The following is a 1,128,128-nucleotide window of genomic DNA, read 5'->3' as shown; positions in this document are numbered from 1 at the left end:
ATGGCCCAAAATGGATAATACAGAGGTTTGAAGTGTGGAAGTGCAAAACAACACTTCTGTTTCTCTAGCCTACACCAGACTATTTTCAACAGTTATATTTGTGTCTGAAAAATCAGAGACACGCTTTTTTTTGGGGGGGGGGGGACACACCAAAAGGTTAATAAGACGGGTATTTGTACAGTGTGAAGGAGGAAAAAAAAAGGAGGATTTAGATAAAAAAAAAAGGATTTTTCCTGGCCCCCGACACCTGGTGCTAAGTCCAGCAATTTCAGCAACAGGAGCACACAGGACTGTAATGCAGCGTTTGCTGGTATAACCACTGTGTCTCCTATACAGCCTGCCTGCCTGGTATCTGGGATGGATATTAGTCCTGAAAAGGACTGTTTGTTTGTTCTGGCAGCCTTTACAGACCCTACACTAACTATTTTGCAGTTTATATCTCTCCCTAAATCAGCAGCGCTGTCCCTACACTGTCTAATCCGGAGCGACTGTGTCCAAGATGGCAGCGCCCCGTTTTAAATACTCGAGGTGACGCTGTGCGGCCAGCCAATCACTGTAATGCCCACAACCAACATGGCTGCAGCATTACAGTGACTGGCTGGCAATCCCTGCATGTTCATTGGCTCTGTAAAGAGCGCCAAACATGCAGGGCGGAGACCCGAGCTCCCGCCCGAGTAACCCGGAAATGCTCGGTGCTCGCCGAACATCCCGAGTAGCGTGATGCTCGGGCGAGTACCGAGCAGTGTCGAGCATGTTCGCTCAACACTAATGGGTAACCAATGCAATGACTGGCACAGGGAAGAGGCATCGGTGTAGCGGTTGGCGAGGAATATGATCCTGGCTGCTGCGTTAAGGACGGATTGGAGTGGGGAGAGTTTAGTAAGAGGGAGCCCGATAAGTAGAGAGTTGCAGTAGTCCAAACGAGATTGAATAAGAGCGACAGTAAGAGTTTTTGCCGAGTCAAATGTGAGAAAAGTCCTGATTCTTGAGATGTTTTTGAGGTGTAGATGACATGAACGAGCAAGTGATTTGATGTGAGGAGTGAAGGAAAGATCTGAATCAAAAATGACCCCAAGACAGCGGGCTTGTTGCTGGGGAGTAATGGTTGAGCCACAAACGGAAATGGCAATAATAATATTAATTATGATGCATTTTGTACCAATAAAATTGAAATAAAAAAATAGAAAAGAAGGTCAGCTCATGGGGACTTGGGATGTTATGACATATCTATAAGGTTATGAATTATCACTTGATGTTTTTATATATTTTTTTTCAATAAATTAGTATTTTTATACGTATTTTATAGTATTTATATACACTGGATACTTCTACTTCTTAATAAAATGGGGAGTTGGTGATAATTCCCCCAAATGTATTCTAACCCATAACCCTCTTAATAAATCTGCTGCATGTGGAATTTTTTGACCATTTGAATTCTTTTTTTTTACGCCTTCTGTAAGTAGTTGCACATTTACACTAGTAGTTTGTACCTTTTTTTTACTTTTCCCTATAATAAATGAGACTATACAAATACAGTGACATATTGACCATGCCCATTCTCCTTGTTTTGTTTTTTTTAGCTTTTTCCAAGTTATAGCTCAAGAAGTCAAATATTGCAAATATTTTTACAACATTTTTTTTACAATTCTCGTGCAGTTTTAGATGTGACTTTTTAATCTGTGTAATGTCTGCCAAAATCAGGCGAAAACTGATTTATAAATATAGCACAATATGTTTTCTCCAACAAAGTGAAAAAAAACTCATAGTCCATATCCTGAAAAAATATATTTATTTCCAGGTTTGCCATAATGGGTACTATGTTGCTTTAAATAGGATGTGTCATCAGAAAATTACCCATTGTTTGAAATCAGGTTTTTACATTAATTTTTTTTTTTCTTTTAATTTTTGTCAATGTTTTTATTTTTTTCATGTCACAATCTTTATAAAAATTCAAAATAGATATCATGCAATTTTCCCGCTGGTCACTGATGTTTTTTTTTTTAACTAACTGCTTGTTGTTTCATAAAAATCAACATATACGATACAGCAATAAACAGTCTCTGACTATGTCTTTTGTATTGAAATATACCTACCGTATTTTGCGGATTATAAGACGCACCCCAAATTTTGGAGTGCAAAATAGGAAACAATGTTTTTTTAAAATAAAATGGTGCGCCTTATAATCTGTTTTACCTGAGGGGGGCGGCGGTGGTGGAGCAGGGGTCACAGGAGCCAGGGTCACAGATACAGGAGGTTGGCGGCAGCTGCGGCAGGAGTCGGGCGATGCTGCGGGCCCCGTCTTCTCAGAAGGGTCAATGATTCAGGAAGACTTGGGCAGTGGTGGCAGCAGGAGTGGGGATGCTGTGGGCCCCGTCTTCAGATCTCAATCTGTGCATGCTCCAGCGGCCATTTTCCCAAAGCCCACCGCAGGACTATGTACGGGAGAGGGAACCTCCGCTCACCGCCAAATTCTTTTGAGAGGACAGGGCCCGCAGCATCACCCGACTCCTGCTGCAGCCGCCGACGACCTCCTGTATCTCTGACCCCTCCCCTAGGTAAAATACAGTATCTTCGCACTATAAAACGCACCCCCTTTTTCCTCCCAAATTTGGGGATAAAAAAGCGGGTCTTATAATCCGAAAAATACGGTAATAACTATTGCACAGTACTGTATATACGAGTACTATACTGTATTTATTCGTATTAATAATCTCATGACTCTCATCAGGTTTATCTCTTGCAATCATTTCAGTTATTGTGTTGAATTGTAGATTGTAAATTGTATTTGCCCAATGCAAGTGAACTCTAAAGCTCATACAGTCCTGCTCACCATTATTGGCACCCCTTCATTTTTTTCATAGACTGTAGAATATCTTCAGAAATAAATGGAAATGTACCAAAGTTATATCCTCAGGATTTTTTAGTTGTCCAAAGTAATGCAACAATAGAACATTGTTTTTCAACTTCCATGTTACAATTTCAAAGAAAAAACAAAATAAACAGCATGTGCAGCAATAAAGACCCCTAATTAATACTTGGTTGCACACCCTTTGGCATTGCTGACAGCCTCCAAACATTTCTTGTAGCCATCTATAAGTTTCTTGTACTTCTCAGCTGGAATTTTCTCCCACTCTTCCTTTGTAGTTTGTTCAAGCTCTTGAATGTTTGCAGGATTCTTTTTCCCAGTGGCAAATTTCAGTTCACCCCAAAGATTTTCAATGGGATTGAGGTCAGGACTAGTGATGAGCGAGCGTGTAATGTTAACCCTTTCAGCGAGCGTGTATTGTTAACCCTTTCGGCATCCATGTTAGTGTCGCCGCGACTGCATGTGTCACGGCCGTTAGACAGCTGTGACACATGCAGGGATTGCCTAACAAACAGGCAATCCCTGCATGTGTCACAGCTGTGTAACAGCTGTGACACATGCAGCTGCGGCGACACTAACATAGATGCCGAGCACGCCGAAAATACTCGGCAAGCACCCGAGCTTGCTCGCCGAAAAGGTTAACAATACATGCTCGCTCATCACTAGTCAGGACTCATTGCTGGCCATTTTAAAACAGTCCATTTTTTCTTTTTCAACCATTCCTGTGTACTTTTGGATGTGTGCTTTGGGTCATTGTCTTGCTGGAGGACCCATGATCTTCGACTCAAACCAACTAAAATCTCTTGATGATTGTCTGATTTCATGATTCCTGTGATACGGTCAAGGCCTCCAGTGTCAGACGCAGCAACGCAACCTCACAGAATTATGGATCCTCCACCATTCTTAAACTGTTGGTAAGGTGTTCTTTTCCTTATAAGCTTAATTGAACCGTCTGTAAACAAACTGTTGCTTTGCATTGCCAAACAGCTCTATTTTTGTTTCATCTTTCCACAGAACATTTTCCCAGAAGGATTGTGGTTTGTCAAGGTACTCCTAGGCAAAGATCAGTCGTTTCTTTTTATGTTTTTTCTTCAGCAATGGTTTCTTCTTTGGCATTTGCCCATAAAGCTGTGCTTGGTTTAGTGTGCAGCGTATGGTACTTGTTGAAACCATGACCCCAGACTGTTCCAGGTTGGCCTTCAGGTCTTTGGATGTTTGATGTGGTGTTTTTTCCACCATTCACACCAACCTTCAAAGACATCTCTTGTCAATTTTCCTTTTTCCCCCACATCAATGGTGGTTCTTGACGGTTCCATGCTTGACAAACTCTTTAATAACATTGTGCACTGTTGAAACTGGGATACCAAGGTCTTTGGAGATGGCCGTATACCCTTTGGAAGTCTTGTGTTTGCTAATAATAGCAGTTCTGATGTCCTCAGACACCTCCGTAATCTTCACCATTGTGACAAAGGACCAGGGCCTATCATGTGGCTTTTTAAAACACTGAAGTCATCATTCATTGGATAATTCAAGTCACATGGGCCGACAATTAATCACAGATGAATCTCTTTTGTGATTTACCACAGGTGAGTCAAACTGTGTTTCCATACTAAATTTATGTAAAAGGTGCCAATACCAGTGACACAGTTTGGGTTTTTCTATTTTCCCTCTCATTGTATTTTGTTTACTATTATTGTTTATCATTTGCTCTTTTGTATTTAACACAAGTACTCTACAGAAAAAAACTTTCACTTGATTCATTTTTGTCTGGAGATATTCCACATTATGTACTTAAACTTCATAAATGCAAATAACCATGAGAAGGATTTTATCTACAGTATGTGTGCTCCTTAGATAAGATTTATGTACCTACACAAGCGAAGCACATAGTGTAAGACTTTAAAGGGGTTGTCAGGTCCAAATGAATATATTTGTAGTCACTCTGTGTGACTGCAGACTTATGAATCCCATATATCACTGACTTAGGTGGAACATAATAAAATATAACTTTTATTGAATATATAAAATAACAATACACCAAATCCATTGTGCTTGTGTGCAGTCTACCCTAGTGTGCCTGCATAGGCAGGACACACCATGGGTATTAATAGACCTAAAAATGACAAATGTCCAGCATCAGCTCATAATATATGGAGGTACGAGACGCACAGAGAATATTTCAAATCCCCAACTGATGAAAGAGGGCATAAAAAAACTAAACCAAGAAGGGAGACCCCCTTCATAAAGTGTAATTAGTTGTATATTGCACACTAGCCCAAATACTTGTCATAAAGCCCTATCACAGAGCTCCTTATTTCATAAAGTGCAATCAGTTGTATATTGCACAATAGCCCAATTGCCTGTCATAGAGCCTTGTCATAGAGCTCCTTATTATAACCCTCATTCACCCAGAGTTTACCACAGATAGCTCCCACAAATATTATGGTCTATAACACAGGTCACTGCCTAGAAATTGATTACTAGCTCCTTGATTTCACTGTATATATATATATATATATATATATATATATATATATATATATATATATATATACACAGTACAGACCAAAAGTCTCATCAAGAGAATGCCAAGAGTGTGCAAAGCAGTCATCAAAGCAAAAGGTGGCTACTTTGAAGAACCTAGAATATAAGACATATTTTCAGTTGTTTCACACCTTTTTGTTAAGTATATAATTCCACATGTGTTAATTCATAGTTTTGATGGCTTCAGTGTGAATGTACAATTTTCATAGTCATGAAAATACAGAAAAATCTTTAAATGAGGTGTGCCCAAACTTTTGGTCTGTACTATATATATATATATATATATATATATATATATATATATATATATATATATATATATATATATATATATATATATATATATATATATATATATATATATATATATATATATATATATATATATACATATATACACACACACACACACACACACACACACACACGGTCAAAATTGTTGGTACCCCTCGTTTAATGAAAGAAAAACCCACAATGGTCACAGAAATAACTTGAATCTGACAAAAGTAATAATAAATTAAAAATCTATGAAAATGAACAAATGAAAGTCAGACATTGCTTTTCAACCCTGCTTCTGCAGAATTTAAAAAAAATTAAATTCATGAAATAGACCTGGACTGAAATTATGGTACCCCTGAAAATGTTAAATTAAGTTTTGTCCACTAATTAGCATCACAGGTGTCTACAATCTTGCAATCAGTCAGTGGGCCTGTATATAGGGCTACAGGTACTCATTGTGCTGTTTGGTGACATGGTGTGTACTACACTCAACATGGACCAGAGGAAGTAAAGGAAAGAGTTGTCTCAGGAGAATAGAAAGAAAATTATAGACAAGCATGTTAAAGGTAAAGGTTATAAGACCATCTCCAAGCAGCTTGATGTTCCTGTGACTACAGTTACACATATTATTCAGAAATTTAATATCCATGGGACTGTAGCCAACCTCCCTGGACATGGTCGCAGAAGGAAAATTGATGACAAATCAAAGAGACGGATAATATGAATGGTAACAAAAGAGCCCAGGAAAACTTCTAAAGAGATTAAAGGTGAACTTAAAGCTCAAGGAACATCAGTGTCAGATCGCACCATCCGTCATTGTTTGATCCAAAGTGGACTTCATGGGAGACAACCAAGGAGAACACCATTGTTGAAAAAAAATCATAAAAAAGCCAGACTGGTATTTGCCAAACTACATGTTGACAAGCCACAAAGCTTCTGGGAGAATGTCCTATGGACAGATGAGACAAAAATGGAAGTTTTTGGCAAGGCACATCAGCTCTATGTTCACAGACGGAAAAATGAAGCATATCAAGAAAAGAACACTGTCCCTACTGTGAAACATGGAGGATGCTCTGCTATGTTCTGGGTCTGCTTTGCTGCATCTGGCACAGGGTGTCTTGAATCTGTGCAGGGTACAATGAAATCTCAAGACTATCAAGGGATTCTAGAGAGAAATGTGGTGCCCAGTGTCAGAAAGCTTGGTCTCAGTCGCAGGTCATGGGTCTTGCAACAGGATAATGACCCAAAACACACAGCTAAAAACACCTGAAGTGGCCTTCTATGATCCCTGACCTAAATCCTACTGAGCATCTTTGGAAAGAGCTGAAACATGCCGTCTGGAAAAGTCAACCTTCAAACACGAGACAACTGGAGCAGTTTGCTCATGAGGAGTGGGCCAAAATACCTGTCGAGAGGTGCAGAAGTCTCATTGACAGTTACAGGAATCGTTTGATTGCAGTGATTGCCTCAAAAGGTTGTTCAACAAAATATTAAGTTAAGAAGAACCATCATTTCTGTCCAGGCCTATTTCATGAGTTTAACTTTTTTTTTTTAAATTCTGTGGAAGCAGGGTTGAAAAGCAATGTCTGACTTTCATTTGTTCATTTTCAAAGATTTTTAATTTATTATTACTTTTGTCAGATTCAAGTTATTTCTGTGACCATTGTGGGTTTTTCTTTCATTAAACGAGGGGTACCAACAATTTTGACCACGTGTGTATACAGGGTGGTCCAAAAGTAGGTGGCCAGAAAATAATAACATTTATTTTGATTTATATATAAAATTATATTTACTAACACAAGCATAACATTGACAATTACATTTTATTCTGAACAATAATACAAAAGCCCTTACATTTTATCAACGCAGGTGCTTAAACTGTTTTCCATTACAATTTGCACAGCTTTGAAGTCTGCCTCTTACGCTTCGACAAACTTTTTTGCACAAGTCTCTTTGGGTATTCATTTCTTGAAATGCATCTCTTATGTAATTTTTCAAATCACTGACACTTTTTGGTTTTCGACTATAAACTTTGTCCTTGGGCCTCTTCGGCCAATCCATTTATTAGGAAATGTTTCATCAAGATACTCGCGGACTACTCTTGAATAATGTGAAGGGGCCCCATCTTGTTGGAAATAAAGGTCATTTGAATTAGGCTGTTGCTGTGACTGGGGAACAACTTGATTCATTAGAATTTCGAGATACTTATCTCCTATGACTGTTCCATCAAAAAATATTGGTCCCAAAACACCAAAACTTGAAATACCACCCCAAACATTGACACCAGGCTCATTTAGTTGTTGCTCTAATGTTAAATGCATGTTCTCATTATACCAGTAAATACAATTATGTCTGTTAATATGGCCGGATAATTTGAAAGAAGCTTCATCACGCCACATAATGTCATCTAAAATTACTGGATTTTCTTCAATTTCATTAAGCATAATCTCACTAAATTGCAGCCGCCTGTCTGGATCATCCTCCAATAAACCATGAATTAGACGTGGACGATAAGCTTTCCACCCAATAGATTTCAGGATTCGCATGATAGAAGCTCGTGAAATTCCCAATTCCAAAGAGGCTCTTCTGGTGGACTTTTTTGGACTCTGAACAAATGTTTCAGCAACAAGTTGTTTATTATCTTCTGTACAGATTGTTTTGGGTCGACCAGTTTTTGGAGCATTAAGGATTGAGCCAGTGGCATTGAATTTGTCACGAATGCGGTAAATGGTTTGTCTCTTTGGGGCTTGAGTACCAAATGTTTCAACCCAATTTGCTCTAGCGGTTTCAGCATTTTGAGATTTCCAATACTCTGTTAAAATCCATTTTCTTCGATCTGTATTTAAATTATTTGCCATTATGTGTTATCTGAAAGGAAAACAGATTTGGGGGATATCTATCTGTGAAACTGGCTGAGTTGCCCTTAGCAACCAATCAGATTCCACCTGTCATTTTCCAAAGAGTCTGTCAGGAATGAAAAGTGGAATCTGATTGGTTGCTAAGGGCAACTCAGCCAGTTTCACTTTACACCATGTTTGATAAATCTCCCCCTTCATAACCTTATTACACTTTCTGTCCACCTACTTTTGGACCACCCTGTATATATATATATATATATATATATATATATATTTTTTTTTTTTTTAACTCATAAACTAATGAGGTTGAATTCATTAGTAAGAGAAAGTGGGAAATTAACATTGGTAGAATGTGAGCGATACAATGGTGGAACGTATATAGAAATATTGTAAATGTTTCATTAAGTGAGAACCAAAAAATTGTACAGTTTAATATAGTTCACAGGGTGCACTACACCGCAAAGGCCCTAGTTCAAATGAAGAGAAGAGAAGGCAAATGTCCACGTTGCCAATTCTCAGGTGCGGATTTTATACATTTGATATGGAATTGTGACTCTCTTAGACAGTACTGGGATGAAATTTTCCAGCCAATCCAGCGGACAAGTGTTAAGCTCCCATATAATAATATTACAGCAATATTACATTGTTTCCTAGGTTGGAAGCTTTCTTGGGAAATTACTACTCTGATTACGAAGCTCCTTTTTTTAACTAGACTTAGCAACTGTGCGTTGGGAATTAAAGGAAGCACCTATAGTTACAGAATAGGGTAATGTTATACACTGGGTCATTAAATCTGAAAAATGTTATTATTCTGGCAGGGAACAAATTGGAAGTATGGAGGAATATATGGGATAAATGGAGTAGTCATAATTAGTTCTCAATGTCCAGCCTATCTTTACTTCCCACATCCTTTTTCTTTTTCCTTATCTGAATTTTTCTATTCTTTTGAAGGGAGTATGTCAGTAGGGTTTCACCACGACTGATGACGTATAGGTACATCCTCGGTTTTCATGATAGCCGAGACTCGTCTCTCACAGCCCGGAATGGTGGCCCCACCGCCCTGTCTGTCTTATCAATGATACCACAAGCGGAATGGCATAAAAGCACCCACAAAAAACAATCTCTGAGTTGTTGGTTGTTGTTCGTTCTGCCTCCCAAAATCAGAATAGAAAGTGATCAAAAAATGTTATGTGCCCGAAAACGGTACCAATTAGAAAGTTAACTTGTCCCGCAAAAATAAGCCCTTACATGACTCTGTCGTTAGAAATATAGAAAAATTATAGCTCTCAAAATGTGGCGATGCAAAAACTAGTTCCTGCAAAAAGAAAAAAAAAAAGTCTTTTAGTGTGTGACAGCAGCCAAGAATAAACAGCTATAAATCTGGTATCGCTGTAATCGCACTGACCAGAAGAATAAAGTCGTCTAATCACTTATACTGCAGGAGGAATTGTGTAAAAAATAAACAGAACAAATTCTTGTAAGCAGAAAAAAACTGACCAGCACATCCAAAACAAGAAATAGGTGTGCACAGGTGCTTACTAAGAGCAGCAATCTCCATATACAACTAACAAATAAAGTAGCACACTGCAACACTAAGTATGCAAACATGAAATATATGAAATTTGAATAGCATTACTGCTCTAGAAAATAGAAATAACTGAGAATTTCATATATTTCATATTTGCATTCTTAGCGCTAAAGAGTGCTACTTTATTTGTTAGTTATACAGTATATGGAGATGGCTGCTCCTAGTAAGCACCTGTACACACCAGCTTTCTGTTTTGGATGTGCCGGTCAGTTTTTTCATTTACTAGCTAGAGATGGGCTGCACTTTACCAAGACTGGAAAACACATATTTGGAAGTTGTCTTGCTACACTCATCAGGAGAGCTTTAAACTAGACTAGAACATTGTGGGAAAGAAAGCAAAAGCCCAGGGAAAGCCATAGAATGAACAAATACTATTGACAGCTCTGCTATTAGAAGTGGAAAGGAAGAACAAATAAAAAAAAAATCCTAATAATAAAAATATTGGAGGAAGAGAAATTGATCACAAACTAAGATGTTTCTATACTAATGCACAGAGCGTGGGCAACAAACAAGGAGAATTGGAGTTACTAACACAGGGAAAGAAATATGATATCTTTGGAATCACTGAAACTTGGTGGGACGATACACATGATTGGAATACAAGGCTAGAAGGATACAACTTATTTGCAAGAAATAGACTTAATAGATGGAGAGGTGGTGTCGCATTGTATGTTAGAAAAGCGTATATCTCCACAGAGATTGAAGCTTCGGAGACTGGGAATTCTGTGGAAACTGTTTGGGTAAGAATACAAGGAGAGAACAACGGAAAGGACACCATTGTAGGCATTTACTACAGGCCACCTGGGCAAGCTGAAGATATGGATGAACTCTTTATGCATCAGCTGGCCAAGTTATCAAAAAAATATGACTTCATGATCATGGGAGATTTCAACTATCCAGACATTTGTTGGGAATCTCTCTCAGGCAAAAGTAACAGGTCCAGCAAATTCTTATCCTCTCTTACTGACAACTTTATCTTCCAAAAGGTAGAAGACAGAACAAGGGGATCTGCTACCTTGGATCTAATTCTTACCAACAGGGAGGAAATGGTTGAGGCTGGGGCCCTAGGAGGCAGTGATCATGGTATCATAGAAATTTGGATAACTAGAGGAGAAAGACATATGAAGAGTCAGACTTCAAGGTTGGATTTCCGAAAGGCAGATTTTAAGGGGCTCAGATAAAAGATAGGAGGGATCCAATGTCTGGATGTTCTTAAGGACACAAATGTCCAGGAAGGATGGGGAATTTTGAAAAATGAGATTTTCAAAGCACAATAGTTAACAATCCCTTAAAGAGGGAAGAATGGGAGAATGGGAAGCATTTAGGGATACCAGGATGGATGAACATCAAACTTAAACACAGACTAAAAAGGAGGAAAGAAATGTTTATCAAATGGAAAGAGGGAGGCATATCTTAAGAAGAATATAATGCTGTCTGCAGAACCTGTAGGGCATGCATCAGATTAGCTAAAGCTGATAATGAATTAAGGCTTGCAAGAGATGTCAAAAGCAACAAGAAAGGATTTTGGGGGTATGTCAAAAGTAAAAGAAAAGTCAAAGATGCTATAGGATTTTTACAGGATGAAAATGGTAAAGTGGTAAAAAATGATGCCAAGAAGACAGAATTTTTAAATTCCTATTTTGCATCTGTTTTCTCTCAGAAAATACAGTGTGGCCAAAAGTATTGGTACCCATGCAATTCTGTCAGATAATACTCAGTTTCTTCCTGAAAATGATTGCAATCACAAATTCTTTGGTCTTATTATCTTCATTTAATTTGCTTGCAAGGAAAAAACACAAAAGAGAATGAAGCAAAAATCAAATCATTGATCATTTCACACAAAACTCCAAAAATGGGCCAGACAAAAGTATTGGCACCCTCAGCCTAATACTTGGTTGCACAACCTTTAGCCAAAATAACTGCGAACAACCGCTTCCGGTAACCATCAATGAGTTTCTTACAATGCTCTGCTGGAATTGTAGACCATTCTTCTTTTGCAAACTGCTCCAGGTCCCTGATATTTGAAGGGTGCCTTCTCCAAACTGCCATTTTGAGATCTCTCCACAGGTGTTCTATGGCATTCAGGTCTGGACTCATTGCTCACCACCTTAGAAGTCTCCAGTGCTTTTTCTCAAACCATTTTATAGTGCTTTTGGAAGTGTGTTCTGGGTCATTGTCTTGCTGGAAGACCCATGACCTCTGAGGGAGACCCAGCTTTCTCACACTGGGCCCTACATTATGCTGCAAAATTTGTTGGAAGTCTTCAGACTTCATAATGCCATGCACACGGTTAAGCAGTCCAGTGCCAGAGGCAGCAAAGCAACCCCAAAACATCAGGGAACCTCCGCCATGTTTGACTGTAGGGACTGTGTTCTTTTCTTTGAATGCCTCTTTTTTTTTCCTGTACACTCTATGTTGATACTTTTTCCCAAAAAGCTCTACTTTTGTCTCATCTGACCCGAGAACATTCTTCCAAAACGTTTTAGGCTTTCTCAGGTAAGTTTTGGCAAACTCCAGCCTGGCTTTTTTATGTCTCGGGGTAAGAAGTGGGGTCTTCCTGGGTATCCTACAATACAGTCCCTTTTCATTCAGACGCCGACGGATAGTATGGGTTGACACTGTTGTACCCTCGGACTGCAGGGCAGCTTGAACTTGTTTGGATGTTAGTCGAGGTTCTTTATCTACCATCCGCACAATCTTGCGTTGAAATCTCTCGTCAATTTTTCTTTTCCGTCCACATCTAGGGAGGTTAGCCACAGTGCCATGGGCTTTAAACTTCTTGATGACACTGCGCACGGAAGACACAGGAACATTCAGGTCTTTGGAGATGGACTTGTAGCCTTGAGATTGCTCATGCTTCCTCACAATTTGGTTTCTCAAGTCCTCAGACAGTTCTTTGGTCTTCTTTCTTTTCTCCATGCTCAATGTGGTACACACAAGGACACAGGACAGAGGTTGAGTCAACTTTAATCCATGTTAACTGGCTGCAAGTGTGATTTAGTTATTGCCAACACCTGTTAGGTGTCACAGGTAAGTTACAGGTGCTGTTAATTACACGAATTAGAGAAGCATCACATGATTTTTCAAACAGTGCCAATACTTTTGTCCACCCCCTTTTTTAGGTTTGGTGTGGAATTATATCCAATTTGGCTTTAGGACAATTCTTTTTGTGTTTTTTCATTGAAGACAAATTAAATGAAGATAATAATACCAAAGAATTTTTGATTGTAATCATTTGCAGGAAGAAACTGAGTATTATCTGACAGAATTGCAGGGGTGCCAATACTTTTGGCCACCACTGTAAATGTAAGATCAACTGAGCTTCACTGTACTATTGAAGGAATAAAATAATCCACACTATAAACAGAGAGATCGTGAGGGAACACTTAGCTAACATAAATTAATTCAAGTCTCCTGGTCCAGATGAATTACATCCTAGACTACTGAAGGAGATAGCAGACTAAATTATTGAACCGCTCTCCATAATCTTTGAAAATTATTGGAGAAAAGGAGAATTCCCAGAAGACTGGAGAAGAGCAGTCTTCAAAAAGGGGAAGAAGGTGGACCCAGGGAATTATAGGCCTGTGAGCCTTAGTTCTATACCAGGAAAGATCTTTGAATAAATTATTAAACAACATGTATGCAAGTACCTTTATGAGAATGAAGTGATTAACTAGAGCCAACATGGGTTTGTAACTAATAAGTCATGTCAGACTAACTTAATTTCCTTCTATGAGTCACTCACTGGATGGAACAGGGAAATGGGGTAGATATAGTATATCTTGACTACAGCAAAGCATTTGACAAAGTATCTCATACCATCCTTATTGAAAAAATGACCAACTATAAATGGACAAGGCAACTGTTAGGTGGATTCATAACTCGGTTAGTGATCGGACCCAAACAGTGGTCATAAATGGTTGAGTAGCGTCGGCGTCCCTGCCTCCTGCTAGGCAGGGACGCCGTTCCCCTCACCTCTCCGCTCCGTGCCCGGCGGCTTCCTACCGCTCTGCTGGCAGCGCGCGCTGCTTCCCGGCCTCTGTGCTTAGGGCGCGCGCGCGCGCTCCCCCTCTCTTAAAGGGGCCGCGCGCGCACGCTCCCCCTCTCTTAAAGGGGCCGCGCGCGTCGTCCTAAGGAGTCCTCGGCCAATGGCGGAGGACCTCACCATATATAAGGCACCTCCTCCAAAATGGAGGTGCCCGAGCAATGTTGTTGCAAAGCCTTTCAACTCTGCTTCAGCCCTCAGGACCCGTTACCAGATACCTGCCAGTTACCTGCCAGATCCCTGCTTGATACCTACCTGATTCCTGTCTATCTGCTTGCATACCTGCGGTCCGACAGTCTGCCTTCCAACACCTGTCAGTCTGTCTATGGATCTCCTTGCCCGCTGACCTGGGAGCGCTCACCTGCTACCTGCGTGCTAGCCTACCTGGAGGCTCTGTCGTCACTTGCCGTGACCACCTGCCTGTCCAGAGACTCTTGCCCGCTCACCTGGGAGCGCCTACCTGCTAGCTACCTGGAGGCTCTGCCGTCACTTGCCGTGACCACCTGCCTGTCCAGAGACTCTTGCCTGCTCACCTGGGAGCGCCTACCTGCTACCTGCCTGCTAGCCTACCTGGAGACTCTGCCATCACTTGCCGTGACCACCTGCCTGTCCAGAGACTCTTGCCCGCTCACCTGGGAGCGCCTACCTGCTACCTGCCTGCTAGCCTACCTGGAGGCTCTGCCGTCACTTGCCGTGACCACCTGCCTGTCCAGAGACTCTTGCCCGCTCACCTGGGAGCGCCTACCTGCTACCTGCCTGCTAGCCTACCTGGAGGCTCTGTCGTCACTTGCCGTGACCACCTGCCTGTCCAGAGACTCTTGCCCGCTCACCTGGGAGCGCCTACCTGCTACCTGCCTGCTAGCCTACCTGGAGGCTCTGCCGTCACTTGCCGTGACCACTTGCCTGTCCAGAGACTCTTGCCCGCTCACCTGGGAGCGCCTACCTGCTACCTGCCTGCTAGCCTACCTGAAGGCTCTGCCGTCACTTGCCGTGACCACCTGCCTGTCTAGATACTCTTGCCCGCTCACCTGGGAGCGCCTACCTGCTACCTGCCTGCTAGCCTACCTGGAGGCTCAGCCGTCACCTGCCGTGACCACCTGCCAGTCTAGAGACTCTTACCCTGCTGTCACTTGCCGTGACCAGCCGCCTGTCAAGAGACTGTCCCCGTCACTTGCGTGACCTCCTGCCCTTCTACCCAGAGACTGTCCCCGTCACTTGCCGTGACCTCCTGCCCTTCTACCCAGAGACTGTCCCTGTCACTTGCCGTGACTACCTACCCGCCTTCCCTGGGAGCCACCCGCTTCCTTACAAGGACTGCCCCTTTGTATAGTTGCTCTGAGGTTCCACCTCCCAGACCCGTTACAGGTTGTACATCCAGTTGGAAGAATGTCTCAAGTGAGGTACCACAAGGCTCTGTCCTGGGCCCTGTGTTGTTCAGGATCTTTAGCAAACATTTAGATGAAGGAATTGAGGGTAAACTGATTAAATTAGCTGATAACATAAAGCTAGGAGGGATAGCTAATACTAGAGAAGAGAGAGAGAGAGGATTCAGAAGGATCTAAACAAACTGGAACTGTGGGCAGCAACTAATAGAATGTTTTTTAATTAATCTGGGCAAGAAAAATGAAAAAAGCATATACAGAATGGGAGGAATAGGGCTAAGCAACAGCACATGTGAAAAAGACTTGGGTATACTAATAGATCACAGACTGCAACAGTGTGATGCAGCCGCCGCAAAAAAAGGCTAACACAATTCTGGGTTGCGTTAACAGAAGCATACAGTCTAGATCATGTGAAGTAATTATCCCCCTCTACTCCTCTTTGGTCAGACCTCATCTGGAATACTGTGTCCAGTTCTGGGCACCACATTTTAAAAAAGACATTGAAAAACTGGAGGAACTTCAGAGAAGAGCTACCAGGATGGTGAGTGGACTGCAAACTATGTCCTAGGAGGAACGGTTAGAGGATTTGGGAATGTTTAGCTTGCAAAAGAAAAGATTGAGAGGAGACTTAATAGCTGTCTACAAATATCTCAAGGGCTATCACTGTAGAGGGATCAGCTTTATTCTCATTTGCACATGGAAATACAAGAAGCAATGGGATGAAACTGAATGAGAGAACATACAGATTAGATATTAGAAAAAACTTTTTGACAGTGAGGGTGATCAATGAGTGGAACAGAAAAAAGAGAGGGGTCGCTCACTGGTCTATTCGGGTGCGCTGAAGAAAAAAGTAATCTCAATTGCAAAAAGAACTTCGGCACTCCATACATGAAAATATAAGAAATATTGTATCTGGACTAATGTCACTTTGAAAAATGAAGGTTTTTTGCGCATAATTTGGCCAATTTATGTGTGCCCATCAACCACGACAAGGTCACCTTCGTATGATGGGAAACTACGCTACACTACCACTGGATATGCCACTCTTGGGCTGTAAGCCTGTATGGACAATATGTCTCTGCTTGGGCTTTTAACCTACAATGTATGGGCTGGTAGAGCTAGTTAAAACCACCTGTGACTGAATGGGAGGGACACATGGTCAGAAAAAAGGCTGTCAAACTTCTAATAGTGTGAACACGTACCTGCTGCAATGCTCCAGGAGCGGGATCCCAAAAATGATTAATAGAAAAAAGAGAGGGGTCGCTCACTGGTCTATTCGGGTGCTCTGAAGAAAAAAGTAATCTCAATTGCAAAAAGAACTTCGGCACTCCATACATGAAAATATAAGAAATATTGTATCTGGACTAATGTCACTTTGAAAAATGAAGGTTTTTTGCGCATAATTTGGCCAATTTATGTGTGCCCATCAACCACGACAAGGTCACCTTCGTATGATGAGAAACTACGCTACACTACCACTGGATATGCCACTCTTGGGCTGTAAGCCTGTATGGACAATATGTCTCTGCTTGGGCTTTTAACCTACAATGTATGGGCTGGTAGAGCTAGTTAAAACCACCTGTGACTGAATGGGAGGGACACATGGTCAGAAAAAAGGCTGTCAAACTTCTAATAGTGTGAACACGTACCTGCTGCAATGCTCCAGGAGCGGGATCCCAAAAATGATTAATAGAAAAAAGAGAGGGGTCGCTCACTGGTCTATTCGGGTGCTCTGAAGAAAAAAGTAATTTCAATTGCAAAAAGAACTGTCAGAAAAAAGGCTGTCAAACTTCTAATAGTGTGAACACGTACCTGCTGCAATGCTCCAGGAGCAGGATCCCAAAAATGATTAATAGAAAAAAGAGAGGGGTCGCTCACTGGTCTATTCGGGTGCTCTGAAGAAAAAAGTAATCTCAATTGCAAAAAGAACTTCGGCACTCCATACATGAAAATATAAGAAATATTGTATCTGGACTAATGTCACTTTGAAAAATCAAGTTTTTTTGCGCATAATTTGGCCAATTTATGTGTGCCCATCAACCACGACAAGGTCACCTTCGTATGATGGGAAACTATGCTACACTACCACTGGATATGCCACTCTTGGGCTGTAAGCCTGTATGGACAATATGTCTCTGCTTGGGCTTTTAACCTACAATGTATGGGCTGGTAGAGCTAGTTAAAACCACCTGTGACTGAATGGGAGGGACACATGGTCAGAAAAAAGGCTGTCAAACTTCTAATAGTGTGAACACGTACCTGCTGCAATGCTCCAGGAGCGGGATCCCAAAAATGATTAATAGAAAAAAGAGAGGGGTCGCTCACTGAGAGTGGCATATAAATTGGCCAAATTATGCGCAAAAAACCTTCATTTTTCAAAGTGACATTAGTCCAGATACAATATTTCTTATATTTTCATGTATGGAGTGCCGAAGTTCTTTTTGCAATGAGTGGAACAGGCTGCCACAAGAGGTGGTGAGTTCTCCTTCAATGGAAGTCTTCAAACAGAGGCTGGACAGACATCTCTCTGAGATGGTTTAGTGAATCCTGCATTGAGCAGGTGATTGGACATGAAGACACTGGAAGTCCCTTCCAACGCTAACATTCTATGATTTTATGAGATTTGCACTGTGCTTAAAATTTGTTCCCGATTACATGTAGGGTATTGGCGCACTCAGGAGAAATTGAAGAACAACCGATAAGCTCCATTTTTTCCTATTAGCCCTTATAAAAATGATATAAAATTCTGTGAGGCACATGTGACGTCAACATACTCAATGCACCACTAGATGAATACATTGGGGGTGTAGTTTGTAAAATGGGGTCACTTATGGGGGCTCCACTGTTCTGGCACCTCAGGGGCTCTGCCAATGTGACATGGCACCCTCAAACCATTCCAGCAACATCTGAACTCCAATATGGCGCTTCTTACTTTCTGAACTTTGCACTGTGCCTCAAAAGTAGTTTTTGACCACATATGGGGTATTGCCGTACTCAAGAGAAATTGCCCAACACATTGTATGGTTCAATTTCTCCTAATATAGCTTTTGAAAGTGAAAAACTTGGGACCAATGCAACATTTTAGTGGAAAAAGTGGTAATTTTCCATTGATTTAGCCCAATGTTATACAATTCTGTGAATCCCCTGAGGCTTACAAAATGCTTTCTACACCCCTAGATGAATTCCTCAAACAGTGTAGTTTCTGTTGTTTTGGCATGTCAGGGGCTCTTCAAATGTGACATGGCATCTGCAAACTATTTGAGAATTCAATTGGTGCTCCTTCCCTTTCGAGCCCTGCCCTGTGCCCAAAGAGTCCGCCACATATGGAGTATTGGTGTACTTAGGAGAAATTGCACAACAAATTGAATGGTCCATTTTCTTCTGTTACCCTTGTGAAAATGAAAATGGGGCAAAAACAACATTTTTGTGGGATAAATTTATTTTTTCTTTTTCACGGCTCAACTTTAAAAAATTCTGTGAAGCACCTGTGGGTTCATGGTGCTCACCACAGTGCTAAATAAATTCCTTGTGGGGTGAAGCTTCCAAAATAAGGTCACATGTGTTTTTTTCACTGTTTAAGCACATCAGGGGCTCTGCAAACACTACATAACGTCCCCTAGCGATTCCAACCAATTTTGCGCTCCAAAAGTTAAATGGCGCTCTTTCCCTTCTGAGCCCTACTGTGCCCCCAAATAGTAGTTTTCAACCACATATAGAGTAAGGTCCATTTTCTCCTGTTACACTTGGGAAAATGCCAAATTAAGTAAAATTTTAATGTTTTCTTCCACATTGCTTTAATTCATGTGAAGAACCTGAAGGGTTAATAAACTTAATGAATGTGGTTTTGAGCAGTTTTTAAAATGGTGTCACTTTTGGGTACTTTCTGTCACATACGCCTCTCAAAGTCACTTCAAATGTGATGGTTTTGTAAATTTTGTGGGAAAAATTAGAAATTGCTGATAAACTTAACTCTTCTAACTTACTAACAAAAAAATTGTTAAAAAAATGACGGTGATGTAAAGTAGACATGCGGTAAATGTTATTTATTAACTATTTTGGGAAGTACAACTATCTGGTTTAAGGGCATAAAAATTGAAAGTTTGAAATATGTGAAACATTTTACATTTTTGCCAAAATGTCGATATTTTCACAAATAAACGCAAAAATGATAAACCAAAATGTATCACTACCGTAAAGTACAATATGGCACGAATAAACAGTCTCAGAATCACTCGGATTAATTGAAGCGTTCCAGAGTTATTACCTCATAAAGTGACACTGGTCAGAATTGTAAAATGTGGCCTGGTCAGGAAGGGAAGGTGAAAACAGGCTCGAAAGTTAAGGGGTTAATAATTTTTTTGGGATCTGTCAGTTGACATCATTTTTATTTGAGCTCAACTTAGAGATATACGGTACTGTGCAAAAGTTTTAGGCAGGTGTGTAAAAAAAGCTGCAAAGTTAGAATGTTTTAAAAAAAATAGAAATGTTAATCGTTTATTTTTCCCAGAGGTGATACACCATGGCAGGACACAGCAACATGACACAATGTAGTTATACTGCATCAGCAGGCTTTCTTTCATGAAAAGATTTCAAAGTAAACTTGGGTTTGAAGATGTGCTGCTCAAGTGCGGCCAATTACTTTCCTTTTGAAATCATAATATCTCCAGCAGTGCCATAAGCTCAAAACTAGCATCAGCCATTGAGACAAATCCACACCTATCTACTATTTGTAGAACTCTGACCATAAGTATATACAAGTAAAAAGTGAAGTAAAAAGTAAAAAATTAAAAGTATTATAAAAGAATTGCGGACAAAAAGTTGTGCCTTACGTTAGAGCTTACATGGTAAAGTGGAATCACGAAGCTGCAGGTCAGGGTCAGGACACATGGATCCAATGCATTGGAACAGCATGCATGTGGAGCAGAAAGGACCCGGACAACCGGCTTTGCACCAAATAAAGAAGCAAGGCAGGACACACCAGAACAACAAAACCAGAAGGGCGGATAAACAGGAAAGCGACAGGTCTGAAGCAGAACTTAGATGTGAATTGCAGAAATCACAGGAGTTTGCAGCATTGAAGAGACTTTAATAATAATTGCTCATGCTTATAGCAAAAGATCAGTTATCCAGCGGTCTGAAAAGCAGTAGATGCAAGTTGTGGAATCCACAGCAAATTGTAGCATAATGTGAACAGTCTGTGATAACAGTTCATAATGCCTGTAGCAAACGATGGGTTGACCAAGAGGTTTGAAATGTAGTAGATGCTAGTTGTACAATCTCCAACAGATTGTAGCATTACAGTGGCATGTAAAAGTTTGGGCACCCCTAGTCAAAATTACTGTTATTGTGAACAGTGAAGCAAGTTGAAGATTAAATGATCTCTGAAAGGCCTAAAGTTAAAGATGACACATTTCCTTTATATTTTAGGCAAACAAATATATATATATATATATATATATATATATATATATACATATTGTAATGGGTCTGGGAGGTGGAACCTCAGAGCAACTATACAAAGGGGCAGTCCTTGTAAGAAAGCGGGTGGCTCCCAGGGAAGGCGGGCAGGTAGTCACGGCAAGTGACAGGGACAGTCTCTGGGCAGAAGGGCAGGAGGTCACGGCAAGTGACGGGGACAGTCTCTGGGTAGAAGGGCAGGAGGTCACGGCAAGTGACGGGGACAGTCTCTTGACAGGCGGATGGTCATGGCAAGTGACAGCAGGGTAAGAGTCTCTAGACTGGCAGGTGGTCACGGCAGGTGACGGCTGAGCCTCCAGGTAGGCTAGCAGGCAGGTAGCAGGTAGGCGCTCCCAGGTGAGCGGCAAGAGTCTCTGGACAGGCAGGTGGTCACGGCAAGTGACGGCAGAGCCTCCAGGTAGGCTAGCAGGCAGGTAGCAGGTAGGCGCTCCCAGGTGAGTGGGCAAGAGTCTCAGGACAGGCAGGTGGTCACGGCAAGTGACGGCAGAGCCTCCAGGTAGGCTAGCAGGCAGGTAGCAGGTAGGCGCTCCCAGGTGAGCGGGCAAGAGTCTCTGGACAGGCAGGTGGTCACGGCAAGTGACGGCAGAGCCTCCAGGTAGGCTAGCAGGCAGGTAGCAGGTAGGCGCTCCCAGGTGAGCGGGCAAGAGTCTCTGGACAGGCAGGTGGTCACGGCAAGTGATGGCAGAGCCTCCAGGTAGGCTAGCAGGCAGGTAGCAGGTGAGCGCTCCCAGGTGAGCGGGCGGGCAGATCCATAGACAGACTGACAGGTGTTGGAAGGCAGACTGTCGGACCACAGGTATGCAAGCAGATAGACAGGAATCAGGTAGGTATCAAGCAGGGATCTGGCAGGTAACTGGCAGGAATCTGGTAACGGGACCTGAGGGCTGAAGCAGAGTTGAAAGGCTTTGCAACAACATTGCTCGGGCACCTCCATTTTGGAGGAGGTGCCTTATATATGGTGAGGGACTCCTTAGGACGACGCGCGCGGCCCCTTTAAGAGAGGGGGAGCGCGCGCGCGCCCTAAGCACAGAGGCCAGGAAGCAGCGCGCGCTGCCAGCAGAGCGGGAGGAAGCCGCCGGGCACGGAGCGGAGAGGTGAGGGGAACGGCGTCCCTGCCTACCAGGAGGCAGGGACGCCGACGCTACAGTACCCCCCCCCTTTAGGCCCCCCCTTTTTTAGGCCGGAGAGAAATTTATCAAGGATGAGAGGGGCATGGATGTTCTCCCGGGGCTCCCATGTTCTCTCCTCAGGACCAAACCCCTTCCAATCCACTAGAAAAAAGGATTTTCCTCTTACCCTTTTGGTGGCCAGAATGTTCTCTACCTCAAACTCGTTTTCAGTGGAAACCGGAGCAGGAGGCGTACCTGTAGACTTGGAAAAAGAGTTAAGTACCACGGGTTTGAGTAGAGATACATGGAAGGAGTTAGGAATCCGCAAATTGGCCAGGAGTTTCAATTTATAGGCCACCGGATTGATCTGTTTGATAACTTCCAGTGGGCCGATGAACCGAGGCCCTAACTTGTAGGAAGGAATCTTGAGCCGGACATATTTGGACGAGAGCCAGACCTTATCTCCAGGACGGAATTGTGGTGGATCCAGACGTCTTTTGTCAGCCTGTTTTTTCATCCGCTCGGATGACTGAAGAAGTGCGGATCTGGTACTTTCCCAAATGGAGGAAAATTCGTTAACGAGAGATTCCGCAGCCGGATTGTCCACCGAAGCGGAGACGGGAAACGGGATCCAAGGATGCTGAACGAAGACTACAAAAAACGGGGATTTGGAGGAAGATTCGCTCTCGTGATTATTGTAAGAAAATTCGACCCACGGTAAAAGATCCACCCAGTCAGAATGGTGAGCATTAACAAAGTGCCGGAGGTAACTGGTTAAAATTTGGTTGATCCGTTCTACTTGGCCATTGGACTGTGGGTGATAAGCAGAAGAAAAGTCCAAGGTGACCCCCAGCAGTTTACACATGGCTCGCCAAAAACGAGAGGTGAACTGAACCCCTCGGTCGGATACGATGTGGAGAGGAAGACCATGAAGACGGAAGACATGATGAATAAAGTCTTTAGCTAACTCTGATGCAGACGGGAGACCCGGCAGGGTAATATAGTGAGCCATTTTGGAAAAGCGGTCAGCGACCACCCATATGACCGTACAACCGGCAGAGACAGGGAGGTCCGTAATAAAGTCCATAGCTATATGCTGCCACGGGGCAGCAGGTACAGGAAGAGGAAGGAGACGGCCGGCTGGCAGATGTCTCGGAACCTTGTTGCGGGCGCAGGACACACAGGCTGAAACAAAGTCTATTACGTCCTTGTGCAGGGTAGGCCACCAGTAATGCCGGGAAATAAGCTGGAGGGTCTTTTTCTGACCAGCGTGGCCAGCTAGCTTGGACGAGTGTCCCCAGTGTAGAACCTTCTCACGATCAGGAACAGATACGAACGTCTTACCGGGTGGAAGACGATTTAGATTCACGGGGGCCACCTGCATTACTTTGGCGGGGTCGATGATGTGTTTAGGCTCCTCCTCAAGATCAGAGACCAAAAAGGATCGGGATAAAGCATCAGCTTTGATGTTTTTGTCAGCCGGGCGAAAATGAAGAATGAAATTAAAGCGGGCAAAGAACAAGGACCACCGGGCTTGGCGTGGGTTAAGTCTCTGGGCGCTCTGGAGGTAAGCCAAGTTCTTGTGGTCCGTGTAAATTATTACCGGGTGAAGAGCCCCCTCGAGCAGGTAACGCCACTCCTCCAGTGCCAGCTTAATGGCCAACAATTCTCGGTCTCCTATAGAATAATTGCGCTCAGAAGAAGAGAAGAGTTTGGAGAAGAAGCCGCAGGTTACCATTCTTCCGGAAGACGACTTTTGACTTACCCAAAAGTCGTCTTCCGGAAGAATGGTAACCTGCGGCTTCTTCTCCAAACTCGGCTCCGGAGGAGGAAACGTCGACTTCTAGAAAGAATTGTTTGTTGCCGTCTGGACGATGCAGCACAGGGGCGGAGGAAAAAGCTCGTTTCAAGGAAAGGAAGGCCTCCTCTGCTTCGGGCGGCCATTCTCTGGGATTAGCGCCCTTACGGGTGAGCGCCGAGATAGGGGCAGTCCGGGAAGAGAAGTGCGGAATGAAGAGGCGGTAGTAGTTGGCGAAGCCCAGGAACCGCTAAATAGCCTTCAACCCCTCTGGTCGGGGCCACTTCTGGATGGCAGACAGTTTCTCAGGGTCCATTTGTAGGCCGGTCTGAGAGATTATGTAGCCCAGAAATGGAAGCGAGGTCTGCTCAAAAAGGCACTTCTCATATTTAGCGTAGAGGTAGTTCTGCCTGAGCCTGAGCAGGACCTGACGAACATCCCTCCGGTGAGTGAGAAGATCCGGAGAGAAGACCAAGATGTCGTCCAGGTACACCACCACGCAGGAGTAGAGAAGGTCACGGAAGATGTCATTGACCAACTCTTGAAAGACGGCGGGAGCGTTACAGAGACCGAAGGGCATTACAAGGTATTCATAGTGGCCGTCCCGGGTGTTGAATGCCGTCTTCCATTCATCCCCCTGACGGATACGGACCAGATTATACGCCCCACGGAGGTCCAGCTTGGTGAAGATTCTAGCCCCCCTCAGACGGTCAAATAATTCAGGAATGAGCGGAAGGGGGTATTTATTCTTCACTGTGATCTGGTTAAGGCCTCTATAGTCTATACAGGGACGGAGTGAGCCGTCCTTCTTTTTGACGAAGAAGAAGCCTGCTCCCGCCGTGGAGGTAGATTTCTGGATAAATCCCCGGGCCAAATTCTCCTCAATATATTCAGACATGGACCGGGTCTCAGCAGCGGACAAAGGGTAAATACTCCCACGGGGAGGAGTAGCGCCGGGCATCAGGTCAATTGGGCAGTCGTATGAGGGGGTAATGTCTCTGCCTCTCTTTTATTAAAAACGTCCGCAAAAGACCAATAGGGAGCCGGTAGGCCGGGTAGATTGGCTGGGGTAGGAGAAGGACGAGCAGGATGAACGGGAACTAAACAAGTCTTATGGCAGTCCTGTCCCCAGCGAAGAACTTCTCCGGTCTGCCAATCAAGCACGGGTGCGTGTTTCTGGAGCCAAGGTAGGCCTAGCAAGAGGGAGTGAGAGAGTCCAGGCAGAACATGAAAGAAGATGCTCTCAGAGTGCAGCATTCCCACCTGCAAAGTTATGGATTCGGTGATGAGTTGGATGGGATGAGGTAAGAGGCCCCCATCCACGGCGGCGACAGATAAGGGTACAGCCAGAGGTTTGGTGGGAATGCGGTATTTCTCTACCAGGGACTGAGAAATGAGATTTCCGGCAGCTCCAGAGTCAAGTTGAGCCAGTTCAAAATAACGGTTCTCCCCGCAGATGATAGAGACCGACAGCATTAGAGATGGAGAGGGTTTATTTCTGTCTAGGGCGAACTCTCTGAGCGACCCTAGACACAGGCGTTTCCCGACCTCTCCGTGCAGGAACGGATCCGGTGCTCCTTACTGCCACAGTAGAAGCAGCTCCCCTCGGCACGGCGTAATTCTTGACGGGTCTTGACCATCTTGGTCTGGTCGACCTGCATAGGCTCGGGTGAGTGCGCTGGGGGAGTAACGGAGGAAGTGACGGGTCTCTGGAAGGTAGGGGCAAGGCGTGGAAACCTCCTCTCACGGGTGGCCTCTTTGGTGCGCTCCTGGAACCGGATGTCAATCTGGGTGGCAAGTGTAATTAAGTCGTCGAGAGTGGTAGGAATGTCCCGACCGGCGAGTTCATCTTTAATACGGCCGGACAGACCCTCCCAGAAGACGGACACCAGGGCGTCGTTATCCCAGGCAAGCTCAGAAGCAAGGGTACGGAACCGTATGGCATATTGACCCACGGTGAGACCTCCTTGGCGGAGGCGTAGCAGAGATGAGGCGGATGAGGTGAGGGGAACGGCGTCCCTGCCTAGCAGGAGGCAGGGATGCCGACGCTACACATATACACTGCTCAAAAAATCAAGGGGAACACTTAAACAACAGAATATACCTCCCAGTAAATCAAACTTCTGTTGTGAATTCAAACTGTCCACTTAGGAAGCAACACTGATTAACAATCAATTTCACATGCTGTTGTGCAAATGGAATAGACAATAGATGGAAAATATTGCCAATTATCAAGACACACTCAATAAAGGAGTGATTCTGCAGGTGGGGACCACAGACCACATCTCAGTACCAATGCTTTCTGGCTGATGTTTTGGTCACTTTTGAATGTTGGTTGTGCTTTCACACTCGTGGTAGCATGAGACGGACTCTACAACCCACAGAAGTTGCTCAGGTAGTGCAGCTCATCCAGGATGGCACATCAATGCGAGCTGTGGCAAGAAAGTTTGCTGTGTCTGTCAGCGTAGTGTCCAGAGGCTGGAGGCACTACCAGGAGACAGGCCAGTAAGCCAGGAGACGTGGAGGGGGCCGTAGGAGGGCAACAACCCAGCAGCAGGACCGCTACCTCCGCCTTTGTGCAAGGAGGAACAGGAAGAGCATTGCCAGTGCCCTGCAAAATGACCTCCAGCAGGCCACAAGTGTGCATGTGTCTGCACAAATGACTAGAAACCGACTCCATGTGGGTGGTATGAGGGCCCGACGTCCACAGAAGGGGGTTGTGCTCACAGCCCAACAGGACACTTGGCATTTGCCACAGTAGACTAGGATTGGAAAAGTCGCCACTGGCGTCCTGGGCTCTACACAGATGAAAGCAGGTTCACACTGAGCATGTGACAGACGTGAGAGAGTCTGGAGACGCCGTGGAGAGCGATCTGCTGCCTGCAACATCCTTCAGCATGACCGGTTTGGCAGGGGGTCAGTAATGGTGTGGGGTGGCATTTCTTTGGAGGGTGGCACAGCCCTCCATGTGCTCGCTAGAGGTAGCCTGACTGCCATTAGGTACCAAGATGAGATCGTCAGACCCCTTGTGGGACCATATGCTGGTGCGGTTGGCCCTGGGTTCCTCCTAATGCAGGACAATGCCAGACCTCATGTGGCTGGAGTGTGTCAGCAGTTCCTGCAAGATGAAGGCATTGAAGCTATGGACTAGCCCGCCCGTTCCCCAGACCTGAATTCGATTGAGCACATCTGGGACATCATGTCTCGCTCCATCCACCAGACTGTCCAGGAGTTGGCGGATGCTTTAGTTCAGGTCTGGGAGGAGATCCCACAGGTGACCATCCGCAACCTCATCAGGAGCATGCCCAGGCGTTGTAGGGAGGTCATACAGGCACGTGGAGGCCGCACACAATACTGAGCCTCATTTTGACTTGTTTTAAGGACATTACATCAAAGTTGGATCAGCCTTTAGTGTGTTTTTCCACTTTACTTTTGGGGGTGACTCCAATTCCAGGCCTCCATTGGTTAAGAAATTTGATTTCCATTGATGATTTTTGTGTGATTTTGTTGTCAGCACATTCAACTTTGTACAGAACAAAATATTCAATGAGAATATTTCATTCATTCAGATCTAGGATGTGTTATTTGAGTGTTCCCTTTATTTTTTTGAGCAGTGTATATATACACACACATATACAGTACAGACCAAAAGTTTGGACACACCTTCTCATTTAAAGATTTTTCTGTATTTTCATGACTATGAAAATTGTACATTCACACTGAAGGCATAAAAACTATGAATTAACACATGTGGAATTATATACTTAACAAAAAAAGTGTGAAACAACTGAAAATATGTCTTATATTCTAGGTTCTTCAAAGTAGACGCCTTTTGCTTTGATGACTGCTTTGCACACTCTTGGCATTCTCTTGATGAGCTTCAAGAGGTAGTCACCGGAAATGGTCTTCCAACAATCTCGAAGGAGTTCCCAGAGATGCTTAGCACTTGTTGGCCCTTTTGCCTTCACTCTGCGGTCCAGCTCACCCCAAACCATCTCGATTGGGTTCAGGTCTGGTGACTGTGGAGGCCAGGTCATCTGGCGTAGCATCCCATCACTCTCCTTCTTTGGCCAAATAGCCCTTACACAGCCTGAAGGTGTGTTTGGGGTCATTGTCCTGTTGAAAAATAAATGATGGTCCAACTAAACGCAAACCGGATGGAATAGCATGCTGCTGCAAGATGCTGTGGTAGCCATGCTGGTTTAGTATGCCTTCAATTTTGAATAAATCCCCAACAGTGTCACCAGCAAAGCATGCCCACACCATCACACCTCCTCCTCCATGCTTCACGGTGGGAACCAGGCATGTAGAGTCCATCCGTTCACCTTTTTTGCGTTGCACAAAGACACGGTGGTTGGAACCAAAGATCTCAAATTTGGACTCATCAGACCAAAGCACAGATTTCCACTGGTCTAATGTCCATTCCTTGTGTTCTTTATCCCAAACAAGTCTCTTCTGCTTGTTGCCTGTCCTTAGCAGTGGTTTCCTAGCAGCTATTTTACCATGAAGGCCTGCTGCACAAAGTCTCCTCTTAACAGTTGTTGTAGAGATGTGTCTGCTGCTAGAACTCTGTATGGCATTGACCTGGTCTCTAATCTGAGCTGCTGTTAACCTGCGATTTCAGAGGCTGGTGACTCGGATAAACTTATCCTCAGAAGCAGAGGTGACTCATGGTCTTCCTTCCCTGGGGCGGTCCTCATCTGAGCCAGTTTCTTTGTAGCGCTTGATGGTTTTTGCAACTGCACTTGGGGACACTTTCCAAGTTTTCCCAATTTTTCAGACTGACTGACCTTCATTTTTTAAAGTAATGATGGGCACTCATTTTTCTTTACTTAGGTGCTTTTTCTTGCCATAATACAAATTCTAACAGTCTATTCAGTAGGACTATCAGCTGTGTATCCACCAGACTTCTGCACAACACAACTGATGGTCCCAACCCCATTTATAAGGCAAGAAATCCCACTTATTAAACCTGACAGGGCACACCTGTGAAGTGAAAACCATTTCCGGTGACTACCTCTTGAAGCTCATCAAGAGAATGCCAAGAATGTGCAAAGCAGTCATCAAAGCAAAAGGGGGCTACTTTGAAGAACCTAGAATATAAGACATATTTTCAGTTGTTTCACATTTTTTTGATAAGTATATAATTCCACATGTGTTAATTCATAGTTTTGATGCCTTCAGTGTGAATGTACAATTTTCATAGTCATGAAAATACAGAAAAATCTTTAAATGAGAAGGTGTGTCCAAACTTTTGGTCTGTACTGTATATATATATTGTAGTTTTTTCATTTTAAAATTTACAAAGAGAAAAATCGGCCGATGCCAAAGTTTGGGCATACTTTGGAGATTTGTGTGCTCAGATAACTTTGACCAGGGTTTCAGACCTTAACTAGCCTGTTAGCATTATGGCTTGTTCACTATCATCGTTAGGAAAGGCCAGGTGATGCAAATTTCCCAGCTTTATAAAAACTCAGCTTCCTCTAACTCATCACCTTGTGCCAAAAAACTGCAGCCATGGGTTCTTCTAAGCAGCTGCCTAGCACTCTGAAAATGAAATTGGTGGAGGCCCACAAAGCAGGAGAAGGCTATAATAAGATTGCAAAGCGTTTTCAAGTTGCCTTTTACTCAATTTGAAATGTAATTAAGAAATGAAAGTAAACAGTAACAGTAGAGGTCAAGATAAGGTCTGGATAAGCTGCTAGTAGGATTGATAGAGAGGCAAATCAGAACTCCCGCTTGACTGCAAAAGACCTTCAGAAAGATTTAGCAGACTCTGGAATTGTGGTACATTGTTCTACTGTTCAGAGACACCTGCACTAATATGACCTTCATGGAAGAGCCATCAGAAAAAAACCTCTCCTGCGTCTTCACCACAAAATTCAATGTGTGAAGTATGCAAAAGAACATCTAAACAAGCAGAATGCATTTTGGAAACAAGTCCTGTGGACCGATGAAGTTAAAATAGAACTCATTGGCCACAATGATCTAAGGTATGTGTGGAGAAAAAGGGCGCAGAATTTCAGGAAAAGAATATTTCACCAACCATTAAGCATGGGGGTGGATCAATCATACTTTAGGGTTGTGTTACAGACAATGGCATGGGTAAGATTTCACAGGTAGAGGGAAGAATGGATTCAATTAAATTCCAACAAATTTTGGTGTAATCATAACACCATCTGAAAAAAAGCTGAAGTTGAAAAGAGGATGGCTTCTACAAATGGATAATGATCCTAAACACACATCAAAATCCACAAGACTACCTCAAAAGGCGCAAGTTGAAGGTTTTACAATGGCCCTCACGGTCCCCTGATCTGAACATCATTGAAAATCTGTGGCTAGACCTCAAAATAGCAGTGCATGCAAGATGACCCAGGAATCTCACAGAACTTGAAGAAGAATTTTCTAAGAAACAAAGGATGGAAATCAATCAAACAAGAATTTAAAGACTCATGGTTGGCTACAAAAAGCATTTACAAGCTGTGATACTTTCAAAAGGGGGTGCTACTAGGTACCAACCCTGCATGGTGTGCAAACTTTTGCATAGGCCCATTTTCCTTTTTGTAATTTTTAAAATGTAAAAGATGAAAATATTTTTTTTTGTCTAAAATACAAAACAAATGTGTCATCTTCAACTTTAGGCCTTTTAGAGATAATTTCATCTTCAACTTGCCTAACTGTTCACAATAACAGTAATTTTGACCAGGGGTGCCCAAACTCTTACATACCACTGTATGTGAAGTCTCTAATAATGGTTCATAATGCTTACAGCAAATAGTGGATTAACAAGCAGGTCATGGAAGCAGTAGATGCTATTGGTACAATCCACAGCAGATTGCAATGAAATGTGAACAGACTCTAATAACAAACAAAACCTACAAATGACAAAAAATATATCTCATACCCTACCATCATTATATATAAATGTAAAGCAAAGTTGCATATTAAATATAGGGTACTAAGTGAACTATTTTTGATCAAAAAAAGTATACAAGCCGTCCGTCCCACCAGCGACAAGGTGACCCTAAATTGGGATGGTACCTACACTGTCTATATTAAAAACCTTACTGTATATCAAAGTTGAAGTAATGCATATAAAAGGGTAGACAAATAGGACCGGGTCCCAACTTCAGACCACCTAGGCCCGTGGTAAGCTACATATATACTAATCAGCTCAACAAAGGGGATGCCACACCCTTAATTTGCACAGAATGCAAACAAGACAAAAAACCAAGCAATGTGAACTGAGGTCTAAGATGGTACACATGCAAGAAATAGGAGCAAAATATGGGATAACAAGCAGATCAAAGAAGAATATTACTGGGGCTGAACAGAAGAGTCTGCATTCACTCAATATGCACAGTGTCAGGATACCCCTCTATCTCCAGCATGGGTGGGCAGTCACGTGACTGTAAGTATGCAATTTCAATGCTTATGGTTATGAGACGATTTGATTAACTTGTACTTATGTCAACATTAAGAGAAGTGGATGAGAAGCTAGTCGGCACTGGATTGCAAGTATGTAAATCACATACTTGTGGTCACATGACTGCCCAGTCGAACTGGCTATAGTGAGGAATGCTGACACTGTGTGCATTACAAACTGCCATGTCTTTGGAGCCTGCAGTCATATACAAATGACTGCACACCTTTTTCTTCAGCTTTGATAACCCCTTTAAGGTTCCCTGCCTATGATAGAGTTGAGTACATTGAGTATGTATAGCAACCTTTTGGCTTTATATAATACAGCATTATGAAGAAATTCACTATGAAACAAAGCTACTGTACATCAAGTTCTATGGGTGTTGTATTGTGGCTCCATACAACTTGCAGTTTGTACTGAGATGTAATATTTGTATTATGCCCATTTTCTTGCTCTATTTTTGATAATTTAGGAGTAATTCTTTTGTGTCCACTGATATTTTTCCAAGGTATGCTATGTGTCTCTTTGTGATTTGAGTTGTAAAGTGAATTGTAGTGCATCAAATATTTTTGTGGTGTCTATGGTTTTTAACTCCGTTTTCCATATAAAAGAGTCTTTAGGATATAGAGCTCCCATGCATAGGAATACCCACCAAATGTGAATTGTATCCATCCATGTACAGTACAGACCAAAAGTTTGGAGACACCTTCTCATTTAAAGATTTTTCTGTATTTTCTTGACTATGAAAATTGTACATTCACACGGAAGGCATCAAAACTATGAATTAACACATGTGGAATTATAAACTTAACAAAAAAGTGTGAAACAACTGAAAATATGTCTTATATTCTAGGTTCTTCAAAGTAGCCACCTTTTGCTTTGATGACTGCTTTGCACACTCTTGGCATTCTCTTGATGAGCTTCAAAAGGTAGTCACCAGAAATGGTCTTCCAACAATCTTGAAGGAGTTCCCAGAGATGCTTAACACTTGTTGGCCCTTTTGCCTTCACTCTGCATTCCAGCTCACCCCAAACCATCTCGATTGGGTTCAGGTCTGGTGATTGTGGAGGCCAAGTCATCTGGCGTAGCACCCCATCACTCTTCTTCTTGGTCAAATATCCCTTACACAGCCTGGAGGTGTGTTAGGTCATTGTCCTGTTGAAAAATAAATGATGGTCCAACTAAACGCAAACCGGATGAAATAGCATGCCGCTGCAAGATGCTGTGGTAGCCATGCTGGTTCAGTATGCCTTCAATTTTGAATAAATCCCCAACAGTGTCACCAGCAAAGAACCCCCACACCATCACACCTCCTCCTCCATGCCTCACGGTGGGAACCAGGCATGTAGAGTCCATCCGTTCACCTTTTCTGCGTCGCACAAAGACACGGTGGTTGGAACCAAAGATCTCAAATTTGGACTCATCAGACCAAAGCACAGATTTCCACTGTACATTCCTTGTGTTCTTTAGCCCAAACAAGTCTCTTCTGCTTGTTGCCTGTCCTTAGCAGTGGTTTCCTAGCAGCTATTTTACCATGAAGGCCTGCTGCACAAAGTCTCCTCTTAACAGTTGTTGAAGAGATGTGTCTGCTGCTAGAACTCTGTGTGGCATTGACCTGGTCTCTAATCTGAGCTGCTGTTGACCTGTGATTTCTGAGGCTGGTGACTCAGATAAACTTATCCTCAGAAGCAGAGGTGACTCATGGTCTTCCTTTCCTGGGGCGGTCTTCATGTGAGCCAGTTTCTTTGTAGCGCTTGATGGTTTTTGCAACTGCACTTGGAGACACTTTCAAAGTTTTCCCAATTTTTCGCACTGACTGACCTTCATTTCTTAAAGTAATGATGGCCACTCGTTTTTCTTTACTTAGCTGCTTTTTTCTTGCCATAATACAAATTCTAACAGACTATTCAGTAGGACTATCAGCTGTGTATCCACCAGACTTCTGCACAACACAACTGATGGGCCCAACCCCATTTATAAGGCAAGAAATCCCACTTATTAAACCTGACAGGGCACACCTGTGAAGTGAAAACCATTTCTGGTGACTACCTCTTGAAGCTCATCAAGAGAATGCCAAGAGTATGCAAAGCAGTCATCAAAGCAAAAGGTGGCTATTTTGAAGAACCTAGAATATAAGACATATTTTCAGTTGTTTCACACTTTTTTGTTAAGTATATAATTCCACAGGTGTTAATTCATAGTTTTGATGCCTTCAGTGTGAATGTACAATTTTCATAGCCATGAAAATACAGAAAAATCTTTAAATGAGAAGGTGTGTCCAAACTTTTGGTTTGTACTGTATATGTTGCATATATATATATATATATATATATATATATATATATATATATACAGTGCCTACAAGTAGTATTCAACCCCCTGCAGATTTAGCTGGTTGACACATGCGGAATTAACTTGGCATTGTGACATTTGTACTGTAGATCAGCCTGGAAGTGGGAAATGCACTGCAGCAAATTTTGTTTTTGTTTTTTTTTTTTTGTTTTTTTTAAAAAAGTTAAAAGTTAATTCAGAGTGTCATTTATTATTCAACCCCTCAAACCACAAGAATTCTGTTTGGTCCCCCAAAAGTATTAAGAAGTAGTTCAGGCACCAAGAATAATGAGCTTCACATGTGTGGATTAAAGATCTCTTTTGCCAGCCTTTTCTGACTATTTAAGACCCTCCCCAAACTTGTGAACAGCACTCAGACATGGTCAACATGGGAAAGACAAAGGAGCATTCCAAGGCCATCAGAGACAAGATCGTGGAGGGTCACAAGGCTGGCAAGGGGTACAAAACCCTTTCCAAGGAGTTGGGCCTACCTGTCTCCACTGTTGGGAGCATCATCCGTAAGTGGAAGGCTTATGGAACTACTGTTAGCCTTCCACGGCCAGGACAGCCTTTGAAAGTGTCCTCCCGTGCCGAGGCCAGGCTTGTCCGAAGAGTCAAGGCTAACCCAAGGACAACAAGGAAGGAGCTCCGGGAAGATCTCATGGCAGTGGGGACATTGGTTTCAGTCAATACCATAAGTAACGTACTCCACCGCAATGGTCTCCGTTCCAGACGAGCCCGTAAGGTACCTTTACTTTCAAAGCGTCATGTCAAGGCTCGTCTACAGTTTGCTCATGATCACTTGGAGGACTCTGAGACAGACTGGTTCAAGGTTCTATGGTTTGATGAGACCAAGATCGAGATCTTTGGTGCCAACCACACACGTGACGTTTGGAGACTGGATGGCACTGCATACGACCCCAAGAATACCATCCCTACAGTCAAGCATGGTGGTGGCAGCATCATGCTGTGGGGCTGTTTCTCTGCCAAGGGGCCTGGCCATCTGGTCCGCATGGGAAGATGGATAGCACGGCCTACCTGGAGATTTTGGCCAAGAACCTCCGTTCCTCCATCAAGGATCTTAAGATGGGTCGTAATTTCATCTTCCAACAAGACAACGACCCAAAGCACACAGCCAAGAAAACCAAGGCCTGGTTCAAGAGGGAAAACATCAAGGTGTTGGAGTGGCCTAGTCAGTCTCCTGACCTTAACCCAATTGAAAACTTGTGGAAGGAGCTCAAGAATAAAGTCCACATGAGACACCCAAAGAACCTAGATAACTTGGAGAAGATCTGCATGGAGGAGTGGGCCAAGATAACTCCACAGACCTGTGCCGGCCTGATCAGGTCTTATAAAAGATGAATATTAGCTGTAATTGCAAACAAGGGTTATTCCACAAAATATTAAACATAGGGGTTGTATAATAATTGACCCACACTTTTATGTTTAAAATTTAATAAAATTCAACTGAGCAACATAACTTTTTGGTTTGTAAGATTTATGCTTCTGTTCATAAAACCTACTCTCGTTTGCAGTTTGAAGGCTCTAACTTATTTGCATCTTATCAAACCAGCTAAATCTGCAGTGGGTTGAATACTACTTGTAGGCACTGTATATATTTATATAGGGATACAGCCTATGCTGTAGTAATCTCTTATAACAGCAACAGGAACTGATCAATTTCTATCAATAGTCCACATTTCTCACATCATCCCCAGGATTGGCCTTTCATACTCTCAACTGCAGCTTTCTCAAGTGCCTACTTGCTTTGATTAAAATGTCTTTGCATTGACAAGCCTGGTCACTGATATTAGCGTTTCACTCGCATGTGTAGTGAAATTGTATGTCACTTTGAATACTTCTGTATCTCACAGTGGGATGATCAGTACGGCATAATATCCTGCTGGTTCAGGGCGTGTAAAAACATAAAACATCTGCAGGCTACATGAGATGAGTGAATATATTCAGTGTACGGTAGTATGAGCAACACTGGAGATAAAAATAGTATTTACATTCATCTTACTATTATTTATTTTACTACTATTACTAGTATACACTATTACTATATATACACTGCTCAAAAAATAAAGGGAACACTTAAACAACAGAATATAACTCCAAGTAAATCAAACTTCTGTTGTGAAATCAAACTGTCCACTCAGGAAGCAACACTGCTTGACAATCAATTTCATAAGTTGTGCAAATGGAATAGACAATAGATGGAAATTATTGGCAATTATCAAGACACCCTCAATAAAGGAGTGGTTCTGCAGGTGGGGACCACAGACCACATCTCAGTCCCAATGCTTTCTGGCTGATGTTTTGGTCACTTTTGAATGTTGGTTGTGCTTTCACACTCGTGGTAGCATGAGACGGACTCAACAACCCACAGAAGTTGCTCAGGTAGCGCAGCTCATCCAGAATGGCACATCAATGCGAGCTGTGGCAAGAAAGTTTGCTGTGTTTGTCAGCGTAGTGTCCAGTGGCTGGAGGCGCTACCAGGAGACAGGCCAGTACACCAGGAGACGTGGAGGGGGCCGTAGGAGGGCAACAACCCAGCAGCAGGACCGCTACCTCCGCCTTTGTGCAAGGAGGAACAGGAGGAGCACTGCCAGAGCCCTTCAAAATGACCTTCAGCAGGCCACAAATGTGCATGTGTCTGCACAAACGGTTAGAAACCGACTTCATGAGGGTGGCATGAGGGCCCGACGTCCACAGATGGGGGTTGTGCTCACAGCCCAACACCGTGCAGGACGCTTTGCATTTGCCACAGAACACCAGGATTGGCAAAGTCGCCACTGGCGCCCTGTGCTCTTCACAGATGAAAGCAGGTTCACACTGAGCACATGTGACAGAGGAGACAGAGTCTGGAGACGCCATGGAGAGCGATCTGCTGCCTGCAACATCCTTCAGCATGACCGGTTTGGCAGTGGGTCAGTGCTGGTGTGGAGTGGCATTTTTTTGGAGGGCCGCACAGCCCTCCATGTGCTCGCTAGAGGTATCCTGACTGCCATTAGGTACCAAGATGAGATCGTCAGACCCCTTGTGGGACCATATGCTGGTGCGGTTGGCCCTGGGTTCCTCCTAATGCAGGACAATGCCAGACCTCATGTGGCTGGAGTGTGTCAGCAGTTCCTGCAAGATGAAGGCATTGAAGCTATGGACTGGCCCACCCGTTCCCCAGACCTGAATCCAATTGAGCACATCTGGGACATCATGTCTCGCTCCATCCACCGTCAGTCACGTTGCACCACAGACTGTCCAGGAGTTGGCGGATGCTTTAATCCAGGTCTAGGAGGTGATCCCACAGGAGACCATCCGCAACCTCATCAGGAGCATGCCCAGGCGTTGAAGGGAGGACATACAGGCACGTGGAGGCCACACACAATACTGAGCCTCATTTTATTTTAAGGACATTACATCAAAGTTGGATCAGCCTGTAGTGTGTTTTTCCACTTTAATTTTGGGGGTGACTCCAAATCCAGGCCTCCATTGGTTAATAAATTTGATTTCCATTGATGATTTTTGTGTGATTTTGTTGTCAGCACATTCAACTTTGTACAGAACAAAGTATTCAATGAGAATATTTCATTCATTCAGATCTAGGATGTGTTATTTGAGTGTTCCCTTTATTTTTTTGAGCAGTGTATATACACACACGTGGTCAAAATTGTTGGTACCCCTCGTTTAATGAAAGAAAAACCCACAATGGTCACAGAAATAACTTGAATCTGACAAAAGTAATAATAAATTAAAAATCTATGAAAATGAACAAATGAAAGTCAGACATTGCTTTTGAACCCTGCTTCCACAAAATGTAAAAAAAAATTAAACTCATGAAATAGGCCTGGACAGAAATGATGGTTCTTCTTAACTTAATATTTTGTTGAACAACCTTTTGAGGCAATCACTGCAATCAAACGATTAGTGTAACTGTGAATGAGACTTCTGCACCTCTCGACAGGTATTTTGGCCCACTCTTCATGAGCAAACTGCTCCAGTTGTCTCGTGTTTGAAGGTTGCCTTTTCCAGACGGCATGTTTCAGCTCTTACCAAAGATGTTCAATAGGATTTAGGTCAGGGCTCATAGAAGGCCACTTCAGAATAGTCCAATGTTTTCTTCTTAGCCATTCTTGGGTGTTTTTAGCTGTGTGTTTTGGGTCATTATCCTGTTGCAAGACCAAGTGACTGAGACCAAGCTTTCTGACACTGGGCAGCACATTTCTCTCTAGAATCCCTTGATAGTCTTGAGATTTCATTGTACCCTGCACAGATTCAAGACACCCTGTGCCAGATACAGCAAAGCAGCCCCAGAACATAACAGTAGGGACAGTGTTCTTTTCTTGATATTCTTCATTTTTCCGTCTGTGAACATAGAGCTGATCTGCCTTGCCAAAAACTTCCATTTTTGTCTCATCTGTCCATAGGACATTCTCCCAGAAACGTTGTGGCTTGTCAACATGAAGTTTGGCAAATTCCAGTCTGGCTTTTTTATGATTTTTTTTCAACAATGGTGTTCTCCTTGGTCGTCTCCCGTGAAGTCCACTTTGGATCAAACAATGACGGATGGTGCGATCTGACACTGATGTTCCTTGAGCTTGAAGTTCACCTTTAATCTCTTTAGAAGTTATCCTGGGCTCTGTTGTTATCATTCGTATTATCCATCTCTTTGATTTGTCATCAATTTTCCTCCTGCGGCCACGTCCAAGGAGGTTGGCTACAGTCCCATGGATCTTAAATTTCTGAATAATATGTGCAACTGTAGTCACAAGAACATCGAGCTGCTTGGAGATGGTCTTATAACCGTTACCTTTAACATGCTTGTCTATAATTTTCTTTCTAATCTCCTGAGACAACTCTTTCCTTTGCTTCCACTGGTCCATGTTGAGTGTGGTACACACCATGTCACCAAACAGCACAGTGAGTATCTGTAGCCCTATATACAGGCCCACTGACTGATTACAAGATTGTAGACACCTGTGATGCTAATTAGTGGACACAACTTGATTTAACATGTCCTTTTTGTCACATTATTTTCAGGGGTACCATTTGTCCAGGCCTATTTCATGAGTTTAATTTTTTTTAAATTCTGTGGAAGCAGGGTTGAAAAGCAATGTCTGACTTTCATTTGTTCATTTTCATAGATTTTTAATTTATTATTACTTTTGTCAGATTCAAGCTATTTCTGTGACCATTGTGGGGTTTTCTTTCATTAAACGAGGGGTACCAACAATTTTGACCACATGTGTGTATATAAATGATGTGCATTTAAGTTAAAATGTGTGATTTTATAGCGCTATTTTTACTCCATATTATCATGATACTCTTTGAATAATATCAGCCATCTACTGGCTGAAAGTGGGAGTGCAGCAGCACAGATATTCTACTATTAAAGGAAATCTGTCAGTAGGATCAACCCGCCTAAGCCGTCCATACGAGCTGTGTTTTTCTTAAATCTCAATCCAAATCCCCTGCATTTTGACAATTTGATACAATTTTGTTTGCATGAAGCCACAACTACCGATGCCCTTCTGGTTGAAAGATTTTGTCATTTTCTTAATTTATGCATGTGTAAAAATGGCACATTTCTTTAAAACGGTTCATCAGCTCTCAGGAAATGTCTGTTTTAGTAAATATTTTGCATGAAATCTGAGACATAGGTTCTTAGATTTCTGTGTGGTAGTGTTTTTCTTTTAGTCTTCCCGGAATTGTCTAAATAAATTGACAAGTGGACTTTACTATCAGTCTTGTTAATAAGGACATGCTTCATCAACATAGAAAATGGCAACACAAAGTTGTGAATATATTCATACTTTTCTGGGAGGAATAATTGAACAAAATAATAAGTATTATAATATGTGACCCAAATGTTATTTCATAGGGAATACATGTATTTAATAAAATAGACGTCAGAAGAACCCGTCAGAAACTCTTTAATAAATTTGGTGATTTGGTGCTTTTACGACCCCCCTTAGCCACAACATTTTATTATTTACAGTCTTCATAACTGTACTTATAGATATTAAGTAAGGTCCTCTCTCTCAATGTCATCAAAGAAGGACGTGACAGATTGACTAACAGTCTTACATATTCCTATGACACTTGAGCTGGGCATTGTGGCCGTAAGTCAAACAAAGGTCTCTGCCTTCTGTTTTTTCACATACATGTTCTATCTGTGTGTTTCACGAATAAATCACATATCCATTATACACTATGGGACCGTTCACGTCTGTATTTTCTTATGGACCAAATGTCTGTAAAAAAAATAAAATGGAGACACTTGTTTTTGATTTGAGTTATTGATCAACATCGCCAATCCAAGTCGATAGGTCTGTGAAAATGATGACTAGCATATGGATGCCATCAGTGTGCAGTCTGTTTTTGTAATGTTTAATTGTTGGGAGACACTTGGAAACGATTTTTTTATTTTAAACAATAAAAACTGATGCCACAATGATGGTTAAAGTGGACACATCAGCCAATCACTGATGGAAATCATTTGGTTGATGTGTTCATTAGATTCCTTAGAACCATTCACTTTTAGGTAAAATTAATTAAAAACATCAAACAGAAAACTAAAATGAATTTTAAAATAACATCGATTGAAACTGTGGTCACAGATGGTAAGACTTGGTACACCTTTGGGTCATGCAGACAACTAATCTTGCTGGTAAAAACCCGGAACCACTTATAGAAAATGAAAAAAATCTACATTTAATCAATTAATAAGAATTATAAACTGATATTGGCATATTTAACAAAGTTCAAGTTTTTTCTAAGTATTCTTTATTTTTAAATATTGAATAACATATTAACATTTTGATCAAGCCATTATAGACATTGGTAACAGTTATAAAAAAAATAGAACAGAGAAATTAAAGGAGTTGTCCACTACTTTAACATTGATGCCCTATCCAAGTGGTAGTGGCCAGTGCTTGTTACTGCACATCTGACACCTATTCACTTGAATGGGAGGCGGATGTGTAGTACCCCGCTACGGCCACTGCAGATAGACGGTCAAGCACCGCAGGTAAGGACTTCCGGCCGCAGGCCCTGATAACAGCTGATCGGCAGGGGTGCAGCATGCGGGACCCCGGCCGATCACGCATTGATGCCCTATCCTATGGATAGGGCATCAATGTTAAAGTAGTGGACAACTCCTTTAACAGGGATTGGGAATAGTAGAAGGAAGGAGGAGGGGGGAGTATTGGGGGGATTGTGTGGGTAGAGCAAGGAGTCCAAAACGCCAGTTTTGTTTTAATTCTGGAAAGTGGTTAGTGCGCCCCCTGTTCAGTTGGCAGCAATGCAGTGTTTTTTTTTTCTCATTTATATAGTAATAATTGGACCTAAGCAGTAAAGTGAGAAAAATATCCAGGAAAAATTATTGAGGAAAGTCATGTCTTTACTTTCCAGCATATGAACTGGTCCTGAGGGTCAAATTGTTCAACTCCAACCCTTTGTAGGAAAATCCTACTCTACATCAACAAAGGCACAAAACTTAGGCAAGGATCAAGAAATTACACACAATGGCTTCAGCTTGTCCCACCAACACTTCTGCAAGAAAGGGGACTCTCCAAGTTTGGAAGAAACCTCTTTGTTTGTCTGAACTTTGTAAGGTCTGGAAATAAGCACAGAAGTTTAGGTGTGTTTATAGTCATTGGTGACTATAAAAGAGAGAGACCCCACAAGTAGCGTGCCTGGATAGCAACAAGTCTTTCTTTTTCAGTAGGTCAACTGGAAAGGAATATAAGGGGTATTGTAAAAACACACACAACAAAGGGAAGTCCTGATTTACGTTCTGCCACATGAGTGGTGAGTACACTAAACACCCTTTCAAGAATAAAGTAGAATATCCTATTAGATATTTGGGGCTTTTAATGGGATTATGTGACACCAAAAGCCGCATGCATTTTGAGTGATGGATACGGAATTAAATCATCAGTCTTTTGTATTCTTTATATACGATGTGTTAGGATACTTGATTTATAATACTTGATGTATAAAGTAACACTTTGTCCTCCTATTCTACCAGCAGCTTCCCAGCGTACTCTTCTGTGCTGTGACCTGTACTTACTTTCTCATACAATCCGAAATCTTGATTGCATGATCCATTGCAGCTCATCTTGGATATCACTGATAAACGTGAAGCAATATATTTTTATCCCTGACGTTCACCTTTCTATGTATACACACTCCTGCATGGATTACTTCTCTCATCTTGTTCTATAGTCATATAGAAAGATCCAATACTCTCCTTTCCAAGCACAACAATCAAGGATAACCCTCCAAGTGCCGTTGTTAAGATAAAGAAGACTGGTCAGACTGCGCTTTATTATATTCCTCTTATACTACAAAGATGCATAGAAAAGAACAGCCTATTGTGCTGCAGCTCTTGCCTGCAAAAAGGGACATTGGCCATCCAGGCAAAAGTGGGAGAATGAGAGCACTAATCGCTGATACAGCAGACAAATACGATTACGAGCTCGGAGCCCTGAGTCAGAAAGTCTCATAGACTTTAAGATGTTAATCCTCGGCATAATCCTTCCTTTGGCGTGTAGGAATAGTGCAGCCACAAGAGTTGTTTTGTTATTTATATTGGCGTTTAATAAAACTCAGCCAGTGGTGAATGGACTGCCCACTCACCAATGGTAATTAATTCCCCATTTCAGTGACCCAATTGTGCTGAGATAGAGCAGCGGGCCAGTGGCAGTGCTCCAATCCCCCTTTGTGCTCTTACACTGCTCTCGTGCTCCAACAGCTATGGAAACTCAATCTTTTCATGTCTTTCAGGTAGTTTTCCTTGGGCATCTACTAAACTTCAAGGATGCCTTTCTTTTCAAGGCATCACAGAAAAGCTGTGCTAGCTTGACCACCTCTGTTGAATTTAATGATTTGGCTGAAAGCCTTTTGGGGTTTGAGCTAGGAATGAAACGGGAAGGAGGGGATTTGTAGGCAGCCATCCAAGTTAGGCTACTCCTTACAAATAAATGCACATTAGTTGTCATTTAAAGACGGGCCTACAAAGCACTGTACATGCCACTCTACGGATTTATGTTACTACTCTTGCTAGGGCAAAGCTCAGGACCGAGACTGCGGAAAACATGACATTTACAGGGGAATGCCTATTCCATCTCACAATTACATCTGCTCTATACAGTGGCATGTAAAAGTTTGGGCACCCCTGGTCAAAATTACTGTTATTGTGAACAGTTAAGCAAGTTGAAGATTAAATAATCTCTAAAAGGCCTAAAGTTAAAAATGACACATTTCCTTTGCATTTTAGGCAAAAACAAATATATACAGTGGGGGAAATAAGTATTTGATACACTGATGATTTTGCAAGATTTCCCACCTACAAAGAATGGAGAGGTCTGTAATTTTTATCATAGGTACACTTCAACTGTGAGAGATAGAATTTAAAATGAAAAAACAGAAAATCACATTGTATGATTTTAAATAATTAAATTGCATGAAATAAGTATTTGATCACCTACCAACCAGCGAGAATTCTGGCTCTCACAGACTTGAGTTTTCTTTAAGAAGCCCTCCTACTCTGCACTCATTACCTGTATTACTTACATCTGTTTGAACTCATTACTAGTATAAAAGACACCTGTCCACACACCCAATAAATCACACTCCAACGTCTCCACCATGGCCAAGACCAAAGAGCTGTCTAAGGACACTAGGGACAAAATTGTAGACCTGCACAAGGCGAGGATGGACTACAGGCAAGCAGCTTGGTGAGAAGACAACTGTTGGCACAATTATTAGAAAATGGAAGAAACTCAAGATGACTGTCAATCTTCCTTGGTCTGCGGCTCCATGCAAGATCTCACCTTGTGGGGTAAGGATGATTCTGAGAAAGGTCAGGAACCAGCCCAGAACTACATGGGAGGACCTGGTCAATGACCTGAAGAGAGCTGGGACCACATTCTCAAACATTACCGTTAGTAACACACTACACCGTCATGGATTAAAATCCTGCAGGGCACACAAGGTTCCCCTGCTCACTTCAGCACATGTCCAGGCCCGTTTGAAGTTCTCCCATGACCATCTGGATGATTCAGAGAAGGCATGCAAGAAGGTCATAAGGTCATGTGGTCAGATGAGACCAAAATAAATCTTTTTGGTATAAACTCCACTCGCTGTGTTTGGAGGAAGAAGGAAGAGTACAACCCCAAGAACACCATCCCAACCGTGAAGCATGGTGGGGGAAACCTCATACTTTAGGGGTGCTTTTCTGCAAAGGACGACCACCATATTGAAGGGAGGATGGATGGGGTCAGGTATTGCAAGATTTTGGCCAACAACCTCCTTCCCTCAGTAAGAGCATTGAATATGGGTTGTGGCTGGGTCTTCCAGCATGATAATGACCCGAAACACACAGCCAGGGCAACTGAGTGGCTCCGTAAGAAGCATTTCAAGGTCCTGGAGTGGCCTAGCCAGTCACCAGACCTGAATCTAATAGAAAATATTTAGAGGGAGCTGAAAATCAATGTTGCCCAGCGACAGCCCTGAAACCTGAAAGATCTGGAGATCTGTATGGGCGAGTGGGCCAAAATCCCTGCTGCAGTGTGTGCAAACTTCGTCAAGAACTACAGGAAACGGCTGACCCCTGTCATTGCAAACAAATGTTTCTGTAAAAAAATATTAAGATGTTTTTCTATTGTATCAAATAATTAATCTGCATTTTTTGCATGAAACATGTAAAAATCATACAATGTGATTTTCTGGATTTTCTTTTTAGATTCTGTCTCACAGTTGAAGTGTACCTACGATAAAAATTACAGACCTCTCAATTTTTTGGAGCTCCCAGCTCTCTTCAGGTCATTGACCAGGCCCTCCTATGTAGTTCTGGGCTGATTCCTGACATTTCTCAGAATCATCCTTACCACAGGAGGCGAGATCGTGCATGGAGCCCCAGACCGAGGAAGACTGACAGTCATCTTGGGTTTCTTCCATTTTCTAATAATTGCGCCAACAGTTATTGCCTTCTCACCAAGCTGCTTGCCTATTGTCCTGTAGTCCACCCCAGCCTTGTGCAGGTCTACAATTTGGTCCCTGGTGTCCTTAGACAGCTCTTTGGTCTTGGCCATGGTGGAGAGGTTGGAGTGTGATTTATGGAGTGTGTGGACAGGTGTCTTTTATACAGGTAACGAGTTCAAACAGGTGCAATTCATACAGGTAATGAGTGCTGAGTAAGAGGGCTTCTTAAAGAAAAAAACTCACAGGTCTGTGAGCCAGAATTCTCGCTGGATGATCAAATACTTATTTCATACAATAAAATACAATTTAATTATGTAAAAATCATACAATGTGATTTTCTGGTTTTTATTTTTAGATTCTGTCTCTCACAGTTGAAGTGTACCCATGATAAAAATTACAGACCTCTAAATTGTACATGGAGGAAAAGGGGAATGATCTTTTTGTATGATGGTGAGCAATGTTAGAAGCCTGCCGTTATTCAGTTTGGTGGGCTGTATACCACAACGGTCATGCATTGAGAAATATAGCAGACTAGGCTACCAAGTACTACACAATTCAGTCAGCTTCATATGTAGCCACCAATGTGTCAGATACATTTTGATGCAACTGTTGAGTGACTGCTGCCGAAGTTACACCCATACAGAAGTGCACGTTGTGGCTGTTGGCTGATTTTTCACACTGACATCTATTGGAGTGTGACTGAAGCAGAAGTGTGGTGTAACATGAATAACACAAATATAACATCTCACATAAATTATGTACTTTAGTTCTATCCTTAGATCAATAAACAAAACTTTTCAGGAATATACTACGTATGCTGCTCTAGTTAGCATATTAAAGGGTATTCTCTACTTATACATAGGGAATATCCTGTGGATATGCCAAAAATGTGGATCTCACCTCTGGCTCTTTTCAGAACTCCCACAGAAGTGAATAATTTTATTGTAGGGACTTTCAAGACAATAAGGATCCTTGAAGATTAAGCATTTGCGTACTTTGTCCCAAATATCAACTAATACTTCCTTTTTAGGATCTCTTTTGCAGAATGTGGAGAGGTCTTGTGATATTGGGGGACAATGGGGTGCCAGTATTAGGCATGTACTTACCGAAGTGCTGGACAGTTGTAATCTAATAGTATGAGCATAACCAATAGTCTGTGTGCCAATTTGGTGCACTACTTGTACCTGTGTGACTGGCACCTTACACAATCATTGTTTATCCAATCACCGCCCTCGTGAATGGGACGTATGTGAGAGTAGGTTGTAATTTGCACTGTCTACATCCTGCAGTGACCTGGTACTAAACTTCTCCATCAGTAACATTTTATTTAAATACATTCAATTGTGGAAGTTATTATTATTCCAAGATCTATTGATTAAAATTAACTTTTGTTTGTGGGAAAACCCCTTTAACAATTCTCTCTGCTTAAAAAAGGAAAAGGACTGGCACCACCAAATAATTTAGGAATACTAAACAGGCACAAAAACCCTACCAAATCACCAGAAACCAAGATACTGAAAAATGTAAATATTTTATTGGACACAAAATTAACAGATAACATTAAGAACAAGAGATACATTGGTCTTCACAGGAAAATACATGTAGCGATCCAACCTTAATCCATATAAGCAAAACCAATCAAGGTAATAATAAAATTATAAGGGTAACCTGTGGAGACCAATACATCTCTCGTTTTTAATCTTACTCATTTTCATATCACTTCCAAAGTCAAATTTTCTGTAATAGCACTAGTTTTTGTTGAATAAAAGGAAAGGATTCACTTGTGTTCTTTTAACATGCAATCAATTTGGGTGTGTGTCTAAATGAGGTGGGGGGGGTTGTGCAAGAGCTGACACAGTCCCCTTAAGTGGTGCGAGCTTCTGTTCAAATGCCCATTAGCCCCCGTGACACTATCGCAGGGTGCCAACAGGTTCCACATAGTTGCTATCTTAGTACTCCTGAAGCCCGGCCACAGGCTGTTCCTCATAGGAGGCATTGTTTTTCACTATATACTATAATGTATGATCACTTGTTCTGTATGCTGACAAACAGTTGCAAGTTTAAAAAAAAAAGTGGAGAAGAAAAGTTTAACCATATTTTAAAAAAATTGCACTGAACTGAAGAATCATGTTACCAGATCATTTTTTTCTGTACAATAAATACCGTAAATCCCAAACTAAAAAAACAACTGCAGAAATGTTTTTTTTTTTTTTATAACCGTTTCACCGCATTTGGATTTTTCTTCCCATTCTTCAGTACAATATATGGTAAAATGCATGGTATAGTTCAAAACTAACAATTGTCCTTCAAAAAAAAAAAAAAAAGTTCTTATATGGCTACGTTGACAGAAAAAAAAATAAAGTTATGGTTTTTGGAAGAAATTCAGATAAAATGAATTTGCAAAAGCCAAAAATGCCAGCATCATTAAGGAGTTAACAGTAGAAAAATGCTTAAAAACACTAATAATAATAAAAAGCACATGCACATTTGAAAACAGGATAAAAAAGGAGGATACTGCGAATCTCTACTGAATCCGCCTAACAAAATATAGAGTGGACCATATGGCCATGGAAGCTCGCACGGCCTACATTTTCATCCCGCAGACAAAGAAGGGATTGAGAGTTGAAGGCAAAAAGAAAAAAAAGAAAAAAAAACAACTTTCTGGCTGATGAAGCTGTTGTCTGGATGCAATGATCCCACATCTCAAGGCTTTATTCCAGGCTCCGACTGAGACGTGATATGTCATATGATTAGCAACTTTCATATTTACAAGGGTAATAGAAGCTGCTAGGCTTTAGAAAAAGGCGAGAGAAAGTAGGGGCATATGCTAAAATGGATTTAGCATTTGAAAGAGGGAAAAGAGATTGGATAAATACACTTAAATGAGGATTTAGTTTTACTCCTGTTGAGCTCTAATGGATTGTTGATTGAGATTTTAAAGGGACTATATGGAGATGTCAGCAGTAATTTAAATAAGATAATTCAATGGTCCTAGATTTAGTTTTTATTAATTTCTAAGCCCCTTACGTCAAGATAATTGAACATTGTTAATACATTGAAGGAACTTTTCATAGAAAGAAATAAGCTATCCACCTCGTAATAATAAAAACACAACAGAAATTTGGAAGTGCCTGCCCAGTTATTATTAATTATATAAAAAAGATATATATTATTGACAAATAATAATATAATTTTTATTTCAACTTCCAAGTAAAAGCTATGAGAAAATAATAAAATAGCATTCTCCATGCAGTTATGGAGATGTTGCTAAAAAAAAAAAAAAAAAAAAAAATACACAAAACTAGCAGCACAGCTAAACACAAGGAATACTCTAACGCCACCTAGTGTTAAATATACAATTTATTAATTATATTGCATCCTGGTCTATACACATATAAACAATTCAAGTAACAGTTTAATACAATATCAGAATTCAATTCACAGACTCACTTCATAGGCAAGTTATTATTGTTTAAAAGATAACGATGTACCATAGATGTGGATCTTACCAACCATAAAAAAAAGAAAAACAATTAAATAAATTATAAAATATGTGACAATTTTCAGTTTTGATTAAAACTGGAGTCTGTGTGTTAATATGAACAAACATGCCAAAGATCAAAGCAGGCTGGATTATAATCACTTTCACTTAGATCCAGTGGTAGAAGATTAAAGAGCCTTCTTCTGGTTTCCGTTTATGTCTGGGGAAAAGATTTAATGGAAAACGTTATATATACTATATGAATATGTATGCTCAAACTGGAAGAATAGATTGGGTATTTACACCTTACTATCAGTATATGAATTATATCTGGCTTTTATTTATTGATAAGTACCATCATATGTATGGCAAACAATTACCTTAATCCCTCAGTGACAGAGCCAATTTTGATCTCCCTGACCAGGCTTATATATTGGAAACTCCCCAAAAGTGATACCATCTTAAAAACTGCACCCCTCAAATACTTCAAAACTGCAGTCAGGAAATTTTTCAGGTGCTACACAGGAATTAATGCAAAGTGGAATAGAAAAAAAAAATTGCAATTTTTCCTCTAAAATGTTGCTTTAGCCCCAATTTTCTCATTTTTACAAGGAATAGCATGAGGAAATGGACCCCACAATTTGTTACTCGGTTTCTCCTGAGCGCGCTGATACCCCGATGTGATCAAAAACCTCTATTTGGACCAACAGCAGGGCTCGGAAGGGAAGGAGCATCATTTAAATTTTGGAACACAAATTTGGCTGAACTAGATTGTGGGCACCATATCTTATTTGCAGGGTCCCTAAGGTACCTAAACAGCAGAAATCCCTCACAAGTGAACTCATTTTGGAAACTAAACCCCTTAAGGATTTTATCCAGGGGTATAGTGAGCATATTGTACCCACAGGTACTGCACAGAATTTGAGATTAAGTCGTCATATTGAAAATGTTAATTTTTTTCACAAAATTGTTGTTTTAGCTCCAAATTTTTCACTTTTGCAAGAGGTAACACGAAAAAGTGGATGCCAGTGTTTGTTACCAACTTTCTTCTAAGCGCGGCGATACCCCACATGTAGTCTAAAAGTTCTGTTTAGACATGCGGCAAAGATCGGACTGCATGTACAATGTGACAGGTTTAGCATTAAATTGTAGAAAGGCAGGAGGGAGATGAAGCTTTTCTCTGAAAACTACATACTGTGAGGGGGAGTGTAATAAAATTGGGGAGACACACAGCACTATGATAACACAATACCACAGACACTGGTGATTACAGGTGGCATCACATCTCCTATAGATCTGAAGTTACCTAAATGGTGATTATGATTTATTTTGTGACTGTCTGATATTTAGATGGATTAAAAAGGTCTGGTTTAGAAAACTCATTTTCAGTTCTATCACAAAGAAATTTTGAGCTAACCAAGGAGGAGTGGGGTCCTGCATTTGACACCCTTATGAATAAGCCGCCACCTTGCATGTTATCCAGACCACTGATTTTACACATTTCCCAAGCTGTGGTGCTGCAGAGATATGGAACATTTGCCCCTGGGTTTGCAGTGCAGATTGCTGCTGATGACTGTCGGCCCTAGTTGAAGGACCCTTCTGACAAAAACAAGGCAGAATACAGCTTTAATTAAGCCATTGCTATGAACACTATACACTTAATTCTGAGGGCCTTCTTTTGCTTTGCTTACCTTCCCAGCCTGTGTTCTAATATGTTTTGTCTGTGTACTTGATGCCTCCTCCTCTTCTTTCTTTTTTTGATAAAGTGTAAGTATAGCATTTAGTCTTTCATCCCACTGACTTACATGTTTTAAACCATCTTTATGCACTGAAACAAAAAAGCACTATATTAATTTATTTTTGTATGTTTTTTTCACATTTTAGTTACACCATATATCATGTAATATATAACCTAGCCTCAGCTTAAAGGGGCTGTCCACTGATGGACAACCTCGTATAGATGTCCCCAGAGTGCTTGCATAAAATAAAAAAGAAAAAAAATGTATTCATACATCCTGGATGGGCAAGCGCGCCTCGCTCTGAGTCCTTCGACCGTCTCTGACCAACTATATTGCATGATCACTGCGGCCAATGAGCGATCGCTGATTGGCTGCAGCCTTCATAATTTAGTCAGAGCTGATACATTATGTATATTCCGCTCTGATGGTGTATATAGATTTTTATTATTTCATGTAGCAGTCTGGAGTCATTAATAGGGGGCTATCTAGTAGTAGACAAGAGTTCTAACTATCCAAATATATTTGGGGTCATTGTGAAAGCAAATCACTAAATACAGACCATGCATGTTGGACATGTGAAACTGGCCTAAGGAGGAGACTGAGGGCTGAATCAACCCTAAACAAATGGAAAATTCAGTCTATATAGCTACTTCTATATTATTCTCAACATCAAAAATTGCTACTCTGAGAAATCTGTAATAGATTTTTCAGTGCAAATTGTCTGCCATTGTTCTCAGCAACACGAGTCCTATTTATATATAACTATGTGCTGCAGAGAATGAATCTTTTGTGCAGCAAAGAGAATTATTTCACCCAATGAACAAGCATTTTGCTTGTTTATTGGGTGATCGGCAGCATTTCTAGCTTGCAAAATTAATGAAAAACACTAAATTACTTACCGGTAATGTGATTTTCCTGAGCCCATGACAGCACCACAACGAAAGAGGGGATCCGCCCTTCCAGGACAGTAAACTAACATTAAAATGCCTTCACTCGAGAACATTTACACTGTAAGATTATCGTTCCTAGGAATGCTCTTTTTTCCTATCACCCATGACAGCACCACAACGAGAGAGGGGAGCCACCCTTCCAGGACAGGAAACCTACAGAATAAAAGGGCGGCGCCTCTCCACCACCTCAGTTGTTTACAGAGCAGGAGAGGACACTACTTAATAGTTATATATCCCATGATTTTTCCTTCTACACACCACATGAATCAAACACCACAAATGAAATGAAGTGATGAGCTTCTGCCAGTGACGGGAGGGACTATAAGGGTGCTGTCATGGGCTCAGGAAAATCACATTACTGGTAAGTAATTTAGTGTTTTCCTATCACCCTTGACAGCACCACAACGAGAGATTTACAGAGAAAAAAAAAACAGTTTTCCTAAAGGAAAGGACAGCAGAAGATCCCAGATCAAGCCTATAGTGTCTATAGAAGGTGCAAGGTGAAGACTGAATCACAACCTTACATAATGCTTGATGGGGACATCCGCTTTATTATTGTTCTGCCATGGATTCCCCGGATTAGCACAGAAAGTAGGGTGCCCAATTTCCTCACTTCTATGGAAATTGGAAGCCATCTTCGGAAGATAGGGTAGCTCCGGAACCGGCCCATCTTCTAGGATCTGTATAAACAGAGGATTAACCGACAAAGCTTGAATGTCACTAACTTACCATGCTGAAGTCAGGGCTACTGGGATAATAGTCTTTAATGTGAAGACCCTGAATCCATGGGTTCAAGCGAAGGCTTGTTAGAACCGTAAGCACTGGACAGGTCCCAGGGTGCCATCTTTGGACTGGAAATGGGCCTAGATCCAAAGCTCACTTTCACATTCCTTGCTTATTCAATGCAGGTTGGACACTGTTCCAGTAGTCTACAGCTAAAACATTCCACTTGCAATTCTCTTCCTCTTTATATGAGGTGCTGTTAAAGATAAAAGGCGAGACTTCGCCATCTGAACTGATTAGACAGTGTCATTAGGGATCTTGGCAGAGTTCCTCCGTAATGGTTTATGTAAGCTAAAGATACTCTGTTGTATGACAAGACCTTTACATGGTGACCATGTATAGATGAATGGAGCTCTCTTATATACTGCCTAAAGCTTCTTTAGGTTAGAGGAACCGGATCTTTAGAGGCAGCCCACGGGTGTGTACCTGTGACCATGCTACTACTAGAATGTAGGAGATTAGAGTTATTAACAGCAATATTGCCTTGTTCAGAGTTGTGGTCAGACTGCTTATTCATTTTGACATATAGCAGGACTCCTTATTCTACCTTGGGAGACCACAACTCTCACTCACTGCCCAGTGAGTTCTGCAGCGCTCGATGGATCTGCCCATAATCCCGAAATAGTTGAGGTAAACTATTGTCAATGCCTCTTCCTTCAATATGAGAGTTGTCCTAACTACTATAATCCTCCATAAAGCCTTAAGGCTCATTAACATCTGAAAAGCTGAAAGCCTAAATCCTCATTTTATACCAAGAACTAGTCTCAGGAAATTTGATGTTTCATGTGAATTGGAACCTGATTGTATACCTCCTTAAACGTCTATACTACTATATAGCAATCTGGAACTGCTGATTTAATAGCAAATCTTATAGAGTCCATTCCAATGATCTAACTCTCAGGAATCTGTACAGCCCGTTCGGGTTGTAGCAAACCCAGGTAGGCCTGGGTTAAATAATAGCTTTACAGGTCTTGATTATGGCATCTGGAGAGCTAAGCACCAGAGCAGGCTAGGCATTCACCTTAGTCAGACTGCAGGAAAGCAGAGCAGACGATATGTATGTGTCGTGAAGCTAATCAGAGACACAGGCCAGACTCCACCTGAGCGGAGTCTGCAAGTATCAGTGGTTGCCCTGGATAAATATTGTTTTGATTAAGCTGGGTTAGCTGAGCTGTATATGAATAGTCAGGGTATGTCCTATTTAGTCAGCGCTTGGACAAGACCAGAAATATTATGTTCATGACTTCTATGCAACCTGTAAAAAGCAATAAAACTGCGCTTGATTGGACCAAACCACAATGGCTGTATGAGCACTACGTGATGCCTTCTACCTTTAAGAGTGAAACCCTACAAGGTTTATTATTAACCTGCAAAAGTAAGGAAGCGCTCTTATTGTCACCTGCCTCTAACCGGCATTCCACCGAGCCAGCTGAGCACCAGCCAGGAATACTGCCACCATCTGTCTCAAAATAGAGGCTAGGATATTTTCCCCCCTGAATTCGATAAGCTTGCCATGCACAGTTTAGTCGTTGAACTTGGTTTTGTCAGACATAAACTTAGTTGTGCAACCAGTAACTTTACAAAGAGGGACTATGAGGCACAGGGACGCTACAAGGCACAGACACCCTATAAAGCACTACAAGGCATAGGGGCACCCTGAAGCACCGAGAGACACTATGAGGCCCCATGAGGTACTAACAGGCACTGTAAAGCGCTATGAGGCGCTATACGGCACTATGAATGCACCATAAGGCACTACGATATGCTATGAGTCACTATGATATGTTATGCTATGAGGCGCTATGAAGAGCAATAAGGCGCTATGAAGTGCTATGAGGCACTATGCCATTATGCGCCATGAGGCACTAAGAAGCACTATGAGAGGCTACACTGCACTATGATGTGCTATGAAATGCTATGAGACACTGAAGTGCTATGAGGCACTGTGAGGTGCTATAAGGCACTATGCTATGATGTGTTATGAGGCGCTATGAGGCACTGTGATGTGTATTATGAAGCACTATGCTATGAGGCACTATGAAGTGCCATGAGGCACTATGCTATGATGTGCTATGAAGCGCTATGCTATGTGGTACTAAGATGGGCTATGAGGCACTATGCTATGATGTGCCATGAGGCACTATGCTATGATGTGCCATGAGGCACTATGATGTGCTATGAAACGCTATGCTATGAGGCACTATGATGTGCCATGATGCGCTGTGAGGCACTATGATGCGCTATAAAGCACTATGATGTGCCATGAGGCACTATGCTATGATGTGCCATGAGGCACTATGATGTGCTATGAAACGCTATGCTATTAGGCACTATGATGTGCTATAAAGCGATATGCTATGAGGCACTATGATGTGATGCACTGTGAGGCACTATGATGCGCTATAAAGCACTATGATGTGCTCTTTGTGAAGCGCAATGAGGCTTTATGAGGCACTGCGCTCAGATTTTTATTTAAAAAGAGTAATCCATCTGAATGAAGGATAAACTTTCCTTTGGGTGGTAAATCTCAATGGTCAGACTAGCCCCACCCGAAGGAGCCAACTGATGAAACGCAGCTGGACAGCAGACTTTCACAGAGACCATGTGCTGTATTAACACCATGTACCGTCCTATGGATGGAGTAAACAGACCGGAGGACAACAGTAAAAACCTCTGAGCTCTGAGTGTTAGTTTAACATTTACGGAGCAGATTGAGGCTCATTTTTGTGGTAAACTGTGAAGCCCAATCATGAGGCTCTGTGCCGCCCAGACACGTGGCTAATAGTGTTGAGCGAGTATGTTCTGTCCGAGTATGCTCGGGCCGAGCTCCGAGTATTTATAGCTGCTCGGTGATATGCTTGAATCCCTCCCGTGTGCATGATGTGCAACTGTTTGGCAGCTTTATTACATGTGAGGAATGTGTAAGAAATAGACATTCCTCCCATTTAATAAAACTGTCAAACAGTTGCAGATCATGCACACGGGAGTGATTCAAGCACATCACCGAGCAGCTATAAATACTCGGTGCTCGGCCCGAGCGTACTCGGCGAAAGGGTTAACAGAACATACTCGCTCAACACTAGTGGCTAACTTTAGCCTAGAGGTCTGAGGTCCAGCTTCCGTCCTGAAGCCAAATTAAGCACGAGGCCCTTGGCCCAGATGGGTCTTACAGAGCGCACACACATCCATTTTTGCGCTAACTTCCTTTAGCGTTTCCTAGTAACCATAACAAGGAAAGGTCCCCATAAGCAAGGTGAACACTCACAAAGATCACTCACCACCAGCTGTACGGATTCGGAGGCTGGACCAAGTCACAGGCCTGTTCCTCTTCATCTGGTCGTGCCTGACCAATACTGAGGTGGCCAACCCCATGGCGCCGTTCTCCTCCAATAGAGCGCCGATCAAAGCTGGAGCTGCTGACCCCAGGCAGGGGCGCAGCTCCACAGGTGCTCCTGTTGATGTGCAGAGCTGGAGCTGCTGACCCCAGACAGGGGCACAGTTCCACAGCTGCTCTCTCACTGACGTGCAGAGCTGGAGCTGCTGACCCCAGGCAGGGGCGCCGCTCCACAGCAGCTTCTCTACTGACGCATGGAACTGGCGACCCCAGGCAGGGGCGCCACTCCACAGCAGCTTCTCTACTGACGCATGGAGCTGGCGACCCCAGGCAGGGGCGCCGCTCCACAGCAGCTTCTCTACTGACGCACGGAACTGGCGACCCCAGGCAGGGGCGCCGCTCAGTCGTGTCCGGATCTTCAACAGGTAAGCCTGTCTAAGGTTCCCCCATCAAGGACCTTCCAGTACGCTCGTCATCAAGGCCGCAGCCTGGTACAAAACGGTAGCCGGAAACATGTTAGAAGACTTGGGTCTCTGCTACTTCTTTTTTCACCGGCATGCGTCTTAGGGCGCGATTTCCTGGAGAGCGTCCTGCGCCTTTGCAACCAGGATGCGTGGCTGCCAGACCACCATAAGGTATTGTGCGGCTGCTGCTCGCACCCGTCCAACGGAACAGGCCCCCTTGGACCCACCACAGCGCTTCCAGGTCCCTGGCGCCGGCCGCAGCAGAGACCCTGTTGGAAACCGACCGGCCCAGGTCTGGGAATAATCTTCTCTTCTTTCTTCTGCCGCCGTTTAACAAGGTTCCCCCTCAAAGACAGGAAACCAACTGAGGTGGTGGAGAGGAGCCGCCCTTTTATTCTGTAGGTTTCCTAGAAGGGCGGATCCCCTCTTTCGTTGTGGTGCATTTTAATGTTACTGTTTACTGCTCGTTGCCTAGGTTACTGGCCACTATTATATTACAGTCTGGTAGTGGTTGATCTCCTAGGCAAGGAGCACAGCGCTTACAAGCGCTTTGTTACACAGCTAGTCAGTGCTGCTCAAACGCTTGCCAAAAAGCTGGATCCAGCCAGAGCTAAAATATATAATTAATTAGTAGGGGTGCAGAATAGTCAGATCGCCCCGATTATTAATTGATATAATATATTTGTAATATGTCAATGAGGAAAGGAATAACTCAATACTGCATGTTAGGACCCAACAGCTGTTAGTAATTTGTGTGTCTATAAATATAATAACCTAAAAAGGGGACACATCAAATGTATATGACATAAACTTTATATTTTATTACATAGATAATAAAACCAGGTAGGGAAAACAGGGTGAGGTGTCCAATAGAACAGAGAGGAAGCATAGGGGGTACAGAACGATGGTAATATACAACTCTGCTTATTGCAATAAAATTATCAGGGAGCACAGATATAATCAAAAACCTAATTAAATCACAGTGTATACCAGTATATCATAAACATGAATTGTAAAGTGCATAGTGCTATAAATATGTTTATAATGTCAGTGCTGTGACCTGTTAGAGTGAAAAGTTAGCCATAGAATAACTGGATGATGTGCAAAACCTGCAATGTAAAAGTGCCAAAGAAGATGGAGTAGATACTGCCCCCCAGAGCTGCCACCGCTCGTCCGACGTGCGTTTCGCCAATGCTTTAACAAGGACATGAAAGTGTGGCGGGTCAGGGGTTATATAGGGCCGACAACCAATCGGTTAGCATCTGTGCCCTGTATCTAAGGACGCCATGCATGGCATAGGTCGGCGTGGTCTCCCCTCCGGAAGCTGCGTCTCCTGGGAGCGCAGCATACAATGGGGATAAACCACGCCAGCGTGCGTGTCAGCCTGGAAAGCACAAAGGGAAACCGGAAGTGACGCGGTAAACGAATGACAGGGAGGCTTGGCATCTCTTGTACTGAAATATGCGTTCCATTGTGACGGAACTGGACAAATATGGCTCAGATTACGTGTAAAGAAGATTGTGTGTAAATAATGAGCAAATTAGTGATATGTGACAGAGTCAGTAATAAAATCATAATTTATAAATGTGACATATAAAATCATGAATAAAGTGCAAATCTGTGCAAATAAGCAATGCATAGAGAATAAATATTAAAATAATCAATGCATATAATAGTGCAGCAATAATAAAAAATATAAAAAAAATAAAAATATAATAATAAATAAAGAAAAAAAAAGGAAAAAAATATATAATAAAAAACAATAAATAAATATGAAATTAAAAAGGGGAGGGGGGAAGGGTGGAAAACAAAAAGGGGGGTTGAGGGGTTAAATAAATTCCCTATACAGTGGTGGCCAAAAGTATTGGCACCCCTGCAATTCTGTCAGATAATACTCAGTTTCTTCCTGAAAATGATTGCAATCACAAATTCTTTGGTATTATTATCTTCATTTAATTTGTCTTCAATGAAAAAACACAAAATGAATTGTCCTAAAGCCAAATTGGATACAATTCCACACCAAACCTAAAAAAGGGGCTGGACAAAAGTATTGGCACTGTTTGAAAAATCATGTGATGCTTCTCTAATTCGTGTAATTAACAGCACCTGTAACTAACCTGTGGCATCTAACAGGTGTTGGCAATAACTAAATCACACTTGCAGCCAGTTAACATGAATTAAAGTTGACTCAACCTCTGTCCTGTGTGGATAAAGAACCTTGACTAACATCCAAACAAGTTCAAGCTGCCCTGCAGTCCGAGGGTACAACAGTGTCAACCCATACTATCAGTCGGTGTCTGAATGAAAAGGGACTGTATTGTTAGGATACCCAGGAAGACCCCACTTCTTACCCAAAGACATAAAAAAGCCAGGCTGGAGTTTGCCAAAACTTACCTGAGATAGCCTAAAACGTTTTGGAAGAATGTTCTCTGGTCAGATGAGACAAAAGTAGAGCTTTTTGGGAAAAAGCAGCAACAGAGTGTACAGGAAAAAAAGAGGCATTCAATGAAAAGAACACGGTCCCTACAGTCAAACATGGCAGAGGTTCCCTGATGTTTTGGGGTTGCTTTGCTGCCTCTGGCACTGGACTGCTTGACCGTGTGCATGGCATTATGAAGTCTGAAGACTACCAACAAATTTTGCAGCATAATGTAGGGCCCAGTGTGAGAAAGCTGGGTCTCCCACAGAGGTCATGGGTCTTCCAGCAGGACAATGACCCAAAACACACTTCCAAAAGCACTATAAAATGGTTTGAGAGAAAGCACTGGAGACTTCTAAGGTGGCCAGCAATGAGTCCAGACCTGAATCCCATAGAACACCTGTGGAGAGATCTCAAAATGGCAGTTTGGAGAAGGCACCCTTCAAATATCAGGGACCTGGAGCAGTTTGCCAAAGAAGAATGGTCTACAATTCCAGCAGAGCATTGTAAGAAACTCATTGATGGTTACCGGAAGCGGCTGTTCGCAGTTATTTTGGCTAAAGATTGTGCAACCAAGTATTAGGCTGAGGGTGCCAATACTTTTGTCTGGCCCATTTTTGGAGTTTTGTGTGAAATGATCAATGATTTGATTTTTGCTTCATTCTCTTTTGTGTTTTTTCCTTGCAAGCAAATTAAATGAAGATAATAATACCAAAGAATTTGTGATTGCAATCATTTTCAGGAAGAAACTGAGTATTATCTGACAGAATTGCAGGGGTGCCAATACTTTTGGCCACCACTGTATAAGGCCAAATTTATATGACAAAAAATAAAGATCGATAAGTGCCAAAAACATGAGTCAATCTCCATAATAATGATGATGGTTAGTCCAAGAAAAGAAGAGAACCAAAATCTGTCCCAGGGAATGATGCAAAAAAACTCTCAAGCGCTCCGGTTCTTTCAACATGGCAGTCCAGGTCAGTGCGGAAGGTGAAGGGTCCATGAGTGCAATCTGGATAATCAAATGTACTGTCCAGAAGGATATGTGGGGACATGATGTTAAGACCCGCCTTCTCCACTTTAAGAGAGTTCATAACAGTGTCCCTTCAGAACATAAAGTTAGTGGTATAGATAGAGTGTACTTGGGGATCCGGGGGGGTGACTGGAAGAGGGCATTGGCACAAAAAGAGGTCCGCTGGATTACTGTTCTTAACACCATGTCCCCACATGGTTTAAATGAATCTAATAGTTTCGCACCTTTCTTATGATTGACATGATAGCACTTTTGAAATAACTGGTCGTGATATATATGTTTTTATTGCCTGTTTATTTATTTGTTTTTAATTCCCTGTTCTCCAATTATTCTAGTTCTTTCGCCTGTTTTATTCTACATCACATGTGCCTGGTTATCCTTCTGGACAATACATTTGATTATCCAGATCGCACTCATGGACCCTTCACCTTCCGCACGGACCTGGACTGCCATGTTGAAAGAACTGAAGCGCCTGAGAGTTTTTTGCATCATTCCTGGGACAGCTTTTGGTTCGCTTTTTTCTTGGACTAACCATCATTATTATTATGGACATTGACTCATGTTTTTGGCACTTATAGATCTTTATTTTTTTATTTAGTATTTTTTGTCAAATAAATTTGGCCTTCTATAGGGAATTTATTTAATCATTCAACCCCCCCCCCTTTTCCATCCTTCCCGCACCCTCCCTTTTTCATTTCATATTTTTTTTTTTTTGTATATTTTTTCATTTTTTTCATTTATTTGATTTTAATTATTTTTTTTTATATATTTTTATTATTGCTGCACTATTTGCATTGATTCTTTTAATATATTTAATATATTCACTATGCATTGCTTATTTGCATAGATTTGCACTTTATTCATGATTTTATGTCACGTTTATAAATTATGATTTTATTACTGACTCTGTCACATATCACTAATTCACTCATTATTTACACATAATCTGAGCCATATTTGTCCAGTTCCGGCACAATGGAACGCACATTTCAGTACAAAAGATACCAAGCCTCCCTGTCATTAGTTTACAGCGTCACTTCCGGTTTCCCTTTGTGCGTTCCAGGCTGACACGCACGCTGGCGTAGTTTATCCCCATTGTATGCTGCGCTCGCAGGAGACGCAGCTTCCAGAGGTGAGACCGCGCCGACCTATGTCATGCATGGCGTCCTTAGATACCTGGCACAGATGCTAACTGATTGGTTGCCGGCCCTATATAACCCCTGACCCGCCACACTTTCATATCTTTGTTAAAGCATTGGTGAAATGCGCATCGGCAGCGCTGGGGCTCATTATCTACTCCATCTTCTTTGGCACTTTTACATTGCAGGTTTTGCACATCATCCAGTTATTCTATGGCTAACTTTTCACTCTAACAGGTCACAGCACTGACATTATAAACATATTTATAGCACTATGCACTTTACAATTCATGTTTATGATATACTGGTATACACTGTGATTTAATTAGGTTTTTGATTATATCTGTGCTCCCTGATAATTTTATTGCAATAAGCAGAGTTGTATATTACCATCGTTCTGTACCCCCTATGCTTCCTCTCTGTTCTATTGGACACCTCACCCTGTTTTCCCTACCTGGTTTTATTATCTATGTAATAAACTTTATATTTTATGTCATATACATTTTATGTGTCCCCTTTTTAGGTTATTTTAATGAGGAAAGGAAGACAATCCATTTTCATTTTTTTTTTTACAGTATATGGAAATTGCTGATTAATATGTAGGAATAGTTCCCGATTTGCACATTTTTGAGCAAAGCATTTATGTCCCGATTCATCATTTGCAGGTTTTTTAAGTCACTTTCCTTTTTTAACTTGTGTTTTTTGCTGAATAAATCAAAATAGGGCACGTGATTCATACATTTCATCTATCAGTCTAAAAACATCTGGAAAAGCCCAATTGTAGTAAAAAAAAATCAGAAAACTAACTAAACCACAAAAAACTACTTGAAATAATGCGCAGATTGTTTAAAGAATTTGTGGTAAATCAAGAGTCACTAATTGGGAGGCATTCACTCCACAAAACTGGCAGAAATGTAACGATGAATCAGACCCTACATTACTGAAACAAATTTTAAATGGTATTTACTTCCCACAATTTTTTCATATGGGAGGGGGGAGGAGGCAACCTTCATTTTTCCATAATTATGATGACATTAGCAGGATCTTAAATGTGACTTTTCCCATTTCATTTAGAGGGACAGCTCCTTCAGCTCACAGCTTGGAGATTTTTATATAATTATAGGACCCTCTTTATAGGACCCCACCAATTCTAGAGTGCACACAATTCTGGGTAAACAGACACCTAAGCATTTTATAATTGCAATTTAATGTCAGAGATATAGTTACACACTAGCTTGACCAGATAGCATTTTCTTACGTACTTTCACAGTGATGGATGACCTGCTCCCATAGCTTGTTCTTTCTCAAGCAGGCGAGACTGCCAACAATTAATAAATGCCGCTTTCCTCTCGTCAGCGCAACATTCATCCTCTTTTCTGAGTCTATAAACCCAACCTGCTTCGTCCGGACACAAGACAGGATGATGATTTCCTTTTCAGCCCCTTGGAAGGCATCCACTGTGGACACCTGAACTGCTTTCATATCCAAGGGGTCACACACCGCGGCAGAGCCAAGCATGCAGCAAATCTGTATATGGGGAATATTCATTCTCGATTACATAACAAGATCTACTGTGCAACAGGCATATTAAGTCCTTACCCAACCATGGAAGTGAAGTTCACTTTATGACCAATGAAGTCAACTTCTGATTTTATCTGCAGCCGTCATTAATGACTTAATATTACAGATAAAAGCCAGCAGACATGCAACTAGTCTGTCTGTAGGTATAAAACAAATATGACGAACTACAGACTTTTTTCTCCTGACAATTTATACCAAGTTAAATGTAATCAGGGCAATCACTTTAATGCAAGAAACGCAAAAAAACGCTAGTAGATGAAAAAAACACCCAACAAACATTTTCTTTAAGCGTGTATCACACTAGGGGTGCATGTACACTGCACGATGATTCCTTGGAGCATTGGTCTCCTGATAAATGGGCAGTGAAAACACAGGCTGTCAATCAACTGACAAATGAGCAAAATGCTTGTTTATCAGGTGAAAATTGATCAATATTGGCAGTGCCTCGTCCTGTGTAAACAATGTATTCCCAATTGTTGTGCATCAGAAGCGCGGTCAGCTTGTCTAGACAGGTTATTAAATGACTGTAAGGCTGTGTGCCCACTATGCGTTTCTCAAGTGTTTTTGCCACGGAATTTCCGCAGCGAAAACGCTTAAGCTCTTAGTAATACGTGCCCCATGGTCCCCAATGATAATCCGCATGTGCTGTGCACATGCTGCGGAAATTTCCGCTGCTGATTATCATTGCGGAAAAATAAGAAGCATGTCCATTAATTTTGCGGACACGCAGCGTAATTGCCGCCATTGACTTGCATTGAATCACTTAATATCCGCATGACTCCATGTGCACATGTGGATATTAAGCGATTCAATGTGCGGATGGTACCCGGGTCTGGAGAAGAGGAGACTCTCCTCCAGACCCGGGACCATAGTACCTGTAAAAAAAAGAATTAAAAATAAAAAATAAACATATACTCACCTTCCGATGTCCACCGGTGTCCTGTATGATGCGTCCTGGCTCCCCGACGGCTCGTGATGGTCTAAAAGGACCTTCCATGACGTAATTTAGTCATGTGACAGGTCACGCGACCGCTGACGTCGGCGGTCGAGTGACCTGTCACATGACATGACATCATGAAAGGTCCTTTCACACCACCACGAGCTGTACAAGAGACCTGACGCAGCGGAGAAAAGACCGGGAGCCATCAGAGGTAAGTATAATGTTTTTTTGTTTTTTTAAATTTTTAATCTTTTTTTTCAACTATTAACTTGGTCACACTATATAAATCCATGCCGGTTGCTAAAATCGGTTGGAAAAGCGCTTGATAACCCACATGCAGAAATGCATGCAAAAACGCTTGACAAATGCTTCTACCTGGCAGGAAAAACGCATGTAAAATCTGCATGCGTTTTTTCCTGCTAGGAAGATGCAGAAAAAATCTGCAGCATTTCTGCATCGTGGGCACTTATCCTCAATTGGCAAATCTGAAGCAGATAGGTGGTTAATACTGCAAATTGGTTACAATAAACCCACCCTAAGGCTTAATTGACAAATAGATTTGTACACGTCAGAAGAATATGTCAGGAGCACTCTCTGATGTACAGTCATGCCGAAAGTGTTGGCACCCTTAAAATTGTTCCAGAAGATGAAGTATTTCTCCCAGAAAATTATTGCAATTACACGTTTATTTTCTTTGTGCATTGGAAAAACACAAAATTAACAGAAAAAAAGGCAAATTGGACATCATTTCACACAAAACCCCAAAAATGGTCCGGAAAAAACTGTTGGCACCTTTCCAAAATTGTGGGTAAACAACTTTGTTTCAAGCATGTGATGCTCGTTCAAACTCACCTGTGGCGAGTAACAGATGTGAGCAATATAAAATCACACCTAATACCAGATAAAAAGAGGAGAAGCTGACTCAATCTTTGCATTGTGTGTCTGTCTATGTGTGCCACACTAAGCGTGGAGAACAGAAGAAAGAGAAGAGAACTGACTTGAGAACCAAAATTGTTGAAAAATATAAACAAACAATCTCAAGGTTACAAGTCAATGTCCAGAGATCTTGATGTTCCTTTGTCCACGGTCCACAACATAATCAAGACGTTTACAACTCATGGCACTGTAGCTAATCTCCTTGGACGAGGACGGCGGAGAAAAATTGATGAAAGGTTGCAACGCAGGATAGTCTGGTTGGTGGATAAGCAGCCCCAATCAAGTTACAAAGAAATTCAAGCTGTCCTGCAGGCTCAGGGTGCATCAGTGTCAGCGTGAACTATCCGTTGACATTTGAATAAAATGAAACGCTATAACGCTATATAGACATAAAAGAGCTAGACTGCAGTTTGCCAAAATGTACGCGAGTAAGCCGAAATCCTTCTGGGAAAGTCTTATGCACAGGTGAAACCATGATAGAGCTTTTTGGTAAAGCACATCATTCTACAGTTTACTGAAAACAGAATGAGGCCTACAAAGAAAAGAACACAGTACCTACAGTCAAACATAGTGGAGGTTCAAAGATGTTTTGGGGTTGTTTTGCTGCCACTGTGTGCCCTGACTGTGTGCAAAGAATCATGAAATCTGAAGATTATCAAGGATTTTAGGTTGCAATTTAGTGCCCAGTGTCAGAAAGCTGAGTTTGCGTCCTGGGTCATGGGTTGAGAGACCTGGAGCAGTTTGCAAAATAAGAGTTGACCAAAATTCCAGCTGAGAGGTGGAAGAAGCTTGTTGATGGTTATAGGAAGCGACTGATTGCAGTTACTTATTCCAAAGGGTGTGCAACAATTTTTTCCAGGTACTTTTTTTTTGGGTTTTGTGTGAAATTATGTCTAATTTACCTTATTTTCTTTTGTGTTGTTACCATACTGGCAAAGGAAATGCCATATTTTTCGGACTACAAAACACATTTCTCCCTCCAAAATGTTATAATAAATAATATTATATATATACACATATACATACATACACACTCGCCACCCGGGCGTAGAATGGGCTCAATAGCTACATACATACACATAAGTGTGTGTATATTATATATATACAGTACAGACCAAAAGTTTGGACACACCTTCTCATTTTAATATTTTTCTGTGAAGTGAAGACCATTTCTGGTGACTACCTCTTGAAGCTCATCAAGAGAATGCCAAGAGTGTGCAAAGCAGTCATCAAAGCAAAAGGTGGCTACTTTGAAGAACCTAGAATATAAGACATATTTTCAGTTGTTTCACACTATTTTGTTAAGTATATAATTCCACATGTGTTAATTCATAGTTTTGATGCCTTCAGTGTGAATGTACAATTTTCATAGTCATGAAAATACAGAAAAATCTTTTAATGAGAAGGTGTGTCCAAACTTTTGGTCTGTACAATAAATATATATACATACACATACACACACACACACACACACACACACACACACACACACACATACAGTTAGGTCCATATATATTTGGACAGAGACAACATTTTTCTAATTTTGGTTCTAGACATTACCACAATGAATTTTAAACAAAACAATTCAGATGCAGTTGAAGTTCAGACTTTCAGCTTTCATTTGAGGGTATCCACATTAAAATTGGATGAAGGGTTTAGGAGTTTCAGCTCCTTAACATGTGCCACCCTGTTTTTTAAGGGACCAAAAGTAATTGGACAGATTATATAGCTGTAAATAAAATGTTCATTTCTAGTACTTGGTTGAAAACCCTTTGTTGGCAATGACTGCCTGAAGTCTTGAACTCATAGACATCACCAGACGCTGTGTTTCCTCCTTTCTGATGCTCTGCCAAGCCTTCACTGCGAGTATAATTTTTTTTGTGCGGCATAATGGGGATGGAGGTGCCATGCATACCAGGATGGGGATCAGGGGGTCCCATGCATACCAGGATGGGGATCAGGGGGTCCCCATGAACACCAGGATGGGGATCAGGGGGTCCCCATGCACACCAGGATGGAGATTCAGGGGGTGCCATACATACCAGGATGGGGATCAGGAGGTGCATGCCAGGATGGAGGGGTGCCATGCATACCAGGATGGGGATGAGGGGTGCCATACAAACCAGGATTGGGGGGATGAGGGTGTCATGCATACCAGGATTGGGGGATGAGGGGTGCCATGCATACCAGAATGGGGATGAGGGGTGACATGCATACCAGGATGGGGATGAGGGCCACGTATAACAGGAAGGAGGGGCCATATATACCAGGATGGGGATATTACCCCTATAAGTGTCAGCAGCAGACCCCCTCCTCCTTAACCGTGCATTATGACCACATTTTTTGCTTTTATTTTTTTTTTTATATTTTCCTCCTCTAAAACCTAGGTGCGTCTTATGGTCCGGTGAGTCTTATAGTCCGAAAAATAAGGTAAACATGTGTATAACTAAACATGTGTTTTTGCAATAATTTTTCTGGGAGAGATGCTTCATTTTCTGGAACAATTTCAAGGGTGCCAACTAGTGTTGCATGAACATGCTCAGATAACATATTATCCGAGCATGCTCGTGTGCTAACAGAGTGTCTTTGGCGAGTTGCGGCTGTCTGACAGCCGTGAGACATGCAGCCGCGGTGACGCGTACATATTTTTCGAGCACACCGAAGACACTCTGTTAGCACACAGGCATGCTTGGATAATATGTTATCCGAGCACGTTCGCTCAACACTAGTGCCAACAGTTTCGCCCATAAATGTATTCCTGACAAGTCCATAGGCACCCATGCACAGAGCTTATGCCAAAATCGTGATGTGAACTACGCTAAAAGGTGGGGAATTCATGAAGAATGGCTTTTTATACTGAAGTCTTGATCCTAGGTCTGCTAGAGTAAGATGCCATAAATTCACTAAGAGGCGGGAGCAGTTTAGGGCTCATTCTGACAGTGATTTTTCTCGTAGGCAAAAAAAGATTTTCAACAGTGTGTCAGTTTATCAAATTTCATCATTAAGCAAACATGAAAATCAGGCAGTACTAGAATGCAACTAACATGGCATCCTAGTGCTGTCCGATTGTTCAAAGACCCATAGACTTCCCTTGGTGAGTCTTATCATAGAATTAAATACAAACAGACGTCTCCAGTTTTTTTTTTTGTAGACCCATCACTCCCCAAAAAAACTCGAACATGACCATAAACTGTAATGAGTATGAGTTCTGTGAAAATCATAGATACCTAGGCGTCAGAGTAACAAATATACTCCAGTCATGAACTCATTAGACTAATGTTAGCCAAACCAAACAATATTGACTGGGTCGGCCGACACTCTAAAGAATATGGGAGCCCTGGACAGTTTATCGTTGGGGAAGATAGCAATCTGGCATGTTTGATTTCAGACTGCCAATTCATTTGTTCTACTGGAGAAAAAAGAATCCAGAATCAAATGGCCGATCGACAGGTTCTGTGTATAGGAAAGCCGGCCAAAATGGCTGTTGGTTGAAAGATCGGCCAAAGTGGGCCATTGTTTTAGAAGAATGAGACTTCCATGAAAAACGTATCAACACCCCAAAAAAATGTGCACATTACAATTAGAAAAAGTTAAAGAAACCTTGTTCATCTGAGCTCTGTAGAGTGTAATTACTCCAATCATGGATCCTTGTATGCCACTAGCAATCAGTGACTGAATAAGCTTCACTGTAAAGTTGGCTTCCTCCACATTATGGAAGCTGGTATTCCCCTCCACCTGCAAACACAATTGTAACTTCTATAAACCCAAGTATCCAGAACTGTCATTCTGAGCAACATCTCCTAGATATACAAACTATGTCCCTATATACTGTACATACAAATATATGCTAGCATGTGTTTTCTTTGTAAGACCCTTACCAGTTTATTAAGGTGTGACATACATAATCATATTTAAATTGATCTATAATGATAACCCTTCGATAACTGTATTAAACTGAATAAAGCTAACAAAGCAAACTCAAACTAGTCAGTACACATTGAGGTTAATAGTTGAAAAAGATGTTGGATTTGATGATCATCTCATTTCATTAAAGGGGTTTTCCACGTTTACTTTTTTTTTTTTCCTCTTTTAGCCCAAATGCTTGTTCTGTGTAAAAATGACAAGATCAGCCTTACGTACCCCACGCTGCTCTAGTGCGGTCAAAACTGTAGCACATGACCACTGCAGCCAATCATGAACGCTGAGCCCATTGATTGGCTGCAGTTGTCAAGTGCTGTAGTTATGATGTCACCACAGCGGCCATGTCCACAAAGAGCAGGGCAACAGAGTGGCAGCACTGTAGCAACAGGGTATAAGTAAGGCTGATTTTACATTTAGCAAGCCTTTAGATTAAAAAAGAGTAATTCCCGGAATTGAATGTTATCCCTATCTATAGGATAGAGGATAACTGACTGACTTTAGCTGGGGGTCCCAGCTGTTAGACCCCCAGTGATCAAAGAACTGGCTTTGCAGAGCCTTATGTAAATGGAGCGGAGATGTGAATGCTCCAACTCTGCTCTGTTCATGGTCTATGGGACTGCCATAGATAGCCGAGCGATGTACACAAATTGCTCTATCAGTCCCATAGACGTGCTCACCTCAGCACCATTTAAGACAGAACTCTACAATCAGTCCTGTTCTAATCCAGAGCAACATTCTTGAGATTGATGGGGATCCAACTGCTATCCTATTACTTGAGGATAACTTTCAAATAAACCCCTTTAATGAAAAGTTGAATGAAATGTCTTACTCAGATTATGGTACATTGAGGTATCTATGAATCTAAACTGTGTCTGAATTATGCTGATTTTTCAAAATATCGCCTACTAGTGGTTACAGGGGTCTCTAATGACCCCCTAAGGAACCCAACTTTCCAGCAAAAGTCAGGACCGAACTTCCAGGTTGTGCGATTTTGGCAAGCAGAGTGGGATCCCACAAGTCTCCTCAGCCCTCATCACTGGAAAAGTGTGAGATCTCAATGTATAAAGGGATTTTGCCGCTTGCACTAACCCAGCCCTGCCGCATACTTTACTAAGCAGTCACCAAACAGTAACTGCTCTAATGTTACCATTTCCGTAACCGCTTAGTAAGGAAGGCGGCAGCGCTGGGTCTGTGTAAAGAGCGACAACATGCAAGATCTCACTGTTTCATAGTGAGGAAAGGTTTGGAGGCTTGTGGGATCCCACTCTGCATGCCCAGATCCTACAATGCAAAAGTTTGAAACTGACTTTTCCTAGAAATTCAGGTTCTTTAGGGGGCATTAGGGACCACTTTGTTAATAGAGGCTATGGAGAAAAATCACCAGTCTAGGACCTACCACTCTTAAATGAAAAAGGCAGCTCCACGTCTGTGATGTGTATGAAGGGGGATTGCCATGTGGCCCATTTCAATAGCTAAGCCAGCCCCCTTCTCCATCTTCACATCAGCTGTGACAGAGGCTACTGAAAGGAGAAAGTCAGCCAACCCCCTCCACATAGACACAGGGAGAGGGTGGAAGCTTTCTCGTATGTCAAAACAAAGTTGGAAGTGAAGCTGCCAGGACTCAGCACTGGCTCTGATATTTTGGCTCATGGAAAATTTCTTAATTCCAGTATATTAGTAAATGTCATTTTTTTTTTTTTCACTGTACACGCATTAAAACAACCCCTAGAAAACTCCTTTAAATAACATCCAAGTATATTACTCAGCAGTAAATAAGCACACCTTTCCCTTTATGCATACCTGCTCTGAGCCATTTGCATTATAAAAGCATAGTGTGGGTAACCAGTCCAATAGGGGCTTTCTGTCTCCATCTGATATTCCATTGAGAAGAGTCCCTTCATAAAACAGTTCATTAGCTACAGCACTAATAGAGGGATGACAGCGATACTGTGTCCTCAGCATAACAGCTGCATGGCCCTGGAGATCAAGACAGCCAAGTGATGGGAAATTATACAGAATTTCATGATTTCCATTAATTCCAACATGAATATGGGAAAATAGGACAGATTTTCAGTTAAATCGCTTCAAATTACTGCAAAAACTAAAATCTCCCCCAAAATGAAACGCAACTTGGAAAACTAATGCTTTTATTATTAAAGTTTTTCAAAAGGATTCTCATTGCAACATAAAGAAGGTATGAAATGCAATGAACATTTGATTACAGTATATAAAACAGGTTATAGGGAATCAGTCACCAGGTTTTTGCCACCTAATTTGAGAGCATAATGTAGAGACAGAGACTCTGATTCCAGTGATGTGTCACTTACTGGGCAGCTTACAGTAGTTTTAATTAAATCACTAATTAATTAATTATTACTTAATATCAGTAGGAGATTATCATTAATCCTAAACCTACTACAACTACAGCCCAGTAAATGATCACAGGATTCAAGGTCTCTGCTCTTAGATGAGGGTAGCAAAAACCTGGTGACAGATTGCCGTTATGGCTATGTGCACATCACATCTTTTAGACCTGGACTTACCTGCACCGTTTTTGAGGCAGAAGATACTTCAGGAAAACGAAGGTGGTGTTTTTCCTAAAGTGTCTTCTTTGACGTTTTTTTTGTCATTTTCGCAGCAGCTTTACAGGCGACATCTTTTTTTAATCTTGCATATAGGACATTGTCGGCAAGTGAAAGCTGCCTGAAGAATGGTCAGGTCAACTGGCTGCTTCTTTCCAAAATCATCATCACACCTGTCCATAGGATGTGTCTGCTACTATATCGAGTCTATTAACGGGTTCTTGCAACAATTGTAATAATCGACCCAGTTAGGTCCGCAGGTCCATACGCAGCTCTGCAAGTATCGCGGACAAGTCTTGGAGCTGCCTGTGATTGGATGAATTGCTCTCATCCGTAAGACGGACAAGAATCGTACATACTGAGTTTTTTTTCACAAGGGCTAAGGGTAGGAGTGACAAATCACTTGTGTGCACTAGCACCTAGGCGAATATTAGTGAGTGTGCGGTCTGTATGTAGTCCCTTATGCTTAAATGAAGATGAGCTGCATCGTCACACACAACCTGAGGCTAGGCTGGTGCTGTTTTTGGAAGTAAGCAGCCATGTCATTTTCTATCAGAAAGACTTCCCCCAAGGAAATGTTAGATACATATCAGATGCCACTAAGTGGTATGTGTCACCTACAGGCTCCTACATTTAAAAATAAATAATATATGATGCACAACATACGCCGCTTACTTACAGTTTCATATATTACATTTATTATAAAAGGCGCTATATAATTCTTCATACTTCTGTAGCTGGACCCAGGAAGATCAGGAGTTATCTAGTGCACCTGAATTACAGGTGGTGCACTATGCCATGTATCACTATCCCCAGCCTTGTGTGAAGAACTTTTAACCATAAAGTAATTACCATATGAAAAGATCCTGTCCATTTATGCCTTGATGGGGGAATCCTGATTTGACAAATAATATTTTTTCTCTAATTAAAAGTTAAATTGCTTTTTTAAGATTGTAAGATCTCTTCTGGCAGCTATGCAATATAAACTTTATTTTTTTTGCTTCCACTGAATAAGAATCGGTCATACAGTGGATACACAGGTAATTTCACACTTACATCCTGCTCCTGTGCATGCCAAGAACAGGTCATTACAGTAGGGTATGGTCACACAACCTTATTTTCGGTCCAAGTGCTGTCTGTGAGAAAAAGTGGCCTCGCACAGACAACTCTCGGATCAAAAACATACATATGCCAGTTTTTTACAGATGCATTGTAATTTTTAACATAGGAAACTGTATTTGGTCTTTAAAATTTTATTGACTGCTGATGAATAAAAACAGATGCCGTACAGATGGAAAAAAAGGACATATGGACGACCTTACAGGAGAACCATCTGTTTTTATATGGATGAAAATTGGACACTTTTTTATACGCTCAGGAGAACTTAGCCTTATGGTGATATATGGTGATGTAACGACTATGTAATAAAATTTATTAAAAGAAAATCTGAGATTGCATGTTTATTTTTCCATTGTTATTTCATATATTTTATTACCATTTTTAACCCCGCAATGGGATCTTTACTATATTATAATGTTTTTACATAATATGGTATTTGCATATTTTGTTAGATCATGACAACGGGTGTATGATACAGTTGCTGTTCTGGTCTTGATGATGGGGACACAGGGGCAGCGCTCATAAGATTAGTGTGTCTTAATAGTACGCCACATGACAATACTATTACGGCAATAATTGCTAATGTAATAAAATCAGATCAATGACCAGTACGATCCGCGTATCTCACAATAAAATACAGCTAACGATCCCCAAGTGAGTTTCTATATAAACAACAATGCAGAGTAAGAGAAACAAATGCAGGTGAATAGAGCGGTCGGAGGAAACATACCATTAGGCAAAGACGATTGAAGAGAGTTTGTTCCAGCCCATACTCATGGGAAGCCTCAGAGCCTTGGAGGGTGGGAGAAAGCTGCTTTGGGTCGCCAACCAGGATCAGCTTTTCACACTGAAATCTGAACGTACAAGGAAGGGCTAAATCTACACAATGATACACAAGTATGTCGCTATACATTACATCTATAGCTTACATACAGCTGAGCTTAGCTTTACAGTCTCTGCCTGTTGGAGGCATGGAAATCTAAAGTTGATGGGCTTCCTCATTCTAGTGACTGGTAAGGTCCAAGATTTTTTACTGTTCATTTGCTTCCTAAATGCAAAGTTAAGCAACTTTTTAAATAGTCTTTATTAAAATTTTGCTGCCTTAGAGTGTCTGTAAATCCTTTATAGAGCCGATTAATCTGCAAAAATGTTTCAAATCTGGCAGAGCCCCTGCTCTTAATGGTTCTGTTTGCTTTCCCCTCCCTTCCAGTGTTAGAGACAATAGCAAGGAGGAGGTTGTATACAGATAGTCCCAATGAGGAAATGTGAGAGAGTATTTACATTCTCAGGGCAGAAAAAAAATATTTAGAGGAAGTGACCACAGGATAGAAGCTGTACTGATATATATGCTAATGAAAACAGCAGTATCCTGGATATACACAACCTTCACATCCAGCCTTTATTACTGAGACATTCCAACAAGATAAGAAAATTATAATTGGTACTGCATATCCGGGGTTTAAAAAAAAATGACAGAATCAATATGGCAGAATGAGGATTACAGTGTGAAACAGTCCAATATTATTAACTAAAGATAACTACTAACATATGTCAAAATAATTGTTCATAGCCTTCCAGATGAATATTAGGAAAGAATATGATAAGGCAATTCCTACACAGTGTAAATTTCCCTAAAGTCTGTTAATCAGAGATGCAAGTATGTGAAATTAACTCACAAGGTTTTATTGTATGTCTAATAGGGGCCACAAATGCAAATGCATATTGTAAATGCTTTACCAGTGCCCTGATTGCCACTATGAGATAATGTCTCTGGTAGATTATCATAAATGTGCTATACTGTGGCCATGTGTATGTTACCTGGCGATTGGAAGCAAAGATGATGGCTCGGTCATCTGACTGCATTCATCAAGAATCACAACTGGGAACTTCAGATTACTCAAGCAAGTGAAGGGGCACGCTGCACAAGTTGCACCAACCACACGGACCTGGTGAAATGCAGGAGGATTAAAAACATTGCAAATGCAATTACACGTTGATGAAAAGCATGTCAAGAATAAATGCAATTTGTAATGGATACCAAACACACTCAAAGAAGACCACCACATACCTGTCTAAGCAAATGCTTATTAGTGCCCAGTTTATGTAGCTCAATGCTTTTTCGAACATATGCCTTTTCTCCAGGGGTTAAGTCTTCCTTTAATAGTGCCTGGAGTTCTTTAAGTTGTTCACTTTCATTCTCAGACCCAGCGTGTAAGCTTCACATTGAGGAAATTGCAAAATCAATAGTATCAAAATATACATCCTTGTCATTTTCTAAAAATACATTTTGGGTGGAAAACCCCTTTATTCACGGTGTACAGTATGTATAATTCTCTATACTGCTCAATTAAGAAGGATATGGAGTAGATTTAATACATAGTAAAACATGTATCGGAAGATGATTAGACTAGAAACAAACTCAATCTTGTTGCACATAATAGTTATAAAACTATTGTTGTGGTATTTTTATAGTATGTATAGATATGTTTTTGCTATATTTTACTATTCTAGTAAAATCTAGGGTATTGTTAGGCAACGTAAGCTCTGCAGTCAATTATTGGCTATTGTGCTGCTGCGCACTCACTTCTGTGAGTAGCGGCTGTTGATTGGCTACGGGGCTCACATCGCATAGCAATACCATGAGAACCCTGACTCCGACATTTCTGGAGTAGCACCGGTGCTACAGGCAGGCTTGGACTGGCCCACAGGAGAAAAGGTGAATTCCCCGGTGGGCCTCTGTGCAGGAGTGGGCCACCACTCTCTTATATGAGCAGTACGTGGCACAAGATACTTGAATCACTATGTACAGACAAAGCGTTCTATTCACTTGGCAATCTACCCAATTAATTGTTCTCTAAATTTGTGAATGAGAATAATGTCACATATCGGTGAAAAGTGGGGCCCTGGAGTTGGTTACTGGTGGGCCCTTGGCACACCAGTCCAATACTGGTGTGAGGGGTGTGGGGAGATTGTCTACTACACTACCCTATAGAACTGCACTGTTTTAGTCGTCTGAAAATGTGTGTTATTTTCAGGTGTGGCCATTAAATGGCAGTGGAGATACTGTTTAAGATTGCATTACCCTTATGGTAGTCGGGGCACATAGAGCGTTAACTGGTTTGGGGCCCGCCCTTAGTGAGTGAGGGAGCACTGGGAGTTTAATTTCCGCCATTTTAGTTCAGTTGAGTGAGGGACAGTGATTAGTAAGGACGTGTCAGGAGGACACAGGAACCAGTGCAACAGAAGGGTGTGTGTGGGAGCCAGTGTAAAAGGAAGCAAGTGTTCTCAGCAAAACTACAGTGAGACAGTGTTCTCCGGACACAGGCGAGTTGGGGGACCTACAGTGAGGAAGAGACGTTTGAGGAACCTTTCTAAGAGAGGTGGTGGGAACGGTCCTAGTGCTGGATAGGCCCGAGAGCTGCAGTCAGATGGACGGAGACAGAGAGGTCTGGGCACGAATAAAAAGAAGCTAGTGGGAGAAGCTCCCTTACTTCTGTTCCCGAGGAAAGATTGGTCTGAGTACAGTTCCACGGCGAAACACATCGACCCGGGTGGCGCTGCATTAGCAATTTGAAGGTCCTCTGCCTGAACTGTGAATTGTAAAGTTTGCCACAAGTATAGTGCTGTAACTGGTCTCCTCCTTCAAAAAGCTAAAAAAGAGTCGGCACTCGGGACGGCGGGTCAGAAGTGAGTATGGAGGCTCCCTCCACAGAGTCATCACAGCACACACACCCAGGGATTCTCAGAGTCCCCATTGTCTGTCTGTAGCGGGCCAGGGTGAAGATCCAAACACTGAAACTGACATGCTACTCGCCACTGATAACCACCCTGCCCCCTGTTACACTGGCTAGAAGTGAATATATTGTTTGTTTCTTAAATTATTTTACAATGAAGGGCACTTTATATAAAAGTGGTTGGTCCAGATAGTGGACAGCCCCTTTAAAATTGGCAAAACGTCAATATTATGGCAACCATGAATAGAATTGCTCAAAGGCTATAGCTCACCTGTGCGGTAGGATGGGTTTTGCGATTTTTCTTATGCTTCCAACTCTAATAAACTGGTCAAACCCGAGATTTAGTAATCTGTAATAAAAAAAACAATGTGAAATGTGTATCTATATAAGCCAGGTAGGACGCTGCTGTTGATTTGCTAATTTGGATATAGGTTGTCATCAGAAGCTGTGGAGCCTCAAGTGTTCAGCTTTAACGGGAATATGTCAGCAGGATTTCACACACCAAACTATTTCTATATACATGTAGCGCTTTCAAAAACAAGTCCAGCAATGCCTTTACATGGCCAGTCCATTCCTCCAGTACGGAGAAATCAGAGTTTAAATTTATATGTAAATGGGACTGAAGGACTATTTGTAGATCTGAAGCCTCTGTCACTCCAGCTCTATTTTTTGGCCAGAGCCGCCTCCTACTGCTTGATTGACCGCTTCTTTGCCTGAAGTCACACAGTATAGAGGCTGTCAGTTAAGTAGGAGGTGGCGGCGCTGGGCGGAGAGTGGAGGTGGAATAGCAGAGGCTTCAGATCTACCATAGCCATTTTCATATCAATTCAAAAACAGATTTCTCAATAATGGACCCAACCTAATCCCTCTCCTCCTTTATGTGGTGTTTTAGATTAAGTAAGGCAATGTAGTGCCTTTGTGTAGTCTACTTTCACGCCTTTGTGCTACACAACAAACACTGGCATTTTCTAAACAAGAGATCTGAAAAAAAAAATCTAGAATCTTTACCTTTTAATATAAGTGAATATATTCCCATTAAACATTTTAATTGTTGCAGATAGTGACAAAATTATGATCAAAGTATATAATATTTAACAATTAAAGCATTATACAACAGTCTTTTTTATATAATTTATAACATATAGGACTAATGCTGCTATTTTAAGTCAATCATTATATAGTGTATATTTAGTAATAAATACATACATACATACACACACACACACACACAACTGTGATGCAGTGGAATGACACGTGATGCCTGGCGCCCAATCAGCAAACTAACAAAAAACACCAAAAAAACTTTAAACATGTTTTTTTTTTTTTTTTACGGAGATGCCAGTTGCCACACCATAGTTTAACCTACAGTGAACAATGGATGTTTTATGCTTTGCATTCTTAACATTTACACTTGTTCACTGGGAAACGATTGGAGATTTGTGGTTTTGCTGATAATGGTCATGCATCTATGATATCTTGTTATATTCAAAGTCAGGTCTGATGTGTGTGTTACACTTACTGAAGTGAACACGAGCTAACCATAATCATCAACTATTACCATTGAATAAATATGTTTTGTTAAAGGGAGGATTTGTCTAAATAATAATAAGCGTGTCTGTGTGGCACAATTCACAAATTTTACATACCCCAGAAGAACGCGATCAACTGCTACATTTGTGGATGAGGAGATGAGCAATTTCCAATGGACTGAACCGTGTTCTTCAGGAGGATTGTGGGTTTCAAAAAGATGAACCAAGAACAAAACCACCACGGCCAGCAAGTAACTTTTTCCAGCTCCAAAAACCCCTGTTTTACGATAAACATGTATAGATTATTTTATTATTCCATCATGCAGAATTGATTCAGGTAAAGGCTATCTTGTTGTAAATTTTGCTTTTCTGCTCTAGAAATAGGTAAGCAGAATTGTGACAAGATCTGTTGCACGACTGACACTAGCGGCACCCAAATGACCATCCATTTTTCTATACATGACAGCACTGCAGCACAGACAAACTTAAAGGGGTCATCACCATTCAGATAATCTTGGACCCCTGGCGCAGTTTATTATATAAATGTGGCACCCCTGAGGGTTCAGTCGCCACAGGGGTACTGCACCTCAGAACGAGGTGTGGTATCTCCTCTCCCAGGTAAGGATGGAGTACTACACAGGATCCCAACCACACTCAACACTACACCACTCCAGTTCTGAAGGGGGCCTAAAGCACCATAGTGCTGCCCCAGGCCTGAATGGAGGAGTTGGGGGGAACCAAAGTTAGGGGGAACCACGTAGTGAGTGAGAGTGGAGGAAGCATTTACCTAAGCACTTTATTAGAATTCTATATAACTGGAGGCCATTTTAATAACAAGGTCTTTGGTCGTGGGTCTTTGGGACGGCATGTCAGCACAAGGCTGCAGCTGGCTGAGGGTCCACGGTCCCCGGTCTCGAGACGGGGGGTCGGGGCAGAGTTATAACTGGCTCTGTCCCCGGTCAGGGTTCAAGCAAGAAGGGCCCAGGAGGGGAGCAGAGGAGATGGGCTCCACAGGCGAAAGGATCTCAGGGGGTGCGGACGGAGCGGAGTCGCCACCTGCATACCTTATTCTGGCCCAGCCAGAGAGACCCTGCCGCAAGAGGGGGTACCGGTCCCCGATTATCTGACTTTGCACTTTACGTCTCTGTCGGAAAAGTCCGGAGGCTTATGTGGATCCCAGGGGGATACGGACGGAGCGGAGTCGCCACCTGTATGCCCTAATCTGAGTTTATCCAGAGGGACCCGGCCTTACGCCACATTCTCACCACAAGTCACCAAAAAGGTCACCCAGTCGGTCCGGGAACTACACGTTACCCACAAGGGACATCGCAGTACCTGTACGGGACTCAGTGGGGGACACAAGGCGGGAGAAGTTGAACAAGAGAGGAACACACTAGAGCGGGGGTCCTGACAAGTGCTCCTGAACTACCTGGAGTGTGCTGAACCCCACCCTGGCGGCCGCAGCTCGCCGTGTGACAGCAGAGAGAAGCTCTGAGCTGACTACACACCAAAGTGAGTAAAGACTTGGATGACTTCAACTACCGCCTCTGTCTGTTCTTTCCTCCAGTGTAGAGTAGAGCCGACGCTCTACTCTACACTGCCCTGAGGCCCCGCTCCACCTGTGGGGAGTCGTTCCAACTAAGCTGCCTAAACACCGGCCTCAGAGGACTGTCGCAGCGCTGGTGATCCTCACCAGACACCACAGGTGGCGTCACAAACATTCCCTATCCCATATAACTTTTCCCCCCTTCTTTTAAGAGTGACTCCAGGGTACGGGCCCGGGAGCCGACCACCGCGACATCTCACAAGATCAGGCAACAACAAGGCCCGGGTGCCGAGTCGTCCCCCGTCCCCTGGGCGCGTCATAAATAAATAAAAGAAACAAAACTCACAGTCCCTGGGTCCAGCACCCAATGTTCTGTATTGGCTGCGACACGGACATCATGTTGAAAATGCTGCAGCCAATCAGTGAGGTAAGTGGCTCTGTCTACACGGGCAGAACCACTGAGCTCAATGGATTGACTGCCGCACTGCAGAGGTGATGTCAGCGCTGCAGCCAATACTGGACACTGGGAACAGTTGCGGACATTCAGCACTGGACCAGAGATGGTAAATAAAGTGCGATTTGTGTTTTTAATAACAAACAGCACCCGGGGACCAAGACTATTATGAAAAGTGACAACCTTTTATAGCATTTTTTTTTTTCTTAAAGATTAAATATTTTTATTTTTAATTACATTTTAGATTTTTTCCAGTGTGTTATAAAATGAATTATATAATATTATGTGGAGGCAGAATAATAAAGCAGAGAAGCACATCACACACAGGGAAGTTCTGCCTATAGGACAACAACTGCCATGATTGATTGTGTAAGTTCTGCACACCCTTACCTCCACCACAACATTTGAGTCCTACATGAGATATTGAGAATTCTCGGAGCCCATGGATTCACCAGAACGCAGTATGGGAAAACCTGATATAAGAATATGGGGGACTCTTTACTCCAGTCTTGATCACAAATGTGCTTAAGTAAGATGCACAAAACTCATTAAGAGCTTGCATGCTTAATGAATTTGACACATCTTTCAACTGTTGTGCACCACTGCCAGAAATGCAAAATTCTGCTAAAAGTTATACCACTTCTGCTTGGCCAGGCCCCTTCTGCTAAGCTTCACCCACTTCTCGAAAACAGCAAATATCATCCCATTTTTGTAAACGGATTGCTGCAATAAACTTGAACCTTTGTAATGCTAGTGAAGCAATTGCACCCACTAGATTGCCATTTACAGTTCTAGAACCAATTTTAAAAATGTATAAGTAGAAATGAATTCAAATTTATAACACACACTGTGCTTATAATAGCATCATACACAGACAGTGGATATAAGTGTATGTGCCAACCATGCGTACTAGCCTGTGGCCCCGACACTGCGGAATAGCAATTATGCAAATTAGTGGCGCCATATTTTTTTTCACCTGCAGACTTTCCTCATAGAGGTTAGTCTATAGGGAAAGTCCACAAGCAGACCCGCAAGAAAAATTGACATGCTGCAGGTCTGAAAGACGCGCCGCATGTTAGTTTCCTCGGGTGATCTGCCGGGTACACGGAGACGAATAGTGGACATGGGATTTCTAGAAATCCCATCCACTATGCTGTAACATCTGGATGCTGCGGGTTTGACGCTGCATAAGCACGCAGCGTCAAAGCCACAGCGGCTCTTAAACATGTGCACATACCCTAAAAAGTCTTCACACCCCTGTTAAAAAAAAAAAAAAATCATACCAAGAAGAATCGTTTCAGGACTTTTCCCACCTTTAATGTCATCCAAAATCTGTGGGGTGCATGCACGTGTCCTCTTCAGCAAAGTGTCCTATTCGACAAGTGTCTCTGACATTTCAATGGCAACTGACTAACGTCCATCCATCTCTTCTACCTTCACACAGGTATAACATCTCTGCTTACTGTATCTGTGTCATCTGCTGCATTCTCATCTTGAAACAAATTCATGGTATACTGTCTCTGTTTTGCTGTATTTCTGCTGTTATCTGTTGCATTTTATTCACTATTTACTGATATATGTCTGTCCTTCCATCATTGTAGACTTTATCAGATGGTGAAAGGTGTCAGGCCTAGTGTGTCAGGCCTAGTGTGTCAGGCCTAGTGTGTCAGGCCTAGTGTGTCAGGCCTAGTGTGTCAGGCCTAGTGTGTCAGGCCTAGTGTGTCAGGCCTAGTGTGTCAGGCCTAGTGTGTCAGGCCTAGTGTGTCAGGCCTAGTGTGTCAGGCCTAGTGTGTCAGGCCTAGTGTGTCAGGCCTAGTGTGTCAGGCCTAGTGTGTCAGGCCTGTGTCAGGCATAGTGTGTCAGGCCTGTGTCAGGCATAGTGTGTCAGGCCTGTGTCAGGCATAGTGTGTCAGGCCTGTGTCAGGCATAGTGTGTCAGGCCTGTGTCAGGCATAGTGTGTTAGGCCTGTGTCTTAGATCAGCTCTCCACCCCCAGGTGTGGTGACCAGCTGTTAATTTATCCACAAGCAGCTCCCACAATCCCTCTCACCTGATGCTATAATCCTCCCTATAAATCTAGATGCGTCATAAGGGGTGCATATGTGTGGGGTGCATGCATGTGTCCTCTTCAGCAAAGTGTCCTACTTGACAAGTGTCTCTGTCATTTCAATTGCAGTCATTCAGGGCAGGAGTCAGGTAACCCACACTTTGTACTGTCTTCTAACTATGTACTTTATTTCTGCGTCCATATTCCTGTGTGCTTTTTTCATCCACATTCACCGTCCCATCTGCCCTCCATCACCACTCATCCACATCTGCCCCTCTCTCCGTCCCTCTCCCATGTACAGCTCCGATGCTCTTTTTAATTTTCTGAAAAATCTCACTCCATTTTATCCAAAGACATTGCACAATAAACCATGTCACAAATCCAAAAACTAATTTGCTCTTGCTCTTTTTACTGCTACTAATTATTTCAGGGGATATCTCCCCTAATCCCAGTCCACCCTCCTCCAACTTCAATCCCTCTCCCACCTCATATCGAAACCCTGCTAACCTTATTAACATCAGTTGTACTCCTTCATCTCCCTCTTAATTGTGCACTGAGGAATCCACGGTCTGTATGCAACAAACTTCCTTTCCTGCACAATTACTTTCTGACCAACTCTCTCAATCTGCTGGCCCTCACTGAAACCTGGATTCAGGATTTTGACAATGTCTCCCCAGCCTTATGTCTCATGGCGGCTTGCATTTTTCCCATTCCCCCCCGAGACCTGCGAACAGACTTGTTGGTGGAGTTGGTTTATTCCTCTCCCCACAATGCTCTTTCCAGGTCATCTCCCCAGTTCCATCACTCTCATTCCCTTCTTTTGAGGTCCACACCATCAGGTTCTTCCATCCCCTCTCCCTCAGAGTAGCGGTCCCCCAGGCTCACCCACCCAGTTCATTGACCATTTTTCTGCCTGGCTGCCGCACTTCATGTCCTCAAATTTACCAACCCTTATCCTGGGAGACTTCAACATCCCCCACCTCCGAATCCACATCTATCTTTTACCACTTTCTTGGCCTCTCACAGCTTTCAATCTCTGAGACACACAAAGACGGAAACACCCTTGATCTGGTCTTTCTCTGGCTTTATTCAATCCCCTACCTAGATTACTCCCCTCTTCCCCTCTCTGATCATAACATTCTCTCCTTCACGTTCACAAATGCTCGCCCACCCCAGGACACTCCTACCTATCACACATTCAGAAATCTACAAGCTATTAACCCTCATACACTTACAGACTCCCTTCACTCATCACTGTCCCCAATATAGCTGTAAATCACTACAATGATACTCTCAGAAGCACCCTGGACAAAGAAGCGCCCCTCATCCTCAGAATCTCCAAACACAGCGTAAAACAGCCCTGGCTCACACTGCAAACCCGATCTCTCCTGCGATGCTCTAGGAGTGCGGAAAACTCTCACACTAGAAAACTTTATCCACTATAAATTTATGTTAAGAACCTATAACTCTGCCCTTAACCTAGCGAAATAGACTTACTTCACCACCCTGATCTCCTCACTATCCAATAACCCAAAAAAATACCTTTTCGACACCTTTCACTCCCTCCTCAGTTCTAAAGCCCAGGCCCCTATCACGGACATTTGTGCTGAAAACCTGGCCTCCTACTTCACAGAGAAAAGATCCTAGTTACTTACCGGTAACGGGATTTTACAGAGCCCATGACAGCACCACCTGAGAGAGGGTATCCGCCCACCAAGGACAGGAACCTACTGAATAAAAAGGCGGTACCTCTCCTCCGCATCAGTTTTGTTTCAGAGCATGAGAGGGCCTCCGAAGACAGGTTAATACATAACCACCACCTCAACATATGTACTAAACACCTTAAAAAAAGTGCACACCACAGTGATAAAGGGGAGGGAATTAATAGGGTGCTGTCATGGGCTCTGTAAAATCCCGTTACCGGTAAGTAACTAGGATCTTTTCCCCTTCTCCCATGACAGCACCACCTGAGAGATTTATAGAGATCAAATACCAGAGGGAGGGATCACCGCTTGCAACACCCTTCTACCAAAGGACAGATCAGTAGAAGAGGAAAGGTCAAGACGGTAATGTTTGTAAAATGTAGCGGGGGATGACCAAGTTGCCGCCTTACATATGATGTCGATGGGCACATCCGCCTTCTCAGCCCAGGAAGCAGCTACAGCTCTGGTGGAATGGGCCTTCAGGTTCTCAGGAACCGGCAGATTGCTAGAAGAGTAGGCTAAGGTAATAGTATCCCTGACCCATCTAGCTATGGTCCCCCTTGTAACCTTAAGTCCTTTCCTAGCCCCCTGAAAGGATATAAATAAAGCGTCACTCTTTCTCCAGGCTTTTGTCACTTCCAAATACTGGACTAACACCCTCCTAACATCTAAGGTGTGAAGCGTATGTTCCTCAGAATCCCTAGGATTAGGATAGAAGGAAGGGAGAGTGATTACTTGCGTCCTATGGAACTTGGAGGCTACCTTTGGAAGATAGGCCGGGTCTGGTCTTAAGATTACTCTATCCATACATACTTGAGTGAATGGATGGTTAACGGATAGTGCGTGTAAGTCACTGACTCTACGAGGTGATGTCAGGGCCACCAGTAGAGCAGTTAAAGTTAAGATTTTTTCTGAAACCTTCTCTAAGGGCTCGAAGGGAGGTTTGGTTAATGCTTCCAGAACTAAATTAAGGTCCCAAGGAGGCATTCTTGGAACAGGAATAGGTCTGGATCTATGACAGGCTTTAATAAATTTAATGATCCATCTATTTGCTGCCAAGTCATAATTATACAGTGCCCCCAGAGCTGATACCTGTACCTTAAGAGTACTGGTGGCTAGTCCCATGTTTAACTCCTTCTGGAGGAATTCTAGTATGGCCTCAATAGGAATCCTCCCTTTGGCGGACTGACCCGAGGTAGACAAGAACTTAGCCCAGGTTCTACCATAGATTCTAGTTGTTATCGGTTTTCTACTTGCTAGAAGGGTAGTAACAAGATCCGGAGAAAACCCCCTTTGCGTCAATAGCGACCCCTCAAAATCCAAGCTGTCAAATGCAGTCCCGCTCTTTGGGGATGACAGACTGGGCCCTGCCTGAGGAGATCCGGGATGTCCGGAAGAACCCATGGATCTGCTTGGGACATTCTCTTCATCCAAGTGAACCATGGTCTCTTGGGCCAGAACGGGGCGATCAATATAACCCTCGCCCGTTCCTCTCGGATCTTCCTCAGGATAGTAGGGATCAGTACTAAAGGGGGAAAGGCATAAGCTAGAGTGAAATCCCACGGAATCTGCAGCGCGTCCACCGCAAACGCCCCTTCTTTTGGATTCAGGGAGCAAAAGGTTTCGGTCTTCCGATTGTGTCTATTTGCAAATAGATCTATCTGGGGCTGTCCCCACCGATCCACAATCTGCTGAAAAACGGCTGGATTCAACTCCCACTCTCCTTGTTTCAGGATGTGACGACTCAAGAAATCGGCCTTTATGTTCTCTTCCCCTTTTATATGCAGTGCCGAGAGCGTAACCAGCCGACTCTCGGCAAACCTGAAGATCTGATCCGCTATTAACATCAGAGGGAGAGACCTGGTACCCCCCTGATGATTGATGTAGGCGACTGTTGATCTGTTGTCTGACATTATCCTGACGTGAGGACCCTGAAGAACAGAACTGAATTCTTTTAGAGCGTTTCTGGCTGCCAACAGCTCTTTCATGTTGGAAGAGAGACTTGTCTCGCTGTCCGACCAGAGGCCTTCTACAGAACGATCCCTTAGGTGAGCTCCCCAACCTTCCGCACTTGCGTCTGTTGTAATTGTATCCGACACCTGGGAGGTCCAAGGAACCCCCAAAGATAGGTTGACCGAAGATGTCCACCAGTCCAGGGAGTTGATCACGACATCTGGAAGAGATATTTTCCCATTCAGGCGACCTTTGAGCCGACTGTCCGCTGCCAGAATCTCCTGTTGAAGACATCTGGAATGGTGCTGGGCCCACTGAACCGCCGGGATGCAAGATGTCATTGTACCCAACAGAGACATCGCACTCCTCAGGGTCATGGTCGGATTGCTGACAACCTGAGATATTAGGGATCTGATCTTCAGCTTCTTTTCCTCTGGCAGAAGACAGGTTTGGTTTTCTGAGTCCAGAATGAGACCCAGGAAAGACTGAACCCTCTTTGGTTCCAGCCTTGACTTCTCCAGATTTAACAGCCAACCTAGGCATCTTAGACTGGCCATGATGTCCGCCAGGGCTAGAGCACAGAGTTGACTTGATCTGCTCACTACTAAGAAGTCGTCCAGATAAGGGATGACCAGAATATCTCTTTCCCTCAAGTGCGCCGTGACCTCCAGAATAATTTTTGTGAAGACTCTAGGCCCCATGGAAATGCCAAAGGGAAGAGCAGCGAACTGAAAATGCCTTACGTGCCTGCCGAATTGTACAGCTACTCTTAGAAACTGTTGATGATCTGGCAAAATCGGGACGTGGTAGTAAGCGTCCTTCAGATCGAGGACGCACATAAAACAGTCCGGAAATAACATCTTTATGGCCGATTTTATTGTTTCCATCTTGAACGGCCTGTAGATTAAATGGTCGTTCAGCCTCTTTAAGTTCGCAATGGTCCTGAAGGAGCCGTCCGGCTTCTTTATTAGGAAGAGAGTCGAATAGAATCCTCTTCCTTGCTCGGGTGCAGGTGTTTCCACCAGAACTCCTTTCATGAGCAGAGAGAGAACTTCCTGCTGTAAGGCTATCTGTTCCGCTAAACCTCTGGGGGCTGATATTTTGACAGTGTTCTTGGGCCTGCTTTTGAACTCTAATGTGAGCCCCCTCCTGATTATCCCTAAGATCCAAGAATTGGATGAAATTTCCTTCCAGGCAGGCAGGAAGTGGGACAATCTTCCTCCCACCTGGGGGGGAACTGTCACTTAGGGGCTTTCTTATTCTCGGAGGAGGGACCCCCGAACATGAAGCCTCTGTTATACGGCTTTCGGTCTTTCCAGTTACCTTGGTCTCTGGGAGCTTTACTGCGGCTGTATTTTCTCTTCCGAAAGGAACTGTTAAATCGGGAACCAGACACCGTGGGAAATCCATGTTTTTTGTCTGCGGCTTTATCTAGGATGTCATCTAGACCTTTGCCGAACAAGAAGTCCCCCTCACAAGGGATTGAGCACAGTTTAGACTTTGACTGCACATCCCCTGGCCAGCTCTTGAGCCATAGCGCCCTACGGGCTGCATTAGAGAGGTTTGCAGACTGGGCAGCCAGCCTAACTGAATCTGCCGATGCATCTGCCAGGAATGCAGCCGCTCCCTGCACAAGAGGAAGGTCGGATAGAATTTTCTCCCTGGACACATTCCCCCTGATCTGGTCTTCCAATTGTTGAAGCCAGATCATCATAGATCTAGCTGTGCAGGTCGCAGCTACTGCCGGTTTAAGGGCCCCTGCTGACGACTCCCAGGCTCGTTTAAGGAAGGACTCCGCTTTTTTATCCAGCGGGTCTTTTAAGGCTCCTAAATCCTCAAAGGGCAGAGTGGATTTTTTTGAAGATTTTGAAAATGCCACGTCAATCTTAGGGGTTTTTAGCCGCATCCTCATCCTCAAAGGGGTACCTCCGCTTGGAGGATGACGGCAGCTGACCCTTCCTCTCCGGTTTCTTCCATTCCCTTTCTATCAGAGATTTAATCCGGTCATTGACCGGGAATGAGCGTCTCCTCCTTTGGTCTAAGCCCCCGAACATAACATCCTGGACTGTTCTGGGCACCTTGGTATCGGTAATACCCATAGTCCCTCTGACGGCTTTAACTAGTTTCTCAGTATTATCAACCGAAAAACAAGGTCTGCCCCCCCCCATCATCATCCGAAGACTCCGATGACGATGAGGAGTGATTAGAGGAGGAAGGCAGTTCTCTCGTAAAACGGGACTCCACTGATTCCTCTGATTCTGAAGAAACTAGTTTTCGCTTCTTCTTTTTGAGTGAGGTTAAGCCTCTTAAAGACTCTCTGACCTCTGTCTGGATTAGATCCTTTAATTCTAAAGAAAACCTGGGGGACTCCTCTGCAATGGTTTTCTGAATACAGTCCGAGCAAAGGTTTTTGGCATAGGAGGTGGGAAGACCGATTTTGCATAAAGCACACTCCCTGTTTTTACTTTTAGCACTACACTTCTTCGCCTCCTGCCCCAAGAAATGAAAGGAGAAGAAGGAGGAAAAGAGAGAGAGAAGAGCACATTATTCAGGGTGAGACTTTCACGAAGATCACTCACCACACTGCCGTTCAGACTAGGGTACCGGAGGTGGTGGTTGCTGTTCACATGAGGGCTCCCATCTGGCGGAGGTGGACTGACGAAGTCTTTTCTGACCAGTCTTGCCGGAACTTGTACGCCCTCCACTGCTGTGACTTTGTCGATGGGAAGATTCTCGTTCCATTTGTCTAAGCTGCTAGCGCTGCTTTGATGGCTGTGGCTGCTGCTGTACTTCCTGTGGCGGTGACAGCTGCTGCCCAGGTGACTGCGGCTCCTCATCCATCATGGCGGGGATGCAGACACCGCCATCCTGATTGCTCCCCATCCTTAAAAAGCAGTAGGGCTCCACCTCCTTTAGGCTCCTCCCCTTCCGGCAGCGTGCTCATTTCAATCTCTCTTCTTTTTTTTTTTTTTTTTTTTTTTTTTAATTTTAGCCAGCTGGCGCGCTACCCGCAGATCCACTCGCTTCTGCGCGTGCGCAGCCCAGCGGCACCCGGCGCGCTTGCAGCGGGATGACAGCTTCCCACCCGCGCATGCGCAGACCCGGCTTCCGGCGCACTCCGTGATAGGGCGCGTCAGCACCCCGCGCGTGCACAGCTTGGACTTCCGGCGCGCTCCGTCACAGGGTGCGACGCGACCCCCACGTGCGCAGCCCGGAAGACCTGCCGGCCGGCGCGCTCAGTTCGTCTTTGCGAGGCGCAGACCCTGCCGCAGGCCCCGGCGCACGCGGGGAGGAATCCAAAAAAGCAGCACCTCCTCCCCACACGCAGACCCGGGCAGCAGCCAGACGGGCTGGGAACAGGGACCATCTGCTGCTTCCACGGCCTCCAGGCCGCACCGTCCATAATCCAGGTACGTGAGGTACCACCTGGTGAGGCTCCCATCAGGGACAGGAACCAAAAACTGATGCGGAGGAGAGGTACCGCCTTTTTATTCAGTAGGTTCCTGTCCTTGGTGGGCGGATACCCTCTCTCAGGTGGTGCTGTCATGGGAGAAGGGGAAAATAGAGAACATCCAACAAGAAATCAGCTCCCAGCCACCAAGTGCCGTGACTCCCTCCCCACATTTGACCCAGTCGCAGAAGAAGAAGTCTCCAGGCTCCTCTCTTCTTCTCATCCAACTACATGCACCACTGACCCCATTCCATCACACCTACTCCAGTCTCTCTCTTCAGTCGTCACTACTCATCTAACTAAAATATTCAACCTCTCCCTCTCTTCTGGTATCTTCCCCTCCTCCTTCATCACTCCATTACTCCATTAACAAAGCCCTCTCTTGACCCTTCCTGCACAAACAACTACAGACCAGTCTCCAATCTCCCCTTCATCTCTAAACTCTTGGAGCGCCTGGTCTACTCCCGCCTTACCAGTTACCTCTCCATTCACTCTCTTCTAGATCCATCACAGTCTGGCTTTCGCCCCCTACATTTAACAGAAACTGCAAAGTAACCAATGACCTTCTGACAGCAAAACATAATGGTGAATACTCTCTGCAGCTTTCGACACCATTGACCGCCACCTCCTACTCTGTATGCTTCACTCAATCGGCATAAAGGACACTGCTCTCTCCTGGTTCTTCTCTTACTTATCTGACCGCTCTTTCAGTGTATTGTTTGCTGGCTCCACTTCTTCCCCTCACTATTGGGGTCCTTCAGGGTTCAGTCCTTGGCCCTCTTCTCTCTCTACACAGCCCTAATTGGACAGACCATCAGCAATTTGGCTTTCAGTACCATCTTTAAGCTGATGACACACAACTATACACTTCATCCCCTGACCTTACCCCCACTGTAGTACAGAACACCAGAGACTGTCTGGCCGCAGTTTCCAACATCATGTCTGCTCTCTATCTAAAATACAACCTTTCCAAAACTGAACTACACTGCTCAAAAAAATAAAGGGAACACTCAAATAACACATCCTAGATCTGAATGAATGAAATATTCTCTTTGAATACTTTGTTCTGTACAAAGTTGAATGTGCTGACAACAAATTCACACAAAATTCATCAATGGAAATCAAATCCAGGCCTCCATTGGTTAATAAATTTGGAGTCACCCCCAAAATTAAAGCGGAAAAACACACTACAGGCTGATCCAACTTTGATGTAATGTCCTTAAAACAAGTCAAAATGAGGCTCAGTATTGGGTGTGGCCTCCACGTGCCTGTATGACCTCCCTACAACGCCTGGACATGCTCCTGATGAGGTTGCGGATGGTCTCCTGTGGGATCTCCTCCCAGATCTGGACTAAATCATCTGCCAACTCCTGGACAGTCTGAGGTGCAACGTGACGTTGGTGGATAGAGCGAGACATGATGTCCCAGATGTGCTCAATCAGATTCAGGTCTGGGGAACGGGCGGGCCAGTCCATAGCTTGAACGCCTTCATCTTGCAGGAACTGCTGACACACTCCAGCCACATGAGGTCTGGCATTGTCCTGCATTAGGAGGAACCCAGGGCCAACCGCACCAGCATATGGTCTCACAAGGGGTCTGAGGATCTCCTCTCGGTACCTAATGGCAGTCAGGCTACCTCTGGCGAGCACATGGGGGGCTGTGTGTCCCTCCAAATAAATGCCACCCCACATTATTACTGACCCACTGCCAAACCGGTCATGCTGAAGGATGTTGCAGGCAGCAGATCACTCTCCGCGGTGTCTCCAGACTCTGTCACGTCTGTCACATGTGCTAAGTGTCCCTGCTTTCATCCGTGAAGAGCACAGGGCGCCAGTGGCGCTTTGCCAATCCTGGTGTTCTGTGGCAAATGCCAAGCGTCCTGCACGGTGTTGGGCTGTGAGCACAACCCCAATCTGGACGTCGGGCCCACACACCACCCTCATGGAGTCGGTTTCTAACCGTTTATGCAGACACATGCACATTTGTGGCCTGCTGGAGGTCATTTTGCAGGGCTCTGGCAATGCTCCTCCTGTTCCTCCTTGCACAAAGGCGGAGGTAGCGGTCCTGCTGCTGGGTTGTTGCCCTCCTACGGCCCCCTCCACGTCTCCTGGTGTACTGGCCTGTCTCCTGGTAGCGCCTCCAGCCTCTGGACACTACGCTGACAGACACCGCAAACCTTCTTGCCACAGCTCGCATTGATGTGCCATCCTGGATGAGCTGCACTACCTGAGCAACTTCTGTGGGTTGTAGAGTCCGTCTCATGCTACCACGAGTGTGAAAGCACAACCAACATTCAAAAGTGACCAAAACATCAGCCAGAAAGCATTGGTACTGAGATGTGGTCTGTGGTCCCCACCTGCAGAACCATTCCTTTATTGAGGGTGTCTTGATAATTGCCAATAATTTCCATCTACTGTCTATTCCATTTGCACAACAGCATGTGAAATTGATTGTCAATCAGTGTTACTTCCTAAGTGGACAGTTTGATTTCACAGAAGTTTGATTTACTGGGAGTTATATTCTGTTGTTTAAGTGTTCCCTTTATTTTTTTGAGCAGTGTACTTCTGCTACCGCAGTCTACTCACCTCCCTAAATCTGACATCTCTCTCTCAGTGTGTGGCACTACAATAACACCTAGCCAGTAGGCTCACTGTCGGGGTGTTGTGTTTGACACCAATCTTTCCTTCAACTTCCATATACAATCTGCTGCCCACTCTTGTCGGTTGCACCTGAAGAACATCTCTAGAATCCGCCCCTTTCTCACCATGGAAACTGCAAAAACCCTCACTGTTGCCCTGATCCACTCCTGCCTGGACTAATGTAGCTCTCTATTAATTGGCCTCCCCCTCACTCGACTTTCCCCTCTCCATTCCATCCTTAATGCTGTAGCCAGGGTCATCTATCTGGTTAATTGTTACTCGGACACTTCTGCGCTATGCCAGTCATTGCACTGGCAGCCCATACATTATAGGATCCAATTTAAATTGCTTGTTCTCACCCACAAAGCTCTCCACAGTGGGGCACCCCCCTACATCTCCTCCCTCATTTCTGTTTATCGGCCTACCCGTTCTCTATGCTCGGCAAGCTACTTTTGACTAAGATCCACACTAATCCGTACCTCCCACTCCCGGCTCCAAGACTTCTCCCGAGCTGCACCTATTCTTTGGAATGCTTTACCCCAAGAAATCAGGATGAACCACAACTTACACAATTTTAGGCGCTCCCTAAAAACACATCTGTTTAGGGTGGCCTATCACGTTCCCTAATCGAAGTCATTTTAAATATTTATAGCTCATTCATTATTTCTCCAAACATAATTCTCCACTGAACTCTCCATCGCACCCAAAAGCACTACAAGTACTGGCTGGTGATTAGCTCATGCAGCCTTTATCTATCCCTCATCCCCTCAAGATGGCTGGACCATCATTATAACCAAGCCCCTGTACTTTGTGTCACCCCCACCTCATTGTAGATTGTAAGCTCTTAAGAGCAGGGTCGTCATTATTTTTGCTTTAATTATTGTATTATCTTTAGCTATGTTACTTATGACTGTTGTATATGAACCTCTGAATTGTAAAGCGCCGTGGAATATGTTGGCGCTATATAAATAAAGATTATTATTATTAATTAAAGATGAACTAAAATCTTTTCAGGTGGGAAAATAAAAATAAAGGACTTAAATAATGTGGTTGCATAAATATAATAAACATGGCACATCTAGAACTTGCAATCTTTGCCCACTCTTCCTTGCAGTAGTGCTCCAAATCTGTCAGATTGTGAGGACATCTCATGTGTACAGCGCCCTCTTTAGGTCAGTCCACACATTTTCAAATGGATTCAGGTCTGGGCTCTGGCTAAGCCATTTTCTTTTGTTGATTTGCAGGTATGCTTAGAGTTGTTGTCATGCGGAAAGGTGAAATTCCTCTTCATCTTTTTAGCAGAGGCCTAAAAATTTTGATGCAAAATTGAGCGATATTTGGAACAGTTGATCATTCCCTCTTGACTAAAGCCCAGTTCAAACTGCCGAAAAACAGCCCCAAAGCATAATAGTGCCTCCACCGTGGTTCACTGGGGGTACAATATTGTTTTGGTGATGCACAGAGTTGACTTTGTGCCAAACATACCTTTTGGAATTATGGTCAAAAAATTCAAATCTCAGTCTCAACAGACCATAACACGTTTTCCCACATGTGCCTTTGGCAGGCTTGATGCAGGTTTTGACAAAACATAGCTTGGCTTGGATGCTTCTCTTTCTAAGAAAGGGCTTCCATCTTGCCACTTTACACACAAGCCAGACATATGAAGAATACTGGAGATTGTGGTCACACAGAGTGCACAACCAGTACTTGCCAGAAATTTCAGCAGCTCCTTTAATTTTGCAGTAGGCCTCCTGGCAGCTCTCCTCACAATTTTTCTTCTTCCCTTTTCATAATTTTTGAGTAACATCCAGTTTTAGGTCCGGTTATTGTTGTGCCAAATTTAAGCCACTTCTTGAGGTGTCTTCACAGTGATCCAAGAAATATCTAACGCCTCGGAAATTTCTTTGTACCCTTTCTCGGACTGATATCTTTCAACAATGAGATCTCTTTGCTTTGTAGTAAGATGTTTACAGACCATGCCTTTTGCTGTAAAATGCAACTCAGAAAATGTCAGTAAACCCTAACCCTACTAGAATAGCTAAACTTTATATGGGGTTAATCAGAATCACTGTATATAATGGTAGCTGTGTACTGAGTACTATTTAACATGAGTTTAAATGGGATTTCATTATTTATATCCCCCCCTTTAAATAATTTCAGTTTTGTATCTCACTGGATTTATTCAGATTATCGGTGACATCAAAGGTGGAAAAAGTTCCAAAATTATACTTTTTATGTTTGTTTTTTTTACATGACAAAAAACTGTCATTTCAATACTAGTGTGTAGACGTTTTATATCCACTGTAAATAACTAGCAGCACAAGCTTTTTACATATGAATCTAGAAACTGCCTTTATGTCATTTTGGGCTGTAAGATGACACAAAGGCCACAATGTATCAGAACTATTAAGTGGAGTACATTTCTGTCATAATCTGCACCACTTTTGTGGCATGAATCATCATTAATTTGTTGGCCGTGGTCAACCACGCCCCTCCCCACTAAGCAATGCCAATTTTCAAAAAATTGTAAAAAGGTGCAGTAAAAATGGCAACTGTTTTTTTGCATAACTACAAGTTGCACAATAAATTTGTGACATTTCAAACAATTTTATGCTAGAATTGTAATGAAAACAGTTTGCTAAATCAGAGCCCAAGTCTATGGACATCAACCTTCTTGTGAAAGTATTATCAGAAAAAGACCTATTGTTTAAGCCGGGCTTTTGTGTTAAATGTATTATTTTTTGTCTTTTTTTTTTTTACATATCACAATCTGTATTCAAAATAATAAATAGAAATCATACAATTTTTACACTAGCCACTGAGGCTTTTTAAGATTCCAATTTAAATTTATTTCAGGAAACAACACATGTACATAGCCACAAGTTGAGATCCCGACCCTACATATATTTTTTATTAGGAGCATTTGCAAAGGTCATTGTATAAGAAGGGGGAGCAGCGTCAAGTGTAACATTGCCTATCGTAATTGGTTGATCCTGTTTTATCACCTGTCATTGTAATCCTGCCTCTGATAAGGAGCTTGCTGAAAACTCTTCATGAAAGACAGGAAATAAGAGTCTAAAAAAGCCCCAGTGGCTAGTGCGAAAATTGCAAGAATGTGAAAAAAAAACCCTGATGGCAACATTTTTTGAAAAATACATATAAACACAAAAACTTGATTTAAACAAAAGGTTATTTTCTCATAATAGCTTCTCCTTACATATTCCCAATACATAGGTCCTCCAAGAAGTGCAAAAAGATTGATGTATCCTGTTTGTATCTTTTTTACAATAAAGAGAGTGACTGAACAGAATAATAATTTTTCTCTTACCATGAATGATTGTGATGGGGGCAGGCCTGGAACCCTGGAATTCATCAGAGATAGCCATCATATGTGCTATTTGTAGCATTGCTGTGGTTTGGTCCTCATTCAATGAAAACTGTGTGATCATCTCCATTGCTAAATTCAACACCAACTTATGATCTGCAATATTACATTTGCTGGGGACTTTAGCAGTGACTGCAGGTGGGTTGAATTTCCCTCTAGGAATTTTTGTTGGTTTCTCATATTCAGAAGACCTGAAACTAGCGAGAGAGACAAATCATATAGCGATTTCTTGTAACATACTCTAGCTGTGCGGTTGTATGCAATTTACAGTGTGATTTGCAGGATGATAATCTGACTGGTAACTGCACTCTGTGTTACAGTGGGTACGGAAAGTATTCAGACCCCTTCAAATTTTTCACTCTTTGTTTCATTGCAGCCATTTGGTAAATTCTAAAAAGTTCATTTTTTTCTCATTAAAAGTACACTTTGCACCCCCATCTTGACTGAAAAAAACAGAAATGTAGAAATTTTTGCAAATTTATTAAAAAGGAAAACCAAAATATCACATGGTCATAAGTATTCAGACCCTTTGCTCAGTATTGAGTAGAAGCACCCTTTTGAGCTAGTACAGCCATGAGTCTTCTTGGGAATGAAGCAACAAGTTTTTCACACCTGGATTTGGGGATCCTCTGCCATTCTTCCTTGCAGATCCTCTCCAGTTCCGTCAGGTTGGATGGTGAACGTTGGTGGACAGCCATTTTCAGGTCTCTCCAGAGATGCTCAATTGGGTTTAGGTCAGGGCTCTGGCTGGGCCAGTCAAGAATGGTCACAGAGATGTTCTGAAGCCACTCTTGTTATTTTAGCTGTGTGCTTAGGGTCATTGTCTTGCTGAAAGGTGAACCTTCGGCCAAGTTTGAGGTCCAGAGCATTCTGGAAGAGGTTTTCATCCAGGATATCTCTGTAATTGGCCGCATTCATGTTTCCTTCAATTGCAACCAGTCGTCCTGTCCCTGCAGCTGAAAAACACTCCGATAGCATGATGCTGCCACCACCATGTTTCACTGTTGGGATTGTATTATCACCAAAAAGTTCTTTGTCTCATCAGACCAGAGAATCTTATTTCTCATAGTCTGGGAGTCCTTCATGGGTTTTTGAGCAAACTCTATGCGGGCTTTCATATGTCTTGCACTGAGGAGAGGCTTCCGTCGGGCCACTCTGCCATAAAGACCCGACTGGTGGAGGGGTGCAGTGATAGTTACCTTTGTGGAACTTTCTCCCATCTCCCTACTGCATCTCTGGAGCTCTGCCACAGTGATCTTGAGGTTCTTCTTTACCTCTCTCACCAAGGCTCTTCTCCCATGATTGCTCAGTTTGGCTGGACGGCCACGTCTAGGAAGACTTCTGGTAGTCCCAAACTTCATCCATTTAAGGATTATGGAGGCCACTGTGCTCTTAGGAACCTTGAGTAATGCAGAAATTCTTTTGTAACCTTGGCTTTTTACAATTAACCAAATGGCTGCAATGAAACAAAGAGTGAAAAATTTAAAAGGGGTCTGAATACTTTCCGTACCCACTGTACATTTCATACCAAGAATACGGATATAGTAAATATCACTGGGGAACATAATAGAGACAGGTATTTTACAAAGGCTACATTTATACATCAATTAGAAGTGGACCTTTATTTTCAGGAGTCATCATAGTGGCTTCCATTTTTTATTTCATTGAAGAGTTGTATTTGTCCCCAAGCCAATCAAAAGACATGTAGAAGGTCACATTTTTTATCAAATTTATCACTAAGAAAAAGTCTTCTGATTTGCATCAGTGTTTCACAAATCCCCATAGACTTGTACTTTAGAGTCTGATCTGCAAACACGGATGAGAATAAGACGTGCTCAGACTCTCACAGATCTCATCCTTGGATCAGTGACTTACACACATATGTGAAGAGATCCAGATTTAACTATGTATCTGTATAGGGTCCGATAAAAAAAAAAAAAAAAAAATCAGATGGCAAGCTGACATTTCACACAAATATAAGGCTGCATTCACACATATGTAGTGAAGTTAAAATCCTTCTTACCACGTGGGGATAGTCTTTCCATTAGAATAGCTTTACTTACATCATGAGGAGATGAGGCATAATCGGCAGAGAGGGCGGGTTAAAGTGCTCCTGTATGTTTCTCAAACATGTCAGTTCTGTACTTGCATTACAAACCAGTAATGCGTGGACAACCACTGTAAAAGAAACAGTACTTAAAAGGGTGGTCTTTGGACATTCCTTACTTGCTAGACGTGTCCCTGGCAGTGAGTTACTTTTCCCTGCAGCGCCACCACTGGAAAAACAAAATATTGCACAGTGCCATTTGAATTCAATAGGTTGTCGGTGTCATGCAAGACTATAGAGGGAGAGATGCTCTCAGTAATTACTCTTAACCATCAGATGAGGATCATAAACAGGGGACATCCCCCTCCCCCTATCAACTTAGAATTCCCTAACTGGTAAATATCATTAGTATTTTTAAACTGCACCATCCCTTCAAAAGGCAATCTGTCAGCAGATTTTTGCTTTGTAACATAGTTTTTAAGGTTGAAGGAAGACTAAGTCCATCTAGTTCAACCCATAGCCTAACATGTTGATCCAGAGGAAGGCAAAAAAAAACCCATGTGGCAAACACCAAGCGCCACATTGGGGAAAAAAATTCCTTCCTGACTCCACATATGACAATCAGACTAGTTCCCTGGATCAACGCCCTATCAAGGAATCTAGTATATATAACCTGTAATATTATACTTTTCAAGAAAGGCATCCATGCTCTTCTTAAATTTTAGTAGTGAATCACTCATTACATCATGCGGCAGAGAGTTCCATAGTCTCACTGCTCTTACAGTAAAGAATCCGCGTCTGTGATTAGGATTAAACCTTCTTTCCTCCAGACGTAGAAGATGCCCCCTTGTCCCCGTCTCAGGCCTCAGAGTAAAAAGATCAGTAGAAAGGTCTTTGTACTGTCCCCTCATATACTTGTACATGGTAATAAGATCACCCCTAAGCCTTCGTTTTTCCAAACTAAATAACCCCAAGTGTAATAACATGTCTTGTTATTGCAGACGCCCCAGTCCTCTAATAACCTTGGTCGCTCTTCTCTGCACCCGCAGAGACCGAACTTGGAAATTATAGGCCAGTAAGCTTAACCTCTACTGTGGGTAAAATCCTGGAGGGTTTCCTAGGAGATGCTATACTAGAGTATCTGAAGAAAAATAACCTCATGACCCAATATCAACATGGGTTTACGCGGGACCGTTCCTGTCAAACTAATCTGATCAGCTTTTATGAGGAGGCGAGTTCCGAACTGGACCAAAGAAATGCAGTGGATGTTGTGTATATGGAATTTTCAAAAGCTTTTGATACGGTTCCACATAAAAGGTTGATACATAAAATGAGAACAATGGGGATAGGGGAAAATACTGTATATGTACATACAGAGTAGTATTTCAATATTTACAGATGACACTAAACTCTGCGGGGTAATCAATACAGAGGATGACAATTTTATATTACAGGAGGATCTATGTAAACTAGAAGCTTGGGCTAATAAATGGCAAATGAGCTTTAATGGGAATAAATGTAAGGTAATGCACTTGGGTAGAAGAAATAAAATGTTTAATTTTTTGCTTAATTGTAAAACACTGGGCAAAACTGTCACTGAAAAAGACCTGGATATATTGGTGAACGACAAGCTTACGTTTGGTGGCCAGTGTCAGGCAGCTGCTGCAAAGGCAAATAAAATAATGGGATGCATTAAAAGAGGCATAGATGCTCATGAGGAGAACATAATTTTACCTCTATACAAGTCACTAGTGCGACCACACTTAAAATATTGTATACAGTTCTGGTCTCCGATGTATAAGAAAGACCTAGCCGAACTGCCCGGGGATTTGTCAACTCTAGTGATTTTTAGACGCCGCCGTACTTCCTGCTGGGTTAAGCAAGTGACATTTAATGGAGAATTTTTGTCATCACTGATCATGTTTTCGGTCATGCGATTTTCTTGTGTAAATACTGTTGAAAAAAAAATCATTTAGCATATTGGCTTTTTCCTCATCCTCATCCACCATTTCACCCAGACTAATTTTAAGGGGGCCAACACCATTATTTTTTAGTTTTTTACTATTTATGTAGTTAAAGAATATTTTGGGATTATTTTTACTTTCTCTGGCAATGATTCTCTCTGCCTCAATCTTTGCTGCCTTGATTTGGTTTTTACAGAATTTATTTAATTTTTTGTATTTATTTAATGCCTCATCACTACCTACTTGCTTTAGTTCTCTAAATGCTTTTTTTTTGTCACTTATTGCGCCCCTTACAGCTCTATTTAGCCATAGTGGTTTCCTCCTATTTCTAGCATGTTTATTCCCATAGGGTATATATTGTGCACAGGTCCTATTCAGGATGCTAATAAATGTCTCCCATTTGCTTTGTGTAGTTTTATGTCTCAGGAGATCGTCCAAGTTTATTGCACTAAGATCATCTCTCAACCGTTGGAAATTTGCCTTCCTGAAGTTTAGTGTCCTTGTAACCCCTCTACTACACATCTTATTAAAGGATACATGAAAACTTATTATTTTGTGATCACTATTACCCAAGTGACCCCCAACTCGTATATTTGATATGCGGTCTGGCCTGTTGGTTAATATTAGGTCTAGCAGTGCCCCCCTTCTTGTTGGGTCCTGAACTAGTTGTGAAAGGTAATGGTCTCTCAAAGTTGTCAAAAACCTATTACCTATGCTTGAACTACAGGTTTCTGTTCCCCAATGTATTTCAGGGTAGTTGAAGTCCCCCATAATAATGACTTCTCCTCGAGTCGCTGCTTCATCTATTTGCTTTATGAGGATATTCTCCGCTGCTTCCATTATTTTTGGAGACTTATAACAAACCCCTATCAGTAATTTATTATTTTTTTCCCCCTCCCCTTATCTCCACCCACAGGGACTCTACATTTTCATTAAATTCACATATATTCTCACGCAAGATGGGTTTTAAGGATGATTTTACATATAAACACCCTCCCCCTCGCTTGTTTGTACGGTCATTTCTGAACAGACTATAGCCCTGTAAATTAACTGCCCAGTCATGGCTCTCGGCCAGCCATGTCTCAGATATCCCTACCATGTCATAATTCTTTTCCAACAAAATTAATTCTAATTCCTCCATTTTGTTGGTGAGGCTTCTGGCATTAGTGCACATGCATTTTATGTATCTCTCTGTACCTCTATTCCTTCTTACTATATTGACTCTTCTAACCCCACCCCCAATTTCTTTATTTGTGCCCAGGTCACTATCTGCACTATCTTCCCCACCTATAAAATGAATCCCCCCCCCAATCCCTAGTTTAAACACTCCTCCAACCTTCTAGCCATTTTCTCCCCCAGCACAGCTGCACCCTCCCCATTGAGGTGCAGCCCTAGCGTAGAATCTGTAGCCAACTGAGAAGTCGGCCCAGTTCTCCAGGAACCCAAACTCCTCCTTCCTACACCAGTTCCTGAGCCACTTATTTATCTCTCTAATCTCCCGTTGCCTCTCTGGCGTGGCACGTGGTACAGGTAGTATTTCAGAGAATACCACCTTGGAGGTCCTTGCTTTAAGCTTGTAGCCTAATTCCCTGAAATCATCTTTAACCCCTTAAGCCCCGCGGGTGGTTTGCACGTTAATGACCGGGCCAATTTTTACAATTCTGACCACTGTCACTTTATGAGGTAATTACTCTGGAACGCTTCAACGGATCCCCCTGATTCTGAGATTGTTTTTTCGTGACATATTGTACTTCATGATTGTGGAAAAATTTCATCGATATCACTTGCGTTTATTTGTGAAAAAAACGGAAATTTGGCGAAAATTTTGAAAATTTTGCAATTTTCAAAATTTGAATTTTTAAGTCCTGAAATCAGAGCGATATGTCACACAAAAGAGTTAATAAATAACATTTCCCACATGTCTACTTTACATCAGCACAATTTTGGAACCAAAATTTTTTTTTGTTAGGGAGCTATAAGGGTTAAAAGTTGACCAGCGATTTCTCATTTTTCCAACAAAATTTACAAAACCATTTTTTTAGGGACCACATCACATTTGAAGTCACTTTGAGAGGTCTTTATGACAGAAAATACCCAAAAGTGACACCATTCTAAAAACTGCACCCCTCAAGGTGCTCAAAACCACATTCAAGAACTTTATTAACCCTTCAGGTGCTTCATAGGAATTTTTTGAATGTGGAAGAAAAAAATGAACATTTAACTTTTTTCACAAAAATGTTACTTTAGACCCAATTTTTTTTATTTTCACAGGGGTAACAAGAAAAAGTGGACCGCAAAATTTGTTGTGCAATTTCCCCTGGGCACGCAGATACCCAATATTTGGGGAAAAAACACTGTTTGGGCGCACTGTAGGGCTCGGAAGGGAAGGAGCGCCATTTGACTTTTTGATTGTAAAATTTGCTTGAATAATTAGCGGACACCACATTGCGTTTGGAAAGCCCCTCTGTGCCCAAACTTTGGAGCTCCCCCACAAGTGACCCCATTTTGGAAACTAGACCCCCCAAGGCACCTTTCTAGATGCATAGTGAGCACTTGGAACCCCCAGGTGCTTCACAAATTGATTCGTAATAATGAAAAAGTGAACAAAAAAAACACTTTTTCATTTTTACGAATCAATTTGTGAAGCACCTGGGGATTCCAAGTGCTCACTATGCATCTAGATAGGTGCCTTGGGGGGTCTAGTTTCCAAAATGGGGTCACTTGTGGGGGAGCTCCAATGTTTGGGCACACAGGGACTCTCCAAATGCAACATGATATCCGCTAACAAATTGTCGGCTCAAATTGTTAGCGGATATCATGTTGCATTTGGAGAGTCCCTGTGTGCCCAAACATTGGAGCTCCCCCACAAGTGACTCCATTTTGGAAACTAGACCCCCCAAGGCACCTATCTAGATGAATAGTGAGCACTTGGAACCCCAGGTGCTTCACAAATTGATTCATAAAAATGAAAAAGTGTTTTTTTTGTTCACTTTTTCATTATTACGAATCAATTTGTGAAGCACCTGGGGATTCCAAGTGCTCACTATGCATCTAGATAGGTGCCTTGGGGGGTCTAGTTTCCAAAATGGGGTCACTTGTGGGGGAGCTCCAATGTTTGGGCACACAGGGGCTCTCCAAACGCAACATGGCGTCCGCTAACAATTTGAGCCGATTTTCCATTCAATTTGTTAGCGGACACCATGTCGCGTTTGGAGAGCCCGTGATGTGCCGAAACAGTGGAGCTCCCCCACAAGTGTTCAAACTATACCCCTCAAGGATTTTATTAAGGTGTATAGTGAACATTTTGAACCCAGAGGTACGGCACAGAATTTGTTTACATTAGGTCATCATATTGAATAAGTTGTCATTATTCTTGAGCACAAGTGCTCGCTACTTGAGTTTGCATCGGGTACTCAGGTATGCACCATGTACAGCATGTGCTCGAGTGACATGCTCGAGTCCCTGCTCCGCATGTTTCACGGTTATTAGACACCCAAAAAAAAACATGCGGGGATCGCTCGTGCATGGCAGGCAATCCCCGTAAAGTTTTTTGGCCGCGAAGCATATGGGGCAGAGACTCGAGCATGTCACTCAAATACCCACGATACTCAATGCATACCAGAGCACCCGATGCAAACTCAAGTAGCGAGCACTTGCTCTCAACACTAGTCGCCATATCGTCATCTTTTTTGCTTACTTTTGAAAAAAATCCCAACCCCAGCCCTAACCCTAGCCCCAGCACAACCCTAGCCCCAGCACAACCCTAGCCCCAGCACAACCCTAGCCCAATCCTAACCCAAGAGTTTATTTTTGACGCCGTTCCTTGTGCGGTATAAGTGATTAGACGACTTTATTCTTCGGGTCGGTGTGATTACAGCAATGCCAGAATCATATGGGGTTTTTATGACTGACAGCTGTCACACACTAAAAGACGCATTTTTTGTAAAATCTAGTTTTTGCATCGCCATATTTTGAGAGCTATAATTTTTCCAGATTTTGGCAGACAGTCATGTGACGGCTCGTTTTTTGCGGGATGACTTGACGTGGTTATTGGTGCCATTTTCAGGCACGTGACATTTTTTGATCGCTTTCTATTCCGATTTTTGGGAGGCAGAATAAACAAAAACCAACAATTCAGGAATTGTTTTTTTTTTGTTTTTTTTTATTCTGTTCCGCGTGTGGTAAAATTGATGAGGTAGCTTTATTCTTCGGGTCAGTACGTTTACAGCGGTACCACATTTGTATCATTTTTCTATGTTTTGGCGCTTATACACAATAAAAGCTATTTTATAGAAAAAAATATTTTTTAGTATCGCTTTATTCTGAGAGCTATAACTTTTATTTTTCGGCTGATGGAGCTGTATGGCGGCTTGTTTTTTGCGGGACGAGATGACGTTTTCAGCGGTATCATTTTTATTTATATGCGTCTTTTTGATCGCGTGTTATTCCACTTTTTGTTTGGCGGTATGGTGATAAAGCATTGTTTTTTGCTTCGTTTTTTTTTTTTTACCGTGTTCACTGAAGGGGTTAACTAGTGGGACAGTTTTATAGGTCAGGTTGTTCCGGACGCGGCGATACCAAATATGTGTACTTTTATTGTTTTGTTTTTTTTTATAATAATATTTATTGATGGGTACATTATATTTTTATTTTTGGTGTATTTTTTTTATTTTTTTATAATATTTTTGCACATTTTTTTTTTTTTTTCCACTTTCACACAGTTTATACACTTTATTACTTTGTCCCACTCTGGGACTTTCACTTTTTTTTTTCTGATCGCCTGCATAGCATAGGAATGGAGCACCATCCCTATGCCATGAAGGCTGTCAGAAGTGCACAGTGTGAAGATTGCTTGGAGATGCACTGCGCATGTCCAAGCAATCTTCCTGCTCTCTGGTGACCCGGATGTTGTCATGACGACATCGGGTCGTCATGGCAACACCCGGGAAGCCTTTGCAGACTGCGCTGGAAGCCGGAAGAGGAGGTGAGTATCGGCGATCACCTCCCCTTGCCCCCGCAATGCCGCGATCGACTTCGATCGCAGCATCGCGGGGGTTAATGTGCTGGGAACGGTGCAGGACCGCTCCCTGCACATAGTACCGGGTGTCAGCTGTGACAATCAGCTGACACCCGGCGGCGATCGCGCCCGCACAGCCTGTGTGCGCGCGCGATCGCGATGACGTACTAATACGGGTCTGGCTCTTAAGTCCCAGGGCACAGACGCGTATTAGTACGTCAGATGTTATTAAGGTGTTAAGGACCTTCCACCTACCTCTAACTTTGTCATTTGTGCCAATGTGCACCATGACCTCACCAGCCCCTCCCAGTAATCTGTCAAACCGATCAGCGATGTGCCGGACTCGAGCGCCAGGTAGGCAGCACACTGTTCGACGATCCCTGTCTTTGTGACAGATTGCCCTATCTGTTCCCCTAATAATTGAGTCCCCCACTACCAGCACCTGCCTGGCCTGCCCTGCTCTCCTATTTCCCCCTTACTGGAGCTGACACTCCTCTGGCTTTCAGAGGACATGCCTTGCTGCAGCAGTGCTACCCCTGTACCGACACCCCCCTCATCTGCCAACTTTGCAAACTTATTGGGGTGTGCCAGATCAGGACTAGTCTCCCTGGCACTCTTCCCTCTACCCCCCCTTCTAACTGTCACCCAGCAAGCTGCCTCACTGTCCTGCAGCTCCCTACTACCACCCTCCCCCACATCTACCCCAGTGAGAAGCAGACTCCTTTCCATATTGTCAATGGAATCCGAGGACAGCATGAGGTATGGGTTAAAACACAGATTTCAATGATGTGTCACATGTCAGGCTGTGTTGTTGTGGTTTACTTACAGTGAAGGTTTTATCACCTGGTGATTATCATTGTCCGGACTACAGCAGCGTGTGCATGCTATTCCGACTCCACCCCGTCCTGTGATAAGCAGCTCACTGTCTGTAGACAATGTGCATAAAGAGCTGTAGTGTAGGTGGTGTTAGCCTTCTCATCTCTGCTGCATTGCTAAATCTAAAAAGGTCTGATTGTGTCAGAACTAGTGATGAGCGAGTATGTTCTGTTAATCTTTTCGGTGAGCATGCTCGGGCGAACATAGAGTATCTTCAGCGTGCTCGTGTGTTATGTTTCAGTCTCTCTGTGTGCATGATTAGCGACTGACAGCTTTAATACATGTGAGGAATGTCAAAGAAACAAACATTCCTCACAGAATACATTTATGAAAAAAAAATTATTTTTCCTATAAAATAGTATTTATTCTGTAAAAGCAGCAAAACAAACAAAAAAAAAAGATATAAATTTGATATCGCAGTAATTGTACTGACCTTAAGAATAAAGTTGTCTCATCACTTACCATATGAATAACGGCATAAAAAACAAAACAAAACACAATTCCTGAATTGCTGGTTCATTGTTCATTCTGCTTCCCAAAAATCGGAATAGAAAGCGATCAAAAAATGCTATGTGCCCGAAAATGGTACCAATAAAAACATCGTCAACTCTTCCCGCAAAAAAACAAGCCCTACATGACTCTGTCAGCAGATATATTAGAAAATTAGAGCTCTCAAAATATGTGATGCAAAAATTTGTTTTTTTGAAAAAAAAAAGTGTCTTTTAGTGTGTGACAGCTGCCAAACATGAAAAAAATATAAATCTGGTATCGCTGTAATTGCACCGACCCGAAGAAAAAGAAAGTCATCTAATCACTTATACAGCATGAGGAACGGCGTAAAAAATAAATGAAAACTATTTTTTACTTGCTGTTGATTTTTTTTATTCTGCCTCACAAAGACACAGTATGGCTCGGCTCACATTCACCCTGCGCTCTGCGCTTACCCCAGGGTTTCCATGTAAATCTCTGAAATACGTAATTCAGACGGAAACCCCGGCGGAAGATTCCCTATAATGAGGCAGATGGAGACACTCTGGATGCCGTCTGGCCTATGATCTGGAGGTATCCGTCTTTTTAAACTTGCATAAAAGTGCCGTCGGCCACAGTTTTGTGCACTTTTGAAAAGGACTCCGCTGAACAGAGGCCAAACGGAGTCCAGAGTAACTCTGCTGCCTCATTATAGTGAATGGATCCCTCGGGGGTTTCAACTGAATCAGGTCATTCAGACATTTAGATAGAAACCCAGATGTAAGTGCTGAGAGTAGAGAACAGGATAAATGTGAACCAAAATACAGTGTAAAATGTTTCCAATAAAAGCTTTAACTCAATCCATAAAAAAAAAGCTAGTACCCATTCAGGAAATGGAAAAATAGGGGTTTTCTATGTTACTGGTAGCACAAAGGCTCTGGAAAAGTGCTATGACTCCTCGCCCCCCAAAAGAAATCCATCGAATTCTGTGCTCCCAAATCCAAATGCGCCCCTCCCTTCTGAGCCCCAGTGTGCCTAAACCACATTTAGTGTCCACATGTTTGGCATTTCTGCAGTGATGAGAGCCCGCTTAATTTACGGGTGCGTGTCTCCAGAAGCACGAGCTGGGCACTACAATGTACTGGGCACTACAACGTACTGGGCACTACAACGGCAGATATGCAATTTTCATTCGGCAACATCCATACATTTTAGCTAAATTTACCACTAACATGAAGTACAATGTGTCATGAAAAAAAAAACAAAAACAAACAATCTCAGAGTCACTGGGATCCGATGAAGCGTTTCAGGGTTATTACCTCATCAAGTCACAATGGGCAGAATTGTAAAATTTGGCCTGGTCAGGTCGATGAACACAGGTTCGGGGGTGAAGGAGTTAATCATTTTTTACTAAGCTTGATTTGTTCCAGTGCAAAAATGGTGAAGTATAGTTTAATCCCTTCCCTCCAAAACCAGTTTTAGCCTTTATGACAAATCTTATTTTTCTTTTCACTTTTATTTTGTCGCATTCCATGAGCGATAACTTTTTTTTTTTTTTTTTTTTGTGGCAATATAGTTGTATGGAGGCAATTTTTTGTATATTATTTGGGGTACATACAAATTTATTAAACTTTTATTTAGGGAGGAATATGAACAAATTAGCAATTCAGCTGGTGGGTTTTAAATGTTATGCTATTTGTGCCTCGTAAGTAAAGTGTTAACTTTATTCAGTGGGTCTGTACGATTATGGTGATACAAAATTTATAGTCTTATTTATGGTTTATTATATTTGTACAATAAAACTATTTGAGCATTTTTTTCAGTCATTATATTCAGATACCCATTACTTTTTTTTTCTTCCCATAGATGGTGCTGTACGGCCAAGATGAAATGGTTACTGGTACCACCTATGATGACAATATCCCTTTAATGTGACATGTCTAAAATATTAAAATGAATGCCTGAAGCAAACAACTGGTCATTTTCATTTTTCACCCTCTAAACTTATAGCTGATATTTGATTCGCTGATAAGGTCAACTGCTTCACTTTTTCTGTAAGAGGCCAAGGGTCTGATTGGTAGGAAAAGACTAATTTCACTAGTAATCTCAATAGTATAGTCCTGCCTGTCTAATCTCCAGCAGTGCAACAGACACGTAATTTACTAGATCCCATCTTCTAGTCATAATGGGACAATCTTTCTGATTACATTTAGTCTCCACAAGGAGAAAAACAACATTTTTTTAAGCATTTTCGTATTTCACTGTACAAATTTACCATCCACATACTATTTATTGGCCAGTTGGATGGACTGTATCCTTTCAAAGGTAAAATCTCTATATCATTGTTAGCAGAGGGTCCAAAGAAAACACTGCAAGCAATAAATGTATCCTGTGGATCAAAGTTCAGGGTCCTTGAAACAATCCAGAGATCATCTGAAAAAGTGATAAAGTAGGTGATTATAAATAGTCCTGTAATATATAACCACTCAGTATGAGGATGACAAGGATTTACACACAATTAATGGGCAGGCTGCCGTTTGTCAGATCACTGCACTTTTAGGTTACCTACAAGGATGTGATAACAGCACTTCTTATGGAACAGTGAACATTTCCACCTATTCAATTAAAAATAATAACCTAAAGAGATGAACTGGAATAAAAGTTGGTGCGCACCGTTCACACTGGCCACTAAGCAGACAAAACCCAAGATAAAATACACAAAAATAAGCAAATAAATAGCAATAGTGCATAAAAATAATATAGTTCGCATAATTTTGATTAAAAAAAAAAATGTAAAAGTCATCCCACCACATCACTGTGACTATCTGGGAAAGTCCTAACCTTTAGTATTAAAACTCTATCATTTGTCAAATGACGTAAAATGTAAACAAGGGCTGAGAAGGACTGAAACCCGGCTAATGACACCCAGAAATGGGGAATTACATGAATGTAATGTCCAGCTCAAAGAAAAGGGAGGCCACGGCCTTATTTGCTTAGTGGCCAGTGTAAACATGCGCCTACATGCTGCGAACTTATATACCAGTTCATCTCTTTGGGTTCTTGCTTCAGGTTTGTTGCACTCCCTTTTCTTGGAGCTGGACATTACATTCATGTAGTTCCCCATGGCTGGGTGTCCATTAGCCGGGTCTCAGTCCTTCTCAGCCCTTATTCACATTTTACGTCACTTGACAGATGACAAGGTTTTACTACTAGAGGTTAGGACCATCCCAAATAGGGTCACCTTGACATGGTGGGATGTTTTTTTCCATCAAAATTATGTTAACCAAGTACCCTATATTATTTTCATGCACTATTGCTGTTTAATTTATTTACTGCAGGGGATTTGCTTACCGTATTTTTCAGACTATAAAGACACCTTTTTCCTCCAAAATTTTGAAGGAAAGTGGGGGGTGCATCTTATAGTCCAAAATATATATATATATATCGTGGCTGTGGGGGAGCGGCAGAGGTGGAGGAGCAGGCACAGGAGGCAGGAGCCACCTGCTGCAGCCTACACTGTGCCCGCTGCTAAAGAAAATGAATATTCACTGCTCCCCACACCCATTGGCGTGGGGAGCAATGAGCATTCATTTTCCTCAATAGCGCGCACACTGTACTCGCAGCTGCGGCTCTGCTGTCATGTGTGCTCACTATTAAAGACCATGAATACTCACTACAACCCACTCCCATGGGCGTGGGGAGTAGTGAATATTCATGCTCTTTAATAGCAGGCACACGAGACCACAGAGTAGCATCAGGAGCCGCGCTGCTGGTACAGTGTGCACGCTACTAAGAAGAGTCCCCGTGTGAGGAGCATTGACTATCCCAGCAAATTACCTCACAGTGTGAGGAAGCATGGCAGTGATGCCATGCGCGGCTCACACAGTGAGATCAGTGTCGGCAGCAGAGCAGGACGCAGCGCAGGTGCAGAGAGGAGGTGAGTAGAATTCTTTATTTTTTGTGTGCAGCGTGATCGGGATCAGGGGGTGCCAATCATACCAGGATGGAGGAAGCCAAGAATAGCAGGAAGAGGGGTGCCATGCATACCACAAAGAGGAATGAGGGGGGCCATACATACCAGGAAGAGGTTTACCATGCATACCAGGAGAAATGAAGGGTGCCATACATACCAGGAAGAGGGATGAGGGGTGCCATACATACCAGGATGAGGGATGAAGGATGCCATACATACCAGGATGAGGGATGAGGGGGGCCATGCATACCAGGAAGCAGGATGAGTGGGGCCATGCATACCAGGATGAGGGGTGCCATGCATACGAGGATGGGGGCCACGTATAACAGGGAGGGGCCATATATACCAGGATGGGTGATATTAACAGAATTGGAGGACATTACCCAGATAACAGTGTCAGCAGCAGACTCCCTCCCCCTTAACAGTGCATCATGACCACATTTTTTACTAAAAAAATTTTTTTCTATTTTCCTCCTCTAAAACCTAGGTACATCTTATGGTCCAGTGCGTCTTTTAGTCCGAAAAATATGATATTTTGTTTTATCTTGGGTTTTGTCAACTACAAATGTATGTCTCCTCTTTTACAATCTAAGGAAAGCTATGTCGTCTAGTACGAACAATTGTCTCTTTATGTTGTACGTACCACTATAAAATAATAAATGTGATATTTCAATCCTTTTCGCCTTTTTACGGCAGTTGCACAGCCACATTTTTCATTACCTTTGCTGTAAGCAGACGAATGATCCTTTCTATTCAACTTCAGATACAGTTTTGTTTTCGATTCACCACCAAATTCCGAATCAACACTGGCAAATTTAGTAAATTTACCATACTGCCTTTTTGGAAAGGTCGATATTTTTCTGTAAAACAATATGCAGAAAAATATTTAGAGATATTTAGGACCAAATGTAATTGGTTTTAAAAAATATGATGTAAAGTTATATTCATATTTAATTTATAATTTTCCTATCTTTTCCACGATTCATTTTAGCTGTAATGAAGAAAGAACAGAGCAACTTAAATTGGATTAACATAACAAATAAAAAAAATAAAAAAGTCACTATCCAGTTGAGCCAGTTTCTTCAGAGAAGAAACAAATAAAAAAAATATATATATATTATTTTATTGAAAAATTTAACGGTACGCATAGGCGGATTATAATGAGGGCAATCTTGGCTACCACTCGGGGCGCGAGGCTCCGGGGGGACCCATGGCCAGATTGCCCTCATTATAATCTGTGCGGCGCCGACGTGGCACACACCGGCAGGCAGAGGCGGGGGGCCCCCGGACCGCTCCCCCAGCCGCTGCGCAGGGCCCTTGCTTCTTATTCAGACGGGCCAGCACTGCACCTGTTAACTTCCCTGTGTGCTGGCCCGGCCGCGTCACAGCTAGGAGACACAGCCCTGTGCGCGGCCGTAACTGCTAGCATGACGTCACGCAGTGTGCGCCCTGCACTGCTGCTTACCACCGGAGAGGAGCTGGACGACTGGAGTGGAGCCGGGGGATGGTGAGTGACGTGTGTGTGTGTGTGTTTGTGTGTCACAGTGTGTTTGTGTGTGCAGATATCATTGTGTGATGTCTGTTTATATGTATTTTTGTGTTTCAAATGTGTTTGTGTGTATGTATATGTTTGTTTGTGTATGTGCGTGACTGCGTATGGTCTCCCGCTGTATCTGGGGGACGCAGTGCCTCCTCCCGCTGTATCTGGGGGGCGCCGTGCGGCCTCCCGCTGTGTATAGATGGGGCCGTGCGGCCTCCCGCTGTGTATAGATGGTGGCAAAGCAGTCATCAAAGCAAAAGGTGGCTACTTTGAAGAACCTAGAATATAAGACATATTTTCAGTTGTTTCACACTTTTTTGTTAAGTATATAATTCCACATGTGTTAATTCATAGTTTTGATGCCTTCAGTGTGAATGTACAATTTTCAAGTCATGAAAATACAGAAAAATTTTTAAATGAGGTGTGTCCAAACTTTTGGTCTGTACTGTAGATGGCTACGTGCGGCCTCCCGCTGTGTATAGATGTGGCTACGTGCGGCCTCCCGCTGTGTATAGATGGTGGCTACGTGCGGCCTCCCGCTGTGTATAGATGGTGGCTACGTGCGGCCTCCCGCTGTGTATAGATGGTGGCTACGTGCGGCCTCCCGCTGTGTATAGATGGTGGCTACGTGCGGCCTCCCGCTGTGTATAGATGGTGGCTACGTGCAGCCTCCCGCTGTGTATAGATGGTGGCTACGTGCAGCCTCCCGCTGTGTATAGATGGCGGCTACGTGCGGCCTCCCGCTGTGCATAGATGGTGGCTACATGAGGCCTCCCGCTGTGTATAGATGGCGGCTACGTGCGGCCTCCCGCTGTGCATAGATCACATGATCTATCAAAGGGAATCGTGTGTGTGTGTGTTTCCGTGTGTGTGTGTGTGTGTGTGTGTGTGTGTGTGTGTGTGTGTGTGTGTGTGTGTGTGTGTGTGTGTGTTCCCACGCTTTATAAACTGCCCGGGGCCCTTGCTACTCTTAATCCACCCCTGAAGGTAAGCATGTATTTTAAAAAAGTTCATGCTACAGTGATATTTTAGCATGAAAGCAGAGCATTTAAGTAGAAGCATGCATTGGTGATTTCCTCATCTGATTTCCTCATCTGAAACAGTTTCTTTAACCCTCCGTCACATACAATAGGCCTGACAGGCACATCTCTTTTACTTTCATTTCTCCTTCCTCACCAGATTGTGAGGAAATCCCCTCCCTCCAGGTAGTCTCCTGTCTCTAGCAGCTCTGTGAAACCTCATACCACAGTTGGATTGCGGAGCTTCAGGAGGACAGATATAACTGCGCTAATCTCTCCGGCTCATTGTATGTGAACACATCACACTCAATAAGGTTGGTATTTTATGTTTTTATTCATCACAATTGTTTATTTAGCTTGCTTTATGAATGTATAGCACAAAGTGTGAGGATATTTCACATTGTATGTGAACTCGTTAGAACAGATATTGTATGTGACGGAGGGTTAAACAACAGCCAACAGTGGTGGAAATACCCCGAAAAATGTCAATGTCTCAATAACTTGTCATGTGGCCTTGAGCATCAATTATAGCTTGACAAGGACGTCTCATGTTGTTCACAAGTCGAGTTATTGTCTGAGGCATGGCATCCCACTCTTCCTGAAGGGCGGTCCTCAGCTCATTGAGGTTCTGGGGTACAGAGTTAAGAGCCTCTACACAGCGACTCAGCTGATCCCATAGATTTTCTATGGGATTCAGATCTGGAGAAAGTGCAGGCCACTCTATTTGAGGTAACCCAGTCTCCAGCAGCCGATCCCTAATGATGCGACCTCGATGAGCTGGAGCATTGTCATCCATGAAGATGAAATTAAGCCTGTGTTGTTCATGCAGAGGCACAATGATCGGATTAGTGATGTTATTCAAGTAGTAGGGGCTTGTCACTATACCATTCACAAAGTGTAGGGCAGTTCTGTATTGACTAGACACACCTGTCCACACTACCACCACCACCACCAAAGGCTCGTCTGCTGACAGTGGCTGATGCATAGCGCTTTCCTTGACGTCTCTGACATCATTAGTTATGCGTGAATCGACTTTCATCAGTGAATAGCACTGAGGCCCACTGATCCATGGTCCAGCGTAGATGATGCATGGCCTGGCCGTGTGGTCAGGTGCCCTTGCAGGTCATCTAGCACACAGACCACGCTGATGTAAACGGTTTCGCATGGTCTGACATGACACTTGGGTGTCTCTCATCTCCCTTAAATGTGCCTGAAGTTGTGTGGCATTCATCATCCGGTTCAGAAGGGCACTGTTCACAATGAAGCCACTTCTCTGCCTTTCCATGACTCTTCCAGTCTCTCTGTAGCAACCTGGTCATGACACTCTAAGTTCATTGGCCACTTCCATCTGAGAACATCAAAATAGGTGATAACTTGCTGATCGATGGGTGTCTGACTGCTGAGACTACCACCAGTTGGCAAATTGGGGAATCTTTATTCCCGGTACAAATTGGCGCAGCTAGTAGAGCAAACAACCACTATGCTATTCATTCCTTATTTTACTGCTGGAAAACGCCAAGCACAGTACTCAGCAACCCGAAAGGGAATGAATGCGATGGTGGTCAAGCATTTGCACTGCAGCTCCATTCTAACGTGAATAAATGTTCTTTGTTCTGCAGATCGATGTGGGTCCTAGTGGTTGGATCCAAAGCAATCCACAAGTTATCTAACCAGCGGATAGGTGATATCTTGTTCTTACTAGACAACCGCTTTAAGTAATAAGTAGAACAGTAACTTCAGTGCCTAATACAAATATGAAATATGTTCTGCCAATTTTTAATATGCTAATGTGCACCTATAGTTGCTAAACAATAACTATTTTAGTACCATAGAATGTAATGCGAGTGTACAATGTTACCTTGGAGACAGCACAGACTATGGTCGATCTGTGCTGCTATTAAAGGGTTATTTCAGTCTTCTTATATGGGTATGTTTGCACAGTGCTTGTAAAAAATAAGCAATTTAGCAAATTGCCCTTGTTCTACCATTAGCTCAATTTTAATCAAATTGTATTCTTTACCATTTTTCACCACCTCTGTGTTCTAGTCATGGTTGCCAAATGTGCTGTGCTTACAAACTTCTGAACAGTAAGCTTGTAAGCACTGCAGTGAGATCGAGTGGGATTTCTGGAGCCTGCAACTCCTATTCCTGGCCACTTCTCTGCAGCCCCATCGCTAGACCATTGCTGCACAGGTAAGGCTGGGCAGTGATGCACTCCTGAAAAGGATAGATGAGAACAGCCCTTAAAAGTGTAAAATCACTAATGAAAGTGAATTAGAAAAATGATTTTAGTGCAGCTCCTAATCTTTTTTCTTTATAACTGAGGGAACACTTTAAAGTGGATCTTGAGGTTGGATCTTGACTGCTCGAATTTTTCTCTGGTTCACTCCACAGCCAGTGAAAAACTACAAAAGGGAAAAGCTCTTGCTATTAAGCGGTTCTGGGAAAGTTTAGGGAGGTAGGAAAGCTACAGAGTATCAGAGTCACACTGTCCATAGCATAAACACAAAGGTTTATACACAAAATGGGTTACGCATCACCCCCTTTAAAAGAAAAAAAAAAAAAAACACATGTGGCATATTTGCGATGTATTGAAATCTGTCAATCTTGAAATGTATTAGAATTATTTTAAATGATTTGCATATCTTATAACACCAAAATCTAAGCTTGTTTACGGCGCCATTTTTATGTAGATTGGGTACAGAGTATACATGAATGCGCTGACTGTTATCCGCACAGTTTAGAAAATATTTAAAATTGGTGATATAAATGTTATACATGAGAGGACGCATTATTATAAACACCATAAACATAACTGGTTAGATACTATGCTGGGTTGTACCATATGTTCTATAGGAGGAATTTGTTAAACAATTAACAAAGGTCTAAAAAATAAAAAGATCACTGTAACCCTCCTATATGCTAGAAGTTAAATAATATATGTTTATACAAGTCTAAAAGTATAGGTCTTAAAATATTTTACAATATTATTTTTTTATCTATAAGCGTTAATAGTTCTAAAGCCCAAATAGTGGATAATGTGTACAATAGTTAGCACATACCGAATAATGAGCTGGCTCTCCTCATACAAGTTTATATTCTGACATCTGACATAACTGGACAGACTCTTCATATCCGCCATGACCACTCTGGATTCAGGTTTGGCCCTCTCTTTATGTGTCCCTTTTACGTCATCCAGCCATTTAAAGAATTTACATTGTCTGGCTTTAGGAGCATCACAAGCAAAAAAGAAGCGCCCCTATTATAGACAGAAATGTGTGACAGAAATCATATGTGAAATTTTCTTCCTTGAAATGCAAATTTTACCAATGAAATAATTAGAAACACAAGAAAACAAGTGAAGCAGTTTCTCACAAACTTGTCTACAAAGAACATGCATATTCGGATGGGAGTTGAGGTTGCATATGTTTTTAGATGCTAAAGACTACTGCTACGTGTGAATAAACTCTTAAAGGGAAACGGTCACCAGGTTTTTGCCATATAATCTGAGAGCAACATAGTGGAGAAACTGATTCTGGTGATGTGTCGCTTACTGGGTTACTTAGTGTAGTTTTGCTAAAAATCACTGTTTTATCCGCAGGAGATTATCACTAGAGGACCAGTAACCCTGCTGCCAGGTAGTCCTCCATATTCATAAGCTCTGTATAACCCCGCCCCCACCACTGATTGGCAGCTTTCTGTGTACACTTCACATGGGCAGAGACCTGCCAATCAAAGGTGTGGGCAGCGTTATAGAGCCTCCACATTAAGATAACTGCTAGATCTGCAGAAGATAAAACCGTGATTTTATCAAAATGACAGCAAGCAGCTCAGTAAGTGACACATCCCAGTGATCAGGGTCTCTGCCTTTACATTATGCTGCTCTCAAATAGTGCAGCAAAAACCTGGCGGCAGATTCCCTTTAAGGGTAATGAAAACGCTTTTGTTTAGACCTCATTCAAACGTCCATTTTCACTTACGTGATCTTTGTTTTTCATGGACAGAACATGTACCCATAATAATCTGTGGAGCTCTTCAGATGTCTGTGTTTTTTCTGCGGACACCACCCCTTCTGTCCACAAAAAAAAAAAAATCACAGGGACTTTTTTGATCCAAGCCTTGGGTCAAAAACACCCATATAAGTCTATGGATCAATGAAAATCACAGACAGCACATGGATGGCATCTGTGTGTAATCTGTGTGCTGTCGGTGATTAACATTGTAATGTATAGGAGAAGCTTTGCAATTATTTATTTTTTCATTAAAAAAAGATCACTTATGGTAAAAAAGAAACACACTGACCAAACATTAATGAAAAAGGCCGCCATAGCAAGTACAGTAACAGTGTCCATACCCAGTATAAATCTTTTAATACAATTGTGAATTTGTTATGTATTTAATTAATATTTGTTTGTAGACTAACTCCATCACCTAATCTAAATGTATAGTACATGGAGAGGAAAAATTAACCTTGTTGGGGCCTTCTTTTCGGACCATTACAAGCTTAGCTCGTTGCTGATGAAGGCAAAAGGGAGAAGCATTATCTTTCCCATGTGTCTCGTCTCCACTTGAAGTATAGAAAGACATATCAACTTTGGAGAAGGCCTTGTGCAGTCTCTGTGACAGCTCGTACATTATTATATTTAAATGCTCTGCACAGAAAGAGGAAATGTGTTATAGTGACATTTGCTAAATGAATGAGATATTTCATAACTTATCATCTGCAACAATGGTGACACAAAACGCTTCAAATGTAAGAGCGACACCTGCAGGTCACAATGGGGTACTACAAATGTTCAAAGAGGAAAAAAACTTTCTACATTGCACTTAAAGGAAATCTGTCACCAGGTTTTTAGCACCAAATCTGAAAGCAGCATAATGTAGAGACAGAGACAATGATTCCAGTAATGTATCACTTACTGGGCTGCTTGCTGATTTGATAAAAATCACAGTTTTCTCAGCAGGAGATTATTATTAGAGGACTAGTAATCTACTGCCAGGTAGTAAAGCATATTCTTGAGCTCTGTATAACCCCGCCCACACTACCATACAACCCCACCTCTACCACTGATTGGCAGCAGTGGGGGCGGTTGCTCCGGGCCCCGCACTGAGGGGCCACCCAGAGTCACCACTACCCTGTCAGCTGTATCGGCATGCGCAGTTAAGCTGTGCGGTAGAGCAGGGAGACATGCTCTTCTTGCACTACCGCTCTTTCTGTAGTCCGCAGGCCACTTTATGCCTGCGGTCTATAGAACGACAGGGTGATGGAGTGACCGAGGCGCTGGCGCACAAACAAGAGGTCAGATTCCTGGAGCAGCGAGATTACGTCATTGTGCCGGGACTTTGACGTCCTGTGCGTGCACCAGCGCCTTGGCCACTCCGTCACCTGCAAGGCCCTCATCAGGATTCTGGATTAGTTGAGTATATGATGTTTTTTATCTTAATATAAATTTGTGGTGTGACAGTGGGGGCATCATAAGCAAAGAGGGATCCTCATACAGCGTGGAGGTACTGTGGGGGACCCTGAAACATTGTAGGGGGACCACCATAAATTGTAGAGACTACATCACATGATCTGGGCAAGTCCACTGGATGTAACTATGAAACACCTTGCTGTATGACAGCAAGTAGAGATCTTAAAAATATGAAAAACATATTCAAAAAGTTTAATGGACATATTTATAGTGTTTCCCTCATGGAAGAGCTTAATGTTCTGTAATAATAAGAATATTCTTAACACGACTTAATGAGAGATATATATATTGTAATGTAGCGACTTGCTGGCATTACGGTAATGGTCCAGGATGTGTTTTACCTGACCATGTACCTTCCTCCTCAGGTGACTGGTCACATGACTGTGACATAGCACAGGTCCTGCGCGCACAGAATGTCTGTCTGATCACATGACTGACATCAGAAAGGTCCTGTCTGTGTCTGTGTGCACGGGATGGATATATAAACCCTGCTTGATGGGAGACAGGTGTGTTCGGTGTGTTGGGCGTGAGGCCTGTTCCAGTGTGTGTGGGACACCGTGATACCGTGAAGACTGGCAGCCTGAAAGGTCGAGCCTGGATCTTGTGTAGATGCCAGTGGCCTTGGAAGGCAGCGGCTTGGTGAAGAGTCCGGAAAGGTGCAGACTGGATGTGTGTGAGTGAAACATTCCAGTAGCCTTAGACGGGAAGACCGCTAGAGACCCCCACCTGGGAAAGCCTTAAAGGCGGATTAAATGGACTGCAGCAACTAAACCCGGCAAAGGTAATACACTTTGTTATATGGACACTTATATAGACATTGCTATAGTGTTACCTTGCTGAAGGCTGTAACTTGGGCCAACTGGGCCTGTTTGCTACTTGAGAGACTTCGGGATGTGAAGTGTGTAAACATGCCGGTGATATACTAAGGAGGACTGTGTGATATGCGGTTTATGATAAGATAATAAACTGCTGTATTGAGAAAATACCAGAAGGACATTGCACGTGTGCCTAATTTACCCGTATATATACACACACACACACACACACACACACACACACACACACACACACACACAGTACAGACCAAAATTTTGGACACACCTTCTCATTTAAAGAAATTTCTGTATTTTCATGACTATGAAAATTGTACATTCACACTGAAGGCATCAAAACTATGAATTAACACATGTGGAATTATATACTTAACAAAAAAGAGTGAAACAACTGAAAATATGTCTTATATTCTAGGTTCTTCAAAGTAGCCACCTTTTGCTTTGATGACTGCTTTGCACACTCTTGGCATTCTCTTGATGAGCTTCAAGAGGTAGTCACTGGAAATGGTCTTCCAACAATCTTGAAGGAGTTCCCAGAGATGCTTAGCACTTGTTGGCCCTTTTGCCTTCACTCTGCGGTCCAGCTCACCCCAAACCATCTCGATTGGGTTCAGGTCTGGTGACTGTGGAGGCCAGGTCATCTGGCGTAGCACCCCATCACTCCCCTTTTTGGTCAAATAGCCCTTACACAGCCTGGAGGTGTGTTTGGGATCATTGTCCTGTTGAAAAATAAATGATGGTCCAACTAAACGCAAACCGGATGGAATAGCATGCAGCTGCAAGATGCTGTGGTAGCCATGCTGGTTCAGTATGCCTTCAATTTTGAATAAATCCCCAAAAGTGTCACCAGCAAAGCACCCCCACACCATCACACCTCCTCCTCCATGCTTCACGGTGGGAACCAGGCATGTAGAGTCCATCCGTTCACCTTTTCTGCGTCGCACAAAGACACGGTGGTTGGAACCAAAGATCTCAAATTTGGACTCATCAGACCAAAGCACAGATTTCTACTGGTCTAATGTCCATTCCTTGTGTTCTTTAGCCCAAACAAGTCTCTTCTGCTTGTTGCCTGTCCTTAGCAGTGGTTTCCTAGCAGCTATTTTACCATGAAGGCCTGCTGCACAAAGTCTCCTCTTAACAGTTGTTGAAGAGATGTGTCTGCTGCTAGAACTCTGTGTGCCATTGACCTGGTCTCTAATCTGAGATGCTGTTAACCTGCGATTTCTGAGGCTGGTGACTCGGATAAACTTATCCTCAGAAGCAGGGGTGACTCTTGGACTTCCTTTCCTGGGGGGGTCCTCATGTGAGCCAGTTTCTTTGTAGCGCTTGATGGTTTTTGCAACTGCACTTGGGGACACTTTCAAAGTTTTCCCAATTTTTCGCATTGACTGACCTTCATTTCTTAAAGTAATGATGGCCACTCGTTTTTCTTTACTTAGAATTTGTATTATGGCAAGAAAAAAGCAGCTAACAGTCGATTCAGTGGGACTATCAGCTGTGTATCCACCAGACTTCTGCACAACACAACTGATGGTCCCAACCCCGTTTATAAGGCAAGAAATCCCACTTATTACACCTGACAGGGCACACCTGTGAAGTGAAAACCATTTCCGGTGACTACTTCTTGAAGCTCATCAAGAGAATGCCAAGAGTGTGCAAAGCAGTCATCAAAGCAAAAGGTGGCTACTTTGAAGAACCTAGAATATAAGACATATTTTTAATTGTTTCACACTTTTTTGTTAAGTATATAACTCCACATGTGTTAATTCATAGTTTTGATGCCTTCAGTGTGAATGTACAATTTTCATAGTCCTGAAAACACAGAAAAATCTTTAAATGAGAAGGTGTGTCCAAACTTTTGGTCTGTACTGTGTGTGTGTGTGTGTGTGTGTGTGTGTGTGTGTGTGTGTGTGTGTGTGTGTGTGTGTGTGTGTGTGTATGTATGTGTATACACACACACACACACACACACACACATTCAGCTTCTACTCAGTTCTGAAAAATATATGAGACAACCCTTTCCCACCTGCAAGGCACGCACTGAAGACCTGCTTATAATGTGCCGGGGACTTGAATAAAGCTGGAATATGTATTTCTCTTTTAGGGACTGATGAAGACAGAACAATCTGCTTACATGGAAAGCCGAGTTCACCGGTCAGCATAATCTAGGGTTAATAAAATGGGATAGATGATCAGGATAGATAGAAATAACACCCACACATTAATCAATTGTTGCATATGAAAAGCAGCTATTACAATGAAACATACAAGACTAGTATTACCCATCAATATACATATAAATACACCCAACAGCCATAACAATAAAACCACTGACAGATTAAAGTACTATTTAATTTATTGTGATAATGGCACCTGTCAAGTGGTGGCATATAGTGATGATCGAGTATTTTTCATTAACCCTTTCCGGCGAGCACGCTCGGGTGCTCGCCGAGTATTTCGGAGTGCTCGGGATTACTTTTATTGTTGCCGCAGCTGCAAGTGTCACGGCTGTTAAACAGCTGTGACACATTCAGAGATCGACTGTCTCGATCACAAAATTAGAATATCATCAAAAAGTTAATTTATTTCAGTTCTTCAATACAGAAAGCGAAACTCATATTATATAAAGTCATTACAAACAGAGCGATCTATTTCAAGTGTTTATTTCTGTTAATGTTGATGATTATGGCTTACAACCAATGAAAACACAAAAGTCATTATCTCAGTAAATCAGAATAATTAACAAAAAACACCTGCAAAGGCTTCCTACGTGTTTAAAAAGGTCCCTTAGTCTGTTTCAGTAGGCTCCACAATCATGGAGAAGACTGCTGATTTGACAGATGTCCAGAAGGCAGTCATTGACACACTCCACAGGATCCCAGAGTTCCAATTTTCATTTGGAAGTCAAGGTCCCAGAGTCTGGAGGAAGAGTGGAGAGGCACACAATCCAAGCTGCTTGAGGTCTAGTGTGAAGTTTCCACAATCAGTGATGGTTTGGGGAGCCATGTCATCTGCTGGTGTAGGTCCACTGTTTTATCAAGACCAAAGTCAGCGCAGCCGTCTACCAGGAAATTTTAGAGCACTTCATGCTTCCCTGTGCCGACAAGCTTTTTGGAGAAGGAAAGGTCATTCTCCAGCAGGACTTGGCACCTGTCCACACTGCCAAAAGTACCAATACCTGGTTTAAAAACAACAGTATCACTGTGCTTGATTGGCCAGCAAACTCATCCGACCTTAACCCCATAGAGAATCTTTGTGGTATTGTCAAAAAAAAGATGAGAGACACCCAACCCAACAATGCAGACGAGCTGAAGGCTGCTATCAAAGCAACCTGGGCTTCCATAACACCTCCGCAGTGCCACAGGCTGATCGCCTCCATGCCACGCCGCATTGAAGCAGTAATTGATGCAAAAGGAGCCCCGACCAAGTATTGAGTGCATTTACTGAACATACATTTCAGTAGGCCAACATTTTGGATTTTAAAAACATTTTTCAAGCTGTTATAAAGTATTCCAATTTACTGAGATAATGACTTTTGTGTTTTCATTGGCTGCAAGCCATAATCATCAACATTAACAGAAATAAACACGTGAAATAGATCACTCTGTTTGTAATGACTCTACTGTATATAATATATGAGTTTCACTTTTTGTATTGAAGAGCTGAAATAAATTAACTTTTTGATGATATTCTATTTTAGTAAGAAGCACATATACATCTCTCTCTATCTATCCACACACACACATACACAGCAAGTATCATTGAACCAATGTTTTTATTCTCCTTAAGGCCAGTTTTGCATGTTAATATTTTTCTGATACATGAAAAACGTTCTCAGTGTGCTGGATTCACTTTTGATTCGTGTTGTTTTTTTTTTTTGTTTGTTTTTTTTTAATTTGTTGCATAAAAAAATTTTGGGCTTCTCTTATCAATTAAACAGTAAAATACAGAAAGCTCACAGATGTCATTTTTTATGGACAGATCAAAGAAGTTCTCTTTTTTTTTTTTCAGCTGACAAATGGTCCGCATAAAATAAAAAAAAAAAAAATGAATATGTGTAAAGACACAATCATTGTAATAGGTCCATGATCTGTGAGAGTAATGAAAAGCACATGTACCCAAAAAACGTATGTGTGAAGTAGCCCTAATAAGCAATGAGAATGCCAAGTGTTGCTACTTTATGGATCCATACCTGTTCATCTCCTGTGTTGTGTGAATGTAGACACTTCTTCTCTACAAGAGGCTGGAAACGATCAGATAGGGTATGGATTTGAGTGATAACCTCACCCCCTGATCCATTATCGCTATGATTATTGTAGCCAAGTCTACCCTTTAAGGGGGCAAGGCAAGGTGAAGCAGTTGGCGTCATATCATTATTCGGTATTTCGTCCGTTCTATCCTGGCTTCTGAATACACTTTGTGGATAGAAATCACTGTCCCCTTTGTCTACATTTTGTGCACTTTCAGGAGAAATGCTCTGATACACTGCCCATTTGCTTGACAGTATTTCTTGAGACACAATATTTCTGCTGTTTCTTAATGAGAAAGTACTGGGCATTAGCACTTTAGGGGTGTTGTAGGCAGCATCATCCACCTCATCATCTGGTACAGAGACATCTGTCAAATCCTTTATAAGACTGGACTGTACTTTAGTGGATTTCACAATATCTAAGTGAATAAAAAAATAAAATTATACATTATTAAATGGGTTTTCTACTATGGTATTGATGTCCTGTCACATGAATAGGAGCTAAGCTGCAGTACATGAGAGTGGCCACCAAACAATGTAGGGGGCGCTGGTGGTTCACTCCGTACACTGTTTAGAATTGTCCACTACCAGAGCTCGTATCAACTGATCAGTGAGGGTCCCAGGTGTCAGACCACTACTAATCGGATATTGGCGACCTATTTTATTGATAGGTCATCAATATCATAGTAGTGGAGAACTCCTTTATTTTACATATAACATGTGCATTTGGATATTTTGTAAGTATATAAAACTGTAGGCAACCTTTTCATGAATATATAGTACAGACCAAAAGTTTGGACACACCTTCTCATTTAAAGATTTTTCTGTATTTTCATGACTATGAAAATTGTACATTCACACTGAAGGCATCAAAACTATGAATTAACACATGTGGAATTATATACTTAACAAAAAAGTGTGAAACAACTGAAAATATGTCTTATATTCTAGGTTCTTCAAAGTAGCCACCTTTTGCTTTGATGACTGCTTTGCACACTCTTGGCATTCTCTTCATGAGCTTCAAGAGGTAGTCACCGGAAATGGTTTTCACTTCACAGGTGTGCCCTGTCAGGTTTAATAAGTGGGATTTCTTGCCATATAAATGGGGTTGGGACCATCAGTTGTGTTGTGCAGAAGTCTGGTGCATACACAGCTGATAGTCCTACTGAATAGACTGTTAGAATTTGTATTATGGCAAGAAAAAAGCAGCTAAGTAAAGAAAAACGAGTGGCCATCATTACTTTAAGAAATGAAGGTCAGTCAGTCCAAAAAATTGGGAAAACTTTGAAAGTGTCCCCAAGTACAGTTGCAAAAACCATCAAGCGCTACAAAGAAACTGGCTCACATGAGGTCCGCCCCAGTTAAGGAAGACCAAGAGTCACCTCTGCTTCTGAGGATAAGTTTATCCGAGTCACCAGCCTCAGAAATCTCAGGTTAACAGCAGCTCAGATTAGAGACCAGGTCAATGCCACACAGAGTTCTAGCAGCAGACACATCTCTTCAACAACTGTTAAGAGGAGACTTTGTGCAGCAGGCCTTCATGGTAAAATGGCTGCTAGGAAACCACTGCTAAGGACAGGCAACAAGCGAAGAGACTTGTTTGGGCTAAAGAACACAAGGAATGGACATTAGACCAGTGGAAATCTGTGCTTTGGTCTGAGGAGTCCAAATTTGAGATCTTTGGTTCCAACCACAGTGTCTTTGTGCGACGCAGAAAAGGTGAACGGATGGACTCTACATGCCTGGTTCCCACTGTGAAGCATGGAGGAGGAGGTGTGATGGTGCTTTGCTGGTGACACTGTTGGGGATTTATTCAACATTGAAGGCATACTGAACCAGCATGGCTACCACAGCATCTTGCAGCGGCATGCTATTCCATCCGGTTTGCGTTTAGCTGGACCATCATTTATTTTTCAACAGGACAATGACCCCAAACACACATCCAGGCTGTGTAAGGGCTATTTGACCAGGACAGAGAGTGATGGGGTGCTACGCCAGATGACCTGGCCTCCACAGTCACCAGACCTGAACCCAATCGAGATGGTTTGGGGTGAGCTGGACCGCAGAGTGAAGGCAAAAGGGCCAACAAGTGCTAAGCATCTCTGGGAACTCCTTCAAGATTGTTGGAAGTCCATTTCCGGTGACTACCTCTTGAAGCTCATCAAGAGAATGCCAAGAGTGTGCAAAGCAGTCATCAAAAGCAAAAGGTGGCTACTTTGAAGAACCTAGAATATAAGACATATTTTCAGTTGCTTCACACTTTTTTGATAAGTATATAATTCCACATGTGTTAATTCATAGTTTTGATGCCTTCAGGGTGAATGTACAATTTTCATAGTCATGAAAATACAAAAAAATCTTTAAATGAGGTGTGTCCAAACTTTTGGTCTGTACTGTATCTACAACATTCTGTGGCTCCCAAAAATATAATCCTCAAATCAAATTCCCAAACAATCTTTCTTGGGGTACTTTGTGTAACGGTATAGAAAACAAGTCATTTATTTTCTACATTTTAGTGATACAGTACACAGACCAGGATCAGCCACAACTTTAAAACAACTGACATAGGAAGTGAATAACTGATTTGTTACAATGGCGCCCTGTCAAGGGGTGGGATATATTAAGCAGTGAATGATAAGAGAGTTTCGATAAAATTTTAAATTTGATGTGTTGGAAGCAAGAAAAAAGATACATGGCTTTAACAAGGTCGATGGTGATTACAGTGGTTGTCACTACTTGGACAACCCCTTCTAAGTGCCTATGTTTCACCCCAGTAAAATAATAACACCTATACTCACCTTCAGTGCCATTCCAGCGGTTGTCCGTATTGGCTCTCCCGGGGCTTGCGTGACATTGTTATGTCATGAGATCCTTGTGGCAAATCAGCAGTCGCTTCACTCTCCTCTCCTACGGACATGTAATGGACATCCAGAAAATGTGAGAGCAGACGCAGCTCTGACTTCCTCCGGATGTCTTGAAGGCTCCGAAGGAGCAGAGAGTGAACCCAAATTGTCAGAGTAGTGGACAGCCCCTCCAGAATGGCAGGTCTTTGGGTTGTTGCCAGTATGCCGGTACCAGCGACAAGGCTTGGGGGCTCCCAAATGTATGTGAGGAGTAAAGACTAACCCCTGTGGTCCAATCCCATAGAAGAGTTACTGAAAAAGGTAATGCTAACCATGATAGAAAAGTGTCAGAATACACAAGTTATAGCACCTGGCTGAGCGTATGGCTGTGAAGCTTCATAGTACACCATATGAGGCAAGTGGTTTTCATTTAGTGGTTGATTGGTGCATTTACAAACTCATCAGACATGCTCCTTAGGAATTAAGAGATCACCAGCTTCTCCAAACAAACATTGTGTATAATAATCTCTTTATTGTTAAAATACATCTAAATTTTTTTTTTTTTTTTTTTAAATCAAGCAACTACAGAAATAGTGTTAAGAAATTTTAACCTAATTTGTGCGTCAAAAGTTCCTGTATAGACCACTATTCTCACAACAGACTAGAAACTCTGTGTAGCGGATATTCCTATCATGCTCCCACCAGTCCCAGGTGCTCGCAGATGGACATATGGCTGGCAATACGACTGCAGAATCAGACTACACAGGGATTGTTTGTAGTCTGTAACCTTGGAAACATATAGGTCTGCAGAGGACATCCAGATACTAAAGAGATTTTTAATTAAGACGATCTGTAAAGTTGCTTTTTATTCTAAAGACTTTGCAACAATGAAAACAAATTTGTGATAAAAAGATGGAATTGCATCAAGCTCTTACAGTTTTGTTGCAGTGAATCTGAAGAGTCCCGTAACTGTACTGGAGTGTTCTCAGCTACATACATGCCTAGATTTGGTCTTAGGAAAAAAGGACGGAATTTTTCAGATGAACTCTGTGTTGGTGTCTTCACCTGAACAGTAACCAGAATATATTATCAAGAACGTATATTATAAATAAAAAAACAAAAAAAAAAAAAAAACATCTGAACAGATCAACGCGAAGAAGATAAAATATGATGCAAATTTGAAAAATCTATCATCTTGGTATAAACAGAAACATCCCAAACAGTACAATGATATTTTACAGATACTATGTACGATAATTCACCAGTTAGTAGGCAAGTGATGTAAAGATATTTTGTAATTTACACATTGGATTCACGACATCAGTAAGTTGATACTGCGCAAAGCATACTGACCTTATTAGACTTGTTTGCCGAGTGCTGTGACAATTCCCAATCCCAGTCTGAACCTGGAGTTCCCACAGTCCACTCAGGGAGACGATTTTGCATGGCTGTAATAGTGAATAAGACAATATTAATGTTCAGAAAAGAAATGCTCTTCCATTACTGTTAAAAATCAATTACTTTATTATGCTTTGCTTATACAGCACCATCATATTCCACAGCGCTTTACAGACATTACCATCACTGTCCCCATTGGGGCTCACAATATAGATTCCCTATCAGTATGTGTTTGGAGTGTGTGAGGAAACCGGAGAACCCGGAGGAAACCCATGCAAACACGGGGAGAACATACAAACTCCTTGCAGATGTTGTCCCTAGTGAGATTTGAACGTAGGAGCCCAAAAAGACAGCGCTAATCACTGAGCCACTATGAGTGTCTGTTCTGACAAAAACGTCCAGAAATGATCTGCGTTATCTGGAGAGGTGTAAATGAATGTATGCCTCATTCTGAAAATGGATGGGGACTATAATTCACACTGGGTCATTACCAGCAATGAAAAAAAGTGTGGCGTTCCAATATCTACCTTGTGCAAAATGGGCTTTCGTTTAGTCTTCATCTTAAAGGGAATTTGTCACCAAGTTTTTGCTCCCCTAATATGAGAGCTGCATGATGTAGGGCAAACCCAGATTATAGACTTGTGTCACTTACTGGGCTGCTTATTGCATTTTTGATAAAAATCGCTGTTCTCTCTGCTGCAGAGCTACGGTACCAGTTCTCCAAATGTTTAGCTTTGTATATCCCTGCCCACAACACTGATTGACAGATGTGTGTACACTGTGCATAGGCAGAAAGCTGAAATCAGTGATGGGAGCAGTGTTATATAGAACTCATGAATATGGAGGACTACATTGCAGTAGGTTTTTTTCTAGCCCTCAAGTGATAATCTGCTGATAAAACTGTGATTTTGCAGCAAGCAGCTTAGTAAGTGACATATCGCTGCCTAGTTTATGCAGCAAAAACCTGGTGACAAATTCCCTTTAAATGTAAAAACTGCTAACGAATATCTATTTTTATAATTCAATAAGTTAGAGCATTACAGGCATACATAAAACAATTATAACCTTGTATCCACAATACGTTTAGTCTCTACAACATATTCCTCTGTAAATTACCATCATAGGGACCTGGAATGTGCCTGGATCCAGATTCAAAATGAACATTCCATGTAAAGGATGTTTCCACATTGGTAGTGTTACTGGAAACCTAATAAAAAGGGTGGTAAAAAGATAATCATTAATATTGATAGTCACCCGCACAGTGATAAAGGTCTTCTTTTAAAAAAAATGTGAACCAAGTCATTATACACTGAATGGCCATACCATAGAGTGTTTTCTATTCCGTGGTTCATGGCAGACTCAGTGGAACAGATCATGCTGCATATGAAGGCTAGCTGCCCAACATAAATGCCAAGTACAATTAGTGGTCATGAAAAGGCCTCACACACACCAAAAGAGAATATGGGGCACTCACCACTGATGTAAAATCAAGCGTTTTCCCCCCCTTATTGTAGTCTCACATTACATCAGGGAATAGAGACATATCAGCTAACAGCCATTTCATGTGCGAACCACACTTCCTCTAAGCCAAGTCACTTACCGCTTTAAATATGGCATACCAAAGCTTGTTAAAGGGATTGTCCGGGCATAGGTATTTTATGATCTATCTACAGCATAGGTCATCAATTGAAGATCGGTCCGATACCCTTGCCCATACCAAGCAGCTGTTTGGGTTTTTTTTTGCTCTTGAGGAAGTTGGATGTAAACACTTTGAACGGAGCAGCTGAGCCCAGCTTTGAGCACAGTGTAGCAGCCACTGCCTACTACTGCAGCACAGATTAAATGCAAAAGAATACTGCGCTGCAGCACTCGGCAGCGGCCGCTACACTGTGCTCAAGAGCTTCATTCAAAGGGTTTACATCTGGCCGCCTCAAAAAGCTGATCGGTGGGGGCACCGAATGTCATTGACCTTATTTATTAATAGTATTTATTTTACTTATATAACGCCATTAGTTCCACAATGCTTTACAGACATCATCATCACTGTCCCCATTGGGGCTCACAATCTAGATTCCTTATCAGTAGGTCTTTGGAGTGTGGGAGGAAAAGGGAGAACCCGGAGGAAACCCACGAAAACACGGGGAGAACATACAAACTCCTTGCAGATGTTGTCCTTGGTGGGATTTGAACCCAGGACCCCAGCGCTGCAAAGTAACAGTGCTAACCACTGAGCCACCGTGCTGCCTATAGAGTATACTGTAGATAGGTCAAATACCTAAGCTTCTTCAATTACAAAAGTATTAAAAAAAGATAGATACATAACATACTTAAAAAAAAACAAAAAACAAAGCCAAGTGTGCTCATTCCTATAAAAAATACCAGCATTAGAATACATTCATGAAGAAACAGACTGAGATCGTTATGGTCATTTAGACCTCCTGGAACTAATGCTTCTGTCCTTAATAGGAGCTCTGCTTGCTTTTTAATAGTAAATTATGTCTATTGCTCCCACTAATTCAATTTCTTTTGTTTTTTCCAATCCGATCATTTTTTATTGGGAAAGATATCAAGATACATTCACATTTTAATTTGTTTTTGGGACCAATCAAAACTAAATGAAAGAAAGACACAAATAAAAAAACATAAGTCCACCAAATACAAACCGGTTCATATAGCGTTCATCGTAGGTATTATTATATTATCATTCGCTTACTACAAATTACATATACGAATATAAATATAAATGAATACCATCTGACTGCTTGTGTATTGCATTAACATACAGATAATTACAGCATTTACATGTAATTATTTATGAGCCTTTTGTTTTCCAAGATGTAACACTTTGGGTGTGTAAGTTATGGACTTGAGATGAGTTAGGAGATTTTACAGGTTCATGACAAGGAGATGTACAGACAGTCTATCATAGTGTTTCTGAGAAGGCTTTCTGATGCAATCCCTGGAGTAGTTAACGACTGCTCCCATAGCTTTATAAAAGTTTTAAGGACGTTTCTTTTAATATATGTTCCCCCTTTCCATACATAAGACATTATTTAGTTTGGATTTTTTCTTCTATCGTTGGGGGGGGATTTTTCCATCCAGTGTAGTGCTAAAAGTTTTCTAGTTTGAAATAGTACTCGAGAGATGGCTATAGGCGAATCCGAATCCAGCCCCTCCTCCAACAGACCAAGTATGCAGATTTTAGGTTCCAACTGTATATGGATTCCAAACAAAGATTTTATTATGTCAAATACCCCCTTCCAATAGTTCCCAATGTTTACATACTCCCACATCACGTGCATTAAATGAGCGTCGTTTTTCCCACATCTTGGACACAGGTTGGCCACTCGTATACCAATTTTAAATAGGGTACTCCGGGTCTTATATACTCAATGATTTGGGACAGTCTTCACTACTTAAATTTCTGGAAGCCTAAAACGTACATGTGATGCAGATCACATCCATAAAAACTACGTATATGTTATACTGTATCAACCTAGCGAAACCCTTCCCTGATCACTAAAACGCCTATACATCAGTGGCATGGTTTGGATAGGAAACATTTACAGTCGTATATCACTGTACAGTGGTGTGAAAAAGTGTTTGCCCCCTTCCTGATTTCTTATTCTTTTGCATGTTTGTCAGACTTAAATGTTTCAGATCACAAAACAAATTTAAATATTAGACAAAGATAGAACACGTAAACTAAAAGATTGTCTAAAAGTCAATACCAAGTGTTTCTCCATGTTTACTATCTTTTTTCTCAACAGAAAATTTCTAACCCCAAAAATCACATGATTTTACATCAGTGGTGAGAGCCCGTTTTTTTTTTTCATTCACTTTTGCTTGTATTGGACCAATTTCACAAGGTTGAGCACCACATCAGATGTAATATAAGCTGCTGATTGATGTGCCAGACGACCCGGTCAGTGTCAGGGCCTACTTATGTTGTTCTCTTCTTAGAATAAAATATGCATATCATCCCACAATTCAGGACCATACTCCAGTCCATAAGGTTCAGTACTGTCTGTATTCCCCACTAGCAGGCAGGGCTGTGGAGTCAGAGTCGTGGAGTCAGAGTCGTGGAGTCTGTGTCCATTTTGGTGGAGTTGGAATCGGAGTTGGTATAAAATGGACCGACTACTAAAATATATAATAAATTGGGTACAGTAGTTCAATGCAGCTTGTGGGGAATATTTTTTCATAAGAATTTGTGAAAGTTATGAAATGTCCTATAAATGTCTGTCCTGTTCCTGATCTAAGGGTCTAGACTTTTAGCTGAGATGAATCTGTGCTACAGTAAATGTATCACTTAAACATGAGCCATGTATGAGGGAGTCGTGGTCATGGAAATTGAGGAGTCGGAGGTTTGGCTTACTGACTCCACAGCCCTGCTAGCAGGAGAAATGGGACAGACATACCATATCTGCCGGATCATGCTGTACACACTGTATACATACTATACAAGAACATGACGGTATTAATGTCTACTTAGGAATGCATTGCCACCATATTGAGAATCCATGACACACATCGTAAATATGCCAATATTCTTCAGGCCAAAGGTTATTTTTTTATTTCTCAAATTATTGATGCCTAATTGGCCAACTTTTATCTTGAAAAACTTCAATTTTAATCCAGTGCAAGTAAACTTATAACAATGTATAATTATGTAATTCTATTCCTCTGGATGTTTAAGGGAACCTATCAGGTCCACCAAACCGCCACCATTAGGTTACAAGGCAATTCCTGCAAAAAGTAGCGTTATTTTTCATATGCTAATTGGTTAGGACTAGTCTGCCTTTGTTATGATGCCCATGGGTGGAAGTGACGCCTTCCTCACTGTCCCCATCACTTCAGTGCTGGCATCAGACCCTGTAATCAGACCCCCTCAGTGTGATTGACTGATTATCCCCAGAGACCTCCTCAGTGCTGGACCTAGAGTCTATAATCACTTTCCCTCTGGCGTGACTGACAATTTCCTTACTGTCCTAGTCATCTCTTCAATGTAGGGTGGCATAAATTTTGCTACACTGATGAAATGACAGGGGCAGTGAGGAAGACTTCAATCATGCCGCGGTAGAACTATTCTGTGGGAGGTGATGCCTGCTGGACCAGTCCTAGCAAATTAACAAATGAAGAGTAACACATTAAAAGTTGATTTTGCAAAGGTATGAATGTTTATCTGGGATATCCCACAATGCAGGAATTGACCTATGTGTCTTGTTGATGGCGGTTTGGGGAACCTGATAAGTTCCCTTTAACCTATACGTAAAATACTTGTACCTGTGTGATGTCACCCAGAATGTATGTGGGTGATGGGAGAGAACTACTGGATGATGCAGCGCATTGACGTCTGTCTGGAGGGTTGTGGTGTCTAGTTATAACTGCACTAGATACCGATCCTTTCAGTTTGTGACTGTGAATCTCAACTGGCTTGATTATAAAAAAAAAAAAAAAAATGCCGTTACATTGAGACTATGTAGAACAGTAACTTTAAAAATACAACCCTTGGCAAAAATTATGGAATCACCAGGCTCGGAGGATGTTCATTCAGTTATTTAATGTTGTTGAAAAAAAAGAGATCACAGACGTGGCACAAAACTAAAGTCATTTCAAATGGCAACTTTAGGGCTTTAAGAAACACAAAGTAATCAAGATTAAAAATGTGGTACTCAGTAAGGGTAATTTTTTTCAGACCAAGCAGAGGGAAAAAATTATGGAATCACTCAATTCTGAGGAAAAAATTATGGAATCACCCTGTAAATTTTCATTTCCAAAACTAACACCTGCATCAAATTAGATCTGCTCGTTAGTCTGCATCTAAAAAGGAGTGATCACACCTTGGAGAGCTGTTGCACCAAGTGGACTGACATGAATCATGGCTACAACACGATAGATGTCAATTGAAACAAAGGAGAGGATTATCAAACTCTTAAAATAAGGTAAATCATCACGCAATGTTCCAAAAGATGTTGGTTGTTCACAGTCAGCTGTGGCTAAAATCTGGACCAAATACAAACAACATGGGAAGGTTGTTAAAGGCAAACATACTGGTAGACCAAGGAAGACATCAAAGCGTCAAGACCGGAAACTTAAAGCAATATATCTCCAAAACAGGAAATGCACAACAAAACAAATGAGGAACGAATGGGAGGAAACTGGAGTCAATGTCTGTGACCGAACTGTAAGAAACCGCCTAAAGGAAATGGGATTTACATACAGAAAAGCTAAACATAAGCCATCATTAACACCTAAACAGAAAACACAAGGTTACAATGGGCTAAGGAAAAGCAATCATGGACTGTGGATGACTGGATGAAAGTCATAATCGGTGATGAATCGCGAATCTGCATTGGGCAAGGTGATGATGCTGGAACTTTGGTTTTGTGCCTTTCCAATGAGATTTATATAGATGACTGCATGACGAGAACATGCAAATTTCCACAGTCATTGATGATATGGGGCTGCATGTCAGGTAAAGGCACTGGGGAGATGGCTGTCATTACATCTTCAATAAATGCCCAAGTTTACATTGATATTTTGGACAGTTTTCTTATCCCATCAATTGAAAGGATGTTTGGGGATGATGACATCATTTTTCAAGATGATAATGCATCCTGCCATAGAGCAAAAACTGTGAAAACATTCCTTGAAAGAAGACACATAAGGTCAATGTCATGGCCTGCAAATAGTCCGGATCTCAATCCAATTGAAAATCTTTGGTGGAAGTTGAACATGGTCCATGACAAGGCTCCAACCTGCAAAGCTGATCTGGCAACAGCAATCAGAGAAATTTGGAGCCAGATTGATGAAGAGTACTGTTTGTCACTCATTAAGTCCATGCCTCAGAGACTGCAAGCTGTTATTAAAGCCAGAGGTGGTGCAACAAAATACTAGTGATGTATTGGAGTGTTCTTTTGTGTGTTTGTTTTTCATGATTCCATAATTTTTTCCTCTGAATTGAGTGATTCCATAGTTTTTCCCTCTGCTTGGTCTGAAATAAATTACCCTTACTGAGTACCACATTTTTAATCTTGATTTCTTTTAGTGTTTCTTAAAGCCCTAAAGTTGCCATTTGAAATGACTTTAGTTTTGTGCCATGTCTGTGATCTGCTTTTTTTCAACAACATTAAACAACTGAATGAACATCCTCCGAGCCCGGTGATTCCATAATTTTTGCCAGGGGTTGTATAATGGTGAAAAAAGCATTTGACGCCCAAGGGCCTGTGCACACGTTGCAGATATACCGCATTTTTTTCTGCGCAGATTTGTCGCAAAATCTGATGCCAGCAAAGTGAATGAGAAACCTGAAGTGTCATGCACACGGAGTATTTTTGACTTGCAGATTTGGTGCAGAAAATTATCTGCAGCATTTCAATTCTCTGTGCGTTTTTCACCCATTGAATCCACTGAAAAAACACAGGTAAAAATGCAACATTTTTGAAGCTGCATTTTCCTGCCAAGAGAAGAAGAAATTGTGGAGAAATTTCTGCAATCAAATACTCAACCTGTGCACATACCCTAACGGTGGAAAAACAGATCGGTGCAGCACATTGTTGAAATGCTTGTACTGAATTAAACTTTTTAAAACATAACACTGCATAAAAAAAATTACATTGAGTGAGTAAATGTACTATATGAATGTTGGTGGGATCAGCCGAGCATCTAATACAGGGGTCGGGAACCTCAGGCCCATGGGCTGTTTACGGACCTCGATGACCTGTTATCCGGCCCCTGGGCAGATTCCCGGGGACTGTAATACTTGGGCCGGCAGCTGTATATTGCCGGCCCATTAATTTCTTCTTGCTCTATGTGCATGCACACGCAGCATTCACTGCTGAACGCTGAGGCGCGTGCAATGAAAGATTACGTCCTGACACCAGTGCCAGGATGTATTTTGTGGGCAGAGTAGGTGCACAATTTGTCCGGCCCTCGATGGATGGTATAAACATCCAAATGGCCCTTGGCAGAAAAGATTCCCCAACCAGATTTAATAAGTAAGGTGGACTCCTGACTCCCCCACCCCTTCCCCATACGTTGGGGACTAGGAGAGAAAGATCTGGCATGTTGGATTGGACCTGTTTAACATACACAATCTTTTTGTTCTGACATGAGATACTGTAAGTTGCCACCAGAGATGTCTAGCAGAGGCTTACTCACCTCTCTCTATTGAGAACACATGCACGCACAGATGAGCCGAGCGTGCGTGTGTATGGGGAGCTGGAAAAAAATAGCTTCACCCCCTTTATTCTACAGATCAGTGGGGATCTTAGGAGTGGCTCCACCAACAATAAAGTGATGCCATATCCTAGCTATATGAGATGGGAAAGCAACCATTAACATGAGTTCTGACTAAATCAGAACCATTGAGCCTATGTACAAGCATAAAACATTAGATAAGAAGACAATAGATCGGATAGGAACCTCTGTACAGGACAGCTAAACATATCCCCCAGAAGCAAGGTAAGAGTTATACAGTTAAATCCAAAAATATTTGGACAGTGACACAAGTTTTGGCTGTTTACCAAAACATATTCAAGTTACATAATCAATATGGGCTCAATATGGGCTGAAAGTGCAGCCTCTCCGCTTAAGGCCACGGTCACATGCTTAGTATTTCACATCAGTATTTGTAAGCCAAATCCAGGAGTGGGTGGAAATTCCAAAAGTGGTGATGTGTTTCTATTATACTTTTCCTATGATTGTGCCACTCCTGGTTTTTGCTTACAGATATGGATGTAAAATACTGAATAGTGAATGCGTGAACGTGGTTTATATATGAGGGTATTCACATCCTAATTGAATTAATGTTTAGGTATTACAACTCTTTAATATGTAGCTGCTTCTTTTTAAAGGGAACAAAAGTAATTGGACAATTATTTCAAAAGCTCTTTAATGGGCTATTCCTTTGTTAATCCATCATCAATTAAGCAGGTAAAGGGTCTAAAGCGAATTCCAGGTGTGGTATTTGCATTTGGAAGCTGTTGCTGTGAACCCACAACATGCGGTCAAAGGAGTTCGGTCAACAGTTTGGTACATTCTGCAAAGAAAGAATGCACTTGCGGGCTTGGCAACTCAAAAAGGCATGGAAGTCCACCGAAGACAACAATGGTGGAGGATTGCAGAATCCTTCCCATGGTAAAGAAAAATCGCTTCATAACATCCACCCAAGTGAAAAAACACTCTTACAGGAAGTAGGTGTCTCAGTATTTAAAGATGTATTACCATCTCCAAGATCCTATCCCAATATGTAGTAGGTGTAGTAGTAATAATAATAATAATAATAATAATAATAATAATAATAATAATAATAGCAAATATCTCCAATTAGAAATGTAGTATAGTTTTTTATGATTCGCTATGTCTCTTTCCTCATGTGCAGGCATTGCAGGACCTTAGGTATCCATGGTTATGACTACTAGCAACTAGCTAACTAAGTGTCACTACATCAGTAGCCGTAACCAAGGATACCTAAGCTACAGAAATGCCACCACATGAAGAAAGACAGCAAATCAGAAAAACTATACTACATTTCTAATTGGAGGTATTTGCTAATATTACTATTATTATACCTACTACATATTGGGATAGGAAAAACACTATTAATCTACAGATATGGGGTTAATCTGCAAGTTAACAGCATTCTAATGCTGGCCGGCACCTACATGTAGCCCAACGCTGCAGGGAGAAAATGAACTTTATTCTCCCTGGCAGCGTTCCCGTTTCAGTCACCGCTGTAAGAGAGCGGCGGCTGTAACCGTGCCCCCAGCCCTGACTGACAGCTGGCCTCAATGTAGAGAGAGTGTCAGTCAGGGCCGAGGCGCGGTTACAGCCCCGCCGCTCTCTCTTCCCACAGTGGTAACTGAATCAGCACCGGCGCTGTCCCCGTGACTGAAACAGGAACGATGCTGGGAGAATAAAGTTAATTTTCTCCCTGCAGCGTTAGGCTACGTGCAGGCGCCAGGCAGCATTATAAACCGATTAACCCCATATCTGCAGGCTAATAAGTTTTGTCTTAAAGAGAACCTGTCGCCAGAAAAAAACGCTAAGGCAGAAAGAGCCACAAACAAGCAAAAACTGAAGTCAGCTGCAGTAAAGCTCTGGCAAAGCATCACAAAGGAGGAAACCCAGCGTTTGGTGAAAACCATGGGTTCCAGACTTCAGACAGTCATTGCCTGGACAGTACCATAAATAAAATGTTAATTTTTAATAAAGTTAATTTGTCCAATTACTTTTAAGCCCCGGAAATGAGGAGGCTTTGTAGAAAAAAAATGGTTGCAATTCCTAAACATTTCAAAGGATATTTTTGTTCAATCTCTTTAATTAAACCTGAAATTCCACACTTCAATTGCATCTCAGTTGTTTCCTTTTAAATCCATAGAGGCAAGCAGAGCTGAAACCATGATCATGTACAAGTGTAAATGTACGGTCACTGTACAAATATGTCTGGAAACTATAATTGAAAGACTGACATCTGTTCTGTGTTTTGGAGACCCTCCTGGTTTTGGCATACAAATATTGATGAAATACTGATATGTGAATGAGGCTTAACTGTAATCCTTAGCTGCGTACAGGCGGGCATACATGATGGGAAATTCTCCCAATCTATGCAACTTTATGTCGTGCATATTTTGTGACCTGCAACTGTATTCCCACTTAAGCAGTTTCCTAAAGTGCCTGCCAATGGTCTTTTCCCCACTCTTTATCATGTACATGTGTTAGGTAAGGGTTTGGAGCAATAGGTCCACACTGACATGAAAGGTGCATGGCTGCTATTTTTCCCCCCATTCCCTAAGGCAGTAAGTGCCTGATTGAAGGGTCCACGCTTGTGCATGTGCTGACACTTTACTTCTAGTTCTGGAATAATGTAACTTAGGAATATTTACCAGATGATGCGAGACAGGCTGAGAGCTGCATGGGCTAGTACATGATGGAGAAAAAGCGGGTTTTGCAAAGAATAAAGGCGTTGCCTGGTAGTCTTCAATAGCCGCCAGGGGCATCTCCCTCTGACTTAACCTGCAAAGAGCTTAATGTATGCAATACATTCCATTTTAACTATGAATTAACCTTTTTGGCACAAATTAATTGAATATACAAATCATTGTTTATAAGCACAGCAGATATTTTCATTCTTTGGAGGCAAGTTACTATTCTATTAGCTAAAAGAGTGGATTTGAGATTAGGTCTCAAATAAATTTGTACTTGAGCATTTAATTCTGATCAACATCACCAGAAACGCATGAAAACACAATTAGGTCGAATTCAGACACCCGTGTAACACTGCCCCGGTTCCTGTTTGGACAGTAATGCATGGACGGCCACAGGTCTCCTGTGTGGAACTTGCCAGCCTTATTGGCATACATTGCTCACTGTAAATGTGTACACTACAACAGATTTAACAGAAAAACTTTAGCTTCCTTTCAGAATCAACATTGTCTATGGAATACCATACTACAAAAAACTCCCAAAAATGTAGGCCATTGATTGCAAACAAGATTTATTATTTTGCACATCCCAAAAAGTAATTTTCTTCAATTCATTAAAGACCCTGTTGCAAAAATGAGTATACCCCAATGAAAGTCTTAAAGTTTAGACTACAAAGTTCTAATTAACAAAAATTCAAATGACAGGCAAGTCTAATTATTCATTTATCAGGTGTCCAGCAGACAGTTGACTATAAAAGAGTGTTACTTAAAGAAAAAACTCTTCCCATTTCAAGCTATCAGCAATGGCACTGCATGGAAGAGAAATATCACAAGACCTGAGGAAGAAAATAATTTCTTTACATAAGAAAGGTGAAGGCTACAATAAGATCAGCAAAGTTCTACTGATCAGTCAAAATACTTTAGCAAAAGTGATCTAAAATTTAAAGGGGTTGTCTGGTACAAATCAATAAGTATGCAGTCACTCTGTGACTGCAGACTTATGAATCCCCCCAGCACACGCACTGTGCGCTGCGGGGATTCGCCTGTTCCAGAGGGTATGTATGTGTTACACATATTCCCGGCCAGCAGGCGTGTCCTTGCTCCCATACACTTGTATTGAGTGAGGCCACGTCCTGTCTTCTGATGAGAAGGGTTAAACAAAATCTATATGAAATTTCACTGCAGTTAGCTAAAGAAATAGAAAGTCAAATCGGATGAAGTGTTTCCCACGACACACTACTGCATACACTGCAGTGGAATGACATGCATGTCTTGTCAATGAAGGAAGCCTCTCCTAAAGCCCATGTACAAAAAAAGCCCGAGTACAATTTGTAAGGGCCCATGCTGAAAAATATAAAGACTACTGGGACTCTATACTCTGGTGTGAGAGATCAAGATAAATGTCAACTAAGATAAATGGAACCGATGGCTTCAAAACTGTATGGCGTTGCAAAGAAGCACAAATAAATGCATGGAGTCTACAATGAAATGTGGTGGTGACAGTTTCCTTATGTGGGGCTGCATGAGGGCTGCTGGTGTCAGGGAGCTATATTTCATTGATGGCATCATGAATTCACAGATGTACTGCTATATATTGAAAGAGAAGACACTACCATCACTCCATGCCCTTAGCTGATGTGCTCTTTTCCAACATCACAATGATCCAAAACACACATTTAAAGCCACTGTCGCATTTTTGAAGAAGAATAGGGTGAAAGTTTAAATACTTGGGAATAACAGTCAGTACCAAGCCTAAAGAATATGTAACATTAAAAGTAGACCCTTAGTTAGATAAATTTAGAACTAAGGTGAATGCATGGTCCAAACTTCCCCCATCAGTTATAGGTAGAGGAAATCTTATTAAGATGATCCTTATGCCACAATTGTAATATGTGCTACATAACGCTCCCTGTTGGCTTCCTCCCCACATATTTCGTAAAGTACAAGCCATGTTCAGGGAATTAATATGGCGTAAACAGCATACTCGAATAAAACTACAAACTCTCCAACGTAATAAGGATTAGGGTGGACTGGCCATTCCTGATCCTGGGCTGTATTTTATTACATCCCAGTTACAGCATTTCCATGGATGAGGAAGTAGAGAGGACATGGGCAAGTTGGGTGCTCTTATTTTACAGAATATGAAATGGGCCTCACCTCTGCGTTTTCTGGAGTCTGGGATTTCGCCCGTAGGGAATCCTCTTACTCCCACGCTGGTATTAGTGTATAAAGTGTGGGACAGAGGAAGGAAACTTATGGGTATTAAGGGATTCAGCACACACCACTAAGGCGTAATCCCAATTTGGGTGAAGTATCAAAGTTAAAAGGATTTTTGATTGGGTGCAAAAAGGGATTTGGTGGATAGAACAATTACAAACTCTATCCTTAAAAGTTTTCAACAGCTCCAAGAGGAATTCAATTTATCACGTAACACTGTTTACCAATACCTGCAAACCCGATATGCTCTCTGAGCTCAATCGGGTCTGATGGATCTTAGCATACATCATCCCCTAGTAGACACCATTGCTTCTACAGGTGATACAAAGGGTTTAATTTCTACCACATATAAATGCCTATTGTCATCCCAACTGGATAATCACCCTCTGAGAGTTAAAGCTAAATGGGAAGCGGATGTTGGTCCTATATATCGATGGAGCAATGGAGAGAGATTCTAGAAACTGTTTACAAATTATCTCCCTGTGCAGCCCAAAGGCTCTCAGCTATATTTAATTCACAGAGTATACAAAACCAAGCTTTTTTTACACAAGATAGGGCATTTTGCATCCTGGCGATATCCTATGTGTGGGATTGATGAGGCACATTTGATGCATATGATGTGCGAGTGTAGACAGATAGGCCCATTTTGGAATGAGGTCATATCCTTGATAGAAAGGGTGTATGGAGTGAAATTGTTAAAAGGTCCCCATCTATGTATATTGGGAATATTTGAGGATGGAAATGGATCCCGACTTGCCCCTATTCATAGGTATCTCTCGTATCTTATTTCAAGAACTTAAACTTCTTTTCACTGATTAGCCGCACAACCTTCATCTATGGGAGAACTACAACGAAGGATAAATATAATCTGGTTGGAAAGTCATAAACATAACTATTCGCAAATTCAAAAAGATATGGAGTCCTTGGCTGGATACTCCAGGGCTGCCCACAAATCTTCCAATTAGAGATAGAATATTTACAGTGCTATCCCTTTGTTAGTCACTTTTTTTTTTTTATATCTTCTTCCCCCTTCTATGAATTTTATACTCCGTTATTCTAAAACGGCTCTGGATATGGTTCTTTCTGGAATGTTGGGATTTGGGTTTAGGGAATTGAAGATGAGATACTTTGTTCAAGTTTTATACTATGGAATTACTATGTCATTTATGTTATTTGAAAGATGCAAAATTTGTATTTGGAGTTTTTCAATAAAAATTATTTGATTAAAAAAAAGAAAGTGATTCAGTGGCGAAGTACGTCTCCTGATCTGAACCCAATTGCACATCTATGGGAAATTCTGAAGAAACAAAGCATCCATCCATCCAGCATCCAGCCTCTAAGAGAGGAAGTTCTTGAAGAATGGAAAAAGATAGAGGTTTCAATATGTCCCCAACTTCTTAATTCCATGTCTAAAAGACTTACTGCTATCCTACTAAATACTGTAGTTGTTGATGTGGGGTGTATTCATTTTTGCATCAACTATTTTTGAGTAAAACTGACAATTTTGTAAGGAGTTATATTAACCTTATTTTTATGTTATGGGTTAAAAAAAATGTTCTATGAAACACAGTGTTGTCAAAATTTTGGAAATTGTTCTTGTGTTCAGTGACATCTTGATTAAAATCTTACTTTGATACTTTCAATTTCAGGCCGGTAGACCCATGGCCAGTTCTTCCATCATGGTCTGTACTAGAATAGTGATACACGGATATCTGAATTCAACCCACGGACTTGTTCATACAAGAGTAGTTTAGATTTGTATCCTGTCATTGTGCCAAACAGACTGGACACAGACAGCACATGGACCAACACAAGTCAATATGATCGTTCAGATTAATATTTTTACATTTTACTGATATTTATTTTTTACATAAAGACTAATTTTTGGGGGGGCTGGTTAGTGCCATATATACATTTTTTCTTTTTCCTATTTCCGGTATATGGTACAAGAGTCCATTTATTTTTGCAAAATAATTTTTGTGGCGCTGTTCCATTCGTTGCCTATAGAACAAATACCAGGAAGTATTACAAACAAAACAAATGCGATAAAAAAATATGTAAAATAAAAAAACACATTAAAAAATGCAATATAAAAAATGCAAGTAACCTAATTTAGCTACTTGGTTCAGAATTGCTGCAAAAAATCTGCATCATCAAAAAACAGCAAAGGGCAGTATCTTTCTCGCTCATCATTTCTGTGGGCCATGTATGGTAGGCTCCTGCTTTTCGTCCATCCTTATAGACTTCGGTGGGCACTGGCAGTTTTTAACCTGTACGCTAATTGAAGCTATGGAGCCTGATTAGTTGAGTGCATTTTTCTCCAATGAGATTGAACGCAAAGTAACCTTTATAGCATGGTATAATTAATCTATTAAAAGTTCTATAATCAGAGAACTAAATGTGATTATGAACTTTAGCTAGCTGTTAGTTGAACACTTGCATGGGTGACATCTATTACTCTTGAGAACCTTCCCTATCCACTTCTACCAAGCAATGGCAGTTAAAGGGGATTTGTCATCAACATTTTCCCCCCATCTTTAAGTAAATTACTTCTTGTAGGAGATATATGATTGAAAAAAAAAATATCAATCTTTAGGTCTCAAAAGAACAGTAGGCACCATCTGGAAACATATGAAAACTAAATGGGATTTAACATAATACAGATTGTGTTTGAATTTAATAAAAACAACACAGGCTCTGTACCACCAAAGTGTTTACACCCAAAAAAAAAAAAAAAAAATGGTGTAAAACATTTTGAACAGTCACAAAAATTTTGCACAACCCTTAGTTGTGCAAAAATGTATCCACTTTGGGGGTTTTCACGACTTGCATGCAAAACATCAGTTTTAATGAATCTAGGCATGAGTCTCCTACAAGCAAGTAAAGACTGGACTAGCACCATATAATTTTATAAAATCATATCTATAAGATTGGTTTTAGTTCTAGTAATTCTGACCTTTCTTTTCTACCTTCTTCAGGTAGGGCTGTGCTTCGCTGTCTGTATTCTTTGCAGTAGACCCCTCACTAAACACTTTTAGACTCTCCAGGGCATTCCTAGGCTTGCTTAAAGATTTCAAGAGGGAAATGCTGCTTCCCGAGGGCCATAGTTCAGGTAAATTACAATTTTTATTGGACCCTTGAACTGAATGGTGTTTGTTGGCATTTGCCAATATAGGTGGCTTTTTTCCCCTAAGGTATCCAAAAGAGTCATCCAGATTTTTAGGTACTGCCTTCTTCTTGGATACATCATCTGGTTGAAATATAATCTGTCTGCAAGGAACACGGCCTTCCATCGCTTTGTTAGGAAATAAGAGACTCCTCTTTTCTACTGTCTGCATAATATTCACTTCAACCATTACCTCTGTTTTGTTGCCTGGGTCACCTGCTTTAGCCGTGGTAGGTTGGCTCTTCAGGAGTGTTTGTATAGCGGATTCACTTTCGGCTTTGATAAATGACATTTCAGGGACCATGGAGTTCTTTTCATGAAATGAACCATTTTCCATATGGTCCTTTAACGATTCATTATCATGTTTTTGTTGATTTTTATTCTGCAGATTTTGTACCTCGGTTAAATCTGCATGTTCCTTAGATGAGTCCAGTTGACTCTCTGTTGAATCAACGTCATCTAATTCTGTAAAATCAAAACTGTCCATTAAATTAAATGTGATTTCTGAGAAGGCGCCATCATTATTCTCATTATCTGTGATAAAATCAGTTGCAGTCAATGCTTCTGTTGTAAGTGACTGACTAAAAGAAATGTCAGGTTCAGAAATGTGGGAATCAGACAGCTGCTTGCTTTCGACCACATCTTCATTTCTTTCCAGCTCCCTGACTTCAACTGGTGCATGGTTATCACGATTTTTGCATTGACTAAATGGCAGTACATAGTCCTCATGGTCGACCTGGGAACTACTGGAATCTGCAGGGGTATCCAAGTAAACATCCCATCGACTCCTGATAGGATTAGTCCTTACAGGGGACAGCTCACTGGGGAGCGTACAAAGTTTTGGGCCTCCTGGGGCATTTCCTGTAGATGTAGGTCTTTGGAGGTCATTACTGCACAGGATAGATACCCCTGTAGGTACTTGAGAAGGAACTGATCTCTTCTGAGTTGGTAAAGTGTTTAGTAGAGCCAAAATTTGTGCTGTGCTTCTTGGATTGTGTTTAACTCTTTCTCCTACTACTCTCTCAATTTTTCCTGTAATTGTTGTCTGCTCTGGGAGAGCTGAAAAATTACAGGGAAAAATATTTTCTCGAACATTTGCATCTGTTGCAGTCGCCAGTCTGTGCTTTAAAGAACAGTTTACTTCTCTGTCTTTATCTTCTTTATTTCCATAAGAAGCAGCAAAGAGAGGGGATGTAGCATAGAACTGTGGAGATGGTGAAGAGCACCCATGTGCCAACTGATGAGATGACAGAGCAGCAGTCTCCTCCACTTCTAGAGATGGCTTTTTTGCAATTTCACGAGGAACTTGAAAACCCTGGAAAGGATATACACGCTATGCTTTAATACATATATGTAGCATGAACTAAAATCTGCACATTATTAGTCCTGATGTGTGTGTATGGGGTTTATAAAACGCCGCTCACTAGCATTGTACTGAAAACTGTTGTGAATGTCAGGGCAGAATACACAACGGGAATCTGCAATAAGAGGAGGAAATGGGAACTACTGCAATCAGAGAAGAAATCACCTGTCAGTCACTGGATGTTATAGTACGGATTGTGGTGCTGCAGGTTTATTTGTTCTTGTATAGTGGTATATACATACAGTACAGACTAAAAGTTTGGACAAGTTCTCATTTAAAGATTTTTCTGAATTTTCATGACTATGAAAATTGTACATTCACACTGAAGGCATCAAAACTATGAATTAACACATGTGGAATTATATACTTAACAAAAAAGTGTGAAACAACTGAAAATATGTCTTATATTCTAGGTTCTTCAAAGTAGCCACCTTTTACTTTGATGACTGCTTTGCACACTCTTGGCATTCTTTTGATGAGCTTCAGGAGGTAGTCACCGGAAATGGTCTTCCAACAATCTTGGAGTTCCCAGAGATGCTTAGCACTTGTTGGCCCTTTTGCCTTCACTCTGTGGTCCAGCTCACCCCAAACCATCTCGATTGGGTTCAGGTCTGGTGACTGTGGAGGCCAGGTCATCTGGTGTAGCACCCCATCACTCTCCTTCTTGGTCAAATAGCCCTTACACAGCCTGGAGGTGTGTTTGGGGTCATTGTCCTGTTGAAAAATAAAAGATATTCCATCCGGTTTGCGTTTAGTTGGACTAGCATGCCGCTGTAAGATGCTGTGGTAGCCATGCTGGTTCAGTATGCCTTTAATCTTGAATAAATCCCCAACAGTGTCACCAGCAAAGCACCCCCACACCATCACACCTCCTCCTCCATGCTTCACGGTGGGAACCAGGCATGTAGAGTCCATCCGTTCACCTTTTCTGCGTCGCACAAAGACACGGTGGTTGGAACCAAAGATCTCAAATTTGGACTCATAGACCAAAATACAGATTTCCACTGGTCTAATTTCCATTCCTTGTGTTCTTTAGCCCAAACAAGTCTCTTCTGCTTGTTGCCTGTCCTTAGCAGTGGTTTCCGAGCAGCTATTTTACCATGAAGGCCTGCTGCACAAAGTCTCCTCTTAACAGTTGTTGTAGAGATGTGTCTGCTGCTAGATCTCTGTGTGGCATTGACCTGGTCTCTAATCTGAGCTGCTGTTAACCTGCGATTTCTGAGGCTGGTGACTCGGATAAACTTATCCTCAGAAGCAGAGGTGACTCTTGGTCTTCCTTTCCTGGGGCGGTCCTCATCTGAGCCAGTTTCTTTGTAGCGCTTGATGGTTTTCGCAACTGCACTTGGGGACACTTTCAAAGTTTTCCCAATTTTTGAGACTGACTGACCTTCATTTCTTAACCCCTTTACCCCCGAGGGTGGTTTGCACGTTAATGACCAGGCCAATTTTTACAATTCTGACCACTGTCACTTTATGAGGTAATTACTCTGGAACGCTTCAACGGATCCCCCTGATTCCGAGATGGTTTTTCGTGACATATTGTTACTTCATGATTGTGGTAAAATTTCTTCGATATCACTTGCGTTTATTTGTGAAAAAAACGGAAATTTGGCGAAAATTTTGAAATTTTCAAAATTTGAATTTTTATGCCCTTAAATCAGAGAGATATGTCACACGAAATAGTTAATAAATAACATTTCCCACATGTCTACTTTACATCAGCACAATTTTGGAACCAAAATTTTTTTTTCTTAGGGAGCTATAAGGGTTACAAGTTGACCAGCGATTTCTCATTTTTCCAACAAAATTTACAAAACCATTTTTTTTTAGGGACCACATCACATTTGATGTCACTTTGAGAGGTCTTTATGACAGAAAATACCCAAAAGTGACACCATTCTAAAAACTGCACCCCTCAAGGTGCTCAAAACCACATTCAAGAACTTTATTAACCCTTCAGGTGCTTCACAGGAATTTTTGGAATGTGTAAGAAAAAAATGAACATTTAACTTTTTTCACAAAAATGTTACTTTAGACCCAATTTTTTTTTTTTATTTTCGCAGGGGTAACAAGAAAAAATGGACCCCAAAATTTGTTGTGCAATTTCCCCTGGGCACGCAGATACCCCATATGTGGGGAAAAACCACTGCTTGGGCGCATGGCAGGGCTCGGAAGGGAAGGAGCGCCATTTGACTTTTTCATTGTAAAATTTGCTTGAATAATTAGCGGACGCCATGTTGCGCTTGGAGAGCCCCTGTGTGCCTAAACATTGGAGCACCCCCACAAGTGACCCCATTTTGGAAACTAGACCCCCCAAGGCACCTATCTAGATGCATAGTGAGCACTTGGAATCCCCAGGTGCTTCACAAATTAATCCGTAAAAATAAAAAAAGTGTTGTTTTTTTCACTTTTTCATTTTTACGAATCAATTTGTGAAGCACATGGGGGTTCCAAGTGCTCACTATGCATCTAGATAGGTGCCTTGGGGGGTCTAGTTTCCAAAATGGGGTCACTTGAGGGGTGGATGAGGGGAGAACAGAGATGGACTTACCAAAGTCTTCTCTGTTCTTCTTTCAGCAGGATCAGCAGCAAGTTCTGGAAGAGGCTCTGGAGCAGGATCCACAGCAGCAGGATAAGGAGCTGGAGACCCAGGACCCTGGAGACAGCAGCAGGATGCCGAAGCTGAAGACCCAGCAACCTGGAGACAGCAGCAGGACGCCGAAGCATGAGATCCAGGACCCTGGAGACCACAGCAGGATGCAGGAGCAGCAGCAGCGACTGGAGCAGGTAGGAGAAAGGTCTTGTAGTGTAAAAGAAGATTCTGTGGCACTACAAGGCCCAGCACAGCACAGATCAGACGTGACCGCTCTGTAGAAATCCTCACCAAGTGTGAGGATCTGCAGGGCGGTCACAGGGGGGGGTGACAGGGTTGTGACAGGCAGGTCACAGGCCGGTCACCTCCCGGTCAGGTACTCTGATTGGTGCGATCGATGATGACATCGATCGCACCAATCAGAGATGGCTGGGGCCTGGGCACGCACCACAGGGGGTCACAGGGAGGTGACAGGCAGGTCACAAGCCGGTCACCGCCCTGTGACCGCCCTGTCACCTGTGTTCAGGTACTCTGATTGGAGCGATCGATGTCATCATCGATCACTCCAATCAGAGCTGGCTGGGGGATCTATGACATCACAGGGGGTCATGGGGAGGTGACAGGCAGGTCACAAGCCGGTCGCCGCCCCGCGACCGCCCTGTTACTCCGCGGTCCCGCTGTGATCGGTGCGATCGATTTGATCGGCGATCACACCGATCCTAGCAGTTTGGGGAGAGGGCTGGGGTTACTAGGCAACAGCCTAGGATCGGTGCTCTTAGGAGCACCGATCCCAGGCTGCACATCACGGTTTCCGGCAATCTGATTGCCGGAAACAGTGAGAAATGCTGTGATTGGCTGTTCAGAATTGAACAGATGCTAAGGTAAGATGGCACCGGAATTTTAATGCTATCACCGCGACTTAAGTCGCGGTGCCGCATTAAAGATAGGGCGTATAAATACGTATCTGGTCCATAAGGCCCAGGGCACAGATAAGTATTAATACGCCCTATGTCATAAAGGGGTTAAAGTAATGATGGCCACTCGTTTTTCTTTACTTAGCTGCTTTTTTCTTGCCATAATACAAGTTATAACAGTCTATTCAGGACTATCAGCTGTGTATCCACCAGACTTCTGCACAACACAACTGATGGTCCCAGCCCCATTTATAAGGCAAGAAATCCCACTTATTAAACCTGACAGGGCACACCTGTGAAGTGAAAACCATTTCCGGTGACTACCTCTTGAAGCTCATCAAGAGAATGCCAAGAGTGTGCAAAGCAGTCATCAAAGCAAAAGGTGGCTACTTTGAAGAACCTAGAATATAAGACATATTTTCAGTTGTTTCACACTTTTTTGTTAAGTATATAATTCCACATGTGTTAATTCATAGTTTTGATGCCTTCAGTCTGAATGTACAATTTTCATAGTCATGAAAATACAGAAAAATCTTTAAATGAGAAGGTGTGTCCAAACTTTTGATCTGCACTGTACATTGAAAATATTGACCATGGAATACTATCCTTGTTCTGTAATAGCATAATGATAATATTTCTTCCTTTAATAAAGGTATTATTTGGTTACTAATATTTAGGTACATTATCATGGATAGATAATTTAGTTCCATTTGAGAGAACTAGGGGCAATATATATTTATTTGTGTAGACCCTAGCAATACCACTGGGGCCCATAGATCTGAGTGACAAGCTGGTGAGGCAAGGTACAAGATTTGCCCACAGGTAACTTTTCAGAACAGGCAGTTATTTGTGCACATTAGACGTCTTGTATCCTGCATTTTTCACCAGTTTTCTTTTCTGCTCTCTTTAATTTTTAGTTCTCTCAGACATGGTTGGTGGAGACTGCTATGATGTCTCCTGCACAGTACATAATGAAGGATGCAATCCTACTCTTCTTTCACTACAGCACACAGACAGAAGCAGCAGCATGGAACATATCATAAAGCAGGACTGTGCATCCTGCACTTAAAGGGGATATCCGGAACTTAAAAAAAAAAAAGTGCCTAAGCACTAACAGGCAGGTAGTTGCTACCTACCTGCCTGTTGTACCTGGCGCCATTCTCCGCTGGCACAAAGCAGTCACAGACTTCCACTGACATCACCTCAACAGAGCGGTAGTTTATTTTCCTGTTGACAGGACGGGACTACTGGTTTCATGCTGATAGACAGCGGAGAGCCAGCTGTCAATTTGGGGGAAGCCAGCTGTCAATCAACAGGAAGAAAAACGACTGCTCTGTTGACAGGGAGTAGCTGAATCTCTGGGAGAAGGGATCAATGACTAGCACTGGGTACAACAGGCAGGTAGTGCCTCTGTTAGCAACTACATGCCTGTTAGTGCTTAGGCACTTTTTTTAAACGTCCCTGTGTGGCGCCCCTGAGGGTTCAGTCGCCACAGAGGTACTGCACCTCACCCAGAGTGTGGTGTCTCCTTCTCTCAGGTAAGGAGGGAGTGCTGCCCGGAACCCCAACACCCACATTCAACACTACACTACTCCAGGCCGGCTGGAAGGGCAAGATGAACTGTGTTTCTGCTGAGCCCTGTCCCTGGCTGGAGTGGGGGGGAACCAATAGTGGGTGTGGGTGGAGGAAGTAGAGTAGGGGAGCACCATCATAGGAGGTAGATAAAGGGAAGCCATCTTAGGGTGGCAGAGCAGTCAGTGAAGAAGTAAGTGAGAACAGTCAGGGAGCAGAGTCTCTTTAGGAGCTCTGCTCCACAAGTGGGCCTAGTGATAGAGGCCCAGGAGGGGAGCAGAGGACGAAGGCTCCGTTCTATAGAAGGGATCCCAGGGGGTACGGCGAGTGCAGGACGGCACCCGTACACCACGAATCTGCCAGGTGCCAGAGGGATCAGGCCGCAAGAAGGGGACCGGCCCCTGGACCAGCCGTGTTACTCCAGGTCTCGGCTGGAAAAACCGGAGACTTCTGACTTTTATAGTGCAGTTGCCACAGCCTCATCTTAATCACAGTGAGGGTCAAGTAGGTCCGGGAACTCCAGGTTGCCCAGAGGGACTTCAGAGCACCCGATCGGGACTGTGAGTGGGGAAGCGCAGGGCAGAAGGGAGAAGACCCAGCGTGAGAAGTCGGTCTAGCAAGGAACATAAGGAAAGCGGGGTTCCGTCAAGCACGCCTGACACATTTGAGGAAGAGCTGAACCCCCGGTCTGGTGAACGCAGCGCGATGTGGGAGGCTGACACCCGTACAGTGCACCTGTGGAACTCACATAAGAACTGTGAGTAAAAACTCGGATGACTGCACTGCACCGCCTCCATCAATTATTTCAGCTGCGCCATCTCTCCCTCTGCACCACAAGTCCCAGCATCACCACCCACCATCAAACTCCACACTGCCCCGGGGGCCCGCTCCACTCGTGGGGAGCAGAAACACCTCAGTTGCCATCCCATCTCCCCCCCGGAGGTCTGCAGTAGCGCTGGTAAACCTTACCAGGTACCACCACAAACTATTTACTTTATTTTTATCTCTATCCAAGTTACAATCCCCTTTTTGGTTGACCGCCCTGGGCCACGGATTGGGCCAGCCACTGTGACATATCATTCCCCCCCCCCCCCAGCATCCATAGGCCCGGATGCAGAGTACCCCATTGCCCCGGGGGCACGTCAACTTCTGGCGTCACGAACAGGATTTCGTGCCCGTTACCACTGGGTACTGTGTGCCTAATATGAACTGTTTTTCCACATTTAATGTAGCGCCCGCCCCAGAAGAACGGGCGCCATTATGTGCGTGATCAAAAACAACAATATGGAACCTCCCATCGTGGGCCGGGTCCCAGAATGGCGCCAAAAGCACAACCTGCCCCTTGCAACTGTGACTGTCCGCATAGATGTGTCCGTCAAGGCAGGGAGGAAGTCTCAGGGAGTGACCGACAGCAGGCTGCTATGGGACCGCAACCCGAAAGGGGAGGGGAGGAGGAGAGAAGGAATGGAGACAGGGTGTGGTCTTAACAAGTCTAGACAGACCGCACCCGGCAGCCAGCATGGACGGAAGCAAGGATCAAGCCTTCGCCTCTGGCCTGTAGCAGAAAGTGCCTTCCCTCACCCTGGAGGGAGCGACAAATGAACTTTCCCCGGACGATGCGGAATTCCTCCAAAGCGAGATCCTGGAGCTGAGCCATCAGGTAGAACGGGCCCAGCAAGCAGTGGTCGCCAGGTGGAAGAGCGAGCTGCTGGAGAAGTTAGCAGCTCGTCGGCGGCTAGCACCGGATACCATCAACGGCACCCCAGCCCCGGCGGAGCCTGATGAACACCAGGAGGCCGTGTGCAGCACAGGAGCAGGTAGGAACAGTTCCCCTGTCCCGGGCGCTGCAAGCGCCGACCTGCTCTTGGGCCTCCTAAAGCAGCAGCCCCTGTACCCGGGCATGTGCACCCTGGACCAGCTGCTAAGCCCGGAACCTCCACCCCCGGGCGCTGAATCCGAGAACCTCCTGCTCGGCTCCCTCCCGGAACCGCCACCTCCATCACCCGAGTGGGTGTACGGCGCGCCCTCCTTCCATTGGTCCGCCAGATTTGAGGACCAGCAGCAGCACAAGCTACTCCCGACACCAGCGCCCCCGGTTGCCTGCCCCAGCTGAGAGGAGTTTCGTTGGGACAACCGGGAGAGGGACCTGATGGGGTTCCCGCAGGAGACCCAAGCCCAAGCCCTGCAGAGAAAGGAATTCTGTAGGCGGGAGCTCCTATAGCTGGAGAAGGAGCGGCGCACCCGGCGGGAGCACTGCGAGCGGATGGATGCCCGGAACAAGGCCGCAAAAGCTCAGGTCCGTCAAGCGAAATCGGCCCATCCTACTCCCCGCGAAGAGGGACTGGTCGTAAAGTTTGATTTAAAAGCGGGATGGGGCTTTATCCGCGATCCCAATTTCAGAAGGGATATCTTCGTGAACCGGCGGGATGTTGAGCCCTATCTGGGGCAGGGCCATCCCGACCGGAACTTGTACCCCGGCGACCGTGTCACCTACACTCGACACCACGGGGAACGCGGGTGGTATGCCCTCCAGGTGTAATGCGTGATTGAGGAAGGAGAGGACACGCCCCCGCAGTTCATGGTTGATGACCAGGCTGGGTCAAGCAAAAATCAGAAGTACCCCAGGCGGGGACCCCACTACTAGGGACCAGTAAGTGGGACTGAACATTGTATATGTGGGACTGAACATTGCATATAAGTTACCCATAAGGGTACAGAAATTTAAAAATTGTTTTTAGGTGTGCATAATTACCCGTCAGGTTATACAGACTTCAGGCTGAGGACTGTGAGCAGCCTAAGACTGACCTTGTACATAGTTTTGCACTTCTTAAAGTGCTCTCTATTGGTTTTATAATTGCAACCAAGTGATTTCAGAACAAAAACCCGTTTGGCGTGGCGGAAGACGTGGTCCAGCACCAGGGTCACATATGCCCTGCAGCCACGCCCAGGGTCTACGTTGAGGGTTTGTGGACGGGTCCCTCATGCTGCGGACTTTGCACCTTACTAAAGAAAATGGACACCCAGTTACAGAATGTGCTGTAACCTGTTAAAGAATGTTATTAAAAGTGTTTTATAATGTTATGGTAACCTGTAACGTTTAAGTGATGTGCCTCCCATAAAGGGAAGATAGTTTTGTAATCTTATATGCGAATGCATTCTAAAATTTTGCATGTCTAATATACAGTGTTTTTGCTTAGTTCCAGCCCGCGGACGTGCTGTATTTTACCAGGGGGGAGTGTGGTGCCCCTGAGGGTTCAGTCGCCACAGAGGTACTGCACCTCACCCAGAGGTGTGGTGTCTCCTTCTCTCAGGTAAGGAGGGAGTGCTGCCCGGAACCCCAACACCCACATTCAACACTACACTACTCCAGGCCGGCTGGAAGGGCAAGATGCACTGTGTTTCTGCTGAGCCCTGTCCCTGGCTGGAGTGGGGGGAACCAAAGGTAGGGGGAACCAGTAGTGGGTGTGGGTGGAGGAAGTAGAGTAGGGGAGCACCATCATAGGAGGTAGATAAAGGGAAGCCATCTTAGGGTGGCAGAGCAGTCAGTGAAGAAATAAGTGAGAACAGTCAGGGAGCAGAGTCTCTTTAGGAGCTCTGCTCCACAAATGGGCCTAGTGATAAAGGCCCAGGAGGGGAGCAGAGGACGAAGGCTCCGTTCTATAGAAGGGATCCCAGGGGGTACGGCGAGTGCAAGACGGCACCCGTACACCACGAATCTGCCAGGTGTCAGAGGGATCAGGCCGCAAGAAGGGGACCGGCCCCTGGACCAGCCGTGTTACTCCAGGTCTCGGCTGGAAAAACCGGAGGCTTCTGACTTTTATAGTGCAGTTGCCACAGCCTCATCTTAGTCACCGTGAGGGTCAAGTAGGTCCGGGAACTCCAGGTTGCCCAGAAGGACTTCAGAGCACCAGATCGGGACTGTGAGTGGGGAAGCGCAGAGCAGGAGGGAGAAGACCCAGCGTGAGAAGTCGGTCTAGCAAGGAACATAAGGAAAGCGGGGTTCCGTCAAGCACGCCTGACACATTTGAGGAAGAGCTGAACCCCCGGTCTGGTGAACACAGCGCGACGTGGGAGGCTGACACCCGTACAGTGTACCTGTGGAACTCACATAAGAACTGTGAGTAAAAACTCGGATGACTGCACTGCACTGCCTCAGTCAATTATTTCAGCTGCGCCATCTCTCCCTCTGCACTACAAGTCCCAGCATCACCACCCACCATCAAACTTCACACTGCCCCGGGGGCCGGCTCCACCTGTGGGGAGCAGAAACACCTCAGCTGCCATCCCATCACCCCCTCGGAGGTCTGCAGCAGCGCTGGTAAACCTTACCAGGTACCACAGGTGGCGTCACAAACTATTTACTTTATTTTTATCTCTATCAAAGTTACAATCCCCTTTTTGGTTGACCGCCCTGGGCTACGGACCGGGCCAGCCACTGTGACATATCCCCTCCCCCCAGCATCCATAGGCCCCGCTGCCGTGTACCCCACTGCCCCGGGGGCGCGTCACCTGATATCCCCTTTAAGTGAAACAAAGCTCCTAGAAGCGGCAGATTGATTTGCATTGTCTATCACTGTGCTGATTGCTCCTCACTCCCCCCCCAGCTTAGACATCAATAAGCTCTGTAACTTTAAATCCCACTGTCCTAGCATTCGGTCTTGCTATTCACTGAATACAGATTTTACCCATGAACTGGAGTGAAAGATTAATCCGGGAGTTGAAAGAAGCAGATTTCTCTGAAAAGATATATTACAAAGTTGCTTAATTTCAAGTGCACTATTGATTTACAAAATAAAAATTAAATTTCTGCTTTCCCTGTGCCCATGTTTAGAGATGTAACAGAGAATATAGCTCTCTGGTATTCCCAAACTGACATCACCAAGCACATACTATAACTATTGGAAGTAACAGTTATAAAAAAAATGGAAAAGGTTCTTACAGTACACTTTCTTTTTAAACCAGCTTGAGGCTGCAGACCAATGGGTTTCATAGCACCCCTGCTAAAGTTTTGTACATCTTTATTCTTAGTAGAGCCGCTTGTGGAGCTGATGTTATCACCCACTGCTTCCACTGTGATCAGATAGCGATCACTTTCCATTTCATCTCCAGGGTTCACCTATAAGAAAAAAAAACAGGTTCACCTATAAGAAAACAAAACAAAACAGGATATATGTAACGATCCCATCTCTCAGTGGTGAGCTAACTGTGCAGTGATTGACAGCGCAGCGGTCCTATCCGAGACTGGGAGGTGCTGAGCTCTTGTCAGGTGCTCCCGGTTCCCTTGATTGTTCCGCTATTTAACTAAGCTGGCAGTCCCAGATAGCTGTAAGCAGTAGCTTCAGCTAAGTGTGGTTGGTTCACTCTGTGCCTATATTTTTGCTTGTTGATGTATCGCTGCCTGACCTTGGACCTCGATCTGACCATCCGTCTGTTTAAGTCCCTTGCTCTGATCCACTATCCTCATGGTATTTTGACCTCGAACTGTTACCCGACTACGACTGTCTCTTCCTTCTATTTATGACATACCCTCCTGGCTATTGACCTCGGACTTTTCAACTATCCCGACTGATGGCTTGTCCATGGGTAGTTACTCAGCGTCACATTACGGCTGACCGATAAGTTTTTCTTTTGCCAGAATGGAGCCTGTTCACAGTGACGAGGTGATGAATGGGACACTGAGTCACTTCTCAGGGACAAGCAGTGAGTCGGGATAGTAGAGGAGTCCGAGGTCAATAGCCAGGAGGGTACGTCAAACAGAGGGAAGAGACAAAGTCAGTCAGGTAATGGTCAGAGGTCAAAATACCAGGAGGATGGCAGATCAGAGCAAAGGAGTTAAACAGACGGTTGGTCAGAACGAGGTCCAAGGTCAGGCAGTGATACATCAACAAGCAAAAATACAAGGCACAGAGTAAACCAACCACACTTAGCTGGAGCTATGGCTGACCGCTATAAGAAATGTGAAAGTTTTAATTATATCCTGACCCTGGAACAGTACTTCTTCTATCTGGACTCCTGCCGCACAGCTGGTTCCAAGCATCAGATTGCCATGTGGGCAAGCAGATTCAGTCTGTCTGTTTTTTTGTTGCCAATGTTAACCTTATAGTTGCCAATAAACAAAGTATAACTGTCTCCTAAATCTCCCTGAAACCAGCACACACAAATGGTGCACATATTTTTTATTTTTTTTTATTGTAGCACAAAGAGGTTCATATTTTTTGTAGAGATTAATGTCATAGACAAATTCATGTGTCAGATGGCTCAGTTAGCCAGAACATAACTAAGATCCTTCTAGAGAAACTACAAAAATGATTTAGGAATTAAAAAAAATACTATATAAATGGTATCCTATTAAACACTTAGTGACCACCAATTCATCATTTTACTGACCTGAGATATAAGAGAATAGCATACCCTGACCGGTGAAAATGTAGCAGCTGTCAGCTGTACACTATAGCTGACACCCTGCTGACCATGGTTGTTTAACCCCTTAGATAATTCTGTCAATAGTGACAGGGCATTTACATGATTAACCCCTTTACCCCCGAGGGTGGTTTGCATATTAATGACCAGGCCAATTTTTACAATTTTGATCACTGGTCACTTTATGAGGTAATTACTCTGGAACGCTTCAACGGTTCCCACTGATTCTGAGAGTGTTTTTTCGTGACATATTGTACTTCATGATAGTGGTAAAATTTCTTCGATAGGACTTGCATTTATTTGTGAAAAAAATCAGAAATTTGGCGAAAATTTTCAAAATTTCACAATTTTCAAACTTTGAATTTTCATGCCCTTAAACCAGAGAGATATGTCACACAAATAGTTAATAAATAACATTTCCCACATGTCTACTTCACATCAGCACAATTTTGGAACCAACGTTTTTTTGTTTGTTAGGAAGTCATAAGGGTTAAAAGTTGACCAGCGATTTCTCATTTTTCCAACAAAATTTATAAAACCATTTTTTAAGGGACCACATCACATTTGAAGTCACTTTGAGGGGCCTTTATGACAGAAAATACCCAAAAGTAACACCATTCTAAAAACTGCACCCCTCAAGGTGCTCAAAACCACATTCAAGAAGTTTATTAACCCTTCAGGTGCTTCACAGGAATTTTTGGAATATGGAAGAAAAAAAATGAAATTGTATTTTTCAATCACAAAAATGTTACTTTAGACCCCAATTTTTTTTATTTTCGCAAGGGTAAAAGGAAAAAATGGACCTCAAAATTTGTTCTGCAATTTCTCCCGAGTACGCAGATACCCCATATGCAGGAGAAAACCACTGTTTGGGCGCACGGCAGAGTTCGGAAGGGAAGGAGCGCCATTTGACTTTTTGAATGCAAAATTTGTTTGAATAATTAGAGGACGCCATGTTGCGCTTAGGGAGCCCCTGATGTGCCTAAACAGTGGAAACCGCCCACAAGTGACACCATTTTGGAAACTAGACCCCTCAGGGAACTTATCTAGATGTGTGGTGAGTACCTTGAACCCCCAGGTGCTTCACAGAAGTTTATAACATGGAGCCATGAAAATAAAATAAAAAAAATAAAAAAATAAAAAATCAAACTTTTTCCACAAAAATGATCTTTTAGCCCCATATTTTTTATTTTCACAAGGGTAAGAGAGGAGAAAATGGAGCCCAAAAACTGTTGGGCAATTTCTCCTGAGTAAGCCGATACCTCATATGTAGGGAAAATACACTGTTTGGGCGCACGGCAGGGTCCAGAAGGGAAGGAGCACTGTGTGACTTTTTGAACGCAAAATTGGCTGGAATCGAGAGCAGACGCCATGTCGCGTTTGGAGAACCCCTGATGTGCCTAAATAGTGGAAACCCCCACAAATGACACCATTTTGGAAACTAGACCCTCAAGGATTTTATCAAGGGGTATAGTGAACATTTTGAATCCAGAGGTACGAATTTGATAACATTAGGTCATCATATTGAATAAGTTGTCATTAGTCTTGAGATCAAGTGCTCACTACTTGAGTATGCATCAGGTACACGGGTATGCACCATGTATCGCGGGTGCTCGAGTGACATGCTCGAGTCCCCGTCCCGCATGTTTCACGGTTGTTAGACACCCAAAGAAAAACATGCGGGGATCGCTCGTGCATGACAAGCAATCCCCGCACGTTTTTTTTTTGGCAGTGAAGCCTAGAGCATGTCATTCGAGCACCCGTGATACTTAGTGCATACCCAAGCACCCGATGCAAACTCAAGTAGCGAGCACTTGTGTTCAGCAGTAGTCGCCATATCGTCATCATTTTTTTTCTTTACTTTTGAAAAACTCCAAACCCCAACACAACCCTAACCGTAGCGTTTATTTTTTACGTCTTTTCTCGTGCGGTATAAGTGATTAGACGACTTTATTCTTCGGGTTGGTGCGATTACAGCGATACCAGATTTATATCGGGTTTTTATGATTGACAGCTGTCACACACTAAAAAAAAAAACTTTTCTTTTTTTTTTGCATCACCATATTTTGAAAGCTATAATTTTTCCATATTTCGGCTGACAGAGTCATGTGACAACTTGTTTTTTGCGGGACAAGTTGATGTTTTTATTTATACCATTTTCGGGCATGTGACATTTTTTGATCGCTTTCTATTCCGATTTTTGGGAGGCAGAATAAACAAAAAACAATTCAGGATTTTTTTTTGTTTGTTTGTTTTTTTATGCTGTTCCGCGTGTGGTGAAATTGATAAGGCAGCTTTATTCTTCCGGTCAGTACATTTACAGCGGTACCACATTTATATCATTTTTTCATGTTTTTGCGCCTTTACACAATAAAAACGATTTTATAGAAAAAAAAAAATTTTTTTGCATCGCTTTATTCTGAGAGCTATAACTTTCTACTTTTCGGCTGATGGAGCTATATGGCGGCTTGTTTTTTGCGGGAGAAGACGTTTTCAGCGGTTCCATTTTTATTTACATTCATCTTTTTGATCGCTTTTTATAAAAAAAATTTGTTTGGCGACATGATAATAAAGCATTGTTTTTTACTTTTTTTTTTTTTTTACCGTGTTAACTAAAGGGGTTAACTAGTGGAATAGTTTTATAGGTCAGGTCGTTCCGGATGCGACAATGCCAAATGTGTACTTTTATTGTTTGTTTTTTTTTCTTAATATTTATTTATGGATACGGTATATTTTAATTTTTTGGGGATTATCGTTTTAAATTTTTTTTTTTTTTTTTTTTCACTTTGTGCCACTATGGGACTTTCATTTTGCAGGCTGATCGCTTGTATAGCATAGAAATGCAGCAGCATCTCTATGTTATACAGCCTGTCAGCACTGCACAGGCACAAGTTACTTTGATCGCGCACTGCGCATGATCAAAGTAACTTCCTGCTGTCTGGTGACCCCGATGACGGCAGCGGGTCACCATGACAACTACCGGGACCCTGATGAAGGTGGCTGTGTCCACCGAAACGCGTTGTGTGTATTAATAAATCAGTCCTTTTAATATTTTTGCCCTGTTATTGGCGCTCTGGTACCGCTAGTCACATTCACTGAACTACCGGGACCCAGCACAGACAGCGCAGGACGCCGGAGAAGAGGTAAGTAAGCGGCTACTTACAAAATTTGTAAACTTTCTAACCTCCTAACATAAAAGGACACTTTACAAATAGTGCTGATGTAAGGTAAATGTTATTTAACTATTTTTGTATTGTATGAAATTCTGGATTAAAAAGGTAGAATGTCTGATATTTTTATAAATAAAAGCAAAACATATCGACCTAAATTTACCACCAACAAAGTATAATGTGACACGAAAAAACGATCTCAAAATCACTGGGATATTTGGAAACATTCCAGAGTTTCGATAAAGTGACACAAATCAGATTTGAAAAATTTGGCTTGGTCACTAAGAGGATAATAATAGAGTATAGTAATTAATATTGATGGCATATCTATAATTTCTCATTGATCGCAGAGCCATTAGACATACTGTAGTACAGGTACCCAATCTGTAAACCCCAATCAAACAGACATTGCTGTATGATATCAATATGCTTTAAATGCATAAAAAAAGATCATGCTCAATGTGTATTGTGTTGTCCATGGAAGAAATACTCACCACTCCAGTTTTCACATAGACGCTTTCCAAACGCTGCCCGTTGTCACTATATAATACTGCCTATATAAAGTAAAGGAGTATTAAATGGAAACACTTATAATCTATTTATATTTATAATCCATATATTATCCTGTAGCATCACCCTACAATAGATAATTCAATGGTCACTGAATATGCAGTACATATCCATAAGTTTCTGTTAACTTTGGCATCATGGTTTCTATTTTTACAGGAGCCATAATGGATTGGTTACAATCAATTTAGTAGCGGATTGCGATGGGTCACACCGACCTATAATAGATCTCTTACATCAGCATATTAGGTGTTTACTGGATAAACTAGTACAGCATGCTCAGCAACAGAAAACTTAAGGAAAAGAACAGAAGTGTGAATAGGGCAAATAACTAAATCATCAACGTAGAGAAAGGAATAAATCAGTTTTTTCTGCAATCATACGGGGGCCAGTATATTAGATTAGATACCAGTATATTAATAAATAGCTGTATCTGCAATCAACAGCTTTTTCTGAAGTGCTGTCATTATTAGTACAGTCTGCTCAGCAGACAGTGAAGTGCTTTGCTGCTTAACATGGCAGCTGATGAGATTGGCATATGACCATGCTCATCCATCAGCCGCCTCCATTGAATAACATTGTACAAGGCAAATGGGAAATGTGCAGAGCAATGCAACGCTCAGTGTTTCTCACTGAAGCCTGCTGATGCATGGGTTGTCATGATCATACAACAGCAGACTATGGACTATAGTTTATAGTCAGACTGTAATGTTAAAACAAACCAAAGAGAAATCTACATTTTTTAGGTAGGTGTAATTCGGATATAATTTTATATATTACAATATAACACTATTTAAAGTAGCGTTTCCACAGTTTACACTGATGGCATATTAGTAGGATATGATAGGTGCCATATCAGTTTCACCACGGAGACCCCACAGATCAAATCACAAAGTGCAGGGAAATGGAATCTATATAACACTAATATAAGATAATCATATAACCAGTCCCTGTAAACATATAAACAGCCAATGCTAAATAAGCAAATCACTGAGAAGTATCACCATAGATAGTCTACAGACCCCTGCATTAGAATCCATATACTAAAGGTAACAAGTGCTCAGACACCTAAACCTACCATGAGCCATCATGCAAAAAGGAACCTCACTGCCAAGTACCCCGAAGCGCGTTTCGCGTGTAGCTTCGTCAGGGGGTTAAGAGTATTTGTATGGGCTTTTCATTCTCAATTTGTGAATTACTCAAATTTTTCCTATGGGCTGAGCCTATTTCAAAACCTCTATTCAGCATAGGCTTGACAGATTTTTCTACCTCTTTTGCAGCGACAGTCAATGACAGCAGTACATAGATGTATAGTCTACAATGTAACATGTAATTTTTGCAGTTGTATGCTGCATATTAAACTGTATGCTCAAAATGTTGTATGTAAGCGTCATATGCAGTTATAAAGAAAAATGTAATATGTAGGCAATGCCTCAAATTTACTGAACTTAAAAAGAATAGAAATGGTTTATTCTGCATTAAATATACACTTCTAAACTCTTTAAAGCAGATTTGAAAGCATAAATTGCACGCTTGATATCAAACAGGTCAGAGCTAGTGTTGAGCCACCCCCGTAGTGTTCGAGTTCGGTTCGGTTCGTCGAACACCCGTGTGTTCGTCGAACTGTTCGTCGAACACCTTCGAACACCGTTAAAACCAATGGCAGGCAAACAAACACATAGAAACACATAGAAAACACCTTCAAAAGGTGTCCAAAAGCTGACAAACTGCTCAGAAGACACAACTAACACATGGAAAAGTGACAAGTACATATAGTCATGCGAAAAGAAAAGAGGTGGAGGAGTAAAAGGAGGGGGAGACACAGATATAGGCATGTCATGCCCTTCTAAAATCCAAAAAGTGAGAAGCCGACACGTTCAGTCCGCTCCTGCCCGTGCCACCTCCGTGTCGCCGGGTTTGTGCCAGAGCCGCGGTGGACCCTCTGACGGCCAGCCCCCCTATCCCAATACTGGTGCCTGTCCGCCGGTGGGTCGAGGCCCCCCACGGTGTCGGGGGGGGAGTAACATCTGCAGAAGAAAGACCATCTTCCAGCCAAACTAAGATGTCGACTTCTTTTCGTGGACAATGTGATACGATCCCATTCTTACGGACACGCCCATCGCTACAAATTCTAGATGAGGCACAAAAACAGCAGGTGCTTCAACGGATATCAAGTGCTCCTTCAAGTGGGCTCTCCATCACCTCAATTTCAACATCACAAATACTCCAGTCCTCAGAGGTGTCACCCCAATCGCACTTGCTTCCTCACAGCTCCCAAGTCTCCAGCTGCCCGTCTGAGTATGGGGTAACACAGATGGCTGAGTCTGCCCAGCTGTTTACTCATACTATAGCCTGGGAAACGGAGGTCTGCTCCAGAGCTTCTGTTAATCCAGATGAGGAAATGATCTGATCCGATGCCCAGAATCTTTATAAGTTGGATCCAGGACCAGATGAAGAAGGTTCTGAGCATAATGTAGACCCTTGTTCCCAAACTGTAACTCCTGTTGGTGGAGACAATGATGAAGACGATGATGAGACTCAAATACCTGATTGGAGCGACAACTTGACTTTTCGGTCAGGGCAGGAAGAGGTTGGCTCTGAGGGCGACGGGTGTGATAACACACAGGGTGATGATGACGAGGTTGGAGATCCCACTTACTGTCAACCCACAGTCAGACAGTCGATGAGGTCAGCAGAGGAGGTGGAGGAGGATGTGACTAGCCCTGGGGATGGGGATGACTCGGTACCCGGGCATTTGCCTGGCCTTGGGGATGTCGCGGTGGTCGGCTCCCTGGCCCGTACCCTGGGGTCTCTCTTTAAAAGGGTGGATAATTGTTAATTTTATAAGAGTTCATGACGCCACCTGTGGTATCTGGTGACAAGCACCAGCGCTGCAGCAGTCCACTGAGGCCGGTGATAAGGCAGCTCGATGGTATAGCTCCCCACAGGTGGAGCTAGGTCTCAGGGCAGCGTATGCAGGGGGAATGCAGGACAGGCGAGACCCAGCTGGGTCAGAGCAAGAACGGGAACGGACACGGTAGTCACTTCAGTACCTTTTACTGGTGGAAATTCAGGCACATCCCGGAGCACTGTAGGGTGAAGGGTGCATATCAGGATCCTCCCCAATGAGCGGGTGTAGGGCCTCCTGTTTCTTGCCTCTGCGTAGTAAGTTTCTGACCTGCCTGGAGCTAGGCCTAACTTTGTCTCTGTCCTGCGCTGGCTGACCTTGTGGTAGGGCCTTCTCTTGGAGTTCACGCTCCCAGTATGCGGGGCCTAAGCGTCTCCTGGCTCTGTTACATATCAGCACCTTAGCGATCCTGGGACTTGTAGTTCTCCAGGGATTCCGGTTATGCCTTACTGGGTCATAGAGATACCGGTAAGCTCGGATCCTGTGTCCGGTAAATGCTTCGGGGTGAGCTGGTTAAGCTCCTCTGCCCCTTATGTACTAACTCGCCACTCGCCTTCGGCCTACTCGGGCCCTCACTAGGCTATACACACTAAAGGCAGCTTGCCGCGCTTCACTGATCTTACGGCACCGGCACACCTTAAGCTCTATCTGGGCTCCCTGAATCTAGCAAGCAGGAGCCTCGTGCTCCACTGCTGAACTATTAACTGCGTTCTCTAGACTAGACTGAGCTCCACTGCAGACTGACCTCTCTTAGGCTTCTCTACTGCAGGAACTCTTCAGAGGAACTGAACTGCCTAGCTCCACCTTCCCTATTTATATCCCTAACGGGCTCCCTCTGCTGGTCTGAGGTGGAAGGTGGAGATGTGTGAATGTTTATGGGGGCCTCTTGTGGAGGATTCCATCAATGCACTCTTGTAGGATCTGTGATACCAAGCGCAGCGGGGCATCACAGATGCTATTGACGACGAGGTTAGGTTGCGCCTTCCTGAACAGAGACGGAGTACTGGAAGCACGTCAACAACTGCATCCTCAACCACAACTCTGCCTCTGACCACAAGTCGTAGTGGCTCTTCAGGTCACATGGGCTCTAAGCCTTGCATAGCCTGGGCATTTATTCAGATCGATAAGGATGACCCAACTCGTGTTATCTGTAATATTTGTCAGCAAAAGCTAAGTAGAGGCCAAAAAATACATAGTTTGAGTACTTCATGCATGTACCGTCACATGGATATGAAGCATAAGTTGCAGTGGGAAGCTCACTGTGCTACAATGCGGCCTAGCCGGCTGGCCAACCATCGTCTGCCCCATCTTGTGCATCCGCAGCCTCTTCATCCTCTGTGACTGGGGGGACAGCAGTCACACATGTTTTTGGACGCAGACCTGCCACCTCTTTACCCGCAACAGCCAGTGTGATTGGCAGGTCGTCAGTTCATTGGGAAGTGGAAACACCTGCTAGTGTTGAGCGCTCTCCGACATCGAGAGCACCACCTTTGGATCAAGGCAACCTAACATGTCCGCCTGCATCTTCCTCACAGACCGGCAGTTGCCGGGGACACCCTACTCAACACCGTCTAAACACAACAGCCAGCCCTCGGTCCCTCAGATGTGGAAAAGTAAAAGACCATTTCCTCCTAGCCATGAGAAAGCTAAGAGGTTGAATTTCACCATCTGCAAGCTGTTGGCTACAGAAACGCTGCCTTTCCACCTGGAGGACACAGAGGATTTTCAAGACCTTATGTCCGTCACAGTGCCCCAGTACCAGATGCCCAGTCGGCACTACTTCTCAAAGAAAGGTGTGCCTGCGCTCCACTAGCATGTCGCACACAACATCACCGCTTCTTTGAGAAACTCTGTGTGTGACAGGGTGCACTTCACCACAGACACTTGGACGAGAAGGCATGGACAGGGGCGTTACATATTGCTGACTGGGCACTGGGTAACTATGGTGACAGCAGGACAAGGGGCTGCTGTCCAAGTCTTACCGTCCCCACGAGTTGTGTGTTAATCCTCTTTATCTCGAACTTCCTCCACTGCTTCTGCCTCCTCAACCTCCTCTCGGTCCTCCACCTGCACCCAAAGCCTGTCTGGTAATGCCACCTGCTTTCTAACTGCGCAGAAGGAATCCTGCACACCTCCTTACTATGCTGGCAGCAGGGCTCAACGCATCAGTGTTTACTTTGAAATGTCTGGGAAATGTGAGTCACACAGCTGAGGAGTTTTGGTCAGCTCTGGAGACCCAGTTTCATGAAAGGTTGTCTCCACTGGACCTGCAACCAGGGAAGGCCATGTGCGACAATGCTGCAAACCTGGGTGCGGCACTTCGCCGGGGCAATGTCACACACGTGCCTTGTATGGCTCACGTGTTGAACCTGGTTGTCCAGCAATTTTTAGCCCACTATCCCGGACTAGATGGCCTTCTGCAGAGTGCACGGTCGCTGTGTGCTCACTTCCGCCGTTCGCATCCCGCAGTTCAACGACTTACATCTCTACAAAAGTCGTTGGGCCTGCCAGTTCACCGGCTGAAATGCGATGTGCCGACACGGTGGAATTCAACTCTGCACATGTTGCAGCGACTGTGGCAGCACCGACAAGCCCTGGTGCAATACGTTCTGACGTATAGCCTGGGCCAACGAGATCCAGAGGTGGGGCAAATCACGCTGGAGGAGTGGTCTCAGATCAGGGACCTATGCACCCTTCTGCACAGTCTTGAAATGGCGACGAAGATGTTTAGTGCTGACGATGCCATTATCAGCATGACTATTACGGTGATTTACATGCTGGAGCACATGTTAAACAGAATTCGGAGTCAGGTGGTGGGACAAGAGGAGGTGGAGGAAGTAGAGGAGGAGTCGTATGCGGAAGGGATAACATCTCCAAGGTCCAGACGGTTGGCAGCACCAAGGCGGCAGGCATGGGAGGGTGGGGGAGAGGGATTAACCAGGGCGCATGGTAGCAGCCAAACTGTTGAGGAAGGTGCAGGAGCCGAGGAAGAAGTGGAGGACGAACTGGCAATGGGCATGGAAGACTCATCAGATGAGGGAGACCTTGATCACATTTCTGTTGTGCGAGGTTGGAGGGAGAGGGCAGAGGAAGGAAGCATGATTCTTACCTCGCTACCAACACAACAAGGACTTGGTCCTTCTGGATGCGCAAGACACATGAGTGCCTTCTTGCTGCACTACCTGCAACATGACCCCCGGATTGTCAGAATTCGAAGTAATCCCGACTACTGGGTTGCCACACTCTTAGATCCCCGGTACAAAAGTATATTTGCCGAAATAATTCCTGCCATAAAAAGGTATTGACGAATGCAGGAGTATCTGTTGCAGAATCTTACATGTGCTTTTCCACAAAACACCAGTGGTGCACGTAGTGAATCTCACAGTTCTAACTTGCCAACGGTGGGACTGTCGAGTCTTCATCACTCAAACAGTAACAGTAACACAGTATCTGCTGGTAACAGCAATTTTGTGGAATCGTTTCACCACTTTTTTAGACCATCCTTTGCAAGGCCACAGGAGACAAGAAGTCTGACACATAGTCAATGCCTAGAGAGGATGGTACAGGAGAATCTCCAAGTGAACATCGAAGCCATGACTGTGTCACTGGACCCTTGCTCATTTTGGTATTCCAATCTTGAAAAATCGCCGGAGCTCGCCACTCACGCCTTGGAGATCTTGTCATGCCATGCAGCCAGCGTTCTCTCTGAACGTGTGTTCAGCGCTGCTGGTGGTGTGCTGACAGATAAGCGCACGCGGCTGTCCACTGAGAATGTAGACAGACTCACGTTCATAAAGATGATCAAATCATGGATTCGCAAGGACATTTCTACCCCTGTGTCATCCTTGGGAGACTAAAAGCTTGGGGATTTGGTAAAATCACCTCACCAACCGTTTTAAGCAACAGTGGGGCAATTGATGCCACTTAACCCTAGAACGCATGACCATAAAAATCTACACTTTCACATACCTGGGGCCCTTTAGGCCCGTGTGCAAATAACATGGAATAACTCAAACTCAAACGACAAACAACTATATACATGAAGAATACCTAGAGTTTCAAAATTCTAACTAAAGCAATCTTGCAGAAAATAGAAAACAATTAACTGGGCGGGCCTGCAAGGCCACAGGTATGCGTTCTAGGGTTAAGTGGTGTCTGTGCCACAATTTTGGGAGTCCCCTTGCTGTGTCTTACGTGACGTTGGCATCGTCAATTCCAGGTGGGTTGGGTCGCACCCCCCCCTTTTAACTGTAAGAAACTACATACACTATGGCTTGGGGTAACACAGATGGTTGAGTCTGAAGAGCTGTTTACTCAGAGGTCTGCTCCAAATCTTCAGTGTCTGCTAGTCAGCGTAGAATTTTTAACTGCATCTAGCCTAGGCAATACTTTGGGCGTAGTAGCCCAGCTGCGAAGCAAGCTGCACCGCCTGTGTATCTAATAAGAATTTTTAAATTAATCTAGCCTAGGCAGACTGTGGGGACCCCCAACCAAACCCAGATGCTCAGCCCCCCTACCGCCCCCCTTTCATGGACAACCCAATAATCTAACTTTTACAACTTGATGGGTGAGGATCGGTCACAGCTTTATTAACTCTTTATACTCATTCCATTAGAAAGGCATTTTATTTCTAAAATAATTCAGCTTGATGCAGCATGCCCTGGGTCCCCACTCCGGCAAGTTGGCCAACAAGTGTAACTCTCCAACATGTCCTTTCTATTTCCAGGCCACGGAGGATCCAGCGTACTCGTATGCAGGACTCTGACCCCCACCCATCACTCTTAACGCTTGTTCCACTCCGTCCTGGAGTCCTGACAGGAATATGTCCAGTCCAATATCTATTAAGTGAACACCGTCGGGCCGTATGAGGCCTGCTTTATCTCCTTCCAGTTGTCGGTGTCGTATCACTACACCGCCTCTGTCTCTTCTAAATTTTGCCATCCGAATATTTATTACCCGCCTTGTCCATTCGATGGCCGTGATGTCTCGCGCACCTTGCCATACCGCTATCGGCACAATCTCTGACCATACTATAGCTAATTTTGTGAAAAATTCTCTGAAGCGCTCAGTGTCTAGTTTCATTATTGCCATTAGTTATGCGCTCTTGTGATGACCTAGGTTGTTTCCCCCGGCCTGTATAACTAAGATGACCGGACCTCTTGCCTCTCTCCCTACCTTGATTACCTCCATTAGTACCTGTGGCCATAGCAGGCCTCTAATACCTCTCCAGTTGAAATATGTGTTATGAAACTCTAATTTCCTCCCGCCTGGGCGGACTTTCGCCCTTTTTTGTGCCCAATATATATACACGAGTGGCCTATCACTCACACTGTTGGCTTAGCGTCACCTGTAAAAGAAACAAACCACGTTAGGATAACAAGTCCGGTCTTATGTATCTCGCCAAACACGTGGATCGCCATCTCCCTATCCTCTGAACTTCCGTTTCTGACAGTCCTGCTCTTGCTGCTTCCGTGGCCGCACCTATGCGGAATGAGTGTGTCCCGTAATCTTTGGGGTGGTTCCCTGCCGATGTTATGCATTTATTAAATATAGCTTGAAACAGGTATCTTGATAATGGCGTTCCATCAATGTGTGATATGAAGAAATTACTTTGTGATCTGATGGTTAGATATGTTTTTACTATTGTTACCCGACTCAGTGTACCGTTTGTGGGTTGTAGAAGTACCCAAGTACCCCTGCCCGCTGGAACCGTTTTCGATTGGTGTATGCGTACACGTATTGCATTATTGGCTATGACTACTTCCTGGTGTAATAAGCGTCCACTGGTGGTAATTTTGGATTGAGGGACTAATTCGCTTATACATAGCGCCCCGAAGAAGGCGATCACAAATGCAGTAGACATTAGTGTTGCTTCAAATTGTGAGTGTCATGTTAATGGTGTTAGGGATAAGATGTGAGAAATCAGTTTTAGTGACACGGGACGGGATGTCTACATTCCTGACTTGGCTGACCCCTTTTCCACCCTTTTATGGATTGTCTGATGATGAATCTTTGTCACATCTCCCCAATTCAGTAGTTGGAAGTGAAATGCTACTCCGGTCAGACACCGCTGCGCTGACGCCCCTGATATGCCCCTCATCATTAGCTGGTGGAGAAATTCTATGGTGACTTGTGATCTGGCTTGTTCACATTGGTCAACCCGTCTGCCTGCTACTAGTCGTGTCCACTCTTCCAATGCCTTACCGTATGCTTGCCACGTTGACGGGGCAACTGACGCTCTGATTAATGGCATCAACTATTCGCCACTAGATCCCATAGGGAGGGTGGGCAACTGTTGCCCGATGGGTGGGCGTTGTGGAAGAGCTCTGTGAAAATCTGCCAATTGAATTGTTATAAAGCGTTAGCAGCAGCTTTATACCCCTCAGCCTAGTGGCTAGCGCGGACCCATACATTGTGTTTTAGGCACAGGAATACTAGCCTGCGTAGTAGGCCTAGCACTGGGAGAGACGATGATGCCATCTTATTAATGCAGTGCGCTAGGCTGGTGTTTTGTGTTATGAAGCGTATATTTTTGTTAGCCAGGCGCGCGCCCCATATTTCTATTGCTACCACCATTGGGAAAAATTATTTTCAGGGCTAGATGCAGCTAAAAATTATTATTAATTTCAAAGCTGGTGGAGCTTGGTATAGATGGCCTAATACAATGAGTCCCACACACTGCTAGAAGCCCAAATATTTTTTCAGAGGTAGATGCAGATAAAAATTATTTTTAATTTGCAACCTGATGGAGGTCAGTATAGATGGACTAATAGAGAAAGTCCCACACACTGCTAGAAGGCCAAATATTTTTTTAGAGCTAGATGCAGATAAAAATTATATTCAATTTGCAACCTGATGGAGGTCAGTATAGATGGACTAATACAACAAGTCCCACACACAGCTAGAAGCCCAATATTTTTTCAGAGGTAGATGCAGAAAAAAATATATTCAGTTTGCAACCTGATGGAGGTCTCTATAGATGGATTAATAGAACAAGTCCCACACACAGCTAGAAGCCCAATATTTTTTCAGAGGTAGATGCAGAAAAAAATATATTCAGTTTGCAACCTGATGGAGGTCAGTATAGATGGACTAATAGAATGATGCTATGCCCAAAAGATTTTACTTCACTAGGTGCAGTAAAAAAATTGGTATTCTATACACAGGTGGTATATCTTGCAACACAGATAGGCTACTCCACTGACTAACACACTCTGCAATAGGCCAAAAAGGATTAGCTTTGCTAGATTCAGCCAAATGCTGTGAAAAAAACTTGCACAGCACTGGCACAGACCTGCCTGGCAAAAACTGATAGGAAGTGATGTAACCTAGTCCTGAAAAGGACTGCAATTACAATTAGTCTTTACTCCCACAATCTATCTATTTAAGAGCACAGACCTGCCTGATAAAAGTCATAGGAAATGCTGTAACCTAGTCCTTAAAAGGACTGCAATCACAACTATTCCCTACTCCCAAGCTATCTGTAGATTTGTGCGAAAATTGGCTTGAAATTAACAAGGTATAGCGCACACAGCAACAGCGGTGCCGTCTAACACGCAGCTGCAGCAGTGAGAAAATGGTGGCGACGGGGAAAATGGCTTGGTCTTATAGGGCAAGGACATGTGACATACACTGCCAATGACACATGCCCTTGCTTGTGTGAAAAAAAGCACTTCGCTCCGTGTGTGCGCTGCTGATAGGCTGACAGATTGCACCTCCCCACTGTAAATGCGGGAAAGAGAAAAAAAAAAAAATGGAGATCTTCATTGTTCCTGCAGAGATCCATCCCCTGCCCCTCCCCCCACCCCGCTGTACACTCAAACTGCGTATTAACATTAATTTTCATCATTACTGAGAAAAAATCCAGTTATGATTTTGGTGCAAGAACAGTTATCGAACATAACCTCGAACAGCCGAATTTTTCTCAAATTGTTCGTGTTCGCCGAACGGCTCGAACACCGCCCAAAACAGCTCGAATTTGAGATTGGCAAACAGTTCGAGTAGAACAACGCTCATCTCTAGTCAGAGCATATTCCCAGTTACTTGTGTTCCCCTTATCTCTAGCCTCCTCTAACTCCTATAAAGGCAGAGCTGTCAATCAAGGAAGAGGAAAGTGAAGATGCATACAAAGCAAGTAGGCGGGACGGTGCACTGAACTGTTTGGCTATGCCAATGGCGTATCCAGTGCCTGTGCTTGGATTGAATAGTTATTTTGTGCTGAAGGACTCCCTTAAATATCCTGTAAATGCAGACTGTTCTATTAGCAGAAATAGCATAAACATGTTGTACCTTCTGGACACAAGGAGTAGTGAAAAATTACGCAGAACACATAACTTATTAGTCAAGGGACAGGGGAGCTCTCACCTCATAAATACAGAGGACTAAAACTGTGTCCTGTGTATTCTTCTAGCCAAAAGGTACATTGATGTTATTTAGGTTACATGGGGTACGGACTTATAATTGTAACATATTAGACTGTAAACATTACCTGTTGTCCTCCTGATGTCTTCAAAATACCATCTTGCCAAACCTTAGCCTTTTTTGTTTTCTGGTGAGTATATAGAACCTTAAGAAAAATTTATTATTGTTATTATTCATGCAAACATTATTATTCTTTGTTAAACAAAATAAATACATTTTTATGGTGAATGCACATGATGTGTTTTTGATTCCAGGTGTAAATTGACCTTCGGTGCAATTATTAAAACTGAAATAATGTCCATTATTTCTGCATTTCAGCTGTGGCTTCCCCAGAAACTTTAAAAAAGGCAACTGTCAGCAGGATCGACCCTCCTAAGCCGTCTATTTGGGCATGTGTGGTATGCCACAAAGTGGCCATTTCCATGGGATACCAGATGCATAGCGTGTTACATGCAAATGCTGGGATTGGTGTGTAAACTAAATATTGTAAACACGTTGAATAAAGGAACAAACCTGGAAGGGACAAAAAAAAAAGCGCAATAGGGTCTTATCTGGGTAGATAGTATGGAAAAGAATGCGCACAATTGTGCTCACCTGATCAGGTTGTGTGCACACAACCACTGAAAGAGACTTAGGCTGCTGCAGACCCACGAGGAAGGAATCAAAGGTACTGCAACAATATGGGTTAACCTGCACTGCCGTCAAATGATGATGAGAAGAAGGGAATCAGTATCTGCAGTTTATTGGTCAACAAGTTTCGAAGTCTCAAACTTATGAATCAGGACAAAACTACAGTATATATCTATGTATATATACAGTGACAAGTACAAGGCTAACAATGTTTTGAACTTTTGACTTTCAGGCTCCATTTCTCACCATCCACTACTGCTTCTAATGTGAGACTACCATCATTTTATAGACAATCATCTTGGCTAAGTTAGTGAGATTACAGACATCCATGCAAGCAGCGTGTGACGCACGTTACACAAGTCTTGAATGGTGGCTCAAAAAAAGGTGAAGAAGGCTCAACTTCAATATCGTCATTGGAAGCATCAGCTCGAGCTTGAAAATAAGTACGATAAGTGGACAGTAGAAAATTGGAGACGTGATTTGGAGCGATGAGACGAAAGTCAATAGACTAGGCTCTGATGGGTGCAAATGGGTCTGGAAGAAACACGGGAAAAAAGGGCTAACGGATCGAGAAATTGTAGGAACTGTCAAGTTCAGTGGAGGAAACCTGATGATATGGAGCTGCTTCACAGCAAAAGGCATTGGATACTTGACCAGGAGTGATGGTGGTCTCAATGCTGAACAATAGGCGAGTATCCTACAAGATGAGTACACTTGAGTACTATGGGAATGAAAAGGACGACACACTGTTCCAGCAGGACAACGACTGGAAGCATATGTCGAGATTGGTGGAAATGGTTCAATGACAATGAAGTAGAGGTGCTGGATTGATCCCCACAGTCTCCATACTTCAACACAATCGAACACTTGTGGGTAGAGTTGAAGGAAAAGCTGTATACATACCCAAGTGATTCAACCAGTAGGCACCAAATTTAGGAACGTGTAGAAGAGACTTGGGATCAGAATTCTGTCAGGGCATGCTTGAATCTGATCGAGAGCATGCCCAGAAGGATTCAGGCAGTGTTGAAAGCCAAAAGTGGATTTACAAAATACTAACAAAATAATAAAAATTACAATTTAGATTTTTAGGGGCAAAACAGTAACATGACAAGAATCTGCATAACTAATCATATGCTAAATAGTAGCAAGTCAAATTTATGTATGAGAGAGCCAAGATGATTGTCTATAAAATGAAGGTAGTGTTATGTTTGAAGCAGTAGTGGATGGTGAGATATGGAGCCTGAAAGCCAACAGCTCAAAACATTGTTACCCTTTTACTCATCACTGTATATATAGATAGATATATCTATGAGAGCAAAGAGGTTGACAGGACTCTGGTCCAGTGGCCATGTCGGTAGTTTGACAATAAAATAAGTGTCATGTAATGTGTTTGTTAGAGTGAAAATATATGAGATAAGCAGCATGTAGCATGAGTAAATAAAAGTAATAGCAAAAAAAGTGTGATAGAGATATATTATATATATATATATACATATACATATACATATACACACACACATACACCTACACTGCTCAAAAAAATAAGGGGGACAATAAAATACGACATCTAGATATCACTGAATGAAATATTCCAGTTGCAATTTTTTATTAATTACATAGTGGAAAACATAAAAACGATCAAAATTAATATCCCATAGACGTCTGGATTTGGAATGATACTCAAAATTAAAAGTGGAAAATCAATCTATAAGCTGATCCAACTTCACTGGAAATGCCTCAAGACAAGGAAATGATGCTCCGTAGTGTGTGGCCTCCACGTGCCTGTATGACCTCCCTACAACGCCTGGGCATGCTCCTGATGAGGTGGCAGATGTTCTCCTGAGGGATCTCCTCCCAGACCTGGATTAAAGTATCAGTCAACTCCTGGACAGTCTGTGGTGCAACGTGACGTTGGTGGATGGAGAGAGATATGATGTCCCAGATGTGCTCAATCAGATTCAGGTCTGGGGAACGGGCGGGCCAGTCCATAGCTTCAATGCCTTCATCTTGCAGGAACCGCTGACACACTCCAGCCACATGAGGCCTAGCACTGTCATGCATCAGAAGGAACCCAGGGCCCACTGCATCTGAATATAGTCTCACAATGGGTCTGAGGATCTCATCCCGGTACCTAATGGCAGTCAGGGTACCTCTGGCTAGCACATGGAGGGCTGTGCAGCCCTCCAAAGAAATGCCTCCCCACACCATTACTGACCCACTGAAAAAAAACAGTCATGCTGGAGGATGTTGCAGGCCGAAGAATGTTCTCCACGTCGTCTACAGACTCGAATCTGCCAATCTTGGTGTTGTCTAGCAAATGCCAATCGCCCTGCACGGTGTTGTGCTGTAAACTCAACACCCATTTGTGGACGTCAGGTCCTCATACCACTCTCATGGAGTCTGCTTCTGACAGTTTGAGCAGACACATGGATGTTAGTTATGGATGTTAGTGACCTGCTGGAGGTCATTTTGCAGGGCTCTGGCACTGCTCCTCCTTTCATAAAAGAGGAGGTAGTGGTCCAGATGCTGGGTTGTAGCCCTCCTACGGCCCCCTCCACGTCTTCTGGTATCTGCTCCATGTTCTGGACACTGTGCTGACAGACGCAGCTACCCTTCTTGTCACAGCTTGCACTGATGTGCCATTCTGGAAGAGCTGCACTGCCTGAGCAACATCTGTGGGTTGTAGACACCGCCTCATGCTACTGTACCTTTAAGGATGAGAGCAATGACAAAATGCAAAAGTAACCAAAACAGCCAAAAAGAATGAGAAGAGAGAAATGGTCTGTGGTCCCCATCTGCAGAACCACTCCTTTATAGGGGTTGTCATGCTAATAGCCTATCATTTATACTGGTTGTCTGTTCCATTTGCACAACAGCAGGAGAAATCAGTCTGTATGTAAAATCATTCATCAGGAAGATCATTTTGACACTTGTGTTGGTACATATATATATATATATATATATATATATATATATATACATACATACATACATACATACATATATACACACAGTACAGACCAAAAGTTTGGACACACCTTCTTATTTAAAGATATTTCTGTATTTTCATGACTATGAAAATTGTACATTCACACTGAAGGCATCAAAACTATGAATTAACACATGTGGAATTATATACATAACAAAAAAGTGTGAAACAACTGAAAATATGTCTTATATTCTAGGTTCTTCAAAGTAGCCACCTTTTGCTTTGATGACTGCTTTGCACACTCTTGGTATTCTCTTGATGAGCTTCAAGAGGTAGTCACCGGAAATGGTTTTCACTTCACAGGTGTGCCCTGTCAGGTTTAATAAGTGGGATTTCTTGCCTTATAAATGGGGTTGGGACCATCAGTTGTGTTGTGCAGAAGTCAGGTGGATACACAGCTGATAGTCCTACTGAATAGACTGTTAGAATTTGTATTATGGCAAGAAAAAAAAGCTATGTAAAGAAAAACGAGTGGCCATCATTACTTTAAGAAATGAAGGTCAGTCAGTGCGAAAAATTAGGAAAACTTTGAAAGTGTCCCCAAGTGCAGTTGCAAAAAACATCAAGCGCTACAAAGAAACTGGCTCACATGAGGACCACCCCAGGAAAGGAAGACCAAGAGTCACCTCTGCTTCTGAGGATAAGTTTATCCGAGTCACCAGCCTCTGAAATCGCAGGTTAACAGCAGCTCAGATTAGAGACCAGGTCAATGCCACACAGAGTTCGAGCAGCAGACACATCTCTTCAACAACTGTTAAGAGGAGACTTTGTGCAGCAGGCCTTCATGGTAAAATAGCTGCTAGGAAACCACTGCTAAGGACAGGCAACAAGCAGAAGAGACTTGTTTGGGCTAAAGAACACAAGGAATGGACATTAGACCAGTGGAAATCTGTGCTTTGGTCTGATGAGTCCAAATTTGAGATCTTTGGTTCCAACCACCGTGTTTTTGTGCGACGCAGAAAAGGTGAACGGATGGACTCTACATGTCTGGTTACCACCGTGAAGCATGGAGGAGGAGGTGTGCTTTTGCTGGCGACACTGTTGGGGATTTATTCAAAATTGAAGGCATACTGAACCAGCATGGCTACCACAGCATCTTGCAGCGGCATGCTATTCCATCCGGTTTGCGTTTAGTTGGACCATCATTTATTTTTCAACAGGACAATGACCCCAAACACACCTCCAGGCTGTGTAAGGGCTATTTGACCAAGAAGGAGAGTGATGGGTGCTACGCCAGATGACCTGGCCTCCACAGTCACCAGACCTGAACCCAATCGAGATGGTTTGGGGTGAGCTGGACCGCAGAGTGAAGGCAAAAGAGTAGTTACTTACCGGTAACGAAATTTCTCGGAACCCATGACGGCACCACGGAGAGAGGGGATCCGCCCTTCAAGGACAGGAAACCTACAGATAAAAAGGGCGGCACCTCTCTCCCGCATCAGTTGGTTTACAGAGCACCGAGAGGACCGCCAGGTTAGTAACACCAAATATGGCATTTTTATTAATATATATTATATATGTATTTTTTTATTTTATTTTTTTTTAAGACACACCCTGTGACTAAACAACAGGTAGTAACGATTGTGCACACCCATGTGTAAGAAAAAAGGGGAGGGAATGTACGGGTGCAGTCATGGGTTCCGAGAAATTTCGTTACCGGTAAGTAACTACTCTTTCTCTTTCCCCATGACGGCACCAGAGATTGAAGAGCAGTGAAGATTAGGGAGGGACCACCGCTTCCAGAACCTTTCTGCCAAAGGTAAGATCTGAAGACGATGTTAGATCCAGCCGGTAGTGTTTAAAGAACGTGGAGGGAGAAGACCAGGTCGCCGCTCTACATATCTGTTCGATTGAAGCTCCGGCCTTCTCCACCCAGGAGGCTGCCACTGCCCTCGTCGAGTGAGCCCTTAGGCCCACTGGCGCTGTTTCCCCGCTTGAGGAATAAGCCAGGGAAATGGCTTCCCTTATCCACCTTGCCAGGGTTCCTTTGGAACTTTCTGTCCCTTCCGAGATCCCTGGAAGCACACAAAAAGAGCCCTGTCCTTCCTACTCTCCCGTGTGGCCCCTAAATATTGCATAATGCACCTCCTGACGTCCAAGGTGTGAAGGGCCTCTTCCCCCTTGTTTTTTGGGGCTGCGCAGAAGGAAGGGAGGGTGACCTCCTGTGACCTGTGAAAAAGGGATCCCACCTTAGGAAGGTACGCAGGGTCGGTCCTAAGCGTCACTCTGTCTTCTAGAATCTGTGTAAAGGGGGGGGTCCTGCGGATAGTGCTTGGATGTCACTAATGCGGCGAGCCGAGGTGAGGGCTACCAGAAGGGACGTCTTAAGGGACAAGATTTTAAGGGACGCTTCCCCTAGTGGTTCAAAGGGGCCTCTGGTCAGGGCTGAAAGAACAAGATTTAAATCCCACGGAGGAGTCTTCCGGGAGGGGATGGGCCTGGATCTATGAGATGCCCTGATGAACCTGGAGACCCATCTATCCCTTGCCAGGTTGCAGTTATACAGGGCTCCCAGAGCTGCCACCTGAACCTTCAGCGTGCTCGTGGCCAACCCCAGCTTCAACACCCTCTGAAGGAACTCCAGGATGGTAACCACGGGGGCCTCCCCTACTATATCCGTACCTGCAAAGGAAAGGAATTTCTTCCAAGTTTTCCCATAGAGCCTAGTAGTTACAGGTTTCCTACTCTGCAGCAAGGTAGAGATTAGATTGGGGGAAAACCCTTTATCCCTCAAGAGTGACCTCTCAAATTCCAAGCTGTCAAGTGCAGGTTTGTTACCTGCGGGTGGAGTACTGGACCCTGAAACAGCAGGTCCGGAACTTCCGGAAGGACCCAGGGGTCGGAGACGGACATGATCCTCAGCCAGGAAAACCAAGGCCTTCTTGGCCAGAAAGGGGCGATCAGGATCGCTTTCGTCTCGTCTTCCCTGATCTTCCTCAGAACTGCCGGAATGAGAGCAATCGGAGGAAAGGCATATACTAGCTGGTGGTCCCATGGAATCAAAAAAGAGCCTAGTGCTACTGGGTTCCCCCTGGGGTCGATCGAGCAAAACGTGTCCACCTTTTTGTTTTTCCAGTTGGCGAATAGGTCTATACATGGGATTCCCCAAGCCCTCGTGATCTTTTTGAACACTAGCTGGTTCAACTCCCATTCGCCCCGTCTCAACTGGGTCCGGCTTAGGAAGTCCGCCGTGACATTCATTGACCCTTTTATGTGCAGAGCTGATAAGGACTCTAGATTCCTCTCTGCTAAGTGGAGGATGGAGCTTGACGCCTGAAGAAGGGAGATGGACCGGGTACCCCCCTGGTGATTTAGATATGCCACCACTACTCGGTTGTCCGAGAACACTCTCACGTGGTGACCTTTTAACACGTTTAGAAATTCCAAGAGGCCATACTTCACCGCCCGAAGTTCTTTCATGTTGGAGGAAGAACCTTCCACCCCCTTTGCCCAGACCCCCTGAGCCACTCGGTCGTCTAGATGAGCCCCCCACCCCCTGGGGCTTGCATCTGTCGTCAGAATCTGGGGTGTCAGTATTGTCCATGGGACGCCCCTGCCTAGATTTTCTTCCTTTGTCCACCATGTTAGGGAAAGTAAAGTTTTTGAGGATAAGGTAAGTCGACCTCCTAAGTGCCCTCTTAGAGATTTTTCCGCCCTCAAAATCTCCCATTGTAAGACCCTGGTGTGCAACTGAGCCCAGCAGACACCCGGGATGCAGGCAGTCATAGAACCTAGGAGGGACATTGCTCCCCTTAGTGTCATAACTGGATGCTTCCTCACATAGGACACACGGGCTATCATATTTTGGACTTTAACTTCCGGAAGACGGCATTCCTGACTCATTGAATCTAACAGGATACCCAAGTATTCCTGTAGCTGAACTGGCTCCACTCTGGATTTTTTTAGATTTGGAAGCCATCCCAAACTCGTCAAAGAATCCATGACTACTGCTAGCTGGTCTTTGCAGTAGCTGAACGAGTTGCCTATAACCAGTAGATCGTCCAGGTATGGGACTATCAGGATGTTGCTCTCCCTCAGATGAGCCATGACTTGAGACACCACTTTCGTGAAGACTCTGGGGGCTATTGCTAACCCGAAGGGAAGAGCCCCATACTGGAAGTGTCTGATTGTGCCCCTTATTGGTATAGCTACCCTCAGGAATTTCTGGTAGTCCCTGTGAATGGGGACATAATAGTAGGCGTCTTTTAGGTCTAAGACCATCATGAAACAGCCTGGAAACAGTAATTTCACACAAGTTTTTATTGACTCCATCTTGAAAGGTTGTATATTCAGGAACTTTTTAAATTCTTCAGGTTCACGATAGTCCTGAGTGTACCGTCCGTTTTTCTCCTGAGGAATAGGGGGGAGTAAAACTCCTCGCCTGCCTCCTGAGCTGGGACCTCCTGCAGGACTGCTCTGTCCACTAGGTCTAGGACTTCCTGTTCTAGAGCCAACTGCTCTACCACTGAGGACCTTACGGGGGAAATTTCCTAGGGGAGTGGAGAGGAACTGGAGTTTTAGCCCAGATTTTATCAGGCCCAAAATCCAGCCCACATTTGAAATCTTTTCCCAGGCTGGGAGGAAATGGAGAAGTCTTTCCCCCACCTGGGGCTGCGTTTCATTGGGCGGGCTTCTTACTGTCACTAAGGGGCCTGTTGAACATAAACCCCTTGGCCTTCCTCTGTCTCCTATCTTCCCACCTGTCCTGATCTTTGGGGGGCCTCTTTCGCATGAATTTTTTGCTCCGAAAACCCTTCCTGAATGATGAACCGGAGAGGACTGGAAATCGTTTTTTTGTCATCCCCGGCTTTATCCAGGATGTCATCTAGGGTAGATCCGAACAAAAATTCCCCTTCACACGGGATGGAGCACAGTTTGGATTTTGTTTGGAGGTCGCCTGGCCAGCATTTGAGCCATAGGGCCCGCCTAGCTGCATTTGAAAAACTCCCTGCTCTGGCTGCCAGTCTGACGGCGTCGGCTGAGGCGTCTGCCAGAAAAGCCGCTGCGCCTTTCATCACAGGGATGGTCCCTATAATATCCTCCCTTGAAGCCTTGTCTTTTAGCTGAGATTCCAGCTGGTCCAGCCAAACCATCAAGGATCTGGCTGTGCAAGTGGCTGCCACTGCAGGTTTTAACCCCCCCCCCTGCCGCTTCCCAGGCTCCTTTCAGAAAGGAGTCCGCTTTTTTGTCCATAGGGTCTTTGAGTACCCCCATGTCTTCAAACGGCAGGGAATATTTTTTAGAGGCTTTGGCTATCGCCACGTCAATTTTTGGCGCTTTATTCCAGAAAGAACATACAGGGTCCTCAAAAGGGGTATTTCTTTTTTGGGGCCAACAACCCTTTCCTCTCTGGCTTCTTCCATTCTCTCTTAATCAGATAGTGTATCTGATCATTAAGAGGGAAGGATCTCTTTCTTTTCTGACCTAAGCCACTGAACATTATCTCTTGGATGGACTTTTTGGGATGAGGGTCTACAAACCCCATGGTGGACCTAACTGCTTTGATTAAGCTATCTGTTCCGTCTATAGGGAAACAGTTACGACCACCGTCCTCTGAAGATGAGGAAGCAGATGATGAACAGGATGATTCAGATACTGCAACTTCCGCATCTGATTTACTAGACTCTGACACCGGGGAAAGGTACCTAGTTTTTTTATGCTTCTTCCCCCCCCCTTTTGAAGGGAAATAAAAGGTATCTTCGACTTGCGATTTTATCAGGGATCTGAGCTCGGTAGCAAACTTAGGGGTCTCCTCACAGATGGTTTGCTCGATGCATGAGCTACATAGTCTCTTTTGCCATGTGGTGGGTAGATCCGCTGCGCAAAGTGCGCAGGCCCCGTGTTTAAACTTCCCCGTGCTCTTCCTTCCCTAAGAAGAAAAAAAAGAGAGGGGGGGGGAGAGGGCCCAAATTACAAGTAAACTTTCACGAAGATCACTTACCGCCTAGACGAAAGAAAGAGGGAATACCGCATTCGAAGAGGAACCTGCTCTGGTAGCTGGGTCTTTCACCGAGGCTGATGCCGTGCCGGAATCTTTGCCACGCTGTGAAGACCTGCCGGACCGACCGCTTCCTCCGTCACCTTGAATATGTTGACGCGGATGGCCTCTGGAGGGTCCTTTCGTGCGTTTCGTCTGAGGCGATGGTGATGGAGATGGTGAGTGGGGGCACAGGGACTGCACCTCCTGGTCACTCATACTGCTGATTTCAACGTATGCCAGGAAGCATTTTCCCATTGCTTCCCTGGCAATTTAAGCTATGCAGGGACCGCCCCCTCCCACACCGATGTGGGGAGCGCCCCCCTCTGGCCAGGGCACCACTGTGTCCTACATGTTAGGCCTTTCCCGCGCACGCGTTTGAACTCGCCGCTCCCATAGGGACCTGCGGCCGCGTCACTTCCGGGCGCCTCCCGCGTCACTTCCGGCGTGTGGGGGAGAGTCGGCCCAGACCCTGGACCCAGGGCTCAGGCCTACTCCCAACCCGAGCCCCGGACCCCCTATACTTACCGCCTGGGCCCGACGCCACAGGAGAGAGCGGCTTGCTTCGCGTCTCCCTGCCACCCTAGAGGCCCGCTGACCCCAGCTGTGGCGCTTCAGGACACCGCACCAGCCGAGGCAGGGAACCCCCGCTGCCTGAGCCAGACTGGTCGGGCCTGGTAAGTAAAATCATCTTCTTCGTTTCTTCAGGATTTCATCCGTAGGTCCCTGTCAAGGACAGGAAACAAACTGATGGGGGAGAGAGGTGCCACCCTTTTTATCTGTAGGCTTCCTGTCCTTGAAGGGCGGATCCCCTCTCTCCGTGGTGCCGTCATGGGGAAAGAGAAAGGGCCAACAAGTGCTAACCATCTCTGGGAACTCCTTCAAGATTGTTGGAAGACCATTTTCTGGTGACTACCTCTTGAAGCTCATCAAGAGAATGCCAAGAGTGTGCAAAGCAGTCATCAAAGCAAAAGGTGGCTACTTTGAAGAACCTAGAATATAAGACATATTTTCAGTTGCTTCACACTTTTTTAAGTATATAATTCCACATGTGTTAATTCATGGTTTTGATGCCTTCAGTGTGAATGTACAATTTTCAAAGTCATGAAAATACAGAAAAATCTTTAAATGAGAATGGTCTGTACTAATATATATATATATTATATATATATACATATATACATACACACACACACTGCTCAAAAAAATAAGGGGAACAATCAAATAACACATCCTAGATCTGAATGAATGAAATATTCTCATTGAATACTTTGTTCTGTACAAAGTTGAATGTGCTGACAACAAAATCACACAAAAATCATCAATGGAAATCAAATTTATTAACCAATGGAGGCCTGGATTTGGAGTCACCCCCAAAATTAAAGTGGAAAAACACACTACAGGCTGATCCAACTTTGATGTAATGTCCTTAAAACAAGTCAAAATGAGGCTCAGTTTTGTGTGTGGCCTCCATGTGCCTTTATGACCTCCGTACAACGCCTGGGCATGCTCCTGATGAGGTTGCGGATGGTCTCCTGTGGGATCTCCTCCCAGACCTGGACTAAAGCATCCGCCAACTCCTGGACAGTCTGTGGTGCAACGTGACGTTGGTGGATGGAGAGAGACATGATGTCCCAGATGTGCTCAATCGGATTCAGGTCTGGGGAACGGGCGGGCCAGCCCATAGCTTCAATGCCTTCATCTTGCAGGAACCGCTGACACACTCCAGCCACATGAGGTCTGGCAATGTTCTGCATTAGGAGGAACCAAGGGCCAACCGCACTAGCATATGGTCTCATAAGGGGTCTGAGGATCTCCTCTCGGTACCTAATGGCAGTCAGGCTACCTCTGGCGAGCACATGGAGGGCTGTGCGGCCCTCCAAAGAAATGCCACAGAACAACTACAGCATTTTCCTGATCCACCCAGTCAGTGATTGTGTCATAGAAGGAAATTAAGTTAGTCTGACATGACTTGTTAGTTACAAACCCATGCTGACTCTGGTTAATCACTTCATTCTTATCCAGGTACTTACATACATGTTGTTTAATAATTTGTTCAAAGATCTTTCCAGGTATAGAAGTCAGACTCACCGGCCTATAGTTCCCTGGGTCCACCTTCTTTCCCTTTTTGTAGATAGGAACAACATTTGCTCTTCTCCAGTCTTCTGGGACTTCTTCTGTTCTCCAAGAATTTTCAAAGATTATGGAGAGTGGTTCTAAAATTTCTTCTACGATCTCCTTCAGTACTCTGGGGTGTAATTTATCTGGACCTGGAGACTTGAACTCATTTATGTTAGCTAAATATTCCCTCACAATCTTTCTGTTTACAGATAAAGGAATAGAAGAATCCAGGTTAATAGGACAGTGAAGATCAGTTGATGTTACATTTTCTTTCTGAGAGAAAACAGATGCAAAATAGGAATTAAAAAGTTCGGCCTTCTCAACATCCTCTCTTACCATTTCACCATTTTCATCCTGTAAAAATCCTATAGCATCCTTGACTTTTCTTTTACTTTTGACATATCCCCAAAATCCTTTTTTATTGCTTTTGACATCTCTTGCAAGCCTTAATTCATTGTCAGCTTTAGCTAACCTGATATGTGCCCTACAGGTTCTGCAGACTGCATTATAATCTTCTTTAGATATGCCTCCCTCTTTCCATTTGATAAACATTTCCTTTCTAGCATGTGTTTTAGTTCTGTGTTCATCCATCCTGGATTCCTTAAATGCTTCCTATTCTTCCTACTTTTCGGGATAGTTAATGATTGTGCTTTGAGAATCTCATTTTTAAAAATTTTCCATCCTTCCTGTACATTTTTGTCCTTAAGAACATCCAGCCATTGGATCCCTCCTATTCTCTTTCTGAGTCGCTTAAAATCTGCCTTTCTGAAATCTAACCTTGAAGTTTGAGTCTTCACATGTCTTCCTCTAGTTATCCAAAATTCTATAATAGCATGATCGTTGCCTCCTAGGGTCCCAGCCACTTTTACCTCCTCAACCATTTCCTCCCTGTTTATAAGGATTAGATCCAAACTAGCAGATCCCCTTGTTTTCTCCCCTACCTTTTGGAAGATAAAGTTGTCAGCAAGAGAGGATAAGAATTTGCTTGACCTGTTAGTTTTACTTGAGAGAGATTCCCAACAAATGTCTGGATAGTTGAAATCTCCCATGACCACTATGTCATATTTTTTGGAGAACTTGGTCATTTGATACATAAAGAGTTCATCCATATCTTCAGCTTGCCCAGGTGGCCTGTAGTAAATGCCTACAATGGTGTCCTTTCCGTTGTGCTCTCCTTGTATTCTTACCCAGTTTCCACAGAACTCCCAGTCTCTGAAGCTTCAATCTCTGTGCAGATATACGCTTTTCTAACATACAATGCAACACCTCCTCCTCGTTTATCAAGTCTGTTTCTTGCAAATAAGTTGTATCCTTCTAGCCTTGTATTCCAATCATGTGTATCGTCCCACCAAGTTTCAGTGATTCCAATGACATCATATTCCTTTTCCTGTGTTAGTAGTTCCAATTCTCCTTGTCTGTTGCCCATGCTTTGTGCATTTGTATAAAAACATTTTAGTTTGTGATTGGTTTCTCTTCCTCCCATATTTTTATTATTTTGATTTTTTTGTTTTTATTCTTCCTTTCCACTTCCAGTAGCAGAGATCTCAATAGTATGTGTCAGCTGTATAGCTTTTTCTGGCCTTTTGCTCCCCTTCCCACATTGTTCTAGTTTAAAGCTCTCATGATGAGTGTAGCAAGGCGACTTCCAAATACACGTTTTCCAGTCTTCGTAAGGTGCAGCCCATCTCTAGCAAGTAGTCCATCATATAGGTAATTCATTCCATGATCCAGGAATCCAAATCCTTGTTGACGGCACCATCGACGTAGCCAGTTGTTCACTTGTAGAATCTTATTCCACTTCAATCTTATTCGGTCAGTATTTTTTCTCAAGAGTGGGACCCAAAACCAGGAGTGGGTGATAGAAACAAGTCACCAATTGTGCATTTATTATACCTTTTCTCTGATTGTTCCTCACCTGGTTTTGGCTCCCACTCCTGAGAAAAAATACTGACCGAATAATTATTAGTGGGGCCGTGGCCATATAGGAATACTCATTCCAGATTATTGGTCTGTCTAACTGGCTAGCAAGCACCCAATGAATGAACAAAAACTTTAGTCAGGTGAAATTATTTTTAACCCCTTCCCAACATAGGACGTACCAGTATGTCATTTCTGGTCCCCGTGTATGAGGCAGGCCGGAGCTGTGTTACTCAGTCATTATGCGCCTCTAACAGCAGTGAGCAGAGCTAAACTCCACCAGCTGCTGTTAATCCCCTAAAAATGGCACTGTAATCTCTGACAGAGGCATTTAATGCACAAGGTCCATCGACAAGATTCACGGTTCGCCGATGAGCTACAAACACATCCAGGGTGTGCTGAAAATCCCCGTGCCTGCCATGACGGTGCTCCTATGAAGTCCAGCCTGTGGTAAATGATCAGACGATTGCTGGTTCAAGCAGGGCTGTGGAGTCGGTAAGCCAAACCACTGACTCCGACTCCTCAATTTCCCTGCTCCCGACTCCACAGCACTGGTCACTACTGAGCATGTGCATAAAGTGCAGCACAGATTCATCTCAACTAAAAGCCGAGATTCTTAGATCAGGAACAGAACATTCCCAAATTCTTAAGAAAAAAATATTCCCCACAAACTGCACTGTACTAATGAACCAAATTTATTATACATTTTAGGAGTCTGAGTTTGTTCATTTTATACCGACTCCAACTCCACAGCCCTGGGTTCAAGTGCCCTAACGGACTAAAAAGTGAAGTAGAAAAAAAAAGTTTAAAATATATTTAAAAAAAAATATATATAAACTTCATTTTCCTCCCATTAAAAAAATATATATAATTTTTTTTAAAAAATTCTCATGTGGTATCGCTGCATCAATTAGAGTTTGTTGTATCAAACTATAAAGTTAACCCGATTGGTAGATGCCGTAAAAAGAAAAAAAAAAATCAAAATGACAGAATTGCATTTTTCCAGTTACTACAATACCGCAAAACATGCAGTAAGAAGTGATCAAAACATCGTATCTACCCCGAAGTATACTTTTAAAGAGAACCTGTCATGTCCTATCTACACTGCCCCTATTGCTTTGCTAGTAATGCAATGTGAATCACTAACAAGCTTTTTTCATTAAAATTGGTGCAACTATAATGATTCTATAACATTTTATGTACTTATATCCTACCTGCTCGTTCAGTCATAGGTGTGTGATCCTCATATTCAGTCAGGGGCAGCACCACATTCAGTCACTGCTGGCACCGCCCATGTATTTGAAATCTGCTCTCGGCAAGCGCTGACATTTGTGGTGCGCATGCGCAGTTTTACATGTACGACTTCGTGTCCCCGCGCCTGCAATGGGGAGAGTCAGGAGGCCGCCATACACATTAGCCTGTTGGATAATCCTGCCAATATTAGTGGGCTTGGTTGACCTTAATCTGGTGTACATGGGGGCTTCAACCCTTTCTCCTTAGGGTATGTGCCCACGATGCAGAAATGAAGCAGAAAATTTCTGCAGCGTTTCTGCATGTTCTTGGCAGTCAAAAACACTTGCGGATTTTACACGCGGATTTGACTTGCGTTTTTCAAGTGCATTGGGACCGCATTTCGAAATTCCGCAGCATGGGAACAGAACATGCAGATTTTCAATGGGGATCATGGGGCACGGATTACCAAGGGGGAAAGCCCTAATAGCAAGTCTGTCCCCCTCTCACAAAACTGCAAGGGAAAGAGGAGGTAGAAGCTGTGGAAAGACTGACAGGGATTGTGGAAGAGTTGTGGAGGCAATAAAACACTCTGGCTTATTTGTCTTCTGAGTGCAGCAGTTGTGATGAGTTTGTCCTCTGACTGCTGCACTATGCACAGGCAGAGAGTAAACTCTGTGATCTCGATCTCTGCCTCGGCATAGCACAGCAGTCAGAGGACAAACTCATCACAACTCCTGCACTCTGCACTGTAGTGAGAAGGGAAAGAAGCTGCAGCCTATTCACTGCCTCTGCTCCTGGCTCCAAGAAGAGAGGTGAAGGAGAGACCAGGACCGGGGAAGCTGTGGGAGCAGAGGACATGTGGGAAGAGAGCCAGGAGCATCAGGAAGACAGATAGTGACAGCCAGTGGGAAAGGTGTGCAAGGAGCGGCAGAGACATGCGGAGCTGATTCAGTGAAGGCAGCGGCTCCTTGTCTTCTCACTCGCTGACAGTGCAGAGATCTGTAGTTGTGAGGAGTTTGTCATCTGACTGCTGTGTTCTGCATTGCGGGGCCGAGGTCTGTCACTGCCTGTGCATAGTGCAGTGATCAGAGGACAAACTCTTCACAATGATTGCGCTCTCCACAGACAGAATCAGAAGACAAGGAAACTGATACCTTCTTTACTGATCATTTCCCACTGCAAAGAAGTCATCCGGCGGGTGGGGAGTAATACTGTTCATCACAAGGACTGCGGCAGGTGAGAAGGGGAGAAGCTCCTGCCTGGGTGATGTGCTGGGAACATCACTCTGTATACAGGCACTGCAGACGTGCCCAGCACACACCAGCTTTCAGTAAGCTGTATTAGATCCTGCTGACCTGCAGAGGGATCCTACTGCATAGCACAGGCAGCCATTTCAAAGAGAGAGGGAACTGCGCATGCTCGGCCTGTAGAAGAGGGTTAGCTGGACGGACAGAGCGGCCAGTAGTACTAACACTAGGGGGCGCCGTATTGAACATTATAAGGACATATCTTTTAAATGGGGCATCATTTTTCATACATTTCAATTACAAAAAATCTTTATTTACAAAATGTATGCAGAAATATCAGTATATTGTAAAGTGGCACAACCCCTTTAAAGAGGCAGCTACCGTATAAACCATCATTCTCACATTACCAGTTCTGATGCACATAGATTTGGGATTCACCATCAGCCGTATGTTCAGAAGCCAGTCTCAAATGGTCTGATACGCATCTGGCCCAGCAACAGACTATCCCTCACTGTTATATACCTTGTCCTTTTATGTATATTTGTGTGCGTGTAATTGAAGAGGGAAAAAGGCTCAACATGACCGAAAACTTGAGCACCATGAGGAATATTATAGACCGCCAGGAGCACACAGCACTTGAGGTTGCAACACATGTAGGTCATAGGAAGCTGACTAAAATGATATCTTGTTATCTGCGATCTGATGTCTTATTCCAGAGGAATCTATGTTTTTTCTTAATATGTAAATGAGCTGTTCAGGACAATGGGCCGGACATTGACCAGCAGGAGAATCTGCCTCCAGAGCTTATTTTAAATTAAAAGGGAGCTTTACCAGTGTGAGACATGTAATGACTGACAGTCTGCTCTCCTGATCTACGTGTCTCGCACTGGTAACTTCCCCTTACATGTAAAATAAGCTCTGGAAGCAGATTCTCATGCAGATCAGTGTCCGACCCATAGTCCTGAACAGCTCATTTACATATATGAAAAACGTGGATTTCTCTGGAATAAGACAATCGCAGATATCAAGGTATCACCTTATTCAGCTTCCTATAATCTTCATGTCCATATAGACGCTTACAAGGGTTGATCCTAAAGGTTCCCTTTAAAAAGGAGCTAGTTTTTCACATCAAAAAATGCATTTACAAGTGCTGGGGCAGTTTTTATGCACTTTACATACATTTCCACACCAAAAAGTGCTCTAAAAATGCACCAAACCACAAATCAGCAACAAAAAAAATGCATCTAAATATAGGAAAATTTACTTGCGGATCTTCATGCAGAAAAAAAAAAAAATAATGCATCAAAATTGCATTGAGCCTTTATACTTACTGTGTACACCTGGGCAGCCATGCTTGCTTATGAGGAATATTTATACACATTCAATTTCACCTATAAATAAATAAGACTAATTAATAGCAAAGACATAATCTCTTCTTTCGTTTCCAAATAACCGGCTCTAGTTTGCTTTTTTAACCATTTATACCTGGCTGATACTACATAAGACAGCGCTCACACTGCGGCACATAGACAAATACTTTTTTTTTTTTAACGCATATAATGAGGTTAACTCCTTGGACATTAATGTAAGCACAGAAAATGACAGTGCGGGAATAGTGGTGTGGCTTAGCTGCAATAGATGTCCCAAGGCACGGTCTCCAGAGGTGTGAGGTATGGAAATGAAAGAGCGCCACACATTATGTCCTGGCCAGGAGTGGAACTGCAGTTCCCTCCCATTCACTTGTATAGGAGAGAACTTGTAATACCATATATATTATATATGAAAAAAATAGTAGAAACAGCACTCCAAAAATAGATGATTTATTAAATCATCTATTTTTGGAGTGCTGTTTCTACTATTTTTTTCATATGTAAGAAGGTTTGGTATTTACCTGGAGGACGGGCACCCACCCATTTACAAGTTGTTTGCTTGTGCTGCTTTTTCTTATATATATCATACACACACAACAAAGAGATCAAACACACATTGTATATGTGTGTGTGTGTATATACACACAGCAGAGAATAGCGCACAGACAGCACGGCACTAATTTATATACAGATATACATACACACATAACGCAGTGAATAGCGCGCAGTGGCCGCACCTAGCAGTACTCACATCTGATGTCTGTTTCGAAAACTTCGCGCCCGGATGACGTCATCGCCCCGCGCCTTACATGCGACGTTTTCAGGATCTGCAGCTCTAGAGCCCTCCAAATACTCGCGCTGTTTAACTTGTCTTAAAATACCTGAGCACAATACTCTACCCGAAACCAGAGGGAGAACACAAGCGTCAGTCACAGAGGAGTTGCTATGGTAACACAGGCACTAGGTAAGCCGCTCTTAGGGGTGTTGGGTCCTAGTCTGCCGTGGGTCGCGCAGTAGTGACGTCGGCTCCCAGTAGCTGATCCGTGAGTGACATGTGAGGATCGGAGGTGAGCAGAGCGTAGACGTAGTGACTCAGCGAGTGATGGAGGATGTTGTGTGTGGACTCCTGAGCGGCCACTGCTCATCTCCTGCACGTGCTGGCTTTGGTTGGTTCCTGGTCTGATCTGGCTCAGCATCCCCCTCCCAGTCTACCCGTTAATGACCCGCTATAGATCCGCCTTTTCTAGCACATTACGGCTAGCCAATTACATTGTTTCGTAATCCAGTTCTACCAATTTATGCTATAGATTTGTAGCTTCACACATGCAGTATATGGTGGTGCCGCCCCCTACGTGTTTACTGTGCCGCGGTAGGATTTTGGACCAGGCTGGATTTTTTTTTCCTACACTCATTTGTCCTCCCCAGTCACCTGCACAGAGTGATCTTTTGATGCACAACCAGTGTTGTGGCCAAAATCCCCATCTTGCTCCAGTCGTATGCTAATAGTGGCCACTAGATGTCCCAATCATCTGAATGTTCCATGACTTCTGACCTCCCCTACATTGGAGGGTGGCCGGACACATATGTTATCCCTTGCAAGAAAACAAAAAACCTGACCAGCACCTCCATATAATGTGAACAGGTGCACGCTGCAATGACTGCATAACATACAGTGTGCTGCTGTGCTTTATTATTGTAAGGGCCAAGACATATGCAAACACTGAGAACACTGCACTCCACCCATCAGCTCAAGTGTGCTTGTAATCAGTGTTGGTTTCTAATTGCCCACTTAAATTTGTAGGCTTATGGCCCAAGAGAGGCATGTTTGCCCATTTACATTGTAGGCTTATAGCCCAAGAGAGGCATCAAGCGGAGGCCAACTTGTCATGGTTGATGGGCATACATAAATTGGCCAATTTATGTGCTAAGAGCCTTTATTTTTTGTAAGTACATTTTATTTAGCAGTGATGTGGTTTAGCTCTTATGTTCTCAGTGTTTGCATATGTCTTGACCCTTACAGTGTGCTGCTGTGCTTTCTTATTGTTCATATGTTATCCCTTGTCATATGGACATGGACCTAGCAACTTCCAACAAACCCCTGAGGAAGTCACGTCTGTGAGGATACACTGAGGTTACCACGTCTTGGACCTCCATATACCTCCATACATTGCACAGATTTTCTTGGCACAGCATGTCTGTCATATGCTGTATTTTCAATGTTTGTCTTCTTATGTGATGAGATATAAAGGGTATTTTGACCCCAGCACTTATTATGGTGTTTTCATGGGAATTATATTTCATTTTCTGCTGTGATGCATTTTTTGTCACATAGATTTCTTGTCCTTATTCACCTAGTAAATTATATTAATTATTATTCAGTGAGCATGACCCGTTTTATACAAACTAATTTTTGTGTGTTGCTGTTCATGCTGTTTGTTGTACTGGTTTATAGCACCTATTTTTTTCCATACTATAAGGGTGGTGCTCGCTCCTTAAGTTCTAAAACTTCACAGCTTGTCCCAAACCTTTTTTACTTATCTATGCCTTATCATTGTGGTCATTTTATATAAAGAATACATAGTTTTGTATCTTTGCCTGTACTTGTAGTTTGTGCTAGTGATGTTTTCTTGTTGTCTTACCATTACAGGACACTTAACATTTTGTAATTTTTTCACTGTTTTCTCCTATAATTGGAACTGACATAAGTCACACATCTCCTTTTTGGTACATGTGCTGTCTGTTACTTCTGCAAATAGGTCACTGACCCATCACACTGAATGTACTTTTTTTTTGCCGACTGTCTGCAAAAAAAAAGGCCTACTTTTACCCATCTTGCGGATCAAGCTTGCCAATGCAAGTAAATGACCCCGTGGAAAAAAATTGTATGTAATAAAAAAATAAAATAAAGTAAAATAGCTCTCAGACATAATGCGGCTGACTATGAAAACCCATGTCAGTATGTTGGTAAAATCTATTATGAAAGTTAGAGCACCAGTCCAGCGTTTCTTTTTATAGTTCAGCACCTGACTGGTGCTGCTAATCTAAATTCCCTGATCCTAGTCCAGGGCCAGACTGGCTATCTGGCAATTGCCAGATGGGCTGGTGCCTGCACTGGGCTTCTCTGGCGCTTGGGGTCTCTTGGTATCTTCCACTGCACAGGGATCAATGCCGCACTCCTTGTCCCACGTGACCTCCGTTTCTTCACATTCACGTTATGCACGTGACGGATGACAGAGGAGATGACACCTCAGGCAGTCAGCATGGTCATTACCGCCAGCCGGTCTTGCAGGAGCAGGCTGAGGTACACACTGAAGAGCAGCAGCACGTTAGGGCAGGAGCCCTTCCCCGATCCAGTGGGTGAGAAGGACTTTTTCCGGGAGTGCTGGAGGATGTCTTGTGTGAAACACTTGTCCTCTGTTCTGTCCAGCAGCTCCTGCCTCTGATCTGCAGCTTCCATCTTGCTACACGTGATGTTCGAGGAGCGAGCCATGGCACATTACCTCACTGCCATGTTACCCCAGTCAGGGGCTTGCCGAAGTCTGCTGCCAGCCTCTGATTGGCCAGCAGTGTAGAGATTCGGCGTCAACATACATTTTAGTTGGATGTGCACCATTGCAAGACCCCTCTAACTCTGGGCCCCCTGTGCAGCTTCACCGGCGATATGTCTGCCCCTGCCTTCACTGATCCCTGTGACACCCCCCCCACACACACACACTGTTAACGATGTCCCAGTCTGAGTGTGTACCATTATAACCATGTTTCCCATTACTGAGCCACTTGTTAACCCAGTTACACATTTTTTCCCCTGGTCCCATTGCTCTCATTTTATGTACCAACCTTTTGTGTGGCACCTTATCAAATTCCTTTGAAAAGTCCAGATAGACAACAGCCACTGTGTTTCCCTGGTCCAATCTAGATCTTACCTCCTCTTAGAATGTGATCAGATTACTTTGCTGGACAGATCCCTCATAAACATGTGTTGATATTGAGAAATTAGGTTATTCTTATGGAGATACTCCAGAATAGCATCTATTAGAAAACCCTCAAAGATGTTGCCCACAGTAGAGGTTACACTTACCGCCCTATAAATTCCAGGCTCAGAAGTGGCACCACTATTCAAGAAGGGGACAACAATTGCTATGCGGCTGTAACGCTTGTGGGTGAATGTAACGCTGGTGGATGTGGACCCGCTGCGCCACGGGCCGGACTTGCCCTGGAGGGGTTTGACTAGGTGTCTACTGGGTCTTCACTAGAGCCTCTGGTGGTGAGGATAGGCTGGTGTAACGGGTCTGGGAGGCGGAACCTCTGAGCTACTATACAAGAAGCGGGCCTTGTAAGGGAGCGGGTGGCAATCAGGGATGACGGGCAGGCAGTCACAGCAGGTGACCGGGACAGTCTCTGAGTGGACGGGCTGGAGGTCACGGCAAGTGACCGGGGCAGTCTCTGGAAGAACGGGCAGGAGGTCACGGCAAGTGACCGGGGCAGTCTCTGGATGAACGGGCAGGGAGTTACGGCAAGTGACCGGGGCAGTCTCTGGATGAACGGGCAGGGAGTTACGGCAAGTGACCAGGGCAGTCTCTGGGTAAAGGGTAGGTACGACCTGTGATGGCAGAGCCTCCGGGTAGGCTAGCAGGCAGATGGTAGATGTGTGCTCCCAGGTGAGCAAGCGAGAGTCTCTGGAATGGTAGGTGGTCACAGCACGTGACGGCGAAGCCTCCAGGTAGGCTAGCAGGCAGGTAACAGGTGGGCGCTCCCAGGTGAGCGGGCAGGAGTCTCTGGAAAGGCAGATGGTCACAGCACGTGACGGCGGAGCCTCCAGGTAGGCTAGCAGGCAGGTAACAGGTGTGCGCTCCCAGGTGAGCGGGCAGGAGTCTCTGGAAAGGCAGATGGTCACAGCACGTGACGGCGGAGCCTCCAGGTAGGCTAGCAGGCAGGTAACAGGTGTGCGCTCCCAGGTGAGCGGGCAAGTTGGTCCATAGACAGACTGACAGGAGTTGGAAGGCAGACCGTCGGACCTCAGGCTAGCAGGCAGGTGACTGGATATCAGGCAGGACAAAGGCAGCAAGCTGGCAGGAATCTGGCAGGTAACTGGCAACGGGACCTGAGGGCTGAAGCACAGGTGAGACACAGGTGCAAACAACATTGCTCGGGCACCTCCATTTTGGAGGAGGTGCCCTTTATATGGGAGGTCCTCCGGCAATTGGCCGGGGACTCCTTAGGACGGCGCGCGCGGTCCCTTTAAGAGAGGGGGAGCGCGCGCGCGCGCCCTAAGCACACTGCCGGGGAAGGAGCGCGCGCCGGAAGCAGCGGGGAGAGCAGCGCTGGAGGACGCCGCGCCAGGAGCGGGGAGGTGAGAGGGACGGCGTCTCTGCCTAGAACGTGGCAGAGACGCCGATGCTACAGTACCCCCCCTTTAGGCCCCCTCTTTTTTAGGCCAGAAAGAAATTTTTCAAGGAGAAGCGGGGCGTTGATGTTCTCCCTGGGTTCCCAAGTTCTCTCCTCAGGACCAAACCCCTTCCAATCTACCAGAAAAAAGGTTTTTCCTCTTACCCTCTTGGAGGCCAGAATACTCTCTACCTCAAAGATGTCATCAGCGGAAACCGGAGCAGGAGGGGCACCTGGATTTTTGGAAAAAGAGTTAAAGACAACGGGTTTGAGGAGAGATACGTGGAAGGAGTTGGGGATCCGTAGGGTGGCCGGGAGTTTTAATTTGTAGGCCACAGGGTTAATTTGCCTGAGGACTTCGAAGGGGCCGATGAATCGAGGACCCAACTTGTAGGAGGGTATTTTGAGCCGCACATGTTTGGATGAGAGCCAAACCTTGTCTCCCGGACGGAATTGGGGCGGATCCAGACGTCTCTTATCAGCATATCTCTTCATCCGCTCAGAGGAGAGAAGAAGAGCGGACCTGGTGCTCTCCCAAATAGTAGAAAATTCGCTGACAAGAGACTCCGCAGCAGGGTTGTCCACAGAAACGGAGACAGGAAGTGGAATCCGGGGATGTTGGCCACCAACTATAAAGAACGGGGATTTGGAAGAGGACTCGCTCTCATGGTTGTTATAAGAGAACTCGGCCCACGGTAGAAGATCCACCCAGTCCGAGTGGTGAGCATCCACGAAGTGCCGGAGGTAGCTGGACAAGATCTGATTGATCCGCTCCACTTGACCATTGGACTGAGGGTGGTAAGCGGAGGAGAAATCCAGGGTAATGTCCAGCAGCTTACAAGTGGCTCTCCAGAAACGAGAGGTGAACTGAACCCCACGATCCGACACGATGTGGAGGGGCAGACCATGGAGACGGAAGATGTGGCGGATAAAGTCTTTAGCCAACTCGGGTGCAGACGGAAGACCAGGCAGGGGAATGAAGTGGGCCATCTTAGAAAAACGGTCAGCGACAACCGAAATGACGGTACAACCGGCAGAAACTGGAAGGTCGGTGATAAAGTCCATAGCGATGTGTTGCCAAGGAGCAGCAGGTACGGGAAGGGGCAGGAGATGGCCGGCAGGTAGATGTCGGGGAACTTTGTTACGAGCACAGGATGAACAGGCCGCGACGAAGTCTACCACGTCCTTACGTAGGGTAGGCCACCAGTAATGCCGGGCAATAAGTTGAAAGGTCTTTTTTTGGCCAGCATGGCCAGCTAGTTTAGAAGAATGTCCCCAGCGAAGAACTCTCTCCCGATCTGGCACAGCTATGAACGTCTTACCGGGTGGAAGACGAGTTAGATCCAAGGGAGCCACATTCATCACCTTGGAGGAGTCGATGATGTGCGTAGGTTCCTCCTCTTGATCGGAGGACAGGAAAGACCGAGACAAGGCATCAGCTTTGACGTTCTTGTCCGCCGGACGGAAATGAAGAGTGAAGTCGAAGCGGGCAAAAAACAACGACCACCGGGCCTGGCGAGGATTGAGCCTCTGGGCATTTTGGAGATATGCCAGGTTTTTGTGATCCGTGTAGATAATTACCGGGTAGAGAGCCCCTTCAAGCAGATAGCGCCACTCTCCTAGTGCCAATTTGATGGCTAGCAATTCCCGGTCTCCAATGGAGTAGTTGCGCTCCGACGAGGAGAAGATTTTGGAGAAGAAGCCGCACGTTACCATTCTCCCGGTAGAAGACTTCTGGGTGAGCACCGCTCCGGCTCCGGAGGAGGAAGCATCAACCTCCAGGTAGAATTGTTTATTACAGTCCGGACGGTGCAGGACGGGAGCAGAGGCGAAGGCTTTCTTTAGGGAAAGGAAGGCCTCCTCGGCTTCAGGCGACCATATCCTGGGGTTAGCCCCCTTACGGGTAAGTGCAGATATGGGAGCAGTCCGAGACGAGAAGTGTGGGATGAAAAGACGATAATAATTAGCGAAGCCCAGGAATCGCTGTATCGCCTTCAAACCTTCAGGACGAGGCCATTTTAGAACGGAAGAGAGCTTCTCGGGATCCATTTGCAGACCTGTTTGGGAGATGACATAGCCCAAGAACGGAAGGGAGGTCTGATCGAAGAGGCACTTCTCGTATTTGGCGTAAAGGTGGTTCTGCCGAAGCCTAAGCAGGACCTGACGAACATCCCTCCGGTGTGTGGGGAGATCCGGAGAGAAGACCAAGATATCGTCCAGGTATACCACTACGCAGGAGTACAGGAGGTCACGGAAGATGTCATTGACTAGTTCCTGAAAGACCGCGGGAGCATTACAGAGACCGAAGGGCATCACAAGGTACTCGTAGTGACCGTCCCGGGTATTGAATGCCGTCTTCCACTCGTCTCCTTGACGGATACGGACCAGATTATACGCTCCTCGAAGATCCAGCTTGGAGAAGATCCTGGCGCCCTTGAGCCGGTCAAACAATTCGGAGATGAGTGGCAGGGGATATTTGTTTTTTACCGTAATGAGATTGAGTCCTCTGTAGTCAATACAGGGACGTAGCGAGCCGTCTTTCTTTTTGACAAAGAAGAATCCGGCTCCAGCCGGGGAGGTAGATTTTCGGATAAATCCCCTAGCCAGATTCTCTTCAATGTACTCAGACATGGCTCGGGTCTCGGCTGCAGATAACGGGTAGATACGCCCACGGGGAGGAGTGGTGCCAGGTACCAGGTCGATCGGGCAATCGTATGGCCTATGGGGCGGCAACGTCTCAGCTTCCTTCTTACCGAAGACGTCCGCATAGGGCCAGTAGGGAGCCGGGAGACCAGGTAAGTTAGCTGGAGTAGGCTGAGGGCGAAGTGGACGGACCGGAACCAGGCAGGTCCTATGGCAGTCAGGACCCCATCGGAATACTTCACCGGACCGCCAGTTCAATACGGGTTCATGTGTCTGGAGCCAAGGTAGACCTAGCAACAAGGAGAGAGAAAGTCCGGACAGCACATGGAATATGATCTCCTCAGAGTGCAGCATTCCCACCTGTAGGGTTATAGGTTCCGTGACGAGCAGGATGGTCTCCGAGAGAAGTCTTCCATCCACGGAAGCAACTGACAATGGCTCCGCCAGGGACTTGGTGGGAATATGGTATCTCTCTACCAGAGACTGGGCGATGAGGTTTCCAGCAGCTCCAGAATCCAGATGGGCGAGTTCGAAGAGACGGTTTTCTCCCCAAGCAATAGAGACCGGTAAGGTCAGAGACGGAGAGGACTTACTTTTGTCTAGGACGACCTCTCCGAGTGGTCCTAGACACTGGCGTTTCCCGGCTTTTCCGGGCAGGAACGGATGAAGTGCTTCTTACTGCCACAATAGAAACAGCTTCCCTCGGCTCGGCGAGATTCTTGGCGAGAACCGACCATCTTGGTCTGGTCGACCTGCATAGGCTCAGGAGAGACGGGTTGCTGAAAAGTAGGAGCTAGGCGTGGAAACCTCCTCTCACGGGTGACCTCTTTGGCACGCTCCTGGAACCGCAGGTCAATCCGGGTGGCAAGAGCTATCAGGTCATCGAGGGTGGTAGGAATGTCCCGACCGGCAAGTTCATCTTTAATACGGCCGGACAGACCCTCCCAGAAGACTGAAACCAGAGCGTCATTATCCCAGGCCAGCTCCGAGGCAAGGGTACGGAACCGTATGGCATATTGGCCCACAGTGAGGCTTCCCTGACGGAGGCGTAGCAGTGACGATGCGGATGAGGTCTTCCGTCCGGGTTCGTCGAAGACTTTCCGGAAGGCCGTGAGAAAGGCAGGCAAGTTGGACACCAGGGGGTCTCCTCTCTCCCATAGAGGATTTAGCCAGGCCAGAGCCTCTCCGGTGAGATGGGACATGATGAAGGCAATTTTGGCCCGGTCGGAGTTAAACTGGTGGGACAGGAGTTCAAAGTGCAGGGTGCACTGATTTATGAAGCCCCGAGCCTGAGCGGAGTCGCCTCCGAAGCGAGGAGGTGCAGAAAGCCGGGGTAGGATACCATAGTGTTGGTGGACAGCGGAGCTGTCGGATTGCGAATCATGGCGCTGGTGGAGGTTGCTGGCGGAGCAGTCAGAGTGTCCAGGCGAGAATTGACATTCCGCAGGTGACCCAGGATGGACTCCTGTTGGGACCTCTGGCGGGACAGTTCATGACACAGGTCCGAGAGCGAGGGAGCTTGGGTGCCACCGGGTTCCATGGCCCGAGCAAACTGTAACGGGTCTGGGAGGCGGAACCTCTGAGCTACTATACAAGGGGGCGGTCCTTGTAAGGGAGCGGGTGGCAATCAGGGATGACGGGCAGGCAGTCACAGCAGGTGACCGGGACAGTCTCTGAGTGGACGGGCTGGAGGTCACGGCAAGTGACCGGGGCAGTCTCTGGAAGAACGGGCAGGAGGTCACGGCAAGTGACCGGGGCAGTCTCTGGATGAACGGGCAGGGAGTTACGGCAAGTGACCGGGGCAGTCTCTGGATGAACGGGCAGGGAGTTACGGCAAGTGACCGGGGCAGTCTCTGGGTAAAGGGTAGGTACGACCTGTGATGGCAGAGCCTCCGGGTAGGCTAGCAGGCAGATGGTAGATGTGTGCTCCCAGGTGAGCAAGCGAGAGTCTCTGGAATGGTAGGTGGTCACAGCACGTGACGGCGAAGCCTCCAGGTAGGCTAGCAGGCAGGTAACAGGTGGGCGCTCCCAGGTGAGCGGGCAGGAGTCTCTGGAAAGGCAGATGGTCACAGCACGTGACGGCGGAGCCTCCAGGTAGGCTAGCAGGCAGGTAACAGGTGTGCGCTCCCAGGTGAGCGGGCAGGAGTCTCTGGAAAGGCAGATGGTCACAGCACGTGACGGCGGAGCCTCCAGGTAGGCTAGCAGGCAGGTAACAGGTGTGCGCTCCCAGGTGAGCGGGCAAGTTGGTCCATAGACAGACTGACAGGAGTTGGAAGGCAGACCGTCGGACCTCAGGCTAGCAGGCAGGTGACTGGATATCAGGCAGGACAAAGGCAGCAAGCTGGCAGGAATCTGGCAGGTAACTGGCAACGGGACCTGAGGGCTGAAGCACAGGTGAGACACAGGTGCAAACAACATTGCTCGGGCACCTCCATTTTGGAGGAGGTGCCCTTTATATGGGAGGTCCTCCGGCAATTGGCCGGGGACTCCTTAGGACGGCGCGCGCGGTCCCTTTAAGAGAGGGGGAGCGCGCGCCCTAAGCACACTGCCGGGGAAGGAGCGCGCGCCGGAAGCAGCGGGGAGAGCAGCGCTGGAGGACGCCGCGCCAGGAGCGGGGAGGTGAGAGGGACGGCGTCTCTGCCTAGAACGGGGCAGAGACGCCGATGCTACAGCTGGGCTGCTGGTAGACACCAGGTACCACTCCAGGGCAGGCCCCGGGACTGCAGCAGCAGACCGGCGGGTGAGAGGCACGGGTATCAGGTACAGGAGGGTAAAGACAAGGTTGAGGTAGCACAGTTTCAGGATAGAGAAAGTGACATGCTGCCGGTTTCAAAATGCATTTCAAATTCTTTAGTGTTAAAAAAGCATAGGGGAGAGATCTACATACATGTCAGAAGCAAAGACATGCAATGATTAAGACAGTCGTCTGAAATGCATTTGCATAATTTTTTAATGTCTTTTCAAGATGAAGTTGCAATTTCCTTCATCTGTCTTTGAACAATAAAGTATGGCTTTTAATAGAAGATTCTGATGTTTGATCAGCGTTTTTTCCTTCTGCCTACCTCTCACCTCATTACAAGTCTCCATGCAGTGGATCTTCTTATGGGTGAACTGACTTTTTTTGATGTATATACATGTCATCCACTTTGCTGGAACTATAATACTCTGTATTATGGGTTTGGTTTTTTTTGCATGAAAATATGCTGCAGAACTTTGCCTAAATGAGTGTGTCCCATACTCAGATGCAGTAGCTGGTTGTAAGTTAGGTGAGAATAGGGAGGCAGTTATCATAGAAGTGATCATATGCTGATAGTCTTTCCTGGGGCGGGTGAGGAAAGTACAGTACGGCAACCGGGAAACTCCTTTAACGCTTGTAATCTCTGTTGCTTCACTGCAACTCAAACTGTCAGATCAGTCAGGAAGCATTTAGGGCACTTTTACATGGCGATATTTTGTCTCAGTATTTGTTAACAGACGCCAGGAGTGGATCCAAAGCACAGAAGAGGTGAAAGTGATTCCGTTATTATTTTTCTCTGTGTTTGTTCCCCTCTGGTTTTTAGCTTACAAATACTGATGTAAATTACTGCCCAAAATACTCACTGTGTGAATGAGGCGAGGAAGCTGCTTGTAATACTGTTGCAATATTATTCCTAGGATGAGTGCACACTTTAAGGTGCTGTGCTGTAATGCTTGTCTTCTCTGCTCCATCATACTCCCCAGAGCAGGGGCAAACCCTGGGGCAAAACTGCGGCCGGCAGATGTCCTGACGTATGACTCAGTGATATGTGATGGACCCCAACTCCCAAATAAAATGAATCCGACAGAAGCACAAAAAATAAATACATAAAGTATTGCAATTGGGTGTCAAACGTTCTCAACTTTATTTAAATTTACATGACACCAAAAATAGCACAACCCCCGACTCACACGGAGTCACCCTCCAGCACTCAGGAGAGGAAAAGCCCCTGTGGAGGAAACCTCTAGGGAACCATGGCTGGTGGGTTTCCCTTCCCTTGGGCTTAGAGAGTTAGTGCCGATATAATATTGAGTTTTAGAATTTGTACATTTTACCAGATTTACAGTGAACAACATAAATATAGACGGTGATAAACTGGATGTGGGAGAGATCTGGCTGCGATATCTATCACCACATTGATTTATAGAACGAATTTAGCTGATCTGGTTGCCCAGGTGGATGTACCATTTCTCCCTTACAGATCCAGGTCCGCTTCTCAAGAAGTTGGACACTTGGTTACAGTTCATTATGGATAAACTCTAATAGGATAAATACCCCTTCCTCCTTCACCTTCTAGTTTATCACCCATTGAAGTCATAGATCCTTCCATCAACTCCCAAAGGAGAGCTGCTCTATGTAGAGGGTATCAGAAGGGGATCCTGGTCTGGGGACCCCCCTCTGTTACCTTCCCATTCCCTGGGGGGATGTCTAAAGCAGACAACCCCTTTCCCTGCTAGAACCTCCAAATTACACCAGGTTGGCACATTACGTGGGGTGGTCAAGGTCCTCAGGCGCATCAGTAATGGCACTGATCATGGCAGCGCGGCATTCTTTTATGGAAACTTGTTTATGACCTCATAACAGTTGTCATGGTTACTACAGGGGCTATTACTGATGCAGGGCCCAAGTATTAACCCTTTCATCATTGGTAATTTGCTTTCATTATAGAGGCAAATAACTGCACTTGTTACCAAGCAGGGGCCTTATCATTATGGCTTCCTTTAGGCACCATAAGAAATACAGATTAAATGTAAAAGTGTTTCAGGGTGTTTTGCACTTTTAAATGCAGAGATTGGGCTTATAACTAGCACTTTACAAAGAAAAAATTAAGATGAAATTACTTGTAAAATAATATTATAGGGAACTGCATTTCAAGCATTTTCTTAATGTATATTCTACATAGTTACATAGGCTGAAAAAAGACCTAGGACCATAAAGTTCAAACTATCTCTTCAAAGTTAGAAATAATCTAGCAATAGAAAATGTATAACTCACAATGTCATGTTTTGTTAAAGTATCCAGCCCTTTTTTAAATGCTGTTATAGTGTCTGCCATCACTACCTCTTGTGGTCGGGCATTCCACAGTCTGACTGCTCTAAGAATCCTTTCCTATTTAGCTGGCAGAATTAGTCCTCAGAAGCACATAACCCTGAAATATGCAGTAATTATACACTACCCATTATAAAAGTGTCTAATGTGCTACTTACTACTATATTTTAGCTAAGATACAAGACATACTTGTAATGGAGGATGACATCTAAATATACTGAGGAACTCTATAGAACATAAAATCTACGCAAAAAAGAAAGGGAAGAATGGCTGGCACATCTATTAGACGTATTGTAACCATTCTTTTAAAAATAGTTACAGCTGTTAAAGGGTTTTTTCACCTCAAAGGAAACTTTCAGCGAGCAGTACATCATCCGCAATAACTGACAGTGTGCAGTGTATACAATGTTAGGATTCGGCTCTGCTCGTCGGTCGGTTGTCACTGCAGGAATGGGATTTGCGCTAAATTGTGGTCATGTCCTGACGAGATTTTAATCTGCTTTACTCAGAAGAACATTGAGATAAGTTGCATGACAAAGCGGGAGAAAGCCATTCTAATGGCTGCAATCGGCCGATGTATGGCTAAGTGCACACGATGCAGAAATGGTGCATATTTTTTCCGCTTCTCCCTGGCAGGAAAAACGCATGCTTATTGTACATGCGTTTTTCCTGCCAGGGACATGCGGATGTGAAGCGTTCTTCACATGCATTTCCGCATGCGGGTTGACAAGCGCTTTCCAAGCGATTTTAGCATCACTTGGAAAGTGCTTGACAACTTGTTCACACTATATAAATCCATGCAACCGGCATGGGTTTAAAGTAGTGTGACCAAGTTAGTTAAAAAGAATAAGAATGGTAAAAAATAAAGATTATACTCCCCTTCCGATGTCCTCCCGGTGTTTTCTCCCCTCCGTCTGGTCTGCTGTATGGATCGCGGTGTTGTGAAGGACCTGCGGTGATGTCATTGAGTCATGTGTCAGGTCACATGACTCAATGAGGTCATGGCAGGTCCTTCACAACACCGCGATCCATACAGCAGACCAGACGGAGGGGAGAAAACACCGGGAGGACATCGGAAGGGGAGTATAATCTTTATTTTTTATTTTAAATTCTTTTTTTAACAGGTTCTATGGTACCTGGGTCTGGAGGAGAGTCTCATCTTCCCAAGACCCGGGTACCATCCGCACATAGAAAAGCATAATATCTGTGTGTACAAATGTACTGATACGGATATTATGCGTTTCAGTGCAAGTCAATGGCGGCCATTACGCTGCGTGTCCGCAAAATTAATGGACATGCTGAGTATTTTTCCGCAATGATAATCCGCAGCGGAAATTTCCGCAGCATGTGCACAGCACATGCGGAGTATCATTGGGGACCATGCGGCACGTATTACCAAGCGCTTTCGCTGCGGAAATTCCGCTGCAAAAGCGCTTGAAAAACGCATAGTGGGCACGCAGCCTAAATGCTCTTTCTCCTGTTTTAGATAATTGCTGAAGTCAGTGTCTAGTAAAGATAACAGCCCATAGTCTGCAATGGTTACTGATAATGATACGGCGCAGGGATGTGCACACGGTAAGTGTTTGCTGCTGACATTTCTGCACCAAAAAACATATCTCTTGGCAGGAAAATCACCTTGATATTGATGCGTTTAAGAGATTTTTTTTCCCGTTCTTTAGAATGGATGAAAAATGCTGAAAGAATAGACGCTGCAGACATGAAACCGCTTCACATCTGCAAGGAGAAAATAAGCTGCTTTTCCATGAGATTTCAGACATCTCATTCACTTTTCTGGTACTATCAAACATAGAGTTTTTTGGGATTATATTACAAATATGACCGTCCCTCCATTTGAAAGAAATTAACCTTTTCATGGAGGGAAATTTATATTCTATATTATGTCAATTCAGTTTTGTCTGTCAATGATAAAGTGCCGTTTGCAGCAATTTTATTTTAAAAAATGTGTCATATACCCAAATCAGCCATGACCCACAAGTTCACAAAATTTTTTAATTCACCACGCATTGGGTGGTCCTGAGCCTATGTGCTCTCAATTGCCAGGGCTGAATTTCAATTCCAGTCCAGCCCTGTCCTAGTCTCATACATACCAGCCTCCATCTTCTTAAATGATCCCGCGTCGCCATCTTATGACTGCAACTTCTGACTGACCAGAAGTCGGAGGTAATTTTAACAAATGGTCCTTGAAAGTCTATGAGAACCTCGTTCTCGCCCTCACAGACTTGCATTGAGTTGTGACTTCCGGATCGTTCAAGCAAACATTGGAGCAATGTGACAGGTCACAAACTACTGGAGACGACCGGAGCGGCGCTGGTAAATATAAGACTAGAAGCAGGGAACTTAGATTAGTAACACCACTCCAGCTCTTCAATAAAAAAATATGCTGGAGTGGAGCTTTATCGCTGCCCACATAGCCTGATTGACAGCTCCTCAGGCTGGGTTGCCACAAGCCTATTACACGGTCCGTATACGGTGTGTCTCTCCTCCCTGCTGCTGATATCTCACACTGCTTAGTACAAGCTGCTGCTGTCAGGTGGGTGGGTAGAGACGGAATACTTTTGGACTCATGAGCTCTCTTGAACTGGACCCATAAAATGCCATTTTTTTCACTTTCAGATGACTATGGCTGAGATGGAGATGGATACACCAAGGAATGAAATGAAGGAAGATGAAAGTGCTGAGACGAGGAAAGATCGTGAGAAAAAGAAGCGTTCTCGGGTGAAACAGCTCCTTGCCGACATCGCCAAACAGGTGGACTTCTGGTTTGGTGACGTTAATCTTCATAAAGATCGGTTTTTAAGAGAACAAATTGAAAAATCCCGAGATGGCTGTAAGTTCTGTCCTCACATTACTGAACGTTTTTACTTTCTGTTAAAACGTAATTGACAGTTTTTTTTTCTGGGGCTATTGTGTCCTTCTGGGATATTGGGTTAGGTGTTAAATGTTTTTCCTTAGCAGCATGTCATGTTCCACTGACATAGTGAGGATCAGCTTCTCAACCAGTAGAATATGGTGGCTGAATAGTTTTAACTAACTACCTTCCTGATAAAATCACCTACTGATTAATCCAATGATTGGTATCAGCTTGTGGCACACATTTTAGAACTGGAAAAAATAAGTTTGAAAAGTATCTGTTTACTGAACTTATGTATGAAACTGGTAATCTTACATCTGGGGCTGACGAAATGCTGCTTTCTCAGTTACAAGCCTCTGTGCCAAGCCCTGGGGCCATATTCTATTAACTTCTGAGCTTTACTGTGTTATATTATTGCCTAGAAATACTCCTCATATTTTGGCCTCAATTGATGGCGCTGAATTGTTATTTAAATGTTCTGTAATAGTTAATTATGTGGGGTATGGTGAACTAACCCCACCTTGTGTAAGAGATTCTAGTCTGATGGGAGTTATGGTTTCTCGCTCATTGTTACAGACAGGGTGCTGCCCCTAATCTCCTACCCCCTGACCTATACAAATACTGGCAGGAGCTCATTCTCTTTATAAACCCAGGTAACTTGATGGGAAATCCACATATGGAGTATAAATGGATCTGGAGTCTTTTATGTGAGCTCCCAGTAGGGAAGGTTTTCATGCTTAGTTTTTGTCACTTTTGTGTTAGGACAATGAATGTGTGGAGCTGATTCATGATTATGTGTTCAGGACATAGGGGTCAGTCTGTATGAAGAGGCCATAGTGTCCCTCACGTGGTGTACGGTCATAAGAGACTGCTTTTTATACACTGGGGAATGGTGGGCTTTTTTGTTTGTCTTGTGAAGCATATAAAGGGTACCTTTTTTGCTAAGTTATTGGAAAAGATTACACTTTTTACGAGTTTTTAATGTGTTTTACTTATTTATTTTTTCCCCATTCATTTAAATAAGTGTAAAAGTGCTGCAAAATACTGAAATAATTGACTTTCTGCAGGTTTAAAAAAACAAAACACTTTAGTTCAAATCCACAAGGAAAACATAAGCAGCATGAGATTTTAGAAATCTCATTCACCTTGCTTGAACTGTAAAGTGTCGTGTTTTTAGCCTTCATGTTAAAAGAAAAAAAAAAGGTTTTGGTACCGAGTTAGCCAGTTGAAAAAAGATTGATTGTTCTCATTGGGAGAAACAAAATAATAATCTTGTAGTTATGATACCTTTTAATGGCTAATAAAATAAGTGATGTTACACAGCAAGTCTTCCAGACTACATGGGTCTCTTCATCAGGCATGGTGTAACAAAGTATCTGAATATGCAAATTGCCTCTTCAGAGAGGAAGAGGACTAGAACTCTAGTGCCACCTATAGGAAGTAGCAATCCTAAAAGTCAATATAGACTCTTTAACGAGCCTTGCAATATTACTTGGGATAAAAGCCAAACCAGAATCTCAGTTTGTAGACAGTGTTTTGGGGTAATGAGAAAGCAAGCAAAGATACCTCCAGCAGGACCAGGGTTGTATATATCTTGTTAAAACTTCACTTTTAATTTCAAATTATAAAAGCCAAGGATGAGTTACAGAATGAGCAATATAGCGGCTCTTAGGTACAGCACATTCCAACGCGTTTCGGCTAAACCTTATTCATGGAATAAAGGTTTAGCCGAAACGCGTTGGAATGTGCTGTACCTCTGTAACTCATCCTTGGCTTTTATAATTTGAAATTAAAAGTGAAGTTTTAACAAGATATATACAACCCTGGTCCTGCTGGAGATATCTTTGCTTGCTTTCTCATTACTTGAACTTTGGTAGCCCGTGACCTGGGCGTCTCCGCTGCAAGACTTCGTTGGGACTGGATGAGTCTGGCTATTACATGGTGAGCTGACATACGTTTTCCCTTTCCCTTTCCCCTTGTTTTTTCAGTGTTTTGGGGTACTGCCCCTCATCAGTGCAAAGTATGAGATCCGATTTGGATAGGTGTGAGACTTAAGACTGGGATGTAAGGGGTAACTTTTCTCCTTGTGGAGATATATTATTTTATTGTGTTATATTAAAAGGCAACTTCAAATCACAAAAGCATACTAGGGTCTGTGAACAAAAATGTATGGCAGTCTTTGATACCCTCCACACATGACTAAATCTGTCACAAGGATTGATTACTTACAACAAAATCTGAGGAATCTGCTCCAGAGACAGTGAGGGCACCAGGCCTCTGATCTTACATGGCTATTGGGACTATAAAACTTTCACACCACTTATCTAAGCTAATGGAGGACTCACTCTCTAAACTCAGTTTCTTTGTATTTTTTTAAATGTCCATTTATTATGTCATGTCTCTGCTCTTTTTTTGTGTATATATTTGTGTTTCTTCAGATACTTTGCCTGATGAAGAGTCCCATGTAGTCTCGAAACCTTGCTTTCTAACATCACTTTATTTTTTTTTATTTTTGCTGCCATTAAAAGGTATCATAACTACAAGATTATTATTTTGTTTCTCCCACTGAGAACAATCAATCTTTTAGCCTTTAAAAACACATTGTTAAGAATGAACTAGAGAGGTGCGAAAGGCTAGGCGGATGATGATGAGGGCAGATTTTAATATTTTAGGTTATTTGGGGTTGAAAAAAGTATGAATTCTTGTATTATTTTTGAGTTGGAGGGTGCAGGAGGTGGTTTGGGCTTGGACAAGTGGTTTGAAGGACAGGGCACAGTCAAGGCTTACTCCAAAGCTGGGGACTTATGTTAAAGGGACATTTTTATGAAAAATATAAACATAGACCGTGCTTCATGTGTAGTATTATCAGCCTGATATTGTATAATGTGAGGATGTTCCTGTTTTGGTTGAGGGGATGTATTTCATTGAACTGATGGTCAGAACCTTAGTTGATTCAGTGGCAATTCGGCCCAAAGTAAAACAGTGGAAATAAAATGATAAAAAGAAGTGGGTCTGTCTTTGAGTGCTCTTCTTGGTACAAGAAGATCTTCAGGACTTGCTTGTTTTGAAGTTGTGTTTCTTAAAAATATATTAAACAAATGTTACAGGCAAAAAATGAATAAAAAATAGAGGACTAAACGCTGTAAAGAATGCAAGTCTTTGTATCCATCCTACTTCATGTAACATGTACAATCCATTTTGTACTTGGAAAGACGCACTCCATCAGGTAATATGAACGTTTACCATTTGCATGGTGGAGAAATTACTGTCATATCATACATTATTTGATTTGGATAATACCTGTAAAGGTGTTATGAGGTTAGAAGAAGGTTTCTTTCCCCTTTCCCCTAAACATATTGGCTTTCTTGCCTATGGGAGGTGACATGTATTGAAGGCTGGGCTACACCAGCCACAGCCCTTGTACAGGACAGGGTGACGTCCTATGTATCTTTGATCTGCACCATGCGATTTAGTTGGTGCATTGATGTGTGAAACGTTCTAAACATACCGACTAAATGTTTATAGGAGCATAAGCACAATAAAGATCATTCTTCAGATGATTGCATTTTAAACCTATGCAGGTTTTAAGGATGCTTCCAATATGTATTCTGTTCTAGATATCGACCTATCACTTTTGGCATCTTTTAATAAAATGAAAAAACTGACTACAGATCCCAAGCTCATTGCCAGAGCTCTGAAGAATTCTTCTGTAGTGGAGGTGAGTACTTATTTATCACCAGGTCGTCCTTACACTTCATTTACATCATCTAATTCTTTTTTTCTTTTATTCTAAGATAAATTTGGACAGTACAAAAATCCGAAGACGGCTTCCCCTTGGTGAAAAACCTCAAGATGTTGATGCACGTACTGTATACGCGGTAAGTGTATATATAGTAGGCGTGAGCTGCTACCAGACTCATCTCATGGTTATCTTCCTAAGAAAAGGATCAGAGAGTTGAAAGCTAGGCTAGGCATTTGTTGGAACGACCTAATCACATTTTATGGTCTATGGATACAAGCTATATTAATCTCTGTGCACCATGGTACTACTTAGTACCAGGTGCACTTCTCCATGATCATGCTACTGGCCTATTATGTTTTAATTCCTCTAATGTATGTATAGCCAATGAAATATCCGGCTATCTTCGGAGCAGTGCTTACAAGTTCTATAGCTAAGAGCTTGCAAGTTCTGCTCTCTTTGCCTAGGAGACCTGCGCCAGTGATAGACTGCCGATGTGGCCAGTAACCTAGGCATCATGCAGTACACAATACAATTAAATATTCCTTAGTTCTTGAGAACCAAGGGATTTTTACTTAGAGGTAAATTGCAAAGTTTCTTGCTTTTATGAGCACTTTCTTAATTTTTTCTCATTTAAAAATTTGATACAACCCTTTTAACAAATTTAGCTAAAACAATCCGCAGACATGACAAGTCTCCGCCATTCATATTTTGCTTTCATATAACCCTGAGCTGAACCAACCTACACCTATTTTGACCAATTACAGATATCTTAACGTCTGTGGACCAGGGTCAGTGTTTCTTTTTCAGTCACTTATTCTTTTTTATGTTCTCAGGAGCTGCTTCCTAAAAACGTTACACACAGCTGGATAGAAAGGGTGTTTGGTAAATGTGGCACTGTGGTCTACATCAGCATCCCTAGGTATAAAACCACCGGAGACCCAAAAGGATTTGCATTTATTGAGTTTGAGACACCAGAACAAGCTGCCAAAGCAATTGAGGTGATAATTTATTTAGCTTAAGTTTGTTTTATCTGTATTAGATTTATTAATGACAACTACGTCACAGTGATTTATACGAATGCATCAGATAATAAGGATCAGCATAATGTGCCAAGTGTAGATATAAGCCATCTACAAAATCCAATAATTATTCAATATTGGGCAGATGTTGATGAGGACTGATGCCTTTTGTTCTAATACTAGTTGGAAATGTTTGGACCGGCTGGTACTTATGGCTGAAACTTACTGATACAAAATACTAACCAGAATATTGCCATTTAAATATGGAAAACTAATCATACTGCTTGTTTGGGTAATGGCTGATAAATTGGGACAAAATGTCCATCATGTACTGACCGTATAAGCCAAGCCAAATAAGTCATTAGTCTTGACACCACATGCATTGTTCTGTAGTTGGGTTTTACTTCTTTTTAAAAGGATTTTCTGCAGCATAATGTGCGATTATGAGATACTGCAAAATAAGCCTAAAAAAATTAAATAAATGTACAGGTCGCTCTTAGCTAGATCATACAAACATATACAACTGTACACTGAGGTATTCGTGAACATTGACTATATAAATTTTGAGTTCCATTATTGCTATATAGATTATGTTTATAAATTTGCAAAACCTAAGATTAAGACAAAATGAGCAAATACCCTGCAGTAAATAAATGGCAATAGTACATGAAAATAACATGAGGTACTTTTTCATTTTTTTGATCAAAATTATGTTCAAGTCATTCTACCACGTTATTGTGACCCTATTCAGGACTTTCCTAACCTCTAGTATTTAAACCTTGCCATATGTCAAATGACGTAAATGTGGATAAGGGCCGACCAGGACCAAGGCCCCCAACTATTGGACACCCAGGCATGAGGAGCTATATAAACGTAATGTCTAGCTCAAAGAAAAGGGAGGCCATGCCCTTATTTGAAACAAGGTGCAAAAACCTAAAGCAAAACCAAACTAAATTAACTGGAATATAAGTTGATGTGCATGCAGCATGTAGGCGCATGTTCACACTAGCCACTAAACAGACAAAACCGAAGATTAAAACAAAATGAGCAAATACCCTGCATAAGTAAATTAATAGTAATAGGGTATGAAAATAACATAGGGTACTTAGTTAACTTTTATATTTTTTTGATCAAAACACTTATCCCACCACGTCAAGGTGACCCTATTCGGAATGTTTATAAATTTATGGAACTTGGCGCACATTTTAATCAATTTGTGTGAGCCCATCTCCTATCAACAAGGCAACTCCTTTACATGTGAATCTAAACATATTCCATGTAGCCACATCTGCAAAAGTTCGATCTGTCAAAATATAAAATTAGATAACCTGTACGTTAAGCGCCATAGAGCAAATAAAGGTCAAAATACCAGATGTGCTATTTTTTTTTTTCCTTTGGATGCCGCATTTCTGCGATAAAAAGTGATCAAAACATTGCATACACGGTATCAACAACACGGTATCAACTTGCTCCACAAAAATAAGCTGAATCAACCAAAAAATGAAAAAGTTATGAGTCTCAGAAAATGGCAAAACTAAAAATATTTTTTTGTACACAATTTAGAATTTCGCTTCATTCTAAACTACAACTTATAGTGCAAAAAACAATCAAGCTATGCAGACTGAAAAATAAAGTAATGGCTCTTGGAAAAAAACGAAAATGCAAAACCAAAATTGTCTCCCATGCAGTGGGGTTAAAGTTAGAGGTTACACACAAACGCTGTCACTTGTATGTCAACTTGTATGTCATCTCTTAGGTGACCTACAGTTGAAGGTCCTGAACTTTTCTTTTCTTTACTTAGCTTTTGAACAACCCTCCAGAGGAAGCCCCAAGAAAAGCAGGCATGTTTCCAAAAACTGTAAAAAGCAAACCTATTCCAGAGCTAAAGGCACAAGAGACCCATGAATCAGGTATGTCTTAAAGTAAGATTACTGGATATGTGCACATTGTACACATCAATATCTATTACTTCATTTGGTGCATAAGGTTTAATGGCCCATGATGAGCACTTACAATTTAGTGATAATCTGTCAATCAAAAAACAACTTTTAGGTGTGATTTACTCCCTTTTACTATTGGCATTGCAGGGATGGTTAAGATCAGTAATTAAGCTGCTTAGTCTAGATCAGAGGGGCACAGCCTGTGGCCCATGATGCTGTTCTGTGCAGCCCCCAACCCTCTATTCATATAAATATTTGTCCTTGTGCTAGTTTCTGACATGTACAGTACAGACCAAATGTTTGGACACACCTTCTCATTTAAAGATTTTTCTGTATTTTCATGACTTTGAAAATTGTACTTTCACACTGAAGGCATCAAAACTATGAATTAACACATGTGGAATTATATACTTAACAAAAAAGTGTGAAGCAACTGAAAATATGTCTTATATTCTAGGTTCTTCAAAGTAGCCACCTTTTGCTTTGATGACTGCTTTGCACACTCTTGGCATTCTCTTGATGAGCTTCAGGAGGTAGTCACCGGAAATGGTTTTCACTTCACAGGTGTGCCCTGTCAGGTTTAATAAGTGGGATTTCTTGCCTTATGAATGGGGTTGGGACCATCAGTTGTGTTGTGCAGAAGTCAGGTGGATACACAACTGATAGTCCTACTGAATAGACTGTTAGCTGCTTTTTTCTTGCTATAATGCAAATTCTAAGTAAAGAAAAACGAGTGGCCATCATTACTTTAAGAAATGAAGGTCAGTTAGTCTGAAAAATTGGGCAAACTTTGAAAGTGTCCCCAAGTGCAGTTGCAAAAACCATCAAGCTCTACAAAGAAACTGGCTCACATGAGGACCGCCCCAGGAAAGGAAGACCAAGAGTCACCTCTGCTTCTGAGGATAAGTTTATCCGAGTCACCAGCCTCAGAAATCGCAGGTTAACAGCAGCTCAGATTAGAGACCAGGTCAATGCCACACAGAGTTCTAGCAGCAGACACATCTCTTCAACAACTGTTAAGAGGAGACTTTGTGCAGCAGGCCTTCATGGTAAAATAGCTACTAGGAAACCACTGCTAAGGACAGGCAACAAGCAGAAGAGACTTGTTTGGGCTAAAGAACACAAGGAACAGACATTAGACCAGTGGAAATCTGTGCTTTGGTCTGATGAGTCCAAATTTGAGATCTTTGGTTCCAACCACCGTGTCTTTGTGCGATGCAGAAAAGGTGAACGGATGGACTCTACATGCCTGGTTCCCACCGTGAAGCATGGAGGAGGAGGTGTGATGGTGTGGGGGTGCTTTGCTGGTGACACTGTTGGGGATTTATTCAAAATTGAAGGCATACTGAACCAGCATGGCTACCACAGCATCTTGCAGCGGTATGCTATTCCATCCGGTTTGCGTTTAGTTGGACCATCATTTATTTTTCAACAGGACAATGACCCCAAACACACCTCCAGGCTGTGTAAGGGCTATTTGACCAAGGGGGAGAGTGATGGGGTGCTACGCCAGATGACCTGGCTTCCACAGTCATCAGACCTGAACCCAATCAAGATGGTTTGGGGTGAGCTGGACCGCAGAGTGAAGGCAAAAGGGCCAACAAGTGCTAAGCATCTCTGGTAACTCCTTCAAGATTGTTGGAAGACCATTTCCAGTAACTACCTCTTGAAGCTCATCAAGAGAATGCCAAGAGTGTGCAAAGCAGTCATCAAAGCAAAAGGTGGCTACTTTGAAGAACCTAGAATATAAGACATATTTTTAGTTGTTTCACACTTTTTTGTTACTTATATAATTCCACATGTGTTAATTCATAGTTTTGATGCCTTCAGTGTGAATGTACAATTTTCATAGTCCTGAAAATACAGAAAAATCTTTAAATGAGAAGGTGTGTCCAAACTTTTGGTCTGTACTGTATGTTTGTTGCCAGAGATAAGGGATGTGGTGTAGTGCAAGGATGAATAAGTACCTGTGGTTTACTGTGGCCCCAATTCATCAAAGCAATTTCACCAGAACTCTGTTGGAACTGCTTTAAAAAAGTCGCTAAATGTTAGCGCAATGCCAGAAATTTTGTGATTTTTGGCGTTTTCATGTCAGTTTCCCTCAGCTCTGACCAGATGGGCAGGGATGTGTCAGAAGGGGGCGCCCAAAGGGCGTGACACCGCAGCTCGTCTAATTCATAACGAACTGTAATATTCTCTATGCCAGAAATTTTACTCCAGTCAGGGTCTGGAGTAGGATTTCTGACGTGGCTCACAGAGACTCTCATCAGATGCTCCTGATTCGTGGAGAAGTGTGCACCTCTTCATGAATCAGGAGCATCTGACTACACCACATCCCCTCATTGAGGCCGGCGAGACAATTGCTGGTCTTGTTGAATCTGGGCCTATGCGTCCCACTATGGAACCCCTAAATATTAGCGGAATGGAGGTCTCCTGACCGCTATGTATCACTGTAGAAAGAAGTAGATGATGTGGAGAGGTGGCCATACATGAATGAGCTTGTCTTCAATGTAGTTTTATGGGAAGAGTGGAACACATATTAGCAACTCACATACAGTACAGTAGAGATAGCAGCATGCACGGTCTCTTACTTTTTAGAAATGCAAACAGGTGAGAAGGTAAGTGCTTATTTATGTGATCGGTGGTAGTTCTGGAACTTGCATATATTTGATATTTATAGTTTTTAATTGCAATATTTTATATATGTCCCAGATCATAAAACTGCTTTAGTATTATTGCGGCCCTTGGAATTGGTTCAGTCTGACAATATGACCCTTGGACCAAAGAAGGTTGTTCACCTCTGGCTAAAGTATCATGAAATAGATTACCCATCCGCACTTCAAATGTGTATTCCCATCTCAGACATTTATGGCATATCTACAGGACACACCTAAATGTCTGGTTGTTGCTGGCCACTTATTTCTGGTGAGGTGGCCATCTTATGCAAGCACATAAAGAATGGAGAAGTGTTCACACATTACTTTGTGATTACATTACAAAGAAGAGCAATGCCTGCAGCACTGTTCTTGTCTGGTCAGCTTAAGCCTGATGATCTGAGTCGGTGCAGTGCTTCAGGAGCGGTTGGGATCAGTCGCTTAAAATATGCCATATTGGCAGAAGAGCTTAATACATTTTTCTGCTCATTTTAGAGGAAAAGAAAAAGAAGAAGAAGAAAAAATCAAAAAGCAAAAGGGAAAGTGATGACACAGCAGAGGATGAGAACAATGACCAGATAATCATGGAAATATCAACTAAAGAAGCAGCAAAATCCAAGAGGCAGCGCAGTGTTTCTGAAAGCTCAGTAACAGATACATCGGACTCTACCAGACTGGCCTCTAAGAAGGAGACAAGGAAACGAGACCGAGCAGAGAGCTCAGACCAGTCAGAGGAAGGCAGACCTGCCAAAAGGAAACACAGCAGTTCAGAGGAGCAGGACTCTTCCAAGTACAGAAAACTGCACGATAAAGAAGATGGACCGTCAAAATCAAAATTGGCCTCGTCAGGGCTGACAGAATGTAGAGGTATGGAAAGTAGTTTACATTTATTTCCTGACACTCTTACTGACATTGACTGTGTTGGAGAATATTATTTATTTATTTATTTTACTTATACAGAGCTATCATATTCCATAGCGCCTTGCACACATTATCACTGTCCCCATTGGGGCTCACAATCTACATTCCCTATCAGTATGTCTGGAGTGTGGGAGGAAACCAGAGAACCCGGAGGAAACCCAAGCAAACACGGGGAGAACATACAAACTCCCTGCAGGTGTTGAATCCATGACCCCAGTGCTGCAAAGCTACAGTGCTAATCACTGAGCCACCTTCTGCTGATACATTGCAGCCTGATGTCTGCTGGACCTCTCATGAGATTCCACTACATTGTTACTTCTGTGGCATATCAGGCAGCTGAAAAATTATTACATGACGTGCTGCAGATACTATGATAGTTTATATGCACAAAACGATCGTATCTGTGCGCATAGAATTATGGTCGACAAGTCTTTAACGGGTCATTAAGCGACTGCTGGTTAGATTGCATGTAGCCAATCGTTGATTATTTAACCGCCTTTGTCACGTGTAAACCCTGCATAATGAAGCATTTACATACTATAACATATTAAAGATTGTCTGTAGTGCCAGAAAGTACAATAAACTTTGGATTAACTCTGTTACTTCTTTCACAAGGAAAATTAAGTGATTCCGTCTTGAATTCTTTCTGTTTCACTTTTTTTTTTTTTTTTCCCAGAGATTTCGACTGAAGAAGAAAAAGATATAAGTGACAAGAAGGAAACTTCTTGTAAAGTGAAGAGAAAAAGAAAGAAGAAGCATAGGGAGAGACATAGAGTTGGAGAAGAAGTCATCCCCTTAAGAGTCTTATCAAAGTATGTTTTTGTTTTTTTAATACTTTATGTACAGTTAAAGTGAGAAGGAGCGGCCAGTTAGCCGTGATGAGACATATCAGTGGAAACTCTTCTTCAGTAGGGACTTCAGAGGTGATTTGGCCTGATCCATACACATGAGAGCCAGTAAGAAAGAAAAACCACATGTTCATGTCTCAAACCTCAGGAGTGGAATTATAGCTATATGTAGATTGCTCAGTAGACTAGACAGTTTGGCTTGTCCTGAGGGGGTCTAGAGCATACGTGTCAAACTCTGGACCGTGGGCCAAATCTGGCCCGCAGGGTGAATTTATTTGGCCCATGACACCAAAACCGCCACCCCTATGTGGGGCCCATTACTCTGTGTGGAGGACTATGTGGGGCCCATTACTCTGTGTGGAGGACTGTGTGGGGCCCATTACTCTGTGTGGAGGACTGTGTGGGGCCCATTACTCTGTGTGGGGCCCATTACTCTGTGTGGGGCCCATTACTCTGTGTACTGGTTGGTCCGCGGCTTTATCCTAGTTTTTCATTTTGGCCCTCTCTGTATTTAAGTTTGACATCACTGGCCTAGAGGGAATCTATTCTTCTGGTTCATGTGAGATCCATCGTCTTATAACTCTTACACTGCAACTAAACACTCATATTAATATTTTTTATTGAACACAGCATAAAAGTATATAACTTTGGTATCTCCATAATCTTATTCACCCGCAGAATAAATTGTAATTTTTACCACACAGAGAATGCTGTACGAATGATACCCGAGTAACAATGTTGAAATTGAGAGTTTTTCCATTCCACCCCACAAAGAATTATTTTTCAGTGCTTGATATAATTTAAATAGAACTATTAAAAACTGCAGCCTAGGAGAAACAAACCTTCATATGGCTATGTCATCAAATAAAGTTATGTCTCTCGGGTGAAGAAAACAAAAGCAATATAAATATTAAGTATTTATTCACAAGACAATCTCTTTAACATACTTCTGGAGGAATTGCAAAAAGGAAGACCATACTGGCACAACATGAATTGCAGTTTTACAATGATTTAGAAAATGTGTCATTCACTATTTTTTGATGTTGTGCAGGGCAATGTCACATTCAGTCACCATCGGTAGGGTGCCATTCTTCTTGCTGCAGAGGTGCACATTGGCGTTGGTATCGGGCAGTGATGGACAGTGGTCATATTCCCAACACCGAGCATCAGGAAAGCATGGCTCCCACAACAAGAAGCACATTGCACACTCTTACTATAGTACGTGCTTCCTGTTCTGCAGATACAGCTTTCACTTATCTGTTCAGCACTTTTTTTCTTTAAAAGGAACCTGTCAATTAAGCAATGATGTAAAAGAGGTGGCTTCAACATCTAGTAATTATCAACTTGCTATATTATGGCATTACAAGTCCAGAAACGGCAGCAACATTTCATCCCTTAGTATAGCTCTGGGTCTTTGTCAAGCTAATACAGTAGTGCACAGCCCTCCTATTTAACCCCCCTTTATCCCCATCCAGTCGTCTGTACATATCCAACAGTAGATACAATTCTTTTATCAAACATGTCATAAAACATTATGATAGCATTACCAATAGAGCATATAATATGTTCAAGGACAAATGTAATTGAGTAACAACAATATATAAACCCTGCAGAATAAAAAACAATAAAAATGTATTCGCTCACTGTATTTGTAAACCATCCTACTGGGCATGCTCCTGATGAGTACTCCTGATTGGATGAGATTGCATTGCTTCTTACGGTAGCACTGAGACATGCCGCATGCAGAAGTCACTATTGGTCAACATAAACCAGCCCCTGACGCCTGATGGGCTGCAGCATCGATCGGTGGGCGCCTCCTCCAGTCGTAGATTAGAAGCAGTGTGAGGGTGTACCGTTGTCTTGGAGTGCTGATATAAACCGGGAAATATCCCTGTTACTAGAGGCGGAGACTAGCGATTGTGGGGTTTGTATTCCAATCTCATACAGCAATCTGGTCTGATAAGAGTCTTCTATGGTTAGCAGCTTAAGCCCACCATATACATTAGATGGCTGTCCACGAAAAAATTCCAAGTGCGGTGAAATTGCGAAAAAAAAATTGAAAAGAAATTCCACAATTGTTTTTGGTTTTTTTACTAGATGGTAAAACTGATCTGGCAATATGATTCCCCACATCAGTACAAGTACGCAGATACCAAACATGTACACTTTTTTGTTTGTTTTTGTTTGTGGTGGAAAAAAAATTCGTAAGTTTGTAAGAAAAAAATGTTTGTGTTTTTGTCGCCATTTTCTGAGACCTGTAACTTTTCCACTTTTCGGGATACGAGCCTGTGCGAGGGCTTATTTTTTTTTTCTCCCTGAGCATACATTTTTTACTGATACCATTTTGTGGTAGATACAATGTTTTGATCACCCCTTATTGCATGTTACTGCAATGTTGCAGCAGCCACAAAAGCTAAATTCAGTTTTTTTTTGTTACACCGTTTATCAATCAGATTAATTTACTTTATATTTTGCTAGATCAGACTTTTACAAATTCAACGAGACCAAATATGTGTATTTTTTATATTTGTAGTTTTATTTTTTTCAAAGTTCAATTTTTATTGAAAGGTTATATAATTCTCAATTACAAAAATACAAAAAAAAAAACGAAGAATAAACAGGACAATATCAGCATCAATATATCATAGAATATAAGTATAAGGTCCAATAAAACATCAAGTTATAGGAAGAAAAAGGAGATGAGGGAACATTTTAAGCCAACAGTATTACAATTATGAAGTTACTAAAATCCAATGGAAACCATACATAGTGCAGCCAGGCACGGAGCATAATTCTTCCACTCCACATCTCAAGCATCTATCTGATAATGTGGGAAACCACCTATGAAGTAATACGGGAACCCAGTACCATCTGGAGATGATCTTAAAGGAGGTCTCTTGAGATTTGGTTGCAATTGAAGTTTTGTGAGCAAATTGAAAACATTTAGCCCATTGTGAGTCCTCAAAAGATTTGCCTAGTTCTCTTTCCCATGCATCGCAATAGGGTGGTCTGACAGTTGTAGTATGGGCTATTATGTGATTATAGAGCAATGCGATGGAGTGTGAGGGTGGAGACGATGAGAAGCACAGTTTTTGAAAATTTGTAAGATCCCTATTGAGCCGTCTATCTTTTCTTAATGTTGCAATTTAAGAGCTGACTATGTCTATATTCAAGGGATAGAGCAGTCCTGAAATATCTCGTTGAGGGGTATTAAAGATGCGTTAGATTGTACATGAACAAAGTGAAGAGGGTGATATTTACTTCTACCCAGAAATCGATTGGAAGATAGTCCCAGTAAAAAGGTGGAATTGTCTGAGATGGGGTATTATGGACCCTGTGGGTCAATTAGAGAGATCTTCTTATTGTCTCGACTTAGGGATCGGATTGTACAGTATGTGCTGTAGGATTGTTGAGAGGGTTTAAGGACTGAGGGATGTGGGTTCCAGGGGAGTGTAGTTAATGCCTTGGACATTATAGTTTGTGCTATATGAACCCAAAGCTTCCCATGTTGATGGTGAAGATAATCGAGTATTCTGGCATGGACTGCCGCCATGTAGGTTTTTTTTTACAATCCGGGAGACCGAGGTCTCCCATCTGTTTAGACCTGACTAATATATCATCACAAATATGTGGACGACCAGTCGGCCAGATGAACTTACAAAAGCTACTACATAGATGTTTCCAAAAATTTAAAGGGATTCTGGTCGGGATATTTTGAAAAAGGTAAAGCTGTCTAGGTAAAATATTCATTTTTAATATATTTACTCTGCCAAATCATGAGAAATCCTTCACAGTCCACCAATTAAGGTCCTTATGGACTTCGCCAAGTAAGGGTTTGTAATTGAGGTCATACAGTCGAGAAAGATCACTATGTATGCATATCATTAAGTATTTTATGCCCTGTGATGGCCAAGAAAAAGGAAAATTTGATTGGATGATCGCCTGAGTGGTAGTTGGCAAGGAAACATTGAGAGCCTGAGATTTTGAAGTGTTTATTTTGAAATTGGACTATGGAATAGATGGAATTGACATATGTAATGTATAGAAGGACATCATCCGCAAAGGTGGAGTATTTATATTCAATTTGCCCTATAGTGATACCTTTTAATATCAGGGTTATCACGAATAGAGGATAGTAAATGTTCCATCACGAGGATATAGGGGAGAGAGGGCACCCCTGTCTTGTTCCATTAGAGATTGTGAATGATGGGGACAGGGTTTCATTTATCTTTATTCTCGCTGAAGGGTTACAATAGAGGGCCATTATTTTAGCTATAAAGAGTTCTCCTATATTGAGTTTTTTGAGAAAGTACTAGATGGCTGACCATGATATTCTGTCAAATGCTTTTTCAGCGTTGAGTGACATTATTAAGAGAGGTATGTTTCTTGTTTGAGCGTAGTGAATGATATCAATGGTTTTTAGTGTGTTATCGCGGGCCTCTCTACTGACAAGGAATCCAACTTGATCCAAATGAATATGGTTAGAGAGTAGGGGCTGGAGTCTATTTGGCAATATTTTTGTGTTTATTTTTAAGTCTGCATTCAACAAAGAGGCCTTTTAGTTTGAGCAAAGGAGGGGGTCCCTACCAGATTTCGGGAGTATTGTGATATGGACCTCTATGGTTTGGGGGGAAATGGATTAATGTTGGTAGCATGGTTGAACGATGCTAATATAAGGGGGGAGAGAAGGGGAAGAAATGTCTTGTAAAATTTAACAGTAAACCCGTCGGGTCCGGGACTTTTTCCGCTCGCCAATGATTGGACCGCTGAGGGTAACTCAGAATCTGATAGGGGTTCGTCCAAGGATGCAGAAGATGTATTTTCAGAAAAAGGCTCCGCATTTTCAGGTGGGGGTGTATTGTCTGGAGGACTATCTAAGTTATATATGTTAGTATAATATTTATGAAATTGTGTGGAGATATCTTCTGTTGTATGTAAAATGTGGCCTGCAGCATTTTTTATTTTGGGAATTTGGTTTTGGGATTGTTGAGCTTTCAGTCCTCTAGGCAACATGCGACCACATTTGTTACCAAATTCATAGTATTTGCTATGACAAACTTGAAGTGAACATCTATGGGCTAGATCTAATAATTTCTTCGCTTCTTGTCGAGCTGTTAATAATTCTTTGAGTGTTGCCGGGGCAAGAGCCTGTTTATGAGCAAGTTCTAGAGTCTCCACCTTACGAATGGCTAGTGCTATCCTTTCTGCTCTATCACGTTTCAGTCGAGAGCCATGTTTTATGAAGACGCCACTTAGCACACACTTCAAAGGTTCCCATTTTATTGTGGGAGAGGAGGCAGCCGATTCATGGTCCCGCCCGAAATGCGATACATCCTGAGTTCAAACCGGATCCAGAAGTAGAGATTCGTTCAATTTCCATATCCATCCTGAATTGGAAAGAGAAGGCACGGCAAGAGAACAACATACAGGAGAGTGATCAGACCATAACATAGTTGCTATGTCAGTCTCTGGAAGTAGTTGTTTTATTTTTAATGAGACAAAAGGTGGGATTTGAACTTGTTTTTTACCTTATATTTAAAAAATATGTTTTCACCTTTTACTGTATTTAATAGTCCCTTTAGGGGACTTGAAGGTGTGATCGTCTGACCACTTGTGCTGTAGATAGTGCATCAGCACTGCTATGTATAGCTAAAATCACGATCTCTTATGAATGCCAGCTTTCACAGGAATTTCGTAATGAGAGGCACAGGGGTCATCAGCAGACCCCCCCCCCTCGTTGTCATTACAAACCATTGGTGCCCCGCAATTACGTCACAGACAAGCCAATGGGGGTGTGGAACAACGTACCCCCCCCTGCCGTCGCGTGTTAAATGCCGCTGTCAGAGATTAACTGCGGTATTTGACAAGTTAACAGCCACGGATGGAGCTCAGCTCCACCCGTAGCTGTTTAAAGGCACACAATGGCTGATTAAGGCCATGTTCACATGTTCAGTATTTGTAAGCCAAAACCTGGAGTGGGTGATAAATACAGAAGTGGTGACGTGTTTCTATTATACTTTTCCTCTGATTGTTCCACTCCTGATTTTTCTTACAAATACTGAGGTAAAATAGCGACCAAATAATGAATATCAGTACAATGAAAGTCAGGACACTACTATTGACGTACATTGTACGTCAAAAGTCGTGAAGGGTTTAAGTCATAGGTCCACAATAGTTCCTACTTGCCATGTGTGTGAGTAATATGCCATGTAATGGCTTACATTGTGATTTACCGTATTTTTCGGACTATAAGACATGCCTAGGTTTTAGAGGAGGAAAATAGAAAAAAAATTGAAGCAAAAAATGTGGTCATGATGCACTGTTATGGGGGTAATGTCCCCCAATTCTATACTAATATCACCCATCCTGGTATATATGCCCCCCCACCTATCCTGATATTTGTTTATATCTCTCTATCCCCATCCTGGTATATATGGCCCCCATCCTAATCCTGGTGTGCATGGCCCCCTTGTCCATCCCCGTCCTGGTGTACATGGGCCCCAACACGCTGCACACACAAAAAAAAATAAACTATTCTACTCGCCTTCCTTCCCTCTGCTCCAGCCTTGCATCCTGTTCTGCTGCCAGCAGCTGATCGCAGCATGTAAGCAGCGCATGACATCACTGCCATGCCCCCTCACACACTGAGGTCACCTGCCGGAATATTCACTGCTCCCCAAGCCCGGGACTGTGGGCGTGGAGAGCAGTGAATATTCATTTTCTTTAACAGCGAGCACAGTGTTAGCCGCAGCAGCCGACTACTGTCTCTGTGACTCGCTCCTCCTGCTTTTTATAGAAAAATACGGTATATTGTGGAGCTCTGCTTAAAGGGTTTTTCCCATGTCAAAGATCCCATTTCAATATGTACGAAGTGTAATATTACTACTTGCCTCCAATTAGATAATCTTTTATAGTTTTTTTTTTCCTATTGCTTAACCCATATCCACTGTAACTCAGTCACTCAGGTATCCAAGGTTACGGGCACTATGGCGTTCCGAGCCGCTCTTGCGCAGTTAGGAGTTTCTCTTATCAATTGCTGGGTTCTCAGGAGTGCCCAGAAATTAGAGCCAGCGCAGAAGCTCCCTGCCCGGCCACCTCACTCTGGTGCATGCGCTACAGCAATTCTAATACTCCAGAGTGAGGTAGCCGGGCAGGGAGCGACTGTGCAGTCTGTAATTATGCGCACTCCTGAGAACCCGGCCATTGAGACGTATGCATGTGCTAGAGCCGTGCTGTAGTGCAGGAGTGGTGGCCGGGCAGGGAGCTACTGCCCAGGCTCTAATCTATCTATAAGAGCAACTCCTTACTAACTGCGCAAATTTGGCCATTAACGCCATAGTGGCCTTAGCCTGGGATACCTGAGTGACTGTGTTACAGTGGATATGGGGTAAGCAATAGAGAAAAAAAAACTACAACGATTATCTAATTGGAGGTAATTAGTAATATTACACCTAGTACATATTGAAATGGGACCTTTGAGATGGGAAAACCCCTTTAATACTCCCAGCATTCATGATAGCAGCCTCTTATCCCACACTTGGCATTTTGCATTTACACTGTATTAAAGATTGATGCTGTCTCAAAACATTGAACAAGTAGTCTTACCTGCAGCATATTATGTAGTGTTCTGGGAAAAGATTCAGTATAACTGATCATTCTTGGCTTAAAGGTCCAGTGGGTGGTCCTAATCAGTGACTGACCACTATCTTTGTATGCACACTCCACAGGGAAGGCTGTCGATTTCTAATTAAGACCACCCACTGCACCTCTGAGCCATGAAGGTGGACAGATTTAAGGGATTAAAATGAATAAAACACAAGTCATACTGAAGCTTTTCATAACACTATATACTAGTCATCTTAGCACCTTCTGCTTTATAATATCAATATCGTCAGAATTCTGGAAAGCTTTTTCTTGGTGACAGGTTTTTTGTTTTTTCATTTAAGGGATTTACACCTACTGAAACACTGGATCCCTTGATCACTTGATACAGAATCAACAATCAAAGATAAAGGGGTTTTCCTGTTAAAAAAAAAAAAACATATACAGTACAGACCAAAAGTTTGGACACACCTTCTCATTTAAAGATTTTTCTGTATTTTCAGGACTTTGAAAATTGTACATTCACACTGAAGGCATCAAAACTATGAATTAACACATATGGAATTATATACATAACAAAAAAGTGTGAAACAACTGAAAATATGTCTTATATTCTAGATTCTTCAAAGTAGCCACCTTTTGCTTTGATGACTGCTTTGCACACTCTTGGCATTCTCTTGATGGGAAATTACACCAAAGGTTTTCCAATCAATAAATTGTATAAATAAACCATGAAGTCCATAAAATTTAGACCATAGGCTTGAGGGAGAACTTCCATTTTATGCAGTGATGACTTATTGCTGGAATATGCAATCACTTTATGATCGGTGGCGATCCAAGCTCTGGGAGTCCCACTGTCTCTGTAAATGTTATGGTCGTGCTGCACTTCTCCGCACAGTGGAAAGCTGGGAGCATTGCTGTGCAGATGAAAACCGTATAGCTACACCAACCCTTCCGCCCCTTCATTCTTCGGATTGGTGGGAGCTGCAGAGGTTAGACCTCCACCAATCCTATGGTAATGACATAACTCTAGGATTTACGAGATGGGAATAACACTTAATCTAACATTTAGAAATCAACATATGTGAGGTTACAAATGAAAAGCTTCCAATCGTTAAGTTTTTTTTCTTTTGATCTGATTACAATCTTTCCCTTTTCTAAAGAAAATTGTATACTAGTATTTGCAATATAAAGGGAGTTTATCACCATGTTTTTCTATCTAATTTGAGAGCAGCATAGTGTAGGGACAGAGACCCTGTCTCTAGTGATGTATCACTTGCTGGACTGCTTAAGGTAGAAAGCTGGAAGGACAGTAAGCGCAATAGGGTCTTAACCGGGTAAAATGGGGAGACTGGGCAATGGTGCTCACCTGATGGCGTTGTGTGATCACAGTGTGGTTTGTCCTGATAAAGAAGTGTGGCACTCCGAAACGCGTAGACAAGCTGCATTCCTTGATTTCTGACTCTTTACCATCATCATTTACCGGCAGCGCAGATTTAACCCGTTTCACTTCATTCTTACTGGACTGTTTAGTGTAGATTGTATGAAATCACTGTTTTATCGTCAAGAGATTATCATTAGAGGACTACTTGGCATGCCGCCAGATAGTCCAATCACGTTGTTTCTGCCTATGCACAGTGTACACAGAAAGCTGCCAATCAGTGTTGTGGGCGGAGTTATACAGAGCTGAGTATTCAGAGAACTGATAGTTCTGCAGCAGAGAGAACCTGCAGAATCCAGTAAATGAAGGAACACATTGCTGGAATCAGGGACTCTACCCCTACATTACATTGTCTCAGGGTAGCAAAAACCTGGTGACCGATTCCCTTAAAGTAACTTGGGTGTATACCTACTAGTCTGACAACCCTAAAGCAACGCAATTGCCTCCCATTTACTTCCATGTCCCTCTCTGCTAACTATCGTTATTGCAGTATGTATGTAAGGTTGTCAGTTACATATTTCAGGTAATGTTTATGCTGTTCCATTAATGCTGAGCTTAGTATGTACTATTATCCTAATTAATAAAACTTTTTTACCAAGCCTTTAGGAAAGAAAGCTCCATACTGACCTATTCTATGTATTCCTTTCTCCCACAACAGGCAAGAATGGTTAGATCTCAAGACGGAATATTTGACGCTGCAGAGAGCCAGCATGTCTTTCCTGAAAAAGTCAATAAGTGGACGAAACTGTGACTCCATGGGAGAAATGGAAGTTGAACAAACAAAACAGAACTCCAACGTGAAAGACGGTAAAAGAGCTTTGAATGAAAGGTTCTGTTTTATATTTTCATGTGCTGTAATGAAATTGCTTTCTTTTAGCCAAGTGAATGTAATTGTAAAATCACAACGGAAAAGACAAAAAAAGCACTGTCGATACTTAGTCCTTATGTATTTGGATATTTTACGGATTCGCTTTTGAACGCAGTGGCTGACAAATACAGATATAATTTTCTCATAATATTTAGACCACTTTGGTGCTCAGCCCAACAGGCACAACAATAGGTCCACATAGAAGGTAAAAGGCGGCGCTCACCATATGTCTTTAAAATCTTCATCCATAGCCGGAATTAGGATATAGATAAAAGAGTGGCTGAGGCTTCTTCATGCCCTGCTGCTCTTCATCTGAACCTACCAAACACTGCAGCGCATGAAATGGCCATAGCCATTCTTTTATCTGTATCCTTAATTCAACTATCGATAAAGGATTTAAAGGGGTTTCCCACAAACAAATTTCATTTTAATCAATAGATCTTGCAATAATAATACTAAAGTTCTGCAATTGGATGTGTTAAAAAAGGTCCATGTGCTGAGATAATCTTATAAATGTGCCCCTGCTGTGTACTATGTAATGGCTGTGTCTGACCGTACAGGAACATGGTCTGATCATACCATACATCAAATCTTTTGCAATCCACTCCATGAGGCCGATGGACTGTTGGTCCCTCTATCACCTTCAGATTTGGTTCTTCGTTTGTCCTGTCTGAAATTAAGCATTATGCATTTCCCATTGATATCACTTGGCTGTCATGTCATTAATGGTCATGTTAGTCCACCAGAGGAAGAAACTCTTTGTACCAGCTATGACTAATAAATAAGGCTCCAAATGGGATGGTGGCTGACCCCTCTATAATTCCTGAAATTCCCTAAAATGGATGATTGAGGAAATGGAAAATACATACACATGTCATTGTCCGCTGTATGTTCTGCCCATAATTGACTCCACTTATTAATAGGTAGATATTTAGATGTATAGCAATTCTTGATTTTCTTGGGGTTTTTTTTTTGTTGTGTTTGCAGTGAACGTTGTGAAAAATGAAACACTTGGACCCCAATTTGTCAATGGGGTTATTGTGAAGATCACCAGTTTGGAGCCTTTCCCAAATCGCCAGCATGTTAAGGTAATTACTTTACCGAGCTTTTCTAATAAGCTTGCTGTTGAAGATGCAGTATGTCACCACCGGGTCTAACAATATATTCAGTGTGCATCAGTAGATAGATTACCTAGCCCAGATGACTTTGCAAATCCATCCCAGAATGAGAGTGACCATTATCCTTTCTGAACACAGTATTTTATTAGACTATACACTGCCACATTTTACCCAAGTGTATTCAGGCTGTGAACCCCATTGTGTAGGTGTGCATAGTTGGGCAAGATTTTCACTGTCCTCTTCCCTGCTCCTTAAAAGAAAAAAGACCATTTTCTATTTTCCATCAGCACTTTCAGTGTATAATCAAAAAATTCTAACACAATCTTCTGAAAGAACCAAGTTCATCAAGGGTAACATTGCACATGTGTACATTGCATCTATGGTGGTGATATTAGATGCTTGTCCCATCTGAGACATTTATCACATATCAACATGATCTGCCATAAGTTTACTATAGATGCTGGTCCCAGTGGCAATTTCCAGAGGTCTAGCCTCATGTGTGTGTATAGGGAGAGACCTGTCAGTCAAGGGGAGGGGTGAGGAGAAGTCACCGGGGACTTGTCTCTTAGACTAATCTGAGATGCTTTGTCGCTATATGGCTTTTCAAAATACATATTTTCTGAAATGCAGGGAGAAAGGAGAATAGGGCACCACCCAAAAACCAATCACTAGGGATCTACCTGTCACATACAGAGAATGCATACATAGAATATACACAAGAAAGAAGCAGTATGTATAGACCGGGATCACCAGTGTGATATCAAAAATAGTTTATTAACAAACAAGCCAAAAAACAAACACTTAAAAGCACCAAAAAAATGCGATATACAAGACCCCAACATAATAATGTCTCGGTCAATCCTCAATCAATATTATATATCAGAAATTACAAAATACATGATTACCCCACAGAAGATCTATAACAGTATATCAATGGGTAATGACATACAGAAAGCCCTCTCTACTGCAGCATAAATACAATCTTAAATGCACATAGTATACACCACTATAAAAATCTACACAATACTAACCTCTAGAATAATAAGGTGTTATTGCTGGAAATAGTAGTCCCTAAGTGCCCGAGACATATATCAATGGCACATGTATAAATGTATAAGCAATCTATGCTGCTGGCACAGCATTAAAGGAAATGGTGTATATGAAGACATTTTCCTGTATAGTGTTAGATTATATTGAATCTGTATGGTGGCAAATTGTGTAAGTTGACATAAGAGTGGACACATCTGTATGGTACTTAAAGTGCTGTGGTGTCTGACTGTGTAGATGTTTCTTTTATTCATTGCTCTGCTTCATCTTTTTCCATCCCCTTATAAGAAGAGTGCATAACTAATCTGATATCGCAATGTAAGAAAATAGTGTTGATAAAATGGTAGTTTCCCAAGCACTGACTGTATTCTCTAGGTGTTGGCCTTTGTGAACATGAACTAACACGTCTTGTCTTTCCCTGTAGGATGCTTTGTCTGGAGTATCTGAAGTGGCATATGTAGACCTGCTGGAAGGTGATACCGAGTGCCATGTTCGATTTAAAACCCCTGAAGATGCCAAGGCAGTCTTCAATTCCGGGCCTGAAATGCAGAGAAAACACAACTGGAAATTGCGGATCCTGTCTGGTAGGTACATGGATGGTTATCAGCTGGCTCCAGTTATATCATAGTATGGTGCGGCACAATATAAAAGGGGAAGCTCACTCTACAGGGAACCTGCCACCATGAAAATGCAGCACGCTCATATTATACAGCAGGGGGAGCTGAGCACATATTGCCATGTAGTTTTATTCAGTATAACCTGTGTTTTCATCATTGAATCCTCTGCTCCTTCTGGGATTTTCTGTCCAGCTTTACTTCTGTAAGTGTATATACAGAGATGACTGTCAGTCACTGATAGGACGCTCACTGGACAGATAATCCCACAAGGAGCAGAGGTATAAAAGATGAAAACACAAGTTAGGCTAAGGTCACACAACTGTTTTTCTCTCATCCAAGAAAATCGGCACAGTTATGCTAATCACACTCTGATTAGAGTTTGATCTGATTTTCTCGGAGGTGGAGCAAAAAAAAAAAAGTAAAGTTTCCCCATCTTCTCCATTCAATTTGCCTGTGAAAACTGATCCACACTGTGATATCATCAGAGCGTGATCCAATGTTTTCCACAGACTCATAGATATGAATGGCCGAGTGCGAATAGTGTATGCTGCGTTTTGTTTTTTGTTTCCGACATTTCACTCCTCACACCGATCGATCTGAGGAAAAAAATCGGACATGAGTACTGCCTCATTGAAAAACGTTGGTGTGAGTGCAATCCAATGTTTTCAAGGATTGCACTCGGACCGAAACTAAGGTCATCTGGATGAGCCCTTATGCTGAATCTTGTCACAAAACTTTGTATCAGTCTGCTCCGCTCCCCCTGCTCTATAACATGGTGCCTACAAACTGGACGGCGTTTTCATGATGACAGGTTCCCTTTAACTTCTGTTTGATGAAGATGTGACTGCGGGCTTCCATAAGGTTGCTTTGAATTTGCTACACTTTTTATGCAAATGAAAATCTGCTTTTTACAGTAGCCAGAAAAGCTCTGAGATTTCAAAGATCTCATGCACACGCTTCTTTTTTTCCCTGACTGAATTTGAGAAGTGCAGCATTTTTTAAATCAGCGTGTCAACTCTTTCTACAATTTTGCAGCATTTCTTCACCCATAGAAAGCAACAAGAAAGTAGGATGAAAAAAAAACGCTGCAAAAAAACACGTTTTTGCAGCATTTTTTTGCAGTGTTTTTAAAGCCCTTTTGGTGAAAAACAAACTTTTTTTAAACTTGTACTGTAGACAAAGCCTACATGTAATCAGTACTCAAAAATAACTGCAGAAAATTAATCAAAAACATCTCAAATGAGTGTTTTGAAGACACTGTTTTTACTCTGCCAACAGAGCAGGTTTTGACTGTAGAAATAAAGACCACAAAAACGTTGCGTGTGAACATAGCCTAAAGCTGTATTTTATGCACTTGGACCACTTACTCATATCATCTTTACACTACCTGAGTTTTATTGTTGTTTTAAGTAAATACGAGTTATTTTTTACACTTGCCGCAAGGGTAACCTTATTGCAGGTGGCAAGAATGGTGGTGCAAGCTACACTGTTATTTCTGTCAAAAATACCAGAAAAAATTATAGGCAACACCAATTTAGACTCTAAACTGCAAATTTAAACAGCAACTTTATTATACACAGTCGCGGTTTTTTTTACTTTTTTTTTTTATTAAATGAATCATGCTAATTTGTAGCTTTGCAAATGCTAAAGATTTTTCTTTTTTATCTTGCAGGGGATAGTGAGCAGAGATATTGGCAGAAGATCTTGGTGGACAGACAAGCAAAATTAAACAGACCTCGTGAAAAAATCCGTGGCACTAAAAAGGTATAATCTTTGATAGTTCCCTTTTAGGTAATTTGTGATTTACACATCCATTCAGTAGCTTGCGAAAATATTCAGCTTTTTACTACTGTTGAGCGAACGTGCTAGGATATGGCATTATCCGAGCATGCTCTTGTGCTAACAGTGTGTCTTCGGTGTGCTCAAAAAACATGTTTGCGTCACTGGGTTGTATGTCTCGCAGCTGTTAGACAGCCTCAACACATGCAAGGATTGCTTGTTAGGCAATCCCTGCACATGTTGCAGTTGTCTAACAGCCGCGTATCGGTCCATACGACCACAATAAGCCATACACTCCAGTGAGGCGACCTTCATGGAAGAGTGGGCAGAAAAAAGCCTTTACTTACAATTTTTGTGTGTAAGGCCGTTTTAAGTTTGCCAAAAGACATGTGGGGGACTCCCCAAATGTATGGAGGAAGGTGCTGTGGTCAGATGAGATCAAATTTGAACTTTTTGGCCACTGTCTGGCGCCTAACCAACACAGCTCATAACCCGAAGAACACCATCCCTACAGTGAAACATGGTGGCAGCATCATGCTGTGGGGATGTTTTTCAGCAGCCGGGACAGGGAAAATGGTCTGAGTCGAGGGGAAGATGGATGGTGCAAAATACAGAGATATTCTTGAGCAAAACCTGTTTTGTCTAGTGATTTTAGACTGGGACAATGACCCAAAGCGTACTGCTAAAGCAACACTCGAGTGGTTTAAGAGAAAATGTGTAAATGTTTTGGAGTGGTCTAGTCAAAGCCCAGACCTTAATCCAATTGAGAATCCGTGGTCCGACTTGAAGATTGCTGTTCACCAATCAGCCATTTAACTTGAAGAAGCTGGGGTAGTTTTGCCTTGATGAATGGGCAAAAATCCCAGTGGTAAGATGTTGAAAGCTCATAGAGACTTATCCAAAGCGACTTGCAGCTGTAATTGCTGTAAAAGGAGACTCTACAAAGTGCTGTCTTTAGGGGTGAATAGTTTTGCACACTGAAGTTTACAGTTATTTTGTCCTATTTGTTGTTTGCTTAACAATAAAAAGAAAACCAAATGTTCACCGTTGTAGGCATGTTCTGTACATGAACTGATGCAAGCCCTCAAAAAAAACAGTGAAATGCCAGGTTGTGAAATAGCAAAGCAAGAAAAATGTCAATGATGTGGGGGTTAAATACTTTTGCAAGCTACTGTATATTATGCGTCCATTATTTCTGCTTTTATATGTATTGGATATATGTTAAAAGGTAATCAAGTTTAGTCAAAAGTTGTTAGATGAAATGGAAAGTATTCCTAATTTAGGCTCTCCTTTTATCAGCCACAGTGGGGAACGGTTGCAAAAAAACACCTCTAGAGAGCTGCTGCCTTAATTTTTTTTTTCAGTACACAAAGTATAATGCTTCACTTCTCCAGTATCATTGTGCACTCGTCCAGTAAGGTCCCGTACTACTTGTATTATACAAATAATTATGTCTTTTTGTGTTCTCAAAGGAAGGAACAAAGTTGTGGCCCTCATAGGTTCATAAAATGGCTTATTATCTTTTCAGTGCATAAGCAGGAACGGGGATTACAGACTTTGCGCTGCTATGGCGGTTTCATGTCACTTCTGAGGAGGCGTCAGGAATAAGATAAAATGGCCATAGGCCGCACTTTGTCTGTTTGTAGCCCCCTTGCTGCTTTTGCGCAGAAAGAATAATAAAAAGCGGCTGAAGCGGTTCGTACTTTTGAGTATTTTGTTGCTTGATCTGCTCAATGCTGAACATCACAGGTTAGCAGCAGCTGTGGTCGCAGCGGCTGTGGTCGCAGGGGCCGATTTCTGAATGTAGCATATGGATTCTGATTATCAGGATTAGTTTCTTTTCTAACAGGGTTTTTTTTTTTTTGCAGCTGGCTACCAAAGGTGAAAATGTGAGGCTTATCAAGACTCAGGAGGCAAGCAAGCACATCCGATTCCTTGAAGAACCTTGACATTTGTACATTTTGCGTCTTTTTTTCTTTTTTTATACAAATGAAATAACCCTACGCTTGTAAATTAGACTCCACTTTTCATTCAGAGTTTGATATTCCATGTCCGATTCTTGTTATAGCAGCACATGAAAACTTTCTCATGCAAGATTGTTTTTGTCACCGGTTTTTACACCTCAATTAGAAAACCCATGATTTGACCGTTTTGAATTAAAATGATTTCAACATTGTTTTTATAATAAAAATATATTTAATATCTGAGGTTGACAAATAATGTATTTGACGTAATGGCTGACAGATGTAAAACAAAACAGACCTCATTTATTAAAACTGTATGAGTAAACCTGGCCTTGTTGTTCATAGCAACCAATCACAATGCAGCTTTCATTTTTTCACAGCATCTAATAAAATGAAAGCTGAGCTGTGATTGGTTGTTTTTGGGCAATAAGGCCAGCTTTACTGTTAGTCACCTAAACAGGGATGAGACTATTTGACAGAGGCTCTTGTGTAGTACGTTGGAAATAAACCTTTTTTTTCTAAAAGATGTTGGTATAAATAGTAAATACAGAGAAAACCCAAGTACTGCTACACAATAAACCACTTTTCACATTAAAGTCCTCTGCTGCACCTGTCACCAGAGAAAAACGCTACTAACCTGCAGATATCGGGTTAATAGCATTATTAATCTGCCCACACTCTGCAGGGAGAAAATTAACTTTATTCTGCCTGGCAGCATTCGGTTTCAATCACGGGGGCGGGGGTGCCACTGTTGCAGTCAGCGCTCTGAGTTTACAAAGCTGTAACCGAGCCCCCTGCCCTGACTGACATCTGGCCGCGATGCGGCGTCGGTGTCGGGCAGATTAACCCCATATCTACAGGTTAATAGCGTTTTTTTTCTGGTGACAGGTTCCCTTTAAAAGCTGGTAGAAACCAGTCACAATTATCAATAGGAGTGTGCACTTTGAGAATTTAGCTGCTTGTCATATCCAGAAACATGAAGACAGGGGTAATTCTGAAATACCAACATTAAATCAGAGTTCCAGCACATTTAGCAGTTCTTTAAAATCCTTGAGGCCGGTGCTTGGATCACTACACCATTCCTCCTTCCCAGTCCTAAAATAGACAATACTCACATAGTTTTGATGCATGGACAAAACTTCGTCCAGGAAATTAAGTTAGGCCACGGCCTCACTATCAGTATTTGGTCAGTATCTGGTCAGTAATTTTTCTCAGGAGTGGGAGCCATATTGCGTTGCTGAATAAGAGATTAAAATGTTACCATGGAAAAAGCTTAACTCTCAAATTGAACATGTGGAATCTTGTTAATGGGGAAATCCAATAACTGTATGGATAAAACTTACATATTTGGAGCACACATTATTTTATTTATGCAGTTGTTATTTAAATACCACCACATTCATCATTTGCAATAATTTTACTTACAAAATATTTTGCTTTCTGGCTTCTTAAGTCTGTTCTAGAGAAGAAAGGTTTGCTTAGCTAAAGTTATTGCCACTCTGTCAAGTCACAAAGAAGTGACATTAGCCATTTACCAGAAAATTTGGAGAACATTTTCATCTTGGTGAGGACCTTCTTACCCAGATCCAACTTGCTGTAATCTACCCTAAATCTCCCTCCAGGCCGGCTTTGACAAAGGCCTGTCTATAAGCTGCCTAAAATAGCAAGTTGTGACCTTTTGAGCTTGATTTTTTAACTGCAGTTGGAAAACCATGGTTGGATTCAAAGATTCTTTTAGGCCATGGATAGATTGAAGCCAAAAATTTTCTCCATGAAATTTGAATCTGGTTCTTTTGGCTTTACCAAAAATCCCTTCGAATGAATTGACCTGGCTGAGATCAGATTCCTAATGCTTAAAACGATCGTCTTCATCAGCTCGAAGCGTGGGATCAATCTAGCCCCCCTATCCTGGAACCTTACTTTTGTAATTAAATCCAACTTTCCAACCCAAAGTTGTATCAAACTTTCATATGTCTCAGGATATTATTTTGCCTTAATTTTGTAACTGAAAAAACTGAAAGAGCAGGAGTTTCCAATGTTGGATGTTAGAAGAAGCCGTTTTGCCTTGCTTATCCACTACACGTTCCTGAAGAATTTCAGAAAGGTGAATAATTTGTTTGTGCATTTCCAGGGTCCTATTAAGGGGAAAGCATCAAACATCTATAAACAAATGGCTAAAGACTGCAATTTGTGAATCTTATAAGATCAGGGAAGAACATCCCTCTGAAACCATAAAAGCTCACTCTACTTAACCCGTAGCCGGTCCTCCTCATTGATCTATTAGATCCGCATCGTGGTCTAGTCCTCAAATCTTTTTTAATCATTACAATCTCTAGATGTGTGCACTTGTAAGGATTTAGCTTTGGTAGAAAAATCTTACAGGCTGCGATCCCTTCCTAAAAATTAGTTTATTTTGTATTTCTCATGTGATGCGGTCACGGTGGCGTAGTGTAAAGGTGGGATTATATCTACCAATAATTAGTGTTTTCATGAGTCCACTGTGACAGCACTGTTACATTCCCTCCCTTTTTTCTTGTCTGCTTGTTAACTGCTAAAATATATTTTGGTTGAAGAGTTCTCTGGTGTCTCTGATTTAGGGCTCATTCAGATATCTGTTTTTGCTTACAAGTTCTATACTTGTCTTTCACGGGTAAAACTAGTACCTATTGTAGTCAATGCAGCTGTTCACATGTTCGTGATTTTGAGTGCACCATTCTGTCTTCAAAAATACAGAAAATGCAAATTGTCTGTTCAGAGAGGAAGAGAACTAGAACTCTAGTGCCACCTATAGGAAGTAGCAATCCTAAAAGTCAATAGTGACCCTTTTAACGAGCCTTATCACATGACTTAGGATAAAAGCCAATACCAGAACCTCACTGCCCCTCGTCAGTGCAAAGTGAGTTCTGGTTTGGCTGGATGAGAGGCATCAGACCGGTATCTAGGGGTAATATTTCTCCTTGCGGAGAGTGACGTGTTAAGCACGTCAGGTGAGGAGACTTTTAAAGCCACAAGGAGAAATATTACCCCTGGATACCAAAAATACAGAGAGATTTTGGCTTTTCATCCAAGTCTTGGATCAATCTATCCAATGTAAGTCTATGGGTCAGTGAAAAAAATCGGACCGCATTTGGATGACATCTGTATGCGATTTGTTTGTCACTGACTTTGATAGGAGAAGCTGGAGAAAGCTCCATCACTTTTTTTTTTCATATGATGGTCAAAACTAACACTCTGGCCAAACTATGATGAAAATCTGATAAAAAAAACATTTATAAAACTCTTGAGTGTTATTTCCGCACAAGAAAAATTATTGACGTCTCAATAAGCCCTTACTCAGAATAACACTTGGGAAGGGGACAGGAGGTAGAGTCTTTTAACCTTTGTTGGATTATTTCCTGTTCCTATAAGGACTAGGGGCAATCTCATGTCCTGTGATGGAGTTTTGAAAAACAAATTATGGGTAGGTATAATTCTACCTTTAAAAGATGTACTTGGAGGCCTAAATATTGTATGTACACTGCTCAAAAAAATAAAGAACACTCAAATAACACATCCTAGATCTGAATGAATGAAATATTCTCATTGAATACTTTGTTCTGTACAAAGTTGAATGTGCTGACAACAAAATCACACAAAAATCATTAATGGAAATCAAATTTATTAACCAATGGAGGCCTGGATTTGGAACCACCCCCAAAATTAAAGTGGAAAAACACACTACAGGCTGATCCAACTTTGATGTAATGTCCTTAAAACAAGTCAAATGAGGCTCAGTATTGTGTGTGGCCTCCACGTGCCTGATTGACCTCCCTACAACGCCTGTGCATGCTCCTGATGAGGTTGCGGATGGTCTCCTCTGGGATCTCCTCCCAGACCTGGACTAAAGCATCCGCCAACCCCTGGACAGTCTGTGGTGCAACGTGACGGTGGATGGAGCGAGACATGATGTCCCAGATAGATGTGCTCAATCGGATTCAGGTCTGGGGAACGGACGGGCCAGTCCATAGATTCAATGCCTTCATCTTGCAGGAACTGCTGACACACTCCAGCCACATGAGGTCTGGCATTGTCCTGCATTAGGAGGAACCCAGGGCCAACCGCACAAGCATATGGTCTCACAACACATGGAGGGCTGTGCGGCCCTCCAAAGAAATGCCACCCCACACCATTACTGACCCACTGCCAAACCGGTCATGCTGAAGGATGTTGCAGGCAGCAGATCGCTCTCCACGGCGTCTCCAGACTCTGTCACATGTGCTCAGTGTGAACCTGCTTTCATCTGTGAAGAGCACAGGGTGCCAGTGGCGACTTTGCCAATCCTGGTGTTCTGTGGCAAATGCCAAGCATCCTGCACGGTGTTGGGCTGTGAGCACAACCCTCATCTGTGGATGTCGGGCCCTAATACCACCCTCATGGAGTCGGTTTCTAACCATTTGTGCAGACACATGCACATTTGTGGCCTGCTGGAGGTCATTTTGCAGGGCTCTGGTAGTGCCCCTCCTGTTCCTCCTTGCACAAAGGTGGAGGTAGCGATCCTGCTGCTGGGTTTTTGCCGTCCTACGGCCCCTCCACGTCTCCTGGTGTACTGGCCTGTCTCCTGGTAGCGCCTCCAGCTTCTGGACACTATGCTGTCAGACACAGCAAGCCTTGCCACAGCTCGCATTAATGTGCCATCCTGAATGAGCTGCACTACCTGAGCAACTTCTGTGGGTTGTAGAGTCCGTCTCATGCTACCACGAGTGTGAAAGCACAACCAACATTCAAAAGTGACCAAAACATCAGCCAAAAAGCATTGGTACTGAGATGTGGTCTGTGGTCCCCACCTGCAGAACCACTCCTTTATTGAGGGTGATGTGATAATTGCCAATAATTTCCATCTATTGTCTATTCCATTTGCACAACAGCATGTGAAATTGATTGTCAATCAGTGTTGCTTCCTAAGTGGACAGTTTGATTTCACAGAAGTTTGATTCACTTGGAGTTATAATCTGTTGTTTAAGTGTTCCCTTTATTTTTTTGAGCAGTGTGTATAGTGCAGAGAAAAAAGGCGTTATCACAGTATTGTGAGGTCATCAAGTGAGTGCACATGCACCCTAAAACTTGTATTGCAGTTGATAGATGGCCATTAAAAGAGATGACCAGTGCCATTTTTGTTATCCAAGCACTCACAACATTTCTTCCGCCTGGGGAATGAAATAATTGGCTCACGAAAATTCTGTTGCAACAGTTTCTCTGAAATGATCCTAGTTCATCAAAATTGGACTCTAACATCTGCTTCTTTTGGGTTTAAATGAAGATTTGGCTTCTTCATCCCTAGTACATACATAGTAAGTGAAAAAATGATGGCACAACCTACTGCTATGTGTTCTTGGGTAGGCTCTGGAAAAAGTGCCTTTTTAATTACATTATAGTAGTCGCATGTTTAGCAGAAAATATGACTGCGCTTTTTGGCGTAGGCTTTGCTGATGCCCCTTTCAATTACATTATAGTATAGCTATTATGAATTAGGCAATTTTCACACCACATTTGGGCCTCCTTTGTCATCTCCTTTGGTGGCTTCTGTCAGAAGGTCAGAAAAACAGGGTTCAGATGGAAGCCCGACCAAGCCGTGGACTAGTGAGGCAAATAAAGTTCAAAATCTGCAACTTTTGAATCCGTTTAACCTTTTTTGTCATCAAAATCGGTCTTTTATGCCATACCAAATAGTGTACTCTACTATGCTATTGTGTCCAGCATAAAAGAGAGACACTGCCGGGATAAAAAGGTCAAAGTCTGAAGTTGTAGCCTTTGGAATTTGGTTGCCTCATATTAAATGGCACTTTCAGAGTTGCATCCAAATCCCATTTTTCTGAGCATCAAACTGAAGTCACCAAATGAGAAGGCAAAGGAGGCTGAAATGTGGTGTGAAACTAGCTTTAGGCCTCTTCCATTTTGGTCTGAATTTATTCAGGTGGGCGTATAATATACTTGTATATTTCAGTAACACAGCATGCACGTTCATCTGTTGTGCAGATAGAAGATGCCCACTGAAGTTTGTATAAAGGGAATTATTTCATCAGCGTTTCATCTATATTGAATCTGGTTTTTAAAGTGTCTGATGAAGGCTGGATACAGCCGAAACGCGCTGTGTGTTTTTGATTAAATATTTTTATGGTGAGTTTTCTACTTTCCAATTTTATTACTGCAGGAACATCCATCACCTGGCTTTTTTTTTTTTTTTTTTTTATTGCATCTATGGCATAGCTTTTCAGATTTTTTTAATGATGCCTTCCATACAGGATGAAAAATGTATAGAATTTTATAATACAGGTCGTTACAAACATGGTGATATCAAATGTCTTTTTTCTTTTTTTTTGCAGGGATTTTTTTTTTAACAAATTTTAAACTAATTTTTAGCTTTTTATTTTTACATTTTTTTCTTTTTACAGTACTTACTAGTCCCACAGTCTGGCTTGGACATGCAATCCTTTGATTGCATTGATAATACACTGTATAACTTATGCACCAAAGTGCACTATCTAACCTATCAATGTTAGTCTGTCAATCACTCAGGCCCCGCCTCCTGTGGTATCTGATTGGATGAGGGATATGGCAGACACAGAAGCTATTGTCGGGCCTCCTGGTTTCATAAGAACAATTGCCACCGCCAGGATCGCGTTTGGTGGGGGGTGCCTATGGGCTGACAAAGAGAGCAATCTCCCTTTGCCAGACTCCTCAAATGCTGCTGTCACTACTGATAGCAGCATCTGAGGGGTTGGGATAAATTACTGAGATCGGTGCTATGGTACCACATCAACAGGAACTTTGCTGGGTATTAAAGCCGACACATGCTGCAGATGGCATGGGCAAAACTCCTGTGCCCAAACCGTGCGGGAAATCACCTGTAATCTGGACTTAGTTACGACCAGTCAGGGGAAGGTCAGAATCGGAAAATTAGCTATCTTGCAATTTTCATAATGACCACAAGGGCATTTTTAGACTCATACATCCAGTCCTTTTAGGAAACACTTTCAGCAGGCACCTCATCATCACAGGCAGGATTACAATGACCAGTAAGAGTGTGTGCACATGGTGTCCTTGCACGATTTGCATCCATAAATCGGATAGCACTCGGCCATGCAAGTCAATGGGTCCATCCAAAAAAATCGGACCACACTTAGATGACATGTGACTATCAAAAGACTGACCGTCACTTCCAAAACAGAAATTCACGGACTATCAAAAGACTGACCGTCACTTCCAAAACAGAAATTCACGGACTATCAAAAGACTGACCGTCACTTCCAAAACAGAAAACGTGTGTACAGGTGCTTACTAAGTGTAGCTATCCCATGTATAACTAACAAAGCAGCACTCTGTAGCACTATAGTATGGAAACATGAAATTTGAATTGCATTACTGCTTTAGAAAATAGGAATAATTGAGAATACTTAGTGCACAAATTAGCCAATTCATGTGTACCCGGCAGCCGCGGTAAGGCGATTCTCATTGCTGGGAACCGATCTAGTGTAAATCCTCCCTTAGGCTGTGTGCCCACTATGCATTTTTTAAGCATTCCGCAGCGGCAATTCCGCTGCAGAAACGCTTAAAAAACGCTTGGTAGAAGGTCTGCCATGTTCCCCAATGATAATCCACATGTGCTGTTTTATCATTGCGGAAAATTCTGCAGCACTACCAATTATTTTGCGTAATCGCGGCATTTTCGTCGCCATTGACTTGCATTGAATCACTTAATATCCGCATGACTACATGTGCACATGCGGATTTTAAGCGATTCAATATGCAGATGGTACCCGGGTCTGGAGAAGAGGAGACTCCTCCAGACAGGGTACCATAGTACCTATAAAAAAATACATTATGCTCACCTTCTGATGGCCCCCGGTCTCCATAGTGATGCGTCCTAGTTTCCCGGCGGCTCGCGATGGTCTAAAAGGACCTTCCATGACATCATTTAATCATGTGACAGGTCACGCGACCGCTGACGTCGGCGGTCGCGTGACCTGTCACATGACTAAATGACGTCATGGAAGGTCCTTTTAGGCCACCGCGAGCCGCCCAACACACCGGAGGAGACCAGGGGCCATCGGAAGGTGAGTATAATGTTTATTTTTTACCATTCTTGTACTGTAACTTGGTCACATTATATAAATCCATGCCGGTTGCATGGATTTATATAGTGTGACCAAGTTGTCAAGCTCTTTTCCAAGTGATGCTAAAATCGCTTGGGAAGCGCTTGACAACCAGCATGCACTTACGCTTGTCCCTGGCAGGAAAAACGCATGTAAAATCCGCATGCGTTTTTTTCTGACAGGGAGATGCAGGAACGCTCAGGAAAAATCCGGAGCATTTCTGCATCGTGGGCACATAGCCTTAGACTGAAGCCTACATGTATATGGGAAGGTAAGATTATAATTAAAACTGTCTGAGGCTTAGGGGTGGAGTGCTCAGTCAGAAAGCCTATGTATACAAATATCAAAAGACTGATCGTCACTTTCAAACAGAAAAGAGGTGTGTACAGGTGCTTACTAATGGTAGCCATCGCCACACTAGATACAGTGGGGAAGATAAGTATTTGATACACTGCCGATTTTACAAGTTTTCTCACCTATAAAGAATGAAGATGTCTTTAATTTTTATTATAGGTACACTTCAACTGTGAGAGACAGATTCTAAAAATAAAAAAAAACAAAATCACATTGAATGATTTTTACATAATTAATTAGCATTTTATTGCATGAAATAAGTATTTGATACAGTAGAAAAACAGAACTTAATATTTTGTACAGAATCCTTTGTTTGCAATTACAGAGGTCAGACGTATCTTGTAGTTCTTCACCAAGTTTCCACACACTGCAGCAGGGATTCTGGCCCACTCCTCTATGCAGATTTTCTCCAGATATTTTAGGTTTCGTTGCAGTTGCTGAGAAACATGGAGTTTCAGCTCCCTCCAAAATTTTTCTTTTGGGTTCAGGTCTGCAGACAGGCTAGGCCACTCCAGGACCTTGAAATGCTTCTTACGGAGCCACTCCTTAGTTGCCCTGTCTGTGTGTTTTAGGTCATTGTCATGCTGGAAGACCCAGCCACAACGCATCTTCAATGCTCTTACTGAGGGAAGGAGGTTGTTGGTGAAAATCCAGCGATACATGACCCCATCCATACTCCCTTCAATACAGTGCAGTTGTCCTGTCGCCTTTGCAGAAAAGCACCCCCAAGGTATGATGTGTCCCCCACCATGCTTCACGGTTAAGACGGTGTTCTTGGGGTTGTACTCATCCTTCTTCCTCCAAGCACGGCAAGTGGACTTGATACCAAAAAGTTCCATTTTGGTCTCATCTGACCACATGACCTTCTCTCATGCATTCTCTGGATCATCCAGATGGTCAATGGTGAACTTTAAACAGGCCTTGACATGTGCTGGCATGAGCAGGGGAACCTTGCATGCCATGCAGGATTTTAATCCATGACAGCGTAGTGGGTTACTAATGGTAATGTTTGAGACTGTGGTCCCAACTCTCTTCAGGTCATTGACCAGGTCCTGCCATGTAGTTCTGGGTTGATTTCTGACCTTTGTCCTAATCATCCTTACCCCAGAGGCGACATCTTGCGTGGAGTCCCAGACCAAGGAAAATTGACAGTCATCTTGTGTTTCTTCCATTTTCTAATAATTGCACCAACAGTTGTTACCTTCTCACCAAGCTGCTTGCCTATTGTCCTGTAGCCCATCCCAGCCTTGTTCAGGTGTACAATTTTGTCCCTGGTGTCCTTAGACAGCTTCTTAAAGAAAAACTAACAGGTCTGTGAGAGCCAGAATTCTTGTTGGTTGGTAGGTGATCAAATACTTATTTCATGCAATAAAATGCAAATTAATTATTTAAAAATCATTCAACATAATTTTCTGGTTTTTATTTTTAGATTCTGTCTCTCACAGTTGAAGTGTACCTACGATAAAAATTACAGCCTCTCCATTCATTGTTGGTGGGAAAATTTGCAAAATCTGCAGTGTATCAAATACTTATTTTCCCCACTGTAGGTTCCCAGCAACGAGAATCGCCTTATAACGGCTGATGGGTACACATGAATTGGCCAAGTTATGCACCAGTTATTCTAAATTATACCTATTTTCTAGAGCAGTAATGCAATTCAAATTTCATATTTCATGTTTGCATAGTATAGTGTTACAGAGTGCTGCTTTATTCATTAGTTCGATATGGACTAACAGAATGGAAAAGATGGAGAAATGTTTTTCCCCCATCTTCTCCACATCTGAGAAAATCGGATCAAACTCCGATTAGAGTGTGATTAGCATAATCGGACTGATTTTCTCAGATGAGAGAAAAGACGGTCATGTGACCCTAGCCTTAGATTAGTACTCACCCTCGTAGCAATTTATTGGACAGGAGCAACATACACAAAATTAAAGGACTTGGCAATATGGGAAGGGAGCGGAAAGCAGGGAAATATCTTTGCAGATAAACATAAAGTTTGATGACCGAGTGACCAAAATTAACCGAGCCAGTGGATGTTTCTCATGCACCAAAGGCTACTCTATGCAAGCTTGGACTAACCCCTCACAAGATCCTAATCAGCTTCAAAAATCCAAGGAAATCCGTTGCACCAGAAAACTTCTCATAGGGATAAAATATAACTTTTATTCTGTATTTAAAAGCATATGGCCGTAGTTACAAATGAGGTAGATGAATCAAGCAACGTTTCGGCCATGATAGGCCTGTCTCAAGCCAAAATTACAATTACAAAGCCCTGATATGACTGACTTTTTGTAATTTGTAATTTTGGCTTGAGAAAGACCTATCATGGCCGAAACATTGTTTGATTCATCTACCTCATTAGTAACTACAGCCATATGCTTTTAAATACAAAATAAAAGTTATATTTTATCCCTATGAGAAGTTTTCTGTTGCCTCGGATTTCCTTGGATTTTTGGACCAAAAGTAACAGTCCAAAATAACTGAAAATGATGAAAATTTCCTTTATCAATTTACTAGAACAGCAGCTCTGAAGCACAAGCTTAAAGCGCACCTGTCAGCAGGATTGTGCTTCGTAAACCACATACACTGTCAGGTGGCCGCCGTTACACTGAGTAAAATAATACCTTGGTTGATGAAATCCGTCCAGAAGTTATTTTATAATCTTCATTTTCAGTTCTGCATAATGATATGCTCGTGCTCTGGGGCGGGACTTTAAAGAGGAGCTGTAACTCTGCTTATGTATGCCTATCTCTGGCCTCTGACAGGTCACTGTGCTTTCAGTGACCTGCCTATTATTTTAAATATTGCATTGTAATTTTTCTGCCAATTTGAAATTTACATCCACCAGAATGGCCGCTGCGGCCCGCTCATGCGCAGTAACATCAGCAAGCGATAGATGCTTCTGTGCACGTGCGGGTGCCATTTTGCTAGAGGAAAAAGAAACTTACCTGCAGTAATATGGCCCCCGCCGCCCGTGCTGGTGCAGTAGCATTTCTCAGTTGCCAAGAGATGCTACTGCGCATGCGCGGCGCCATATTGCTGCACCCAAATTCTTTTCCAAAAACAAAATGGCGCCCGCGCGTGTGCAGTAGCATCTCTCGGCAACCGAAAGATGCTACTGCGCATGCGCAGACCACGGCGTCCATGTTGGGGGATATAAATTTCAAATTGGCAGGGAAATTACAATGCAATATTTAAAATAGTAAGCAGGTCGCTGAAAGCACAGTGACCTGTCAGAGGCCAGAGATAGGCATACATAATGATAGCACCAGTTACAGCCCCTCCCTAAAGCCCCGCCCCAGAGCACGAGCATCTCATTATGGCAGAACTGAAAATAAAGATTACAAAAGAACGACTGGACGGGTTTCATCAATAAAGGTATCATTTTACTCAGTGTGACGGCGCCCACCTGACAGTGTATGTGGTATACTAAGCACAATCCTGCTGACAGGTGCGCTTTAAGAATGAGAACACTCAAATATACAAATTAGTTTTGTTTGTTTTTTATTATCATTTTATCAACATAAGCTATAGTTATATAGATGTATTTTTCAAATAAAATTATACTAATAATAATAATTATGGGGTTTATAAGAAAATAAAAAAGGTTGTTCAAGGATATTGTTTGTTCTGAAGGACGTATAATCTATATCTAGAATACATACCGGGTCAGGACATGTTGGCTGCTTCCCCGGCAAGTACGCAGCAGGTACACTTTCATTCCAGAGTCGTCTGCTATCTGAGAACATCTACTCCCTGTCACCACTCAGTACAATACAAAAATATAAACAGAGTGCATTATTTATCACATCCGCTCCTCCGCCAACAACAGCAAGGAACGTTTTACCATTATGCTCTGTAATGAACAAGTAGAATTCAGATACAAATTGCATTCTGAAACGTGTTTTAATGCCTTTTAAAGGGATCTATCTAATTACATCCTGACAATGAGGAAGCGCATTTGCTTGTGAATGTACGGCCATCAAAACAAAAGTCCTTTGCTGCAATTTTGCAGTGCTTTTAAAGTGATACAGACATTTACAGCAGGTGCATATTTGTATAGATTATATGTCAGTCAATTCTGGTAAGTGGAATGGTCTAGCTAAGAAGAACCATAAAGGGGTTTACCAGGAATACCATGCACCCAGCAAAGACCAAAAGTATGTTCTTTGTGGCCTACATTGGGCTGGAATGTGTTGGCATACATTATTTATAACTGTTCAGTCTGTTGTGTTATCCTATACATTGGGCCATCACAAAAAAAGTAACTTTTTACATGAATGGGTTGCATATGCCACTATATGCCTATACAAGTAGCATTCAATGGGAAATACTTTTGACGTGCTTCTGACGGAAAACTCAGCCAAAAAAGAGCCTAAGGCTATGGTCAGACAGAGTGACATATTTTCTTTTGTTTTCTAGTGTATCTGCTCCAACAGACTTCTTACAAACTGCTTGCAAAACTCTTACTGTAGCGCTGGCGTCCCTGCCCTCTGCTAGGCAGGGACGCTGCTCCCCTCACCGCTCTGCTCCGTGCCCGGCGTCCTCTCCCCGCTCTGCTGTCAGCGCGCGCTCCTTCCCGGCGTCCTCCTCCCGCTCTGCTCTCAGCGCGCGCTCCTTCCCGGCCCCTGTGCTTAGGGCGCGCGCGCGCGCGCTCCCCTCCTCTTAAAGGGGCCGCGCGCACCGTCCTAAGGAGGACTTCATCATATATAAGGCACCTCCTCCAAAATGGAGGTGCCCGAGCAATGTTGTTTGCACCTGTGTCTCACCTGTGCTTCAGCCCTCAGGTCCCGTTGCCAGTTACCTGCCAGTTTCCTGCTAGTTACCTGCCTGATTCCTGCCTGAATACTTGTTACCTGTCTGCCAGTCTGAGGTCCGACGGTCTGCCTTACTACTCCTGTCAGTCTGTCTAAAGGACCAGCCTGCCCGCTCACCTGGGAGCGCATATCAGCTACCTGCCTGCTTGCCTGAGGTCCGACGGTCTGCCTTACTACTCCGGTCAGTCTGTCTATGGACCAGCTTGCCCGCTCACCTGGGAGCGCTTCTCCGTTATCTGCCTGCTTGCCAGCCCGGAGGCTCCGTTGTCACGTGCTGTGACCACCAGCTATCTCAGAGACTCTTGCCCGCTCACCTGGGAGCGCATCTCCGTTACCTGCCTACTTGCCAGCCCGGAGGTCCCGTTGTTACGTGCGGTGACCACCAGCTATTCCAGAGACTCTTGCCCGCTCACCTGGGAGCGCTTCTCCGTTACCTACCTGCCTGCCAGCCCGGAGGTTCCGCCGTCACGTGCCGTGACCACCTGCTATTCCAGAGACTCTCGCTTGCTCACCTGGGAGCACACATCTACCATCTGCCTGCTAGCTTACCCGGAGGCTCTGCCATCACAGGTCGTACCTACCCCTTACCCAGAGACTGCCCTGATCACTTGCCGTAACTCCCTGTCCGTTCACCCAGAGACTGCCACCCGCTCCCTTACAAGGGCCGCCCCCTTGTATAATAGCTCAGAGGTTCCGCCTCCCGGACCCGTTACAGTTTGCTCGGGCCATGGAACCCGGTGGCACCCAAGCTCCCTCGCTCTCGGACCTCTGTCTTGAACTGTCCCGTCAGAGGTCCCAACAGGAGGCCATCCTGGGTCACCTGCGGAATGTTAATACTCGCCTGAACACTCTGTCTGATCCACCAACAACCTCCGCCAGTGCCATATCTTGCAATCCGGCAGCTCCGCTGCCCACTAATACTATGGTATCCTACCCCGGACCCCGGCTTTCTGCACCTCCTCGCTTCGGAGGCGACCCCGTCCAGGCTCGGGGCTTCATAAATCAGTGCACCCTGCACTTTGAACTTTTGTCCCATCAGTTTAATTCCGACCGGGCCAAAATTGCCTTTATCATGTCCCATCTCACCGGGGAGGCCCTGGCCTGGCTAAATCCTCTATGGGAGAGAGGAGACCCCCTGGTGTCCAACTTGCCTGCTTTTCTCTCGGCTTTCCGGAAAGTCTTCGACGAACCCGGACGGAAGACCTCATCCGCATCCTCTCTGCTACGCCTCCGTCAGGAGGGTCTCACCGTGGGCCAATATGCCATACGGTTCCGCACCCTTGCCTCGGAGCTGGCCTGGGATAACGACGCTCTGGTATCCGTCTTCTGGGAGGGTCTGTCCGGTCGTATTAAAGATGAACTTGCTGGTCGGGACATTCCTACCTCTCTCGATGATCTAATAACCCTTGCCACCTGGATTGACCTACGGTTCCAGGAGCGTGCCAAAGAGGTCACCCGTGAGAGAAGGATTCCACGTTTAGCTCCTACTTTCCAGAAACCCGTCATTCCCTCCATCTCTCCCCAGGTACACTCTCCTGAGCCTATGCAGGTCGACCAGACCAAGATGGTCAAAACCCGTCAGGACTCACGCCGTGCCGAGGGGAGCTGCTTCTACTGTGGCAGTAAGGAGCACCGGATCCGTGCCTGCCCGGAGAGGTCGGGAAACGCCTGTGTCTAGGTTCGCTCAGAGAGGTCCACCTAGACAAGAATAAATCCTCTCCATCCCTGCTGTTGTCAGTTTCGATCATCTACGGGGAGAACCGTTATTTCGAACTAGCCCAACTTGACTCTGGAGCAGCCGGGAACCTTATTTCACAGTCCCTGGTTGAGAAATACCGCATCCCTACCAAACCTCTGGCTGTACCCTTGTCTGTCGCTGCCGTGGATGGGGGCCTCTTACCTCGCCCCATTCAACTCATCACCGAATCCATTACCCTGCAGGTGGGAATGCTGCATTCTGAAAGTATCTCCTTTCATGTTCTGCCTGGACTCTCTCACGCCCTCTTGCTAGGTCTGCCCTGGCTCCAGAGACATGCACCCGTGCTAGACTGGCAAACCGGAGAGGTCCTTCGCTGGGGACAAGACTGTCATAAAACCTGCCTGGTTCCCGTCCATCCCGTCCGTCCCTCTCCTACCCCAGCTAATCTACCTGGACTTCCGATTCCTTATTGGTCTTATGCAGATGTCTTTAATAAAAAGGAGGCAGAGACATTACCACCACATAGACCATACGACTGTCCCATCGATCTGCTACCCGGTACTACTCCTCCCCGTGGGCGTATCTATCCTTTATCCGCTGCTGAGACCCGGTCAATGTCCGAATATATTGAGGAGAATCTGGCCAGAGGATTCATCCGGAAATCTACCTCCCCGGCGGGAGCAGGCTTCTTTTTCGTCAAAAAGAAGGACGGCTCTCTCCGTCCCTGTATAGACTATAGAGGCCTAAACCTGATCACGGTGAAGAATAAGTACCCCCTTCCGCTCATTCCAGAATTATTTGATCGCCTGAGGGGGGCTAGGATCTTCACCAAACTGGACCTTCGTGGGGCGTACAACCTGGTTCGTATTCGTCAGGGGGATGAATGGAAGACGGCATTCAACACCCGGGACGGCCACTATGAATACCTGGTAATGCCCTTTGGTCTCTGTAACGCTCCTGCCGTCTTTCAAGAGTTGGTCAATGACATCTTCCGGGACCTTCTCTACTCCTGCGTAGTGGTGTACCTGGACGACATCTTGGTCTTCTCTCCGGATCTCCAGACTCACCGGAGGGACGTTCGTCAGGTCCTGCTCAGGCTAAGGCAGAACCATCTCTACGCTAAATTTGAGAAGTGCCTCTTTGAGCAGACCTCGCTTCCGTTTCTGGGCTACATTATCTCTCAGACCGGCCTACAAATGGATCCTGAGAAACTGTCTGCCATCGAGAAATGGCCCCGACCGGAGGGGTTGAAGGCCATTCAGCGATTCCTGGGCTTCGCCAACTACTACCGCCTCTTCATACCACACTTCTCTTCCCGGACGGCCCCAATTTCTGCGCTCACCCGTAAAGGTACTAATCCCAAAGAGTGGCCACCCGAAGCAGAGGAGGCCTTTCTTTCCCTTAAACAGGCCTTCTCTTCCGCCCCGGTGCTGCATCGCCCAGATGGCAACAAACAGTTCTTCCTGGAAGTTGACGCCTCCTCCTCTGGAGCCGGAGCGGTACTTACTCAAAAATCATCTTCCGGGAGGATGGTAACTTGTGGCTTCTTCTCTAAACTCTTCTCCTCCTCTGAGCGCAACTATTCCATAGGAGACCGAGAGTTATTGGCCATCAAACTGGCATTGGAGGAGTGGCGTTACCTGCTCGAGGGGGCTCTTCACCCGGTAATAATTTACACTGACCACAAGAACTTGGCTTACCTCCAGCATGCCCAGAGACTTAACCCGCGCCAAGCCCGGTGGTCCTTGTTTTTTGCTCGTTTTGATTTTGTCCTTCATTTTCGCCCGGCTGACAAAAACGTCAAGGCGGACGCCTTGTCTCGGTCCTTTCTGGTGTCTGATCTCGAGGAGGATCCGAAACATATCATCGATCCCGCCAGAGTAATGCAGGTGGCTCCCGTGAGTCTAAATCGTCTTCCTCCTGGTAAGACGTTCGTACCAGTACCTGATCGGGAGAAGATCCTACACTGGGGTCATTCGTCTAAACTAGCTGGCCACGCCGGTCAGAAAAAGACCCTCCAGCTTATTACCCGGCACTACTGGTGGCCTAACCTGCACAAGGATGTAATAGACTTTGTTTCTGCCTGTGTGTCCTGCGCCCGCAACAAAGTTCCGAGACACCTGCCGGCCGGCCGCCTCCTACCTCTGCCAGTACCTGCTGCCCCCTGGCAGCATATTGCGATGGACTTCATTACTGATCTACCCGTCTCTGCCGGTTGTACGGTCATTTGGGTGGTCGCTGACCGCTTCTCCAAGATGGCTCACTTCATTCCACTGCCAGGTCTTCCGTCTGCACCCGAGCTGGCTAAAGACTTTATCCGCCACATCTTCCGTCTTCATGGCCTGCCCCGTCACATCGTGTCGGATCGTGGGGTACAGTTCACTTCCCGTTTCTGGAGAGCCACTTGTAAATTGCTGGACGTCACCCTGGACTTCTCCTCCGCTTACCACCCACAGTCTAATGGTCAAGTGGAGCGGATCAATCAGAACCTGACCAGTTACCTTCGGCACTTTGTTAATGCCCACCATTCTGACTGGGTGGATCTCCTGCCATGGGCCGAATTCTCGTACAACAATCACGAGAGCGAGTCTTCCTCCAAATCCCCGTTTTTTGTAGTCTACGGTCAGCATCCTCGGATCCCGTTTCCCGTCTCCACCTCGGCGGACAATCCGGCTGCGGAATCTCTTGTTAACAAATTTTCCTCCATATGGGAGAGTACCCGGTCCGCACTCCTTCTGTCATCCGAGCGTATGAAAAGACACGCTGACAAAAAACGTCTGGACCCTCCTCAATTCCGCCCTGGGGATAAAGTCTGGCTCTCGTCCAAATATGTCCGGCTCAAGATCCCTTCCTATAAGTTAGGGCCTCGGTTCATCGGCCCACTGGAGGTCATCAGTCAGATCAACCCGGTGGCCTATAAATTGAAACTCCCGGCCAACTTACGGATCCCTAACTCCTTCCATGTGTCTCTCCTCAAACCTGTAGTGCTTAACTCTTTTTCCAAGTCTACAGGTACGCCTCCTGCTCCGGTTTCTGCTGAGGACGAGTTTGAGGTAGAGAACATTCTTGCCACCAAAAGGGTAAGAGGAAAGACCTTTTTTCTGGTAGATTGGAAGGGGTTTGGTCCTGAGGAGAGAACGTGGGAGCCCCGGGAGAACATCCATGCCCCTCTCATCCTAGCTAAATTTCTGTCTGGCCTAAAAAAGGGGGGGCCTAAAGGGGGGGGTACTGTAGCGCTGGCGTCCCTGCCCTCTGCTAGGCAGGGACGCTGCTCCCCTCACCGCTCTGCTCCGTGCCCGGCGTCCTCTCCCCGCTCTGCTGTCAGCGCGCGCTCCTTCCCGGCGTCCTCCTCCCGCTCTGCTCTCAGCGCGCGCTCCTTCCCGGCCTCTGTGCTTAGGGCGCGCGCGCGCGCGCTCCCCTCCTCTTAAAGGGGCCGCGCGCACCGTCCTAAGGAGTCCCCGGTCAATGGCCGGAGGACTTCATCATATATAAGGCACCTCCTCCAAAATGGAGGTGCCCGAGCAATGTTGTTTGCACCTGTGTCTCACCTGTGCTTCAGCCCTCAGGTCCCGTTGCCAGTTACCTGCCAGTTACCTGCCAGTTTCCTGCCAGTTTCCTGCTAGTTACCTGCCTGATTCCTGCCTGAATACTTGTTACCTGTCTGCCAGTCTGAGGTCCGACGGTCTGCCTTACTACTCCTGTCAGTCTGTCTAAAGGACCAGCCTGCCCGCTCACCTGGGAGCGCATATCAGCTACCTGCCTGCTTGCCTGAGGTCCGACGGTCTGCCTTACTACTCCGGTCAGTCTGTCTATGGACCAGCTTGCCCGCTCACCTGGGAGCGCTTCTCCGTTATCTGCCTGCTTGCCAGCCCGGAGGCTCCGTTGTCACGTGCTGTGACCACCAGCTATCTCAGAGACTCTTGCCCGCTCACCTGGGAGCGCATCTCCGTTACCTGCCTACTTGCCAGCCCGGAGGTCCCGTTGTTACGTGCGGTGACCACCAGCTATTCCAGAGACTCTTGCCCGCTCACCTGGGAGCGCTTCTCCGTTACCTACCTGCCTGCCAGCCCGGAGGTTCCGCCGTCACGTGCCGTGACCACCTGCTATTCCAGAGACTCTCGCTTGCTCACCTGGGAGCACACATCTACCATCTGCCTGCTAGCTTACCCGGAGGCTCTGCCATCACAGGTCGTACCTACCCCTTACCCAGAGACTGCCCTGATCACTTGCCGTAACTCCCTGTCCGTTCACCCAGAGACTGCCACCCGCTCCCTTACAAGGGCCGCCCCCTTGTATAATAGCTCAGAGGTTCCGCCTCCCGGACCCGTTACACTTACTATTAATTTCTTTGGAAAAATCTGCTTAGCTGTACATATGAGGCAACACAACTATAGCAGCTGCTGATGATCTTATATGAGTCCTGTGTGTAATCCTGTGTGCATTATAGTAGATAATATTAAATGAAATGAAAGTACCACCACACTGGCTATAGGTAGTGTAACAATGCCACTCACTTGGAAGCGACCTGAGATATCACAGGAACCATTTCTATTTAAAGTCTGGCTGGTTTATTTCAGTCCTCATAAACCAAATCACAGGAAATTAAAATACAGCCCTTGTGTGGGATACAACAAAACATAAAATAACATTTCCATACAATAGTGCTGGTAAGCCCGCCTGGCTTAGAGTCCATTTTCCTAGTCCTTTAGTAAAGGCACTCAATCCAGGAGATCTGCACACCCCCATACACACAGCCATGTGTGACACAAACATGTCTCATTTTTCCAAGTAAACCACAACCAGGGGAAGAGATATGGTGTGAAGCAATTCAGCTGCTCATAATCAACCTGTCATGGCCGATTAACCCCTTTTAGTCGTATACAACCCCTGGTAAAAATTATGGAATCACCGGACTCGGAGGATGTTCATTCAGTTGTTTAATGTTGTTGAAAAAAAGCAGATCACAGACATGGCACAAAACTAAAGTCATTTCAAATAGCAACTTTAGGGCTTTAAGAAACACTAAAAGAAATCAAGATTAAAAATGTGGTACTCAGTAAGGGTAATTTTTTTCAGACCAAGCAGAGGGAAAAATTATGGAATCGCTCAATTCTGAGGAAAAAATTATGGAATCATGAAAACCAAACACACAAAAGAACACTCCAATACATCACTAGTATTTTGTTCCACCACCTCTGGCTTTAATAACAGCTTGCAGTTTCTGAGGCATGGATTTAATGAGTGACAAACAGTACTCGTCATCAATCTGGCTCCAACTTTCTCTGATTGCTGTTGCCAGATCAGCTTTGCAGGTTGGAGCCTTGTCATGGACCATGTTCAACTTCCACCAAAGATTTTCAATTGGATTGAGATTCGGACTATTTGCAGGCCATGACATTGACCTTATGTGTCTTCTTTCAAGGAATGTTTTCACAGTTTTTGCTCTATGGCAGGATGCATTATCATCTTGAAAAATGATGTCATCATCCCCAAACATCCTTTCAATTGATGGGATAAGAAAACTGTCCAAAATATCAATGTAAACTTGGGCATTTATTGAAGATGTAATGACAGCCATCTCCCCAGTGTCTTTACCTGACATGCAGGCCCATATCATCAATGACTGTGGAAATTTACATGTTCTCTTCATGCAGTCATCTTTATAAATCTCATTGGAACGGCACCAAACAAAAGTTCCAGCATCATCACCTTGCCCAATGCAGATTCGCGATTCATCACTAAATTTGACTTTCATCCAGTCATCCACAGTCCACGATTGCTTTTCCTTAGCCCATTATAACCTTGTGTTTTCTGTTTAGGTGTTAATGATGGCTTATGTTTAGCTTTTCTGTATGTAAATCTCATTTCCTTTAGGCGGTTTCTTACAGTTCGGTCACAGACATTGACTCCAGTTTCCTCCCATTTGTTCATTTGTTTTGTTGTGCATTTCCTGTTTTGGAGATATATTGCTTTAAGTTTCCGGTCTTGACGCTTTGATGTCTTCCTTGGTCTACCAGTATGTTTGCCTTTAACAACCTTCCCATGTTGTTTGTATTTGGTCCAGATTTTAGCCACAGCTGACTGTGAACAACCAACATCTTTTGGAACATTGCTTGATGATTTACCTTCTTTTAAGAGTTTGATTATCCTCTCCTTTGTTTCAATTGACATCTCTCGTGTTGGAGCCATGATTCATGTCAGTCCGCTTGGTGCAACAGCTGTCCAAGGTGTGATCACTCCTTTTTAGATGCAAACTAACGAGCAGATCTAATTTGATGCAGGTGTTAGTTTTGGAAATGAAAATTTACAGGGTGATTCCATAATTTTTTCCTCAGAATTGAGTGATTCCATAATTTTTTCCCTCTGCTTGGTCTGGAAAAAATTACCCTTACTGAGTACCACATTTTTAATCTTGATTACTTTTAGTGTTTCTTAAAGCCCTAAAGTTGCCATTTGAAATGACTTTGTGCCATGTCTGTGATCTGCTTTTTTTCCAACAACATTAAACAACTGAATGAACATCCATCCTGTGTGCCATGATAGTACCTTATACCAAGTGACATCACACACCATTACCAGGAACTTGGACGTGTAGTTACCAGCGATGCTGCCAGCTGGAGCTTCCTATAAAGAACCACCTCCACGGCTCACATGATACCTGAAAAGACTATATATGGATTACCTACAGGAATTTGTATTTTGCCTCTGCACCTTGGCTTTACAGACTCCTACCGCCCTTACTACGATCATTGGATATTACTATCATATGGACTTCAGTTTGTCAATTACAGAGGAGGAGCAACTACTCACACAGTAAGTGTGACTACATCGACACACATTTAAATCAAAGTGTATAGTCTATGCATCATATATTTAGGCCGGCCCCGATTCATCAAGACTGTTGATTTTCTCGCCGATCTTGATGAGGGGATGCATAAGAGTCAGACGCTCCTTCGTTAATGAATCAGTAAACGTCTAACCAGTGGCGTATACCTCCGTACACCACACCAAAAATCTTACACCAGTCTGTGACTGGAGTAAGATTTCTAATGTGGCTAATGCCACAGCCCATCATTTATTTATTTATTTTATTCACTTATATAGTGCCATTAATTCCACAGCACTTTACAGACATTATGGGCACTGTCCCCATTTGGGGCTCACAATCTAAATTCCCTATCAGTATGTCTTTGGAGTGTGGGAGGAAACCAGAGAACCTGGAGTAAACCCACTCAAACACAGGAAGAACACACAAACTCCTTGCAGATGTTGTCCTTGGTGGGATTTGAACCCAGGACCCCAGTGCTACAAGGCTGCAGTGCTAACCACTGAGCCACTGTGCTGCCTGTCATGAATCACAAACCTGTCACACCTCGGCCCGCACCAGCCTCACCCATTTTGGCAGAGCTGAGAGAAACTAGCAAGAGAACAGCAAAACTCGCAACCTTTTCAAAGCAATTTAAACAGGTATTCTGGCAAAATTGCTTGAATGAATCGGAACCTTAGAGTCTTTGTTGTTTTGTTTGCTCTGCTTCCACTCATTGCTCTATTTAGTTACCTATAGCCAGCGAAAAATATTCTAAAACTTTTCAAAACTGCTTCAAGAAAAGAAAAACTCAAAAAAATTCTCCAAAAAAAGACCATCTTGCTGGATTTGTCCGCCTCAAAAAGCTACATGTGAACATAGGCTGAAGGTACCTATGCATCTTAGGCCTCCTTCACATGTCCGTGTTGCATGTATATGTTGTATCCGCTTTTTTAACGGATACCACACCTGCCCATTATAACCTATACTACTATGCACATGTTTGTGTTTTTACACGGACCGTGTCCATGCAAAACACAGAGACGTGTGTTTTTTTCTGGCAGCACGGATAACAAAGGCCAAAATAAGTCTATGGGTCTGTGAAAAACACATACACCACACTTTTTAAGCAAAATGGGTGGAGCTGGGACTGAACAGCTACAGGGCATAGCGACACCCATTTGTCTAATTTATGACGGGTTACGGCAGACCTTACACCACAAATCTTACCCCAGTTCCTGTTAAAAAAAAAGAGCTTGAAAATTGACTTGAAAGTCTCTCCCTAGTCTATTGTTATGTAAATCCACTTTGCTGTTTATGTGATAAGTATTTTGAGCATTTTTTTCTGTTTCAGGGTTCGAAAAACACTTGGTGTGAAAAAAGATGCATGTGCATGTCAGTTCTTTGAAGCAGATCGTGAAGAAAGCCATTGCAGACTAGGCACGGTCACATGAAGAAAAAAAAAACTCTCAAAAATTTTTCAAAATTGCTTTAGGAAAGGAAAAACCCATACAAAAACTACACAAAGGCTAGGTGCACAGAGTGTCAGCTGCCGAGTTTTTCCAGGCAATCCCATTTCAGGAAAATGTTGACAGATGTTTTCCTCATGTGGCTTTGCCGATGGTTTCACCGTTGTTTTTGCGGGACTCTGCTGCCAGCATCTTTTTACCTCTATACTGTCAAGCTGCCCTAAATAAAGAGCCTGTCACTTTTCCGAAGCCTGGAGTGGTTAAAAGAATGGACATAAGATGGAAAATGTACACAGCAATGTCGTTTTGACACTACTGTGCATTATGTTAATTTTATGGGGAGCTTTTGCAGTGCTCTTTCAGGTACTTTACAGCTAAAGAAGGAGCCTTTCCTGAAGCCATTTTCACTTGAAAAACCTCATTGTTTTTAATTGCCTAAAAAAAAAAAACTATCCGCCTATCAGCTACTTGTTTAATGGCTTGTTTACACAGGCAGACCACTCTTCAGATGCGCACTAAATGAAACATAATGGAATGAGTGGTTCAGTGCACATAGGAGGCAATTGTTCTCGGCAGCACAGGTCTTGTTTACACAGGTAGATGCTCTGCTAAGAACGATGATCTTTTGTGCATCGCAAAAGCTAATTTCACTCAACGAATGAACAAGTGTTTTGCTCCATTGTCGTGTGATCGGAAGCCTGTCTAGACTGCCGGATTATCATGCAATGAGCTTTGTAGGAATGCATTTCTAGGAATGCTTGTTCATGATAATCTGGCAGTGAAAATGTATCTTAAGGTAACAGATAGCAGCACCTTTAGGTAGTTCCCTGGCGCACACTTGTATGAATAGTGCAGGCAGTGTCATGCTCCAGCCCGTATACCTCACTTCATATACAATTTGCATATTTAATTTCTGAGAGGAGCATTGCACGGTGGATAACCTTCCTTATGTTGGCATGCTGGGGCTGGTATATCACTCTCCACAAGGAGAAACCTCACCCCTTTGACCTCAGTCCAGAGCCTCTCACCTAGCCAAATCAGTTCTCACACTTTGCACTGACGAGGGGCAATACCATGAAACACTGTGTTTGCAAATTAAGATTCTGATTTGGCTTTTATCCTAAGTCATATTGCAAAGCTCGTTAAAGGGTCGATAGTGACTTTTAAGATTGCTGCTTCCAACACGTGGTGCTATAGAGTTCTAGTCCATAGCACTCTCAAGAATTGTGAAGATCAAGTATATTCTTTGTTCATTAAGTGCATGTGACTTTTTGCCTGTTAAGTTGAAGTTGAAGTTTTCTCAAGCTTTTTCTTCCTTTCTGGAAACGGACACATAACAGAACCCAGAAGGACCCATCGTAGTACATTTCGGCTACTCTTCTTCCGTTTTCATCAGTTAAGCAATGGATCTGTTTTTGACATTAAAGGGAACCTGTCATGTCCTGTGTAGTATCTAAACTGCCCACATTGCGTTGTTAGTGATGCAATGTGCATCACTAACACTCTTTTTTCATTCAAATCTACACTAATATGATGTGTAGAAAGCACTTCATATGTTTATATCATACCTGCTCGTTTAGTCATAGGGGTGTGATTCCTTGCATTTAGTCAGGGTTGGCGCCACCCACGCCTTTGAATTCTGCTCCCAGCTTGCTCATCACAGCGCATGCGCGGCTCCCAGAGCGACAAGCACGGCTGACCAATATACACACAGCGCATGCACGGCTCCCAGAGATACAAGTGCGGCTGGCCATGATATACTGCGCAAGCTCCTCATACTTACATCAGCGCAAGCCGGTTATGTGAACATGGCAGATTTTAATCGCTGGCATATCTGAATTGTTTTTAAATCATAAAACGTCAGCGGTGTTTTTTCTGAAGCGCCTTTCTTTGTTGGTTTTGCTCCTGACGTCTTTTTTTTACAATTTTAATTATATATATAAGATAGTGGCCATTTTTGGAAGCCACCTGCAAAATGGTCAGGTCACTTCTTTTAGTTGTTTGCAGCTTTAAAAGCTGGAAGCGGGTAAATGAAGTTACAAAAGACAGAACATACAGTTGAAACCAGTTTCAAGTTTACATACACTATATAAAAGACACATATGCATATTTTTCTCAGTATCTGACATAAAATTAGAATAAACCTTTCCCGTTTTAGGTCAATTAGGATTACCATAATTTTTAATATTTGCCAAATGCCAGAATAATGAGAGAGAGAGAGAGAGAGAGAATGAGAAAGGAGACGGGTTCTGTGTCCCAGAGATGGACTAGCTTTGGTCCGACATGTGCATATCAACCCAAGGACAAAAGCAAAAGACCTTGTGAAGATGATGGCGGAAGCTGGTAAGATTGTGTCAATATCCACAGTGAAACGAGTACTGTATCAACATGGGCTGAAAGGCCACTCTGCCAGGAAGAAGCCATTACTCCAAAAGAAACATAAAAAAGCCAGATTAATTTTTGCAAATTCACACAGGAGCACAGACCTTAATTTGTGGAGACATGTCCTGTGGTCTGATGAAACTAAAATTGAAATTTTTGGGCATAATGACCATCTTTACGTTTGGAGGAAAAAGGGAGAAGCTTGGAAGCCTAAGAACACAATCCCAACTGTGAAACACGGGGGTGGCAGCATCATGTTGTGGGGTTTTGCTGCAGGATGGACTGATGCACTTCACAAAATAGATGGCACCATGAGAAAAGAAGATTATGTGACAATACTGAAGCAGCATCTCAAGACATCAACCAGGAAGTCAAAGCTTGGGCGGAAATGGGTCTTCCAAATGGACAATGACCCGAAGCATACTGCCAAAATGGTAACAAAACGGCTTAAGGATAACGAAGTCAATGTTTTGGAGTGGCCATCACAAAGTCCTGATCTCAATCCCATTGAAAATTTATGGGCAAAGCTGAAAAGGCAGGTGCGAGCAAGGCGACCTACAAACCCGGATCAGTTACACCAGTTTTGTCAGGAGGAATGGGCCCAAATTCCGACCAACTATTGTGAGAAGCTTGTGGAAGGATATCCCAAACGTTTGACCCAAGTCATTCAGTTTAAGGGCAATGGTACCAAATACTAATGAAATGTATGTAAACTTTTGACTTTGCAGTATGTAATGAAAATGCCTTAAAACATTCTCTCTCTCTCATTATTCTGGCATTTGGCAAATATTAAAAATTATGGCAATCCTAATATTGAGAAAAACATGCATATGTATCATAGTTACATAGTTACATAGTTTATAAGGCCGAAAAAAGACAAGCGTCCATCCAGTTCAGCCTATTTCTTGTGCACTGCAGCTATTCCGCAGCGTTGATCCAGGGGAAGGCAGCAAAAAACCATGCGGTATAGGCCAATTTACATCATTGAGGAAAAATTCACTTCCCGACACCAATCTGGCAGTCAGATTAAATCCCTGGATTAATTAACTAAGCATAAAATGTAATTTTATTGTTCTCAAGAAAGGCGTCCAGGCCTCTCTTGAACTCATTAAGTGAGTTGGACATCACCACTTCCTCTCCCAGAGAGTTCCAGAGTCTCACAGAGTCTCAGATACTCTATCTTTTTATATAGTGTATGTAAACTTCTGGTTTCAACTGTATGCACAAGATTTTTTGACATTGCAGTGCAGATGTTCATTATTTTTAATGTATATTTAGCGCTTTTTCAGGCAGGTTCCTGGTGGCATAAGCCTGAAAGAGATATCATATGCACATACCCTTAGCTTTACAAAGATGTGCGGGGTAGAAAAACAAAAGGCAGGAGCTACTGTCCAAATTAAATTCTGTGTCTGGTTTAAATTCGTTTTAAAAAAAAAAAAAAAAAGTAATTTTATTCTGAAATAGAAAAAAATGCACTTTGTGCCCAGATTAATGACCCTAAACAATCCTTTTTTCAAGTCCAGCGAAGCAGACATGGTAACACAGACAAGTGTTTCACACTGAACTAATTCGGTTAGTAGACTTCTTTGTGCCACTTTAGAATTTTTTGGTTAAACTGTCAATGTGTTTAATTCAGCATCACTAATTAATACATACCCATCTTCCTCGTTAGACAAATGATCGTCTATAAATGGATGTATGTGCCTGTCCTAGCAGCGATATTTTCACAGTTTGTTAGGCTAAGTAGCTGACATGTATAAAGAAGATGGGTAAATGTAATTGAAGGTTTGATTTTGGCCATTGTGCCTTTATCTGGAGCCAGCATGTGCAATGTGTCCACATTTTTCTGACCAAGCTTTCTTTTCATGAAATCAGTGTTTGAGCAGTTTGGCCATAGTCACGCATACTAATTATTATGTCTCAGTTGTGCTGGAAGGGAAGTAAGTATTAACACTTTAAGTCAGAAAGCTTAGTTATAAGGCTTCACATCAAATATATTCCACTCATTAATAGCTGTTATCAAAGATGAGAAGAAATTCCAGCTAATGATATATTATATATATATAGGTATATTGATGAAACATCTTCAGGATATAAATTGGGCTACGATTGGTGAGTTTTTGATGTTGCAGAATTTCTGCACCATTTCCGCACCTATTATTTAAATTAGGTTACTTGCATTTTTTCATTGTGTTTTTGCGTGTTTTTTTACATGCGTTTTTATTACGTTTTTGACGCTGCATTATTTGTCTCTGTTTGATGTGTCATTCTTTAAATAAAGCTTCCTGGTTTTTTTGCTTTGACAAAACTTTATTGCTATACTTAGGTGTGGATTACATGTGTTTTTGATGCGTTTCCACAGTGGAAAAGCCCTGAAAACGCATGTGCTTATTTTTGCTGCGGATTTTCCGCATCTAATACACAAGTGCTTCTCACTAAATTAGAATATCATCAAAAAGTTAATTTATTTCAGTTCTTCAATGCAAAAAGTGAAACTCATATATTATATAGAGTCATTACAGAGTGATCTATTTCATGTGTTTATTTCTGTTAATGTTGATGATTATGGCTTACAGCCAATGAAAACACAAGAGTCATTATCTCAGTGAATTAGAATACTTTATAACAACAGCTTGAAAAATGTTTTTAAAATCCGAAATGTTGGCCTACTGAAATGTATGTTCAGTAAATGCACTCAATACTTGGTCGGGGGCTCCTTTTGCATCAATTACTGCATCAATGCGGCGTGGCATGGAGGCAATCAGCCTGTGGCACTGCGGAGGTGTTATGGAAGCCCAGGTTGCTTTGATAGCAGCCTTCCGCTCTTCTGCATTGTTGGGTCTGGTGTCTCTCATCTTCCTCTTGACAATACCCCATTAAGGTCAGGCGAGTTTGCTGGCCAATCAAGCACAGTGATACTGTTGTTTTTAAACCAGGTATTGGTACTTTTGGCAGTGTGGACAGGTGCCAAGTCCTGCTGGAGAATGAAATTTCCATCTCCAAAAAGCTTGTCGGCAGAGGGAAGCATGAAGTGCGCTTAAATTTCCTGGTAGACGGCTGCGCTGACTTTGGTCTTGATAAAACACAGTGGACCTACACCAGCAGATGACATGGCTCCCCAAACCATCACTGATTGTGGAAACTTCACACTAGACCTCAAGCAGCTTGGATTGTGGCCTCTCCACTCTTCCTCCAGACTCTGGGACCTTGATTTCCAAATGAAATTCAAAATTTACTTTCATCTGAAAACAACACCTTGGACCACTGATCATCAGCCTAGGTCTTTTTCTCCTTGGCCCAGGAAAGACGCTTCTGGCGTTGTCTATTGGTCATGAGTGGCTTGACACAAGGAATGTGACACTTGTAGCCCATGTCCTGGAAACGTCTGTGTGTGTTGGCTCTTGAAGCAATGACTCCAGCAGCAGTCCACTCCTTGTGAATCTCCCCCAAATTTTTGAAAGGCCTTTTCTTAACAATTTTTTCAAGGCTGCGGTTATCCCGGTTGCTTGTGCACCTTTTCCTACCACACTTTTTCATTCCACTCAACTTTCCATTAATATGCTTGGATACAGCACTCTGTCAACAGCCAGCTTCCTTAGCAATGACCTTTTGTGGCTTACCCTCCTTGTGGAGTATGTCAATGACTGCCTTCTGGACATCTGTCAAGTCAACAGTCTTCCCCATGATTGTGGAGCCTACTGAAACAGACTAAGTGACCTTTTAAACACTTAGGAAGCCTTTGCTGGTGTTTTTTGTTAATTATTCTAATTTACTGAGATAATGACTTGTGTTTTCATTGGCTGTAAGCCATAATCATCAACATTAACAGAAGTAAACACTTGAAATAGATCACTCTGTTTATATTGACTATATAATATATGAGTTTCACTTTTTGTATTGAAGAACTGAAATAAATTAACTTTTTGATGATATTATAATTTAGTGAGAAACACTTGTAAGTATGAACAAGTTACTGAGATGCAACACAGATAAAGATGAGGAGGAAGTAACCAACTAAAGGTATTTATTTTCCTACCACAGAAAAGAAAGTGTTAATAAGGCCACAGCCCCACTATCAGTATTTGGTCAGTATTCGGTCTGTATTTTTTTTCAGGAGTGGGAGCCAAAACAGGAGTGGGTGATTAAATGCAGAATTGGTGCATTTGTTTCTATTATACCTTTTCTCTGATTGTTCTTCGTCTGGTTTTGGCTCCCACTCCTGAGAAAAAATACTGGCTGAATACTGACCAAATACTGATAGTGGGGCTGTGGCCATATGGAAAGACTCAGTTGTTTGGGAACAGGGTAACAAATCACACAATATTAGCAATAACGGCAAAAACAACAGGGCAACAATTTCCGTATCCTAGTCATAAGTTCAAAACATAACACAGTAAGCGTGTGCTCATAGGAGGATTATAATGAGGGCAATCTGGGCTACCGTCCGGGGCCCCGAACCTCCAGGGGGCCCGGGGCTCCGTGGTGTCTATGGCCAGATTACCCTCATTATATGTGCGGCGCCGCGGCACATACCGGCAGACAGTGGCGGGAGGCTGCTCCCCCAGCAGCGGCGCACGGCCGCTGCTTCTTCTTCGGCCGGGCCAGCACTGCAGCAGTTAACTTCCCTGTGCTGGCCCGGCCGCGTCACTGCTTTGAGACACGGCCCTGTGCGCGGCCGTGTCTCCTAGCTGTGACGTCACGCAGTGCGCACCCGGCTTGCAGTGCTGCACCGGAAAAGAGCAGGAGGACTGGAGCCGAGCCGGGGGATGGTGAGTGTGTGTGTGTGTGTGTGTGTCTGTGTGTGTCTGTGTGTGAGTGAGTGTGAGTGTGTGTGTGTGTGTGTATGTATGTGTGTGTGTGTGCAGGCAGATATCGTTGTGTGATGTCTATTTATATGTATTTTTGTGTTTCTAATGTGTTTATGCGTGTATGTATATGTCTATATGTTTGTGTGTGTGCGTGACTGCGTGTGTGACTGCGTGCAGCCTCCTGCTGAGTATAGATGGCGCCGTGCGGCCTCCTGCTGTCTCTGGGGGGGGCCGTGCGGCCTCCCGCTGTGTATAGATGGCGCCATGCGGCCTCCCGCTGTGTATAGATGGCACCGTGCGGCCTCCCACTATGCATAGATGGCTCCGTGCGTCCCCCTGCAGTGTATAGATGGCACCGTGCGGCCTCCCGCTGTGTATAGATGGCTCCGTGCGTCCCCCTGCGGTGTATAGATGGCGCCGTGCGGCCTCCCGCTGTGTATAGATGGCATCGTGCGGCCCCCTGCTGTGTATAGATGGCATCGTGCGGCCTCCCGCTGTGTATAGATGGCACCATGCGGCCTCCTGCTGTGTATAGATGGCGCCATGCGGCCTCCCGCTGTGAATAGATGGTGCCGTGTGGCCTCCCACTGTGTATAGGTGGCGCCGTGCGGCCTCCTGCTGTGTATAGATGGCTACGTGCGTCCTCCCGCTGTGTATAGATGGCGCTGTGCGGCCTCCTGCTGTGTATAGATGGCGCTGTGCGGCCTCCTGCTGTGTATAGATGGCGCCATGTGGCCTCCTGCTGTGTATAGATGGCTACGTGCGGCCTCCTGCTGTGTATAGATGGCTACGTGTGGCCTCCTGCTGTGTATAGATGGCTCCGTGCGGCCTCCCGCTGTGTATAGATGGCTACGTGCGGCCTCCTGCTGTGTATAGATGGGTATGTGGGGCCTCCTGCTGTGTATAGATGGCTACATGTGGCCTCCCGCTGTGTATAGATGGCTACGTGCGGCCTCCTGCTGTGTATAGATGGCTACGTGCGGCCTCCCGCTGTGTATAGATGGCTACGTGCGGCCTCCTGCTGTGTATAGATGGCGCCGTGCGGCCTCCTGCTGTGTATAGATGGCGCCATGCGGCCTCCTGCTGTGTATAGATGGCTACGTTCGGCCTCCTGCTGTGCATAGATGGCTCCGTGCGGCCTCCCGCTGTGTATAGATGGCTACTTGTGGCCTCCCGCTGTGTATAGATGGCTACGTGCGGCCTCCCGCTGTGTATAGATGGCGCAGTGCGGCCTCCTGCTGTGTATAGATGGCTACGTGTGGCCTCCTGCTGTGTATAGATGGCTCCGTGCGGCCTCCCGCTGTGTATAGATGGCTACGTGCGGCCTCCTGCTGTGTATAGATGGCGCCGTGCGGCCTCCCGCTGTGTATAGATGGCTACGTGTGGCCTCCCGCTGTGTATAGATGGCTACGTGCGGCCTCCCGCTGTGTATAGATGGCGCAGTGCGGCCTCCCGCTGTGTATAGATGGCTACGTGTGGCCTCCTGCTGTGTATAGATGGCTACGTGCGGCCTCCTGCTGTGTGTAGATGGCTACGTGTGGCCTCCTGCTGTGTATAAATGGCTACGTGTGGCCTCCTGCTGTGTATAGATGGCTACGTGCGGCCTCCTGCTATGTATAGATGGCTACGTGTGCTCAATATTGAGTCATACAATTAATGTAAGGCTATGTGCCCACGATGCAGAAATGCTCCGGATTTTTTTTGAGCGTTTCTGCATCTCCCTGGCAGAAAAAACGCATGCGGATTGTACATGCGGATTGTACATGCTGATTGTACATGCGGATTGTACATGCGTTTTTCCTGCCAGGGACTTGCGAATGTGAAGCGTTCTTCACATGCATTTCCGCATGCGGGTTGACAAGCGCTTTCCAAGCGATTTTAGCATCACTTGGAAAGTGCTTGACAACTTGGTCATACTATATAAATCCATGCAACCGGCATGGGTTTATATAGTGTGACTGCACTCGGATGTCATTTTGCATCTGTCAAGTATTAATTCAATTTATTTATATGGTAGAGTACATATGCTGCCAAATGAAGTTCATGAACCCCATTACTAACTTTCAATTTCTTTTTTTTTTCATATAAGTTAAAATTGTATACGAAACAAAAAACAAGGAAAACATCAAACAGGTTTTATCTCCCAAAATCTACCTTCTTCCTCCCAGCCAGTCTGCATAGTTTTCTACCCAGAGGTGACTTGTGTTGTATTCATTTATTATTAATTTGTATATTTGCTTTTGCAATTTTCCCTGCTACTTCCCCTCTGTAGTAGTATTCTTTCCAACAGCTATTTAGGGCAACTATATAAAATATAGGCCTAATATTATGATAATGAAAATGACACTTAAACAACTCAAAAAATCCTATCCTAAGATGGGTCTATGGTATATACTACCCCAAAAAATTACATTTAATTTGGCAAGAAATATCTATGTACAATGTGCAGATAAGGAGTACAAAGCTTTAACAGGAGCAGCAATTCATGGGCAAGCTGCACAAGATGACCAATATCTGTAGATAAATCCAGTATACCATGTCATCCAGGCATCATGGCACATATGGCTTTCATGTATGTAGGATGCGTCAATAGCCCTGCAAAAGGATCATTTGACTACCACACTCATTCATTATTCAGCAATTCGCACATATATAAATTTTGTGAATACTACTCTGGAGGATAACCATAAAAAGAGATCACAGACCATAAAGACTATTACGCACTGCCCCAACAAATCAGACTGTACCACCATCTGAACTTTAGTAAGTAACCTGAAAATTCAATTTTCCAGAAAAACTTACAACCTATAGCTTCTATCTTCATCTATTGTCTCTTTCCATTTTACCTTGTATATGGTAAACTTTCTCACACAGTGTCTATCTTCATTCTCTACCAGATTGTCCCTTAGTGAGCTCAAGTTTATTATTGTATATTTACCATTGTCAGGGTGGGGATCACCAATGAGATCCCTTTACTATGTTGTGAACTGTTTACAAACCATGGCTTTTGCTGCAAAATACAATTAAGAAAATGCTAATGCTAAACTTATATGGGGTTAATCAGAATCAGTATAAATGATGACAGCTGTGTACTTATACTATTTAACATGGGTTCAAATGTGATTGGCGAATTCTGAACACAACCACATCACCGATTATAAAGAGGGTGTTCACACTTATGCAACCACATTATTTTAGTTTTGTTATTTTTATTTTCCCTCTCCAAATTATTTCAGTTTTATTTCTCAATGGATTTGATCAGATTATGGGTGACATTAAAGGTGGTAAAAGTTCTCTCTTTCTTTACATGACAAAAATCTGAAAAATAAGTGTAAACAAGAGATAAAAGAAACGGGTACATTGAAATGACATTAAAGGTATCTATATGTGTACCGGTTGCTGATAATAGCCCAATTACGGACAGAGGTTTAGAAATGGACCATCGAATGCAATGGTAAACCCAAAAACAAAAGAAAAAACTTCGAAAAACGGTCCAATGTGAATGAGACAAATATTATTTGTTCAAGACAATAATTGTGAAAGACAATGTGGTGAGTAAGCGTGGGAATAAAAACAGACACACAAAAAAGGGCACCACAGCAGAAATGTGGGAAGGTAATAGATAGTCAAGTATAATATACCACTTATCTGGCGTGCCTGCGTGGATAAGATGCAAAAATATGTCAATGTGTATACAAAACAGTATACAGTATATGGTGTGGTGCTGGTGTACAAAGATGTACTCACACCATTCTTTCTGCTGTAGAAATATGAGCAGATGAAATGTAAAAAGAGTCCTGGGCACTTCAATTGACTGACATCCAGCTGTGAGTAAAGCACTGATTGCTTAGTGAAATAAGTGTCCTATACATAGCAACGTGCTGTCATGATTCTAAATATACTGAGTGATACTCACAGCCTGGAGATGGATCTGCTGCTCTGTAATAGCGCCCACCCCGACGCGCGTTTCAGCATCCAGCCTTCGTCTGGGGGTAACAAACTCCATCCCTTCCCTGGCTGAGTGAGATGGCAGGAGAGAAGACAGCTGGGGCTCCCTGCATAGGAGAGGATGGAGGCTACAGCATCTGCAGCCAATGATGAGAGCAGGCCAGCAGGATAGGAGGTCAGGCAGAGCAGAGCTGAAGGGACAGCAGGAATATAGAGGTCGTACAGCTCTACATCCAGTCCACAGCTCCTGGGCACTCAGGACACAAACTCCAGGGGGTCTTCTGCAACTTAAGAAACAGGTAATTATACTTGTTGGATCTATTAGTTTCTACATACAACCTGTGTTACTTCTATTGTCTATATGTGTGTATGTGCCTGTGTGTGTATATGTATTACATGTGCCTGTGTATATATAGTATATATGTGTATGTGTGGCACCCCAGGGGTCTGGTTTCCACAGTAACGGCAATGTTATGTCTGAGAGCAGGTGGGAGGTCTCTTGGTCAGGGATCCTGTGCATGCCACACCTCCTGCCCAGTCCTGGGAGGGGAAGAACTTCCCCTATATAAAGCTGGGGCTGAGGCAGGGTTAGTGAGTAGAGAAGAAGTAGAGACAGAGAAGAGAAGCAGCATAGGAAGAAACAACAGGAGCTCTGTGGGAGCAGTACTACAAGGAGTCAGGGGCTGGCAGCTGCAGAGCTCGCCCTGACTGAGAAGCTATCACCGGACCCGGAGTCCGAGGCTGTGGGGACTAACTCCTATCCAGCAGCGAAAACCGACCGGCAGGGGATTTCAGGTCCTCTGGCCAAGAAACCCGAAGGCACGGTCACACGCGTGGGACCAGCACCGCCATCGTGGAGCGGAAGCTACTAGAAGGCCCCGAGTCACCGGCCATACGGGTGAGCACCACACGGTACACTCAGGGACGTGGGCTACTTATACCCGCCTCTAGCAAGGTAGCCAGAAGAGTACAGTTAGTTTGGGAGGCCTACAACTCCGCCTGGCCAGGGGAGATCCCATCTGCTCAAGGACTGACCAGGCCCCAATCGCTAGCAAGTACTCCGGGAGGGTCTATCTTTGTCACCAGTAAAGACCCTGAACTACACCGTACCGTCTCCGAGTGGTTCCTGCTACCCCCATCATCCACGTCGGCTGCCCTGAGGCCATACCCCTCCCGTTGGGGGTGATACTATCACGCTGCACAATCCTACCACCAGCCTCAGCGGTCTGCCCTGCAGCGGCAGCTCCTTCGCTGCATTCAACGGGTGGCGTAGTCGTACAACATCTACCGCTAATACAGCGCCACTTAGTCTGACTCCCTGGGCACGGACCGGGTCACCGCCACGGGACTACAACCCTCAACAGATCCGGCTCCGGGTAAGCTCCCGTGTGCGCAACGCTGCGCGACACAGGCCCAGGGGTGCGTCAACTTTTGGCGTAGTCGGCAGGATTTCGTGCCCGCAACCACCGGGTACTGCGTGCCTGAAAAAGACTGTTCAAACTTACCAGTGGTGAAGATTCCCGCCATCCGGCGCCATCTTCGGCCTTCTTCCCGCCATCGGTGAAGATTCCCGCCATCCGGCGCCATTTTCAGCCTTCTTCCCGCCTTCCGTGGAGTTTTCCCGCCGTTGGACGCCATCTTGAAGACGCCGCGCGGGAAGAAGAGGGGCGTGGACTCCAAAAGCGCGCGAGAACTGAAGCCCCGCCTCACGTCCAGACGTCGCGTAAGGTCCTGGAAGGAGCCCAGCAGACGCTGACGTCACAGGAGCGCGACGGAAGGTCCTCAACCCTGACGATCCACTGCGGAGCCGCGGCCTACGGAAGAGGATCATCGCAAGGTAGGCCACGGTCCACTAGGGGGGAGAAGGATGTCGGATACGGAGGAGAGCTTCACCGCTTCAACCCCCGCCAGCGCCACCGCCGTTGCGGTCATGCCTTTCACCATGCCCTATATCCCGGGGGCAGCCTGGCTACCCCAGTACTCAGGGGAGTCACATACCCTGCATGACTTTAGAGAAAAGCTGGATAGCCTCTTCCAGGTGTATCCCCTCACAGAGGAGCAAAAAGTGAGCATCCTGGTGGCCCAATTAACCGGGGCAGCCCAAAGGGAGGTAAAGTCCTGGCCACCTGGGAGGAGGACTGTCGCAGAGATACTAACCCGGCTGAGGGACACCTTTGATACCCGCACCTCAGCCGAGATCAAGCTTAGATTCTACGGGTGCAAACAGCGGGCACATGAGAGTATAAGGGACTATGCCCTGAACCTACAAGAGGCCCTGAGAGCCATTAAGCAGACCGACCCTGACGGCGTGGGAGACGAGGACAGGCTGTTGACTGAACAATTTATAGAGGGTTTATATTGCAATGCCCACCGAACCCAGTTGCGGGCAATGGCCTTACAGGACCCTCATCTGGGATTTGCACAGTTCAAGGACAGAGCCATCCGGGTGCTCCGAGAACCGGCACCAGGTGGCGTTGTGACCCACAGACGCCCCACTACCACTTACCACCAGGAGGCGGCACCCTTGTCGGCAGGGCCTGTGGGAGCTGATGCGCAGGCTTTGAACAATGACCCAGCTCCAGACCTGCACCATCAGGTCCAAGAGCTAGCTAAAAGCGTTGCCGCGCTAACCCGAACTGTGCAGTCTTTACAGATTTCCACTCCAGGGAAGATCCAGCTGGCATCCGGACCGGAGGACATCCCGTGGCGTCGACCAAGGAGGACCCCACCGGCCAGAGGAAGACCCAGCGACCGATACAACGAGGACGGACAACCCATCTGCCGCCGCTGCAATCAACCCGGACATATGGCAAGGTACTGTCCTTTAAACTGGCACAACCTGGGGTAGAGGGCCAAACCCCAGGAAAAAGATCATCAGGCCCATCGAACTGGCGCGACAGATATGTGGGAGGACGTCCAGTCTTGCCTGTGGTACTGGATGGCATCCCTATGAGTGCCCTATTGGACACCGGGTCACAGGTCACCACTATCCCGTACGTGCTCTTCAAGCAGTACTGGAATGACTCGGATATCACCCGCTACCCTGACGACGACTTGAGTATCATCGCCAGCAATGGTCAGCCCGTGCCACAGATTGGATTTAAAGAGGTGACCATTAAAATCGGTAGAGTCGAACTGGCAGCACAGGGACTGATCATTGTAGACATTGACAAACACGAGAGTCACCCAAAGATAACTCTAGGAACTAATGTAATTGAAAATTGTCTTGCAGAGGTGATTTTCCTTTTACAACAGGTTGCCAAGAACGCCAGCTCCGGCCAGCAGCGAGTGCTCCAGAAAGAGATCCGGGCACTGATGCGACGGCAACAGATAGAACTCTCCGGTGGTGAGATTGGTAGCGTAAGAATGTGTGACCCTTTCCCTATTGCCATGCCCCCAAAAAGTGAAATGATGATTTGGTGCCGGGCAGCTATTGGTCTGAGAGGTAGAGATTACCAGGCAATGGTAGAACCAGTTTACTCAGACAGTAGGCCCACCATTTTGACAGCACGGGGGGTGGTCAATGTACGCCATGGGAGGGTGCCCATTCGCATAATAAATATCGGGAAGAGGGAAGTGTACCTGCCCCGGTATGCCACGCTAGCCAAATTGTATACCATCAATCAAAATTCCATACAGTCCGTAGAACCCTTGCCTCCATCTTCCCCGGAGGAAGGTAACGGCTCTAAAGAAACAATGGAGGACTGGTGTCAGCAACTACATTTGGGTACTGACTCCACTCCCTCACACCAGAAACAGGGAGTCTATCGGGTGGTTCAAGAGTACGAGAGAGTGTTTAGTAAACACCCGTTAGACTTCGGGCGAGTCAAAGGGGTAGAACACCACATCCCCACGGGAGACCATCTTCCCATAAAAGAGAGGTATCGACCCGTACCCCCTGCACACTACCAACACGCCAAGGGGATGCTTAGGGACATGAAGGAGGCTGGGGTGATCAGGGATAGCTGTAGCCCCTGGGCAGCTCCACTAGTCTTAGTCAAAAAGAAAGACAACACCATGAGGATGTGTGTAGATTACCGGAAAATTAACCGTATCACACACAAGGATGCGTACCCCTTACCAAGGATAGAGTAGTCTTTGGCTGCTTTAAGATCTGCTAACTTCTTCTCTACCTTGGATCTCACTAGCGGGTACTGGCAGGTTCCTGTAGCAGAGGCGGACCGGGAGAAGACCGCATTCACCACCCCGATGGGACTTAGCGAGTTTACCTGTATGCCGTTCGGACTCTGCAACGCACCGGGAACCTTCCAACGATTAATGGAGTGCTGTCTGGGCCACAGAAACTTCGAGACGGTCCTGTTGTACCTGGACGATGTCATCGTATATTCCAAGACTTATGAGGACCACCTGAAACACCTGGCGGAAGTGTTCGAAGCTCTGGCAAGCTACGGCTTAAAGGTAAAACCCTCCAAGTGTCACCTCTTGAAACCAAAGGTGCAGTACCTGGGACACGTGGTGAGCGCTGACGGAGTGGCTCCCGACCCTGATAAGATCACCGCAATTAAGGAATGGCCAAGTCCCTCCAGTGTAAAGGAAGTGCGGCAGTTCCTCGGGTTGGTAGGCTATTACCGCAGATTCATCCCCGGTTTCACCAAAAAGGCAGCTCCTATGCAGGACCTCCTGATAGGCCAGTCCCGGAAGGCCAAGAACCAGAAGCCGCCCTTCAAATGGGAGAAGTTAGAAGAAGAGTCCTTCCGCCAGCTGAAGATGGCCCTCACGGGGGATGAAATCCTGGCGTACCCTGATTACAGCCAGCCCTTTATCCTCTACACCGACGCAAGTAACATCGGGCTAGGAGCCGTACTGTCCCAGATCCAGCAGGGGAAAGAACGAGTAATCGCTTACGCTAGCCGAAAACTGCGACCCACCGAAAGAAACCCTGAGAATTACAGCTCATTTAAGCTAGAGTTCCTGGCAGTGGTGTGGGCAGTCACCGAACGCTTTAAGCACTACCTCGCTTCTTCCCGGTTCACCGTGTACACGGATAACAACCCGTTGACACACCTGGACACGGCAAGACTCGGTGCCCTAGAGCAGAGATGGATGGCTCGTCTGTCCAACTACGAGTTCACAATCAAATACCGGGCAGGACGCTCCAATACCAACGCGGACGCCCTGTCCAGGATGCCAAACCTACCGGACGTAGGAGAAGATCCAGAGGGACTGGAAGAAGTCGAACTCCCCGCGTTCCACCGTCATGGGACTATCCAGTATTCCCATCGGGTAAGGAGTAAGCAAGCCGCTACGTTTAACCCCTTGCCTCACTACAACTGGGAGGAAACGCAAGACAGTGACCCTGCCGTCCGGCTGGTGAAGGAGATGCTGACTCGGCCAGAGGCTCGCCTTGACCCAGACGCTCCGGAGGAAGCCAAGCAACTGTGGGCTGAGAAGAGTCGACTGTTCCTTTACAAGGGGAAGTTGTGCCGCAGAATGGTTAACTCCCGGACGCATGAACTAATCTGGCAAGTAGTGGTGCCACGGAGAGACGCAGCCATGGTGATGGAAGCATACCACGACGGGGCTGGACACTTCGGATGGAAGAAGCTGGAGTTCCTGCTGCGTGGGCGGTTCCACTGGGTAGGCATGAGGGGAACCATCGAGAGGTGGTGCAGAGACTGTGGCCCGTGCAACCTAAGAAGGAAGGACCGTGCCAGCCAGAAGACTCCCCTGCAGTCCATCGTCACCCGGCAGCCGTTGGAACTGGTAGCCTTGGATCATGTAAAACTGACCCCAAGCAGAAGTGGCTACGTCTACGCGTTAACCATTGTGGATCATTACTCCCGGTTCTTGGTTGTCGTCCCCGTTAAGGACTTAACGGCTCAAACAGCAGCTAGAGCCTTCCAGCAGCACTTCTGCCGCCCACAAGGGTACCCGGACCAAGTGCTGACGGACCAAGGACCTGCCTTTGAAGCGGAGGTCTTCCAGGAATTCTGCAATCTGTATGGCTGCCGGAAGATAAGGACGACACCCTATCATCCGCAAACTAATGGACTTTGTGAGAAAATGAACCAGGTGGTAATGGATCTCCTGAAAACGTTGCCCCTGGAAGAACGCAGTCTGTGGCCTGAGAAGCTGCCCGATCTGGTGGACCTATACAACCACATCCCGGTAGGTTCCACCAACTGTACCCCGGCTTACCTAATGAGGGCGAGACCTGGTAAGTTACCTGTTGACCTGGAAATGGGAGTCCTGACACCCGAGGACACTTCACCAGAAGCAGACTGGGACACAGAGAGGCAGCAGCAGTACCGGAAAGTACAGGAGATCGTGGAGCGAAGTCTCTGTCAGGCTAGGGAAAGACAAGAGAAAACTTACAACCAGTATGCTCCCGCTGTTCCCCTGGTACCCGGAGAGCAGGTCTTGAAGAGGAAAAGACGGCTCCACAAGTTGGACGACCAGTGGGAGAAGGACCCGTACACCGTACTGCCCTCAAGCCACGAGAACCCGAAAGTCTGTACCATCAGTAAAGACGGAGGGGAGACCATAGCCATTGTATCCCGGGATCACCTGAAGAAGTGTCCTGAACAGCTACGGAACCCTGAAGAGGAACAAGAAGACCATCGACCCATAGAGGAAAGGGAAGATATGGTTAGTACTGTGCTCGGAGACTTCCCTCGGTCCTGGACTCAAGTCAATGGTGTAGTTGTGGTACCTGTCCTCACGTTCCTCCAACCAGCATCCCAAGTGCCTACGGAGCAACAGGTAGAGCTGGAAGAGCAGCCGGTCCAGGAGGCAGAAGACTCCACACAAGCAGAACAGGAGGATCAACCCTCTGCTTATAGTGAGCCTGCCGTACCCCTAGTGACCCAAAGAGCCGGTAGACAGCTGCCCAGTTTACCCTTGACAGCTCCTACACCCTGTAGTTCAGGGCTAGACAGTCAGCTCCGTAGGTCCACTAGGGCCACTAGAGGCCAGTTACCCGCACGTTGGAGGATTTGAAGTGTATAAATTGTTTTATTTGTGGTTACCTGTTTTTCTTGTTGCTTGTGTATAATTATGTGTTTCTAGTTATTTATAGGAGTCCTTGGTGGATTTACCGGGAATCCTTGTACATGGTTGGAGCGTAACCTAGGAATGGACTAAAGACTGTTAAGGACTCGGGGCAGGACAGACCCCTACCTGGTTACGTCTCCCTGTTTTGGTGAAATGGACACCTTGCTTTTCTTCAAAGACTGCACCCGGTTGCGGACACGCCGTAACCATCTTTATGTGTTTTTCTTATTGTATTATTATTGTTTATACCTTGTTATGTTTTTCTAAAAATATGTTTAGTCCCGGAGTACTAAATTTCACTAGGGGCAAATGTGGCACCCCAGGGGTCTGGTTTCCACAGTAACGGCAATGTTATGTCTGAGAGCAGGTGGGAGGTCTCTTGGTCAGGGATCCTGTGCATGCCACACCTCCTGCCCAGTCCTGGGAGGGGAAGAACTTCCCCTATATAAAGCTGGGGCTGAGGCAGGGTTAGTGAGTAGAGAAGAAGTAGAGACAGAGAAGAGAAGCAGCATAGGAAGAAACAACAGGAGCTCTGTGGGAGCAGTACTACAAGGAGTCAGGGGCTGGCAGCTGCAGAGCTCGCCCTGACTGAGAAGCTATCACCGGACCCGGAGTCCGAGGCTGTGGGGACTAACTCCTATCCAGCAGCAGAAACCGACCGGCAGGGGATTTCAGGTCCTCTGGCCAAGAAACCCGAAGGCACGGTCACACGCGTGGGACCAGCACCGCCGTCGTGGAGCGGAAGCTACTAGAAGGCCCCGAGTCACCGGCCATACGGGTGAGCACCACACGGTACACTCAGGGACGTGGGCTACTTATACCCGCCTCTAGCAAGGTAGCCAGAAGAGTACAGTTAGTTTGGGAGGCCTACAACTCCGCCTGGCCAGGGGAGATCCCATCTGCTCAAGGACTGACCAGGCCCCAATCGCTAGCAAGTACTCCGGGAGGGTCTATCTTTGTCACCAGTAAAGACCCTGAACTACACCGTACCGTCTCCGAGTGGTTCCTGCTACCCCCATCATCCACGTCGGCTGCCCTGAGGCCATACCCCTCCCGTTGGGGGTGATACTATCACGCTGCACAATCCTACCACCGGCCTCAGCGGTCTGCCCTGCAGCGGCAGCTCCTTCGCTGCATTCAACGGGTGGCGTAGTCGTACAACATCTACCGCTAATACAGCGCCACTTAGTCTGACTCCCTGGGCACGGACCGGGTCACCGCCACGGGACTACAACCCTCAACAGATCCGGCTCCGGGTAAGCTCCCGTGTGCGCAACGCTGCGCGACACAGGCCCAGGGGTGCGTCATATGCAATAGAAAATAGAGGATTAACCAGCTTCCATTCCTGTAGGCCATGTTGCTCGGAATAGCGTTCTGACCAAACGTGAAAAATTACCAAAAAAAGGATGGTCCAGCTTCTGGCAACAATTTTAAAAATAGAAGATTTATTAGGACATATTTAAAAATCCATATGATCCAGTGCAATAAGCGAGGAGCAGGAAACAACATGCTGGGAGAGAGAAATGCCAGGGTCTCTCTGTGAATAGAGACTGCATGGGTCAGCTAGGATAGCTAAGCAGTCTGTGTGTTGGAGCTACAAAGTAACATCTGGAAGCTGCAAGCCTGTTCAGTTTTAACTGTGCATAGGGTTGAATACATCTGTTTGCCGCTAGAAGCTGCTGGAGCTCAGGCTGAAGGGAACACTCAGACATGGTAGCAGGGCCAGACTGGAACTGAAACTCAGCCCTAGCAATTGGAAGGACACAGACCCACCCGGTGCATAGTGAATGTGAAATATTTTTGTGCACTTGTGGGTTATGGCTAATGTGGGTATATTGTCACATTTTTAAAATAAAAATTGCTGTAAACTGCACTTTATCATCGACAGACAAAACTGAATTGACATAATGTAGACTATAAATTTCCCTTCAGGAAAATGTTAATTTCTTTAGACTGGAGGGACTCTATGTTTCATAGTACCGGAAATGTGCATGAGATTTCTGAAATCTCATGGAAAAGCAGCTTATTTTTTCCTTGCAGATTTGAAGCAGTTTCATGTCTCCAGCGTCTATTCTTTCAGCATTTTTGCAGCGTTCTTCATCCGTTCTAAAGTACGGGAAAAAATCTCTTAAAAAATGCAGCAATATCAAGGCGATTTTCCTGCCAAGCGTTTTTCTCGACGAGACACGTTTTTGGTAAAGAAATGTCTGCAGCAAATACTTTTCGTGTGCACATACCCGTGACGCGCCCCCTGAGCCATGGGGTACAAGGTGCCAGGCTGGTCGGTGCAGGGGATGTCACAGTAGCAGTGACCCGGTCCGTGACCCAGGGTGGTCAATAAAAGGGGAATTATAGTTTTTATAGTTTAATGTTCGTGACGCCACCTGTGGTATGCGGCTATATGGAGCCGCTGTTGCGGTGCAGATCCCCTGGAGCTGATGGTGACGGAGCAGAGTTGGTTCAGCTCTCCACAGGTAGAGCTAAGCTCCAGGGCAGGAAATAGTGATGTTATGAGGTAGATGTTGCTGGTGCTGTGTAGTGCAGGGCTGGTGATGGCGCAGCAATTATTCAAGGACACAGTGGGGTGCAGTCTTCAGATTTTACTCACAGTTATCACGCTGCTCCTGGTTACAGCTGCCAGCTTATAACCACCCACGTCATTCTGCGTTCTCCAAGGAAGGGGTTCAGCAATCCCTCAGGTATTTCAGGAGTACTTAAACGGAACCCTGTTCTATGTGCCTTCCTCAGTCGTCTTCCTGTGCTGGCTCTCACCCTCCTGCCCTGCGCCTCACAATCAGCGTCCCAAGCCGGTAGCCTCGGGTCTTGTCGGGCGACCTGCAGTCCCCTGGACCCTCTGTGGCCACCTTTTCGGCGATGTAATTGTGGTGGTTGGCAGCTGCACCTTGCAAGTACAGCAGCCTCCGGTTTCTAGCTGAGCCTTGTAGTTCTCTACTAGTTTAGGGGCCGGTCCCCTCTGCGGCCTGATCCCTCTACGTTCCTGCAGATTCGGGCACACGGGTGGCATCCGCACTTTCCGTGCCCTGAGGATCCCTTCTGTTCCTCCTGGAGCCTTCCCTGCTCCCGTCCTCTTCCAGCCTTTCCTCCTGGGCCTCTCAACTCAGGCCCGCTCCTCCTGAGCAGAGCTCTTACAGAGCTCCTGCTCCCACTCCTTCTCCTCAGACTGTTCTCTCTGACTGGACTCTCTCTCCCAAGATGGTTCCCCTGTTATGCTTCTGACTCGCCCAGGGGAGATATGGGGAAAACTCGGTACCCGGGCCTTGACCTTCTGTGGGATGTCACGGCAGTTGGCTCCCGGGCCCGTACCCTGGGGTCACTCTTTAAAAGGGGGTTTGTTAACAGTTTTTGTCTCATGACGCCGCCTGTGGTTCCCCGTAATGAGTACCGGCGCTGCTGCAGACCTCCGGGGGTGATGGGATGGCAGCTGGGATGTTTCTGCTCCCCACAGGCGGAGTGAGCCCCCGGGGCAGAGTTGATGGAAGGGATGCAGGTGATAGGTGGCCCGGTCGGGTCAGGGGGAATGACGGACACGCACACAGGGGATTCGCTTCAGAACCTTTACTGGTGTAACAGCAGGTATGGTCCAGGGTACCTCCTGATCCGTTTCTTCCCCTCTAAAGCTTCTGACCAGCCTGGAACTAGTCCTAGCTTCTACGCTGTTTCACTCTCTCACCTGTCTGCTTATAGTAGAACTTTTCTTTGGCAACCACTATCCCTGGACGCTGGGGCCTTTGTGGTTCCTAGTTCTGTAAAATGATGGTAGCTTCAGGTTGACCAGGGATCTGGAATCCTCCTGGTATGCCGGTTGTCCCTACTGGGTGTAGAGGACCCTGTAGGCGTGGACCCGGTGTCCGGCTTGTGTACTGGGGTGAGCCTCAGATGCTCCTCTGCCCCCTTAACTCCACTCTCCTTGCCTCAGCCACACTCGGGGCCCTCAGCACTGCTCCTTCACTGATCTAAAGTGTCAGCACACTCTCTCCTACCTAACTCCACCCTCCAGTTTATATATATCCCTAACAGGGCTCCCTCTGGTGGTGTGAGGTGGAAGGGTGGAGGTGTCTGTTATGTAATGATGGCCTCTGGTGGAGAAGTCCGTCCATGCACCCTTTTGGGTTCTGTGGTACCTGTAGTAGCAGGGTGCCACATTCCCCCCTAGTACAACTCAGTACTCCCGGACTGAAGCATTTTAAACAGGTAACAACAACAATTACAATTACAATAATAACAATAACACATAGAAAATTTTCAAAGTTACAGTGAGTCCCATAACCTGGTGTCCATCTCACTGGTGAAGGTGTGACATGAGTAGCATGAGGGACCCGTCTGAAAACCCTCAACGTAGGCCCTGGGCGTGGCTACAGGGCATAAGTGATCCAGGTGTTGGACCACGTCTTCGGCCACGCCAAAAGGGTTTTTGTTCAGTGGTCTCTTAATACAAAACCAATAGCGGGCACTTTAATAAGTGCAATTATTTACAACGGACAGTTTTTCGGTTATTCACCGTCCATAAGCTACAGTCTCTATACCCTCACGGGTAACTAAAGGCACACAATTTTACTTTTTCAGTTCACACAATAAATAACAGTAGGCAATACCCAACTGGGTAACTATTTACACTGTAGGCATTTTGTACCTAGTAGGGATTTGGCCTTGTGTGCTGCGTGTGGATCTACGTAGCAACGGGGTGATACTGGTGTCTGTGCATACACTATCCGCTAACCTATCAGGTCTACGTGCGGGTAGGTTATAGAACTGCCTCAACATCTCTATAGGACTGGCAAGTGCACTGTTTACTGGACCCTCAGGTTCTGCTTCAACTGGCGATCTTCTTACTGGGAACTCTTCCTGTTCCTGAGCAGGCTCTTCTGGGGTGCTCACAGGCTCTTCTTGTGGTGGAGGTTCTTCTGGTGGCCGACAGAAGTGTATCACTGGTATGATAACTGCTCCATCGAGTTGAGGCCAGTCCGCGGGGAAGTCTCCTAGAACTGTATGAACTACATCTTCCTTGGGTTTTTCCGGTGTTATAAGAGGTACTTCTTCCTCCTGTGTCTTCAGTAGACCTGGGCACAATTTCAAGTGGTCTCTTGAGACTGTTGTGGTTGTTCTACCTCCATCCTTGCTGATCAGGCAAGTTTTGGTGTTGTCAAATTTGGAATTTAACACTGTGTAGGGCTCTCTTTCCCACTGATCATCGAGCTTGTGACCTCTTCTTTTCCGCTTTAGCACTATTTCTCCGGGTGCTAAGGGTTCTGCTGGTGCATGCTTGTTATACTGGCCTTCTTGTCTTTCCCTGACATTGTTTAGGCTGTCTTCAACACAGGCCTGTACTTTCCTGTACTGCTCTTGCCGATTTGTGTCCCAGTCTTCAGTGGACATATCCGCAGCAGGTTCTACCACACCGAGTTCTAGGTCCATGGGCAATTTTCCAGGTCTTGCTCTCATGAGGTACGCTGGGGTACAATTAGTAGAACTCACAGGTATGTGGTTATACAGGTCCACTAGGTCAGGTAGCTTTTCTGGCCACTGGTTCCTCTCCTCCAAAGGTAGGGTTTTTAACAGGTCAATGACGATGTTATTCATTTTCTCGCACATACCATTGGTTTGAGGATGATATGGTGTAGTCCGGATCTTCTTGCATCCGTACAGGTGACAGAATTCTTTAAACAGCTCAGCTTCAAAGGCAGGGCCTTGATCTGTTAGCACCTTGTCCGGGTATCCATGGGGCCTGCAGAAGTAGGCTTGGAACATTCTTGCTGCAGTTTCTGCTGTCAGATCCTTGACAGGGGCTACCACCAGGAACCGAGAATAGTGATCCACCATGGTCAGGGCAAAGGAATAGCCTGACCTGCTGGGCGACAGTTTGACATGATCCAGAGCAACAATCTCCAGAGGTTGGGTTGTTTTGATGGACTGCAAGGGTGCTTTTTGACTCCCGTAGTCTTTCCTTCTGAGGCTACAGGGCCCACAATTCCGGCACCATCTTTCTATGGAACTCCGCATTCCAACCCAATAGAACCGGTCCTTCAGCAGGGTTTCCAGCTTTTTCCTGCCAAAATGACCTGCTTGGTCATGGTAGGCCTCTAGCACCATCTGGATGTCCGTCCTGGGCACTAGAATCTGCCACACCATTTCATGGGTTCTAGGGTTGACATACCTCCTGCACAGCTTCTCTCTGTAGATGAACAGCCGGCTTCTCTCATTCCACAGGTGTTTGGCTTGTGGAGGAGCATCCTTCTCCAGGTGAGAACCTTCTTGGGTTATCAGTCCTTTGATGAGGCTGACAACTGGGTCACTGTCCTGGGTCTCCTTCCAGCTGTGATGAGGTAAAGGGTTTAGCGTCTTACCATGACATCTTCTGGAGGTCCGTTGCTCGTGGACCATTCCATTTCTGTGGAAAGCAGGTAATTCAATTTCCTCTAGGTCATCCACTTCATCCTCGGTGTCCGACTGGTGGGGCATTCTTGACAGGGCATCAGCATTGGTGTTCTTGTGACCTGCCCGGTACTTGATTGTGAACTGGTAATTCGACAATCTGGCCACCCAACGCTGTTCCATGGCGCCCAACCTGGCTGTCTCCAGGTGTGTCAAGGGGTTATTGTCGGTAAAGGCTGTAAATTTAGTTGAGGCTAGGTAATGTTTGAATCTTTCAGTGATAGCCCAGAGCAAGGCCAGGAACTCCAGCTTAAGGGAACTGTAATTCTCCGGGTTCCTCTCAGTAGGGCGAAGCTTTCTACTGGCATAGGCAATTACCTTTTCTCTGCCGTTTTGCTTCTGGGACAACACAGCTCCCAGTCCCTCGTTGCTGGCATCTGTGTATAACAGGAAAGGTTGGCAGTAGTCGGGGTAAGCCAGGATCTCCTCACTGGTTAGGGCTTCCTTCATCAATGCAAAGGACTCAGTCTGTTCTTTGCCCCCACTGGAATGGGGGACTTTTACCTCTTTTGGACTGTCCTACTAGGAGATCTTGTAGAGGTGTTGCCTTTTTGGTGTAGTCCTTAATGAACCTCCTGTAGTACCCGACCAGTCCCAGAAATTGACGTACTTCTTTGATGTTCCTTGGTTCAGGCCACTTCTGGATGGCAGTGACCTTCTCCGGGTCTGGTGCTACCCCCTCTGAGCTGACTACGTGTCCCAGGTACTGAACCTTCCGTTTGAGCAGGTGGCACTTGGAAGGTTTTAGTTTCATCCCATACTGGGACAATGCCTCAAATACCTCCACCAGGTGCTTTAGATGGTCTTCATACGTCTTCGAGTACACGATAACGTCATCCAGGTATAGCAGCACTGTCTCAAAGTTCCGGTGTCCCAAGCAACACTCCATCAACCTCTGGAACGTTCCGGGTGCATTACAGAGTCCAAATGGCATGCTGTTGAATTTGCATAATCCCATCAGGGTGGTGAAGGCTGTCTTCTCCCGGTCTTCCTCAAAAACAGAGACTTGCCAGTACCCGCTAGTGAGATCCAATGTAGAGAAATAATTTGCAGATTTTAGTGCAGCCAGGGATTCCTCTATATGGGGCAAAGGGTATTCATCCTTATGTGTTATTCGATTAATTTGTCTATAATCTACACACATCCTCATGCTACTGTCCTTCTTTCTGACCAGGACCAGGGGAGCTGCCCAGGGGCTACAGCTATCCCTTACTACCCCTGCCTTTTTCATGTCATGCAACATTTCTTTTGCTTTTTGGTAATGTGCTGGTGGTATGGGTCTGTAACGCTCCTTAATGAGTGGATGGTTACCTGTGGGCATGTGGTGTTGTACCCCTTTGACCCTTCCAAATTCCTGAACCACTCTGTAAACACCGTGTTTTTGATGGACAGGAGTGGCGCCAGTTCCAACATGGAGCTGTTGACACCATTCCTCCAGCTGGGTTTCGGAGTCATTGTCCTCCACTGCATCTGGTGGGGTCAAGGATTCCACGGTGTGTACGGCATTATTATTCACAGTATACAGTCTGGCAACAGTGGCGTATCTTGGCAATTTGACTTCCTCCTCCCCACAATTTAGGAGGCGTACGGGTATCCTCCCATTGCGCACATCAACTACCACTCTAGCAGTTAGGAGTGTAGGTCTGTGCTCTGAGTTTACGGGCTCTACTACCGCCTAGTAGTTCTGTCCCTTGAGACCTATTGCTGCCTTACACCAGATCAGCATTTCACTCATTGGGGGAATCACAATGGGTATCGGGTCTGTCACCCGTACATTACCAATCTCACCACCTGTTAGTTTTACCTGTTGCTGGTACAGGAGGGCTCGAATCTCTCTCTGGAGCACCTTCCTCTGCCCCGGTTTGGCAGTGTCAGCAATCTGTTGAAGTAAAAACAACACTTCTCCCAAACAGTTACCAACAACATTTGTGCCAAGTATCATATATGGGTTTGTATCACCAGGGTTAGACTCTATTACAATCAGTCCTTGGTCCTTTAGTTCCACTCTTCCCACCTTCACTGTCACATCCTTAACCCCGACTAGGTTAAGAGGAAGACCATTGGAGGCATACACAGAGAGGTTTGGGGCTGGTGGGTGGAGTACATCTATGGACCAGTACCTTTTGTAAAGGACATCAGGTATGATGGTTACCTGTGACCCGGTATCCAGTAGTGCAGGTGTTGCTATGCCGTCCAGCACAATAGACACAAAATCCTATTCGTGACGCCAGGAAGAGATGACTCGCCCAGGGGAGATATGGGGGAAACTCGGTACCCGGGCCTTGACCTTCTGTGGGATGTCACGGCAGTCGGCTCCCGGGCCCGTACCCTGGGGTCACTCTTTAAAAGGGGGTTTGTTAACAGTTTTTGTCTCGTGACGCCACTTGTGGTTCCCGGTAATGAGTACTGGCGCTGCTGCAGACCTCCAGGGGTGATGAGATGGCAGCTGGGATGTTTCTGCTCCCCACAGGCGGAGCGAGCCCCCGGGGCAGAGCTGATGGAAGGGATACAGGTGAGAGGTGGCCCGGTCGGGTCAGGGGGAATGACGGACACGCACACAGGGGATTCGCTTCAGTACCTTTACTGGTGTAACGGCAGGTATGGTCCAGGGTACCTATTTGGAGGGTGCACTTCTGGACTCTCCCCAGTGAGCGGGTAATAGGCCTCCTGATCCGTTTCTTCCTCTCTAAAGCTTCTGGCCAGCCTGGAACTAGGCCTAGCTTCTACGATGTTTCACTCTCACCTGTCTGCTTGTAGTAGAACTTTTCTTTGGCAACCACTATCCCTGGACGCTGAGGCCTTCGTGGTTCCTAGTTCTGTAAAATGATGATAGCTTCAGGTTGACCAGGGATCTGGAATCCTCCTGGTATGCCGGTTGTCCCTACTGGGTGTAGAGGACCCTGTAGGCGCGGACTCGGTATCCAGCTTGTGTCCTGGGGTGAGCTTCAGATGCTCCTCTGCCCCCTTAACTCCTCTCTCCTCTCTCCTTGCCTCGGCCACACTCGGGGCCCTCAGCACAGCAGCAGACGTGCTGCTCCTTCCCTGATCTAAAGTGTCAGCACACTCTCTTCTACCTAACTCCACCCTCCAGTTTATATATATCCCTAACAGGGCTCCCTCTGGTGGTGTGAGGTGGAAGGGTGGAGGTGTCTGTTATGTAATGAGGGCCTCTGGTAGAGAAGTCCGTCCATGCACCCTTTTGGGTTCTGTGGTACCTGTAGCAGCAGGGTGCCACACTTCCTCCACCCTCACCCAATACATGGTTCCCACTCTCTCGGTTCCCCCCACTTCCAACCAGGGACAGGGCTCAGCATAAGGCAGTGCATCTTGCCCTGCCTGCTGGACTGGAATGGTGTAGTGTTGGATGCAGGTGGGTGGGTCCCGGGCAGTACTCCCTCCTTACCTGAGAGTGAGATACCACACCTCTGGGTGAGATGCAGTACCTCTGTGGCGACTGGACCCGCAGGGGTGCCACACCCGCGCCGTATGATTACCAGTAAACATTGCAGACTATGGGCTATTATCTTTACTAGATCCTGACTTCAACAATTATCGTGGATAGGAGAAAGGTGCATTTACACTGGCCGACTGCAGCTTTCCACCACTTTGTCATATAACTGTAAGTATGGGATTTCCACAGTTGCAGTTTCATGCTGAATAGATTCTCATCATCTTCAATGTTCTGCTGAGTAAAGCAGATGACAATCTAGTCAGAACATGACCACAATTTAGCGTAAAATAACATTCCTGCAGTGAGGTGACAACCAATCCAACTGACGGGCAGAGCCGAATCCTAACATTATATATACTGCACACTGTCACTTATTCAGTAAGCTGTACTAAAAGTTTCCTTTGGGGTGAAAAACCCCTTTAACGGCTGTGGTCAGCCAAGGTAAATGCACTTAAAGAGAACTTGTCAACAAGTAAAGACATGGCTGTCATGGCGCTGTAATACTAATTACAATGATATCGTTGGTGAAGAAATACACTTTGTTGTTTCTCTTTACTCTCCATGTGAAGTTTTCTGCTAATGAGATTTCGGTGCACAGGGGCTGGACTGTTTAACTGGTCAGTTTTCCATAGACTTCAATGTTCCTTGAAGTTTATGTTCCTTCAGCCAAGGCTGTGGTCCCTTAAGCTGGCATTCTGTAGAATCCAAATCTGTGTCCCTCTTGATGGAGTCATGGTGTCCTGTAGAGCTGTCATGTAGAGTGCTCCAGGCTGTGGTTTTGTAAAAGATCCCTAATACAGAGGCATATCCCCCTTATATAGTTCACAATTGTCCTTCAAGACATTATCCACAGGTCAGAGGGGAGGTGAAATGAGTTTAACTCTCATTGTTTGAGCATTTAATCAATCTGCATAGCTTGTGCTTCTCTGCTTTGCGAGTCAACAAGCCACAGGATCCACACAATGGTTAATCAACAAATTTAGCAAACATCCATTGTTCAAAGACTCTCCATATCTCTCTTGCATAGCTAGCAGACAATAAGTTGCAGTAAATATCAATTCAAGTGTCAACATCCAAGCTTATACAAATAATAGTCTGTGTTTCTTGAATAGAGATGAGCGTTGTTCTACTCGAACTGTTCGCCAATCTCAAATTCGAGCTGTTTTGGGCGGTGTTCGAGCCGTTCGGCGAACACGAACAATTTGAGAAAAATTCGGCTGTTCGAGGTTATGTTCGATAACTGTTCGTGCACCAAAATCATAACTGGATTTTTTCTCAGTAATGATGAAAATTAATGTTAATACGCAGTTTGAGTGTACAGCGGAGTGGGGGGAGGGGCAGGGGATGGATCTCTGCAGGAACAATGAAGATCTCCATTTTTTTTTCTCTTTCCCGCATTTGCAGTGGGGAGGTGCAATCTGTCAGCCTATCAGCAGCGCACACACGGAGCGAAGTGCTTTTTTTCACACAAGCAAGGGCATGTGTCATTGGCAGTGTATGTCACATGTCCTTGCCCTATAAGACCAAGCCATTTTCCCCGTCGCAGCTGCGTGTTAGACGGCACCGCTGTTGCTGTGTGCGCTATACCTTGTTAATTTCAAGCCAATTTTCGCACAAATATACAGATAGCTTGGGAGTAGGGAATAGTTGTGATTGCAGTCCTTTTAAGGACTAGGTTACAGCATTTCCTACGACTTTTATCAGGGAGGTCTGTGCTCTTAAATAGATAGGTTGTGGGAGTAAAGACTAATTGTAATTGGAGTCCTTTTCAGGACTAGGTTACATGAGTTCCTATCAGTTTTTGCCAGGCAGGTCTGTGCCAGTGCTGTGCAAGTTTTTTTCACAGCATTTGGCTGAATCTAGCAAAGCTAATCCTTTTTGGCCTATTGCAGAGTGTGTTAGTCAGTGGAGTAGCCTATCTGTGTTGCAAGATATAACACCTGTGTATAGAATACCAATTTTTTTACTGCACCTAGTGAAGTAAAATCTTTTGGGCATAGCATCATTCTATTAGTCCATCTATACTGACCTCCATCAGGTTGCAAACTGAATATAATTTTTTTCTGCATCTAGCTCTGAAAAAATATTTGGGCTTCTAGCAGTGTGTGGAACTTGGTCTATTAGTCCATCTATACTAACCTCCACCAGGTTGCAAATTAAAAATAATTTTTTTCTTCATTTAGCTCTGAAAAAATATTTGGGCTTCTAGCAGTGTGTGGAACTTGGTCTATTAGTCCATCTATACTGACCTCCATCAGGTTGCAAATTAAAAATAATTTTTTTCTTCATTTAGCTCTGAAAAAATATTTGGGCTTCTAGCAGTGTGTGGGACTTGTTCTATTAGTCCTTCTATACTGACCTCCAGCAGGTTGCAAATTGAATATAATTTTTTTCTGCATCTAGCTCTGAAAAAATAGTTGGGCTTCTAGCGGTGTGTGGGACTTGGTCTATTAGTCCATCTATACTGACCTCCATCAGGTTGCAAATTAAAAATAATTTTTTTCTGCATCTAGCTCTGAAAAAATATTTGGGCTTCTAGCAGTGTGTGGGACTTGGTCTATTAGTCCATCTATACTGACCTCCATCAGGTTGCAAATTAAAAATAATTTTTTTCTGCATCTAGCTCTGAAAAAATATTTGGGCTTCTAGCAGTGTGTGGGACTTGGTCTATTAGTCCATCTATACTGACCTCCATCAGGTTGCAAATTAAAAATAATTTTTTTCTGCATCTAGCTCTGAAAAAATATTTGGGCTTCTAGCAGTGTGTGGGACTTGGTCTATTAGTCCATCTATACTGACCTCCATCAGGTTGCAAATTAAAAATAATTTTTTTCTTCATTTAGCTCTGAAAAAATATTTGGGCTTCTAGCAGTGTGTGGGACTTGGTCTATTAGTCCATCTATACTGACCTCCATCAGGTTGCAAATTAAAAATAAATTTTATCTGCATCTACAGTACCTCTGAAAAAATATTTGGGCTTCTAACAGTGTGTGGGACTATTTGTATTAGTCCATCTATACTGACCTCCATCAGGTTGCAAATTCAAAATAATTTTTTTCTGCATCTAACCCAGCCAATAGTTTTGGCCTAATACCACAGTTTGGCCACTCAGCTCTGCTCGGTTACCATCCATTGTTTTTTTGTGCAAACAACTCCAGAGTTGTGAATTAGTTAGCCACCAAAATGAGTGGAAAAAGGCCTGCTGCTGGTGGAAAGGGGAATAGGCGTGTTGGGAAGGGGAAAAAAGGTTGTGTCCGTGGGGTAGGTGTTAAAGCAACAGTAACATCTGCAGAAGAAAGACCATCTTCCAGCCAAACTAAAATGTCTACTTCTTTTAGCGGACAATGTGATAAGATCCCTTTCTTACGGCCACGCCAATCGCTACAAATTCCAGATGAGGCACAAAAACAGCAGGTGCTTCAACGGATATCAAGTGCTCCTTTAAGTGGGCTCTCCTCCACATCAACTTCAACATCACAAATACTCCAGTCCTCAAAGGTGTCACCCAAATCGCACTTGCTTCCTCACAGCTCCCAAATCTCCAGCTGCCCGTCTGAGTATGAGGTAGAACAGATGGTTGAGTCTGCAGAGCTGTTTACTCATACTATAGCCTGGGAATCAGAGGTCGACTCCAGCGCTTCTGTGAATCCAGACGAGGAAATGATCTGCACTGATGCCCAGAATCTTTATGAGTCGGATCCAGGACCAGACGCAGAAGGTTCTGACCATAATGTAGACCCTCATTCCCAAACTGTAACTCCTGTTGGTGGAGACAATGAGGAAGACGATGATAAGACTCAAATACCTGATTGGAGCGACAACTTTAGTTTTTTGTCAGGGCAGGAACAGGTTGGCTCTGAGGACGACGGGTGTGATAACGCACAGGGTGATGATGATGAGGTCGGAGATCCCACTTACTGTCAACCCACAGTCAGCCAAGAGATGAGGTCAGCAGAGGAGGTGGAGGAAGATGCTAGTGACGACGAGGTCAGGTTGCGCCTTCCTGGACAGAGACGTAGTACTGGAAGCACGTCAACAACTGCATCCTCAAACACAACTCTGCCTCTCACCACAAGTCGTGGTGGCTCTTCAGGTCGCATGGGTGCTAAGCCTTGCATAGCCTGGGCATTTTTTCAGATCGATAAAGATGACCCAACTCGTGTTATCTGTAACATTTGTCAGCAAAAGCTAAGTAGAGGCCAAAAAATACATAGTTTGAGTACTTCATGCATGAACCGGCACATGGACATGAAGCATAAGTTGCAGTGGGAAGCTCAGTGTGCTACAATGCGGCCTAGCCGGCCGGGCCAATCACCGTCTGCCATATCTTGTGCATCCGCGGCCTCTTCATCCTCTGTGACTGGGGGGACAGCAGTCACACCTGTTTTGGGGCGCAGACCTGCCAGCTCTTTACCCGCAACAGCCAGCGTGATTGGCAGGTCATCATTTTCTTTGGAGGTGGTAACACCAGCTGGTGTTGAGCGCTGTCCGACATCGATAGCACCACCTTTGGATCAAGGCAACCTAACATGTCCGCCTGCATCTTCCTCACAGACCGGCAGTTTGCCGGGGACACCCTTATCAACCCCGTCTAAGCACAATAGCCAGCCCTCGGTCCCTCAGATGTGGACAAGTAAAAGACCATTTCCTCCTAGCCATGAGAAAGCTAAGAGGTTGAATTTCACCATCTGCAAGCTCTTGGCTACAGAAATGCTGCCTTTCCGCCTGGTGGACACAGAGGATTTTCGAGACCTTATGTCCGTCGCAGTGCCCCAGTACCAGATGCCCAGTCGGCACTACTTCTCAAAGAAAGGTGTGCCTGCGCTCCACCAGCATGTCGCACACAACATCACCGCTTCTTTGAGAAACTCTGTGTGTGACAGGGTGCATTTCACCACAGACACTTGGACGAGTAGGCATGGACAGGGGCGTTACATGTCGCTGACTGGGCACTGGGTAACTATGGTGACAGCAGGACAAGGGGCTGCTGTCCAAGTCTTGCCGTCCCCACGAGTTGTGCGTCAATCCTCTTTATGTCAAAGTTCCTCCACTGCTTCTGCCTCCTCAACCTCCTCTCGGTCTTCCACCTGCACCCAAAGCCTGTCTGGTCATGCCACATGCTTTCTAACTGCGCAGAAGGGATCCTGCACACTTCCTTACTATGCTGGCAGTAGGGCTCAACGTCATCAGGCGGTTTTTACATTGAAATGTCTGGGAAATGTGAGTCACACAGCTGAGGAGTTGTGGTCAGCTCTGGAGAACCAATTTCATGAATGGTTGTCTCCACTGGACCTGAAACCAGGGAAGGCCGTGTGCGACAATGCTGCAAACCTGGGTGCGGCCCTTCGCCGGGGCAATGTCACACACGTGCCTTGTATGGCTCACGTGTTGAACCTGGTTGTCCAGCAATTTTTAGCCCACTATCCCAGACTAGATGGCCTTCTGCAGAGGGCACGGTCGCTGTGTGCTCACTTCCGCCGTTCGCATCCCGCAGCTCAGCGACTTACATCTCTACAGAAGTCGTTGGGCCTGCCACTTCACCGGCTAAAATGCGATGTGCCTACCCGGTGGAATTCAACTCTGCACATGTTGCAGCGACTGTGGCAGCACCGACAAGCCCTGGTGCAATACGTTCTGACGTATAGCCTGGGCCAACGAGATTCAGAGGTGGGGCAAATCACGCTGGAGGAGTGGTCTCAGATCAGGGACCTATGCACCCTTCTGCACAGTTTTGAAATGGCGACGAAGATGTTTAGTGCTGACGATGCCATTATCAGCATGACTATTCCGGTGATTTACATGCTGGAGCACATGTTAAACAGAATTCGGAGTCAGGTGGTGGCACAAGAGGAGGTGGAGGAAGTAGAGGAGGAGGAGTTGTATGCGGAAGGGCTAACATCTGCAAGGTCCAGACGGTCGGCAGCACCAAGGCGGCAGGCATGTGAGGGTGGGGGAGATGGTTTTACCAGGGCGCATGGTAGCAGCCAAACTAGTGAGGAAGGTGCAGGAGCCCAGGAAGAAGTGGAGGACGAACTGATGGAAGACTCATCAGATGAGGGAGACCTTGATCACATTTCTGTTGTGCGAGGTTGGGGGGAGAGGACAGAGGAAGGAAGCATGATTGTTACCTCGCCACCAACACAATGGGGACTTGGTGCTCCTGGATGCGCAACACACATGAGTGCCTTCTTGCTGCACTACCTGCAACATGACCCTCGAATTGTGAGAATTAGAAATAATCCTGACTACTGGGTTGCCACACTGTTAGATCCCCGGTACAAAAGTAAATTTGCAGAAATTATTCCTGCCATAGAAAGGGATGCACGCATGCAGGAGTATCAGCAGAGACTGTTGCAGAATCTTACATGTGCTTTTCCACAAAATACCAGTGGTGCACGTAGTGAATCTCACAGTTCCAACTTGCCAACCGTGGGACCGTCAAGTGTTCAGCACTCAAACCGTAACAGAACCACAGTATCTGCTGGTAACATCAATTTTGCGGAATCATTTCACCACTTTTTTAGCCCATCCTTTGCAAGGCCACAGGAGACAAGAAGTCTGACACATAGTCAACGCCTAGAGACGATGGTACAGGAGTATCTCCAAGTAAACATTGAAGCCACGACTGTGTCACTGGACCCTTGCTCTTTTTGGGCTTCCAATCTGGATAAATGGCCGGAGCTAGCCACTTACGCCTTGGAGATCTTGTCATGCCCCGCAGCCAGCGTTCTGTCTGAACGTGTGTTCAGCGCTGCTGGTGGTGTGCTGACAGATAAGCGCACGCGGCTCTCCACTGATAATGTAGACAGACTCACGTTCATAAAGATGAACAAATCATGGATCCGAAACGACTTTTCTACCCCTGTGTCATCCTGGGGAGAGTAAAAGCTTGATGATTGGTTAAAATCACCCTACCAACCGTTTTAAGCTTTCAAATTACTAATCATGTTTATCTGTATCTTGACTGGAAAATAATTTGGGCTTTGTAGCAGTGTGCAGCACTGATCCTATTAGGCCATCTATACCAAAGCTTCACCAGATTTAAAATTAAAAATAATTTTTAGCTGCATCTAGCCCGGAAAATAATTTTGGGGCTCCGAGATGCGCAAGGCACTTAAGTGCCTTCTTGCTGCACTACCTGCAGCATGACCCTCATATTGTCAGAATTCGAAGTAATCATGACTACTGGGTTGCCACACTCTTAGATCCCCCAAACTTTTCGATCAACCTTTTCATTTTAATAAAGACCAAAAAAATGGTCATTTTTGAAATTATAAGCATTAGCAGGTTGTTAGAAACTGAAATCAAACAGTTTTCAACTCAAAACTTTATTCTAGGTGATGTTACATTTTCACATAGGACCCCTTGTTCGAAAGGAGCTTCTGAACTCTCTCGTCCATTGAATTTGTCAGGTTTTGGATGGTTTCTGCTTCAATTGTTTTGCATGAGGACAGAATACCCTCCCAGAGCTGTTGCTTAGATGTGAACTGCCTCCCGCCATCATAGACACTCCTTTTAATGATGCTCCAAAGGTTCTGAATGGGGTAGAGGTCAGGGGAGCATGGGGGTCACACCATAAGTTTGTCCCCTTTTATGCCCATATCAGCCAGAGATGCAGATGTTTTATGTGCAGCATGAGATGGTGCATTATCATGCAGAAAAATGATCTTGCTGTGAAATACACGGTTCTTCTTCTTGAACCATGGCAGGAAGTGCTGTTTGAGAAAATCCACATACATTATGGAGTTCATCTTTAGCGCCTTCAGGGATCCTAAAGGGGCCGACAATCTCTCTCCCCATGATTCCAGCCCAAAACATTACTCCACCTCCTCCTTGTTGGCGCTGTAGCCGTGTTTGCGTGGGGTGTCCATCAACCAGCCATCCTCCACTCCATCCATCTGGACCATCGAGCGCTGCACGGCACTCATCCGTGAACAAAACAGTTTTGAAATCAGTCTTCATGTAATGTTTGGCCCACTGGAGCCGTTTCTGCTTGTGTGAAGTGGATAGAGGAGGTCGACAGGATGGCGCATGCACAGCTGCAAACCTCTGAAGGACCCTGCATCTTGTTGTTCGGGGGACGTTGGAGGCACAAGCAGCTTCAAAAACTTGTCTGCTGCTATGACAAGGCTTTTTTGCCGCTGCTCTTTCAACCTGACGTAATTGCCTGTAGGAAAGAGTCCTCAATTTGCCCTTATCAGCACGCACACGTGTGTACTGTGAATCAGCTACATACTTCTTGATTGCCAAGACACTTCATCCTGATCATCGCACAATGTTGATTGTAGTCATGCCTTGACCTAAACACTCCACAATTTGTTGCTTCTCAGCAGCCGACACATCCTTTTTCTTTCCCATTTTGGCAGAAAATGTAGGCTGCTTAATAATGTGAGAGAGCCTTCTTAAGTAGTCTTGCCTTTCATTGGACACACCTGCCAAACTAATTAGCACAGGTGTCTGCAATTGCTTACAGTGATATAAAGAGCCCTGACACACATCACCATCAATGAGTTTAACTGACAAACAAACAAATTCTTCCCTTATCACTCCTAAACACTTTTTGTATAATAATTTGGAACGCAGTGTACATGTGCTTTTCCACAAAACACCAGTGGTTCACGTAGTGAATCTTACAGTTCTAACTTGCCAACCGTGGTCTGTATGGAGTTGTTCAATAAAGGGCCCAAAATTAAGATAACATAGATGGGAGAGGTCTCTATGAATAGGAATTCCTAAGTATTTGATACCCTGTGAGGGCCAGGCAAAGGGAAAGTTGGACTGGATGGAATCCTATATGGATTTGGGGAGGGAGACATCGAGGGCCTCAGACTTCGCTGCATTGATTTTAAAATTTTACCATGTAACAAAGTGATCTATTTCAGCCATAACAGCATGGATGGATATATGTGATTGAGTGATATATACTAGGACATCATCAGCAAATAGAGAGCACTTGTACTCGGTGCCTCCCACCTCAATCCACCTAATATTGGGGTTATGGCGAATTGATGAGAGCAGGTGCTCCGTCACTAGGATGTATAAGAGAGGGGACAGAGGACATCACTGCCTTGTCCCATTGGTGATTGTGAAAGGTGATGAAAATGTTCTGACGCACCCCCTGGGCCTTGGGACACCCGGAGCCGGACCCTTTTTGGTGGATGCTGGTGGTTGTAGTCTTCGTGGCGGCGACCCAGTTCCGTGGCTCAGGGCGGTCAAGCCAGTGGCGGAACTATTTATGTGGTTTTCATGTTTAAATGTCCGACTACGCCACCCGTGGATTGCGGTCAGAGTGAACCGCCGCTACAGGGCAGACCACTGAGGCTGGTGTTGTGGGTGCAGCAGAGCGTAGCATAACTCCCCACGGGAGGAGTATAGCCTCAGGGCAGTGTATGCGGAGGATGGGGGTGATGGTGCAGGGCAGCAGCAGTAACAACACGGAGTCAGTGATGCAGTTCAGGGCCTTTACTCACAGTTCTTATTATCCAGACCACGTCTGCAGGTAACGGCTGCCCACGTCGTACTGTGCTCACCAGGTGAGGGGCTCAGACAACTCCCAGATAACTTTGGAGCACTTCACAGGACCCCCTTTGTGTGTCCTTTGTCTGGCCTTTCTTACCAACACTTCTGTCCGGCTGCCTCGGGCCTCCTCTTGGTAAACTTGGCGCCAGTTTCCCTGACCCTATGTGGTGCCTTCCTAGCGGGTGTAGCGAGGGGCTGCGCCACATAAAATGTCAGAGCCTCCGGTTTCTAGCTGAGGGTCGTTTCCTGCCTCCACTAGTTCGGGGACCGGTCTCCCCCTTTGGCCTGACCCCTCCACGCAGCTGGATTCGGGCGTGCGGTGGCGACTCGCCCGTCCACACCCCTGGGATCCCTTCATTCCTCGTTCCTGGAGCCTTCTCTGCTCCTCTTCCTTCCTTCTCCCTCTTCCAGGCCTGGGCCTCTGTTACTAGGCCCGCCTCCGGAGCAGAGCTCATGCAGAGCCCCTGCTCCCTGCCACTTCTGCTCAGACTTCTCTGCACTGAACTAAGATGGTGCCCACCTTTTATACTCCCTTCTCAATGCACCCAGGAACTGCTTCCTCCCTGCTCCTGCACTACAGGGTTCCCCTTCCTCAGTGTTCCCTCCCCCCACTCCAGCCAGGGACAGGGACTGTCGTGCCCATCTCAGGGGCATATTGGTCGCCCTGCCCCACGGCAATGTGGTGTAATGCATGCAGGTGTCGGGTCCTGATCCACACTCCATCCTTACCTGAGAGTGAGATATCACACCTCTGGGTGAGGTGCAATACGTCTGTAGCAACCGAGCCCTCAGGGTGCTACAGTTCCATTTATCTTCAGCCTAGGTGACGTATTGCGATACAGGGCCGTGATTTTGGCTATAAAAGGGTCCCCTAGACCCCTACCCCAAGCTTTTTAAGAGAATCATATATGGCGTGCCAGGAGACTCTATGGAATGCTTTCTCAGCATCCAACGAGAGTATCTAATTACAAATTTTTAACTGCATCTAGCCCAGGAAATACTTTGTGCCTAGTAGCAGTGTCTGCTAGTGAGCGGATTATCCCGGCTGTTAAGCAAGCTGCACCACCTGTAGTTTAGACACTTAATTTTTTCAAAGGAAATGCTTCGGGACCATGGGATACTTAGTGAAGAGCATCAGGAGGCACCCCAAGGCATAGGGGCTGGGACTGGCAGTAGGATGCCTTGCGGTGGACAGCCGAGCTCGATCCTTATAAAAGCTTTTTAACTGCAGCAGCTTTAGTGGACGCTACTGGAGCTGGAATTACCGCGGCTGCTGGCATGAGACTTGCCCTCCAATAGATCCTTGTAAATGGATTTAAAGTGTATTCATTCAAATTAGAGAGACAATTTAAATTAAAAAGCTTAGAGCTGCCTCCACCACAGGGGGGCTCGCTCGACCCACCAGCGGATAGGCACCAGTATTGGGAGAGGGGGGCTGGCCGTCAGGGTTCACCGCGGCTCTGGCACAAACCCGGCGACACGGAGGTGGCACGGGCAGGAGCGGACTGGCCGTGTCGGCTTCTCACTTTTTGGATTTTAGAAGGGCATGACATGCCTATATCTGTGTCTCCCCCTCCTTTTACTCCTCCACCTCTTTTATTTTCGCATGACTATATGTACTTGTCACTTTTCCATGTGTTAGTTATGTCTTCTGAGCAGTTTGTCAGCTTTTGGACACCTTTGAAGGTGTTTTCTATGTGTTTCTATGTGTTTTTGTTTGCCTGCCATTGGTTTTAAAGGTGTTCGACGAACAGTTCGACGAACAGTTCGGCGAACACACGGGTGTTCGACGAACCGAACCGAACTCGAACACTACGGGGGTGGCTCAACACTATTCTTGAACAACCAAAGAAAAACACATAAATTCCAAGGCAACATAAAGATAATAGCATATTTCTCCTAGCCTACTGAATTTACACCTGGATAATTAAGATTAAATCCTGTGTCGTCGCATCATCTCCTTAATATTTGCTTCCATGTGCCCCACACTGTCACATGAGACACTTAATACTCTGTTTGGGCAGTGTGGGCAGTAGTAAGCAGCAGAGATGTAAGCATTAAAGGGAATCTGTCACCAGGTTTTGTCTATGTAATCTGAGGACACCATGGGGTAAGGGTTAAAACACTGAACTCAAGGATGTGTCACATATCTAACTGTGTGTTGTTTACTTAGACTGAAGCTTTAATCACCTTGTGATTAACATTAGATACCTATCAATAGACCGAAACGTCAAAGGCTCTCCTATTGGGATTTAGAGCAAAACCTACATAAGGAACAAGGCGTATGAAGCCATATGTAAAATTCAATAAATTTAAGTGTACAACAAATGACAAACATGATAAAAAGGAGATGCTAAAACGGAATAAATCTCACCAGGGATATTACTGTACAGGAGGTATACATGTAGCACCCTGAGGATTCGGCTGCTACAGGGGTATTGCACCTCAACCCAGAGGTGTGATATTCCACTCCCGGGTAAGGAAGGAGTGTGGAACTGAGCTCAGATAGACTGCATGCACTACATACATCCCATTTCAGAGGAGCAGGCCGACGGTACTCCCACTTAGAAATGTGCAGGTACAACCGAGCCTGTTCCTGGCTGGAGTGGGAGGGGGGTGGTACATCCCATGTAGTGTAGGGGCAGATAGGGGGAGCAGTCTGGGTAGTGATAGGAGCTCATTGGGTGCTGGTCACCTGAGCTCACACATAGAGGGATATATAAGGAGGGCACCAACTTAGATCAGGGTCAGACGCTGAGAACAAGTCAGTTGGAGAGGAGAGAGAAGGAAACAGCAGCCCTGGAGAGAGAGAGAGGAGGAAGAAAGAGAAAGACCCAGAGGGGGAAGACTGAAGGGACCCAAGAACCCAAATTAGAGCACCGGGTGAGGAGTCAGCAAGAGGGTACCGGAACCCAAGCTGGTGGGGGCAAAGACATTCCCCAGCCAGAGACCGGAGACCGTGGGCAGTGTCTGTCACGGTCACCCACCACATTCACCCCGAAGGCACACCACATGAAGGGTCAGGGAACCCAGGGCCAAGGGTGTCCCAAAAGAAGGCCCGAGGGAGCTGGACCTAGGTGAATCCCTGGTGGGGACGGCTGAAGAAAGGACAGAGGGAGAGCTCAGGGCCACGCTCTGGACTTGTTTGGGGGTTGACCGGATCCAGGACCTGGTGGACGCAGCACGGCTCGGGTGGTCACTAGCAGCTGGAGTGACCAGTACAACATCAGCAGTAAGTAAACACCCTTAACTGCACAACCCGAGTCTGTCTTCATTGCCGGCTGCACCGCACCACCACAACCCCCATCCTCTGCGCCTGTCCCCTCTGAGGCTATACCCCTCCCGTTGGGGGTTATCCCACCAAGCTGCACATCCACCATCAGCCTCAGCGGACCCTGCTGCAGCGGCGGCCACAGTGACCGCATTACAACGGGTGGCGTAGTCGACACAAAAGAACTTTAGTAACATCTGTAAAGCTGCCACATAACACTGAGCTTGACGCCCTGGGCACGGGGCCGGGTCACAGCCGCTCGGAGACTACAAACCCCCATCTGATCCGGTGCCGGGTATTCCCCTCAAAAAGGAATATGTCCCAGGGGGCGCGTCAACTTTGGCGTAGTCGGCAGGATTCCGTGCCCGCAACACCCGGGTACTGCGTGCCTGAAGAAAAGTGCAAGTTTACCTCAGAAAGAAGTCTCCCGCCGGTTCCGGAGGGTCCACGCCATCGGACTCCATCACCAGTCGTTTCCCGCCGATTGTCCGCCATTTCCAACTTGTTCCCGCCATCTGCAGAGTTTCCCGCCACTGGGAAGCGATTCCCGCCAAAACCGCAGATTTCCCGCCTTGGAAGAGCAGCGGACGCCATTATGGGCGTGCCAAAGGAGGGCAAGAGGCCACCTCCCATCGTGGGCCAGGACAGAAAATGGCGCCAAAAGTGGAAACCGCCCCCACCAACAGAGACTGTGATGCTGGAGGTGTCTGTCAGCGTGAAAGAACTCCCCCTGGAGCTGACAGTCACCGAGTTGCCCCGGGACCGCCCTCTAAGTGGGAGGAGACGAAAGAGAAGAGAAAAGATGGGTGTCGCTTGGAGCAGTCTGGAGCGAGCGCACCCGGAGGCAGGAAGCCTGGAAAGGAGCAGCAGAAAAGCTCACCCGGAGATGTCCAGAGAGCAGAGCAGCACCGGCCCGCTGGCCAGGAGCCTGCTGGAAGAAGAGCAGAGCAGCACCGACCCGTTGGTCAGGAGCCTGCTGGACACCACGACCCCACTAGGTCTAGCGGAGATCCTAGCGCAGCTCCCCCGAGACCGGGAGTGTGCACAGACCGCTCTGGAGGGCCTCGCAAGGAGGATGGCCCGGGTACAGCGCGAGATACTGGCGGAGTGGGGCCGGGAGATGGCCCAGCAACCAGAGACCAGTCAACGGAGCACGCTACCCTGGAAGAGGAAGCAGACCGCCTCTGAGGATGGCGCAGGAGGACCCAAGGCCGGAGACGGCGCCGAGGAGGGAGCCGAACGCATGGAGGCAGGTAAAGGGGACGCCTATACCCCAAGCCGTGACACCGCTCACCTGCCCGAGCTCCCCGTCGCAGAGCCCGAAAGTCCCCCTGCTGTGCCCGTAGCCGCCAGGTCACCGCCATGGACTAGGCCCCGACCGGAAGCCGCCGCAGCGACCCCTGTGACGTCACGCGCCCCGACCCGGAGCGTGACAAAGCAGGAAGTACCACCAGCCTGGTCGCAAGGCCTAGTACCCCCGGGCGCCGCACCACCAACAGCGCCCCCTACCTCCGCGGAGCCTCCGGCCTGGCCGCAAGGCCAGGTAGCCCAGGGCGCCGCCGTCCTAACGGTGCCCTTCACCTTCCAGGTGCCCCAGGCCTGGCCGCAAGGCCTGGGCAACCCGGGCGCCATCACCACCGCGCCCGCGCCCGCAATACCAAGGGTGCCACACCTGGGGGAGGACCTCTTCAGCCAGCTCACATGGCCGGACGGGCAGCCCTTCATCTGGCCCGAAGGATACCATGAGCTGGGGCGGCAACAGAGACGAGGGCCCTTGTGTGAGCCCCTGATCCCGGCTCCGAAGCCCGTGACTCGGGTCTCGCCTCCTTTGGAAGACGCACAGTTTGAGTGGGACCCCACCGGAGAAGATCTAATGGGGTTCACTCAGGAAACTCGGGCAGTCGCCGCTGAGCGGACTGAGTGTTGTCGTCAGCAGCTAGCAGAGTTTACGAGAGAACGGGAGGAGAGGCGGGCCAGAGAACAACAGGCCCAAATCCGGAGCGCGGAGCAGAAGAGCCGGACTAGGAGGAACCCCCGTGCAGCGCATTGTCCCCGCACCATCGGGACAGTGATAAAGTTCAACCCGCAGCATGGGTGGGGCTTTATTCGGGACCGTAACAACCGCGGTGACGTTTTTGTGACTCGCAGAGACGTCGAGTCCCACCTGCCGGAAGGTCACAAAGGCCGTGACCTCTACGTCGGAGACGAAGTCACTTTCACCCGGCACAAGTGTGCCAAAGGACCTTATGCCCTCCACGTACACCGCTTGACGGAGGAGGAGTTGCGGTACGGAGAGGAGGAGCCAGAGGACCCGGACGGGTCTGAAGCAACACCATATCAAGAAAGAGCAGGAGGAAGACGCCGTTGAGTGCGGCCGAGAAGTGATGTAAATAAGTTACCCAATCGGGGTATATAGAAACTGAAACTGTTGCTGCTAAAATAGTCCCCGTTGGGACCAGTGAACTGTTTACCCGTTAACCCCTTTATCCTACAGGCTGAGGACTGTGAGCAGCCATTCCCTTCCCTCTACCTGGCCGAGGACTGAGAGCGGCCAACTTCCAACTTCCCTGTATATAGTTGCGCGTCCTAAAGCGCCCCCTACCGGTTTTATAAGAAAACCAGATTTTCTAAGAGACTGTCGCACTTTTCCCGGACACACGTTGCACAGTGTCCGGAGGAGGAACCAGAGACAAGAGAAGTCTACGAGAATGTTTATATAAAAAGTTTTATATATATATAATGTTTATATGTTTTATATGTTCATATAAAAATTTTGTATGTTTTGGTGTTTTATGTCTTACAGCCCGAGGACGTGCTGTGATTTACCAGGGGGGAATGTAGCACCCTGAGGATTCGGCTGCTACAGGGGTATTGCACCTCAACCCAGAGGTGTGATATTCCACTCCCGGGTAAGGAAGGAGTGTGGAACTGAGCTCAGATAGACTGCATGCACTACATACATCCCATTTCAGAGGAGCAGGCCGACGGTACTCCCACTTAGAAATGTGCAGGTACAACCGAGCCTGTTCCTGGCTGGAGTGGGAGGGGGGTGGTACATCCCATGTAGTGTAGGGGCAGATAGGGGGAGCAGTCTGGGTAGTGATAGGAGCTCATTGGGTGCTGGTCACCTGAGCTCACACATAGAGGGATATATAAGGAGGGCACCAACTTAGATCAGGGTCAGACGCTGAGAACAAGTCAGTTGGAGAGGAGAGAGAAGGAAACAGCAGCCCTGGAGAGAGAGAGAGGAGGAAGAAAGAGAAAGACCCAGAGGGGGAAGACTGAAGGGACCCAAGAACCCAAATTAGAGCACCGGGTGAGGAGTCAGCAAGAGGGTACCGGAACCCAAGCTGGTGGGGGCAAAGACATTCCCCAGCCAGAGACCGGAGACCGTGGGCAGTGTCTGTCACGGTCACCCACCACATTCACCCCGAAGGCACACCACATGAAGGGTCAGGGAACCCAGGGCCAAGGGTGTCCCAAAAGAAGGCCCGAGGGAGCTGGACCTAGGTGAATCCCTGGTGGGGACGGCTGAAGAAAGGACAGAGGGAGAGCTCAGGGCCACGCTCTGGACTTGTTTGGGGGTTGACCGGATCCAGGACCTGGTGGACGCAGCACGGCTCGGGTGGTCACTAGCAGCTGGAGTGACCAGTACAACATCAGCAGTAAGTAAACACCCTTAACTGCACAACCCGAGTCTGTCTTCATTGCCGGCTGCACCGCACCACCACAACCCCCATCCTCTGCGCCTGTCCCCTCTGAGGCTATACCCCTCCCGTTGGGGGTTATCCCACCAAGCTGCACATCCACCATCAGCCTCAGTGGACCCTGCTGCAGCGGCGGCCACAGTGACCGCATTACAACGGGTGGCGTAGTCGACACAAAAGAACTTTAGTAACATCTGTAAAGCTGCCACATAACACTGAGCTTGACGCCCTGGGCACGGGGCCGGGTCACAGCCGCTCGGAGACTACAAACCCCCATCTGATCCGGTGCCGGGTATTCCCCTCAAAAAGGAATATGTCCCAGGGGGCGCGTCATACATATCATGATTAATTTTGATTAAACAAAATATATCCAGAATAAATTCATTAAATATACCTTCTACATACAAGGGGTGTGTGACTAGTGACTATTCATGCATGCATTAAATAGAGAGATCAAATGAAAAGATTTCTTTTGGAAAGCAACGGATATCAGAATGGTGCATGGTAGAAAGTCTTGAGCAGATTTACATCTATATCACCATTCCAATATATAAAGGAGTTTCTATAACAAGTAATCACATGTGGAAAAAATCCTACAGGAAGAGAAAATATACATTCAAATTAATAACTATTGCACCAACCCAATGTCCTCATTAGTATATATACTGCATGGTTATTCTCTGCACACTCTAAAATTGTTCCCTAAAAAATCCCAAAGTGGCATAAGAGCCCAAGGTGAGAGTTCATACCTGGAAGAACACCCCTAACATGCGTTTCGAGTTTGGCTTCTTCGGAGGGGTGACATTAGGGCAGAGTCATTGGCTATTTATATTTATACTCACCAATGAAGCGGCATAGTGTGGCGTTCGCGTCATTCGCCCGGCCACCGGAAGACCACGGGTTAGTGTCCGACGTCATCTCCGCCCGCACACACTAGATGCATCAAGGTGTGGACGGGGGACGTGAGGCCAGGGGGACCCGTCACCACGGCAACCGGGGGTGGAGCGGACAGGACGAGCGCACATCGCTGGAGAATATAGGAGGTAAGTATGGTGATAAATAGCTGCTGTTTTTGGAGTGCATTCTATGAGCAATGTGGATACAGTTAAAGAGGTAGGGGCACATTTCATTCCAGTTCCTATGTGTATATAAATATAAGGTGCATAAGTGCTCAATCTGATGCCATAAACATGCATACACCACATAGGAGTAAAGTGCAGAAGTGTTTATTAGTTAAAAACAGTGAAAACATATAACACATGTGCAAAAATAAGATAAAGTGCAGCAGTGCTCAATGCAATAGTAGCTCCATAGACAAAAAAGATAAATATACTGTATATATAAAAATAAAAAGCTATGAGTTTTTTGTGAGGTGTAAGATGATGAGAATAATATTGTCAGTGCATAAGTACGTATCCTATATTTGTTTTTTGGGGGGATATTGTCCATATGTGAAAAGGTATATGTAAATAATGGAACACGTATGATATAGAAACATACGGTTGAAACCAGAAGTTTACACACACTATATAAAAAGACACATATGCATGTTTTTCTCAGTACTCAATGACTTGGGTCAAACGTTTGGGATATTCTTCCACAAGCTTCTCACAATAGTTGGTTGAAATTTGGGCCCATTCCTCCTGACAAAACTGGTGTAACTGATCCAGGTTTGTAGGTCGCCTTGCTCGCACCTGCCTTTTCAGCTTTGCCTATAAATATAAATTTTCAATAGGATTGAGATCAGGGCTTTGTGATGGCCACTCCAAAACATTCACTTTGTTATCCTTAAGCCACTTAGTTTGGCAGTATGCTTCGGGTCATCGTCCATTTGGAAGACCCTTTTCCGCCCAAGCTTTAACTTCCTGGCTGATGTCTTGACATGTTACTTGAGTATTGCCACATAATCTTCTTTTTCTCAAGATGCCATCTATTTTGTAAAGTGTACCAGTCCCTCTTGCAGCAAAGCAACCCCATAACATGATGCTGCCACCCCCGTGTTTCACAGTTGGGATGGTGTTCTTAGGCTTCCAAGCTTCTCCCTTTTTCCTCCAAACGTAATGATCGTCATTATGCCCAAAAAGTTAAATTTCAAGTTTAGTTTCATCAGACCACAGAACTTGCCTCCAATAATTAAGGTCTTTGTTCTTATGTGCATTTGCAAACATTAATCTGGCTTTTTTATGTTTCTTTTGGAGTAAAGGCTTCTTCCTGGCAGAGTGACCTTTCAGCTCATGTTGATACAGTACTCGTTTCACTGTGGATATTGACACAATCTTACCAGCTTCTGCCATCATCTTCATGTTTTTTTTTGCTTTTGTCCTTGGGTTGATATGCACATGTTGGACCAAAGCACGTTCATCTCTGGGACACAGAACCCTCCTTCCTGAGCGGTATGATGGTTGGACATTCCCATTTTGTTTGTACTTGCGTATAATTGTTTGTACAGATGAACGAGGCTCCTCCAGGTATCTTGAAATTGTATCCAAGGATGAGCCAGACTTGTGCAAGTCCACAATTCTCTTCCTGATATCTTGGCTGATTTCTTTAGACTTTCCCATGATGCTACACAAAGAAGCAGTGTTTTTCAGGTGCGCATTAAAATACATCTACAGGTGTGTCTCTAATTACTCAGATGTTGCCAAAAAATCTATCAGAAGCTTCCAAACACATGACATCATCATATGGGCAGTCCAGAATTGTTTAGAGGCATGATAATTTTAGTGTATGTAAAATTTTGACTTTGCAGTCAGTGATACAAATGCCTTAAAACATTCTCTCTTTCTTATTATTCTGGCATTTGGCAAATATTAAACATTATGGTAATCCTAATTGACCTAAAACGGGAAAAGTTTATTCTGATCTCATGTCAGATATTGAGAAAAACATGCATATGTGTCTTTTTATATAGTGTATGTAAACTTCTGGTTTCAACTGTATGTTGTTTGTATTATGAAAAAAATAATATAAGACATAAAATAAAAAAATAATATAATAAAAAGTAAAAAATTATAATAAAAAATATATAAAAAATATATAAAGTGTGTGTATTGGTGTATAGACGATTATTATTTAGTTTATTCTTTTCCCATGAATGGAAAATAATTTTTTAATGGTGCTAAAGGGTGTGTGCATATTGTAAAAAAAAGTAACAAAAAAGTAAATAGAAATAATAAAACATATATAGGAACATGGAGTATATAATATGGTGCCACAATGAATACTGTATTTACATGAATATCCCACAAACGGGGATACTGATACAGGTATTACAGAGGTATACTATTCAAAAATTGTCTAAATGAGAATATCAGTCATAATACAGGTAGATTTGCCTAGACCTTAATCTTGGTATGTGATTTGTAGAACTAATGTACACAAAAAAGGGAGTTTTTCAGGATTAGAGCAATGAGATCCGACATATCAGCAGCGACGATATAGCTATACAATGCCTAGAAGGGAAAAGAATAAGGAGAAGATATTAAAAACATAATAAAAAACTATAAATATTAAGATTAAAACCCTAAGATGACAAACATCTTACAGGAAAGGGGCAAAACTGATCACTTCATTGGGGACTTTGGGGCGGACGCTATGTACTTTCATGATCCATCTTGCTTCTAATTGGGCTAAATTTCTTTTCCAGTTCCCTCCACGCTGATCAATTTGAACCAAATCAATGCCGAAAGCTTTTAGTGAGTTGCCATTACAGTCATGAAGTGACTTAAAATGTCTTGGTAGGGATTTTAGTTGTGAAATGTCCACAATCAAAGATGCATTATTTATATCTCTCACATGTTCTCTAATGCGAACTTTCAATTGCATTGATGTTAGTCCAATTATGTTGCATGGTATGTGCTGGGTGATGCGAAATTCTTCGCATTCTTCCATCACTGGCTTTAAAAGTAAACATGCACAACATATTGGGACATGCAATGCATTCTTTGCATGGGAAGAAACCTCCTTTGGGTCCCTTAGATCCAAAAATGTTGGTTTTGGGTCCTTCATAACAGCTGTGCACAAGTGTGTCTCTTAGATTTTGTGACCTCCCATATGTGATAGATAGCTGTTCAGTTGTATACTTGGCAAGTATTTGATTATTCCTAACTATGGGCCAAAATTTGTCCAAAGCTTGTCTCATCTCGGACCATCCTTGGTTATATGTGGAGATAAATCTCACTTGGTTGTTTGTACTCGATTTACTCTTAGGACATGAAAGGTCTCTTTGTCTCTTCTGTTGGAATGAAGTGCTCGTAAGTAGGCTCTTTTGATGTTTCTTTTGGAGTATCCTCTTTCATTGAACCTGTTGGTAAGATCTAGAGCTTGTTCAGAGAAAGAGTCATCGGCGGAGCAAATTCTACGGGTCCTGAGGAACTGTCCTACTGGAATCCCTCTAACTGAGTGTAGGGGATGGGAAGATGATGCATGCAGGAGAGAGTTTACTGCAGTATCTTTTTTATGTACCTCCGTACAGACGAAACCTTTAGTGTCTCTCTTGACTCTGATGTCCAAGAAGTCAATCGTACGACTGTACGATGATGTTAATTTGATGTTATAATCATTCTCGGCAAGGTTCCATATGAAACATTTCAGATCGTCCTCTGTGCCCTGACAGACGAAAAAGATATCATCAATAAATCGAGTCCCCATGATGACTTTCTCAACCATTTGTAGTGAGTTGGATAAAAAGTTTTCCCTCTCCCAGAGACCTAGTAAGAGGTTAGTGTATGTTTTTAACTAATAAACACTTCTGCACTTTACTCCTATGTGGTGTATGCATGTTTATGGCATCACATTGAGCACTTATGCACCTTATATTTATATACACATAGAAACTGGAATGAAATGTGCCCCTACCTCTTTAACTGTATCCACATTGCTCATAGAATGCACTCCAAAAACAGCAGCTATTTATCACCATACTTATCTCCTATACTCTCCAGCGACGTGCGCTTGCCCTGTCCGCTTCGCCCCGGTTGCCAGGGTGACAAGTCCCCCTGGCCTTGCCTCCCCCGCCCACACCTTAATGCGCCTGGTATGTGCGGGTGGAGATGACGTCGGACACTAACCCGTGGTCTTCCGGTGGCCGGGCGAATGACGCAAGCCACACTATGCCGCTTCATTGGTGAGTGTAAATATAAATAGCCAATGCCTCTGCCCTAGCCCCTCCGAAGAAGCCAAACACGCATTAGGGGTGTTCTTCCAGGTATGAACTCTCACCTTGGGCTCTTATGCCACTTTGGGATTTTTTAGGGAACAATTTTAGAGTGTGCAGAGAATAACCATGCAGTATATATACTAATGAGGACATTGGGTTGGTGCAATAGTTATTAATTTGAATGTATATTTTCTCTTCCTGTAGGATTTTTTCCACATGTGATTACTTGTTATAGAAACTCCTTTATATATTGGAATGGTGATATAGATGTAAATCTGCTCAAGACTTTCTACCATGCACCATTCTGATATCCGTTGCTTTCCAAAAGAAATCTTTTCATTTGATCTCTCTATTTAATGCATGCATGAATAGTCACTAGTCACACACCCCTTGTATGTAGAAGGTATATTTAATGAATTTATTCTGGATATATTTTGTTTAATCAAAATTAATCATGATATGTATACCTCCTGTACAGTAATATCCCTGGTGAGATTTATTCTGTTTTAGCATCTCCCTTTTATCATGTTTGTTATTTTTTGTATACTTAATGCAATTTATTGAATTTTACATATGGCTTCATACTGCTGGTTCCTTATATAGGTTTTGCTTGTGATTTACATTGCTGTGACTAGCTGGTCTTGTGAGCCCTGGTCCGACTCCGTCCCATTCTGTGATAAGCAGCTCACTGTCTATAACTATGTACACTGGGAACCTGGTGTGGGTGGGGTTAGCTGTGGTGTGGGTGGAGGCAGCTTTCTCAGCTCTGCTGCATTGCTAAATTTAAAAACTCTGATTGTGTCACAATGTCTGCACCCAGTAAACTAAGTGATACATTTTGGATTCAGGATCTCTTTTCCTATATTATGCTGCTCGCAGATGAAATAGAAAAAAACTGCTGACAGATTCCCTTTAAGTAAAAATGATTTTAACTTTGCAGCTGTACCCAATCTAAAAGTAATGGATCAAGGCAATAAATAACAGAGGGTGATCTAGCTCACCCACGTTAAACTAGCCAGCGAATCCTCAGCTCGGATGATAGACCACTCCTGCTCAATGGTAGCAATAGGAAAAGATAGGGATATCCAGCTGTTTTTTTGATAAAATATTTCAAAACAATTTATTAGTTGAATGCAATAAAAACAGAACAATCCCAGTGCTATAGAAAAAAATGTCAGACCTTTTCCAAAATGTTCTGTTTTTATTCTGCTCTACTAATAATTTTTTTTTTCTTTTTTTTATCCAAAAAATGGCTGGATGTACCTACCTTTTCCAATTGATCAAGGCACCCTCCAAACTGCATATGTTAATTATTAACCTCTGACATTATAATATTACAAAGGATCTGGAAAAGATTCCTGCAAGGGCAAACACATGGCAAATGAAGTTTAATGTTAATAAATGTAGGGTAATGCACCGCAACGGGAGTAATCGTACTACTGCATAAAGAATAAATGTAAATATATTAGAGATTACAGAACAGGAGAAGGACTTGGGTATTCTGGTTACAAGTAAGCTGAGCAGCAGTACTCAATGTCAGGAAGCAGCTGCCTAAAAGCAAACAAGATTTTAGGGTGTATAAAAAGAGAGATAAAATCCTGTGATCCAAATGTATTATTACCCCTTTATAAATCCCTCGTAAGGCCACATCTTGGATATGGGATCCAATTTGGGCTCCACATTTTAAAAAAGATATTTGGAATTTAGAGTCAGTTCAAAGGCAAAATTTAGATTATTACATTATTACAAGATCTCATTTACATACAGTACAGACCAAAAGTTTGAACACACCTTCTCATTTAAAGATTTTTCTGTATTTTCATGACTATGAAAATTGTACATTCACACTGAAGGCATCAAAACTATTAATTAACACATGTGGAATTATATACTTAACAAAAAAGTGTGAAACAACTGAAAATATGTTTTATATTCTAGGTTCTTCAAAGTAGCCACCTTTTGCTTTGATGACTGCTTTGCACACTCTTGGCATTCTCTTGATGAGCTTCAAGAGATAGTCACCGGAAATGGTCTTCCAACAATCTTGAAGGAGTTCCCAGAGATGCTTAGCACTTGTTGGCCCTTTTGCCTTCACTCTGCGGTCCAGCTCACCCCAAACCATCTCGATTGGGTTCAGGTCTGGTGACTGTGGAGGCCAGGTCATCTGGCGTAGCACCCCATCACTCTCCCTCTTGGTCAAATAGCCCTTACACAGCCTGGAGGTGTGTTTGGGGTAATTGTCCTGTTGAAAAATAAATGATGGTCCGACTAAACACAAACCGGATGGAATTGCCGCTGCAAGATGCTGTGGTAGCCATGCTGGTTCAGTATGCCTTCAATTTTGAATAAATCCCCAACAGTGTCACCAGCAAAGAACCCCCACACCATCACACCTCCTCCTCCATGCTTCACGGTGAGAACCAGGCATGTAGAGTCCATCCATTTATCTTTTCTGCGTCGCACAAAGACACGGTGGTTGGAACCAAAGATCTCAAATATGGACTCATCAGACCAAAGCACAGATTTCCACTGGTCTAATGTCCATTCCTTGTGTTCTTTAGCCCAAACAAGTCTCTTCTGCTTGTTGCCTGTCCTTAGCAGTGGTTTCCTAGCAGCTATTTTACCATGAAGGCCTGCTGCACAAAGTCTCCTCTCAACAGTTGTTATAGAGATGTGTCTGCTGCTAGAACTCTGTGTGGCATTGACCTGGTCTCTAATCTGAGCTGCTGTTCACCTGCGATTTCTGAGGCTGATGACTCGGATAAACTTATCCTCAGAAGCAGAGGTGACTCTTGGTCTTCCTTTCCTGGGGTGGTCCTCATGTGAGCCAGTTTCTTTGTAGCGCGATGGTTTTTGCAAATGCACTTGGGGACACTTCCAAAGTTTGCCCAATTTTTCGGACTGACTGACCTTCATTTCTTAAAGTAATGATGGCCACTCGTTTTTCTTTACTTAGCTGCTTTTTTCTTGCCATAATACAAATTCTAACAGTCTATTCAGTAGGACTATCAGCTGTGTATCCACCAGACTTCTGCACAACACAACTGATGGTCCCAACCCCATTTATAAGGCAAGAAATCCCACTTATTAAACCTGACAGGGCACACCTGTGAAGTGAAAACCATTTCCGGTGACTACCTCTTGAAGCTCATCAAGAGAATGCCAAGAGTGTGCAAAGCAGTCATCAAAGCAAAAGGTGGCTACTTTGAAGAACCTAGAATATAAGACATATTTTCAGTTGTTTCACACTTTTTTGTTAAGTATATAATTCCACATGTGTTAATTCATAGTTTTGATGCCTTCAGTGTGGATGTACAATTTTCAAAGTCATGAAGATACAGAAAAATCTTTAAATGAGAAGGTGTGTCCAAACTTTTGGTCTGTACTGTATGTGGTCAATGCATAGTACTAGCACATGACTTGTCACTTTCCAGGGCCTTACAAAGGTTAATGGAACATTTGTTAGACGTGGAGGAAAGTCAATTCTGGCAGCTACAGTGGTATGTAAAAGTTTGGACACCCCTAGTCAAAATTACTGTTATGGTGAACAGTTAAGCAGGTTTTAGATTAAGTGATCTCTAAAAGGCCTAAAATGAAATATGACACATTTCCTTTGTATTTTAGGCAAACATATATTTATATTGTCATTTTTTATATTTTATAAATTACAAATAGGTAAATCGGCCAATGCAAAAGTTTGGGCACCCTAGCAGATTTATGTGCTCAGATAACTTTGACCAAGGTTCCAGACCTTAATTAGCCTTTTAGGGTTATGACTTCATCACTATCAATATCATCGTTAGGAAAGGCCAGGTGATGCAAAAAACCCAGCCTCCTCTAACCTTGTGCCAAAGAACAGAAGCTACAGAAGCCATAGGTTCTTCTAAGCTGCTGGCTTGCACTCTGAAAATGAAAATGGTGGAGGCCCTCAAAGCAGGAGAAGGCTATAAGAAGATAGAAAAGCGTTTTCAAGTTCCCCTTTCCTCAGTTCTAAATGTAATTTAGAAATGGCAGTTAACAAGAACAGTGGAGGTCAAGATAAGGTCTTGAAGACCAGGCAAAATGTCAGTGAGAGCTGCTCGTAGGATTACTAGAGAGGCAAATCATAACCTTCGCTTGACTGCAAAAAACCTTCAGAAAGATTTAGCAGACTCTGGAGTTATGGTACATTGTTTTACTGTTCAGAGAGACCTGCACAAATATGGCCTTGATGGAAGAGTTATCAGAAGAAAACCTCTCCTGCTTCCACACCATAAAATTGAGCATCAGAAGTATGCAAAAGAACATCAAAACAAGCAGAATGCATTTTGGAAACAAGTCTTGTGGACCAATGAGATTAAAATAGAACTCTTTGGCCACAATGATCAAAGGTATATGTGGAGAAAAAGGGCACAGAATTTCAGGAAAGAACATCTATCCAACCATTAAGCATGGAGGTGGATCAATAATTCTTTTGGGTTGTGTTGCAACCAATGGCAAGGGGAACATTTCACGGGTAGAGGGAAGAATAGATTCAATTAAATTTCCACAAATTCTTGATGCAAGCATAACACCATCTGTAAAAAGCTGACGTCTAAAAGAGGATGGCTTCTACAAATGGATAATAATCCTAAACACAAGTCAAAATCCACAATAGACTACCTCAAAAGGCGCAAGCTGAAGGTTTTACAATGGCCCTCACAGTCCTCTGATCTAAACAGCACTGAAAATCTGTGGCTCAACCTCAAAATAGCAGTGCATGAAAGGCGACCCAGTAATCTCACAGAACTGGAAGAATTTTCCAAGGAAGAATGGATGAAAATCCCTCAAACAAAAATTTAAAGATTCTTGGCTGGCTACAAAAAGCGTTTATAAGCTGTGACACTTGCAAAAGGGGGGCTACTAGGTACTAACCATGCAGGGTGTCCAAACTTTTGCTTCGGCCCATTTTCTTTTTTGTAATTTATAAAATGTAAAAGATAGAAATATACATATTTTTTTTGCCTACAATACACCGGAAATGTGTCATCTTTAACTTCAGGCCTTTTAGAGATCATTTCATTTTCAAATTGCTTAACTGTTCACAATAACAGTAATTTTGACCAGGGGTGTCCAAACTTTTACATGCCACTGTAAATAGGAAAGGATTCTTTACAGTTAGAGCAGTTAGAATGTGGATTGACGATCACAAGAGGTAGTAATGGCAGACACTATAGCAGCATTTGAAAAAGGGCTGGATACTTTTTTAACAAAACATGACATTGTAAGTTATAAATAATTTAGCAATTGAAAATGTATAACTTTGAAGATAGTTTGAACTTTATGGTCCTAGGTCTTTTTTCAACCTATAAAACTATGTAACTAAGTAGAATGTACATTAGGAAAATGCTTGAAATGCAGTTCCCTATAATATTATTTTACAAGTAATTTCCTCTTCATTTTTTCTTTCTAAAGTGCTAGTTATAAGCCCAATCTCTTGATATAAAAAGTGCAAAACACCCTGAAAAACTTACACATTTAATCTGTAATCTGTATTTCTTATGGTGCCTAAAGGAAGCCATAATGAAAAGGCTCTTGCTTGATAACAAGTGCAGCTATTTGCCTCTATAATAAAAGTGAATTACCAAAGATGGAAGAGTTAATACTTGGGCCCTGCATCAGTAATAGCCCCTGTAGTAACCATGACAACTGTTATTGTTAGAACCCTCCTGTTAGTTTTTTTCTATTTTGTGGTCACGTGACCTGCAGCCTATTTATTCCAGCTCCGCCCTTCTGGCTTTGCTGGACTTCAGTGTTACTTTGACTCTTAATCTAGCCAGGTGCTTTGTACCTATCTCTATAGTTTGTTTGGTCCTTGGACCTCTAAGTATTTTTGTCTGTCTTTTTGCTCCGCTACAACTTCTACTAGGAGGTGTCCAATTTTGTCCCAGTCCTTAGTACTTTTAGGGACCCCTCCCTTATATCTATAGGTCTGCGTTCAGACTAGCTGAGGACGAAGGCAGGTCTGTTCACAAGGAACAGGTTGCCCGCTGCATCGTAGGGAATCAGCTTAGTCCTATATTAGGGACAATTTTCCTATCTTTCCTTAGCTCTCGTAGCAGATCATAACAGTAAGTCCAGCCCAAAATAAAAAAAAATAGAAAAAATCCTAAGGAACGAGATCCGGAGATCAGCATGGTGTCTGTTCAGGAATTGGCTCAACGCCTACAGGGATTGTCTCTTGAGGTGGCCGAGCACCAGCAACACGTGAGTAGCTGTCCTGGAGCGCATTTTGCTGAACCGAAGGTAGCTGTTATGCACACGCCCGGGCTAAGCGGCGTGTGCGTGTGATTGGTAGTGATTCCACTGGACCGTGCCGGAGAGTGAATGCCTGGAGGGGCGTGACTAAGTATTCACCCGATCCGACCAGGGTCGCACGACGGCATACGACGCCAGTGCACCAAGGAGGAACCGAGCAGAGGGACCAGGTGCTACTCCAGGACAGACCCCGGACACGGCTGTTGACCCTCACAGGGGAATACAGGAACAGGCTGGTAGGCTGGCACACAGACTGGTGGGTATAGGCAGGCACGACTGGTATGCAGGCAGGCGGGTATGCAGGCAGGGGGGTAAAGGCAAGCACAGCTAGAGTGCAGACAGGGAGGCACTAGCAGGTAGGAACACAGGCGGGATAGGACCCAGTACACACCGGGACTCAGGAACAATACAGGCAGAGGGTTACAGGCAAGCACTGCTAGAGTGCAGACAAGGCTGAGCAGGGAGGACAGGGCTCTGTTCACACGGAACAGACAGGAAGGGAAAGACAGAGCCAGATACTCACACAGTACTTGCAGAGACAACAAGCAGGAGTTAGGTACGAGTTCAGACTCTGCAGAAAAAGGAAGGGAACGGACATAGAGGCAAAACAGGTAAAGGACAGGAGAGAGTTCAGACTGGAACTGAGTGTACGGAGGAGACCGACACTGCAGAGGGATACAGGAGCGGGTCTGGGAATACGGCCCCCAGAGAGGCGGAACGAACAGGCAAGGAGCGTGTTCAGACAGGACAGACCAGACACAGGAGCGGGTCTAGGAAAACGGCCACTAGAAGGCGAGAGGAACAGGCTAGGAGCGAGTTCAGACAGGTCAGACAAGATACAGGAACGGGTCTAGGTAATCGGCCCCTAGAAGGCAGGAGGAACAGGCTAGGAGCGTGTACAGACAGGACAGACCAGAAACAGGAGCGGGTCTAGGAAATCGGCCACTAGAAGGCGGAACGAACAGGCAAGGAGCGTGTTCAGACAGGACAGACAAGAGAACACAGAAAGGACTCAGTTCGGACACGGGAACTAATACCGCAAAGCAGGAGACATACAGGACTTAGTTCAGACACGGGAACTAATACCGCAAAGCAGGAGACATACAGGACACAGTTCAGACACGGGAGCTGATACCGCAAAGCAGGAGACATACAGGACTCAGTTCAGACACGGGAACTGATACAAAAAGCAGGAGACATACAGGACTCAGTTCAGACACGGGAACTGATACAAAAAGCAGGAGACATACAGGACTTAGTTCAGACACGGGAACTAATACCGCAAAGCAGGAGAAATACAGGACTCAGTTCAGACACAGGAACTAATACCGAAAAGCAGGAGACATACAGGACTTAGTTCAGACACGGGAACTAATACTGCAAAGCAGGAGACATACAGGACTAAGTTCAGACAGGCCTGGAAATACAGCCTCCAGGAAAGGCAGACAAGGAAACAAAGACGGGACCTGGCACCTTCAGAGTGCAAGCACACACTGAAGGAAAACACTTATGCTCAGGCAGGATAGAAGGGAGCTGCTGAGCTATATACCAAGTGTCAGACAGCAATAGGCTGAGGACGCACAAGGGGTGTGACCCACAGCAGGTACAAAAAGCAGGAAGTGATCGGGCGCCGCCCTTAAGCAGCAGAGACAGACACAAACAGACAGCATGGAGGGAAGCCAGAGAGACATTCCGGACAGGAGATCAAATGCGCGCTCCTGCACAGTGGGAAATGGACCACTATGCAAGGACGCCGCCAGGTATGTTACAGTACCTCCCCCCTTACGCCCCCTCTTCTTCAGACCTGCCAGAATCTTCCGCAGGGAATTCGAGGACCAGTCGTTCACTGGGTTGGAGGGGGACAGAGACTTGAGGGTAATCTCTGCTTCGAGGTACATCTTGTCAAGCTCACAGGAAAAAATAGACGGGTTATCAGGTACATAATGAGGAAAAGTCACTGTCTCTTTGTTATCTGGTGGTACCCCGGAGGATTCAGGAAACAACTGGAGGTCCTCCGCCGGGTCAGAAGAGTGCAGAGGCTCAGAGAAAACAACTGCTTCAGAGTACACTAGGTCGGACTCACTGGAGGAAGCAGGCGAGGTATCGGGTACCGAGTATAGGAAAGTCTCTGTCCATTCACCACCAGGTGGCACCCCGAAGGGTTCTGAACACAACTGGAGGTCCTCCGCCTGGTCGGAGGGGTGTAGAGACTCGGGAGTAACCTCTGCTTCGGAGTACACTAGGTTGGACTCACTGGAGGAAGCAGGCGAGGTATCGGGTACCGAGTATAGGAAAGTCTCTGTCCATTCACCACCAGGTGGCACCCCGAAGGGTTCTGAACACAACTGGAGGTCCTCCGCCTGGTCGGAGGGGTGTAGAGACTCGGGAGTAACTTCTGCTTCGGAGTACACTAGGTTGGACTCACTGGACGAAGCGAGCGAGGTATCAGGTACAGAGTATAGGAGAGTCTCTGTCCTTTCGTTACCAGGTAGCACCCCGAAGGGTTCAGGAGACAACTGGAGATCCTCCGCCTGGTCGGAGGGGTGTAGAGACTCGGAGGTAACTACCACTTTGGGGTACCCATTGTCAGGCTCACAGGACGAAGCGGACAAAGTATTGAGTACCGGGTGTAGAGAAGTCTCTCTCCATTTGTCATCGAGTGGTATCCCGGAGGATTCAGGAGGCAACAGGGGATCCTCCGCCAGGTAGTAGAGGTGCACAGACTCAGAGGTAACCACAGCTTTGGAGCATCCTTGGACATGCACACCGGTTAAAGAGAGAGAAGCATCTGATGCCGGGTGCAGGAAGTTCTCCTGTGTGGAGTCTGGATGGGCAGAAGTCTCTTCGGGCAGGAGAACTGGTGCACTACCCACGCACATTACCCATTGGGGTTTCTCCGGGATACAGGGAGATGAAGCTTCAGTAGGGACTTCAAGGTTGGGGTCAGGAGGTCTCAGGGAGGACAGACCCTGGCGTGACGGCTTGCCTCTACGTCTAGCACGTCTGGACTGCCTCTTGAGGTTGAGAGAAGTATTCCGGAAAGCGTAGTCACCCTGTGAGAATTCTGGGTGGGCAGTAGTCTCATTGGGCTGGAGGACTATTGCGCTACCCACACACATTACCCATCGGGGCTGCTCCGGGATATTGGGAGGTGAAGCTTCAGCAGGAGCCTCCGGGTTAGGATCATCGAAGACCATTAGAAAGGCCACCAGGAAGGCCATTAGGTCCCGGAGGATCGGATCCTGTGTTTCATATAGGGGGTTGATCCATTCCAAGGCATCACCCGCCAGGTAAGACATCATAAAGGCCACTTTAGCCCAATCGGAAGGAAAGTAGAGAGGGTAGGCCTTAAAGTGTAGCATGCATTGCTCCACAAATGCACGACACTGTCTTGGATCCCCATAGTAACGTGGCGGATCCGCAGGAACGAGAGCTGATAGATCCATCTGGACGGTGCGTAATTTCGCCTGGAACTCAGCTAAGAGAAAAAAAATTTATTTATTTATTTTAATGCATATATTCGCTGGAAAACTTCTCAGAGGGCGAAGGCCGTGGGGCTCAACGGGAACCATGGCCTGAGCATGCTGTTATGCACACGCCCGGGCTAAGCGGCGTGTGCGTGTGATTGGTAGTGATTCCACTGGACCGTGCCGGAGAGTGAATGCCTGGAGGGGCGTGACTAAGTATTCACCCGATCCGACCAGGGTCGCACGACGGCATACGACGCCAGTGCACCAAGGAGGAACCGAGCAGAGGGACCAGGTGCTACTCCAGGACAGACCCCGGACACGGCTGTTGACCCTCACAGGGGAATACAGGAACAGGCTGGTAGGCTGGCACACAGACTGGTGGGTATAGGCAGGCACGACTGGTATGCAGGCAGGCGGGTATGCAGGCAGGGGGGTAAAGGCAAGCACAGCTAGAGTGCAGACAGGGAGGCACTAGCAGGTAGGAACACAGGCGGGATAGGACCCAGTACACACCGGGACTCAGGAACAATACAGGCAGAGGGTTACAGGCAAGCACTGCTAGAGTGCAGACAAGGCTGAGCAGGGAGGACAGGGCTCTGTTCACACGGAACAGACAGGAAGGGAAAGACAGAGCCAGATACTCACACAGTACTTGCAGAGACAACAAGCAGGAGTTAGGTACGAGTTCAGACTCTGCAGAAAAAGGAAGGGAACGGACATAGAGGCAAAACAGGTAAAGGACAGGAGAGAGTTCAGACTGGAACTGAGTGTACGGAGGAGACCGACACTGCAGAGGGATACAGGAGCGGGTCTGGGAATACGGCCCCCAGAGAGGCGGAACGAACAGGCAAGGAGCGTGTTCAGACAGGACAGACCAGACACAGGAGCGGGTCTAGGAAAACGGCCACTAGAAGGCGAGAGGAACAGGCTAGGAGCGAGTTCAGACAGGTCAGACAAGATACAGGAACGGGTCTAGGTAATCGGCCCCTAGAAGGCAGGAGGAACAGGCTAGGAGCGTGTACAGACAGGACAGACCAGAAACAGGAGCGGGTCTAGGAAATCGGCCACTAGAAGGCGGAACGAACAGGCAAGGAGCATGTTCAGACAGGACAGACAAGAGAACACAGAAAGGACTCAGTTCGGACACGGGAACTAATACCGCAAAGCAGGAGACATACAGGACTTAGTTCAGACACGGGAACTAATACCGCAAAGCAGGAGACATACAGGACACAGTTCAGACACGGGAGCTGATACCGCAAAGCAGGAGACATACAGGACTCAGTTCAGACACGGGAACTGATACAAAAAGCAGGAGACATACAGGACTCAGTTCAGACACGGGAACTGATACAAAAAGCAGGAGACATACAGGACTTAGTTCAGACACGGGAACTAATACCGCAAAGCAGGAGAAATACAGGACTCAGTTCAGACACGGGAACTAATACCGAAAAGCAGGAGACATACAGGACTTAGTTCAGACACGGGAACTAATACCGCAAAGCAGGAGACATACAGGACTAAGTTCAGACAGGCCTGGAAATACAGCCTCCAGGAAAGGCAGACAAGGAAACAAAGACGGGACCTGGCACCTTCAGAGTGCAAGCACACACTGAAGGAAAACACTTATGCTCAGGCAGGATAGAAGGGAGCTGCTGAGCTATATACCAAGTGTCAGACAGCAATAGGCTGAGGACGCACAAGGGGTGTGACCCACAGCAGGTACAAAAAGCAGGAAGTGATCGGGCGCCGCCCTTAAGCAGCAGAGACAGACACAAACAGACAGCATGGAGGGAAGCCAGAGAGACATTCTGGACAGGAGATCAAGTGCGCGCTCCTGCACAGTGGGAAATGGACCACTATGCAAGGACGCCGCCAGGTATGTTACAGTAGGACTGCCTGATTTTTTTATGGTAAGCAATAAGATTTTTTTTCCTTTAAAAATGCTTGTTTATTATATTTTCGTTTGAGACCCAGGTCCTCTGGGAATGAATCACAGCGCATTGAGTTTATCATGTCACTTTTGCGCAAGGAACCACATGGATGGACCTTTTCTCTCCAACCTAATGATCCGTGTTTTAGATCAGTGGAGGATTTTTTTTCTGCTATGGGGTTATTGTATGACGATCCTGATCGAGTCTCATCTGCTGAGACACAACTGAGACGTTTAAAGCAGGGGTCAGGTGATGTTGAAAATTATTGTACACACTTCAGAAGGTGGTCTTCTGAAGTGAGATGGAATGATTCGGCGTTAAAATGTTTGTTTCTTGCTGGTCTAAGTGGAAGGGTTAAGGATCTGCTGATTGCTTTCCCTGCACCTGAAAACTTGCAAGAAGCCATGCAATTAGCTATACGGGTGGACAGGAGACTGCATGCCAGGGTTAATGAGGAGAAAACTCCTGCTATGGCAGCTCCTAGTCATCAGAGGGTCTGCTCGGATGACAGAGAACCGATGGAGATTGGGGCGATGCCACTCCGCTCTCAGGAAAAAGACCGCAGGTTTTCCAAGAGATTGTGCTTTTACTGTGGTAAATCTGACCATTTTGTTAAGAACTGTGAGCTTCTGTTAAACAAAGAAAAAAAAAAGGTCAGTTACGCCCGTATTGCTTGTTTAAACTCTAATGGAGTATTTCTTTCAGGGAGTACCTCATTGCAGGAGGAGTTGATTGAATTTCAGGTTTTTGTGGATTGTGGTTCTACATTGAATGTGATTGATAAGGGATTTTTTGAAAAACTTAAATTGGAACCTAAACCTTTGTCATCTCCTATTTCTGTGGTTGCTGTTGATAACACTCCTTTGAAACGTGTTACTCACAAGGTTTTTGAATTTCCCCTCACTATTAATGGTATTCACCAAGAGAATTTGGATTTAGTGGTATTAAATAATTTACCTTCTCCAGTAGTGTTAGGTTTGCCTAATCCTTTACTGGACTGGTCTACTAATGAGATTAAATCTTGGAGTCCTAAGTGTTATGATAAATGTTGTAACGGTTGCATTGCTGCTGTGGAAAGAGGGGAATTACCTGTACCTATTCAGGATTTTTGGAAGTTTTTTTCAGAGGAGGAGTCGCAAATTCTACCTCCTCATAGGGACTATGATTGCACCATTGAGTTTGTTCCTGGAGCTACTCTTCCCAAGAGTCGCTTATTTAATCTTACTATCCCTGAAAGAAAAGCCTTGGAGGAATACATACAGACGAGCTTGGCTGCTGGTCACATTAGACCTTCTAAGTCACCTGTGGCTGTTGGATTTTTTTTTTGTAAAAAAAAAAAGACGGCGGTTTACATCCATGTCTGGACTTTCACGAAATTAATAAAATTACCGTTCTCAATTCCTACCCACTGCCGTTAATTCCTGACTTGTTTAACCAGTTAGTAGGGGCCAAGTGGTTCTCTAAAATTGATCTCCGGGGGCATACAATTTGTTGCGAATGAAGGAGGGTGATGAATGGAAGACTGCTTTTAACACTCCTGTGGGTCATTTTGAGAATCTGTTTATGCCATTTTGTCTTACCAATGCACCAGCGTTTTTTCAGAACCTTATTAATGACATCCTGAGACCTTTGATTGGTAAGAATGTGGTGGTGTATTTGGATGACATTTTGATTTATTCGCCAGATCTGGAGTCTCATTGGCAGAGCGTACGTGAGGTATTGCAGTTATTAAGTGACAATTCACTTTTTGCTAAGCTGGAGAAATGCGAGTTCGCTGTGCAGAGAATTAGTTTTTTGGGCTACATTATCTCCAGCGAGGGCTTTGAGATGGACCCGGTGAAGGTTCAGGCTGTGCAGGAATGGCCTAGGCCTATTGGTTTAAAATCGATACAGAGATTTTTGGGTTTCGCCAATTATTACAGAAAATTCATAAAGAATTTTTCTATAATTGTTAAGCCGCTGACCGATCTCACCAGGAAAGGTGCGAATACGGTCCATTGGACTACTGAGGCCATTGAAGCTTTTGCGTATCTCAAGGAAAGGTTCAGTTCTGCCCCCATCCTTATGCAGCCTGATGAGACCAAGCCTTTTTTGGTCGAGGTTGATGCTTCTTCGGTGGGGGTTGGTGCGGTTTTGTCTCAGGAGAACAAGGATGGGGTTCATCCCTGTGCTTTTTTTTCGAAAAAATTTTCTGAAACCGAACTTAATTACGATGTTGGTAATCGGGAATTGCTGGCTATCAAACTCGCATTTGAACATTGGCGTCATTTCTTGGAAGGTGCTAAATTTCCCATTCAGGTTTTCACTGATCATAAGAATCTGATCTATATAGATGCTGCCAAGCACTTGAATGCCCGTCAGGCTAGGTGGGCACTGTTTTTTTCGCGGTTTAATTTTTCTGTTACTTACATCCCGGGTACTAAGAATGTTAAAGCTGATGCTTTATCTCGCAGCTTTTCTCCCATGGTTGGTACCGAGGAGGAGGAGAGCATTTTACAGGAAGGAGTTGTGATAGCAGCATTGGACTCCGTTTTGGAAGATGGGATTCTGAAAGCCCAGGAGGATGCCCCATCTAACACTTCCCATGGGAGGTTGTTTGTACCTAGAACCTTTAGGAGAGAGTTGTTTGTGGAGTATCATGAGTCTCGGTTGGCAGGTCATCCAGGAATTTTTGCGACTAAGAGACTGGTAGGTCGCAGTTTTTGGTGGACTGGGTGGCAGAAGGAAATCATTAAATGGGTGCGTCAATGTACGGTGTGTGCTAGATCAAAGGCTTCACATGCTCCTGCTGCGGGGTTGCTTTGCCCTCTGGAGGTTCCTAGTGCACCTTGGACGCATCTTGCAATAGATTTAATTACTGACCTTCCTGTGTCCGAGGGTTTCACTGTCATCTGGGTGGTCGTGGACCGTTTTAGCAAGATGTGTCACTTGGTTCCTTTCATTAAACTACCCTGCGCTAAGACACTCGCTAAGGCTTTTGTCAAGGAAATTGTCAGACTCCATGGCATTCCCACCGACATTGTTTCTGATAGGGGACCTCAGTTTGTGGCTCGTTTTTGGCGTGCCTTTTGTGACAGGTTGGGAGTCCATTTGTCATTTTCATCTGGGTATCATCCCGAGTCTAATGGACAGACAGAAAGAAAGAACCAGGATGTTGAGCAGTTTTTGCGTTGTTTTGTGGCAGACAATCAAGAGGGGTGGTCTGAGTTTCTGCCACTTGCTGAATTTGCTCTTAACAACCATACATCCTCTTCTGCTGGGTGTTCTCCGTTTTTTTGTTGTACTGGGAGACATCTGTCGTTTGGTTCGTTCTCCAAATTGGTGTCGGCTGTGCCGGAGGAGGAGAATTTTTCCAGTGATTTGGAGAGAGTTTGGACTGATATACGTTGTAACCTTCAAGAGGCTAACAAAAAGTCTAAGAAGTATTTTAACAGGAAACATCATGAGGTTTTGTTTACTGTTGGTGACATGGTTTGGTTGTCCTCAAAGAATCTGCGGTTGAGGATTCCTTCAAAAAAATTGGGTCCGAAGTTTGTGGGACCATTTAAGGTGCTTCAGGTGGTTAACCAGTCTGCTGTTAGGTTGGAGGTTCCCTCCTCCTGGAAGATTAATCCGGTGTTTCATGTTTCCTTGTTGAAAAAAGCTGATGTATCGGATAGGGATGCCACTGTCACAGTTCCTCCGGTGGTGGAAGACGGTGAATATGAAATTTCTCGTATCCTGAATTCCAGAAGGCATAGAGGGAGATGGCAGTATCTCGTCGCTTGGAAAGGTTTCGGTACTGAGGATAACTCCTGGGTAAGGGCAGATGATGTCTCTGCTCCTAGACTTATCAGAGCGTTTCACAGGAGGTTTGCTGAAAGGCCTGGACCTGGAGGATCCGGAGGATCCTCATAGAAGAGGGGGTACTGTTAGAACCCTCCTGTTAGTTTTTTTCTATTTTGTGGTCACGTGACCTCCTGCCTATTTATTCCAGCTCCGCCCTTCTGGCTTTGCTGGACTTCAGTGTTACTTTGACTCTTAATCTAGCCAGGTGCTTTGTACCTATCTCTATAGTTTGTTTGGTCCTTGGACCTCTAAGTATTTTTGTCTGTTTGTCTTTTTGCGCCGCTACAACTTCTGCTAGGAGGTGTCCAATTTTGTCCCAGTCCTTAGTACTTTTAGGGACCCCTCCCTTATATCTATAGGTCTGCGTTCAGACTAGCTGAGGACGAAGGCGGGTCTGTTCACAAGGAACAGGTTGCCCGCTGCATCGTAGGGAATCAGCTTAGTCCTATATTAGGGACAGTTTTCCTATCTTTCCTTAGTTCTTGTAGCAGATCATAACAGTTATGAGGTCATAAACAAGTGTCATAAAGAAGATTCCATAAAAGAATGCTGCGCTGCCACGATCAGTGCCATTACTGATGCGCCTGAGGACCTTGAGCTTGACCACTCCACGTAATGTGCCGACCTTGGTATAATTTGGAGGTTCTAGCAGGGAAAGGAGTTGTCTGCTTTAGGCGCCCCCAGGGCATGAGAAGGTAATTGAGGGGAGTCCCCAGAACAAGATTCCCTTCTGATACCCTACAAAGAGCTGCTCTCCTTTGGTAGTTCATGGACGGACCTATGACTTTAATGGGTGATAAATTGGGAGGTGGAGGAGGAAGGGGTATTTATCCTATTAGGGGTTATCCATAACATACAACCCCTGTAACCAAGTGTCCAACTTCATGAGACTTGGACCTGGGTCTGTAAGGGAGAAATGGTGCACCCACCTGGGCAATCAGATCAACCAAATTGGGTCTAGCAGTCAATGTGGTGACAGATATTGCAGCCAGATCTCTCCCACATCCACTTTATCACATTTATAATCTATATTTCTTATGTCGTTCTCTGTAAATCTGGTAAAATGTACAAATTCTAAAACTGCAGTTTCATCGGTTACATATCGGCACTAACTCTCTAAGCCCAAGGGAAGGGCAGCCCTCCAGCCATGGTTCCCTAGAGGTTTCCTCCACAGGGGGTTTTCCTCTCCTGAGTGCTGGAGGGTGACTCTGGGTGAGTCGGGGGTTGTGCTATTTTCGGTGTCATGTAAATTGAAATAAAATTGAGAACGTTTGTCACCTAATTACAATTCTTTGTGTATTTATTTTGCATGTTTCTATCTTATTCATTCTGTTTGGGAGTCAGGTCCATCACATATCAGTGAGTCATATGTCTGGACATCTGCCGGCCGCAGTTTTGCCCCAGCGGTTGCCCCTGCTCTGGGGAGTATGATGGAGCTAAGAAGACAAGCATTACAGTACAGCACTGGCAAGTGTGCACTCATCCTCGGAATAAGGACTTATATTACAGTATTACAAGCAGCTTCCTCGCCTCATTCACATAGTGAGTATTTTTGGCAGTAATTTACATCAGTATTTGTAAGCTTCAAACCAGAGGGGAACAAACACAGAGAAAAATAATAACTGAATCACTTTCACCTCTTCTGTGTTTTGGATCCACTCCTGGCGTCTGGTAACAAATACTGATGCAAAATATCGCCATGTAAAAGTGCCCTAAATCCTTCCTGACTGATTTAACAGTTTGAGTTGCAGTGAAGCAGCAGAGGTTGCAAGCGTTAAAGGAGTTTCCCGGTTTCAAAAACTCCTGTTCCCCGGTTGCCATTTTAAAAACAAGCAAACTGTTCTTTCCTCACCCTCCCCAGGAAAGACTGTGCAGCTTATGATCACGTCTATGATAACGGCCTGCCTATCCTCACCTCACTTACAACCAGCTACTGCATCTGAGTTTGAGACACACTCATTTAGGCTAAGTTCTGCTGCATATTTTCATGCAAAAAAAAAACATTACAGCATATTAAAGTTTCAGCAAAGAGAATGACATGTATATCATCAAAAAGACAAAAAAAAGTCAGTTCATCCATAAGAAGATCCATGCACGAAGAGTTGTAATGAGGCGAGAAGTAGGCAGAAGCAAAAAACACTGATCCATTATCAGAATGTTCTATAAAAAGCCATACTTTATTGTGCGAAAATAGAGAAAGGAAGTTGCAACTTCATATCTAAAAAACTTTTTTTTTTTTGCAAAAATGTCTTAATCATTGCTTCTGACATGTATGTAAATCTTACGTGATCCTCGTGGTCAGTGTGGTTACAAAGAACATGTCTTGCTCTTGCCTCCAGGTTAGCTGTCATGCCTTGCAATAATCTACAATCCACGGATATGAATAAGAGCTGTATAATAAATCCAATCTGTAGTGGTGGTAAAGGTTAATTGAACAGTATCACAGATTTTCTGATCATCCTCTGGCAGCAAATGATGTTTTTTTTTCACCTAATTCGAGACTAGCATAATATGTAGACAGAAACCCTGATTCCAGTGATGTGTCACTGGACTGCTTGCTGTAGTTTTTATAAAATTACTGTTTTATCAGCAGAAGATTATCACTACAGGACTAGTAAATCTGCTGTCATGAAGTCATTTATATTCAAGAGCTCTGTATAACCCCGCCCCCACCATTGATTGGCTGCTTTCTGCTTATGTACACAGAAAGCAGGCCAATGGTGTGGGTGGAGTTTTATAGAGCTCAGCATTCAGAAAACTGCTAGAGGCTTCAGTGGATAGCACATCAGCCTTGCAGCGCTGGGGTCCTGGGTTCAAATCCCACCAAGGAAAACATCTGCAAGGAGTCTGTATGTTCTCCCTATGCTTAAGTTGGAGTTGCGACCTGTAAAAAAGCAAGGACATATGTAGCACCCCGAGGGCTCGGCTGCTACAGGGGTATTGCAACTCAAACCAGAGGTGTGATATTCCACTCCCGGGTAAGGATGGAGTGTGGACCAGGACTCGTTTGGCTGCATGCACCACGCACACCCCATTTCCAAGGGACAGCTCAACGGTGCTCCCACTAGACAGAAGTGCAGGCACGACAGCATCTGTCCCTGGCTGGAGTGGGGAGGGGGAGGAAAACCCAGTGGTGTAGGAGCAGATAGGGGTGGGTCTCTGGGCATAGTTAGGAGCCCATTGGTTGCTAGTCACCTGGGCTCACACATAGAGGGAGGTATATAAGGTGGGCACCATCTTGGAGTTCAGTTCAGTTTAGTTCAGTTCAGAGAGGAGTTCAGCCAGAGAGGGCTGACAGGGAGCTGTGGCTCAGTCTGGGCCCAGCTCCATGAGGCGGGCCTGGAGTAGAGGCAAGAAACAGCAGAGAGAACAGGAACAGAAGAGAAAGGAAACAAGGAACAGAACATTAAGAAAGGCCCAGAGACACGAGAGAAGAAGGAACCCCATAGGCCCAGGAGATAACGGGTGAAGGGTTGGCAGAGCAGGGTACCGGAACCCAAATTGGTGGAGGCAACAGATTCCTCAGCCAAAGACCGGAGGTTGTGACCACATCTTGGTGCGACCCCTCACTACATCCACCAGGAAAGCATACCACATAGGGTCAGGGAAACCGGAGATAGGTTTCGCCAAGAGAAGGCCCGAGGGAGCTGGACAAAGGTGGGTCACTGGTGAGGATGGCCAGAGAAGGGAAGAGAAGGGAGCCCTGTGCCACGCTCTGGAATTGCCTGGGAGTTGGTCGAGCCCCTTGCCTGGTGGACGCAGCACGGCTTGGGCAGTCATCGCCTGCAGGATTGACACGAATAACAACTGTGATTAAAGCATTGGAAACTGCAACCACACGTCTCTGTGTTTCATCGCCGCACCAGCACCATCAGTACTGGGACGCTCACACCATCACTCCCATCATCTACACTAAGCTGCCCTGAGGCAATACTTCTCCCGTGGGGAGTTATCCCATACTTGGCTGCGCATACAACATCAGCCTCAGCGGTCTGCAGCGCAGCGGCGGTCCCCACTGACCGCAATCCATGGGTGGCGTAGTCGGACATTTGTTATCACACTCAGACTGCCACTGGTTTGACCGCCCTGGGCACGGACCGGGTCACAGCCACGGAGGACTACAACCCCCAGCGATCCGGCTCCGGGTATCCCCTACACAGCACAGGCCCAGGGGGCACGTCACATATATTAATAATATAGTAGCAGGGCTACTAAGACACTAAACTTCAGGAAAGCAAATTTTCATCTGCTAATAGATGATCTGGATACTGGACAATGTGCTTGACAATAAAAATACACAAAGCAAATGGGACACTTTTATAAGCATCTTAAATAGGACCTGCGTGTGGCACCCCAGGGGTCCGGTTGCCACAGTGGGATTGCCTCCCTCACAAGGGGTGATGCCAAGCCTGGAAGCAAGGAGGGGTCCCCTAATCAGGTTTACCAGCATACAACACTTTCCTGGCTCCAGACCAGCAAGGGTAGCTCCTCTCCTTAGCAACTGGAATCTGGAGGCGGGGTTAGTTAGAGTGAGTTGAGAGGAGTTGAAGACAGGACAGCGATGAGGAAGGACCTGGGGAGTGGAGCTGTAAGCCAGCTCACCCCAGGGGGAAGCGCAGAAGAAACGGACACCAGAGTCCGAGGTTGTGGGGCACTGAAGGCCCAGCATCAGAAACCGGAGGGCAGGAGACTCTCCTGGCCCCATCAGACGCCCGGAGGCTCAGCAGCACCATAGGGCCCAGCACTGCCACGTGGGAGCAACACTCCAAGAAGGCCCGAGCTGCCTGCCATACGGGTGAGGAACAGACGTTTTACTCAGGGACGAGGGCCGCAGCATAGCTACAAGCAGTAGGGCCAAAGAGATTAGCGCAGAGGGAAGGCCTACAACTTTACCTGGCGAGGTGGATCCCCAACTTGCTTCCAGGCCGCCCGGACCTCTACTACCAGCTAGTACCCGTGCCCCGGTCTGCTTAACAACCGCAAGTAAAGATAAGAGGAAACCGCCATTAAGTTGAGGACTGGTCATTATCTGCGCCATTGATGCGCCCCCAGGGCCATGGGGTACTTGGCAGCTGGGCCTCTGGATGCCGGTTGGCGGGGAATATCACGGTGGCTGGCCCTGTCCGTGACCCAGGGCGGTCAGTGCAAAAGGGGGGTACTTTTAGAAAGTTTGTGACGCCACCTGTGGTGTCTGGTGAGGATCACCAGCGCTGCAACAGTCCTCTGAGGCAGATGTTAGGGCAGCTTGTGATGGGACGGCTCCCCACAGGTGGAGCAGGCCTCAGGGCAGTGTAAGATGGTGTGGTGGTTGCCCTGGGCGTTGTAGTGCAGGGAGGGAATGATGGCGCAGACGAAATAACTGGACAGAGGCGGTGCGGTGCAGTCATCCGTGTCTTTACTCACAGTTCTTTAGTTCCACAGGGTGCACTGTCAGATTACAGCCTCTCACGTCGTGCTGCGTTCACCAGACAGGGGTCCAGCTCTTCCTCGGGGGGTTTAGGAATGCCTGAAAGAACCCCACTTTCTCGTGTTCCTCTCTAGACCGACTTCACACTGGGTCTTTCTCCCTCCTGCCCTGCGCTGCCCACTCTCAATCCCGCTCGGGTGCTCTGAAGTCCTTCCTGTACGTCGGATCCCGGACCTGCTTGACCCTCCTGGGGATTAGAATGCGGCTTACGATCCCTCTGTCTTCTGGCAGATGCGGGGCGTACGGGTGCCTTCTGTTAGAACTCTCCTGTTAGGTTTTTTCTATTTTGCTGGTCACATGACCTTTTTGCCTATTTAATCCTGCTCCGCCCTTCTGGCCATGCTGGACTTCATTGTAATTTCTTTGACCTTTATGTTCTATGTTGTGTGTTTGTCTTTTTACTGCTACAATTTCTGCTAGGAGGTGTCCATCTTTCTCCCAGTCCCTAGTTCTTGTAGGGATCCCTCCCTCACATCTATAGGTCTTCATTCAGACTAGCTGAGGACTTTAGCGGGTCTGATCGCAGGATCAGGTTCCCCGTTACATCGTAGGGATCTAGCTTAGTTCTATTGTAGGGACAGATCTCCTGTCTTTCCTTAGTGCTTGTAGCCTATCATAACAGTAAGTCCAGCCCAAAAATATCTCTAAGGAAAGACCTCCAGTTTCCATCATGGTGTCGGTTCAGGATTTGGCTCAACGCCAGCAGGGACTCTCTCTGGAGGTGGCCGAGCTCCAACAACACGTGAGTAGCTGTTCTGGAGCGCATTTTGTGGAGCCAAAGGTACGATTGCCTGATTTATTTTTTGGTGAACAACAACATTTTTTTTCCTTTAAAAATGCTTGTTTATTGTATTTTCGTTTGAGACCCAGATCCTCTGGTGATGAATCACAGCGCATAGGGTTCATAATGTCACTTTTGCGCAAAGAACCTCAGGGATGGGCCTTTTCTCTCCAACCTAGTGATCCGTGCTTTAGATCAGTGGATAGTTTTTTTTCTGCTTTGGGGTTGTTGTATGATGATCCTGATCATGTCTCATCAGCTGAGACGGAATTGAGACTTTTGAGACAGGGATCAGGTAATGTGGAAAATTATTGTACTCACTTCCGTCAGTGGTCTGCTCAGGTGGGGTGGAACGATTCAGCTCTGAAAAGTTTGTTTCTTGCTGGGCTAGGTGAAAGGGTTAAGGATCAGCTTATTGCTTATCCTACACCTGGAAACTTGCAGGAGGCAATGCAATTAGCTATACGGGTGGACAGGAGACTGCATGCAAGGGTTAATGAGAGTAAATCCTTTGCCATGTCAGCTCCTAGTCTTGAGAGAGTCTGTACTGACATTGGAGAGCCGATGGAGATTGGGGCGATGTCACCCCGCTCTCAGGAAAAATACCGCAGGTTTTCTGAAGGTTTGTGCTTTTATTGCGGAAAATCACACCATTTCATTAAGAACTGTGTGCTTCGTATGAACAAAGGAAAAAAAAGGTCAGTTACGCCCGTATAGCCTGTTTAAACACTAAGGGGGTATTTCTTTCTGCTACTACTGCAGCTCAGGAAGAATTAATTGAATTTCGGGTATTTGTGGATTGTGGTTCTACTCTGAATGTGATTGATGGCGGATTCTTGGAAAAACTTAAATTAAAACCCAAACCTTTGCCATCCCCTATTGCCATGGTTTCTGTCGATGGCTCTCCCTTGAAATGTGTTACTCACAAGGTTTATGAATTTCCCCTCACTATTAATGGTATTCACCAAGAAAATTTGGATTTGGTAGTATTAAATAATTTGCCTTCTCCAGTAATATTGGGGTTACCTTGGTTAAAATTGCACAATCTTGTACTGGATTGGTCTACTAATGAAATTAAGTACTGGAGCCCTAAGTGTTATGACAAGGGTTGTAACGGGCGCATTGCTGCTGTGGATAAAGGGGAATTACCTGTACCCATTCATGTTTTCACTGATCATAAAAATGTGATCTATCTTGATGCTGCCAAGCGCTTGAATGCCCGTCAGGCTAGGTGGGCACTTTTTTTTTTGCGGTTTAATTTTTCCGTTACTTACATCCCGGGTACCAAGAATGTTAAAGCTGATGCGTTGTCTCGCAGTTTTTCTCCCATGGTCGGTGCTGAGGAGGAGGAGAGCATTTTATAAGAAGGTGTTGTGATTGCAGCATTGGACTCCGTTTTGGAAGATGAGATTCTTAAAGCACAGGAGAATGCCCCATCTAACACTCCCCATGGGAGGTTGTTTGTGCCTAGGACCTTTAGGAGAGATTTGTTTGTTGAGTGTCATGAGTCTCGGTTGGCAGGTCATCCAGGAATTTCTGAGACCAAGAGACTTGTGGGTCGCAGTTTTTGGTGGCCTGGATGGCAGAAGGAAGTCATTAAGTGGGTGCGGCAATGTACTGTGTGTGCTAGATCTAAGTCTTCTCATACTCCTGCTGCGGGGTTGCTTTGCCCTCTGGAGGTTCCTAGTGCACCTTTGACACATCTGGCTATGGACTTTATTACTGACCTTCCCTCCTCTGAGGGTTTCACGGTCATCTGGGTGGTCGTGGACCGTTTTAGCAAGATGTGTCACTTGGTTCCCTTCATCAAACTGCCCTGCGCTAAGACACTCACTAAGGCCTTTGTCAAGGAAATTGTCAGACTCCATGGTGTTCCTACTGACATTGCTTCTGATAGGGGACCTCAGTTCGTGGCTCGTTTTTGGCGTGCCTTTTGTGACAGGTTGGGAGTTCATTTGTCGTTTTCATCTGGATATCATCCTGAGTCTAATGGCCAGACAGAAAGGAAGAATCAGGATGTTGAGCAGTTCTTGCGTTGTTTTGTGGCAGACAATCAAGAGGGGTGGTCTGAGTTTCTGCCGCTTGCTGATTTTGCTCTTAACAACCATACATTCTCTTCTGCTGGGTGTTCGCCTTTTTTTTGTTGTTCTGGGAGACATCCGTCTTTTGGGTCATTCTCCAAATTGGTATCGGCTGTGCCTGAGGAGGAGAGTTTTTCCGGTGATTTGGAGAGAGTTTGGACGGATGTGCGTGGTAATCTTCAGGAGGCTAACAAAAAATCTAAGAGGTACTATGACAGGAAACGTCAAGAGGTTTTGTTTACGGTTGGTGACATAGTTGGTGGTCCTCTAAGAATCTGCGGTTGAGGATTCCTTCTAAAAAATTGGGTCCCAAGTTTGTAGGGCCCTTTAAGGTGCTTCAGGTAGTTAACCAATCTGCTGTTAGGTTGGAGGTTCCTACCTCCTGGAAGATTAATCCGGTGTTTCATGTTTCTCTATTGAAAAAAGCTGATGTATCAGATAGAGACGCCACTGCCACTGTTCCTCCGGTGGTGGAGGACGGGGAATATGAAATTTCCCGCATCCTTAATTCTAGACGGTATAGGGGGAGTTTGCAGTATCTCGTCGCTTGGAAGGGTTTCGGTCCCAAGGATAACTCATGGGTGAGGGCGGATGATGTTTCTGCTTCCAGACTTGTCAGAGCGTTTCACAAGAGGTTTCCTGATAAGCCTGGGCCTAGGGGATCCGGAGGATCCTCTTAGAAGAGGGGGTACTGTTAGAACTCTCCTGTTAGGTTTTTTCTATTTTGCTGGTCACATGACCTTTTTGCCTACTTAATCCTGCTCCGCCCTTCTGGCCATGCTGGACTTCATTGTAATTTCTACTCTTAAGCTAGCCAGGTGCTTTGTAACCTTTCTCAGTCAGTTTAGCTAGGTCTTTTGACCTTTATGTTCTATGTTGTGTGTTTGTCTTTTTACTGCTACCATTTCTGCTAGGAGGTGTCCATCTTTCTCCCAGTCCCTAGTTCTTGTAGGGATCCCTCCCTCACATCTATAGGTCTTCGTTCAGACTAGCTGAGGACTTTAGCGGGTCTGATCGCAGGATCAGGTTCCCCTTTACATCGTAGGGATCTAGCTTAGTTCTATTGTAGGGACAGATCTCCTGTCTTTCCTTAGTGCTTGTAGCCTATCATAACACCTTCCTGCACTCGCCGTACCCCCTAGGATCCCTTCTCAGAATGGAGCCTACTCCCTGCTTCCCTCCTGGGCCTCCAGACTTGGCCCTACTTGTGGAGCAGAGCTCCTAATGAGACTCTGCTCCCGGACTGTTCTTCTGAACTGTCCCGAGCTGTTCTTCTGAACTGCTCTTCACTGAACCTAACTCTGATCTGCCACCCTAAGATGGCTTCCCTATATATACTCCTACCAAAGTGCTTCCTCTAACTACTTCCTCCACCCACACCCACTACTGGTTCCCCCTACCTTTGGGTCCCCCCCACTCCAGCCAGGGTTAGGGCTCAGCAGCTGCGTTCTGCATGTTGCCCCTACTGCCGGCCTGGAGCAGTGTATTGTTGGATGCAGGTGTTTGGGGTTCTGAGCAGCACTCCCTCCTTACCTGAGAGAAGAGAGACACCACACCTCTGGGTGAGGTGCAGTACCTTTGTGGCGACTGAACCCACAGGGGCGCCACACTGTCACCTGCATTACACCGCACCAACCACATCTACCCTATAGTATCGCTACATCCTGCCCTGCAGCTAAGCTCTGCCTGTGGAGAGCTGAACCAACTCTGCTGCATCACCATCCGCTCCAGAGGATCTGCACCGCAGCGGCGGCTCCATATAGCCGCATACCACAGGTGGCGTCACGAACAATATATATAAAAACTTCATTCCCCTTTTACTTTTCCCCTTTTATTGACAGCCCTGGGTCACGGACCGGGTCACTGCCACTGTCACATCTCCCAGCATCGACCGGCCCGGCTACCGAGTACCCCATGGCCCAGGGGGCAAGTCAACTTGGCGTCACGAACAGGATTCACGAAACCCGGTATAACCGGGTACTGTGTGCCATAGAATGTACTGAACTGTATCATCACGTCAGTTGCCATCGGCCGAGGGGAAGCAGGAGGCCCCGATCCAGAACCGCCGGGTAAGAGATCCCTCTCGCCAACAGAGCAGCATACTGGTACGTCAGCAGAAACCCAGGACCGGGCTGAGGTTCACTAGGGGGGGAGGAAGATGCCCAACCTGGGAGAGGATTTAGTCGTGGGCGCGGACGCCGCCCCTGTAATGCTGTTATCTATGCCGTATATACCGGGGGCGGCGTTGTTGCCCCAGTACTCAGGGGAGTCGCACACCCTGAGCGACTTTGAGGAGAGACTGTGCAGTTTGTTCCAAGTGTACCCCCTGTCTGAGGAGCAGAAATTCAGCATCCTCATAGGCCAGCTAATCGGTGCAGCCCAGAGGGAGGTGAAGTCCTGGCCCGGCAGGGACAAAGGCACTGTTAAGGAAATACTGACCTGGTTGAAGGATACCTTTGACACCCGCACAGCAGCAGAAATTAAAATGAAGTTCTGTGGGTGCAAACAAAGGGTTCAGGATAGTGTACGGGACTATGCTCTGAACCTGCAGGAGGCGCTGCGGGCCATTAAACAGGTAGACTCCGACAGTGTGCGAGACGAGGACAGATTGTTAACTGAGCAGTTTATTGAGGGGCTCCTGTCTAACGCTCACCGGACACAGCTGCGCATTATGGCTCTGCAAAACCCTGATCTGGACTTTGCGCAATTTAAAGACCGAGCCATCCGGGTGCTGCGAGAATCAACCCCAAGTGGCACTGCACCCCTCCGGCGCCCAGCTATCACATACCACCAGGAGGTGGTGTCCTTTTCCCCGACACCTGTGGAGGCTGACGCGCAGACCCTAGATAATCCCCCCTCTGCAGATATACGCCTTCAGGTCCAGGAGCTGACCAAAAGTGTGGCTACACTAACCAAAACCATGCAGGCCATGCAAGTGTCTCCAAAAGAAAAGATCCAGCTGGCTTCCAGTATAGATGACGACAGAGAAGAATTCCACTGACCAGAGGGAGGAACAGCGATCGCTACGACCAGGACGGAGAACCCATCTGCTGCCGCTGTCAAAAGGCGGGGCACTTCGCAAGATTCTGTAATTTAAACAAGCAACCCCTGGGGCAGAGGGCCAACCCCCAAGAGTAAAACGACCAGGCCCACAAAGCTGGCGAGACAAGTACGTGGGAGGACGACCGGTCCTACATGTCGTGCTTGATGGCATCCCGATGAACGCATTGCTGGACACTGGTTCCCAGGTGAAACGATGCCATATATCCTTTTCAAACAATACTGGACTGATTCAGACATTACCCGCAGTCCAGATGAACATCTTAACATCTATGCCAGCAATGGTCAGCCCTTGCCTCATGTGGGGTATAAAGAGGTGACCATAAAAGTTGGCCGAGTAGAATTGCCATCACAAGGAATGATTATTGTTGAAATTGATCATCGAGAAAGTCATCCTATGATAACCTTAGGCACTAATGTGATAGAAAATTGTCTTGGAGAAATTATTATGTTGTTGCAACAGGTCGCAGAGACTGCCAGTTCCAGTCAGCAGCGAGTTCTGCAGAAGGAGATCAGAGCCCTGATGCAAAGACAACAGGTAGAGCTGTCTGGAGGAGAAGTCGGCAGTGTTAGAATGAGTGATCCATTCCCCATTGCAATGCCCCCTAGGAGTGAAATGTTAATATGGAGTCAGGCAGCAATAGGTCTCAAGATTATCAGGCCCTGGTAGAACCCGTGTACTCTGACAGTAGGCGCACCATCTTGACAGCCAGGGGTGTAGTCGATGTCCGCAAGGGGAGAGTACCGATATGCATCCTGAATTGAGGGGAGAAAGAGGTCCATTTACCCCGGTATGCTACCCTTGCTAAGCTGTTCACTGTCAGTAACAACGCAATAAAGGCAGCGGAACCCTTGCCTCCGTCCAAACCGGCGCGGGATAATGGCTCCAAGGGGCACATGGAGGATTGGTGTCAGAAGCTACAAGTGGGCACTGTCTCCACCCCTTTGCACCAAAAGCATGGAGTATACCGGGTGGTCCAAGAATATGAGCGAGTCTTTAGCAAACACCCACTAGACTTTGGGCAGGTAAAAGGGGTCCAACATCATATACCCACAGGAGATCATCCACCCATTAAAGAGAGGTACCGACCTGTACCCCCAGCTCACTATCAATGTGCCGAAGGAATGTTACAGGAGATGAATGAGGCTGGGGTGATTAGAGATAGTTGTAGCCCCTGGGCAGCTCCATTAGTTCTCGTTAGAAAGAAAGATGGTACAATGAGGATGTGTGTTGATTACAGGCAGATTAACCGCATTACACATAAGGACGCCTACCCATTACCCAGAATTGAGGAATTATTAGCAGCACTGAGATCCGCTAACTATTTCTCCACTTTGGATCTCACCAGTGGGTATTGGCAAGTTCCCGTGGCAGAGGCGGACAGAGAAAAGACCGCGTTTACAACACCAATGGGCCTCAGCGAGTTCAACTGCATGCCATTCGGGCTCTGCAACGCCCCAGGAGCCTTCCAGCGGTTAATGGAGTGTTGCCTAGGACACAAAAACTTCGAAACTGTCCTGCTGTACCTAGATGATGTAATTGTCTACTCAAAGACATATGAAGACCACCTGGAGCACCTGGCCGAGGTGTTCGAAGCCCTATCTGGTTTTGGCCTGAAGGTAAAGCCGTCCAAGTGCCACCTGTTGAAGCCCAAGGTGCAGTACCTAGGTCATGTGGTAAGCGCCAAAGGTGTAGCACCAGACCCAGAAAAAGTCACCGTGATCAAGGACTGGCCAAGACCCTCCACTATCAAAGAAGTGCAGTAGTTCCTCGGGCTGGTAGGCTACTACAGGAGATTCATCAAGGGTTTCACCAAGATAGCGGCACCCATGCAGCACCTCTTAGTAGGACAGTCCAAGAAGGTCAAGAACCCGAATCCTCCGTTCAAGTGGAGTAAAACAGAAGAAGAATCCTTCACTCAACTGAAAGTGGCTCTTGCGGGAGACGAAGTCCTGGCCTACCCCGACTATGGCCAACCCTTTATACTCCATACGGATGCCAGCAACATGGGATTGGGAGTGGTGCTGTCCCAGGTACAGCAAGGCAGAGAGAGAGTGATTGCCTACGCCAGCAGGAAGCTCCGTCCTACGAAAAGGAACCCCGACAACTATAGTTCCTTTAAGTTGGAGTTTTTAGCCATAGTCTTGGCTGTAACAGAGCGCTTCAAACATTACCTCGCCTCCTCCAGATTTACAGTCTTCATGGATAACAACCCGCTGAAGCTTAGTGCCCTAGAACAAAGATGGATGGCTCGATTGTCCAACTACGAGTTTACAATCAAGTATCGGGCGGGGCATAAAAACACTAATGTTGATGCACTGTCCAGGATGCCCAACTTGCAGATGGGGGAGAAGATCCGGAAGAGCTGGAGGAGATAGAGCTAACCACTTTCCATCGTCACAGGGTGACCCAGTGCTCCCACTGTGTAAGGAACAAGCGCTCCGCCAACAGAGAGGCCACCTTTAACCCATTGCCCCACCATGGATGGGCAGAGACGCAGGAGAGCGACCCGGCTGTCCGCCTGGTAAAGCAGTTGCTGACACAAGCTGACTCGCACCCTGATCTAGATGCTCCACAGGAGACCCAACAGTTGTGGAAGGAGAAGGGCAAACTGTTCATCTACGAGGGAAAACTGTGTAGAAGAAGTATCAACTCCCGGACACAAAAACTGGTCTGGCAGGTGGTAGTCCCAAGGCGGGATGCACCAATGGTCTTAGAAGCATACCACGATGGGGCAGGACACTTAGGGTGGAAGAAGTTGGAAGCCCTGCTATGTGAGCGATTCTACTGGGCTGGCATGAGGAAAGCAATCAAGAGATGGTGTCGAGAATGTGGTCCATGCAACCTGAGACGGAAAGACCGGGATAGCCAGAGGGCTCCCCTGCAGCCCATAATCACCAAACAACCACTTGAACTGGTAGCCTTGGACCACATGAAGCTAGCTCTAATGTCTACGCTTTCACCATAGTAGACGACAACTCCTGATTCCTGTTAGTAGTGCCAGTGAAAGATCAGATGGCTCAGACGGCAGCCAAAGCGTTTCAACAACACTTTTGTCGACCTCACGGTTACCCTGAAGGAGTGCTCACCGACCAAGGTCCAGCCTTTGAAGCAGAAGTGTTTCAAGAATTCTGTAACTTGTACGGCTGCAAGAAAATAAGGACAACGCCGTATCATCCCCAAACCAACGGGTTGTGCGAGAAGATGAACTAGGTGTTGATAAACCTGTTGAAGATGTTGCCCCTTGAAGAACGTTACCAGATTTGGTGGACCTATATAACCACATCCTGGTGAACTCCACCAACTGTGCACCTGCCTACCTGATGAGAGCAAGACCAAGACAACCCCCAGCACACAGGAAAGGTGGAAGAAACGGTCCAAACAATCCTTGGAGAATTTTCCCGGTCTTGGACTGAGGTGAACCGAGCAATCGTGGTACCTGTCCTGACCTTTCTCCAAGTGGCCTCACCGGAAGCTGCAGATTCTCCAGAACAGCAGAGAGACCAGTCGGCCCCAGAAACAGATGCTTCATCAGCAGTGGAACAAGTGAATCTACCCCCTGCTAGCGGCGAATCTGTCATGCCCATGGTGAGTCAAAGAGTTCATAGACGACTACCAAGTCTACCAGTGTTACCTCAGACTAACCGTAGAGTAGTCCACACTGAGCCCACCACACCAGCGGTAGACACTAGAGACCAGGGTAAGTCAGTGACAACAAATGTACTGCGTAGTACTAAATGTCAGCTCCCTGCCCGCTGGAGGAACTAAAGTGTAAGAGAATAAAAATATAAAGTATTTAGTTGTTAAACTTATGGACAATTGGACCACAGGACTAGGTGTGGTCAGGTGTGGTCAGGACAATGTTGAATATAGTTAATAATTGGCCTTGAAAATAAACCGCAGGCGTGGCCGAAAACCAGGCCCACCGACAGAGTGCCCTGGGACGATACACAAAGTGGGTTGAAGCGGTTCCCACCAACCAAACTTAAGGTATCCGGAAAAAAGACAATTCTCGGATAGTGGCATAAAGACTAAGCGCCGCAATGACTGCTCCCACTTTTTGTTGGGTTTTTGTGATTTTTGCATTTTGAGATTTTGTGAACTATTTGTAATGAGAATTGTTATTGTTGTTAATTGTTAATTTTAAAGGTGTTCTCAGTCCGGGAGTACTGAATTTAACTAGGGGGAATGTGGCACCCTAGGGGTCCGGTTGCCACAGTGGCATTGCCTCCCTCACAAGGGGTGATGCCATGCCTGGAAGCAAGGAGGGGTCTCCTAATCAGGTTTACCAGCATACAACACTTTCCTGGCTCCAGACCAGCAAGGGGAGCTCCTCCCCTTAGCAACTGGAATCTGGAGGCGGGGTTAGTTAGAGTGAGTTGAGAGGAGTTGGAGACAGGACAGCGACGAGGAAGGACCTGGGGAGTGGAGCTGTAAGCCAGCTCACCCCAGACGGAAGCGCAGAAGAACCGGACACCGGAGTCCGAGGTTGTGGGGCACTGAAGGCCCAGCAGCAGAAACCGGAGGGCAGGAGACTGCAGGTCTCCTGGCCCCATCAGACGCCCTGAGGCTCAGCAGCACCATAGGGCCCAGCACCGCCACGTGGGAGCGAAACTCCAAGAAGGCCCAAGCTGCCTGCCATACGGGTGAGGAACAGACGTTTTACTCAGGGACGAGGGCCGCAGCATAGCTACAAGCAGCAGGGCCAAAGAGATTAGCGCAGAGGGAAGGCCTACAACTTTACCTGGCGAGGTGGATCCCCAACTTGCTTCCAGGCCGCTCGGACCTTTACTACCAACTAGTACCTGTGCCCCGGTCTGCTTAACAACCGCAAGTAAAGATAAGAGGACTGGTCATTATCTGCGCCATCACCTGCATTACACCGCACAAACCACATCTACCCTATAGTATCACTACATCCTGCCCTGGAGCTAAGCTCTGCCTGTGCAGAGCTGAACCAACTCTGCTGCATCACCATCTGCTCCAGAGGATCTGCACCGCAGCGGCAGCTCCATATAGCTGCATACGACAGGTGGCGTCACAAACAATATATATAAAAACTTCATTCCCCTTTTACTTTTCCCCTTTTATTGACCACCCTGGGTCACGGACCGGGTCACTGCCACTGTGACATCTCCCAGCATCGACCGGCCCAGCTACCGAGTACCCCACGGCCCAGGGGGCGCATCATGCGCATACTATATACCCTATGGAAATGAACAAACCAGAAATAGGAGGAAACCACTAAGGCCTAATAGAGCTCTAAGGGGTACAATAAATGACAAAAAGGAAACATTTAGGGATAGGGATGAGGCATTAAATAATTATAGAACAAAATAAATTATGTTCAGAGAAAATCAAGGCATCAAAGATTTAGAGAGACTCATTGCCTAGGAAAGTAAAAATAATCCAAAATCATTCTTCAATTACATAAACAGTAAGAAATTTAAAAATGATAGTGTTGGGAGAATCTGGGAGAAATGGTGGAAGAGGATGAGGGAAAAGACAATCTACTAAACACCTTCTCCCTTACAGTATGTACACAAGAAAATCCATGACTAATGACATGAACAGGGATACCATACATTTTCCATTAAGTGTCACCTGCTTAACCCAGCAGGAAGTACAGTGCAGCCTCAAAAACCCTAAAGTAGACAAATCAAAAGAACCAGATGACAGGCAACCCTAAGTACTTAGAAGCACTCACATCAAAGGTTTTATTCTCTTAATATATTGCAATCATATTATATAGCACTATGTACTTACAGTTGCTCATTTTACTCTTCGATCCAGCTAATTCTTCTGTTTTCCATTAGCTCTGTGATTAAAAACTGACTAGTTAATTTTCCCTGTATGAGTCATAAGTCACTGCAAAAGTCTATGATAGGGGGGAGGAGTGGAACAGCTGGGTCAGGTGTCAAAAAGGGGAATGATAAATGGGTCAAGAGACTTCCTGTTTCTACATAGATCAGAGAAAAGACAATAATTAACTGGGTAGAAAGGTAAAATGAGCAATTGTAAGTATACAGTGCTATATAATATGATGATTGCAATATATTAAGAGTATAAAAACTTTGATGGGAGGAGTGCTTCTTTAAGTACCATAATAGACAGACCACTATTTTTAATATTCAAGGATTCTACTATAACAGGGTCTGAATCGCAGGACTGCCGCTGTCTTGGCGTTAACTTGCATGCCTCTTCAGCGCCGCCAATCTGACCGCTGTCATCACGGGTTTCTCTTTGAGTCAGGCTGGCTCACAGAGTTTTGCCTCTTGCAGCACTGCAGCATATGAGTCTGTTTCAATTTGGCTTTAGGGGTGTGTGGCCGGTCTCTGCAGGAATTTAACCCTGCTGTGTCCTGCTGAGATTAGGTTCCTTGGCCTATTCAGTGCAATCAGGCTTTATATTAGGCAGCTCCTCACACCATTCTTGGCCAAACGTTGTTTACCTGGCACGTATACAATCCTGGATGGTATGACCATTCCTCTTCTGTGTTTAAAGTTTGGTTCTGGAGAAAGTACTGTAATCTGTTCAGGTGAGCCCTCGCTGACATATGTGTCCTGCTAAATAAACTGTTTATTTGCGGTGTTATCTTTGTACCCAGAAGAGGAAGATTTTGGTTTTGAATCCCTTGGAGTTTTATGAAAGCAATAAAACTGCACCTGTTTGGACCAAACCGCATTGCCTGTGTGAACACTGCCTAAGGCCTACCTGAGAGAGTGAATCCCTACAATTGGTGGAGGATGCAGGCGGAAGTCCCAAACAGCACAGGTGATTGAAGTAATAAGATTGAATGTAGTGGCTAAAGTCAGCTACAGCATTTTTAGCACAGTCTGAAATCATGGATTTGCTGTCCTGCTTGAATGTGACATTGCTGTGGTGTCATGGCATTGCTGGTGTGGCTCGGGAAAGCTGGGAGGTGTCTCTTTAAGTAGAGTTGTACGCAGAAGAACCAGGGCCTACAATGCCAGGAGCGAGGTTCACATAGCACCTCGGTATAGAGAAATGGTGGAACTGACTAAGTCCCAGAACCAATAGACTGCAGTATTAGCCGGCACAATTCCTGCTTTGTCTACCCTGCCTGCAGTGCTGTTCCTCATCCTGGCGAGGGGCTTCAGGCATGCCAGGTGACTGTGAACAGTACCCAAGTGATGGGACTTAGGGAGTTTGATAACCCTGCAAGGTCCACACTTCCGCTTATGCTAGTCCCTGGGTAGGGGGTTGGGGTAAGGTGTTTCTGTGGCGCCCCTGAGGGTTCAGTCGCCACAGGGGTACTGCACCTCAGAACGAGGTGTGGGATCTCCTCTCCCAGGTAAGGATGGAGTACTACATAGGACCCCAATCACACATTCAACACTACACCACTCCAGTTCTGAAGGGGGCCTAAAGCACCATAGTGCTGCCCCGGGCCTGAATGGAGAAGTTGGGGGGAACCAAAGTTAGGGGGAGGGTGGAGGAAGCGTTTACTTAAGCACTTAATTAGAATTATATATAACTGGAGGCCATCTTAATAACAGGGTCTTTGGTCGTGGGTCTTTGGGACGGCAAGTCAGCGCAAAGCTGCAGCCGGCTGAGGGACCACGGTTCCCGGTCTCAGGCCTCGAGACGGGGGGTCATGGCAGAGTTATAACCGGCTCTGTCCCCGGTCAGGGTCCAAGCAAGAAGGCCCAGGAGGGGAGCAGAGGAGATAGGCTCCACAGGCGAAAGGATCTCAGGGGGTGCAGACAGAGCGGAGTCGCCACCTGCATACCTTATTCTGGCCCTGCCAGAGAGACCCTGCCGCAAGAGGGGGTACCAGTCCCCGATTATCTGACTTTGCACTTCACGTCTCTGTCGGAAAAGTCCGGAGGCTTATGTGGATCCCAGGGGGATACGGACGGAGCGGAGTCGCCACCTGTATGCCCTAATCTGAGTTTATCCAGAGGGACCCGGCCTTACGCCACGTTCTCACCACAAGTCACCAAAAAGGGCACTCAGTCGGTCCGGGAGCTACACATTACCCATAAGGGACATCGCAGTACCCGTACGGGACTCAGTGGGGGACACAAGGCGGGAGAAGTTCAACAAGAGAGGAACACACTGGAGCGGGGGTCCTGTCAAGCGCTCCTGAGCTACCTGGAGTGTGCTGAACCCCACCCTGGCGGCCGCAGCTCGCCGTGTGACAGCAGAGAGAAACTCTGAGCTGACAAAACACCACAGTGAGTAAAAACTCGGATGACTTCAACTACTGCCTCTGTCTATTCTTCCTCTGCGGCTCTGCACCCGCCAACGCTCTATTCTACACCCTCCATTTATTCTACACTGCCCTGAGGCCCCGCTCCACCTGTGGGGAGCCGCACCAACTAAGCTGCCTGAACACCGGCCTCAGAGGACTGTCGCAGCGCTGATGGTCACCACGGGTGGCGTCACGAACATTCCCCTATCCCATATAACTTTCCCCCCTTCTTTTAAGAGTGACCCAAGGGTACGGGCCCGGGAGCCGGCCACCGCGACATCCCCCGAGATGAGGCAACAACAAGGCCCGGGCGCCAAGTCGTCCCCATCCCCTTTGTGCGTCATTTCCATGGAGATGCCAAGAACTATCCCATGGCCCAGGTTGGTATACTCACATACTGTGGTTCCATGTCCCACCAAGTGGAAGTGGTCAAGAACTTGTTGCATGCTGTTGGTATTCTTCGAGATTTTCCATTATTCTGGGACTTATGGGCTGAACTGTAGCACCAAGAAGTCTGATATGCCACCAGAAGTCTGCTGTAGTAACAAGGTCACATGATGTAAATGTTGAATTTCCTGCAAAAGTTGTGTGTGTTTTATGTTTGGTTGTAGTAATAAACTGACTGCATATTATAGGCAGTAAGTGTCTTTTTATTATTTTTTCCTTAGCACAAGCCGATGAGCACAAAAATACTGAAAATGGGAGACCCCTTTAAGAGGGGGACATACACAATTCTTGCAAAGGGGTCATTTGCTCTCAGTGTCCACCCCTGAGAAATGGTAATAAACTCCAAGCACTGGTTCCCATCAGTGAGTATGTGGCCCAGAAGCCAATATTCAGCTGCCAGTGCATATTGCAGAATTCTTGAAAAATAAGGGTCAACTCTGTAAATATTGAGTCTTTGCATAAACTTGAGAAATTTGTCCATAAAATTGTAAAATCTTATGAAATGTTTATAATTGTACTTCAATAAAACCATAGAAACATCTGACTAAGAGATCTTAAAACAATTAAGCAGCAAATTTTGTGAAAACAAAAATTTGTGTCAATTTCAAACCTATTGGCCATGACTGTAGATATGCAACAAGGCTTTAGAAGGTTTACAGCACCGGTAACATTTGTCCATTTTCCAATAAAGATGCTTTAACCCCTTTACGACATAGGGCGTATTAATACGTATCTGTGCCCTGGGCCTTATGGACCAGATACGTATTTATACGCCCTATCTTTAATGCGGCACCGCGACCGAAGTCGCGGTGATAGCATTAAAATTCCGGTGCCATCTTACCTTAGGGTAGATGGCGCCGGCATCTCGGGGGGTGTCGCCGCCCCTTCACACCCACGATCGCTGAGATTAGCTGTTCTGAACAGCCAATCACAGCATTTCTCACTATATCCGGCAATCAGATTGCTGGAAGCAGTGATGTGCAGCCTAGGATCGGTACTCCTAAGAGCACCGATCCTAGGCTGTTGCCTAGTAACCCCAGCCCTCTCCCCAAACTGCTAGGATCGGTGCGATCTCTGATCAAATCGATCGCACCGATCACAGCGGGACCGCGCAGTAACAGGGCGGTCACGGGGCGGTGACCGGCTTGTGACCTGCCTGTCACCTCCCCATGACCCCCTGTGATGTCATAGATCCCCCAGCCAGCTCTGATTGGAGCGATCGATGATGACATTGATCGCTTCAATCAGAGTACCAGAACACAGGTGACAGGGCGGTCACAGGGCAGTGACCGGCTTGTGACCTGCCTGTCACCTCCCTGTGACCCCCTGTGGTGCGTGTCCAGGCCCCAGCCATCTCTGACTGGTGCGATCGATGTCATCATCGATCGCACCAATCAGAGTACCTGACTGTCACCACCCTGTCACCCCCCTGTGACCCTGTGACACTACAAGACCTTTCTCCTACCTGCTCCAGTCGCTGCTGCTGCTCCGGCATCCTGCTGCGGTCTCCAGGGTCCTGGATCTCCTGCTCCGGCGTCCTGCTGCTGTCTCCAGGTTGCTGGGTCTTCAGCTTCGGCATCCTGCTGCTGTCTCCAGGGTCCTGGGTCTCCAGCTCCTTATCATGCTGCTGCGGATCCTGCTCCAGAGCCTCTTCCAGATCCTGCTGCTGGTCCTGCTGAAAGAAGAACAGAGAAGACTTTGGTAAGTCCATCTCTGTTCTCCCCTCATCCACCCCTCTCCCCCCCTCCTCCTCTCCCCCCTCCCTTTAGCCCAATCCTCCCCCCCCCAGTTTTTTTTTTTTTCATGCGTCCTGCAGTGGCCAAGCGCTGAGCAGTGTCTCCGTCACTGATCAACGTCCGTGCTCGCTGCTTTTCAGGACTTTTTCTTGTCCCTGTCAATCCCCCCCCCCCACACCTTTGCACCACATCCATACACACACCCAGCAGCTTCCGAGAGTTGATTGGTGACATAGTTCACCGATCCGCACTCGTGCTCGCTGTTTGCACCACCTACGGTAGTTCCTTTTTTTCTCTTTTTTTTTTCAGAACAAAAAAGTTCACACCAAGCACACTGACACACACACACTCTAAATAAAGTACTGACACACACGCACCACATACACGAGATAAAAAAAATGTCCGGCTCATCCCAAACTCGCTATTCAGCAGAGGAGGCATACGCTATTGTTGCCTCCGACACAGAGACTGACAGCGAGGGCGAGGATCCCACATTTCTTTACTTTTCCGACGCCTCATCGTCCTTATCTTCCTCCTCTTCTTCCTCCTCTTCCTCCTCAGGTGCTGCTGGACCGCCCCGCAGTCGTCGCAGGAGAGAAGATGTTCCAGCGCCCCCCACTACTGATCCCGTATGGACCTAGCCCAGGGGCGGACACAGACTGTAGTGGGCCCCTGTGCAAGAATTTTTTTGGGCCCCCCCCCCTGCCCTTCATAGGGGGCATGAAGCCCCCCCCCGTGCATCTCTCATCTCCCCGTGCATCTCTGATTCCCCCCACTCCTAGTTAATTAATTGTATTTAAAAAAAATCAAACTTGTTATACTTACCCCCAGGGCCGGCTCCAGGTTTTTGTGGGCCCTGGGCGACAGAGTTTCAGTGGGCCCCTTTAACACATTCCACGCTTCATGATGCACAGATACCGCAGAGAAATATATATATAGTACAAGGCCAAGGATTTCACTTCTTACATTACATGAGCGATATCTATTGTAAATTCTACAATAGCTCAGAAACCGGCAAATCCTCACAGTGCACAGTGCAGACCGGACAGTATAGTCCTCCATACAGTATTATGGGCACCATATAATGCTCCATACAGGATACTGACCCCCTTATAATGCTCCATACAGGATACTGGTCCCCATATAATGCTCCATACAGGATACTGACCCCCTTATAATGCTCCATACAGGATACTGACCCCCTTATAATGCTCCATACAGGATACTGGTCCCCATATAATGCTCCATACAGGATACTGACCCCCTTATAATGCTCCATACAGGATACTGACCCCCTTATAATGCTCCATACAGGATACTGGTCCCCATATAATGCTCCATACAGGATACTGGTCCCCATATAACGCTCCATACAGGATACTGGTCCCCATATAACACTGCATACAGAATACTGGCCCCCATATAACGCTCCATACAGAATACTGGCCCCCATATAACGCTCCATACAGAATACTGACCCCCATATAACGCTCCATACAGAATATTGTCCCCCATATAACGCTTCATGCAGGCTGTTCCCCCCTTCTAATGCTCCATTACATGAGCGATATCTATTGTAAATTCTACAATAGCTCAGAAACCGGCGAATCCTCACAGCGCACAGTGCAGACCGGACAGTATAGTCCTCCATACAGTATTATGGGCACCATTTAATGCTCCATACAGGATACTGACCCCTTTATAATTCTCCATACAGGATACTGGTCCCCATATAATGCTCCATACAGGATACTGGTCCCCATATAACGCTCCATACAGGATACTGGTCCCCATATAACACTGCATACAGAATACTGGCCCCCATAAAATGCTCCATACAGAATACTGACCCCATATAACGCTCCATACAGAATACTGGCCCCATATAACGCTCCATACAGAATACTGGCCCCCATATAACGCTCCATACAGAATACTGGCCCCCATATAACGCTCCATACAGAATACTGACCCCCATAGAACGCTCCATACAGAATACTGACCCCCATATAACGCTCCATACAGAATACTGGTCCCCATATAACGCTCCATACAGAATACTGGCCCCCATATAACGCTCCATACAGAATACTGTCCCCCATATAACGCTCCATACAGAATATTGGCCCCCATATAACGCTCCATACAGAATACTGTCCCCCATATAACGCTCCATACAGAATACTGACCCCCATATAACGCTCCATACAGAATATTGGCCCCCATGTAACGCTCCATGCAGGCTGTTCCCCCCTTATAATGCCCCATGCAGGATGACACCCCCCTTTTAATGCCCTATGCAGGATGTCTCTGTTAGAACCTTGCTGTTAGGTTTTTTTTCCTTTGCTGGTCACATGACCTTGTTGGCCTATTTAATCCTGCTCCGCCCTTCTGGCTTTGCTGGACTTTATTGTATATCTACTTTCTGGCTAGCCTGTGCTCTGTATCTAACTCTGTTAGTTTGCTTGGTCTACGGACCTCTATGTTCTATATATTTTGTTTGTTCGTCTGTCTGCTACTATTTCTGTTAGGAGGTGTCCCATATTCCTCCCAGTCCTTAGTACCTGTAGGGATTTCCTCCCCACATCTATAGGTCTTCGTACAGACTAGATTAGGACTTTAGCAGGTCTGATCGCAGGATCAGGTTCCCTGTTACATCGTAGGGATTCAGCTGAGTCTTATAGTAGGGACAGATCTCCTCTCTTTCCTTAGCTTTGGTAGCAGAACATAACAGTAAGTCCAGCCTGCAAATTCTCTAAGGAAAGATTTTTTTTTTTTTTGTTCCATCATGGTGTCGGTTCAGGATTTGGCTAAACACCTGCAGGGACTCTCTCTGGAAGTGGCCGAGCTCCGTCAGCACGTGAGTAACTGTCCTGGAGCATATTTCTTGGAGCCTAAGGTATGTTTGCCGGATTTATTTTTTGGTGAACATCGAGAATTTTTTTCATTTAAAAATGCTTGCTTATTGTATTTTCGTTTGAGACCCAAGTCCTCTGGGGATGAATCCCAGCGCGTAGGGTTCATAATGTCACTTTTGCGCAAAGAGCCTCAGGAGTGGGCCTTTTCTTTGCAACCTAGTGATACATGCTTCAGATCAGTGGATAGTTTTTTTTCTGCTTTAGGACTATTATATGATGATCCTGACCGTGTCGCATCAGCTGAGACTGAGTTGAGACGTCTAAAACAAGGATCTGGTACTGTAGAAAAATATTGTACACATTTTCGTCGTTGGTCTACTCAAACAGGGTGGAACGATTCTGCTCTGAAAAGTCTATTTCTTGCTGGGCTCAGTGAAAGGGTTAAAGACCTGCTAATTGCTTATCCTACACCTGAGGATTTACAACAGGCTATGCAATTAGCTATACGGGTGGATAGGAGACTGCGTGCTAGGGTTAATGAGAGCAAATCCTCTGCTATGTCAGTTTCTGGTTATGATAATGTGTGTACTAACAGTGGTGAACCGATGGAGATTGGATCGGTGGCACCTCGCTCTCAAGAAAAAGATCGTCGTTTTTCAGAAGGCTTGTGTTACTATTGCGGAAAATCTGGTCATTTGATTAAAGGCTGTGAGCTTCGTATGAAGAAAGAAAAAAAAATGGTCAGTCACGCCCGTATTGCCTGTTTAAATTCCAAGGGTATATTTTTAGCTGCTTCCACGATTGCTCAGGAAAAATTAATGGAATTTCGGGTGTTTGTTGATTGCGGGTCTACATTGAATGTAATTGATGGGGGATTCGTGGAAAAACTCAATTTAAAACCTGAACCTTTATCATCCCCCATTGCTGTGGTTTCTGTGGATGGCTCCCCTTTGAAGAATATTACTCTCAAGGTCAGTGAATTTCCTCTCACTATTAATGGTGTTCACCATGAGAAATTGGATTTGGTAGTGTTGAATAACTTGCCTTCTCCAGTAATATTGGGATTGCCCTGGTTAAAATTTCACAATCCTGTACTGGATTGGTCTACCAGTGAAATTAAATCCTGGAGCCATAAATGTTATGACAAGTGTTGTAACGGGCGTATTGCAGCTTTGGATAGGGGAGAATTGCCTGTTCCTATTCAGGATTTTTGGAGAGTTTTTTCTGAGAAGGAATCGCAGGTTTTGCCTCCCCATAGAGACTATGATTGTTCTATTGAATTTGTCCCTGGAGCGACTCTTCCTAAAAGTCGTTTATTTAACCTTACTATTCCTGAGAGGAAGGCTTTGGAGGAATACATACAGACAAGTTTGGCCGCCGGTCACATTAGGCCCTCTAAGTCTCCTGTGGCGGTTGGATTTTTTTTTGTAAAAAAAAAGGACGGTGGTTTACGTCCTTGTCTGGATTTCCGTGAGATTAACAAAATTACGGTACGCAATCCTTACCCACTGCCATTGATTCCTGATCTGTTTAACCAGTTATTGGGGGCCAAGTGGTTCTCTAAAATTGACCTTAAGGGGGCATACAATCTGTTGCGCATGAAGGAGGGTGATGAATGGAAGACTGCTTTTAACACTCCTGTGGGTCATTTTGAGAATCTGGTTATGCCTTTTGGTCTTACTAATGCTCCTGCATTTTTTCAGAATCTGATTAATGACATCCTTAGACCTTTGATTGGTAAAAATGTGGTTGTGTATTTGGATGACATTTTGATTTATTCGCCAGATCTGGAGTCTCATTGGCGGAGCGTGCGTGAGGTATTACAGTTATTAATGGACAATTCGCTTTTTGCTAAGCTGGAGAAATGTGAGTTCGCTGTACAGAGAATTAGTTTTTTGGGCTACATTATCTCCAGCAAAGGTTTTGAGATGGATCCGGTTAAGGTTCAGGCTGTGCAGGAATGGCCTAGGCCTATTGGTTTGAAATCGATACAGAGGTTTTTGGGTTTCGCCAATTACTATAGAAAATTCATAAAAAATTTTTCTAGTATTGTCAAACCTCTGACTGATCTCACCAGGAAAGGTGCTGATGCTGTTCAGTGGTCTTCTGAGGCCATTGAAGCTTTTGTGTATCTCAAGGAGAGGTTCACCTCTGCTCCCATCCTTATGCAGCCTGATGTTACTAGGCCGTTTTTGGTTGAGGTTGATGCTTCCTCTGTGGGGGTTGGCGCAGTATTGTCTCAGGATAACGGGGATGGATTACATCCTTGTGCCTTTTTTTCCAAAAAATTTTCGGAGACTGAATTGAATTACGATATTGGTAATCGGGAATTATTGGCTATTAAACTCGCATTTGAACACTGGCGCCACTTCTTGGAAGGTGCGGAATTTCCCGTTCAGGTTCTTACGGATCATAAAAATCTGATATATCTTGATGCTGCCAAGCGCCTGAATGCCCGTCAGGCTAGGTGGGCACTGTTTTTCTCGCGGTTTAATTTCTCCGTTACTTACATCCCTGGTACTAAGAATGTTAAGGCGGATGCCTTGTCTCGCAGTTTTTCTCCCATAGTCGGTGCTGAGAAAGAGGAAAACATTTTACAAGAAGGTGTTGTGATAGCTGCTTTAGACTCCGTTTTGGAAGATGAGATTCTTAAAGCACAGGAGAATGCCCCATCTAACACTCCTCATGGGAGGTTGTTTGTGCCTGGGACCTTTAGGAGAGATTTGTTTGTTGAGTGTCACGAATCTCGGTTGGCAGGTCATCCCGGAATCTCTGAGACCAAGAGACTGGTGGGTCGCAGTTTTTGGTGGCCTGGATGGCAGAAGGAAGTCATTAAGTGGGTGCGCCAATGTACTATATGTGCTAGATCCAAGTCCTCACATACTCCTGCTGCGGGGTTGCTTTGTCCTTTGGAGGTCCCCAGTGCTCCTTGGACACATTTGGCTATGGACTTTATAACTGACCTTCCCCCCTCTGAGGGTTTTACTGTCATCTGGGTGGTCGTGGACCGTTTTAGCAAGATGTGTCACTTGGTTCCCTTCGTCAAACTGCCCTGCGCTAAAACTCTCGCTAAGGCCTTTGTCAAGGAAATTGTCAGACTTCATGGTGTTCCTACTGACATTGTTTCTGATAGGGGTCCTCAGTTCGTGGCTCGTTTTTGGCGTGCCTTTTGTGACAGGTTGGGAATTCATTTGTCGTTTTCGTCCGGATACCATCCTGAATCTAATGGCCAAACAGAAAGGAAAAACCAGGATGTTGAGCAGTTCTTGCGTTGTTTTGTGGCAGACAATCAAGAGGGGTGGTCTGAGTTTCTGCCACTTGCCGAATTTGCTCTGAACAATCATACATCTTCTTCTGCTGGTTGTTCGCCTTTTTTTTGTTGTTCTGGGAGACATCCGTCGTTTGGGTCGTTCTCCAAGTTGGGATCTGCCGTGCCTGAGGAGGAGAATTTTTCCGGTGATTTGGAAAGAGTTTGGACGGATGTGCGTGGTAATCTTCAGGAGGCCAACAGAAAATCTAAAGACTACTTTGATAGGAAACGACAGGAGGTTTTGTTCGCTGTTGGTGACATGGTTTGGTTGTCCTCTAGGAATCTGCGGTTGAGGATTCCTTCTAAGAAATTGGGTCCCAAGTTTGTAGGGCCCTTTAAGGTGCTTCAGGTTGTCAACCAATCTGCTGTTAGGTTGGAGGTTCCTACCTCCTGGAGAATTAATCCGGTCTTTCATGTCTCTCTGTTAAAAAAAGCTGTCGTGTCGGATGGTGACGCCTCTGCCTCTGTTCCTCCGGTGGTGGAGGACGGGGAATATGAAATTTCTCGCATCCTTGACTCTAGACGGTATAGAGGTAGTTTGCAGTATCTTGTGGCCTGGAAAGGTTTCGGACCCGAGGATAACTCTTGGGTGAGGTCAGATGATGTTTCCGCGTCCAGACTTATCAGAGCGTTTCACAGGAGATTTCCTGATAAGCCTGGTCCTAGGGGATCCGGAGGATCCTCTTAGAAGGGGGGGTACTGTTAGAACCTTGCTGTTAGGTTTTTTTTCCTTTGCTGGTCACATGACCTTGTTGGCCTATTTAATCCTGCTCCGCCCTTCTGGCTTTGCTGGACTTTATTGTATATCTACTTTCTGGCTAGCCTGTGCTCTGTATCTAACTCTGTTAGTTTGCTTGGTCTACGGACCTCTATGTTCTATATATTTTGTTTGTTCGTCTGTCTGCTACTATTTCTGTTAGGAGGTGTCCCATATTCCTCCCAGTCCTTAGTACCTGTAGGGATTTCCTCCCCACATCTATAGGTCTTCGTACAGACTAGATTAGGACTTTAGCAGGTCTGATCGCAGGATCAGGTTCCCTGTTACATCGTAGGGATTCAGCTGAGTCTTATAGTAGGGACAGATCTCCTCTCTTTCCTTAGCTTTGGTAGCAGAACATAACAGTCTCCTCTACTCCCCCATAAAATGCCCCATTCAGGATGTCACCTCCCCCCCCATATAATGCCCCTTGCAGGATGTCACTTCCCCCCTTTTCAATGCCCCATGCAGTATGTCAGACCACCCCCTCCCTTATAATGCCCCATGCAGGTCACACCCCCCCTCCTTATAATGTCCCATGCAGGATGTCACACCCCCCCTTATAATGCCCCACGCAGTATGTCACACACCCACCCTCCTTATAATGCCCCATGCAGGATGTCAATTCCCCCCTCCCCCTCTTATAATGCCCCATGCAGGATGTCACACCCCCTCCCTTATAATGCCCCATGCAGGATGTCACCCCCCCTTATAATGCCCCATGCAGGATGTCACACCCCCCCTCCCTTATAATGCCCCATGCAGGATGTCACACACCCCCTCCCTTATAATGCCCCATGCAGGATGCCACCCCCCTCTTAAAATGCCCCATGCAGGATGTCACACTCCCCCCCACCCCATATAATGCCACATGCAGGATGTCAATTCCCCCCTCCCCCTCTTATAATGCCCCATGCAGGATGTCACACTCCCCCCCACCCCCATATAATGCCCCATGCAGGATGTCACACCCACTCTCCCCCAAACATATAATGCCCCATGCCCCCATACATAAAAAAAAAATCAAATACTCACCTCACTTCTCTCCTGATACTGATCCGGACTCCAGCGTCGCCCGCGTCTTCGCGCTGTGACAGCTCAGGAGAAATCGCGCGCGGTGTAAACATGTCACCGCGCCCTCTGACCTGAGACGTCAGAGTCAGAGGACGCGGAAGACGCTGCGGAGGCACGGGGAGGGGTAAGTATTGTGCCGGCGCCGTCACATGACCGGAGATGTCCCTGTGCTCAGCATGGGGCTGGGGGCCCATGCTGAGCGCAGGGACATCTCCGGTCATGTGACGGCGGGGGGTCCTGCGGAGGGCCCCATGAGGAGACGCACAAGAGGGGGGAGTCAAGGCAGTCATGCCCTGATGGCGGCCCTGCTGGAGGGGCCCCCTCTCCCTCGGGGGCCCCCGTTCAATGAACCGGCTGCACGGGCGGTAGGTCCGCCCCTGACCTAGCCCCCTGAAAATTTTGAGCCACTGATTCCTGATTTCGTGGCAGAATCAGGAATCAAGTTTGACACCACCGGCCTCGCAGAAATAGACTTTTTCAAAGGTGGGCCAAACTAATTTGTATGCTCATCAATTTTTGGAACAAAACCCCTCTTCATCATTTTCTAACTGGTCTCCTGTAGACGCAGAAGAAATGATGAAGTTTTGGGGCCTGGTCCTTCATTTGAGGATCCTGAAAAAAACAGAGGTTTGGCAATACTGGAGTGTTGACGTTTTGTATAACACTCCAGTGTTCCGAATGGTCATGACCCGGACACGTTTTGAGGCCATCCACAAGTTCTTGCATTACGAAGATAATGCAAGGTGTCCTGCACGCGATGACCCGAACTTTGATCGTCTTTTCAAAGTTCGGCCGGTCATCGAGCACTTCAACAACAAGTTTGGTGAAGTGTACGTGCCCCAAAGGGACATCTGCGTGGATGAGTCCTTAATTTCTTTTAAGGGGCGGCTTGGATTCCGGCAGTACCTGCCCAGTAAAAGGTCCAGGTACGGGATCAAGCTGTATAAACTTTGTGAGAGTACCTCAGGGTACACTCACAAGTTTAGAGTTTATGAAGGGAAGGACTCCCGGATTGAACCCCCTGAATGCCCCCCTGTTCTGGGAGTGAGTGGGAAAATTGTGTGGGACTTGGTGCACCCACTGCTGGATAAAGGTTATCACCTGTACGTGGATAACTTTTATACAAGTATCCCGCTCTTCAAGTCCCTCTCTGCGCGACATACCGCAGCTTGCGGTACTGTACGCAAAAATCAGAAAGGCCTCCCAAAGACGCTAATTGGGCAGCTGATCAGAAGGGGTAAGAGCAGAACCCAATGTAGCGACCACCTTTTGGTGGTCAAGTACAAGGACAAGAGGGATGTCCTTCTCTTGACCACCATACATGGTGATGGCAGCACCCTCAGCACTGTAAGAGGTTCCACTACACATGTCGTCAAACCAGACTGTGTAGTGGGGTACAACAAGTACATGGGGGGGAGTTGATCTCTCCGATCAAGTCCTCCAGCCGTACAGTGCTTTGAGAAAGGCCAAGGTATGGTATAAGAAGCTGGCCGTGCACATTGTTCAGATGGCAATGCACAACGCTTTCCTTCTGTCAAAATGTGCAGGCCAGACTTCTGCGTCATATCTTCACTTTCAGGAGACAGTTATCAAGGCCCTGATATTTGGCAGTGGTGGTGGAGCAGGCCCCACTACTTCTGAAACTGAAGGACCTCGAATTGTACCGGGCCAGCATTTCCCGGGGCAGATCCCTCACAGCGGAAAAAAAGGTTAGTCACAAAAGAAGTGCCGAGTGTGTTACCGAAGGGGAATACGCAAGGACACCATTTACCAATGTGACACCTGCCCCGACAAACCTGGCCTCTGCATGAAAGACTGCTTCAGAAGGTACCATACTTCCATGGACTATTGAATTAATTTCTGACGTATGACAACCTGACGAACACTACACAGCTGACGTAGTGTTCGTCAGGTTGTCATACTTCAGTTGTGTAGTGTTTGTCAGGTTGTCCTACACAACTGGCGTATAACACTACATTATAAAATTGACAAATCAGGTATCCGTTCCAAAAAGGGGGCACTTGTTGGGCATTTCCACTGTTTAGGCACATCAGGGGCACTGAGAACGTGACATGAGGCCTGCAGACCATTCCATCAAAGTCTACATTCCAAAGCGTCACTCCTTCCCTTCCAAGCCCTGACATGCGCCCAAACGGTAGTTTTCTCCAACACATGGGGTATCAGCGTACTCAGGAGAAATTGCACAACAACTTTTGGGGTCCAATTTCTCCTAGTACCCTCGTGAAAATAAAAACATTGCGGTTAAAAGAGCGCTTTTGTGGAAGAAAAAATTTTTTTTTTTCACGGCCCTACGTCATAAACCTTTGCAAAACACTTGGGGGTTCAAAGTGCTCACCACACATCTAGATAAGTTCCCTGAGGGGTCTAGTTTGCAAAATGGGGTCACTTGTGGGGGAGCTCTAATGTTTAGGCACACAGGGGCTCTCCATGCGCAACATGGTGTCCGCTAACAAATTGGAACCATGTCGCGTTTGGAGAGCCCCTGTGTGCCTAAACATTGGAGTTCCCCCACAAGTGACCCCATTTTGGAAACTAGACTCCCCAAGGCACCTATCTAGATGCATAGTGTGAGGCAGTGACTGGGATCGTATACGAGGGACGTTATATATCCCCCAGAATGTGTACAGAGACCTATTAAATCCATTGGAGTGCATTGCAGTCACAGACACAGCTGCGGCTGCAATGCAGGAATGAAGGTGAGCAATGTCCTGGTCAGACTACCTGGCTAAGACAGATTAAGTAAAACCCGGCATGGCCTTCATTTATTGGAGGAGGTCACAGGAGGCAGTGGGGCGGCCTCCTCCCTCCAACCCGGGTTTTCCAGTGGCTCTTGCCACAGGTCCTTTAAAACCCCTGCACTAAGGATTAGTGTTGTTCTGTGTTGGAACCTGCTAGGAGCTTAGCAGGAAAACCTCAGCAGGATTGAGTGTGGCTGAACCCACGCCTGGGAAAACTCTGCACCTGTCAGGCTTTGAGCGGCCCGGCGTGGCCGTTGCCCCTGGCAACCGTTGTTTATGGACTCATGTTAACCCGGCTGCGAACCGGAGGACTTTCTATTTAATCGTAAGTTGCTGAATAAAAGCTGTTTATGTTGGACTTGCTTGGGTCACTGCCTCAGTTACTGCACGGTGTGAACACTGCCGCCTTACAGCTTGGTGGAGAATGCGGGCATTGTGACTGAGGCATACCCCCACTGGCAGCTGCATGGCCAAACCTGTGGATAAAATGGAGGAGCTATTAAGGCAATTGGTCCATACGCAGCGGCAGCAACAGCAAACCAATGAGCTGATCATGCAGCAGCTCACAGCTCTGCGGGAGACGCCGACGGCACCCGCACCGGAACGTCGAGAGGCCCGGGACAAGGTTCGCTCAGCGTTGAGGAAGATGGGACCGGAGGACGACTTGGAAGCCTTCCTGACCATTTATGAGCGCACAGCAGAGCGGGAAAACCTACCAACCGGCCAGTGGGCAGAAGTGGTGGCTCCGTTTCTGGTCGGCGATGCCCAAAAGGCCTACTTCGACCTAAGTCGAGAGGACGCCCAGGACTACCAGAGGCTCAAAGGTGAGATCCTTGCCCGGCTGGGGGTCAATACATACGTGATTGCTCAGCGTGTGTTTTCGTGGGCCTATGTGGAGACCCGACCTGCCCGGTCTCAGGCTTATGACCTCCTGCAGCTGGTAAAGAGGTGGCTCCAGCCTGAAACTTTGTCTCCAGCCCAGATTATGGAGAGGGTGGTGGTTGACCGGCTGGTGAGGACTCTGCCAGCCGCTATCCAACGTTGGGTGGGGCAAGGGGACCCCGGCACACTCGACCAGGTGATCAGCCTGATCGAGCGCTACTCGGCCACTCAGGACTTTATCCGGGACTCTGCCCCCTCGCGGCTGTCACGCCGATCCCTGCCAACCCAGGAGTCGGGAAAGGGGTCGCGTCCCTCTGCTGGGGACAGTCAGCACCGTACCCATGCTGAAGGGGAACCTCGGAGTGAGAGTGGCAGGAGACCGATTCCCTCCCAAACTGTCATAAGACCTAACAGTACCTCTACCCTTAGGTGCTGGCGGTGTCAGGGGCCGGGACATGTGGTTGCTAATTGTCCCCTGACTACGGAACCCATGGACTGCGGATATAGCCGCCGGGTCTCAATGTATGCCCAGACCGTCTGCACAGCGAGCGCCGACCCCCGGGACAGTGAACTCCAACTATGCCAGGTACTGGTTAATGGGTACCCCACGGAGGCCCTCCTGGACTCAGGGAGCCTCGTGACTCTGGTACATGGGTCGCTGGTGGCAGGAGACAACCCCAGTGGACGGCCAGTCGGGGTTGTGTGTATCCATGGGGACCTCCGAGAGTACCCAACTGCAGAGGTAGTTTTGTCCACGCCATGTGGAGACATAAAACATGTGGTGGGAGTGGTAAAAACTCTTCCCTATGGGACTGTGTTGGGAAGAGACTTGCCCCTGTTCTGGACTCTGTGGAAAAACAAAATCCACTCTCCCCCGGTAAAATGTATTACAAACGCTGTACCCGACGAATCTGCCGTAGGGGTGTCCAACCTAGGGACAGAGTGTGACCCCGATAGGTTTCCCTTAGAGGTGCTGGCAGGAGAAGTCGAGGAGGCCCCATCGATCCCCGAGCTGGAAGTGTCCCGGGACACGTTTGGGACGGCTCAGCTACAGGATCCCACCCTGACTCAGGCGCGAGAAAGGGTGGTAGAGGTAAACGGCGTAGCCCAACAGCCCAATGCAGATACTGTATTTCCACGCATGGTAGTCAATGGTGAGTTGCTCTATAGGATAGATAAGATCAGGGACGAGGTCGTGGAACAGTTGGTAGTACCTTAGTCGTACCGTCGGGTGGTTCTAGATTTGACACACACACACTTGCTGGGTGGACACTTAGGGGAAAAAAAAACGCAAGAACGTATCTTGCAGCGGTTATTTTGGCCTGGGGTTTACACGGAGGTTAAAAGGTACTGCGAATCCTGCCCCGAATGTCAGTTGACCTCACCCACCGCAAGTTTCCGTAGCCCATTGGTACCCCTGCCAGTGATAGAGGTACCTTTTGAACGGATTGCAATGGATTTGGTAGGGCCCATTGTAAAATCCGCCCGTGGCCACCAACATATACTGGTGGTCGTCGACTATGCCACCCGGTACCCGGAGGCTATACCACTACGCCACACCTCGGCAAAACTGATTGCACGGGAGCTGTTTGCTATGTTCTGTCGCCTTGGACTACCTAAGGAGATCCTGACGGATCAGGGGACCCCTTTCATGTCCAAAGTGACAAGGGAACTGTGCAAATTGCTACAAATTAAACAATTGCGCACCTCGGTGTACCACCCTCAAACCGACGGGCTAGTAGAACGGTTCAATAGAACCCTCAAGTCCATGTTAAAAAAGGTGGTTTCTAAGGACGGAAGGGATTGGGACATGTTGCTACCCTATTTGATGTTCGCCGTCCGTGAGTTACCCCAGGCTTCCACAGGATTCTCTCCCTTCGAGTTATTGTACGGCAGACACCCTAGGGGTCTGTTGGACATAGCCAAAGAGACATGGGAAGAAGAGACGACTCCACATAGGAGTATAATTGAACATGTGGCTAGTATGCAGGACCGAATCGCGGCGGTCATGCCCATCGTGAAAGAACATCTATTAGATGCCCAGGCAGCCCAGAGGCGCACATATAATAAAAGAGCCAGAGTCAGGTCTTTTAACAAGGGCGATCGGGTGTTAGTACTGGTACCCAAAGCTGAGAGTAAGCTCATGGCCAAGTGGCAAGGGCCATATGAGATTCGAGAAAAAGTGGGGGAGGTAAATTACCGGGTGTATCAGCCCGGAAGGAGGAAACCTGAGCAGCTTTACCATGTAAACCTGCTAAAGCCTTGGAAAGATCTAGAGTGTTTAGTTACAGACGTCACCCCGGGCATATTACCAGAGAGTTCTCTACCTTCAGCCAGGGAAGCGTCCGAGGGGGAGGTCAGGATAAGTGATGCCCTGACCAAACAGCAGCAACGGGAGGCTCGCTCGCTGGTGCAGCACAATACCGACGTGTTCTCAGAGCTACCAGGTAGGACTACGGTTATCCAACATGACATTGTCACCGAACCTGGGGTAAGGGTGCGAATAAGACCGTATCGGGTACCCGAAGCCCGGAGGCAAGCAATCAAGGCTGAGGTAAAACAAATGCTTCAGTTAGGCGTCATAGAGGAATCCTGGAGTGAGTGGGCTAGCCCCATCGTACTGATTCCAAAACCAGACGGATCGTTACGCATCTGTGTAAGGCGGCGGTGTTCACACTGTGCAGTAACTGAGGCAGTGACCCAAGCAAGTCCAACATAAACAGCTTTTATTCAGCAACTTAGATTAAACAGAAAGTCCTCCGGTTCGCAGCCGGGTTAACATGAGTCCATAAACAACGGTTGCCAGGGGCAACGGCCACGCCGGGCCGCTCAAAGCCTGACAGGTGCAGAGTTTTCCCAGGCGTGGGTTCAGCCACACTCAATCCTGCTGAGGTTTTCCTGCTAAGCTCCTAGCAGGTTCCAACACAGAACAACACTAATCCTTAGTGCAGGGGTTTTAAAGGACCTGTGGCAAGAGCCACTGGAAAACCCGGGTTGGAGGGAGGAGGCCGCCCCACTGCCTCCTGTGACCTCCTCCAATAAATAAAGGCTCTGCCGGGTTTTACTTAATCTGTCTTAGCCAGGTAGTCTGACCAGGACATTGCTCACCTTCATTCCTGCATTGCAACCGCAGCTGTGTCTGTGACTGCAATGCACTCCAATGGATTTAATAGGTCTCTGTACACATTCTGGGGGATATATAACGTCCCTCGTATACGATCCCGGTCACTGCCTCACAATAGTGAGCACTTGGAACCCCCAGGTGCTTCACAAATTAATCCATAAAAATAAAAAAGTGTTTTTTTTTCCACTTTTTCATTTTTACGAATCAATTTGTGAAGCACCTGGGGGTTCCAAGTGCTCATTATGCATCTAGATAGGTGCCTTGGGGGGTCTAGTTTCCAAAATGGGGTCACTTATGGGGGAGCTCCAATGTTTAGGCACACGGGCTCTCCAAACGCAACATGGTGTCCGCTAACCATTTGAGCCGATTTTCCATTCAATTTGAGTGCTGCACATGTCTGACCCCATGATGGAAAATCGGAACTTGTTAACCTCTATGTACACTTCTAGATGAGTGGGTATGCATGCTAATACTGACTCAGTCAGGTCACCAGGAAACTTAGTGCAATAACTAATTAAAGGACACAGTTCAACAGTTCTCAATTCTCAACAGTTCTCAATGAGAAGTACCGTCGCCAGCGCTATGTCACCAGTCATTTACATCATTCCTTCTCCTTTTTAAAAATTTGTGCCACATCTGTCACAACTCTTTTGCAGCATTCACATAGCACTATAACATATAAATATACAGTACAGACCAAAAGTTTGGACACACCTTCTCATTTAAAGATTTTTCTGTATTTTCATGACTATGAAAATTGTACATTCACACTGAAGGCATCAAAACTATGAATTAACACATCTGGAATTATATACTTAACAAAAAAGTGTGAAACAACTGAAAATATGTCTTATATTCTAGGTTCTTCAAAGTAGCCACCTTTTGCTTTGATGACTGCTTTGCACACTATTGGCATTCTCTTGATGAGCTTCAAGAGGTAGTCACCGGAAATGGTCTTCCAACAATCTTGAAGGACTTCCCAGAGATGCTTAGCACTTGTTGGCCCTTTTGCCTTCACTCTGCGGTCCAGCTCACCCCAAACCATCTCGATTGGGTTCAGGTCTGGTGACTGTGGAGGCCAGGTCATCTGGCGTAGCACCCCATCACTCTCCTTCTTGGTCAAATACCCCTTACACAGCCTGGAGGTGTGTTTGGGGTCATTGTCCTGTTGAAAAATAAATGATGGTCCAACTAAACACAAACCGGATGGAATAGCATGCCGCTGCAAGATGCTGTGGTAGCCATGCTGGTTCAATATGCCTTCAATTTTGAATAAATTCCCAACAGTGTCACCAGCAAAGCAACCCCACACCATCACACCTAATACATGCTTCACGGTGGGAAGCAGGTATGTAGAGTCCATCCGTTCACCTTTTCTGCGTCGCACAAAGACCCGGTGGTTGGAACCAAAGATCTCAAATTTGGACTCATCAGACCAAAGCACAGATTTCCACTGGTCTAATGTCCATTCCTTGTGTTCTTTAGCGCAAACTTCTCTCTTCTGCTTGCTGCCTGTCCTTAGCAGTGGTTTCCTAGCAGCTATTTTACCATGAAGGCCTGCTGCACAAAGTCTCCTCTTAACAGTTGTTGAAGAGATGTGTCTGCTGCTAGAACTCTGTGTGGCATTGACCTGGTCTCTAATCTGAGCTGCTGTTAACCTGCGTTTTCTGAGTCTGGTGACTCGGATAAACTTATCCTCAGAAGCAGAGGTGACTCTTGGTCTTCCTTTCCTGGGGCGGTCCTCATGTGAGCTAGTTTCTTTGTAGCCCTTGATGGTTTTTGCAACTGCACTTGGGGACACTTTCAAAGTTTTCCCAATTTTTCACACTGACTGACCTTCATTTCTTAATGTAATGATGGCCACTCGTTTTTCTTTACTTAGCTTCTTTTTTCTTGTCATAATACAAATTCTAACAGTCTATTCAGTAGGACTATCAGCTGTGTATTCACCAGACTTCTGCACAACACAATTGATGGTCCCAACCCCATTTATAAGGCAAGAAATCCCACTTATTAAACCTGACGGGGCACACCTGTGAAGTAAAAACCATTTCTGGTGACTACCTCTTGAAGCTCATCAAGAGAATGCCAAGAGTGTGCAAAGCAGTCATCAAAGCAAAAGGTGGATGCTTTGAAGAATCTAGAATATAAGTCATATTTTCAGTTGTTTCACACTTTTTTGTGACGTATATAATTCCACATGTGTTAATTCATAGTTTTGATGCCTTCAGTGTGAATGTTCAATTTTCATAGTCATGAAAATACAGAAAAATCTTTAAATGAGGTGTGTCCAAACTTTTGGTCTGTACTGTATATATACATAATGCTGGTGTAAATACATTGATATATGCAAAACAACTGCATAGAGAAAAATATTAAAAGTCATCTCTTGAGATGTTGTACTTCACTCTGGCCTTTATTGAGAAGATAGTAATCTTATCGTCATCTTCCATTCCTTATGGTTTATTTATAGATCAGATGAATTTGTATTCAGTACTTTTCCCTTTGCCAGTAAGCAAGTATTGACAGAGGAAAACAAATGCAAATGAATAACACCTTAATATAACTGTGCAATTGTTACACTTCTCTATGGAAGTTTTAAAATTAATATTTTAGACTTAAATAATGCAAATATATAGTGTTACATTCTTGTATATTTTTTCATGGTTATGTCTATGTTCAGAGCATTTCCAAAGCGGTAGATCTTGTGGGGTTTTCAGAGTATGCATTGATTAGTACCTACCAAAAGTGGTCTAAAAATGCTTTGTAAATGACGTAGACTGGTTAGAGAGCCCGTGCTGATGCCTGTCCATCACTAAAAGTGTCTATAAATGCAACATAAGTGGATCATGGAGCAAAAAAAAATTGGCCTGGTTTCATAAATCATGTTGTCCTTGTGTACCTAGAAGACGTGATGCTTTGATGGGTGGTCACACCAAATACTGATCTGATTTCTCTTCTCCCTATTCATTTTGCTAATTGATAAAGATAAAATAATAAACCTTCTATTTTTTAAACCATTTTAGGAGCATTTCGTCCACTCCTGACTAAAACTGAGTATATGTATACATACAGTATACTATATATATAAAAGTTAAAAATATTGTTACACTTTTGCTGTGTATTTATATATATACACATATACACAGTTGAAAACAGAAGTTTACATACACTATATAAAAGACACATATGCATGTTTTTCTCAATATCTGACATGAAATCAGAATAAACCTTTCCCGTTTTAGGTCAATTAGGATTACCATAATTTTTAATATTTGTCAAATGCCAGAATAATGAGAGAGAGAGAATGTTTTAAGGCATTTTTATTACTTACTGCAAAGTCAAAAGTTTACATATATTTCATTAGTATTTGGTACCATTGCCCTTAGACTGAATGACTTGGGTCAAATGTTTGGGATATCCTTCCACAAGCTTCTCACAATAGTTGGTCGGAATTTGGGCCCATTCCTCCTGACAAAACTGGTGTAACTGATCCAGGTTTGTAGGTCGTCTTGCTCGCCTTTTCAGCTTTGCCCATACATTTTCAATAGGATTGAGATCAGGGCTTTGTCATGGCCACTCCAAAACATTGACTTTGTTATCATTAAGCCACTTTGTTACCATTTTGGCAGTATGCTTCGGGTCATTGTTTATTTGGAAGACCAATTTCCGCCCAAGCTTTAACTTCCTGGCTGATGTCTTGAGATGTTGCTTCAGTATTGCCACATAATCTTCTTTTCTAATGATGCCATCTATTTTGTGAAGTGAACCAGTCCCTCCTGCAGCAAAGCAACCCCACGAAATGATGCTTCCACCCCCGTGTTTCACAGTTGGGATGATGTTTTTAACCCCTTTCTGACGTATGACCTAATGGTACGTCATGGTGACCTGGGCCGATTGGACTAATGACGTATTAATAGGTCATACGGCGATCGCGCCCGCACACAAGCGGTGCGGGGCGATCGCCGCCGGGCGTCAGCTGATTGTCACAGCTGACACCCGGTACTATGCGCAGGGAGCGGTCCCGCACAGCTCCCGACACATTAACTCCCTCAATGCTGCGATCGAAGTCGATTGCAGCATTGCGGTGGCAAGGGGAGGTGATCAGGAGACTCACCTCCTCTTCCGGCCTCCAGCGCTGTCTGCCGCGGCTTCCCGGATGTTGCCATGACGACCTGATGTCATCATGACAACATCCGGGTCACCAGACGGCAGGAAGATTCTTTGGTCATGCGCAGTGCATGACCAAACTATCTTCTCCCTGTGCAGCACTGACAGCCTGTATAGCACAGGAATGGTGCTGCATTCCTGTGCTATACAGGAGATCAGAATAAAAAAAAGTGAAAGTCCCAGAGTGGAACACAGAATAACAGTCCAAAAAGTGTTAAAAAATGAAAAAAAAAAAAAAAAAATTGGAAAAATATTTAAAAAATAAAAAAAAAATAATCCACCAAAAATAAAAATATAATGTACCCATCAATAAATATTATTATGAAAAAAAACAAATAAATACAATAAAAGTACACATATTTCCACGTCCGGAACGACCTGACCTATAAAACTGTCCCACTAGTTAACCCCTTTAGTGAACACGGTAAAAAAAATAAAAAACGAAGCAAAAAACAATGCTTTATCATCATACCGCCAAACAAAAAATGAAATAACACGTGATCAAAAAGACGAATATAAATAAAAATGGTACCGCTGAAAATGTCATCTTGTCCCGCAAAAAACAAGCCGCCATACAGCTCCATTAGCCGAAAAATAAAAAAGTTATAGCTCTCAGAATAAAGCGATGCAAAAAAATTTTTTTTTCTATAAAATAGCTTTTATTGTGTAAAAGCGCCAAAACATAGAAAAACGATATAAATGTAGTACCGCTGTAAACGTACTGACCCGAAGAATAACGCTGCCTTATCAATTTTACCACACGCGGAACAGCATAAAAAAAAAAACATAAAAAAATTCTGGAATTGCTGGTTTTTGTTTAATCTGACTCCCAAAAATTTGGAATAGAAAGCGATCAAAAAATGTGAAGTGCCTGAAAATGGTACCAATAAAAACGTCAAGTCATCCCGCAAAAAATAAGCTGTCATATGACTCTGTCGGTCAAAATATGGAAAAATTATAGCTCTCAAAATATGGCGATGCAAAAACTAGATTCTGCAAAAAAATGCATTTTTTAGTGTGTGACAGCTGTCAATTATAAAAACCCGATATGATTCTGGTATCGCTGTAATCGCACCGACCCAAAGAATAAAGTCGTCTAATCACTTATACCGCACGAGGAACGGCGTAAAAAATAAACTCTAGGGTTAGGGTTGTGTTAGGGTTAGGGTTGTGTTAGGGTTGGGCTAGGGATTTTTTTCAAAAGTAAAAAAAAAAAAAGATGATGATATGGCGACTAGTGTTGAGCGCAAGTGCTCACTACTTGAGTTTGCATCGGGTTCTCTGGTATGCACTGAGTATATGGTGCTCGACTGACATACTTGAGTCTCTGCCCCATATGCTTCATGGCCCAAAAAAAGTCACGGGTATTGCCGGCTATGCACGAGCGATCCCCGCATGTTTTTTTTGGGTGTCTAATAACCATGAAACATGCGAGCGGGAACTCGAGCATGTCACTCGAGCACCCGTGATACATGGTGCATACCCGTGTACCTGATGCAAACTCAAGTAGCGAGTACTTGCGCTCAAGACTAATGACAACTTATTCAATATGATGACCTAATGTTATCAAATTCTGTGTCGTACCTCTGGGTTCAAAACTTTGGGTTCAATGTTCCTTGAGGGGTCTAGTTTCCAAAATGGTGTCACTTGTAGCGGGTTTCCACTGTTTAGGCACATCAGGGGCTCCCCAAACGCAACATGGCGTCCGCTAATTATTCAAGCAAATTTTACATTCAAAAAGTCAAATGGCGCTTCTTCCCTTCCGTGCGCCCAAACAGTGGTTTTCCCCCACATATGGGGTATCGGCTTACTCAGGAGAAATTGCACAACAAACAGCATGGTGCAATTTCTCCTGTTACTCTTATGAAAATGCAAAATTGGGGGCTGAAAAACATTTTTGTGGGAAAAATGTGAAAATTTTATTTTTACGGCTCAATGTTCTAAACTTATGTGAAGCATCTGGGGATTCAAGGTGCTCACCACACATCTAGATAAGTTCCCTGAGGGGTCTAGTTTCCAAAATGTTGTCACTTGTAGGGGGTTTCCACTGTTTAGGCACATCAGGGGCTCTCCAAACGCAACATGGCGTCCGCTAATTATTCAAGCAAATTCTACATTCAAAAAGTCAAATGGCGCTCCTTCTCTTCCGAGCTCTGCCGTGCGCCCAAACAGTGTTTTTTCCCCACGTATGGGGTATCTGTGTGCTCAGGGGAAATAGTACAACAAATTTTGGGGTCCATTTTTTCCTGTTACCCCTGCGAAAATAAAAAAAATTGGGTCTAAAGTAACATTTTTGTGAAAAAAGTTAAATGTTAATTTTTTTCTTCCACATTCCAAAAATTCCTGTGAAGCACCTGAAGGGTTAATAAAGTTCTTGAATGTGGTTTTGAGCACCTTGAGGGGTGCAGTTTTTAAAATGGTGTCACTTTTGGGTATTTTCTGTCATAAAGACCCCTCAAAGTGACTTCAAATGTGATGTGGTCCCTAAAAGAATGGTTTTGTAAATGTTGTTGAAAAAATGAGAAATCGCTGGTCATCTTTTAACGCTTATAGCTCCCTAATAAAAAAAAATTTGGTTCCAAAATTGTGCTGATATAAAGTAGACATGTGGTAAATGTTATTTATTAACTATTTTGTGTGACATATCTCTCTTATTTAAGGGCATAAAAATTTAAATTTTGAAAATTGCAAAATTTTCGAAATTTTTGCAAATTTCGTTTTTTTTCACAAATAAACGCAAGAGATATCAAAGAAATTTTACCACTATCATGAAGTACAATATGTCACGAAAAAACAGTTTCAGAATCAGAGGGATCTGTTTAAGCGTTCCAGAGTAATAACCTCATAAAGTGACAGTGGTCAGAATTGTAAAAATTGGCCTGGTAATTAACGCGCAAACCACCCTCGGGGGTAAAGGGGTTAAGCTTCCAAGATTCTCCATTTTTCCTCCAAACGTAACGATGGTCATTATGCCCAAAAAGTTAAATTTTAGTTTTAGCAGGCCACAGGACATGTCTCCAAAAAGGAAGGTCTTTGTACTTGTGTGAATTTTCAAACATTAATCTGGCATTTTTATGTTTTTTTTGGAGTAATGGCTTCTTCCTGGCAGAGTGGCCTTTCTGCCCACGTTGATACAGTACTCGTTTCACTGTAGATATTGACAAAATCTTACCAGCTTCCGCCATCATCTTCACAAGGTCTTTTGCTTTTGTCCTTGGGTTGATATGCATATGTCGGACCCAAGTATGTTCATCTCTGGGACACAGAACCGGTCTCCTCCCTGAGAGGTATGATGGCTGGACATTTCCATCTTGTTTGTATAATTTTTTGTACAGATGAACGAGACCCCTTCAGGTATCTTGAAATTGTACCCAAGGATGAGCCAGACTTGTGCAAGTCCACAATTCTCTTCCTGATATCTTGGCTGATTTCTTTAGACTTTCCCATAATGCTGCACAAAGAAGCAGTGTGTTTCAGGTGTGCATTAAAATACATCCACAGGTGTGTCTCTAATTAACTCAGATGTTGCCAAAAAAGAAGAAGCTTCCAAACACATGAAATCATCATATGGGCAGTCCAGAATTGTTTAAAGGCATCGTAATCTTAGTGTATGTAAACTGTTCACTTTGTAGTAAGTAATAAAAATGCCTTAAAACATTCTCTCTCTCTCATTATTCTGACATTTGGCAAATATTAAAAATTATGGTAATCCAAATTGACCTAAAACAGGAAATGTTTATTCTGATTTTATGTCAGATATTGAGAAAAACATGCATATGTGACTTTTTGTATAGTGTATGTAAACTTCTGGTTTCAACTGTTTATATATATGTATACTAGATGGAGGCCCGATGGAAAAAAGTTTTATGGACAGACGAATCAAAGTTTGAGGTGTTTGGATCATACAGAAGAACATTTGTGAGGCGCAGAACAACTGAAAAGATGCTGGAAGAGTCCCTGACGCCATCTGTCAAGCATGGTGGAGGTAATGTGATGGTCTGGGGTTGGTAAAGTGGGAGATTTGTACAGGGTAAATGGGATTTTGAATAAGGAAGGCTATCACTCCATTTTGCAATGCCATCCATGCCATACCCTGTGGATAGCGCTTGATTGGAGCCAATTTCATCCTACAACGGGACAATGACCCAAAGCACACCTCCAAATTATGCATGAACTATTTAGGGAAGAAGCAGGCAGCTGGTATTCTATCTGTAATGGAGTGGTAAGCAAAAAGTGCCCATCAAACCAATCCAACTTGTGGGAGGGGCTTCAGGAAGCATGGGGTGAAATTTCTCAAGATTACCTCAGCAAATTAACAGCTAGAATGCCAAAGGTCTACAATGCTGTAAGTGCTGCAAAGGGAGCATTCTTTGACGAAAGCATAGTTTGTAGGAGAAAATTATTCTCTCTAATAAAAATCATTATTGCTAATGACGCGCCCCCTGGGCCGTGGGGTACCTGGTGCCGGGCCGGTAGATGCTGGGGGTTGTACGACTACGCTCTTGTGGAGTGCGGCTAAAGGGGCCGCCGCTGCGGAACAGTCCTCTGAAGCTGGTGGTTTTGCAGCAAGGATGGTATAACTCCCCACAGGAAGAGTTAGCTTCAGGGCAGTGTGTGGATGATGGTGGTTGTGCAGGTTGTGCTGGGCGCTGTAGTGCAGTGAGGGATGGCGCAGCAAGGAACACAGAGACAAGATAGTGCAGTCCCAGGGTCTTTACTCACAGTTGGTGCAATCCAGACTACAGGTACCAAAGCAATCTCCCCCGTCGTGCTGTGCGTACTCAGTGAGGGGTTCAGTCCACCCTCAGGTATTTCCAGAGCACTTAACAGAACCCCTTTCTATGTGCCTTCCTCAGTCGTCTTCCTGTGCTGGCTCTCACCCTCCTGCCCTGCACCTCACAGTCAGTGTCCCAAGCCGGTGGCCTCGGGTCTTGGCGGGCGACCTGCAGTCCCCTGGTCCCTATGTGGCCACCTTTTCGGAAATAGTTAACTGTGGTAGTGGGCAATTGCACCCTGAAAGTACAGCCACCTCCGGTTTCTAGTTGAGCCTTGTAGTTCTCCACTAGTTAAGGGGCCGGTCCCCTCTGCGGCTTGATCCTTCCACGTTCCTGCAGATTCGGGCGTACGGGTGGCCTCAAGCACTGCCCGTACTCCTAGGATCCCCTTTATCCTTCTGGAGCCCTTCCTGCTCCTCTCTCCTTCTCTCCCAGACTTGGGCCTCACTGTCTAGGCCCGCCTCTGGAGCAGAGCTCATGCAGAGCCTCTGCTCCTGTCACTTCTCCTCCTCTGACTGTCTGCTTCTAGATGGTTCCATCCCCTTTATGCTGCTCCTGGCAAGTGCTCCCCAGACCTACTTCCTCCACCCCATCCACTACATGGTTCCCCCTCTCTAGGTGGTTCCCCCCACTCCAGCCAGGGAGCAATCTCGCCCTGTCCCCCGGAAATGTGGTGTAGTGAATGAAGGTGTTAGGGTCCTGAGCTGTACTCCTTCTTTACCTGAGAGTGAGATACCACACCTCTGGGTGAGATGCAGTACCTCTGTGGCGACTGAACCCTCAGGGGCGCCATACTAACCTTGTCCATATCTGGACTATATTTTCTAATCATTTTGCAACTCATTTGATAAATAAAAGTATGAGTTTTCATGGAAAACACAAAATTGTCTGGTTGACCCCAAACTTTTGAATAGTAGTATATATATATATATATATATATATATATATATATATATATATATATATATATGTGAAGTTTTACACATTTTTTCATGCTATACCCACAAATATAAATATATTTTATTGGGATTTTATGTGATATACCAACACAAAGTAGCAAGTATTTGTGAAGTGTAAAGGAAATTATATATTTTTTTTAACTATTTTAGAAATATAAATCTGAAAATTGTGAGGTGCATATGTATTCAGCCTCCTGTAGTCTGATACCCCTAAATAAAATCCTGAGCGACCAATTGCCTCCAGAAGTCACATAATTAGTATATTGAGTCCATCTGTGTGTAATTTGTACACTCAGTATAACTACAACTGTTCTGTGAAGGCCTCAGGAGGTTTGTTTGAGACGATTAGGGCTCAAACAACATAATGAAAATCAAGGAACACACCAGAAAGGTCAGGGATAGTGTTGTGAAGAGTAAAGCAGAGTTAGGTTATAAAAAAACAGCCCAAGCTCTGAACATCTCACAAAGCACTGTCCAATATATCATCCAAAAATGGAAGGCGTATAGCACAACTGCAAATCTATCAAGACATGGCCGCCCTCCTTATCTGACATCCCAAGCAGGGAGAGCACTAATTAGAGAAGCAGGCAAGAGGCCCATGTTTACTCTGGAGGAGCTGCAGAGATCTACAGCTCAGGTGAGAGAATCTGTCCACATGACATTTATTAGTTATATACTCCACAAATCTGGCCTTTATGGAAGAGTGGCAAGAAGAAAGCCATTTTTGAGAGCAAACCATAAGAATCCCGTTTGCAGTTTGCAAAAAGCCATTGGGGACACAGCTAGCATGTGGAAGAAGGTGCTCTGGTCAGATGAGACCAAAGTACAGTAGAACGTTTTGGGCTAAATGCAAAACGCTATGTGTGGTGGAAAACTAACACTGCACTTCACCCTGAAAACACCATGCCCACCATCAAACATGGTGGTGGCAACATCATGCTGTTGGGATGATTTTCTTCAGCACTGACAGGGAAGCTGATCAGAGTTGATGGGAAATTGGATAAAGTTAAATACAGGCCAATCCTGGAAGAATACCTGTTAGAGGCTGCAAAAGACTTGAGACTGGGACGTAGGTTCACCTTCCAACAAACAGGTTCACCTTCTAAACAAACTGACAGCTACAATGGAATGGTTTAGATCAAAGCATATTCATGTGTTTGAAAAGCTCAGTCAAAGTCCAAACTTAAATCACATTGAGAATCTGTGGCAAGACTTCAAAATTGCTGTTCACAGATGATCTCCATCCAATCTCATTGAGTTAGAGCCAGTTTGCAAAGAAAAAAATAAGCAAAAATTTCAGCCTCTAGATGTGCAAAGCTGGTAGAGGCATACCCCAAATGACTTGCAGCAGTAATTGCAGTGAAAGGTGGTCCTACAAAGTATTGACTCATGGGGCTGAATACAAATGCACATCACAATTTTCAGATTTATATTTTTAAAATTAATTTGAAAACCAAATATCATTTCCTCTACACTTCACAAATACTTGCTAAGTTTTTAGGTGTAACGTGAAAAAATAGCTCTGGAAAAGAGCTATGGCTCCTCGTCCCACAAAAGAAATCCAGTAAATTCTGCATTCCCAAATCCAAATGCCCTATTTTCTTCGGAGCCCCAGTGTGCCTAAACCACATTTAGAGTTCACATGTTTGACATTTCTGGAGCCCACTTAATTTAAAGGTGTGTGTATCCAGAAACAAAAAAACTGACCGGCACCTCCTAACTAGTGTGAATAGGTGGCAGCTAAGAAAACAGTTATAAAAAATATATATAGCTGAACTCTAGATTGCTAGAATGGTAAATTTAGACAATTGAAACTACATTACTGCCATGAAAAATAGATAAGTGCTACATAATGTACACATGGAATTTTTGGAAAAATGGAACAGCAAAAAATTTTGCTCTAGAAAATTTACAGTAGAAGGAAGGTACTTATCACATAAAATGGCCAATGTATATGAGCCCAACAATTTATGTGCTAAGTACCTTCCTTCTACTGTAAATTCCATATGTACATTGTGTAGCACTTATCTATTTTTCATGGCAGTAATGTAGTTCCAATTGTGTGTATCCAGAAGAATGAGTTGGGAATAATATACAGAGCACTACAATGTTCTGGGCACTACAACATACAGGCAGATTGTAACAGACTAGTTGGTGGAACCACTATGCCAAGTCCCGAGGAGAGCCTGGAGGGGCATGACTAAGTGCCACACCAAGGCTGACCCCGGATGCACGGCAGCTGACAGCTGACCCCCAAGGGATAGGTAGTTGGAACGGCCTGGTAAGAGAGTACAGCTGATAAAGGCAAGTATGACAGGAACACATGAACCACAGATGCAGAAGGGTCCGGCTGATACACAAATTGGCAAGACTGGTGCAGGTGGATCTGGCTGATATACAGACTGGCACGGCAAGTGCCAATAGGTCCGGCTGATATGCAGATTGGTACGGCAGGTACAGGCGGATCCAGCAGGTATACTGATGGGGACTGCAGGTGTGGACGGCAGATATACAGGCAGGCAGGTGGGCACGGCTGATAAACAAGCAGACAGGTGCTGGCGGGCACGGCTGATATACAGGCAGGCAGGTGAGCTGGAAGATTTAACTGTAACACAGGCAGGCATGGCAGGCAGGCGTGGATATACAGGACAGGTATTCAGAGATACTAGCACTGGGGATCTGAGAACTAGCCAGCGTGTTTGGGAACAGACTAACAAACAACGTTGCACAGGCACCTCTATGCAGGTGCAGGTGCCTTAAATAGTAAGTGTCTCCCAGCCATTGGCTGGGGACACTTTATGACGGCGCACGTGGCCCCTTTAAGAAGGAAGGAGTGCACACCCTAAGCACAATGCCCGGGGATCTACGCACCGTGCGTGCACCCCGTAAAGCAGGAGAATTAGAAGGAGATGGAAGTGCGGGATGGGTGCCGCGGCGGTGAGCGAGTCGGCGTCTCTGCCAGGGGAGAGAGGCAGGGTGCAGAGATGCCCCCCCTTACACCTCCTCCTTTTTAAGCCCGCATGGAATCTCTCCAGCAGGAGAGGGGCATGGATATTCTCCCTGGGTTCCCAATACCTCCCCTCAGGACCAAACCCCTTCCAATCCACAAGAATAAAGGTTTTTCCTCTTACCATCTTGGTGGCCAGAATGTTGTCTACCTCAAAAATGTCTCCAGTGCTGACTGGAGCAGGAGAGGTACCAGGATACTGGATTAATCTGTTTTATAACTAGAACTTTGAAAGGATTGATGAAAAGAGGACCCAGTTTATAGGATGGTACCTTGAGATGGACATACTTAGACGACAGCCAGACCTTTTCCCCAGGATGAAACAGAGGCAGATCTAGATGTCTCTTGTCTGCGTGTCTTTTCATCGGTTCAAAGGATTTCAATAGTGTGGACTTGCTGTCCTCCCAAATCTTGGAGAAACCCTTGACGAGGGATTCAGCAGCCGGAATATCGGAGGTAGTAGAGACAGGAAACGGAATATTCATATGTTGACTGTAGACCACAAAAAAACGGAGATTTGGCAGAGGATTCACTCACATGGTTGTTTTATGAGAATTTGGCCCAAGGAAGCAGTTCGGACCAGTCACTGTGGTGGGCATTGACGAAGTGCCGCAAAAAGTTGGTCAGGATCTGATTGACCCTCTCTACCTGGCCACTGGATTTGGGATGGTAGGCTGAAGAGAAATCCAGAGTGACATTAAGTAATTTGTAGGTGGCCTTCCAGAAGCGAGAAATAAACTGGACGCCTCTATCCAAGACAATATGGAGCGGTAGACCATGGAGGCGCAAAATATGTAGAAAGAACTTCTTTGAAAGCACTCGAGCAGATGGGAGACTGGACAGTGGAGTGAAATGGGCCACTTTGGAAAAGCGATCCACAACCACCCAGATGACAGTCCACCTGGCCTGTACAGGAAGATCGGTGAGACGAAATCCGCAATATCCTTGAGCAGGGTCAGCCACCAATAATGTTGGGAAATGAGGAGAGCCGTTTTCTTCTGTCCAGCATTGCCAGCCAACTTAGACGAGTGACCCCACAGATGAACCTGCTTCCTATCTGGTTCAGCAACGTAAGTCTTTCCAGGAGGGAGTTGAGACAAAGCCAACGGAGCGACCGTAAGAATTTTGGAGGGCTCAATGATGTGTTGAGGCTCCTTATCCTGGTCGGAAGACAGGAAAGATCTAGAGAGTGCATCCGCCTTGACGTTCTTATCAGCTGGAAGATAGGCTAGATTCTTGTGGTCAGTGTAGATAACCACCGGATGCAACGCTCCTTCAAGCAAGAATCGCCACTCCTCCAGAGCCAGTTTTATCGCTAACAGTTCTCGGTCACCTATAGAATAGTTGCGCTCTGGAGCAGAGAAGATTTTGGAAAAGAAGCCGCAGGTTACCATGTGACCAGAAGAAGACATCTGGGTTTGAACGGCTCCAGCCCCTGAAGAAGAAGCATTTACCTCCAGAAAGAACTGCTTGTTATTGTCCGGCTGATGTAGCACAGGAGCCGAGGAGAAGGCCTCTCTGTATCTGGAGTCCATATCTTAAGATTGGCCCCCTTGCGGGTCAGGGCAGAAATAGGAGCAGTCCGAGAGGAGAAATGCGGAAAGAACTGAAGGCAGTAATTTGCGAAACCAAGAAGCCGCTGGATAGCTTTCAGACCGTCTGGATGGGCCCACTTCAATACAGCGGATACTTTCTCGGGATCCGTTTTCAGGCCGGTCTCGGAGATGATGTACCCAAGAAACGGAAGAGAGGTATGCTCGAAGACGCACTTTTCATATTTGGCGTACAGACAGTTCTTCCTTAATCTCTGCAGGACCTGGCAAACTTCCCTTCGGTGTGAAGGCAGATCGGGAGAGAACACTAAGATATCGTCTAAATAGACGACCACACACGTGTAGAGAAGGTCCCGGAAAATGTCGTTCACGAGTTCTTGAAAGACTGCAGGGGTATTACAGAGTCTAAACAGCATTACCCGATACTCTTAATGGCCATCTCAGGTATTAAAGGCCGTCTTCCATTCATCTCCTTGGCGTATTCGAATCAGGTTGTATGCCCCGCGAAGACTCGGGAAGCTTTAAGACGATCAAACAACTCGGAAATGAGAGGCAGAGGACATTTATTTTTGATCGTAATTTGGTTGAAACCCCTATAATCGGAACAGGGTCAAAGTGAACCATCCTTTTTCTTCACAAAGACTAATCCTGCTCCAGCAGGGGAGGAAGATTTCAGGATAAATCCCCTGGCAATATTCTTTTCATTATATTCGGACATGGTTTGGGTCTCAGCCTGCAACAGGGGATAGATTCAGCTTCATGGAGGGGAAGCTACTTGTAGCAAGTCGATAGGACAGTCACACAGCCTATGAGGTGGTAGGGTCTCAGCCGCCTTTTTATCAAAGATGTCAGCGTATGTCCAATATGCAGCAGGCAAGCCAGGTAGATTGGATGGAGAAGCTGGAGGTTAAGCAGGACGATAGGGAACTAGACATCTCTCGTGGCACTCCTGTCCCCAATGGACTTCTCTGGATTTCCAATTCAAGACAGGTTCCTGTTTTCACAGCCATGGTAGACCTAGAAGGAGAGGGTGAGACAGGCCCAGCAGCACATAGAGATTAATCTTCTCCGAGTGCAGCATTCCTACTCAAAGTTCCACAGGCTCGGTCACAAAAAGGATGGTTTCGGAAAGAGGTTTTCCATCCACCGAATAAACCACCAACGGATCCGGAAGACAATAGCCTGTTAAATGGATGCTGCCACAAGACACTGACACTGACAGAGTCAGCGATTGAGAGGAGCAATTTTCGCCCATGGTGACCTCTCCAACAGATCCTAGGCTCTGGAGTTTCACGGTCTGGGCAGGAGTGGATTACATGCTCAGGGCTGCCACAATAGAAGCACCGTCCCTCGACACAACAGGCCTCCTGATGATGCTTGTGTGGCGCCCCTAAGGGTTCGACCGCCACAGGGATGCTGCACTTCTCTAATGGAGTGTAGTGTTCCTCCTCTGAGGTAAGAATAGTGTGATAGTCGTGATCCAACCTTTGCATCCAACACATTTCTCCACCAGAGGGGGCTAGTATGCACTAGGTGCTGCTCCCCTGGTTACAGGGAGACTGGGGAACCAAGAGTTAGGGGAATCAGTTAGTGGGTGAGGGTGGAGGACTTACAAGTTAGTTACACTTTAAATTTCATATTTAATAAAAAGCCATCTTTGGTCTTGGTTCTTTTTGATCGTCTTTGACTGTTCTTAAGTCGTGATCTCCCACCCTGATAGTGGACCCTGTGTGGGCCTGCAGAGGTAGGAGACACAGCCCTCGTACCCCGGCCTTGGGACGAGAGGCAGGTTGCAGACGGGGAATGTCTCGACCCGGTCAAGGACCAGGACCAAGAAGGCCCGGAGCTTAAGAGTGTGGCTCCACAGCAAATGGATCCCAGGCATGATGCAGACGGAGCGGTGTACGCCACCTGTCCTCGCCAACCTGATATATTCAGAGGGAGTCCGGCTGCAAGAGGGGTACCGGCCCCCGACCTTGCTACTCCATGTCCTGGTCGGGAAAGCCCGGTAGGCCCTGAGGATCCCACCGGGTATCGGACGGAGCGGAGCTGCCACCCGTGCCCTTGTACTGAGAGGAGCTCAGAGGGAGACCCGGCCTATTCGCACACACACGGACAGGAAAGGATTCGGTCTGTAGTTCAGGAACACTCTGGTGTAGAGTCCCGACTGAATGCTGGACTTACTCGGAGGTTGTCGGACCCCCGTCCCTGGTGACCGCAGGACTCCGCGGGGAGCAGGGAGTCGCCTTCCTTCTGCCATCTATGTGAGTAAAGCCTTGGAAGTTCACCCCTATGGCCTCCGGACTGTTTATTCTGCGCCACACCGCGCGACGCGGAGCCCGTACTCCTCTACTACTACCCCCCTCCATCCTGCCCCTCTGCCCTGAGGCCGCGCTCCGCCTGTGGGGAGTAGTAATAACTTTGGCCGCCATAACACCATGCCTCAGCGGACTGCAGCGGCGCTGGTGGCCTTCACCAGGTGCCACAGGTGGCGTAGTCGTAAACCAGCCACTCAACCCGGATAAGCCCACACCATCCTTTTTAATGTGACGGCCCTAAGCACGGGTCGGGTCTGGGCCACGGCTGCACCCCATCTCTCCATCACAGGACCCGACTCCGAGTCCCCCATCTCCCAGGGTAAAGAAAAGGGCTTTACGAGTGGAGGCGTCACACTTGGTCATACCTGCATGGACTCTGGAGAAGATACCAGAGATGAGGCTTGCTGCATGACCGGTCTTTGAAAGGTAAGAGCCAAGCATACAGGTCTTTTCTCGCAGGGACACCTACTTGGAATGCTCCTGAAGCCTGATGTCTATCCATGTTGCCAGATACACCAGGTCTTCTAGTGAGGTAGGTATATCATGACCGGCCAGCTCGTCCTTGATTCGCCCAGACAGGCCCTACCAGAAGGTGGCTTCCAGAGCCTCATTATTTCAGGTGAGTTCAGAAGACAGGGAGCAGAAACTTACAGCGTACTGGCCCACTGTGAAGTTTCCCTGGCACAGTCGGAGGAGAGAAGATGCTGCTGAGCAAGCACGACCGGACTCATCAAAGACTTTAAAGCAGGCTTCTAAAAAGAACTGGAGGTTCGACACAAGAAGATCCCCTCTCTCCCATAGGGGGTTGAGCCACGCCAGAGCTTCGCCAGTGAGATGGGACATGGTGTGGGCCACTTTGGACGGATCAGAAACTAACTGATGAGTCAAGAGTTCAAAGTGTAGCATGCAGTGATTAATGAACCCTGATGAAGAGCAGGGTCACCGCCAGAACGTGGAGGAGCTGACAGACAGGCGTCGGGGCTAGGTACATAGCTGGAAGGCTGATGAGTCACGTCTGAAGTTGTTGCAGCTTGGGTAGGTGCGGTTGCGACCGGAGTTGTCAGTGTGTCTAGGCAGGTGTTTACTGTCCGCAGGTAGGAGAGGATCTTATCCTGTAGGTTTTTCTGGCGGGAGACCTCCTGGTAAAGGTCAGAGATGGAGGAAGCCTGAGAGCCAGCGGATTCCATGGCCTGTGCAAACTGTAAAGGACTAGATGGTGAAACCACTGTGCCAAGACCCACAAGGCTGACCCTGGATGCATGGCAACTGATGGTGCCACGGTCCGAGGAGAGCCCGGGGAGAGCCCGGGGAGGCGAGACCAAGTGCTACATCACGACTAACCTCGGGTACACGGCAGCTGACCCCCAAGGGACAGGTAGCTAGAACAGCCCAGTATGAGAGTACAGCTGATAAAGGCATGCACGACAGGAACCACAGATGCAGAAGGGTCCAGTTGATACACAGACTGGCAAGACTGGTTCAGGGGGAACAGGCTGATATACAGACTGGCATGGCAAGTGCCGACGGGTCTGGCCGATATGCAGCTTGGTATGGCAGGTGCAGGCGGGCCCGGCAGGTATACTGATTGCCACTGCGGGTGCGGACATGACCAGCAGATATACATTCAGGCGGGCATGGTTGATAAACAAGCAGACAGCTGCTGGCGGGCACGCCTGATATACGGCAGGCAGGTGAGCTGGAAGATATAACTGTAACACAGGCAGGCATAGATATACAGGACATGTATACTGAGATATGAGCACAGCGGACCTGAGAACTAGCAAGCATGTTTGGGAACAGACTAACAACGGTGCACAGGCACCTCCATGCAGGTGGAGGTGCCTTAAATAGTGAGTGTCTCCCAGCCATTGGCTGGCGACACTTTAGGATAGGATTACATGACCGATGTCTCCACATCTGAGAAAAACAGTCCGATTATTCTGTTCAGAGTTTGATCAGAGTGTTGTCTGAGTGTCATCAGTTTTTCTCAGAAGTGGAGAGAAAAAGAAAAATTTTTCCACGCTCTCCATTCTGCCAGTCTGTGAAAATTGGACCGTACTTGGATACTATCCGAGTGCGGTCCAATTCGGACCCATAGACTTGTATTGCGGATTTTGATTCGACACTTGGATCAAAATCGGTGATCTCCGATTTTTTCAGTGGACCACCTCGTGAGAAAAAAAAAATCGAACATGTGCACAATACCATAGAATATCACAGGTACAAGTGCTAGCTGTGAAAATCATAGCACTCGTACGATAAAATCGGTTGTGTGCCCACAGTGTCATTTTCTGCAGCAGATTTCAAGAAACCGCAGTGCTCGAGCCAGCGGCTGCATTTTGCCGATCATGAGCCTTTTAATTGCTCCTAAGACTGCGAGCATGCGTACGCAGCGTTCTGTACAGAATGATGTGACGCGTGCACTGAAGATCCTGATGTACCTTGGAGCCAGCGCGCTCTGTACTCCAGTCCCACCAATGACGACGACAGCAGCGGCAGCCCCAGCTCATCCTTTGATGTAAATATATGCCCCCAGCTCTTCCTGTGATGTATATATGCCCCTGGCCCCTCCTGTAATATATATTCCCCCGACGTCTCCTGTGATGTATATGCCCCAGCATCTCCTGTGATGTATATGCCCCCAGTGTCTCCTGTGATGTATTTAAGCCCCAGCATCTCCTGTGATGTATATATGCCCCCAGTGTCTACTGTGATGTATATATGCCCCCAGTGTCTCCTGTGATGTATATATGCCCCCAGTGTCTCCTGTGATGTATATATGCCCCCAATGTCTCCTGTGATGTATATATGCCCCCAGCGTCTCCTGTGATGTCTATATGCCCCAGCGTCTTCTGTGATGTATATATGCCCCAGCATCTCCTGTGCTGTATATATGCCCTCAGTGTCTCCTGTGATGTATATATGCTCCCACCCTTCCTGTGATGTATATATGTCCCCAGTGTCTCCTGTGATGTATATATGCCCCCAGTGTCTCCTGTGATGTATATAAGTCCCCAGTGTCTCCTGTGATGTATATATACCCCGAGTGTCTCCTGTGATGTATATATGCCCCCAGTGTCTCTTGTGATGTACGCACCTAGGTTTTAGAGGAGGAAAATAGGGAAAAAAATGTAAGTAAAAAATGTGGTCATTATGCACTGTTATGGGGGAGGGGGTCTGCTGCTGACACCGGTATAGGGGTAATGTCCCCCAATTCTGTTAATATCTTCCATCCTGGTATGTATGGCCCCTCCTTCCTGGTATACGTGGCCCTCATCCCCATCCTGGTATGCTTGGCACCCCTTAATCCCCCATCCTGGTATGAATGGCACCCCTTGATCCCCCATCCTGGTATGCATGGCTCCCCTTGATCCCCCATCCTGGTATGCATGGCACCCCTTGATCCCCCATCCTGGCATTCATGGCACCCCTTGATCCCCCATCCTGGCATGCATGGCACCACTTGAGCCCCCATCCTGGTATGCTTGGCACCTCTTGATCCCCCATTCTGGTATGCATGGCACCCCTTGAGCCCCCATCCTGGTATGCATGGCAATGCTTGATCCCCCATCCTAGTATGCATGGTACCCCTTGATCCCCCATCCTGGTATGCATGGCTCCCCTTGATGCCCCATCCTGGTATGCATGGCACCACTTGAGCCCCAATCCTGGTATGCATGGCACCCCTTGATCCCCCATCCTGGTATGCATGGCACCCCTTGATCCCCCATCCTGGTATGCATGGCACCCCTTGATCCCCAAGCCTGGAATTCATGGCACCCCTTGATCCCCCATCCTGGCATGCATGGCACCCCTTGAGCCCCCATCCTGGTATGCTTGGAACCTATGGGCGTCGGGAGCAGGGAATATTCATTTTCTTTAGTAGCGGGCACAGCGTAGGCTGCAGCAGGCGGCTGCTGCCTCCTTTGCCCCGCTAATCCCCCGCTGCCGCTCCCCCACACCCCCACCGCGCACAGCCATAGTATATAGGTATATAGTATTCGGACTATAAAACTAAAATTTTGGTGGAAAAAAGTGTGTCTTATAGTCCAAAAAATACAGTATATATGCCCCAGCATCTCCTGTGATGTCTATGCCCCCAGTGTCTCCTATGATGTATATATGCCCCGGCGTCTCCTGTGATGTATATATGCCCCAGCGCCTTCTGTGATGTATATATTCCCCAGCGTCTTGTGGTGTCTATGCCCCCAGTGTCTCCTGTGATGTACAGTATATATACCCCCAGTTTCTCCTGTGATGTATATATGCCCCCAGTGTCTCTTGTGATGTACGCACCTAGGTTTTAGAGGAGGAAAATAGGGAAAAAAATGTAAGTAAAAAAATGTGGTCATTATGCACTGTTATGGGGGGAGGGGGTCTGCTGCTGACACAGGTATAGGGGTAATGTCCCCCAATTCTGTTAATATCCTCCATCCTGGTATGTATGGCCCCTCCTTCCTGGTATACGTGGCCCTCATCCCCATCCTGGTATGCTTGGCACCCCTTAATCCCCCATCCTGGTATGAATGGCACCCCTTGATCCCCCATCCTGGTATGCATGGCTCCCCTTGATCCCCCATCCTGGTATGCATGGCACCCCTTGATCCCCCATCCTGGCATTCATGGCACCCCTTGATCCCCCATCCTGGCATGCATGGCACCACTTGAGCCCCCATCCTGGTATGCTTGGCACCCCTTGATCCCCCATTCTGGTATGCATGGCACCCCTTGAGCCCCCATCCTGGCATGCATGGCAATGCTTGATCCCCCATCCTGGTATGCATGGAACCCCTTGATCCCCCATCCTGGTATGCATGGCTCCCCTTGAAGCCCCATCCTGGTATGCATGGCACCCCTTGAGCCCCCATCCTGGTATGCATGGCACCCCTTGATCCTCCAGCCTGGTATGCATGGCACCCCTTGATCCCCCATCCTGGTATGCATGGCACCCCTTGATCCCCCATCCTGGCATGCATGGCACCCCTTGAGCCCCCATCCTGGTATGCTTGAAACCCATGGGCGTCGGGAGCAGGGAATATTCATTTTCTTTAGTAGCGGGCACAGCGTAGGCTGCAGCAGGCGGCTGCTGCCTCCTTTGCCCCGCTAATCCCCCGCTGCCGCTCCCCCACACCCCCACCACGCACAGCCATAGTATATAGGTATATAGTATTCGGACTATAAAACCAAAATTTTGGTGGAAAAAAGTGTGTCTTATAGTCCGAAAAATACAGTATATATGCCCCAGAATCTCCTGTGATGTCTATGCCCCCAGTGTCTCCTATGATGTATATATGCCCCGGCGTCTCCTGTGATGTATATATGCCCCAGCGCCTTCTGTGATGTATATATTCCCCAGCGTTTCATAGTGTCTATGTCCCCAGTTTCTCCTGTGATGTATATATGCCCCCAGCGTCTCTTGTGATGTACGCACCTAGGTTTTAGAGGAGGAAAATAGGGAAAAAAATGTAAGTAAAAAATGTGGTCATTATGCACTGTTATGGGGGAGGGGGTCTGCTGCTGACACTGGTACAGGGGTAATGTCCCCCAATTCTGTTAATATCCTCCATCCTGGTATGTATGGCCCCTCCTTCCTGGTATACGTGGCCCTCATCCCCATCCTGGTATGCTTGGCACCCCTTAATCCCCCATCCTGGTATGAATGGCACCCCTTGATCCCCCATCCTGGTATGCATGGCTCCCCTTGATCCCCCATCCTGGTATGCATGGCACCCCTTGATCCCCCATCCTGGCATTCATGGCACACCTTGATCCCCCATCCTGGCATGCATGGCACCCCTTGATCCCCCATCCTGGCATGCATGGCACCCCTTGATCCCCCATCCTGGCATGCATGGCACCCCTTGATCCCCCATCCTGGCATTCATGGCACCCCTTGATCCCCCATCCTGGCATGCATGGCACCCCTTGAGCCCCCATCCTGGTATGCTTGGAACCCATGGGCGTCGGGAGCAGGGAACATTCATTTTCTTTAGTAGCGGGCACAGTGTAGGCTGCAGCAGGCGGCTGCTGCCTCCTTTGCCCCGCTAATCCCCCGCTGCCGCTCCCCCACACCCCCACCGCCATAGTATATAGGTATATAGTATTCGGACTATAAAACCAAAATTTTGGTGGAAAAAAGTGTGTCTTATAGTCCGAAAAATACAGTATATATGCCCCAGAATCTCCTGTGATGTCTATGCCCCCAGTGTCTCCTATGATGTATATATGCCCCGGCGTCTCCTGTGATGTATATATGCCCCAGCGCCTTCTGTGATGTATATATTCCCCAGCGTCTCGTGGTGTCTATGCCCCCAGTGTCTCCTGTGATGTATATGTGGCACCCCAGGGGTCTGGTTTCTACAGTAACGGCAATGTTATGTCTGAGAGCAGGTGGGAGGTCTCTTGGTCAGGAATCCTATGCATGCCACACCTCCTGCCCAGTCCTGGGAGGGGAAGAACTTCCCCTAGAAAAACCTGGGGCTGAGGCAGGGTTAGGGAGTTCAGAGGGAGAGTGCAGCCAGGAGGGCTGACAGGGAGCTGTGGCTCCGGCTGGGCCCAGCTCCTGGGCCATGCCAGAAGTAGAGAAGAAGTAGAGACAGAGAAAAGAAGCAAATATAGGAACAGAACATCAGGAGCTCTGTGGGAGCAGTGTTACAAGGAGTCAGGGGCTGGCAGCTGCAGAGCTCGCCCTGACTGAGAAGATTTCTTACCGGACCCGGAGTCCGAGGCTGTGGGGACTAATCTCTACCCAGCAGCAGAAACCGACCGGCAGGGGATTGCAGGTCCTCTGGCCCAGAAACCCGAAGGCACGGTCACACGCGTGGGACCAGCACCGCCATCATGGAGCGGAAGCCATTAGAAGGCCCCGAGTCACCGGCCATACGGGTGAGCACCACACGGTACACTCAGGGACGTGGGCTACTTTTACCCGCCTCTAGCAAGGTAGCCAGAAGAGTACAGTTAGTTGGGAAGGCCTACAACTCCGCCTGGCCAGGGGAGATCCCATCTGCTCAAGGACTGACCAGGCCCCGATTGCTAGCAAGTACTCCGGGAGGGTCTATCTTTGTCACCAGTAAAGACCCTGAACTACACCGCATCGTCTCTGAGTGGTTTCTGCTACCCCCATCATCCACGTCGGCTGCCCTGAGGCCATACCCCTCCCGTTGGGGGTTATACCATCCACGCTGCACCATCCTTCCACCGGCCTCAGCGGTCTGCCCTGCAGCGGCAGCTCCATAGCTGCATTCAACGGGTGGCGTAGTCATCCACCATCTACTGCTAATAGACTGCCACTTAGTCTGACTCCCTGGGCACGGACCGGGTCATCGCCACGAGACTACTACCCCCATCTGATCCGGCTCCGGGTAGGCTCCCGCGTGCGCAACGCAGTGCGACTCAGGCCCAGGGGCGCGTCATATATATACCCCCAGTTTCTCCTGTGATGTATATATGCCCCCAGTGTCTCTTGTGATGTACGCACCTAGGTTTTAGAGGAGGAAAATAGGGAAAAAAAATGTAAGTAAAAAATGTGGTCATTATGCACTGTTATGGGGGAGGGGGTCTGTTGCTGACACCGGTATAGGGGTAATGTCCCCCAATTCTGTTAATATCCTCCATCCTGGTATGTATGGCCCCTCCTTCCTGGTATACGTGGCCCTCATCCCCATCCTGGTATGCTTGGCACCCCTTAATCCCCCATCCTGGTATGAATGGCACCCCTTGATCCCCCATCCTGGTATGCATGGCTCCCCTTGATCCTCCATCCTGGTATGCATGGCACCCCTTGATCCCCCATCCTGGCATTCATGGCACCCCTTGATCCCCCATCCTGGCATGCATGGCACCCCTTGATCCCCCATCCTGGCATGCATGGCACCCCTTGATCCCCCAGCCTGGTATGCATGGCACCTCTTGATCCCCCATCCTGGTATGCATGGCACCCCTTGATCCCCCATCCTGGCATTCATGGCACCCCTTGATCCCCCATCCTGGCATGCATGGCACCCCTTGATGCCCCATCCTGGTATGTTTGGAACCCATGGGCGTCGGGAGCAGGGAATATTCATTTTCTATAGTAGCGGGCACAGCGTAGGCTGCAGCAGGCGTCTGCTCCCTCTCTGCCGCTCCCCCACACCCCCACCACGCACAGCCATAGTATATAGGTATATAGTATTCGGACTATAAAATCAAAATTTTGGAGGAAAAAAGTGTGTCTTATAGTCCGAAAAATAGAGTATATATGCCCCGGCGTCTCCTGTGATGTATATATGCCCCAGCGTCTCGTGGTGTCTATGCCCCCAGTGTCTCCTGTGATGTATATAGCCCCCCCGTGTCTCCAGTGATGTCTATGCCCCCAGTGACTCCTGTGATGTATATATGCCCCAGCGTCTCCTGTGATGTATATATGCCCCAGTGATGTACAGTACAGAGCAAAAGTTTGGATACACCTTCTCATTTAAAGATTTTTCTGTATTTTCATGATTTTTCACACTGAAGGCATCAAAACTATGAATTAACACATGTGGAATTATATAGTTAACAAAAAAGTGTGAAACAACTGAAAATATGTCTTATATTCTAGGTTCTTCAAAGTAGCCACCTTTTGCTTTGATGACTGCTTTGCACACTCTTGGCATTCTCTTGATGAGCTTCAAGAGGTAGTCACCGGAAATGGTTTTCACTTCACAGGTGTGTCCTGTCAGGTTTAATAAGTGGGATTTCTTGCCTTATAAATGGGGTTGGGACCATCAGTTGTGTTGTGCAGAAGTCTGGTGGATACACAGCTGATAGTCCTACTGAATAGACTGTTAGAATTTGTATTATGGCAAGAAAAAAGCAGCTAAGTAAAGAAAAACGAGTGGCCATAATTACTTTAAGAAATGAAGGTCAGTCAGTGCGAAAAATTGGGAAAACTTTGAAAGTGTCCCCAAGTGCAGTTGCAAAAACCATCAAGTGCTACAAAGAAACTAGCTCACATGAGGACCGCCCCAGGAAAGGAAGACCAAGAGTCACCTCTGCTTCTGAGGATAAGTTTATCCGAGTCACCAGCCTCAGAAATCGCAGGTTAACAGCAGCTCAGATTAGAGACCAGGTCAATGCCACACAGAGATCTAGCAGCAGACACATCTCTTCAACAACTGTTTAAGAGGAGACTTTGTGCAGCAGGCCTTCATGGTAAAATAGCTGCTAGGAAACCACTGCTAAGGACAGGCAACAAGCAGAAGAGACTTGTTTGGGCTAAAGAACACAAGGAATGGACATTAGACCAGTGGAAATCTGTGCTTTGGTCTGATGAGTCCAAATTTGAGATCTTTGGTTCCAACCACCGTGTCTTTGTGCGACGCAGAAAAGGTGAACGGATGGACTCTACATGCCTGGTTCCCACCGCGAAGCATGGAGGAGGAGGTGTGATGGTGTGGGGGTTCTTTGCTGGTGACACTGTTGGGGATTTATTCAAAATTGAAGGCATACTGAACCGCAGCGGCATGCTATTCCATCCGGTTTGCGTTTAGTTGGACCATCATTTATTTTTCAACAGGACAATGGCCCCAAACACATCTCCAGGCTGTGCAAGGGCTATTTGACAAAGAAGGAGAGTGATGGGGTGCTACGCCAGATGACCTGGCCTCCACAGTCACCAGACCTGAACCCAATCGAGACGGTTTTGGGTGAGCTGGACCGCAGAGTGAAGGCAAAAGGGCCAACAAGTGCTAAGCATCTCTGGGAACTCCTTCCAGGTTGTTGGAAGACCATTTCCGGTGACTACCTCTTGAAGTTCATCAAGAGAATGCCAAGAGTGTGCAAAGCAGTCATCAAAGCAAAAGGTGGCTACTTTGAAGAACCTAGAATATAAGAGATATTTTCAGTTGTTTCACACTTTTTTGTTAACTATATAATTCCACATGTGTTACTTCATAGTTTTGATGCCTTCAGTGTGAATGTACAATTTTCTTAGTCATGAAAATACAGAAAAATCTTTAAATGAGAAGGTGTGTCCAAACTTTTGGTCTGTACTGTATATATTCCCCAGCGTCTTGTGGTGTCTATGCCCCCAGTGTCTCCTGTGATGTATATATGCCCCCAGTGTCTCCTGTGATGTCTATGCCCACAGTGTCTCCTGTGATGTATATATGCCCCAGCGACTCCTGTGATGTATATATGTCCCAGCGCCTTCTGTGATGTATATATGCCCCAGCATCTCCTGTGATGTATATATGCCCCAGCGCCTTCTGTGATGTATACAGTGCCTACAAGTAGTATTCAACCCCCTGCAGATTTAGCTGGTTGACACATGCGGAATTAACTTGGCATTGTGACATTTGTACTGTAGATCAGCCTGGAAGTGAGAAATGCACTGCAGCAAATTTTTTTTTTTTTTTTTAAAACGTAAAAAGTTAATTCAGAGTGTCATTTATTATTCAACCCCTCAAACCACAAGAATTCTGTTTGGTCCCCCTAAAGTATTAAGAAGTAGTTCAGGCACCAAGAATAATGAGCTTCACATGTGTGGATTAAAGATCTCTTTTGCCAGCCTTTTCTGACTATTTAAGACCCTCCCCAAACTTGTGAACAGCACTCAGACATGGTCAACATGGGAAAGACAAAGGAGCATTCCAAGGCCATCAGAGACAAGATCGTGGAGGGTCACAAGGCTGGCAAGGGGTACAAAACCCTTTCCAAGGAGTTGGGCCTACCTGTCTCCACTGTTGGGAGCATCATCCGTAAGTGGAAGGCTTATGGAACTACTGTTAGCCTTCCACGGCCAGGACAGCCTTTGAAAGTGTCCTCCCGTGCCGAGGCCAGGCTTGTCCGAAGAGTCAAGGCTAACCCAAGGACAACAAGGAAGGAGCTCCGGGAAGATCTCATGGCAGTGGGGACATTGGTTTCAGTCAATACCATAAGTAACGTACTCCACCGCAATGGTCTCCGTTCCAGACGAGCCCGTAAGGTACCTTTACTTTCAAAGCGTCATGTCAAGGCTCGTCTACAGTTTGCTCATGATCACTTGGAGGACTCTGAGACAGACTGGTTCAAGGTTCTATGGTCTGATGAGACCAAGATTGAGATCTTTGGTGCCACCCACACACATGACGTTTGGAGACTGGATGGCACTGCATACGACCCCAAGAATACCATCCCTACAGTCAAGCATGGTGGTGGCAGCATCATGCTGTGGGGCTGTTTCTCTGCCAAGGGGCCTGGCCATCTGGTCCGCATCCATGGGAAGATGGATAGCACGGCCTACCTGGAGATTTTGGCCAAGAACCTCCGCTCCTCCATCAAGGATCTTAAGATGGGTCGTAATTTCATCTTCCAACAAGACAACGACCCAAAGCACACAGCCAAGAAAACCAAGTCCTGGTTCAATAGGGAAAAAGTCAAGGTGTTGGAGAGGCCTAGTCAGTCTCCTGACCTTAACCCAATTGAAAACTTGTGGAAGGAGCTCAAGAATAAAGTTCACATGTGACACCCAAAGAACCTAGATAACTTGGAGAAGATCTGCATGGAGGAGTGGGCCAAGATAACTCCACAGACCTGTGCCGGCCTGATCAGGTCTTATAAAAGACGATTATTAGCTGTAATTGCAAACAAGGGTTATTCCACAAAATATTAAACATAGGGGTTGTATAATAATTGACCCACACTTTTATGTTTAAAATTTAATAAAATTCAACTGAGCAACATAACTTTTTGGTTTGTAAGATTTATGCTTCTGTTCATAAAACCTACTCTCGTTTGCAGTTTGAAGGCTCTAACTTATTTGCATCTTATCAAACCAGCTAAATCTGCAGGGGGTTGAATACTACTTGTAGGCACTGTATATGCCCCAGCGTGTATCATGGTGTCTATGCCCCCAGTGCCTCCTGTGATGTCTATGCCCCCAGCGTCTTCTGAGTTCAGAACTTACTGATGCGAGTTCCTTTCAAAATTCATCACAAACAGTTGACTCCAGACCATCACAAACCTGGACAAGCAGTTGCGAGTAGTAACATCATCAATACCACCTAACATCACAGTCGCACTAAAAAGAAGCAGTTCTGCCAACACTATAGGGGTGAGTTGTTTGACCAAATATAGCAGAGTAAATTTCAAATTGATAATTTTTTATGGCCTCTGAAGGATGATATAACTATCCAAATGCCCCCCCTCCCCACGCCGGCAGAAAACAGGTTCCCCACCCCTGTCTTAGAACCATTTTTACTCCTGTGCAAAGACAATGTTGACTCAAAGACATAATGCCCAAACTTTAGTCAGGATTAGGATATGTGCCACCCTGCATGTGACACTACTGGTCCTGCCTGACACTTCTAGCTAGCAGAACTGGGCGCTTAGTGGGGGGCTCCCAGGTGAATTCCTAAAGTTGAAGGTTGCCCTGTCTAATCCAGGACCAAGGCTTGGTGCACCTCAGGCTCCTGTCATTACTGGTGCCCAGACCCATTGATCCAGTGGACTGGTGGGGTTCCCAACTCCTAGTTATATAAACTGGAGTAAGCTTGGAGTACCCCTTTATGTCTAATGCTGCAGCACCATCTACTGGGATGGAAGCAGGAATCCTCTGCAGACAACCATTGACTGTTCTGCTCATGGTGGTGTAGCAGGTTTCCATTCTGCTATCTGCACGTTGGCATCCATGCCAGTGTAAGAGGGCTGTGGGTGAGCTCATCAGCAGCCCAGCCTCCAGCTCCCGTCAGTTCTCCTGCTGTAATCATCCCAGCAGCAGCAGTAGGAGCAGCAGCAGCAGCAGCGGCAGGAGCAGCACTCTCCCCAGCGTCTCCCGTACACTGCAGACTGCCGGGCGCTGCTCAGCACAGCACTGCTGGACGGAGACGGGAAGGTCATTGCTGCCCACACTGCAGTAGGCACCGCTGCCACCCTGCCCGGCTCCTGCCCATACTACATGCCTAGGAGGAAGCTGTCTGACGGGATTCTCAGCCTAAAGCGTGACACAGACGGGACTGCTGGAGAAGGAGGCAGGCTGCAGGGACATGGCCTCTCCCACCTCTGCCGCCTCTACACCAGGGGGTGGTGTGTCTCCCCCCATGCCACCCAGGATCCGCCAGGTGGGTGCCTATCTCTGTATGCCATGCCTGTAGCCACAACGTGCTGTGCCCTGTGGCATCTGTATGGAGCCACCACCCCTCACTTGTCCCCACCTAGACAAGGGCACTGACTTTCCTTCCCCTGGGCACTCCCAGGATCACCCCAATGCCCAGTCACATGTATGTATGGTGCAGGCAAGCGTGGACCACAGCTGGCTGCTAATGTTTTCTTCCTGATGGCCCTGGGATGTTACATGACACACGCTGCAGCGCCCGCACACGTATGTGCCATGTACAATACTGGCTTCTGATAAATGTCGCTGTGCCACGCCTATCAGATATCACAGTACCGTGGCGCTATTAGCAGAAATACAAAAACATGCTGTTATATGGTGGCAATATGTACACGTATACCTATGCCATCTTATAATGTACAATGTGTGTGCCGTAAAAAATGGCTAAAATCTATATCATAATGGTCACTCAACAGGTAATAGGAATATGAGATTATTGCCACCTGGCGCTGTAGTATTCACTCAGGTGCCCACACTGGCGCTCTAGGTGATTGTAGAAACTTCCATCATATATATAAATATATATATATAATATATAGGTATGTATATATATATATATATATATATATATATATATATATGTATGATATAGGTATATATATGCACTATATATTTATTTATATATATATATATATATATATTTATTTATAAATATATATATATAAATATTTATATATTTGTGTTGGAAAACAAGCACTGCAGTGTCCTGAAGGAAATAATGTCTATAAATCAATATACCACACCCATCATCCCTGCTAATATGCAGTACAGAATATGATGTGAGTGGTCTGGATGTCCTGGCGCTCATCAATGCATACTATGCCAACCTTTACCCGGGGCACAGTTACCCGACTGACTACTAGTGAATTTGCTGTAAGATGCTGACGTTTAGGCTTGGCTTTTATATCCCAGCCGTTCTGAAAAGCTGCAGGTGATGTCACCAGCCATGACAGAGCATCTCATGCTGTGGTCGGACTGAGATTATTCAGCCTTGATCTCTGTTCTGTATTCTGAGGGGCTTATTGAGCTCGTACAGTGGTTGCCAGGGTGGACCCCTGTAGTCTCTGGACTTTGTTTGTCACTCTTGAAACTCCTGGGTTGAAGCTGTACCGTAACCCACCATAGAATTGTGATGATGTCATCCCCATATATTATGATGTCATATTACAACATAGTGCTTGTATAGCGAGACACTATTCTCTAGTTTAGCCATAGCAACAAAAAACACAGCCTTGCCAATAATCTGTATTAATACTTTACGTCCTGATAACAGAAGCTCTATGTATCATCATCTATCACACTTTATTTGGTGCAGCAAGGGGCGACAGTGACCCTCCCAACAACTGGGTGTTCTCTATACCTTATCTTTGTATAAGGGGAATCTGTCAATCAGCTGCGGGTGGGCGGAGGAGCCGGTCGCTCATGAATATATTTATTTATTTTACTCACTTATATAGCGCCATTAACTCCACAGCACTTTACAGACATTATCATCACTGTTCCCATTGGGGCTCACAATCAGTAGGTCTTTGGAGTTCCACAGCATCTGCTTATAATGGTGAGAACTCCAGTGTGTCTGTGGCTCTTCGCCTCATAAAGGTTTATTTTAGCAAAACTGCACGAAAACCAGAAAGTAACCCAATAACTGATATAATGAGACTGGCTGTCACTACTTTATGCTGCCCTCAGATAGGCCAGCACAGTCAGAAGTAAGGTGCCAGGGACCAGGACTGGCACTGATATCTTCAGATCAAGGCATGTTTCTTAAAGGGGATTTTTACTCTGGAATTCTATAAAAAAAATGCAGTAGATTCTATGAAAAAAAATCATACTGACCTTACCAGTCCACCAGCTCTCCTTTAATTCTTCCCAACTAGTTTCAGTGCTTTCTCTGCCGGTTAGGACCAGCATTGGACTACTATCGTCACTGCTACAACTGGTGATTGGCTGCAGCTGCCACATGTCCCTATAGCCCAAACAGTGATACCAGCTACAGTCATATAGATATGTAGATATGTGACCACTGGAGCCAATCACTGCACACAGCGGTGACACATTGGTCATTGCTACAGTCATGGATTGTCTGCAGTGGTCGCATGCCCATCTTTGCCAGAAGAGGATGGAGCACAGAGATGTAGCATGGACCCAAGCGGCCTTAGAAGAGAAGCATTGGTGGATCGTAAGGTGATTTTGATTTTTTTTACATTTAGAGCCTGCTGCTCTTTTTTAATGTGGGGAATGTTAAAGCCCCGATAAACACAACTGAAGATATTTTTTAGTGGACATTCTATTTAAAGGGGCTGTCTGATCCAAATCGATAAGTCTGCAGTCACTCTGTGTGACTGCAGACTTATGAATCCCCCCCAGCGCAGGCACAGTACACTGCGAGGATTCGCCGGTTTCTGAGCCAGACCAGTGGGCACGGCCTCTATCTCCATACACTCGTATGGAGCGAGGCTGCGCCCTCTAGTCGGCCATGCTCACTTGCCTGCCGTGTCACTAGACGGGCTGTGGCCTCGATCAATACAAGTGTATGGACGAGGCTGCGTCCACTGGACAGGCTCTGGCCGGGAGTATGTATAACTCATACATACCCTCCGGTCCTGGGTCAGAAACCGGCGAATCCCCGCAGAGCACGGTGCATATACTGGGGGGATTCATAAGTCTGTAATCACACAGAGTGATTGCAGACTTATCGATTTGGACCGGACAACCCCTTAAGCTGTGAACATACCTTTACTGAATTTCTTGCTGTAGGTTTGATAAAATCTCTGTTATATCTTCTGCAGGTCTATCAGTTCTCTGAATGCTTTGCTTTGTATAACCCCTCACACCACTGATTGGCAGCTTTCTGTGTACACTGTGCATAGGCAGAAAACTGCCAAGCAGTGAAGGGGACGGGATAAGGCCATGGCCCCACTATCAGTATTTGGTCAGTATTCGGTCAGTATTTTTTCTAAGGAGGGGGAGCCGAAGCCAGGAGTGGGTGATAAATGCAGAATTGGTGACTTGTTTCTATTATACCTTTTCTCTGGTTGTTCCTCACCTGGTTTTGGCTCCCACTCCTGAGAAAAAATACTGACCAAATACTGATAGTGGGGCCGTGGCCTCACCTCATCCCCTTTACTGCTTGGCAATTTTCTGCCTATGCACAGTGCTGTGAGCACTATCTGGCCACCATCCAGATTAGTGTTTGTCTTTTTCAGACAATCACAAAAACTAAACAGGCCATGTTTTTGTGCACATCTGAATAAGTAAAAAAAAATGACACCTCACACATTTTTAGCCAATCACTGCACAATTATTGCCATAGCCAGGCCGTGTACTAAGATGGCAATCTTTATCAGTAGGATAACCAGGTGGGCATGATACCAGGCTTGGAAAGGTGCATAATGCCGAAAAAGGTTAAAGGGGTTGTCTGGTGACAACCGACCAGCAGAACAGGGCACTTTTATTCCAGTTAGAATGGAGCTGCAATGCGTAACTGCTCATACTCAACCACTGCTCCATTAATGTCTATGGAATTGCTGATCGCCACGCTTGGCTTTTTCCTGCAGTCCCCATAGGGAATGAATGGGGCAGTGGTTGGGCTTGTGCGCTGCTCCTCTACTCTAATGGGGGATACAAGTGTCTTGTACTGCCGATTGATGGGGGTACAAGCAATAGTACCCCACTGATGTATAAGACATCTCTTATCTGTTGGATAGGTGATAATTTCTTTTCACTAGACAACCCCCTTAAAATAAAAGAATGGCAAGGTAGTTATTGAGCATGTAGACCTGCTTCATGGCGTCATACTGACATATCGAGACTTACTTTTGTGTTTGTTTACTCCTTTTTCCTAGCTTGGAAACCACAATTATTATTGTTCTTTCTGGTAACTTACATCTTCTTACTTATGAGCCTGACATCACATCCATTTGTCATGTTTTATTGTCTTTGTTTCAAGTCTATTTGCTCAATATATAGGTAAGTCTTTGTTATATGCTCTTATCGTGAGCTATCCCTTTTCGGATTTTCACGATGTAGTCCCAGTCCATTATATTGTGATGTGACTGGTAGGACAGATCATGTGTAGTTTTTAATTGTCTTTATTGTGACATTTCTCATACTTAATAAAATCATTCTTTTTTGGTATTTTAGGCGTGCACACTATTCTTTGTATTTGTCTGGTGTCTACATATATGCTTATATAAGAGAGGGAAAGAAAGCAAATTGCAAATCATACTCGTGACTTTTGTGCTGATATATGGATTTTGCAATGTAATGTACAGGTTGTAACAATTCTGCCAGTATGAGTGCCAAGATAGACGGCTGTAGAGTCACATGCACATACAGCAGTGCGAGGAAAGGAGGCAGTGTCTGACAAGTAGGCGCGACTGTGTGCGGAATACAAATGTACTGGTGCACAGCTCCCTCCGTGATGTCTACAGCTGTGAGTGAGTAAAAAAAGAAGAAAAAGTAGTAAACAATTGTCCTTTACTATAACTTTACCCAATCGTATATTCTTCATCTGTATGTTAATAGATGCCATATAACATATTATATTGTATCCATTTTATAATAAAATACTTTAGAATATATCCTAATAATGGTTAAAGCTTTGTTCTTCCGATGCAGAACTCCAAGTCTTCTGCATAGAGTGAAAGAGGATTTGTCACCATTTCCAAAGTGGCTAGCTATTGCTCTTATTTTGTTCCTGTTGTCCCCCTTGAGCATTTTTTTTTTTAAAGTCCGTCATACAGTTCCAGGATGTCCACTATCGGACAACCCCAGCCTAATCAATTCTGGATCCTAATTAAAATAAAAAAAATCGATACTCGCCTCCTGCAGCAGTGCTGTTCCAGCGATATTGGCGCAGCTGTTCCTGACGTGACTTTTTGTGTCAAGTGCAAGTTGCAACCAAAGAGCAGTTGCTCTTTAGGTCATCTCATTAATATTCCGTCAGGGGGGACAACCATAAATGCTGCAGCTGACGAGAAGCCGCTCATTGGCTGCAGCCAAGCAAGTCACATCACTCTTTTGTAACAGTGACTCCAACATCTTTGGAATCTTGCCTCTACAGTAGGTGAGTATACACGTTTTTTATTTTAATTAAGATCTGGAATTCCAGTAATGGAGATCCCCTTTAAAGATGTTTTCCCAAAATCACAAATTATTCCCTATCCAAATGAGAAGTATAGACTTTGATGGACGTATTCCATCAGAGAAATGGATCAAAATAGCACAGGCAATGTTTTTGAATAATGGACTTGAAAAAATCTAGATGGGAACAGTGCTGTTGGTTTACATTATTTCAATAAATATAAACCCGGTGAAATACAGATGACAAATACTCTTATGTTACCGTAAATATGCATAATCAGGGCCGCCATCAGGGCATTGCTGCCCTTACTACTGTATGGGGCCTGGTGAACAGAAGCAAAAAGGGGGGGCCCGTCCCTCTCTTTGCCTCTACTCACAGGGAGTCAGGGGGCAACAGTTCAGACCTTAATGCACCTGGCGGCCGGAAATGAGTGCTATACCTTTAAACCGCCGCCGGGTGCATCATGGTCCTGACGCAAGTCATGTGACACGCTACGCACTCACTTTCATTTTGGAGCAGAGCAGCAGCATGCCACATGTGCATTAAGACACAGGACAGGCAGGCAGACTTCAGCAGCAGTGGCGGCAGGAGGAGGTAGGTGACGCGCCCCCCTGGGGCCATGGGGTACTCGGTAGTAGTCACGGTGGCAGTGACCCGGCCCGTGGCCCAGGGTGGTCAACAAGAAAAGTCAGTTGGGGAATAAAGATTCGTGACGCCACCCGTGGTATGCGGCTATAGGGGGCCGCCACTGCGGTGCAGATCCACTGGGGCTGATGGTGACGCAGCAGAGATAGTGCAGCTCTCCACGGGCAGAGCTAAGCCCCAGGGCAGTATATAGGACTTGATGAGGTAGATGTTGTTGGCAGGGACAGTGTAGTGCAGGGCCGGTGACGCAGCAATAAATCAAGGACACAGTGGGGTGCAGTCTTCAGGCTTTACTCACAGTTCTTAGGAAGTTCCAGGTTACCGCTGCAGCCGGTTATAACCGCTCACGTCATCCTGTGTCCCCCGGGGAAGTGATCCAGCCAACTCTCAGATAACTTGGGTGCACTTGAACGGGACCCCCTTCTTGTGTACCTTTCCAGGTCGTCTCTCTCTGCGCTGGCTCTCGCCCTCCTGCCCTGCGCCTCACACACAGTGTCCCAAGCCAGTGGCCGCGGGCCTTGTCGGGCGACATCCTCTCTGTCCCCTTTGTCCTATATGACCACCTTTTCAGCGATTGTGTGTGGATTTTGGCTACGGCACATGAAGATACCGCAACCTCCAGTTTGCTAGCTGAGCCTTAAAGTACTCCACTAGTCTGGGGCCGGTCCCCTACTGCGGCCTGATCCCTCCACGGTCAGCGTGAACTCGGGCGCACGGGTGGCCTCCGCACTCTCCATGCCCCTAGGATCCTTTCTCTCTCTGGAGCCTTTCTCACTGCTCCTGTCTCCTCTCCTCACTCTCCCACTGGGCCCCTTCCACTGGGCCCCCTCGCCGTCAAGACCTTACTCCTCAAGGTCCTCTGAACAACCAACCCTTCTAGATGTTTCTACCCTTCCTTTTATACTCTTCTTTCAGTGCTCCCCTAAACTACTTCCTCCACCCACCTCCTCTACTTAGTTCCACCTGCCTAACAGGGACAAGGCCTGTGCTCTCCCTTAGTAGCTATCTGGACCTTCCCTTATGAAGTGGTGTAGTGTGGGATGTGAGTGGTTGGGTCCCGGGTAGTGCTCCCTCCTTACCTGAGAGTGGGGTACCACACCTCTGGCTGAGATGCAGTACCTCTGCGTCAACTGGACCCGCAGGGGCACCACATAGGCAGACTGTGTGTCAGTGTCTGTGTCAGTGTACGTGTGTGTCAGTGTCTGTCTGTGTGTGTCAGTGTCTGTGTATGTGTGTGTGTCAGTGCGTGTCTGTGCAGTGTGTGTGTGTCAGTGCAGTGTGTGTGTGTGTCAGTGAGGAGGCCACAGCGGCAACAGTGAGCAGTGTATGAGGACTGATGGAGGCTGCTGTTTTTTTTTTGGCCCTGTGAGGGAGCTATTTCTGGCCCTGTGAGGGGGCTATTTCTGGCCCTATGATGGGGCTGTTTCTGGCGCTGTGAGGGGGCTGTTTCTGGCGCTGTGAGGGGGCTATTTCTGGCCCTGTGAGGGGGCTATTTCTGGCCCTGTGATGGGGCTGTTTCTGGCCCTGTGATGGGGCTGTTTCTGGCCCTGTGATGGGGCCGTTTCTGGCCATGTGAGGGGGCTATTTGTGGCTGCGGAGTTGGGGGTGGAGCCTGGGCGGAGTCTCAAGGGGGCCCAAAAATTTTAACAGTATGGGACCCCGAAATTCCTAGTGGCAGCTCTGTGCATAAGTGTAAAACAGCAGCCCTCGCAAGCTGAATAGCGAACAGCTTTCTAAGCTTGTGCTCTTTGCCTAGGAAACTGGCCAGCACCAAATAGCTCACGGTCCTGGCTGGAGGGTCAGTCATACCATCGGCAATCAGGAAGCTTGGAGACAGAGTCGTGGTGCTCTCCTGAAGATTGCAAGTGAGACAACACTGCTCTGAAGGGGTTGTCCAATTTATCTCCTATTCACAGGATAGGTGATAACTTGCTGATCGGTGTGTATCTGACCACTGGGACCAGCACCAATCGGCAGATGGGGGAATTTTTATCTTAAACTGAGAATTTTTATCCCCGCTACAAAATGGTGCAGCAAGTCAGATGCCGGACCATTCATTCCCTGTGGGACTGACAGGAAAAACTGATTGCATTGCTCCGCAGCCCCATAGGGAATGAATGGAGCAGCAATTGAGCATGTGCACTACTACTCTATTCAAACAGGGATAAAAGTTTCCTGTTCTGCCGAGTGGTGCGGGTCCCTGCGCTCGGACCACCACCGATGAACAAGTTATAATCTATCCTGTGGATAAGTGATAAGTTGTTTTCAGCAGACAACCCCTTTAAGTAAAAGTTTCTGATAGCTGACTTTGGACAGTTAAGATGTGGTGTGATGTGCTGTGATGTGCTGGCTCAACAGCGTAATTTCTCTGTAGGAGTGGAGCTAAAACAAGTAACTATTGTAGCGAGCATGAAGTTCTGTGTGGCTGAAGTAAAGAGACTCCATTCATATATCTGTCTGTCTTTCCTTTTGTCAAGTTTAAAAGTGTATCTGCTGGATGCCTGGCTGGGCTTTGTCCTAGGTTTATTGGGGGCAAGGAAATGCTCCTCACTCTATTGATCATCCATTCTCCAAAACAGCATTTACTTTTTGCAGTTCTGGTTTCTAAAGAAATAAGTATGCAGGAATTTCCACACGGTTATTTCTTCAAGCAACCGAAGCAGAAAGTGCCACCATGAGCTGTTTTAAAGAAGAACTTTCAGTTGCGGCATATGAGAGTACCTTCCATGTACTTTTCAAATTTAAGGGGTTTTCAGGCCTAATTATAAATGCAACACGGGAACATTGATGAAGATCATTGTTCTTCTTGTGACAGGACTTTCTGTAATTAGCTGGATTGGTAAGTTGACTAGAATGACACGTTATCAGAGAAATATCCAATGACGCACCACTCTGGTCACCGAATTGGTACAACCGTATTGAGATCCTTCCAGTGGCACAATTGATGGGCCCTGGTGCAAGATTTGGACCTGCCTCTACCCCTCCCCGCCTGTTGATCATATGTATGGGCCCTTGTAGCATTCTAAATCCTATAAGAACATACTGGTTGCCCCCCCTTCCCCATTATTTAGTAATGTCCCCTATCCTGGGCTGCTTCCTGGTATATATGTCCTAGTATACAGTATATGTTCCCCATCCTGGTATATATGTCCTAGTATACAGTATATGTTCCCCATCCTGGTATATATGTCCTAGTATACAGTATATGTTCCCCATCCTGGTATGTATGTCCCTTATCTTGGGCCTCATCCTGGTATATTTATCCCCCATCCTGGTATATATATACCCCATCCTGGTATATATATCCCCCATCCTGGTATATGTCCCCATTCTGTCGCTGTTCTTTAATGCATAAAAAAAATGATTATACTCACCCTCCTGCCGCGTGGTGGCCTCTTCTGAAGCCGGCATCTGACTTCAGCATGCAAACAAAGTGCACGCAGATGTCAGCTGCTGGCCTCTCATGTGTTACAGCGCACGGACTGGGCGGGTCCAGTTGAAGTTTGCGCTGGCATCGGTGAGCCCCTCACCCGCGACCACAATCATTATGCAGCTGTATCCTTCAATATTTCATCCATCATTTCTGTTGTTATGATGCTACATGTGTTATTTTTGCTGTCGGAAAGTGATTAAAACCTCAATGGAACGCTAGATGGAACAACTGATATTAGCTGTGAACATGGTGTAAGGTAGCGCTATTCATCACGCTGGGGGCACTCGCTACACCGGGTCAATCAAAGCACACATGCAACGTTTTTCCGGTAATTCACAGTACAGCAGTTTATTACACATCATACACCGCTCATAACATAGTCCATCTCAGTGGCTCGCCAACATGTTACACATAATATCCCAGAGCCTTTCTAGTGACAGACATGCCCACTTGGCTCCAGATACAGCCTTCAGCAAGGTAACAATATCAATGTCCACATCAAGCAGCGTTTTTACCTTTGCCGGGTCGTAGCTGCTTCAGTCAGCTCGGTTCTGCCACAGCTGTAGTTTAAGGCTTCCCAGATGGGGCCTCCGGGCCACATACCTTCCAAGGCTACTGGTATCTCAAACACAGGGGGGATTCAGCCTCTGCCTTCCAGGCTAGTGGAGTCCCACACAGGGACCAGGCCTCTCGCCCTCTAAGGCAACTGGTATCCTAAACACAGGGGGGATCCAGCCTCTGCCTTCCAGGCTAGTGGAGTCCCACACAGGGACCAGGCCTCTCGCCCACTAGGTCTCACCAGGCCACTCTTTCTCTACCTGTTTCAAAGCTACCAGGGTTTATATATCCTTTTGTGCACACAGGACCTGTGATGATGTCACAGTCACGTGATCAGTCACCTGAGGGGGAGGTAAATGGTCAGCTAGAGCACACCCCCTGGACATTCTAGCAATGCAGCAAGCCCGCTGCATTACAATGGCCTATAGTGACAGTCCTTATATGGTGATATGGACGCTGATGTTTATTGTTTGATTGATCTACACAGTGTCCCCTATAGCCTTAATAATAATCAATTGAAGCTTGAATGTGCCATAGATATATATGGACATAGCTTGTTGATCAACCATTTTATGAACAACCATCTGCTGTATGCTACTGCTATATATAATATATCATCATGGCTGTGTATTATCTACTTGTAGCCTGCTATATTCTGATAGCTATATAATATTTAATGGCATCATATACTGTAAGTTGCCTGTGCCCCTTCTAATTTATAGATTATGGGTCTGTATCAGCTACATTTGTCCCCTCTGCTTTCTATAATGGCTCCATATAAGTTGTCTCTGCATCATCTAACCTCATTGATCATTACAATTGCAATACAAATTATTCCAACCCCATTGCAAATTAGGACGTTTTACAATTTTCTGCTGTATTCAATAGTATTCTATTCTAATACTATAAACTATTCAGTAATAAAATGGACGATTAAAATACCAATCTCCAAATGCAACATAAAATGCTAAGCTTAATGACTATGACAGCCTCAGAATTGTTCAACCTCTTCATGACAAGCTTAGAAGACTTAGTTGTATTTAAAAGAGCTCCCTTTGGCTGTTATAACTAGTGTTGTGCCACCCCCGTAGTGTTCGAGTTCGGTTCGGTTCGTCGAACACCCGTGTGTTCGCCGAACTGTTCGTCGAACACCTTCGAACACCGTTAAAACCAATGGCAGGCAAACAAAAACACATAGAAACACATAGAAAACACCTTCAAAGGTGTCCAAAAGCTGACAAACTGCTCAGAAGACACAACTAACACATGGAAAAGTGACAAGTACATATAGTCATGCGAAAAGAAAAGGGGTGGAGGAGTAAAAGGAGGGGGAGACACAGATATAGGCATGTCATGCCCTTCTAAAATCCAAAAAGTGAGAAGCCGACACGTTCAGTCCGCTCCTGCCCGTGCCACCTCCGTGTCGCCGGGTTTGTGCCAGAGCCGCGGTGAACCCTGACTGCCAGCCCCCCTCTCCCAATACTGGTGCCTGTCCGCTGGTGGGTCGAGCGAGCCCCCCTGTGGTGGAGGCAGCTCTAAGCTTTTTAATTTAAATTGTCTCTCTAATTTGAATGAATACACTTTAAATCCATTTACAAGGATCTATTGGAGGGCAAGTCTCATGCCAGCAGCCACGTAATTCCAGCTCCAGTAGCGTCCACTAAAGCTGCTGCAGTTAAAAAGCTTTTATAAGGATCGAGCTCGGCTGTCCACCGCAAGGCATCCTACTGCCAATCCCAGCCCTTATGCCTTGGGGTGCCTCCTGATGCTCTTCACTGAGTATCCCGTGGTCCCGAAGCATTTCCTTTGAAAAAATTAAGTGTCCAAACTACAGGTGGTGTAGCTTGCTTAACAGCCGGGATAATCCGCTGACTAGCAGACACTGCTACTAGGCACAAAGTACTTCCTGGGCTAGATGCAGTTAAAAATTTGTAATTAGATACTCTCGTTGGATGCTGAGAAAGCATTCCATAGAGTCTCCTGGTACGCCATATATGATTCTCTTAAAAAGCTTGGGGTAGGGGTCTAGGGGACCCTTTTATAGCCAAAATCACGGCCCTGTATCACAATACGTCACCTAGGCTGAAGATAAATGGAACTGTAGCACCCTGAGGGCTCGGTTGCTACAGAGGTATTGCACCTCACCCAGAGGTGTGATATCTCACTCTCAGGTAAGGATGGAGTGTGGATAAGGACCCGACACCTGCATGCATTACACCACATTGCCGTGGGGCAGGGCGACCAATGTGCCTCTGAGATGGGCACGACAGTCCCTGTCCCTGGCTGGAGTGGGGGGAGGGAACACTGAGGAAGGGGAACCCTGTAGTGCAGGAGCAGGGAGGAAGCAGTTCCTGGGTGCATTGAGAAGGGAGTATAAAAGGTGGGCACCATCTTAGTTCAGTGCAGAGAAGTCTGAGCAGAAGTGGCAGGGAGCAGGGGCTCTGCATGAGCTCTGCTCCGGAGGCGGGCCTAGTAACAGAGGCCCAGGCCTGGAAGAGGGAGAAGGAAGGAAGAGGAGCGGAGAAGGCTCCAGGAACGAGGAATGAAGGGATCCCAGGGGTGCGGACGGGCGAGTCGCCACCGCACGCCCGAATCCACCTGCGTGGAGGGGTCAGGCCAAAGGGGGAGACCGGTCCCCGAAACTAGTGGAGGCAGGAAACGACCCTCAGCTAGAAACCGGAGGCTGTGACATTTTATGTGGCGCAGCCCCTCGCTACACCCGCTAGGAAGGCACCACATAGGGTCAGGGAAACTGGCGCCAAGTTTACCAAGAGGAGGCCCGAGGCAGCCGGACAGAAGGGTTGGTAAGAAAGGCCAGACAAAGGACACACAAAGGGGGTCCTGTGAAGCGCTCCAAAGTTATCTGGGAGTTGTCTGAGCCCCTCACCTGGTGAGCACAGTACGACGTGGGCAGCCGTTACCTGCAGACGTGGTCTGGATAATAAGAACTGTGAGTAAAGGCCCTGGACTGCATCACTGACTCCGTGTCGTTACTGCTGCTGCCCTGCATCATCACCCCCATCCTCCGCATACACTGCCCTGAGGCTATACTCCTCCCGTGGGGAGTTATGGTACGCTCTGCTGCACCCACAACACCAGCCTCAGCGGTCTGCCCTGCAGCGGCGGTTCACTCTGACCGCAATCCACCGGTGGCGTAGTCGGACATTTAAACATCAAAACCACATAAATAGTTCCGCCACTGGTTTGACCACCCTGAGCCACGGAACCGGGTCGCCGCCACGAAGACTACAACCACCAGCATCCACCAAAAAGGGTCCGGCTCCGGGTGTCCCAAGGCCCAGGGGGTGCATCAGAACATTTTCATCACCTTTCACAATCACCAATGGGACAAGGCAGGGATGTCCTCTGTCCCCTCTCTTATACATCCTAGTGACGGAGCACCTGCTCTCATCAATTCGCCATAACCCCAATATTAGGTGGATTGAGGTGGGAGGCACCGAGTACAAGTGCTCTCTATTTGCTGATGATGTCCTAGTATATATCACTCAATCACATATATCCATCCATGCTGTTATGGCTGAAATAGATCACTTTGTTACAGGTCAAATTTTAAAATCAATGCAGCGAAGTCTGAGGCCCTCGATGTCTCCCTCCCCAAATCCATATAGGATTCCATCCAGTCCAACTTTCCCTTTGCCTGGCCCTCACATGGTATCAAATACTTAGGAATTCCTATTCATAGAGACCTCTCCCATCTATGTTATCTTAATTTTGGGCCCTTTATTGAACAACTCCATACAGACCACAGTTGGCAAGTTAGAACTGTAAGATTCACTACGTGAACCACTGGTGTTTTGTGGAAAAGCACATGTACACTGTGTTCCAAATTATTATGCAAAAAGTGTTTAGGAGTGATAAGGTAAGAATGTTTTTGTTTGTCAGTTAAACTCATTGATGGTGATGTGTGTCAGGGCTCTTTATATCACTGTAAGCAATTGCAGACACCTGTGCTAATTAGTTTGGCAGGTGTGTCCAATGAAAGGCAAGACTACTTAAGAAGGCTGTCTCACATTATTAAGCAGCCTACATTTTCTGCCAAAATGGGAAAGAAAAAGGATGTGTCGGCTGCTGAGAAGCAACAAATTGTGGAGTGTTTAGGTCAAGGCATGACTACAATCAACATTGTGCGATGATCAGGATGAAGTGTCTTGGCAATCAAGAAGTATGTAGCTGATTCACAGTAGACACGTGTGCGTGCTGATAAGGGCAAATTGAGGACTCTTTCCTACAGGCAATTACGTCAGGTTAAAAGAGCAGCGGCAAAAAAGCCTTGTCATAGCAGCAGACAAGTTTTTGAAGCTGCTGGTGCCTCCAACGTCCCCCGAACAACAAGATGCAGGGTCCTTCAGAGGTTTGCAGCTGTGCATACGCCATCCTGTCGACCTCCTCTATCCACTTCACACAAGCAGAAACGGCTCCAGTGGGCCAAACATTACATGAAGACTGATTTCAAAACTGTTTTGTTCACGGATGAGTGCCGTGCAGCGCTCGATGGTCCAGATGGATGGAGTGGAGGATGGCTGGTTGATGGACACCCCACGCAAACATGGCTGCAGCGCCAACAAGGAGGAGGTGGAGTAATGTTTTGGGCTGGAATCATGGGGAGAGAGATTGTCGGCCCCTTTAGGATCCCTGAAGGCGCTAAAGATGAACTCCATAATGTATGTGGATTTTCTCAAACAGCACTTCCTGCCATGGTTCAAGAAGAAGAACTGTATATTTCACAGCAAGATCATTTTTTTGCATGATAATGCACCATCTCATGCTGCACATAAAACATCTGCATCTCTGGCTGATATGGGCATAAAAGGGGACAAACTTATGGTGTGACCCCCATGCTCCCCTGACCTCTACCCCATTCAGAACCTCTGGAGCATCATCAAAAGGAGTGTCTATGATGGCGGGAGGCAGTTCACATCTAAGCAACAGTTCTGGGAGGGTATTCTGTCCTCATGCAAAACAATTGAAGCAGAAACCATCCAAAACCTGACAAATTCAATGGACGAGAGAGTTCAGAAGCTCCTTTCGAACAAGGGGTCCTATGTGAAAATGTAACATCACCTAGAATAAAGTTTTGAGTTGAAAACTGTTTGATTTCAGTTTCTAATAACCTGCTAATGCTTATAATTTCAAAAATGACCATTTTTTTGGTCTTTATTAAAATGAAAAGGTTGATCGAAAAGTTTGGGGGATCTAAGAGTGTGGCAACCCAGTAGTCATGATTACTTCGAATTCTGACAATATGAGGGTCATGTTGCAGGTAGTGCAGCAAGAAGGCACTTATGTGTCTTGCGCATCTCGGAGCCCCAAAATTATTTTCCGGGCTAGATGCAGCTAAAAATTATTATTAATTTTAAATCTGGTGGAGCTTAGTATAGATGGCCTAATAGGATCAGTGCTGCACACTGCTACAAAGCCCAAATTATTTTCCAGTCAAGATACAGATAAACATGATTAGTAATTTTAAATCTGGTGGAGCTTATTATAGATGGCCTAATAGAATCAGTGCTGCACACTGCTACAAAGCCCAAATTATTTTCCAGCCAAGATACAGATAAACATGATTAGTAATTTGAAAGCTTAAAACGGTTGGTAGGGTGATTTTAACCAATCATCAAGCTTTTACTCTCCCCAGGATGACACAGGGGTAGAAAAGTCGTTTCAGATCCATGATTTGTTCATCTTTATGAATGTGAGTCTGTCTACATTATCAGTGGAGAGCCGCGTGCGCTTATCTGTCAGCACACCACCAGCAGCGCTGAACACACGTTCAGACAGAACGCTGGCTGCGGGGCATGACAAGATCTCCAAGGCGTAAGTGGCTAGCTCCGGCCATTTATCCAGATTGGAAGCCCAAAAAGAGCAAGGGTCCAGTGACACAGTCATGGCTTCAATGTTTACTTGGAGATACTCCTGTACCATCGTCTCTAGGCGTTGACTATGTGTCAGATTTCTTGTCTCCTGTGGCCTTGCAAAGGATGGGCTAAAAAAGTGGTGAAATGATTCCGCAAAATTGATGTTACCAGCAGATACTGTGGTTCTGTTACGGTTTGAGTGCTGAACACTTGACGGTCCCACGGTTGGCAAGTTGGAACTGTGAGATTCACTACGTGCACCATTGGTGTTTTGTGGAAAAGCACATGTAAGATTCTGCAACAGTCTCTGCTGATACTCCTGCATGCGTGCATCCCTTTCTATGGCAGGAATAATTTCTGCAAATTTACTTTTGTACCGGGGATCTAACAGTGTGGCAACCCAGTAGTCAGGATTATTTCTAATTCTCACAATTCGAGGGTCATGTTGCAGGTAGTGCAGCAAGAAGGCACTCATGTGTGTTGCGCATCCAGGAGCACCAAGTCCCTGTTGTGTTGGTGGCGAGGTAACAATCATGCTTCCTTCCTCTGTCCTCTCCCCCCAACCTCGCACAACAGAAATGTGATCAAGGTCTCCCTCATCTGATGAGTCTTCCATCAGTTCGTCCTCCACTTCTTCCTGGGCTCCTGCACCTTCCTCACTAGTTTGGCTGCTACCATGCGCCCTGGTAAAACCATCTCCCCCACCCTCACATGCCTGCCGCCTTGGTGCTGCCGACCGTCTGGACCTTGCAGATGTTAGCCCTTCCGCATACAACTCCTCCTCCTCTATTTCCTCCACCTCCTCTTGTGCCACCACCTGACTCCGAATTCTGTTTAACATGTGCTCCAGCATGTAAATCACCGGATTAGTCATGCTGATAATGGCATCGTCAGCACTAAACATCTTCGTCGCCATTTCAAAACTGTGCAGAAGGGTGCATAGGTCCCTGATCTGAGACCACTCCTCCAGCGTGATTTGCCCCACCTCTGGATCTCGTTGGCTCAGGCTATACGTCAGAACGTATTGCACCAGGGCTTGTCGGTGCTGCCACAGTCGCTGCAACATGTGCAGAGTTGAATTCCACCGGGTAGGAACATCGCATTTTAGCCGGTGAAGTGGCAGGCCCAACGACTTCTGTAGAGATGTAAGTCGCTGAGCTGCGGGATGCGAACGGCGGAAGTGAGCACACAGCGACCGTGCCCTCTGCAGAAGGCTATCTAGTCTGGGATAGTGGGCTAAAAATTGCTGGACAACCAGGTTCAACACGTGAGCCATACAAGGCACGTGTGTGACATTGCCTCGGCGAAGGGCCGCACCCAGGTTTGCAGCATTGTCGCACACGGCCTTCCCTGGTTTCAGGTCCAGTGGAGACAACCATTCATGAAATTGGTTCTCCAGAGCTGACCACAACTCCTCAGCTGTGTGACTCACATTTCCCAGACATTTCAAAGTAAAAACCGCCTGATGACGTTGAGCCCTACTGCCAGCATAGTAAGGAGGTGTGCAGGATCCCTTCTGCGCAGTTAGAAAGCATGTGGCATGACCAGACAGGCTTTGGGTGCAGGTAAAAGACCGAGAGGAGGTTGAGGAGGCAGAAGCAGTGGAGGAACTTTGACATAAAGAGGATTGACGCACAACTCGTGGGGACGGCAAGACTTGGACAGCAGCCCCTTGTCCTGCTGTCACCATAGTTACCCAGTGCCCAGTCAGCGACATGTAACGCCCCTGTCCATGCCTACTCGTCCAAGTGTCTGTGGTGAAATGCACCCTGTCACACACAGAGTTTCTCAAAGAAGCGGTGATGTTGTGTGCGACATGCTAGTGGAGCGCAGGCACACCTTTCTTTGAGAAGTAGTGCCGACTGGGCATCTGGTACTGGGGCACTGCGACGGACATAAGGTCTCGAAAATCCTCTGTGTCCACCAGACGGAAAGGCAGCATTTCTGTAGCCAAGAGCTTGCAGATGGTGAAATTCAACCTCTTAGCTTTCTCATGGCTAGGAGGAAATGGTCTTTTACTTGTCCACATCTGAGGGACCGAGGGCTGGCTATTGTGCTTAGACGGGGTTGATAAGGGTGTCCCCGGCAAACTGCCGGTCTGTGAGGAAGATGCAGGCGGACATGTTAGGTTGCCTTGATCCAAAGGTGGTGCTATCGATGTCGGACAGCGCTCAACACCAGCTGGTGTTACCACCTCCAAAGAAAATGATGACCTGCCAATCACGCTGGCTGTTGCGGGTAAAGAGGTGGCAGGTCTGCGCCCCAAAACAGGTGTGACTGCTGTCCCCCCAGTCACAGAGGATGAAGAGGCCGCGGATGCACAAGATATGGCAGACGGTGGTTGGCCCGGCCGGCTAGGCCGCATTGTAGCACACTGAGCTTCCCACTGCAACTTATGCTTCATGTCCATGTGCCGGTTCATGCATGAAGTACTCAAACTATGTATTTTTTGGCCTCTACTTAGCTTTTGCTGACAAATGTTACAGATAACACGAGTTGGGTCATCTTTATCGATCTGAAAAAATGCCCAGGCTATGCAAGGCTTAGCACCCATGCGACCTGAAGAGCCACCACGACTTGTGGTGAGAGGCAGAGTTGTGTTTAAGGATGCAGTTGTTGACGTGTTTCCAGTACTACGTCTCTGTCCAGGAAGGCGCAACCTGACCTCGTCGTCACTAGCATCTTCCTCCACCTCCTCTGCTGACCTCATCTCTTGGCTGACTGTGGGTTGACAGTAAGTGGGATCTCCAACCTCATCATCATCACCCTGTGCGTTATCACACCCGTCGTCCTCAGAGCCAACCTGTTCCTGCCCTGACAAAAAACTAAAGTTGTCGCTCCAATCAGGTATTTGAGTCTCATCATCGTCTTCCTCATTGTCTCCACCAACAGGAGTTACAGTTTGGGAATGAGGGTCTACATTATGGTCAGAACCTTCTGCGTCTGGTCCTGGATCCGACTCATAAAGATTCTGGGCATCAGTGCAGATCATTTCCTCGTCTGGATTCACAGAAGCGCTGGAGTCGACCTCTGATTCCCAGGCTATAGTATGAGTAAACAGCTCTGCAGACTCAACCATCTGTTCTACCTCATACTCAGACGGGCAGCTGGAGATTTGGGAGCTGTGAGGAAGCAAGTGCGATTTGGGTGACACCTTTGAGGACTGGAGTATTTGTGATGTTGAAGTTGATGTGGAGGAGAGCCCACTTAAAGGAGCACTTGATATCCGTTGAAGCACCTGCTGTTTTTGTGCCTCATCTGGAATTTGTAGCGATTGGCGTGGCCGTAAGAAAGGGATCTTATCACATTGTCCGCTAAAAGAAGTAGACATTTTAGTTTGGCTGGAAGATGGTCTTTCTTCTGCAGATGTTACTGTTGCTTTAACACCTACCCCACGGACACAACCTTTTTTCCCCTTCCCAACACGCCTATTCCCCTTTCCACCAGCAGCAGGCCTTTTTCCACTCATTTTGGTGGTTAACTAATTCACAACTCTGGAGTTGTTTGCACAAAAAAACAATGGATGGGAACCGAGCAGAGCTGAGTGGCCAAACTGTGGTATTAGGCCAAAACTATTGGCTGGGTTAGATGCAGAAAAAAATTATATTCAATTTGCAACCTGATGGAGGTCAGTATAGATGGACTAATAGAACAAGTCCCACACACAGCTAGAAGCCCAAATATTTTTTCAGAGGTAGATGCAGAAAAAAATTGTATTCAGTTTGCAACCTGATGGAGGTCAGTATAGATGGACTAATAGAACAAGTCCTACACACAGCTAGAAGCCCAAATATTTTTTCAGAGGTAGATGCAGAAAAAAAATATATTCAGTTTGCAACCTGATGGAGGTCAGTATAGATGGACTAATAGAGAAAGTCCCACACACTGCTAGAAGGCCAAATATTTTTTCAGAGCTAGATGCAGACAAAAAATTATTTTTAATTTGCAACCTGATGGAGGTCAGTATAGATGGACTAATAGAGAAAGTCCCACACACTGCTAGAAGGCCAAATATTTTTTCAGAGCTAGATGCAGATATAAATTATTTTTAATTTGCAACCTGATGGAGGTCAGTATAGATGGACTAATAGAGAAAGTCCCACACACTGCTAGAAGGCCAAATATTTTTTCAGAGCTAGATGCAGAAAAAAATTATATTCAGTTTGCAACCTGATGGAGGTCAGTATAGATGGACTAATAGAACAAGTCCCACACACAGCTAGAAGGCCAAATATTTTTTCAGAGGTAGATGCAGATAAAAATTATTTTTAATTTGCAGCCTGATGGAGGTCAGTATAGATGGACTAATAGAGAAAGTCCCACACACTGCTAGAAGGCCAAATATTTTTTCAGAGCTAGATGCAGAAAAAAATTATATTCAGTTTGCAACCTGATGGAGGTCAGTATAGATGGACTAATAGAACAAGTCCCACACACTGCTAGAAGGCCAAATATTTTTTCAGAGCTAGATGCAGAAAAAAATTATATTCAATTTGCAACCTGATGGAGGTCAGTATAGATGGACTAATAGAATGATGCTATGCCCAAAAGATTTTACTTGACTAGGTGCAGTAAAAAAATTGGTATTCTATACACAGGTGTTATATCTTGCAACACAGATAGGCTACTCCACTGACTAACACACTCTGCAATAGGCCAAAAAGGATTAGCTTTGCTAGATTCAGCCAAATGCTGTGAAAAAAACTTGCACAGCACTGGCACAGACCTGCCTGGCAAAAACTGATAGGAACTGATATAACCTAGTCCTTAAAAGGACTGCAATTACAATTAGTCTTTACTCCCACAACCTATCTATTTAAGAGCACAGACCTGCCTGATAAAAGTCGTAGGAAATGCTGTAACCTAGTCCTTAAAAGGACTGCAATCACAACTATTCCCTACTCCCAAGCTATCTGTAGATTTGTGCGAAAATTGGCTTGAAATTAACAAGGTATAGCGCACACAGCAACAGCGGTGCCGTCTAACACGCAGCTGCAGCAGTGAGAAAATGGTGGCGACGGGGAAAATGGCTTGGTCTTATAGGGCAAGGACATGTGACATACACTGCCAATGACACATGCCCTTGCTTGTGTGAAAAAAAGCACTTCGCTCCGTGTGTGCGCTGCTGATAGGCTGACAGATTGCACCTCCCCACTGTAAATGCGGGAAAGAGAAAAAAAAATGGAGATCTTCATTATTCCTGCAGTGATCCATCCCCCCACCCCGCTGTACACTCAAACTGCGTATTAACATTAATTTTCATCATTACTGAGAAAAAATCCAGTTATGATTTTGGTGCACGAACAGTTATCGAACATAACCTCGAACAGCCGAATTTTTCTCAAATCGTTCGTGTTCACCGAACGGCTCGAACACCGCCCAAAACAGCTCGAATTTGAGATTGGCGAACAGTTCGAGTCGAACAACGCTCATCTCTAGTTATAACCTGCGGTAAATGTAATGAATAGTCTGACACCAGCTTCTGGCAGTGTTCCTTAGGAATATAAGCCCATTCTTCATGGACAGTGGCCTCCAGTTAACTAGCGGTGGCTTAGTGGTTAGCACTGCAGCCTTGTATCACTGGGGTCCTGGGTTCAAATCCCACCAAGGACAACATCTGCAAGGAGTTTGTATGTTCTCCCCGTGTTTGTGTGGGTTTCCTCCAGGTTCTCCGGTTTCCTTCCACACTCCAAAGACATACTGATAAGGGAATGTAGATTGTGAGCCCCAATAGGGACAGTGATGATGTATGTAAAGTGCTGTGGAATTAATGGTGCTATATAAGTGAGAAAAATAAATAAATAATATTCTTGGTTTGTGTGCTGCAACTGCCTTCTTAAAATTATACCAAAGATTTTCTATAGGTTTCAAGTCAGGAGACTGTAACGGCCTCTCCAGGAACTTCTGAACTTTCTTCTGAAACCAATATTTGAGTTATGCTTAAGATAATTGTCCTGTTGGAAGGTCCAATAATACCCAAGCTTCAGCTTCCTCACAGAAGACATGACATTTTCTCCTAGGATTTCATGACACTTGATTGAATTCATCAAGCAGCATCAGTGCATAGAGCCATCGTCAGGCTTCACTGTAAGCACCGTGCTTCATTCTTCCTCTTCCAGTCATACCGGTGATCCACAGCCCTGAAAAGTTTCAGTTTTGTTTTAGCACTTCGCAGAACAGAAATGATTGTGGCTTATTTATATGATTTTGAGCATATTGGAGCAGACTGTTCTTGTACTTGTGTGTTAGTAAACGTGTATGTCTTGAAGTTCGGGAATGGAGACATTCAGTGTTTAGTACACGCCTAAGGCCGGGGTCCCACTAGCGTATGGCATCTGATGCGAGAACATCGGATGCGATATGGTAATGGCACTCTGCTCCTGCTCTGCTGCGAGTGGGAGCCAAGTGTCAGTGCACTGTGCTGCCGATGTGAGAAACGCACTGCACTCGGGTGATATCCGAGTGCAGTCCGACGTTTCACACGCACCCATAGACTTATATGGGTGCATGCGATCCAATTTGCGGATGCAATTGCAGCATGCTACGATTGTTTTCGCATGCCAAATCGGCATGAGAAAATAATCGCAGATGTGCGTTACTCCACAGGGTAGCATTGGGGCGAGTGCAATCCGATTTTTTTATCGTATTGCACTCGTTCGATTGCATCGCAAGTGGGAGCGAGCCCTTACTGTGCAAACTGAAACCTCAATAGCTACAGCCACCAAATCTTGCTGCAGGGCTTTTGTATTTTTGACTACCTGCCTCCTCAGGAATCTGGTAGCAGTAGGTGATAGCTTCCTCTTTCTGCCACATTCTGGTAACTGTACTTTCAAGTAACTTTTCGGAATAAACTGTCCTGTGTCTGTACATAAGGAATAACATTATTTCTGGCCATTCTGTTATTTGTATCATGCATTTTCACCAGTTTTCCCCTCTGCAGGTTCTAACCCTTCTTTACAATCCACTGGCTGCTGGTTGGAGGAGACTACCTGTAATGATTTTCCCGATACACATCACAGCACACATAGAGGGATTCCTGCTCTCCATTCATTTTTAACACACAGGGAAAAGCAACAGCAGCATGGTGGAAGCTATACAATAGTACTGGGCTGTCGTGATGTGAATCAGCTTTGGGGTGAAGTAAAAGACTTGTTAGAAAGTTCACTACAATCTTTCTATGTTTCCCTCTGCCTGTTTCCTCTTCATGCTCTTCTGCCCTCACCATACAAGGTCTACTGACTTAAGCCCCGCATAAACCATAGATGACTGTCGGTTAAATGATTGTTTAGCCTATCATTCGGCCAGCATCTATCTCGTCAAACTCTCCCATACACAGAAGTGCTTGCTTGACTGAGTACTCCTGTGTTTTCTATGAAAGAGCTGCTTCCAGACTTATCTCGGAGAACAAAAGGATTGGCAGTCCAAAATTGGACATGCCGGATCCTAATCAACCCCGACAATTATTAGTATGAGGCTCCTAAAAGCATTAGACTATCGCCCGAATCCGTTAATATCGGTGAGTTCAGCTGGCTTTAATCTAATGTGTATGTGGGGCTTTATCCATATTTCTACCGTAACATGCAACCAGACATCAATGCCAACAAACCCTTAGTCAGTCTAGGTATTTCATGTGTTTTATCTCAAGCACAACTGATGCATCTAATGAGTCTTGATTAGTAGCATCAGGTGTTCTTGAGACATGTCCTAATTACTACATTTGTGCTCTCATGAGGGATTCTATTCAGGGGTTAAGAATTCTGACATTGCAGTAATAATTAAAAGTCACATTTTGTGTTGAATTTGGAGAAACCACTTGTTATATTAGTTGTGTTGAGCTAGTAACTTTGTTCTTGTTTCTTTTCTTTATTGTAAACAGCAGAAATTAGTACATTTTACTAATAAATCTAATTTGCAGCAAGGGTTGAATTATTTTGATTGAAGCTGTACATATATATACAGTACACTGCTCCAAAAAATTTAGGGAGCACTTAGGTATCATAGTATTAGGCTTCATTCAGACATCTGTGTTTCAGACATCCATGTTTCATCGTGTTTCACTATTTTGAATCGCAGTGTCTTTAACTGGTAGAACTTGCACCCATTGTAGTCGATGGAGCGATTCACATTCGCTTTTTTTGCGGACCAAGTAAAGACTGATCAAAATCATATTCTCAAATCTATGGGCACACTGATGAATATGCAAAGTAACAACAGGTGCAGTGGAGTGGCTACAGCAAGAATACCCCCTAAAAGGGAAGGGTAATGTAGGTGGTGGCCACTGGCTCTCTCCTTATTTTTCCTGACTGATTCTTCTCTACTTTTGCATTTTGCTGGTGTCCTTGTCATTACCGGTAGCATGATACATGGGTGGTACAGCTCCTATAGCACGACATATCCATACAAGCTTTTGCAAGAAAGTTTGCTTTATCTCCCCGCACACATTTGGGAGCAAAGAGCAAATACCCTACAACAAGACTGATATCTGCTCCTTGTGTGACGAGGAACAGGAGGAGCACTACCAGAACTTAAAAAATGGTGTGCATGTTTCTGACCAAGCTGTCAAAAACAGACTCCATGAGAATGGCATAACAGCCCTACATCCTTGCATGGGGCCTATTCTCACAGCCCAGCACTGTGCAGCCCGAGAACACCGCCAGAGAACTGGCAGTTCCACCAGTGATGCCCAGTTTTCATCACAGATGAGAGAAGGTTAACATGCAGCACATGTGATAGGTGTGAAAGAGTATGGAGATTCCGGCTGGAGAAGCGTTCCTATTGCACTGCAGCACTGGTTAATCTGATGATGCAGTAACCTAATGTCATCACAAAGGAAACTTCTACTGAGTGCTGCCTTCCAAGAGGTTTCTGCGGCACCAGAAATATTTAGCAACTCTTCCGGGAGTCTGGGAGGTCTCCCTTTTTTCCTGTAACTCCTGGATATTACAGGATTGTTGACAAGTATGATTTAGGTACTTGTGCTTCTGCCAGTCTCTATACTTCTACCCAATATACATATCACTAGTGTATGTGAAGCTATTTGTATACATATGGCTAGTATATGTGAAGATGTATGTATACATATGGCTAGTATATGTGAAATATGTGAAGATGTATGTCTATATATCACTCGTATACAGTATTAGTGATGAGCGAGCATGCTCGCTACTGCTCGGTGCTTGCCCGAGCATCTCATTGCTCGAGATTCTCGGTGCTCGACGAGTATTTCCGGGGTTGCTCGGCGGGAGCTCGGGTCCCCTCCCTACATGTTTGGCGCTCTTTAGTGCGCCAATGAACATGCAGGGATTGTCTGGCACACACTGTAATGCCGCAGCCATGTTGGTTATGGCATTACAGTGATTGGCTGGCCGCACAACGTCATCAGGTCTATATCAGACCTGGCGCCGCCATGCTCGTCACAGTCTACTCCGGAATCAGGCAGTGTAGGGAGAGATGCTGCTGAGCTAGGGAGAGATTTGCTTGTTTCTTAGTTAGTGTAGGTATACCACGATGTATTATGCGCATATCCATCTCAACTAACAGTCCTTCTGAGGACTAATCCAGCTGCATAGGTATCAGTGCTAGGCAGGCAGGCAGTGTATGTGGCAGACTGCAGTGCATATAGCAAGAGGGTCCATCCCAGTTCTGTCTGCTGCTGGTGCTTTTACAGATATTTCTAGAAATAGCCCCAGGTATCAGGGGCTAGAAATAATTTTTTTTCGGATCTTAGTCTTGATTATTTGCTTAAAAAGCAATCCAGAGAACACCGTTGTTCTGTGCCATTTGCTTGTTGGCACTGCAGAATACAGCCAGATCCTTTCCATATTACAGCGCTAAAAATCCATCTATTTAAAACTGTGGTTTGTCCGTCACACGGATCACATATACAGTACAGACCAAAAGTTTGGACACACCTTCTCATTTAAAGATTTTTCTGTATTTTTTTGACTATGGAAATTGTACATTCACACTGAAGGCATCAAAACTATGAATTAACACATGTGGAATTATATACTTAACAAAAAAGTGTGAAACAACTGAAAATATGTCTTATATTCTAGGTTCTTCAAAGTAGCCACCTTTAGCTTTGATGACTGCTTTGCACACTCTTGGCATTCTCTTGATGAGCTTCAATAGGTAGTGAACTTGGAAAATATTGTCCTCCATTTAAAATGGGCAAGGCGCGTGGCAAGGGATGGGGAAGTGGACGTGATGGTGATGATGATGCATGCAGAGGCCGAGGCCGTGGGCTAGCTGAAATTGTGCCACAACAAACACCCACATCTTCTCGCTCGACCTTCCTGTCCCAATTAATAGGGGACCGCAGAACACCACTATTGAACACAGAGCAGTGTGAAAAGGTTATTGGTTGGATATCAGATAATGCTTCCAGTCACTTAGCCACCACTACCACCACCCTGTCTTCCACATGACTGCATATTCCTCACTCTGATCCTCCTTCCTCCCACCATGCCGAGTGCCCGCAGACAACTGATCCCACACTTGGACACTCCGAAGAGCTGTTCATTTTTCCGTTTATAGATTTGGGCCTCTCGCCCGGTCCACTTGAAGCGGGGCAAAAGAGGAGATCGCATGTAGCGATGCCCAAATATTTGAGCAGCCACGGTCACACGAAGGCGACTGTGGTGGCGATTGATAATACTCCCCTGGAGCATGGGAGCATTCTTCGAAAGGTCACTGGGTTTCCGCTTACTATGAATATGGAACATCAGGAGCAGATTGACTTATTAGTATTTGCTAAGTTGCCTTCCCCGGTCGTCCTGGGGTTGCCCTGGTTAAAAGTGCATAATCCTTTGTTGGACTGGTCGCCTGGTTCCATAAGATCCTGGGGTCAGGGGTGTTATGGTAAGTGTTGTAATGTTTACATTGCGGCTGTTGTGAAGGGGGAGTTACCTGAACCCATTCAGGATTTTTGGAGGCTTTTATCGGAGGTGGAGTCTAAAGCTTTACCACCTCATAGAGATTACGATTGCGCTATTGACTTCGTCCCTGATGCTAAGCTCCCTTAGGCTGTGTGCTCACGATGCGTTTTTCAAGCATTTACGCTTGCATTAGAACGCGCCAATTCCGCAAGACTGCATCTGTACTTGTGTAATTGGCGCGTTCTAATGTGCGGATGGCACCCGGGTCTAGAGGACAGGAGACTCTCCTCCACACCCAGGTACCTTAAAAACTGTAAAAAAAAGAATAAAATAAAAAATAAAGATTATATTCACCGTCCGACGGCCCCCGGACTCTTTGCCTGTGCTTGCCGATAGATCGCGCAGGACTGAAGGACCTGCGCTGACGTCACAGTCATGTGACGGCAGGTCTTTCAGTACAGCGTACCGCGATCTGCCGGAAGCCAGCACAGGATCGCAGCAAGACTGCAGGGGCCATCAGAAGGTAAGTATAGGTTTATTTTTTTTATTTTTAACCATTCTCTCCGGTCACACTATATAAATCCATGCTGTTTGCATGGATTTATATAGTGTGACCTAGTTGTCAAGCACTTTCCAAGTTATGCTAAAATCTCTTGGAAAGCGCTTGTTAACCCGCATGCGGAAATGCCAGTGAAGAACGCTTCACATCCGCATGTCCCGTGGCATGAAAAACGCATGTACAATCCGCATGCTTTTTTTTCTGCCAGGGAGATGCAGAAACGCTCAGGAAAAAATCCTGAGCATTTCTGCATCGTGGGCACATAGCCTAAGGCTGCGTGCACACGATGCGTTTTTCATGCGTTTATGCTGCGGAATTTCCGCAGCGGAAACGCATCAAAAACGCATGGCAATCCGCACCCCATGGTCCCCAATGGCATTCCGCAATGTCAATGCACATGCTGCGGATTTTTCCGCAGCGTTTCTGCAGCGCAAATAAATCCGCAGCATGTTCATTAATTTTGCGGAAGTGCAGCGGAAGCGCCGCCATTGACTTGCATTGAGACGCATAGAATCCGTGTCTGTACATTTGTACAAGCGGATTATATGCATCTCTATGTGCGGATGGTACCCAGTTCTGGAGGAGAGAAGACTCTCATCCAGACCTGGGTACCATTGTACTTGTGAAAAAAAGAATAAAATAATAAATAAAGTTTATATTCACCTGTCCGGCGGCCCCTGCAGCGCTTCTCCTTCCAGGACCTGAGAAGACGTCGCGGTCATGTGACCGCAGGCTGTCTCGCGAGATGCCGGCAACCCGGAAGAAGCCAGGACGAGCGCGACAGCACACGTGGCGGGGGATCGGGGGTAAGTATAGCTTTATTTTTTTATTTTTACGGTCACACTATATAAATCCATGCCTTTTGCATGGATTTACACTGTGTTCCAAATTATTATGCAAATAATATTTTCTCAGATTTTCCCAAATTACCTATATGAATTGCAGTCATTGTAATTTTCCAGTCAAATAACTATTAGAGTACAATTGAAAGGTTTTTGTACAAACTGCCTATGATAACAGTGTATTTTTAAAAAAATAAAAAACTCAAACTGCACTCAAAATGCATGTTCCAAATTACTATGCACAGCAGAGTTTTCAACCTTTTCATTTTAATAAAGAACAAAAAAATTGTAATTTTTGAAATTATAAGCATTAGCAGGTTATTACAAACTGAAATCAAACAGTTTTCAACTCAAAACTTTATTCTAGGTGATGTTACATTTGCACATAGGACCCCTTGTTCGAAAGGAGCTTCTGAACTCTCTCGTCCATTGAATTTGTCAGGTTTTGGATGAGGACAGAATACCCTCCCAGAGCTGTTGCTTAGATGTGAACTGCCTCCCGCCATCATAGACACTCCTTTTGATGATGCTCCCGAGGTTCTTAATGGGGTTGAGGTCAGGGGAGCATGGGTGCCACACCATAAGTTTGTCCCCTTTTATGCCCATAGCAGCCAGAGTTGCAGATGTGTTATGTGCAGCATGAGACGGGGCATTATCATGCATGAAATGATCTCGATGGTCCAGATGGATTGAGTGGAGGATGGCTGGTTGATGGACACCCCATGCAAACACGGCTACGGCGCTAACAAGGAGGAGGTGGAGTAATGTTTTGGGCTGGAATCATGGGAAGAGAGATTGTTGGCCCTTTTAGGATCCCTGAAGGGGTAAAGATGAACTCCATAATGTATGTTGAGTTTCTCAAACAGCACTTCCTTCCATGGTTCAAGAAGAAGAACCGTGCATTCCGCAGCAAGATCATTTTCATGCATGATAATGCCCCGTCTCATGCTGCACATAGCACATCTGCATCTCTGGCTGCTATGGGCACCCATGCTCCCCTGACCTCAACCCCATTGAGAACCTCTGGAGCATCATCAAAAGGAGTGTCTATGATGGCGGGAGGCAGTTCACATCTAAGCAACAGCTCTGGGAGGGTATTCTGTCCTCATGCAAAACAATTGGAAGCAGAAACCATCCAAAACCTGACAAATTCAATGGACGAGAGAGTTCAGAAGCTCCTTTCGAACAAGTGGTCCTATGTGCAAATGTAACATCACCTAGAATAAAGTTTTGAGTTGAAAACTGTTTGATTTCAGTTTGTAATAACTTGCTAATGCTTATAATTTAAAAAATGACAATTTTTTTGTTCTTTATTAAAATGAAAAGGTTGAAAACTCTGCTGTGCATAATAATTTGGAACATGCATTTTGAGTGCAGTTTGAGTTTTTTACTTTTTTAAAAATATACTGTTATCATAGGCAGTTTGTACAAAAACCTTTCAATTGTACTCTAATAGTTATTTGACTGGAAAATTACAATGACTGCAATTCATATAGGTAATTTGGGAAAATCTGAGAAAATATTATTTGCATAATAATTTGGAACACAGTGTATATAGTGTGACCTAGTTGTCAAGCACTTTCCAAGTGATGCTATCGCCTGGAAGGTGCTTGTCAGTCCGCATGCGGAAACACATGCGTTAACGCATGTGGGTACGCATGTGAATCCGCATGTATTCTGCAGGAAAAATGCATGCACAATCTGCATGCGTTTTTTCTGCCAGGGAGATGCAGAAATGCTGCAGAAATTTTCTGCTTCATTTCTGCATCGTGGGCACATAGCCTAAGAGTCGGTTGTTTAATCTGACAATTCATGAGAGGGAGGCTTTGAAGGAGTACCTTCAGACTAGTTTAGCTGCAGGTCACATGAGACCCTCTAAGTCTCCTGTGGCGGTTGGGTTCTTTTTTGTCAAAAAGAAGGATGGCCATGTCTGGATTTTCGGGAGATTAATAAAATCACTGTGCTCAATCCTTACCCGTTACCACTTATTCCGAATTTGTTTAACCAATTGATCGGAGCTAAATGGTTTTCTAATATTGACCTTCGTGTGGCATATAATTTGCTGCCGGTGAAGGACGGAGATGAATGAAAGACAGCTTTTAACACCCCGGAAGGTCATTTTGAGTGTTTGGTGACGCCTTTTGGGCTTACTAACGCTCCTGCATTTTTTCAAAATTTCATCAATAACATTCTGAGACCCTTGATCGGTAGGAGTGTTATTGTTTATCTGGATGACATTTTGATTTATTCATCTGATCTTGAGTCTCATTGGCAGAGAGTCCGCAAAGTTCTTCAGATTCTGAGAGATAACACACTCTTTGCTAAATTGGAGAAGTGTCAGTTTGCTGTCCAGAAAATTCGTTTTTTGGGTTACTTTGTCTCTTGTGATGGTTTTGAGATGGACCCAGTGAAAGTTCAGGCTGTGCTGGAGTGGCCGAGTCCTGAGGGTTTGAAGTCCGTTCAGAGGTTTTTGGGGTTTGCCAATTGTTACAGGAAATTCATAAAGAATTTCTCTGTCATCGCTAAACCCATTACTGATCTCACCAAGAAGGGTGCTAAAACAGTCCACTGAGGCTATTGAAGCTTTTGAGTATCTCAAGGAGAGGTTCAGCTCTGCTCCTGTTCTTATCCAGACGGATGAGACCAAGCCATTTTTGGTTGAGGTGGGTGCCTCATCTATAGGCGTAGGGGCGGTTCTGTCCCAGGAGGGTGAGGATGGGGTGCATCCCTGTGCTTTCTTTTCAAAAAAAATTTCTGAGACAGAGCTCAACTGTGCAGTTGGGAATCGTGAGTTGTTGGCTATCAAACTCGCGTTCGAGCATTGGCGACATTTTTTTTGGGGGGCTCGACATCCTATACAGGTTTTCACTGATCATAAGAATTTGATTTATCTGGACGCAGCTAAACGTTTGAATGCCCGTCAGGCTAGGTGGGCACTGTTTTTTGCCCAGTTCAATTTTTCCGTAACCTTTGTCCTGGGGCAAGGAATGTTAAGGCTGACGCTTTGTCTCGTAGTTTCTCTCCAGCGGTGAATGCTGAGAGGGAGGAGTGTATTTTGCAGAGAGGGGTGGTGGTGACGGCATTGGATTCTGAGTTGGAGAATAGCATCCTAGGAGCTCAGAGTGCGGCACCAACTAACACTCCGTGAGGTAAATTGTTTGTGCCTAGAGCCTTGAGGAGAGCGTTGTTTGTTGAATGTCATGAGTCTCAATTGGCGGGTCACCCAGGGATTTCGGAAACTAGGAAGTCTATCGGTCGGAGTTTCTGGTGGCCAGGGTGGCAAAGGGAAGTCATCAAGTGAGTGCGTCAGTGTTCTGTGTGCGCTAGGTCGAAGGCCTCTCATGCTCCAGCTGCGGGGTTGCTATTTCCCTTGTAAGTGCCTAGTTCGCCATGGACGCACCTTGCCATGGATTTTATCACCGATCTGCCTTTATCGGAGGGTTTTTCTGTCATCTGGGTTGTTGTGGACCAGTTTAGTAAAATGTGTCATCTGGTTCCGTTCAAAAAGTTACAGTTATATGAAAAAGTTTGGGCACCCCTATTAATCTTAAGCTTAATGTTTTATAAAAATTGGTGTTTTTGCAACAGCTATTTCAGTTTAATATATGTAATAACTGTTGGACACAGTAATGTTTCTGCCTTGAAATGAGGTTTATTGTACTAACAGAAAATGTGGAATCTGCATTCAAACAAAATTTGTCAGGTGCATAAGTATGGGCACCCTTATCATTTTCTTGTTTTAAATACTCCTACCTACTTTTTACTGACTTACTAAAGCACTTTTTTTGGTTTTGTAACCTCATTGAGCTTTGAACTTCATAGCCAGGTGTATGCAGTCATGAGAAAAGCTACTTAAAGTGGCCACTTGCAAGTTGTTCTCCTGTTTTGAAGAGTGGCATCATGGGCTCCTCAAAACAACTGTCAAATGATCTGAAAACAAAGATTATTCAACATAGTTGTTCAGGGGAAGGATACAAAAAGCTGTCTCAGAGATTTAACCTGTCAGTTTCCACTTGGTGAGGAACATAGTAAGGAAATGGAAGAACACAGGGACAGTTCTTGTTAAGGCCAGAAGTGGCAGGCCAAGAAAAACATCAGAAAGGCAGAGAAGAAGAATGGTGAGATCAGTCAAGGACAATCCTCTGACCACCTCCAGAGAGCTGTAGCATCAACTTGCTGCAGATGGTGTCACTGTGCATCGGTCAACTATACAACGCACTTTGCACAAGGAGAAGCTGTATGGGAGAGTGAAGCGAAAGAAGCCGTTTCTGCAAGCACGCCAAAAACAGAGTCGGCTGAGGTACGCAAAAGCACATTTGGAGAAGCCAATTTCTTTTTGGAAGAAGGTCCTGTGAACTGATGAAACCAAGATTGAGTTGTTTGGTCATACCAAAAGGCGTTATGCATGGCGGCAAAAAAACACAGCATTCCAAGAAAAATACTTGCTACCCACAGTAAAATTTGGTGGAGGTTCCATCATGCTTTGGGGCTGTGTGGCCAATGCCGGCACTGGGAATCTTGTTAACGTTGAGGGACGCATGGATTCCACTCACTATCAGCAGATTCTTGACAATAATGTTCAAGAATCAGTGATAAAGTTGAAGTTACGCAGGGGATGGATCTTTCAGCAAGACAATGATCCAAAACACCGCTCTAAATCTACTCAGGCATTCATGCAGAGGAACAATTACAATGTTCTGGAATGGCCATCCCAGGCCCCAGACCTGAATGTCATTGAACATCTGTGGGATCATTTGAAGAGGGCTGTCCATGCTCGGCAACCATCAAACTTTACTGAACTGGAATTGTTTTGTAAAGAGGAATGGTCAAAAATACCTTCATCCAGGATCCAGGAACTCATTAAAAGCTACAGGAAGCGACGAGAGGCTGTTATTTTTGCAAAAGGAGGATCTACTAAATATTACTGTCACTTTTCTGGTGAGGTGCCCATACTTATGCACCTGTCAAATTTTGTCTGAATGCAGATTGCACATTTTCTGTTAGTACAATAAACCTCATTTCAAGGCAGAAACATTACTGTGTCCCACAGTTATTACATATATCAAACTGAAATTGCTGTTGCAAAAACACCAATTTTTATAAAACATTAAGCTTAAGATTAATAGGGGTGCCCAAACTTTTTCATATAACTGTACCTTGCGCCAAGACTCTTGCTAAAGCTTTTGTGAAGGAGATTGTTATGCTACATGTTGTTCCCATGGACATTGTTTCCGATAGAGGACCACAGTTTGTGGCTCGCTTTTGGCGTGCTTTTTGTGACAGATTGAAAATTCATTTGTCATTCTCGTTGGGGTATCATCCAGAGTCCAATGGACAGGCTGAAAGGAAGAACCAGGATGTCGAGCAGTTTTTGAGATGTTTTGTGGCAGACAATCAGGAAATGTGGTCAGAATTTCTACCACTTGCGGAGTTTGCCCTTAATAATCATACTTCTTCCTCGGCTGGTTGTTCTCCTTTTTTTTGTTGTACTGGCAGGTATCCATCTTTTGGTCCATTTTCCAAAGTTGGGGCTGCTGTACCAGAGGAGGACAATTTTTCTGGTGATTTGGAGAGGGTTTGGACCAGTAGACGTCTGAACCTTAAAGAGGCTAACAGTAGATCAAAAGGGTATTTTGACAAAAAAGAAATGAGTCCTTGTTTGCTGTTGGGGATATGGTTTGGTTGTCCTCTAGGAATCTTCGTTTGAAAATTCCTTCTAAAAAACTGGGGCCTAAATTTGTGGGTCCTTTCAAAGTGGTTCAGATTGTCAACTCGGCAGCAGTGAGGTTGGGCATTCCCTTGTCCTGGAGGATTAATTCTGTGTTTCATGTGTCGTTACTTAAGAAGGCGGACACGCCTGATAAACAGGCAAAGCCTACTGTTCCTCCTGTTGATAAGGACGGTGAATTTGAGATTTCTCGCATTTTGGATTCCAGGTGGCATAGAGGAAGATTACAGTATCTAGTGTCCTGGAGAGGTTTCGGCCCTGAGGATAATTCCTGGGTGAAGGCCGAGGACGTGTCGGCCTCTAGGCTAATTAAGGCTTTTCATAGAAGATTTCCTAGTAAGGTTTGGCCTAGAGGATCCGGAGGATCCCCATAAAAGGGGAGGTACTGTTAGAATCTATGTTGTTTTACTATCGGCCATCTTGTTGTGGTTTGCTGGCTTCTAGTCTTTTCCTCTGGTACTGGGTTTCTTGGTCACGTGATCTCTGCACCCTTTATTACTCAGCACCTGGCTCTCATTCCCCGCTGGACATCAGTATTGTAACGCTCGTGCTCTGACTAAGTAGCCTTGTTTAGTTCTTCTTGCTTTGGGCTATTGTTATCCTGGAACTTCTTGTTCCACCAGTTTTGTTTCCTTTGATTTTCGTTTCTGCAACTAAATTTTATGTTAGGAGGTCTCCTGCTTTTGCTCCCAGTCCTTAGATCTTTTAGGGACCCCTTTCCCCTTCCTACAGGTCTTCGTTTGAGTTCAGTGCAGGAGTTGCAGTGGGGCTATTCATAAGGAATAGGGCACCCACCCCAGCGTAGGGTAAAGCTGAGTCTCAGTGCAGGGACAGTTTTTCCCTCCTATTCCTTATTTCTAAGTTGCAGAACATAACAGAAACTGTCACAAGAGGTGGACGATGATGAGACACAATTGCCAGAAAGTCAGGAGGAGGGCCAGGGTGCGGAAGTGTAAGACGAGGTGGTGGATGATATAGTAACTGACCCAACCTGGCAGGGGGACATACAGAGCGAGGACAGCAGCACACAGGGGAAGGGAGGCGTAGCACCCAACAGGCAGGAAGAAGCAGTGTGGTGGCTGCAGACAGAAGGCGGGCAACCGTTTCCCCTAACATCAACACGACGGAAGTTTCCAGTACAACTGTTAGGTCTTCCCGAGTCTGGTTGTTTTTTAAAGACTCTGCCGATAGCCCCAAAAAGGCCATTTGCACCACCTGCCAGGCAGCATCAGCAGGGGTAGCAAAACTACCAGCCTGACCACCACCAGCATGATCAGGCACATGGCAGCAAAGCACCCGACTAAGTGGGCCGAACCCCAGGGTCCAGGAACAGTGTCTGCGGGTGGCACCACTGCTTCTTCCACTGTTGTGCGTGCAAGCCAATCCTTTGTCCCTGGCACATGCGAAGATGCCTCCTGCCCTGCACCTGTCGTTGCACACTCTCAAGTAGCACCATCAGCATGCACGTCCACGTCATTGTCCCAGTGCAGCGTTCACTTGTCCCTACTGCAGTCCTTGGAACGCAAGCGCACATACGCAGCCAACGCCCCACAGGCCACACTACTAAATTCACATATTTTGCGACTGCTTGCGCTTTAAATGTTGCCTTTTAGGCTCATGGAGACGGAAGCTTTCCGCAACCTGATGGTGGCAGTCGTCCCTCAGTACTCGGTACCCAGGCACAACTATTTCTCCCGATGTGCCGTCCCCACATTACATGAGCACATGTCCAACAACATTAGCCGTGCCCTCAACAACGCCGTTACTGGGAAAGTCCACCTAACCACGGACACATGGACAAGTGCTTGTGGGCAGGGACGGTACATCTCGCTGACGGCACACTGGGCTAACATAGTGGAAACCGGGTCCCAGTTGGATGTTTGGACGGAACACGTCCTCCCGACGCTGAGGATTGTGGGCCCTGAGTCAATCAGGGTTGCCCCCACAGTTTACAGCTCCTGCACCTCCTCCTCCTCTTCACCACCCATCTCCGAAATGACCACATCAGTCGCAAGCTAGAAGCACTGCCTCGGCCGCCTCGGCCAAGCGGCAACATTCTGTGCTGAAGCTAATATGCTTAGGTGACAAACCACACAACGCTGAAGAGTTGTGGACAGCTCTGAAAGAGCAGGCAGATTTGTGGCTGACACCGCTGAACCTACAGCCAGGCATGGTCGTGTGTGACAATGGCCGGAACCTGGTGGCGGCTCTGAGGCTAGGCGAGCTCACACATGTACAATGCCTGGCCCATGTGCTTAATCTTGTGGTTCAGTGGTTTCTCAAAACCTACCGGGAGCTGCCGGATCTGCTTGTCAAAGTACGCCGCCTGTGTTCCCATTTTAGAAAGTCACCTACAGCTTCCGCCGCCCTTGCCGTGTTTCAGCAGCGTTTGCAGCTTCCGGCTCACCAACTGGTGTGTGATGTCCCCACACATTGAAACTCTACACTGCAGATGTTGGGAAAGATTTGTGAGCTGAAGAGGGCAGTTGTTGACTACCAGCATCAACAAGGCCGTCGGTATTCAGTTCAGACTCCACACATAAGACCTCAGGAGTGGACATGGATGTAAGACATATGTACCATCCTGCAAAACTTTGAGGACTCCACCAAGATGGTGAGCGGCGATGACGCCATAATTAGCATCACCATCCCGCTTGTCTGTCTTCTGAAACGCTCTCTGCTCACAATCAAAGAGGATGCATTGCAGGCAGAGCACGATGAGATGGAGCAAGGAACCATACAGGGTGATTACACACAGCCCAGCCTCATCTCATCCCAATGTGGATTGTATGACAATGAGGAAGAGGAGGAGGAGGATCTAGTTTCATGCGCTATAGATGGTACTACCTGCACAACTGTCATACCGTCTGTTCAGCCTGGATGGCCTGAGGACAGAGATTAGGAGGAGGAGAGCATGGTCAGTCGTCCTCTTGGTGAGGACACGGAAGTCTTGCCTGTTAGCAGTCTGGCACGCATGGCTGAGTTTATGTTACGCTGCCTTCCCCATGAACCTAGCGTTCTCCAAATTTTGGGTGACAGTCATTACTGGTTATTGACACTTCTAGACCCACGCTACAAGGAGAACTTTATATCTCTTATTCCTGAGGCAAACAGGTCTACTAAAAGTACCAGAAGACCCTTGTTGCGGAATTATTAAAAAAATTCTCATCTGAAAACGCTGTTGGCAGAGGTCACAGTATGTTGGACAACCAAGGGGTACAGGCGAGAGAGACACAACTCCAATCAAGCAGAGGTAGGGGAACACTGTCAAAGTTCTGGGACAGTTTTCTCAAACCCTCCCATCTTACAGGCCCTGAGGCGCGGGGTACTCTCACAAGGAGTGCAAAGTTTAGGAAGATGGTGAGGGAGTACCTTGCCGACCGTACCAACATCCTTCGTGATTCCTCTGTGCCTTATAATTATTGGGTATCCAAGCTGGACACGTGGCATCAACTGGCTCTCTACGCCTTGGAGGTCCTGGCCTGCCCTGCCGCTAGCGTTTTGTCAGAGCGGGTTTTTAGTGCTGCTGGTGGAATTATAACTGATAAGTGCATCCGCCTATCAACTGAAAATGCTGACAGGCTGACTCTTCTAAAAATGAACAAGGGCTGGATTGGGCCAGACTTCTCAAACCACCGAATGATAGCAGCGTAACATAAACTCAAATCCAGTGTCTTTTTTTGGGAGGTCTATTCCCATGCACCTCTTAACATCTACACATGGGTATACGCTTCCTGATTTTGTCTGTTTGCTCTTGTCCTCCTCCTTCTCCTCATCCTCCATCACCATATCATTCACCACCATATCTACCATATCACCTCCTCTACGTGTGTTGCAAGGGGCATTGGAGTGCCTCCAAATTTTTGGCAGCTATTGCTTCACTGCATAGACAAACTCTATGAGAGACCCATTTCCTAATAATGGGAACATTTTTTCATGAGGCCCTCTATGTCTATTCCAAGGGGCATTGGAGTGCCTCCAAATTTTGGGCAGTCGTTGCTTCACTGCATAGGCAAACACTATGGGAGACCCACTTCCTAATAATGGGAACATTGTTTTTAGGAGGCTCTCAGACCTCTATGTCTCTTGCAAGGAGCATTGGAGTGCCTCCAAATTTTTGGCAGCTTTTTCATTCACTGCATAGGTAAACACCATGGGAGACCCACTTCCTAATAATGGGAACATTTTTTCATGAGGCCCTTTATGTCTCTTCCAAGGGGCATTGGAGTGCCTCCAAATTTTTGGCAGCTTTTGCATTCACTGCATAGGCAAACACTATGGGAGACCCACTTCCTAATAATGGGAACATTGTTTTTAGGAGGCTCTCTGACCTCTTCGTCTCTTGCAAGGGGCATTGGCGTTCCTCCAAATTTTTGGCAACCGTTGCTTCACTGCATAGGCAAACACTATGGGAGACCCACTTCCTAATAATGGGAACATTGTTTTTAGGAGGCTCTCTGACCTCTACTTCTCTTGCAAGGGGCATTGGAGTGCCCTCAAATTTTTAGCAGCCCTTGCAGTCACTGCATACGCAGTAACAGTATAGCAGATCCACTCGTTAATGATGGGAACAACAAGGCATAGCCGGCTGATGGCTGTCTAACAATAGCGAGGGCCGACTGCTGGCCCTTTAAGAATAGTAAGGGCAGCCTGATGACCCTATAAAAATAGGCTTTGTGACTTTCAGAGTCCCTCCATCATAAATGAAACAGGATGTATCTGATGATGTGTCCCACACCACATGGCCAGATAAGGTTGTAAAATGTTAAAATGACATTTCCTGGTGAATGCATTTGTCTTGGTTGAAAGCATGCAAAAGTGCAAAAACGCATCAAAAACGCTATGTGTGAACATAGCCCAAGGTGTGGAGGAGCATTTTTGTTTTTGTAATTTATTTTGCCTTATATACAAGTAATTTCACTGGAAAGGATGTTCCTTATCCATTTTGGTTTAGTTTTGGTATGTTTTATTGTGAGTCCGTAAAAGTGGCGTAATACCTCTGACAATGTTGTTGACAGCAGTGACCTGGAAGTCATAAATACTTCCATGGGTCTTCCCCATGCTGTTCCCATGTCATTTGAGCACTGTTCCCCTCGATTTGGGCAATTTTTAGGCCCTCTGCAGACTGCCGGGGGGAGCCGTCTGAAAAATGCTCGAGTTTCCCATAGACTTACATTGGTCTCGTTGCTCGGATCGAGCACCCGAGTATTCCAATTTGCTCGACCTTTGCAACGAGCACCCGAGCATTTTAGTGCTCGCCCATCACTATACAGTATGTGAAGCTGTAGTTTTTGAAGACAGTATTTTGACAATGGGAGAGATTTACTATACTAAATATATCAGAATTCCCGTGCAAGTTCACAAAAAATTGTCTTCATTCTTATGTGTTTTATACAATAGGTGGTATAACCTTATATCAGATAGTCCTAAATTTATCACAGTGTCTTTAAACTGTCTAGTTTAGTTTACACTATCTGAAAAATAGAAAATTTTAAAAAATCTGCCCCACCATGTCATTAGCTATGTTTTGGCTTGGTTAGAAAACTGGCATAATTATGGCTATATCCAAGTATCCAAATGTGTACTGTGATGTAGTGATAGCTTTCCATGCTGCTATACAATTAGTTATCAAAAAACTAATGTATAATATATAGAAAATGTATATGATGACTGTATACTTAAGTTTCAGTTACCACTTGACTGCATATTGAAGGGATTCTCTGGGCATATAATATTTATAATGTAGATAGGTCGTCAATATCAGCTCAGTGAGGGTCTGACACCCAGCACCCCTACTGATCGGCTGTTGTTCCCTTGAATAGGAGCTAATCTGCAGTACTTGGCAGTGACTGCTACACATTAAATGGAGCTGTACAGTTCACCACCCACCTATTTGATATTGATAACTTAAGGATAGGTCATCAATATCACATGACCTGACAACCCCTTTAATATTTACTATTGGAGGGAATTTGAAGAATAATTTATTTTTGTTTGCACTGCTCACCAATCACCTTTCTGCAGCTCACTTTTGAGATAATTAGTATTATTAGATTATTTTTTTGGGATACTAAATATTTATGGTATATATTGTTCTGTGCTGTTCACTACAGCTTACTTATTACTGTATTAAAGAGAACCTGTCAGCTGATACATGATGCCCACAGTTTGGGCAGCGTGTATCAGCTTCTGCCTATATGTGCGCGTATAGGCAGAGAATTACCAGTCACTGTCAGTGGGTGGGGAGAAGCCGCTGGTGACCCGCCTGTACAACTAGTCCATAGTGCGACTCGGTCACAGGCGGCTACTAATAGCATGTTTTTCTCTGAAACACCGCAAGCGTTTCAGAGACAATCATACATGGCTGTGATCGTACAGCCAGTGGCTGATACATGCTGCCTATGGTCTGGGCAGCGTGTATCAGCTGATAGGTTCCCTTTAAGTGTTCGCATTATATATTTTTTTATTTTAGTTTATTTACATTTGCTTTTAACTTTATTTTTTTTTAAAGGGGTTGTTCACTACTGGACAGCGTCATCTTCATTTCAAGAGCCCAGTTAAAGGGAATCTGTCACCCCTGGGAGATATTAGACCTCTACTATGGCCATACAGGGTATAGAAAAGTAAATCTATACATACCTGTATGGCCCATAACAGAGGTCTGATTGCAGAGAAAAGCACTTTAATCAATTTTTTTTTCCACAGGCTTGGCTTGGCGTCCAGGGGACAGGAAGAAATCCCCGCCTATATGCTTAATTATTATATTCCCCCTCCCCTGCACTTCACAGGGCCCTTTGAGTGCACCGTGCTCCCTGACTTCCGGGCATGGGCAAAGCGCCGCTCACATAGAGCACGCTTTGCTTCATCCCAACCCCGTCTACCTGTGCTCTGCGCCGCAGGTTTCTATTGCGCAGGCACCAGGGGATCACTGTCACTTTCCGGCGCCTGCGCAATACAAACCTGCAGCGCAGAGCACAGGTAGACGGGGCCAGGATGAAGCAAAGTGCGCTCTATATGAGGGAGCACAGTGCACGTCACAGGGCCTGTCACAGGGCCCTGTGACGTGCAGGGGAGGGGGGATATGATAATTAAGCAGAGAGGCGGGGATTTAGGGGAATAATAAGCAGATGGATGGGGATTGCTTGGTGTCTCCCGGACGCCAAGCCTGTGGAAAAAAGAATTGATTAAAGTGCTTTTCTCTGCAATCAGACCTCTGCTATGGGCCATACAGATATGTATAGATTTACTTTTCTATACCCTGTATGCCCATAGTAGAGGTCTGATATCTCCCAGGGGGTGACAGATTCCCTTTAAAGTAAAAACAGTGTGTACTCACTTCCTGCAGCTGCGCTGCTCCAGCGATGTCAGCACCGATGTTCCCAGAGAGTGATGTGAGTTGTGTCACGTGCAGGCTGTAACCAATCAGTGGCCACAGCTGATGAGCGGCATTGGATGCAGTCGGCACGTGACACAAGTCATGTCAGCTGACGCGCAGCCACATTAAAACAAAAAAAAAAGAAAAAACTGGCACTTCCAAAACAAGGTGTGAACAGGTGCTTACTAGGAGCAGCTACCTCCATATACAACTAACAAACAAAGCAGCACTCTGCAACGCTAAGCATGCGAACATGAAATATATGAAATTTGAATAGCATTACTGCTGTAGAAAATCTTAGCGCGGCCACATTAAGTCACAGCATACCTGGAATGGCTTCTCTGTAGTAGGTGAGTATCCACTGTTTTTATTTATTTGGGCTCTTGAAATGATTAGGCTGGGGTTGTCTAGTGGGGGGCGACCCCTTTAGCTACAGAGTACTCACAGAGGTCTATATACCGGAATATACCTGTGCATATGATTATCAGATGTTTATATCTTCCTCGAAACAGCCAATCAACATGCTCTTTTTTAGCTTGTTATTGTGTGTTCACACTGTGTTTTTTTCCATGGGTCAATACTGTCCATTTTGAAGCAGAAACTCTACTTTTTTTGGGAGTTTTGTAAATTTGAAGTGTCTTTTTTTAGTGTTTTTATAGTAAATAGAGTGGGGGGTTTTTTCGATGTTTTTTTTCTACCAACATTTTTGAGTTTTTTTTCATTGTTTTTAAAAGTTTTTTAAGTCCATTTAGGCAATAAAGATAAAGTTTTTGCCAAGAATACGCTTACAAAAACAGGCAAAAAAAATGCCTGGGCGTCTTCAGGGTGACTCTTTAGCTTTTCTATTGACTTGTATTGTAACATATTGAGTGTCTTCTTAGAGGAAAATGCCAGAACAATGGACATGTCGCTTCATTTAAACTCTCGGCATCTTTGAAAGACTGAAACATTTAAGAGACGCTCAAAAGCTTGAAAATATGAGCAGCAAGACGCTTTTTCATTGAAATCAATAGGGCTATTCTTTTGAGCATTTTTCTGTGCGGCTTTTTCTGGTGTCTTTTGCTACAAAAACGTTGACAAAAGATGCAGTGTGAACATACCCTTACATTAGTGGAATGTGATTTCTCTGGCATAAATGGATACTCTAGGTTCCACTAAAAACACATGCAGTTATTTAGAAGAGACTTACAATATAGATCAATGTTTTTTTCCCATCACTGCACATTTACTATCAAACCATTATACTCTATTAGATCTGTATATGTAGCAGGTATATCAATGTGTCAAAAGAGAGGAGTCTTTCTGCTTATGCATTATCCATACATGGCTACCTCATACCCAGGGCTGATAGCTAGTTTTACTGTAAAAACTGCTCATTTGCTTTCAAAGGAAGCAGCTAAGAGGCAATCTCAGAACTGTATGTCATAGAATGTGAACTGGAGATGTGAAATGTTATTATATATGACCACAAGCTCTAGTCTCAGGGCTTACGGCCGGCGCCTTTAGCTTACTCAGCAAATTCTCCTTTTTCCTGTGTTACTGTCTCATTATTATGTCCTGCTTTTTACAGTAACTAATGGCTGTAAGTAACAACCTCAGCTTGGATTTTTATGCTTCAAAAATCAGAAAATGAAAACATTTACCTCTTATTATGGCATAATAGTGGTATCCCCATCTCTTACATTTAGGGCAGCGGTGGGTAACCTTTTTTCTGCTAAGGGCCATTTAGCTATTTATAACCTCACATATGAGACACTGGGGCTGGAGCATATACATCACATCCGAGGCACGGACTAAAGCATATACATCACATAAGATACACTGGGGCTGGTGCACATACATAACATGAGATACACTGGGGCTGGAGTATATAAATTGTTTAGGAGACACTGAGCATGCTAAATCTGCCTACAAAGAGCTCCCTGACACTGACACTGGCTAGTATCAGGATGTAATCCTCCATTGCATGCGCTGCCGCATTCCGTACTGAATGTTGCATGCTCATGCTCACAGTGTAAGGAAGGAATTAAAGTGTCAGTGGTTTGTAAAATAGGGCTGCCAGCCTGAGCACAGCGGTCCGGAATCTGCTCTGGGGGCCAGAGGAAAGGATATCATAAATAGGGCCAGAATATTAGGTTATTAATTTAGATTACAAGGTTTTACATGTTATGTATCATTTTTATTTAACAGTTAGATATATCAAATACTGAAAAATTATGAAATCCAGGTATGTATTAAAAAAATAAAACTACTATTTACTGGTTATGTGATGTTTTAAGTATAGGGGACACAAATATGCTAACACCCCCAGTCCAAAGCCACCTTCCCCAGCGAAACTCTGGAATCTTATTTGAAGCATTATAAATATACAGTTATTTTTATCCTAACATTTTTAATTGCATATTTGATAAAGGGCTTGGTTGTTGAATTATTTCAGGTCACGGAGCAGAGGAAAGGCTATAGAAATGAGATAGCCAAACACATTTACCATAATGTAAACGAGAGCATTTATGTCTGTGAAGCTTTATGACATAAGTACAGGATGGTGTATCTGTGAGATGAGTGAAGTTATTGACGCTCTGAATAGAACAATGGAAAAATGGAAAGACTATGTATTACACTAGGGAAACATAAAACAGTAAAAGAAAAAAGATGCAAAGAAACAAATATACCAACCAAGAAAAGACTAAACTAGAAGATAAAGTAAAGTGCATTTCAGGTTAAACATGTATCTTAAGAAAATGAGATGTTGTTACTTGTGTTATCTGTACAACCAAATTAATATGAGCATTACATTGTCCGCTGTGACGTGCGGGTATTCTGCTTCTGGGGTTTAAGACTTCATTAACAGCTGTCTACTCTAAATTGCAACCTACTTTATTCAGACTAATTGTCATACATTACAGGTACATAAAGTTCTCTCCTTATGTGCAGTATTCTCCCTCTACCGTCTTATTGCACTTCTTTTTTACTTAAAGGGGTGTTCCAGCAAAAAATAAATTATCACCTTTCCACTTAAAAGTACTAATATTCTGTTGAAAAATAAGGAGTTAAAAAGAAATCATCATCAGAAAAATTACCTGCTTTCATATCACAATCTTTATTAAAAAAGATAAATATTAATCTTACAATTTTCACACTGGCCACTGGGGCCTTTTTAGACTTTCTGTGCTTTCAGGAAGAGTTTACAGCAGGCTCCTTATCAGCAGAGTGATGATTACACAGACAGGTAACACTTCTGTACACAGTTGATAACACAGGATCCACCAATCACAATAGGCGATGTCACAGCTGACCCTGCTCCCCTTCCATTCACACTGACCTTTCTACAGGCTCATTAGATGCTTTAATACAAAATAAAGGGTTGGAGTTTGTTCATTGCGACTAATGTACAATGTTGTATCCTGAAACAAGTTAAAAGCCCAAGTGAGAAAATTGCTAAATGTCTGTTTTGTATTTTTAATACAGATTCTTGCATGGAAAAAAAAACATTTTCAAAATTAAAAAAAATACATTTAACACACAAACCGAGTTAAACAAAATGTTATTTTCTGATGATTGCTTCCCTTTTCATAGTCCATATAAATTTATGTCATCCACTTGACTTGTCTCACCAATAGAGTCATGCAAAGTCCCAAGGAAGAGACAACAGCACATAGCAACTAAATCAGGTTTTTGAAAGAACTTCTTTATACTCTAAAACATGCCTTGTTTTGGATCAAGTATAAGGTTTCAAAAACATCATTAAGTTTTTCTGTTCTGTCAAGAACTAAAAGCAGAGGCTGTAGTGGTACCAGTTCTGTAGCTCCGTTCACTCAAACTGGTCATACAGGTTTTTTTCAACAATTTGCCTGAAATTGTGGCATAAGATGGCGTAGGAAGGGGTGAGCCTTTCCTAATATTGCGTGGAAAGAAACATGACATTAGTTCTTCTTTACATTTGATAAAGAATGACTGCTTTTACTTTGTGCTTTGCAATATCCATTGTAGTAATACCAGAGCTAAAGGCTCCGGTGTCGGCACTCGCGTTCCAGGGCTCACATGAGGCTGTTATGAGCCCTGTGCCCAATCAGCGCTGGTGTCATTGCCCCGCCTTTGGGAGAGTGACACCGGCGCTGATTAGGCACAGGGTTCACGTGACACAACAACCTCATGTAAGCCCCGGGAAACCTTTAAAAAAGTACAATAGGGGTTTGTTTTTGCATTCCAGCACACCCCACCTTGTTGCCTTTCACACTCTTCACTTTTCTTATATATCGGCCCCAATTCATCAAGACTAGCATTGTTCTTGATGAGGGGGCTTGTTGGAGTCATATATGAGAAGTGTCATGCTTCTTGTAAAGGACTGGAGTAAGATTTCTGGCGTAAGTTATGCCACAGCTTGTCATTAATTAGATGAACTGTGGTGTCACATCCCCCATTCCATCCCAGCTCTGTGCATTTTGGATTTTGGTGGAGGTGGGCAAAACTGTCATGAATGCGCTAAAACTCACAATTTTTCTGTGCAACTCTGCTTTGAGCCAAAAATTTGCACCTTTTCAAAGCAATATACACCATAATTCTGGAATAATTGCTTTGATGAATCGGGGCCATAGTGTAATTCATCTATTCAGACTCCACCCTGAATTTCAGATTTCACTCTGCTTTTTTTCTTCTCTATGTTCTGCTATTAATCCCTTATACAGCTATTGGAAAATCTCTGTTTTCCTGCACTCGGGGCAAAAATTCAGTTTGCGCCTTCTTCTGTACACAGCTGAAGCAGTATGCATAGTCATTATGTGACCAGTCATAGTCATGTGCAGACTAGCTGCTCTTCCTGATTCTCTCAATGTAGTCATTAGGTGACCAGTCATAGTCATGTGCTGACTAGCTGCTCTTCCTGATTCTCTCAATGTAGTCATTAGGTGACCAGTCATGGTCACGTGCAGACTAGCTGCTCTTCCTGATTCTCTCAATGTAGTCATTAGGTGACCAGTCATAGTCACGTGCAGACTAGCTGCTCTTCCTGATTCTCTCAATGTAGTCATTAGGTGACCAGTCATGGTCATGTGCAGACTAGCTGCTCTTCCTGATTCTCTCAATGTAGTCATTAGGTGACCAGTCATGGTCATGTGCAGACTAGCTGCTCTTCCTGATTCTCTCAATGTAGCCATTAGGTGACCAGTCATGGTCATGTGCAGACTAGCTGCTCTTCCTGATTCTCTCAATGTAGTCATTAGGTGACCAGTCATAGTCATGTGCAGACTAGCTGCTCTTCATGATTTTCTCAATGTAGTCATTAGGTGACCAGTCATAGTCATGTGCAGACTAGCTGCTCTTCCTGATTCTCTCAATGTAGTCATTAGGTGACCAGTCATAATCATGTGCAGACTAGCTGCTCTTCCTGATTCTCTCAATGTAGTCATTAGGTGACCAGTCATAGTCATGTGCAGACTAGCTGCTCTCCTGATTCTCTCAATGTTCAGTGAAATCCTACAGCCCCTCCTTCATTGAGATAAACAGAAAGAGAAGCTAGTTGGCACATGACCATAATTATGAAAATAGCATATGAGTCATCACTTAATGACTGCTGGAACCTGCCAGCAGGGCTGAATCCTGACAGTGAATATGCTACACACTATTAGAATTTGGCATGTATCAGCTCTTGGCAAAAATTTGCCCAGGCCTGGAAAACCAGGAGCGAAAAACTATAATTGAAAGACTGACACCTGTTCTGTGTTTTGGAGACATTCCTGGTTGTGGTCTACAAATATTGATCAAAAATACTGATATATGAATGAGGCCTATCCTGGGTCGCAAATTTCATATGAACAGTGGATTTTCCAAGATTTTTGGTTTATTTCCTAAGCTTGCAAACATATAAAATAACAAACTCAGTTACACTCACTTTCTGCAAATCAAGTGCTGCCTCTCTATTGCTGTTTCAGTTTTTGTTGACAGGCTGCAGTGTTAATGTCATTAAGTAAATTAAGTAAAGTCATAGATAGACCATTATTTTTAGTCTTTAAAGATTCCATAATAACAGGGTCTGTACTGCAGGACTCGCGTATAGCAAATGTGGTGCCAATATTCAAAAAGGGGACAAAAACTGAACTTGGAAATTATAGGCCAGTAAGCTTAACCTCTACTGTGGGTAAAATATATGTATGTGGGTTAAGAACTGGCTCATTGATAGGAAACAAAGGGTGGTTATTAATGGAACACATTCAGACTGGTCATAGTTAACAGTGGGATACAACAGGGGTCAGTATTGGGCCCTCTTCTTTTTAACATATTTATTAATGACCTTGTAGGGGGCATACAGAGTAGTATTTCAATATTTGCAGATGACACTTAACTCTGCAGGGTAATCAATACAGAGCAGGACAATTTTATATTACAGGAGGATCTACAGTACAGACCAAAAGTTTGGACACACCTTTTCATTTAAATATTTTTCTGTATTTTCATGACTATGAAAATTGTACATTCACACTGAAGGCATCAAAACTATGAATTAACACATGTGGAATTATATACTTAACAAAAAAGTGTGAAACAACTGAAAATATGTCTTATATTCTAGGTTCTTCAAAGTAGCCACCTTTTGCTTTGATGACTGCTTGGCACACTCTTGGCATTCTCTTGATGAGCTTCAAGAGGTAGTCACAGGAAATGGTTTTCACTTCACAGGTGTGCCCTGTCAGGTTTAATAAGTGGGATTTCTTGCCTTATAAATGGGGTTGTGCAGAAGTCTGGTGGATACACAGCTGATAGTCCTACTGAATAGACTGTAGAATTTGTATTATGGCAAGAAAAAAGCAGCTAAGTAAAGAAAAACAAGTGGCCATCATTACTTTAAGAAATGAAGGTCAGTCAGTGCGGAAAATTGGGAAAACTTTGAAAGTGTCTCCAAGCGCAGTTGCCAAAACCATCAAGCGCTACAAAGAAATTGGCTCACATGAAGACCACCCCAGGAAAGGAAGACCAAGAGTCACCTCTGCTTCTGAGGATAAGTTTATCCGAGTCACCAGACTCAGAAATCGCAGGTTAACAGCAGCTCAGATTACAGACTAGGTCAATGCCACACAGAGTTCTAGCAGCAGACACATCTCTTCAACAACTTTTAAGAGGAGACTTTGTACAGCAGGCCTTCATGGTAAAATAGCTGCTAGGAAACCACTGCTAAGGACAGGCAACAAGCAGAAGAGACTTGTTTGGGCTAAAGAACACAAGGAATGGACATTAGACCAGTGGAAATCTGTGCTTTGGTCTGATGAGTCCAAATTTGAGATCTTTGGTTCCAACCACCGTGTCTTTGTGCGACGCAGAAAAGGTGAACGGATGGACTCTACATGCCTGGTTCCCACCGTGAAGCATGGAGGAGGAGGTGTGATGGTGTGGGGGTGCTTTGCTGGTGACACTGTTGGGGATTTATTCAAAATTGAAGGCATACTGAACCAGCATGGCTACCACAGCATCTTGCAGCGGCATGCTATTCCATCCGGTTTGCATTTAGTTGGACCATCATTTATTTTTCAACAGGACAATGACTCCAAACACACCTCCAGGCTGTGTAAGGGCTATTTGACCAAGAGGGAGAGTGATGGGGTGCTACGCCAGATGACCTGGCCTCCACAGTCACCAGATCTGAATCCAATCGAGATGGTTTGGGGTGAGCTGGACTGCAGAGTGAAGGCAAAAGGGCCAACAAGTGCTAAGCATTTCTGGGAACTCCTTCACGATTGTTGGAAGACCATTTCCGGTGACTACCTGTTGAAGCTCATCAAGAGAATGCCAAGAGTGTGCAAAGCAGTCATCAAAGCAAAAGGTGGCTACTTTGAAGAACCTAGAATATAAGACATATTTTCAGTTGTTTCACACTTTTTTGTTATGTATATAATTCCACATGTGTTAATTCATAGTTTTGATGCCTTCAGTGTGAATGTACAATTTTCATAGCCATGAAAATACAGAAAAATCTTTAAATGAGAAGGTGTGTCCAAACTTTTGGTCTGTACTGTATGTAAACTAGAAGCTTGAGCTGATAAATAGCAAATGAGCTTTAATGGGGATAAATGTAATGTAATGTACTTGGGCAGAGGAAACAAAATGTATAATTATATGCTTAATTGTAAAACACTGGGCAAAACTGTCACTGAAAAAGACCTGGGTGTATTGGTGGACGACAAGCTCACGTTTGGTGGGCAGTGTCAGGCAGCTGCTGCAAAGGCAAATAAAATAATGGGATGCATTAAAAGAGGCATAGATGCTCATGAGGAGAACATAATTTTACCTCCATACAAGTCACTAGTGCGATCACACTTAGAAAGAAAGACATAGCTGAACTAGAACGGTTGCAGAGAAGAGCGACCAAGGTTATTAGAGGACTGGGGGGTCTGCAATACCAAGACAGGTTATTACACTTGGGGTTATTTAGTTTGGAAAAACTAAGGCTTAGGGGTGATCTTATTACCATGTACAAATATATGAGGGGACAGTACAAATACCTTTCTACTGATCTTTTTACTCTATGGCCTGAGACGGGGACAAGAGGGCATCTTCTACGTCTGGAGGAAAGAAGGTTTAATCATAATCACAGATGCGGATTCTTTACTGTAAGAGCAGTGAGACTATGGAACTCTCTGCCGCATGATGTTGTAATGAGTGATTCACTACTAAAATTTAAGAAGGGCATGGAAGTATAATATTACAGGTTATATATACTAGATTCCTTGATAGGGCGTTGATCTCTGGATCAACATGTTAGGCTATGGGTTGAACTAGATGGATTTAGTCTTCCTTCAAACTTAAAAACTATCTTACTATGTCATAACTACAGCTCAAATGAGCACTGCATGCAATCTCTAGGCTCAGCCTTTTTGGGCTACGTCAGCATTAGTGATTGGCTGCAGCGGTCACAAGAGCTGTAGCTGTGAAATTACTGCTGCAGCCTGTCGTCAAAGAATGGAGCAGTAGTGGAGAGATAGTGCTAGACCTGTGTGTGGGTGAATAGAGGTGAAAAAAAATTGAGAAAATCCTTTTAGGCTGTGTGCCCACAATCTGGAGCCGCTGCAGGTTTGACGCTGCGGCCAGATGTTACATCATAGTGGATGGGTATGACCCCAAACACACCTCCAGGCTGTGTAAGGGCTATTTGACCAAGAAGGAGAGTGATGAGGTGCTACGCCAGATGACCTGGCCTCCACAGTCACCAGACCTGAAACCAATCAAGATGGTTTGGGGTGAGCTGGACTGCAGAGTGAAGGCAAAAGGGCCAACAAGTGCTAAGCATCTCTGGGAACTCTTTCAAGATTGTTGGAAGACCATTTCCGGTGACTACCTGTTGAAGCTCATCAAGAGAATGCCAAGAGTGTGCAAAGCAGTCATCAAAGCAAAAGGTGGCTACTTTGAAGAACCTAGAATATAAGACATATTTTCAGTTGTTTCACACTTTTTTGTTAAGTATATAATTCCACATGTGTTAGTTCATAGTTTTGATGCCTTCAGTGTGAATGTACAATTTTTCAAAGTCATGAAAATACAGAAAATCTTTAAATTTGAAGGTGTGTCCAAACTTTTGGTCTGTACTGTACTGCAAGATGCTGTGGTAGCCATGCTGGTTCAGTATGCCTTCAATTTTGAATAAATCCCCAACAGTGTCACCAGCAAAGCACCCCCACACCATCACACCTCCTCCTCCATGCTTCACGGTGGAAACCAGGCATGTAGAGTCCATCCGTTCACCTTTTCTGCATCGCACAAAGACAACGGTGGTTGGAACCAAAGATCTCAAATTTGGACTCATCAGACCAAAGCACAGATTTCCACTGGTCTAATGTCCATTCCTTGTGTTCTTAAGCCCAAACAAGTCTCTTCTGCTTGTTGCCTGTCCTTAGCAGTGGTTTCCTTGCAGCTATTTTACCATGAAGGCCTGCTGCACAAAGTCTCCTCTTAACAGTTGTTGAAGAGATGTGTCTGCTGCTAGAACTCTGTGTGGCATTGACCTGGTCTGTAATCCGAGCTGCTGTTAACCTGAGATTTCTGAGTCTGGTGACTCGGATAAACTTATCCTCAGAAGCAGAGGTGACTCTTGGTCTTCCTTTCCTGGGGCGGTCCTCATGTGAGCCAATTTCTTTGTAGCGCTTGATGGTTTTTACAACTGCGCTTGGGGACACTTTCAAAGTTTTCCCAATTTTTTGCACAGACTGACCTTCATTTCTTAAAGTAATGATGGCCACTTGTTTTTCTTTACTTAGCTGCTTTTTTCTTGCCATAATACAAATTCTAACAGTCTATTCAGTAGGACTATCAGCTGTGTATCCACCAGACTTCCGCACAACCCCATTTATAAGGCAAGAAATCCCACTTATTAAACCTGACAGGGCACACCTGTGAAGTGAAAACCATTTCCGGTGACTACCTCTTGAAGCTCATCAAGAGAATGCCAAGAGTGTGCAAAGCAGTCATCATAGCAAAAGGTGGCTACTTTGAAGAACCTAGAATATAAGACATATTTTCAGTTGTTTCACACTTTTTTGTTAAGTATATAATTCCACATGTGTTAATTCATAGTTTTGATGCCTTCAGTGTGAATGTACAATTTTCAAAGTCATGAAAATACAGAAAATCTATAAATGAGAAGGTGTATCCAAACTTTTGGTCTGTACTGTACACATATTTGGTATCGCCGCGTTCATAATCGCCCGATCTATCAATATTAAAAGATAAATTAATCCGATCGGTAAACGGTGTAGCGAGAAAAAAATTCTAAACGCCAGAATTACTTTTTTTGGTCGCCGCAACATTGCAATAAAATGCAATAACGGGCGATCAAAACATCAGATCTACCCCAAGATGGTATGAATAAAAACTTCAGCTCGACGCGCAAAAAATAAGCCCTCACCCAGCCCCAGATCCCGAAAATGGAGATGCTCCTTGTCTTGGAAAATGGCGCAATTTTTTTTTTGTTTTGTTTTAGCAAACTTTGGAATTTTTTTTCACCACTTAAATAAAAAAGAACCTATACATGTTTGGTGTCTACGAACTCGTAATGACCTGGAGAATAATAATGGCAGGTCAGTTTTAGCATTCAGTGAACGTGGTAAAAAAAATAAAAAGAAAACATCTGTGGTATTGCACTTTTTTTTGCAATTTCGCCTCACTTGGATTTTTTTTCCCGTTTTCCCGTACGCAATATGGTAAAACTAGTAATGGCGTTGAAAAGTACAACTCGTCCCGCAAAAAATAAGCCCTCACACGGCCATATTGACCAAAAAATAAAAACGCTATGGCTCTGGGAACAAGGAGAGCAAAAAACGAAAATGCAAAAACGGAAAATCCCAAGGTTGGGAAAGGGTTAAGTAAAAACTTTATTTTTAAATGATGGTCTCCCTCATTGATGAGTTGTGCAACACCTGGTCCTGGCAAACCAGCAACATCGGTTACATGCGGCCTGCACGGGCGCAGCACCCTCACAGCACAAGTCCACACACCCAGCCAGGACCCCCACCTTGATGTAATGTGCCAGGTCGTAAGAGACGAAAACCTACTGCTCCGCGCCACGTTACAAGCTCAGTGGTTCTGACCGTGTAGACGGAACACCCCCTTCAGACCTGCTAAGCTCACTGATTGGCTGCTGCGCTGTCGACGTGACGTCAGCACCCAGATACTGGCAGCAGTGGCAAAGATTCGCCAGTGGACCGGGTATAGGTGAGTTCACATCAGTTTGTTGTTTTTTAACAAACTGCAGATGGGATAGAACATTGTCTTAAAGGAGATAACCTGTTAAACTTCTTATTTCAGATATATAAAAAATGTAGATACAGTGCTGGCCAAAAGTATTGGCACCCCTGCAATTCTGTCAGATAATACTCAGTTTCTTCCTGAAAATCAATGCAATCACAAATTCTTTGGTACTATTCTCTTCATTTAATTTGCTTGCAAGGAAAAAACACAAAAGAGAATGAAGCAAAAATCAAATCATTGATCATTTCAAACAAAACTCCAAAAAAGGGCCAGACAAAAGTATTGGCACCCTCAGCCTAATACTTGGTTGCACAACCTTTAGCCAAAATAACTGCGAACAACCGCTTCCGGTAACCATCAATGAGTTTCTTACAATGCTCTGCTGGAATTGTAGACCATTCTTCTTTGGCAAACTGCTCCAGGTCCCTGATATTTGAAGGGTGCCTTCTCCAAACTGCCATTTTGAGATCTCTCCACAGGTGTTCTATGGGATTTAGGTCTGGACTCATTGCTGGCCACCTTAGAAGTCTCCAGTGCTTTCTCTAAAACCATTTTATAGTGCTTTTGGAAGTGTGTTTTGGGTCATTGTCCTGCTGGAAGACCCATGACCTCTGAGGGAGACCCAGCTTTCTCACACTGGGCCCTACATTATGCTGCAAAATTTGTTGGTAGTCTTCAGACTTCATAATGCCATGTACACGGTCAAGCAGTCCAGTGCCAGAGGCAGCAAAGCAACCCCAAAACATCAGGGAACCTCCGCCATGTTTGACTGTAGGGACCCTGTTCTTTTCTTTGAATGCCTCTTTTTTTTTCCTGTACACTCTATGTTGATGCTTTTTCCCAAAAAGCTCTACTTTTGTCTCATCTGACCAGAGAACATTCTTCCAAAAAGTTTTAGGCTTTCTCAGGTAAGTTTTGGCAAACTCCAGCCTGGCTTTTTTATGTCTCGGGGTAAGAAGTGAGGTCTTCCTGGGTATCCTACCATACAGTCCCTTTTCATTCAGACGTCGACAGATAGTACGGGTTGACACTGTTGTACCCTCGGACTGCAGGACAGCTTGAACTTGTTTGATTGTTAGTCGAGGTTCTTTATCCACCATCCACACAATCTTGCGTTGAAATCTCTCGTCAATTTTTCTTTTCCGTCCACATCTAGGGAGGTTAGCCACAGTGCCATGGGCTTTAAACTTCTTGATGACACTGTGCACGGAAGACACAAGAACATTCAGGTCTTTGGAGATGGACTTGTAGCCTTGAGATTGCTCATGCTTCCTTACAATTTGGTTTCTCAAGTCCTCAGACAGTTCTTTGGTCTTCTTTCTTTCTCCATGCTCAATGTGGTACACACAAGGACACAGGACAGAGGTTGAGTCAACTTTAATCCATGTTAACTGGCTGCAAGTGTGATTTAGTTATTGCCAACACCTGTTAGGTGCCACAGGTAAGTTACAGGTGCTGTTAATTACATGAATTAGAGAAGCATCACATGATTTTTCAAAGGGTGCCAATACTTTTGTCCACCCCCTTTTTTAGGTTTGGTGTGGAATTATATCCAATTTGGCTTTAGGACAATTCTTTTTGTGTTTTTTTCATTGAAGACAAATTAAATGAAGAGAATAATACCAAAGAATTTGTGATTGCAATCATTTTCAGGAAGAAACTGAGTATTATCTGACAGAATTGCAGGGGTGCCAATACTTTTGGCCAGCACTGTATTTCTTCTTTGTAGTGGCCTCTGCTAAGAGCACTGCTAGTAGTTACAGTTCTAGCCCTTTGTACAATTATCCAACTTAAAGGAAAAATTACAGCTTTATTAAAAAAAAACAACCTTTAGTTAGTTTTTTGGGCCGTTTAACTTGGCATAAGGTCATGCCTTCTTTAGCTGGCAAATACAATTTAATTGAGAACTGGCAGTCTCTGCAGTCAAGAAAATGTGTGGTACTGAGACGTGCTGCTGAATAGTATTAGTGCTCATTAGCATATTGCTCAATAGTTGGATACAGAACAGGAGCCTTGTCTTAAGTATTGCTCTTCTTATGTGTATCCAGAGAACAAGCTTTTAGCCTGCGCATTAAATGGCAGAATTTCCAAACTTATATATTTTCCCTCTTTACAGCACAAGGGCATTTTTCTGAGCATTTCTCTTTTTTTTTTATAAGAACTAAACACAAATCATATAATTGAATCCATTGCCTTTTGTAGAACAAGACATTCTTTTTTTTTATTCCCAGGCTTTTTACTAGTTAATTCATTTTACATTTTGATAAGTCTATTTTAATAGCCTTTGAGAGATTTCATAATTGTTTTTTTTCCATATTTTCTATAAATTCACTAGGATGGAAACTCAACTATTTACTTTTACCCTGAATCTGTCTTGCTGGGCTATCTATTCCCATATCTATGCCATATACAATGGTGCAGAAAGAGAAGACTGTGTTATATTGTCAGGATAACTTCTTAGTATTTTTATTAAAAAAAACCCACAAAACCTGTGTCCCCAGTGTTGTGTTGCGCTGTAAAGCTGGAGCATGACCGCTATATGAAAAAAACATTGTAGATTGTCATATCCGTAATGTCAGAAACAGTGTGACCGCTGCCGCCAATGTGACATGAATCACCACTCGCTCGCGACACACATGCCTAGGATGCTACTGTAAAGGGGGACACCACTTCCCACACTCACTCGTCCACTCACCTGTTGCAGTTCCAAGAGAACCTCTTATCAGAACAATATGGCCGTCATCTTACTAAACAGCCTTCAAGCATTGCATACATACCACACATGAATATGATATAGCTATTACTCAGGGAGATATTGCATTCCTGTGGGTTGCCAGGTACCAAACCTTTTGTGACTTTACCCATGGATTGTGTCAAACTTGGACTTTATAGATATGGCATAGAAAATATTGTACTTCCATTGTCATGTGAAGCCGCCTGTTTTTGGGTAGATATCTTTACATTCCATTCATTAGCACCTCTTTATTAATTAGGGTGTACATAGTCAAGGTATGCCCTTCCAGCAACTGTCAGTATTCTGTCTCCATGGCTGTGGTCGCAAAGGCAGATGGCTTTAACTCGACCGCAGGATGGCTTGTTGTGAAGATTCAGAAAAAACGTTATTTTCCTTGTGCGCTTAAGAGGGTCTTCAATATCAAATTCACTTAAACTGATGCTGTCTCTTTGGCTCCCATTAATAGCTTGTTCCAGGACCTTTAACCTTGCCATGGCTGTGGCGTGTTCACATTCCCTCTCTAGGGCCTCTATTTCTGCCCTTTTGCGTGCTGCGCTGGCTTCCATTTCTGCCGTCTTTCATGCTGCTCCGGCTGCTTCCACTTCCATTTCTGCCGTTTGGCATGCTGTGTTGGCTTCCATTTCTGCCTTTATTTCTGCCTTTCGGAACTCTGATTTGGCTGACTTTACTTCCATCTCAGTTTTCCTTTGTGCAAAGGCAGCTTGTACCTTAGTAGCCTTGGCTTCAGCACATGCTCTTATAAGCTTTTCTCTGAGGGTTGAAGATTTTGAAGAGCATGACTTAGATGATCTTTTTGACTGCCTGGCTGAGCCAGAAACGCGAGATGACATCTCGGCTATTTGTGCAATTCTTGCTTCTGTCTTGGCTTTAATATCACGCACCATGCATTCTCTCTAAGGGTTAATAACAGTTCTTCACGGGAAACAGATGTATTACATTTTTGTAGAACTGTGACATATTCATCTGTGCTTTTGACATACAGTTGATAATCTGAACACAGTTGTGCAAGGGCTCCCTCTGGTGGTAGTTCGAGAAAAGCCGGCTGAGACAGGCTGTTAATGTGACTCAGCAGTTTTTGCCATAAGTCTGCTATAATACAGGAAACTTCATGTTTAATGGTTTCAAAGCTCTCTCTAACTTTCCATGTAGGTTTTGTAGGACGTTTAGCCTTCTCACTGGATGGTGGTTCAAGCTCTATACATTCTTACATTCTTCATCAAACAATGGGTCTGGCAGAGACCGTGTAGTCTTCTCCTCAGCCATATTAGTTCGCAGGGAGAAGGAACAATGGATGATCTCTTAGGGTATGTGCAGACCATCCGGAGCCGCCTGCGACTCCAAGGCTGCGGAGAATCCGCTTCCGCTCATTATGCAAATGAGCACCGGCCTCTTTTTTTTTTCACCTGCAGACTTTCACCATAGAGATTAGATCTATAGGGAAAGCCCGCATGCGGACCCGCTGGAGAAATTGACATGCTGCTGTCTAGAAAGACGCACCGCATGTCAATTTCCACGGGTGTGCTGCAGACGCATAGTGGACATGGGATTTGTATAAATCCCATCAACTATGCTGTAACATCTGGCCGCTGCGGATAGCACGCAGTGAACTTGCGCTGCGTCCAATCCGCAGTGAACACTGGTCGTGTGCACATACCCTTATATGCTAAGAGCAGATGCTCTGCTGAATGTTCTGTAGCTTTATAGAAGCTGTAGCTGGCTTTACAGATGAATCTGGCAAAGTCTTTTTACTATTCTGTCTCCATGGCTGTGCTGCAAGTATAGGGAGCTTTGAGACACTGTTTCAAGATTGCCTCTTCACCTTACTTACAAGGGCGATGTCCACAGATAGCTTTAACTCGACCACAGATTGGCACATTGTGAAGATTCAGAAGGAACTTTATTTTCCTTGCAGAAATGTTCTTACAGTGCATACAGCAGCAGGTAAAAATACTTTTTCTCAGAGACAGGCTCAGAGCACATGAGCTTCTATGGTGGTTAAGATGGAGAATGAGAAGAAACATGAAGAAGAAGGGAGGGGTTAGTTACATCACAGCCACATCAGAGGGAGACAGGGAGAGAGAAAGGACAAACTACTAAGGAAAGCAAACATTAGTGCATAGCAATAAAACTGCAATACATGACAAGTGAAAGAAGTGCAAATTCATGGGACATAACAGTCAGCTACTTGTTAATTACTCCTTATACACACTCTATGTCTGTTCTCCATCAGATAACCTGCTTCAGTTATAATACCTATTCACAGCAGGGAGTACAGGCACTGATCCAGTACCCCAAGCCTTTGATGTGTATAAGTATAACTGCATTTGGGACAATTTTATGAATCAGTATTGATGAAAAAAATTATAAAAAAATACAACGGTTGCTATTAGGTTGTCTTACAGTTTGCCCTAATGTCCTGATCTGTTGCCGAATCCCATTGCTACATGAAACGTTGTGATCAAGCCACACTAGAAGAGCCTGCATCTGTCAGGTGCAAAGGCTGATGTTCCATACAGTTGGCGTTGATACCATTGTAAACCTTGAGATTACTTCCTCCATCAGTTTCCATCTGATATTTTTGTTGTCAGAATGAACCAATGACCCAGCGCCGGCTACATGAGAATCTAATTATTTCATTATTTCAAGTCCAAAATGCTTATTGTTTTTAACACAAGTGAAATATACATCCTCAACATTAAAATTTCTATACGGAAAAGTCACAGAGTTATAAAAATCAGTTTTACTAAGTAGATTCGTTTGTTTTTAGGGAATCAAGCATATTTAACATAAACCCGAAAAAAATCTTTATTAATAATAATATTTAAAAATTGTTAGAAATCGGGACACATAACCGCACCCCTTGTGAAGACAAATTCATACACTAAAACTCCAAATGTTCAAATGTCAAAGAAAGACTTTATAAGGTTATGTTCACACACGTTGTGTTTTGCTGCGTATTTTGCATTCGATTTTTATGCTAATTTTCAGAATTCTCTGTTCACACATGTTGCTTTTTGTTTGCTGAGTATTTGATGCCTTGCTTGCGTATTTGGAAAATAGAGCATGTCACTTTTTTCAGGGTTTTTACAGCAGAAAACGCACCAGCGTTTTTGCTGCGTATTTGCAGCGTTTTTTCACCCATAGGAAGTAATGGGTGGTCAAAAAAACGCAGCAAATACGCAGCAAAAAACGCAACAAAACCAGCTGTTTTCCTGCCAGAGAAAAGTTAGCAGATTTACAGCAGAAAAAAACAACGTGTATGAACATACAGTGGTGGCCAAAATTATTGGCACCCCTGCAATTCTGTCAGATAATACTCAGTTTCTTCCTGAAAATGATTGCAATCACAAATGCTTTGGTATTATTATCTTCATTTAATTTGCCTTCAATGAAAAAACACAAAAATAATTGTCCTAAAGCCAAATTGGATATAATTCCACACCAAACCTAAAAAAGGGGGTGGGCAAAAGTATTGGCACTGTTTGAAAAATCATGTGATGCTTCTCTAATTCGTGTAATTAACAGCACCTGTAACTTACCTGTGGCACCTAACAGGTGTTGGCAATAACTAAATCACACTTGCAGCCAGTTAACATGGATTAACGTTGACTTAACCTCTGTCCTGTGTCCTTGTGTGTACCACATTAAGCATGGAGAAAAGAAAGAAGACCAAAGAACTGTCTGAGGACTTGAGAAACCAAATTGTGAGCAATCTCAAGGTTACAAGTCCATCTCCAAAGACCTGAATGTTCCTGTGTCTTCCGTGCGCAGTGTCATCAAGAAGTTTAAAGCTCATGGCACTGTGGCTAACCTCCCTAGATGTGGACGGAAAAGAAAAATTGACGAGAGATTTCAACGCAAGATTGTGCGGATGGTGGATAAAGAACCTCGACTAACATCCAAACAAGTTCAAGCTGCCCTGCAGTCCGAGGGTACAACAGTGTCAACCCGTACTATCCGTCGGCGTCTGAATGAAAAGGGACTATATGGTAGGATACCCAGGAAGACCCCACTTCTTACCCCGAGACATAAACATGGCTGGAGTTTGCCAAAACTTACATGAGAAAGCCTAAAACGTTTTGGAAGAAGGTTCTCTGGTCAGATGAGACAAAAGTAGAGCTTTTTGGCAAAAAGCATCAACATAGAGTGTACAGGAAAAAAAAGAGGCATTCAAAGAAAAGAACACGGTCCCTACAGTCAAACATGGCGGAGGTTCCCTGATGTTTTGGGGTTGCTTTGCTGCCTCTGGCACTGGACTGCTTGACCGTGTGCATGGCATTATGAAGTCTGAAGACTACCAACAAATTTTGCAGCATAATGTAGGGCCCAGTGTGAGAAAGCTGCGTCTCCCTCAGAGGTCATGGGTCTTCCAGCAGGACAATGACCCAAAGCACACTTCCAAAAGCACTATAAAATGGTTTGAGAGAAAGCACTGGAGACTTCTAAGGTGGCCAGCAATGAGTCCAGACCTGAATCCCATAGAACACCTGTGGAGAGATCTCAAAATGGCAGTTTGGAGAAGGCACCCTTCAAATATCAGGGACCTGGAGCAGATTGCCAAAGAAAAATGGTCTACAATTCCAGCAGAGCATTGTAAGAAACTCATTGATGGTTACCGGAAGCGGTTGTTCGCAGTTATTTTGGCTAAAGGTTGTGCAACCAAGTATTAGGCTGAGGGTGCCAATACTTTTGTCTGGCCCATTTTTGGAGTTTTGTGTGAAATGATCAATGATTTGATTTTTGCTTCATTCTCTTTTGTGTTTTTTCCTTGCAAGCAAATTAAATGAAGATAATAAGACCAAAGAATTTGTGATTGCAATTATTTTCAGGAAGAAACTGAGTATTATCTGACAGAATTGCAGGGGTGCCAATACTTTTGGCCACCACTGTAGCCTAAGAGATAAGAAGGTATCTCAGAAAGGATATATGATAATGTATCTTTCCTTGGGATTTCATTAACTACCACTAGAGGTTACCAAGCCGCTAACCCTACAAAATGTGGGCCTCTTATATTAGTTAGTTACAGTATCTCTATGCAGCCCATGAGTCCCTCAAACTTATATGAGCCAGATATGGAGGGAAGCACCTGGATATAGCAGGATTCTGCATAATCGATTAGAACTTAGAGTGTATAAGGTAATAAAAGTGACAACAGTTCAAAAAGTGACCATGTGCATATAACTTTAAAACACCAAAGACAACAATTCCCCACTTGAAATAAACTTCTGTAATAAAGGTTCACACCACACAGCATAAAGGAAATGACTAAGATGACCCTATTAACAATTCCTGTATGCTGGTAACCTGCCTTTCAGCGGAGGTTCGCACCATAGTTAAAGTTGACGATGTGACGCCCCCGCTCCACGGCGGCTTTGGCTCACTAGCCCTAATCAGCCCTGGTACTCAACATCCTTATACTTAACAATCAAAGATGATATAAAAAAGTCAATGTAACAAGCAGGGAACTTATCTTAAAATGATTCAACTGATACTGCAAAATTGATACCCCATTTATGCCACGACGCGTTTCACCATTAAGGTTCCTCAGGAGGCTGATAGTAATGTCCCCATAGGGATGTGTGCTCCATTGTATATATGAGCCCGCAATGATGTTCAGGTAGGTAATAAAAGCCAAAATGGCACAGGATAAATATATGATTGACCACCTGCTGGGACCCCCACAATCTCTAGAATAGAAGTCCCCTGAGTACTTCATTAAAATCAGTGTGTGCGGAACTGATGGAAACAGCTAAACATGGTTGTGCAGGTGAGAAGTGACTTGACAGTGGCAGCGGTGAGGCACAGAGCAATCATATTTATCAACTATCCGAGAACAACTCATACATATACTGTATATGGTAAGAAATCCTCTATATGGGGCATCCTGTCTTGTGCTCATCAGATCGTACACTGGCTGCCTTCAAGACACATACAGAAATGTAGATAGCAATTATATTATTGTCTCTCTAGAGCAGAGGTCCCCAACCTGTAGCTCGAGAGCAACAAGTGGCTCGCGGGCCTGTGATGTGTGGCTCGCGGCTGTCTGCCAGCTTCGTGCATTAGCACCAGGTGTAGCAAACAGCTATTAAGAGTACCTTATTTTTCAGACTATAAGACGCACCGGACCATAAGACGCACCTAGGTTTTAGAGGCGGAAAATAAAAAAATAAAAATTTAAGCAAAAAATGTGGTCATGATGCACTTTTAAGGGGGAGGGGGTCTTCTGCTGACACTGGTATAGGGGTAATGTCCCCCAATTCTGACAATATCCCCCATCCTGGTATATATGCCGCCCCCTTTCCTTTTATATGTGGTCCCCATCCCCATCCTGGTATGCCCGGCATCCCTCCATCCTGGTATGCATGGCACCCCTCATCCTTATCCTGGTATGCATGGCACCCCTCATACCTATCCTGATATGCATGGCTCCCTCATCCTTATCCTAGTATGCATGGCACCCCTCATCCCCAATCCTGGTATGCATGGCACCCATCATCCCTGTCCTGGTATGCATGGCACCCCTCATCCCCAATCCTGGTATGCATGGCACCCATCATCCCTGTCCTGGTATGCATGGCACCCCTCATCCCTGTCCTGGTATGCATGGCACCCGTAATCCCTGTCCTGGTATGCATGGCACCCCTCATCCCTGTCCTGGTATGCAGGCACCCCTAATCCCTATCCTGGTATGCATGGCACTGCTCATCCCTGTCCTGGTATTCATGGCACCCCTCATCCCTGTCCTGGTATGCATGGCACCCCTCATCCCTGTCCTGGTATGCATGGCACCCCTAATCCCTGTCCTGGTATGCATGGCACCCCTCATCCCTATCCTGGTATGCATGGCACCCCTCATCCCTGTCCTGGTATGCATGGCACCCCTAATCCCTATCCTGGCATGCATGGCACCCCTCATCCCTCTCCTGATATGCATGGCACCCCTAATCCCTGTCATGGTATGCATGGCACCCCTAATCCCTGTCCTAGTATGCATGGTCCCCTAATCCCCATCAGGCTGCACAATAAAAAAAATAAACACTCATACTCACCTTTCTTCTCTCCTCCAGCGCTGCGTCCAGTCTGCCTGCACTGATCTCTCCATGTGAGCCGCGCATGAAGTCACTGCCATGCGCGGCTCACAAGGACAGATCAGCTGCCGGAAGTCACTGCTCCCCACGCCGGGTCTGTGTGTGCGGGGAGCAGTGACTTCATGATGCTTAATAGCCGGCACACAGCGGAGCCGCGCTGCGGCTGCTGCTGCTGCCGGCTATCTCCTGTGCACGCTCATTAAAGGGCATGAATATTCACCCCCTCCCCACGCCCATGGGCGTGGAGAGAGGTTGAATATTCATGCCCTTTAACAGCGGGCACAGGAGATAGCCAGCAGCAGGGGGGAGCAGTGAATATTCATTTTCTTTAGCAGCGGGGACAGTGTAGGCTGCAGCGGGCGGCTGCTGCCTCCTGTGCCCCGCTCCTCCACCGATACCGCTCCCCCCACACCCCACATAAATATACCCCCGCCAACATTCGGACTATAAGACGCACCCCCCATTTTCCTCCAAAAATTTGGAGGAAAAAAGTGCGTTTTAGAGTACGAAAAAGACGGTAGATCTCTAGATGGTGACTTTTGTGTGTAGCCCTGCACAGAAGAGCAGATATGAATGAATAGATAGGAAACCCTGGAGCTTGGCATACTGCCTTGGTGTGATTTCAGTGGAAAAGTTTCGTCTGTCATTATATCAGTAATAGGGGACTATGAGTGTCACTAGTGTGAGGGGGGCAGTAGCTGGATGTGGCTCGCGACCCTCTCTCAGAGCTGAATGTGACTCTCAAGGTCAGAAAGGTTGGGGACCTCTGCTCTAGAGGTTCCTCATTTTACCTTGAAGAAGTTTTTATGGTTTCATTAGGGCCCTTCAATGCCTATTTTCTGGCGGATATAAATCTGTCCTGGTCATGTGATGTAGTGGCCACACAGGCGCAGGGTACGTTACAGTTACAGTACAGGTATCAGATCTGTGTCTTGTAACAAGCCGTACTGTGTGTCCATCAAATGACCAAGATCATTTACATTCACTGAAAGTAATCAATGGAGGTTACTGTTGAATGACAGCAAGCAGAAATCTTAAACCTTGAGAAAATACTTATTCCACAGCTTTTCTTTAAACAAATAGCCACTTCTATTTGCTAAAAGCAGAATCCCCCTTTCCATTATGTGCAGTGTTGTGACACACGCTTTTCTTGCCTGTGGAACAGACATTGATGAAGCACAAGCACCTTCATGATTGCCGCCAGTGTCTGCCCCACCTTAACTGTAAGCGTGTTCTGTCTCAATTTTGCTGAACATTCTCTTGAAGTCATGTAAGTACAATTTTCTTTTCTTGTTTTCAAGACACTCCCTTTTTCCGCTGAAACATGAATTCAGCATTAAAGTGCTATTCTATGGGGCCCAACATTTATAAATGTGTGTTTGGTTTCCGTTTGTCCTTCCAAATCTGGACAGGACAGAAAGCATTGTTCATCCTGTTCTATCTGGTTCATGCATTGAATGTCCACAGCTACAAGGAAACTTGCACATAAGTAAGAGGAGAAATGAGCAATGAAAGTGCAACCATATAGTACTATATATAAGCTTTTAGGACCTGTGGAAATCTAGGTGAAAACCTAACAGCGCAATGTAGTGGCCACAGCCCCCTGATCAATTTTAGATTGAATGGAGTCTCACTCATATAACGTATTTTTTGGACTATAAGACGCATCCAGGTTTTAGAGGAGGAAAATAGAAAAAAAATGGAAGCAAAAAATGTGGTCATGATGCACTGTTATAGGGGGAGGGAACTGCTGCTGACATAGGGGTAATGTCTCCCAATTCTGTACTAATATCCCCCATCCTGGTATATATATACGTCCCCATCCTGATATATATGCCCCCCTCATCCTGATATATATATGTCCCCATCCAGGTATACAGTATATGATCCCCATTCTGGCATATATGGCCCCCAATCCAGGTATACATAGCCCCCCCTTCCTGGTATACATGGCCCCCCCATCCTGGTATACATGGCCCCATCCTAATCCAGGTATACATAGCCTCCCCATCCTGGTATACATGCCCCCATCCCCATCCTGGTATACAGTACAGACCAAAAGTTGGGACATGCCTTCTCATTTTAAGATTTTTCTGTATTTTCATGACTATGGAAATTGTACATTCACACTGAAGGCATTCAATTGATCAGATTCAAGAGGTAGTCACCGGAAATGGTTTTCACTTCACAGGTGTGCCCTGTCAGGTTTAATAAGTGGGATTTCTTGCCTTATAAATGGGATTGGGACCATCAGTTGTGTTGTGTAGAAGTCTGGTGGATACACAGCTGATAGTCCTACTGAATAGACTGTTAGAATTTGTATTATGGCAAGAAAAAAAGCAGCTAAGTAAAGAAAAACGAGTGGCCATCATTTAAGAAATGAAGGTCAGTCAGTCCGAAAAATTGGGAAAACGTTGAAAGTGTCCCCAAGTGCAGTTGCAAAAACGATCAAGCGCTACAAAGAAACTGGCTCACATGAGGACCGCCCCAGGAAAGGAAGACCAAGAGTCACCTCTGCTTCTGAGGATAAGTTTATCCGAGTCACCAGCCTCAGAAATCGCAGGTTAACAGCAGCTCAGATTAGAGACCAGGTCAATGCCACACAGAGTTCTAGCAGCAGACACATCTCTTCAACAACTGTTAAGAGGAGACTTTGTGCAGCAGGCCTTCATGGTAAAATAGCTGCAAGGAAACCACTGCTAAGGACAGGCAACAAGCAGAAGAGACTTGTTTGGGCTAAAGAACACAAGGAATGGACTTTAGACTAGTGGAAATCTGTGCTTTGGTCTGATGAGTCCAAATTTGAGATCTTTGGTTCCAACCACCGTGTCTTTGTGCTACGCAGAAAAGGTGAACGGATGGACTCTACATGCCTGGTTCCCACCGTGAAGCATGGAGGAGGAGGTGTGATGGTGTGGGGGTGCTTTGCTGGTGACACTGTTGGGGATTTATTCAAAATTGAAGGCATACTGAACCAGCATGGCTACCACAGCATCTTGCAGCGGCATGCTATTCCATCCGGTTTGCATTTAGTTGGACCATCATTTATTTTTCAACAGGACAATGACCCCAAACACACCTCCAGGCTGTGTAAGGGCTATTTGACCAGGACGGAGAGTGATGGGGTGCTACGCCAGATGACCTGGCCTCCACAGTCACCAGACCTGAACCCAATCAAGATGGTTTGAGGTGAGCTGGGCCGCAGAGTGAAGGCAAAAGGGCCAACAAGTGCTAAGCATCTCTGGGAACTCCTTCAAGATTGTTGGAAGACCATTTCCGGTGACTACCTCTTGAAGCTCATTAAGAGAATGCCAAGAGTGTGCAAAGCAGTCATCAAAGCAAAAGGTGGCTACTTTGAAGAACCTAGAATATAAGACATATTTTCAGTTGTTTCAAACTTTTTTGTTAAGTATATAATTCCACATGTGTTAATTCATAGTTTTGATGCCTTCAGTGTGAATGTACAATTTCCATAGTCATGAAAATACAGAAAAATCTTAAAATGAGAAGGTGTGTCCAAACTTTTGGTCTGTACTGTACATGGCCCTCTCATCCCCATCCTGGTATACATGGCCCCCTCATCCCCATCTTGGTATACATGGCCCCCTCATCCCCATCCTGGTATACATGCCCCCTCATCCCCATCCTGGTATACATGGCCCCCTCATCCCCATCCTGGTATACATGGCCCCCTCATCCCCATCCTGGTATACATGCCCCCTCATCCCCATCCTGGTATACATGGCCCTCTCATCCCCATCCTGGTATACGTGGCCTCCTCATCCCCATCCTGGTATACATGCCCCCTCATCCCCATCCTGGTATACATGGCACCCTCATCCCCATCCTGGTATACATGACCCCCTCATCCCCATCCTGGTATACATGGCCCCTTCATCCCTTTCCTGGTATACATGGCCCCCTCATCTCCATCCTGGTATACATGGCCCCCTCATCCCCATCCTGGTATACATGGCCCCCCCATCCCGATTCTGGTATACATGGCCCCTTCATCCCCATCCTGGTATGCATGGCCCCCTCATCCCCATCCTAGTATACATGACCCCCCATCTCCATCCTGGTATCCATGGCCCCCTATCCTGGTATCCATGACCCCCATCTCCATCCTGGTATCCATGGCCCTCCATCCTGGTGTACATGGCCACCATAACGCTGCACACATAAAAAAATAAAGGATTCTACTCACCTCCTCTCTGCTCCAGCTCTGCATCCTGTTCTGCTGCCAGCAGCTGATCTCAGCTTGTAAGCAGCGCATGACATCACTGCCTCACACACTGAGGTCACCTGCCGGAATATTCAGTAATCCCCACGCACGAGACTATGGTCGTGGGGAGCAGTGAATATTAATTTTCTTTCATAGCGGGCACATTGTAGCCGCAGCCGCCGGCTTCCTGCAGCGGCTAGGCGGTCACGTGGGACTGCTGTTAAAGAAAATGAATATTCACTGCTCCCCATGCCCATGGGAGTGGAGAGCAGTGAATATTCATTCTCTTTAGCATCGGGCACACATGATCGCTAAGCCGCTGTCGGAAGCCTGAAAAATATGGTAAATGAATGAAATTGTCCGATAAACAATTAAAGGTGTTAAATGGGACTGTGAAATTGCTGTCTTATTCTTAGGATAGGCTATTATTATTAGATTAGCAGGGGTCCAACCGTCGGCACCTAAGTTTGACAGACAGGCCATTGTTTGGGATACACTGTGTAATAGAATTATCAGGCAGCACATTCCTAGCAGCTGATTTTAGGATTTTAGAGAGGAGGGGGGTGTACCAGCTGTGGACCCCAAGGATCATACACAGGAAAAGTGATAAGTTGTGATTTTGAAAAATCTCCTTTAAATCATGTTGGGAGGCGAGTGACTTCCCCCTTACATTCCATAAGTCTGTATTTCCCCTTTCCACTATGTAAATGTTTAGAAACTCCCTCAGTTTTAAGAAAAATCTGTCTAGTTTTCTACAGTAAATTCTAGGGTTAGGGAAGGAGGGGTATCAAGCTGCAGGCTATCTGCCTTAGTGGTTTAGTGACAAGGCATCAGATATAGAGGGAAGGGAGTGCTGCTAGAGAGGAGTGAGCTCGTACATCATGCCATTAATTACCCCCCCACTCAGAGGCGGAGCTAGGGGTTTAGCTTAGGGGGGGCGAAACATCCGAGTGGGCCCATAACCACCAGGTAATCCTGATTACAAATACGGTGGCGCACCCTAACTGGGTAGAGGGGAATTTCAGCAGATGATAATGATGTTGCTGAAAATAACTGACTAACACTGATATTTCAGTCATATGGTAACCATATAGTGGTAGAACATATAAGAGATTACAGTACAGTTAAAGGTAGTGACTTACAGGCGACGTTCTTTCTTATGGAGCCGTTCACTTTTTCCGTCTTATCCATCTTGCCCAGACCGATATGACTGTAGCACCCTGAGGATTCGGCTGCTGCAGGGGTATTGCACCTCAACCCAGAGGTGTGATATTCCACTCCCGGGTAAGGATGGAGTGTGGAACTGAGCTCGGTAGGCTGCATGCACTACACACATCCCATTTCCGAGGAACAGACCGACGGTACTCCCACTTAGAAATGTGCAGGTACGACCGAGTCTGTTCCTGGCTGGAGTGGGAGGGGGGTGGTACATCCCATGTAGTGTAGGGGCAGATAGGGGGAGCAGCCTGGGTAAAGATAGGAGCTCATTGGGTGCTGGTCACCTGAGCTCACACATAGAGGGTGTATATAAGGTGGGCACCAACTAAGATCAGGGTCAGATGCAGAGAACAAGTCAGATGCAGAGAGTCTGTCAGATGCAGAGGAGCAGACAGCAAGCAGAGAGAGGAAGTCAGCCTGCAGCAAGGGAGAAGAGAGACCCTGAGTGAGAGAGGAGCAGAGAAGGAGTACCCAGAGGGGAAAACAGAGAGGACCCAAGAACCCAAATTAAAGCACCGGGTGAGGAGTCGGCACAGGGTACCGGAACCCAAGCTGGTGGGGGTAAAAACATTCCCCAGCCAGAGACCGGAGACCGTGGGCAGCGTCTGCCACGGTCACCCATCACATCCACCCCGAAGGCACACCACATGAAGGGTCAGGGAACCCAGGGCCAAGGGTGTCCCAACAGAAGGCCCGAGGGAGCTGGACCTAGGTGGATTACTGGTGGGGACGGCCAGAGAACGGGACAGAAAGAGAGCTCAGGGCCACGCTCCGGACTTGTTTGGGGGTTGGCTGGATCCAGGACCTGGTGGACGCAGCACGGCTCGGGTGGTCACTAGCAGCTGGAGTGACCAGTACAACATCTGCAGTAAGTAAACACCCTTAACTGCACAACCCGACTCTGTCTTCACTGCCGTCTGCACTACACCACCACAACCCCCATCCTCTGCGCCTGTCCCCTCTGAGGCTATACCCCTCCCGTTGGGGGTTATCCCACCAAGCTGCGCACCCACCATCAGCCTCAGCGGACCCTGCTGCAGCGGCGGCCACAGTGACCGCATCACAACGGGTGGCGTAGTCGACACAAAAGAACTTTAGTAACATCTGTAGAACTGCCACATCACACTGAGCTTGACGCCCTGGGCACGGGACCGGGTCACAGCCGCTCGGAGACTACAACCCCCCCCCCATCTGATCCGGTGCCGGGTATTCCCCTCAAAAAGGAATATGTCCCAGGGGGCGCGTCATGACAACTTCTCCAGCCACGACTCGTCTGCAGAGATTACAACAAAGACACATTTTGACTGCTCACATTTCCAGTATCTATTCTCAACCTGCACACTTTCCTCATCCTGCTGTCACCCCATTGCTGAGGCCATGCCACCGTATATGTCCCTATTACTGTACCTGCTGTTTAGCACAATAACAGTGCTCCCCTTACTGCCCCACATAATAATGCCCACCTCTGTGTTTCTACATAATAATGGTTTAAGCAAGGGAATTATGAAATAAACCCAAAAAGAAATTTATAACAGGTATAGCGTAAGCTTTCACTATACCTGTCCCACATAATAATGCCCATCACTGTGCCCTTTACAAAGTAAAGGGCCTCCTTTGTGCCTTCTAGATGGTAAAATTGACCCTAGAAAATATTAATGCCCTGTGCAAGTGCCCTAGAGAACAGTGTCCAAATTTTGCCCCTATAAATTCATAATGCCCCATGTGCACATTTGATGGTCACAGTACCCTGTGTGCCCCTATAACAATAATACTTCTTAAGTGCCTACTTAACATTTAATAATGTGCCCTAGGTCCCCCCATGTACAACTCTCCTATACACAGTAGGATGGGTCCACAGTGCTCCCATACACAGTATGATGGATCCACAGCTCCTGTATACACAGTATGATGGGCCCACAGCTTCCCTATACACAGTAGGATGGACCCATCGCACCCCTATACACAGTATGATGGGCCCTCAGCTCCCCTGTACACAGTATGTGAGCCCACAGCCCCCTATATACAGTATGATGAGCCCACAGCTCTCCTATACACTAGGGCTGTGGAATCGGTAAGCGAAACCACCGACTCAGACTCCAACTCCTCAATTTCCCTGACTTCCGACTCCAACTCCACAGCACTGGTAGGAGGAGCTTCACTTCTGAGCATGTACATAAAGTGCAGCACCGATGTATCTAAACTAAAAGCCAAGATCCTTAGATCAGGAACAGAACAGACATTTATAGGACATTTCATAACTTTCCCAAATTCTTATGAAAACATTTACAGCACATCCTGTATTGAACTACTGTACCAATTTATTATATATTTTAGGAGTCGGAGTCGGTACATTTTATACTGACTCCAACTCTGACTCCGCCAAAATGGACACCGACTCCATTTCGGACGGTAGTTGGGAGCATTGCTATGCAGAGGAATGTTAGGTAGGGACTCCCACACTTATCCAGCATGGCATCCCCCTCATTACCAGAATCAGTGGACGTCCCAGAGATTGGATCCTCACAGATCATAAAGCAATGACATATCTCAGCACTTTATATGTAACAGGGGAAAACCTTTTTAAATATTGTATTGTGTGATACAAAGTCTGGACAGGTTTGAGACGCTATCAGAAGGCTTGACTGAAATCAGTGAATCCAAGGACCGCTATGATATCATCCTGCAGAATTTGATGTGAATCCGTGTTGTCAGCCCCCTCTGTACTGAAGCCTCAGTAACCATGTGTACAGCCATGTAGTATTTGCTGCCTCCAGCCCTTGCATCTCATCTTGTTTTGTTCTCTTCCCCTAGTGTTTCATACTGCTGATTCCTATTTTACTGTGATTTTGCAGTGGATGCTGATGTTTTATGTGAGAGAGGATGCTAAAGATCTTGGTTATTTTTTTTATTTTTATTTGAATTCATTGCGAAAACAATATTAAGATCCACCCATTCAAGCTGAAAAGGTAGAACTGATACCAGCATATTGTCAGAGAGATTACTCCAGTAAAACAAAAAAAGAAAAAGCACTATCAAGAATTATTTATGTGTTCCTATATAATCCAAAAGCTTTGTGCTTTCTGTATTTTCTGATACAGTATATATACAGATTCTATTATGGCAGCTGTTACCTCCATTGAACATATTTATCAGATTTAACCCTTTCACAAGCATTATTTCACATAGCTGTTCTTAGCTACAGTGGTGTGAAAAAGTGTTTTCCCCCTTCCTGATTTCTTATTTTTTTGGATGCTTGTCACACTTAAATGTTTCAGATCATAAAACAAGGGCCCTGTAGGTTTGGATTTCTTTTTCCCTTAATAATAAAAACCTTCATTTAAAAACTGCATTTTGTGATTACTTGTGTTATCTTTGTCTAATGTTTAAATTTGTTTTGTGATCTGAAACATTTAAGTCTGACAAACATGCAAAAGAATAAGAAATCAGGAAGGGGGCAAACACTTTTTCACACCACTGTATCTCCAGTTGTCCCCTAGACAATGAATAGGACGGTGGTGCACATGCACAGTCCCTGTTCCATCCTGATGAGGCATTTCAGAGCCCCGTTCCTTGGATCAGTGTGGGTCCCAGCTGTAAGATATACCGGTGATCCAAGTTATCACCTATTTACTTAACCCACTTATGTTGGGAATAAACCTTTAAGGCTGTGTTCACATGTTCAGTAACGATTCGTTAGAATGGATCCAGCAGCAATCCGTTTGCAAAAAAGTGATGCAGCTACAACTTTTTAGTTTGTTTTTAAATAACTGATCTCTGCTGGATCCTTTTTTTTTAACATTGAAGTCTATGATGGAAAAAGGATCTGTTAATTAGCCAACCGTTTTTCTTTAATTTGTAAAGGGTCCGTTTTTTTTCCCCTAAATCAGTTTTTTTAAAAACGGACTAAAAAGTTGTGACTGCACAACTTTTTTGCCAACGGATTACTGCTGGATCTGTTATAACGGATCATTACTGGACATGTGAACATCACCTAAGCCCCACACCCATCACAGCCTGAGCTTTATAGTTCTAGTCATGGAATTCCAAGACCTGAATCTGAAAAATGGAGCTCCAGCTTTTACTAAGTGCTCATTCACACGTCCGTTTTTCACGGACAGCACTCGTACCTATGACAGTGTATGGGACTGGTTACATGTCCGTTATTATTTTGTGGACTGAGTGGTCTATGCAAAATCGCAGAGATATGTCTGATGTTGATCTGAATGTGGGATCCAGCTCAGCAATGAAAGTCTATAGGTCTGTTGAAAAATTGAACTACACTCAGATGCCATCTGTGTGCTATCCATTTTTCACTGACTGATAGGAGAAGGTGGAGAAACATTTTTTTTCTCATTAGAGAGCACATTCCTCGAAAAGTCTTACGTAAACCTGATTAATCCCTGATCAAAATCACTAATGAAATTCAGACCAATTTTCTCGTACAAGAGATATGCACCCTAAGGGTTTGTTCATACAACCATATTTTCGGTTCGAATGCTGTCCGTGAAAAAACGGAACGCACTGGGAACAATGTTATTTAATGGGGCAGTGCGGATGACCAATTTTTCAGTGACCGAATCTGTGTGTGAAAAAATCTCAGCATGCACTAGTTTCTCTGTAGGTTTCTCACCTATTCAAGTCTATGGGTGCCCTAAAAACAATCCGATGCCACACGGAGCCAAAGTATAGCATCCGATTTTTATTGATACATTGCAATTCTGTAACATAGCAAACTATAAATGGTCCCGTAAATGATTAATAGTGACTGTTATAAAAACGGATTACACACGGACAGCACATGGATGACAAGTAAGAATAAAATTGTCCCACTTTTGTGGATGAAAGTCTGAATGATTTTTTATACGCTTGTGAGAATCTACCCTTAGATATATCTCCGAATAATCATCACTGAACATTTGACCTAAATTCAATATGGACATTAACTGTTGGCATCATGTAAAGGAAGATTAGATCTTGACACTCATTCCTTCCAATGGTTGTCCCACGACAATCCTCATATTTCCATTTTTTCATTAGATGGGGGATATACAGTATGTCACTTGGACTCTATTGGTGCTATCCAATCAAAAAGGAAATCTTTGTTTGTATAGAGGAATTTATAGTTAATGATGTCACCAGAATTTGTGATGTCAAAAGAGACATATTTTTAGTGACTGCATCTAGATTCATCTCCCCTGGTAAGTAAGCTTAAGGAGAAACCCTACTGTGATAACTGAGGGGTGTTTGGGGGAAACCTTGCTAAAACTAATAGCAGGAGGGGCTGAGCAGGTAGAAAACTTTGCTGCAGCCGACTGTTGCTACCTTGAGGAAATCTTATAGTGAGTATAGTGACAAATGTCTTTTCTCCGTCAGTTCTGGAGTGGGAGCTGATATGACTACTAGGGAAAAGAGGGTGACTGCTGGTGACAGTTATTTAGGGAATATTCATACTGGGTGGTAAAGGTGAAGTAGAGAGGTTTGAGCTCATCATTTTATTGAATGCAGGAAGAACAGGTTCACTAAGAACTGGAATTTATAATTATTATTACTTGCAGTACTAAATATGAGTCATAACTAAGTGAAATTAGTCATTAAGCAAGATAGAGCTTCTTCCTATGTCGGTATCCCATGTGTTACTGATATCTTTATAAATATTTTAATGTTGCCTGCAGTACATTTGTTTCAGTGGATAGGATCTCGCTCTGGGACGAGATTTCACCACATTTGTAGGATATGGATAATATTAGAAAAAATGAAGTTATAGGGACTTTATAGAATATGTTTACATTTGAACATGGTTTTACAGATTATATATTCAGTAATCCACATTGTCTGGCACTAGATTTCCAACTACAAACTGCATACATAGATATCTTAGACCTGATGAGACAAGTGTACTAACATTGAGAACCCCTAAAAATAGCAGTATAATAGTTCTTGAAGGTTTAAAGACCTGCCACCAGATCAAAAGTGTCCAGATTTTTTTGTTATTCTATTTCTTCTGCTCCCTTGAGTATTCTGTTTTTGTTTTTTTTTGTTTTTTTAATTTACTACTCAGTTCTAGAAATATGGACCTTTTTATTTTGAGCTAGTTCCTATGGTGTTTTCCAAGGATGCGGTGCTTTTAGGGTAACAATACAGAGCAACCTAAAGATACGCTTCCAAGGAATCCCGAGAGCCACGCCCCCTTGGTGAAGACCATAACAGTTTGCGCCAAGCAAAAAGGTCCATATCTTTGGAACCGTATGGCGGATTTAAAAGCAAATGAAGAAAAATATTCAGGAAAGCAGCAGGAATAAAAGAACAACAAAAACGGACCAATTTTAACCTGGTGACAGTTCTTCTTTAAACTCCACCCACCTTAGCTCGATTGACAGCTCAGTGCCACTCCTGCTGTTGAGATCTCACACTGTCGGTACCAGCTGCAGCTGTCAGTCAAGGAGGGGAGGGGGGTTGAATACACTTGGACTCATGAGCTCTCTAACTCTTTAGTTAAACTTTGTGACAAAGTCACTGACAGAATACTGGAGGGGAGATATTTTTCACTGAGGCTATTAGCTTCAGTGATGTGAAACGTGAACATCTTCTCCTGCATGGTAGGTTAATCAGCCATATTTAAAAGGGCATGTCTTGTTGAAAACAACCATAGAGCGGGCGGGAGGTTGTTCTCCATATCTCCACTTCAGGGTGTGGTCTGGGCTATAAATAGCCAGCCTTTTGACTCAGGTGTTGTTCATGTATGGAGAAGCTAGTTCTGAGAGAGAGGAACTTGTGTTTTGTGCTAACCTGGACCGTGTGTTATTGTTAAGCCTAAGTGACCGGACACCGGTTGATATACGGACTGTGCTGTATCTTTTATTTTTGCTTTGCTGTTATGCCGAATGGGCTGTGTTTAGTTTATGAACTCTAGGTTGGTTTATGACATTTTTTAATAAACCAATCCGAACCTTAAAGAGACAGTGTTACATGTCTACCTCCATGTACAGCCGAGCAAGCCGCTTTACTACAACTTATAAAATGCCCATATTAATATTAGGAATGTACAGCTATTATGACATGGATTTTTACAGTGAGCATGCCAGCTTCATCAGGTCTATTTATTACTTTATGCTGTTTGTATTGTAAACTCTGGTGAACGTTCTAATTAAAATTCAGCTGAATGTCAACAATCATTGAGATATTAAATGAGTAAACTTGCTGCGAGATTTCAGATTTACAGCCAGGAAACTTTTAACCTCAGGCCTGGACTAAGTTAGAGACTGATTTGTATAGGTCCTTTTACATGGACAGATAAATAGTCCGAAGTAGGTGCTGATCTATGATATAGCAAATTAAATGGTGGTCATTTATTAAAATTTACAGCTTACATGTGGGGAGGGCTTTGCACAAATTATTATTGTTCATGTTAAATCCGATTTGCATGGCTGGATCTAATGATTATAGGTGGAATCCGTCTGAGAAAGCGCCGCAAAGAATGAACATAATGCAGCGCAATGTAAAAACAGCATTGCTGTGCACAGGCTCCATTTTCATTTAACCACCAAAGGATTCAGAAATCTTGTTAAAAGAAGTAACATGTTCATTCTTTGGGCGGTTTGTCTGATCTGTATACTTGAAAGTGTAAAGCAAAGACACCATCAGTGGTCCCGTCCCAAAAACAACGATAAAGAAGCCGACAAAGACTCTTCGGTAAAACGACTGCTACCATTTTCCTAAAGCATTTTCACCTTGGAAAATTTGGCTGTTCCTCCGGCATCTTAAAGATGACGTGTGTACATCCTGAAATTGAACCAGTGTTCCCGTTTCTTCATTCTCAGGATTAGTAAGGCTCCCAGGGATGAATCCTCACTGATCATATATTGATGGCGTATCCTAACGATGTTAATTGTGTAATTAATTAAACACATCTATTACCGCCGTAGAGATCCAGTAATAACAGGCATTGCTTTGTAAAAGATCTACCGTAAATATGTTTAGCTACACTGCAGTCTAATATATGAAAGCCTGTGGACTGGTTATTGCACATTTGGCTTTTTATGCAATTTTTTAATATTGTAATATTTTATATGCCCATAATAGATATCACAGGAGAGACAAGACAATTTTTTTCCCAGTTACTGTATCTTGAAAAGACTCCCATAGAATTCTTCTTTTCCATGTGTGACGCATTATTCTTCTATGGAGGGTGTCTTTACGATCAGTCACTCTTTCTTTGTGGAGCAGAAGGGGCACTACATAAAATACTATGGATGCCGAATCTATGAAAACTAAGGTGGATGGAGTTGTCCCTAACTTCCATGTGGCTGCTTTCACTTTCCATCCAGCGCAATAAAAAAGGAGACACGTAATCGATATGCACCGCTGATTATATTTGTACTGGTTTTATAAATGCTAAAATGCTTTTACTCTAGTGAGAATCAGGATACATCCCTAAGAACTGTCCTTGTGTTTTCGCTTCGTCCCTCTTTGATGTATGGATCATATATAATGAAAGTTATCGACTTCCTTAAAAAGTGCTTGCATCTAGGGCTTAGTGTTCTTATTATATGTGTTCAGTTGAATTAGTGAGGTGCATTAGTGACTATATAAAATATGAATATCCAGAGCATTGCGCCTCAGTAATACGGTAAATCACAATACAGCACAGCAGGCCAAAAGGACATCACATTTCACATCAAAAAGCAGGACCTGACACTTTGGTACTGAGACAGCAAGTAAAATAGTATGCAAACATGCAGTACAATTTTTTTTTTAGCAAGATTTGCTCACACAGCAATTACACTACCCTTAGTGAAAATGCGGCTTGTGCTATATATACAGTTTAGTGCAAAAATATTTGGACAGTGACAGAATTTTTGTGATTTGGGCTCTTCATGCCACTATTTTGTATTTAAAGTGAAAAAATTGAATGCAAATGAAATGTAGACTTTCAGATTTAATTAAAGGGGTTGAAATTGCAACCATTTTTCTACAAAGCCTCCTCATTTCAGGGTCTCAAAAGTAATTGGACAAATTTACTTTACCATAAATAAAATGTTAATTTTTAATACTTTGTAGAGAATCCTTTACAGCCAATTAGTGCCTGAAGTCTGGAAGCCATGGATGTCACCAAACGCTGGGTTTTCTCCTTTGTGATGCTTTGCCATGCCTTAACTGCAGCTGACTGACTTCAGTTTTTGCTTGTTTGTGGGTCTTTGTGACTTAACTTTTCTCTTAAGCATGTGAAATGCATGCTCGATGGGGTTGAGATCTGGTGATGGACTCGGCCATTGCAGAATTTTTCACTTTTTTGCCTTTAAAACTCCTGGGTTGCTTTGGCAGTATGTTTTGTGTAATTGTCATCTGCACCTGTCATGCTCCTGGATTAGATCCCATGAGTTTGTGGTCAGCTTCTCTTTCTGCCAAGAGAAGAAACCTTTTCACACCTTTTCTCTGGGTGTTTGGGTTCTTCTTTTCTGGCTGCAGTCTGCTTAGCTTAACACAGGTGTTTTTATTTGTGTGCCTATCACCATTTGATTGCAGCTTTATATTCTGTCCCCCAGCAGGCGTTTCCTGCTGGTGATAGATTCATTTGGATGTTCTGACATTCTATTGATGTTTGGAGCCAATCTGTGAGATTCCAGCTAAGGGTTTTCACTTTGTTGTTTCTTTGCTATACTTTGCGCCTATCTTATGCTTATCTTTAGGAAGTATGCAGTATAATTGTTAACAGTACTTGCTTTATTCTTTGGTATTTTTTTATTTACTTAACTCATTTTGGGATCTTTCCTTTGTTCAACACACTTCTCTTCTTAGGTAATTCACACCCTGCTCTGCCCTCCAGTTCATTAGGAGGAACGTGAAACAACTCATCGGCCTTTGAGGCAGATTAGGCCAAAATTTCCATCTCCTAGTCTGTGGTTAGGTCTATTTCTGCACCTGTAGGTACCACTAGGGACTGCAGAGTCAGGATATCTAGTCTGTACAGGAACCGGTAGGGTAAGTTGCAGTTTTTATTGTATAACCTATTTCCCTGAGTGAGTTGCAACACAGGCTTAGCTATACTAGGAGCTGTTAGCAGGATTCAGAGTGAGCCGCCATCAAGTGGGTTCGCCTTTGCGTTATCTTAGGGTGCCAGCCTCTGCGGTCAGATAGGGACCGACCAGGGTCAGAGTAGGGCTTTTACCAGTCTGAACAGGGATCTATCAGGTTCAGGTATTTGTCCCCTTGGTTTGTACGCTACCCGTGTGCATGTGCTTGTCCAGCCATAACAGTACCGTGAAGCACCGCCCAATCAACCTTGCTGCATTTGGTTGAATCTGAGAAGAAAGTATAGCCCTGTACACTTCAGAATTCATCCGGCTGCTTCTGTCTCCAGTCACATCATCAATAAACACTAGTGACCCAGTGCCACTGGAAGCCATTCATGCCATCATACTGCCTCCACCATGTTTTACAGAGGATGTGGTGTTCTTTGGGCCATGAGCTGTTCCAAGCCTTCTGTTTCTTTTCCATTGAGAGCTTTTTTGACCGTAGGAGAAAGAGCTGACAATCTAAACCCTTTTTTGAAGTAGGACCACATGTTGAACATATAGGGAGAGAAAAGCTATGTAAAACACCCTTTGAAGCAGGGACTGCCTGCAGTGACCAAATGGTTAAAGCAGGGAAAATTTTCAGGGAGAAAGTCAGAAAGTAATTAAAAGGGGAACTAGCAAGAGAGATAATGCTATAACCTCTGTGAGGCCGACACTCCCTGCAGTGACCAGGTGATTAAAACAGGATATCTATTCTGGGAAGCAGCCACCCAGACTGGGATTTGTAGATTGAAAGAGGTAGGGAAGCGAAAATCTAACACCTCTAGAGGCAACTCTTCCTCCCATCAAAGCATCCTGATGAGAAGGTTCCAGCCGTGGTTTCTCCATTGTCCAAATATGAATATTGGGGTTTTGTACCAATTAAATATTTATGGGATATAGATTTCCGGCGTCGTAGGAAGGGACGGATGTGAGGCATTAACTTACATCACTGCAGGGCAACTAGAATCCCTCCATCTGAATAACAGTCTGATATATGGGGCTATACCTGTCATATCTCTATGTAACGGTAAAATCATGATAAAAAAGTATGACGGCAATGACTAACGCCGGGAACCTTCACAGGAAAAGATATCTCGTAAGTTGGGAATCTCATAAAATCCTGAAGACTAAGACACACCCTATAGTTCTCTGTAGTCTAGCCCTGTTATGAGTTACCAGAGGGGAGGTGTGTGAGGGTAACTTGTGTTAAAAGCCAATGTCAATTATGATTCGTGCCAATGCCAGGAAGATACTGTTACACGCACGCCGCTAGGTTCAGATAGGTACGAGACAGGTTACATGAATTCTTTGAAAACCAGGGGGAACCGTTACTTAGGGCGACCATAGACCATGTGCTGCAGCTTCTCTCAGGCACACAGGGGTATTGACCCTCAGGCACAGACACGTAGGTTGTTTCACTTGCTGACCAGACACACTTGACAAGAGTCCTCGTGAACGGTAGAACAGTAGCATTTAATAAGCAGCTGCACAGCCAGTGCAAGTTAAGTCTTATGAGCAACAGGCTCCAGTGACAAACAGTACAGTTTCCTTAGCAGCACAGCAGTTCACAGTCTTCCCAGTAGTACACAACAGCACAGTTCTAATGCAAAGGCACATTAATGAACACAGCATTCTTTACAGCACAGTGAGATGGAGGAGGGGGGAGGGTTTGCTGAGGGAGATGATCCCTGTGACACCATTTCTTCCAGTCCTTATCTTTCTGCCTGACAATACTCTGCACTGCTAGTTCAGGAACTCTACTTGACCTGTGCTTAGCTTCACTCCTGACTTGAATCGCAGGGGCACTTCTGTGAGATACAGAACACACACACCACCTCTCTCTTTGGCTCCAGCCAGACAGTAAACAACTTCCCCACAATCCCCCTTGGGCTGTGCTAAAACACTCCCCTTCTCCTGTGTCTATGTTAACCCCTCTAGTTGCTGGATGCTTCTGGAGCACAACACTTCCTGTCTCATGTGCTTGTGTTACTTCTAATAGTTGCTGAATGCTTTTAAAGCAACAGCACTACTTCTGCATGTCACAATACATTTCTGTGTAGCCTTGACCCACGTTTTCCCTCGGACGTTTTCACCGGAGCGTTTCTGACGCGCCCCCTGGGCCTGTGCTGTGCAGGGGAAGCCGGAGCCGGATCGCTGGGGGTTGTAGTCTCAGTGTGGCGGTGACCCGGTCCGTGCCCAGGGCGGTCAAACCAGTGGCAGTCTATTTGTATTGTAATTGTCCGACTACGCCACCCGTGGATTGCGGTCAGTGGGGACCGCCGCTGCGCTGCAGACCGCTGAGGCTGATGTTGTTTGCGCAGCTAAGCTTGGGATGACTCCCCACGGGAGAAGTATTGCCTCAGGGCAGCTAATGTGGATGATGGTGGTGATGGTGTGAGCGTCCCAGTACTAATGGTGCTGGTGCGGCGAGGAATCACAGAGACGTGCAGTTGCAGTTTTCAATGCTTTACTCACAGTTCTTTATCAGGTCACTTATGCGCAGTTAGGACTGCCCGAGTCATGCTGCGTCCACCAGGCAAGGGACTCGACCAACTCCCAGGCAACTCCAGAGTGTGGCACAGAACTCCCTTCTCTTTCCTTTCTCTGGCCGTCCCCACCAGTGACCCACCTTTGTCCAGCTCCCTCGGGCCTTCTGTTGGCGAAACCTTTCTCCGGTTTCCCTGACCCTATACAGTATGCCTTTCTGGTGGATGTAGTGAGGGGTCGCACCAAGATGTGGTAACAACCTCCGGTCTTTGGCTGAGGAATCTGTTGCCTCCACCAATTTGGGTTCCGGTACCCTGTTCTGCCAACCCTTCACCCAGTATCTCCTCTGGGCATATGGGGTTCCTTCTGTCCTCGTGTCTCTGGGCCTTTCTCTGTGTTCCTTGCTTCCTTTCTCCTCTGTTCCAGTTCCTTTCCTACTTTCCTTTCTGTTCCTTCTTCTCTCTCTCTCTCTCAGGCTCCAGCCTCCTGACAAGGCCTGCCTGCAGAGCAGAGCCCATGCAGGGGCTCTGCTTCCTGTCTTCTCCTCAGACTGTCTCCACTGAACTGAACTGGCTCCTGTCCTAAGATGGTGCCCACCTTATATACCTCCTTCTGACACCCGAGCCCAGGTGACTAGCAACCAATGGGCTCCTACCTATGCCCAGAGACCCACCCCTATCTGCTCCTACACCACTGGGTTTTCCTCCCCCTCCCCACTCCAGCCAGGAACAGAAGCTGTCGTGCCTGCACTTCTGTGGGAGCACCGTTGAGCTGTCCCTCGGAAATGGGGTGTGTGTGGTGCATGCAGCCTACCGAGCCCTGGTCCACACTCCATCCTTACCCGGGAGTGGAACACCACACCTCTGGTCTGAGGTGCAATACCCCTGTAGCAGCCGAGCCCTCAGGGTGCTACATTCCCCCCTGGTAAATCACAGCACGTCCTCGGGCTGGAAAAGAGCAAAGACAATTCAAAAACATGCAATACTTTTTCAAAACTTTTCACATTGGAAACCGGCCGTCATTATTCAACTTCCCTTTATGGGAAACACTTTCTCTTTACTAGACATTATACTGCACTTTTAATATTACTGGAACTCTTTTGTCATATAACATTTTCTAGCAGCATATAAAACTATTCAGCATATCAAACTTTTTCTGGTAAAACATTTTAGTAGATTCTCTTCTTCACTGGCCACTGTGCAACTTGCGACCAGGTAAAGGTGCAACAGTCCATTTAATTCCGAGGTAGGCGTTGCAGTTTTTGTATAAAACCAGTAGGGGGCGCTTTAAGAAGCGCAACTATATACAAGGGATGGCCGCTCTCAGTCCTCGGCCAGTGGGGATAGGGGAATGGCTGCTCACAGTCCTCAGCCTGGTTAGGGATTAGGGGCACACAGGTAACAGTTCTTTAACAGTTCCATACTAGTCCCAACGGGGACCACACTTCAATCAGCAACAGTTCTTGTACCCTGACGGGTAACTATATACAGTTCCACTTTACCGTTCACTGGTAACGGTGTCCTCCTGATGCTTCCTCCTTGTACTCTTCAGACCCGTCCGGGCCCTCAGGGTAGTCCATGTCTGGGCGGTACCGCAGCTCCTCCTTTGTTAGACGGTGGACATGGAGGGCATACAGTCCCTTTGCGCCCGGGGAGTTCAGGCCTTGCGACCGGGCCTGGAGAGGGCCGCCATTGATGACGCCCGGGATCAGAGGGTGCGACTTTGGGCCTGGGCGCGGGCTGGTGGTGGCAGCGACTAGGGCTGGAGGGGTCGGCAACAGGGCTTGTTGCGGGGTCAGGAGCAGGTCGGTGTTTTCAGCGCCCGGGAACGGCGGCTCCACCAGGGGGCCCGGGAGCAGGCTGACGCTGGCAGCGTCCGGGACAGGGAGACTCCTCTTACCTACTCCCGCGACCGCTCCTGCATCACGCGTCTTCTCCTGGCGCTGGTCGGGGCCCGCGACGGCTGGGGCACTGCCGATGCTGGGCAGCTTGGTCTGCTGCCGGTCCGCCATCTTGCTCTCCGTTCCTGGTGTCCTCCTCCCCCCTGGTGGACCGTGGCCTACCTTGCGTTGATCTTCCTCCGTAGGCCGCGGCTCCGCAGTCGATCGTCGGGGTTGAGGACCTTGTGTCGCTCTCCTGTGACGTCAGCGTCGCTCCCTCTCCCTTCCAGGACCTTACGCAGCGTCAGTGCGTGGGGCGGAGCTTCGGATCTCGCGCGCTTTCGGCGTCCACGCCCCTCTTCTTCCCGCGCGGCGTCCCGAAGATGGCGTCCGATGGCGGGAAGCGGCTGCGGATGGCGGGAAACGAGCCAAGATGGCGTCCGATGGCGGGAAAAGACCCAAGATGGCGTCTGATGGCGGGAATCGGCTCCGGATGGCGGGAAACGACTCCGGACGACGGGAAACTTCTGGAAATGGCGGGTGACTTCTTTTCCAGGTACATGTACAATTTTCTTCAGGCACGCAATACCCGTTGGTGGCGGGTTGGTTTGAATCCTGCCGACTACGCCAAAGTTGACGCGCCCCCTGGGCCTGTGCTGTGCAGGGGAAGCCGGAGCCGGATCGCTGGGGGTTGTAGTCTCAGTGTGGCGGTGACCCGGTCCGTGCCCAGGGCGGTCAAACCAGTGGCAGTCTATTTGTATTGTAATTGTCCGACTACGCCACCCGTGGATTGCGGTCAGTGGGGACCGCCGCTGCGCTGCAGACCGCTGAGGCTGATGTTGTTTGCGCAGCTAAGCTTGGGATGACTCCCCACGGGAGAAGTATTGCCTCAGGGCAGCTAATGTGGATGATGGTGGTGATGGTGTGAGCGTCCCAGTACTAATGGTGCTGGTGCGGCGAGGAATCACAGAGACGTGCAGTTGCAGTTTTCAATGCTTTACTCACAGTTCTTTATCAGGTCACTTATGCGCAGTTAGGACTGCCCGAGTCATGCTGCGTCCACCAGGCAAGGGACTCGACCAACTCCCAGGCAACTCCAGAGTGTGGCACAGAACTCCCTTCTCTTTCCTTTCTCTGGCCGTCCCCACCAGTGACCCACCTTTGTCCAGCTCCCTCGGGCCTTCTGTTGGCGAAACCTTTCTCCAGTTTCCCTGACCCTATACAGTATGCCTTTCTGGTGGATGTAGTGAGGGGTCGCACCAAGATGTGGTAACAACCTCCGGTCTTTGGCTGAGGAATCTGTTGCCTCCACCAATTTGGGTTCCGGTACCCTGTTCTGCCAACCCTTCACCCAGTATCTCCTCTGGGCATATGGGGTTCCTTCTGTCCTCGTGTCTCTGGGCCTTTCTCTGTGTTCCTTGCTTCCTTTCTCCTCTGTTCCAGTTCCTTTCCTACTTTCCTTTCTGTTCCTTCTTCTCTCTCTCTCTCAGGCTCCAGCCTCCTGACAAGGCCTGCCTGCAGAGCAGAGCCCATGCAGGGGCTCTGCTTCCTGTCTTCTCCTCAGACTGTCTCCACTGAACTGAACTGGCTCCTGTCCTAAGATGGTGCCCACCTTATATACCTCCTTCTGACACCCGAGCCCAGGTGACTAGCAACCAATGGGCTCCTACCTATGCCCAGAGACCCACCCCTATCTGCTCCTACACCACTGGGTTTTCCTCCCCCTCCCCACTCCAGCCAGGAACAGAAGCTGTCGTGCCTGCACTTCTGTGGGAGCACCGTTGAGCTGTCCCTCGGAAATGGGGTGTGTGTGGTGCATGCAGCCTACCGAGCCCTGGTCCACACTCCATCCTTACCCGGGAGTGGAACACCACACCTCTGGTCTGAGGTGCAATACCCCTGTAGCAGCCGAGCCCTCAGGGTGCTACATTTCCCTCCATAAATCTGAGCTATTTCCGCGACATCAGGTTTAGTGACTTTCTTCTGTTATTCCTTTTAATTTTATGTAATTGTATATGCTGTATTGTTTTGTCCCCTTTGTAAAATCTTTTTTTATATTTTTTATAAACACTGCCTTTCTTTCTGGATTAAATATAAAATTTCATAGCTCTGTTTCTCTTGCTCTGTAAACCGTACCCCAGAAGCCATACGCTACCTGTAATAGGTGTCCAATCGACCGGTATAAACAATTAGAGGTGACAGCAAGTAGTTACTTTTCTTATTGCGAAGCTGGCAGTGACCATACAGGGGGTATATACATATATTCCATGCGTTGAAATCAGGTGTGTACAGTGCCTTGTGAAAGTATTTGGCCCCCTTGAACTTTTCTACCTTTTGCCACATTTCTGGCTTCAAACATAAAGATATAAAATTCAAATTTTTTTGGGAAGAATCAACAACAAGTGGGACACAATCGTGAAGTGGAACGAAATTTTTGGGATATTCTAAACTTTTTTAAAAACTGAAAAGTGGGGCGTGCAATATTATTCGGCCCCTTTACTTTCAGTGAAGCAAACTCACTCCAGAAGTTCAGTGAGGATCTCTGAATGATCCAATGTTGTCCTAAATGACTGGTAATGATAAATAGAATCCACCTGTGGGTAATCAGGTCTCCGTATAAATGCACCTGCTCTGTGATAGTCTCAGGGTTCTGTTTCAAGTGCAGAGAGCATCATGAAGACCAAGGAACACACCAGGCAGGTCCGAGATACTGTTGTGGCGAAGTTTAAAGCCGGATTTGGATACAAAATGATTTCCCAAGTTTTAAACATCTTAAGGAACACTGTGCAAGCGATCATATTGAAATGGAAGGAGTATCAGACCACTGCAAATCTACCAAGACCCGGCCGTCCCTCTAAACTTTTGTAGCATCGGCGTCTCTGCCTCCTGCTAGGCAGAGACGCCGTCCCTCTCACCTTCCTGTTCAGTGCGCGGCGTCCTCCTGCGCTCCTTCCCTCGCTGCTGCCGGCGCGCGCTCCTTCCCGGGCACTGTGCTTAGGGCGCGCGCGCGCTCCCCCTCTCTTAAAGGGGCCGCGCGCGTCGTCCTAAGGAGTCCCCGGCCAATTGCCGGAGGACTTCCCATATATAAGGCACCTCCTCCAAAGTGCCTGAGCAAAGTTGTTTGCATTGTGTCTCACCTGTGCTTCAGCCCTCAGGTTCCGCTGCTAGCCTGACTCCTCGTCCTGCCTGCCAGCCTGTTACCTGCCTTGTCTGTCAGACCGCTCACCTGGGAGCGTCCACCAGTTACCTGCTTGTTACCTGCCTCATCTGTCAGACCGCTCACCTGGGAGCGTCCACCAGTTACCTGACTGTTCCTGCCTCGTCTGTCAGACCGCTCACCTGGGAGCGTCCACCAGTTACCTGACTGTTACCTGCCTCGTCTGATCGCTCACCTGGGAGCGTCCGCCAGTTACCTGCCTGTTACCTGCCTGGTCTGTCTGCCCGCTCACCTGGGAGCACCCGCCTGTTACCTGCTGTGTCCGTCAGCCCGCTCACCTGGGAGCGCCTACCAGTTACCTGCCAGTTACCCGCCTCGTCTGTCTGCCCGCTCACCTGGGAGCACCTGCCTGTTTCCTGCCATCCTGCCTGGAGACCCTGCCGTCACTTGCTGTGACCATCTTCCTGGTAAACCTAAAGACCGTTACCTGCCCTTTCTCGAACTGTGACCACCTGCCAGCTACCAGAGACTTCCGCCTGCTTGCCATGTCCATCCGCTATACCGGTCAGTCCCAGCCATCTGACCCGTGGGAGCCACCTGCTGTCTTACAAGGTCATCCCCAGAGTAGCACCTGGTCCCTCAGCCCGGATCCTCCCTGGTCACGGTGTTGTTAGCTGCCGTACGACCAGGGTCGGTTCGGGTGGATACTTAGTCACACCCCTCTGAGTCCCTCCTTGCACCTCAGCACAGAGGTTCCACCACCCGGCCCCGTAACAGTTTGCTCGGGCCATGGAACCCGGTGGCACCCAAGCTCCCTCGCTCTCTGACCTATACCAGGAAGTCTCCCGTCAGAGATCCCAGCAGGAGTCCATCCTGAACCACCTGCGGAATGTCCACTCCCGCCTGGACACACTGACTGCTCCACCTACAACCACCGCTAGTTGCACGACTCGCACCCTGCAGCGCCGCTGCCCATCAATACCATGGCATCCTGCTCTGGACCCCGGCTTTGTGCACCTCCTCGTTTCGGAGGCGACCCCGCTCAAGCTCGGGGCTTCATAAACCAGTGCACCCTGCACTTTGAACTCTTGGCACATCACTTTACCACCGACCGGGCGAAAGTGGCTTTCATAATGTCCCATCTCACTGGAGAGGCACTGGCTTGGCTAAATCCCCTGTGGGAGAGAGGGGATCCCCTAGTATCCAACTTGTCAGCTTTCCTCACTGCTTTCCGGAAAGTCTTCGATGAACCGGGACGAAAGACCTCGTCAGCCTCCTCTCTGCTACGTCTCCGCCAAGGGAGTCTCACCGTAGGCCAATATGCCATACGGTTCCGTACCCTCGCTTCTGAACTTGCCTGGGATAACGAGGCCCTGCTGTCCGTCTTCTGGGAGGGTCTTTCCGGTCGGATTAAAGATGAACTTGCCGGTCGGGACATCCCTACCACCCTGGACGACCTAGTGTCACTTGCTACCCGGATTGACATCCGGTTCCAGGAACGTACCAAGGAAACCTTGCTCCTAACTTCCAGAGACCTGTCTCTTCTTCAGTCACTCCCCAGTTGCACTCACCCGAGCCCATGCAGGTCGACCAGACCAAGTTGGTCAAATCCCGCCAGGAGTCACGCCGGGCCGAGGGGAGCTGTTTCTATTGTGGCAGCAAGGAGCACCTGATCCGTTCCTGCCCGGATAGGCCGGGAAACGCCGGTGTCTAGGATCGCTCGGAGAGGTCGTCCTAGACAAAAGTAAGTCCTCTCCCTCCCTGACTTTGTCTGTCTCTCTCTCCTGGGGAGAGGATCGGCACTTTGAAAACGCTCACTTGGACTCTGGAGCTGCTGGGAACCTCATCTCCCAGTCCTTAGTAGAGAGATACCGTATTCCCACCAAGCCTCTCACTGAACCTTTGTCAGTTGCCTCCGTGGATGGTAAACTCCTTCCAGTACCCATCCTGCTCGTCACTGAACCCTTAACTCTGCAGGTGGGAATGCTGCACTCTGAGAAGATCTCCTTCCATGTGCTATCTGGACTCTCTCACTCCCTGTTGCTAGGTCTACCTTGGCTCCAGACACATGAACCCGTATTGAACTGGCGATCCGGCGAAGTACTCCGGTGGGGTTCAGACTGCCATAGGACCTGCCTGGTTCCGGTCCGCCCAGCTCGCCCTCCGCCTACTCCAGCTAATCTTCCCGGTCTCCCGGCTCCATACTGGCCCTATGCGGACGTCTTCGGTAAAAAGGAAGCAGAGACTTTGCCACCCCATAGGCCATATGACTGCCCGATCGACCTGGTACCTGGCGCCACTCCTCCCCGTGGGCGTACCTACCCGTTGTCTGTGGCCGAAACCCGGGCCATGTCTGAATACAATGAGGAGAATCTGGCTAGGGGATTTATCCGAAAATCTACCTCCCTGGCTGGAGCCGGATTCTTCTTTGTCAAAAAGAAAGACGGCTTGCTACGTCCCTGTATTGACTACAGAGGACTCAATCTAATCACTATAAAAAACAAATACCCCCTGCTGCTCATCTCCGAATTGTTTGACCGTCTCAAGGGCGCCAGGATCTTCTCCAAGCTGGATCTACGAGGGGCATATAACTTGGTCCGTATCCGTCAAGGAGATGAGTGGAAGACAGCATTCAATACCCGGGACGGTCACTATGAGTACCTTGTGATGCCCTTTGGTCTCTGTAACGCCCCCGCTATCTTTCAAGAGCTGGTCAACGACATCTTCCGTGACCTCTTGTACTCCTGCATAGTGGTTTACCTGGACGTTATCTTGGTCTTCTCTCCGGATCTCCCCACACACCGGAGGGATGTTCGTCGGGTCCTGCTTAGGCTCCGGCAGAACCACCTCTACGCCAAATACGAGAAGTGCCTCTTCGACCAGACCTCCCTTCCATTCTTGGGCTATGTTATCTCCCAGACAGGTCTACAAATGGATCCGAAGAAGCTCTCTTCTGTTCTAAAATGGCCCCGTCCAGAAGGTTTGAAGGCGATACAGCGATTCCTGGGCTTCGCTAATTACTATCGTCTTTTCATCCCACACTTCTCGTCCCGGACTGCTCCCATATCTGTGCTTACCCGTAAGGGGGCAAATCCCAAGGTATGGTCGCCTGAAGCCGAGGAGGCCTTCCTTTCCTTAAAGAGAGCCTTCGCCTCTGCCCCCATCCTGCATCGTCCGGACTATAATAAACAATTCTACCTGGAGGTTGATGCCTCCTCCTCCGGAGCCGGAGCGGTACTCACCCAAAAATATTCTACCGGGAGAATGGTAACCTGCGGCTTCTTCTCCAAAATCTTCTCCTCGTCTGAGCGCAACTACTCCATAGGAGACCGTGAATTACTAGCCGTCAAATTGGCACTGGAGGAGTGGCGCTATCTGCTAGAAGGGGCTCTCTACCCGGTAATCATCTACACGGATCACGAAAACCTGGCATATCTCCAAAATGCCCAGAGACTCAATCCTCGCCAGGCCCGGTGGTCGTTGTTTTTTGCCCGCTTCGACTTCATTCTTCATTTCCGCCCGGCAGACAAGAACGTCAAAGCTGATGCCTTGTCCCGGTCCTTCCTGTCCTCCGATCTAGAGGAGGAGCCTACGCACATCATTGACTCCTCCAAGGTGATGAATGTGGCCCCCTTGGATCTGACTCGTCTTCCACCCGGTAAGACGTTTGTAGCAGTATCAGATCGGAAGAGGGTTCTTCGCTGGGGACATTCTTCTAAACTAGCTGGCCACGTTGGCCAAAAGAAGACCTTCCAGCTCATTTCCCGGCATTACTGGTGGCCTACCCTGCGTAAGGACATTGTAGACTTCGTCTCGGCCTGTTCATCCTGTGCCCGTAACAAAGTTCCCAGACATCTACCAGCTGGCCATCTCTTGCCCCTGCCCGTACCTGCTGCTCCATGGCAGCACATTGCTATGGACTTTATCACCGATCTTCCTGTTTCTGCCGGTTGTACAGTCATTTGGGTGGTCGTTGACCGCTTTTCTAAAATGGCTCACTTCATTCCCCTGCCTGGTCTCCCATCTGCACCCGAGCTGGCTAAAGACTTTATCCGCCATATCTTCCGTCTCCATGGCCTACCCCTCCACATCGTGTCGGATCGTGGGGTTCAGTTCACCTCACGCTTCTGGAGAGCCACATGTAAGCTGCTAGACGTCACCCTGGATTTCTCCTCCACTTACCACCCACAGTCCAATGGTCAAGTGGAGCGAATCAATCAGATCCTGACCAGCTACCTCCGGCACTTCGTTAATGCCCACCATTCGGATTGGGTGGATCTCCTACCAAGGGCCGAGTTCTCTTATAATAACCATGAGAGCGAAATCTATTCCCAATCCCCGTTCTTTATTGTCTATGGCCAGTACCCCCGGATTCCAGTTCCTGTTTCCGCTTCTGTGGACAACCCTGCCGCAGAATCTCTTGTCAGCGAGTTTTCTACTATTTGGGAGAATACCAGGTCCGCTCTTCTTCTGTCCTCCGAGCGGATGAAGAGATTTGCTGATAAGAGACGTCTGGATCCACCTCAATTCCATCCGGGAGACAAGGTTTGGCTCTCTTCCAAATATGTGCGGTTCAAAGTACCTTCCTACAAGTTGGGCCCTCGGTTCATCGGACCCTTCGAAGTCCTCAGGCAAATTAACCCAGTGGCCTACAAATTAAAACTCCCGGCTACCCTACGCATTCCCAACTCCTTCCACGTATCCCTCCTCAAACCCGTTGTCCTTAACACTTTTTCCGACAATCCTGGTACTCCTCCTACTCCAGTTTCTGCTGAGGACGTCTTTAAAGTGGAGAGTATCCTGGCCACCAAGAGGGTAAGAGGGAGAACCTTTTTTCTGGTGGATTGGAAGGGGTTTGGTCCTGAGGAAAGAACTTGGGAACCCAGGGAGAACATCAACGCTCTGCTTCTCCTTGAGAAATTTCTCTCTGGCCTAAAAAAGGGGGGGGGGGCGTACTGTAGCATCGGCGTCTCTGCCTCCTGCTAGGCAGAGACGCCGTCCCTCTCACCTTCCTGTTCAGTGCGCGGCGTCCTCCTGCACTCCTTCCCTCGCTGCTGCCGGCGCACGCTCCTTCCCGGGCACTGTGCTTAGGGCGCGCGCTCTCCCCCTCTCTTAAAGGGGCCGCGCGCGTCGTCCTAAGGAGTCCCCGGCAAATTGCTGGAGGACTTCCCATATATAAGGCACCTCCTCCAAAATGGAGGTGCCCGAGCAAAGTTGTTTGCACTGTGTTTCACCTGTGCTTCAGCCCTCAGGTTCCGCTGCTAGCCTGACTCCTCGTCCTGCCTGCCAGCCTGTTACCTGCCTTGTCTGTCAGACCGCTCACCTGGGAGCGTCCACCAGTTACCTGCCTGTTACGTGCCTCGTCTGTCAGACCGCTCACCTGGGAGCGTCCACCAGTTACCTGACTGTTCCTGCCTCGTCTGTCAGACCGCTCACCTGGGAGCGTCCACCAGTTACCTGACTGTTACCTGCCTCGTCTGTCTGACCGCTCACCTGGGAGCGTCCGCCAGTTACCTGCCTGTTACCTGCCTGGTCTGTCTGCCCGCTCACCTGGGAGCACCCGCCTGTTACCTGCTGTGTCCGTCAGCCCGCTCACCTGGGAGCGCCTACCAGTTACCTGCCAGTTACCCGCCTCGTCTGTCTGCCCGCTCACCTGGGAGCACCTGCCTGTTTCCTGCCATCCTGCCTGGAGACCCTGCCGTCACTTGCTGTGACCATCTTCCTGGTAAACCTAAAGACCGTTACCTGCCCTGCTTTCTCGAACTGTGACCACCTGCCAGCTACCAGAGACTTCCGCCTGCTTGCCGTGTCCATCCGCTATACCGGTCAGTCCCAGCCATCTGACCCGTGGGAGCCACCTGCTCTGTTACAAGGTCGTCCCCAGAGTAGCACCTGGTCCCTCAGCCCGGATCCTCCCTGGTCACGGTGTCGTTAGCTGCCGTACGACCAGGGTCGGTTCGGGTGGATACTTAGTCACGCCCCTCTGGGTTCCTCCTTGCACCTCGGCACAGAGGTTCCACCACCCGGCCCCGTAACAACTTTCATCTCGAACAAGGAGAAGACTGATCAGATATGCAGCCAAAAGGCCCATGATCACTCTGGATGAACTGCAGAGATCTACAGCTGAGGCGGGAGAGTCTGTCCATAGGACAACAATCAGTCGTACACTGCACAAATCTGGCCTTTATGGAAGAGTGGCAAGAAGAAAGCCATTTCTCAAAGATATCCATAAAAAGTCTCGTTTGAAGTTTGCCACAAGCCACCTGGGAGACACACCAAACATGTGGAATAAGGTGCTCTGGTCAGATGAAACCAAAATCGAACTTTTTGGCCCCAATGCAAAATAATATGTTTGGCGCAATAGCAACACAGTTCATCACCCTCAAAACACCATCCCCACTGTCAAACGTGGTGGCAGCATCATGGTTTGGGCCTGCTTTTCTTCAGCAGGGACAGGGAAGATGGTTAAAATTGATGGGAAGATGGACGGAGCCAAATACAGGACCATTCTGGAAGAAAACCTGTTGGAGTCTGCAAAAGACCTGAGACTGGGACGGAGATTTATCTTCCAACAAGACAATGATCCCAAACATAAAGCAAAATCTACAATGGAATGGTTAAAAAATAAACGTATCCAGGTGTTAGAATTGCCAAGTCAAAGTCCAGACCTGAATCCAATCGAGAATCTGTGGAAAGAGCTGAAAACTGCTGTTCACAAACGCTCTCCATCCAACGTCACTGAGCTCGAGCTGTTTTGCAAGGAAGAATGGGCAAGAATTTGAGCCTCTCGATGTGCAAAACTGATAGAGATGTAATCGCAGCAAAAGGTGACGCTACAAAGTATTAACTCAAGGGGGCCGAATAATATTGTACGCCCCACTTTTCAGTTTTTAATTTTTTTAAAAAGTTTAAAATATCCAATAAATTTCGTTCCACTTCATGATTGTGTCCCACTTGTTGTTGATTCTTCCCCCCAAAAATTTGAATTTTATATCTTTATGTTTGAAGCCAGAAATGTGGCAAATGGTAGAAAAGGTCAAAGGGGCCAAATACTTTCACAAGGCACTGTATATCATATGCTCTCTGTTAGGTCTCCAAAAACTGGTCTAGTAGTGGAAGCAGCCGCGGTCTGGTCCATCACTCGTCAGACAATTGCCTAATTGTCCTGGCAATTGAAGGCAGCGGAGTTGAGTTCCCTTAACAAAAATAACAGTGGGTGAATCTGCGTGACCCTCCCGGCTGTGATCTTTGACAGACCACATCTTGTAGGTTCACAGTAACAGCTTCACAATGCAAATGTTATACCTGGAATCAGCTCTAGACCTTTTAACTGATTAATTGATGATGGATTGATAAGGGAATAGCCCATGCAGCCCAATGCAGCCAAAAAACTTTTGAGATAATTGTCCAACTACTTTTGGTCCTTTTAAAAAGAGGCAGCTGTATTGTAAAGGGCTGTAATTCCTAAATCCTTTCTCGAATTAGGATGTAAATACCCTCAAATTAAAGGTGAGAGTCTGCAATTTAAGCCCATATTAATTATATAACTGTATCTTGACTATGTTTTGGTAAACAGCTAAAATGCCAAAACTTGTGTCACTGTCCAAATATTTTTGGACCTAACTGTATATACAGTGGTGTTTAAAAGTGTTTGCCCGTTTCCTGATTTCTTATTCTTTTGCATGATTGTCACACTTAAATGTTTTGAATCACAAAACAAATTTAAATATTAGACAAAGATAACACAGGTAAACACAAAATGCAGTTTTTAAATGAAGGTCTGTATTATTAAGGGAAAAAGAAATCCATACCTGCAGGGCCCTGTGTGAAAAAGTGATTGCCCCCTAAACCTATTAACTGGTTCGGCCACCATTAGCAGCAACAACTGCAATCCAGCATTTGCAATAACTGGCAATGAGTCTTTTACAACGCTCTGGAGGAATTATGGCCCACTCATCTTTGCAAAATTGTTGTAATTCAGCCACATTGGAGGGTTTCCGAGCATGAACCACCTTTTTAAGGTCATGCCACAGCATCTCAATCGGATTAAGGTTAGGACTTTGACTAGGCCACTTCAAAGTCTTAACCCCTTCTTGAACTAAATGTTTGGCCCCTATAAAATAAACAAACCTATACTCACCTCCCGTGCCGGCTCCGTGTCCCGTTCCAGCAGTGTCGGCACTCGCGGTCCCGGGGCTGTGAAGCGGGGGAATGACACGTGATGCTCGGCGCCCAATCAGCGCTGGCATCACTGTCCCGGACTTTATACGAATTGAACATGAAGCGGAAATCTGGGCTGCAGCTCATCTCAGACTTCTTGTTCATGTTCATTTTGACAGGAGGCGGAGACAGTGACGACAGCGCTGATTGGGCGCGGGGCACCACGTGTCATTTCACTGCATCACAGCCCCGGGACCACGAGTGCTGACACTGCTGTAACAGAGCCGGCACGGGACGTGGGTATAGGTTTGTTTATTTTATCGGGTCTGAACATTTAGCTCAAGAAGGGGTTTCTAACACCTGGATAGTAGTGGACAACCCCTTTAATTCTTCACCAGCAAATATGACCAAGTAGAAATGTGCTAGTCTGGACACAGTGGCAAGGAGGAAAGACATCAGCAATGATCTTAGAAAAGCAATTGTCGCAGACTCTCAAACAATTTGGACTCCATCATTCTAGAATAAGAAAGATTATTCAAAAGTGGGAAAACATCTAAGAAGGTTGTCTTCCCAGAAATGGACGTCTCAGCAAATTCACCACAATGTCATATCATGCAATGCTCAGAGAAATTGAAAAAAAAAAAACAAGAGCTACAGTTCATACTCTAAAGGATTCAAAATTTAAATGTTCAAGTTTATGAAAGTACAATTAGAAAAAAAGTCCAGTCCTCAACCCAATTGAAATGTTGTGTCAATGTGTCACTTTATGTGGTAATAACTTTGGAACGCTTCTACAAATCCCAGTGATTCTGAGATAGTTTTTGTTTGTTGCACATTGTACTTTATGTTAGTTGTAAGTTTAGATTGATGTTATGTGTTTTGAATATATCTGAAATTTTATGAAAATTTATAAAAATTAGCAATGTTCAAATGTATAATATTTATACCCCTAAACCAGAAAGTCAAGTCACACAAATATGATATTAAATTATCGTATGCCTACTTTACATCAGCATCATTTTTCAAACGTCCTTTTATATTTGTAAGATTTTTAAAGGCTCCAATTTTGGCAGCACGTTTTAATTTTTTCAAGGAAATTTAGAAAACCTGTTTTTTAGGGACCTATTCACTTATTAGATGACTTAAAGGGTGCTATGTACTGGAAAATCCCCAAAAATAAAAGTAATACCATCGTAAATAACACATCCATCAAAGATTTCAAAACTGCTGTCAAGAACATTGTTAACTCTTTAGGTGCTTCACAGGGATTAACCCCTTACCGACATATGACGTACAGTTACGTCAAATGTTAGCTCCCTGCCTTTGATACGAGCTCAGAAACTGTCACAACTCAGTTTTACACTGATACATGTTAGATCCTGTTTATGGCAGGAATTAACAAACCATTATATCTGGCAGACCCCGGGGCTATTACTTGGCTTGGGGTAGCCACAGTAGCCATCAGCACCTCACAATCGGGTTGCTGATGGGATGAAAGAGGGAGCCATTTTCCTTTGTTAACCATCTAGATGCCCCTGTTGCTATTGACAGCAATATCTAGGGGTTTAAACAGTCACAATCGGAGCTAGCACTGATCCTAGCTGATGCAGCAGGGTGTCAGCTGTAGTATACAGCTGACATCCGCTCAACCTGCATCAGAATTTTAAAAGCACCAGCTGCCATCTCCTATCTCAGTAATGGGAAAATCTGTCTTCACTGCATAGAAGCAGAGCTACATGCGATTGTATAGCCGCTGGAGCAGGGATTCAACTGTCAGTCCCCATAGAGAAGGCACAAACAGTTTATTACCTTCTGTGCCTTCTGTACCTTCTCTGCTAAAGAAGCACTGTGTACGCAGTACTAGGAAGCACTGATGGTGCTTCCTCCTCCATACTCAGCGGTATTGTGATCGCTGTGCATAGTGCGGGAGCAGGAGCTGCTGGATCATAGGAGACCCAACAGCTCTGCTATGTACTCAGTGGGCTGTATTTCCCATGTGACTGGGGCTAATATACCAGTCCTAGTTACAAGGGAAATAAGATGAAAATGAAAATATTTCATTATCAAGTATCCAAAGATATTGCACAATATTAGAAAAAAAAAAGAGAATATGAAAGTTAAAGGGGTATTCCCATCTCAAAGATCCTATCCCAATATGTAGTAGGTGATATAATAATTATATTAGCAAATACATTCAATTAGAAATGTAGTATAATTTTTCTGATTCACTATGTCTCTTTCCTCATGTGCAGGCATTGCAGGACCTTAGGTATCCACGGTTACGACCACCAGCAACTAGCTAACTTTCACTATATCAGTGGTCGTAACCATGGATATCTAAGGTCCTGCAGTGCCTCCACATGAGGAAAAAGACATAGGGAATCAGAAAAACGATACTACATTTCTAATTGAAGGTATTTGCTAATATTATTATTGTTACACCCACTACATATTGGGATAGGATCTTGGAGATGGGAATACCCCTTTAAATCTAAGTTGAAGAAAAGTCGGCACTCCGGCCTCCTAGAATAAATTCTTTATTGAAAATATATGCCCAAAAACAACATTAAAAATAGGTATCAAAAATCTGATACGTTTCCGAATGAAATTTGTATAATCATAGCTCTTCGATATGTACAAACCTTTTAAAATGTCTTTAATGGTGATGTTTGTATATATCGAACATCTATGATTACCGTAAGTAATTCAATTCCGAAACACATCAGTGTTTTGATACCTATTTTTAATATTGATGGATCTTAAATAAAGAATTTATTCTTGGAGGATGAAATGCCAACTTTTCTTCAGCTTGGATTTAACCTTCATGTCTGCTCAGGCTGCCGAGCCCCCGGGATGATAGTAAAGCAGGTGTAGTGAGCTGTCTGTCATGTTGTTAGAATACAACAGTGACATAAAAATGAAGCTTCATGTATAGCAAAAGAAAGACGCAAAAATAACTTGACAATCTGAACAAGAAAAAAATGTACAGCTCTTTAAACCGCATGTACAAATAAAAACAAAAATGGGGGTAAATGGCGCCTTCTTTAACTGTTTAAGCGACTTTGTAAAGAAGATTGGTCCAAAGTTCCTCCTGAACGAAGTGAGAAACTGATAACGTTATACAGGAGATGATTACTCCAAGTTATTGCCGCTAAAGGTGGCGTTTCAAGCTATTGGGGTGTATTGCCTATTTGAGGTGGGCAACAAAACGCGGTCAACTTCATCTTGGAGCCCAACTCAAATAGGCGGAATCTGCTGGAAATGATGTCCGACAGAGCACAAGGTGACTCTGCATCATCAAAGTCATTGGTCCTATCAGCGCAAACATCTGAATCCCGTTTTTCAGGATTTAACACTGTAAGCCCCGACCGAAGCCACTGACGAGTGGATAAAACGTGATGTGAACATAGCCTAAGGAGGTGAATCAGTTTTACCTGCTTTTGATGAAAATGAAAGTGACAACTGTTGCGTTGGAGAAGCAAGAACACAAGCCCCCAAAATTGAATGGCTTTGCAGGTGATAGTCACTGACCCCTCGTTCCTTTTTTCTTTAGTATGATCTAAAATGGTGGAATCCTTTATAGAGAGTTTGGTTATCTCTCTTGAGTAATGGGATATTAGAGCCTTTAAAGGTGCTATCTGTCATCTAAGAGTATGCGCAAGGAATATATCTGGCTATTTTACTGATCTTATACTATCATGATCTTTAGTATGTGCACCTAGAATGGGATAATGTTATGTGATTACAGCTGCTATATGCATAAAATTCCCATCCCCTGCTCCTCCTCTCTATATGGTGATTGATCAATCATATGCTAGACTAGAGGTAAATATGTTGGTTATGATCCCACCACTCTATCATGCTACTTTATAGTCTATCTTTTACCTGGATGATCGATTTGTCAGGAATAGATACGCTTATTTCTTTGCTTTTAGTATGTTACCAGATTGCTATGTAACCAGTACGCGGGTCATAGAACAAGAGTTGGTTTGGCAAACTGGTTCATGGGCCAAGCAACAGAGAAATCTAAACTATTGGGTATAGGAACACATGCGCGGTAGCCCAATCTGGACGCCAGCACATGTGCTGTTGATTTATATCGGTAACAACTGTCCTTATTAGGTTTTCAAGATGTACAGTTCTAAATACAATATTTGATTGTATAGTTGACGCACCCCCTGGGCCATGTTGTTAGGGATACCCGGAGCCGGATCAGATGGGGGTTGTAGTCTCCGAGTGGCTGTGACCCGGTCCATGCCCAGGGTGTCAAACTCAGTGTGCGGCAGTCCTGGTAGTTGTTGTTTCTGTGTCGACTACGCCACCCGTTGATTTGTGGTCAAAAGGCCGCCGCTGCAGGATGGTCCGCTGAGGCTGGTGGTGTGTGTGCAGCTGTGGTAGTATAACCCCCAACGGGAGGGGTATAGCCTCAGGGGGTCAGACGTGGAGGATGGTGGTTGTGAAGGTGCAGCAAGGAGACTCAGAGGCATGAAATGCAGTTCAGGGTTTTTACTCACTGGTGTTGCTCGGGTCACTCTGCAGATCAGTGACCACCCAAGCCGTGCTGCGTCCACCAGGTCCTGGACTCGGCCAACTCCCGGGCAATTCTTGAGTATGGTCCTGAGCTCCTTTCTGACTCTCCCTTCTTCTAGCCGTTCCCACCAGGGATCCACTTTTGGCCGGCTCCCTCGGGTCTCTTGGTGGTCAAGCCTCCTCTGGGCTCCCTGACCCTATGCTTGGTATGCCTTTCTAGTGGATTTGGTGAGGGTCGTGGCAGATCCTGCCCACGACCTCCGGTTCCTGGCTAAGGTGTGCTGTAGCCTCCGCCAGCTTGGGATCCGGTACCCTTTTGCCGACCCTTCACCCTTATCAGCTCTCATACAGGCTCTTGGGGTCCCTTCTCGTCCTGCGCCTCTGGGTCTCTCTTCCTTCTCCTCTGCTCTGCTTCTCAGGCTCTCAGACAGACTGTCTGACTGACTCACAGGCTGACTGACTGACTGACCCTGATCTAAGATGGTGCCCACCTTATATACTCCCTCTATGTGTGAGCTCAGGTGACCAGCACCCAATGAGCTCCTAGCTTTACCCAGGCTGCTACCCCTATCTGCCCCTACACTACTGGGATGTTCCACCCCCCTCCCACTCCAGCCAGGGACAGACGCTGTCGTACCTGCACATTTACTTGGTGGGAGTACCGTTGATCTGTCCCCCGGAAATGGGATGTATGTAGTGCATGCAGCCTACTAGCTCAGTTCCACACTCCATCCTTACCCGGGAGTGGAATACCACACCTCTGGGTTGAGGTGCAATACCCCTGTAGCAGCCGAATCCTCAGGGTGCTACATAGTCACATTAGTTGCTAGATAATGAGGCAGAAATCACTGACGTTGTTTTGATATTAAAGGGAATTGGTCAGCATGATTCATCCGTGCCCCCAGCCCAAACTGTTAACATGGTTTTGTTGCTCTCTGAACTTTAATGTCATCCACACGTTTACTAATGCAATTTTTTTCTCCCTGACTTAAAAAAAATGCTGTTTTACTTCATATTCAAATAAGGCTTAAGTGCTCTGGGAGCGACAAAGCACTTGCCATGCCTTTGCCTTCCTGACTCTTAATTCTCCATTTAGCCCACCCTCCTTTGTTTATCTGACTTTGACTGCACGGTCAGGCGAGCAGAGGAAGGTAGGGCTGGGAGGAGGCTAGAGGCTTGGGAAGTGCTTTGACACTCCTAGAGCACTTAAGTATCATTTGCATATGAATTAAACCTACATTTTTACAGACAGGGAGAAACAGGTTTCATAAGTAAGGATGCGAATGGCATTACTATTCAGAGAGCAAGATGACTGTATAAACAGTTTGGAGGACAGACTCCCTTTAAGTCCTGTATTGTATAGAATTATTGTAGGGACGTGTACAACTTATGTGATTGCTGTGTTGTCTACCTATAAGTCTGCTGTTTCAATTTAATATATAAGCTTGACAAAGACCATGGCAGTCAAAACTTTGCTGTCTTTTGCATGAGTATGGAGTAAAAGCTTTTTCTACTTTTGCCACCTCTGAGCGCTATCATCGCTCCATTGTTAGCTAATTTCTCTCCTCTTATTTTTCCTGTTTCTTCTTTGGTTTTGCTGGTAGCACGGCGCAGTACCTGCAGCCTATTCAGGTTGTACAAATAGTCCGGCTCTTCCTGGATGGCACATCCGAAAATGATAGTCAGTAATCCTGTGACTATTGTTTAGGTACGCAAATGAAATCCTCAGGGCCATTGTCAGGTCTTAGGCTGGTGCAGTGTGCTGTAGGTCCACCTTGTGGAGGACAGTAACCGGCCTTATGGTAGATCCTGGATGTGGAAAGCTTTGATGCCATTGACTAGCTCTTGTTCTCAGAGCTGATTCTAATTTTCACTCTCTCTGGCACGATGTGTATTAGTGCATCCAACACTGATACTGTCCAGGAGCTCACTGATGCGCAGATCTAGGTATGGGAGGAGATCCCACTGGACACCATTTGTGGTTTCATCAGGGCCATGCCCAGTTGTCACTGATGGTGGGAGTAAGGGAGGTGTGGGACAGCTACAGCTCTGCCTCTTGGGAAATGGAGTCTAGAGGCACAGGGGAAGAGCTGGCAGCAAGTTCAGGGCATAAGCAAGAAAAAAAACCATAAAGATGGCTGCAGCGAGCTGAAGGGAAGCTAGAAAACAAAAATAAAGGAAACAGTAGGAATTGGGGACTCATTACAGGGACACCAAGATTGTGTTTTTTATTATTATTTTTGTGTTCCCTGAAAATCCCATTTAATGCCAGGCTCAGTGTTCACATATAGGCCCTGTGAGTAGTAATATTATGGGGACCCTATGACTTCCCGTGACATAGGACGTTGTGGTTAGTTATTGAAACCCTAACATTAGCTGTGTATTAAGACATTGGGACTAGCTGTGATGCATTATGGAGACCCCATGGCCAGATTTGGTACATGACACTATGACCAGCTTTGTCAGAATGCACAGTGACTAACAGTGTTATGGGGGACTGCAGTTACCTGTGTAATGTGAGGGCACTGTGATTGTGGTGCTTGGGCACTGTGATTGTGGTGCGTGGGCACTGTGACTGTGGTGCGCTGGCACTGTGACTGGGGTGCGCGGGCACTGTGACTGTGGTGCACTGGCACTGTGACTGGGGTGCGCTGGCACTGTGACTGGGGTGCGCTGGCACTGTGACTGGGGTGCGCTGGCACTGTGACTGGGGTGCGCGCTGGCACTGTGACTGACTCTGGTACTTTGGATATCTATTAGAGGTCCATCTGAAAAATATACTGTACACCCTCCACATTCTGGAGGAGTCACCGTAGGTCTGGGACAATAATGGGTAGATTCTCTGTAAATTTTAAAGAATTTCTGTCATTATAGAGTGAAGACAACTTCTGTGATATAAGTATTACAATGTGGCCTCCAGAATTAGTGGGTACCTTTACAATAAAGTATCCAGTCTATTTACCAGTGAAGTGGTTGTCTGGGCACATACAGAAAATGGGAGATCACAATGATGAAGGGGGGGATTTTTATGGGCAACACTTACACATCTCATCCATTGGATGGCATGTAGGAGGACAAGTATGAGAACCTGCATGAGGACACTTATAAGGACATATATGAAAACATGTATGAGAACATGTATGAGGACACTTGTGAGGACACGTGTGAGAACATGTATGAGGACACGTGTGAGAACACGTATGAGGATATGTATGAGGACACGTGTGAGAACACGTATGAGGATATGTATGAGGACACGTGTGAGAACACGTATGAGGATATGTATGAGGACACGTGTGAGGACACGTATGAGAACACGTACGAGGACACGTGTGAGAACACGTATGAGGATATGTATGAGGACACGTATGAGGACACGTGTGAGAACACGTATGAGGATATGTATGAGGACACGTGTGAGAACACGTATGAGGATATGTATGAGGACACGTGTGAGAACACGTATGAGGATATGTATGAAAACATGTATGAGGACACATATGAGGAAACGTAGGAGGACATGTAGGAAAAGTTGCAGAAAAATCACCTTCTTGCCCAGTGCAGAACTTTTTTTTTAAGAAGGTCAAGTTCATTTCAATCTGTCTAAGTTTAGCAGGAAGCTCATCCTATAGCAGAGGTTCTGCAGCAGCTTGGAAAATAATGCTTAATCCACATGTGAGCTGTTGCAGAAGAGCAGAAGGTCAGCTGGAGCAGTCAGTGTGTAGAAGTTATGGCGCGGTGCACTATTACGTCATCATTATGGAATCACTAGTCGAGCAACCTTTACCTCAGAGTTCACATTGACAGCAGAGCATCACTGTAGTGTATTCCCTTCCCTACATTTGTCGGCCATATCTTGTGCCATTATTGGCTTCCTGTCCCTTGACAATCAGCTCTTACATTTGGCCTCGACATGAATTATAGCATTAGGATCCCCCCACCCCTCAGTCCATGTCAGCTGCCATATTGCCCCCCACACATCGATAATCCCTGACCTCCCCCCGAGGAAACAGGACACCAGAAGTGGGACCACTAGAAGACGATCGCAGAGGATGCTGCACCTGGCCGGAGCGGGCGTAGCCGCGTGCTGTGATTGGTCGGCTGCTGTGACGTCACCGTGTGAGTGACAGGGGCGGTGCGGCCAGTGTGTGCGCTGCATCCTCAGCGGCAGCACATGGAGAGGACGCCTCTTGTGTCCGGACCGCTGCTGGAGATCTGCGGCTCTGACTGCCAAGCACCGCTGCCTGTGCCTAGTAAGTGAGGGTGTGAGTGGGCTGAGGCTGGAGGAGGAGGAGGGCGAGGTGCCATGCATAGGGCGGCACAGAGCAGTGATACAGAACTTTTTACATGGAGGACCTGGGATATATTGGGAAGGAATCTGTAGTTTCTAGCTCATTGACATCATCACCTTTCTGTATTATTGGTGCTTCCTGCACATCACACCTATGTGAGGGATGCATTGAGGGCAATGAATGGAGCAGGACGAGGTACCCAGCAGCCTGGCTCCGGTGCCACACCCTTCTCCTCCCAGGATCACATCCTCTCCAGATCGTGTGCTGGAACAATAGGGATAAACTGGGAATACAGGGATCTTCATAGGAGTAGGTGCTGGACTAGTGCTAGCCTGCAGGCAGAAGCCATGTATTTCAGAAGGAGAGTCCCTGGGATCTGCATTTATCACTGTCTATTTCAGAGGGGACTGAATATTTTACCTGTGTGATATTCCTCTGTATTATGTCAGTGTGTGATTTATGGGATCACACTCATCACTATGATTTCACATAGCCATACCCCACAGTGCAAAACCAATGCATCACCCAAGCTCCTCAATGTGGGAGATCAGGGGTGAGAGACATCTATATACAGCCCACACATTGAACATCAGCATCTGTGAACTTTAGATGGATCAATTACAGACAGCCAGGGGCTAAAATGGGCATGGATAACCTGGGATGCCAGCTGTTGCCTACAGTATGCTGTGCCATTTGTATAATGCAGATTGGGAGTCTTCGTTCTGCAGCAGCTGAGTCAGCGCTTGTATCATGGGTTGAGATTGATATTTTATCGAATATAGATCACATATTCATAGAAATGGGGAAAGCAGCAATGTTTTATAAGTTATTTGTTATCTAATATGTGCTGTTTGGGAGTGGCTGTTGTGATGTCTGTATAGCACGGTGGTGGTGTACAAATTATTCATCATAGATGGATAGACTTAGATAGATGGATAGACAGATAGATGGATAGACAGAGATGGAATTAGTTTTGATTTTAGATGCAGTTAATTAAAAGACATATAAATCAGATATATTGTGCTACTTTTCAGAAGTTCTTTTTTGTTCATTTTATTTTCATTGTAGAGTTCTTTTTATGCACAGGCACAAACCATTACTAAGGCACTAGATACAATTAATCTCCTTTCTAGGAGAGGTATAATACATACTTAAAGAGGTATGATAAAAAATATACCTTAAAAATTCTAATCTTAAAAATTAAAGTGAGTGTCCACCTTTTAACATCATGTAATTTTAAGTCACGGTTTTTCTGATCTAAATCCCCTTCATACATACCTAACTGTATGATACAATTCTAGCTGCCTGCATCTACCACTAGGGGGAGCCCTCTGCTTACTGTTTTATAAACAGTATGCAGTAAGCCCCGAAAGCTCCCCCTAGTGGAGTCTAAAAATGAAATGGCATGTCCACTTCTACAAAATTAACTTTGTCAAGAGAAAAAAAATTCAATATATCAATATTACAAACATATTTAAAGTGCCATAGTCTTCATCTCCCTGATCCTGGCAGCTCAACTCAAGAGCTTTTGTGTCAGCATGTAATCAGTACTGTGTGTGAAGAGGGCTGACTGGATCATTTCAGTAACTAAGCCAGCGTCACAGCTAACTTATACACTGAGAAGGGACAGGTTGTCTTCACACACAGCACTGATGATGCACCAACACCGGATACACCCTGCTGTACCAAGCAGAAGGCTGGAAGTGGAGCTGCAAGGACCTGGGTGTAATGCTGCAGCTTTATTAGTGACTACCAGCAGCCATGCAACTTGTGTGTGAAGTTTTTACATCTTGCACCTCAAATTATTCCCATGGTCTGCATCAGCAAGTGTCCCATTGAATAATGCCTGTGTGTAGTCTGGTCGTACTTATTAGATTGTTGTGGAAGCAGCTTTCATGCCCTACTTCTCTATAAGCATGCTTATTTAAGTGGACAGCAGAATAAGCCGCTGCTAGATACTTTTGGCTTGGACATTTGAATATCCCCTCTGATGCACAGCAGATGATTGTTGGGCTGCCCCTCGTCATATTAAATCAGCGGCCAATCCCATTAAAATCAAGGATTGAGTGACTATCACGTACATATGCGGCTTAACACAATATTTGGACTGTCGCAATGTTGTTTATATACCGCCCTTACCTATCGCTCTGGACCATTAGATTGGACAGTTATCGTTTCTGTATGATCATTTCCTTTAATCTGTTGACTATAAAGTTTCCTTCTGAAATAAACGATTATTAACTCTTGATGGCCCCAGGGACTTCTATTTGTATAAGCAGCATCACAGGGAAGCGCTTGTCAGAGAAACATGCTGAGGGTAGTGTGGGATTACTGATTAGCTGGCAGCAATCTGCTTATCCTACTGAACTGTGGGTAATAAAGCAGCTTGGTCTGGCTATTGAACAGGTTTTTTTGCATTGATACAGCATCTTCACAGTGTAAAAATCACTAGTGGATTGTACCTGTAATTCCAGCATGTTACGTAGTGTAGTGCCCCACTCTTTCTGGTCTTATTGATTTATCATATGTGTGACTTCACTTCCTATACAGAATTTCCAAATTAAAGGGGTTGTCCGGTTTTAAACTACAAGTCTGCAGTCATTCTGTGGAACTGCAGACTAGCGAACCCTCACATCACACTGTGAGGATTCTCCAGCACTGGGAGCGGTGGTCATGTGACGGCAAGTATGCGATATGCATGTGCCCTGTCACATGCAAACTAGACTGTTTCCGGCCTTGCTCAATAAACTTGCATTGAGTGAGGCCACACCTACCTAGTCGGAATGAGGCTGGGAGTATGCATATCGTATATATGCTGTCACATGACCGCCACTCCCTGCACCGAAGAATCCTGACAGTGCGCAGGATGTGAGTATTCACAAGTCTGCAGTCACACAAAGTGACTGCAGACTTGTAGTTTAAGACCGGACAACTGCTTTAAGTTTGTTTATTGAATTAAAAGTTCAATCATAGGGAAAGGAACTTAAAGGTTCTCCACATAGATCTTCAGGAGTGCACCGCCCCCCAGCCTACCGTGTTCCTGCTTTCTGGGGGGCACTCTGCTTCTTATGATTGATGGCTCAGCGGCATGGTTGAGCTGCTGAAATGAATGCTGTGCTCTCCCATGCTGAAAACAGAGGCAGCTTTGCCTCTGCAGTGTCAGAAAAGCACAGGGGCACTGAAGCTGGCTGGGTCCAGCCATCTGGTTAGCTTCAAAGCAAAACTTGTAAGCTCTTTAGCAAAAACCTTGTCAGCGATGCATAACTTGCTAGACTGGCTGCTCCTAATAGACTTCAGAGGTGGATGATAACGTAGGCAAGGAGCAGTAAACTAAAAGACTAATAATCCCTCTGTTCTTGAGAACAGAGAGGATTTTTAAATAACAAATAAACCTTTACAAACACTTTTAAGTATTTCTTATGTTGAGAATAACCCTTTAAGCTCTTCTTGGATTGTCAAAAGTGAGCAGTGAGTAGTGCGCGTCCACTCCTGGCAAAAATACTGAGGAATCCATGTGGCAGCAAAATGAGATTTGAACAAATCGCATCCAAATGCAGCAGAATTTTTCTGCATGAAAATTGACCTATAGTGTGGATTTTAAAAGCGCAGCATGTCAATTAAAAAAAGCCATCTGAAATCAGGTCCTATTGTGGATTTTTCTGCAGATCACCTGATCCTGGTCCCCAATGATGACGTGTTGTCACATGGAACTGCTGCAAAATCAGCATAAAAATGTGCACCAAGAAACGTACGGTTTAGTGTGGGTTTGTCATGGAGAATTCTCTACACTTGTCTCAGGATTTGCTAAACCCTTAGATCAGGAAGAGGTTTTCTGCCTCCAGTTATAGCCAAGAATGTCCCAATTCACTGACAGTAATCTAGAAAATTATGAGGAATTGAAATACAAGCTATATATGAATGTTGTAGAACTTTTTGTTGTCCAGCAATTTAGTTTTATTTATATAAGACCTGAAAACTCCCTGGAGGATATTGGGATTTAATCTTTATATTTGTTAATACGTTTACTGGAAAACAACTTAGATTGAGTACCATTGGGGTAAATTCTATTTCAAGTCATAAATAAAGCATACGATATATAATAATGCTAATGTGCTCGGCAGGAGCCAGGAGCTGGGCTAGGTTATTATAGCACACTGGGCATATGGCCCATCCACAGAAATGTCTGAGAGGCTACACTACTGCTTTCTGCATTGTACAGACTGAGTCACCTAATAGCCAGATGCTACTGTTTATCAGCTCTGGGAAGGGGGGAAGAGGAAAGAAAGCATATTTAGGATTGTCTTTAGGTATCGCACAGAGTGGCTTGTTTATTGAAGGCTTAGATGCACAGCATGCTGTCTCTGAGAAAATAACATTTCCTGATATTCTTCTGCATTCCTTCGATACTGGAAAGTGCAAGTTCAGCATCTGGTTTTCCATCATAGCCAGGAATCAAGAAATAACGATCTGACTTCCATTTTTTTGCATGAATATTGACCAGTGGCACTTATTGTGCTTTCAGGATTTTTAGCATGTTAGTTTTCATCTTATTGGTATTATGGTACATTATTTAGCTCTGAGAGATTGTTGCAAGCCATATTCAGCACCGCACCCCCACACAGGAGTAAGGCTCCGAGCCCCTCATTACCAGTAAAATGACAGCCAAAGCTTCTCCATACAAAGCACACTGAGGACATGTGCCCCTATCCTCCTAGGCAGTATACTTACATTCAGGGGCTCCCACCTCACCCCATTCAGTAATCTCGCATCAGGCACTCACAGCACACTACTGCATCCAGCATCAAGCACACTTGTCATCCGTGTGCAATCCGTTTTTTTTTTTTTCAACAGCAGCTATCAATCATTTACAGGACTATTTACAGTTTCCTATGTTACAGACCTGCAATGTATCCTTAAAAATCGGATGTTATACTGTGGCTCCGAATGACATCTGATTTTTTCCTCGCACCCATGGACTTGAATGGGTGAGTCTCCTCCAATTTATGGAGGAAAATCGTGTATTTTTCCTTTTTTTCGCACGCCAATTCGGTCTGCACTGCCTCGTTTAATAACATTGGTCCGAGTGTGATCCGTTTTTTTTAATGCATAGCACTCGGACCATGCTCGTATGCACGAGCCCTTACTGGCAGCTTACCATATTTTTGCCCCTTTCTCCTCACCAGATCTTCTCTTCTGTGTGGGACTGATCACAAGAGTCACCATCTGGACACCTGCTTTTCATGGCTGTTTGTTAGATCTGGTGCTAATTCACCAAGTTGGCAGACAGTCATGAGCCACACATCACATTCCCACGAGCCACAGGTTGGGGACCTCTGATTTAGTACATAAATGTGTTGTGTCTTGCATATCAATATATATTGCATGATTTAGAAAAGTCGATCCTAACTCTGTTATCTAAAGACCCCATAAAACAACAATTCTGAAGACTTTTTTCATAAATCTCTGTTGTGCTGACACTGGTGTTCCCCCTGGACAGTTAAGAATGAATTGATAACTGCTTGATACCATTTTCTTTGCCTTTGGACACAGTCCAGTCAGGGCTGACAGTGGCAGTGTGTATAGATACTCCCCTTTGATAAGGAGAATGGTAACACCCAATTGTCAATTTTTAAATAAAGTTACAAGTGGAATAACAGAGAAACAACACAACAGAGATCTGAGAAAACATTAAGAATTGTTATCAAACCTCTTCTTGACATTAGAAAGTAATTCCCACAATCCACTATAACTTATGGCAGAATGATGGTTTGGGCTCAGGAGGTGAGCCTGCGCTACCGACAGGTATATTGCAGCTAGCACTCTGCTGCAATATATACTTGATAACTCCAATCGCAGGTGACACTTATCTTGACACATGTACTAATGGTAACTACTCTACATACTTTTTTGTCTTTAGTGTCTTTTTGCCCCTTCAGGAATATTGATTCTATTACATTATAGGTTTGATCGTTTTTACTGTTACTGCAGGTCTTATATTCCGGGTCTTCATTGGTAGTATATACTACTTGCTTTGCATTATTTTTTGGGTACATGTATCTCTAACTTATGTATGCATACTTTTTTACCATGCGTGTATCCTTTTGATACTTGTCATTATACCATCTCCTTGTTGAATTGTTATATACACTGTTGCCCATATCCTGGTGTCTTTTGTCCTTCCTCCTTATTGCGTTTTTGGGATCTTCACTGTACATTTGATATTATTTGTATATTGTATCATGATTTGTCTTTTTGTCTTATCTAATTACTACTCCGTATTGGTGTTTGTGTTTTAATTTTCGTGATAATAACATTTTCAAATTTTTATAAAACTTTGGAGATTCATTACTCCACTTCTAAGTAGGAAATATGTCTATTTGTAGTTTTCTCCGTATTTACGTTACATTTTTCATTTGTATAGGAAAGAATATACCATCCCCAGGAAATAACCATATTAGTGACTCATCAAGTACTTAGTGTGATCTCCATTAGTGGATTAAGTTACATATTAAATTACAAACTCTTCCCTCCATGATAATCTGTGTTAGTTGTATTCTCCAGGAATTGTCCAGGGACCATCTTGTTTAGCTGAGATGTTCGCTGATTCTAGGACACTCTGATTGTGTCTGGGAACATTGCAATTTATAGTAACCCCTGTGTATATTGCTGACAAATGTGAGCGTCTGCAATGGTCATGAATCCATTATAGTAAATGGACATCTGGGTTGTGCCTGTGCTGCAATTTTACAGGTACCAAACAATGTGTAGCATGTGAATAGAGAAATACCCGCAATCCAGTTCTATTGGGATTTTCTTCTACTTCCAGTATTCACCTTGATGCCAGATGGTTCCAGAAAGCATCTGAATTTATGGAAGATGTCCGCACAGTTATTTAGATTTGAAACATAACTTGATTTGACATATTTGATATTCATAATATATCTCATATTCTCATCAATACTGAAAGCTCTCTAGCTGGTGTTTAAAGACTAAAATCTGCTTTTTATTGTCCAAAGAAAGAATTGAATTGAAGACATGAAATAAACATGTATTACTATATAAAGAGCTTTATAGAGAACCAGACAGCTGATTCATGCTTCTCAAATTACAGGAATCATGAATCAGAGGCCGGCTCCGTCATTTCAGGCAGGCAAATTTTACTCTGAAACGTTGCGACGTAAGGCATACATTTAGAATCTGTCCAGGGACCATGCTGCTCAGGTAATTAGTCCAAGAGACTGGTCCTTGGCGGCTTCTCCCTGCCCTCCATCGATAGGGTTGAGGACTGAGGACTGTGAGGCCCAATCCAGCACCTCTTCTTCATTGTCATTGAACCATTTCTTCGCCAATCTTGACGTATGCTTCTGGTCCTGCTGGAACAATATGTCGTCCTTTTCATACCCATAGTACTCGAGTGTACGAAGTAACTGGTCTTGTAGGATACTCACATATAGCTCAGCATTGAGACCACCATTGATCCTGGTCCAGTATCCAACGCTTTTGGCTATGAAACAACCCCAAATCATCAGGTTTCCTCCACTGAGCTTGACAGTTCCTTCAATTTCTTGATCCATTAGCCCTTTTTCCCTTATTTCTTCCAGACCCATTTGCACCTATCAGAACCTAGTCTATTGACTTTTGTCACAGAGCTCCAAATCACCCGTTTCCAATCTTCTACTGTCCACTTCTCGTACTTTTTTGCAAACTCAAGCTGACGCTTCTTATGACGATATTGAAGGCGAGCCTTCTTCACCTTTTTTCAGACCACCATTACAGACTTGTGTAACGTGCATTACACGGTGTTTGCATGGACGTCTGTGATCTCACTATTATGAAGCATACGAGCCACCTACACTGCCGTGTTTGTCGCACCAGAACTGATAGACCTTATCATGAGCCGACTTGTTGACTCCGATATTTTGCCTGGACGTCCACCTCTTGACTTATGAATGGATGAACGGACTTCATTTCGTATTCATCCAACTGTCGTGGCACTCACATGGTGGAGTTTGGCAATTTTCTTGGCTGAGAGAATGCTATTGATGAGCTGGATGATCCTGTTTCTCTTTTCTTGGGAAATCTTTCACTTGTGAATCAACCTGATAACACACTGAGCTATTAGATTGTAATTTGTAGTATACAGGAAGAAAAAGATTTTTCCACCATCAGGAGCAAAACAGTAACAATGCAGTGACATGACAAGAATCTGCATAACTAAACATATGCTAAATAGCTGCAAGTCAAATTTATGTATGAGATTGCCAATATGATTGTCTATAAAATTATGGTAGTCTCACGTTCGAAACAGTAGTGGATGGTGAGATATGGAGCCTGAAAGTCAAAAGTTCAAAACATAGTTACCTTTTTGCTCGTCAGTGTATAACCCACTGCCCTTCTTCTTCTGGACCCTTTTGTTTGCACAGTCCATATTGCATAGTTCCCTGGGAAGTTTGTGGACAGCGATATTCATTGGGAGTCTACTGTATCGGATATATTTGGAGTCCTCCCGATGTATACCTCCAACCTAGAAAATAAGTTGATATGAACAAGCCCTAAAACAGATACCGTATTTTTCGGACTACAAGACGCACCGCACCATAAGACGCACCTAGGTTATAGTGGAGGAAAATAGAAAAAAAAATGTAAGCAAAAAATGTGGACATGATGCCCTGTGAAGGGGGAAGTGGTCTGCTGCTGACACTGTTATAGGGGTAAAGTCCCCCAATTCTGTTAATATCCCCCATCCTGGTATATATGGCCCCCTTCTTCCTGTTATATGTGGCCGTCATCCCCATACTGATATTCATGGCACCCCTATCCACCATCCTGGTATGCATGGCACCCCAGTCCCCCATCCTGGTATGCATGGCCCTTCTCATCCCTCTTCCTGGTATGCATGGCACCCTTCATCCTGGTATGTATGCCCCCCCCCCACACCCATCCTGGTATGTATTGCACCTTCATCCCTCTTCCTGGTATGTATGGCACCTTCATTCCTCTTCCTTGTATGTATGGCCCCCCTCATCCTGGTATGTATGGCACCCTTCATTCCTGTATGTATGGCCCCCCTTATTCCTCATCCCTGTATGTATGGCCCCCTTCATTCTTGTATGTATGGCCCCGCTCATACCTCTATGTATGGCCCCCCTCATCCCTCTTCCTGGTATATATGGCACTCTTCATCCCTGTATGTATGGCCCCCTCATCCTGGTATGCTTGGCACCCCCTGATCCCCGTCGCACTGCACAGAAAAAGAATAAACAATTATACTCACCTCCTCTCTCCTCCAGCGCTGTGCCCCGCTCTGTGCTGGAATAGTCACTGCTCCCCACACCGGGACTGTGTGCGTGGCGAGCAGTGACCATTCATTTTCCCTAATAGCGCGCACACTGAAGCCGCAGCGCGGCTCCTGTTGCGCTGGGCGGCCAGCGTGCCCGCTATTAAAGGCCATGAATATTCACCACGCACCTCCTGTGCCTGCTCCACCGCCACTGCCTCTCTCCCATACCACCCACAGCCACCATATATAGTCCATATACATTTGGACTATAAGACGCACCCCCCACTTTCCTCCAAAAATTTGGGAGGAAAAAAGTGCGTCTTATAGTCCGAAAAATTTTGTGATGCATTTTACAATAGACTTCTGGCATAGTTTGCTAAATATTCTTTTCCTTTGCGCTGTGAGCTAGATAATCTCAGTGGCTAAAACATGTAAATATTGTTAACATTTCATGCCTTTCCCAACATTGCAAATCCTCTTGTCTTGCCATTATTCACCTCTACAGCTTTATCAGCAATTTTACATGTCGATATCTAGCAATTATGTATTGATGTCCAGGTAATTCTTACAACTGAAATCATCTCTTAGATTTTCATATTCTATTGTGTTGTCCTAAAGCAGATTACAAAGCATTAACCCCTTAAACCTTTTGTGGTGCAATAATTCTATTAAATATAAAAACATATATATAGACACAAAATGACCTACTTAAAATGTTAAAAAGGGGTTAATTGGGGCTCAGATTTTAAGCAGACTTTGGGCTTAAGCAAATTAACCATATACCTAAAGGGGTCATCTCATAAAGACAACTGTTGTCTATATGTCGATTATGTCCACCAACAAGAAGTTGTTTACTGTGGACAATATTTTTTTCTGGAAAGGTCTCTAATAGCTTATCACCAGGACTGCTGGGAACCCTGTTCAATTCCCCGGCAGTGCCGTAATAGGGAAAATAAAGCATCACACGATTGTCATTGAGATCGATACACTGTCACTGTAATGGACTTTCCGGCTCTTCATTCCGGCTCTGATTCTCTCAGAAGTCAGAATTTCCTAATTCCGTTACTTGATTTTTTTTAGCAAGGAAAAACTATTTTTTAGCCTTTATATAGACAGGTCCTGCATAAATAGCTAAGTGTAAATTTACACTACACTTTTATGTCACTCGTCTTGCCTTCATCCTGAGATACAGCCCATATCAGGGTATGACCACGCGTTATTGCTCACCACGCAAGGATAGAGCTTTGGCCGCATGGCCAGGCTCACTGGATGGCGTCACACTTATAGTCCAGAGCTGTATGCACAATGTTACAGTTTACCCAATCTGTGGTTAAAATAGCTAGAAATAAGAAATAATGTGCCTTATTTTCTATATAAAATAATCCTAAACACATTCCAGTTCAGGTTAATATGGATATTTTTTATATGCATTATGGAACCTGTTATGAGGATTTCAGTTTCATGATTGCCCCTAACCTGTTATCCAGGATGGTAACTGCTTGATAATTAGGGTCTTCTATATTGTGGCCGATTCTGCACAACCGAAGACATTGACCAAGCTAGAAGGCCATTGTACTTGTTGAGGGACCCGACTCCATCCTCTTGACATCAGACATGACGTTTGAATGACTCAAAGTTAATTTTCTGTGTTATGCTGAATTTTCCAGAATACAGAAGCTGTTATCGTCCTGGATAACAATTCGGAGGAAATTTGAGATCCTCATGACAGGTTTCCCTTTAAGCATTTTATGGGGTATTCTTAAAATCATGCTGGTGACTTGGTGGCTCAGTTGTATATATGAAAGCATTTAATTGGGAAAATACAAGAAATTTTCAATGTTGCAATATGTTCTTATATCAACACTCCTTAAAAATCGCCCCAGTAAGCGATTGTTGATCCAGCGTTCCCACTGGACACATCATCCTGTAGTACAGTCAGCAGTTGAGTGTGAGCAATGTGGTTGCCATTGTTGTCTATGGCAAGCCCTGCTCTCCCTGTGCGGGGAGTCAACACCAGTGAAAAAAATACCATTAATCAGGGATAATATGTTATTTAAACTATGAAGGAAAGCCTATAAAGCATGCAGCACAAAAGGTAGGGGGATGCTGGGAAGACACAGGCCCCCACACGCATTAGACCAATGGCGGCCAAACCCGCTGATATTGGTGGGCTCGGCTAAAAGACTTATGTGTATGAGGTCCTACTAACTCAACTTATTATGACCGGGGGGATAACTAGCTGGCATGTTCGATTTCGGACAGACGATCCTTTGCTTTCAATGAGATAAGCCCCTGTCAAATTCCCACAATGAGTTTCTGATGCTGTATATTTTAGTTTTTCAAAAAAACCAGCATCTTACAGTTTCCGCAAAGTGGATGGGATTTATAGGCCATGCCCACTATTGTTTTTTTTTACGCATCGTAAACTAACTGCTTTGTGTTTATAAATCCGAAACATGTCATTTTCCCTTGCAGGTACATTGAGTTTTAAGTGTGGATTTTCCCCGTAGACTTGCATTAGAAGGTGAAAATCCACAGGTAAAAAACACATTAAAAACATATATAATCCTCACATGACTGTATTAATAAAGCTTTTTCAAAGACAAATGCCATAAAGTATCAAAAACAAAGCATCGTAATGTAAAAGATGGCAATAAAAAGAGAAAACTGCAGCATCGAAAACACGTATGTAAAAGAATAACGGAATGAAAAACACGCAAGTGACTTAATTTACATAATAGGTGCAAAAATGTCACCAAATATTCATGGCCGGAATGTAACCTACTGGATTTGTCTAGGTTCTGTTATGTGTCAATTTTTTTTTACATACTAAAAAAACGCAGTGTGCTTGCTGCCGCCACTGGGGAGACTTCAGAACTTATGACAGTGTGAAAGATAGTGTGAGATTTTATATTTTGCATCTCAAAAATAGAGTTGTAAGCAAAATAATGACATATGAATGCATAGAATTGTGGACTTTAACCCCTTCACGACCTTCGACGGAAATCTACGTCAAAGGTCGTGTCCCTGCCTTTGATGCGGGCTTGCACGCCCGGTTTTGCCCCATTAAAAATAAAACAATTAAAAAAGATACACATATTTGGTATAGCTGCGTTCCTAAAAGTCCAATCTATCAAAATATAAAATAAATGAATCTGATCAGTAAGCAGAGTAACAAGAAATAAATCAAACCGTCAGAATTACGTTTTTTTTTGGCCACCTCAACATTGCAATAAAATGCAATAAGAGGCAATCAAAACATCGTATCTACTCAAAAACTGTATCAATAAAAACATCAGCTCAGGGCGCAAAATATAAGCCCTCACACAGCCCCATATTCCGAAAAATAAAAACACTACAGGTCTCAGAAAATGGCGACATTAGCAAAACATTTTTTTCTTACAAATTTCCAAATTTTTTTCACCACTTAAATAAAAAAAACTATACATGTTTAGTATCTGCGTACTCATACTGACCTGAAGAATCAGAATGTCAAGTCAGTTTTCCCGTATGGTGAACATGGTAAATCAATAAAAAATATTTTTGGAATTGCACGTTTTTTTTTTTTTGCAATTTCAACGCACTTGGATTTTTTTCCCGCTTTCCAGCGCATCACATGATAAAATAAAAGTACAACCCGTCCTGCAAAATAACAAGCCCTCATATGGCTATGGGAATGGAAAAATAAGAAAGTTATGGCTCTTGGAATAAGGGAAGGGAAAAACGAAAACGAAAAAAAAAAATGGAAAATTGCAAGGTCTTAAAGGGTTTAATAAACAAATTAGTGCTCACGCAGACAAATGATCTCTTTAGCTAACACACATGGCTAGGAGCTCTGTTCCTGTAGCGTTTCATTTATTAGTCTGAAATTGAGTATTAAATTCTATCTTAATTTCAGTACTAAAACCTGTACTGACAACCAAGCTGTCAGTACAGAGCTGGGAGAGAATCAGATGATCATCTCTGACTCTACCTGCACTAAGGCTTTATAAAAGTTTGCTGCTCCTTCTTCGAACTCCTGGGAATAGTAAAGGCAAATGTTTATCACATTGGTTTCTATAATCACTTAGCATTATAAATTGTTATAACAAATACAGTTATATGAAAAGGTTTGGGCACCCCTATTAATCTTAAAATTGGTGTTTTTGCAACAGCTATTTCAGTTTGATATATGTAATAATTGTTGGACACAGTAATGTTTCTGCCTTGAAATGAGGTTTATTGTACTAACAGAAAATGTGCAATCTGCATTCAAACAAAATTTGACAGGTGCATAAGTATGGGCACCCTTATCATTTTCTTGTTTTAAATACTCCTACCTACTTTTTACTGACTTACTAAAGCACTTTTTTTGGTTTTGTAACCTCATTGAGCTTTGAACTTCATAGCCAGGTGTATGCAATCATGAGAAAAGCTACTTAAAGTGGCCACTTGCAAGTTGTTCTCCTGTTTGAATCTCCTCTGAAGAGTGGCATCATGGGCTCCTCAAAACAACTGTCAAATGATCTGAAAACAAAGATTATTCAACATAGTTGTTCAGGGGGAGGATGCAAAAAGCTGTATCAGAGATTTAACCTGTCAGTTTCCACTGTGAGGAACATAGTAAGGAAATGGAAGAACACAGGGACAGTTCTTGTTAAGGCCAGAAGTGGCAGGCCAAGAAAAACATCAGAAAGGCAGAGAAGAAGAATGGTGAGATCAGTCAAGGACAATCCTCAGACCACCTCCAGAGAGCTTTCGCATCAGCTTGCTGCAGATGGTGTCACTGTGCATCGGTCAACTATACAACGCACTTTGCACAAGGAGAAGCTGTATGGGAGAGTGATGCGAAAGAAGCCGTTTCTGCAAGCACGCCACAAGCAGAGTCGGCTGAGGTATGCAAAAGCACATTTGAAGAAGCCAATTTATTTTTGGAAGAAGGTCCTGTGGACTGATGAAACCAAGATTGAGTTGTTTGGTCATACAAAAAGGCGTTATGCATGGCGGCAAAAAAAACACAGCATTCCAAGAAAAATACTTGCTACCCACAGTAAAATTTGGTGGAGGTTCCATCATGCTTTGGGGCTGTGTGGCCAATGCCGGCACCGGGAATCTTGTTAAAGTTGAGGGACGCATGGCTTCCACTCAGTATCAGCAGATTCTTGACAATAATGTTCAAGAATCAGTGATAAAGTTGAAGTTACGCAGGGGATGGATCTTTCAGCAAGACAATGATCCAAAACACCGCTCCATACCTACTCAGGCATTCATGCAGAGGAACAATTACAATGTTCTGGAATGGCCATCCCAGTCCCCAGACCTGAATATCATTGAACATCTGTGGGATCATTTGAAGAGGGCTGTCCATGCTCGGCGACCATCAAACTTAACTGAACTGGAATTGTTTTGTAAAGAGGAATGGTCAAAAATACCTTCATCCAGGATCCAGGAACTCATTAAAAGCTACAGGAAGCGACTAGAGGCTGTTATTTTTGCAAAAGGAGGATCTACTAAATATTAATGTCACTTTTCTGGTGAGGTGCCCATACTTATGCACCTGTCAAATTTTGTTTGAATGCAGATTGCACATTTTCTGTTAGTACAATAAACCTCATTTCAAGGCAGAAACATTACTGTGTCCAACAGTTATTACATATATCAAACTGAAATAGCTGTTGCAAAAACACCAATTTTTATAAAACATTAAGCTTAAGATTAATAGGGGTGCCCAAACTTTTTCATATAACTGTAAATACTATTGTGTCAATGTTATCTATTGTATAAAGTGTTTGCACCTTTTAGGTTTATTTGCGTATATGTATTATTTTATTACTATGTATTCCTTTTGTTAATTTATTTGTTTATGGAAATTCAACAGGTCCAGAAGTACAGGAGATCATTTTGTGTGTTTAGGCTATTTTCACACTTGTGACATTCAGGGTCCAAATGCGGCATATATGTTTGAGTCAGGAGACCGTGGCCAGTTTCGACATTTCGGTCCATACTTAGACCTTGATTATTGTAAAAGTGAAAATGAGTTTAAAGGGATCTGTCATCAGATTTTTGCCACTTAATCTGAGAGCAGCATAAGACCCTAATAAGACCCTCAGAGCAGCATGTAGAGACAGAGACCCTAATTCCAGGAATTTGTCATGTAATGGGCTGCTTGCTGTAGTTTTGATAAAATCACTGTTTTATCAGCAGGAGATTATCATTAGAGGACTAGTAACCCTGCTGCCAGGTAGCCCTACATATTCATGAGCTCTGTATAACCCCATCCCCCACCACTGATTGGTCGCTTTTGTGTACTGTACATGTGCAAATAGCAGTGGTGTGGGTGGGGATGCATTCGCGTTGTCATGATGGTCTCCAGGGTGACTCCGGGTCCCAAGATGGCCGCATGGCCTGCCAGATGCTGATCTAATGCTAAAAGCATTGCAGAGTATCAGATCAGCGATCTGATAGTGTAAAGATGATGTCCCATCCTGGGACAATGTGAAAAAGTAAAAAAAAAAAGGTTAATAAAAATTGTAAAAATATTAAAAAACAATTCCAAAATAAAGAACAAAAAAAAGAAAAATATTAATCCAATAAATACATTTATATATGTAAAAAAAAAAAAAATACACACATATTTGGAATCGCCACATCTAGAATGACCCGACCTATAAAACTGTCCCACTAGTTAACCCCTTCAGTGAACAACGTAAAAAAAAAAACGAGGTAAAAAACTATGCTTTATCATCATACCGCCGAACAAAAAGTGAAATAAAACATGATCAAAAAGACGAATGTAAATTAAAATGGTACAGCTGAAAACGTCATCTTGTCCTGCAAAAAAAACAAGCCACCAAAAACAAGCCACCGTCAGCGGAAAAATGAAAAAGCTATATCTCTCAGAATAAAGCGGTGCAAAAATAATAATTTTTTTCTAGAAAAGTTTTTATTGTGAAAAAGCCCCAAAACATAAAAAAACAATATAAATGTGGTATCGCTGTAATCGTACTAACCCGAATAATAAAGCTGCCTTATCAATTTTACCACTCGCGAAACGCTATAAAAAAATCCCCAAAAAACAATTCCTGAATTACTGTTGTTTGTTCATTCTGCCTCTCAAAAATCGGAATCAAAAATATTATGTGCCCGAAAATGGTACAAATAAAAACGTCAACTCGTCCCGCAAAAAACAAGCCCTCACATGACTCTGCCGAAATATGGAAAAATGATAGCTATCAAAATTTGGCCAATTTTACAAAAAATAATGTGTCTTTTAGTGTGTGACAGCAGCCAAACGTAAAAACCCGATATAAATCTGGTATCGCTGTAATCACACTGACCCAAAGAATAAAGTCGTTTAATCACTTATGCTGCATGATGAACGACGTAAAAAATAAAACCAATTCTTCACCTGCTGTTGAATTGTTCATTCTGTCTCCCATAGATTGCAGTAAGGCTCGGCTCATATTTATCCTGCGCTCTGCGCTGAGCGCTTACACCGGGGTTTCGATGTAAATCTTTGAAATACGTGATTCAGACGGAACCCCCGGTGGAAGATTCCCTATAATGAGGCAGATGGAGGCACTGTGGATGCTGACTGCGCTGTGATCCGGTGGTGTCCGCCTTTTTAGGAGTGCAAAAAAGTGCTGTCGGCCACAGTTTTGTGCACTTCTGAAAAGAAGGACAACGCTGAACAGAGGCCAGACGGAGTCCAGAGTAACTCTGCTGCCTCATTATAGTGAGTGAATCTGTCAGGGGTTTCATCTGTAACGTCACTCGGAGATTTAGATGGAAACCCCAAAGTAAGTGCTCAGCTTAAGAGCACCGGATAAATGTGATCCAAAATGTTATGTAAAATGTTCCCAATAAAAGCTTCTACTCAATCCACAAAAAAAGTCCCCACTCAGGTCCGTCATCTGTTATCGGAAATATAGGGGGCTTCCACTTTACTGGTAGTACAAAGGGTCTGGAAAAGCGCTATGGCTCCTCGCCCCCCAAAAGAAATCCAGCGAATTCTGCGCTCCCAAATCCAAATGCCCCCTCCCTTCTGAGTGTGTCTAAACCACATTTAGCGTTCATATGTTTGGCATTTCTGTAGCGATGAGAGTCCGCCTAATATACAGGTGCGTGCTTCCAAAAGCATGAGCTGGGCATAATGTACAGGTCACTACAACGTACTGGTCACTACAATGGCAGGTTGCAATTTTCACTCAGCAACATCCACTACTGCTTGTTTCTGGAAAACACCCATGGAGTCAAATCTCGTCATTACACCTGTAGATAAGTTCCCAGAGGGGTATAATTTCCAAAATTGGGTCACTCGAGGGGGGGGATTCTGCTATTATAGCTCTAAGGGGCTCTGTATATGGAGTCCGCAAACTATTCTGGGAAAATCTGTGCTTCAGGAGGCAAATAGCGCTCATTCCCTCCTGAATATCGCCGTGTGGCTAAGCAGTACTGTACAGCCACATATGGGGTATTTCTACATTCAGCAGAGATTGAGGGACAAATTTTGGTGCCATTTTTACCCATTTCCCAGTGTGAAAATGTAAAATCTGGGGCTAAAACAAAATTTGGGTGTTAAAAAATTTTTTTCTTCACTGCCCAATGGTATAAAATGCTGTGACACATCTGTGGTGTAAATATGATCACTACATCTCTAGATGAATTCATTGAGAGGTGTAGTTTCTAAAATGGGATCTTTTAATGGGGGGGTATCGCTGTTCTGGCACCTCAGGGGCTTTACCAATGTGACATGGCACCCTCAAACCAGTCCAGCAAAATCTGAACTCCAATATGGCACTTTTTACCTTCTGAGCTCTGCACTGTGCCTCAAAAGTAGGTTTCGACCACATATGGGGTATCGGTGTACACAGGAGAAATTGCACAACACATTTTGGGGTCCATTTTCTCCTGCTATCCTTGTGAAAATGAAAAGATTTGAGGCTAAAATAACATCTATGTGGAAAAAAAATGGGGTCACTTGTGGGTGGTTTCCACTGTTTAGGAACATCAGGGGCTCTCCAAAAGCGACATGACATCCGCAGACCATTCCATCAAAATCTAAATTCCAAAATGTCACTCCTTCCTTTCTGAGCCCATGGCGTCCGCTAATTATTCCAGCAAATTTTACATTCAAAAAGTCAAATGGCGCTCCTTCCCTACCGATCCCTGACATGCGCCTAAGCAGTGTTTTCCTCCACATATGGGGTATCAGTGTACTCAAGAGAAATTGCACAACCAACAAATTGTATGGTGAAATTTTCCTGTTACCCTTGTGAAAATGCAAAATTTAGGGCTAAAAAACATTTTTGTGGGAAAATGTGTTTTTTTTTATTTTCATGGCTTAGCATTATAAATTTCTGTGAAGCACCTGGGGGTTCAAGGTGCTCACCACACATCTATACAAGTTCCTTGAGGAGTCTAGTGTCCAGAATTATGTCACTTGTGGGGAGTTTCCACGGTTTAGGCACATCAGGGGCTCTCCAAACGCAACATGGCGTCCGCTAATCAAATGGCGCTCTTTACCTTCCAAGCCCTGCCGTGTGCCCAAAAAGTGGTTTTCCCCCACATATAGGTGTGCTCAGGAGAAATTACACAACAAATTTTGGGGTCCATTTTCTCCTGTTACCCTTGTGAAAATAAAAAAAAATGGGTCTAAAGGAAAATTTTTGTCAAAAAAAGTTACCGTAAATGTTTATTTTATTCTTCCACATTCCATTAATTCCTGTGAAGCACCTGAAGGGTTAATAAACTTCTTGAATGTGGTTTTGAGCACCTTGAGGGTGCAGTTTTTAGAGTTGTGTCACTTTTGGGTATTTTCTGTCATATAGACCTCTCAAAGTCACTTCAAATGTGATGTGATCCCTAAAAAAATGGTTTTGTAAATTTTGTTGTAAAAATGAGAAATCGCTGGTCAACTTTTAACCCTTATAGCTCCCTAATAAAAAAAATTATGTTTCAAAAATTGTGCTGGAGTAAAGTCGACATGTGTGAAATGTTATTAACTATTTTGTGTGACATATCTCTCTGATTTAAGGGCATAAAAATTAAAAGTTTTAAAATTGCAAAATGTTCATAATTTCATCCAAATTTCAGTCATATCAAAGAAATTTTACCACTATCATGAAGTTCAATATGTCACGAAAAATCATTCTAAGAATCACTGGGATCCGTTGAAGCATTCTAGAGTTATTACCTCATAAAGTGAAACTGGTCAGAATTAAAAAAAATAACCTGTTCAAAAAGGTGAAAACAGGTTTCGGAGTGAAGGGGTTAATGTACAGTAATTTGATTACATTCCTGATTACTTATATTATTCTTTATGATTTAGAGAATCCTGTATTTTGAAGGAGCATAGTAAGCAAACATAGCAAAATGATTACAGGCATCATACTGCACATGTGGTGAAAAAGAAGTTTGTTACCATGGCATAACAAGAGTAGCCCCTATTTTTAAAGTACAGTAGATGCATTTTCGCGTTTTTAAGGGGAATGCAAGGCAAATATATTTTAATTGTAAAAGCAAAATACTCTTTGCACCTTAAAACATTTTTGACAAAAAAGTTTTTACTTTGTTAATTAAGCTTTGATAGATATTGTAACTATGGGGAACAAATTAAGTCATAAGCACTATTGATGCACTGGGTCCTTGGTGCAAATCTGAACAAGGACTACTTCTCTCTGGAGATTACATGTTCTCTCTGTATTTGTGTGGGTTTCCTCTGGGTACTTTAGTTTTCTTAGGCTATGTGCGCACATTGAGGATTTGAAGCAGAAATTTCCTGAGCTTTTCTGCATCTCCTTGGCAGGAAAAATGCTGCGGAACAAAACGCGCGGTTTTGATGCGTTTTTTATGTGTTTTTTAAGCTTTTTTTTTAAGCGTTTTTGTACATCAGTGAATGCTTTTTGGAGCTAAATAAAGTTATTTGGTGGGACATTGCTTAAACCCTTGGATTACAGAACTGGGGTGAGTATATTGGTTCATTTAAATGATTAAAGAATGTGTCTGTTGTATTTCAAATAAAGTGTTTGCTCTGTGTCTGTGTGTTTATTTAACTCTTTACTTTACTTTAATTAGGTTTGGTCATGAAAGGGTCTGATTGACACCTTGTCATCACCAAGCAAAAGAGCTAGGTGTCAGCTAATCCCATTCGCCCAATCTCATTAGCATTTCCATTTATGTAATGTATGCGGCAGCTGTGAGCTGCTATTTTTAGCCTTGGAAGGTCCCATTTGTAAACATGGTCCCTGGGCATTATTAACAGCTCACAGCTGTTTGGTTAGCCGCTACGTCCCCCCGATCAGCACTCAGCAGCACTTTGGACGCAGCATTTTTGCAGCATCCAAAACGCGGTGTTCTAATGCTGCACTTTTGTTGTCGGTACATGTGAATCCACCGCATATAATGACACTTCAATTGGTCAAAATCTGCAGCATAGACTAGCGTGTCCGCTACAGAAATTGACATGCTGTGGGTGAGTTTGGGTACGTCGCCACGATCAGGAGCCACTGCAGGTTTGATGCTGCGTGTTTATACAGCATCCAACCCGCAGCGTCCAGATGTTACAGCATAGTGGATGGGATCTCTAGAAATCCCATGTCCACTATGCGTGCATCAGAGGTTGCGAATCACCCGTGGACACTGACATGAGGCGTGTCTTTCAGGACTTCAGCATGTCAAATTCTCTTGCGGAGTCGCTAGTCTCAGCAACATAAATTTGACCACTAGAAAGTATTGAATGCGATAAAAACTTATGGTTCAGTGGGCACGTGGATTTACCTGTGTTCAATAGAATGCAACGTTTTGGTCGCAGCAAAAAATATGCGTCCAACGCGCTGCTACATCCGGATCGTGGGCACAGAGCCTAAAATTAAAAAAAAAATGGAGTGGGCTCCCACGTCATTTTTATAACCAGCAGAGGGAAAGCCGACCGCTGGGGGCTGATACTAGTAGACGGGGATGGGGCCATTAGCCAACAATGTTCCCTGGCTATTAATATCTGCCCACAGCTGTTTGTTTAGCCTTTACTGGCTAGATTACAGGAGGAAACCAGAAAAAAATTGACGTGGGCCCCCCCCTATAAAATCTAACCAGAAAAGGCTAAACAGACAGCTGCGGGCTGATATTAATAGCCAGGGAAGGGGCCATGAGTACTAGCCCCCTCCGCGGCTATTAATATCACCCCTCAGCAATCCCAGAAATGGCGCATTCATAAGATGCGCCAAATCTGGCGCTTAGCCTCCGCTCTTCCCACTGCCCTGTAGCGGTGGCGAGTGGGGAAATGGGGTTGGGGTTCACGTCAGCCTTGTATTGGCGGCTGACGTGAAGCCCGGTTAGTAATGTAGGCATCTATAAGATGCCCCCATTACTAACTGCATAGTAAAGTTATCGCCTCCTTTTCAATAAAAGACACCGCCAGAATAAAGTATTGTAATGAAATAAAAAACACATTTAACTTATTGTATGCTGTCCACAAAGCCATTGATCTTCTGAAAAAAAAGTAAAATAACAAACAACTGTCCGCCGTCAACGACGCAGTCCACGATTACGCCGATTGTCCCTCGGCGATCCGGGTCACTTCTATAACAGTGACACCAGCAATCACTGATGTCACTGCTGTAGAAGTCAGCAATGTACACTGACAGGTGTGTAAAATCACTCCTGTCAGTATACATGCTGCGGCAGAAGGTCACTGGGGTTCATCAGCTGATCAGCCCCGGTGAGTTCACCACCATGGGAACATTCTTCAGAATGTTCCCACGGTGAGGTCACGTGAGCGATCAGCTGATCGCTCACATGATCGCAGGTCCTGGAAGCACAGTACACCGCTGGGAGAGAGCGCGCTCCCCGCAGTGTACTGCCAGCCGCCAGGAGGAGAGCATCACTGGGGACCAGGACCAGAAAAACACTGGGGGTGCCGGACAGGTGAGTATAGTGTTTTTTTTTTAATTTTTACTTTTTTTTTTTCTTTTTTTTAGTTCGGGCACGCCGCCTCAGCAGAGCAGGCTACTGCTCTCCTCAGCCGCGCCGCTCTCGCTGTTATCAGCGGAAGCGGTGGTCGGATGAGAGGAGTAGTAGTCCTCCTCTTCCAACCCAGGTACCACCCACACAGCATTTCCGCTGCACATTCGCATCTATTGGCTTTAATTGAAACGCAGCAAATCCGCAGATATAAATATTATACCTGCGGATTTGCTGCGGTTCAATTCATGTCAATGGGCGTGGATTCACAGCTGAAACGCCCGCACAATGGTCATTCCGTGGTTTTTACCGCAATGGTAATCCTGAGCGAAAATTTCCACATCATGTGCACAGCACATCAGGATTACCATTGTTATAGCTGGCAGACCTATTAACAAGCTTTTTCGCAGCATTTCCACGGCAGAAAAACCGCAGCGGAAATGCAGTAAAAACGCTTCATGTGCACATGGCCTTATACTCTAAATACAATGTGATAAAATGAATTCCTATGAAATATTCTGCAGTGTACGCGTATCTGAGAAATTTGATCGTGAGCACCATGTGTGATTGCAATCTATGGAAGCCAGATGAATATATGGACATATTATAAGCAACAGGAATTGAAGAGAACACAAGCTGAGGCGGGTTCCTAGCAGCTTCTTTTTACCCCTTTCTCCTAGACTGACAGGTCTCTCTGTATTCGTGTGCATAGTGAGAAATCTCTCAGTCGTCTGGAGCGTGGCGTGGAAAAGCTGCCAGGGACCGGCCCCAGACTAGTCAGTCGAGACACATAGGCCACAGACGGCTTTTCAAATATGTTTTCTCTGAATGAATCTCAGCATGAATTAGCTGTCAGGTTCACTTTAAGGACCGGATGATTTTTCATTTTTGATTTTTGTTTTGCGTGACAAGTTGTAGTTTTGAATGACACCATTCATTTTACCTTATTATGTACTGAAAAGAGGGAAAAACATTCCAAGTGTGATGAAATAGTGAGAAAAATGAAATTCCTTGTGCTTTTAGTTTTGTTTTTATTGCATTTATTGTATGGTAAAAAATGCATGGCATCATGATTCTTTAGGTGAATATAATTATGGCTATGCCAAACTGACATAGATTTTTTTCAGCATTTTAGTGGTTAAAAAAATTGAAGTTTGTTACAAAAAGACCAGTGGAGCTGTGTGAGCATGGCTTATTATCTTTTTGTGGTATTTTTATTTATACCACAATTAGAGGTACATATGATATTTTGATCACTTTTTATTGGATTTATTGTGAGAGGTGGTGATCTAATCCTAGTGTTTTGTTTTTTCCTTTCAATAGCGTTTACCGTATGGATTAATTACTTTTATATTTTGATATATCAGACTTCTACAGATGTGGGAATTCCAGATGTTTGTTTTTTTATTTATTTTTTAAACTGGGAAAGGTGGTGATTCTCATTTTAGTATTTTTTATTTGGTTTATATTTTTTTAAATACTTTTCTTACTTACTTGTTTTTGTCCCTTTATAAGGGACTTTAAATTGCGATCCTTTGATCTTTTTTCACGTGTCAATGCAAAAGCATTGTACGTAGTATGTAGTGTAAATTTTTGTCTCTTATGAAGATGTTTTACTGATGACACTACTCGAGTTACCTAACCGCTGCAGTCAGTCATAGACCGTAGTGGTCCGGCTGCTGGTGGAACGGTGGCTTCTCCTCTTGCTTTGTCAGCAGCTTGCATTAAATCCAAGTGGGTGCCGGTGAGTTTTACTCAGTTTGTTATTTTTTACAGCTCCAAGCTCCTTGGGAATTTTTTACTTTGCTTGGACAGCCCCTTTAAGGGACTTTCAAAAAGGATAACTTTCATTTCACATGTAATTTTGTTATATCTTCTCTAGCCAGTTATGTCTCACCAGAGTCCTATCCACCAGTTGCTTTAGAGAAAAAGATTACTAAAGACTTCCAGCCTCTATAGAGTTCCGTTCCTCGGTTGCATGTAGAAATGCCAAGATTGCGCTACTTGGATATATACCAAAATCATCCTAAGAATGTAAAAAAATTGGATTCTTAAAAAAAGACTCTGTCACCGTGATTGTACTATGTCATTACTGTTAGGTCACTCTGCTATTTTGTTAGCAGCACGGTCGTGGAATATAAAAATGCAGAAGATTTAGCCACGAGAAAAAAGCATATAATGGTTACCTTTGTATCACTCTGCTACAGTTATAGAACTTTTTATTTCCTAGAAATGGAACTTGTTTTATATATTCAGAAGTAAGAACGGTAATTTCAAACGAGAATTGAGTTTGTAATTGTCATTTTAATACTAAATGGCTATTCTCCAAATGTCGGAGTGACGCCTTCCTCGGAGCTTTTGCTGAACACGTTGTGCTAACACTTTACTTTCCAGATTTGCCTAAAGCTTTTATTTTTGATTAAAAGACATGAAATATGTAAATGTTTAAATTGTATTTGAGAACTGTCTGTAATGAAAAGTCAGCCTGACATATATTCAGGGCATTGATTTAATGTGACATGTACTACCGTTGTCTTTTCATTACAGGCATCTTTCTTCTTTGTGTTTTTATTATTTGATGTAATATAAAAACAAGAATATTGCTTCACAAACAGCCTGAAGATTTACCGGAATACCCACAAATTGCTATGTAGAGTATGTGGCCTGTTGAGTGATGGCACTGATGGACATAAGTAGTAGTTAGGCTATGTTCACACTAGCAATTTTATTTCTGTTATTCTAATCCAGCAGAGAAGCAGAAAATTTAAAATAACGTATTCATTTACTGGACCCATGTTTTTAATGTCATAAAATGTCATCTGCTTGCAGGCTGCTATCTATTTGTTGGACCGACAAAAAAAGCTTTGTCTGCACAACTTTTTTTCCGTCAAAAAGAAGGATAGCAAACAGAAAATACATTTTTCAGTTTTTGGTTTTTTTAATTAGTCAGTGGGAAATGAATCGATCTGGATGGATATCTATTATTCCTTACATTTAAAGGGGTTAACCAGAACTTGTATTATTGTTGTGTATGGGAGTAAGAACTAACAGGCAGGTAGTTACAAACTACTTACCTGTTCTGCCTGGCGACTATTTCTGCCAGCTCAAAATGTTCATAAACCACTCCTGTCAGCAATTCCCCTGCCTCCACTGACATCCTGTCGACAGAGCAGCGTCTTCTCTTCCACTCTGTTCTTTTGACAGGACAACACTGCCAATGTCATGCTGATTGACAGGTGGCTCCCCACTACATAGCTGCGGGAATCCGGCTATCAATAATCATGATGGCTGCAGTGAAGCTGCTTCAACAGAGCAGACCAGAAGAGGAAGAGCTGCTCAGTTTACGAGAGGTGAAATGATGCAGGGGAATTGCCATCTGAGCCAGCAGAGATTGTACCAGTGCAGAACAGGCAGGTAGTAAGCCCCATACACAAAAATAATAAAAGTCCTGACTAACCCCTTTGCAGGATCTGTTTATAAGCATTTAGAGGTATTCAGAAACATTGTGAACTGTGCATAAATCAATAGTAGAAGTGAATATGAAAAGCTTTGCAATATATCTTATTAGACAAATCTGCTTCTTTCTCCACGTAATGAGCCACTTCTCCCTCTCCAGAACTTATCCACTCTGAAAGAACAGCTCAAGTGCCTCGTCCTCTAGAGAAGATTGACTGCTAGCACAGTGAGGTTTCAGGTTTTACCTCCTATTACATTCTCTGGAAAGGGGAGCAATTAGGAACACAGAAAGGAAACAGGCTGGTTGTGCTGAGCTTTCTAACAAGTCTTTTACCTCAGCTGAGAGTTGGATTTGTAGCACCCCGAGGGCTCGGCTGCTACAGGGGTATTGCACCTCGAACCAGAGGTGTGGTATTCCACTCCCAGGTAAGGATGGAGTGTGGACTAGAACTCAGTTAGCTGCATGCACCACATACATCCCATTTCCGGGGGACAGACATGAAGGAAGAGGGAACCCGAACACGCTAGGAGTCAGCGGGTGAAGGGTTGGCAGATCAGGGTACCGGATCCCGAACTGGTGGAGGCCACTTATCCTCAGCCAGGAACCGGAGGTCGTGGCCACGTCTTGGCGCGACCACTCACTACACTCACCACGAAGGCACGCCACATAGGGTCAGGGAAACTGGAGATAGGTTTCGCCACCAGAAGGCCCGAGGAAGCTGGACATGGGTGGGTCCCTAGTGGGGACGGCCAGAGAAAGGAACGGAGAAAGGAGTTCAAGGTCACTCTCTGGAACTGCCTGGGGGTTGGTCGAGCCCCGTACCTGGTGGACGCAGCACGGCTCGGGTCGTCATCACCTGCAGGACTGACACTGATAACATCTGTGAGTAAAGCATTGAAAACTGCAATCAGTCTCTGTGTTCCATCGCACTACCAGCACTAAAGGTACCGGGACGCCCTTTCTATCACTCCCTTCACCCGCACCAGCTGCCCTGAGGCCATACCTCTCCTGTTGGGGGTTATACCACCATTGCTGCACACATACCACCGGCCTCAGCGGACTGTTCTGCAGCGGCGGCCTTGCGACCGCAAATCAACGGGTGGCGTAGTCGACACTTAAACAACATCTACAAAGACTGCCACACACTTAGTTTGACCACCCTGGGCACGGACCGGGTCCCCACCACTCGGAGACTACTACCCCCATCGGATCCGGCTCCGGGTATTCCCCCGCGCACACGTGCGCCGCACTACAGCACTGGCCCAGGGGGCGCGTCAGATTCACATCAGCAGTGCCCTGTATTGCTGTATAATTTCTTCTGCCTGTCTGCTAAAAAATGAAAGAAGTGTAGGAATCCATTTCTCTGTTGTGTATGGAAGACATCTCCTCCCACTAGCTCAAATATAGAATTCTATAAGGGAAAACTGGTAAAATGCAGGATACAAGTCATATAATGGTCAGAAACAGTGTTATTCCTCATCTACACACATGACAGAATAGTTAGAAAAATTACTTGAAGTAAAGTTACCCATTAAAGACCTGTCGCCTACAAAAACCCTATTTTCCTGCAGATATAGTGGTAATCTGTAGGGAAATAGAGTTTTAACCATGTTTGGCCGTGTAACTTGAACAGCAACTACATGGAGAAAATTAAGTTATATTCTCCCTGCAGCTGCTAGCTTCCAGTCATTGGGGTGGTGCAGGAGACTAACGGCCATCCTTCACTACCCAGCAAGCATGCTGTTATCACGTTCTCTGTACCTTGAATGACTGCCTGCTGGATGTGTTAACAGCGCACTCACTGAGTAGTGAGTAGTGACTGTCACAGCCACCTGCATTGCCTCGATGGTTGGAAGTGAGTGGCTTCAAGGAGAATAAAATTTCATATGCTCCCTGTACCAACTGCACCAATAAAGCATTTTTGTAGGTGAAAGGTCCTTTTAAATTTTGTATTAGCAAGCTAAAGGGTGCATGAAGAATGGATTTTTACATCAGGCATGGTCATATCTAGGCATGTGCTAGCAACTTCCCCTTATCGATAAATTAAACCTTTAAGCAACACCTAATGTAGATGATAATATTTTTGTATATTCTTCTTACAGGGTTTAGGGTTTGTTCAGAAGTAGCAGTTGTAGCGCTTTCACATGGTAAAGGGCAATTCCCATTTTATTGAATAGGCTGTCCATGTAGAGTAAGGGCTCATTCAGTTGTCTGTGGATCTCGGTCTGATCACGGACTGCAATTCACAGACTGGCCGTGGTTCTCCCGACCCGAGCATGATGGCTTCATATATGCCTGAGGCTGTCATGCTCCAGTCAGGAGACCTGTGGCCAGTCTGTGCAGAATATCGGGCAGAGATCCACGGACATCTACATGAGCCCTAAGGATGTTTCTTCAAAGAGTGATACATTTTCCAGCTGCACTGCTCTCAATGAATAGGGAACTTCCTCTATTTGGAAGGAGGCAATGACTGATGGTCCAAACCAGACAAACTCTTTAATTTGTAGCATGTAATTGTTATTGATGTAGCCAACATTAAGGAGTCTGTATACTGGCGTAACAAGATCCAGTGAAGTATGTTTAAGTCTGTAGTAGGTAAGCACCCGGTAGTGGGTGAATCAGAGCAGATACCAGTTTTTCAGTTTGGGGTTTTTACTGTAGATGCTGCTTCTCTTTGAAATGATTTCCTTTGTGCGCACAGATTCTTTTCCCAGAAGGCTACCATCCCATGCTAGCATGCGTTACCCCAGTGTCCTACAGGAAGATTAATTACCTGTGCGCATTGGGGAAAAGATTGCAAATTGTAATATAAAGTGTCATATCATATAGGGCAATATATTGTTATTGTGCCTAAATATTTTTCAGCACTTTCCAGATGAGAAATACTTAAAGGGAACCTGTCATGTCCTAAAGCGCTATTAACCTGCAGATATAGGGTTAACCTGCAGATTCATAGCATTTAAATGTTGTCAGTCCACCATAGAGTAGGGTCACACCACCGTTTTCTCTACATCTGAGAAAAACTCTTCGATAATTCTGATCAGAGTTTGATCAGAGTGGCATCAGTTTTTCTTGGACATGGAGAGGAAAAATAAGAAAAGTTTCTCCACCTCCTCCAATGTCAGTCCGTGAAAATCACATACAAATAGACATGTAGATGCCCAGCCACAATCTGAGAGGGTGCTATATCAGTAAGTAATACAAGGTACAGCAACAAAAGAAAAGATCATACAGTAACAATAAGCACACCTCTGTGTATATATAGTAGAATTTACTAGGTATAACGTGCCATGTATTAAAAACAATTAAAATCAAAATGACCACAACACTGACATCCAATAAGTAGGCATATAAAATCCACAGAAATATATCTTAGTATGGATCCAAATAATCTGTAGATATATGTGGATATGCCAGGATAAATATCAATCTGGGAAAGTACGCCTGTGGCCAGTAAATGGAAAATATATAATGCATATGTATAATACCAATCTAACCTCTAAGCACAGACAGCCACCTCATTCTCTCTCTTGCTCCCACCTACTAACACTTTCTCTGCTCCTCCTCACTGCTGGCGATATCTCCCCAAATCCTGGCCCACCTCACCACATCCCCACAGTCACTTCCATCTCCTATCCACGATCTATCCCAAACTCTCACAACCCTTCTAACCTCATACACATCCGCCCAGACCCCGCTTTCCCAGTCCCATTAACAGGAGCTCTCTGGAACGCTTGCTCCGTCTGCAACAAACTTTCCTACATCCATGATCTCTTCATAAGGCTGTGTGCCCACTATGCGTTTTTCAAGCGTTTTTGCCACGGAATTTCCGCAGTGAAAATGCTTAAAAAATGCTTGGTAATACGTGCCCCATGGTCCCCAATGATAATCCGCATGTGCTATGCACATGCTGCGGAAATTTCCGCTGCGGATTATCATTGCGGAAAAATCCGCAGCATGTCCATTAACCCCCTCGCGACCTTGGGATTTTCCGTTTTTGCATTTTCGTTTTTTGCTCCCCTTGTTCCCAGAGCCATAGCGTTTTTAATTTTTGGTCAATATGGCCATGTGAGGGCTTATTTTTGGCGGGACGAGTTGTACTTTTAAACGCCATTACTAGTTTTACCATATCATGTACTGGAAAACGGGAAAAAAATTCCAAGTGCAGTGAAATTGCAAAAAAAGTGCAATACCACAGATGTTTTTTTTTATTTTTTTTTACCACGTTCACTGAATTCTAAAACTGACCTCATATTATTATTCTCCAGGTCATCACGAGTTCTTAGACACCGAACATGTATAGGTTCTTTTTTATTTAAGTGGAGAAAAAAAATCCAAAGCTTGCTAAAAAAAAAATAAAAAAAAATAGCATCATTTTCCGAGAGCCGTAGCGTCTCCATTTTTCGGGATCTGGGGCCGGATGAGGGCTTGTTTTTTGCGCGCCGAGCTGACGTTTTGTATTAATACCATTTTGGGGTAGATCCGATGTTTTGATCACCTGTTATTGCATTTTATTGCAATGTTGCTTCGACAAAAAAAAGGTAATTATAGCGTTTAGAATTTTTTTCTCATTACGCCGTTTACCGATCGGATTAATTCTTTTTTTATATTGATAGATCGGGCGATTCTGAACGCGGCGATACCAAATATGTGTATGTGGGGTTTATTTTTTATTATTTTATTTTGAATGGGGCAAAAGGGGGGTTATTTAAACTTTTATATTTTTTTAAATTTTTTTAATATTTTTAAAAACATTTTTTTTAAACTTTTTGCTTGCTTCTATAGTCTCCATAGGAGACTAGAAGCAGCAATTGTCCGATCGCCTCTGCTACATACAGATGATCAGCAGATGTTAAATGCCGCTGTCAGAGATTGACAGCGGCATTTAACATGTTAACAGCCGCGGGTGGATCGCGATTCCAGCCCTGGCTCTTGCGGGCACATGTCAGCTGTAACAATCAGCTGACATGTGCCCGGTTCAGTGCGGGCTCAGCGCCGGAGCCCTCACTGAACCGGGGGTGCTGGCCTGAGGCGTACTAATACGCCCTGGGCCAGTAAGGGGTTAATTTTGCGGACACGCGGCATAATTGCCGCCATTGACTTGCATTGAATCGCTTAATATCCGCATGACTACATGTGGACATGCAGATATTAAGCGATTCAATGTGCGGATGGTATCCAGGTCTGGAGAAGAGAAGACTCTCCTCTAGACCCATGGTACATGTTAAAAAAAAGAATTTAGTTCAATAGAGGACAAAAGGAAAATGGTAGAACCCTTTACATCTACAGCATGGTATATACTAGAAGATCTCAAAAATAACTTAGGTCCACTTCCTTTAACTTAAAATGAAGAAGAGAATGGTGAGGAGAACAATCAATGGGCCAGCACTTCTGGCATAGATATAAATGCATTAATTATCCATGGCTTCAATGAGACATACTGTCAGCTAATTCATTTTGTTGTTTGTTATATCTGTTATACCAATTAAATATGTGAATAGAGTTGTTATAGACCCAGTCTGCGTACGGGCACTCTTACCTCTCTATGTACCAGATTAGATGTATGTTATGTATTTGTGTCTTGAAAAATCAAATAAAAATGATGTTGGAAAAATAAAAAAAAAAGTAAAATAAAAAATATACATTATACTCACCTTCTGATGGCCCCCGGTCTCCTGTACGGTGCGTCCTGGCTCCCCAGCGGCTCGCGATGGTGTAAAAGGACCTTCCATGACGTCATTTAGTCATGTGACAGGTCATACGATCGCTGACGTCGGCGGTCGCATGACCTATCACATGACTAAATGACGTCATGAAAGGTCCTTTTACACCACCGTGAGCCGCCCAAGACACCGGACACACCGGAGAAGGAGACCGGGGGCCATCGGAAGGTGAGTATAATGTTTTTTTTTACCATTTTTATTCTTTTTTTAACTATTAACTTGGTCACACTATATAAATCCATGCCGGTTGCATGGATTTATATAGTGTGACCACGTTGTCAAGCACTTTTCCGAGTGATACTAAAATTGCTTGGAAAAGCGCTTGATAACCCGCATGCAGAAATGCATGCAAAAACACTTGACAAACGCTTCTACCTGGCAGGAAAAACGCATGTAAAATTCGCATGCGTTTTTCCTGCCAGGGAGATGCAGAAAAAATCAGCAGCATTTCTGCATCGTGGGCACTTAGCCTAACTAACTAATTTTCCAGGTTTCAGTGATTTCCATGGCATCACCGAAACCTGGCTCACCCCCTCTGACACAGCCTCTCCAGCTTCACTTTCATATGGTGTATTCCACCTTTGCCACACCCCCCGCCCCATTGGCAAGCATGGTGGAGGAGTTGGCTTTCTCCTGCAGATAACTGCTCCTTCACCAAAATCCCACTGCCATCCTCCATTACTCTCCCCTCTTTTGAAGTGCACTGTGTGCCCATCTACTCCCCCTCCAACTGGCTTTCATTTACCGCCCCCCAGGATCAGCCACCACCTTCCTAGAACATTTCACAACCTGGCTACTTCACTTCCTTTCTGCTGACATCCCCACTATCATCATGGGCGACTTCAACATCCCCATTGACACTTCTCTCTCAGCTGCCTCTAAGCTTCTATCCCTCACTTCCTCCTTCGGCCTTACTCAATGGTCTTCCGCAACCACTCACAAAGATGGCCACACTCTGGACCTCATCTTCACCCGCCTCTATTCCCTGTCTAACCTCTCTAACTCACCCCTCCCTCTTTCTGACCACAACCTACTTACATTCTCTACCCTCTCCTCTCCAGGGCAACAATCCCCACTCCACAAATTAGCATACCCTCACAGAAACCTCAAACACCTTGACCTACACTCACTCTCTGAATCCCTCCTCCCTCTTACAGACATCAGTTCCTTATATAACACCACAACAACTGCAGCTCTCAATTCGGTCGCCCCCCTCACACATACCAAAGCTTGCACAATGAATAGGCAACGCTGGCACACCAGCCTAATCAAGGAACTGCGACGGGGCTCCAGGGTTGCTGAGCATAGATGGAAAAGGTCCCACTCCAATAAGCACTTCATCGCATTCAAACAGTCCCTCACTACCTTCAAGTCCACACTCACTACAGCAAATCAAGCTTACTTCTCATCTCTCATATCCTCCCTGTCTCACAATCCCAAACAACTATTCAACACCTTCAATTCTCTCCTCCGCCCCCCAGCGCCTCCTCCCTCTTCTCTCATCTCAGTCGAAGACATTGCCTCATTCTTCAAGCAGAAGATTGACATCATAAGACAAAGTTTTTGCCTAAAGTCCCCCCAGCCCCTCCTCACACCTACTAAATCCTCCTCCTCCATAACCAGCTTCTCCACCATTACGGAAGATCAACTTTCCTCTTTACTCTCCAAATCACACCTCAACATCTGTGAACTTGACCCAATCCCGTCCCACCTCATCCCCAACCGTACCACTGTCTTCATCCCAACCCTAACCCACCTTTTCAGCCTGTCACTAATAACTGGTGTCTTCCCCTTATTCTTCAAACATGCCTCAATCACACCCATCCTCAAAAAGCCCTCCCTTGACCCATCCTCTCTGACTAGCTATCGCCCCATATCACTTCTCCCTATGCCTCAAAACTACTGGAACAGCATGTCTAATTTGAACTGTCCTCCCACCTTTCCTCCTGCTCTCTCTTTGACCGCCTCCAATCTGGTTTCTGACTGCACTATTCTACTGAAACTGCCCTGACTAAAGTCACCAATGACCTACTAACCGGTTCTTCAAAGTAGCCACCTTTTGCTTTGATGACTGCTTTGCATACTCTTGGCATTCTCTTGATGAGCTTCAAGAGGTAATCACCGGAAATGGTCTTCCAACAATCTTGAAGGAGTTCCCAGAGATGCTTAGCACTTGTTGGCCCTTTTGTCTTCACTCTGCGGTCCAGCTCACCCCAAACCATCTCGATTGGGTTCAGGTCTGGTGACTGGAGGCCAGGTCATCTGGCGTAGCACCCCATCACTCTCCCTCTTGGTCAAATAGCCCTTACACAGCCTGGAGGTATGTTTGGGGTCATTGTCCTGTTGAAATATAAATGATGGTCCAACTAAACGCAAACCGGATGGAATAGCATGCCGCTGCAAGATGCTGTGGTAGCCATGCTGATTCAGTATGCCTTCAATTTTTAATAAATCCCCAACAGTGTCACCAGCAAAGCACCCCCACACCATCACACCTTCTCCTCCATGCTTCACAGTGGGAACCAGGCATGTAGAGTCCATCCGTTCACCTTTTCTGCGTCGCACAAAGACACGGTGGTTGGAACCAAAGATCTCAAATTTGGACTCATCAGACCAAAGCACAGATTTCCACTGGTCTAATGTCCATTTCTTGTGTTCTTTAGCCCAAACAAGTCTCTTCTGCTTGTTGCCTGTCCTTAGCAGTGGTTTCCTAGCAGCTATTTTACCATGAAGGCCTGCTGCACAAAGTCTCCTCTTAACAGTTGTTGAAGAGATGTGTCTGCTGCTAGAACTCTGTGTGGCATTGACCTGGTCTCTAATCTGAGCTGCTGTTAACCTGCGATTTCTGAGGCTGGTGACTCGGATAAACTTATCCTCAGAAGCAGAGGTGACTCTTGGTCTTCCTTTCCTGGGGCGGTCCTCATGTGAGCCAGTTTCTTTGTAGAGCTTGATGGTTTTTGCAACTGCACTTGGGGACACTTTCAAAGTTTTCCCAATTTTTCGGACTGACTGACCTTCATTTTTTAAAGTAATGATGGGCACTCGTTTTTCTTTACTTAACTGCTTTTTTCTTGTCATAATACAAATTTTAACAGCCTATTCAGTAGGACTATCAGCTGTGTATCCACCAGAGTTCTGCACAACACAACTGATGGTCCCAACCACATTTATAAGGCAAGAGATCTCACTTATTAAACCTGACAGGGCACACCTGTGAAGTGAAAAACATTTCCGGTGACTACGTCTTGAAGCTCATCAAGAGAATGCCAAGAGTGTGCAAAGCAGTCATCAAAGCAAAAGGTGGCCACTTTGAAGAACCTAGAATATAAGACATATTTTCCGTTATTTCACACTTTTTTGTTAATTCCACATGTGTTAATTCATAGTTTTGATGCCTTCAATGTGAATGTACAATTTTCATAGTCATGAAAATACAGAAAAATCTTTAAATGAGAAGGTGTGTCCAAACTTTTCGTCTGTACTGTATATATATGCACGTGATTAGTCAAGTATAGCTCAAAATGATAGCGGGAAAGTAATCGAGCAAGTGCAGTCAGCATGTTAAATGAGATACGTAGAGATATGCACGTTTTCATAGTAAGATACAGTATGTAGTAATGACAGCGATACACAATATAGCACACAATGATAGCGGCCAAGTAATGGTGCATGCACAATCGGCATATCAAAAAAGGTACATGGAGATCTGCTTGCATATGCAGTAGAACACAATATATAATGATGACGGCAATGCACTCCAACAAACCCAAATTAATTGCGCATGCGTGATCAACGTATAGTAAGGTACAATAGAATGAACGTTCTGTTATTCATGGTGGCAACATAGTGCATAATTAGGACAGGTATAGCTGATCGTGATAGAACAAGATATATCAAATCCATCCCCAGACAAAATAGTCCTAATAAGGTGACCGTCAAAAGTGGGAGATAACAAGGTGGGGATATAGCCCAATATTACACTCCCAAATAACCGCATATAGTGCCCCAATGAACATGTGCATATATATGGGAGAGAAAAAGGAAGGCCAGTAATGTAAATAATGCAAGATGTCCTGTAGAATGTAAGCCCACAAGGGCAGGGTCCTCTTCCCTCTGTACCAGTCTATCAGTGTTAGTTTGTTTACTGTAAGTGATATCTGTATTTGGTATGTAACCCCTTCTTATGTACATTACCATGGAATCAATGGCGCTATATATATATATATATAATAATAATGTCATTAATGTGCATGAAGCCATATGGAGCGATGAGGCAAAAAAGAGAAAGATAAGCAAGACAACATAACATGATTATAATAGTATCATGTGCAAGAGACATCACCAGTGTCATTTCCAGGTATTAATATGGGGTCTGACACAATATGATGTGCCCACATGACATCAAGGACATGACACAATATGATGTGCCCACATGACATCAAGGGCATGACACAATATGATGTGGCCACATGACATCAAGGACATGACACAATATGATGTGCTCACATGACATCAAGGACATGACACAATATGATGTGCCCACATGACATCAAGGGCATGACACAATATGATGTACCCACATGACTTCAAGGGCATGACACAAGATGATGTGCCCACATGACATCAAGGGAATGACACAATATGATGTGCCCTCATGACATCAAGGACATGACACAATATGATGTGCCACATGACATCAAGGGCATGACACAATATGATGTGCCCTCATGACATCAAGGGCATGACACAATATGATGTGCCCACATGACTTCAAGGGCATGACACAAGATAATGTGCCCACATGACATCAAGGGAATGACACAATATGATGTGCCCTCATGACATCAAGGACATGACACAATATGATGTGCCCACATGACATCAAGGACATGACATAATATGATGTGCCCACATGACATCAAGGGAATGACACAATATGATGTGCCCTCATGACATCAAGGACATGACACAATATGATGTGCCACATGACATCAAGGGCATGACACAATATGATGTGCCCACATGACATCAAGGGCATGACACAATATGATGTGCCCACATGACTTCAAGGGCATGACACAAGATAATGTGCCCACATGACATCAAGGGAATGACACAATATGATGTGCCCTCATGACATCAAGGACATGACACAATATGATGTGCCCTCATGACATCAAGGACATGACATAATATGATGTGCCCACATGACATCAAGAGCATGACACAATATGATGTGCCCACTTGACATCAAGGGCATGACACAATATGATGTGCCCTCATGACATCAAGGACATGACACAAAATGATGTGCCCACATGACATCAAGGGCATGACATAATATGATGTGCCCACATGACATCAAGGACATGACATAATATGATGTGCCCACATGACATCAAGGGCATGACACAATATGATGTGGCCACATGACATCAAGGACATGACACAATATGATGTGCCCACATGACATCAAGGGCATGACACAATATGATGTGCCTACATGACATCAAGGACATGACACAATATGATGTGCCCTCATGACATCAAGGGAATGACACAATATGATGTGCCCACATGACATCAAGGGCATGACGCAATATGATGTGCCCTCGTGACATCAAAGGAATGACACAATATGATGTGCCCTCATGACATCAAGAGAATGACACAATATGATGTGCCCTCATGACATCAAGGGCATGACGAAATATGATGTGCCCACATGACATCAAGGGCATGACACAATATGATGTGCCCTCATGACATCAAGGGAATGACACAATATGATGTGCCCTCATGACATCAAGGGAATGACACAATATGATGTGCCCTCATGACATCAAGGGCATGACGAAATATGATGTGCCCACATGACATCAAGGGCATGACACAATATGATGTGCCCACATGACATCAAGGGCATGACACAATATGATGTGCCCACATGACATCAAGAGACTGACACAATATGATGTGCCCTCATGACATCAAGGGCATGACACAATATGATGTGCCCACATGACATCAAGGGCATGACACAATATGATGTGCCCACATGACATCAAGGGCATGACACAATATGATGTGCCCACATGACTTCAAGGGCATGACACAATATGATGTGCCCACATGACATCAAGGACATGACACAATATGATGTGCCCACATGACATCAAGGGCATGACTCTATGATGTGCCCACATGACATCAAGGGCATGACTCAATATGATGTGTTCACAAAGAAAGAGCACAAAAATGTGTGGATGATTGTCATCTGAGTGCGGTCCGATGTTTTCCACGGACCCATAGACTTGTATTGCCGATTTAGATCAAACTCAGACATTTCTTGGATTTTGAACATGTGCACGGCCCCACAAAATATCATAGGTATAAGTCCTATCCGTGAAAACAACAACTAGCACTCGTACGAGAAAATCGGTTGTATGCACAAGCCCTTACAAGTCCTACAGTCATAGAGTGATGTAGCGGCTACAGTCAATTAGTATACAGTGAGCGGCGGCTGTAAACACACCCCTGGCACTTTGATTGACAGCCAGCTCTCCAGCGCATCTGTGCAGAGTGAGTTGTCAGTCAGAGTGCTGGGCGGACTAACAGCTGCTGCTCACTGGATATACTGAGCGGTAACTGAGGTCACACCGGCACGCCTCTATGACTGAAAGTTGGCTGCTCCCTCGAGGAATAAAGTTAATTTTCTTCCAGTAGCCGCATTTTCAGTAAAGCGACCTGACAGCATTTTAGCGCTATTAACCTGCTAGTTATTAGCATTTGGGGACATGACAGTCTCCCTTTAAGTGCAAAGGAGTATGTATGCTTCCAAAATAAGAGAGGCACATTTTTGATGCTTGCTTTAAAATCTTTAGCAGCATTGTGCCCCACTGTGAACATTTAATCTGATAATTTCTGTTTATATTTTCTTCACTCCTTTTTAAAATGAATGGAGACTTTTAGAGGAATTTTCTTATAGGAAGCACTTGGACTGTCCTGAATGCATGTATACTTTCCAATATTCAAAATGCTAAATTTGGAACCCATAAGAAGCACCCCCAAAAATGCCCACTTATGGGTGTGGGTTTATTCAGCCTCACTCTTTTGTGGGCCAGTTTTGCTGGACAATCCTGACAAAATTGAGCCTGTTGAAAAATAGGATGTATGTATGTGTTCTAAAACTAATGGGTATCGAAAGCAATGGGGAATATGAACAGGCACAGTAACAAGGAAGGAGATGGCACGGAGCAATTGCTTGCATGTACTTGCTACTGACCTGACAACCAAAGAGAGTTTTCCATAGCTTCCAAAATAGCTGACTATAGTTACTTCCTGACTTTATTTAAAGGGGTTGTCCACTTTATTTTAAAAGGAGTGTGTAACCCCAGAAACACTATTTAAAGTTTGCATATGTTCAAATAGAGGAATTAGCCCATATAAAACTTATACATTTGGTGTAATAAACGTTGCCTTTGATGTGCACAAGAATCAGTTTCTGAAGTATGCAAATACTAGTATGTGGTGTAACTTTTTCTAGTGGCTAAGTCCAATATTTGACAATGTGGTTAGTTTAAATAGTGTTTCTGGGGTGACTCCCTTTAACTGATGTGTCGGGGACATGATTTTGTGGCACTTACTGATATGTTAGGATTACAGGTTCAGCTCTAATCTCCTGCCTTATGAAGTCCTGCATGGGAAACCTGCTATTCAGGTGGAGGAGACTGACGGACAGGTCTGGTCAGACGCTCCTCCATCTATGGCCACTTTGAGAACAGGAGAGCTGTCCATTCTTTCAGGAAGGCTGCACTAACAAGTGAATGATGCTTCAAGTCATAAAAACTGTAATACTTATATATTGGTAAGGGACACAAATTTGTGTTTACCTTTATTTTAACAAATGTGTTGGAAAGTGGCCAACAGTCAGCTTCTTTAACACAAAAAAGCAAAAACATTTGGTATACACCAGAGAACACCAATGTTGATGTGCGCAATATTCTATTATGTGGTTATAGATGTACAATTGTGTAGGAATTCCTGCATCATGGTTCATATCCTGAGTCCATATTGGATTTATTACAACTGCAAAATAAGTCAGGCCTTTTGTAAGGCTCTCTTCACGTCTGTACTAGGCTCTGTATGCCATTGTTGCCGGCACAGCATATCCACAACGGCTCTGCTTGACTTGTAGTCCTTGGGTGGGGAGAAGTTGGCAGGACCCCCCTCCGTGACTAGTCCTCTTAGTCGCCTTGGTCCCGACTCCTGTTCACTATGTTTTCTCTGACATAGTGCAGAGTATATGGATACTTGTAATGATGGAGCCTGTCTCTGATTCATGGTCCCATGTTTTGGGTCTGACAGTTTGCCTTTAAAGAAGATGTCCATTACTTTTTATTATCCCCCCCAATGTATCCCCCTGGGGCCCATAAGGATTTTTGTAAATACCTTGCGTTGCAGTTACTGCCTGTGAGTGGCGCTATCTCTGGGCGCTCACAGGCAGCACGTGACCCGCCGCTGATGTCACGACAAGTGAGGCGTTACATAAGTGACGCGATCCCCGCGGTGGATGCTGGGTTGTGGGCAGGGGTACCCTACATGTCACACCCAGCATCCACCACACGCTTTCCCAATGAATGGAGAGAGGCAGAGCGCGCGGTGGATGCCGGGTGTGACGCTCAGGGTAACCCCGCCCACAGCCCAGCATCCATCGTGGAACGCAGAAGACAGAGACCCCCGGCTGCATCCGGAACATGACATGACATCAGCGGATGTCAGAGCCGGCTGCAGCCGGGGGTCACGTGATGCCTGTGAGCAACCAGCGATAGCGCCGCTTACAGGCAGTATCTGCAACGTAAGGTAATTACAAAAACACTTATGGGTGCAGGGTGAATACATTGGGGAGATAATAAAAAGTAGTGGACAACTCTTTTAATGCTTCTAATCCATACTCACATAAATTCAGGTTTACTGACATATGAATTTTATAAATAATAGGAATCTGATTGGAAATTAGAGGCAACAAAGCCATAGACAAATCACCTTAGCTCCCATAAAGATGTGGGGCTGTTGTTTTTTTTGTACTGATTACTGAATGTCTAGTATAAAGATTCGATTTCCCAGAAAGCAAGTAACCTCAGACAGCTCTGTGCAGGCATTGAGCCAGCTGAATTGTGAGTGCAGCTCTGGGCTATAATGCAATCTGTAACTCAAGATTACAGCAATTTAAATAATGTCATATATTTATAAAGCTACTCAGGTTTATATGTGACGCACCCCTGGGCCTGCTGTGTCGCGCAGCGTCTCGCGCACGGGGGCTTACCCGGAACCGGATCAGATGAGGGTTGTAGTCTCCGAGTGGCGGGGACCCGGTCCGTGCCCAGGGAGTCAACTCAGTGTGTGGCAGTCTTGATAGATGTTATTTGAGTGTCGACTACGCCACCCGTTGATTTGCAGCTATGGAGCTGCCGCTGCAGGGCGGACCGCTGAGGCCGGTGTAGAATTGTGCAGCGTGATAGTATAACCTCCAACGGGAGGGGTATGGCCTCAGGGCAGCCGACGTGGAAGATGAGGGTAGCAGGAACCACTCAGAGACGGTGCGGTGTAATTCAGGGTCTTTACTGGTAACAACGATAGACCCTCCCGGAGTACTTGCTAGCGAACGGGGCCTGGTCAGTCCTTGAGCAGATGGGATCTCCCCTGGCCAGGCGGAGTTGTAGGCCTCCCAAACTGACTGTACTCTTCTGGCTACCTTGCTAGAAGCGGATATAAGTAGCCCACGTCCCTGAGTGTACCGTGTGGTGCTCACTCGTATAGCCGGTGACTCGGGGCCTTCTAATGGCTTCCGCTCCACGATGGCGGCGCTGGTCCCACGCGTGTGACCGTGCCTTCGGGTTTCTGGGCCTGAGGACCTGAAATCCCCTGCCGGTCGGCTTCTGCTGCTGGGTAAGAGTTAGTCCCCACAGCCTCGGACGCCGGGTCCGGTAAGAAAGCTTCTCAGTCAGGGCGAGCTCTGCAGCTGCCAGCCCCTGACTTGTAGTAGTATTGCTCCCACTGAGCTTCTGCTGTTTCTTCCTGTGACTGTTTCTTGTCTCTACTCTCCTTGACTGACTAACCCTGCTTCAGCCCCGGGTTTATATAGGGGAAGGTCTTCCCCTCCCAAGACTGGGCAGGAGGTGTGGCATGCACAGGATCCCTGGCCAAGAGACCTCCCACCTGCTCTCAGACATAACATTGCTTGTTACTGTGGAAACCAGACCCCTGGGGTGCCACATTCCCCCCTAGTGAAATTTAGTACTCCGGGACTAAACATATTTTAGAAAAACATAACAAGATATAACAATACAATAAAGAAACACATAAAGGTGGTCACGGCATGTCCGTAACCGGGTGCAGTCTTTGAAGAAACAAAGGTGTCCATTTCACCAAAACAGGGAGACGTAACCAGGTAGGGGTCTGTCCTACCCCGAGTCCTTAACAGTCTCTAGTCCATCCTGGGTTACGCTCCAACTAATTGTACAAGGATTCCCGGTAGATCCACCAAGGATTCCTAAAAATAACTAGAAACACAAAATTATACACAAGCAACAATACACAGGTAAACATAAATAAAACAATTTATACACTTTAAATCCTCCAGCGTGCGGGTAACTGGCCTCTAGTGGCCCTAGTGGACCTACGGAGCTGACTGTCTAGCCCTGAACTACAGGGTGTAGGAGCTGTCAAGGGTAAACTGGGCAGCTGTCCACCGGCTCTTTGGCTCACTAGGGATATGGCAGGCTCACTGCAAGCAGAGGGTTGATCCTCCTGGTCTGCGGGTGTGGGGTCTTCTGCCTCCTGGACCGGCTGTTCTTCCAGCTCTACCTGTTGCTCCGTAGGTGCTTGGGATGCTGGTTGGAGGAAGGTGAGTACGGGTACCACAACTGCACCATCGACTTGAGTCCAAGACCGAGGGAAGTCCCCGAGCACAGTACTAACCATATCTTCCCTTTCCTCTACGGGTCGATGGTCTTCTTGTTCCTCTTCAGGGTTCCTCAGTTGTTCGGGACACTTCTTCAGGTGGTCCCGGGATACAATGGCTGTAGTTTCCCCTCCGTCTTTACTGATGGTACAAACCTTCGGGTTCTCGTGGCTTGAGGGCAGTACGGTGTACGGGTCCTTCTCCCACTGGTCGTCCAACTTGTGGAGCCGTCTCTTCCTCTTCAAGACCTGCTCTCCGGGTACCAGGGGAACAGCGGGAGCATACTGGTTGTAAGTTTTCTCTTGTCTTTCCCTAGCCTGACAGAGACTTCGCTCCACGCTCTCCTGTACTCTCCGGTACTGCTGCTGCCTCTTTGTGTCCCAGTCTGCTTCTGGTGAAGTGTCCTCGGGTGTCAGGACTCCCATTTCCAGGTCAACAGGTAACTTACCAGGTCTTGCCCTCATTAGGTAAGCCGGGGTACAGTTGGTGGAACCTACCGGGATGTGGTTGTATAGGTCCACCAGATCGGGCAGCTTCTCAGGCCACAGACTGCGTTCTTCCAGGGGCAACGTTTTCAGAAGATCCATTACCACCTGGTTCATTTTCTCACAAAGTCCATTAGTTTGCGGATGATAGGGTGTCGTCCTTATCTTCCGGCAGCCATACAGAGTGCAGAATTCTTGGAAGACCTCCGCTTCAAAGGCAGGTCCCTGGTCTGTCAACACTTGGTCCGGGTACCCGTGTGGACGGCAGAAATGCTGCTGGAAGGCTCTCGCTGCTGTTCGAGCTGTTAAGTCCTTGACGGGGACGACAACCAAGAACCGGGAGTAGTGATCCACGATGGTTAGTGCGTAGACGTAGCCACTTCTGCTTGGGGTCAGTTTTACATGATCCAAGGCTACCAGTTCCAACGGCTGCCGGGTGACGATGGACTGCAGGGGAGTCTTCTGGCTGGCACGGTCCTTCCTTCTTAGGTTGCACGGGCCACAGTCTCTGCACCACTTCTCAATGGTTCCCCTCATGCCTACCCAGTGGAATCGCTCGCGCAGCAGGAACTCCAGCTTCTTCCACCCGAAGTGTCCAGCTCCGTCGTGGTATGCCTCCATCACCATGGCTGCGTCTCTTCGTGGCACCACTACTTGCCAGAGTAGTTCATGCGTCCGGGAGTTAACCATTCTGCGGCACAACTTCCCCTTGTAAAGGAACAGTCGACTCCTCTCTGCCCATAGTTGTTTGGCTTCCTCCGGAGCGTCTGGTTCAAGGCAAGCCTCCGGGCGAGTCAGCATCTCCTTCACCAGTCGGACGGCAGGGTCGCTGTCTTGCGTTTCCGCCCAGTTGTAGTGAGGTAAGGGGTTCAACGTAGCAGCCTGCTTACTCCTTACCCGGTGGGAGTACTGGATAGTCCCATGACGGTGGAACGCAGGGAGTTCAACTTCTTCCAGTCCCTCCGGATCTTCTCCTTCGTCCGGCAGGTTGGGCATCCTGGACAGGGCGTCCGCGTTGGTATTGGAGCGTCCGGCCCGGTATTTGATTGTGAACTCGTAGTTGGCAGACGGGCCATCCACCTCTGCTCCAGGGCACCGAGTCTTGCCGTGTCCAGGTGTGTCAACGGGTTGTTATCCGTGTACACGGTGAACCGGGAAGAAGCGAGGTAATGCTTAAAGCGCTCGGTGACTGCCCATACTACGGCCAGGAACTCTAGCTTAAATGAGCTGTAATTCTCGGGGTTCCTTTCGGTGGGTCGCAGCTTTCGGCTGGCGTAGGCGATTACTCGTTCCTTCCCCTGCTGGATCTGGGACAGTACGGCTCCTAGCCCGATGTTACTGGCGTCGGTGTAGAGGATAAAGGGCTGGCTATAATCCGGGTACGCCAGGATTTCGTCCCCCGTGAGGGCCATCTTCAGCTGGCGGAAGGACTCTTCTTCCAGCTCCTCCCATTTGAAGGGCGGCTTCTGGTTCTTGGCCTTCCGGGACTGGCCTATCAGGAGGTCCTGCATAGGTGCTGCCTTTTTGGTGAAACCGGGAATAAACCTTCGGTAGTAGCCTACCAACCCGAGGAACTGCCGCACTTCTTTTACGCTGGAGGGGCTTGGCCATTCCTTAATTGCGGTGATCTTATCAGGGTCGGGAGCCACTCCGTCAGCGCTCACCACGTGTCCCAGGTACTGCACCTTTGGTTTCAGGAGGTGACACTTGGAGGGTTTCACCTTTAGGCCGTAACTCGCCAGAGCTTCGAACACTTCCGCCAGGTGTTTCAGGTGGTCCTCATACGTCTTGGAATATACGATGACATCGTCCAGGTACAACAGGACCGTCTCGAAGTTTCTGTGGCCCAGACAACACTCCATTAGTCGTTGGAAGGTTCCTGGTGCGTTGCAGAGTCCGAACGGCATGCAGGTGAACTCGCTAAGTCCCATCGGGGTGGTGAATGCGGTCTTCTCCCGGTCCGCCTCTGCTACAGGAACCTGCCAGTACCCGCTAGTGAGATCCAAGGTAGAGAAGAAGTTAGCAGATCTTAAAGCAGCCAATGACTCCTCTATCCTTGGTAAGGGGTACGCATCCTTGTGTGTGATACGGTTGATTTTCCGGTAATCTACACACATCCTCATGGTGTTGTCTTTTTTTCTTACTAAGACTAGTGGAGCTGCCCAGGGGCTACAGCTATCCCTGATCACCCCAGCCTCCTTCATGTCTCTAAGCATCCCCTTGGCGTGTTGGTAGTGTGCAGGGGGTACGGGTCGATACCTCTCTTTTATGGGAGGATGGTCTCCCGTGGGGATGTGGTGTTCTACCCCCTTGACTCGCCCGAAGTCTAACGGGTGTTTACTAAACACTCTCTCGTACTCTTGAACCACCCGATAGACTCTCTGTTTCTGATGTGAGGGAGTGGAGTCAGTACCCAAATGTAGTTGCTGACACCAGTCCTCCATTGTTTTCTTAGAGCCGTTACCTTCCTCCGGGTGTGATGGAGGCAAGGGTTCCACAGATTGTATAGCATTTTGGTTAATGGTATATAATTTGGCTAGCGTGGCATACCGGGGCAGGTACACTTCCCTCTTCCCGATATTGATTATGCGAACGGGCACCCTCCCATGGCGTACATTAACCACCCCCCGTGCTGTCAAGATGGTGGGCCTACTGTCTGAGTAAACTGGTTCTACCATTGCCTGGTAATCTCTACCTCTCAGACCAATAGCTGCCCGGCACCAAATCATCATTTCACTTTTTGGGGGCATGGCAATAGGAAAAGGGTCACACATTCTTACGCTACCAATCTCACCGCCGGAGAGTTCCACCTGTTGCCGTCGCATCAGTGCCCGGATCTCTTTCTGGAGCACCCGCTGCTCGCCGGAGCTGGCGTTCTTGGCAACCTGCTGTAAAAGGAAAATCACCTCTGCAAGACAATTTTCAATTACATTAGTTCCTAGAGTTATTTTTGGGTGACTCTCATGTTTGTCAATATCTACAATGATCAGTCCCTGTGCTGCCAGTTCGACTCTACCGATTTTGATGGTCACCTCTTTAAATCCGATCTGTGGCACGGGCTGGCCATTGCTGGCGATGATACTCAAGTCGTCGTCAGGGTAGCGGGTAATATCCGAGTCATTCCAGTACTGCTTAAAGAGCACGTACGGGATGGTGGTGACCTGTGACCCGGTGTCCAGTAGGGCACTCATGGGAATGCCATCCAGTACCACAGGCAAGACTGGACGTCCTCCCACATATCTGTCGCGCCAGTTCGATGGGCCTGGTGATCTTTTTCCTGGGGGTTGGCCCTCTACCCCAGGTTGTGCCCGTTTAAAGAACAGTACCTTGCCATATGTCCGGGTTGATTGCAGCGGCGGCAGATGGGTCGTCCGTCTTCGCTGTATCGGTCACTGGGTCTTCCTCTGGCCGGTGGGGTCCTCCTTGGTCGACGCCACGGGATGTCCTCCGGTCCGGATGCCAGCTGGATCTTCCCTGGGGTGGAAACCTGTAAAGACTGCACAGTTCGGGTTAGCGCAGCAACGCTCTTAGCTAGCTCTTGGACCTGATGGTGTAGGTCTGGAGCCGGGTCATTGTCCAAAGCCTGCGCATCAGCTCCCACAGGCCCTGCCGACAAGGGCGCCGCCTCCTGGTGGTAAGTGATAGCTGGGCGCCTGTGGGTCACAACGCCACCCGGTGCCGGTTCTCGGAGCACCCGGATGGCTCTGTCCTTGAACTGTGCAAAGCCCAGATGGGGATCCTGTAAGGCCATCGCCCGCAACTGGGTTCGGTGGGCATTACAATATAGTCCCTCTATAAATTGTTCGGTCAACAGCCTGTCCTCGTTTCCCACTCCATCAGGGTCAGTCTGCTTAATGGCCCTCAGGGCCTCTTGTAGGTTTAGTGCATAGTCCCTTATACTCTCATGCGCTCGCTGCTTGCACCCGTAGAATCTAAGCTTAATCTCGGCTGAGGTGCGGGTATCAAAGGTATCCTTCAGCCGGGTTAGTATCCCTGCGACAGTCTTCCTCCCAGGTGGCCAGGATTTTACTTCCCTTTTGGCTGCCCCGGTTAGTTGGGCCACCAGGATGCTCACTTTTTGCTCTTCTGTGAGGGGGTACACCTGGAAGAGGCTATCCAGCTTTTCTCTAAAGTCATGCAGGGTATGTGACTCCCTTGAGTACTGGGGTAGCCAAGCTGCTCCCGGGATATAGGGCATGGTGAAGGGCATAACTGCAGCAGCGGTGGCGCTGGCGGGGGTTGAGGCAATGAAGCTCTCCTCCGCATCCGACATCTTCCTCCCCCCTAGTGGACCGTGGCCTACCTTGCGATGATCCTGTTCCGTAGGCCGCGGCTCCGCAGTAGATCGTCAGGGTTGAGGACCTTCCGTCGCGCTCCGGTGACGTCGGCGTCTGCTGGGCTCCTTCCAGGACCTTACGCAACGTCCGGACGTGAGGCGGGGCTTCAGTTCTCGCGCGCTTTCGGAGTCCACGCCCCTCTTCTTCCCGCGCGGCGTCCTCAAGATGGCGTCCAACGGCGGGAAAACTCCACGGATGGCGGGAATCTTCACAGATGGCGGGAAGAAGGCTGAAAATGGCGCCGGATGGCGGGAATCTTCACCAATGGCGGGAAAACTTCACGGATGGTAAGTTTTAAAAGTCTCTTTTTCAGGCACGCAGTACCCGGTGGTTGCGGGCACGAAATCCTGCCGACTACGCCAAAGTTGACGCGCCCCTGGGCCTGCTGTGTCGCGCAGCGTCTCGCGCACGGGGGCTTACCCGGAACCGGATCAGATGAGGGTTGTAGTCTCCGAGTGGCGGGGACCTGGTCCGTGCCCAGGGAGTCAACTCAGTGTGTGGCAGTCTTGATAGATGTTATTTGAGTGTCGACTACGCCACCCGTTGATTTGCAGCTATGGAGCTGCCGCTGCAGGGCGGACCGCTGAGGCCGGTGTAGAATTGTGCAGCGTGATAGTATAACCCCCAACGGGAGGGGTATGGCCTCAGGGCAGCCGACGTGGAAGATGAGGGTAGCAGGAACCACTCAGAGACGGTGCGGTGTAATTCAGGGTCTTTACTGGTAACAACGATAGACCCTCCCGGAGTACTTGCTAGCGAACGGGGCCTGATCAGTCCTTGAGCAGATGGGATCTCCCCTGGCCAGGCGGAGTTGTAGGCCTCCCAAACTGACTGTACTCTTCTGGCTACCTTGCTAGAAGCGGATATAAGTAGCCCACGTCCCTGAGTGTACCGTGTGGTGCTCACTCGTATAGCCGGTGACTCGGGGCCTTCTAATGGCTTTCGCTCCACGATGGCGGCGCTGGTCCCACGCGTGTGACCGTGCCTTCGGGTTTCTGGGCCTGAGGACCTGAAATCCCCTGCCGGTCGGCTTCTGCTGCTGGGTAAGAGTTAGTCCCCACAGCCTCGGACGCCGGGTCCGGTAAGAAAGCTTCTCAGTCAGGGCGAGCTCTGCAGCTGCCAGCCCCTGACTTGTAGTAGTATTGCTCCCACTGAGCTTCTGCTGTTTCTTCCTGTGACTGTTTCTTGTCTCTACTCTCCTTGACTGACTAACCCTGCTTCAGCCCCGGGTTTATATAGGGGAAGGTCTTCCCCTCCCAAGACTGGGCAGGAGGTGTGGCATGCACAGGATCCCTGGCCAAGAGACCTCCCACCTGCTCTCAGACATAACATTGCTTGTTACTGTGGAAACCAGACCCCTGGGGTGCCACATTTGCACTTTAATTCTATAAGTAAATTAACATCACGTGGAAGGTGAACATATGCTTTGTCCGCATCTTCGTCATGGCTTCCCTTTATAACGGTAGCTGTGAGACCCTGCTAGTTTGTCACAGGACAGATCTTGGATCCTATGGACTTGGCTGCGATTCCTCTGTGGTGACAGTCGTTTTCATAGGAAGAATAGTGCTTTCAACAAGGCTACTAATGCCAATATGATTAGAGCCATACTATAGTATGACTTACTATACTATAGGACTGACTTATAAACTATATAGGCCCCGATTAAGTTTCGTGTGCCAGTCTTGCTGAATAGTGCACTGGAGTAAGATGTGCCAAATTCAGTGAGACATGACCCTACAGCTGTTTGTAGGGAACATGTAGTTCTGACATTATATTAAAGAACCAGGCGGCTCAGGATGTAGAGTGCGGTAGTATATGGAATTTTCAAAACATGTAGAAAAAATGCTAGACACATTACAAGAATTTCTTATATTAATTGTTAAAGGGAGTGTCTGATTTAACCATTTTTTTAAGGCATGGATTGATTAAAAATAAGAAACCGAGGCATATTGCTGCAAATCAACAGTGCTAACCACCGTGCTGCCCAATAATAAGTTAATTATGATCTTCTTCTACTACTATTTTACCCTTTTATATTATACTATGTGGTATTCCAGAGATAACTCATGTTCCCCAGATGAGTAGATCATGTTATGCATGTGCACATTTCTCTTGAACTACATTTCCATTTCTGCATGTATTATCCTTACGTTGCTCATGGCCCATCCTTCATTTTCCCTCTGCATATCTCGTGTAATAATCAGATTTTGCATTCCCGAGCAGTGACCTCCTTCTGTCTGTTTTAAATGTTTCTTGTGGTGCTCAAAACACCATCAGGAAGCAATTCACATTCCCCGATCTCTTTCTAAGCTTGGCAGATTGGGTCATTTTTGTATTCTTAATCCAAGCAGTACGCCAAGATTGTAAAGGTCATTCTCTGAATGCTAAAAATATTCTAATAAATAATCTTTTACCAAACCAAAAAAATAGCCTACCCTTTTCTGTTATGGCTTTTTCGGTAAGTTTGGCACCCACAAGAAGCCTAAAGGCTTTGCACACCTTCACAATCAAATGTCATTAATTGCCCAAATACAGGTAAAGTAAAAGTAGATTCCAAACAAGGTAGAAATAAACTTCAACACTTGAATTATCTAAAATTGTTTCCTTATTCACATGGATAGTGTGCACAGATCAAGAGAATGGAGAAGGCCAGTGTCACGGGTGTGTCAGAAGTGACAGACAGTTGCCCTGCAGTGGGTTGCAGGAGATCTCTACGTTTGGCATTGCAGACACTTTCTTAGAGGCTGTCTCTAGGACCCAGCGGCTACCTTCCTCTGGCTAATTAACACCCTGGCCTGGGTGTATAAATACCGGAGGTGCCGGCAATATCCATAACTCCTTGTGAAGGCTTTAACAAGAGCAGTACTTCTTCCTCTCTGGTGCCTGAGGACGTGTGCGCATTTGTCTGGAGTCGTCTAAAGCTAAGCTATTTCCCCGTTTGTCCTCCCTTGTTGTCTTTAGTGTTCAGTGGGGATCAACTGGTGCTCAGCTCCTCCCTTCCCTAGCCTTAGCCAACACCAGGGAAAGACAGGGCGAGGAACTTGTGCGGCGATTGGTGAAGAGCCAATATAGGGACGTTAGGGGAGACAGGGTGATATTCTATCAGCCAGGAGGTCTCCACTCCCCCCTTTCCCTAGAGTCTGGGCTCCCTTTCCCTCTTCCCTTGGTGTTGCACTAAGTCTTTCCCACACCTTGCATGACAGCCAGATAGAGCGGTACTCCTTTTTTGATTTGTGCCCTGCATCCGTGTAAATGAAGAAGCGTTGATCAGCGGACCTCAGCGTGTCACACTTTATTTACTTCTTTTTGTTTTGAAATCTATTTGATATTGTCAGAAACCATATGGCTCTTTCCTTGTGTGTGCGATGTTGGAGTGCTGGTTCTACTTTACTCTATACAAGTGTAAAATTAAAATAGTATTGGGCTCTGAATTTGCGACTTTTGCCCTTTTCATGCCAGGTTCGGACAACTTCACCAAAACGCGCAGAGCTGGTGTAGGGCTGAGTGTGGCGACGATCACTCATCTAATTCATGGCGAAGTATGGCATGCCTTACACCACAAATTTTACCTCAGTCTCTTTAGGCGAGGCACATGGAGGAGCACACCACTTTTAAGATGCCTGCGCTTCTGATTGAAACACTTGTCTTTGCCTCCACAACTTCCCCTCATCAAGCCTGGCATGAACAATGCTGGCCCTAATGAATCGGGACCTTAGTGTTTTGGATATATAGCTCGTTCACTGACTTATACAGGGCCTTTAAAAAGTATTCATAGCCTGTGAACTTTTCCATGTTTTTTCAAGTTACACCCACAAACTTAAATGTATTTTATTGGAATTTTATGTGATGTACCAACACAAAATAGCAAGTATTTGTGAAGTGTAAAGGAAATGATACATGGTTTTCTAAATATAAATCTGAAAACTGTGACATACGTTTGCAGCAGTAATTGCAGCAAAAGGTGGTCCTACAAAGTATTTACTTGGGGGTTGAATACAAATGCATGTCACTATTTCCAGATTTTTATTTTTTAAATATTTAGAAAACTGAGTATCATTTCCTTTACATTTGCCATCTCCGATCTCAGTAATGGGAAAGTCTGTCTTCAATGAATACAGATTTTACCTCAGAATTGAGAATTTTGATAATATCTAATTAATTCTGGCAGAGAGAGAAGCAGATTTCTCTGATAAGATATATTACAAAGTTGCTTATTTTCATGTGTACTATTGATTTATGAAATAAAAATTAAAATTACAGTTATGCTTTTAGATTTTTGGTTGTAATTTGAAAAAATGTGAAAACATTCACAGGGTATGAATACTTTTTCAAGGCTCTATTTATCTTGTAGGTAACAGACAACAAAAGAACCCTTTGTAGTCTGATCCTGCATTCATACTCGGCCTCCTTTTCTTGACTTCTTGCTACCAGTTATAAGACATTGTGCCTGTAGGATCAAGTTACTCAACTTTTATGTGTTGCTTCATTTCTTTTAATGTTAGCACTATATCATTTAGTAAAATTATTGCAAAAGTGGACATACTGTACATGGATATCCAGTGTCGGGTGCACATAACCAAATTTTTTTTTCTTTCACTCCATTTTTTCAGAATATTAAATTGTAATTGTAATGGTTACATTCAAAACTAAAACTGGTTCTGCATAACACAAGAAGATGAAATTGAAAAGCGAAAGTGAAAAAAACATTTTCAAAACTGTTCTATTGCCATGTAGCACTATTTTATCTGCAATGGAGCCTCCAATGCACATGTGAACAGAGCCTAAATGGTTTGTCTTCGAGGCAATCCCTTCCATTTGCATTATTAGGATTTATGTTCATGTAGGGGAGTCTCCCTGTAGTAGGACCACCAAGTGTCAGTAGCTTTTGTTCTATTGTGACATATCCTCTGTGAACTTAAAGGGAACCTGACCGCTTATGTATGCTGTATGCTTATGTATGTACAGTGGTGGCCAAAAGTATTGACACCCCTGCAATTCTGTCAGATAATACTCAGTTTCTTCCTGAAAATGATTGCAATCACAAATTCTTTGGTATTATTATCTTCATTTAATTTGTCTTCAATGAAAAAACACAAAAAGAATTGTCCTAAAGCCAAATTGGATATAATTCCACACCAAACCTAAAAAAGGGGGTGGACAAAAGTATTGGCACTATTTGAAAAATCATGTGATGCTTCTCTAATTCGTGTAATTAACAGCACCTATAACTTACCTGTGGCACCTAACAGGTGTTGGCAATAACTAAATCACACTTGCAGCCAGTTAACATGGATTAAAGTTGACTCAACCTCTGTCCTGTGTCCTTGTGTGTACCACATTGAGCATGGAGAAAAGAAAGAAGACCAAAGAACTGTCTGAGAACTTGAGAAACCAAATTGTGAGCAATCTCAAGGTTACAAGTCCATCTCCAAAGACCTGAATGTTCCTGTGTCTTCCGTGCGCAGTGTCATCAAGAAGTTTAAAGCCCATGGCACTGTGGCTAACCTCCCTAGATGTGGACGGAAAAGAAAAATTGACGAGAGATTTCAACGCAAGATTGTGCGGATGGTGGATAAAGAACCTCGACTAACATCCAAACAAGTTCAAGCTGCCCTGCAGTCCGAGGGTACAACAGTGTCAACCCGTACTATCCGTCGGCGTCTGAATGAAAAGGGACTGTATGGTAGGATACCCAGGAAGACCCCACTTCTTACCCCGAGACATAAAAAAGCCAGGCTGGAGTTTGCCAAAACTTACCTGAGAAAGCCTAAAACGTTTTGGAAGAATGTTCTCTGGTCAGATGAGACAAAAGTAGAGCTTTTTGGGAAAAAGCATCAACATAGAGTGTACAGGAAAAAAAAGAGGCATTCAAAGAAAAGAACACGGTCCCTACAGTCAAACATGGCGGAGGTTCCCTGATGTTTTGGGGTTGCTTTGCTGCCTCTGGCACTGGACTGCTTGACCGTGTGCATGGCATTATGAAGTCTGAAGACTACCAACAAATTTTGCAGCATAATGTAGGGCCCAGTGTGAGAAAGCTGGGTCTCCCACAGAGGTCATGGGTCTTCCAGCAGGACAATGACCCAAAACACACTTCCAAAAGCACTATAAAATGGTTTGAGAGAAAGCACTGGAGACTTCTAAGGTGGCCAGCAATGAGTCCAGACCTGAATGCCATAGAACACCTGTGGAGAGATCTCAAAATGGCAGTTTGGAGAAGGCACCCTTCAAATATCAGGGACCTGGAGCAGTTTGCCAAAGAAGAATGGTCTACAATTCCAGCAGAGCATTGTAAGAAACTCATTGATGGTTACCGGAAGCGGTTGTTCGCAGTTATTTTGGCTAAAGGTTGTGCAACCAAGTATTAGGCTGAGGGTGCCAATACTTTTGTCTGGCCCATTTTTGGAGTTTTGTGTGAAATGATCAATGATTTGATTTTTGCTTCATTCTGTTTTGTGTTTTTTCCTTGCAAGCAAATTAAATGAAGATAATAAGACCAAAGAATTTGTGATTGCAATCATTTTCAGGAAGAAACTGAGTATTATCTGACAGAATTGCAGGGGTGCCAATACTTTTGGCCACCACTGTATGTTCGAACCACGGGCAGCACAAATCAGGCACTGTTTGATTTCAGCCATTAATGCTTCACTATTATTTTTATTTATTATTATTAAAGCGCCATTTATTCCATGGCGCTTTACATGTGAAAACGGGTATACATAGCAAAAACAATTACAATAATCTTGAACAATACAAGTCAGCTACTGGTACAGGAGAGGAGAGAGGACCCTGTCCTTGAGGGCTCACAGTCTACAAGGGATAGGTGAGGATACAGTAGGTGAGGGTAGAGCTGGTCGTGCAGCGGTATGGTGGAGCGAGGGTTACTGCAGGTTGTACGCTTGTCGGAAGAGGTCGGTCTTCAGGTTCCTATGAAATGCTGCAGCTCTTCAGAGAAAAACATACTTTAAAAGCCGCCAGGGACCGAGTCTCATGGGAAAGTAGTCGGACAGGCGGGTCCCTGGTAGCTTCTCCCCGGCCCCTATATGCACGCAGGGAGAGACCAGTCCCCGGTGGCTTCTCCCCGGCCCCTATACGCACGCAAGGAGAGACCTGTCCCCGGTGGCTTCTCCCCGCCCCTTATACGCACCGCACGTAGGAAGACACCTGTCCCCGGTAGCTTCTCCCCGGCCCCTATACGCACGTAGGGAGAGACCTGTCCCCGGTGGCTTCTCCCCGGCCCTTACACGCATGTAGGGAGAGATCTGTCACGTAGGGAGCAGACGGGGAGAAGCCGCCAGGGACCTGCCTTTCTGACAAGTCTCCCTTTCACTGAAAGCAAACAAATCTGAAAATTGCAAACAAGTGAAATATAAAGTACATTGGAAAGTTGTACAACTATACAATTATTAAGCTTTATTAACATATTCTAAAATGTTGAGATGTGACAGTTCAGTATGTTACTGTGTTATTAATACAGTTTTTTTTTCCTTTTGCAGGTAAGTAGCTGCTAAGAGATATGAAGATATAGTGTGTACGATCACAATGCTGCACAAGGTATTTCAGCAAATTTCATTTAAGTGGGAAAACGAGGAAACATTAGGTTTGAGTGCAGAAGTGGCGGATAGCTTCTGCCACTAATTTACAGCAAGATCTGCATGTGTTACTGTGCAAAGTGGGAAATTTGGGGTGAATGTCCTTGAGGATTCCACACAAGAATAATCATGCTGCAGATTCCAGCTGTCATCTGAACAAGCGTTTGGCAGACATCTGTTAGAAGCGTGTACAGTGAGGACACAGTAGAGGGCCACTGTTTATGAATTATTTATGGGCCCTTTCCTCTCTATAAGCTTTGCATAATGTATCCCCATAATACTTCCCTAATAATTAAAGGGAATTTGTCACCAGGTTTTTGCTGCTTCATCTGAGAGCAGCATATTGTAGGAAGAGAGAACATGATTGCAACGATGTGTCACTTAGTTTATTGGGTGCAGCAGTTGTGACACTGTCAGAGATTTTAGATGTAGCATGTAGCAGAGCTCAGAAAGCTAACCCTACCCACATCACAGCTTTCTGTGTACATTGTCTATTGACAGTGAGGTGCTTATCGGAGGAGGGGGCGAGGTCGGACAAGGGCTCACAGGAGCTGTAGTCCAGGCAGTGATAATCACCTGGTGATAAAACATTCATTATATTGAAACACAACAGCACACAGCCTAATAAGTGACCCATCCCTTAAATCAGTGTCTCATCCTCTACCTCATGCTGCCCTCAGATTACATAGCAAAAACCTGCTGACATATTTCCTTTAATACATAATGGTACGGCCCTTAAAAGAAGGTGGAAGCTATTAACTGCTTTTTAGGTGCCATTAGGCCCTCTAACCCGTTGGGCCCCTGTGCAGCTGCACAAGTTGTGCATTTGGTACATTCAAGCCTGGTGCTATGCCTGTTATTGCAGGATAGAAATATCCAAAAATGCCAGACATCCCCTTTTTTATTACACCAATTTACTAATGTAGTATAGTAGTTTTTACTTTGTGCTCTATTTGGTAAATATGAAAATATGCTGAGCTGCATATATTGTATGTTGTGTTGCAGGCAATGTAGCGTTCACGTTAAAGTAAAAGTCATTGCTTTTATACACAGTATACATTTCCCTGCATAGGTTAAACAAATAGGTAATAATACTGCACGTTATATCCAGAGTTGCCAACTTGAATTTTATTTTTTTCCATAAATTACAGCCATAATTTTTATCAACACATTGGAAAATAATACTGAATGATAAAAATGATCTCAGAATACTGTTAGGAACAGTATTTACTCTGAGCTACAAAACGATTACATACTATAGTCACAATGACTTGCATAACATAATAAGAGTGAGGTGCAAGGCTGTTCACAACCTGTCCCCTCCATCCCTCTATGACCTAATCTCCAGCTACCCCACATATAATCTGCATCTGCTTGTATATACTTGTATGTGAAAGCTGTACGTCCATCCTTGCAGAATGATGTAAGTAATGTAAGTTCTTCTTCCATGGCTCGCTCCGCCGTGTGAGTCACGCTGCAGCTTCTCTAATTCATTCACAGAGCACTTAGCAATGAGAACAGCCACATATTAGCACAGAAGCCAGTGAAAAACATGGCTACTGGGCTCAGAAATTGTAAGAGGAATATTAAATAAGAAGCCTGCTACTGTCGACTAGAAAATGTACAGGGGAAGCGGCATTTCTCTTTAACCAGAACCTCTGAGCGTTGTTAGTGATGCAATGTGCATCACTAACAAGCTGTTTTCATGAAAATCGGTGGTAGTATAATGATGTTATATCATTTTATATACTTTGACCTACCTGCTCGTATTCAGTCGTAGGGGTGTGATTCTCAGATTGGTCCGGTTTGCGCACTGAGACTGTGTGATTACCAGCTTCAGTGCGCACGCGCTGTCACCTGTGGCTCCCGGTGCGTGCACGATCAATGTATCTTGCGGTCACCGCATGCGCAGTGACACTGCAGCGGTGACCGCAAGATACATTGACTGTGCACGCGCCGGCCACAGGTCACAGCGCGTGCCCACTGAAGCTGGTAATCACACAGCCTCATTGCGCACGCACCAGACCAGCGGCCCTACATGTGCAAATGCGCATGCGCCCCTTGTGTTTATTTTACTATACTGTTTTGAAAAATGTGTGCGTTTTCAAAATGTTCTGTTACGTTTATTGTGTACAAAGTTTGAGAAAAATTACAGTTTATAAAAAAAAGAGGACCTTTGGCCAGTTTAAGCATGTTTTCTGTCATATAGGCTCCTCAAAGTCACTTCAAATGTGATGTGGTCCGTAAAAAAATTAATTTTGTAAATTTTGTTGGAAAAATGAAAAATTGCATGTTAACTTTTAACCCTTCTAATTTCCTAACAAAAAATATTATGTTTCAAAAATGACACTGATGTAAAGTAGACATGCGGTAAATAGTATTATCCATTTTGTGTACTATCTTGTTGAAGGGCATAAAAATGAAGTTTGAAAATTGCTAAATTTTCTAATTTTCTGTCAAATTTTCAATATTTTGATAAATAAACATTAAAAATTTTGACCAAAATTTACGGCTAGCATGAATTACAACATATCATGATAACAACAGTCTCAGACTCACTTGGATATGTTCAGGCGTTCAAGAGTTATTACCTCATAAAGTGACGCTGGTCAGAATTGTAAAATTTGGCCTGGTCAAGAAGGTGAAAACCAGTTTGGGGCTGAAGTGGTTGAACAGCACTTTTGTTAGTGGCACAAACCTGTTCTTTGTAGATTTTGCAGGAGACTCTTCCCTTGGTAGTTCCAGGGTGGTTATGGGCTGTCTTGTGATTGGGCATGGGGTATGTATATTGAATTAAACTACACAAGATTGACAAACACAAAGATGATCCATCAGGGGGATAGGATTATGTTAATTTATGTTGATGTGCAAGCTAGGTGACCAACTGACCAAACACTCTTCTCCAAAGCTTTCAAAATGTCCGACAATTGTACCCTGCAATGAAAGGACGATCACCCGTGTGGTGTAATCATGATCATAATTTTTGCAGGCAGAAAAAAAATTAACAAAACTCTTACTAGCAAATTTCAGATTATTATATTGGCAATTAGATTTTTCTTGTTTTTTTTATAGTTTACACTTCATTTTTCTCATGACCATGGATCCAGTTTGTTTCTAAGTTGTAAATTGGTTCTTATAAAGCATTTCTGAGCCATCTTGCATCGATATGCTATATGTCACACTTAGTGAGCAGGACAGTTCAGCTTCCCGAAATCACTTGTGTACGTGTGGCTGATGAGAGCGGAGTCGGAGCATGGTTAGGAGAATGTTGGCAGCTATTTCTGGGTTTTGTGTGGTGAGATAACAATAGACTTGTTATGGAGAGTGCTAATTAACTTGCTGCTCATGGGTGCACAACTACAAGATGACACACTAAGTAGGTGTAAGACACACAGTCAGCATTTTCTCCCACTTACTGACTTTTTCTATATTTCACTCACTAACCTTTATGATCAAAACACATTGATGCAGACATTTTATTAAATCAATATAATGCATTGATGTTATGCAGAAAACAGCCACTTCTGGAAATCACAGGGAATGGGGAGACTTCTGTCTGTTGGCATAGACACAATACATGTTTTTCCTAGTATAAGACGGCGTGCATAAATATACACACCCTCATTTACAATTCTCATCCTAATTCTTAATTCACATGTGAGCGGATTTGTGCAGGTAAATTCTGCGCTATTTTGCGCTTCAATGTAACAGTAAACTAGTGGATGAAATTTTAACAAATCTCATCTAGAATATTTTCGTAGCATGTCAATCATTTTTGCGGGTTGAGCATGGATTTGTTGCAGATATTTACCATTGCCTTCAATATGGAAATTAAAACCCACCATCATTTCCCAGTGTTATAGATTTTACAGCCAAATCTGCAGGAGACCACTTTAAACCGTTGACTTTTGTCTTTCATTTTTTAACTTCCTACGGACAAAAAAAAACTGCAGAGAAAAATTTTGCCTCAAAATTTGCCATGATTTACTTCTGCAGATTTCCCTGAAGTATAAGGGAGCGGTCAGGACTTTTTAGGGAGATATGTGGTATAAATAGTTCATTACAAGATATGGTCTCCATTTTACATGATGTAATGAGAGAAGTAAAGTGTGTTAAGAGTAGACTCACAGTGGTTGTCATCACCTCTTTCAGGTATATGGAACTCCTTGGTTTACATATCAAGACTCGGCTGAATATGAAGTACTCATGGCATGCTTGACATGAGCTTTTCTTGGTCCATTGGGCTGAAGGGATTGGAATTGTTTGCGGGCCTCCTGTGGTCACTTTCTTCCCCTTGTCCATCCCTAGTTCCTATCCTCCCCCTTGAACTTTCTTTTTCTAATTTGTCCCTCACTATTCTGATTTACCTTATGGCTATTCATTGTTTCAATATTACTGTCATTTTTTTGAACTCTCATATTTTTGATGAGTCTGTATGCCCAAGATTGCTTACTCAACCCTCCTCCTTTCTTTCCCTCGTCCCTTAAAATAGGTCCCCCCATAGTGACCTGAATTTTCTTTTCCACCCAATCTCTGTCCCATCTTGGAAAATGTTAAACAAAGAATTTAATGAACTGTGAGAAACCCTGCTGGGCCATTGATAGTTTTAATGTACATGGAGTGGATTCTAGAGTGTACAGTTCTCTCTGAGCTTGTGAGAGAAGGCTATGTTGCCATGATATCTCCCATACACAGTACATAGAAACAGAGGGATTCCTGCTCTTCTTTTTACTTGTAGTTTCATGTTCAGAAGTTTCAGCATGTTGGACATTATACTGCAGAATTGAGTACTGTAGCAGTACTGTAGCCGTAAATCCAACTCTGGGATATGCTAAACTGCAGGATGATCTTCCTGTCTCTCCCTCTTCTTGATATCTTGCTCTTCTCCACTTTCCATGGAGTATAATTGCAAGTGTTACCTGACACCTCGGTGTGCTGGCAGTCATCTTGCTCTCACTAATGGATTTGAGCTGTTTTCAAAGTTCATGGTGAGTTCAGGAGGCAGGCAGAGTAAAAAAAAGTGGCTTATATGTGGGGAAAGAAGCTGATTTCTCTTATAAGTCATATTATATAGTTCCTTATACTCAGATGTACTTTAATATATGGAGATTTTGTTGAATCAGTAGTGATTGAATCTTATAATACAAATGCTACTGCTATTTGACCTGATTTGTGGTTAACGGTTCTTGTTTCAGTGATGGCAGTAAAGACTTAATGGAGTATTCTCAAGTTTGAAAGTTGTCACCTACTCATAGGATAGGGGATAACTTTCTTCTCACTGGGTTTGAACTGCTGGGGCCCCAACCACTGGGACTACCAGCGATACTTTTAACCAGGGCTCCTCCCGTGTGAATGGAGCAGAGACTGATCATGAACACTGCTGCTCACACATTCACTCTTCATGGAAGCGCCGTAGATAACCAACCGCTGTGCTCAACTGGTCTTCGGAACTCCCATTAGAGTAAATGGAGCGGTAGTGTGCATGATGGAGCTTCACTGCATTCCGCCAGTGCTCTTCAGAGGCCCTACTCTCAGGGTTGTGGGGGGACCCAATGGCTGTACCCCCAACGATCATAAAGTTGTGAATATTTCTTTAAGGGCAGTTTTGATTTCAGGTATAACAGTATTATTGCTGATGGAAAAGTATGAATACTTTGCATATCATGCCACTGTAGAGCTGCAAAAGAGTGTATCCAGCTCATTACATTACTTGGAGAAATAGTCTGCCAGTCTCATAACTACCATATATTCTGGCGGAGTCAAGATCATTGCGGTTTCGGCTGAAATGGAAAAATGATTTAATCCTGTCTTCCTTCACATGTGATATAATCACATTTCTGCTCTTCTTCCAATGCTTGCATAGACATATTGTATCCCTTAATTAGTTTAAATTGCTCATTCATACATTTAAACTGGTAATGATCATAATTACCAGTCACATGACCAATAACTTTATCATGTTTTTCCAGTCTCAGATGTCAGATGATGGTACATTGTAATTTCTTATTTTATTGTGTTCTCTACAAATGTCAGAGAATTTGCTCAGGAGGAAATAATGTCTGTAAAGGTCACATCATTGATGTACACAAACATCTCCTAATAAATGTGAGAACTATCGTCTTGTCACATTTCAGCAGATCCATAGCGCGGGGTGCTGCAGACAATAATGAAACTTGATTATGTCTCATTAGCATGCACAGTGCTTTTATGTTAATTAGAAACAGGTAATTCAGGGTGAGACTTCACACTTGATGCACAGTAAAAGCTTGTACCCCTAGGGCGCAGGATTTTCTCTCAAATGGTGTACTGTACAATTAGATGTTGCATGCTGGTTAATAATCTGCATAATATTAGAAGCATTTTCATGCTACTGTAAGGTGCGCAGGGTGGTAGTCATAGTCGAGGGTCTGCGTTCCCACCCCTGGCATCCCACAAATAAACAGTGTCCCAGTCCCTTAGTGTCACGCTGTGTACAATGCAGTGTACTCACATTCAGGCTGGAGGCCTCCGCTGCATCCACGTCCTTTGGTCCAGGAACAGCCACACACAAATAAGGGGACACTCGCTTCTTATCAAACAGTCCAACTTTACTTAACAGTCCGAGTTCAATTGATGTTCTCCATTAATTCAGCCTGAGCTATCTCTTCACTTAATGGCTCCTTCAGCCCCCGGGATACTCCATCTGGCTCCAGAGTACTCACAAGACCTGTCCCGTCTACCTCAACGTTTCCTGCTTCCAGTTGTTCAAAGAGAATAAGGCACACTTCCCAGTGTCGAGTTCGTGCCGTAGGCCTCTGATGTTACAGGAATGTCTGCTGAAGACAGTCGCCAACGTTCTCATACTGCTAGAACAGTCCATACTTCTCGTGCCCTCCAGCCCTCAGGCCTTGAACTCTTATCTTAAATCTATCTCTCAATCTAATCTCCAACTGATCTAACCAGGAAGTGCTCCCTTTTTTTATGTGACCCACCCCCTCTCATGCTAGGCTGGTCCCGAACATATTAACTGCATCTAACCCTGTGCTCCACTTACTATACCTAATATGCCCGACACTGCATATTTCCCTTCCCTAAATCTAACTATAAGCCTTATATTATACCCTATGCCCTTATCTATCTAAAGTCACTAGCTATCTCTAACCTAAGCAGTAAACTGTATTCGGTACTTCCCCTATATCTTATAACAAATAAATAGCATTATACATTAAGCACAATACATTACATTAACCGAGTACATTAGTGCCTATAAAACTCTATGCAGTTTCACATATCATAACAATCACAAAAATGGAATAAAATCACACACCACCATAAAATCACAGCCACTGTCACACCCTTACACTACCTTGATGTCTTATCACACTTATCTGGCCATAAAAATATCCAAAAATAATTTTAATTTGAAATCATATATCACCGAGAAGTTTTAGAATATTGATATGGAATATGCACTGAAAAATGAGAGAAACAGCTACTTATTGGAGACCTTAGATGACTAATGGAGAACATCCATAAGATTCCAACCTTGGAGTCATCATATCTTGCAAATTGATTGCACATTAAAGAGTTATTCCCAAAATAACTTATCAACAAATAAGGCGATAACTTACTAAATGTTGGGGATCTGACTTATTGGACCCCCAGCAATCCTGAAAATGGGTTCTGTGAAGCTGTGTCCTGACTGGCTTTAAGGGGTGCATGCTCAAAATCCATTTCATTCTTTGTCTATAGATCTGCTGGAAATTGCTGATCGCTGTACTTGACTTTCGCTGCTAGTTCCATAGGTAATGAATGGAGCGGTGAGCATGCGTACCTCTGCTCCATTCAGGAAGGGGCTCTGCACAGTACGTTCTCCGGGTTTCAGAGTGCCTTCTGTGGTATCACTTGGAAAATAACCCTTTAAAAACATGGAAATCTCTTAATTTGACATGTCCTTAGAAGACAGGCTTGTCATTTTGCTTTATATTGTCTTATAGCTGCGCTGATAGTCTGTCTGTGGCAGGGTAGGTGGTTTGATGTAAGTGATTTCAACCTTTGCGACTTCTTTTGCTATGTCTTTGGTGAATATGATTCTTGTTCGGACCACCTTAGATTTCAGTAAAAGCATTGACTGAAGTTCCTCTATTACAGTCTGCTTCTCTTAGTGTAACTTTTTATGCATAAAATTAAGCCTAATTGTACCATGTAGGCAGTCATTTAGGCCAATTCATCAGTTTTTGCCAGAATTTTGGAGTAATTTTTTTTTTGAACTGTTGCAAAACTTTTCAAAAAGTAGGCAGAATTTATCCACTTCCCAGAACTTTGCCAGGTTTGGCCAACAAGTTCATCGTAATTTACACTACAAAAGTGACGTAAATTAAGACAGAAATGTACTTCAGTCGCTGACTGGAGTATATTTCTTGTGGCGCATGGCAACATAAAAGATGCGGCAAATTCATTAAGAGGCACATGTGTCTTAATGAATAAATAAATACTTTTCTATGGAATTATCCCAATATTATTGCAGGAAACAGAAGTCAGGATGGCAGCACTACTCAGCATGGCATTTCCAGGAGCAGACAGCAATGTGGAGGCGTGTGGCAGGTGTGCCGTGGGTGCTGTTGCAGAAGCCTGTATTTAAACAGTGGAATTCCTTTACAAACTCTGCACAGATTTCCACCCAGATATTTCCTACCAAACAGGCAAACTACATGGAAGTGAACTAAATTCTCTAATAGTGATGACTGCATTAGTATCTATTACATTCATTAAAATAAATTACACAGGGATTCATTTTGCACAGCGCATACATTATATACACATTGGAATTGCAACAGTAAGAGTCATGGAATTATGAAAATCACAGGATCTACAAACATGTAAATAATATGTAAATGATGAAAAAAATTAAATACATTTTTCAAAACTACTCGATTTATTCAGTATCTAGTATGAGCGCCACGTGCAGGAATACCCACACTTACGCCTTGTCATGCTATCAATGAGGTTATTATTGGTTGTCTGAGGAATAGTCTGCCACGCTGAATGCACTTGGGCAAATCATCAAGATCCGCTGCTGGCAGCTGCCCTAGCAATTGCCGACCAATGATGTGCTCGATGGGAATAAGGTTCTTAGACACTATTTAGGCAATGCAGGCTGCTCACATGCTTTTTCAACACAATTATGCCAGGCCACGTATTGCTCGTGCTATTGTAAGAAGCTTGCATGATGTAAATATGCTATCATGACCTGCAGTGTCTCTGGATTTATTATTGAGCACATTTGAGATGTCATTCATTGTCATCTCCAGAAGGAGCAACTAGCAGTGGATTTTGGTTGTGTGCACAGTAGAGAGGTCATGTTTGTGGTGTTGTTTGGGCATACAGTGGCATGTAAGAGTTTGGGCTCTCCTGGTCAAAATTACTGTTATTGTGAATAGTTAAGCAAGTTGAAGATGAAATGATCTCTAAAAGTCCTAAAATTAAAGATGACATATTTCCTTTGTATTTTAGGCAAAAAAATAAAATATATTGTTATTTTTTACACTTTAAAAATTAAGATCTAAGAGAGGGTTTTTTTGCGCAATCAAGAGTATTACTTCCATCATCTGTCTGCATGTTATACATTATAGATAAAGAATAAATATTTACATGCAGTGACTTATTGCTGACGTCTCATCTGACTAGAGTTGTTTTCTGTTATTTCTTCTCTATCTGGTCAGACCTAATTCATTACAAGTCCTGGTCCATCCCTTTCCTGTGTCCTTACTCCCACCACCCAATTCATTAAAAATACCTGTTCTGTGTCTTTTCTCCCACCCTTTAATTCATTTTGAGTCCCTTTCCTGTGTTCTCATTCCCCTCATTTGTTACAAGTCCCTGTCCTGTGTCCTCTCACCTACTCCTTGTACCTGTCCCTTTCCTGTGTCATCTCTTCCCTAATTCATTACCTGTCCTGTGCCCCCCTCAAAATTCATTACCAGCCCCTGTCCTGTATCTTCTCCCCCAATTCATTATAAGTCTATGTACTATGTCCTTTCTCCCACTCCCCAATTCATTATAATTCCCTTTATAGCATCCTCTCCCACCCTCCGATTCACTATAAATCCTTTATAGCTTCCTTTCCCCCATTGTGTTTAAAGAAATAAAGAATCACTCACCTCTCCAAGCGATCCCCTGCAGCATCTTCTTGCCGGGTAGTCACTAAATGATGCAGATGGCTGCTGATGCCATCACACCTCTCCTAAATTATAGAGAAACCACGGGGCAGGATGATATGGACAGTTTCCTGCAGCACTGCTGCAATTTTCTATTGTAAGCAGTGGTGGTGCTGCAGGAAGTCACCCTGTCCAACGTGCTGCATTGACTGTCCTCCACCTCTCGACCCCCTGTGTAGCTGCACGTCCACCCTTGTTAAAAGCCCTATTAGAGCATTATAATGAAGTCATTGCGTTTCCAAAACTCTGCTACTACACGCATCAAAAGCAAGTGGACAAGTCTGTCGTGGCATCTATTCTCCAAGCTATTTGCAGCCTGAAGAAGTGTAATCATGGCCCCTCAGGTTGATTGACATCTTCACTGTCTCCCGTCATAGCTTCAGTGCAGGGAATCTTTTGAAAGCGCGCAACATGCAGCATGAACTTCATTAACACATACGATTAGCCTCCACATTTGGATCCTTCAGACGGAACCTGAAAACCCATCTCTTCAAACAAGCTTACAGCCTGCCATGACCTTGCTGCCACCTAAACAACACCGGAGCTACCGCAACCCCCCAACCTACTGTATCCTTCCCCGTTCCTGTAGAATGTAAGCCCGCAAGGGCAGGGTCCTCTTCCCTCTATTCCAATCTATCATTGTTAGTCATTTACTGTAAGTGATATCTGTATTTGGTATGTAACCCCTTCTTATGTACAGCACCATGGAATCAATGGCGCTTTATAAATAATAATAATAATAATAGGCCTCTGGAAGATAATAGTGGTGGTTTTGGAGAGCCTGACAGGTTCCCTTTAACTCGTTGGCGGGTCTCCATTTGTGCATTGATAGTTAAATGCGATGATAACATATCGCTGGGATATGCCGTGATTGTCTAACCAGTGGATCTCCAACCACAGGGAACCCCACAATCACTAAAGCAAAGGGGTTGTACAACCAGCTTATATAGATTAATGGGTCAGAGTTGTCGTCAATGTTGGGACGGTGCAGTGTTGTAAAAAAATGTAAAAACGACTATTTTACATTAGTTGGAGGGTTTCCTAGAAATATACCATCATTGTGTAATATGGGAAGTACCCCAGGGAGAGAAATTGCCAGCTGTTTCCAAATATCCCTCATATTTTTTTAAAAAGGGGGACATAAAATCTGTAATCTAGTGCTATGTCCCACTGTCATTGTGGTACATAAAAAAAATTCAGTGCTCCTACATCTCTACCACTGTAGAGTAGCAATGATTCATTTTTTAGGTTGGGTTGTCCAATTCCCTAATACATTTGTTTGGTGCATCTAATGTACCTAATAATGTGTGCTCAGATGGTAATTCATGAATAATACCTAGACGGTATGCTGACGTGATCATTCATCCCATTTCCTGCTGTGATATTTATAAATGGCTAAGCAATAGATAAAGGATTCTGCAAGGTTGTATCAATGTCTACGCTGTGATTGATGGTTCACTTATTTGAGCCAACATCAACATGTACATATATCTGTCTATGGCCTTCAGATGCCTAGAATCACTAACTAATGTCGTTTTTGAATGATTTGATCTTTTAAAATGAATATACCATTAAAATAAGTTAAAAACCATTTGAAATAAATTGCATATTAGTTTTCACATTTGACTGCAAAGTCCTGGTTTAACATTGACTGAAGACTCATGCATCCAACTGTATTATGGCTCAGTGCCAAAAACATAATTGGTTTAGGTAAAGCCTTTGGTTTGGGAAAAACTCCCTAGATTTACGGATAGGATCTGATCTTGTTATTGCCCCTAAATATGACCATGTACCTTGGATAGCTGTAGGTCAAAGTCTGACTTCACTTATACATCTATATATGCATATTTTCTCATCAAGGAGAGGAGAATAAGCCACTTATTCAGACTATTTTAAGGATTTGTCACATTGAAATCCCTATATTCAATCCTTCTTTCCAACATCCGATGTCGGGTGAAAGTCTGTTCACCCCCATACAAAGGTCTCTCCTCATTTAGCGGGTTGACAGCTGTTCATATACAATATGTATGGCCACCTTAAGTGTAGTACTCTGCGTACAGCTACACTATGTTAATTAATTCATCTAATCGTGACCCTTAGGGTGCCTGCAGACGAGCATATGTGTAATCGTCCGTGTTTCATCCAGAAAAATCGGATGATTTTTCTCTAATTTTCATCAGATTTTCATCCATGTGCCATCCATGTGTCTGTTTTTTTACTTCCGTGTGACGTCTGTATGCAATCAGTGCGTGATCCATTTTCATACAACTACATTAAAACATGTGAATGATCACATACAGTTTCCTAGGTTTATAATCTACCCTTAAAAATTGGATGCCAATCTGATGCTCCTTGTGGGATCCGACTTTTTTGTCGCACCCATAGACTTGAATGGTTGAGTCTCCTAGACGCGGAAGAAAGTAATGCATGTTGCAGTTTGTTTTTCATGGACTGTCGGACTAAAAACAAAATTGTTTATCTGAACAGCACTATTGTATAACATGAGTCAGTCTGCTGTCCGTGTGCTATCTGATTAAAAATCGGGTAGCACACGTCCAATTTATACACTCGTCTGCAGGCACCCTTAATGCAACGTTTTATCCAGTGGTGGTGTGCCCCAATGTGACTAATTTACACTCTTCCAAGCTGTAATCTGTTGGGTTTATAAAGCCCAATCAAAAGCTTTACTAGATCCTTAAATGGTAACTAAACTTTTATTATTATTTTATTTAAACTAAAAATGTAATTTGAATGAACTTTGTAATAGGTTAATATTATGCTGCATTTATGGAGAAAATAGGTGATATGTGCTTTACCAAGTGTGTAGTCATAGCGCTCCCACTATGTCTGCAGCATTGTTCCCTTCTAGGCCTCATTGACACATCAGTTTTTCATGTCTGAGCTTTATCCGTGTTTTTCATTATAGTCATGGAGCTGTTCAAAGAGACCGCATATACGCTATGAAGCACTCACAGCTGGGAGATCCGTACTCCAAATATGACGTATAGATCTACGCACTTGGTAAAGCACTTTAGCACCTGTCTTCTCCATGAAGGCTGCTAAATAGGGTAATGCAAACCCTGCAACCTAACGAATATCCCTGGCCGCAACACACCAACCCAAGGATGGACCTACGCCCGCAAGTTACCTTGGCCTGTAACAGAAACCATTATTCCCTAATAGTGACTTCCTACCAAAATGGACATTACCAATAAACTAGCTTTTGAACCAGACCTATCCCCCCGCCGCTGGTAGGTGTGTCCCGGGAAGCTAGAGGAGGTAACCGCTCCCTTCATCCCCTTTTATCCCCTAACCTTGCCCCCAAACCTTCCCCTCCAATCAAAAACCCCACACGTATCCCTACAATTCCTTTCAAATTTCTTAATCCCATAACTCCCCTATAGAGCTCCCTGGCCTTTCTTGTTGCTTAGTAGAGAAATCTTTACAATTGTTTAGCATAGCTGAATTTCGATATCTTTTCAATAAGGCGAGGGCTGAATGGAAACCATACTTCTATTGTGACTCACTGGTTAAGCTGAGGAGTCCTAACTTTAAAGTGATTGTGTCATTAACTTATTGCTTAAATCAGATTTTTATGTATTTTTTGTATGTTTTATTTTTCATTCTTTCATATCACTATTGTTCTGAAACAAAAATTCACAAGTTTTGCAATTTTCAAACTATTCACCAAGCCTAACATGAGACTGATACTTCCTGCTCTTTTCACCAGCCAAATGGACGTAGGTGACAATAGCCTGGAACACCACACAAAAAAGAAAAGTACTGACTCGGCACTATCATTAAAATGGGGTGGGGGACTGAGCACTGTGGTCCAACATATGTGTAAGCCAAAAATCCGGTGGAGATCGGCTAAAAGTCCAAAACGGGGAAAGCAAGTTGAATATCCCAAGTAGAAAAGGTTTAGTGGCACTCACCGGTACACATAAAACAAGTGTTCTTTATTCAAATCCTTAAAACTTGGCAGCGAGGAGAGGGGTGCGGGTGCGGCTGTACAGACGATGGCTGTTTCATGTCTGAGTACACTTCCAAGGGTCTGTGCTGGAGATGGCGCCACCCCTCTCCTCGCTGCCATGCTTTAAGGATTTGAAAAAGAATAGTTGACAATAACCTGACTCAGGCCCTAGTTAGTTATATAGAAGTTTTTTCTCCACATGCTTTTGACCTGGGAAAAGATCATTCTCTTGGATCTTCAGTCTACTGTACATTAAGGTATTGCCTTTCATTGTAATTCTGTCTGTGATGATAATGACACCGCAGAAAAGTCAGTCAGCGCTGATTGGCCACAGTGATGCTATGTCACGTGATCCCCAGAAGAGTCAATGCCGACATCTATGGTTATTCGTTTACAAGGGGAAACATAGGGATTGAGAACAAGTCTGAGTAGTGGACAACCCCTTTAATACATCCTAAGCTGAGCAGATATTATTTGATTATGAAATTGGTGTAGTACTATCTTTGATGCTAGCTGATCTAGTCACCAGATCTCCCAGTTGACCATTTGTAGGGTGTGTCTTACAATAAAGTCAGGAGACTAAGCCCTACGAGCAAGTCGCAAAGCTAAAGAAGGCTATTGGTGACAAATTTTCTCCTTATTACAAATCTTTAAAAAAGAAAGACATTCTTTCATTATTTTTTACAAAAGGCAATGCAAAGTTTAAGCATCGCATCCTAAGATAAGTCTCCAGCAAGCATTAACCCACATTGTAGTTGTATTCCATGTGTTGTGCACTCATCCTATCTCTGGCCTATATATAGCAAGTGACACCGGAGTGTGATCCGAGTTGGCACTTCTCTTCAGTGTGTTCTTTGGTTTTAACCTTCAGAGTGAGTGTCCTTTTTATACAGCGGACACACTGTATATCCTTATGAATGTTATCTAGAAATGAAGGTAATCTACAAATGAGCATGAGACTATGTGCACACGATGCAGAAATGAAGCAGAAAATTTCTATTTCATTTCTGCATCTCCTTGCCCGGAAAAACGCTTGCGGAATTTGAATTTGCAAAAATTCCGCAGCGTAAACACTTGAATTTTTGCAGCGTAAACGCTTGGGAAACGCTTGGTAATCCTCCCCCCATTGTCCTCAATGAAATTCTGCACTTTCAATGCCCATGCTGCGGATTTTTCCGCAGCGTTTTTGATGCGCTCAAAAATCCACAGCATGTCCATTATTTGTGCGTTTACGCATACGGAATTGCCATCTACAATGCATTAGAAAACGCATGGCAATTCCGCATGTGCAAAACGCGCGAAAAACTCGTGTCAAATTCAGCACGCGTTTTTCCGGGCAAGGAGATGCAGAAATTTTCTGCTTCATTTCTGCATCGTGGGCACATAGCCTGACTCATATTTTATCCAATTATACTCCAAACAAGGTTGGCCTAATGCGAGGTAACCTTAAAGGGAATCTGTCACCTCCTGGGACGCATATAACCTATTAATATGGGCATACAGGTGATAGAAATGTTAATCTAGTCCTACCTGTATGCCTCATATTAATGGTCCTGTTTTGTGAAATCTTATATTTTATCTTTATGGTAATGATCCCTAGAGCACTCCGTGCCTGAAAAGAGTCCCCACCTCCTGTCTTCATTATAATAGTACCCCTTCCCCTGCACGTTACAGTGTCCTGTGATGTGCAGTTGCAGCACTGTAATCCCTCGCCTGCGCGTTGAACCCCCTCCACGATCCTTCCTTCTATGAGTGAAAGTCTCCGTGACTCAACGGCGCCTGCGCAGAAGATCACTGACTAGTGTATTCTGCAATCTTCTGCGCAAGCGCCGTCTTCTGCACTTCCGATTATGCACAGTGCACCTCTCTGAAGTCGGCACTCATACACCCAGCTTCAGAGGATCAATGCAGTTACGGAACGAAGCCGCACGCATTCGCGAAATATGTATACAGGGGCGTGATAACATGCTAAGTGGGCCGACTAGTCTGGGGACACTAACGCCCCATCAACTAGTCAAAGGCCTCATTTACATATCATAAATGGACTTTAGAAATACTATTTCTAAAGATCTGCTTATGTGTATAATGTAATACAGGGACTGTTAGGTATATGCAGACACAAATGCTGGTGGTTTTGGGGGCACAGGGGAGCTAACAGGTTCCCTTTAAGGGATTGAATATATTACAAAAATTACCTGGAGGATGGATAAATAAATAAAAAAAAATAGTTAATCTTTAAACTTTTTAGAGTCTAAAGCACTAAGAAATACAGAAACACAAACTTTATAATGCTTCTTAGTAGTTAGACATGCCCAAAAGCTCATGTTTTATGTAAATTGGTGTTTTTTTCTAATTTTCTATGTTACTCTCTATATTTTTTTAAAAAGCCCAAATCATGCAATTTTACTTCAATTTTGAACCTTATTATAGGCTGACACATCCCGCTCTTCAGAGATTGCTTCTCAGCCGTCATCTTATTATTTTCACAGGAAGGATAGCAATAAAAAGTGCCACCTCTGTTATAAACTGGTAGACAGGTACTATAGGGTGCACCATTGAGAATAGATCTCTGCACCGATCCCAGAACTTACTTAAACACTCTCCTATAGGAGTCGATGAGATGTCTTCGGACTATATCTTTTAATTCTGTTAACTGAGCATAGCAACAACTTAGACAAGGTGGCCGTCCCCATAATCATGTACCATAAGTAGAATACTAAAAACTACAATAAGTAAAAGGAAAAAAAAGATAATGCCACATTATCTGGTTATAATCAGTAAAGTCATTTTTTAAGGTGTGTGGATCATCTTGAATCTAATAGCCTTCACCTAACAAAAAGACAAAAAATCCTGCTTCTAACCTTTTCGAATCATAAAATACATGTCCTTACCAATATTTGTGTCTAGAACAGATTTTCACCCTTCTTCCCCCACGAACACTAAACAGTCAACAGCGCGGAAGTCATTTATCTGGTAGTTGCTATGACCACCAAGCCAAGCCGATCCGCTCGTCATTGTCACACATTAATCAGTATGCATGATAGCTACCTGCTTTATTGTAGATGTCAGAAGCCAAAAATGAGAATTACTGTTATAGGTCCAAAATGTTCATGTGCTGTATATCAGAGCTGTGAGTTCACAATCATATTCCTGTAGGATGAGACGTTCCTCTCTGAAATGCACATTGACACTCGCAAAAATGGATTGAAGGTAGAAAAAGGGGGATGAGGGAGTCCAGCACTCAAATTTCTAAGTTTCCATTAAAAACAGTGCCTAAGAACCGTTTACATATGATGGTGTGAAACGCGTAGGTGGTTCATATTGTCTTTTTGCCAGGATGTTCTGTTTTTTATGATGTAATTTTTAATGGATTCAATAAAATAACACAGTTTTTGGAATATTGAGTGCTGGATTCCCCATTTCTTCCTTTGAAACATTTTTTTCTGCATCCAATTTCCAGCCGTATTTCCTTGTAGTTGCACCACTTGCGGATCTAATATCACAGGAGGGAAATCCGTATGAGGTGAGCTTAACAAACACATTTTTTCTTATGATTACAAATACACTCCTGCCCATCAATAATTTTTCACTTGCATTGCCTGCCATTGGCTGCTGCTGATAAGAAAACAGGACATGGAAACAGCGACGTAACTATAGTGGGTGAAAGAGTTGCAGTGGCCCTCCAGCCCTGGAGTCTAGGGGGGCAAAGGGTCCCTTTGGCCCATATGTGAAGACCAATACTATTAAAGATCCGTGATAGTTGGGGGCCCTAATTGAAATTTTGCATTGGGGCCCACAAGCTTCAAGTTACGTGTGCAATCCCTTCTAATTGGCGTTCTCAGTCGTTTCAGTCGCACACAATCATGCGATCTTGATGGACAATGGAACATAGAAGATTGTTAAAGAATACCACCATTCCAAAAACCGATTAGAGCAAATCAAGTAGAACAACAAAGGTTAGCCTTAAGATTACAGGCCACACAAGTCCTCGGAATGGCACCACTAAAAGCTTACTGATTATCTGTGACCTGTCATCTATTTTGTCAATGAGCAAGTTTAAGATATGCTTGCATTTTCCCTGAAATATTTCTGGAGCATGTTTTCTCATAATGTGCATTTTGCCATCCCTTTGTTATCACTACTATGCAAATTGCCTCTTCAGAGAAAAAGAGGACTTGAACTCTATAGCGCCACCTATTGGAAGCAGCAATCCTACAAGTCACAATCAACCTGTTAACAAGTCATGCAATATGACTTAGGATAAAAGCCAAACAGAATCTCAATTTGCAGACACGGTGGTTCGGGCTGTTGGCCCTCGTCAGTGCAAAGTATGAGAACTGATTTGGATAGATGAGTCCTCTTTTTCTCTGAAGAGGCAATTTGCATATTAAATTTCCCAGAGGAGCATTGCATGGCGAATAAGCCTCCTTACCTTGACATACCAGAGCTGGTGTGTCACTCTCCACAAGGAGAAACGTTACCCCTTAGACCTCAGTCCAGAGCCTCTTATCTAGCCAAATCAGTTCTCATACTTTGCACTGACAAGGTCCAACAGCCTGGAACACCGTGTCTGCAAATTGAGATTCTGATTTGGCTTTTATCCTAAGTCATATTTAACAACTTGTTAAAGGGTCGATTGTGACTTGTAGGATTGCTGCTTACAATAGGTGGCGCTGTAGAGTTCAAGTCCTTTTTTTCTCTGAAGAGGCAATTTACATATTACATTTCCCAGAGGAGCATTGCACAGCGAATAATCTTAACATGCCAGAACCGGTAAGTCACTCTCCACAAGGAGAAACGTTACCCCTTAGACCTTATCACTACTAGAAATTTAAGAATAAATTGACAACTGTGTGTTACCAGTTAGGTGTTGCTTCACAGTCAGACAATTTCCAATCTGTGCTGACCACATCAGACTATATAGAGAGAAGTTGAATGGTAATACTCAGTTGTCAGTTTGTTATAGGAGAAAAAATGTTCCAGAATTGTCATATTATGGATTTGTGAAAACTGATATGTCTGGGGAGTGGGTATTTTCACCTTAAGAATTATATTCTTTTTTTTTTGCATCGCTGCCAAGTTCCACACTGCTTCTTGGAAGCAACATCAGCACAAATAGTGTTTATAGGGTGTTACATGGAGTAGTCATTATGCTCAATGGCAATTGTAAGCCAGATAGGAGTACAGCATTCCACTATAAGTGGTGCAGCAAAGATAGATAGATAGATAGATAGATAATTATAAGCAATAGATAGATAGATAGATAGATAGATGAATAGATAGGTAGGTAGGTAGATAGATAAATAGATAGATGAATAGATAGATAGGTAAGTAGGTAGATAGATATATGGATAGATAGATAGATAGATAGATAGGTAGATATACAGATAGATGATATATAGATGAATAGATAGATAGATATGGATAGATAGATGATATATAGATTAGGCAGATAGATAGATAGATAGATAGATAGATGAATAGATACAGTACAGACCAAAAGTTTGGACACACCTTCTCATTTAAAGATTTTCTGTATTTTCATGACTATGAAAATTGTACATTCACACTGAAGGCATCAAAACTATGAATTAACACATGTGGAGTTATATGCTTAACAAAAAAGTGTGAAACAACTGAAAATATGTCTTATATTCTAGGTTCTTCAAAGTAGCCACCTTTTGCTTTGATGACTGCTTTGCACACTCTTGGCATTCTCTTGATGAGCTTCAAGAGGTAGTCACCGGAAATGGTCTTCCAACAATCTTGAAGGAGTTCCCAGAGATGCTTAGCACTTGTTGGCCCTTTTGCCTTCACTCTGCGGTCCAGCTCACCCCAAACCATCTCGATTGGGTTCAGGTCTGGTGACTGTGGAGGCCAAGTCATCTAGCGTAGCACCCCATCACTCTACTGCTTGGTCAAATATCCCTTACACAGCCTGGAGGTGTGTTTGGGGTCATTGTCCTGTTGAAAAATAAATGATGGTCCAACTAAACGCAAACTGGATGGAATAGCATGCCGCTGCAAGATGCTTTTGTAGCCATGCTGGTTCAGTATGCCTTCAATTTTGAATAAATCCCCAACAGGGACAGTGTCACCAGCAAAGCACCCCCACACCATCACACCTCCTCCTCCATGCTTCACGGTGGGAACCAGGCATGTAGAGTCCATCCGTTCACCTTTTCTGCGTCGCACAAAGACACGGTGGTTGGAACCAAAGATCTCAAATTTGGACTCATCAGACCAAAGCACAGATTTCCACTGGTCTAATGTCCATTCCTTGTGTTCTTTAGCCCAAACAAGTCTCTTCTGCTTGTTGCCTGTCCTTAGCAGTGGTTTCCTAGCAGCTATTTTACCATGAAGGCCTGCTGCACAAAGTCTCCTCTTAATAGTTGTTGAAGAGATGTGTCTGCTGCTAGAACTCTGTGTGGCATTGACCTGGTCTCTAATCTGAGCTGCTGTTAACCTGCGATTTCTGAGGCAGGTGACTCGGATAAACTTATCCTCAGAAGCAGAGGTGACTCTTGGTCTTCCTTTCCTGGGCCGGTCCTCATGTGAGCCAGTTTCTTTGTGGCGCTTGATGGTTTTTGCAACTGCACTTGGGGACACTTTCAAAGTTTGCCCAATTTTTTTGATTAACTGACCTTCATTTCTTAAAGTAATGATGGCCACTCGTTTTTCTTTACTTAGCAGCTTTTTTCTTGCCATAATACAAATTTTAACAGTCTATTCAGTAGGACTATCAGCTGTGTATCCACCTGACTTCTGCACAACACAACTGATGGTCCCAACCCCATTTATAAGGCAAGAAATCCCACTTATTAAACCTGACAGGGCACACCTGAGAAGTGAAAACTATTTCCGGTAACTACCTCTTGAAGCTCATTTTGTTAAGTATATAATTCCACATGTGTTAATTCATAGTTTTGATGCCTTCAGTGTGAATGTACAATTTTCATAGTCATGAAAATACAGAAAAATCTTTAAATGAGAAGGTGTGTCCAAACTTTTGGTCTGTACTGTATGGATAGATAGATGATGTATAGATAGATAGATGAATAGATATGGATAGATAGATGATATATAGATATGCAGATAGATAGATAGATAAATAGATAGATAGATAGATAGATAGATAGATAGATGAATAGATATGGATAGATAGATGATATATAGATATGCAGATAGATAGATAGATAGATAAATAGATAGATAAATAGATAGATGAATAGATATGGATAGATAGATGATATATAGATATGCAGATAGATAGATAGATAAATAGATAGATAGCTTTCCAGCTGCAATTGAGATTTGGCAGATTAGAGCCATATTTTGTTACAAGAACATTCTTTTGTTTGATATTCGGTTTGTAATTATTCTATGTTTAGTATAGATTTTACATCCAAGAAAAGAACAATGTCTTTCAGAGTCAGTAAATACAGTCTTTCACGGCTGCTTAAAATTCTCATAGACAATAGATAGGTTTTTTTGTAAGAGAAAGCAAATGTGGATAAAGTGCAACCCAACACAATTACTGTCAAACTATTTATTAGAAAAAGTATTATTTTTCTAGATAAAATGAGTAATGACTTGCCAGCAGTTGGCGTACTAAACCGTAGTGCAACCTAAAACCCGTTAATAAAAGCCTATAAAATAATGCAGTCCATACTCTTAAGACATGTGAAGAACTTCTAGAAGTCAGGCTTAAAAAGTAAATAAGAACAATGATGATTGTAAAATGGTTTTGGATTCATATACAACCGTAAGTACAAAGCTTCACAAAATTTCTATAGAAGAATTGTATCTAAACCTTTAGCTGGGAATAATACAAATCCAACAAAAATAACGGCTTGGTGCTGTTTCACCTCTATAGTGCATTATTTCTATTTTAAGAGGAACTCTCATCTCTCCATATTTATTTTAATAAATACTTAGTTCCCCATTAAATAATAATTCAGCATCTTTTTCCATAATTCTATGTTGTGTTTGTGCCGTTTCTCTCTTATTTCGCCTAGAAATTTAGAAATAAGTTGACAACTTGGTGTTACCATTCAACTTAGCAAAAGGTTGTGCCCCTGCACAGTCTTGACACTATCAGTACTGATTGGAAAAAGTCAGTCTATAGGGACACCCCCCCAACCTGGTAATACCCAAGTGTCAATTTATTAATTACTCAAAGGACCAACAAAGAAATGGCACACCATAGAGACACAAGAAAAGATTTCCCAGAATTGTTATATTGATATAATTGAATAGGAAATAGAATTATATGGAAAAACAGCAAGGTGAGCTGAGAAATCCTCTTTAGAGGGAACCTGTCATGAAAATAATGCTATTAACCTGCAGGTATGGGTCAATCTGGGGAGCAAGCACTGAGAGCCCGGCTGCCGGGAAGAAATTAACTTTATTCTCCCCGGCAACGTTCAGTTTCCATTCGTAGGGCTGGCGGCGGCATGGTTTCGGCCACTGCTCTGTGTATAGAGAGCTGTGTCTGTAACCGTACCCCTTACAGCCAACCCTAGTGCTGAGCTTGCTGTCAGTCAGTGCTGGGAGTACAGCTACAGCTGGGGTGTTGAAAGATTACATCATCCAGGAATTTCTGGATGTTTGCCAACCCTGGCGGTGAGTGTAACATTTCCTTGCATCATTTCGGTGACTGGAAGCAAGGGGTTGCAGGAAGAATATAACTTCATATTCTCTCAGTAGCCGCTGCTCCAGTAAGAAGACTAGACATGATTTAAACGCTATTTACCTGCAGATTACCCCTATACCTGCAGCTAAATAGTGTTTTAGGTGACAGATTCCCTTTAAATTGCAGTTAGACTGTGCTTGGTATTTTTCAGTGACAGTTTTTCTAGTTCTATGCGCTACATATAGGAAACAGTGAACATATACATCATATATTAGCTGCACTGCTTCCAATAACCTTGTTGTAGGTGCAATTAGCCTAAAAGCTTTTAAGTCCCTGACTCAATGATAGACGTACTATTTACCTTCTGAATTCCGTGCATTAGTTGATGCTGCAAAGCTTTTTAGATAAAACCGTCTCACCATCTCAGTTTTGACTGCTTGAAGTTATTGATTTGTCTTAAAGGCTCATACTTTTCTAAAAGGATTTACATGTCAGCAGTTATGATTTATTTACGACCTCAAAATTCACATCCTTTGCGTTCCTGCTGTTATTAGTGAAATAATGGAGCTGTGTTCCAAATATAAGAGGAGGCATTCAGAGCCCCTTTCTACTGTGAATCATTACTACATTACATTGACAGAACACTAATAATACTGTTATGTAAAGGACAGACCCTGGTCCCTTACACAAAGATTTTCCATATACATTTTTCTTTAGAGATCCTGATAACACTGACTGAGATGGAGAAAGCCAGTCTTCCACCTCTCCACTGTCAGCTCACTGCCAGTTTGGCTTTGAGTTGAACAGATTAATCACTTGGGACATAATAAAAAACATAGATGAGCCTTTTCTGCAGGTTGGAAGGTGGTATATGTAACGCCAGCATCCCTGCATGACTCCCCACTGGCAGAGACGCCGACTTATTCACTGTCCAGGCTGCACTGCCGCATCTCCTGCTTAGGCTCCCATGTCCCAGGGTCTGCCCACACCACGCAGGTCTCCTGGCAGCACGCTTAGGGTGCGCTCGCTCCCTGTCTCTTAAAGGGACAGCACGCACGCTTTCAATGTGCCCCCAGCCAATAATTGGGAGGCACTTAGTACTTAAGGCACTTCCAACTGTTGGGAGTTGCCTGATCAACAATTTTCTTAGTCAGTCTGCAAGCTGCTAGTCTGTTGTTAGGTCTCTGTACCTGTCCAGTTTACCTGTACCAATACCAGCCTTGTCTGTATCAGTACCTGAACATGAAACCACACATGCAGTACCTGGGCTTGAAACCGCTCCGGCAGTATCTGATCCTAAAGCCGCACCTGTGGAACCTAAAAATGCAACCGCAACTGTGGTACCTGAACCTGAAACCGTGCTGCGGTACCAGAACCTGAAACCGCACTGGCTTTACCTGAACCAGGACCTGTGCTTGATACCCACATTGTCTGTACCAGCTCCAATATCTGTTACATCATAATCTGGTCCTACCTACTATCTACTATCCTGACATTTGGGGGTCAGCTGCTGCGGTACCGGGATCTGTCCTTGAGTGGCACCTGGCGTCCACCTGTGTCTCAAGTCTATCCCCTCCATCAGGGGCTCTAGTGAAAACCCAGAAGTTTACTTTGTTACACCCCTCCAGGACCTCCCCGGCCTGTGGTGCAGTGGGTCCACGATCCACCAGCATGTAAGTATGCCTTTAGATTTTTTCTTACTTACGACTTCAGCTCAAAGCCAAATTGGCACCAAGTGCAGACATGTGAAAATGTCAGTCTTTCATCACTTCTAAAATCATAAGATTTGTTGTATTTTAAGTTTTCAGCTTCGGACCAGTGACATCACTGTGCTGAGTGTTGTGCTGTGACATCCCTGTAATGGGTGCTGTGCTGTGACATCACTGTGATGAGTGGTGTGACATCACTATGATGAGTGCAGTGCTGTGACATCACTATGATGAGTGCTGTGCTGTGACATCACTGTGATGGGTGCTGTGACATCACTATGATGAGTGCTGTGCTGTGACATCACTATGATGGGTTCTGTGCGGTGACATCACTGTGTTGAGTGCTATGCTGTGACATGACTGTAATGGGTGCTGTGCTGTGACATCACTGTGAGTGCTGTGACATCACTATGATGAGTGCTGTGCTGTGACATCACAATGATGAGTGCTGTGCTGTGACATCACTGTGATGAGTGCTGTGACATCACTATGATGACTGCTGTGCTGTGACATCACTGTGATGAATGCTGTGCTGTGACATCACTATGATGACTGCTGTGCTGTGACAACACTATGATGAGTGCTGTGCTGTGACATTGTGATGAGTGCTGTGACATCACTATGATGAGTGCTGTGCTGTGACATCACTGTGATGAGTGCTGTGACATCACTATAATGAGTGCTGTGCTGTGACATCACTGTGATGGGTGCTGTGGTGTGACATCACTATGTTGAGTTCTGTGCTGTGACATCACTATGATGAGTGCTGTGCTGTGACTTCACTATGATGCGTCATGTGCTGTGACATCACTGTGATGGGTGCTGTGCTGTATCATCACTATCATGAGTGCGGTGCTGTGACATCACTGAGTGCTGTTCTGTGACATTACTGTGATGGATTCTGTGCTGTGACATCACTGTGATGAGTTCTGTGCTGTGACATCACTGTGATGGGTGCTGTGCTTTGACATCACTATAATGAGTGCTGTTCTGTGACATCACTGTGATGAATTCTGTGCTGTGACATCACTGTGATGGGTGCTGTGCTGTATCATCACTGTGATGAGTTCTGTGCTGTGCCATCACTGTGATGAATTCTGTGCTGTGACATCACGGTGATGAATTCTGTGATGTGACATCACTATGAGTACTGTGCTGTGACATCACTATCACTGTGATGAGTGCTGTGAAATCACTGTGATGAGTGCTGTGAAATCACTATGATGAGTGCTCTGCTGTGACATCACTGATGAATTCTGTGCTGTGACATCACTATAATGAGTGCTCTTCTGTGACATCACTGTGATGACTGCTGTGACATCACTATCACTGTGATGAGTGCTGTGACATCACTGTGATGAGTTCTGTGCTGTGACATCACTGTGATGAATTCTGTGCTGTGACATCACTATGATGAATTCTGTGCTGTGACATCACTATGATGAATTCTGTGCTCTGACATCACTATGATGAGTACTGTGCTGTGACATCACTATCACTGTGATATCACTATGATGAGTGCTCTGCTGTGACATCACTGATGAGTTCTGTGCTGTGACATCACTATAATGAGTGCTCTTCTGTGACATCACTGTGATGACTGCTGTGACATCACTATGATGAGTACTATGCTGTGACATCACTATGATTTCTGTGCTGTGAAATCACTGTGATGGGTGCTGTGCTGTGACACCACTATGATGAGTTCTGTGCTGTGACATCACTGTGATGGGTGCTGTGCTATGACATCACTGATGGGTGCTGTGATGTAACATCACTATGATGAGTGCTGTTCTGTGACATCACTGTGATGAGTGCTGTGACATCACTATGATGAGTTCTATGCTGTGACATCACTATGATGAATTCTGTGCTGTGACATCACTGTGATGGGTTCTGTGCTGTGACATCACTGTGATGGGTGCTGTGCTTTGACATCACTATGATGAGTTCTGTGCTGTGACATCACTGTGATGGGTGCTGTGCTGTGACATCACTGTGATGAGTGCTGTGCTGTGACATCACTGTGATGGGTTCTGTGCTGTGACATCACTGTGATGGGTGCTGTGCTGTGACATCACTATGATGAGTTCTGTGCTGTGACATCACTGTGATGGGTGCTGTGCTGTGACATCACTGTAATGAGTGCTGTGCTGTGACATCACTGTGATGGGTGCTGTGCTGTGACATCACTGTGATAGGTTCTGTGCTGTGACACCACTGTGATGGGTGCTGTGCTGTGACATCACTATAATGAGTTCTGTGCTGTGACATCACTGATGGGTGCTGTGCTGTGACATCACTGTGATGTGTGCTGTGCTGTGACATCACTGATGGGATCTGTGCTGTGAGATCACTGTAATGGGTGCTGTCCTGTGAAATCATGAGTGCTGTGCTGTGATATCAGCATGATGAGTTCTGTGCTGTGACATCACTATGATGGGTGCTGTGCTGTGACATCACTGTGATTGTTGCTGTGCTGTGACATCACTTTGATGGGTGCTGTGCTGTGACATCACTGTGATGGGTTCTGTGTTGTGACAGCACTATGATGGATGCTGTGCTGTGATATCACTATGATGAGTTCTGTGCTGTACTGTGACATCACTGTGATGGGTGCTGTGCTGTGACATCACTATGATGAGTTCTGTGCTGTGCTGTGACATCACTGATGGGTGCTGTGTTGTGACATCACTATGATGGGTTCTGTGCTGTGACATCATTGTGATGGGTGCTGTGCTGTGACATCACTGTGATGGGTGCTGTGACATCACTATGATGATTGCTGTGCTGTGAAATCACTGTGATGGGTGCTGTGCTGTGACATCACTATGATGAGTTCTGTGCTGTGCTGTGACATCGCTATGATTTCTGTGTTGTGAAATCACTGTGATGGGTGCTGTGCTGTGACATCACTATGATGAGTTCTGTGCTGTGCCATCACTATGATGAGTTCTGTGCTGTGACATCACTATGATGAGTTCTGTGCTGTGACATCACTGTGATGGGTTCTGTGCTGTGACATCACTGTGATGGGTGCTGTGCTGTGACATCACTGTGATGGGTGCTGTGCTGTGACATCACTATGATGAGTGCTGTGCTGTGACATCACTGTGATGGGTGCTGTGCTGTGACATCACTGATGGGATCTGTGCTGTGAGATCACTGTAATGGGTGCTGTCCTGTGAAATCATGGGTTCTGTGCTGTGATATCAGCATGATGAGTTCTGTGCTGTGACATCACTATAATGGGTGCTGTGCTGTGACATCATTGTGATTGTTGCTGTGCTGTGACATCACTGTGATGGGTGCTGTGCTGTGACATCACTGTGATGGGTTCTGTGTTGTGACAGCACTATGATGGATGCTGTGCTGTGACATCACTGTGATGAGTTCTGTGCTGTGACATCACTATGATGAGTTCTGTGCTGTGACATCACTATGATGATTGCTGTGCTGCAACATCACTGTGATGGGTGCTGTGCTGTGACATCACTGTGATGGGTTCTGTGCTGTGATGGGTGCTGTGCTGTGACATCACTATGATGAGTTCTGTGCTGTGCTGTGACATCACTGTGATGGGTCCTGTGCTGTGACATCACTATGATGAGTTCTGTGCTGTGCTGTGACATCACTGTAATTGGTGCTGTGCTGTGACATCACTATGATGGGTTCTGTGCTGTGACATCACTATGATGGGTGCTGTGCTGTGACATCACTATGTTGAGTTCTGTGCTGTGACATCACTGTGATGGGTTCTGTGTTGTGACAGCACTATGATGGATGCTGTGCTGTGACATCACTATGATGAGTTCTGTGCTGTACTGTGACATCACTGTGATGGGTGCTGTGCTGTGACATCACTATGATGAGTTCTGTGCTGTGCTGTGACATCACTGATGGGTGCTGTGCTGTGACATCACTATGATGGGTTCTGTGCTGTGACATCATTGTGATGGGTGCTGTGCTGTGACATCACTGTGATGGGTGCTGTGCTGTGACATCACTATGATGATTGCTGTGCTGTGACATCACTGTGATGGGTGCTGTGCTGTGACATCACTATGATGAGTTCTGTGCTGTGCTGTGACATCGCTATGATTTCTGTGTTGTGAAATCACTGTGATGGGTGCTGTGCTGTGACATCACTATGATAAGTTCTGTGCTGTGCCATCACTATGATGAGTTCTGTGCTGTGACATCACTATGATGGGTGCTGTGCTGTGACATCACTATGATGGGTGCTGTGCTGTGACATCACTATGATGGGTTCTGTGCTGTGACATCACTATGATGGGTGCTGTGCTGTGACATCACTATGATAAGTTCTGTGCTGTGCCATCACTATGATGAGTTCTGTGCTGTGACATCACTATGATGGGTGCTGTGCTGTGACATCACTATGATGGGTGCTGTGCTGTGACATCACTATGATGGGTTCTGTGCTGTGACATCACTATGATGGGTGCTGTGCTGTGACATCACTATGTTGAGTTCTGTGCTGTGACATCACTGTGATGGGTTCTGTGTTGTGACAGCACTATGATGGATGCTGTGCTGTGACATCACTATGATGAGTTCTGTGCTGTACTGTGACATCACTGTGATGGGTGCTGTGCTGTGACATCACTATGATGAGTTCTGTGCTGTGCTGTGACATCACTGATGGGTGCTGTGCTGTGACATCACTATGATGGATTCTGTGCTGTGACATCATTGTGATGGGTGCTGTGCTGTGACATCACTGTGATGGGTGCTGTGCTGTGACATCACTATGATTGCTGTGCTGTGACATCACTGTGATGGGTGCTGTGCTGTGACATCACTATGATGAGTTCTGTGCTGTGCTGTGACATCGCTATGATTTCTGTGTTGTGAAATCACTGTGATGGGTGCTGTGCTGTGACATCACTATGATAAGTTCTGTGCTGTGCCATCACTATGATGAGTTCTGTGCTGTGACATCACTATGATGAGTTCTGTGCTGTGACATCACTGTGATGGGTTCTGTGCTGTGACATCACTGTGATGGGTGCTGTGCTGTGACATCACTGTGATGGGTGCTGTTCTGTGACATCACTATGATGAGTGCTGTGCTGTGACATCACTGTGATGGGTGCTGTGCTATGACATCACTGATGGGATCTGTGCTGTGAGATCACTGTAATGGGTGCTGTCCTGTGAAATCATGGGTTCTGTGCTGTGATATCACTATGATGGATGCTGTGCTGTGACATCATTGTGATTGTTGCTGTGCTGTGACATCACTGTGATGGGTGCTGTGCTGTGACATCACTGTGATGGGTGCTGTGCTGTGACATCATTGTGATTGTTGCTGTGCTGTGACATCACTGTGATGGGTGCTGTGCTGTGACATCACTGTGATGGGTGCTGTGCTGTGACATCACTGTGATGGGTGCTGTGCTGTGACATCACTGTGATGGGTGCTGTGCTGTGACATCACTGTGATGGGTTCTGTGTTGTGACAGCACTATGATGGATGCTGTGCTGTGACATCACTGTGATGAGTTCTGTGCTGTGACATCACTGCAATGAATTCTGTGCTGTGACATCACTATGATGAATTCTGTGCTGTGACATCACTGTGATGGGTGCTGTGCTGTGACATCACTGTGATGGGTTCTGTGCTGTGATGGGTGCTGTGCTGTGACATCACTATGATGAGTTCTGTGCTGTGCTGTGTCATCACTGTGATGGGTCCTGTGCTGTGACATCACTATGATGAGTTCTGTGCTGTGCTGTGACATCACTGTAATTGGTGCTGTGCTGTGACATCACTATAATGGGTTCTGTGCTGTGACATCACTATGATGGGTGCTGTGCTGTGACATCACTGTGATGGGTGCTGTGCTGTGACATCACTATGATGAGTTCTGTGCTGTGCTTTGACATCACTATGATGAGTGCTGTGCTGTGACATCACTGTGGTGGGTGCTGTGCTGTGGCATCACTGTGATGGGTGCTGTGCTGTGACATCACTGTGATGAGATCTGTGCTGTTACATCATTGTGATTGTTGCTGTGCTGTGACATCACTGTGATGGGTGCTGTGCTGTGACATCACTGTGATGGGTGCTGTGCTGTGACATCACTGTGATGGGTGCTGTGGTGTGACATCACTGTGATGGGTTCTGTGCTGTGACATCACTATGATGAGTGCTGTGCTGTGACATCACTATGATGAGTTCTGTGCTGTGACATCACTGTGATGGGTGCTGTGCTGTGACATCACTGTGATGAGTGCTGTGCTGTGACATCACTGTGATGGGTGCTGTGCTGTGACATCACTATGATGAGTTCTGTGCTGTACTGTGACATCACTGTGATGGGTCCTGTGCTGTGACATCACTATGATGAGTTCTGTGCTGTGCTTTCACATCACTGTGATTGGTGCTGTGCTGTGACATCACTATGATGAGTTCTGTGCTGTACTGTGACATCACTATGATGGGTTCTGTGCTGTGACATCACTATGATGGGTGCTGTGCTGTGACATCACTATGATGAGTTCTGTGCTGTGACATCACTGTGATGGGTGCTGTGCTATGACATCACTGAGATGGGTGCTGTGCTATAACATCACTGTGATGGGTGCTGTGCTATGACATCACTATGATGGGTTCTGTGCTGTGACATCACTATGATGGGTGCTGTGCTATGACATCACTATGATGGGTGCTGTGGTGTGACATCACTATGATGGGTGCTGTGCTATGACATCACTATGATGGGTGCTGTGCTGTAACATCACTATGATGGGTGCTGTGCTATGACATCACTATGATGGGTGCTGTGCTATGACTTCAATGTGATGGGTGCTGTGCTATGACATCACTATGATAGGTGCTGTGCTATGGCATCACTATGATGGGTGCTGTGCTGTAACATCACTATGATGGGTGCTGTGCTGTAACATCACTATGATGGGTGCTGTGCTATGACATCACTGTGATGGGTGCTGTGCTGTGACATCACTGTGATGGGTGCTGTGCTGTAACATCACTATGATGGGTGCTGTGCTATGACATCACTATGATGGGTGCTGTGCTGTGACATCACTATGATGGGTGCTGTGCTGTGACATCACTGTGATGGGTGCTGTGCTATGACATCACTATGATAGGTGCTGTGCTATGACATCACTATGATGGTTGCTGTGCTGTAACATCACTATGATGGGTGCTGTGCTGTAACATCACCATGATGGGTGCTGTGCTATGACATCACTGTGATGGGTGCTGTGCTGTGACATCACTGTGATGGGTGCTGTGCTGTAACATCACTATGATGGGTGCTGTGCTGTGACATCACTATGATGGGTGCTGTGCTGTGACATCACTGATGGGTGCTGTGCTATGACATCACTATGATGGGTGCTGTGCTATGACATCACTATGATGGGTGCTGTGCTATGACATCACTATGATAGGTGCTGTGCTATGACTTCACTATGATGGGTGCTGTGCTGTGACATCACTGTGATGGGTGCTGTGCTGTGACATCACTATAATGAGTGCTGTTCTGTGACATCACTATGATGGGTGCTGTGCTGTGACATCACTATGATGGGTGCTGTGCTGTGACATCACTGTGATGGGTGCTGTGCTATGACATCACTATGATAGGTGCTGTGCTATGACATCACTATGATGGGTGCTGTTCTGTAACTGTTAGAACCTTGCTGTTAGGTTTTTTTTCCTTTGCTGGTCACATGACCTTGTTGGCCTATTTAATCCTGCTCCGCCCTTCTGGCTTTGCTGGACTTCATTGTATATCTACTTTCTAGCTAGCCTGTGCTCTGTATCTAACTCTGTTAGTTTGCTTGGTCTACGGACCTCTAAGTTCTATCTATTTTGTTTGTTCGTCTGTCTGCTGCTATTTCTGTTAGGAGGTGTCCCATATTCCTCCCAGTCCTTAGTACTTGTAGGGATTCCCTCCCCAAATCTATAGGTCTCCGTACAGACTAGATTAGGACTTTAGCAGGTCTGATCGCAGGATCAGGTTCCCTGTTACATCGTAGGGATTCAGCTGAGTCTTATAGTAGGGACAGATCTCCTCTCTTTCCTTAGCTTTGGTAGCAGAACATAACAGTAAGTCCAGCCTGTAAATTCTCTAAGGAAAGATTTTTTTTTTGTTCCATCATGGTGTCGGTTCAGGATTTGGCTAAACACCTGCAGGGACTCTCTCTGGAAGTGGCCGAGCTCCGTCAGCACGTGAGTAACTGTCCTGGAGCATATTTCTTGGAGCCTAAGGTATGTTTGCCGGATTTATTTTTTGGTGAACATCGAGAATTTTTTTCATTTAAAAATGCTTGCTTATTGTATTTTCGTTTGAGACCCAAGTCCTCTGGGGATGAATCCCAGCGCGTAGGGTTCATAATGTCACTTTTGCGCAAAGAGCCTCAGGAGTGGGCCTTTTCTTTGCAACCTAGTGATACATGCTTCAGATCAGTGGATAGTTTTTTTTCTGCTTTAGGACTATTATATGATGATCCTGACCGTGTGGCATCAGCTGAGACTGAGTTGAGACGTTTAAAACAAGGATCAGGTAATATGGAAAAATATTGTACACATTTTCGTCGTTGGTCCACTCAAACAGGGTGGAACGATTCTGCTCTGAAAAGTCTATTTCTTGCTGGGCTCAGTGAAAAGGTTAAAGACCTGCTAATTGCTTATCCTACACCTGAGGATTTGCAACAGGCTATGCAATTAGCTATACGGGTGGACAGAAGACTGCGTGCTAGGGTTAATGAGAGCAAATCCTCTGCTATGTCAGTTTCTGGTTATGATAATGTGTGTACTAACAGTGGTGAACCGATGGAGATTGGATCGGTGGCACCTCGCTCTCAAGAAAAACACCGTCGTTTTTCAGAAGGCTTGTGTTTCTATTGTGGAAAATCTGGTCATTTGATTAAAGGTTGTGAGCTTCGTATGAAGAAAGAAAAAAAAATGGTCAGTCACGCCCGTATTGCCTGTTTAAATTCCAAGGGTATATTTTTAGCTGCTTCCACGATTGCTCAGGAAAAATTAATGGAATTTCGGGTGTTTGTTGATTGCGGGTCTACACTGAATGTTATTGATGGGGGATTCGTGGAAAAACTCAATTTAAAACCTGAACCTTTATCATCCCCCATTGCTGTGGTTTCTGTGGATGGCTCCCCTTTGAAGAATATTACTCTCAAGGTCAGTGAATTTCCTCTCACTATTAATGGTGTTCACCATGAGAAATTGGATTTGGTAGTGTTGAATAACTTGCCTTCTCCAGTAATATTGGGATTGCCCTGGTTAAAATTTCACAATCCTGTACTGGATTGGTCTACCAGTGAAATTAAATCCTGGAGCCATAAATGTTATGACAAGTGTTGTAACGGGCGTATTGCAGCTTTGGATAGGGGAGAATTGCCTGTTCCTATTCAGGATTTTTGGAGAGTTTTTTCTGAGAAAGAATCGCAGGTTTTGCCTCCCCATAGAGACTATGATTGTTCTATTGAATTTGTCCCTGGAGCGACTCTTCCTAAAAGTCGTTTATTTAACCTTACTATTCCTGAGAGGAAGGCTTTGGAGGAATACATACAGACAAGTTTGGCCGCCGGTCACATTAGGCCCTCTAAGTCTCCTGTGGCGGTTGGATTTTTTTTTGTAAAAAAAAAGGACGGCGGTTTACGTCCTTGTCTGGATTTTCGTGAGATTAACAAAATTACGGTACGCAATCCTTACCCACTGCCATTGATTCCTGATCTGTTTAACCAGTTATTGGGGGCCAAGTGGTTCTCTAAAATTGACCTTAAGGGGGCATACAATCTGTTGCGCATGAAGGAGGGTGATGAATGGAAGACTGCTTTTAACACTCCTGTGGGTCATTTTGAGAATCTGGTTATGCCTTTTGGTCTTACTAATGCTCCTGCATTTTTTCAGAATCTGATTAATGACATCCTTAGACCTTTGATCGGTAAAAATGTGGTTGTGTATTTGGATGACATTTTGATTTATTCGCCAGATCTGGAGTCTCATTGGCGGAGCGTGCGTGAGGTATTACAGTTATTAATGGACAATTCGCTTTTTGCTAAGCTGGAGAAATGTGAGTTCGCTGTACAGAGAATTAGTTTTTTGGGCTACATTATCTCCAGCAAAGGTTTTGAGATGGATCCGGTTAAGGTTCAGGCTGTGCAGGAATGGCCTAGGCCTATTGGTTTGAAATCAATACAGAGGTTTTTGGGTTTCGCCAATTACTATAGAAAATTCATAAAAAATTTTTCTAGTATTGTCAAACCTCTGACTGATCTCACCAGGAAAGGTGCTGATGCGGTTCAGTGGTCTTCTGAGGCCATTGAAGCTTTTGTGTATCTCAAGGAGAGGTTCACCTCTGCTCCCATCCTTATGCAGCCTGATGTTACTAGGCCGTTTTTGGTTGAGGTTGATGCTTCCTCTGTGGGGGTTGGCGCAGTATTGTCTCAGGATAACGGGGATGGATTACATCCCTGTGCATTTTTTTCAAAAAAATTTTCGGAGACTGAATTGAATTACGATATTGATAATCGGGAATTATTGGCTATTAAACTCGCATTTGAACACTGGCGCCACTTCTTGGAAGGTGCGGAATTTCCCGTTCAGGTTCTTACGGATCATAAAAATCTGATATATCTTGACGCTGCCAAGCGCCTGAATGCCCGTCAGGCTAGGTGGGCACTGTTTTTCTCGCGGTTTAATTTCTCCGTTACTTACATCCCTGGTACTAAGAATGTTAAGGCGGATGCCTTGTCTCGCAGTTTTTCTCCCATAGTCGGTGCTGAGAAAGAGGAAAACATTTTACAAGAAGGTGTTGTGATAGCTGCTTTAGACTCCGTTTTGGAAGATGAGATTCTTAAAGCTCAGGAGAATGCCCCATCTAACACTCCTCATGGGAGGTTGTTTGTGCCTGGGACCTTTAGGAGAGATTTGTTTGTTGAGTGTCACGAATCTCGGTTGGCAGGTCATCCCGGAATCTCTGAGACCAAGAGACTGGTGGGTCGCAGTTTTTGGTGGCCTGGATGGCAGAAGGAAGTCATTAAGTGGGTGCGCCAATGTACTATATGTGCTAGATCTAAGTCCTCACATACTCCTGCTGCGGGGTTGCTTTGTCCTTTGGAGGTCCCCAGTGCTCCTTGGACACATTTGGCTATGGACTTTATAACTGACCTTCCCCCCTCTGAGGGTTTTACTGTCATCTGGGTGGTCGTGGACCGTTTTAGCAAGATGTGTCACTTGGTTCCCTTCGTCAAACTGCCCTGCGCTAAAACTCTCGCTAAGGCCTTTGTCAAGGAAATTGTCAGACTTCATGGCGTTCCTACTGACATTGTTTCTGATAGGGGTCCTCAGTTCGTGGCTCGTTTTTGGCGTGCCTTTTGTGACAGGTTGGGAATTCATTTGTCGTTTTCGTCCGGATATCATCCTGAATCTAATGGCCAGACAGAAAGGAAAAACCAGGATGTTGAGCAGTTCTTGCGTTGTTTTGTGGCAGACAATCAAGAGGGGTGGTCTGAGTTTCTGCCACTTGCCGAATTTGCTCTGAACAATCATACATCTTCTTCTGCTGGTTGTTCGCCTTTTTTTTGTTGTTCTGGGAGACATCCGTCGTTTGGGTCGTTCTCCAAGTTGGGATCTGCCGTGCCTGAGGAGGAGAATTTTTCCGGTGATTTGGAAAGAGTTTGGACGGATGTGCGTGGTAATCTTCAGGAGGCCAACAGAAAATCTAAAGACTACTTTGATAGGAAACGACAGGAGGTTTTGTTCGCTGTTGGTGACATGGTTTGGTTGTCCTCTAGGAATCTGCGGTTGAGGATTCCTTCTAAGAAATTGGGTCCCAAGTTTGTAGGGCCCTTTAAGGTGCTTCAGGTTGTCAACCAATCTGCTGTTAGGTTGGAGGTTCCTACCTCCTGGAGAATTAATCCGGTCTTTCATGTCTCTCTGTTAAAAAAAGCTGTTGTGTCGGATGGTGACGCCTCTGCCTCTGTTCCTCCGGTGGTGGAGGACGGGGAATATGAAATTTCTCGCATCCTTGACTCTAGACGGTATAGAGGTAGTTTGCAGTATCTTGTGGCCTGGAAAGGTTTCGGACCCGAGGATAACTCTTGGGTGAGGTCAGATGATGTTTCCGCGTCCAGACTTATCAGAGCGTTTCACAGGAGATTTCCTGATAAGCCTGGTCCTAGGGGATCCGGAGGATCCTCTTAGAAGGGGGGGTACTGTTAGAACCTTGCTGTTAGGTTTTTTTTCCTTTGCTGGTCACATGACCTTGTTGGCCTATTTAATCCTGCTCCGCCCTTCTGGCTTTGCTGGACTTCATTGTATATCTACTTTCTAGCTAGCCTGTGCTCTGTATCTAACTCTGTTAGTTTGCTTGGTCTACGGACCTCTAAGTTCTATCTATTTTGTTTGTTCGTCTGTCTGCTGCTATTTCTGTTAGGAGGTGTCCCATATTCCTCCCAGTCCTTAGTACTTGTAGGGATTCCCTCCCCAAATCTATAGGTCTCCGTACAGACTAGATTAGGACTTTAGCAGGTCTGATCGCAGGATCAGGTTCCCTGTTACATCGTAGGGATTCAGCTGAGTCTTATAGTAGGGACAGATCTCCTCTCTTTCCTTAGCTTTGGTAGCAGAACATAACAGTAACATCACTATGATGGGTGCTGTGCTGTAACATCACTATGATGGGTGCTGTGCTATGACATCACTGTGATGGGTGCTGTGCTGTGACATCACTGTGGTGGGTGCTGTGCTGTAACATCACTATGATGGGTGCTGTGCTATGACATCACTATGATGGGTGCTGAGCTGTGACATCCCTGTGATGGGTGCTGTGGTATGACATCACTATGATGGGTGCTGTGCTATGACATCACTATGATGAGTGCTGTGCTATGACATCAGTATGATAGGTGCTGTGCTATGACATCAGTATGATGGGTGCTGTGCTGGGACTTCACTGTGATGGGTGCTGTGCTGCGACGTCACTGTGATGGGTGCTGTGCTATGACATCACTATGATGGGTGCTGTGCTATGACATCACTATGATGAGTGCTGTGCTGTGACATCACTATGATAGGTGCTGTGCTATGACATCACTATGATGGGTGCTGTGCTGTGACATCACTATGATGGGTGCTGTGCTGTGACATCACTATGATGAGTTCTGTGCTGTGCTGTGACATCACTGTGATTGGTGCTGTGCTGTGACATCACTATGATGGGTTCTGTGCTGTGACATCACTATGATGGATGCTGTGCTGTGACATCACTGTGATGAGTTCTGTGCTGTGACATCACTGTGATGGGTGCTGTGCTGTGACATCACTGTGATGGGTTCTGTGCTGTGATGGGTGCTGTGCTGTGACATCACTATGATGAGTTCTGTGCTGTGCTGTGACATCACTGTAATTGGTGCTGTGCTGTGACATCACTATGATGGGTTCTGTGCTGTGACATCACTATGATGGGTGCTGTGCTGTGACATCACTATGTTGAGTTCTGTGCTGTGACATCACTGTGATGGGTTCTGTTCTGTGACATCACTGTGATGGGTGCTGTGCTGTGACATCACTATGATGGGTTCTGTGCTGTGACATCATTGTGATGGGTGCTGTGCTGTGACATCACTGTGATGGGTGCTGTGACATCACTATGATGATTGCTGTGCTGTGAAATCACTGTGATGAGTGCTGTGCTGTGACATCACTATGATGAGTTCTGTGCTGTGCCATCACTATGATGAGTTCTGTGCTGTGACATCACTGTGATGGGTTCTGTGCTGTGACATCACTGTGATGGGTGCTGTGCTGTGACATCACTATGATGAGTGCTGTGCTGTGACATCACTGTGATGGGTGCTGTGCTGTGACATCACTGATGGGATCTGTGCTGTGAGATCACTGTAATGGGTGCTGTCCTGTGAAATCATGGGTTCTGTGCTGTGATATCAGCATGATGAGTTCTGTGCTGTGAAATCACTATGATGGGTGCTGTGCTGTGACATCATTGTGATTGTTGCTGTGCTGTGACATCACTGTGATGGGTGCTGTGCTGTGACATCACTGTGATGGGTGCTGTGCTGTGACATCACTGTGATGGGTTCTGTGTTGTGACAGCACTATGATGGATGCTGTGCTGTGACATCACTGTGATGAGTTCTGTGCTGTGACATCACTGCAATGAATTCTGTGCTGTGACATCACTATGATGAATTCTGTGCTGTGACATCACTATGATGAGTTCTGTGCTGTGACATCACTATGATGATTGCTGTGCTGAAACATCACTGTGATGGGTGCTGTGCTGTGACATCACTGTGATGGGTTCTGTGCTGTGATGGGTGCTGTGCTGTGACATCACTATGATGAGTTCTGTGCTGTGACATCACTGTGATGGGTCCTGTGCTGTGACATCACTATGATGAATTCTGTGCTGTGCTGTGACATCACTGTAATTGGTGCTGTGCTGTGACATCACTATGATGGGTTCTGTGCTGTGACATCACTATGATGGGTGCTGTGCTGTGACATCACTATGTTGAGTTCTGTGCTGTGACATCACTGTGATGGGTTCTGTGTTGTGACAGCACTATGATGGATGCTGTGCTGTGACATCACTATGATGAGTTCTGTGCTGTACTGTGACATCACTGTGATGGGTGCTGTGCTGTGACATCACTATGATGAGTTCTGTGCTGTGCTGTGACATCACTGATGGGTGCTGTGCTGTGACATCACTATGATGGGTTCTGTGCTGTGACATCATTGTGATGGGTGCTGTGCTGTGACATCACTGTGATGGGTGCTGTGCTGTGACATCACTATGATGATTGCTGTGCTGTGACATCACTGTGATGGGTGCTGTGCTGTGACATCACTATGATGAGTTCTGTGCTGTGCTGTGACATCGCTATGATTTCTGTGTTGTGAAATCACTGTGATGGGTGCTGTGCTGTGACATCACTATGATAAGTTCTGTGCTGTGCCATCATTATGATGAGTTCTGTGCTGTGCCATCATTATGATGAGTTCTGTGCTGTGACATCACTATGATGGGTGCTGTGCTGTGACATCACTATGATGGGTTCTGTGCTGTGACATCACTGTGATGGGTGCTGTGCTGTGACATCACTATGTTGAGTTCTGTGCTTTGACATCACTGTGATGGGTTCTGTGTTGTGACAGCACTATGATGGATGCTGTGCTGTGACATCACTATGATGAGTTCTGTGCTGTACTGTGACATCACTGTGATGGGTGCTGTGCTGTGACATCACTATGATGAGTTCTGTGCTGTGCTGTGACATCACTGATGGGTGCTGTGCTGTGACATCACTATGATGGGTTCTGTGCTGTGACATCATTGTGATGGGTGCTGTGCTGTGACATCACTGTGATGGGTGCTGTGCTGTGACATCACTATGATGATTGCTGTGCTGTGACATCACTGTGATGGGTGCTGTGCTGTGACATCACTATGATGAGTTCTGTGCTGTGACATCACTTTGATTTCTGTGTTGTGAAATCACTGTGATGGGTGCTGTGCTGTGACATCACTATGATAAGTTCTGTGCTGTGCCATCACTATGATGAGTTCTGTGCTGTGACATCACTATGATGAGTCCTGTGCTGTGACATCACTGTGATGGGTTCTGTGCTGTGACATCACTGTGATGGGTGCTGTGCTGTGACATCACTGTGATGGGTGCTGTTCTGTGACATCACTATGATGAGTGCTGTGCTGTGACATCACTGTGATGGGTGCTGTGCTATGACATCACTGATGGGATCTGTGCTGTGAGATCACTGTAATGGGTGCTGTCCTGTGAAATCATGGGTTCTGTGCTGTGATATCACTATGATGGGTGCTGTGCTGTGACATCATTGTGATTGTTGCTGTGCTGTGACATCACTGTGATGGGTGCTGTGCTGTGACATCACTGTGATGGGTGCTGTGCTGTGACATCATTGTGATTGTTGCTGTGCTGTGACATCACTGTGATGGGTGCTGTGCTGTGACATCACTGTGATGGGTGCTGTGCTGTGACATCACTGTGATGGGTTCTGTGTTGTGACAGCACTATGATGGATGCTGTGCTGTGACATCACTGTGATGAGTTCTGTGCTGTGACATCACTGCAATGAATTCTGTGCTGTGACATCACTATGATGAATTCTGTGCTGTGACATCACTGTGATGGGTGCTGTGCTGTGACATCACTGTGATGGGTTCTGTGCTGTGATGGGTGCTGTGCTGTGACATCACTATGATGAGTTCTGTGCTGTGCTGTGTCATCACTGTGATGGGTCCTGTGCTGTGACATCACTATGATGAGTTCTGTGCTGTGCTGTGACATCACTGTAATTGGTGCTGTGCTGTGACATCACTATGATGGGTTCTGTGCTGTGACATCACTATGATGGGTGCTGTGCTGTGACATCACTATGATGGGTTCTGTGCTGTGACATCACTATGATGGGTCCTGTGCTGTGACATCACTATGATGAGTTCTGTGCTGTGCTTTGACATCACTATGATGAGTGCTGTGCTGTGGCATCACTGTGATGGGTGCTGTGCTGTGACATCACTGTGATGAGATCTGTGCTGTTACATCACTGTGATGGGTGCTTTCCTGTGACATCATGGGTTCTGTGCTGTGATATCAGCATGATGAGTTATGTGCTGTGACATCACTATGATGGATGCTGTGCTGTGACATCACTATGATGGGTGCTGTGCTGTGACATCACTGTGATGGGTGCTGTGGTGTGACATCACTGTGATGGGTTCTGTGCTGTGACATCACTATGATGAGTGCTGTGCTGTGACATCACTATGATGAGTTCTGTGCTGTGACATCACTGTGATGGGTGCTGTGCTGTGACATCACTATGATGAGTGCTGTGCTGTGACATCACTGTGATGGGTGCTGTGCTGTGACATCACTATGATGAGTTCTGTGCTGTACTGTGACATCACTGTGATGGGTCCTGTGTTGTGACATCACTATGATGAGTTCTGTGCTGTGCTTTCACATCACTGTGATTGGTGCTGTGCTGTGACATCACTATGATGGGTTCTGTGCTGTGACATCACTATGATGGGTGCTGTGCTGTGACATCACTATGATGAGTTCTGTGCTGTGACATCACTGTGATGGGTGCTGTGCTATGACATCACTGAGATGGGTGCTGTGCTATAACATCACTGTGATGGGTGCTGTGCTATGACATCACTATGATGGGTGCTGTGCTGTGACATCACTATGATGGGTGCTGTGCTATGACATCACTATGATGGGTGCTGTGGTGTGACATCACTATGATGGGTGCTGTGCTATGACATCACTATGATGGGTGCTGTGCTGTAACATCACTATGATGGGTGCTGTGCTATGACATCACTATGATGGGTGCTGTGCTATGACTTCACTGTGATGGGTGCTGTGCTATGACATCACTATGATGGGTGCTGTGCTATGACATCACTATGATGGGTGCTGTGCTATGACATCACTATGATGGGTGCTGTGCTGTAACATCACTATGATGGGTGCTGTGCTGTAACATCACTATGATGGGTGCTGTGCTATGACATCACTGTGATGGGTGCTGTGCTGTGACATCACTGTGATGGGTGCTGTGCTGTAACATCACTATGATGGGTGCTGTGCTATGACATCACTATGATGGGTGCTGTGCTGTGACATCACTGTGATGGGTGCTGTGCTATGACATCACTATGATAGGTGCTGTGCTATGACATCACTATGATGGTTGCTGTGCTGTAACATCACTATGATGGGTGCTGTGCTGTAACATCACCATGATGGGTGCTGTGCTATGACATCACTGTGATGGGTGCTGTGCTGTGACATCACTGTGATGGGTGCTGTGCTGTAACATCACTATGATGGGTGCTGTGCTATGACATCACTATGATGGGTGCTGTGCTGTGACATCACTGATGGGTGCTGTGCTATGACATCACTATGATGGGTGCTGTGCTATGACATCACTATGATGGGTGCTGTGCTATGACATCACTATGATAGGTGCTGTGCTATGACTTCACTATGATGGGTGCTGTGCTGTGACATCACTGTGATGGGTGCTGTGCTGTGACATCACTATAATGAGTGCTGTTCTGTGACATCACTGTGATGGGTGCTGTGCTATGACATCACTATGATAGGTGCTGTGCTATGACATCACTATGATGGGTGCTGTTCTGTAACATCACTATGATGGGTGCTGTGCTGTAACATCACTATGATGGGTGCTGTGCTATGACATCACTGTGATGGGTGCTGTGCTGTGACATCACTGTGGTGGGTGCTGTGCTGTAACATCACTATGATGGGTGCTGTGCTATGACATCACTATGATGGGTGCTGAGCTGTGACATCACTGTGATGGGTGCTGTGGTATGACATCACTATGATGGGTGCTGTGCTATGACATCACTATGATGAGTGCTGTGCTATGACATCAGTATGATAGGTGCTGTGCTATGACATCAGTATGATGGGTGCTGTGCTGGGACTTCACTGTGATGGGTGCTGTGCTATGACATCACTATGATGGGTGCTGTGCTATGACATCACTATGATGAGTGCTGTGCTGTGACATCACTATGATAGGTGCTGTGCTATGACATCACTATGATGGGTGCTGTGCTGTGACATCACTATGATGGGTGCTGTGCTGTGACATCACTATGATGAGTTCTGTGCTGTGCTGTGACATCACTGTGATTGGTGCTGTGCTGTGACATCACTATGATGGGTTCTGTGCTGTGACATCACTATGATGGATGCTGTGCTGTGACATCACTGTGATGAGTTCTGTGCTGTGACATCACTGTGATGGGTGCTGTGCTGTGACATCACTGTGATGGGTTCTGTTCTGTGACATCACTGTGATGGGTGCTGTGCTGTGACATCACTATGATGAGTTCTGTGCTGTGCTTTGACATCACTATGATGAGTGCTGTGCTGTGACATCACTGTGGTGGGTGCTGTGCTGTGGCATCACTGTGATGGGTGCTGTGCTGTGACATCACTGTGATGAGATCTGTGCTGTTACATCACTGTGATGGGTGCTGTCCTGTGACATCATGGGTTCTGTGCTGTGATATCAGCATGATGAGTTATGTGCTGTGACATCACTATGATGGATGCTGTGCTGTGACATCACTATGATGGGTGCTGTGCTGTGACATCACTGTGATGGGTGCTGTGGTGTGACATCACTGTGATGGGTTCTGTGCTGTGACATCACTATGATGAGTGCTGTGCTGTGACATCACTATGATGAGTTCTGTGCTGTGACATCACTGTGATGGGTGCTGTGCTGTGACATCACTATGATGAGTGCTGTGCTGTGACATCACTGTGATGGGTGCTGTGCTGTGACATCACTATGATGAGTTCTGTGCTGTACTGTGACATCACTGTGATGGGTCCTGTGCTGTGACATCACTATGATGAGTTCTGTGCTGTGCTTTCACATCACTGTGATTGGTGCTGTGGTATGACATCACTATGATGGGTGCTGTGCTATGACATCACTATGATGAGTGCTGTGCTATGACATCAGTATGATAGGTGCTGTGCTATGACATCAGTATGATGGGTGCTGTGCTGGGACTTCACTGTGATGGGTGCTGTGCTGCGACATCACTGCGATGGGTGCTGTGCTATGACATCACTATGATGGGTGCTGTGCTATGACATCACTATGATGAGTGCTGTGCTGTGACATCACTATGATAGGTGCTGTGCTATGACATCACTATGATGGGTGCTGTGCTGTGACATCACTATGATGGGTGCTGTGCTGTGACATCACTATGATGAGTTCTGTGCTGTGCTGTGACATCACTGTGATTGGTGCTGTGCTGTGACATCACTATGATGGGTTCTGTGCTGTGACATCACTATGATGGATGCTGTGCTGTGACATCACTGTGATGAGTTCTGTGCTGTGACATCACTGTGATGAGTTCTGTGCTGTGACATCACTGTGATGGGTGCTGTGCTGTGATATCACTGTGATGGGTTCTGTGCTGTGATGGGTGCTGTGCTGTGACATCACTATGATGAGTTCTGTGCTGTGCTGTGTCATCACTGTGATGGGTCTTGTGCTGTGACATCACTATGATGAGTTCTGTGCTGTGCTGTGACATCACTGTAATTGGTGCTGTGCTGTGACATCACTATGATGGGTTCTGTGCTGTGACATTACTATGATGGGTGCTGTGCTATGACATCACTATGATGGGTGCTGTGCTATGACATCACTATGATGGGTGCTGTGCTGTGACATCACTGTGATGGGTGCTGTGCTATGACATCACTATGATGGGTGCTGTGCTGTGACATCACTATGATGAGTGCTGTGCTATGACATCACTATGATGGGTGCTGTGCTGTGACATCACTGTGATGAGTGCTGTGCTGTGACATCACTGTGATGGGTGCTGTGCTATGACATCACTATGATGGGTGCTGTGCTATGACATCACTATGATGGGTGCTGTGCTGTGACATCACTGTGATGGGTGCTGTGACATCACTGTGATGGGTGCTGTGCTATGACATCACTATGATGGGTGCTGTGCTATGACATCACTATGATGGGTGCTGTGCTGTGACATCACTGTGATGGGTGCTGTGACATCACTGTGATGGGTGCTGTGCTGTGACATCACTGTGATGGCACTCAGTGTGAACTGTCAGAGCAGAAAGTAATCCTCTCCACTGACCGAGTCAAGCATGGGTCAAAGCAGGGATTATCACTAGCTATTAGGGCACAGCTATAGAGACAGAACACAGTATCTGAAAATGTTTTGGACTCATTTTGTGCTGTATGTTTTGAGTTTTACCATAGAAAACTGCCATTAAAGCTTTCTGCTATTATTCTCCGTTATTCATGTTTCAGTAATCCTAAACACACGGAAACTTTGGTCTGGTCTGTATAGTCGTTTTATGACTTCTTATTGTATGAGAAGTTACAGATGCAGGTTAGAGGATTGGGTCAGGTCTGTTCTGCTCACCATGTCATATACCGGATCAGTGCTGTCCGGGCACAACTGCTTAGTTCTGTATTTTGTAATGTGGCTTTGTTTTTCTTGAAATCAGCAGTGACATCTAGTGGACAATAGTTGCTAATACAAGATAAATGCATGTCATAATTAGCGGATTAGTATAATATGATAATAGCAGGAGATTAAAAAAATGATGCTTAAGGTTAAGACTTTTTAAGCTGCATAACCTGTTGCCTTTACTACTCCACACATTTCCTTCATTTATTAGGACAAGAATAGATGACATTCGAGGGCACAATATGTATTATTTGCCATATTTTTTTTTACATTTTATGGATATATTTTCCTGAGTAACAAAGCACAACTCATTGAATATTTTGTTATTTTGTCTATGATAATATTTCTTACACAAAGTGATATTGTATGGGCCGTGAGCATTATCATACAATGCAGTTGATTTATTCAATTCCTTCTATTCTTGTTTTCATATCAACATTGTAAAGCACATGTTCTTCTAATATACATAGAAATATCCTCAAGCTAAGCTCCTCAAACTGCAGATTGAGATAAAGGACTCCAGACTTTGCTTTTGCCCTTGGTGCCACTTGGTGCTTGTTAGGCCCTGTTCACATGGCCGTAATAAAACTCTGCCTGTCACCTCCACAGATAGCAGAGGTGAGTGGCTCTTTGTGCACTTAGCGGATATATTTGTGGCAGTTTTTACATCCATGAGAAACAGACTTTTTTTCTCCGATGTGTCATCCGTATTGGCCTCATATTACATCTGCTTTTTCTCATCCGTTTTTCAGAAACTTATATTAGATTTACATAAAATAACTATACTGCAGACAGAATGCAAAAAAATTATTATTTTTTTATTATACCAGTCATTAAAGAACATTAAAATGTGGGAAAAAATAAATAGCAATGAGATTCAAGATATAGTCTAAGTGGTTAAATACACACTCCCAATACAAAAATGCAAAAAGCTGACTACACACTAGATAGACTTAGGTATCGGAGTATCGGAGATATCCATGTCCATGTGCACCTGTGTGGCAACCGTGTGCCACATCAGGATCACACGTACCGGCGCCTGGAAATCAGTGTACAGCGCTGTTAGCGCTGTTCCCAAGCGCCGGGTCCTGAGCGCTGCCCTCATCATTGTCCCCTGCTTGCACTTCAGTCAGCACCAGCAGCGGACCATAATAAGAGTAGTAGTATAATACAGTAGTCTGCTCCCGCAGTGTCCAACTGTAAAAATAAGAATAAAATAAAAAATCTTTATACTCACCTGTCCTAAGTGTCCCCCGCTGTAATCCATGTGACTGCTCATGCCGAGAAGCAAGGGAGAAAGACTCCTGCAGCGAGTGGGCACCGGAGCTGCGCTCAGTGAGTGACAGGACACCGCTCGCTGAGCACAGCTCCGTTGCCCTCTTGCTGTAGGAGTCATTCTCCCCGGCTCCTCTGCTGAGCGGTCGCATGGATTACAGTGGGGGACACTTAGGACAGGTGGGTATAAGGATTTTTTTATTTTATTTTTACAAGTGGAAACTGCGGAAGCAGAATACTACTCTCATCATTGTCCCCTGCTGGCGCTGATCGCAGCGTAAGCAGGGGACAATGATGAGGGCAGCATTCAGCACCTGGCGTTTGGGAACAGCGCTAATTGTACACTGATTCCCACGCGCAGGTACATGTCACACGGATGGCATCCGTATGCGGTACGTGTTTACATGGACCCATTGACTTTAATGGGTCCGTGTGATCCGAGCTGACGGCCAAAAATGAACATGTCAGCGTGTGAATCACACGGACTCATGGTCCTTGGAAACACACTGACATGTGCGCAGACCCATACAAATGAATGAATGAGATGAATGAACTCTCAAACATATGAATTCATTAAATACTATATCGTAAAGTGCATAACTCTGAATTAAATATATGATCCAAACTATCGAATTCACTAAGGAGGTTAGAAAAAAATGAGCCTAATGTAACGCTTAAATATTTAAATCACAGTATTTAGTATACCACCTATTGGTAAGTAGGAGACCATATACTATAAGTGCATAGTGCATGTGTATACCAAAGATTATATTAGAAATAAGGTCATCTTTGTAATGTTCAAGTCACAACACAGTGTAAAGTTGATCTATAGCATGGTAGCAGGGGCGCACAACCTTTTTGGGTCTGAAGGCCAAATTGTCAGATCAAATCAACCCCATCGGCTGCAATATTACTAAAATATTACCTTCTGAGACATTTAATGCATATTGAAATTATGTGCCATTAATATCTATTAGGTGTCACAAATCTGCCGCTCACTGTGTTCTTGGGACGCAGTGAGTGACAGATCAGCCACCCAATGGATGGCAGAGGCCTACTGGGCTGTCAGTATTGTGAATGGACAGCCCTGCTGCTCAGTCAGGGACTGGAGTGTGCCCAATCACAGGTTGGGCCTGCTGGGCTTCCTCCAGGTGTCTCCCTTTCCGGGTCAATATGTCATAACTCATGTATGGCCACTTCTTCACCTCATCTTCTCATTTCTGTGCTCCAGGAGTCAGGACTCACCTGTTCTGCCAAAATATAGCTGACCCAGAAATAACCACGCAGCACACTATTCCTAATTACCTGTCCCTACGGTGCTATGCACCACTGGTCTTCTCCATGGCATGGAAAATACATGTGACCAAACACTATGCAGATGGTTGAGGTACAGAGTTGGGTATCACGAGTCGCATGTAGCCCCCTGGCCGCTGGGTGTGCATCCCTGATCTGTATAGAGCATAATGCACTTAACCATGGTAAGATGATATCTACTAGACCACTGACCCACTGCTATCGGTGCCCAACTTGCGTTTCTCCATAACTTCATCAAGGGGTGGATCTTTTAAAAAAACTGTACAAAGGATATCTACCCTGTTCCAACCATTTTATATGGATCCCCATAGATTTTAATGGCCAAGTCTGATCCACAAATCAGATGACAATACAACGTGATCTGGGTCTCACAGATCAGTCACACAAATCCATTTTTGATCAATGGACTCTATTGGTCCATGTGCTGTATGACAAAAAAACGGACAATACATGGATGTGTCACACAGATGTGTGAATATAGCCTTACACTGAAGTTCATTTCTATGTTAGTGTCTGCACTACATAGTTACATAGTTACATAGTTTATAAGGCCGAAAAAAGACAAGCGTCCATCCAGTTCAGCCTATTTCTTGTGCACTGCAGCTATTCCGCAGCGTTGATCCAGGGGAAGGCAAAAAAAAACCATGCGGTATAGGCCAATTTACATCATTGAGGAAAAATTCACTTCCCAACACCAATCTGGCAGTCAGATTAAATCCCTGGATTAATTAACTAAGCATAAGATGTAATTTTATTGTTCTCAAGAAAGGCGTCCAGGCCTCTCTTGAACTCATTAAGTGAGTTGGACATCACCACTTCCTCTCCCAGAGAGTTCCAGAGTCTCACGGCTCTGACCGTAAAGAATCCCCTTCTATGCTGGTGCAGGAACCTCCTTTCCTCCAGACGCATAGTGTGCCCCCTCGTCTTTGTCACCATCCTTGGTATAAACAGGTCATGGGAGAGATCTCTGTACTGCCCCCTGATGTATTTATACATGTTTATGAGGTCTCCCCTAAGCCTTCTCTTTTCCAACGTAAATAGGCCTAATTTTGACAACCTCTCTGGGTATTCTAGTCCCTCCATTCCCTTTATTACCTTAGTCGCTCTCCTTTGTACCCTCTCTAGCTCCAATATGTCTTTCCTGAGCACCGGAGCCCAGAACTGTGCACAATTTTCTAAGTGCGGCCTTACCAGTGCTTTATACAGAGGAAGAACAATGTTCTCATCATATGCCCCTATTCCTCTTCTGATGCATGCCATGACTCTATTTGCCTTCGCAGCTGCTGCCTGACACTGGGCACTCCAATTTAATTTGCTATTAACCAAGACGCCCAGGTCCTTCTCCATGTCTGATTTCCCCAACGGTTTTCCATTTAATATGTATGGGTGACTGCTGTTTTTCTTTCCCATGTGCATGACCTTACATTTATCGGCATTGAACCCCATTTGCCATTTTTTGGCCCAACTCCCCAATTTATCTAAATCCTCCTGTAGCTGTGCCCTATCCTCATCTGTATTAACTACTTTACAAAGTTTAGTATCATCTGCAAATATTGCTATTTTACTATGCAACCCTTCCACTAGATCATTAATAAATATATAAAATAATATAGGGCCCAAGACAGACCCTTGAGGCACCCCGCTAGTAACCCTGACACACTCTGAGCTTACTCCATTGATAACCACCCTCTGCTTTCTATCACTCAGCCAGCTATTTACCCACTTGCACACATTATCCCCAGACCAAGCATTCTCATTTTATATACCAACCTTTTGTGTGGCACGGTATCAAACGCTTTGGAGAAGTCAAGGTATACAACATCCACTGACTCTCCCCGGTCCAGCTGTGAGGTCACCTCCTCGTAGAAGGCCATCAGGTTTGTTTGGCAGGAGCGATCCCTCATGAATCCATGTTGATATGGAGTTAGACAGTTATTATCATTAAGATATTCTACAATAGCATCTCTAAGAAATCCTTCAAACAATTTACCCACAACAGACGTTAAGCTGACTGGTCTATAGTTCCCAGGGTCACTTTTAGACCCCTTTTTGAATATTGGTACCACATTTGCTTGGCGCCAGTCTAGTGGGACAGTCCCTGTCCATAAAGAGTGCTTGAATATAAGATACAGCGGTCTGTCTATCACATTACTTAATTCTTTTAGTACCCGGGGGTGTATGCCATCTGGGCCTGGTGACTTGTCTATTTTGATATTATTTAGGCGTTTCTGAACTTCCTCCTGGGTTAGGTGGGTGATATTTAGCGGAGGGTTTACTTTATCACTCTGCATTTCCTCCGATAAATTGTTTTCATTTGTGAAAACAGTGGAGAAGAAGCTATTGAGTAGGTTTGCTTTACCCTCATCGCCCTCTATGATTTTACCCAGATTATTTTTCAATGGGCCAACTCCATCAGTTTTAATCCTTTTACTGTTTATATAGTTAAAGAACAGTTTGGGATTCGTTTTACTTTCCTTGGCAATTAATCTCTTTGTCTCCTCTTTTGCTATTCTTATTTGTTTCTTACAGATTTTGTTTTTTTCCCTATAAGATATTAGCGCTTCCTCGCTGCCTTCTTGTTTAAGTTTACCGAAAGCCCTTTTTTTGTTTTTCATTGCCCTCTTGACTCCCTTATTTAGCCACATTGGCTTCCTCCTATTCCTAGCCCTTTTATTCCCATAAGGTATGTACCTTCTACAGTGACTATGTAGGACTGTTTTGAAAATTTCCCATTTTCTATCCGTGCTCCTATTACTGAAGATACTATTCCAGTCTATAAGGTGAAGGGCATCTCTTAGCTGATCAAACTTTGCCCTCCTGAAGTTCAGTGTTTTTGTGACTCTCTTGCTGGGCACCCTACTGAAGCACATGTGTTAATATTAAGTCTAAAAGGGCCGTCCCTCTAGTTGGTTCCTGCACAAGTTGTGACAAATAATTGTCTTTGATAATTGACAGAAACCTGTTTCCTTTCTGAGATCTACAGCTTTCGGTTTCCCAGTCTATATCGGGGTAGTTGAAGTCCCCCATAATAATCACCTCGTTATTTTTTGCTACTTCGTCTATTTGTCTCATTAATAGACTTTCCGTGGCTTCTGCTATATTTGGTGGTTTATAACAGACTCCTATGATAATTTTATTATTGTTTTTTGCCCCATGTATCTCCACCCATAAGGACTCGACCTCCTCATTTCCCTCCCATACATCCTCCCGTATTGTAGGCTTTAGACACGTCTTTACATATAGACAGACTCCACCCCCTTTCCGATTTCTTCGATCCCTTCTAAACAGACTGTAACCCTGTAAGTTAACTGCCCAGTCATAGCTTTCATCTAACCATGTCTCGGTTATTCCCACTATGTCATAGTTACCTGTAGATATTTCTGCTTCCAGTTCATCCATCTTGTACATGAAAAATGTCCAAGGAAAGGACAAAAAACTATGACATTTTCTGACTTGGCAAAACCTTGGGCATAAAAATCAACTTTCCTAAATCAGTGTTATCTGCTTCTTGGACTCATGCTAATTAATGATCTCATGGAGGGAAGGTATAAAAGGCTCAGCATCCTGTAGGAGTCTGCTTTGTCAGGTTTGATTGTTTAATTAGATTTCATTTCTGGGCAAACATGAAAGAGCCGAGTATTTTGCTCCTCTGACCATTTGCAAATGAAATGTCATGTTCTGTATGGTAGTGGATATTCTGATAAAACTTCAGCTTTTGTTTCACTCCACATATGGAGACATATTTATGGAATAATAGAAGGAGAGTGTATAAAGAGTCACCAGAAATACTTTTCCTCCAAATGTGTTAGCAAATTACAGGTTTTGGTAGTGTTAGTTTAGCGCAGTCTTCAGGTAGGTCTACATTAGGCGATTTGCAGCATTAAACGATCAGTGATTGGTAAGTATTTTAAGATCAGCGGTCGTTTAATAGCCATTGTAGTCAGGCCTAATAATTGTTAGGAATATTTGCTGTGAACGCAATCGTCCTCCGGTTTACAGACTGCTCCGCTGGCCTGTTTCCTCTGGGGGCGGCGCTAGCAGGCATTTGGGTGGTGCAGCTACTCACGGTGGTGCCTCATGTATGGTGGTGGTGAGCGATGTGGGAACACGGGATGCCGTGCTTTCCACTTGTTTCGTGGCCTGGGAGACATGGAACGCTGTGTCTCCCGATTGCCAGGCAAAGCAGGACGCTGCCTTGCCTGGTGTTAGCCAATGGAGGGAATGTGTGCACCCTGCTGTGCAGGTGAGCAGGGAGTGACTCTCTGGACATGACTAGGAGAAATGCATCACCTGATTGTTATCCTTAGATTGGGCTGGCTATATAACACCTGCTCCTAATCCAGTCCAGAGAGGTTTATTCAGTTCCCTTGCTTAGTGGTTGGTGAGTGCTCACTGGTTGAGCTCTGGTTGCTTCTCAGCAGTTGCTAATGGTTCTTCTTTATCAGTTATTGTCCCGGGGTTTCCCCTTTGGTTTTCATTTGGGTTTTATGCTGCTAGCTTTGGATTTACTCTTGTATCGGACTCCACATTGTCCGTGTCACCAGACGCCAGCTATCCTGCGACAGCAGTCTGGGAAGGGCTCTGTAAAGCCCCCTCACCTTCGGGAGTGGTGAAGAATATCCCAGCCCTTAAGGACTTGCCTAGCAGTGGTGGCCTGCGTAAAGTGCGTCTCTGACTGCGCTTTTGCTGGTCTGATGCGAGGCACTAGAGTAGCTATTCCTGCACATAACAATAATGCATACTGAATGATCAGTGATAGATCACTTAGTGCCAGTAAGCTTCACGTCTTCTCGGCAGCACTGATACTGTTTACACAGGATTATGTGCTGCTGAGTACAAGAATCTTTTGCCCTGATGAGCGAGCATTTTGCTCATTCATTGGGTGATCGGCAGCCTGTTGACACTGAAAGATTATCATAAAACGAGCCTTTCTGGGTCTCTGTAGTGTTCTTGCTATGCACAGTGTTTAAGAGCAGATCAAATAGATAGATGACATAATGGATGACTAGCCATTAGGGCAGGTGCAGATGACCGTATTTTCAGTCTGAATGCAATCCGATAAAACATCATATTTCACTTGGATCAATATTATTCTATGGGGCCGTGAACATGTCCAATTTTTCCTTGGACAGAGACTGTCCGAGGAAAAAATCGCAGCATGCACAATTTGCACTCGTAAATCGGATCACAATCGGCCATGCATGTCAATGGGTCCGTGAAAAAAATTGGACCACACTCGGATGAAACCTGTGTGTTGTCCGATTTTTCACGGTCTGACAGAATGAAGAAGATGGAGAAATTTTTTTTCCACCTTCTCCACATCCGAGAACATCAGATCACACTATGATCACACTCTGTGATTAGTATAACTGGACTGATTTTCTCAGATGAGATAAAATATACTCGTGAGACCCTAGCCTTATGAACAGTTTGCCGTAGACTTTAACATTGAAAAATATATATATTTTTTTTTGCATCGAGATGGAATGGATGTAAACTGATTGCATCCATTGGGTCCTGTAACTGAATGTTTTATATCTGTTTTTATGCTCCAAAACCAGTTCATAAAAACTGAAATGAAAACTGATTTTCACACAGCCTGACTGCTGGGAGTATAAGATTACTGGTATGATACTGCAGGATAAAATAGGATCATTTAAGTGAATAATAACAATGGGTTACAATTTTTTTTCCCTACAGAGACCCCCTTAATCAATTCTAACTTTTAATTTTCTAGCTCTAATTAAGTTACATTTACTTTTTTACAATTTGTTTCATGCACTCATCACTAGGGTATGTTAACACTGAAGTTTTTTTTAGGTGGTCAAAAACGTGTTTTTTAGAGGGAAAAAAATCTTCAGGAAATAAAAAGCTTTTAAAAAATCTCACGAAGGGAGCTTTATCAAAAAATGTTTCACGAAAAGCTCCTTCCTTGGGGAGTTTTTTGAAGAGCGTTGTTTTTTTTTTCACAACCTTTTGATTGGACAATGCCTATGTCAGTAAAGTGGTTTTACAATAGAAATTGATAGTTTTTCAAGCTTTTTTGAAGCAAATTTTCAGGCGCTTTTTTGTAGTGTGACTCTCTCCAAAAAAAAATCATAAAACTCTGTGTGCTAATATCCTAATTGTTGTTAATGTCATGGCTGGTGTCAGGGCTTATGTGTGGCTTATCGCACATAAAAATATAACTTCTCTATTTTAGTTTTTCATGTTTTATTATGTTTATACTTTTCAGACTTTTTAATGTCAAGGTAGAAATAGAACGTGTTACCCAATTATTAACCTCAAAATAGTCGAATAGATTAGTAGTCATCCCCAGAAATTCAAAGATAGTAATCTCTTTAAAAAAAAATTCTCTTTTGAACCTCCAAAAGAATTACATAGAAAGCCGTCTTCTTTGAGGTCTCTGGCACTTCTGAGATACAGACACTAATCTTTGAATCGCAGTTTCTCCCTTGAGATAGGCTCCATTGATTTTGTCTGTCTCCTCTGTCGTCCGGTTGATGTCACATTACTGGATGTATCAGGCAGTTGTGCTTTTTTCCATTTACTCTACATGGGTGATTTATTCAAATCTTGTTTTCCCTGGATAAAACATTCCCTGACATTTCTGGAACAGATCAGAAAACATCCTGCAATTATTACATTGTTCACATACACTCCATACCATTGAAATTGCAACACCAAGAAAGAAAAGTAATGGAAGTCACAGGATGGATAGACGTGCTAATGATATGTAAGGGATGAAAAAATGGAGACAAAATTTTAAAAACATCTCAATTTATTCAGTACTAAGTATGAACGTCACATGCAGAAATCCAGACACTTACACACCTTGGCTGCTATCAGTTGGGTTATTAATGGTTGTCAAATAAGTGTTCTGCCATTCTGATCGACATACAATATTTATTAAAGGGGTGTTCTCAAGTTTTGAATACGTAAAGTTCAGATATACGTCACTCCGGATAGATTATGGTGCACGGAAAGGAAACCACTCCTTAATATTATGAATATAGAATCCGGCACTCATTCAATAGTATGAAATATGATTTTTAATCAAGCAATTAAAGTTCCATTAGAAATTCATGATATGCAATCCACAACATGTGACGTTTCGGTCGTTCAGCCACGACCTTCATCAGACAGATTACTATAGAAGTAGGACGCCAGGAAAGACAGCGCAGTGTAGAAAAGGCATATATGCCACGTGGAAATGCACATGTATGCCTTTTCTACACTGCGCTGTCTTTCCTGGCGTCCTACTTCTATAGCAATCTGTTCTCAAGTTTTGAAGTCATCCCCTATCTATACAATAGAGTATAACTTCCACATTGCTGTGGGCCGACATCTGGGACCCCCACTGATCCCAAGAACTGAGGCACTGAATAGCCCCCTGTGAATGGAGCGGTGGTCGATCATGAGCACTGCCGCTCCATTAATTCTTAATGGGACCCCCTGGAGATAGCCAAGCACTGTGCTCGGATTGTCTTTGGCACTCCCATAAAGATGATAGGAGTGGCCGTGGGCATGATCGACCACCTCTCCATTCACATGGGTCTCTTAATTCCCGAATGCTAGGACGCCATCAATCTTGATGTTGTTCCCTATCCTATAGATAGAGGATAACTTCTAAACTTGAGAATACCCCTTTAATGGGTGTAGTATAGTTTTTCAGATACAAAAACTTACTTTATATTTGTGTCTCTTTTTGGTTCAAATAGGCATAAGAAAATGCTAGGGACAAAAAGAGTCATACCTGAGTCTGTTCGTGTGTGTTTGCTTGCCACTAAGTAGATGTATATTGTCATATGTCATAGAGATACGTAATAACAACCTGGAGTCCATGAGCTGTGAGCCTCACTCATTATTACTAGAGTAAAGCCATATCGGACACATTATAGTTCTGTCTACAGTCGTTTGACAGAAGATTTGAGACTGACACAAATGTAGGTTGTGTGCTGCTCCAGATGTCCCAAACAGTTTGAAGGGGGCTTCATCAGAGAAAATAACTTTGCAAGAAGCACAAGTAGTAGATTGCAAACGACTGGGGTAAAGTCATGTTCTCTGAAGAAGCCCCCTTCAGTCTGACACATCTGGAAGAATGACCGGAGAAGAAAAAGTGAGCGTTACCATAAGTCCTATGTCATGCCCACAGTAAGGCATCCTGAGACCATTCATGTGTGTAGTTGCTTTTCACCTAAGGTTTTGTGCGTCCCTTTTAGGCATTCTCTGATATTAAGGCCAGTTGTCTGAGCCAGCCACACCCTGAGGAAGAAAGACTGGGTCCTTTGAAACGCATCGGTCTTTGTGGCTATTCTAGGACTCCATAGTTTTTTGGCCATGATGTCACACTACCACACCCTTTACCAGCCGCATGCTCACACTAGCGCTTCTGGCTGGAGCGCGGTGTTTTTGTTGTCACAGCATCGCGTGCCTGTAAGGAGGGTTACCAACGGGAGGACGCTCCCGCACTATACGGCTTCTTGAGGGAACATCTGCACACTCTCCTGGTGCATACTGACGGGCGCAAGATATAACACTCCCCCACCATCCAGCTTCCTTGATGGGCGCAGGACAGAAGCGCTCCCATACCATATAGCTTCTTGGAGGGAGCACCTACACGCTCTCCTGGTATATACCGATGGGCGCAGGATCCACCAGCCAGCTAGTCCCTGCTATACTAGGACTGGATTAATGAATACACTGCCTCATTGGAGCCATCTATTCTTCTCACAGTAAGTTATTGACATATGCACTGCTGTATTCTGCACCTTAAAGCAACATTTGTGGCCAAGTATTGTTTTGGATTTCTAGCTCATTTATATCCCTTTACTGTGAAATAGCATCTTAGGCTTGAATTAACTACACTCACTAGTAATTATAAGGGACTAAGTTAATTTTCACTATCAACAGCTTTTTATTCTATCCCTTTTTCTACAGGCCCTTTAGCTCTAGGGTGGAGTTTAGCACGATAATTGTCGTTTTTTGGTTCAATTACTTTCTGTATAGGTAGGTATACACACAGGACCTACCATATTACCAGCAGCTTACTTTCTCACCTTTTTTCTTTCCCTGTGAAAGAGCCAGTGTATATATTTGATTTTTTAAGCATAGAAAGCCATAATTGTACTTCAGTAATCATAGAAACATCTGACTAAAAGATCTAAAACTGCTAAAGCAGATAACTGTCTGAAAACCAAAATTTGTGTCAGTCTCAAAACTTTTGGCCACGACTGTACTGTACTGTGTGTGTCAATCACATTTCCAGAGATGTTTGAAATAAAAGCTGTCAGGTCGGAGATGAGTCTGGGGACCCTCTTGGTTCTGGCTATTCTGAGCTGGGAGCCCCATTGGTGTCACATTTCGACATGTCTCTAAAAGTAAAGGGTCACTCTGTAGCATATTGCTGGTCCTGTGTTTGGAGTCATTTGATCCACACTCCCTAGTCTGTTGGTATTTTTTTAAGTGCTGCGCAGATAATAACAGAACCTCTGAATTATTTTCTGCAGCTAACACTATCTAAAAATGAATAAGTGTGTAATCTTGGCATTATAAAAAGTTTACAGACATATTACCTAGAAACCTATGTAGGTGTCATACGGTTCATGTCTGCACATGCAAGTTTCATTCTAGAATATTCAGCGTGAGTCTCTGTGGACATAGCTGAAGGGTTTAGTTGCTCACAATATGCTTATTCTGCACTTTTGCATCCACAGAAATGATTCCCTTATCACAAAACTTAAATTCATCATAGAAGCAATATATAGGTAACCTCAATAAACCAGACTATAGAGAAAGCCTGAGGGGTAAAGTGGGCTTCTGGTCTCTTAGCAGTTGTGTAAACTGAGATTATAGGGTCTTACATCAAACATTAGAATAGGCTCCACTCTCTACCGAGAGCTCTGCAAATATACTATTCTTTCCATTACAATGAATGTCCACTATTACATTGTTAAAAATGACCTTTCCCCTAATTTTTCATGTTGAGCTGGACACACATGTAACAGTGGCAGCAGAGCAGAATAAAAGTTTTCTTTTTAATTTATTTTGCCCCTACATTGTGAAAATATTAGCAAAGTGTTTGGCCCCGATGAGTTAATCTTCATTAAGGCCAATTGAGTGTTGTCTGTTTCATTTTGTGTGTGCACTCCTCCCTGTGTGATGCTGATCAATCATAAGCAGGCAGCAACGCTCAAAAGAAAGAACATACCCCACCATAGCTTAGTGTGAAATGGAATGATACAACTCTGATCTCCTGGTCTAACCTCCAGCATGAGTAAGTACAGGGGGGGTAGAATTGAGTTTAACTGTGTCACATTACAAACAATTCTATCAGCTCTCCTCCTGTCATAGCACTGTCACCTCTGCTGTACTGCACCTCACCTAGACTGTCAGCCCAGAAACGTGTTAGTATCACACTTGTACATGCTGTGCTGAGGCACTTTGTACTCACTCTGCAGTGAGATCAGGGTTGTCCTTATATCTCACACAGTAGTAATCTGCCCATTCTGGGCTACTCCTGTGTGAGATACAATGACATCTTGCTCTGATCTCACTGCATAGGGATTATAAATTGAGAACAACAGACATAAGTGTGATTACTGACACATCCTTGGACAGGCAGTGTGGGTGAGGGGCGGTATGCAAAGCTGACTGGAGGAGGAGAGCTGATAGAAAGGTTTGTAATGTGACACAACTAAACTAAGCTGTAATGCTCATCTCATCACAATGACTCATGCAGGAGAATAGACCAGGAGATCAGAGCTGTATGGAAACGTACAAAATATGATCAACATGTAAAATGCAATAAACTTAAATCTTGATGTAAACAATAGGTATTTCCCATGACATTTTCTTTCAGCACTGATAACGATGACCCGTTAAAATGGCAGTCTGTTTTTCCCTTATTCATGTACAGTAAATGGCTTTTTACAGCCTTCTAATGTAAATGGAACAGACTAATTGTAGCAGGAATGGAGACAACCACCCATTTCTATTAATAAAAAAGTGTTTGTCAGATATTAAAAACAACAACAACAGTATTATTGCTGTATGAGCTGGCCAAGCCAAGGATTAACTAGCATGCTTTTTAGTTTAAAGGGGTCTTATCTTCCGCAGAAGCACACAGCTCCCCAGTCTCCCGGGATTCTGCTTGCTAGGGGGCGGTCCGTTCCTACTTGATTGACAGTTCTGACCGGTGGCATTGTGCTGCTGGCCCGAACTGTACGTTGTTTGATGTTGCTATATGAAGCTGTAATATTGATTTACCAACATTATTCTCCAGGTCAGTATGATTACAAATGCAAACAAAGTATATAGGTATTCCTTACTGCTGTTAAAAATTAAAAATATTTTTTTTAAAATGTTTGTTTGGTCATGTTCTGAGACACCCCAACTCTCCAATTTTTTATTGCTTTATTGAGGGGCCAGGTATAGTTTTATATTGTACGATTTTGTAGCACATACATTTTGATCTCTTTTTAAATATTTTTAATTTTTTTTTCAGATTGAAAAAAAATGCGGGTTCATATGAGTCCCAAAATGGTGGAGATGTCAGAAGGCCCTGGCTTTTACACTGTGTGCACAATTATTAGGCAATATATATTTTTTGATGATTAATTTTATTATTGAACAAATACAGTGCTGTCGGTCAATCCAAAAGGTTATAAAAACCTGAATATTTAAAGGGAATCTGTCAGTAGGATCGTCCCTCCTAAGCCGTCTATATGGGCATGTAGGTCATAGGAAGCTGAATAACATGATACTTTGATATCTGCGATCCGATGTCTTATTCCAGAGAATCCATATTTTTCTTATATGTAAATGAGCTGTTCAGGACTATGGACTGGACACTGATCTGCATGAGAATCTGCCTCCAGAGATTATTATACATGAAGGAGGAGTTACCAGTGTGAGACATGTAACTAACACAGAATAATCTTTATCTTTATTTTTATATTGCGCCAACATACTCCGCAGCAGTTTACATACATCATCACTGTCCCCATTGGGGCTCAGAATTTAGATTTCCTATCAGTATGTCTTTGGAGTGTGGGAGGAAACCGGAGAATCCGGAAGAAACCCCAACCAAATACGGGGAGAACATACAGACTCCTTGCAGATGTTTCCTTGGTGGACCCCAGCGCTGCAATGCTACAGTGCTAACCACCAACCACAGTGTATGGTAAGCCATTGTTTCCCCAGTGGGTGGTGCCTTGATGAACCCACCTCCTTAGAATTATACCACTTAAGGAGTATCTATCATTTTATTTGTATATATTGATATCATTTCTTTTTTATGTATGTTTGATATTATAATGTATATAACATGTTAAGGAGTCAATCCCATTTTATTGGTGGTCATAACATGTTCTTATTGTGGGAAAATATGTTGTGTAAAAATATAAAATATTATGATCATTGGAAAACAGGGAAAAAACTGAGAAGCAAAACATTCCTGTGGTCACATAATTCTGTTGTAACCACCCTGCCTTCTGCTTTTTGTCCTGTTGGTGTCACTGTTGGTAAAGTTGTTCAGTGACGGTGTGTACTGTGCCGCTGTCCCAAATGTAAAATGTACTTGTATCTATAAGAGAAGATGCTGAGGTATGGAGACTTAAAAGGGAATGTCTGATGCAGACATGTTTTTTTTTCCTTTATAAAAGAGAAAAAAAGACTTTTCGAGCAATCTACTCTACAGAGAACATTATTAGGCCTCCTCCTGTCGCCTACTGGAAATCGATTAGTTGTTAGTACAATTGTGTTAGGGCCGTATTCACACAGCAGAATTTGATCGCTATCTTCCCTTCCATCAGTTAAAACCGGGGTTGTGTGAACAATGCAGAAGTGCAAATATCTCCATTATACTGCTGTGCAGACTCTGCAACTGGCTTTTACTAATCAAATACTGCTATGTGAACAGGTCCTAACACTGCAAGATTTATAACCATGATGGCAAAAGATTCAGTCTGTTTGTAACCTAGGACATGCCATTTACATTTCTGTCATTTTTTCCGCCCAATTGATTCTTTACACGACGTGGTGACATGCAGAGAATAAGTGATAACTTATTAATCAGTGGGAGTCCGACCGCAGGGACCCGCACCGATCGGCAGAAGGGGGCACTTTTATCACTGTTAGTATGGAGCAGCAGTCCATCCACGTGCTCCAACATGCTTCATTCATTTCCTATGGGACTGCTGAGCAATGTACTTGGCTTTTTCCGGTAGCTCGATAGAGAACTAGAGGGGATTCCACTCTTTGCAATGGGGATAAAAGTGCCCCATCGGTGATAAATTCACCATTTTGCTGATCGGTGTAGACCCCAGCAGTCAGCCCCTCACCAGTCACGTAAGCTATCACCTTTACTTTGGATACGTGCTAGCTTGTTTTGAACTGACAACCCCTTTAAGTTTCACTTTTCATTATGTTATATATAGTCCTCAGCACTGTATGTTATTAGATAAACCTCTAAGGCCTAGTGCCCACGATGCAGAAATGCTGCAGATTTTTTCCGCTTCTCCCTGGCAGGAAAAACACATGCGGATTTTACATGCGTTTTTCCCGCCAGGTAGAAGCATTTGTCAAGCGTTTTTACATGCATTTCTGCATGCGGGTTATCAAGCGCTTTTCCAAGCGATTTTACCATCACTTGCAAAAGTGCTTGACAACTTGGTCACACGATATAAATCCATGCAACCGGCATGGATTTATATCGTGTGACCAAGTAATAGTTAAAAAAAAGAATAAAAAATAAAGATTATACTTACCTTCCGATGGCTCCCGGTCTCCTCAGCGATGCGTCCGGTCTGCTGTATCGGTCACGGTGGTGTGAAAGAACCTGCCATGACGTCATTTAGTCATGTGACAGGTCACGCGACCGCCGACGTCATTGAGGACCATTGACGTCATTGATGACCATGGGGCACGTATTACCAAGCATTTTTAAGCGTTTTCGCTGCGGAAATTCCGAGGCAAAAACGCTTGAAAAACGCACAGTGGGCACACAGCCTCACTCTTTTTTTTTGTTAAATGCTGACATAGTGTCTTCCATTATTACCTCTTGGGGCCCGGTAATCCACTGTTTGATTACTCTGCTTATACTTGACCCTTTCCTATACTGATATCTGAATCAAAGTTATCTGATATTTTCAGCATCAAACTTGTGTGTGTAAATATGATTGAAGGTCCAGGTCCGAAGCCTGAGGACACCACACTAAGTGGTTATCTCACAGAGGGTATGTATCTACATCCTATCTGACTTTCAGATCCAGTTTCATTATATCAATGGGGACTGAAGCATGGGCTTACCCAGGATCAAAACTAGTGGGGGGCAAAAAAAATAAATCAAATACTCACCTCACGTCTCACCTGCTGCCGCTGTTCCGGACTCCTCAGCGTCGCCGGCCTCATCCCGCTCTGCGCTGTGACTGCTCAGGAGAGAGCGCGGTGTACAGACGTCACCGCGCCCTCTGACCTGAGACGTCACAGTGCAGCAGCCGCGGAGGATGCAGGACCTGCTGCGGAGGCACGGGGAGAGGTAAGTATTGTGCAAGCGTGGGGGGGGGAGCGGGCGCTGACGGTGAGGGGCCCCCCCACCTGCTCAGGGCCCTGACATTTGCCCGGGTGCGCTGGGTGCTGACGCCGACCCTGGTGTGCGCCGTGCTTCCCTGCTTCTAGGGGGGGGGGGGCAGCTGCCCCCCCCTGCCCCACGGTGGGTACGCCCATGGACTGAAGAGATTGAGAAAGAGGCTATATGGTGGTGTAATTAGAGGGCCAGTGGCCATAGTACCAAGAGTGAGAGTTGAAGGAGCACAATTCCCACCCAGAAGAGTCATTTTTTATGACCCTTCTTTCAGGATGATGTGCATTGTACACAGGGCCGGCCCGAGAGATTACGGCGCCCTAGGCGAAACTATTTTGTTGCGCCCCTACTATTCTTGGCAGTAGATGAAAACTTGGGATATAAATTTAGGAGCAAAATAAACCACAACAACAATGATTAATTAACTCTTGTTAGAACTCTCCTGTTAGGTTTTTTTTAGTTTGCTGGTCACATGACCATTTTTGCCTATTTAATCCGGCTCCGCCCTCCTGGTCTTGCTGGACTTCATTGTATTTACTACTCTTGAGCTAGCTTGGTGCTCTGTTGCCGTTCTCTGTTAGTTTTGCTAGGTCTTCTGACCTCTATGCTTTTTGTTGTGTGTTTGTCTTTGACTGCTACTATTTCTGCTAGGAGGTGTCCAAACTTATCCCAGTCCCTAGTTCTTGTAGGGATCCCTCCCTCACATCTATAGGTCTTCGTTCAGACTAGCCGAGGACTTTAGCGGGTCTGATCGCAGGATCAGGTTCCCCGTTACATCGTAGGGATCTAGTTTAGTTGTATTGTAGGGACAGTTCTCCTGTCTTTCCTTAGTCCCTGTAGCAGATCATAACAGTAAGTCCAGCCCTAAAAGAAAAAAAAAAAAAAATTTTCTCTAAGGAAAGACCTCCAGTTTTCCATCATGGTCTCGGTTCAAGATTTGGCTCAACGCTTGCAGGGACTCTCTCTGGAGGTGGCCAAGCTCCAACAACACGTGAGTAGCTGTTCTGGAGCACATTTTGTGGAACCAAAGGTACGTCTGCCTGATTTATTTTTTGGCGAACAACAAGATTTTTTTTCTTTTCAAAATGCTTGTTTATTGTATTTTCGTTTGAGACCCGGATCCTCTGGTGATGAATCACAGCGCATAGGATTCATAATGTCACTTTTGCGCAAAGATCCTCAGGGATGGGCCTTCTCTCTCCAACCTAGTGATCCGTGCTTTAGATCAGTGGATAGTTTTTTTTCTGCTTTGGGTTTGTTGTACGATGATCCTGATCGTGTCTCATCTGCTGAGTCTGAATTGAGACGTTTGAGGCAGGGATCAGGTAATGTGGAAAAATATTGTTCTCACTTCCGTCGGTGGTCTGCCCAGGTGGGGTGGAACGATTCAGCTTTGAAAAGCTTGTTTCTTGCAGGGCTAGGTGAAAGGGTTAAGGATTTACTGATTGCTTATCCCACACCTGGAAACTTGCAGGAGGCAATGCAATTAGCTATACGGGTGGACAGGAGACTGCGTGCAAGGGTTAATGAGAGCAAATCCTCTGCTATGTCAGCTCCGAGTCTTGAGAGGGTCTGTGATGACAATGGAGAGCCGATGGAGATTGGGGCGATGGCACCCCGCTCTCAGGAAAAAGATCGCAGGCTTTCTGAAGGCTTGTGCTTCTATTGCGGAAATTCTGGTCATTTTATTAAGAACTGTGTGCTTCGTTTGAAGAAAGAAAAAAAAATGGTCAGTTATGCCCATATTGCCTGTTTAAATTCTAAGGGAGTATTCCTATCTGCCACTACTGCTGCTCAGGATGAATTAATTGAATTTCGGGTATTTGTGGATTGTGGTTCTACTCTGAATGTTACTGATGGGGGATTCTTGGAAAAACTTAGATTAGAACCTAACACTTTGTCATCCCCTATTGCTGTGGTTTCTGTTGATGGCTCTCCCTTGAAGAGTGTTACTCATAAGGTCTGTGAATTTCCCCTCACTATTAATGGTATTCACCAAGAAAATTTGGATTTGGTGGTATTGGATAATTTGCCTTCTCCAGTAATATTGGGGTTACCCTGGTTAAAATTGCACAATCCTGTACTGGATTGGTCTACCAATGAAATTAAGTCCTGGAGCCCTAAGTGTTATGACAAGTATTGTAACGGACGTATTGCTGCTGTGGATAAAGGGGAATTGCCTGTACCTATTCAGGATTTTTGGAGAGTTTTTTCTGAGGAGGAGTCACAAATTTTGCCTCCCCATAGAGACTATGATTGTACCATTGAATTTGTCCCTGGAGCGACTCTTCCTAAAAGTCTTTTATTTAATCTTACTATTCCTGAGAGAAAGGCTTTGGAGGAATATATACAGACAAGCTTGGCCGCCGGTCACATTAGGCCTTCCAAGTCTCCTGTGGCTGTTGGATTTTTTTTTGTAAAAAAAAAAGATGGCGGTTTACGTCCTTGTCTGGACTTTCGTGAGATTAATAAAATTACTGTACGCAATCCTTACCCACTGCCATTGATCCCTGATTTATTTAACCAGTTAGTGGGGGCCAAGTGGTTCTCTAAAATTGATCTCCGGGGGGCATACAATTTGTTGCGCATGAAGGAGGGTGATGAATGGAAGACTGCTTTTAACACTCCTGTGGGTCATTTTGAGAATCTGGTTATGCCTTTTGGTCTTACCAATGCTCCAGCATTTTTTCAGAATCTTATTAATGACATCCTTAGACCTTTAATCGGCAAAAATGTGGTTGTGTATTTGGATGACATTCTGATTTATTCGCCTGATCTGGAGTCTCATTGGCGGAGCGTACGTGAGGTATTACAGTTATTAATGGACAATTCGCTTTTTGCTAAGCTGGAGAAATGTGAGTTCGCTGTACAGAGAATTAGTTTTTTGGGCTACATTATCTCCAGTGAAGGTTTTGAGATGGACCCGGTTAAAGTTCAAGCTGTGCAGGAATGGCCTAGGCCTATTGGTTTGAAATCGATACAGAGGTTTTTGGGTTTCGCCAATTATTACAGAAAATTAATAAAAAAAATTTCTATTAATTGTCAAACCGCTGACCGATCTCACCAGGAAAGGTGCTAATGCTGTTCAGTGGACTTCTGAGGCCATTGAAGCTTTTGTGTTTCTAAAGGAGAGGTTCACCTCTGCTCCCATCCTTATGCAGCCTGATGTGACTAAGCCGTTTTTGGTTGAGGTTGATGCTTCTTCGGTGGGGGTCGGTGCGGTGTTGTCTCAGGAAAACAAGGATGGAAAAAAATTTTCTGAGACTGAACTTAATTACGATATTGGTAATCGGGAATTGCTGGCGATTAAACTCGCTTTTGAACACTGGCGTCACCTCTTGGAAGGTGCTGAATTTCCCATTCAGGTTTTCACTGATCATAAAAATCTGATCTATCTTGATGCTGCCAAGCGCTTGAATGCCCATCAGGCTAGGTGGGCACTTTTTTTCTCGCGGTTTAATTTTTCCGTTACTTACATCCCGGGTACCAAGAATGTTAAAGCGGATGCTTTGTCTCGCAGCTTTTCTCCCATGGTCGGTGTTGAGGAGGAAGAGGAGAGCATTTTACAAGAAGGTGTTGTGATTGCTGCTTTGGACTCCGTTTTGGAGGATGAGATTCTTAAAGCACAGGAGAATGCCCCATCTAACACTCCCCATGGGAGGTTGTTTGTGCCTAGGACCTTTAGGAGAGATTTGTTTGTTGAGTGTCATGAGTCTCGGTTGGCAGGTCATCCAGGAATTTCTGAGACCAAGAGACTTGTGGGTCGCAGTTTTTGGTGGCCTGGATGGCAGAAGGAAGTCATTAAGTGGGTGCGCCAATGTACTGTGTGTGCTAGATCCAAGTCTTCGCATGCTCCTGCTGCGGGGTTGCTTTGCCCTCTGGAGGTTCCTAGTGCACCTTGGACACATCTGGCTATGGACTTTATTACTGACCTTTCCCCCTCTGAAGGTTTCACGGTCATCTGGGTGGTCGTGGACCGTTTTAGCAAGATGTGTCACTTGGTTCCTTTCATCAAACTGCCTTGCGCTAAGACACTTGCTAAGGCCTTTGTCAAGGAAATTGTCAGACTACATGGTGTTCCTACTGACATTGTTTCTGATAGGGGACCTCAGTTCGTGGCTAGTTTTTGGCGTGCCTTTTGTGACAGGTTGGGAGTTCATTTGTCTTTTTCATCTGGATATCATCCTGAGTCTAATGGCCAGACAGAAAGGAAGAACCAGGATGTTGAGCAGTTCTTGCGTTGTTTTGTGGCAGACAATCAAGAGGGGTGGTCTGAGTTTCTGCCACTTGCTGAATTTGCTCTTAACAACCATACATCCTCTTCTGCTGGGTGTTCGCCTTTTTTTTGTTGTTCTGGGAGACATCCGTCTTTTGGGTCATTCTCCAAATTGGTTTCGGCTGTGCCTGAGGAGGAGAGTTTTTCCGGTGATTTGGAGAGAGTTTGGACGGATGTGCGTGGTAATCTTCAGGAGGCTAACAAAAAATCTAAGAGGTACTTTGATAGGAAACGGCAAGAGGTTTTGTTTGCTGTTGGTGACATGGTTTGGTTGTCCTCTAAGAATCTGCGATTGAGGATTCCTTCTAAAAAATTGGGTCCCAAGTTCGTAGGGCCCTTTAAGGTGCTTCAGATAGTTAACCAATCTGCTGTTAGGTTGGAGGTTCCTACATCCTGGAAGATTAACCCGGTGTTTCATGTTTCTCTGTTGAAAAAAGCTGATGTGTCTGATGGTGACGCCTCTGCCACTGTTCCTCCTGTGGTGGAGGACGGGGAATATGAAATTTCCCGCATCCTAAATTCTAGACGGTATAGAGGGAGTTTGCAGTATCTCGTCGCTTGGAAGGGTTTCGGACCTGAGGATAACTCATGGGTGAGGGCGGATGATGTTTCTGCTTCCAGACTTGTCAGAGCGTTTCACAGGAGGTTTCCTGGTAAGCCTGGGCCTAGGGGATCCGGAGGATCCTCTTAGAAGAGGGGGTACTGTTAGAACTCTCCTGTTAGTTTTTTTTTAGTTTGCTGGTCACATGACCATTTTTGCCTATTTAATCCGGCTCCGCCCTCCTGGTCTTGCAGGACTTCATTGTATTTACTACTCTTGAGCTAGCTTTGTGCTCTGTTGCCGTTCTCTGTTAGTTTTGCTAGGTCTTCTGACCTCTATGCTTTTTGTTGTGTGTTTGTCTTTGACTGCTACTATTTCTGCTAGGAGGTGTCCAAACTTATCCCAGTCCCTAGTTCTTGTAGGGATCCCTCCCTCACATCTATAGGTCTTCGTTCAGACTAGCCGAGGACTTTAGCGGGTCTGATCGCAGGATCAGGTTTCCCGTTACATCGTAGGGATCTAGTTTAGTTCTATTGTAGGGACAGTTCTCCTGTCTTTCCTTAGTCCCTGTAGCAGATCATAACAACTCTCTCCTAACTCTTTAATCTTCTGAGAAGTTGTATAGGACAAATATATACAAAGTAATCAATAACACAAAACAAAAACGACCATAGGTAATTAAAATTTTTGTTTCCTTGCCTTTTTTTTTAAAAGAATGACACTGTCACCGAGATTAATTTGTTTAGCAACTTCAGATTCTATCGAAATTGTTGCCAACCTAACCAACCTCTCTTGCGTCATATTTGCCCTTAAATATGTTTTAATTAGCTTTAGTTTTGAGAAGCTTCTCTCTCCTGAGGCCACGGACACAGGCAGAGTCAAAAGAATTCTTAGAGCCACCACCAGGTTGGGGACACTTTCTTTCAAGTCAGATTTAAGCAAAAGTTCAAGAACGTCTTTTGGTGATGAATCTTCTGGAACACGTCTTGACATTGTCTGCAGTTCACCACATAGCTCTATGGCATCGATGTCTTTTACTTCGTTGTGTGTAAGAGACTTTTCCAGAGCTTTACACTTATCCAGAACAAATTTGCTTGGTTTTCCCTCAAGTGAACGGATGTGGTACCAAAATCCAAATTTCAATTCCATTTCTTTCAGCTGAGTGAACCGCTCATCAACTGAATTTATAGCAGTATCTAAGATCGCAAAGTAAAAGTTAATTTTGAAACTCTGTTTCACATCTCTTATGGGCTCCTCTTTCCCTTCATAAGAGAACTGTCTGTTTTTTTTCTTTAAATGTTTTGGCGCAGAACTTGACTCAAAATTAGCTGGTATGCCCAGCTCTTCTGCGATTTCCCTCGCATCAACTAACAGCTTCTCAAACTCTTCATCGCTTCTTAATGATTGCAGATATTTCTTTGTTTTGTCAAGGTGTTGAGAAGCAGCAGCTAAATCGAATTCTTGTGACTGAAGTAACTTACTTGTCAAATTGATTTCGTACAAAATGTTGAACCATACTAGAACAGATGTAACAAAAGAAAAGGTTCCAACTTGTTTAGCAAGACCTTGAGCTTCTAGCCGGGAGACATTTCCAGAGCTTCCTGTGAGACTAATATTTTCTGCTATGTCCATTAGGGCATCATGGACTTCGCTCAATTGGTAACGGAGGGGGGCCAGAGCATCAATTCGACTTTCCCACCTTGTTTCGCTTAGAGGTTTTAGAGTCAGAGATGGCAAATGACGCACGAGTACTTCCCAACGCTGAGTTGACGAAGAGAAAAATCCGTAGAGATTTTGAACTAACAGGAAAAAAGTTGTCGCTCCAAAACAACATTTAGCGGCATCGTTGACGACTAAGTTTAGAGAATGGGAGCTGCAAGGCACAAAGAATGCACGTGGGTTTATGTCCAATATTCGTCTTTGTAGTCCAATGTTTTTTCCCTTCATGTTGCTCCCATTGTCGTAGCCTTGCCCTCGTGAGTTGTCCACAGAGAGCGACAGTTCTTCAATTTTGTTCAAGACAGCGGCTGTCAAACCACCTCCAGTTGTATCAGAAACAGGAATGAATCCCAAGAAGTGCTCTTTAATTTCAAACTTTTTGTCTTCTGATGTGGAAACAAACCGAACAATGATAGTCATTTGTTCAACATGAGACACGTCAGAAGTACAATCCAGCTCTACAGAAAAGTATTTTGCAGTTTTGACATTGTCAAGAATCTTTTCCTGAATACCATTACTTAGCAGTTGAATCATCTCATTCTGTATTGTGTTTCCCAAATAATGTGCATGAATCTCTTTGTCCCGGATTTTCCGAATGTGCTCACACATGACGGGATCGAACATAGCCAAATACTCCACAAATTTCAAAAAGTTCCCATTATTAGATGCAAACAATGGCATCATTTGATCCACGGAACGCTAAGTTTTGCGTACCTAGTACCCTCACTAGAGCTATCAACCTTTCTAAAATTTGATGCCAGTATTTTTCTTGCTCTTCAATTTTGCATAAGTGTTCTTCGTCAATGGTCTTGTTCATCTTAAGTCTATTTTCGAGTTCCTTCCATTTTTGAAAGCTAATCATGTGATCTTTGCTTTTTTCGTGGCTTGCTAAAATAGCAGATATGTTTTTCCAGTCATTTACACCATCAGTACCTAAGGCTGAGCGTTTGATGATTCCTAGCTGAAGTGATGAGTCTGGAAACAACGTGCAGCAAAAACAAAAAACTGAATTTTTCTGAATAGAATACGTTAGCCAATTGCGTTCAAGACTTTCACCATTGACAAGACAACGTTTATAGTGAACACAAGAAAATTTTCTGCGATTAGTGTCCAAAGGAAAATCGAAATCTTTAACTTGTGTGGGGCCGAGTTTTACTACATCTAGGCGTAAGTCATCATTGATCACGGTCCACGTAGCGGGATCGTCCGAATAGTATTTCTATAGATGTACCAGCCTCCATGTCAGTACTGGTACTTTGATCAGATCTACCACCAGATATTGATGGTTGTAGTTCACTATTTTCAGCATGAGAAACAAATTCTATTTCCACATTCGATATTTCCGAGGCAACAGAAGCCTGTTGTTCCAACGTTTGGAATTCGGCGTCTTCATTTCTATTGCTTAGATATTTTAAAAATGACCCTTTGATTTTTTAAAGTGATTTCTCCTCCTCAGCTTTTCTTTTACGGTTCTGAAACCCCGAAAGTTTTTTCTTCTTATCAGCCATGACTCGTTACAACACACAGCATTTACCTAAAAGTTAACGCGCCGATTAAAATTGTTATCTGAACATTATATAATACGATTTTACTTTTAAGACAAAAACCACAAATTTCTTTAACAATTTCCAATGTTTCCAATATTTTTGAAAATCAAAACAATATACCTACCTCGCAGCGCCTAACACTTTAGAACCTAGGCCAAAAATTTACTAAAAACCTCCTATTTTCTATTTGCATTCATGAAACCTCATGGAACAATGAATCTAATGAATATACAAAATAACAGCAATGGCTCACATGATAAAGCATGCAAACAGTAGAGACATACCTCGAAAATATTATAATCGCGTGCGCCGATATGCAAAAAACGTAGATGCTATCTCCCTTGCCTTAGCTGGCCTGACTGGCAGTCCAGGCAGTCTACGCCAATGCGTCAAAACAGACTCCTCCCACTAGCCGCATCGACTGCTGATGACATCTATCAATATAATCGCCAACTAGTACCTAGTACCTAAAGTCCAAACTACGTATAAATAGGCCATATGGTACACTTACCTTTTAAGTATACGTATTTTTTTCTCTCGGGCGCCCCCTTAGTGTAGTGTGTACATTTTTGGTTGTTTGCTTTGCTTTGCCAACATTTGAAAACTTAGGAGCAAAATAAACGCGCGGGATCAAACACCTGTCAGCAGACGATGCAAACGACTCACGTCTGTAGTTTAGCGCCTCCTTTCCGTGCGTATTTTTGTATTATTTTTTGCATTTTGCACCTGTATATGCATTCCTTGTAATACTATGTGCTGGTTTTTGCATGTTGGCCTATATTTTTGACATCTATGGATACACCCAGATCTCCTCTATTTTTATATTTTGTGTTTTTAATATCATGGTTTTATTTTGTGTTGTCCAGTTGTACAGGTGCTTCTCACAAAATTAGAATATCATCAAAAAGTTAATTTATTTCAGTTCTTCAATACAAAAAGTGAAACTCATATATTATATAGAGTCATTACAAAGAGAGTGATCTATTTCAAGTGTTTATTTCTGTTAATGTTGATGATTATGGCTTACAGCCAATGAAAACACAAAAGTCATTATCTCAGTAAATTAGAATACTTTATAACAACAGCTTGAAAAATGATTTTAAAATCAGAAATGTTGGCCTACTGAAAAGTATGTTCAGTAAATGCACTCAATACTTGGTCGGGGCTCATTTTGCATCAATTACTGCATCAATGCGGCGTGGCATGGAGGCGATCAGCCTGTGGCACTGCTGAGGTGTTATGGAAGCCCAGGTTGCTTTGATAGCAGCCTTCAGCTCGTCTGCATTGTTGGGTCTGGTGTCTCATCTTCCTCTTGACAATACCCCATAGATTCTCTGGGGTTAAGGTCAGGCGAGTTTGCTGGCCAATCAAGCACAGTGATACTGTTGTTTGTAAACCAGGTATTGGTACTTTTGGCAGTGTGGACAGGTGCCAAGTCCTGCTGAAGAATGAAATCTCCATCTCCAAAAAGCTTGTCGGCAGAGGAAAGCATGAAGTGCTTTAAAATTTCCTGGTAGACGGCTGCGCTGACTTTGGTCTTGATAAAACACAGTGGATCTACACCAGCAGATGACATGGCTTCCCAAACCATCACCGATTGTGGAAACTTCACACTAGACCTCAAGCAGCTTGGATTGTGGCCTCTCCACTCTTCCTCCAGACTCTGGGACCTTGATTTCCAAACGAAATGCAAAATTTACTTTCATCTGAAAACAACACCTTGGACCACTGAGCAGAAGTCCAGGTCTCTTTCTCCTTGGCCCAGGTAAGACGCTTCTGGCTTTGTCTATTGGTCATGAATGGCTTGACACAAGGAATTCGACACTTGTAGCCCATGTCCTGGATACGTCTGTGTGTGGTGGCTCTTGAAGCAATGACTCCAGCAGCAGTCCACTCTTTGTGAATCTCCCCCAAATTTTTGAATGGCCTTTTCTTAACAATCCTTTCAAGGCTGCAGTTATCCCGGTTGCTTGTGCACCTTTTTCTACCACACTTTTCCTTCCACTCAACTTTTCATTAATATGCTTGGATACAGCACTCAGTGAATAGCCAGCTTCTTTAGCAATAACCTTTTGTGACTTACCCTCCTTGTGGAGTGTGTCAATGACTGCCTTCTGGACATCTGTCAAGTCTGCAGTCTCCCCCATGATTGTGAAGCCTACTGAAACAGACTAAGGGACCTTTTTAAACGCGTAGGAAGCCTTTGCAGGTGTTTTTTGTCAATTATTCTAATTTACTGAGATAAAGACTTTAGTGTTTTCATTGGCTTTAAGCCATAATCATCAACATTAACAGAAACAAACTCTTTAAATAGATCACTCTGTTTGTAATGACTCTATATAATATATGAGTTTCACTTTTTGTATTGAAGAACTGAAATAAATTAACTTTTTGATGATATTCTAGTTTTGTGAGAAGCACCTGTATATTAATAAATTGATTTTTCATTCATAATAATTTGGTCTCAGAATACGTTTGTTGGTGTTTCTTTGATTCTTGTATTCTTTGGAAATTATATACTGTTTATTTTGGTATTTCCTTTTTGTATAGGTTTTCTTCAGTATGTGATACATTGCTGGAATCAGGCTCTTTGCTCATACATCACGCTGATCTCAGATTCCATAGCAAAAACCTGCTGACAGATTCTCTTTACTGGACATCTCAGAAGTAAAAAATCCACTATTGCCACCCTTAAACACAGTACCCAAACTCGGGGAGGCGCAGCTGTCGACGAGCACAGAACTCTCTGATGTTGAGTACAATTGGCTGTAGCAGATTATAGCAGTGCTGTCATTGCTCTTTATCTTCTGCCAATAGCTACAAAGCACTGGGTGACATCAGAGGGGGCATGCTTCTGGTTTGGACCATTGAAGATGCCTTTAAAATTAGCATTTGACAAACTACCAAGAAGATTTTATTTATTTATTTTACTCACTTATATAGCGCTATTAATTCCGCAGCGCTTTACAGACATTATCGTCACTGTCCCTATTGGGGCTCACAATCTAGATTCCCTATCAGTGTGTCTTTGGAGTGTGGGAGGAAACCGGAAAACCTGGAGGAAACCCACACAAACACAGGGAGAACATACAAACTCCTTTTTGGCACTATATGCCACACATGCACAACTACCTGACATATGTTTTTAAAAAGGTATTCTCATTATATTAGCGTTAACATTGCAAAGTGTTTATAAAAACAGGCATATTTGCTTTTTTGGTCATTAAAAATCCTCTCCATTCTTAAGAACAAAGAAGTTTATAATTTTATAATTTACTACTCGATGCATAGATTCTGGTTAAACTAGGCAGCAGTGGCTGGTCTCCTAGATAAGGAGTGCAGTGCTTAAAAGTTCTTTTCTATAGAGCTTGTAAGCACTGCTCTGAAGCTGGCTAGAGCTTGCAGTACAAGAACACGCACAGTGTGGCCAGCGGTGCAATTGATACTGAGGCTCCGAACTGTCAATCAAGTAGTAGTGCACCTCCACTCAGCATGCAGAAAGCTGGGTGGGTGCGGAGTGCTGTGCTCCTGAAAAAAGTAGATGAGACAACCCCTTTAACTATTGATAGTCTATGGACACATTAGACGTTTATAAGGAATATATGTATTAGATTGCCCAAATTTAGTGCGAGCAAAGCCTTACAGAGAGCTAAGGTGGAATGATGGAGCGGTTGTCAGAATGTTAAAAAAATGTTTAATGTTAATGTTTAAATTTTTATTTCATAAATCAATACGCATGGTAAAAAAGCGACTTTGTAATATATTTTATCAGAGAAATCATTTTTTTTTTCATTTTCAAAATTCTCAAATCAGGGGTAAAACCTATATTCAGTGAAGACAGATTGTTACATCACTGAGATAGGAGATGGCAGTTGGTGCTCATCAGATTCTATGTAGATGGAAGGGGGAGGAGAAGGGAGGAACTAAAGACAGCGCTCCTCCCTCTTCCCATCTACTTAGAATATTACCAGTAACAACTGTCATCTCCTATCTCAGTAATGTAAAAAATCTGTCTTCACTGAGGACATGATTTTTACCCGGTAGTTGAGATTTTTAAAAATGAATGATCAGTCCAGGAGGAGAAAGAAGTAGATTTCTCTGATAAGATATATTACAAAGTTTATTATTTTCATATATACTATTGATTTATGAAATAAAAATTAAAATGACGGTTACTCTTTAAATGGAATGCCGAACACCAGATGACATGAGGTAGAACACAATGTATGTTATTTGAAGAAAAAACATCTTCAAAATCTACTCATCTTACCATTCTAAAGGATTTGAGTAAAAACATAGCAAGCGTAGCAGATGGGTTTTGGTGCGTTATTTATGCACTGTAATTGCTCCAGAAGTATGGCATTATGGGGGGGAAATCCAATGATTCTATTTAGCTGGTTTGCATGAAGAGTAAATGTTGAACAATTCCCTATTCTGTGCATATAATGGGAAAGCCATAACGTCATCAGTAAGTAAATTGTATTTGCATTTTTTGCTGCCTTTACCTAGTGTTGTGGTGCGTATTATAGCGACAGGTGCTACAGCACTTATAAGGGCAGATAACACAATAATGGACAGCTTGCTTCAGTTTTTATGGTAGACTGTTCCACTTTACTGACATTGACTTAAAGTAAATACGACTATTAAACAGCATAATGTTAGGTCTTAAATACAGTGCTGATAATATATCTGTATATGGAATAAAGCTCTTTTATTCTATTAGAGGCTTTTAAATCCTCTGCGTACGTCTGTACGTAAATGATAACTTTGTGTCTGTTGGTAGTTTTCCACTAGAGGGATTTTGGCGGCTTACTGCATGCAGTTTTATTATCGCGTCCAGTGTGTAAAAGCTCCCAAGGTGCCCTCGATGATGGTGGCCGACTTATTGTACTATAACATTTTTTTGTCACACGCCTATTAGGATTGGTCCTAGTAGTCTTCCATGATCTAAATGAGGAATTTGTAAAATATTAGATCCTTTGATAACATGGAAAGGAACTTGCTACTCACTGATGGGGTAGAGTTGGGAGAGAATGGTAGCACAAAGGTGCTGGAAATGGAGGCAGATAGAAGGGTGATAGAAGACATGGTAGAGGGAAGCATGTCAGAGGGGCTAGTGACTATAGTTTGGCCCGGATTACACAGTACAATCAACTGCCGAAACTGTCCGACATACATTCTATGTGTATATAACGATCATTAATACGATCATTCTGTGAGCATAGAACATCATGTTATCGGAAGCACATCACAGGACAGGATAGTGCTGATAATTATTTTTAAGCTAGCCAACAGTGATTACTGGCCTATTTAGATGGACCGATAATCAGGAACAAGCGTCCTTATGAATGATCATTCTCCGATTATCAGCTCATCTAAATTGTCCCTTACAGATATCAGAGATTTATCATGTAGTAAGTCATGTACAAGCGTGTCCATCACACGACGGAGACCAATTTTTTATCTACTGAAAGTATACAATGGTGCTCCCTATTGAATAACAGTAATCGAAGATCTTGAAAACCTTGAGGAATTAATGTAGAAATATTATTTAAAATAATATAACTTTTTATTATAAAGTGAATAAGCGTTGCGAACTCTCTGCTACCTGCTGGCATGTCTTCCGATTAATAGGCCAACATTATGTTTGTGTTATGTCACAATGATGATGTTGTAATTGGCCTACTAATTAGAAAAGTGCCAAAGTTGCCAGAAGCCAAGGACTACCTATGTGGTTGCTGAGCCAGGGTCCTGCAATTGTTTTTGCTAAACTCTATGAATAAGCTTTATTTGCCTGAACTGAAATTCTCTTTAAAGATGATGGACACATTTGATATGGGAAAACTGATTTTTCCATATGGAGGTGGTTACTCTGGGTTCAAAAGTTGAGTCTACTATCAAAACTTGCTCCTAGGTCCTAACTTTTCCCATGCCATTGTGTTTCTCTCAGTAATACATGTGCAATGTAAAGTCTGTGTGTCCGGAATGATGCTACCTATAGTAACACAGCTTCAATCCCAGACTCGCCTCTTCTATGTGTAGCGCCCCGAGGGTTCGGCCGCTACAGGGGTATTGCACCTCTACCAGAGGTGTGATATTCCACTCCCGGGTAAGGATGGAGAATGGACCAGGGCTCAGTTAGCTGCATGCAGCACACACACCCCATTTCCCAGGGACAGCTCAACGGTGCTCCCACTAGACAGAAGTGCAGGCACAACCGACCATGTCCCTGCTGGAGTGGGGAGGGAGGGGTGGAACACCCAGTGCTGTAGGGGCAGATAGGGGGTGGTTCCTGAGCGTAGGTAGGAGCTCATTGGTTGCTGGTCACCTGGGCTCATGGCTAGAAGGAGGTATAAAAGGTGGGCACCATCTTAGATCTAGGTTCAGTCTGTGAGGAGAGGAGAGCTGACAGGGAGCAGCAGCTCAGGCTGAGTGCTGCTCCAGAGGCAGGCCTAGGGAAGAGGCCGGGGCCTGAGAGGAGAAGGAGAAGTGGGCCTAGAGAAGAGGCCGAGGAGGAGGTGAAGGGGAGCTGAGATTCTAGCTCATCTTAGCTCCAAGAGAAAGGAACAGGAGCAGAAAGGAACTGCAAAGAAGGAGAGACAGAGAAACAGAAGGGCTCAGGAACAAGAAGGTGGAAGGGACCCTAAGAACCCACGAGAATCCAGGGTGCAGGGTCAGGCAGATTAAGGGTACCGGATCCCAAGTTGGTGGAGGAGAAACAACCCTCAGCCAAAGACCGGTCGTCGTCATCATATATTGGTGCGACACCTCATCAAACCTGCTAGGAAGGCACCATATAGGACAGCGGAGGACGGGGCCCACGTTTAACCGCACAGGTCCGCGGCAGCTGGACAAAAGTGGGTCACTGGTGAGGCAGGCCAGAGATAGGATAAAAGGGGGTCCTGTGCCATGCTCCTGAACTGCCTGGGAGTTGACCGAGCCCCACACCTGGTGGACGCAGCACGGCTCGGGCAGTCATTGCTAGCTGAAGTGACTTGGATATTAACCGTGAGTAAAGACGCTGGACTGCAGTACGTTGTCTGTGTGCTTTTTCGCTCCTCCGGCATTACCGGCACTGGGACTCTCGCTACCATCACTCCCACCATCCGCTACACTGCCCTGGGGCCGCACTCTTCCCGTGGGGAGTCACACCATCTCAGCTGCACACGTCATCAGCCCCAGCGGACTGCCTCGCAGCGGCGGTTCCTAATAACCGCAATCCACGGGTGGCGTAGTCGGACATTATCTAAAGCACGTAGCAGACTACCATTGGCCTGACCACCCTGAGCCGCGGGACCGGGCCGCCACCACTACTACCCCCAACGTCTCCCTATCGCCCGGTTCCCCGTGCCCCACGGCCCAGGGGGCGAGTCATATGGACAATGCGGGATCTCAAGTGATTGGAACTGACAGACAGTGTGTGATTTTCCCTCCCCCCCTGCAAAGTTTTATGTGGGTCACCTATTTTGTTGTACACTCATATTCAGTAACCTGTCTCCTGCTCACTGATGTATGGGTGCTTTATTCCTTCTGTATATGATTGACCTTATGTAAAAACCTTGATACTTTCACTTTTCTTCACACTAAATGCCCCCCATACACATTAGACTAATGTTGACTGAATCCGCCAATATATGTGGGCTCAACCTGCAGCCTAAAGCCCCCGTCTCACATAGCGAGATCACTACCGAGATCGCTGCTGAGTCAAGGTTTTGGTGACGCAACAGCGACCTCACCAGCGATGTCGCTATGTGTGACACTTTGCAGTGATCAGGCCCCTGCTGTGAGATCGCTGATCGCTGCAGAATGTCCTGGACCTTTTTTTGGTCGTTGCCCTCCTGCTGGTCAGCACACATCGCTGTGTGTGACCAGCGGGAGCAACGATCAGGCTGGTAACCATGATAAACAGCGGGTTACTAGGGGCGCACGTGCACTTAGTAACCCGCTGTTTATCATGGTTACCACTCTGCTACGGTGAGCGGTAACCTCCCGCTCACCATAGCAGAGTGGTAACCATGATAAACAGCGGGTTACTAGGTGCGCGTGTGCCCCTAGTAACCCGCTGTTTATCATGGTTACCAGCCTGCTCCTGCTTCAGCAGGCTGGTAACCAGGAGCAGGACATCGTGGAAAGATTCTTTCCACGATGTCGCTGCTCCCCTGATCGTTGGTGAGCCTGCCTGTTTGACAGCTCACCAGCGACCACATAGTGACGCAGCAACGATCCCTGACAGGTCGTATCGTTGTCGGGATCGCTGCAGCGTCGCTAAGTATGATGGGGCCTTAATGTGTATGGCCTCTAGACTCTTCCCAAACAGATGATGTTAGGGAGATAAGGATGCAGTATGCCCGATTTCAGACTGCCAATCTTTTTGTTCTCAGCAAGATAAGCCACTGCCAGAGGAATCTTTCAGCGACTCGCATGAGCACTTGGCAGACTTTGCTGAGCTGAGTCAGCATTGATAGCTCTCGACCCAACCATTGTTCAACCAACAGCTATCCATTCTGTATGGGGCCCCTAACACTGAGCAAGTAAAGAGGGGCAGCAGAGAGGTGACTCACCTCAGAGTAGTGTGGTGTAAAACCTATGTTAGAAGCTGCTGAACAGCCAGCTATATGAAGGATCTACACAGACTTTACAACAACAAACTGGTAGGAGATTTTAAATGAAGGCAATTGAGAAAGCCACTTATTTTTCATTTAGGAAACCAATGAACAACAAAAACTTGATGCTCATAGCTTTTAACAAAGTACAATGCGCACTGATCATTCAGTAGTGCAATGTTGATTACAAAATTGATATATGTATAATTCATTTAGACAGATACATTTTGCACAGGCTGTTTTTCAGCAAGTATACCCCCATTAATTTAGCTGCGTATACAGAGGAAAGACAGTTCAGTAAATTAGCCAGACTGATGCCGCTGTTATAATAGCATGTCATGTATTAACAATCCCATTTGAATCAGTATTATCCTTCTTGAAGGCTATTTAAATAGTAAAATGTATGGTAATATCTATTTTGTAATCTGTCACAGGCGCAGTCAATTCCAGTGCCCTTATTGTGACCTTTATGTAGTGACTAAACTGCTTAATAATCCAGTTACTATAACTCAGTTAAATGGAGCTGTGTCGATATTTTCCCCAAAGCCTGTAACAACCTGTCACAATTCTGTTTGTTCAATTTGTGCTTTTTTATTACCCAAACATGTTCATTTACTGCGGTAATCTGTTTTGTCCATCTAACCTTGTAAGGAAGTCATTTTACTCTTAGGCAGTTCCTTATTAACTGGTTCTCTCTGTTATTTTCTACCATTAGGTTCAGTTAATCATTTAGGCTCACTTTGGAAATCATAGTATATCAAATATCTGGAAACCTTTCCAAAAGGCCATCTTTTTGAGAAGCCCCCTTAACAAGACTTGATTTCCTGTGACAAATTTTCAGTGCCTGCACTGAGAGCCCCGATGCCAGGAGGAAATTAACTATATTCCTCCCAGTAGCCTCAAGCTTTCAGGCATAGTGGTGGGCTGACGTGGCTTCAGTCACCACTCAATGCAAAGTGAATAGTGTATAGCAGTGTATACAGTGTATAGCCTCCTGAGCCCACTGCTTGCATCTAGTGTGCACATCCAGTACATGTCACCAAGTGTTTAAAGTCAACCACCGATTTGGAGTAAGGAGGAGGCAAGGGCATACATGGAAATCATGGGGCCCTATAGCAGAAGTTCTAATCTGGCCTCCCCCAAAAAAAGAAAAAAAATAATATTCAGTGGGGCGCAGAGGAGCATATTTTGCAATCCTTCCCTTCCTTACAGAGTAATTTTCCTCCTATTGAAGCCCTAGATTCCCCTTTCATTGCCCCCATAAAGCTTGATGCCAACAAAAGTGACACCCAAACACAATATGATACCCACACAGTACCCTCCACACAGTACCCTCCACACAGTACCCTCCACACGCACAGTATGATGACCCTACTATACCAACCCGGCAAAGTATGGTGACCCCAACACAGTATGATGTCCCATCTGTGACCCCAACACAGCCCTTTACACAATATGATGTCCCCCAAACAACCCTCCATACAGTATAATGGCCCTCACACAGTATGATGGATCCCACACTGTATAAAGGTCCCCACTAACCCTCCAAACAATATAACGGCCCCCACACAGCCCTTCAAGTAGTATGATGGCCCCAACATAGCCTTCCATATAATATAATGGCCCTGACATAGCTTTCCATATAATATAATGTGCACCACATAGCCTTCCATATAATATAATGGGCACCACACAGCCCTGCATAGAGTACCATGGCCCCCACACTGTATAATGGCCCCACATAGCCCTCCAGACAGTATAATGGCTCCCCACATATCCCTCCCCACATAGCCTTCAATATAACATAATTTGCCCCACATAGCCTTCCATGTAATATAATGTGCCCCACATAGCCTTCCATATAGTATTATGGCTTCACATTGTCCTCTCTATAGTATAATATAATGGCCTGCTCATTGCCTTCCATATAATATAATATGTAGTGACTTCATTGTGTCCGCTGTGCTGGAACCTCAGACGCAGAGGGAGAATAATGTAGGAGGGAGTGTCAGCCACAGGCCCCATAGCAGCCGCTTGGTCTTGCTCCATTGGCAGTGAGTACGCCACTGTCAGGAGGGGATATTCTTGTTAGATTCATATAAATTGTAGAAACCTATAAAGGTTAATATTTTAAAAATAACTTTGGATTTATCTTAGAGACAAGTCAAGAGTTTTGATCATTGGAGGTACGAATGCTAGAACCTTCAACAATTGCTAAAACAAAGCAGGTTAAGTGCTAGGTTGAATACTGCTGTCCTCAGAAACTGAACATATGCTCAAAAGAAAGTCTGTGAAGCTTGTCTTTGAGGGTAGTAGCACTCAGCTGAATGCTTCTCCCCCTTTCTTTTAGAAATCAATGTGGATCTCTTGGACACCAACAATAATATTTTTGACTTGCCCCTATGATACTTCAAAAGTTTTTTGAAATGACAGTTACACTTTGAAGAGGTGAACTCTTTTTGTTAAAAGGGTCCCCCATTCATAAGATGATCACAGGGTGTCCCACTGATGTAACCTTAAACTTTTAGCTGTAATCTGGCTGAAAGTGTTAATTTCCCCTCCATCATAACCGCAGAAGTATTGAAGTATAACCCGGTGTCCATAGCAATCAATAGGCAGTCCGTGTTAAACACATGGACATATTGGATCCTCCAGGCCAAGATAATCTGTGTATTTACTTCTCACTTTGGCTAATAGATTAGGATCCTGAAGCTCTACATCCTCATTTTTAAGTAATAGTCAATTTAACTGAGTATTCTAAACAAAATTACCCCTTCAAGGGGCTGTGTCCTTTCTCCTATTTTAGCTCATAGACTTAGTTATGTGTAAAATAACAAACTGAGCTTTACTTACCCTCCCGTGGTCCAACTCAGCTTCTCCCTTACTGTCTTGGTCTCTGTTGATTGACTGAAGTGGTGATGTAATGTTGACAACACTGCGGCCAGTCACTGAGCTCAGCAGTTCGGCATAAGCCTCTGAGCTCATTGATTATCTGCAGCACTATCAACATGATGTTACCTCTGCAGCTGATCATTGGTGACCGAGGCAGAGTTAAAGAGACTGTGCTGGATACATGGAGGGTAAGTAGAGCTCTGTGGCCTTAAAATAGGTGAATGGAAACCGCCCCTTTAAGTAAGTAAGCTGTTAAATATATTTCTGCATCTACATGGGTAAGGTTTCTCCTTGTGGAGAATGACTGAGTTGGCTTTTATCCAAAGTCATGTTGCACGACTCGTTAAAGGGTCGATAGTGACTTGAAGGATCCCTGCTTTCAACAGGTGGCGCTATAGAGTTCTAGTCCTTTTCCTCTTTGAAGTGACAATTTGCATATTGCATCTACATGGAAATCCAGCCAAACTTATCCCATAATCACCCATCTATGGGCCGTCTTGATGCCAAGTTACATGCATTTTACTATTTATTCAATGGTGATGCAAAACTTCTAGGAACATCACCATATGAGAATACATGCATAAGTGCTTATTGTCCATTTTGGTATTGAACTCGCTTTCTTATTTTTCCCTCATTGTCCTCTTGTATTTGTGTTCATAAGAATATTTATTTTAAAGCTATTGTGATATCATAGATACCTTATATATCTACAGTATATTAATCTATTATTTGTATATGTTTTGAAACACAGATCTGTCATAACATTCAAATGATAATGTGAGAGTAAAACGTTATGAAGAAGAATATGGCACACTCTTTTCCTTGTAGGTTTTTACATACAGAGACATAGGGTGAAAATTGGACCTCTGGGTTTATGGGCTGTAGCCTGAGTTGTAATTTTGGCAATGAATCAGAAATACTGAATATCAAATGTGTCACAGTGATTCCTTCTCTCAAATAATTTGTTGGTTCAGTATTTTTAGAGGGGGCACATATCCAAGGAACCTGACTGTGTGCACCTGGCATCCAGATTCATTCTGCGATCTATCATTCAAGCAACATAACCTTTGATTCTGCTCTGGGGTAATTGCCTCAGATTGCACTTTTGTGATTTAATGCTTTGATTGTATCCATGATTGTGTGAAAAAGATTTGAGATGACAGCTGCACAAAAAAATCGTAAATATTTTCAGCTATGTTACAATACATTCTTCTTGTATTCTATTTCTTACACGCTATAAGATGCATTTTACTTTGGACTGTAAAAAAGAAGAATTAAACAAAAATGTCCTCCCAGTGCTAGTCATAAGTGCTGTACACATTTGTCTTCCTTATATTGCCAGTCCCTGCCACATATTTAACTATTTGTCACTTACTGTTCGCTCACTTTAATGTCACATACATGCAGACTCTACAGTTCATTCAGCAGTAATTTAAACACTAATTGTTATTAATTTACTCAAACATATAGCCATACTACAGTTATTTTCTCTCTTTTTTTTAATAACTTCTACCAATTAAGTGCTATAAAGATTGTGCTGGAGCAGGGGTGGGGATGTCCGTTTCTCCCACCCTGGAGCAGATTCCCAGTGACCACAGTGCTCCGACCATGTATATTCCCCAGCCCCTCCTGTGATGTATATGTCCCAGCAACTCCTGTGATGTCTATGCCCCCAGTGTCTCCTGTGATGTATATGCCCCCAGTGTCTCCTGTGATGTATATGCCCCCAGTGTCTCCTGTGATGTCTATGCCCCCAGTGTCTCCTGTGATGTATATATGCCCCAGTGTCTCCTGTGATGTGTATATGCCCCCAGCATCTCCTGTGATGTATATATGCCCCAGCATCTCTTTTGATGCATATGTCCCAGCGTCTTATGTGCTGTAAATGCCCCAGCCCCTCCTGTGATGTATATGCCCCAGCCCCTCCTATGATGTATATGTAGCACCCTGAGGATTCGGCTGCTACAGGGGTATTGCACCTCAACCCAGAGGTGTGATATTCCACTCCCGGGTAAGGATGGAGTGTGGATCTGAGCTCGGTAGGCTGCATGCACTACACACATCCCATTTCCGAGGAACAGACCGACGGTACTCCCACTTAGAAATGTGCAGGTACGACCGAGTCTGTTCCTGGCTGGAGTGGGAGGGGGGTGGTACATCCCAAGTAGTGTAGGGGCAGATAGGGGGAGCAGCCTGGGTAAAGATAGGAGCTCATTGGGTGCTGGTCACCTGAGCTCACACATAGAGGGTGTATATAAGGTGGGCACCAACTAAGAACAGGGTCAGTTGCAGAGAGAAAGTCAGCGAGCGGAGGAGAAGAGAGACCCAGAGTGAGAGAGGAGAGAGAGAGACCCAGAGGGGGAAGCAGAAGAGAGGACTCTAAGACCCCAAATCCAATCCACGGGTGAAGAGTCGGCATTAGGGTACCGGAACCCAAGCTGGTGGGGGCAAAAACACACCCCAGCCAGAGACCGGAGGCCGTGGGCAGCGTCTGCCACGGCCACCCACCACATCCACCACGAAGGCATACCACGTGGAGGGTCAGGGAACCCAAGGCCAAGGGTCTCCCAACAGAAGGCCCGAGGGAGCTGGACCTGGGTGGATCAATAGTGGGGACGGCCAGAGAAAGGACAGAAGGAGAGCTCAGGGTCACGCTCCGGACTCGCTTGGGGGTTGGCTGGATCCAGGACCTGGTGGATGCAGCACGGCTCGGGAGGTCACTTGAAGCTAGAGTGACCGGAACATCAGCAGTGAGTAAATACCCTAAACTGCATAACCCGACTCTGTCTTCCTTTAACACCTATGCTGCACCACCACAACCCCCATCCTCTGCACCTGACCCCCTGAGGCTATACCCCACCCGTTGGGGGTTATACCATCACAAGCTGCACCTACACCATCAGCCTCAGCGGACCCTGCTGCAGCGGCGGCCATAGTGACCGCAACACAACGGGTGGCGTAGTCGACAATAAAGAACTTATAACATCTGTAGGACTGCCACATACAACTGAGTTTGACACCCTGGGCACGGACCGGGTCACAGCCACTCGGAAGACTACAACTCCCATCTGATCCGGCTCCGGATATTCCCCCTAAAGAATATGGCCCAGGGGGCGCGTCATATATGCCCCAGCCCCTCCGGTGATGCATATGCCCCAACCCTAGAGTATCCTATGTGATGTATATGAAGAAGGCTATACGCCGAAATGCGCATCTGGGCCTGGCACCACACTCTGCAGGAGGTATTTGACTTATATTGCATTTATTTATATTAGGCTAGGATTTCTAATGACAGGCAGTATGTAGCTATATAGCACCATAGTTAGGTATACTGGATGATATTTATTGTATGTTCATGTACTTACAGTCACAATTCGGTATTGAATATATATATATAATATATATAATATATATGTATATATATGTATATATATATAGCAATAATTATATGGTGTATTCCTTGTACAAGATTGCTTTACCTGTCTTGTGTGTATTACTCCATCTGACCTTTATATTGTTTTTGATTGTAGTAGTTCTATTCCCTTGCGTAACTTATATGAATTCTATACTTGCCTCTTGCTACACAACTGTGTGTTGTGGTGCAACTTGCTGGTCTCTCACTTTTTAATCGTTCATTGTTAAAGGGGTTGTCCGGTACTTTTCAAAAAATGCCAGTGTGTGTTAATGATAAATGCAACCTACTTTCTAATTACCTTGCTCTGCTGATACTGCCTGTGAGTGGCGCTATCGGTGGCCGCTCACAGGCAGCACGTGACCCCACGCTGACATCACGACCAGTGAGGCGTGACTCAGCGCTGGGGTCCCCACGGTGGCTGCTGGGTTGTGGGCGGGGTTATTCCCCTGCGTCACATCCGGCATCCACCGCGAGCTTTCCCAGTGAATGAGGACAGAGAGAGCGCGCGGTGGATGCCGGGTGTGACATGCGGGAATAACCCCGCCCACAGCCTGGCATCCACCGGTGGAACACGGAAGAGGGACCCTCGGCTGTAGCCACAACTTGTCGTGATGTCAGCGGATGTCAGCGCCGGCTGCAACTGGGGGTCATGTGCTGCCTATGAGCGGCCAGTGATAGCGCCGCTCACAGGCAGAAACAGCACCAGGAGGTAATTAGAACGAAGGTTGTATTTATCATTAAAACACACTGGCATTTTTTTTAAAGTACCGGACAACCCCTTTAACATTTTGTATTTTGTAGTTCTTAATAAAGATTTACATTTTGTCATTGTTTTCTGTGTACAAGTTTTCTTTATAGGATAACCATGTACTATAACGTAATGGTAGACATAGCTATGGTGCTGTACAGAAGAAAACCCAAATAGAAGTATTCTATTTAGCCAATGGTTGATTAACAGTAGAGTGGACCCTGGACTGAACGGCCCCTCCAGCCTTGAATTTTTACAATTGTATATCTGAGAAGGACAGTAATTATGCATGCATTCATACTTAGATATTCCTAAAAAATTCCAAACATACATTCACTACTTATATGAGGATATTCATTACCTGCAGTGGATATAAAAAGTATACCCTTCTCCTGATGGATAACTTTCAACAATGAAATCCCTTTGCTGTGTTGTAAGTTTTTTCTTGAAAATACAACGGAGAAAATGTCAAGAAATTCCTAGTAGAACAGCAAAACTTTTTATGGGGCTAATGAATTACTTTAAGGGGAATCTGTCAGTAGTTTTTTGCTATGTAATCCGACAGCAGCATAATGTAGGAACAGAGACCATGTATCAAGCGATGTATCACTTAGTTTACTGAATGCAGCAGTTATGATAGAATCACAGTTTTCCATGTTGCAGATTTAGCAGAAGTCAGAATACTGAGCTGTGCATAACCCTGTCTACACCACTGATTAGCAGTGGTTTGTGTACACTGTATATTGACAGAAAGCTGATAATCAGGGGTGGGGGCTGAGTTGGATTAGGAGGCATGAGTCACATAGTCATCTAGTGATAATCACCTGTTGGCAAAGCACTGATTTTATTGAAACAGAAAAACACAGCTCAGTTAGTGACAAATTGCCAGAATCAGGGTCTAAATTTTTTTTCAGATGATGCTCTGTCTTCAGCCTTAGACTGATGAAGGGCAAACACCCCAAAATCAACTGTAACATACAGTAATATATAGAGAATATAGGAAAGGTAGCACTCACCAGCGTCAGCAGCAAAACAATCTTTATTCAGAAAAAAGTCATCACTGGAAGCGGTAGGCTAGGGTGTGCGGGGGAGTGCAGGGCCGGACAATGCCTGTTTTGCGGCGGGAATGCGCGTCTATGGGTCCATGTCAGTACAGTACTTCCCCTTGTTACAGTAAATGTATAAACACTCACTATGTAAATACATGAAGTATATTCACAGGGGTGCGTCTAGACCCTTAACCTGCTCGAAGGAGCAACTCTGGAGAACTCATCATGATCCATGAAGGACTGTTTCACTGGGGTAGAGACACTTGGCACCATGCCAAACAGCTGTTCTTGGTACCAGCAGCAGCTGGATGTATATAATGGCTATGGAAGGGTGCTGCATATTTGCCCATTTTTAACCCACAATTCAAAACATAAATTAATAGGCCTGTACTGTGCCCCCATAAACTGTGATTGGTCACTTTTTCCTTGCCCAATAAAAATATAAATTAATTAGCCAATATGCCTCTACCCTCCAACTCATTACCAGTCTCTGTCTTGTATCTTCACTGTGCTCTTCTTGCCCCCCTCCCCCAATTCATTTCAAGTCCCTGCCCTGTGTCCTTCCTCCAATTCATTACAATTACATGTCATCTCCCCCATCAAACAATATTGCAATTACATGTCCTTTCTCCCACTATTCATTACTATTCCATTTTCTCTCTCTCACCTTCCAATTCATTACATTTCTATGTCCTCTCTCCCACTCCCCACCCCTAATTCATTCCAATTACATATCGTCTCTCCTACCTCCACCCTACAAACATTGTGCTCTCCACCAATGTGTTAAAAAAGAGAAAATTAATCACCTCTCGAGACGATCCCCGTGGCACCCCTTCTCTCAGTGGCATTGGCTTCTTCTGGTTGGGTACCTGCTAAATGATGAGTCATAGAGAAAGCACTGAACAGGAAGCCGAGAATGGCAGCACTGCGCACCACCAATGGTGGCAAAAAAGGCTATATTGATGGTCACCGGGCTCCAGGCGGTAGCTCAGATTGCCTTTATTATAATCCGCACCTTGGCCGCAGCAGTTGTGTTGCAGTGCCAATGCCTTGGACCCACTGGAGGATTCTCTGGTTCTCTGGTGGACCAGCCCGATGATAATATGACCTGACATATCATAGTCTAACATTGGGTTTATGTGCAGTCTGTTATATACATGGGCATCACACAAACCGAAATTATTCATCTGAACATGCCCTTAGGGTTCTAAGCAGGTGGCCCTCTTAATGACATCCATATGTCCAATAAAGGTAGACATTGTTGTGAGATAACCTCATATTTTCCTATAAAAATATGTCAACTAAACAAGCAAAATACATCACTTCATTAATTTAATGGGGCCATCTCAAGAGATTATGCTATAACCAACATTGATTCTGAATTAAAATGGTGACAGATGCTCTTTAAAATTCAGCATTTCATTTCTCTTCACTTTCTTTCAATTATAAAGCTTCTGAGTGTGGGTTGTAAATCCTCTAGTATCAAGATATAATAGATGTAGTGTTGCACGGTATTGCATTGGCGGGTATCCTTTGTGTTGAGGTCATCAGGGTGTCTGGCATAGGTATAATGTACAATACAGGACCTTTCTAGGGAGTCTGCATGGCACAGAGCAGCACTGATCAGGTGTTCTGTGGGTACGTCTTCCCTTATCTTTTCCCAGCATGCCAAATCCCTGGAGCCTAGAAGTAGACAATGAATGGAAATGGCTACCTACTGTACATGAAAATGCTAGCTAATTTAACATGCCCCCACATACAGCTCGTATGCTATTTTTAATGAGTCCCATAGCTGCAGTGGTGTAATAAGCATAAATAGCTTGCTTTCAGGGCATGGGCACGTCTGTGTACCTTGCTTTTTGTTCCGCTGAATGCCTCCTTCTGCTTTGTTAAATGAAGGCTGGCAGGCTACACTATGTCACAGAAAGAAGACAGATGTCACTTAACCCCTTCAGTGCAATCGCTGGTTTCTTGCACTGGAAATCCATAGCAGACCTTTGTGTTAATAAGCCATGGATTTACTGAACACCGTGCCAGGACTGTGCATGTAGCACATGGAATTTGCAATCCTTTACACCTCCAGCAGAAATAATGACACTTTTTTAACACCTACAAGGCAGGTAGTTTGCTCCTATGTGTGTCAGTGCTGCTATACATGGTAATACACTGACTTGTAAAGGGAGTTTGCTGGGAATGTTGCCACATGTCGTAGTATAAGCTGCTCCAGATACATACTTGGGGGTTGCCTTTCAGCATGGTGATTAGCCATTTTCAGATTCATGACTCTGACCTACAATTTTGCCCCGTGCACACATTTGCTGAATCTTCTCCATGCGCCCTCTCGCCTTTGCTGCTTAATATGCATGATTATAATATCCTATGGGGGAAAGATGTGTGTTGTCTCTATCACTGATTGCTGCTTCCTCCGAATGACTTAATGAGGTTCAGCACTTTGTAATGACCACTGCCTTTGATGGATGATACTTTCTTCCTTGGCACATCTGGCTCCTTATGCAATTCTTCTGGCTTTTCTCTTTATCCGTTCACAACAGATTTATGATATATAAACATATCTGAAGCTGCTACCTCTATACTTATCATGAAGTGCAGTATTTATTTTATAATACTATCAGTAAATTCCCATTAAGCAATTACACATTACTGTCATAATCTAAGGAGCGGAAAAAACAAATACTCAATTATTAATAGGCAGCAAAAAACATTGATATTGAAGATTGTCTTGTAGACTGTATATATACTATATAACATGGCATTGAAGCAGAACTTAATTGATTAATAGATAGTGAAGATTGTCTTGTAGACTGTGTATATATATGTATATATACACTAACGTTCAAAAGTTTTCGGTCACCCAGACAATTTTGTGTTTTCCATGAAAACTCATACTTTTATTTATCAAATGAGTTGCAAAATGATTAGAAAATATAGTCCAGACATTGACAAGGTTAGAAATAATGATTTTTAATAGAATAATTTTCTCCTTCAAACTTTGCTTTCGTCAAGGAATGCTCCCTTTGCAGCAATTACAGCATTGCAGACCTTTGGCATTCTAGCTGTTAATTTGCTGAGGTAATCTTGAGAAATTTACCCCCCATGCTTCCTGAAGCCCCTCCACAAGTTGGATTGGCTTGATGGGCACTTTTTGCGTATCATACGATCAAGCTGCTCCCACAACCGCTCAATGGGGTTGAGATCTGGTGACTGCGCTGGCCACTCCATTACAGATAGAATACCAGCTGCCTGCTTCTTCCCTAAATAGTTCATGCCTAATTTGGAGGTGTGCTTTGGGTCATTGTCCTGTTGTAGGATGAAATTGGCTTCAATCAAGCGCTGTCCACAGGGTATGGCATGGCGTTGCAAAATGGAGTGATAGCCTTCCTTATTCAAAATCCCATTTACCTTGTACAAATCTCCCACTTTACCAGCACCAAAGTAACCCCAGACCATCACATTACCTCCACCATGCTTGACAGATGGCGTCAGGCACTCTTCCAGCATCTTTTCAGTTGTTCTGCGTCTCACAAATGTTCTTCTGTGTGATCCAAACACCTCATACTTTGATTCGTCTGTCCATAAAACTTTTTTCCAATCTTCCTCTGTTCAATGTCTGTGTTCTTTTGCCCATGTTAATCTTTTCCTTTTATTAGCCAGTCTCAGATATGGCTTTTTCTTTGCCACTTTGCCCTGAAGGCCAGCGTCCCGGAGTCGCCTCTTCACTGTAGACGTTGACACTGGCGTTTTGCGTGTACTATTAAATGAAGTTGCCAGTTGAGGAGCTGTGAGGCATCGATTTCTCAAACTAGAGACTCTAATGTACTTGTCTTGTTGCTCAGTTGTGCAGCGGGGCCTCCCACTTCTCTTTCTACTCTGGTTAGAGCCTGTTTGTGCTCTCCTCTGAAGGGAGTAGTACACACCGTTGTAGGAAATCTTCAGTTTCTTGGCAATTTTTTGCATTTCTAAGAACAAGAATAGACTGTCGAGTTTCACATGACAGTTCTCTTTTTCTGGCCATTTTGAGAGTTTCATAGAACAAGCAAATGTAATGCTCGAGATTCTTAACTAGCTCAAAGGAAGGTCAATTTTATAGCTTCTCAAATCAGCCAAACCGTTTTCAGCTGGGCTAACATACTTGTGCAAGGGTTTTCTAAACATCCATTAGCCTTCTTACACAGTTAGCAAACACAATGTACCATTAAAACACTGGAGTGGTGGTTATTGGAAATGGGCCTCTATACACCTATGTAGATATTGCAATAAAAACAAGACGTTTGCAGGTAGAATAGTCATTTATCACATTAACAATGCATAGCGTGTATTTCTGATTCATTTAATGTTAGCTTTATTGAAAAAAATGTGCTTTTCTTTCAAAAATAATGAAATTTCTAAATGACCTGGAACTTTTGAACGGTAGTGTATATATATATTTTATAACATGGCATTGAAGCAGAGCTTAGTCCCAATTTTCATGATTGCTGTGGGTCCCACTGATCATGATAACTGGGGTCCCAATCCCTTATTCCAGGGAGATTAAATGATTTGAATATTATTAGAAATAGTTTTAATTAATTTAAAGGGCTCTTTGTTTCAGGGCACGGTTTATATTAAAGAGGTGCAGTATACAGTATATACAATATAGTACATAACATAAGTTTAAGGAAAAACAAATACAATAGACACGACTTAATGAAAAAATAAGCTGCTATAAAGGGAATAAGAGGCCCTGCCCAATGTCCTACTGAATGGGAGCTCGAGATGATACATTTATTTTCTGCCCTGTGAATAGATAATTAATGTTTTTTTTGAGACAACCAATTAAAGATTTGACTCTGCTTGTCATTAGATACACAACAACCCCTAACATAAAACCCCAAACGCAAAGTGAACAGTGCCTTATATTAATTCATACATAACTTTACAGAGTTTTCTGCAGTGACACAAACTTACTTAGCTGTAGACACAATGATGAATAATTTTAACCTAACCTTTTCTCAAAATCATGAATGCTTAAAATTGCAAAGTGCTTGTATAAAAACGAGAAATTTAACGTTGCAGAATTGGTTTAATGTTGGTTAATTAAATTAGGAGTTACAGTGTACATGATTTCTGGGCCTCACTTTATCAGATGCTTCTTACGTGATAAAATGAAATGATAAAGGACAGATGGGAACAGAAGTTTCGCATAAACAGAAATATGTCTGCGCACACAAAATATGTCACAATAAACTTGTTTTAAATATACTATGTAGGAAGTGGATTAATGGCACAGCTTCAGCTATTCAGGGCTGTCGGTGGTTAGTAGAGTATTCACACCCAGAACACAGCAATGATTGACATGATGGGATGCTAAAAAAAGGATTAACATATCTTATTTTAAGCACCACTGAGACTTAACCAATTAGTAATCTTGTCAAATATATGCATAGTTCATAATGTCAAAAAATAATTTACTGCTTTAGCTTTATTAAAGTAAAGTAAGACCTTTTATACATTATATCCTCCTTCATTACACCTACAGTAATGTGCAGTATGCATAAATTACTGTAAATTATAAATAGGCTGAGTAAAAGCTGGATTGGTGGACTTAGAAAGGAAATTGTCACTCTGATAACTCGCATGCCCTCTCAGCGCCGTCCTACTCACTGTGGTCACCGATCTGCTTCCCCTCGTGTCAGGCTGTCTCCCTGAGTTTGCCTTTTGCAGCATTCCCCAGCACTGCTGCATCTTCCTGCTGTTTCCACCTGGCTATAGTGAGGCTCAGCCAGTCTGCAGGAAATTAACCCTGCTGTGCCCTGCAGTGATTAGCTTCCCTTGCCTATCCACTGCCAGCAGGGGATAAATTAGGCAACTCCTCCCTCCACTTGCCTAAGCTTTGGTTCTCATCAGTGTTCTGTTCTGGCTTCCAGTCAAGGTGTGTTCCTGTTTAGTCTCCTGTTACTGACCCGGCTTGTCCACCCGTTCCGTCTGATCTCTCCTCTTCTGACTTCAGCTTTGCATCCTGATCCTGTGCTTCGTGCCCCAACCTCGGACTGTCGATGTCTCTGCCTACTGCTTATATACCAGCTGCTGCAAGTCCGGACACTGCCCTGGCGTGGCACCTGGTGGCTGTCCTGCAGCCTATCCTTACCATCAGAGGCTCTAGTGAAAACCAGGCAGCCACTTCGTCACACCCCTCTAGGATAAGCCCGGCCAGTGGCGCAGTGGGTCCACATCCACCACAGTCACAGAAACATATGCAAGAAGACAACTATTGGAACTAAAAAGGAGGTGTAGACATTAGTAAATCAATGAGATTTCCCCTTTTATTTTTCTTGCCGCCAGATTGCTCCACCAGCCAGCATGCATTTTCATCTTCTCCTTTTAAGTTGAAGCCTGAAGATTTTGTTACAAAATTGACAGCGCTGCGTCCTCCTGCCTGCCAGTAGCTCATGTCGGCATCTGAGCAGCGCGCGCTCTCAGACACTGATGTGAGCTGCTGCTGCCTGCATATTCACTCCTCTCCACGCTGGGACTATGGGCATGGAGAAGAGTGAATATGCATTCTCTTTAGTAGCGGGCACTGTCAGCAGGAGCCATGGCTCAGCGCTCCTCTGTGCCCGCTACTAAAGAGAATGAATATGGAAATTTGGAAATGTTCATAATTCCATCCATTTTGAATAAAGTCTCAGTTTCGCTGCCTAAAAACAGCCCCCGGGCATAATGTTACCACCATCATGCTGCACTGCGCCAATCATGTCTTTTGGAAGTATGACCAAAAATATAAACTTTGGTCTCATCAGACTATAACATGTTTTCCCACATGCTTTAGGGAGACTTGATGTAAGTTTTGGAAAAACATAAACAGGCTTGGATGTTTTTCTTTTGTAAGAATAGGCTTCCATCTGGCCACTCTACCCCACAAGCCTGACATATGAAGAATACTGGAGATTGTTCTCACATGCAGTACACAACCAGTACTTGCCAAAAATTCCTGCAGCTTCTTTAATGCTACAGTAGGCCTCTTGGCTGCTTCTCTGATCAATTTTCGTCTTGTGTTTTTATAAATTTTTATGGACATCCAGCTCTAGATAATGTCGCTGTTGTGCCAAACTTAAGCAATTTATTGATGACCGTCTTTACAATGTTCCATAGTATATCTAATGCCTAAAAAAAAATGTTTGTACCCTTCTGGACTGTTATGTAAGCTGTATTAGGGACCACATCAATTTTGCTGTAAAATGCAGCTAAAAATGTCAGGAAAATCCTACTAGAACAGCTAAACATTATATGGGGTTAATCAGAATCACTGTAAATTATGGCATCTGTGTACAGACTACTATTTAACATGAGTTTAAATGTAATTGGCTAATTTTGAAATCAATTAAGTCTCCACTTATAAGAGTATGTTCACGCTTTTTTCTTGATATTTTATCCCCCTCCTCCACTGAGAATGATTTCAGTTTATTTCTCAGTGGATTTGTATAGGGTGACATTAAAGGTAGAAAAAGTTCTGAATTGATTCTTCTTCATATGATTTTTTTACATGGCAAAAATCTGATGTTTTAACAGGGGTGTTTAATCTTTTTATATCAGCTGTGGCCGTGATGCATGAAGACTGGCTATCTTCACACCGGTCTTGATGAGGGCGCAGGGTAGAGTTTGAGGCTCCTGATTCATTAAGAGACATGCTCCTCTTGATGAATCAGGAGTGTGTGACGAGTGGGGTGCACTTCTGTAGGCGCCTTGTGGCAAACCTTCTCCAGTCCCTTGTGGAGTAAGATTTTTGTGGTGTAGCAAACGGTGCTGTTTGTCATAGTTACGTAGTTACATGGATTGAAAAAAGACCATGATTCATCAAGTTCAACCTTTCTCTAGCAAATTCGTTATCTCTAAAGTATCTATATCTCACAATGCCATTTGTGATGAGGAAATCATCCAGCCCTTTTTTGACAGCTGTTACAGCGTCTGCCATTACTACCTCTTGTGGTAGGGAATTCCACAGTCCAACTGCTCTGACTGTAAAGAACCCTTTCCTGTTTAGGTGCCAGAATCTCCTTTCTTCCATCTGTAATGAGTGCCCCCTGGTCCTTAGTATGGTCTTTGGAAGGAATAAGTCATGTGCCAGTCCTTTGTACTGACCACACATATATTTATACATGTAAATGAGATCCCCTCGGAGGCGTCGTTTTTCTAAGCTAAACAAGCTCAACTTTTTCAACCTCTCATCATAAGAGAGGCCTTCCACCCCTTGTAATAATCTAGTTGCCCGCCTTTGAATTGACTCTAACTTCTGAATATCATTTTTAAAATGTGGAGCCCAAAACTGGATCCCATATTCCAGATGTAGCCTCACCAGTTTTTTATAAAGGGGTAACAATACGTTGGGATCGTGGGATTTTATTTCTCTTTTTATACATCCTAGAATCTTGTTTGCTTTTGCGGCTGCTGCTTGACATTGAGTACTGCTGCTCAGCTTACTCGTAAGCAGAATACCCAAGTCCTTCTCCTGTTCTGTAATCCCAAGTATACTCCCATTTAATGTACATGCAGCAATAGGATTACTCTGTCCTAGGTGCATTACTCTACAATTATGCCCATTCAGACATCTTAGCCAGATCGTTTTGCAATATTGTGCAGTGAAGGTTCGTTTTTAATATCCTACATAGTTCGGTGCAGTCAGCAAAGACTGACACTTTACTATCAATTCCATCCATCATGAATTTCACAAGCGGTGGTTGTAAAGCCCCCGCCCCGAGCTCCGCCCGCTTTCTCAGAGCTGGAAGAAAATCATATTAGAAAAACCAAAAATCCAAAAATTGTAGTGCAGCATTGAGTTAAGCCAAAATGTTGCGACTTTTTAAAGTTTTTTACTCTAGAGTTCTGGCACAAAAGCTTTGATGAATTGGGCCCTGTATTGTCTTATTAAAGGGAGTCTGTCAGCAGATTTTTGCTATTTAATCTATGTAAGAGCAGTATAATTTAGGGACAGAGAACCTGATTCCAGGAATATATCACTTGCTCATCAGCTTGCTGTTTGAATATAATCAGTGTTTTAACAACAGGAGAGTATCACTGCCGGCTTAGGTGTTTTGTGTAAGCTCATCAGGCTAATCTTTGTAAATCTTCCTTCATCACTGATTGGCAGCTTTCTGCCTCTGCACAGTGTACACAGGAAGTAGGTGTGGGGGCGGGGTTTTAGAGACAAGCATTCTGACCACTGCTACATCTACAGCAGAGAAAACAATGATTTTATTAAAATTGAACCAGGCAACCAAGTAAGTGATACATCACCGGAATCAGGTTTTCTGCCCCTACCTCTTGCTGCTCTCAGATTATGTAGCAAAAACCTGCTGACAGATTTATTTGAACAAGTTGTATTTCTAGGCTTAGTGAAAGCTGATATGCTTGATTTATAAAGGACCCATATGCAAGAAGGCAACAAAAGTAACTAAAACATAAACAATAGTCAAAAAAATCAGATTCCTGCTGTCATTTCTAATGGACAGATTGCAAAATAAAATCACAGGTCCATAGTTTGCTGTAGACAACACCCTGTTCATGAATAAGCCTCATGTCCTCTTCTTTTCTGAAGTAGATGCTGACTGATAGACTAATGAGCTGAATAGCTAGTGTGTGGGTGAAATTCACATATGTCTTAATAACAAACAGCATTTCCACCATTTGAGACTAATAAATGAATAGGAAATCTGAGTTTTGTTCACCTGACATTTTTGCCATTTCCTAATGTCCCTTTATTCCCCATAGAACAGACAATGCTACTGTTTATGTACATGCATAACAGCCGGCTGTCAATCACTGTAAGGAGGGTGTGGGAAGGCACCCCTATGAATATAGTGGACTCATAACCATAAATCTGCCTTATATTTGGATCTGTACAGTTTTCCATACAGTACAAAATTAAGAGAGCGGACCTGTCGCATTAATATGCTGCCCCTATACAAGGGAAATATTTAAAGGGATAGTCTGGGAATTTAAGAAACTAGTCCAACCGGATGAAAAATATCTGGTCATTTATGATTAAAGAGGTTTGCATAGAATATTGATTTACATTTTTTTACAAAAGAGATAATACTTAGTGCTGAGCGAGCATGAATTGTTAACCCTTTCGGCGAGCACGCTTAGGTGCTCGCCGAGTATTTGCGGCGTGCTCGGCATGAATGTTGGTGTTGCCGCGGCGGCATGTGTCATGGCTGTTAGACATGCCTTTTGTAGTGTAAAAACAAAAATAGTTGATAAAGTTCACAAACTTTCACTAAATAATTCTCTGAATAATGAATTCCTTTGTAGTATCTGGCTCTTCTTCTGTAAACCCATCCTTTGCAAATAACATAATTGAATGTTTTCCCGAGAAGCGATGTGCCCTTTCCTTGACCCAACACAGAACATTTCCAATTTGTTAGAATAAAATTTTGATTGTTTGCAGTCTCGCCGACTGTCCCCGATTCTCTGCCATTGTCACGAATAGCATTTAGAAAGATAAGTGTGAAGCATCTACAGTATTTTGTGAAGCGATTAAATGTTTCCATAGTTACTAACTACATTATATTACTTTGTAGCTGTAATTGAAAGTTCAATACATCACCAGCGAACAGCAAATTTTTATTTCTACAGACCATCCACCATACCTGTTTTTTTTCTCTGCCTTATTGTTACTGTGTCATAACCCAATATCTTAAAACTCCAACTAACATTTTTCTTGTTTAGTTTTTCCTTTGTTTACCTTGCAACAATCTTTGACTTGATTAGGTATTTATGGAATAACCTCACTCAAATAATACAGAACCTATGAGCATTAATACAGTTGTCTCATCATCATCATAGAATGTTAGCATTAGAAGGGACCTCCTGGGTCATCTGGTCCAACCCCCTGCTCAAGGCAGGATTCACTAAACCATCTCAGACAGATGTCTGTCCAGCGCACTGATCCCTGATCTTCCTGCTAGCTGGGGGTGCGCTAATTCTTGATCTACAGTTCAGACAAGTGGCATCGTTGCACCTATGGCTCAAACTGTGAGCTCCCGATGCTGCTATACTAGGCAGCTTTGACTTTGCAGCGTCAGAGGAGCACAGTGCCTTTTGAAGTTGGTCAGGATTAGGAGCTGTGTGCTCCAGTGATACTGAACAGCAGTGCAGGACTTACACGCTCTATTCAGGGGCGTACATAGAAATCATGGGGCCCCATAACTGAAGCTCTAATTGGGTCCATTCAAATTGAAAAAAGAAAAAAGAGAAAAATAATCAGCTCACCTGTAGGCTTTAAGAACAAGGAAGCACGGATGCGTGTGGCCTCACGTGATGAATAGAAAGGAAAAGGAAACCAGCTTCCAAAATTAGCAAAATGTATTGAAAAAAATCCACGTAGTTTAAAATTTCCATGTCATATTGGGGAATCTCACATAGAGAAAGCGCAACGCGTTTCGAACACTAATCTGTGTTCTTTGTCAAAGCCGCTTTGACAAAGAACACAGATTTGTGTTCGAAACGCATTGCGTTTTCTCTATGTAGGATTCCCCAATATGACATGGAAATTTTAAACTACGTGGATTTTTTTCAATAAATTTTGCTAATTTTGGAAGCTGGTTTCCTTTTCCTTTCTAATTGGGTCCCCCCCACAATAAATAAATAAATATTTGTCTGTGTCACAGAAGAGCAGATCTCACAACTTTCCAGTCTTTACACAGTAATTTTCCTCCTGCTGAAGTCCTAGATTCCTCTTTCATTGCCCCATAAAGTGTGATGCCAACAAAAGTGCCCCCCAAACACAGTATGATACCCCCATGGTGAATTCCTCCACATTAGCCACAACATGCACAGTATAATGACCCTATTGTACCCCACTTCAACTCCCAAGGTAAAGTATGGTGACCCTAACACAGTATGATCCCCCAACTGTGACTCCCACACAGCCCTCCATATAGTATAATGGGCCTACATACAATATACAGTATAATGCCCCGCACTAGCCCTCCAAACAGTATAATTGCCCCACACTGCCCTCCAAACAGTATAATGGACCCTACACAGCCCTCCAAACAGTATAATGGCCACCCACATAGCCCTCAAAATATTGTAATGGCCCCATATAGCCTTCCATATAATGCCACCCATAATCCTCCATATTGTATAATGTGCCCTCCATAATCCTCCATATAGTATAATGCGCCCCCTATAATCCTCCATATAGTATAATGAACGTCCCATGGTCTTCCATAGAATATAATGCACTCCCCACAGTCCTCCATATAGTACATTACACACCCCATAGGGTAAAATGCAGCCCCCATATAGTATAACGCACCCCACAGTCCCCCAGTATTATGGGCACCACGTACTCACTGATTTTAAAATACCGTATATTTTAAATAAGCCGACCCGAGTATAAGCCGAGGCCCCTAATTTTACCACAAAAAACTGGGAAAACGTATTGACTCGAGTATGAGCCTAGAGTGGGAAATACAGCAGCTATTGGTAAATTTCCCCATCCTGGTACGTATGGCACCCCTCATTCCCCAATCCTGGTATGTGTGGCCTCCTCAATCCCCCAATCCTGGCATGTGTGGCCTCCTCATCCCCCAATCCTGGCATGCATGGCCTCCTCAGTACCCCAATCCTGGTATGTGTGGCCTCCTCATCCCCCAATCCAGGTATGTGTGGCACCCTCAACCCCCAATCCTGGCATGTCTGGCCTCCTCACCCCCCAATCCTGGTATGTGTGGCCTCCTCACCCCCCAATCCTGGTATGTATGGCCTCCTCATCTCCCAATTCTGGTATGTATGGCCCCAATCCCTGAACACATAAAACAATAAACAGTTAAACTCACCTTCCTTCCTCACCTCTGCTCCAGCGCTGCATCCTCCTGCCTGCCAGTAGCTCATGTCGGCATCTGAGCAGCGCTCGCTCTCAGACACTGATGTGAGCTGCTGCTGCCTGCATATTCACTCCTCTCCACGCTGGGACTATGGGCGTGGAGAAGAGTGAATATGCATTCTCTTTAGTAACGGGCACTGTCAGCCGGAGCCATGGCTCAGCGCTCCTCTGTGCCCGCTACTAAAGAGAATGAATATTCCCTCTTCTCTACGCCCATGGGAGTGGAGAAGAGGGAATATTCATGGCCCTTTAGCAGCGGGCACACGTGGTAGCTGCAGCAGCGGCTACTGCATGTGCATGCTCCTCCGCCGCCGCAACCTCCTACTCACCTATCCTCCTCGTTCCCATGCTGCTTGGGGCCCCCCTGCGGTCACGGGCCCCATAGCAGTGGCGTGGAAAAAGCTTGTAAGCATTGTGCATGCTCGGCCACCACAACAAACTGAAACTGTGGCCGTAACCTTGGCAACGATCCATAAACAATAAAATACAATTTCACTTTGTTCTAGAGAATGGAGAAGATTTTTGATAACAAGAAAATTGTAATGTTGTTTCCTTTCACAAACACTTTGCACTTTTATCAGATGTCTCTGATAAGATATGTTAACAAAGTTTCATATTTTCATGTGTACCACTGATTTATGAAATAAAAATTGAAACGGTCGTTACACTTTAAAAGGCATAAAGAGGGAAGAAGAGGGAGGATCTGCAATATACTACTGAAAAACACTATGCTTAAAAAGTATTTTAATACACTGTGTGCATAATTATTAGGCAAGTTGTATTTTAGAGGATTATTTTTATTATTGATCAACAACTATGTTCTCAATCAACCCAAAAGACTCATAAATATCCAAGCTTAATATTTTTGGAAGTTGGAGTGTTTTTTTTTTTTAGATTTGGCTATCTTAGGAGGATATCTGTTTGTGCAGGTAACTATTACTGTGCAGAAGTATTAGGCAACTTAATAAAAACCAAATATAATCCCATCTCACTTGTTTATTTTCACCAGGTAAAACCAATATCAGTGCACAAAATGTAGAAATAAACATTTCTGACATGCAAAAACAAAAACCAAAAAAATTAGTGATCAATATAGCCACCTTTCATTATGATGACACTCAACAGCCTTCCATCCATAGATTCTGTCAGTTGCTTGATCTGTTTTCAATCAACATTGCGTGCAGCAGCCACCACAGCCTCCCAGACACTGTTCCGAGTGGTGTACTGTTTTCCCTCCCTGTAGATCTCACATTTTATGATGGACTACAGGTTCTCTATGGGGTTCAGATCAGGTGAACAAGGGGGTCATGTCATTATTTTTTCTTCTTTTAGACCTTTACTGACCAGCCACGCTGTGGAGTAGTTGGATGCATGTGATGGAGCATTGTCCTGCATGAAAATCATGTTTTTCTTGAATGATACCGACTTCTTCCTGTACCACTGCTTGAAGAAGTTCTCTTCCAGAAACTGGCAGTAGGTCTGGGAGTTGAGCTTCACTCCATCCTCAACCCGAAAAGGTCCCACCAGTTCATCTTTGATGATACCAGCCCATACCAGTACCCCACCTCCACCTTGCTGGCGTCTAAGTCGGAGTGGAGCTCTCTGCCCTTTATTGATCCAGCCTTTGGCCCATGCATCTGGCCCATCAAGAGTCACTCTCATTTCATCAGTCCATAAAACCTTTGAAAAATCAGTCTTAAGATATTTCTTGGCCCATTCTTGACGTTTTATCTTATGTTTCTTGTTCAAAGGTGGTCGTTTTTCAGCCTTCCTTACCTTGGCCATGTCCCTGAGTATCGCACACCTTGTGCTTTTTGATACTCCAGTAACGTTGCAGCTCTGAAATATGGCAAAACTGGTGGCGAATGGCATCTTGGCAGCTTCACGCTTGATTTTCCTCAATTCATGGGCAGTTATTTTGCGCCTTTTTTGGCCAACACGCTTCTTGCGACCCTGTTGGCTATTTGCCATGAAACGCTTGATTGTTCGGTGATCACGCTTCAAAAGTTTGGAAATTTCAAGACTGCTGCATCCCTCTGCAAGACATCTCACAATTTTGGACTTTTCAGAGCCCATCAAAACTCTCTTCTGACCCATTTTGCCAAAGGAAAGGAAGTTGCCTAATAATTAAGCACACCTTATATAGGGTGTTGATGTCATTAGTCAACACCCCTCCTCATTACAGAGATGCACATCACCAGATTTACTTAATTGGTAGTTGGCTCTCAAGCCTATGCAGCTTGGAGTAGGACAACATGTATAAAAAGTATCATGTGATCAAAATACTCATTTGCCTAATAATTCTGCACACAGTGTAATGTGCATATATATATTATAATAATTTCCACGCAGCTTTAACCTTCCACTCTCCAGCACAGACTGCTCTGAACGTCTCTGCCGGGTTATGGCGTGATGATTTTCTGGATAGAAAACAATGACACCCCGTTCCTTCAATACTTGATATTTGAGGCCTGTGATTGGCTACAGTGATCAGGTGACTGGAATGTGTTATGATTGGATGTTCACCTGACCACTGCACCCAATCACAGGCCTCAATAATCCGGTAATGAAAGAACAATCATTATTTCCAGCCCCTGCGGAGACCTCCTGAGTAGCCAGTGCTGGAGCAATGAGGTTAGGGCTGGTGAGTATAACTTCTGATACTTTATGACATTCCCCACTTTTTGACAACATTTTTCCTAAGTCTGATAAACCCTTTACCTCAGTACAATAAATTTTGTTCATTTCTTTTTTACTGTTGACCCTTTGTATTTTTTTGGAATGTATGTGTTTAAGCAAGTATTACTCTGCCACGTCACATACCACCAATGATACAGCAAAAGTGTGTGCGGTTTAAATCCCTATTCCCGATTCTATCCAATTATCTACGCTTCAAGAAAGAAAACATGGCACAACCATGCCTATAATCTGACAACCGTGTCTTTGACTAGTGCCTTGAAGGTTAAAAGCATCAAAGGTTCACTTGGCCGCACACTCTGAAACCAAACCTATATTTAGAACAAGTCAGAGAGATAAGTTTCCACTGTGATGCACCATTCCTGCGCCTGATGAAAGGAATCCCAGACTTCTGCAAGAACTCAATTTTTTTGTTTTTTTCTTTGGTGCAGTTGTGATGTAACATATCTGAGTAGTGTAATGTATTACTGAAATACATACAGAGTGGATCTCTTGCAAAGAAACCTTGATACCTGTCACGCTAAGTATGGGGAGAACCGTATAACGACGAGAACAAGGCAGGCAGCCCTACAACTAGGGAAAGGGAGAGTGGAGACCGCTAAGCAGATCTAAGACACCCTGACTCCCCTATTAACCCTAAATAGGTTCCGCACCTATCACCGTGCAGAATACTTTAGACCTAGCTGACCCTAGAGCTAGGCCCTAGGTAGGGAGGGGAAAGGGTGAGCACTGGTCAGGCCCACTGCAAACTAAAGTACAAACCAGGGAAACAAACAAGGGAATACACTTAGCTTTAAGATGACACAGCGAACACGGCTACAATCCACAAAGGAACTCCAAGGAAGTTCTAGCCGACTACTAGAATTCCAGGACTGAATAGAAGAGGAAACTCTATCACCAGCAACTCTCTGGAGAAACTGAGAGTATTTAAGGATCCTGCAAGGATGTGGTAATTAGCAGCAGAAGGTGAGGATCACCGCTGGGTCCTAAAGGTATAATCCCCAAGCAAGGTGAAGATCACCGCTGGGTCGTAGAAAGAGCGGAATAATGAAAGGATCAGGAAGATGTTTGCAAGGCCAAATGCAGCAATCTTCTACTACCGGATCCCGTATGACTGCCTGTCAAACCTGTGACAATACTTGAGCAATTTGTTTAATTATACATATACTTATAGACATGAAGAGACCCTATGTAAGATCATATGACTACTTAGTGATGGTTGTATGAGAGGCCAGGTTCTCCCAACCCCTTCATGTGATATATAATACAGGACAGTATATTCTTTGTACTTAAAGGCCCGATTTATCAAAATGACTATTGCAGAAATCTGACTCTGAAAAGTTGCAAAAATATAGGCATTTTCACTCCAGTTTTGGCGTGCTCTGCCATAATAGGTGATGCTGGGGCAAGACCGGACATGGTGATACCTACTCATCTAATTCATGAGGATTTGTGGTGCGATTCACAGATGCGCATGCCACTTTTACGACGAATGCTCCTCTTAATCAGATGCATGTCACTCCAACAAAGCCATTTTATTCAGATGTTGTGAATTCTCTTCAATAGAACAGATTGGTCTAGAAAAATAATTTTTGGAACCTTCCCTTTCCCCATTCAATTAGATTGTGAGTATACATACAGGGGTGCTTGAAAGTTTGTAAACCCTTTAGAATTCTTTAAATAAAATAGGTCGCCCACTTTTACCTGATTATTATCCTATTGTTTGAAAAGACCAGACTCTAATTTCACCTTCAAATTATCTGCTTATCTACTTTTAGCACTGACGTAGTTTTAGATCAAATTTATGCAGAAATATGGAAAATTCTGAAGGGTTCACAAACTTTCAAACACCACTATACATGGACGCCTTTCTAATGAGAGCAGGCCTTTGTTCACCTGGATGCGGTCCCAGCTTTTGGTACTCCATGGAATTGACGGATATACTTTAAAACATATTTTTTCCTATGCCTTGTTTTTCCTTTTTTCCTTTTTAAAGGGAATCTGTCACCCCTGGCACTTATCTGACCTCTAATATGGACATACAGGTGATAGAAATGTGGATCTATACCTACCTGTATGCCTCATATTAGAGGTCTTGTTGCAGTGAAATGTCTTTTTATTCTTTCATGTTTCTATCGCTTGCGGGCCCGTGGACTGGAAAAAATCCCCGCCTCCTGTATAATCTATCGCCCCTCCGCGGCACGTCACAGTGCCCTGTGATGTGCAGTTTCATATCCAAATCCCGCTCTTGCGCAATTTACCTTGTACATAAGGTGCACTTTATCCTTCCGTCTATGTTCAGGTATGTTATGCGCTTGCGCCGGCGAGTCACAGTGACTCGCCGACACCTGCACGCAAGATCGCTGCTGAAAACAACATAGCCGGGAGAAAAAAGTACGTATTGCGTTAAAAGTGATGTGCGCATGCTAGGGATTAGGACGACAAGACTGCACGTCACTGGGCACTGTGATGTGCAGGGGAGGGGGGGAACATTGTAATTCACAAAGTAGGTGGGATTTCTTCCCGTCCCCCGAACTGCAAGGCATCAGAAAGCTGATTGAATAAAAAGCAATTTCAAAGCAACCAGACCTCTAATATGAGGCATACAGGTAGGTATAGATTCACATTTCTATCACCTGTATGCCCATATTAGAGGTCAGATAAGTGCCAGGGGTGACAGATTCCCTTTAAGAGTTGAACAACTTTGATGGTATACAGTACAGACCAAAAGTTTGGACACACCTCATTTAAAGATTTTTCTGTATTTTCAGGACTATGAAAATTGTACATTCACACTGAAGGCATCAAAACTATGAATTAACACATGTGGAATTATATAGTTAACAAAAAAGTGTGAAACAACTGAAAATATGTCTTATATTCTAGGTTCTTCAAAGTAGCCACCTTTTGCTTTGATGACTGTTTTGCACACTCTTGGCATTCTCTTGATGAGCTTCAAGAGGTAGTCACCGTAAATGGCCTTCCAACAATCTTGAAGAAGTTCCCAGAGATGCTTAGCACTTGTTGGCCCTTTTACCTTCACCTTGCGGTCCAGCTCACCCCAAACCATCTCGATTGGGTTCAGGTCTGGTGACTGTGGAGGCCAGGTCATCTGGCGTAGCACCCCATCACTCTCCTTCTTGGTCAAATAGACCTTACACAGCCTGGAGGTGTGTTTGGGGTCATTGTCCTGTTGAAAAATAAATGATGGTCCAACTAAACGCAAACTGGATGGAATAGCATGCCGCTGCAAGATGCTGTGTTAGCCACTCTGGTTCAGTATGCCTTCAATTTTGAATAAATCCCCAACAGTGTCACCAGCAAAGCACCCCCACACCATCACACCTCCTCCTCCATTCTTCACAGTGGGAACCAGGCATGTAGAGTCCATCCGTTCACCTTTTCTGCGACGCACAAAGACACAGTGGCTGGAACCAAAGATCTCAAATTTGGACTCATCAGACCAAAGCACAGATTTCCACTGGTCTGATGTCCATTCCTTGTGTTCTTTAGCCCAAACAAGTCTCTTCTGCTTGTTGCCTGTCCTTAGCAGTGGTTTCCTAGCAGCTATTTTACCATGAAGGCCTGCTGCACAAAGTCTCCTCTTAACAGTTATTGAAGAGATGTGTCTGCTGCTAGAACTCTGTGTGGCATTGACCTGGTCTCTAATCTGAGCTGCTGTTAACCTGCGATTTCTGAGGCTGGTGACTCAGATAAACTTATCCTCAGAAGCAGAGGTGACTCTTGGTCTTCCTTTCCTGGGGCGGTGCTCATGTGAGCCAGTTTCTTTGTAGCGCTTGATGGTTTTTGCAACTGCACTTGGGGACACTTTCAAAGTTTTCCCAATTTTTCACACTGACTGACCTTCATTTCTTAAAGTAATGATGGCCACTCATTTTTCTTTACTTAGCTGCTTTTTTCTTGCCATAATACAAATTCTAACACTCTATTCAGCAGGACTATCAGCTGTGTATCCACCAGACTTCTGTACAACACAAATGATGGTCCCAACCCCATTTATAAGGCAAGACATCCCACTTATTAAACCTGACAGGGCACACCTGTGAAATGAAAACCATTTCCGGTGACTACCTCTTGAAGCTCATCAAGAGAATGCCAAGAGTGTGCAAAGCAGTCATCAAAGCAAAAGGTGGCTACTTTGAAGAACCTAGAATATAAGACATATTTTCAGTTGTTTCACACTTTTTTGTTAAGTATATAATTCCACATGTGTTAATTCATAGTTTTGATGCCTTCAGTGTGAATGTACAATTTTCCAAGTCATGAAAATACAGAAAAATCTTTAAATGAGAAGGTGTGTCCAAACTTTTGGTCTGTACTGTATGTCCACGTTTTTAACACTGTTGGGTCCAAATTTCTGTGCTGAGCAGCCTCTTAAACCCTTAACGACTGTCTATTAAGAGCGCTGCCTAATTGTCCGGTGCTCAGACAAATGACAACTGCCTGTATCACAGAAAACCCCTTAGATACCTGTATCACAGATAACCCCTTAGATGCCTGGATCACAGATAACCCCTTAGATGCCTGGATCACAGATAACCCCTTAGATGCCATGTTCAACTGCACCTTCTGAGTGGTTTACAGAAGGAGAGGACTAACAGTAATGGAGCTTATTAGGTTCGTAACATGTTATTTTTTGGGCAAGCCATATATAACAGTAGCTTGTGAAGATGATATTGGAAACAAAATGAAAAATTACATACATCAGAATCTATTTAAAGAGGACCTTTCACTGGACTATTTAATTTAAACCGACAACCTACTCTAATTGCCATAGTTCCACCGATTCTGGCATAGTTCTTCTTTTGCAAAGTTATGTTTGTTGATAAAAATGCAAATTTCCCTTCAGTCAGATGGCATATACCACTTCACTGTGGGCCTTTGCTTTTTCTTCTCATTAAACAAAAGTACTGTGGTTTATGCCCAGTTAGCCTAAGGGAAAATTAGTATCTTTACTATCGGGGGACATAACTTTGGAACAGAGGGGCACAGAAAAAAAAGAAAACTGTTGTAATCAGTGGAACAGTACAAATTGGAGGAGGTACTCAGTTTAAAGGGAACCTGTTGTGTCAAAAAATGCTATTAACCTGCAGATATAGGGTTAATCTGCAGGTTAATAGCGTTCTAAAGCTGTGCGGCCACCACACTGAAAGCCCGATTACAGGGAAGAAATTAACTTTATTCCTCAAGGGGAACCATCGGCTTTTAGTCATAGTTAATACATAATGAGTGGTGGCTTTGTGACTGACAGCCGGCTCAGCACTGATGCACTGCAGATCCAACTGAGTGGTGACTGAAGCTGCGCCTCTATGACTGAAAGCCTGAGGCTGCCAGGAGGAATAATGTTAATTTCCCCACGGCAGCCAGGATTTCGGTGCGGCAGCCGCACAGCCTTAGAAAGTTATTAATCTTCAGATTAATTCCATATCTGTAGGGTAATAGCATTTGGGCACATGACTGGTTCCCTTTAAATAAAAAAAATCTAGTGAAAAGTAGTTCTTCTTTGATAGTGTTGGCCATACAACTAGTATTCTCAGTTGCCCTTTTTCTAAACAACTTGTGTATGATTGGTCTTTGACGTTTGTTTTTCCGGACTACAACCCCATCAGTTATAATGACTAATTGGTCTCTGATTCAATCTGTGACCTGGGCTGGACTTCTGCGTTGATCTGTGTGACCTGGACTTGTACTGATGAGATCATTTGGCATGAACTTCTTTCCAAGTAGGGCCAACGACTGCACTAACTATCCAACACTGTCAGCCACTTTCCCGCAGACATTGGAGCATCGGAGATTCGGAGTTAACTAGAACTAGAACGAGTTAGGCACATGTCATATGACTGTGGCCTCATTAGGAGATCCGGGTCAGGGAGCATGACCTATTATGTTATTGTTTAATATGCCGCTCTGACATATCCGATTATTGTACACACGTTACCATTGTATTCTAAAAGGAACAACGTGAGAATTTTTCTATGTTTAGGAAATATTATTACAGTTTAACATTTTAAAGTATGATTACCCTTAAAAGACCTTTTTATCTATTCTGTAACCAGGGTAACTGCAAGAGCTGAGAGGGAAACAACATTACGGGCTAAAATAGCCAACCTGTGGCTTTCCAGCGACTGTGGAAGCATCGGAATATACTGGCTGTCAATGATTTGCTATGTATAATCCTATACATTAAACATTATGTTCCTATATGTTTCATTATCTGTTCCTTTAGAACTTGCTTACGCTCTGCGCTTTTGTCGCTTTTTTACCTGCGTGTTTTTGCTGTAAAAAAATGCAGCATTTTACAGTATCAGCAAAGGTTTCTGAAATCTCAGACATGAGGCTTATTGTTTCCTTTTGGATTTCAACAACCTAAATTTTTTTTTCAAATCTGCAGCAAGTCAATCATTCCAGCAATTAGCTCCCAGTAAAAATTTACGTAAAAACGCGTCAAAAACGCCTGTATTTTACACAACGTTTTTCCTGCCAACTCTCTGATTTTTGCTGCAGAAAAATCCGCTGCAAATACTCAACGTGTGCACGTAGCCTTACACTTTCCTTTCCAGGACGTATCGTCTGTTTCACATGATTTTGTATTTTTCCAGCCTCCAGTCCTTATCAAAACAAAGTGACATCAGATGTCCAGAGGGAAAATTCACAGACTTACCTCTTATAATTAACAATCTGTTCCTTCATCTGTTGCCGAAAAACATAACTAAAGGCAGACAGTCTAAGGCAATTAAAGAACGGAGACTAAAAAAAAAATACCAGTAGAAAGAAAGAGAAGAACAGTGTCAGGGCCGCGACATTAAAATGCATGCTAAAGTGAATTGATCTGAAGACTGTACTAGGTCTTTCATGCATGAACATCATTGGATTTCACTAAAGTGATGTGCTGTAAGGTATAGTTCATAATATGCATTTACAAACTCTTTCCCCCAACATTTTGGGGTCTTATATTTGGTCTTTGAATTATTAACTTCATCAAGGTTGTATACTTCACATTGTGCCAAGGTTGGAACAAAGTGTGGACATAAAAGTATCTCACACATTCATATATGAGGTCTGGGTTTTCTTTATATCTATAAAATAATTATTCCAAAACAGACATTCTAAGAAAAATGCATATAAACAAAGACTACAGATACAGCTACATAAACAAGCCCACATGTACAAACATGTGTATATATATGTGTGTGTGTATGTGTATATATATATATATATATATATATATATATATATATATATATATATATATATATATATATATATATATATATATATATACATACACACACACACACACACACACACACACACACACACACACACACACACACACACACACACACACACACACACACACACACACACACATATATATATATATACTGGGGAAAATAAGTTTTCCCACCTACAAAGTATGGAGAGATCTGTAATTTTTATAGTAGGTACACTTCAACTGTGAGACACAGAATTCTTGCTGGTTGGTAGGTGATCAAATACTTATTTAATGCAATAAAATGCAAATTAATAATGTAAAAATCATTCAATGTGATTTTTTGTCTCTCACAGGTGAAGTGTACCTACTATAAAAATTACAGACCTCTCCATTCTTTGTAGGTGGGAAAACTTGTAAAATTGGCAGTGTATCAAATACTTATTTTCCCCACTGTGTGTATATATATATAGATAGATATATATATTCATTCATACACATGTACATATAACACTATATGTTGCCATTTACTAGTTGCAGACAAAGAATTGCATTTGGAATAATACTGCATGTAGATCATGAATGTAACTATATCTGAGCCAGTTATGAGATTCCTTTGAAAACATTTATATCAATTATTTATTTTACTGGCTTTTATAGTGCACAGACATCATACATAGTGGCAAAGTTTTCATTGTCATGTTAATTTGGTTTGCCTTCTATATTTTGCTTGACCCAAGGGAGGAATAGTGTATCTCATTTTTCAGCTATGCCCTAAGCAAAAGGTGTCGACTGTTTTTTTTTATCGTTATTATGCCTATCCTTCCATCTCCCATGGAGAAAGGGCTTTGTACTTCTGGATCAAGCAGAATATATGAACAATTCATTATGGAAGTATATGTCCTCTTTCACGGACTACACTGACCAGCATGGACTGAAGATACTATCCATGAGTAGTATCATGTGTGCTTCACAATCCATGTGTAGCATTTTTATGTATTTTGTTATGAAGTCTATAACCGAAATGTAAGACATACATCATCACCACAGGGTTCATGTGTGTTATAGTCATTTGATGCTGGGGCTTATTATAATACATTTTTTTTTTGTTATCTCGTAATTGGATGAGACACATTGTAGAGTATTTCACGGTCCCATGGGACCTAATTATTTTGATTTTTGAGGGATACAGTAAGGTACTGTACCTGGTGCTGTCTAAGACCAGGCATTTGTATTTAGTAAAATATCTAAAAATTATATATATCATGTATATTAAATTACATTAAACTGAATTTTATTCTACGATCTATTGATGATGGTGTTTGACAATGGAAATGGTTGGTCTTCTGTCTGAAACACAAAGGCTTTTCCTGAAGCCTGCTCACAGTATGGAGCCTGAATTGTAATTCTTCTTATGTGGTTCATTTAGGGTCACCATCGCTCATTTAGCCCAGTGTGGTGTTATCTTGGCTGTAGTATTTTACCCCTGAATATGATATTCTGATTTAATTGACTATGTAGATTGCCTCTGTGTATATGCATATATAATTATTAAACCAGGACAAAGGATATTCATATGTCATACAAAGAAAATGTGGATGGAAGATTCGCTTTGAAGTAGGCAGTTTGTAGAATTTAGTATGTGTAGAAGAGAAACCCATGGATTATGGTTATGATGCCAGCTGTGTCCTGAGATGGTTTGATGGCTGACACTTTGTATATTATTGGCTACAAGAGAGAGGGAAGGCTCATCATGACTATCAATACTAGCAACAGCCCTGTGCTCCATGTTCCCAGAGGACATCTGAGCAGGTAGGCCTCCATCTGTAAGCTGTAGTTGGAGCTGACCATGTATGATATCCCAGGTGTACTCAGGGTGGCATCACTTTTCCTAGATACCGTATTCAACAAACCTAACACAACTGGGAAACAAAGTACAATTACCTTTACAGAACAGAAGTCTACCAGTAAACAAAAGAGGTAATGGGATACAATATCTTCAACAATAGTACAAAAGTTTAATTAAAGATACATATTACAAATACTGGTACACCTGCAAAACAGGTGACCAGGATACATAATAGACAAATATATAGACAGATCACAGAAGCAACAGATATAAAATCTATATACCCCTATGTTCATGCATATTCAGTGTGTTAGTTATGAAATCCATAGATGGTCATTATACACTAAGGCTTAAGCTAATTTTATAAGATAGAATATCTCTATATGGAACAATGTAGGTATAAATTATAGCACATATCTCACATAAATGATCCTAGAGATGGAGGTGAAAAAATGAGGAAACACCACACCACATGCTCTAGCACCATGTATCTACAGATACAATGATATCATATCATATGATTTAATAGATATCTGACAATAATTAGAATAATTTGTTACCTATAGTCATGGTGCGCATCAATGATAGGAGTACTGAACAGCCTCGACGTGCGTTTCACAGCTAGTACGTGCGGATTCTGCTTGTATAGAGGATCATTGTTTGTACTAAGTCTACCAGTAAAGCCCACTATACAGTTTAGATAGAGGTCAGCCAAATGATGGTTAGGCCAATCGTTCGGCTGACCGCTATCTATTCCAACTCTCCCTGTCACAGGAGTGCTTGGCTGGCGAGCACTCCCGTGTTCTCCATGAGAGCCGCTGGCAGACATCTCTAGCTGGCGGCTTATCATTTAGAGAACAAAAGGATCAGCAGTCCGAACATTGTCTGACGTTAGACACTTGGACGATCCCCATGCACATTAGACCATCTACCAAATGAGTAGATATCGGCAGGTTTGGCTGACATTAGTCTAATATGTATGACAGCATCTGCATTGTTAATTTCCATTGTTTATTGTCATAGGACCATGACAATGAAAATGATGGCTGCCCTGGGTTCTTCAAACGACAAACACAAATGGTGCCAAAAGCATGCTATTTTACTATAACGGGGTCCGTTGTGTTTCCGTGATCGTGTTCATCATTTTACCAAACAAAATAGCGCAGTTTATGCCCGCCTTTGGCCCTCCTAACTTTTTGGAGCCTTTTTACTAAATGCATAGTAAACGGGTATGTTACGTTTTACTGGTTAGAAGCCATATTTCTTCTCGCCTGCACATCTTATGTTGTATGAGCTCTTATCTGTGATATGACCTTTCTTTTATTCTACACCTCTATAGACACATAGCAAACCAGAGGGAATATGCCAAGTCACAGAGTGTCCACGCCAAGGGAGGCTGGTTGCTATAGTAATAGCCATATGGCATGTGATCAAGATGATAATTAGCAGTGTTCCTGAAATAGGGCAGCACCTTATGTCTGGATATGTAAGACTAGCACGTCTCCAGATCGCAGGTACTAATGATGATTCATTGCGCTGTGGTGAGTTCTAGATGTGATTCATGACACACAAACATAACAGCCTAATGGATGTTTCCCATCATCCTCACTAATCCGTTCTTACACATGGAGCCTGGGATTCGGCTAGTATGAGGCTAAATGGACAGAGAGAACCACCTGCAGTATGTTTCCCCAGCATCTTCCAGCTTGTGGGTTTACCGGCAAACTTTCACGCTGAGTCTTGTCTTTATTTTGCAAGCAGCTATATTAACGGTGGTTTAGACTAAACAGTAAGCAGAATGACTGACAGATGACTGCTATATAATCTACACTCCATGAATCCTATAGTGAATCAGATTACCCATGTCTGAACCCCACCGACTCTTCTACAGTGAGGTGACCACCTGTGATCTTTGCTCTATAGTAGGAGCCATATTTCCAAGTAGAAACACTGATTAGTTTTTGTCTATTGTACTTCTGTGGTTCTCTGTTCTTCCTTTGATACCCTATCTGTATTATATTTCCTTTTTAACACGATCATAGTCCTGAATTTGGAGCAGTTTGTGGTTGGAAAATTAGAAAAAGAAACATTTTTGTGCAACTTTTCTATGACTTGCTGTTATCTGACTATTTTAGAGCTTCTATAGGACTGTAGAAAAACAGCCTACTTGTAGACACAAGGAACAAAAGGTGGGTTGATCAACCTCCAATTTATTTTGCCATGAAGAAAATGGATGCTTATTCCAATAGAGCAGGCCACATTGCTCCTTACTTTGTCAGAAAATTAATATTGTGTAACTGCCATTGCCAGCTTCCCCACATGGTTCCCCTGCTCTCTCCATGCGGGGATGCCGACACACTCATCGCCTAGTTCGCACCCCCCCACTCTTAAAGGGGCAGTGCAAGCACCTGCAAAGATGGGAGGCTTCTTGTATTTAAGCTGCTGTTCGGGGACTGCCTACTAGTGGTACCTGGTGGCTACCTGCAGCTCACGCCTGACTCCACCTTCAGAAGCTGCAGTGAACACCAGGTAGCCGCTTAGCTACGCCCCTCCCAGGCAAGCTCGACCCCATGACACCACGTGCACCACCGCTAGCGTGACCTATTGTATAAGGGAATAGCACTCCAAGAATAGGCACAAAATGTAATCTTTTGAATGTTTTTAATTTTCTACCCTCATATACAAAAAAAGTTACTATACCGCAAAGTGAAGTATAACAAAGTTTTGGATAATGTACCCTTTGTCAGGCTATGAATAGGATATGTATGGAATGTCCTTCTTGGTTAAAAAAAATGCAGAATGTCCACTTGTACCAGTATATGAAGGGATGGAATTACTGGGCAGTCTAAGGATCCAGAGGGAGAGCGTGGAAATGACTACTGTCCATAGGAGAAGGGACCCAGTGGTACAACATGCAGTGGATATAGAGGAGTGTGGCATGGATAGTAGTCATTTCCACTCTCTACCTCCGGATCCATAGACAGCCCAGTGATTCCATCCCTTCGTATAATGGTACAAGTGGACATTCTGCTTTTTTTTCATATAAGAAGGACATTCCGCACATATTCTAGTCAAGCCTGACAAAGGATACATTACCCGAAACTTTGCTATACTTCACTTTGTGGTGTAATAACTTGTTTTGGATAATAGAGGTAGAAAATTTAAAACATTCAAAAAGATTCAGTTTTGTGCCTATTCTTGGTGTGTTATTCCCTTATACAATATTAATTTTCTGAGGTCACAAGGAAGTCGCTGCTGCAGCAATTTGCATTGTGGTGTATGACGGCAAACTTGTATGTGATTGGCAACCTAAGTCCAAGAAGTTGGTATTTTTTGCCACTATCTTATCACTGTGACCTCTGTTGAATGGTTGCAATATATAGCCATTGGCATCTATTAAGCTCTTACTGATGTGTTACTGGATCCTAAAGAGTTTGTTCAGGATTAAAAGAAAGTGGATTCTTTCTTTCAGAAACAGTGTCACAACTATCCATGGAATGAGTCTGGCATTACAATTCGGCTCCAATGTATCAGGTGGCTTCTACCTGTAAAATCTCAGATTGTGTCTCATAAAACAAGTTGTAGATACAGCTAGATAGTAAATGGTCTTTGTAGTTTGAAACTTTGTATAAATTAACAGTACAAGTGAATAAAAGAAATATTGTAATATATCTTATCAGAGATATATTCTTCTTTATCCCCCTATGAGCCACTTCTCACCCCTTAAACCTGAACTGCTCATTGTTTCTGAAAAACAGCTTAAATTAATTTTGGTCAGAAGTGGACAAACTGCCGCACAGTAATGTATCTGGTTACACAGCCTATTATACTCAATGAAGATTGAAGGAGGGAGGAGCAGGGAGAGGCACTGAAATAGGAAGTAACAAAGTGACTTAAACCATAACTTAGCTCACCCAAGTGATGAAATCACAGCAACACATCTCAGTACTGCTGTATAATGCCTTCCATGCTGCTGCTTCTGTCTGTGTGTTATAGAGAAAGGAAAGCAGGAGTCTCTCCGTTTCCGTTGTTTTGTGTATGTGAGTTCTCATAGCCACTACTCTATACCCACTAGCTCAGCGAGAACTGAAAATTAGAGAATAAGCCTGAAGAGGGGGAAACTGGTGAAAAATACAAGATACAAGTCATAAAAGTGCCAGAAACTGTTATTCCTTATCTTTACACAAACATAACTGCTTATTTTGAAAAGTTACTTAAAATGACAGACTTTAAAGCCAAATGAGAAAGATAACGTACATGATACATTGCTACAACGGAGACACTGAATCATTCTCTAAAGACAATTGCATGATGCAGTAGTACAGAAAATGTCATCAGTTATTATCTGGATATCTAAAATTTTCCTTGAAGTCATAAACATAAGAAACAGTGTATTTATTATATACAGCGTGGCTTATTATTGCCAGTATGGCGTTAGCTGGCATTCGGTCCTCAGAAATCATGCATAAACTCTTTTCTGTGTCATATTTCATCTTCTAAAACAGGGAACGCATGAATGAGCAGCTGATTGACATTGACTTTACGCAGTTTAAATCGCCCCCGTTGTGTTGTTATGGAAAGGAAAGTGGAGTCAGTAGAGCAATTAGTCTAAATAATAAATGCATAATTGCTGTGAAAGCAGGACTGTTTACATGTACAATGGGATGGAATACAATCACAAGATCTATCAAAGTAATAAAATATTATATGAAGTTTTATTGAGAGTAATTATAATCCAGCAGCAGGAAAAAAGGATGGGGGTTCAGGGTATCGATAAGAGGGTCCTTTAAATGTATGACCCACTCTAAAAGTATTGGTGATGGTAGTAGTGCTGTTTGTATAGGGGGCTTCAAATTAGATGTGATTGTGCCTACTAGTCAAACATTGATAGTGTATGGTACAGATGTTATATATTATATAACATCTGTACTATATGACATCACTATAGTCCATGGAAAATAGAAAAAAGGTGACACTCCCTATCCTCTTAAAAAATTTTATTTTGTGTCCTTAAAACATTACAGTGGTGGGATCATGTGGATGCTAGACGGATGCCGGCTGTTTCGCACTGACTGCGCTTCAACGGGTCCTGTGCTTGGGAATGTTTTAAGGACACTAAATAAAGTTTTTTTAAGAGGACGGTGAGTGTCACCTTTTTCTATTTTCCATGGACTATCCGGATGGCACTCTTTTCATGCTGAGCACCCAAGTTCCCAGAACTGCAGTGTGAACCATCAGTCCGGAATAGGCTTGATTGTGTCAGCGAGAAGAGTTCTCTGGTGCCGGCTTTTTCTTCTCTCATAATTGCATATACATTACATCAATATCCTGTAATATTGCTTGTTATTTTACATCTATGTCATGAGAAGAACACAGAAGATAACCTAGATGAAATGAATGAATGAATGGCTGTGCTGCAAGTTAAGATACACACTGGGTTTGAGTGATATACTTGGAAGAATCTCATGGAGGCATAACCTCTCTGTAAGGCTGGAGTCACACGAGTGTATATTGTCTCATACAAGAGAATTGGCCGATTCTGGTAATGTCACTTGGATCAAAGTCTGTCAGAGTTTGATCCGAATGTCATCTTCAGTGTGATACAATTCTCCCGCATGTGAGAATCAGAGCAAAGGTGCGGAGAAGACGGAGAACTTCATTTCTCTGAGTCTGCGAATGTTGGACTGCACTCGGATGACATATGAGTGCAGTCCAATGTTTCACACGCACCCATAGACTTGTATGAGTGCTCATAATCTAATCATCCGATGCACCCGCAGCATGCTGTGATTGTTTTCTTATGCTGAATCTGCATGAGAAAATAATCACAGATCTGCCCTGTCCCATAGTATGACATTAGGCCCAGCGCTATCTGATAAAGCATCGGATAGCACTCGGCCATGTTATATGGCAATGTGAGCGAGCCTGAAAGATAAAAATGCCTTTTCCATGCTAATATGGCATGAATTAGTATGTGCTAATTTTTCACTTCCCAATGATGTAATTTATGTTGGAAATATATGTACAATGCATTCTGATGAGTCAGACCAGCACATAAAATGGCTCTGTGTATTAAGAGAGAAGATGGGAGCTTTTCTGCAATGAGTGACGCCTCGTACTGTTACCCTTGTTAATTAATAATGATGCTCCACTAAAGCTTTTTCGGACTTGGCAGTAACATTTCCTGCTGCGAGATTGCAGCATCCAATGGTTCATCCATTTGTGAAATGTGAGAGAGATGTTTAGTGATTTAGGATGCTTATTCTAGCCAACTAATTGAAAGATCACTCGGATTTGTACTTACAAAATTCTGTAATACAGAATATGCTGGGGTAGCACCTAAAGACAGTAAATGTATTTCTTCCCAAAATTGGTTTCGAAATAAGATGTCAAGGAAGGTAGAAAATACATAGAAGAGAATAAGTGTTCACTAGAACAACCATGCCCATCAATGGCACCGCAGTGTCAGGCTGATTAAACTCTGCTCACAGTGATTGTTGGGATGTTTCTAGACTCCTTATGATCTTTCCAAAAATGTATATTCCTGTTTTTCTGGTAAATATGCAAATCAATTTATTGGAGTGGTTCAGTGGGCAAGTGCTTCATCAATATTCAGTTTCATCTCCTCCCTCCTGCCCCAGCACTGTGATTGACAACCAAGACCTTCCTGTGAATCTGGACAAGTCCACCATATTCTTCCAAAAATACAATGTGCACAAGCAAAGTTACCCTTGGTGAACTTGTTTCTTGCAGCAGATTGTGTTGGAAATTGTTATTATACACTGAAAGTGAGACTTGAAGACGGCTCAGGCAAGATTTCCGCAGCAAGAGCAGGGAGGACAGTGGAAAGAGCTGTCAATCAAGCTAGTTGGGTGGAGATAGTCTGCAGCCTGCATTCCCTTGGGGCCTGGTTATTCAAGCTATTTTCGGCAGAATTCTAAAAATGGTTGCAAGTTTATTGTAGAACTCGAAGTTGCGGACAAATTTCGTTCCCTTTTGGCATTTGATGCCACGTCCAGACAGCTCCGCAAACTTTTAGAATAGTGGATGGAGTTGAGGAGGGACAAGGTGAGAACAATCAGCCTGGCTAGTTTCTTAAGATTAACGCCACTAAAGTGGTATACTTCATGCTAGAATGAAGAAACTTTTTTGGCGTGACACTTGGCAATTGAAAAATGCTTGAAATTCATTAAGAGGCACATGCCTCTTACAGGGAATCTGTTACTAGAAGTTTCCACTCAATCTGAGAACAGCATAATGTAGAGACAGAGACCCTGATTCCAGCAGTGTGTCATTTACTTGGCTGCTTAGTGTAGTTTTGATAAAATCACTGTTTTATCAGCTGGAGCTTATCATTAGAGAACTAGTAAACCTTCAAGGTAGTCAAGTGACGCGCCCCCTGGGCCGTGGGGTACCCGGGGCCGGTAGATGCTGGGGGTGATATCACGGTGGCTGGCCCGGTCCATGGCCCAGGGCGGTCAACAAAAAGGGGATATTTATAGGGGATTTATAGTAAGTTCGTGACGCCACCTGTGGAATGCGGCTAAAGGGAGCCGCCGCTGCGGAGCAGTCCTCTGGAGCTGGTGTTACGGCAGCAGGGATGGTGTGGCTCTCCACAGGAAGAGCTAGCTCCAGGGCAGTGTAGGGGTAGATGGTGGATGCTGGTGAGAGACGGCAGGACGGTCCCGGAGGCAAGACGAACACTCACACGGGAGTAAGCTTCAGTACCTTTACTGGTGATGATGCAGGCACGGTCCAGGGTACTCCGGGCGAAGGGTGCACTTTTGGACTCTCCCCAGTGAGCGGATGTAAGGCCTCCTGATCCGTTGCTTCCTCTTGCTAAGCTTCTGACCTGCCTGGAGCTAGGCCTAGCTTGGTTACTGTCTCTCTCTTGCACCTGCTGACCTGGTGGTAGGGCCTTCTCTTGGAGATCACTCTCCCTGGACGCTGGGGCCTCCGTGACTCCTAGCCCTGGTACTGTAGTCAGCGTTTGGTAAACCTGGGACCTGTAGTCCTCCAGGTGTCCGGTGGTTCCTACTGGGTATAAAGGGACCCCGTAGGCGTGGACCCGGTGTCCGGTATATTAATCGGGGTGAGCCTGGTATGCTCCTCTGGCCCCTCGCTACTTCTTCCTTCTCCTCTCTCTCCTCTGCCTTCGGCCACACTCAGGGCCCTCACTAGGCTTCACCTCGTGCTGTAGGCTTTGGCTCGCCTAAGCACAGCAGCCAGCGTGCTGCCTCTTCACTGGTCTAAGTGCCAGCACACTCTCTACTCACAGACTGAACTGAGCTGCCTGGCTCCACCCTCCCTATATATATCCCTATCAGGGCTCCCTCTGCTGGTCTGAGGTGGTAGGGTGGAGGTGTGTGAATGTGTGAGGGCCTCTTGTGGAGAAGTCCATCCATGCACCCTTCTGGGTTCTGTGGCACCAGTGCACAGCAGGGCGCGACACAAGCATATTCATGAGCTCTGTATAACCCCGCCTCCCACCACTTATTGGCAGCTTTCTGTATACACTGTACATGTGCAGAAAGCTGCCAATCAGTGGTGTGGGCAGGGTTATACAGAGCTCAGCATTCAGAGAACTGGTAGATCTGCAGAAGATAAAACTGTGATTTTAACAAAATAGCAGCAAACAGCCCAGTAAGTGATACATTGCTGGAATCAGGGTCTCTGCTCCACACATCAAGCTGATCTCACACGGGGTATCAAAAACCTGATGACAGATTCCCTTTAATGAAGTAAGCTTATTTTACTGCAGTGGATTGTTCATCAAGACTGATGTACAAAATGCCAGTCTTGATGAATCAGGCCCTTGAACAGTCATAGAGTTTTTAGTTTGTAATCGTATAGTTGACGCATGAAATGTTCAGAAAGTGTTTAGCCCATTAGGACTAGGAGATCCGTTGCATGATGTATTCAGATTATATTGTTAGTTCTCATGCCAGAACCTCTTTAATTTTGTTGATGATGGTCAGAGCAGAATGGGAGCTCATTCCAAGTTTTACTTATAATGGCCATGAATTCAGGTCATTACATTTCCACAGCGAATTATTATGGTGCACAAATGATACAAATAACAACATAAACTCTTCTACATCTCTATACAATAATCTTGGTGAAGTTCACATTCCTGCTTGTTCAGCTCATTTATGAGACTTACCGTATTTTTCGGACTATAAGACGCACCAGACCATAAGACGCACCCCAAATTTTGGGGTGGAAAATAGAAAAAAAATATTTTTTATAAGATGGGGGTCCATCTTATAGTCTGAATAGTTATGGTATCTTACCTGGGGGGCTGTGGAGCGAGGGTCATAGGAGGCAGGGTCCCTCAGGATGTTGGCGGATGCAGCAGAAGAGGTCAGATGCTGTGGTGCCAATGCCGGGCCGGGGCCTGGCTGAGGCCCTTAGCCTGGCTGGTTCCTGTGCGGAGGCCTCTGGCTGGGGCTGAGGCCGGGGCCTCTGGCTGGGGCCGGTGCTTCTGGCTGGGGCCGAGGCCGAGACCTCTCGCTGGAGTTGGGGCGAGGCCTCTGGCTGGGGCTGGGGCCAACGCCAAGGTCGGGGTTTCTGGCTGGGGACGGGGCCTCTGGCTGGGGCCGAGGCCTCTGGCTGGGGCCGAGGCAGGGGCTTCTGGCTGGGGCTGGGGCCTCTGGCTGGGGCTGGGGCCAACGCCGAGGCCGGTGCTTCTGGCTGGGGCTGGGGCCAGGGTCTCTGGCTGGGGCCGGGGTCTCTGGTTCGGGCTGGGATCTCGGGCTGGGGCCTGTACCGGGCTGCGGTTGGTGCCGGGCTGTGAGTGGCTAAGCAGTGCGGCCTGTGCAGGTTTCCGGTGTGCGCTGCCATCTTCCTAGAGCTGTGATCTACAGGAAAATGGCCGCCGGGGCTACCGGTACGCGCATGCGCCGGCTCAGGGGGCCATTTTCCTGTGGCTCACAGCTCTAGGAAGATGGCCGCTCACAGCCCAGCCAGGCACACTTGCCGGCCCCAGCTGCTCACCTCTGCTGCCGCTGACGCTACCACCACCGCTACCTCCACCGCAGGTAACGTTCGGACCATAAGACGAACCCCCCATTTTCCTCCCAAATATTGGGGGAAAAAAGTGCGTCTTATGGCCCGAAAAATACGGTACTTATTTTGGTCCTCTTTTCTAAAAGGTGTTTTCCCACAAACAAAGTACATTTTAATCAATAGATCTTGGAATATTAATAACTTCCATAATTGGATGTGTTTAAATAAAATGTTCCTGTGCTGAGATAATCTTATAAATGTGCCCCTGCTGTGTACTGTGTAATGGCTGTGTCTGACCGTACACAGAACATGGTCTGATCATACCTCATCTCCTGGGAAGGGAAGGACGCAAAAGAGTATACAGACATCACAGCAGGGGGTCACAGCTGATTCTTTTTGTGAGATAAAACATTTCTCTGCCTGTTTTTAAGAAATGTTTTACCAGAAAGAATTATTTGTGATCCCCTGCTGTCCTCTTTTCCTTCCTCCTCTGCCCTGGAGCTGTGGTATGATCAGACCATGTACCATACACGGTCAGACACAGCTATTACACAGTACACAGGGGCACATTTATAAGATTATCTCAGCACAGGAACATTTTTTTTAAACACATCCAATTGTGGAACTTATTATTATTTAAAGATCTATTGATTAACATGTTGATTAAAATTAACTTTTTCATGTGAAAACCCCTTCTTACTAGTGACTAGAAACCTGGCAATTCAGATTGTCTCTGACAAAATTGCAGTCTCTTCTGAAGGGAGAGCATGTGCTATATAGTAGCTTTGTCATAGAGTTTACATTATTGTGAGCCAGAATACTTTTCATTAAGTCAACGAGGTCTACTTGAAAAGGGGTTTGATTTTTCTTATATTTTTGAGCCAATGAAATCTTGATCATCTGCAGGAAAACGACCTCCACATACAATACTACTTTGCCAAGCATATATTATTTAAATTTTGAGTAATGTAAAGCTATATTTAAAGGGGTTATCTGCAACTATTTTAATTTTTGAATATGGACTTAAGCAGTAACAGGTAGTTAGTTGCCTGTAGTGTCCGCCGTTATTCTTTGCCAGCTTCTGCTGACATCACGTCAACAGAGCAGCTGCTTCTGTAGCACCCTGAGGATTCGGCTGCTACAGGGGTATTGCACCTCAACCCAGAGGTGTGATATTCCACTCCCGGGTAAGGATGGAGTGTGGAACTGAGCTCGGTAGGCTGCATGCACTACACACATCCCATTTCCGGGGAACAGACCAACGGTACTCCCACTTAGAAATGTGCAGGTACGACCGAGTCTGTTCCTGGCTGGAGTGGGAGGGGGGTGGTACATCCCAAGTAGTGTAGGGGCAGATAGGGGGAGCAGCCTGGGTAAAGATAGGAGCTCATTGGGTGCTGGTCACCTGAGCTCACACATAGAGGGTGTATATAAGGTGGGCACCAACTAAGAACAGGGTCAGATGCAGAGAACAAGTCAGTTGGAGACAGCAAGACAGCTGCAGAGGAGCAGACAGCAAGCAGAGAGGAAGTCAGCCTGCAGCAAGAGAGAGACCCTGAGTGAGAGAGGAGCAGAGAAGGAGTACCCAGAGGGGAAAACAGAGAGGACCCAAGAACCCAAATTAAAGCACCTGGGAGGAGTCGGCACAGGGTACCGGATCCCAAGCTGGTGGGGGCAGAAAACACACCCTAGCCAGAGACCGGAGACCGTGGGCAGCGTTTGTCACGGTCACCCATCACATCCACCCCGAAGGCACACCACATGAAGGGTCAGGGAACCCAAGGCCAAGGGTGTCCCAACAGAAGGCCCGAGGGAGCTGGACCTAGGTGGATCACTGGTGGGGACGGCCAGAGAACGGGACAGAAGGAGAGCTCAGGGCCACGCTCCGGACTTGTTTGGGGGTTGGCTGGATCCAGGACCTGGTGGACGCAGCACGGCTCGGGTGGTCACTCGCAGCTGGAGTGACCAGTACAACATCTGCAGTAAGTAAACACCCTTAACTGCACAACCCGACTCTGTCTTCATTGCCGTCTGCACTGCACCACCACAACCCCCATCCTCTGCACCTGTCCCCCCTGAGGCTATACCCCTCCCGTTGGGGGTTATCCCACCAAGCTGCGCACCCACCATCAGCCTCAGCGGACCCTGCTGCAGCGGCGGCCACAGTGACCGCATCACAACGGGTGGCGTAGTCGACACAAAAGAACTCTTAATAACATCTGTAGGACTGCCACATAACACTGAGCTTGACGCCCTGGGCACGGGCCGGGTCACAGCCGCTCGGAGACTACAACCCCCCATCTGATCCGGTGCCGGGTATTCCCCTCAAAAAGGAATATGTCCCAGGGGGCGCGTCAACTTTGGCGTAGTCGGCAGGATTACGTGCCCACAACAACCGGGTACTGCGTGCCTGAAGAAAAGTGCAAGTTTACCTCAGAAAGAAGTCTCCCGCCGGTTCCGGAGGGTCCACGCCATCGGACCCCATCACAGGTCGTTTCCCACCGATTGTCCGCCATTTCCAGCTTGTTCCCGCCATCTGCAGAGTTTCCCGCCACTGGGCGACGCTTCCCGCCAAATCCGAAGATTTCCCGCCTTGGAAGAGCAGCGGACGCCATTATGGGCGTGCCAAAGGAGGGCAGGAGGCCGCCTCCCATCGTGGGCCAGGACAGAAAATGGCGCCAAAAGTGGAAACCGCCCCCACCAACAGAGACTGTGATGCTGGAGGTGTCTGTCAGCGTGAAAGAACTGCCCCTGGAGCTGACAGTCACCGAGTTGCCCCGGGACCGCCCTCTAAGTGGGAGGAGACGAAAGAAAAGAACGAAGATGGGTGTCGCCTGGAGCAGTCTGGAGCGAGCGCACCCGGAGGCAAGAAGTCTAACGAGGAGTAGCGGAGGAGCTTACCCGGATATGGAGAGAAAGCAGAACAGCACCGGCCCGCTGGCCAGGAGTCTGCTAAAGACCGAGGAAGGAGAGCAGAGCAGCACCGGCCCGCTGGCCAGGAGCCTGCTGGAAGAAGAGCAGAGCAGCACCGACCCGTTGGTCAGGAGCCTGCTAGACACCACGACCCCACTAGGCCTAGTGGAGGTCCTTGCACAGCTCCCCCGAGACCGGGAGTGTGCACAGACTGCCCTGGAGGGCCTCGCACGGAGGATGGCCCGGGTACAGCGCGAGATATTGGCGGAATGGAGCCGGGAGATGGCCCAGCAAGCTGAGACCAGTCAACGGAGCACGCTACCCTGGAAGAGGAAGCAGACCGCCTCTGAGGATGGCGCGGGAGGACCAAAGGCTGAAGACGGCGCCGAGAAGGGAGCCGAACGCATGGAGGCAGGTAAAGGGGACGCCTATACCCCAAGCCGGGAAACCGCCCACCTGCCCCAGCTCCCCGTCGCAGAGCCCGAAAGTCCCCCTGCTGTGCCCGTAGCCGCCATGTCACCGCTATGGACTAGGCCCCGACCGGAAGCCGCCGCAGCGACCCCTGTGACGTCACGCGCCTCGACCCGGAGCGTGACAAAGCAGGAAATACCACCAGCCTGGTCGCAAGGCCTAGTTCCCCCGGGCGCCGCATCACCAACAGCGCCCCCTACCTCCGCGGAGCCTCCGGCCTGGCCGCAAGGCCAGGTAGCCCAGGGCGCCGCCGTCCTAACGGTGCCCTTCACCTTCCAGGTGCCCCAGGCCTGGCCGCAAGGCCTGGGCAACCCGGGCGCCACCACCACCGCGCCCGCACCCGTAAAACCAAGGGTGCCACACCTGGGGGAGGACTTGTTCAGCCAGCTCACATGGCCGGACGGGTGGCCCTTCATCTGGCCCGAAGAATACCATGAGCTGGAACGGCAGCAGAGACTAAGACCCCTGGATGAACCCCTGATTCCGGCTCCGAAGCCCGTGGCACGGATCTCGCCCCCGCTAGCGGAAGCACAGTTTGAGTGGGACCCCACCGGAGAAGACCTAATGGGGTTCACTCAGGAAACTAGGGCAGCTGCAGCAGAGCGCGCTGAGTGTTGCCGACAGCAGCTCGAAGAGTTCGCGAGGGAGCGGAGAGAGAGGCGGGTCCGGGAACAACAGGCCCAAATAAGGAGCGCCGAGCAGAAGAGCCGGACCAGGAGGGACCCCCGTGCAGCGCATTGTCCCCGCACCATCGGGACAGTGATCAAGTTCAACCAGCAGCATGGGTGGGGCTTCATCCGAGACAACAACACCCCCGGCGACGTCTTTGTCACGCGCAGAGACGTGGAGTCCCATCTGCCGGAGGGGCACAGAGGTCGTGACCTCTACATCGGAGACGAGGTCACCTTTACCCGGCACAAGTGTGCCAAAGGACCTTACGCCCTCCACGTACACCGCCTGACGGAGGAGGAGTTGCGGTGCGAGGAGGAGGAGCAAGAGGACCCGGACGGGTCTGAAGTTACAACCAGCTATAAGCAAAGAGCAGGAGGAAGACGCCGTTGAGTGCGGCAGAGCAGGAGATGTAAATAGTTACCCGACCGGGTACTAAAGAAACTGTTGCTACATATATATAGTCCCCGTTGGGACCAGTATGAGTGAACTGTTCACCCGTTATTCCGTATCCATACCAGGCTGAGGACTGTGAGCAGCCATTCCCTTCCCTTTACCTGGCCGAGGACTGAGAGCGGCCAACTTCCCCTGTATATAGTTGCGCTTCCTAAAGCGCCCCCTACTGGTTTTATAGGAAAACCAGTTATCCAGAGAGACTGTCGCACTGTACCCGGTCACACGTTGCACAGTGACCGGAGGAGGAGCCAGAGGCGACGAGAATGTTTTATTTGCTAATATATGTTGTTTTATATGTTTATGAAAAAAAAAAAAATGTATGTTTTTGGTGTTATTTATGTCTTACAGCCCGAGGACGTGCTGTGATTTACCAGGGGGGAATGTAGCACCCTGAGGATTCGGCTGCTACAGGGGTATTGCACCTCAACCCAGAGGTGTGATATTCCACTCCCGGGTAAGGATGGAGTGTGGAACTGAGCTCGGTAGGCTGCATGCACTACACACATCCCATTTCCGGGGAACAGACCAACGGTACTCCCACTTAGAAATGTGCAGGTACGACCGAGTCTGTTCCTGGCTGGAGTGGGAGGGGGGTGGTACATCCCAAGTAGTGTAGGGGCAGATAGGGGGAGCAGCCTGGGTAAAGATAGGAGCTCATTGGGTGCTGGTCACCTGAGCTCACACATAGAGGGTGTATATAAGGTGGGCACCAACTAAGAACAGGGTCAGATGCAGAGAACAAGTCAGTTGGAGACAGCAAGACAGCTGCAGAGGAGCAGACAGCAAGCAGAGAGGAAGTCAGCCTGCAGCAAGAGAGAGACCCTGAGTGAGAGAGGAGCAGAGAAGGAGTACCCAGAGGGGAAAACAGAGAGGACCCAAGAACCCAAATTAAAGCACCGGGTGAGGAGTCGGCACAGGGTACCGGATCCCAAGCTGGTGGGGGCAGAAAACACACCCTAGCCAGAGACCGGAGACCGTGGGCAGCGTTTGTCACGGTCACCCATCACATCCACCCCGAAGGCACACCACATGAAGGGTCAGGGAACCCAAGGCCAAGGGTGTCCCAACAGAAGGCCCGAGGGAGCTGGACCTAGGTGGATCACTGGTGGGGACGGCCAGAGAACGGGACAGAAGGAGAGCTCAGGGCCACGCTCCGGACTTGTTTGGGGGTTGGCTGGATCCAGGACCTGGTGGACGCAGCACGGCTCGGGTGGTCACTCGCAGCTGGAGTGACCAGTACAACATCTGCAGTAAGTAAACACCCTTAACTGCACAACCCGACTCTGTCTTCATTGCCGTCTGCACTGCACCACCACAACCCCCATCCTCTGCACCTGTCCCCCCTGAGGCTATACCCCTCCCATTGGGGGTTATCCCACCAAGCTGCGCACCCACCATCAGCCTCAGCGGACCCTGCTGCAGCGGCGGCCACAGTGACCGCATCACAACGGGTGGCGTAGTCGACACAAAAGAACTCTTAATAACATCTGTAGGACTGCCACATAACACTGAGCTTGACGCCCTGGGCACGGGCCGGGTCACAGCCGCTCGGAGACTACAACCCCCCATCTGATCCGGTGCCGGGTATTCCCCTCAAAAAGGAATATGTCCCAGGGGGCGCGTCACTTCTCTTCCACTACATTCTGTTGACGGGGTGTGACTGCCGATGTCATGCTGATTGACAGCTGGCTCCCCGCTGCCTAACTGCAGGTAGCCAGATGTCAATCAGCATGACACCGGTAGTCATGCCCCATCGACAGAGCAGCCCAGATGATAAAGAGCTTCTCTGTTGACATGAGCAGCAGAATCACCTGCAGGAGTGGACCATGACTGCTGTGAGACGGCGCCGGGTAGATCAGACAGGTAGTTAGCAACTACCTGCCTATTAGTTCTTAGGCCCATAGTAAAAAAATAAAGTAGTCCCGGAAAATCGCTTTAATGGGATCTGGGACCCTCTAATCTTACATTTCATTTTTTATTTTCTCTAAATCCTACTCTCCGCTTCTTATCTCTATAATGTCTACACGGCGCTCATTTGGGATAATATTTCTATGTCTACTTTCTTTTTGTTCTCTCTTTCTCTGATTATTTAAAATTTTCATTATTTGATCCAGATTAAAAATAATCCATTTTACCTGGAAGACTGGAGTAAGAAGGCTAACTGATATTGGCTGGTGTTATATTCTAGTCATTGATCCTGTACACCCTGCAGATTGCAATCTGTGCGCTACAGAACACTAAGAAGGAAGGGTTCTTGAACGTGTCTTTATAACACATCTGTGATGAGCCATACATTTAAGTTGGAATCAGATCTCTTGTGTCAGATACTGAATGCTTTCTCATAGCTTGCTTATGGACAGGCTTTCCTGATCTAACAGGATGAGGTCTGATATCTCTACATACTGCATACTGCCATGTGCATGGAGCAGAAAAATATCAGGTCAGTGAGCATCAGCTTGTTGACGGTGCGATAAGGTAGCAAGCAACTGGAGATTTTTTTCTAAACTACACAGGATTAATATTGTTTAAATTTAGTAAAAAAAAAAAGAGATATAGAAATATGTTAAATAGGTTGTCCAGAATTTAAAAATAAATGTCTCAAAGCAGGGGAATGGTATAATGGCATTTTGAGTGAACTTCCCATTTTATATCTCCATATGCCCTAATACAGCAAATGGAAAGGGTTAATCTTGGCAAGAGAATCCCTGTAGGCTCTATTCACATTTGCTTTGTATTAAGTCCCATTTCAGATTCTACCAAAAATGCTGAACTGGTTTTGTCTGGTAAAATGAAGGTTACCGTGATGGCAACCCAACAGACCCCATTATAGTCAATGAAGTCCTACATGTGTTAGTGCCAACATTGCTGTTATTCACATATTTCTTTTCCGTTAGAAGGATTTTTTCCCTTGTGTTTCTGGTTTTGTAAACCTTTTTAGCAGTAAAAATAATCACTAACAATATAAAAAACATGAATTGTGTTTTTCTGTTATTATTTACTAGTATTAATATATTAATATTATTGTGTTAATATGCGGAGTAGTGTAAGGTTCATGCTAATTACTTTAAAATGTACTTTCCTCTGATTTGTAATGGAGATTCACAGATAGTGACACAAATGGGAGTACATGGATAAGTATGGTATATGTACTTTGTATCCAGTATAAAGCAATGATTCAGATGATGTACTGTATATAGGAAGCAGGCTTTCCAGCAGAAGATAAGATAAGCATATTTCCAATTTCTTATTGGCATATTATCTTCAAGGAAGGAGGACTCGTGCAATTAAGGGAATATTAAATGAAATTAATGTGCTTGCCATGCTTTAATAAGATTCAGTGCTCACACGTCTTATCCGATACTTCACGTGGCTATAGTGGCTGATAGCAAATTCAGGATAGTGTCATTTCTCTATTTTCTCCAAGGAAGTCGCCTTCGCTTGTGAAAACGCTGAACTAGAAATCACTGTTGTGGTTGTATGGAGGTAACAGCAGCCATTTCTGCTAAGATTACAGTTGTTCTCTGATGTCCCTTTTGAAGACTAAAACTAAGATTATTCCTTTTTTATCAACTACGTGCTCTGTAGACAGCAAAATGTTGACATGTGAAATTGATCTTAATCCCTTTGCACACCCTGACTGTGATGTACAGCTGAGCTCACTCAAGACTTGGCTGATGTCGGCTGTGTAATACAGCCGGCATCTGTCTGTAAAGAGCAGTGACCGGAGCCAGTACTTATTGCTGCTATTTGACAGTGACATCTAAATGGTTAATTACTGACAGCGACATTTAAATGTCTGGGTTGCCAGTTTGCTTCTGCCCCAGCACCCATCTGTATCCGCTGAGAAGAGATTGATCCTATCACTGGATTTCATAAGAGAACCTCAATTTAAATAAAGCCTGCAGTATTGTAGTATATAGTATAAGCGATGAAATTATCCCAGGTTCAAACCCACTATGAAGACTAAAGAATAAAGCAAAAATCCAAAAATACGAAAAAAGAAAATAAATGTAAAAGTTAAAATCACTTTTCAAAAATAGAGAAAAAAAATACATATTTGGTAGCATCGTGTCTGTAAAAGTCCCATCTATCAAAATATAAAATGAATTCATTTGTACATTTAAACGCCACGAAGAAAAAAAAATCGGAACACCAGAATTGCCATTTTTCAGTGGCTGCACTTTCCACCAAAAAATTGGCTTCAATAAAAATGTCAGCTTGGTGCACGAAAGAACGAGTCCTCACACAGCCCCATCAGAAGAAATATCAAAAAGTTACAGGTCTCAGAAAATGCTAACACACAACAATTTATTTATTTATTTATTTTACCAAGTTCTGATTTATTTATTAACACAAATCCGTTTCTTGTTTTTACTAAGTTCTGATTTATTTTTTATCCACTAAAAGTGCTAAATACTGCTAAATATATCAAAAAGTCTTATATGTTTTGTATTACCACAAAATGAAAACCCCAAAAAACAATGGTAGAATTGCATTTTTTTCACCATTTCAGTTTACTTTGTACGTTATATGGTAAAATAAAATGTATGGTAAAACAAATCAGGACTACCACTCGTCCCCATCATATGGCTGTGTTGTTTGGAAAATGTAAAAAAGTTATGGATCTTCGAAGAAAAATGTAATTACAAAGTTGAATATTAGCTGGTCATGAAATTATGATAAAATTTTTTTTTTTTTATGATAGTTGTATAGCTGTTTTCTCAGTCTCATAGAAGTGGAGCAGTAGCCACACATGCGCACTGCCACTCCATTCACACAGAAGATTTTGGGATCTCATTCTTGGGACATCCCAGCAGTTATATCCACAGCAGACATACATGTATCACCTTTCCAATGGATAGGGCTTAAATGACAGTTTTCTGAAATACAGATTTTTCTTTGCATAATGAAAAGCTATTGAATTTTCCATTGTATTTTCCCCAGTGTTCAAAACCTTTGCTTGCAGTCTGTCAAAAGAAACCTTCATTGATTATATCCGGGGGATAACTGTCGGATGTCCAGATGGATGTCCAGGTGCATTTACACCTCCCAATGCGTGGCTTTAAACACCTGCCAATTGGCAAAAATTTTGTTGGTTGGCAGTCAATTATTAACCTATGTAGCCTGGCAGAGCATGTTTCAGATGTGCACTGAGCGATCAGTAATAGACCATTTTGGGCACATAGGCTACCATTGTTCTCGGCAGCGCAGGTCCTGTTTGCACAGGACGATGTGCTGCTGAGAATGATGATCTTTTTTAAAAACAAAAGATCATTTCATCCAGCGAACAAGCATTTTGCTCATTGATCAGGTGATTGGCGGCCTGTTTGCACTTCATAATTATTTGGATTTGAGAGTTCCTAGGATAACCCCCATAATTGTACAGTGTAATTTCACCTTTAGGGTCACACATCATGTTTTTTTCTGCATTTTTTTATGCTTTTTTATGCAAATTTTCAGCTGCGTTTTGCAGTACCAGCAAAGTCTATGAGATTCCAGAATTCTCTGTTCACACATCATGGTTTTTTTTTGTTCAGGATTTTGTGCTTTGCATGTTTTTTTGGAAAATAGAGCGTGTCACTTCTTTCAGCGTTTTTTCACCCATAGGAAGTAATAGGTGGTGAAAAAAATGGTGAAAAAACGCAGGTAACTATTTTCAGTGTTTTTTTCAGCGTTTTTGATGCCAAAATAGTTTTTATTTTTCACTGAACTTTATGTACATGCATAAAAAGAGACAGAACGACAGTGAAAAAAGCACATCAGAAACGCACCAAAAAAATCTCCAAACCTGCAAGAAAAATCCTGAACAAACCTCCCTTCTGAGATCAGGTTTTGCTGCAGAAAATTGATGCCAAAAACACCATGATGTGTGAATGATATGTGAACATAGCCTTACAGTACAGTAATCAGACGAATGTCTTAAAATGAGTGCTGTGCTTATCCTTTACATGAATAGGACAGATTTTATCCCCTGTAAGTTAAGATGGCTTATTCTAGATGATAAACTGGGTGCATCATTGCACAGTTTTATATAACTTTACACCACCGCTTGGTTAGCTTACCCCAGACCAAAATATTGGCATGAAGAAGAGTAACAAATCCTTTCCCTCTAAAATTTTGATACAACTAGTGAATCTGCCTCAATGTGATATTTGCCGATTCCAAAATCCCCCTAAGGCTAAGTGCCCACAATGCAGAAATGCTCTGGATTTTTCCTGAGCGTTTCTGCATCTCCCTGGCAGAAAAAACGCATGCGGATTGTACATGTGGATTGTACATGCGGGTTGTACATGTGGATTGTACATGCGGATTGTACATGTGTTTTTCCTGCCAGGGACATGCGGATGTGAAGCGTTCTTCACATTCATCTCCGCATGCGGATTTTCAAGCGCTTTCCAAGTGATTTTAGCATCACTTGGAAAGTGCTTGACAACTTGGTCACACTATATAAATCCATGCAACCGACATGGATTTTATACAGTGTGACCAAGTTAGTTAAAAAAAAGAACAAAAATGGTAAAGAATAAAAAAACAAACATTATACCTTCTGATGGCCCCCGGTCTCCTTATCCGATGTGTCCGGTCTTCCCGGTGTCTCGCGGTTGTGTAAAAGGACCAGCGGTCGCGTGACCCGTCACATGACTAAATGACGTCATGGCAGGTCCTTTTAGACCATCGCGAGCTGCCGGGAAGCCAGGACGCACTATAGAGGAGACTGGGGGCCATCAGAAGGTAAGTATAATGTATATATTTTATTTTAATTCTTTTTTTTACAGGTACTATGGTACTCGGGAGGAGAGTCACCTCTTCTCCAGACCCGGGTACCATCCGCACATTGAATCGCTTAATATCCGCATGTGTGTAATAGTGGGGAAGGACGCAGCCTTCCTTTGGCACTGAAGTAGTTAAAGAGGGTGTTCCTGTAGTTAGACCTCTCTGAACTGTTGGTAGGCTAAGCTAAAGGGGTTAGCTTCAGTGGTCCAGTCAGTAGAGTAGAAGGGGAACTTAGTGACCTGACCAAGCCTTGAGAGTTATAGAGCTTGTTCTTGGCATAATTCCTTGTGGGCTGCAGTACCTGTAATAAGCCACAAGATGCCACTGTTCTGGGTGCAGATGTTAGGTTGGGTCTGCTAGTAGTGTTACAGACAGTGATGGGGTTAATGCTGTGTGATGACAGTCCACAGAGGTGGGCACAATAGGAAAATCTCTGCTTAGTTTCCAGAAGCAGGAAGTGATGAGCAGTAAGAGATAGGACAGTGAACTGTACGGGCAGCCTGACTATATGGTGGCTGCTAGGGTAGACGGGAGCTCCATACCCTCAGACAGTGGGATCACCAGTGTAAAAGTCTCCCTACGCAAGAGTCCTGTTAGCCGGCCGGAGAAACTCAACAGAGGTATTGAGGACCCGGGGCACTTCTAGTCTGCAGGAAGCAGAGGAAGATAAATAGGACTCCAGGCTAAGACGTGGGGGAGATATTGGATCCGGAACACTGTTGGTATTGCAGAAGAGTCTCTTGGGCTAGAGATAGTCACAGAGATGCTTCACTCAAAGAGGGAACCAGGGCTGAAGATGTTGCTAGCGCCTGTGAGGGAGATAATAACCTGTCGGGCCTTATCCATTATATCTGCCTTTAAATACTGTACATATTCCTCCTCCCCAAGTAAAGTCCAAGTTATGGTTAAGAATCTCGTGTCCTCTGAATTTATTGCTGCTCTGGTCCCAGAAGAGAAATGCCTGGAGACAGCCGCGATCGGATGGTTTGAAGTAAGTGGAGAGCCCCACATACACAGCCACACATCAGAGGGAGGACACAAATTGTCTGTAGGGTGCCAGAGCGAGAGGGGGCTACAACTCGCCCACGACTACCTCGCTGGGGCACCTTACATGTGCACATGTATTGATGCGGATATTAAGCGATTCAATGCAAGTCAATGGCAGCGAAAACGCCGCTGCGTTTTTTTCCGCAATGATAATCCGCAGTGGAAACTTCCACAGCATGTGCACAGCACATGCAGATTATCATTGGGGAACATGGCAGGCCTTCTACCAAGCGTTTTTCAAGCGATTCTGCAGCGAAATTGCCACTGTGGAAATGCTTAAAAAACGCATAGCGGGCACACAGCCTAAGTGAGTTTAAGCCTTGTTCCTGTAGCCTCAAGCAGTGCCCCTAGGCGCTGGAAGTTGTGACATGGATGATAATATCCTACCAGGTGCACAGATCTTTCTCTGTTTGCACTAATGCAGTATTTATAATTATGGCGTGGAATTGGACACCAGTCATCTCCACGTTGTGGCTTTTCGCTCTCTAGTAAAATATGGCTTATGCTACATTTTCACCTGTAGATGATTGGTGATTGAGCGTTCACAGGAACGCTGGTACCCGATTATGTGCAGGTGTGAAAGTATCAATGATAAAATGACAAATGAGCAAAACTCTTGTTTTTCAGCTGATGGGATTATTTACGTGGTCAGAGAAATCATTTTTATTGGCAGTACATATTTCTGTATAAAATACCATGATACTAAATGGGGACAGAAAAATCAAATTAGTGCTGGTACTGTCTCCATTGTTCTTCAGCCCGTGTAAACCAGCCAATTAACAAATGCTGAACGACTTGTAATTAGTTGATCAGTGCTCACTAATGGTGCATTGACGGGACAAAATCAACACAACTAAACACATCATTGTCAGTTACCGTCATATTTATATTTAAAGGGGTTCTCTGTTTTTTAAAAAAAAAACCTGTCCCCTGCTTTTTTAATAAAAACATTCTTCCCTTTATTCCCCTCCCCTGGTCCAGCACTGAGTCTCCGCCATTGCTTCCAGTTTCTGTTATAGTCTGCAGTGCTGACATCCCATCGACAGTGTCACAGCCAATAAATGAGTTTAGCGGCTCTGCCCCTGCAGACTGCATGAGCTGCTTAGAGCCGCTGATTGGCTGCAGCATTGTTTATGTGATCTCAACGCTGCAGACAATAAGAGAAACTGAGAACAGCAGTGATTATTCAGTGCCGGACTCGGGGAGGTGGAGAAAAGCTCAGTTTTTTTTAAAGGAAACAAACCTCCTAGGGCAGGAGTTTTCTGAAATTGGAAAACCTCTTTAAGTAGATATATTTTTGCATTTCAGATATTTGTCCCATGCTGTTATGTAATGGCTCATTAAGTATAACAGTTTTATTCTCATTTAAATGTAACCCAAGAGCTTTAATTATCAAGATCTGCCATAGAAACCTATACTTTAATGGCATGTGGGCTGTGACAGTTCACAATCAACCCACCTCGAGCTACAAGGAATTCTCGCAATGGTGCTTATAATGTGTAAGGAACACTTGCTGTGTACAACTTACTTGATAAATCTCTTAACACCCACAGTTAGCTGCTTATTGTGTAGGCTTATACCTATCTAAGAAAAAGCATTAAGACTCGAAACTGGACCTGTATAAATGACTGACAATGTAGGCACATTAGCATATGAAAGAAAAAATATAGCAGACATGTAATGTAAAAAGAAGTATCAGAATTCATAGCTGCTTTGCCTTAGCAAGAGTGTAAATGAGGTGTATGTCTCTGCAGGCGATCATTGCTAAACCACCAGGAATCAAGGTGCCATTTGGGCAGTACAGATGGTATTGCAGTAAGAGACTCTAATAAGTCCAGTATAGGGCTTCACATTCGTCTGTTGGATGCCACCCATGACCCAAGAGTCACAGCAATGTATGGAGCTAAAAGTGTGCAGAAATGTTCTATCATTTGTCTTTCTTCTAACCTTCCTCCAGAAGGACACACGTTCACAGTTCATAGGTTTTAAGGCTCAAGAAGACAAAAGTCCATTGAGTTCAACTAGAGCCTAACATGTTGATCCAGAAGAAAGCAAAAAACCCATGAGGCAGATGCTAATTGCGCCATATTAGGGGAAAAATTCCTTCTCGACTCCACATACGGCAATCAGACTAGTTCCCTGGATCAACGTCACATCACAGAATCTTGTACCTACAACCTGTAATATTATATTTTTCAAGAAAGGCATCCAGGTCCTCCTTAAACTCATTTAGTGAATCAACCATTACAACATCATATGGCAAAGAGTTCCATAGTCTCACTGCTCTTACAGTAAAGAATTGCTGTATGTGATTATGAATAAACCTTTTTTCCTCCAGACGTAGAGGATTCCCCCTTGTCACCGTTGCAAGCTAAGGTGTAAAGATCATTAGAAAGGTCTCTATATTATGTTTTCATATATTTGTACATAGTAATAAGATCACTCCTAAGCCTTTGTGTTTCCAGACTGAATAACCCCAAGTGTAATAACTAGTGTTGAGCGATACCTTCCGATATCAGGAAATATCGGATCGGATTGGATCGGGCCGATACCCCAAAAGTATCGGATTTCGCCGATTCCGATACCGGAAACCAATGCAAGTCAATGGGACAGAAATATCGGAATGAAAATAAACCCTTTCATTCCTTGTAGGTTAATTCTACATGAAGGAAAACAACTAGAAATAATGTAGAATGTATTGGGGGAAGTGGTTGCCCAAATCGATGGGAACAGTGCTCACAGTGAAACATGAAAAGCCGGCAATTCAGCAGCGGCATACACCGGTACCCGACAATTTATAACAGAAAGAATAGAGCTTCACACATAGATTAGATAGATAGAAACATGTCAGTCACATATATAATAAGTACAGAGACAGTGTTGCTTACTGTACTTGTCATTTAGTGTAAAGGATTTATTTAAAAAAATATTAGTGTTTTCATGCACCGTCTCTTTAAAAAAGCCGGCCGGCAATTCAGCAGCAGTACCCGACAATTTATAACAGAAAGAATAGAGCATCACACATAGATTAGATAGATAGAAACATGTCAGTCACATATATAAGAAGTACAGAGATAGTGTTGGTTACTGTACTTGTCATTTAGTGTTAAAATAAAGGATTTATTAAAAAAAAAATTGGCGTGGGGTTCCCCGTAATTTTAGGCTCTAGCGGAGGTTAAGCAGATGGCTGGGGCAGATGTTTGAAGCCTGGGAAGAGGGTAATACCCACGGAGCTTCCCAGGCTACTAATATCAGCCCCCAGCTGAATACCTAGCCTTTACTAGCTATTAAAATGGGAGACCCCCCCAAAAAAATGACGTGGGGTCCCCCCTATTTTAATAGCTAGCAAAGGCTAGGCAGACAGCTGGGGGCTGATATTAATAGCCCAGGAAGGGTGCCATGAATATTGGCCCCCTCCCAGGCTAGAAACAGCAGCCATCAGCCGTCCCAGAAATGGCGCATCCATAGGATGCGCCAATTCTGGCACTTAGCCTCGCTCTTCCCACTGCCCTGTAGCGGTGGCAGTGGGGTAATAGGGCTGGGGTTGATGTCAGCTTATAATGCCAGCTGACATCAAGCCCAGGTTAGTAATGGAGAGGCGTCTATAAGACACCCCCATTACTAACCCCATAGTGAAAGTTAAAAAAGCACAAACACCCAGAATAAAGTCCTTTAATTGAAATAAAGACACAATTCTTTATTGTTCTAAATTAAACCATACTTACCATCACGCCCATTCCAGCTGAAGCCAACGATCTCCTGCAATAAAAGAAAAATAATAAACCAACATCATCCTTACCTTTCGATGGTTCCCAGGACAGCTCCAGCTCTGCTACATCGAGATGGCAGGCTGGATCGCAGCAGAAAGCTGCCATCCAGCCTGTCATCCCGCGGACACTGAGAAGCGCAGGCATGCTTGCGCTCCTCAATGTCAGGTTGTGACGGCATCCAGATGAGCCTACAATGAACTCAGCTCACCTCATGCACGTCACTGACAGCGTGGGAGAATTCTCCTTCGCATGCGGTGAGCGTGAGAGACTCGGCCCATCTGGATGCCGTCACAGCCTGACACTGAGGAGCGCAAGCATGCCTGCGCTTCTCAGTGTCTGAGGGATGACAGGCTGTCCAGCCAGGTACAACTAGGCAGCTGGGGGCTGGAATCTGCAGCGCAGGGAGGCTCAAGCTTTCTGCCCCCCCCCCCCCCCGCTGCGGCTGGGGCAGATGTTTGAAGCCTGGGAAGGGTTTAATACCCACGGAGCTTCCCAGGCTACTAATATCAGCCCCCAGCTGAATACCTAGCCTTTACTAGCTATTAAAATGGGAGACCCCCCCAAAAAAATGATGTGGGGTCCCCCCTATTTTAATAGCTAGCAAAGGCTAGGCAGACAGCTGGGGGCTGATATTAATAGCCCAGGAAGGGTGCCATGAATATTGGCCCCCTCCCAGGCTAGAAACACCAGCCGTCAACCGCCCCAGAAATGGCGCATCCATAGGATGCGCCAATTCTGGCACTTAGCCTCGCTCTTCCACGCTGCCCTGGTGCGGTGGCAGGGGGTAATAGTGGTGGGGTTCATGTCAGCGCCAGCTGCCATGAAGCCCAGGTTAGTAATGATGGGCGTCTATAAGACACCCCCATTACTAACCTACAAAGTGTTAAAAAGAAAAAACACACACTACACACAGAAAAAAAATAATTTATTTGAAATAAAACACACCATTTTATTTAATTCTTAGTTTACTAAAAAAAAAAAAGTTACCTATGCACGTTCCTGCGCTGATCTCCCATGCACAGCTGTCACATCTGGAGATGTGACAGCTGTGCATGGCTGCTGTAAGCTCACACTGCCGGGAACACGTCCGCTCCCGGCAGCTGGAGCCACTGACTGAGGTCACCGGAGTGCATTCAGTCAGCGCAGCTCCGGTGACCTCCTTTACGGCACTGCTGTACCGTGGGAATTTCTCACGGTACAGCAGGGCCGTAAAGGAGCTGACCGGAGCAGCGCTGCCTGAACTCCGGCGAACCCGCTTATGCAATGACGGGGCTGCTTTACGGCCCCGTCATTCTGCCGGCGGCAGCGGTTCAGAGCGGTCACATTCTATGTGGCTGCTCTAAACTGGAGATCATCGTGGGACACTCGTGGACTACTATGGAGGGGTAAGGATAAGGTTGTGGTTTATTATTTTATATTTTATTACAGGAGATCGATGGCTTCGGGGAATTAGGTGTCTAGGCGAGTATAGGTGTAGTTTTTTATTTTTTACTTTATTTTAGGTGGCGATCGGCGGGGACAGGTAATGTATAAACTAATTTATTTTAGGTAACCACTGGCCACCAATGAAATGTATTTAAAATTTATTTGGGACCAAAAACAACAAAAAAAAAATATGGGGGCCTAAAAGAATAAAACACGTATAGGGGCAAAAATAACATATGGGGCAGTTTAAATAGCAGGATCAGGCTGATGGGAACTACTGCTCCCATCGAGCTGATCCTGCTGGCACGAGTGGACGGGGGACAGACATAGGCCGATGGGAGTAGTAGTGTCACATCGGCCTATGTCTGCCTGCACGCAGACACCCGCAGACATCGCACAGACACCGCGCACACACTAATCATGATGGGTCTGATGGTCTGGGAGGTGTGGCTGACCTGTGCGGCCGTGGGAAAGTTCATGCAATGCAGTCAAGCATGAACTCACATGAACCCTCTGAGGGCACTGCGGCTACTTCAAATGAACAGCTGATCGGCATCACCTGATACCTCAGCTGTTCATTTGAAATAACCGGCGGGAGAGCGCAGCACAGAACGGGAAAGCTCGCGGTGAAGTCTTTTCACTGCCGGCTTCCCCGCCCTGGGTCCTTCACTCCCCACTCCTTGGTGCTGCGCTCCCTGCCCGGTCCTAACTTACGATCGGGATGGGAGGTGGCGAGGGGAGCGGAGGATCGGGGTGGTAGGCTGCGGGGAAGCAGTATGGGGCTGTGTGATTGTTTAAAAGCCGGCGGCTTTTTACCGCCCGTCGGCTTTTTACCGCCCGCCGGCTTTTAAACAATCAGGAGAATTCTCCCACGCTGGGATGGCATTGAGATGACAGGCTGGATCGCAGCTGAGCGCTGCCATCCAGCTTGTCATCCTTCAGAGACACTGCAGAGCGCAGGCATTATGGGAGCTTCCGATTCCGGTATTCGATATTCTAAAAGTATCGGAACTCAGTATCGGAATGCTCAACACTAGTAATAACCAGTCTGGAATACTGCAATCCACTCATTCTCTTAACAGGGTTGTCTGGTCACACCATATTGTTGATCCGTCCATAGGTAGGTCATCAATATCAGATCAGTGGGGTCCGAAACTTGCTTCGAAGGTGGATGGATGTAAACACTTGGAACAGAGCTCATAAGCTGGAATGTAGACTGCTTATTCAGTGAAATCATTGTAGTCATCATTGTGTCAGGGGCAGAAGAGAATCTACTCATAGGTTTGGTAGTTATCCATTCATTTACTAGCCTTTGTATTAGAATATATTACGTCCTCCTCTATACCGGAGATGAGCCACTCTCCTATTATCACATATCCGCATGTTTACTGAAGCTCTCCTTACATATTAGACTAAAGTTAACAACAATGGATGATTTTAACCACAATGATAGTTCGTCAAGTGGAATTAAATATTGGACAAAGTCATTAAGTCGCCTGTGTTTGATATCAATCGATACAGAAGTGATAATTCAGTGAACGATCTCTCAACCTTCCATAACAAATGTCATTTCTGGCAATATATTGAACATGAGCAATAGCAACACAAATGTTCATTTAAGTTTTGTTCAAATATCAGCTAACAGCAATCTAATGTGTATGGCCACGTAGAGACGTGTGTGCAGCTGGGACCGTAGTGTAACCTGTGCTGTATTCTGCCACACTTTTTCCTGCTGTAAATCAATAGTATATCTACCTTGCCTGTCTATCTATCCATCCATCTATCATTATTTATCTGTAGGTGTATCCATCGAAAGAATTGAGCCAGCTGAAATATTACATCCCTGATGAATAGTTTATTTCACCTTACTCTTTGGAGTTCTGCCTTTATTTTTTCTAACATCCGTGGAGGACCTTGTGGTGACCGTTGTGAGAGGATTTTCTTGTGCCCACTACTGAGGTCTATCTATCTATCTATCTATCTATGTATCTATCTATCTATCTATATGTGTATATCCATATCTATCTGTCTGTCTGTCTGTCTATTAGGGATGAGCGGACCCGTGGAAGTTCGGGTTCTGGTACCCGACTTGAAGTTTAGTCCAAAGTTCGGTTCGGGTACCAAAACTGTGCCCTAACTTGAACCAGAATCTGAACCCCATTGAAAACAATGGTGAGCCAAACTTTTGAGATGGGAAAAAATCTCTCTCTCATGACCTTCCTCCGGAACTCTGAACATTACAACGGACTCCCTGGAGAAGTCCGTGTTCGGCGATTAGCACCTGACACTAACTGTCCAGTACGGACCCTGAACTTTTAAGTTCTGGTTTGGTCATCTCTATTATCTATCTATCCATTTATCTAATTTCTATGTCTATGTATCATTCTATTCATCTATCTGTCTGTCTATTATCTATCCGTCTATCACATATCTATCTATCTATCTGTCTAGCAGAAGCAATCACAGGACCCGTCTCTTTCAGTAACTATTTAGCTTGTGGTCATCTAAAACCCATTCTGTCTAATGTGAAGAACAGGCTGAGACCTCTACCTGAAAGCAAGTCCTGTTGTGGGAGCTGCAGCTGATTTGTTTTGAGGACATTTTTGATGTGTGATTTGAATAAACCGTGCTGGTAAGGTGTAAGGGATTAGCAGCATGTTTCTGGTGCTTTTTCTTTATGAGGGGGATACAATGACAGCATCTGTAACTCTGGCGTTCCTCCTTTGTGGAGGGAGCAGATCCTGATGGTAATTGGTTGAATCAGATTTAACATTGCCAGCAGATAAACATTTGTGGCAGCCGCTGCCATGGCAACGTGACACTGCTTCTCCTCCTATTCCCCCCTCCCAGCCTCCATTCTAGTCAGCGACACACTGCTCCGTGCTGTGGAGAGGCTTTAATGGCAACGCTCTTAGCTGGGGAAACTGGTGTGAAATGATGAACGAGGAAAGTACTCCTAAAACGGATGGAGCGGAGAAATATAACGGCACCAACTTACGGAGGAAAAGACCCAGAAAGGTAACGGCGGTGCGTGTTGGAGGCAGCATCCATTAGGCGTGTCTGTGTCAGGGAAGCCGAGCTCGCTGCTTGCGATCTCCGCTCGGGTGAGGAGCGATGGAAGCGGGGACAGAGCCCATCAGTCCTAGTGAGTGCACCGAGCCTCGCACAAGCCCATGGGATGGACTCAGCTCATTTCTGGGTTAGCTTCTCATTTTTTGGTTCAGCTGTAAAACATAAATCTTTTTGTATTATTATTACCGCTGCTGTGACTGGAAAGATGATGTAGCAGAGCTGACTCTGTGTGAGGTGCCTGAGCTGAGCTTGTCTTGCGGACTATAGTACAACAACTTGAAGAGTGATTTGATATAGTGATCACAATACCTAAGTCACATGCCCCCATGGGCGCCGGTATCTGTACCTATGTACCTGTCACCTGTTCCCAGCTACAAGGTGTGATCACATGTTTCAAAATGGGAGAGATCACCCATATATCACATTGTACACAAGAACTGAGCAGGTAGCCATGCAGGTTTAATTGTAGCCATTTCTTTGGAAAGGTACACAATGTAATACGCCGTACTGTGGCCACACCCAGGCACCTAGGCGTCTACAGATCATATGCACTATACAGCCAGGACCTATATATATATATATATGTATGTATATATATGTATGTGTATATATATATATATATATATATATATATATATATATATATATATATATATATATATATATATATATGGAAACAATACAGGATTATTGGGAACCATTTAATTGCATCTGTAAATAGAAAAAAATGCTTAAATGTTTTCCAAGATATAGCACCTCCTTTCCATTCCGAGGTAAGATGCTGGAAAAAGCAGGACTTTTCTGTAGACATGATGGGGGGGGAAGGGATAAATAAAAAAACGACACAAACCAAAAGCTCGTGGCATAGAACAAAATAATCCCTTGACCATTAGGAAAAGCTTGTACAGGTTCCTGCGAGTGACCCATTCACCAGTTCGCACGCTGCCTTGTGTTAGTAATTGTCTGCCCAATCAATAGGGCATTTAACAGCGTTTGGAAATGAAGGCAGGTTTTTTTCCTTCTTCTAGGTGGACTTGTGCATAAAGTATTTTTACTCCTAATGTAGAGACAACGAACAATCCCATATTGCGACCGTTAGCAAGTGCTCCGTTAATAAAACCGTATCTATTATGTAAAGATATTGTTTTACATGCTCAAATAATATTGTGTTTAATTATTTAACTACCTAAAAACGTTATGAAGAATTAAGTCAAATTAATCATTTTTAATGATAATTGAAATGATTGAGTTTTCCATTTTTTTTCTCGGTTATTATGGATTTCTATTGATCGTTCTTGCCTGGATTAGTGCCATAGACATAAGGTTTTGTTGATGGTTGTTGTCCCAGATGTGATGTTACATCTATTATCTCTATACATTTAAATTAGTATTTGGGATTTTATATAAGACATTTTAATCATCTCTAAAAATTTTGAAAAATGAACAATGTAAAATGGTAAAATTTGGATGGTGGATGTTTTTTGGAGATCATGTGGTAGTACTATATTGGTGCTGGTATGGTTGTAATATGTGTCTTAATATCATTGCATGCAGTAATCCCACGGTATATTATCTAGATGATTTCTAATACCATTATTATTTTATATTGATGATTGTTAGATATGTTTTGATTTTTTTTAATGTCAGACAAAATATTGTTGTCCTCATAAGAAACAGTCGTTGGCTTGTCGTCATACTTTAGTTCTACTTGTGATAAATGCTTTCTCCTTCACTGCCTGCGGGATGCTATTGAGAAGCACACTTTCTTCCTAATTAGATGATCAACGGGGACTTAATAATGTGTGCCAATGACTGATGTAAAAATTCTGTGTTAGGCCTCTTAAGACTGCACTGGCCTCATGTAATTGATGATGTATCCTTAAAAGAACAAGGTAATCATTTAAAAATCACTCAAAAGATTTCTAAATCAAAAAATTAATGGTAAAAGTAAGCAGTAGATAATTTTGATCCCCCCTACCTTGCTTTCTGTCTGAAGGGTCTTCTATGTTTTCTAAAACAGACAATGTTTGTGAAATCCTGCAATGTACACACAAGGGTTAATCTTCTGCTGATCTATTCCATTTTCTGCCTGGGAATGGCTTAGGGGTGATGCTTTGTTGGGGCAGGGGTTAACAGTCTTTTTGTCCTACTGTGGTCAGGGCAGAGCCAGAGGCTCCTGCTGCAGCCAGTTGTCTTATAGCCAGTGAGGAAGAGGAGCAGGGAAATGTCTGAGCTCATGGGACACTTAGGGTGCTTTCACACTGCACATTCAGTGGTCCTGTCCGAACCCCCCGCAAAATGACATTCGGGGCCATTGACTATAATGGTGCTGACAGTCAACGGGTGCTCTAACGTGCATCATTTTTGGGCGCATATGCCTACTGTCCTCCTCCAAAAATGATGCACGACAGAGTTCTTATTGACTCTGTTGGGACCATTATAGTCAATGGCCCCATCGGCGCATACGACCGAATCCCCAATGGGAGCGTGAGGAAGAACCAGTGTTAAAGGGCCCTTACGCCCTGATTCATCATTGCCTTTGGGTCTCTTTTTATCTACTTTTCATTATTCAATTTGAGCCATTTTTAAGTCTGTGTTATATGTTCTCGCCTGTTTTCTTTGTTTTCCACATTGTGGGCGAAGTTTAGCGATTCCTGATGTTTTCTCCTGATCCATCAATTGCGACTTTTTAAAAAGTTGCCAAATTTGATGCAACTTCACTTCAGTCCCTTCTGGCTCATCTTTGAGCACACGAGTATTTTGACACAATTTTTGCCTCATTTTGTGAAACATGCAATTTTTGCCTACAAAAAGTTGCAGAAACAGTTCAAGATAGAAAAAAAGACCATTTTTGACTTTACACTAAATTCATGAATAATGTGCACCATATTGAAGAATTTGGTGCAAAAGACAGCTACTAATACCACAATTAGATTTAGATTTAGAGATTTAGATTAGAGAAGAGATTTTGAGAGGAACTATTGGTATTTTTTTCATTTTTCTATGTTTTCATACATGCATAGAATTGTAGTTCGGATTTGGATGACATGCATCTTAAAGGTAACCTGTCACCAGAAAAAACGCTATTGACCTGCAGTTATGGGGTTAATCTGGCTAACACTCCGTCTGCATTGAGGACGGCAGTCAGGACCAGGGGCACGGTTACAGCCCCCGCTCTGTATTGTAGTGTTTTGCAGCAGGAAACTTGTGCGCAAGCGCTGGGAAGGCAGAGTTACTTACCGGCGCCTGCGCACAAGTTCCCTGCTGCACAACACTACACTGACGGCAGGGAGAAGAGCGGCGTCCGTACAGGGTAAACTGCACAGGCGCGGGATCCGGCCGGGAACTGGGGTGAGTATGGAAATAGGGCTAGTAGGCAGGTATTTCTTGGCGTCCGGGGGACACAAAGCTTAGCAAAAATAATTTAATAAAAAAGCTATTACACAGCAACCAGACCGCTAATATGGGCCATACAGGTAAGTATAGATTCACATTTCTATCACCTGTATACCTATATTAGTGGTCTGAAAAGTGCCAGGTGGTGACAGATTCCCTTTAAAGGGAACCTGTCATCATATTTTCCATATATAAACTAAATCCACCACCTTTAAGTCATCTTGAACTGCACTGCAGCAACCTGTTCATAAGTGCCCCGCTCACCCGCTTATCTAAGAAAATAGCTTTGATAATCCTCCCCTGCCATATGCTAATTGGCGTGGTCCGGTCTGCTGGATGTCACTGTTCTGTGCTCCGCACTTCCTCTGTCTCCACAATTCCCATCCTCCTGGCTTGACTGACATGGCTGACATCTCTTACGTCATCCACAGAGTTTGTGGCACCTGCGCAGCTCTTGTTCAATACTGTGCAGGAGCAAGAGTAGAATTGTCAGCCATGTCAACCAAGGCTGGAGGACCGTTAATTGCGGGGTCAGAGAAACGCCAAGCACAGACCAGCAATACCCATTGGACTGGACCAAGCCCAATGCTAATCCCCGGCATATCTAAGAAAAGACCTTTTATAATCCTCCCATGCCATATACTAATTAGCGTGGTCCAGTTCGTTGAGTTGAGTGTAGCTTACTTTGCTCTTCCTCTATCAATCGCTCGCCCTCGTGCCTTGATTGGTGTTTATTACGACATGCACAGAGTCTGTTGTGCCTGTGCAGCTCCTCTTTTTTACTGTGCATGCGCAAGTGTTGAACAGATTGGATGATGTAGAAGATAACAGGCATTTCAAGGCAGGAGGGCCGGCAGTTGCGATGACAGAGGAAGTGCTGAGCAGAGACAAGTGAAACCCCTTAGACTGGACCAAGCCTATTAGCATAGGGTGGAGGATTACAAAAGGTATTTTCTTATCTATGCAAAGTAGCTGAACAGGTTGATAGAGTGCTCTTCAAGAAGACTGACAGGTGATGGATTTAGTTTATAAAGGGAAAAGCTGGTGACAGGTTCCCTTTAAGCAAATCCTAGTCTACTCACCAGTCTCTGAAGTTGCTTATTTTTTGCTGCCCATACAGTATAATTGCTGTAATTTTGCATAATGCAAGTGGAATTCAGTTTTATTTATTTTTCAATTTTGGACATTGAGACTTTTGACATTGAGAGTTTTGTAATACAGTCAAACCCCATAAACCAACCCATTCTCAAAGATTCATTGAAGTTTTGCATATATCAGGATACAGATGGAAATATCATTTCTTACATGGTCAGAAGATATCAGGGAAACAGAATATTTGAAAATCTCTCACCAATATAGACATCCCATATACCGTCCAACACCTAGATTATATATGTGAATTGTGTATTTTCTAGTTGGGGGTCACTGTTGCTGTCAATGGCAATGCATAATCATTTTTCTGTGAAGATAGTTTCTCCTAGTGTTGAATGATGGGCAAATGCTTTAGCTAAAAAATCGGTGACATTGAAGTCTCTGTATTTCGATCTAAAAAGAGTGTTTTTTTTAAAGAGCTCGTCCTACAAGTCCACATTCCGATATCGGCCGACAGTCTGTTGTGTATGGGGCCTTTAAAACTCTCTCTTGACATATGATACAGAGGGAGAGAAGGATCCAACATGTTTGTTTCCAATCCTTGATGCTTTTGTTGTAGTCGCTGCCAGTAGCTCTTTCATAGAGAACACATGAGTGCTCGGCCGAGCTGAGTTCTCCTGTTTATGGATACGTCAGGATAAATAGCTTTTGTCTGAACCATATGGCCGACAGAAGTATATGTTGTATGGCTTAGGACCTGCCAAGAGAGTGATCTGCTGCTTCCTTTCTGATAGTAAGCACTAAGCAATCAGACCAAGCACTTTTGGAAATGGAAATTGAGTGCTATACTCTTCTTACTTTCACCACATTCACTTACTTTTAGATCCGTACATTGTATATATACAATGATAAATCCTGATTAAATATTTATTCACATGTACTATATAGCTGGCTGTTCATATCTAATGTGATGGTCTTTATAGCTTATAAACTCCCACCATTACTCTTTTTACCCATACTCTTCATGCTCTTTGGCAGTGTGCCTATGATTAACATTAATGGTATGTCTCTATTTTAGGGTTTGCTTACAAACTATGAGTAGAACCTACTGGGGCAGCAGAGCCATTTCAAGCAAATCACCCCCCCCCCCAGTATCCAAGCCCCCTTCATAGCATCCTGTATTTTCTATGTGGCAAAAAGTAAATACGTTTGTCCTGTCCTGTAATTTAGGATAACATAGTAATCAGAATATGAAACATACCAGAAAATTATTTATAATAATGAAATCCATGGACGAAGCCTATGAAATCAATGGTCTCGCCCTAAAATGAACACACATGAGTGGTCCTCCAAAGCAAAATACATCCCCAGTACTTGATCTGAAGGTCAGATTATGTCCTATTGACTCAAAATTTCCAGTATAGGACAAGAGAACCAGACGCACCCTCTTGATTTGCCCTTTTTCCTTTCTCCCCAAGGACTGCTTTGTAGACAGCAGAGTCCCGAGCACTACAGCATATATTCATTCTGTTTGCATTTGTGAGCAGAGAAAGAGTTATTCACGAAAGTCCGTCTTCTATAGGAAAATATTACAGATCCCCCTTGTATTGTCCCCTGGCAAGAGTAACAGTATACCACTCTAAAGATCAATACGTTCTGATGTCAGTCCTGAGTGTTTTACCCAGATCTTTTCCAGAAATGTTAGTAACGAATCCTTACTGGTGCACATTATGTAGTTAATACCTAGTATAGTAAGATTACGTGCAAAGCTTTGTTTTTGTGTATAGTAATTGTAAGTACTGTGCCGTAAACTTCCAGCAAAACATGTAATAAAACAAAAAAAAAAAGATTTTTCTTCATTTTAACACCATACTTACTGGCATCACCTTTTCAGCTAGAGATTGGCGGCATCCATTACAAGCCAGTATGACATGTCATTGATGCTGGCATGTAACCACAGACCAGAGGGAGATTAAGGGAATCTGTCACCAGGTTTTCGCTACCCCATTTGGGAGCAGCAGGAGGAGAGACACTGATTCCAGCAATGTGTCACTTACTAAGCTGCTTGCTACAGTTTTGATAACAGATCTAACAGTTCTCTGAATGCCGAGTCCTTTATACCCCCCCCCCCCCCACACACCACTGATTGGCAGCTTTCTGTGTACACTGCATAGGCAGAAAGCTGCCATTCAGTGGTGGGGGTAGGATATACAGAGCTTATGAATATGGAGGACTACTACATGGCAACAGTTTTACTGGTCCTCTAGTGATAATCTCATGGGATTTTATCAAAACTACAGCAAGCCGCCCAGTAAGTGACGCATCACTGGAATCATGGTCCCCGTCTCTACATTATGCTGCTCTCAGATTAGTTGGCCAAAACCAGGTGACAGATTCCCTTTAGCAGGAGAGTAATGTGTTTTTCTTTTATTATTTTTTTCTGCATATTACTCTTGGATAATTCCTTGAAGTTATGACTATTTTAATGTAAGTTAACAACAGACATATCCAGCATACAAAGTAGATTTAGATCCTTCTCTAGATAAAAAAGGCAGCATAATATTTAACTCCCCCTTAAAACTGAAATGGATGCTAAAAATGCACAATTGAAGACTTTTTTGACAAAGGGAATCTATTTTGCTCAAGCGTATACTGTCAAGTTTTCAGACCAAGGTAGCCCCAGAAGGACATTTCCCGGGTACTGCTCAGTACAAATCAGGCTCGAATTTAGGCAGGAAGTGGTTAATCATCTGTCACCCTCCATCCATGAGTGTAATATTTCCTTCTGACAGCCCCCTGTCAGCACTCCTGGCCGCTCACATGGTCTCCGCAGTTTCTCTGCTACTTCCCAGCACATCAATAGGGAGTCTGAATATGTGACATTAGTTCCACTAGCTTGGCTACGATGCATCTCTCCATTGCCGTGCCTCACAACTGGGAACCCATTAATAACAATCAAAGGCTATTATACGTAGAAAGTATTTAATTCTTCCATTATAAAGTGTCATAGGAGAATGTAAATATTGGTTTTGCTCAGGTCATGTATTGGTCTCCATTTTCAGTGGAAGGGTAGGTACACATATGAGTTCTCTCCGTGAGGCAGGGACAGTTACCCAAACCAGTCAGAGCATTGTTTTCCATATAGTAACAATACATTTAATCCAAATTGCTGTTGTGTTTATTCTTTGCAAGATTTTATTTTTTGTAGGAATCATGCCAACCCCTTGACCACTAATGTAAACTGGAACTAGTAGGCTGGTTCATAACATTTCAGGATTTATACTCATTCTCTAAAATAAAAAACTGGCTCTACTTAGTTGCAAAAGTGTGCAAAATAACATATGAAGTGACAAGGCTATTCATTTAAAAGGAACCAGTTAACTGACTAATACTGCCCAAAGCGTGGACAACATGAAGCAGAGCTTTTTGTGGCAAGGTAAATTACTCTCTGAAATGCTGCGGAGTTTCAGAGAAAATATTCTTTAGAGGTCCAATCATCTGGCTCTTACCAGTGCTGCTGGAGGTGATTGACAGGACCAGGGGCATACATAGAAATCACGGGGTCCCATAGCAGAAGTTCTAATTAGGTCCCCCCACCTTAAAAAAAATAACTATTTGTTGAGGTCACAGAAGAGCAGATCTCACAACTTTCCAGCCTTTACATTGTAATTTTCCTTCTGCAGGAGTCTTAGATTCCTCTTTCATTGCCCCCATAAAGTATGATGCCAACAAAAATGCCCTCCAATCACAGTATGATACCCCCTTGGTGGCCCCAACACAGTATGATCCCCCAACTGTGACCCCCACACAGAGCTCCATGCAATATAATAGCCCCACACTGTATAATGGCCCACACTAGACTTCCAAACAGTATGATGGGCCCCACACAAACCTTCACACTGTATAATTGCTACAGTATAATGCAGCCTCCCATGGTCCCCCACAGAGTATAATGCAGCCTCCCCATGGTCCTCCAGAGTATAATGCAGCCTCCCCATGGTCCTCCACAGAGTATAATGCAGCCTCCCCATAGTCTTCCACAGAGTATAATGCAGCCTCCCCATGGTCCTCCACAGTGTATAATGCAGCCTCCCCATGGTCCTCCACAGAGTATAATGCAGCCTCCCCATGGTCCTCCACAGTGTATAATGCAGCCTCCCCATAGTCTTCCACAGAGTATAATGCAGCCTCCCCATGGTCCTCCACAGTGTATAATGCAGCCTCCCCATGGTCCTCCAGAGTATAACGCAGCCTCCCCATGGTCCTCCACAGTGTATAATGCAGCCTCCCCATAGTCTTCCACAGAGTATAATGCAGCCTCCCCATGGTCCTCCACAGTGTATAATGCAGCCTCCCCATGGTCCTCCACAGTGTATAATGCAGCCTCCCCATGGTCCTCCAGAGTATAATGCAGCCTCCCCATGGTCCTCCAGAGTATAATGCAGCCTCCCCATGGTCCTCCAGAGTATAATGCAGCCTCCCCATGGTCCTCCAGAGTATAATGCAGCCTCCCCATGGTCTTCCACAGAGTATAATGCAGCCTCCCCATGGTCCTCCACAGAGTATAATGCAGCCTCCCCATGGTCCTCCAGAGTATAATGCAGCCTCCCCATGGTCTTCCACAGAGTATAATGCAGCCTCCCCATGGTCCTCCAGAGTATAATGCAGCCTCCCCATGGTCCTCCACAGTGTATAATGCAGCCTCCCCATGGTCCTCCACAGAGTATAATGCAGCCTCCCCATGGTCCTCCACAGAGTATAATGCAGCCTCCCCATAGTCTTCCACAGAGTATAATGCAGCCTCCCCATGGTCCTCCACAGTGTATAATGCAGCCTCCCCATGGTCCTCCACAGAGTATAATGCAGCCTCCCCATGGTCCTCCACAGAGTATAATGCAGCCTCCCCATAGTCTTCCACAGAGTATAATGCAGCCTCCCCATGGTCCTCCACAGTGTATAATGCAGCCTCCCCATGGTCCTCCAGAGTATAATGCAGCCTCCCCATGGTCCTCCACAGTGTATAATGCAGCCTCCCCATGGTCCTCCACAGAGTATAATGCAGCCTCCCCATGGTCCTCCACAGAGTATAATGCAGCCTCCCCATGGTCCTCCACAGAGTATAATGCAGCCTCCCCATAGTCTTCCACAGAGTATAATGCAGCCTCCCCATGGTCCTCCACAGTGTATAATGCAGCCTCCCCATGGTCCTCCAGAGTATAACGCAGCCTCCCCATGGTCCTCCACAGTGTATAATGCAGCCTCCCCATGGTCCTCCACAGTGTATAATGCAGCCTCCCCATGGTCCTCCACAGTGTATAATGCAGCCTCCCCATGGTCCTCCAGAGTATAATGCAGCCTCCCCATGGTCCTCCACAGAGTATAATGCAGCCTCCCCATGGTCCTCCAGAGTATAATGCAGCCTCCCCATGGTCCTCCACAGAGTATAATGCAGCCTCCCCATAGTCTTCCACAGAGTATAATGCAGCCTCCCCATGGTCCTCCACAGTGTATAATGCAGCCTCCCCATGGTCCTCCACAGAGTATAATGCAGCCTCCCCATGGTCCTCCACAGAGTATAATGCAGCCTCCCCATAGTCTTCCACAGAGTATAATGCAGCCTCCCCATGGTCCTCCACAGTGTATAATGCAGCCTCCCCATGGTCCTCCACAGAGTATAATGCAGCCTCCCCATGGTCCTCCACAGAGTATAATGCAGCCTCCCCATAGTCTTCCACAGAGTATAATGCAGCCTCCCCATGGTCCTCCACAGTGTATAATGCAGCCTCCCCATGGTCCTCCAGAGTATAATGCAGCCTCCCCATGGTCCTCCACAGTGTATAATGCAGCCTCCCCATGGTCCTCCACAGAGTATAATGCAGCCTCCCCATGGTCCTCCACAGAGTATAATGCAGCCTCCCCATGGTCCTCCACAGAGTATAATGCAGCCTCCCCATAGTCTTCCACAGAGTATAATGCAGCCTCCCCATGGTCCTCCACAGTGTATAATGCAGCCTCCCCATGGTCCTCCAGAGTATAACGCAGCCTCCCCATGGTCCTCCACAGTGTATAATGCAGCCTCCCCATGGTCCTCCACAGTGTATAATGCAGCCTCCCCATGGTCCTCCACAGTGTATAATGCAGCCTCCCCATGGTCCTCCAGAGTATAATGCAGCCTCCCCATGGTCCTCCACAGAGTATAATGCAGCCTCCCCATGGTCCTCCAGAGTATAATGCAGCCTCCCCATGGTCCTCCACAGAGTATAATGCAGCCTCCCCATAGTCTTCCACAGAGTATAATGCAGCCTCCCCATGGTCCTCCACAGTGTATAATGCAGCCTCCCCATGGTCCTCCACAGAGTATAATGCAGCCTCCCCATGGTCCTCCACAGAGTATAATGCAGCCTCCCCATGGTCCTCCACAGTGTATAATGCAGCCTCCCCATAGTCTTCCACAGAGTATAATGCAGCCTCCCCATGGTCCTCCACAGTGTATAATGCAGCCTCCCCATGGTCCTCCAGAGTATAACGCAGCCTCCCCATGGTCCTCCACAGTGTATAATGCAGCCTCCCCATAGTCTTCCACAGAGTATAATGCAGCCTCCCCATGGTCCTCCACAGTGTATAATGCAGCCTCCCCATGGTCCTCCAGAGTATAATGCAGCCTCCCCATGGTCCTCCAGAGTATAATGCAGCCTCCCCATGGTCTTCCACAGAGTATAATGCAGCCTCCCCATGGTCCTCCACAGAGTATAATGCAGCCTCCCCATGGTCCTCCAGAGTATAATGCAGCCTCCCCATGGTCTTCCACAGAGTATAATGCAGCCTCCCCATGGTCCTCCACAGAGTATAATGCAGCCTCCCCATGGTCCTCCACAGAGTATAATGCAGCCTCCCCATGGTCCTCCACAGAGTATAATGCAGCCTCCCCATGGTCCTCCACAGAGTATAATGCAGCCTCCCCATGGTCCTCCACAGAGTATAATGCAGCCTCCCCATGGTCCTCCACAGAGTATAATGCAGCCTCCCCATGGTCTTCCACAGAGTATAATGCAGCCTCCCCATGGTCCTCCACAGAGTATAATGCAGCCTCCCCATGGTCCTCCAAAGTATAATGCAGCCTCCCCATGGTCTTCCACAGAGTATAATGCAGCCTCCCCATGGTCCTCCACAGTGTATAATGCAGCCTCCCCATGGTCCTCCACAGTGTATAATGCAGCCTCCCCATGGTCCTCCACAGAATATAATGCAGCCTCCCCATGGTCCTCCACAGAGTATAATGCAGCCTCCCCATAGTCTTCCACAGAGTATAATGCAGCCTCCCCATGGTCCTCCACAGTGTATAATGCAGCCTCCCCATGGTCCTCCACAGAGTATAATGCAGCCTCCCCATAGTCTTCCACAGAGTATAATGCAGCCTCCCCATGGTCCTCCACAGTGTATAATGCAGCCTCCCCATAGTCTTCCACAGAGTATAATGCAGCCTCCCCATGGTCCTCCACAGTGTATAATGCAGCCTCCCCATGGTCCTCCACAGTGTATAATGCAGCCTCCCCATGGTCTTCCACAGAGTATAATGCAGCCTCCCCATGGTCCTCCACAGTGTATAATGCAGCCTCCCCATGGTCCTCCACAGTGTATAATGCAGCCTCCCCATGGTCTTCCACAGAGTATAATGCAGCCTCCCCATGGTCCTCCACAGTGTATAATGCAGCCTCCCCATGGTCCTCCACAGTGTATAATGCAGCCTCCCCATGGTCCTCCACAGAGTATAATGCAGCCTCCCCATAGTCTTCCACAGAGTATAATGCAGCCTCCCCATGGTCCTCCACAGTGTATAATGCAGCCTCCCCATGGTCCTCCACAGAGTATAATGCAGCCTCCCCATGGTTCTCCAGAGTATAACGCAGCCTCCCCATGGTCCTCCACAGTGTATAATGCAGCCTCCCCATGGTCCTCCACAGTGTATAATGCAGCCTCCCCATGGTCCTCCACAGTGTATAATGCAGCCTCCCCATGGTCCTCCACAGTGTATAATGCAGCCTCCTCATGGTTCTCCAGAGTATAACGCAGCCTCCCCATGGTCCTCCACAGTGTATAATGCAGCCTCCCCATGGTCCTCCACAGTGTATAATGCAGCCTCCCCATGGTCCTCCACAGTGTATAATGCAGCCTCCCCATGGTCCTCCACAGTGTATAATGCAGCCTCCCCATGGTCCTCCACAGTGTATAATGCAGCCTCCCCATGGTCCTCCACAGTGTATAATGCAGCCTCCCCATGGTTCTCCAGAGTATAACGCAGCCTCCCCATGGTCCTCCACAGTGTATAATGCAGCCTCCCCATGGTCCTCCACAGTGTATAATGCAGCCTCCCCATGGTCCTCCACAGTGTATAATGCAGCCTCCCCATGGTCCTCCACAGTGTATAATGCAGCCTCCCCATGGTCCTCCACAGTGTATAATGCAGCCTCCCCATGGTCCTCCACAGTGTATAATGCAGCCTCCCCATAGTCTTCCACAGTGTATAATGCAGCCTCCCCATGGTCCTCCACAGTGTATAATGCAGCCTCCCCATGGTCCTCCACAGAGTATAATGCAGCCCCCCACAGGGTAAAATACAACCCCCCATAGGGTAAAAATTCATAGACGCCATAGGGTAAAATGCAAAGCCTCCCCATAGGGAAAAATGCACCCCCATAGGGTAAAATGCAGCCCACCATAGGGTAAAATGCAGCCCACCATAGGGTAAAATGCGGCTTACAGTCCTCCAGTATTATGGGCACCACGTACTCACTGATTTTAAAAAAAAGAATACAATACTCAGCGCTCCTCGTTCCCCTGCTTCTTCAATCTCTGCAGTGCATCTCCTCCTCACCTGCATCAGACGCACAGGGGGAATGATGGGAGAGGGAGTGTCACATGACTCTCCCTCCTACATCATTGCTTTCAACTGCCGATACAGATGAATGCGGGGCGGGGGGGCGGCTCTGGCTGTCCGAAGGGAGGGTTCGGTGCGGGCGCAGACACCAAGCCCCCCCCCCCCCCCCCCAGTCATGGGCCACATAGCAGTCGCGTGGCTTGCCGCCATTGGCAGTACACCCCTGGACAGGACTCTCAAGTATGTGCTGCCAGGGTCTAATGCATGCTTTCCATGGTTTGTGAGCATGAATAAGGTGACAATTTCTCTTTAAGTTTAAAGTAGTTCTTGGATTAGAATAGTTCATTACACTGGATTATTCTTACAATTCAGAACCAGAGTTTGGTTAGAGATTCTTCAGTTTTTCTTGAAAAAAAAAAAGATGGAGGTTTCCTAACATTCTCATATCAAACTGTCCACATAAAATGGACGGCACATGGGATGGCATCAAAGTGTTGTCCGATTTTTTTCAATGACCCATAGACTTGCATTGCATCTGAGACACGGATCAAAGTCGGACAGGTCTCCATGATTTTGTGCAGACCACGCGATCAGCAAAGATACATGGACATGTGAACATCACCATGGACTATAATAGGTACAAGTTCTATCCTTGACAAAACACGTACGAGAAAAGCACTTCATTTTTAAATAATAGAAAGTGCGGACAAAACCTCATGGCTTAAATAAGGAATTTGCAATGTGGTTGTCTGAAACTGAACACTCCCTTAAAGGGATTGTCCACTACTAGGACAACCCCTTCTTGATCTAAATGTTTGGCGCCGATAAAATAAAAAAACCTATACTCACCTCCCATGGCACCTCCAGTGGTATGGGCACTTGCGGTCCTGGGGCTCTCATGTGGTTGTAATGGCGACCAATCAGCACTGACGTCACTGTCTCTTTGTACAAATCGAACATCAAGAGGAAGTGAGAGAGCAGCCGCAGCCCGGACTTCCTTTTGATGTTTGATTTGTCCGAAGTTGGACACAGTGACGCCAGTTCTGATTGGGCGCCGGGCTCACGTGTCATAAGTAGCGCACGTGAGCCGCTGGAACACTATCAGCATGGGAGTTGAGTATAGGCTTTTTTATTTTATTGGGGCCAAGCATGGCGTATGAGAAGGTGTTGTCCAAGTAGTGGACAACTTCTTTAATTGATAATTCAGCCCATACTCCCATATCATTTACATAAGACCACATTCAGATGTCTATTTTTTTTCTCATACTTGAAAGTTGTATCAGATATTCATTAGTCACAAAATGACTTTTCAGACAAAGCACAGGACACCCTTGACGTGGCCGAGTAGTTTAGTGCACCCTCCCACCTACTTGTTTTATATCTTTCCCGCCATCCCTCTATGATTGTTAGCTCTGGCTTTGCAGGAACCAGAGGAGGACAGATTAAAAAAAAAGTAGCTATGAAGGAGCACTGAACTGTGCACTCCAACTGTGCACCGAGCGGCTATGCTTGGTTTGTGCTGACAGACCACCTTTAAAGGCGTTGTCCACTACTTTTTATTATCCCCCCAATGTATTCATCCGGTGCCCATAAGGGTTTTTGTAATTACCTTCTGCTGTCCTTATTGCCTGTGAGCAGCGCTATCTCTGGCCGCTCACAGGCATCACGTGACCCTCGGCTGCAGCCATCTCTGACATCCGCTGATGTCACTTCAAGTTCCGGCTGCAGCCAGGGTGACTTACTTCTGCGTTCCACGGTGAGTGATGGGCTGTGGGCGAGGTTACCCCGCGCGTCACACCCAGCATCCACCCCGCGCTTTCCCTCTCCTCATTCATTGGGAAAGCGCGCAGTGGATGCTGGGTGTGACGCGTGGGGTAACCCCACCAACAACCCAGCATCCACCGCGGGGACCGCGTCACTGATGTCACGCCTCACTTGACCTAACATCAGCGGAAGAAAAAGCCGGGGTCACATGATGCCTGTGAGCGGCCAGTGATAGGTATTTACAAAAAAACGTATGGCCACATGCTGAATACATTGGGGCAATTCAAAAAAGTAGTGGACAACTTCTTTAAAAAGCACATCACAGGCATCGCACACTGATGGTATCCGTGAGTAGACTTGAATAGGTGATTTAGATCCAAGACTCAAATCAAAAGCAGACATGTGTCCAAGATTTTTTTTTGGAGACCTAATCTGTAAAGAAACGGACATATGAACAAGACAATAATCCATAATGGTTACATGATCTACTTCAATTCAGACTTCTCATTAATGCAAGGAAATCCAAGAGAAATTAGCTTTAATCATTACATTTAGATTATGCAATGGACATTGAATTTAATAATATCATTAGCAACCAATTCACACTCTTCATTAAAATTACAGCCAAAAGTGAGTTGCTAGATCCCAATGAAATACTAGTTCTTCTTACTAGAATGGCCTAAATGAGGCTAAAGCCATTTCCAGAAACGCTTTACCTGAATCAGACTACGCTTTACTGTAGAGACTGAGCTGATCGGCCTTACCGTTATCCTCCTTGTTGGATATGATTCTGTATAAGGGGCAAAGTGATCTTGCCACTCCACAACCATCGGTGTGTGGGCACTACATGAATGTCAGCCTCTCCCTCTGATCTTGGCAATAAGTGATGACCACTTTATGTGACTTAAAGGGGTTGTCCACTACTTTTGCACTGATGCCCTATCCGTGGGATAGGGCATCAATGTATAATCGGTCGGGGTCTCGCATGCGGCACCCCCGTGGATCAGCTGTTATCGGTGTCGGCGGCTGCCTGCCGGAAGTGCTCACCTGCGGGGCTCCACTGTCAAGTGGTAGTGGCCACCGCGGTGTACTGCACATCCGTCTTGCATTCAATTGAATAGGAGGCGGATGTGCAGTATCAAGCGCCGGCCGCTAGCACTTGACGGCGGAGCCCCGCAGGTGAGCACTTCCGGCTGGCGGCTGCCGGCTGGAAGTGCTCACCTGCGGGGTGCGTAGGTTCCTCGTAACGAGAAACCGTGGCTACCAGGTACACATGAATTGGCCAATTTATGCGCTAAGATTTCTCAATTATTTCTATTTTCTTGAGCAGTAATTCTATTCATATTTCATATATTTCATGTTCGTATACTTAGCGTTGCAGAGTGCTACTTTATTTGCTAGTTGTATATGGAGGTAACTGCTCCTAGTAAGCGCCTGTTCACACCTATTTCTTGTTTTGGATGTGGCGGTCAGTTTTTTTCTGTTTAAATGTTGGATTTCGAGTCGTAAGGGGTCTCTGGCATTATATACATTTTCTGTAGATCCGAGGGTACATTTGTTTGAGTTATGGGGGTCAGACTATTAGTTGAACAAGCTATCTGAGGTGGAAGGCCAGTTTTTGAGTACAGTTATTCAATAATAAGTTAGAATTACAGAGCATAATTATGGTATGGAAGGTCCTAAAGAAACCTCCATCAAGGTCGTCCTCGATTATATGCTACAATGAATCAGACATGTAATGGCTGAAAAATGATGGCTTAGAGAAAGGTTGTGAAAGGGCCCCAGTGAAATAGCAGTCTGATGTGCGAGAAAACACTGAGGAGCTTCGGTCATCAACCAAGGACAAAAGCAGCATCTCCATGGATAAAAGCATCAGGGTGGATCAGACTTGTGGTGAACTGAGCAGATAAACATGGCTGCAGTGCAGACTGTACAGCGGTAACTGTTATAGCAGGCTCTGTAAGACTGGATGGTCAATAATCAGAAACCATATTTGTAAGGAGCGGATGTCTAGTGTATTATACAGTAACCATGGCAATGTATGCTCAGACATCAGAAAACCCGGCACAAGCATCATGTTATACCAGATTTGCTATGTCTTCTATGTTATGTCCTGATGCTATACCTGGCCGCTCTGGTGCTCCTGTAATAGAAGAAGCGGGTCACCTCAGCTGCTTTCTAACCTGCTACTCTGGTCATTTGCCCCTGGATGACCAGATTGGAAATATTTGTTCAAATGTGTACAGTCATGCAAAAATAGTCCCATTGAAGAGAATCTGTCAGCAGATTTTTTGCTATGGAATCTGAGGGCAGCATGAAGTAGGGGCTGAGACACTGATTTCAGCAATGTGTCACTTAATGTTGTTTCAAACAGTGTTTTATCACTCGGAGATTATCACTGCCTGGACTGCAGCTCATGTGAGCCCTTGTCCCACGGCATCCCCTCCTCTAATTAGCAGCTCACTGTCAATAGACAATGTACACAGAAAGCTGTGGTGTGGGCGGGGTTAGCTTTCTGAGCTCTGCTACATCTAAGAACTCTGATTGTGTCACAACTGCGGCACCCAGTAAACTAAGTGATACATCGTTGGAATCAGGGTTTCTTTTCCTACATTATACTGCTCTAGATGAATTTGCAAAAACCTGACAACAGATTCCCTTTAAGGTGGCCATTAATTTCTACGGGAAACAAATTTTTGCTAAATACAATGTGTTTTTTTTGTCATGGGACTTAAATGGCTCAGATACTCTGATATTGACCCACTAAATTATATGTAAGTTGTACAGTAGATACCTGTACCATATAAAGGTCCTCCTTAATGAGACTATTACAGAAAACAGCATGGGGGAGAGTCATCAACCTCCATTCATAACCATACGCCATTCAGAGGTTGGAAAAATCTATTCATTGAGGTCTCGTTCATTACATGAGACACAATATAGCTCTATTCTTTACATACTTATCAATGCGCAGAACATAAGATTACATTTTATCTGAGGAAAAATCTTGGCGACCAAATCTGTGTTCTCGTTTCTATGTATGTTCTCAGAGATACCATTCCTAGGGACAAAGCTGTCTTTTTCCACGTATTTTATCATTGTGAACTGCCTTGCACCCCAGAGACTGAATATATCAGCTGTTCTTTGTATTCTGTTTTCTTTTACCCTCGGGTTACAAGCATAGAAACGGGGTCGGCTCTGTTAGGACAGTTTGTTCTGATCATAATAGAAGCATTTTACTGCTGACCCTCCTGAGAATCTGTGACAAGCGCTCCATGTAAGTCTTTCTGGTAAACACTTGGCCATTAATTGATCTGCAGCCAGAATGTGGCCACTTGTTGGCAAGCATTGATTGAATGACAGCTATTCACACAGTTCGCAGAAACTGAAGCATCATTTAATTGTCATATTCCCCAAGAACCCTCAGACTATGAATCATACTTCTACTTCAGAAATATTCTCATGTTCTCAATTAAATGTCAGTGGGAGATATTGCTTCCAAATAGTCAAAGACTACAGATTTACTTCACTTTTGATGTTTTGTTAACAATAATATCTGATAAAATGTATTTAGGATGATATTTGTGTTTGCAGAGGAACCAAGAAATCATATAATGTTGTTCTTATAAAGATGATTTTCACAATATTTTACAAGTATATAAATACTGATGATATAGAAAAATAATGTAACTCCTTGCCTGAAATTTTAGTAAAAATGGACTTTTGTTTGTTACAAAGCAGAAGCAGATATAAATAATAAAGGGAGTCTTTCAGAGTCTTTCCGCACAAAATGACTGTTCAAACCAAGCACAGGTGCTCTGTGCACCCTTGGCATGGCCAAATAATTCAGTGCACCTTCCTACATTCTTGTTTTCCATCTATTGCTACCCTTCTTGGGCACCTCTAACACCAGAGCTGTCAATCAAGGAATAGGAGGGCGGATCCAGATGTAAAGCAAGTAGGTGGGTAGGTGACTGAACTGTTTGGCCACGCATAAAGCATGCTTTTGCTACTTCTCATTACACCAAAGTTGTTGCTTACTGTCATGTAAAAGTAGCCATCAGCCCTTAATTCCAATGGTAGACCTGTATGTCTTCTTTGTCATGTAAAATTGTGGATTAAAAGATGCATCATCGAGTTGTATTAAAGTTTTCACTTTAAGTAGGGATGGCGTGAGATGTGATTATAACTGTAAGAGAATGCGGATTTATGTGCCAATCAGCACCTTTGGAAATCTGAGTAATGTACTAGCTTTAATAAATGTAATGGTTACCCTTAGATCAAATAAAGCAAAAGATTATGAAGACTTAAAGGGGTTTTCCCATGAACAAAGTTAATTTTAAAGTTGATTTTAATCAATAGATCTTGGAATAATAATAATTTCCACAATTGGGTGTGCTAAAAATAAAATGTTCCTGTGCTGAGATAATCTTATAAATGTGCCCCTGCTGTGTACTGTGTAATGGCTGTGTCTGACCGTACAGGAACATGGTCTGATTTTACCACAGCTCCTGGACAGGGGAGGAAGGAAGAGAGTATACAGACATTACAGCAGGGGATCACAGCTGATTCTTTTTGTGCTTTGTTCATGTGAAAACCCCTTTAAGGTCCAATAATCTAAATACCCGTTCCCAACAATTGGCCCATCTAAACTATTTGGCAATCACATGGTGAACTCAAGAAATGCTTATTTGTCTGGTGCAGTTATTTAAACTGGCTTAAAAATCATAATTCTCGGCAGCACATCTTCCTGTGTAAACATGTGATGTGCTGCTGATGAAATGATATTGTATGGGCACAGAACGATTGTATGTGATGATTGTTCGGTGCGCATCGAATTGTTGTCAGTCAGTCTAAACAGGCAATGAAATGACCGCTGATCAGCGTACATGATCGTATGACAGCCTGGATTGTGCTTTGTAAACCTGTCATTAGTGTACATGAATCAGGAAGGCTGACAGCATCGATTTACAGTATTCTCATACGGTCAAATAATAGACTATTATATAAATCAAACCAGGAATAAAGCTGGAAATTATTCCCCTGTTCTCCAAGTGTATTCATGTACTGGTTAATAAGCAGTTAATATGCGCAATTAATAAAACCATTGATTGGTAAGATCCGTTAGTTATTTTCTGTAGTCTTTTATGTAACTTGGATTTTTTGATCATGCTATTCAAATGTGGCTCTCTTTCCAGAATCTTTGATCTGTTGTTCATAAAGAAGCCAATGCATTTTTTACAAAGGTCAGTGTTTTTATCTTCAGCCCACTCAGAATACGGAAAATGTGCTTTGGCCAGAGACCCAACCTGAATGTTGCTGGAAAAAAAGCCCCGAAATTGTTTCTATGTTCTTGTGTCTTTCAAAACTACTTGGTTGTTTTATCACCAAATAATTCCTTGGATGTCTATATACTGAACAACCATATAGGAAGTATGTGATTGATGGTCATTAAAAGCTTAATATGGAAGAGTGGACACCCTCAATATAATACCATGCAATAGAATAACAATTATTTTGAAACTTCTTTTGTGAGTTCTAAAGAAAAAAAAGGTCTAAAGTAAGCCAACCAGGAGGTGGCATGAAGTTAGATTAGATTACAGGACCTAAGTAGAAGAGACTTCCCCCCACGACAGTCTAAATGTATTGTCCAGTATGGGCCACTGTGTAAATTTGGAGCAACTAATCTAATTTTATGACTACTTTTAAGACAGTTTTAGTAAATATGTCCCACTTTGTTTTCCATATTATTAGAACTGAGTGTTAGAATGAGATCGCCTGCTGTATAAAAGGGTTTATCATTGTAAATTTTATTCACAAGTTGTTCAGAAGAGCAGGGTACACTGAAAAATGTATGACAAATGTGAACCCATGATATATTAGCTTATATAGGATTCTTTTATATACATATTTATGTATTCTAGTTATGAGATAGATAGATAGATAGATAATAGATAGATAGATATGTTTTACTCTTGAGTACAGAATAGGTTAGCCTGCCCTCTCCGCTCACAGTTTATGGGGACCAGATGGCGGGGATTAAGACAGGAGAAAGAAAACCATGTGTAATTGTTTTCAAAGTGGGAGAATTAGTCAGAAAGAGTATTAGTACGCTTGAAAACACATTATCCAGCCTAAGAAGCCTATATGAATGTGCCCTTTTGCTGCATCTTGCTCCATTTTGCTATGCAAAAACACTCACCATGATGGTATATTGGGTGCCACTGGTATTTCAAAAACAATCGAAAGAAGAAGAATCTCCCTAGCGGAAAAAACGCATGCGGATTGTACATGTGGATTGCACATGCGGATTGTACATGCGGATTGTACATGCGGATTGTACATGCGGATTGTACATGCGGATTGTACATGCGGATTGTACATGCGTTTTTCCTGCCAGGGACATGCGGATGTGAAGCGTTCTTCACTTGCATTTCCGCATGCGGGTTGTCAAGCGCTTTCCAAAGTGATTTTAGCATCACTTGGAAAGTGCGTGACAACTTGGTCACACTATATAAATCCATGCAAACGGCATGGATTTTATATAGTGTGACCAAATTAGTTAAAAAAAGAATAAAAATGGTAAAAAAAAAACAAAAAAAAACATATACTCACCTTCCGATGGCCCCCGGTCTCCTTATCCGATGCGTCCGGTCTTCCCGGTGTCTCGCGGTTGTGTAAAAGGACCTTCCGGTCGCGTGACCCGTCACATGACTAAATGACGTCATGGCTGGTCCTTTTAGACCATCGCAAGCTGCCGGGGAGCCAGGACACATCGCTATGGAGACCGGGGGCCATCAGAAGGTGCGTATAATGTAAATTTTTTCTTTTCTTTTTTTTTACAGGTACTATGGTACCCGGGTCTGGAGGAGAGTCTCCTCTTCTCTAGACCCGGGTACCATCCGCACATAAAATCACTTAATATCCGGATGTGCACTTGTAGTCATGAGGATATTAAGCGATTCAATGCAAGTCAATGGCGGCGAAAACGCCACGATTACGCAAAATAATTGGTAGTGCTGCGTTTTTTTCCGCAATGATAATCCGCAGCGGAAATTTCCGTAGCATGTGCACAGCACATTATCATTGGGGAACATTGCAGACCTTCTACCAAGCGTTTTAAAGTTGTCAAACAGTCACAAATCATGCACACAGCTCGACTAAAACATAATACCCGATAACCCTGAAGAAACTCGGCGAGCACCTGAGCATGCTCGTAAAGCTTGAGTAACAAGTATGCTCGCTCATCACTAGTAAGTATATAAGACAGCTCCAGCTGGTCCAATGGGTAGTATATACTGTATGGTCACTATATATTGTCATTATGTAACCTACAGGAGTAAAATATCATATTCACAAGCAAATTTTATATTGTGGTAGAGCCTCCTCCTACAGTACTTGCGGTCATCACTGGTGCTTCTTTGGAATTAGTTGGCCTGGTGCAATGTCATTGTTGTTTCATGACACATACATGATGACATACCCTGTCTACTAATCAGAAGAGGTTCTGGTGATGCCGAAAGTAGGAGGAGATTCATAAGGCTCTGGTCGCCATGGACAGTCAGCGTTTGGCTGTTGTGCCAGGGTCTTGTGAATCTTTTTTGCTCTAGTCTGTTCTTCAGATCAAACTTTTATGTGCCATTGAGCCCAAGGTCCCCAGAATGTCATCTTTATAATTGATTTAAATGATAAAAGGATTTCACCGCTGGTCACATGATGCTGTCGGCTGTGATCCAGCTCTAATGATGTCCAACGTACAGGCACATTTACAGGGGAAATCATCAGGGGCAGACTACTTTTGGGCAACATGATGTGGTGAAATGAACAGGAGAAGGAGGAAGTGAGAGGATGGAGGAAGTGAGAGGATGGAGGAAGTGAGAGGATGGCGGAAGTGAGAGGATGGAGGAAGTGAGAGGATGGAGGAAGTGAGAGGATGGAGGAAGTGAGAGGATGGAGGAAGTGAGAGGATGGAGGAAGTGAGAGGATGGCGGAAGTGAGAGGATGGAGGAAGTGAGAGGATGGAGGAAGTGAGAGGATGGAGGAAGTGAGAGGATGGAGGAAGTGAGAGGATGGAGGAAGTGAGAGGATGGCGGAAGTGAGAGGATGGCGGAAGTGAGAGGATGGAGGAAGTGAGAGGATGGAGGAAGTGAGAGGATGGCGGAAGGCTGTACCAGATCACAGAATAAAGCAGTGCATGTTGGGAAGTGTAGTTTCAGCATTAAGCTGGAACTGCTGACACGCTCTTCAACTGCAGTCCTGAATAACACACGCAGAGGATGCTGATACCAGCAGAAATGTCATTTTAAAGACATGGACAAGCCCAATAGCAAACTAGTAACCATGCATAAGGAGGTTGGGAATGCATGTAGTCATTATATTCACTGTTTATCAGTTCTTCACTATTTCTAGACTATCAGATGCTAGATATGAAGAATTTTACTGTACTTATAATAGTGTCCGGTTTTGCTGCAGCTGAAAAGTGTCTGACCCTGTTCTCTTTAATATTCATATAGTGGTTCCTCTGCTCACAATGGAGCCATCCAGCTCACATCCAATGCAGACAATGTCTGCCAGTGATGTAATGTCTTGTTTTTATGGTTATTGATATGTCAGGTATTCGGTCACTGTGATATTCTGGTCTGGTACGGTCACACTCTGTAATATTCCTTGACAATTCATATTAGCTGCCCTTCCATTGTCATTAATGGATGAGTTATCTTGTATTGCTGCATGCAGTGTATCTAATCAGGGGTTTCCATCCTCTTAAAAACCTCATAGGATTACCGTGATAATTTAGTGCGCTAACTCTACTGTGAGCCTAAAAGGTTAATAATTATCCTGATTCGTGGTGTTGTTACCAACCAATCACTGTTCAGCTTTCATTTTCTGATCTGTACTTTGGTCATGAATAGTGATGAGTGAGTATGTTCGGTTAACCCTTTTGGGCGAGTATCGAATATCTTCAGCGTACTCGGTGATATGGTTGAATCACTCCCGTGTGCATGATTTGCAACTGTTTGACAGCTTTAATACATGTGAGGAATGCGAAAGAAACAAGCATTCCTCACATGTATTAAAGCTGTCTAAAAAAAAGCCGCGCTGGGAATCCTGGAAGGTAAGAGATTTGCAAGACTCCCGTTCAGCAACCAAAAACTACTGACCTGCCCTATGGACCGAAGTCCAGCATATCGATGCAACCCTGTCTAGTTATTAGTCTACATAAGTGTTCCCCATCTCCTGTCCTCAAGGTCCACCAACAGGCCATGTTTTCAGGATTTCTTTAGTATTGCCCAGGTGATAATTACATCACCTGCACAGGCAATACTTCCATCACCTGTGTAATAGTAAGGAAATCCTGAAAACATGATCTGTTGGTGGACCTTGAGGACTGGAGTTGGGGAACACTGGTCTACGTGACACCTACTGTATAGTGTGTTCACAGTGTATGATGTACATGTTTATAGAGGTTGTTTTGGGATAAGCATGGCTGCATTTTTCTACAAACAGCTCCACACCGTGTCCATGTATGACAGACACCGTGGGCACCATGTCTGTCATACATTGAAGTAACTGGAGCTGAGCTGAAGCACCAAGAGTAGTCTGTGCATAGCACTGTTTTAAGAAAAAAGGAACCATGTTGTAATCCTGCTCCGAACGATATGTGAGAGGTGGTGCAACCCCTGGGTTTTATAAGGGTGGGCTCTTGATTTTGACACTTATGGAGGCATTAATCTAAGGCTGCTACTTAACCGAGGTTCCTTGGTTGGGACATTTTTACTGAGGAATCTACTGTACATCTCCATCCTGTATGTAACTCGCCCAGGGGGGATATATGGGGGAAACTCGGTACCCGGGCCTTTACCTTCTGTGGGATGTCATGGCAGTCAGCTCCCGGGCCCGTCCTCTGGGTCACTCTTTAAAAGGGGTTTTAGTGTTTTTGTTAACAGTTTGTCTCGTGACGCCACCTGTGGTTTCTGGTAATAGTTACCAGCGCTGCTGCAGACCTCCGGGGGTGATGGGATGGCAGCTGGGATGTTTCTGCTCCCCACAGGCGGAGCGGGCCCCCTGGGCAGTGTTGATGGAAGGGATGCAAGTGAGAGGTGGCCCAGCTGGGCCAGGGGAGAATAACAGACACGCACACAGGGGGTTCGCTTCAGTACCTTTACTGGTGTAGATGGCAGGTACGGTCCAGGGTACTTGATAGGAAGTGTGCACTTCTGGACTCTCCCCAGTGAGCGGGTATAAGGCCTCCTGATCTGTTTCTTCCCCTCTCTCTGAAGCTTCTGACCAGCCTGAAACTAGGCCTAGCTTCTGTACTCTTTCACTCTCCTCACCTGCATGCTTGGTGGTAAGAACTTTCTTCTGGCTACCACTATCCCTGGACGCTGGGGCCTTCGTGGTTCCTAGTTCTTTAAATGATTGTAGCTTCAGGTGGACCAGGGGTCTAGAATCCTCCTGGTATACCGGTTATTCCTACTGGGCGTAGAGGAACCTGTAGGCGCGGACCCTGTGTCCGGCTTGTGTTCTGGGGTGAGCCTAAGATGCTCCTCTGCCCCCATAACTCCTCTCTCCTCTTCTCCTTGCCTCCGGCCCCGCTCTAGGCCCCAAGGCTTCAGCACGTGCTTTAGGCCCTGGCTGGCCCTCAGCACAGCTGCTCACATGCTGCTTCTTCACTCATCTGATGTGCCAGCACACACTGACTGCCTAACTCCACCCTCCAGTATATATAGCCCTAACAGGGCTCCCTCTGGTGGTATGAGGTGGAAGGGTGGAGGTGTCTGTTATGTAATGAGGGCCTCTTGTGGAGAAGTCCGTCCATGCACCCTTTTGGGTCCTGTGGTACCTGTAATAGCATGTAAAAATGTGGGGGCCACTCAAAAAGTCATACAGTAAATGAACAATTTGAGAAACAACATTCTGAAAGTTGTAGAGGCCCTTAATGTTGGACATGCTCTTTTTTTTTAATTTTCTGTATTTCCAACTTGGTTTCCAGCAAATTCTCAGTGTTCTTTGCACTACACAGTGTATTTATGGTGAAGTTAATATGACGTGTCTGATTAGGAATAACATTTATAAATGTAATGCAATTGTTTTGGCCCATCAACTTTTACATTAATGTATGGCTGTGTTGGTTTCATATTATAGAAAATGTCAGAAGCCCTTAGGAAAGAAACAACTGCGAATGAAGTGAACTCACATAGCTGTATATTTAGCTGTTGTATATAACTGAGATGCATAATATTTAGTTGATGTTGGGCGGCTTGTTTTCTGGTGATGAAAGCTGATTTTAATAAGCTTCCTACTGATATCAGAGGAAAAACCGCTTTAATACCGATGTCATTATTAGCAATGGTCAAAAGTGTTACTCAAGGTGTGGGATGTGTTAATTCTCTGGATGCAATGTAAATCTTGTCATTTTACTAACATTCAGCAGTTTGATCTTGTAAAATGTCACATATGCTTTTTTTAATCCTGGTTCACATTTTAAGAACCTGCACATGTACTAGAGAATTAGTAAAGAACTTACCAGTGGTGTAGTAATAGAGTAGAGCAATAATGAGAAATAGAAATTCCCAGCCACAACCCGGGAAGCTTTTCAGCAGAAGGCAGACTTCTGTTCATTGACAGCCTATATTCTGCATATGGTCCCACAGAGGTTGTTTAAAGGCATGTTGTGACGCTAGTTACTAATCATGGACTAGCTGTGAGGCAGAGTGGTTAAGGGGTCCGAGGTCAAAAGCCAGGAAGATACATCAAAGACAAAGAGATAAAATAAGCGGATAGTCAGGAGCAAAGTCCGGGGTCTGGTAACTAAGGTCAGAATACGCCAAAGCAAAAGGGGTTATAAAAATGGGTAGTCACAAGGCAAATCTAAGATCCGGCAACAAAAGATCAGAATACAGCGCACAGAGTGAGCTGAAGCTACAATTGGCAATGATCTATCATTGCCAGCCAGTTAAATAACCTGACAATTATCCGGAAAACACCTGGTAGAAACCCGAACACAACACTGACAGCCCAACATGCCCCTGCTATCCATAGGACAGCTGAGCTGTCACTCACATCACTGACAGCCCGACACGCCCCTACTATCCACAGGACTGCTGAGCTGTCACTCACAGTACTGACAGCTCAGCACGCTCCTACTATCCATAGGACTGCTGAGCTGTTACAGTACTGACAGCTCGACACGCCCCTGCTATTCATAGAGCAGTTGAGCTGTCACAGCACTGACAGCCCGACACGTCCCTTCTATCCATAGGGCAGCTGAACTGTCACTCACAGCACTGACAGCTCGACACGCCCCTGCTATTCATAGAGCAGTTGAGCTGTCACAGCACTGACAGCCCGACACGTCCCTTCTATCCATAGGGCGGCTGAACTGTCACTCACAGTACTGACAGCCCGACACGCTCCTGCTATTCATAGAGTGGTTGAGCTGTCACAGCACTGACAGCCCGACACGTCCCTTTTATCCATAGGGCGGCTGAGCTGTCACAGTACTGACAGCCCGACACGCCCCTACTATCCATAGGACTGCTGAGCTGTTACAGTACTGACAGCCTGACATGCCCCTACTATCCATAGGACTGCTGAGCTGTTACAGTACTGACAGCCCGACACGTACCTTCTATCCATAGGACTGCTGAGCTGTTACAGTACTGACAGCCTGACATGCCCCTACTATCCATAGGACTGCTGAGCTGTTACAGTACTGACAGCCCGACACGTCCCTTCTATCCATAGGGCGGCTGAACTGTCACTCACAGTACTGACAGCCCGACATGCCCCTGCTATTCATACAGTGGTTGAGCTGTCACAGTACTGACAGCCCGACACGCCCCTACTATCCACAGGACTGCTGAGCTGTTACAGTACTGACAGCCTGACATGCCCCTACTATCCATAGGACTGCTGAGCTGTTACAGTACTGACAGCCCGACACGTCCCTTCTATCCATAGGGCGGCTGAACTGTCACTCACAGTACTGACAGCCCGACATGCCCCTGCTATTCATACAGTGGTTGAGCTGTCACAGGACTGACAGCCCGACACGTCCCTTTTATCCATAGGGTGGCTGAGCTGTCACAGTACTGACAGCCCGACACGCCCCTACTATCCATAGGACTGCTGAGCTGTTACAGTACTGACAGCCCGACACGCCCCTACTATCCATAGGACTGCTGAGCTGTTACAGTACTGACAGCCTGACATGCCCCTACTATCCATAGGACTGCTGAGCTGTTACAGTACTGACAGCCCGACACGCCCCTACTATCCATAGGGCAGCTGAACTGTCACTCACAGTACTGACAGCCCGACACGCCCCTACTATCCATAGGACTGCTGAGCTGTTACAGTACTGACAGCCTGACACGCCCCTACTATCCATAGGACTGCTGAGCTGTTACAGTACTGACAGCCCGACACGCCCCTGCTATCCATAGGACTGCTGAGCTGTTACAGTACTGACAGCCCGACACGTCCCTTCTATCCATAGGGCGGCTGAGCTGTCACAGCACTGACAGCCCGACACGCCCCTACTATCCACAGGACTGCTGAGCTGTTACAGTACTGACAGCCCGACACGCCCCTACTATCCATAGGACTGCTGAGCTGTTACAGTACTGACAGCCTGACACTCCCCTGCTATTCATAGGGCGGCTGAGCTGTCACAGCACTGACAGCCCGACACGTCCCTTCTATCCATAGGGCGGCTGAGCTGTCACTCACAGTACTGACAGCCCGACATGCCCTTACTATCCATAGGACTTCTGAGCTGTCACAGCACTGACAGCCCGACACGTCCCTTCTATCCATAGGACTGCTGAGCTGTTACAGTACTGACAGCCTAACACTCCCCTGCTATTCATAGGGCGGCTGAGCTGTCACTCACGGTACTGATGGTTCCAACAGGTCCCTACTATACATAGGGCGGCTGAGCTGTCACTCACAGTACTGACAGTTCCAACAGGTCCCTACTATACATAGGGCGGCTGAGCTGTCACTCACAATACTGACGGTTCCAACAGGTCCCTACTATACATAGGGCGGCTGAGCTGTCACTCACAGTACTGACGGTTCCAACAGGTCCCTACTATACATAGGGCGGCTGAGCTGTCAAGGCATGCCTAGGACACAGCGGGTGGCGGGATTGTGACACATGTTAATTCGATTGATAGAGGTCTTAGCAAATCTGAGGATAAAGGGCCTTTGGAACCTTACAATCAAAAACAAAACATTCTCATTCTTGTAGGGGTTCTGGTAGCCAGTCCCTTAATTATTCATGTTTAATTGACATGCTGTAAAAGTCTAGTCTATTAGCTGAAAGCTATTTTAAGGGAAAAGTGGATTTGGACTTGTAAACAGATTGAACCACATTCCTTGTTGGGTCTTCTGTGATATACAGTAGCGATATTTCAATCTGGTTAAAATGTGTTTTTTTAATGTAAATATGTGGACAATTCAATAGATTCTTGCCTTCTAGCCAACAATAGTATCTGATATTATGGTCCAAAATTTATTCTGTTCTATCCATAAATTGTGGTAGTCAATAATGTTTCTTCCCATGTCTTTATCATTATAAACCTCTATTTCCCCTTGTGGTTTGTTTATTTGTGCGGAGTGCTGGTAGACCACAGCTTATGCTCCCCGTATCCCCCAACCTATTATCAGTAATAGACCATTGATATCAATAACAATATAGGAAGCAGTAAATAAACTGCAGATTTCCACGCGTTCCCATACATAGGAAATACAACCAGGGTACACTACACATTCACAGCCAGTGATATGCATGACTTCCTAAATTATTAATGTGGAATGGAGTTTCGGCAAATACTACTGGGAGCCCATAAGCTCTCGCATTGATTCTTTCAGCATAGCGCACATCTACACTGAAACTACAGAAGCTGTATTATTAATAAGCTTCATTTACATGAGACCACTTTATGTCTACACTGATGCATTTTTATACTTGGTATAAACTCTAAGCCACTCACACATACAATTCATACAATCTTTTGGTGTTTTGATGTAGTGCAAAGACAACAGTCTATATAAATTATTATTATTAATAATAATAATTTACCATAATTCTCATGTTATATATTGAAATGCTTTTTTCACAAGTACAGCACCCCAAATAATAAAGTAGAAAAATAATAATTATTATTATTGATAATAATAATAACAACAATAATTTTGTAGCTTCATTATTTGCAGTGCTAAACTTGTGAAAGAGGCATTTCTGTATATAACATGAGACAATAAAAGCAGCAAGTACAATAAAGATGAGCCTAATAAATAAATAAATGACATAAGGAGTGAAGACCCTGTACCCGGGGGCTTGGAATTCACAGACGCGGAGCTGTAAATTATTTATGTCGTGTCTTTGTGACAGGACATCACACAAGTGTAGCATCCAGGCTCATTATGATATGTACTGGCGGTTGGGTCAGAGAACATTTTCTTCTTCTTTATCTTTTGTTGAAAAGTTAAAACAGTTGTCCAGTACTTTTAAAAACATGTCAATGTGTTTTAATGATAAATAGAAGCTTCTTTCTAATTACCTCCTGGTACTTTTTTAAAAGTACTGGACAACCCCTTCAAGGCAGTGGACATTTCAGGTTGAGGATGGTGGGATATAATTGCATGTGACCATCAGATACTTTGCAAAGACCCTTGGTTAGAAAGCACACTTCCACAAGTCCGATTTCCGTAAGGGCACGTTGAACTTATATAACATAGTGGTATAGTGTATATCAAATTACATTTTTCAGTTTTGGTAACAACAGTATTTGCACTGCCTTTGTAATGTCCAGGTCAGCTTTTGTTCCTTCACATCCGCACAGGAGAATTTGTCTTGGGTTTCACCAGTGCCAAATTTACATGTGGAGGGTAATTGCTGATCCTTCTTAAAGAAGCTGTCCACTACTTGGACAACTCCTTTTCATACCTCACGCTTGGCCCTGATAAAATAAAAAAGCTTATACTCACCTCCCGTGTTTGCGCCATTCCCGCAGTGTCAGCACTCACTCTCCCCGGGGCTCCCATGCTGTTGTTGGGACACGTGACCCCGGCTCCCAATCAGCGCTGCCGTCACTTTCGAATTGAACATGAAGAGGAAGCCAAAGATCAGCCGCAGCCCGGACTTCCTCTTCATGTTCGATTTGTCCGAAGGCGAAGACAGTGATGCCAGCTCTGATTGGGCGCAAGCGTTACGTGACCCAACAACAGCATGAGAACCCCGGGAGAGCGAGTGCTGACACTGCGGGAACGGCGCCAGCACGGGAGGCAAGTATAAGCTTTTTATTTTATTGGGGCCAAAGATTTAGATCAAGAAGGGGGTGTCCAAGTAGTGCCTTTATAGATGATGTTGTCCTTTCTGCCTTTGTAGATGATGCCTTAGTTCATCAGTATATTTTACTTGAAGTCCTTTTTTTTAGGTTTTCTTTAGGAAGTGCCGGGATCCTCCGTAATCAGCTATAATCTCAAAGGGTTATTCCCAACATTAAAATGTATCACCTATCCACAGGATATTTCTGAAATGCCTTGACATAATGGAGCATTGGCCACTTATGCTTGTCACCACTTTGGTCATTCAAAGTGGACCTGCCAGGGAATGCCAAGTGTTGCATTTGGTTGTCTTTGGGACTACTGAAGACAATCAGCATTTCATACCCCCACCAAGTTATCACCTGTCCCGCAAATTAGAACATTGGGGTTAATCATTTACCAGTGCAGTGTGCCTATTCAAATAAAAGGATTTTTGTGTAATACAGGACAGGTCACCCTGCTATGAAAAACCCTCCATTGTAGCCTTCTGATCTGGACAAGCCCTGTTAAATAACCATAGGCGATTACCCTTTGTAATATTTGGAAATAGTATGAACATAAGGAACAAGGCGTGGAATGATTTGCAGATGTTTTAGAAAGTCCCTTTAGTAGAAGTGATTACTGGTTCCATTGATTGTTCATTTAGTCGCATCTATATAAACCCATAGTGCAGTTCTGCAAAGTGAATGAAACCAAAGAAGAGAAGCCGTATAAATCCACATAAACTGTACAAATCCACATGGATTATCTATGTGAAGCAACCTAAGTAATCAGACAAAAGACCCGGAAAGCTCGAAAATAGAAATTCACAATGTTTATTATATTTTACGATAATGGGGCAGCGTTTCCTTAGCGGAATATAATAATGGGATATGATACTGTATGTGGATTCTGATATAATATAAATGCAGAATCTGAGCTTTGCTATATAGGGAACACTTTGACAAGGGAAATGTTTTTTTTTCAGAACATCTAGAAGACTCCTTGACTCTCTCTGAGAAGTAACCCTTACAGTGCTGCCATTAACTATTACATTAACCCCCTCCACAATGACTTGCTCTCAGCGTTTTTCCTATACTCCGCTGCTTCAGACATCCATCACCTGCCAGTCTCCCAAGAATTTCCTGGAGCAGTAGGTGATAGCCATGGTATGTCAGGTTACAAGGCCGGGCACGGCACCATTTATTGTTTTGTTAGAAGCAATGTAGTAACAATTTACACAGCGGGTCCACATTGTGTTCTCAGTGCGGCATCGGGCTGTAATCACACATCATGTTACTACATTTATGGCCTATGTGACTCTTCAGTTTTGGAGACAAAAACTAAGGCTTGTTAGTGCCAGTAAATGGAATTGTCATTAAAAGAACATAGATTTCCATTATAATTAGCCATTAAGGAGGCTTCCAGACTCATTGATGAAGACGTTTATAGTCATGCTGGTTGTTAAGCAGCATCCTCAATATTCCACGGTGTTGGAGGCACCTTTGGGTCTCCACGATTTTGTGAAGATCAAACAATGTTATTCATTAAATATTCCATGGCTCTCCTGTTCTTTGCAGCCATGCAGAACAAATAGGTGGCCAGTCGTCAGCCCGAGATAGTCTTTCATGTCGTAATAAAGCATTGGTTATACATGCTTGTCATCACTTCCGTCATTCTAAGTGGACCTGCCAGGGAATGCCGAGCACTGTATTTGGTTACCTTCGGCATTCCCAAAGACAATTGGCATTTCATGCCCACACCAATCAGAAAGTTATCACCTATCCTGTTGATAGGTTATAAGTTAGAACATTGGGATTAACCCTTTACCAGTGCAATGTTCCTATTCAAATAAGGCATTTTATATACTATATATATTTTACATTTTTCTGTGTAATATATATTTAGATTTTGTGTAATTTATATTAAATATATTATATAGCAATATAATGTATTGTAGGGGGTGACTTCATATCTTATTGCTAGAGCTACTTTTTAGGTGTACTGAATTAGGAGGAATCACCCATAAGTTTATCAAGAAGGCAAGCTTGACTGTTGGCAGCCATCTTGGCACTTTTGAGGAGGTAGTGGAGGAAAGTATTCAGAAGAAAAGTTTGGCGATAATGAACAATAACGCACCCATTATATGAGCTGTTCATGGGACAGAGGAGCACTTTCAGTAACAGTCTAATCCTACTAAGGTGGAAGAAGGAAAGATACAGGAAATCGCTTGTGTCGACTGTTATGGGAATGTCCAACAACTACCTAAGTGAGAAATTCTCCAAGTGATGGGTATATTATTAGCGTTCTAATTCTATATCGTACTGACCGGTCATGAATAGGAATGTAAGAGATTATACCTGCGAAATTACTTTCATTAGTAATAATCATTAATGCATGATTTCAAGGGGGTGATGTATTTTTCTTATATGCCCCAATAAAGTATGTTAAGTCAATTGTAAGGGTCCATGTCCAACTTGGATCTTAGAAGAGGAATACCACAGTACATTATTTATCCACAATGGATGCTCATTTCTCACAATGGAAATCCTAATACACATTCTTCTGACTCATCACCTATTACAATACTATATATATATATATATATATATATATATATATATATATAGCTATCCAGAGGCCCATACATTTTCAGTACCACGGCCAGAAATTGAAAGAGAAAAAGGAGATTTGAGGTTTCAGAGTAGACCGCTGTATGAAGGAAGCAGTTCCAGGGTGGAATAGTAATTCTGTAGTTTTTATTCTTACGTGTTTTGCGTTCGCACCGAGCTCTTTTTCAAAAACAAACTACATAGCTCCAGAAATTGAGAGAGGTGATAGGTCTAGTTCCTTGCAATTTCAGCAGTGCACATGGGGTATGGTCCCTCTGGTCCTAGCCTCAGCTGTGACCTCTTGTCTCATATAGTTGACTAAAATGTATTTTTTAGGTTACATTGAGTATTTGTAGTAATTTAGTAAGGAATGCATGAGAAATGGCACATTTCTCAATATCATATTGAATACTTAATTGGATTGCTGCAGAGAATTGCTCATAGCGATGGTGGGTAGTTGAGTCCACAGACTTAATAGCAGCTGATCGCAGAGAGTCTCGTTTTTGAGAACTCAGTGATAAACTGGGTGCAAATTGTAGTGCATTATATGGTATCAGTTCAGTTTTAGAAATGTCTGTGATCCTCTAGGAGAAAGAGCTGACTTGAATTTTACTCATTTACTCATCAGTATATTGTCTCTAGAAAATCACAAATAAATACCGGCACATAAATTGAGATTTTGTAAAATGATAATTTCTCTTAATTTTATACAAGCCTTAAGCATCCCATTTATTTCTCATCAACCAATTATTTGTATACTCCTCTCCTCTGTATCCATCACTGTCCTCCATAAGAAGGATTAGCATATGTTGAAGCCTTTGGCTAGACTGCACGTGTAATAAACGGCAGAGCAGACACAACTCATTCAATATGAAGACGAAGCAACATACCGTGACGTGCACTGAACCCGACACATTTCATCTGACAGCCTCAAAAAGGCTTTTGTGCCGTCTGGGACCAGATCTTTGTCTGAAGAGGCTATTTTACCCAGGTAATGACATTGAATAATTGCCATATGGAGCACAGGATCTCTATAAATGACTATGTAATGTGGTCTGTTTGGAGATACAAAGAAACTATACGTTACCTGAAATAATTCCCAGGGCATCTTTCCCATTATTAAGTGAATTTTAAATACATTTATAATCTAGAAAAACTGTTCTGTTTATCAAAGTTAGGCCACATTCACACGTTCAGTATTTGCCAAGTATTTTACATCAGTATATATAAGCCAAAACCAGGAGTGGAACAATCAGAGGAAAACTGTAGTAGAAACACGTCACCACTTCTGTATTTATCACCCACTCCTGGTTTTGACTTACAAATACTGATGTAAAATACTGACCAAATACTGAATGTGTGAACGTGGCCTTAGAACAATAGTGCATAATAGCAAAATCAACCTGACCCTCACCATCCCCACTCTGTCACTGTACAACCAGTATTCCCCAATCAATCCTTTTTAATGATCTCTGCATGATCACCAAGTGTAGGTGCTGTATGATTAACAATTAAAGGGACTGTCCTGTCCAAATCGATAAGTCTGCAGTCACTCACTGCGAATCCCCGCAGGCACTGTGCGCTGCGGGGATTCGCAGGTTTCTAACCTGGGACCAGAGGGTATGTATGAGTTATACATACTCCTGGCCAGAGCCAATCTAGTGGGCGCGGCCTCGTCCATACACTTGTATTGATCGAGGCCACACCCTCTAGTCGGTCACGCCCACTGGACAGCTGTGTCACTAGATGGGACGCGGCCTTTCTCAATACAGGTGTATGGAGCGAGGCCGCACCCACATAAGCCGCAGAGCACAGTGCATGCGCTGGGGGGATTCATAGGTCTGCAGTCACACAGTGATGGCAGACTTATCGATTTGGATCTGATGACCCCTTTAAGCTTAATTGTACCTGAAATAATGTGGGATCTCTATCTCTGCTGGTATCATGATTGACATCTCAGGGAGTGCAGGGTAAGCAGAGAGAGGAGCAGAAGACCATTTCCCTCTTCTCCTTTTCCCTGCACACGCTGGGTTGGTAATTCTGCACTGTGGGCTGTTGGAGTGAGTGACAGCGGTACCAGACTATTTCAGGTACACTCCCGCCAGCATTAAACATCATTTTTAAACAAACAGCGCCAACATTTGGTGATCATGCAGAGATCATTAAAATGGTATTAAGAGGCGGACAACAAAAACTCCTAATACCTTCTAAGAGTAAATCCTGCTTTCAAGTTCCCTTTAAAGAGAATCTATCACCAGGTTTTTGCTATGTAATCTGAGAGCAGCATGATGTTGGGGCAGAGAGCCTGATGATAGTGATTTGTCACCTACTGGGCTGCTTGATGTAGTTTTGATAAAATCACTGTCTTCTCTGCTGCAGCTCTAGCACAGGGTTCCCCAACTCCAGTCCTCAAGGCCCACCAACAGGTCATGTTTTCAGGATTTCCTTAGTATTGCACAGGTGATGGAAGTATCATCAAGGCATCAGGAATTCTCTCTCCTGTGCAATACTATGGAAATCCTGAAAACATGACCTGTTGGTGGGCCTTGAGGACTGGAGTTGGGGAACCCTGCTCTAGCAGGTCTCTGAATGCTGAGCTCTGTATACCCTCCCCCCCACACACACACACTGATTGACAGGTCTCTGTGTAAACTGTATGTTAAAGGTAATCAATGTGGGGGAAGAGCAGAACTACATGGCATGAGACAACTAGTCCTCTGGTGATAATCTGCTGATAAAATTCCTATTTTATTTAAACTGCACCAAGCAACCTAGTAAGTGACACACCACTGGAATCAGGGTCTCTGCCCGTACATCATGCTGATCGTAGATTACATAGGGAGAACCTGCTGACAGATTCTCTATAAGATACATTATTAATAAAAAAAAATAAGTAGATAGGTCAATAGGGAGGCTGATAAAGTGTTACTAATACCTTTTAGGGGTAAATCCAGCTGTCAGGGTGTTTTTAATTAAGCTGCGGTGTTCTTCACCCTGCTATGGTGGGCTTAGCACCATGTAAGCACAACTGATTTTATATTGCAATTTGCACTGTACAATTTATTCATGTTGACTAGGAAAGGTTATGTTGTCTTATACTTAGAAGTATTAGTTACTTTATCGCCATACTGAATTAGATGGATGATAAAACCCCATTCAGACTTTACCTTCTGTCCATGAAGAAAATAATAAAAAGGCTGAATGTGAATGTGTGCAACAGTGCCATCTGCTGGATTAGGTGTTTTATATAAAGACATAGTATAAGCATAGCATTAGACATGACGTGGGTTGTACAGACTTCACATCATTTGCCATCAGGCAAAAAATTATCTGTTGCTTCCACACTATTAAAGCAGCAGACTAATATCTTAATTAAAACGTAACCTTTATTAAAATGACAGAGTAATCAAGTGTGTTAATTAGTGTACGTATATTTATGTACAATAATGTCTCTCCTTTATCATCTGCTCATTTACAGGACTGATATACTGTATTTCACTGGGGTGCGCCTGTCTGTGGGGCGTTAGTCCAATATGTGCAAACCTGCAACTCTAATTTTTTTTTAAATGTCACACATAGCCCCCTAATATGTTTCATCCGTAATCTGGCTTCATTAGGACAAATGGGGCTAAGACCATGCGGGCGCTGAAGAGAGGACTTTAAGGCCTCCTGTCTGAGGTTAATGTATTAGATGGTATATCGTGTTCATCAGGGGGGTTGAGATATGCTATGTTGGGGCTGGACTCTACCTTGATCCACTCTAGAATTCCAATATGTGTCCAATTCAACACCAGATCCATTTTTAATTGCTGTATGCTAGGTGCACACAATATATTTGCTGTCAGAGTGTGATCTGACAAAACATCATATCGCACTCGGACCAATGTTATTCTCTGGAGCCGTCTACATATCCAATTTCTTCCTCAGACAGAGACTGCCCGAGGAAAAAATCGCTGCATGCCCAAGTGTGATCTGATATTTGGATTGTACTCGGCCATGCAAGTAAATGAGTACTTGGGACACTGGGGACTGCACTCGGTTGACATCTGAGAGCAGTCCGATTTCTGTGCTCTCAAACAATGGAGAAGATGGAGAATTTTTTTCTCCATCTGAGAGAATCGGATCACACTGTGCTAACACTCTGATCAAGCTATGATCAGAGTTTTATCAGAGTGTCATTTGCATAATCAGCCTGATTCTCTCAGATGAGAGACTCTACAGCCGTCTCCCTCTGCCCTTATTGTGGAGCATAAAAGCGATTAATAGCGATATACAGGTGCATCTCACTAAATTAGAATATCATCAAAAAGTTAATTTATTTCAGTTCTTCAATACAAAAAGTGAAACTCATATATTATATAGAGTCATTACAAACAGAGTGATCTATTTCAAGTGTTTATTTCTGTTAATGTTGATGATTATGGCTTCCAGCCAATGAAAACACAAAAGTCATTATCTCAGTAAATTAGAATACTTTATAACAACAGCTTGAAAAATGATTTTAAAATCCGAAATGTTGGCCTACTGAAATGTATGTTCAGTAAATGCACTCAATACTTGGTCGGGGCTCCTTTTGCATCAATTACTGCATCAATGCGGCGTGGCATGGAGGCGATCAGCCTGTGGCACTGCTGAGGTGTTATGGAAGCCCAGGTTGCTTTGATAGCAGCCTTCAGCTCGTCTGCATTGTTGGGTCTGGTGTCTCTCATCTTCCTCTTGACAATACCCCATTAAGGACAGGAGAGTTTGCTGGCCAATCAAGCACAGTGATACTGTTGTTTTTAAACCAGGTATTGGTACTTTTGGCAGTGTGGACAGGTGCCAAGTCCTGCTGGAGAATGACATTTCCATCTCCTAAAAGCTTGTCGGCAGAGGGAAGCATGAAGTGCTCTACAATTTCCTGGTAGACGGCTGCGCTGACTTTGGTCTTGATAAAACACAGTGGACCTACACCAGCAGATGACATGGCTCCCCAAACCATCACTGATTGTGGAAACTTCACACTAGACCTCAAGCAGCTTGGATTGTGGCCTCTCCACTCTTCCTCCAGACTCTGGGACCTTGATTTCCAAATGAAAATTGGGACTCTGGGACCTTGTGGAGTGTGTCAATAACTGCCTTCTGGACATCTGTCAAGTCAGCAGTCTTCCCCATGATTGTGGAGCCTACTGAAACAGACTAAGGGACCTTTTTAAACGCGTAGGAAGCGTTTGCAGGTGTTTCTTTGTTATTTATTCTAATTTACAGAGATAATGACTTTTGTGTTTTCATTGGCTGTAATCCATAATCATCAACATTAACAGAAATAAACACTTGAAATAGACCACTGTTTTTAATGAACATATATATAATATATGCGTTTTACTTTTTGTATTGAAGAACTGAAATAAATTAACTTTTTGATGATATTCTAATTTAGTGAGATACACCTGTAGCACATAGGCCTCTCTAAAAAATACATAATTATCCTATGTGCTGAAACACTGCCGTTATGTGCTTTTAGGTTCCACAATAAAGTACCAACATATTTATCTGGCTGTATCTTGGACCCTTATTACAGAATAGACTTTTATGTAATAAATGCCAGATGTCACTACAGTCAAAGGCTAATCTAGGTTTTCCTGCACCGGGGCAAAATTCAGTTTGGCTCCCCCTCCTATACAACGTAGGGAATCTGTCAACACGTTTTTGCTATGTATGCATGAGTAAGGGACAGAGACCCTGATTCTTGATTCTCTGCTGCTGCTCTCTAGCAAAGCTCAGTTGTTGAGCTATATGTAAACCCCGTCCACACCACAGCTTTCTGTGTACATTGTATAGTGACATAGAGCTGCTAATCAGCGCTATAGGCGTGGTTGGACTAGGATGCACAAGGCCAGTTTTCCTATAGTCACAAACTCCTGCTGATAAAACCCTGATTATATTGAAACAGAAAAACACTGCCCAGTAAGTAACACATCACTGTAAACAGGGTCTCTGCTCCTACTTTATGGTGCTCTCAGATTCCAAAGCAAAAACCTTGTTGACAGTTTCCCTTTAAGCTAAAGCTGTTAGTCTTCATGTGACCACTCATACGTACAGTAACATGCCGATTAGCTGCCTTTCCCCATTCTATCAATGTTTAGTGAAAAACTACAGCCCCTGCTTCATTCACAGAAGGAGCATAAGAAGTTGGTCGTAAGTATGAAAATCGCATATGAGTGGTCATGTGAGCATATGAGCCGCCAAGCACAGCCAAATATTAACAGTTAGTATAGTACTCACTGTTAGGATGTAGCATGCTAAAAGTCACAACATTGAGAAGACAAGGCAATGTTTCTGTTATACCTGGCCTTTCTCAAGCCTAGAAATACAGCTATGATACATTTGCAGAAGCACCATCAGTACATGAATACAGCCCCAGAACCACCACCAGTACATGAATACATCAGCAAGCTTAATACACCCATCTTTTGCAATGTCAAGTCAGCCCCATATACAATGGTATTGCATGAATCCTCAACTCACTTGTCCTTAAAGATGTTGTCCACTACTTTTACATTGATGCCCTATCCGTTGAATGGGAGGCGGATGTGCAGTACACCGCGGCAGCCACTACCACTTGATGGCGGAGCCCCGCAGGTGAGCACTTCCGGCCGGCAGCCGCCGCCGCCGCCTGCACTGATAACAGCTGATCGGCGAGGATGCCCTACGGATAGGGCATCAATGTAAAAGTAGTGGACAACCCCTTTAACAATGGTAAGAGATATTGGATGTTATTGTTAACCGCCATCATCAGAATCTGGACCATGGAGGACCCACAGTACTGATGAGACTTGTATATCTATCAGCAAAACATACAGACTGTTGTGGTGGGCACATCTTTTCTGTCCATTGATAAAAATGTAGGTGCTGAAAGACTCTGCTCTGTCATTTCACCTCCAACTTGTTTAGGTCATCGATTTATACTGCAGTTTACTGACCAACAAAATGTATATGATCCAGACCACTTTAGATTTGAAGAATGCTTTTGTATGAGGTAGCACTTTGTGTCAGCATTTATCAACCATGGTTATTTAGGGCTAAAATCAGATATTTCAAATATAGTAAGTAAATGTAGTAAGTATAGTAAATATAATAAATATGGGAAAGTATAGCAAATATAGTAAGTAAAGTATAGGAACTATAGAAAGTATAGTAAATATAATATAGTATAGTAAATGAAGAAAGTATAGTAAAATATAATAAGTATGGTAAATATAATAAGCATAGTAAAGTATAGTAAATGTAGATAATAAATGTAGAAAGTACAGTAAAGTTTATGTAAATATAGTAAGTATAGTAAATATAATAAGCATAGTAAAGTATAGTAAATGTGGAAAGTATAGTAAAGTTTAAATATAGTAAGTGTAGTAAAGTATAGTAAATGGTGGATAGTAAATGCAGAAAGTACAGTAAAATTTAGTAAGTAAATATAGTACGTATAATAAATATAATAAGTATAGTAAATATAGTCACTATAGTAAAGTATAGTAAATGTAGGAAGTAATGTAAATATAATAGAGTATAACATAGTAAATGTAGTAAAAATATTAAAGTACAGTGAGTACAATAATTATAGTAAGTATAGTAGGAGTTCATGCTCAGCTTTGCTGAAGCTGAAACATGCAATTTTTCAGCTTATGGACAATACATAATGACGCTAATACAAATCTCTTATATTTATTATTGTGGAAGGTTTTTTTTTGCATTACTATTTGTTAGCAGGGTTCTTAATGTTCTCTAAAAACTAAATGGAATTTTATGTAGAAGTACAGTACACTTTATACCCAAGAAAATGCATTTTGTGGTGCCAACGTTTATGAGAGCATTCTGGTAAAACTAGGATTAATCATGTTTACCCTAACCAGTTACAGTTTAGCATAGGATGCTATATAGTACTGACTATAGAAGAGCAGTCCCTTAAAGCGCACCTGTCTGCAGGATTGTGCTCAGTAAACTACATACACTGTCAGGTGGGTGACATTACACTGATTAAAATGTATCTTGGTTGATGAAATCTGTCCTGTGGTTCATGTGTAATCTTTCCTTTCAGTTTGGAAATGATATGCTCGTGCTCCTGAGCGGCCTGTGGGGGCTCTGCTTATACAGGGTGGTCCAAAAGTAGGTGGACAGAAAGTGTAATAAGGTTATGAAGGGGGAGATTTATCAAACAAAATCCAGTAATTTTAGATAACATTATGTGGAGTGATGAAGCTTCTTTCAAATTATCCGGCCATATTAACAGACATAATTGTATTTACTGGTATAATGAGAACATGCATTTAACATTAGAGCAACAACTAAATGAGCCTGGTGTCAATGTTTGGGGTGGTATTTCAAGTTTTGGTGTTTTAGGACCAATATTTTTTGATGGAACAGTCACAGGAGATAAGTATCTCGAAATTCTAATGAATCAAGTTGTTCCCCAGTTACAGCAACAGCCTAATTCAAATGACCTTTATTTCCAACAAGATGGGGCCCCTTCACAATATTCAAGAGTAGTCCGCGAGTATCTTGATGAAACATTTCCTAATAAATGGATTGGCTGAAGAGGCCCACTTGATTGGCCGGCACGTTCACCAGACTTGACCCCAATGGATTTTTTCTTTTGGGGAGTACTTAACGATAAAGTTTATAGTCGAAAACCAAAAAGTGTCAGTGATTTGAAAAATTACATAAGAGATGCATTTCAAGAAATTAATATCCAAAGAGACTTGTGCAAAAAAGTTTGTCGAAGCGTAAAAGGAAGACTTCAAAGCTGTGCAAATTGTAATGGAAAACAGTTTAAGCACCTGCGTTGATAAAATTTAAGGGCTTTTGTATTATTGTTCAGAATAAAATGTAATTGTCAATGTTATGCTTGTGAATATAATTTTATATATAAATCAAACTAAATGTTATTATTTTCTGTCCACCTACTTTTGGACCACCCTGTATATTCATCTGCATGCTCTTATGACAGCTCATTGATCGTTCACTGACCTTCCTCCTATTACCTAGCCCCGCACAACTAGATGCATTATGTAAAATAGAAGGCAGGTCAGTGAAGGCACAGTGAGCTGTCATAAGAGCGTACAGATGAATATGTAAGCAGAGCACCAGATAGAGCGCCCCCCACAGGCCGCCCCGAAGCACGAGCATATTATTATCTCCAAACTGAAAGTAAAGATTGCACAAGAATTACGGGACAGATTTCATCATCCAATGTATCATTTTAATCAGTGTAATGTCGCCCACCAGACAGTGTATGTGGTTTACTGAGCACAATCCTGCTGACAGGTGCACTTTAAAGCTGGTTCATACCACCTTACTCCAATGCTTGAACAATCCTCTGGTAATGGTAGTAAAAGTCCCTTACACGCAGTATGACTACTTTTTCACCATTTCCCCTCTTCTGCTCTTTAAATTGACACTCAAAGAGGTAACACTTTTGTAAATCCATTCATTTACTGACCTTGTCCTGTTTTCGTTGTGCAACCAATAGTGAATTGATCCTGGCTGTCAGCTATGCCCTTGCTTCCTGTGACGTCCCATCCAATGGTTTCTCCTCCTGGCCTCCTGTCAGTCGAGGGGCTTTCTTGATGGGGCACTCGCATGTGATCTTCCACAGCCTGATTGCAACCGCTTCTTGGAAATCAACCCATCCAAGGCAGAACTTCACAAGAAGACATGGCGATGCCAATAGGAAGAACCACGTGACTGCTACCTGCACGGCGGGAATAGGGGTTTTAAAGACAAGCTTTTTAATAGACACGAGAACGCTTAATTTAAGAGTTTGTGTTTCTTGTGTTGCGGTGCCATTGAATGTGGGAGTTCTGCCCAGGTTTAATCCGTCATAGAGAAGTAGATGCTGCCAGGACAGTTACACTTGCTAGTCCTATATGTTACAATAACCTTTGCTGTAAATGAATAAGATGTGAATTTTACCACAATATACTAGGGACAGCTACACAATGCAGTTAATGCAATCAGAATGTAATGCGGATCCTGTATTCCTATGAACTCAGTGATTTGCATAATCTGCTTTACAGATGAATAGGCTAGCATTTATTTCTGCATCTCCCACAAAGTATTAGAAGCATTTATATCTGTCAATTAGCATCGTTGTTTGTTAGTGCCCGTGTGAGTGCCAACACTGTAAATACTCTTAATTATTGTTTTGGAGTGTTTGGGGTCTAGCATCTTGGTTTCAGCAAAAGAGCAGTGACAGATTTGTCTTTCTGGTGTGAAATGGTTTCTTTTGATGTAGCGGTGGTGTTATTTTATCAGCGTTGGCTCCATGCACAGCTTGTCTGCGGGCACGAACGTGATCGCAGCAGGTACGGATGGGGCACAGCAGGCTCCTTATAATAGTGGACCTTTCCTGATTACAGCTATTACAGTTGTATTTTCCATTTTATAAGAACATGATGTTTTGATTTCCTACGATTGCTAAAAGCTTTTTGCAGTCTTTGTAAAGCAAACCATTGACCAAACATTATTTCTTTCATCAGCCTGTTCATTATGGCTAAAAATGTTACGCACAAGAACTGAAATTTTGATAAAAATAAATGTATACAGTACGTGTATCTATAGGAGGCACAATTTAATTATAAGACATTTCCCTCTGTTCTCTAGAGCTCTTGCTTCTGTCTCCAATACTTGGTCCGATCACTTTGGACTTTCAGATGTTAGTCTTCCTGCTAAGTGCGTACATATTACCATGTCAGTAACAATGAGGAAGATTATACGGTTATAAGATGAAAAGCGTTGTCCCCATTCAGAAAAGTTTTTCCTATAAGTTCCCTTATTGGTAAAAAAAATCAAACTTTACTTAGATGTAGTAGACTATGCCTGAGTGTCCCCTCCAGTAAGCGTATACTCCCGAAAAGGATGCACATCAGAGTGCATGTTGACTCTGTCGGCACCATTATAGTCCATGGCCCTGTCGGCGCATATGCCCGAATCACAAGCCGCGTCAGGACCAATGAACGTGTGACAAAGCGCAGTGTGAAAGGGCCCTAACATGAATCAGTGTGCTGTCCGTGTGTTATCCAATTAAAAATCTGATCGCACATGTCCGACTTATACACTCGTCTACATGAGCCCTTAATCTGTGAGACTCTCTAGCCTCATTCTTAGGCCACAGCTCAACTATCAGTAACTGGTCAGTATTCAGTCAGTATTTCTTCTCAGGCGTGGGAGCCAAAACCAGGTGAGGAACAATCAGAGAAATGGTATAATGGAAACCAGTGCACCAATTCTGCATTTATCACCCACTCCTGGTTTTGGCTCCCACTCCTGAGAAAAATACTGACCGAATACTGACCTAATACTGATAGTGGGGCCATGGCCTTATTCTCATAGACTTACATTAAGAAAACTTAAAAAGTGACCTCTTCTCCACACAGATGACAATGTGATTCGGAAGGTCACAAATATGGTCATGTGGTGCAGGGAGTGGACCAGAGCACCGCTGAAAACGGCAGAAGATGGCGACAGGTCATTATATTTCTGCACACATTATACATACGATTGTTAACCAAGGAAGAAATTTTAAAAAAAGAACCACCGGAGTGCTCCTTTAAAAAACGAATGAGCATTTTGGAGCTAGTAAGGAGAAGGAGTTCCTTTTTAAGTCCCCTTTTTCAAACAACTAATCGAGATTAAACATAATGTAATGTACAGTAAATGTCAAGGTAATAGCTCTGTAATGTGTGATTGCAGCTTCAAACTGTTGTTTCCATTGACAATCTGAAGGCTCCATAATGCGATAGTAACTGGATCCTTATTATCTGGAATTGTATGTTATTGAGCCGACTGAAAACACACAGATGGTTGGTAATATGTACATGACATGATTGATAGCCTATCCTATATATACAGATCTGTGTTTAACTGCTTTCCTGGGATACATTAACTATGGACGTCACACAATCTGTCCTATGCCCTTTATAAATTGGATTCAGCATATTTTTCACTGTGCCGGTGTCCAAAAGGTTAAGCATGAGACTTGTCACGGAGTCTTTCTGACTCAGCTTCTACTAGAACCTTTCTCTTGATGAAATAGCTAATCGCATTTATCCCAGACCCAACTGTGAAAACAAGCCAAAAGCAGCTTAGACTGCTTAGAAAAAACCTATAGTAATCCTATTTGCATTTGTTTAATAAGAATATGCAGTAATTATGTATAGATGGGATGTAGAAGCAGCGAAGTGGCACTTCCTATGTTTTAGGCTATGTTCACACGTGGCTTTGCAGTGGTTTTTATTGCCTATAAAAATGCTGCTATTTGCTGCAGGGTTTTTGGTGCGGATTAGATGTGTGATTTGTCCAAAGTACATGTCTAATATAGTTTAGTTTTATTCACCAAAAACGCAACAAAAAATAAACAAAACAAATTTATTAATTTTCTCATTACTTTCTATCGGTAAAAACACGCTGCAAAAATGCTGAAAGAATTGACATGCTGCAGATTTAAAAAACGCTACAGTGTTTAATTTTGGTCAGGAAAAAGAAAACAAGCATGTGCATGAGATTTCTAGAATCTCATCACCTTTGCTGGTACTATGAAACGCAACTCCTTTTCTGCAGCAAAAAATGCCTTGTGTGAACATAGCCTTATAGCCTGGGTGTGAAGTCTTCTTGACCAGACACAAGGAGAAGAGTGTTTTTTTTCTATGGAGCGCTCCCTTCTCTACTTTCATTGTAGTAATTATGGAGAATAGGAGTCTTATCAAGGTCCACGCTACTTTTCTGATGGAAGTATGGGGTCAATTTGTATGGAGATCTAGAATCTCCTATCCACGTTCACTGTCTCTATGGTACTGTACATACACATAGGATTTTGGATACATTTATCAGTGACATAGTCTTTAAGTATTCACACTGGGCTTTTAGTGTACACCAAAGGTATACAATGGCATGAAAAAGTGTTTGCCCCCTTTCCTGTCTGTCACACTACCATGTTTTAGATCACAAAACAAATTTAAATCTTAGACAATGATAACACAAGTAAGCACAAAATGCAGTTGTTAAATGAAGGTCTTTATTATTAAGGGAAAAAGAAATCCAAACCTACAGGGACCTGTGTGAAAAAGTTATCGCCTTCCCCCTTAAAACATAAATTAATTGTGGTTTATCACATCTTTGGGAAGCGGAGTTCAATTTCCCTAGCCACACACAGGCCTGATTACTGCCACACCTGTCCTCAATCAAGAAATTACTTAAATAGGACCTGCCTCACAAAGTGAAGTAGACCAAAAGATCCTCAAAAGCTAGACATCATGCTACGATCCAAAGAAATTCCAGAACAAATGAGAAACAAAGTAATTGAGAACTATCAGTCTGGAAAAGGTTATAAAGCCATTTCAAAAGCTTTGGGACTCCAGCGAACCACAGTGAGAGCCATTATCCACAAATGGCAAAAACATGGAACAGTGGTGAACCTTCCCAGGAGTGGCCGGCCAACCAATATTACCCCAAGAGCGCAGCGACGGCTCATCTAAGAGGTCACAAAAGACCCCACAACAACATCCAAAGAACTGCAGGCCTCACTTGCCTAGGTTAAGGTCAGTGTTCATGACTCCACTATAAGAAAGAGACTGGGCAAAAATGGCATGCATGGAAGAGTTCCAAGACGAAAACCACTGCTGATCAAAAAGAACATAAAGGCTTGTCTCAGTTTTGCCAGAAAACATCTTCATGATCGCCAAGACTTTTGGGAGAATACTCTGTGGACTTACGAGACAAAAGTTGAACTTTTTGGAAGGTGTATGCCCCATTACATCTGGTGTAGAAGTAACACTGCATTTCAGAAAAGGAACATCATACCAACAGTAAAATATGGTGCTGGTAGTGTGATGGTCTCGGGCTGTTTTGCTGATCCAGGACCTAGAAGACTTGCTGTGGTAAATGAAACCATGAATTCTGCTGTTTCTGCTGTCTGCCAAAAAATCCTGAAGGAGAATGTCCGGCCATCTGTTCGTGACCTCAAGCTGAAGTGCACTTGGGTTATGCAGCAGGACAATGATCCAAAACATACCAGCAAGTCCACCTCTGAATGACTTAAGAAAAACAAAATTATGACTTAAGAGTGGCCTAGTTAAAGTTCTGACCTTAATCCGATTGAGATGCTATGGCATGACCTTAAAAAGGCCGTTCATACTCAGAAACCCACCAACAATTTACACCAATTTTGCAAAGATGATTGGGCCAAAATTTCTCCAGAGCGTTGTAAAAGACTCATTGCCAGTTATCGCAAACGCTTGATTGCAGTTGTTGCTGCTAAGGGTGGCCCAACCAGTTATTAAGTTTAGGGGGCAATCACTTTTTTACACGGGGCCCTGTAGGTTTGGATTTTGTTTTCCCTTAATAATAAAGACCTTCATTTAAAAGCTGCATTTTGGGTTTACTTGTGTTATCTTTGTCTAATATTTACATTTGTTTTGTGATCTGAAAAATTTAAGTGTGACAAACATAAAAAAGAATAAGAAATCAGGAAGGGGGCAAACACTTTTTCACACCACTGTATATCAGGAGGATTAGTAGCCAACCAATTTAGGGACGAACTATGTTATGTTCACTTGACCAGTAATCTTCCGTTAGAACGGATCCAGCTGCAATCCGTTGGCAAAAAAAGTTGTGCAGACACAACATTTGTGGCCATTTTTAAAAAACTAGGGGAGAGTGTTGCTAGTGCTAATTGACCGCAGGGATCGTGTGACATAATGTTATGCGAGACCCGAGAGAGCCAGTGCCAACACTGCTGGAACGGCGCCGGCACCTAAGGTGAGTATAAGGGCTCACTCACACCAGCGTATAAATTGGACAAGTGCGATCCGATAAAAAAATCGGATTGCACTTGGACCAATGTTACTCTATGAGGCAGTGCAGATCTGAGTATTTTTTCTTAGCTGTATTCAGCATGACAAAAAAAATACCAGCATGCTATGATTTCACTCCGAAATCGGTACAGTGCGATAAAAAAAAATCACATGCCATAGGGACCATCAGTCTGCCATCCTATTTTTACAGATACATTACAATTCTGTAGCACAGGGAACTGTAAATGGTCCTGTAATAGATTAATAGCTGCTGAGTAAAAAAACGGATTGCACACGGACAGCAGACGGATGACAAGTGAGAAAAAAATCGTACCACTCTCCTAGATGAGAATGAGACTGTTTTTTTTATGCTAATGTGAGCGAACCCTAAGTGTTATTAGTTTACTGGAAGGAAAGAAAGGGACTGAGAAGGGGTTGTCAGAGTAGTGGACAAGGCCTCAAGTCTTTGATCATACATTGGGCTATCTATTTTAAGGGGTTTCCCTTTACAAAGTGTACTCCATGTAGGCATGTAAAATAACAAAGGCTGATAGTACCCTTGATCTTGTTTTACATTTCTTGTGTTGTATCAGCATTGTGTGTTGTTTTCCACTGTATTTCTCCCATTGCCTGACAACAAATATGGATCACATACGATTGCCATTGACCATTGCCCGCAAAACTACAGTATTTAAGTGGCCAGTAATTTAATATTTTTTTGTTTGCATCTTAAAAACGCACTCCCATCAAAGTTTTTATCCGATTAATAGGTGACATCATTTTATATGGTGCTGTGTACTTATAATTGCTCATTTTGCCTTTCTACCCTTCTAAAGGGAATCTGTTAGCGGGTTTTTGTTATTTAATCTGAGGACAGCATGAGGTAGGGGTTAAAACACTGAAGTCAAAGATATGTCACTTATCAAGCAGTGTGCTATTTACTTACCGTGAAGGTTTTATCACTAAAACATTAGCATTGCTTAGACTAGCTGGCAGGTGCTTGCTAGTCTAACTCCGCCCCCTCCTGTGATAAGCAGCTTACTGTCAATAGACTACGTACATAAAGAGCCTGGTGTGGGTGGGGTTAGCTTTCTCAGCTTTGCTAATGTGGCGCCCCTGAGGGTTCGACCGCCACAGGAATGCTGCACTTCTTCAATGGAGTGTGGTGTTCCTCCTCTAAGGTAAGGCCGGTGTGATGGTTGTGATCTAGCCTTTTGCATCCAACACCACATTTCCACCAGAGGGAGCTAGTATGCACTAGGTGCTGCTCCCCTGGTTACAGGGAGACTGGGGAACACAAAGTGGTAGGAACCAGTTAGCGGGTGTGGGTGGAGGAACAACTAGTAGGTTACACTTCAAATCTAGTACTTAATAGAATGCCATCTTTGATCTTGGTCCTTCTGTCCTTGGTTCTTGTCCTTCTGTCCTTGGTTCTTGTTCTTCTTCGGCTGTTCTAGTGGTCGTACTGTGCTGTCAAACTACTGTGTGTAATGTGACTTCCCTCCGGGAGCGCAGATCCTGTGTGGGTCTGCACCGGCATGGGACACAGCCCTCGTACCCCGATCTATGGGACGAGAGGTAGGTTGCAGACAAGGAATGTCTCAACCCGGCCGAGGACCAGGATCAAGAAGGCCCGGGAGCTTTAGAGTGTGGCTCCCTAGCAAATGGGTCCCGGGGAGGATGCAGACGGAGCGGAGCACGCCACCTGTCCTCGCCTACCTGATCTATTCAGAGGGATTCCGGCTGCAAGAGGGGTACCGGCCCCCGACACCCGACCTTGTACTCTTCGTCCAGGACGGGAAAGCCCGGTTAGGCCCTGAGGATCCCGCCGGGCGTCGGATGGAGAGGAATTGCCACCCGAGCCCTACACCTGAGAGGAGCTCAGAGGGAGACCCGGCCCATCTACACATGCACAGACGGGAAAGGGTGAAGTCTGTAGTGCAGGAACACTCTGGTGTAGGGTCGCTACCGAACACTGGACTTCCTCGGAGGTAGTCGGACCCCCGTCCCTGGTGGCCGCAGGACTCCGCGAGGAGCAGGGAGTCGCCTTCCCGCTAACATCTCTGAGTGAGTAAAGCCTTGGAAGTTCACCCCTATGGCCTCCGGACTGTTCATTACGCGCCATACCACGCGACGCGGTGCCCGTACTCCCTGCGCTACTGCTACCCCCCTTCATCCTGTTTGCCTGCCCTGAGGCCTTGCTCCGCCTGTGGGGAGCAGTGAGAACTTTAGCCGCCACGACACCGGGCCTCAGCGGACTGTAGCGGCGCTGGTGGCCCTTCACCAGACACCACAGGTGGTGTAGTCGTTAATCAGCCACTCAACCCGGAATAGCCCACACCATCTCTTTCTAATGTGACGGCCCTGAGCACGGGTTGGGCCCGGGCCACGGCTGCATCCCATCTCTTCAACGCAGGGCCCGACACCGAGTCCCCCATCACCCAGGGTAAAACACGTGCTTTCTGAGTAGAGGCGTCACACTATGTTCTACATCTAAAAACTCTGTGTCACAACAGCTGCAGCCAGTAAACCAAGTGATACATTGTTGGATTCAGGGTCTCTTTGCCTACATCATGCTGCTCTTAGATGAGGTAGCAATAACCTGCTGACAGCTTCTTCTTTAATTCTTCTCTTTTCTCTTATTTATGTAGAAGCAGGAAGTCTCTTTTCCCTGCATGAGTCATTCCCCTCTTCAACTTCTGACCCAGCTGCTCCAGGGACTTTTGCAGTGATGACTCATGTGGGCAAAAGAAACTTCTTGTCTCTACATATTCTACATAGAGCATAGAAGGATTCAGCTAGTCTGTTTTTAATCATGTGATGTCATAGACCTAATGGAAAAGAGAAGAATTAACTGGGTAGAAAGGCAAAATGAGCAATTGTAAGTATACCATATAAAGAGGATAAACATTTTTATGGGAGTACTTCTTTAAAGACATGATAGAGTACTGCTCCCACAAAACTCCACATTTTATAAGGAATATTTTGTTGTAAGAATGCTATTTTATATTGTGGTATGACTGGTATAGGGAAGGTTTGGCATAACCTATGCATGCTGTGTGCAGTCTGAGGAGGTGGGGGGCATTGAACGTACTCATTTACACTCTACCCAGCTCTTATATAATTGCTCACAGATGGTGCTTCCATTACATTTCCACCAAATCCACCAGCTAAGGCCCATGCACGCTTTCATACGAGATGAGTGTACATGTATGCAATGACCCAGAAGATAAGAGCTGGCACATCATAACCCTTGATGAATTATTCACTGTTAAATGCTGACTTTTCTGGGCTTCATAGGGAATTACAGCTGCAGTGACAGAATAGACTGGCGCACCTGCTACCCGCGATGCCGGAAACTAACATCTATGAATTCCCGGTATTTGAGATTGGAAGGTGAAATGAAATCTCCATCTTGATGCGTCTTAAAATAAATATCACTTGTTAAATATATTGCTGTGGTTGACGTTTTAATGGTTAAAGGAGTTTTAAAGGCTTCTGATATTGATGACCTCTTATTAGGGAAGGCAATCAATATCTGACACATGGCAGCCCCACTGATCTAATCTTATCAACAGTATAGTTGGCGGCCAGATATAAACAGTGAACAGTGGTCTTTCTTAGTTGCTGCAGCTCAGCTCCTATTACAGTGAATGAGAGCTAAGCTGCAGTACCCAAGAGCGGCCACTACTCGGTGTAAAGAGCATAAGCATACAGAGGGCTTTCTGCATGCTGGCACATCGCTTTGTATATCTGTGACCTGCAGAGTCAGGTATATTTGGTTATCATTAACTCAATTAATTTAGCTCCGCAGCTCAAAGGCGCCCTATGCGACTGCCTGCTCTGTCTACCTCTTGTTCTGTCTTTGGTGCCAACCATAGCAGGTAGGCAGCAGTAGGGCACGGATCCCTGAACTGCTGTGTACCAGGCTTTGAAGTAACTAGCTACCGCTGGTTTAATCCTTTGTGGACTCAGGATAGAGTTAAAAATAAAGTAGAGTTTCTTTCTATGAAAAAAAAACATTTTTGAAAACGCATCATTCTTTTTCAGTTACCCTCTTACTTACAAAAGAAATAAGTAAAATAGTAATTTATTAGAATTTAAGCATAGGTGACTCATAAGATGATGGTGCGGATTATATAGAAGCTAAGAGATAAGATTGTAAGTCACACCTACATATCATTGTAAGGCTAGAGTCTCACGATTGTTTTTATCTGAGAAAATCAGTCCGATTATGCTAATCACTCTCTCATCAGAGTTTGGTCATAGTGTGATCCATTTTTCTCAGATATGGAGGAGAAAAAAAAAAACATTTCTCTATCTTCTCCATTCTGTCAGGCCGTGAAAATCTGTCCTCACTCAGATGTCATTCGAGTGCAGTCTGATTTTTTTCTGTGGATCCATAGACATGAATAGCCGAGTGCGATCCGATGAGTCCTAGTCTGCAATGTTGTGAGTCGATCCGAGAGAAAAATTGGGCATGTGCACTGCTTCATTGAATAACTTGAATACGAGTGCTATCGGTTTAAAATGATTGATAGCACTTGTCCAATTTTTATGGTCATATTAAGGTAGATAGCCACGCAATATACAATGTTGGTTAGTTTACGGAGGCCATACATTGATAACTGTTCACATTAAGTTAATAGCTGTTCTTTCTGACTCCACAATACACTTGCACTCTCTGCTCATTTCAGTGTGCATGCTTTCTTAATGAGGAGAGGAGAATAATCAGCTGGCAACATTTTCCTTTGAGAATAAAGGATTGGACATGTTAAAAATCAACATGCCCAGTCCTTTTCTACCCAACCTCTGCTGAACATATCTCAACCACACATTCAGCAAACATTAGATGGTCGGTAGGGGGACAGATCCAGCCTATCTTTGTAGTATGTTTATGCCCACCTATGTAGTAAAGGTACAGTATCCAATATGGTATTACACAAGCATGGCAGGGTTAAAAAGCAGTCGGGTTTAATGTGAAGCTTAGATCAAAATCACTAAAGAAAGATCACTCAGGCAGAATGTTCTCATACATAATAAAAATAAGCTCTAGACAATTTCAATTAAAAAAAATCACCTGAAATGTATTGAAACCAGAAAAGAAAGGAATATTTTGCATATGCTTGTTATTCCTGGAAAGAATACACCAGAACACTAGTCTGATTTGTACAGATCTGCTGCCCCCTTCTGTTAGTAAATGAAAATGACTAGACATTACTGCTAAAGAGTAGCAGGATGCTGTTAGGTCCTGTGTGCTGCCCTCTCAGTATGTGACAGATGCTGATTTTACTGGTCTGGCAGTTAGGAGTTAATCAGGAGAAGTAGTTTTTGAGAAGTTACAGTATGGTCACACTTTTCTATGTGGATTTTAAAGTAAATTATATGGATGTTGGTGTTGTCGGACAGTACAATGACCAATGTAATTGAATAGGACTGTTCAGATGACCGAGTGTGTGAAGAAAACTCGCAGAATAAGCTATTCTCTTCCGTATCTTGGATGAGGCTCGCCCATTCAAGTCTATGGCTATGCAAAAAAAGAAATATTGGATTCCATGCAAATCATCTACAGTATGTAGCATCTCAGGGTTAGATACATTTCCATTAAGAGGTTATTTTGAAGCTAAAACTGAGTGTGATTTATAAAAGGAAAGTAAGTATAAAGGACAGATGTAACGCACCTCTTTTTTTTTTTTAAATCCACTCGAGGTTTTTTTCTACAACACCTGCATTAAAAGGCATATTTCACCAGGGTTTTGCAACCTAATCTGGGAGCAGCATAATGATAAGACTGAGACCCAGATTCCAGCAATGTGTCACTTACTGGGCTGCGTGCTGTACTTTTTATAAATCACTGTTTTATCAGCAGGAGAGTGTCACTAGAGGACTAGTTGGCCTGCTGCCAGATAGTCCAGCCACATTCCACCACTGGTTGACAGTTTTCTGCCTATGCACAGTTTATACAAGAAGCTGCCAATCAGTGGCGTGGGAGATGGATAATACAGAGCTCAGCATCCATTGAACTAATAGATCTGCAGCAGATGATACAGTTTTTAATCAAACCTGCAGCAAGCAGCCCAGTAAGTTGATAAATTGATTCATTGCTGGAATCAGGGTCTCTGCCCATGCATTAGGTTGCTTACAGATGGGGGTAACAAAAACCTGGTGAAAGATTTCTTAAAAAACCTGATGACATGGCCTCAATAAGGCCTTGGCCCCACACTCAGGTGAGGAACAATCAGACAAAAGGTAATATAGAAAACAGTGCATCAATTCTGCATTTATCACCCACTCCTGGTTTTGGCTCCCACTTCTGAGAAAAAATACTGACCGAATACTGATAGTGGGGCCGTGGCCTTAGACTGCATTCACACATCTTTTTTTGTTTTTACATTCATCAAAAATGATCTGTTTTTCTCTAATGTGTCATCCATATTGCTTCAGTTTCCATCCATTTTTTTAATTCTTTTTTTTTTTTTTAATGGAGGTGATAAACTGTTTGAACTTTTTTTCTTCTGTTTACTCTGAAAGGGAATGAGCAGGTTTTGCTATGTAATCAGAGAGCACCACAATGTAGGTGAAGATAGCTGGATTACAGCGATGTGTCACTAACTGGACTGTGGTTTGCTGTTTCAATAGAATCCGTGTTTTATCAGCAGGAGATTATCACTACAGGACAATTGGGCTCATGCATTTTTCTATCACTGTACAATGTACACAGAAAGCTGTGGTGTGGGTGGGTTATACACAGATCAACAACTGAGCTCTACTAGATCTGCAGCAGAGAAAACTGTGATTCTACCACAACTGCTGCAGCCACTAAGTGATACATCACTGGAATCAGGGTCTTTGTCCATACTTCGTTCTGCTGCTGTTAGATTACATAGCAAAAGCCCGCTGACAGATTCCCTTTAACAATGGATAAGTTAAAATTGGAAATTGAAGCACAAACACTAAAATGTCGTGTGTTTTTCATTTGTCTTTAATGGATTTCCATAGACTTTAATGGCCGAGTCTCATCCGCAAGATGGATGAGAATTGTATATGCTCTGAGTCTCACGAATGGGATACACAGGTTCATTATTAATATGGATGTGTGTATGTATCAGTGAAACTCTATGGCCATAATTCATAGAGACCGGCATTTTTGAGGCAGGTCTTGTTGAGGGGGCAAGGTGCAATGCGAGGTGCCTGATTCGTTAAGAGGCTAGGCAGGGACTGGAGTAAGGTTTGTGGTGTAAAGTGTATCATCGCTTGTCTTGATTTTGACAAGACGGGATCACCACCTCCCCGCTGGGTGAAAATAGCGTGAAGACGTCAAAAGTTGCAAAATTTTTGCACAGTCCCACATTGTGCTGAATTTTCCTTTTTTTCAAAGCTTTTTATGCAAGTTTTCTGGCTTAAATTCTTCTTTAAAACGGGGCCTATAGGTCTGTGTGGGGGATGCACATGTGTTCAACAGATGTGTGAATGCAGCCGTACAGGTAAATCGTGCAGCTTACGGCTAGTGCTGCACCAAGGGGCCAATGATATGCAGGCCCGCTGCTGACTGACCGTTTTCTCTATAGGCTCAGTAAGACTGAATTCAGTCGTGCATGAAAACCTATGAAGCTGTTGATTTTGGGTCGGGAGACCTGAGGCCAGTCTCATCAACGGTCTGCACATGGACTTTCACATATGTCTGAATGCGACCTGAAAGCTGTCAGTCTGTGCCTGGAGGGGTCGCCAGAGCCTACATATAATGGCACCACTGTTGCAATGGTTTTGCACTGCAGCTAAATAAGTAGATCTCTGTACATAAACCATGGTGGATATTACGAATCTGCTATGATCTGTGTTATCCATTACAAATATATAGAAATAATGTAGATAAAGGTATCAGGTACAATTTTAATGGTTGTCAGGTGTAGCATTAGCAGCCTGCTACTCTGTTCTGTCCATAAAAGAACAGTAGAAAGAGAATGATTTAAAGGGACCCTGTATCGTCATTTTGCATAGGTAAACTGCCATCATTTCCCTATAGGTCTCCCTAGCATGTTTCTATGAAGCTAAAATCACCAATACATAACTAAAAAAACACATTTAATCTTTACTTACCTTGTATGTAAATGAATGAGTTCCAATCGTGTGTGGCGCAGGATATCGATTCAGTCACGCTCACCAGCTTGTAGCCACGACCACTGCTGTTTGAATGATCGGCTGCACTGGTCACTGGTCACACTGCTTTCCAGTGAAATCCTGCACATGAGTGCTGTGAGGCAGCTGTCTGGGCACGCACATTGAAGCCAAGTGTCTTCTCAATCATCTCACTGCAGAGCTGTGTGTGATTATAAGGTGCCTGGAGCAGAGCAGAGATGTGTGGGATTACATATACCTTTCAGCTTTAATCTCACTGCAGTCAGTGGGGGGGAGTGTCAGTACAGCAGAGCTGAGCTTTGTATCATTACAAACACTTCTAGAAGCTGTCCTTTCACAGTGCTGCCCAATGTTGCCGACCGTCCAGAAATTCCAGGACAGTCTGTAAAATAGGGCACTTTTTTTGCACTGTCCATAATTTTTTTTTTTTTTAGTAATCTGTAGTTTTTTGAAGCTGTAGAATCTCATCATTTTACAGTTTACAGTGAATGCAGCTGATTACTTCGTATTAGAATTATCGGCTGTAGACGTGTATCACTTATAATGATGATAATTTATTATATCCAATGTGTCGATAAAAAATAGTTTGTCCGTGATTTTTTAGTAAACTGTCCAGAAAAAAATAAAATGTTAAGTTGGCAACCCTTGTGCTGTCAGCTTTGCTGTGTTGCCCCTCCACCACACTGACTGTCATGATAGAAAAGCTGAAGAAGTGTTAGTAATCACACTTATGTCTGCTCTGCTCCCAGCACTGTGTAATCACAGAGAAACTTGCTGTAACATATTGTGGGGTGTGTTCTTTTTTCTCCCTTATGTTGCTGCTGTCTTATGATTGGTCAGCCTCATGCAGGTGAAAAATCTCTGTTCACACCCCCCTGGACTTAACATAAATTCTAACATAAACTTTGCAATCTAATTTCTCTATTAGAAATTAAAAAATAAAAATGATGTTTTACTCAGCTCTTCAGCCACTACCCCACGATGTCGCCTGCTTAACATGCACAAACTGTTGAAAAGTTCTCTTTAAGACCTTGCATAATTTTTGTAGATCGTTTCTGGATCTATTTTTTCTTATTAGTTTTTTTTGGAGGTGAGGTCTTCAGAACTGAGTACAGTGTTCCAGGTGTGGACTCACTAGATCTCTATTTTTTTGGATCATTATCTTCATCTCCTAACTGTCTATATCTCTAGCTCTGCAGCCAAGTATTCCACTTGCTTTCCCTACTCTCTGGCCATATTGTTGATGCGTGTACAAATATGTTGTATTATCACCCCAAGGGTCTCTCTGATGATTTAGTCTGGACTATTCAGGATGTCTTTGACAATATGTTGGGGTGTTCACCATCGCACCATTTCATCAATATATTACACTCCACAAAAGCTACTGCAAATGAGATTGTTAAATTCCATTGTGTGTCCTCCTGTAGGTGCTACTTGGTGGAAAGATAATTTGGGCATTACATAAGGCGGAGGTGTATTTAGGCTTTCTGGCACCCGGGGCAAGAATTCAGTTTGGCGCCCCCCCTAAGCACATATGCGATTTGCACACTTAGTCACGCGCCGACGAGTTGCTCTCCCTAATTCTCTCAATGTTCAGTGAAAAACTGAGAGAAGCAGGAAGAGAAGCTCGTTGTCACGCGACCGTAAGTATGAAAATCACATATGAGTGAAGTGGCCATGTGATGACTGCTGGAACCTGCAAGCAGAGCTGAATCCTGACAGTGAGTATATGGCCACGGCCCCACTATCAGTATTTGGTCAGTATTCGGTCAGTATTTTTTCTCAGGAGTGGGAGCCAAAACCAGGTGAGGAACAACCAGAGAAAAGGTATAATAGAAACAAGTCACCAATTCTGCATTTATCATCCACTCCTGGTTTTGGCTCCTACTCCTGAGAAAAAATACTGACCGAATACTGACCGAATACTGACCAAATACTGATAGTGGGGCCGTGGCCTATGAGTAAATCACACTCTGTTAGGATTGGCTGCAGGGCTTCAGTTTATAATTAAAGCGCTTGTCCAGGTTTGAGATGAATGTCTGTAGTCATTCTAAGTGACTGCAGGCTTCTGAATTCTCACAGTGCATGCACTGCACACTTTTAGGATTCTCCCTTTCAAAAGTATGCGATTTGTATACTTCGGGCCACATTCTGACTAGACTTGTCCAGCCTTGCTCAATTCATTTTCATTGAGTGAGGCCACGCATGTCTAGTCGGCATGTGACCGCATGTATGTAAATTGTCGGCACGAGAGAATCCTGACAGCGTGCAGTGCGCACTGTGAGAATTCAGAAGTCTGCAGTCACATGGAATGACTGCAGACTCATCACAAAGTTGGACAACCCCTTTAATGCTCCTAACAGAAATATAAATATGAGAATTAGTCAGTATCACAAAAAATATTTACATCCAGGTACCTGATAGATGACGTTGTTTCTGGAGTCGTTCTCTTTCTTTCCTTCTTCATCTTGTTCAGACTCCATGATGAGTTTTCTCATCCACACCTCGTCTCTGCAGACTTCCGTCTTCTGTAGCTCATCCCCTTAAAGATAGCAGTGCCATTATAATGCTCCTGAATAAAAATATCTGCCCTATGTTGAGCCCCTGAATAAATAATTGCCCCTCACTATATTCCCTGCACAAAATATGACTCTCACACTGTCCCTCTTATGGTACATACCCTTCACACTGACTTCTCCTTTCCATACTGGACCCCCTCTTCATCCTCTCACACTGTGTCCCCCCTATAGGGCCTAGTCTCTATACTGTGCCCCCTCATCACACTCCCCCTCCTTGGCATACTGTCTCCTCCTGGCTGTGCCCTTACATTGCCCCCCTCATGCTTCCCCCACACACATTATTCAGTCTTTATTCTGTGCCCACTCACGCTTTTCTCCTCCCATATTGTCTCCTCACACTATTCCCCTCAATAGTCTCCTCACACATTTCCCCTTCCCTCCTCATACATTTACCCTCACTTTCCATACTGCCTCCTCACACATTCCCCCCAACTCCCCATACTGTGTCCGCACACATCCCATCACCCTCACTCCCACTACTGTGTCCGCATACATTTTCCCATCGCTCCTCATACTGTGTCCGCACCAATACTCCCAATCACCATACTGTGTCCACACCCATCCCCCACTCCCCGAACTGTGTCTGCAGACATCTCATCACCCTCGCTCCCCATACTGTGTCTGCACACATCCCCCCATACTGTTTCCTTATATATGCACCCCATCTCAACCCTTGCTCCCCATATTGTGTCAGCACCTGTCCCCTCCTTGCTCCCCAAACTTGTGTTCTCAAATCATCCCCCCATTTCACTAATTCTCCCCTGGCCCCATTACACTAAGTCTCCCCCACACAGTAAATCTCCGCCACACAGAATATCCCAACACACAGTAAATCATCTCCAGCCCCGTTACATTAAATCTCCCCACACACAGAGTAAATACCCCCCACATAGTAAATTCCCCTCCACGCATAGTAAATCCCCCCAAACGCATGGTTAATCCCCCCACTCGCATAGTAAATCCCTCACATGCATAGTAAACCCCCACATACATAATAAATCCCCCACACGCATAGTAAGTCCCCCATACTTATAATAAATCCCCTCCACGCATAATAAATCCCCCCCACGCATAGAAAATCTCCCCCAGGCATAATAAATTTCCCCCTCGAATAATAAATCCCCCACATGCATAGTAAATACCTGCACACTGTAAACCTCCCCCAACATCTAATTTTCGGTGTCTTCAGCTCCACTAATGTGGAGCACTTACCACCAATGTGCTCCTGGAGCACTTACCACCAATGTGCTCCTCTGTCTGCTGTACCGGCGAGTGACGTCAACAGCGTGACCACATGACATGATCACGCTGGTGAAGTCGCTCTGACCCGGTGGTCAGAACTTCAATTGTACTCGCGTCTGAAAGACACGAGTGCAATTGAACACTAGGAGCCGATGCGCTGCAGGTTCTGTGAGCCGGCTGTCAGCTTTACAGCCTGCTCAGAGAACTGCCGTCTCCCAGTCCGGGGTCCGGCAGAATGCAGCCACCGGGGGAATCACTTCAGACCTCCGCATTAGGCAGCCTGACTGCGCCCCCCTGCTGGCTGCGCCTCATAAGGGCATATTTGATACCAATACAAATACAATACTAGAATGCAAGTTTGTGCTGCTTTATTTGTTAGCTTAACCCCATGCTTTTTTCCTCTCTACCTTATTTTGTTTTTTCTTGTCTGTGATTCTGAAATTATTTTTGGTGTTTGTATACGCAAGTATAAGCAGTTCTAGACATCTAGCAAAAATCTTCATTTGTGTCTTAGTTCATGGATCTAATTGTTATTGGAATACCTTTTGAACCAAAAATTGTCTAAAATTGTGATTTTGGGATGTCGCTTACAATGGTTGGGAATTTTGTTGCTTTCTTTGCAGTTTAGGGGACCTTTGATTTCATTGGAGCCCATTGCCCTAAAAATGTAAAGGGACCTGTACTGCGCAAGTGTGTCTGTGCTCATGATGATGAGCTTGTCCATATATATATATATATATATATATATATATATATATATATATATATATATATACACACTTGAATTTGAACTGTAACCAGCCACTAGATGTCAGGCACGCTGCAGTTGCGCTCTACTGCTTATGTAAGCTCAAGCTACATTTGTTCCAAATACGCAAAGGCGCTGTTAACATCATGTTAAGCCTACATTTGGCAAATACACTGATAAAAGCTTTCGGCGTGTATGTCAATTGTATTTATTGATCTTCATTCACCCAATAAAGGCCAAAAGAGTATCCTTTTGTCTCTGTTGTGCCACTATGCATCAGTTTACCTTTTTTTTGCACACTTTAATAGTGTATTAGTCTACACTATTTGTAGATTTACAATCGGAAATTATACAGTAGTACATTATTGCTTTATGCATACACAGTGGGATGGATACCTTACAGCAGGGGCAGACATACCACGTGTGCAGCTGGTTCCCACATGTGCACACGGCCCTCAGGGGAAGAAGACCCAGTCGCAAGGCTAGTTGCTCAGTCAGGACAATGATGTTTCTTCTCCTCCAACTTAGGTCTTTATCTATAGTCAGTAAATTATTGCTTTTGCGCTTTCCCGGGATTCAAACTCTAGCATAGCGCGCAGCAGCTTTCACAGTGAGCAACAGGTAGCACCGGTAAATAAAGGAGGATTTCTGCCTTAGGCCACGGCCCCACTGTCAGTATTTGGTCAGTATTTTCTCAGGAGTGGGAGCCAAAACCAGGAGTGGGTGATAAATGTAGAATTGGTGACTTGTTTCTATTATACCTTTTCTCTGATTGCTCCTCACCTGGTTTAGGCTCCCGCTCCTGAGAAAAAATACTGACCGAATACTGACCAAATACTGACGAAACACTGATAGTGAGGCCATGGCCTTTAGCCCTAAACGGCGTAATGTACTGATATATAGAGATGTATCTCTATATACTAGTGCATCTCTATATACCTATATATTAGTGGTAAAATAAAAGTCCGTGATAGTTTTTTTCTTTATTTGCAGAAAATGAAAACAATTACAATAATCACATTTTTAAAGGGATTTTCAAGGCTGTAGACAAATTTCTGCAGTCACTATTTGTGACAGCAGATTGCCAAATTGTAACAATTGTTCAATACGCACACTGTCAGGATTCCCCTGTATCTCCAGGGTGAATGAGTGGTCATATGATTGCTAATATGCAAATTGCAAACCTGTGGTCATATGCACGCACACTCGTCCTGGGAATACAAGAAAGTCGTGACAGTGTGTACATAGAGTGACTTTACAAATTTGTATAGAGCTCAGAAAACCCCATTTAATACACTTCTTTCATGGGATGTGAATGCAAAGCTTAAATGTTTTTTTTTCTTTTTATGCATCTAGTAAAACAGAATTATACACAATTATATTACATTCAGTTTAATCCCTTAAAGAATCACTCCCATCAAAGTGTTTATCCTCTTAATATATTGTAATCATCATATTATATAGCGCAGTGTACTTACAATTGCTTATTTTGCCTTTCTACCCAGCTAATTCTTCTATTTTCTCTGCTCTATGTAGAAACAGGAAGTCTCTTTTTCCTGCATTTACCATTCCCCTCTTCCTCTCCTGACCCAGCTGTTCCCTCCTCCCCCTCTGCCAGGGATTTTTGCAGTGACTTATGACTTATAGGCTATGTGCCCACGTTGCACGGATTTTCTGAATCTCCCTGGCAGAAAAAACGCATGCGGATTTTACATGTGTTTTTTCCTGCCAGGGACAAGCGTTTGTGAAGCGTTTTGATCATGCGATTTCGCATTCATGTTGTCAAGCGCTTTCCAAAGCGATTTTAGCATCACTTGGAAAGTGCTTGACAACTTGGTCACACTATATAAATCCATGCAACCGGCATGGATTTTATATAGTGTGACCAAGTTAGTTAAAATAAAGAATAAAAATGGTAAAAAAACCCCATATACTCACCTTCTGATGGCCCCCAGTCTCCTTATCCGATGCATCCGGTCTCCCCGGTGTCTCGCGGTTGTGTAAAAGGACCTTCCATGATGTCATTTAGTCATGTGACGTCAGCGGTCGCGTGACCCGTCACATGACTAAATGACGTCATGGAAGGTCCTTTTAGACCATTGCGAGCTGCCGGGGAGCCAGGACGCATCGCTATGGAGACCGGGGGCCATCAGAAGGTGAGTATAATGTATTTTTTTATTTTAAATTCTTTTTTTTTAACAGGTACTATGGTACCCGGGTCTGGAGGAGAGTCTCCTCTTCTCTAGACCCGGGTACCACCCGCACATTGAATCGCTTAATATCCGCATGTGCACATGTAGTCATGCGAATACTAAGCGATTCAGCGCAAGTCAATGGCAGCAAAATCGCCGCGATTCCGCAAAATAATTGGTAGTGCTCCGGATTTTTCCGCAATGATAATCCGCAGCGGAAATTTCCGCAGCATGTGCGCAGCACATGCGGATTATCATTGGGGAACATTGCAGACCTTCTACCAAGCATTTTTTAAGCGTTTCTGCAGCAGAATTGCCGCTGCGGAAACGGTTAAAAAACGCATAGTGGGCACACTGCCTTACAAGGAAAATAGACCTCCTGTTTCTATATAGAGCTTAGAAGGATTCAGCTAGTCAGTTTTTAATCGTGATGTCATAGACCTAATGGAAAAGAGAAGAATTAGCTGGGTAGAAGGGAAAAATGAGCAATTGTAAGTACACAGTGCCATATTTTAAGGGGATAAAAACATTGATGGGAGTTCTTTTTTAATAACGCGGGAATGTTTAGTTTTTGCACTTTTTATTTTTCCTACACTTGTTTCAAGAGCCATAACTTTTTTATTTTTCTGTCGACATGGCCATTTGAGGGCTTTATTTTTTGTGGTACGAGTTGTAGCTTTGAATGACACCATTCATTTTAACATATAATATACTAGAAAATTAGGAAAAAAAATCCAAGTGATGCAATTCCGCCATTGTTTTTTGGGTTTTGTTTTTACAGTGTTAGTTGTGCAGTTAAAATGACCTGGCAATATTATTCTACATATCAGTATGACTATGACTATGGCAATGCCAATCTTGCCTAGTTTTTTTGTTATTTATGTGGTGAAAAAATTCTGAAATTTCTAAAAAAAATAATTTGTGTCAACATTATACATTTTATGACACCCGTAACATTTTTATTTTTCTATCCATGAAGCTGGGTGAGGGCTTGGTTTTTGCACTCTGGGCTAACATTTTTACTCCTAACATTTTTGGGTATATATGATGGTTTAATCGCTTTTTAGTGTATTTTTGGGGAAAAGTGCTGCAAGCGAAAAGCTGCAATTCTGGCATTTTGATCTCTTCTGTTTGACGTTTAGCGGATGATTTCAATAATTTTAAATTTTCATAGATTGGACTTTTTGGACATGATGCAAAGTATGTTTTACTTCTATTTTTTTTATTTCTTTATTTTTTTCAGAAGTTTTTATAATTTTTATTTATCTATTTTTTAAAACTTTTTTCTACTTTATTGAAATTGTTTGATTGCATATATTGTGTGCTGCAATGCACATTAGTGAGTATGTTGGTAAATCACAGTTCTCCTATGGAACTGAGAATGCGGCTGAGCTTCACAGGAGGACCAAGATGGTAGTTATGTTAGCAGGTCCCCCACTGCTATGGTAACCCAGAGGTTCCCCGCGATCGCATTGGTAGCTGGTGCATGCACATAACATCACAGAGACACTTAAATGGTTAAACTGTGGTCATTGAAGCAAACGCTGGTTGCTGTTGGTACAGGCCGATGCTGCCTATGTAAAATAGTTTTTTTTTTTGTTTCCTATGTTACTTGCCTGGTATGAAGCAGGCTAAGCTTCTGACCCAGCATCATGCAGCCCTTATCGACTTATGATGAAAATGTACATCACAGATCATTAAAGTGTTAAATGCTGTATTTTATATAATGAATGAGGAATGCTGTTAGTTTAGGGCTTTAGAAGTCTGCGAGATAAATCTTCCCTATAATTTTTCTTTTACACGTTACAGGTCTGTGTTTTAAAGAGAACCATTCACCTCGAAAAAACTATATTTACCTGCAGATGTAAAGGTAATCTGCAGGTAAATAGCACTTACAGTGGCATGTAAAAGTTTGGGCACCCCTGGTCAAAATTACTGTTATTGTGAACAGTTAAGCAAGTTGAAGATGAAATGATCTCTAAAAGGGCTAAAGCTAAAGATGATACATTTAATTTGTATTTTAGACAAAAAGAAAATATATTGTCTTTGTTTTTCATTTTAAAAATTACAAAAAGGAAAATGGGCCAATACAATAGTTTGGGCACCCTTGGAGATTTGTGTACTCAGATAACTTTGACCAAGGTTTCAGACCTTAATAAAGCCCCCGTCTCATATAGCGAGATCGCTAGCGAGATTGCTGCTGTGTCACGGTTTTGCTGACGCAACAGCGACCTCACCAGCGATGTCGCTATGTGTGACACTTTGCAGCGATCAGGCCCCTGCTGTGAGGTCGCTGATCGCTGCAAAGTGTCCTGGACCATTTTTTGGTCGTTGCTCTCCAGCTGGTCAGCACACATCGCTGTGTGTGACCAGCGGGAGCAGCGATCAGGCTGGTAACCATGATAAACATCGGGTTACTAGGAGCACACGCGCACCTAGTAACCCGTTGTTTATCATGGTTACGAGCCTGCTAAAGTGAGCGGTAACCTCCCGCTCACCGTAGCAGAGTGGTAACCATGATAAACAACGGGTTACTAGGTGCGCGTGTGCCCCTAGTAACCCGATGTTTATCATGGTTACCAGCCTGCTCCTGCTTCTGCAGGCTGGTAACTGGAGCAGGATTCTTTCCACGATGTCGCTGCTCCCCTGATCGCTGGTGAGCCTGCCTGTTTGACAGCTCACCAGCGACCACATAGCGACGCAGCAACGATCCCTGACAGGTCGTATCGTTGTCGGGATCGTTGCAGCGTCGCTAAGTGTGATGGGGCCTTTAGCCTGTTAGGATTATGGCTTGTTCACTATCATCATTAGGAAAAGCCAGATGATGCAAATTTCCCAGCTTTATAAAAACCCAGCATTCTCTAACCTTGTGACAAAAAACTGCAGCCATGGGTTCTTCTAAGCAGCTGCCTAGCAGATAAGGTATGGAAGACCAAGCAAAATTTCAGTGAGAGCTGCTCATAGCATTACAAGAGAAGTAAATCAGAACCCACACTTGACTGCGAAAGACCTTGTTCTACTGTTCAGAGACACCTGCACAATTATGGCCTTCATGGAAGAGTCATCAGAAGAAAACGTCTCCTGCGTCCTCACCATAAAATTCAGCATCAGAAGTATGCAAAAGAACAAACAAGCCTGATGCATTTTGGAAACAAGTCCTGTGGACCGATGAGGTTAAAATAGAACTCTTTGGCGAATATGATCAAAGTTATGTGTGGAAAAAAAGGGCACAGAATTTCAGGAAAAAAACATCTCGCCAACCATTAAGCATGGGGGTGGATCAATCATGCTTTGGGGTTGTGTTGCAGCCAATGGCATGGGGAACATTTCACGGGTAGAGGGAAGAATGGATTCAATGAAATTTCAACAAATTCTTGATGCAAACATAACACTATCTGTAAAAAAGCTGAAGTTGAAAAGAGGATGGCTTCTACAAATGGATATTATCCTAAACACACGTCAAAATCCACAATAGACTACCTCAAAAGGCACAAGATGAAGGTTTTACAATGGCCCTCACAGTTCTCTGATCTGAACATCATTGAAAATCTGTCTACAAAGACGAAAAACCAGGGAGCATGAAAGCCCAATAGAAAGTAGAAAAAGAAACCTGTATATCTTATAAAATACAATCTTTATTCCAAATATATAAAAAACAGGTTTTAGTAGGTGGGCAACAACACAACATAAGGCGATGGTGTGCGCAATGTGACAGGGCAAAGTACTATGTTCTTTTTTGTAAACCTTGTCCTCTAGTGTTCCCCAAGGCAATGCCTAAAAAGTAGGGGTTGACAGAGGAAAAGAGTAGGGCAAGAGGAAAAGTAAGAGGCTGCATATATCTACGCCACAACCTAAATGCACAAAGACCTCCTCAAAACATTGCTGTATGATACATTTAAGTAGTCTATGGCTATAGCCCGAATCAGTCCTGTGCATGAGAGGTGAAATAAGTAAAGTGCTTAGTGCAATAGTAAGGTGGGGCACTAAGTTTAAAAGGCCTACCAAATCTTCTTACCCATATGTGATGTCACCGCTCACACACCACGCCGCTGCCTCATTGAAAATCTGTGGCTAGACCTCAAAATAGCAGTGCATAGAAGATGTCTCAGGAATCTCCCAGAACTGTAAGAATTTTCCAAGGAAGAATGGATGAAAATCCCTCAATCAAGAATTGAAAGACTCTTGGTTAGCTACAAAAAAACATTTACAAGCTGTGATACAAGCAAAAGGGGTGCTACTAGGTACTAACCATGCATCGGCCCATTTTCCTTTTTGTAATTTTTAAAATGTAAAAGATAAATATATATACAGTATATATATTTTTTTTACCTAAAATACAAAGGAAGTGTGTCATCTTTCACTTTAGGCCTTTTAGAGATTATTTCATCTTCAACTTTCTTAACTGTTACAATAACAGTAATTTGACTAAGGGAGCCCAAACTTTTACATGGCACTGTAGAAGCATAAATGTTCGGCCTAAATTATAACATGTATATGAATCTCAGCGAAAAACATTCAGCATTGATTATTTCAATACAATGTCAGTCTAGTGTCAGGATAAAAATACATAATAAGGGTGCATTTGCACATTGGTCGATTATTGGGAGTGTTACTAGGATAATTGGTCAAGCTAAGCATACTGCCGGTCAGCAAAATTCTCGTTCTTTGTGTGAAATGATTTTTACGCTCCCTTAAAAATCAACATTCTCGGCAGTACACTGCCCTGTATAAATAAGTTGTGCTCCCTAGAACAATGCACTCAGAATGGCCACGTTAATGATCACGCTATGCTCATGAAGAGTGGTTCGCCCTTCTAATCAGGCTTTTAACCCCTTTCTGACTATTGTAGTAATAGTGCGTCCTTGTGCCCTGCACCTATTGGGCCAGGGACGTACTATTAGACAGAATGCGATCGCGCCCGCACACAAGCGGTGCAGGGTGATCACCGCCGGGTGTCAGCTGATTGTCACAGCTGACACCGGTACTATGTGCCAGGAGCAGTCCCGCACCGCTCCCTGCACATTAACCTCCGAAATGCTGCGATCGAAGTCGATCGCAGCATTCTGGTGGCAAGGGGAGGTAAGCGCTGATACTTACCTCCTCTCCAGCGTCCCTCGCTGTCTGTGCGGGGTCCCGGTGGTTGTCATGGTGACCCGATGTCGTCATCTGGGTCACCAGACAGCAGGAAGTTAGGTAGACCGTACTCAGTGCGCGGTCTAACTATCTTGTGTGCGCAGGGCATGGTGTATACCTGAGTACCCGATGCAAACTCAAGTAGTGAGCACTTGCGCTCAAGACTAATGACAACTTATTCAATATGATGACCTAATGTTATCAATTTCTGTGTCGTACCTCTGGGTTCAAAATGTTCACTATACCCCTTGATAAAATCGTTGAGGGGTTTAGTTTCCAAAATGGGGTCACTTGTGGGGGGTTTCCACTATTTAGGCGCATCAGGGGCTCTCCAAATGCGACATGGCGTCTGCTCTCAATTCCAGCCAATTTTGCGTTCAAAAAGTCACACAGTGCTCCTTCCCTTCTGAACCCTGCCGTGCGCCCAAACAGTGTATTTTCCCCACATATGGGGTATCGGCGTACTCGGGAGAAATTGCACAAAAGCTTTTGGGGTCCATTTCTCCTCTTTCCATTGTGAAAATTAAAAATTTGGGGCTAAAACATCATTTTTGTGGAAAAAGTTTGATTATTTTATTTTCACGGCTCCATGTTATAAACTTCTGTGAAGCACCTGGGGGTTCAGGTTGCTCACCACACATGTAGATAAGTTCCCTGAAGGGTCTAGTTAACAAAATGGTGTCACTTGTGGGGGATTTCTATTGTTTAGGCACATCAGGGGCTCTTCAAACGCAACATGGTGTCCGCTGATTATTCAAGCAAATTTTACATTCAAAAAGTCAAATCAGCCAAACAGTGGTTTTCCCCCCGCATATGGGGTATTGGCGTGCGCAGGAAAAATTGCACAACAAATTTTGGGGTCCATTTTTTCCTGTTACCCTTGCAAAAATAAATAAATTGGGGTCTAAAGTAACATTTTTGTGAAAAAAATAAATGTTCATTTTTTTCTTCCACATTCCAAAAATTCCTGGGAAGCACCTGAAGGGTTAATAAACTTTTTGAATGTGGTTTTAAACACCTTGAGGGGTGCAGTATTAGAATGGTGTCACTTTTGGGCATTTTCTGTCATAAAGGCCCCCAAAGTCACTTAAAATGTGATGTGGTCCCTTAAAAAAATGGTTTTGTAAATTTTTTGGAAAAATGAGAAATCCCTGGTCAACTTTTAACCCTTATAACTTCCTAACAACAAAAAAAATTTGGTTCCAAAATTGTGCTGATGTAAAGTAGACATGTGGGAAATGTTATTTATTAACTATTTTGTGTGACATATCTCTCTGAGATTTCAAAATTTTCACCAAACTTCCGATTTTTTCACAAATAAACGCAAGTTATATCGAAGAAATTTTACCACTATCATGAAGTACAATATGTCACGAAAAAACAATCTCAGAATCGGGGGGATCCGTTGAAGCGTTCCAGAGTTATTACCTCATAAATAGTGTTGAGCGATACCTTCCGATATCAGGAAATATCGTATAGGATTGGATCGGACCGATACCCAAAAAGTATCGGATATCGCCGATTCCGATACCGGAAACCAATGCAAGTCAATGGGACACAAATATCGGAATGAAAATAAACCCTTTCTTTCCTTGTAGGTTAATTCTGCATGAAGTAAAACAACTAAGAATAATGTAGAATGTATTACATGAAAAGCCGGCAATTCATCAGCGGCATACACCGGTACCCGACAATTTAGAACAGAAAGAATAGAGCTTCACACATAGATTAGATAGATAGAAACATGTCAGTCACATATATATGAAGTACAGTGACAGTGTTGCTTACTGTACTTGTCATTTAGTGTAAAGGATTTATTTAAAAAAATAATTGTGTTTTCATGCACTGTCTCTTTAAAAAAGCCGGCCGGCAATTCAGCAGCGGTACCCGACAATTTATAACAGACAGAATAGAGCTTCACACATAGATTAGATAGATAGAAACATGTCAGTCACATATATATGAAGTACAGTGACAGTGTTGCTTACTGTACTTGTCATTTAGTGTTAAAATAAAGGATTTATTTAAAAAAAAATTGTGTGGGGTTCCCCTTAATTTTAGTCTCTAGCGGAGGTTAAGCAGACGGCTGGGGCAGATGTTTGAAGCCTGGGAAGGGGGTAATACCCACGGAGCTTCCCAGGCTACTAATATGAGCCCCCAGCTGAATACCTAGCCTTTACTAGCTATTAAAATGGGTGACCCCCTCAAAAAAATGACATGGGGTCCCCCCTAATTTAATAGCTAGCAAAGGCTAGGCAGACAGCTGGGGGCTGACATTAATAGCCCAGGAAGGGTGCCATGAATATTGGCCCCCTCCCAGGCTAGAAACACCAGCCGTCAGCCGCCCCAACTCATCCAGGGCCCTGGTGCGGTGGCTCACTGGGTAATAAAGGGGTTAAGGCCAGCTTGGCATTATCAGCTGGCCCTAAGCCCGAAATTCATGGGGTCACGCCAATATTAGACATGACCACCATGAATTTCTAGCAAAGTATTTAAAAAAAACACAACACCTAGAAAAAAGTCCTTTAACCGGTTCAGGACCGCCCACTGTACATAAACGTCGGCGCTGCCCGGGCTCAGAGCGATAGCTCTGACATGTGGCATCATGGGGACCTGAATGGATCAGGTCCCCATGATGTTAACCTGTTCCTATCTTCTAGATGCCGCGATCCATAGCGATCGCGGCATTTAAAAGATAGTAACAGCTGGTGGTCGGCGATCGGGACCCCCCACATACCTCAGGAGCGGCGGGGATCCCGGTGCTGTGACCTCTGACATCATTGAGACCTGATTGGCTCAGGTCTCGATGATGTCAGCGTCACACCAGCCAATCAGAGAGATCACCAGGGAAGTTTGTTTTAGCAACAAACTTTCCCGGGCGATCTGCCTGATAAATACACTGTTTCTCCTCCGATCTCAGTGAGAGAGCAGAGGAGAAACAGTGTGACAAGAGCTGTGTCAGCCTTGCCACTGTGAAAGTAAAAAAAATAAAATAAAAAAGAAAGTAAGAGTTAGGGTTAGTGAGTCTGTCAGATCAGTCAGTCCTGTCAGATCAGTCCTGTCAGATCTGTCAGTCAGTCAGTCCTGTCAGATCTATCAGTCAGTCAGTCCTGTCAGATCTATCAGTCAGTCAGTCCTGTCAGATCTATCAGTCAGTCAGTCCTGTCAGATCAGTCAGTCAGTCCTGTCAGATCAGTCAGTCAGTCCTGTCAGATCTGTCAGTCCTGTCAGATCAGTCAGTCCTGTCAGATCAGTCAGTCCTGTCAGATCTGTCAGTCAGTCAGTCCTGTCAGATCTGTCAGTCAGTCAGTCCTGTCAGATCTGTCAGTCCTGTCAGATCAGTCCTGTCAGATCTGTCAGTCCTGTCAGATCAGTCCAGTCAGTCAGTCCTGTCAGATCTGTCAGTCAGTCAGTCCTGTCAGATCAGTCAGTCAGTCCTGTCAGATCAGTCAGTCCTGTCAGGTCAGTCAGTCCTGTCAGATCAGTCCCGTCCGTTCAGTCCGGTCCGTTCAGTCCAGTCAAAAAATCTAAAAATAAAATGGCCCGTCAGACTTATACCGCAGAGGAGGTGTATGCCCTGCTGTGTTCTGACACTGATGACAGCGCAATCTCAGATGGCGATGTGGATTTTGAGGGCTTTAGTAGCGGCGACACTGAGAGCTCAGAAATGAGCAGTGATTCTGGTCCATCCTCAAGCCCAAGGACCAGTACAACAATAGGGGCAAATAGCGCTACTGGAGAAACGTCTCCAAATCAGGGAACACTGCCCAGTACAAAGCGCTGTCCCTGCTACTAGTGAATTGGCGCACGCCAGTGTACAAGGGGCGTTGCCACATGATCTAGCATTTCCCAGATGGGAGGCTTCGGATTCGGCTGCTCCATTCAGCCCTGATTTCAACGCCACTCCTGGTATAAATGTGGAGGTGGAAGATTTTGGACCAATTCATTTTTTTAATTTGTTTTTTACAGACAGCTTGCTAGAGCATATTGTCGTGCAAACAAATTTATACGCATCCCAATTCATAAGCCAGAATCCCCGATCTTACTATGCTAGGGCAAATTTATGGACACCAACTAATGTCCCGGAAATAAAAAATTTTTTAGGACTTACATTTGCCATGGGGCTTGTTAAAAAACCGAGCATTCGATCCTACTGGTCCAACCGCCCTGTTCAAGCCACCCCTATGTTTTCAGTCATTCTGCCTAGGACCCGTTATGAAATGCTCATGCGGTTTTAGCATTTTAACGACAATAGTCAATGCCTGCCCAGAAATGCCCCAGAACATGACAGGTTATATAAAATTAGACCCATCATTGAAAATTTGTCAGAAAAATTCTTAAGCCTCTACACCCCAACACAAAATATTTCTATAGATGAGTCCCTTCTAAAATTCAAAGGAAGACTGCACCTCAAGCAATTTATCCCATCTAAAAGGGCAAGGTTTGGAATAAAGATCTATAAAATGTGCGAAAGTTCAACCGGATACACATCCGCTTTCCGCATATATGAGGGGAAAGATAGCCAACTAAACCCACCAGGATGCCCTACTTATCTGGGGACATCTGCAAAAATTGTTTGGGAGCTGATAAGTCCATTTTTTCAAAAAGGCTACAATCTATATGTGGACAATTATTACACCAGCATACCCCTATTTAAAAGTCTGGTTGAACACAACATCGGGGCTTGTGGGACCATCCGTAAAAACCGTCAGGGGTTTCCACAACCTTTGGTCAACCAAAAGTTCCAAAAGGGGCAGTCAGGGGCTGTACGCAACGGAGAGCTGCTTGCCCTGAAATATAGGGGTAAGAGGGATATTTTTGTCCTCAGCTCGATCCACACAGATGCCACAAGGGCCACTGTAGAACTAGGATCCACCACTCCGAAGCAAAAACCTGTGTCAGTCATTGACTACAACAAACACATGGGGGGTGTGGACCTTGCAGACCAGGTTCTACAGCCATACCAGGTATCAAGAAAGTCCTATACCTGGTATAAAAAGTTGGTTATCTGTTTGTTTCAGGTGGCCACATACAATTCTTTTGTGTTGTACAAAAAAGCAAGAAATTCAGATCCTTTTCTTGATTAACAAGAAAAGGTAATTGAAAATCTTGTCTTTCAAAGTGTTAGCCCCGCTCATCCATTAGAATCTGAGGATGTGAAAAGACTCACTGAGCGACATTTTATTGCACTTATTCTAGCAACGGAAACAAGAAGGAACCCCCAGAAAAGATGTCGTGTATGTACTAAGAGAGGAATGAGGCGTGATACCCGCTACTATTGCCCACAATGCCCATCATTGCCAGCCTTATGCGTCACTGACTGCTTTAAAATCTACCACACAGAACCACGTTTTTAAACTGTAAAAATGTATCCCAATTTGTCATTCAAACATTTGGTTCATTTAGTGAATGACATATTCGAGTAGAGCTCACTTAATTTCCAGGGGGGGTTCTCCAGAATCTAAACCTTCCATTGCGTGCTTGTGCATAGATGAATTCCCAGAGGGGTGTCATTTCCAAAATGGGGTCACTTCAGGGGGGATTCTTTAGCTCTGGTACTCTGAAAAGTGCCAGAACAGCATAATCCCCCCTGAAGTGACCCCATTATGGAAATGACACCTCTGTGGGAATTCATCTATGGGTTTAGTGACCATTTACCTACTTATTTTCCCACCACTAGATTAATTTATACAGAGGAGTAGATTGTAAAATTCGGTCACTTGTTGTGGGTTTCCTCTGTTTAGGCACCTCAGGGGCTCTCCAAATGCAACATGGCGTCCGCTATCCATTCCAGTCAAATTTCCATTCCAAAAGTCAAATGGCGCTCCTTACCTTCCGAGCCATGCCGTGCGTCCAAACAGTGGCTTTGCACCACATATGGGGTATCAGCGTGCTCAGGAGAAATTGCACAACACATTTTGGGGTCCATTTTTTCTGGCTGCCCTTGTGAAAATTAAAAATTTGAGGCTAAAGTAGCAGTTTTGTGATAAAAATGTGTTTTTTTATTTTCACCCTTCAACATTATAAAATTGTGTGAAGCCCCTGGGGGTTCAAGGTGCTCACCACACATCTAGATAAGTTCCTTGAGGGGTCTAGTTTCCAAAATGGGGTGACTTGTTGGGGGTTTCCTCTGTTTAGGCACCTCAGGGGCTCTCCAAATGCAACATGGCGTCCGCTATCGATTCCAGTCAAATTTCCATTCCAAAAGTCAAATGGCGCTCCTTACCTTCCGAGCCATGCCGTGCGCCCAAACAGTGGCTTTGCACCACATATGGGGTATCAGCGTGCTCAGGAGAAATTGCACAACACATTTTGGGGTCCATTTTTTCTGGCTGCCCTTGTGAAAATTAAAAATTTGAGGCTAAAGTAGCAGTTTTGTGTTAAAAATGTGTTTTTTTATTTTCACCCTTCAACATTATAAAATTGTGTGAAGCCCCTGGGGGTTCAAGGTGCTCACCACACATCTAGATAAGTTCCTTGAGGGGTCTAGTTTCCAAAATGGGGTGACTTGTTGGGGGTTTCCTCTGTTTAGGCACCTCAGGGGCTCTCCAAATGCAACATGGCGTCCGCTATCGATTCCAGTCAAATTTCCATTCCAAAAGTCAAATGGCGCTCCTTACCTTCCGAGCCATGCCGTGCGCCCAAACAGTGGCTTTGCACCACATATGGGGTATCAGCGTGCTCAGGAGAAATTGCATAACACATTTTGGGGTCCATTTTTTCTGGCTGCCCTTGTGAAAATTAAAAATTTGAGGCTAAAGTAGCAGTTTTGTGATAAAAATGTGTTTTTTTATTTTCACCCTTCAACATTATAAAATCGTGTGAAGCCCCTGGGGGTTCAAGGTGCTCACCACACATCTAGATAAGTTCCTTGAGGGGTCTAGTTTCCAAAATGGGGTGACTTGTTGGGGGTTTCCTCTGTTTAGGCACCTCAGGGGCTCTCCAAATGCAACATGGCGTCCGCTATCGATTCCAGTCAAATTTCCATTCCAAAAGTCAAATGGCGCTCTTTACCTTCCGAGCCATGCCGTGCGCCCAAACAGTGGCTTTGCACCACATATGGGGTATCAGCGTGCTCAGGAGAAATTGCACAACACATTTTGGGGTCCATTTTTTCTGGCTGCCCTTGTGAAAATTAAAAATTTGAGGCTAAAGTAGCAGTTTTGTGATAAAAATGTGTTTTTTTATTTTCACCCTTCAACATTATAAAATTGTGTGAAGCCCCTGGGGGTTCAAGGTGCTCACCACACATCTAGATAAGTTCCTTGAGGGGTCTAGTTTCCAAAATGGGGTGACTTGTTGGGGGTTTCCTCTGTTTAGGCACCTCAGGGGCTCTCCAAATGCAACATGGCGTCCGCTATCGATTCCAGTCAAATTTCCATTCCAAAAGTCAAATGGCGCTCTTTACCTTCCGAGCCATGCCGTGCGCCCAAACAGTGGCTTTGCACCACATATGGGGTATCAGCGTGCTCAGGAGAAATTGCACAACACATTTTGGGGTCCATTTTTTCTGGCTGCCCTTGTGAAAATTAAAAATTTGAGGCTAAAGTAGCAGTTTTGTGATAAAAATGTGTTTTTTTATTTTCACCCTTCAACATTATAAAATTGTGTGAAGCCCCTGGGGGTTCAAGGTGCTCACCACACATCTAGATAAGTTCCTTGAGGGGTCTAGTTTCCAAAATGGGGTGACTTGTTGGGGGTTTCCTCTGTTTAGGCACCTCAGGGGCTCTCCAAATGCAACATGGCGTCCGCTATCGATTCCAGTCAAATTTCCATTCCAAAAGTCAAATGGCGCTCCTTACCTTCCGAGCCATGCCGTGCGCCCAAACAGTGGCTTTGCACCACATATGGGGTATCAGCGTGCTCAGGAGAAATTGCACAACACATTTTGGGGTCCATTTTTTCTGGCTGCCCTTGTGAAAATTAAAAATTTGAGGCTAAAGTAGCAGTTTTGTGAAAAAAAGTTAAATGTTCATTGTTTTCTTCCACATTCCAAAAATTCCTGTGAAGCACCTGAAGGGTTAATAAACTTCTTGAATGTGGTTTTGAGCACCTTGGGGGGTGCAGTTTTTAGAATGGTATCACTTTTGGGTATTTTCTGTCATAAAGGCTCCTCAAAGTCACTTCAAATAAGATGTGGTCCCTAAAAAAATGTTTTTGTAAATTTTGTTGTAAAAATGAGAAATCGCTGGTCAACTTTTAACCCTTATAGCTTCCTAACAGAAAAAAATTTTGGTTCCAAAATTGTGCTGATGTGAAGTAGACATGTGGGAAATGTTATTCATTAACTATTTTGTGTGATATATCTCTCTGATTAAAGGGCATGAAAATTCAAAGTTTGAAAATTGCAAAATTTTCAAAATTTTCGCCAAATTTCCGATTTTTTCACAAATAAACGCAAGTGATATCGAAGAAATTTTACCACTATCATGAAGTACAATATGTCACAGAAAAACAATCTCAGAATCAGGGGGATCCGTTGAAGCGTTCCAGAGTAATTACCTCATAAAGTGACAGTGGTCAGAATTGAAAAAATTGGCCCGGTCACGAAGGCAAAAACAGGCTCTGGCGCGAAGTGGTTAATTGAAATAAACACACAATTCTTTATTGTTCTAAATTAAACTCTACTTACCATCACGCCCATTCCAGCTGAAGCCAACGATCTCCTGCAATAAAAGAAAAATAATAAACCAACCTCATCCTTACCTTTCCATGGTTCCCACGACAGCTTCAGCTCTGCTACATCGAGATGACAGGCTGGACCGCAGCAGAACGCTGCCATCCAGCCTGTCATCCCACAGACACTGAGAAGCGCAGGCATGCTTGCGCTCCTCAGTGTCTCTCTGTGACGGCATCCAGATGAGCCGAGTTCATGTCCAATGAACTCAGCTCACCTCATGCACGTCACTGACAGCGTGGGAAAATTCTCCTGCACTCAGCGCTTCAGCGTGAGAATTTTCCCACGCTGTCAGTGACGTGCATGAGGTGAGCTGAGTTCATTGGACATGACCTCACCTCATTCACGTCACTGACAGCGTGGGAAAATTCTCACGTTGAAGCGCTGAGTGCAGGAGAATTTTCCCATGCTGTCAGTGACGTGCATGAGGTGAGCCGAGTTCATTGGACATGACCTCGGCTCATCTTTATGCCGTCACAGAGAGACACTGAGGAGCGCAAGCATGCCTGCGCTTCTCAGTGTCTGCGGGATGACAGGCTGGATGGCAGCGTTCTGCTGCGGTCCAGCCTGTCATCTCGATGTAGCAGAGCTGAAGCTGTCGTGGGAACCATGGAAAGGTAAGGATGAGGTTGGTTTATTATTTTTCTTTTATTGCAGGAGATCGTTGGCTTCAGCTGGAATGGGCGTGATGGTAAGTAGAGTTTAATTTAGAACAATAAAGAATTGTGTGTTTATTTCAATTAAAGGACTTTTTTCTAGGTGTTGTGTTTTTTTTAAATACTTTCTAGAAATTCATGGTGGTCATGTCTAATATTGGCGTGACCCCATGAATTTCGGGCTTAGGGCCAGCTGATAATGCTAAGCTGGCCTTAACCCCTTTATTACCCAGTGAGCCACCGCACCAGGGCCCTGGATGAGTTGGGTACAGCGCCAGAAGATGGCGCTTCTATGAACGCGCCATTTTCCGGGGTGGCTGCGGACTGCAATTTGCAGCGGGTGGGGCCCAGAAAGCTTGGGCCTCCCTGCGCTGCGGATTCCAGCCCCCATCTGCCTAGTTGTACCTGGCTGGACACAAAAATAGGGCGAAGCCCCATGTATTTTTTTTTTAATTATTTCATGAAATTCATGAAATAATTAAGAAAAAAAGGGCTTCCCTATATTGTTGTGTCCGGCCAGGTACAAATAGGCAGCTGGTGGTTGGGCGCAGCCCGTTCCTGCCTGCTGTACCTGGCTGGACACAAATATAGGGCGAAGCCCCACATCAATTTTTTTTTAATTATTTCATGAATTTCCTGAAATAATTTAAAAAAAATTGACGTGGGGCTTCGCACTATATTTGTGTCCAGCCAGGTACAGCAGGCAGGAACAGGCTGCGCCCAACCACCAGCTGCCTATTTGTACCTGGCCGGACACAACAATATAGGGAAGCCCTTTTTTTCTTTATTATTTCATGAATTTCATGAAATAATTAAAAAAAAAAATACGTGGAGCTTCTCCCTATTTTTGTGTCCAGCCAGGTACAACTAGGCAGCTGGGGGCTGGAATCTGCAGCTCAGGGAGGCCCAAGCTTTCTGCCCCCCCCCCCCCCGGTGCAAATTGCAGTCCGCAGCCACCCCGGAAAATGGCGCGTTCATAGAAGCTGGATGCTGTACCTGGCTGGCATACAAAAATATGGCAAAGCCCACGTCAAAATTTTTGGGAAAAATTAATTAAAAAATAAATAATAATTTAGGGACTGCATCTTTATTAACTCCTCAAATGTCATTTAGTGTTAAAATAAAGGATTTATTTAAAAAAAAATTGTCATGGGATCCCCCATAATTTTAGGCTCTAGCGGAGGTTAAGCAGACGGCTGGGGCAGATGTTTGAAGCCTGGGAAATGGGTAATACCCACGGAGCTTCCCAGGCTACTAATATCAGCCCCCAGCTGAATACCTAGCCTTTAATAGCTATTAAAATGGGGGACCCCCCCCAAAAATGACGTGGGGTACCCCCTATTTAATAGCTAGCAAAGGCTAGGCGGACAGCTGGGGGCTGATATTAATAGCCCAGGAAGGGTGCCATGAATATTGGCCCCCTCCCAGGCTAGAAACACCAGCCGTCAGCCGCCCCAGAAATGGCGCATCCATAGGATGCGCCAACTCTGGCACTTACCCTCGCTCTTCCACGCTGCCCTGGTGCGGTGGCAGGGGGTAATAGTGGTGGGGTTCATGTCAGCGCCAGCTGCCATGAAGCCCTGGTTAGTAATGATGGGCGTCTATAAGACACCCCCATTACTAACCTACAAAGTGTTAAAAAGAAAAAACACACTACACCCAGAAAAAAATAATTTATTTGAAATAAAACACACAATTTTATTTAATTCTTAGTTTACTAAAAAAAAATAGTTACCTGTCCACGTTCCTGCGCTGATCTCCCATGCACAGCTGTCACATCTGGAGATGGTGACAGCTGTGCATGGCTGCTGTAAGCTCACACTGCCGGGAACACGTCCGCTCCCGGCAGCGGGAGCCACTGACTGAGGTCACCGGAGTGCATTCAGTCAGCTCAGCTCCGGAGACTTCCTTTACGGCACTGCTGTACCGTGGGAATTTCTCACGATACAGCAGGGCCGTAAAGGAGCTAACCGGAGCAGCGCTGCCTGAACTCTGGCGAACCCGCTTATGCAATGACGGGGCTGCTTTACGGCCCCATCATTCTAGCGGCGGCAGCGGTTCAGAGCGGTCACATTCTATGTGGCTGCTCTAAACTGGAGATCTTCGTGGGACACTCGTGGACTACTACGGAGGGGTAAGGATAAGGTTGTGGTTTATTATTTTATATTTTATTACAGGAGATCGATGGCTTCGGGGAATTAGGTGTCTAGGTGAGTATAGGTGTAGTTTTTTATTTTTTACTTTATTTTAGGTGGCGATCGGCGGGGACAGGTAATGTATAAACTAATTTATTTTAGGTAACCACTGGCCACCAATGACATGTATTTAAAATTTATTGGGGACACAGTAGGGCAATTTAAATAGCAGGATCAGGCTGATGGGAACTACTGCTCCCATCGAGCTGATCCTGCTGGCACGAGTGAACGGGGGACAGACATAGGCCGATGGGAGTAGTAGTGTCACATCGGCCTATGTCTGCCTGCACGCACACACCCGCAGACATCGCACAGACACCGCACACACTCGCAGACACCCCGCACACACTCGCAGACACCGCACACAGACACCCACACACACCAATCATGACGGGCTGATCGTCTGGGAGGTGAGGCTGACCTGTGCGGCCGTGGGAAAGTTCATGTGAGTTCATGCAATGCAGTCAAGCATGAACTCACGTGAACCCTCTGAGGGCACCGCGGCGACTTCAAATAAACAGCTGATCAGCATCACCTGATACCTCAGCTGTTCATTTGAAATAACCGGCGGGAAAGCGCAGCACAGAACGGGAAAGCCGGCGGTGAAGTCTTTTCACTGCCGGCTTCCCCGCCCGGGTCCTTCGCTCCCCGCTCCTTGGTGCTGTGCTCCCCGCCCGATCCTAACTTACGATCGGGATGGGAGGTGGCGAGGGGAGCGGAGGATCGGGGTGGTAGGCTGCGGGGAAGCAGTATGGGGCTGTGTGATTGTTTAAAAGCCGGCGGCTTTTTACCACCCGCCGGCTTTTAAACGATCAGGAGAATTCTCCCACGCTGGGATGGCATTCTGATGACAGGCTGGATCTCAGCTGAGCGCTGCCATCCAGCTTGTCATCCTTCAGAGACACTGCAGAGCGCAGGCATTATGGGAACTTCCGATTCCGGTATTCGATATTGTAAAAGTATCGGAATTAAGTATCGGAATTCCGATACCGCGAATATCGGCCGATACCCGATATTTCAGTATCGGAATGCTCAACACTACTCATAAAGTGACAGTGGTCAGAATTGTAAAAATTGTCCCGGTCATTAACGTGCAAACCACCCTCGGGGGTAAAGGGGTTAAATGACCGCCAAGCAGCTTCTATGTAGCTGATCAGCAATTTAACGGCGCCTGTCGGCCGGTCTAAATACACGCTTAGGCCACGGCCCCACTATCAGTATTTGGTCAGTATTTGGTCAGTATTTTTTCTCAGGAGTGGGATCCAAAATCAGGAGTGGAACAATCAGAGAAAAGGTATAATAGAAACAAGTCACCAATTCTGCATTTATCACCCACTCCTGGTTTTATCTCCCACTCCTGAGAAATAATACTAACTGAATACTGATAGTGGGGCCGTGGCCTTAGATTTCCACACTTTTCTGAGCAAGGCTGTAGAAAGAGCGGCTGGGGACTTTTAATACTAGGGACTTTATAAGCTTATCTAACATTTTCATAGTTAGTTGATAGTATTGATATGTCCTAGCAATAAAGCCTGTAGAAGGTCTTCTTTTGTATTGCTTTCCTATGAGAATTTCAGATTCTTTCCAGCATTTCCCTGTGAACACGTACATGGAATCTACCATTATACTGGACGAACACTCCTTTACAGTAATAAAAGAGCCAGTTGTCATAGAAACACATTGCGGCATTATCTATTTGGAGATATAATACATATTTTGATGTTTGTGTTCAGGAAATACAATTTTATACTTTTTATTCCATTTCTAACCTACAATGTAAGTAAAATGCATGCTCACTCAGAAAATGTGCAGGATACCGCATTACTACAGTGATGTCTATTTATGGCGAGACCACAGCTATATTCTAGATGTTACAGTACATTTTATGTTCATTAATTATGTAACAATTATTAAAGAGGACATCTAGTAAGGTAACTCCTCTGCACAGTCCTCAGAAACAAGCTTTATAGTGAGCATTTATGCCACTTGTGATAATTCTCACTATTGATTATTAACAGTGGGCGACTTACTGTATAATTTCTTATATACATTGCTCTAATTCCATGATTTTAATATATCCAAGCTGAGAACCACACTGGGCTAAGCTACTGGTCTAAAGGGAATCTGTCAGTAGGATTTCACCCGCCAAACTACTTATATTTGCATATACCTCTTTCAAAGACAAGTCCAGCAATACCTCTACATGGGCAGTTCATTCCTCAGTTACTGAGAAATTAGCGTTATTGTTGATATGCAAATGAGACTAAAGAGCTATTGTAGATCTGAAGCCTCTGTCACTCCAGCTATATTTCCCACCCAGCGCTGCCTTCTTTTGCTTGACTGACAGCCTCTATGCTGACTTCAGGCAAAAGAGCAGTCAGTCAAGCAGGAGGAGGTGACGCTGGGCAGGCATTAGAGTTGGAGTAACAGAGGCTTCATATCTAGAATACCTATGGCCGGGGAATAGAGCTGGAGTGACAGAGGCTTCCAATCTAGAATAGCTATGGGCGGTGAATAGAGCTTGAGTGACAGATGCTTCCGATTTAGAATAGCTCTGGGCGAGAAATAGAGCTGGAGTAACAGGCTTAAGATATAGAATCGCTCTGGGCGGTGAATAGAGCTGGAGTGACAGAGGCTTAAGATCTAGAATAGCTTTGGGTGAGGAATAGAGCTGCAGTTACAGAGGCTTCAGATCTGCAAATAGTTCTTCAGACTCATTTACATATCAATTCAGATGCTGATTTCTCAGGAACAGGGGAATAGTGTTTGAAAGAGATACATGCACATATAGATATGTAGTTTGGGGTGTGAAATCTTGTTGACAGATTCCCTATAACTAGGATCCCAATAGACAGGTCTGCTTTTAGATCAGCTTACCAGTATAGGGTATGTAACAGCCCATTTAATATGTAATCATTTATTGTATGTACTGTATATAACCAGTATATTGAGGAATAAATATAGGAATGGACAATAGGGAGCCCTATCATACTTATAAGGTAGCTGTGGGCCCCTTTGTATTAGTACTGGGCTCATTTGCTGCTGCACTTATAATTTTTCAATAATTGATTATTCGAAAATGATGTGTTTTTATGTGGAGAATACGCTTCTAAGTAACAATTCAAATATTTTATTCATATCCAGCCATATGTTTTCATTTGTGATATATATTGTAGAAATAATTTTCCATGCTTGTTTCATGATTATACTGTAGGTATTTTTATATGTTCCCTGCACAACAGTTACATTTTTACTAATGGCATTTCTCTTCAATACACTTTAGGCAGGGAGTTCCCACCCCATAATGACCAAAGTTATGTATCATTTTGGTATTGGTGGCTTAAAGCGCTATTCCAGTGTTCCTTTTTTATTTTACCACTGGAGTGGTATCACTAATCTGGAATGGTATCACTAATCTAAATTTTCTGCCCTTTGTACTGTACTCACCAGCCGCCATCCTCATCTGTGCTCAGTGCCGCTCTGGTCGTCTTCTGCAGATTTTGACCTGCCGGATCGTTGCAGCGATCCGGACTTCACTACTCAGTGTAAGTCTATGAGAGCCAGAACGAGGTCAGTCAGACTTTGGAGTCACAAGATGGCGGAGCAGAACCAGAACACCATCGGGAATAGCTGAAGACGAACTGGCGAGTATAATACTAGGGTCAGGGAACTTACATTAGTGGCGCCACTCCAGCGCCGAAATAAAAAAAATACTGGGGTGGAGCTTTAAATGTCACATTTTCTTGTTGAATTCTTTTCAGTTTGTATTTGTTCTTCAAACATGTATACAATCTTCACATCATGACCATGGCATATTTAATTTTACCATCTTTTCTCGAGGTGGACCTCTCTTCTTTTTCTCCTTTGTCAATTGGTCTTTTATATTTAGCTGTCTTAGAAACGTATCCAATATGTTAATAAAGTTCTATCCAGATTGCTTTATCCATCTTCCCACATTTTCTACACATCGCCCACAAACTGTGAGTCTCTGTTACACAATGTTCTTGTTCTGTATTAAAAGCTATGATTTCTGAAATCTCAGGACTAGTACATCTTCTTGATATATCAACCTATCATCTAGCCAAAAGCAAAAATTCCTACTTTAGTGCCAATTCTCTGCCATATTCTATCCATTACTCAGACATGCCCAGATAGGATATGCCATAAATGTCTGCTCCAAACCCCATTGATAGCCTTAAAGACGTTCTCAAGTTCTCTACTGGCTATAATGTGTTGTTAAGACATGTAGATTTCTGTTTAGTTTTGTTTTTTTCCTACTGTTTTGTCTGTGAAATGGCCACAGTGTGAACGTGCTCTTACACATAGCATGTATACCTTATGATCCGGCTCATTTCTTTGGTTTTGCTGTAGTTTCTTGTATTCTGTACAAACATAGGGCCTTTTTGAGCAAGGCATTTCATCTACATAACTTTCAATGGGCAGGTGTCTGAACAGTTGGTCCCCTGTCCTGCTCTGCCTTTATCTACATTGAGGTCAGCTGACACAAGGTAAAGTTTTAATACTAGAGACAGGATAGAACTGTCCTGATTAGGTATAGCTTGTCGAGATGGGATGGCTATTACGCTTTTTTGATCAAAATAGTGTTAACAAAGTACCCTGTATTATTTACATGTACTATTTACTGATGACAGGGTATATGCTCATATTGTTTTTTTATTGAGTTTTGTCTAAGACATATAGATAGGTGGTGATCCAGCTCATGAGCCTCCCTTTGAACCAGAGCAGAGAGAAGCTCTATAAGGCCTCGCTCACACTAGCGCATAACATGACCGAGTGATAGCCGATGGTTTATCGGATAGCACTTGGCCCATTGTTATACTCTGGGGCAGTGCAGATCTGCAATTTTTTTCTCATGCGTAATCAGATCATGCGGACCTATATCAGCCTATGGGTGCATGTGAAACATTGGACTGCACTCGGATGTCATGCTTAACTAATAGCTTAGGTGTCCATGGTTGCGACCACTCATATAGTGACAGTTAGACAGCTCTTAGTGGTCGCAACCATGGATGCCTAAGCTACTGCAATGCCCTAAATGAGGTAAGTGGCATAGCGAATCCGAAGAACTATACTACATTTCTAATTGGAGATATTTGCTACTATTAACCAGATGGGGAGAACCATAAACAAATATCTCTCTCTATTAGGCTATAAAACTTAGCTTTTATGTTGCAACTTATATATTGTTCTGATGACACCGCAGATTGCCACCATTTATAGCTGAATAGGACAATTATTGTTTAACAGCACACGTCCCCCCAACATGTTTCACCGCACACTGGCATGAATATTATTATCACACCTACTACATATTGGGATAGGATCTTGGAGATGGGAATACCCCTTTAACTCCTTTGACAATCTAATACAAGCTAATACACATTTGACTGTCGGCAGAATCCATCAATATCGTTGAGTTTAGACAATATTAGTCTAATGTGCATGGGCAGCTAAAGACTATGCATCTCCCTTATCTCTGGAGTAAAAGGATTGTTCTCCATCACTTGCGGGAGGCTGTAAAAATCGATGAGATTTCTCTGTCATTTGACTCCCATTCACTACAGTCGGTTATTGGCCCCTGTAAATGAACCATTATTTAGAACTTTTGAATGACTGGATACCAAGTAAAGGGAGAAAAGCAAAAAAAGGTGCTCATAGGGTAAGTAGTAAGTAGAAATAAGGGTGAGGTTAGTTATTAAACCAAACCCAGTGAACAGACATCCTGGAGTGCAAATGTTCTAGAGGAGTGAAGTGAAGATCCACCACAATGAGATGGAGATACTGAAGCTTTTATTCCAAGTCTCACAGATACAAAGCATTTCAAAGCTACTGAACTTCATTATCAAGATATGTCTCTCTGGTGTAGGTAAATTACTTTCCTAGAGAAAATGCAGCACAGAAGATGCCTTTATTTCTCTAGCTACGACGGTGCTACTCCCTGCTCCTCACTCCTTCTCTCCCTACCCTCTCTATAGAGTTTACTAGGCTTTGTAACTTGATAATTCCGTGATATAGCAGTCCATCTTGCTTGATGAAGACGGATTTGAGCTGTTTTTTTAATCTTCAGTGAATGATGAGTTCATGAGGCATGGAGAAAAAGTGGATAATAAGTGGAGAAGGAAGCATAGTTCACTAATAAGATATATTACAAAGTTTCATGTGTTCTTTTGATTTATGCAAAGTTTATTGAAAGAGCAGTTAGCATTAATGAGCCCCGCATCTATGTGTCCATCATATAACCAGGATAGATACCTATCCACTGGAAATAAACAATGTAAGTTCAGTGTGAATGACAGCAAGCACAGATCAAGCGGAGCATTATGTGACATTAGCAGGAGCGGCACAGACAGAAGGGCGACCCTGTGCCAGAATGTAGGGTCCTTTGCAGTCCAATAGCTCATCATAATATTCAGTTCCTCCTGCTTTTTCGGTGGTAGTGGGCTCTCCAAAGAAGTAATATTTCCGCCACTGCACATGTATTCATGCTAGGTAACTATTCACATAATACAGGGTCTTGTGATGAGGAATGACTTAGGAAAGACTTACCAACAAAATAAAAATGATACCCACCCCCTTCTCCCCAATGTGTGAAACGTAGCAGAGTCGGCAGATTTTCTAAAATCTGTGTCAGAAATTACTGTAAATTATTACTGAAATTTAGATTTTGCTTAGTTTCATACAAACAGCCCAAGAGGCACCAATTTTTAAGAGACACATTGTCACATCTTACTCCACCATGCTTCTGTCTAAGGCTGGCAGGTGAAATGCCAGTGACATAAATTGCCCTCATAGTGTTACAGTAGGGTAAAATTGACAGTATTACTTATAGCTCATAATTTGGGATAGATGCCTAGGTGTGAATGATTGAGTTGGCACAGATTTGACCACTTTTTACTTTGCATTTGGTTGAGATCTGTCACTAGACCCCCTTACAAGTCCAAGAGCTGTGGCATGATCTGCCTTTATGGTAGGGTTTATTCTGAGTCTGTGTACATTTTCCAGTATCTCCTGCATCACTGTGGTCGAATAATCATAAAAACTCATTTATTGTAGAATAAGGTGTGGGTGGAGTGCACATCTACATTTCCTAAATAGTCGTAGGCTTTGTCATTGCATAACTTTGGTTTGGCAGCAGATTGTTCTTGCCCTCATCAGTCAGTCATTTGTCATTTTTGTCAATAATATATTGTTAATTTTTGTAGACGTTTGCAATGTCAAGCTAGCAATGAGCAATGCACATGCTCATCAGTGGTAAGATATTACTATATCCAAGGCTAGAACTACACAGTAACAGTTATCGTGTAACCAAAGTTCCCTAGGTGTCGCTGCTACACCGGAGCGCAGTACAAGTGAAACTGCGAAAAGCAAGTTGCAGAAAATCCAAAGCTGTTGAACGTCTTGCAATAGGGTCACAATGTGACACTATTCACTTGTATCATGCTGTGATGTAGCATCTAGTGAACTTTGGTTGTGTGACAGGTGTCACTGCCAAAGTTGCCATGAAGCCCCAGCCTGATGTATAGAGTCATAATGAATATTTGTTAGAAAGCACCATAATTACTGTAGTATCTCAGTTTTCAGTATGTGCTGCAAAACACCCATAATATATCTTTTAAAGCTTAAAGTTTAGGTATTAAGAGATTGTATGAACACTGTCAATATAAATGGAAAAATCTACTTTCATTCTTCACCCCTTGCCTTTATACCATTTCTACCATCATTATTGGTTGACATTAACAATATTCTATTATTAGCACTTCTTTCATCCAGATAGCAGAACAGAAAACCACCTTAGGTCGTGTTCACACTTAGCATCAATATTGCAATTTTTGAGCAGCTTTTACCCTCATGTTTTCTGCAGGTGTCTGCACCATAATCTGCAGTAACAATCTTCTCTGATTCTTGAGTTTTTGCTGCATTTTATGATACATGTTATTTAATGCATTTTTGGTCCAGATTTGAACCAACATTTTTAGGACTGAAAAGCTTTGATTCTGTACTTAAAAACGCAACAGCATTTTTTTGCATGCATTTTTTTAGGATCTCTACAGAAGCCTCATAGAGATAAAATGCACTAAAAAACGGACAGTTCAATAGAAGCTTAAGATGTACTCTGGGCTGGAGTTTTCATGTTATCACCTCCATTTTGCTTGAACAATGAAATGCAGCAGATTCTCTGCACAAAAAAACTGAAGCTGAAAAAATGGAGCATTTATGCTGAGTAGGAACTTGAGCAAAAGCTTTGATTCTTTCAGTAAGGGCTCATGCAGACGTCCATGTAAATCAGTCTGATCTCAGACCACAATGTATTTTGGCAAACTCAAAACGAGCCTTACAATTTTTGTATGTAAGTTTTGTACCCATATACCTATAAATAAATATTATAATAAAAAAAACAAACAAACAATAAAAGTACACATATTTGGTATCTCCGCATCCAGAATGACCTGACCTATAAAACTGCCCCACTAGTTAACCCCTTTAGTGAACATAGTAAAAAATAAAAATAAAAAAAAAACAAAGCAAAAAACGATGCTTTATCATCGTGCCACCGAACAAAAAGTGGAATAAAACGCTGAAAACATAATCTTGTCCCGCAAAAAACAAACCGCCATACAGATCTATCAGCCCAAAAATAAAAAACTTGTATCTCTCAGAATAAAGAGATGCAAAAAAAATTATTTTTTCTATAAAATAGTTTTTATTGTGTAAAAGCGCCAAAACATAAAAAAAACTATATAAATGCAGTATCGCTGTAAACGTACTGACGCAAAGAATAAAGCTACCATATCGATTTTTCCACACGTGGAACGGCATAAAAAAAAAAAAAAAACAATTCCGGAATTGTTGGTTTTTGTTTATTCTGCCTCCCAAAAATCGGAATAGAAAAATGCCATGTATCTGAAAATGGTACCAATAAAAACATCAACTTGTCCCGCAAAAAAACAAGCCCTTTTATGACTCTGTCAGCCGATATATGGAAAAATTATAGCTCTCAAAATAAAGTGATGCAAAAACTAGTTTTTGCAACAAAAAAAGCGTATTTTAGTTTGTGACAGCTGCCAAACATAAAAACCCGATATGATTCTGGTAGCGCTGTAATCGCACCGACCTGAAGAATAAAGTCGTCTAATCACTTATACTGCACGACGAAACGGCGTAAAAAATAACCATTTCTTCACCTGCTGCTGATTTGTTCATTCTGCCTCCCAAAGGTCGCAGTAAGGCTCAGCTCACATTTATCCTGCGATCTGCACTGAGCTCTTACACCGAGGCTTCCGTGTAAATCTCTGAAATATGTGATTAAGATGGAATCTGAAGATTCCCTGTAATGAAGCAGATAGAGGCACCGTGGACGCCGTCTGGCCTGTGATCCCACGGTGTCCGTCTTTTTATTAGGCAAGCATTAAAGTGCCATCGGCCACAGCTTTGTGAATCTCTGAAAAAAAGGACACCGCTAAACAGAGGCCAGATGGAGTCCAGAGAAAGTCTGCTGCTTCATTATAGTGAATGGATCCCTCGGGATAGGGTTAGGGTTGTGTTAGGATTAGGGTTGTGTTAGGGTTAGGGTTGTGTTAGGGTTACGGTTAGGATTATGGTTGTGTTAGGGTTAGGGTTAGGATTAGGGTTACAGTTAGGGTTGTGTTAGGGTTAGGATTACGGTTAGGATTAGGGTTGTGTTAGGGTTAGGGTTGCATTAGGGTTGGGGTTAGGTTTGTGTTAGGGTTTTGTTGGGGTTGAGATTTTTTTAAAAGTAAAGCACAAAAATGATGACGATATGGCAACTAGTTTTGAGCTCAAATGTACGCTACTTGAGTTTGCATTGGGTGCTCGGGTATGCACGGAGTATCATGGGTGCTCGAGTGACATGCTTGAGTCTCCGCCCCATATGTTTTGTGGCTGTTATACAGCCAAAAAAACATGCAGGGATTGCCTCCCATACACAAGCAATCCCTGCATGATTTTTTTGGGTGTCTAACAATTATGAAACATGTGGGGTGGGGACTCAAGCATGTCACTCGAGCACCCACGATACATGGTGCATACCCGAGTACCCAATGCGAACTCACGTAGCGAGCACTTGCACTCAAGACTAATGACAACATATTCAATATGATGACCTAATGTTATCAAATTTTGTGTCGTACCTCTGGGTTCAAAATGTTAACTATACCCCTTGATAAAATCCTTGAGGGGTGTAGTTTCCAAAATGGGGTCACTTGTGGAGAGTTTCCACTGTTTAGGCACATCAGGGGCTCTCCAAACATGACATGGTGTCCGCTCTTCATTCCAGGAAATTTTGTGTTCGAAAAGTCACCCAGTGCTCCTTCCCTTCTGAACCCTGCCGTGCATACAAACAGTGTTTTTTCCCCACGTATGGGGTATCGGTATACTCAGGAGAAATTGCACAACAACTGATATGGTGCAATTTCTCCTGTTACCCTTATGAAAACACAAAATATGGGGCTGAAAAACATTTTTGTGGGAAAAATGTGAAAATTTTATTTTTATGGCTCAATGTTAGAAACTTCTGTGAAGTACCTGAGGGTTCAAGGTGCTCACCACACATCTGGATAAGTTCCCTGAGGGGTCTAGTTTCCGAAATGTGTTTTTTTTTTTTTACTGTTTAGGCATATCAGGGGCTCCCCAAACGCGACATGGCGTCCGCTAATTGTTCAAGCAAATTTTACATTCAAAAAGTCAAATGGCGCTCCTTCCCTTCCGAGCCTTGCTGTGTGTTCAAACAGTGGTTTCCCACAACATTTGTGGTATCCTCGTGCTCAGGAGAAATTGCACAACAAACGTTGGGTTCCATTTTTTCCTGTTACCCTTGCGAAAATAAAAAAATTTGGGTCTAAAGTAACATTTTTGTGAAAAAAAGGTGAATGTTCATTGTTTCCTTCCACATTCCAAAAATTCCTGTGACGCACCTGAAGGGTTAATAAACTTCTTGAATGTGGTTTTGAGCACCTTGAGGGGTGCAGTTTTTAGAATGGTGTTACTTTTGGGTATTTTCTGTCATATAGACCCCTCAAAGTGACTTCAAATGTGATGTGGTCCCTAAAAAATGGTTTTGTAAATTTGGTTGGAAAAATGAGAAATCACTGGTCAACTTTTAACCCTTATAACTTCCTAACAAAAAAAAAAAAATTGGTTCCAAAATTGTGCTGATGTAAAGTAGACATGTGGGAAATGTTATTTATTAACTTTCTTTGTGTGACATATCTCTCTGATTTAAGGGCATGAAAATTCAAAGTTTGAAAATTGCAAAATTTTCTAAATTTTCACCAAATTTCCGTTTTTTTCACAAATAAACACAAGTCATATTGAAGAAATTTTACCACTATCATGAAGTACAATATGTCACGAAAAAAGAATTGTAAAAATTGCCCTGGTCATAAACGTGCAAACAACCTTCAGGGGTAAAGGGGTTAATGGTGTTGCAGCCTCTGTGGCCTTTCAGAAAAGGTGTGTGTATACTGACAGACCATGTGACACTTAGACTGCACACAGGTGGACTTCCTTTCACTAAGCATGTGACTTATGAAGGTAATTGCTTGCACCACAAATTTTTAGGGGCTTCATCGCAAAAGGGGTTAATACATATGCACATGCCAATTTTTAGTTATTTGATCCCATAAATTTAATTCATGCCTATATGTTTCTCACTTCTCTTCACCAACTTAGACTATTTAGTGCTGATGCGTCACACACAAATAAAACACATCAAACGCTAGCGCGTGTTAAAGTATTCCATCGTGTGTCAGCTTGTTTCTCGGGGAGGGGGCATTATAGCAGGTGATCATCCGGTGGTTTCCAGAATGTAGAATGTATATTTCCACCAGTCTGTGCTCCCGCTGCTTACTGTATGCAGACTCACGTTTGCTGTAAGCCCCTTGCTACCGATAAAGCCATATGAATATTCCGAGAGCTGCTTATTGCTTGTTCACCCTTGTATTTCAATAGTAGGAGGTCAGAGGCAGGTGGACCAGACACAGCCAGTGCGGCTTCAGCTCCCAGCTGCAATAATGTAATTAAACGGAGACCAGGAGCATAAGAACAGAGGGAAGGAAGCATGTCATGTGCTCAATCCAAGGCAGTCCTAGCAGCAGCAGCAGCAAGTCATTAAGTCAGACTGCACCATTTTTATTCCTACTCTGCTATGAGGTGTTTGTGGAATTTAAAGGAGATCTTCCTCCCCTGCTGACGTCTCCGAGGTGGCCTCTTCCTGGCTGTAGTCAGAGGACGCAGGCGGTATTGAAAGGTCCCAGAAGACCTTTTTGGTTTGCTGAGGAGTTAAAGGATGGACTGTCAGCTGGTCTGAAACTCGCATTCATGTAGTCAATGAAAATCTGGGACCTTGCCAATGTGATAGATCAGATCCTGTAATCTTCTTCTCCACATCTTGCCTATGTCTTGTCATTAACACCTGCTGTGTGTTAGGTGTACCTCTTTCTCCGAAATGCTCTCTCGTCTTATGGGTCCTGCAGCATATGGACACAAGCTGTAATTTATCTGAGGATTGGAGGATTACAGTGGAAAGTTCTGGTTTACGGACACAGATTTAGTGGAAGAGGAAAGAAAAAAAACTGGATTTTTATTCCTGTAGTTGAAGCTGAGTCCTTGAAGCTGTTTCTTTCCTCCTCAAAATGGCTCATGCTGCTGCATCTATTAAAAAAGTCCGAGATCTGGAACTGCCTCCCATTGATGAGAAAGAGAGGGAAAAAGAGAGGAGAAGGCGTAAGATCGCTAGGGATCGCATAGATCGAAAACGTAAGGTATGAAGACTTCCTATATTGAGTCCCAATCATCCAGAAGTGCCTGTGTCATCCCCCGTCTCCCTGTGATATCCGTGTGCTATCCATGTCTTCTGTAGTAGAGTCTGTCCCTGTGATATTCCATCTCCGCAGTCACCTAAAGGGGACTTTATGTGTAATTACGCTGACAGGTCTGTTTTATTCATGGGGTCATGTATACATTAATATTCATGGAGTATGTCAATCTGTTGCTGGATGTGGATTTCTCCGGTGCACCTCCCCTGTAGAGATGCAGAGTTTTCCTGCATCAGTGAATCCTCTGTGCAGACCCCACCTTGCTCATATCGGCTGACCACCATGCTATTGCAGAGCAGCTGTAGGCATACACCTTGTATCGATACATGGACTGCGGATACAACTGCGGATTTAGATCTGCACATCTGGGTGGGTTTTTAGAGCATGTTATGCAGGGGATGGTCTGCTTGCCGTTACCCTTTGCAGGGAGAATCCAGTGAAAGCTGATGATTATGGAAAAGAAAGCGACCTGTAACATGATCAGATTCCTCGAGGTGTCACATATGAAAATATTTGTGGCTTCAGAGGGATGTAAAATGGTTGGTCTGCGGCTTTGGTTCATACAGCTGTACACAATGATCTGATGCCAGCCTCTTTCTAGACGAATGGTGCACCAGCAGTCAATTATTGATGCTTATTATAATCGGGATTTAAAATGTGATTTTTTTTTTTATATATATATGAAACATTTACAAATCATTTTCTCTGGAAGGAGTTTCTCTTTATACCCAAACAGTATAATATGACTAGAGCAAAACCAAAGAAATGAGCCGGAGCATAAATTGGTATACGTGCAATGTATAATATGACTAATGGGATTGGAAGCATAAAATGGTCAGGTGGTGGGATTGCACTCAGACTCCAGTGAAGTACCAAAATGAGAGGGACACATGCCCACCAGAGTCGTCAATATATCTAGTGATGCTTGGAAATTTCTATCACTTGACTTCAGTGACAGCATAGTAAAATTATTATTAGAGAGAACGGCAGAAATTTCCATGAAATTGTAGAAATATCTATGCAGATCTACAGTTCGACTTGGTCCGTTTGTTGGTAGAGGACCGTACAAATGTATTTACAATTCTCCATAATATGTCATGGGATTAATTTTATGTGGAATTTCCCTTTTAGGTTCCCTTTTCTTTAATAGAGTAGGCCAAGGGACAGCTCCCTGCCTTGTTATATAGGAGAATGATCACTGGCATGTCATCCGGTCAGTAGTAGTAATACATTTCTACTGTCCAATTTACTCATCAGAGATCTTTAAGATTTGATGCCTCAAGGGAATAGTTATTGGCAGAAGGAAGGGTGATATTGGCAAGGTCCCATCTACTCGACAGGTATTTCCTCATTTATTGATTTGTAGTTCTATGATAATCTATGTACAGTCCATTTTGGAAGACTATGAAATACGACAAATACAATGGTGCTTTTCCATGTTTGTCAGACTTAAATGTTTCAGATCACAAAACAAATGTAAATATTAGACAAAGATAACACAAGTAAACACAAAATGCTTTTTTAAATGAAGGTCTTTATTATTAAGGGAAAAAGAAATCCAAACCTACAGGGCCCTGTGTGATAAAGGGATTGACCCTAAACCTAATAACTGGTTGGGCCACCCTTAGCAGCAACAACAGCAATCAAATGTTTGCAATAACTGGCAATGAGTCTTTTACAACGTTCTGAAGGAATTTTGGCCCACTCATCTTTGCAAAATTGTTGTAATTTAGCCACATTGGAGGCTTTCCGAGCATGAACCGCCTTTTTAAGGTCATGCCACAGCATCTCAATCAGATTAAGGTCAGGACTTTGACTAGGCCACTCCAAAGTCTTAATTTTGTTTTCTTAAGCCATTCAGAGGTGGACTTGTTGGTATGTTTTGGATCATTGTCCTGCTGCATAACCCAAGTGCGCTTCAGCTTGAGGTCACGAACAGATAGCTGGACATTCTCCTTTAGGATTTTTTGGTAGACAGCAGAATTCATGGTTCTATTTACCACAACAAGTCTTCCAGTTCCTGAAGCAACAAAACAGCCTTTTCTGAAATGCTGTGTTACTTCCATACCAGATGTAATGGGCCATATACATTCCAAAAAGTTAAACTTTTGTCTGATCAGTCCACAGAGTATTCTCCCAAAAGTCTTGGCGATCATCAAGATGTTTTCTGGCAAAAATGAGACAAGCCTTTATGTTCTTTTGGCTCAGCAGTGGTTTTCGTCTTGTAACTCTGCCATGCATGCCACTTTTGCCCAGTCTCTTTCTTATGTGGAGTCATGAACACTGACCTTAACTGAGACCTGCAGTTGTTTGGATGTTGTTGTGGGGTCCTTTGTGACCTCTTGGATGAGTTGTCGCTGCGCACTTGGGGTAATTTTGGTCGGCTGGCCACTCCTGGGAAGATTCACCACTGTTCCTTGTTTTCGCCATTTGTCGATAATGGCTCTCACTGTGGTTTGCTGGAGTCCCAAAGCTTTAGAAATGGCTTTATGACCTTTTCCATTTCTTTGGATCGCAGCATGATGTCTAGCTTATGAGGATTTTTTTGGTCTACTTCACTTTGTCAGGCAGGTCCTATTTAAGTGATTTCTTGATTGAAAACAGGTGTTGCAGTAATCAGGCCTGCGTGTGGCTAGGGAAATTTAACTCAGCTTCCCAAAGAAGTTATAAACCACAGTTAATTTATGTGTTATGAGGGGAAATCACTTTTTCACACGGGGCCTTGTAGGATTGGATTTCTTTTTCCCTTAATAATAAAAACCTTAATTTAAAAACTGCATTTTGTGTTTAGTTTTGTTATCTTTCTCTAATATTTAAATTTGTTTTGTGATCTGGAACATTTAAGTGTGACAAACATGCAAAAGAATAAGAAATCAGGATAAACAGCAGGGAAGGAGGTCAAGACCTGGCCTGGACCTTCTCTGCTACTCCGAGTTTTTGGGGCAATGCCTGGATTGCAAACACTTTTTCACACCACTATAGATACATTAGTTTGTAGCTGTTCTTTGTGCCCTTGTTGATATATAAAACTTCTCCTAATTCATGGATAGCAATGGCATCTTTATGATGGACATTGATTCAAGTTGAATTATAGTACTACTTGAATTGAGCAAAAAAAGATTTGCAGTACCCTGGTACGTGTCTGCAGGCCAGACCACTGCCAAACCTCCTAACCTTCTATCTGCGACATCCCCTGCGCCTCTTTTGATTGTTAGACCATGCATGGATTTTGTTACAATGTAATAATGTCACAGTGGATTACTAATAAGTAAAAGTGACCGCAATGTTGCAGGTAGTAAAAGGTTTACAGTGCTCAAGTCATGCGGCCATTGACTATCGATGCGGCTGCTGGATCAGTGTCCTGCTTACTACCTTTCACAATTTAGTTTCTACATCAAAGCAAATGTAGAAAAAAAGATTATGTGTAATCATTCTTGTTGCTTCATGTTTAAAGGGAACCGATCAGAAGGTTTTCCCAATATAAAGTACTACCACCCCTTTATCGTCTGTTTTACAGTATCCACGAAGATATGAGTCTCCAATCCCCTCTGCATAGCCCCAAAAATATCTTTTATAATGCCTCTATATCACACTATGGGCATCTCTGGTCGTAATCTGGCACCCCCTCTCTGGTCGCAAACGCCGCCCTCCTTCCCGGCTTCATGTGGATGATGTGTCCTACTTCATCAACACAGTGTCCCCCAATCGCACTCCTAGGCGTACTTCACTCTGCCCTGCTGACAGCAGAGCAAAGTGCACCTGTGCAGGAGCGTGATTGAGGGACACTGTGTGGATGACGTAGGACACATCATCCACATAAAGCCTGGAAGAAGCATGGTATTTACGATCAGAGAGGGGGTACCGGATTAAGACCAGAAACGTCCATCGGACCAGGGCTGTAAAGGAGGCTGTAAAGCCAGTACTTTATATTGGGAAAACATGATGACAGGTTCCCTTTAATTCTTTCATACTTAAAAATCAACTATCTCCGATAGTCAGTTTACCTTTACTACATAAGCACACACCGTAGTAATTTCTCTCTCTCGCTCATGCATTATTCTTTATGGTCTCACCCTTCATTGTGATTACATCTTAACAGAGGAGCCTGTACTCATCAGGAAAGTCACCACCAGAGAAATGATGATAATGTATTTATACACATATAAATATATACACACTGTATATATAAAATAAAACTTCACTTTTTAATTGAATGTGTTGTTTTTTTCCAGAATTGTGTTAATTTGACATTGAGAAAATGCATTTTTCTTAGGAGTTCTCTCCTTTATAGACATTGTGTCACAGTGAGGAGTATGGTGCTGGATAGGAGATATATTCCACCCAGCAATTGCCTTTTGCACTGATAAACAGCAGGGAAGGAGGTCAAGACCTGGCCTGGACCTTCTCTGCTATTCCGAGTTTTTGGGGCAATGCCTGGATTGCACAGCTGCAGGTCTTAGCACAGCATAAATAGACAGCCAGAACTCCTCCTGTGTTTTGGTGGGTGGGAAAGAGCTGAGTGAGGTTTTGTGGCAACACCAGACCTGAATGGGCTGGCACTTCCGGGCCCTAACCTATGTTGGGGAAACAAGACGGACTTTTGCTTTGTCTGATGTAAGACTGTTTTTTTCTGCTGCCAGTGTGAATAAAACACTGAGCTTGGACTGAATACCTGTGTGTGCCTCTTATTGTGTCCCTGCCATTGCCTATCTGTACGAATCCCCACAACATCTAAACATTATTTCTATTTCTAATTTAGAAAAGGAGGTGCTATGTTGAATACATTTTCTCTGTAGGCTGGTACTTCCAATTGCTAAGTCAGAGTAACTTTAATGTAGTTCAAAGCCCGCCCCCCCCCCCCCCCCAAAAAAAGTTACTACTAGCTGAGTTAAAGCTCCAGTCTCAATCTAATGGGCAATCTGTAGAACTATTGGAAATGATAGTCCATCCATTCATCTCAAAGAAGTAGAATTTCATGAAGAGAAACCTTCCTTAGTTGGTCTGGCATAAGAAATTATTTTTTTATTAGCCATTATGGAGGAAAGTCAAATCTAACCATGCATTGCATTGGGTCTTTCAAATGAATGGCTAATCACGTAATACCAAGATACAATTAGGTCTTCTAAAACCACGGGTGTTCATTTTTAGCGCCTTTCTTCTCTGATAGTCTGGTCTTGAGGTAGGAAACCCTACTTTATGAGCTACATCCAATGCCATCTTATTGACTATTGACTTGGTTAACACATACTTTTTGTTTTCTTAGGCTGTGTGCTCACGATGCATTTTTTAAGCGTTTCCGCAGCAGCAAAAACGCTGCAGAAATGCTTAAAAAACGCATGATAGAAGGCCTGCCATGTTCCCCAATAATCCGCATGTGCTGTGCACATGCTGCGGAAATTTCCGCTGCGGATTATCATTGCGGAAAAAAACACAGCACTACCAATTATTTTGCGGAAGCGCTGCGTTTTCGCCGCCATTGACTTGAATTGGAATGCATGGATTACCCATCACTGCATCTGTACATGCGGAATCCATGCGTTTCAATGTGCGGATGGTACCCGGGTTTGGAGAAGAGGAGACTCTCCTCCGGACCCGGGTACCATAGTACCTGTAAAAAAAAGAATAAAATAAAAAATAAATGTTATATTCTCTCGGGTCACACAATATAAATCCATGCCGTTTGCATTGATTTATATAGTGTGACCAAGTTGTCAAGCACTTTCCAAGTGATGCTAAAATCGCTTGGAAAGCGCTTGATAACCCGCATGCGGAAACGCATGTGAAGAACGCTTCACATCCGCTTGTCCCTGGCAGGAAAAACGCATGTACAATCCGCATGTACAATCCGCATGTACAATCTGCATGTACAATCCGCATGTACAATCCGCATGCGTTTTTTCTGCCAGGGAGATGCAGAAACGCTCAGGAAAAAATCCGGAGCATTTCTGCATCGTGGGCACATAGCCTAACACTAGTAAATAGATCTTCCCCGTCTTTGACAAAAATTGAAAGATAATATCAGCAAGGTCTGAACTGATTCCTAAAACATAGGGGGAGCAGTAATTCGCTTCAGTTTTGTTGTCTTCTAATTATCTGACATTACATTTATGAACATGCATGTGTGAGAAGTCGCCGATGGAGTATGAGTTCTGTAGTTTGATATTTCATATTAACTCCTTAAAGGGGTTGTCACACTCTGTGTGACTGCAGACTTATGAATCCCCCCAGCGCAGGCACTGTGCTCTGCGGGATTTGCCGGTATGAGACCCGGTAACGGAGGGTATGCATGTGTTATACATACCCCGGCCAGTGGGCAAGGCCTCGCTCTCCATACACTTGTACTGAGCGAGGCCACAACTTCTAGTCGAACGCGCCCACTGGCCGTCCACGTCACTAGTCGCAATGTAGTGCCCACTGTTAGAAAGCTGGGTGTGCGTCCTAGATCATGGGTCTTTCAGCAGGACAATGACCTCAAACATACTTCAAGAAGCACCCAGAAATGGATGACAACAAAGCACTGGAGAGTTCTGAAGTGGCCAGCAATGAGTCCGGATCTAAATCCCATTGAACACCTGTAGAGAGATCTTAAAATTGCTATTCGGAGAAGACGCCTTCAAATATGAGAGACCTGGAGCAGTTTGCAAAAGAAGAGTGGTCTACAATTCCAGTTGAGAGGTGTAAGAAGCTTGCTGATGGCTATAGGAAGCGATTGATTGCAGTTATTTATTCCAAAGGGTGTGCAACCAAATATTAGGTGGAGGGTGCCAACAGTTTTGTCCGGCCCATTTTTGGGGTTTAGTGTGAAATTATGTCCATTTTGCCTTTGTCTGTTCTTTTGTGTTGTTCCAATACACACAAAGGAAATAAACATGTGTATAACAAAACGTGTGTAATTGCAATAATTTTTTGGGAGAAACACTTAATTTTCTGGAACAATTTCAGGGGTACCAACACTTTCATCCATGACTTTTTTTTGTTTTGCTGATTTCAAAATAACTAAAAACTGGTCAAGTTTGGTATTGCCACAATCTCACTGACCTGAAGACTCATGTTGCCAGGTCATTTTTACTACACAATGAACAGTGTAAAAACAAAACCCCAAATCAATTGTGAGTTTTTTCAACTTTAACTTTTTTTTTTCCATTTTTCAGTACATTAAGTCTATTATATGGTAAAATCAATGGTGCCATTCACAATTACAACTTGTCCCGCAAAAAATAAGCCCTCGTATGGCTACGTTAGTGGACTGCAAAAAATGTATGGTTCTAGGAAGAAGTTGAGGGGAAAACAAAAGTGCAAATTTGTAAAAGGGTTAAAGGAATTTTTCGGGTATACAGATAATGACAGCATTGTAAAGCCTGTTAAAAATGAAGTCTCTTCATAATTAACTTGTTAAAATTCTGCTCTGTTCCAAAGATATCACATGTGGTCGCTCCTTACTTCCTGCTAAAGTCTGTGCAAAACAGTGTGAGCAGAGATTTCCTGTCTGTGCTTTGAAAGACTCAGCCAGCAGTTCTTCAGTGTACTCTGATCGGTGATGTCATAGTGGGCGTGGCCTCGGATCCTCAGGTTTTACAGGGAGAAAGTAGGGAGAGCACATTGCAGGCTCCACACAGGACAAGTGAACTGATCAACTAATGATTTTGGCCAGAGGGGTGGTCCTGGGTGTTCCATAATGCTACATTATATCATAATAAATGAATACATTATATAGCTCATTGCCCCTCTGCAGTGCACTCAATCTATGCGGTGCCAATGTCCGCACATGTAAAATTACATTCTCTGAAGAGCCTCAGGACAGTGCATAGTACAGTAGGTGAAGTAGGAGGAATGATGAGGGGAAACCTTGTGTGCAGCGGTTTATCCATCTTGAGACAGTATAGGAGTCTCTAGATGGTGCTTTGTAGGTGAATTGGGTGGATGTTTGTGAGCTGTGGGACAGATACAGCTCTGTCTTTTGTAAAACAGCCTGGAGGGAGAGCCTGCATGAATTTCAGGATGAAAGCAATAAAACACTAGAGGATGGCTGCAAGGGGCTGAAGCGGAGATAAAAAATGAAAATAAACATAACAGAGTCTTTTTTTTTTTTTTTATTATTATTCTTTTTTGTGGCCAGAAAACCCTTGGAAAGTTCTGTATATCTTTTCAAATGCTAAATGAAATGTCTCCTGTAAGGTTATCAGTATTGCCAAGGTGCTGGTTCATTGCCAGTAAGTATCAGGAATTATGGCTTGATTCTAATGAATCTGATTATACTTTCTACCAGATTCATAATATCTAGGCCAATCTATCTTTGTCAAACTGATTTACTAACTGACTACTTACCCATGGGAGCATTCATCCTCTTAATATATGTATTTGATGTCATCACTTTCCTCCATTCCTTGCTTTCCCGTAGGGGTGCACTTACTATGTATAGTCATATGCTGTCAGAACATAATAGGGTATTTATCAGTGCGGGCTCTCTGTCTGTAGTATGATGCCAAACCTGTGACTTGTGAGTTCTGCTCTTGGCTCTTGAGTCATTGAGGGTACAGAAATTGGTGAATATGGATCCAACCAGTCCTTCTCAATAAACACTTCTCCATCAGTTTCGATGTCATACTGTAGCGAATGATGGCCATTGGTTGGCAGCAGTTTGTGGAAATACTACAGGCTCACTTTCCTCTCTGTGCAAAAAATACCTCCCCCCGCCATGCCCTTATTGATCAGCCTGGCCAACTCAGTATGACGAGGAGGCCTCTCAATATTACTTGGCACCGGAGGTCACGTGATGAATGCCACCCAGGCATAGGACCCATATCCAGCTCTCTTTCCATAGCTGTCAGGGGGCCGCTAGTCACCCATCTTGCTGAGCGGGCAATTTTAGCTCTAGCAATGCAGCTGGACCAGCTAATAGCCCTCGTTTATTAGACAGCAATGTGTCTCATGATATTCAGCATCTATATTAATCCTTGTTGTATCTTATTAACCCTTCAAGATCCAAAGTGGGTCGCACTGTCTCAAATAGTTTTTTCTGCTGTCAATGATATCTTAGAGGCTGATTTACTAGTATGGGAGTACATTAATTATCAGACATTTTCAGCTTGATCAGATGCGGCACCTAATCCTTCCATCTTTCTGCTCATTATAAAATAATCCCCCCCGATACCTGTTTTATCTCGGCTAATATCACCCGTAATAATGATACCTGGTGGTGAAGTCATAGGTGAATTGGTAAATTATGGTTCCTGTCATGAACCAGCAAACCCCCAGTAAGTAAATGAGGGCAGTAATCTCATAATAAGAGAATGCCAACCTGGTTGTATACGTGATAAGTACTGAGCACGGCCATGAACACACAACAGGAGTCATGCATCGATCTACACTACTATGTTTTTATGACGGGGATATGGTACAACATACAGGGCGTGACTCGGTGGTTGTGATATAATTCCAGGTATGTGCCCAGCATGTGCCATAGATGGGTGAAAGTGTTGAGATTCTCTCCAGTAAAAGATGTGGAGCATTTGTTAGTAATATTTTAGCAGGAAAACCACAATTCATTTATAACCTCATATCTATCACTGCAGATAGGAAAAGACATTTGCTATTTTCCACTTGCAGGCGGCACTTGTTCCGTACTATGAGAGAGGAATATAATCTCACCGTGCTTGGTCTTGAATCCTTCTAAATGAAATTTTCATGTTCCTGTAATTATGGTTTGGGCACACATGCTCTCCCAGGAGTCATTCTGTGCGCCGGCCTTCATGTGGCCTGGATACCGGAGACGGAGGGTGGGGTTTGATTGATGCTTCGCTCCTCTGTTTTTCCTTTTGTGCTGCTGCGTTAGATGTAGGCTTATTACAACCAAATATACAATTTATAAGGTTTCTAGTACTTGCACCTACAGAAGATATCATTTATTATCCAGGCAATCATATATAGGATTTCTTGCCTTTAGCCATATTTTTCCAAAGATAATAATTAGGGGTGTGTGTGATCCAGCAAGCCTTAACAGGTAACAAGGGCAATATTCAGAAACACCGCAGCTTACTCAATAGAATAACATATACAAGATAGATCTAACAATGAAAAAGCACTTTAAAGGGAGCCTGCACCAGTTTTTTGCCTTATAAACCATAAGATCAGGGCACTGCGGGATCATAAACACTTACAGGCAGTGTCGGACTGGGGTGCCAAGGGCCCACCAGTAACCAACTTCAGGACCCAACTTTTCAGCTACACGGAAATGTGACATAATCCTCAATCACAAATTTATATAACAATGAATTGGGGAGATTGTTAAATGAATAAGCTGCTGCCTTTGTCTGTACACAGTGATTGAAGTGTATTGTGCCAAGTACTGATCATATAAGAGGGTGGTGGCTCACTCCTGCACAGGGGCCCACCGGAGGATTCTCCTGTTCTCCTATGGGTCAGTCCAAGCCTGCTTCCAGGACTCCTTAGTCTTCTTTTTGTTGGAGATGACATTGGCTGCAAATTTGGAACCATAGTCCTCCTGCAGAATTAATTTTGAGCTAATAGGATGCCTCCTTGATGGTATTGCGTGATAGATATGTAGCACCCTGAGGATTCGGCTGCTACAGGGGTATTACACCTCAAGCCAGAGGTGTGGTATTCCACTCCCGGGTAAGGATGGAGTGTGGAACTGAGCTCAGTAGGCTGCATGCACTACATACATCCCATTTCCGGGGGACAGAACAACGGTACTCCCACCAGTATATGTGCAGGTACGACAGCGTCTGTCCCTGGCTGGAGTGGGAGGGGGGTGGAACATCCCAGTAGTGTAGGGGCAGATAGGGGGAGTAGTCTGGGTAAAGCTAGGAGCTCATTGGGTGCTAGTCACCTGGGCTCACACATAGAGGGAGTATATATGGTGGGCACCATCTTAGGACAGGGTCTTTTGAGCAGGGGAGCTCAGCCAGGAGGGCTGACTGGGAGCTGTGGCTCCAGTTGGGCCCAGCTCCAGAGCCAAGCCTGCGGAGGAGAGAGGAGAAAGAAAGGCCCAGAGTGGAAGACCAGAGGGAACCCTAAGAACCCAGAATCAGACCAAAAAGGGTGAAGGGTTGGCGGACACGGGTACCGGAACCCGAACTGGTGGAGGCCACTTATCCTCAGCCAGGAACCGGAGGTCGTGGTCAAGATTTGCCACGACCCTCACCAAATCCACCAGAAAGGCACACCAAGCATAGGGTCAGGGAACCCAGAGGAGGTTTGACCACTAAGAGACCCGAGGGAGCCGGCCAAAGGTGGATCCCTGGTGGGAATGGCCCGAGACAGAGAGGGAGAAGGGAGCTCAGGACCACGCTCCAGAACTGCCTGGGGGTTAGCCGAGTCCAGGACCTGGTGGACGCAGCACGGCTCGGGTGGTCACTCAAGGCCAGAGTGACTGAGAGAACACTTGTGAGTAAAACCCCTGAAACTGCATCTCCTGACTCTGACTCTTCTTACTGCACCATCACAACCGCCCTCATCTTCACCTGCTGCCCTGAGGCCATACCCCTCCCGTTGGGGGTTATACCACCACGCTGCACATCCTTATACACCTGGCCTCAGTGGACTGTTCTGCAGCGGCGGCTTCAAAGCCGCACTCAACGGGTGGCGTAGTCGACACATATTCTAACATCTACTGCCATAGACTGCCGCTTAGTTTGACACCCTGGGCACGGACCGGGTCACCGCCACAAGGACTACTACCCCTACCCAGATCCGGCTCCGGGTATCCCCTGAACATGGCCCAGGGGGTGCGTCAGATAAGTATCTGCCTGTATTTCTCAGCATTGAGGACATCAATAAAAGTTCAATATTGCGGATAACAGCTGTCAAAAACTGTTGTACAGTACTGTATATGTGGATGCAATAAAAGTCTATCTATTGTTGCTATTATGCTATTGATGTCACAATACAATACACATGCATTGTACTGACCATACACTATGGTATGTGGAATTTCTTATCCTAACATTTACTCTATTTTCCTGTGAACCAGATTACGCTTCATGGGAGTAGATTGAGGTCTTTGGGAGGTTTTGCTTTGTTTTTAGTTTCTCTTTAAAACTTAACAAAAAAATACTGGCTTAAAAAATGTGAAATGTTCAATTTATCTTTTAGAAATAAGTTGTTTTCTTCTGAATGTATGGTCTCATTGTAGGCTAATACATGACTATTAATAGACTCACTCTTATGTGCAGCGGTGGTCTGAAAATAGAGCAACTGCAAGCCAATTAGTAAGCTACACTGGGTTAATGGATGATGCTTTACAACGGAAAATATTTTTTTGTGTGTGTAAATGTGCAATACATACAGTTTTTGTGGTAGTGGGATAGTAAGTTATAATGACCCCATGACACCGTACACTAATTTCAATGGTAGCTGATCTGCATTCCTCGATCCACTAAATAGTGTGATGGAGCTGTCTCATTCTGTATCGTACCCAGTATATATACAGTCACTGCTGGACCTGGTAACTGCTGATCTGTGGGACTGCCAAGTGTTAGGGCTTGCTCACACGAGCGTGGAACTCGGACGATTGCTATCCGATGTTTTATCGGGTAGCACTTGGACCAATCTTATACTATGGGGCAGTGGCTCTGCAAATTGGGCCATGCGCCCCCATTCAATTCATTCTATGGGTGCCTATAAAACATTGGCCGGCGCTCGGATGTCATCCGAGTGCAGGCCGAATTACACAAACACAAACAATGGAGAAGATGGAGAAATTAAGTTCTCCGTCTTCTCCATTGTTTGTGTCTGCATAAATATGGTGTGATACGATTCTGTCATGCGAGAGAATCGGATCACAGTAAACTGATACTCAGCTCAACCCTGATCAGAGTTTAAGCTGAGTGTCATTACTATAATGGATCGATCATGGCTCATGTGAGTATGCTCTTGGACTGTCACCGAATTGATTTTGATGACTTATTCCAAGAATAGTTCATCAATATCATAATAGTTAAAACCATCTTTAATTAAAAAGAAAATCCCCAAAAAATAGTAAAGAAAAAAATGTTGATAATTCCCATCTTTTTATTTAGGAAATACAGTGTATGTTGATCTCTGAATGGAAACAATTGTGTTTCATGTGTAGAATAAATATAAGATCCCTGGAAAGAAAATGATTTAACCTTTGCCCCTTCAAGCAGTCTGTTCTCGGTAGGAAATCATTTCTGCCCATTTGATCGCTAAAGTGTCTGTGCGCTTGCACATGGTTTAATTTCAGATTGGCCTGTCTGTTTGCGCAGAGCCAGACGATATAATTATTGGAGGCCTCCTATTTGATTTCTGAATTGATAGGCGAACAGCTTGTACTGTAATAGGCCAAATCCTCTCTAAAATATTAATTTGAAGAGCAAGATTACCAAATGTTCAGACACTTTTTTTTGTGTTTTCTTACATGTTGTCTTGCCGGATTTGATGGGGGCACTGCCAGACATTTGGCTGCGAGTCAGGACACATTTTAATTACAAATTGTAATCTGTGCTGCTTTCCTTAACACTGACTGAAGTGCAGGCGACAATGTCTAAAAGAGCCGTCATTTACTCTACATAGTAGGAACATGGCGCAAGCAGTCACGTGGCAGAAGAATCATATGCACCTTCTAGTGCCCTGGGCACATCTGGAAATGCACTGTGGAGATTGACTTATTGTAGGCTCCTGACATTATTGTTTGATTCTTTGAAGAGATATTTCTTTGTCCCTGTTGTGAAGTAGGGGCTGACATATCATTGGTGCCGAGAGCTAAGGGGGCACACTGGGGGCACACTTCTACCTCTAATTCAGGTGGAATTGTGCATTATGATGAGCTATTGGACTGCAAGGGCCCATATTCTGTCCTGGCACAAGGGCCTCTTCTTTGAGTCCGCCAGTGTGTTGAAGGATTAGTTGGGCAGCTGGGTGCCATCAAGACACTATTCCTTGACTAAGGTATTTATGTAGCACCCTGAGGACTCGGCTGCTACAGGGGTATTACGCCTCAAGCCAGAGGTGTGGTATTCCACTCCCGGGTAAGGATGGAGTGTGGAACTGAGCTCAGATAGCTGCATACACTACATACATCCCATTTCCGGGGGACAGATCGACGGTACTCCCACCAATATATGTGCAGGTACGATAGTGTCTGTCCCTGGCTGGAGTGGGAGGGGGGTGGAACATCCCAGTAGTGTAGGGGCAGATAGGGGGAGCAGTCTGGGTAATGCTAGGAGCTCATTGGGTGCTGGTCACCTGAGCTCACACATAGAGGGAGTATATAAGGTGGGCACCATCTTAGGACAGGGTCTTTTGTAGAGTGAGTCAGCTTTTGTAGAGTCAGAGGAGCAGAGCAGAGAAGCTCAGCCAGAAGGGCTGACAGGGAGTTGTGGTTCCGGCTGGGCCCAGCTCCAAGGCCAAGTCTGAGAGAGAGAGAGGAGTCAGAAGGACCCAGAGAGAAGAAGACGGAACCCCAAGACCCCAGAATACAAACAGCAGGGTGAAGGGTTGGCACCCAGGGTACCGGATCCCAAGCTGGCAGAGAGAAAAGCACACCTTAGCCAGGAACCGGAGGTCGTGGGCAGGATCTGCCACGACCCTCACTAAATCCACTAGGAAGGCATACCAAGTATAGGGTCAGGGAACCCAGAAGAGGTGTACCCACCAAGAGACCCGAGGGAGCCGGACATAAGTGGATCCCTAGTGAGAACGGCCAGAAGAGAGGGAAAGTCGGACAGGAGCTCAGGACCATGCTCCAGAATTGCTTGGGGGTTGGCCGAGTCCAGGACCTGGTGGACGCAGCACGGCTCGGGTGGTCGCTTCAGGCCAGAGTGACCATAAGAACACCCGTAAGTAAAAACCCCTGAACTGCACAGCCCGACTCTGAGTCTTCTTGCTGGATCATCCTGCACCTTCACAACCACCATCCTCTACATCTGACCCCCTGAGGCTATACCCCTCCCGTTGGGGGTTATACTACCACAGCTGCACACATACCACCAGCCTCAGCGGACCTTTCTGCAGCGGCGGCCTTTTGACCGCAAATCAACGGGTGGCGTAGTCGACACTAAGAACATCAATAACATCTATCAAGACTGCCACACACAGAGTTTGACACCCTGGGCACGGACCGGGTCGCCGCCACTCGGAGACTACAACCCCCATCTGATCCGGCTCCGGGTATCCCCCAAACAGCACTGGCCCAGGGGGCGCATCATTTAGATACTGGGCTAGAAATTTAACTATTTTTTTGTCTCCAATGAATGAAACCTGAACTACATCTCTATATGTGTAAAGTACAATTTTAGTGTTCCCCAGTATTTCCAAGCTCATACAAGCCGACTGTAGGCATAAAAGCAGTAGTGCGGAAGTCGCTTCCTTTTCTGCCAGTGGAGGGCTAAATATTTCTACATAGGCTCATGTCTCTTATCATCAGTCTAATGGGAACATTCATTTCCATATTAAATATTCCAAATCTGAAACAACGGATACTGGAAGCCTGTGCTTGCATTTCTTCTGCGGTGTTGCTATCAGTGTGTCAAGAGTGGGAGAAGAGGGTTGCATTGACAATCCAACACAATGGGCAGCACTTTCAACACATTTTATAAGTGGTCATAAACTTGTAAAAAACTCATGAAAGAATAAAGTTACATTAAAACCAAGCACACCATTGTTTTTCCTATGAAATTCTCAATAAGTTTGATGTGTCACATGACCCTCTTCCCATTGAAAAAAATAAAGTTGGATCCAAAATAACCAACTTCAAAATGGCCGCCATGGTCACCACCCATCTGGAAAAGTTTTCCCCCTCCCATATACTAATGTGCCACAAACAGGAAGTTGATATCACCAACCATTCCCATTTAATTTTGGTGTATCCATATAAATGGCCCACCGTGTACATTATTTCGTTATAGGAGCCTGTTTTGTTATAACATGTGAACCTAGAACACCATGAAAAGAAGGATTTGTACATACAGTCTGAAATATTTGTGGACAAGAAGTGGAATTTCCTAATTGAACTGATGTGTTATATTTTCTGCCTCTATACTGGCAAGTGAAATAATTTATATGTCACAGCAGAGATCTCCAAATTGTGGCTTGGGAGCCATATGTGTCTCGCAGGAGCATGGTGTGTGGCTCGTGGCTGTCTGCCAACTTAGTGCGTTAGCACCAGGTCTTGCAAACAGCTATGAAGAACCGGTCTCCATATGGTGACGTTGTGAGTAGCTCCATACAGACAAGCAGGTCTGGATGTACATATACCGGCCGGACTTGCAGTTGAAGAGCTAAATTCAGTAAGAGCTAAGTTGTACATAGGATGATACCACCAGATAGAGGAGGTTAATGCTGAATGTGATAGCATGGTGGGAGGGCTTGATGCAACAAAACCCAATGAGGGTAAGGTGGGAACCCGTGGATGCAAGCATACTGCCTTGGTGGGTTTTCTTTGGGGAAGCTTTGACTGTTATTATACTGATAATGGGGGCAGTACAGTGAGGGAGGCGGCTGCTGGATGTCTCTACTCGGGTGAGAGGGAGAGGGGTCTCGGGTTGTGGCTCACGACCTTCTCTCAGAGCTGAATGTTGCTCTCAAGGTAAGAAAGGTTGGGGATCGTTGTCTTACACTTTGCTATAGAAGAATGTACTGTAAGTCTTTATTGAGTTGCAACATTACCCCCTGCAGATGCAGAAACGCTTTATCCCCTAAGCAGAAATCGAAGGTGGATGCAAGGCGTTCTCCTGTCCCAGATCATAGCATTATTGGTGGCGGGATAGGGGTGCTGAAATATCATATAATATGTATACATATATATATATTTACATTTACTTTACTTGGGACTGTAGTCACTTCTATTTTTAAAAACTTTACAAGAAGTCTTTAAATCTATTGGATGTTACTTTTTGGGGGTCCTAAGACAAGAAACAGAATTGAGTTCAGCGCAATCAAACTTCCTCTTGTCCTCTTGTATGACTGGTGGCATGTCCACGCTGAGCTCCATGAAGGCTATCGTTACGTCAGCATTCACCAATAGTGCCTGAAGCCTGTTTCCTTGAGCTCCAGTCAAGTGATTATGTCTGAACAGCTGAGGTTCTTCCTTTGTTCCAGCCTTTCATTTATTAATCTGTCCACCCATCAAGTATTTCTGAGCGTTTCACATTTCTGTTCATGTAGCAGCTTGTGACTCCTTTTACATTTACACAGATGTCATTCCTGTAGTCACAGTTAATACAGATATTGGGGATGTTGATTTATGATTGTGTCTTTGAGTATAAGACATATATGAGATTAATTGTAATTAGTGTTATTATTTTTGGGGGAGTTTTTTGCTTCTGCTGAGAACCGTTTTTGTTTCATGCTGGTCCTACATTATGTGGCACTGATAGTTCTATACTGTGTAGTTCTTTAGTTGTAAAGTTTTTTACTTTAGAGTTGAGTTAGCTTCTATTTCTCTTCCTTTAGAAAGGGAAGAAATTTGCCACTGCCTTTGATATTTCTCTATCTCCAACAAGCAAAAATCAAGTGGAATAAAAGTATTTGCATTGCAATCATTTCTATGAAGTCTTTATCGCTAATTCAGATACCAGGGACAACACTCATAAAAACCAATAAAATAGAAGCCAATCTTATTTAGAGCCTCCGAATTTGGCTTATTTACCCCTTGCAAGAACCCACAATGTTCACAATTTTTAGGGTGAACTTTCTAGTGTGGCTGCATTGTCTATTCCAAGGTACCCTTGAACCATTTGCAATCGATGTACATCTTTAATTCACAATTGAAAGCCAGCTCAATATAATTAAATCCTGCCTAAGGGGCACACAGGCCCCCGTAATGTGAAGCTTCATCATGTAAACATTGAATGTGTATATTAGACATTAGGCCCTTAGATCTATCATGGCTTTACAGGCCTGACAAAATATCATACAGTTCACAATTTTTACCTTTTACCATTAGCTTGTTTGCATTAGTTGTGTGTTATGTATTACATGGACACAGGTCATTTTTTGCTTTTTTTTCCCTATTTGTTCTTCCTTTTATTCTTGCTTTGTGCCTTTCCCTCTGGGATTAGCTCACAATGCAGGGACCACTAATCTCCTCAGCCAAATGCCAGATGGAACTGGATGTCTGTTCCCTTTCTCTTCCTAACATTGAGAGCATGCCCAGTTTTATTCTTTCATCATGACCAACCTGATTGAAATTATGATGAAAAAAAAAATGATATCCCAACTCTGTTTTTTGTTTTGTAACTGTCTAAAGGTGCCTACAGGAATATATAGTTCTATGTGATAATTATATGTATTTAGTTTTATTTTTTTACTAGATTTAATTAACAGTGACTGTCATCAGCTCTTATGAGTGATACAGTTTGTTCTGTTCTTTGCACTATAAAAAAAAATCTAAAATATTACAAAAATGCATCAGAATGAGATACAGCAATCATGTTATACCCTGCAGTGTCAGCTATCATCGACCTAGTATACAGCTCTGGCAAAAATTAAGAGACCACTGCAAAATTTTCAGTTTCTCTGATTTTTCTCTTTATAGGTATATTTTTGAGTAAAATGTACATTGCTGTTTTAGTCTATAAACTACTGACAACATGTCTCCGAAATTCAAAGCGAAAAATGTTGTATTTATTTGCAGCAAATGAGAAATGGTCAAAATAATAAAAAAGAAACCGTGCTTTCAGACCTCAAATAATGCAAAGAAAACAGGTTCTTATTCATTTAGAAACAACAATACTCATGTTTTAACTCAGGAAGAGTTCAGAAATCAATATTTGGTGGACTAACCATGATTTTTAATCACAGCTTTCATGCGTCTTGGCATGCGTTCCACCAGTCTTTCACACTGCTTTTGGGTGACCTTATGCCATTCCTGGCACAAAAATCTAAGCAGTTCTTTGTTTGATGGCTTGTGACTATCCATCTTCCTCTTGATTACATTCCAGAGGTTTTTAATGGGGTTCAGGTCTGGAGATTGCGCTGGTCATGACAGGGTCTTGATTGACATTGATTGACCTAACTGTGTGACATGGGGCATTGTCCTGCTGGAAAAACCAGTCCTCAGAGTTGGGGAACATTGCCTGAGCAGAAGGATGTGTTTTTCAAGGATAACCTTGTATGCGGCTTGATTCATACGTCCTTCGCAAAGATTAACCTCCCCAATTCCAGCCTTGCTGAAGCATCCCCAGATCATCACCGATCCTCCACCAAATTTCACAGTGGGTGCAAGACACTGTGGCTTGTATGCCTCTCCAGGTCTCCGTCTAACCATTAGACGACCAGGTGTTGGGCAAAGCTGAAAATTAGACTCATCAGAGAAGATTACCTTACTCCAGTCCTCTATGGTCCAATCCTTATGACCTTTGGCAAACTTCAGCCTGGCTCTCCTTTTCTTCTCATTGACGAAAGGCTTTTTTCTAGCTTTACATGACTTGAGACCTGCCTCTAGGAGCCTGTTATGAACTGTTCATGCCATGCACTTCAGCCCAGCTGCCATTTGCCATTCCTTTTGTAGGTCACTTGATGTCATCCTGCGGTTGCTGAGTGACATTCGAATAAGATGATCGTCATCCTGGTCAGTGGAGAGTCGCTTTCGCCCTCTGCCGGTCTGTAGCTTTGTTGCCCCCTATGTCTGCAGCTTGACCTTGTTGTTATGGACTGCCGTCTTCAAAATTTTAAGGATGGAGGCAACATGACGCTCACTGTATCCCTCTGCTAGTAAAGACAGAATTGAGCCCTTCTTTTCCTCACTCAAGACTTGTGGGCTATTCCTAGCACTTGTTTTGCCATCCAGCTTGTCCAATTGCAAGAGGATTGTGAAGACCACAGCAGTGTTTTTTATACTTTCCCTCATTACATAAGACTTGGTTCAGGTCATCACCCAATCAGAAGCACATGAAGTAGAATGAGGTGGACTTTGGTTAGAATTCAACTGACGCTGGAATGGCTGTCAGACATGTAGAGATGGGAATTTTTAGAAAACAGTGCAGTGGTCTCTTAATTTTTGCCAGAGCTGTATATTACACTATAAATAGTGATTTACCATATTGAGCCTAGGTGTTAGGAATAGTGCAACTGCTCTGTAGTGCCTAGACGAATATTTCCACTGATTATGACCACCATAACTTTTCCTTTGAACATTAATCATCCTGAAAAGCAATCATGGAGCAGAAAGACGGGGACATTTTTGTTCTTCCTCCTCTGTAAATTGTGTATGTAAAGTGTTGAATTACTATTGGCTGTGTAATATTTTGGACCTAAGTCCCGTGTGTATTGTTGGGGGCCAGTGAGCATGGTTAGTGTTGTGAGATACGGATTCTCCGGTCAGTGTTCTTCATCTAATCACCATACCTGGGACTTACATGGACTAGTCCTGTGAACGCTCCTGAAAAAGATGAACGAACCCAAACTTGAAAGTTCGGGTTTGTACCGGACAGTTAGTGTCCGGTGGTAAATGCCGAACACGGACTTCTCCTGTAAGTCCGTTGCAATGTTCGTAGTTCCGGGGGAAGTCCGTTGCAGAGAGAGAATTTTCCAGCTCTAAAGTTCGGGTGCTCATTGTTTTCAATGGGGTTCGAGTAGCAGCTGGAGAATCCAACCGAAAAAAAAATTGCTGAAACATAACAGGACTATAACATCTGATGAGCAATAAGCAGGTTGGCCAATTGCAGGTAATTTGAGGATTTTTTTGGGGAGAGGGGAATAGAAAGAATTATTGGGAACATCTAACAAGAAAAATATGCTAATTATCCTATAACAGAAATGGACTGAAAGAAAAGGACTTGCCATATATTTTGTCCATAGTATACAGTTTCCTTATTATCATGAATGGTGAATATTCGGTAAATGCCTCCACAACACCTATCTGTACTGTAAGGTGCGGAGATACTATAGAGAGGAGCATCTTAGACCAGAGCGAGCATGAGAGAAGTAAAATCTGCCCTTTATGCTTTTATCCTCTTATGAATCACATCTGGTTTTGGCTTCAAAAGACGTCCGTGAATCTCATGCGTGCTCCAACAGTGGTTTTGATATAAAATGTACCATTATTGTCCTTGGTGCTATTCACGTGTCTGTGATTTTTACAGACTGTGTGTCCAAAAAAACATTTTTTGAGACAAGTCAAGGATCCCTTTTACAAGGCCACGGGTCCTTGAAGATTACGGACAGCACATGGATGGTGTCAGTATGTAATTCATGTGCTGTCAGTGATTAACATTGTAATGTATAGGAGATTTGTAATCAATTTTTCATACAAAAAAAATACTGTTTAAACTCTGAAGGTAAAAACTGACACACACGGATGAAACTCATCCAAAACACTCAGGAATCTCCGACTGTTTTTAGCGCACGCGAAAAATCACGGACATCTGATCAAAAGCAGTGCGTGTACCGGTAGCATTAGTCTATGTTCACACATTGTGTTTTTGCTGCGGTTTTTTTCTGCAGGCAAAACTTGCTCTCTTGGCAGTAAAAAATCAACCTCAAAAAAGCTAATTTTTCAGATTTTTTGCTGCATTTTTTTCAGGGTACATTTGTCTCTTGTGCATGCTGATAAAGTTTAGTGCATAAAAAAATAACCTGATTCAACTTCCTCAGGTTTTGGCACCAAAAACACAGCAAAATCTGACACCTGTGTTTTTTTCTTTCAATCTGTGAAAAACGCTGTAAAAACGCTGAAAGAAGGGACATGCTGCATTTTGCAAAAATACAGCTCTTTGACAAAACAGTCGGAAAAAAACCCAATGTGTGTGCATGAGATTTCTGAAATCTCATAGACTTTGAAACGCAGAGGAAAATTTGCATTAAAAAAAAAGCAGCAGAAAAACGCTGTAAAAATGCATCGTGTGAACATAGCCTTAGGCTGTGTGCCCACGTAGCGTTTTTCAAGCGTATATGCTGCGGAATTTCCGCAGCGTAAACGCTTGAAAAACGCATGTATATCCGCACCCCATGGTCCCCAATGGCATTCCGCAATGTCAATGCCCATGCTGCGGATTTTTCCGCAGCGTATATGCTGCAGTCAAAAATCCGCAGCATGTTCATTAATTTTGCGGAAGCGCAGCGGAATCAATGTGCGGATGGTACCCAAGTCTGGAGGAGAGGAGACTCTCATCCAGACCTGGGTACCAAAGAACCTGTAAAAAAAAGAATAAAATAAAGTTTATACTTATCTTCTGATGTTTTCCCTCCGTCGCGCTGTTGTCTGAAGGACCTGCCACGTCATTGAGTCATGTGACCCACCACATGACTCAATGACGTCACCGCAGGTCCTGCACACAACAGCGTGAGCCGCTCAAGACTCCGGACGGGGCAGAGGATGCATCAGAAGGTGAGTATAAAGTTTATTTTTTTATTTTTTACCATTCTGAACAAGTTGTCAAGCACTTTTCCAAGTGATGCTTGGAGAAGTGCTTGATAACCCGCATGCGGAAATGCATGCAAAGACGCCTCACAAACGCTTCTACCTGGCGGGAAAACCGCATGTAATATCCGCATGCGATTTTCCCGCCAGGGAGAAGCGTAAAAAATATGCTTCAGGTCCGCAACGTGGGCACATAGCCTTAGACTGCATTACATTATCTTACAAATCATAATGGAAAAGGCTTTACACACTTGTAATTACACCAGTAATGGTAATAGTGGTAAGGTTGCAGTCTTTGCGCGGTTGCCAATGTATCTAATAGTAGACGAATACTTATAATAATTATGGGCTTTATTGATTTAGTGTCGGCATATTCCTCGGCACTTCACAATCAGATGTAAGTGGGGAGGGAACGCGGCAGATATTCTCATCGGTTACCTGTTCTTATGCAATGGCTGCGGGATGAGTGGAGCAATGTTTGGTTGCTAGGATACAGTGTGTGCGCAGCGCGGGGAGTCGCAGGGTTTGGATTCACATCATTGTGTTAGGAGAATCATGTTGGAAGCGCTCTACATTGCATAAACATGCCGGATATTGTTGACATGAGTTTTCTGCTCAGATCAAATCTATGGGACAACTAAATTCACATTTATGTATTTCAGTTAAAGGGGCTTTCCGCTTTCAGAAATCCCCTTTCCCTTGGCGCCAGTTTGTTTAAAAATAAAAAATGTGCTTTACTCACCTTCCCCAGGTTCAAAACCGAGTCTCTGGTGTAGCTTCAGGTGTCTGTTATTGTCTGGAGTGCAGATGTCATGTCGACAGCGCTGCAGCCAATCAGTGAGCTGTGTGTGAGTTTCATCAGTGTATGATATCAATCTGATCAGATTCTGTTGGATTAGGAGAAGATGGAGAAGAGAGTTTCTCCATCTTCTCCATTCTGTCAGTTCTTGGAAATTGGACTGCACTCAGATGTCATCCGAGTGCAGTATGATTTTTTCCACGGACTCATTGACTTTCATGGCCGAATGTGATCCGAATATTGGATGAAACTCAGGCACACTGCGACTCAGACTCTGTCCTAGGAAAATATCGGATATGTGCACGGCCCCATAGAATAACATCGGTGTGAATGCGATCCTTTATTTTATCGGATTGCACTTGGACAGAAAATTCGCTCGTCTGCACGAACCCTAACTACATATTAAATGTTCCTGTTTTCTTTTTTAAAGCTGTTATATATGCACCTAAAAATTGAATGCACAACTAGTTCCAGAGCTCTCCTTTACTCTCCACACTTCCTTCGGAGCAAGACCTTCTTCAGAAAATGATTGTGAAAGTATGACAGCTATGTGATATTACTGTAAAGGTAAGACTACATTGGGACTAACCTGGAGTAGGTCCTAGACCTGCCTGGACCAGTCCAGAGCACTCCCAGAGCTCAGCCATGGCCTCGCTTGCTTATAAAATCACTGATTTTTCTTTATCATGCAGTGCTCATGTCATAATCATTTGTTATATTTCAGTATTTACAGCTTCTTCATTAAAAAGAGATTCTTTGAATGTGTAATAATTATTTTTCAGATATATTTTTCATAGTTGTTTCTGTACTGTGTGCATTTTTTCCACATGACGTTGAGTTGTCTGTTTTTCATCAGTATTTGTTCAGTTTTTAAGGCCTCATCCGTATTGTCCGTGTGTGTTTTATCTAGGATTTTCACTGATAGAACACGTACCCATTATAGTCTATGGGACTTTTCACAAGTGCGTGGTTTTGTGCGGACGGTGTATATGTAGCAAAGGCGAGAGAGCTCGTAAGGGAACTCCTACATGATGTTTCAAAGATGGAGAGAGGCTGCCATCTGCTGGCCAGACACAGTCAAGCGGAACCAAGATATGCAAGGGAAGTTGAAGGGAGAGCAGATTTAGAAGCTGGACCCGATCAGGTGACTTCCAGGAAGGAGTTCCGGGAGATAAGAGGCCAGCGCGCCAAACCTGAGGGGTCTTTGGCGCCAAGCAGCAGAAAGGAGCAGACGTGTTCCATGCGTGCTGGGAAGCCCCACGTGACAGGCCTAAGCCAGAGGCCTGTGAGGTGCCACAGCCGGGCACCGGTAGAAGAGCTCCGGATCCCTCACAGATGTGACCCGAGTGCTGTGCCTGCTGAGGAGCCTCGGAACCTGCTTGCGGTGCTGAGTGAGTTCGCGGAACCCGACGTCGCCCGCCGACAGGTGAGGTCTGGACCCCCTACCCAAGGCTCGAGAGATTGCCTCCAACGGCCAAGCAGAGAGGACTTGAGAGACGACTGCCCCAGGAAAGTCACGCCAGCGGAAGCGGAGGAGCTGCATACGTGAACAGGGCCGTCACTTCTACTGTTCACCCACGGTACCGGGGACAATTGGGTTTAGGTACTCAGGTTGGGAGGGGAACGGTTGGGGCTAAAGAAGCTCAACGTGATCTAATTGAATTATTCACGGCCTAGCGGGAATAACCGGTGACCCCCGCTAGAGCCATATACACAGTTAAGGAACTCACGTGGTGTCTCCCATGATCTAGGGCACCACATTACATTGAGAGACTTTGCATTTTGCTAATACTTCAAATTACTGTTTATTACCCTTGTTGCAATCCCTTGTTCAGCGTACCTGTTGAATATAAACAGTTTATATATATATATATATAACTCTTACTGTTCTCGCCTTGTGTCTCTGTGCGTTGCATCCCGGCACCTGCATTACATTTGGCGTAGTCGGCAGGATGCAACATTCAGACACAGAGATGGCGGAGCAGCCTGTGACTGGGTCCGGCCGGAGCCATATACCTTTGGGGGCTATGCTCAGCCATCTACCCAAGTTTACGGGGGATGGCATGTCACTGTGGGACTGGGTAGAAAGACTGAGAAATATGCTACATATGTATCCCCTCGATCCCCTAGCCTAGGCGGAGCTGGCCCTCCTAACCCTTGATGGAGAGGCCCGGCAGACTGTGATGTACCGCCCACCTGGGGACCGTGACACCGTGGACAAAGTGATAAAAATTCTAGAGGACCTGCACGGTGACACTACAGATTTGGGACACTTGCGCTTACGGTTGTTCCAGCGGGTCCAAGGGGAAAATGAGACAGTAAATCAGTATGTTAATGCATTACAGGAAGTGACGGCCCATATCACCAAGAAAGCTCGAGATGGGAACTGAGGATTGGGACCATTGGATGAGGTGTTGCTTGATCAACTGATTGCTGGCTTGAAAGACCCTTCCCTGAGGCAGATCCTGAAGGAGCGGCTGCGATTGAGCCCTGATCTGGGCTTCCTGGAGGTAGGGGCTGAACCTAGAGTCCTGGAGAGAGAAGTTCCTGTTCTCAAAGCCACAGTTAGAAGTCATGAGGCAATTGCCCCTGAATTCACCAACAAAGAGCCTGATTGGGTACGGGAAATACGTCAGGAAATTCGAGACATTCGGGGTGAGTTGAATGCTATTAGACCCCTACTGCCCCCTTGCCGACGGACCGTACTGCCCAACGCGGACGGAGACCAGAGCGAGAAAGGCATTCCTACCCGGCCCCAGCACGGCATGTACCCGACCTATCGGTAGAACGAGGACCAGAGTGCTGGACCTGCGGAGGTAGGGGGCATATCGCCAAAGACTGTCCCAACCGAGAAAGGAGGAGGAGGGGACAGCCGTTAAACTAAAATGCCGCACGGTTGTGGAGCATACCGTGGGGTCTCGAGCTTCAGAGAGTGGAAGAGGGAGCTCTGAAGACATTGTCTCCGAGAGGCCCATTATCTGGGCTGAATTCAATGGGCAGCGGATCCGCTGTTTAATGGACACCGGGTCTCAAGTGACCACTATGCCTGAGACGTATTTCCAAAGTCACTTTCCTGAAGTCGCTCGTTCCTGCCGGGAACCCACTGTCAAACTGGTGGCGGCTAATCAACTACCTATCCCAGTAGCGGGAGTAGTATGGATGTCCGTTCGGGCATGTGGAAAGGACCTCGGTCGGAAAGGGATCGTACTGACCACATGGCCCGGAGGCGATGGGCCCATTGTAACCCTGGGCATGAATGTGCTGAAAGAGGTCGGACAGTTCCTGGCTGAGGGCTGTAACAAAAACAACTGGACCCGTGCCACTCGAGACCCAGCTAACAAGAGAGTATTCCAGCATCTCGTGCGGGTCAGTCAGATTCAAATATTGCCCACTACCTCTCAGTACCTTGGTAAGGTATCGATACCACCCGAAGCCACAATGACTCTGCCAGTGGGACAGACTGTACTCACTCTACCGGTGCTGGCACATGTGTCCTTAGAGGGCGTGGACATTCAAATTGAACCAATGGAGGGAGAGGAAGCGCCCTCTGGACTCCTGGTTGCTCGGACCCTGGCCACTGTGTGGCACGGTCGAGTACCCGTGCGTTGCATCAATTTAAGTGGCACAAGTTTACAGTTGTTGCCCCGACAAGAGGTGGCGCAAGTGTGTATAATGCCAGAAGCCCTTACTAGAGCTGACGCTATAGGGCTGGCACCTGTGGAAGGAAAGCCATGGACCCTGGAGGTGTCCCTCAATAGCCAAGAGAATGGAAGAGAACCGTTGGCTGGGCTCCACCTCTTGGAGGAAATGGAGGCTAATCTGACTGAGTTTTCTGCTGGACAAGTAAGGCAGATCGAACAACTTCTACAGTGATTTCAGGGAGTGTTTGCACAGCATGAAGATGATTTCGGGTGCACTAGGGACATTCAGCACGAAATACCCACCGGAAATACTGCTCCCATCAGAGAGAGATATCGGCAGATCCCGCCTCAAATGTACCAGGAGGTGAAAGAGCTGTTGGCTCACATGTTGCGGAACGGTGTGATCCGTGAAAGTCAGAGTCCTTGGGCGGCTCCGATCGTGCTGGTCTGGAAGAAGGATGGTACCCTGAGATTCTGCGTAGACTATCGAAAGCTGAATGCCTGTACAGTGCGGGACTCCTATCCACTCCCCCGAATTGAAGAGTCTCTATCTGCACTAGGGAGCGCCAAATTCTTCTCTTCACTCAACCTGGCCAGTGGCTATTGGCAGGTCCCAGTAGCTGAGAAGGATCGTCCGAAGACCGGTTTTGTTCTCCCTATGGGCCTGTTTGAGTTCAATCGGATGCCGTTCGGGCTAACAAATGCGCCAGGAACCTTCCAACGACTGATGGAGAGATGCTTGGGGGACCTCAACTTTGAAGCCACTTTAATATATCTGGACGATATAATTATCTATTCCGCTACGTTTGAAGATCATCTCCGCCGATTGGAACAAGTGTTAGAACGGCTTCAAAGGCATGGCCTGAAAATTAAGCCTCGTAAGTGTCGTCTCTTCAAACGAGAAATTGAATATCTGGGGCACACTGTGTCCAGTGCAGGAGTGCACCCCACTGCGGAGAAAGTAGCTGCCGTGCAGAAGTGGCCCACGCCCGTCAATCTAAGGGAACTGAGGGCGTTCCTGGGGCTTGCTGGATACTACCGCAGATTCGTTAAAGACTTCGCTAAGATTGCGATCCCGCTCAATGAATTGCTGAGAGGAATGGCTGGGGGAGCCAAGCGGCAGCCCATTCAGTGGGGCCCCCGACAAGAAGAGGCATTCCGAGCATTAAAAATGGCGCTAACGGATGCCCCAATCCTGGCCTACGCTGACTTTTCTCAACCTTTTATGTTGTACACTGATGGAAGCTTGCATGGACTGGGAGCAGTGCTGGCTCAAGTACAAGGAGGAAAAGAGCAAGTGATCGCGTATGCCAGCAGGTCACTCCGAGACACGGAGAAGAATCCGGACAACTACAGTTCGTTTAAGCTGGAGCTACTGGCACTGGTGTGGGCCATGACCGAGAAATTTGCTGAGTACTTGTCAGGGTCAGAAGTGCAAGTGCGGACAGATAACAACCCTTTGGCCCACTTGGAGAACGCCAAACTGGGCGCGTTAGAACAGCGGTGGGTCACAAGGATGTCCAAATACCAATATAAAATCGCCTATCGGTCCAAGGCCCTGAACACTCATGCAGATGCCCTGTCCCGGGTCACTCAGGTGGGGCCGAAGAGGGACAGAGATGAGGAGCTCGAAGGCGACGAGATCCCGGATTTCAGCCAGTTCGCCGCTGCTGTGGTCGATGCCCAGGAGACCAGAGAGGAGCCGAGGCCCACTCAAATTCTGGGCCGTTCAAGAGACGAATGGATACATCTGCGGCAGTCCAACCCAGAGTTAGCAAAGCTGAGAGAATGGGTCGCCCTTAGGCAAAGACCCGACCAGGAAGCCAGAGCCGCTTCACTTCCAACTACCCTACAAATCCTAGGCCAGTGGGATTCCTGAAGGACAGCTTGCTATGCCGAAGAATCCAGCTGCCTCAAGAGTTTGATGTTACCTGGCAGGTGGTAGTTCCAGGAGCGCTAGTAACGCAGCTATCCCAAGAAGCTCATAGAAGAGGTGCTCACTTCGGTGTAGAAAAGACCTTTCGGTGGTTGCAACGGCTGGTGTATTGGCCTCAACTGCTGCAAGAAGTCGAGGGGGTCTGCCGAACATGTCGTCAGTGTGAGTTGAACAAGTCCCCGGAACAAAGAGCTCCCATTCAGACTATCCGAGCTTCTGCCCCCTTGGAAGTCTTGATGATTGACTACCTGATGATAGGAACTTCATACAATGGTTACGGATACTTTAGTCATGACTGATCACTTCACCAAGTTCGCAGTAGTGACGCCTACTAAAGACCAGACAGCAGAAGCCGCACCTAAGGCCATCTGTCAGGATTTCATCCGGATTTATGGGTGCCCGAAGCAAATACATTCTGACCAGGGGGCCTGCTTCCAAGGACGAGTGATGGATGAGCTATACCGCATCTATGGGATCGACCGATCTCGAACAACGCCCTACCACCCTCAAGGGAACGGCGCATGCGAGCGCTTCAACCGAACCCTGTTGCAAATGTTGCGACCGCTGGAAGCGGACAAAAAGATGAAGTGGCCCGAATTTGTGTCCGAGCTGGTGTGGGTGTATAATAATCGAGTTCATGCGACTACCGGCTACACCCCTTACATGTTGCTGTTTGGAAGAAGTGGGCGAGAAATTACTGAACTGGAGCTAGACTCAGAAGACTCCGGCCTGGGCAGTAGCCCAAGTACCTGGATTCGAGAACAACCGCGTCGGCTCCATACAGTGAGAAGACTGGTTGCTCAGAAGTTTCAGGAAGTAGAGCATGCAGATCGGCCCCCGACCGCAGGCGGATCACTTCAGCCAGGAGACCGAGTACTGGTAAGGGCCAAAGGATTTGGGAGTAAACTGGACCATCGTTGGGAGGCGATACCATATCGGGTGGTGAAGAAGGTTCACCCAGACAACCCCATCTACGAGGTTAGGCCCGAAGGGGATGACGCCGCGACACCCAGGGTGTTGCACCGCAATATGCTGCAACCTTGCTCCTCTGAAGCAGAAGTCTGTAACGAAGTTGGGCCTTCAAACGTATTGGCTGAAGTGCCACATGCAGGAACCTTGGGGGATGAAGAAGGATGGGCCACAATGCAGTTGGGCCCGTCAGAACCATTGAGGCCAACCCCGAGTGGAACCCAGAATGAGTCGAGAAATGACTTGCAGTCCCCAGTAGTTGATTCATCGGATCTCCCGGAGTCACCTCCGCAAGAGGAGCCCCGCAGAACTGAGCGGGCTAATCCGGAATTCCTCCTAACCGGTATGCTCAAGAAGAGTTTATCTGGCCTCAAATCCAGCAGAAAATGCAGGAGTGTGCCCAACTCCTGTCTGAACTTGCACTGCCTGGAAAGAGGCATCAATTCTGCGAGAAGTCCACTCGCCCGAGGACTGGCGAGCAAAAAGGAGGGAGGAATGTAGCAAAGGCGAGAGAGCTTGTAAGGGAACTCCTACATGATGTTTCAAAGATGGAGAGAGGCTGCCATCTGCTGGCCAGACACAGTCAAGCGGAACCAAGAGATTCAAGGGAAGTTGAAGGGAGAGCAGATTTAGACGCTGGACCCGATCAGGTGACTTCCAGGAAGGAGTTCCGGGAGATAAGAGGCCAGCGCGCCAAGCCTCAGGGGTCTTTCGCGCCAAGCAGCAGAAAGGAGCAGACGTGTTCCCTGCATGCTGGGAAGCCCCGCGTGACAGGCCTAAGCCAGAGGCCTGTGAGGTGCCACAGCCGGGCACCGGTAGAAGAGCTCCGGATCCCTCACAGATGTGACCCGAGTGCTGTGCCTGCTGAGGAGCCTCGGAACCTGCTTGCGGTGCTGAGTGAGTTCGCGGAACCCGACGTCGCCCGCCGACAGGTGAGGTCTAGACCCCCCTACCCAAGGCTCGAGAGATTGCCTCCAACGGCCAAGCAGAGAGGACTTGAGAGACGACTGCCCCAGGAAAGTCACACCAGCGGAAGCAGAGGAGCTGCATACGTGAACAGGGCCGTCACTTCTACTGTTCACTCACGGTACCGGGGACAATTGGGTTTAGGTACTCAGGTTGGGAGGGGAACGGTTGGGGCTAAAGAAGCTCAACGTGATCTAATTGAATTTATCCGGAAAAGACTCACGGCCTAGCGGGAATAACCGGTGACCCCCGCTAGAGCCATATACACAGTTAAGGAACTCACGTGGTGTCTCCCATGATCTAGGGCACCACATTACCTTGAGAGACTTCGCATTTTGCTAATACTTCAAATTACTGTTTATTACCTTTGTTGCAATCCCTTGTTCAGCGTACCTGTTATGTATATATATAAGCTGTTTATATTCAACTCTTACTGTTCTCGCCTTGTGTCTCTGTGCGTTGCATCCCGGCACCTGCATTACATATACATGCAAAAATCACAGAGACATGTCCGTCCTTTTCCAACAGCATGGATGAAGACTGATACAAGCCTATGAATCCGTGAAAATCACAGACAGCACACGTGTGCAAACTGTCTGCAGTCTGTCTGCTGTCCATGATTAACATTGCAAAAGATAGGAGAAACTTTCTAATTAATTTATTTATCCATACATGGAAAAGCACTTGTGCCATTTTTTTTGCGTATGTGAAAAACAATGATGTCTGAATGAGGCTTTAGTTAAACTTTTAAAGGGATTGTCCCATTTCAAAGATTCAGCCTATAGGCTCACCTATGTATAAGCTAACAAATTGATCTCTTACTCCCCCTCCTGGAGTTCAGCACTTCCTCTTGCCATTTCCCAGGTCTGTTGATCAGTTGCAGCGGTAACATGTCATCAACAGTGCTTCATCAATCACCTTAGCTCAGCAGCTCATGCCAGCTACATCATCTGCTAAACTCAGTTACTGGCTGCAGCATTGTAGATGTGACGTCGCAACTGCAGCTCTCAACAAAGACCGGAGCAGCAGCGAGAGCCATGGACCTGGGCCCTGGGGGAATGAGTAAAAATTAGTGGTTTTGTACATATCCCTGAGCCTATGGGCTACTAACATTTGAAAAATGACAACTTCTTTTGCTTGTGTATTGCTGTTTTTCTAATGGATAATAAAAACAAATATTAAATTGGAAACTAAGAATATTTGTAATATTTTCAAAATTTAAAAAATTCAAAATAGATACTAAGGGCTCATGCAGACATCGGATCTCTTGGTGTGATCACGGACCTCAGTGCACAGACTGGCCAAAGATCTCCCAATCAGGGTATGACAGCCTCATACCGCTCAGGTCGGGAGACCTGTGGACAGTCCATGATCAGACTAAGGGCAGAGACAGACTGCTGTATGACTCGTGCAGTGATCGCATCGCACTGAACAGACGGGCCGGCACCTCTCCTGTCCTGATCATGACAGCGTGGTGGATTTCTATTCAGCTGTCAAGCTCAGGTCAGGAGAGCTGACAGCCAGTACGAGGTTTACCATGCGATCCTCGCATGAGAAATACGTCAGTCTGTCTCTGCCCTAAGAGCCACGGACTTCTGCATGAGCCCTGTCACTGATCCATTGGAACATGCTTCATATGAAAATACAGGCTGTGAATGCACTGAGGGAGTGTCTATGCATGTGAGCTGCCTCTTCCAACTATATTGACACGCCCCCAATGCACTTCCAGCCTGATTTGCATACAGTTTCTCTGTTACTCATGACTGGCACATTTGTTTGTACAAAAAGAGGATTTATTATTTTTTTTAATTTGGAAGACAATTACTTATACAGCCACTTCACTGCTTCCAAATGTATAAAAAAGATGTTGGCAGATGCCCCTTAGAGATGTGTCATTGGTTACCTTTACTCATAGCTCAGCATATCCTAAGATACAGATCTTGGACATCCTATAGTGCGGAGGTTATGGGCTAATTTATGCACATACTGAGCGATATTCCCAGAATAGTGCAGAGACATTGCTGTATGTCAATGAGGGCTTTGATCAAATGCTGAACCATCTAAAAAATGTACAATAATGGAACAGCGGCTCACTGCCATCAGAATAATTCCATTGAAGTCAATAGGAGCATAGCCGAATAATTGTTTCTGTAATATGTCAGAGCAGGACAGAGTGTAGACAAATGCTGATTGGATGAATAGTTGTGAATGAATATTCTAGAAAATCCATTTTTACAAAGATCAAATGTAGGAAGATCATACACCATTAAAGACATATACGGTATTTAAAGAATATGTTAGAGGAATATATTTAACTCCTTTACAGCCCATGCCGTATTAGTACGCACATTTGCGTACCCCCCGTTCAGTGAGGGCTGCTGCGCTGAGCCCTCACTGAACCGAGCACATGTCAGCTGATTCTTACAGCTGACATGTGCCCGCAACAGCCGCGGGTGGAATCGCGATCCACCCGCGGCTGTTAACATGTTAAATGCCGCTGTCAATCTCCAACAGCGGCATTTAACGCGCGCTTCCGGGTTGCGCTTCATAAGCCCCGCCCATCGGCGACCCCGTCACGTGATCGCGGGTCACCGATGGGTGGGCATGACAACCCAGGGTCTGCAGCAGACGCCTGTAGTTGTCATGATCTGGTCGCTATGAGCGCCACCTAGTGGTCGGCGCTCATAGCACAGGACCATTTCTGCTACATGCCGGGAATCTGCTGGTCCCCTGTATGTAGCAGAGCCGATCAGACAACTGCTGCTTCTAGTCTCCTATGGAAACTATTGAAGCATGCAGTAAGTGAAAAAAAAAAGTTTTTAAAAATATAAAAAAAATAAAAAAAAATATAAAAGTTTAAATCACCCCCCTTTCGCCCCATTCAAAATAAAATATATATATATATATATAAAAAAAACACATACACATATTTGGTATCGCAGCGTTCAGAATCGCCCGATCTATCAATATAAAAGAATTAATGCGATCGGTAAATGGTGTAACGAGAAAAAAATTCTAAGCGCCAGAATTACGTTTTTTGGTCGCCGCAAAATTGCAATAAAATGCAATAATGGGCGATCAAAACATCAGATCTACCCCAAAATGTTATCAATAAAAACGTCAGCCTGGTGCGCAAAAAATAAACCCTCAACCAGCCCCAGATCACGAAAAATGGAGACGCTACAGGACTCGGAAAATGGCGCTATTTTTTTTTTTTTTACCAAATTTTGGACTTTTTTTTCACCACTTAAATATAAAATAACCTATACATGTTTGGTGTCTACGTACTCGTAATGACCTGGAGAATAAGAATGGCAGGTCAGTTTTAGCATTCAGTGAACGTGGTAAAAAAAATAAATAAAAAAACACTGTGGTATTGCACTTTTTTTGCAATTTTACCGCACTTGGAATTTTTTTCCCGCTTTCACGTACACGATATGGTAAAACTAGTAATGGCGTTGAAAAGTACAACTTGTCCCGCAAAAAATAAGCCCTGACACGGCCATATTGTCCAAAAAATAAAAACGCTATGGCTCTGGGAACAAGGGGAGCAAAAAACGACAAAACCCAAGGTTGCGAAAGGGTTAATTTCAGATTTTTGTTCCTTTCTGAATAAATTGAGCTTTCCATAGTAAAAGTTCATGTGAACAGGTCCTGTTGTCTTCTTCTTGCTCTGTCCTCCGTGAGTGCAGAGGAGCTGAATTGCGCCGTCCAGGAGCTCTGAGAACGTCAATCACTGTTTCATTAAATTCAGCTGTTCTAATCTGGAGTACAGAAGCATGAAGGAAAAATTCAGAGGTCATTCATTATTCCCAAAATAACTACGGTAATCATTCTCATGTCAAAATTGCATTTGGAGAATATGTCAATTTTTTCCAATACTCATACTGAAATTAACCCCTTCGCAATCATATAAGGTAAATGTATGCCATTTGTGTATGTAGGCTTGGGGGGGGGGGGGGGGGTTGGCGCAAGCTCAAAAACTCACCCCACAACGTTCTCAGCAGGTGCATGAACTCCGATTCCTGTTGTTTATCCATTTGAATGCAACTGTCCATCACTGATGCAATCACAGGGTGTCTATGGGTTACTAGCATGTTGATCCTTCCATTCTCATATGAAGCCCAGACTGCAGCTGGGCTTCATAGGGAATTCTCAATTTAACTATAGACTGCAGTATTGCTGTGTATAGTTTTAACAACCAGATGACTTGAAGTTCCCTAAGAAGACTAAAATATCAGATGAAAAGAAAAAAACAACATCTCAAAAATTGTTAAAAAATGTGTCAAATACAAAAGTTTAACTCGCTCCCCTTTTCCATGTTAAAAAATAAAGAAGTAAAAATGGTTCCATATTTGGTATCATCATCTCTGTAAAAACGCCGTTCTATCAAAATATTACATTATTTAACACATATGATAAATGCTGAAAAGAAAACAATACAAAACAAAATTGCTGTTTTTTGTCACTATGCTTCTAAAATTTGCAATAAAAAGTGATCAAAACAATGTAGGTTACCACCAAAATGGTATATAAAAAATATAAATGAAACATAAATGAACCATATAACTTTGATATTGTTGTCAAATGTATATATATATCGTCTCTAAAGGCTCTTTATTGCAGAGCTCTAGTGGGCTTACGTCTTCTGCTGTTTGTCAGGTTCTTTGCCCTGATACAGATGTCTCCTTTCTTACTTTTGCGCCTGTTTTTTCCAAGTTGACTATTATTAAAAAAAAACACATGATTTTGTAACACTCTGGCATTATTTATGCTATATGTAACTGTGTGTGGCTACATGAATATATTCACTTCCAAAGTTGCTTTTTTTAATATTGTGAGTATATAGCAAGGAATTTCAAAGGTTGGAAAACTACTGCTTACATTATTATTATTTTTAATGTTAATGTAGCAAAACCATTGCCTATGGGGCAATAAAATATGCAGGAATAACGCATAAATGATTACATGCTTTAAGAGGACAATCCCTTTAAATGTACTAATTTTTCCGTATGCTTGAATAATCCCTTGGACCACAACACATTTTGAAGAATGAAAGTTTTATAGTATAATATGTTGATGTGTTGGGATTAGTTTCACATTTCCTGTATGCATTGTACAGTATCTGTAGTAATTCAATACCGATTATACTAAATTCCACTTGTATGAATAGCTTGATGAAATAGATTTGTGGCAGAGTGATAGAGAAGAATGTAATCTATTAGTGGCATTTGTTACATAATCAGAAAGACAGCGAGGGGACAAAAAAAAATCAAAACATGGCGCACAGTGAGTAATTCAATAGGGCTCACATGCACAGAGGCATTTCACACTGGCAGCCTGTTACTCCATGTGCTGAGAAGGCTGGCAGTGTACTGAAAGGCTGCCCCCTCCTAACGCCATCTACATGCATAACTGGCCTAGTAGGTGTAAAAATAGACAGACAGTGCCCGAATTGGAAATGGTCACCCAGAGATGACTCCCCAGAGAGACTCCAGTGAGCAGAGGGACAAACTGGGAGAAGTAGTGAACACTGGATGTCTGGATTACACGTGGATGGCTGACGCTGCGGACAAGTCCATAGCTTAGGGTTAAATAGTTATGGGCAATGCACAACTCTGCCAGACATGTCACACCGGGAAATCAATTGGTCACGTTGGAAATATAAATGATTTGGAGAAAATTTTGGACTACTATGGGTACAACATTGAAGAAATATCAGAGCAGGAATCTCTGGTGAGTACATCAGGTCATGATAATGTCGGGAGATGAGAGATTTCTTTTCAACAGATTCATATATGATAGATCAGGCTCGACTTGTCTTTGGTAGATAAGCTCACATGCTATGAGTTGCAATAAAGGAATGTATGAATTCCTCAGAGTACTGCTGCGTAGTGCTTGTAGATAGATACGATAGATAGATAGATAGATAGATAGGTAGATGATAGATAGATAATAGATAGATGAATAGATAGATAGATGATAGATAATAGATAATAGATACATTATAGATAGATGGATAATAGAAAGTACTCTTTCATTTAAAGAACTTATGGGAAAAATGCTCTCTGCAGTAACTGCATAAAATTTTTATAATTTGTCTATGGTTTTAAGTCTTTAAAATTTCAAAACAATATTATTTATATACACAGCAACATAAAATGGTGTATATTAATGGAAGGGATAATAATATTTTGTGTTAGTGACGCAATCGATGATGTCCTTCCTTCAGAATGTAATTCTTCATAATGACTTTGTGATAGGTAGCTTAATTAAGCGTCACTTTGGTGTACACTTTTGTATTGGGGAATTCCATAACATGCAATTCCGTAATATGTTATCTTCTGATTTACTCCCTTTACCAACAGGAACCTTCTGATAACAATCCCCACTGATCACTTTAATCATCAGAGTTGTGTCTTACTATTATTGACGCGCCACCTGTGGTACCTGGTAAGGATTACCAGCGCTGCTGCAGACCTCCGGGGGTGATGGGATGACAGCTGGGATGTTTCTGCTCCCCACAGGTGGAGCGAGCCCCCGGGGCAGTGTGGAGTTTGATGGTGGTGATGCTGGGACTTATAGTGCAGGCGGATGGTGCAGCAGGAGTAACGACAGAGACAGGGGATTCGCTTCAATACCTTTACTGGTGCGGATGTCAGGTACGGTCCAGGGTACTCAGTAGGATGAATTTGACGCGCCCCTGGGAATGTGTCGCGCTGCGTTGCGCACGCGGGAGCCTACCCGGAGCCGGATCAGTGGAGGGTTGTAGTCTCGTGGCGGTGACCCGGTCCGTGCCCAGGGAGTCAAACTAGACGGCAGTCTATTAGTAGTAAATAGTTGAGGACTACGCCACCCGTTGAGTGCAGCCAGGGAGCTGCTGCTGCAGGGCAGACCGCTGAGGCCGGTGGTAGGATTGTGCAGCGTGATAGTATAACCCCCAACGGGAGGGGTATGGCCTCAGGGCAGCCGACGTGGATGATGGGGGTAGCAGGAACCACTCAGAGACGGTACGGTGTAGTTCAGGGTCTTTACTGGTAACAACGACAGACCCTCCCGGAGTACTTGCTAGCAAACGGGGCCTGGTCAGTCTTTGAGCAGATGGGATCTCCCCTGGCCAGGCGTAGTTGTAGGCCTCCCAAACTGACTGTACTCTTCTGGCTACCTTGCTAGAAGCTGATGTAAGTAGCCCACGTCCCTGAGTGTACCGTGTGGTGCTCACCCGTATGGCCGGTGACTCGGGGCCTTCTAATGGCTTCCGCTCCACGATGGCGGTGCTGGTCCCACGCGTGTGACCGTGCCTTCGGGCTTCTGGGCCAGAGGACCTGAAATCCCCTGCCTGACGGATTCTGCTGCTGGGTAGGAGTTAGTCCCCACAGCCTCGGACCCCGGGTCCGGTAAAGAATCTTCTTAGTCAGGGCGAACTCTGCAGCTGCCAGCCCCTGACTCCTTGTAACTCTGCTGTTTCCTATGCTGCTTCTTGTCTCCACTCTCCTTGTCTGACTCACCCTGCCTCAGCCCCGGGTTTATACAGGGGAAGTTCTTCCCCTCCCAAGACTGGGCAGGAGGTGTGGCATGCACAGGATCCCTGACCAAAGGACCTCCCACCTGCTCTCAGACATAATATCTCTATCACTGTGGCAACCAGACCCCTGGGGTGTCACATTCCCCCCTAGTGAAATTTAGTACTCCGGGACTAAACACATTTAGAAAAACATAACAAAGTTTAACAATAACAATACTATAAGAAAAACACATAAGATGGTTACGGCGTGTCCGCAACCGGATGCAGTCTTTGAAGAAAAGCAAAGGTGTCCATTTCACCAACACAGGGAGACGTAACCAGGTAGGGGTCTGTCCTACCCCGAGTCCTTAACAGTCTCTAGTCCATCCTGGGTTACGCTCCAACTATATACAAGGATTCCCGGTAAATCCACCAAGGTTTCCTAAAAATAACTAGAAACACAAAATTATACACAAGCAACAAGACACAGAAAAACATAAATAAAACAATTTATACACTTTAAATTCTCCAGCGTGCGGGTAACTGGCCTCTAGTGGCCCGAGTGGACCTACGGAGCTGACTGTCTGGCCCTGAACTACAGGGTGTAGGAGCTGTCAAGGGTAAACTGGGCAGCTGTCTACCGGCTCTTTGTCTCACTAGGGGTACGGCAGGCTCACTATAAGCAGAGGGTTGATTCTCCTGTTCTGCTTGTGTGGAGTCTTCTGCCTCCTGGACCGGCTGTTCTTCCAGCTCTACCCGTTGCTCCGTAGGTTCTTGGGATGATGGTTGGAGGAAGGTGAGTACGGGTACCACAACTGCACCATTGACTTGAGTCCAAGACTGAGGGAAGTCCCCGAGCACGGTACTAACCATATCTTCCCTTTCTCCCACGGGTCGATGGTCTTCCTGTTCCTCTTCAGGGTTCCTCAGTTGTTCGGGACACTTCTTCAGGTGGTCCCGGGACACAATGGCTGTGGTTTCCCCTCCGTCTTTACTGATGGTACAGACCTTCGGGTTCTCGTGGCTTGAGGGCAGTACGGTGTACGGGTCCTTCTCCCACTGGTCATCCAACTTGTGGAGCCGTCTTTTCCTCTTCAAGACCTGCTCTCCGGGTACCAGGGGAACAGCGGGAGCATACTGGTTGTAAGTCTTCTCTTGTCTTTCCCTAGCCTGACAGAGACTTCGCTCCACGCTCTCTTGTACTCTCCGGTACTGCTGCTGCCTCTCTGTGTCCCAGTCTGTTTCTGGTGAAGTGTCCTCAGGTGTCAGGACTCCCATTTCCAGGTCAACAGGTAACTTACCAGGTCTCGCCCTCATTAGGTAAGCCGGGGTACAGTTGGTGGAACCTACCGGGATGTGGTTGTATAGGTCCACCAGATCGGGCAACTTCTCAGGCCACAGACTGCGTTCTTCCAGGGGCAATGTTTTTAGAAGATCCATTACCACCTGGTTCATTTTTTCACAAAGTCCATTAGTTTGCGGATGGTAGGGTGTCGTCCTTATCTTCCGGCAGCCATACAGATTGCAGAATTCCTGGAAGACCTCCGCTTCAAAGGCAGGTCCCTGGTCCGTCAGCACTTGGTCCGGGTACCCGTGTGGACGGCAGAAGTGCTGCTGGAAGGCTCTAGCTGCTGTTTGAGCCGTTAAGTCCTTGACGGGGACGACAACCAAGAACCGGGAGTAATGATCCACGATGGTTAACGCGTAGACGTAGCCACTTCTGCTTGGGGTCAGTTTTACATGATCCAAGGCTACCAGTTCCAACGGTTGCCGGGTGACGATGGACTGCAGGGGAGTCTTCTGGCTGGCCCGGTCCTTCCTTCTCAGATTGCACGGGCCACAGTCTCTGCACCACTTCTCGATGGTTCCCCTCATGCCTACCCAGTGGAACCGCTCGCGCAGCAGGAACTCCAGCTTTTTCCACCCGAAGTGTCCAGCTCCGTCGTGGTATGCCTCCATCACCATGGCTGCGTCTCGTCGTGGCACCACTACTTGCCAGAGTAGTTCATGCGTCCGGGAGTTGACCATTCTGCGGCACAACTTCCCCTTGTAAAGGAATAGTCGACTCTTCTCCGCCCATAGTTGTTTGGCTTCCTCCGGAGCGTCTGGTTCAAGGCGAGCCTCCGGCCGAGTCAGCATCTCCTTCACTAGTCGGACGGCAGGGTCGCTGTCTTGCGTTTCCGCCCAGTTGTAGTGGGGTAAGGGGTTCAACGTAGCAGCCTGCTTACCCCTTACCCGGTGGGAATACTGGATAGTCCCATGACGGTGGAACGCAGGGAGTTCAACTTCTTCCAGTCCCTCCGGATCTTCTCCTTCGTCCGGCAGGTTGGGCATCCTGGACAGGGCATCCGCGTTAGTATTGGAGCGTCCTGCCCGGTATTTGATTGTGAACTCGTAGTTGGACAGACGGGCCATCCACCTCTGCTCCAGGGCACCGAGTCTTGCCGTGTCCAGGTGTATCAACGGGTTGTTATCCGTGTATACGGTGAACCGGGAAGAAGCGAGGTAATGCCTAAAGCGCTCGGTGACTGCCCATACCACGGCCAGGAACTCTAACTTAAATGAGCTGTAATTCTCGGGGTTCCTTTCGGTGGGTCGCAGTTTTCGGCTGGCATAGGAGATTACTCGTTCTCTCCCCTGCTGAATCTGGGACAGTACGGCTCCTAGCCCGATGTTACTGGCGTCGGTGTAGAGGATGAAGGGCTGGCTATAGTCCGGGTACGCCAAGATTTCATCCCCCGTGAGGGCCATCTTCAGCTGGCGGAAGGACTCTTCTTCTAGCTCTTCCCATTTGAAGGGCGGCTTCTGGTTCTTGGCCTTCCGGGACTGGCCTATCAGGAGGTCCTGCATAGGCGCTGCCTTTTTGGTGAAACCGGGAATAAACCTTCGGTAGTAGCCTACCAACCCTAGGAACTGCCGCACTTCTTTTAGGCTGGAGGGGCTTGGCCATCCCTTAATTGCGGTGATCTTATCGGGGTCGGGAGCCACTCCGTCAGCGCTCACCACGTGTCCCAGGTATTGCACCTTTGGTTTCAGGAGGTGACACTTGGAGGGTTTCACCTTTAGGCCGTAACTCGCCAGAGCTTCGAACACCTCCGCCAGGTGTTTCAGGTGGTCCTCATAAGTTTTGGAGTATACGATGACATCGTCCAGGTACAACAGGACCGTCTCGAAGTTTCTGTGGCCCAGACAGCACTCCATTAATCGTTGGAAGGTTCCTGGGGCGTTGCAGAGTCCGAACGGCATGCAGGTGAACTCGCTAAGTCCCATCGGGGTGGTGAATGCGGTCTTCTCCCGGTCCGCCTCTGCTACAGGAACCTGCCAGTACCCGCTAGTGAGATCCAAGGTAGAGAAGAAGTTAGCAGATCTTAAAGCAGCCAATGACTCCTCTATCCTTGGTAAGGGGTACGCATCCTTGTGTGTGATACGGTTGATTTTCCGGTAATCTACACACATCCTCATGGTGTTGTCTTTCTTTTTGACTAAAACTAGTGGGGCTGCCCAGGGGCTACAGCTATCCCGGATTACCCCAGCCTCCTTCATGTCTCGAAGCATCCCCTTGGCGTGTTGGTAGTGTGCAGGGGGTACGGGTCGATACCTCTCTTTTATGGGAGGATGATCTCCCGTGGGGATGCGGTGTTCTACCCCCTTGACCCGTCCAAAGTCTAACGGGTGTTTACTAAACACTCTCTCATACTCTTGAACCACCCGATAGACTCCTTGTTTCTGATGTGAGGGAGTGGAATCAGTACCCAAATGTAGTTGCTGACACCAGTCCTCCATGTCTTTCTTAGAGCCGTTACCTTCCTCCGGGTGAGATGGAGGCAAGGGTTCCACAGATTGTATAGAATTTTGATTAGTGGTATATAATTTGGCTAGCGTGGCATACCGGGGCAGGTACACTTCCCTCTCCCCGATATTTATTATGCGAATGGGCACCCTCCCATGGCGTACATTGACCACCCCCCGTGCTGTCAAAATGGTGGGCCTACTGTCTGAGTAAACTGGTTCTACCATTGCCTGGTAATCTCTTCCTCTCAGACCAATAGCTGCCCGGCACCAAATCATCATTTCACTTTTTGGGGGCATGGCAATAGGAAAAGGGTCACACATTCTTACGCTACCAATCTCACCGCCGGAGAGTTCCACTTGTTGCCGTTGCATCAGTGCCCGGATCTCTTTCTGGAGCACCCGCTGCTCGCCGGAGCTGGCGTTCTTGGCAACCTGCTGTAAAAGGAAAATCACCTCTGCAAGACAATTTTCAATTACGTTAGTTCCTAGAGTTATTTTTGGGTGACTCTCATGTTTATCAATATCTACAATGATCAGTCCCTGTGCGGCCAGTTCGACTCTACCGATTTTGAGGGCCACCTCTTTAAATCCGATCTGTGGCACGGGCTGGCCATTGCTGGCGATGATACTCAAGTCGTCGTCAGGGTAGTGGGTAATATCCGAGTCATTCCAGTACTGCTTGAAGAGCACGTACGGGATGGTGGTGACCTGTGACCCGGTATCCAGTAGGGCACTCATGGGAATGCCATCCAGTACCACAGGCAAGACTGGACGTCCTCCCACATATCTGTCGCGCCAGTTCGATGGGCCTGGTGATCTTTTTCCTGGGGGTTGGCCCTCTACCCCAGGTTGTGCCCGTTTAAAGAACAGTACCTTTCCATATGTCCGGATTGATTGCAGCGGCGGCAGATGGGTCGTCCGTCCTCGCTGTATCGGTCACTGGGTCTTCCTCTGGCCGGTGGGGTCCTCCTTGGTCGACGCCACGGGATGTCCTCCGGTCCGGGTGCCAGCTGGATCTTCCCTGGGGTGGAAACCTGTAAAGACTGCACAGTTCGGGTTAGCGCAGCAACGCTCTTAGCTAGCTCTTGGACCTGATGGTGTAGGTCTGGAGCCGGGTCATTGTCCAAAGCCTGCGCATCAGCTCCCACAGGCCCTGCTGACAAGGGCGCCGCCTCCTGGTAGTAAGTGGTAGTGGGGCGTCTGTGGGTCACAACGCCACCTGGTGCCGGTTCTCGGAGCACCCGGATGGCTCTGTCCTTGAACTGTGCAAAGTCCAGATGGGGATCCTGTAAGGCCATTGCCCGCAACTGGGTTCGGTGGGCATTGCAATATAAACCCTCTATAAATTGTTCAGTCAACAGCCTGTCCTCGTTTCCCACCCCATCAGGGTCGGTCTGCTTTATGGCCCTCAGGGCCTCTTGTAGGTTTAGTGCATAGTCCCTTATACTCTCATGCGCTCGCTGCTTGCACCCGTAGAATCTAAGCTTAATCTCGGCTGAGGTGCGGGTATCAAAGGTGTCCTTCAGCCGGGTTAGTATCCCTGCGACAGTCTTCCTCCCAGGTGGCCAGGATTTTACTTCCCTTTTGGCTGCCCCGGTTAGTTGGGCCACCAGGATGCTCACTTTTTGCTCTTCTGTGAGGGGGTACACCTGGAAGAGGCTATCCAGCTTTTCTCTAAAGTCATGCAGGGTATGTGACTCCCCTGAGTACTGGGGTAGCCAAGCTGCTCCCGGGATATAGGGCATTGTGAAGGGCATAACTGCAGCAGCGGTAGCGCTGGCGGGGGTTGGGGCAGTGAAGCTCTCCTCCGTATCCGACATCTTCCTCCCCCCTAGTGGACCGTGGCCTACCTTGCGATGATCCTCTTCCGTAGGCCGCGGCTCCGCAGTGGATCGTCAGGGTTGAGGACCTTCCGTCGCGCTCCTGTGACGTCGGCGTCTGCTGGGCTCCTTCCAGGACCTTACGCAACGTCCGGACGTGAGGCGGGGCTTCAGTTCTCGCGCGCTTTCAGAGTCCACGCCCCTCTTCTTCCCGCGCGGCGTCCCCAAGATGGCGTCCAACGGCGGGAAAACTCCACGGATGGCGGGAAGAAGGCCGAAGATGGCGCCGGATGGCGGGAAACTTCACCGATGGCGGGAAGAAGGTAGAAGATGGCGCCGGATGGCGGGAAACCTCCACGGATAGCGGGAATCTTCACCACTGGTAAGTTTGAACAGTCTTTGCTTTTCAGGCACGCAGTACCCGGTGGTTGCGGGCACGAGATCCTGCCGACTACGCCAAATTTGACGCGCCCCTGGGAATGTGTCGCGCTGCGTTGCGCACGCGGGAGCCTACCCGGAGCCGGATCAGTGGAGGGTTGTAGTCTCGTGGCGGTGACCCGGTCCGTGCCCAGGGAGTCAAACTAGACGGCAGTCTATTAGTAGTAAATAGTTGAGGACTACGCCACCCGTTGAGTGCAGCCAGGGAGCTGCTGCTGCAGGGCAGACCGCTGAGGCCGGTGGTAGGATTGTGCAGCGTGATAGTATAACCCCCAACGGGAGGGGTATGGCCTCAGGGCAGCCGACGTGGATGATGGGGGTAGCAGGAACCACTCAGAGACGGTACGGTGTAGTTCAGGGTCTTTACTGGTAACAACGACAGACCCTCCCGGAGTACTTGCTAGCAAACGGGGCCTGGTCAGTCTTTGAGCAGATGGGATCTCCCCTGGCCAGGCGTAGTTGTAGGCCTCCCAAACTGACTGTACTCTTCTGGCTACCTTGCTAGAAGCTGATGTAAGTAGCCCACGTCCCTGAGTGTACCGTGTGGTGCTCACCCGTATGGCCGGTGACTCGGGGCCTTCTAATGGCTTCCGCTCCACGATGGCGGTGCTGGTCCCACGCGTGTGACCGTGCCTTCGGGCTTCTGGGCCAGAGGACCTGAAATCCCCTGCCTGACGGATTCTGCTGCTGGGTAGGAGTTAGTCCCCACAGCCTCGGACCCCGGGTCCGGTAAAGAATCTTCTTAGTCAGGGCGAACTCTGCAGCTGCCAGCCCCTGACTCCTTGTAACTCTGCTGTTTCCTATGCTGCTTCTTGTCTCCACTCTCCTTGTCTGACTCACCCTGCCTCAGCCCCGGGTTTATACAGGGGAAGTTCTTCCCCTCCCAAGACTGGGCAGGAGGTGTGGCATGCACAGGATCCCTGACCAAAGGACCTCCCACCTGCTCTCAGACATAATATCTCTATCACTGTGGCAACCAGACCCCTGGGGTGTCACAGGTGCACTTCAGGACTTCTCCCCAGTGAGCGGGTATAAGGCCTCCTGGTCCGTGTTTCCCTCTCTCTAAGCTTCTGGCCAGCCTGCAACTGGGCCTAGCTTATGTGTCGTGCCGTTCCTTCACCTGTCGCTCGGTAGTAGGACCTTCTGTTGGCAACCACTCTCCCTGGACGCTGGGGCCTTGTAGTTCCTGGTCCTGTAATGGGTCTAGCTTCAGGTCAGCCAGGGACTTGTAGTTCTCCGGTGTCCGGTTTGTATATCGGGGTGAGCCTATGATGCTCCTTTGCCCCCTCAACTCCTCTCTCCTCTCCTCCTTACCATCGGCCACACTCGGGGCCCTCAGAACTCAGCAGCAGACGCGCTGCGTCTTCACTGCTCTCAGCGTCAGCACGCTCTCTCTCTGACTGAGAGACTACTAACTAACTGAACTGCCTGGCTCCACCCTCCATATATATATCCCTAACGGGCTCCCTATGGTGGTGTGTGGTGGAAGGGTGGAGGTGTTTGTATGTAATGAGGGCCTCTTGTGGAGAAGTCAATCCATGCACCCTTGGTCCTGTGGTACCTGTGCGCAGCAGGGTGCCACATTGTAACCATGCAGGGCTGTTAAAATCTTTATTATGGAAGTTCTAGTTGTATGTACAGTGGGTACAGAAAGTATTCAGACCCCTTTAAATTTTTCACTCTTTGTTTCATTACAGCCATTTGGTAAATTCTAAAAAGTTCATTTTTTTTCTCATTAAAGTACACTCTGCACCCCATCTTGACTGAAAAAAAAAACAGAAATGTTGACATTTTTGCAAATTTATTAAAAAAGAAAAACTGAAATATCACATGGTCATAAGTATTCAGACCCTTTGCTCAGTATTGAGTAGAAGCACCCTTTTGAGCTGGTACAGCCATGAGTCTTCTTGGGAAGTTTTTCACACCTGGATTTGGGGATCCTCTGCCATTCTTCCTTGCAGATTCTCTCCAGGTTCTCTGGTCTGATGAGACATTGTGTGCAATGTACATTTATCCTTAGGGTTCGTGCAAATGGCTGTGTTTTCGGTCCGAGTGTGAACCGACAAAACATCAGTTCCCACCTAGACCAATGTTATGCTGTGAGGCCATGCACGTCAGATTTTTTTCCTCGGACTGAGGCAGTCCGAGGAAAAAAGTCGCCTCTTGATCCAATATTGGGATCACACTCAGCCATGCAAGTCAATGCATCTGTGGAAACCATTGGACTGCACTCGGACGACATCTGAGTGCAGTCCGATTTCCACTGACTGACAGAGTGGAGCTGATGGAGACATTTTTTTTCACCATCCTCTCTTCATCCAAAAGATTCGGATCACACTGTGTTCAGACTTTGATCAGAGTTTGATCACAGTGTGATTGACATTTTCGACCCAATTCTCTTGGATGAGAGAATACATGATAATCTGCACTTAGCCTTCGTAGAATTACTTAAAAAACTATTTCTGCAGTAATATTTTAACAGCGCACAAATAAATTCAGAGAGAAAAATGTGCACCATATTGTACAAATTCTTGTGTGGATTTTCCTGTGGGATATAGCAGGCAATGTAACAAATAGCAGGCTCTCTTGTCTGGTCCCCTGTTGCTGTTTGTACAACCTGCTGTTCCATGATGACATCTTGTCCCACGTGACCACTGGAAGGAAAGACAGGGTGGCCACACAAGCCCTCTGGAGGTGGGGGAGGATAAGAATATTTTTTTTATTTTAACCTTTGTAAAAGCTGTTTTTTTCAGAACTTGCTGATCTTGCAGGTATCAGAAGCAAAACCCAAAACAATTTGAGTTTGTTGTGAATTTTGTCTTCTCCAATATTAATTCCACACCCCATGTCAATTTCCACCCAGATTATTTTTAGACAATATGTGGATGAAATTTGTTCTGGCTTTATCAACTTTGCTGATTCCATAGTCCACTGTGGATTTTCTGTCCACAAATCCCAATGGAAATTCTGCAGCATTTCTGCATAGTGTGAGCTTTAAATGCTTGTCACAAAGAACAGCAGAAATGATCCGGAGCTCGTGGTAATTATAGGACTTTCCCATTAACTTTTCCACGTGCTGCTCCTGATGATATCCCAATGAGCAGCGTGCTCTTGTATTTTCAGCCTGTAGGCCTATGTAATGGCAGTGACATTATACATGCCTGATCTGTGGAGAACATTACAGCGTCTAACCAGGTGACCCCCAGGTGACTTTCACTGTACCAGGCTCTGGTCTCAACTGGTAACGTCACCTTCAGAGTTTACATACCTGTTAATACTTTGGTTATATAATCTGTGCCCTTTCATAATATGATCATTATTATCATACCCTGGAGATTAATATCATTTGGCCTAGGCAGTAACATGAGGTCTTATACACAGGGTAGAGCCGTGTACAGGAGAATGCACTATGGCGTATTAATCGCTTTAGAACCGGTAGGAAAGGTACAACAACTTATGTAAGGCCACATTCACACATTCAGAATTTGGTCAGTATTTTCCTTCAGGATTTGTGAGGCAAAATCAGGAGTGGAAAAATCAGAGGAAAGTATAATAGAAACACGTCACCACTTCTGTATTTATCACCCACTCCTGGTTTTGGCTTCCAGTTACTGAGGTAAAAAACTCACCAAATACTGAATGTGGGAATGTGGCCTTAAAGAGATTTTCCCGGCTCAACATCAATTCCTGAAGTCACTCTATGTGACTGCAGATTGATAAATCTTGACAATGTGCAATATGAACACTGTCAGGATTGCCCTTTATTTCCAGCTCGAGCGGGTGGTAAATGTGGCTGTAGGCATGCGATGTATATATTGCGGAATGTGCTGACTAGATTCAAAACCGCTTCTCTCATTGGTGTCCTAATATAGACATTTATAGCATATCTACAGAGTATAAATGTGTTATTGATGCACAGCCCACCTTGGAGACAGAAGTTTTGTTGAGCCGCCCATCCTGCCTTGTCTGTGCTGTGGACAAGTGGCTCTGCTGCTTTTATATATATGATTTTGTGCTAAAAAAAAGAGACATGAACCCACTAAGAGGTTCACCGTGACGTGGTAATGGGCTTCATACAGTCTGATCAGAATATTAAACTAAGAACCTCATGTTCAGTTTGTACATTTTTGCCTTGTGGCATTTAGGCTATGCTCACACATCATGTTTTCTTCAGCATATTTTTTCTGCAGCAAAACCTGATCTCTTGCCAGGAGGTTGTTAAGGATTTTTCTTGCTTTTTTGGTGCATTTTTTCAGCGTTTTTTTCACTGCACTTTTGTCTCTTTTCATAAACATAAACATAAAGTTCAGTGGAAAAAAAAATCTCACTATGTTTTGGCATAACAGTGGGGGAGGTGAATTGTTCAGGAATAGTTTACACACTGGCAGTGCATTGAGTTTGTATGACACTATTTACTTTCACACTATGGTCTGCCATTCAGTTGCACAGGCATTGTTCAATTTCACACCTTCCCAGGCCACAGGTATTGTTCAATCTTACGTGTAAGCCAATGGTTACACTCTACACATCACTAATTTAATTAAACTCTCCTAATACAAACTACCATCTCAGTGACCCAAGACAGGATGATAAAATCACAAAAATAAACGAGTTTCACATACTGCTGTACTTGCTTATTTTCACTAAAAACGCAGCAAAACCTGATAACTATGTTAATACTAGGCATTTTTTCAGCATTTCTTCACTACCTTTTACTTCCAATGGGTGAAAAACGCTGAAAGAAGTGACATGCTCTATTTTGCAAAAAAACATACAAAACACAAAGTACGGATCAAACAAAAACCATGATGCGTGCATGAGATTTCTGGAATCTCATAGACTTTGCTGGTACTGTAAAATGCAGCTGCAAATTTGCATAAAAAAGGCATCAAAAAACGCTGAAAAAAACCAAGATGTGTGAACATAGCCTAAATCAATGTATGATTTTTTTGGATGTGCAGTCCATGTCTCTTTTTTCAACATATATATGATTTTGCTTATTTTTATGTCAGAGTTGGTAATATTTTTCGACTTGCTGATAGCAAAAATAATTTATCACCTGGTTTTGGTGTTTGTGAGAAACATAGGCCTAATTCAGACGTCAGATATTCACGTATGAGTGCTATCTGTGGTTTTCGCAGATAGACTATCACAGGTACAAGTGCTATGGGGCCATCTACATGTCCGTAATTTTTCACAGTGGTCCTTGTAAAATCACAGAGACATGTCCGATTTTAATCCGAGGGTCAGATCAAAATCACCAATGCAAGTCTATGGATTCGTGAAAAAATCAGACCAGTTCGATTTTCACAGACTGTCAGAAAGGAGAAGGAGACACTTTTTATTTTTCTGGCACTCGGACTACACTCTGATCGAATTCTGATCAAAATAATCAGTCCATTTTTTTTGTACGTGAGAAAAACGGACACTTGAGTAAGGCCACAGCCCCACTATCAGTATTTGGTCAGTATTCGGTCAGTATTTTCAAACTCTAGCATAGCGCGCAGCAGCTTTCACAGTGAGCAACAGGTAGCACCGGTAAATAAAGGAGGATTTTTTCTGCCTTAGGCAACATCCCCACTGTCAGTATTTTCTCAGGAGTGGGAGATAAAACCAGGAGTGGGTGATAAATGCAGAATTGGTGACTTGTTTCTATTATACATTTTCTCTGATTGTTCCTCAACTGGTTTTGGTTCCCACTCCTGAGAAAAAATACTGACCGAATACTGACCAAATACTGATAGTGGGGCCGTGGCATAAGGCCTAAATCTGTATCTGTGACAGAGAAGGTGTATCAGTATCAGAACGCAAAGCTATTTCAATGGGGATAGAGGAAGCTGCCATACATCGCTCAGCAGATATAACACGCTGTATGCCTTTGAAAGGAGTGTGACTATGGGTCATATGTATGGTGTAGCTTGTTTTTTTTTCTATGCCTTAAGGTAACAATTAAATGTTATGGGTAAATACTTTGTTACAAGAGTTAATCTTTGCCAGCAATTCAAGACCCAGCTGGCATGAATGGCTTGTGCTTGCTGGTGCTGGTTTAGAATCCAGTAGGAGTAGCAATGTGGTGACTCACATCTTCTTCGCGGCTCATCTTTAGCTGGATTTCTGATAATACTTTACAGATCCATTTGTTGTTAGAAGCCATTTGCAATTCTGGATAGCTCTTACCTCTATATTTTGCCACCCATAATCATCAGTCTGTAGTAAAAATAATCCACATAAAAAGTTTTGTGACTTTATAAAAACATTTTATTATGCGTATTATACTGATAATGAGTTTTCCTACAGCATTGCTTGGTATAAAACTTTCTCAGAACGCAGATGACCAGATCAAGTGGAGTACATGATAAAGTAAAAAATGCTGGGAGATTTTTGCTGTGAATGGAAACACTTGTGTATTTAGAGCTGTTTTTTGAAACACTTTGTTCGTCCTTATCTTGGACTATACTTACCAGATTGATTGAGTGCCTACCCGTAAACTACTCTGTCTTAGCAGCAGAATTATTGAGAAAAGTTAATTCTGGTTCCTTCGCCAATGCTCTGAAGGTGATCTAAAGCTTTCTCCGGTAATCGGGTTGGCCCCTTTAAAAAACCTTGGTCTCTGGGCACAGTTTGTTTAAAACAAAACAATCTTTACACACCCTCCCCAGGTCCAGAGCGGAGTCTCAGTTGCTGCTCCCGGTGAGCTTAATGAGCTCAAGCGACTCTAAGCAGGGCATTTGACGGTACATCAGTGCTGCAGACAATAATTGTCTCAAGCAGTGGAGACTCCGCAGTGGACCCGCGGAGGTTTTTTTTTTTCCAATAACATACTGTGCCTGGTGACCTGAATTTTCTGAAAGGAGACAACCCCTTTAAGAACTCAACAACCCCACCCCACTGTTCATGGTGTCAGCTGTAGGGGGCTACTGGTTGGATGCTACAGCTGTCACTTTGAGGGGTCAAAACTGCTGACGGGCCCCCTTAAATAGTAGTCTGTCCCATCATCAGGAATCATTTTAAAGCGGTCGTCTGGTTAGAATAGGAGCTGACTTGCAATACCCGGGAGCAGCCATTAAGCAGTGTACAGAGCTGTTATAGTCCGTACATTGTTTATATCTGGCCAATTTCAGAAGTCAGAATAGCGGATTAGTGAGGGTGCCAGTTGTCTCCACCGCTTTCATTATCATATATTAATTTGTAAGCCAAAACCAGGAGTGGGTGATAAATACAGAAGTGGTGACGTGTTTCTATTATACTTTTCTTCTGATTGTTCCTCTCCTGGTTTTGGCTTACAAACACTGATGTAAAATACAGATCTAAATACTGCCGAAACCTGAGGCTAAGTCATCAATACAAACAAGTAGTGGTAAACACCTTTCTTGAAAAAGATGATCCAACGTCTTGTGTCAGCAGATATATCTTCATGCTGAAGCTACACCTCCCAGCATGCATTGCACTGTTCTGGTTCTTCCTCCCTGCTCCCCTCTATACCTGCTGGTATCCTCCTGTGTGTGCGGAGTGTGCAGGCTCTTCCCCACATCCCAGTACATAACATTGCCAACGTTCCCGATAACAGGGCAGCCCTTAGGGGTAGATGTGACGTAATCACAGTGGATCACAACGGAGCAGTCTGAGTCATGTGACCAGCGGTGTTAGCTGAGAACGGGAGCAGTTTACCTAAATTTAGTAAATTGCAAAAACTCTATTTGGGTAACAAATATGAAAATTGCCTCTTTAGAGAGGAAAGGGACTAGAACTCTAGTGCCACCTACAGGAAGTAGCAATGCAAAAGTCACAATTGACCCTTTAACGAGCCTAGTCACATGACTTAGGATAAAAGCCAAACCAGAATCTCAATTTGCAGACAGTGTTTCAGGGTATTGCCCCTCATCAGCGCAAAGTGTGAGATCTGATTTGGCTAGGTGAGAGGCTAAGACTATTTGGGTAACAGTGAGCTGGGTAGCAAATAAATGTTTGATTCCGGAAAACATATTTATATTATTTGGCATTCTGAAAGATTTATGTAATATATTATTTTTTGTAAAATATACATGTAGCTGTATCTACAGGGTGGGCCATTTATATGGATACACCTAAATTAAATGGGAATGGTTGGTGATATCAACTTACTGTTTGTGGCACATTAGTATATGGGAGGGGGAAAGCTTTTCCAGATAGGTGGTGACCATGGCGGCCATTTTGAAGTTGGCCATTTTGGATCCAACTTTATTTTTTTCAATGGGTAGAGGGTCATGTGACAAATCAAACTTATTGAGAATTTCATAAGAAAAACAATGGTGTGCTTGGTTTTAACGTAACTTTATTCTTTCATGAGTTTTTTACAAGTTTATGACCACTTATAAAATGTGTTGAAAGTGCTGCCCATTGTGTTGGATTGTCAATGCAACCCTCTTCTCCCACTCTTGACACACTGATAGCAACAGCGCAGAAGAAATGCTAGCACAGGCTTCCAGTATCCATTGTTTCAAATGCTGCACATCTCGTATCTTCACAGCATAGACAGTTGCCTTCAGATGACCCCAAAGATAAAAGTCTAAGGGGGTCAGATCGGGAGACCTTGGTGGCCATTCAACTGGCCCACGAAGACCAATCCACTTTCCAGGAAACTGTTCATGTAGGAATGCTCGGACCTGACACCCATAATGTGGTGGTGCACCATCTTGTTGGAAAAACTCAGGGAACATGCCATCTTCAGTGCATAAAGAGGGCAACACATCATCATGTAGCAATTTCAGATATCCAGTGGCATTGAGGTTTCCATTGATGAAGAATGTTCCCACTATCTTTGTACCCCATATACCACACCATACCATCAAGATACGAGATGTGCAGCATCTGAAACAACGGATACTGGAAGCCTGTGCTAGCATTTCTTCTGCGCTGTTGCTATCAGTGTGTCAAGAGGGGGAGAAGAGGGTTGCATTGACAATCCAACACAATGGGCAGCACTTTCAACACATTTTATAAGTGGTCATAAACTTGTAAAAAACTCATGAAAGAATAAAGTTACGTTAAAACCAAGCACACCATTGCTTTTCTTATGAAATTCTCAATAAGTTTGATGTGTCACATGACCCTCTTCTCATTGAAAAAAAAGTTGGATCCAAAATGGCCGACTTCAAAATGGCCACCATGGTCACCACCCATCTGGAAAAGTTTTCCTACTCCCATATACTAATGTGCCACAAACAGGAAGTTGATATCACCAACCATTCCCATTTAATGTAGGTGTATCCATATAAATGGCCCACCCTGTAGATTCTTTTCTTGTGGCCTTTTTGATTTTTTTTTTAGCTTGTACAAACGTGTGTATGAGGAAATGAAAGGTGTTTGTGGTATATGCATGGGAGGAGTGCACATGTACATCGCTGTTTGGGACCCCGCTCTGCTATTTATCTACTAGTACAGCGCTGGGTGACAAGAAGTCTGAGATTTATCATCAGGACTTGTGATCGAGGTGCACAGATAAATAGGCTCAGTGATGGATTGGGCACGTAGTGTGCGTCTTCACGGATACTGTACAGTAATGGATTTTTATATGGCAGCTCCTCCAGTCATGCACTGGTTAAGCGGTTGTGTGTGGAGCGCCGCTGTGGGTGTGATGCAGCATTTGTCCTCGCTGCGGTTCTGCTCAGCTGAGCTGTGCTTTATCTGCTTACACGATTGGCTAAGCATCAGGGCGACTGGTGACACATCAATGCGGATTACTGGTTTGCTGTTCACAGGACGTGCTGCTTCCCGTGACCTCTAGCTAATGTGCCAAAGAGATAACATTTGCCTATAGCTCACTCAGACTGGCCTGGTGCTCACATCTATAGGTATAGATAGACCCAAATTCATTATAAGAAGACCCTCATTGCAATGGTGATTTTAGCATTCGGAGAGTTCTGTTATCATGTATGTGCTTAGTCCATTACTCATTTTTCCCCATCACTTCTTGCCATTTCCCATGGAAAGCAGGTCACTCATAAAAGCCATTAGCAAAATAATTAATATTTTATTTTTATATTTCATTACAACTTAAAAGCATGCTATGTTAAATGCTGTCACTTTCTTTTTTTACCAGTAGATCAGAGATCTGTTAAGCAAAACAGCAAAAAGCTAGTATTACGTACTGGGGTTGTGTACTGTTGAAACTTTAAAGGGAACCTGTCACCTCCAAAAACGCTACTTACCTGCAGACATAGTGATAATTTGTAGGAAAATAGTGTTTAAAGGAAACCTGTCACCATGAAAGTGCAGTATAATCTGCAGGCATCATGTTATAAAGCAGGAGGAGCTCAGCAGATTGATGTATAGTGTTGTGAGGAAAGACTAGGTATAACCTGTATTTTCATAATTTAAGCCCCTGCTCTTTCTGGGATTTTTTGGCCAGTGGGTGGGGCTATCAATAACTGACAGCTATCTTTATATAAGTGTGCATACAGAGGTAGCTGTCAGTCACTGATAGGACCACCCAATGGACCGCAAATCTCAGAAAGAGCAGAGGAATAAAAAAAGAAATCACAGGTTATACTGAATCTTTTCTCACAAAATCACCTATCATTCTGCTCACCTCCTCCTTATTTATAGCATGGTGCCTGCAGATCGCATTGCATCTTCTTGATGACAGGTTCGCTTTAAATCAAGTCTGGCTACATAACTGGATAACTGGATAACTGGAGCAGTGGCTACAGGGAGAAAATGAAGTTCTATTCTTCCTGCAGCCGCTTGCTTCCAGTCATCGGGGCGGTGCAGGGGACAAAGACAGTCACCGCTCACTAGACAGTTAATGCACTGCTATCACTCTCTCCTGCACATTGCATACACACGCTGTGATGCAGGCTGTCCATCAGAGTTGCTGTCAGTCATGGTGCAGGGGGATCCATAAAAGAGTACTACTTGTCTAGCCAGTGGTTGCGGTTAATGCCCCCACACAGCCTCAATCACTGGAAGCAAACTGCTGCAAGGAGAATATAACTTCAATTTCAAAACAGCTGCAGTGTGTGAGCAGCATGTCGCCTACACCGCTCTGCATCTATTTCAGGTACCATGGCATTATTTCCCAATGCCTAGCATATACGCACTTGTAATGACAGTAAGGGCCAGGAGTGAGGAGATGTCAGTGTGATCAGGTTGAGACACATCAGTCTTACTAGATCACACGGTAAAAGCCTGTTCTGACCTTTTCTGGGAGACGTTTGTGTTTTTTTTCCCCCTGTATAACTCTACTTTCTTATGATTGGGTCAATTTTATACAGGGGAAAAAGTAAAACTATGTTTTATTCATCTCTTCAGACACTTTGCAAATGCAATGTGGCCTAACTTTCATTCTCATTGATGAAATGTGTTCTATGATAGGGATTCCAGATAAGGAAACTCCATCTTTAAGGGATAAAGTAGCAAATCTCTGTTTTACTGTCTGTAGCCTATATTACAGTTTCTGAAGTAATGATATAATCAATCTTCCCCATTCTAGTTTCCCGTATTTGTAAATTAATTGTCCCCTCCTCTCCATTAGTTTATTTTGGGATTGTTTTCTGCAAGCTGGGCTAGGTGTGCCATCTCTGCCTCCTGACCAGTGATCACAGAGAATACCAGCATATTGTTCACATGGCTATAGTGATTGTTAAGAGGTCCATGCCCTTTAATTCTGTGGGCCCTATATATTCTTGGTCCACACGTAGCCTACTGTTCTTGAAGAAGGGGTGATTCTGGGGCTCAGCGAGAATACAGCGACTGATGTGTGTAAAACTTAGTATAGCGCTGCAAAATATGTTACAGTATGTTTAATGTGCAGTATACTATACCAAGGTCAGTCATTGTATCTGGCCATATGCAGTTTATGAAATAGACCATTCATGCTTATCAGAGTTACCAATCAGGTCTATTTTTGCCTGGACAACTAATGAAAAAATCTCATATGCTAATATATTTTATAGACGAATGTATAAAAAATAATAAATCATACAAATGATTAATATGTGAAGTTTGTCTATAGCAGGTGCAGACACTGATAGTAAAGACATGTGTCATGACCCTTCCTTCTGTCATTCTCCTCCCACATATTCACACATATAAAATTCACACATACATACCCATACTAAGCACAATGTACATATATTACAAATAAAAATAAATCCATGCAAACATATACACTTTACACACCTACATGTTACTCATACACATTACATACATCTGCACACATTAAATATACACATTACAAATATACATACACGTTACAAATACTTTTATAATTTTCCCTCCTCCACACATTACACATATAGGACATTGCACACATACGCTACTGGGCTAACTGCATTACTACAGTGAGAGGAAGCTCTGGCTGTTGTAATGACCCATCTGCTCCTGTGTATTGTATACTGCAGCCATTGAAAAGGCACGCCAGCATGTAGAGGCCAATGCTGCTCAGATCAGCTTTCTAGCTGGTCCCACCCTTCCCATGGACCATTGTACAGCAGCACAGACAGTATGTAAGCCTGTGGTCTGCCGACCAGAATACTGATATAAACACATTTGTAGAATTCACTGTGAACTGTAAAATGACAGTTATAATCAATCAATTATAACTATCTGTACAAGCTTCTTCAGGTCCACATCTGTATTTTCAGGCAAAAAATGTTCGTATTTTTTCGGCTGGTTGGTAAACCTGCATATATTATTGAAGATTATTATTAATATAGGTAAACATGTTGCTATATGGACTTGTTTGCAGGGCTGTGGAGTCGGTAACCCAAACCTCCGACTCCTCAATTTCCATGACACCGACTCCAACTCCACGACTCCCTCATACATGGCTCATGTTTAAGTGATACATTTACTGTAGCACAGATTCATCTCAGCTAAAAGTCTAGACCCTTAGATCAGGAATAGAACAGACATTTATAGGACATTTTCATAACTTTCACAAATTCTTATGAAAAAAATATTCCCCACAAACTGCATTGAACTACTGTACCCAATTTATTATATATTTTAGAAGTCGGAGTCGGTCCATTTTATACCAACTCCACCAAAATGGACACCGACTCCTACTCCACAGCCCTGCTTGTTTGTGAAGCCTTATAGAATACTTGAGGTATCTCGTCCAGGCTTGGCTGCAAGGGTTATTATGGACAGTTACTCTATTAGGATAGTTTTTCTGTTCCTTTCTAGGAATTCATGCAGATAACAGATGCAAGTGGCATCAGGAGGACACAGTTGACTATAATGGGACTCATACGGTTTCTGTTGTGGTGCTACACTCTTTTTCTGGTAAAATTAATACCCCTTAATGGAAATCAGGCAGATCCCATTAAAGTCAGTAGGATCCTCTTGGTGTCGTTTGCATCTATCATGTAATGAATTCAACCCAACATGAATTCACACGCAGGACTGAAGGAGTTCACAGAGCTGTAGTTGTGTTGTAGATACATACTGTAGCTTGTATTGTTGTTGAAAATTCTCCTAATATGTGACCAATTTACTTTTTTGTTTCAACAGTCGGACAGCAATACTAGCTTCCTCAAAGCTGCTCGATCAGGCAATTTGGACAAGGTACTGGAATATCTAAAAGGAGGAGTAGACATCAACACGTGTAATCAGGTACAGAGAATTACAAGATGTTTCTTATGTTCACACACAAGTTTTGTCTACATTTATGCCTGGGAGATCTCAGGACCCTTTAGGTTTCTTCATTGTCATCTCCACAAAATGTAATTTGCTTCTGTCATCGTATATGAATCAATCTATGATCATAGAAATTCTAAAACCCTGTAAACAGCTGGAGCTTCTTTTACTTGATAAAATGCTGCAGATTTAATTTGAGATTCAATTGCTGCAATATATTTGAGAAGACTTGCTTCCCTCCATCTATCCTATAGTGGATGTAGAAGATGCAGAGATCCACTCCTGACTCCGAACTCAGCTGAAACTTTTTCACAGGTGCAGAATTAGTTACAAAGAAATTCTTGTGAAAACCATAAAAGTGTTGGCATTTAGTGTTCATTTCATAAAGACTATATATGTATATACAGTACAGACCAAAAGTTTGGACACACCTTCTCATTTAAAGATTTTTCTGTATTTTCATGACTTTGAAAATTGTACATTCACACTGAAGGCATCAAAACTATGAATTAACACATGTGGAATTATATAGTTAACAAAAAAGTGTGAAACAACTGAAAATATGTCTTATATTCTAAGTTCTTCAAAGTATCCACCTTTTGCTTTGATGACTGCTTTGCACACTCTTGGCATTCTCTTGATGAGCTTCAAGAGGTAGTCACCAGAAATGGTTTTCACTTCACAGGTGTGCCCTGTCAGGTTTAATAAGTGGGATTTCTTTCCTTATAAATGGGGTTGGGACCATCAGTTGTGTTGTGCAGAAGTCTGGTGGATACACAGCTGATAGTCCTACTGAATAGACTGTTAGAATTTGTATTATGGCAAGAAAAACGCAGCTAAGTAAAGAAAAACGAGTGGCCATCATTACTTTAAGAAATGAAGGTCAGTCAGTCCGAAAAATTGCGCAAACTTTAAAAGTGTCCCCAAGTGCAGTTGCAAAAACCATCAAGCGCTACAAAGAAACTGGCTCACATGAGGACCGCCCCAGGAAAGGAAGCCCAAGAGTCACCTCTGCTTCTGAGGATAAGTTTATCCGAGTCACCAGCCTCAGAAATCTCAGGTTAACAGCAGCTCAGATTAGAGACCAGGTCAATGCCACACAGAGTTCTAGCAGCAGACACATCTCTACAACAACTGTTAAGAGGAGACTTTGTGCAGCAGGCCTTCATGGTAAAATAGCTGCTAGGAAACCACTGCTAAGGACAGGCAACAAGCAGAAGAGACTTGTTTGGGCTAAAGAACACAAGGAATGGACAATAGACCAGTGGAAATCTGCTTTGGTCTGATGAGTCCAAATTTAAGATCTTTGGTTCCAACCGCCGTGTCTTTGTGGGCTTGAGAAAGGTTCTGTGAACTGAAACGTCGCCTTTGGGCTCATTAAAGTCCATTTTTTTAAAAAAATTTCTTGGAGTGCTGCCTCTTTATATTTTTTCTATTGACATGCAGCAGTGTGGACAGACTGTTTGGAGGCTTGGCACCGACTAGTGAGTAATATGAAATGGTGCTGTCTTTCATATATATATATAATTTATATATATATATAATATATATAAAAATGTATTTATATTTTCCTTCAATTCATTCAGCATACATATAGCTATTCCCGCTCACATGGATGGGCAGCTTAGAAAGCATGTTCCCTATTGTAATAGAATGAGATATCAGTTTAGTTGTGGAAGCATTTAATAGAAATAAATTAAATGCGCTAAAAGTGAGACCCTAAAACCCCTTTAAGTTATTATAAGTCTAATAGGGGAGGACAGTGCAAAGGTGTACATATAGTGCCATGGAGGCAGACCATGGCACTACTATGGGGACCTTGAAGAGAAGGGGACCAGTTGAGGTTGTCCCCATTCTATTTGCAATAGTGTTGACCCTATTAGAGATCATCCATTTTAAAGGGGTTGGTTGTGACTTTACAATTGATGACCTATACATGAAATAAGTCATCATTATGAGATGGTTTGAGATCCAACATCCAGCACTTCAAATGATGAGCTTAAATTCACACTGCAACGGCCTGGATATAAGCATTGTATGGAAAAACAGTAGCCCCGTACATAGCTTAACCCTTTCCTCTAAAGGGTCAATTTCCATTTTTGCACCTCCCCTGTGTAACGGGTCTGGGAGGCGGAACCTCTGAGCTACTATACAAGGGGGCGGTCCTTGTAAGGGAGCGGGTGGCGACCAGGGAAGACGGGCAGGCAGTCACAGCAGGTGACCGGGACAGTCTCTGAGTGAACGGGCTGGAGGTCACGGCAAGTGACCGGGGCAGTCTCTGGATGAACGGGCAGGAGGTCACGGCAAGTGACCGGGGAAGTCTCTGGATGAACGGGCAGGAGGTCACGGCAAGTGACCGGGGCAGTCTCTGGGTAAAGGTTAGGTACGACCTGTGATGGCAGAGCCTCCCGGTAGGCTAGCAGGCAGATGGTTGATGTGTGCTCCCAGGTGAGCAAGCGAGAGTCTCTGGAATGGTAGGTGGTCACAGCACGTGACGGCGGAGCCTCCAGGTAGGCTAGCAGGCAGGTAACAGGTGTGCGCTCCCAGGTGAGCGGGCAGGAGTCTCTGGAATGGCAGGTGGTCACAGCACGTGACGGCGGAGCCTCCAGGTAGGCTAGCAGGCAGGTAGCTGATGTGCGCTCCCAGGTGAGCGGGCAAGCTGGTCCATAGACAGACTGACAGGAGTTGGAGGGCAGACCGTCGGACCTCAGGCTAGCAGGCAGGTAGCAGAGGAGCGCTCCCAGGTGAGCGGGCAAGCTGGTCCTTAGACAGACTGACAGGAGTCGGTAGGCAGACCGTCGGACCTCAGGCTAGCAGGCAGGTAAGTAGAAAATCAGGCAGGAATCAGACAGCAAACTGGCAGGAATCTGGCAGGTAACTGGCAACGGGACCTGAGGGCTGAAGCAGAGTAGTGAACAGTGCAACAACATTGCTCGGGCACCTCCATTTTGGAGGAGGTGCCTTATATATGGTGAAGTCCTCCGGCCATTGGCCGGGGACTCCTTAGGACGGCGCGCGCGGCCCCTTTAAGAGGGAGGGAGCGTGCGCGCGCCCTAAGCACAGTGGCCGGGAAGGAGCGCGCGCTGCCAGCAGAGCGGGAGGAGGACGCCGGGCTAGGAGCAGAGAGGTGAGGGGAACAGCGTCCCTGCCTAGCAGAGGGCAGGGACGCCGGCGCTACAGTACCCCCCCCTTTAGCCCCCCCCCCTTTTTAGGCCAGACAGAAATTTAGCTAGGATGAGAGGGGCATGGATGTTCTCCCGGGGCTCCCACGTTCTCTCCTCAGGACCAAACCCCTTCCAATCTACTAGAAAAAAGGTCTTTCCTCTTACCCTTTTGGTGGCAAGAATGTTCTCTACCTCAAACTCGTCCTCAGCAGAAACCGGAGCAGGAGGCGTACCTGTAGACTTGGAAAAAGAGTTAAGTACCACAGGTTTGAGGAGAGATACATGGAAGGAGTTAGGGATCCGTAAGTTGGCCGGGAGTTTCAATTTATAGGCCACCGGGTTGATCTGACTGATGACCTCCAGAGGACCGATGAACCGAGGCCCTAACTTGTAAGAAGGTATCTTGAGTCGGACATATTTAGATGAGAGCCAGACTTTATCTCCAGGACGAAATTGTGGAGGATCCAGGCGTTTTTTGTCAGCGTGTCTTTTCATCCGTTCGGACGACTGAAGGAGTGCGGATCGGGTACTCTCCCAAATGTAGGAAAATTTGCTAACGAGAGATTCCGCAGCCGGGTTGTCCACAGAGGTGGAGACAGGAAAAGGAATCCGAGGATGCTGACCGAAGACTACAAAAAACGGGGATTTGGAGGAGGATTCGCTCTCGTGATTGTTGTAAGAGAACTCGGCCCATGGTAGGAGATCCACCCAGTCTGAATGATGGGCATTAACGAAGTGCTGGAGGTAACTGGTCAGGTTCTGATTGATCCGCTCCACTTGACCATTGGACTGTGGGTGGTAAGCGGAAGAGAAGTCCAGGGTGACGTCTAGCAGTTTACAAGTGGCTCTCCAGAAGCGTGAGGTGAACTGTACCCCACGATCCGACACGATGTGGAGGGGCAGGCCATGAAGACGAAAGATGTGACGAATAAAGTCTTTAGCTAGCTCGGGTGCAGACGGGAGGCCTGGCAGGGGAACGAAATGAGCCATCTTGGAGAAGCGGTCAGCGACCACCCAAATGACCGTACAACCGGCAGAGACTGGGAGGTCAGTTATAAAGTCCATTGCTATATGCTGCCAGGGGGCAGCAGGTACAGAAAGCGGAAGGAGGCGACCGGCTGGCAGATGTCTCGGAACCTTGTTGCGGGCGCAGGACACACAGGCAGAAACAAAGTCTATTACATCCTTGTGCAGGGTAGGCCACCAGTAGTGCCGGGTAATAAGCTGGAGGGTCTTTTTCTGACCGGCGTGGCCAGCCAGTTTAGACGAGTGACCCCAGTGAAGGATCTTCTCCCGATCAGGTACAGATACGAACGTCTTTCCGGGAGGGAGACGATTTAGACTCACGGGAGCCACCTGCATTACTCTGGCGGGATCGATGATGTGTTTCGGATCTTCCTCGAGATCAGACACCAGAAAGGATCGAGACAAGGCGTCCGCCTTGACGTTTTTGTCAGCCGGGCGAAAATGAAGAACAAAATCAAAGCGAGCAAAAAACAAGGACCACCGGGCTTGGCGCGGGTTAAGTCTCTGGGCATGCTGGAGGTAAGCCAAGTTCTTGTGGTCAGTGTAAATTATTACCGGGTGAAGAGCCCCCTCGAGCAGGTAACGCCACTCCTCCAATGCCAGTTTGATGGCCAATAACTCTCAGTCTCCTATGGAATAATTGCGCTCTGAGGAGGAGAAGAGTTTAGAGAAGAAGCCGCAAGTTACCATCCTCCCGGAAGATGATTTTTGAGTAAGTACCGCTCCGGCTCCAGAGGAGGAGGCGTCAACTTCCAGGAAGAACTGCTTGTTGCCGTCCGGGCGATGCAGCACCGGGGCGGAAGAGAAGGCCTGTTTTAAGGAAAGAAAGGCCTCCTCTGCTTCGGGCGGCCACTCTTTGGGATTAGTTCCCTTACGGGTGAGCGCGGAAATTGGGGCAGTCCGGGAAGAGAAGTGTGGTATGAAGAGGCGGTAGTAGTTGGCGAAGCCCAGGAATCGCTGAATGGCCTTCAACCCCTCCGGTCGAGGCCATTTCTTGATGGCAGACAGTTTCTCTGGATCCATTCGTAGGCCGGTCTGAGAAATAATGTAGCCCAAAAACGGAAGCGAGGTCTGCTCAAAGAGGCACTTCTCGTATTTAGCGAAGAGGTGATTCTGCCTGAGCCTGAGCAGGACCTGACAAACGTCCCTCCGGTGAGTCTGGAGATCCGGAGAGAAGACCAAGATGTCGTCCAGGTACACCACTACGCAGGAGTAGAGAAGGTCCCGGAAGATGTCATTGACCAACTCTTGAAAGACGGCAGGAGCGTTACAGAGACCAAAGGGCATTACCAGATATTCATAGTGGCCGTCCCGGGTGTTGAATGCCGTCTTCCATTCATCCCCCTGACGGATACGAACCAGGTTGTACGCCCCACGGAGGTCCAGTTTGGTGAAGATTCTAGCCCCCCTCAGACGATCAAATAACTCCGGAATGAGCGGAAGGGGGTACTTATTCTTCACCGTGATCTGGTTAAGGCCTCTATAGTCTATACAGGGACGGAGAGAGCCGTCCTTCTTTTTGACGAAAAAGAAGCCTGCTCCCGCCGGGGAGGTAGATTTCCGGATGAATCCCCTGGCCAGATTCTCCTCAATATATTCGGACATCGACCGGGTCTCAGCAGCGGATAATGGATAAATACGCCCACGGGGAGGAGTAGTACCAGGTAACAGGTCGATAGGGCAGTCGTATGGTCTATGAGGGGGTAGTGTCTCTGCCTCCTTTTTATTAAAGACATCAGCATAAGACCAATAAGGAATCGGAAGTCCAGGTAGGTTAGCTGGGGTAGGAGAAGGACGGACGGGATGGACGGGAACCAGACAGGTCTTATGGCAGTCCTGTCCCCAGCGAAGGACTTCTCCGGTCTGCCAGTCGAGCACGGGTGCATGTCTCTGGAGCCAAGGTAGGCCTAGCAAGAGGGCGTGAGAGAGTCCAGGCAGAACATGAAAGGAGATACTCTCAGAATGCAGCATTCCCACCTGCAGAGTAATGGATTCGGTGATGAGTTGGATGGGGCGTGGTAAGAGACCCCCATCCACGGCAGCAACAGACAAGGGTACAGCCAGAGGTTTGGTGGGGATGCGGTATTTCTCTACCAGGGACTGTGAAATAAGATTCCCGGCTGCTCCAGAGTCAAGTTGGGCTAGTTCGAAATAACCGTTCTCCCCGCAGACGATTGAGACTGACAACAGCAGAGATGGAGAGGATTTATTCTTGTCTAGGTCGACCTCTCTGAGCGAACCTAGACACAGGCGTTTCCCGACCTCTCCGGGCAGGCACGGATCCGGTGCTCCTTACTGCCACAGTAGAAGCAGCTCCCCTCGGCACGGCGTAAGTCCTGACGGGTTTTGACCATCTTGGTCTGGTCGACCTGCATAGGCTCAGGAGAGTGTACCTGGGAAGAGACGGAGGGAGTGACGGGTCTCTGAAAAGTAGGAGCTAGACGTGGAAACCTCCTCTCACGGGTGACCTCTTTGGCACGCTCCTGGAACCGTAGGTCAATCCGGGTGGCAAGAGTTATTAGGTCATCGAGAGTGGTAGGAATGTCTCGACCGGCAAGTTCATCTTTAATACGGCCGGACAGACCCTCCCAGAAGACAGATACCAGAGCGTCGTTATCCCAGGCCAGCTCCGAGGCAAGGGTACGGAACCGTATGGCATATTGGCCCACGGTGAGACTTCCCTGACGGAGGCGTAGCAGAGATGATGCGGATGAGGTCTTCCGTCCAGGTTCGTCGAAGACTTTCCGGAAAGCCGTGAGAAAGGCAGGCAAGTCGGACACCAGGGGGTCTCGTCTCTCCCATAGAGGATTTAGCCAGGCCAGGGCCTCCCCGGTGAGATGGGACATGATGAAGGCAATTTTGGCCCGGTCGGAGTTAAACTGGTGGGACAGGAGTTCAAAGTGCAAGGTGCACTGATTTATAAAGCCCCGAGCCTGAGCGGAGTCGCCTCCGAAGCGAGGAGGTGCAGAAAGCCGGGGTCCGGGGTAGGATACCATAGTATTGGTGGGCAGCGGAGCTGCCGGATTGCGAGTCATGGCTCTGGCGGTGGTTGCTGGTGGAGCAGTCAGAGTGTCCAGGCGAGTATTGACATTCCGCAGGTGACCCAGGATGGACTCCTGTTGGGACCTCTGACGGGACAGTTCATGACACAGGTCCGAGAGTGAGGGAGCTTGGGTGCCACCGGGTTCCATGGCCCGAGCAAACTGTAACGGGTCTGGGAGGCGGAACCTCTGAGCTACTATACAAGGGGGCGGTCCTTGTAAGGGAGCGGGTGGCGACCAGGGAAGACAGGCAGGCAGTCACAGCAGGTGACCGGGACAGTCTCTGAGTGAACGGGCTGGAGGTCACGGCAAGTGACCGGGGCAGTCTCTGGATGAACGGGCAGGAGGTCACGGCAAGTGACCGGGGCAGTCTCTGGATGAACGGGCAGGAGGTCACGGCAAGTGACCGGGGCAGTCTCTGGGTAAAGGGTAGGTACGACCTGTGATGGCAGAGCCTCCCGGTAGGCTAGCAGGCAGATGGTTGATGTGTGCTCCCAGGTGAGCAAGCGAGAGTCTCTGGAATGGTAGGTGGTCACAGCACGTGACGGCGGAGCCTCCAGGTAGGCTAGCAGGCAGGTAACAGGTGTGCGCTCCCAGGTGAGCGGGCAGGAGTCTCTGGAATGGCCGGTGGTCACAGCACGTGACGGCGGAGCCTCCAGGTAGGCTAGCAGGCAGGTAACAGGTGTGCGCTCCCAGGTGAGCGGGCAGGAGTCTCTGGAATGGCAGGTGGTCACAGCACGTGACGGCGGAGCCTCCAGGTAGGCTAGCAGGCAGGTAGCTGATGTGCGCTCCCAGGTGAGCGGGCAAGCTGGTCCATAGACAGACTGACAGGAGTTGGAGGGCAGACCGTCGGACCTCAGGCTAGCAGGCAGGTAGCAGAGGAGCGCTCCCAGGTGAGCGGGCAAGCTGGTCCTTAGACAGACTGACAGGAGTCGGTAGGCAGACCGTCGGACCTCAGGCTAGCGGGCAGGTAAGTAGAAAATCAGGCAGGAATCAGACAGCAAACTGGCAGGAATCTGGCAGGTAACTGGCAACGGGACCTGAGGGCTGAAGCAGAGTAGTGAACAGTGCAACAACATTGCTCGGGCACCTCCATTTTGGAGGAGGTGCCTTATATATGGTGAAGTCCTCCGGCCATTGGCCGGGGACTCCTTAGGACGGCGCGCGCGGCCCCTTTAAGAGGGAGGGAGCGCGCGCGCGCCCTAAGCACAGTGGCCGGGAAGGAGCGCGCGCTGCCAGCAGAGCGGGAGGAGGACGCCGGGCTAGGAGCAGAGAGGTGAGGGGAACAGCGTCCCTGCCTAGCGGAGGGCAGGGACGCCGGCGCTACACCCTGCATCCAAGAGCCATTATTTTTCTATCAACATATCTGTACGAGGGTTTATTTTTGACAGGACAAACTGTAGTTTTGAAAGACACCATTCATTTTACCATATAATGTACTGGGAAATGGGAAAAAATATAATTGTGGTGAAATTGTGGACAAATTGGGGAAATTGCAGCTACCACTATTCTGTCATTTTCTTTTTTTTTTCTCTTTAGCGCGTTTACTGATTGGGTTAATTCATTTTATATTTTAATAGATCAGACTTACATTGCTATGTTCGTACCTGAGTTTGTTAATTCTGTTGTTCCCTATTATAGAGGCAGAACAACTTAATTAACAGAAATGCAAGATCTGTTACATGACATGAGATGTAAAATAATTCTATTACTTATTACTTTTTTGATCCCTAATCCTACATTCAAGCCACTGGGGTGTTTTGTTTTTTTTTGATTTTTAACTTATCCTATTTTTATTCCGGGAGAATAATCCGGTGAAATTTACTGCAGATGCTAAAAATATTCATTCATTAAGTGCTATTTTGAGCCTCTGGGGCAGGCGGGAGATCACTGAGTAATGACATTAATAGTACTTCTATGTTCTTCAGAAATGTTCATGAACTTCACTTGTTTTAATTAACTTGTTTTAGGCATTTTTCTAATTGCTTGTTTAAGCACATTTACGTAAGGCTTTGCAAAGCTGGCAGAATATCTTATGGTTTCATCAACAAATTCAGAACTTTAGGATTTTGCTTATACACTGAAGTCTGTATTTATGTGAAAATGTGCTAAATAGTATATGTGTGTTATTATGCTGATTTATTACATTATAGCTTATTATTTGTATTACATAGTCAGTTGTACACAGGACCTTTGTATATGCAAAAAGACACAGGAACATGTCACTCCTTGGCAAACTAAATTGTTTGCTTTTGACTCCGTTTATACACTCATGTGCCATAGCTTCTTTCGTACTTAAAGGGTTGTTCCCCAAATTAACACTAATTTAATCCATTAGATCTGGCAAAAGATACTATTGCGAATCGGACACTGGGGTGTCCAGCGGACGGCACAATATCTACAACGGAATGATATAGAGGGGAGGAAGGCCCTAACGGTAGGGAGCGTGGGGTGGGACACCTCCTGACACCAAACTGTGTCTGTCCCTAAGCTCACCTAACGCCCTATGCGGGTCCTTCCCCCTGCCACCGTCACGTGCCTAATCCCTGACTGTCACCTCAACTTACCCTAGCTAGTGAACAGGCTGACAAGGACGCTAGCCTTATCACTACTGTTAATGTAACACAGGGTAAGAAGACAAATAAGGGACTGGCAACAAGAAAAAAACAACTTAACTTAAAAACAGCAGCAAAGCTCTGAATCTGCAGCAAAAGCTCCAATAACGGCACCAGGGTAAAGAACTCCACACACCTTGCTGGTCTGCAATAGAATGAACTCTATAACTGACGGTCAGCTGATGGGCCATATGGCTATTTAAAGTAAGGTGGGAGTGGTTCCAACCAACATCAGCTGACCGGCCTCAAAAAAAAAAAAGCTGCCAGCAAGAGACTAACATTAACCCTTGCTGGACCAAAGGAAAAAAATACCATATAAATTCCAGCATAACCAGAGCTGCCACGAATCCATAATGACTTTTCTTCGAGGGGCCTCAGGACCCTCAAGACCAGACTTATCCAGAAATTACGTACGGCAGGGACACCTCGAAACACCAGTGTTCACCTCTGTAGACCCTTGGTCCTCAAGGTCACAGCCAATGCAGATCGACGGTGATGGTAATGCTCTTAGCTCCAGAGGTGCGACAAATCTTCTAAGCGATGACTTGTGGAATACGTTAAGGAAACACCACTGGGGGTAATCCAACTGGAAAATCGTATGGCTGAGGATGGCTGTAAACCTATACAGACCCTAGAAACCAGAGTCCCAGATGCGTACCTCCACCTGATATTTTTAGTGGACACCCACACGTACTCGTTCACACACAGGTCCGGACATGAACGTTTATTACCACACATACGTTTGGAACCAGATGGCACTCCCCTTGCAGGATCGACAACAGAGGCTTCCCCCCGTGTCAAAAAACTCTTACCCTTAGGAGACTCAGTGGTAACTTGCACCCCCCCCTGACCAATCCTCCTGGGAGGACACCGAGGTCTAGAGTTATCCTGGGTTATGGGTAGAGTCTAACCCCTATTCTCCGGTAGCATCTTAGCTAACTCCACCAGAGAAGGAGGGGTAGGTTTCACCAAGACAGCAGAGATAGTAGAACCCAGGCAACTTCTCTTACAAAGTTTGCCGCAACTGACTACTTTTCTGGACCGCCAATCTATGACCGGATTGTGTTTCTTCAGCCAGAGAAGGCCTAAGACGATGGGCGTAGGCAGACCCTCCAAGACGTAGCACGACAGGAACTCACTATGTAGAGTCCCTATGCGCAAGTTCACATTATGTATGACTTGGTTCAAATTCCTCTGGCCAAAGGATGCGGAATCAATGGCAAAAATTGAAATGGATCTCGCTAGTGCACTACCGATAAGACTTTTGGTCTGAGCAAAGCGAGCATCAACCCAACTGACTCCAGCTCCACTATTCACCAAAACCGGAATAGTCTCAGTTTTCCCACCCACTACTTTGTCAGCCGAAATGGAAAACGAAGACGTATTAATGGAGGAAATGTACACAACCTGGTCGTCTCCCTCCACACGACCAGGGGGACGCGGTTTATGCGACGGAACAGCAGGTTTAGCACGAGATAGACAGACATTGATGTAATGATCCGTAAGACCACAGTAAAAACATGCCCCCTTCCCATGGTGAACCTCAGGCAAACTATTGTGAACGGAGGCACCCCCCAACTGCATGGGTTCATCCGGCAGCACTTGCGTGGCCTCCTCCCTAGGAACAACAACAGGGGGCAGAATTGGTGTAGATCTCTCCCTGAGGCGTCTATCCACCCTGATAGCAAGAGCCATGGTGGCCTCCAACGACATTGGAGTAGCGTATTGGGCCAGAGAATCCTGCAGCCTAACTGACTGATCCTCACAAAAATGACTTCTAAGGGCTGGATCATTCCACTGAGTGTCAGTGGCCCACCTCCAGAATTCCGAGCAGTACTCCTCACCCGGCCGGGCCCCTTGCTTGATCCTATGAAGTTTTGACTCAATCAGGTAGACGTCATCAGGATCACCATATAAAAGGGTCAAAGCCGCAAAAAACTCATCCACCGACCACAAAGATGGAGAGTCGGTCGGTAGGGAGAAGGCCCAGGACTGGGGATCGCCCCCAAGAAGGGAGACCACAATCCCCACTTGTTATTCTTCACTCCCTGAGGAACAAGGGCGGAGTCTGAAGTATAATTTTCAAGCTTCCCTAAAAACCACAAATTTATCTCTCCCTCCACGGAGCTTCCGAGGAGAGATATTTTGGGTTCAGGTTGAGCCTGGGCATGAGCCGAGACCCAATACCCAGACATTTGCTGAAGCTGCTGCATCACCTGTAACCACAACTCAGTAACCCCATCTGTGAAGGTCTGAAGCAGCTGTTTAAATGCTTGAGCTTGAGCCATAGGTGCAGGTTCGTTATAAAGTCATGAACTGGACACCGGTGTGTCCAGCGGACTGCACAATATCTGGGTACAACGGGATGATATAGGGGGAGGAAGGCCCTAATGGTAGGCTCTTATAGACCGCGCTTTGTTTCCTCCCGGCCGGGTTTGTATGGTCACAGTGCCGCAGTGCTCTATTGCGCAGGCGCCGGGGCGTCACTGTGACTTCTGCTCCAGTGACTCCCGGCGCATAACAAGAAGGTTTCCTGCGGCACTGTGCTCATACAAACCCGGCCGGGAGGAAACAAAGCGCGGTCTATAAGAGCCGGGAGGTGAGGCAGGAAAGTGCACGTCACAGCGCCCTGTGACGTGCGGGGGAGGGAGGGAAAATGGTAACTAGGCTGATAGGTAGCGATTTTAGGGGAATAATAATCAGATAGGCGGGCATTGCTTGACTTCCCCCGGCCCCAAGGCTGTTGAAAACCAAAAAGATAAAACTACTTTTCTCTGCAATCAGACCTCTACCATGGGCCATACAGGTATGTATATATTTACTTTTCTATACCCTGTATGCCCAAAGTAGCGGTCTGATAACTCCCAGGGGGTGACAGATTCCCTTTAATGTGTTCAGTATTGGCGAGTTGTGTGCTATTTCCTGTATAATAGCAGGGATCTCTTTACTGCCCTATACAAGAGGGTCCAGAAAGTGGGAATGAGCTACTGAGAATGTGCGTATTTGAAACACTAAGGTGAACTATCTTGGAAGGAGGAGAATACACTACAGGGTACCATAGCAAGTATATTATAGCAATATTCAAACACAAGCTTATTTTAGCTTTTTTTCTTTACTACATTTTTATGTATGAAGGTTTAGGCAATAACAGTGAGCAATTTGGATTATACAAGTTAAACATATGAAGCCATCTATTGGCAATGAAAAAAGAAAAGAATAAAAAGAAGAGGTCATGATTTGCTCTAATTAAAAAGAACTGTACAATGGAAAAAAAAAAGAACGTATCCTCAGAGACACTTAAAGCAGTCTTTCCTCTGTGAAACATATGACACACAGTCCTATGTGCCTCCATTATCTCAGTACAGCCATCTACTATGATTACAAGGAGAGGAGATGAGAAGAGCAGAGCTGTTTGTCAATGCAAACACTTCTGCATCAGAAGCTCTCATCCCATGGCAATGTCAGTGTGGGAGGAGGGGGAGTAGAACAGAGTTGTGTGTCTTTACGAACAACATTTGCATTGCAGCTCTCATCCCACAGCACTGTCAGCTCTACTCCTCCTCCCTCCACACTAATAATGCTGTGGAATGAGAACTGTAAGAAGACTGTGTTATGACACATGGCTCTGCTCTCCTCCCATTCGCCACTTCTAATCACAGTAAATGCTGGCAATGAGGAGAACAGGGCTGTGTCATTATGTGTCTTACACAAAGAAAATCAAATCTGATGTTCTCTGGGGGGAGAGGGGGTTCTCAAGTTCCCCAGAGATGAATCTCTGCTAACATCTTAGTGAAAATTAGAGTCTAAACTTTACAAGCTATTAAAAAATAAAATTAGTTTTATTCAACTTTGCAGCCACTATTCGATGTGGCCAGTTTAAGATGCTCAAACTGGTGAAAAGGTCTTTTTAACCCCTTTCCGGCCCAAGGCGTACTAGTATGTATCTGTGCCCCGGGCCTTATGGGCCTGATACGTATTAGTACGCTTGGCGATTTCGCCCGCACACAAGTGGTGCGGACGAGATCGCCGGCGGGTGTCAGCTGATTGTCACAGCTGACACCCGGTGCTATGTGCTCCCTGCACATTAAACCCTGAAATACTGCGATCGAAATCGATCGCAGTATTGCGGTGGCAAGAGGAGGTAAGCGCAATACTTACCTTCTCTGCCGGCGTCCCGCGGCATCAGAGTCCAGTCCCAGATGTTGTCATGGTGACCCGATGTCATTATGACAACATCCGGGTTACCAGGAGGCAGGAAGTTACTTTGGTCATACGCAGTGCGTGACCAAAGTAACTTCTCCCTGTGCAGCGCTAACAGGCTGCATAGCACAGGGATGGTGCTGCATTCCTGTGCTATACAGCCGATCAGGCTGCAAAAAGTGAAAGTCCCATAGTGGGACAATGTGTAAATTATCAAAAAGTGAAAAAATAAAATAGTAAAAATATAACAAAAAAATGAAAAAAATAATCAAAAAAAAAAAAATATATATATATATATTATACCCATAAATAAATAATCTTATGAAAAAAAATAATAAACCAATAAAAGTACACATATTTGGTATAGCCGCGTCCGGAACGACCTGACCTATAAAACTGTCCCACTAGTTAACCCCTTTAGTGAACACGGTAAAAAAACAAAACAAAAAATAAACAAAACATAAAACGATGCTTTATCATCATACCGCCAAACAAAAAATGGAATAAAACGCAAAAAGACGAATGTAAATAAAAATGGTACTGCTGAAAACGTCATCTTGTCCCTCAAAGAAACAAGCTGCCATACAGCTCCAACGGTCAAAAAATAAAAAAGTTATAGCTCTCAGAATAAAGCGATGCAAATAAAAACCCCAAAAAACAATTCCTGAGTTGTTTTTTGTTTATTCTGCCTACCAAAAATGTCATGTGCCTGAAAATGGTACCAATAAAAACGTCAACTTGTCCCACAAAAAACAAGCCATCATATGACTCTGTCGGCCAAAATATGGAAAAATTATAGCTCTCAAAATATGGCGATGCAAAAACTAGTCTTTCCAAAAAAAAGCGTCTTTTAGTGTGTGACAGCTGTCAATCATAAAAGCCCGATATGAATTTGGTATCGCTGTAATCGCACCGACCCGAAGAATAAAGTCGTCTAATCACTTATACCACACAAGGAATGGTGTAAAAAAATAAACTCTAGTGTTAGAGTTGTGCTGAGGCTAGGGTTAGGGTTGTATTAGGGTTGGGGTTAGGGCTGGGCTAGGGTTAGGGTTGGGCTAGGGTTGTACTAGGGTTAGGGTTGGGCTAGGGTTAGGGATGTGCTAGGGTTAGGGTAGTGCTAGGGTTAGGGTAGTGCTAGGGTTAGGGTAGTGCTAGGGTTAGGCTAAGGTTAGGGTTGGGCTAAGGTTGGGTTAGGGTTGGGGTTGTATTAGGGTTGGGGTTGTATTAGGGTTGGGGTTAGGCTTGTGTTGGGATTGGGATTTTTTCAGAAGTATAGAAAAAAAAATGATGATATGGCGACTAATGTTGAGCGCAAGTGCTCACTACTTGAGTTTGCATCTGGTGCTCGGGTATGCACCGAGTATAGTGGGTACTCGAGTGACATGCTCGAGTCTCCGCCCCATATGTTTTGCAGCTGTTATACAGCCAAAAAAACCTCGCGGGGATTGCCTGCCATGCACGAGCGATCCCCGCATATTTTTTTTGGGGTGTCTAATAACCGTGAAACATGCGGGTGGGGACTCGAGCATGTCACTTGAGCACCCGCGATACTTGGTGCATACCCGAGTACCCGATACAAACTCAAGTAGCGAGCACTTGCACTCAAGACTAATGACAACTTATTCAATATGATGACGTTATGTTATCAAATGATGTGTCGTACCTCTGGATTCAAAATGTTCACTATACCCCTTGATAAAATCCTTGAGGGGTGTAGTTTCCAAAATGGAGTCACTTAGGGGGTGTGTCCACTGTTTAGGTGCATCAGGGGCTCCCCAAACACAACATGGCGTCCGCTAATTATTCAAGCAAATTTTACATTCAAAAAGTCAAATGGCGCACCTTCCCTTCCAAACCCTGCTGTGCGCCCAAACAGTGATTTTCCCCCACATATGGGGTATCAGCTTACTCAGGAGAAATTGCACAACAAATTGCATGGTGCAATTTCTCCTGTTACCCTTATGAAAATGTAAAATTAGGGGCTGAAAAACATTTTTGTTGGAAAAATGTGAAAATTGTATTTTTACGGCTCAATGTTATAAATTTCTGTGAAGCACCTAGGGTTTCATGGTGCTCACCACACATCTATATAAGTTCCCTGGGGGGGGGTCTAGTTTCCAAAATGGGGTCACTTGTGGGGGGTTTCCACTGTTTAGGCACATCAGGGGCTCCCCAAACGCCACATGGCGTCCGCTAATTATTCAAGCAAATTTTACATTCAAAAAGTCAAATGGCGCTCCTTCCCTTCCGAACCCTGCTGTGCTCCCAACAGTGGTATTCCTCCACATATAGGGTATCAGCGGGAATCAGGAGGAATTGCACAACAAATTTTGGGGTTCATTTTTTAGTGATACCCTTGCAAAAATAAAAAAATGGGGTCTAAATTTACATTTTTGTGAAAAAAATTAAATGTTCATTTTTTTCTTGCCTCTCCCGACTTTCAGCACTCTGTCTGTGTTTGTATTGTACAGGTCAGCCTTTGACACTTGAACAGTACAAAATTCTAAAATAAACACTATGGTCGTCAGAAAATAAAACACCTGTTTTTGCAGACTGTGAATTTATGTATGGTTTCCAACCCTGATATAGAGGAGAGGAATACAGGGTAAAAAACAGATGGAGGTTTCTAAAGCTTCTCCTTTGAAACCATCTGTGAAAAATGTCCTCGTTGCATTGGCGAATTTTCCGACACTCAGATCTAGATCGGACAAGTCTACGTTTATTTGTGCAGACCACTCGGTCTGTGATAAAATCTGAACAGGTGAACTACCCCATAAACTATCATAGGTATGAGTGCTGTTCGTGAAAAACAAGAGAGCACTTGTATGAGAAAAACTGACATCTGAATGAGCTGTAAGGCTATATGCACACATGACAGACATGCAAAACGTGCAAAATGTGCCACAAATCCACATGTAACACTTCAAGCATACATCATTCAAGGCCTCATTCAGATGTCCATTATTCATGTACGTGCTTGCTTTTCACGGATGCCTATTATGGTCTATAGGGCTGTTCACATGTCAATGTATTTTTTGCGGACTGTGTGTCCGTGAAAAAATGATAGAGAAATGTCTGTTTTTTACCGGCTTCATGGATGTAAAGTACTTATACGAGTCTATGGGACTGTGAAAATCACAGACAGCAGACAGATGGCATCATTGTGCTGTCTGGGATTGAAGCTTTGTAAATTATTTACAGTGAAGGAAATAATTATTTGATCCCTTGCTGTTTTTGTAAGTTTGCCCACTGACAAAGACATGAACAGTCTATAATTTTAAGGGTAGGTTAATTTTAACATTGAGAGATAGAAAATCCCCAAAAAATCAAGAAAATCACATTGTATAAATTAGATAAATGTATTTGCATTTTGCAGTGAGAAATAAGTATTTGATTCCTCTGGCACAGCAGTCAGATGTTTTTTGTAGTTGATGATGAGGTTTGTGCACATGTCAGGAGGAATTTGGGTCCACTCCTCTTTGCAGATCATCTCTAAATCATTAAGATTTTGAGGCTGTCGCTTGGCAACTCGGAGCTTCAACTCCCTCCATAAGTTTTCTATGGGATTAAGGTCTGGAGACTGGCTAGGCCACTCCATGACCTTAATGTGCTTCTTTTTGAGCCACTCCTTTGTTGCCTTGGCTGTATGTTTTGGGTCATTGTCTTGCTGGAAGACCCAGCCACAACCCATTTTTAATGTCCTGGCGAAGGGAAGGAGGTTGTCACTCAGGATTTTACTGTACATGGCTCCATCCATTCTCCCATTGATGCCGTGAAGTAGTCCTGTGCCCTTAGCAGAGAAACACCCCAAAACATAATGTTTCCACCTCCATGCTTGACAGTGGGGACGGTGTTCTTTGGGTCATAGGCAGCATTTCCCTTCTTCCAAACATGGCGAGTTGAGTTAATGCCAAAGAGATCAGTTTTTCTCTCATTTGACCACAGCACTTTCTCTCAATAACTCACAAAATCATCCAGGTGTTCATTGGCAAACTTCAGATGGGCCTGCACATGTGCCTTCTTGAGCAGGGGGACCTTTAAGGCGTAATGTGTTACCAATGGTTTTCTTGGTGATTGTGGTCCCAGCTGCCTGGAGATCATTAACAAGTTCCGCCTGTGTAGTTTTAGGCTGATCTCTCACCTTCCTCATGATCAAGGATACCCCACGAGATGAGATTTTGCATGGTGCCCCAGATCGATGTCGATTGACAGTCATTTTGTATTTCTTCCATTTTCTTGCTATTGCACCAACACTTGTCTCCTCTTCACCCATCATCTTTCTTATGGTTTTGTAGCCCATTCCAGCTTTGTGCAGGTCTATGATCTTGTCCCTGACATCCTTAGAAAGCTCTTTGGTCTTGCCCATGTTGTAGAGGTTAGAGTCTGACTGATTAATTGAGTCTGTGGACAGGAGTCTTTTATACAGGTGACTATGTAAGACTGCTGTCTTTAATGCAGGTAACGAGTTGATTAAGAGTGTCTAACTGGTCTTTTGGAACTCACTGCAAAATGCAAATAAATTTATGTAATTTATACAATGTGATTTTCTTGATTTTTTTGGCTATTCTATCTCTCAATGTTAAAATTAACCTACCCTTAAAATTATAGACTGTTCATGTCTTTGTCAGTGGGCAAAATTACATAAACAGCAAGGGATCAAATAATTATTCCCTTCACTGTATCATACTTGGAAACACCGATGCTAAATGCTGACACACTGAAACTCGTATTTAAAACACTGATGACACTTGTACTATTTTTTTGCGTGCAAGAAGAAACACAGGCTTTTGAATGAGGCCTAAATGGTGAAATGGAGCTGTGTGCTCAGATCTGTCCAGGATTGGGAGGGAGAGAATCAATTTGCAGTATTCATGGTCCCATTGAATTACTTGGGTAGTGTATTTGTCACGCTGTCTCTGTATACTGGAGGTAGGGGGCCTAAGCTGACCCTAAGCTGGGGCCCTGACTAATCCCTCAACCTGGAGGTACTGTTAAAGGTACAGAGGTCCAGGCCACCAGCGTAACCCCTACCTCCTGAGGATCCCTGCACCTAAGTAATCTAGTCCTGAGAAGGACCCCGATCACAACAAAAGAGGACAAGTAATAATATGCCCACACACAGTACTTAGACGAACAAGACAGTACAAGGGATAAACCAAAACCACCTTGCATACAAAAACTACACAACTACAACAGAGGGAACACCAACGGGAAAGGAGATAAATGATAAAGCGAGGAAGGGAAAAACCACTCCAAATACACTTATCTCAGAAACTCCAAATACCACGATCCGCTCTGTAAGTCTGTATGAAATGCTTTCACCGACACTTCCCAAACAGACCAGCAGGCATTTGAAGGAGACTCACTACAGCAGCATTGATTGCAGCTGGGCGAGGCAGGACCTCGTCTAGCACAGAGAGAGAGAGAATTAACTCCCTCACTGCCGAAAACACAAAGCACCAAAAAGTCAGCTGCGAGAAGTCAGGCTGTGTAATCGTGACGATCTTCGTGGCGACACACCCGTGACAGTACCCCCCCTTCTACGAGGGGCCTCCGGACCCTCAGGGCCAGGTTTATCCGGGTGAGTCGTGTGGAAGGCCCGAACTAATCGGTCTGAGTTAATATCCGACGCAGAAACCCACATCCTCTCCTCAGGACCATACCCTTTCCAATGAACCAGGTACTGAAGGGACCGGCGATTAAAACGTGAATCGATGACCCTTGATACCTGGAACTCCAAGTTACCATTGACCACCACTGGAGGGGGAGGTAAAGGTGACGGTACCACCGGCGCCACATACCTCTTAAGCAACGATCTGTGGAACACGTTGTGAATTTTAAACGTAGGGGGGAGGTCAAGACGGAATGCCACCGGATTAATAATAGAACTGATTCTGTACGGCCCGATGAACCTGGGACCCAGTTTCCAGGAGGGAACCTTAAGTTTAATATTCCTGGTAGACAACCATACCCGATCGTTCACACTTAGGTCCGGACCAGACACTCTCCTCCTATCAGCCATACGTTTGTATCGGTTCCCCATAGTATTCAGATTCTTCAGCACCCCTCTCCATACTGAAGCGAGTGATGAGGAAAATCGTTCCTCCTCAGGAACCCCCGAAGAGCCCCCCCCTACTGAAAGTACAAAACTGGGGGTGAAAACCATATGCCCCAAAACACGGGGACTTACCAGTGGACTCGCTCCGCCTATTATTAAGAGCAAACTCTGCCAGAGGTAAGAAAGAAGCCCAGTCCTCCTGGTTCTCTGACACAAAACACCGGAGATATGTCTCCAAGCTCTGGTTCATACGTTCCGTCTGACCATTGGTCTGAGGGTGAAAAGCCGATGAGAATGACAAATGCATCCCCCGCCGTGCACAAAACGCCTTCCAGAACTTGGACACAAACTGAGACCCCCGATCAGACACCACATCGGAGGGTACCCCGTGAAGCCTCACAATCTCCCCAATGAACACCTGCGCAAGAGTTTTAGCATTAGGGAGAGCTGGAAGAGCGATAAAATGTGCCATCTTGCTGAACCTGTCCACTACAACGAGTATGACCGTTTTACCCGAAGACGGAGGGAGGTCCGTAATAAAGTCCATAGACAGATGAGTCCAAGGACGCTCCGGGATCTTCAAAGGTAAGAGGGCCCCAGACGGACGGGTATGTGAGGTCTTAGAGCGCGCACAAACCCCACAGGACGCGACAAAAGTTACCACCTCCTTATGTAAGTTAGGCCACCAAAACCGACGCGAGAGGAGATCCACAGTTGCTTTACTCCCCGGGTGTCCTGCCAAAACTGAGTTATGGTGTGCCTCGATCACCTTTTGTCGCAACTGATCTGAAACAAACAGTCTCCCCGGAGGTCCAACAGGGGCGTCCCCCTGAGCCTCCAATACCTCCTCCTCCAGCTCAGAGCATACTGCCGAAACCACCACCCCCTCCTGAAGGATAGGAATCGGGTCGTCCGTATTCCCGGCCCCAGGGAAACTGCGAGATAAGGCATCCGCCTTTACATTTTTTGACCCAGGACGATATGTAACGACAAAATTAAACCTGGTAAAAAACAATGACCACCTAGCTTGTCTGGGATTCAGACGTTTCGCGGACTCCAGATATAGCAGGTTCTTGTGATCGGTGATGACGGTGACCGGATGGACTGCCCCCTCCAAGAAATGGCGCCACTCCTCAAAAGCTAACTTAATGGCCAAGAGTTCCCTATTGCCGACATCGTAATTCCTCTCAGCGGACGACAATTTTTTTTAGAGAAAAAGGCGCACGGATGCCACTTACCAGGGGACGAACCTTGTGACAATACTGCTCCCACCCCTACCTCAGAAGCGTCTACCTCTACAATGAATGGCTGTGACGCATCAGGTTGAATGAGTATGGGTGCCGAGGCAAAACATTTTTTCAAGCAGGAGAATGCTTGACAAGCCTTGTCAGACCACCTAGAAAAATCCGTCCCCTTTTTAGTCATGTCTGTGAGAGGCTTAACCATGGACGAGAAATTACGAATGAACTTCCGGTAATAATTAGCAAACCCCAGGAAACGTTGTAGTGCCTTAAGATTCTCTGGCCGATCCCACTCAAGAACTGCCCGCACTTTCCCAGGGTCCATACGAAAACCGGACGCTGAAACCAGGAAGCCTAAAAACTGGAGTTCCTGTACGGCGAACACACACTTTTCCCATTTGGCATACAGTTTATTATCCCGCAAGATCTGTAACACCTGCCTAACGTGCTCCTGATGAGACACCAGATCCGGCGAGTAAATTAAGATATCATCCAGATATATGACAACAAACTGTCCCACCAGGCGGCGAAAAATGTCATTAACAAAGTGTTGGAACACCGCCGGGGCATTAGTCAGACCGAATGGCATGACAAGGTTCTCATAATGCCCCTCCGGAGTGTTAAACGCCGTCTTCCACTCATCCCCCTCCTTCATCCTAATCAGATTGTACGCCCCCCTGAGATCCAACTTAGAGAACCATTTGGCGCCCACGATCTGATTAAAGAGATCGGGAATAAGTGGGAGTGGATACGGATCTCGGACCGTAATCCGATTAAGTTCACGGAAATCCAGGCAAGGGCGTAGGCCTCCATCTTTCTTCTTAACAAAGAAGAACCCCGCAGCCACCGGTGAAGATGAAGGTCTAATATGCCCCTTAGCCAGACTTTCTGAAATATAATCCTTCATGGCCTGCCTCTCAGGACCAGAAAGGTTATACAACCTAGCTTTAGGTAACTTGGCCTCAGGGAGCAGTTTTACAGAACAGTCATACTCGCGATGAGGAGGTAGTTCCTGACACCCTTTCTCCGAGAATACATCCTCAAAGTCCGCCAGAAATGGAGGTAAGACCCAAGGAGTAACCGCACCGATGACTGTGTTCATGCAGTTTTTATTACAGAATTTACTCCATTGGCTTATCTCTCTGGTTTGCCAATTAATAACCGGGTTATGGTTAGTTAACCAAGGAAGGCCCAACACTATAGGAGTGGGAAGACCCTCCAACACGTAGCAAGACAACAGTTCTTTATGTATCGCCCCCACTTGAAGTTTTACGTCATGCACAGCTTGCAAAAAACTTCCCTGACCGAGAGGCCTGGCATCGATCGAGAATATGGGGATGGGTTTAGCCAACTCACTCAATCGCATACCTTGAACCCGGGCAAACCGAGCATCAACCAGATTAGCCCCGGCCCCACTATCCAGAAGAACAGATATCCTCTCAGTTCTCGTACCCACCACCACCTCCGCCGGTACGAGAAACTGAGACGAACCTAGGGACGAAATACCTACTCCCAGATTGCCGTCCACCACACAACCTGGGATCAACAGTTTTCCGACGACTCTTCACTCTGCAAGGGACGGGATGGACACCCCCCAATAAAATGTCCCTTTCTCCCGCAGAAGAAACACCTTCCTGTCTTATGGCACACCACCGGTCCCCTCCCCCGAAATGATGTCCCTCCTAATTGCATAGGCTCCTCTGGACTGACCAGGGGAACCACCATATGAGGGGACCTTGTAGGAGGTGGAGTCATCACAGGGGGTCGAGTTATCCCGCACCTCTCCCGAAGCCGTCTGTCAACGCGAATAGCCAGGGCCATAGCGGCTTCCAGTGACGCGGGAGAGTCATACTGTGCCAACACATCCTGTAATTTGTCGGATAAACCTTGACAAAACTGGCTCCTAAGAGCCGGGTCATTCCACTGGGTGTCCGTGGCCCACCTACGGAACTCCGAACAGAATTCCTCCGCCGAACGATCTCCCTGCTGGATCCTACGTAACTTAGACTCAGCAAGGGAGATCCGATCTGGGTCATCATATACGAGTCCCAGAGCAGCGAAAAACCTATCCACTGACTGGAGAGCCGGGGAGCCCGGGGGAAGAGAGAACGCCCAAGATTGTGGGTCCCCTTGTAGGAGCGAGATGACAATTCCCACCCTTTGTTCTTCACTCCCCGATGACCGAGGCCGCAGCCGAAAGTACAATTTGCATGCCTCCCGGAAAACAAAAAACTTGTCCCGCCCCCCAGTGAACCTGTCAGGGAGAGCTACTTTAGGTTCTGGTCCGGCTTGCTCCTGAGGATGCAAAACCTTGGACCTAACGTCCGCCAGCTCCATGGACAAACTCTGCAACTGCCGAGCTAGACCGGCTACTGGATCCATGGTAGCTGGAGAAAAACTAAGTGGTCGGTGAAAAAGTCACGCTGTCTCTGTATACTGGAGGTAGGGGGCCTAAGCTGACCCTAAGCTGGGGCCCTGACTAATCCCTCAACCTGGAGGTACTGTTAAAGGTACAGAGGTCCAGGCCGCCAGCGTAACCCCTACCTCCTGAGGATCCCTGCACCTAAGTAATCTAGTCCTGAGAAGGACCCCGATCACAACAAAAGAGGACAAGTAATAATATGCCCACACACAGTACTTAGACGAACAAGACAGTACAAGGGAAAAACCAAAACCACCTTGCATACAAAAACTACACAACTACAACAGAGGGAACACCAACGGGAAAGGAGATAAATGATAAAGCGAGGAAGGGAAAAACCACTCCAAATACACTTATCTCAGAAACTCCAAATACCACGATCCGCTCTGTAAGTCTGTATGAAATGCTTTCACCGACACTTCCCAAACAGACCAGCAGGCATTTGAAGGAGACTCACTACAGCAGCATTGATTGCAGCTGGGCGAGGCAGGACCTCGTCTAGCACACAGAGAGAGAGAATTAACTCCCTCACTGCCGAAAACACAAAGCACCAAAAAGTCAGCTGCGAGAAGTCAGGCTGTGTAATCGTGACGATCTTCGTGGCGACACACCCGTGACAGTATTCTAATGAGTTTTCAAAATAAGGCAAAATTCCCTCACCTTCAGCCAGGGGTCTGGTACGATTTTTTATATTTGTTTGTTTTCAATTAATAATATACAAAGAGGAGAATACAGTTGTTTGTAACTAGAGAAGACAGACGTAAGGGATTGATCCAAGTCTCTGATTGCATGTACAAAGAGCCAGCAGCTACTACACAAAAAGGTATCATTATTGATGTTACTCACTTATATAGCGCCATTAATGCCACAGCGCTTTGCAGACATTATGATCACAGTCCCCATTGGGGTTCACAATCTACATTCCCCATCAGTATATCTTTGGAGTGTGGGAGGAAACTGGAGAACCTGGAGGAAACCCACGCAAACACGGGGAGAACATACAAACTCCTTGCAGATGTTGTCCTTGGTGGGATTTGAACCCAGGACCCCAGCACTGCAAAGTAACTGTGCTAACCACTGAGCCACCGTGTTGCCCTATGAGATGTCCATTTTTGTCACATACAAAATAATCCTAATCTGATCAGTGATTTTGTTCAGAGTTTCATTGCAGTGTCACCCGAGCTTTATAAGTTTTTTCTCAGATGAGTAAACAAAAAAATCAGACAGACAGTACTCAGCATCCAAGTGCTGTCTGATATTTGTCACGGACCCATAGATTTGCAGTGCCAATTTTGATCTAATATTTGGATCAATATCGGATAAATCTTCACTATTTTGTGTGGATCTGACGTGAACAGCCCCATAAACTGTACAAGTTCTATCTGTGAAAAACATGTATACAATTCGTATGTGAAAAATAAACATCTAAATGAGCCCTAAGAGAAAAGTTTGACTTTTCGTTATACCCAGCATTTTCCTCCCACAGCTGCTCCTTAATACACAGGAGAATCATCTTATAACTGCAGCTAGTATAGTGACAATTACTATGTGAGTTTAGCTATACTCCCGAAATAAGTATTGACTGACAGCGGTCCATGTGTAAACCGCACATTGACTTGCATTGGTCAGTGTGCGGTCCGTGTGCAGTCTGTTGTGAACATGGACAATGATCAAAAATACATCCATCTGAATGTATCCTCAGCTATTTGTTCACGCCAACTAAGTCTGAAAGGTTATCATTTACTTGAGGCTGTTTTTTTTATCCCTCCCCTCTGAGAGCCATAGCTGGATGAGTCATTTTTTCCTTTTGCCCAATGAAAAACTTTTTAAAAAGGTCATTTGTATTTGTGTTTCCATATTTTAAGAGCCTTAGATTTTTTCATGTTTCCAACTTTTGACTTACTTTTATTTGGAGTTAGAATAAAGAAAACCTCAGTTCTTCCAATTTTTTTTACAGCTTTAACTCTGATGAGTTAAAGGGAGTTAAAGGGAACTTTCCGGAACGATTTTGTCATGTAAAAACAAGGCTGTAACACTAATTTCATTGATAGCTTTAGTGAAGAAATCCGTTTTGTTGTTCTTCTCTAATCACCATTTCAAATTTCCTGCTAATTAGATTTTGGGGTACAGGGGATGGACTGTACAAGGGGTCTTCTCCTCCTGTCTGTGATTCCCCAGTGGTAAAAACACATGTAAAAAAAACACACTCAAAAACTCAATGAAAAAAACGCAAATAGCCTAATTTAGCTAATTGGTGCAGAAATGCTAAAAAAAATCTGCATGTCAAAAACTCACCAAATACTCATTGTGAGAACTTGAGCTTGGGCTCTGCTATTGTTAGTCCCCACTCTGCTTTAGCTACTTATCGGCTCCTCTTGATCGGGAGACAGGCACAGCCCTCTTTCTAGGACACTACGTAGATGCTCTAATCACTATTGACCGGCTGCATTTCAGGGGGTAAGTGGCTGGGATAGGTGATACCATTGCAGGACAGTGCCAGCTGCAATACACAACTGACACCAGCTAGAAGTGGGCTCAGCCCCTAAGCCTGTGCTATCACAACCGTACACCTAGTAGCTCAAACTCTTTGGTAGCAGTGCCATATATACAGCTGAGAACATAAAACCCCATGTTTGGCAAATAATGAAAAAAAAAGAATGTAGAAGAAGAAATATCTCATATATGCCGTTTTAGTTTATTAATTAGGTGTAAGTTAGATGAATTCTAGTGTAAAACTGCTTGAAATATTTTTTGTACAATTTAACATTGTTAACAAAATTTAGAGACCTCTATGCCCCGATTAATCAATTCCAGCATAAATTGCTTTGAAAAGTTGCCAAATTTCTGTGCAACTTGGAATTGTGCAAAAGCTTTACTAGTTTTGGTGTTTTCATGACAGTTTCTCCCAGGTCTGCCAAAATGAGCAGAGCTGTTGTGGAACAGGGGCACGGCGGGTGCCTAATGCAACAGCTTATCTAATTCATGATAAGCCGTGTCTTTCTCTACTCCAAAAATCTCCATCCAGTCAGGGACTGGAGTAAGATTTCTGGCGTTGCGCACGGAGGCATGCACCTCTTCATGAATCATGAGCATTTGACTCTCTCATCATCGCTGGCCTTGATGAATCGGAGCCTTGGCATTTTACACCAGTCCCTGTCAGCTCTGTCAATTTTTTGAAATGTGGACGGAGCTGGGGTGAGACGAGGTGTGGCCATGCCAACAAATTCATCATGATTTACAAAAGTGGGGTAAATGACAACGGCCCCTGGCTGGCGTACACTTCTGGTGGTGGTGCATGGCAGTTGATTGGTACAGCAAATTAATTAAAGAGAGGCACTCCTTTTCATAAATTAGGTGCATCTCACTCCATCGCTTCCTTCAGTAGGACTAGCCCACAAAACACCAGTCTTAATGAATCTTTGTGTTTTTTTCTTTCCCTTTGGCAAACACAAGCCATCTCCTGATAAGCCCTGCCTTAAAAGAAGTCATAAGCACCGGTCACACTAAGCGAGATCGCTAGCGAGATCGCTGCTGAGTCACAAGTTTTGTGACGCAACAGCAACTTCACCTGCGATGTCGTTATGTGTGACACTTTGCAGCGATCAGGCCCCTGCTGCAAAATGTCCTGGACCTTTTTTTGGTCTTTGCCCTCCCGATGGTCAGCACACATCGCTGTGCGGGACCAGCGATCAGGCTGGTAACCATGATAAACAGCGGGTTACTAGGGGCACACACGCACTTAGTAACCTGCTGTTTATCATGATTACCACTCTGCTACGGAGAGCGGGAGGTTACCGCTCACCATAGCAGGCTCGTAACCATGATAATCAGCGGGTTACTAGGTGTGCGTGTGCCCCTAGTAACCCGCTGTTTATCATGGTTACCAGCCTGCTATGGTGAGCGGTAACCTCACGGTCACCGTAGCAGAGTGGTAACCATGATAAACAGCGGGTTACTAAGTGCACGTGTGCCCCTAGTAACCCGCTGTTTATCATGGTTACCAGCCTGCTCCTGCTTCAGCAGGCTGGTAACGGGAGCAGGACATCGTGGAACAATTCTTTCCACGATGTCGCTGCTCCCCTGATCGCTGGTGAGCCTGCCTGTTTGACAGCTCACCAGCGATCACATAACGACGCAGCAACGATCCCTGACAGGTCGTATCGTTGTCGGGATCGCTGTAGCGTCGCTAAGTGTGACGGGGCCTTAACAAAACCTAAATCTTCAGATGTTGGTAGTTACGGCTTCAGCCTATTGTGTTTACAAACTCCTAGAGATTCGGAACGTTTTTCGTGGTGCTTCATCCATAAGTGAGACAGAAAGACATAATGAAGATATCTTGTTATATAATACGCCAATGCACAGTGTGATAGATCGTGTCTCCCTTATGATTGCATCTCCATCACATACTTCCGTAAAAATGTATTTTTCTTTGTGTAGTCACGTGTTTTATCCTGTTACAGAATGGACTCAATGCTTTACACCTCGCTGCCAAAGAGGGTCATCTGTATCTTGTGGAAGAGCTCCTGGAAAGAGGATCTTCAGTGGACTCTGCAACCAAGGTACGAACAGTCTGGTATATAATACACTAATATCCTGCTGTAAAGGACGGAGCTAGAATACAGTTATTTCTTGTAGAGGAGTGTAAATGTCCCGCTACTTACAAGCTACATCATATTGGCATGGAGTCCTCTCTGCACCACGTACGTGAAGACTGGTGACAGTAAGAAAGGGGAAGCAATGGATAGAAATAACTCAATGTTGAACGTAGCTAGATATAGAATAAGCTGATAGTGCAGGAAATATAAAAGGAGGAGAGTAAGATACATTGTAATAAAGAGTAATAGTGATGTTGCTTTCGTTTTTCTGTATTCTCTTTCAGAAAGGGAATACGGCACTGCACATTGCATCACTTGCTGGACAGTTAGACGTCGTCAAGACTCTCATCAAGCAAGGAGCCAATATTAATGCCCAGTCCCAGGTATTGTAAAGCAATATGATTCAGTAACCCCGGTGTAATTCTGAGCATGTGTGGCACTGGTTAAGAAATCATTATACAGAATATGTAGAATTTTATTACTGAAAACCAATCTCTAAAACATTGACAATGCTCTATGAAAACCATTACTTTAATTGTGCTTACTACATAGGTAACTCAATATTGTTTTTTCTCACTTGCTGTTCATAGCTCACTCCATGGGTGAAGCTGCCAGGAATACCAGCCCATCCCTTACAGAACAACCAGAACCTGTGCTGACCATTTACACATTAGAAAGATAACATGTTTTCTTCATTCTTATGTGTGTATTTCTTTTTCAAAGCTTTCCAGGATAACACATTATAGAAGAATGGGATGGATATACAGTGGGTACGGAAAGTATTCAGACCTTTTTTTTCTCATTAAAGTACACTCTGCACCCCATCTTGACTGAAAAAAACAGAAATGTAGACATTTTTGCACATTTATTAAAAAAGAAAAACTGAAATATCACATGGTCATAAGTATTCAGACCCTTTGCTCAGACACTCATATTTAAGTCACATGCTGTCCATTTCCTTGTGATCCTCCTTGAGATGGTTCTACTCCTTCATTGGAGTCCAGCTGTGTTTAATTAAACTGATAGGACTTGATTTGGAAAGGCACACACCTGTCTATATAAGACCTCATAGCTCACAGTGCATGTCAGACCAAATGAGAATCATGAGCTCAAAGGAACTGCCCAAGGAGCTCAGAGACAGAATTGTGGCAAGGCACTGATCTGGCCAAGGTTATAAAATAATTTCTGCATTACTCAAGGTTCCTAAGAGCACAGTGGCCTCCATTATCCTTAAATGGAAGAAGTTTCGGACCACCAGAAGTCTTCCTAGATCTGGCCGTCCAGCCAAACTGAGCAATCATGGGAGAAGATCCTTGGTAAGAGAAGTAAAGAAAAACCTCAAGATCACTGTGGCTGAGCTCCAGATATGCAGTAGGGAGATGGGAGCAAGTTCCATAAAGTCAACTGCAGCCCTCCACCAGTTGGGCCTTTATGGCAGAATGTCCCGACGGAAGCCTCTCCTCATTGCAAGACATATGAAAGCCCGCATAGAGTTTGCTCAAAAACACATGAAGGACTCCCAGACTATGAGAAATAAGATTCTCTGGTCTGATGAGACGAAAATAGAACTTTTTGGTGATAATTCTAAGCGGTATGTGTGGAGAAAACCAGGCACTGCTCATCACCTGCCCAATACAATCCCAACAGTGAAACATGGTGGCGGCAGCATCAGGCTATGGGGGTGTTTTTCAGCTGCAGGGACAGGATGACTGGTTGGAATTGAAGGAAACATGAATGTGGCCAAGTAAAGATATATCCTGGATGAAAACCTCTTCCAGAGTGCTCTGGACCTCAGACTTGGCTGAAGGTTCACCTTCCAACAAGACAATGACCGTAAGCACGCAGCTAAAATGACAAAGGAGTGGCTTCAGAACAACTCTGTGACCATTCTTGACTGGCCCAGCCAGAGCCCTGACGTAAACCCAATTGAGCATCTCTGGAGAGACCTGAAAATAGCTGTCCACCAACATTCACCATCCAACCTGACGGAACTGGAGAGGATCTGCAAGGAAGAATGGCAGAGGATCCTCAAATCCAGGTGTGAAAAACTTGTTGCATCATTCCCAAGAAGACTCATGGCTGTACTAAATCAAAAGGGTGCTTCTACTCAGTACTGAGCAAAGGGTCTGAATACTTATGACCATGTGATATTTCAGTTTTTCTTTTTTAATGAATTTTCAAAAATTTCTACTTTTCTGTTTTTATTTTCAGTCAAGATGGGGTGCAGAGTATACTTTAATGAGAAAAAAATGAACTTTTTAGAATTTAACAAATGGCTGCAATGAAACAAAGAGTGAAAAATTTAAAGGGGGCTGAATACTTTCCGTACCCACTGTAGATAGAATTATCATCCAGGTATCTGTAGTTACACATTTCGCTGGCTTAAGCCCGCCAAACACATTAGAATGCTGTCGTTTGGCCGCAGCCCTCTCAGCCGGCTCTCTCCACATGAGCATTCGTTCAGCCGAGCGCTCCTGTGTACTCTATGAGAAAGCCACAGGCTTATCACTGGGACAACAAAAAGATTGGCAGTATAAATCTGGAGATGCCAGACCCTTAACTCCCTTGAAAATCAATTGTTCTTGGCCCCCATACACAGTAGAATGTTGATAGCATCAGGTTCGGCTGGCATTATTTTAATGTGGGGGCTTTAGTGACTTGTAGTAGAGCTTAAAGGATTGTCCGTCCCATAAGTAACATTTATCACCTGTCCACTGGATAGGTAAATGTATTATTGCTGGTAGTCTGGCTGCTGTGACCTCCATGACCATGAGAAGAGGGGGCCCAAAGTCCCCTGTGTGAAAGAAGCAATAGTGAACATTTGTGACCACTGCCCATTAACAACTGTCTATAGGAGAGGTGATTGTACATGCTCACTAACGCTTCATATACAGTACAGAGGGGACATCGGGGTCCCCATTCTGCCTCACAGTGATCATACAGTTATCACCTAACTTGTAGATATATGTTGATTATGAGACAGCTCCTTTAATCTTACTAGGGTTTTTCCATGAACAAAACTTCATTTTAATCAATAGATCTTGGAATAATAATAAGTTCCCCAATTGAATGTGTGTAAATAAAATGTTCCTGTGCTGAGATAATCATATAAATGTGCCCCTGTGTACTGGGTAATGGCTGTGTCTGACCGTGCAGGAACATGGTCTGATCATACCACAGCTCCTGGGCAGGGGAGGAAGGAAAAGAGTATACAGACATTACAGCATTACAGGGATCACAAATGATTCTTTTAAACATTGTTTAAAAACAGGCAGGGAAATGTTTTACCTCACTAAAGAATCAGCTGTGATCCCCTGCTGTCCTGTCTGTATACTCTTTTGCGTCCTTCCCTGCCCAGGAGCTGTGGTATGATCAGACCGTGTTCCTGCACGGTCAGACACAGCCATTACCCAGTACACAGGGGCACATTTATATGATTATCTCAGCACAGGAACATTTTATTTAATCACATCCAATTGTGGTAGTTATTATTATTCCAAGATCTATTGATTAAAATTAACTTTTGTTCTTGGGAAAACCCCTTTAAATCCTTGTCCATCCTGGAGGAGATCACATTCTATCATGTTCTGTAGATGCAATGGTTTTCTTTTGCTATTGGCTTTTCTTTTCCAGAGATTGTATACATCCACCCATCAGTGGCTTGGAGCTCTTGATTATTACATAAAGTTATAAATTACCTTATCCCATGGCAACCCACAATTATTGAGCTAATAATTAGGCCATATGCAGGGCAATATCAACAATGTATCAGGCTATGTTCACATATCCGGTAGTTATTTCTATTTTGGGATGACAAAAATGGAAATAAAATGATTCAGTAAAGGATTCATTCATTTGAATGATGAAAGACATGTCCTTTATAAACGGATGACCACGTCACTTGTGTACAGAACCTAGCGTAATCTATATGTGCCTGCTATTTTGATGAGATTGTTTTTAAGAAGCTGGAAAATGTAACAAACGGACATTTTACATCCAAATAACAAGAGGTTAGGCTCTATGGACTACGGACACTGGCAGGCTCACTCTTGAAGCCTCCTGTAGAAGTAGTTTTGGTAGAAAGGATAACACTGTATACAGCTCTATTCTTCCTGTCAAAACTATGGAATCCAGTGGCTATTGGGTCAGAGAGATCTGTTAGGTACCAGCATATTGTCATTGGATCCAACAATGCTTTGTGATTTTTGTTATATTCGGAACCCACGACAAGTGGACCAAGTCTTGGATACTGATGCAGAACGGTATCCAGAAATGTTAGGCTTTGTGTTAATAATGGCAAGAGCCAGCACAGTGATCCAATAGGTATATTTTTTTGGGTGAGTGCAAAAGTTCTTCTCATTGGGTCTGATTAAGAACCTCCATTATAGGTATTTCCAGAACAGTGAAAATAATGTTAGAATCCCATCAAAAGTTACATAGCCATCACAGTTATCACTTGTATGATGACTTTAGTTTTCCAAATAAGTCACTTTTGTCAGGATGATATTTTATTTACTTTTCTAAAATGCTGTGTTTTAAGATTGATCATGAGTTTTGATGAGGCCTCTCATCTTATTTGGGACAAATTTTTATGGTTGCATTTTACAGCGTATTGATGTAGATAGGGATACTGTATTAAGGCAGGGCTCGACAAACCCAGGCGCCTGGTCGCCAGTGGCGCCTAGAAAATGTTGTCTGGCGCCTAGAAAATGTTGCCTGGTGCTTGAGGAGTTGAGGAGTTGAGAAGAAAAAAAAATACTCTCAATCCAATCCCACCTCCTGCACGGAGTCATCCAATCGGAGGAAGCAGGGACAGTATCGCTCAGGCCGCCTTCTCCACTTTGCTCCGCCCCCCTTATGCTCCGGGACTGGACAGGGAGAGTTGGGTTACGGGGGAAGCAGGGCCGGCGTCAGCACCCGGCGTACCCGGGCAAGTGCCGGGGCCCTGGAAAATCAGAGGGGCCCAGCCGCCCACTCACTGTCTTGGCCCAGGCCCACACACCCACCCGCCCACTCACTGTCGGGGCCGGGCTCACACACTGTCGGGGCCGGGCCCACACACCCACCCGCCCACTCACTGTCGGGGCCGGGCCCACACACTGTCGGGGCCGGGCCCACACACCCACCCGCCCACTCACTGTCGGGGCCGGGCCCACACACCCACCCGCCCACTCACTGTCGGGGCCGGGCCCACACACCCACCCGCCCACTCACTGTCGGGGCCCTGGCCGCTTCCTCGGCACCTGTTCAGGGACGCAGGCGCTGCTTGATTGCCGACACTTCCCCCAGACATGGCCGCGCGCTGTCCGGCTGTGTCTGCTAGTAATGACACGGCAGGGTCGACGGCACTGCACCTTTAATTGTGCTTGTGTGTCGCTCCTGCCGCGTCATTACTAGCAGACACAGCCGCACAGCGCGCGGCCATGTCTGGGGGAGTGCCGGCAATCAAACACCGTCGGAGCGGAGGTCCTGCACAGATGGGCGGGAGGGGCCCGGACCCGACCGCAAGTGGGCCCCTCTGATGTTCCAGGGCCATGAAGTCTGTGACACGCCGGGTTGCAAAAAGAACTTCGGCACTCCATACATGAAAATATAAGAAATATTGTATCTAGACTAATGTCACTTTGAAAAATTAAGGTTTTTTGCGCATAATTTGGCCAATTTATGTGTGCCCATCAACCACGACAAGGTCACCTTCGTATGATGGGAAACTATGCTACGCTACCACTGGATATGCCACTCTTGGGCTGTAAGCCTGTATGGACAATATGTCTCTGCTTGGGCTTTTAACCTACAATGTATGGGCTGGTAGAGCTAGTTAAAACCACCTGTGACTGAATGGGAGGGACACATGGTCAGAAAAAAGGCTGTCAAACTTCTAATAGTGTGAACACGTACCTGCTGCAATGCTCCAGGAGCGGGATCCCAAAAATGATTAATAGAAAAAAGAGAGGGGTCGCTCACTGGTCTATTCGGGTGCTCTGAAGAAAAGAGTAATCTCAATTGCAAAAAGAACTTCGGCACTCCATACATGAAAATATAAGAAATATTGTATCTAGACTAATGTCACTTTGAAAAATGAAGGTTTTTTGCGCATAATTTGGCCAATTTATGTGTGCCCATCAACCACGACAAGGTCACCTTCGTATGATGGGAAACTACGCTACGCTACCACTGGATATGCCACTCTTGGGCTGTAAGCCTGTATGGACAATATGTCTCTGCTTGGGCTTTTAACCTACAATGTATGGGCTGGTAGAGCTAGTTAAAACCACCTGTGACTGAATGGGAGGGACACATGGTCAGAAAAAAGGCTGTCAAACTTCTAATAGTGTGAACACGTACCTGCTGCAATGCTCCAGGAGCGGGATCCCAAAAATGATTAATAGAAAAAAGAGAGGGGTCGCTCACTGGTCTATTCGGGTGCTCTGAAGAAAAGAGTAATCTCAATTGCAAAAAGAACTTCGGCACTCCATACATGAAAATATAAGAAATATTGTATCTAGACTAATGTCACTTTGAAAAATGAAGGTTTTTTGCGCATAATTTGGCCAATTTATGTGTGCCCATCAACCACGACAAGGTCACCTTCGTATGATGGGAAACCACGCTACGCTACCACTGGATATGCCACTCTTGGGCTGTAAGCCTGTATGGACAATATGTCTCTGCTTGGGCTTTTAACCTACAATGTATGGGCTGGTAGAGCTAGTTAAAACCACCTGTGACTGAATGGGAGGGACACGCCGGGGGCCCTGCACTGCCCCATACCCGAGGAGCTGCTGGACAGGACACTGGACCGGGGACAGGTGAGTGAGGCTTCCCCAATCCCCATATTAAAAATATTAGTAATGGGTCTGTGTGAGTGCATGTATGTGAATGTCAGTGTATATGACTGTGTATATATATTTGTCTGTTTTATCTATGTGTATGTCTGTATGTGTACATATGTCTGCGTACCGTGTGTGCGCGCGCATATGTCTGCGTACCGTGTGTGCGCGCGCATATGTCTGCGTACCGTGTGTGCGCGCGCATATGTCTGCGTACCGTGTGTGCGCGCGCATATGTCTGCGTACCGTGTGTGTGCGTGCATATGTCTGCGTACCGTGTGTGTGCGTGCATATGTCTGCATACCGTGTGTGCGCGTGCATATGTCTGCGTACCGTGTGTGCGCGCGCATATGTCTGCGTACCGTGTGTGCGCGCGCATATGTCTGCGTACCGTGTGTGCGCGCGCATATGTCTGCGTACCGTGTGTGCGCGCGCATATGTCTGCGTACCGTGTGTGCGCGTGCATATGTCTGCGTACCGTGTGTGTGCGTGCATATGTCTGCGTACCGTGTGTGCGCGCGCATATGTCTGTGTACCGTGTGTGCGCGCGCATATGTCTGCGTACCGTGTGTGCGCGCGCATATGTCTGCGTACCGTGTGTGTGCGTGCATATGTCTGCGTACCGTGTGTGCGCGCGCATATGTCTGCGTACCGTGTGTGCGCGCGCATATGTCTGCGTACCGTGTGTGCGTGTGCATATGTCTGCGTATGTGAAGGATGAGGGGGCAGGCTGGGCCATGTGTAATAAATAAATAAATATATATATATATTTATATTTATTTCTCCGCCGTATCTGTGCATCATGAATCGTGTATGTGTTAAAAGGGCCCACTGAAACTTTTTCGCCCGGGGCCCAGAAAAACCTGGAGCCGGCCCTGGGGGGAAGGATCGCTGTGGCCGGGGGCCCGTTCTCATCTCCCGCTACCTGTGTAAGTACATACAAAGGCCGTGCTCCCCGGGGAGACGCCGTGTGTGAGGGGGTCTATATGTACAGTTTGTCAACAAAAAAAATTCTGGCTCCTAAATTTTTTGGCTGGCTCCTAGATTCTGAACAACTTTGTCGACCCCTGTATTAAGGGGTTATATTGGTTTTGAAAATGGGAGCTCTCAGAAATGGGGCATTCTGTGCTCAGATTATTGAGCAATTTAATGGATGGATTTTCCAGTTGGAGAATATCTAAACTGAAAGCATTGCACTAAATGACCTTTAGCAAGTGGCTCCTCTTGTGATGTCTGGAGGTAGAGGATGGTAGCTCTCACTCCACTGACATGTATCTACGAGACAGAATTTGCCTTCAGCACGAGCTACGTATTCATTGCTTCTCAGTAAGCACATAGCAGATGGCATGTTTACTTGGTGGAAAGGTGTATATGTTACATTCGCCCTGCAGTAAGAAAGAAGACGTTTAGCTGGTCTTGAGACCAGTAGGTTTTTAGCCCATCTTTCAATCTCAATAAATACATTTTAAGAATAATATCACTGCTTGTTGTTAATTCAAGTGACATTTTTTACATTCCAGAAAATAAGGCTGTGTTCACACGATGCGTATTTCATGCGTTTCCGCGGCGTTTTTGCAGTTGCGTAAACGCCGCGGAAACGCATGAAAAACGCATGGTAGAAGGGCAGCAATGTTCCCCAATGGAAATCCGCATGTGCTGTGCCCATGATGCGGATTTTTCCGCAGCGTTAACGCTGCGGTCAAAAATCCGCAGCATGTCAATTAATTTTGCGGAAACGCGGCGATTTCGCCGCCATTGACTTGCATTAGAACGCGCCAATTCCGCAAGACAGCATTTGTACTTGCGTAATTGGTGCGTTCTAATGTGCGGATGGTACCCGGGTGTGGAGGAGAGGAGAGTCTCATCCACACCCAGGTACCATTAAAAAAGCTGTAAAAGAAGAATAAAATAAAAAATAAATGTATTCTTACCTTCTGTCGGCCCGCGCAGCGCTCCCGCTTGGTTCCCGGCACTTGCAGTGAGTTGTAGGACCTGCGGTGACGTCAGAGTCATGTGACGGGTCACGTGACGCTGACGTCGGCAGGTCTTTCAATTCAAAGTTGCCGGCAGCCGGGAGAACGGAGTGAGCAGGACAGCGCGGGCCATCAGAGGTAAGTATATACACTCTCTCGGTTCACACTGTATAAATCCATGCTGTTTGCATGGATTTATATAGTGTGACCTAGTTATCAAGCACTTTCCAGGTGATGCTAAAATCGCCTGGAAAGCGCTTGTCAATCTGCATGCGGAAACGCATGTGAATCTGCATGTGGATCCGCATGTATTCTGCAGGAAAAGCGCATGCACAATCTGCATGCGTTTTTTCTGCCAGGGAGATGCAGAAATGATGCAGAAATTTTCTGCTTCATTTCTGCATCGTGTGCACATACCCTTATTGTTTTTTATATAATTGAAAAGACTTCACAGATAAATATGGTGTGTCCAGGAAATCAACTGATGTGGAAATACTGATGTAATTTTCCTTCCTATCTTTAAAGAAGCTCTCCCCCTAACTTTTTTATTCATTAAATGTGTGTGTATATGCATGTAATGTGAGTGTATTAATATACCCACCTACCACCGCTTTCTCCGGTGTCCAGCGCTGTTCTTCTCTGCTTCTGTGTCGTCACCGCAATTCTGACTATCCGACTCTTTTTATGCTGTATTCATGAGTCGGAAGTCTATTCTATTCTAGGCTCAATGAAAGCCTATTGCGCCTCGTTCTGACTCTCCATAGGCTTTCATTGTAAAAGATACTCGTGGGTCTTATAGAGTGCAGCGTGACCCGGCCATTCTGAAGACTGGTGATGTCACAGAGAAGCAAGAGAAGAATGGCACTGTTCACTAGAAACAGTTGTGGTAGATGAGTATATCAATACACTCACACTACATAACATGCATGTATGTTACGCTCACGCCCAGACTGTTTGGCATGAGCGTGGTTAGTGGTCCCACTGGGCCTGGAGGGACGTGACTAGGGGCCTCGCTAGATCCGACCCCGGACGCACGGCGGCTGTGTCGACTCCGCTATCCGAGGAGGGACCAGGGAGGTGACCCAGGGGCTACTCCAAGGCAGACCTCGGTCACACTGCTGTTGACCCACACCGGGGTATGCAGGAACAAGCAGGTTCGGCTGGTGTGTAGATAGGCAGTCAGGTACTAACGGGCACAGCTGATATACAGGCGGGAAGGTACTGGCGGGTACGGCTGGTATACAGACAGGCGGGTAGACAGGCTGGATAGGGACCAGTACAGACTTGGATACAGAAGCAGAGCCGCAGGTGCGAACGGGAAGCAGAGCAGGGCAGAGCAGAGCCGCAGGTGCGGACGGGAAGCGGAGCAGAGCCACAGGTGCGGACAGGAAGCAGAGCAGAGCCGCAGGTGCGTACGGGAAGTGGAGCAGAGCAGAGCCGCAGGTGCGTACGGGAAGTGGAGCAGAGCAGAACCGCAGGTGCGGACGGGAAGTGGAGCAGAGCAGATCAGAGCCGCAAGTGTGGACGGGAAGCGGAGCAGGGCAGAGCCGCAGATGCAGAGTGGGGCAGAGCCGGGCAGGAATGCCGCAGAGTGCAGCCAGGCGGGAATGCCGCAGAGCGCTGCCAGGCGGGAATTCCGCAGAGCTCGGCCAGGCGGGACTGGGCTCTGTTCATAAGGAACAGACTGTCGGGAAAACGCAGGAAGATAGCAAGAAAACAAGAGGTTGATGCAGAGGCAGGGAAGCGGAACAAGCAGAGCCAGATTCACACAAGGTACTTGCTATGAAGTAGCGAGTGGACACAGAACTCACAAATAGAAGTACAGAGACAACGAGTTGGAGTTAGGTACTGGTTCAGACACTGCAGAATATGAGAAGGAATGGACAAAGAGGCTAACAGGTATGGGGCTAGGACACTGTTCAGACAGGAACAAGATATAGGTACGGGCCTGGGTACTCAGCCCCCAGGGTGGTGGAAACAGACTAGAAGTCTCAGGTACAGGACACTGGCCTGGGTATACAGCCCCCAGGGTGGCTGAACAGGATAGATGCAGGACACAGCTACAGGCCTGGGTACTCAGCCCCCAGGCTGGCAGAAACAGGCAAGATTCAGGACAGGACCTGGCAACTCACAGTTGCACAGAACACACTGTAAGAAAGTGTTGCTCAGGCACCTCCCACCGGGTGGAGGTGGTTTAAATATCCAGTGACTCACAGCAATAGGCTGGGGACGCATTAGGACTGCGCACACTGTAACTTTAAGAATCAGGAAGTTCCAGCTCCGCCACCCTAAGCCAGCAGACAAGAGACATGCACACAGCAAGTAGAGGAGCATAGTGCACAGCCTGGACTGGTAGGTATGTTGGCGGTCTTGCATGGTGGGAGATGGTAAGCCATGCCAGCACACCGCCAGGGATGTTACAGTACCCCCCCCCTTTTACGCCCCCTCTTCTTCAAGCCCGCAAAGATTTTCTGCAGAGAAGTTGGAGGCCGATCCTTCTCAATGGACTCCCAAGACTTCTCTTCAAGAAGACTACCTTTTCTGTCCACTAGAGGGAACGAGACAGGTCTCACCATCTTGGTGACTAGGATGCTTCCTCCCATCGAGTCATCCTCAACATCAGATGAAGTGGACAAAGTACCAGGAACAGGACATAGGAAAGTCTCTCTCCATTTGTTAATATTGTGTAGCACCCCAGAGGATTCAAGGGACAACTGGAGATCCTCCACCGGGTTGGCGAGGTGCAGAGACTTGGGGGTAACCACCGCCTTGATGTACTCTTTGCCAAGCTTACTGGATGAAGTGGGTGAAGTACCAGGAACAGGGTGTAGGAAAGTCTCTCCATTTGTTAACATCAGGTAGCACCCCGGAGGATTCAAGAGACAATTGGAAGTCCTCCGCCTAGTTGGGGGGATGCAGAGACTTGGGGGTAGCCAACGTCTTGATGGACTTATTGCCAGACTTATTAGAGACGGAAGATCCTTGCTTCGGGACCGTCTTCAGTTTGGTCTCCAAGATGTCATGTCTACGAGGCGGGGCGGTACCTGAAGCCAGATCATTAGTACTATCGTCGAGACTGTGTGGGGACAGCACCTCCGCTTCCACCCCTTCGGAGACTTCAGTGCACAGCGAGTCTGCGACTAGCAGATCTGGCAAAGAAGAAAACATTGCTGACTGTCCTAAAGGTATGGGGACCGGACACCCCTTGTACCACAGTAGTCCGCCAGGAAACACCATGCAGGATCTCCAGACCTGAGCGGGCACTAGAGCTCTCGGCTCTTGACGACCTGTGGGCATACTAGGCAGCACCTGGAATATAATCTTCTTCATGTGTAATGCTCCAATCTGGAGCTTAATTTGTACAGACATATTTTGACTGTTTCTGAGTAGGGCTCGTCCTTCCTCTGACAATGCCCAAACCAGATTATGGAGTTGTCAGACGGGAATCAGACACCGACTCTTCACGGCTTTTTGCCTGAAATTTCCCATTAAACCGAGGCCACTACTTGCGATAGAGACAGTCACGGTCATCTGTGGAGAGGAAACACTGATGCCAACCTTCACCGGACAAAGACCATCAGGGTGTTCCAAACAATCGCAGCAAGTCCGCAATCCGATTTAATGACTGAGTTCCGGCCTCTGCTTAGCCTGACAAACACGGTCAACCTTCATGGATACTGTGCGGGTAGCTGCCTCTACAAGCTGGGGAACAGGAGGTCTTTGGGAGGACAGGACCTGACGTAACGGTTTTCCTCTATGCCTTGCTCGTCTGGACCACCTCTTGAGTTTGAGAAGAGAAGTATTCTGCGGAGCATTGTCATCCTCTGTGGATTCTGCGTGGGCAGCTGCCTCTTCAGGCTGGGGAACTGGTGGGCTACCTACGCACGTCACCCATCTGGACTGCTCCAGGATATTGGGAAGGGAAGCATTAGCAGAAGATTCAGGGTTAGGGTCATCAAAAACCATTAGAAAGGCCACCAGGAAGGCCTGCAGGTCAGAGACGATGGGATCCCTTGCTTTCCATAGGGGGGTGACCCAATTTAAGGCATCATCTGCTAGATAGGACATCAGAAATGCCACTTTAACCCGATCGGTGGGAAAATAGTTGGCATAGAATTTGAAATGGAGCATGATTTGCTCCATGAACGCACGGATTTGTTTTGGATCCCCATGGTACTGTGGTGGATCTGCGGGAACGAGTGCTGATAGCTCCACTTGGGCAGGTGCAGAAACCGCCTGGACTTCAGCTCTGTAAAAAAAATTTTCTTGTTGCGTATATTTGTCAGACAAAGATTCAAATGTCTTTGAGAGCGAAGGACCGTGGGACTCAATGGGGACCATGGCCTGAGCAAACTGTTACGCTCACGCCCGGACTGTTTGGCTTAAGCGTGGTTAGTGGTCCCACTGGGTCACGAACCGAGGAGTACCTGGAGGGGCGTGACTAGGGGCCTAGCCAGATCCGACCCTGGACGCACAGCAGCTCAGTCGACTCCGCGATCCGAGGAGGGACCAGGGAGGTGACCCAGGTGCTACTCCAGGGCAGTCCTCGAGTCACACAGCTGTTGACCCACACCGGGGTATGCAGGAACGGGCAGGTTCGGCTGGTGTGTAGATAGGCAGGCAGGTACTAGCGGGCACAGCTGATATACAGGCGGGAAGGTACTCGTGGCTACGGCTGGTATACAGACAGGCAGGTAGACAGGCTGGATAGGGACCAGTACAGACTGGGATACAGGATTAGAGCCCCAGGTGCGGACGGGAAGCGGAGCAGAGCCACAGGTGCGGACGGGGAGCAGAGCAGAGCCGCAGGTTCAGACGGAAAGCGGAGCAGAGCAGGTCAGAGCAGAGCCGCAGGTGCGGACTTGAAGCGGAGCAGAGCAGATCAGAGCCGCAGGTGTGGACGGGAAGCGAACAGGCCAGAGCAGAGCCGCAGGTGCAGAGCGGGGCAGAACAGAGTCGGGCGGGAATGCCGCAGCGCGCTGCCAGGCGGGACAGGGCTCTGTTCACAAGGAACAGACAGTAGGGAAAACGCAGGAAGATAGCAAGAACACAGGAGGTAGATGCAGAGGCAGGGAATCGGAACAAGCAGAGCCAGCAAGAGACATGCACACAGCAAGTAGTAGAGCATAGTGTGCAGCCTGGACTGGTAGGTAAGTTGGTGGTCTTGCATGGTGGGAGATGGTAACCCATGCCTGTGACGCGCCCCTGGGCCTGTGTCGTGCAGCGTTGCGCACGCGGGAGCTTACCCGGAGCCGGATCTCTTGAGGGTTGTAGTCTCGTGGCGGTGATCCGGTCCGTGCCCAGGGAGTCAGACTAAGTGGCGCTGTATCAGCGGTAGATGATGGACGACTACGCCACCCGTTGAATGCAGCTATGGAGCTGCCGCTGCAGGGCAGACCGCTGAGGCCGGTGGAAGGATGGTGCAGCGTGGATGGTATAACCCCCAACGGGAGGGGTATGGCCTCAGGGCAGCCGACGTGGATGATGGGGGTAGCAGGAACCACTCAGAGACGATGCGGTGTAGTTCAGGGTCTTTACTGGTGACAAAGATAGACCCTCCCGGAGTACTGGCTAGCGGTTGGGGCCTGGTCAGTCCTTGAGCAGATGGGATCTCCCCTGGCCAGGCGGAGTTGTAGGCCTCCCAAACTAACGATACTCTTCTGGCTACCTTGCTAGAAGCGAGTATAAGTAGCCCACGTCCCTGAGTGTACCGTGTGGTGCTCACCCGTATGGCCGGTGACTCGGGGCCTTCTAGTGGCTTCCGCTCCACGACGGCGGTGCTGGTCCCATGCGTGTGACCGTGCCTTCGGGTTTCTTGGCCAGAGGACCTGAAATCCCCTGCCTGACGGATTCTGCTGCTGGGTAGGAGTTAGTCCCCACAGCCTCGGACTCCGGGTCCGGTAAGAAATCTTCTCAGTCAGGGCGAGCTCTGCAGCTGCCAGCCCCTGACTCTTTGTAACACTGCTCCCACAGAGCTCCTGTTGTTTCTTCCTTTGCTGCTTCTCTTCTCTACTTCTGGCATGGCCCAGGAGCTGGGCCCAGCCGGAGCCACAGCTCCCTGTCAGCCCTCCTGGCTGAACTCTCCCTCTCCACTCTCTAACCCTGCCTCAGCCCCAGGTTTTTATATAGGGGAAGTCCTTCCCCTCCCAGGACTGGGCAGGAGGTGTGGCATGCATAGGATTCCTGACCAAGAGACCTCCCACCTGCTCTCAGACATAACATTGCATTACTGTGGAAACCAAACCCCTGGGGTGCCACATTCCCCCTTAGTGAAATTTAGTACTCCGGGACTAAACATATTTTTAGAAAAACATAACAAGGTATAAACAATAATAATACAATAAGAAAAACACATAAAGATGGTTACGGCGTGTCCGCAACCGGGTGCAGTCTTTGAAGAAAAGTAAGGTGTCCATTTCACCAAAACAGGGAGACGTAACCAGGTAGGGGTCTGTCCTGCCCCGAGTCCTTAACAGTCTTTAGTCCGTCCTGGGTTACGCTCCAACTATGTACAAAGGATTCCCGGTAAATCCACCAAAGACTCCCATAAATTACTAGAAACACATAATTATTTCCAGGATATGGCCGCTCTCAGTCCTCGGCCAGTGGGGATAAGGAATGGCTGCTCACAGTCCTCAGCCTGGTTTAAGATAGGGGCACATGGGGAACAATTCACTAATCCCAACGGGGACCATATTTTAATTAGCAGCAGTCCTTGTACCCTTACGGGTAACTATTTACAGCTCTTTATTCACGCTACTTCCCTTCAGTAGCTATGTCCTCTTTGTGCTCCCTCCTGAGGGTAGTCCTCAGACCCGTCCGGGTCCTCTTGGCTTTCCTCGTATTGGTAGTACTGCAGCTCCTCCTCGGTTAGCTGGGTTAGTATCTCTGCGACAGTCCTCCTCCCAGGTGGCCAGGACTTTACCTCCCTTTGGGCTGCCCCGGTTAATTGGGCCACCAGGATGCTCACTTTTTGCTCCTCTGTGAGGGGATACACCTGGAAGAGGCTATCCAGCTTTTCTCTAAAGTCATGCAGGGTATGCGATTCCCCTGAGTACTGGGGTAGCCAGGCTGCCCCCGGGATATAGGGCATGGTGAAAGGTATGACCGCAACAGCGGTGGCGCTGGCGGGGGTTGAAGCGGTGAAGCTCTCCTCCGTATCAGACATCCTTCTCCCCCCTAGTGGACCGTGGCCTACCTTGCGATGATCCTCTTCCGTAGGCCGCGGCTCCGCAGTGGATCGTCAGGGTTGAGGACCTTCCGTCGCGCTCCTGTGACGTCGGCGTCTGCTGGGCTCCTTCCAGGACCTTACGCAACGTCCGGACGTGAGGCGGGACTTCAGTTCTCGCGCGCTTTCGGAGTCCACGCCCCTCTTCTTCCCGCGCGGCGTCCTCAAGATGGCGTCCAATGGCGGGAAAACTCCACGTATGGCGGGAAGAAGGCTGAAGATGGCGCCGGATGGCGGGAAAACTCCACCGATGGCGGGAAGGAAGCGGAAGATGGCGCCGGATGGCGGGAATCTTCACCACAGGTAAGTTTGAACAGTCTTTTTCAGGCACGCAGTACCCGGTGGTTGCGGGCACGAAATCCTGCCGACTACGCCAAAAGTTGACGCGCCCCTGGGCCTGTGTCGCGCAGCGTTGCGCACGCGGGAGCTTACCCGGAGCCGGATCTCTTGAGGGTTGTAGTCTCGTGGCGGTGATCCGGTCCGTGCCCAGGGAGTCAGACTAAGTGGCGCTGTATCAGCGGTAGATGATGGACGACTACGCCACCCGTTGAATGCAGCTATGGAGCTGCCGCTGCAGGACAGACCGCTGAGGCCGGTGGAAGGATGGTGCAGCGTGGATGGTATAACCCCCAACGGGAGGGGTATGGCCTCAGGGCAGCCGACGTGGATGATGGGGGTAGCAGGAACCACTCAGAGACGATGCGGTGTAGTTCAGGGTCTTTACTGGTGACAAAGATAGACCCTCCCGGAGTACTGGCTAGCGGTTGGGGCCTGGTCAGTCCTTGAGCAGATGGGATCTCCCCTGGCCAGGCGGAGTTGTAGGCCTCCCAAACTAACGATACTCTTCTGGCTACCTTGCTAGAAGCGAGTATAAGTAGCCCACGTCCCTGAGTGTACCGTGTGGTGCTCACCCGTATGGCCGGTGACTCGGGGCCTTCTAGTGGCTTCCGCTCCACGACGGCGGTGCTGGTCCCATGCGTGTGACCGTGCCTTCGGGTTTCTTGGCCAGAGGACCTGAAATCCCCTGCCTGACGGATTCTGCTGCTGGGTAGGAGTTAGTCCCCACAGCCTCGGACTCCGGGTCCGGTAAGAAATCTTCTCAGTCAGGGCGAGCTCTGCAGCTGCCAGCCCCTGACTCTTTGTAACACTGCTCCCACATAGCTCCTGTTGTTACTTCCTATGCTGCTTCTCTTCTCTACTTCTGGCATGGCCCAGGAGCTGGGCCCAGCCGGAGCCACAGCTCCCTGTCAGCCCTCCTGGCTGAACTCTCCCTCTTCACTCTCTAACCCTGCCTCAGCCCCAGGTTTTTATATAGGGGAAGTCCTTCCCCTCCCAGGACTGGGCAGGAGGTGTGGCATGCATAGGATTCCTGACCAAGAGACCTCCCACCTGCTCTCAGACATAACATTGCATTACTGTGGAAACCAGACCCCTGGGGTGCCACACCTGCACGCCGCCAGGGATGTTACAGTGTACACACACATTTAAGGAATAAAAAAGTTAGTGAGATTGAAACGGGTTGGATACCACCCAGGAGACTTCAGAGTGTTGCACACATATTTTCGGGGTAATTAAACTACTTTCGGTTCGCAGAATCCAATTTTTTCTAAAACTTTGTCGAACCTGGTGAATTCGAATTTCTAAACTTTTGATCATCTCTAAGCACTATCTTAGTTTCTGAAAGTTATAGAAAGTATGGAGTTGAGATTTGATGACAAAGTCCGCGCAAAACATGGCAGCAGGAGGCCCATCTTCATGTGAGATTCTTTCATTGCTTTAGAGACACAGGGATCCCCACATGCAGGCTCTGTGGGAGACCGCTTTACTCAATTGTCCTGTTGTCATCTCCAAAACAATCACATGGAGATGAGAATCTAGAATTTTTTTTCACCTAAATTGCTCTTGACATTATGTAAGCATGCATTGGCAAGGCTTCCTACAGTTTTACTTTGCAGCATGAGCTGGATTAAAATGATTGTCATTGCTGGATTTACAGTTTAAAATAAACATGATCACGACCACCGGTTATATAGCAGGAGGATTCCTTATAATGTGATGGATAACCTAGCCACAGGGGATTTGCATTGGATTAATGTGGAACACTGCCAGGGATGTTTTATAGTTTATCAGAGGACATCGGACAATCTTCTGCCAATGAGGTCACAGTGAGCAATGCGGACATGTCTGATCTATGAAGTGAAGTACAAAAATGAGAATTGTGCAGGGGCTTGTAGGGCGGAACAAATTATACATGCTGTGAAGGTGTCGGAGGGGAAATGACACATGAAATAGATATACATAGCAATAGACAGAAAGATACGGAGATGGTGCAGAGATACTGTATTGATAGATGGGGCATTATTAGAGGGGCTGCATAGGGAGCATTTGCACCTAGGCACTGGTGCCTGAGGGGACTTAAAGTCACCCTAACACTTAGCAAGAATCCACAATTATAATTGGATTTAAAAAAAGAGATATGTAAAGGGGTTATCTGGGACTATTTTATTTTTTTTTACTATGGGCCTAAGAAGTACCTGCCAGTTGTGCCCGCCAGACTGCTTCCACCATCAGCAGAGCAGCTGCTTCTCTTCCACTCTGCTCTGATGACGGGGTGCAACTGCTGATGTCTTCCTGATTGACAGGTTGTCTACCTGCGTTAAGCCAGCTGTCACGCCGCGTCGAAAGAGCAGCCTGGAAGAGGAAGAGCTGCTGTGTTGACATGAAGCAGCAGAATCGACAGGAGGAGCGGTCCATGGCCGCTGTGAGGCTGTGCCTTGTAGAACAGAAGCTGAAAGAAGTTGCACTAGAGGGGCCCTTTAGTAATAAACTATAAACTAGAAAACCCGCTATAAAATATAAATCTTTATTAAATAAATATTAAAATACTGGAGGAAAAGGAAAAACCACAGCAGAACACATACAGTGACTTAAAAATGTATATAGGAAGGTCCAAAAGATTGGTAGGGGTGTGAATCTAAATTCCCCTAGTTGTACCTTAAGGTACCCCTACCTGTCCGCGGAGGTTGGAACCCTAGAAAAGACACCCCTGCTCAATGTGGACTACCCCTAGATATCCCATAAGACACTAGAAATAATTTGACACCACGTCCCCAAGTTAAATACAAGACTAAAATGCTGCCAGTAGGCAGGTAGTGAGTGGAGGACCGCTCCTTAGTCTAGGATTCTGTCATGGACACAAGGATGGGCTTTGGGAATATCAAAAAAAAAGTGTACAGTGATGGACTTTTACACCTGTATCATAAAAGCAAGGAGGGTCATCAATGCCTCATAGTCAGTGACTACCAAGCCCATAATACTCATAATGTCCACTCCACTCAACTTCAAGGCCAGAAAAGGGAAAGTAAATACTAAAATCTCATCCCCCAAACAGTATACTGCTGTTTATATAGCCAGCATATTACAAGGGCAACAATGTCCCTTAATCACAGCAGAAATTCTGACAATGCAGTAATGATGTTATATAGAATTCTATAACTAAACGGATCGGTTGCATAAAACGAAGAAAACGTGCACCATGCACAACTTTCTATTTCGGTTTGAAAAACAGCCACCCAGATAATTAATGAGGTTCCTCTGCTTCAGTTTGAATCAGTTATATAAAGGATTGGTTTTAGACAGAAATTCCACTTGTCTATGTATAAAAGGTAACAGACCAGAGAGGCTGCGTTCACACTTGTGTGAAACATTCAAGGTGCGCTGTATCATTGATGGGAGGACGATCTGGCGATTTATTCTGACTACCGTATTTGTAGCTGGAAAGAAATCCCACAACCAATATAGTTCAATTAGAGTCTACTGTATAGGGTTTTTTGCTTTCTTCTGGAATAACATGGTAGGATTATAGGTTTTAATATGATAGACATGTGTATATTTTTTTTATTTATTATGCTTATTTATTTAGCGCCATCATTAGAACTTTACAGGCCGCATCATCACTGTCCCCATTGGGGCTCACAATCTACATTCCCTATCAGAATGTCTTTGGAGTGTGGGAGGAAACCCTCACAACATACATACTTGTACTCCTTGCGGATGTTGTCCTTGGGGGATTTGACCCCAGAGCTGCTAAGCAACAAGTGCATCTTTATCCAACCTCATCCGCGACCGATGTGGCAGAACTCAACTTGACAAATAATGCACCATTGATAACTTTTCACATAAGGCTATTTCAGTTGGGAGAGGATTAAGATAATTTAACATTACAGAAGCCTCTGACTAATGTTAAATGACACTTTTTTTATGTCGTGATATCCAAGCACTGAGTTGTCTGCATTTAGGTAAACTTTGCTGCATCTGTACTTTTGATGTTCATGGTAGAAGATCTGAGATATATCCTATCTGAAATAGATTACATGCTACACATAAATACATGAATATATCATAAAAAGTAAGAACTCTTCAATGTTCTTAACTAGCACCAGTGCCATAGAGCCGCTCGAATACAATTTCTAATTCTGTCTTAGCTATAAATTGCTTTTAGTTAATTGTTTAAGAGCTAAGGCCATGATCTTGCATCCGATTTGATTCAGTGCTGAATGCTTGCAGTTGGCATGTAGTTATTAAGCTGTAAACGTTAGGTTGGTCACTCTTAGGTTGTTATACTAGGGACATGGCTGCTTTGTGTGAAACCCACTTAAAACATGACGACTCACAATACAATTCTGTTTTGTGATTGTATTGAATGTGGTTTCCCAAGATTTAAAGTTGCGTCCTATCCATAGCATAGCAAAGGATAACTTACTGATCGCTGCGGATCCAACAATTGGGATCCCCATGGGTCCCTACAGTGTTCCTTTTTCCCAGACCAAGGGGGTCTCAGCATTCAAACATCCAGCTATCAATAAGTTATATCATATCCTTAAAGTGAACCTGTCACATGAACAAATGCTATTTAGTCTGCATATATGGGGTTAATCTGCAGATTAATAGCGTTCTGAACTTGCCCGGCGCCAGCACTTAGACCACTGCTGCCGGGAGGATATTAACTTTATTTCCTTCCCGGTGGGTTTTAGTCAGAGGATCAGCGCGGGCGCGGGTTCAGTACCACACTTTGTATGGAGAGCAGTGGCTATAACTGTGCCTCAGCACTGACTGACAGCCGGCCATAATGCTGATACTGCTGTCAGTCAGTGGGACTGCTGGAAAAAGTTTTCCAGCAGCTCTATAGTCCATCTCTGTTTTGCACAGAGTACTTAATTAAAAATCTAAATTACTGTTTAGTTAAGATATTACTTAAAGAAGTTGTCCACTACTTTTACATTGATGCCCCATCCGTAGGATAGGTCATCAATGTCTGATCGGCCGGGGTCCCACACCCGACACCCTTGCCGATCAGCTATTATCGGTGCTGGCGGCAGCGTCCGCCGGCCGGAACTGCTTCATTGCGGAGCTTTGCCGTCTAGTTGTAGTGGCCGCCATGGGGTACTGCCCATCTGCCTCCCATTGAATTGATTAGGAAGCTGTTGTGCTGTACGACTAGACCGCCAAGCTCCGCAAATAAGCACTTCCGGCCGGCACCCCGCCACTGCCAGCACCGATAACAGCTGATCGGCAAGGGTGCTGGGTGCCGGACTCCGGCCAATCAGACATTGATGACCTATCCTACGGATGGGGCATCAATGTAAAAGTAGTGGACAACTTCCTTAAGTTTCTATGGTAATAGATAACCTGAAAATATTTTTTTTGGCCATTGAGTGGTTCCAGAGTAAATTGCAGTCAGTGGGGATCGCAACGTAGAATCCATAATTTGATGCATATTCAGCTGCTCTATCATTTCATTCATTAGATGTCACGTTAGCATGAAACATTTTTAACATTGTACCAAACATGTCACAGGGATCGTTTGTGTACTGGTAACTAAGCACTTAGTGGCTGGTAATTCCATCTCCGCATAGCAGAGAAGAGCGGTCTGGTCAGTACATTTGATCACAGCTGCACGCGCCTTGCATTCCCCGTCTGAGGACACTTATTCTAAGGGAACACGGAGTTTGCGTTCGATAAATACCTAGAGTATTTGTCAGAGAGAACGACACAACATACAGTGTATTATCGCCTTCTGCACTATCATATATTCTTTTTTGTCCATTCTGTACATTCACAATCACATATTGAGGACTATTAACATATTGCTTTGTTTCTGGTTACCAAAGCCATGGAATGAGCTGTATCTGAATCATGGATGTATCTAATCAAGTGGTCAGCTTTTGTCGTCCACTCCTCCACGCAGTTACTAATCTTCAATAGCTAGTTGTCTCAGTAGTTAGCACTGCAGCCTTCTATCACTGGGGTCCTGGGTTCAAATCCCACCAAGGACAACATCTGCAAGGAGTCTGTATGTTCTCCCCGTGTTTGTGTGGGTTTCCTCCGGGGTCTCCGGTTTCCTCCCACACTCCAAAGACATACTGATAGGGAATGTAGATTGTGAGCCCTAATGGGGACAGTGCCGATAATATTTGTAAATTGTCTGAATTATAAAGCGCTGCAGAATATGTTGGCGCTATATAAATAAAAAGATTATTATTGTTCATTTATAACACCAACATTTCCACCAAAATACCAAACACAAAAACTTCCCAACAGCACATAATATATGAATCAAATAATCATTTCCTTTGATCTACCTTCTCTCAAATTGAGACTGGGTTTTCTCAATAGAAAAGTGTATGGCCTTTGTCTTCCTACAGTCTATTTCTATATACTCCCTACTTCGCCCCATATCTTCTTTCTTTTTTTTTTGTATTATGCTCTCTATGTTATGTATTTAGTACTGTAGAACTTTTTACTTACTCTTAAGGGGTTATCTAAGCTGGGTCCCACTCCAAGCATTCCTGGCTGATAGAAGTGATAGTCATCCAGGTATCTGCCCTACAGAGGCCAAACATGGGGAAATGCACAGTGACACCAATACTGATCTTGTTTGGCTGTATTTTGGCATCATAGGTGATCACTATCCAAAAATTATATTAATACCAGTGGTGCCCTCAAGAGAATCCCAGAGTATATACAGCAATAAAAAAGGTTGGAATTCCAATAGAGACACTTAGCCTCTATCTATGATTCTATGATTTCATGATAATGTAAAAGATAATCCTTATTGATAACTGATAAAGATATTGTAATTAGAAACATTGAAAAAATATTTGTTATAAAGGATCCATAAAAGCAACCCTCCTCATAAGTAATCCAATAATACATTTAGCTAAACATACAACTTTGTATACAGTACAGACCAAAAGTTTGGACACACCTTCTCATTTAAAGATTTTTCTGTATTTTCATGACTATGAAAATTGTACATTCACACTGAAGGCATCAAAACTATGAATTAACACATGTGGAATTATATAGTTTACAAAAAAAGTGTGAAACAACTGAAAATATGTCTTATATTCTAGGTTCTTCAAAGTAGCCACCTTTTGCTTTGATGACTGCTTTGCACACTCTTGGCATTCTCTTGATGAGCTTCAAGAGGTAGTCACGGGAAATGGTCTTCCAACAATCTTGAAGGAGTTCCCAGAGATGCTTAGCACTTGTTGGCCCTTTTGCCTTCACTCTGCGGTCCAGCTCACCCCAAACCATCTCGATTGGGTTCAGGTCTCGTGACTGTGGAAGCCAGGTCATCTGGCGTAGCACCCCATCACTCGCCTTCTTGGTCAAATAGCCCTTACAACGCCTGGAGGTGTGTTTGGGGTCATTGTCCTGTTGAAAAATAAATGATGGTCCAACTAAACGCAAACCGGATGGAATAGCATGCCACTGCAAGATGCTGTGGTAGCCATGCTGGTTCAGTATGCCTTCAATTTTGAATAAATTCCCAACAGTGTCACCAGTAAAGCACCCCCACACCATCACACCTCCTCCTCCATGCTTCACGGTGGGAACCAGGCATGTAGAGTCCATCTGTTCACCTTTTCTGCATCGCACAAAGACATGGTGGTTGGAACCAAAGATCTCAAATTTGGACTCATCAGACCAAAGCACAGATTTCTACTGGTCTAATGTCCATTCCTTGTGTTCTTTAGCCCAAACAAGTCTCATCTGCTTGTTGCCTGTCCTTAGCAGTGGTTTCCTAGCAGCTATTTTACCATGAAGGCCTGCTGCACAAAGTCTCCTCTTAACAGTTGTTGAAGAGATGTGTCTGCTGCTAGAACTCTGTGTGGCATTGACCTGGTTTCTAATCTGAGCTGCTGTTAACCGGTGATTTCTGAGGCTGGTGACTCGGATAAACTTATCCTCAGAAGCAGAGGTGACTCTTGGTCTTCCTTTCCTGGGGCGGTCCTCATGTGAGCCAGCTTTTTTGTAGCGCTTGATGGTTTTTGCAACTGCACTTGGGGACACTTTCAAAGTTTTCCCAATTTTTCGCACTGACTGACCTTCATTTCTTAAAGTAATGATGGCCACTCGTTTTTCTTTACTTAGCTGCTTTTTTCTTGCCATAATACAAATTCTAACAGTCTATTCAGTAGGACTATCAGCTGTGTATGCACCAGACTTCTACACAACACAACTGATGGTCCCAACCCCATTTATAAGGCAAGAAATCCCACTTATTAAACCTGACAGGGCACACCTGTGAAGTGAAAACCATTTCCGGTGACTACCTCTTGAAGCTCATCAAGAGAATGCCAAGAGTGTGCAAAGCAGTCATCAAAGCAAAAGGTGGCTACTTTGAAGAACCTAGAATATAAGACATATTTTCAGTTGTGTCACACTTTTTTGTTAACTATATAATTCCACATATGTTAATTCATAGTTTTGATGCCTTCAGTGTGAATGTACAATTTTCATAGTCATGAAAATACAGAAAAATCTTTAAATGAGAAGGTGTGTCCAAAATTTTGATCTGTACTGTACGTATTGGGCTGGTTGCTTGTGGAAGTATTGCACCCACAACATTAGGAGTGGGTTGCTCTTTTTCCTTGTAGGTACTCAGGAGAGTCCACTGAATATACAAGAGAGCAAAAATTGTTTCAGCACCGAAGGGCTCCAAGTGAAGAATGTGGAATTTTATTCACCCATCTACATGCACACTACATTGCACCAAGATAGGCAAATAAAACTCCACATTTCACATATGCAAAGCTGATATCAATGTCATCAATAAATAAAAAGGGATAAGATTGCAAAAAATATACATCAATAACATACAATTATACAGAAATAACAATGTTCTAAAGATGACTACATTAAAAATACCCCCAAAGTGGCAGTGGTAAGAGCATGGCTTCTTGCCCCAATGTGTTGACATACTTTTCCTCTTCATCTGCCTTTTTTAAACACCATGAATATTTTTTTATGGATTCATCTGTAGGATGTTATTACTGTGTATTCTTGTTTTTGTTTTTTTTTGTCAAATCCATTTCCCTTTATTGATGATATTGAGTTGATTTCTACGACGCGCTGTACTTTGTTCACTATGTTGATACACCTTTTTGGATATTGTGATGTATATTGTGATAATTTTGGACATTTGTTTACCCTACTTCATTGGGAAGTTGTACTTATCCCAAACAAATGGATTGCCAATGGGGAGAGTGTGTTATATTCCCTGTCTGTTACCAATGAAAAATGTTTTCCCCCAATTCTAGTGTCACACCGTTCAAAGAAATTTCTGAAATATTTTGTCAGTAAAATAATCATTTAGACCAATCTCTTAGTGCAGTCTTAGGCTAGGTTCCCATAGCATTTTAGCATACGTTCAGTGGCCCCATCGGGGCTTTCATCTGAAGCCCCGCAAAACTGGTTTCGGGTGTATGATCTGAAGGGGTCCATTCACTATAATGATGTAGACTGAGTCACAATGTGGTCTCATTTTGCAGGACTTTACACATAAGCCCCGATGGAGCCACTGAATGTATGCTAAAATGCTATGTGAAAATAGCCTTAGTTTTTAGTGAGCTAAAATTTCTGTAATGCAGAACATTGTATAATCTTTTGGTTTTAGTCACCAGGCTCAATTGTAACTGATTTCAGAGTATTTGTTCATGATTTTAAAACCCTCAAGGTTCTTCTTAGTCATCCAAATATCAGACTTTCACGCTTATTATTTGCACTTGCTGATATATTTTAGGTCATGTCTAAAATCCGCTCAGTTTATTTCCTAGTTGTTTCTAGATTGCAATTCCAAAGATATTGAGGATTTTAATCTTTGAAGTCATTAAAATATTTTGACAATTGAAGTTTTTCCCAAAAGTTCTGTTGCCACCTTGACAAGTTGTAATCACAGTCAGTGTCATTGTAAGGCTATGTGCCCACGATGCAGAAATGAAGCAGAAATTTTCCTGAGCATTTCTGCATCTCCTTGGCCGAAAAAACACGTGTGAATTTTACATGCGTTTTTTCTGCCAGGGAGAAGCGTTTTTTAACCATGCATTTCCGCATATGTTTTTTCAAGCGCTTTTCCAAGCGATTTTGAGCATCACTTGGAAAAGTGCTTGACAAGTTGGTCACACAATATAAATCCATGCAACTGGCATGGATTTATATTGGGTGACCAAGTTATGATGCTGTAAATGCAGCATCAATAGTAAAAAAAAGAATTAAAATGTTAAAAATAAAAAAAATACATTATACTCACCTTTCTGGTGGCCCGCTGTCTCCTCTCTAGTGTGTCACACGACCGATGACGTAGGCGGTCGCGTGACCTGTCACATGACTAAATGACGTCACCACAGGTCTTTTTACACCACCGCTGGACGCCGAGGATACAGGACGCACCGGAGAGGAGACCGGAGGACACCAAAGAGGTAAGTATAATTAGTGTTTTTATTTTTAACATTTTAATTCTTTTTTTACTAATGGTACTCAGGTCTGGAGGAGAGTCTCCTCTTCTCCAGACCCGGGTACCAACCGCACATTGAACCGCATAACATCCGCATGTACAGTACAGACCAAAATTTTGGACACACCTTCTCATTTAAAGATTTTTCTGTATTTTCATGACTTTGAAAATTGTACATTCACACTGAAGGCATCAAAACTATGAATTAACACACGTGGAATTATATACTTAACAAAAAAGTGTGAAACAACTGAAAATATGTCTTATATTCTATGTTCTTCAAAGTAGCCACCTTTTGCTTTGACGACTGCTTTGCACACTCTTGGCATTCTCTTGATGAGCTTCAAGAGGTAGTCACCGGAGATGGTTTTCAATTCACAGGTGTGCCCTGTCAGGTTTAATAAGTGGGATTTCTTGCCTTATAATTGGGGATGGGACCATCAGTTGTGTTGTGCAGAAGGCTGGTGGATACACAGCTGATAGTCCTACTGAATAGACTGTTAGATGCTTTTTTCTTGCCATAATGCAAATTCTAAGTAAAGAAAAATGAGTGGCCATCATTACTTTAAGAAATGAAGGTCAGTCAGTGTGCAAAATTGGGAAAACTTTGAAAGTGTCCCCAAGTGCAGTTGCAAAAACCATCAAGCGCTACAAAGAAACTGGCTCACATGAGGACCGCCCCAGGAAAGGAAGACCAAGAGTCACCTCTGCTTCTGAGGATAAGTTTATCCGAGTCACCAGCCTCAGAAATCGCAGGTTAACAGCAGCTCAGATTAGAGACCAGTTCAATGCCACACAGAGTTCTAGCAGCAGACACATCTCTACAACAACTGTTAAGAGGAGACTTTGTGCAGCAGGCCTTCATGGTAAAATAGCTGCTAGGAAACCACTGCTAAGAACAGGCAACAAGCAGAAGAGACTTGTTTGGGCTAAAGAACACAAGGAATGGACATTAGACCAGTGGAAATCTGTGCTTTGGTCTGATGAGTCCAAATTTGAGATCTTTTGTTCCAACCACCGTGTCTTTGTGCGACGCAGAAAAGGTGAACGGATGGACTCTACATGTCTGGTTCCCACAGTGAAGCATGGAGGAGGAGGTGTGATTGTGTGGGGGTGCTTTGCTGGTGACACTGTTGGGGATTTATTCAAAATTGAAGGCATACTAAACCAGCATGACTACCACAGCATCTTGCAGCAGCATGCTATTCCATCCGGTTTGCGTTTAGTTGGACCATCATTTATTTTTCAACAGGACAATGACCCCAAACACACCTCCAGGCTGTGTAAGGGCTATTTGACCAAGAAGGAGAGTGATGGGGTGCTACGCCAGATGACCTGGCCTCCACAGTCACCAGACCTGAACCCAATCGAGATGGTTTGGAGTGAGCTGGACCGCAGAGTGAAGGCAAAAGGGCCAACAAGTGCTAAGCATCTCTGGGAACTCCTTCAAGATTGTTGGAAGACCATTTCCGGTGACTACTTCTTGAAGCTCATCTAGAGAATGCCAAGAGTGTGCAAAGCAGTCATCAAAGCAAAAGGTGGCTACTTTGAAGAACCTAGAATATAAGACATATTTTCAGTTGTTTCACACTTTTTTATTAAGTATATTATTCCACGTGTTAATTCATAGTTTTGATGCCTTCAGTGTGAATGTACAATTTTCAAAGTCATGAAAATACAGAAAAATCTTTAAATGAGAAGGTGTGTCCAAACTTTTGGTCTGTACTGTATACATTTCGGTTTAATGCAAGTCAATGGCGGCGATTTATGCCGCGATTCCGCAAAAATAATGGTTGTGCTGCGGATTTTTCCGCAATGATAATCCGCAGCAGAAATTTCCGCAGTATGTGCACATCACATGCGGATTATCATTGGGGAACATGGCAGATAACTTAACATGCATTTTTAATACGTTTTTGCGGTGGAAATGGCGCTAAATCCGCTTGGTGGGCACACAGCCTTATTGTATTTTGTCCATGATTACGCCTAGGTGGCAATATCCATGGACCACATTAAAATCATCATGGAGTATGTAATTTATCTTATACTTTACATGCTACCAATGAATTTTCATTGATAGGTTCCATTTGGTATTGGTATACTTTTGCCTCTTTCCATGTTATATGTTATGCATTATAGAATTAAATGTTATGTGTTAAATATATTTAAATGCATAGAATAATTTCCGGCCTGTGATTGCACACTTGTCACCCCCTTAAGATTATATCGTCATAGACAATGTAGTGGTTCTTTCAAAACAAGGAATATTATATGACATTAGAATATATAATATTACATTTTCTCTTTCCTAAAATTGTACATCTAGTCTCAATATTTCCTGTACTACCCCCCTCACATTTTCAATTTTTTTCTAACATGTCCATGCATGTTTAAGTAGAATGCAAATAGCCTCTTCAGAGAGGAAGGAATTCTAAAAGTAAATATTGACTCTTTAAAAGAGCCTTCCACATGATTTAGGATATGGAGTCAAATCAGAAAGTCAGTTTGCAGGCCAGCATTTTGGGGTGTTTGCTCCTCATCAGTGCAAAACAGGAGAACTCATGTGGCTGGGTGAGAGGCCTCTGACATGGGGTTCAAGAAGTAAAGGTGAATCACCTCAAAACACGTGTCATCAAATTCAGTTTCTAGTCTTAACTTTTTTAGGCTAGGTCATGTGGCAATATTAATGCTATCTTATTCCTCTCTGAAGAGGGTATTTGTATATTTAAATTGCCAGGGAGCATTGCTTGGCATATAAGTCTCCATATGCCAATTTTTCATTCTCCAAAAGAGGAAACTTTACCTCTAAGACTCCCTGTTTGAAGCAATTAACCCATTCATCTTATAATTACTAGAACACGTTACTTGAAATAACTTTGTAAATGTGTTTTTCCTCCGTTGCACATGATAAATAAAAAGCCATGTTTCCTGTGGAATTAGCACATTTTTGTTCCAAGCTATAGACCAAAAAGAATGCAATGCTAGTGAGTCACATATAAATGTCAGGATTGGAGCCCTAAGGAGCCAACAAAAATCACCACATTTTATTTTGTGAGATTTGTTGATGTTATTTATGAGTGAAAACAGTCATTTCAACAAACATAATCAATAGTACAAGCAGATCTAAAAAAAAAACATGTAAAATATGTTATTAGAGAAATATGCTTCAGGTAAGAGACACTTCTTCCCTATTTACCTGCATCCTGAACTCATAATCCACTCGGAAAAATATCTTAAATCTGTCTTGGTCAAAGCAAGATGAATTGCCACTTTGGGGTGACAGATTACACCTCCTGTTATACTCTATGGAGATGGGTGAGAGGAGGAGTGATAAGCAGAGTGAGAAAACAATCAGAGACAAAACAAGCATGAAACACGAGTGTGTTGCATTTATTGATTGATTTAGCTTATCTAAGAGCTGAATTCATAGCAACACCTCTCGGTACTGCTTCAAAATCTCCTCTCTGCTTCTGGGACTTCTGAGCATGTGCTAAACATAGAAACAAGCAGGAATCCTTCCGTGTACTGTGTATGAGAGACACCATGGCAGCTAGTCTCCACTCACTAGTTTAGAGAGAACTAAAAAGCAGAGATAAAGCCTGCCCATGGAAAAACTTGTAAAGAAATGCTGTATTCAAGTAATATAAGGACCACAAATGGTGTTATTGTTCATGTACACACAAAGGACAGTTCATACTGAAAAATGACCTGAAATGACAGATGTACTTTAAAGCCAAATGAAGAAGATAATGTACTTTATACATTAGTTCAGTGGGGAAGCTGAATCATTGATTAAAGTGGTCGTCCTACCATAAAATACTTTTGAATTAATAGATCTTTGAATAAAAGTAAGTTCCACAATTAGATGTGTTAGTAAAAAATGTTCCTGTGCTGAGATAAATGTGCCCCTGCTATGTACTGTGTAATGGCTGTGTCCGACCATGCAGAGCTGCTCCAGTTCATGGTCGGCATATAACACTGGTCCTGTCTAGGGTCAGGAAACATAAGTAGGTTATGATAATTGAGTATGAAGATAAAACTTCTGAAACTCACAGCTGCTGCTTTTCTGAGGTGACATATTTCCCTGCCTGTTTTATCAAAGGAATCAGTGTTTATCCTGGCTCACCTGTCCTGTGAACTCATCATAAATCAAATCAGTGACATATCAGCTCACCAGCCACTGGTGCTCCTACATCACTGACCTGATTTATGATGGGCTCAGAGTGCTGAAGAAACACTTGCTCCTGTGATAAATCAGACAGGGAAATTTGTTACCTGAGAAAGTAGCAGCTGTGAGCTCCTGCAATTTAGGCTGTATAGTCGCTTATCATAAGTGACTTATGCTTCCCCCCGGCCAGGATCCATTTCATGTGCCGGCCATGAACTAGAGCAGCTCTACGTGGTTGGACAAAGCAAATAACAGTATATAGCAGTGGCACATTTATAAGATTATCTCAGCACAGGAACATTTTTAACACATACAATTGTGGAAGTTATTATTATTCAGAGATGTATTGATTAAAATGCACTTTGTTTGTGGGACTACTACTAAAAAGACAATTACATGATGCACTAGTCCATAAAATTTCATAATATTTAAATTACTTGATTAGGTGGTAATATGTGACAATAATCTGTGGGCTGTTGAAAGTGTATATGTCATCAGATTTTTGTTATCCCATCTAAGAGCAGCATGAGTATGGGCAAAGATCCTGATTCCAACCATGTATCACTGCATGTTGGATTTTTAATAAAATCACAGTTTCAGATCTACCAGTTCTCTGCCTGCTGAGCTCTGTATAACCCTTAACCCTGTCCACACCACTGATTGGCAGCTTTCTGCATATGCACAGTGAACACAGTAAGCTGTCAATCATTGGTGGGGGCTTGTACAGAGGGTATAAATATAGAGAACTAGATGGTAGCAGGTTTATTAGTCCTCTAGTGATTATCTCCTGCTTATAAAACATTAATTTTATCAAAACTACAGTAAGCATCCCAGTGAGACTTTGCTGTAATCAGTGACTCTGTCTCTACATTATGCTGCTTTTAGATGGGAAAAACCAGAGGACAGATTTCCTTTAAGTGAATATTATTTCCATTCTGCATATTATCTGGGCAATTCGCTGACACTATTATCCTGCCACTATGTCTTTATAGTGGATTATCCCTGACAAGTAGTGTTGAGCCACCCCCGTAGTGTTCGAGTTCGGTTCGGTTCGTCGAACACCCGTGTGTTCGCCGAACTGTTCGTCGAACTGTTCGTCGAACACCTTCGAACACCGTTAAAACCAATGGCAGGCAAACAAAAACACATAGAAACACATAGAAAACACCTTCAAAGGTGTCCAAAAGCTGACAAACTGCTCAGAAGACATAACTAACACATGGAAAAGTGACAAGTACATATAGTCATGCGAAAATAAAAGAGGTGGAGGAGTAAAAGGAGGGGGAGACACAGATATAGGCATGTCATGCCCTTCTAAAATCCAAAAAGTGAGAAGCCGACACGGCCAGTCCGCTCCTGCCCGTGCCACCTCCGTGTCGCCGGGTTTGTGCCAGAGCCGCGGTGAACCCTGACGGCCAGCCCCCCTCTCCCAATACTGGTGCCTGTCCGCTGGTGGGTCGAGCGAGCCCCCCTGTGGTGGAGGCAGCTCTAAGCTTTTTAATTTAAATTGTCTCTCTAATTTGAATGAATACACTTTAAATCCATTTACAAGGATCTATTGGAGGGCAAGTCTCATGCCAGCAGCCGCGGTAATTCCAGCTCCAGTAGCGTCCACTAAAGCTGCTGCAGTTAAAAAGCTTTTATAAGGATCGAGCTCGGCTGTCCACCGCAAGGCATCCTACTGCCAGTCCCAGCCCCTATGCCTTGGGGTGCCTCCTGATGCTCTTCACTAAGTATCCCATGGTCCCGAAGCATTTCCTTTGAAAAAATTAAGTGTCTAAACTACAGGTGGTGCAGCTTGCTTAACAGCCGGGATAATCCGCTCACTAGCAGACACTGCTACTAGGCACAAAGTATTTCCTGGGCTAGATGCAGTTAAAAATTTGTAATCAGATACTCTCGTTGGATGCTGAGAAAGCATTCCATAGAGTCTCCTGGCACGCCATATATGATTCTCTTAAAAAGCTTGGGGTAGGGGTCTAGGGGACCCTTTTATAGCCAAAATCACGGCCCTGTATCGCAATACGTCACCTAGGCTGAAGATAAATGGAACTGTAGCACCCTGAGGGCTCGGTTGCTACAGACGTATTGCACCTCACCCAGAGGTGTGATATCTCACTCTCAGGTAAGGATGGAGTGTGGATCAGGACCCGACACCTGCATGCATTACACCACATTGCCGTGGGGCAGGGCGACCAATATGCCCCTGAGATGGGCACGACAGTCCCCGTCCCTGGCTGGAGTGGGGGGAGGGAACACTGAGGAAGGGGAACCCTGTAGTGCAGGAGCAGGGAGGAAGCAGTTCCTGGGTGCATTGAGAAGGGAGTATAAAAGGTGGGCACCATCTTAGTTCAGTGCAGAGAAGTCTGAGCAGAAGTGGCAGGGAGCAGGGGCTCTGCATGAGCTCTGCTCCGGAGGCGGGCCTAGTAACAGAGGCCCAGGCCTGGAAGAGGGAGAAGGAAGGAAGAGGAGCGGAGAAGGCTCCAGGAACGAGGAATGAAGGGATCCCAGGGGTGCGGACGGGCGAGTCGCCACCGCACGCCCGAATCCACCTGCGTGGAGGGGTCAGGCCAAAGGGGGAGACCGGTCCCCGAACTAGTGGAGGCAGGAAACGACCCTCAGCTAGAAACCGGAGGCTCTGACATTTTATGTGGCGCAGCCCCTCGCTACACCCGCTAGGAAGGCACCACATAGGGTCAGGGAAACTGGCGCCAAGTTTACCAAGAGGAGGCCCGAGGCAGCCGGACAGAAGTGTTGGTAAGAAAGGCCAGACAAAGGACACACAAAGGGGGTCCTGTGAAGTGCTCCAAAGTTATCTGGGAGTTGTCTGAGCCCCTCACCTGGTGAGCACAGTACGACGTGGGCAGCCGTTACCTGCAGACGTGGTCTGGATAATAAGAACTGTGAGTAAAGGCCCTGAACTGCATCACTGACTCCGTGTCGTTACTGCTGCTGCCCTGCACCATCACCCCCATCCTCCGCATACACTGCCCTGAGGCTATACTCCTCCCGTGGGGAGTTATGCTACGCTCTGCTGCACCCACAACACCAGCCTCAGTGGTCTGCCCTGTAGCGGCGGTTCACTCTGACCGCAATCCACGGGTGGCGTAGTCGGACATTTAAACATGAAAACCACATAAATAGTTCCGCCACTGGTTTGACCGCCCTGAGCCACGGAACTGGGTCGCCGCCACGAAGACTACAACCACCAGCATCCACCAAAAAGGGTCCGGCTCCGGGTGTCCCAAGGCCCAGGGGGTGCGTCAGAACATTTTCATCACCTTTCACAATCACCAATGGGACAAGGCAGTGATGTCCTCTGTCCCCTCTCTTATACATCCTAGTGACGGAGCACCTGCTCTCATCAATTCGCCATAACCCCAATATTAGGTGGATTGAGGTGGGAGGCACCGAGTACAAGTGCTCTCTATTTGCTGATGATGTCCTAGTATATATCACTCAATCACATATATCCATCCATGCTGTTATGGCTGAAATAGATCACTTTGTTACATGGTAAAATTTTAAAATCAATGCAGCGAAGTCTGAGGCCCTCGATGTCTCCCTCCCCAAATCCATATAGGATTCCATCCAGTCCAACTTTCCCTTTGCCTGGCCCTCACAGGGTATCAAATACTTAGGAATTCCTATTCATAGAGACCTCTCCCATCTATGTTATCTTAATTTTGGGCCCTTTATTGAACAACTCCATACAGACCACGGTTGGCAAGTTAGAACTGTAAGATTCACTACGTGAACCACTGGTGTTTTGTGGAAAAGCACATGTACACTGCGTTCCAAATTATTATACAAAAAGTGTTTAGGAGTGATAAGGGAAGAATTTGTTTGTTTGTCAGTTAAACTCATTGATGGTGATGTGTGTCAGGGCTCTTTATATCACTGTAAGCAATTGCAGACACCTGTGCTAATTAGTTTGGCAGGTGTGTCCAATGAAAGGCAAGATTACTTAAGAAGGCTCTCTCACATTATTAAGCAGCCTACATTTTCTGCCAAAATGGGAAAGAAAAAGGATGTGTCGGCTGCTGAGAAGCAACAAATTGTGGAGTGTTTAGGTCAAGGCATGACTACAATCAACATTGTGCGATGATCAGGATGAAGTGTCTTGGCAATCAAGAAGTATGTAGCTGATTCACAGTACACACGTGTGCGTGCTGATAAGGGCAAATTGAGGACTCTTTCCTACAGGCAATTACGTCAGGTTGAAAGAGCAGCGGCAAAAAAGCCTTGTCATAGCAGCAGACAAGTTTTTGAAGCTGCTTGTGCCTCCAACGTCCCCCGAACAACAAGATGCAGGGTCCTTCAGAGGTTTGCAGCTGTGCATGCGCCATCCTGTCGACCTCCTCTATCCACTTCACACAAGCAGAAACGGCTCCAGTGGGCCAAACATTACATGAAGACTGATTTCAAAACTGTTTTGTTCACGGATGAGTGCCGTGCAGCGCTCGATGGTCCAGATGGATGGAGTGGAGGATGGCTGGTTGATGGACACCCCACGCAAACACGGCTACAGCGCCAACAAGGAGGAGGTGGAGTAATGTTTTGGGCTGGAATCATGGGGAGAGAGATTGTCGGCCCCTTTAGGATCCCTGAAGGCGCTAAAGATGAACTCCATAATGTATGTGGATTTTCTCAAACAGCACTTCCTGCCATGGTTCAAGAAGAAGAACCGTGTATTTCACAGCAAGATCATTTTTCTGCATGATAATGCACCATCTCATGCTGCACATAAAACATCTGCATCTCTGGCTGATATGGGCATAAAAGGGGACAAACTTATGGTGTGACCCCCATGCTCCCCTGACCTCTACCCCATTCAGAACCTTTGGAGCATCATTAAAAGGAGTGTCTATGATGGCGGGAGGCAGTTCACATCTAAGCAACAGCTCTGGGAGGGTATTCTGTCCTCATGCAAAACAATTGAAGCAGAAACCATCCAAAACCTGACAAATTCAATGGACGAGAGAGTTCAGAAGCTCCTTTCGAACAAGGGGTCCTATGTGAAAATGTAACATCACCTAGAATAAAGTTTTGAGTTGAAAACTGTCTGATTTCAGTTTCTAACAACCTGCTAATGCTTATAATTTCAAAAATGACCATTTTTTTGGTCTTTATTAAAATGAAAAGGTTGATCGAAAAGTTTGGGGGATCTAAGAGTGTGGCAACCCAGTAGTCATGATTACTTCGAATTCTGACAATATGAGGGTCATGCTGCAGGTAGTGCAGCAAGAAGGCACTTATGTGCCTTGCGCATCTCGGAGCCCCAAAATTATTTTCCGGGCTAGATGCAGCTAAAAATTATTTTTAATTTTAAATCTGGTGAAGCTTTAGTATAGATGGCCTAATAGGATCAGTGCTGCACACTGCTACAAAGCCCAAATTATTTTCCAGTCAAGATACAGATAAACATGATTAGTAATTTGAAAGCTTAAAACGGTTGGTAGGGTGATTTTAACCAATCATCATGCTTTTACTCTCCCCAGGATGACACAGGGGTAGAAAAGTCGTTTCGGATCCATGATTTGTTCACCTTTATGAACGTGAGTCTGTCTACATTATCAGTGGAGAGCCGCGTGCGCTTATCTGTCAGCACACCACCAGCAGCGCTGAACACACGTTCAGACAGAACGCTGGCTGCGGGGCATGACAAGATCTCCAAGGCGTAAGTGGCTAGCTCCGGCCATTTATCCAGATTGGAAGCCCAAAAAGAGCAAGGGTCCAGTGACACAGTCGTGGCTTCAATGTTTACTTGGAGATACTCCTGTACCATCGTCTCTAGGCGTTGACTATGTGTCAGACTTCTTGTCTCCTGTGGCCTTGCAAAGGATGGGCTAAAAAAGTGGTGAAATGATTCCGCAAAATTGATGTTACCAGCAGATACTGTGGTTCTGTTACGGTTTGAGTGCTGAACACTTGACGGTCCCACGGTTGGCAAGTTGGAACTGTGAGATTCACTACGTGCACCACTGGTATTTTGTGGAAAAGCACATGTAAGATTCTGCAACAGTCTCTGCTGATACTCCTGCATGCGTGCATCCCTTTCTATGGCAGGAATAATTTCTGCAAATTTACTTTTGTACCGGGGATCTAACAGTGTGGCAACCCAGTAGTCAGGATTATTTCTAATTCTCACAATTCGAGGGTCATGTTGCAGGTAGTGCAGCAAGAAGGCACTCATGTGTGTTGCGCATCCAGGAGCACCAAGTCCCTGTTGTGTTGGTGGCGAGGTAACAATCATGCTTCCTTCCTCTGTCCTCTCCCCCCAACCTCGCACAACAGAAATGTGATCAAGGTCTCCCTCATCTGATGAGTCTTCCATCAGTTCGTCCTCCACTTCTTCCTGGGCTCCTGCACCTTCCTCACTAGTTTGGCTGCTACCATGCGCCCTGGTAAAACCATCTCCCCCACCCTCACATGCCTGCCGCCTTGGTGCTGCCGACCGTCTGGACCTTGCAGATGTTAGCCCTTCCGCATACAACTCCTCCTCCTCTACTTCCTCCACCTCCACTTGTGCCACCACCTGACTCCGAATTCTGTTTAACATGTGCTCCAGCATGTAAATCACCGGAATAGTCATGCTGATAATGGCATCGTCAGCACTAAACATCTTCGTCGCCATTTCAAAACTGTGCAGAAGGGTGCATAGGTCCCTGATCTGAGACCACTCCTCCAGCGTGATTTGCCCCACCTCTGAATCTCGTTGGCCCAGGCTATACGTCAGAACGTATTGCACCAGGGCTTGTCGGTGCTGCCACAGTCGCTGCAACATGTGCAGAGTTGAATTCCACCGGGTAGGCACATCGCATTTTAGCCGGTGAAGTGGCAGGCCCAACGACTTCTGTAGAGATGTAAGTCGCTGAGCTGCGGGATGCGAACGGCGGAAGTGAGCACACAGCGACCGTGCCCTCTGCAGAAGGCCATCTAGTCTGGGATAGTGGGCTAAAAATTGCTGGACAACCAGGTTCAACACGTGAGCCATACAAGGCACGTGTGTGACATTGCCCCGGCGAAGGGCCGCACCCAGGTTTGCAGCATTGTCGCACACGGCCTTCCCTGGTTTCAGGTCCAGTGGAGACAACCATTCATGAAATTGGTTCTCCAGAGCTGACCACAACTCCTCAGCTGTGTGACTCACATTTCCCAGACATTTCAATGTAAAAACCGCCTGATGACGTTGAGCCCTACTGCCAGCATAGTAAGGAGGTGTGCAGGATCCCTTCTGCGCAGTTAGAAAGCTTGTGGCATGACCAGACAGGCTTTGGGTGCAGGTGGAAGACCGAGAGGAGGTTGAGGAGGCAGAAGCAGTGGAGGAACTTTGACATAAAGAGGATTGACGCACAACTCGTGGGGACGGCAAGACTTGGACAGCAGCCCCTTGTCCTGCTGTCACCATAGTTACCCAGTGCCCAGTCAGCGACATGTAACGCCCCTGTCCATGCCTACTCGTCCAAGTGTCTGTGGTGAAATGCACCCTGTCACACACAGAGTTTCTCAAAGAAGCGGTGATGTTGTGTGCGACATGCTGGTGGAGCGCAGGCACACCTTTCTTTGAGAAGTAGTGCCGACTGGGCATCTGGTACTGGGGCACTGCGACGGACATAAGGTCTCGAAAATCCTCTGTGTCCACCAGGCGGAAAGGCAGCATTTCTGTAGCCAAGAGCTTGCAGATGGTGAAATTCAACCTCTTAGCTTTCTCATGGCTAGGAGGAAATGGTCTTTTACTTGTCCACATCTGAGGGACCGAGGGCTGGCTATTGTGCTTAGACGGGGTTGATAAGGGTGTCCCCGGCAAACTGCCGGTCTGTGAGGAAGATGCAGGCGGACATGTTAGGTTGCCTTGATCCAAAGGTGGTGCTATCGATGTCGTACAGCGCTCAACACCAGCTGGTGTTACCACCTCCAAAGAAAATGATGACCTGCCAATCACGCTGGCTGTTGCGGGTAAAGAGGTGGCAGGTCTGCGCCCCAAAACAGGTGTGACTGCTGTCCCCCCAGTCACAGAGGATGAAGAGGCCGCGGATGCACAAGATATGGCAGACGGTGATTGGCCCGGCCGGCTAGGCCGCATTGTAGCACACTGAGCTTCCCACTGCAACTTATGCTTCATGTCCATGTGCCGGTTCATGCATGAAGTACTCAAACTATGTATTTTTTGGCCTCTACTTAGCTTTTGCTGACAAATGTTACAGATAACACGAGTTGGGTCATCTTTATCGATCTGAAAAAATGCCCAGGCTATGCAAGGCTTAGCACCCATGCGACCTGAAGAGCCACCACGACTTGTGGTGAGAGGCAGAGTTGTGTTTGAGGATGCAGTTGTTGACGTGCTTCCAGTACTACGTCTCTGTCCAGGAAGGCGCAACCTGACCTCGTCGTCACTAGCATCTTCCTCCACCTCCTCTGCTGACCTCATCTCTTGGCTGACTGTGGGTTGACAGTAAGTGGGATCTCCGACCTCATCATCATCACCCTGTGCGTTATCACACCCGTCGTCCTCAGAGCCAACCTGTTCCTGCCCTGACAAAAAACTAAAGTTGTCGCTCCAATCAGGTATTTGAGTCTTATCATCGTCTTCCTCACTGTCTCCACCAACAGGAGTTACAGTTTGGGAATGAGGGTCTACATTATGGTCAGAACCTTCTGCGTCTGGTCCTGGATCCGACTCATAAAGATTCTGGGCATCAGTGCAGATCATTTCCTCGTCTGGATTCACAGAAGCGCTGGAGTCGACCTCTGATTCCCAGGCTATAGTATGAGTAAACAGCTCTGCAGACTCAACCATCTGTTCTACCTCATACTCAGACGGGCAGCTGGAGATTTGGGAGCTGTGAGGAAGCAAGTGCGATTTGGGTGACACCTTTGAGGACTGGAGTATTTGTGATGTTGAAGTTGATGTGGAGGAGAGCCCACTTAAAGGAGCACTTGATATCCGTTGAAGCACCTGCTGTTTTTGTGCCTCATCTGGAATTTGTAGCGATTGGCGTGGCCGTAAGAAAGGGATCTTATCACATTGTCCGCTAAAAGAAGTAGACATTTTAGTTTGGCTGGAAGATGGTCTTTCTTCTGCAGATGTTACTGTTGCTTTAACACCTACCCCACGGACACAACCTTTTTTCCCCTTCCCAACACGCCTATTCCCCTTTCCACCAGCAGCAGGCCTTTTTCCACTCATTTTGGTGGTTAACTAATTCACAACTCTGGAGTTGTTTGCACAAAAAAACAATGGATGGTAACCGAGCAGAGCTGAGTGGCCAAACTGTGGTATTAGGCCAAAACTATTGGCTGGGTTAGATGCAGAAAAAAATTATTTTGAATTTGCAACCTGATGGAGGTCAGTATAGATGGACTAATAGACCAAGTCCCACACACCGCTAGAAGCCCAACTATTTTTTCAGAGCTAGATGCAGAAAAAAATTATATTCAATTTGCAACCTGCTGGAGGTCAGTATAGAAGGACTAATAGAACAAGTCCCACACACTGCTAGAAGCCCAAATATTTTTTCAGAGCTAGATGCAGAAAAAAATTATTTTTAATTTGCAACCTGATGGAGGTCAGTATAGATGGACTAATAGACCAAGTCCCACACACTGCTAGAAGCCCAAATATTTTTTTCAGAGCTAGATGCAGAAAAAAATTATTTTTAATTTGCAGCCTGATGGAGGTCAGTATAGATGGACTAATAGACCAAGTCCCACACACCGGTAGAAGCCCAAATATTTTTTCAGAGCTAGATGCAGAAAAAAAATATTTTTAATTTGCAACCTGATGGAGGTCAGTATAGATGGACTAATAGACCAAGTCCCACACACTGCTAGAAGCCCAAATATTTTTTCAGAGCTAGATGCAGAAAAAAATTATTTTCAGTTTGCAACCTGGTGGAGGTCAGTATAGATGGACTAATAGAATGATGCTATGCCCAAAAGATTTTACTTCACTAAGTGCAGTAAAAAAATTGGTATTCTATACACAGGTGGTATATCTTGCAACACAGATAGGCTACTCCACTGACTAACACACTCTGCAATAGGCCAAAAAGGATTAGCTTTGCTAGATTCAGCCAAATGCTGTGAAAAAAACTTGCACAGCACTGGCACAGACCTGCCTGGCAAAAACTGATAGGAACTCATGTAACCTAGTCCTGAAAAGGACTCCAATTACAATTAGTCTTTACTCCCACAACCTATCTATTTAAGAGCACAGACCTCCCTGATAAAAGTCGTAGGAAATGCTGTAACCTAGTCCTTAAAAGGACTGCAATCACAACTATTCCCTACTCCCAAGCTATCTGTAGATTTGTGCGAAAATTGGCTTGAAATTAACAAGGTATAGCGCACACAGCAACAGCGGTGCCGTCTAACACGCAGCTGCAGCAGTGAGAAAATGGTGGCGACGGGGAAAATGGCTTGGTCTTATAGGGCAAGGACATGTGACATACACTGCCAATGACACATGCCCTTGCTTGTGTGAAAAAAAGCACTTCGCTCCGTGTGTGCGCTGCTGATAGGCTGACAGATTGCACCTCCCCACTGTAAATGCGGGAAAGAGAAAAAAAAATGGAGATCTTCATTGTTCCTGCAGAGATCCATCCCCTGCCCCTCCCCCCGCCCCGCTGTACACTCAAACTGCGTATTAACATTAATTTTCATCATTACTGAGAAAAAATCCAGTTATGATTTTGGTGCACGAACAGTTATCGAACATAACCTCGAACAGCCGAATTTTTCTCAAATTGTTCGTGTTCGCCGAACGGCTCGAACACCGCCCAAAACAGCTCGAATTTGAGATTGGCGAACAGTTCGAGTAGAACAACGCTCATCTCTACTGACAAGTTCAAGTGACTTATGAAATGTGTGAAAACTGTAGAGTCGCTTCATAAAATCTTCATACAAATGGGCAACCCTGGATCGGGGAGAAATACTGATAGGATACAGCTACTCTGCTTGAACTGATAATCGTTAATCAGAGTTCAACAAGTAACAAAAGTCAGGCATGTTTCATAAGGGATTATGGTGAGGATGGAATTTTATTTTATAGATTGAAGGAAGATGAAACCACTTCTATACTTTGGAATATAAAGTTTATATGCAGGAATGATATTGATGACAAAGAATCTGATTCTGGAGACATAAAAATATTTCTGTTCTTAGATTACAGCAAGAGTATCCTCCTTAACATGTTAAAACGGAGTGAGGTTCAAACAGTCTGCCTTTGGAGTATCATGTTTCTGTGGCCTAAAAGGCAGATGCTTGATGAGAAAACCCGAGCTGGCAAGACTTGACTAAAGATTTTTGAAACACTTTGCAGTGGGACACGTGTATAGCGGTATTAGGGAGATATTTAACACTGCAGCGTACAATATTCCAAAACCGCTCATCATAGTCATAGATCAGAGAACTACAAATCATATCTTTATGCAGTCATATAGTCAATCCAAGATGCCCCAAAGACTATTGGTACAACACACTAATGATGGTTACATATACAGAAGCTCAGTAAGTTTACACATTTTTATACACTTTCAATATTGGGTTTGTTGGGTATTGGGGCATGCCTTTGACGTGCCCCCTGGGCCATGGGGTACTCGGTGCCGGGCCGCTCGTCGCCAGGGGAGATGTCACAGTGGCGGTGACCCGGTCTGTGACCCAGGGCGGTCAATCAAAAGGGGAATATTTACAGGGAATTTATAGTTCTTTATATAAAGTTCGTGACGCCACCTGTGGTATGCGGCTATGTGGAGCCGGCGCTGCGGTGCAGATCCTCTGGAGCTGGTGTTGACGCAGCAGAGTTGGGTTAGCTCTCCATAGGTAGAGCTTGGCTGCAGGGCAGTGTAGATGTTGTAGATGTTGCTGGGCGTTGTAGTGCAGTGCAGTGCAGGGAGTGATGGCGCAGCAGTAATTCACAGAGACAGTGGGGTGCAGTCTTCAGAGTTTACTCACAGTTGTTAAGTTCCTCAGGTTGCACTGTACAGATTACAGCCTCCCACGTCACGCTGCGTTCACCAGGCAGGGGGTCAGCAATCCCTCAGGTAATTCAAGAGTGCCTGACAGGACCCCTTTCTATGTGCCTTTCTCAGTCCTCTTCCTGCACTGGCTCTCACCCTCCTGCCCTGCGCCTCACAATCAGTGTCCCAATCCGGTAGCCTCGGGTCTTGTCGGGCGACCTGCAGTCCCCTGGACCCTCTGTGGCCACCTTTTCGGCGATGTAATTGTGGCTGTGGCAACTGCACCCTAAAAGTACAGAAGCCTCCTGTTTCTAGCTGAGCTTTGTAGTTCTCCACTAGTTTAGGGGCCGGTCCCCTCTGCGGCTTGATCCTTCCACACCTGGTAGTGTGGCGCCCCTGAGGGTTCAGTCGCCACAGGGGTACTGCACCTCAGACCGAGGTGTGGTATCTCCTCTCCGAGGTAAGGATGGAGCACCTCTCGGGACTCACCCATCCATTCAACACTACACCACTCCCGTCCTGTAGGGAGCCTAAATGCACCAAGGTGCCGCCCCGGTCCAGGATAGAGGAGGTGGGGGGAACCAAAGATAGGGGGAACCATGTTGTGGGTGAGGGTGGAGGATGCACCTTTAAGTTACGCTTACTAATCCATATTTAACTAACGGCCATCTTAGGTTCAAGGTCTTTGATTGTGGTCTTCATCGCTGAATGTGGCTTTCTGCTAAGAACCTGCAGCCTGTTGAAGATACACGGTCCTCGTTCTCTGGCCTTGAGACGAGGAGCGGGTTAGAGTTAACCGCTTTCTCTACCCGGTCAAGGTCCCTACCTAAGAAGGCCTGGAGGGGAGCGGAGGAGTAAAGCTCCACAGGCAAAAGGATCCCAGGGGATGCGTACGGAGCGACGTACGCCACCTGCTACCCTAATTCTGACCAAGCCAGAGGGACTCCTGCTGCAAGAGGGGTACCGGCCCCCGATATCTGGCTTTGCTACTTCACGTCTCAGTCAGAAAAGCCCGGAGGCTTAGAGGATCCCACCGGGTAACGAACGGAGCGGAGTCGCCACCCGTACCCTTGTTCTGAGGGAGACCCAGCCTTGTAACACGCACCACATACGGACAGGAGAGGACCTAGTGGGAAATTCTAGGAACACTCTGGTGCGGGGGGGGTCCTGATTGATGCACCCGAACTACCCGGAGTGTGCTGAACCCCCTTCCTGGTGGCTGCAGCGCGCTGTGAGGAGCAAGGAGAAGCCTTGCAGCTGACATCTAACAACGTGAGTAAAGTTTGGAAGACTGCATCCATTGCCTCCGGTTCCTTATTTCAGCGCGGCACCACACCACACCACACCACCCACTACTACTCCCCTGATCCGTCTTCTCTGCCTGAGGACCTGCTCCGCCTGTGGGGAGTAGTACCATCTTCTGCTGCCACGACATCCCGCCTCAGAGGACTGCCGCAGCGCTGGTGGAGGATCACCAGAAACCACAGGTGGCTTAGTCATTACATCCACTCGATTACCACCATCCCTCCTAGCCCTTATTTTTCACTGTGACGACCCTGGGCACGGGCCGGGCCTAGGCCACGATTGCATCCACCCTACCCAGGAGGCCCGGTTCCGAGTAACCCCATCTCTCAGGGTAGGGCCAGCGAGCGGGAGCGAGGCGTCACAGTAGATTCGGGCGTACGGGTGGCCTCCAGCACTGCCCGTACCCCTAGGATCCCCTCGTCCCTTCTGGAGCCTTCCTTCCTGCTCCTCTCTCCTTCTCAGTCTTGGCCCTCTCTGCTAGGCCCTCCTCCTGAGCAGAGCTCCTACAGAGCTCCTGCTCCCTTCTACTCCACTGACTGACTGGCTTGTCTTTCCAAGATGGCTTCTCTATTTATATCACTTCCTTTCCTGTGCTCCCCTGAACTACGCCCTCCACCCACACCCACTACATGGTTCCCCCTCACTTGGTTCCTCTGCACTCCAGCCAGGGACCAGGGACTGTGCTCTCCCTTAGGAGCAATCTCACCCTGCCCTACTGAAGTGGATGTGTTGGATGCAGGTGATAGGGTCCCGGGCTGCACTCTATCCCTATCTGAGAGTGGGATACCACACCTCTGGGTGAGATGCAGTACCTCTGTGGCAACTGAACCCTCAGGGGCGCCACACTTTAACATGATTACTGATTCAAATTGAGTATCACATCCATCAAACAACCCAATAAAATGTGAGAAATAAATAAAGTAATAGAACTTGCCTTCTTTTTTTTGTTTAAATAATCTTTATTGAAGGTTTTTTACAATATAAGGGAGGGGGGGAAAACAAAACTTCCAATCTTTATAGAGTAATAAAATGTAATATATATAGATACATATGGATTGAGTAAATACATTTTAAAGAACTGAACAAAATATTACATACGTAAGATTCATTAACAAAGAAATTAAAGAAATTTGAATCACATGAAATATATGAATATGGACGAGGAAGTGGAAAAAAAAGAAAGAGAGGAAGGAAAAGAAGGGGCCTTAAAACCAAAGGAGGGGGTAAAATATTAAAGGAAAAAGGGGGAGGGAAGATGCTGGGAAAACCGGAAAGGAAAACTAAAGGGGTAAAAAAGAAAGTCTAATGAGAATATTTTTCCACGGATGTTATACATTATGAACAACTAGATAATTAGATCAACATGTGTAAACATTTAAATGTGCTGGTAATATCAAGGTTTATCTTGAATGACTAGCTCCACTTTGGAGGGGAAATACAAGTTCCATAATGACCATTTAGAATGGTATCTTGAAATAGAATTGTTTTTGAGGGTAAATGCAAGCTCAAATGTGTTATGTTGAGAGTCTTTTTCCAAAATGTTATTTATAGAGGGTATGTCCTCTGCTTTCCATTTAGAAGCAATAAGTAGTCTGACGACTGCAAAAATATGTAGAGTAATATGCTTAATTTCTCTGGGGAGAGTATCTGACTCTAGTGAAAAAAGAGAGTTAAGGAGTCATTAGTATTCTATGTTTCCCAAGATCGTAGATGAAATCATATATCTTTTTCCACAATAAACAAATTTTTGGACAGGTCCAGAAGATGTGAAAAACATTACATTTGAGCCCACATTTCTTCCAACACAAATCAGAATGAGTTGGGAAGGCTATTTTAAGTCTCACAGGGGGTCAAATGCCACCGAGAAATGATCTTGAAAAAAAATTCTTGCATATTTGCATTTACAAAGAGTTTATAAGTGGATTTAAAAGCTTTGCTCCATTCTTTATCAGAGAATTTTTTATTTAGGTCAGCTTCCCATTTCAGAATAGGTTTTGATTTGGTAAATTACAGATCTTCATTAAATAAGGTGTACATATTTTTCATATTCCAAATGTTTTCAGAGAAAGGGTGGTCTAGTAATGTAATAATGAAGCGTGGTAAAGCCAAAGGTAAGGATATCTTATTCCTTATAAATTTTCTTAACTCTAGTGAATTGAAGAGTTCCTCTTCTGGAAGGCCATGTAAGACTTTTAGAGAATGGAAGTTTAGAAGAGCATCTTTATTTGGGCCTGTAAGGATAGAGGAACAGTTTTTGATTCCTAGATTAAACCATTTTCCGAAAGGAAATTTTGGGAGTATTGTGTTAAAAATGGATAGAGGAATTTTATCGGGAGAATAAGGACAGGTCTTATCCGACGTGAGCTTGAAAAGTTTTTTCCACTGGATTATTGTGGCTTTTAATAGGGGGTGTGAAGGTAGAGGGAGATTTGTAGTTAATAAGTGGATTAGAATTAAGGATGGTAAAGGGTAGCCTCCGTTTGAGTCTTCTTCTAATGAAACCCAATTATATGGGTTGTTCTTTGGAAACCATTTTTTGCTTTGTAGGACAATATTGGCTTAGAACTTGCCTTCTTAGGAGATTAACCTAATGTCATATTTAGCTGAATGAAATAACCCAGTTGGAACACTGTTAGATGCATGTAGAATGTAGATGGTCACTTACTACTTTCTTGTTTTTTTAGAAAAAGAAACACCTATTGAACAACTAATGTTTAGACTGGTGAAACAGTGAATTTGGTACCACAACTTAATGCAGACACTGGCACTAAAGCTTTCTCAGACCTCCACACTGAATTATCCCTCTACATCACATCTTTACCTAAAACTCAGGCATGCTATGGTTACCCAGTTTGGTAGTAGAGAAGTTTCATTTGTAGAATTCTTTCTCCTAAATGTCTTCACAATCCCCCTTTAAGATTTATTTTTTCTGGCTTATTTTCAAACAAAAATAGAAAAAGAACAACGTTACCTATTTGAGCAAAATGGGACGAAGATTTGGATTGACTGGCAGTGAAGAAATGGGATACCTGGTTCCTCTAACAAAATGAGCTCCTTAGCCAGTCATGTAATCTTCTCAGGATATACAATACCACTTAAGGATTGCATTGGTTCTGGCTGGACTATGTGAATGAAAGTCCTAAATAAATGGACCTTTGGTGCTTTTTCCCACCTAGTTTTGAAGTCTGGTTTCTGTGAACAATTAATAAAGTTCCTTAATGATGAGATGGACAAACCGATCCTACTCCCAGTATACCCATATTTCTTATACCATAATGGAGTTCGTCACTATAAAAATAAGAAAAATCATACAGATTCTCTATTAGGAAACCCTACATAGAGTAATAATATATTTTGCTTCTTTCTGTTCTACATCACTTGTAGATAATCATGCTAAAAATACAATCTTGTCGTGTTTAGTATGTTCTTGCTAAAATTTGCAGTTGGCCTGAATAAAGAGACAAAAGCTTTGTATTATAACTTTCCACCGTCATTTTATACCTGTTCATCCAGATTCTTATTTTTTTGTCTATTATACCCTAATTATATACATATGGACACTTATGTGAAGAATATATGGGATATAATTTCATGCCAATCAACTGTATCATATCCGGTCCGAGATTATAGAACTCCTTTAAAATGTGAAGCTGAGACAGGACACCTGGCTCAGCAGGTGGTCCAGCTGCAAAAGTTCATAGTGGAAAAACTCACACCCCTAGCAGCCTAACTGGGACCTAGGCCTTTCTGGGAGCCCAAACTTCTTAACTGCTTCAACGAACCCCCCCCCAATATCCAGTTTAATCTTGGACTGCTCTTTTATCTTGATCAACGAATCCACACATTCGTGATCTCGGTTTAACTTCACATGCTACTGGGGTTGGTTTCTGGCCCGATATATCTAACGAGCAACTGGTGGCCGGTCTACCGTGCTGGCAAGGCTCTGTTTCACTGGTGCTAGTGAAAGGGGTCTCTCAACTTATAGGGGTTGTGAGTGAGTGTTGTGCCACGCTGGTGGTCACGTTGGCCACCCTCTCTCACTCCTCTTTGTGCCTGTATGGACAGCGGGTGCCTGTGTAAAACTGTGCTAAGTTCACATTGCGTATCCCCAGGGGGTACGGAACGTCACATTGGTGAAAGTGGGCGACCGTACCGTGTGACCCCCGTTGTATTAGTGATGTCAGGCGGGGCTGCGAGGTGCGGTTCTTCACAACTTAATACATTTATTAATTATCTCATGTAACCGACTTACAACTGTTTATATGCTCGTATCTAACTTTCATTTTGAAATGTACATATAAAGTTTTATGAAACCTAAATTGTTAGACTAGTAATGCATTCTATCATGAAAAGCATAGTTAAAGAAAGACAAATATAATGGTGCATTTGCCTTTACTTACAGAATGGATTCACCCCTCTGTACATGGCTGCCCAAGAGAACCATCTTGAAGTTGTGAAATATTTGCTTGAAAATGGGGCCAATCAGAGCACTGCCACAGAGGTAAGTGTAACATCACCTTAGGCACCTGTATATTGCTATTTACTGATTATATTCATGAGCAGAGATAAGTAAATCGAATTGAATTTGTGTTGAATTTTTGGAAATTCAATGGACACAGCAAATTTGAACAACTAGTGAATCGATTTGCTCGAACCTCACAAAGGAATGCTGACTGTCATTTTACACAAAGCAGAAATTTCCGATAACATCAGGCACAACTGATCAGTCTTACCCATAATGCCTTGAAGCTATCACAGCACAGTCAATTGGAAGGGACTATCACAGCCTGTATAAAAGCAGAGGCAGGGAATGCATTGGCTGCTTTGTAGTAAATCTGGGCAGTGATAGAACATCACAGCTTAGAGATATAGAGAGAAAGATTTAAAATTCTGATTGAACATTGCAAGTAGTGTGTAACAGCACAGCAGTGAATAACTGTTAAAGTCCGTGTACTCATAGCAACTCAACTCATGTTGAGGTCGCTTTGACATTACTAAGGCTGTGTTTGTGTTAAAGAGCTTGAAAAGTGTTCAATATAGTCTTAGGAGACCTCAAATTGTTACACGAGTAGTTTCTGGGCAATTGTGGAATACAATACTTTTGTGCACCCCCTTTTTTAGGTTTGGTGTGGAATTGTATCCAATTTGGCTTTAGGACAATTCTTTTTGTGTTTTTTTCATTGAAGACAAATTAAATGAAGAGAATAATACCAAAGAATTTGTGATTGCAATCATTTTCAGGAAGAAACTGAGTATTATCTGACAGAATTGCAGGGGTGCCAATACTTTTGGCCACCACTGTACACAGTATATCATAAAAGTGAGTACACCTCTCACATTTTTGTAAACATTTTATTATATCTTGTCATGGGACAACTCTGAAGATATGACACTTTGATACAATGTAAAGTAGTCAGTGTACAGCTGCATAAATTTGGTGTGCCCTCTAAATAACATAACACACAGCCATTAATTACGAAACTGCTGGCAACAAAAGTGAGTACATCCTTAAGTGAAAATGGCCAAATTGTGCCCAAAGTGTCACTATGTTGTCTGGCCACCATTATTTTCAAGCACTGCCTTAACTCTCTTGGGAATGGAGTTCACTAGAGATTCACAGGTTGCCACTGGAATCCTCTTCCACTCCTCCATGACGACATCACAGAGCAGGTGGATGTCAGAGACCTTGCACTCCTCCACCTTTCGTTTGAGGATGCCCCACAGATGCTCAATAGGGATTAGGTCTGGAGACATGCTTGGCCACTCCAGTACCTTTACCCTCAGTTTCTTTAGTAAGGCATTGATTGTCTTGGAGATGTGTTTGGGGTCATTCTAATGTTAGAATACTGCCCTGCGGTCCAGTTTCTGTAGGGAGGGGATCATGCTCTGCTTCAGTATGTCACAGTACATGTTGGCATTTATAATTCACTGAATGAACTGTAGCTCCCCACTCATGCAGCCCCATACCATGACACTCCCACCACCATGCTTGACTGTAGGCAAGACACACTTATCTTTGTACTCATCACCTGGATGCCGCCACACATACTTGACGCCAACAGAATCAAATAAGTTTATCTTTTGTCTCATCAGACCACAGGACATGGTTCCTGTAATCCATGTCCTTAGCTGCTTGTCTTCAGCAAACTGTTTGTGGGCTTGCTGGTGCTTTATCTTTAGAAGAAGCTTCCTTCTGGGAAGATGGCCTTGTAGACCAATTTGATACAGTGTGCGGCATATGGTCTGAGCACTGACAGGCTGACCTCCCCACCCATTTAACATCTGCAGCAATACTGGCAGCATTCATACATCTATTTGGAAAAGACGACTACTGGATATGATGCAGAGCACGTGTGCTCAACTTTAATTGACCATGGCAAGACTAGTTCCGAGTGGGACTTGTCTTGTTAAACCACTGTATGGTCTTGGCCACCATGTTGCAGCTCAGTTTCACAATGTTGGCAATCTTCTACTACCCTAGGCCATCTTTATGTAGAGCAACAATTCTTTTTTTCAGATCCTCAGAGAGTCCTTTGCCATGAGGTGCCATGTTGAACTTCCAGTGACCAGTGTGAGAGAGTGAGAGAGCGATAACACCAAATTTACCACACCTGCTCCCCATTCACACCTGAGACCTTGTAACATTAATGAGTCACATGACACCGGAGAGGAAAAATGGCTAATTGGGCTCAATTTGGCCATTTTCACTTAGGGGTGTACTCACTTTTGTTGCCAGCGATTTAGACATTAATTGTGTGTTGAGTTATGTAGAGGGCACACCAAATTTACATTGTTATACAAGCTGTACTCTGACTAGATTACATTGTAACAAAGTGTAATATCTTCATTGTTGTCCCATGAAAAGATAGAATAAAATATTTACAAAAATGTGATGGGTGTACTCATTTTTGTGATATACTGTATATGTCTTCCATCCTGGTATATACGTCCCTCATCCTGCTATATATGTCCCTCATCCTGGTCCCATCCTGGTATATATATCCCCCATCCTGGTATATGTCCCTTATCCTAGTCTCCTTCCTGTTCTATATGTCCCCACATCCTGGTATGTATCCCCCGTTCTGCCGCTGTTCATTTATGTGTAAACAAAAATAAACCATTATACTCACCATGGGGAAACATAGTAGTCATGGGGCCCAATAGCAAACGTATAATAGACTCCCCATAATCCTCTATTTAGTATAATGCACAGCCCATAGTCCTCCCTATAGTATAATACACCCCCCTTAGTGCTCCATATGGTAGAATGCATCCCATAGTCCTTCGTATAGTATAAGGTACCCCTCATAGTCCTCCATATAGTATAATGCATCCCATAGTCCTCCATATAGTATAATGCATCCCATAGTCCTCCATATAGTATGATGCTCCCCTTAGTACTCCATATAGTAAAATGCACCCATAGTCCTCAATATAATATAATGCACCCTACATAATCCTCCATGTATAATGCACAGCCCATAGTCCTCCATAAAGTATAATGCACAGCCTATAGTCCTCCATATAGAATAATGCACCCCCCATAGTCCTCCATATAGTATAATGCATCCCATAGTCCTCCATATAGTATAATGCACCCCTTAGTACTCCATATTGTAAAGTGCACCCTTAGTCCTCAATATAGTATAATGCACCCAACATAATCCTCCATCTATAATGCACAACCCATAGTCCTCCATATAGTATAATGCACAGCTCATAGTCCTCCATATAGTATAATGCACCCCCATAGTCCTCCATATAGAGTAATGCATCCCCGATAGTCCTTCATATAGTATTATGCATCTCATAGTCCTGCATATAGTATAATGCACCCCATAGTACTCCACATAGTAAAATGCACCCATAGTCCTCAATATAATGTAATGCACCCTACATAATCCTCCATGTATAATGCACAACCCATAGTCCTCCATATAGTATAATGCATCCCATAGTCCTCCATATAGAATAATGCACCCCCCATAGTCCCCCATATAGTATAATGCATCCCATAGTCCTCCATATAGTATAATGCACCCCTTAGTACTACATATAGTAAAATGCACCCATAGTCCTCAATATAATATAATGCACCCTATATAATCCTCCATGTATAATGCACAGCCCATAATCCTCCATCTATAATGCACAACCCATAGTCCTCCATAAAGTATAATGCACAGCCCATAGTCCTCTATATAGTTTAATACATTCCATAGTCCTCCATATAGAATAATGCACCCCCCATAGTCCTCCATATAGTGTAATGCATCCCATAGTCCTTCATATAGTATAATGCGCCCCTTAGTACTCCATATAGTAAAATGCACCCATAGTCCTCAATATAATATAATGCACCCTATATAATCCTCCATGTATAATGCACAGCCCATAGTCCTCCATATAGTGTAATGCACAGCCCATAGTCCTCCATATAGTGTAATGCACCCCCATAGTCCTCCATATAGAATAATGCATCCCTGATAGTCCTTCATATAGTATAATGCATCCCATAGTCCTCCATATAGTATAATGCACCCCATAGTACTCCACATAGTAAAATGCACCCATAGTCCTCAATATAATATAATGCACCCTACATAATCCTCCATGTATAATGCACAACCCATAGTCCTCCATAAAGTATAATGCACAGCCCATAGTCCTCTATATAGTATAATACATTCCATAGTCCTCCATATAGAATAATGCACCCCCATAGTCCTCCATATAGTATAATGCATCCCATAGTCCTTCATATAGTATAATGCGCCCCTTAGTACTCCATATAGTAAAATGCACCCATAGTCCTCAATATAATATAATGCACCCTATATAATCCTCCATGTATAATGCACAGCCCATAGTCCTCCATATAGTGTAATGCACAGCCCATAGTCCTCCATATAGTGTAATGCACCCCCATAGTCCTCCATATAGAATAATGCATCCCCGATAGTCCTTCATATAGTATAATGCATCCCATAGTCCTCCATATAGTATAATGCACCCCATAGTACTCCACATAGTAAAATGCACCCATAGTCCTCAATATAATATAATGCACCCTACATAATCCTCCATGTATAATGCACAACCCATAGTCCTCCATAAAGTATAATGCACAGCCCATAGTCCTCCATATAGTATAATGCATTCCATAGTCCTCCATATAGTATAATGCATCCCATAGTCCTTCATATAGTATAATGCACCCCATAGTCCTCCATATATTATCATGCACCCATAGTCCTCAATATAATATAATGCACCCTACATAATCCTCCGTGTATAATGCACAGCCCATAGTCCTATATATAGTATAATGCACAGCCCTTAGTCCTCCATATAGTGTAATGCATCACATAGTCCTCCATATATAATGCACCCCCCATATTCATCCATGTAGTATAATGCACTTCCATATATAATGCACAGCTTATAGTCCTCCATATTAGTATAATACACAGCCCATATCCTTCATATAATATAATGCACAGCCCATAGGCATCCATGTAGTATAATGCACAGCCCATAGGCATCCATGTAGTATAATGCACAGCCCATAGACATCCCTGTAGTATAATGCACAGCCCATAGTCATCTATGTAGTATAATGCACATCCCATAGTCATCCATGTAGTATAATGCACTTCCATATATAATGCACAGCCTATAGTCCTCCATATTAGTATAATACACAGCCCATATCCTTCATATAATATAATGCACAGCCCATAGTCCTTCATACAGTATAATGGATCTCCATATATAATACTCAGCCCATAGTCCTCCATATAGTATAATGCACAGCCCATAATCATCCATGTAGTATAATGCACAGCCCATAGTCATCCATGTAGTATAATGCACAGCCCATAGTCATCCATGTAGTATAATGCACAGCTCATAGTCATCCATGTAGTATAATGCACAGCCCATAGTCATCCATGTAGTATAATGCACAGCCCATAGTCATCCATGTAGTATAATGCACAGCCCATAGTCATCCATGTAGTATAATGTACTTCCATATATAATGCACAACCTATAGTCCTCCATATTAGTATAATACACAGCCCATATCCTTCATATAATATAATGCACAGCCCATAGTCCTTCATACAGTATAATGGATCTCCATATATAATACACAGCCCATAGTCCTCCATATAGTATAATGCACAGCCCATAATCATCCATATAGTATAATGCACAGCCCATAGTCATCCATGTAGTATAATGCACAGCCCATAGTCATACATGTAGTATAATGCACAGCCCATAGTCATCCATGTAGTATAATGCACAGCCCATAGTCATCCATATAGTATAATGCACAGCCCATAGTCATACATGTAGTATAATGCACAGCCCATAGTCATCCATGTAGTATAATGCACAGCCCATAGTCATCCATGTAGTATAATGCACAGCCCACAGTCATCCATGTAGTATAATGCACAGCCCATAGTCATCCATGTAGTATAATGCACAGCCCATAGTCATCCATGTAGTATAATGCACTTCCATATATAATGCACAGCCTATAGTCCTCCATATTAGTATAATACACATCCCATATCCTTCATATAATATAATGCACAGCCCATAGTCCTTCATACAATATAATGGATCTCCATATATAATACACAGCCCATAGTCCTCCATATAGTATAATGCACAGCCCATAATCATCCATGTAGTATAATGCACAGCCCATAGTCATCCATGTAGTATAATGCACAGCCCATAGACATCCATGTTGCATAATGCACAGCCCATAGTCATACATGTAGTATAATGCACAGCCCATAGTCATCCATGTAGTATAATGCACAGCCCATAGGCATACATGTAGTATAATGCACAGCCCATAGTCATCCATGTAGTATAATGCACAGCCCAAAGTCATCCATGTAGTATAATGCACAGCCCATAGTCATCCATGTAGTATAATGCAGAGCCCATAGTCATCCATGTAGTATAATGCACAGCCCATAGTCATCCATGTAGTATAATGCACAGCCCATAGTCATCCATGTAGTATAATGTACTTCCATATATAATGCACAGCCTATAGTCCTCCATATTAGTATAATACACAGCCCATATCCTTCATATAATATAATGCACAGCCCATAGTCCTTCATACAGTATAATGGATCTCCATATATAATACACAGCCCATAGTCCTCCATATAGTATAATGCACAGCCCATAATCATCCATATAGTATAATGCACAGCCCATAGTCATCCATGTAGTATAATGCACAGCCCATAGTCATACATGTAGTATAATGCACAGCCCATAGTCATCCATGTAGTATAATGCACAGCCCATAGTCATCCATGTAGTATAATGCACAGCCCATAGTCATCCATATAGTATAATGCACAGCCCATAGTCATACATGTAGTATAATGCACAGCCCATAGTCATCCATGTAGTATAATGCACAGCCCATAGTCATCCATGTAGTATAATGCACAGCCCACAGTCATCCATGTAGTATAATGCACAGCCCATAGTCATCCATGTAGTATAATGCACAGCCCATAGTCATCCATGTAGTATAATGCACTTCCATATATAATGCACAGCCTATAGTCCTCCATATTAGTATAATACACAGCCCATATCCTTCATATAATATAATGCACAGCCCATAGTCCTTCATACAGTATAATGGATCTCCATATATAATACACAGCCCATAGTCCTCCATATAGTATAATGCACAGCCCATAATCATCCATGTAGTATAATGCACAGCCCATAGTCATCCATGTAGTATAATGCACAGCCCATAGACGTCCATGTTGCATAATGCACAGCCCATAGTCATACATGTAGTATAATGCACAGCCCATAGTCATCCATGTAGTATAATGCACAGCCCATAGTCATACATGTAGTATAATGCACAGCCCATAGTCATCCATGTAGTATAATGCACAGCCCAAAGTCATCCATGTAGTATAATGCACAGCCCATAGTCATCCATGTAGTATAATGCAGAGCCCATAGTCATCCATGTAGTATAATGCACAGCCCATAGTCATCCATGTAGTATAATGCACAGCCCATAGTCATCCATGTAGTATAATGCACTTCCATATATAATGCACAGCCTATAGTCTTCCATATTAGTATAATACACAGCCCATATCCTTCATATAATATAATGCACAGCCCATAGTCCTTCATACAATATAATGGATCTCCATATATAATACACAGCCCATAGTCCTCCATATAGTATAATGCACAGCCCATAATCATCCATGTAGTGTAATGCACAGCCCATAGTCATCCATGTAGTATAATGCACAGCCCATAGACATTCATGTTGCATAATGCACAGCCCATAGTCATACTTGTAGTATAATGCACAGCCCATAGTCATCCATGTAGTATAATGCACAGCCCATAGTCATCCATGTAGTATAATGCAGAGCCCATAGTCATCCATGTAGTATAATGCACAGCCCATAGACATTCATGTTGCATAATGCACAGCCCATAGTCATACTTGTAGTATAATGCACAGCCCATAGTCATCCATGTAGTATAATGCACAGCACGTAGTCATCCATGTAGTATAATGCACAGCCCATAGTCCTTCATACAATATAATGGATCTCCATATATAATACACAGCCCATAGTCCTCCATGTAGTATAATGCACAGCCCATAGTCCTCCATATAGTATAATGCACAGCCCATAATCATCCATGTAGTATAATGCACAGCCCATAGTCATCCATGTAGTATAATGCACAGCCCATAGTCATCCATGTAGTATAATGCACAGCCCATAGACATCCATGTTGCATAATGCACAGCCCATAGGCATACATGTAGTATAATGCACAGCCCATAGTCATCCATGTAGTATAATGCACAGCCCATAGTCATCCATGTAGTATAATGCACAGCACGTAGTCATCCATGTAGTATAATGCACAGCCCGTAGTCATCCATGTTGCATAATGCACAGCCCATATTCATACATGTAGTATAATGCACAGCCCATAGTCATCCATGTAGTATAATGCACAGCCCATAGTCATCCATGTAGTATAATGCACAGCACGTAGTCATCCATGTAGTATAATGCACAGCCCATAGTCATCCATGTAGTATAATGCACAGCCCATAGTCATCCATGTAGTATAATGCACAGCCCATAGTCATCCATGTAGTATAATGCACAGCCCATAGTCATCCATGTAGTATAATGCACAGCCCATAGTCATCCATGTAGTATAATGCACAGCCCATAGTCATCCATGTAGTATAATGCATCCCATAGTCCTCCATATACTTTAATGTATAGAGTATAATGCACAGCCCATAGTCATCCATGTAGTATAATGCACAGCCCATAGTCATCCATGTAGTATAATGCACAGCCCATAGTCATCCATGTAGTATAATGCACAGCCCATAGTCATCCATGTAGTATAATGCACAGTCCATAGTCATCCATGTAGTATAATGCACAGCCCATAGTCATCCATGTAGTATAATGCACAGCCCATAGTCATCCATGTAGTATAATGCACAGCCCATAGTCATCCATGTAGTATAATGCATCCCGTAGTCCTCCATATACTATAATGTATAGAGTATAATGCATCTCATAGTCATCCATGTAGTATAATGCACAGCCCATAGTCATCCATGTAGTATAATGCACAGCCCATAGTCATACATGTAGTATAATGCACAGTCCATAGTCATCCATGTAGTATAATGCACAGCCCATAGTCATACATGTAGTATAATGCATCCCATAGTCCTCCATATACTATAATGTATAGAGTATAATGCATCTCATAGTCATCCATGTAGTATAATGCACAGCCCATAGTCATCCATGTAGTATAATGCACAGTCCATAGTCATACATGTAGTATAATGCACAGCCCATAGTCATCCATGTAGTATAATGCACAGTCCATAGTCATCCATGTAGTATAATGCACAGTCCATAGTCATCCATGTAGTATAATACACAGTCCATAGTCATCCATGTAGTATAATGCACAGCCCATAGTCATACATGTAGTATAATGCACAGCCCATAGTCATCCATGTAGTATAATGCACAGTCCATAATCATCCATGTAGTATAATGCACAGCCCATAGTCATCCATGTAGTATAATGCAGAGCCCATAGTCATCCATGTAGTATAATGCACAGTCCATAGTCATACATGTAGTATAATGCACAGCCCATAATCATCCATGTAGTATAATGCACAGTCCATAGTCATACATGTAGTATAATGCACAGCCCATAGTCATACATGTAGTATAATGCACAGTCCATAGTCATCCATATAGTATAATGCACAGCCCATAGTCATCCATGTAGTATAATGCACAGCCCATAGTCATCCATGTAGTATAATGCACAGCCCATAGTCATCCATGTAGTATAATGCACAGTCCATAGTCATACATGTAGTATAATGCACAGCTCATAGTCATCCATGTAGTATAATGCACAGTCCATAGTCATACATGTAGTATAATGCACAGCCCATAGTCATCCATGTAGTATAATGCACAGTCCATAGTCATCATTGTAGTATAATGCACAGCCCATAGTCATACATGTAGTATAATGCATCCCATAGTCCTCCATATACTATAATGTATAGAGTATAATGCATCTCATAGTCATCCATGTAGTATAATGCACAGCCCATAGTCATCCATGTAGTATAATGCACAGCCCATAGTCATCCATGTAGTATAATGCACAGCCTATAGTCATCCATGTAGTATAATGCACAGTCCATAGTCATACATGTAGTATAATGCACAGCCCATAATCATCCATGTAGTATAATGCACAGCCCATAGTCATCCATGTAGTATAATGCACAGCCCATAGTCATCCATGTAGTATAATGCACAGTCCATAGTCATACATGTAGTATAATGCACAGCTCATAGTCATCCATGTAGTATAATGCACAGTCTATAGTCATCCATGTAGTATAATGCACAGCCCATAGTCATCCATGTAGTATAATGCACAGTCCATAGTCATCCATGTAGTATAATGCACAGCCCATAGTCATACATGTAGTATAATGCATCCCATAGTCCTCCATATACTATAATGTATAGAGTATAATGCATCTCATAGTCATCCATGTAGTATAATGCACAGCCCATAGTCATCCATGTAGTATAATGCACAGTCCATAGTCATACATGTAGTATAATGCACAGCCCATAGTCATCCATGTAGTATAATGCACAGCCCATAGTCATCCATGTAGTATAATGCACAGTCCATAGTCATCCATGTAGTATAATGCACAGTCCATAGTCATCCATGTAGTATAATGCACAGCCCATAGTCATCCATGTAGTATAATGCACAGTCCATAGTCATACATGTAGTATAATGCACAGCCCATAATCATCCATGTAGTATAATGCACAGTCCATAGTCATACATGTAGTATAATGCACAGCCCATAGTCATACATGTAGTATAATGCGCAGTCCATAGTCATCCATATAGTATAATGCACAGCCCATAGTCATCCATGTAGCATAATGCACAGCCCATAGTCATCCATGTAGTATAATGCACAGCCCATAGTCATCCATGTAGTATAATGCACAGTCCATAGTCATCCATGTAGTATAATGTACAGCCCATAGTCATCCATGTAGTATAATGCACAGTCCATAGTCATACATGTAGTATAATGCACAGCCCATAGTCATACATGTAGTATAATGCACTGCCCATAGTCCTCCATGTAGTATAATGCACAGTCCATAGTCATCCATGTAGTATAATGCACAGCCCATAGTCATCCATGTAGTATAATGCACAGTCCATAGTCATACATGTAGTATAATGCACAGCCCATAGTCATACATGTAGTATAATGCACAGCCCATAGTCCTCCATGTAGTATAATGCACAGTCCATACTCATCCATGTAGTATAATGCACAGCCCATAGTCATACATGTAGTATAATGCACAGTCCATAGTCATACATGTAGTATAATGCACAGCCCATAGTCATCCATGTAGTATAATGCACAGCCCATAGTCATCCATGTAGTATAATGCACAGTCCATAGTCATCCATGTAGTATAATGCACAGTCCATAGTCATCCATGTAGTATAATGCAGTCCATAGTCATCCATGTAGTATAATGCACAGCCCATAGTCATCCATGTAGTATAATGCACAGCCCATAGTCATCCATGTAGTATAATGCACAGTCCATAGTCATCCATGTAGTATAATGCACAGCCCATAGTCATCCATGTAGTATAATGCACAGCCCATAGTCATCCATGTAGTATAATGCACAGTCCATAGTCATACATGTAGTATAATGCACAGCCCATAATCATCCATGTAGTATAATGCACAGTCCATAGTCATACATGTAGTATAATGCACAGCCCATAGTCATCCATGTAGTATAATGCACAGTCCATAGTCATCCATGTAGTATAATGCACAGCCCATAGTCATACATGTAGTATAATGCATCCCATAGTCCTCCATATACTATAATGTATAGAGTATAATGCATCTCATAGTCATCCATGTAGTATAATGCACAGCCCATAGTCATCCATGTAGTATAATGCACAGTCCATAGTCATACATGTAGTATAATGCACAGCCCATAGTCATCCATGTAGTATAATGCACAGTCCATAGTCATCCATGTAGTATAATGCACAGTCCATAGTCATCCATGTAGTATAATGCACAGCCCATAGTCATACATGTAGTATAATGCACAGCCCATAGTCATCCATGTAGTATAATGCACAGTCCATAGTCATCCATGTAGTATAATGCACAGCCCATAGTCATCCATGTAGTATAATGCACAGCCCATAGTCATCCATGTAGTATAATGCACAGTCCATAGTCATACATGTAGTATAATGCACAGCCCATAGTCATACATGTAGTATAATGCACAGTCCATAGTCATCCATATAGTATAATGCACAGCCCATAGTCATCCATGTAGTATAATGCACAGCCCATAGTCATCCATGTAGTATAATGCACAGCCTATAGTCATCCATGTAGTATAATGCACAGTCCATAGTCATACATGTAGTATAATGCACAGCCCATAATCATCCATGTAGTATAATGCACAGCCCATAGTCATCCATGTAGTATAATGCACAGCCCATAGTCATCCATGTAGTATAATGCACAGTCCATAGTCATACATGTAGTATAATGCACAGCTCATAGTCATCCATGTAGTATAATGCACAGTCTATAGTCATACATGTAGTATAATGCACAGCCCATAGTCATCCATGTAGTATAATGCACAGTCCATAGTCATCCATGTAGTATAATGCACAGCCCATAGTCATACATGTAGTATAATGCATCCCATAGTCCTCCATATACTATAATGTATAGAGTATAATGCATCTCATAGTCATCCATGTAGTATAATGCACAGCCCATAGTCATCCATGTAGTATAATGCACAGTCCATAGTCATACATGTAGTATAATGCACAGCCCATAGTCATCCATGTAGTATAATGCACAGCCCATAGTCATCCATGTAGTATAATGCACAGTCCATAGTCATCCATGTAGTATAATGCACAGTCCATAGTCATCCATGTAGTATAATGCACAGTCCATAGTCATCCATGTAGTATAATGCACAGCCCATAGTCATCCATGTAGTATAATGCACAGCCCATAGTCATCCATGTAGTATAATGCACAGTCCATAGTCATCCATGTAGTATAATGCACAGCCCATAGTCATCCATGTAGTATAATGCACAGCCCATAGTCATCCATGTAGTATAATGCACAGTCCATAGTCATACATGTAGTATAATGCACAGCCCATAATCATCCATGTAGTATAATGCACAGTCCATAGTCATACATGTAGTATAATGCACAGCCCATAGTCATACATGTAGTATAATGCGCAGTCCATAGTCATCCATATAGTATAATGCACAGCCCATAGTCATCCATGTAGCATAATGCACAGCCCATAGTCATCCATGTAGTATAATGCACAGCCCATAGTCATCCATGTAGTATAATGCACAGTCCATAGTCATCCATGTAGTATAATGCACAGTCCATAGTCATCCATGTAGTATAATGCACAGTCCATAGTCATCCATGTAGTATAATGCACAGCCCATAGTCATACATGTAGTATAATGCACAGCCCATAGTCATCCATGTAGTATAATGCACAGCCCATAGTCATCCATGTAGTATAATGCACAGTCCATAGTCATCCATGTAGTATAATGCACAGTCCATAGTCATCCATGTAGTATAATGCACAGCCCATAGTCATACATGTAGTATAATGCACAGCCCATAGTCATCCATGTAGCATAATGCACAGCCCATAGTCATCCATGTAGTATAATGCACAGCCCATAGTCATCCATGTAGTATAATGCACAGTCCATAGTCATCCATGTAGTATAATGCACAGTCCATAGTCATCCATGTAGTATAATGCACAGTCCATAGTCATCCATGTAGTATAATGCACAGTCCATAGTCATCCATATAGTATAATGCACAGCCCATAGTCATCCATGTAGTATAATGCACAGCCCATAGTCATCCATGTAGTATAATGTACAGCCCATAGTCATCCATGTAGTATAATGCACAGTCCATAGTCATACATGTAGTATAATGCACAGCCCATAGTCATCCATGTAGTATAATGCACAGCCCATAGTCCTCCATGTAGTATAATGCACAGTCCATAGTCATCCATGTAGTATAATGCACAGCCCATAGTCATCCATGTAGTATAATGCACAGTCCATAGTCATACATGTAGTATAATGCACAGCCCATAGTCATACATGTAGTATAATGCACAGCCCATAGTCCTCCATGTAGTATAATGCACAGTCCATAGTCCTCCATGTAGTATAATGCACAGTCCATAGTCATACATGTAGTATAATGCACAGCCCATAGTCATACATGTAGTATAATGCACAGTCCATAGTCATCCATGTAGTATAATGCACAGTCCATAGTCATCCATGTAGTATAATGCACAGTCCATAGTCATCCATGTAGTATAATGCACAGCCCATAGTCATCCATGTAGTATAATGCACAGCCCATAGTCATCCATGTAGTATAATGCACAGTCCATAGTCATCCATGTAGTATAATGCACAGCCCATAGTCATCCATGTAGTATAATGCACAGCCCATAGTCATCCATGTAGTATAATGCACAGTCCATAGTCATACATGTAGTATAATGCACAGCCCATAATCATCCATGTAGTATAATGCACAGTCCATAGTCATACATGTAGTATAATGCACAGCCCATAGTCATACATGTAGTATAATGCGCAGTCCATAGTCATCCATATAGTATAATGCACAGCCCATAGTCATCCATGTAGCATAATGCACAGCCCATAGTCATCCATGTAGTATAATGCACAGCCCATAGTCATCCATGTAGTATAATGCACAGTCCATAGTCATCCATGTAGTATAATGCACAGTCCATAGTCATCCATGTAGTATAATGCACAGTCCATAGTCATCCATGTAGTATAATGCACAGCCCATAGTCATACATGTAGTATAATGCACAGCCCATAGTCATCCATGTAGTATAATGCACAGCCCATAGTCATCCATGTAGTATAATGCACAGTCCATAGTCATCCATGTAGTATAATGCACAGTCCATAGTCATCCATGTAGTATAATGCACAGCCCATAGTCATACATGTAGTATAATGCACAGCCCATAGTCATCCATGTAGCATAATGCACAGCCCATAGTCATCCATGTAGTATAATGCACAGCCCATAGTCATCCATGTAGTATAATGCACAGTCCATAGTCATCCATGTAGTATAATGCACAGTCCATAGTCATCCATGTAGTATAATGCACAGTCCATAGTCATCCATGTAGTATAATGCACAGTCCATAGTCATCCATATAGTATAATGCACAGCCCATAGTCATCCATGTAGTATAATGCACAGCCCATAGTCATCCATGTAGTATAATGTACAGCCCATAGTCATCCATGTAGTATAATGCACAGTCCATAGTCATACATGTAGTATAATGCACAGCCCATAGTCATCCATGTAGTATAATGCACAGCCCATAGTCCTCCATGTAGTATAATGCACAGTCCATAGTCATCCATGTAGTATAATGCACAGCCCATAGTCATCCATGTAGTATAATGCACAGTCCATAGTCATACATGTAGTATAATGCACAGCCCATAGTCATACATGTAGTATAATGCACAGCCCATAGTCCTCCATGTAGTATAATGCACAGTCCATAGTCCTCCATGTAGTATAATGCACAGTCCATAGTCATACATGTAGTATAATGCACAGCCCATAGTCATACATGTAGTATAATGCACAGCCCATAGTCATACATGTAGTATAATGCACAGCACGTAGTCATCCATGTAGTATAATGCACAGTCCATAGTCATCCATGTAGTATAATGCACAGCCCATAGTCATACATGTAGTATAATGCACAGTCCATAGTCATACATGTAGTATAATGCACAGTCCATAGTCATACATGTAGTATAATGCACAGTCCATAGTCATACATGTAGTATAATGCACAGCCCATCAATGTAGTAGTATGGGCATTGTGTACTCACTAATTTTAAAAAAAAAATACTCTCCTTCCCATCTGCTCCCCCCATCTGCTGACCTCTGATTGGTCCGTGCATTGCAATATACTTCAGCTGAATGTGCGTCCGAGGACGCACATCCAGCTGAAGAATTTTCTGTTGTCGCCGGGCCCCTCACCTGCTGGGCCCGGTCACAGCGGCAACTGCTGCGACAGCGTTAGTTATGCCCCTGATTATACCTCAATACCAATATATGTTAATGAACTGGAGCCCTGTTTGTTTGATACAGAGCTCTATCTCAACTACAAATTGGGAAACCTTTGATGACCTGTTTCGATGGCTTTCCCTATGGGTAGTGATCCTCCTATATCTAAATATGTATCATATTGAACTGGGGATCCAATTATATGTGATCTGCATGAAATGAATCACTGCTCTGTCAGTCAACTTAATGCTGCATGAAAATCCTAATCGTGATTGTTTTAAACAACTGTATAAATACTCTACATTAAAAATGTTCTTCCATTTTGCTTCTGCAGAGTATCTGGAAGGCCCTTATCAATCTTCTTTCATCGGGAAAGACGGGGGGTGGGGGGGGAGAGGTTTGTACACAGATCTGCAATGGAGAGGGCAAAAAGTATGTCAGGGAGTGTAGAAAGCAGGCTTTAGACAAGGAGGAAAGCACATGCCGAATAAATAAGTTCAGTATTAGAGCTGACACATGAAATCTAGTGTAGACAGCAGCACCTTGTATACACACAGGCCTCATATCCAGCCGGTATTACAGGGAGGAACTCTTCCACAAGAAACAAATCTGGAATTTAGATCTGGGGGGCTGAAAATTAATGAAGGAGCAAAGATTTCCGAGTGCAATATTTTAAGGCTGTGTGCCCACGTAGCGTTTTTGAAGCGTTTATGCTGCGGAATTTACGCAGCGGAAACGCTTGTAAAACGCTAGGTAATCCGCACCCCATGGTCCCCAAGAGGATTCCGCATGTTGTATGCACATGCTGCGGATTTTTCCGCAGCGTTTATGCTACGTACAAAAATCCGCAGCATGTCATTTAATTTTGCGGAAGCGCAGCGGAACTCCCGCCATTGACTTGCATTGAGACGTATAGAAACCGCGACTGTACATTTATACAAGCGGCTTCTATGCGTCTCTATGTGCGGATGGTACCCAGTTCTGGAGGAGAAGAGACTCTCATCCAGACCTGGGTACCATTGTACCTGTAAAAAAAGAATAAAATAACAAATAAAGTTTATATTCACCTTTCCGAAGGCTTCTCTCTGAATGCCTGCATCGCTTGAGGACCTGCGGTGACGTCACAGTCATGTGACCGCAGGCCCTTCACCGCTCTGTCTCGGGATATGCCGGCGGCCGGGAACCAGACAGGAACGAGCGCTGCAGCCACGCCGGGGCCTCGGGGGTGAGTATAGCTTTATTTGTTTTAATTTTTACGGTTCACACTGTATAAATCCATGCCGTTTGCATGGATTTATACAGTGTGACCTAGTTGTCAAGCACTTTCCAAGTGATGCTATCGCCTGGAAAGCACTTGTCAATCTGCATGCGTTTTTTTCTGCCAGGGAGATGCAGAAATGCTGCAGAAATTTTCTGCTTCATTTCTGCATCGTGGGCACATAGCCTAACTAAATATAACCACTAATGTATGTAAAACGATTTTTTTTTTATGTCAAAGTTATCCATAGCCTTTAATCATCTTGTCTGTGATTTTATAGGATTTATTTTCCTGATGTGTTCAGTAATGATATATTCTATTTTATTCTTATCTCTGTATGTTTTAGAGTATTTTCAAACCAAAAAAGCATATCAGTATCAATGTATCATAAGGTTATATGTTATTAAAATGCAGAATGTATTCATTTTGTAATATCACATAGCATAACTTTTATACATCATACCTATAAAGTGTGAGTGTTATTTGTGTTTCCCGCCAGGATGGCTTCACTCCGTTGGCCGTTGCTCTGCAGCAAGGACACAACATGGTGGTTGCTATTCTTTTGGAGAATGATACAAAGGGGAAGGTGAGACTTCCGGCTTTGCACATTGCAGCCAGGAAGGATGACACAAAGTCTGCCGCTCTCTTACTTCAAAATGACCATAATGCTGATGTACAGTCTAAGGTAAGCTATCAAACATATACATTAGATGACAGCTATATGTTGCATGTATTATTAAAATGATGCCATAAATTAATGTACAGTACTGTGCAAAAGTTTTAGGCAGGTGTGAAAAAATGCTGCGAAGAATGCTTTCAAATAGGTTATTTGTATCAATTAGCGAAATGCAAAGTGAATGAACAAAAAAGAAATCTAAATCAATCAATATTTGGTGGTACCTGACCACCCTTCTCCTACAAAATAACATCAGTTCTCCTAGGAACAATTTCACAAAGTCAGGGATTTTGTAGGATTATAGTCAGGTGTATGGGTAACCAATGATACCAAAGCAATGATAATCATCATTTTCATATGTAGGATGAAACAGGTATTGATTGAAACAGAAACAGTGGTGTAAGAGGCTTAAAGGGGCATTCTCAAGTTGTCTATTGAGCAGCTCACAACTTTGCAGTCTCCTTATTTCCTGATTTCTGACAGGGCAGGCACTCCTCCTTGAGTGACAGTTCTGGTGAGTAGTAGAATTGTATTATTATTAGTAGAACTATAAACCTCAGTACAAGTTCTGCTGAAACACATTCAGCTATTAGTTTTTCCTAAGTCTACACTGCTATCACTGTATTTGTATATAGAGATAACACTACATTTGAACAAGCACACGGCTCAGAAAAGTGAGAGCCATGATGATGCTGGGTATCGGGGGTGGGTGGGAGGGGGAGATGTGATTTCACAGTCATGAGCGAGCTGAGAGGGAGGGAGAGGAAGGTGATCAGGTAACTGCTGTATAGAAACAAGTGGCCTAGAGAGAGCTAACTAGCATGTTAGGAGTTAACTTCTGGAATGTACCTGTTGCACACACTCAGCTAGACTCTGGTGGCAAAGCTGTATGGAAATCAGCTGCACACTAGGTAAAATAAAAGCTCTGACAGCAGATAGAAAAAGCAAGTCAAATGCAAACTTGCTTGCTCTCATGCTGTCTAGCTAATTAAAGCATTTTAATAACTTGAGAATACCTTTAAAACTGGGTGAAGAACAGCCAAACTCTGCTACAAAGGTGAGGTTGTGGAAATCACAGGTCATACACCTTAGCACTGCAACAAGACACAAGATATTCATATTGCATCAGCAATCTATAGACTGGGAATTCAAGATGCTATGCACGTTGGTTTCATGGATTTTACTGGAAGGCTTTTCAGAGCCATGTCTCTTTTCCAGTGCCTTTGAGCTACTAGTAACGTGGAAAGTCTCAAATTTTTCATTAGCAAACAACAGATCTGAGTAGGGGCTTGTATTTTTAGGATGAGTTCAAGTTTTTATTGGTACCATTTTGGACTACATAATGTTTTTGATCACACTGTTCATTTTCAGCGGTTTGCGGGAGCACCTTTTCCGCTGCGCTGTACATGTACAGCGGTTGTCGGGAAGGTTGTTAAGGAAACCTACATATTGTAACCACCGTGATCAACTTTTTAACTAACTTTGCAACATGACTACGAATATAAATTAAGCTAGCGTCTCTTCTGGATCTACTCGTCAGGTTATAGGTTCAGCTCAATGGACTTCTGTCTTCTTTCAAGCAAAAGTCAATATACTTTCTGTGTCTGCCCCATACATCAGTTAGCGAAATGGATGGGGTTAACCAGACTGATGGAGGGAGAAGTAAACCCAGGCAATACTCCCTGGGAAAAAAGATATGCAAATTAGATCCCCTCCAGAACAAAGAAAGCTGCCTCTCTAGTGCCACCTATTGGGGGGGGGGGTGGTCCTAGGCTGGTAATTTAAAACTTTCCAAGGAATTTATCATAGGGAATAGCGTATAGTGTCCAGTCTTTAAGAAGCTAGTGACATACAGTGTTATACGTAGTAGATATAACATTAGATTAGTTGTATATTACAGTGCTGAAAAGTAGTTATGGCAGATCCTACAGCCAATAAAATAATATGTTGAATGTGATGACTTATCCATTGCTTCTAATATTTGCTCTTTTTCCAAATTATGCTACTTCAGATGATGGTGAATAGGACGACAGAGGTATATCTCTAATACATTCCTTCTTGTTGATATGTTGCATGCATCCTTGCTGTCACCGAGTATACTATTATTGTATTTTCTGCATTTTCCCATTTCTACACAGTATACCACTTTTTTTCTCACTGTAGTGAAAAATAACGGCTTTGAATGTAAGTCTCCTGAATGTAAATGTGTGACAGAGGGAACGTGGGAGATTACACAGGAGGAAAGCAAGAGCATAGCAGATCATGGTATGAGTGGAAATTCTGAGATGTCAGACATGTGGCTCAAAACTAGTAATGACTGATAGGGAATTAAATGTTAAAGGAATTGTCCAGTAGTAGGACAAGCCCTTCTTCAATACTATATTCCCCAATGTAAGATAAAAATACCCTATACTCACCCCCGTAACGGCGCCATACTAGCTATGTCAGCAGATCTCCCGAGGCTCGTGTGACATTGTTAGGCTATGTGAACCCTTTATCCAATCAGTGGCAGCAGTTGAGATGCTCTTCTCTCATTTCCTTAGGACAAACCTCTGATGTCAGAAGGAAGTGAAAGAACAGCATGTCTATCAGCAGGAAGTGAGAGAGCAGCATGTATATCAGCAGGAAGTGAGAGAGCAGCATGTCTATCAGCAGGAAGTGAGAGAGCAGCATGTCTATCAGCAGGAAGTGAGAGAGCAGCATGTCTATCAGCAGGAAGTGAGAGAGCAGCATGTCTATCAGCAGGAAGTGAGAGAGCAGCATGTCTATCAGCAGGAAGTGAGAGAGCAGCATGTCTATCCGCAGGAAGTGAGAGAGCAGCATGTCTATCAGCAGGAAGTGAGAGAGCAGCATGTCTATCAGCAGGAAGTGAGAGAGCAGCAGGTCTATCAGCAGGAAGTGAGAGAGCAGCAGGTCTATCGGCAGGAAGTGAGAGAGCAGCTTGTCTATCAGCAGGAAGTGAGAGAGCAGCATGTCTATCAGCAGGAAGTGAGAGAGCAGCATGTCTATCAGCAGGAAGTGAGAGAGCAGCAGGTCTATCAGCAAGAAGTGAGAGAGCAGCAGGTCTATCAGCAGGATGTGAGAGAGCAGCATGTCTATCAGCGGGAAGTGAGAGAGCAGCATGTCTATCAGCAGGATGTGAGAGAGCAGCATGTCTATCAGCGGGAAGTGAGAGAGCAGCATGTCTATCAGCGGGAAGTGAAAGCAGCATGTCTATCAGCGGGAAGTGAAAGAGCAGCATGTCTATCAGCAGGAAGTGAGAGAGCATCATATCTATCCGCAGGAAGTGAGAGAGCAGCATGTCTATCAGCAGGACGTGAGAGAACAGCAGGTCTATCAGCAGGAAGTGAGAGAGCAGCATGTCTATCCACAGGAAGTGAGAGAGCAGCTTGTCTATCAGCAGGAAGTGAGAGAGCAGCATGTCTATCAGCAGGAAGTGAGAGAGCAGCATGTCTATCAGCAGGACGTGAGAGAGCAGCATGTCTATCAGCAGGACGTGAAAGAGCAGCAGGTCTATCAGCAGGAAGTGAGAGAGCAGCATGTCTATCAGCAGGAAGTGAGAGAGCAGCATGTCTATCAGCAGGAAGTGAGAGAGCAGCATGTCTATCAGCAGGACGTGAGAGAACAGCAGGTCTATCAGCAGGAAGTGAGAGAGCAGCATGTCTATCCACAGGAAGTGAGAGAGCAGCTTGTCCATCAGCAGGAAGTGAGAGAGCAGCATGTCTATCAGCAGGAAGTGAGAGAGCAGCATGTCTATCAGCAGGAAGTGAGAGAGCAGCATGTCTATCAGCAGGACGTGAGAGAACAGCAGGTCTATCAGCAGGAAGTGAGAGAGCAGCATGTCTATCCGCAGGAAGTGAGAGAGCAGCTTGTCCATCAGCAGGAAGTGAGAGAGCAGCATGTCTATCAGCAGGAAGTGAGAGAGCAGCAGGTCTATCAGCAGGAAGTGAGAGAGCAGCATGTCTATCAGCAGGAAGTGAGAGAGCAGCATGTCTATCAGCAGGACGTGAGAGAGCAGCATGTCTATCAGCAGGAAGTGAGAGAGCAGCTTGTCTATCAGCAGGAAGTGAGAGAGCAGCATGTCTATCAGCAGGACGTGAGAGAGCAGCAGGTCTATCAGCAGGAAGTGAGAGAGCAGCATGTCTATCAGCAGGAAGTGAAAGCAGCATGTCTATCAGCAGGAAGTGAGAGAGCAGCATGTCTATCAGCAGGACGTGAGAGAGCAGCATGTCTATCAGCAGGAAGTGAGAGAGCAGCTTGTCTATCAGCAGGAAGTGAGAGAGCAGCTTGTCTATCAGCAGGAAGTGAGAGAGCAGCATGTCTATCAGCAGGAAGTGAGAGAGCAGCAGGTCTATCAGCAGGAAGTGAGAGAGCAGCATGTCTATCAGCAGGAAGTGAGAGAGCAGCATATCCAGAGTGTATGAGCTTACGTTGCTCTAAACTTGCAAAATGTCAGACTATGTATATACAGTGACATAATCATAGAGTATATACTGTATGAACAATCCCTCCGACTGTAGCTATGGTCACTGAAGTCAATGCTCAGAAATGGAAAATAATGATGGAGCTAAACTGATGATTTGGCACAAAAGCTCTTTTACCACCCAAATCCATTGTATTTCCTCCTCACTCCTTATTATTTCATACATGTATAGAGCTACTAAATGTAACATTGTTGGCCAGGCAATAACACTGAGATTTTGCATTCCCTACTAATGGTAAATCTGGAAATGCTGAGAGCACTCTCTTCTCAGACGTAACACTGGGGTCCCACAATGTGGTTGGAGTGCAGGTACCGCACAGCCTAAATACAACTGTGATACAATGGCTTCAGAAAAGTCGCAGAGGTTTTCAGTATAGTATTAGAAATTCAGTGCAAATTTCTTATTGCTAAAGCGCTCAGGTTTCTGCAGCCATTAAGATTAAACTAGCAATGAATTTCTAAGATTACAGCTGACAGCGACTTTTATGAAACATCACAACCGCACCTTGGCATGTGTGCTGACAGCTACGTGAGACCTCAGGCTAACGCCATTGAAATGACTAAATCATGACAGTAAACAACCTAGAAAGACCTCATTCAGATGTCGATGACTCACCTACGTGTTTTTTCTGTGTTTTTCACCAATAGAACACGTACACGTTAAAGTCTAGGGTGCTTATTCAAATGTCCGTGTTTTGTGCAGACTGTGTGTCCGCAAAAAAAACAACTTGAATCAAGATTACCCATACAACTCTATGGATCAGTGAAAAATCACTGACAGCACATTGAAGGCATCTGTGTGCAATCCGTGTGCTGTCCATGATTAAAGGGAATCTGTCAGCAGGTTTTTGCTATGTAATCTGAAGACTGCATGAGGTAGGGGTTAAAACACAGACTTTTGCGATGCCTCTCTTATCAAGCTCTGTGCTTTTGTTTGCCTGCAATGATTATTTTAGCACCAGGAGCTTATCATTGCTGGGACACAGAATCATGTGCCTAGTAGTCCAACTCCGCCCCCTCCTGTGATAAGCAGCTCACTGTATATAGACCTTGTATATAGAGAGCTGGAGTGTGGGCGGAGGCAGCTTTCTGAGCTCTGCTGCATTGCTAAATCTAAAAACTCTGATTGTGTCAGAATCGCTTCACTTAGTAATCTAAATGATACATTGTTGGATTCAGGGTCTCTTTGCCTACATTATGCTGCTCTCAGATGAGGTAGCAATAACCTGCTGACAGATTCCCTTTAAGGACTCATTTAGGCGTCCGTGTAATTCGGTCCAAGATCAGACAGCAATGCATGGACTCGCCGCGCCTCTCCTGACTGGAGCTAGACATCTTTGTGTATTTCTATGAGACTGTCACGCTGGGATCGGGAGACCCGTGGTCATACCGTACATTAGAGGACCATGCTCAGACCGATTTGCACATATGTCTCAATGAGCCCTTATGTTGTAATGTATAGGAGAAGATTATTAATTTATTTATGATTTTTTCATGCATGGATAGCTGTCAGGTGAATGTTGTTTCAGCCATTCGCTGACAGCTATCTTGTCCAACTCCTCCATACACAGGAACACTCGCTCAGACGAACGCTCCTGTATCCTCTATGAGAGAGCCACTGCCAGACAATCCTGGCGGCAAATTATGTCCACAGCGAACTAAAGGATCGTCAGGCCCAAATTGGACATACCTGATGCTTATCTCCCCTATCATCATCTGTCGGGGGTCCCCATACACATTTAATTGTCGGCCATACCTCTGGATATCAGTGGGTTCGGTCAACGTTAGTCTAGTCTTTAAATAAAGGTTTAGGAAAGAGTATATTAGAAGTACATTTATCATCACCTGGAGCACAAATCTTATATCACTAGACAAAGGAACTCGCTGGGAAACAGTAGGGTTCCCTAATAATATCTTTTTAAAATAAAAGCCGGCTTGGCAATCAGCGCCATTCGCTATGAGTAAGAACGGGGGTTGCCTCTGGAGTTTTTTACTGTTTGTGGAGTACAATGTAAGCTGGAAAGAAGTATGGAGCTTGCACGCTGGACTAAAAGTCTTGTTCAATAATTGAAAGCTGGCCTTGAAATCAGCTGATCACCAGTGGTTCAGCTTTTGGCACATTTCTCCTTGTAATGCATGGATGATCCCATGATCTTATATACTGGCTCTCCAGCCTTGCTCATAGAGGCAGGTACCAATGTGGAGACTCCCCTCTATGATGTCCAGCTGCAGGAACAGTGGATAACATCTGTATTTTCATTACAAGACAATTGTTTTTTTTCAATGGGAGCAGATATTAGTAATTGACATTTGTTTCTAAAGGGTATCTCCATCCTGAGGGCTTTATGCATGTGAAGAAACCATACCCACACATTGCCTCATACATGACCTTCGGAACCAAACTGCAGCAGATATCAATAAGCCCCATCCTCCCTATACATTCACATTGATTGTCTGTGAACAAACAATGTTACAGTATAATCATTGACAGACGTAATGCCATGTACCAGCATTGACTGACATTCAGAGGCTTTTCAGAATGCTCATTTGCAACAAAGCTGCTTAACATAGTATATACCATAGAAAATATAATATGCATTATAATATAATGCCCATACAGCAATCTGTATTCAGTGTGTAATTGCTATTATAATAACTAACCCATACCATTCAGTGCTGATACTGTGTCCATTAATGGCTGCTGAAATAAACACATTCTAGTGCTGCATTGCAGGGAGGTGGATGAGCAGCAGTTCTGCTCACACAGTCATTTCTGCTGGGAGCCTTCCCTCGCAGGCCATCAAACTGCACATTACAACAGTTGCAATGCTGACAAACAGGCAGTATCCCGGACATTAACATATCACACAATCAATCTATGCAGACATATCATTGGCAGTCCTTTCTGAAAATACATTAAGTAAACATGACCTTATTAGTTTTATTATATCCATTGGAAAAAATATCCTATCTATCTATCTATCTATCTATCTATCTATTTATCTATCTATCTATTTATCTATCTATCCTTCCATGAGCACTGAACTTTTCTTACTGTTAGGCGATGCCCAGGGAATAAACCAATATTACTCACCTGTTTAACTTCTCCTCCCCTGGTATAGTGATCCCCACCTCTCTAATTCTTTGCAGACCATGTACCTACTACCATCTACCATGTACCATCTACCTACGTGACTGCTGCTGCCATTCAAAAATACCTCTGTGTGTGGCTTGAGACCACTGAGGCCAGTGATTAACTGCAGCGGTTGTGCGGGTAGACTGCAGTTTCCAGAAAGTAAACAGAGGCCGGGTGACCACTGCCTATTTGCTTTGATCGAGTAGTGAAAATGCTCGAGTGCTCGGTACTCTAGCACCACTCGATACTTGGCACTGTTCGGTACTCGATCGAGTAGCGAGCAGTGCTGAGCACGTTCGCCCATTATTACTGCTTATACAACATGTTTGTCCTGGAGGACCCCTCTAAATATGGAATTCATCATTGCAATTGAGTGCAGGATTCATCAGAACACACGCACATGATGTCCACTGTATTCAAACATTCAATGCTTGCTTACAGCAGGTGAAATAATTCTTAAACACGTCACCAATTTTCTTAGTTAATATATTTCTAAATGTGCTATTGACATGAAATTATCAGCAGATGTCGGTATCAATCCATCCAGTCCACACAGGAGAAGACATCGAACCATAGATGTTCATAAATTATGTTATGTGTAATAATGAGAAATGACACAGGGAAAAAGTATTGAACACGCTTACTGAAATTTATTTAATACTTCGTATAAAAGCCTTTGTTGATGATGATAGCTTCAAGATGCCTCCTGAATGGAGAAACTAGTCGCATGCATTGCTCAGGTGTGATTTTGGCCCATTCTTCCATACAAACACTCTTCAAATCCTGAAGGTTCCGTGGGCTCCTTCTATTAACTCTGAACTTTAGTTCCATCCATACATTTTCTATTGGATTCAGGTCAGGTGATTGACTGGGCCATTCTAGCAGCTTTATATTCTTTCTGAAACCAATTGAGAGTTCTCTTGGCTGTGTGTTTGGGATCATTTTCTTGCTGAAATGTCCACCCTCGTTTCATCTTCACCGTTGTGGTAGATGTCAGCAGATTTTTATCATAAATGTCTTGGTACATTTGTCCATTCATCTTTCCTTCAATGAAATTAAGTTTGTCAGTACACCATGATGTTGCCACCTCCAAACGTCACTGTTGGTCTGGTGTTTTTTGGGTGTTATTCAGTGCCTTTTGGCCTCCAAAGATGGTGTGAATTATGGCATCCAAACAGTTAAATTTTGATCTCATCTGACTAAACTATATTCTCCCAGTATTTCACAGGCTTGTCTAAATGTTGTTGAGCAAACTTTAAATGCACTTGAACATGCTTTTTGTTCAGCAATTGAGTATTACGTGGTGAGCGTGCATACAGGCCATGGAGGTTGAGTGCTGATTCCAAGTCTTTCTGTAGCTCTCCACATGTAGTCCTTGGCTCTTAGACAACTCTTCTGATAATTCCTTTCACTCCTCTGTCTGAAATCCTGTGAGATCACCTGGTCGTGGTTTATGGTGAAATGATGTTCTTTCTACTTCCAGGTTATGGCCCAAACAGTGCTCAATGGAACCTTCAGTAGTTTAGAAATTCTTCTGTAACCAGTGCCATCAGTATGTTTTGCAACAATAAGTTTGCAAAGGTCTTGAGACAGCTCACTGGTTTTAATCATCATGAGATGTTTCTTGTGTGGCACCTTGGTAATGAGATACCTTTTTATAGACCATCAGTTGAACTAGCAGATATTATTTTTCATTAAGTGACCAGATTGCTTTCTAATTACTGATAGATATCAGCTGGTGTCATGACTTTCCATCGCTTTTGCACCTCTCTTTCTTCATGTGTTCAATACTTTTTCCCTGTGTCATTTCTCATTATTATATATAACTTAATTTATGGAATCTATGGTTTGAGTTCTTTTCCTGTGTGGATTGGATGGGTTGTTACCGGCATCTGGTGAGAATTTCATGCTAATAGCACTGTTAGAAATATATTTACTTAAAAAGAAGTCATGTGTTCAATACTTATTTCACCCGCTGTATGTAATTTAAGAGTATTTTCTTTATGTACGTTTCACCATGATATACGCCAGAATATACCCTCTACTAATGAAGTCCAATTGTTGCTACAGTTAATTTGGCTTCTTGCTGCCTAACATGTTTCTCTTATGTACTGACCCTCCATGGACCTCCATCTGTGCCCTGATGTTCCTTACTGCCGGCTAATGCTTCCTCACACAATGTAGTGGGAAAAGCTGTTGCTTATGATTTACTCTATTGTTTTCTTGGATTTTGCAGAGTGGTTTTACACCTTTACACATCGCTGCTCATTATGGAAACGTCAATGTGGCAACGCTTTTGCTGAACAGAGGAGCCGCCGTAGACTTCACAGCAAGAGTAAGAATATTGAGAATTGTTTAAAGCCAATTTCTATTTATTTATGTATTTATTTTCATTTTCATTGAAGAGTAACGATTATTTAAAATAGTGTGCCAAACTTAAATCTCTAAGTTTCATATTAGATCACACAAAACAATATTTATTCAATTAGAATAATCAAAATGCTCTTGTGTCCAAAAATTGCTGTTACATACTTGTTATGGCGCCCCCTGGTGTCCCATAAGCTCTTGTACAGCTGCCCGTGTTAAAGTATGGTGTGCTTGCCTCTGGCTGTGTGATGAAGGAATAGATAAGTCATGAATACTGTGCAATCATCAGTTGTTTCTCTCTTTTTTTGAAGCATGCATTATAATGATATGATAAATACATTCTGCACTGCTGCACGGGATTTTCTTCCACTAATTTATACTGTAACTGACATGAATATTATTTAAGTATCTTAACACAATGCTTGCTGAGGGAAAATTTATTAGAGGTCCTCTTAAAGAAGAAGTCCCAACAAAATTTTTATTGGGTAAACTGTCCTGATTTCTTATGTAAGATGTGTAAGTATATTCCTATACTTAACTATCGCTGTCATATCTTTTGATCCCTCGTGAGTGCTTCTGTTCTTTGACTGCTTACACAGAGACCATTGTGTGGGGTACAACTACACTCTTCAGTGAAAGCCTATGGAGCCTCAGAACAAGGCTTCATAGATAGGGATGGGCAGACCGGAGGAAGTTCGGGTTCTGGTACCTGACCCGAACTTTATTTCAAAATTCCCAGAACAGTACCCAAACTTCAACCAGAGCCCGAACTCCATTGAAAATAAAGGTTACTGGGAAAGGAAAAAAATTATCTCTCTCGATCTCTTTCTCTCAATCTCTTTCTCTCGATCTCTCTCTCGATCTCTATCTCTATCTCTCGATCTCTCTCTCTTTCTCACTCGATCTCTCTCGTTCTCTCTCGATCTCTCTCTCTCGATCTCTCTCTCTCGATCACTCTCTCTCGATCTCTCTCTCTCGATCTCCCTCTCTCGATCTCTCTCTCACTCGATCTCTCTCTCACTCAATCTCTCTCTATATCACTCGATCTCTCTCGCGCTATCTCTCTTTCTCTATCTCTCGATCTTTCTCTCTCTCGATATCTCTCTCTATATCTCTCGCTCTCGATCTCTCGCTCTCTATCGCTCACTCTCGATCTCTCTCTCTTGATCTCCGAACATTCCTATGGACTTCCGGGGAAAGTCTGTGTTCGACGTTTAGCACCGGACAGTAACTGTCCAGTATGAAGGCCGAACTCATAAGTTCGGGTTCGCCCATCTCTCTCCATAGATATACACTTAAGAAAGCAACTTCTGGCTCATACATAAACCCTTGTGTGAGCCGCCCAGTCTGTTTGCATGTCACGTTGGCAAGAAGAGGACCAGAGCACCGCTGGAAACCGGGGAAGACTGCAATCAGTAAGTACATTCATACCCTTACACATAATTGCACAGGTAGATATGGCGAGAAAAAAACTTTTGTCGGGACTTCTTCTTTAAAATTCAGTTTTCAGCAGCTGATTGGGCAATTGTTTGACCTGACACCTCACGTAGAGCGACACTGAATTGGATTGGTCAGAGACTCCACTGCAACTCCGGACTCATTCTGACACTAGACGAACCCTTTACACTTGTTTACCTTCCAGTGAAAATCACTATGAGACAAAAGATACGAAAAACATAAAAGATATCTGAATGACCACAAAAAGAAAAAAAATGTAAACTAATATTTATTAACCCCTAATATTAATGACAGATTGAGTTTAAAGGGCACTTGTTGGCATATTTTTTAAACCCATCCATGTGTATGATGCTGTAAACTGCTGCAGATTTGCGGTGCGAAATATGTACCACATTTTCACCACATCTAAACATGGTGCTCTGAGCAGTGCCCTGGCATGTGCCAAATGAGAAGTGGCACTTATGACATATACTTGTGCACTTTACATGTTGCCTAATGGTCTGTAGTGGTGAAGTTATTTTATATTGTTCCTTTTTTTTGTGCCTTGATTAATTGAATTATTTCAGCTTGAACAGATGTCGGCCACTTGAATTCCAGACTTAGGACAACACATTTTGCTTACTGTATAAGAACACATTTTCCTATTTGTGTGAATAGCATGCGCCTTTTCCCAGTGGACACACAGATTCCTACAGACTAGAACATCCCCATGAATTTTCTAATACCACAGGACATATTTAGGCTATGTTCACACATTGCCTTTTTTCAGCGTTTTTTTTCTACAGCAAAACCTGATCTCTTGGCAGGAAAGAAGCTGCATCAAAAATGCAGATTTTGGTGTGTTTTTTTTATGTGTTTTTGGTGCATTTTTCAGGATCCCAAAGTTCAGCTTTGCTTCCATATTAACATATTTGAAACCATATTAACCAGAATTTCAAATGTAACAGTGGGCAAGGTGAATTGTTCAGGAATAGTTTACCTAAGACAATGGCAATGCATTGAGTTTGTATGACACTATTTACTTACACACTATGGTCTGCCTTCAGTTGCACAGGCATTGTTCAATTTCACACCTCCCTGGGCCACAGGTATTGTTCAATCTCACATGTAGCGCAGCCAATGTTTACACATTTACGAGATGGTAAAATCACAAAAATAAATGTGTTTCACATACTGCTGTACTTGCTTATTTTCACTAAAAACACAGCAAAACCTGATAGTTATGTTCACACTAGGCGTTTTTTCAGCGTTTTTTTCACTACCCATTACCTCCAATGGGTGAAAAACGCAGAAAAAACGCTGAAAGAAGTGACATTCTCTATTCTGCAAAAAAACATGCAAAGCACAAAATACTGATCAAACAAAAACCAAGGTGTGTGCATGAGATTTCTGGAATCTCATAGACTTTGCTGGTACTGTAAAACACGGCTGAAAATTTGCATTAAAAAATGCTGAAAAAACGCAATGTGTGAACACAGCCTTACTCTCTGCTTTCGCCTTGAAGAGGTTAATCATGTAAGCTAAGAATCCCTTGATGAAGTAGGGACATGCTTTTTAGGTTTCGGCTATTACAATTTCTACATACTGGATAGAAAAAAATCTTTTGTGTCCTTGAGTTTGGATGGATAAGTTGACATGTAAGAATGTCTTTATTAATAGTATGGTGTGATCCAAGTATTATTAAGAAGTATTAAAGGGTTATTTCCTCAATGCCGAGATGGGAATGACTGCTTCTAGGTGTCGGCCACCCGAAACGGTGCTGTGTTGCGCTAGTTCAATAAAACCTGTTCATTTCCACGGGAGTTGCGCAGACAGCGGAGTTTAGCTTTGCTCAGCTGTTTTTGGAACCCTGCGTTTGGTGGTCGGGACCTAGAAGCTGTCATTACCATTGCTGCCTTTTATGGCTGAGATGAGAATAACACTTTCATGGGAGAGGGGTAAAAATGTCAGAGATACTTTATTTTTTTGTTGTCTGTAGTTCCTTGTTTCTAATATAGCACCAACATTTTCTGCAGTGCTGTACAGAGATTGTCTCAGTTTACACAAGTTCCTGTCCCCATTGAGGTCCACTATCTAATTTCTTCCCTTATACTAGGGTGAGTCTTATAGAGAAGGGTGGGAGGACAGTAGAATACACAAAGGAGAGCCATGCAGACGCAAGAAGAACATACTGAGTCCATCCAGATATTGTCCTTGGTCTGATTTGGACCCAGCACTTCTGTGCTACAACAGTACTAACAACCATGCCACCTTTTTTTTTCTAAAACTAGAAATTAAATGTATTGTTCTCTGGACTTCTTTGTTAAATACTGTTATTAATTTTACCATGCAGAATGGAATTACCCCATTACATGTGGCTTCCAAAAGAGGAAATACCAATATGGTGAAACTATTGCTTGACCGAGGAGGACAAATTGATGCCAAAACCAGGGTAAGAAGTAACCAACTTTTTGTCTGCAACATATGTAGGCTTGAACGTTTTCACTTAGTAAATGCCTTCTGACAAATTATTTGAACTATTTCTAAGTGGAAATAGATGTATATTATATGTATAAATATATATTATATATATATATATATATATATACATTACAGACCAAAAGTTTGGACACACCTCATTTAAAGATTTTTCTGTATTTTCATGAGTGTGAAACAACTGAAAATATGTCTTATATTCTAGGTTTTTCAAAGTAGCCACCTTTTGATTTGATGACTGCTTTGCACACTCTTGGCATTCTCTTGATGAGCTTCAAGAGGTAGTCACCGGAAATGGTCTTCCAACAATCTTTAAGGAGTTCCCAGAGACGCTTAGCACTTGTTGGCCCTTTTGCCTTCACTCTGCGGTCCAGCTCACCCCAAACAATCTTGATTGGGTTCAGGTCTGGTGACTGTGGAAGCCAGGTCATCTGGCGTAGCACCCCATCACTCTCCTACTTGGTCAAATCGCCCTTACACAGCCTGGAGGTGTGTTTGGGGTCATTGTCCTGTTGAAAAATAAATGATGGTCCAACTAAAAGCAAACCGGATGGAATAGCATGCCGCTGCAAGATGCTGTGGTAGTCATGCTGGTTCAGTATGCCTTCAGTTTTGAATAAATCCCCAACAGTGTCACCAGCAAAGCACCCCCACACCATCACACCTCCTCCTCCATGCTTCACGGTGGGAACCAGGCATGTAGCGTCCATCCGTTCACCTTTTCTGCGTCGCACAAAGACACGGTGGTTGGAACCAAAGATCTCAAATTTGGACTCATCAGACCAAAGCACAGATTTCCACTGGTCTAATGTCCATTCCTTGTGTTCTTTAGCCCAAGCAAGTCTCTTCTGCTTGTTGCCTGTCCTTAGCAGTGGTTTCCTAGCAGCTATTTTACCATGAAGGCCTGCTGCACAAAGTCTCCTCTTAACAGTTGTTGTAGAGATGTGTCTGCTGCTAGAACTCTGTGTGGCATTGACCTGGTCTCTAATCTGAGCTGCTGTTAACCTGCGATTTCTGAGCCTGGTGACTCGGATAAACTTATCCTCAGAAGCAGAGGTGACTCTTGGTCTTCCTTTCCTGGGGCAGTCCTCATGTGAGCCAGTTTCTTTGTAGCGCTTGATGGTTTTTGCAACTGCACTTGGGGACACTTTCAAAGTTTTCCCAATTTTTCAGACTGACTGACCTTCATTTCTTAAAGTAATGATGGCCACTCGTTTTTCTTTACCTAGCTGCTTTTTTCTTGCCATAATACAAATTCTAACAGTCTATTCAGTTGGACTATCAGCTGTGTATCCACCTGACTTCTGCACAACACAACTGATGATCCCAACCCCATTTATAAGGCAAGAAATCCCACTTATTAAACCTGACAGGGCACACCTGTGAAGTGAAAACCATTTCTGGTGACTACCTCTTGAAGCTCATCAAGAGAATGCCAAGAGTGTGCAAAGCAGTCATCAAAGCAAAAGGTGGCTACTTTGAAGAACCAAGAATATAAGAGATATTTTCAGTTGTTTCACACTTTTTTGTTAAGTATATAATTCTACATGTGTTAATTCATAGTTTTGATGCCTTCAGTGTGAATGTACAATTTTCATAGTCATGAAAATACAGAAAAATCTTTACATGAGAAGGTGTGTCCAAACTTTTGGTCTGTACTGTATATATATATATATATATATATATATATATATATATATATATATATATTAGTATATATATCATGACACGGAAGCTCCAAAGCAGGAGCCAAGGGATTAGGATCAGGGGAAACTCTGATTCTGCTCATTTAACCACTCAGATACCATAGTTAATTACATTGAAATATGTCTCCAAGCTCCTCCTTCGGACTCTGCCGTGGCATGGCCTAGTACGTTGTGTAACGCTCACAGTCAATAATGCTTTGGGATACTAGGCATTCCAAATATTTAAAAAAATATTTTATAATCCTCTGGTATGGCAAAAAAAAAAAATTAAATAAAAATTTACTGTAATTCAATAAGATTTTATAAAAAAAAAAACACACCCCTCCCCAAGAATATTAAAAATAATTTTATTTTTTAAAAGTTGTGTGCAATACGACAAAATATGTGTTTTGGCAATGCTACAATCATAGGATAAATTAAAGATCTTGTCAAAAAATGTTTTTTCTCAAGCATGGATAATGTTTAAATTATGATTGCAGGCATACTCACCTTCCAGCGCCTTTGCAGATCGAACGGAAGTCACTCCGGAAGTCTGTGCCAGCTATGGAATTGGTGTCTGCTCCGTTCTGAAGTCACAGAACAGCGGCAGCTCGTGAGTGGCTGCAGGTGACTAGGAGAGCGCATCCTTGGATGTTTCTCTGATGATGGCGCTGTTCTAGTCACCTGACCTCTGCAGCAGTCCTGTCACTTCTAAATGGAGCAAACACTATTCTAGAGGTGGCACAAACCTCCTGCGCTGGATGTGTGGAGCGGCTGAGAGGTAAATATGCCTATATGTCTTATTTTACACCATCCATGACCTAAAAAAATGCATTTCGCTGTCTGGCAATCCCTTCAGCTGATTTATTCTACAGCATGCATGGTGTTATAGGAATGATGGACTTGCTATTTTTTTTACAGTCTCAACTCTACCCCAACAAAAATAAACTGATAAAAATCATTCAATAAATGTGTTCTTATTATCAGTCAATAAATGTACTTTTCATGACATAGCGGGTAAATTATAGTCTGAGTAATGATTGTCACTCTTAGGCATCTATTAAACACATTTCTTCACATATGTTATGATGGACGCCATTTGTCACTTTTTGGATACTATGTTGAAAAGATGTGTATGTTTAATGTGTATGATTCTTACTGGACTCTGCAGAATGGAATAAGGTAGGCGCTATTGCATACCTTTTATACTGTGGTATAATGACATATACCATGTAGGTAATATCATGAATTTGACAGAGTATATCTGTAATATTCAAAATGGTAATGCAAAATTGTGCAAAACTACTATATGGTCACTTTGGCAAAATTGTCAGGCTGCTACGTACCGGTAGCTACTGTATCAAACTGAGATAGGTTTTATTCTTATAGTTGGGAAACCTTTTTAACTTTCACTCTTATAAGTATGTACCTATTAGTATACATTTGATTTTTGCAGTTGTCTATCATAGTGATTACTGTATAAAGGGAATCTGTCAGTACGATCAACCCTCCTAAGCCGTCTATATGGGCATGTAGGTCATAGAAAACTGAATAAAATGATATCTTGATTTCTGCGATCCAATGTTTTGTTAAAAAAAAAATCCACAATTTTTTTAATATGTAGATGATCTTTTAAGATCTGTGGGCTGGACACAGATCTCCCTGACAATCCGTCTCCAGAGATTATTTTTTATAATTCTTTATTTGTTTAAGCAGAGATTAGAATTACAACAGAGTGACGATTTATGTGACACAGGAAAAGATATTACTACAAATTGTCACATTTATCATCAGAAACCAATTAAGCAATTAAAGCAAAATAGTACCTAGAGATAATGGTGCTGACTATAATTAAGGTGGATCAGGCTGGTAGATTGAAGTGAAACAGAATAGCAAGCGAGGAGGGGAAGAACACCATCAGTAAATATCTCCAGAGCTTATTTTAAACAAAATGGGGCTTTTCCAGTGTGAGACATGTAATGACTGACAGTTTGCTCGCCTGATCTACATGTCTCACACTGGTAACACTCCCTTTCATTTAAAATAAGCTCTGGGGGCAGATTCTCAAGGAAATCTGTGTCCGCCCCATAGATCTTAAATTCTCATTTACATTCTAAGAAAAACATAGATGTTTTTGTAATATGACATCGAATCGCAGATATCATCATCATAATCATAATTTTATTCAACTTTATTTGACCTACATGCCCATATCGACGGCATAGGAAGGTTGATTCTACTGACAGATTCCCTTTTAAAGCTTCGGTTCAAGCACATTAAAGTACATACAGTACCTTAGATGCCTCCTGAGTTTTCTCCTCTTAGTTTAATGGAGAATGAATTATCTAAGCATTTAGAGTTTTGGTGGTCCTTAAATAATTCAGAGCATAATGAAGATATAAATCTGCCGAGCAATTAATTATAAATGATAAAGTTGCATCCATTCTTTAGAAAATAAGGAATCTTTAAATAATTTAGTTTTAAGTCTGGATCTGTTTTTCTAATTTAATTACGTAGAATTGTTAAAGGCATGGTCCGAGACCAAAGGTGAATTTCATACTAAATGTCTATCTACTGTAATTAATTTAATACCATTTTTCTAATATACTTAAAGGGAACCTGTCATTCAGTCATGGGGTCGGGGCGCCGCGGGTTCAGTCATTGCTCTGAGTATACAGAGCGCCCGCTGTAACCGCGCTGCCGGCCCTGACTGACACTCCCTCTGCATTGGGGCCGCTGTCAGTTAGGGCCGGGGGCACCGTTACAGCGGCTGCTCTGTATACTCAGAGCGTAACTGAGCAGGCGTTGCCCCCTCCTGAATCTGAATGCTGGCGGGAATAAAGTTAATTTTCTCCCCGCTGCATTCGGCTTCGTGCAGGCGCCGGGCAGCATAGTAACGATGTTAACCTGCAGATTAACCGGATATTTGCAGGTTGACAGCATTATTTCTGGTGACAGGTTCCCTTTAAGTTAAATACTTCTAGCATTCCCTCTTTACTTTAACTTCTTGGTGATATTCTCAGTTCTCAAATGAAACATCATTGACGATAAAAAGAAAAAAACAACAACAGACAGGAAGTTAGAATTGAGGGAATGGTAGGGAATTTTTTCATGAAGAATATTTTAAAAGTGTTGTTATGGTAAATATTTATACTTTGCTTTGATTATTATTTAGACAATTCATATATCTTTGATAATTTTGCACTTTAGCATTAGCTTTATAAGTGTTATTCATAAAAAGCAATAACACGGGGAATTGTCTCTCATATAGAGCTGTCTTTCTGTTAAGTTTTGTTTGTTACAAGAAGGCATAGGAAAATTCTGCATACAGCCAGTATTCAAGGACGACCTTGTTATTCCCAATTAAAATATCAGTTCGGTAACGTAAAGCCTGTAAAGCCACCCCCTCTTTTCATATCTCTGTAGTTGTAATAAAGATTTCTAACTGGGCATCTGAGAGTCAGACAAGCCCGTACACTGACAATGGCTGTGTGCTCTTGTCTCCGATCGACCGACTCCCTGATTTGATCAAAACTGGCAAATGTGTGAAACCTTTTGAGTTTCTCCTAAAACATTCGATATAGGTTTCCACATCAATGGATAGATTATTGAATTTAACAGATAGATATTTAGTATTTTATTCACCTTTGGTTTTGGACTACCCCTTCAAGGGGAATCTGTCATATGGTTTTTGCTACCGCATCTGGGAGCAGCTTGATGTTGGGGCATAGACCTTGATTACAGCTGAGTTTCACTTACTTACTACAGTTTTGATAAAATCAAAATTTTATCTGCTGCAGATCTATCAGTTCTCTGAATGCTTAGCTCTGTATAACTACCGTCCACACCACTGATTGACAGCTTCATGTGTACACTGTGCATAGGCAATAAACGGTGCTTTATCATTATACCGCCGAACAAAAAATGGAATAAAACGCGATCAAAAAGACGAATGTTAAAAGAAATGGTATCACAGCTCCATCAGCGGAAAAATAAAAAAGTTACAGCTCTCAGAATAGAGCAGTGGAAAAATAATAATTTTTTCTATAAAATAGTTTTTATTGTGTAAAAGCGCCAAAACATAAAAAAATATAAATGTGGTATCGCTGTAATCGTACTGACCTGAAGAATAAAGCTACCTAATCAATGTTCTACCACACACAGAACGGCATAAAAAAAATCCCCAAAAAACAATTTGTGAACTGCTGGTTTTTGTTCATTCTGCCTCCCAAAAATAAGGAATAGAAAGCGATCAAAAGATGTAATTTGCCCGAAAATGGTACCAATAAAAACGTCAACTCGCCCCGCAAAAAAAGCAAGCCATCACATGAGTCTGTCGGCAGAAATATGGAAAATTATAGTTATCAAAATATGGAGAGCAAAAACTTGTTTTTACAATAAAAAGCGTCTTTTAGCTGTCAATCATAAAAACCCGATATAAATATGGTATCGCTTTAATCGCATTGACCCGAAGAATAAAGTCACCTAGTCACTTATACCGCAAGAGGAAAGGCGTAAAAAATAAATAAAACTAATTCTTCACCTTCTGTTGATTTGTTCATTCTGTCTCCCAAAGATCGCAGTAAGGCTCAGCTCACATTTATCCTGTGCTCTACCCTGAGTGCTTATACCGGGGTTTCCGTGTAAATCTTTGAAATACGTGATTCAGACGGAAACCCCAGCGGAAAATTCCCTATAATGAGGCAGATGGAGGCACTGTGAACGCTGTCTGGCCTATGATCCGGCGGTTCAAACCGTAAAAGACACTTGGCAGTCAAGTACATTCCAAATGGTTTGGTGTCCACCACTTAGACAGGACACCGCAGACTTAGACCTAGCGCTACTTCAGGCAGCCATTAACTATTCAGAGGACTGATGAAGGTCGTGTAGTGACCGAAACTTCTTATATTATCTCTGGATTTCTCACATTTATTTTATAAAATAAACATTTGGAACGTACTTTGAGTGCCAAGTGTCTTTTATGGTTTGAATCAAGGATTGGGATCCTACTTGTGCACCTCAGGTCCAGAAGTGCCGTGCTTTCTCACATATACTATGATCCGGAGGTGTCCGTCTTTTTATTAGGCGTGCATGTCGGCCACAGTTTTGTGCAATTCTGAAAATAACGGCGACGGTGAACAGAGGCCAGACAGAGTCCAAAGTAACTCTGCTGCGTCATTATAGTGAATGGATCCCTAGGGGGTTTCATTGGAATCACGTCACTCAGAAATTTAGATGGAAACACCAATATGAGTGCTCAGCATAGAGCGCAGGATAAATGTGATCCCAAATGTTATGTAAAATGTTCCCAATAAAAGCTTCAGCTCCATTCATAAAAAAAGCAAGTCCCTACTCAGGTACGTCATCTGTTAATGGAAATATAGGGGGCTTCCACGTTATTGGTAGCATAAAGGCTCTGGAAAAATGAAATGGCTCCTCACCCTCCAAAAGAAATCCAGCGAATTCTCCAAATCCAAATTCCTCCCTCCCATCTGAGCCCCAGTGCGCCTAAACCACAGTTAGCGTCCACATGTTTGGTATTCCTGTAGCGATGAGAGCCCACCTAATTTACAGGTGCATGTCTCCAGGAGTATAAGCTGGGCTTAATGTACTGGTCACTGCAACGTACTAGTCACTACAATGTACTGGTCGCTTCAACGGCAGTTTGCAATCTTCACTTAGCAGCATCCATTGCTGCTTGTTTCTGGAAAACACCCATGGAGTCAAAATTATCACTACACCTGTAGATAAATGCAGAAGGGGTATAATTTCCAAAATGGGGTCACTTGAGGGGGATTCTGCTCTTCTAGCACGTAGGGGCTCTGTAAATGGAGTCTGCAGACTATTCTAGTAAAATCTGCTCTCCAGGAGGCAGAAAGTGCTTCATCCCTCCCGAATCTTGCCATATGGCTAAGCAGTACTGCACAGCCACATATGGGGTATTTCTACATTCAGCAGAAATTGTAGGCTAAATTTTGGTTCCATTTTTACCCATTTCCCAGTGTGAAAATGTAAAATCTGGGGCTAAAACAAAATTTTGGTGTGAAAAATGTAATTATTTTTTCATCACTGCCCAATCGTATAAAATGCTGTAACACACCTGTAGTGTCAATATGGTCCACTAGATGAATTCATTGAGAGGTGTAGTTTGTAAAATGGAGTCACGTATGGGGTGTTCTGCTGATCTGGCACCTCAAGCGTTCTACCAGTGTGACATGGCACCCTCAAACCAGTCCAGCAAAATCTCCAATATGGCGCTTCTTCCCTTCTGAGCTTTGCACTGTGCCTCAAAAATAGTTTTCGACCATATATGGGGTATCTGCGTGCTCAGGAGAAATTGCGCAGCACATTTTGCGGTCCATTATAGCACTATATAGTGTCCGAGCCTGTGAAAAGATGAGCAATAATGGTTTGTTTTTAGATGATTGGCGTTCAATTGATGGCTTGGATCGTCGAGTGTAAAGGGAACATTACTATTAAATGTATAAAATATATTTGCAGATATTGACTCCCCATAGAATTTGGCTTTACAATGTATGCAAATTAGCTCTTCTCCACAAGGAAGAAAAATGAAGTCGCTAATGTACCTCCAATAGGTGGCGATAAAGAGCTTTCTTCCACTTGGCTGAACTTCTTTGCATACATTTTTCCAGGGACCATTGCCTTAGCTACAGGACCTCCTAGCTAATATGTCAGGTTATATAAAGATAAAGTATCTGTTTGTTTTTTTGCAAATTATGTAAATTGTAGCTAGTGTTTTTAAAATGTCAAGTATGTTGATATTTATTATTAAATGCCTAAAAGGTTCTGGCTTGTTATTTTGTCACAGGATGGACTTACGCCACTACACTGTGCAGCACGTAGTGGACATGACACTGCGGTTGAGCTGCTTCTAGAGAGAGGAGCACCCTTGCTGGCAAGGACCAAGGCAAGTGATTATTTAATGTCTTACTGTTGGGGCAGGTGCAGATGGCCATATATTCTCTCACCCGAGGGAATCGGATCAATTGATCAAACTGTGACCAGAGTCTGATCAGAGTGCCATTTGCATAGAGTATGATCCAATTCTCTCGGATGAGAAGAAGATGGGAAAAAAAATATCTCCCCATCTTATCCATTCTGAGAGCTTGGAAATCGGACTGCACTCAGATGTCATCCGAGTGCAGGTCGATGTTTCTCATGCACTCATTGACTTGCATGGCCGAGTATGATCCGAATATCTGATCAATTATGGGCATGCAGTGAGGACAAAATCTGACACGTGAACGGCCCCATAACATAACATTGGTCCGGGTGCGATCCAATGGTTTTGTCTGATCGCACACGGACCGAAAATATGCTCGTTTGCACCCGCCCTTTTACTAATGATACAAACATCTAGTTCTTGTAAAACAAATGAGGCAATGCAAGTGTAACCCCATAGAAACTTTCCTTAGTTTTTGGACTTATTACCCATTTTTGCTATATTTTTGTGATAAGGAACAGCGCAGGGATGTTGGCTGGTAAATAATGTAACTTGGTAAAAACCTAATAAACCTAGGATCACAGTTTAGCTTGCCATAAAGAAATATTAGGTTGATGTAATTGTAAGCATGACGGTTTTCCTTAGCATGGAGGGCGATTCTTACACAATTTAAGGCTGGTTTTGGTTATTTGCTGTAGAATGGACTGTCTCCACTTCACATGGCTGCCCAAGGAGACCACGTGGACTGTGTAAAGCACCTGCTCCAACACAAGGCACCCGTTGACGATGTCACACTGGACTACCTGACCGCCTTACATGTTGCTGCCCATTGTGGACATTACAGAGTAACCAAACTTCTTCTTGACAAGAGGGCAAACCCTAATGCCCGTGCCCTGGTAAGAACTCTACATTACTTTATTATACAGCAAATAAAATAACGTTTACATCAAATGTGCCAGTTGAGTAAAATATACTAAAGATAGAGAAATTTGGATTTTTATTTTTGAAATTCTTCATATCTGTATCCTTGAACCAATTTATTAAAGAACATCTGTCACCAAAATGCTCTTGTACATTTAATGTGTGTAATATTCTCAAATTCGCTAATAATAAAAAATGATTGTATTTATACATATTCAGCAGCACGTTCCAAATCATGAAAATTAATTGGAGGTTAACCAGTGGAATAAATATTTCCGCATTATCGTCTACTAACTGACAGCTGATTGGCTTCTATGTAAGCTTCCATTCACTTCTGTACAACAGTTACATTGGAGAAGCTAATGCTGGCGCTCCAGCCTTTACACGTAAGCCGGGGTCACACCAGTATATATTCTCTCATGTGAGAGTATCGGCTCAATTATACTAAACTGTGACAGAGCTTGATCCGAGGGTCAGTCTACTGTGATCTGATTCTCTCGCATGAGAGAATCTTATCACAGGTGTGGAGAAGGCTTAGAACTTCATTTCTCCAGTTTCTCCACTCTGTGAGTCCGTTTAAATCAGACTGCACTCAGATGACATCAGAGTAGTGCAGTCTGATGTTTCACATGCACCCATAGGCTTGAATGGGTAAGTGTGATCAGAATTGCGGAGCCACTCAGCATGCTGCGGATTTTTTCTCATGCCGAATTGTCATAATAAAAAAATAGCAGATCTGCACTGCCCCATAGGATAACACTGGTCTGAGCGCTGTGCAATAAAACATCGGCTAGGACTCATCTGATGAATATGCTGTTGTGAGTGAGCCTTTATTCAGATAATGCTTCCTTCATGCTAAACTATTTTTATGTCTGGGTGGAAATTTTTCACTTGTAAAACACAGTAAGCATTTTAAAAATTGTCTTAGCAAGCACTACAATGGTGCTTTTTAGAATGTGCATCCTATGAAGAGCCCATGGAAAATTTCCCGAAAATCACCATTACATGGAACATGATGCGATTTGGGAAAAAAAATATTAAAAACAGTCATATGTAACAATGTAAAAGAAATGAAAAACAGTACTATATACTTGGAAGTAACACTTGGCCACATAAATTAACATATGCTGTAAAAAATTACCCAAAAATGGTAAAAAAAAAGCCATGTCTGAAGCCACTCAGGATAAAATTGCTGAAAAAACTGCCGAATGGAAACCTAAGAGCATTTTCAAAAAGCAGTGGCAGATTTTCTTTAATTTATTTTTGACATTAGTGAATATACATAATAAAACATATAATCTTAATATTTTACCTTGGATGACGGAGATCCAAGGGGTAACATTTCGCCTTGCGGAGAGTGATATGTCAAGCCTGGCATGCCAAGGTGAGGAGATGACAAGGTGAGGAGGCTTGACATGTCACTCTCTGCAAGGAGAAAGTTACCCCTTGAATCCCGGTCAGACGCCTCTCACCCAGCCAAACCAGATCTCACACTTTGCACTGACGAGGGGCTGCACCCCGAAACATAGTGTCTGCAAATTGAGATTTTGGTTTTGCCTTTAATCCTAAATCATGTGACAAGGCTTGTAAGAGAGTCGATATTGACTTTCAGGATTGCTACTTCCAATAGGTGGCACTAGAGTTCTAGTCCTCTCTGAAAACGCAATTTGCAACTTGGATGATGGAAATTTTGTATTTCAGTATTTATGTTGACATCTCACGTAAATCTGTTACATGGCCCGGGTCAAGATGAAAAATGGTGCACATCTTTCATAATCACATTTTTTTTTCTTACGAACATTATGCCTAATTTTGGTGTATTTCATATGATTAATGTGCCCCATTGTGTGGTCAATGTGTGCTCATTATGAAACTTCGGTATATCTGACAGCAGCTGGGTCATTTGCATGGGTTGCATGATCGGCAGGCTTCGATCCGTGCATGAGTCTTGCTAACAAGTTGTTTCTCTGAACAGAATGGTTTTACTCCATTGCACATTGCCTGCAAGAAAAACCGTATCAAAGTTATGGAACTGCTAGTGAAATATGGGGCTTCAATCCAGGCAATCACAGAGGTAGAACAGGTTTTCTTAGCTTTCGAACACATCCTGCCATTTCCTGCTTTCCCTTGTCCTGTCTCTGTGTTCCTCTTCCATAAAATATTCACTGTCACCTCCCTCTATCCTCTCCGACATCTGCTGACTTGTAACTGTGGACGCCCCATTAGTCTTGTGCAGGGGAGTAAAATCCTGTTGGTTTGTTTCACAGTCTGGTCTCACTCCAATACATGTGGCTGCTTTCATGGGCCACTTGAACATAGTCCTCCTTCTGCTGCAGAATGGAGCCTCTCCAGATGTCACTAACATTGTGAGTATGTCTTAAAATAAAATAACCGGATTTACTGTACATTATGCAACCTGTTTGATAATTCTATCATTTCACTCAGTTTGTGTATGCAATAAAACTGGCTAACTTGTTGATGTGCATGTCATTCGCTTTATTCTAGTGTGCAGAGAAAATGCTAATAGTGCTCATTTGATTTGTGTGTTTATCCAGGTTTAATGGAATCTATTACCAGGTCTTGGCCACCTAATCTGAAAGAAGTTTAATGTACAGACAGAGATCCTGATTCCGGCCATGTGTAATCTACTGGACTGTATGCTGTAGTTTTGATAAAATCATTGTTTTATCAGCAGGAGATTATTACTAGAAGACTAGTAAACCTGCTGCCTTGTAGTCCTCCATATTCGTGAGCTTTGCATAACTCTGCCCCCACCACTGATTGGCTGCTTTCTGCCTATGCACAGTGTACACCGAAAGCTGCCAATTAGTGGCGTGGGTGGGGTTATATAGAGCTCAGCATTCAGATAACTGATAGATAAGCAGCAGAGAAAACAATGATTATATCAAAACTGCAGCAAAGTGGCCAGTAAGTGATATATCACTGGAATCAGAGTCTCCGCCCCTACATCTTGCAAAAACCTGGTGACAGATTCCCTTCAAACAGGTCATGTTGAATGGTGACATTGAAGCATCCCAGCAACAATAGACAGTATAATGTATATTAATTCTGCGGATTGGCTTATATAACAGACAGTGTTAAATTTTCACAGAAATAGAAAATCTCACAGCACGCGTGTCTATGTTACTCACTGAAGGAGTCAGCAGTGTACTCATGTGTGATAGTTCCATGTTGCTGTCTTGTGCGCTTTCAGTAATCCATTGAAACATTCTGTCTTCGTAGCATAGCAGGACTTTATAGCGCAATGCAATATCTAAACTGGTATTCCTATATGACGTATATATGGCATATGCACTGGTTATGCTGTAGGTTCATCATAGAATGTTCCTTTTAGCTATTCCTACTCAAAGAGGCCGTCAAAGGCAATTTTTACATCAGCGATGTCCTGTGCGAGTGTGGCCAACTTTTCATCGAAGTCATTGCGGCTGGCCACCACTTTATAACCATAAATTGAGGTTAATGGTCCATTTCTTCCAAAAGGTTGGGTTTCTAGACATGGGAACTTCATCTACATGACATTTATAGGATATCATGTCAACATCCCTCAAATGCTTCAGATGAGAATACCATTTCAAAGCAAACCTCCAGGATTGCCCTGAAACGCCCTACTATGGGCCGATAATCAGATAATAAAGTGTTTCAAAGATTGGGTCATTGGCCCATGTAATCATGGCAGTGATCAGCCAACGAATGGGCAATGATTAGCTGACTGCATCTCCTATGTGGCCTGAAATATACGGTAATTGTTGTCGGCAGCACATTTGCTGGTGTAAATAGACAATGTATTGCTAATATGCAAACTGTAATGGGCCCAGAATATGTTATTCATCAGTTATCCACATACATTTTGCATCAGCCCTTGTAAATTGTCAATGACGATCGATTGGTCATGTCATTGATTGGGCTCATTGTGGACAGATATCTGCTGGTGTAATCTGACCATTGCTGAAGCTCACTATGTACATGTGACAGCTGTCGGAAAATATTATATTTTTACATTTGATCCGTTTCTCGCAGTTTATAATAATTCTTTTGCTGCTTCAGTAGAAACCAGCTGTCCATGTGTCCATCTTGGCGAGCTTGTGCTTACATACAGCAGCCAATCTGAACATGTGGAGCTGCAGGGTAAAATCATGGGGTGTAGATAGAGCAGCAGTCTGAGCCTTGGTGAGAACGCCCGAGGACTATAGGTTGTGCAACTAATCTGGTCAGTGATATAAGATATGTTCTAATTATTCATAATAGCAATGCCAAATTACCCAAAGGTAATGACCGACTCATTTTTAGGCCACAGCCCCACTATCAGTATTCGGTCAGTATTTTTTCTCAGGAGTGGGATCCAAAATCAGGAGTGGAACAATCAGAGAAAAGGTATAATAGAAACAAGTCACCAATTCTGCATTTATCACCCACTCCTGGTTTTGGCTCCCACTCCTGAGAAAATACTGACCAAATACTGATAGTGGGGCCGTGGTCTTACGCTTAAAACTGGACATGTACTTAAAATTTTAATACAATCTTGAGTGCCTTTGCAAATATTGGGCATTTGGGCAATCTCCTTTACTGCCTGGGCAATATAGTGGGGATTTTGCCCACTCATATCCAGTGGTGAATTTGAAATACTATTGTTTTTTTGTTGGCTGAAATGGAAACACTTGTGTTCGGATATTCCGTTCGTCTGTTCGTGTTTTGTTTTGGGGAATAGATAAATGGAAGTAATGTCCAAGCGGATCTATTTCATAACTGATGCAAAAGGAAACAGAGGGCTCCATTTGGATTTCATTATGTGCCCTTCTCAAGGCTTGTGTTCACTGAGTTTCTACTCAGAAAAAGACAAAGCAGAAAGTCCAAGTTTTTGAGGAGTTTTGCATTTTTATGAGGATTTGGAGAGTTTCAGCTCAGTTTCTGCTCCAAAAACTCCTAAAAAAAACTCCACGTGGCCTTAGAAAGGAAAGAAGTCCTGTAGAATGCACTTTCCCATTTCGCTTCAGTTATGCAACCATTCTGTTTTGGCCATTATTTCCTGTAGTTCCATTTGCCCTAAAACAGAATAGGCAAAAAGGAATGTCTTAACAGAAGTGTGAGCATGGCTTATGATCTGATATTTGACTTTATAAAAGAGTCTTCCATTTTCAGCAAATAAATGTTGATTGTTGTTCTTGGAAAATTTAAAATGGTACAATTTTCCAATTTACTTTCTATGTGTACCTTTGCTGTACTTTCATAATGGTTTTCATAATTACATACAGTATATATGCTGGAAACCAGAATACCCCTTTAAGTACATAATCAATTCCACATTCTCAAATATGATTGTTCTGTGTTCAAATATTCTGATTTACTGAATAGTAAAATCATTTTTTTATGTCAAGAGATGAGTTTGTTGTTACTACTTATGAGCAGGTTATGTGGTAGCATTGACAGTACATGCTTCATCCAGACAAGAAAGAAAAGTCAAAATACGTCAGTTCTCTAAAGAAGCTAGAGGGGTCGTATCCTCAGAAAATGACCTATTGTTTAAATCAAGTTGTTTAACATATTTTTTTTCTAATTTTCCATGTTGCTGACTATATTTTAAAATAATTCTGAAATCTTGCATTGTTGCCAGCTAAGCCTCGTAGCTTGACATTTCCAGTTGTGTAGGTATCACTTTGCAGCAGTCCCTTTATCAGGATTAGGGCTCGTGCACAAGACCTTATTTCTGGTCCGAGTGTAATCCGACAAGACATCAGATCGCACTCGGACCAATGTTATTCTATCGAGCCATACACATGTCCGATTTTTTTTTTCTGGGACCGACAGAGTTGCAGTGTGCCTGGGTTGGATCTGATTACCTGATTGCACTTGGCCATGCAAGTCAATCCTGTAAGAGATTTATCACTGGAATCAGGGTCTCTGTCCGTACATCAGGCTGCTCTCTGATGGGGAAGCAAAAACTTGGTGATGGAAAACTATCCTGTGTATATGGGAAGCTATAGATATAGACATTCACTCTGAGATTACTGATTTACCGCAATTTAGGACTTCTCAGACTCCTTTTTAATATACCAAATAGATAATAGTTTTAGCCATTTTTTGTACAACCGGAACTGAAGATCTTTGTTACAGATTATATTATACGATATTATTGGACATTGACCCTAAAGCTCAATATTAAGCAGTTTTCTACAGCCCGTTATGTAAGGTTCTGTACATTCCGCTCTCTCTATTGTGTATATTGGCTGGTTTCCCGATGTATAACCCCAGCATATGTACCGAGTTCAATCGAGCCTTACATTCATTGCTAGGAGGCAGAGATCTTCATAACAGTCATGAAATCAAAAGCTAGATGTCTTACCAATGACATGACTTCATCATACAAACGGGGATGGCATTCTCTTTGGTACTGACTGATCTGCATTAGTATTAGGAAGAAGATATGGGTGAAGATAACAATTATTACCTTTACAGCAAAGATACTGGATTAACGCTGAAATCAATCAATGTGTTTATTCTTTATGTAATTTCAGCGAGGAGAGACAGCATTACATATGGCTGCTCGCGCAGGGCAGGTTGAAGTGGTCCGTTGCCTTCTTCGAAATGGTGCGTTGGTGGATGCCAGAGCTAGGGTAGGTTTATTATTATATTGTATATATTCTGCACATTTGTGATATACAGTATACTAAATTGCAGGATAAGACCCGCACAAGAGAATAATTTACACTTTATTGTAAAACTACAAGGTAATGAATGGCACCTTATATACCGTTCCTTTGTAAGTTGTAACCCATGAATAACATTGCATTATTTGGATATTACCTTGAAGCTAAGTATGAGTTGTATGTAATATATTGCCCCATTATGCTGGAACTATCCTCAGTCTCATATATCATTTATGTAGAGAACGGACCCTGTTCTTGTCCGTAGCTTCCTAGCAGTAAGATACTGTAGATTGCCTTCATATCTGCAGATTTGCCCACTGGCAAATGGAACTAGTTGTAGCAATCTCCTATGGTTATCACAAAAGTATATTTTATTAGTACATGTCAAATACAAACACATATATACATATACTGTTTATATATAGTGGGGAAAATAAATATTTGATACACTGCTGATTTTGCAAGTTTTCCCATCTACAAAGAATGGAGAGGTCTGTAATTTTTTTCGTAGGTACACTTCACCTGTGAGAGATAGAATCTAAAACAAATACCTAGAAAATCATGACTCGCCCCCTGGGCCGTGGGGTACCCGGAACCGGGCTTCTGTACGATGCTGGGGGTAGTAGTGGCAACCCAATCCCGTGGCTCAGGGTGGTCAGACCAAATTGTGGCAGTCTATTTATCAGTGTTTTGAATGTCCGACTAGGCCACCCGTGGATTGTGGTCAGGGATAACCGCCCGCTGCAAGGCAGACCGGTGAGGCTGGTGTTGGTGTGCAGCACAGGGGTGGGATAACTCCCCACGGGAAGAGTGTAGCCTCAGGGCAGTGTAGGTGGATGCTGGGGGTGATAGTGCAGGCCGCAAGAGTAAGAGTTCAGAGTCCGCTTCAAACAGTCCAGGGTCTTTATTGTAGGTATTATTAATGACCCATCAGTGGTACCGGTTAGGAATGGGCCTGGGTGTCTGAGAGCATTCGGGCGAGCCCCACTGGTCAGGGTGAGTGTGTAGGCCTACCGTTCTCTCTATGCTCTTTCTGACTATCCCGCTCTTCGTGGTGTAATAGCCCACGTCCCTGAGCTGGCCGTGTACTTCGCCTGTATGGTTTGCGACTCAGGCCTTGGGTACCTTTTGCTTTCTCCTTGCTGTACTGGTCCCTCTGTGTGGCGGAGCCTCCAGGCTTCTTAGGCCAAGGGACCTGAAATCCCTCGCGGGTTGGTTCTTTGCTGCTGGGAATGATAACCCGGACAGCCTCGGACTCCAATGTCCGGTTAGAATGGTTCTCTGCCAGGACAGGCTCTCCGTCGCCTCTGTCCCTGGCTCGCAGTCTCTCCTCTGCCTCACGGACTCCTCAGCTGCTGCTGACCTGTCTCTTTTCTCTGAGAACCCTTCTGGTCACTTCAGAAGTGGGTTCTGGTCTCCCTAACCCTGCCCCAGTTCCAGCTTTTATAGGGCAGCCAGCTCCCCCTACTGGCCTGGGACAGGAGGTGCTGCATGCTAATGGTCCCTAACCAGGGAACCTCCCTCCTGCTCTCAGACACAGCCTTTAATATTTGTGGCATCCAGGCCTGGGGTGACACAATCACATTGTATGATTTTTAAATAATTAAATTGCATTTTATTGCATGAAATAAGTATTTGATCACCTACCAACCAGCAAGAATTCTGGCACTCACAGATCTGTGAGTTTTTCTTTAAGAAGCCCTCCTACTCTGCACTCATTACCTGGATTAATTGCACCTGTTTGAACTCATTACCAGTATAAAAGACACCTGTCCACACACTCAATCACACTCCAACCTCTCCACCATGGCCAAGACCAAAGAGCTGTCTAAGGACACCAGGGACAAAATTGTAGACCTGCACAAGGCTGGGATGGACTACAGGACAATAGGCAAGCAGCTTGGTGAGAAGGCAACAACTGTGGGCACAATTATTAGAAAATGGAAGAAACTGAATGTCAATCTTCCTCGGTCTGGGGCTCCATACAAGATCTCGCCTCGTGGGGTAAGGATGATTCTGATAAAAGTCAGGAACCAACCCAGAACTACACAGGAGGACCTGGTCAATGACCTGAAGAGAGCTGGGACCACAGTCTCAAACATTACCGTTAGTAACACACTATGGATTAAAATCCTGCAGGGCATGCAAAGTTCCCCCTGCTCACGCCAGCACATGCCCATGCCCGTTTGAAGTTTGCTAATGACTATCTGGATGATCCAGAGGAGGCATGGGAGAAGGTCATGTGGTCAGATGAGACCAAAATAGAACTTTTTGTTATCAGCTCAACTCACCGTGTTAGGAGGAAGAAGAAGGATGAGTACAACCCCAAGAACACTGTCCCAACCGCGAAGCATGGTTGGAAACATCATACTTTGGCGGTGCTTTTCTGCAAAGGGGACAGGACGACTGCACCGTATTGAAGGGAGGATGCATAGGGTCATTTATCGTGAGATTTTGGCCAACAACCTCCTTCCCTCGGTAAGAGCATTGAAGATGGGTCATGGCTGGGTCTTCCAGTATGACAATGACCCAAAACACACAGCAAGGGCAACTAAGGAGTGGCTGCGTGAGAAGCATTTCAAGGTCCTGGAGTGTCCTAGCCAGTCTCCAGACCTGAACCCAATAGAAAATCTTTAGAGGAGCTGAAACTCAATGTTTCTCAGCGACAGCCCCGAAACCTGAAAGATCTGGAGAAGATCTGTATGGAGGAGTGGGCCAAAATCCCTGCTGCAGTGTGTGCAAACTTGGTCAAGAACTACAGGAAACGTCTGACCTCTGTAATTGCAAACAAATTTTTCTATACCAAATATCAAGTTCTGTTTTTCTATTGTATCAAATACTTATTTCAATAAAATGCTAACTAATTATGTAAAAATCATACAATGTGATTTTCTGGATTGTTTTTTAAGATTCTGTCTCTCACAGGTGAAGTGTACCTATGATAAAAATTACAGACCTCCCCATTCTTTGTAGGTGGGAAAACTTGTAAAATTGGCAGTGTATCAAATACTTATTTTGCCCACTGTGTATATATATATATATAGGCGTCTCCTTTATCATCTATGCAGATTTATTACATTCACTATTCTATTGTGCAGGAGGAGCAGACACCTCTCCACATTGCCTCTCGTCTGGGCAAAACGGAAATTGTCCAGCTTTTACTGCAACATATGGCTCATCCAGATGCTGCCACCACCAATGGATATACCCCACTGCATATCTCAGCCCGGGAGGGACAGGTGGATGTGGCATCAGTCCTAATTGAAGCTGGGGCTTCCCACTCCATGCCTACCAAGGTGAGATCTGGTTTACGTTCAGTAGTTAATAATATTTCTAGTTTTAGTATTGACAATTGTATAATTAAAAGCAGCAAATTATTATTACCCATTAACCTAGCATTCTGAATGAAATGCTGATCAAAGTGTCATTTATGGAGGCTTACAACATATATGTGGACAGGCTCGTATATTGACCACAAGATAATCAAGTAAGATATTGTAAGTCATAAGGGCTTGACATTATGAGGCGTGTTCTTCCTTGCTGATCAGTCTCTTGAACCCCATTAAGGTTTCTAAATAACTGAACCTTAACTTTAGTATTTTAATTTGCCAAATAGGGGTGCAGAAGTTCAGCTTGTAACTAGGAATTCATTTTTTCCTAACTCCCATCCTCAAAACAATTTGTTTTTATGACTACTGTCCTCTGCTTGTCCATAACTTTCAGCTGCATCTCTTAATTTCTTGATCATTGCAGCACTAGCAGGGGCATTTCTAGGGTTTTAAAAAATCAGACTAAGGCCCTCTTCACTTTTCCGCTTAAAAAATGCACCCTTGAGGCGGTCCGTTTTTACTATCCGTATGGTTTTCTGTTGGCCATCCATGTGTACCATCTGTCTGTACATGTGTACCATCCATGTGTCATCCATGTGTAATGCGTGTTCAATCCATATAACACGTACTGGAATAAAATGCATTCAAGAAATTACAGATTTCTATGTGTTTGTGCTAAGATAATAGATAGATATCAGTCCGATATATCATTTGTTCCTTGCATGTGTAGCTTATTGTACAACCTTCTATTAACCCAACAAATAAATAAATAAATTTTTTTACAAGGGTAACCAGCTAAGGTAAAGCAGACAGCTGAGAGCTGATATTATCAGGCTGGAAAGATCGAACGAGGCTCCATAGGCTTTGTACGGCGGATTCGCTGGACTTCGTTGGATTTGCACCAGGGCATTGGGTAGAGGCAAGGCGAAGCGCCAGTATTGGAGCATTTCATGTGATACTCCACTTCTGGGGCAGCTGTAGGCTGGTAATTGTAGGCTGGGAAGGGCCCAATAGCCATGGACCTTCCCAGCCTGATAATATCATCTCTCGGCTGTCTGTTTTACCTCTGCTGGTTACCAAAAATGGGGGGACCCAACATCATTTTTATTTATTTATTTATAAGGTTAATAGAAAGCTGTAGAATAAGCTACACATGCAAGGCACAAATTATATATCTGACGGATATCTATCTATCTATTTATCTATCTATCTATTATCTTTGCACATCTTTATCAGATAAAAATCTGTAATTTCTTGAATGCATTCTATTTCTGTATGTGTCACACAGACGGCATACAGATGTCACACGCATCTTATCCACGTGCTGTACTTATTTACATGGACCCATTGAGTTGTATTGGCCCTTGTCATCCGTGCTGCCCAAAAAGAAAGGAAATGTCTCCTTGTGGTTCACATGGACACATGGGCTGTGTGAAAACACGGACTTGTGAAGAGGGCCCAACAGGAAGATTTCTCCTGCCCACGACATGTCTCTTAAACCCTTCATTTTGGTACTACTTCTAGTGCCCCCTTCAGTGCCTCCCACACAGTAATGGTGCCCCCTTTTGTGCCCAACATGGTACTAATGCCCCAGAAAGTTATAATGCTTCCCCTTTTGTGCTATTCACAAAATATTGTCTCTTTTTTTTTGCCGACAGTAATAGTACCCTCCTGAGTACTCCTGCGTAGTAATAATACCTACTTTGTGCCCTCACTGAACATTGTAGTCTTCTTAAATCTGTAGATGAATAGTATTGTTAGATCCAGCTCACCCCTGCTTGATGTACATGTGTTGATAAAGCCTTCGGGTGGTAAGTGCCTGTGCATGGAAAAAGCTGGCGAAGCTCCAGACATACTTCATAAGATCCAATGATATTTTGAAGTCCATTACTCGGTGGTTTAAAATCCAATGATCTTTATTGTAAAAACATTAAAATATATAAAGTACAGAGAAGTTTTTCTAACGCATTTCGAGTCAATCCGACTCTTAATTGTAGATTATTGGATTTTAAACCACTGTGTGCTGGACCTCAAATATAATTGTTTTTATTATGTTGACTGGCTTGTTGAGGCCTTCGTGTGGTGAAGGCAGACTGGGGGCCCCACTGGATTAAGTTACATGGTGTCACCTGTAACCATTCCTCCCACTATAGCATTGTCACTTTTGCAGACTTTTGCTTAGCACAGAATTCTTTCATTGAGAGGAATATCTCTTATACGTTCTTGTCTACTAGAGGGCAGCAAAATCCACTCTAATATAAATGCCAGTGCAGCCTTGTTGTGCCGTACATGGATCCTGTGTGCTCGGTGTCTGAGGTTCTCGTGGATGCTTTCCTACATTTTCTTATCAAATAGAAAAAAACAAGAGTTTGCAGATCTGTTAAAAGTGGGTGGCCCAAGAAACCCTAATCTGAAGTGTGAGAGAGATACTTCCATAGGAAAGGTGCTGTCCTGTTCATCTGCAACAATTTTCTATTTTCCTGCTGGCCAGAGAACTAAAATGCATGTCTGTGCCCCAGAACACTATTATTTCGCTGAACAGCCCCTTTCGGGTTAATTCAGATAATGTCTTCCAATGTGGGGGTAAATTAGGGCATATATACGGGTGGACAGGCGCTGATGTTGGTATTACCACACCAGCTCAGTGATTAAATAAATCACTGAAAAGAGTGAGCACCGATGTCCAGAACATATGTTATATTTCTTTATTAGAAAATAATCAAGTAAGATTAAAATTACAGTGGTGACCAAAAGTATTGGCACCCCTGCAATTCTGTCAGATAATACTCAGTTTCTTCCTGAAAATGATTGCAATCACAAATTCTTTGGTATTATTATCTTCATTTAATTTGTCTTCAATGAAAAAACACAAAAAAAATTGTCCTAAAGCCAAATTGGATATAATTCCACACCAAACCTAAAAAAGGGGGTGGACAAAAGTATTGGCACTGTTTGAAAAATCATGTGATGCTTCTCTAATTCGTGTAATTAACAGCACCTGTAACTTACCTGTGGCACCTAACAGGTGTTGGCAATAACTAAATCACACTTGCAGCCAGTTAACATGGATTAAAGTTGACTCAACCTCTGTCCTGTGTCCTTGTGTGTACCACATTGAGCATGGAGAAAAGAAAGAAGACCAAAGAACTGTCTGAGGACTTGAGAAACCAAATTGTGAGGAAGCATGAGCAATCTCAAGGCTACAAGTACATCTCCAAAGACCTGAATGTTCCTGTGTCTTCCGTGCGCAGTGTCATCAAGAAGTTTAAAGCCCATGGCACTGTGGCTAACCTCCCTAGATGTGGACGGAAAAGAAAAATTGACGAGAGATTTCAACGCAAGATTGTGCTTATGGTGGATAAAGAACCTCGACTAACATCCAAACAAGTTCAAGCTGCCCTGCAGTCCGAGGGTACAACAGTGTCAACCCGTACTATCCGTCGGCGTCTGAATGAAAAGGGACTGTATGGTAGGATACCCAGGAAGACCCCACTTCTTACCCCGAGACATAAAAAAGCCAGGCTGGAGTTTGCCAAAACTTACCTGAGAAAGCCTAAAACGTTTTGGAAGAATGTTCTCTGGTCAGATGAGACAAAAGTAGAGCTTTTTGGGAAAAAGCATCAACATAGAGTGTACAGGAAAAAAAAGAGGCATTCAAAGAAAAGAACACGGTCCCTACAGTCAAACATGGCGGAGGTTCCCTGATGTTTTGGGGTTGCTTTGCTGCCTCTGGCACTGGACTGCTTGACCGTGTGCATGGCATTATGAAGTCTGAAGACTACCAACAAATTTTGCCGCATAATGTAAGGCCCAGTGTGAGAAAGCTGGGTCTCCCTCAGAGGTCATGGGTCTTCCAGCAGGACAATGACCCAAAACACACTTCCAAAAGCACTATAAAATGGTTTGAGAGAAAGCACTGGAGACTTCTAAGGTGGCCAGCAACGAGTCCAGACCTGAATCCCATAGAACACCTGTTGAGAGATCTCAAGATGGCAGTTTGGAGAAGGCACCCTTCAAATATCAGGGACCTGGAGCAGTTTGCCAAAGAAGAATGGTCTACAATTCCAGCAGAGCATTGTAAGAAACTCATTGATGGTTACCGGAAGCGGTTGTTCGCAGTTATTTTGGCTAAAGGTTGTGCAACCAAGTATTAGGCTGAGGGTGCCAATACTTTTGTCTGGCCCATTTTTGGAGTTTTGTGTGAAATGATCAATGATTTGATTTTTGCTTCATTCTCTTTTGTGTTTTTTCCTTGCAAGCAAATTAAATGAAGATAATAATACCAAAGAATTTGTGATTGCAATCATTTTCAGGAAGAAACTGAGTATTATCTGACAGAATTGCAGGGGTGCCAATACTTCTGGCCACCACTGTAGGTTAAAAAGGTGCCTCACAATGAGAACATGTTTGATGCTCAGATAATAGAGAGTCTGAATTAGGCCACGTTGACACATTCAGTATTTGGTCAGTATTTTACATCAGTATTTGTAAGCCAAAACCAGGAGTGGAACAATCAGAGGAAAAGTATAATAGAAACACGTCACCACTTCTGTATTTATCACCCACTCCTGGTTTTGGCTTTCAAATACTGATGTAAAATACTGACCAAATACTGAACGTGTGAACAAGGCTTCAAGTTGAGAAACCAGGGAGTATCTTTACAACAGGATACATATATCCATCCACAAATAGATATTATACCACCCTAGTAGTCAAATACTTACACATAATTAGAATGGCCCAGCATATAAAGTAGTAATTTATGTATTATAAATGTAAGTTTAGCTGCAATCAAAAGCAAAAGATCATCACCATGTCCCTCTATCCTGACGCGCGTTTTGCTTCAGCTTCTTCCGGGGGCGTGTCGGAGTGTGCAGACATCGGTGAGTTACAAGCAGAAGCGGATTTTCTGCATGTACTGTAAGTCTAAGTGGAAAATCCGCACATAAAACTCAGCGAGCCCACAAGAGAAATTGACATGTTGTGGATTTCTAAAACGCACTGCTGGTCAGTTTATGCTGAGCAAAAATAAACCCCACAGTGGCAGGAGATTTCTATAAATCCCATTCAGATTGTTGGAACTGTTAAGGCATGTGCACACATTGAGTATTTGCAGCAGATTTTTCTGCACCAAAAATCAGAGTGTTAGCAGGAAAATGCTGAATAAAATATGCAAAATGATGAGTTTTTGATTACGGTAATTTTTACTTTTGTTTTTTTTCTGACATTCATTTGAATTGGTGAAAAACGCTGAAAAATTGACTTGATGCAGATTTGAAAAAAAAAAAAAAAGCTTTGATCAAGTCCGCAAGGAAAAAATAAGCAGCATGTGCATGAGATTTCAGAAATCTCATTCACTTGGCTGGCACTGTAAAGTGCAGTGTTTTACCCCTTGAAAACATGCAGGAAAAAAAAAGGCAAAAACGCAGTATGTGAACAAGCCCTAAGACGCTGTAATTTTTGCACAGCGTAAGTTCTCAGCGTCAAAAACTCACCAAAAACTCATAGTGGGAACTTAACCTAAAGTCTCAGAACATTTATGTTCTTCTAGCTTACAAAACAAGTATATTTACAGTTTTGATATTAATCCATTTTTTTTTGTCTTTCTTTCTGCAGAAGGGATTTACCCCATTGCATGTAGCTGCTAAGTATGGAAGCCTGGATGTGGCCAAACTCCTCCTACAACGCCGCGCACTACCAGATTCTGCCGGCAAGGTAAATCATCGTGGTTAGTTGTATGTTATATGAATACTCTCATGTATTTGTTCTCTGTTTTACATTAAGTGTTCACATGTTGTGTTCTCACTAGTACATCACAATCATGTAATTACATAATGACTTTAATATGCCATTTATGTTAGTATTTTCTACAGTGTAAATGTCTAGAGCTTCTTCACTAACTGGTTTAACCCCCATAACAAACACGCCCTTTGCAGAATGGGCTCACACCACTCCATGTTGCTGCTCACTATGACAACCAGAAGGTGGCGATGTTGCTACTGGAAAAGGGAGCTTCTCCCCATGTCACAGCCAAGGTGAGACTTTTACATCTGAGGTTGTTTTTTTACAGGCAGACGCATCCACTGTTTGATACATTTACTTTTACTAGTTAGTATATCTTTGATAAATGGTGTATGATGAGGGGTGTACACTGTAATTTCTTGGGTGCTGTTGTTGTGTTAGGCTATGTTCACACGTGGCGTTTTTGCAGCTGTTTTTTTTTTTTGCTGCTTTTTTATGCAAACTAAAAGCTGCTTTTTTATGCAAACTAAAAGCTGCTTTTTATAGTACCAGCAAAAGCTATGAGATTTAAGAAATCTCATACACACTTTTTTTTCCTAATGAAATTTGAGAACTGCAGTTTTTGAAATCTGCAGCATGTCACTTCTTTCAGCTTTCAGCGCTTTTTCACCCATAGAAAGCAATGAGAAAGTGAAAAAAGGTGCAAAAAATGCAATACTGTATGTTGCTGTGTTTTCAATGCGTTTTTGGTGAATAAAACTAACTTTATTAAACATGTATTGCAGACAAAACACATGTAATCCGCACCCAAAAACGCTGCAAAAAAAGGCATCAAAAATGCTGAAAAATGGGTGTTTTGAACGCAGCGTTTGTAGAGCAGGTTTTGGCTGCAGAAAAAAGTTGCAAAAACGTTGCATGTGAGAATGGCCTAATAGTGTTTTCTGCTTATAGTGAATATCTTTTACCTACAACTTTAGATAAACTTCTTTATTTTTTCGATATACTTAAGCACATATTGCTGTATGGCTTTTTGGTATATATCTTTTGGGGTGAAACTAGGATTAGATCTAACAAGGTAGCAAAGTAGAAAACCACTTTTCCCTTTGCGATCCATTCCCAGATAGTGAAGAAAGCCCTTTTCCCTGTAAATATAGTGGATTGCCCCTTGTATTGCTATAGGTCCCCATCCTTGCACAGATGGACTTTGGGTATACTTGTAATATATTTATTAATTAGGCCTCCTCTAGGAGTCAGCTCTTTTTCTCCTAACTTCAGTCCAGCCATAATTTCTTGGAAATGTTGCTCATCCCAGCCTTGTGCATGCCCATCTCTCATTATAAAGGATCTGGTATTACACACATACTAGAAAATGACTCTTAACAGTATAGCATGGTGGAGGATGTGGTATCAGTGTGGCTGTGGCATACAATCATTAAAAGGTAGTACTTAATATGATCTTTTTAATATTGTAGAATGGTTATACACCTCTTCATATCGCTGCCAAAAAGAATCAAATGCAGATTGCCACGACATTACTAAACTACGGAGCAGAGACCAACATCCTCACCAAGCAAGGAGTCACCCCTCTTCACCTGGCCGCCCAGGAGGGGCACACAGACATGGTCACTCTTTTGCTGAACAAAGAAGCTAATATTCACGTGGGCACAAAGGTAAGATTTGCTTAATATAAAGTCGTCAAAGACTTTAGCTGTTAAGTGTCAAGACGTGAATATATGAAAGAAAATGTAATGGTAACGTTCAAAATGAAAGCAGATTGCTAGGGCTGAGGCTCATTAATGACCCATCCTCACAGATGGATTGTTACTCGGATTGTAATCATTGCATTCTTTCTGTAAGAAATTAGCCACACGTCATACATTGACTTCCAATGGGCTTGTGCTTACATGCAATCAGCCAATGTAGACAAGCAGTGCTGCAGTGTAAAGCATAAGAGAATGTTCTTATTAATATGTATCGGTCATACAGCTGTATAATTTTTGCTGCAGTTGCCACATACTTGCATAATTACTGACCCCATTTAGGTGTAAGATAAAAATATGCTTAATGACCTTTACAAATTGCCATAGATATTGGATAGGGGTCAGGCAAAAGCTCCCTACCCTTTCTATAAGCACAGACACATGCATGCTTATGTTCATAGGGGGTAGAAGATGGTTTGCTGCCACGGCACAGCATTGGATTGGCCCATATGATATTTTCTTATCACTGTGTATTATTTTTTCTATTCTATACAGAATGGACTGACTCCATTGCACCTTGCAGCCCAGGAGGACAAAGTGAACGTAGCTGAAATATTAGCAAAGCAGGGGGCAAATCTAGATGCTCAAACCAAGGTAACTGTGCGTCAGCAATCATAGGGTGCATTTATGTACCAATAAATATTTATCCCAATAAATGCATTTATCCATAGACTAGGTGATAAATGTGTGATTGCTAGGTGGGGGGGGGGGCGACCACATTTGTCAAGAAACTGGGTTCCAAAGTCCCTTGCCTACATGTAACTGTGTAGTGCATGTATGGCCAGCGGCCATTCACTTCTAAGGGATAGATGGAACATTTACTGTATCTCCAGCAATCCCGTAGAACGTGAATGTGGTTGTCACACATGCAGATTGATCTGATGTACTTGTTGTTGGAGCTACGTCTTCATACACACTCCCTGGGCATAATAGACCGTCTTTATACAACCCCCACTATGGGAGAACCGTCAGCACGTCACACAGGATTGAATGGCGACTGTCAGTCTTACCAAGGAGGTGTGAGTAGAGGATGTAAGGCAAGAATAAACTTGGGGAAGGGATGCCCCTCTGGATTTGCCCTGCCTCATTAGCATAAGCAGATCTGCAGAATAAAAAACAGCGACATTAGTACGGCACATAGAATACCTTATCAGAATAAAGGAATCATGGTGCACACTACCATAGTAGCACTTGGGGACACTCAGGGGGCCTCACATTGGTGTAGATATCACTGTTAGGCCACGGCTCCACTATCAGTATTTGGTCAGTATTTTATCTCAGGAGTGGGAGCCAAAACCAGGTGAGGAACAATCAGAGAAAAGGTATAATAGAAACAAGTCACCAATTCTGCATTTATCACCCACTACTGAGAAAAAATACTGACCAAATACTGATAGTGGGGCCGTGGCCTTGTATGATATCCACTTCGGCCCTTTTCTACCCTTTCTTGAACATCCATGTAACAGGTAATTAGCTACCATTTCTTATGGGCTGGCCTGCACTACAGCAGGGGTTACTGCTTGTACAAGCGATCCTGGTGATCGTACTGAGCACGTGTGACCACTGGCACTGGACACTTGGGGTGGATGTTCTGAGAGGGAATTATGAAAAACACAGGGGGCGCCATGACAAGCAAGGATCATTTTTTTCAGTATAAGTTCAATTAAAAATGTTGTTTTTTCAATTGTCAAAGAAAATATAATAATATTAACAGATAAAAAGTATCTTATCTCTTACAGTAATTTCTATGTGCATTGCTAGTATATACTTTTCTATAGATAGTTGTGTCAGTAAATAGCAAAGTTTTTTATATAGTGTCTGTATATAATGCTGTATTATATTATCATTTTTGGAAATTAGCTTTAATGTAGATATTAGCCATTGTCTTGCCTATATTTCCTTTAATTATCTGCTTGTCAAAAGGCAATGAGCTGGTATTGGGGGCTCTGGTGTTCAGTAAATGAATCTCTTTTTTCCAGCTGGGCTACACACCACTAATTGTAGCCTGTCATTATGGAAACATCAAGATGGTGAACTTCCTTCTGTCACATGGAGCGGGCGTCACGGCTAAAACAAAGGTAACGCCATGTCTTTCCCGTCATCCGTATCTCACACATGTCTGATGTGAGCATGCATTGATGGTCCATACATGCGTCTCTTATAGCAGAATGCTAAGATCCGTCAATTATGATGTTTCTGATGATCAGCCTTACATGTGTTTTCCATTAGCTTGTGCGGTAGTGCTGTCCTCAGCAGAAATACATTATAATCCATAATGATAAGTCAATTAACGTTGGCTCCCATCCCACATTTTATAACTGTTTGAGGTCTGTAAAACTTAGTACGTCCTCCTAGAATAAAGGAATGTGCCATAATGAAGACAGCATGTTGTTACTCTGCAGGGTGCAGTGCACATGGACTCTTAGGAGATAGTTGTAGAGTAACTGAAGTTTTTGGAACTTTATTAAAGGGAAGCTGTCGTCTCTAAAAACACTATTTACCTGCAGATATATAGTAGAGGTAATCTGCAGGTAAATAGTGTTTACATCTTGTAGAAGGGTCTACAGCGAGAAAATGAAGGTCGATTCTCTCTTCAGTCACTCGCTTCCAGTCATCAGGGCAGTGCAGCAAGCAATTACAGTCACTACACAGTGAGCGCACTGTTATCACTTACAGGCACTTTGATTGACAGCTGCTCTGTACACACACACTGCACACACACTCTGTAAGAGCAGGCTGTCAATCAAAGTGAAGGGGAGTGATTACAGTGCGCTTACAACGAAGTGATGAGCGCAACAGCTCTCTGCACCGCCCAATGACTGGACGCAAGGGCTGTAAGGAGAACATAACTCCATTTACTCCTTGTGGCTGCTGCTTCTGTAAGCCGGGTACACAGGATTTAATCACTATACCTCCTCCTGATAACCCCTGTATCTGCTGGTAGATCGTGTTTCTGGGGGTGATTTGTGAAGTCCTTCTCTGTAAGCATATTTTGTTTACTCTGTTTACTTAAACAGCGCCAATATATTTCATTTTATAGACATCATCATCACTGTCCCCATTGGGGCTCACAATCTAGATTCCCTATCAGTATGTCTTTGGAGTGTGGGAGGAAACCAGAGAACCTGGAGGAAACCCACAGAAACACGGGGAGAACATGCAAACTCCTTACAGATAGCCTTAGTGAGATATGACCCCAGGTCCCCAGAATTGCTAATCTACAGTGCTAATCACTGAGCCTCCATGCTGCCTGATAAATGGGTGCCCATCGCAGTACCCACATTGTGCTTGCATAGAGCTCCAAGATTATTTTATTCTCTATAATAATCATCTCTTGGTCTGAATCACATCTCCTTATGATTAGATCTTTAGGCTTTAAAATAGCCGTGTAAGTTTTTGGTTTTCCTGTGGGTCCATTGGGTCTACTTACAAGTCATAAATATGTCCACATAACATCTTTTGATTTCTGTTTTATTTGTTGGTATTCATGAGCTGCTGGCTAGTAATCCATGCCAGGAGTGCCAGGAGTATGATTACCAAGGGGTCCTGGCCTACAGCTCAATGGGGTATCTGACAAAATGGAAATTTCACAGACAGATACAACCATCATAATATTGAAATCAGAGTGTCTGTCACTGTATAAGGCTGTGTGCCCACTATGCGTTTTTCAAGCGTTTTTGCTGCGGAATTTCTGCAGCGAAAACACTTAAAAACCGCTTGGTAATACGTGCCCCATGGTCCCCAATGATAATCCGCATGTGCTGTGCACATGCTGCGTAAATTTCCGCTGCGGATTATCATTGCGGAAAAATACGCAGCATGTCCATTAATTTTGCGGACACGCAGCGTAATTGCCGCCATTGACTTGCATTGAACCGCATATTATCCGTGTCAGCACATTTGCACATACGGATATTATGCGATTCTATGTGCGGATGGTACCCGGGTCTGGAGAAGAGGAGACTCTCCTCCAGACCCGGGACCATAGTACCTGTTAAAGAAAAGAATTTAAAATAAAAAATGAAGATGATACTTACCTTCTGATGGCCCCCGGTGTTTTCTACGCTCCGTCTGGTCTGTTGTATGGGTCGCGGTGGTGTGAGGACCTGCCATGACCTAATTTAGTCATGTGACAGGTCACGCGATCGCTGACGTCGGCGGTCGCGTGACCTGTCACATGACTCAATGACGTCATGGCAGGTCCTTTCACACCACCGTGACCCATACAACAGACCAGTCGGAGTGGAGAAAATACCGGGGGCCATCGGAAGGTAAGTATAATCTTTTTTTTTTTTTTTTTTTTTTTTACCATTTTTATTCTTTTTTTAACTATTAACTTGGTCACACTATATAAATCCATGCCGGTTGCATGAATTTATATAGTGTGACCAAGTTGTCAAGCACTTTTCCAAGTGATGCTAAAATCGCTTGGAAAAACGCTTGATAACCCGCATGCAGAAATGCATGCAAAAACTCTTGACAAACGCTTCTACCTGGCAGGAAAAACGCATGTAAAATCCGCATGTGTTTTTCCTGCCAGGGAGAAGCGGAAAAAATATGCAGCATTTCTGCATCGTGGGCACTTAGCCTGAAATTGTCCTCATTAAGTGCAGTATTGTGGGGTGACAGATTTCCTTTAAAGGGGCACTCGGTCTTGTTTTGAGTCTCATTGCCAGAGTGGTATCAGTAGTCCATGTTCCCTGTCCCTAGTAATATACCAGTAATATACCATCTTCTGCTCTTCCCGGCGCCGCTCTTGTGACCACAGCTCTTGACTGACCGGAAGCCAAGGCTAATGGTAACCAGTTCTCAGTGTAAGTCTATGAGAGTCTTGTTCTGACCTCGTTCATAGACTTACATTGAGAAGTGACCTCCGACTCGCCCAGGAAACACTGGGCCGATCCGGCAGGTCACAAACAGAAGGAGACAAACTGAGCGGCGCCGATAAAAAAGAAGACGGCAGCTGATAAGTATATTACTACGGGCAGGGAATATGCATTAGTGACACCACTCCGGCAGTGAAGTAAAATGAAGTGCCGGAGTGGTGCTTTAATACCTAGCATTAATCCTATACGTCGCAGTCCTATTCAAGGGAAACTCTGAAATCAAATTAACCTATTACATTTACAACCCATAACAACTTAGCGAGTGGATATCTCATATAAAAACAAAATCTTAAGTGATTTCCTCAATGAAACATCATTTACAGATGATGTAAACCCTGAGAAAAACATATTAACACAGTGCAAAAAACATCAATCTAAATTCTCCATAACTGATCTAAGTGAGCAGCATATCAATTACTAGGTGTAAGCCACAAACAGCGTATGAAATAGTTAGGTGGTCACTAATGGGAGAAGTATGCACAATGCAAATACTTTACCACACTGTCCTCAGAGAGTGGAAAGTAAAGGGAATCACAAGTGACTATATACACAGTCTATATCTAACTAAGTAACACAGTACACTAACAGAGGGTAGAGGGGTATATACTTCAAAAAATAAAGATTCCAATTCAGCTTATGATAGCTTTGTCTAGGTAACCAGCTATTAATCATATTAACTCTATGTCTATGCAGGGGATTCCAAGCTTACTGCTAGAAATACAACCTCCAGCCTCTATAACGATGTATTATAAAATAAGTCAGCATGGGTTAAAAAATCACGATAATGTTCAGGATTCTAATTATGTTCAAAAAGAGAGAGGTCATCAGTATTAGATTGTCAGGTCCTTCTCCCTAGCTGATCATCTTGTTGATTGTCTTGTGGCACACCGGAAGTGGCCCAGATCCATACATCGTGTAGTGGATGTCAGGGTGCCAGCAGTCCTAAGGATAGGTAATAAATATTATAATCCTCAAAAAACCCTTTAAAGGTGTATTCCAGTCTATGCATGTTATCACCTATCCAGTGGACTTGTGTCTACACTGGATCACTCCTGGCTACAAAATAGTGACCAAGACTATTTCCTATTTAAGGCATTGAGCAAGATAGCTTGACTCTTCTCAGCATTCAATTCTCTTCGTATCAAGGACTTTGAATGGAGTAGCAGGATTTATACAGTACTTGACTCTCTGTGCCCATATCTGTGCCCATATCGATCTAACAGTGATCACCTGACCCAGTGGATGGGTGATATCTTGCTTTAAGGGGTTGTCCACTTTTACCTATTTTTAGCTCATTGTTCACTTATGTATAAAATAAGAAACTGAGCTTTACTTAAAGGGGATATCCAAGACTGGTTTTTTTTACAATATGCCTAAGAACTAACAGGCAGGTAGTTGCTAACTTCCAGCCTGTTGTGCCTGATGCCGATCTCTGCCAGCACAGAGCAGTCACAAACCACTCCTGCCAACTATTCAGCAGCTTCCGCTGACATCACATTAGCAGAGCAGCTTCTTCTCTTTCTCTCTGCTCTGTTGATGGGGTGTGACTGCCGATGTCATGCTGATTGACAGTGACTGGCTGCAGCGCTGTCAACATTATCTCATGCTGCAGATGTTCAACAGAGACTGGGGCAGTGGTGGAGAGGCAGCACAGGACCTAGGGTGTGTAAGTAGGGCTCAGTTATTTTACACATGACTAAGCTTGTGGGCAGAAAATTGGTGAAAGAGAATAACCCCTCTAAACTAAAATACTCATTTAATATTAGGCCACCTTATTTGATCAGTTTTGCCTGTTCATCAGATTTATTTTAGTAGAATATATTGTGTTAATTCATCCTGAGGCTTCTCAATTGACTAATTCATTATTTTAGCCATGCATTTTATTTTTAATGGTTGAAATTCTTGTATTTTTCTCCTTGTTGATTTACAGAATGGCTACACACCTTTACATCAAGCTGCTCAACAAGGCCATACGCACATTATAAATGTTTTGCTGCAAAATGGTGCAAAGCCCAATGCTACTACGGCGGTAAGTTCACAGAATAATAATACTATGATACTCTATATGCTCCACAAACTCTGTGACAGCTTGCCATAGTGCCTACAGAGGTTTCTCTTCACTATCAATATAGCAGTGCCTGGTGCCCGCCATGTTGTGCCCCTAATAATATTATACTCTATATCATAGACGTTAAATTCTGGCCTGCAGGGTGGTTTTATTTGGCTAGTGACACCAGAACCACCACCCCTATGTGGGGCCATTATTCTGTATGGAGGACTATGTGGGGCCCATTATTCTGTATGGAGGACTATGTGGGGCCCATTATTCTGTATGGAAGACTATGTGGGGCCATTATTCTGTATGGAGGACTATGTGGGGCCATTATTCTGTATGGAGGACTATGTTGGGCCATTATTCTGGCTGGAGGACTATGTGGGGCCATTATTCTGTATGGAGGACTATATGGGGCCATTATTTTGTAGGGAACACTATGTGGGGCCATTATTCTGTATGGAGGACTATGTGGGACCCATTATTCTGTAGGGAACACTATGTGGGGCCATTATTCTGTATGGAAGACTATGTGGGGCCATAGTTCTGTATTGAGGACTATGTGGGACCCATTGTTCTGTATGTAGGACTTTGTGGGGCCCATTATACTGTACGATGGTTGGCCCACGTCTTTGTCCAAGTTTTTTGGCCGTCTGTGTGTTTGAGTTTGACATCCCTGCTCTATATGGTCTATAGACTGCCTATGGCAATGTCCTGTAGTGGAGCTTGGCAGAATACCAATATAACAGTGCCTGGTACCCGCCATGTTCTGCCCCTAATAATACTATACTCCATATGGTCTATAGACTGCCTATGGCAATGTCCTGTGTGGAGCTTGGCAGAAGAGCTTACAGAACGTTTTCTTCACAATAGCAATATAACAGTGCCTGCCTTAGTTTACCTTTAGTGTTCCTTATAAGACCTTAGAGGATTGGCTCTGTCAGCCAACTCCAGTAAAGATTTTCCTAAGTTCTCATAGAGGCAAAATTACCAAATGTTGAAAAGCTTGAATGACAAATCATTTACTGAAAGGGATTCTGTCAGCAGAAAGCGACCAATCAAACCAAGTGCAGGCAATCATTAGTGTGGTCAAACAGTACCCTGTCACCTACTTGATTTCCATCTATTTCCACCCTCCTTTGGGTCCCGTAATGCCACAGCTGTCCATCGAGGAAGAGGGGGGTGGAGATAGATAGAAAATGAAGGTGCACTGAACTGTTTGGTCTTGCCATGGGTGCACTGAGCCTGAGCGCCAGTGCTTGGTTTGATCAGTCATTTTGTAATTTTATTGTTGTGACATGCAGATCCTCTGGATAATGTATCTTTCCTATGGACAGATTACAGCTGTAGTATAGTTATCTGGTGCAGATAATATATATATTCCTACAGTTATATGAAAAAGTTTGGGCACCCCTATTAATCTTAAGCTTAATGTTTTATAAAAATTGGTGTTTTTGCAACAGCTATTTCAGTTTGATATATGTAATAACTGTTGGACACAGTAATGTTTCTGCCTTGAAATGAGGTTTATTGTACTAACAGAAAATGTGCAATCTGCATTCAAACAAAATTTGACAGGTGCATAAGTATAGGCACCCTTATCATTTTCTTGTTTTAAATACTCCTACCTACTTTTTACTGACTTACTAAAGCACTTTTTTGGTTTTGTAACCTCATTGAGCTTTGAACTTCATAGCCAGGTGTATGCAATCATGAGAAAAGCTACTTAAAGTGGCCACTTGCAAGTTGTTCTCCTGTTTGAATCTCCTCTGAAGAGTGGCATCATGGGCTCCTCAAAACAACTGTCAAATGATCTGAAAACAAAGATTATTCAACATAGTTGTTCAGGGGAAGGATACAAAAAGCTGTCTCAGAGATTTAACCTGTCAGTTTCCACTGTGAGGAACATAGTAAGAAAATGGAAGAACACAGGGACAGTTCTTGTTAAGGCCAGAAGTGGCAGGCCAAGAAAAACATCAGAAAGGCAGAGAAGAAGAATGGTGAGATCAGTCAAGGACAATCCTCAGACCACCTCCAGAGAGCTTTCGCATCAACTTGCTGCAGATGGTGTCACTGTGCATCGGTCAACTATACAACGCACTTTGCACAAGGAGAAGCTGTATGGGAGAGTGATGCGAAAGAAGCCGTTTCTGCAAGCACGCCACAAACAGAGTCGGCTGAGGTATGCAAAAGCACATTTGGAGAAGCCAATTTCTTTTTAGAAGAAGGTCCTGTGGACTGATGAAACCAAGATTGAGTTGTTTGGTCATACAAAAAGGCGTTATGCATGGCGGCAAAAAACACAGCATCCCAAGAAAAACACTTGCTACCCACAGTAAAATTTGGTGGAGGTTCCATCATGCTTTGGGGCTGTGTGGCCAATGCCGGCACCGGGAATCTTGTTAAAGTTGAGGGACGCATGGATTCCACTCAGTATCAGCAGATTCTTGACAATAATGTTCAAGAATCAGTGACAAAGTTGAAGTTACGCAGGGGATGGATCTTTGAGCAAGACAATGATCCAAAACACCGCTCCAAATCTACTCAGGCATTCATGCAGAGGAACAATTACAATGTTCTGGAATGGCCATCCCAGTCCCCAGACCTGAATATCATTGAACATCTGTGGGATCATTTGAAGAGGGCTGTCCATGCTCGGCGACCATCAAACTTAACTGAACTGGAATTGTTTTGTAAAGAGGAATGGTCAAAAATACCTTCATCCAGGATCCAGGAACTCATTAAAAGCTACAGGAAGCGACTAGAGGCTGTTATTTTTGCAAAAGGAGGATCTACTAAATATTAATGTCACTTTTCTGGTGGGGTGCCCATACTTATGCACCTGTCAAATTTTGTTTGAATGCAGATTGCACATTTTCTGTTAGTACAATAAACCTCATTTCAAGGCAGAAACATTACTGTGTCCAACAGTTATTACATATATCAAACTGAAATAGCTGTTGCAAAAACACCAATTTTTATAAAACATTAAGCTTAAGATTAATAGGGGTGCCCAAACTTTTTCATATAACTGTATATGTGCCTTACAGAAAGGCATTCCCCTTTACACTGTGTTTTTCTGACCTATAGTTTCCTCTATGTAGCTGGTAGACTCAGACTTTCCTCTATGGAAATGTCTAGCACGGCTCTGAAATGACTGTCAGATGTGTTTATGGAGTGGTATTTTTTTAAGGGAGCACAGAGTTCAGATGAATCCAATGTTGGCGTCTGCTCGGTCCTGGTGCCATAATGGACGCTGGAGAAGGAATCACTTTGCACATATTATTCTAGCTCTTCCCCTCACTCTGTGTCCAGTGTTTGGAGGCATCTTCAGTTGATCCTACATGTGAAGGCATTTTAAGTTGCTTGTATTTAAGGCAAATTTCTGCTGGTGCGTGACAGCCTTAAAGCAGCCAGCAGATTTTTCTGCGGAGACGCTGGCAGATGTCAGTGTGTTGTGTTGCTATGGGGATTAAAGCTGCAGAAGAAGCCTTCAGAAGTGAACTCCACATTACTGCAGCGCTTTTTCCTGGGTTTGGCGCCTTGCTTGGGATGGAAAGGCTGGCTGGCTCGCTGTGTGATCTCATTGGCTCTCATTGTATCGCTCTCTTCACCATTTCATCTTCCCCTGCAGAATGGTAACACTGCCCTCGCGATTGCCAGGCGGCTGGGATACATCTCTGTGGTGGACACACTGAAGGTGGTCACAGAGGAGATCATCACCACAACCACTGTGAGTATTACACAACTTTTTTCCAATATGTCAGTAAGGCTCATGTTAGGACAGTAATCCTGACTTCACGACGTGCCAGGAGTTGTCCTTCTGGAACGCTTCGTATGGAATAAGTGGTGTAGCAGAGCTGAATGTGCTACATAACTTTTAGGGCTGCATTGTGTGTGTAATGACTTTTCTCTGGGTTAGGATAGCTCATTTGACTTATGTGCAGTCCTATGTAAAAATCACAATGACAAGCCAGTATCTCAATGAGTAGAGTTGTGTATTTCTTCACTTCTTCTTCGGTTATACAGAATAATCCTCCAGTTTCTTACTCTTTGACATCCTCCTCTCCCCTAGGGATACATTGAAGTACAAGACACCATATATTATACTCAAAACTTCTAGAAAGTTGACCAGATTCCTTTGACTTCAAAGGATGTAGCTAGACATTTTCTAGAGTTTTGTAATTCACGTCATTTACTGTATCTTCATGGGTTAAATTTCTCCAGATCTGTGACAGACAGCTTGATATTATCAGATGTGACAGCAACAATACAGTACAAAGAGACTAAACCTACTAATAATTAACAACGTGTGACTTCTATACAATGTGATTCATCCCTTTGTGTCATATTTGCAGTTTGGTTCATATACGAATTACTCACTTTTCATACTGTTCTGTTAACGTGGAAGGAGTGTGCAGCATTGGAGAGCTACAGGAAAATGCCTGTTTATTACACTATAGAATTCTGTAGACAACCATTATAGGAATGCTTTTGCTCAGTGTATATCAGCTCTGAAACCCCTTTTACTAGCAAAAGAGGAAAGCAGCTACAAGAAGTGGCTCCTTCATTACTGAACCTGGCAATTTATCTGAATGAATACCATGTAATGCTCCATTTACTCTCCATGAAAAAAGGGCATAAGGATACCCCATTACAGTACCCTTACACATTGTTAAATTGTTAACGATGGACGTAGAAGAGTCAAGCATTATCAATTATGGGGCTGATTTATGATAAGTTTGAAAACCCTGTCCTTGTCATTTATAGCAATCAGTTAAAATGCTGGTTTCATTTTACCAGAGCTGATTAAAATGTGAAATATGGGCATGTAGATCATAGGAAGCTGAAAAAAATGATAACTTGATATGTGCAATCAGATATCTTATTCCAGAGAAATCCACATTGTTCTTATATGTAAATGAGCTGTTAAGATCTATGGGCAGGATATAGATCTCCTCAAGATTCTGCTTCCAAAGCTTATTTTAAATGAAAGACGGCGTTACCAGTGTGAGACATGTAATGACTGACAGGCTGCTCTCCTGATTTACATGTCTCACACTCATAACGCCCCCTTTTATTTAAAAGGCTCTGAAGGCAGATTCTCAAAGAGATCTATGTTCAGCCCATAGATCCTAACAGCTTATTTACATATAAAGAAAAATGTGGATTTCTCTGGAATAAGACATCTTGTCACAGATATCAAAGTATCATTTTATTCAACTATAACCTGCATATCCATGGCTTAGGAGGCTTGAGTCTACTGAAAGATGTACTTTAAGGTAGTTTTGATAAATGAGGTCCTCTGTGTCTTCAGCTATCAGATCTGACTGATGGAAATTTGATTCTTTGATTGCAACTGCAGGGCTCTATTATATTTCTAATTATTAATCATTTAGCCTTAAGATCATACACTTTAACCAGCAATAATAAACATAAATTCAGGTAATGCACATTTACAGCAATGAGATGATTTTTCCAAGTGGAAAATCATCTCAAACATTGCTGATATCTGTTAGCGTAATCCACAAAACTCCTCAATATCCTGATTGTGTACGATACCAGGACCCACTTGTGTCAACTGTGCCCAGATTTATGTTTGGTTATTGCTACGTATATAAAGGGGTTAAATGGTTTGTAACCGTTTTTTATTTAAATGCATTTATTTTAAACTACCTGTATATATATTTTTTTGCAACTTGGTTTCATAAAAAATGTTGCACAAATTTGCTTTTAGAGGCTCTTTGTTTCCCTGCACATTCAACTTTAATGTAGTGTGTGTCCATACATCAGCTGAGAGGAGCTCAGAAGAGACATATAAAACGTACAAAATCCCCGTCAGACCATCATAGTGGGCTCACTGATAGATTCTTATTTTGTTCATTCTGCAACCAGCAATAGACAGTGCAGCACAGAGTCTGTAGAAGGCAAAAGGTGCAAAATTTCTAATCAAACCCAATTGCAAAAATGATTTTTCAGCCCCAGTTACATGCATTTTAGTAAAAGAAAAATTGTTCCCAAAGGGGTACAACCCCTTTAAAGGGAGACTGTCACCAGGTTTTTGCTACTTCATCCTAGAGCAGCATAATGTAGGAAAAGAGACTCTGATTCCAATGATGTATCACTTAGTTTACTGGGTGCAGCAGTTGTGCATCAGAAGCTGTAGGGCTCATTCAAACGTCAGTGATTTTTCATCAGTGTTTGTATTCTAAAACCAGGAGTGTCTCCAAAACACAGAGCAGGTGTCAATCTTTCAATTATAGTTTTTTCTGCATGTTCCAATCCTGGCTTTGGCATACAACTACTGATGGAAAGTCACTGACATCTGACATGTAGAATGCAGCAGAGCACAGAAAGCTAACCCTACCCACATCACAGTTCTCTATGCATATTTTCTATTGACAGTGAGCTGCTGATCAGAGGAGGGGGCGTGGTCAGACCAGGGCTCACAGGAGCTGTAGTCCAGGCAGTGATAATCACCTGGTGATAAAACACTCATTGTATTGAAACACAGCACACATCCTAATAAATGACACATCCCTGAAATCAGTGTCTCAGCCCCTACCTAGTGCTGCCCTCAGATTACCTAACAAAAACCTGCTGACAGATTTCCCTTAATCTTCTGTATTGACCCTCAGTGATATGGTATTAGTGACCTAACATTCTTCTCTCCATCCATCCTTGTAAATCCTTGTATAATATTGTGTCCCTGAAGTGACAGAAGACTATAGTACCATATGTTATGTATAGAGCACGGCTCTTGTGCTCCGCCCCGGTGATGACGCTCCCTTTTGGTTTTATAACATGTTGCGTAATACATTTGTATACTACTATATTTCCTTACAAACTATATCATCTATACATTGTGTAAGATTTCTTTTTTTTTTAAGAAGTGTCTAACGTAATGTAAAGAAGTCGGCAATTTGCCACTTTTCAAAATGCCTTTCAAAGGAAACCTTGGCACAGAAGCTGCATAATTATATGGCTGTCAAAAGCTCAGTCTTTGTGCTTTACATAAGTGACTGGGTTGAGTGCCAAACTAACTTTTCCCAAGTTTGAAACATTTCTTGCACACTCTCTGGGCATGCTTGGCCTTCATACAAGACATAAAATGAGGTTCTTGCCTAATCAGTACTATATGTCTGAATCCCTACCTCCCCCTCCCTTACACCAACTTCAGTGCTGCCCACCTGCCTGCTGTTATATCTCTGCTATCTTTGTCTATGAAAATCTGTCACAGATTTGTGAAAAAGACATAAACACATTTTAACTCATTAACAACCTAAGGGTATGTGCACACGTTAAGTATTTGCTGCAGACATTTCTGTATCAAAAATGTGCATTCTTGTAGCATTTTTGCCCGCATTTTTCCATTAGAATGGTTGAAAAATGCTGCAGAAACACTGAAAGAATTGACATGCTGCAGTTTTGAAAAAATGCTCTGAAGGTTCAAATCTGCAAGGAAAAAATAAGCAACGTGCATGTCATTTCAGAAATCTCATTCACTTTGCTGTGACAGTAAAATGCATTTTTTGCAGCAAAAACACGGAAAATTGCGACAAAAATGCAACGTGTGACCATAACCCAAGGGCATGTTCACACAGAGTCTTTTTTTTGAGGAGGAAAATTGTGCAGAGTTTTTTAAGAGGAATCCACTCCAGGCAACTCTGGTATTAATTATGTTTTCTTGTTATTTGGAGATGTTTTTATTCCCCTGAAATGGTTTTAAGGGTACAGTATGTTCCCACAAAGTCTTTCTCAGGCAAATTCTGTTTGGAATCCACCTGAAAAAGATCTAAAAAAGATGTCCAAAAAGACGTCAGAAAAGACGCTTTGGGAAACACACCGCCGGCATTATCCTGAAGCGTCTTCTGTTTCAAAAACTATGCTGGTATGCCAGCGTCTAAAAGAGGTCATTTGCACTTAAGCATTTTTTTTTCACATGGTGTTTTGCAGCCTTTTGACTTTGATAATGTCAAATTTGAAATGGATTCCTCTTCTTTTCTGCCACATCAAAGTTTTTAAAACCTCGGCAGAAAAAAATGCTCACATGACCAATGAAACAACAGATACACTCACTCCTGTGATAAAACAAACAGGCAGGGAAATGTGTTACCTCACACAAAGAAGTAGCTGAAAGAGTCCCTGCCTGTGACTTTAGTATATGCGCTTATGCTTCTTCCCCATGCCAGAAACTGTGTATGCGCGACTCTCAGCTGCAGCATCTCTGTATGGATAGACACGGCTACTTACACAACATACAATAGGTTATAATAAGATACAGCATGTTATTAATAACTCGTAGATACCATAACTAATTTATCCATATGTACGACTACAGTCATGGCCAAAAGTATTGAGAATGAGACAAATAGTAATTTTTGCAAAGTTTACTGCTTCATTTTTTGTAATGGCAATTTGCATATACTCCTGAATGACAAAGAGTGATCAGCTTAACAGCAATTACTGTACTTGCAAAGTCAATATTTGCCCAGAAAATGAACTTTAACCTCCAAAACACATTTCAACATCATTGCAGTCCTGCCTTAAAAGGAGCAGCTAACATCGTTTTAGTGATTGATCCATTAACACAGGTGTAGGTGTTGATGAGGACAGGGCTGGCGATCAATCAGTCATGATTAAGTAAGAATGACATCACTGGACACTTTAAAAGGAGGCTGGTTCTTGGTATCATTGTTTCTCTTCAGTTAACCATGGTTATCTCTAAAGAAACACGTGCAGCCATCATTGCACTGCACAAAAATGGCCTAACAGGGAAGAGTATCGCAGCTACAAAGATTGCACCTCAGTCAACAATCTATCGCATCATCAAGAACTTCAAGGAGAGAGCTTCCATTGTTGTCAAAAAGGCTCCAGGGCGCCCAAGAAAGACCAGCAAGCGCCAGGACCGTATCTTAAAACTGTTTCAGCTGCGGGATCGGACTACCAGCAGTGCTGAGCTTGCTCAGGAATGGCAGCAGGCTGGTGTGAGTGCTTCTGCACGCACTGTGAGGCGGAGACTCTTTGAGCAAGGGCTGGTTTCAAGGAGGGCAGCAAAGAAGCCACTTCTCTCCAGAAAAAACATCAGGGACCGACTGATATTCTGCAAAAGGTACAGGGAGTGGACTGCTGAGGACTGGGGCAAAGTCATTTTCTCTGATGAATCCCCTTTTCGATTGTTTGGGACATCTGGAAAACAGCTTATTCGGAGAAGAAGAGGTGAGCGCTACCACCAGTCTTGTCTCATGCCAACTGTAAAGCATCCTGAAACCATTCATGTGTGGTGTTGCTTCTCAGCCAAGGGAATCGGCTCACTCACAGTCTTGCCTAAAAACACAGCCATGAATAAAGAATGGTACCAGAATGTCCTCCAAGAGCAACTTCTCCCAACCGTCCAAGAGCAGTTTGGCGCCCAACAATGCCTTTTCCAGCATGATGGAGCACCTTGCCATAAAGCAAAGGTGATAACTAAATGGCTCATGGAACAAAACATAGAGATTTTGGGTCCATGGCCTGGAAACTCCCCAGATCTTAATCCCATTGAGAACTTGTGGTCAATCATCAAGAGACGGGTGGACAAACAAAAACCAACAAATTCTGGCAAAATGCAAGCATTGATTATGCAAGAATGGACTGCTATCAGTCAGGATTTAGTCCAAAAGTTGATTGAGAGCATGCCAGGGAGAATTACAGAGGTCTTGAAGAAAAGGCAACACTGCAAATATTGACTTGCTGCATTAACTCATTCTAACTGTCAATATAACCTATTGGTACTCATAATATGATTGCAATTATATTTCTGTATGTGATATAAACATCAGACAAACACTAATAAAAACCAGAGGCCAGCAGATCATGTGAAAATATAATTTTGGTGTCATTCTCAAAACTTTTGCCCATGACTGTAGACTTTAATGTTAATATACAAAAGTGGATTATTTTTATTGAAACTGGTCTTGTGTCTGCAGACTGTGACAGAGAAGCATAAGCTGAATGTGCCTGAGACTATGACTGAAGTTTTGGATGTCTCTGATGAGGAAGGTGAGTTTCAGATATGTGTCCTAGAATTGACATATAATTACCAATTTGAAAAATACGGGAAAACAATCACCTTTCACCAGGTTTTTGCCACCTAATCTGAGAGCTGCATAATGTTGAGACAGAGATCCATTCCAGTGATGTGTCAGTTACTGGGCTCCTTGCTGAAGTTTTGAGAATTATCTATATTTTGTCAGCAGAAGATTATCAATGCCTGTTAAACCTACTGCCCTGTAGTCCTCCGTATTTTAAGCTCTGTATAACCAAGCCACTTGGCAGCTTTCTGTATATACTCTGCAAAGGCAGAAAGCTGTCAATCAGTAGTCTGGGCGGGGTTATACAAATCTAAACATTCAGAGAGCTGGTAGATCTGCAGCAGATAAAACAGTGATTTTAACAAAACTGCCTCAAGTAGCCCCGTAACTGATACATCACTGGAATCGGGGTCTCTGCCCCTACATCATGCTGCTCTCATATGAGGTAGAAAAAACCTGGTGACAGATTCCCTTAGAGTTTTATTGTATAAATAGTACAAACAAGAACTGTCAATATGAATACATATACCACAATATGTATGATCAGAGGACTAGCGGTACCTGTAGAAGAATGTTTTCTATAGCCACAGTGGAATATATTCATTTTATATACTGGAACATTCCAACTTTTTGTGCATAAAGACATTCTAGTACACATGACTACTGTATGTAGTAAAAGGTAGCAGCTTAGATACTAGCAGAGTGCTATATCAGGAAATCTTTTATGTTACCTTTACAAACTAAAATGTGCTTTACGCAGCTATTAGACTATTTGCTGGTGACTTCATGTCCGATGAAGAACTTCTAAGTATACAAGGTATCGGTGTATGCATACTATTGGAGAATGGTGTGGATTCAGTGTGACTTGCAGTGAGATTTCTTGTCCATCTTACAGTTCTTATTTATTAAGTTGTCTATTTTACTATTATTTTAACTCTGAAATAACTTGTGTTCTTATTGCATGAACTGAGGTTTTGCAAATGCCAATCTGATCTCTCAAATAAAGTGCTAGTGTAAGGTGTCATCTACAAATGGTGTAACCAATAAAACAAGTGTAAACCCTATTTATAATACAGACAGAATAAATACTGCATTGTTTTCTGTTACTGCTTGTTTTACCTTCTAAAAAAATTAAGATGAAGTCTCTGTTCAAATGTCTACTTTCATCCATTTGTAAAGGATCCAGTATCAAAAAAATAAATCCTTTACAAACGGAGAAAAAACAGATGCAAAATGAAAATCCAAGTTTCCATTTTTGCATAGATCCGTCTATTAAAAAAATGGATACAATTACAAACTGACAATTTGGTTTTTGTTTTGCATTTGGTTTTGTTCTGTTTGTAATGGAGGCATTGTTTAGAAGTGTCTGAACATTTGTAGTGTTATGAGCATGTACAGGGCTAAAAAACATCCGATAATGGGTGACATAACAAATTATGAATACGATCTATTTTTCATAAACTTCAGGGGAAAAACCCACACAGTCAGGAGTGAGGAACACAGTCAGAAAATAGAGGGAGACACAAAGATTTTGCAGAGCTCTCTAACAAGTCTTTTGCCTCCAACCAGAGCTTGATTCATCTCCAGATAGCTAATTACTGCTATATAATGTCCTCCATGTTGTTGCTGGTGGTAATTATCCTTTTGTGCTAAAAAAGGAAAAAGAGCAGGAATCCCTTTTTGTGTGCTACGCTCTGTTATAGGAGAGATCATTGCAGATAGTCTCCCCCCCAGCTCAGAGTCAACTGCAATTTAAGAATTAGAGCCTTGAAAACCAAAAAGTGGTTAACATACAAAATTCAAGTCATATAATGTCTTGACATAGCATTATTCCTCATGTAAACATACAAGACCGCTTATTCTGAAAAGTTACTTGAAAGTACAGTTACCCTTTAACTCATGAGGCTGGCAAAGTCCCTTTCAAGCTGCTACTCACCCTGGCCCCTTCTGATATGCACTAGAGAAAACGGAAAAATGTAGTACAACTTCTCACAAGAGGTTTTATATTCATACTGTCCTAATGTTCTTTGTTACTATTATTCTATGGTGCGCTAGAGAAGAATTACACATACATATGACAAATTAAATAATGTCTACACCCCATCTAGACTGTATAATGATACTTATGTGTACAGGTGCTTCTCACAAAATTAGAATATCATCAAAAAGTTAATTTATTTCAGTTCTTCAATACAAAAAGTGAAACTCATATATTATATAGACTCATTACAAACAGAGTGATCTATTTCAAGTGTTTATTTCTGTTACTGTTGATGATTATGGCTTACAGCCAATGAAAACACAAAAGTCATTATCTCAGTAAATTAGAATAATTAACGAAAACTACCTGCAAAGGCTTCCTTAGCGTTTAAAAAGCTCCCTTAGTCTGTTTCAGTAGGCTCCACAGTCATGGGGAAGACTGCTGACTTGACAGATGTCCAGAAGGCTGTCATTGACACACTCCACAAGGAGGGTAAGTCACAAAAGGTCATTGCTAAAGAAGCTGGCTGTTCACTGAGTGCTGTATCCAAACATATTAATGGAAAGTTGAGTGGAAGGAAAAAGTGTGGTAGAAAAAGGTGCACAAGCAACCGGGATTACCGCAGACTTGAAAGGATTGTTAAGAAAAGGTCATTCAAAAATTTGGGGAGATTCACAAAGAGTGGACTGCTGCTGGAGTCATTGCTTCAAGAGCCACCACACACAGACGTATCCAGGACATGGGCTACAAGTGTCGCATTCCTTGTGTCAAGCCATTCATGACCAACAGACAACGCCAGAAGCGTCTTACCTGGGCCAAGGAGAAAAAGATCTGGACTGTTGCTCAGTGGTCCAAGGTGTTGTTTTCAGGTGAAAGTAAATTTGCATTTAATTTGGAAATCAAAGTCCCAGAGTCTGGAGGAAGAGTGGAGAGGCCACAATCCAAGCTGCTTGAGGTCTAGTGTGAAGTTTCCACAATCAGTGATGGTTTGGGGAGCCATGTCATCTGCTGGTGTAGGTCCACTGTGTTTTATCAAGACCAAAGTCAGCACAGCCGTCTACCAGGACATTTTAGAGCACTTCATGCTTCCCTCTGCCGACAAGCTTTTTGGAGATGGAAATGTCATTCTCCAGCAGGACTTGGCACCTGTCCACACTGCCAAAAGTACCAATACCTGGTTTAAAAACAACAGTATCACTGTGCTTGATTGGCCAGCGAACTCGCCTGACCTTAACCCCATAGAGAATCTATGGGGTATTGTCAAGAGGAAGATGAGAGACACCAGACCCAACAATGCAGAGACAAGCTGAAGGCTGCTATCAAAGCAACCTGGGCTCCCATAACACCTCAGCACTGCCACAGGCTGATCGCCTCCATGCCACGCCGCATTGATGCAGTAATTGATGCAAAATGAGCCCCGACCAAGTATTGAGTGCATTTACTGAACATACATTTCAGTAGGCCAACATTTTGGATTTTAAAAACATTTTACAAGCTGTTGTTATAAAGTATTCTAATTTATTGAGATAATGACTTTTGTGTTTTCATTGGCTGTAAGCCATAATTATCAACATTAACAGAAGTAAACACTTGAAATAGATCACTCTGTAATGACTCTATATAATATATCAGTTTCACTTTTTGTATTAAAGAACTGAAATAAATTAACTTTTTGATGATATTCTAATTTTGTGAGAAGAACCTGTATATATTTGGAGGCATTAGAATACTGGTGCTTTGGATCCATACAGAGTCTCAATAACAACATTGCACCTGACCGAAGTCAGAAGAATAAGAATCTCTCTGTAGCGTAGTCTCAAGCTTGGTGCCTGAAACTTTACTTAAAGAATTTGTCCACTACTTTTACATTGATGACCTTAGGATAGGTCATCAATGTCTGATCGGCTGGGTCCGACTCATGGCACCCCCGCCGATCCGCTGGCAGGAAGTACTCACTTGCCAAGCTGCTCCGTCTTCTGGTAGTGGCCACATCCCGGCCGATCAGCCATTGATGACCTATCCTATGGATAGGATAGGTCATCAATGTAAAAGTAGTGGACAACCTCTTTAATCAGTTTATGTATCATCACTTATTATATGTAATTGTACGATGTTTTGTGTAATGTTTGTGAGATATGAGACACACCTAAAGCTTCTATACTGACTTTTACAAGGAGATGATACAATGACTGGAGATGGAGGAGAGTACTTGCGACCTGAAGATTTAAAGGAGCTAGGAGACGATTCACTTCCTAGCAGTCATTTTCTGGATGGAATGAGCTACCTAAGGTACAGCTTAGAAGGTGGACGCTCAGAAAGGTATGCCAATGTAGCCAAGGTACAGTTACTTTAACTACAAGAAAAGCTCGTATCTTGTCTTCCAAGAAGCTACTAGTCTTCTAATATAATAAGAGAATGTCGTCATTTAGTTTGCTTTTCATTTTTCCTTAAATTAATTGGACCTGTCAATTCCTCTTATTTGCCTCCATGGAATAACAAACTATTTCATGTACATCCCAGAATAACAACAGAGAATCGTCATAATACAGAATTTTAAGAAAAGATGCTCCAGAAGTCTTATTTAAGGGGTTTGTCCACTACCAGGACAACCATTCTTATATAGTATATTTCCCATTGTAAAATAAAAATTTCCAATACTCACCCTCCGTACCGGAGCCATTGCGTTCTCCTTAGACTTGCCAGACATTGTTATGCCACTTGAGCCCTGCAGCCAATCAGCGGCTACTATTGGGCTGCCGTTCTCTCGCTTCCTTTTACACACCTCAGACATCCAGAGGAGGTTTGAGCACTGCAGCCCGTGAGTGGCCGCTGTTTGGCTGCAGGGCTTACGTGACACAACAATATCACACGAGCCTCTGGAGACCCTGCGCCAACATCACCGGAACTGCTCCGGTACAGGGGTGGGTATAAGAGGTTATTTTACAAGGGAGAATATATTATTTAAGAAGGGGTTGTGTGAGTAGCGGACAACACCACTGTGGCTTCATTTTAGTCATCATCTACTTTTGAGCATTTATGTATTACAACAGAGGGTAAAAAAGTCTGCAGAGCTAAATACAGTCATGGCCAAAAGTGTTGGCACCCTTGAAATTGTCCAGAAAATGAAGTATTTCTCCCAGAAAATTATTGCAATTACACACGTTTTGTTATACACATGTTTATTTCCTTTGTGTGTATTGAAACAACACAAAAGAACAGAGAAAAAAAGGCAAATTGGACATAATTCTACACAAAACCCCAAAAATGGGCCGGACAAAATTGTTGGCACCCTCACCTTAATATTTGGTTGCACACCCTTTGGAATAAATAACTGCAATCAGTCACTTCTTATAACCATCAACAAGCTTCTTACACCTCACAACTGGAATTTTTGACCACTCTTTTTTTTGCAAACTGCTCCAGGTCTCTCATATTTGAAGGCGCCTTCTCCCAACAGCAATTCTAAGATCTCTCCACAGGTGTTCAATGGGTTTAGATCCGGGCTCATTGCTGGCCACTACAGAACTCTCCACTGCTTTGATTCCATCCATTTCTGGGTGCTTCTTGAAGTCCGATTAGGGTCATTGTCCTGCTGGAAGACCCATGACCTATGATGCAAACTCAGCTTTTTGATATTGGGCACTACAATGCGAACCAAAATCCTTTAGTAATCTTCAGATTTCATGACGCCTTGCACACAGTGAAGGCACTCAGTGCCAGAGGCAGCAAAACAACCCCAAAACATCTTTGAATCTCCACTATATTTGACTGTAGGTACTGTGTGCTTTTCTTTGTAGGCCTCATTCTTTTTTTTGGTAAACAGTAGAATTATGTGCTTTACCAAAAAGCTCTATTTTGGTCTCATCTGTCCACAAGACACTTTCTCAGAAGGATTTTGGCTTGCTCACACTCATTTTGGCAAACTGCAGTCTATTTTTTATGTCTCTGTGTCAGCAGGGGCCCTCCTTGGTCTCCTGTCATAGTGTTTCATTTCATTCAAATGTCGATGGATAGTTCGCACTGACACTGATGTACCCTAAGCAGGCAGGACAGCTTTAGCTTCTTTGGAACTTGACTGGGGCTGCTTATCCATCATCCGGACAATCCTGCGTTGCAAACTTTCATAAATTTTTCTCTGCTGTCCACGTCCAGGGAAATTAGCTGCAGTGCTATGTAAATTTCTTGAATATGTTGCGCACCATGGACAAAGGAACATCAAGATCTCTGGAGATGGACTTGTAACCTTGAGATTGTTGATATTTTTCAACAGTTTTGGTTCTCAAGTCCTCAGGCAGTTCTCTTCTCCTCCTTCTGTTCTCCATGCTTAGTGTGGCACACACAGACACAAAATGCTAAGATTGAGTCAACTTCTCTCCTTTTTATCTGGTTTCAGGTGTGATTTTCATATTGCCCACACCTGTTACTTGCCACAGGTGAGTTTGAACAAGCATCACATGCTTGAAACAAAGTTGTTTACCCACATTTATTTTAAGGTGTCAACAATTTTGACCAGTCCATTTTTGGGGTTTTGTGTGAAATTATGTCCAATTTGCATTTTTTTCGTGTTGTTCCAATACACACTAAGGAAATAAACATGTGTATAACAAAACATGTGTAATTACAACAATAGCATTAATTTCCTGGAACAATTTCAAGGGTGCCAACACTTTTGACCATGACTGTATAAGTGAACCAGCCCTGACAGTGGCTATCATGTCAACTTTTATATTCAATGGTGTCCTTTACGTTGTTTTAATCAGGTCTTGTAATTATTTCGAAATTATCTGTTAATTATGCAAGCAGATTTATTTAGTAGCGTGTGACTTCAGGCAGCTCTATGTTCTCACAGAACATATGTGGCGTACTGTACCTTTAAAACATATCTATTAATGTTTGATGAAAGAATAAAAGTGGTGTCAGAATAGCAGAGTTGTCACTGCTGAGCTGTAAGTGGATCATACACAGGTTTGCTTCGTGATGAGCTCATTTCTGCTTCCCCAGCATGGTACATTCCCTGTGCTTTACTACAATTAACTTCCAGTTTAGCAAAATTGCTTCTTCAAATTCAGAGAAGATAACCGTGATTATCCCCACAATGGAGGCAAATTTCAACAATTCTACGTGGCTTCTAAAAATAACGTTCCCTATTTCATCAGACTGATGTTGCATTAAATTTTCCATGATAGATTGTTCTAGCAAAGACAACTAGAATTATTTCCTTTACTACAAATCAGTTTAAAAAAAAAAAAAACAAAAAAAAAACATCCTACAGAGATTTCAAATGTCAGATAGGGGCCTGTAAGTTTGCTAGGGAGTTCACCATGTGACATGCCATATGGTGGGGAGTTCACCATGTGACATGCCATATGGTGGGGAGTTCACCATGTGACATGCCATATGGTGGGGAGTTCACCATGTGACATGCCATATGGTGGGGAGTTCACCATGTGACATGCCATATGGTGGGGAGTTCACCATGTGACATGCCATATGGTGGGGAGTTCACCATGTGACATGCCATATGGTGGGGAGTTCACCATGTCACATGCCATATGGTGGGGAGTTCACCATGTGACATGCCATATGGTGGGGAGTTCACCATGTCACATGCCATATGGTGGGGAGTTCACCATGTGACATGCCATATGGTGGGGAGTTCACCATGTCACATGCCATATGGTGGGGAGTTCACCATGTGACATGCCATATGGTGGGGAGTTCACCATGTCACATGCCATATGGTGGGGAGTTCACCATGTGACATGCCATATGTTGGGGAGTTCACCATGTCACATGCCATATGGTGGGGAGTTCACCAAGTCACATGCCATATGGTGGGGAGTTCACCGTGTCACATGCCATATGGTGGGGAGTTCACCGTGTCACATGCCATATGGTGGGGAGTTCACCATGTCACATGCCATATGGTGGGGAGTTCACCATGTCACATGCCATATGGTGGGGAGTTCACCATGTCACATGCCATATGGTGGGGAGTTCACCATGTCACATGCCATATGGTGGGGAGTTCACCAAGTCACATGCCATATGGTGGGGAGTTCACCATGTCACATGCCATATGGTAGGGAGTTCACCATGTCACATGCCATATGGTGGGGAGTTCACCATGTCACATGCCATATGGTGGGGAGTTCACCATGTGACATGCCATATGGTGGGGAGTTCACCATGTCACATGCCATATGGTGGGGAGTTCACCAAGTCACATGCCATATGGTGGGGAGTTCACCGTGTCACATGCCATATGGTGGGGAGTTCACCGTGTCACATGCCATATGGTGGGGAGTTCACCGTGTCACATGCCATATGGTGGGGAGTTCACCATGTCACATGCCATATGGTGGGGAGTTCACCATGTCACATGCCATATGGTGGGGAGTTCACCATGTCACATGCCATATGGTGGGGAGTTCACCAAGTCACATGCCATATGGTGGGGAGTTCACCATGTCACATGCCATATGGTAGGGAGTTCACCATGTCACATGCCATATGGTGGGGAGTTCACCATGTCACATGCCATATGGTGGGGAGTTCACCATGTCACATGCCATATGGTGGGGAGTTCACCATGTCACATGCCATATGGTGGGGAGTTCACCAAGTCACATGCCATATGGTGGGGAGTTCACCATGTCACATGCCATATGGTAGGGAGTTCACCATGTCACATGCCATATGGTGGGGAGTTCACCATGTCACATGCCATATGGTGGGGAGTTCACCATGTCACATGCCATATGGTGGGGAGTTCACCATGTCACATGCCATATGGTGGGGAGTTCACCAAGTCACATGCCATATGGTGGGGAGTTCACCGTGTCACATGCCATATGGTGGGGAGTTCACCGTGTCACATGCCATATGGTGGGGAGTTCACCGTGTCACATGCCATATGGTGGGGAGTTCACCATGTCACATGCCATATGGTGGGGAGTTCACCATGTCACATGCCATATGGTGGGGAGTTCACCATGTCACATGCCATATGGTGGGGAGTTCACCATGTCACATGCCATATGGTGGGGAGTTCACCAAGTCACATGCCATATGGTGGGGAGTTCACCATGTCACATGCCATATGGTAGGGAGTTCACCATGTCACATGCCATATGGTGGGGAGTTCACCATGTCACATGCCATATGGTGGGGAGTTCACCATGTCACATGCCATATGGTGGGGAGTTCACCATGTCACATGCCATATGGTGGGGAGTTCACCATGTCACATGCCATATGGTGGGGAGTTCACCATGTCACATGCCATATGGTGGGGAGTTCAGTGGTACAGACTAAAAGGGATTGGATAAAATATTGTTTTCCACAAATCGTGCCACTCTTGTCCATGGTCTGTTCTTGGTATATTTATCCCATAAAACCTCTTTAAAGAGAATCTGTCGGCAGGTTTTGCTATGTAATCTGCGAGCAGTATGATGTAGGGTCAGACACCGTGATTACAGCGATGTGTCAATTGCTCCTCTGCATGCTGCTATTTTGATAGCTGCGGATATAACAGTTCTCTGAATGTTGATCTATGTATAACCCCACCCACATCGTGGATTGACAGCTTACTGTGTACACTGTGCATAGGCAGAAAGCTGATAATCAGTGATAGAGCCGGGGTGACAAGGAGCAGTTGACTAGGAGGCAAGAACCACCTTGTCTTTTAATGGTAAGCTTCTGCTGATAGAACACTGATTTTATTCAAACAGCAACACACAGCCTAGTAAGTGACACATCACTGGAATCAGGCTCTCAGCCCCTACATTATGCTGCTCTAAGATTATATTGAAAAAAACCTGCTGACAGATTCCCTTTAATGTTTTTGTACACAATGGTGCCCACAGGCTTCAGTGTACCACTTTGTGATTCTCTTACATATAATTGTTTAAATTGAATCTGCCATCTGTTTCATGCTGCCAAACGACATGCAGCGTGAATCAGAACCTAAAACAAGCACCTTTTAAAAGCTGACAATATTACTAACATCCATCAGGCAGACATTACCTCCATATATATATATATATATATATATATATATATATATATATATATATGGAAGTGATGTCTGTATATATACACCTGGTACATGACTAACTGCATGTTATTTCTCCTGAAGTTACTGGTTACCCTTTTATTTCTGACTGATGCAGAGATCGCCGTTACGTCATAACTATTTCCTTTCATTTCTTTTCTTTCCATTTCATTTGTGTGGATGCTACCAGCAGCACCATGCCTAGGTAGGTATGACATTGCATGGCGCCATTATGTTCTTCATGTGCTAACCCTCCACCTCAGATCCTCATCCATCATTGCCTCACCTACTGTTCATGTAACTGCTTGTCTGCTGTACATAAGATCAGTGGGCCCGCTGTACATCCTGGCTGTAACTTTGTATGGCGCTCTAAAGTAAGCTATTAAACAGTGGACACTAGGACCATATGACAAATCTGTGTACTATGGATCCTCTATACAGTGCCCTTGACACCAATGGACCCATATTCTCCATTCATTTTATACATATTACTTATTGGTATTTTACGTATTACCGTCATTTAAATTTTTATTCCATAAATCAATAGCACACATCAAAATAAGAATCTTTGTAATATATCTTATCAGAGAAATCCGCTTCTTTCTCCTCCTGGATTGATCTTTTATTCTGAATTCACAGGTAAAATCTGTAAAAGTTGTTTTTACTGAAAACTGATTACTGAGAAAGGAGATGACAGTTGGTGCTTTTAGTATTCCTAGGAGGGGCAGCTAGAGGCAGACACAGACCTTCTACTGAAGTAACAGTTACAGTTCTCCATAGAATGTTAAGAGCACCAACTGTAATCGCCTATCCCAGTAATGGGAACATCTGTTTTCTCTGCCGACAGCTTTTACCCATGAATTGAGAATTTTGAGAATAAATGACCAGTCCTGGAGACGAGAGAAGCAGATTTCTCTGATGAGATACATTACAAAGTTTCTTATTTTCTCGGGTATTATTGATTTATGAATAAAATAAAATGAAGGTTACTCTTTAATTGTGGCAGGCTCCTGACATGTTGTATTACAAAGGTGTTCTGCGGGGAGTTACCTTACAGTGACACTTGGAGAGTCCACAGACCCATATTATGATCTGTAGGGAATCTGGGAGCTCCCATACTGGGTCCGAATCTGAAAATGTCCTGTTACTTATTGGAGTGTTATTTCTTGTGGTATTTTTATGTGTCTGTTTCCTGTTGTCAAATCAAATGCTCTTGTGATGTCCCAGGCTGCTTGTGCTTTGTTGGTTTGTGTCAGCGTCATTTAGCTCCTAAGTGAATCCACAAAAGCAGTATCTTCCAGGGGATATGCCCTAATCTCCAAGAAATGTAATTTTCCTTCTTTTTCACCATCCAGTAAAGCAATTACTAAGAAGGCAATTACATGTAGTGTTACAATTAACACACAGTCAAGCAGACCACAAAGCAATTCTGCAAACGTTATGCTAAGGCTGCGATCACACAATGTTTGGGGCGTTTTGACTGCACTTATGAATGGGAATTTGTAAATCTAATTAGTGTAATTCCTTTTTGACAGTCATTGATGAAATAAATGTCAATAAACAAATGTCAAAACTGCATTAAAAGAAATGCTAGTGTGAACCAAGCCTTAGCTGTATGAATCCTGCATTGCAGATATTCTATTCAAGCATGAAACTTTTTGCATTTTAAATGTGGTCTTTGCAAAAATTCACCTTTTCTTCCCCTGGAAGCTGCACCAGGCGCTAATTGCTAATTTTTCCATTCACCTTTTCAATTTCACCCTCACATTTCTGGTGATTTGTATGTGTCAACCGACCAGCCTGCGATCCTTCAGTTCAGACAGGTCCCACACGATGAGCCACCACAACTATCCTAGGGGCAGTGCCATCATAGACGACTCCATCATCATTCCTCATGACCAGGTGGGTGATTATTCTACACTATTTTCAACCTCCCAAATACTGGGCCAAAAATGACATTTTTTGCTTCTCAATTCCTCAAGGAGAAATAAGGATACTTATCAGAGTTATGATATTAGGGAAATAATTCAGCCTCTTACAATGTGAAGCTGCCCAACTGAACTCCATAGGTGTCGTACACATGGCGCGTTGCTAGATGGTGGCACACATTACCCTGTACCGCTACATCCTACAGGGACTGTGTGCCCCCATATACATCTGTTTGGGGTACCACTCAGTATGTTTCCAGCTATCCTTACCTAGAAGCTATTCTTCTAGAGCAGTGTTCCCCAACTCCAGTCCTCAAGGTCCACCAGCAGATCATGTTTTCAGGATTTCCTTACTATTACACAGATAATGATGGAAGTATTGCCTGTGCAGGTGATGGAATTATCATCTGTGTAATACTAAGGAAATCCTGAAACCATGATCTGTTGGTGGACCTTGAGGACTGGAGTTTGGGAACCCTGCCCTAGAGAAAGGCGCCATACTATCCTTACAGAACTACAGCACTTATTACAGCTGTAAGAGTCTACCCAGCCTGCCATCTTTTTACCGCTGGAGCACTATGCACCACATGGCCACACAGTGTCTGCAGTAGCACACTGCTGCTGTATTCATTCTTCAGTGCCTTTAGCTGTAATACCATTGTACACAGTCATTTACTTCTGCTTCACTGTCTAGGTCTCATATTTAACAAAGACAGAACAAAATTCCTATCGTCTTAGCTGGGGGAATGACAACCTGGACAATGTGGCACTCTCCTCCAGCCCCATCCATTCTGGGTGAGTAAAGATGTTCTGCAGGACAATATTGTAAGCATTTCTTGCCTTAATCTTACAAAATAGAAAGTGTTTGTGGCCGTCATAGAAAGATGAGAAAGCCGCTATGTACCCGGTGGAGTCAATGCACTGACGTATGTGTAAAATAACGGCTATTACATTCACAGTACATTTATGGTACAGTAGTCTAACTCCATATTAATGTGCAACGGTAGAAAGCATCTTATGTTATCAGAGCTGTTTTTATCATGTTCATGTTGTTCAGGGAATTATTTTGGTGACACAAGTGGGAGTTGTTATCTGCGATTTCCTCGCTGGGTTGTTAGATGACACTAAATGCCCCTAACTATTAGAGGAGAGGTGGGCCTAGACAAACTCCTCAGGTAATCTACATCAATTAAGTTACGTCAAAAAGCCTAAAATGTAAATTGCAGAGACGTGGTCAGCTTCTCCGTCACCGGGGGCATAGATTGGTCCCCCGCTATAGCGTTAGAGCAAGGCCATGCGGAGTGGATGTGAGATTCTACCGGGCATTGGCACAGTTATTAAAGGAATGTCAGTTGTTAATGATGTTGTGGGTTTGTGGGTAAAACTGCCATTTACCTGTAAAATCCTGTTCAACTGGAAGTGGTGCTCTATCCATGGGTTGGGATCAGATTTCTAAGAACAGGTTCCCACCACATTTGAGTTTTATGGCATCCTCAGGGAGTGCAGATCACATCACGGCCATACATTCTCACCCCCACTCTCTGCTGCTTATGGCAGAAAGATATGTACGTGCCCCACCTCCTGGACACTATAATCAGTGCCCGCCTTCCGCATCATCTAGGCTCACTGCGGCTTGAAATGGAGTCTGTGGCAGGATAAACCCACAGGGAGGAAACAGTCAGCATTCTAGTAAATAATGGGGGTCAGGATAGGAAGACTTTATCTTCTTTCAGTAACGGACACAGACATAAGATGGCCCATGCGCAAGGACAGTATATGGGCTCTCTTCGTGTCTGTGACAAAGGCTACTTAGTGCTCTCGAGGTGGAAATGGGCCTCTTACCTCTTGGTGTGGCTTCACAGGTAACTCCAATGGTTTGCCCATGCCTGCCGCTTTCATCCTCTTTCAGTACCTCTGCAGCTGCCCCCTAGGCTTACTGAGTGTTCTGCTGTTCGGCTGCCCTCTGTGCCCTGCCAGCCCTTAATCATAGTCTGCCTGACGTGACCTTATTAAATCTCTTGTCCCAACTGGATGATAAAAACCAAACAGTTGATCCGAATGGGAGCATCATTGTAGGGAGAATGGATTTTTGCATCCATTCATATGGTGATCCAGAGCTTGCTATACCGGTAGCCATACTTCCGAGAATCTCACTTTACTATATGTAATTGAGTGGTGCACCTCCCTTTAGGGTTCCTAAATGCTCTAATAGTATGGGCAACTCTTGCAACGATCATATCTACATTTAGAATATTTCCACTTAGAGTTGTATAGTATTTATAGGATTGCAAGGTTACCTTTATGGTACAATATGTATGGGCATATTTTACAGATAAGGGAAGAAGCGGCATGCTTATCAGTCACAAGTGCCAGTATGGTATAAAGTAATGTTGAATCCTAAATATACTACAGTGGTGGCCAAAAGTATTGGCACCCCTGCAATTCTGTCTGATAATACTCCGTTTCTTCCTGAAAATGATTGCAATCACAAATTCTTTGGTATTATCTTCATTTAATTTGTCTTCAATGAAAAAACACAAAAAGAATTGTCCTAAAGCCAAATTGGATACAATTCCACACCAAACCTAAAAAAGGGGGTGGACAAAAGTATTGGCACTGTTTGAAAAATCATGTGATGCTTCTCTAATTCGTGTAATTAACAGCACCTGTGACTTACCTCTGGCACCTAACAGGTGTTGGCAATAACTAAATCACACTTGCAGCCAGTTAACATGGATTAAAGTTGACTCAACCTCTGTCCTGTGTCCTTGTGTGTACCACATTGAGCATGGAGAAAGAAAGAAGACCAAAGAACTGTCTGAGGACTTGAGAAACCAAATTGTGAGGAAGCATGAGCAATCTCAAGGCTACAAGTCCATCTCCAAAGACCTGAATGTTCCTGTGTCTTCCGTGCGCAGTGTCATCAAGAAGTTTAAAGCCCATGGCACTGTGGCTAACCTCCCTAGATGTGGACGGAAAAGAAAAATTGACGAGAGATTTCAACGCAAGATTGTGCTTATGGTGGATAAAGAACCTCGACTAACATCCAAACAAGTTCAAGCTGCCCTGCAGTCCGGGGGTACAACAGTGTCAACCCGTACTATCCGTCGGCGTCTGAATGAAAAGGGACTGTATGGTAGGATACCCAAGAAGACCCCACTTCTTACCCCGAGACATAAAAAAGCCAGGCTGGAGTTTGCCAAAACTTACCTGAGAAAGCCTAAAACTTTTTGGAAGAATGTTCTCTGGTCAGATGAGACAAAAGTAGAGCTTTTTGTGAAAAAGCATCAACATAGAGTGTACAGGAAAAAAAAAGAGGCATTCAAAGAAATGAACACGGTCCCTACAGTCAAACATGGCAGAGGTTCCCTGATGTTTTGGGGTTGCTTTGCTGCCTCTGGCACTGGACTGCTTGACCGTGTGCATGGCATTATGAAGTCTGAAGACTACCAACAAATTTTGCAGCATAATGTAGGGCCCAGTGTGAGAAAGCTGGGTCTCCCTCAGAGGTCATGGGTCTTCCAGCAGGACAATGACCCAAAACACACTTCCAAAAGCACTATAAAATGGTTTGCGAGAAAGCACTGGAGACTTCTAAGGTGGCCAGCAATGAGTCCAGACCTGAATCCCATAGAACACCAGTGGAGAGATCTCAAAATGGCAGTTTGGAGAAGGCACCCTTCAAATATCAGGGACCTGGAGCAGTTTGCCAAAGAAGAATGGTCTACAATTCCAGCAGAGCATTGTAAGAAACTCATTGATGGTTACCGGAAGTGGATGTTCGCAGTTATTTTGGCTAAAGGTTGTGCAACCAAGTATTAGGCTGAGGGTGCCAATACTTTTGTCTGGCCCATTTTTGGAGTTTTGTGTGAAATGATCAATGATTTGATTTTTGCTTCATTCTCTTTTGTGTTTTTTCCTTGCAAGAAAATTAAATGAAGATAATAATACCAAAGAATTTGTGATTGCAATCATTTTCAGGAAGAAACTGAGTATTATCTGACAGAATTGCAGGGGTGCCAATACTTTTGGCCACCACTGTATATTTGTATGCACACATTATTATTGGAAATATAGTTTTCATGCGGTATCTCTGGGGAAATACTGCATGTGTTTAGTCTGGTCCATAAGTCGCATATTATTAATTTTGTCTTAAACTTTCATTAAGTAGCAGAGACATTGGGGTCTTTCATCTAAGATCTTCTTGCAAATCGGTCCGAGCATGGACCACAATGCCCGGACTGGTCCCAGTTCTCCCAACCCAAATGTGATATGTGTATGAGGCTGTGGGGCTCGGGTCCGGAGAGCCGCGGCCATTTCGTGTATCGTCGCCCATGCTCGGACATCTGAACCGGTCCTTATTTTGTCAATATAACTTATGCTGATTTTGCCACTTCCACATGTGGCTATAGAATGGAGCAGGAACAATATCAGTATGGCCAAATGCCATATATAAAAACTGTATTAGTATCCAGCATAGTCTTTATATGCTCATAATGGTTTTGCGTTGACAATTGACAATCACTCTTCTGTAACAATCGAATTAACAAAGTAACCAGTTTTATTATCGGAGTGAAGTGAAGTTGTGAGTCTGCGTGGTTAAAGACAAGATAAACTGGCCCATTCTTCCCCTTAGGATTTCACAAATGCGTTAAGTTCTCTGTAAGTGACTTGATTATGGATGTACCTCTGCTACTTTTATTACCGCTGTCTCTTTTTCTATCCTTCCGTTATGTCTCATGACTAATCTGTTCTGTTGCAGCCGCATGTCTCCTTGTCTTGACCGAGACCACAGCAGGTGATCCTTTGTGTTCAATATGTGATTGCATTGTTTCCACATTGTATGCCAATAATTCACATCCCGATGCTTTAGTGTTTTGACGTCTGATGATTGGCAGAACATTGGCACAGCCGCATGCATTGGACACATTTTCAGAATGTGCTACTTGTTAAAACATTCCTCCCAAAAGTTACTTCTTAAAATATTACTGGTAACAGATAACACCCAATCCAGCCAGAGAGAAAGATGACGGTGCAATCTGTTTCCCCCTTGTTTGTTTGCTAATATTACAGGCGTGGACTTGTCTTTTTGGCATAGTCCTTAGCAATAGGGTGTATAGGAGCCTGCGGTATGGTAAACCGGCCAATAATCGTACAGCATACAATCTAGCAGTTTGTCTGATCTGTTCTCCTAATAGAGGTGTTTGATATTATATCCTACTGATAGGAAGCTCAACCATGATAGGTGTGTTTAATATGGAACATCTAAAATATGAAAGCAATCTCCAGGTTAATGAGAAGGTTCAATACAGAAACTATGGCCCGAGTCATCAAAGCAGCTATACCAAAATCGATTTGAAGAGTCGCAAAATGTTTGAGGAACTCAGAATTACACAAAAAATACAACTTTTGGCATTTTCACATCGGTTACGCCAAGCTCCGCCAATGTGAGGCAGAAGGGGGCGTCTAATTCATGACGAGCTGTGGCATTCCTTACTCCAGAAATCTTACTCTAATACATGACAAGTGTTATGTACAATAATACTCCTTTAAGTTATAAAAAAGGACATTTTAAGGCCATTGGTTTTCTAATACACCTGTGAGGTTTTAGACTATGAAATGTATGTTAGACTATTAGGCCATGTTCACATATGATGGATATGCTATAGATTTTTCATTTAGATTTCAGATGGAAAATCTGCAGCATATTAACAGTAGCAGCAAAGTAAGACGAGATTTTACTAAAACTCATCCACATGCTGTAGAAAATTTTTTTGCAAGGTAAATTGACCTGCAGTGTGGAATTTAAGGTTATTTTCCCACTTGGCATAACCGCTGCGTTTTTCCCCCACTGCGTTTTTTTTGTGAATCTGCATTTAACAGTTCAAGGAAAATGGGTATAATTTCATGAAAACTCATGCCCACTGTGCGCCTAAAGATGCTGTGGAAAAGTGTGTTTTTTGGCGCGCTATCTTCTTATAGGCTTCTTCAAAAAATGCATTTAAAAAATGCAATTGTGTTTTTAAATGTATAATCCCAGTGCTTCCGCTCTAAAAACATTAAAGAAACACTACAGCAAATATGTGTAAAGACTCATTGAAAAGGGGAAATTATACATAATTCTTGTCGAGCATGTAACGATCGGAGCTTACACAGTAGTGTCTTCCAGTAGCAGTGCCTTTGCCTTTTTTCCCTCTAAGTATTCACTTTTGCAGCATGTATAGAATTGTCACAGTTGCTATTATATATTTCTTGACTATTTTGCTATTTTAAAGATGAAATAAGGAAATGTTGTTACCAGTAGCTCTTATAATACTACGCAATCATATTTTCTACAAGCTGAAACAATAAGTGTCTTACTGATCATCTAGCCCTTTAAAAGGACGTCCCACTGCAAAACAATTATCATTAAAGAGAGCCTGTAAGAACAAGATGACTATTCAAACGAAGCACAGTCTCTAGATGAACCCTTGGTGTCGCTGAGCAGTTCAATGCCCCTTTCCATCTACTTGTTTTGTATGTTTCTGTTCCCCCTCATCTTTTGCTGCTCTGGCTTTACAGGCAGGAGACAATGGAAGGTGGTGATGAAGGTGAACTGAGTTACCCAGCCATGCCAATGGTGCTTGGTTTGAACAGTCATTTTATGCTGTCATACTCCTTTTAAAGTCCTATTCTCAAAATTGAAAATTATCAAGTTATCACATACCCATTTGAAAGGTGATCACTTTCTGATTGGTGTGGATCTGACCGCTAGGACCACTGATCCTGAGAATTGGACTCTGAAAGGTCTATTAATTCTCTCTGGGACTTCTGGAGATTTCTGAGTACAGCACACAGCTTTTTCTGGCGGTCCCATAAAGAATGAATTGGGTAGTGGCACATATGTATGGCCACAACTCTATTGCAATATACGTATAATGACAGCCAAAACTTCCCACCAGAAAGCACCTTTCAGACCCCTATTTTCAGGACTAGTGAAGGCCACCACAGTTGGACCCCTCACCTTAATCAGAAACGTATTACTTATCCTGTGGAAAGGTGATAACTTTCAAAGTTGGGAGTAACCCTTTAAATACATTTATAATAGAAACATGTAGAATTTAATCATTTACTTTCATGTCTAAAGGGGTCTCGGTCTAAAGCTATCATCAACATTCCGAGTCCTAGCAGGTCCACTTCTGACTTTGGTACAACATAGAAGAGAGTTTCTAGTGCTGGGACATCATCAGTGGCTATCCAAGCCACCTACTGTCTATGAATCAGCAGAGAGACAAGGTGGCTTGGCTGGCTTAGCTATTGAAGTTCATGTTCAGAACTGATGACTTACTGAGCCAGTGCTGGACTGGAGGTGGAACTGCCAGGATCCAGGGATCTACTGACAGCTGAAGGTCAGGACACCTCTGGAAATCATTTCTTGAAGTGGACAGCCCTTTGAGGTCTATACTATATTATTAACTGTAGAAAGGACCATGTCTAGTGAGATCTGTCCAGTATACAGTTTCACCCATTACCAGTATCATGACAGCCATAATTTCCCCACAGAAAGCACCTTGTGCCATCCTCCCTTATAGGCAGCATTCTTGCATCCAAGGGATCAAACTTCACCCCCATTCGGAACTTCAGAAATGCTCCATCTGGAGATTTATCTTCATAGTTGTGTGCTAGACCTTGTGCTAATGCACCAAGTTGGCAGACAGGAGCGAGCCACGCATCTTGAACCCGCTAGCCACATGTGGCTCCCGAGCCACAGGTTGGGGACCTCTGCTCTAAATGGTTGTAGGAGGAATATATAATTTTAAATAAAAAAGATACATAGTATCAACCAATTTTTTTTTTTTTTTCCCTACCTCATTTTTAATTGTATAAACTTTTAAAATAAAGCTTGTTTATTGTGTTGTTGGCCTGTGATTGAGATATACGATATGTATATATATATACTGTTTATGTATATATATCTACATTATATATAGATATATAATATACATATACAGTACATATGTGTGTGTATATATAGATATACATATATATGATTACATTTGTGTAAATATATAAGTGTGTGTATATATATATATATATATATATATATATATATATATATATACACATACGCACGTGGTCAAAATTGTTGGTACCCCTCGTTTAATGAAAGAAAAACCCACAATGGTCACAGAAATATCTTGAATCTGACAAAAGTAATAATTTCATGAGTTTAATTTTTTTTAAATTCTGTGGAAGCAGGGTTGAAAAGCAATGTCTGACTTTCATTTGTTCATTTTCATAGATTTTTAATTTATTATTACTTTTGTCAGATTCAAGTTATTTCTGTGACCATTGTGGGGTTTTCTTTCATTAAACGAGGGGTACCAACAATTTTGACCACATGTGTATGTACATATGCATGTATCTATCTATGTATATAGATGTAAATATGTACATATATGCATGTTCAAAATTCCTGCCCCATTTCCATGCATTATAGGTGCATGCTGTTCTTTCCCAGAAGTTGCATTTTGCTCTTTTACCCTTCTGTGTATTGACTTGCTTGTTCTCACTCTGATCGGAAGCATGTGGGATCTATCTTGTGTTGCATATGTGTGTATGTGACTGCTCTGTTCTACAGTTTGCATTTCAATCCTTGTTTGGCACAAAGTTTATTAACAGATTAAAACTGTTTGCACATATAAGGCTCCAAGGAGTCACAAAGAGTTTTTCTCTTCACCCATTCTTATAGTAATTGACATTACATCAGTGTGCTACACAGGAGGCCTTCACATGTAATGTAGCCTATCCATGTTGGAAAGACGGCCATAACTCACAAAGACTCTCAGATGTATACACAGGCGCCTTCTTATTACTAGGCAGCACAAGGCATAGCGGTTGCCTTGGATATTCACATATTATGTATCTACATATGTATCTAAGCTGTCTATCCAAGCATAATTTTGGCCTTTATCTAGTGAATGTTTTGATTATTTTGTATGTTTATTTTTTATCCCTTAGCTTCCTAGTTAGCTTCATGGTGGATGCTCGTGGAGGCGCCATGAGAGGTTGCAGACATAATGGATTAAGAATCATAATTCCTCCTCGGAAATGCACAGCCCCTACAAGAGTCACCTGCCGCTTGGTTAAGCGTCATCGATTGGCAACTATGCCTCCCATGGTAGAAGGGGAAGGTCTTGCCAGTCGGCTTATTGAAGTTGGGCCTTCCGGAGCTCAGTTCCTTGGGTAAGTTATACTATATAATACATCTGCATCGGTTAAGATTATCAAGCAATCTGGAACTAAATGGGAAGCAGGACAGGACCTGCTAATTGTGCACATATCTGAACTCATTGAATCTGTTTGACATATCTACTTTTGAATTTTTTAGATGTTTCTAAAATGCCCATATTTTATGGACTATAAGATGCTCTTGATGATATTACAAGCAGACTTGTTTAAAAAAACACAGGAAAAACATGCAATTCAGACTATGAGGCACATAAACATTTAGAACCCATTTTTCATAAATAATAGATAAATTCTCTTGGAACTGTTAAGAATTCTTAAAAATTTTGGGTTGTGATGAACCATAATGCAGCACTCATGGAAACCCATTTAGGTTTTTTCGATTGACAAGTAGTCAAGAATAAAAAAATGTTACAAGTTCTACCAGATCCTGTGTCCCTGGATATTTAATATAATGTTGTCTTATGAGAGCACCATTTGGCAGCACTTGGATTAGTACACAACCATATATATACTTATGGGCCTCCTCGGGCATCAGGACCCATGCTCTACCATATCTATTTATTTAGTTTTAGTTTTTCTTTTTATCTCATACACTATTTTTAGTGTGGGTGTAGCGAAAATGGGTGCACAGATAGCAATTGCACTCCCACCAAAGTGTCTGATGGGGCCCTTGAACCACAAAAGAACACACCAGTCTTATTATTGTCACATGCACATGGTAGGTGGGAGCAATGTTAAAAACTGTTTTTGGCCTCCTAAGAGTAACTAAATAATTGAGCTGGTTGAAACTTGTACAGAAAGGTATATTATTAAGAATGCATATGATACAGGCACTGTGTGAAAAGAAGGTGTTGTATAGAGATATTCTATAGAAAGGTAGTGATTTTTTTATAAAATATAGGACAACTGAAGAGGTCACTTTATTACCAAATTGAAACCTGTGCAACCAAAGCTAAGGACAGCTAGAATAACAATAGAGATACAGAGATGACATTTTTTTGTATTAATGAACTGTTATCTAAAAGCTAATAGTGCATAATTTCAGTCATTTATATATTAGGATTAGGGAGTGTGACAGATTAGGGCTAAGGTTTAAAGGGTTGGGAGAAGTATAAAAATTAGGGATAGAAATTGTGAAAAGATTAAAGCCCCCCATTAACATTAGACTAATGTTGGCCAAACCCTCCAATATGGACATGTTCAGCTGACAGGGGGTGCAGACAATTGATTGTCGAGGGGGTTTAAGGATTCTGTATGTTTGATTTCGAACTGCTGGTCCTTTTATTCTCCCAGATATAAGTCGCCATCAGATATGTTTGGCAGTGTTTCTCACATAGAAAACATAGGATAATTCGGCCAACAGCCATCTAATGTGTATGGCGGTCTTAACGTTAGGAAATGTGTAAATATTAGGGTTAGGAAATGAGTACAGATTAGGGTTGGTAATGTTGGGATTAAGATTTGGAATTGTGCAGGGATTAAGTTATAATATTTGTACCAATCAATTTTATGCCACAGAATGACTAGAAAATGTGTTCAGATAAATTTATTTTATACACTGTCTAAAAGTTCTGTAAAATACTTTCAGTTCTATAATTCTAAACGGTTCTCATTTCGTACATTGCCTGTAACATACACCTGAAAATGTAAGGAATCTCTATTCTAATCTGCCTGTTGTATGAAAGCCCCTTCCACATTTACTTGAACCCCTTTAATATTCAAAAACATTCCAAGAACATGAAACGCTGATTTAAATTGATACCAATGCCCAAGTGAAAAGTCGTATTCTCTCTGGCATGTAACCCTTTACAGAATACTTTTTTTTCCAAATTCCCCTTTTCACCTCTAAGATAAGCTGAAATTCCTCTTACCTATGTTCTTTCTCCCACTGCTGCTTTGGATGTACTCAGTAAACTTCACCTTCCTACCGCTCCTCCCCCTCTAAATGAGGGAGAAAGCTTGGTCAGCCGAATCCTTCAACTGGGACCTCCTGGGACCAAATTCCTTGGGTAGGATAGACTTAAGATCTAGTTGGTGGATGCCGGCCTCGTCCCCGTTGTTCTTCAGTATTATTTAATTTTTGTCAGTGGTTTTGTCAGTGTATTTTAATTTGAAAATGTCACTATCGACTGCGGTCTGATAAAGCATTTTAATCTGTGTGTTTATGGTTTTAGTGGTACTGTATGTGTTGTTACTCTCCTCTTTGTATTATTGTTTAGTGCTGTTTCTTCTTTTGGTTGAGCATGTGATTTTCTTTTTTCATAGTGATTGGAGTCAGAGGAACCTGGATCATTTATTTAAACAGCATGTTCATTGACTTTTACAATAGTATGCCCTAAAATTCAGCAACTACTAAATGTGATTAAAAAATAATCCAAGTTCTAGACTTATTGTCTAGATGGTACAAGGTCAGCTATGACCTTTATATACTTCCAGTTCCCAATGCCGTGAATCCTTGCCTCCACCCTGTGTTGTGTGTGTGCTTGCTAACTAAAAATCCCAGGTTTCTTTGTCCCAGCATTAAGTCACTTTTTTCCCTCTAATCTCTCAATATAATATATTGTTAATCAGGCCAGTGATTGTGGAGATCCCTCATTTTGCGGCACTGCGTGGAAAAGAGCGGGAGCTGGTCATACTGCGCAGTGAGACGGGTGACAACTGGAAAGAACACTTTTGTGAATTCACAGAGGATGAACTCAATGAGATACTTAATGGCATGGATGAAGGTATTATTGTCATGAATCTCAGTCAGCTAGATATCACGATTATCTTCTTCTATAGTATTCGTTTTACTTACCATACTTTACTTACTTTTTTTTTACTTGTAAAAACTCTGTTCACACTAGTATCACGGCTTCTACTATATTAGTGTCATGACAGATATATTTATATTTTTTATAGTGTTTTATGGATATTTAATTTCACACTTTCTATTCTTCTCATATTTTTGTAGTTCTTGACCCACCTGAAGAACTGGAAAGAAAACGCATTTGCCGTATTATCACTCGAGACTTTCCACAGTATTTTGCAGTGGTTTCTCGTGTGAAACAGGACAACAACTTGATTGGACCCGAGGGAGGAATTCTTAGCAGCACTGTGGTCCCTCAAGTCCAAGCTGTCTTCCCAGAAGGTGCACTTACGAAGAGAATCCGTGTTGGCCTTCAGGTATTAACAGAATAGCAAGAATAAGTCCAAGTATATGAAATCAAGTTTACCATGACAAACATGAGATAAAATACTGTGAATCTAAATATATATCATGACTCTCTTATTGCCTGGAGTTACAGCCTAAAGCCTTCTCTACAGTGAGAATGCTAGCATTTGTTCCTGTAATCTCTGTCAGGTCCATTGTTGTTAGGGCGCAGTCAGATGGCCTTATAACAGGGACGACGGTCGCAGCGCAATGCTCGGACTGGCCGGCGGATCTTCTCACCCAAGCATGACAGCATGTATTTCTATGCAGCTGTCACGCTCAGTTCATGAGATCCGACAACCAGTCCGAGCATTGCAATGGGACCGTCCTCAGTGTTATACGGCCGTCTGACTGATCACTTATCGTGAGAATTTATGTGAAATCAAATCACCCTCCTCATCTATTTCCACCCATGTTCACATATTTTTCCTGCTGTTCAAGCCTGTTAGAACAAATTCATGTAAATCTGATACATGATGCCAAGTGTCCCAATTTTTTGCAAACAATCCTGGCAAGTTTGAGAAGTCACATGTTTAAAAGGAATGTGGTTTATGGAATTCCCACCTGCAAATGAACGGGAGTGGAGTCTTGACTAAACAGCCCAAAATTGCTGTTGGGTTATAGGAGACCCCGACAGCTCTGCTATGCAGACAGTAGACTGCATTTTCCTTTTGGAACTGGGCCTAATATACCAGCCCCAGTTACAAGGGAAATAAGATGAAAATAACAATATTTAAATATTGAAATGCCCCCAAGGTAAAAGAAATGAAAAATAAATAGAAGACGTAAATATTAAATTGCAGGTAATAACTAAATAAAATAAATAAATAAAAATGTCACTGTCAATCAAAATCGCAGTTACTGGTCTCACCAGTATAAAAAAAAAGCCCATGTCCAATATATAAAAATGAGTGTTACAAAATGGGGAACAGAGTTTTCATGGTTTTTTTTTGGTCCTTTGTGCTCATAAAAAGAGCACAAACTGTCATCTCCCCTTTCAGTAATGGGAAAATCTGTCTTCACTGAATACAGGTTTTATCCGTAAATTAAAACTTTTGAGAATGAATTATCAATCCAGGAGAAGTGGATGTCTCTAATAAGTTTCTTTTCACATGTACGATTGATTTCTGAAAAATAAATTAAAATGACAATTACTCTAAGTGTATTCTGTTAGTGACTTTGGGAAAGTCTCTTTAGGAGAAATGAATATTGTCTGATTGGGCCATATATGTACACAATTCAGTAGCATTATAATACCCATATTGGTCATGGTGTAGATTTATGTAGACTGCATTTTTTTCTGGTCAGTAATTCATAATATTAAGTGCTGAGAAAGCCTAATTGAGTTGTTGGCAATCTCTCACTATCATTAAGCAACATGTTCATTTACAATCAATCTAGAACTGGTTAAATAAAGACGTTTAATCTGCAGAAACAGATTGAGACCAGTGTCCTTTTATTCATACTGTAGGCCCAGCCAATGCACCCAGAACTAGTGAAGAAAATACTAGGCAACAAAGCAACATTCAGTCCTATTGTAACATTGGAGCCGAGAAGAAGGAAATTCCACAAGCCTATAACAATGACTATCCCAGTTCCCAAGGCCTCCAGTGATGCAATGCTGAATGGATACGGTGGTGAGACCCCTACACTTCGGTTACTATGCAGTATAACCGGTAAGTATTTTGAAATTGCAGCATTAATACTATATTACACTATATAGATATAGACTTGACATGTCTTGAACCTGAATTTCTTTGCATTTTTGTATAATTTTTTTTATGGTAGCTGCTTATTAGCCCCTTTTATCAAATGGTAAATATTAAAAAAAATTAACAAAAAATAAATTATAAATAGTTTACCAAAAAATATTATATCAAGCAATACTTGTCTACAATTAATTAAAATCCTTCACTGGTGACTTGTTAGCTGTTTAAACAAAATGCAGATTTGTCACATGAAATGATGTCCTTTCAGTTTCATTGTTGATATACTGTATCTTAATATTAAATTCATAATATTCATCATTTATAAATGATATGCTTGCCTTTAGGTGGTACAACTCCTGCACAATGGGAAGACATCACCGGGACCACACCACTTACATTCGTTAATGAATGTGTCTCCTTTACCACTAATGTATCTGCTAGGTAAAGTACCACTTTAGGATATCTATGATGGGTTAAAGATTCGGAGACATTTGTTTTTCTTTTCCAACAAGAGCTCAAATATTTTGGAGATATTCTTTAGAAATAATTGAAGAGCTTACTGGTATCTCTTTACCATTCTTCCAAAATATTTGGCTTTGGTCAAACAATTAAAGGGCACACTGTGAATTGTTCATTGTCTTAACTTCAAAACTGGAAGTCTATCCTTCCAAATATACCAGGATTGAAAGCAAAAGTCAAATATGTACTTGCCCTTAGTTCCTTTCTGTTAAACTGTGAAAGAACATACCTTACTTTAAATGGGTTCTTCAGGTTTAGGCCAAAAGTCTGCAGTCATTCTCTGTGACTGTAGACTTGTGAATCCTCATAGTGCATGCTATCAGAATTCTCCAGTGCCAGCGCTGGGAGCTAGCGGTCATGTGACTGCGAGTATGCGCTATACATACTCCCTTCCACATTCTGACTAGACGTGCATGGCCTCTCTCTTCTCCAGTGAATTTAGCGAAGCCTTGCACGTCTAGTTGGAATGTGGTCGGAAGTATGCATATTTCATACTAGCAGTCACCATGACAGCCCAGTCTCGCTATCGGCAGCAGAGTCCTGACAGCGCACACTGTGCATGATGTAAAGATACACAAGTCTCCAGTAATATAAAGTTATTGCAGACTTTCTTGTCAAACCTGTACAACCCCTTTAATACATTTTGAGGAACCAAGCCTTAATAAACATTTTACCCCCACTCTCTTGGCAGTCAAAACTCCTTTTTTTAAATGCCGACATATATACCTGATTTAGTTTTTGCTCCTTTTCTATTCCTTTTTTCTGTATTACTTCTTTACAGCCTTTTTACTCTAGGATTTAACACTCAATGGTTGTGAGCTAGTAAAGTGTTGTCTGAACCAAATGCGCTTCATTTTATATTGAGACTTGTATATTATTATTGTTTCCTTCATTTATATTTTGCTCTTTTTCTATATTTCAGACTTAGTTTTATATTTAATGCCTTTTAATTTTCTGACCTTGAGCCAATCAAAAATGTATTTTATTTTGCAGGTTCTGGTTAATAGACTGCCGACAGATTCAAGAGTCTGTTATTTTTGCCAGCCAAGTGTACAGAGAAATTATTTGTGTACCTTACATGGCCAAATTTGTTGTGTTTGCCAAATCCCATGACCCCATTGAAGCACGTCTGAGATGTTTCTGCATGACTGACGACAAAGTAGACAAGACACTGGAGCAGCAAGAAAACTTTGCTGAAGTTGCAAGGAGTAGAGATGTAGAGGTTAGTATTTCCCTTTAGTGAATACCTTAACATTGTATATCAAGTCAATTGTAATTTAATTGGTTAAAAATTAGATATTTAAATTGGTAGACAAAGCATATTTTTGTTCTATTATGTAATATAATATAACAGGTTTATCTAAAATGTTTTTTTTAGGTCCTGGAAGGAAAACCAATCTATGTGGACTGCTTTGGGAACTTAATACCCTTAATAAAGAGTGGTCAACATCACATATTTAGTTTCTACGCCTTTAAAGAAAATAGACTTCCATTATTTGTCAAGGTAACATTCATACCAAATGCAAGGCATATGATTGTAATCAGTTGGGTTCTTTCTAACTTTTGGATACATTTTCTCATAATTAGTTAAAATGCAATAAATTCATATTTTTCCAAAGCATCTCCTCACATGTTATAGCTAACCTCTTCGTTAAGTTGATCTGTCCTTGGTTTATGACCCAAGACCAATGATAACACTGTTCTGGTATTTTGAATGTTTTGAGTTTCTCATCTATACCACCACCTAAGGAATGTGACATATAATGTTTCAATAACAGGTGCGGGATACAACCCAGGAAGCCTGTGGACGCCTGTCTTTCATGAAGGAGCCAAAATCCTCTAGAGGCCTTGTGCATCAAGCCATTTGCAATCTAAATTTCACTTTACCACTTTATAATAAGGTAAGATTTGTTGTAAGATATACATTTTTATTAACGGTTTACATAATACTAGATTAGTTTAGTGAGACTTATTTGATTGCTATCGCCAAAAAGATCATTAGAGTAGAGGATAGTTAGGCTGGCGGATCATGGAGTTCCTAATGAAGGTTCATTTTTGCTCTTGGAAAACGCATATACTTGAAGGGAATGAATAAGGAACACACATTTGTTCAGAATATAAGGATTTATCATGCAGTAGTAATAAGCAAAACTCTAAAAATGGGTGCTTCGGGAAAATGAAGGCTAAAAAACATCTTTATTGTTTATGTGGAAAGGATCACTCCGTAGTATTACAATTTTCTGTATGCAAAATATTGAGGAAGTGGGAAAGTCAGCCTTCATCTATGAATCATTGACCGAAAGCTTTAATGATTGTGTTTATATTTGACCCAAAGGTGTTTAATACCCTAGCATTAATGATGAGCGAGTATGTTCTGTTAACCCTTTCGGCAAGCATTCTCGGGTGAACACCGAGTATCTTCAGCGTGCTCGGGTGTTATGTTTCAGTCTCTCTGTGCGCATGATTTGCGATTGTTTGACTGCTTTAATACATGTGAGGAATACCCAAGAAACAGACATTCTTCACATGTATTAAAGCTGTCAAACAGTTGCAAATCATGCACACAGAGAGACTGAAACATAACATCCGAGCACGCTGAAGATACTCGGTGTTCGCCTGAGCATGCTCGCCAGAACATACTCGCTCATCACTACCTAGCATACATTTGTTATTGAGCGTTTTCTTTTTGCAAGCCTTCTGCATTTTGCATTTGGAGTAGCACCGTAGCTGTAGAGTTTTGTAATTTGAGTGATTCTTAGTAATGGAGGAGAGAGTTTTGTGGTATACAACTGTAGGCACTGTGACAAAAGTTAAATGCTTAGCAAACTCTCTTTTACAGGCCTTAGCAACATTTACAATTACAAAAGACATTGCTGCCTTGCCTGTGACTCTCACTTAGCAACAGGGGTGCAAGGATCTGCCTGATGGAAATGTAAAATAGATCCTGAGGAATGACTTCAAAACATTAAACAGGTTTTAAAGAGTTTCTAAACTTTTTTTAGTTATAGATTAGCCTTTGCAAAGTCATAAATCTTTGTAATATAATCATGTACTTTATTTTGTTTCCTTTTCTCTCAAATACCATGCTAACAGTGCTGTTTTAACTGTCTAGCTCATGCTCTTTTATAAACTGCTTTGAATTGCTTCTCTAGCAAGAATCTATAGGCAAAAACTATTTACAAGCACTCTCACTGCATAATCATGGTGAAGGAGAGCACAGAAGCTCAAAAAACAAGTGTTTGTAAATAGTGTATGACTCTGGATTCTTGCTAGAGTAAAGCTGCAGTTCAAAGCTGCTTGTAAAAGAGCATGAACTAGGCAGCTAAAAGCATTGGCAGCATGGAGTTTGAGAGAGAAAATAGCTAAATAATGTAATGGAGTATGTTACAAAGATTCATAAATTGCAGAGGCTGATCAATAAATAACTAGGACCCTTTAAGAAGGACATCTTAGCTGTGAGAAAAACATAATAAGTTGCAGAAGATGAAATTATAAAACGTTCCATAAATACATATCAATAGCTATTTAGGCTATTTCTTTCAATATTTCAGGCATGCAGGTTTTACCTTTACTGTAGCAGAATGAGCTCAAAATCTGGTAAAAGTCTCGACTTTTTTGGAGATACCATCTGTGGAGGGGGGAATATGATTCTATACTACACCTAAATAATAAATAGAGCTATGTCTTCAGATCTGGCAGTATTTGGGATGAACCAATCAATTTGCCTCTTTCACTGTTTAATTAACTCACTAGTCCATGGAATATGGTGGAAGAATTGATTCACCTATTTCCTCCTAAAGCTTTTTAAAATGAATCACAAATGTCGTGAAAGAATTCACCAATGCATCCCAATGGACAGTAAAACGAAAACCAGGCAACATTTTATTCATCTGCAGACAGGAGTCTGAAATTAAGTTAAAAAAAAAAGAATATTATTGTTATCAACTATTTAATAACTACCTGGTTATTATGCAGCCAAACTAAAGGAGAAACAATAGTAGAAAGGGATTTATGGATAATTCTGCTGGTCAATAAGATATCCAATGGTGATGATGATGTTTAACAATGAGCAGTTTTATTAATCAACGTGTTTCAGAGTTGAACAAACTCCTTCATCAGGAAAAAAACACAATGAGCATTGTGTTTTTTTCCTGATGAAGGAGTTTGTTCAGCTCTGAAACGCATAGATTAATAAAACTGCTCTTTGTTCAACATCATCATTGGATATCTACTTGACCAGCAGTGCAGCAGATTTATCCTTATATCCCTTTCTATTATTGCATTTACTGTTGGTTTTATTCCAGCATACGGAGAAGCAGTAGCTGGTATCTATATCTGCATAAGAGTTGTGCCTGACACTAGCCAGTCAGGTGAGCAATACCATACTATCTACAATGTGTATTGCCTGGGTCATGCTCTGTTCTGCACATTTTGTCACTTTTTAGCTAAACTAAAGAAGACGGACATAGCAGCTTCTAAAGGGTTAATCTGCTAGAGTAGGACATAGCAGCTTCTAGAGGGTTAAGCAGCTTCTAGAGGGTTAATCTACTAGAGTAGGACACAGCACCTTCTGGAGGCTTAATCTACTAAAGGAGGACATAGATAGGGCTAATTTAAGTCCCTCACTACATGCACACCTATCCAGCCACAGCCACTCGGAAATAAGGAGAAGGCTTTACGGTTTATCCCCGGAGTTGCTGTTTCTAGCCTTCTCCGCCTCCTTCTTCTACATTACATCACAAAACGCAGATATTAATATTTATTTGCTGATTATATAACTACACGAAGTAAGACAGCAACACAAATAGCTCTTGGCCTCTACATGTTGCACACAGTCTCTCCCCTCACAGTGGTATCTTCCAGCTCAGAACTAAAAACTTACAAAGTTGACAAAATAATGAGGTTTCACTACTTCATGTGAAGAACAGGCCCCAGCTGTATCCAGTCTCCCTTTCTTATCTCATTATATTTGAGAAAAGTTTTAGGTCTCCTTTAAATGCACAAGGTTTCCCAGGAGGTGATAGGTCTTCTTAAAAGAAAAATCATTTCACAATATATTCTAACGTTACTTTTTCATTGCACCTATTGGCAGTAGGAATTGCACCTCTGCTTCTATAACTGTTCATGTGGCATATTGGTTCAGTTTGTATTTAGGCATAATATAAATCTATGGTTTGATGTTATTTATTTTTAAACCAATAGCCAGGTTTAAAAGACATGTAATCATTTTTATTCTTTGTATTATTTTTTTCTTATGTCTGGCACCCTGAAATTCAAAGGAATCCGAATCAGATCAAGAATATGAAGATGAGGTAATTTCAATAATTCAGGTATACTATAAAAAAAATATGATAGTATAGCTCAATTAAGACTGTATTTGTAGTGTACATTCAGCATATGCACCAGGAAAATCCTTTGCTGTAATATGCACAATGTAAGGCATCGAGTGTGCTATATTGCATACTGTCCCGTCCGCCTGTTGACTCAGGTTTTAAAAGTTGCTGCTTGTTAAACCTTTTTATACAGAATGGCTCATATAGGGACTAGTACAGCCTTGTAAGCCATGGTGAATTTTTGAACTGTAATTGCTTGGCAGTGGGGTGCCAGTGGAGTAATTGGCAGAGAGATGAGGCAGAAAATTAAAGCACCACTCCACGTTTTGTTTTCAGCGCTGAAGTGGTGCCACTAATGCTAATGTAATTTCCCTAACCCTTGTGATATATTTACCAGCCGCTGTCTTCAGCTTCTCCAGTCCCCCTCGGCCATCATGTGACCACAGCTTTGGACTGAACGGAAGTCAGAGGTAACGGTCACAAGCTCTCAGTGTAAATCTGTGAGCTCCTCATTCTGGCTCTCATAGGCTTACATTGAGTAGAGACCTCCGGCTCGCCCAGCAAACAATGGGGTAATCCGGCAGGTCACAACCAGCAGAACACTACCGGAAAGGTGCCATTTACAGGTGAAGATGGTGGCTGGTGAGCATATCACTAGAGGCAGGAAACTTACATTAATGACACCACTTCAGCGGTAAAATTAAATAAATTAAAATTAATTAAATTCTGGTGTGGTGCTTTAACAAGGGGAGACATAGATTAGGATTTAAGGATGGATTGAAGGGTTGAAAGAATTGTACAAGGGAGGCCAAAGAGAAGGATGATGAATTAGTGTATATGGCATATGAGAAGGGTGTATGCTAAATTTTTGATAATTCAAACTTCAGAAAAGAGCCAGTTTGAGAAATATTTTTGAGCTAGAGGCAGTAAGCGGTAATAAATGGGTAAATGTGAGGTTTGAAGGACAGAGCAGTGTCAAAACGTTACCCCAAAGCATTGGGCTTGGGAAATTTGGGAAATCCTGGAGCCATTCACAGTGATTGCTAAGTCTAGTGGGTATTTAAAGGGGTATTCCCATCTCCAAGACCCTATCCCAATATGTGGTAGGTGTAATAATAATAATGTTAGCAAGTACCTCCAATTGGAAATGTAGTATAGTTTTTCTGATTCACTATGTCTCTTTCCTCATGTGCCGGCATTGCAGGACCTTAAGTATCCATGATTACGACCACTGATACAGTGACAGTTAGTTAGGAAGTTGCTAGTGGTCGTAACCATGGATACCTAAGGTCCTGCAATACCTTCACATGAGGAAAGAGACATAGCGAATCAGAAACACTATACTACATTTCTAATTGGAGGTATTTGCTAATATTATTCTTATTACACATACTACATATTGGGATAGGATCTTGGAGATGGGAATACCCCTTTAAGTTAGTTCATGGAAAGAGAATTTATTTAGTTTTGTCTATGTTGAGGTTAAGAAAGTGGGAGGAGTAGAAGGTGGATATTGCTAACAGACACTATGTAATTCTGGACAACAGAGATGGGTTTGAAATGCCATAGCCTTTGGAGAGGAGGAAGTGGTCAACACTGTCGAAGGCAGAGGACAGGTCTAGGAAGAGGAGTACAGTGTGATGTTGTTTGGCTTTGGCAGTTAGCAGGCTGTACGCAAGTTCAGTTAAGGCAGTTTCAATAGGGTTTTGTCAAATAGAGAGGAGGAAGAAAGTTCAAGTTAGACATGATGTTCAATGAGTTAATAAATGGGAATAATGAGATAAAATAATAACTGGACAGGGAGGTAGGCCTGAGTGATGGTTTTGTAAAGGGATTGTCCAGTCTAGTGTAAATGTTCAACAAGAATTGCAGCTTGTCGAATCCTAACAGTGTGTAACATGATGCTGGATCAAGTGGTCATCCCATGTCCGCAAGTCTGTGGGTTGCTTACTTGCAGTCATGTGCCGACTAGCTGGAAATATGTAAATCATTACACAACGACCGCCCAAACCTTCAAGGAGAGCCAGAATTTGCACTAGGCAAGATAACTGTTAAACGATGAGTGTAATAGCTGCATATTTAAAGAAGGAAGGGAAGATGGTAGTCGTTAATAGGACAAGGAAGAGGGTCAGGGCTGGGACGAGCACAGTATGAAGGTTTGGGATAAGATAAAACTGGATAGGTTTGAGTCAAGAGATAGAGTCGATAGCTAAAGTATCATAGAATCATAGAATGGTAGAGTTGGAGGGGACCTCCTGGGTCATCTGGTCCAACCCCCTGCTCAATGCAGGATTCACTAAATCATCTCAGACAGATGTCTGTCCAGCCTCTGTTTGAAGACGTCCATTGAAGGGGAACTCACCAAAGGGGAAGTAATAGTATTGTTATAGAAAGCAATGGCTGCTTTTATGTTAAGTGAAAGTAGAGAACGGTTGAAGAGAGTCAGGGGGCGTGTAAATATGAAAATGTGTTAGCTTCCTGTGAGGGTGTGCTATTTTCTGAACTGAGAGGGCAATTGAAAAAAGGGAAGACAATGTAATATTGTGGTCAGAATGAGGAAGAGGTGAGTTGGAAAGGTTAGATAGGGAACAGACGTGAGTAAAGAATAGGTCTAATGTTGTAAGTGGCTGTGGAGGATGACAAAAGGAGGATGTAAGTGCCAGGAGTTTGGAGTATCTTGAAGTTGCTCATGATGATGGTGGGATAGCGGTTGAGAGGAAATATAGTAACCTAGTGGTTGATAGATGACAGCTGCTTTGAGGTTACAGAGAGAGTACATACAGACAGAGTGTACTTGATAAGAAGGGACTGGGAGGGAAGAAGTGGAATAGGGTTGAAGGAGCAGATATCAGATCTGATAAGAGATAGCTGACTCCACCATGTTTCCTGCTAGGATGGGGAATACAAGTAAATTGGAGGACACTGCAGGGAAGTGCTGCCAAGGAGGTAGCATCCAAGAAAGTTATCCATGTATTTGCTAGGATAAGTCATGAAAAATAAGTATGTCATGGATGTACAGTAGGAGACTTTATTGCAGCCTGAGTATGCATGGTACACTGCAATTTCATTGTGAATAAATAAACTAAATGCAAAGTCTGTAATGGAAACCTGTCACATATTGCTTCACTTAATAAGATAAGTTGATAAATGCACTTTAGTAAATATAACCAACCTGAGTTTAGACAAGTAAAGCATTAACCACTTTCTTTCAACAGAGTCTATTATCCCTAAATTGCAAATTCAGCTATTAAAACATTTATATAGGTGACTTCGCCATATCAATATAAATAATATATATTTTAGAGTTGTAGTTGCAGATCAATTCACTTTTAATATATATGAAAATGAGGTCGCTTTGGTGCACCCTTGGTGTGGCCAATGTCTCGGTACACCTTCCGCCACCCGATTTATGTATCCAGCACTGTCTTTGATCTTGATTGACAGCACAATGAACGCTTCTTAAATCTAAATCACTGTTCCTGCACATGTGCAGTGACTTTGGAGAAGCCCAGCAGCACACTCAATTGGACAGTGTGGTGTGCACTCATTGTGGGTATGGGCACGCTTTGATGTCTGGTTCCTCTCTGAAGCCGCAAGTTTGCTAAATTTATGGGTGTAGCGAGTGGCAGAGATCAGAGTGTGCCTGCACCCACACTAAACATCATGACCCTCGAGCTCGCTGCTGGGCTCCACCAGTGCCAGTGCACACTAGCAAGAACAGGGATTTTAGTCTTGCTGTGAGAATCTCAGCCCTGTCAATCAAGATTAGGGATAGTGCTAGATGGAAATCAGAGGTGACAGCATAAGGGTGCCTTAAGACATTTGTCACACCAATTGTGCATCGAAGAGCAATCATTTGCATATGGATTAAATGTAAATTTTTATAGGAGCTAAGTCCCCTATATAAATGTTTAAGCAGACGAATATGCATTTTGGGGGTGGCAGAGTCCCTTTATGCACTTATCTTACTACAGTATCAACATTTTCAGAAATATTTTCATATTAATTGTATAATTTTGTCCTTTTTCCAGGGAAATCTAACATCTGAGAAAAGTAAGTGGTTTAATATGTATAAAGTAAGCTTTGAATGATTAAATGGAGCTAAGCATGCAAGCCATGCTAACAATTTCAACTAAACTGATACTAACACTGCTTTAATAAAGATAATACACATATTATACTAGCATTGTTCATATAACATTTTGTAGGGATCTAAGCTACAACCTAATGATTAAACCCCTAAGCTAACCCTTTTCCCTGCTACTGACCTTTCGTGTGACCTTCCCCTTTACTCCTCCTACAAAGCCCATTCCATTTTCTGTTTTTTTTGCCGTGCATCTGTTGACATGACATTGTCATCTCATTAACTGGTTAATGACTGTATCAGTTTTGTGGGCACCAAGCAATATCCACATTAGGTTTTCTGCAAACTTAACACCAGCTAACTTCTTGCAGTGCAAATAATGTGATGCTTGGTCCAAACGGATACTGTCCTAATGCATTAGATGGCCGCCAACATTACTGTGGTGAAGTGTCAATAGTTTCATCTTCACTAAATATGTCAATATATTAACACAATATCAAATATAGAAGCGAGATAAAAATAAAAAAAAATGTTCTGTCATGGGTAATCAGTCTTTTCAATGACCGGTCTGATGAAGGCTGCCCCATCCATATTCCCTACGGGTACAGTGATTTCATAGCTACCCAATTCTTGACCTCCACTATGAACGAATAATGGCAAAACAGGTTGCCCATACAATTCATTAATTTGAATGGCTGCTGAAGGGTAATTTTTCTTGCCAACATTTTTTGACATCTTTAATCAAAAAGATGTTGTCTTCATTAGACAAAACTCCCAGTTGCAGCGTTAGATTTCTGGCTGGAAAGGCACGGGTTGCACTATGTAACCTTTACAAAAGTCAGTGATACTTATTAGTAGTAAAATGTTGTATTGTTAAAAAATTAAATTCATAGCCAAGTGTTACAATTTTTGAAAGAAATATTCCAATTTAATGTTAAAGTATAATTCTGCAAAAAAAGTAGCTTTAGGCCATGTCTTCATATTACCTAAAATATTTTACTTACCTATTTGCCAATATTTAGTAGATTCCAGTGCTGAATCATGTGCTAGCCGTGTGAGCAGCACTATGACGAGCCGACCAGGCAAGTAACATAGTAAATAATATAACCGCCCACATCTACCGTTCACTAATATCTAACTGTAACAAAACTAATATGACCCTTTATGAAAGGTAGAACCGCTTGGTCCTTATAGATATGCTGCATTATTGGCCTCTTACTAAAGTAAGAAAAAAAAATAGTTGTTGAACTTCACCACAGTATGTTGCAGATTCTTCCTTTTCCTTTAAGGCTTCTGCCAACATGACCTGTTCCCATAGCACCTTTGCTTTGCATGGAAATAACTTGACTTACATATACAGTGCGTGTGTGTGTTTTGTGTGGATGTATTGACCTTTTGTTTGCTGTGCATAACATCTTGTATTTCAATTCATTTTACGTTGATCCATGAAAACTCCTCTTTTCCTATGATTTTGTTGTTCAGACCTCACCTTATGTGTCCTTCAGTATGAGGATACTCCAATGATAGGATCATACATCCACTTTATTTCAACATTGCATAACATTGAGTTAAACAATCATCTTTCACAAGATTTCTTCCTAGATGAAATGCCGGTTTGTAGCTGGTTCAGATAACTATTTTTACCAGCTCTTCTGCTGCAAGAGAGGGTTCTTAAACTTTTTTTTTTATAACACTAGAGGATCAATTTTCTACATATGACTAACATGCACTCATGGTCAAATATAGACTTCTGCCGACAAAACAATGACTATATTTTATTTTTTCACTATTTAATTAGCAAGAAAAGTTAAATATAACTTATATAATACATCTCTCAAATGAGGAAACTAAGAAGTTTAAATCTTCAAACTCTTCGTAGCCACAAATTCTTCTATTTCTATCTTCAAGAGACGCACATAATGCCATAATGATCCCTACCACTCTGGACCTCAATTATCTGTCCCTTAAACTGCTGGGGCAGCTAATCAGAGAACATCGTGGAAGGAATATGGTCTCTCACATTTTTCATGCAGAAAGTTTTGAAAAACTTTATAATCATTTCCTTCATTTCTTGCTGGAGGATATAGCAAAAAGGAATATGCTGCTTAGTAGAATTTATCGTTTTAAAGTCTTTTGGCATTTTGCTATTCTAAATCTGGCATTTAATAGTTAATAGGTCAAGATTTTTCAGACATTCATTTTCCAACATCTAAATTTCAGGTACTTGAAAAACTTCAAAGTATAAATTGAATACATCAATATACATTACTACAGACCTCTCTGGCAGCAAGAGTTACACTACAGTAGATTGGCACACTAATATATTAATCTCTTTATATGTGATGATATCATATTAAATATGACATTCCTGTACGAGTTCCTCTAACCTGTTTTTCTGGCAGCTAAGTACCACTGGCTTTCTCTTTGAGGCAATCGACAATCAACAATTGTAGCTCTTCTTTCTATTTTTATTTTTTTTTCTATTGGTTGTGTAGCATCAAAACAATCTTGAGATGCCTTTGTTCAAATTCACTGTGATTTTGTTTTCTACTTGTAATTTATTTATTCATTTGCTGTTTTGTCTCAGAATTTGTGTTGTCCTTCTGTTGTATGTGTGAGTGTGGTGTAGTATGCATTCTAAGCAAGTTATTTCCTGCCCATTTTCCTTCCCAATTACCTTTTTCCTTTAGCATGATGTTCAAGACTGCTTGGATCCACCAACCACGTCAGTTCATTGCATTCACACCCCCACCTCAGCCAAAGCTGTGATTATTTCCTTCATGATTACATTAGTCAGTCACTATTTATTTATTTATTGCCATTTTATGTTAATATTTCTCATTCACCTCAAAGATGACGAAGAAACGGAATCCACGGAAACTTCCATCCTGAAAAGCCATCTTGTCAATGATGAGCCAGTTTTAGCAAGTCCAGACCTGCTATCTGAAGTGTGTGAAATGAAGCAAGACTTGATAAAAATGAGTGCAATTCTAACTATTGATGCCACTCAAAAGCCATTTTCCTCTAAAAATAAAGAACTTGAAAGAACCGAAGAAGATCCAGGAGAACCGTTTGAAATCGTTGGAAAAGTAAAAGAAGATTTGGAAAAAGTGAATGAAATTCTCAGAACTGGAACCTACTCTAGAGAAAAACATGAAGAAGCTCACTCTTCAAGATCATATAAAAAAGATGAAGAGTGGGTTGTTGTAGGAGCTGATGAAATAGCAGAAGCCAAACTAAAAGCCCTCCAGCAAGCTGATGAAACACCATGTGTAGAAATACGAATAGACCGAGGGGAGAAACCTAGAATAAAAGCGGACATGCATGACATGGTTAATTATCTTACGAATGACCTAAACTCTTACTCATCTGATTCTACAACCTCTAGTGGAATTGAAACACAGAAAACAGAACAACGTAAACTTCCACTAGAGATCAAAAAACCTATTCGCAGGAAACTTAGAGAAAGAAGGAGGCAAGAAGAGCTCTATGGTACTAGTGACTCATCGGGGCTAACAACATTTAGTTCAGAAGAGTCATTAGATGATGAAATTGGCCTTACTATAGCATCTACTCCACCTGTAAAAGAAGTTTCACCAGTGATTGAAGAAACACCAATCGGGTCAATAAAAGACAAAGTGAAAGCTCTTCAGAAACGAGTTGAAGAAGAACAAAAGGGACTTTCAAGCATATCAAGCAAAGTACAGGTTAAGGAGGTTGTTTCTGAGCCTGCCAGGCAACCAAGTGCAGTGACTGTGGTGAAGCCACCAGTTTCGCCATCTTCTAAAACTGAAAAGTTGGAAGAAACTATGTCAGTTCGTGAATTAATGAAAGCATTTCAGTCAGGTCATGATCCATCTAAGGAGAGATCTGGACTTTTTGAGTATAAAACAATAAAATCCGTACGAAAGCAAAGCTCTGTAGAAAGTAAATTAGCAGATAGTACAGTTCCAACTTCAGATAGTAATAAAATGATAGATGATTCAGTGAAAGAACATTTAGCTTCTGGTGAAAGTGAGCAGAAATCCCCCATAGACCATGTAAAGTTAAAGTCAGTCTCTGATGACCAAAAAGAATACAAGGAAAGTCCCACATTGCCCCCTATTGATATTAGAGAGGTAGTGACTCAGATCCATACAACAGATGAACCTGTTCATTCAATTAATGATGAGGAAATCTATAACGAACGATCGACTATAAGATTAAGAGTTAGCAGCAGTGACCAAGATGTTGATCCACAAATTAGCCCTGACAGGAAAACATCCACAGACTTTTCAGACGTTATTAAAGAAGAGCTCGAAGATAATGACAATTATTTACAATTTAAACATCTCCCAGAAGCTGAAGGTGTTCAGTTAAATTTAGATCAAGTACTCATTAGCCCATTTAATATAACCTTTCCTTCTGAATATGGAACAGATGACTTTCTACCTGCTTTACATTTACAAGGTGGAGCATATGATGATAGCTCAGATAGTCTTAAGCATGAAGGGGTTGCCGATTCACCAAGTGGCAGCTTATTGGAAGGAACACCTCATATGAGCTCAGAAGACAGCTACAAGCATGAAGGTTTAGCAGAGACTCCAGGAACAAGCCCTGAAAGCCTATCAGTTTCACCAAAGAAATCTGAAGAACAGACTGGTGATCAACTTTACACAGAAAAAGATGATGCACAAGACACTAAATCTGTTACTAAAACGGAAAATAAAGATGGCAAATTGACTGAAGTAGGCAACAATATCACACACATAAACCAAGTTCACAGTGATGAAAAATCTCATGATACTGAAGAATTTCCCTTAGACTGTAAAGATTCTTCAGCTAAAGGTGAATGTCATGTAACTTTAAAAAGCCCTCAGGGACTAGAATTAATTTTCCCTACTAAAAATGTTCAAGATGATGAGGTCTGCAGCCCTGTGGCTGATGACTCGGTAGCAATTAGTCATCAGGATTCATTGGAAGCAAGCCCAGTGTTGGAAGACAATTCTTCACGTAAAACTCCTGATTCATTAGAACCAAGTCCCTCAAAAGAATCACCATGTCATGACTCACTTGAGAATAGCCCAGTTGAGGATAAAATTAAGTCTAGTATCTTTATAGGCTCAGCCCTTCATGCAAGTTTGAAATCAGACCTGGCATCAGAGTTGGCTCTTCGTTCTAGAATTCTCAGAGATCCAGATGGAAGTGCTGAGGATGATAGTATAGAACAAACTTCACTCATGGAAAGCTCTGGCAAAAGTCCACTTTCTCCTGATACTCCCAGTTCTGAAGAGATAAGTTATGACGTTACACCCAAAGTACAAGACTTACAGGCATTCTCTGCCCTTCCAAAGCCAGGTATAATTCCAGAAGTTTCTGAAGAGCAAGAAGAAGATTCAGAAAATGAGACGAAAAAAAGATTTACACCTGAAGAAGAAATGTTCAAAATGGTAGCTAAGATAAAAATGTTTGATGAGCTGGAGCAAGAAGCAAAGCAGAAAAGAGAATATAAAAAAGAATTCAAGCCAGAAGAAAATATATCAGGAAGTGACTCAAAAACGTCAAATGATGATGACATTGAAGAGAATGGTATTAAATTAGTGCAGGATGAAGATGTTCAGGTTGTAGTCAAGTCTATAGAAAGCAGAAAAAGTAGTTCATCTTCAGAAAGTGAACCAGAATTAACCCAGTTGAAAAAAGGAGCAGACTCCGGTTTATTGCTAGACCCTGTAATAAGAGTTCAACCTCCATCTCCACTACCACCAAGCTTAGATTCTAGTTCAAGCCCTGAGGACACAGCTTTTCAACCAATTAAAGACTCATTCAAGACAGAAGAGGTACAGGCAGATGATATTAGCATCCAAAAAACAGAACAAACGGAACGCAGTGGTTATGAAAGTCCCACTTTTACTGAAGATAAAGTTTTGACAGTTGAGGCTGATATTAAAGAGACCTGTATTTCATCATCAATGAAAACACACGTACATGAGAATACTAGTACAGATCAGTCAATAGCACAAAATCTTACAGATAATGTTGAAGATGCACATGAAAGTGCATCTGATTTTAAAGAGATAACCAACGTAGAAAAAGATCATATAGTTTCTTTTGATGTATCGGTCAAGGAACCCAATGTTTCTCAGTGTGCAGAGCTCACATCAGTGTATAACAATGTAACATATCCAATTCAGAGTGATATATCTCTATTTGATGATAGCAGTGCATGTAAATCATTTGCTTCATCATCGTTAGTGATTCAGAATGATTTCTGTCAAACATCTGTATCTTCACAATCACAAAATTACACTATTGAGCATGAACGTACTGTCTCAGTGCCTGAAATCACAAGTCCTTATGAAAATGTCCCAGTAGAACACTTTTTTACTAGTCATGATATAACTCAAGACCCTGCACATGACATAAGTATGGTCGAAAGCTTATCATGCGGTAAAGATGAAGATACCTTCCAGCAGGAAAAAGTTGCACCCAGGTGTTCCTCAACAGATAATGAATGTTTTAAAAGAGATGCCTTAATAAGTGAAACCACAGAACATCAAGGGGAACACATTGTTATAACTAAATCTGAAGCTGAACCAGACTCGTGGAGTTCTATCAGAGAAGATGATGAAGCTTTTGAAGCACGTGTTAAAGAAGAAGAGCAAAAAATATTTGGGTTAATGGTAGATAAACAGTCACAGGGAACTACACCCGACACTACTCCAGCACGTACACCCACTGAAGAGGGTACCCCATCCAGTGAGCAAAATCCCTTTATGTTTCAAGAAGGGAAACTTTTTGAGATGACCCGTAGTGGAGCTATAGATATGACCAAAAGAAACTATGCCGATGAAAGCTTTCACTTTTTCCAAATTGGACAGCAGTGTGCAGAAGGTGTACAAGAGGACATCAAAGAAGAAAGTGGAGAAGAAGAGTCACCAAATCCTGAAAGTTTATCAGATCCATTTTCTGCTGTAGAAACTGATGTAACAGAAAGTGAATTACAGGATACAACAGAATCCCCGTTTGATAGTCAGTCAATTGCTGAATCTGAAGTCGATGTTGATGATATGGAAACAGACACTAATAAAACAGAGCAAAAGTTAAGAATTAAAATGGGAATTTCTGCTTCCTCAAAAACATCTAAAAAGGATGCTGAAGTGACTTCTGCAGAGGAGAATTTAACAAATGTATCAAATACTCAGGAGGGCTATGATAGTTCCCTAGACTCTTGGTCACCATCTCCAGATTATTCTACGGTAGATATGCAAATAGATTTCGCTACCATTCCAAAGTTTGTGGCTTCTGAACGAGATGAATCCCCAGATTCTTCACCAGAAGAACAGAAGTCTGTAATTGAAATCCCAACTGCAGACGTAGAAAGTGGTTCCTCTTTTGTATCAAAGTCAAAAATTCCTATAAGATCTGTTTCGTCAGTATGTGAAGAAAGTCCACAAAGTTTTATATCTGCTAACACTGAAACAAATGATTGCCTTACACCGGTAGAAGATCAAAAACCAAAGTCCAAGATCCCTGTTAAATCAACTTTAACTAAAACTGATCAATCCTTCACATTTCCAGATGTATCTAGTAGCAAAATACCCGTGAAACAAGATAATAGATGTAAATCAGAGTCTGATGCTCGTACATCAGATTCTAAAATAAAAACAGCCATTAAAACCAAAAGTTGCACAGAATCTCATTGTGAGATTTCTGAAAGATCTAGCCATGTAGTTAAGGGAGAAAGTGTTGAGGTAACTAAGCAAAAATTATCCAAACTTCCAGTGAAAGCTAAGAGTTTGTCACCTGCCCCATCATCATCAGCAGCAGAAGCAGCAACAACAGAGCAGGAACGTTTCTTTGAAATGTACAAGAATTCTATTGATTTCTTTGAAGAAATTAGTGATGAGGCATCAAAATTAGTGGACAGGCTTACTCAGGCTGAAAAGGAACAAGAACCAGTATCTGACGATGAGAGCAGTGCCTTTGATGTTTCAGTCATTGAAAATCTTCCAATGTCTGGAACCCAGCCATCTGTTCCAGAAGACATCTTTGATACGAGACCTATATGGGATGAGTCAGTAGAAACTCAAATTGAACGTATTCCAGATGACCATAGCCATGACATTGCACAAGGTATTTGCCAAAGAAAGTGGGATTTTCCTCTGTTATGCATGTCATAGATTTTGAATTCACTTTCTGTGATTTGTGAACATTTTCTTTTGTGGTGATTGTTTTTGTTGGTGCATGTCGTGTCTGTTTTTATGTTGTAAAAAGTCATCACTGTTTGTGACACAAATCTCAAGATTGGACATTGTGAAGGCTTAATAAAGCTATAATAATAACCCATAATATGAAGGGTCATTTAGGTCAGTGTGAAGGTTTGCAAAGACTGACTTTTTTATTACAAACATGGACTTCCTTGACTAAAATAATAAGTACATTTGGAGCTTCTCCTGCAGTGACGGTTCTCACTATACAATTTGCTTCCCATCTATTCATATTTCCCTTGGCTTTTTCCCTAGGTTTATGATTTTACACCGAAACGTCACATAATCCACGTTGGATTGTCTAATGTACATAAACATAACCAGCGTTGCATCTGGCAGAGTGCTCAATTCTTTTTATTTTTCAAAAATAAGTAGAACTAGGAGTTGCAAAAATTGCATATGCCATATAGACATATTCACAAGGCATTTGGTTATCTGTGATTTCATTCAAAGTTTGACAGTATAAAAAGTTATTATATGTCAATAAACATATACAATTATCAAGAATGATTCCCAGGAATAATGCTCCTGAAGGCCATGTCTGCATTCAAAGCCTTTTTTCTGTATTCATACAGCTCCTGTATAGTTCCTGTTTACCTATAAAAATCTGATTATCTCTAACAGCGCACAAACAAGCTCTGCTTAATCTTATCCCATAGGTTAGCAAAATAAAGGCTCAGATGGACAGCAGAATCAGACAACACGAGTTTGTTAGAAGTCTGTAACTATGGAAATTCATCAGTTTGCAGAAAAGTTGTGCACACAAAATACTAGGATATTTTGAATTAAGGCTGTTAATTATTCCACACAATTAATTATTCCACAAAATACTAGGATATTTTGAATTAAGGCTGTTATTTATTCCACACAGATCCTGAGAGTGAAGACAGGACAATACTTGAAAAAAATGTTTTCAACTCATGTCTATTTTTAGTCATTTGAGTTCCATATGTGCAAAGAGGTGTGGGTGCAAAGAGAGGAAAGGTGTGTCAGCCTTAGGTTTGTTTGGTCGATGATGAGGGTGATTTCAGAAAATATCCTCTGGTATTCCTTTAAAATGATCACCCTTTGGCATTTCTTTAACACAACATACTTAATAAATCCAAGGTTAACATTTACTCCATATAGTTAATACAGGACATCCTGAAAAACATGGGATCCACTGGTCTACTTGTTTTTAGACCCATTTGTACTCATGATCATGGTCCTTACTCAAGGACATTGCATATAAATAAATCTGAAACATGAAGGCCATTCACGGAGTGAATTTTAGCATTTGACTAATAAACTTTGTCGTTTTTCTGAAATACCAAAGGAGGTGCTGGATTCAACCTCATCAGACACAACAGTAGCAGAGCTCTGATTCCCCTTTTCTACTTATACTCAGCACAGTGCTGCTCGGCCAGTTGTACAGAGAAAACTTCAAGAGGAACTGTCACCAATCAAAAGTGACTGCTTTTTGCTAATATTTTATTCCTGCTGCTCTCCTAAGTATTCTATTTATTTTTTAAATCCGCTAAACTGTTCCAGAGATATGGGCTTTTTTTTCTAGTGCTAATTCTTATAGTCTTTACCAAAAGGGCGTCACTTATGGGGTAACAATGCAGAACATCCTAAAGTCTCGCCTCCCACAAAATTCTGTGAGCAAAATACCATAAAGACCATAAAATTGTACTAAATAAAAAGACCCATTTCTATGAAACCCTATGGCTGATTAAAAAAAAATTAACTAATAATAATAAAAAAAGAAATGTATGTGTGTGTATATGTATATATCTATATATAGATATATATATATGTGTATATATATACAGTACGGACCAAAAGTTTGGACACACCTTCTCATATAAAGATTTTTCTGTATTTTCATGACTATGAAAATTGCACATTAACACTGAAGGCATCAAAACTATGAAGCTCATCAAGAGAATGCTGTAACGGGTCTGGGAGGTGGAACCTCTGAGCAACTATACAAGGGGGCAGTCCTTGTAAGGAAGCGGGTGGCTCCCAGGGAAGGTGGGCAGGTAGTCACGGCTAGTGACGGGGACAGTCTCTGGGTAGAAGGGCAGGAGGACACGGCTGGTGACGGGGACAGTCTCTGGGTAGAAGGGCAGGAGGACACGGCTGGTGACGGGGACAGTCTCTGGGTAGAAGGGCAGGAGGTCACGGCAAGTGACGGGGGCAGTCTCTTGACAGGCGGGTGGTCACGGCAAGTGACGGCAGAGCCTCCAGGTAGGCTAGCAGGCAGGTAGCAGGTGGACGCTCCCAGGTGAGCGGGCAAGAGTCTCTGGACAGGCCGGTGGTCACAGCAAGTGACGGCTCCAGGTAGGCTAGCAGGCAGGTAGCAGAGAAGCGCTCCCAGGTGAGCGGGCAAGAGTCTCTGGACAGGCAGGTGGTCACAGCACGTGACGACGGAGCCTCCAGGTAGGCTAACAGGCAGGTAGCAGGTGAGCGCTCCCAGGTGAGCGGGCAAGAGTCTCTGGACAGGCAGGTGGTCACAGCACGTGACGGCGGAGCCTCCAGGTAGGCTAGCAGACAGGTAGTAGGTGAGCGCTCCCAGGTGAGCGGGCAGACTGATCCATAGACAGACTGGCAGGGCTGGTAGGCAGACTGTCGGACCGCAGATAGATAAGTAACAGGCAGGAATCTGGCAGGTGACTGGCAGGTAACTGGCAGGTAACTGGTAACGGGACCTGAGGGCTGAAGCAGAGTTGAAAGGCTTTGCAACAACATTGCTCGGGCACCTCCATTTTGGAGGAGGTGCCTTATATATGGTGAGGTCCTCCGGCCATTGGCCGGGGACTCCTTAGGACGGCGCGCGCGGCCCCTTTAAGAGAGGGGGAGCGCGCGCGCGCCCTAAGCACAGAGGCCGGGAAGCAGCGCGCGCTGCCAGCAGAGCGGGAGGAAGCCGCCGGGCACGGAGCGGAGAGGTGAGGGGAACGGCGTCCCTGCCTAGCAGGAGGCAGGGACGCCGACGCTACAGTACCCCCCCTTTAGGCCCCCCCTTTTTTAGGCCAGAGAGAAATTTAGCAAAGATGAGAGGGGCATGGATGTTCTCCCGGGGCTCCCATGTTCTCTCCTCAGGACCAAACCCCTTCCAATCTACCAAAAAAAAGGTCTTTCCTCTTACCCTCTTAGTGGCCAGAATACTCTCTACCTCAAAGACGTCTTCAGCGGAAACCGGAGCAGGAGGAGTGCCTGGATTGTTGGAAAAAGAGTTAAAGACAACGGGTTTGAGGAGAGATACGTGGAAGGAGTTGGGAATCCGTAAGGTGGCCGGGAGTTTTAATTTGTAGGCCACTGGATTAATTTGCCTGAGGATTTCGAAAGGACCAATGAAGCGAGGACCTAACTTGTAGGAGGGTATCTTGAGCCGTACATGTTTGGAAGAGAGCCAAACCTTGTCTCCCAGACGGAATTGAGGCGGATCCAGACGTCTCTTATCAGCATATCGCTTCATCCGCTCGGAGGACTAAAGAAGTGCAGACCTAGTACTCTCCCAAATGGTAGAAAACTCGCTGACAAGAGACTGCGCGGCAGGGTTGTCCACAGAGGCGGAGACGGGAAACGGAATCCGGGGGTGCTGGCCATAGACAATAAAGAACGGGGACTTAGAAGAGGATTCGCTCTCGTGGTTATTATAAGAGAACTCGGCCCAAGGAAGGAGGTCCACCCAATCAGAATGGTGGGCATTAACAAAGTGCCGGAGATAGCTGGTAAGGATCTGATTGATCCGCTCCACTTGACCATTGGACTGAGGGTGGTAAGCGGAGGAGAAGTCCAGGGTGACGTCCAGCAGTTTACATGTGGCTCTCCAGAAGCGTGAGGTAAACTGAACCCCTCGATCCGACACGATGTGGAGGGGTAGGCCATGGAGACGGAAGATATGGCGGATAAAGTCCTTAGCCAGCTCAGGTGCAGACGGAAGACCAGGCAGGGGAATGAAGTGGGCCATTTTAGAGAAGCGGTCCGCGACCACCCAAATGACAGTACACCCGGCAGAGACAGGAAGATCGGTAATGAAGTCCATAGCGATGTGTTGCCACGGGGCAACAGGTATGGGAAGCGGCAGGAGATGACCAGCTGGTAAGTGTCTGGGAACTTTGTTGCGGCCACAAGATGAACAGGCAGAGACGAAGTCTACCACATCCTTACGCAGGGTAGACCACCAGTAATGCCGGGAAATGAGTAGGAAGGTCTTTTTTTGGCCGGCATAGCCAGCTAGTTTAGAAGAATGACCCCAGCGAAGAATCCTCTCACGGTCTGGAGGCGCCACGAACGTCTTGCCGGGTGGAAGACGAGTCAAATATAAGGGGGCCACATTCATCACCTTGAAGGGGTCGATAATGTGCATAGGCTCCTCCTCTTGGTCGGAGGACAGGAAGGATCGGGACAAGGCATCAGCTTTGACATTTTTGTCCGCCGGGCGGAAATGAAGGATGAAATCGAAGCGGGCAAAAAACAAAGACCACCGGGCCTGACGTGGATTAAGTCTCTGGGCATTTTGGAGATATGCCAGGTTCTTGTGATCCGTGTAGATGATCTCCGGGTATAGAGCCCCTTCAAGCAGGTAACGCCACTCCTCCAGCGCCAATTTAACGGCTAGCAGTTCTCGGTCTCCTATGGAGTAATTGCGCTCAGAGGAGGAGACGATATTAGAGAAAAAGCCGCAGGTTACCATTCTCCCGGAGGAAGACTTTTGGGTGAGCACCGCTCCGGCTCCAGAGGAGGAGGCATCAACCTCCAGGTAGAACTGTTTGTTGCAGTCCGGACAGTGCAGCACAGGGGCAGAGGAGAAGGCTTGTTTCAGGGAAAGGAAGGCCTCCTCAGCTTCGGATGACCATACCTTGGGATTTGCTCCCTTACGGGTGAGCGCAGATATGGGCGCAGTCCGTGATGAGAAGTGAGGAATGAAGAGACGATAGTAATTAGCGAAGCCCAGGAATCGCTGTATCGCCTTCAAGCCCTCCGGACGGGGCCACTTTAGGACAGCAGAGAGCTTCTCGGGATCCATTCGCAAGCCTGTCTGGGAGATAACATAGCCCAGGAAAGGAAGAGAGGTCTGCTCAAAAAGGCACTTCTCGTATTTAGCATAGAGGTGGTTCTGCCTGAGCCTAAGCAGGACCTGACGAACATCCCTCCGGTGTGTGGGAAGATCCGGAGAGAAGACCAAGATGTCGTCCAGGTATACCACCACGCAGGAGTAAAGAAGGTCACGGAAGATGTCGTTGACCAGTTCTTGGAAGACGGCGGGAGCATTGCAGAGACCGAAGGGCATCACACGGTACTCATAGTGTCCGTCCCGGGTATTAAATGCTGTTTTCCACTCGTCTCCCTGACGGATACGGACCAGGTTATATGCTCCACGTAGATCCAGCTTGGAAAAGATCCTGGCGCCTTTAAGGCGATCAAATAACTCAGAGATGAGCGGAAGAGGGTATTTATTTTTAACCGTGATCTGATTGAGTCCTCTATAGTCAATACAGGGGCGAAGCGAGCCATCTTTTTTTTTGACAAAGAAGAATCCGGCTCCAGCCAGGGAAGTAGACTTCCGGATGAATCCCCTGGCCAGATTCTCCTCTATGTACTCAGACATGGCCCGGGTTTCTGCCGCAGACAACGGATAAATACTCCCACGGGGTGGAGTGGCGCCGGGTACCAGGTCGATTGGGCAATCATATGGCCTATGAGGTGGCAATGTCTCTGCTTCCTTCTTACCGAAGACGTCAGCATAGGGCCAGTAAGGAGCCGGAAGACCGGGTAAATTAGCTGGGATAGGTGGAGGACGAACCGGACGAACCGGAACCAGGCAGGTCTTATGGCAGGCCGGCCCCCACCGGAGTACTTCACCGGAATGCCAGTTCAACACGGGTTCATGTGTCTGGAGCCAAGGTAGACCTAGCAATAGGGAGTGGGAGAGTCCGGACAACACATGGAAGGAGATTACCTCAGAGTGCAGCATTCCCACCTGCAGGGTTATGGGTTCCGTGACGAGCAGGATGGTCACCGGAAGGAGTCTTCCATCCACGGAGGCGACTGACAAAGGTTCAGCCAGAGACTTGGTGGGAATATGGTATTTCTTAACCAGGGACTGAGAGATGAGGCTTCCAGCGGATCCAGAGTCCAGGTGGGCGAGTTCAAAGTGACGGTTCTCTCCCCAGGAGATAGATACAGACAAAGTCAGGGTTGGAGAGGACTTATTTTTGTCTAGGGCGACCTCTCCGAGCGGTCCTAGACACTGGAGTTTCCCGGCCTCTCCGGGCAGGAACGAATCAGGTGCTCCTTACTGCCACAATAGAAGCAGCTCCCCTCGGCTCGGCGTGACTCTTGGCGAGATTTGACCAACTTGGTCTGGTCGATCTGCATGGACTCGGGTGAGTGCGCCCGGGGAGTGACAGAAGAGGAGACAGGTTTCTGGAAAGTAGGAGCTAGGCGGGGAAACCTTCTCTCACAGGTGGTCTCTTTGGTACGTTCTTGAAACCGGATGTCAATGCGGGTAGCCAGAGACACCATGTCATCCAGGGTGGTAGGAATATCCCGACCGACGAGCTCATCTTTAATCCGACCGGAAAGGCCCTCCCAGAAGACGGACACCAGGGCCTCATTATCCCAGGCAAGCTCAGAAGCGAGGGTGTGGAATCGTATGGCATATTGGCCCACGGTGAGACTCCCTTGGCGGAGACGTAGCAAAGAGGAGGCAGATGAGGTCTTTCGTCCCGGTTCATCGAAGACCCTACGGAAAGCAGTGAGGAAAGACGACAGGTCGGATACCAGGGGATCCCCTCTCTCCCACAGAGGGTTAAGCCATGCCAGTGCCTCCCCAGTGAGATGGGACATGAAGAATGCCACTTTGGCTCAGTCGGAGATAAACTGGTGGGCCAGGAGTTCAAAGTGCAGGGTGCACTGGTTTATGAAGCCCCGAGCTTGAGCGGGGTCGCCTCCGAAGCGAGGAGGTGCAGAATGCCGGGGACCGGGGCAGGATGCCATGGTATTGATGGGCAGCGGCGCTGCCGGGTTGCGAGTCATGACACTAGCGGTGGTTGCTGGTGGAGCAGTCAGAGTGTCCAGGCGAGAGTTGACATTCCGCAGGTGGCTCAGGATGGACTCCTGTTGGGACCTCTGACGGGACAGTTCATGGCATAGGTCCGAGAGCGAGGGAGTTTGGGTTCCATGGCCCGAGCAAACTGTAACGGGTCTGGGAGGTGGAACCTCTGAGCAACTATACAACGGGGCAGTCCTTGTAAGGAAGCGGGTGGCTCCCAGGGAAGGTGGGCAGGTAGTCACGGCTAGTGACGGGGACAGTCTCTGGGTAGAAGGGCAGGAGGACACTGCAGGTGACGGGGACAGTCTCTGGGTAGAAGGGCAGGAGGTCACGGCAAGTGACGGGGACCGTCTCTGGGTAGAAGGGCAGGAGGTCACGGCAAGTGACGGTGACTGTCTCTGGGTAGAAGGGCAGGAGGTCACGGCAAGTGACGGGGGCAGTCTCTTGACAGGCGGGTGGTCACGGCAAGTGACGGCAGAGCCTCCAGGTAGGCTAGCAGGCAGGTAGCAGGTGGACGCTCCCAGGTGAGCGGGCAAGAGTCTCTGGACAGGCCAGTGGTCACAGCAAGTGACGGCTCCAGGTAGGCTAGCAGGCAGGTAGCAGAGAAGCGCTCCCAGGTGAGCGGGCAAGAGTCTCTGGACAGGCAGGTGGTCACAGCACGTGACGGCGGAGTCTCCAGGTAGGCTAACAGGCAGGTAGCAGGTGAGCGCTCCCAGGTGAGCGGGCAAGAGTCTCTGGACAGGCAGGTGGTCACAGCACGTGACGGCGGAGCCTCCAGGTAGGCTAGCAGACAGGTAGTAGGTGAGCGCTCCCAGGTGAGCGGGCAGACTGATCCATAGACAGACTGGCAGGGCTGGTAGGCAGACTGTCAGACCGCAGATAGATCATTAACAGGCAGGAATCTGGCAGGTGACTGGCAGGTAACTGGTAACGGGACCTGAGGGCTGAAGCTGAGTTGAAAGGCTTTGCAACAACATTGCTCGGGCACCTCCATTTTGGAGGAGGTGCCTTATATATGGTGAGGTCCTCCGGTCATTGGCCGGGGACTCCTTAGGACGGCGCGCGTGGCCCCTTTAAGAGAGGGGGAGTGTGCGCGCGCGCGCCCTAAGCACAGAGGCCGGGAAGCAGCGCGCGCTGCCAGCAGAGCGGGAGGAAGCCGCCGGGCACGGAGTGGAGAGGTGAGGGGAACGGCGTCCCTGCCTAGCAGGAGGCAGGGACGCCGACGCTACAAATGCCAAGAGTGTGCAAAGCAGTCATCAAAGCAAAAGGTGGCTACTTTGAAGAACCTAGAATATAAGACATATTTTCAGTTGTTTCACACTTTTTTGTTAAGTATATAATTCCACATGTGTTAATTCATAGTTTTGATGCCTTCAGTGTGAATGTACAATTTTCATAGTCATGAAAATACAGAAAAATCTTTAAATGAGGTGTGTCCAAATTTTTGGTCTGTACGGTATATAAATATATATATGTATATTTACATGTGTATGTATGTATGTATATATATATATATATATATATATATATATATATATATATATATATATTCCAAAAATATGGAGGCAGCACACCAAATGAGGTAGAAAAAAAAATTTCAGGTTCACAATACTGGACCGAAATGTCGCCACATGGGCTATTAAATAGTATTCAATTCTTTTCTACTTCATTTGCTGTGCTGCCTCCATATTTTCGGATTATATTGAAGGGCTGGTATGTACCTAGGGAGCTTTACACCCATCTTTTTGCAAGTGCTGCTTTTTTATACATACCGTATATACACTGCTCAAAAAAATAAAGGGAACACTTAAACAACAGCATATAACTCCAAGTGAATCAAACTTCTGTGAAATCAAACTGTCCACTTAGGAAGCAACACTGATTGACAATCAATTTCACCTGCTGTTGTGCAAATGGAATAGACAATAGATGGAAATTATTGGCAATTATCAAGACACACTGAATAAAGGAGTGGTTCTGCAGGTGGGGACCACAGACCACATCTCAGTACCAATGCTTTCTGGTTGATGTTTTGGTCACTTTGAATGTTGGTTGTGCTTTCACACTCGTGGTAGCATGAGACGGACTCTTCAACCCACAGAAGTTGCTCAGGTAGTTCAGCTCATCCAGGATGGCACATAAATGCGAGCTGTGCCAAGAAGGTTTGCTGTGTCTGTCAGCGTAGTGTCCAGAAGCTGGAGGTGCTACCAGGAGAAGGGCCAGTACACCAGGAGGCGTGGAGGGAGCCGTAGGAGGGCAACAACCCAGCAGCAGGACCGCTACCTCCGCCTTTGTGCAAGGAGGAACAGGAGGAGCACTGCCAGAGCCCTGAAAAATGACCTCCAGCAGGCCACAAATGGGCTTGTGTCTGCACAAACGGTTAGAAACCGACTCTATGAGGGCGGTGTGAGGGCCCGACGTCCACAGATGGGGGTTGTGCTCACAGCCCAACACCGTGTAGGACACTTGGCATTTGCCACAGAACACCAGGATTGGCAAAGTCACCACTGGTGCCCTGTGCTCTTCACAGATGAAAGCAGGTTCACACTGAGCACATGTGACAGACGTGACATAGTCTGGAGACGCCGTGGAGAGCGATCTGCTGCCTGCAACATTTTTCAGCATGACTGGTTTGACAGTGGGTCAGTAATGGTGTGGGGTGGCATTTCTTTGGAGAGCCGCACAGCCCTCTGTGCTCGCCAGAGGTAGCCTGACTGCCATTAGGTACCGAGATGAGATCCTTAGACTCCCTTGTGAGACCTTGTGAGACCATATGCTGGTGCGGTTGGCCCTGGGTTCCTCCTAATGCAGGACAATGCCAGACCTCATGTGGCTGGAGTGTGTCAGCAGTTCCTGCAAGATGAAGGCATTGAAGTTATGGATTGGCCCGCCTGTTCCCCAGACCTGAATCCGATTGAGCACATCTGGGACATCATGTCTCGCTCCATCCACCAACGTCACGTTGCACCACAGACTGTCCAGGAGTTGGCGGATGCTTTAGTCCAGGTCTGGGAGGAGATCTCACAGGAGACCATCCGCAACCTCATCAGGAGCATGCCCAGGCTTTGTAGGGAGGTCATCCAGACACGTGGAGGCCACACACAATACTGAGCCTCATTTTGACTTGTTTTAAGGACATTACAACAAAGTTGGATCAGCCTGTAGTGTGTATTTCCACTTTAATTTTGGGTGTGACTCCAAATCCAGGCCTCCATTAGTTAATAAATTTGATTTCCATTGATGATTTTTGTGTGATTTTGTTGTCAGCACATTCAACCTTGTACAGAACAAAGTATTCAATGAGAATATTTCATTCATTCAGATCTAGGATGTGTTATTTAAGTGTTATTTTTTGAGCAGTGTGTATATATATATATATATATATATATATATATATATATATATGTAAATATTTAGCAGCAAGAATAAGATATGATCAAAAGCTGTCCACTTTTCCACTTTTGACCTTGTGGCAGGTCCTCTTTAAGGTCCCCATATGCATTCAATGAAAGAGTGCTGAACCCAACGACTTTGGGAGACTGAGCTACCAACCAACTGATGGGTATGGTAGTCTTTTAGATCTTCTTTGACAGATGATATTGGGGGAGAGACTGATCAGACTGTTAAAATTGTAGTTGTGATTCTTTTGTTTTCAGGAACGTAACCTGAAAGAAAATGAACAGGAGTATAAGTTGGTATGCACGCAAAAATAGCAGCATGTTCACACTGGCTATTAAACAGACAAAACATAAGACAGAAACAAAATGATTATATAGCCTGCTGTAAGTAAAAGCAATAGTGCATACAAATAACACAGGGTCATTTAGTAAACACTGTTTCCATTAAAAGAAGTGTAAAAGCCATCCCACCAGCGTCAAGGTGTACAACAATCAGAATGGTCCTAACTCTAGTATTTAAACCTTACCATGTGTCAAAGTGACGTCAATGTGAATAAGGGCTGAGCAGGAATGGGTCCCGAATGGATACCCAGCAAATGGCAAGCTATATAAACATTATGTCCAACTGATTATAAGGTAATGGCATATCCTAGTGATATGGTATCACTTTAGAAGATAGCAAAAAAACACTTTGAAAATAATACATAACGTGTATATTATTAAAAATAATTCATTAGAGATTTATTACATACAATGGGAGCTACCAAACAACATTGTACTTTAATGTTGTTCAATCAGAAAAAACTGTACAAGCTACTAAACTTTCAGAAGCAACAAATTCAGATATTAGTAAAAAAGAGGATATGTATAAATAAAAGAACAAGAAGACCCTTTTATATAAAGGGAAAATAATCAGTACACCTTTTCAACAAGAGGTAAAAAAAAAGACATACAAAGACATTATAATACATGGCGGCGTATAGTCATACATTATGTATAAAATATTAGCACTGGAATAAATGAAATAGCATTTGCACAGCAGTGTGCATGATCCATCCATTGCTCCATTCACAGCAGAGCCCCTGTTCTTGTCCTTAGATATGATCTATGGTGGTCCCGGCGGGCAGACCCCAATGATCGGGAAGTTGTCCCCTATCCCATGGCTAAAGCATAACTTCCAAATTCGAGAATACCTTTTTAAAGAGTACTTATTTGTTCTGCTGACATGCGTGTAAATACTTGTACTACTATCTGTTCTTAGGACTCCGAATAGGAATGTTTCTCTGTTATTCCTACTGGAAATGGGGCCTTATATTGTGCTTGCTTATATAGTATGACCCTGCACAGTCTTCTTGGTCAGCACTGATCAGTGTCAGTATGTAGAGACATGCCCTTTTGACGAGGGAATGGTAATGCACAGTTTCCAGGAGAAATAACAGAGGAATGGCACAACACAGAGCTCTAAGACACAATGCTCCAATATAGCTAGAAAACAGGTATGCTGGGAGAGCTGGTGAGTTCTCTTTATGGGGCCATTCACAAAGGGCACATTTTTCCATCATGGATTTGGCCGCAGTGAATCTGCCGCATAATCTGCATGTGCAGCTTCGCTTTGGACTTGCTGGTGACATGTGCCATATGTCAATCTACCCTAAGAAGTACGCTGGACACGCACAGGAGCTTCATTCACATCTTATTTAACTGTATGAAGCTGAGCAGCTGTCCTGTAATTCTCCATGAATGAATATGTAATGAAATCACTCTTTGCAGACCTCACACTGATTTGATCTATTAGGTTTTTTATATTTTGGTTTTAGACATCCGTAGAAATTTTGCTCTTTTCATATTCTCTGTTTCTTTTCATTCTAAAAACTCGGCCTGATTATATTATTACTATATCAAGATAAAGTGAGATCTCATCACTAGTAACTTTTGCATTCATTTTTTAACTCTTTCAGAAAAGAGTTACACACTGGTGACATATTCCATTGTTTTGGTTTATATTCTATAGATTTTGAGGAGGACCAAGAGAGGACAGAGCAGAGACTTGCTCATATTGCTGATCATCTGGGCTTTAGCTGGACTGGTAATGTTTTAAATCGAAATATCTTTATTATTACGAATTGTCATTTGGTTGCGTACTGATTGTATTGAAACAGCAAAGCACAGCCCAGTAAGTGACACATAGCTGTAACCAGGGCTCTGCTTCTACATTATGGTGCTCTCAGATTACTTAGTAAAATCCTGGAGTCCCTGACTCCTCTTTTCTGGACGATCAGTGAGGAGGAGTTTGAATGGAGTGATGGTTGAGTCACTCTTTAATATCCTCCTCATTACAGTCATGCAGTAAGGAGGAGTCAGGCACATTGCCCCATTCATTGCTAGAAATGGTGTGTTATCAGCAAGGTGATATTGTTGTTTTTGGGAAAACCCTTTTAACCCTTTCCCGATATATGATGCACTATTAGATCATATCTCAAATTCCCTTCTTTGAAGTAATCTCATAAAATGAGCCTACTTTATTGCAGGCAGATGATGGCTGTGTTATTCAGCCATCATCTGTCTCTACCAACTGCAGGTGGAGCCCCTCATGGCTATTAGCCTGTTATATCCCGCTGCTCTAACAGCGACATTTACCATTCTAAGCACTGTCATGACAGCCAGGAGTCTGTAGAAGACCCACGTGCCTGCCATAACTGTACTCCTATGAAGGCCAGTGTGTTGACTGATTTTTACTATATACTGCAATGCAACTGCAGTATATAGTACAAGAAATTGGACGACTGCAACTTTATGTTCTGTAAGGGGACTACAAAATACAGTAAAAGTAAATTTAAAAAAATATATAAAAATGAACTTATTTATTTGTGCTAAAATGAAATCCCCATTGTCCACTAGGTGGCATATTCTTGACACAGCTGGATTTGTCTTCATCTGCAGAGTGCTAACAATAGGTGTTTTCTTGTTTTTTTCAGAACTAGCCAGAGAGCTGGACTTCACAGAAGAACAAATTCACCAAATACGAGTGGAAAATCCAAATTCCTTACAGGATCAGAGCCATGCATTGCTTAAATATTGGCTTGACAGAGATGGAAAACATGCAACAGGTAAATGATGAACCCATGACCATAGAGAGGGTTATACACTACATCTGACATCCCGTAATAATACATCTCTCAAGAAGTACTGAGAAAAGGAGACGAGGTGCGGATCTGCTGTGAACTGAATCCAGAGAGAAAGCAAAAACAAAGCATTAATCGATAACAAATATAAAAACTGATGGAAAAATTGAAAGAAAAAGTTTATTGAGAAAACAGAAAACATGTGTTATTTAATCCAAGGAAAATAAATTTGCAACCATTGTGTTCTTTAAGTTGCAAAATGTACTGATATCTTAAAAAAGTTGTCCAGTAGTTTTGATAAATGCCCCAATGTCCCCCAATATATTTACCTTGGGCTCATAAGTGTTTTTGTAATTACCTTGCTGTATCTTTATGGCCTGTGAGCGGCGCTATCGCGGGTCGCTCACAAGCATCACGTGATCCCCGGCTGCAGCATCCTCTTATGTCATGTCAAGTGAGGCGTGACATCAGTGACGCGCTCCCCACGGTGGATGCTGGGCTGTGGGCGGGGTTCACTGTATTTCAGCCGCTTTCATGTGCTGCAGAGTATATGCCCAGACAACCCCTTTAAGTGTTTAAAAAAACACATGCTAAAAATATTTTAACTTTTAAGTTTGTAAATTTAAGATTTCTCTATGAATCTTCTGTTTAGTAAAAAGGTGTCCGAAAGCTACATGCCGTAATATTAACAATGTAATTTACAAACTTCAGTCTAGAAGATAGAATACACACGTAGCTCTTCATCCGTTACTGTTGTAGCTCTTCATCCCTGTTACTGTTGCAGCTCTGCATCACTCTTACTGTTGTAGCTCTTCCTCCCTCTTACTGTTGTAGCTTTGCATCCCTCTTACTGTTTTCACCCTTTTTACTGTTGTAGCTTTTCATCCCTCATACTGTTGTAGTTCTTCATCACTGTTACTGTTGTAGCTCTTCATCCCTCTTACTGTTATAGCTCTTCATCCCTTTTACTGTTGTAGCTTTGCATCCCTCTTTCTGTTGTAGCCATATATCCCTCTTATTGTTGTAGCTCTTCATCACTGTTACTGTTGTAACTCTGCATCCTTCTTAGGGTATGTGCAGACGATCAGTGTTCACTGCGGAGGTGTGCTGCGTCCAATCCACAATGACCAGATGTTACAGCATAGTGGATGGGATTTATACAAATCCCATATCCACTATGCGTCTTCGGCACACCCACAGAAACTGATATGCGACGCGTCTTTCCGGACCGCAGCATGTCAGTTTCTCCCATGGGTCCGCATGCAGGCTTTCCCCATAGGCCTAATCCCTATGGAGAAAGCCTGCTTGTGAGAAGAAAAAATAAACGTCCGCCGCTCATTTGCATAATGAGCGGAAGCCGGAGGCGGCTTGTCCGCAGGCTCGGGGCCGCAGCCGGCTCCGGATCGTGTGGACGTAGCCTTACTGTTCTAGCTCTGCATCCTTCACTTTGTTCTGGTATACTTACAGAATAACTCAATAGTCATTCTCCCAACCTTCTTGAGACTGCTGGTTGTCGTATACAAATATATTTATATCTCATTTCAGTCATTGTTCATCTTATTCCTTTTTTCTAATTTAGATTCCAGTCTAAACCAGTGCCTCACCAAGATCAACCGAATGGATATTGTCCATCTCATGGAATCGTACATGAAAGAGCCCATGCTACGCCATGCCAATCGCACATATGCCGATATAGAGCAGACAATTACTCTGGATCATAGTGAAGGTGGTAAAATGCTACAAACCTGCAGTAAATGGCGACCTGTCTAGAGGGGACTCTTATGTTATAATCTTTCATTGTTGGCATTCTATCATACAGTTTAGTATGGAGAACCCGAATGAGGATGGACACTACCGTTGTGGCCAAAAGACTAACACAAATTTCTGGTTTTCAAAAAATCTGCTGCTTTGGTGTGTTTTTAGATCAGTAACCAAAGAAAAATCTGACAAACAAAAGGACAAGTATAAGGATTTCATATGTTTTAAATTATTAGAGACAAATACATCAAGTTTGTGTAAGGACTCAGTATTTGCAGTGTTGACCCTTATTTTTCAAGAGTTCTGAAATTTCCCCCTGGCAGCTGGATATCAGCTTCTGGCCAAATCCCAACTGATAGCAACCCATTCTTCTAATAGAATCAATGGCACCATTGACAATTTATTTACATCTATCAATGCAAATATAAATTAATTTTCAGTTTTCAATGATAAAACTAACACCAAAGAAAAACACCACAGTGTAAGAAGATCCAGTAAGGCATCCTGACACCATTCATGTGTGGCCTTTTCATCCAAAGGAGTGGGCCTATTCATAATTTTACCTAAGAAAACTGCCATGAATAAGGAATGGTATCTAAATATCCTCCAAGAGCAACTTGTCCCAATGATCCAAGAACAATTTGGTAATGAGCAATGCTCTTTCCAGCTTGATGGAGTCCATGTCACAAGGCAAAAGTGATAACTAAGAGGCTCAGTGAACAAAGCACTGAAATTTTGGGTCCATGAGTAGGAAACTCCCCAGATCTCCATCCCATTGAGAACTTGTGTTCAATCCTCAATAAGCGTGTGGACAAACAAAAGCACAGGAATTGGAATAAACTCCGAGCACTGATTAGACAAGAATGGGTTGTCATCAGTCAGAATTTGGCCCAGAAGATGATATCTATCTAGCATGACAAGGCGAATTACAGAAGTCTTGAAAAATAAGGGTCTACACTGTAAATATTGAGTCTTTGCATAAAATTGATGTATTTGTCACTAAAAGTATAAAAACTTATGAAATGCTGATAAATCAGTTACCACAGAAACATCTGACAAAAAAATCTAAAAATACCGAAGGGGCAAACTTTGTGAAAACCAAAATTTCTATCAGTCTCAATACTTTTGACCACAACTGTAGACTACCTCTGAGTTTTGAAGACCCCCTAATGCTATAGAACTCCTACTATACGTCCATGTGCTCATATGAAGGTTTTTTCTTTTGGATTCTGTATAGATCCAAGTGAAAATCACAACATATTTCATAGTATGTCGTATTATTCAATTTGTGTATTCTTGCCACATTGTTTCCACATTAACCAAAATAACTGTCATTGCTTCATGTATGAAAGATAATAATAGTAAACCATAGTAAATAATAGTATATTTGTTTCTGGCTGTTTCAATATTGCCTTTTTTACATATAAGTACTCACCTCACTTCTTTCTCTACTGCAACTCACTATGTAATGTAATCTCTCAATTTCAGGCATAGGAAAATACCTACCTTCTATTACCAATTTTATAGAAAGTCAATAATCTACCGCCATGTTTGTGCACTAAAAGCGAAAGAAATATTCATGTTCTAGTTACTTGATATTCCTTGCACAGTATTGTTGCTTCTACTTTCAGGAGTAGTAATTGCTTGTAGTGAATGCTTCATTTATATTCGCAGGCTTTTCAGCTCTTCAGGATGAGTTTTCCAGCCCTCAAAAGCAGATCAGTATTGATCATTCAGAATCACGAGGCGTTGAGAAGGGTGAACATCCTCCCCTTGTGTCTGAGGAGGACGTTTCAATCAGTTATTCATCCTTCCATGAAAGCTCAGGCAGGGCTGACGATGACAAGTCTGTTGCAGAAATAATTCGTCAACTACAGAAAGAGAAAGTAGAGGCTGACTTCTCAAGGGAATCCTTGTCTTCTAAACTAAAATATGTGTAAGTTTTCATCAGTTGGAAAATGGAAAAAAACTGACAGTTTTCTATTTTAGTCAGAATGTAGCTAATAAATCAATGATAAATGGCTGCTACTTTTATATTATTTATTTGACATTTATACACCATATATTTATTCAGGCTGTCCATATACTATATGGAGGACTATGAAGAGTGCATTATACTATATGGAGGACTATGGGGAGTGCATTATACTATATGGAGGACTATGGGGAGTGCATTATACTATATGGAGGACTATGGGGAGTGCATTATACTATATGGAGGACTATGGGGAGTGCATTATACTATATGGGGGACTATGGGGAGTGTATTACACTATATGGAGTACTATGGGGAGTGCATTATACTATATGGAGGACTACGGGGAGTGCATTATACTATATGGAGGACTATGTGGAGTGCATTATACTATATGGAGAACTATGGGGAGTGCAGAATTCTATATGGAGGACTATGGGTAGTGGGGATATTATATTATTTTAATTGTTCATATTTTTACATCTGAATTGTTGGGCTTCTTCTATGCTCCAGACCCCTGTTTTTTGTAGTCCTGCATTGAGGTAGTTTCTACTTGTTATTTACGAGCCCACATTTGTTTCTGTTACTATTACTGTTATCTTCGATTACACTGAAGTACGATTCAGATCCATTTGATTCACAGTCTTATTTCCTATTCTTATGCCTGTATGTATCAGTGTGTGGCTTGAACAGCATTTTAGCATGGTGGTTTTTCATTGATATATTATCTAATTTTCATTGTGGTACACTGTTGACAGGTGTGTACGTTCTCTCTGTTGCTCTTGTTGTTTGTATGTACAGTTGTGCTCAAAAGTTTACATACCCGGCAGAATTTTTCCTTTCTTGGCCTTGTTTCAGAGAATGTGAATGATAACAAAAAACTTTTTCTCCACTCATGGTTATTGGTTGAGTGAAGCCATTTATTGTCAAACTAGTGTGTTTTCTCTTTTTAAATCTTAATGACAACCAAAAACATTCAAATGACCCTGATCAAAAATTCACATACCCTGGTGATTTTGGCCTGATAACGTGCACAGAATTTGACACAAATGGGTTTGAATGGCTACTAAAGGTAACATCCTCACCTGTGACCTGTTTGCTTGTAATCAGTGTGTGTGCATAAAAGCTGAGTGAGTTTCTGGGATGCAGACAGACTATTGCATCTTTCATCCAGCCACTGACGTTTCTGGATTGTGAGAAAGCAAAAGAATTGTCAACGGATCTACGGGAAAAGGTAGTTGAACTGTCTAACACAGGAAAGGGATACAAAAAAATATCCAAGGAATTCATAATGCCAGTCAGCAGCATTCAAACTGTGATTAACAAATGTAAAATCAGGGGCTCTGCAAAAACCAAACTACGGTCAGGTAGACCAACAAAAATTTTGGTCACAACTACCAGGAAAATTGTCCGTGATGCAAAGAAAAACCCACACATAACATCAGCTGAAATTCAGGACTCTCTCAAAACTAGCGGTGTGTCTGTTTCAAGATGCACAATAAGGAGGCTCTTGAAGAAAAATGGACTGCATGGTCGAGTCGCCAGAAGAAAGCCATTACTGCGCAAATGACGCAAAGTATCTTGCCTACAATATGCCAAACAGGAAAGATGAATGCTGCACGTTATCAGCAAATACTGGAGGCAAATTTGCACTCATCAGCCCTAAAGCTGCGCATGGGATGTACTTGGACGTTCCAACATGACAACGATCCAAAACACAAGGCCAAGTCGACCTGTCATTGGCTACAGCAGAACAAAGTGAAGGTTCTGGAGTGGCCATCTCAGTCTACTGACCTCAATATCATTGAGCCACTCAGGGGAGATCTCAAGCGCGCAGTTCATGCTAGACAGCCCAGGAATTTACAGGAACTGGAGGCTTTTTGCCAAGAAGAATGGGCAGCTTTACCATCTGAGAAATTAAAGAACCTCATCCACAACTACCACAAAAGACTTCAATCTGTCATTGATGTTAGAGGGGGCAATACACGGTATTAAGAACTGGGGTATGTGAACTTTTGATCAGGGTTATTTGGATGTTTTTGGTTGTCATTAAGATTTAAAAAGAGAAAACACAGTAGTTTGACAATAAATGGCTTCACCCAACCAATAACCATGAGTGGAGAAAAAGTTTTTTTGTTATCATTCATATTCTCTGAAACAAGGCCAAGAAAGGAAAAATTCTGCCGGGGTATGTACACTTTTGAGCACAGCTGTAATTCCTCTATACACCATTCATTAAGGGTGCTATTGGGGCACGAGTATTTATCATCAGAATGTATTGCGATCTGTTTTTTCCTCAAGTGCCACATAATACAGAGTATAAATGGGAAAGTGAATTTGGTCCCATAGAAGACAATACAGTAGGGAAAAAAATATTTAGTCAGCCACCAATTGTGCAAGTTCTCCCACTTAAAAAGATGAGAGAGGCCTGTAATTGACATCATAGGTAGACCTCAACTATGAGAGACAAAATGAGAAAACAAATCCTGAAAATCACAGTCTGATTTGGAAAGAATTTTTTTTCAAATTTTGGTTGAAAATAAGTATTTGGTCAACTACAAACAAGAAAGATTTCTGCCTCTCACAGACCTGTAACTTCTTTTTTAAGAAGCTCCTCTGTCCTCCACTCATTACCTGTAGTACTGGCACCTGTTTGAACTTGTTATCAGTATAAAAGACACCTGTACGCAACCTCAAACAGTCACACTCCAAACTCCACTATGGTGAAGACCAAAGAGCTGTCGAAGAACACCAGAAACAAAATTGTAGCCCTGCACCAGGCTGGGAAGACTGAATCTGCAATAGGCAAACAGCTTGGTGTGAAGAGTTGAACTGTGGGAGCAATAATTAGAAAATGGAAGACATACAAGACCACTGATAATCTCCCTCGATGTGGGGCTCCACACAAGATCTCACCCCGTGGGGTCAAAATGATCTCAAGAACAGTGAGCAAAAATCCCAGAACCACACGGGGGGACCTAGTGAATGACCAGCAGAGAGCTGGGACTAACGTTACACAGGCTACCATCAGTAACACGCTACGCCGCCAGGGACTCAGATCCTGCAGTGCCAGACGTGTCCCCCTGTTTAAGCCATTACATGTCTGGGCCCGCCTGAAGTTTGCTAGAGACCATTTGGATGATCCAGAAGAGAATTGGGAGAATGTCATATGGTCAGATGAAACCAAAGTAGAACTGTTTGCTAGAAACACAACTCGTCGTGTTTGGAGGAGAAAGAATGCTGAGTTGCATCCAAAGAACACCATACCTACTGTGAAACATGGGGGTGGCAACATCATGCTTTGGGGCTGTTTCTCTGCCAAGAGACCAAGACGACTGATCCGTGTACATGAAAGAATGAATGGGGCCATGTATCGTGAGATTTTGAGTGCAAACTTGCTTCCATCAGCAAGGGCATTGAAGATGAAACGTGGCTGGGTCTTTCAGCATGACAATGATCCGAAGCACACCGCCAGGGCAACGAAGGAGTGGCTTCGTAAGAAGCATTTCAAGGTCCTGGAGTGGCCTAGCCAGTCTCCAGTTCTAAACCGTATAGAAAACTTTTGGAGGGAGTTGAAAGTCCGTGTTGCCCAGCGACAGCCCCAAAACATCACTGCTCTAGAGGAGATCTGCATGGAGGAATGGGCCAACATATCAGCAACAGTGTGTGCCAACCTAGTGAAGACTTACAGAAAATGTTTGACCTCTGTCATTGCCAACAAAGGATATATAACAAAGTATTGAGATGAACTTTTGTAATTGACCAAATACTTATTTTCAACCAAAATTTGAAAAAAAAAATATTTCCAAATCAGACAATGTGATTTTCAGGATTTGTTTTCTCATTTTGTCTCTCATAGTTGAGGTCTACCTATGATGTCAGTTACAGGCCTCTCTCATCTTTTTAAGTGGGAGAACTTGCACAATTGGTGGCTGACTAAATACTTTTTTTCCCCACTGTACCATCTACCTAAGGTTAGTTGTGTAGCCACTTTATCACATTTACACAGTCCTTTTACTTCTAACTTGTCAAAAAGGTACCTTAATCCAAAATGGTCTGCAGAATAAATTGTAGTCTAGCATAGGTGCTTCAAAGTCATAGTGGGACATCCACACAAAAGAAAATGTATGGGCCAATTCATTAAGACTGGTGTTACACACACCAGTCTTAAAGAAGGGCTCACTGGAGTACAATGCTCCAAATACATTAAGAATGAATGCCGCTTAATGACTTTGGATCATCTTCTCTGGGGTATGCACCTTGCCAGAAACTTTTCTGTCATAAGATGGGCGTGTGTAATCATGCCCCCTCCTGCCCTTGCTTCTCCCAAGCTCCGGCCAGTTTTGCAAAGCTGCTTCAATTTGTCATAAAAATGTCAAAAGTTGCAAAATGTTCGCAATTTTTCACAGCATTTTACGCCATTTTTCTGACGCAAAAGCTTTGATGAATCGGCCCCTATACATCTTTATGCCACTTACTTTGTGTGTAAATGCCACTGCTTTTTTGGGCAGTATCTTTTGGAGCCCTGAACAAGTTCTCACCATCCTTTAGGAATACTGAACCCAAACTGGGCTGCATGTGTGCGGACACGTTGGTCCAATAGAAGCTAAACGAACTACCATTTTCACATAAATGTTCTTGTGGTTTGGTCATTTCCTTTAGAGCGTTCTTCATATGAAATTCTAGCTAGATAGTGAATATAGTGAAGGCGGCTAATTGGTATCTGATCACCTCAACACTTCTAAACCAATAACTGTTTGGCATCAAGTGTTCATAATTTTTTTGATATCTAAATCCAGTGAACAATGGAAGTAAGCATCATAAAGGAACTCAAAGTACCACTATCCAGGTTTTACTTGCACTAGGCCCCGTGCACCCAAAACACACAGTAAAAAATGCTAAAAAAAGCAAAGTAGCTTGTATAGACATCTGTCTGTGCAGATGGGAAAACCAAGACCTTGGTAAGGGTAGGAGATTGTAGTCTATAATAGAAGTCATTATATGTCATCTTATTCCTTCTAGTGTTACATCCCCTGATCTAGAGAAAACGCTGCCAGATACTGATGAAGCTGAAGACAACCTGAATTGTAAAGAAATGCCACAGTCTCCGCTTGGAGTATCTAAAGATTTAGGTAGGCCCTCTTTGGAGACTCCTGTGTCTGACCGGCATAGTGATTCTCCTATTGTTCAAGAACCAGATGATCTCCTGGAGAAGGATGAGCACGGAGCAAATAAAAATGACCTCTGCATAGTGGAATCATCGGACGAGCAAGCAGACAAGTTGGATAGAGTCTCTGAATACAGATCACTCGGCTCATTTGAAAAGGTAAAGCTCTACCTCTTAAGATCTGCCTGACATCCAAACACAGAGGCCTATATAAGGTCTCCTGTTTTAATGTCCTAAAGAGGCCATATATGTAATTTATCGCTACTGATCTGGACACTTTTATGACAACGGTTTTGTTTATGGTACTAAAATCAGGAAAGCCTACTGGCTGATACACTTGGTGTATGTTCACATGTAAAGTATTTGCTGTAGAATTTCTGCTTTGGAAATTCTACAGTGGCACTGTTCACACTAAATTGTGTCCATGTTGATGTGCTTACTACCACGCAAATGATGCTGATATTTGTCACCATCATCCTTTAAATACCCACAGTATAAATTGACTTTCTTCGACCATCAAATCTGCAGCGCTGGTCAGTTTACACTATGTGTGTTTTTTTTCCACAGTGTGTGGATAAGATTTCATAAAATCTAATATCAACTATGCTAGTACTATAAAATACTGTCTGGATATTCCAGGTAGCAAATCCACTGCAAATATGTCTTTTATGAATAAGTTCTTAGGGCATATTCACACATGGCAGGTTTGTTACAGAAATTTCCGCAGCTGAAAAATGAGCTCCATTCACCTGATGTAACTGATTTTGAGGCACAGAAATTTCCAAAATATATCTGCTATATGCGAGTAGCTGCTTAATTGTCATGCTTTAAATTTGTTTTCAGTCATGGTTTACTATTCCCTTAAAAAAACGGTACATGTGAGACATTCTGGATGATAATTTTTGTGATACAAACAGTATTTAATCGAAACATCAAAAATATGAAAAATATCGGGGGAGGCATTGTCTTTTCGGTATGCCAGGTGCTTTCTGTCACTTTTATTTTAGTATATGTAAGTATGGTTTCTACTCGAACAATAGCACAGTCCTGTATTATGGAGCCACAGGCGCTGCTTCCAGAAAAGATAGCCTTCATAGATTGCAATACATTGGGACATACACAAGGGTTCAATATGGACCCATAGAAGGTGACATATCATGAAGCCACAATGTATCTGTGTGCTTGGAAGGATTTATACAGTAGTCATCTGAAAAATGTTGTGATTGCTCTTAGTCACATTTTTTCAGAAAATACAAATGTATAAATGCCCAATTTCTTAGTATAAATGTAATATATAATATACATTCTACACACAGCTGCCACCCTCACATTGTACTCAGCATACGGAAGTATTGCCTGTAACATATCCAAATCGTGAACAAGATGTATTTCACAATATGCATTAGTGTCTTCAGGAGGCATTCTGTTTACGCTCCAGGATGTATATTATTCAAGAAGAAAGTAATTATATTGAGAAATGTGTCACCCTGTACCTTCAGGTCTAGCTCAGATATTACTAACAGAACATTTTAGTAAACGATCGGACAGCGGTATTGCATATCAAATATACTTGCTGTTGCTAGAGCTGCAGTGTATATACAAGTGCTTCTCACAAAATTAGAATATCAAAAAGTTAATTTATTTCAGTTCTTTAATACAAAAAGTGAAACTCATATATTATATAGAGTCATTACAAACAGAGTGATCTATTTCAAGTGTTTATTTCTGTTAATGTTGATGATTATGGCTTACAGCCAATGAAAACACAATAGTCATTATCTCAGTAAATTAGAATAATTAACAAAAAACACCTGCAAAGGCTTCCTACGCGTTGAAAATGGTCCTTTAGTCTGTTTCAGTAGGCTCCACAATCATGGCGAAGACTGCTGACTTGACAGATGTCCCGAAGTCCATCATTGACACACTCCACAAGGGTAAGCCACAAAAGGCCAAATGAAGCTGGCTGTTCACAAAGTGCTGTATCCAAGCATATTAATGGAAAGTTGAGTGGAAGGAAAAAGTGTGGTAGGAAAAGGTGTGCAAGCAACCAGGATAACTGCAGCCTTGAAAGGATGTTAAGAAAAGGCCATTCAAAAATTTGGGGGAGATTCACAACGAGTGGACTGCTGCTGGAGTCATTGCTTCAAGAGCCACCACACATAGACGTATCCAGGACATGGGCTACAAGTGTTGCATTCCTTGTGGCAAGCCACTCATGACCAATAGACAATGCCAGAAGCGTCTTACCTGGGCCAAGGAGAAAGAGACCTGGACTTCTGCTCAGTGGTCCAAGGTGTTTTTTCAGATGAAAGTAAATTTTGCATTTCATTTAAAAATCAAGGTCCCAGAGTCTGGAGGAAGAGTGGAGAGGCCACAATCCAAGCTGCTTGAGGTCTAGTGTGAAGTTTCCACAATCAGTGATGGTTTGTGGAGCCATGTCATCTGCTGGTGTAGGTCCACTGTGTTTTATCAAGACCAAAGTCAGCGCAGCCGTCTACCAGGAAATTTTGGAGCACTTCATGCTTCCCTCTGCCGACAAGCTTTTTGGAGATGGAAATTTCATTCTCCAGCAGGACTTGGCACCTGTCCACACTGCCAAAAGTACCAATACCTGGTTTACAAACAACAGTATCACTGTGCTTGATTGGCCAGCAAACTCATCTGACCTTAACCTCATAGAGAATCTATGGCATATTGTCAAGAGGAAGATGAGAGACACCAGACCCAACAATGCAGACGAGCTGAAGGCTGCTATCAAAGCAACCTGGGCTTCCATAACACCTCAGCAGTGCCACAGGCCACGCCACATTGATGCAGTAATTGATGCAAAAGGAGCCCCGACCAAGTATTGAGTGCATTTACTGAACATACATTTCAGTAGGCCAACATTTCGGATTTTAAAATCATTTTTCAAGCTGTTGTTATAAAGTATTCTAATTTACTGAGATAATGACTTTTGTGTTTTCATTGGCTGTAAGACATAATCATCAACATTAACAGAAATAAACACTTGAAATAGATCACTCTGTTTGTAATGACTCTATGTAATATATGAGTTTCACTTTTTGTATTGAGGAACTGAAATAAATTAACTTTTTGATGATATTTTAATTTTGTGAGAAGCACCTGTATGTCTATTATTTATATATATATATTTATATATATATACACACACTTACAGTATATACACACACATTTATGTATATAACTACTGTATATCTACATGACACATAATACATAATATCATCATGGCCAGTTATTAGATAAGTGATGTACAGGTCCTTTCGTTAAAAGGCGCACTCTTCTAAAACTCAGTGCAGTTGTCGTGCACTTTAAGAAGAATCAGATTTGCTGGAAATTGGTTCTTGTTCATTTGGAAGAATTTGCAGCCTTGAAAATTGACATTACCCGTCTGCTCAGAAGTGCATTATGTAGGATGTCCAGCTGTTGTACTCTGTAGTTGTCAGCAATTACGTTGCTTAATCATTACTACAGTAATTACAGTAGTATGCCGGTAGGCAGTAGAATAGAATGGTTATGCTAGATAAAAAGGACAATTGTACTTATGCTATCCTATAATAAATAATTCATAACAATACTTCTGGAAGACATGAATTTAATGCGCAGTGTGCCTCTTTTGAGTAGAGCAACTATAGAAAAGAGGAAATTTAAAGAAATAGTTAGAGCTGATCAATATGATTCTCAGGAGCCAGATGTAGCAGCTACATCTGTAGAATGTGGCCTCTGGATGGTAGCCACCTTCCTACCTGCCAGCATCCCTGTAGACTCTTCTTATTAGTAGACCTGGTGTGACGTAATGCTTGTGTCATGCCACAGCAATGATGTCATGCCGAGTCTACAAATCAGAAGAGTCTCTGGGGATGTCGGCAGGTAGGAGGAGGTTTGCAAGGCTCTGGCACAGCAGTCACAAAATACTGCTAGACCATTGTCCTGAGTATCTATTTGCTTGACTCTAGTGAATATTGTAAAGTGAAACTTCATGTAGTGCTTCATTGTGATTGTTTTCATTAGAAGACATAGCTAAAAACTGGGCTAGGGATGATTTCCACTTAAACTATCATATATCTACACTGACGAGCAAAAGGGTAACAATGTTTCGAACTTTTGACTTTCAGGCTCCATATCTCACCACTACTGCTTCGAGCGTGAGACTACCATCATTTTATAGACAATCATTTGGCTTTCTCATGCATAAATTTGACTTGCAACTACTTTTCATATGATTAGTTATGCAGATTTTTGTCATGTCATTGTTACTGTTTTGCTCCTAAAAATCTAAATTTTAGTTTTATTATTTTGTAAATCCACCTTTGGCTTTCAACTGAAACCTTCTGGGCATGTTCTCGATCAGACTCAAGCATGTCTTGACCGAAAGCTGATCCCAGGTCTCTCCTACATGTTCCCAAAGTTGGTGCATGCTGGTCAACTCATTTGGGATTGTATTCAGTTTTTTCTTCAACTCTGTCCACAAGTATTCCATTGTGTTGAAATCTGGAGACAATCCAGCACCTCTATTTCATTGTCATTGAACCATTTCTTCGCCAATTTCGGCTTATGTTTTGGATCTTTGTCCTGCTGGAACACTATGTCGTCCTTTTCATACCAATAGTACTCGAGTGTGCAAAGTAACTCGTCTTTTAGGACACTCACTTATAGCTCAGCATTGAGATCACCATCGATCCTGGTCAAGTATCCAATGCTTTTGGCTGTGAAAGAAACACTTATCATCAGGCTTCCTCCACTGAACTTGACAGTTCCTTCAATTTCTCAATCTGTTAGCCCCGTTTTCCCTTGTTTCTTCCAGACCCATTTGCATACATCATAGCCTAGTCTATTGACTCTCATCTCATCGCTCCAAATCACCCATTTCTTCTACAGTCCACTTTTCGTAGTTTTTTGCAAACTCAAGCCTACACTTCTTATGACGGAATTGAAATCGAGGCTTCTTCACCTTTTTTCGGGCCACCATTCCTGACTTGGGTAAAATGCTTCGCACAGAGCCACCAGCATACAAGCCACCTTCACTACAGTGTTTGTCGCTCCAGAACTGACAGACCTTCTGATAAGCCGACTTGTTGACTCTGATATTTTGCCTGGACGTCCACCTCTTGGCTTTTGAATGGATGGAAGGACTTCATTTTGTATTCTTCCAACTGTCATGGTACTCACATGATGAAGTTTGGGAATGTTCTTGGCCGAGAGACCGCTATCGATGAGCTGGATGATGCTGTTTCTCTTTTCTTGGGAAATAGTCTTCCTCAATTCGAACCAGTGACCTTTCACTTGGGAATCAACCTAACCACACACTGAGCTATTAGGGAATGTGAGAACAGGTTGTAATTTGTAGTATACAGGAAGAAAAAGATTTTCCACCACCAGGAGCAAAACAGTAACAATGCAGTGACATGACAAGAATCTGCATAACTAATAATATGCTAAATAGTTGCAAGTCAAATTTATCCATGAGATAGCCAAGATGCTTGTCTATAAAATTCTGGTAGTCACACATTAGAAGCAGTAGTGAAATGTGAGATATGGAGCCTGAATGTTGAGCTTTCACAACAAAGTCACCATTTCTTTTCTATTCAGTTATATAGCTACTGTACACCGGCAGGTAATCAATATATCATAAAATATCTGGGATACTTTATTTTTCTTTGACCATAATTGGTCTTTTTATTATAATATGTGTACACTTTTAAATTAAAAGTATTTTATTACTTTTCACACTTGTCTTAAGAACGATATGCATATGGCTACTAAGCCTGTACATCTCTCACTTTCCTCAAACATGGTGAACCCAACGTCTCTGTACAGTGTATGTGGAGAGGTAGGGGTGGGTGGTCACATACAGCAGTGGCTAGTGCGGAAGGGGTAATTCATAATAATCGAGGCTTAATTTTTAATTTGTATATCTAAATCTTTCCATGTAATATTTCCATTTATGACCAAAACATAAATGAAGGACGCTGGAAGAACTCTTGAAATATGTTTTTAACCTTCTACTTGAATTCAATATTTTCCGTAAATATTTTACATTATCAGAAGAAATGGTTCGTCTCCTTGTCTTTTATGCTGGTCACACTATCCCTTTTCTATTAAAGAAGTGCAGTATGTGTGTAATTACAATGGTATAACTGTTTGCCTTACCCTTTGATTGGCAAAAATGTATTTTTCTCATCATTGATTTATTATTAGTTGATAAATTACAATTTTACAAAAAAATTAAAGAGAACTTGTCACTGGGTCAAAATTGGACAGTTTTTGCTCTTATTATATTCCCGCTGTTCCCCTGATTATTCCATTTATTATTTAACGGGCCTTTCTATTTATTTTTATTGCTAATTATTATGGTATTTACCAACAGGCCTATGTTCACAGGAACCTCTGGGGTGTCCCTTTAGGCTGCTTTGCATAATAACCCTGTGAGATACATCCCCTTCGTGAAGACCATAAAAATTACATTTTATGAAATAGCCCATATCTCTGGAACCATATGGTGGTCTTAGAGAAAAACAACAAAAAATGGAGTACTCAGAGTAGCTGCGGGAATAAAATAAGAGCAATAACTCTTTTGACCTGGTGATAAACAGGTCCTCTTTATGGAAGCCTAAGATGTAGGATAGTAAAAAGAGTACTGCTTCCATGCCTCCACCAGGAGCTAGCAGAGGAGCTAGGTGAGCTAGAGACCAACTCAGATGAGGACGAGATGGTAACTACCAGGGTCGTACGTCGCCGTGTGATTATCCAGGTACACAGCGTTTAAATCCTGCACGTCCCTCAGCCAGTGGTTACTAAGTCCTGGTTACAATTGCAAGGAGTCTTTGATGGCAATGCAATGCAATTATGTACTGATTAACATGGCTGTCTGCATGATTCCCAACTAATGCATGCCCAGTTCTGTGAGTAAGCAGCACCCTCACCAACACCAGTAGAGAAAGTGGATTGTTAGCTTATTCACCTCACCTTCAAAAGTTCAGATAGAAGACCAACCTGATCCTGATCATAGAGCTTTCTGCACTGCAGGGTCGACTACTGCACTTTTGACCAAGGTCCCATGCATGAACCTAACACTTTTTTTTGCAGATTTGTTTTTAGCATTGTATTGCTAATTTTAGATATTTTTTTCATGCACCTACTAATGTGGATGTGGTTACTAAACAATGGATGAATTTGGTAAATGTCAGCTCCTTTTTTATTCTTTAGGCCGACAGTATGGCAGACATCCTACCCGAAACAGTGACAGAAGAGCAGTACACAGATGAGCATGGCCACATTATCGTAAAAAAGGTATCATTTGCCAGTAATATGAAATAAAGGTATTTGTATAGTTTCTGCTGTTAGTACTATTTGTAGCAGTACTGTTAACGCCATAAAAGAAATACATTATCCTTTTGAAATAAAATACAAATAAGTTCAGTAAGAACCGGATAAACACATCCACATCAACCAAATCCTAAAAAAATCTACGAATTCCTGCAAGCAGCAACATGATAAAAGCTGGACAAAATGAATCATATGATAACAGTTTCAATCGCACTCCCGCCAAGTATTTCATCTGCCTAGCTTTGAGTTTCGCCGTGCGGCTTCTTCCTGTATCTCTGGATGATCTCACAAAAAATGGTTTTATATGTATTGTTGAAAGAATTTATTACCCCTTTTAAAGAATTTCCCCCATTACACTTTTTAAATATTCATGTCTGTAAGACAAATGCGTACAAATAAATCCCCTTTTACTTGCTCTGTCTGCTAGAAGAACAGGAACAGCAAGCCAGGTACAATTGTTAAACCCTTCCTCCAATTGTGCAACATTTAAAAGTGGAAGGCATAAAGAGAAAATTACCCTGTGTTCTCTGCAAGATTAAAAAGAACCTGTCAGTTAAGAGAGATATTGGATTAGTCCGGTGCCGCCCCCGGCCAACTTTTACCCACTTCTCCATGTGATTGACAGGTGTCTCCCTATATCATGAAAGAGACCTAGAGCAGTGTGACGAGAAGCCAGCCAGGGATGGCAATGGATTAGTCTCTTATTATGGTCCACAGTTGGATCTTTAAACTATGTTTTCTCAGAAAATTGTGCAGCCAGGCTCTGATTCATGCTGTCCATGGTTTGGGTAGCTTCAATCGTCTGACAAGTTCCCTTTAAGGCCAAGGCTGTAGCGTGATATTGAGATCATAGAGTCGCATTGCGAAATCACATGTATCGATTACCTATGATGTTGCATTGCAACCTGCGACCCCCTGAGGCTGCAACACAGAGCCACAAATTTTTCCAAATGTGATTGACTCTGTGTCACTGGCTGCTAGTCGAATGCGACTCACTTGCCATAGGCTTTAATGCAAGTTGAATTGTGACTTTCATCTGACTTGACTGCAATTTGGCTGTTCTTTTACTGCAAAATCACAGCTGTCTATAGACAGCAGGTTCCATAAATGTTTTTGGTCGCGCGACTTGTCTAAGAATTGCTGTAGCTTTTAATGCCCACATTTAAAGCACCACTCCAGTGTTTTTTTTTTTTATTTCAGCGCTGGAGTGGTGTTACTGACCCTAGTATTATACTTACCAGCCAAAATCTTCAGCTCTTCATGGCACCGTTTCGGTCCCACGCCGCCATCTTGTGACCACAAATTCTGACTGACAGGAAGTCAGAAGTAACAGTCACAAGGTCTCAATGTAAGTTCTAGCCTTATTCTGGCTCTTATAGACTTACATTGAGTTGTGACTGCCAGATCACTACAGTAAACCCTGGAGCGATCTGAGAAGTCACAAACTACTGGAGACGACTGGATTGGCACTGATAAAAGATAAAGATAGCTGCTGGAAAGCATAAGACTAGGAGCAGGGAACTTAAATTAGTAAAACCACGCCAGTGCTGCAACAAAAAAAGTGCTGGAGTGGTGCTTTAAGTCTGGTGTTCTGGAGTGATTTTTGCCAAATTTATTAAAAGCTGCAGACTATTAAATTTGCTGCATTTTGGGCTGTTTGAAAGTCAGAAAATCAAATCTATACTTGCCATGCCTTGTTGACTATGCCCATTCCTTGAAGACAACACCTAGTTTTGCCTGTATCTGCAGTGATGGAAAGGGGGCTGACTTTGCTAATGAACTAAGCTAGTCAGCCCCCCCATTCTTTAGGTCACCAACACAGGCATGGGGAAATGGCGAAGACTGGGTTGGATAATCACAGCTCAGCAACTCAAAACTCCCAGTACCACACACTGGGCATTGAAATATCTAAAAGATAACACTTTTAAAGGGGTATTCCTAGAATTTATAAGATAGCAAATAACTTACTGATCACTGGGGGCCTGACCCCTGAGTCCCCCAGCGATCACAAGAATGAGGCTCTGGATCACAAAAAACTGGCTCTGCAGAGCTTTGTTTGAATGGGGAAAGTACGTATGCTTGACCTCAACTCCATTCATTGTCTATGGGACTGCCAAAGAAAGGCAAGTACTGCATTCTGCTATTGTCAGCTGTTCTATAGACAATGCATGGAGCAGAGTTTGAGCATATACACCTCTGAGCCAATTAATACAGAGTTCTTTGACATTTTTTGTCCTAGTGCTGGGATCCCAGCAGCTAGACACCAACATCATCTTGGTTTAACCATTGATGCCCAGCTGTTAACTTGACCTGTGTGATGAGGTCCCAGCAGAAAAAGTTTAAGAAGCCCTACTCTAGACTTTACATGTCCCAGTCTTTACTGTTCTGTGTATTAAATGTGATTTATACTAAAGAGGCATCTATGTAATACATAACACTGCATGTAAGTAAAAATTACATTTCCTTTTACCACTCCAGGTCACAAGGAAAATTATTAGAAGATTTGTATTGCCTGATGGTACAGAAAGAGAAGAAGTGGTGGCACAGGGGGGATCACAAGACCCGGTGACTATAGATGATGGAGACTCTGTATCTAAAGTTTTGAAACGCACCGTACTCAAAAGTGACAGTGAGCAGTCTGAGGTGAACACAGCTAAACAGCCTGAGTTGAGAAGAAAATGATTAATAATGCATACGTAAAAGGAACCTACCATGTTGAAAATGGTATGTGTTCTGCAGGAATGATGTCGTAGAGCAGGATGAGCTCCTCAAATTGAAAGATTTCAGTAAAACTTGCATTTTATTAAAGAAGTTGTCCAGTACTTTATATTACCCCCCCAATATATCCCCCCAGGGCAGCTAAGGGTTTTTGTAATTAGCTTATGTTGCAGATACTGCCTGTGAGCGGCGCTATCGGTGGCCACTCACAGGCATCACGTGACCCCGCGTTGACGTCACGACAAGTGAGGCGTGACTCAGCGCTGGGGTCCCCGTGGTGGCTGCTGGGTTGAGGGCGGGGTTACCCCCCGCGTCACACCCAGCATCCACCACGCGCTTTCCCAATGAATGGGGAGAGGCAGAGCGCGTGGTGGATCCCGGGTGTGACGCGGGGGGGTAACGCCGCCCACAGCCTGGCATTCACCGTGGAACGCAGAAGACAGAGACCCCCAGCTGCTGCCAGCACTTGTCGTGACGTCAGCGGATGTCATTGCCGGCTGCTGTTGGGGGTCACATGATGCCTGCGAGCGGCCAGTGATACCGCTGCTCACAGGCAGTATCTGCAACGTAAGGTAATTACAAAAATCCTTAGAGAACCTGGGGGGACACATTGGGGGGATAATATAAAGTACTGAACAACCCCTGTAATTGAAATGCCTAGTGTTTGTATGTATATGGGTGTAGTGGGCGGTCCTATTCAGTGATTAATCACGGAGTTAGGACCGCCCACTGGACTCATATGTCTACAAACACCAGGGATTTCAATGAATAAAATTGAAGTTTTTTGAATCTTTTCCAACAAACCTAAACACGTGGTCAAAATTGTTGGTACGCCTCGTTTAATGAAAGAAAAACCCACAATGGTCACAGAAATAACTTGAATCTGACAAAAGTAATAATAAATTAAAAATCTATGCAATTGAACAGATGAAAGTCAGACATTGCTTTTCAACCCTGCTTCCACAGAATTTTAAAAAAAATTTAACTCGTGAAATAGACCTGGACAGAAATAAAAATAATGTGACAAAAGGGACATGTTTAATCAAGTTGTGTCCACTAATTAGCATCACAGGTGTCTACAATCTTGTAATCAGTAAGTAGGCCTGTATATAGGGCACCAGATACTCACTGTGCTGTTTGGTGACATGGTGTGTACCACACTCAACATGGACCAGAGGAAGCAAAGGAAAGAGTTGTCTCAGGAGATTAGAAAGAAAATTATAGACAAGCATGTTAAAGGTAACGGTTATAAGACCATCTCCAAGCAGCTTGATGTTTCTGTGACTACAGTTGCACATATTTTTAAGAAATTTATGATCCATGGGACTGTAGCCAAGCTCCCTGGATGTGGCAGCAGGAGGAAAATTGATGACAAGTCAGAGACAGATAATATGAATGGTAACAAAAGAGCCCAGGATAACTTCTAAAAGGATTAAAGGTGAACTTCAAGCTCAAGGAACATCAGTGTTAGATTGCACCATCCGTCGTTGTTTGATCCAAAGTGGACTTCATGGGAGACAACAAAGGAGAACACCATTGTTGAAAAAAAATCATAAAAAAGCCAGACTGGAATTTGCCAAACTACATGTTGACAAACCAAAAAGCTTCTGGGAGAATGTCCTATGGACAGATGAGACAAAAATGGAAGTTTTTGGCAAGGCAGATCAGCTCTATGTTCACAGACGGAAAAATGAAGAATATCAAGAAAAGAACACTGTCCCTACTGTGAAACATGGAGGAGGCTCTGTTATATTCTGGGGCTGCTTTGCTGCATCTGGAACAGGGTGTCTTGAATCTGTGCAGGGTACAATGAAATCTCAAGACTATCAAGGGATTCTAGAGAGAAATGTGGTGCCCAGTGTCAGAAAGCTTGGTCTCAGTCGCAGGTCATGGGTCTTACAACAGGATAATGACCCAAAACACACAGCTGAAAAAACACAAGAATGGTTAAGAGGAAAACACTGGACTATTCTGAAGTGGCCTTCTATGAGCCCTGACCTAAATCCTATTGAACATCTTTGGAAAGAGCTGAAACATGCCGTCTGGAAAAGGCAACCTTCAAACACGAGACAACTGGAGCAGTTTGCTCATGAGGAGTGGGCCAAAATACCCGTCGAGAGGTGCAGAAGTCTCATTGACAGTTACAGGAATCGTTTGATTGCAGTGATTGCCTCAAAAGGTTGTTCAACAAAATATTAAGTTAAGAAGAACCATCATTTCTGTCCAGGCCTATTTCATGAGTTTAATTTTTTTTTCAATTCTGGAGAAGCAGGGTTGAAAAGCAATGTCTGACTTTCAGTTTGTTCATTTTCATAGATTTTTAATTTATTATTACTTTTATCAGATTGAAGTTATTTCTGTGACCATTGTGGGTTTTTCTTTCGTTAAACGAGGGGTACCAACAATTTTGACCATGTGTGTATGTATCATTCTGCTCAGCTTTATCTATACCATGCTGACCACTGCATGTACAACATGCCCAGTTCACTTTAAGTCATTTAAAACTATTGCAGTTTTATCAGTAAAAGAAGACTGTTGTAGAGCAGGAGGAATTGTGTATATAAGCAGTATAATGCAATTTATTTATTAAAGGTGTTTTCTGGGCTCAAAATTAATTTCTGGAGTCACTCTATGTGACTCCAAATAGTTGAATGCTGATGGTGTGCAATATGCACTCTGACAGGATTTGCCTATATTCCTGCGCAAACAGGTGATTTGCATACTTGCAGTCACATTCCAACGAGCATCATTGGACAATGAGAGGAGCAGATGAGAAGCTAGTCCTAGTCGGCACAATAGAACATTGTGAGAAGATAGTTGGTATGTGACCGCAAGTACGATATGCAAATCGTCTGCTCCAGCTGGTAACAAAGGGGAATCCTGACAGTGTGCAGGTTGTACACTGCCAGGATTCGTCAGTCTGCAGTCACATAGAGTGGTTGCTTAAATTTATACTGAGCCTGGAAAGCCCCTTTAATCCCCTTCTCACCCTAGACTTAAGAGTCTAATAGTTGATTCTTCTCTTTGATTGACAGCTTTGTCTATATGGAAACATACTGAACAGGGAAATGTGTAGATCACAGAGTAGGACCGCACACTAGACTTCTAAACCCATCGTGCACACAAAATGATGTATCAGCTCCTCCTGCTATATAATAGGCTGCCTGCTGATCAAGCAGCAATTGTAACTTCACAGGCTCCCTTTAAAGATTTACAGATCATAACAATTGTTAAAGGAGGTTTTTAAAAATCCTTAAAAGGGAATGTGTCATCAGAAAATGACCTATTGTTTAAATTAGATTTTTTGTGTTAAATAAATTTTTTTTAAATGTTGGTAACATTTTTTTCCTCATATGATAACTGTATTAAAAATAAAAAAAGTGAAATCTTGCACTTTTCACACTGGCCACTGGGGTTATTCTAGACTCCATACTTCCTGTTGTTTCAGAAAACAATATATGTGCATTAGCCACAATGAGCAGACTGTGATACTATCTTTTGTATTGCAAATAATCTCTTAAGAGATAAAGAGGACTTGAACTCTAGTGCCACCTATTGGAAGTAGCAATCATAAAAGTCAGTATCGACCCTTTAATGGGCTTTGCCATATGACTTTGGATCAAAGACAAACCAGAATCTCAATTTACAGACACATGTTTCAGGGTGTTTCTCTCCTCAGTGCAAAGCATGAGATCTGATTTGGCTGTATGAGAGGCCTCTGACTGGGGCCTATGGGGTAATGTCTCTACACAAGGAGAGGTGTTACCCCTTAGATCCCTATCTTTTGTAGTGAAGCATCTAGTGAGCCTGAGCAAATTTCATTGTGAAGCGAGAGGGAGCAGAGTCAGCTGTGACATCACCTATTGTGCTTGAGTATCATGTGTTATCAATGGTGTATAGAAGTCTTACCTGTCATTGTAATCCTGCCTATGATGATAATGAAACTACTGAAAAAACATGTAATACAAAAACCTGATTGAAACAAGAGGTCATTTTCTCAAAACACATTCCCTTTAATACTCATAATTCCCAATAATGTTGTAAATTTTAACATTTGTGCTAAATAATATAATGAAAATATCGGCTAAATCGTAATAAATGTGAAAGTTATTTATGAATACATATAAATATTAATGAGCATAAATCAAGCTTGCAAATCAGTAGAAAAGTTCATATAATACCCTTACTTGAATCCTGCATTATTAATGCCTATTTAAGGCTATGTGCCCACGATGCAGAAATGCTCCGGATTTTTTCCTGAGCGTTTCTGCATCTCCCTGGCAGAAAAAACACATGCGGATTGTACATGTGGATTGTACATGCGGATTGTACATGCGGATTGTACATGCGGATTGTACATGCGGATTGTACATGCGTTTTTCCTGCCAGGGACATGCGGATGTGAAGCGTTCTTCACTTGCATTTCCGCATGCGGGTTGACAAGCGCTTTCCAAGCGATTTTAGCATCACTTGGAAAGTGCGTGACAACTATATAAATCAATGCAAACGGCATGGATTTATATAGTGTGACCGAAAGAATGGTAAAAAATAAAAAAATAAATATTATACTTACTTTCTGATGGCCCCTGGTGTCTTTATCCGATGCGTCCTGGCTTGCCGGCAGCTCGCGGTACACTGAAAGGACCTGCCGACGTCAGCGGTCGCGTGACCCGTCACATGACCCGTCACATGACTAAATGACGTCACCACAGGTCCTTTAGTCTACCGCGAGCTGCCGGCAAGCCAGGACAAGGACACCGCGGGCCATCAGAAGGTAAGTATAATATTTATTTTTTATTTTATTCTTTTTTTTACGGGTACTATGGTACCCGGGTCCGGAGGAGAGTCTCCTCTTCTCCAAACCCGGGTACCATCCGCACATTGAAACGTATGGAATCCGCATCTGCAGATGTAGTGATGCGGATGTCATGCGGTCCAATGCAAGTCAATGGCAGCGAAAACACCACTCTTCCGCAAAATAATTGGTAGTGCTGCGGATTTTTCCGCAATGATAATCCGCAGCGGAAATTTCCGCAGCATGTGCACAGCACATGCAGATTATCATTAGGGAACATGGCAGGCCTTCTACCAAGCATTTTTTAAGCGTTTCTGCAGCGGAAACGCTTAAAAAACGCATAGTGGGCACACAGCCTTAGTTACATTTAGTCCTTGTGCACTCAATAAAATTCCTCTATCTTGTTAATTGCCTCATAAAAATTTGCTAGAATGATACAGTGGTAATATAATGCCATTAGTTAGAAGTCCTAACTAGTGGACAATAAAATGATGGGTGAGAAAATATAAAGGCACGGAAGGTAGTTACCATTTTGGACCAACTATTGTGTCGCTGAAATGGGAGCAGAGACCCAGTACCCGAAAACGGACTCTACACAGTGCATGAAGTTGTGGTGTTCAGGCTCGTACACTGTGTACTTCTGGTGACCCTACTACATGGTCATAGCTAATCAGTGGGAGTGGTGGACCCCACGGTCTGATGTTCATTACCTACCTTAAAGTTTTGACATCCATATTAAAGTCCTGAAAAAACCCTATAGTGTAAATGTAATAGATCTCATCCCATTACTTTTTATTATTGCATCATGCGTCATTCTTGTGTTCTTTTGAGATACGATAGTTTATATGTCTTGTTAAAGGTATTTTAGATCTGTCCAGGGCAGAACAAATAAATTCACTAAGAATAAAAAAACAAATACAATTGTGTCACCAGATCTCATTCTCTGAGCCAAGAGTTATGTCATCAGACTTTGAAGTTGAACCTGTGGAAGGACGTAAGGTCAGCAAAGTTGTGAAGACCACCATGGTCCATGGTGAAAGGACAGAGAAATGTATTGGAGACTCTAGTTTAGCATCTGATTTGCCATCAGCCAAGGATGACTTTGAGCAGGTAACAAGGTGGCAGCGGAGGATTTGGCCAGAGGTCACCATATAATGTAGAATAGCTTTTGTTGTTCCTTTTTTACTTCTGCAGAAGCTACAATGTTGTAGTCTATACACTTAACTAAATCTGGTATTGATGTAGCAGAGCCGAGTCATAACTTCTTGATGGAAATTTATCACAACTGATATAAAAGACAACAGGAGTAATGACCTATGGCTGCTATTTATTTATCAGTGGCACAACACTTTGACATTGTATCATCTTCAATGAATCTCCCTATGTGATTTCACACTACTTTCTCTGTGTGTTTTTCATAGGACTGCAGGAAAACCAGGTGAGTTATCATAACCCCTTCACAAACTTGGACATTAAGGTACGTCCAAGGTCGTGTCCCTGGCTTTAATGTGGGCTCCGACACTGAGCCCACATCTTTCCCTGCTCATGACAGCTGTCACGTGCATCTAACAGCCAAAGAAAGGTGGATCCGAGATCCACCCATGGCTACTAACCAGTTAAATGTTACTGTCAATCACTGACAGCGGCATTTAACATGCGCCAGGTGGAAACATGTTTTAAGTCCTACCCATCAGCGCCCATCTCACGTGATTATGGAGCACCGATGGACTGTCATGATAGCCGGGGGTCTGCAGAAGACCCCCGTGCCTGTCATTGTAAATCTCCTATGAATGCCAGTTCATGGTCGGCATTCATAGGAGATTTTTGCTACACATAGCAGGGCTTAAGCTCTGCTATGTGTAGCACAGGTGATCAAGTGATCGCAGCTTCAAGTCTTTAAGGGGACTATTAAAGCAAGTAAAAAGTAGAAAAAAAAGTTTAAAAAAAACAATATAAAAAACACAAAAGTTCAAATCACTCCCTTTTGTCCCATTGAAGCACTTTTTTTTTCCTTACAAATTTCGGATTTTTTTTTCACCACTTAAATAAAAAAGAACCTATACATGTTTGGTATCTGCGCACTCGTACTTACCTGAGGAATCATATTGCCAGGTCAGTTTTACCATATAGTGAACATGGTAAATAAAAAAAAACAAAAACAATTGTGGAATTGCTTTTTTTTGCAATTTTACCGCACTAGGAATTTTTTCCTGTTTTCCAGTACACTATATGGTAAAATCAATGGTATCATTCAAAAGTACAACTTGTCCCGCAAAAAACAAGCCCTTGTACGGCTATATTGATGGAAAAATTTGGCTCTGTGTAGAAGGGGAGCAAAAAACAAACGCTCATAAATTGCAAGGTGGTGAAGGGGTTAAAGTAACTTATCAAAAAGCTCCAAAAAAACGATAAAGTGAGAAATTCAGCTCTATGCCTAACAAACCATATAAACCATATAAAAGATCTCCATGCACTGCCTAAGTGCCCGATACTTCATTCCATCAATTCCCAATGAACATTGTCACTCACAAAATATTTCAGTTTTCTCAATAAACTGGATGATTGAAGAGCTGAAAAAACATGGGAAATCCTCGTCTATAATCTGTTAATTAATCTAACAACATCCAGAGGGATACACTGTTTGTAAACATGTTAGTATATGCAAATATCTCTCAGCTAATGCACACATCTAGAACAGCATATTACAGAATTATGGTCCTCCAGGGATGTGGAGAAGAACATTGGGAAGCTAGGGAATCCAGCAGAAGCCTGTCAGCCGCATAGTGTGGTGGAGCTTGTTGTTGCAGCACATAAATACTGAGATGGAAAGATAGATAGATAGATAATAGATAGATAGATAATTACTTAAGAATTATAGCAGCACTGGTATAAAGCAATGTGGGTGCAAGCCTTAAGATAATTACCCAGTTGTTCAGAGAAATATAATCCAAGAAAAAAGACATCACTGTATTATACACTGCTCAAAAAATAAAGGGAACACTCCAATAACACATCCTAGATCTGAATGAATGAATGTGCTGACAACAAAATCACGCAAAAATCATCAATGGAAATCAAATTTATTAACCAATGGAGGCCTGGATTTGGAGTCACCCCCAAAATTAAAGTGGAAAAACACACTACAGGCTGATCCAACTTTGATGTATTGTCCTTAAAACAAGTCAAAATGAGGCTCAGTATTGTGTGTTGCCTCCACGTGCCTGTATGACCTCCCTACAACGCCTGGGCATGCTCCTGATGAGGTTGTGGATGGTCTCCTGTGGGATCTCCTCCCAGACCTGTACTAAAGCATCCGCCAACTCCTGGACAGTCTGTGGTGCAACGTGACGTTGGTGGATGGAGCGAGACATGATGTCCCAGATGTGCTCAATCGGATTCACATCTGGGGAATGGGCGGGCTAGTCCATAACTTCAATGCCTTCATCTTGCAGAAACTGCTGACACACTCCAGCCACATGAGGTCTGGCATTATCCTGCATTAGGAGGAACCCAGGGAAAACTGCATCAGCATATGGTCTCACAAGGGGTCTGAGGATCTCATCTCGGTACCTAATGGCAGTCAGGCTACCTCTGGCGAGCACTTGGAGGACTGTGCGGCCCTCCAAAGAAATGCCACCCCACACCATTACTGACCCACTGCCAAACCGGTCATGCTGAAGGATGTTACAGGCAGCAGATCCCTCTCCACGGCGTCTCCCGACTCTGTCACGTCTGTCACATGTGCTCAATGTGACCCTGCTTTCATCTGTGAAGAGCACAAGGCGCCAATGGCGACTTTGCCAATCCTGGTGTTCTGTGGCAAATGCCAAGTGTCCTGCACGGTGTTGGGCTGTGAGCACAACCCCCATCTGTGGACGTCAGGCCCTCATACCACCCTCATGAAGTCAGTTTCTAATCGTTTGTGCAGACACATGCACATTTGTGGCCTGCTGGAGGTCATTTTGCAGGGCTCTGGCAGTGCTCCTGCTGTTCCTCCTTGCACAAAGGCAGAGGTAGCGGTCCTGCTGCTGGGCTGTTGCCCTCCTAGGGTCCCCTCCACGTCTCCTGGTGTACTTGCCTGTCTCCTGGTAGTGCCTCCAGCCTCTGGGCACTACGCTGACAGACACAGCAAACCTTCTTGCCACAGCTTGCATTGATGTGCCATTCTGGATGAGCTGCACTACCTGAGCAACTTCTGTGGGTTGTAGAGTCCTTCTCATGCTACCATGAGTGTGAAAGCACAACCAACATTCAAAAGTGACCAAAACATCAGCCAGAAAGCATTGGTACTGAGATGTGGTCTGTGGTCCCCACCTGCAGAACCACTCCTTTATTGAGTGTGTCTTGATAATTGCCAATAATTTCCATCTACTGTCTATTCCATTTGCACAACAGCAGGTGAAATTGATTGTCAATCAGTGTTGCTTCCTAAATGGACAGTTTGATTTCACAGAAGTTTGATTCACTTGGAGTTATATTCTGTTGTTTAAGTGTTCCCTTTATTTTTTGAGCAGTGTAGATGGATAAATAAGTAGATATCATAAAGAACAGATAGATGGATTGATAGATAGATAGATAGATAGATAAAGAAAAACAGAAGGCATTGCAAAATCCAATTAATGGGGTGCAGGCCTCAAGATCATTTGGCCAGTGGACCACACAATCTAACCATCCTAAAAAGACATTGCATATATCAAATAGTGGGTCAAAAATAATGAATATATTCCATGCCTGTGTAAGCAGCAGTGTTTGAGCTCCATGTAGGAAGGGCAGGTATGAATTGAAACATTACACAGTCATGGAATAAATTATTTTTCCTCTACCATTTGATTGATGCTCTACCTTTTTTTAATGATTACATAGAGAGTCAGAAGGGTAAATTTCTCCTTGTCTCCTTGCCAAGTTGTTTTACAAAGACTTATAGGCCATGGAATAGCAATGCTCCACTGGGAAATTATATATACTAATACCCTTTTCATCGAGTAATTGCAATTAGCAGTCCTAAATATGAGTATCAACCCTTTAAAAAGCCTTGCTGGCTTTATATCCTGAGTCATGTGGCAAGGTTCCTTAGAGAAAATCTGTCCGCAGGTTTTTGTTATGTAATCTGAGAGTGTTTATCAGCTGGAGATTATCACTAAAGGTCTAGTTGTAACGTGCCATGCAGTCCTGCTGCTCTTTGTAAGCCCACCCTCACCACCGATTAGCAGCTTTCTGCCAATTTACAGTATACACAGAAAGCAGTCAATCAGTGGTGTGGGCAGGGTTGTACACATCTCAGCGTTTAGGCAATTACTAGATCTGCAGCAGAGAAAACAGTGATTTTCTCAAAATGACAGCTAGCAGTTCAATTAGTGATTCATCACTGGAGTCAGGGTCTCTGTCCCTACATCATGCTGCTCTCAGATTACATGGCAAAAAACAGCTGACAGATTCCCTTTAAAGGGTCGATACTGATTTTTAGGATGGCTATTTCCAAAAAGTGGTTTTAGAGATCTATGTAGGTTGAAAGGTACAAAGATAGGTAGATAGATATTAGGGAAATAGATTGTAGATGGATAGATTAATAGATGCAAACATACATAAATTCTTAAAGACAGATCATTATACAACAGATAGATGTACAGCATGTTGCTCATGTCGTGTCAGGAGACCCCTAATAATGGAGTATTCGAGGCTGCCGGTTACATCCTGATGAGCACATCTACTGTATTCTTGTAGATAATAGTGGAGTAGGCGGCTGCTGTTGTTGGCAGATCAGAAGAACATTGCACAGTTATTTTTTATGTCTCAGTGTTATGTATGTGCACATCTAACATTCTCTCAAGTGAATATTTTGGCTGCCTGCTTTTAGTTGCATTATTCATTGCTTGAAAAACAAAACACATAAAATCACTCAGCAATGAGATTTTTCTCATTTTCTAGGCTTTAAGCTATGTGGGTGGAGACGTAAGAGTTGAACTGCCAAACTTAGTGGAATCAGAAATTACCAAAGAGGACGGATCTGTTATTAAAAGGTTTGGGCTGGCATGGCACCGACATTAACAGATTGCAGTGGAACTAACAGCAGTGGTCACTCGTCACTCAATGGCTATCTGTTGCCCAGAGACACACAGGAGGGCAGTTTGGTTCTTGATGGCTTACAGAGATCATCTGTATAAAATATGTAGAGAAACGACAACTACATTATGGGCTGGTTTGTCATCAGGGGTCTCTGCACAATCCCCAGCCTCCACTGTGTGTCTGTGACAGATTGGATTGAATGTCAGTATTTCATGTAACAGACAAATTCATGCTGTACAATTCTCAGTGTAAAGCTGGTTTCACATTATCGACATTCATAGTCCAAGAAAGTACCCAAAACTGGACCCAACGTCAACAGCCTCATATATACTTGAGCTTTGGTCAGAAGACCGTGGCCAGGCCAGACATCGCAGTTCGTATTCGGACCATGAATATCAGAAGTGTGAAATTGGCCTTAGTCTGTTCATTGTGGACCCTGATCTCCCCTTTGTTGCAGGGTTTGGCAGTGTGTTGTCCTGTGACGGATGTAGCCCAGATCCCTGGGGGTTGCAGAGGGGCTGGTGACCTGCTCCGTGTACAGGTTTCACGTTGTAGTGGTATTTGGTCTCAGAGTAATATAGGCACAAATAAATACACATTCAAATTAGCTTCTAGTTTGTTTATTGCACATAGTGATCTTCATAATTTTCCATCTACTTTTATACTTAACAGGGTTTTTCACCTCTAAGAAATATTTCTTATTTTAGTTAAATCATTTTTACAATTGGGTTGCTTTAAAATGTTTGCAGCATTTGGCTTCCATAGACTGTCTGTTTCTTTGCAAATTCAACTTTGATGTTGTCTGTGGTCACAAATCATCTGAGAGCAGCTCAGAAAAATATATAACTGGCTCAAATATATAACTGGCTATATATATATATATATATATACACATACAGTACAGACCAAAAGTTTGGACACCCCTTCTTATTTAAAGATTTTTCTGTATTTTCATGACTATGAAAATTGTACATTCACACTGAAGGCATCAAAACTATGAATTAACACATGTGGAATTATATACTTAACAAAAGGTGTGAAACAACTGAAAATATGTCTTATATTCTAGGTTCTTCAAAGTAGCCACCTTTTGCTTTAATGACTGCTTTGCACACTCTTGGCATTCTCTTGATGAGCTTCAAGAGGTAGTCACCAGAAATGGTTTTCACTTCACAGGTGTGCCCTGTCAGGTTTAATAAGTGGGATTTCTTGCCTTATAAATGGGGTTGGGACCATCAGTTGTGTTGTGCAGAAGTCAGGTGGATGCACAGCTGATAGTCCTACCGAATAGACTGTTAGAATTTGTATTATGGCAAGAAAAAAGCAGCTAAGTAAAGAAAAAACATCATTACTTTAAGAAATGAAGGTCAGTCAGTCCCGAAAAATTGGGCAAACTTTGAAAGTGTCCCCAAGTGCAGTTGCAAAAACCATCAAGCGCTACAAAGAAACTGGCTCACATGAGGACCGCCCCAGGAAAGGAAGACCAAGAGTCACCTCTGCTTCTGAGGATAAGTTTATCCGAGTCACCAGCCTCAGAAATCGCAGGTTAACAGCAGCTCAGATTAGAGACCGAGTCAATGCCACACAGAGTTCCAGCAGCAGACACATCTCTACAACAACTGTTAAGAGGAAACTTTGTGCAGCAGGCCTTCGTGGTAAAATACCTGCTAGGAAACCACTGCTAAGGACAGGCAACAAGCAGAAGAGACAAGTTTGGGTTAAAGAACACAAGGAATGGACATTAGACCAGTGGAAATCTGTGCTTTGGTCTGATGAGTCCAAATTTGAGATCTTTGGTTCCAACCACCCTATCTTTGTGCGACGCAGAAAAGGTGAACGGATGGACTCTACATGCCTGGTTCCTACCGTGAAGCATGGAGGAGGAGGTTTGATGGTGTGGGGGTGCTTTTCTGGTGACACTGTTGGGGATTTATTCAAAATTGAAGGCATACTGAACCAGCATGGCTAACACAGCATCTTGCAGCAGCATGCTATTCCATCCGGTTTGCATTTAGTTGGACCATCATTTATTTTTCAACAGGACAATGACCCCAAGCACACCTCCACACTGTGTAAGGGCTATTTCAGCAAGAAGGAGAGTGATGGGGTGCTACGCCAGATGACCTGGCCTCCACAGTCACCAGACCTGAACCCAATCGAGATGGTTTGGGGTGAGCTGGACCACAGAGTGAAGGCAAAAGGGCCAACAAGTGCTAAGCATCTCTGGGAACTTCTTCAAGATTGTTGGAAGACCATTTCTGGTGACTACCTATTGAAGCTCATCAAGAGAATGCCAAGAGTGTGCAAAGCAGTCATCAAAGCAAAAGGTGGCTACTTTGAAGAACCTAGAATTTAAGAGATATTTTCAGTTGTTTCATACTTTTTTGTTAAGTATATAATTCCACATGTGTTAATTCATAGTTTTGATGCCTTCAGTGTGAATGTACAATTTTCATAGTCATGAAAATACTGAAAAATCTTTAAATGAGAAGGTGTGTCCAAACTTTTGGTCTGTACTGTATATATATACATATATATATACACAGTGGGTACGGAAAGTATTCGGACCCCTTTAAATGTTTCACTCTTTGTTTCATTGCAGCCATTTGGTAAATTCTAAAAAGTAAATTTTTTTTCTCATTAAAGTACACTCTGCACCCCATCTTGACTGAAAAAAAAACAGAAATGTAGACATTTTTGCACATTTATTAAAAAAGAAAAACTGAAATATCACATGGTCATAAGTATTCAGACCCTTTGCTCAGTATTGAGTAGAAGCACCCTTTTGAGCTAGTACAGCTATGAGTCTTCTTGGGAATGATGCAACAAGTTTTTCACACCTGGATTTGGGGATCCTCTGCCATTTTTCCTTGCAGATCCTCTCCAGTTCCGTCAGGTTGGAAGGTGAACGTTGGTGTACAGCCATTTTCAGGTCTCTCCAGAGATGCTCAATTGGGTTTAGGTCAGGTCTCTAGCTGGGCCAGTCAAGAATAGTCACAGAGTTGTTCTGAAGCGACTACTTTGTTATTTTAGCTGTGTGCTTAGGGTCATTGTCTTGTTGGAAGGTGAACCTTCGGCCAAGTCTGAGGTCCAGAGCACTCTGTAAGAGGTTTTCATCCAGGATATCTCTGTACTTGGCCGCATTCATGTTTCCTTCAGTTGCAACCAGTCGTCCTGTCCCTGCAGCTGAAAAACACCTCCATAGCATGATGCTGCCACCACCATGTTTCACTGTTGGGATTGTATTGGGCAGGTGATGAGCAGTGCCTGGTTTTCTCCACACATACCGCTTAGAATTATCACCAAAAAGTTCTATCTTCATCTCATCAGACCAGAGAATCTTATTTCTCATAGTCTGGGAGTCCTTCATGTGTTTTTGAGCAAACTCTATGCGGCCTTTCATATGTCTTGCACTGAGGAGAGGCTTCCGTCGGGCCACTCTGCCATAAAGGCCCGACTGGTGGAGGGCTGCAGTGATAGTTGACTTTGTGGAACTTTCTCCCATCTCCCTACTGCATCTCTGGAGCTCAGCCACAGTGATCTTGGGGTTCTTCTTTACCTCTTTCACCAAAACTCTTCTCCCATGATTGCTCAGTTTGGCTGGACGGCCAGGTCTAGGAAGACTTCTGGTGGTCCCAAACTTCTTCCATTTAAGGATTATGGAGGCCACTGTGCTCTTAGGAACCTTGAGTAATGCAGAAATTCTTTTGTAACCTTGGCCAGATCTCTGCCTTGCCACAATTCTGTCTCTGAGCTCCTTGGGCAGTTCCTTTGAGCTCATGATTCTCATTTGGTCTGACATGCACTGTGAGCTGTGAGGTCTTATATAGACACGTGTGTGCCTTTCCAAATCAAGTCCTATCAGTTTAATTAAACACAGATGGACTCCAATGAAGGAGTAGAACCATCTCAAGGAGGATCACAAGGAAATGGACAGCATGTGACTTAAATATGAGTGTCTGAGCAAAGGGTCTGAATACTTATGACCATGTGATATTTCAGTTTTTCTTTTTTAATAAATTTGCAAAAATTTCTACATTTCTGTTTTTTTTCAGTCAAGATGGGGTGCAGAGTGTACTTTAATGAGAAAAAAAATGAACTTTTTAGAATTTACCAAATGGCTGCAATGAAACAAAGAGCGAAAAATTTAAAGAGGTCTGAATACTTTCCGTACCCACTGTATAGCTGGCTCACTGACAGGCTCTCAGTTAATTTATTCTGCAGCCAGCACAACACAGAGGCTTTAGAAGTTAAACCGTGCAAGGTTTATAATGAAAATTGTTCCACAAGATGGAGAACACAGCTGTACTTGACCATTTGTACTATGTATTCTCAAGATTATATATTACAGTAGTTTTAGTAGTCCATCTTAAGGCTATTTGCACACGATGCGGATTTGGTGCATTTTTTTTGCATTTTTGCATGTGCAATGCACATCTTATCCCATGACTTCCTATGACATTTTGCAAGGTCTGTGCGCATGGTCAGGATTTTTTCTGCGCGGATTTTAGGTGCGGAAAAAAATGCAGCATGACCATTTCTTGTGTATTTCCGCATGCGGATTTGCCTATATAATGCATTGGAAAAACGCATGGCAAATCCGCAAGTAATAACGCATCAAAAACACGTGTAAAATCTGCATGCGTTTTTTCTGCTAAGGACATAATGAAATGCTCTGGAAAATTTCTGCTTCATTTCTGCATCGTGGGCACGTAGCCTTAGGCTGAAATCACATAGGTTTTTTTATGCTATTTTTTTTAGCCAAACACAGGAGTGAATTCTCAAAAAGAGAAGAAGTCTCTAATTTATAATTTTCCTTGGTTAAGTATCCGCTCCTCACTTTGGATTTTTTACAACAAAAAATGTACTAATAACTGCATGTGTGAATCCATCCTTAGAAAGCAGTAAATCTGTCCCTGTTCAGTTGCAATTGCCACAAAGAACCTGGGTTTGAAACTGGAACTGGAAAAATTGTGAAAAAATGATAAATGTTCTGCATGCTTTTCATTACCCTCCACTGTAGTTGGTATATAGAATGGCTGTCAGAACCAGTATATACGGTAGTTTTTTTTCATCACTTTTATACTGTACTCGGTGTCCCATGTTTTTGGCTTATACTTTTCAATTAATTAACTACTGTATTTATTGTCCCAATTGGAATACTGTGTACATATACCCATGAAAGCTGCTGGATGTACGGCTACATAAAATCAGTAATGGCATAGAAAATATATTGCCCATATTATTTGGCAGCACTCATTGCCAAGTTATCATCATTAAGTTTTGAACTATTAATTCTTTGTAAATAACATAAAATCCTACTTAAAATGTATCTCTAAAGCCTGCATAATAGCAGCCATCTGGAACAGCACTCAGGCTGACATAGTAAACAGTGGAGATAGCAATTATTGGTTTATTAATTAACAAGCTAAATAGACGTGTGTTAGTTGTGTGCATGGATGAGCGCCATACACAGGAATCACATTTTGTACAAAATTCAGAAAAAACTGAGCTACAAAAGAATTGTCCTTGGTTCTGTAGTGGATTTTCTGACGTAGACCCCTCAATATAAGGTAAAGGAATATAGGGTAGATATAAGGACTCATGTACATGGCTAAGTAGTGTTTTATGAAGAAGCTGTAAATGCTGTGTGTCTCCTTATGGTCCATTAGGCTCCATATTCTCCCCTAGCAATGCTCTGCGTGGAGATTGGCACCATGATGTGGCTTATGTTGGAGAATGACATATTTATTTCCCCACTGATTTTCTTTAATATCAAACAATTCTCTGGGTGTTACCGTAATACGGCATTGATTAATAACCACTGCAATAAAATGTGCTGACTAACTATAGAACTGATATTCTTTTTATGATAACTCATTCATTGTAATTCCTTGCTGACTTCTGCAGGGAAATGAGGAAATCTCATGTCATATAACGTAAATGTAACGTATTATATGTTTTCTGCCCTGCAGAACAATGATGAATAAAGCCAGCGCACAGAAGAGGACTGTGGTGAAGGACCAGCATGGGAAACATGTTTTCGTTGAGGAGCTGGAGGATGTTCCTGAAGTGCTACAGAAGGATGACCTCCAGACTGACCTTCAGCAACTTCTCAACCGCTTCTGTGGAGAGGACTGGGAGAAAAAGGCCAAATGAGAGGCTGCTGCTTCATACTTACAACACATATCTGTAGTCAGTATGCAAAAGATACATTCTACTCCATGCACAAGGGCCATGGGTACCTCCACGCGCACTGGGTAACACTGACACTCCTGTTCTGCAAATGTCATAAAGAATATGATCAGTTTCGTTTGTAAATGCAAAGATAATTTGTGACCAAAGATTGCATCCTTTCCTTTTGGATGGTATATCCATATATTCTCACTCAGTCCCCTTCCTCCTACATGTCAGCTCCGTCCACAGGCCTCTTCATGGCGTCTGCACAGGCTGTTAAGAAGGATGGACCATACCATATTACTTACACAGAGTGAATGTGCTTGGTGGTTTTGAAGATACCAGATACTACTATCGGCCTTTATTATACTTTGCGTAGAAGAAAGCAAAGTAGTGAATGCGAGAGACTTGATAATGATTTCTGCATTTAGATCAGGATTCCAAGTCATTAAAGCTCCAGGTTATTCTAGTATCCCTGGATCTAAGGTTTCTTCTCTGCAGTTATGGAAATGGAATAACCAAATACATAACTAAGTTACTGCTTATAAAAAAAGCAGGCATTCAAAATATTCTGATATTGTAACGTGGGCACATGCTAGTCCACACCTACGTGTTCACGTCAATGCTATAGCATACCATATAGTCCTATAACTAGAGAAAAAAGCTGCTGATGGTGGCACTGTAAATAATGAAATGGGCGAGATAATTCCCCAGTTAAGCAAAACTACTAATAAATAAGTCACCTTGTTTATCAGGATTTCCTATGGCACATGCATGTGGCATTAAACAAAGATTAAACTCCTGTAATCATGTGTGGAACTTGTTAACCCTCTTAGCACTGAGCAAGCAGTTTTCACAAATGTGTCCTCTTCTATTTCTGTATTTTATTTTTATGGCAAAACTAAAGACACAATGCAGGTTTCAGTTCTTCTATTTTTTATGTTTTTACGTCGAGACTAATCCTTGAAAATGATTCTAGCATTTATGCACTTTTTTTTTAAAAGAAGGGATTATAAAGAAAATGGAAATATTTTTTGTCTTCTGTACCTTATTCTTCTTGTGGTTTAAACTATGTAGCCTTTTAAACGTACAAATATATATATAAAAATACATATAAGCACTATACCTTTTAAACCCATTTATTTAATGTAAGTAGAGATTGGGAATCGAAAAAGAACAAAACATTGCATTAATCAAGATCACGCTAATTTATAAATACAAGGGAAAAAAATAAATAAACAAAATTCGGCTTTTGCGCTTCACAATTTATGCGGGAAAATGACCCACCGAGAGAGACGAATGTCAGTTGTAAATTAATAGGGTTTCATTTAATCTCTTAACAATTCAATAGGGTCCTTGGGGTGATTTAATTAAAAAACCTACTGTTTAGCTTCATTTCTTTCTGTCCAAAACATTGCTAAATGACTTTCTCAGTGGAAAAGTCAGGTCACTTACCATGAAGTTGGGATGGGAATCTTGCAGCTATTGTCATTTGGGACTATCATGTCCATTGTGTGACAAGGTCTGAAGAAACAGGTCGGTTGTGCTATTTGCAGTGCAGATGATGTCTGTGTAACATCATAAATTGTTCCTCACATTTATGGGTTCTGGTTCCTTTATATTTCTGCTCTGTTATAAAACCAAGTTTACTACTGTGAGAAGTGGCATTTAAGTTGATGATTCAGCATCTTGTTCCCATGGTGATAACACTAATTTAATATATCTATGAGGGCATGTCTTAGTTAAAAATGGCAAAAAATAAATCACACTAACAATACATAGCTGCAATGTGTACAATGGCTGATTTAATTAAATAAAGTGTTCAATGTACAAATGACTGACTCTCTCTTCTCTTGTGATCTGAAGTTCATCCACATCAATATCCACACTTTAAAATTTAGAAATTACTTCCGTGCAGAAAATAAGATGCAAGCAATAATGCAACACTCAATAAGGATGTAACATACAGCCCAATGTATGTGGACCAGTCAAGTTCAACACCAACTCACCCTACTATGTCTTGTATGGACTTTACTCAAATTGCCTCTTCAGAGAGGAAGAGGACTAGAACTCAGTGCCACCTATAGGAAGTAACAATCCTAAAAGTCAATATCGACTCTCTATGAGCCTTGTCACATGACTTACTGTAGATGGCAATAGAGTTCTAATCATCTTCCTCTCTGAAGAGACAATTTGCACATGTCCCAGAGGAGCATTGCGGCTTAAAAGTCTCCTCACCTTGGCATGCCACTCTCCATAAGGAGAAACGTTACCCATTGGATCATGGCCTTTACTCAGAATACTGTGGTAATTCCTGCTGGAATAGAAGCGGGCCTTCCCCAAACTGTTCCCACAATGTTGGAAGCAAACAATTGTCCAAAATGCCTTTGTATGGGTGAATCATTTAAGAGGTTTCCCCAAGCTAATAAATGCATTCTGTGTAAAATAACTTTGAAAAATAAACTTTTGAAATACAATTCAGTTTCAAAATTGCAACATTTTCCTCTTACATGCTGCTAATGATATATAGTTCGTCCAGTAGCAGGATTCTCCTACTCTGGTCAAGTGTGCAAAGATGGATTTTCGGTAGTAAATGGGTTATGAGTGTGGAGACCGAGGACAACACATAACCAACTGCTAAGACAGGAAATCTGCATTTTCATGTGAAGCCGGCAGACATCTCTGATCTATACAGCTGTCTGCCTGCACTACCGCAGAGAAAGGAGAATGAATACTTCTTCTGTGACTGCTGACCTGTACTGTTCAGCCAGATAGCTGTATAAAACTGCAGTGTCTTACTGGGCTGTGTACAGAACAGGCCAGCTGTCAATCACGAAAGAAGCGCTCAATATTGGTTCTCGGCAATAGTGCAGGCAGACAGCTGCAGAGAATAATGCTGTTTGTCTCACTCATATGAGTAGTCTAATTTGCTTTCAGTAATAATTGTGTATTTGAAAACTTCGTTATTTTTTAAAGCTCTTATTCACAGATTACATTTATTATTGTGGGAAAACCCCTTTAAGATTTATTTTCATGACCCATTATCCCTCCTTTACCAAACTTTGCAGCCGGCACAATGAAGTCAGACAGGTAACGTTCTCTTGGCATTCACTAGAGGCAAACTTGTCCATCAGACTTCTAGTTAAATAAGCGAGATTTGTCATTCCACAGAACATGTTTCCACTGCTGTCAGATACAGTGGTGGTGTGCTTTAAACCAGTCATGTGTTTGGAGATGTAAGGATCATATAAACCCATAAAAATTACTACCATAGCAAAAGGTAGTTCAGTTAATCTTTATTGTAATATATTATTTACGCGATTAAAACCAATTAAAAACACAGGATCATTATGTTACCGCACACGTGAGGGTGTATGGAACATATGCAGCTCTGGTAATTAATGCACACTATCTACCTTGCCTGTGAGTCTTTTGTGCCCTGGTTTTGATGTCAAACATGATCCATATGTAGTGATTTATTACCAAGTCACCATTTTGGCACACATATCCTTATACAGTACAGACCAAAAGTTTGGACACACCTTCTTATTTAAAGATTTTTCTGTATTTTCATGACTTTGAAAATTGTACATTCACACTGAAGGCATCAAAACTATGAATTAACACATGTGGAATTATATAAGTAACAAAAAAGTGTGAAACAACTGAAAATATGTCTTATATTCTAGGTTCTTCAAAGTAGCCACCTTTTGCTTTGATGACTGCTTTGCACACTCTTGGCATTCTCTTGATGCCAATCTGGGATTATAGGTATTTAAGCACTTAGCACCTAAATTTCTCTTTATATTTCCTCAAAATACTTATCAAATGCATGATGTGGTCTGACTATTGCTCGTTATTGATACCTTTTTACAATGAGAGGCTTGTATCCAAGGGTTCTTTCCTTCCAGTTTATCTGAGGTTGGGGTGGTTATTTGGACTTAGAATGATCCTTCCAATCGAGCTTCCAATCTTTTCCTCACATCCTTCACAACCACCCAGAGTCCACCACTCCTATCCTTTTGGAAGAGAAAACGGTGATGAGTTTGTCAGTATCTGATGTAATGTACTGATAGTGTTTCCCAATCTTTCTTTTAGCTTTTCAACTGCTTTGAGGATGTTTTGGAGTGTGCAATGCCAAGTCCTCTAAAATTTTCCCCAGTAACGCTCCTATGAAATGTGTTCCCCTGTCTCTTATTACCTTCGGAAACCCATATCAACATACCATTTTCTGACATCAACTTCTTAGCTATTGCTTTTGTGGTTGCTTTTTCACAAGGCCAAGCCTCTGACCATCCTCATACTCATATGTGCCTTCTTTGGGTAAGTGCATGAAATCAATATACAATTATTGGAACAGAAACAATGGCCTTAGGCTGCATCCTTGCTGGACCTTGACAGTTTTTCCTGGATTGTGGAAGGCAGACACCATACAGGCAGAAACATTTGCAGTAACAGCCTGAGCCTGATTAAACTCTGGTGCTAGCTAATGTTGATCTACCATACTTATTGCTTTTTTGGTGCAATGAGTCCTAATATGTGACAAATCGGTCGTGATAGGAAAAAGTGACCTATGAAGACAACATTTATTAACGATCTCCACACACCACATACATGTTACTCCCTTCATTTTCTTTGAGGACTGTTGCTGCAGTTTACTTAACAGCTTGAAGTCCACACGTGTATCCTGCTGCACAGTAAATACAATGTTCTCTGGTAGCTGTACGATGTCTGCCAGCTCATTGCCTGTCATTTCCTTCATGTTTGCCTGAACTTTAATAACAGCCACCTGCTTGGATAGCTCCAGAGTCCTAAAGAGTTGCCTGATACCTTCAGCAGTATGTATAGGCTTTTCTGAATATCCAAAGAAATATCTTCTGCTCCAAATGGATCCACAGTCAGGTGCCACTCCAAAAACATACCTGGAATCAGTATAAATGTTTGCTGTCCACTCTTCTGCCATTATACAACCTGGAGTGAGTGCCTTCAGCTTGGGTTCCTGCACAGCAGGATGGGACTGGTTTATGTATCAAATAATCTTCTTAAGAGATCACCGTATATCTGTAAGCACCTACAAAAAGCTAAGGATTTGCATTAACAATTGGAGTTTAAACATTCTCAAGTTCTTAAATTTCAGTTTTCATTAGTTCCAAATAATCATGGTAGTCATCAGTTTCAGAAAAAAAATATATAGACCCATTCTCCATTTCTACTATTGTTCTTGCTATGCCTATTCCTCTGTATCCTCTTTTGAACCCAGCTACACTATTACCACTGGGTTAAATCCTGCACATGTACTGTACAATAAAGGGAATCAGTAGGGCTACTTCATATTTTGCATAAATGTTTTGTTTGGGTCTGCATGAGGATTTCAGTCACAGCATGTGGTACCTTTATGATTAACAGGTAATCTAACACTATATTTGCTACTTTAGTTCTGAGAACAAATGCAAAATCCACTGTTCAGACACAAGAGGGCAAACCTCTTATTGTGGAATCTTTAGTATAAACACTTAACCAGTGATGCATGATTGAAAATGAAAACTAATCGGTTACTTAATCAAATCAAATATATAGGAAAGCATTCTCTACAATCCTTCATAAGGGGAACATGTGGTTGCCTGTGTTATAGCTCATTAACATATATTTTCATGTACAAATACTATCCTTTTTTTTCATGGAAAGCACTCGTACCTATGGCAGTTTATGGGACAGTTCACGTCAGATTTTTTTCCTCGAACTGAGTAGTCTGTGCAAAATGAACACTGAGCATTTGGCTGATCATTTGGTTGACAGCCATCTACTGTATGGGGGCTTAGGTCTAAAGCTGGCCATACACTTTAGATATCTATTGGTTAAACAATGGTTTTAGTAGACAGATAACTCCCTTAAACCAGAAACCCTCTGAGTATTCCTGTGTGCTCTATAAATAAAAGGATCAGCTATTGAAGTCCAACCACCCGATTCTTATGTCCCCCTGACAGTCTATCAGGGGAAAGTTGGGAGGAAATTGGTCAACATTTATCCAGGTGTTTGGGTTATAGATTGCCAAACCCAAGAACCCTACTTAACTGTCCAAATAGTTGTAATTTCCATTGTCTAATAAACTGAATGGCTTTCTGTATAGTCCACATAAAGCAACTGGCATTGCCTGAGACTAGAGAAGTGAGTGGTTACACCTAAGCAAAGAGTGAATTAGTTGCATAATAAATAAGTCACTGTGATAACTTTTACACTTGATTTAGCGTATGCCAAAACTTTATTGAAATAGAAGGAATTCAAATAACTGCTTCTATAACGTATCCACTTCACCTTATGAATAACTATGCATCCTGAACAATATAATATAGCACAGAAAAAGCCTAATGAGTACACTACATGTATAACAATCTGCACATGCAAGACTTCAGAAATCTGTAAAGCCTTCTTCCCATGTATTTGTCATGTTTTTGTAGGATAATTTTATTTAACTTCTCTCTAGTATGTGTAATTTTGGGTGCCCGTGTTACACAGTTAGTATCACGGCGGTTAACTCTTTAAATGCCACTGCCAATCTATGACTGCAGCATTTAAGGTGCATGGTCTGGAGGCACACCATTCCGTATGCCCAACACTCCCCCACTCAAAATGATCGCAGAGTGCCAATGGGTTGCTATGGCTGCCATGTCAGTACTCCTGTGAAGGTCAGCCACAGCCTGGGCTTCATATGAGAAAATAATTATAGTTAAATGCTGCAATAGTGCAGTATTGGAATAAATAGAGCAAACGGTCAGACAGGTTCAAGCCACCAAGAGAACTAAAAAGTGTAGTAAAAAATAAAAATGTTTTCCCCTTTAAAAAAGCAAAAAAAACCCCATAAACATATCTAGTATTGCCGCGTTAGTAAAAATACAAGTTTGACATTGCCATAATTGCCATAATTGCCATAATTTGTAGTAACCCGAAGAATCATGTTTTCAAGTCAATTTTACTGCACAATGAACGCCGTAAAAAAAAATTTTGACAGGAAAAAAAATGGAAGAAGAGGGAGGAAAATGATTTTGCAAAAACGGTAAATCATGTGGTCAGAAGCAGTTAGAGGGAACCAGTCACCTTGAAAATACCGTCCAATCTACAGGCACAATGTTATAGAGCGGGGGAGCTGAGCAGATTGATATACTGTATATAGTTGTCAGTAAAGATTCAGTATAACCTGGGTTATCATTTAATCCTATTCTCTTTCTGGGATTTTAGATTCAGTGGGCGGTCCTATCAGTGACTGACAGCCATCTTTGTATAAGTGTGTATACATAGACAGCTGTCAGTCACTGATAGGACCGCTCACTGGACCAAAAATCCCAGAAAGAGCAGAGGATTAAATTATGAAACCGAGGGTATACTGAATGTTTTCTCACAAAACTAGATATCAGTCTGCTCCGCTCCCCCTGCTCTATTACATGATGTCTGCAGATGGGACTTCATTAAAATAGTGACAGGTTCCCTTTAAACCCCATATTTGCCTAAGGATGCCAGTGGTATCTTTGTGTCTGGATTAACACCCTCACCACTTTAGACTGGCAGGGAGGATTCTATTAATGCATTCACTGTTCTACACCAGGAATCTCAAAATTAACCCCTTCACTGTTTTTGATATACAGTCCCATCAAAATTATACCTTCTCTATCTTAGATCACCAATGATGTTTACATTAAAGTAGAACTGTCAGATTTGCTGCATATCTGTTTTATTACATTACTATATCCCCCATGAATAAAACAATTTTGCAGCATTTTATCTTGGAGTTCTAAGTTCTGCTGTTCCTGTTATTCTTCTTAAAAATGTATGGATACATTTACAGCTGTTCATTACCATTCCGCTATTCTCTTGTCAGGACAGTGTGAACATACACAGACTGCTGCTATCAGAACTGATAGTATCAGACTGAGTATAAGTATGCTTCCATTGATGACAGGATGGTAACACCCACTTGACAATTTATTTATATAGTTCATGTAGGAATAACAAATAGTACATCATAAAATTCTAAGAAAAGATGCTCCAGAATGTTCACATCAACCACTCCACTATCCAAAACTTTTAATGATATCCATTTTAACCCCTTTACTGCCTTCGATCCATAGGGGTCTCACATTCTACGAGACATGCCTCTCTAAACCATATTTACTACACTAGTCCTCCAAACATATTGGTTTTACCATTCCAACATCAGGTATAGAACATTAACCTTTTAACTACCCAAGGACATGTTTTACTTTAGCCTTGAGGATGTGCCAAGCTTTTACATTTTTACCTTTCTACTTTCTGGGAACTACATCTTTTAAAGGGCTTGTTCCCTACTTGGACAACCCCTACTGTACAGTGTCCATTTTAGGACATGATCAGATATCAAAATCAAACATCAGAATGATGTCAGTTTGAGGCTAAATACCCTGTCTGAGAACTGATTCTGACGAGTGATTCTGACGAGTGACTTTTACAACTGTAATAATAATAATAAAAAAAAGTAACAGTTCGCTGATGGGACTTGAACACAAAATTCTACGTCCCAAAGCCAGTGCACTAACCACTAAGCTATTAACTTAGTTGTTACTGTGTTGGGGTCACCATACTTTGCCGGGATATTTGAGGTGGGATATAGTAGGGCCATCATAATGTTTGTATGGAGAGTACTGTGGAGGAATTCACTGTGGGGTATCATACTGTGTTTGGGGGGCACTTTTGTTGACATCATATTTTATGGGTGCAATGAAAGGGGAATATAGGTCTTCCGTAGGAGGAAAATTACTTTGTAAAGACTGCAAAGTTGTGAGATATGCTCCTCTGTGACCCCACAGACTATAATTTTTTTTTTGTTTAATGGGGGTAGGGGAGCCATTAAAACTTCTGCTATGGGGCATCATGATTTCTATATACACGCCTGGTCAGAGTAATCTAATAATATACCTGCAAACTCCCTGCCACTGTCACCATCAGAATACAAAAGCCATTTTATAATGTTTGTGTATGGAAATGAAAATTTGTGGTATATTTATGTGCAACCAGTGCTAACCAACAATCCCATTCTGTGTACTAGCCAAATCACTGTAACTCCACGTCTTATTGATTTGGATTCTTTGCTTCTGCTTGTTTATCTGTTTGATTGCCTTTATTCCTTGAGGATTCCTAGGCACAGACCCAGCTTCATTTCCACAACATTTTACATTCCACTGAGGATTTTTCTTCTAGAGTAATGTCACATGAGAAGCAAGAGAATAACAGGGAATACCATCTCTATTTCTGGCCACACATAATGGAATCACAGGTTGCCTGAGCAGCAGGAAGGTCACAGAAAAGAGATTTGAGCAGCGCAGCACTGAAATAAAATATTTAAAGTGCAAACAAAAGCTGTTTACAACGTCTGTGGCTGATGTAAAGTCCATGAAATCCTAGACGGTGATTTTTTTTGTATTGCAAATTATGCTCTGTCTATAAAATAGCATTTTTCCTTTACTAAACAGCTTGTCCTATGCATCTTATAAAACAAAAATTTGTCACCAGATTTTGCTTCCCCGTCTGAGAGCAGAATGTTATAGCAGCAATGTAGCACTTACTGGGCTGCTTGCTGCAGTTTTGATAAAATCACTGTTTCATCTGCTGCAGATCTTCCAGCTCACTGAATGCTGATCTCTGTATTACCCTGCTCACATCACTGATTGACAGATTTCTGTGTACACTGTGCATAGGCAGAATGCACTACATGGCAGCAGGTTTACTAGTCCTCTAGTGAGAATATCCTGCTGATAAACAGTGATTTTATCAAAACTACAGCAATCAGCCCAATAAGTAACACATCACTCTAATCAGGATCTGTGTTTCTACATTATGCTGTTTTCGGATTAGGTGGTAAAAAAATGGTCAACCATGGTCATCAATGGTCAATGATTCCATTTAAACCTCTTAATATTAGGCCACATTCACATATTCAGTATTTCACATCAGTATTTGTAAGACAAAACCAGGAGTAGGTGATAAATACAGAAGTGGTGACGTGTTTCTATTATATTGTTCCTCTCCTGGTTTTGGCTTACAAATACTAATGTAAAATATTGACCAAATACTGACCGTGTGAACATGGTCTTAGACTGATATAGACTGTTGACCACGTGGCCACTTATCTGGGCAAAGTATGTCAACTCTCTGGGTCCCTTTCACTATTCAACACACTCCATCCGACAAATGTAGTAAAAATTAGTTTGAAATATATGCAAAGTGTGTACGCTCTGGATATCGAAGGTGATGATTTGAATCATTTGCCCCCTGCTGTTCTCTTTTATTGTAGATAATTATTCAGAGTTGAAATTAGAGCATGATGCGATCATGCTGACAATATAAAACAAATATGTTTGGTTGAGCTCTGATGTACGACTTTCGCTAGCATTTTTTAATCAATTCTTGTGCAATCCCAAACTTGTCATTGAAATTCAGGGCTCAACTCACTTCCGAGCAATTTCAAAGTTTAAAAGATGTCATTAATAAAACAATCTGAAATACGGCTACAATCATCCACGTACTGAGGAATCAAATGTAAAGAAGGTCAGTCATGACAGCGACATAAATATCAAAAGGCAGAGACTAATCATCACTGTAAATTATTTAGCCTTCTGCTTTACTGACTGCTTTATTTAATGAAAACGTAAATATCAGGCCCACTGACAATTTCTAGAACTAGCATACTATAAACCAACAATAGCCCAATAAGGCAGAAGTGATATACGACAAGCTGAAAATTCTGCTTCATCTTGCACTTAACTAGTGTGACACAAATAAGTTTAGCCCACAATACACGATACAGCTCCAACTTCACCATGCTGGTAAGGCCACGTTCACACGTTCAGTATTTGGTCAGTATTTAACATCAGTATCTGTAAGCCAAAACCAGGAGTGGAACAATCAGAGGAAAAGTATAATAGAAACACGTCACCACTTCTGTATTTATCACCCACTCCAGGTTTTGGCTTACAAATACTGATGTAAAATATTGACCAAATATTGAGCATGTCAACGTGGCCTAATACGGAGCTCTGGTAAAAAAAATAAGCACCTGGAATAGTCTGTGATCAATCATCCTGATCAGGAATGGGATTGCTCACTTCTGCACAGAATTCTGACATCGGCATCAGAGCTGCAAGAGTGCCCTCCTCCATACACATTAGGATCTGTTCACACTTTTTCTAAATGCATATGAGGCAGGAAAGCTTCTGACATATACTTCTGAAGAAAGCAACAGTGTGAAAAGAGCCAAAAGCCAAAAACAAATGATAGAAGATTCTGGCTACTCTTAGCTGTCATGTTGGTTTCTCATCCAGCTCTATTTGGCCAAGAAGGCTTTTCAGAAGCAAGTTGGTCCATGTCTCAAACTTTTTAGGGTGTTTTGCGACCTAGATCTTTTCAATCAGACTATGGCTTTTGTTAAGGACTCACCTTGTGGGGTGGATCCTCTAAGTCAGGTCCAGGCGTTGATGCAGCAGCATAAAGGCACGTAGGGAGTGAGGAGTGAGCACTGGAGGCCACAGGCAGACAGGACACAGGGAACTGGTATGGCACAGGTAGTGGTGAAGAGACAAACTTAAGTATCTTAATACCAAGACACATGGGTGTGTCTTGGTGGGCCTTATATAGGCTTAAGTAGATGATCACATTGGAGCATGTCAGTCTAATTGCAAAGCCAGATGTGGAGCATAAGAGAGTTTAGCGGACCCAAGTGAAGGAAGCAGAGCCTAGACCCAGGACAGGTGTGTAACTGTACCCCACTCTTAGGGCCTCTCCGTAACAGCAGAAACAAGCACCCGCTCAGGCTCAGTCATGTCTTTCCTATGGTTCTCTTTGACCCTATGCGTGGAGAAGACATTGAAGGAGTCCTGATAGGAGGCAGACACATTATAGGCAGTGGATGTAAAGTAGAGTTTAAGAGAAGGTGGTTGAGGTGCAATTCAGAAGCAGTTATGACAAGATGATGCCCACTGGGTGATCTGGTCTGATGACCAGTCAAAGACAGGAGCATGAAGCCGTAGCCACGGAAGTCCCAAAAGCACTGGTGCATCAGAGAGTGGCAAAACTATAAAAGAAATATCCTCCACGTGTAGTGCACCAATGTGGAGAGTTTCACTGTCTGGAGTTGGATATGACCACCTGGAAGTGTCGAGCCATTAGGGGAGGTTAACTTCAGGGGTGTCTGCAAAGAAACTAAAGGAATTTTCAGCCTTTTGACCAGAGAGCAGTCCATAAAATTCTTTGCTGCTCTGGAATCAATAAGTACTTGTCTCGTGAACACAGAGGAACTGTAAAAAACAGACATAGGCATGAGTAATTTATCTTTAGTGGTGTAAAAGTTCATTTTAGGGCAATAACTCCCCTCTTCACCTAGAGTCTGAAGTTCTGCCTGTTGGGCCTTTAGTTTGGAACAATTTGTGCAAAAATAATCTCGTTCACCACAATACAGAGTCTGCCAGTAAGGAGATAGGATCTTTCAGGTCATGGTAGGCACACCGATTCTGGGTATTGATAAAGCAGCAGCAAGGCATGTAGGGAGTGAGGAGTGAGCACTGCAGGCCGCAGGCAGACATGACACAGGGAAATAGGTATTTGAAGCATTGGAGGCCACAGGTCGACAGGACACAGGGAAGTTTGACAGCCTTTTTTCTGACCTTGCGTCCCTCCCACTAATTCCTTCTATTCATTCACAGGTGGTTTTAACTAGCTCTACCAGCCCATACATTGTAGGTTTAAAGCCCAAGCAGAGACATATTGTTCATACAGGCTTACAGCCCAAGAGTGGCATATCCAGTGGTAGCATAGAGTAGTTACCCATCATACGAAGGTGACCTTGTCGTGGTTGATGGACACACATAAATTGGCCAAATTATGCGCAAAAACCCTTCATTTTTCAAAGTGACATCAGTCTAGATACAATATTTCTTATATATTCATGTATGGAGTGCCAAAGTTCTTTTTGCAATTGAGATTACTTTTTTCTTCAGAGCACCCGAATAGACCAGTGAGCGACCCCTCTCTTTTTTCTATTAATCATTTTTGGGATCCCACTCCTGGGACATTGCAGCAGGTACGTGTTCGCACTATTAGAAGTTTGACAGCCTTTTTTCTGACCGTGCGTCCCTCCCACTAATTCCTTCTATTCATTCACAGGTGGTTTTAACTAGCTCTACCAGCCCATACATTGTAGGTTTAAAGCCCAAGCAGAGACATATTGTCCATACAGGCTTACTGCCCAAGAGTGGCATATCCAGTGGTAGCATAGCGTAGTTACCCATCATACGAAGGTGACCTTGTCGTGGTTGATGGGCACACATAAATTGGCCAAATTATGTGCAAAAACTTTCATTTTTCAAAGCGACATTAGTCTAGATACTATATTTCTTATATATTCATGTATGGAGTGCCGAAGTTCTTTTTGCAATTTAGGACACAGGGAAACACATATGGAGCCGTTAGCTGTGCACACAAAGTAAGGGTATGTGACCATGATCCGTAGTGGCAGCAGTTTGGATGCAGCTCACATTACAAGCACAGTGGAAGGGATTTATAGAAATCCCATGCCCACTGTGCTTCTATTTGACTCCGCGTAAACTCACCGGCGGCGCGGGTTTACAAGCCGCAGCATGTCAATTTCTGTTGCAGAGACGCTGGTCTCCACAACAGAAATTTCCCAGATAGAATGGATAGGATGCGGTAATTTCGCAATGTGTTCATTGGGGATTTATATGCAGGATCGGAAGCAGTGAAAATACGCTGCATCCAAAGCGCTGCTCTAGCCTGATCGTGGGTACATACCCTAAGAGTCTTAATACTAAGACACAGGTGAGTGTCTTGGTGGGTTTTATATAGGTCTAGTTATATGCTCAGTGGCACGCCAGGCTACTTGCAAAGCCCGATGTGGAGCACAAGAGAGTTTAGCAGTAGCCAGGACCCAGGACAATTGTGTAGCAGCTTTCAGCTTATGTCAGGCATCCTTTCCCTGTGGTGGAAATTTTCTTTTTTGTTGTTTCATAAATTGATATTAAGGGATAAGGTAGTGTGATACAGAACTAATCAGAGCACTCTGGCTATTATTCATACGGGTGGTGAAATGGGAATTATTAGATTTGGGGGCAATATGGTTGCCATTCATGAAGGGCCCCCAAGGAAAGTGCTAATGCATGCATTGCGACTAACCCTCATGGGTGCACTGGGGCTGAAACTAATGGAAGGCACTAAAGTTGTTACCTATAATAGTGCTGTAGATGTCAGTTTATGGAATCACTTTCTTTGGGGTCTGTGTAATCTTGATGTCTTGCTCAATTGTAAATTAGTACATTGAAAGGGGAAAGCTTGTTTCCTTATCACACTGAAGATTTTAAATTGAACATTCACAGCAGTCTATCTAGTTGATCAGCAGGACCTCATTTCAACCATCCTTCCCATATGATCCTTTCCCTTTTAAGGGAACCTGTCACCAGAAAAATCTCTAGTAATCTGTAGATATGGGGTTAATCTGCAGGATAATAGCATTATGAACCTGCCCGGCACCCGCACTTAACCAAACGCTGTGGGGAGAAAATTGACTTTATTCCCCCCGGCAGTGTTCAGGTATCAGGTACAGGGGCGGCGCTGGCGTGGGTTCAGTCACCCCTCTGAGTATACAAAGCGGCTGTAGCCATGCCCACAGCACTGACTGGCAGTGGCTCTGCATTGGGGCTGGCTGTCAGTCAGGGCAGGGGTCGCTTTGTATACTTAGAGTGGTAACTGAAGACGCGCCGGCGGCACCCTCGTAACTGATACATCAACGATGACGGGGAAAAACGTTCATTTCCTCCCCGCAATGTTCAGCTACGTCCGGGACCCAGGCAGGTTAGTAACGCTGTTATCCTGTAGATTAACCCCATATTTACAGGTTCATAGCGTTTTGGTGACAGGTTCCCTTTAAAGACAGAGAGAAAAATTTAACATTAAACTGAAGACATAATAGAATAGTAGCATATACACAAACCTATACTAAGAAAAGAATTTATACTAAAAAACAAATCACCCCCCTGCTTTTTAAGGCATCTGATTGGTTGATATTAGTGACAGCATTGTTTCTTTCCCTGTTATGCATTGAACAGATAATATTTTAAACTGATTTTCAATGTTGAGGAGTGGATATATTATAATGCATAATAGAGATGTAGTAAATATAGCCAAAAGCCTTACATTTCTTCAATTCTAACGGAAACACAATATCCATTGAACTTTCACTGTTTAATAAAAAATATCACCAGAGGCAATCGTATATTTTTCTGAATTTGAGGGCAGAAGCATCAGCTGGTATACTGTTATATATCCAGTAGGTTGTGCTGCTGCTCTCCTTACAAATGCTTGACACTGTTATAACATGAATAACTATTAACTAGATGAGGTTGCAGAGTAATAACATGTAATAACATGATACAAATTTGCTCTCTTGGGTTCTCCTGACTTCCTTACTGTGAGTTTGGAACCGTTTTCATTTCCTTGTCAGCTTTGCATGTTATTCTTGGGTCACAACAGCAGGTAAAATAAATTATTTTGGTAGTAACATATTATATAAACATTTTATTATCTGAAATATCCAATTCCAAGGCACATTCCTATTTCAGACATTTATGGCATATCTACCGGACATCCACCTCTGATGAAAACTTGACTCCTGACCCTACTTCTCTTCATTCAAGACTATGTCCACCACTCCAGGCGCTCTGCTGCTAATTGAATGTGGTAATGGGATTTAGACTCCAACCCACCAGGCACTTATACACATGTGTGGACTGGTCAACAGGGGAGCAGGTGAATTTACTGGGGGACCCCTGTGGAGTAGTGGACCGCCTACCCACCTATATGAGCAGTAGTTTGAATAATGCACGTGATTCACTGTGTACAAACAGAGGCACCATCTCATCATTCATTTAACAACCTAACCAGTTTAATATTTTTTTGATGCATAGATGCATTTGTGAATGAGAAAAATGTAATATTTGTATGTAGCTGAAAAGTTGACCCTGGAAAAAATATTACTGGTGGGCTCTTCGCACCCCATTCGTACACTGCTTATACATATCCTGATGATATGCCATTAATGTCTGGAGACCCAAATGTCTTTTGGAATTGGAAATTTTAGACTAAACAGATTAGATAATAGTGAACACTTCAAATGCAGCCCAACAAATCTACCAGTCAGGTCTGAGCTATCTGATTTCTTACAGACTTAACCTCCTAGAGATGAATTACACTAATGACAATCATTACTGTGACCATAATAGTCACTTAATTTTTGACATATCCTAAATGCAGAGGAGTAGCTAGAGGTAACTTGGGGTGTAGTAGAGGTAGGTAGGGGCACACTCTTCAGAGTGCACTCCCAACCCAAGTAGTGCATGTGTACAACTAGAGACTCTAGATCAGTGGTTCTCAACTTCAGTCCTCAAGACCCACCAACAGATCATGTTTTCAGCATTTCATTAGTATTACACAGGTAATAATTCCATCACCTGTGCAATAATAAGGAAATCCTGAAAACATAATCTGTTGGTGGGTCTTGACGACTGGAGCTGAAAACCACTGATCTAGATCATGACAAGTCCTCTACCAGAGTTCTCGCTCACACAGAGGTAGCTTCCAAGTGAATTCGGAGCCATTGGCCACAACTCTGAGACCTAGTACATGCCCCTGGTGTTCTGTAGGCTGCTGATCTTGTGTGATGCAGATACATAAGCGAGTGATGGGCTGATCTAATAAGATAGGTGTTATCAACAGACTGCAAGCTAACATGGTGCAGTACATGAATCAGTGTGACCGTATAAAAGACTTATCCGCGTGGATTTATAATGCTAGGCAGCCACCCTACCATGGATGGTAGCTGTGTGAATGGTTTTTCATCAGTATTTTGCACTTATGCTGCCAGTGCCTACTTGGTATTGTACATTCAGGTGCTTTTTCTGTGATTTTTTTTTTTACTTCTGGCCTTATTCAGTGAATTGGATGATGCCCATAGACCACACATATTTTTGGGGAATGTTAACACCGTTGGTATTGTGTCTCTTACCTTAGGCTGAAAGGACTAACAACAAATATCAGTGGGGGAGAAATAAAGGCTGAAATGTAGAATGAGTGGGAACAAACACAAAAAAGCTCTAAAACATTTAGCAAATATTTACTCTTCAAACATAAGTAGCCATGCCTGGAATAAAGAAATAAATTAGTTCACCTTATTTTTGCATGGTGGCATTGTTATGTTAAAGTCCCCCTGTCAGAAAAATATTAAGAAAATATTAAGAATTTCTCCCTCCCAGACCCCTCTTCATCCCCCTCCCCTGTAGTATTGGTCAGGGGAGAAGAGCTGACAATCCACCATCTGTCTGTATGCAAATTAACACACACATGAGAAGTGCCTTGGAAGCAAATGCCAGCACAAAGGGTGCTACCAACCCAATTAAAATGCGAGGCTAGTTTCCACTGACGCAAGCCTGTGATAATTTACAACTCATTTAGGCTTCAAACACACCAGAACAATTCCTAGCTGCAATATGCAGCCAGGCCGGCGCCGATACAGAATATGGAATATCTCAAGTTCCATACGTCCGATAATAACGGGACCTATATTTTTAGTGGCAGGGTCAGCCAAGTAACAATATGCTTATTTTTCCATAGCTGTGAGCCCCTCTGGGGAGAGGTAACGCAAAAGTAACAAAATAGCAGACTGCAACTATGTCATGGGTGGTCTCTAAAGAAAGGCAAATTCCTAATTGAAATGATGGTGTCATTTGCAAGCTTCTGCGATCAACAAGCGATACGTTATCCCAGAAGTTAGCGATTTTAATAAAAATGTGAAGACTGGAGCCCAGCCCTCATGATGTCAGCACAGGGGGTGTGTGGGCCGGCCTCCCCCTTTGGCATAAAAGACCCCACTGAGGATGGATCAGTATTCATTGCCAGAGGGTATAGAGACTATAAGCAATGGATCCCGTTCGATAACGGTCAAATCAATAAGTGGGGCGCCCCCGCTCCAGCTATGCTCTCTGGGATCATATAGTAAGTTTCTTCTTTAATCCTTAATATTTTGTGTAACTGCATATGTATTGTATTGTCTCCTTTTGTAAAATCTTGTGTAGCGCCCCGAGGGTTCGGTCGCTACAGAGGTATTGCACCTCAACCAGAGGTGTGATATCACACTCCCGGGTAAGGATGGTGTGTGGACCAGGGCTCGGTTAGCTGCATGCATCACACACACCCCATTTCCGGGGGACAGCTCAACGGTGCTCCCATTAGTACAGTAATGCAGGCACGACAGAATCTGTCCCTGGCTGGAGTGGGGAGGGGGGAGGAAAATCCAGTGATGTAGGAGCAGGAGGGGACGGTTTCTGGGCATAGGTAGGAGCCCATTGGTTGCAAGTCACCTGGGCTCATACATAGAGAGGGAGGTATAAAAGGTGGGCACCATTTTAGTTCTGGGAGATGAAGGTCAGTTCAGTCAGTGGAGTGAGAGAAGGAGTTCAGCCAAAGAGGGCTGACAGGGAGCTGTGGCTCAGTCTGGGCCCAGCTCCACGAGGCAGGCCTGGAGTGGAGGCCAGAGCCAGAGGAGAGGAACGGAAACAGAAAGGAACAGAAAGGAAAGTAAGAAGGAACAGAACACCAAGAGAGGCCCAGAGACACGAGGGCAGAAGGAACCCTAAGGACCCAGGAGATTGCGGGTGACGGGATGGCAGAACAGGGTACCGGATCCCAAATTGGTGGAGGCGACTAATCCTTAACCAAGGACCGGCGGACAGAGGTAGTGTCACTGGTGGGGCACGGCTGACGAAAGGATAGAAGGGAGTCCTGTGCGACACTCCGGAATAACCTGGGGGTTGACCGAGCCCCCTGCCTGGTGGATGCAGCACGGCTCGGGCGGTCCTACCTGCGCACAAGTGACCTGGATGAGAACTGTGAGTAAAGAACTTGAACTGCAATACCTTGTCTCTGTGCTTTCTCACCGCATACAGCATTACTAGTGCCGGGACGCCCGCACCATCACCCCCACCATCTACTACACTGCCCTGGGGCTGCACTCTTCCCGTGGGGAGCTACACTACCTCAGCTGCATACACCATCAGCCCCAGAGGTCTGCCTTGCAGCGGCGGTTCGCACTGACCGCAATCCACGGGTGGCGTAGTCGGACATTAAACCACAAAAACCCCATAAATTGACTGCCACTGGTTTGACCACCCTGAGCCACGGGACCGGGTCACCGCCACGGTGACTACAACCCCCAGCATCCCACAAAAGGGCCCGGTTCTGGGTTCCCCACGCGGCCCAGGGGGCGCGTCACTTGTATATTTTTCCTAAACACTGCCTCCCTTTTGGATTAAATATAAAATTTAATAGTCCTGTTTCTTTTGCTCTGTAATCGTTCCCTCCCCCGAAGCCATACGCTACCAGAACGCAAGCGTCCAACCAGGTCTGTATTGTATTTCAAACTGGCCAGTGGTGGCAGCGAATAATAATAATTGGGCTATCGTGAAGCTGGCAGTAACTGTATGGGGGCGTATACACATATTCCATGCATTGGAATCCGGAGGTGTGACGCCATGCGCTTTCTGCTCGCTTGCGAATAGCTACGTAGTGAGTAATTGGGATCGTGTGCTCGCAAATCCCTGCTCAATCCTGACGAAATTCTGACAGAGTGACGACAACGGTGAGATATTGTGTGATCTCCCCGGTGTCCCCTTGGGGTTTCTTGATACCCCCATATACTATAAATATCTGTCGGCCAAAAGATTGTTTGGCCAATTATTCGACTGTTAGCTATTGCTCTAGAGTCTTCCATACACAGGAACAAGAACGCACAGCTGACCGCTCCCATGTTCTCTATGAGAGAGTCATTGGCACACTCCTCTGGCAGTGGCTTATCTCCTGTAGGACAAAAGGATCGACCATCATAAATCTGAGCTGCCTGATCTTTCTCTCCCCCTATATTTAGTGGGAGAGTCGGGAGGCCACCATACACAATAGCCTTTCCTATGATCCTACTGATATTGGCGGGTTTAGCCAACGTTAATCTAATGTGTATGTCTCCCAAGAAAACAACTTGCCTACACTGCTGCCACAGAGATATTGGTACATCACGCAAGATTTTTCCTCATGTGTTGTTTCCTTTATTGCTTTCTTACTGTTTTTCATTACTATTTAGTTACTATTTTTCATTACTTTTATCTTAGTAACCAAGTTCCTTCTTGAAAACAAAGGGACCTAGCAAAAACAATGCAAGCTGGCGAAACACCAGACTTCTCCAACACAGTGCAAGATGTTGTTATTTCATTATTCTGGTGTCCAATTCTTATAGGTTTTACACCCCTCCAAGCTTGGCATTGATGGTGATCTCAGACTGTGTAGCTGTTATGCCACAGTCAGAGGTGTATGTAGGTTTTCTGGCACCCGGGGCAAGAATTCAGTTTTGCACCCCCCCTCCTCCCCTCACCACTTAAAGCACATAAGCGATTTACACTTTTACACTCACATGCTGGACAGCTGCTCTTCCTAATTCTCTCAATGTTTAGTGAAAAACTGAGAGAAGCAGGAAGAAAAGCTAGTTGTCACGTCACATGTCACTTGTGAAAATCGCATATGAGTGAGGTATCCATGTGATGACTGCTGGAACCAGCAAGCAGAGCTGAATCCTGACAGTGAGTATATTACACACTGTTAGGATTGGCTACAGGGCTTTATTTTATAGTTAAAGGGCATGTCCAGGTTTGAGATGAAAGTCTGCAGTCACTCTATGTGACTGCAGGCTTCTGAATTCTCACAGCGCATGCACTACACACTTTTAGGATTCTCCCTCGCACAAGTATGCCATTTGTATATTTCTGGCCACATTACGACTAGACTTGTCCGGTCTGACTCAATTCATTGAGTGAGTCCATGCATGTCTAGTCAGTACGTGACCGCAAGTATGCAAATCGCCAGCATGAGAGAATCCTGACAGCCTTCAGTGTGCACGGTGAGAATTCAGAAGTCTGCAGTCACATAGAGTGACTTATCACAAACCTGGACAACCCCTTTAATGCTCCTAATGTGGCACCCCAGGGGTCTGGTTACCACAGTAATAGAAATATTACGTCTGAGAGCAAGTGGGAGGTTTCTCTGGTCAGGAGCCCTAAGCATGCAACACCGCCCGCCCAGACCTGGGAGGGGAGGAATCTGCCCTTATAAACTGGGTCTGGGGCAGGATTAGGTCAGTCAGAGCCTGGAGAGGGAAAGCAAGAACTAGGAGCTCTGTAGGAGCAGGAGCGAGTGCCAGGGGCTGGAAGCCAGATAGCTCGCCCTGGCTGAAGACACTAAGACCGGACACGGAGTCCGAGGCTGTGGGGACATCCAGGTCCAGCAGCAGAATCCAACCAGCAGGGGATTCCAGGTCCTCTGGCCATAGAAGCCCGGAGGCACGGTCACAAGCAAGGGACCAGCACCGCCATCGTGGAGAGGAGGCTAACAGAAGGCCCCAAGTCACCGGCCATACGGGTGAGCACCACACGGTACACTCAGGGACGTGGGCTACTTCTACCCGCATACAGCAAGGTAGCCAGGAAGAGTGCAGATAGACGGGGAGGCCTACAACTCCACCTGGCCAGGGGAGATCCTGCTTGCTCACAGACTGACCAGGCCTCTACTGCTAACCAGTACTCCCGGGAGGGTCTGCTTTATAACACCAGTAAAGACCCTGGACTGCACTGCACAGACTCTGAGTTGTTCCTGCTGCGCTCGTGCACCATCACTCCCATCATCCATACCAACTGCCCTGAGGTTATACTTCTCCATGTGGGGAGTCATCCCATTCTTAGCTGCACACACAACACCGGCCTCAGCGGTCTGCCTTGCAGCGGCGGTCCCCACTGACCGCAATTCACGGGTGGCGTAGTCGGACCATCATCATACCAATAACCCTGCCACTGGTTTGACCACCCTGGGCACGGACCGGGTCATCGCCACGGAGACTACAACCCCCAGCGATCGGGCTCCGGGTTTTTCCCCGCATACACGTGCACGCACAACGCAGGCCCAGGGGGCGAGTCAACTTTGGCGTAGTCGGCAGGATTGAAACCAGCCCGCTACCACCGGGTACTGCGCGCCTTCAGAGACTGAGATACTTACTGTGGTGAAGTCGTTTCCCGCCATCGGACGCCATCTTGGGTCGTTTCCCGCCATCTTCTGCCGTCTTCCCGCCATCCGCAGCCGCTTCCCGCCATCGGACGTCATCTTTGGGACGCCGCGCGGGAAGAAGAAGGGCGTGGACGCCGAAAGCGCGCGAGATCCGAAGCTCCGCCCCATGCACTGACGCTGCGTAAGGTCCTGGAAGGGAGAGGGAGCGACGCTGACGTCACAGGAGCGCGACGCAAGGTCCTCAACCCCGACGATCGACTGCGGAGCCACGGCCTATGGAGGAAGATCATCGCAAGGTAGGCCACGGTCCACTAGGGGGGAAGGAGGATGTCGGATACAGAGGGAAGCTCCACCGCCACAGCCACCGCCGGCGCAACCGCTGCTGCGGTCATGCCGTTCACCATGCCCTATATCCCGGGGGCAACCTGGCTACCCCAGTACTCAGGGGAGTCACATACCCTAAGTGACTTTAGGGAAAGACTGAATAGCCTCTTCCAGGTATACCCCCTCACGGAAGAGCAAAAAGTGAGCATCCTGGTGGCCCAGTTAATCGGGGCAGCCCAAAGGGAGGTAAAGTCCTGGCCACCTAGGAAGAAGAAGACTGTCAGAGAAATACTAGCCCGGCTGAAAGACACATTTGATACCCGAACCCAGCTGAAATAAAACTCAGATTTTACGGGTGCAAACAACGGGCACACAAAGTATAAGAGACTATGCTCTAAACCTACAAGAGGCCCTGGGAGCCATTAAGCAAGCAGACCCTGACAGCGTGGGGAATGAAGACAAGCTGTTGACCGAACAATTTATTGAGGGTCTACTGTGCAATGCCCACCGAACCCAGTTGCGGGCAATGGCCTTACAGGACCCTGACCTGGACTTTGCACAGTTCAAGGACAGAGCCATCCGGGTGCTCCGAGAACCGGCACCAGGTGGGAGCTGATGCGCAGGCTTTGAACAATAACCCGGCTACAGACCTGCACCACCAGGTCCAAGATCTGACTAAGAGCGTTGCCGCGCTAACCAGAACTGTGCAGTCTTTACAGGTCTCTTCTCCAGGAAAGATCCAGCTGGCATCCGGACCGGAGGACGTCCCGTGGTGCCGACTGAGGTGGACCCCACCGGCCAGAGGAAGACCCAGCGACCGATACAACGAGGACGGACAACCCATCTGCCGCCGCTGCAATCAACCCGGACATATGGCAAGCTACTGTCATTTAAACGGGCATAACCTGGGGTAGAGGGCCAACCCCAGGCATAAGATCATCAGGCCCATCGAGCTGGCGTGACAAATACGTAGGGGGACGTCCGGTCTTGCCTGTGGTACTGGATGGCATTCCTATGAGTGCCCTACTAGACACTGGGTCACAGGTGACTACCATCCCGAACGTGCTCTTGAAGCGGTACTGGAATGACTCGGACATAAGCCGCTACCCAGATGACGACCTGAGCATTATCGCCAGCAATGGTCAGCCCGTGCCACAGATAGGATTTAAAGAGGTGACCATCAAGGTCGGTAAAGTTGAACTGCCGGCACAAGGACTGATCATTGTGGACATTGACCGTCGCGAGAGTCACCCAAAAATAACCCTAGGTACTAACGTAATTGAAAACTGTCTTGCAGAGGTGATTCTTATTTTGCAACAGGTTGCCAAGAACGCCAGTTCCAGCCAGCAGCGTGTGCTCCAAAAGGAGATCCGGGCACTGATGAAGTGGCAACAAGTGGAATTATCTGGTGGTGAGATAGGTAGCGTGAGAATGTGTGACCCGTTCCCTATTGCCATGCTCCCAAAGAGTGAGATGATGATTTGGTGCCGGGCAGCTATTGGTCTGAGAGGTAGAGACTACCAAGCAATGGTGGAACCCATCTACTCAGACAGTAGGCCCACCATTTTGACAGCGCGGGGGGTGGTCGATGTACGCCATGGGAGGGTACGAGTCCGCATCATAAACATCGGGGAGAGATAAGTACACCTGCCCCGGTATGCCACGCTAGCCAAATTGTTCACCATAAACCAGAACTCCGTACAGGCCGTGGAACCCTTGCCTCCATCTCAACCAGAGGAAGGTAACGACTCTAAGAAACAAATGGGGGATTGGTGCCAGCAACTGCATTTGGGTACTGACTCCACTCCCTCACACCAAAAACAGGGAGTCTACCGGGTGGTTCAGGAGTACGAGAGAGTGTTTAGTAAACACCCGCTATACTTCGGGCGAGTAAAGGGGGTAGAACATCACATCCCCACGGGAGACCATGCTCCCATAAAGGAGAGATACCGACCCGTACCCACTGCACACTATCAGCACGCCAAGGGGATGTTAAAAGACATGAAGGAGGCTGGGGTAATCAGGGACAGCTGTAGCCCCTGGGCAGCTCCACTAGTCTTAGTGAAAAAGAAAGACAGCACCATGAGAATGTGTGTAGACTACAGGAAGGTCAACCGTATCACACACAAAGATGCGTACCCGTTACCAAGGATAGAAGAGTCCTTAGCTGCATTAAAATCTGCTAACTTCTTCTCTACTTTGGATCTCACTAGCGGGTACTGGCAGGTTCCTGTAGCAGAGGCGGACCGGGAGAAGACAGCATTCACCACCCCGATGGGACTCAGCGAATTTAACTGTATGCCGTTCGGGCTCTGCAATGCACCAGAACCTTCCAACGGTTGATGGAATGCTGTCTGGGACACCGGAACTTCGAGACGGTCCTATTATACCTGGACGATGTCATTGTCTATTCCAAGACCTATGAGGACCATCTGGAACACCTGGCAGAAGTGTTTGAAGCCCTGGCAAACTATGGCCTAAAGGTAAAACCCTCAAAGTGTCATCTACTGAAGCCAAAGGTACAGTACCTAGGACACGTGGTGAGTGCTGACGGAGTGGCTCCCGACCCTGACAAGATCACCGTGATTAAGGACTGGCCAAGACCATCCAGCATAAAGGAAGTGCGGCAGTTCCTCGGGTTGGTGGGCTACTACCGAAGATTCATTCCCGGTTTTACCAAGAAGGCAGCTCCTATGCAGGACCTCCTGATAGGCCAGTCCAGGAAGGCCAAAAACCAGAAGCCACCCTTCAGATGGGAAAAGCTGGAAGAGGAGTCATTCCGCCAGCTGAAGATGGCCCTCACGGGGGATGAAATCCTGGCGTACCCTGATTACAGCCAGCCTTTTATCCTCCACACGGACGCAAGCAACATCGGGCTAGGAGCCATACTGTCCCAGATCCAGCAGGGGAGAGAACGGGTAATTGCTTACGCCAGCCGAAAACTGCGACCCACGGAAAGAAACCCTGAGAATTACAGCTCGTTCAAGCTAGAGTTACTGGCAGTGGTGTGGGCGGTAACCGAACGTTTTAAGCATTACCTTGCCTCTTCCAGGTTCACCGTGTGCACGGACAACAACCCGTTAACACACCTGGACACTGCAAGACTTGGTGCCCTGGAGCAGAGATGGATGGCCCGCCTGTCCAATTATGAGTTCACGATCAAATACCGGGCAGGACGCTCCAATACCAACACGGACGCCCTGTCCAGGATGCCAGACCTACCGGACGGAGGGGAAGATCCAGAAGAACTGGAAGAGGTCGAACTCCCTGCATTCCACCGTCATGGGATTACCCAGTATTCCCACCGTGTGAGGGGCCAGCGATCCGCTACGTTCAACCCCTTACCCCACTACAACTGGGCGGAGACGCAAGACAGTGACCCCGCAGTCCGTCTGGTGAAGGAGATGCTGACCCAGGCTGACGCCCGCCTGGACCCAGACGCTCCGGAAGAGACCAAGCAACTGTGGACGGAAAAAAGCAGACTGTTTCTCTACAAGGAGAAGTTGTGCCGCAGAATGGTCAATTCCCGGACACATGAACTGATCTGGCAGGTTGTGGTACCGAGACGGGATGCAGCTATGGTGCTGGAGGCCTACCACAATGGGGCAGGGCACTTCGGATGGAAGAAGCTGGAGTTCCTGCTGCGTGAACGGTTCTACTGGATAGGCATGAGAGGAGCCATTGAGAGATGGTGTAGAGACTGTGGCCCGTGCAATCTAAGAAGAAGGGACCGTGCCAGCCAGAGGACTCCCCTGCAGCCCATCATCACCAGGCAGCCGCTGGAACTGGTCACTCTGGACCATGTTAAACAGGCTCCAAGCAGAAGCGGGTATGTCTACGCCCTAACCATCGTGGATCACTACTCCGGTTCCTAGTGGTGGTCCCCGTCAAAGACTTAACAGCTCAAACAGCAGCTAGGGCCTTCCAGCAGCATTTCTGCCACCCACACGGGTATCCGGAACAGGTGTTGACAGACCAAGGACCAGCCTTCGAAGCGGAGGTCTTCCAGGAGTTCTGCAACCTGTACGGCTGCCGGAAGATAAGAACAACGCCCTATCACCCCCAAACCAATGGACTCTGCGAGAAGATGAACCAGGTGGTGATAGATCTGCTAAAAACATTGCCCCTGGAAGAACGCAGCCTGTGGCCTGAGAAACTGCCTGATCTGGTGGACCTGTATAACCACATCCCGGTAGGTTCCACCAACTGTACCCCAGCTTACCTAATGCGAGCAAGACCTGGTAAGCTGCCTGTTGACCTGGATATGGGAGTCTTGACACCCGAGGACACCTCGCCAGAGGCAGACTGGGATACAGAACGGCAGCAGCAGTACTGGAAAGTACAGGAGAGCGTCGAGCGAAGTCTCTGTCAATCAAGAGAAAGGCAGGAGAGGACTTATAACCAACATGCTCCCGCTGTTCCCCTGGTACCTGGAGAGCAGGTCTTGAAAAGAAAAAGGCGGCTCCATAAATTGGACGACCAATGGGAAAAGGACCCGTACACCGTACTGCCCTCAAGCCACAATAATCCAAAGGTGTACGTCATCAGCAGGGATGGAGGAGAGACCACAGCCACTGTCTCCAGAGACCACCTGAAAAAGTGCCCCGAGAAGTTGCAAAGCACGGATGAAGATCAGGAAAACCCTCAACGCGTAGAGGAAAAGGAGGAAATGGTCAGCACCGTACTCGGAGACTTTCCCCGGTCCTGGACACAAGTAAACAACGCTATCGTGGTGCCCGTCCTCACCTTTCTCCAGCCAGCCCCTCAAGTGCCTACAGAAGACCAGGTAGAGCTGGAAGAGCAGCCGGCCCAGGAGGCAGAAGAGTCCACACCAGCAGCGCAGGAGGATCAACCCTCTGCTAGTAGTGAGCCTGCCGTGCCCCTAGTGAGCCAAAGAGTACGCAGACAGCTGCCCAGCTTACCCATAACACCTCCTACACCCCGTAGTGCAGGACCAGTTAGTGAGCTCCGTAGGTCCACTAGAGTCACTAGAGGTCAGATGCCCGCCCGCTGAAGAATATAAAGTAATGCACTGTAAATTTACCTGTTTCTTGAAAATGCTTATGGTTTTTGTTGTTGCCTGTTATTAATTATGTGTCTCAGTTACCCTGCAGATTTCTATGGACTAACAGGTTATAGACGCTGGATAACCGGAACAATTTTGTAGATAGTTGCACATTGTGCCTCTTGCGAAGACGGCCGCGGAAGAGAAAACCTGTCTGGCGTGGCCTCCTTGCGGCCCAAAGTAGCTAGCTTCAGCCTTGCAGCCACGCCCAAGGCCAACGCAAGGGGTTTTCTTTGGACAGGTCCCCTACCTCGCTTAAAACTTCACCTTGGGTGATATGGACACCCGGTTACGGAAACGCCGTGACCACAAAATGTACTTTTTTATGTTGTCTTGTTATTGTTATACCCTGCATTTATGTTTCTTTAAAAATATGCTTAGTCCCGGAGTACTAAATTTTACTAGGGGGGAATGTGGCACCCCAGGGGTCTGGTTACCACAGTAATAGAAATATTATGTCTGAGAGCAAGTGGGAGGTTTCTCTGGTCAGGAGCCCTAAGCATGCAACACCGCCCGCCCAGACCTGGGAGGGGAGGAATCTGCCCTTATAAACTGGGTCTGGGGCGGGATTAGGTCAGTCAGAGCCTGGAGAGGGAAAGCAAGAACTAGGAGCTCTGTAGGAGCAGGAGCGAGTGCCAGGGGCTGGAAGCCAGATAGCTCGCCCTGGCTGAAGACACTAAGACCAGACACGGAGTCCGAGGCTGTGGGGACATCCAGGTCCAGCAGCAGAATCCAACCGGCAGGGGATTCCAGGTCCTCTGGCCATAGAAGCCCGGAGGCACGGTCACAAGCAAGGGACCAGCACCGCCATCGTGGAGCGGAGGCTAACAGAAGGCCCCAAGTCACCGGCCATACGGGTGAGCACCACACGGTACACTCAGGGACGTGGGCTACTTCTACCCGCATACAGCAAGGTAGCCAGGAAGAGTGCAGATAGACGGGGAGGCCTACAACTCCACCTGGCCAGGGGAGATCCTGCTTACTCACAGACTGACCAGGCCTCTACTGCTAACCAGTACTCCCGGGAGGGTCTGCTTTATAGCACCAGTAAAGACCCTGAACTGCACTGCACAGACTCTGAGTTGTTCCTGCTGCGCTCGTGCACCATCACTCCCATCATCCATACCAACTGCCCTGAGGCTATACTTCTCCCGTGGGGAGTCATCCCATTCTTAGCTGCACACACAACACCGGCCTCAGCGGTCTGCCTTGCAGCGGCGGTCCCCTCTGACCGCAATCCACGGGTGGCGTAGTCGGACCATCATCATACCAATAACCCTGCCACTGGTTTGACCACCCTGGGCACGGACCGGGTCATCGCCACGGAGACTACAACCCCCAGCGATCCGGCTCCGGGTATTCCCCGCATACACGTGCACGCACAACGCAGGCCCAGGAGGCGAGTCACTAACATAAATAAAAGTATGAGAATTAGTATCACAAAAAACATTTATATCCATGTACCTGATAGATGACGTTGTCTCTGGAGTCGTTCTCTTTCTTTTCATCTTCATCTTGTCCAGACTCCATGATGACTTTTCTCATCCACACCTCTGACTTCCATCTTCTCCGATCTTCTGCAGCATATCCCACACCATGCCCTTAAAGATAGCAGTGTCATTATAATGCTCCTGAATAAAAATGTCTGCCCTACGCTGAGCCCCTGAATAAATAATTGCCCCTCACTATATTCCCTGCACAAAATATGTTGCCACATTGTCCCTCTTATGGTACAGGCCTTCCACACTGCCCCCTCCTTTCCATACTGGGCCCCTTTTCACATTGTCCTCTCACACTGTGTCCCCCCTTATAGGGCCCAGTCTCTATACTATCCCCCCTCATCACACTCCCCCTCCTTAGCATGTTGTCTCCTCCTGGCAGAGCCCTTACATTTTCCCCCCATGCTACCCCTCACATTACTCAGTCTTTATTCTGTGCCCACTTGCACTTTTCTCCCCCATACTGTCTCTTCACACATTTCCCCCTCCCTCCTCATATGGTCTTCTCTCACATCCCCTCGACTCAGCATACTGTCTCCTCACAAATTCCCCCGACTCCCAAAACTGTGTGTGCACCCATCCCCCCACTCGCTCCCCATACTGTGTCCGCATACATTTCCCCCCTTCACTCCCTATACTGTGTTTGCACCCATACTCCCCATTCTGTGTCTGCACCAATCGCCTCACTCACCATACTGTGTCTGCACCTATCTCTCCCAATCACCATAGTGTTAATGCACCCATCCCCCCATACTATTTCCTCATACATGCCCCTTATCTAACCACTTTCTCTTCATACTGTGGCTTCAAATCTCTCCTGCTCTCCATATTGTCTAAACCTGTCCCTTCCTTGCTCCACAAACTTGTGTCCACAAATCTTCCTCCCTGTTACACTAAATCTTCCCTACCCCTCTCCCCCACATTAAATATTCCCCTCACAGAATAAATATTGCCCCTCCAGCATAAATATTGCCCCCACGGCACAAATATGGCCCCCCTTTTTACATTTCATTTTCGGTGTCTTCAGCTCCAGTGAGTAGCACTTACCAGAATATTCCCCTCACAGCATAAATATTCCTCTCCCACAGCATAAATATTCCTCCCCCCACAGCATAAATATTCCCCCACAGGATAAATATTCCCCCCACAGCTTAAATATTTCTACCCCACAGCATAAATATTCCTCCCCCACAGCATAAATATTCCCACCACAGCATAAATATTCCTCCCACAGCATAAATATTCCCCCCCACAGCATAAATATTGCCCCCCACAGCATAAATATTCCTTCCCCACAGCATAAATATTCCCCCCACAGCATAAATATTCCCCCCACAGCATAAATATTCCCCCCCACAGCATATATATCCCCCCCCAGCATAAATATTCCCCCCCACAGCATAAATATTGCCCCCTCTCTTTTCATTGTCTTCAGCTCTAGTGTGGAGCACTTACCACCATCTCTGTGTATAGCAGCGCCGACCAGTGACATCAGCAGCGTGATCACATGACCTGATCACGCTGCTAGCCTTGCTCTGACCCGGCAGTCAGAACTTCTGAAAGACGCAAGCACAATTGAACACTGGGTGCTGCACGTTCTGTGAGCTGGGTGTCAGCTTGACACCTTGCTCAGAGAATGGCTGAATCCCGGTCCGGGTGGCGGCAGAACACAGCCGCCGGGGGAGACACTTTGGACTGCTGCATTAGGCAGCCCAACACATGCCCTGGCTGCCCCCCCTAGATACGCCTCTGGCCACAGTGCTTCATACATTGTTTTCATCTGGCCAATGCCAGACCAGACCTGGGAACAGGGAAATGAATATTGGTGCTCTACCGATGTGATTCTGGTGACCTGTTATTATAATAATAATAATATTAATCTTTATTTATATAGCGCCAACATATTCCGCAGAGCTTAACAATTCACAGGTTCATAAACAGTCATAAGTAACATAGCTAAAGATAATACAATAATTACAGCAAAAATAATGATGACCCTGCTCGTAAGAGCTTACAATCTACAATGAGGTGGGGGTGACACAAAGTACAATGGCTTATTTACAAGGATGGTCCAGTCATCTTGAGGGGATGAGGGATAGATAAAGGCTGCATGAGCTCATCATCAGCCAGTATCTGTAGTGCTTTTTGGTTCGGTGGAGAGTTATGTTTAGAGAAGTAAGGGATGGGTTCTAAGAAAATAAAAGGACTTTGATTAGGGAAGGTGATAGGCTGCCCTAAACAGGTTTGTTTTTAGGGAGCGCCTAAAACTGTGTAAATTGTGGTTCATCCTAATTTCTTGGGGTAGAGCATTCCAAAGAATAGGTGCAGCTCGGGAGAAGTCTTGAAGCCGGGAGTGGGAGGTACGGATTAGTGCGGATGTTAGCTTGCGGAGCGTAGAGAACGGGTAGGCCGATAAACAGAAATGAGAGAAGAGATGTAGGGGCGTGCCACACTGTGGAGAGCTTTGTGGGTGAGAACAAGCAATTTAAATTGGATCCTATAATTCATGGGCAGCCAGTGCAATGACTGGCACAGAGCGGAGGAGTCTGAGTAACGGTTAGCCAAGTAGATGACCCTGGCTGCAGCATTAAGGATGGACTGGAGGGGGGAAAGTCGAGTGAGGGGGAGGCCAATTAATAGAGAGTTACAGTAGTCAAGGCGGGATTGGATCAGGGCAACAGTGAGGGTTTTTGTTGTTTCCAAGGTGAGAAAGGGGCGGATTCTAGAGATGTTCTTCAGGTGCAAGCGACAAGAGCGGGCAAGAGATTGTATATGGAAGGTGAAGGAAAGATTGGTGTCAAACACAACGCCCAGACAGAAAGATGTCAGATTTAGAGAGGTGAGTAGATGGCAGGAGCAGAAGAAGTTCAGTTTTGGAAAGGTTGAGTTTCAGGTAGAGAGCGGACATGATGTTAGAAACTGCGGCCAGACAGTCACTGGTGTTCTGTGTACAGCGGGGGTAAGGTCAGGGGATGAGGTGTATAGTTGTGTGTCATCAGCATAAAGATGGTACTGCAAACCAAATTTGCTGATGGTCTGTCCAATTGGGGCTGTGTAGAGAGAGAAGAGAAGAGGGCCAAGGACTGAACCTTGAGGAACCCCAATAGTGAGAGGAAGAGGGGAAGAAGTGGAGCCAGCGAATGATACACTGAAAGAGCGGTCAGATAGGTAGGAGGAGAACAAGGAGAGAGCAGTGTCCTTTATGCCAATTGAGTGGAGCATAGAGAGTAGGAGGTGGTGGTCAACGGTGTCAAAGGCTGCAGAGAGGTCAAGAAGAATGAGCAGAGAGTAGTCACCATTACGTTTTGCTGTCAAAAGGTCATTGGTTACTTTGATGAGTGCAGTTTCTGTAGAATGTAGGGGGCGGAAGCCGGACTGTGATGGGTCTAGAAGAGAGTGAGTGGAGAGGTAACTGGTAAGGCGGGAGTAGACCAGGCGCTCCAAGAGTTTAGAGATGAAGGGAAGATTGGAGACTAGTCTGTAGTTGTTTGTGCAGGAAGGGTCAAGAGAGGGCTTTTTTAATAATGGAGTAATGATGGAGTGTTTGAAGGAGGAGGGGAAGATACCAGAAGAGAGGGAGAGGTTGAAGATTTTAGTTAGGTGAGTAGTGGCGACTGAAGAAAGAGACTGGAGTAGATGTGAGGGGATGGGGTCAGTGGTGCATGTTGTGGGATGAGAAGAAGAGAGGAGCCTGGAGACTTCGGTTTATGTGACTGGGTCAAATGTGGAGAGTGATCCAGAGGGGATGTGGGGAGGGGGATGGGAGTCACGGCACTTGGTGGCTGGGAGCTGATTTCCTGATGGATGGTGTCTATTTTCTCTGTGAAGTAGGAGGCCAAGTCCTCGGCACAAATGTCCGTGGTGAGGGCCTGCGCTTTAGGACTGGGAGTGAAAGGTATCAAACAGTTTTTTTGAGTTGTTGGATAGTGAGGAGATCAGGGTGGTGAAGTAGGTCTGTTTGGCGAGGTGAAGGGCAGAGTTATATGTTTTTAACATAAATTTGTAGTGGATAAAGTTTTCTAGTGTGCGAGTTTTCCTCCATATTATTATGGTAGTTCATCAATCTTATTAAAGTAGAAAACCCTTTTACACAAGACAATAATTGGTAAATGAGTAATAATAAGAATTCCCGATCAATGGCCATCTAAACATGCCAGTGATAAGCCAACGAACTAGCAATTGCTCATACGTTGGCTGATTTAATCATTCATGCAGGCCACTAACTCAATGTTATTAGTAGCACATTAGCCAGTCTAAACAGGGAATGTATTGTATACAACATGCAGACTATATGGGGACAGAAAGAACACACTAACAATTGTTCCTTTCCACATACAATTGCGAATGGAGGCATAAATGTGTGCTGATCAAGTTTTGTGCTTATTAATGAGCAAAAATCTAATTAGCCTTTACCTTGCATTTCCTACATCGTGGGTTGTTCGCTGTACTGTTGGGCATTAAAAAAGTTCAGTCCTTTTGTGTTCAGGATTGTATCCCCTTCCCCCAATCTTGATGTTATATTAAATGATCAAAATTTATTCAACAATTAAATTGACATAGGGTCCGACAGATCTGATGCCCACTAATTGCCAGAACATTGCTCTTTGATCTTCTGTTAGTATAAAGCAGCAGTGAGCATTCTCAACCACACCTCCATTCATTTCCTGTCTCTGGGACAGTCAAAGAAAGTCAAATACAGTGCTCCAACAGTCCCATAGAGAAAAAATATAGTGGCGATTGAACATGCATTGGCAAACCATTCTCACGGGAATAAAAGTGCCGCATTCTGGTGAACGATGGGGTCTTGTGGATGTGTAAAAGGAGGTGACAATGCTCTTGAGAAATCCTGATGATGTGTATCATTGGTGCGAGAAGGATGCCAACTGCTGTTCAGAAGGGACCATGCGTAACTAACTGGAGCAGGTAGAATTGCGGGGGAAGGGAAGGATTCAGATACAACACTCAGTCAGGTGCCACTGATGACAGAGTTCCTGGATATAAAGGGTCTGCGCGCCAAACCGGAGCGGGTTTTGGCACTAAGAGAGAGAGAGGTGCAGATGTGCACAGGACATGATGCTGTAGCGTGACAGGCCGCAGCAGGAAGTGTGTGCCAGCAGGTTGCTGGCCGCTTGCAGATGTGATCCAGACGACACTAAAGCCCAAAGACCCGATCTACGCCGGTCAAGGCCCAAGGATCCGATCTACTCCGGTCAAGACTGTGCTGGTCAAGGCCCAAATCCTAGACTTGCGCCAGTCAAGATACCGAACCTTGATGACACCAGTCAAGATCCGAAGCCCAGCCCTCTTCTCCCCAGATCCAGGGAGACAATCATCATTGGTCAAGCACTGAAGACCCCTGAGGAGACTCCATCAGGAGTTGGATGCCTGCGGTGGTAGAAGGAAGGCATGAGTGAGCCGGGCCGTCACTTCCAGCACTGACGTACGGTACAGGAGTCGGCCTGGGCTAGGACAGCAGACAGGGTGGGGGTCAAATGGAGCGAGGGAGGCTCAACGTGCATTAGTAGATTTTATCAGGAGGACTTATGGCCTAGCGGGCCATTGCTTCAGGAGGAGCCAATGTAATAGGAACACTAGTATAATTTCTGAGAGACTTTACTGCCGTTCTAATTGTACTTTAAAACTCATTATATGTTCTTTACTGTATAATCTACTTGTGATTACCCTGTTTAAACTGTTTAACTGTTTCTTAACTACTGCAAAGGGAAATAAATAGTTCATATGCTGTTCCTGCCTCATGTCTATCTGTGCGTTGCATGCGTTCACCTGCATTACAGATAGACCCCCAGACCTCCTCACCCCCAGAACTCTAATGCCACCACATGGTGTGTTAAATTGTTTATATTAACATCACTGGGGACCTAGATGTCAATATATAATATTCCTGGTGCACTAGAGTAGCTTAAAGTGTAATTCTAATGGTTGTTTCAGAACTTATAGCAGCACGTCTGTACGTTATGTGTGTGTAAGTCCTCTTTCCTCACCCTCCCCTCTCTATGGAACTATATCTGTACTCACTGAAGGCATGTTTAACCTGTGAATTATGATTATTGAGAACTAAATATCAATCCGAGAGGAGAAAGAAACATATTTCTTTGATAAGAAATATAAAAAAAAATTCAGTTTCTTATTTTCATGTGTACTATTGATTTATGAAAAAAATTCTAATGATGGTTATTCTTTTACTAGTAATATTACTCTAGATATCAATATTTTTCTCTATAGTATTTTTCCAACACTTTTGTGCTTTAGAGAATAAAAATGTACTACCATGCAGGAATTTACACCAAGCAGTGAGGAACAGTGAGTTAAGCCCTAGTGAGCGGAGCAATGGGGGCCTTCATAAGCTCCAGGGCCCTATCAAAACTCAGCTCAGGATTTATAGCCCCCTTCTATGTCTTACCCTTTACTTAATAAGCTACTAACTGAGATGTTGAGTAGCAGATTTCTCTTCTCTCCGTTCAGCAGAGCCAGATGCTTATGTATGTGGGAAGTAGGGAGCGATAGGATTAACATATAACAGAAGCCTCCACTAATACCCTGAATATCTTAGATTATGACATTAAAAATAGGGGAAGACAAAAAAATCTGGTAGATTAATATATGAATTAGGTAGATATAAAGAAGCACGTGGGAATATACAATGGTGACGTTATATTCAACTAAAGTGGTATAACACGTTTGGGTGGATTCATCTGAACATTGTACTACAAAAGCCGAAATGGTTACCCAGCAAAGCAAATAAGAAACAAATGGAAAATGTCCCAAGTTAATTGGACAGTCCCTAATGATCTCTGCACTGATATATCTGCCTGGCCACAGAGGTTGGCACCCTATGAAAAACGCAAGATAGTGACTCGCACAGGGGGAATAAAGGGGAAACTCGGTACCCGGGCCTTGACCTTCTGTGGGATGTCACGGCAGTCGGCTCCCGGGCCCGTACCCTGGGGTCACTCTTTAAAAAGGGGGTTTTTGTTAACAGTTTGTCTCGTGACGCCACCTGTGGTTCCCGGTAATGAATACCGGCGCTGCTGCAGACCTCCGGGGGTGATGGGATGGCAGCTGGGATTTTTCTGCTCCCCACAGGTGGAGCGAGCCCCCAGGGCAGTGTAGTTGCAGATGGTGATGCTGGGCGTTGTAGTGCAGGAGCGGTAGCGTGGTGGAAATAACTGACAGAGACAGTGGAGTGCAGTCATCCGAGTTTACTCACAGTTCTTTAAGGTTCCTCAGGTACACTGTCCAGGTGTCAGACTCCCGCGTTGCACTGCGTTTGCCAGGCAGGGGTTCAGCACTCCTTCAGGTATATTAGAAGCACTTAACGGGACCCCCTTTCTTTATGTTCCTTCCTTGACCGACTTCCCGCGCTGGGTCTTCTCCCTCCTGCCCTGCGCTCCCCACACACAGTCCCGGGTACTCTGAGATCCCTCTGGGCAACCTGGAGTTCCCGGACCTACTTGGTGACCTTCACGGCGGCTAGGGTGAGGTTGTGGCAACTGCACCATGGAAATGCAGAAGCCTCCGGTTTTTCCAACCAAGACCTGGAGTAACACGGCTGGTCCAGGGACTGGTTCCCTTCTTGTGGCCTGATCCCTCTGACTCTTGGCAGATTCGGGCGTACGGGTCCCGTCCTGCACTCACCGTACCCCCTGGGATCCCTTCTGTTACCGGAGCATTCCTCCCTTGCTACCCTCTCACTCCTGGGCCTCTCTTGCTAGGCCCCGCTATGGAGCAGAGCTCCTGAAGAGACTCTGATCCCCTCCTCTCCTCTCCTTACTACTCACTGACTGGACTGCACTGCCCCCTCACTAACTAAGATGGCTTCCCTTTTTATATCTATTCTCTAAGTGCTCCCCTGTTCTACGTCCTCCACCCACACCCACTACTGTTCCCCCCTCTCTTTGGTTCCCCCCACTCCAGCCAGGGACAGTGCAGCAGAAGAAGTGCATAATGCCCTTCCAGCCGGCCTGGAGTAGTGTAGTGTTGAGTGCAGGTGTTGGAGATGCCACACCTCTGGATGAGGTGCAGTACCTCTGTGTCGACTGAACCCTCAGGGGCGCCACAATAGCACCCCCCCAGGGGCATAACAATTGCGGTTGCAGAGGATGCTACCGTGACTGGGTCTGTGCGTGAGGGGGGCCAGTCCATGCCCCTAGTGGGCGCCATCTTGCATTCTTCATAGAGTGCCAACCTCTTTTTCCAGACAGGTATATCAGAGTAAAGACTATTAGGGCATAATGACCCCCATTATGGCACCCCCGCTCCCATAGTCTCTCCATAAGGGACTGTAGACATTCCTAGCTATAAAATTCATCCAACCCGTCACAAAAAAACCCAGAATACATTGTCCTGGCACCTGCCCACAAATAATCCCTCACATTATAATCTCCCATGTACAATTTGTCTCCTTTTAACTTTTCACATGTTTCTATTGTAAGAAGACAAAGCTTTTTAATGTTCTGTGGAATGATCTGAGGAATTGTAAGAGGGTGTGCTGCAAAGGATGAGATTCCTCAGCACTATGTGGCATCTGTGTCCAGAGACTGCCACCTGCTGTCCAAGAAGAACCAACAGGAGAAGGAAGAGTTTCAGAGAGCAAGGGTCTAGATGGAGCACCAGGTCATGTGGCCTTGATGACGTAGTTTCCCAATATAAAAGGCCAGAGCAGCAAAGCTGGAAGAGATTTGGCGCCCACCGGTGAGACAAGCAGGACGTGTGTGCAAAGGGATGCTGAGGTTGAGATCCCAGAATGAGCCAGGAGGCCTGAGTCAGCATGTCACAGTGACGCTGCGAGCAGGTTCCAGGCAACACCGGTCAAGGTCCATGAACCAGTCAAGGCCTCAGGTCCAGATCGGCGTCAGGCAAGATCCAAGAATGTGCACTGGTCAAGACCCAGGACCCAGCCCTCGTTCATCCAGGCCAGATAGACACCCATTGAGGGTCAAGCACTGAAGACCTGCAGGGACCTCGACCTGGAAGTGGACGTCCATGGCGTTGAAGTGGAGGTGCAATTGAGCTGGGCCGTTACTTCCAGCACTGATGTACGGTACAGAATGCAGACTGGGGTAGTGCAGCAGAAGGGAAAGGGAACGGTCACTGTGAGAAAGGCTCAGAGAACATTGCATGACTTTGTCAGATGACTTGGGGCCTAGCGGGAAGAACAGGAGACCCCCGCTAGGGCCTAACGGAAGAGAAGGGAACATTGTGATAGAACGTTATAAGTTTGTGGACACTCCTGGCTTCTAGATAGGAAGCTAGATAATAGAGAATTTACTATAAGAATCATAGTGTACTGTTATCAACATTGTATATTTCAAACTGTATTTCAGGGGCGGACACTGACAGCTTGGGGCCCCTGTGCAAGAAATGTGGAAATGTGTATGGGCCCCCCTTCCATATATATATATATATATATATATATATATATATATATATATACAGTACAGACCAAAAGTTTGGACACACCTTCTCATTTAAAGATTTTTCTGTATTTTCATGACTATGAAAATTGTACATTCACGCTGAAGGCATCAAAACTATGAATTAACACATGTGGAATTATATACTTAACAAAAAAGTGTGAAACAACTGAAAATATGTCTTATATTCTAGGTTCTTCAAAGTAGCCACCTTGTTCATTCCTTGTGTTCTTTAGCCCAAACAAGTCTTTTCTGCTTGTTGCCTGTCCTTAGCTGTGGTGTAATGGCCCTGTGTAAGAGCTATTTGACCAAGAAGGAGAGTGATGGGGTGCTACGCCAGATGACCTGGACTCCACAGACACCATCCCTGAACCCAATCGAGATGGTTTGGGGTGAGCTGGACCGCAGAGTGAAGGCAAAAGGGCCAACAAGTGCTAAGCATCTCTGGGAACTCCTTCAAGATTGTTGGAAGACCATTTCCGGTGACTACCTATTGAAGCTCATCAAGAGAATGCCAAGAGTGTGCAAAGCAGTCATCAAAGCAATAGGTAGCTACTTTGAAGAACCTAGAATATAAGACTTATTTTCAGTTGTTTCACACTTTTTTGTTAAGTATATAATACCACATGTGTTAATTCATAGTTTTGATGCCTTCAGTGTGAATGTACAATTTTCATAGTCATGAAAATACAGAAAAATCTTTAAATGAGAAGGTGTGTCCAAACTTTTGGTCTGTACTGTATATATATACAGGGTGGTCCAAAAGTAGGTGGACAGAAAGTGTAATAAAGTTATGAAGGGGGAGATTTATCAAACAAAATCCAGTAATTTTAGATAACATTATGTGGAGTGATGAAGCTTCTTTCAAATTATCCGGCCATATTAACAGACATAATTGTATTTACTGGTATAATGAGAACATGCATTTAACATTAGAGCAACAACTAAATGAGCCTGGTGTCAATGTTTGGGGTGGTATTTCAAGTTTTGGTGTTTTAGGAGCAATATTTTTTGATGGAACAGTCACAGGAGATAAGTATCTCAAAATTCTAATGAATCAAGTTGTTCCCCAGTTACAGTAACAGCCTAATTCAAATGACCTTTATTTCCAACAAGATGGGGCCCCTTCACATTATTCAAGAGTACAGTCATGGCCAAAAGTTTTGAGAATGACACCAAAATTATATTTTCACATGATCTGCTGGCCTCTGGTTTTTATTAGTGTTTGTCTGATGTTTATATCACATACAGAAATATAATTGCAATCATATTATGAGTACCTATAGGTTATATTGACAGTTAGAATGAGTTAATGCAGCAAGTCAATATTTGCAGTGTTGCCCCTTCTTCTTCAAGACCTCTGTAATTCTCCCTGGCATGCTCTCAATCAACTTTTGGACTAAATCCTGACTGATAGCAGTCCATTCTTGCATAATCAATGCTTGCATTTTGCCAGAATTTGTTGGTTTTTGTTTGTCCACCCGTCTCTTGATGATTGACCACAAGTTCTCAATGGGATTAAGATCTGGGGAGTTTCCAGGCCATGGACCCAAAATCTCTATGTTTTGTTCCATGAGCCATTTAGTTATCACCTTTGCTTTATGGCAAGGTGCTCCATCATGCTGGAAAAGGCATTGTTGGGCGCCAAACTGCTCTTGGACGATTGGGAGAAGTTGCTCTTGGAGGACATTCTGGTACCATTCTTTATTCATGGCTGTGTTTTTAGGCAAGACTGTGAGTGAGCCGATTCCCTTGGCTGAGAAGCAACCCCACACATGAATGGTTTCAGGATGCTTTACAGTTGGCATGAGACAAGACTGGTGGTAGCGCTCACCTCTTCTTCTCCGAATAAGCTGTTTTCCAGATGTCCCAAACAATCGAAAAGGGGATTCATCAGAGAAAATGACTTTGCCCCAGTCCTCAGCAGTCCACTCCCTGTACCTTTTGCAGAATATCAGTCGGTCCCTGATGTTTTTTCTGGAGAGAAGTGGCTTCTTTGCTGCCCTCCTTGAAACCAGCCCTTGCTCAAAGAGTCTCTGCCTCACAGTGCGTGCAGAAGCACTCACACCAGCTTGCTGCCATTCCTGAGCAAGCTCAGCACTGCTGGTAGTCCGATCCCGCAGCTGAAACAGTTTTAAGATACGGTCCTGGCGCTTGCTGGTCTTTCTTGGGCGCCCTGGAGCCTTTTTGACAACAATGGAAGCTCTCTCCTTGAAGTTCTTGAAGATGCGATAGATTGTTGACTGAGGTGCAATCTTTGTAGCTGCGATACTCTTCCCTGTTAGGCCATTTTTGTGCAGTGCAATGATGGCTGCACGTGTTTCTTTAGAGATAACCATGGTTAACTGAAGAGAAACAATGATACCAAGAACCAGCCTCCTTTTAAAGTGTCCAGTGATGTCATTCTTACTTAATCATGACTGATTGATCGCCAGACCTGTCCTCATCAACACCCACACCTGTGTTAATGGATCAATCACTAAAACAATGTTAGCTGCTCCTTTTAAGGCAGGACTGCAATGATGTTGAAATGTGCTTTGGGGGTTAAAGTTCATTTTCTGGTCAAATATTGACTTTGCAAGTACAGTAATTGCTGTTAAGCTGATCACTCTTTGACATTCAGGAGTATATGCAAATTGCCATTACAAAAAATGAAGCCGTAAACATTGGAAAAATTACTATTTGTCTCATTCTCAATACTTTTGGCCATGACTGTAGTCCGCGAGTATCTTGATGAAACATTTCCTAATAAATGGATTGGCCAAAGAGGCCCACTTGATTGGCCGGCACGTTCACCAGACTTGACCCCAATGGATTTTTTCTTTTGGGGAGTACTCAACGATAAAGTTTATAGTCGAAAACCAAAAAGTGTCAGTGATTTGAAAAATTACATAAGAGATGCATTTCAAGAAATTAATACCCAAAGAAACTTGTGCAAAAAAAGTTTGTCGAAGCGTAAGAGGCAGACTTCAAAGCTGTGCAAATTGTAATGGAAAACAGTTTGAGCACCTGCGTTGATAAAATTTAAGGGCTTTTGTATTATTGTTCAGAATAAAATTTAATTGTCAATGTTATGCTTGTGTTAGTAAATATAATTTTGTATATAAATGGATACACCTAAATTAAAACAGGAGTGGTTGGTGATATCAGCTTCCTGTTTGTGGCACATTAGAATATGGGAGGGGGAAAACTTTTTCAGATGGGTGCTGACCATGGCGGCCGTTTTGAGTCGGCCATTTTGGATCCAACTTTAATTTTTTCATTGGGAAGAGGGTCATGTGACACATCAAACATATTGAGAATTTCATAAGAAAAACAATGGTGTGCTTGGTTTTAACGTAACTTTATTCTTTCATGAGTTTTTTACAAGTTTATGACCACTTATAAAATGTGTTCAAAGTGCTGCCCATTGTGTTGGATTCTCAATGCAACCCTCTTCTCCCACTCTTGACACACTGATAGCAACACCGCAGAAGAAATGCTAGCACATGCTTCCAGTATCCGTTGTTTCAGATGCTGAATGAAAGATGATGAAAGTCAGACATTGCTTTTCAACCCTGCTTCCACAGAATTTAAAAAAAAAATTAAACTCATGAAATAGGCCTGCACAGAAATGATGGTACCCCTGAAAATAATGTGACAAAAGGGACATGTTTAATCAAGTTGTGTCCACTAATTAGCAACACAAGTGTCTACAATCTTGTAATCAGTCCATGGGCCTGTAAATAGGGCTACAGATACTCACTGTGCTGTTTGGTGACATGGTGTCACAAGGAAAAAGTTGTCTCAGGAGATTAGAAAGAAAATTATAGACGAGCATATTAAAGGTGAAGATTAGAAGACCATCTCCAAGCAGCTTGATGTTCCTGTGACTACAGTTGCACATATTATTCAGAAATGTAAGATCCATGGAACTGTAGCCGACCTCCCTGGATGTAGAAGTAAAATTGATGACAAATTTTAGAGATGGATACTACAAATGGTAATAAAAAAGCCCAGGATAACTTCTAAAGAGATTAAAGGTGAACTTCAAGCTCAAGGAACATCAGTGTCAGATCGCACCATCCGTCATTGTTTGATCCAAAGTGGACTTCATGGGAAACGATGAAGGAGAACACCATTGTTGAAAAAAAAATCATAAAAAAGCCAGACAGGAATTTGCCAAACTACATGTTGAAAAGTCACAAAGTACTGGGAGAATGTCCTACGGACAGATGAGACAAAAATGGAAGTTTTTGGCAAGGCACATCAGCTCTATGTTCACAGATGGAAAAATGAAGCATATCAAGAAAAGAACACTATCCCTACTGTGAAACATGGAGGAGGCTCTGTTATGTTCTTGGGCTGCTTTGCTGCATCTGGAACAGGGTGTTTTGAATCTGTGCAGGGTACAATGAAATCTCAAGACTATCAAGGGATTCTAGAGAGAAATGTGCTGCCCATTGTCAGAAAGCTTGGTTTCAGTCGCAGGTCATGGGTATTGCAACAGGATAATGACCCAAAACACACAGCTAAAAGCACCCAAGAATGGCTAAGAGGAAAACGTTGGACTATTCTGACGTGGTCTTCTATGAGCCCTGACCTAAATCCTATTGAGCATCTTTGGAAAGAGCTGAAACATGCCGTCTGGAAAAGTCAACCTTCAAACACGAGACAACTGGAGCAGTTTGCTCATGAGGAGTGGGCCAAAATACCTGTCGAAATGTGCAGAAGTCTCATTGACAGTTACAGGAATCATTTGATTTCAGAGATTGACTCAAAAGGTTGTTCAACAAATTATTAAGCTAAGAGTACCATCATTCTGTCCAGGTGTGACATGCAGAAGTAGTGCTGTTGCAGAGTGTGACTTGCAGAAGTAGCACTGTTGCTTTAAAAGCATTCAGCAACTATTAGAAGTAATACAAGCACATGAGACAGGAAGTGTTGTGCTCCAGAAGCATCTGTGATGCCCAGCTGCGCTTGGTATCACAGATCCTAGAAGGGTGTATTGATGGATTCCTCAACAAGAGGCCCCCATAACCATTCACACATCTCTACCTTCCACCTCAGACCACCAGAGGGAGCCCGTTAGGGATAGATAAATAGGGAAGGTAGAGCCAGGCAGCAGTCAGTCTGGTCTAGACTGGAGTCGACAGAGAGCCAAACCTGTTGAGAGAGTTCCTGCAGAGTGAGATACAGAAAGAGGTCAGTCTGCAGTGGAGCAGAGTCTAGACTCAGTGTAGCTCAGAGAAGTGAGCTTTAGGTGTGCCGGCGCCATAAGATCGGTGAAGCGCGGCAAGCTGCCATTAGTGTGAGTAGCCTAGTGAGGGCCCGAGTAGGCCGAAGGCGAAGTGGAGAGTTAGTACATAGGGGGCGGAGGAGCTTAATTGGCTCACCCTGAAGCAGTTACCGGACACCGGGTCCGAAGTTTACCGGGATCTCCACGACCCAGTAAGATATAACCGGAATCCCTGGGGAACTACAAGTCCCAGGATCGGTAAAGTGCTGATACGTAACAGAGCCAGGAGACACATAGGCCCCGCAAGCTGA

General features: G+C 44.0%; 3 protein-coding genes across 58 annotated transcripts; 2 read left to right on the top strand and 1 right to left on the bottom strand.

The window, feature by feature from the left end:
- Nucleotides 1–48,067: 48,067 nt before the first annotated feature.
- On the bottom strand, nucleotides 48,068–188,190 carry ZGRF1 (zinc finger GRF-type containing 1). 4 transcript variants are annotated; one of them, XM_073640577.1, is made up of 28 exons: nucleotides 187,713–188,190; nucleotides 186,937–186,996; nucleotides 169,559–169,636; nucleotides 158,090–158,149; nucleotides 152,945–153,121; nucleotides 141,757–142,878; nucleotides 130,539–130,688; nucleotides 126,369–126,459; nucleotides 125,208–125,302; nucleotides 124,790–124,919; nucleotides 120,955–121,430; nucleotides 118,789–118,927; nucleotides 114,926–115,107; nucleotides 113,518–113,714; nucleotides 108,617–108,756; nucleotides 106,210–106,356; nucleotides 95,615–95,729; nucleotides 93,495–93,748; nucleotides 76,492–76,651; nucleotides 75,117–75,194; nucleotides 73,180–73,327; nucleotides 72,930–73,057; nucleotides 71,842–71,965; nucleotides 69,211–69,387; nucleotides 67,090–67,224; nucleotides 61,295–61,559; nucleotides 49,863–49,999; nucleotides 48,068–48,391 (listed from the first exon to the last, which is right to left on the bottom strand). In XM_073640577.1, the coding sequence occupies exons 2-28, from the start codon at nucleotides 186,955–186,957 to the stop codon at nucleotides 48,386–48,388; spliced, it is 4,932 nt and encodes a 1,643-aa protein (XP_073496678.1). In that variant the 5' UTR covers nucleotides 186,958–186,996; nucleotides 187,713–188,190; the 3' UTR covers nucleotides 48,068–48,385. The 4 variants fall into 4 exon arrangements, with proteins under 4 accessions (XP_073496678.1, XP_073496668.1, XP_073496650.1 ...); XM_073640567.1 differs by having other exon boundaries at nucleotides 187,727–188,190; XM_073640549.1 differs by lacking the exons at nucleotides 186,937–186,996; nucleotides 187,713–188,190 and adding an exon at nucleotides 181,179–181,584.
- Nucleotides 187,768–230,740, top strand: LARP7 (La ribonucleoprotein 7, transcriptional regulator). Of its 4 annotated transcripts, XM_073640597.1 has the most exons (15): nucleotides 187,953–188,042; nucleotides 201,555–201,643; nucleotides 201,748–201,862; nucleotides 202,703–202,916; nucleotides 206,558–206,658; nucleotides 206,735–206,818; nucleotides 207,516–207,680; nucleotides 209,503–209,611; nucleotides 212,791–213,162; nucleotides 213,893–214,028; nucleotides 223,766–223,914; nucleotides 224,963–225,063; nucleotides 226,565–226,724; nucleotides 228,430–228,521; nucleotides 230,405–230,740. In XM_073640597.1, exons 4-15 carry the CDS (start codon nucleotides 202,703–202,705, stop codon nucleotides 230,483–230,485), a joined length of 1,764 nt encoding a protein of 587 aa, XP_073496698.1. In that variant the 5' UTR covers nucleotides 187,953–188,042; nucleotides 201,555–201,643; nucleotides 201,748–201,862; the 3' UTR covers nucleotides 230,486–230,740. The 4 variants fall into 4 exon arrangements, with proteins under 4 accessions (XP_073496715.1, XP_073496691.1, XP_073496698.1 ...); XM_073640606.1 differs by lacking the exon at nucleotides 201,555–201,643; XM_073640614.1 differs by lacking the exons at nucleotides 187,953–188,042; nucleotides 201,555–201,643; nucleotides 201,748–201,862 and adding an exon at nucleotides 187,768–187,939.
- Nucleotides 230,741–384,899: 154,159 nt separating this feature from the next.
- ANK2 (ankyrin 2) lies at nucleotides 384,900–1,085,929 on the top strand. Of its 50 annotated transcripts, XM_073640294.1 has the most exons (52): nucleotides 487,814–487,962; nucleotides 542,682–542,739; nucleotides 836,650–836,751; nucleotides 865,006–865,104; nucleotides 865,425–865,523; nucleotides 913,808–913,906; nucleotides 932,083–932,268; nucleotides 934,271–934,294; nucleotides 942,115–942,213; nucleotides 946,036–946,134; nucleotides 954,693–954,791; nucleotides 955,526–955,723; nucleotides 957,724–957,822; nucleotides 958,016–958,114; nucleotides 962,279–962,377; nucleotides 965,509–965,706; nucleotides 971,356–971,454; nucleotides 971,676–971,774; nucleotides 972,954–973,151; nucleotides 973,737–973,835; nucleotides 975,221–975,319; nucleotides 980,058–980,156; nucleotides 983,815–983,913; nucleotides 990,149–990,221; nucleotides 994,409–994,553; nucleotides 1,000,481–1,000,495; nucleotides 1,002,090–1,002,192; nucleotides 1,002,913–1,003,013; nucleotides 1,006,981–1,007,016; nucleotides 1,011,219–1,011,443; nucleotides 1,013,360–1,013,458; nucleotides 1,014,021–1,014,175; nucleotides 1,014,403–1,014,614; nucleotides 1,016,114–1,016,318; nucleotides 1,016,696–1,016,792; nucleotides 1,017,864–1,018,092; nucleotides 1,018,249–1,018,374; nucleotides 1,018,649–1,018,771; nucleotides 1,022,150–1,022,200; nucleotides 1,026,235–1,026,256; nucleotides 1,029,141–1,034,399; nucleotides 1,046,985–1,047,059; nucleotides 1,047,949–1,048,080; nucleotides 1,049,675–1,049,821; nucleotides 1,051,528–1,051,789; nucleotides 1,056,851–1,057,154; nucleotides 1,063,675–1,063,767; nucleotides 1,064,223–1,064,306; nucleotides 1,066,821–1,066,985; nucleotides 1,072,789–1,072,965; nucleotides 1,077,781–1,077,872; nucleotides 1,083,894–1,085,929. In XM_073640294.1, the coding sequence occupies exons 2-52, from the start codon at nucleotides 542,728–542,730 to the stop codon at nucleotides 1,084,075–1,084,077; spliced, it is 11,394 nt and encodes a 3,797-aa protein (XP_073496395.1). In that variant the 5' UTR covers nucleotides 487,814–487,962; nucleotides 542,682–542,727; the 3' UTR covers nucleotides 1,084,078–1,085,929. The 50 variants fall into 50 exon arrangements, with proteins under 50 accessions (XP_073496331.1, XP_073496395.1, XP_073496322.1 ...); XM_073640230.1 differs by lacking the exons at nucleotides 487,814–487,962; nucleotides 542,682–542,739 and adding an exon at nucleotides 384,900–385,393; XM_073640221.1 differs by lacking the exons at nucleotides 487,814–487,962; nucleotides 542,682–542,739 and adding an exon at nucleotides 685,390–685,601.
- Nucleotides 1,085,930–1,128,128: the final 42,199 nt, after the last annotated feature.

The sequence above is a fragment of the Phyllobates terribilis genome, unplaced genomic scaffold, assembly GCF_046119375.1.
Source record: "Phyllobates terribilis strain yellow unplaced genomic scaffold, ASM4611937v1 Scaffold_1__5_contigs__length_1240528914, whole genome shotgun sequence".
NCBI classification, from domain to species: domain Eukaryota; kingdom Metazoa; phylum Chordata; class Amphibia; order Anura; family Dendrobatidae; genus Phyllobates; species Phyllobates terribilis.
The sequence above is the reverse complement of the archived record's forward strand: the minus strand, read 5'-3'. Positions and strand labels throughout refer to the sequence as shown.

What these genes read in the sequence shown, in the direction of transcription:
- ANK2 (XM_073640096.1), top strand. Translation starts at nt 815,203, where the DNA reads ATGGGCAATGCACAACTCTGCCAGACATGTCACACCGGGAAATCAATT. An exon ending in AAATTGATGCCAAAACCAGG is followed by an intron (nt 946,135 to 954,692) that starts GTAAGAAGTAAC and finishes ATTTTGTCACAG; the next exon opens with GATGGACTTACGCCACTACA. An exon ending in TCCAGCCCCATCCATTCTGG is followed by an intron (nt 1,003,014 to 1,006,980) that starts GTGAGTAAAGAT and finishes GTTCTGTTGCAG; the next exon opens with CCGCATGTCTCCTTGTCTTG.
- ZGRF1 (XM_073640549.1), bottom strand. Translation starts at nt 181,547, where the DNA reads ATGGTAAGAGAGGATGTTGAGAAGGCCGAACTTTTTAATTCCTATTTT. An exon ending in TTCGTCTGCTTACAGCAAAG is followed by an intron (nt 106,357 to 108,616) that starts GTAATGAAAAAT and finishes TCACTTTTTCAG; the next exon opens with ATGATCTCTGGATTGTTTCA. An exon ending in AAACCCATCCTACCGCACAG is followed by an intron (nt 73,328 to 75,116) that starts GTGAGCTATAGC and finishes CTCAATGTGAAG; the next exon opens with CTTACACGCTGGGTCTGAGA.
- LARP7 (XM_073640614.1), top strand. Translation starts at nt 202,703, where the DNA reads ATGACTATGGCTGAGATGGAGATGGATACACCAAGGAATGAAATGAAG. An exon ending in ATGCACGTACTGTATACGCG is followed by an intron (nt 206,819 to 207,515) that starts GTAAGTGTATAT and finishes TTATGTTCTCAG; the next exon opens with GAGCTGCTTCCTAAAAACGT. An exon ending in CAAATCGCCAGCATGTTAAG is followed by an intron (nt 225,064 to 226,564) that starts GTAATTACTTTA and finishes CTTTCCCTGTAG; the next exon opens with GATGCTTTGTCTGGAGTATC.